This window comes from Hesperophylax consimilis, chromosome 5, assembly GCF_061612785.1.
Source record: "Hesperophylax consimilis isolate HC1 chromosome 5, BYU_Hcon_1.0, whole genome shotgun sequence".
NCBI lineage: Eukaryota > Metazoa > Arthropoda > Insecta > Trichoptera > Limnephilidae > Hesperophylax > Hesperophylax consimilis.
The window spans coordinates 13,980,334-14,955,508 of record NC_142840.1 but is presented as its reverse complement, the minus strand read 5'-3'; the positions used below and the strand labels follow the sequence as shown (position 1 = coordinate 14,955,508).

Below are 975,175 nucleotides of genomic sequence, written 5' to 3'. Positions count from 1 at the left end.
AATTTTCCGTTCGCCCAGACCCATAAATACATCGGTCATCTAGTAAGCTCCAAAACTAAAAAAAAACATGTTTTTGTGCACGTCTACAGTCTGGACGCCAATAACATCTCATTTACCTACTTTATATCGCCTCTTACAGAATTTAAGAACCCTTTTATCGATGTATTTCCTCCATCGACGTGATTTTCACACACCAAAAAAGATCGTGAATTGAATTTCGTGTACAAAAAGAAGTACCTACCTACGATTTTTTATTGCACTCCTTGAGATATAGGTCACCTGCCGCCACTATGGCGTAGCGATCACCTACCGTGTTCTGTGTTACGCCCCTTGTCACAATTATTAATTAACAATGGACATGATAAATATATTTTTACGCACTAAAATCAATTATTGTTGTGCCAGTTTTAATTGTGGGAGCATTGTTTCAATGGTAGTTCAGGGATTTTTTCGGGAGTATGTTTCAATATTTTTACAGTATGTTCCTATGAAAAGTTTTTAAATATTTCAGTTCACTAAGCTTAGTTCAAACAATGTTCCGGCTACTTATTTACAAATTAATTGTATAAATATAGACATTATTGTGATTTTAGAGTGTTTAGTATTTTTATGCAGAAACACCAATGGCAGAATGTCGATTATACTATAAATTTTATTTTTCATAATGTACTTACATATAATAAATTGATATTATTCATCTTTCAACCACTCACGCCTCTGGCATATTTTGTCAGAAGGCCTGAAAATTTCCGCTTTGCAATACAATAGAAATAAATGGAATATTAATGAACGTATCCGAAAAATAAAATATTTTTTGAAAGATGGTGAAATAAGCTTCCAAATTTTACTATTCGAAATAATCACATAATTTTTGAAATATTTAATTTTTTTATGAAAACAAAAAAAAATAATAATGGCTCACCTCCATTGATGTATTTAGTCTATGCTCACCTCACGTTTTTTAGAACAAAAATTACCGACAACCAAAAAATGGAAAAAAAAACTCACAAATTTCTTAAGACAAATTTATTATAAACATTGCGGTTACCTAATTTTTGAGTTTGTTTATAGAAAAATAATTGATAAAAAAAATATTATAATAATAAAAAAAGTTCCTTTTTTTTCTCAAATCGCGGTAGGAAACTTGGGATTCATAGATGTGCATATTTGCATTATTTTGTGGTTAACTTCTGGATTTTAGTTAAAAACGTGTTGTGTTTCTCTTTCTAACGCCCCGCCGCCGTTAAGATAATTTTTTTACCATGAGAGGACGATTTATATGAGACCAATATGAGTTGTTAGGTTAAAAATGGTTGATATCTATTTACAGCGCCCTTGAGGTGATTTTTCACAAAAACGGCTCTATACAAATTATCCAATTACATTTTATTGTTATTAAGTAGATACTACTTGTTAAAAATAGTTTGAAATTAGAAAAATAATATAATGATTTACCACAGCTTACTCATAAAAATTCCTCCGATAAAATGACACAACTTTTCGAAAAGAGAGCTTAGCAAAGCTTCACCGATCCAAAACTTTGAAATAATAAAGTTATCTCAGCTAAAAGCCGACGTGAGAGAGACTTGCAATCAAGTTCCCGCACGCGAGAAAGAGACAGCAAGTATTAAGGAAGTCTTGTCTCCATCTCTATGGTTTTCAAAGGTAGGCTTCTATGAATTCCTGCTGCTAGTTCGCGTCGCGCGTTGAACGGAGCGGTATTTGCTCGCCCGTCGGCTCTCGAAATTACATACAAACTATATTTCATGATCGTTTCCTAACTCTAAATTACTTTTTTACTCTTAATTCTTCATAAACTCCGAGTCAAAGCTTCTTGTGAGCAGTTATTTATTAGTTTACAGTGAAAAAACTACGTTTCGAACCTTTAAATAACCTCAAATGATTTGTATCGTGTGAAACTTTTCAAAACTTTGTTTTCAGCCATCAATGTGGTTGTTTTGAGTATTGAAAGTTTGTTTACTGTCAGTTGTGAATACATTTTATGATAATTCTACCAAGTGCAAGTGAGAAAAGGGTGTTTTTGTGGTGAAGTGATAGTACTCTAGGAAAACATACCTCTGATTTCTTCCGGCATTCTAATAAGGTAAGTCAAACCAAAATTTACGTCCATACTAATATGGAAGTGTTTGGAAACTCTTTTTTGTTACTTGAAATTCTCCAGACCCGTCGGATGTTTTTTTATACATGTTTTGTCTTATTTCTCCTAGGTATAATAAACAATCAAACCTGGGAAGCACGTTTAATGAGATGTTGCAGTGTGATTCGACTTTCCTTCTTCATTCCAACCAAATCCCACTTCTTGTAGGTTGTTTTTATTATAGTTCTTTCGCAGTTACGACGCAGATGTTGTGAATTTTGATGAAGGACGTGAATCTCGTGCATCTTAATTATTCAAAACGAAGATGGCCGCTTTGTTTTGATCGTGAATCAGTCTCCAGAACCAAAGACCTGAAAACCGGTCAGCTGCTGTTTACCGGCAGGTACCGTGTAGAGCCGGAGCCGACATGATGGTGTTGCAAGCGCTGTTGCCAAGTCGATGGGTGCATGGGAAAAATATTATACAGGAAGACGATTTACCAAGATGCAGGTACAATAAATTGAGTATTGGAATAGTCTCTGATTTAAGTATTTAAAGCGATTATATCGAGATGTTTTGCAACTCGAGATAAATCTGAAGTGCTTAGAAACGTTTACCATCGATTTTTATTATTTTTAAAGATAGGTGGCACAACATGTACCCTAACCCTCATTTTTGATTTTATAACCAATTAAATTATTGCAATTATTTATTATATTCCACTTCCGATATTGAAATAAAATCATGGTCTTGCCTTTGCCGTGACATTAGCATAATTTTATATCGATGTAGTATATTTAATGGTCGGTTCCTAGCCTTGCCTTTCCATTTGCACAATGACGTAGGTAGTAGGTAGGAACCCAGATTTGAACGCCTACCACCTTCAACGGATTATAATAATAACTAAGATACATTACCAATTTTATAGAAGTCTATCGGAGTCGGAGACCCGCGTAATATCACGGGATATTTTGTTAGTAAATAACGCTAATAAATAAATAACGCTTATAACTAACTATAACGCAGACCCTTATCGTAAATCTGACTTTACCTGTCAAGATTTAACTCTATGAAATTTAAACAAACTAATTACGCATTCAAATATATAATATCTTGGATAATGATCTGGTAAAAATATTATCACTTGTTACTTTATCGATTTATTAAAAACAGTTTGACGGCCTCCGTGGTCGAGGGGTAAGGTTCTCGACTAGCAAGCCGAAGGTCGCGGGTTCAAATCCCGGCGTGCGCAAGTAACTTTTATTTGATTACTTTGCGTTAGTTCACATTTTTTATTTATTTAAAATTATATACTTGCGGCACGTTCCAAAGTGGAAGATACTCTCATTAGACAAACGAACGAAAGACAAACATTCCCGGGTTTCGAATAACCTGACAATATTTGAAAATCTCCTACTACCACCACAATAAGCGGAAAATGTTGCTTGTGTTGTAATGGAGGACACAGCCAGCCGAGGAATTGAACACACTACGCCTGGGCGAGACCGAAACGCGATGCCAACTCGGCCACTGACCGGTCATATTATTGTAACACTTCATTTTTTTGTGATTTCACTAGAGTTCCCTCCTGCTCCCAATCGTCTGGAGCCAGTGAGACTACAGCATCCCTAATTGGGGTATGTTTTAAGGCTGAAGGTAGTGATGAGAGGAAGGTGGGGAAGTTCCTGGGTATTCAGATCTGGTCACCAAACACGGCCAAAGCCGTTTCAAGCAACGTTTCAATTCTGAAACACCAAGGTGCTATTGAGAGTATCTGTCACTCTGAACCGTGCCGCAAATGTACTATATGTAATTTTAAACGAGTAATTTTTGAAATAAAATAAATGAATCAAATAAACTTTACTTGCGCACGCCGGCATTTGGAATAACATTTTCGCCCAGGTCGATAACATGATTTAATTGTTCATCATTCATTTGGCTTCCTTCACATTTCTTATAACTTCTCTTCCCACATCTTCTTTTCTCGTAAACACTCCCCTTAGGCGATAATAATGTAAGTAAAAAATATCTCAATCAGCCTGCGCAAAACTTCGTGTCAGACCGGTCGGTGGCTGAGTTAACATCGCATTTGTCCCACACAGGCGTCGTGTGTTCATTTCCTCGGCTGGCTAAGTCCTTTATCACAACACAAGCAACATGTTCAGCTTACTGTTGTGGTTGTAGTAGGAGATTTTCAAATATTGTCGGGTAATTCGTAACCCAGCAATGTTTCTTTTTTTCTTTAAAAAAAAAATGTCTAAAATTATGTATCAGTATCATCGACCAATGATCTGTACCTACCTAACGTAATGTATTCGTGCTAAAAAATCTGTTTTTATGAACGCTTTTTTAATTCCGAATTTGCACAGGAGATAACACTTAACGCCGGGGATTGTAATATAAAATCCTTTTCCGTGTAGAATTAATTTATGAAAAAATCTCTTCTCGTTTAAAAAAAACAATTTTTAAACATTTTGGTTCTAGAAATCTGAAAACTAACAGATAATATTTCAGTGGTTACATATTGATTTAAAATAGAGTTTGGGTGATAAAGATAAAACATAGTTGTATAGTAAACAGTAATTCGAGAGAATTTTGTTCTTTGAGTTTCATCTAGTTTTTCCACCTAGTCGTTACGGGTTCAATCCTCTCCTAGCCAAGTCCTCCATCATATTTCGCTTATAAACTTCTTTTCAATATTTTATAATAAGTCATATTCTAAAACTTCCGGTAATTGTTTGGTTTCGGTTGTCTCCTTATTGTACCTTTTTAAAATGTCTGCCCAGAAGATTCTCATTTCTGAGCACAAACTGTCTCCTGTTTTATATTATGTTTTAGTTTTAATGTTCTTGTATTGTACTGTCCTGCTGTTATTGTTATTTTAAGTTTTGTCATCACTTTGTATAAAAAGAATATTTAGTGTTATAATATTAAACCTGTACTTGTGGGTAAGGCACACTGTAGGAATAATGTTAAGAACATGACCACCGATACTAAATTACCGTTTTAAGTTTGTTATAGTAAAGCGCACTTGAAGTGAAATGACACTAAACTGCACTATATAAATGCCACTATTATAATGCTGGAAGTTGGATGAATTCAATTAGTGTCAGGTTATTCGTAATCCGGAAATGGTCGCCTCTCTTGGGTTACCGTGATTCGACATTCGGCTCGTAGAAATTATTATTCAAAGACTTGTTCATGGACGAACTTATGTTCTTGTTCATGATTCGTGTTTTTTCACCGGCGAAAATGAACACCTGGTTTACCTAAATCGTCAAATTCAGGTGTCTTCAAGACCCGTCTTAACAGCTCCCTCCATACGACCACCACCCACTCCGTTCTCCATAGAATGACCCACACCAGACAAATTTGTCTGCTGGTTTTACATTGAAAAAAATAATTATTTCCCTTCGTTGTTCTCGGAAGGTGAATATTACTTTTTGGTGAATGAAATAATATTTATTTAAACCAAATGTGAGGTTAGCAATGTCAACATGTGATTCTGGATGAGACTTTTGTGAGGGGTGATATCTAACTCGTAATAATTAATTTTAACTGAACTTTTTTAAAAATTTTATACGAGCAACAAACAGTATGTATTTTATTTTTTAAATAATACAAACATTCCCAGATGCGCACAACCTGATAATATTTCGATTTCACCTACCATCCAAATGTGGCTTATGCAATGATGTAGGATTTAGCTAGTAAAGGTTTGAATCGTCGAAATCTGGGTGGGGAACACAAAGCTTTGGACCGCCCAACATCACTGTTCTTCTTTTAGGATGCTGTGTTGTAATATCTCTGAAGTTTGTGATAAAAGACGGTTTACTTGTGATAAGTTTATTTTCGACTTGATACAGGTTCAAAGGCGTTTGTCCAGTGACACACCAGTAGTGCCAACCTTATAAATACATGACAGATGGCTTGGTACATACTACATACTATACTGCCAAAAGAACGACTAGCACAACATGGTTAAATACGTCCCAATATGCATCGATGTTGAATAAATCAATGACACTAATTCTTCGGAGCACCTTCACTTGAAATACCCTAGAACAAACCCAGTGATACCTTATAGTGTATTTTAAATGTTGCAATCAATTGGAGAATCTATCAAACGGATTGGTCATTTTTGCACACGGCCAGTTTTGATCCAATCGTAATAATCAACCAAAATAACCTAAATTTGATTTCAAAGTCGATACATCCATTTAAGTCGCTAGCACATTCTGTAGTGTACAGTCAAAACACTATATTGTATTATTTACTAACGGATAATATACAAAAATACACCTATTACCATTATAATGATAAGAGTTTGCCAATATAAAAGATACTATAATGATAGAGTTTGCCAATATAAAAGATACTATAATGATAGAGTTTGCCAATATAAAAGATACTATAATGATAGAGTTTGCCAATATAAAAGATATTATAATGATAGAGTTTGCCAATATAAAAGATACTATAATGATAGAGTTTGCCAATATAAAAGATACTATAATGATAAAGTTTGCCAATATAAAAGATACTATAATGAAAGCTCCGATCACTGAGATTGTCAAGGCCAAGGCGAACTTTCTTCCTAGGGAAATTAGGCGCTTATTACGTGTTTTGGCATTCGTTCAAATAGCGAACTGGCTCATTTGAAACGAACATGAGATTTGGCTGAAATAACAGACAAAAACTACTTTCGTGGGAGGGAGACCTTCAACTCTGTTAAAAAAATTAAGTTCATCTGCTCTTATTTTAGCACTTCTTATTTTGAAGATTGTATTCTATTACTAATTATAATTTATCGTTACTGGATTTCTAGATATCACGTACTTAAGTAAGATAAACATAGTGATATAACTAAATTAATTTATTGGAATAACTTTGAAGGTTTTATCAAAGTAATATTAAAAAATGAATTAGAAGATAATAACATTAATTGTGAACAGTAGAACTCGCATCCAAAAAAGATTGTTTCTGATTTTCTCCAATTTAATAAATCAAAAATAAAAGCTTTTTATTAGGTACCTACTAAAATGCCTACCTTCTTAATACTAAACCCTTGTTTTTTGTCAATAATTACCTTCTCACTTGAATAGCATTATTTTTTATTGTTATAGTTTTAATACCGGTGTTTAAAAACCTACATTATTACTAGGAAATAAAAAAGACACTGAAGACCATAGATATATTACTCACGTAGACTGGTTGTGATGTCAGACCTATTAGAATCATCAGATTCAGTCGTACCGACCAAACGGTGTGTTTTAATGTGATGGTGTCTTTGTACAATAATATACATATAATGTAACTTATGTATTCAGAATCAGCGTTTATTGATCTATCTGAACATATATTATGTTTTTTGTACGGAAATGGAACACACAAACAGATTTACTCACAGATAAAATGTCAAACATAGAAAAGTTACTAGGTGTCCCGTATAAATAAATTTAAAAAATCCGATACATAAATATCCGCAACACTATCTGAGGTACAAATATGTATGTGTAGTATTTTGTAATCATACAAAAAGATATCAGCCAAAAAAATGGATTTATTTGAAGAAAATATTGGTAATAATTCTATATGAGAATTCTAATTCAAATATGAGATCTTTAAAAAGTGACAGAAACTAATCTGGTTTTAATAACTTAGTGGTTAGAATGTTGTCGTGGTTAGTGGTTCGATCCCCAATTGCAACAGTAACATTTTTATTTTCTGTTTCTCATTTTGTTTCGTTTAGGTTTAGATTTATTAATGTTGCAGATAATCTTAACTAAAATACAGATAATGTGTAAGATTCAGGAACAAAAACTCGTAATCTAAAACTTTTTTTTGTCTACCCAAGTACTTATTTTCAGCTGCAACATCCTTTCCATCACGAGTGATGCAGATTTGAAATATCGATTGTTGAACTATCTACAAATAGGACAATGCGTTTTAAATATTTTGTTGAAAATGTGGGCGAAACCGGGCAATAGGTAGTAATAATCAGTATCTCGATATGCGTTTAAACTACGGTTACTACGCTACTACGTTACACCCTTACTAAATAAGCATAGCCTAAGCGTAAGGTAATATATTTTTATTTTGATAAAAATAAAAGTTTGTGTTTTCATTCAAACGGGAACCATACATTTTGGATTAATTATGATAAGTAGCAGAATTTATAAGAGGAACTACTTACCTCAAACACAAACAACCTAACGAGAAATCAACTCTGTTATTTTGCTGTCATAAGCTACGAAAACAAGCGTTTCCGGATCAGATTTGAAAAACATCGTCATATTTTACCAATTAAAACTGAATCTTCATTAGCATTGTTTTATTTTCAAATATCCCGCTAGGCATTCGAAAAGAAGTACTAAACTGATTCCTAGTAATGACTATAACTGTAAAATATTATTCAATAAAAGTTGAAGAATTGTTTATGGATTGTACGAATTATAATTGTATTTTATTGTAATAGTGGATTGCACATAGTTTTTAAAAATTGCGAATCATTCCATATTTAAAAAAAACTTGCTGCGTTTGGGATTTGTTCTAAAAGGCACAGCCTTTTTCGACACTAAAACAAACGAGTCGTCCTTTTTTACGTCGAATGAAGACAAAATTCTCTAGACAAAAGTCTTTTGCATATTTAGATTCAGCCTTCGATACCCTACAGCGGTCGGTGAAGCGCGCGCGGCATAATTTACTTTGCGCGTATTTTTTAATGTGTGGATTGGTTTCTTGCAATTATTTTACTTTACGCGATTAAGGTAGGGTAGGTAGTGCTTGTGTGCCTATATAGACTGCATGCCCCTGGTTGTAAGGCTTTATAATGATTTGAAGGTTGCGGTGAAGTGATGATTTACTTAAATAAAAACATCAATTTTATCTGCAATCATTATTTTTATGTGATACGTTCCAACAACCCGGAGCTAGTCAGTTTTATAAAAACACGCGAATTGCTAGCAGCAATTGTATCCTTGAATAAATAATTAAATATTGAAATTAAGTAACGTAAAATATATAATACCACGGAGTTATAGATAACATTAGAAATCAAAAGAAATGACTATCAATGTTAATTTAATAAAAAATAACCACATTATTTAATTTGATTGAGTTAAACACAAACATAATTATCTGTTTATTTTATTACAGTGACATACCTGATTTTTTTTTCTGTTGTATTTATTGATAGTATTAGTAGGTTCGGTTAGAAACGTATATTTAGAGTTTAGACCTTGGGCAGAAAAGTCCCAAGGTCTGGTTATTTGATTCAATGAAAGAATGATGTTGTTTATTAAGGCGATGCACTACGTCCTGTAATATTTTAAATTGAGCCGCTATCAATAACAACCCTTACGTAGATGGCGATAAGGTTTAAATTTCCGCTAACACCATCCGCCTGTTTTGATTTATGCAAGAAAAAAACATGGCCAAAAAGTGTCTTTTATTTTATTTTGTGGATGTTCAGGCATAAATATTTAATTTTTTTCCGATCATTTTATAAATAACTTAATTTACCACATTATACAATAAAATCATAACCGAAAATGGGTTCGTAAGTAGCAGATTTCGAACTTTAAAGCAGTTTTCATAGGCCTATACATTATTTTTTCTGGGCTTACAAAAAGACTTATGTAAAAAATACTCAATTATTTCAAAGGCCAAGATGTATTATACTCGTGGTATTTATTTAAAGCATCTGAAACATTTCTAGGCGACAAAATTTTCAAACCAAAAACACATGATTTTGCATTACTACGTATGGCATCGCCTTAAGACATCCTGAACGCTCCTGGCGCCAAAATAATTGTGACTTGGTTTGTGTTATGGCCTTAGAGTAATAATATACTATTACTCTAACGTTATGGCATGTCTACTGTTTATTATGTCTATGGAATAACCGAACGTAATAATTAATAATATAACAAATGCAGTGAATTTCCGACAAAGACAGAACAATGGGTGCCATACATTTTATTACCTAAATAATGTGATGTCCCGGCGGCGAGGAGTGATATGTTTGACATGAGAACAAGGAACGGCTGAAATAAGAAGTTGTCTTGCTCATATTTTTCTAATCCTTCCCACAAATATTATTCCCGACCCGATGAGTAATTTACATCTAAGTACTTAATTTAATATTGAAATTAGTTTCCTGGGTTCATTGATTTTAAAAACGATGTGTGTTCGTGATACGTTTTTAGGTGATTATGCCGTATTACGCTTCCTCCTTTAGCGTTTCGAACAGCGTCAGTCTCCATCATCAGGTTAGATGTGTTTTGCACTATTAGTATATTTGCGGCACGTTCTAGAGTGGAAGATACTCAGTATCGCCCTGGTGTAAGACCACCATTTAGAATTGAAACGTTGCTGTGAATGTCTTAGGCCGTGTTTGGTGACTAGATCTCAATAGCCAGGTACTTCCTCATCTCCTTCTTTCCCATCTCCTTCCTTTCCCCGCTACCTTCAACCTCACAATATACTCCAATCGGAGGTGCCGTAGTCTCACTGGCTCCAGCCTACAGGATTGAAACAGTTGTGCGGTTTCATATTAAAAAAATGTATTTTTTTATTCATCTTAATTCCCTCTCTTTTACGCTCGTCTTCGTATTATTTTGACGTTAAATCTGTTTAATTTAAATTATTTTGAAATTATCTGCTGTGCCGAGGATCGAAGTCGTCCTCGTATTAGATTTTTTAAATGTTCCATGCAAAAGCGCCTCCGATTTCGATTTGATGTTTTTAAAAATTCAATATCAAATCGGACAACATGCCTTAGCATTAAAGATCACCAAGGTCTATTTCCATAATTTGTTACTGCAAAGATTGCAGATTTTCCAGTCTAACCATATATTTTTGAAGAGAAAGAATTAGGCTTTTTGAAAGCCTATGGACTTGTGCTCCCGATGAAATAAAGTTTAAAAATGCTCGGTAAGCAATAAGCACCTGCTAGTTTACGGCTCACTTTATTATTTATAAATTAAGCCGTTTATCTTTTAGGTTACAGACTTCAATAATATTGTGAATTGAGAAATCGTGCATGTTGTGCTAGTTATGTACAGATTATGTAGGTTATGAGACTGTATCGTCATTATTTTGTTCCTTTATAAAAACAACTTTGCCGGATGCGAGTAGCTACCTTAAATTATTTAGGGTAGAACGAGGGTAGTGTACCGTCCTCTAAGGGTATTGTTACGAAATTTTATAGGATCCTTCCTTACAGCTGGGGTCGAATTCTGGTACTGGGGTTAAAAAAAGTTAACATTTTTTTACAGCAAATGGGCCATTTTGTTGTTATCAGAGATTCGTGTCGTATGCCATTTTAGTTACGAGCGTGAGGACGTGCGTGGACTCCTACCAAAACCCTTCGAAAAAATACATTTGTTTAATGCCCTGGGTTGTTAAGATTTTTTTCACAATAATTAATTACGGTTCAAACTGAATGCGTAATTCTTTTCGCATAAGAACATTGAATAATGATGTCACAAATGTTCCACCCGTTGCCTCAGGCGTTCCAAACCACGTGGGTATAGTTTCAAAAAGTTCAAGGGTTTCGCAAAACACTTCGTCATTACAAGAAGAATAAAGTATGCGTACATTAAATCGCTCATGGAATATATTTTCTGCGAAAAAATTTTCAGCAGATTGTTGAAAATCTATCGAAAGCTTGGTTTAAATCGTTCGCAGACCTCTTCTAAATCCCATATTTCCTCAATGACTGTGCATTCCTCAATACCTTACAAAATACTTGCCAAACAGTGGAAAATAAACACGGAACATTTAATTATTCAGTATCGATAATTTAATATGGTGTACCTTGTAATAAATACGCAAGGCGTCATACATCATATAATATTATGTAGAAGGAAAAATGTAGGATAATGGCAATACGGATACTTCATAATTTAGCTATGATTATAATAATTCACTTAAACTTATAAAGTTAATCTCTAAATAAATTTTGACGTCATTCAGAATATTTTGGTTATCTAATTAAATTGTTGACTAAACTGCCGCATCTTAGGGAGCTAATTTGCCACTCCAGCTAGGGCCCGTTCCCACTTCCGTTTTCAAATCGGGGGCGGGTCCCGTTTTAAAATCGGATGCCCTAGTGGCTGTAGTGGATGTATGGAGCTGTTCACACTTGTCCGACACGATTTGAAAACGGATCCGACATTTTTTGTCGGATGGCTCGCCTACGCAGCGCGTCCGTTTTCAAATCGTGTCGGCACACGCTCGCTCATAGTGTTGTATGGAGCTGTTCACACTTGTCGTCCAGTCGTTCCGGCAGAGTCCCCGCCAAACCCCGACCCCTCCCCGCCCGCTCCCTGTCGCAAGGAAGCAGGCACGCTGCGTGCTTGTATTTGGTTATTTTGTTAAGTAAATAAATCAAAACTACAATAATGGATAAGGAAATAAATCCCGAAAATTTAATACCACTGGTCGAAGAAAGAGTATGGTAATATTTTATCTTTAACTAAATAAAAACAAAACACTTGGTGTACACAACTTTTGTACATCAAAATTTTTATTTTATTTTATTTAAGTTTACTTTTTTTAAAATTTTAAAGCTTTAATGAGATGCACGGAAGAGCGTATTAGTTAAATAAACACATAATAAAAAATATTTGAGTGTTTATTGTTTTCTTACTTTAAAATATCGATAGCCTTTCTTCAGGACAAATGCACTTTCTCAATTTTGTATTTTGATATGTTAAGCTCTCTGAAACTCATTCCAGTAGATGGTTAAAGGAAGTGATAGACATTCTCTTAAGCCATTAAGCGCCCTTGAGGTGATTTTTCATGGTGAAAACGGCGCTATATAAATAATCCATTCATTATTATTCTAAAATAATTAAAGAACTTTAGTTCATCACTTCTTAAGTCACCAATTAACACTTGGAAAATTCCTACAGAAAATCATTCGGCTATGATTGGGTGTACTCAAAATTTTCTTTTCACTTTTTTCCTTCTATTTAATAAGTACCACATGACAACAAGAGCTTCATCGTCGTCCATTGCGCACCATTACTGAATAATGAGCAAATAACATGTTTTTGTTGAATCGACAATTATTTTTTTTCGTAGAGTATGGTCCGTTTTTAAAACGGATCCGTTTTTAAAACGGTAGTGTGAACAGGGCCATTGGCCGTCCGTTTTTAAAACGGGACCCGCCTCCGATTTGAAAACGGAAGTGGGAACGGGCCCTAAGAAGTTTTTTCTCTGCCATCATTCGTTAATTAGAATTTATTGCGTTAAGACTCTTTTCGTAAAACTTCGCAATCGATGAAAATATTAATTAGTTCTTTGAATATCCACATCGCTCTGTATCATCAGTACAGTAATGTAATTGCGTTCAATAATTATTATAATTTTGTAACCGGAAAACATCTTGTATCGACATTGGATTAACTTTCTCATTAGAAGTATCTTGAAGCGAGATCATCTGATGGGGGAATTTTTAATTTTTTTTTATTGCAAGCAACATTTTTCATTTCATAATTGGAGATAAATTCTCATGACACTGTTACACAATATTGCACTCTCCTGCTCATTCGTTTTTAAGGAAGACATTAACATCTGACTACGGGTGTCGTCACTAAGCCTAATGTTGTTTGAAGTAACAAAAAACTCATTAGTAATAATGACAAATAATGCTCACGATTGTCAAATGCCGAATATGAGCCTGCACGTTTACACAAGTTGCTTTCACTATGTATTTGACAAGTAAAAAAGATTGTTGGTATTATTTGGTAAATCTTACGCGGGTGTTTGTTTCTTTGTGTGAATGTTGTTCTTCCTACACTGCACATTCGGCCAACATAGTAGTATTATATATAATAAAGTTCTTTTACGAAATCGAACTTCATCTGTATTGGTAAAATGAAACTTGCTCGATTACGTATTTGATAGGCTATTATTTTTCCTTTTTAAAAATAGCAGATAAGTACTCGCACGAGAAGTACTATCCGTTTGTTTGGTTTCACTGGGTCGTGTTTTTGTATTCCCGGAGGTACCTGTTCTTTGATGTCCGTTTTTAACATATTCGTTGAACTGAGTATGCAAGAATCACATGGAGCCCAAGCGCATCCGCACAACTGACCACTCACTGTAAATTATTTATTTTGATGTTACATCTCGTGCATACACTATAAAAAGTGAAAATAATCAATATCGCCGATAGTCTAAATATTCATTGATCTGAACTTACATAAGTGGCAACCGCGGACCACATGTCATACATTTCTTTGCGGCAACCATCAACGTAAATGATTTGGACTGTTTTTATGTCTATAAGTTTAGAGCCGTTTTTGTGCTGTTCGTATAACTAACAACCTTAGAAAAAACCTAGGTGAACATAGGATAACATACGATAACCTTCCTGCTACCTACATTATGTATTAAATGATTAAATATGACCCAAGTTTCCTTCACAGGGGGCCGGCAGCCGAAAGTTATCAGCAGAATATATTCCGGGCAGTGCAGTTCTGGATCATCAGTCTCCACTATGAATATCCTACTTATTGTTTATCCCACCCGCCTTTCTCCCATGGTTGTAGATTATGGACATAACGTTCTTGAAATGCTAATGGTGGTACCATGAAAAGCCACACTGAACGTCGTGTTGGTACGGAGTTTTAACTATGTCGTTAGTTTAAATGCGGAGTTCCAAGACACAACAGTGAGAATCGCAAACATAACAATCAACATCGCAAACATAATCGCAACGGAACATCTAAGTAAACTTTTTTTACAATTTGGCATACAGAGTATGTATATATTTAGCATACAGTAATTTAATACTAACTTTGAAATTTTAAATAAAAAAATGGCGAAAAAGGTTAATTTCTTAAGTAGGATAAAAGGAAAATTGGACATTAAAACAAGGATATTGGTCTACAATACCACTGTAGCATCCCATCTAAATTATTGTACAAGTGTAATATTTCTAAGTAACAAAACCCAAATTAAGAGAATGGAAGTAATCCAGAACAGAGGCATGAGGTCAATACTGTGTTGTAGCAGGTACACCAGAATAAAAACCATGCAACGTCAACTCAATATTTTAAGTGTGTGGCAACGATTAGTTTATAATACCTTAGTGTTTATTTATAAGCTAAAAAATAAAATGTTACCTGACTATATGTCAAAGAATGTTAGAATTAATAGTGCAGTTCATTTATATCCTACGAGAAACTGCAACGATTTTAGGCTTCCTAAAACACACTTATCAGAAACACAAAACAATATTTATTATAAAGGTTTTAAAATGTTCAATGAACTCCCGGTAATTGTTAAGGAAGCTAAAAGTCTTGCAGTTTTTCGTGGATTATGTCTCAATGTTGTGAAATCTAAATTTTAGTATGTAAGTAGTAAATAATATTGTAGTAGTCATAGAAAATAATATATTAGGTATAAGATGTAAACTCTTATAACTAAATAAAATATACATTAAAAAAAAAAAAAAAGAGTACTGGGCCAATTAGGTCTCCTGTTCTTCCAAAACTTTGAATTATTGTAGGTATCAATGTAGTATGTTGCTATGAAAAAATATAGTAAATTGCGGGAATGGTTGCAGGGGATAATCTGATTCGAACTTGCTAACGATTTAAATTACACAATTAAAACAACGCGTTGGTACGCAGTTTAAACATGTAAAACTCCAAGACACATTACAGTGAGAAACGCCCGTAACAAGGCGGGGTTTTAGTCTAACATCTAAATAAACATTGACGCAGTCTTGATCGGTTTGTTTTCCTTCGGTGGCGTTATCTTGGCCCTTCGCCTCCATTAACCCCAGCTCGGCAGATGTCCGCCGCCATGTTTTACTGTTTACACGATCCCATATTCATCACGGTTCCATGATAACTCAACACAGTGACAATTCAACACACTTTTAAAAAGTGATATAAAGTCATTAGAAACGATGAAAAAAAATAATTTAAACATAACCTAACCTACTTAACCCAGTTCATAAAGTTTTTGTTTCATCACTTTCCATGACTTTATATAACTTTTAAAAATGTGATGAATTATCATTTTGATCAGTTATCCAGTCACCATTCATCACAGTTATTATACATTGATATAGAACCGCTAGAAAGCTCACCTTTTTAACCGTCGTTCCATTACTGCAGGAAGAATTACAATTCACACGTTTTTTTAAACCGTCCAAAAGTATTCCGGTACCTAATAAAGTAATGTTATTTTTTTAACTTGTTGCGTATCGAGGAGTATTGGGGTGCCGAAGCTTGGTTCATAGGCATGTGGAACTGGAGGGAAAGCAAGAAACCGACAGGGTTGTACTGTTTTTCTGAAGGCGTGCAAGCTCCTAAAGCTTGTAACGGCGATAATTTATTTGCGTATTGTATGTACATATGTACAGAAGATATCTCTGTGTGGAGGGTCTTTTTGAGGAAAGGAAGGCGTGAACCTGGATCGTGAAGAAATCCGTCTTGTAGAAAGGAGGAAACACAGAGGCCGGCAAATCATTCCACAGCCAAGCAATTGAACAAAATAACGAACCGTTATCGTGTAGAAAATACAGACCGTGTTGGGCACGCCTTTGGCGTTGGCTTCCTACGGAATTGCTGTGCCTAATTCGTAGCTCAATGTGGGATCATTTTAAGTACCACGAGGGTCAGACTATATACCTAATCTATATCAATGATGCCGGTTATGTTTTCTGGTAATCAAATCAGTCCGTGGAGGGCCGTTATTTAAGATGACATTAGGGATATATCCTCCCTTGGAGACCTCGAGCTATGTCTCTCACCACAGTTTGGCTAATTAAGCCTTTCCTTTCGACATCAACAAATATTAACCAGTGCCTTTACTGCCAAGTAATATGACCTAATTTCATAGTGTCTTGTCCGAAAATAGTGGACGCTTTAAGCTTTTGACTTATGATATTTTCATGAAATTTAATGCCTATTAAGAAGGGATGTGGGATAGTGGTCGAGGGGCAGAAGAGTGCAGTGAAATTTTGTTCTTACGAATTAAAATTTTGGCGGTAATATATTTGTAAGTATTTTTATTTTATACTAATGCAGACTCATGAAAATCATAGGATATAAAATAAATTTTAAATATAAAAGTGAAAAATAAATGCCTACCTTTATTAATTTTTTTTAAATGCCACGGCCGAGAATTTAACCCTAATCAACCCCTTGGATGGTAACTACACGGAGAAAACTTCCTGATTATTTTTTATTCAAAACCAGTGGCGGCTCGTGACTTTTGAGTGTTCTAGATTGCCAATATTACAAAAATGGCATTATTGATGTTGTAGATGAAAACGATTATTATTATTTTTTAATTTGGTTTATTGTATGAAGATTTTCAGGAAATTTAAGTTTCTCTGTGGATTCGTGGATCCGTCGAACGGATTTCCTTAAAATCCAAGAAAATAAGAAAAAAAATTAAAAATCTTTTTCAGCTACAACTCCTTCCTCTTCAAATTATTCATATTCCTGATAAAAACGAGATTGTAAGCCATTAACGAATTATTTGATAGGTATCCTTAAAAACTTTAAGTAAAATACCAATGTTTAGTCACTTTGTCCGAACACGTGTTCATACAAGTCCTAACATTTTTGCATTTCGTCCTGATATATTATTAAACCCAACTACCCAACGCAGGTGGATGAACACGTGTTCCGATATAATTATGAATTTACCAACACTTTATCAGGAAGCAGCTTACATTCCCGTTTTTAAGAGGAACGGCTGCGCGGCCTTCTTCATACTTAAAACTTAAATTTGGATTTGAAACCAAAATACTTGACCAAACTAAATAATGTATTTTTTCAAAAATTATTTTTTATTAAGGACAGCTCCTTCCTGAAATTGTTGTTTAACTGAAAAAAAAGTTTTCATGGGAAGTCTGTGCAGTAGTTATTTTCCTTGCCGAACCAAAAGTAAGACTCCGGATTAGCCCGTAAAACGTGACTCCGGACTAGAGAGAGCTTTAAAAGATAGTTTCTCTATAAGAGTAGCAGTTGGATTTAAAAGCGGTCCGCATGAAAACTAACTAACCTTTTTATCCACCGAGCCATCCAATTATCTATTGGTTTATGAGCTTTTAAAAAGCTTTCATTTTAAATCTTCATCGTTATGCTTTAAAATTTACATTAGATCCTTTTTGAATGCATAATTTTATAAATATTTATTTATAATTTAGCCTTCATAAATTATTCCTTTGATACAGATATTAGTTAAAAAATATATAAACTTGCATTTAAATGTAAAAAGCAAAGTCAGTATTCACTTAGATTATGTTAATCCTGTTCCTACGCCATCTTACCATCTACAAATAGAAATTTCTCAACTCTCTAAACCAGCGGTTTCCAATTAGTGGTACGCGTACCCTCGCGAGTACGCGAGAGCACCCGAGGGTTTATGCGAAAAGCCCCGGCTTGTCAAGATGTTAATATTGTATAGGCTGAAATAATGTTTTATTTACAAAGTTTTGAACAGGAGTGCGCGTGGATAAGACATTTTCAATGAAGCGTATTTGAGAAAAAAATAATTGGGAGCCGCTGCTTTAAGCGATAAACAAACTTGGTTTCCATAAGCCATGGTTTAATTAAATATTAAAAAGTGTAGGAGTGCGGCAATTCTTTACATTTCTTGTCTGTCCATGTTAGGTGGGCGTTGTGAAGCAATGTATCTTATACAATATTGTGTAAACCGTATAAATAAAACAGCTGTGATTTTTTTTCATTTTAAAGTTCATTCAACTGCGTGGGATGACTTTACTCTTATTTTGTTTATTATAGACCATTACGATTATTTTAATACAAATTTTAAATACACAAATAATTCCTATGAACAGTGTACCCATCGTGCTGTGTAATATTCGGTCTGTGAGCTGTGATTCAATGTTGTTTTAATAATGAAATAACTCTTGTAAATTTTGTTAATGACTACATGAAAAATATCTCTTCGTGATTATAAAATATGTAGGTATTAAAAACTATCGGAAACAGGGAGCAAATAAGTTAGTTGTTTTATTACATTTTGCATCTTTTTAATGTTAAAGAACTCGATTGGTTGTCGTCCATCCATTTGAAGAAGAGCGTCTGTGGCGGGCAGCCGCGTGGCGGACATCTAGCGTGCGGCTTATATTTGATTTTTATACAAATCTACACTTTTGTTCCTAGACTGATAAAATTTTACACACTTGACCTTGTAAACAAGAAGAATGTCACTGTCTGTATTAGTTTTCGAAAAAACTCAAATTGATTTTGATCCGCTTCGTGAAGCCCGGTCAATGCCGGGGACTTCAGCTAGTTCTATTAAATCTAAAACACCGAACCTATATACTACTAGATGGTTATTTTTATGCTCGACAGCAATTCAATTCTTCTTTATAGTGTACAAACTGTGCTTCAATCAAAACTTTTCAATATTGTGCAGTTTAGCTTCGTGTAAAGCGAACGTATTTTTGGTAACAGGCTATTTGCATACATCTTGCCTACATCTTCAGATTCCCAACGAAACAATCCTATTTCCTGGTTCGATAAATACCACGTATTACCATAGAACACGCCTTTAAGCCTAGATGCGACGAGCATTCAAGTTCTCGTGTCTGGAAGATTGAAGGGAAAATATAAATATTTAGCTTTAGCAAAGATAGTAGAGTAGAAGGGAACGCACACGAAGCCATTCTAATTAAACACGTGAAGCAACGTGTTTACACGTTTTAATTAAGCTAAATGTTTCCGCTTTGTCATATTAGTACGGTAAGAAACTTCAAATTTAGTTTCTTATCTTACTTCTAATCTGGGGAGCTTATTAACTTTGTCCTCTGGTGTGCTTTTTTGGATTTCAAATGTTAGACGAAGAGATAAATGTTTCGGTGGGTTTTAGCGTCTACCATATTATACCTATATTCATATCTACGTTAAATCACACACTGATGAATTGTAAACACTTTCGGAAATCTGTTTCAAAACAATACTCGTAAAAGGCCAAAAGTTTTATGTAAAGTATCAGTTTAAAGATATTTCGTTCAGAGGTCAAGTATACCACCTACTCAAATAAAACATTTGTTCAGAGGTCAAGTATACCATCTACTCAAATAAAACATTTAACAGCATTGCCTCGCGATTTTGTTCTCCCCTAAATAAGTAGTGCAAAAACAGTTTATTTTTAAACAAGTTCTGCTGTGTAATTATTATTACGCGTGACAGCTGTTTCGCCCTCTAAAGGCATTATCAAACTGTGGGTTACACTTACAGACGATACATTTATATTATTTCTAGGTAGGTATTTTAATTTCAATTACTGATTTCTTAATTGATTTCTGTGTAAAAATGTTAGAAATTATTGATGGTTATTACCCTAGTAAAGTTTCCCCAATTAGTGTAATGTTTAAAATTGATCGAATGTCTTAATGTTAGTTATTCACAAACGATGACTCATATGGTTATTTTAATAGTATAATTAAGTACTTCAATGTGCACTCGTATTTGCACTAGGTTTGAAGATATCTAGTAGGGGTGAACGAATTATATTGGTTTGTTCATTAATTAGAATAGCTTTCGGATTATTAGAATTTTTGTTAATTTCTAACTGCTCTAAAAGATTCAGTTTACGGCCTTTATTTTGTACGTGTAACGGAGTTGGTTTATTATTATCATTAAGTGAGTGATTTTCATCTAGGAGATGTTTGGCAAATTGAGATTGCATTTTATTATTATTTTTAAAAGATCTTATATGTTCTTTGAACCTAGTGTTAAAGGACCGGCCCGTTTGCCCGTTTGGCGAAACAGCTGTCACGCGTAATAATAATTACACAGCAGAACTTGTTTAAAAATAAACTGTTTTTATAAACCCAATAATAATATTATTGTATATATAAAAAAATAAAAAATAAAATGGAGTTCTACAAATTAAACTTAATAACAATAAATAAGTAGTGCAACTTGCGAAACTTTCGCGTTTTTAGATCCGTTTCAGCTTTACGTATTATTTTTCTTCCCATAAACTTTTACGATCACCGACAAAGTAACTTTGAAATACCGAATTCTTACGAACGTCTGTTTGAGATTTACAGCTAGCATCAATCTTTAATTATTTTTAAAAATTATTTAATGTATTAGCTTTTTAAATGTGGGCAATGGTGCGAATAAACAAATTAAAAATGACTGATTTAATTATGATTAGTTTGTGCTGGCTATTTTGTATTTTTATAGGTACAGTTTAATTGTGGTATAGGTCTGACTTCATTGAAGGGTTTTCTTCGTGAGGATATTATAGTACGGTCCCACTGCGGTGCAATGCGATAGGTCGAGAGAGTTCTCCTGGAGAGGTCATAATGTGCTTGGACGTGAACTGCAATTTGATGAAATACTTTTCACATGATTATCGTGAAAAATCAACAAACTAACTATCACGTTGTTTCCACGCAGGGGTAGCCTGAAAGGAAAACCGCCAAACAACTTGGTCTTGGCACACACTCCTTGCCTCATTCACATTCATACATCGTCTCATACATACTCTTCTATTATTCTGACTCTTGACATGGCCCGAATCAAGTATCTGATTCACTTGACCGTGCCATGTCTTCTTCAGGCGTCCCCGACTTCTGCTACAGAAATCAACAGTATAAATATAATTATTGTTGATAGTAACAAATTAGCATTTGAATTGTGAAAGTGTATCTTAATTCGACTGCTTTAGTCGAATCATTATTTTTATTTCTTAATCTATGTAATTATCCAGAATGAACCCCAAATATTAATCGTAACTCCTAATTGTAGGACATTCATTAATATTATACATTACATTCGTTAATATTATAATGTAAATTATTATTATTATCATGATATTTTTTGTCGAGAATCAACGCTCAATATTCATCGATTTCTATTTCCTAATTATTTATAATATTATTTTTTTAAACGATTTTTTTTTTCAATTCGGTGTTACAGTATTATTTTTGGGGATGTGTGGGCGTATTTTTATCTTCATTTTCCTTGGCAAAGAATAATCATTTACAAAGTAAAGAAGATTTTTATTTATTTAATTTTCAATTACCGGCGTATGCGTGTATCGACCGTTTTATTGGTAAGTATTATTTCCTTATGGTAGAGGTCTACGATCTGGTGAACATTTCATGTTTGGCGAATGTCCAATAGTATTTTGAACTACCTACTCATTCATGCGCATTAACTTTCTCTTCGCAGTCCTAAAATAAGCTTCTTTCAATACTTGTGTCATCGTCATAATTTTGGTTTCCCCAAACAGTTTGATAATGGCCTTGAACGCCGAAAGAGCTGTCAAAATAATAACAACTAAAATCGTTTCAGACTTAGTTATAACATTATCAAATTTTATTTAATTTAAATTTTAAAAAAATAATTTCATAATCAATGGCGTTAGAACTGTCGGTGATAATGTAACATTTTGTGATTTTTTTTCAATAAATATTATTTATGCCTTTCGGTATTGCTTAAAATAATTGTGTTGAAAGCTTGCAGCGAATTTCGCCTGTGGCTATTGAGAGCATGTATAAATAAATAAATATGTGATAAAAGGGAACGCACATTAAAAAGTTGATGTCAATGATGGGGTTGGCAGTTTGCTAATCAATTCATTCCCATTGCATTGTAATAATATTATTTCATACACTTAATCAGTTAACGTCGTGTTGTATAGATTTCTAATAGGCTTAAGGAAAATAAAAGATCGACGTACAACCTATCCATATAAAAAACTTTAAATGTGTTCTCTGCTTTTTTATATTATCGTTTAGATTAAGTATTGCTAATACTTGTTACTCACGAAAATTATTATTTGTAGATTACCTACTAAATCAGAAGTTTATCGTGACGAAAAATATTTGCGACGCTGGACATTGGAATAATGATTCTATCAGTCCTAGAAAATTCTAGCTAGGAATTCCCGGGGAAACTAAATAAATACAATTTGCTTGTTTTTATTCCATTATCGAAGCAAAACTTCTACCGGCTTTGGGAGATTTGAGATTCAGAAGCTTGCAAGCCAATATAATTAATCGGATAAGGCCACACATAATAATTCCTATGTGTTGTATTTGGCTTACTTCTTACCAAATGTTCGTTTTGAATTTTAATTTTGAACAAGCGCAACATAACAATTTAATTAAATCACAATCATCCTAATTTGCATTTTTTTCTTGTAACATTTTATTGGAAATGAGGATGATGTAAAGGCTGGGAGTAAAACAAAATAACTATGTTTTTGTAACTAAGTTTCAAATAAGCACATATGCCTTGAATACTCCGTCTTTGCTCTTCGGATTAGGCAATATTTTCCCAGCAATTTTGTAAATAATAGAAAGTCATATAATATTGAGAAACAATTATCGGAGACAGGGAAATGGCCTCTTGACCGAGGTATGTGGGTGGGTCCTCCCATTTACCATCTAACACAGCGGGTACACCTGAATAAGGAAGCAATTTGTTTCATAAATATCTCCGGGAAGCTCTCTTGCGGTATAATAAGTAAGAGAATACCAAAAGCATCGTTTCGTGTAGTTTTGTGAACGAAAGGCGTAACACCTAACATGTGTGTACGGTGTACCTGTTATTTACGCCTTCTATTTCAGATTTTCTTCACAAATACGAGACGCCCCATGGTTCGATGATCATTCTTGGGCAATATCTTTTTGAATATCAAATGAACTCTTACAAACTTGTGAACCTCAATCGAAAAACTAAATTAGAATTATGACCAACTTTTCAAATTACCAGAGCTTTCCAAACCAAAACGAAGAGCGGTCTTATCGGCAGTTTTCTTTTAAAGGCTATTCCATTTCCGTGGTCTATCCGCCGAAAGACTTATAAATGATGACCGATTTTTCTCGCTTCGGTTCAATCTCTTTGACTACCGCTATAAAAACACAATAACTATGATTTCTACTGATTATTCTCTTCCTCTCCAATCAGGACAAGATCAGACCCCTTCATCCTATCAATGACTATTTTGTGGTATGTACAAGCTCTTCATTTTAGACTACTCGTACCTACATATATTTTTAATCTGTATATTTTAATCTTGTATATCTCCTATGGGACTTTGAACTAAGACCAACTTCATGCTCTTTGATCTTTATTTTATTATGATTCCTTGTACTTACTTCAGATTTCAGGAAAGACCGCAATCTTGTAATCCCAGTTACATTCGTATGTCTCAAGGACAACTTTTGAGTTTGAATCCGTAATCCGTTCGAAAACAAGTTTAGGCTGTGAATTCAAACGTGCTGCGATTCTAAACAAGAAGTCATTTCTGTTGTTATATGACATCTTCCAACATATTTCTTTAAGAATTTAAAATTTCAATCCGGAACATGACATATTATATGAGCATCGGGATCCCGCGGCTCACATATCCACTGATAAGTGTCCACTATATTTATTTAACATTATTAAGTACGGTTTTTTTTTTAATTACATGTACCTGTTGACTTAATTTGTCATCAAATAAGCCGTATAAAAAAATTCGGTTCAACTGTACTAGAAAATTAATATGATACAGGAGTGTAATGGGCTGTTCGCGATCACCCATAAAATCTGGAAGTATGACGTATCCAGAATAGGTGTCCCTGAGGCGTCGCGCCGCTCGTGATGAAAGTTGTTGCATTGTTAATAACTGTGCTTTACATTTCTAGCCAAATGGTTTAAATTGCCCAACTTGGACACTTGTTACACCGATCATGGCTCCTTCGATCTCAACGGTCTCGCCCAGATCGCTCTCATCGTGTCGATCTATAAAAGCTCCCCGTACAGAGCGGCGTTCATGGGTAGGTACTGGGTACTGCGTTGCCCGCTCTAGATTAAAATTTATGCCACATAAATTCGCCTCAACCCTTGCGAATTGAGCACTTGCAAGTTCCACACTGGTTGCCGATATTTCACCACCACGGACAAATAGGAGGTTTGTCGGACCAATGGGCGGCAGGGCGAGGGGAGGTTCGGCGGACTAGTATTGCCAGTTGTAACTTTTTACGCGCGCAAAAACTCTAATAGCGCTCATTTATTCGCTGGATTATAGTGCACTTAGGGAAATTGGGCCTTATCTACCAGTGAAACTACAGTTTTATGCAATATTATGAAACACCGACTTACACATAATGGTTTCGTAATACAATCTCAGAGGGTCATACCGTAACAACTTAGTAAAGATCTTTTCACAAAATATATTTTTTAAACCGTAGACAGTTCAGATTTTATATTATAATATTATCAAATTTTTACAAAAAAAATATTTTACATGAGTAGGTAACAATGTGAAAATTGTATAGTTGTAAAATAAACTAATTTGTAAGCACGCCAAAAGTTTAGTTGCAAAAAATATCCGGTGTAAAGAACAATGAGAACTTCATTAAGGTATGTTTGACCTATGAAAGAAGCCGGCTATACTCTCTAAAAGGGTTGCGGTTTGAAAGATTGAAATAAATGAAACAATAAACTGTGTATTGCAAAATATGGCTGGAATGAAGTTTGAAATAAGAGAAAAGGTACCTATTTATCACAAACTTCTTTGTCTTTATTCCCATTTAAATTAGTACATTATTTATTCTACTTTTTTTCAAATTTTCCCAATGTGAGTGCGACGCCTTTATAATTGTTTTGCTCGCAATTTGCAGATCATTTCTGAAAACGGGATACGTCTCGAGGCTTTCCTCGGGGACAGTGGGACTGATTGTCGAAAAACGGGACGGTCCCGTTCAAAGTGGGATATATGACCAGGTTAAGTATACTGTAGGTGTAGATGTCAATCTGACAAAAAGGGAACATTGCTGTTACAAAAAGGCAGCAATAGAGCTAGTCTCAATGGCAAGCAACGACTCCCACGACAAAAAATTACGATGCGGAACATTTTGCTTCCTTGTAAATATGATAATAAACGTAGCAGTAATTTTATTTTCTTTTTTAATGTGTGTGTTTAATATAATATTCTAAACAGGAAGGATCTTTCCATTAAGACCCTTATAAAAATACAAGTCCTTTGAACGTTATCTTGAATAAATTATTTTTGTTTGTTGAGTATGTTTTCCTGTGTTCTTCGGCGTTGCGTTGACTGAATTTCCCCTGGGAGATACACACGCTTAAGATCTTGTCGGCGTTGCTCCGGTAGGTAGGCTAGGCACCTAAGCAAATTGCCATTGAATATGGTCTCTTAGATACACTAATTGTATGTTAATAATGCCCTCGTAAATTAACCCAATAAAACAACTTATGGATAGGAAACAAATGAGGAATCCAATTAATTCATAATGGTTAAACAAGAACTATTGGCAAGGACAGCTGAAACAAATTGTTTAAATTCTGTGAAATGAAAATTAGCTTGTCATCTTTCATTATAGCAGTTAAGCAAGTGTAAACTAATATAACCGATCGACGAATTCCCAATAAATAATACAATTGACGAAGAAACGCCACGTGGTGCAGATACATTGTCCTCATTAATTGTCTTATCAAGAGGTCACGGGTTTATTTCTCACTTCTATCAAAACTTCCTATTTTAATACGAACATTTCATTTTATGTTTGAATGATATTCAACATTATTAAATTTAGTTAGACCGTAATAGTGTCTGACAAAAATAATATTTTTTTAGTGGTAATAAAACTGGATAATGAAGATTAATTTATTTTGGAACCTTTCTAATAAACTTTCTGGAGTCATGATGGCCATTTCATCGAGTATATGGCAAATACGGTTAGACCTATTACAATTTAAATCTAAACTTCTGTATGTTTTTTTTATCATAAAAAAAACAGTTTTTATTGTTATTTAAAAACAATGGAATCTAGTAGTGAGACAGATCTTTAATGAGTTGTTGTATTAATTTTTTGCTGCAACCACCGCGCAAAATTTTTATATCCTGTAGAATATAAATGACCGCTACACCCGAGGTATTAGTTTATCTTCAATTTTAAAAATTTAAATAAAAATTTGCTCTTTGTGAGCCATCTTTTAAAATACAGATACACGTACAAGTTAATACAATAACACATTTCTTTCCATTTTTATTGCCTTCCCATATTCAAAATGCGCAAAGATTTTTTTGATACTGACCTAGTTCTTTTAGACTATTTTATGTTAATGTTTCTGTTATCTTACTAATACTATACTATTTATAGATTCAAGGTACGTAAAAATAATCCTTGTTGACTTAAATTCAGCAAAACGTACACACGGTAGGTTCCTTCAAGGCAAAGCCAGCGAAAGCATATATGACGTCTTAAGATCGTAAACATGTAAAAATAACAAAGAACTACCGCGCGACTGTTGGGGTAAATTAAAAGCTCGTGTTTTAAGTGAGGTTGTTTTGGTTATTTCTGTGGCAATTACTAGAACCAACACTAGTACCAAAAATGTTTATCTAGGCTTATATTTAAAATGATTGTTTTTGCTTTCATTTCCTCTTCCCCTAAAAATGTATACTTTAATGCCGCAGTAAAATGAACAAGTTAAGTCTGAAATGAGAAAAGTTTTTGGTTCATTAATCATGCCTCGGATGAGCGGTCATTCAAAAGTAAACCCAATGAACTGGCTTTATGTATGCATTTCACGTTCACTGGTCGACAGGTCCTCCGCATGATTTGCCTTCGTCACAATATTGGTCGTTGAAGGCTTTGTCATTTTTTGGGGTATTAAATCCAATATAGTAGACGGTCATTTGGTCACCAGACAGAGTGCTCTGTGTGACGCGGCTGAATTACTGTTGGAGCATAAACGATTTACTGTAATATGACTTTGTCGTGGTTTCAGAGGTTTGGCAACCTAAATAATGATCCTCTGAGTTTGCAGCTTTCAACGAAGTTCAGACTATTATTTTATTATACCGTCTTTGATAGCTTTGGACATGGGTCTGCAATTAACATAGAATAAAAAAAGAAAGCTTGAAGTGCCTTCCATACAAATTTGATTGGAAACAAATGTTCCGTTTAGCCAAATAGCCCAGCGCTCTGTATCACTTACGCACGTCTGATATAGTAGATCTCCACCAATTTCGTAAATATAGTTTTTTATTGTATATTTAAGTCTCGATTACGAAAATATTTGAATCGCGAAACATGCCCGCAAAGCATTTCTTATGTTATTCTTTGGCTATTACCACATAAAATAGAACTAACGCACTAAAAAGGAGCTAATGCGTTTAATGATTTCTTTGCAAATGTTGGCAGAAATATAGCTGAAAAACATACAATAAAAATATATATTGAAACAACTCCAAATATAGAAAATAACAAACAAAAATTGATCGACCAATCCGTGAAATCGTACAAATTATATATAAAATGCGAGATAATTTTGCTCCGCATTTTTTTTGACGATCTTTCTGTAAAAATCATCACTTTTCGTCCGTGTTCATCACTTTTTATGACTTTATATCACTTTTTGTAAGTGTGTTGAACTGTCATTTTGATGAGATACCCGGTCACCCTCCGAAACAACCCGTCCTTAACTTTTTTGTTTAAACTGTTTAACCCCTGCACCATGACTTTGAAAAAGGTGCATTAATGGGCGTTTTTGTTGTTAATTAAATAAAAACTGTTATTTTAAATATAAATTGTATAAAAATGACATTTGAAATGCTTTCTGTAATAATTTAACGAGCTTGAGTTTACAATTTATCTATTTTTCTCAAATGCGAAGAAAATATTTTTATTATCACCTTTCCTATATTTTGAAGAATGGCAATAGCCATCTCTCTTCAAATAATAATTAACGTTTTTAATTTTTTTATCTTTCCGTGAATGTGTGTAAAAGTATTTTCTATTTATTGTTTCTAAATGTTTCATACGGTGAAATATATATTATAATTTATTCGCAGGGGGTTGGAAAACACTATCTCGTTAAAACAATATGGAGAAGAAATCCTGTACCATCCCATATCAAGTTTTTAAAGGTAAAAAGCCGAAACTTGTTAATTGGCGTCAACAAAATGTCAAGCATCACTTGCTCGTGTTCACGTTTTATACGAAGAGAGTTATTTAAAAAGCTTTATAATGTTGAACAACCGTGCAAGTTCTCGCAGGAAGCATATTTTACATACACTGTTTCAATTAAACATCATCCAGGCTGAATGCTGGCGCTGGGACAATGCTATTTTATACGGTCGTTATGCTTAGGTAAGTAGGAAAACGTTTATCTTTTATCATATCCCTAACCAGTTAAATAATTCAAGACACCTTAAGTTAGGCCCATGAAGAGAGTAACTGACATCGTATCCTGAATGGATTTTCCCCCTCGATCGGGTATAACGATATTATTTTAGGTTCGAGTATTTTTCGCCATAGGCTTCAATTTTATCTCAATCTTTGATCTATCGTGACACATAACGCTAGTTTCTGATAAAGCGGCGGTCGTACTGATAAAGTGCTTTATAATGCTGTTGAGAAAGACATCTTCTCAATCGAGTTCTTCCAATTTCCAGGTCGCGAGGTATTCGATTCATAGTAAAGCGTTTCGTGAAATGAGATCCTGAAGGAAAATGGAACAGGTCAGGCGATTGTCTCAGATTGGAATTTGCTGGAATAAACTTTAATCTTCTTCTCTTTCTTCTATCAGAAAGAATAGGTAGCACAGACCATACGATCTGCAGTTCAAAACTGCAGCCCCAAGAAGTTGTCAGCCTTTGCGCGATTGGGACATCTCTTAACTAACTGACCACCACGCCGTTTCACCGCAGGGGTAGGCAGAGAGAATCGACCAATCGACAAACAACTCGGTCTTGGCACACATTCCTTGCCTCATTCACATTTATACATTCTCATACATACTCTTCTATTATTATGACTCTTCACATAGCCCGACTCAAGTATCTGATTCACTTGATAGTGCCATGTCTTCTCGGGCGTCCCCGATTTCTGCTACCATGCAAATTTGCGTCATATATTCTCCTTACACTCCTTTCTTCGCTCATTCGCTCTACATGCCCAAACCATCTAAGCGTCCATTTCTTAATATTACTCATTACGATTTTATCAGCCTTGCATTCTTTCCGGAACTTCACGTTTTTCACTAGATCATACATGGTTTTACCACACATACGCCTCAGGTATCTTATTTATATAGTATTCAGTCTATTTTCATACTTCCTCTCCCAGTTCCATGCCTCACTGCCGTATATCAGGGTAGGTACCAGCACTCCATTGTACACTAGGAGCTAGCTTCACTCCTTTGAACATTTTTTCTAGCGCCATATGCGTTCAGTCCTCTATTAATGGAGTTACCTGCATTTACCCTTCTTTCAATATTTCTGTCAGCCTTCCCACGTTCCTACCTCTCGTAAACATTCTTCCTAAATCTCCTAATAATAATGTTATTTTATTACATTTCTCAAACGTTGCAAACTTTAAATTTAGTGCATATAATATTATTTTCGAAAAGTAGAGATATTAAAAAATGTATCGGGCAGTGAATCACGGCAATGAAGAGACTCTTTCAAGAATCAATAGATGTTCCTTTTTGAATCTCTCCTCGCTGACGCAAAATATATCGATATCGAAACGGTTTTAGTTACTCTTTCTTTCTTACTCACTAAGCTAAATTAAAGCATCTTTATAACTGCAAGGTTGGTAAACTCCTTTAAATTATGTGTGACAAAACCCAACATTCGACGGCTTCATCATCGATGATGACGCCGTCTAAGATAGTGATCAGGAACATAGAGAATCGCCCACTCCAAAATATCCGAGTTCTCAATATAGCCTAGCAGCAATCTGAATAAGTATCGGCATACCCCTCTCTTCTGGGCTGCAAGGAGTGTCCAGCATGCCCAGAAGAAAGTTTGTCATACAGAGCCAGCTATAGTGGCCGCACTCCACGTGTAGAAAAATCTCAAAAACTTATTTTGAACCCTAATATAATCAGGAGCTCCCTTCCTCATGAGGTTCATGGAAAAACATCGCGTTCTTTGTTTCCTTGTACGATGATGGTTATTTAAAAATATATCTTGATTCTCTTCTTCCCATAGTGCGAAAACTTAAAAAAATGATCAAAATGTCAAAAGGTTGTCTCTTCGTCTTTCAAAGTAGCTACCCGTAGATAGACTGAAAAATAAACGAGAGTAAAACGAGAGCTAAATGCACTTACGGTCGTAGGAATAAATCAATAACTTGAGATAATTCATCTATCCCGACCATAGAGTATAATACATCAATGATCCCGACACTTAAAATTTTTACTCTGATTATTACCCCGGACAGATTACGGCCTGCCGCAAGGGAAAACAATTATTATTGCATTCAAATATCTTTCTACAAATAAAAATGCGAGAAAAATAACAGATTTTCTATACCGACAAGTATACCGATGTCAAGAAGGGACCAGGGTAGGATCAACTTCCAGGGATCTTTATAAATTATTGTAGTAAACAATTGACGCCGTCCATATTTGCTATTTTCAAACTATCGCTAACTGAATGAATATTTCCCGAAAATTGGACGACAGCCTTGACTACCCCCAATCTTTAAAAATGGCAGTAAAAATTATGTCTCGAACTATCGACCTGTATCCAAATTAATGATTATTATTAAATTATTTGAAAAAATTGTTTATGATCAATTACTCTATCATCTCACCTTCACTCTTAAATAATCAACATGGCTTCATGAAAAATCGCTTTACAACTTGAAATCTTCCATTCTTTATAAATTTTCTGCACGGTCAAATGGATATGCGACGGCAAGTAGTCACTATTTATACGGATTATTGTAGAGCGTTTGACTGTTTATTACTATATTCTTTTACAGAAGTTTTAGGAAGATAGTCTAGGAAATCACGGTGATCTCTAAAGATGGATTGCATCATATGTCAGTAATCGGCACCTAATCACGTTGTTAATGGTTTCGCATCTTGTGTAATTAACATCGTCTCAGGTGGTGTCCCAGGGGACGCAGCTCGTACCACTCTTATTTAATATTCACATAAATGACATTTATGTATGCTTTACATAGTTACTTCGTGTTACATGCGGATATGATTTTTTGTAAACCTATACAATATTGATCATTTATCAGCTTACTATGTATGAATCAAACTTATTGCCCTAAACACATCCAAGTGTCACGCGTTTAAGTTTACTAGAAATAAAAATAAAATTATCTATCCTTACAACTTGAATAATAAACTTCTACTATCTATGTCTACGTGTAAAGATTTAGGTGTTTACATATTTTTTGATAAGCACATCGAACAAATTATATGAAAATCCTGCAAGGTTTCCTATTAAGAATAAGTAAAGTTTTTCAAAGTGCTAACTCAGACTCTAGAAATATTGTTTTGTTTTCTTTTTCGAACAACTTATAGAATAATATTTTCCATGATAATTAATTTTTAAAAATTACGATTAAAGCATTAGTTACGTACCGATAAACATTTTTGGAGGAGATTTTAATAAGAAGACAAAAATACCCGATAAAAGAAATTAATGTTTTCAGCGATGAATGAAAAATGTTTTATCTCAATAAGGGAGGTACATTTTGCTGAAAATTAACAGTTTTATGGTGTCGTCTGTAATTTCATGTTATAGCTACCTATATGCATGTAACCAGATTTTTCTGTTTGTTTTTTATATGTTTTGTAATACATTTATATGTTTACTTTAAAGTAAATTATCCTAATTTCGAAACGAAATTCTTAAGCAAAATTTCACCCGGCGTTATTTTTTCTGGCATGGCACTTTATTGTACCTACGTACATATTTTATGTAATTTTTAATTTACGTATTTACTGGGTTGCATAAATTAGTGATGTTTTAATTTGAAGTATCTATCTTTTTCTTAAAAAATATAAATTCTTATTGTTGAAAGTCGAATGGAGAGAAAAAAAAACAGACGAAAAATAAATACATAGACAAGGTAAAATGAAACCATACAAAAATAATACATACACCATAAAACAATGTAAACAAGATGATGAAACAAATGCAAAAAGAAAACAACATACAAATACAATGAAAAATAGAAAAATAACATCCCATGCCAAGCAGGGGTATTAAGTTCGTAATTAACCTTTCGACCGGTCAGTGGTTGAGTGGGCATAGCGCTTGGGTCTCACCCGAGCGTCGCGTGTTCGATTCCTCGGCTGGCTAAGTCCTCCATCACAACACAAGCAACATTTTCGGCTTTCTGTGGTGGTAGTAGGAGATTTTCAAACATTGTTGGGTTATTCGTGACCCGGGAATGTTTGTCTTTCTTTTTAAAAATTTAAAAAATTTAAATTTATTTTTTTAAATGCATCTATTTTAATGTTAATTTTAATGTTTTCGGTAATGAATGAATGCAAATCTTGTAAGCGGAAATTAACCCGCTTTGCTGCATTCGATCGAGCTTAAACTTTGACCGATTCACTCGTTGTAGATGACAATGCATTCTATCAACGTTTGGTGGCAATCATGTACATACACGGTTATAATATAAGCATTTCTCTGAAATCGGATGACATTACAACAATTAATATACGAAATAAATGTCGGTCCTACCCGATCGGCAATTAGAGTTCCTAGGTAGGAAGGTTTAATCCTCAGTCAAATAAAAAAACTTTAAAATAGGAAATAAAGTGTTGATTTTTTCTGGTATGCATTTAGTAACTTTATCTGAGGACAAATAGAAAATCCCAGCGTCTGAAAATATGTTATTGTATTTTGTACATGTTCTCCTGAAAAGTGATTGTAGTTCGATTGAGCGTGTGTTTCATACTGGGCAGTGGCAATGAATGTTTTCTTTATAGAAAATGTAGTCATTGTTGAAGGTTTAAGGTGAAATTAAATACTTTAAAGAATGACATACGGTAGCAAGTTTTCAGATAAATTCACTTAAAATTCTCAATTCCACCCACCATCACAAAATTTTTCCCAGGGCTGTTTAAGAATAATAAATTCTGAAATATATTTTCAATTTAAAACACAAACAATACATTGTACCAGTTATTAAATCATTGATTACATCCATAAGTTGTCGGAGCACATTATTTGTCCGGAAACTGAAAGGATCTGTGGCAAAGTTCGAGTAGCTTGTAATTAAATGTTGTTGAACAGAATGTACTCCTAGTACCTTCTGAATAATGGGAAAAATAAATTTATAATAATTACATAACAATAACTGTGGTACATTTCCCCACAATGTATCTATTGGCATTAGCTAGCGTTTGCACGTTCCTTTATGGTATCTGGGTCGGATGTCAGTAATATTAAATCCAGTAATAGTCGTGTTTTGTGATTTGATCCAGATCTGAGTAGCCATGTACTTCTCAACCTTCCTCTTCCCATCTCATTTCCCTCCCCACCCTCCACTGCAAGGATGGGAACCTTTTCGCTGTCGGGGACCATTTGGATGTTTGTAGTATCACCCGCGGGCTGCACTTAGTTTTTGCGGTGGGGGGAGGGGCGGGGGGTTTGTCGGAATCCTATAATATTGTTTTATAACCTCATTTTACCAAGCACCGATTTTATTTTATTTTTATATTACACCTGACAAGAATTCTTGGTCACAAATGAGTCCATCTCTAGAAGTTTATAACTACACTCGGAACAGACGAATCCGCAAATTTTAACTTAATATTGATTAGTTGTGCGAGACCCCAGCATTGATTCAAACTACATTCAGTATATGAATATGGTTTCCTCCGATTTTTGCATCACACAGTATCTTTGATTTTATAACTACTCTTCGAATGCGATAATATTTTCTTCAAATACGTCAACTGGAATTTCATCGTTACATTCTAAACACATAACTGGTTTTAACTTAATTCTTGTGCGAGTTCCCAACGTTAATTAAAACTACACCCAGAACACCGTCTGCAACTAGAATTTTAAACCTGCACTTCAAACACTAAAATGGTTTCCTTCTTAAATGCGTCTGCAGATGAATCCACAACTGTTCTTTTATCTGTAAGCCAGTCTCCGGTTTAATAAGCATTACACTCATGATTTCTTTCAAAAATTAAATTATTAAGAAAACTCTTGTTTTGCTTGAGAGAGCTCGAGGGCCGTACCAAAAAGCCTCGCGGGCCGTAGGTTCCCCACCACTGCTCTACAGGGTCACAACGTACCCCGATTTGGGATGCCATAGTAGTACTTCTGGAAAAAATATTTCTCTGATTTTAAGTAGCTACCCCGGGAGAACTACGTAGGATAGATGTACACACATTACAATTTACTTAAACATCATTTTGCAAAAATAAATAAGTCACTACGAAAATAGTGGCGGTTGGCATTTTAAGGCTTAATTTTTAACAAAATTAGGATTGAACTTCTTTATAGTTAAAATTACAATTTACTGTACTTTATCCTATGTTGTTATCATTAATTTGAGATATTAAGAGCATTAAGTACATAATAAATAAAGTTGGTAAGTATCACAGACATATGAATAATGGTAAGTATCAATGTACGAAAAAAATATTCGTGCATAGAAATTCTTTTACCTGGATGAAAAGTCACAGCACATCAATGATAAGCACGTCCATTAATCGCGGCGCGTAAAACAATTAAGACATTCTGAGAACGAAATAGTCTTGTAGGCAGAAGAAATAGTACGGGTTTCGTTCGGAGCGTTTGTTGTTCCTACTTTTCGGCACTTGAAGACGGCAACTTTTGTTTGTACGCAGCCAACACCTTGAATAATTCATAACTTTAACGAAATGAATTACAAGCCAGGAGTAGTTGTTGGTGGATGCCTCAGTGGAACACTTCCGCTAAATGCGGCCAGGTCGGCGTTCCCTCGCCCGACCAATTCCGGGCCGCGTGTTATTCTAAATTAAATATCTGGCACTCTTGCTTTGAGAAAAGTCATTCCGTGCTCGCTAAGGAATTAGGTAACCACAACTTGCTGCAGTAGAACTTCCGATGTAGATTGGTTCATATTTTGTGAGAGCTGTGCTTCGGGACGATATACGGCTTCGCAGTCCTTTGAGATGTACAAAACTGCGTCCCATCCTGCCCGATGTTTAATTCATATCACATTGGAATTTTAGCTTCTAAAATTTCCGCTTGGATTGTTTTTAATAATATTTTGGAATTATTTTTTCTTACTTACGGCTGCGGCCTCCGTTGTCGAAAAGTAAATCTCCAGGCGGCACAATCTAATTTTTATTTTGTTGCTTCTAATCTCATTTAAAATAATATATTGTGTATAGCTGCACGTTCGAGTGGAAGATACTATCGTTATTGCCATGGTGTGAGACCACCATTCAGAATTGAAACGTTGCTTAAAATGGTTTTAGCCGTATTTGGTGACCAGATCTGAATAGCCAGGTATATCGCCAGCCTCCCTCCCTCATCTCCATCACCTCGCCACTACATTCAGCCTCGCAACATACTCCAATTGGTGATGCTATGGTCTCACTGACTCCGGACGATTATGAGCAGTTTGGATTCAAGTGCGGAATTCACATTAAAAAAAATCTCACTTCTATACAACGTAGCTACCATTTTTAATCAAAATAAATATAATATTCAAATTTCTTAAATCAACGTTGAAGGACCTAATGAATTACACTTATATTGTGTACAAGTACCTACGCAGTAGCTTTGACTAAGTATGAAACCAGTTATTACTGGAAAACATTGTTTTAATAATACGTTATATTAGAAAGGAACTCCCAACTCGCTTGGCAGACTTGTAGCAACGTAATTGTGGGTTCCATGATAACTCATCAAAATTACAAAGTACACCCATAAAAAGTGCTATTAAGTTATGAAAAGTGATGAAACAAAAATTAGGTTAATTGTTACATATGTAACCTATTGTTTATTTTGTGTTGAATTTTCATTTTGATGAGTTATCCGGTCACCATAATTGTCTCCCTGCCCCAACGTCACTTCTTTCGCAGCGATACGGGTAATAATTACGATAATTTTACATTGTTTACAACATTTTTAAACTTGTATGTCTTCTGTGTATCAAATACCAGTCACGACGTATATTATATCCAATAATATCCATGGAAATCACGAATGTAGTGTTTATGAGGTGCATATGTAAAAGCCCCGAAAAAGGGCGTTAATTAATAAATAAATAATTATTAATCAATACGGTTTGCAACACGGTGGCATATTTGCCTTAGCAGATGCCGATTCAAATTCTACCCAAATGTCACAACTATTTCCTAGTAAATAATGAATGTGACACATATTATCGAACCCTTGGCGCTAAGTATGGGAGTATTGTTAATTATTAAATAATTGGAGGGCCTTGGGAGAACCCTAAAGGTTGCCGCAATTCACTTCCACATAAATACTCGTACGTAAATCTGCGCTTAGAAATATATTTTTTATGCATTATGCCATTGTGGACCATTAACCCCTTGGGTATTCTGAGATTTTGTCGCCAGGTCACCTGTCAGATTCATAATTTATTCATAATATTCTCGGATGAAATTAATATTCAAATTTTAATGTATCCCAAAAAGAAATACTCTTTTTGAAAACAGACGAAAGGCTCTTTTCTGATTTTAATGTCATAAACGGATACCCAATTAAAAATATGATATTTTTGATTTTTAAAATAGAGGAGGTTTTTTTACTGTAGACTGTGAAAATTTCACTTTATACGAAGCTAATATATATAATTATTTACACAAACTTATAATAAGGATAATTGTCATTTAATATTTTTCTCTTTTCATGTAAAAATAATTTTACAAATCTTTCGCAAACATGCGAGCAATGTGGGTTAATGACTTTTTGAATATGTCACAGTTAAATGCAAATATGTTTAAAACACTACCTATTTAATAAAAAAAATGTCTACACAAATTTCAAAACCAAAGGTTTCTTCATCAGTATACAAAGTACATATACTGAAAATTAAGACATAAATATAATAATAGACAAAAATAAAACAATGCGCGGTGGGAGAAAGTAATTAATCAGTTGTTATTACTGTAAAAAATATTTATGTATGTAACAAAACGTTCATAAATTAAAACAAATCATGGATACACCAAGAGTCATAAATTACAAAATATATTACCAATAAATTGTAAAAATAAATTTAATGACTGTTTTTTTTTAATGTTTGGTTATTCATAGTATTCAATTAAAACTAAAATGTTTAGTTAACAGAAAAACTGTCACAATTTTTTCGGAAGTGATTATAAACTTTAAAATGCAAATACAGAGCTTGGCCAATAAGCGTGACAATATAAGGCTTTCTTCTAACACTGCTTAAATCACATATCTCACCGTTATACAAAAGGAGACGGAACGACTTTTATGAGTCTGTCTCAGTTTGTGCTGTTAAGGATACTAAAATACTACTGCTATCGATATGCTGTGTACTAAAGGGCACAAAACCATTTTGAATATGAGTTTCCTTATACGGCCCTTTAATCGTCCATTAAAAAAATCATGATGAAGTTCGTCAAAGCTAAGGTTTGTGGAGATGCAAATCCTAGATCTAGAATCCAAACGAGCAGAATAAAATTTATGGATATCTTATCACACAATTTCATCGCATGGCTTTCAGAGAAGCGTAATAAAACCGCATCTCCTAATTTGTGTCAAGACCAACATTTCAATGTTCGATCGCAGTTGGTTGGAATAATATTATTTACATATTATTATCACTTCAAAGTAAGTACCCATATTTCCCGCGGCTGTACTTTTCCTAATAATTTCGACTGACTAATTAAATAATATGTGTTTTTAAAATTATATCGAAAAAAGTTAAGCCCATTGAAGTTGAAATGATTCAAGTTTTACGAATAAAAGGTCCCTAAGTAGTTTCAAAATTCGATTTAAACCCAAAAGGAAAATTGCTGTCGAATGATTTAAGGAAATATTACTCCTGTGATTATTAATTGGAAAATTTCCCTCAATCCGCCGTAATCGTAGTACAAGTGAAATATGTATTTGTTTTATTTTATCCATATCATGTTATGTATGTATTAAATTTTTATATGGAATAGATACAGACAGTATTGAAATCACCGCTCTGTTCAGCTGAAATAAACAAACATTATTATTAATTATTTTTATAAGCATTAATTGTTCGCCTGAAACACTCATCCACATTGAAAAAATCTCCTGATAAAAAATACATGACGCCAACGGGACTCGAACCCGTGTCCATTCATCGAGTCCCGTTGGCGTCATGTATTTTTTATCAGGAGATTTTTTCAATGTGGATGAGTGTTTCAGGCGAACAATTAATGCTTATAAAAATAATTGTTATCCTTTGTGCTATGCATAAATAAAATCTTGTCTTAAAAACATTAATTTATCAAAAAAATAATAATAAACATTATTATTATTAAAAATGAGAACTTTCGAATGAATTGCTTTTCTAAACGAGTTTAATGTAGGTATATTATGTAGCTACTTTCCTTTTAGATGTCGTACGTAATACTTGTGACTGGAAAGAAACCATAAATTAATTAATTAGTAACAAATTATTATCAGCAATAATTAAAATCCTGAAACACCCATACAAATTTTAAAAAAATCTCCCGAGATAAAACAAATGCCGCAGACGGGTATTGCACACGCAGCCTTCTGATTCCCGGTCAGCTGCTGTAACCATTAAGCTACGTCGGCTTATTCCAAACTCGTCAAAAAATTCAATATGTACTAGTATTTTCATTCAACAATTTTGGCTTGTTGCATTTTATTCTCCTGCGAAAAACCAACTTTATTTGTAGGAAAGGCTTTTTTAGTGCTGAATTTCCCACTAGATGGCGTCAAGGTATAATATATCTTAATTTATTGTTGAAATATTTTTCACTTTTCAAATATTATTATTTGTTTCATGATAAACTAATATTTTAAAAGACAAGGTTTCAATGTGTATGGGTGTATCAGGATAATAATTATTGCTTATAATAATTTTGTTATTCTTTGTGCTATGCGAAAAACCTTGATCTGTAAACATTAGTTTATCATAAAAAAAATCGCATTTGAACCTTTCGCAAGAAAGCTAATAAAATTATGTAGCAATCACACTACCAAATATATATGTTTTTTAAATCACTTCTAATGTATCAATTTAAAAAATATATACATAACCGTTACACAGAAGCATCAATAAATAAATAATATTAGGGAACAGCAGTGAAAAATAATAGGAAGCAAGATATCTATAGAATTATTAGGGACTATAAAAAAATAAATTGCCAGCAAATTAAGGTCAGTACGTAATTAAATTGATGAATAGATTCTTGTCCCAGCGCACAAAGTGTACCTAAATTATGTCTGTAATAAGCTGCGCCTGTAATTAAATCCACCGCGCCCGTCGTGAATAGATGTCTTGTTGATTTTTCTTGTTTAGTTTCTTAACGATGACGCCCTTATCTTCGCTATCCACAACACGCTTTTCAGGACTTGACCTAGTCTCATCGTTCCAAACAAGTACCCTCCCAACGTTTCATTTCGATGGAGTCGCAAGCAGTTTTGAGTGACTTTCTCTCTTTTCGTTTCGGTTTTCAAACCATTAATATGAATATTATTTTAAATCGTCAGTAATTTTATTGACTTTGATATCACGGCATCACTAAAAGGGTTCTTGATAAAACATACATCTTTCTCTTTGACAATCAAGAAAAAGTATGATTGAACGAAAATAACACAACGTCAACATATAATATTCCCCTTTATTTGGGTACGTTACTTTGATAGAATCATTATGTAAAAAATACACAAGATTGAAGGGCTTTTTGATGGAATCCTATTTGTCGGCGAACGTCAAAAATGAATTAATGGTGCAATTTTGCTGGTACCCCTGATGGGATGTTTATATATTCACACTTTATTGACGCCATAACTCAAGTCAAATAAGGTGTTGAAAAACAACTTTTCTGGTATATAATGCCGCTTACTAGAATCTAAAACAGTTTATTTTTTGACAAAATTGAATTAAAAATAATTCTGTGATACTTATGACAGCAATTGAATATTTTATTTTTATATAAAATTCAAAATAAAGTGGAAAGAAAAGGGAAAATGGAAATTTGAAATAAAATGGAAAGAATCGTGTAGCCGGGCCGAGGTTATTTTTCTTTCCCGAAAAGTGAAATTATTTGACAAATTGGATTCGAACAAAAAATCCTAAGATTGGTCTTTGCTGAACCATTTTTTTTGCATCTTGTAAATTTTATAAATTGAGTTTTATACAAAGTTCAGTTACAAGGGGATTGAACCTATTCCGGAGATCGTATATATATATATATATAGACATTTTATTTTAACGAAGAACATTATTAAAGTAATATTAAAATGGTGGGTACTTAGAAAGGATCTAATTAGAAGGTTTATGAAAATATAAATATTAGTTATTTATTGTCTCTTGTATAAATATATAGGTGATCAATTTATAAAATAAAGGTGTTCAATTTTGAAATAATTCAATTCGTGTTTTTAAAATAAACAGTCATATATTCTTAACATTTTTCCTTTCCCAAACTATGTAGTTTCGATTTTGAGGAATCGGCAAAAGAATTTATCGCAATGAAATGAGGTATTTAACCCAGAATCAGGGCAATCAAATAATAAGGGCCAACAATTTTCAAAGATTGACTAAGCAACCCATTTTCATTTCAAAACAAATTTATCACACTGTGTAAGTTAAAAAAAACATAATCAATCATTTTGGTGGTATTCAAAATAACAACTTGAAGGTGAATTATTTTAGCTTTTTCATGAATATAGTATATTACCTATAGTAGGGCGACCACACAAAATAATTATTTTTAATCTGGCATCTTACAAAATATTGTAAAAGTAGGTATAGTTAGATGATGTTTTAAACGGCTTCTTTGTTACGTAAGAATTCAAGAATTCTAGAAAAACGAGATTAATAAAATTAGGTATTGGAATTGTTTTATAACGTTGGTAACGATTTAACTGAATATTAAAAATATAATATAAAATTATTCTACTAATTATATCAATATTATTTTACTTTACTTTAATTTTATTTTACAAATAACAAAACATTAAAATCACCTCAATTATTCCCACGTTTTTTTATTGATTGGGATCGAAACCACCTTCATCGGTGATTGAACCAATAATTAAATGATTTATCTATAATTTCTATACGGGCAGGAAAATGTATAAATAAGGATTCTATTGAAAAAGTTGCCTTTAAAATCGTGCAAATTTTAATATTACATATCATAATTTAAAACACAAATTAATAAAATAGCACATATTCTTACTAAATATTTTTTATACAATTTGATTAAAAAACAATTATGTGGTTTAAATACAGTTTACTTCATTGCAATGGCGACTGGGGTGGCAAAATCAATATCTCCGCGTCCTAAATATTGTTTTAAAGAATATTTCAAGTTCTCTCGAAAATGCCGAGTATAAAATAAAGTAGAAGTCAATATATTTCTCTCTGCCCGGAATCTTTTGTCCGTAAGTTTGAAAGCGTTTTCCGTTATCACTTAGCCTAATGAGAGCGTTTGGGACAAATGTCTCATTTATGTGTTCCTATTATTGACCCCCTCTCAACTACATATTAGGGATCAGAGCGAATTGGAGTTTTTCGGTTATTCTCTTCGGATGAGTGCAGCTTCCGTATTGAACGCCGCCGCCATTTCATCTGGCGCGGGCGGCCAGCTTCTATACCATCAATCGTTCAAGCACAGATTTCAGAACTGTAGAGATGCAATGCGATATTGGATTTCGTTATTTTTCTATAAAATGTTCATTTCAAACATTTACATTTTTTTTTAAACCAAAAGCTCCCAAAAACTCTTTTGTACCCTCCATTTATTGCAAAATAGTGGCTTAAAGAAAGGTTTCTTGGATGAACAAGCTTTCCCGTATATGTCCTTCGGCTAGAACGAATGAAATCGATTTATTTGTAGGCCTTAACGGTGTAAGATGTAGCTAGTTCATAATTGTTTACCATTGCATTTTTATCATATTGTTTGTAATTTAAAATGCGAATTAATGTTTTGGGGGATTATTAGAAAGCTGTAAAAATATTACGAATAGTAATAATACAACTTTTCGGTGTTATGATTTAAAAAACCAAAAACTTAAATAGTATAGGTACGACAGGACACAAAGGTAAGAGTCCTCTCGGTGTTTAATAATTCTTTCATCATTGTATTCAACGAACGTTTCATCTGACATTTGTAGCTCCAATCATAGCCCAAACTCTCAAACTATGTGATACCACCATCGATAGATACCACTGTTTTTATTGTTTTTATCGTTTATAATTAACTTCTTAAATACGCAGAACTTGATTGTGATGATTACTTAGGACGGATTTTTGTCACAGAATTTGAACAATTCATCAAATTTCGAAGTTAATTTTCAAGTTCCATAAATATAATTTTTCAATTTGTATGTATTGTAAAATGGAAAAAAAATATGGCGCCTTGTCTTATTTTTTGACATGACAGTGATATTTTAAAGCTCGATCGCCTATTGTAAGCAAAACTTATACCTACTAATTAATAGGTCACTATTTGAGAATTTACACAAAGAGATTTTTCTGCTTTATAGTAAAGATATCGTGCTGGGTTTTGCTAGCGTAGTGCTCTGAGACGACTGTCCTAAAATATTATTAAAAAGTCTTTGCAGTCTAAAAATTATCAATAAAACCGATCGAACGCGGAATCTTAACTCGATTACGTCGACCCCTAAAGATTTTATAATTCAATTTAAAAATATATATATTTATTATTTATTTTCATGGTAAATTTGTTATATACATTTTAATTTTTAACCTCACTGGGACTAGCCCGTGTTGAGGTTAAGAATTTTAATAAAGAAGTTAATAAAAATAAAACAAAAGTTGATACAATAAAAAAACCCTTCCTTCGTCAGGAGAATGAGAATATTAAAACTGAGTGTTAATATTATCCTGACGAAGGAAGGGTGCTTCCGAAACCGTTAGAGTGTAATTAAAATTAAAGTGGTTTAAACAATTTTATATATTTTTATTGTAAATTATGGCGAAACACAAAGTTAATGTTTATTGCAAATATGCAAAAGTTAATGCATTGAAAGAACATTATTGCTAAATTAATGTTTCTTATAAATGGTTACTAAAGTCGGAGGCGTTTGAAATCAGTATAATATAGCAAACTTGCAGTGTTACTATGTGTATATTGGTATTGATATTTATTTATTTATTACAGGCCCTAGTGGGCTTTTCTTTAAAAAAAATATAAGCTTTTTGTATCAGAGTAAACACTTAAACATTAATACAATTAAGAAGAATGTAAACATAATGGCAAAAATGAATCCTCACGCATATAATTGAATTTAAAAGATTCAACAATACAAAATAGTAGAAGCGGAGAAGTTATATGGGTACATGGGTCTATTTGTGTCTAGAAGAATAACAGTGATAGAATATACAACATTTATATAATATACTGATTAGTTTTCAAATGAAATATATCACCCAGATCAGAATATTTGTTTCCGAGATTGTGAAGTCTCTGAATCGGAGAATTTTGGTAAGCTAGTGTCCTGGTGTTATTGAAGTAAAAAGGTAATAAATGTCGGCACGATTTTTTGGGAACATGGACAGTCAATTTTAAAATGTAGTATTCTTTGTAACAGCATTAAATCTGTGATTATTCTACTTTCTGAAAGTTTCAATAGAGACATTTTATCCAAGAGGTAATTGTAATTTATGTTTTGTAGGTATAGGAATATGCAATTTATAAACCTTAGAAACTTCCGTTGAATCTTTTCAATGTTATCTGAATGAATATTGAAAAATGGAGACCATAACGTAGAGTTATACTCAAGTTGGCATCTGACAAGGGTTTTATATAACATAATAAATGTTCCTAAATTATAGAAATTTTTTGCAGTTCTCAAAACAAAGCCAAGAGTCTTTAGGGCCTTGTTGATAATATTATTAATATGACATATAAAGGTGAGTTTATTGTCGAACATAATGCCTAAATCAATAATTTTATTAACACAAAATAAATTTTCATCATTTAATGAATATTGAAAAAAAATAGGATTACTAATTTTGGAAAAATGAATGAACTGGCATTTATTTATGTTTAATGCTAATTTTTTGATTGAGCACCATTCAAAAATATATCTCAAGTTAGTGTGTAATACAATCATTAATGTGATTAATCTCTTTTTAAAATTTCATGTCATCGACAAACAGTTAAATAGAACGTTTATATCAGTAAATACATCAACAATGTCGTTTATGAATATTATAAACAAAATGGGCCCCAGATGAGAGCCTTGCGGCACTCCACTTGTCGCCATAAAATCGTGCAATTTATTCTCACACAAAGACTTCTTTTGAACAAATAACTAGTAAACCAATTTAGTAAATTACCATAAATTCCAAGTTAAGCTAATTTATTGATTAATATTTTGTGACACACTTTGTCAAATGCCTTGCTGAAGTCAGTGTATACTGAGTCTACCTGGCACCTGTTTGCTAAGGATGTAGATATAAAATTTTCGTTTATTAGTAAATTGGTTAATGTAGATTTATTTGAATAAAAGCCATGTTGGTAGGGAGTTATAATTTTTTATGTTTGTAGATATTTTATCAAGTACTATTTTTTTCAAAAAGTTTAGGTATCGATGACTGGATACATATTGGTCTGTAATTTGTAACATCCTTTTTGTCACCCTTTTTAAAGATAGGAGTAAGAAAACTATGTTTCCATATATTAGGAAAACATCCTGTCTTTTTTTTTTGGTTTTAGGCATTTCACCCTGAAAAGAGTGCTTTGTGCCGGTAACAGTTAAAGTGGATAAAAAAATTCGGTAAATCTATTAGGAGAATAATAACATCCTGTCTTTAATGATTGGTTAAAAATTACAAAAAGAGGAACAGATAGGCTGTTTAGACATTATTTAATTAACACAGGTGGAATGTTGTAAGGTCCAGCACTTTTTCTAGCATCTAACAAATTTACATGCTTTTTAATATCATTAATTTCAATGTGTATTTCAGATATGTTTAGACTGAGATTTAGATATAAGATACTATTAATTTAAGAAGGTGTTTTTTTCTGGTATGGGGCCCATACAGCAGAAGAGTACTCTAGTTTGCACCTCGTAATGCCTTTGAACATAATAGTCACTGCTTTATAAAAATAAATTTCATGTTTTATAAAAAAAAATAAAAAAATTGTGGACAGCTGAATCCCATTTCGACAGAAGTAAAAATTTTTATTTAAAAAAGAGACACTGAAGAAGTCATTTAAAACAAAGTAGGTCGGGCAGGCCTTCGCAATTCAATTTTGTTATTCGCGTTAACTTAGAAATTCTATGGAGAAAAACAGAGCAAATTTCACTGTTATATTATGTATCTTAATATTACGTAGGAATGTACGTTACTATATATTATAATTTATGGGATGTGTGGGATTGCAAATTTTTGCGAATTTTTTTGCTGCATACTTATGTTTTCCGATTGTGCCGGCGGACGTATGATACGATTAAAAATACGAAAAATCACCCGATTAATCAAGAATGTTCATACTACAGCAGACAATACACCGTCGCACTTATGCAAGCTTTATTGATACGAGTAGGGCAATTATTTTGTATGGTTTAATGATTAGCATCAGTAAGTGCACGACACAATACATTAAAATAAGAACATGACGTATATTCCATTCTTTCCGGTAATTGAAGCACCGGCACCGGTAACTGTACTGTAACTCTTCCAAATTCGATTATCCCGCCGGAAGCTCAATCTCCTGCAGCAGAGAACGGGGCCGCGGTAATAACTAGTACTTGTTGCCGTCCTGACGATAGAGGCTCGAATCACACCTTCGTACTTACCTTGTCTTCTTTTCATATTTCTTCCTTCAATTCGATTGATTAAATTAAATATATTATTGGTAATCGAACAAACTTTAGACGTTCACAAAAGTAGTCACAGTCGAACCTAAGTTTAGTAATTTAGGTTTATACTAAATAGCAAAAGATAATCGAATTGGAAACATCAAATAATATATAAAATAATTTTTATTGAAATGGTTCATGGCAACCGAAACACAATTTTGTCGTGAGGAACAAGGAATTTATAAAAAAATATATTTGGTATTATGCCTACGTAATTACTGGTAGCTTATTGATGATTAACAAAATAAGTGCCCCTAAAAATATTTCCAATTGCAAGCCTTAGAAAGCCACAATTCTTGTAATTTTTCGTAGGATATGTGCTTAATATGTGATGAAAACAAGATTTCTATACGCATTTCTTAATAATGTTTTTAAAATTTTCTTTTGTTAATATTATTATTTGATTTAAAAATATGCATTTTTAAAACAATTAAGCCTTAAAAAACAAACAAAACGTAGGTTTTTCACCATACATTTTTAGGATGAATTTTTTAAATGTTGTTTTAGTGTATATACATTTATTTTTGTTATTCAACATGTGTAGTAGTCAACTAATGTAATTAATATCTTTCAATATTTAACCCAATATGAAATCTTCTTTAAAAGTGTACCTAAATAATTTATACTTATAACATCTAAAAAAGTCCTTTGGCACAACTTACATTTTATTACAGACAAGCTGTGTTTATTTTATAAATATCACTTTCCTGAGTATCATAACTTTATATTTAAACACAATTACTTCAATTTTTGTGATATTATTGTTCGCCCAAGGTATGAATTTCGAACTAGATTTTCTTTGTCGTTATTATAAGCCGAGTTGCGAAGGCGTATGCATTGTTATTATTTTATAAATAATTTCTTTGGTTAACGTGTAGATCAGCAAAACACTCGTATCGTAAACTTTGCCATTGTTATAGAGGGAGAAATAACATACTAATGGGCGCTACAGACCGTTCAATTTCAAGTTGAGCGGTTGTATTAATTTGGTTGAGTCGGACGTAAAGTTGAACCGTGTGGGGATGCGTTGTTTGCTATAGTAGGGCGTGGCTATCAAGTTGAACGGTTGTTTGCGTGTTACCAACCACCCAACCGCCAGCCAAATTGAATCGTCTGTCGCGTGGCTGAGCGGTTGAACCAACTTTACTCAGTCTGCCTAGGGAGCCGTCGTGCTTAGTTGTTTTGACGGATTTATTTACATTATGTCAGGATATAACTTGCTTGTGGGATACCACAAGCCAGATGTATTCTGATAGAGATATCAGGAACGAAGAACTTTTGATCATTTTGAAGCAGTTCAAATGTATTGAAAAAGATGCGACGAATGTAATCGTAAAAAGCGAAATTTTAATTATTTTAGTAGCATCGTTTGACTGATTTTTTTCGTTCATTGAGCCGTTTTTTGCACTCGTTATTGTTTGTGTTTTTTAAAATAAAGTAGGATATAAAATATTTATGTTTTTATTTTTTTCTTTCATTTAACCGTTTTTTGCACACATTTTTGTTTGTGTTTTTTAAAATAAAGTAGGATATAAAATATTCATGCTATATTTAAAAAATATATATTTTTAAAATATAGCATGAATAGTATGCTGCGCGTGTTCCCCAATCCTCAAGAAACTGACGAAATGGAACCAACCATCGCGTCGTCTGTATTCAACACTTAACGACGGTTGAACCAACCTAATTGAGTGGTCTATAGGGGGTTTAAGGGATATAAAATAGGAATGCCTGTATTTCAGTACATACAAGAGCAAGGAAGGTGGCGATATAGTATGAAGCTTTGGAACTCGATTCCTAGGCACGCGACAGACTACCGAATACTGGCAAATTATGAGATTTTGTACTTTCAACTAAAAATAACGGCGGATTGTTTTTTTAATATTAACTCCATACAGGAGGCCCTGAGGAAAATAATTTCACTCAGGACCAGACCCAGATGCTGTGTGGTGGGTCTTTTTTAAAAAAGGAGTGATATTTCTGGGAAGGTAACATACCATTTAAAGCTACCTACGAAGTAGATATGTACATGAAATATCTTGCAATTCTGATTTTATATTAATATATTTTTAAATTATAAATACCGTTAAAATGAAGGACTCGAAAAGTGTACGTACCCGATAATTAATAGAAAAGCATAATAATATTTAAATGATTTGTATAGCGTCGTTTTTGTGCAAAATCACCCCAAGGGCGCTGTATAAATATATAAGACATTTCTACAATGATCTATGTTATTACTAACTATAGACTAGTCAAACTATTATCAATTTATGTCCAACAGATTGCATCCACTAGTTCATCGATCACTAATACAAAGTTTTATGTACAATGCATTTGATTGATGAACGTCATGCTAGAATGTACATATTCTTATTTAATTATATTTCGTACAGGCAGGTAATATACAACACCATACTTACTTATTAAAATATTATTATGAGTTATTAACATGTTTAATTAACTGGCTTTTGTTGCGTGAATTGTGTAAATGTAGACTTAATTTATTAAATAACGGTAGATAAAAAAAAGATTTTCGAAATTTTGTAATTATTATCGATTGACAACATACCACACTGAGATAACTTAGAAAAAAATTTGCTAATTTATAAAAAATCTGGTCAAATTATTTGTTTTCTTGTTAAACGAATGAATTCACAGATTTCCCCACAAATTATCAGTAAATAATGTGTTATGAGGACGGTGGTACACGTGTTCATAAAAATACTAATATTGTCACATTTCGTCGATGCATGTCACGTTTTTGATATATTCTGAATAAATTTATATTTTTTCATGAAATGGATTGCCATCACATCTTTAACAGGATTTCAATAAATCAGCCGTACTCATTTGTCTCAGTGCATTCACTGCTTACAAAAAAATCAAAAGCCTTTCAAGAAGAGCGTGTTGTACCTGTAAACGCATAGTTTCACTTGTTTCAATGCAACATTCAACTCCACGTGTAGATGCCGCATTAAATAATCCTTCCGACATGCACCAGAAAGAAACCTTGCAAGAAAATATTCAGCACTTTGAAAAAACTTTTAAGGTAACCGATATGTGGACGTAAAAGAAAAGTTTCCCGTTGCCGGTTGAAGAGCTGCGAGGAAAGTCGGTCATACGATACGAAATATGGTTATACTTCCACAAGCTTAGTAAACCGCGTAGCTTCCGACTTAGCGAGACTAAACCCTTGAAAGAAACCTCACAGTGTTTAGCTTTAGGTATGTAATCCACCGTTTTCATAATATTTATACGTGTTCAAATAAGTTATAGTTCGGTATAAAATAAAACGACCCAGTCACGGCAATTTTCACCGTTCGGGTAGGTACTAAGATTTGGCATAAAACAGTTGCGTGTAGACTTTCAGAACCCTTTTAGAAAAGGCGGAATTCTCAATAGGTATCTACAGCGAGGAGATCTCCGATTAAATAATGCCTCTCGCGAGTTCAGGTCGAGTTTTGGGTTTGTGGTACAGCAAATACATCACGCGGGCGTTTATCATCTTCCAACGTATCCCTGTTTACCACAAACCAGCTTTATTAATGTTTTAGTGAAATCTTAAAACTTTCTTAAGTATATAAACATTTCAGTGCCTTCTAGAATTAATAACATCATTATCATTTCATGTAAATGATGGCAGAACCTGCGAATTTGTATGGAAGTTAGAAATTATGCATAATTAAATAATATTTGATACAAGAAGTATTCATTTCGTTTTTGCAGAAAAATGGAACGGAAAAATATGTTTAATTATTTATTCAATATTGCAATAATAAATACAATTTCTACTACCCCGGCCAAGAGCACTCCTGTCCCAGTGCGATAGGTACACCGGGGGGCGCTGTGTTAGAAATTAGGAAAACGTGCTCGGAGAATGGGAAGGAGGTTGGAGTTAAATCGACCGGTATGTACATCGCAAACTAAAAAGCCAATATTGGAATTTACAGTGGGCAGAAATATAGGAAATGATTGAACTTTGGTTTTCGTTTCTCACTTCTTTTAGCTTCCTGTTTCTTCCCGCTTCCAGCTTTTACCGTTAATTTTTCAGTTTTTTTTTTCCATTTCTAATCGGTAAAATGATTGTTGTTTATAAAAGCATCTCGCATAATTGATTTATCGGGTGGTACAAACAGGGGATGTACAGTTAACCCAACGGCAAAAAGTAACGGCTCACAGGAATTTATTTGTGACCACTCGTATTCCAAGGTAATGTAGATCAGCTATTAACTGATGGAATAGGCGATTTCCTGCCGTAATCCTCGAGAATGGGGGTTCTATTCCGAGTTTATTACATACAAATGCTATTGAATTACAAATAACGTTCTTCTATCAAAAAATATCTAAGGAACAGTCCAACATAATTGAATAAAAAATGTACCGTTCTTAGATAAACTGTAAATTTCATTGCGAGCTGTGATAAAATATTGTTTCAAAATCCCGTTCGTTTTTAAAGCCAACAGCCATCGTATTTCCATGTCATCCTCGATTTAAAAAATAATGGTTATTGGATAAAATTCACAATGAATATAGGACATAATTCAGAAATCCATTTTTCTATTGGTGTTTGTGTGATCTGAATCAGGTGTTGGCCTCAAGGGAGGCTTTCACAGTAGCGCGGGGATTTTTCCCTCGCATCTGAGGCGTGTTATTCCGTCGATTGAAATTCTCTCCATTGACATTTCATTCCATGAAAATGCGCGCCATTCATAAATCGCCTCAATCCGGTTTTGGAAAGAAACGAACACTTTGCATGTGCGGCGCTCCGGCTGACACCACCGAGCCGAGCGTTACGTCATTGTAGAGATTGTAAAAGGTTTTTACGTCTAAGGCAACCATCCTATGTCTGTGAAGGCAACCGACGACAGTTGGCAGTCGACGGCCGGCTGAAAACTGCAAAGAGCGAGAAAAAATTAATCCACCTTGCAAAGCTTGTCTTATAGAGTAAGTGCATGTCTTGTGATGGCTTCATTGGCTCTCACTTAAGTAGAATAAACGATTTAGCGAATGCATTTAAAATAAATTATATTTCTTACGACTATGCGTAAGTGGTGTATAGATGTTATACATAATTTTATCCTTTCATGTGGTGAAGAAAAATAACCTACGAATTGGTTGCCAACGATTATATCTACAGTAGAGATTCATCCGATTACACAGATTAGTTTGTACCCAGTAAATTATTGTTAGGATCGAAGATCGAAGATTTCCCGGCCAGACACGGGGCTGTTCTTCAATTCCAAAGCATCCTGCATTATGCGGGCTAGCTGGCCTTTCCACCAAACATAAAATACTGAGAAAACTTTCAGCCCTTTGTCGTTACAACTTTTTTCAAGTAAAGGCTCGCTGTATTGAATGCATTGTCTGCAAACAGGCAAGTAACACTTGTGTAAGTATACACACACCCACGGCGCGCTGGCAGAATTCATATTGCACCGTACCGTAATATTTAGTAATATGGAAAGCGGCGGTGATGCGCATCAGAGTAAACTTAGGTTTATTACCAGCGGAGTACGGTGATTTTTTGATTTCCGCGATTTTCAGTTATCTAGTATAGCAATCTAGCAACCTAAAACTTGACTAGTTTTAGGTTGCTATTTTTATCCACAAAATAGTTATTTCTTCGAATTTAAATATTACCTACCCCAGGATGCCGAGTTTATTGATTTGTGTACGCTAAAAATGCAACTGTTTACATGCATATTATATTTATCACAGTCTAAAATTAATTTAAAAGTCATAGAAGTTTCTTTTTTGTTTTCTCTTTAACCATTTCTAAAATAATATCGAACTTTTATGCAAGTTATTTATTGTTTTGGTGTTTAATTCGTAGAACTCCATTTAATTTTTTTAAATAAATTTAAAATAAATCTAATTTAATAATGTTATAATAATTATTAAGTTCTGCAAGTATTTCTGTTATTTTTACAGTTTTTGTAATGTGACAGCTGTTTCGGCTTTTGAGGCCATTATCAAACAGTTTGATAATGGCCCCAAAAGCCGAAACAGCTGTCACATTAAAAAACTGTAAAAATAACAGAAATACTTGCAGAACTTAATAATTATTATAACATTATTAAATATGATTTATTTTAAATTTATTTAAAAAAAAATTATGTAAGTTCGCAGATAATTATGCAACTCAGTTCTATTTTTAAAAAAATGTACTTATTTTTTAGAACATTAAGGTTCCATTTTCAATTTAAGAGCAACTTTGTTCTATTTAAAAATAATATATATTTTGTGTATTTAGAACAAGGATTCGTTTGCAAATTTTACGGGCGCCTTAATTCTATCTGCCATAAATAAAAGGTTTTTGGAGAGACTTGGTTCTATTTGCCAGTTGCGTGAAACTGAGAAAATAAATGTAAAGTGAATATGCAGAACTTATTGCAAATTAATTATTTTTAGGTTTGAGGGAACGGCAGCACGAGTTTCTTTATAAGAAGCATAATTTTGTCTTTGGGACAGAAATACCCGACTAAAATACATAATTATTGTTTTAATAAAAAAGTATGTATATTTATAAATACGGATACGAACTCTTTTTATTTATTTAGTTTAAATTATAAAATAAAGGCCTTTAAAGAATTGTTCATGATTTTAGAGAAAACTTTATTATTATTTAAAAATAATTTCGCTCTACATACTATGGAAATATGATGAAATATAAAATGAAATAAAAATATTAAAAAAAAAAACATTTGGCTTACAAATTACAAACCACTGATTAACGTTGGAACACAAATTTATCGTAAGCATATAGATTAAAATTTCTATCTATAAATATATCTTCTATTTTTCTCTTTTCACGTTGTTGCTATTTTATGTTTCATTGTATTGACGTAGTATGCAGGGTAAGCTTTTTTAATAATTACTATTAACTAATTACTATTAAGTTGTATCTAAAATCATGAATAATCGAATTCTTTGATGACCTATATTTCATAATTTAAAAAAACAAATAATAAAAAAGCTCACATCCGTACAAGATATATGCTATCCTATACCTTTTGATTAAAATAACTGTTATTCAGTTTGGGTCGGTATTGTGGTCTCAAATGTAAAATTAAGTTGTGTAAAAAAGGCCGCGCAAGCGTTACTTTTAACATGATATTATGCAAAATACATGAAATTTTGCCAAAAAAAAAAACTTAGAACACTATTCAGATAAAGCCTTCGGTTTAGCTGTTTTCAAAGCAACAAGGTTCTATCTATATTTTTTTGATTATGTGTTTGGCCAAGTGTCTTTTCATTAGAATGTTCTTGTACATAAAATAATTAAATCACAAATATGTTCTGCGTTTTCACTTTTTGCCATAAATTTCAAGTGATAGTATTTTATTCGCGATTCAAAATTCAGTATCTCAGTTTCAATACCAATGGCGGATAAAACCTTGTTGTTTCAAGGGAACGAATTCTCGATGTCTTAGATTGCAAAAAGTTATGGATTAAACAGTATTTAAAAAAATCTAAAATCGAAATTTGACTTCACCACACCACTGGTTTGTGACTATAAACTTCTAGGCATTGCATGTCGCGAGTGTTTTGTTGTGGTTGCTTGTATTAGTTTCTTCAACTTTCTTCTCAGCTTTTGTGCATTCATAAGTTGCAGCTTTGGTGTGAAGAAAATTCAATATCCGCAAAACTCTGCTAGCTTAGTATTCAATATTGAAATTTTTATCGTATCTAAGAATCTGTACCTAATATAATATTATAGGATTGGTAACAGATATCCCTCTAGTAATAATTACGGGAATATTAGTATTAACAGTAAATAGCTGCCATAATTATATTTCGGAATTTTTATAAAATTTCTACGAATCGATGGAATTTAGTACATTCCAACCACTCTTTTATTTGAATAATTATAAATTTAATCAATATATTTAAATGTCATCAACATGGTTATCGAATCCTAAGGTTTAAAAAATAATATGGATATTGTTTTTTTTTTCACGGAGAGTCAAGGACAATTCTTATTTTATTAGTAAAATTAATATTATGCCTCATGCGATTATTAATTAAAGAAACAATTATGTTTGTTTAATATTCCAAATGCGCATAATATTATGAGTATCTTTCGCATGAATAAAGGAGAATAACGTAATTAGACGACGCGTGCCAATTCAAAAATAAAATCAAATTTTCTGCCGAGCTGTTTGTTCTCTGAAGCTTCATTCCATAAGTAACCACATATGCTACACAAATAAACTAAATATTTCTACACTCTGCACATCTCCCTGATCATGGATACTGCAATGCTATCCGAAATGTTGGCTCAAGTATGAGAAGGAAGCGCAGCACGACTCAATACCGAAAAGTCAATTAATAAAATATTATATTTAATCACGAAATATGTGAAAGAGAAGAGACAAAAAGATTCAGTCGCATTTCGTAATTGAACCCAGGACCTCTTCCTTCCTGTGCTCTGATCACTGAGCTAATTCGACCATATGAACTTATTAGATTGCTTTTAAATTTCTTGAATCTTACAATCTTACCTAAAGATATCACTCAAAAAATATTGGTTAACAAAATGAAGATAATGTTGGTAGCTCTCCGTCGAAGTATGATACAGTTTAAAATGACGTAAGTTATTATAGTTTAGTTCTAGGCCCGACGAAAGATGTTTCACATTAAAAAAAAAAAAAACACAATACTATAAAACAAATATTTTTGTCGTCGCAAAAATCTATTTTAGGCATTGATGTATTATAATTTAGTCTATGATTCTAGGTCTTACGTTTTAAATAACGCTCTGCTAATAAATATATTAAATACTTCGACACATTACGCTATATTATGCGCACATAATTTGGACGTGGCGTATACGTATTATATGTTCGGGTGACACACTACGCTATAATTTTATAGGGCAGGTCAATTGGAACTGCTATTGAATATCATTTCTTTGTAGGGATCTGTCATTTCGACAGATGACAGCCGCGTAATTACGGCGCTCCGTAAATTGTTCTGGCCCCTTCTACCGTAGGTAGGAGAGGGGGACACATAATTTTCAAATATAGCCTGGCTAGCAGATCATAGCGCATATTGTCGCCAGCCCACACCTATAACACATCATCTTTTTAGGTGTGATAGGTCGGTATAGCTAGAAATACGGAGTTATATAAAATACTTTGAACTTATAGCGTAATCTGTCGTCCCCTTTAAAAAAATGTTTGAAGTGAGTAATGGAGAGGGGTAAGGCGGGATAGTTAACATTTGACGATAAATTAAACAGTGGTGTTCAGCTTTGGTCACTTAGCTGTACCTTTCCAAAGAAAAAAACAAACAAATAATCCACAAAATAATTTTCCTATGTACCGAAACTAATTTGACAGTTTCACTCTGTCGTAAGGTTTGTTTTAAAATGATTTTCGAACGGCGAGACTGCGCCTTTGACTGAGCTCATTCCAAAAGTAGTATGCACTCGCTTATTTCCTCGGTGCGTAAACATTGACTCAAGCTTGGGCTGGGCCAAACCTGGCGCAACACGGCGCTTGTTCGTGATGAATGGAATTGGATGAAACGAAAGATGTTTCACATTAAAAAAAAAAAAACACAATACTATAAAACAAATATTTTTGTCGTCGCAAAAATCTATTTTAGGCATTGATGTATTATAATTTAGTCTATGATTCTAGGTCTTACGTTTTAAATAACGCTCTGCTAATAAATATATTAAATACTTCGACACATTACGCTATATTATGCGCACATAATTTGGACGTGGCGTATACGTATTATATGTTCGGGTGACACACTACGCTATAATTTTATAGGGCAGGTCAATTGGAACTGCTATTGAATATCATTTCTTTGTAGGGATCTGTCATTTCGACAGATGACAGCCGCGTAATTACGGCGCTCCGTAAATTGTTCTGGCCCCTTCTACCGTAGGTAGGAGAGGGGGACACATAATTTTCAAATATAGCCTGGCTAGCAGATCATAGCGCATATTGTCGCCAGCCCACACCTATAACACATCATCTTTTTAGGTGTGATAGGTCGGTATAGCTAGAAATACGGAGTTATATAAAATACTTTGAACTTATAGCGTAATCTGTCGTCCCCTTTAAAAAAATTGTGCGCTGTATGACAGGTCGAGTCAACACAGATCACGAGGTGTGGGTTAATAATTGTTGAAAAGGAGGCAGAGGCTGCTTCACATAAAATTATTATAATACTGCTCATGATTAAATACCGTTGTTTAAAAAAATATATATGAGTCCCAACCGCTTGGAGCCAGTGAGACCATGGCATCCCTAATCGAGGTACGTTGTGGGGCTGAAGATAGTGGGAAGGGGAAGGAAATGGGGTAGAGGAAGCTTTTTCTGTTTATAAAACATAATCTCATTCCTGAATTCAAGACAGCTCTATCAATACAAAATTGTTAGAATTAGAAAAATCTAGTGTAAAAATTGCAACTAAAAGCTATTTATTCTTTGGAATTTTTTTCAATAAAGCAACAAGACGCCACTGATTTCAAGGTGTTTGAAGAACCTCATACTGGGATTGAAAATATTAATTTATTCTATTCATTGTTTGGTAAGTAAACGTTAAAATAGTTGGTATGTCAAACTATAAATTAACCGGCACTAACATAGGTAGGTATACGTTATAATGGAAGGTATCTGCATGCAGATATACGAAGATGTGTTTTGAGTGAAATTAATTTTATTTTTATTTAAGGAGAAGATTAATTAAGTTGAGACGATAATGAGTTCGTCCCGAATTTTGTTTGGTAAAGTGTATTTGGTAATATAAACATCGGTTTTAAGTGTGTGTAGGTGTTGTAATACGTTAGTCGTAAGGTCTCTTGGAGAATTTTAAATCTCATCTGTCAGGAGATCATTCTTTCGGGAAGTAGATTAATGCTTCAAGTTTTTTCCAAAGAAAATTGAAAAATATTTGAGGGTTTATTTGACTTTAAAATACCGAAAACCATTTATCCGCTAAATCAGAACTTGGTCATATCGCCAGCACACATCTCATTCGTTGCCATTTTATTTGTGCCAAAACAGCATTATTATTGCAATAATTCATAACGGGACTTGAAGATAAAGAACATAAACCCTATTTCAACTTTACAAACATGAATTCGTTTTTCTTATTTCTAAGACAATCACCTTCCATTGTGCTCCCATGACATGGTGATATATTATTAAAAACGCGTAGAATAATAACCTTTAGCGGAAAGACCTTAGGTGGTTGGTTGGTGCAGGCTTTTATTCTAAAAATGGCGAGCGTCAGACTGTCAGGCTGTCTGACGCTGTTAGCGGAAATGCTCCGGCACCGCTCGGCTCGCTGAAACAAAGGGCCGGTATATTTTACACCTTGTCATCGGTCGTGTTTGCTTTATTTAGCCTCGGGCGAACATTTGAATAACTGTACAAATAATAAATCTCCTCATTTCTCAAAACGGTTTTTGTTACACGTTAGCGTGCAATCTATGCATAATGAAGGCTTTATCTCCAAACTCACGCCGTTTGTTAAAATAGCAGCCGAATTTGATCTTGGACATAAAGGCGCTTCGTTAAAGCTCGCGTTTGATCTGGAACTAGAACAATGTGTGGCCCTGGGCTGGGGTGTTAGAATGGACATTACGGAAATAATCTAGCAGGTATTGCAACCAACCCATGCTGCATTTCTCTCCACAATATAGTGGAATACGTTCATGGCGGTGAGTCCTCGCTAAAATATTTTTGATAAAATTTATTGAACGTATGTCATAGCTTCTACCGGGAATTTGATTACCAATATTTCACACAAATCTGCCTGATTTGTCAAAATAACGTAGGTAACTTCATTTTCATAATGAACGGCATGTTACGATCATTTTTCAATCCGGTCTTTTATTTGTTTACTTATAATTTGAACATGTTTTCTTTATAAACAGAACAATTGAAGAATAATTCAGAAAAAAACAATATTTGGCTTCTTATCTTATTAAATACTTCTAAGCTGACGATGGAAATGAAGTAGCCAACAGAAAATAATTGTTATGGACAAGAAATTATCCACTGTAAAAGCTGTGCAAAATTCAATTCGCCGGAGATCACGTTTTTTGGTGGTTTAGAAAGCATATTTTTCTGTGTATTTAAGGTAGGTACCACTTGATTAGATTCTCCCCGGAGCTGATGATTTCTCAAATGGTAAAAATATTTTAAAAATCTCATTCGTTTTAAAAACATCAGGTAGGTATTTTGTACCCATTATCTTCCGCCTCTGAAATTGATAAAATCGTAATAATATTTTGTTGCCAGCAACATTTCGATCGTCAGTTTGAGAAATTTTGCTACTGTTCGCGAAATAGTCCAATAATTATTATATTTAATTACATGCCAACTTAGCAATCGTCGAAAATATTTAACGGTTTAGCCTGCGATGTTAATGGCTTATTCGCGTTACCAAATTGCAATAATAAGGTATTTGAATTCTCGGGCTGAGAGCCATCGAATGTTATCGCCCTTTATTTTTTTACCTTTGCTTATTTGCGCCATTCTCCTTCCTTATGTAAATAAATGACCGATTATTATCTTATAAATAATAATGGATTTTATTTGCGGTATTATGTACTTACCCATGTGTGGCGTGCCGCTGCTATTTTTTTACCTTTGCGCATTTGTTCAGGATAGAAAGGTTTTAATTGGTATTTTTTCCATATATAACTTACTAGTTTTACTACCCGGTTTCCCCAGAATTTTAACGTTATTTATACAAGACTTTCGTATTGAAAAATGTGGAACAAACAATATGACCTCTTGTCTTGTTTTTGCAATTATTTCAAATTATTTACTACAGTTTTTTTTTTTTTTTTTTGTTGTTTGTTTTTGGGGTGTTATGCCGTGTTGCACATCTTCGGATCTACCGGATCTGCCCTGATGATGGACACTGCAACGCTGTCCGAAACGTCGGCTAAAGAAGGAGTTAGCGCAACACGGCATAACACCCCAAAAACAAACAACAAAAATGCTTTTGGCCGTGAGAATCTAAAAACTTACCTATTTACTACAGTGCTTATATTATGATCTATTACATTTCAAAAAAGGCTGCGATGACCGATAAAATTTCAAACAAAAAAAAGTAAAGTGCTTTTGCCACCTGAAAAAAAAAAGAAATATACTTTATAGTAAAAAATAACTATTCACTCTTCTCGCTAGTGGAAACAGCTTGTTGCGGCATTCACCCAGCAGTGGATAGACGGTGGCTAATTATAAATATCTGCTATAGATTATAAATTGTGTATTCCTCGATCGACATTTTGAAAGTTTTTTGTAAAGAGATTGTTTTGATATAATAGATTGAAACCAACCTACCAGCCTACTAATAAATATAGATACCGATTATAATAAATAATTGCTTCACTTTCGATTGAATTGCATCTATGATTTTTCAATAGAAATAACCTTATATGGCACAATGGTAACGTCGTTTAACTGACAAATTATGAATGCTATTTATTTAAAATATTGTTTTCTTCTTTATTTTATAAATACGCCTCATTTTTCCCCTCTCGTATACAATGACATGTTATATTCTCAAGTATTTTCTGGCCCCACATTTCAAGCGGTATATCTAAACATTAAATCTAAGTTATTGATTCTAGTTGAAATATTTTAACCTGGAATCTGAGCTTCGGCATTTCGAAGCGCATGTCTATACAGTTCTAACATCCATTCGTTGCAAATTAAACTTGTTGTATTTTAAATATGTACAGCTTTTTTTCATTTTAATTATTTTTGCTTAGTGACTAAAAATTAACGAAGGAGTTGAATTATGCATACAATTTACAAGTTGGTTTGTTTTAAAGACAGTATCTTTATTTACATTGGCTGAAAAGGCAGAAGGGAAAAACATTTAAAGGAGAAACAAAATCTTGTTGTTTAAAATATGATTTAAGATTTTCACGGCCAAAAGTATTTTTGTTATTTGTTTTTGGGGTGTTATTGTATTAATTCTATTATAGGTTTTAAAGAAATGCGCATTAATTCATTTTCTGTTTATTTTATACATTATTTCGATGCATTAATTTTAATGTACCTATGAAAGATTTTATTGTATTATTATGTTTTTGCTGATGACACTATTGTATTTTATTTGTAAAAATATTATTTTCCGGAAACAATTTATCTTAATCTACATGTCAGTAAATATACTCATTCCAAGAAGGATTCGAATGTTGGGAAGGGACAGTATCTCGAAAGCTTTTATCTTTCGGATACAGGTAGAAACATATTATTTCTCCGAGTTACATTGCATAAATGTACGAAAAAATACGAGAAGAGAAGAAAACACATTTATAATCACTTGTATCAAAACCTCCTACATCACAAGGACACTGAATCAAATCAGCTTCCTAACTTGTAAGAGAACCTAAAAAAATTGTATAAATATTTTGTAAAATAACTAAAACATTTTAAGATGTTTTAATAAATAAGAATAAATTGAAAAAAAAATTAATATGATTTTTTTGCAAAATCCCATGCATGTTAGGAGGCTGCTTTGAATGAGTTTTCCGGCCTTGCAATCTAGGAGGTTTTGCCTTTATACGGTATTCAAATTAATATGTATACAAATGTTAAGGCGATGCACTACGTCGTGTAATATTTTAAATCGAGCCGCTATTTGCATTACTACGTAGTGCATCCTCGAGGCGATGCCAAAAACACAGACTAAAAATAATCATAAACACGAGTGAAAGCATTCCCTATTGCTTTTCGGAGAATTTGATCCATAAATGCATTTCGATCCTTTATGGATTTGCTGCAAAGGAAAAGTTAGGTAGCCCGTTGACTCCCAAAAACGAACAAAAATCGTTGATGTATTATATTATTTAGATGAGAGATAAAAGAATAAATAGGTTCCATTTTTATCCATCTAATTAGTCCGATATATTTCGATTTGGTATCCAACGCTCCCAATGCTCTACCGACCGATTGCACGCCGACCGACAGGAAACTACAAAATCCGGTCTACGCGCGGTGCTTTCCGATTACCGCTAGTGGAACACGATTCATATTAGTAGTTAGTAGTACGCAATAGCTCTTTGACAAAAATGCCATTTTTATTTAATAATGTACAACAGTTTTCTTAATTATTTTCAGAATATAAATGTTTTAATGAATTCTATTAATTATGCAGGTACCTTTACTTTAAATAAGAATGTTAATATATAATAATAAAATATAATATATACGATTTTTTGTTTTATAAATTTTAAAAGATTACAATTTTGGTGATTTTCTCAACTACCATACTGGGCTCATGGCCGTATTACGGTACTCGTACATGATTTATGTAAGAATGACAAGATAATATTTTGTAGAACAAATAACAAAACATAAGGGAAATTATTATATAACCCGTATTAGAAATAATAATAAATATTAAACTGACTGATAATAAGATATTTTAAAGAAAATGGAAATAATAAGTAGATTTAAATACTTGCAAAATTATTATTAAGATACATGTTAGGTTATTAACTTTAACACTGCGATTCCTCCAAATTAAATTAAAAAACTTATTTTATTATTATAATTACCTTTGAGTCGTATTTACTTTTGCCATTATATGGGTTTATTCCCACATGCCCTTTTACCGTTAATATGGGTAATATTTTCCTTGTCTATTTTTGATAAAAGTTCCACAATAATATATCCACCGCGTCCGTGGGGACTAGACTATACTAGAGGGGTGCGGCACAGACAAGACGAAGTACCACAAATAATATTTCCCCTGGCAACGTTGTTCAAACACTGTATTCAGTTATCAACAATAATTCTGACATTTCCCCCTTTCAGAACCATTTATGAACAAATTCTTGGAATATTTGTTATGCCTTTGCCAAAGTTGTTATTCATTTTATTATGTTTTAGAGTTACCACTATTTACGGCCGTTCTGACTTATCCATGAACTCAGCGTACAAATGCAATATCATATTACCAAATTAGTTTCGTAGAATAATATCCCAATTAACTTTATTCAGTATCGGATCCAGTGGAGTAGCAACTGACTCCCGGGCTCCCGGGGCAGCCCCGTTAAGGCGAAGCTTAATGCCAAATCACTATGTTGATTAATCTTTATAACGAATTGGTGTACATTATGAATACCAAAAAATATGCTTTTGCAATTTGAAGGTTTTCCTATCGTTTCGCTTGAGTAGAATACAAATAAATAAATAAAAAAATACTCAATAAAAAATATAAAAGTAAACTACTAAAAAAAATTTTTTTTTCAATAGAAATATATAAATGCATAAAGGAAACAATTTTTTAAAATACAGTATTATAGCTAAGATTATCTGTGACAGTTTCACTTGATTAACTGTATGCTTTCTTATAAAATTATTTACAAAATAAATACATCTTTTGCTTGAAATCGAACGTTTCTAGACTCTGTTTGTCAAGTGATTTTAACCTATTACCTACAATATAAGGTATACCAAGAATATACATTTTTTTGGCTTTAATGGCAACTGCACTGTGGGCTAAAGTTTAGCTAGAGAATTAAGCGGTTGAACAATGCATTCACCCAGTCAAGAAGTAGAGAGAGTTTGTGCTGCAGAAATTCACATCACGTCAATAATTTTTGCACATTCCTTCCTTGGGGTGTGTTTTACAATCGATGTTTTCGTTTCAGAAGTAAGGACTTAATAATACATACATATAGTCCTTACTTCTGGAGCGAGAGGGCCTTTCAAGAGAAATAAAATCACTATAATATGTGTTAAAATAACTTTTCCCGATTTGTGAATTTTGAATGAAAGTACAGCAAAACATTATAAACTTTAGTTTTCTCCTATTGCTTTGTGTACTAATTAAGTTGTTTTATGAACATTATACCGCAATGGAAAATTATTTACTTATATCAATATTCAGTATAAAAATGTGTCTTGGAATTCGAGTTTGAAAGCTAAGCTTGCAGAAGGGCCTGGCTCCCGAAGGGAAACACCTTACTATTATTTATTTATCGAGGTCTCGGAACTATGAAGATTTATTCTACGCCTACTCTGTCTCTAGTCTCCAGTTGACCATCTGTTAGCTGAGTATAAGCACCCACGTTAGCCGCTACTTAGGCACGGACGGAACAAGTGCTTAACTCGGGGACACGGTTAAAGGCATTCAAACACTTTCTCTTTCAAGATATTGTCAAGGAATTTCAATCTGGAAATCGGCGACGCTCCACTACTTCGGGGATATTTGAGGCTTCTCACCTTTTCTCCTCTCTCCTGTTAAAAGTTTCGATAGAAAATAGCCGATCTAACTTTTTCCGTTCAAAGTATTTCAATTTTGCCACTCGATTGCGTAAAGAATTATCGACTTGGCGACCTACGCGATATACAGAGATTGTGAACTTGCTACACGTTTAGCTTACATATTTTCAATTTGAATATTGATTGACCTTTGTGCTTCAAACATTTCTTATATTCATACTTCGCTCATTGTTTCTAATATATTTTGGCCGTACGCTAATGCCAAAGTCGATCCACGACGGTTGATTTACCTAATTTCTGTACAATGAAAAGAAAATGCTCATTTTTAAGTTGATAAATATTAACGTATCTACCCGTTACTAATAAACGTGTTTTAACTTTTACACAACTATAAGGAACCATTTATCCTTGTCAGTTGTGTAAAATATGAATCAAGATTATTAGTAAGGCTCATTATGTTCATGACAAATTCAATAATTATACATAAATATAAACCCATATAAAGTCGTCTATATTATTTAATAAAAATATAAATTAAGTGGCATAAGGTTATTCCCGTATCCATTTAAAAATGATTTAATGAAGAAGGGGTGATGTTTTTCGGGTAAGCTTTAGGGTAATCTATTTATAACGGGTTTACCGAGGAATTGCGATAAATAAGTAACTTCAAAGTCTTCCAATTTAACTTAGTCAATTTGCTTTGTGATAAGGAGTCTTGATTCTAATCATATGGGTTGTTAGCACATAAAACACGCAGAGGGTTAAATGTTAACCTTCCGCGTGGATGTAAGTTTATTATTAATATCGACCAATTCATTTTTTTTGCTTCATACTATATTTCTTGTTAGGTGTTAAGTGAAGTCAACTATACAAAGAAGCTACATCTTAATAATCGCTATTCCCAATATCTTGGTTTTACTCACTTTTTAAACTCCGTAACCGGCTATTACCAAACGTTTAGTTTCACAGACCGCGAACCTTTAATGTACGTACATACTTAGATACTAGCTACAAGCAACACTACACGTTTCCGTGATTTCCCCATTCACTCTCGCAGAAGCCATATTGCTACTTGCTACCGAAACTATAAGGTTTCATTATTTGTGGATGCACTTGCGGTACTGCGGTCAAACGTTTCTTTAGTAAGTTGTATTTACACGTCGCGCCTCTTGTGGCCTCATGTGTTAATTTGACTGTAACGAGTTTTACTTTTAAAAACTTTTTTGACCATTCTTGTTGATGTGTTTTAGATAAATGTGTAGGAAGTCTTTTTATAATGCTGTGCTTTAGATAGACGTGTAAAAAGATTTATGTGGCAATTATAAATATAATATTGTGACCCCAATTTTTTTTACTAACAACCCTGTGGTTCGGAATCGGGTAATGTATGTATATTAAAATATCATTTGGATTTATGGGTTCGTTCTGATTGATATCAGAATGTTTGTACATATGTGTTACTTATCGATTGTTTCCAAGACGGAAGTGGTAAACGAGTTTTTGGTGTCCCTTTATTCTTCTTGTCGGTAATATTTAATGGATAAGCCAATAACGATTGTTAACGGAACACGGAACGTAATAATCGAAACAAAACCAATACTGGGTTGTTGCTGAATTTTCACGATGAAGGCAAATAATTATTTGATTATATCGAAAATAATTCATGATTCACTGTGTTTCATTTGGTGTAGGGAATTCCCATTGTTGATTTCATTTGTTTCTGTGGTCATGATTTTTTTTGAAAATACATATTCACAAATGAAAATCATATTTTATGATATTATTGCAGCTTTTTAAAGCAATACGCTAAAGTTTCATTCCCGTGACTGGAAGCAAAAAAAAATGTAGCATTAATATATTTGGAAATAAAACAATAAGTTAGTAAACACCACTTTAATGTTTTTGTACTTAATGTCGACTGGGTTTCGGTATAACCGTAGCTTCTTCAGGACAGTATATAACAGTATTATTCAGGGCATTATACTGCTCTGAACAAGCCAAAGTGAAACTTGGTCGACATTATGTATAAAAAATAAAAAATATTTTTATTTATTTATTGTTTTATTTTAAATTATAACTTGTCACTTCACCAAATATGTGCTGCATCTTTCGATCTGTGTGGTACAAGACCCTAAAGGCAAAATTGTTATTTATTTTACGCGATGCTGAGTTCGCCGGCGGGTGCTCGCCAGGTTTTCACGATAATCCTAATTGGTTCAAAATTGTGAAACGTGTGTGTAACGGTTTGCTAGTTCTTGGATTAAATGTAAGTTGTTTCGTGAACTTGCGAACAAAGGTACCTACTACCGTCGGATACGTAAGTTATAGTTTAGTCATTTCGCTTTGTGGAAACTCAACTGGGAATGGTGATCAATTAGCATTATCGAATAATTACGTAACTATGATGGGTGTAACCTATAAGTTATTCCAATAAAATTAAATTACATAACTGTTCAAAATATACACGTCTTAAGTAAAGTGGTATAGAGTTTTTAAAAACAAATAGTTTTCACAGTTATTTAGCAACCGTTAAAAGTTCTAAATTTGTTTATGTTTGACGTTGAATTTCGTGACTATGCAAACGTAAGTAATAATGTCATTGAACTTTTTTTTTCATCTCATTCAAACACACGAACGAATTGGATGTTTATATCTACTGTAATGATTAACATCATTATTTGACTTTGTTGTTGTTGTAGTATACGACGTTGTTGCTGAAATTCCATAAGTAAACATTTCAGTGCTTGTCGTCTGTCTGTCAAATTTTGAACTTTACGTTAGATACCTAACTTAAACTCTGCGTTAATAAGAAGTGTGTTCGTAATTCTCTGAAGTTTTGTTGATCTTAGTTGATATTGCGAAATGTAATTAGCTCTCGCCTGGTTTATTGGCATTACGTTCAGGTCAGTTGCTAAAGTTCATTACAGTAAGCTGTAATGAACTTTAGCAACTGCTTACAGCTTACATCAACTAATATTGTTTCACTAAATAACAGTTTATGGTGTTTCAAGAATCTTTATTTTCTTTAAATAATCAAAGCTTTGGTTACAAATCAAAGTCATTCACTTTTTTTTACATTAGCTCCACACAGGAGGCCCCGAGGAAAAAAGTTCCCTTAGGGCCTATGTCATCTTTGGAAATGCCGTTTGGAGGGTCTTTTTAGGGAAAGTAAGGAAAGGAAAAGGTATCAGGAGTGTGTAGGAATCTGGGGGTCAATGTGTTGAAGAGTGACCGACGTATGAAGTAATCCCTCCCAATACGGTGCAAGGCGGTGGGTCGAGAGAAAGTCCGGTTGGAGAGGTCAAAAGGTTTCCCTTAACCAATCTCTCGTGATCCGACCGGCCACGCAGCAGGTGGGAAAATGCGTCCGCCGCCAAAACCTCACCCCATGAACCCGGGCAGCCCTGCTAACTCACCAAACGTAGTGAAACTCTTGGGGTGACCTATGGCAGGGATGTTGGTTATCTAATAAATATATACATAGACATATCGCCACGGTTTGAAAATTCCTTGGCATTATTCGGGTCCGGATGAAATCTTTTTACATATTTCAAGTTATAAATGAAAATAATTCCGATCAAGTAATAGATGTTTGTGGGTACACTGAGAAAAATGATTACGGATTTTTTTTATCAAGATACTGTTAAAAACTTGATTGCATAATGTTTCCCGAATAAATTTCCCGAATTCTGAATGTACCTGAACACGCGTTCACGCAGGTGCCCTTGTCCGAATAAATATTAATAATTTGAACGTGTTCCGTCTTCATCATACCATATTCGTGTTATAAAACTTGTCAAATCATTAGTTATAGGCCTCAAAACGAATAATTTGACCAGATTTTTAATAAATTAGCAATATTTCATATTAGTAAGTTATCTCCGTGTACACTGAACATCAATTTTGACTCTTGAAAAAATTCTTTAAAATAATGAAAATTTCGTTTGCCCTTGGAAATATGTGGTTTAAGAATTTGGTTTTTAGGCTTTGGGTAAGATGCACAGTCAACATTGCCGCCTTTCTTGAATAGAAATATCTCGGAGTGTCTGGGGTTACGCAATATCTTAGGCTATGGGGATGGATTTATTATTTGTAACGCTATCGGTAAACGATTTGCGAACTTGTACAGCCAGGGGATATCCTGTAAGGTGTCACATAAAAATAAGAGAGAATAAGGACTTCGCCTCTTCTTTGAGAATTGGAATCTAAATCTCCGAGGGTCGCTGGAGATTGATCAGGGCGTATGTTTTGAACCCAAAAATAGAGGGATTTGGATCTACCGCCATCATAAAGTGGTGATGAAGTTTAGGAAGAGGTTGTATATAAGTTATACTGTATGTGGGGGTGAAACTATATACGTCGATTATCTCAGAAGGTCAGTGAAATCCTCTTTCCTACTATTTGTGAATATCTAAGTTTTATTCTTGTCTGTGAACCATCAACCACAAGTTTAAGTGCCCAAAAACAAAAACCCGACACCCACTTCTCCACATTTAATACAAATATTGTTTCAGAAGAAGTCTTCAGGAAATATAAGCTGTAAACTTAGTTCAACTCGTTCTCGCCTGTGACATTTAGACCTGCGTCAAAATGATCCTTGAAGTATAATCATTAATAAATTGTTTTGCCGCCATGTTTTAAATGTACCTGAAAAGTTTGTTGACGTTAATATTATTGTTTCCATTGTCTGTCTATTAGTAAATATTCTACTCTATTTGATTACAAATTCCTCTTAATTACACTCTGTGGGCTGCGTTCCTTCTCGCGCCGGCCCGGAGTTATTCCCCTTGAGTGCGTTGGTACAATAATTTCGCTCGAGCTATTAAAAGTGCGTAGGCCGGTGGAATTAATAAACGGCGGGTCAGGGGGTTAATAGCGTCGGCGGCGCTCTGCACCGTGGGGTCATTTCAATATTTAAATATCGCCGATGATGCCACGTCCAAGATTCCACGTCCAACGTGGAACTAATGTACAGAGTTATTCGTTAGGCTAATTTGATAAATTTAACGAATTATTGAATTCGTGACCTTTTATTGAAATTTCTGACACATTTATCTTTCCAGTGGGTGACACCAATTGTTCTTAATGCGCAGTGATTTCGAATATCAATATAATGAACTGAGAAAATGTATATTCTATTATCCTCTTTGAGCTTCACTACCTAGCTTTGCCCCTCTATATTTTTCTCGTTAAATACCTGTAAAGTATGGTTTTGAAGGCCATCAATCGTTCATTTACGCCGTTGCGGACTGGAAAAGTGGAAATAGTTGCCTCACCCTAACATTTCGAGACAGAAAAAATTGTGAAAATTTTGACGGCACCAGCGATCACCTTTCCCAAGAATTTCCCGTGCTTGGAGTTAAGATATGTTTGTTCCTTGAATTTAATGTACCTACGTACACATTTTATTTTCTCGTGATGGTACCTTACGTACATAATATGTATCAGAAAGTTTCTTCAGCATTCCTGACCAGATACTCTCATTGTTTTGTTTTCCCTTTTTTATCAATCAAGTGCCTAGTGACGAAATCGGTCTGGCGCCTTGTCTTGCAACTACGATCAAATCTGTGAAGTCATGTCGATTAATGGATAAAAAACACTCGGATGCCACAACTATGAATCATTATCTTTTATCTAAGTCATTTCAGATGCTGGTGACCATGATTATCATATTTATTTTTATATAAGAACGCTCGTTTTTTTGCATAAGAGCTTCGAAGCGGCGTTCAAATAAATGTAAGATAGTATTGAATTTCTACACTAATACTGGTTTCATTTGTAACCAACGTAAGAACATTGGTGTAAACTAAATTAATAGAGTATAATTTTCAACCCAAACAATACCATCCTTAATATTGCCTACCTAACCTACAGACGTAGGTGTTACACATATTACATTAAATGTTATTATAATACAAAGATAAAAGATTGTCAATTTTTCAACCATAACTTGACATCGTAAATCGTTATTATTTGAATTTAATAAATAATCACTTACGACGTGTAGGACAAATTGTTTGGAAATTAAGATCGCATAAGTTTTATGTCGTATTTAATTACATGTATAGGAAATGCGAATAATTTATTTCCTTCGAGTTAGCTGCCTAACAGTCGTGTGGAACACAGGCATTAATATGTGCAACGTGATATAACGCGTGTAAAACGACTAAGTTGTTATGTTCGGAGTTAAGAGTATTCGAAATAATAATACTTTCGAGTTTTTTACTACACGCTTGTGTCTGGAAAATGACAACGCGTGTTTCAGGACTATAAATCGCATGTATTCCTCGTACTGTGTAGTTTTGGGATGTGTTTGCTTATTTAAGTTTATTCTGTCACATTCTTGGATTCCAATACGAAGCCTAGGTTTATATCATTACAAAGTTGTCATATAATTCTTCTCTACTGCGTGTTGGAGGGTCATGTTATATAAGTTTGCTACTATCATATTCGGTTTTCTTTTTATATGTTAAATATTTTGTTTTATCTAATATTTTATCAATTAGGTTATCTCCGTAAAATGAGTCGTGAAAATCGTATTGTAAGTTTTATCAATAATCTATTGTCTAGAATATTTCTATTGTCTTCCCACAAACTCTATAAATCTTCATTGTAAATATAATTTCGTTTTGGCATGAATATAAATTACAATCGTTAAAACAATAATTCTCTCTCTCTACCAGCAATTATACTTGCCAAATGTATTGTTTACTTATTTATCTCGTACGTATTGTCATCTATCAAAACATGTTTTACGCCCGTGATGAATTTTAAAACACATCATGCTAATTTATTTGCGTACCTACATCATGTCACCTTTAGTACCTGTATAGTGATTTATACCAACCACGTCCGACGCCACCTAAATTTGAAAAGCAAATTAAAAAGCTTGCAAATAAAATTACTCTCGCTTTCAGAACATGATAGTGAAACTTCTAACTTTAATGTGCTTATTCGAAAGCCCGAAAAAATGTCAGCATTAATTTGCTTTATTATTTATTAGATCCCGAGAGCAACTTAATTGTTAATAAACATTAAAAGGGTGAGACGGGGATACTAAAGGTCTTTCCATTACCCTTTTAACACGAGAAACTTTTTTATTTGTTTGTAATCTGTAAGTAAGTGCAGGTAGGTACCTTTTGGGTGAGAAAGAGCTTTTCCCCTTGGAACTAATTAAGTCCCACCGGGGTTGGTGAAATGAAACTTAAGCATCGGCAACACTTTTAGTCTGGTTTATCCTGAGTAAGACATTGCCTCTTTTGTAATTTCAAGCATAGTGTTGCTATTTCTTCTGGTTGAACATTAAAATAATGTAAGAACGTGGAAGTGCCTACGTTGAGGGAATGTGGATTCATTTTTTTACCTAGAGAATGGCAAATAATGTAGGAAAGTTCCAGAGGTGCGTCGTGATATTTGAATTTTTTGATCCGTATTCAGGTTCAGATCAGATATTCATGCAGGTTTGGTAAGATCCTTATCTTCCGTAGTCGACGTAAACGCCATCGAAAAGCCTGATAAATGAACACGTTTTATGAAAATACGCGTTAAGTGCCTTTTCGCGATAAATTGTGAAAATAAATCCCCTAAATATTTGCCGATGGGCTTTATTTGATGTTTATTGAGAAAACGAAGGCACTTTGATTTCAAATTACATATTGTGTTTTTAGATTAACATTATTTGTAGTCAAAAGATGATATTATAATCACCTCGGCTTTAGCATTGTATGTAAATTAACAAACATTTGAAAAAGTTACATTATCAATTATTATTGGTTTATTAAAATAAAATATTATGTTCTGTATTTTGTGCTATAATATAATGAACAAAATTATAAACCTTCCATTTGGAATTTGGGAAATGGTTCGGGTTCCCAGTTCCCACGCATTGCGAGTTCAATTCCTCGGCCGGATAAGTCCTTCAAAATTGATCTACTACGATCATTGTAAGCAGCATCTTCCGCTTACAATGATCGCAGTAGAAGATTTAAAAAATAATGTCAGATTTTTCGTACTTTCATCTTTCTAAAAAAACTAATCAAGCAAGTTGCTTATTATAGATTATTTTCGGCCATTTTTAGTATTTTTTATTACACCCAACAAATTTGTTTTCTAGGTGTAACGAATTACTTCTACATATTTCCATCCACACAGCATCCAAAGATGACATAGGCTCTGAGGAAAATTATTTTCCTCAAGGCCTCCTGTGTGGCGTTAATGTAAGAAATTTAGTTGAGTTTTTATTGTGCTTTTCATTTATCAAGTAGCAAATAATCGCTTACTATGGCACGCCGCTGTTGGAAAATAAAGAAAAAGGTTTTTTAAACCCTCGTATAGACGAAGTACAATCTTCATGAGCACGTATTACTACCATGATATTTATTTGTTAACGACAATGTTATTCGACACTTAACGTATTATCATGGATTCCGTAAATTGGTATCGTATATATTTATTGCCTACTCAGACACTTACATACATCAATGCTTACATCCCTAAGAGGGAGTAAAGAATAATGCATGGTTTCCACTTAGTCATAATAAAAATGTAGTGGTACATTTCGTGATTTGCAATGGAGGGCACGATTTGAAAGCGAGGGGCTAGCTACAGAAATCATCCGATGAGATACGGCCCATAATGCTCTCGAATCCCGTTGTCCGTAAGGAACGGCCGGGGTCACCCAGACTCTTCCGCAAGTGCAAAAGAAAGCCATTTATCATCTTCGGACGTAGTTTATCTCCGCGAGGTCGGCAAGTGCAACGTGCAACACGACGTCACGGGCCATTGACCCCGGCTGTAAACAACACGCAGATACTATTCCCGACCTCCTTTACAACAACGTTCCATATCTCGAATTCGCGCGTCTCGAACATTCGTTATTCGCCGCCAGTTACTGACTAACGCCGTGTCTACGTCTGCACTGTTTTATCTACAACTAATGGAGTAATGTTAAAAATTAGAATTCAGATTAGCAGAATCGGTTCAAATGAACCATTTTAGTTTTCGCACTGAAGCTTAATTTTAATTTGTATAGAAGATGACAAATAAGTATAGAAGAATAGACATGTGTATATATATATATATATATATATATGTATTTGACTTGATTGTAAATAAAATTCTGAAGAGGTGAACTTTGCTTACGGAACATGTCGGTTGTACCTAAACAGTAAAAGTGGTTAAAACTAAGGAGGGTTGTTTCACAGTATTTGAAGAGTTCATCAAATTTCAAAGTTTATTTTCGGGTTCTTTGAAGGTTCTATTCAAGTTCAGTTTTGTGAAAAAAACTGGTCAATAATGATACAATAACAGAACTTGAATGAACCTTCATAGAACTTGAAAATCAAATTTGATCAATTCTTCAAATTCTGCAAAACAATCCGTACTACGTGTTTTTTTGAAGTGAAACTTCTTTACCGGAGAAACCTCTTTAAGCTGGGTCCAGACATGTTCTTTTGTCCGTACCGTACCTCCGTTTCGTACCAGCGTCGCGATCCAAAAACTCTGGACGCATCATCTTTTGTCCGTACCGTACCTCCGTTTCGTATCCGCGTCGCGATCAAGAGCCCGTATCTCCGTAACGTCGCTGCGATCATCGCGTGTTCATTTCCTCCCACCATGTCGTCGACTGCGGAAGTGTTTGAGAATTTGACGATTGCTTGCGCGTCCTTCATTGTTATTCACAATAATATAACGAAAAAAAAAACAAAAAAGGCGAAGTTGGTGGGAGTTAAAATTGTTCAAAAACAGAGAAAGATGTAAGACGCCGCGAACACGTCCAGACTGGCGCAGACCCGTACCGTATCGCCTTTGAACGGGTCGAAAAACCGACTCGCGATGGATCGGAGCGTACCTCTATCCGTATCGAGACGCCGTACCACCGTACCGTACCGAACGGGCGTCCAAACTAGCGTTCTTGATCGCGACGCTGATACGAAACGGAGGTACGGTACGGAGAAAAGAACATATCTGGACCCAGCTTTACTTTGACCGGAGTAAAACCTACTCATGACCGTTACGAAAAACCGTGATCATTTCGCTATAGGAGCCTAGCTAATATTATATACCTAGTTTAGGTCACTCTCCAAACTCAGCTTCGCGGTCTAGAGGCAAAGCGCCCGACTGTCGTCATGAAGAACCGAGGTTCGATCCCCGCTTTAACTATTTTTTTTTCTTTTTGTGATTTTTTAATACGAGGAAAAGTGATAAAATGCTCTCGTGCTGCGACTTTTAGATATTTTGACAATATGATATATTTTGGTCGAAATATAGCTTACAAATCGAGCCGGTAGAGTCGCTCGGTATTTTGATTAATTATTTTTATTTTGAATCATTAAAATTACTAATCAAGGCCGATAACGCGACTAATTACCCTCGCAGACGTGCAGTTGTTTTAGTAAAAAACACAGCCGGACAAGTCAATTGAGGAGTACACGTTGCATACGCGGTTCTCGTCGCGCGAGATACCTCTCCTCGCGGTCTAGAGGCAGAGCGTTCGACACTCGTTATGCAGGACCCGGGTTCGAATCCCATATTTTTATAACTTTTAATTTTTTATCACATGCTACTTATAAATATGTCAATAGACATAAAAAAGAGAGAATGAAATGAAAAGAGAGAGAGAAGAATACTAAAAGTTTCACTTACGTCGTGCGTAGGCTTGCCACACACTGTATTTTTTAAAATTATAATTAAAAATAAGTTCGCCGTGTTTGAAGAAAAAAATTCTAATGATTCTTTTCTCTTTTTTCAGGTAAGGAAATTGTCCAGTTCTCTTTATTTGATTTCTTCGTTGCAGATGTAATGGTTGGTAAGTAACTGCAAAATCTCTAATCTAATCTCTTTTCGGTTTACAATTCAGTGTAAAACTAAGTATTCAATATTAAGTCGGAAGTTTAAGTAACCACAGCAAAGTTCTCGCCCCCAGTTATTACAGTCCTATAGCTTTAAGCCCCACGATTTTGAATATTATTTTCTCGAGCCCATAAACCTTACAAATAATTTGCTGGTTCGGTAGCTCGGAAAGTAAATATACAAAATAAGTCAGTCTCAGCCACCATCCATATATTAAACCCCGCTGTCTTCAAAACGTTTCAATAAGCATGCCACTATCCCAGATCCCAGTGGATATCCTTCTATGCAATACAGACTTCATAAGCCAGAGTGTTTTTGGATATCGTTTATTTTTCTTGTATTTCCATTAGGGGCAGAACAGAAGGATCGTTTTGTTCTCATATTTGGGATTAGGTCTTATTCCTGCCGCGTTACGCCTTTGACACTATACAATATTGTCTTACCTTTCGTGAATTTAATCCGCTATTATTTGAGATTTGCGAGTGCATTGTACACTTCACCTTTGTCGCGAAAAGTCACGACAGCGGGCATAGAAACCAGAAACCCAGACGACATATCAGATTACCAGGATGAGGGCAAAAAGCTATTTGCTTGTTCAAACCTGTCACTGAAAATGGCTTCTTGCCTCTTGCGTTTTTTGTGTTTTATTGTGAACTTGGAGAATTTGAAAAGTGTTTCCAAAAGTGCACTAATAATAATAATAATAACAATTGGATAACTTTTATAGCGCCATTTAGTGAAAAACAGCTGCGCTAAATGATCCAGGTAAGTACTCAGTATTACATAATAACATGTAGATAAAACTTTCCTATACATATAAATCAATGTAAGGTACCTATAATCCTCTTTCTGAATGTTCTTACTTATCTGCTATATTATTAGGGATAGGAACTTGTAACAATCTGTTATGTTTGAAAAAGATTGGCGGTTATCTTAGATATCAATTTATCGGGCATTGATAAAGTAATTTTTTATGTGAAAACGAACAAGAGTGTATGGCATCCCCTATTGAAGGTGATGGGGAGGGAAGGAGATGGGGAAGACGAATGTGGGGAAGTACCTGGCTATTCAGTTCTGGTCACCAAACACGGCCAAAGCCATTTCAATTCTGAATGGTGGTCTTACGCCAGGGCGATATTGTGAGTATTTTCCACTCTGGAACGTGCCGCAAATACACTAAATATTATTTTAAATGAGTAAATTGTGAAATAACATAAATAAAATAATCCCGCACCCCGGGATTTAACCCCCGACCTCTGGCTTGCTAGTTGAGAGCCTTAGTAGAGAGGGAGGCCGTCGAGATATTGTTTTATGGCCCTTCCATTAGGCCAATTACTTCCCGGAAGGTACCACTGTTTGAAATCAAAGAACTTGTGAGGTATCTGAACTTTTTAGATTGTATAGAAAGTTTTTGGCAAAACAAATGTTACGAACGGATTTTTCTTCGTTTTGTCGTCCATTTTATATTGCATCAGAAGTAATTTTCAAAGCCTTACGTAGAAATAGAAACTCGAAATCGAAGCTTCAAGAATCCGAATAATAAAGTTTAGCAATAACCCTCAAATTTCCTTGTGAAATGACAGAATCCCCGGCGGTGAGGGCCGTTATTTTTGTGTTTGTTTTATATTGGTGATGTACTCTTCCCGCAGGAAACATAAATTCCAATCAACGACAGGAACCGTCGGTTCCGGGGTATTTTGAGTAATTTAGTCAAAACTCAAATACGGGTATTATTGTCTGGGAATATTATTAATTTGACGGAAAAGGAATGCCCGACGCCATTCATCAGTGCAACCTTACGCTACGTATACACACGCGAGCCAAATTGCTGAACAGAACCTCAACATATGGGAAAGAAACGAAGCAAGTAATTGGTGGCTCGGTTCGCGTTTAAGTTCTCAAATGTATACGTACCATTATATTCAACGTTCTTCTGTCCTTGGACCGATTCTTTGTTTAAAGACATGAAATATTTCCCTGCATTTCCATTTATTTTTACTTGGGAGTCCTACTGCTTAGATACAGTAGAATCAGGCTCCCCGAATTATCACATATTTTCATATATTTTTTGAGGAATTTGTGAAGGCTGAGTAGGAGGGGGATAAGTGTCTGGCTATTCGATTCTAGTTACTAAATACACTTTTAAAAAACGCAACGTTTCTATTCTGTATGAAGATTCTACATAAACTCTTATGATAAATTCCAATCAGAGATGAAGCAAAAATGCGTTATTTAAATTCATTTACCAAAATAATGTTATTTAAGTTTCATATCAAAATATTTTGTTTTCATTTCGCCGGGTTTTGTCTGTACCCAAAATCCTAACGCCATGCCATGGAGATTTTCTTTGATTAATGATTATATAAATATACATGTCTAATTGTGAATATCATTGCGCATTGGCTCCAAACCCATGACTCACAGGCCTCATAAGTTTGGTCACATCTTTGAACATTTAGCCTTCCCTTTCCCTGGTTTTGAGTATAAATATAATTAAATTTATTACATATAAGCACACACATCAACAAATCAAATATAATACGACAGTAATTTTACTTAATTGCCAAAGTTTAATGTAATGAGCGTTAAAAACTTCTACGGACCTTTGGTACGAGTGTCGTGTGTTCAAAATGCGTCCCCATATTACATAATTACGTTATTGGGACGTCCTCATTTGTTCGTAACACATTAAGTGACAAATAGTCATTCTTATCCTCACAATGTATTCACCTAGTATTTTTACATTCGCTTTGTGTTCGCAAGACCAATTAAAACGTGTAAAAAAAATTAATTTCCGCTGAATAAACGCTACACGCATTTAACTCCACTGACATTTCAATTCTAGCGAACCCGAATATTATTGACATCACCCGATGTTTTTTCCCGTTCTTTTAAATTGACGTTTGACACCCTGGGAACTGGGAACTATGATACACAATGTGACAGGCCCTTTTCATCCGGCAGTAAAATTAATTAATCTTTTCACATCTAATCATTATTGTTCTCTTAATTTGTTATGGTTTGGCGGTTGTACACCGCATTGTTGCCGCGTGTTGTTTTGCTGTTAATTATTCAGAGTTTTGAGAATTAGTACTGCGTCTATCTGCGGTGTAAATTAAATTAACCATAGATGAGCAGGAAATTAAGACATATCCATAATTTTGTCAGATTTCGGGACTCCGAAGAATCCCTCGAAGAGTGTAAATTCATAATTTATAGACATTTACTGTTAGGGGCCGTTCAAGTATTATGTAAGCACTATAAGGGGGCAGGGGGGTCTTTGCTTTGCTTATTTTTGATGACATGGGGGGGTGGGGGGTCGAGATAGTGATTACGTCAGCACTGCTCAGCAGTAGTTATTTTTTTTTACACATTGGCAACCCACACATTGTCTATGTTTAAAAACCGAATACATATTCGGGGATTCCCGAATTATTTTAGGTACTCGCTTAAAAACAGAATACATTAACAGAAAAATGCATATAGGTACCAATTTTTACGTAAGCATGGGAGGGGGGGGGGGGTAAGAGCTTTGCTTACTTTTGGTGACAAGGGGGAGGAGGGGGTAAATAATTGTAATAAATCTGCTTACGTAATACTTGAACGGCCCCTTAGTAAATAAAAATGATTATGTTTTTGTTTGTAAAAGCCCTATGGGCATTAAATAAATTAATAATAAAAATTCCCCGTTGAAAGCACTTTTATTTTAAATTTTCCCTACAAATAAAGTTTTCAACTAAAATAAAATAAAACGTTCAGGTAAAAACAAATAATAATGTGACAATGTGACAATTTTTTTTGATTTGAATGTTTTTAACATGTACGAGCTCATTCGATGCGATCACTTTGTGGTTCGACACAAAAAAAAACAACTTTGTTTGAAAATTTATTGTATACTTCAATCAATGCAATTTTTAAACAACATATTATAAACTATTCTTAATGGTGCCACTCCCCAATTCAAACACAAGAAATAATTTCTCTATTGAATACTCTTTTTCGCAATTAGCCTAGAACTATCTGTATTATTCAATTAAAAACGGTAGAGTAAACGCAGTGACATGCAGATTACATACTGGAGGAGCTTTTATATTTTAAGCAAAAAGTTTTATATCTGGTTTCACCACTTGGTAAATTTTAGCACTCTTTCTTGGAAGTCTTTTGAGCAATTAAAGTACTCACATAACTTATATGGAACTCAATGGAAATTTAAATACATATTTATTTTAATAATATATTTTGTATGAAAATAACAGTTGGGCGTCTGATCTTACATTCTGATCATACAGTTCAATAGCTTATAATGACTTAGCGGGTCGAAAAAGTTGCGTTGGCCTTGAAATTTCAGCAAGAAAAACCGTTGCTATTTTTATGAGTACAGATCACTCCGTTCGAGTATGTGAGAGGTTTAAGAAAAGGGAATAGATTGTGTGCTTTATACTCATTGAAATTGCTAGCTCTTTAACAAAATAGTTGATGAAGACGTTATTTATTTGAAATTCTTCAACTCACATGCGGATGTGTGCGGTTGTCTCGTGAGGCAGTTAGCTCCTGGTTAATTAAATCTTAACCAACTATATCCTCGTTTCTCTTGAATGCTGGCCACTGTTCAATGTATACTCTAGCTCTAGTCCGTGCTGTAGGAAGGTAAACCCACAAACGTTACAAATCGTATAATGCATATAGACTCCTACAATGAATGCATGTAGAAGTGGATGCTATGATGCAGTGTCGGAAGGGGGTGGACCCGTTGGGAACAACCGCCACAGGTTTTAAGATGCATTAATTAATAATATCTATATCCCTGCACATAATATTTATTTTTAATATAATAATCCGCAGCTTCAATCCGTTTTTTGTAAAGCCCATTAAATTATAATTACACCCCAATAGGGTATTTACATTATTATTTTATACTCGAAAAAAATACGATAAAGTAGATATTTTTGTTTTAATTTTATGTTGACGAATAAATTTTCGATAACGACTTAAATGTGTCATTTTCAATTTGCCGCCAAAACAACATGATCGTTTTTATTCGTGAATATGGCGGTGCGAGCAGTGTTGCCAACTCAACTACTTCAAAATATGCTAGAGTGATGGGAAAAATATGCCAGAAATATGCTAAATTCCTTTAAAAAATGCCAAAAAAAAGCCAACATAAATTTAACTTAGTATTTGTTGAGAAATAGAGTGATGGGAAAAATATGCCAGAAAAATGCTAAATTACTTTAAAAAATCCAAAAAAAGCCAACATAAATTTAACTTAGAAATAAAATATCTTCATTAACAGCAGCTGATGTGGAAGGCTGAGAGACGGAGTCGTAACTTTCTTTGGTCCCAATGCAGCGTAGTACTTCGTCAGCAACAGTGTAAGAATAACAGCACTTTCCTGCTCTCTTTAGGCCGAATCTCACGTACAAAATGGCATTCAGGGTTCTCACCGCCAAACGATTTCGGAGTTTTGTTTTGACCAGACTCATTTGGCTAAATACACGTTCAATGTCCGCATTTGAATGCGGCAATGTTAAAATAGACATTGCAAACTGACATAAATCACCGAAGGGGTTATTATTAGCTGCATCTTTATTTATTGTTTGAAACATTTACAGAGTGTTAACAATTATTACATTTATATTATTTCGGTGGGAATGTGCACAGATATTAACACCCCAATTAAAAATGTTCACAGCATGCGTAAACAAGGTTTAGTTGATATTAGGCGGAGATGCTAGTGGTGAAAGAAAAAAAAATACAAATATAATAATAATTAAAAAGAAATATAAAACATGAATATTAAGTATGGAATATAAAATATATTAAATGTACAGAGAAAGGATAAGGAAGAAAAGTAAAGAAAATAATAAAGCAATTATATCTCTTAACTGTTCTCCATAACATATCATGGTAGAAGATGGTTGATTTGTTTTTTAAAATATGCGAGACTGTTTGCGAATATATCTATAAGGTCGCATTCAACTGTATTGTACAGACGACACATTCTAGATATTGGATTGAAATATGCAATATTATTATTAAATATATCAATATGGAATATATTTTGGCTCCTTAAATTATGTCTATTAGGGACTTTAATGTGAATATTGCTCAGACAATTAGTGGTAAGAAGTTTATCATGAATAATTTTATATAAACATATTAAGTCTGCAAAGTGTCTTCTTTTTTCCAATGTCGTAAATTTGAAGTTTAGTAGACGTTCTTCATAAGATTTGAGTGAGGCATTTAATCCAAGTTTATATGATAACAGTCTTAGGAATTTTTTTTTGCACAGATTCAATACTTTTAGAATATTTTATATAATGTGGGTTCCAGATAACACTCCCATATTCCAATTTGCTTCTGACCAACGAGTTGTATAATGTTATAATGGATTGGGGGTATTTAAATGGTTTCGATATTCTATGAATGAATCCAATCATTTTCATTGATTTACTTATAATATCATTTATGTGTACATCAAACATAAACTTTGAATCAAGAGTGATTCCTAGATCTCTTATAGTGGTGACTGCATTTAATCGTACATTATTAATGGAATATGCAAAATCCTTTCGTTTTCTGTTACGAGTAAAAGTAATAATGTAACATTTTTCAATATTTAAAAACATATCGTTTTGAATGCACCAGCTATTTAGTGTGCAAAGGTCTTCTTGAAGCTTAACATGATCAGAATCAGTGGAAATTTTGCGGTAAATCTTGAGATCATCGGCAAATAGAACAAAATCACAGCGTAACATGGGGCCAAGGTCGTTAATAAAGATTAAGAAAAGCAGTGGGCCAAGATTGGACCCCTGGGGTACGCCTGATGTTACAATTATGGGAGGTGATTCGTACCCATTAATAAGTACTAATTGTGTTCTATTTTCTAAGTAAGACTTAAGCCATCTAAAAAGATCACCGTGAATACCTATTCGATCAAGCTTCTGTAGTAGAATAGAATGGTTAACTTTATCAAATGCCTTTTGAAAATCTGTGTAAATGGCATCTACTTGAGTTCTTTCATTGAAAGCATTACAAACATAATCACAAAAGTCAAGAAGATTTGAATTTGTAGATCTGCTGGGAACAAACCCATGTTGATTGATGCATAATTGCGGTTTAAAATGTGAAAATACAGAAATATATATTATAGATTCAAAGACTTTCGCAAAACAAGATAAAATGCTGATTGGTCGGTAATTTTTCACAAAAGATTTATCACCAGATTTATGTATTGGAACAATATGTGCATTTTTCCACAAGTCTGGGAAAGTTCCTGAAGATAATGATTCATTATATATTAAAAGAAGTGGGTTAATCAACGCGCTGGAACAACATCTTACAAACAAGGGAGGTATTTATATTGCATGACTTCATTCCAAAACTCTACAGTGGAAGTCAAGGATTCCCTTTTAATGTGAACTATGTTTCTCCATTGAGACACCAGTTTTTCAATCGATATCATTTTTGTTAGTTAAAAAAATGGTTTTTATTATTTTCATGTTTCTGTAAAAATAAGCCAAATAAATATGCTATATGCTAAAAGCATAATAGTTATGCTAAACATGGAGTAATTATGCCAAATTTAGCATATAATATGCTAACTTGGCAACACTGGGTGTGAGCCGCCTTACCAGCCAGTAGCGTTTTCTGTCATAATGACGTTGTAGCAGGTTTTAACCGTTTAGGAATGTGCGGTTTTAGAGCTAATTTTTAGTATAATTATCAGAATCATAAAATAAACTTCAAATCTTCCACACATTTTTGACAGTTTTCATAGTTTGTGAAAATACCATACCAATGGGGTGGGAGCGCGCTTGTTTGTACCCAAAATTTAAATTTTCGCTTGATAAAATATTAGTATGGCCTCTGGTGTGTGTGTGTGGCATACCATACTGATGAAATTACAAATACCATATTTTTGCCACAATTTATTAATATTGTCTGCCGATTTCCACAGTTTAACTCTTGACGAAGGAAAGGTTCTGACACTGGTGGACAGTTTAAATAAATAAGTGGTTAAAGTGTTTTATTATCTTCTGAACACGCAATTAATCGAACTCGCAACCTCCAAACACTTAAGCCTGTGACAGACCAAGCTATAAGCGCGCTATATTTTCGTGGCCTTGCCTATTTCAGCATATCGCTCACCATACATTCCCATTGGTAGTGTATGGCGAGCGATATGCTGAAATAATTTATTTATTGTTTTTGTGCTTGATTCGTTAGAACTCCATTAAATATTTTTTTAAATCAATATTTTTTTTAAATCTCAATGTGACCACGCCGACTGCAACGCTACTTACATCGGACAGACGGGAAGGGGTTTCTCAACTAGATTCAGAGAACATGTAAGATGTTATAATAATAAAAGCATTTTTTCAAAATTCGCAGAACATCTCTTACCAATCAATCACGTCCCGCTTGACAACAATGAACTTAAACCCTTACATATAGAAAGAAAGAGCCTTAGATTAAATTTACGTGAACAATTAGAAATCAAAAAAATAACCCATGGCCCTAATATAACATGAATTAATAAAGTAAGGAAACTTATTTGTTCCCCGCTTTTAAGTATGTTCACGAAAGCTAAACAATATAATATATTTAAATAAATTAATAGCAGCCACATCATTATTAAACATTAATGTGGTGAAAACAGACTTCAAAATACCCTACAGAATATGAAATCTATTGTCACAACTATTTTATCAGTAAATCGGTTTAACCGGTAATAAATCATTTTAGACATCATTAAAAAAATTTAATAAGCAGAATTGTCGATTGAAGTACTTGTACATATTGAACTATTTGGAGGGTTGGGAATAAGCCGACGTAGTTCAATTCCCGTCGGCGGCATTTGTTTTTACTCGGGAGATATTTTCCATTTTGTATGGATATTTCAGGCGAGTAGTTAATGCCTATAATAATTTGTTATAAATAAGTTGTCTAAACGTGGTTATAACCACAGTTTTAAAATGGTCTTGAAAGCCGAAACAGCTGTAACAACATAAAAACCAAAAAATACTTGCAGAACTTAATAATAATATTATTAAATTTGATGCTGAAATATATACATTTGCGAACCCAAACCTGAGCCGAGCCGCGAATTACGGGAAAGGAACGAAGCAACTGCCTTAAGTTGAGGTTGAGCTCGGCAGTTCGGCTCGCATATGTGTACGTAGCATTACATATTATAAATGCAAATGAGTGCAGTCCGTCTGATCCATTGTTAACAAACCGATTGTCATCTCTAATGCATTGACGCAATGTGGGAATACTGAGTCTGTTCTACAGGTATTTTAATGAATCCTGCTCTAATGAGTTAGCAGCATTGGTACACCGATGCACATGCGTAAAACTCGATGAACGGGCCACTTCTTCGACTAGTTTTTTTTGTTAGACGGCTTGTATGTGGAACGAGCTACCGTCATCTGTTTCATCGGTATAATCCGGGCTACCTCAAAACCCGCATTGATAAATCCATTTCTTTAGATCCTCCCTTCCCCTACCTTAACCCGCCTCACAACGCTGCCCAATCGGATGGCGACATAGTTCCCCTGCCTGTATACTATAAGGGGCACTATTGCTAGGTGTCACATAAAAAATCTAAATATGTACTACTAAAGTATACTCCTAAAATATACATCGATTTCGTTTAATTTGAAATTTTCGTAAGTCGTAAGATGTTTCATCTCACGTCCATACGCAATATCGCCAATTAAACAAATTTCGACAGCTTATTTCTAACCTTGGAAGGGTACTTTATTTGTAACTGAATATTGTGCTTTACATTTAAATATGGCAATATATTACCCGAAGGGTTGAATCGAAACACATCTTGCGAATAATAATTTAGTTTTCATTTCAGTTTCACGTTACCTTGTAAATAATATACCGAGAATGAATATTCATCTTCAAGTTGACGTTATGTTAATGCTTATGTAATTTATCCTCGGCGTTGAACCAATGTGTAAATGAACTTTAACATAATGTATATTATGTGTGAGAGTGTATTGTGTTTATCAATACATTTTCTATGAGACAGTTTCATCCTGTACGTAAGTGTAAAGTATAATGGTAGGGAAACCGATGCCGGATGAATTTGTATCGCGTAGACAGTGGAGCCACCCCTGTTTCCCGAACACAGCCACGGTGACACTTTACAACCTGGTTTACAGTTTATCAATTAGAGTTCAGGGGAAGTTTGGGTGTTGATGGAAGATGTAAACTTTTGCTGTATACGAGATAACAACTGTACTCGCGTTTCGTTAGGCGCCATCAGTTCGCGGTTGTTTCTCCGAATATTAATTCCTGTATAGTACACGGAGAAAAATGAGCACGGCCTTTTTAAATCAAGATAATGTTAAAAATGTGACTGTATGACCATTTCCTAATAAAATATTAGTCATTTAGAATATATCTGAATACGTGTTTAACGCAGATAGTCTTGTACAAATAAATATAATGGACGAGATGCGAAAATATTATTATTTTTAAGAACAAGTGTTCCGACTTCCTCACAACATTTTCGTGCTTTACTGAAAGTTTGTTATTAAATTTGTCAAATCATTCGTTAAAGGCCTCCAGTTCCGTTTTTAACAGGAAAACGAATAATTTGACCAGATTTTTAATAACTTAACAATATTTCTTATCACTGTTTTTTCCGTGTAAGACACTAACCGTCTTTACCCGTCTCTAAACACTTTTTTTATATTTTTTTAACAGTTTATAAAATATGCGTGTTGTCTATTTTCTTGAAAGTTGGATGTTTAATTCAAAGCACACACATTTTTTTATGCTTTATTGTTTTTTATAATTATCCTACTCGTTAAGTTCTTGTCGACTGCCTCGTTAATATTGATCTCTCCTTTGCTTTATTTCGCAACCTTTCTCCCGTTACCAATATTTCACTCGAGTGCAGGTAATTTTTATTTATTGCCTATTAGATCAACTGGCGCATTAACATTGGGTAGTTTTTGTGCCGACCCACATTTTGCACGCGAAGTTTTAACGCTTACGGCAGCTACTTTCTCGAAGATAAACAATTAGCTATAATTAATTTTTACTTCCAATGCTTAGGCACATATTAATCATTATTTTTTAGCTGAAACCGGCAATACTAAAGACAGCATAATATTGTATAATCAAATAATAAATATCTGCATTAAATTGATTATCACTTGCTCCAGTTAATATTGAAAGGCAAGATAGAGGGTCGCAGAGGGCCTGGTAGGAGACAAATGTCTTGGCTGCGAAATATACGAGAGTGGACCGGCATTAGAAGTGTGTAGGAGCTATTCCGGGCAGCGCAAGACAAAGAGACATTTTCAAGAGTGATCGCCAACGTCGGGGGGACCTGATACGGCACATAAAGAAGAAGAAATTGATTATGTTGCGATGTACACACCCTTTCTGAAAATTATCGTTAAAACTGTGTTCACAAATTTTATGTGTCCGTCGTTCAATTGCCGAGGAATGTTCTTCTCCTGTCCTTCCATCATCAACCATCCTCTCGGTAAATAAATCCCCTTGTGTGTATTGGGTAAGGAACACAAATAACAAGTTTTTAATTTTGATGAACCGTCGGATCCAACTAAAAAACTGCACTTTGGTCGTCGGTTCTGAAGGCTTCGATAGGTGTTATAAAGTATTTACTGAGTTCCATTAAATATATCTACGAATGTGGAAGGCGTTCGCGATCAATTGTGAGTTATGATGATATATTCGTGGAAAACCACTCATTCTTCATTATTCATGTAAGACATGGGAAGGTAATATACAGAACATGTACGTACAAGATATATCTGTATCTACACACATATTTTGAACATTGAACTTCTAAGGAGATGTTGTCGGTAAGGTTGTAAATAATGTTGTAATAATTGTGGGTTAATTATATTATGTTTTATTAAATTATATTTATTGTAGGCACACAAACAATAGACATGGTCGGATATATATTATTCCCCTTATTTTATTGTGATACGGCTCTGCCATCACTTTGTTTACCATTGTCATTATTATAACTAGCGCAGGCCCGTGATAAATCACCGGATATATAATTTTAGGATTTGTGAATCTCATTGGTTTTCAAAAATATATATTGTCAATTTTTTTAAATTATATTGCTGTTGACAAATTAGAAAGATCTATTACACGTTATAATATCAAGCGTAATGGAGGATAAGATAACTAATCGATGTAAATTATTCAATATGTAGCGTTTTTAATACAGGGTACGGCAAAACAGACAGTGCACTTTTGAAGTGCCGGTGCACCCCGTGTAGTGGAGGTAGGAACTCGGGAGGGTTCTGATTGTGTCAGGAGGGTCGTGTCATTTTCAGTCCTTACCATGGTTTGGACCGGACAACACCGGGGCTTAGCCATCCGCACGTTTCTTGAAAATGGCCGTTCTTTCGTTGCCACTCAGCGGGCCTTCCGGCTGCAATTTATGACGAATTCTTCCCGTGGAGCTACCCGAAGGAAAATGTATTCAAACATCGGCCCCACACCTTAGAAGAACTAATGGATCGAATTCGGTGGGAAATCGCCTCTATACCCGTCGAGATGTGCCAAAATGCGGCCGAAAACTTCAGAAATCGCCTTCATCAATGTATCGCTGCTGGGGGTCATATTCAGGACTTAATGCATAAAACGGCATGATGTACCGAATAAAATAAAGTAAACCCCATTTCTTTAAGTTGCGCAGATTTTTTACACTGCTCTTGTTTTTCCGCACCCTATATAAGTGTACTCTGCGTGCAAAGTTGTGTCTTCTCCGAGCTTAAACTTTCTAATAAAAGTGTGTTTATCTGAATTGATCTGCCAGGTAAATCTGTCAGAAATTTTTACAAAACAGGTACGCATATCAATAATTAATGTTAAATAATTATAAAGAACAATGAATGTATAAAATAATGTTGGTACCTACGTCTTATATGATATATACTTATCAGTTCCAATTTTTAAAATTAAAAGTGTATTAAGCCTTACGCTGAAATATAATTCCAAATCACTCATGCAAATCCATGCACCAAAATTACAACAACCGAAATTAGTAGTATCTATGTGCTATCTATTTGTAGCACGACAAATTTTATGTGATATTAATCACATATTTTCGGCTTTTTAAATCTTACTGCAATTCACATGAACGTATCGCCAATACCAGTTTCATAAATACAGTTTGACACTCGCATGATAATTAAAAGGGAATTAGTTGTTAGTTGTTACCCTTAAAATGCACAAGTACTACGTACATTGAAATGGCGTCTTGAGTCAGTTATTTATCATCAGGCCATTAAACAATAATTACTGGGTGCAATTAAGGGCGCATCAATAAATTTATTGTGCCTAATGTGCATGTAATCTCACCAAATTAATTCAGTAGAAAGTCTAACCTGTTCACTCTAGCGAACGGAAGAGCTTAGCGGAGAACTGCCAGCGCCGTCTGTCAATATACTCTGGCAAAGAAATTTGATACTTGTAAACTTTGAAATAAGATCTAGAATTCCATAAAAACGACTGTTGACTTACGGGGTCTTCCGGCTTCGTTCGGGGCGTTTGTTCTGTAATCGATAACATAAATTTTACCTCCCCGTAATTGTGTAATCAAAAACCGCTTATATTATATTAATGCGACAGGCGAACGTATTATTATGACACATTGTGAGCACTTGAACGAATTTTGACAATTTGAACCAAAGTTATGGCACCTTTCTAAGAAACAATCCCTGCTTTATTACGTGGGTCAATTATAGACCTGTTTCTAGTGTGCTGAATTATTTATAGCTAGTTATTCCATAGAATAAAGCTGGCAGCGAGTAAAGGTGATTTCTTAACTTTTAGATTGTCAACGAAAAAAATCTCTTTGAAGGTAGTTATTTATTCACAAAGTTAGAGTTAACGAAGATAAAATAGGCGGTTATATAATTTTAGAAGAAGGCGTGTTTGTATTAAAGCGACCTTTAAAACTAAAATAAAGTGGTTTATAAAAAGTTAAAGTTTGTTTGATTTTTGAATAACCTTTCTCTACAAAGACACTTGTTTTAAAAGAGTGTAATATTCATTTTGCCTCTTTGGTTGAATTTGATCACTGTCAAAATAGATTGTTTAAACACGAAGGTTTTTGATTTTTAAATTTTAAATACGGTCGAATTCTTGTCACCGTTGAATATTAAGTAGCAGTCGGAGATTCTCCCGATAGCGGGTACGAATTTGCTATGTTCTCGACTAAAATGTTTCAAATTTCATTATACGCCAAGAGCGTGGAAGTTGAATCGGTAATTTGAATTGTGCGTGATGTTTTTGACGAGAATAGTTAAGCGTCCCAAATGATTGATCTAATGTTACTGACTGATCCAACTTCTTAACATCCTAATGTTTTGACTAATAATCGTAAAATACGAGAGATATCTATCTTAAACATTTTTAGAGAGCTTTAAATTCAAACCATCTTCAAACTCAATAATTCTCAGAGTAAAATTCAATTATCATTGCAGTTGATAATAATTTGCACGAGAATGTGGGAACATCTCTGAAAGTATTAAAAAAGCTTAATTTTCTCTCCTAGTTCTATTACTGTAGTTTTCTTAAGACTGTTGCAATATTATTACGAGAGGTCTACATTATCATAAAGCTTTGTGTATTACATTATTATAGAGCGGCAAGTTACTTGGCTCTGTTAGCTTTGAATATTGTCCCTTACCAAAGTTCTCACTTCAGAGATAATTGATTTTCTTACAATTATGTTTTTTTCTTTTGTCTTTTCTTGAACCATAAAAAATTTGTTGTTATTCTGACAACAAACAGTTAGCTCCGCTACCTAAGTCATCTGTAATTTGATAATAACGGTTATTTATGGGTTTGTACAGATTGGCATCAATGGAAAATAATTTATTATATTTCATTAATACGTCATTTTAACCTTTTTTTTCTCTTACCTTTTGTATTTTTATATTTTCTTACACTTTATACTTTTTACTTGTAACTTTATACCTAAGTCATGAAATAACTTATAATTAAATATTAATTAGTTAATATTAATATTAATTATAATATTAATATTAATTATAATTATATATAATTATTTATTAACTAATTAATTATTAATTAGTTAATAAATTTATAACTTTATACCTAACATGCACATGTTTTGCCGTATGTTTTTTTAAATAAATATTTGCCAAACTTCCTCTTTTGTGTCACTTTTCCAATAATTTTAAACTGTGTTGTAAACTATGGCATCCCTCAAATCGGATATGCGCAGTATGCAGTTGATTTTGTACTAGGAACACAATTATCTTTTTCGCAAGCCTTAACTGAATATTAAATATCTATTTATTACATTATTAGCTTTGTCATAATAAAAATGTAGTCATTTCGGCGAAATGTGACTCAATACGTGTCCAGTGACTAGCGCTCGAGCGCAGAACAATGCAACGTGTACATGATCAAAGACTAAAAGTGGTAACGAGAGATTGTTATAAAAACGTGGCGCCTTGAACCGACCTAGAAATAGTTAATGGTCGCGCTGGTGAAAATTCCCGTTTTGGCGGCATTATTTCGTCATAACGTCATACTCATGTGGAATGAAATGGGCCCGAATGTACTGGTTTTCATAAATGTGAAATTACGAAATCGCACAATAATAGAGATGAAATCATCAATAAGCACTTAATATTTTCGTATAACCGCATACTTCAACACGTTATACATATACATAGTATACTATCGTGTTTCATTATTTCTTCCCCCTTTTATTTATTTAAAAAAGCGGCATGAATATTACCGGGTGTCGAATTACCTAACAATATCTAAACTCCTCCTACGTCTGTCATAAGAAGCGAAAAAATATTGTTTTTTCAATGATGGAGCTTTTAGGTAGCAGCGGATTGAACCTCTCGACGCTTTTGACCACTCGGCTACTAACCATACCTATACTAGAAATACTACGAAACGATACATTTTCCCAAAATGAAACATCTACCTACCTACCCAACGTAAAAGAGAAATAACTCGGTGGTTATATAATGTAAAAGAGCCATAATTATCTTATTGCAATGGTTTCAATCACAGACATAGGAATTAATAGACGAGAAGATAATGGCGAGGGGTAAAATCAACTGTTGAAGAACGAAGGGGGTTAAGCTGACTGTGATTCGTCAATAAATCAATCTGACAGTAAATAGGCATCTCGCATTATAATATCACCATTTAGTTCTTAAAAGTAAAATCTGCTTTTGAATGAATAGACATTTTTACATGGGAGCGCAAATTACTCGCCACGTTATGAACTAATTTGCGAAGTCCAAATTCGGCAAAGTAAATTTCTTCTGTTTGCAGAGTCGTAGTTAGTTTCAGAGTATTTAGTTAAGACGCTTTTACAAATGTTTCATAATTTACTTACCCCAGTAAACAACGATGAGCACACTTGAGAATCGCTACATTGTGATGTGATAGTATATGTTTCTAAAACTGATCCATATAATACGGTGTGAATAAGCTTAAAATAAAGTAAAATAATGCTTACTTATGGAATGTAATACGACAATTGGGTTTATTCTCTTTTTCACATCTATTTTTACAAGTTTTCATATCACAAGTCAACATTTTGCCGTGTTATTTCGTAAAATGAACCGATGATGCCTCGACCATAGTTCGCACAAGAATGATGACGTCACGTTTTCAAATTTCACTTGAGGCCATACGCGAGCCCAGCCGGCTCCAATGGAACCGGTATGGGGAGTGGGGATAATACGCTTTTAATCACTTAGGGCAGGTCTACTAATATTCATATGTCTATGGTTTCAATGTATCCGAGTGTTCTCTCAGTTATACACGGCGTCAGGAAACTTAAAGTACAAGCGGGAAACTGGTAAATCTTCATCACATCGGGAACACAAAAACTTTTTTTTAGATCTGAGCATTTCGATTTTAGATTTTTAGTTAAAAAACGCTTCAACGCATTTCAAACGTTATTAAACAGCTGATATTAACCCCATAGCGACTGATATATTTTTTAAATTTGGCTTCGCAAGTTGACTCCAAATAATGCAGCAACGTTGACTTCAAATGTTGATGTAGATTCACTAGTTTCCCGCTTGTACTAAGAGTTTCCGGACATCGTGTATGCTATGCTAAAGAAACATTGTTTTACTGAAAACAGTGCCCTTGGAATGATTTTGCACAAAAAATTATATCAAAAATACTATCATCACAAATATTATTATCAAAAAATTTGCCTTGGTGTTTGCGCATTTTTTGTATCGAATTTTTTTGTGGCGAAACGCCGCTTGCATTTGCTTAATTCTTTTCCCGTAATTCGTGGATCAGCTCGCGTTCTGGTTCGCAAATGTATTCATATAATAAATAAATTATGAAGTAATTCCAAAGCTAATTACAAAAAATAAAAAATTTCTATTGTAATTATAGCTTTACTTTTGCGAGTAATGCACGTGTTCGGTAAACGAAATGGCAACTCTCACCTTTCAATTTTTAAATAGTACCGCTGACCGAGTGGGAAGAAATAATATCTAATTATCAAGGTATCTAAGTTTCATAACCTTTTTTTTATTTGGGCGCTAAAGAAATAAAATTCTACATTTTTCGCTACAATAATATTAAGTTATTATACTGCTATCATCTAACAATAAAACTATCAAGGACTAGACTGATCTGTTGACTATATAGTTACGTAGTTGTAGTTCTAAAATATTTTGTGTTTTTGCAATTCTTTTAAAGTTAAAGTACCTATAGCGCGTACATCGTATAACTGTTACGAAACAACTAACGCAATAAGCGCTAAAAATTATTTCTCCTTAAATTTATGTATTTTTTATTCAATTTAGCACTAACTTTAATGAACTCTTACAAGTTTGACAATAAAAACTCCTAATTTTGGTGTGCGGGTGTTTTCAAACTTATTTTAACAAGAAGGAATTAGAACAGGAGCCGAAATTCGGTTTCGGCGGAAAATAAATTTTGAGTCGGTCACTGCCTATCATATTTTCGCAATACGGATAGTATGTATTTTCAACCTACAAACGAATAATATTAAAGCGTGTTATGAAATATGAAGCACATCGATCAATCACGTTACATCTTACTATATGGAAGTTGTTCAATCAGCCTTATTCCTATAAGAACCTGGTGTGATATTTTTCATTCTACTATCTACGCAGATGCATTTGGTTGTATGCATGAAAATTGTATGTGTAGACGTATTATACGTTACAACTTAAACGGAATATACAAAAACAAAATAACTCTGAAACCGTATTGATTATGAAATGAAACATGAACGGCGGCTTTCACTGAAACTCAGCTCAAAATAAAAGTTGTTAAAAATTTAATCTTAGGACGGGTTGTTTCGGAGAATATGAACAATTCATCAAATTTCAACGTTCATTTTCAAGTTCTGTGAAAGACTTTTTCAACTTCTGTTTTTATTTCAGTTTTGTCAAGCAACTAGCCTACAATGATATAAAAACAGAATTCAAATAAGTCTTTCACAGAACCCGAAAATGAACGTTGAAATTTGATGAATTGTTCAAATTCTCCGAAACAACCCGTCCTTAGTGTGAAGTTTAGGGGACGATTAATCAACCCCAATTTACTAGCATTTTTAGCCCGTAAAGCTGTAGACAAATTAAGTCGATGTGATCCTTATGTATGGTTTTTTCCTTGAAATGCAAACATTGTTTACTTTTTTCATGACTAATTTTGTTAAGTTATCATTTAGTCCGTCGTCCCAATGGCTCGGTATCGGTACAGAATCGACAAAAACCGGAGACCCTGCGCAAAAAATCCCACAATGGCTACGCTGCAAACCGTAGTGATCTTAAGTTTTCTGCGCAGGGTCTCCGGTTTTTTGTCGATTCAGTACCGATACCGAGCCAGCGTGACGACGCACTGCGATTTGTCCCATGCAAGCTAAGTAGGTATATAAATAACTAATTTTTGAACCATAACGTCATAGAGGTATTATCAGATAGGCTGTGTGACAAATGCATTCTTAATTGGGGTTATTAATGCACGAGTTGACAAAGTCCGAAATCTGATAATTAGTTAAAGAAATCTTCAGATGTATGTATTTATTCGCTTCTTGCGGCACGACGTTTTTGGTTGTTTTTCAGTTTAAAAAAACTGATAGTTTGATAATGCTTCAGAAGGCGAAACAGCTGTCACGCGTAATAATAATTACACAGCATAACTTGTTTAAAAATAAACTGTTTTCTATAAATCTAACAATAATATTATTGAATATATAAAAAATTAAAATTGAAATGGAGTTCTACAAATTAAACTTGATAACAATAAATAACTGGAATTTTCTTTGGAAGGTTTGTACGACAGTTATATATATATATATATATTTTATTTTTTTAATATAAGTGTTTTTGGAAAAAAAGTTTGATTTTATTTATTTGTTCTTGTTGGTTCGTAATACAGCGCAATTCGGAAGGGAGATTATTGTAGTTTTTTATAGCTTGGTAAATTTAATGGTTTTGCATTTGAGTTGTTTTAAAGATTGGCGTAATAAATCGATTTCCATTTCTCATCAGTTTGTAAAATTCTTGATATTCTGTGTTATTTTTTTCTTTACACATTTTTATAATGGAAGTTTGCTTAAATATATCATCAATATTTGGTACTGGAAACAATTTAAAAAGCAATTTTGTTGGGAAAGTAGAGTTTTTTTTAAGTATTACCTTTATAATATTATAGATGTTTTATATTTTTGTGAAACATTATAAGAGAGCTGAGGAATAATCGGATTATCCCATAATTCACGTCTTTATGATCGTGCTAAAGTTTCAGACTCAGGACCGATTTCGAAACACATGGATGATCTTCCAGTACGGTTTAATGTTACACGTTTTATCTTTCAATATAATATTGTATCGTACATTAGCTCCGCTGAGTATCCGAGATGATGCATGTACGGCGGGGCTCATTTTCTCAAACAGTATCTTCGGCTTTCAAGGCTGGCTAAAGAATTCTACTTTGAAAGTTATTCCAATAATAAATATGCTCCGTCGAAGCCAGAGTTAAGATAACCTCTCAGAAGCTGGGCGTACTGTACAGTTCCCGCAGATACTTTCATAACTTACACAACTGACGACCCTGTGTAAATCGCGCTCCACTGTTGAATTTGGCAGCCACCTTTGTCTGGAGCCCCAAAATACCTAAAAAAAAAAACCCTTGACTTTGTATAAACGGGCGGTCCATTTGATTGATTCCTCTATCTTAACAAACGAATCTTTAGATGAGCACTGGCGTCAGGTAGGTATGCTGTCCTTGTTCGACCGGTATTACAATGGAAGATGCTCCGATTAACTAGCGTCATTGATCCCTTCGGCACTGGTCCATAGTCCGGAAACTAATTTTCAATTTGAAAGTCGGGTTTGGGTACCGCCGCCCAGGGTAACAATTTTTAGATAACCAACACCTCTGCCTTAGGTTACTCCAAGTGGTTCGCTACGTTTGGTGATTTAGCAGGGGTGCCCGGGTTTGTGTGTAGGTTGCGCCTGCCCACCTACTACGTGGCGTGCCGTATCGGGATAGGCAGGTTTGGGGAGACCTTTGACCTCTGCAACTGGTCTCTCGACCCATCATTTTCCACCGCACCCGTCACTCCTGGACACACTGATCCCTAGATTCATACCCATCTCTCATACCCTTTACCTTCCCAAAAGATTACACAGTAGCCGCCAGTAACTCAACAAATTCGCCTTGTACTTGAGTTCAACAGCTCGGCTGTGGATCTATTTGCCGGCCTCTGTATTTCCTCCGTCCATGGATCTCTTCAAGGCCCATGTGCACTCCTTCCTCTCCCCAAAAAGATCCTCCACATAAATCCCCAAAGATGACATAGGCCCTGAGATAAATTATTTTCCTCAGGGCCTTCTGTGTGGAGTTCATGTAAAAAAAGTAACAAACATTAAAAAAATGTATGTTTATATCTAAAATAAATATATACTTTCAGATCACTTACAAAGTAGACCTCTTCTTAAGTAGTGTTTGGTGAGAATTTTAGGTCCGTTTTTCCAGAATTTCTTTTTATATTTGGAGCTTGTACGTGAACACTCTGTACACTCTTCGAGCCCTTCGGCACCGATGCACAATCGGTATGCAATGTATGCATGGCAAACGCGGGTTCAGTAACCGTACATGGTTGATTTGCCGCATGAGAACGAGTTATTTTTACGACTCCTTATTATGATCCGTTTGGCTCTGGAACAAAGTGCAAGCTTTTGCATTTATTATCCCCCACAACATGGGTTTCCTTTAGACCCAATTTCACTTCATCCTCTTCTTTAAAATACTCTTTGCACAGCATCCCCAGATATGACATATTCACTGAGTTTTCTTTAAGGGTTTCCTGGTTGTAGTATTAAATAAAAAAAGGGTTATACTATTATCTAGCCCATGGATGGCCAACCTTTTCAGCAGCCGGGCAAGATTTTAGAAATGAGGTTTCCTACCGGGCCGTACTAGAGGTGAGTCGTACTACCTCGTCTTGATACTCAGCACAACTGGTGCAAGTACGAATAAATAAATTAATAAATTCTGCTGCCTGCCCGCATGGCAGCAGAGCATTCTGGTCGCTTGCGGGCTCAATAGGTCGAAATTTTTGCAAACCCAGTTTGGCACCTCTTACCAGACCTGACGGCTCACTAGCAAACACCGCCACCGAAAAGGCTAACTTATTAGGGAAAATTTTTGCGGAAAACTCGACCCTCGACGACGGGGGTGCTGTTCCGCCGTCGGTTCCTCACTGCGGCTTCTATATGAAAAAGCTGAGGATCCGGCATCGGGATGTACTCCACGTCATACGGGGGCTCGATGTTAACAAAGCTAGTGGACCTGATGGAATACCTGCCCTGGTATTGCAGAGGTGTGCTGCGGAAATAGTTCCAGTTTTGACAAAGCTCTTCAAAATGTCCCTGAAGTGTGGCACTGTGCCCTCTGGTTGGAAAAAAGCGGTAATTCACCCTATTCCCAAGAAAGGTGACCGCTCCAACCCGGCCAACTACCGCCCCATAGCGATCACATCAGTTCTGTCCAAAGTGATGGAACGTGTGATCAACGACAAACTGCTCACATACCTCGAGAAGAACAAAATTATCAACGACCGTCAATACGGATTCCGGCGGAACCGCTCGTGCGGTGATCTTCTCGCGTATGTGACGCATGTTTGGGGGCGGTGCCTGGAACGTCACGGTGAGACCCAAACGGTCGCACTAGACATATCCAAGGCCTTTGACCGGGTCTGGCACCGAGGACTTGTCAACAAATTGCATTCTTACGGACTTCCCGCATCCCTGTGTACGTGGATTGCTGACTTTTTAAGGGATAGGTCGATTCAGGCGGTTGCTGACGGTTTCACCTCTTCCTCGCACTCCATAAATGCTGGCGTCCCACAGGGATCGGTTCTGTCTCCGACTTTGTTTTTGTTGCACATCAATGACCTTTTGACATGTGCACCGATTCATTGTTACGCGGATGACAGTACAGTTCATGATAGCTTTTTGTTTGACAAGCCCCCAAAAGGCACACAAACTCCAACGGCTCGGAGGGCTTTGAAGCAGAGAATGGACGGTTATCTCGAGAGTATTTCCTCCTGGGGTAAAAATAATCTCGTCGAATTTAATGTTTCAAAGACCCAATCCTGTCTGATTACGTCTAAAAGGGATCCAAATGATAATCTAGTCTCCTTCAACGGAAGCAATCTTCCGAACAGGCCTTCCATTGATATGCTTGGTGTAACTATAAGTGACCAGCTCAGGTACGGGGGCTCCATCGAAGCCAGAGTAAAGTTGGCCTCTCAGAAGCTGGGCGTACTGTACAGGGCCCGCAGATACTTTAATAGTACACAACTGCTCACCCTGTACAAATCGCAAGTGCGCCCTACTGTCGAATTTGGCAGCCATCTCTGGTCTGGAGCCCCAAAATACCTGAAAAAACCCTTGACTCTGTGCAGAAACGGGCGGTCCGTTTGATAGATTCCCCAATCTTAACAAACGGACTGCAATCTTTAGAGCACAGGCGTCAGGTAGGTATGCTGTCCTTGTTCTATCGGTATTACAATGGAAGATGCTCTGAGGAACTAGCGTCATTGATCCCTTCGGCACCGGTGCGTAGTCGGGATACACGCCAAACGCGCGCCCAACATTTGTACACAGTTGACACTTGTCACATGAGAACGGGTCGCTTCTACGATTCGTTCTTAGGTTCAACAGCTCGGCTGTGGAACGAACTGCCGGCCTCTGTGTTTCCTCCCTCCTACAACATGGGACTCTTCAAGACCCATGTTCACTCCTTCCTCTCCAAAAAAAGACCCTCCACACAGCATCCCCAAAGATGACATAGGCCCCGAGGGAAATTATTTTCTTCAGGGCCTCCTGTGTGGAGTCAATATAAAAAAAATAAAATAAAAATAACTAGTCCAAATACCTGTTCCCAAGTATTTCGCACTTGTACTTACTTTTACAAGTAATGGCGTGCCGTAAGGAATTATTGTATGGGGTATTGCTCACTCGGTGCCGGATTCCCCACAATATTTTTTCGAATTAGACTTAAAAGACTTTTTAGACTTAAAAGAATCGCGGTACTCGCAAGAAGCGAACGAATATATACGAACGTTGGAATGTTTTTTTGGTGGCCACCCTTCATCTAGCCCGTAACAAAGGGCCTGTTCCCACTTCCGTTTTAAAAACGGAGGCGGGTCCCGTTTTAAAAACGAATGCCCTAGTGGCTGTAGTGGATGTATGGAGCTGTTCACACTTGTCCGACACGATTTGAAAACGGATCCGACATTTTTTGTCGGATGGCTCGCCAGCGCAGCGCGTCCGTTTTCAAATTGTGTCGGAACACGCTCGCTCATAGTGTTGTATGGAGCTGTTCACACGTCTTGTCGTCCAGTCGTTCCGGCAGAGTCCCCGCCAAACCCCGACCCCTCCCCGCCCGCTCCCTGTCGCAAGGAAGCAGGCACGCTGCGTGCTTGTATTTGGTTATTTTGTTAAGTAAATAAATAAAAACTACAATAATGGATAAGGAAATAAATCCCGAAAATTTAATACCACTGGTCGAAGAAAGAGTATGGTAATATTTTATCTTTAACTAAATAAAAACAAAACACTTGGTGTACACAACTTTTGTATATCAAAATTTTTATTTTTATTTTTTTAAGTTTACTTTTTTAAAATTTTAAATCTGTAATGAGATGCACGGAAGAGCGTATTAGTTTAATAAACACATAATAAAAAGTATTTGAGTTGTTATTGTTTTCTTACTTTAAAATATCGATAGCCTTTCTTCAGGACAAATGCGCTTTCTCAATTTTGTATTTTGATATGTTAAGCTCTCTGAAACTCATTCCAGTAGATGGTTAAAGGAAGTGATAGACATTCTCTTAAGCCATTAAGCGCCCTTGAGGTGATTTTTCATGGTGAAAACGGCGCTATATAAATAATCCAATCATTATTATTCTAAAATAATTAAAGAACTTTAGTTCATCACTTCTCAACTCACCAATTAACACTTGGAAAATTCCTACAGAAAATCATTCGGCTATGATTGGGTGTACCCAAAATTTTCTTTTCACTTTTTTCCTTCTTTTTAATAAGTACAACATGACAACAAGAGCTTCATCGTCGTCCATTGCGCACCATTACTGAAGAATGAGCAAATAACATGTTTTTGTTGAATCGACAATTATTTTTTTTCGTAGAGTATGGTCCGTTTTTAAAACGGATCCGTTTTTAAAACGGAAGTGTGAACAGGGCCATTAGCCATCCGTTTTTAAAATGGGACCCGCCTCCGATTTGAAAACGGAAGTGAGAACGGGCCCTAATAGTGCATTCAGTGTATTTTTATACACATCTATATCCAATCGAAAGATTTTTGGCAAGTTTGTAAAACGTCTTGAGCGATCGTTTGCCAAATGTGCCAAATTTTTAGAGTTAAAAAAAGCAATAATCGGTAAAATCTAACTGGATTCATTGGCTTAAAAACGCAGTAAGCAGTTCATATATTGATATATTATTGTTTTGATTTATCCATTCGATTAAATCCTGGGGAATCCTTATAGTATAGCATTGTAAAAAAACTAACACCCATCGTTTGAGTGGTTAAGAAAGCGATTTCAACTTAATGATTCCCGGAATTCAATGGAGAAATCATATTATTCGGAAATACTGGAACGCACAATTGTTGAAAGTAGGTACGAATAATAATATGTAGTTATGTACAAATAAGGGATTTTCCAAAAAAATCTGCTTAAAAGTCTTGGATACGAATATGATTATTTTCATTGGTATCACCGATTATTTTCGTTTGTTATCACCGTTAATTGTAAATTTAAATAATTATATTGTATTTTACAAAATAAAATAATAAAAGATAAAAAAAATCTCAGTGTTACCTACAGTCCCTTTTTTACGATTTGGTATGTTGGCTGTAAATATTAAGTTTATCAAATAAAATCATTTTTGTATTTTCCTTTCGATATCCTCCGGAGCTCGCGGGTTTAAATCCTGGCGTGATCACGTAAATTTTATTTGGTTAATTTGTGTTATTTGACGACCTTCGTGGTCGAGGGGTATCTATCTAAGGCTCTCGACTAGCAAGCCGTAGGTCGCGGGTTCAAATCCCGGCTTGCGCAAGTAAATTTTATTTGATCAATTTGTGTTATTTCACAACTTACATATTCATTAAAATAATATAGTATACCAGATTGGAAGATACTCTCAGTATCGCTTTGGTGTAAGACCAACGTTGCTTGAAATAGCTTTAGCACTCCCCCACCTTCCTCTTTCCCATCTCCTTCCCCTCCGTACTACCTTCAGCCTCACAACATACCCCAAATGGGTATGCCATAGTCTCACTGCCTCCAGGTTGGGAGCAGTTGGGAATCTTGTGCGGTATTCTCATAAAAAAAACACTAATTTTTGTGACAAGATCTGAACAGCCAGGTACCTCCCCACCTCCCTCTGCTCCATCTTTTCCCCTCCACTTTACCTTCAATCTCCCAACATACCCCAATTGGGGATGTCGTAGTCACTTGCTTCAGACGGATGGGGTAGTTGGAACTCTTGAACCTACTCGTATTAAAAAAGGATGAAAAAATGTATGAATAAATTTTAACTTTAGATAAAGTAATATGTCTGAACATGAATAATCTTATAAATAAACCGTTATTTTCCCCTTGGAAATACTTTGACGGGAGAGTACGTGCTCTCCTAATTAAGCCAATCCTTCCATACTTGCATGACATGATAATGTATCATGGGTGGGCCTGTCTGTCATTAGCGGTCATTTAAGGTGCGCAATGTGGGAATTGCTGCCTGTCTTGTTAAACACACATTTTATGTTATATTTTATTCATCTGTATACTTAATCAAAACTTTTAAAAGACCCCGAAATTCTGACAAGCTTAACATTTTATTTTAGTTCCTTTCTCAAGTGTCTTTCATTTGTAAATCTGGCGTCAGTCTTTGAGTGTGCGAATGACAATTGAGAGTAATGTTAAGATAGTCATACATTTTCGAAAGTATTCCGCAAGCCATTTGGTTGCCTGCCGATCTAAAGTGTCTACTTAATATCAGCGTGAAACATGTTACAGAAATAAAAATGTAACGACACAAAGAACACGGCGTTTGACAAATGGATGACTTTATCACATATTCATTCGTACAATATGTCTTATTTACCTGTCGTAAATGTTTGTTTTAATATACTCTGCTTCAGGAAAAGTACCTTTAATAATATTAGGTACCGTTCTAAGCGAACGCTAAATGAGTTTGTCACCTCCGTAAAGGATCGACTACGGAGGAAGCAGATAATATAGTACTTCTCTAAATATATCCGTAGGGGGCGCCTCTCCCCACCCACTGAGTATGATCCATTTGGATATCATAATATCATTATAACCTAACCCAGTCTAGTTGAATTCCTGCAGGTTTCTCTGACGGCTTCGTTATAAATCTTCTTGCTTTTATCGATGCTCTTTTTTGTTACAATTTAAATCTGGTGTGTAACCCGAACCCTGCAGTAGAACATGCAAGAATTTCCCGTGTTAATAGATGTTTTGTGCTATTTGCATGTTTGCTTTCGTAAGCAAATTCTAGTAAGGAATCGCAGCGAGCTTTATGGAATGTGGATCCCGTTCAAGTCTAAATCCATCCTACTTCCCGATATCCCTAATAAATAACAAGGAGACTCTAAAAACGAATAATGAAAGACAAAATCTCTTTAAAACGTTTGCGTCAATTTATGCGAGTTTTTTTAAGGTTCTTCGATTAAAACATTTTTGTTGCCTTCCGGATTACGAAGATCTCTCGTGCTTAGAAACGAGATCTAATAATTTGACTAAGCACTTTCAAATTTCATATGTACGTACCGACAGGCAGTGAAAGGCTAATTTGACACTGGTGGGTACATGTTGTCCGTCATTAAATTTCGTTTATCCCTAATTTTATACATCCGTCAACCTATTCAAACTTTATGGGAGCGTAAATTTGAAAGCTTTCCATGTACCGTGTATATATGCGGCATTATTATCTTAGCCTGCAATGCCTCGTTAGCATCGAATACATGTTGGTAGGCCATGTTAGATGTTAGGTACTGATGCCTAATACCCCGCAGGCGTAAGTCGTCTAACATCCAACAATCAGTTGTATTTCTCCGCTGCAATGATTCACTTCCTCTCTTGTACTTCGATTTCGGAGAAGTCTGTTCCTGTCTCATATTTCTCACATTCCCTTTATTTATATTATTTGGAGTTTATTCGCAGTTTGGAAATTTGCCAGGCGCGATTATTTTTATTCCGAATACTCCATTTGCATTTCATCATAATTCAAAATAAGTTTGTATAATTCTCTGCCTGCACATTAACTCACCTTGAGGGCCAGACTTACAGCAAGTAGAGTAGGTATACGGAAAACAATATAATATATTAGGTATGTTTCGGCAAGCCAGACCGTTCGGCATGATTCGTGTCGGTAAACAAATAATACAAGTAAATGTCGAAAATGGTCTCAAGAACGGAGTTAAATAAATAATGTTCGATGTTCCTACCGGGAATCGGATAACTTTATTTTACTAGAGGGAGTTTTAAACTGAGAAACCAAGCGCAAAATTGGCGACATCTTGCACCTTTATGTGTGCAGACATTCTGTCGTTTTATGGTTTTATTTTTTTAATAAAAAATCTTATTAAAACACTTGCCGTGTTCCGCGACAGGTTTTATCATAATTGCAAGGCCCTTTGTTTAATTAGGCACTCTTCTTGCGAGAGGTCGCACTCTAAACAAGCTCGAATAATGGTCTGTAAACCAACCTGTCCGCTCTGCATACATTTATCCTAATATTCTCGCTTTATTAATTTGTGTTATGAGAAGGTCCTTGAACACGCTATGCATTCCCAGCATCTAAAACTTTCCCTGAACTTGTACCTACCTGTACCCCTGTACAAGTGTACCCTCTACTTGTAGAATCAGGATCCCGTTCCATTTCACCACCGTAGCCTAGTTTAATTCTGGGAACAAAATACCGCAGAGTTCCAAACGAAATAACGATGTCTACATTCTGTCCGTAATAACATAGGCGTTTATTTTTGGTAATGATTTTTATCGTTTCTATTGAGTGTATTTTTTGTGCGCTGCGTAATAAATTATTTTATCAGTTGTCTATCTCTTCTCGAGTGATGGATTTCCATCTCCCTGATGAAATCTTCGCACGAATTGTATTCAAGTAACGGAGGTGCTTGTCGGGCATGCATACAAATCAGCTTAATGTAAAGTTCAGATCAATTGACATATTATTTAAGTCGAGGCTTTGAGAGATTTATTACTGCATAGCTTACACGACACAACTAATTTACGTTGTGCAACTGTTTAATATCTTTACTTCAAATATTTAAAAAAAATGTTGATCATTTCAAAATGTTTTCTTTATTTAAATAAACATTTTTTAAGCTTATTTCGTCTCTTATTGTGGATCTACAACCTTGAGAACCATTTACTTATGACATTAGGCCTTAACACTATTTTCTTCTGTCTGTTTATATTAGGTAGATACTGTGATGTCCCGGAAATGCAGCTTATTGTGTAGCCAATAGCCGTTGAAAGATTTAACAGATAACCAAGCAGTAAACATATTATTTGATCGAATCGGTGGCATTGTTGTAGTTCGGAATACCAAACTTCCCCATTCATTAATAAATGTGAACACATTTCCAGGAAATGCTAACGTTTCACGTGCATATCTACAATAATCGACCAACGACTAGGCATTGTGCTTGACTTTTGAATGTTTACAAAATGGGTCAACGCCTTCGTGAATGTTATCGCGTAGGTCGATTGATATGAAATAAAACACATCTTTTAACTCCAATTTATTCGAGACACTGACAAGATAACATCGTGGAACTATTCGACAACCGTCCGGATTTGCGTGGGCTATCTCCATTCGATCAGAAAAATAATAAGTATTTATATACCTGCAAGAGGCTGTAGATGTGTAGCACTACAGACAGGCGCTTTTTTGTACTGGGGTTTATATTATACACAAATAATTAAAACGAAGTAAGTATTTATTAATAAGTAGCTCCATCTTTCACGGAATACAAAAATAAGTATTAAGATAAGGCATTATTGACCCTGCACGACCTCTACCGCCTTGTAAAGTATGAGTATTTATGATGTGCCTTGAAGGCAAGGTGGACGCTGCTCCTCTCCAGAAGTATGTTTATAATTTATATTTCTTGGTTGCTTATCAGACTATTATCAACATGCCCGCTTCCAGACATGACGGGAACGTGCATCAACACAGGCATATAACTTGAGCGTGGGCGGACTAAACTACTAGAACGCTTTTTACTGTTGGTTATATCTCTGGGTGTAATTTAATGACCTGATAAACCCGGCGAACATACGTCTTACCACTTCTTAGACTCTTCTCCTGTTCCCTATGAAGCAATAGGTACACAATACAATTTTTGTTACGTCAGGTACTGTGGAAAGGTTAACAATATGGAAATTTTTTTAGCGATGTAAAATTAAATGGCTTTAAATTCAATGTAATTCACCCGTGTAACTGCTTGAAACTATTGTGATTAGAATTGGAAAGTGTCATTTTAAAAATATTCTTAATTCGTCGTTCTCTTGGAAGGGGTTCTAAATTTATTTAATTTCTATATTTCAATGAATTGGGAAAATTTATATGAATTTGTTATATAATCTATTTGTTCTAATGGTACGTATACATTTGCGAACCGAAATGCGAACCGGGCCACGAATTACGGGAAAGGAACAAAGCAACTGCAATAACATAAGTTGAGGTTCAGTTCGGCAGTTCAGCTCGCGTATATACGTAGCATTACATAGGAGCAAACCGTGAGGTCTTCAGTGTTTTTGTTGGGTCGTATATTTTATGATTAAATCATTTTTTATGATAATAAGGTTAACATGGAAGTGGTTTTTACTAACTGAGAAAGAGCTTTTGTCTCAGAGTTGTGCAAAATGATAAAGTTCTATCTTTATTTTTACTGGTTTCCCATTTTAGAATATTAATATATAGCAAAAAGTAACTTCATATCAAAGCATGAAATCATGGGTAAATACTTCTGCCATCAGCTTTCTGTAAAAAAAACTATGTATGTATATTTTATTGGACGCAATTTATGTGAAATGCATTTCACGTTTTATTATTTGCCCTTTTGCAATCGTGTGCTGCAATTCGGTATTGTTTTTTTTTAATATTATAAAAAGGCGTATTACGAGTTCGCGTAAATTGAACCTGCAATAATTATGTTTTTTATCACGAACGTACGTTCAGCCGTTGAAATGAACCCGTAACCTATAACCGATAATTTAAACATTACTATCATCAATGTGAGCATATTTTTAGGACGCGAACTTTTCACTTCTTAATATTATTTTCATGACGATTTTTAACGGCTCATATTTCATTGATTAAAAATATATTCTCGACGCAAGTTCACGAGTGTGGACCGGGCAAGTGGGCTGTCGAGATTTTACCGATTTCAGGGCTTTTATGAGTGAAATACACGCGACCGCGATAAAGAATCTACTGATACATACGTCCGTAATTTTGCTCATTTTCTATACTAACCCACTTACGGGGGAGTTATTACAGTTATAAAAATGTAGCTTTTTAAAAATTCCTTTTTATGATTCAATGCGGGATTGGTATACATACACACCAAATTTTTTCCGAAACGTAAGTTTTCGTTTTATTTTATTTCAAAAGCAAAATCTTTACAATATTCTTTCCGACCTTCTTTGAAAAATTGTACCTGCGTAAGCGGTTGTAGTGTTCCCGGAATTCACCAGTCAATTTAAAGGTAATTTGGCCTGCGGTGCCTCGTTCTTTTTACCCGGTATTATCCTGCCTCCCTTTTACACTCGAATTACAACACAATAGTTAATGTTTATCTCGTTGGAAACTCGTAGGTGGGTACTTAAAAAATATCATGCATAGCCATTTTGAACGGATTAAAACAGGGCTTATACATTCTAGCTATAAATTAACCCAGAGCCGCTCTACTGAGGTACAAGGCACTAGACACCCCGTTAAGCTATGGGTATTATCGTAACACTTACTTTGTGAACTATACAGTCTTCTTTTTACTGAGTGTTTGAAATAAAGTTTTATCCGTGTATGTATGTATACACCTTAGTGTTGTGTGCATGTATTTCTCGCCTCGCTTCTCGGTGGGTACCCATCCCGGTGAACGGGTTCTGAAATGACCGGTTCCATAACCATAACTACCCTCATTTCTATGCGGGACTTGCATAGCTCGACAGGTTAAGGTTAAACGGACAAATGCAGCGGACTTACACAGTCACGAAGCCGAGAAGACATCGTCACGTTCTCCCCATTCAATAATAGTTAACAGGTAATTAGTGTTCGATCCCCTTTGAATTGATATCGTTGGAATGGCAATTTACATTCTAGGGAACTTTAAGAAATAACGCTCATATGGTTGGTGCACGTAGAACAAAAGGAGTGTATTCTAATATATTATTACGAAAAGAAGTCTAGAATTTCAAAGAATACAACACGATCAAGCGAATTAAACGCTTGAGTGGGATCATGTTAAGAGCGAGTATAACGGTGAATCCACCTTTCAATCTAATTTTGTATTCCTTTCTTTAAAGAATTGAGTTAGTATACGGACAAAACCATTTATTCATATTTTTTATTACCTATGTACAGGCGCAAACAAATAATTCATCTAATATATATTAACGCATAACTTACAAAAAGTTTTTTTTTCTAAAATAATTTAATTAGCGCCATCTACGAACGAGCAGATTATGAATTCTTTTATGGGTAAACATAACTTAGGTACGTTATAATCTATGCTAAAATCTACGCCATATAAAATCTTAGATGGAGTAAATTTCATTATTTTATGAATGTATGTATCGTATCGTATCGGTGATTCAATCCGATATTGTATATGTGTGCCTTTCTTGAAAGAGTTGAGTTTTTATGCGGACAAAACTATTTATTCATATTCATATTGCGTATGTACGGGCGCAAACAAACAATTCGTCTTAATATTTTAAAGCATAACCCGTAAAAGTATATTTTCGTAAAGTTATTAAATTTACGCCATCTATGAACGCGTAGATTATAGAAAAAATATGTTACATTTACCCTTAATATCTATATCTATCAATTATAACTATTAAAACCTAATAGAGTTATTAACGTTATAGTTAAGTATAGTTGGGTACAGCTATTCAACACGATCTTACTTAAACCAGCGATTAACTCTAGCATTATGGGTATAATGTGAAGATTCAAGATACTCGTTCGAAGATATGCCATTGCCTACACGAGAAGTTATCACAAACTAACAGCTTCAACCCAGTTTGTAAACCGTGCCGGAACTCTTTCCAAGAGTACATAATATATTTATATATGTAACCATGAATTTTTAATCTTGAAAGTTTCAAAGAAGTGTTTCGCTCCGACTAAGTTGTACAATACACTATTTAGCCAATATTCTATAGTGAAGCTCTTCGTTGGTTTTCTTCGAAAGGGTTTATTTGTTTTTCAGCCGTTTCGTTCATTTATATTAATTTAATTTGCCTTTGCTTTGGTATAGATATATTATTTATTAAACCAATTTTGTATTTTAAGATTTCGTTACGGGTATTTTGTTTTTATCTGTTTTAAATCCTTGAAGTGATTATCTTTTATCTTTAGCGTAAACATCGGTTGCCGTTTCAAGATCCGTGACTGCGGCTGTTCCAGTAACACAAATAATTAAAATTCCGTTTTTTCGATCAATCTCTCGGAACACGTTCAGAAATGTTTCCCTTGCATACCGTTCGAACATTCTTGTATCCACACACAACGAGTACAATAATAACAATCACACCATTTGCTTCCACTGAATTATGCATAAAAAACGCCCTTTTTAAATCACACTACTTTTGAACAACATTACAAAGTTTAAGAATTTAAAGGTCAAAACGAAATGTATTTCTCGCTGTTAAGATATGTACACTTTTCAATTAAAATTAAGTCGCTTGAAACGATTTAAGTGTAACATAAATTCCTGCTTTTTCGATTTTGGATTATTTTGTATCGTGACTCTACTTCACTGGCAATACAAATTAATGCTGATGTACCTACAAACTTCTACGGTTTCTTTATATGTGCAAAGAGACAAGCGTGTCACAGTAAGCCGGAAAACAGCAGTTATAATAGGAAGAACCCGTATTAATTTATATGCTCGTAGTATTCAAGTACTTGGGACTCGTCTAGTAGTATCTATCATTACTAAGTGATTTATTTTGTTAACTTTAGTGTTTTGGAAAAAGTATTTTTGTGACTGGAGCCCAATTATTGAGTATTGAGATAACGCTCTGCAATTCCACCAGTGACATTGTAGTAGCTGGAATGGGTAGAATAGCCAATTTATTAAATTCAGCAAATATGTTTGGTATTGGTTATATTAACGAACCAATAAGAAGAACGTCATAGTTATGGCCGTCGTAAATTGGATGTGGATATATTATTTTTCTCAGCATAGATATTCTTTTGATATTGGGCGTATTTGCACTTCAAAAGGGTTGTTCGTGCCGTTTCTACGTACTATGAAAACTTTCAGATAGGGACGTCCTTCCAAGGTAATTCAAACTTTCAAAAGGTTTGTCATGAAACTTTTACTGTATAACTAAAAATCTGATGAAAATATAAAGCTACGTTTTTGACGAGACCTTGTTTATACGATTTGTGTAAGGCGTCCCGGACAATATTTGAAATATTTACATTAAATGGACATACCTACTCGTAATATTTTCTGATAAATATTTACACCGTATTTTGTATTCGTTAAAACTCTGCCATTCGGCAATTACTGTGATACATTCTTGGGCAAAAAGTGTTCCATATAATGAATACATTTATGTTAAGAGTTTCAGCTTTTTTCATTGGCACGAGCTACCTGCCAAAATAATATATCGTTAGTCGTTAATCCTTGAATTATTTGATAATCTGTCATATCAAAGTACGAAGCGAACCCATATCAATATCTTATTACTTATTCTTGTTACCATTAGCTAGATTGATTGACATTTGTGTACTGACTTGTTACTTACTTGGTAAAAATGTATTTGCCTTAATAAACGTCAAACATAAAGACATTTAGAGCTAGCGTAGTACTCGTGCAATCTCAGATCAATTGGTGAGCAACGGAAGACAAAGCGCTTAGCACCAAGAACCAGCGAACGGTGTGAGAACACTAACAGACGCGCAGGTCGACGTCTATATTGTTTACTTCGAGAATTCGCTTTACTTCCATGGTATCTTCTTCATTGGAATTTCGAATAATGTGTCTGTCATGTCTGTCAGCGGGCAGACATCTTCAGACTATAATGTGCCGTGCTATAGGTACTAGTACAAACATAGTGTTTATTTTTGATGTCGGTTTACAGACTTTACTTGCGATCTGAGACTTTGTTTTGTTATTTGATTTGTATTATTGAAGTTGACGGGTTTTGAATTTATAACAATATTTCTTTCCTTTTGTTTTGAGCTAGGCTTCTTATTAGCCCAGTCAATAAAGTTTTTATGTCCCCTCAATCTGGATTTTTCACAGATGGTAGGAACATCTTTAGAAGAAATGTATTTTAACAAACGTCCATGGATTTCCATCTTGTCCCTTTCCGCCGCCCCCACTTGAATATATTTTTCAAGCCTTTACGGAATACGCTAATATCTCCTTAACAACTGTATGAACTCTAAAATTACTCTAAAAATAGTTCCTCTTAAATTTTTTCGATAAATTCAATATATTCTTTGAATTTTGAAAAGAAAATATCAGATTTAAGGAGAATATTAAGACACAAAGTACCTACTGTTTTTCTCTCATTGTTAATAATTTGCAAAAAATATTTATAATTTATTTTAGTGTATCTAATTAGAAACTAAACAGTCTAATTTTATATTGTGGCTAAGGATATACTATTGTATTCCGAAGGAATTGAAAAATATTCAAGAGAGGATGGAGAGAGAAGAGCAAGGGGGAAAACGAAAACTTGTATTAAAATACATTTCGAAAAGTGTTCTTCATCTGTGAAAAATCCAGCTTGTTAGAAATTAATTCCATTATTGGGTGATTTTTTCCTTCGTCTACTGAGCCATGATGTAATATGGTGTTAAGACTTGAGTTAATCCTAAATATCATCATATCAAACAGTTCTGTAATAGTGAACATCGTGCAATCTAGAATCCATAATTAATGAAAAACTCTTGGTATTTTTTTATATTATTATTATAATAATGATGTTTCAACTTTGTTCAAACATGTCAGAATGATCATGTTTCAACAAAGTAAACGAGATAATATACCTAACTTCTCGCTTAATTCAAAGGGTGTAAGTTATTATTGTTATCAGGGACACACGATCAGAAGAGGGTGCGAGCTTTCACGGCACCAAAAGGAAGGCGCAAGTGGCAAAGCGGAACGTCTAGCCGCGTTGTTTTAACTTACCCAAATAATCACACCGGCTGGCGAGATGAGTCCCACAGCAGGACCGTAGAGTACCGAGCTTGCTATAGTCGTTACCAAGATTAGTGGCGCGCGGAGACGTTCCGGTGAATCAGCCAACGGTATGGCCGGCGGCTGGGCTGTCTACCGCTGTACCATTCCGCACTTGACGGTGTAGTTTTTCAATCGAGGGCAATGGTGCATCCTTCACCTGTTCTGGTTTTCTAGCGTTCAGCAAATAACGCATTTTTATATTTATTGAAGTTGTACACTGATGGGAGACTTATTTGCTCACTGATAAGGAACAACAACGATAAGATGGACCTTTGAAATCTTTTTGTGATATAAAAACTAATGTTGCATTGAAATTGTCGATAATTCGTGATGGAAATCCATTGATATAATAATTATGATTCCAAAACTATGTTTCACATATTTGACGACCGGGCTCGTAAATATCCAATGATTAGTTTATGACTGTTATAGTATATTTATGATAATACTCCGTAGGTTCACAATAACTTACTTTATTAAGTACACGGTAGTGTGATTATGGATACGGCTGAGACTAATGTCTATTCTAGCTGAGCTCTGAGATAAGACACAGACAGCAAGTAAATGCAACTAAATATATACAATAAACTCTTTCTGTCTCACTGTAATACTGCTGGAGTCATATTAGCAATAATCTCAAAAAAATGTACCATCCCGAAGATGACCGCAGCAAGCCGAAATAAACCCATTTTAAAAAGTATATGTGGATCTTTTATCTACCTATGTATATGGATTACATGTTAAAAATGTGTTTTTCGGTTTCAGTCACGTAGTGCAATCTCCAGACAATCCCGAATTCCGATATGTTACAATTATTCAATTATATCAATTTTACAGTGCCGTAACTGTCTTACTATGTTTTTTTGTTTTGATATTATGAGTATATAACACATCTCTACAACGCATTTTAAATTGAAATGAGCACAAAACTCTTTGCTCGGGCATATCTGAAATCTTACAATGTCCTAAGATACGTTAACATTTTCCACTGTACCCTTTAAACGTTTAAAATCAAATTAACATCACAATCTACGTAAATCAAAACAATTATTTAGGTATCTATTCTCTTTATTAATTTTTACTCTACTACTAATATCTGACTTTTAATATCAACTGCTTTCTAATCTGCAACCATAACAAAAAATATTGTAAATGGAACTTCACTGGTTTATTTTATATGTACAATTAAATGTAAATCGAATATATGTATATAACTGTATGTTTCTTGAATAAACTAGAAAAAATCATTTGGGTTGGTGTTTTTCGCTTGTTACCTTTATTTTCTTGGTGTGTTCGTACAAAATGAAATACAACGAATTATACATACCCATAAACACTTGATACATACCTATGTGTTCGTGTAATAAGGCAGGGGAGGCTGTATTTCCTCTAAAAAAAGAGAGGAGAAAGGGGAATGAGATGCACATATCCACACTTCTAAAATATAGTACCTGTAACCCATAAGTAACTTCAATTTAAATATTGTCCTTTTGTATTTTACTAGGACTGGTCGTTTTCGTTCTGTTCGTTTCGTACTGGCTGGTCACACCGTGATTCATGCGTTGATTTCCGCTTGCAGATATATTTACAACGCAGTACAAAATACGCTAGTGAGGCGGACGTACGGCCCGCCTCCAAGAACCGCTGATTTTATGGTGGCGGAAGGAGGCGGGGGGGAGAGTCCCATGAAATCGAAATGGTAGTTGACATTGTCACGTGGTGTTTATAGAACTAAGGCGCCCCTCACAACACTTTCCAAGTACCACTGATCATAACCGAAATAGAAAAATCTTAATTCAATTGATTGTTTTGGATTATTCGATCCCAATACTAAGCACAATATGCCCGTGTTGTGGCGGTCGAATTACTTCGCCATTTGATAGATCACCGATTTTTTTGCTGCCAGAAAAATCAGAAATTAATTTGATATTCCGTTGACATTGGTAACTAGGTATATATTTATACGGCTTAAACAAATATTTTTGTGCCACTCCACTTTTCAACTCCACAAGCCGCCACTGCTCTGAAGTACATACAATTATTAGTATAATCAAAGAAGCCAGGGTCCTGTTTTCTTTATCTTATTTACATTTTGTTTTGTATTGGCGCAGGTCATCAAAAACCCTAACACTTCTTAGAACGCTTTTATCAATTTAAGGACATTCATGTTTTTACGATCATTATTATCAAACTGCGGGTGAAAACTGTGCTGGGCGTTGAACCGGTGCGATGATTCAACCTCCTCCCGTGCCGCTCGCAAACGTCGCAATTTTTTGTTTTGTTTATTTAACGTAAGCGAGAAATCACTTCTGTAAGAACTCGGTTTATACCTTATACTCATACACAAGGTGATTTGTGTGAATGCGTAAGTTTATTGAAATTTCATGAAATCATCACATTCCTTTCTTGTGATCCCACGAAACCTATGTCGGCGGATCTTTTTCGATTTTACTGGTCTAATTTCTATATGTTGATATATTATACATCCAATACTACTTGAATTCCTCACTAACAAAGAATTCTCCAACATAATGATGTATTGGAATTCCTTGAAACTGGATTCGAAAATTCCCGGGTCCCCGGGTCAAATGGCGCCTAAAACTTTGGTCTTGGCGTCAATATTAAAGTAAAGTACAATATTATGGTATGAAAAATTACCGGTTTGACTTGTTTTAAAATTTTGGCACTGAAGAGTAATTAATTGTTTATTGTGAGCGTGATTGGCTTAGAATGTGATACTTGAAAAACATTTAAATCATTTTTATGGTTTCCAAGATACAAAATTAAAACATCAAAAGGTTTAGCAAAGCCTGGCAACATTGCCTGGCTCTTGTGAAAAGTTGTAACCAAGCCAACCTGAGGAAACTTGTCAAATCCCTCAATATTCTGTTGGGTTCTTCCAAAAGTTATTAGTTTCAAAACAAATTTGGATACATTTATAAATGTCTTTCTGCATTTAATACGATATCCCCAAGTCATAACTTTGTTGAATACTTCTCAACGCCATTAGTTTTATCTTATTTTTACACCGTTTTTACCTTTCAGTGTGATTATTCGTGTTCATTCAGTCTTGTCTTGATTTGTTCTCGGAATTGTATATTATAAATAAATAAAACACTGTCAGCACAATTTGAAAAGACATTATTCACTTCGGAAGAATGGAGACTGCCAAGTACTGCCAACATTACGGCAAGAAGACTTAGAGCCGCGAATGCTTTCTGTCCGTATTACGTGCCTATCCAACCGGAATCAACCGTTGTTTATTTTGTTAATCCTTTTCAGTTAAGTAAAGCATTTTCGTTTGATAGATTTATATACATTTAAACAATTATGGTAATTTGTCTTGTCCATGTTTTAACATTTGTTTATAAATCCTGTTTCGAATTGATGTTTGTTTTTCAGAACTTTGTATTATTTTTACAGTCAAACAAAAATTGTTGATTCGAGTTGGTTCTGTGATATATATTTATATGCGCGACCGCGACGGCCACTTCGCTTGATAATTAAATGTTTGAATTATTCATATCTTCAGGATATTATCGAAAAACAAGCAATCATTTTAATGTTTGAATATGTGTAGCACAAATAACATTTAAAGTTACCTTAAAAGCGATTTTTATTCACCTTGGAGCAGGTCACCTAGTTGACCTAGTTAACTGAACGCTATCATGAGACACAAGTAAAGTAAACTTTATTTTCATCTATACATAAATCACACCAAAACAAGTCTCTATGATTTTTCATAAAATAGTTCCATATTATACATTTCACAGATTTCCATATTTATGCCATTGCATGATACATGGTGTCACTTACGAGTCGCATTAGCATATTTCGTGCATTAGTTAAGTAGGTTCTCGTAATATTCTATGACCCCTCCACTCACACCATGTTCTCTTCTGTTGCAGGTTGGTACCCAGAGAGGCTTCTAGCGGAAATGTCTAACGAAAATGCATTCAACGAATTTACATTGGATGAGACTAGGCATTAACTGAATTATTCTAGTTTGCTACTTCTCTAAACGGTGAACTTCTTTGAATAATTAAATAAGTAATTTTCTTCCATTACATGCATGTTTTCTTTTGCATCGGCTGTCGACCGCAATATTTCTCCTAATGACCTCCGTTACATAATGAACTATTATCAATGCGGGAGGCGGGTGTACCGTCGCACCGGAAACCATTTATTGGATAACCAGAACCCCCACCATAGGCCATCCCAAGTGGTTTGCTACGTTTGGTGACTTAACAGGGATGCCCGGGTTCATGCGGCGAGGTTTGACGTGTGGATTTGATTTTGTGTGGCGGGTCGGATCGAGAGATACTGGTTAAGGGAGACATTTTGACCTCTCCAGCCGGACTCTCGACGAATTCAGAGATCCGTCACTTCTGAAAACACTGACCCCCAATTTTCTACCCATATCTCAAGACTCATACCTTTTTCCTTCCCAGAACTTCCTTTACCTAAAATGACCCTCCACTCAGCGTCCCCGAAGTATTGCAGCTAAAATGTATTAAAATAATTTTGTCATTTATTATACGACCGCTTTCAGTTTTCGGTGTTGTCATTTTTACTATTAAATTTGATTGATCTTGCATAAGCTGAGGTAACGAAAATCGATAAATTGTTTAACCCTATAAAGAGGTCCAGCATTTGTTAGTTCTTGTGCCATAGATTAATGGCATCATTACTGAACCCTGCCACAAATATAATTGCAGTATTTTACAAAAAACTTGAAACTATATGGAAAGAATTGAAACTATATAACGACCGGTTGTTTTTATGTACGACTCCGATTGAACACCGATTAGATTTACCGATTAATTCTAATACTCGTAAGCCGAACCATGACTATGAGTCACGGTTAAAATATTAAGATTCGATTGACTGAACAAATCATCTGTAAAAACTAAAACTTATTTTCAAAATATTTTATAACGCCCATTACTATTGTTGAGGCTTGCCCATTTTATTATTTATATTATTTCAGATCACGATTGAAATAAAATGAATATACTTTGGAAGAAATGATGCATAATTTATTTATAATAGAATATTTAATAAACCTACACTAGACGGCAAATAAAAATTGTGATTTGGCGTAACCGTGGGAGCGAATGTCAGGATTTGTTTGAAGTTATTTATATATTCTACGCCCGTACAGGCTTTTACAAACACTTGATATACTTGTTTTTTTTTTCGTACGTAATAGTTTAGTGCAAGAGTAATCAAGAAATATTTTTTTGCTATTATGTAGAAATTCAACGCAGGAGAATAGTATTATGCTTAGCTTATTCATTAATATTATTGAGGTATGTTACTATAACCTTCTCGCAACTAGCCAAAAGTTGCCACACATCTACAATTTCTGCGTAATTATTACCAACTGCATTTAATCTAGGTACAAGTGAATATCCAAATGACTCAGTCCTGATATTGTTGTAATTGAAAAGAATTTTCGATCGAGTAGTTTTAGTTGATATGTTGAAGGTGATTATGCTCAATACATCAGGGCTGTCTATTTTCATAAGCAATTATAAAAATAAATATCTAATATACACGGTGTCTGGAAACTTGTAGTGCAAGCGATAAACTGGTACATTAAAAAACATTTCTTTTTTCATCTGAGCATTTTAACTTTTTTAACCTTTTTAATTATTTTTCGGTAGAGACTAAAACTTTTGTAGTTCAGTCCGCGCTTCGACGCATTTTAAAAGAAATTGAACAGCTCATGTTAATACCCTAGCAGCCGATCTTTTTTTTAAATTTGACCTAGAAACTTCTAAGTTCGGACTCGAAATACTCGAAAACGAAGCTTAAATAAAAAAAAATAATACCGTAAAATCGATTCCAAATGGATTTACCAGTTCCCCTCTTGTGCCACTAGCTTCCGGATATGCATTTCAAATAACTTTACTGATAATAATAAAACACTCGTCTAATTCATCAGTTTGGCGCCAATTTTTCTAAAGAGGTTATTAAGTACTTGGTTACCACTTAATTACGAGTACGTTTAAAAGAGATTTTATAAATAATGCATGAAATTGAAATATTACATTAAGGCGATGCCATAGTTAGCAATGCAAAATCATGTGTTTTTGGTTTGAAAATTTGGTCGCCTAGAAATGTTTCAGATGTCTTAATTAAATACTGCGAGTAGAATACATCTTGGCCTTTGAAATAATCGAGTATTTTTTAGATTAGTCTTTTTATAAGCCCAGAAAAAAATAATGTAAAGTCCTATGAAAACTGCTTTAAAGCTCAAAATCTCCTACTTACGAACCCATTTTCGGTTATGATTTTATTGTATAATGTGGCAAATGAAGTTATTTGTAAAATGATCGAAAAAAAATTAAATATTTATGTCTGAACATCCACAAAATAAAATAAAAGGCACTTTTTGGCCATGTTTTTTTCTTGCACAAATCAAAACAGGCGGATGGAGTTTAGCGGGAATTTAAACCTTATCGCCATCTACGTAAGGGTTGTTATTGATAGCGGCTCAATTTAAAATTTTACACGACGTAGTGAATCGCTTTAATTAGACCCTACATTCGTGCTGTATATATTTCCTCCAATGTTTGTCCACCATTATTTGAAAGGTTTTTTGAAATGAAAATAATTGTTTTAAAATACGTTCGATACGAATAATAATTGGTTTAATTATAACCAGCTTTAAACTGGTTCGAGAATATTATATTATGTTTATCAAAGTTGCTGCCAGAAAGTTCTGTGATATAGTAACGGTTAATGCTATTCTGAAACGAATCCATCTTGACTAGGTTCCCCCAACCTTCTCAACCCTTCTCCGCCCTTGTTTACGGTCAAAGTAAACCACCCTATGGTATTCAACGATATAATTCTAAATACGCGAATAGTTTTATGTTTATTTTTAGGGGTGTTGAATTGAAAGCGTTTTGCGAAGATCATTATGTTTCGAATCGCCGTGCTGCGTCCATCTAAAATTAATGGCCATAAAACTACTTATCATATTATAATATCTCACGCTAATAACCAATTAACCTACACAAGCCCAATCTGGGACCACGCTCCATAAACCCAAATAAAAAGACTACAAAGATTTCAAAATCATGCCATTCCCACAGTCCTGGGAGCCCCCAAGTGCGATGTCTCGCCCAGTACGATGTAAATATTAAAACTAAATATTAAAAAAACCGAAAAAAATCCTACGTAAAGTTTAAATATCCTACTAACTGCAACCATGTACTATTGCAAATAATTTTTCACAAAAACTAAATCAAATATTTTCCAACATCCATAATTTAAACTCATGATGAAAGAGAAAGGGGCCTTTTTGGCCCGGAGGTATGCCACTATATCAAAAAGTCAAGCTAATAATCATCCTGGCGAACGTATCAATGTGTGGTTTTGACTAGTTTTGAAAGTGTCCCCAAGAAGTTTCACAATCGCTGTTTAATAGTTGGAAATTATTTGATCAATATTAGTTAGTTGTTCTTTAAACTTTTTAAAATATACTAAATACTTTGCTTATATCTCTATACATCCCGTATTTCACATACATATTTAAAAAAAACCCGCATTCCGAATTTCTACCGATTTATAACATAATTTCCTTGGACACTTACGTTTTTAAGCTCTTCAAAAAATGCACGTTATTTTTGAAGATCTCAATACATTGGCCTAGTTGAAAAGTAATTATACGAAATTCCCTCGATAGAAAAAAAATCGCTAAGTATGTTCCGAAATCATAAAAAAACACATCTGGTCCTGTTATTTAACATGTGAAGAAATAAATTCACGGTGTTTCTTGTGACATTTACTGAGAGGTTTTTGCTCTATTTTAAATATGTCACACTTTATTATTGAATATTTTCGCTTACACCTATTAAGTATAATTGTTTTTTTTTTTTTAATTTTAAATATAAACGCGCTCCCTCTGACATTCGTAATTACATATCTCCCCATCAAACTTCAAATCTTCTTCTTTTTGAACGATTACTACGGAGCTTTATCAGGCAATTGAATAACTCCGGATGAAACAACGACTACCTACATAATATATCCAATTATAAATTGACGATAATATTATTACGTGTGTTGCAATAAGCGATCAAAATCTGATCATTCAAAGTACAGTTTTCTATTCATGTACATATCTACATAATTCATGGAAATTGTACTATGAATATATTTCTTAGAAGCACCTTTGAGACCCGAAGTCAATTTCATTTGAAAACACTATTATTTTTAACCTTTCGTATCCACCTACGTAATGCCTTTTACCTTTTTTTTCGAGTACTACATGTACGTGAACTTTAATCGTCTATTATTAGAAGTATAATATAAATTGGTTGATAAAATGGACCCGGGTCATGGGATTAGAGCATTAAACATCGCGCACCGCATTATGATAGTTTGCAACTTATCATACTTTAATCGAAGTTGGATATTATTAGATATTGGATGTTTCCACATTCCACAGACTGGCAAACTTTTAATGATGTTGTGGATCTTTAGATTAAAATAATGATTCCACGTATTTACTTCTTTCTCTCGTTTATTATAATCAAATTACACTTTTTTGTTATTTTGCTCAACACATCTTATCCCCAATAAACTATAAATCCCACCTAACCATACTGTTTTACTGTTAAACCCACCCGTCAAAGACCAACACATTTAGGCCGTCGTCCCATGGGTCCCCTGCGCAGAAAAGTTCACTAAAGTAAAGCAACGGTCTGCAGCGCATTCCATTGTGAGTCTTTTCTGCGCAGGGTCTTACAGCGCTCGGTTTATATCGATTTTTTACCGACCCATGGGACGACGGGCTTACTTTTGCTAAGTAGGTTCACTTTAAGGTAAATGCTGAACATACTCATACGTGACGGAAAATCCATTCCAATATTATCCACACTACTATAATTAATACACGGAGATAAATGTGTATTGCTAATTAATAATTTTAACCGGATTACCAATACTTTGAAGACATTCTTAATAAATATTTTTTTTTGAATAATTCTTTATCTTTTGTATGTTCTACCCATCAATTTAATATATCATTTAAGAAGAAGATATAAAACAAGAGATTACTAACGAATCTAAATAACGGTCACAACTAGGAAGTAGTAGTTTTTTTTTCTAGTTGTGACTTTTATCTTTTTATTTTCTATATCTATTACATGTTTCGATTAGATTTGTTAGTATCATCTTCTTCTTCAAAGATTCTGAATAAATTATAAATATACTCAATTTTCTCCTTGTATTATTTTGGTTCAATTATCTTCCTAGATTTTATAGACCGAGCACTAATAGGCCTACAAATTAGTAACATAACTAAGGTTATGCCCTGACTACTAGCTTATTAGCTTAAAAAAATTTAACCGAAAAGTTTTCCTCGAACAAATTTATTTTAATTCTCGGTGATTCTGCATTTTTTATTTCTTTTAGAGCAATCCAGATAAGTTATTTGCGGACAGGTGGAATTTACAATATTTCAATTAAATATTGTTAATTTTACGTAGGTATGATGATATCAAAAATATTCACTACGATACAGTACAAAAATAAAAAGACAGGTTGAACAAAAACAAAATCGAGAAAAAAAACACAGGCATAAACACAAAATAAGCACAAATCCAAGGTAGAAATTTACAGAAAGGTGCTTATTGCTTATCCAGTCACACAGAGGTAGAAATAAATTATGGATTATGAATTATAAAATAAAAATAAATTATGGATCAATAAATAATGATATTAACCATTGAAGCTATTTAGCGGACCAAAGTGAAACAGTAGTTGATGTCGGAATACCAATCCTAGTGAGAGATCGTGCGTGACATCATCGTTATGGTCTTTTTCGTTTTCAAACAAGATGCGTGAGAAGTAAGAGCACGAACGTCGATGACATTCGTATGAGGTCTCACCGGGACTAGTTTAGCAACAGAATGAACCATTTTCCGACCACTTTTTCTAAATGTCTCCCACGTCGAACGAGGTACCGGTGTTAGTACTTCCCTTTATTCCGAGCTTTTCAAGATAATTCTTACACCATCGTACTACCATGTAGCTATACAGGGTGTATCGGCACGTACCCGACAAACTTTAACCAGCTATTCCTTAGCACATTTGGAGTAAAAAATGTTATGGGCACTTTGCTGTCCGGTAACATTTTTTTTTTTAATATAAATTTTTTTATTCATATTTTCACCACATGTCACCAATGTTTTATCCTTAGTCAAAGTTTGAAAACCCATCTGGCAATATTTTATTCGAGTTTCGTTGAATAATGTACTTACGTACCTACGTTGGCGCGCTTTTACAATCACAACGAAATGGCACGGCACCATTCGTCTCATTTTTAACTATTATTATTTAGTGTGTACGAAAGAGCGAGGACACTTTTTGACTCACTTGCTAATAACAGCTGCTGAACACGAGATACAATGCAAATGACAGTGACGGAGTGTGGATTTTTTATTTATTTTTTGTTTTTAATGGAAAAAAAATGTTACCGGACAGCAAAGCGCCCATAACATTTTTTACTCCAAATGTGCTGAGGAATAGCTGGTTAAAGTTTGTCGGGTACTTGCCGATACACCCTGTATAATTTGCAGAATAGCGACACACTCGGTAAGGTAGGTACCGCTGTCACGGAAATTATTGATTTAAATTCAACGAACCAAGAGGTACTTACATGCATTTTTTTATATGCTGTTAACACAGATTTAGATAGTTCAGATATTTTCACTAAGCGTGGCTTATTATTAAGAGGGAATAATTCGGTGCCCGTCGTGAGCATTTAACTCGATCCTCTCGACTGCAAGCTGAGCCCCTGAACCACAGGGCTATTAACCACTTCGATATCACATAAAATACATCGTGTTGCAGGTCTTTTTAAATTCAACCATTTGATTACCCGTTGCAGTAGGTATCTAAGAATGGATAATTTCAGTAAATCAGTACATACTTCATAAAATGACATGACAACCGATGTGGGTATTTACTACTTAGGCGTTGTTAAGGCGAGACGAATAAAAAAATATCTGGTAGGATCACAGTGTTTATTGAGTCAGTGAAGTTGATGTTGCGATCACTCCGAGCCGATGCTCGAGCTGAAGTGAACGTGATGGGTGGCGAATTTTCCTGGCCGAAGATCGCCATCGCGTCGGTGTATGTTGTCGACGGCGAATCCTCCAGGTCGATGGTCAACAACATATGAAGCGGAGATGAACGGTGGTAGAGTGGTCGTGGCGATGGCGGTGGCTCTACACCTCGTTGGCAGAGACCGGACATGAATCATTCTAGTAGCTACCGCTACACTACTATTATCTCCTACGGCACAGCGGGTTTTGGCAAAGGTTGCGAAAATAGAACGCGTAGAAAACACCAATCTACTGCGCTGGGACCTTTATTATTTTTCTTCTTTGTTCTCTCGTGCTGAAAATTTATCAATCTACGTTGCTTTATACCAATTTGTATATCCTTGATATTAGTGTATGAACTCACCCACATATGGCATTAGATTAGTCTATTAGGTAACCCATATATGACGTTTAGCTGTCGAGTATTGTAACCTCAAGGGTGGGTCCACATTATTCCAACCGCCTGCTAAATAAGATATCAGAGCCCATTGTCAATCTATCACATTAAAAGTCCAAGTGTTTTGTTGAGCTGGAGTTTTAATTAATAAGAGAGTTGTGAGAAAACCCAGAGTTACAACACAATCTAATCAATTACTTAACGTCTTTAACCAGCACATGAAACACTATGTGTATATGTGATGCCTTTGAGATGTTTTGATAGCACAATTCGATTTGCCAATTTATACCAATTTGTATATCCTTGATATTAGTGTATGAACTCACCCACATATGGCATTAGATTAGTCTATTAGGTAACCCATATATGACGTTTAGCTGTCGAGTATTGTAACCTCAAGGGTGGGTCCACATTATTCCAACCGCCTGCTAAATAAGATATCAGAGCCCATTGTCAATCTATCACATTAAAAGTCCAAGTGTTTTGTTGAGCTGGAGTTTTAATTAATAAGAGAGTTGTGAGAAAACCCAGAGTTACAACACAATCTAATCAATTACTTAACGTCTTTAACCAGCACATGAAACACTATGTGTATATGTGATGCCTTTGAGATGTTTTGATAGCACAATTCGATTTGCCAATTTATACCAATTTGTATATCCTTGATATTAGTGTATGAACTCACCCACATATGGCATTAGATTAGTCTATTAGGTAACCCATATATGACGTTTAGCTGTCGAGTATTGTAACCTCAAGGGTGGGTCCACATTATTCCAACCGCCTGCTAAATAAGATATCAGAGCCCATTGTCAATCTATCACATTAAAAGTCCAAGTGTTTTGTTGAGCTGGAGTTTTAATTAATAAGAGAGTTGTGAGAAAACCCAGAGTTACAACACAATCTAATCAATTACTTAACGTCTTTAACCAGCACATGAAACACTATGTGTATATGTGATGCCTTTGAGATGTTTTGATAGCACAATTCGATTTGCCAAAAATAGTTTTATTATAATGAACACTTCACTAGCAAGGACGAGCATACTTATCAACTCATTAATGTTTTGCTGTTAGTATTATTTAATAATAATAAAATAAGAAACCCCGCCATTTAACATTACATCTCTTCTAAGTCTGAACTCCACTCCAACATTCAAAGTTATTTGAATATGCCAATTTAATTAATATTTAAGTATAAAACCGACTTCCCTTCCTCCTTGTATCTAAACGATGTCTAGAAAGCCAGATACATTGTGAAAAAACTAAATATCAACAATTCATTAGTAAAGTGGTAGAAAGAACGCGGTCGTTAAAGTACAACTTTTTTTAAACCTACTTTCTGTGTAGTTAAGGGTCACTAAAAGAAATTGTAAAACTTTGCTGTTAATAGCGCATTTGCCGTCTTAAAACTGTAAAAAAGTTTTAATTGTGCAAACCGATCCTTAATATGTTCAAAGTACATTTTAGTTACGTAAAATCCTGTTATCGGCTTCTATATTCAACACAAGTTTTTCTAATTAAATACATAATTAAAAATACTGAATAAAACATTTTTAATCTTTTCACATTTTTTATGATAACAGAAATGCTGACGTAAGAAATGGTTTGAGAAACGGAACCGTATATAGTATAATAAAACGTGACATAAACTTGATAGTAATTTATTCCACAAACGTTATATGCACTTGCCAGAGCGCATAAGACGTCGCATCCATTTTAAAGATTGTTATTAATTGAGCGAAAACATCAACGACACGTTCAATAAATATTCATTGCTGGTCATGGCAGTGGGATAACCATCAACAATGTGACCAGTATTGGCTTAAGGTATTTAAAAGCCCATGCGGAAACGATGGGTGAAAATTTATTTCCGAAACCATATAAAGAGAAGAAAAATATTATTCGTACCGGTTTTTTTAATACCCAATTTTGTTTGAATATCACCTCCAGTGTGCTTTATAAGTCTACATTACCGTAATATGTTATTTCGTTGTAGGCACTCAATTTAACCAAAGTAATAAAAAGACCTAACTTCTTTCAAAGAAAAAATATCCCTATCGTCATGGTGAGAGACCACTTTTAGGGATTGAAACGTTATTTGAAATTACTTAATCAATGTACTAACTATTCTTTAGTCTGGTATTTACTTCAAAGTCATGCTTTTCCACCTTTTACTTCCCCTCCCTTTTTCCATGTTCCTCCCTACTTTCCCCTCTTATGAATGCCATAGTTCCACTGGCTCCAAGCAGTATGAATTTGTGGTATACAATTATGCCAAAGTGTGTACATTTTTTGTAGGTGCGTTCCATTCCACAGCAAACTGATTCTACAGCAATTCCCACGGGAATGCCGGAACTTTAGCTATGGAGCGGAATTCAGATATATATAGTCAAGTATTTATTTCTGTTTGTGAGTCAGTAATTCGTCCCTGGCTCAAAGGCGGCTCCAATGACTCGATCGCCCTAACATTCCGACCCATTAATTGAACAAAAAATATCTGCGTGGTTATGATAGCCTAGTCTGCTGGAGTCTTATCCAGAACTTTGAAGTTGCTGTTATGCTTTGTTTAACCGACTTATGCAGTACCTTACATGGTATTATGTTCTCAGTGGGTTCCAATTTGGGAGCATGTGAAATAACTTTGTAATCAGAGTTTGAGTCTGATAACAAACTAACTTACTCTCTTATTCCCATCGATACGCCAAACACATCAAATAGGCGGAGTAGTCGCTATCAGTAGACTTTACCCAACTACCCTTTTTCTCGATTAAAACTACTTTCACGATTCTTAACTTGTTTCTTTAGCAATAGATTTAACATTTTAATATACCCTTTTATGTGGTTTACTACCCTTTGACGGGATACATGAGAATGCTAAACCCAAGGGATATTAAACCAAACAAAGGTACTATTAAAATGTTAATTGCAATAAGCTATAAATAAAATATTGCGAAAATAAATGATTTTTACCCCAGACCCAGAATGTTTTTTATTAAATATCCTTTCAAAATGTAAAATTTTCGGATAGTAAACATTAACTATCCTGAATTACTCTTAGCAGTTCCTTGAAAAGTACATCGGAAAAATATAATAAATATAGTTTATGCAACCGTAATATTACGATGGTCGAAATCTACCACGAATTAAATGTTGAAACAATAAAAATTATGACGTTTCGAAAAACTTTTTTTTGTGTACCCGGTAGCGTATATTATTTTATAAATATTATCGGGTTTCTCAAACAAACACCCTTCCAGACACCAAACCATTGAAAATACTATATATTCCGAATATTCTACACAAAGTTTGCCTCCTCGCGGATTGCATATTATTAAAAAAAAACTTTTTCATGGGTGAAAATGCAGCTTGTGTTGGCATTATTCCTAACATCCTGTTTTTACCATCAGATTGGCTCAACTCTCGGCATTCCCATTCCTAGTGATCAGACGGTCCATCTCTCCACTCTACAGGCTCCCAACTTCCGACAGTTCCGGTGACATTGTCTGGGCCAGAGCAGACGGAGAAGACTGGTACTCGATAATTTCCCATCGCTGTTTTGTCTGACTTTTTATCCGCACAAACCGGCTGGGTCTATTGTCAACGAGTCGTTCGCAATTATTTTATAAATCGAATGGTATTTTTCAATAAAACAATGCAAAAATGAAAACTTTGCGTATATCTCATTTCAATTGTTCTTTGTCTGACGAAATATGGTTACTTTTTTGGCTTTCGAAGTTATTAGAAAACCGTGGTGACCCTAACGGCCGATCTGTTTATGGCAAACCTGTATATTTCGTCCATTGTCACATTTCTAAATACGTTGTAAAATATTATTAACGATAAACAACCCCATAAAGTTTCCTCATTGAAGTGTTAACATCTGCTAAGTGTTGCTATTTTTAATATTGAATCATAATCATTTTAAAACATATTATACAGGATGTCCAGGGGTAGAGTGCACTAACTTCGTGAAGTAATCTACATGACGGTACGAGTAAAAAATAAAAATAACGTTTTCCGATATTCTGACTTTTTTTTCCATACATAAAGACAAACCTACTAAAAATCCTTAGTGTGAGGTACAAACTTACATAAACAGTACTTAATAAATTCGCTGGGAGGTTTCCGAGAGCAAGTGTGGCATTGTATCCATGGATACCGCATGTGAACAATAACCTAAGACTATTTGGGAGGCGGGTATGTGCCCTGGTTCATGGAGTGAGTTTGTCTAGGTCTTGATCCTTTATCACACCGGATAGAGGAAAACTACATTAACAATTTTTGATTGTAAAAATCAAGTTTTTAAAGTCAAACACTGCTTAAATCAACTATCAAATCTACTTACAAAATAAAACAAAAGTTATTGACACGACGCGCAGCATTTAAACATGCATTTATATTCAACACAGACTGACGCGGGAAGGTAGATTTGACAACAAAGCAAAATAATAATGCCGGCCGCACACGGCTGACCAATTTTACCCTTATACCTGAAAAGTACCCCTAAGTAATACACCTAAAATTTGTAATTTCGAAAAAAGTTATTTATTTCTGTTTAAATTGCACTATCACGCAGAATCACCTCTCGTGCAGTGCACTTTACCCCCGGACACCCACCCGTGTAATAATATGGCATCGATGGTTTCCAAATGTATGCTATGTTGTAAGTAGGTACATATACGAGTATTAATTGATATTTTTGTTATGTAGGTAGGTACATATTATATGCGAATATTATTTGCTGTTTTGTTTCAGGAAGGACTTCATCTTTTATACTTGAATTATCTTTGTTCGTCATTTAAAAAAGAATTTTTCTGATATATATTTTCCCCTGCCGTCTGGAACCTGTGAGACTATGACATCCCCACTTGGGGTATGTTGTGAGGCTGAAGGTAATAGGGAGGGGAATGAGATGGGGAAGAGAAAGGTAGGGAAGTACCTGGCTATTCAGATTTGGTCACCCACACGGCCAAAGCCATATCAAGTAACGTTTTAATTCTGAATGGTGGTCTTACCCCGCGGCGATACTGAGAGTATCTTCCACTCTGGAACGTACCGCAAATATTTTATACATATTTTTTTATGAGTAAATAGTGAAATAAAACAAATTATTTAAATAAAACTTACTTGCGCATTGAACCCGCGACCTCTAGGTTGCTAGTCCAGAGCCTTACCCCTCGACCACGGAGGCCGTCAATTTTGAAAGATTTTATTATTAGTCGAATATAATATTTATAATTTTTCGAAGAAAAATTCTTCTAACTGCTTTTCACTTTGTGATGGCATTATTTATTTTTTATTAAAACACAAATAACATTGTTTACATCACTTTATTTCGATACAAAATCTCAACATGTTTCATGAACCAAGTTCACTTCATCATGTATACTTGTGCTCCTGATGAAGTGAACTTGGTTCATGAAACATGTTGAGATTTTGTATCGAAATAAAGTGATGTAAACAATGTTATTTGTGTTTTAATAATATTTATAATACGAATCCGATAACTTAAATTGTTCTCGATAACGGCTAGGCATAAAATACCTTCTACATTGAAACTTGTCTTTGGAGATGACATTCAATGATCGAAGGGCTATGGATGTCTGTCGTATCACTGATCACAATTATTTCCAGCCAATATTTATTAAAATGTACTAAATTAAAAAAAATCCACTGTCAAATCTTTTCGTGATTTTATTATTTGGATTATTGGAAATTTGGAAAGGGTGGCTAGTAACAAGTTGCTCACTCACATACCTCGAGAATAACAACATGCTACGCGATCGGCAATATGAATTTCGACGAAACCGATCGTGTGGCGAGCTGCTCGGAAATGTGTCGCATATTTGGGGGTGGTATTTGGAACGTTTTGGAGAAACTCAAACCGTCGGGTTAGATATCTTCAAAGCCTTTGATAGGGTCTGGCACAGTTACCATCGTGTGTAATCCATCCAACCATGCATAGTTGGATTGCGGTATTTCTTGAGGTAAGAACAATTCAAACCGTAGCCGATGGCTCTTCTTCCTCTTCGCATCACATCAATGCCACAAGGATCTGTGCTGTCACTAATGCTGTTTTTGTTGCACACCTACGATCTCGTTGAATGTGCATCAATTCATTGCTACGCTGACGACAGCACCGTTCACGAGGGTTATTTTTTTGACAAGCCCCCTTTCACTTATGATGCCCGAAAAGCTCGGGAAGTTTTAAAGGAAAAAATTTAAATAGACAAAATAGACCTCGAGAAGCTTCGTGCCTGAGGTAAGGCCAACCTGGTCAGTTTCAACGTCTCAAAAACCCTAGCGTGTCTGTTTCCGGCAAAGAGTCAATGACTGTTTGATGCAATGTGATGGAAACACCTTCCCCAATAAAGACTCCCTTCACGATAGACGTTGGCTTTATGAGAACGGGTCGCATCTTCGACTCGTTTTTGTCTAAGACGGCTCCTATGTAGAACGAGCTACCGCTATATGTTTTCCTCCTTCATATAATCGAGTCCTCTTCAAGACCCGCCTTAATAAATCCCTTCATACAGCCCTTACCTTAACCCGGCACACAACGCTGCCCAACCTGGTAATGACATAGCGCCCTTGTCTTTACACTGTACATACAGGGGCGCTTTTGTCACATAAAAAAATAAAATGTTTGTTTTATCCGATTTTTGATAATTTATAGTATTTTCTAAAAATAAATTTTCGTAAAAAAATAAGAGTAAAGTAAGCTCACCTCTGCTACAACTGTTTTTCACAATTTGCACTGAGCATTTCAAGTCAAATATACTTAAAATATTATTATAGATTCCCTGAAGCCTTTCTTACTTCGGCAAACTCCTCCGTACATCGACCAACCACCATGTCACAAACAATTCCTGGAAATATCACATGTGATACCTGCAAAATAACAAAATATGCTTGATACAGTTTCGTTTGGAAAAATGGCAATGTATATGATTTCAATAGAAATTTAGTTGTTTTATTTAAAAAATCTTAATAATCATTCGATTTTTATATACAGGGTTTTCCAATAAGAGGTGTTATTTTGAATAGCCCGCTATTTCGGTAGATGTTACTTTGGAAGCTGTCATTTTTGACATTTGACAAGTAGAAACTACGCCATTAATAAAAATGGAACTATACACGCTTCAACAACGCATGAAATTATTAAAATTCACTTGAGTGAATCAAATGCAAATCATCTCGAGTGATGAGGCCCATTTCCACTTCGGTGGCTTCGTCAACAAGCAAAATTGTCGCATCTGGGGCTCGGAAAACCTAAGAGTTATTGTTGAAAAGCCTCTCTATCCTCAGCGTGCGACTGTTTGGTGCGGTTTATGGTACGGCGGAGTCATTGGACCTTACTTTTTCGAAAATGAGGCTGGAGCAACAGTTACGGTGAATGGATTGCGCTATCGAGAGATGATTAATGATTTTTTATGGCCGTAATTGGATGGTATTGATCTGGACAACGTTTACTTTCAACAAGACGGCGCTACGTGCCACACAAGCAACGAAACCATTGATCTTTTACGATTGAATATCAAAATAACACCTCTTATTGGAAAACCCTGTACTTACTCTAATATAATAATATTTTTAGATCATATAAAAAATCCAAGTATTAATAAAAAAAATTATTATCAAAAATATCTAAAATGGTTAATGTTAAAGTATCTATTAGAAACTACATACCTTACAAAGTAAAACTAATGTTTTTTCAAGGACCAAAATTTAACACCATAAATTCAATAAAAAACCCGAAACGTCGCGTCGCAAGAAGCGAATCAACGCATCTGAACATTTCAGTAACTAATTATCATACTTTTGGTTTTACTGGTATTATCCAACCCATGCATCAATCAGCTCAATAAATAAATAATGTACTTGTAACACTGTCTATCTGGTATCTTCTAATATCTTTGGGTAATACCCCCATGACGCCATCCTATAAAAAAAATTCCATGTGATTTTTATTTATATACTTTCTAGCTTGAAATGAAATAAAATAGAAATGAAGAAACTATATTTAGATAGCTATGTACCTACTTGTCTTATTGATTGATTATATTATTATTATTGGCAAGTGAATATAAATAATTATGAATACTAAAACACATAAAGAATAATTAATAACACATAAAGAATAATTAATAACACATAAAGAATAATGAATATTAAACTTTGTCTAAAATCGATATAAAAAACTTCTTCTAATAATTTTGTATTGGAAATCAAGCCACAACCGGCTTGCAACCACTTACATGGAGAAAAATGACTATTGATAATTTATTAACAATCTCTTCAAAGTATTGGTAATCCCGGTAAAAAATGGAATTACACGCCTTACGAGTTAAGCAGGAAACAGGTTCATGAAAATCCGAAGATTTTTAACTTACAACAAAAATTCTTCGTTTCGTCATGATATATTATCAAGACAAATCTATAAAACATTCCTAAATTGATATTTTATTTAAGGCCTAATAAATTATCGTGTGGTCAAAAATCGATTTCTCTCCGTGTAAGATTTGAAAAATTTTCACACCAGTTAACCAATAATAAAAATTACATTTTTTTTTTTTTTATATTAACTCCACACAGGAGGCCCTGAAGAAAATAATTTCCCTCAGGGCCTATGTCATCTTTGGGGATGCTGTGTGGAGGGTCTTTTTGTGGAGAGGAAGGAGTGAACATGGGTCTTGAAGAGTCCCATGTTGTAGGAGGGAGGAAACACAGAGGCCGGCAGTTCGTTCCACAGCCGAGCTGTTGAACTTAAGAACGAATCGTAGAAGCGACCCGTTCTCATGTGACAAATGTCAACCGTGTACAAATGTTGGGCGCGCGTTTGGCGTGTATCCCGACTACGCACCGGTGCCGAAGGGATCAATGACGCTAGTTCCTCAGAGCATCTTCCATTGTAATACCGATAGAACAAGGACAGCATACCTACCTGACGCCTGTGCTCTAAAGATTGCAGTCCGTTTGTTAAGATTGGGGAATCTATCAAACGGACCGCCCGTTTTTGCACAGAGTGAAGGGTTTGATGTATTATTGTAATTATTTCATGGGAATAAAACAAAGTATTCATATTATTTCTTGGACTGCTGTTCTTATTTTTCTATTTGCGGAATCGCTTTTGAGTCAGTTTAGTTCAATCCATGTCACAGAAATTTTATTCAGTAAGAAAGAATCCTTTGTATTATTTTTTTACCTTCCATTATATTTCTCAATATGAAGGAACGTCTGTTACAATAACAGTCTGCTTTTCCAGTTCTAGATTCTTCACATTCTGCGCTTGATACCTTTTCTACGTACTTTTTTCTCGACAATCGAATAAAAAATAAAACGGTTCCCGTTATTTCCTACTCGAGTGAGAAGAACTGCGAATTATGAGCAGTCGCGAAATTTGTTATTCGTTATTCTTATTGACTTTGCCAACTTTACACGGAAATAATACTAGTTTCAAATTGAGTCATGGTTCTGTTTTTTATTCAGTGTGAAAAGCGATAGGATTGATTGCCTTCTAACTAATTGGATCCTGAAAGTTCTCTGCGTGTTTTAAAAATACGGAAATTAGTGCCCGTGCTATTGAGCAATCTGGAAAATGTGATTTATTTTTTCATTTCTTGCGTGCTTTGTCATATGAACGTAGCACACGTTAATGTCGCCATTAGCTTTGCCCATATTATGGTCGTCATCGAATTTTTTTTTTCTCAGTTGGGATGTTCACTCAAATGACTTCCTCTCCTAATGATAATGTAATAATATCTTTATATAGGCAGATCGGCAAGCTCCTGACTAGACAATGCCCTGAAATATAGCCAGAATCTTCAACCCCCGCATACCCAATTTATAACAAGCTTTTGATAACGAAAAAAATCCAGATATACTGTAAAATTAAGAAAAAATAAAAAAAGAAAATACACAACAATGTAATATAAGTAGTAAAATAATGACAATGACAAATAGTCAATAATGACAATGGGAGAAAGTGCAAGAGAATCTTAGAAGACTTACTAACTAAACTTGTGTTAAATAAAATTTTATTTTATTTAAAACATTGACTAATAATGACAATGACAAATAGTCAATAATGACAATGGGAGAAAGTGCAAGAGAATCTTAGAAGACGTACTAACTAAACTTGTGTTAAGTAAAATGTTATTTTATTTAAAACATTGATATACATGGTGTCCGAAATGATAAATTCGGGAAACTGGTGAATCTACATAACATTTTTAGGTAGATTTTTTAGTTTAACTTTTTTTGATTTGAGATTTTGTTTAAGAGTAAATCAAAGTTAGAATTCTTTAAATAACATTTGATAAATTATCGTTCTTTATCGGTAGCTAAGGAGTTACTATCAGTTGTGTAGTTATCTTTTAAAATATGTAAAAGCGTAGACTCGGCTTCAATAATTTCTTAACTCTAAAGTTTAAAAAACAAAAATTTAAAAAAAAAAACAAAAATGTAGTTTGTTGGATTTTTTATGTGATGTGGAATCCTCAGTTTGCTTGCTCCACTTGTTTCCGGACACCGCGTTTACATTGATCGAATCATAACAGTGTTAGTGAGACAGGCACCATTAAAATATGATGTTTACCTAGGTACCTAATAAATAAATATATTTATTTATAGAGCGTAGGCGGTTTACATATAGTTCCCGTGAGCACTTAGGCCTTAGGCCCATTGTGCTATCCCCAATTTTACCTCATTCCTTTTACAGTCACCCGGTCCCTTTTATGATGTTCACCAGGGGTGTCATTGAATATGTGACTATGTCTTCTGGTTCCACAATGTGTTTTCCCAGGTCTCATCTCTCCTTTCAATACCCCTTGGTTCCTCGAAGGCCCCACGAGGGAAAGAGCCTCATCTCTCCTCTCCATTCCCTCTTGGTTCCTCGAAGGCCTCACGAGGGAAGAGAGCCTCATCTCTCCTCTCTATTCCCCTTTGGTTCCGTGAAGGCTCCACAAGGGAAGACTTCGCGGATTGGCCTCATCTCTCCTGCCCACTCCTCCTTGGTTCCCTAAAGGTCCCACGAGGGAAGAGGATTTTGTCTCTCCTCTCCACCCCTCCTTGGTTCCCGAAGGCCCCACGACGAAAGAGTCCACTCCCCCTTGGTACCTTAGTACGTATATGTATACCTTAGTTGTATAGATGTAGGTACCTAATAAATAAATAAAATAAAATATCATAAAGTAAAATATGTGTGATAATAATAGTTTTTTTATGAATTTAATATGACAGATAAGTGTATGCTGATAATAAACAACCAATTTCCTTAATTTTTGACTTAACAATTTGAAGGTTCTGATTAATCATTATTTTAATGATCACTTACCTTATTGAATGAAGTTTTGCAATTTATTGCTTTATTCTCATGTCAACGCGTAATATACTTGAATATTATTTTTTGCGAGTCATTTTATAAAACGTATTCAAGACAAACACTGAATTAACCGTCCGGCAATATTGATGTATTACATATTTATAAATAATATGTGAACACGTCGATTATTCAGTATTTTATTCCTCTTAGGTTTAGATACATTTTTTATATTTCTTTTTTCCCTTTAATAATAGGTAGGCATATTATTATATCTACTACTAATGCCATTTAGGTGATTTTTAAAATCAGCCAAATATTATTATTATAACTTACTAGTGGACCCCACAATCCTTCGCTATTGGTAATGTTTTTCTCGGGCGTTTCCGATATTCTATTCAATGCCCTCAATATGTGTATTATTTAGCTGTTAATTTGTAAATGTGGTACATATTAAAGCTAATTAATTAAAAGAATCAGTCTTCGGATAAAATATCACCAAATGTATTATGTCTCTGTTTTCACAGATCATTACGCCCACAGACATAGTAATGAATTATATTACACCGATATTTTCGCAGTAGAAAGAGGAGATTCCTTATCGACTATATTTCTTTTAGTAAATGCTTTCGCAGTTATTTGCTGATTCAATCGATCAATTAGTTTAACGTCTCCTTAGCTCATTCATATCTATTAAAAGTGCAGAATATTAACTAACTGCCCAACAATAAAAGTACACTCAATTTATTCGCACCCCGTTGCAGCCTTTATTTTAATGGCTCTACTGATATTGCAGTAATGATGAAATATTTCGTACGAATGTTATGATTCTGTTAAAATAATTATAAATTCAACTAGTCAAAATATTTAAACTTGTTACTGAAAATTGTAAAAATATATTTTTATGGGAATACCCAAAGTAATAGACCCGACTGTCAGCTCGTAATTGGGGCATATTATAAGACCGAAGAGTATTGGGAAAAGGAATACGATGGGAAGTTACTGGCACATAAGGTTAATTAACGCGCCTAAAGCCATTTTATACAGTACAGGGTGCGGCAAAACAGACAGTGCAGTTTTAAAGGGTACATCCCATGTGGTGGGGGTAAGAACCTGGGGGAGGTCGCATTTTGTCGGGAGGGTCATGCCGTTTTCAGTGGTTACCATGGTTTTTTCAGGGCTTCGGCGTCCGCACTTCTTGAAAATGGCCGTTTTTTCGTCGCCACCCAGCGGGCCTTCCGGCTGCAATTTGGGACTTCTTCCTGTGAGGCTACCTGAAGGAAAATGTTTTTAAACATCTGCCTCACACCTTGGAAGAATTCAAGGATTGAATTATTTTATACGCCGTTATACCCGTCAATATGTGCCAAAATTTGGACGAAATCTTCAGAAATCACCTTCATCAACATATCGCTGCCGGGGGCCATCATCTTTCTGATGTCATCTTCAGGACTTTCTGATGTACGGAATAAAATAAAATAAACCCCATTTCTGTAAGTTGCCCCGTTTTTTTAATAGCCCTACGAAACGGCACCCCGTATTTATGATCTATAATGATCCTGAATGGTGGTCTTTCACCAGGGCGATACTGAAATTATCTTCCACTCTGGTTGTATCTTTCTTTCTATAATTTCCGTAATCTATCAGTGACTTTCACAATTTGAGAATGCTTTCGGAACGCAAAGTAGCTGTTGTGCATAGTCATAAATATGCCTAGCAGAACATAGCTTATATATTAAGGTGCCTTTCTTTGAACATTATCAAGCATACTATGTAGAAACCTTTTAATCACTTGCTTGTTCCTGACACACTGTTTACATATCGCCCGAAAATTTTACAATATAAGAGGTGAAATAAATAATTATTTATGATTGATGGATATGCTCGCGGGTTCCTATTAGAAATTAACTTTATGTATGGATTTAGATTGGTATGTATCAAATCAATACTTAGTTCTTATTTTAAACTCACCCACTCTTTCTAGTATCAGATTTATAATCCAACCTGCCCCGAATATTTGTTTTACTACATATTTAACATCTGTTTATAGTGTGCCGTTTTCACAAGGCCACTGGATTTATAACGCATAAAAAAATCTAAAAATATTCGTATCTCCCTACACATCATAGGTACTTCGATATACAGCGGTATGTATTATTCGATATGCTTTATAGCTGGCGTGTGCAACTCGCGGCCCGAGGACTTCATGCAGACCTGGGCAGATAATGTAATGCGGCCCACAATCGTAAATCTTACGACACGTGACATAAGTTAGTAACACGTACATTTATCGGCAACTATGGAGCACACGAAGATTAAAACTATAACGACAATTTCTGATAAATTATAACCACTTGTATGCATTAGTTTCACAAATAAAAGATACATACTAACCTATCCTAATACAGGGTTTTCCAATAAGAGGTGTTATTTTGATATTCAAAGAAAAATGCCATTTTTTATTATAAATGATCGAATGTTTATTTTATTATAAAGAGGAAAGTATGCCGTTAATAGTGAAAAATAACATCAGTCAAATGACCACCACGACCACGCTTACAGGATCATATCCTTTTCATGAAATTTTCCATAACCAAATCGCAAAGTGGCTGCCTTATGTCCTCGATAGCCTCACGAATTCCATCTTTGAGGTCTTGAATCGACGCTGGGCTGTTGGCGTAGACCTTCTTCACGTGGCCCCAAAGGAAGAAGTCGCAATAAGAGATATTTCGCGGATAAGAGATAATCCGCCATAGCTCAGTGGTCAGAGCTGTCGACCGGAAATCGAAAGGACACGGGTTCAAGTCCCGTTGGCGTCATGTATCTTTTATCAGGAGATTTTTCAATGTGGATGAGTGTTTCAGGCTAATAATTATTGCTTGTAAAATAATTAATAAATATTACAGAAATCCGGAATGTACAGCTGAGCAGTTGCCCTTTTGGAAATATAATCATCTAAATGTATGTATACTAACTATATGCAAACATGTAAAAATTATTGTCAAATAAACGTTTTTATTATTATTATTATTACATTCGTTTCCGTTTTCTTTTTTTCATTGAACAATATTAATATATTCAGCAAGCAAGTCATGTATTTCGACAGTTAATGGATGTTTCAACCGTAGATTGTTACGTTGACTTAAAGTTTCCAGACGAAAAAACTGCGCACTTTTCATGATGCCAGAGATCACAATTTATAATGTTGGTACCTACTTTATCACTTATCTGATATGATGCATACATATCAATTACAATAAAAAAATTAAATTATTATTTCCATCATTTGATATGAAAGATAATATTTGTTTTTCATAGATAAATTAAACAGACAACTTTAAAAAATAAAAATAAATTTACGTTATCTTTTTTTAATCTTTTAAATACATAAAAGGATTTTTTCATGCCAGATATTGATTCATTTTTCATCTTACGATTGCTATCAAATCCAATTATAGTCTTAATGAAATGTTAGAGGCTCTCAAAGCTATGCAGGTAAAAAACCGGCGTATTTTGCGAAATGACAATCAAGCTGCTCACGTTGGTGGTGGGATTTATACAAAGGTAAATAAAAATACACGTTTTAAATAAAATTAAAATATCATGCGCTTACCCAATTAGACGTGTAATTTGAGAATAATGTTTCGTTAAACAATTGCAGTAAAAAAAATATTTGCGAACTGTTCACGCTAAATATTCTGTCGAGATGAGTGTAGAACGGACTTTATAATGACGGAGAGCGCGCACATAATTACGATCGAAAGTTGTAATTTTCGCTAGTATGACCTCAAAAGTGAATCAATTATGTTTTTGTTATCAAATCAATAAGGAGACTCTGTTTAAACAATCTTGATAAATTAATATAAATAATTATTAACTTTTTTGTTGTTTTATTTAAACAAACGACTGACCGCGTTGAAACAAGATTCAGTTACGCCTGAAGAAATTCGTTAATATTTTACACAAAATACAAGACAATAATATTTTTTGTACTAACAGAAGCGGAAAAGAATAAGTAACGATTTAAAATGTAATGCCTATATAAAACATGTAGAAATATATTCATATTTGACAAATGGTCAGAAACACAAAAAATAATCGTAATCTTTGATACTTACAACTTCCATAGCTATAATACATGTTTTTGCGCGATATCGCAAATCAGATAAAATGGAATATGCTGATTTAAGGATTTCCCGCGTAGGTCCATTTTTGTGGTCCGGGGCAAGCTAGTGGTTAAGGTTAATTTCATTTAATATTTTCAATAGGAACACCTCTAAATAGTATAAAACAAAATCGCTATCCTCGTCTGTCTGTTTGTGCTCTTAGTTCTTTTGTGATAGGGTTTTCACTATCATTTAAAGAATTTATTTCGGAAGGTTTATATAAATAATACATGTATATTGTATATTATATTTATAAAAAGTAGAGAAAAGTCGATGTTTTGTAATAAAGTGGTAAAAAAATATGTCCAGCACTTACATTGCTAACGCTGGCTAAACTTTATGAGATTCATCAAAATAATATACTACAGAATTGTTTATCTTAAAAAGGCTTCAAAACCTCAAAAATTTTGCCCAAACTATTTATAAGTGTCCAAGCAACGCCGGGTACACGTCAGCTAGTCTTTTATTAGTTTGAAACAAAAATATTTGATAGAATTGAATCAAGTTGATGTTGGTAGCAATAATGGGATGAGAGAACTTTTTATTTAACATTGATCGTGAATAATTTTACGTATTACTCGGGAATATTTCACATCTTCACGCATGTACCGATGCATCGACGACCGAATTTAGTACGTTTGACCCACAGACATAGGAATTAATAGACGAGAAGATAATGGCGAGGGGTAAAATCAACTGTTGAAGAACGAAGGGGGTTAAGCTGACTGATTCGTCAATAAATCAATCGGACAGTAAATAGGCATCTCGCATTATAATATCACCATTTAGTTCTTAAAAGTAAAATCTGCTTTTGAATGAATAGACATTTTTACATGGGAGCGCAAATTACTCGCCACGTTATGAACTAATTTGCGAAGTCCAAATTCGGCAAAGTAAATTTCTTCTGTTTGCAGAGTCGTAGTTAGTTTCATAGTATTTAGTTAAGACACTTTTACAAATGTTTCATAATTTACTTACCCCAGTAAACAACGATGAGCACACTTGAGAATCGCTACATTGTGATGTGATAGTATATGTTTCTAAAACTGATCCATATAATACGGTGTGAATAAGCTTAAAATAAAGTAAAATAATGCTTACTTATGGAATGTAATACGACAATTGGGTTTATTCTCTTTTTCACATCTATTTTTACAAGTTTTCATATCACAAGTCAACATTTTGCCGTGTTATTTCGTAAAATGAACCGATGATGCCTCGACCATAGTTCGCACAAGAATGATGACGTCACGTTTTCAAATTTCACTTGAGCCATACGCGAGCCCAGCCGGCTCCAATGGAACCGGTATGGGGAGTGGGGATAATACGCTTTTAATCACTTAGGGCAGGTCTACTAATATTCATATGTCTATGGTTTGACCCAATTTTGTATAGTGTCCTTTAATGGTTTAGCATCCTCAAGGGCGCTTTCCATAAGTTATGGTGTATCGTAGTTTTTTTTCTAAATAAATTAATTTTTAATTGTCTTTGAAAGTTCTCCTATTGCGGAAACCAAAAGGTTGGACAGTGGACACCCATGCACATAACAGTTTTCTATCCGAATGAGAAACGTAATGAATAGATAGGTATATCGACCTTGAGTAGTGCTAAAAATGTTACCAATAAAGAAGGAGAAATGGTGGCAGTGATGTCATCGCGAAATTAATTTCAGCTGGATATGAATGCGATTTGGAATAGGTGGACTTGTACTAGTGTGGAGGTAGTTCATTAGAATAAATTGAACTGTTTATGCTGGTGTAATTCGCCTGTGACTCTGAGCTCTCTGCCTGGATCGCATGAACAAACAACTCCCACTTACTTAAATCGCGGTGTAGTTATTATGTGGCGGGTAAGGTCAGAATAGTGAAAATTTGTCTTATTACCACGGTGTAGAATTGGTTAAAATGGCAGTAAACCGGTCTGAAGGTCGAATAACTATTAAAAAATTATGTGTAAACTTTATATTATATACATAGATGCACGTAATAAAACGAGTAGTTCTGTGAATGGTAGACCCTCGCGTTCAAATTATATTTTTCACTTATTTAATAAATCAAAACCAAAATTTTCTCTGAATTCATAAGATTTGTATGCAGGTACTTAAATACCTACCTACTTAATCATGAACAATGCATATTTTACAAAAAACAATCTTTAAATTTCAAATAAAGAATAATTATACAATTTATCCAAAGAAATGTCTCCATCGCAATGAAAATTCTTATTTCAAACATTCTTCAGACCGGTAGGTTCTAATACCATTATAAAATATTATTCCGCTTTTCCGCACGATTCTGCGAATTCTGGAGGAATAAAAAGGCCACACGGCCACCATCTTGATCCGGAACCGGGATATAGCAAACAAATTTACAGACTGATGAAAAGTCAAACGGTCTAGTTAAAGCAGTCAATAAATAAATAACGCTGAACCGGCGCATGTGATAAGTAAGACGGACTCGGAGGAGAATCCCGGTTGAGAAGTTGTTCAGAAGGTGCTCATCGCTCAAATGCTTTATATTTTGTTTATAAAATAAACACACTTGAGTGAGTAAAATTCAAAGTAGAGTGAGATAAGTATCAAGTCTGGCGAGAAAGGGCGAAGTACAAAATTATACAAATAATGGCTTCACCCTGGAGTTCATTCAAAACTTTCAAAAATTTTATTTTTATAACAAATTTGGCATCTTATTTTTTGACAACGGATGTTTCAAAGCTCATGATGGAAATGTAGACATTAAAAAAATATTTGTTAAGAATTTTACCACACATGTTTATTTTCTAATCCTTTCCTATGACGTATTGAATGTGAGTAAAAAATATTTTTCTTATTCATATGATCATACGTCTATATATTTTGCTGCCGGCTCCCAAAAACCATAACGATTTTATCGGCTTTGCATCATTTTAAACCTTTTCTTCACTCGTTCCTGTCGTAAAAAAACGCTATGAATATTATTGAACCTGCGTTGAATTTCAAACACTGTTTAGTTTTTTTGTTAAACGAACCACGCCGTCTCCGTTGGAGAAACCGAAAGGGAATCCGTATTATGCAAGGCTGAAAATATGATTGTTATTCTGGACCAACACTTTAATATAAGTTTTTTCTCAGTACTTTCTTACTTCCTCGGTGTAGACTGAAGAACATCTACTTGTCAGAACAGGGAAGCAGGTTACATTGTTCACAGACTGACGCTTACATGGCGGCTCAGTTTGGGCTTAGATTATTTTAAGGCTGGTGAACATTTTATATTATTTCGCAGGAGGTTTCAAGGAGTTAAAAACATTGTACCATTCACATTCTTATTCTTATCTCGTCTACTCAGCGTCGCTTTGCGATTTGCTTCGTGCAAGAGGGCTTAAATTGAAAAATATAACTATAAGGCGAAAATCACTTCTCTGAAGTGGCAAACGGTTAGTCTTCCGTCATTAAAGTTGCTGTTTTTTACCTGTTGCTATTTCTTTGTCAAGGTTACTAATTGTGGGTCAAAACGTAATTTTCGCCATGAGCTACGAATAGGGTTTGCAAATTCCACACTTCTTTCAAATCCCGCGAGATCGCGGGATTGAATTTAGAAATCCCGCGGGGTTTTGTGGGATTTTTATTAAGGGGTATTACTTTTAAATAATGCCAACATAACATAAGTATTATTATTTGTTATCGATTATATTCGATACTATTATAATCAAAATAAGACAATTGAACAGGTAGCATGGTAAGTGTTTTAAGAAGATGTTGTAAAAAAATATCGTAAACAGCAAAAAACATAAAGGTCAAGAAAAGGACTATCCATAGTCATTTAGATCAATCATTTTTGCTATTAGTAATATTATAAAAATACGTTAAAAACGTAACGTAATAAGTATTTTAAGAAGACTTGATAAAAATCGTTGTTACTAACTTCAGGGCATTCTGGCGCTTTAGTATCACGCGATTCGTAACAGCATGCTTTCTGTGTAAATTTAGCATTTTTTTACAACCCCTCAAATCCCGCGCACGAAAATTCCACAAATCCGCAGGATCAAATATTGCAATCGGGATTTCGGGATGCAGGATTGCAAACCCTAGCCACGACGCTTTGAAATATCTATTTCACTAAAAAATTCAACAATATGTTATGATTGTTCGTTTCATTATTCACTATTATATATATACACAATTAAAGTGTCCGTAAATCTTTAGCATTGCCGGGGAGGTATACGTATTTTTCTTCTTCATGGAAATATTTACAAAATATTTCCATGAATAGAAGCTCTCGGCGGAAAACACTTTTCTAAATCGAAACTTTCACAAATTTGTAATTTAATAACCAAAATATGTTCTCGAAGAGAGTAGTTACGTCTGTATGTTTTATTATTTTGTTTTTCTTTATGAGAATTGAGTAAACAGCACCTTTTCTTTGAAAAATATTTTTCGCTAAAATTACGCATTTTTAACAGTAAATTTTTATGTTTATACGAAATCTAGCGAACATTTAATTAAACACATGTAAACATAGCTTTTACCGTCTAGAACACAATATAAAAAAAATAATTTCGAGCCAGTTTCGATATAGATATTTTTTCATATCGTGTTTATATAGTGTTTTTTCCTGGGTTTATTTTTGTATGGGCCGGAAAGCGAAGTCTATTATCTTAAATTGATGGTTTAATTTTTTTAGGAACGTAATTAAAAAGTAAGTAAGTTTTGGCTAAATTTCCGTACATTTTAATCACAGCTTTAGCGTTAACGTGGATGCAACCACCGGAACTATCTCGAACAAAGTCACCGTTACCAGCTGTCACTTACGCTGTTGTCTGACCAGATAAAGAATGTTTCGTTGGTTGCAGATAGGTGTCACTTTGTACCTATTTGTCCACAGACTAACGCAAACAAGGCAGGTTAGGGTTCAAGAAATCATGCCGGCGTCCGACCATTTACATCGTTTTATAAGTGGTGTGGGTAATTGCCGTACTGTAGGTTAATAAAAACGTAGACATTGCGATGCATGCCGGTTATACTAATAATAAGTTGTTTAGTTATCTTTTCTTTGTGTTCCGTTCGACCCATTGCTGCGGTCGTATCGAATATCATTATTTTATTTTTAGTTGTTATAATTCTACGAAGGAACGTTTACGGACGTTGACTAATACCTACGCATTTAATTTTTGTCGTGTTATTTTTTGACTGTGTTGTGTTTTCGATTAAATTATCACTATGAAATTTTTCTACCAATTAACTATGCACCCTTCGAGAACCTTTGGTTTTGAAATCGGTAAGAAAATAGCGAATTAAGTTAAATTGCATTCAAAACCTACTTGCCCGTGGTAGATGCAGTATCGGCTTCTGCTATGGCTCTGGTTTTGTGTATTTTTTTAAATAAATATACTGTTACTAAACGCGCTGCTTCACTACCATTAAAACGTCAATACCGGTAGCTGCATTTTATATATTTTGAAAGATGCTGTAGAGTGGACATGGCCTTTAGGTAGGCGACACATTACGCTATAAGCATCATGGTTTAGCCTATTTTAGCATATCGCTCTCCTTACACTACCAATGGGAATGTATGGCGAGCGATTTGCTGAAATACGCAAAGCCTGGTTTGTCACAGGCTTAATCCTAGATCTCAATAGTTTATAAACTCGAAATCACAGGCGCTTTTAAAAACCTTATTCAGATAAATAGTCTTATAACGCTATGAAATTTCGTCATCCATATTTAATATTAAATCTGACAGTGACAGTGTAAAACCCAGGATTTTGTCGATCGTTATTTTGCAGTGTGGTTTTCCAAAACTTTACTCTAGTCAGAATGCGCAGCTAACTTAAACGTGGATCTAAATGGTTCAAACGTTCAATAATTTCGTTTGAATTTTAACAAAAGTGCAAATTAATCATCTCAGCACTCCAGCTTTTATCCCAATCTAAAACTCGTAATAAAAACATATGCGTCGTATATACAAAATACTGTGTCAAATTGACAGCACGCGTAATACCAATAACGCGCCTAGCATTCTGTGAGAATGGCCGGGCGCTAACTCATACGCCAGAAAGTTTCGGCGCCGAACCATTTACCCCCCTGTGAATAAGGCATAATAATAATTACACTGAAGAAATAATGTTTATGTGGAGATTCGCTGTCCCTGGAATATAGTAAGGAATTTCGAAAGTGTCTATCGATATATTGTTTGAGATATTTTGTATAGGTACGGAATTGTTATACAGATGTAAAAGAACGTGTTTGCGCACACTTTTACTACACCTTTATTTACCCGTGTTAGAAATGTAAGCCTGTTTGACAAGGCCTGGTCGCCGATTACAATTATTACTGATTATTTATGGTCAACGTATTATACTGGTAATTATAATAGCTGATGACCAGTGAAGTCACCGGTATTTTAACCTGGAGATAAATATAGCAATTTAATTCTCTCGCACAGAGGATATCCGCCTACTCTAATATTTATAAACGTAGTCATTTTACCTTCATCCTTAAATGTATGTATCATCTTCTCGTGTGCTGGAAAGGCTTATCAATGACATTGACCGGTGTTTAGAATGATAGTGCTACAAAATTAACGTTTCTACGACGGGCAAATTTCTTGATCTTTGGAATTTATATTTGTTGGCAATTTTTTTTTAATATTAAAATGATAATAACGACGCAAAAAATCTATATTTTCGGTTAATAAAAATCTACTAAAATTCAACGCTCTATTATAAGATAATTTTTTCTTTAAAAAAATATATATAAACCACTTTATTGAGTAGGTCGACCGGTTTCGGTTATTTAAAATGAAATATAAAAGGAAATATATGTTTATATTACCATTGTCCTGAAGAAGGTTGATTGCAATCGAAACCGGTCGACCTATATAACTCATCAAAGTAGTTTAAAACAAAGTTTATTTCAATCGTATAATGTCAATCCACAAAGTGTTTGCTTTCTTCGATAAATCATTATTTCAGTTACAATGCTTTTCGTATGATGCATAACGTGACGTTCTACGTAAGGTACTTTATTAAAGCAAACTTTGAAGAAGCTTTTTTACTCGGAATGTCATAAATTTTACCCAACTTTTGATATTTAAAAATAGTTTTGCATATAATTAAATACTTTAACTTTTCTGGCTAATTTATGACAACTACGTTAAAACATTATCATAGTTTGACTATGCAAATAATCGGGGATTTGTCGAGATTATGTACTTTTTTGCCAAGAAATGAACTTCAAATATGATAATCCTTTTCACTAATTTTTGTTGTTTTAGCTGCGATTTTATATGCAACTGCTGCAATTGTATACTACATATTATCTTCTCACTTACCGCCATCTTTATTCAACATATCACCTGATTAATCCCCCGCATACCCAATTTCTACCAATTTATAACAAGTCTCGCGTTAAACTCTTCAAGAGGAAGTTACAAGCCAAAAATGTGTATATTCTTTGTATATCTTATATTGTAGGTAATAGGCATTAAAATCGCTTGACAAGCGGTGTCTAGAAACGTTCGATTTCAAGCACAAAAACTGGTTTTTATTTTTAGTACGCAAAAAAGTTAATCAAGTAAAACTGCCAAAGGTAATCTTATCTATAAAACGAAATATTTTTTTAAGTAGTTTACATTTATATTTTTTATTGAGTAATTTTTTATTATTATTTGTATTCTTATTTGTATTCTACTCAAGCGAAACGATAGGAAAACCTTCAATTTATCTAAAAAATATTTGTTGGTATTTAAAATATACACCAATATCGAATAAAGATTTGTTCAAAATAGTGATTAGATAATATCTATACATTTTTTAAGCCGAAACCTTAATTATATGAAATTCCCTCAATAGAAAAAAATCGCATAGTAAGCTACGAAAATTATTTAAACACGGTTTGTTCCGTTATTTAATATGTTATATGCATGAAAAAATCACAGTGTGCCTTGCAACTAAAACATTTGTCGAGTGATTTTTTAACTTCAAATGAGTCGTGTTTTATTAAATATTTTCACCATTTTCGCTTAATTATTATCGTTTTTTAACATTATCGCGCTCCCTCTAATATTCATATTTCCATATCTCCCTTTCAAACCATCTTCGAACGCTTACTACGAAGCCTTTAAACTATAGCTGAAAAGTGAAGGAAACTCCGTTTGTTTGATAAACAGTATAAATTCCTCTAATAATAATATTTTTAGTTTAAGTTGTAAATAAGTCATTGATATGCAAATCAAATAACGTCAGGAGATGCAATTATTTGTTTTACTTGGGTTCCTTGAGTATCTACTTGCTAATTCAGAGCAAAGTTTGAATTATGTGGATATATTATTATAAGTTAGTTCGAACTTTGTTCATAACTTCGAGTAGTTCCCCCATCTGTTTATCGTACAAACACAAAAAAATCGTAAGCGCCGGATAATATAAACATATAACAACAATGAAATTATTTCAGTCGTCTAAAAATCGTTGATCAACCCGATCGTATTTAGCCTGGAGCTGTTAAAATCGAAAAAAGCACATTGTTATGAATAAAGCAGCGGTTGCCAATAAGATAAAATGAAGTACATTAAATTCAGCTTCAGGAAAGTACTTCACTGACTTGAAATGTGTTTAAAAACTAGTTAGTTAGTTACCGAGAATCATTAACAAAACATGTGACATGGTCGTAGAAGCGCTCGTAAAACATTACGGACTAATAATACCTCAAGACTTGTTCCTTTTTTACCGCGGACATGCTCTCCGGGCACGCGAATTTATTTGCTAGAAGGTAAAAAAGACTAACATAGCTGGATGTGCGTGAGTAGGTACTCGGCTTTAGAGGGATAAATAGACTCGTTATAATTTAGCCCTGACAATAAATAACATAACACTTATGTGGTTCGATTGAATGATATTTTACCCTTTCCTCCATATATACCTACTTTACATTACATCTTTAGATGACGAGAAGCGCCCTTGGACATTGATGTCTCATATTTAGATGAGACATGAAGCGGAAAAGTAGTTTCCACTTGTTTACCTCCAATTGACCTCCAACGCTCTATCATCTCTAACTAAAACTACCTACTTTTGTCTACGCGCACCGCTTATCGCGTTGTAATTGTGGAACGTGCGTTGACGAGATATTAGTACCCAATAGCGCCTCTAATTGTAGCTCTTTGCCCTCGGAATGATTGTTTTTAATTAAAACGGTGCTGTGAAAATTATCAAATATTTTTTCAGATCTCTGAATGTCGAATCAGCTGAAAACTAGCACAACTATAAAAAATTAAATCGAGTAAAGAAGATATCCCTACGAAATAAACGACCTAGCAAGATCTGATGGTGAAAAATGGTGGATGATCACTGGTTAAAAATAATTATCTATAAATAAAAATGTAAACGTTCGTTTGTTCAAATCTTAAATCTTCTAAAGTTCTTCACCTATTTCTTTGATATTTTGACACAACATTGCATTCGAATACGCACGTGTTTTTATATACCTGTATTATATGGATTTCACCTGTGACAGGTAAAAACATGTTTTTTTTTTCAAAACAGCGCCATAATGTTGGACGAACATGTTTTTTTTTAAACTGTGCCATCTGTTGGACGTAAAAGCAACACTCGTTATGGTTTCTCTATCTCCACAGGCAGATAGAGCCACAGCAATGCGCGGCGGCGTAATGTTTGTACTGGGTATAAAAATAAATAAACAAATAATCAATGCTATACTAATGTAAGCGTTTTTCCATATTACCATTGTACCTATATTATTAAATCCAAACCAGCCACGTAATAAAACAAATAACGATTGTTTATTGGGTAGGTAACTACTCGAATATCCGTCGTGCACAATATGGGGAGGTATTTATGTTATTATTCCCGTTAATTTAACGGGATTTCTGTTCATAATTCGGTTTCCACGTTGACGATATACCTAATAATATTATAATTTCGCGCCGTGCCAATGAAAACATTAATACGTTGTTTGACTCTTCAATCAGACAGAAAAGCAATAAATATTTTCCAAAATTTAATATACTCGATTATTAAATTAACAGTTGCAATTTCGGTTTGGACTTCCAACCCATTTGAAATTAAGTTTTGATGGGTAGGTACATATTACTAGTTTGTATGTCGTATGTATCTACAGTACAGTTTTCTTAATCTTTTAGGGAGTTGATTCTTAGTACAAAAAAGCTTCACTCTAATGTTTATGATCATTAATAAAAATGTTTCCAATTGAATTAATCTTTAGAATAACTCACTTCATGAAAAATAACTCACTTCATTTAAATAAGTTTAAAATCATTTAATTTTTAATTACTTACTTATTGCAATAAAACAATGTACACTCCTCTTCCAGCCACAAGCTAATGCTTCTATGGAAGAGGGGTCCTGAAATATTTTATCTTATATTGTAACAAACAAACAAAAATGTACTTATATAATAAATGTAATAAATAAAAAAAATAAAAATAAAAAAATAAAAAAAATCAGTATTATAGAACTAAAGCCTCACAATGTTCTTTAAATTGATGCTGTTAAAGACAAGACTATTGGCAGAGTACGAATATTACGCGCTGCCTTTTTTCATACCAAACTTAAATTTGGATAAGAGACTAAAATACCCAACCAGACTGAATAGTTATTTTTCAAATAAAAAGTAGTACGGATATATCCTATTTTATTTATTAGTGTATTACATTATGTTAAATTGGCCATTAAAGAATTCAATTTCGCATGATTTTGGAGGCAACTTCGGCATTTTTTTGTGAGTTAATTGTAATTATTAAAAAAATCTTTCCCTACCTACTGTTTTCTTTTAGTGAAAAATAGAACATTGTAAAAAAGCCTTTTTGAGTAGAAATTTTAATTTACTTACGACAAATTGGTATTCTAACGTTAATCGGTTTATAATTTAAATTATGCCCATCAAACTAGGCTCTTTATTTATTTTATATTATATTTTATCATATTTGCATAATAAATATAACTAAATTATTTTCATTACTTCAAAAACAATTTGAAACAATCATGAAATTTTTTATTTAAATTTAAAACTCTAATAAATAAAGTAGCACATATCCGCCAATTGCTATATATATTTATATCCTTTGGTTAAATAAATAAAAAAAATTAGATTGGGAATTTTGGCCTCAAATCATAATTAATGTTTTTTTTATGAAAAAGGCAGCCCAGCCGTTCCACTTGGACGTGCATTATAGAAACAATGACGTACCACCTTTCGTATCCTATACGTGTTTTTTTCCATTAATATTTTATCCAAAACATTTAACAATGTGTGCATATAGTATAAATCTCTTGTGCAAGCATTCTCGTGGTTCGAGTAAACGCCGGTCTTTGATTATATACGCCGGTATAAATATATTAAAAACAAAAGCGCACGTCGTTTCGTATCCGGCCAATAATATCAAATATTTATCCCTCTTTGAGTTGTGCTCTATCGATCCCAGCCTGCTATATATTATACTTTCTATATCATCTTTCTGGCTTTTAAGTCGGGAGACAGGAGTTCGGGCGACTTGTAATTACAAACGTCGGCTTCCTGTCATTTTGTTTAGGGACAATATTTATAATGCGCGCGTTGCGCTATTTTAGGACGCATATTTTATTATAACATATGGCCCGACCTTAACCGATACAAAGCCATTTTGTTGACAGTAGGTATCATAAAGTGGAACGGAGCTCGGATTATTTTGTAGGGTTTATGGAGACTTTCACGTCTGTCAAATAGCACGAATTTTGTAATTTTATACCAACTCTATAGAATTATTCAGTCGTAGACTAAAAACCGGCCGGCTCCGACAAACATTTTCTATTGCAATAACTAAATACAATAATGCTTTCTTAACCATCGTAGATAGGTACTTTGAATAATTATATTTTCATATTTAAGCTTAATTTTCAAATTAACGATAAAAAATTTTCCCTACCGTTACAAAAAATCCTTATTTACAAAACTTCCCTTCGCTATCTATGTTTTCTACAAAGTTTTTCCCGCATTCTTGCAGTTGGGTCACGTATCTACCTACATATTAAATTTCGCAGCAAATCATAAACCTTTTTTCGCTTACCAATGTTATACCATATACTTTTCTTGTCTTTCGAACCCTCTGATTTTCTATAGCCGCAAGTTTTTATTTATTTTGTAAGCACATAAACAAACATGCCAATACCTTCGTTTTTTACCAACATCCCAGGAGAATTCACAGAGAAAAATACATTTCAATAACCAATCGATAATTTGATGCATTTCTGGCTAGAATATAATATACACGTATTATATGTAGATAAGTGTAAACCTAGGTTTGACTTATTTTGGCCCCATGCTATTAGTGCCAAGAAATGCTTCTAATATTATTAAAATCAAACCCTGTTATAAAAATTTGAACTCCAAACACTTTTTTGCGTAGGTATTTTTGGAATGACAAATCATGTTACCATATTCTTTTCCTGGTATTGTTTTCGTCGTCCAAAAACATCTATCATAACCAGTATAATCACATTTAATCTGTTTTTTATAATACAAGTAGTATTTTGTGTTTTGAGTATTTTTTTTGTCTATTTTATTAACTTTTCGAGAGTGAAAATAATTGGCTGCCAATAAAAGCCCATTATATATCAATAATAAAGTCACCATCAATAAATAAAATTAAATACGATGAGCATATTATGCAAATATTTGACAAATTGTTAAAGCCACTCAAATATTAAGCACACATCACATGCTTTTGAGGTGTTATTCTGTGGACGCGACAAATATTTACAGACATTCAAAGTCGGTTTTTCAGGCAGGCAAACGTATGACATCACAAAGTGAAGTGAAACGAGTATGTTGATTCTAGTATCGAATGTTATCCTACTTGCCGGTTTTGCCATTGCCCATTATTAACCTATGTAGGAATGTCTATTATTTTACAATAGACATATAACTACAACTACTGTTGCCCTATTCCATATTGCTTGTTAACCAATAACGCGTTGATGAACGCGCGTATTATGTACATTGGAATCGGCGCTAATCAGGTTGATTACTATTAACGCAACGTTCGGCGTAGGGGAGGTGAAGGACGTTTTGTGTTCCCCGTGTTAATGAATTAGAAGTGATTGCTTTTGAACTATACCAAGCGACTACTCACTCACACAAATGTATTGTTTCTATTTTTAGGTTATAGATCTAGTAGAAACTAGGAACCATCTTTAAGGCTAAAATTTAACACGTACCTAACGAAAACAGTGGTATGCAGTCACCCGACAAATATTGAGAATCGTAGGTACCTTGAAAAAGAAGGGAATTACTGTTAGTTACGTTTTCAATACTTATTCTTTACAATTTCATGCTCCGGCTATTTGAGCATAATAACGGTTAAGATGACTGATGGTAATTATTAAAATAAAACCAATGCCAAAATAAATTAGGGAGGTATTGTTACCACTAATATTATATATATATATTGTTTACTTATGTATTATATGTATATTGGTTAATAAATAAATAAATAAATTGTATTACGATTAACCAAAAAAAAAAAAAAAAGATTATAAAAAGTAAACTTAAAAAAAAAAAAAAAAAAAAAAAAAAAACAGTGAAAAACAGTAATTTAACATCGGTGGATTCATTATTATATTAACAGATTCTAAAATAAATTAAGCTTAAAGCGCCCTTGGGGTTTGACATCAAAAAAGCGCTGTCATCCTGCCTCTGAGAACTCTCATGGAACCTCTCTTTCTGTTACATGCGTTGTTTATGAGAAAGAGGTAAAGGTTACAACCAAACTGTCAACGGCATACCTCTATACTCTATAACCCTAAACCCATATAACTCGATTAGACATCCCGACACTGCCACCGTCAACACTGGCGTGGTTCTATTTGCGTGTCATATTTTTATCCAGGTTAAAACTGAAAAAAATAAATCACCATTTCGCCGATAATCCCGTGAAGAATGTGTGCTTAATGTGACACAAACACCCGCCGAAATCTCTTGTACATTATTTAACCATCTACTTTCACGAAGACAAACCCTTCTGTAATACCAGTCAATAAATCTCCGCTTGTTTGTTAAAATAAACGGCCGAGCGGTTGTGGTTTGTCCAATTTGTTGGCGTGTTTTCTCTAAATTTATCTTTGTCCTTTTTTAAGGTCACTCAAATAAATATTTGTCCTGTAAATTAATTCGAGAATTAGCATAGTGTTCTTGTCTCTGAAGATTCATGGGTGTGAAAGAGGCAGAATTTCAGGTTGTGTTGCAGTTAATCAGTGACATAAGGCTTCTATCCCACCTTACGTCTGTATATTCCGATGTGCAGATGATCCAATAAGTCATTTGTAATTTCTCGCAAGGGAAAGATAGCCGCATTTCTTCTGCCATTCAATTACTCTTAACCGATTCTCACTGTGTTCATCCACCTACGAATTGTGAAATGGAATAATTATAAGGTTTGGTTTCGATGCTCATTCTAAATGTCGTATAAAGACATTATTTTTTGTTATTTTTGATATATTGTTTTTTCAGTCCAACAAGAATTTATTAACATACATTATTTTTTAGTGAGTTGACCTAAAAATGTCAAACCACACCTCTGTGATAGGCTCCAAATTACTAAAGAAACAACACCAGAATGTATACTTATATACTAGACTAGATAACGTAATCTACAGACTGCTGAACAATGAAATTTAAAAAAAAATTATCTTTGTTAACAAATAATATCAAATAAAAATTGCACGTGATATTTTCTGATAGAATATTTAATATGTCTCTTATAAAACTTCATTTGTAGATTATTTCATAAAACACATATTTTGGAAATTTATTTAGTGGGATGATTTTAATTAAGTTGTATCAGGATGAGTTGTTTCATAAAATTTGAACAATTCATCAAATTTCAACGTTCATTTTGGGATTCCGTGAAAATCATATCCAAGTTCTGTTATTTTGGGCCAGTTACTTGACAGAAATGAAATAATAACAAAACCCGAAAAGAACTTTCACAGAACTTTAAAATGTTCAAATTCTCGGAAACAACCCATCCTTAGTAAACTTCATTAAACAAATAATAACAAAACCCGAAAAGAACTTTCACAGAACTTTAAAATTGTTCAAATTCTCTGAAACAACCGAAAGTAAAAATAAAAATAAGTAAACTTCATTAGTTAAGTATTATTATTATTATTTTTAATGATAAACTAATGTTTATAGGACAAGGTTTTATGCAAAGCATAAAGGGTAACAAATAATTAGAAGCAATAATTGGCCAACGGGAATTGAACCCGTGCCTTCTGATGTCCTAAAATATAATAATCAGTAATTGTTAATTGAGGTACTAGTACATATTGAATCATTTGGCGGGTTGGAAATAAGCCGATATAGCTCAGTGGTTTCAGGGCACCTGACCGGACATTAGATGGCACGGGTTCAATTCCCGCTGGCGGCATTTATTTTTACTCGTGAGATATTTTCAATTTGTATTGATATTTCAGGCGACTAATTATTGCTTACAATTATTTATTAATTAAGTAGTTCAAAAATATGGAAACATTATAATGGCATTTCACCACGAATAAACAGTTTCCATTTTATGTCAATGTATTTCTTACCTAATGTAATCAATATCCGACGCCTTTCATTTACATTTCTATTGTTAAATCAAGTAAAGCAAATTCCTCTTACTATGTTATTCGAGGCCAAAATCAAACTATTGTGTCATGTGGATTGAAATATTGTCGAACGCCTGAACTAAAGAATTGCAATTCCGTTATCTGAAGGCACTCGTGATAAATGGTTGGTAGGTATCTCTCTTCCCCGCTTTTTTAACTGGAAATACGCATAACAATCGTTTGCACAGGTAGGCTTTTTTTCAATACTATCTACCTACTATTTATCGTTATTTATTGGGTGTTACAGACTTTTTAAGCATGTATAATACCGATTTTTAATATTTTTAATGATAAACTAATGTTTATAAGACAAGGTTTTTTATGCATATCACAAAGGATAACAAATTATTATAAGCAATAATTAGTCGCCATTTTCAATTTGTGTGGATATTTCAGGCGACTAATTATTGCTTATAAAAATTTGTTATAATATCGAAAATCTGAAAGTTCTTAATTAAAATCCAAAACTTAACGATGTTAATTGTTTTTTGTGTTTAATTCAACTGAAGAACTTCATTTTTTTTAAAATGAATGTAAATCAAATCTAACAATGTTATGTTCTGCAAGAATTTATTTTTTTATTACCGTGACAGCTGTTTCGGCGTTCAAGATACATTTTAAAATTGTTGTTAGGCCACGTTAAGACGACTTATTTATTTGATTCTATTTACTCCCGCCCAATTTAATTTTTTATGATGACTAAAATCATTGATTACTGGTTAAACCGATTTACTGAGAAGGTAATTGTGACAAAATTCTTGCAGAACTTAATAATTACTTTTGATTTACAGTAAATAAAAAAAAGTCAATTATAGTTCATTCGTGCAATAGTAGTTAATGAAGTAACTACGCGAATAAAAAAAAGGAATGAAAAATAAAAGAAAGGATGATTATTTTTTCGTAAAAAAGTATGACATTGAATTCTTTTAAGTTTATTTCCACTCTTCAATAAATATTTTAGCACGTCCAATTTACTTTGTTGCTATTTAATTTTCACCCCATTAGACTGGAGTATTTACCAAATTAAAGCTTTCTTCCCGTGTAGTTAATAACCATGTATATTATATTCCAAGTAATTGAACTAAAAGCAAATATAGCAAATCATTTAATATACCCAGTTGAACACAGTCAATCTCTGTCATTTGTATAATGGGGTAGCTTATAAATGACTGAACAAGATACCTAATGATTCATATATCAATGCTAAGGATATTATTAGTTTAGTTGAGAAAATATAAATGAGTAAATTTGCGCGGAACCCGGCTGTGAATCGGTCATTTTGATGGATATCCGGATAGGCGAAATGTGACCAAGTGAGAAACGGGGATATTAGGAAAAAGCTGATGGAGTATGAGAAGGACCTCGGTTCATATTCATTTCATCTGTTTCAATAATTCAAATGTAGTGCGGAGTTTCCTTTCATTTTTACAATAAAGAATATTTTTATTTTATTCTCATCTTATCTGGAAAGCAGAGTTTAAATTTTTTTATTTATTCTGAACTAATATAAACTCATACAGCTCTCGCACAGTGATAATTGCATATTTTTTTCTGTCTGGAATTAATAGAACAACCATGGAGATTTTAATTTGAAAAAACTGAAAAAAATGTTACTTGTATATATTTTACACGATATGGTTAAGCCCTTGTGTATCTCCCTATTTGAATATTTTTATTTTGTACGTTTTTAATTGAATTTTAAGAGTTTGCTCAATTAGATTCCCGGATCTCAGAAACGAAGGGGATTGAGCACAGTTTTTGTGTAAATTTTTCTAAATTTATTTCGAATGCTGTAACAGTGTATCATATATGTACAAACATGTAAAAAATTATTGTCAAATAAACGTTTTTATTGTTTTTTAAACTTCCGATTTAGTTGTCCGGGTTAAGTCTTCCCCAAAGGAAAAACTTAACCCTTCCACTCACTTTTCCACAAATGATCAGCTAGTCAATCAACACTATGTAAGTGCATTATATAAGTAAAATAAATACAAAACAATACAAGAACAACAACACGTCAAATCACCAGATATCAAATGGGAAAAAAAAAATTCACCGTCTCCAGATATTTTCATATCAGAGGGTTCGGCTCGGTAGAACTTCTAACAGGGCCTATAAATCCTACTGATCCCTCAACATAAATATTTAAAAAATCTTTTGTTATCCTACATGTATTCAAAATGACCGACTTTTGCATCTTTATATATAAATTTTTTGATAGATCTAATACGCCTAAATTTGTAATTAGAGAGCTAGGTATAATGCCAGTAGCCGAAATAACGAATGGTAATATTTTTATAGTCTGAGAATGCCAAATTCTTTTTATTTCATTTCCTAAATCTGTGTATTTTCTTATTTTTTCACTAACAGATTTTTGAATATTACAGGAATTTGGAATAGCAACATCAATGATATAAGTTATTTTTTTAATTTTGTCATGTAAAACTATATCGGGTCTATTATGACTAATCGCTCGGTCTGTTAGTATAGTTTTATCATAATATATTTTATAAAATTCGTTTTCTAAAAATGAATTTGGTTCGTATTCATAATATGGTACTACATTACGGCAGTCAATCAAGTTATGTTTAATTACCAAATTTTGGTGAATTATTTTTAAAACTTGATTGTGCCTAAATGTATACTCGGACGGTGCTAATATAGAACATCCTGATATAATATGTTCTATAGTTTCCGGAAAAGCCAAACATTTTCTACACAAATCATCAATTTGATTTGTATCTTTGATTATATGCTTTCTATAATTTTTAGTATTAATGACTCTATCCTGAATTGCAAGCATAAATCCTTCTATTTCTGCGCTCAATTCTCCAATACTCAACCATTTGTTTGACTTAATTTTGTCAACATACGTTTGGTTGAGATAATTGAAGTGTTTTGCGTGTAAAATTTTATTTGACCAGGAATCTAATAATTCCTGGTTGGGATTTATAAAAATGTTGGCATTCTCATCGTATAAATTTAAAGGTGTAATATTTCTATCTGCCTTGCAAATTATTTTGTGCATTTCTGAGCTATGAGCTTTCCTATGGAAAAAAGTTCTTAGCATTTCTACCTGATTATGTTTCAAAGAAGTTATTTTGACTATACCTCTACCTCCTAAATTTCTAGGTAAATTGACTCGTTCTATAGCTGAATTTGGATGATGGCAATTAAACTTTGTTAGCGTAGTTCTAATTAATCTTTCTAAGTTATCTAAATCTGTATTAGACCATTTAATTATGCCAAATGAGTACGTTAATAGAGGTATTGCCCAAGTATTTATTGCTTTTACTAAATTTTTAGCAGATAGATTGCATTTTAAAATTTTCCTTATCCTAGTTTGAAATTTAATCCTAATATCATTTTTAATACTACTATGGTCTAATCTATTTGATTGTGGGTATCCTAAATACTTATAAACCTCATCCCTTTTCATACTAGTAATTTGGAAATTTCTAAATATACTCTCGTCCCCATCTACAATTTTGCCTTTCTCTATATGGATCGTTCTACATTTATCTAAACCAAATGTCATTTTGATATCATCTGATAAGTTTTTAACTACCTCGATCATTTTCTCTAAATTTTGTTCTGAATTCGAAAATAATTTTATATCATCCATAAATAATAAATGCGAAATTGTACTACTCTCCCTTGTATTACCCTTAACTTTTATTCCAAACTTGCTTTTAATTAACATTTTAGATAGAGGATTCAATGCTAAGCAAAACCAAAGAGGACTCAATGAGTCTCCTTGAAAAATCCCTCTTTTAATTGAAATGCCCGGTATTACTATTTTCTTACCTTTTAAATTGATAAGTAAATTGGTATTCCAAAAGGACATAATATTTTCCAAAAAGCTAATAATAATGGGGTTAATTTTATATATTTTTAATACTTTGATCAGCCACGAGTGCGGGACACTATCGAAAGCCTTTTGGTAGTCTATATAGCAAGTATGTAAATTACGTTTTAGAGTTTGAATTTGTTTTAGAATTACAGAATCGATAACTAATTGTTCTTTACATCCCATATGTTTTCTGCGACAACCTTTTTGTTGTTCAGATAAAATATTTTTTTCATCTAAATGAGTATATATTAAATCTGTTAAACAAGAGGTTAAAATTTTGTATATTGTCGGTAAACATGTAATGGGTCTGTACTGAGAAGGATTATTAATATTTTCGCTTTTGGGTAACATATAAGTAATACCCTTAGTTAGAAAATTTGGAAAATTTTGAGGTTGACTGACAAATTTTGAAAGATTTTTTGCCAAAAGAGGATGTAAAGTAGTCAGACGTTTGTACCAAAAATTATGTATCCAATCGCAACCCGTGGCTTTCCAATTATGAGTATTTTTAATTATTTTGGTTAACAATTCAACCGATATATTAGAAAAACTCATTTGTTCAATACCTGAAAAATTGAGTTCTTCATTTTCTATCCATGGAGTTGACTCGTTATGTTTTATATCTTTACTCCAAATTTTAGTCCAAAAATCGCGCATATCTGATTCAGATGGTAACGGAATATTATTATTCGAAATAATATTTTGTTTATCGTCAAGTTTGGAATAAAATATTTTTTCATTTTTCTGAAATAATCTATTATTATTTTTTTTATTATACGTATAATTATATCTTTTTAATCTACTAGCTTTTACGCCTAATTTTTGTTTTAATAAATCCAATAAATCATTGATTATATTTTCATTACTATGACTATCAATGTTATAACCAAATTTTCTACCAATTTCATCTACATGTCTCAAAATTTTCCTACTTCTATTTCCATTTTTATATTCTATTACTCTAGCTATGTTACTTCTTAAAAATACTACATCATTTTCTAATCTGATCTGCCATTCTGGTTTACTATAACTATATGATCTATCGTCAGAGGATGATAATTTAATTCCTAACTTATTACAAACAGTAATCGCACTAGCGTATATTATTGTATGAAGATCTAAAAAACTAATTTCGTCAAATATGATTTTTGGTAAAATTATGTTATTTAATTCAAAAATTAATTTAGATAATTTCTTTGACGTATGCAATTTCGGTAATTTTGGTCTAACTGTTGGCTCTACATCTATATATCTGTTTATATTATTATGAAGTAAGTTAGCTAATTCTACTACATTTTCATCAACAAAGTTTAAATTTGCAATGTTGATTTCCCTAAGATTATAAATAACGGCTAAGTTATTTGAATCTACTGTAATATCATTGGACATTTCATTATTATTATTATATATGTGATTTTCATTTAAACAACATATTTTAGATTATCTTCAACAAAATGTCCAACATTTATGCAATACATATATACTCACAAAATATGTATTGCAATGGAAATATTGTTTTTTCTAAATTTTTTATAGATTTGTACGAGAGTCAGTCTGGGTGGTGAGATACAAATCGTCGTGTATAAAATAAAAGTTTGATGAACCTTACAAAATTGCTTTGAAGTTATCGCAAGGTTATAAAAAAATAATAAAAAAAACAAGACATTTTTGTAAACGTTTAGATATACATTACTTTTCTGTAAGTTTAGTGAGCCATGACACGAAAAAAAATGATTGATTTGTTCTTATTAAAATCTACGTTTAATTAAGGCGATTCTGGTCCGCAATTTATAAAATACTATTCATAGGTCATGGTTTTTATTTACGCTTTTAAGAGTATCAAATTGCCAATTTTGTAATACTATGACTTTTGTCCTATGTCTGTTTTTAAAATTTCACGAGGTCTTTGTAGAATTTTCCCTTTTTAGCATGTTTTAATTTTAAGAAAAGCGATTGCTATGCCACTTTTGGGTGACTTTTTAAATATCTGTAGAAAGAGTCGCCCAACGTCGCTTGTTTGCGCCTGGCCTTAGATTATAAATCAAAATAATCCGATGTGTGATGATTATTAATATATAGGTACGGGAAGTGGACTGTAAGGGTTCCACCACAGAAGGGATGTTGGTGATGGGAAGGAATGGGAGAAAGGTCGACAGAATGTCTTTTGGTGCGGATATGAATTGGCGTTATCCGGCTGCTGACATCTACACAAACACAAATTCACCAGGTTCTTGACAGAGTTTAATAGGTTTAGAATTCAATACAAAATGATCTGGGATCTCTGTCCTATTTTATTATATCATCACATATTTTTTATATTCCTAGAAGACTACACGGAGGAAACTTACTGATAAAAAAATATTGTTATTTTATTAAAAATCTCTTCAAATTATTCATAATCCGATTAAAAACGGGATTGCAGGCTCTCAGCGAATGAATTGATAGGTTTCCTGATAAACTTTGAGTAAAATATCAATGTATGCTCATAAAAATATTTATTTATTTTTATATATATACATATATATATAAATTACTAACAATATAAAACAAAATGAACCTTTGTTTGTCGAACCTGGAAGGATTCCCGTTTCAGGACAGCCAAATTGTGTATTTAGTACATAATATTCTTACAATGGAATGGCGATGCTGTGAAAATAAATTTTGAGAACATTGTTGATTGCATTCGAAGTGACAGGATGGTTTCTTTATCCTTGAAAGAATCGCAAAGATGTAATTTATTACCAGGGTCAATTTGAATAACATTAGTAACAAAAAACATTTTATTGGTAAGGTACTGTTTTTATGACTCTTAAATATCAATAACTTACATACGTAGGGATTGCTCTAAAAATGTATAATATTATTAAGAATTCGTCGAAATTAATTAAATCCCCACTTTATTAGAGTCCTTTGTCGCCGTAAGATGGGCATAATGTTTCAATCGTAGTGCCTGTTTTTGCCCAAAGTCAATATTAGTTATGTGTATCGGGTGTGTGATGTTGATTGTGTTTGATGGGCCTTACATAAATATCTTTACAGTTGTCATGATAAACGTTGATACCCGCGGGTAATGTCATTTATTATGAAAAGTAATTAATTATATATTCTACCAATGTTCTGCGGATGTGGATCCTCAAACAAAAAGTCATGAACTCTGTGATACGCTCAACACGTTTATTTATGACACCAAATAGCATATTTATGATACCACGGAGACCGCGCGTATTACCCTAAAACCTTCATAAGTTGGATATCGTTTTCAGCTACATGCCCCAGCGCCGTACAATGCAAAATTTAGGTACCCAGCCTACTATATTAAAGAAACTCTTGTTAAACGGCGTCATGAAATTTTAATTAGATTTACCCATCGACCTTTATCTGGCTTGTATTTATCTACTATCTGGACAGGGCGTATGAACCATAAATTTAATATCGACACCAAACTGACCAAACATATTAGTTTTGTTAAACACTTAACAAGAAGAATGCATTATCTCGCAGCCGAAAGACCGGAAGAAGCATAGCTTTATACAATTTGTTGGTAGGACGTATCATAATTAAATAATTAAAAAATAATAATTAAGCGTTCAGACAGACGCGGATAGCGACTTTATTTTAGTATAATAGAGATAATATAGGTAGCTAGTCATTACTTCGATTCTTGAATATACCTTATTATTACTAAATAATATAGTTGTCTAGTCCTTACTTTGATTCTGGAATCTAATGCCAACCTTTTTGATGAGTAATGGGTTTATGTAATTTACTAACAAATTATTATGAAATTTTGAACGCCAGAGGTCATCCCCTCTCTGTCTAACCTCCTTGCCGCACAGTCGTAGCATCTCGCTAGTTACATAAACTTGGAGACAGAGGGATAACATCTTTTGATGGCTGCTAAAGTTACCGTTAATAATGATTACCGTTTTTGTATCATCCTTCCTTCGAAATTATTCATCGCTAAACACGGCGTATTGTTAGACTCTTTGATATAAGATATTATTTCTCTTCGTTGCTATAAAAAGACAAAAATAATAAAACAAGTTTATTTTCTCTTATCTGATATTTCGTAAAATCCCAAGGTTACTTGATATTAATTTTTTTTTTAAATAAAAAAAAAAACTTAGCAAACATCACTTTTATTTTTTATACTTAATGCTGATCGGGTTTCGCTACAACCGTAGCTTCGTCAGGGCTGTATAATACTGTATTCAAATATAAAATATCCAATCTACCAGTAATACGAATTTGTTATCGATATATTAAACTTATACTTAGGGTTGCAATAAATTGGGCTGAGTTTCAGTGGATGAGTTTGTAGGAGCAGGTAGGGGGTTGGGAAGATAGTGGTCTTTGTCAATAGGGAATAACTTAAGTATTGTGGTCTTTGTCAATAGGGAATAACTTAAGTATTGGGCTTTTATTTAGGTTGATTTGATTGTTGATGACTTTGCCATTAAATTGAATTACTATTGATATAAGTGAAAAAAGGAATGCTCAAATGCATTATTTTTCAAATCATTCAATTATTTTACGCGCACGAAAAGTAATTTTTCAAAAATAAATATTCGACCGTAAACTTTCTTGATAGAATTCGCTATAATAAGCTCTTCTAAATAATTATGGGTTCAAGGTTCAATAAAAGCATTGGGATAAGGAATTTTTTTGTTCTCGTCACAAAACTTAGTTACATAATTTTGTTCCACTTATTTACAGAGCAGTTTCACCTCGCTACTCGCATCTTTAGACTGGTTTATTTGATATTTGTACTTTAATGATGGAAAATTTTTAGTTTTTTTTAATAATACGGGTTGCGTTTCGGCTATTTATCAAATTGTAATAAGCTAACAGGCTTAACAGTATGATTATTATCCTCTTCTCCTGATCACAATTTGTTCAAAAGCTTAAACGAACTTAGAACCGGCGTTTAATGGGAACCTTTAAAATGTCAAAAAAAACAAACTTGCACTGTCTGTTTTGCTGCACTCTTTATTATAGTCGAATTCCACCAATTTACAAAAAAATGAAGACACTGTCATATTACTTAGAGTAACTAGTTTATGACACATGATACATTTGTTATGGAATATGTTTAACATATTTTTAATTGTAAATTATAGGAGTGTTCTACATAGAACTGTGTTGATACACTCGTATTTCAGTGATACACATTGTTAATTTATATCACTATTTAGCTACTAAATATTCGCATGAATTTGCATACTAACTCGCCGGTTTCTGAGTATTGACTTCGTTCCAATTGTGTATTTCGACAAATACAGCGCAAAAAACCATTCCGTTGATGTCATCGCCTTTTGGGATAATAGTCGATTCAATGTTGATCACCGCGATTCTAGCCGACTGAGTGTGACGTCACTGTTTTTTGTTCGCTGAAATTGAATTGAATGGTTGAAGGATAATTGAACAGGCAAGAGAAGTTTGGACAAGTTTAATTATTATTGTATTATGGACGAAATTTAATTTACAGCGTAGGTTATTATTCTCAAACAAACGTCACACAATAAGTTTATAGCAAAATTTCATCGATTGGTTAGTAAAAAGTTAACCTGACTCTGCAAAATTATCTCAGGAAAATAGATACGTGAATGTATGTCAATAATAATGTATATAAGTATATATATATAAAACTTGACACATTTTACCAAAATTAAACCATACGAAACAACAAAGTTTTCCGTGCGGAGTTATGTGTATATATGTATAGTTTTCTTATGTTTGTTTGGCGGACACTGTTTAAAATAATTAACATTCTAGTTATACCAATCCTGGTAATATGTTAAGGTAGGGGATGTAGGGAGTGATTCATATGAAGAAGGAAAAATAGATGCCGGTAGATCATTCCACATGCGAGCCGACTAAGACAAAACGTGCCAATGAAACGACCCGTTCTCATGAAGCCAACATCAACTGTGAACACGGAATATGTGGCTCATGTCTCTTGAGTTTAGCACACGTGCATATATTGTATGTAGAAGTAATACACTTTTAACTTCTTAAATCTCCTCATTTCCTCTACTTAGATAACCCGAAATATCATTAGATTATTTTTTAAACTATTTCGTAACACAGACACAAATTGATTTCAGTAGAGTATTTTATTTGGTGCTCGCGTACAAAAGTATCGGTCTAACGCGTTTGCCGCAAGCTAGCGTGACATTACCCATCGGTAATATGTAATTATCTTAAATTGGTCTATACTAATTCTGTGGCCGCCATCAATCCCTTGATCTGTTGGCCCCCTATTTTCCCGCCAACGGAAATCTACTACGTCATAACATCGGGCCTAGCCTAATTAAGTGTTGCCATAAAATGAGTAGTAAAGATGAATAAAATATAGTTATGGAAGAGGCAACAAGAAAATGATTAAATACGTTTCTTTTCCCAAGTGAAAACCTTTGATATTTGTCAGTATTTTTAATGAGTTTTCTTTTTCATTCCACTTAACAATTTTGGAAAGTCTCCCTGAAGTCTGTAGGTAATAATTACAAGGGAAATATAGCCCTAATCCCACTAAGCCTGGGATCTATTATAATATAATTAACATTAAAAGTATTACCTTTTACGTGTACGAAATGTGTGGCGGTAATTTCGTTGTATAAAACACGAATCATGCAAGAACTGTTTATAAAACTTTTACACACTGAAACTTGAAATTCGCACCTCTAGACAGCGTGTGTAGTGTGTGTAACTTTTAAACTTGGCCGATTAAGCTTTTTGCCTTACATAATATACCAAAAGACGGACCTCCGGGAACTTTGTACCAAAAACTTTCCCCGACATGATCGGGGGCATTTAAACAAATAAGCTGGCTGCTTTACAAAGGCTGAGATTTTGGCTTAGCAGGGGCCGTAAGTTAAGCTTAAGAAAGGTCGTAAGTTTGGCTTAGTATAGTCGTAAGTTTACCGAGCATGGAGCCGCTTTTATTTCTTGCGTATTTCGTATTCCCACGAATTACAAAAAAACTTACAATATCATTATTAAATGTGAGTTACTCTCTTAGTTGAAGTTTAATTTTAAATAAAACATATATCACAAGAGTTTGCGGTGTATTATTTCATGCCAAAAATAAATTGGGAAATATTGTACTACGAAATTCCTGAAAATTTTCCATATTAAGTACATGTTATTTTTTGATATTATAATCTATACTGTAACTATGTAATGATTATCCCGGCAAGCAAAGCGTGAGAACGGCATACATCTTGTTCCTAACCCAGAGTTGTTACATCCTAAGTTGCATATATTTTAATCTTATTTAGTATCCTTTATATTCCGTGTAGTAATCGTCACGAATTAATAATAAACTGGGTCTAAAATTTCGTCTTGCAGATCTTCCGATTATTTTATAATTCGATAAATATTTGAGTTTGTTGAGAAAATCTTCATTGACTATCACAACTTTATAGACTTTAGTTGTATCAGAAATTCTTACACGTTATATTCCCGTGATTTCTTCTTCACAAGTTTTAAGTCCGTTGATCGAGAAACGTATCTTAAATTCGGCTATAAAGCGACTGGGGTACGACATTTTTATTACACGGTTGATTAGATTTTTGGACAAGTCAGAATTTGATGGCCTCATAATAACCACCGAATAACGAAAGAATAGTAAATAGTTATATGTTCTATCTTATGTACAGCAACCATTGATGTATTACAGCAACCCTTGCGATTGTGTCTGGAATAAATAACTGAATAATTTCTCAATTGTGTTTTATCCGATAACAATTTACATAGCTATTAAAATGTCTATTATTATTCTCTATCCTGTACCTTCACAGACATGTATTAAATGGTCATTATTTTAGTCGTGCTGTCGACGGTATTTGAGTTTTTTTTTAATTACAAGGGTATGAATCGGATATTATTCGAATTCTTGTCAACCTAGAAGTGCCCGGTTGAATAAAATATTACTTTTATTCCGCTTGTTTCCTTCCGACCGCCTTTTGTTCGTCGCAGCGCTCCTTTCACGGGGAAAAATATGGTTCCGACATTCCAACGTGTTTTATATTAAAAAATTGTGCCTGTGAGCCTCACGCGCCTACATATACTCAGGTTTTCGTGGAAAATTGCGTAGATATATTATGAAGTTATATGTACGAAGAAAGTCATGCAATAATTACTTTTATTTTTTCTGATCATCTTGCTTTAGTTTGTAACGCTCTCTTTTTCGAATTTCTCCTTTGTTCATTCTTTGTTATATTTTATATCTGTACAATGGGTTTAGCATAGAATTTTCCAATTTTTAAATTATATGCTTCAATAAAACTAATAGATTTAAAAACTAGTTCTGTTAAAAAATAAAGAATTTACCGTGTTAAATAAGAATGAACACACAAAATAGTAGGTACCCATATACATCTGTTGAATTTTTATGATTTATACGTGCAAAACATGATATGTATTTAAATAAATGTGATGAGATGTCCACTATACCAAGTGCAGTGTTTTTGAAAATGAGTTCCAAACATTTTTTATAATAACTCGACTTGACGGTGCTCAGGAAATTCCAGTTAAAACAGACACCTAAAATAACTATTTGTAAATATAAAGGTACATAATATAATATATTATATCGGCAATAAATATCACGATATTTTTTTATTTTTTTTTTATTAGTAAAAAAAAGATACACGAATTACATAATATAACAATTACATAATATAATTACACAATATAGTAGGTTATTAATTACATAATATAAGTATTCGATGTACCCCCATAAATAAGCAGGGCTTGTGTGTATGGGGGTGTTGTTATATTTGTTTATATTTGGTACGATTCAGTTCAACTGTTCGGAATACTTTTTAAGGTGGCTTTTGAAATCGTTTATATTTGCATTCATGTTTCTAATTTTTTCTGGTAATGAGTTAAAAAATTTAACTCCGAGATATTCATGGTTGAACTGTCCTATTGTTTTTTTTACATTTAGGAGTAGGAAGTATTGACGTTTGTCTAAGATTTCTGTTATTTTTAAAGGGTGCAATTTTATTTTGAATATAGTTTTTATAAATTTGTAATGTTGCATGGTAGAAGTATAATGCACTATGATATACATCGTGATAAATATCCGTGATGCATTCAACCAAACTCTAGTTTTATATGTAGTAGAATTTAGTTCGTGTGAATGTATTTAATGATACTACAAATTTGATGTGCTTATTTTATTTGCTTGATGCTTTGTGATAGGTTAATGGGTTACTTTTATGGCCTCTTTATAAATTTTTCGTCTTGCAAAGCCCTTCTGTTGAATAATCTTCATAAAAATACTCATTTCCGAACACAGATGTTATATTTCGGTTAAAAAAGAATTAGTATGCCTTAAAACATTAATGTATCGATTCGGTATGCCACCAAAAAGATGACACATCCTATCGTAATTTTAATATTTATTTATTTCACCATTTTGTTGTGTATTTTTATTTAATATTCACAAATTTGATTATTTTATTTGTACGTTTTATACGTACTTCTGTTTGGATTCGCAATATGCCTTCTTCCCCGTGTCTCTGAAATCTGTCATAAACAGCATCTGCATTAATAACGCGAAGGAACTGACATAACGTTTTTATTATTTTACCTGGCTATTGACGGTTTTCCGTGGAATGCTGAAAATTTTTTTGCCAAGTATTTATTATTTACAAACAGTTTCACAGGATGGATCAAATAGTTTATTTGGAGTTAGCTCACAATATTAATAATGGAGTAATTATTTTCAATATCAAGTGACGTTGTTAATTTATTTTCGTTTAGTATTGGTTTTTGAGAAAAAACGTGTAAGTATCGAGGTAACTTTTGAGTACCTTCTTAGTTTTTTAGGTCAGCTTAACCCTCAGCATTGCAATTGCCTTCATAAATCTCCGATACGGCCTGATGATATTTCACGATTGTAATACTGAAAGCATTTTCCACGCATTCATTTTGTTATGTCGCAATATCTATTTGAATCACAAATTGCAACAGGATACTATTAAAATTCACTCTGTTAACATTCGATCACTTAGTTTTGATAATATGTACTCGATGTTCAGGATTATGATCATGCTCGTTAAAAGGTCTTAAAGCGATGCACTACGTAGTAATGCAAAATCATGTGTTTTTGGTTTGAAAATTTGGTCGCCTAGAAATGTTTCATGCTTTAAATAAATACCGCGAGTACCTACATACATCTTGCCCTTTGAAACAATCGAGTATTTTTTACGTAAGTCTTTTTATAAGCCCAGAAAAAATAATTTATAAGGACTAAGAAAACTGATTTAAAGTTCAAAATTTCCTACTTACGAACCCATTTTCGGTTATGGTTTTATTGTATAATGTGACAAATTATTGTATTTATAAAATGATCGGAAAACATTTAAATATTTATGCCTGAACATCCACAAAATAAAATAAAAGGAACTTTTTGGCCATGTTTTTCTTGCCTAAATCAAAACAGCTGTATGGTGTTAAGCGGGAATTTAAGCCTTATCGCTATCTACGTAAGGAGTGTTATTGATGGCGGCTCGATTCAAAATATTACACGACGTAGTGCATCGCCTTAAGGCCCCGTAGTAAGCATTCAAATATGGTTTAAAAGGGAGATACATAAATACGAATGTTAGAGGGAGTGCGCTAATATTAAAAAACGAAAACAATCTAGCGAAAATGGTGAAAATATTTAATAAAACACAACTCGTTTGAAATAGTTAAAAAATCTCCCGAAAAATGCTTTAGTTGAATTTAAAGATACACTGTGAATTTTTTCATTCCTATAACATATTAAATAACAGAACAAAACGTGTTTTTAATAATTTTTGGAGCTTTACGATTTTTTCCAAACACGGAATTTCATATAATTCAAATGTATAGATATTATCTTCAAAAATAACCTTTTTTTTAAAATTAAAAACTTAAATAGAAAACTTGTTATAAATCGGTAGAAATCTGGAATGCGGGGGCTTAATTAGCTATCCTTGCAGTTTTGATATCGTATTCATCGCTTCTTTGTCTTCTTATCTTTGGCAAATAGGTCATTATTAATCGTGCATAATTACGATAATTATTTTTGTCCAGAGCACAAATGCTGAAATTATTACGTAATTCTCATTCCCTATTCGCGATTGGAGTGGCTTAACAATCCAATAAAGTAATTCGTATTTTGCTGTCGCAGTAATTCATTCAAGCCCATTGTAAGAAAAGCGAATAATAAGATGTTATTTGTCACTTGACTGTAGAATAGTGTAACAATTTAAAGGTGAGGCGTAGATAGACGCAGTAAACAATACAGATTTTTTTCCCAATTTAAGATTAATTATCCATTTTCGGTACAATGTCTCTTATTTTAACATTCATAACATTTGTGAAAAAAGTATCTATATATATCAAAAAATTATAATATATATATATATTTTTTTTTATATATACAATAATATTATTATTGGATTTATAAAAACAGTTTATTTTTAAACAAGTTCTGCTGTTAATTATTATTACGCGTGACAGCTGTTTCGCCCTCTGAAGGCATTATCAAACTGTTTGATAATGCCTTCAGAGGGCGAAACAGCTGTCACGCGTAATAATAATTACACAGCAGAACTTGTTTAAAAATAAACTGTTTTTATAAACCCAATAATAATATTATTATCAAAAAATAAAATGGAGTTCTACAAATTAAACTTAATAACAATAAATTATAATATATATATTCATTTATACACCATTTATTTTGTTATGCTGTGCTTGAACATCTGATTTGCCGTGTGGTATCTCGAACAAGTCTTGATAATAGCATTCCAAGAAGAATGGGCTGATAATTGAGCTATAATTATAATATATTTACTATTTTTTTTTACAACCTTCTATGAGACAATTGTCGCTACACGGAAAACACTTACTGAAATGATATACTGTTCATTTATTAAAAATCTGGTCAAATTATTCGTTTTTCTGTTAATAATGGGACTGCGGGCCCATAACGAGTGAATTTAAGGAGTTCGTAACAAAGCATAAGTCAAAAGCAAATGATTTATACGGACGGAGGAACACGTGTTCATACCAATACTGTTATTGATACTGACATACTTATATTGTAGCATGGCGTCATGATAACTATTCGGAAACGAATACGTGTTTTCGATATATTCTGAATGACTAATATTTTATCAGGATTATTTTTCTCCGTGTAGCTATGCATTAACTCTGTCATGTTAGGCAAGTTGGTTACATTTCATTTCTCGAATCGAAAGATTTTTACACACCTACTAAATGAAATTTGTTATAATACCGGTATTATTTTATGAGGACTGAATAATTTTTACAATTATAATAATATTTGGCCAATTTAAATAGCGTCGTTTTCGTGAAAAATCACCTCAAAGGCGTAGTACAAATATATTTATTAATTAATAAATACAGCTGGCTTACAACTAGGATTCATAATAACCAGTGACTTACATCTAAGACTTATTTCTAGTAACTTACGACTAAAGCACATAATTACCGACTTAAAACTTGTGACTTATATCTAACATTTATATATAGTGACCTACGACTAAGGCCTATAACTAGGATTGCTAGATGTCCGGTTTTGGACCGGACAGTACGGTTTTTTGAACGGCTGTCCGGTCTAGAAAATTTTGGAAAACCGGACAAAATGTCCGGTTTTTTGAAAATACGCGACATATATACCTCACTCACGAGATAATTTACAGAGCAAAAGCCGTGAGTGATTCTGGCGGGTAGGTAGCAAGGCTTGCTCAAATCTGTTGAAAACGGTACAATATGTGTGCAGTGTTCCCGTCTCCAATGCCTTCGTAGAAAGAGTTTTTAGTGTAATGGATAATGTATGGACTGACGAAAGAAATCTACTATGTGTGAATATGTGTTTTCTTCAATTTAAATGTCAGTTGCACTGAATTTAAAGATACAATTTCAGGCAATAAACAATTATTTAAAGCAGTATCATCTAGTGGCAAATATGTAAGAATGTGATTTTATGCTTACCAATAGCAATAATAAATATAAGTTTTAATGTTTACTAAGTGTTTCATTGTGTTCACCCTGATAAATTTTCGGTATTTTTTCTCTGTTTGTTTTGGCCAAAGTCTAAGGGCTTATGATTATCAAAGGACCCTTTGATTTTCGACAAATTGTAACAAAAAAAATCAAAGGGGTGACCCTTTGAAAAAAAAAGTTCGGTTTTTTTATCTGGAACATCTGGCAACCGTAACCAATGTCTTGATGACATATATATATTTACATTTTAAAAAATGCGTCAATAAATACTTACTGGCGCCAGAATATGAAGGAAGTTCTACGCTATTAGGGTGATAAATGTCACGTAAGAACTGAAATTTATTAAACCGATAGTAAACCGGGAAAATTAATTCGTGTTTTAATTTGATGAACTCCTTTGAAAGCATTATCAACTACCCAATATTTGTAATAGTGCCTAAATCTGTGGCCGGGCCACATTTGATACTGCTTTCGAAAGGTAATACTGCGGTAAAGTCTAAAGCTAATAATGGTATTTGGTTTATTTTATAAACCACACATACTAAAAGCTATAATTAAATTTTGTGATGAAACTAAGAGTAAATCGATTTCAGGAATCAGAAAATTAAAATTCATCTCGATGGTGGCAAAATAAAGATTAGTATATTAATTTAGGTACCTCTTTATTCCTTGCACGTGGACAGGTTAGACATTTGTTTCGTTGGTTGGAGTGAGTTTCCTAGGCCAACTCAGGTATCGGGTTCATCAGGACTCAAGACCCGCATTAACAAATCCCCCTTCAGTTCCTTCCTCACCCCACATTGAAATTCGGCGAATAGTCGAGGAAAGCTACTACGATGTGGTAATGTAGTTGTATTTTACTGTACTGTGCAGAGCAAAGGTAAAATATCTCAAGAGTCCTAATTGCCCAGATCCAGTGGCTTATGGACTATGACATGCCTAATTGGGGAATATAATGTTGTGAGACTGACGCGAATGATGTGAGGGAAGAAAATGTGAATGATAAAGTTGGAGAGTACCTGACTATTCAAATTTGGTCACTAAGCACGACTAAATTCATTTCAAGCAATGTTTTGATGTTGAATGGTTGTTTTTCACCTGGGCGATGCTGAATGTATCTACCATTCTGAGTGAATCTACCACTATGGGTGTGTATTTTTAGTATTATTTGGTTTGCCAACTGATTACTTCACAATATTCAATTTATAGCTTTGTGATTCTATAAGATTAATATTTTTGAGCCTTAAACGGACTTGAAAATGTAAAAAAAGGTTTTAAATATGTCTACCTAAATATTTCAATCGGCGAAACGTTCTCTATTGTCGAAAATTTTTGTAACATTGCGTTTTAAGTCGAGTGTTCCATGTACTTTTCTTTAAGTTTAATCTAATTTTTTCACCGTCACTTGTGATTTTTTTTTCTCTCTCTTTTTTTTTGTCATGTTCTCTTGTGGTGTACGTATTTCTCTCAATTGATTAATTATATTAAAGTAATACATTTTTTTCTCTCTATCTCTGTCTGTCTTTCAGGCTCTCTTGTGGCCTATGTATTTCTCTCAATTGATTATATTAAAGTATACATTTTTATTCGTGATTTATTTTATAGTTCAGGATCCCTTGTGGCCTGTGTATTTATCTCAATTGATTAATTATATTCAAGTAATACATTTCTACAATAATTAGTATAATAATATACTTGTTGATTTGAAGCATGAAGGAAAACGTATAGTAAAATCGTGGTTTCAAATTCGTTCATTTGATTTATTTATTTCCATCGTTTTATTTTCTGCAGTTATTAACATGACATTACACATCACGTATCACTGAAATAATCATAGCATGATTAACAATACATTCGTCACAACTATGTATGATATATTATTATAAAAAGCATTAATTTACCACCTCCGTATGTTGATTTCATATAACTAATATTTAAAAACGAAAGTTTTTATTATTACATATATCAATTTATTTGCTGTAATTATTTTATTGTCTGCTATTACCATGTCATTACTCATCAAGTCTGTTTTATCAAAAATTAAAACGTCAGACAGACGTTTACATCTCATCTATTATTATTATTGTGCTGCTGAATTTGTACTTATTTGTACAACATTTTACAATGGTTTTGTAAAGTGCAACGATGAAAAATGTTCAGCTTGATATTGTGTAGGTATGTACGGATTATATACCTTTGTACCTTATTGGTATCTACTTATAACTGATCGTGGTTACATCATTTATCCAGTCGGTAGTCCGCCATTATTGTACAAACTACAAAGACAGTCGACTGCTTTTGTACAAATATAACTCGGTGACATCAGACAGTTGATTTTGCAACCTTCACTTTTTCATAATGTGCTTTGACAATTCGCAACACGTTGTCAATGTGTCATTGAATGTACCGGCGTCTAATCATAATAAATATCATAGAGTACCTTTCATGTTTTATGTTTTAATCTACTCCTGTGATGTCGTATTAAAATCATATACCTACATAATATGTACAAATATAATATACATCAGTACTCGTATATTTTATATATCATGCTGGTGTTGCCACATACTATAAACTTTTTTTTATTTTTTTATTATCAACAGATATAATCATTACCAGCCTTATTATAAAACGTTGGCAATTTTGTATACAAAGAACACATCATTAATATAAACTTCCTCATCGAATTGCGGGATACTTTAGGGGTTCTATATATTTCTTCTTTTTGAAGATATCGTGAAACCAATTCCTTTTATTTAGGCAATCTGCTAGAAAACTGGCGCCTCACTTTTTAAAATTAAAAAAAAATAATAATTCCCAGAGAATAAGAAAATGAGATTTTGAATTCATTGTTAGCGCAATATTAACGTTTATTTATGTGATTTATATTTCCGAACCTTACGTTAAACATTTATGTTAATAAAAACAGAACTTTCAAATAATTCATCTTAAATTCACGCGGTGTTAGTCAATTAAAAAAAAATGAATCCGAAATAATCTCACCTTTTTCAAGACTGAATTTCAGGTGTCAGTCTGCTGAAATGCGACGTTATCAGTTCTTTCGGAACTTAGTTAAAGATATTTTTTATCAGTACCAACTCGAATCTAAACTTTTACAGTCTTTGTACAATGTTAACGGATGTGAAGTTATTTTTTTAGTAGGGCTGTATAAGCTTAGCTTTTGCTTCGTGTTTATAGATTTATAAGGTGGGTACTTATTCTGATAGGTAGGTACGTACTTGCGTATTTTTTTATGTAAACCATTTTTGCGTCCTTCAAACCTAGAAAATAGTTATCTTAAAAAGCAAATCACTTTTGTGGCTCGAAATTATACTTTAATAAAAAGTTACATCGTTTGAACCACTTGTCCTGAACTGACTTACTGTCCTTGAAAAGGTTAGGTTATAACCGAAACTAGCAAAAAATATAATATATAAAATCGAATAAATGGGTTAAAAATAAAGAAACTTTTCTTTTAATCAGAAAATAACCGTTTTTTGATAACATTGTATTTTTAAATTATCTTAAAAATACTTTCCTTCTCATAAAATAAATGAAAGCTGCTATTTACATATTTCCAAATGTCGTAGGCCGTGAAAGGGGTCAGTTTTTTTGGGATAAACTGTCAAGAACGAAAAAAAATTAAGAGACAAAGAAGATATTATATATTTCCATAATAAAATGAAATGTAATATTGTGGAATTTAAGCGCTACGGGTTATTTGTAAAAAGGGTTTATCTTTTTTACTATTAATTTACTTATGGTTATTATTTTCTGAAGAGATTTAAAAAAAAATGTGTATTGAGTTAGTTCATATAACATTTTACGTACATAAACTAATATGTAAATGGTTACATTTCGTTATTTATAAAATAATATATTTGCAGTATACATAACAAGTAATTTAACATACATTCATTCTTCAGACTTTCAGGCATTTCATCATAAATCTTTAATACTTTACACATTAAGCAATTCTGTTTTTCTAAAATGCGGCAATCTAATTCTATTAAAATTTCGGGTTTCATAATTATGAATATTTTTTTACATAGTAATTTTCGTTTTAATCTGTAAAGTATTGAGGCATTTAGTTATTTATTATTTTATGTTTAAAAGTTAACACATTATAATTGTATGTATAAACTTTAATACATTATGATGCGATTTGAGTTTCGTTTTAATGTTTTGTTCGTTTTAGTTAATTTGGGAGGCTATTCCATGATTAAAGGCCTGATAGGTACTCTGAAAGTGTGTTCTGCGATCTTAATAAGTAGAATATGCTTTGGTTCGACAGTAGATGAATATGTTGATCTTATCTAATGGTTAATTTCAAATTAGTTGCTGCATACGATAATAGTAGACGTCCAGGATGGGATTTGACCTTCTTCACAAATGTTCTCCATCGCCTCCAGTCGAACGCTTCCACTGAGACATTAAATCTGTCTTCTGGCATTCTTTCCATATAGAGAGCCCACCGCAGTATTGGGGAATCATACGATGATTTCATACTCAATAGTATAGACCAAAGTCTCATTATGTTCTGGTGGGTCTAGAGTATATAATATATGTATATATAAATATAATAATAATAACTGTAGATATGGTCTTACAAGCAAATCATTTTAAAGAGTATTTGAATGTATTTGTTCACACCGATAGTATTGAGACTAAGACTTTAAAAAAAGCTTGTCTAGCTAGTTTGGACCATCCGCCCGCAGCTCTTACCCCGTAAATTTCCACAGATACTGGATGCATAGCTATGTTTATTAATTTTTATATTTGTTAAATTGAATTTAATAATTATTTCCACCTAGCGTCAGTAGGTACCTACTCTAGTATTCATTTTATTGTTATTTCTTTATTCATTCACTAGACCCACTATACATGGAAGAGTTTCTTTTAAAATGACTTACCTGTACCTTACTTTATTTATCACAAAATCAGTAAACTAGTTTATTAGGGGATTATTTGATAAGTTAACAATTTTTGTGTTCGTATTTTCACATTTTACTATACCTTACGAGAAGATACGAATTGATAATATATTTACTCAGATAAACGATAAATAAGGGTCGAATCTCCATTACGAAAAATACGGCGGATTGATTCTTTTGAAATCATCTACTGAACTGAGCACTTTTCCCCGAAGTCGTCCTTTTAGAAGAAATTTTATTTCAACAAATAATACCCATTCCGATCCTCCGGAGTAATTGGTTGTGGTAAATGGGAGCTTCTTAGCAAAAAATCTCGGTAACAAGTCCAAATAGTCCCTTTTATAATGTACGAGATTCAGTTGAGAGAAGCCCTTAAAATATTTTATGTACCCCGTATCGTTCCTTCACTAATACACATAAATACAAAGGACTCGATGAAACAATACCTCTATATTTATAAGTACGTACCTACTTATACACTCTGTTTATTCCCTTTATTGTGAAATTCCTCGCAAAATTTTAATTAGCTTATTATTTTGATACCAGATATTTGTATAGGTACGCGCTTGTATTGTTTTGTTTTATAATATTATTAATTTTGACGGTGTCTATAGTATAATGGTCTACGCTTTTGAGTTGAATTAAAGTTCGAATAATTTTTCATGCGACGCGTCGCCGCGTTTGATTTTTCGTGCCAGTGGCACGCGGTGTAAGGTGGGGGGAGTGGTGGGGGATGCGTAGCTTGTCTGAACGCGCTCTGACACTTCTGCCAGTAGCTAGCAGAGTCAACGCATGCGTTCGCTGTTTCGTTGCTTTTTTGTAAGTTGATATTTTCGAGATCAAAATGGCTCGGTTGGGCTATGAAATGAGTCCGAACTTCATTATGCACTATCGCAGCTACCAGTGCTTGTGGAGTAGAGGTTCGCCGCGTTACTAAAATAAAATTCCAGTTCTTTTCTTATTTTTCCGGGACCTCCATCCAAAATTCCTTAATATGCCGCTGTAGCGTTGGTATAGCTATACGGTGAAGAGGGCCGTATACTGCTCGGGTTAAAATATTTATTCATAATAATATTCACTAGCAGTTAAAAACCCGCTCCGCGGGTTTTTTGCTGCTAGGCCCTGCGGGCGGCACTTAGTACTGCTTCGCCCAGTTTAAGTGTTACTGACAACAGTTACATTTAATAGGTACATATTAGGTCATTCACAGAGAGTGGTTGAGTATATATTGCAACTAGATTATTACAATATAGCGCCCCTGAGGTGATATCTCACAAAAGCGGCACTACAAATTGTCCAATAAATAAAAAAATATAGTGTTTACATTTTATTGCGTACATATGTTTTGATATACAACGGAAATAGATAAAATAATGTTATTTTATTAACCTTCATTTCAAACACAAATAACTTCGTTTACATCACTTTATTATAAACAACAACTACATGTTTCATGAACGAAGTTCACCTCATCAGGAGTAAGTATACTCCGAAGTCAAAAATTAAATACAGATTACAATTGGAAAGAACAAGTGGTAGGAAGAGGGAGGGGTTAGAGTGGGGGGGGGGGTTTATTAAAATTAAGAATTACAATATCGTTAGACGGGAAAGACCAGTTGAGTGTATCCGCGGCTTTAATGTTTCATGTGGTCTCCCATCACTAATTAGTGTTTCCAATTCGAAAAGTAATTTAGCAAGCTTTTAATTGCGGTAATAATTTTTGAACAAAAATTATTGAATACATGCTATCAAAATACGTTAATTAAAATATTCCCTAAATGCATCCATGAAATGTTTTTATGGGGTTATTACAAATGATTTCTTCTCGTCAAACGTAGTCAAGATGCTTTTATAAACATCAGTCATTTTAAAAATCATCCCACTTTTACATTAGCTGAAAAACTTTATTATACGTATATTTTAATGTTTTTCCTGAAAATATATTTTCTTCTTTTACCATACTTCGGTGGAAAATTGTGGACTTTTCACAAAGTTGATAAACTAACATTGTTGCCTTAAAAATGCCAACTGCACTTTTAACGTCCACCACAGCCGCGTCCCATTCTGTTGTTATAATGTTCCTGCTTAACTTTCCTCCAACGGAAAGGCGGTCACGAGGAAAAGTTGCTGATATTTTGAAACGGAATTCAACCCTTCTGTAATCTGATATATTTACTACTGTGGAAAGAAAATGAATGAAGGGGTGGGATCGCAAATAAATAATGTGGCTAGAAAAAACTTTTTAAACTTCTAATGAAATCTTCGACTGTTTTAGCGGTATTACGACGTGTTGCGGTTCCTCCTCCTTTCAACACTTCAGGCAGCTTGACAGTGCCCATCATCTGGGCAGATTAGTGGATTGTGGTGAACGGCCGTGAAAAACTCGAAATATATGTGTCAAATCAATGAAATCACACACTGACCGTAAAAGGTCAATAGTTCATATATTTGTCTCTATAGGGTTTCGATTACACTTTATCCCTTGATAATTCATACCGCTTTTCTGCACATAGCGTTGCAATTCGGCATGTAAATTACTGTTAAAAGACGGTCAAACTGCTAATCGGCACTCAGAGTGGTCATTATCCTCTCATTGGCTTAAAGCGGGAGGATTTCCAGTGATATTTATTTGGAATGGTGGATTTTTAACAAAATATGGATAAAATTGAACTTTGAGACGGGTGTAGTCAATGAAGTTAGGTATATTATTTTTCATACATAATACTAAAGAATCTGGTTCATACAACGCCCGTAGATTATAAGAGCTTTTGTATTTTCTTGATTTTGACGGCAGTGTTGCAAGAAATGTCCATAAAAATTTCATTCACGTAAATGATAATTGTTTTTATTCCTTCTATTTTTATCACGTGATATTCAAACGACAGTCCTGCATGCGCATGCATGTATTTTTTTATACTATGGAAATTTCGTAAATTTAACGACGCGACGTTGCCGATCAACATTGCTGATAGATGATTTTATTATGCAGAGAAAATGTGATCTATCTTCTATAGAGCACCCGCAACATCTCTTTAAATTTATCGCCTGATAAGCTAAATCATTTTTAATGACAATATGGCGATACATAATTCGAAAAATAGACTCTTAATCTTCCTCGTAAGATTTTCCTTTTTATAAAATACCCATTTCTAAGTAAGCCCAATGAACCACCAAAAACCAACTAAATCACTCTTGCGTCAAATTTCAACCGTTCGTACTCTCTGGCTACTACCTTGATTTTTTTATATTGTTTCCATGTTAATGATTCATGATGTGATGAACTTAAATATTTTCAAAAAAATCCACTAACAAGCGGTTATCCGGAATTGAAGAATCTGTTTTTTCTTCTTTTTTATTACTGTCTAGAAAAGTAGAATCTAAATAAGTAAAAGTAGAATAAAAAATATCAAGAAGAAACTCAACTCTCGCATAAAAATTGTTGATTTTATTATAATTGTGAATTCACTTTAAAAGTTAAACGAAACGCAGGTATTTCCTCTTTATAACCAGTAGCTATACCAAAGACGGTTTAAAAATGCCTTCTGAAGACTGAACTAGCGAACAGCTTGTTTAGTTTTTCAATATAACTACGGAAGATAATAGGTAACTCCTATTCCCTTTACAAAACAGTAATGAAATATTTACCACTATGATGAAATTGTACAAAACACAAAACAATAAATATATAATTCGTTACTCTTCTGAAGTCAAGGCCAATGTCCGCGTGCCACGAATAATGCGCATGATAATGACTAACAATAAAAACATAATATAATAAAGTTGGTTTCCTTTAGGTTAATTTTCATACATATTATAATAACACGCGACATGTACCTACTTCAGCACATACGCCCTTAAACCTAACTTTCTTTTTATCGTTTTTATTTTTTATTTTTTTTTTGTAAATAATAAATGTTACAGAATTGATCACCATTTATTTCTTTAGTCCTATTCCCACATTTTATTGTCATCATTATACAGGGTGTCCGGGGAAAAGTGTGCTAGTGATAAACCCGGACACTCTGTATACACACACACACACACACACACACACACACACCCTTGAACACTATATACGTCACACGATAATTACTTAATATACAAGGAAAAACATCACAGGTACCTTGAAAAATTTAACATCTGTAAATTGTTTCATCTCTGTAACCAATGTACTGTTTGTTACTATAATATAAAATAAATAAATTATGATATCTATTTAAAGATCTCTAATCTCTCTATTTTTCCGAACATACACGCTATCATCGAGTGTTATTTTAATAATGACAGTTTCATCTTCGTAACACAAATCCGGAAGGCTTATCGTGTACAGTTCCTCCCTTCTGGAGTACCCGGGGAAGGTTTGGCTGGGGATGTTAGTCCGAAGTGGAGGGTGGGTTAGGACCTCCCCCCGGCGGTTTGTGGTCCGGCCGTCCATTGTGGTCGACACTATTTTACCAGCGGGTGATTACGTATTTTCCTGGGCCGCTTTCCTGCAAGAGCTGAACGAAAAGAAGTATTTTACCCTGTCCAAACTAAGCGGCAATAATTTAATGCTATAGTGGATTTTACGTGTAAAATCCACCTTAATCGTAAACCTTTATTGCACTTATATGTGCATATATTATTTCGTTATCATCGATCTCGAGTTACGCCATAATAATAGATAAAGGTACTTACGACAAATTAAATTCATATAATAGTACAATTTGCGACATTTCACACAGAGCGCGCTGTACTGTAGCGAGCTTAACTTAATAGTATCTACAAATTTCCTTAGATAATCTAGTCATGGGTGTTCTTCTTACTTAGAATTACTCCTACCGTGGGGTTAACATGTCATAATATAAGCAATTTAGCTTACGGCTATGCTGTCAACATAGTTGTAAGCTAAATTATAGCGTTTGCGAAGAAGGCTAACTTTGTTGCACTACAATTCGCTGTTGCTCCAAACAGTGCCGAAATACTTGTGTGTACCTACTTGTAATAATGTACAAACATTCATGATCAAAAGATGTTTTCACGTCGCCAGAAATCACCCATCGAACTCCGGATCAGATGCCTTACTTGCCGGACAGAAACATTCGTAATATACCCTTTTAAACAGCGAATTACTTGATTTTTTTTCTTTTACTGTACCTCTGGTGATTTATTACTTATTTTAACTATGGCTCCCCGTGGCGTAGAGCTATTGGTAATTGACTGGTCGGAAGGTTTCGGCCTGGCTGTTAATAAGTTCATTTCATATAGTTGTTTTGAAAAATAGCTTTCTTTATTCGCAAGCAGCAATGGTAAATAAACACAATAAATGCATGCATAATAACAATCACGCCTCTTCGCTGTAGGGGGTAGGTCAATTGTATACAATTCCATAAACATCTAGGTAAGTTAATCCCAGCTTCCATGTTTCTGTACAGGATGTCGGTAAGCTCGTGCAGTATGTGTGCCAAGCAAATTCATTCCATCTTGCAACGTAAGCTTTTCTCTGAAATTTTCAACCTTCCTTTATTTTCTCTCCAATGTTCTATAATATTGTCACACCGCATCGCTTAACCCTTAAATGCATACTGTTGCAAAACTGCAACATACCGTTCAAACCACCTTTAACTCTTTGGTGTATACTTAATGCATGCCTTTTTAGAATTATCAAGTTCACGGTAATATATTTTATCGAGTGGCATCACCTTTTTTTTCTTTCGCGAATGTCAAATGTCACTTTTTCTTTAACAAAGTGAAGATTCTCAAAAATTTGTTGGAGGTTAGAATTACAGTTTGGTTTTGCTGTTATTATTTTGATTTTCTTAGGTAAGTAGTTACAATAATACAATACTTATATGTAATAACTCGTATTTTTCCGGTACACTTATTAGTTTTGAGAATTTTTTTTAGGTTTTTTATTTTTTTTTCATACGTCAATTGTTCATATTTTTTTTTATTAAATACATGGTATTGTAAATCTGCAACAATTTTTTTTTATCAAATATCATTAAAAAATTACAAAAAAAAAAATTCTTTATATTTCCTTGCATATGCATGTAAATATCTGCAAAAAATTTTTTTTTCCAGAAAAATTAATAAATCATGCATTTAAGGGTTAACTTCATTATTAATCACTATCAGTCCAAATGTTACTTTTTCAATGGTAAAGATTTTTATAAAATATTATTTAATTGACTACCGGAATTTTCAAAATTCAATTAATTGGAAATTTACCCTAAAAAAATAATCTTTCTATGTCGAAAATAAAAATTTGTGTTGTATTATATTTATTCATATGTAAGTATTGTGTCTGTAAAATCAAGACCTGTCTGTCTTGATATTTTGATCCCAAAACATTTTTTGAATTTCCTCAGGGAAAACAAATTGTTAGCGTTTCTGGATTTCCGTGTATTTTTTATGCAAATATTGACTCGATCCTTTGGCGATTTTCGCCTCTACATTTACATCGTTTTTCCGCTCGTTTGGAGAAAAAAATAAATTGATAGTTTATTTTATTTTTTATTATTCGGTCAAGTTGCTACACAAATGAAATGAAGAGAATTTTGCGTGGAAAAGTTGGATTCCTTCCTGAGTTCCTTCTTTTTATTATACTTATGTACCTGTATAAGCATTCGATGGGCTTAATATTACCATCACATTCTTCTATCACATATTTAATTATTCCACAGAACAGACAATCAACTCGTACGTTAAAAGTTCTACTATTTGACTATTGATTGTTACCTAATTAACGCGCCAGTATTCCTATAATTATAATTTTATATAATTGTAAGTTCATTCATTTCCCTTGCGTTAGTTTATATTTTATATCGTATCTCACCGAATATTCAATTGCATCGACAACATTTCATTTTATTATAGTTTTAACGTTGACCATCAAACTATTTTCCAAAAAGAATAAAACATCCTCTCTTTTCAAGAAAACAACGACCTTTGCAGAAATTGGTGTTTTGGAATTTCGATTTAAAGGTCCATAAATTATGGAATTTAGGAATGGTCAACAAATTAGAGCATTTTAGATTGCGAGAATAGCCTTAAGTTTCCAATATCAATAGTCATTCATTTACGGCTCAAAGTCGAAACTAATTCTGAAAAAAAAAGGACACGATTGATTGTCATTAAAATAATTCTACACTATAGTTTTGTATATCACTCGTTAGCTTTTCATTGAAATTATTCTAGACTATGTGGAAACACAAACTAATTAATATCATTTGCCTATTTTTCTTACAATTGCCATAGAATCCTTCGATTTGTTTGTAATAAATTATTCAAATTTTAGCACAGAACGCTTTGTCTATTTTACACGCCGCGGTATTAAATAGAGCTTAATAATACGAAGCAACGTTTTGTTATTAATTATATTCCGTACGTTTCATACGAGTTCAAGTGAACTTGTAACGAAATAAATCAAATTAATGTTCTATTGGCTGTCGGCCATTTCGATATTTCTACCAACATTCATGACTGCGAACCGCAAGAGAGTATCATGAAGTAGAATTTTCTTTTCTCCTGAGGGGATTTTTTTAACTTGTTTTATGAGCTTCGGAACAGATACTACAGGCTATCGATAGCCGTAGGTACAATTTTCTGTTCATATTGCATTTTGTTGAAATCTTATACCTTGGGATAATATTATGTCGAACGATATTTTAAGCGATCGAATGCAAGCTGGCAGTTTTGTCTCGACATTATTCCGCGTTGAATGGCTGTTTATTAATTTTTTTGTATATTTTATGTTCTTAGTTCTGTTAGGAACGCTAATGTTTTCATTTTGAATTTTGCGAATTATTCCGTACAGCCTTCGGTGTTCGCTTATTTATACAAACTTTCCCTTGAAAGTGTGAAGTAAAGTTCTCTCTAAAAGTTGTTTCTGTAACTTGTGAACTTCGATGAACAAATAATCCTATTTGCCGAGAGTGACTAATTAATGTATATTTTTATTTTCAGGTCAGTATGACGGGATGTTCTCCGTGAATTTATCGGAGGTTCTGCTCTAAGTTTGCTTCTGGATTTCCTACCGCAACCTCAAGTTGTTTTTGATGAATTACTCCAACTTCACACAAACACACACATAAATGCGTCTTGTATAGCGGTAATGTAAATGGCTCCACTTTATTATACATAAAACACATTATCTCATCCTTGAAGGTTGAGGCGTACGAGATGTTTGAATTATACAGTTGCCTTAGTGACTGAGTTAGCCTCGCCCACGGATTATAAGGCCCTAAGTTCAACTCTTACCGCATTCTATCATATTATTTTGCATGACTTGTTCTTCGCTTATCATTTTGTGAATGAGGTTAGTCGAAAACTTATACTTTTTTGGTTTATAGAAAAAAAACTAAATGAATTCCGACAGGCTTTCACGAAAGGCTAGCACAGCTCCTATTTATTTCGATTATTCCATAAAATTAACGATACGTGTAGTTCCGTCAAAAGGTGGGTATCATGCTTTCATGGTAACCCTGTTTTTACAGAGTCGCGTAAAGGTTACGCAATCCCTAGGTAGAAAAAGGCCAGGTGGTTGACTGATAAGTCTTCCCCCGAGAGTAAATTTGCGATTTAAAAAAATGTTTTTATTCCCGTAAAAGTACTTGGCTAACTTACGATACGATGAAAATGTTAACGGCAATATTCGCTTATTTTTAATGATAAACTAATGTACTAACACCTCTACCAGCCTGTATCTGATGCTCTCTCCCTCTCTTATATTTATATGTTTATTGTCCTGATAAAGGATGCGATCAACCGAAACCGGTCGACAATCAAATAAAGTGGTTTAAAACCATGATTTTTTTGCATTTGCTAATATTTTAAGGCATAACATGCAAAAAGTGTTTTTTTCCTAAACTACTTAAATTAGCGCCTTCTATGAAAGAGCAAATAATGAATTCTTTTAAGTATACCCTTAATAATACATTATTTGCAATATCTTACATGTTATAAGTAAAGGTTTTTGTTAAAGAAATTTATTTTTATAGTTACTCTGATTCGATCATTGGCGTAAATTTGTATATGGTCTCTTACCCTCTGAAATTGAATAAAACCTAATACAAATTTCTTAATATGAAAAATAAAAGGAAAGCTCTATTATTTTGAGTGGTGTCATAAATTGATCGACGTTTATAACGCTAAGCCGAAAGCTGAAAGCCGAAAACCGAAAGCTTTCCACATAAACATTGAAAACAATTGCTTCTTTTTTTAACTTTTATGTAAAATATTCAAGATAGCTTATTAGGTTTTATATTTAGTCAGGCGTTTCTCGTTTTAATAAATATTCCGACCGGTTTTTTTATTCAACACCCCATATTTCCAATATGTAAATGTTTATAACAGTAAAAACAACAGCAAAATTCTAAAAGGTGATTCAAATGCTTGCAACTTTTTCATTGTTGATTTTTTGTGTTCGAACGTTCTGTGTTGATGAAAATTTATTTATAATATTTAAAAATTCAGGTTACGCTTTCGTCCAGATAATAAATTAATTGAACAAACAAAAATCTAATTTAAGGCGAAGCTTGATGCCAAATCACTATTTTGATTCATCTTTATAACGAATTGGTGTATATTATGAATACCAAAAAATATGATTTAGATAAATTGAAGGTTTTCCTATCGTTTCTCATGAGTAGAATACAAATAAAAAATTAATTACTCAAAAAATAATATAAATGTAAACTACTAAAAAAAATATTTTTCAATAGAAATATACGAAAGCACAAAGGAAACCACTTTTAAAAAATATAGTATATTACAGCTTAGATTATCTGTGACAGTTTGACTTGACTAACTTTTTTACTTTCTTATAAAATTATTTACAAAATAAATAAAAACAAGTTTTGTGCTTGAAATCGAACGTTTCTAGACTCCGTTTGTCAAGCGATTGTAATGCCTATTACCTACAATATAAGGTATACCAAGAATATATACATTTTTGGCTTGTAGCTTCCTCAGTGTTAACGTCATGACGCATGACTTTTATGAAATTATTTCCCGTTGGTTTTGATTTTGGGTAAATGATATTTTTTCATTAGAAGCATTACGCACAAACAGTTATCTACATGTAAAATAAACACACGGATTCCATTTTAATTCAATTAGTTTTGAAATAAATTATGATCGAGTGTTACATTTTTAATTCCAGATATACTTGTTTTATTTGCATACGTTAATGAATAACTAGCGATAAAACTGTTATCTACGCTCTCAATAATTTATGTTTTAAATTTGCTGATACAATTACCATTGTATTAAGGTTTTTGTATTTTCATTGTATTTTGTTTTTTTATTTAATAAAAATAATTATTACATCAGTCACATATAATCGATCGACTACCTGGATATCAACGCCATGTTATATAAGTTGACTTATTATTGACTTATTGACTTATTTATTTAATCTTAAAGAATTGCACTATTTACCGCTTTTAGATATTTTAGCTGCTTTTTATACTGCCGTCATAAGCAAAAAGGCAGCTAGGAATGTGAAAAATCACATTCTAATGTACTTTTCATTATAATAGATGATTTTTTTTGTGAAACCGCACAAGAGCCTCAAGGCTTCTAACCGTCTGGAGCCAGTGAGACTATGGCATCCCCAATTGGTGTATGTTTTGAGGCTGAAGGTAGAGGGGTGGGGGAGGGGAGATAAGATGAGAAGAGGAAGGTGGGGAAGTACCTGGCTATTGGTGACCAGATCTGGTCATCAAACACGGCCACAGCCATTTCATGCAACGTTTCAATTCTGAATGGTGGTCTTACACCAGGGCGATATTGAGAGTATCTTTCACTCTGGAACGTGCCGCAAATATACCTTATATTATTTAAAATATAATATAGAGTAATTTGTAAAATAACGTAAATTAATCCGATAAATTTTTTCTTGAACCAGCAATCTCCTGCTTGGTAGTCGAGAGCCTTACCCCTTACACGGAGGCCGTCATGTGACTTTTGCAAATTCATAGCTGATTTTTTGCCTACGACGCCAATAGATATATATCTACCGAGATCCTAGAGTTCTAGATCCATCAATGCCGTACCGTCGTTATCCTTTCCGTTGCCGGGAGATATTTCTATCCTGGTCCTGAGTGGTTTCATTTTTCATAAACGGATTTACGATTCACTAGTTGTAAACCGCGGCCGTGCAAAGTGCACATTAAAAAATGTACAGCGGAAGAACCAGTGTAGCAAATCTATTTTGGGATCTCTTGAGGTAGGTACCTATTTTTATGTTTGTCATCAGTCGATTCGGATAATCCGCATATAATATGACAGTCGCAACCGCACTGCATCACCCGAATAACGAGGTACGCACCTACGACCTCTACGTCAACTCCATAAACATATACGATAAATAAATCAAATTTAGTAATTTTATTACGAAGTTCTATTTTAGATTTGTATTACTGTGGGAGCGTTTTCGGCGCTCTCATTTTTACCGGTTAGGCTACATGGGGACGACTTATTTGTAATATTTTATTTTCCTTTACTCTACTTTTTATTCGTTCTCAGTATAAAATGTCAAATTAATATTTCCGGTAGAACGAGTAGGTGCCATTGAAAGCCTTCCACTGACACATTATTTCTTTCTTGCTACGTGTAAAGACTAAAACTCGGTTTATCTAAGTGACTCATTCGTTATTCATTCATGAAAAGCTGGAGTGTATATATGATTCAACCAACGAAAGCATATGTTAAGAAAGTTTAAGGTACGATGTATAAACTACTCGTACTAACAGATATTGCTCATTTAAAAATATTGAATACTCAGAATATCATCCAACGTTGGCAGGATTATACCGCTGAACTTCAGTCATAGCATAGGTACATAGGTTCTTAACTTACCCATTCATAGATCGCTGTCATTATGGTGGCTGGCTCATGATTTAATGTTCCCTCCCTCAAATCCTTACGACTCTCACAGAAGCCATTGTTCAAGCTCTACCTTTTCATCCCTTAGAACCTTTTAAACTATCTCTCGCCAAGTACATAAATTTTTTAATTATTTTTTTTGTCTAACCGATGAAAACGTATAAATTTATTTTGAAACATTAACATTTTTGCCTAATTGGAAGTTTTTTCGTTTCTTTTGTGATTTAATATTGTATAAAAGTCCAAAGCCATGAAATTTATAGGATACGTTACGATGACGTTCTGGATGTTGTTGTAAAGCTGGAAGGCGTTAGATGAGTTTGAATGCAAGTGATTGAAAAGGCGGATGCGAACAGGAGGGTTATTCCAGGTAATTTAAGTAATGCTTTGGCAATGGTCCGATCAGATATTTGTAAAAGGAAGTGAGGCTATTAGTCCATATCGATCGATCTATCCGATATCGAAACTAAATGGCACCGGTAAGACAAAAGCAGAATGGGATCCCTGAGACGTATGTTTTGATGTATTACTGAATAAAGAATAAGGAGATAAGTGTTCAAAACTGATCTAGGCTTGGTGAACGGAAAATAAACAATACCTACTGTGAAAATTGTGATTTCCATCCTCTCTACCTAACTACGTAACGCCTTTTACAAGGCTTTACGAATTATCCAAATATCCACTCTACACAAGTTAATTTTGTTGTACTAAAATCCATTATACACGGTGTCCGGAGACTCGTAGTACAAAAACTGGTGAAACTATATCACATTTGGAGTGGATTTTGTAGTATACCTTTTTTGCTTTGAACCTTCGTTATGGAGTAGGGGAAGGGAGGGCAAGATGGAAGGCTTAACGTTAAGATGTAAAAAAAAATATAACAACATAATATCAATAATTTATTTTTATAAGTCTTCAGAGAGATCTTACATGCTTATAAAATTGAGTTATTAAAAATAATTAAAATTGAGTATAAAATCTGTTACGACCCATAAAACAAAAACAGAAAATATTCCATCTTGCCCTAACCCTGAGGGCAGGATGGAAAGCTTATAAGGGAAAGATGGAATGAATAGGATATCCTTACATTTTACAGTTGACACATAAAAGACAACCGTTTTCTATGTCTGAACATAGTTCATGTGCCCAACCACAACACTGTGGAAACTGTACCAAGTCCTCTGTGGGCGGTTCCACATATGCTTCTCCACATAATACACACAACACATCGTCTTGTGTTGACTGCTCCGGATGTTGTAGTATGTTCTCATCTTTTTCTGTCATTTTCCCCTTTCTTTTACCCTTTCCTTTGCCCTTTCCTTTGTTTTCCTTGCCATTGATGACCGGATTAAGGAATAATTTTGGTTTCGCTTTCAGCTCCTTATTTTTTTCAATAATTTCTTGGAATGAAGAACTAGTTAGGATTTCTGATTTTTTACATCTCAATTTTCGCTTCTTTACTGTAGGAGTAACTTTTGGTAATGGAAGTATTTTAATTGGCGAAATTTAGTACGAGGTGGATGGTTGTTCCAAACTCTTATCAATAACACCTAAACTTGTTTTAAATATTCTGTCTTCTCACATCGTATTCTGTGTATTATCAAAATTAAGTTGCACTTCTTCATCCTGTTTTTTTTTCATAACCATCATGGACAGTAGATGTTTCATTGGTAATATTGTCTACAATATTGACGAATAATCATTTGTGTCGGCATTTTAGTCTCCCTCATCAGTCACAATGAAATTTTGTTCGCCTTCAATACTGGAGCGTTTTCATAAAAAGTGGCCGATGCAAAGTCTAAATCTGTAAACAAATGTCTATATATGGGAAGATGCCAGCCTTTCTGAACCCACTAGTGGCATTTTGCACAGTAGCGCTTTTGTTCATAGGCGATTCATACTAGCCTAGCTATATCAAACTGATTTAATCTTCTTCCAGGATGATTCTTTTGAAAAGTGTCAGGGCTTGCTCAAAAGCCACTTCCAAGAGACGTCCAATGGTTACAGCTTGTGGCTTGGTGAGGGGGAATACTGAGCATGAATATATATTTTTCTCGAGCTAAATTTAAAGCTTCTAGATTTTGATGAGTAACATGATTATCTGGAATTAATTAAACAAGTCTATCTGCTGTTGGTCTTGTTTTCTCAATAAATATTTGTAGCTGTAAGCTGCGCGTATTGTAGTAGTTACAGCTTCGTCCATCACTATCTGCATTGTTTCTTCAGTTCAAGATCCTATGTTTCTCTTTGTAATATACTTGAACACCATCTATAAAGAGAATCATTCTTAATTAGTTGAAAAAAATTAAATCAGTAATCAAAATAATTGCACGCGGGCAAAATGGAAACTATTCCATCTTGCCCTAAAATGCAATTTTCCATCTTGCCCACAAGCTAACTTCCAATAATAATATCAATTTCTTATAAAATCCTTTAATTTTTTTCCTCTTTAAATATCGATTCATAAATCTATTCCTTATAGTTAGTGTTTATAAAAACAAAATGGTAGTATTACTTACTTTCTATGCGTAATCACACTTTTAAAGTCCACTGATTTTGTAAGAATTCGTCGCGAAAATACAAAACACGCGTAGAAGTTGCTTGGTGGCGCGAGCCGAACCGAGTCACCGGACATAAATACAACATGGCCGCTTATATCTGTGTGCGTAGAGACACGGGCACTTTGTCGCATGGTTGGCGATAGGTAGATAGTTTCCATCTTGCCCGCTCCTTCCATCTTGCCCTCCCTTCCCCTAATCTAGTCAAAACATGGATTTTTAAAGTACAATTTTTAAAATGACGGAACGCAAAACAACTCGGTCTTGGTACACACCCCTTGCCTCATTCACATTCATACATTGTGGCCCGACTCAAGTATCTGATTCACTTGTCGTGCCATGACTTCTACGACCAGCTACGGGGTTAGTATCAGCCTTTTAACCGAGACCTCTTTAATGGGTTTTTTGACTCTTTAGTTGCCGAAAAAATGTAAAATAATTAAAAATATATCTAAATTCCCAAATCGAAAAAATAAGTTTATCCTGATTTTCTATGTGATGTAGATTTTCCTTGCGTGTTCCGGACACCGTGTATGTTAATTAAATCATCGCGCGAAATTCAAACATTATGACGGAACAGTTCGAAAGCAGAGTTTATAATACATGAACAATATGCACGTATATAATAAAATAATTTGTAATTTCCTTTCCTCGCCAACCACCGCACAATTGGCAGCTGGTGGTAAAAGTAAATAACTGTAATCACCCCGCAGCTGAGATTGCCTGAGTGAACGTTTCTCATAATGCCATAATTGAAGTTATTCAGTAAAAATCATTGCTTTCTTCCATTCGACGTAGATTTAGCACCCTTTTTACCTTTATTGAATTATAAGTATTGTAATAATAATTAGGAAAGGAAAAGCAAATTTTATGTTGGCGGTACTATAGTACAAGGTTTTGATCAGAATTCACTTTCCTAAATGTGATTCGTCCCTCGGTATAAGACAAATTTCGAATAATGTAAATCCAATAAGAAAAGTGTGATTAGGATGTTTTATAGGCAATACAAGAATGCTACTCTCCGGAATGGTATATTTAGTTTCAGGGTATGACAGCTTAAAAAGGTAAGTTTTTATAATAAAAACACATACATTTGTTTTTGACCACTATAGTTTTATTTTCACTCTACCGGTTTCGGAAGATCCCTTCCTTCGTCAGGAGAATATTTAAAACTGATCTACTACACAAAATATTGACATATAAATACAAAAATGTTAAGTGTTTGAGGGAGGGGTGGACAAAGTGGCAGGGGTAATTACGGGAATTCCAGTAGGTTTTTAGTTTACACCTGAATGCTCTTAGGGCCCGTTCCCACTTCCGTTTTCAAATCGGGGGCGGGTCCCGTTTTAAAATCGGATGCCCTAGTGGCTGTAGTGGATGTATGGAGCTGTTCACACTTGTCCGACACGATTTGAAAACGGATCCGACATTTTTTGTCGGATGGCTCGCCTACGCAGCGCGTCCGTTTTCAAATCGTGTCGGCACACGCTCGCTCATAGTGTTGTATGGAGCTGTTCACACTTGCCGTCCAGTCGTTCCGACAGAGTCCCCGCCAAACCCCGACCCCTCCCCGCCCGCTCCCTGTCGCAAGGAAGCAGGCACACTGCGTGCTTGTATTTGGTTATTTTGTTAAGTAAATAAATCAAAACTACAATAATGGATAAGGAAATAAATCCCGAAAATTTAATACCACTGGTCGAAGAAAGAGTATGGTAATATTTTATCTTTAACTAAATAAAAACAAAACACTTGGTGTACACAACTTTTGTACATCAAAATTTTTATGTTATTTTATTTAAGTTTACTTTTTTTAAATTTTAAAGCTTTAATGAGATGCACGGAAGAGCGTATTAGTTAAATAAACACATAATAAAAAATATTTGAGTGTTTATTGTTTTCTTACTTTAAAATATCGATAGCCTTTCTTCAGGACAAATGCACTTTCTCAATTTTGTATTTTGATATGTTAAGCTCTCTGAAACTCATTCCAGTAGATGGTTAAAGGAAGTGATAGACATTCTCTTAAGCCATTAAGCGCCCTTGAGGTGATTTTTCATGGTGAAAACGGCGCTATATAAATAATCCATTCATTATTATTCTAAAATAATTAAAGATCTTTAGTTCATCACTTCTTAACTCACCAATTAACACTTGGAAAATTCCTACAGAAAATCATTCGGCTATGATTGGGTGTACTCAAAATTTTCTTTTCACTTTTTTCCTTCTATTTAATAAGTACCACATGACAACAAGAGCTTCATCGTCGTCCATTGCGCACCATTACTGAATAATGAGCAAATAACATGTTTTTGGTGAATCGACAATTATTTTTTTTCGTAGAGTATGGTCCGTTTTTAAAACGGTAGTGTGAACAGGGCCATTGGCCGTCCGTTTTGAAAACGGGACCCGCCTCCGATTTGAAAACGGAAGTGGGAACGGGCCCTTAGACTTGTTATGGATCTTAGTTCCGGAGGGAGTTTATTCCAAGCCTTCCGCCCAGATTATTCAAAAGCGCGATCACCAAATAGTATTAGGCTTGCGCTTAGGTTCCATCAGTCTGCCTATAACTACCCGAAACGTAGAAAAATGAGTATTGCTGATTTATTAAAATCCAGTTAAAAACGGGATTGCAAGCCGTTTCCTATTAAACTTTAGAACATTAATATATCGGAACACGTGTTCATACACCTACATTTGTCCTAAAAATATACAGTGACGAAATGTGAAAATATATATAATTTATATGAATTCTAAATACTATCTAAATATAAAAACATAAGTGAATAAAATTACATTCAATGTACACAATAAATAATAATAAACTATCTAGATAGTAGTAAAACACAGAAAATAAATAATGTATTATTATTCCTGTCTGTTTTTCTTACATTTCATAATCGTTCTTTTGTATCGTGGTTAGCGAAATGAAACTTTATTTATAATTAAAAATGCAATATAGTTAGTTATTCTTCAAATCTGTTTTGTAGTAGATGGCAAGCGTTTGTATAAGCTCCGGTTAATTAATATCCATTGTAAATATGTGGACAATAGCTGATTGTTCGCATAATGTTTCAAAGGGTTTCATTCTTTGATCGCCGCGTCCCCGTTAAACACTCGCGAAGTAATTTCTGATGTTTAAGCTCTACCTATGCAGATAAAAAAGAATTTCCACACGAATAAAGCACTTTAATGTGTGGTAAAATCGGCACATTCTTAATGAATTTTCCATCTAGGGAATTGCTTCCGAAAAATCCCTTTTTAATTACCTGGAGGTAGTTCATAGCCGGTTCTACTGTACGCTGTTCGTTAAGCCGATCCTTTATTCTTAGAGACCCACTCCACCGCTCCATCTCATGGTTTACACCGTGTATCTTGTTACAGTAAACGTATCTAATGTATGGAAACAGATATCACGATTGCATGAATTGTAAATTACAAGATTAGATTGTGTTTAAAAAAATTCTGTATGTGTTACAACTAGTGATGTATAAATTCCCGGGAATTTATTTCTGGGGAATATTCCCAGGAATATTCCCGGGAATATTCCCCTGGACGGGAAATTTTGGGAATTTTGATTTAAACAACTTAATACCTCAAAAAGAATAATATTTATTAAATAAAAAATAAAATATACACACATATGGTATATATAGAGCAGGATAGATCCATAAAAACTATTCCCATATATATAGGAATAGGATCCAAGAGAAAAATAACAAAAAAACACCGATCAAAATTATTTTAAAGTGAGTAGTATCTCTATATAATTGTATACTGTACAGTATTAGTAGCCTATATACACTCTATGCTAGTAAACGGTACATATGGTTTAAGAGTTATCTATTAGGAAGGTACTTAGCAGTCAAGATAGATTCGTTTACTTCTTATACATTTGCTGCCTCGAGCGGAGTACCACAGGGATCTCACTTGGGCCCAATATTATTTTGTTTGTTTATCAATGATATTGTTAATATTTTTACTAATGTTAAAGTCCTGTTATTTGCCGACGATCTGAAGATATACAGAATAATCAAAGACGATGACGATCGCGCAATTTTGCAGTTGAACCTTAATAAACTATGTGCGTGGTGTTCTGTCAATGATTTGCAACTAAATTTAGGTAAATGCCAGATTATCAGTTTTTACAAAGGCAAAAATCCACTTAATTTTTCCTATTTTATGAATGGTGCTAATCTTCTTCGTGTATCACAGATTCGTGATCTTGGTGTTATATTCCACGAGAGTCTACAGTTTAACGAACACATCGATGAAATAACAAGCGATGCGATGAGAATACTAGGTTTTATTTTGAGAATGGGAGCAAATTTTAAAAGTATGTCAACATTAAAACATCTGTATTGCTCGTTAGTACGAAGCAAATTAGAATACAATTCCACCGTATGGTCACCGTACTACAAGGTCCATTCTCAATCATTAGAAAAGGTACAAAATAAATTCCTTCGGTACATTAATTTTAAAATGAAAATTCCAATCGAATTTATAAATTACAATAACTTGCTTGCTGAAACTAAACTTCTTAAATTATCTGATAGAAGAGTGTTAATTGATTTGCTATTTTTATTCAAAATTATTAAATCTTTAATTGACAGCCCTAATTTGTTGGAACTTATTTGCATTAATGTTCCTGCTAGGCAAACTCGCAGTAAAGATACTTTTAAATTTAACAAGAACCTCAACACTAATTATTCTATTTTTTCACCAATTCCTAGAATTCACAACCTTGCGAATAAATACTGTGAACTTATAGATATGTTTGGTTTTGACAATTTTGTGAGCTTTAAAAGGCAACTTATTTCGATTCTATCGGCTAATAATTAACTTTTATAGCTTTAATAATTTTATTACATCTTCTCCCATTCGAAACCTTTCAAGTAAATTATATCCATATTTGTTTGTTTTTTATTTGCTCTACTATACACTTATAATTGTATGCATATACCTACTAACTACTTTTTATACATAACACTATGTTCCATCTCAGATCTTATTATTTCTTATTCATGTCGATATTGCTAAATTCTATTAGTTTTTGCTTTTTACAGGTGCAACTCTTATTTTTTTTTTTTTTTTTTTTTTTTTTTTTTTAAATCTCTGTTATAATGTTCTTTACCTCACGAGTAAGTTACACTCTAATTTATATTGGTTTATCGATTTGTTAAACTCACAATTAATACTGGGTTTAAACACACCCACTTACTTACTTTTTATGTTGAACTTTCTTTTACTTACTATTTCATGCTTGGGTATATTTTATATTGAATCCATCTTATTAGTGTTTTGCTAATTTGCACAAAATTTTATTATATGTGTTGCTTTCTTACAATTAACTCCATTTATCTTCTTATGTTCAATTATTGTAATCAATGTAAATGTATATTTTCATGTAAAAGCCCATTAGGGCGTAAATAAAATAATAAATAAATAAATAAATAAATATAAAAAATCAATCGTAAAACTGTAAAAATGACACAACTTCACAGATCGGTACTGTTCATCTGATGATACCGATTGGACACTGACACTATCAACTTCGCTTCCACTTTCACCTTCATATTCTACTTCTTCTTCTTCTTCATCTGACCCGGACGAAGTTGTTGCCAACTCAGAATTATCTACGTTTTCTTCTTCCTCAGCACAGTCAATTGGATGTTTGCGTTTGCGAGTACCAGATAAGTTTGAAACGTTATGATGCGAAGCAATCTGCTCATCCGTGGAAGAAAGGGTTTTCGTGGGAGCAACTTGAGAGCCTCTTTCAGAGGAAAGAAGTTTCCAATTGTGTGCCACAAATGTTATTTTCCCTGCTCCTTGAGTTGTTAGACGATTCCTCCGTGTTGTATGAATGCGACTAAACGTGCTAAAAGATCTCTCAGTGGCTGCTGAAGTAATGGGAGCAGTCAATATTCTTATGGCAACCTGTGACAAATCAGAACATCCGCACATCCCCTTCCACCAGGTCACTGGCGTAATTTTATTGACACACTTCCATAGGAATGCCTTGCTCCATGATTCACAAAAACATTTGCACTATCAACAGTCTCCATATGACTTGCTACTTGGTCAATGAATTCAAGTGCTTCAAGTTGCTGTGCGTGGCTTAGCAGATGTCCTTGGGAACCTGGATCTAGTAGGGCAGCAGCCAGATATATTGGAGCAATAGCAAATTCTTTGCGCTGCGCCGCCTTTTCCAGTATTTGCTTCTCTTCGGCATGTGACAGTAGAGACGTTGAAAGAGTTTTACTTAGACTGCTCTCAAAATCCTCAAAAGCATACAATGCTTTGTGTGTTAGTGGATCGTCTCCCTCTAGCTGTGTAATCCAGGAAACAATCGGTCGCAGAACATCGTCTAATGATGTCACTCTTTTCCAGTAAACATCATCGTCCAACAGGCTGTTCTTCATATCACGAAGTAAAGATGAGGCAGCTTCGTTTACTGCAAATGTTTGCAGGCTTACTTTACATGCTAACACTCAATAAGGCATCCAAGAGAAGTGTAGAAACCATTTTATTAAAAATAAAATAAATTCCCCGTTTTCGGGAATTTATTTCAGGTCGGGGAATATTCCCGGGAATATTCCTGTTCCCGGGAATATTCCCCGGGGAATATTCCCGGGTCTACATCACTAGTTACAACTGCCTCAATGTCACAAGGAAGTGGGTCTATAGCACCCCATAAACATTCTAATTAATAGACGAACCATTAATTTGACATTATACAAGCAACTTACTTTGTAAATCACCGTTCGGTCCTCGATAATACAATCTGCTAGTAAAAATACTAGGCCCACAAATTGTTTGCTGCTTAGCAAAACTTAACTGCATATCCCTGATCTGGTACACAAAAGTTCGGGCTTGATACAAAAAAATTATATTTTTTTACGCTGTTTAGTGTTTATAGTGTGTTCTCATTTATCCACCGCTATTAGTTTAAAACCGAACATTCAGTTTCTACGCGGAAATGTCCCACAATGGACAGCGCTACAAACCTTTGCCTTGCTTAGCGAACTTTACTTTTCTGCGCATGGTCTGGTTATTTCAATGTGCGCTCTTCGGTAGTCATAGTTTATTCCAATTATTCTCGAACCCTCCTAGTGCCAAAAATATGGTCATATGGTTTGCCTCCAGATCTTCGAAACGATACCCAGATTTCATGTTAGGGCAAGTCTATTATAGGTACCCCCTATTTGGGGCTAGTGAGACTGTTGCGAATGGTGTGGAAAGAAGGAAGGGAGTCGAGATTCAGATTTCAGAGTTCAGATTTACTAATCATAGCTAAAACCATTTCAAACAGATTTTCTATTTTGACTGGCGATTCAAGGCGATGCGATAACGAGAGAAGGTATTTTACAGTTTAAAACGCGGTTTAAAAAAATTGTTTAATTTACTTTATTTTTATTTTATTTTGTTACAAAACTTATCTAATGTAAAAAGTTTTATATATTTTGTGTCCACTTGCAACCCTCTACCTATGTGTTCTGAGCAAGGAAGCAACGCTCCGCTACGGGTGTAGGTAGTTTTCTTAGTAAATACATATTACAAAATTTGGATTAATTAAAAAAAACGTATACCTAAAGGTTCCAACATCCGAGGCAATCGCAATGTTGTATCTTTACGACATGGAAACATTTGGAGAGCTCAAGTTAAGTGGTCCGTATTCCGGTGCACGGAAGACGGGCCAACGCAACGTATTCTTGCGCCTTTTGATATTTTCTTTGCGTTCCGGCTTATCCGGGCCAAAGGTTCCACAAACGGAATCGTATCTCTCTCCTGAAAAAATTACAGAAGCTCGCGAAAAGTTTTCAGCGAATTTCATGTGGAGTTATTTTAGAGCGGCTGTGTTTTACACAGACACCCTTACACAGTAATTCTTCCCGCCGTATTTTCGATAAGAGTAGATTTTGGTCTAGGAAAGTTACATAGAATTATTTTAAAAATAAAGCTCGATAAATGTTATCGTTTTTACATTAAATGATCCTTTGTGTAACGACACAGCATGTTTGTGCTAAAATCCGGAGGTAATTAAGTCAACATAATTTGGGCTTACTTCGCAGTTCAAATTTCTTCACTTTGTATTAGAAATTTATGTGTGGCGATAGTAAATAATTACACTAAGCAAAGCAAAAATTCTCACTGTGTTTAATGCAATTTGCACAGCTTTTCTGGCTGGAATTTCTAGGTTTTTTTTAGTTGAAGGAACGTGATTGAGCTTTGAAAAGTTAATTGCCAATTGTATGCAAAATTACTGTTTCGTTATATGGTGTCCGGCTACCAGTGGTATGTAAACAAGCGGGAAACTGGTGAATCTACATCACATTTGGAGTCGATTTTATGGTATAACTTTTTTTTAATTTGAGGTGTAGTTTTTGAGTAAATCGAGTCCTTAGTTTGATTTTTATATCTTATTTGAAAATAATTAGTTGTGAACTGTATTTTAAAAAGTTTTTGAAGTGTAGACCCTCTTTCAAAAGTTGTTTTAACCTTTTGCCGTAAAAAAGGAAGAGTAAAAAAAAACTAAATAAAGATAGAAAAAAAACTTCTAATGGGTTCTCTATAAATATATGATGCAGATTCACCTTATATCGCTAGTTTCCAGACTCCTAGTATAACACACACTACTTCACACTATTCACGTCAAAACGGTCTTTTTTTATATATTAACTTCACACAGGAGGCCCTGAAGAAAATAATTTCCCTCAGGGCCTATGTCATCTTTGGGGATGCTGTGTGGAGGGTCTTTTTGTGGAGAGGAAGGAGTGAACATGGGTCTTGAAGAGTCCCATGTTGTAGGAGGGAGGAAACACAGAGGCCGGCAGTTCGTTTCATAGCCGAGCTGTTGAACTTAAGAACGAATCGTAGAAGCGACCCGTTCTCATGTGACAAATGTCAACCGTGTACAAATGTTGGGCGCGCGTTTGGCGTGTATCCTGACTACGCACCGGTGCCGAAGGGATCAATGACGCTAGTTCCTCAGAGCATCTTCCATTGTAATACCGATAGAACAAGGACAGCATACCTACCTGACGCCTGTGCTCTAACGATTGCAGTCCGTTTGTTAAGATTGGGGAATCTATCAAACGGACCGCCCGTATTTGCACAGGAGTAAAGGGTTTTTTTTCAGGTATTTAGGGGCTCCGGACCAGAGATGGCTGCCAAATTCGACAGTAGGGCGCACTTGCGATTTGTACAGTGTCAGCAGTTGTGTACTATTAAAGTATCTGCGGGCCCTGTACAGTACGCCCAGCTTCTGAGAGGCCAGCTTTACTCTGGCTTCGATGGAGCCCCCATACCTGAGCTGGTCACTTATAGTTACACCAAGCATATCAATGGAAGGCCTGTTAGGAAGATTGCTTCAGTTGAAGGAGACTAGATTATCATTTAGATCCCTTTTAGACGTAATCAGACAGGATTGGGTCTTTGAAACATTAAATTCGACGAGATTATTTTTACCCCAGGAAAAATACTCTCGAGATAACCGTCCATTCTCTGCTTCAAAGCCCTCCGAGCCGTTGGAGTTTGTGTGCCCTTTTCTTTTTTTTTTTGGTCTGTTTTTATAGTTTGCATTTTCGTAGATTTCTGTGTAAAAGCTTAAAAAAATAATTGTGCAACATTTTAAAATTGTTCCATAATAAAGGTTAACTGTAAAAAACAGCCTTGAAACTCGAGTGAAACCGGGTAGGGAGTAATTAAGTCTACACTTATTGTAGCATTGTTATTTGTTGCCATTTTCCTTGTTGCCGATTAGACGCAGGAACCTACTTACATAATCCACTTCTACCTTGATTGCTATTCCGCGTAAGAAACTTTTGACAACTCGCGGAGGACCCAAATGTAAATTCAATAATAATTACTTTCAAACATTTGACTTAATTCCGTATAATGAATGAGGGCTTTGAAATTTTGCCATTATTATTCCTATTTAGGAAATCCCTAGACGTCGAATTAAAAGTCAAACTCGCCGCTATTAAAATTAACTCTTTCAATGTGTATATTTTATAATCTTTATATTACACAATACATAATATATTATTATTTATATATAAATACTATTCCCTCGAGTTCAAGAACCCAGCATATACTCGTAAATACAAATATGTAAAATTGATTAGCATTTTGCGTTTCATTCCAAATTAAAAGATTGTTAGTATTTTCTCATTGGGAAACTACTTAGTACTTACTATCTTGACCTGAATAACCAGATTCCTTAGATCCACTGGCTCCGATCAGTGACACTCTTATTTGGTATTTACGTGAAAACCTTTGGTACGTATTGAGTATACCTATTACATAAAACGATTTTCCAGAAGAAAGCACAATGACACTGACTTAGTACCTTTTGGGTCTAGTCCATTTAGCACGCGCTCTGGCTTATACTTGCCCTTCATCTATAGCCATCCCGTTTGCATTTCAAAATGTCGTGCGTTCAATTCTCGACTGGCTTAGTCCTCCATCACGACACAAGCAACATTTTTCGCTTACTGCGGAGGTAATAGTAAATCTTCAATATTATTTTCATTTTATATTTATACGTTATTCGTAACTCGGAAATATTTGTTTTTCTTTAAAAAAAAAATAACTACACCCAGAAACAGATAGATTTTTTTAATACCATTTTTACACTTTGTATTTTTATTGATCAAAAGAATATATTTATACAATGTGCAAACTTATTAGTACTGTAACTTTTGCATTATATTAGCTTTAATTTGGATCAGTAGATCATTCCGTATAATTTTATGTAAATTGGCGAACATGAAAAATATTGGTCAGCAGAAATTGTTCTTTTTTTAATAATGTGTTTAGTACTAAGTTTCTAAAACCTAATTGTAGACCACCTTAGTATCCTTTCTTCGTGTTAGTCAATTTCAACCATCTAGCATGAAACCATGACAAATCAGAAAACCTGTAATATGTGATACAAAGCCATTAAAAAATTAAACATACCTAACCTAGTTAACTTAGTTTTTTGATGACTATAATTACTTTTGTTCTGATGTGTCACTGTTTTGATTTATCCGGTTACCGAAAATGATCGCCGTTGATGAAAAACATCAAATAAAATGCCAATGTTATTTTAATTCGTAGGTAGTTAACAAATGAACGATTTCAATGTCTTCCCCAAAATCGATAGGTTAACTTATTTTGGAAATGCTGTATACATTTTGATTGCTAATAGATACAATTATTTAAATTGCAAGGCAAATTGGTCACAGCCATTTCGCTAACTATAACACTCTTGGCAAACAATCCCTGCCGTATTGATATCAAAATTCCCATGTTCCCAAAGCGACGAGCTTATTCCGTCCTAAACTTGAATGGTGCTAGCTTAGTGGAGCAAATTTGCGGTAGAGATTCATTAGCAGTTTTCAAGTAACTTAGAGTCATCGGCTGGCTTCAGCTTCGATCTTAGATTGTGTTATAACTGTAGAGAAGCAATGTATTTTATTGACTTAACTATAACATCAAATATATATAAAGAACACAATTTTAAACTTTTTTCCACTTGTTTTTATTTGACCGTGACCGGTTTTAGCCTGTTAGGGCCATCTTCAGACTGATACAATTTTTGTCTTAAACTAGGGTTTATATACATAGGCAAATTACATTGAGAGGAGGGATTAACATAATAGGTTGGTTTGAATTATGAGGGGTTTTTCGTGAAATATGATATTTCCCAAATAAGTATTGTTATTAAAATCAAATGAATTTATCTATAGAACTATGATAATTATGCCTATTAGGACATCAATTTAAGGATTTACCCAACATAAAGTTATCGGTAATCTATTGTGTGGTTAGGAAAAAATATTTTAATGGATTTTATATAATTCAAATACATATTTAGGATAGGTGACATACTGATTATAATGGATATAGCAGCGGAAATTTAGCAACTGATTCTAATTTTGTGTTCATAACATTGTTGGAGTTTACTTTTTTAGTTAGGCGGGTTATCTCTAATGACTCTAGCCTATCTAATTTATGACCTTTGTCGCAGGTATGTAAAAATTTTACATCTCTATCCTTGTCAAACGAGTGTTTATTCTCAAGGAAGTGTACTGCAACATTCGACATTTCGCCTTTGTCATTTACCCAGCTTGAAAAATGTTCTTTTATGCGGGTTTTGAATGATCTACCTGTTTGGCCTATATAGTAAGACGGGCAATTGGCACAGTTGATTTGGTAAACTCCTGAGTTTTCCATTTTATCCCTTTTGTCTTTATTATTTATTAGGATTTTACCTAATGAATTTACATTATAGAATGCTGTTTTACAATTGTCTTTATTGGTTATCCTAGATATTTTTGTGGATATATCACCAATATAAGGTATTAATATAACATCAAAATAATGTACTTAACTTAAATATATTTTATTATGCAACGTAACCAAATTGAACTTTCATAGCTAAATTGTTAAATAGCAGATATTGGAATAATCTCCGATTGGGGGTTCAATGAAGACATCAGTAATTCCAGTGTCTGGGATCGGTCATGCAAACCATGCCTTACATACAGTGCGAATAACAATATTAATTGTGAGACATGTCCTTAATATTTCTTTCATCCATAGCTTTGGCTTTTAGCGACTCCTTGTCTAGCGTCAATTTAAATTGCCAGCCAGCGAGTACCGCATTCAGACGTCTACAGGTTCTTAAAACCGGCCGCATTACCGACGTTACTAATTAAAATGATTCAATCAAGGAAGGTGTTTTCATTAATCAAACAAAAGACAAAAGTGTTGTTCGTCGTAAAGTGCGGCGGAAGAGAAGTACACAGTCGCCGTTAAATAGAGGAAAGCAGCATTTTCCTCTTCCCTCCATCAAAAATTCAAGAATACCCCTAAGTGGAGCACTCAACCTACAAAACTTTAAAATTATTTTCATTTAAGAAATAAGATTCCATGTAAATTACTTGGGAAAGCATTTAATAATTTTAATTAATGCATAGCGTCAATATTTCAAGCGAATTTTTAGTTATTTTACCCATCTTTTTGGGGTAGTAAAAATAATTGAAAATCAATAAATACCACCAAGACAACCCCCAGTGGATGAGTTGAGGAGAACTTTTTTAAATTAATTAATTTCTATACATACATTACAGTGTCTACCAAATTATTTACATTTATATATATAAATATTTAAAACTGTTGTTAATATGGCGTTTGTTTTATGCTGGGTGTAAGGTAGGTTTGAGTAGGTTCTGTGGTGGGTAATGTTATATGTTTCGTGAACACCTCACTAGGAGAACCTGTGCTGAGGTGTTTACGTGGTTGTGATTAAGTGGTTTTTTGTGTATTGGTGTAATTTTCTTATAAGTTGGGTTTTTTTATGGTTATTATACATTGATGTTTAAAAAAAAACAATATAACACATGTTTATAAATATAAAATAACTGTGCATACTGTTCTTAATCTGTTCACCATTCTTATTCTGACTGCTTGTGCTTTACATATTCCTTAAGCTTTATATGTACATATAACTTACTGTAATTATCAGTTAAGTCAGAATCAAGTACAAACTTTGCTTAATTAGAAACTAATTAAAAAAATCGATGATGCTATATGAACTTTCTACAATTTACGATTCTTTTCCTCCAATTCTCTGTAATCTATCATTTCTGGCTAGTCCTAATCGTGTGTCCATAATCTTGTATCTAAAATCGTTTGCGTTATTATTACATGTTATTTTGTAATTATGACATTTTATTATGAAGACCAATCCGTTTATTCTTTACAATCTGTAGAGAAAAACCCTGCCAATCTGATAACCTTCCAAGGAACAAATGTCTGCAATTAGTATTCTCTCGAACTCCAATAATAATTACAGCTTCTCATTTAAAACTTCAGAAAATTTACATCGGTGTGGCTTAATGACTATTCGATTTAAACCAGCTGAATGGGAATGATAATCTTATAGGCTCAGAAGCGGACAAAATGTCCGCATCAAAATCCCAGTTATAATTCTCATTGCAGAGTTTAGAATTTCCTGTCTTTTGTTATTTTTACCAGCGCTGAAATGACTGAAATGCTTATATTTATGTTCATGACGCAAAAGTTATTTGCAACAACACAGCAATCTGTCACTTAATAATGTGTAGAGCAAAAAAAATATCATATACGAGGCGTATCCAGAAAGTAAGTGTACTGAATTTTTGTAGGTTACAAATCTTTTTATTGAAACAAAAAAATTACATGGTTACCGTAGTACATATGTAAGCTATTTTTCGACATAGTCGCCATTCCTCTCAATGCAGGTGGTGAAGCGGGGGATCAACTTTTTGATGCCTTCCTCGAAGTAGTTTCCCGCCAACACCTTCGTCCACTTTTCCACCTCCTCCTTTACCTCCTCGTCGGTTAAAAACCTTTTCTACCCATGTACAGCTTCAGGGAGGTAAAGAGATAATAATCTGAAGGTGCTAGGTTAAGGGAATGCGCAGGGTGGTTCAGGATATCCCATTTAAACGAAGCAAGCAGTTCCTTCGTGGCGTTGGCCGTGTGTGGTCTGGCATTGTCGTGCAGCAGGCTGACTCCCTCTGTCAGCATGCCTCTCCTCTTGTTATGAATCGCCTTCCGCAATTTTTTTAGGGTCTCACAGTATCTTGCAGAGTTGATGGTCTCCCACTTGAGGCAGATATTCAATCAAAATTATGCCTTGACAGTCCCAAAACACGGATGCCACGATTTTCTTGGCTGAAATTGTGGTTTTGAACTTTTTGGTGGAGGGTGAAAAGGTGAGAACCGTTTTTAAACTCGCGATACCACTTGTACACACTCGTACAATTCATAGCTTTATCACCATATGCAGTTTTAACCTCATTATAAACCTCAAACGGAGGTATTTCCTTCCAAACGAGATAACGGATGACGCCGCGTATTTCGCATTTGGCGGGAGATTGGATTGACATTTTTCACGAAACGTGTTGTCGCGTTGACACTTCTCAACGTACTGACCTTGAACAGGTCTCGTTGCGGAGGGGAAGAGTCAGGCTACACGTAAGTGTAGCCAACATATCGAAAATAAAATTCATTCGGTCGTGAGAGCCTCAGTACACTTACTTTCTGGATATGCCTCGTATATTAAAGTATATAAATAATTAAATTGGATTTAATAAATTAAACAATAAAAATTTTGTTCTACACATTATTAAGTGACAGATTGCTGTGTTGTTGCAAATAACTTTTGCGTCATGAACATAAATATAAGCATTTCAGTCATTTCAGCGCTGGTAAAAATAACAAAAGACAGGAAATTCTAAACTCTAAATATATATATATAATTTAATTATGTATCTTTAAAAAAAGGAATGTAATGTGAAACTTCTTTTGGTTTTGTGATAATTTAAACGGAAAATTTTGCACCCATAATTTTTATCTAATGTTATTTGCAGTCTTAGTTTGCAAGACAAATATTATGACTTCAAATTTTCCGATTAAATTATCACAAAACCAAAAGAAGTTTCACATTACGTACGGAATACAGTATCAATACCCGTTGAAATAAACTTCTGCGCACAAACCACCGTTACGAAAATTAGAATACTGTTATTTTGCAAATGATTCCAATATTGAGCAATTATCGAAGAAAGTGCAGATTTAGATGGAAACATTTAGCAAGAATAAAGGACACCCTGAAAACAATTTGTTGAGATTTAGGACGAAACAGATTTTTTATTTAAATTAATTTTGGTGATAGGTACGTATATTAATTCTTATAAAGTTAATATTGTACGTTATGTATCATAGTGCTGTATGTACGCATCTCTGTTTTTTTTTCTTCGTCTTGTGATGAAGTATTTTGCTTAACTTATTTTTCAAGCGAAATTTTGCTGAATCTTGAAATTGTTCATCTAATGTATGACCAAAAGTAAAAATTGTTTACTAGTATTGTATTCCGCCCGCATGTGAGACTCTAACGCATTTTAACATAGTACATAATTTTGGTGTACAATTATACTGTAATGGTTTAATTTTAAAATGTTGTTGTCATCAAATACTCATTTCCGCTGCTGATCATTTTAACAATGTTCCTGAAGGCTAACAACTGGGTTATAAAAAGTAATTAATTACGTATCAATATGGGCGTTCTGGCAAAGGCTTTCAACGCAGGCTTGATGAGGATGAGAATGAGTAATACCAAGCTATAGGCATTAGGCATGACACGTGTGATGTGATGACAAGCACGAGCTAACAAAATACCCCCCTTAAGTAGGTACCTGTCCGTTGATTAGTTAAAAATAAGCGCGTACGCGGCGCGTGGTGTGAAATTCAAAGGAGCGCCATTTCAGCGGGTTTTTATTAGCACCACACGCTGTTTGTTTAACCTAATACCGCGAACTGCCATATGAAACCATGAAACACAAGTAATAATAAAAAGTTATGTCGTCATAAGTATCTACCTCCACGTACCGTGTTTCCCGTACATGGGTTCGCTTTCCATGTATTATCAATAAACTTTGTTTTTTACCTGCGACATTTCGCTAACGCAATTTTGTATTCGTATATTCCTCGTCTCTTTATGAAAACAACCAAAAGCCTTTTATACATTCAATTTAAATAAAAAAAGAAGTTATAATATTAATGATAACATTGCATAATATCGGATTTTCCCGTTCAATGCGAAACTCTTTCACAGTAAAAAAAAATGGTGTCGGAAATCGTACCAAAGACTTCTTCCGTGTAGCCTACGCTCTAGGACAGGGGTGGGAAACCCTTTTGATGTCTGTAGTATCACCCGCGGGCCGCACTTCGGGCCGATTTTCTGGCCAATGGTGATGGGTGTGGGAGGAGCGGAGGGGTCGGAATATTCGATATATTATTGTAACCTTATTTTTCCAAGATCCCAATTTTTTTTGTACCATACCTGACAACAATTCATCAAATAAAAAATGGAAAAAAATGTGTGACCAAACGTCACAAACGTCCTTTAATTGCGTCAACAGATGGGTCTGCAACACGAAGAATTTTACGTTCCGTTTTCAGAAAACAAGACTTGTTAACGAGTGATTCTTCGTAAGAGTCCAAAAGTTAAAATAGTTGTCACAAGTGGAACATGCAAATGGTTTTCCTCATATATGCTTTTTGCAGTATATGATGAGCAACTAGATTTTATACTCCACTCGGAACGTAAGAACGGTTTCGTTTGAAATGCGTCAGCAGATGAACCCACAACTGGAATTTTATCGATATATTCTGAACACAAAACTGGTTTTATCTGGTGGATCTGTGGATCTGTGTAAGAGTCCCCAGCTTAAATTATGGTTACACGCGGAACAAGAAAACGGTTTTCCTCAGAATTTTGCGTCATGAGTTTTAAACTGCAATCGATCTTAATAACGGTTTCGAACTTCATTCGGCATTTGGGACCCAAAATTTATTATTTATAATTATCTTAGGATTAAATTTGTACGCGTTCAACTATACTGTGCTTAGAACTGAAAAATAGTTTTTCTCCGATTTTTGCAGCATAGTCTGCAACCAGAATTTTAATCGAACACGAGAATTCCTTGGAAATGCATCAGCATATGAATTCCTCATCTGGAATTTTATTCGTGCATTCTGAACACTGGTTTGCATTGAACACAAATATTATTTTATATTTATTTAAGTGACTTTAAAATGTATCTCACATACAGTGAAAGAAAATCATTCTCGCGTTTTGAATGTATGTTTTTTGTTTTGTTTTGCGATGCTTTCAGTACGACGACGCCACAAAAAGCTCGCGGCCCGCATCAAAAAGCCTCGCGGGCCGCAGTTTCCCACTACTGCTCTAGGACTTCAACTGAATATCTAGAAATGTGTTATTTTTTATTATTAACCGGATCCGTTCAATTCTATCGAGGAGTGATTGGCTTGTGGCTTCACCTTCGCCGTCACTTGAAATGTTTCTTTCCATCCAGGTCCGGATACCAATCATGCCACGTGCCCGTACACCTGAGGTTCGCCTGACATTCACGACGGGCGAATTCAGAGTAACCAACAATTGATATTCATAGCACGATACCCGATGTTTTTCTACCCGACCGGTTGCACTGAAATCGAAGGTGAGCTTATGCAAGTAGCCGTTCTGGTTTTGTATAGTATTTATGTTCGTGATAATATCTTACATAATTGTTTTGTAAATGGAATGTTAGCATGAACTCGTAGATTGTGGATTGAATTCATATTATTATATTTGTATTTATGTATCACATTCCTGTCATGTACAATATGAGAAAACTCCAAATGGGAAGAATTGTCTTCTGATTAAAAATACACATAAATGTAGGTATTCTAGTTTTATTTTTATTACTAGGTACTCGAGTTGGGTTCATAAAATAAAGTATTATCATAGGTGTTGAACGGAAGGTAAAGTCAAACGGTACAATTTTTCGTTTCTTTGATCGGCCTTCTCAGAGCTCCAAGGTGTGTTTTGTTTGTCGTTAAATGTATTTTTCTTCACGTTAAATTCAATTTACCCCACACGTATCGGATAACGGAATTCGCACGTGAATACTGAAATGTTTTTATTCCGTTGTTTGGAGGAGCCACGCATATCAGAAGCTTAACGCGATGAATAAAAGCAAGCATAATTATATTTCGTGACTTTTATCTACGAGGGGGCTATTCGGTCGCTCGTTTAACTAAATGAATGGTCGTCGACACCGTCACCACTCACCGCGCCGTGGCAGGCAGCGCAGTCGGCAGCCGGCCAACTGTGGCTTAACCCACGGGAGGCGGAGGTCAGGGGGCGCTTTTTGTAGTCAGCTTTCAAACAATACCCCCAATAGCCGGAAAATGGCTAGTATCTCCACTTTGCATCGGGATATTTCCTTACAAATTCGGCCGTTCGACAACACTCCTGCGACCGAATCTGGATGTTGACGAATGATAATTTGTTTCTTTAGCATTATGAATGTTTTTTTATTAAATCTATATGTACCTAACGACTAGACAAACATTGACACAATTCAATTAATATTCATATGTATATCTAAAAAATGTTAATCTTAATTATGTACATATAAAATATCAATGTATTACATATTAAATATATCATAAAAAATCTATAAAAAATTCAAAAAATAATTTCTAATTTCAACCATGGTTTGCATTCCCCAATACAATGTTTACATAGTCTTGGTAACAAATACTTAAATGGTATGGATGTATTTGACAATAATCAAGAACTACAGTCAATTTTTATTGTTAGTTTTTTAGAATAATTTTCGGATTTACTGTTTCGTTCAGGCTTTAAAAACGGACTTTTTTGAAAATTTGCTGCAAACGAAACAGAAATATAGAGCGTTCTCACAATTATTGTAAATATTATTTTTCATTATGGTTGGATAATAGAAATGCTCAGAATCCCCGCATTTTCCACAAAAAGGTTCTCTCCTCAAAAAACCCTAATCTTGAAAAATCATTCAAATTGAAGAATTCTCCACAAATTGGCAACCTTGATGCGGATTTTATAGGCCATAGATGTATTACTCACGTAGACTAGTTGTGATCAATCAGCAGTTCGGTCGTACCAACCGACCGGTGTGTTTTAATGAAATGGTAGATTATTCGTTTTTTAAAAAAACTATTTGTAAATTCTACATAAAATAATATATAATAGAAATTATATATTCAGAATCATCGTTTGTTGATCTATATGAATATATTTTTTTTAATCCATAATATTTTTCACCTCAGTCCTTATTTGAACTTGGCAAACTTCAAACGCCGCGGCCGTATCTGTGAACTATTTCTACCCAATTTATAAATTATCAAGTACGACGATTAAATACATTTTTATTAATATTTTTGCTTCCTTGGATGATATTGGCAGATTATCTATTTGTTTGTATGTTAACTAATTTATATTTTATTTAATATATTTTGTTAACTCTTGTGAATTTGTATTATTATTTTCTATATATATTTAAGGTGTACTGCATCGTAGAAACCCTCTGTGCGTTACAATAAAATAAATTGAATAATGTTTTATCAATACGGATATGCCTAACATACAAATGGTTTGTGTACAATCTGGCACGTCTCAAGTATTTTTGCTTCTAATATTTATTTATTCCTTGAATATTGTTAAAATATTAACATTTTTGTTTTCTGGTTTTTGGCCTTACTTCGTATTTAGCTTTTAAAATTTGTATTTATATTTTCTTCTATTGACTGTGTTTGGAATGTACACGGACAACGAGTACGGACAGGTCGTATTTCTTCAACGAGTCTTAATATTTCTCATCACTGCACATGACATATTTTTAGTTCTAATCTTCTATTTTCCCTCAGCGGGAAAGCTTTTCTGAGGAAGAGATTCAATTTAGCACTTTATAAATTTTGTAGGGATCATCACATCACTAACAAATTAAAAAAATATTTTCCTGAAAACAAAACATAGCGTGTACTATCTTTCCTGCCGAGGTTACAGTTAACAAATATGGCTTGTTTAGCGAATCAATATCATACATCTATTATAGATGATCTCTAAATTTGTAATTTGTCGATATTTATATTTATTTAAATCTTGGCCTTGATTCTGTCAAATTTTGAATCATGCTGCAAGACACGTATTTCAATTCCCTCTTTGAATATAAATCATCACTTACACCATATTTCAGTCACATTTCAATAATGCACGTCGTAACGTTATTTTTGTTTCGGTTATTCTTTCTTTGATGTGTGTTCTTATTTGGACAGGAAACTAAAGCAGTCCAAGATCAACCATTTATTTAAGGATGCGCATTTTACAAATTACCACTTAGATACATACAAAGTCACAGTGTGCTAATGGATTCCCCATCCTTACCAAGGACTTGAATAATGACCGGGAATAATGACGCTGTCACTAGAATATAAGAGAACTCATTTTGAATTGTTAAGATCTTTTTGGCATCTTAGAAGATAAAACGGCTTTTACTTAAAATTATGTAACAAATCTTATTTTGTTATAAATAACTCGTGGATGTTTTTGATTATTTTTAGTAAATGGAATCTTGTTAATTCTTCGCTGGAAAATAAAGTTATGATCCTACTTAAACTCGAATTTAGGTAAATAATATTGTTGGTAATATATTTTTTTTCTGACAATAAGTTTACATGCAGCTAAATAGGTATTTATTTTATTTTCTTTTTTCTTCTACTTTTATTAAATTTATATTACTACTCATTTACATAATATGTATATAAACTCTCTATGGGATGGGTTTGGGACTGCACTACCCTCCCCATATTCCGAAATAAATAAATAATAATAATTTTTAATATCCGAAGACAACTAATTAACTATGTGGTGTAATGAAATTATTGTTATAACGTTCGAACATCGCAACAAGTGTTTTAAGTGTTAAAATTATTATTATCACGAGTATCAAAAAAATTTGCACATTAATTCACACATTCATACAAATGAAAAAAACAAAACCATCTGTAAATAAAATACTTCATTTGGACGAAAGCACTATAAAACAATGCAATAAATAAAATCCCATTTGACAGTACCCACAAGATTTCGTGTAAATTGGCTGTCCTATTTAAATTTGGCATTATTCGTAATTTCGGCACATAAATTATCGAGTGTTTGGGTACATTCAGGTTCGGGCATACATCGCACTGCAGGGAACTGCAGCAATATACCCGATTCGTGCATGATATACGATCTCATAATGCATTCATGCCCTCCTAATAAATATCACTATACCGCGGGCGTGACGGCGAATGCAGGAACTAATACTGTGAAATTAAATTTCCCCAAGATCGTGATACTAAGAAAACTTTGTATGTTTTACCATGCGAGAAGGGTAGTTTATTGAATGCTGAAGTAGCGTATTTACAACTTCAAATAATACAGTCGTTATAACGCTTCCTGTGAATTGTATTTTTTTATTAAAATGTGCCTAATATAAAGCAACCTTACATTAAATTCAATTAAGTGAGGATGGTAAATGAGGTGGTGTGCTTGTTATTAAGTTAGTTAGGTTGACTACCAATTAAAATGGGACCCGAAAATTTTTTAAACCTAAATATTTATGGACCGATTATTTTGCTCTCACTGTCCGAGTGTGTGAGATAGTGAATTGCCGCATAATATTATCTTATCATCGCAGATATTTTTTTCTATATTTGGATAATCCTTACTTGCTTAAAGCTCTTGCAGACTTATAACTTTTTTGGACGATTCATTGATGACGATCCTGTGCTTCTCCCAGTCTCTTCAGGTCGTCTAGCTCCTTGTCCATACTGTTTTAGCCGGCCTTAAAGCCTGGTACCCGATGATTTGACTCCGTCGTACACCGTTAGTGGATCTGTCCTCTGCACGGAATACATTACCAATCCATGCCAGTCGACTGGCTCAATCCCTACTTGTTATGATGAGTTGATGGGTCAATGGACGTACTTTTTGGTTGCATCAATGTGTCTTCACATACCACTTACAATACTTTATATCCTGGAAACATCGTAAATATATATTCGATGTCGATTCGATATCTAATATTCGTAAATGACAATGTAGCTCTTGTGTGTTTATAATTTTACAAAGCCTTGCTTGTTGCACATTACACTATCTTAATAGGTTTCTCTTCTTTATTGTCGTACTATTTTTCTACTAAAAACAAACATCGACATTGAATTCAACATTTTCAGCCCCTACACCACCCTTAACAACACATTGTAATGGAATTAGCCTTCGTTTAAAAGCGCAAATATGAAGGAAGCACGAAAGTTGATGCCAAGTATCAGGAATTAACCGCTAACTTTAATCCTATCCTGTCGGAATGTGGTTAATATGGTACCATGAGATACTATCATTCCTCGTGCATCAATCAACTTTAACTAAACGATTTGCCTACATAATTTGTTGCTTTGTTATATTAAAAAATAAGACGTTGATGGTAGCTGATTCCTAACACCGAACTCTATCAAATCTCTGTCCAAAATCTTATAAAAAATACTGGCTTTTCACATATCACTGATAATTAAGCGTTCCCATTCGTCGTACATGACTTTCCACTTAACAGAAACTATTATTTTATCTATAGGGCTATTAGACACAATTCTTGCCATTGAGTTGGGTAAGTTTGCACTTCTTTAACCTTTAGATAGACAGAGGGTACTGCTTTTGACATGACCCACCACTTTCGTTTGCATTTGTTTGAAACTGTGCCTTAAAAAGATTTAAATCTTTTTTCACCTTAGGCCGTTGGCACATTGACCATTGTATTTCTTCGAGACGCTCTCAGAATGACAGAGGATTCGAGTATATTTCCGCATTGCAATAAAATCCAAATAATTTAAATATTTCTCGAGGCATCCGAGAACTAAAAACAGTTTTGGAAAGGTGATGAAGTAAGCTTTATTTTTTTTGGTTTTAGAATAAACATACAATTTTTGAAATATTATTTTTTTTTATTTTTATATTCAAATTTCGAGATTTTAATACAAAGTGTAGTGTTTTCTCTTTCTAACACCGTTTAGATCAGAGGTTCCCAAACTTTTTCGCCCCGTAGACCACTTGCCAAATATATTTTTTTCCGTAGACCCCCTGCCTGCCGAATATTGAATTTTCCTAAAACTATTAACGTCCCATGTGATAATCATTTCTCTGTTTAGCAAGAAGATTCCCTTCCCTTGGCGGGGACCGGGGAACCGGGTGGCGGTATAGTTCCTTTGTCTTTACATTGTCAGTGTCCCTACATTGAGCGCACTGATCAGATAAAGTACCTCGGCCTCACCATTGATCCATACCTCAAATGGAATCTTCACACTCAAATAATTGCAACCAAGATAAGAAAAACCATGCACTTCTTCAGAACGATACGAAACTTCCTCAACTCACAATACTTGAAAATGGTTTATTTTGCACTCTGTCAATCTATTATTGAGTATGGTATCATAGCGTGGGGAGGTGGAACTTCATCTGCACCAGACCCAATCATAAAGGCACAGAAAACTATTATAAAAATAATTCTTATGCTTCCTCTAATAACTGACTCGAACTTAATCTTTAATATTTTGAATGTGTTTGATGTTCGGCAGACATACGCAAAAACAATACTCACTCACCTATACACAAATATGCATACATACTATGAAAAAAGATCTCATACTCGCTGTACTCGAAGCAATAACAAAGACTTACTTCAAATTCCTGTAACGCACACTACTTTTGGCCAACGGAATTTTAGATATCTTGCGACAAGACTTTACAACATTCTTCCTGATAAAATTAAAACATGTCATTCACAAAAAAATTTCAAGGATAGCGTAAAAATTTAGATCAAAAGTAATGAAAGGGTCTTTACCGGCGCACTCATCCAAATTCGCAGTTTTTGATGTAACCTAATTATTGTATGTATTTTCATATAATTGTAGGTATATTATTACGACTATAAACGAACTTGGTAAATGATGTATTGATATTGATGCTACCTAACTACTATTGAGTGTTCGTATTTTTATATATTTGTAGGTACGTTATAGTACCTACTATAAATAAACTTGGTAGATAGCTGCCTCAACACAGGCTAAGCCTAGTGAGGCGGGCTATGATAAACATTAACATTTCTATTATTTACATTATAATAAGAACCCTCAACTTTTTGTAATTTTTTATGTATTCTAGATATTTACATGTTCATAGTTGCAAATTTATTGAATAAAGATAATATTATTATTATTGTGCAGACAGGGGCACCCTTGTGAGGTATTATAGCCCAGCTACACTGCTCGCGAAGTTGATCGAAGTTGACCGAATACGATAGTGTGGGCACGAACTTCGCTTCGCTTCGGGCAACTTCGCTTCGCTTCGCCCGACTTCCGATTGTTGTCGGTAAATGCGCCCGAGTCAAAGGACTCGAAGCGTCACGGCATAAATAAACCAATCACTGACTGGTTGGACTGAGTTACTCGCGAAGTTGCACGAGTGTGTGGGCACGCACTTCGAACTTCGGCTAACTTTTTTTTATTTTATTTATTTATTAAGTTAAAAGAAATTTACATTTCACTTTCTTAACTTAAATATATAACATTAAATAAATAGTATTCTAATATTGTTCTAATAACTTAAGATTAAAAAGTTTTTTTTTAAATACATTTATACTCTCCGTTTTAAGTTTATCTGGAAGGAGATTGTATATTTGTACACCCTCGTGGCCAATGCCTCTTTTGCCACTTTCAGTCCTTACAGCATGTGTGCACAATTTGTTATGTTGCCTAGTATAATGTTCGTGTACTTGTGACGTTTGTTTAAATGTTGTGTTTGTGTGTATAAGTCCATTTTGGATTTTGTAGATTAGGAGGCATATGTTGTATTCGTACAATTTTCTTATTTTCAAAAGTTTCATTTCCTGATACAGTTTTTTTGTGGGAGTGTCCGGGTTATAATTGAAGAGTTTTTTAATAACTTTGTTCTGTATTGTTTGTAAATCATTTAGGTATGTAATGTATGTGTTTCTCCATATTTCTATTAAATAATTTAGATGGGACTGGATTAAACTAAAATATAAGCCCCTCTTTACCACCGTTGGTAGGAGATGGGCAATTCTACCAAATACACCAATTAATGGGATGATTTTTTCGTCGAAGCGTCGAAGCGAGTAGTGTAGCTGACACTTTACACCAAATGAAAATGGAGCAGGATAAGCAACGGGAATTTCTTTCTGTAGCTGGCCCTACAGAACTGCCCCTTAAGTTCTTTGTTAGCGATTATTCCGATCAGTTCTTCTTGTCATATGATATCCGATTCTTCAACATTCCACTTCCACAGTCAAAATGTCCTCAAACTTAGTTTTGAAGTCTGTGTGAAGTACATTTAAATATTGAACGTCATTATTACCCTGGACGTTTTTCAAAAACAACTTGGGAAACTAGGAAAATTCGCAGCTTCCGATGTGCAATGTTTTGCTTCAATATATTAATACTGACGAGAAAAGGAGCGTAAAATTTTATTTATATACATCAATAAACAACTTTACGTAAAATAAAAATACAAATATCAAATAAGTAATTTCTCAGTCTGTGTTATTTGTATTAGGTGTATTGTGTCATTTACGGAACTCCTAAATGTTGACTTAAGGTAAATGGGGGTCCGCTCGTATGTACCCCCATTTGAATCTTGTGGACCCTCAAATTTTTTTCTCGCTAACATAGACCCCCAGCAAGCCGATATCGACCCCTGGGGGTCTATATAGACCACTTTGGGAACCTCTGGTTTAGATCATACTTTTCATTATGACAGAAAGACACAACGAATTCTATGAGACCATATGAGCCGTTCCCCAAACCGAACAAATTAGTCAAAGTGGTTAAATCGTTTGCAAGCTGTGAAGTTTGGGGAGAGACAGTCGAACTTCTCAACTCTTTCCTCGGCGGAGTACCCCAGATGTCCGTTGGCCCACTGCCTCTTCACAATTAATGATGTCGCAAATAAATTGAAACGTTTGGTAATTTATTCAACTTGTTGGTAAGTTTATTTTACTGCCCACAAGGCTAAATATGCTGTCTTAGAACTAACACCGCCGATAGACTAAAATCAATTTATCTAACGATGATCTTAATAATCAGTTTAATTCGTGTGTCGTATCGAGTCTAGTTTACCGAAGCCCAATATCTCCAATGTGAAACTAATTAAGTCCAATCAGTCTTCAAAAACTTCAACTCAAAATATTAATCACACTACGGGTATCTATCTAGATATTCGTACATTTGAGAACATTTTCATCGGCAAATATGTTCTTAGTCTCAAACGTTCCGAAAGAATCCTGTTCGAACATTGCTGGGTAGTATTTACAGCCATAAATGAAATGGCCCGTGATGCTGTGTATTCCTTGGGCTTGAACACTTATAAAACTAACATGTAGTGGAGTTTATTCTACAAAATTCTACTTCATTTTCAACACAGATTATGACAATTATTTTCCCCCAAGTGTCGTTGCGTTTGAGGTGTTAGATAAGATAAATCAAAATTATTTTAATTTATTTAATTAATAATACCTACCTGATAATAATTGAATTTACTAACAAAATGATTCCAAAATAATCTCCTTAAATTATGAATGTAATTGTCTTCCTCGGCTAGTGCTGTCGATAACTTGCATCGGCTGACTTTAGACGATATTTTCTGTGCTCGATTTCCTGAAAGAACCAATATACTAAGAACAATAACAAAATCGCCGTGCTTGTTCTGAGATTGCGTCTACTCAGATGGCTTGCCAAAAGCTTGGCAAAAGACGCTATTCTCAACGAAAGATGCAGAAAAAGCGCTCAGTATAATTTGTAGCTTAACTTAAAATTCTCACTTCATTCCTCGTAAGAAGATTACACCAAGTTTGCTTGTTTAGTTCCTTAAAGGTGAATATTTAAAAAGGGCTCTACATAAATTATCCAATTAGTATAATTATTTTTTGTTGAACTTTGGTTAACCTTAAGGGCAGCTCGTCAGGCCATTTCACCCCTGACATAGTTAATCATTTTCTTCATATTGTTCCTGTAAGAAAACGCCTTACTTCCCGTAAAGAATTAACCTTGTTTACAACGAGGTACCTTCTGAATTCACGGTTGTAAATTTCCCACAAAGCGCCTGCTGTTGTATTATACAGTGAGCAACGATTTGGAGGGGTGCGTGTGCCTCGCGCTACCACACTGCGCTTTTTGCCTATGGAAGCTTTTAGTTACTCGTGAATCTAAATTATGTTATTCTACCTACGTACAAAGTTTTAGGCTCATATCACAATACCTCAGGTAGTGATTGTTCATTTTTATCTAAGAAAAATATTCTAAAAAGTGGTGAGGCCTACTTAGCCTAAGAAGCCATAAGCCTTATTTTTTTTACTTACTAAGTGTACATAAGCCTAAGTTTTTACTTACTAAGGTTACGCGCGGCAGTCAAATTATGCAATTTATTTCGTTTTTATTTATTTAGGTTATAAATAGTTTTTAATTATTTAATGTTTACACATTCTTAAAATAAAATAATGACATTTCAACTTTAAGACCAATGTCAAAAAAAAGAATTACAATATACTACAAAAAAGTTCTAGAGCAACAAAAATGAATACTGCTGGTGAAAAGTTTCTAAATATCACTCCACTACATTTCAAAGACGTTAGAATGCTACCCAGGTTTACATTTAAACATGGAATGGGTATCATACATCAATGGTATAATGATAATAAGATGAAGTGATGTTATTCATTTCAAACTCCTGAAATCATAACGTATATTATATTAAAAAGGTTACTATGTAATACTTTATTTTACTTATTTCATTTCCTCCTTAGATTTTCACCCCTGGAGTTCCGCGGCATGACCGCGGAACAAAGTGTTAATTATAGTGTTCTTATTTACCGTTTCAAAATGTTCACGATCAACAACATTCAACAACAAAATGTCTCGATAACGACCATCCGTCAACCCCCTTTCTAAAGGCAATTAAAATTGAAAACTCGTCATCAAAATCGCCTCGATTTATGTAACCTCTCGCTAAAGCTTTGTTAAGTTTTCAAAACATATTCCAAGTAATTGGAGCTTTAAAATATCTGAGAAATACGGTTTAAAATGAATAAATACCTTGACTTGGTTGTTTTGGTGGTTATTAAGTGCGTTGAGAATCCGGTAAGGAAACTTCTCCAATGATACATTTCCTCTTGAAACCGAAGTTGAGTGATCTGATTTCTACCGAAATATGAAATTTTACAGCTTCTTAGATCCCTTTACAATATTATTAATTCTTCTAGGAATGTGTCAAACGTGTTTTGGATATAAGCATATATTTTTGTGATTATACATACAATGTGTACCTACTGTCAACATTATGCTAAGTATAAATAGTTAAGATCGTTTGACTAAAAAAACGCTACAATTTTTTAAGTAGTACATACAAAAAACGTTTATGTGAACTGTTTTTTTTTTTAAATTGGATTCCACGTGAATTCTGAGAATTTGATGAAACTGATGTAAGTAGGTACTTCTTCTGAACAATTAAAGGTATTAGCATTTTACGGTAAACTTTTTACTTGAAAACGTTGAATCTTTGATTTTATCCTTTTTTAAGTGTTAAGGTATGTATTTGTGTTTTTTCTTTTGGAGAGAAAATAACTTTTAAGATTGTTGTAAGATTTGATTATGTCTAAAAACTTTTTAACAGAACGTTCCTATTTCTGTTTTGCGACATAACTTCGTTGAACAGAACGGTTCTAAATTAAATGCATAATTTACGTTCTTTGCCGATACTAAATATGTGTTTTATATAAACCTCTTCCGTATTAAACAGTGGCATTAAATTTGCCCACTGTCAAGACTATCTCATTTAATAGCGTAGTAAATATCCAAACAGGCTATTCTATACTTTTCATCCTGTCACTTGGAACAATTGTTTCAACAGTCTCATTAATTCAATAGGTACTTGAAGCTCTGCTATTTGTATAGGTATATTTCCGTTGTATTTCTTTTTCGAAGCTTTTGTGAAGTCAAAGCGCCCCCTAGGGCCCATTCGTTTGTGCAGTAACTCTTGCCATTCCGTTTTTGCAGTTTTGATAAAGAAATGTACCGTGATTGGCAACAATAACAAAATGCTAAAAATATGAACGGGATTTACTGAAACTGCACCTGGTATCTTGATTTCCTGATTTGCGACTCTATTTCTATTGCATTGCCAAGTCTTTATATTTTGCTTTTGTTTGAATGTATTTACCTAGTTCTGTCCGAAATGTTTGCGTTATAAGATGCATGATTTTGAAGGTCTTCAAATTTGTCAACATATTTAAAAAGGTAATATTCATTATTGTAGCATGGATACACCTTCCAAGCTATTGTGAATCAACACAACTTCTGTAGCTTGAAACGAACACGTGCACAAAATAAACACATTGATCACTATACATACACAAAACAAACACATTAATCTCTAAACATCTACATAAACACAAAAAAACACTGCAGTTTTAAATTTTACCCTAAACCATAGATGGACAATTTCCCTCAGGCCAACGCAGTACAAGTAGGTACTAAATATTTAAACTATTTTATTTTATGAAGTGAAAAAACACACCACTTTTATCGAATTAATAATGACAGCCCACCAGGTTTCGTTTATTTCAAGCTACGTCAGGGCTTTTACATAACCATTTAATATAAAAGCCCTAAAGAAGCTTGTGATAAGCAAAATCTGGTTGGCTGTCATTTATTAATTCAATAAAAATCGTGTATTACAATTTAAAAGTATGTTTTTTCATTTAATATATAATGTCACACCGTGAAGTATTTGCTTCTTTCAATAAAATGTTTTATTTTATTTATCCTTTATTCAATTATACATAATGTAATTCAATTAAATGTATGCTTTTATATGGCAGACGAAGTATTGCACTCTCCGATCTGTTCAGCTGAATTAAACAAGCATTAATATTAAAAGGGTTTTGAAACGGTCAATAAATGCAAATTTTGTGCATGTTCAGATACATTTTTTTTAGTTTTATTAATCAAACGATGGTGAAAAGGCTATGTAGGGGCGGTTTTGCTGCTTAAAATATGTAAAATATTTTAACTGTTAAACTGTGCATGATATAATCGGCGCATATTTACATGATGATATTTTTCAACCGCATTTTTACCATCGCTTTGAGCTATTAGTTATTTCATAATAGTTGTTAATATTGAATCCCGGAAAATTTTTCAATGTAGATATCACAGTTCGCTTCCGGTTTTTTTCAGCGGAATTTTTCGTTTTCCCTGTGCTTGATCGGGGAAACTATAGACCGGATATCCGTGCCCACATGCCATTGTCTCGAGTAGAATTGCATAAAAGGAAAATGGCGTCACCGAGTAAATTTTTTTTTAAAGTTTAGTGCCTTTTGTTCCACGCTTAGATAGATCGCTTTTCATCTTTAGTTGGTGCCGTTTTACTCAACCCGAGATAGACGTAGACGCATACCTGTTTAATGTGATCACCCCTCGTCTTGGCCGCACCTTTGCCATAGTGTCTGCTAACACTTGATTTCCACCACACAATGCTGCTAAATCTTTACTATCGTTGCCATTATCGCCATCGACTAATCGAGGAAATTCTCGGGATGGTATTTACAAAACATGTTTGTCAGTAATTACTGATGGATGTTTTGCTACATTTCCTTTCAAATTACCGTTATTTCATTCATTAGTCATGAACAATCAATAAATATTTACTGAGACAGAAGTATCATGAATAAAGGGTGATGAAATACTATGTACCTACAAGTTCAATTAGCGCAACTGTAACGATTTTGACGACTCAATACCCACTTGAGAACACGATTCGTTGGAATAAGTTGACGCCGACGAGCTTCACTCCACAATGGCCTTTGAACTTATTGAGTTCACCGATATTATTACTACTTGGTAAAGGCGAAATATACTGAAAGTTCGCTGTTCGATAAATTATTTTAATTAATCGAAACCATCCTGAATGATCATTTGTGTTCTCACCGATGTTCTCTATCAAAGAAGTATAGTACTAAAAAAATAACTACACAACACTATTTCAGAAGCACATGCACAAAATACAATAGTATCTTTTCAGACCCTGATATTTCCCATTTGTCCCCAGGTCAATTTACTAAATGTATATTGGAAAAAAAAAATTGTTAATTACGAACCCTCTACCCCTGCTGTGTGAAAAGTTATTTTTTCATTTTTGTTATATTATTTTTCTTTCTTTATTTTGTTTTTATTTTAACATATTTTTATCATGTAACAATATTTTTTCTACATATACCTAATATGAATTTTATGCGTAAACCTTGCTTCAACCGTGTAACATGGAATTATTTCAATAAAATATGTAAAACTGTTTGTTTCCCTAACAAACTAAAATAAATTTTAAATGGTTGGTGCAGAACGTTGCATGTGAAATTTTAAAGTGTTTGCAATTACAAGTACCTACAGAAGATTTGTTGAAGAAGAAACAATGTGTAAAGCAATAAAGTGAACATCTATTAAGACGTACAATAGTTATAATACCTATTTCCATTAGATAGTTATTCTCTTAACATGCTCATAAAAGATTTTTAATCATCATTTTTGATCTCGGCCAATAAACGTTAATAGTTGATGTATCCATTGTTCGAGATTTTTGTTGTTGTGTGTACGAATGCGACAGCATTGTTTGCGGTTAATCGTAAAGCTATTAAAACGCCCCTATGTTCATAACTTACTAGGATGCTTTCATCGCAACCATGTTAACGAATGTCTACGTCTACATCCTCGTAACTGTAATAAATCCGAGTCAAAAGTTATCTGTTATAAGTTATAACTGTTAGTGTTTTAGTGCCTAGTTACGACGTGTGCGTGCTGGTTTTAAGTCTCATTGACAGTCGTGAATTTCGCAGATTGTCCGCGAATTCTGGTGACTGGTAAACACTGAACAGGATGCGAGGGAACAGGGAACTGTGAACTGGTGTGTACATTTACAGTAGTGGAGTTTGGAGGTATTAATAGGTCGAATTGTATGACTTTAGTACGTGCGAATGAACCTCGCTGTATATACTCCCGGTGATTTATTAAGAGTTAACACATCTCGTTCTGAAATATCTCACGGTAAACAGTAGTTTTGAGGTTTGTTTTTACTCGTTTCCAGCAGTGATATAGTATGTTTGGCCGGTGTGTCCTCGCCTGTCTAAATAATGGACACAGTAAATTTAAAACAACCTTACTTCTAACATCCAGAAGAGAACTTATAGATGAAATTCAAAATAATTTATTGTCTATTTTTTCGCCAGTCTTGCTGTTTGTTATAATATAATCTAATTATAGGTTATTTAAGTTTCGCAAAGAATCTCGCATAAATGTAATACTTAAAAAAATTCTAACTTCTCAACAAAATCACTGTTTAAACTGTTTCCAATAGGTACCAAATGTCGATGGCATATTTGAGCAAGTTTTCATAATCAAAATGTGTATACAAAAAATATCAAAGAATATCAAGAATTCTACAAACTAAAAAGAAATGGAATTAAATTTATTACACCTAATTTTCAAACAACACAAATGCAAAGCCATTATATGTACCAAGCCATAAATAATTACAATAATCTTCCTTCTGAATTGCGCTGTATTACCAACCAAGCAGAACAAATAAATAAAATTAATTTTCTTAAAAAAACTGACATAAAAAAAAAATATATATATATATATATATATATTTTATTTATACGGCACATATTATAATGTATAAGCCGTGGCAAGAAGCGTGGCTCCCTTATAAGGCACAAGAGTTTTTCTTTTCTGATAAGGTATTTATGACCATAAAATTTTGTAAAATATATAATACATATATTTAGTATGTAACTCATATTCTTTATATTCCAATTAAAAAATAATAATAATAACATTGTACGAATAAACCTGATTCCCATTATTTTCCCTGGATGTGAAATCGAGACTCGCTTTTCCAATCACAAAATATGCTTTAATCGTGCGCAAAGCGACTGAACACTTTTTATAAACTTTTGGGTGGAATCATTCTTTTTCATCGACATTATTCAATCATTAAGTATATTATTTATATCAAATTTTATAGATTTAATTGGAAAATTCGACTTGGAGATGTTTTCATGAGCATTACAATAATTTTCCGCTTACGTATATTATTTTTTTTAATGCTGTTCTTCGCTTTTCCACTTTAATGTGTAACATTTTACAACATAGGAATTATTACCTATGCATGCAAATGATTCCCGTACCGTTTTGCGAAAAAAATAGGTACATGTATTTACTATTTTTTGTTACGTATACCTGACGGGTTTTATGTTTATTATATCAATAAATATATCTTACAACTTCTTACTAAGCGGTTCTAAATTTATTTTCGATTTATAAACGTTTTCCATTTTCATCGAAATTTTCAACGGGAATAAAGCGGTGTTAGCTTTATGCTTTTTACCTACATAAATTATGTTAATAAAATGTGTGAAAAAATCCGTCCCTCTTTCGTCTCTAAGTAGGTATCGCCGTAACTTTTCTAAAAGGTTCCCAGGAACCTACAGAGGTAATAATGTAGGGACTATGTTTTTCTAGCAGGGAGAAAAAATTGCCTTATTTACAACAAATACCCTTGTCGTGTCAGTATCTAAAAACGAATGGGGGCTTCCTTTGATTTTTCTGACTCTTTTCTCTGAACTATTTTTGTACAATATACATTTCGTTTGACTTCAATACTTTATGGCGCGAGTACTTAAATAAATCAGTTGTTAATCACAACCAGGGGTTTACTTCCCACCGACATTAAGGTGTCTAAAAGTTTAAGCTTCTGATAAACGGATATTGTTGCCAAACTTCTTCCAGCACTTAACATTTCTTTCAGAATCTCATCAGGGTTCATGATCTAGGCGCCTCTAAATATAAATCATGATGCCGTTTTGCTGACTTCCATCACGGTCTAGAGAATAAATATAAATGAAAATTCACAAATATATTTTTCAGTTTATTGTCTGCCCGCTCTTTCTCTTGAGTGCTTGACTTTGATCCGGCCATTTATCCGGTGATTTATGCATTACCCACAGGAGATGTGGGAAATTCATTTTTCTGTCGATCACTCACGGGCGGCCCGATCTGATCGAAGGCATTCCGAATACTTTATACGCCGGACTCGACGCCTTGCTTCATAAAATTACTTCAGAACAAATGTGTCATCGCGCCGGTGTAAATCTAACGACGCATTGCTCATCCGTTTCGCGCTGATCTCCTGGTGTCCTTAGCCTTCGAAGTAGTAAATCTCGAATTCCAGAGGTCAGAATAGAAATATTTTAGCTTCAAGCAACGGCCATTACGGTTCACACTACACTTACTAGGGAATTAACTCTAATAATTCATCGAGAATAAGCACGCGTAATACGGGTTTGATTCCTTTTAAGTACGACTAAAATGGACCTTTATATTCCGCCACGATAAAAGGGTGATTTCGTATAAAGTCATTTTATAGTAAAGGTCATATAGCTTCATCGGGATATAGGTGGCGCACGTTTATTTCATTAAAAAGCTTTTTGACTTACGAGTTTACCTACGTGTAGAGCTATAACGACGTAGTTAACGTATAGGATTAAAACAAGCCCAAGAGAAATCGCACGGATCGACCTCCAGTTTCACCACAGCCGATAACTATTAACAGGGATTTCAGATACGGTGTTTATGACATATGTACATATTTCTAATTATTTTCAAATGTTATATTTAGTTCTCGAATTTCTTCTGTTAGGTCAAAGAAGAGTCTTGAAGAGGTTATACGTAGGTACTATAAATTTTATACCCGCTATTAAAAGTAATCGAACATCTGACGGACCAAAACTACCTTTCCCGTTATTATTGGTCTTCACAGTCCCTGATTCCGTGACTCAGCTGGCATTCACTTTAAATGAATGTTCCATGACGGACAAAATATTATATTCAATTACCACGTTGCTCGGGGATGATACTAAATTAAGATTGATAATATTATTGATCTGTTTCTATTGGAAATACCTAGTCGTGCCTTTTCGGTAATTTTGGAAAGTGTTTAGTTCTACGAGAGAAACCACGTAGTACTACATTACGTATGAGTGTCTAAAGAGGATTTATGTATCCTAGTCCAACAAATTTTGAGAGTAATATTAGTGTGTTAGTTTACAGTGTGCTTGTACGAGTACTGTAGAAACATTTGCAGTGTACAGTACTGTAAATGTAAACAACCCTTCGGCTTTCCTGTCGAAAGTTTCCTTACACATTGCGGTACAAGTTTCTTTTCAAGACATCTGAGCTTCTAATTAATTAATTTGTCGGCTTTATGTGCATTTCACACAAAACCACTCGAGTTCGGAAAAGGTTACGTGAAACTTTCAAATAAAACTATTTCGAGAACACCTATAAAATTCTGCACACCAAAAGCATTTTAATTAGCCGCATTAAAACTTTTCAATGATTGGAAATTGGATCTGCAAATAAAATCTTTCCCTAATTGCACTACTTTTTACTTATTTCATTTCAGATTTAATGTGCTTTGTTTTTACAAAAATTGCATTTAGCCCTAAATTCGATTCGAATCCGATAGTGTTAAATTTTGCTTTTTATAATCTCACAAGTCCAAAAGATTTGTCAGCCCACAATGTCTTTATTGCATTTAAGTACAATGTATTTGTTTATTTAAACAACTTTGTTAATTCTATGTAAAGGGGCTCAGTGTTTTGAGGTTATTCCAACTATAGTTAATTGTTATTTTTTAGCTATGTAATGTATTCTTAATATTCCATTCACAATGATTACATTATAAACAGAAATACAAATAATATCAAATAATATCCTCTCCTGCCTTTCCTTAAAAAAGACCCCCCACACAGCATCCCAAAAAATTACATAGGCCCTGAGGGAAAGAATTTTCCTCAGGGCCTCCTTTGTGGGTTTAATGTAAAAAAAGGTTTAATCTGAATTACGAATATCGCGTCTCAAGTATTCGCTTAATTTTTTACTTCTCGCCTTAAATGCCATTTCATCATACAAAGTTCTTTTCGCCTGTTCTGTCAGAGTAACGTCACCAAAAATAGAAAGATTAAACCAAGCAGAAACATTGAGGGGGTGACAGTAATCCCCTAATTCGTCGCTCAGATGAATCTGAAAGTGAGTCGGACACCCTCCTGCTGGCGCGTGGCGAACACGGGCATAACGGTTCGAATAACATTCATAATAACGTTACTAGTTACTATTGATACCGTTAGAGTCATAGTTATAGTTACTAGTTACTATAACCCTTCTGTAATAATGCCGATGGTTATCGGGGCGAAACAATGCAGCTTTGGGCGAAAATATTCGGAGCCGACCCGATTAAATGATGACATTGTATGCAAAGCATTTGTAAATCTGCTTTATTTGGCGTTTGATCGTTTAATTTAAGCTATGTAATATGTTCATGCTATGCCATCACATTGTGGCTTGACATTACGGAGTGAATTAATATACAAATATTTAGTTTTAGAGCATTTCATTTATTACCACCGTCAACGAAGGAATTGGGGTGGGAAGTAATCCGGCTATTCAGATATGGTTACTAAACACGTTAAAATCATTTGAAATTAATTATTTTTTTTTACATTAAACCCGCACAGGAGACCCTGAGGAAAATAATTTTCCTCGGATATTTGTCATATTTTTGGGATGCTGTGTGGAGGGTCTTAAGGAAAGGAAGAAGTTCTGGGAAGATAAAAAAATATGAGGATTTGGTAGGAATCTAGAAATCAGTGTGTCCAGAAGTGACGGATATGACATATGACGGACATACGCAAGGTGATGGGTCGAGGAGTAGTTGCTGAGGTCAAAGGGTCACCCCAAACCAGCTTCTCCCGTTCCGGCACCCCACGCAGCTGGGCTGGCGCATCCTGAAACACCTTACTCATGAACCCGGGCATCCCTGCTCAATCACCAAACGTAGCGATCCACTTGGGGCGACCTATTACAGAGGTGTTGGTTATCCAATAAATGGTTCCCGGTGCGGCGGTATCCAAACCCGCCCCCAAATTGAATTATGCCTTATGTTAATTAACCTTAATAAATTAAACATAATTTATTTGTCCAGTCAGGATATGAATCTGCGACCACTGGGTTTTACATCTCTTCAATAGAATCCGTCGAAAAAGAAAAAGATTTTTGCGGTCCGCGATTATTCTCTTACTTGCGGTCAGCGATTAGCTTTGAACATGAGATCAATTTGCCGCTTATTTTTTTTTATCGATCTTTACGACAACACTTCTATGAACTATCTTAAAATTATTATTATAGAAAGCAATCACTTTGTGGTTTTTACATATTATAAAATAACATACTTTTTGTTTTAAAACCACGAGTTTTTACTAATTTTTAGAACTGTAATAATTTGTACCCTGAAGATGCTTGAGTAAAGCGAAACCGGTCGGTTCTAAAAATTATTAAAATGTCGTGGTTTTAAAACAAAAAGTATTTTATTTTATATTATCTTAGAAGTGTTATCATGGCGATAGAATTCAGATAATATAATGAATAACAATAGTAAGTATCTATTCTCCCTAAATCTCATTTCTTACGTTCATGAATTCTCGCCTCTTATGAGCTTTATCCTGAAAGCAGCTTTAATTTAATACTATTTTATTCATAAGTATCTTATCTTCTGTGTCTTTTACATTCCTACTCTGAATTTACTCCTGGAATATAAATCCCAGAACCATTTTGAATGTCAATATTTGAAAAAGGTAATTTAACGATGCATACTTATCGTTATATTCTCGAGTTTTCTCGATACAGACATTTTAAATGCTTTGATATTCTTTGCAATCAAAAAAATCACATTTGGTTACAAAATAACAAATAAGCGAAGAAATTCCTAGTAAAACTTTTAAAAATTGTGACGTAGAAACCTTATTATTTAACAGAGCTTCTGTTTAACATTTTAAATTCAATTTTTTTTTATAAACTTGCAAAACTTTTTAAATTAACCTTTAATATGTACCTATATACTATTGTTGGGTAGGTTAGGTAGGATATAATATTGTGACATTTTTTTTTATTTATATTTATCTGGGCTAGTGAAAATTCTGGAGTTTCATCATATTCTTGGAGTATATTATTTTTATAAAGCAAATAAAAAACCACGCGCTGAGAACGCTTCATGATATTAATGGTAGTGGGTATAGTGACGCAAACATTTATACATTGAGGTTGCTTCCAGACTGTCAATGCTTCTCATGACCCCATTTTCTTCTACGCGTTGGAGTTTTAAAATACTATTTTACCTTAAGAGTGAGGAAAGCTACCTCCTGTTTCTTGTTTTTCTATGCCCTGCTTCTGGACTTTACTTCACATCTCCATTTTCCATATGAGGGTCTCCCACTGGGGATCCCGTCATTATTTTGGTGTGTAGATACATATATATTTATTAAAATTTCGAATATAAGTTAGGTTGGTATGATTTAAGCTTAGAATAACAGATATCGAATGTTGTTTGGTAAAACCTTTCAAGCCTCAAAATGAAATCTTTATAGGTAGAGACCACGAAAAGGAACATGTATAAATTCATAAAACTAATTAAAAATTATGAGTTTGTTTGAAAGTGGTTTTTCAAAATTTAAAGTAAAATATTGCAATTCTATTTATATTTATTCGGATTAAAGATTTGAGGTTTGAGTAATTTCATGTTCGGTTTTCTCTAAATAACGTAAAAAAATGTACGCATAAATTCAGTTTTTAGTATTGAAAATGTCTTAATTGGAAAAAATCACTTTACCATGTTTACTTTGATTCGTGAAACTCTATATGAAACTATTGAAAAGTAACATTCCCAAAAATGTGGATCGAAGGGTTTTACCAAAACAGTCAATGTTATAATAGAATAGCGGGTATTCAAGTTTCTAGGGATATCAAAAATATGTTGTTATTTTATATTTTTAGACGCAGTAAGTATCTGATACTAAAAAATAGTGGAAATTCTACACCTTTTTATTTCATGAGAAAGGCGCATCTGTGCTTCCAATATGCCTTTCTTTTTAAGTGGCGAAGAACCCCAAAATATGTACGTACCCTTAAAAACTCATTTTACTGAATCTTTCAGTGTACAGACACAATGCCGAAAACTTCAGGTGGTGTTTTTTTTGTTACCTTTCCAAATTTCAGAACTATATTGTCGTACAATACACCATTACCCACAAATTTCCAAACTAATGACCTTTGTTATACATGTCACGCGTTGAACCTTAGTTTCTTCTTCTCCTTTTGTGTTTTATTCACTTGCAGCATGAAACATGTGACGTGTTTGTCTGGTGTGAGGTAAAAAGAGGATTTTTATGTTTTTACAGATCCCGCAACCATCTGTCAGGAGAGGGGAGAACACACATGAGGGAAGAACCAAGGTTTGACCCCCCCACCCGTCCAGCGAGCCCCTAACTACTTGAGGCAAACAACTAAGGGTGTCTGGTTAGTACTGTACATTCAATGATTGAACTAAAAATCGGGGTTGAGTTAAAAGGAAGGAACTCTAATCCAATTTTAAATCCTATTCTTAAGCTCAACCTTTTCCTATCTATTTCAAATCCACTTAACGTTAGGTACCTAGTACCTTCGGTGTTTCTAAATTACTTACGACATCTGTTTTTGCCAATGTCAATGTTAGTTTGCCCGAACCAAAATAAAGGATATTAATTAGTTGCTTGTAATGTACTCACCACTTCCTCTAGACTTTTTAAAATTGTTTTTACCTTACTTTCGTATGTCTACCTTTTTATGTGCCCTTAATACATCGCATATACTTTATAACATATGATAAATAAGTACCTATTTTATAAAATGAAATTGTAACACATTTTTATAGTTGTGGGTTCAATTTAAGTTCCAATAGATCAAAAGTAAATTCGAATTCAATGTGTAATTTCTGGGAACTTTACGCGCGACCCACCGCAATATGATTACTCGTTAGTGTTCTTGATATTTTTTAATATAGGTAAGTATTTTTTTACTTTTATTAGCATGTTTGAAATGAACATAAAGCTATTGGACTGTGAACTTGTAAGTAATACAAATTAATTTGAATTTATTATTTCTTGTTTTGAAACCTTTGAGTATTCATGGTAGTATTCCATTTTGATATTAACTTTTTACCAATTAAATCATTTATAGATAAATCTAATACAAATTAATTACGTTTATAAAACATTAAAACTCATAAATTTATATGAAAATGGTATTCCACCACAAAAATTATCAGTTAGAAAATTTTTGAAATAATAATATAAAACAATTCAACAAACCGTATTGTATAGGATTACAAACTCCAGTGTACCCTGGTGTGGGTACAATGGAGCATATAGGGTCTTCGAAAAGGTGTTTTTAAAAAAAAACCAAATCTTTGAAAAAAAATTACATTACTAACTATTTCGATATGAGTTTCCCCTATTGCATGGCAAAATATAAGTTATAAGTGATAGTCCACTTCCCTACGCTGTTTCATACCAGGAGTCACAGTCGCAATTGCTGCGTGGATTCTTAAGTGTAAAAAATACCATTTTCTGCGTGTTTAGGTGTATAAATAAATTTTATAACTTAGATACCACTTAGTTTTTGTTCATTTTAAAATCACGGACACCTTTTTCGATGACCCCGTATATATCGCATTTTTTATCGTGATACATTATTTCTTGCTTAGTTTAGTATTCGTTCACTGTTGTTAAGCTGCAGACATATTCCGGGCATTAAAGTTCTGTGTGCTGAATTCGTAATTAATAATAATTCTCGCCCAGTGAAGTATTTTTATTAGCAGTCCCGTAAAGTCCATTTCTAAGCCCGGCTGCCTCGCCGGGTTGAACAGCTGTTTTCCATTGCATCTCCCCGTGACACTGCCAGCGCCCGATCCAGGCCCTGGTGACCTCCTTCACTGGCCGCGCAACACACCTCCATCCGTAATTTTACCCAGAAACTGTTTTTGTGACGACCTTTCCGAGCGGACACAACAGAGTTTTCCGCTAGTTTTACACCTGCTGTATGACCGCCTGTTTCTAATATTTCTTTTTTGACCACCTTTGTTTATTTTCTCCTTTCCTCTAAGTAATATAACACGTTTTGCATTTTCACAGCGTACCTTTGAAAATTATTTGAAAATGATATCTTTCTGACTAACACATTAGACAAAGTAACTGTTACATTTACAGTTTTTCATTAAGATTTGAACTTACAGTATTTAAAAAAACATTAATTTAAAGGACGACAAACATTCCCGGGTTACGAATAACCTGAAAATATTTTAAGATCTACTACCACCACAGCATGCGGAAAATATTGCTTGTTTTGTGATGGAGGACTTAGCTTAGGTAAGGAATTGAACACATTACGCCTGGGTTGGGACTCAAACGTGATGCTAACTCAGCCACTGACCGCTCGTTTAGTTTGACTGGTTTTGTTTGTTACTCTAGTATTTCTATGACAAATGTACAATATAGTGTACATTTTCACGTTATAAAAAGTGCTCGATTTTATTTATATTTTACGAATCCAAAACAACTCCCTTGTCCATTTTCCAGTCATAAATCCGTGTTTTGCATTTTACTTATGGAATTTATTCTGTTTTGCTTCTCAGTGTGTTAAAATAATCTCAAATTGTTTTTCACGAATATGCAACATAATGTATTTTCTCGCGTTGTAAACGCTCTATTGTTTTTTTTACGATTCCAAAGTAACTTCCGTGTCCACTTTCCAGTCATAAATCCGAGTGGAAGCCTATTAGTGTTTTTATCGTTTTGATTTATTCATGAAAACAAAATTTGTGGAATTATTTTATGCCTGTTTTCCGCTGCAAGATTTGAATTTGCCCATATAACAAAAACACGCTTTATTTAGGTGGATTAATAATTCGGCATCATCAAATTACGATATTGCGTTTCGTTAATAGCATTTCTTTGAGTGCTGAAATGCAATTTGATTCAACGTGTTGGCCTTCAAAATGAATGGCAGGAATAATGGGGTGGAACGATCAACCCTCGGGGATTTCAGAGACAATTTTATGTACCCTTCCCCATGGGGTTCTCCTGATCTCAAATCCAATCTGCAGGCTTAGGAGGCTCCCCTTTTATTTTATCTATCTCATCGCTTGCTCCCTAGACTAATAAAAAAATGATGACTGCTCGATGACGTCATGGTGGGATGGCTTTGCAAATTTTATTGCAATGAAAATTTTTTCTACCATTTAATGCCTACAATTTTATTGCTACGGCGTATAAAAGTTATCTAAGTACCTACTCTGAATTATTTCAATTTTTACAGCTCCCCATACCAAGTCTAGACACAATTCTACATAATACTACGCTACTCTAGTACGTCATTAAAGTGTTCATCCGACTTGTAAATGTGTGCACGTTTTTTTACGAGTTTTTTTAGTTATCTAGAAAATAAAATATTTTTTGAGATAAATCGCTCCAGAACTTTAACTCTCACATCTTCTAGCTCCTCCAACTAAAGGCTAACGTAATATGTGCATTTATTAATTAAAATATTTTATTCATTTATATACAAAACTCGTTTTATATATTTGTGTGTAAAGTAATTTATTAATTTACGTTTATTTTCAATATATATGTATGTGTTTTATTCTATATTTTAAAAATATTATTTTTTTTTAAATTTTGTATTTGTACATATTTGTATTCTGATTACGATCGCTATACTCCAATAAAACTAATTGACTTTACAGCTTGCGGGTCAATAAGTATGAAATTATAGTATCGTTTACGCTACTAATGAATCTCAAGCCGGAAATAACTCACAGCACGTTTGTTTCCCACGCATATTTGAGTTTTTATTTAATTAATATATTTTATGTTCGATGTAAAAAAATAGGATCAAGTTTTCACGTTGGATGTTAATTCACGTCAAACTAACGAAAACCACACAAAAGTGACAGCTGATGGCCGCGAAGGTCGTTTAAAGATAGAGACTGACGAGTAAAGAAAAGTTTTATGTAAATATTGTAATCTCGTATACCTACTAGTGAAGCATCGATTAGTGTCGTATTATTAAAAGTTTTTTTGCCGTGGAGATTTGAAAAATTTTGACACGTCTGGTCATTTGAATGAAGAACATTGTTCATAATTGAATCGTTTCTTGAAATGCTTTTAGCTACCGGTGTTTGTTTCAGATAAGCAATACTCTCTAATTGGGAGTCTAATGGTCTAACTGGTTCTTTCTCACGGGACCCTTGTGTCATTACACAAAAAAATACTTTATATCCCATTTCATAAAGTAAAACTTTAATTTGCTTCCGTCATACGTTTTCGAGATGGTAATAAGTAAAATATTTAAAGAAATAATAGCAAATTTCAAAGTTCTAAATTTCCAGAAAAATTTGTTTCTCCGCTATGCAAAATTTGGTAAACCTTCATAATAAAATTAATGCTTTATATTTCGCCAGCCCTCGCTTTCCAATAAATTACTTAATTCTCATTAAAGCATTAATATTCATTCAAACTCCTTTTATGTCGGCGTTCTGCCCCAAATTTGTACCCAATATTTCAATAATTGTTCGAGTTAATTGATTGGATTTCTTGTAAAATTTGAATTTGTTATTTTGATTTTACAAAATATTTATGAAAATAATCGTTTTAAATTTTTTTTACCGGAACTCTACAAACATGTATTCATGAAGCAATTTATATTTCTCCGAATTATATTAATTTTGTAATGTTCGTGATAGGTACCTACTATATAATGGACAAATGAAAACATAACATCAAAAAATCACTGAAAAACAGCGAGGAATGCAAAAGCAAAGCAATTTGTAAAGAATATTAAATACAAAATATCGATGGCAATCTTCACAAGCTTTGAGTATGAATATTTAGTATGTGAATTAAATTTGGAAAAAGAAAACTTTTATGTAAATTACTTGTACGCCGAATGTTTATTATTAGTTTATTACACATTTAAATAAATATACAGGGCGAAACCATTCCAATTAACATGTCCAATAAAGGAAACTGCATAAAAATAATTTTAGGATTTGAAATACATTTTGTAAACCCTTATCATAATTTAGTAAAATTACAATTAGATGCAAAAAAGCGGAGCGATGATATTGTAGGGTATTGATATGATGAAGAAGTCGGGACGTCCGATGGAACGTGGCGCGATCAAGTAAACCAAATACTTGAGTCGGGCCATGTCAAGGCGTAGGTGTAGTGTGAATGAAGCAAGGAGTGAGTGTCAAGGCCGAGTTGCTTGGCGGTTGATTCTTCTCTGTCTACCCCTGTGGGTTAACGGCATGATGGTTAGTTAATTCAAGTCAGTCGAGGAATCAATTATTATTTTTCCTACAACTCGAACATTCCAGAAGGGACGTATTTGTATAATCTTAAATAATTTGGGTACCTATATGTAACTTTAAAATATTGTCATTGAAATTTGTAGCTATCTACCTTTTGAAATGAATGTTTTTATTCCATTTCAAGCAAGTTAAACAGATTTCTGTAACGCTTTCAGTTTTGTTTATAAATATTTATTTTCGATTACTCATTCTGTCCAATTCATTCCAGAGTTCTCGTCAGTCTGTAGATATGCGTCAATCACACAACCTTCCTTCCCTTCGTTTATCATAATATCAGAAGGGTAGATGCAGAGCCAAGCCGTATGTGAAGTTATCTACCTAATATGTATGAGTCTTTAGGGGCGGCTTTACTTGGGGCAAATCAATGTCTGTTCTTGTCAATATGTACCATAAGTCCTTTAGACATAATGTCCTGGATACTTTACATGTCAAGGTGACCACGTGACCAGCCAGTACAGCCGAAAGCAATAATTAATTAAATGCTGTACATTGTACAACCAAGTACACAGTGTTAGGGTAGCGCTGGTACGATTATTTATTATTCGTCCACTCGGAGTATTGTATTCCGGATCGCCATTGGATGGACAACAATGCATGATTCAGGGAGCGAAAAGGGTACCCTACAAGGTCGGTAGTCGGCATGCCAAATACAGAATCCCAAATTATTTATTACAGTAATTTGCACTATTTGTAAAATGGGTCATATTTAAATATATTTCGCTTGGAAATGCTCGGGTCTTTTCTGTGTAATTCCTTCTTGTGAGTGGGTGTTTTTCCATTATTAAGAAGGATCAGGCCGGAAAATATTTTCGTTGTACCTCTAGCTTTAGGAGCGGACGTCTGCCGTCATTAGTCAGTCTGCATTTGTTCACAATAGTGACCCTCCCGGAGTGAAGTCCCCTTCTGAAGATAGGTCTACCCTATCCCCCACGTGACCGTATAACTGTCTGACCATTCCAGCCTTCCCGGCGGACAATAGATACCATTCTATGATCGAAAACCAATCCGGATTAATTGACTTGTTTACGAATTGGGAGATCTTGGGATTGCGGCCTCTGTATTTCTCCCATTTAAATTGGTAGGAAGCAAACATTATAAATTACATTCAATGATTTTTATCGTCGTATAATTACAACAATCTGTTTTATCCTGTAGTATAACTGTAGGTACCTATGCACATCAGCATTTGATTGGAAACTTGCCCTAGGGACTACGAACGTTTCAAATGTAAAATAATTCAAAACGTGCTGGCGGCTGTTACCTTGCTTTATTGATATCCAGGCGGATCAATCAAAGTTTGTTGGAATACGAAATGTTACATCGTTTCCAAATTTCATATTTTATTACATATTTCTTCAATTTATTTTTATGTCAATGTAGATTCCCTTTATTTGTGCATATTGTTTAAAAAACATGTTGCTGCTTTATTTTATTACAAGACATTTCCATTTTTATGGTTCCAACCTGGGAGGTAGTGCCTCATTAATTGCTGATTCTGAAACCATAGCTGGGTTCAAGCTCTGCCTCTTAGAATGTATTATTAAGTCAAAGCAATACTGCCCCCTTGAGTGACTCTTTAGATACTTAGCATCAGTATTAGTTTTACCACCGTGCGAGCTTTTATGATTGCTCTCCCTTCTTGGCTGCCGTTCAACACGGACCAGACTAGACACGAATATTTCCCAAAATCTTCCTCCGCTACAAGTCAATAACTCTTCACAGTACGTATGTGATGTTTCAATGTTGAGAATTGAAAAATTAAATGTTTCTTCGTAAATTTACTTAGTACTAAGATAATAAATTCCCCTTTATGTTGAAAAAAATTCAAAAATTCTTTTTTTATCGAGCAAACCTGATGCGGTCTGAAAAAAATTGGTAAACGTCCAGGATTATCTCTAAATTTATTTATTTTGACACGTAATATATAAGTTTTGTAGGTTTTATGAAAACAACAATACCTGTTTTTAAATAATATTCAGTCAGTTTCAAAAATAGAAATATATAACGGTCGAATAATTTTCCTCAGCGTCCACAAGGGCACTCATTACAGCTAGACAGATTCGACAAGATTCGGGACTTGTAGTGTACCGTCAAAATAATCCATCTGTGCAAATAAATGCACAATGAAAATGTAAATAATATGTACGTATGTATTTTAAAAATATTCTTTATTTACATAATCACGTCAATGACATTTACATCTCGTGGTACGTGCATAATCGTCAACACATATTAACGTATTTTGCTGCCCATTCTTTCGTTTCATAAATTGTATTTGCGTGATATAAAATTCGCATTAATTGAACCCTCCGAAATAAAGCACCTAACCATTTAAGTGCGTGCTTAGCGCCGATCTATAAGCTTTCCCTATTTTGGTTTATTTCATCGCATATTCAAGTGCGTGGCAGGGTAGGGCGGGGCAGGAGGTAGGAAGCGGAGAGTGGAATTCTGTCTGGAGGGGAAGAAGAAGTGAAACGATGCCATTGCCGTCTCTCACAAAGCAATGTGTATCGTAATTATATCTAACTTATCTCGTCTGGGTGACTCACTGAATGTGGAAATATTTTCTTTGTTTTCTTATGGTATTTTTTTCGTTGTAATTTTTCCTTTGATGCCTTTCCATAACATTCACGTAGCTGGTAACACAAATTCATTTATCTTAAATTATAACCACATTGACATTTTAACTCGACTATTCTCTCAAACTAGATCACTCGATCTACCTTCCCGTCTACTCCCTTTCCTTCCACTTTCAAGTTTCCCCATTTCCCCTTAACATATCTTGTAACTAAAAAAATCAATTATGTATATTGGTCACACTTCTACTTTCTTTCTACGGTCTATACTATCCCCAGTGGTTTAAATTCATAATTAAAAGCATAATTAACTACATATTTTTATCGATGTTTAGATTTGATAGTAACTTTCTCAAAAACAAATCAATAGAATAAAAGCAACCAGAATCAGGTTAATTAGGCGTAATTCCATTCGAGTATTTTGATAAATAAAAGATTATTTTTAATTTTTTTGCTTGTTATAACGACCACAACAATCTTGTTATGGTTGTTATTTAAGGTTAAACGCAACGCTCGTTGTATTCTACGTGTTCACAGATGGCGTTAATTAATTAATTTTGTTTAAATACGCTTTTGCTTGGTATTGCTTTACAGTATTAAGACAAATTATTTGTTTGCGCCCTCATATACGCAATATGAATATGAATAAATAGTTTTGTCCATATAAAAACTCAATTCTATCGAGAAAGGCATACAAATACAATATTGGATTGAATCATCGGTAAAATATTGTATTTGTGTGCCTTTCTCGAAAGAATTAAGTCTTTAAACGAACAAAACTATTGATTCATATTCATATTGCGTATATACGGGCGCAAACAAATAATTTGTCTTAATACTGTAAAGCAATACCTTGCAAAAGCGTATTTAAACAAAATCAATTAATTAACGCCATCTGTGAACACGTAGAATACAACGAGCGTTGCGTTTAACCTTAATTATCTCAAATAACTATTTAAGATAATAACTATTTGAGATAATTTCACGAATTTCTTTGGGAATGTTTAACTTTCCGTCTTTCTTTTTCTTATTTATTAGCCTCCTGGCGTAAAGCTTTGTACATTCACTTCTCTAATATAATTTCAAATTATCCTATTTTGTATTACTTTCACCCATCCGAATCCTGAAGTTCTCTTCTCCATCATGTGAGCGAACTCTGCTTCAAGAGAAAGACCCAACCAAGGTATCCGATGGTATTGAGATTTCAGCGGTCATAAGTTGTGCCCAGATAGCCCAGCATAGTTTAACTTGCGGTTGAGATCGTGATCATTATATCGGCCACCTTAGACTTGCTCATTATAGAAACACACACACACACTTGTATTAGCTAAATAATGTATTATTTGCTTTTGCCATACAATGAAAAGTTTCCCAATCTTCAGATATCAATTCGTTTGTTTTTCTGTGCAATTAAAGACGAATTCATTTACGAGTATGTAACCTAATTATGTTCTCTACGGATAGTAATTAGGGTGAAGCCCCACTGATTTTGATGGCCTCCGTGGTCGAGGGGTAAGGCTCTCGACTAGCAATCCGAAGGTCGTTCAAATCTCAACGTGCGCAAGTATTTTTTTTTTGATTAAGTTGTGTTTTTTAACAATTTAATATTTTTAATAATACATAGTCTATTTGCGGCACGTTCCAGAGTGGAAGATACTCTCAGTATCGCCCTAGTGTAAAATCACCATTCATAATTGAAACGTTGCTTGAAAAGACTCCGCCTTGTTTAGTGACCAGATCTGAACAGCAAGGCACTTCCCCACCTTCTTCTTACGCATTTCCTTCCCCTCCCCATTACCTTTAGTCTCAACATACCCCAATTGGAGATGCCATAGTCTCACTCTAGATAGTTGGGAGCAGTTCTTTGCAACTCTTGTGCGGTATTCGCATATATGCTTTTTTCCATAATTTTATCTAAAATTTCCTTTTTTTTTTTTTTTTTCATTTTCTACCTTAGTAGTTGAAGATATTGTTTAAGTTTAAGACAATTATAAGTACGAGTATTATGTATAAACATTAACAAATTTTGAATACCATCACAATCGTGACTTGGGTTTCTACATTATTTATTTATTTAAATTTCCAAGTCCCACCTTGTACTTATAATTCAACGTTAAGGGAAAAGTCATACCATCGTCATAGAAGTTACGCATTTGAGTTTCGTTAGTAAGCGAAACAATTGTCACTGATAAATAAGTAAAAGATTATCGTAGACTCATAAAACTATTATTATTTTATGATTTTTATAGAAAGTGACGTCAAAGTCACCTTGATAAAAGTGGGTAATTTTTTATAAACTTTCCTCGCTTATACGTAATAATTTATTGTACTTAAAAAACAGTCAATAATAATATTCTCAGTCGATTTCGTGATGTCTTTGACATTCTAATGCGATTATCTGCTGATTTATTCATGCTGGAATTGTTTAATGTTTAATACATTATAGAGATGATTATTTTCCGGAAGGCGATGATTATAATTCCGATGAAAGTTTGTATGCCTCGTCGGCAACTGAAAGCGAAATGATTATTACTGCAGATAAATATGAAGAACCTTTGAAGCATAAAATAGAAACAGACACGTCGGGAATATAAGCGGGAAGGCACAATAACTCAGCGGGCCTTAATGGATTATTTGATGAATTAACCGAGGGATGAAATATTTCAGAACTTGCTTAAATATTTAAAGCGTTTTTAAAAGCTTATCAAATTTACGGCCGAATTTATTGTTCAGACTAACAAGGGCTTTGTGGGGGAAATTAACTATACAGTAAATTCACGCCTTAAGAGGTGTTAATATTTTTAATTTGGTGCCTACTTCTAATTCTTATTTACTACCCACTATTCAGAATCCTTATCTGGGATATATATTTCCAGCTACCTGAGAATACCATTAAATCAGATTGAAATGTAATTTCCTTGAGTGCTTTCGTGTAACACTTCTATTAGAACTATGCATCGTACGTATTAATAAATTTATCACGATGTTTCTAATGCTCCTATAGTGTATCGCGATAGCCTTTTTGACAGCCGTTATTGAGTTGTAGTTCCTACCTCTCGTCTTAATTTTTTAATACTAATATAACTACAATTTCTAGGTTATTTTAGTAAACGTTAAGGCCAATAATTTCTAAATCAATAAATACGAATGATACAGTTGTCCCTCAATGTCTACGGTTTTTTATCCGCTGTTCGTTTATCCGTGATCATGTTGTAACGCGTATAGAACGGACAAACTCGGTTGTCCGATTGTGTTACGCCCGATTTCTCGACGAAAGCTATAAATGGAGTTTTGTTCACTGGTAGGTTAGCTAACTGACCGTCTTGAACTTTCGTGGGAAGGGAATTTCAGTTTAAAAAAGGAATTTTAAGTTAATAATCCTATGAAGAAGTTCGAAAAGTTTGTCACAAGTTTATTTTTTCACCACTTTAGCTGTTTACCCCACCTAAATGTTAACCCTAATTGGAACTGTTTTATAGTTTTTCATACATATGTTATGTTTAACGCTTTATATATGTTATGTTTTCTACTATATATTTTAAGAATGTCCGCTTGAATAATTGATATTGCATGGAACCATGATTTCATATTGGCTTCTAGTCCCACTATCCGCGGTACCGAACCGCGTATATTAAGGGATTACTGTAATGCAAAGTCATTCATTATGCGCAGCGGTAAACATATAATGCAGCAATTGCATGAATTCCTACCCGCTGAGCTCTGAAAGCATTTAGATTACTCCTGAAAAAAATAGTTGTACAATTTTTTGTGTTTTCCGGGCGTGTCGTTATCATTTAGATCAAAACTACGCCTTATGGAACTCTGGGGTAGCTATTGTCCCGCCTCTGATTCCCCTAATGTGGTTGGGTTCTATAAACCTTGTCCTGTATTAATAATTCGAGCATTCACTATGCACCTTCACAGCATAAATAATATGTACAAAATTTATGAAATCTTCCAAGCCGTTTTTAATATTTAAAAAATTCATACCTTTAAAACATTTGCCAACATCAACTGTCGGGAGCTGCGTAGCGTTGGCATGCTTCAGAATGTTAAGGAAAACTTGTAAAGATGTTTCATTAATGAGATGACTTTCGTTTGCTAGTTAAATATTTTAATGAGTTTTTCGTTATTTTACCCAAAAGATAAGCGAGGTTATAAACTCATTCAGTGAATTGAAGGCACATAAATTATTCTGCGAACATTCCTAGTTGGTAAGGGAGGTAATTCATCACCGTGATAAAATAAAGTATTATAGTTAACACTTTCAGTATACGAAAGTTCCAACGATAATCGTTCTACTGTTCATCAGGTACAAACATTTATTTAGTGTATGTGAATCCCACACCGTAGTTTTACTGCCCAGAGCCAGTTGGTCTAGGACACAAAAAATGGGGAATTTTATGAAGCGGTACGAAATAAGATAGGGGATGGAGACGTACCTTAATAATATTGGTATCAGAACTCAGCTTGCGTCATTCCAAGCAACGTTTTTATTCTTAGGCTACACTAACTGAAGTGTGAAGTATTTATCTGTCATGTTTTGTTCGGTGTTTTTACATGTATAAAATAATTTAATATAATGCTTTATTATTTACGTTACAATACATTTTAGAGTACAGTAGATATTTCCAATATTTTGGCTGAGTAGCAACAGCCGCCATCAGAAAGAAATAGAGAATAATATTTATTTAAATATCTGGTTTTGACAGATGATGTTATGCTTTTTATTTATTGTTTTTATCAGTTACCTAGCACCTTGTGTTTTATTTTCTTTGCCAATAGTACCATGCTGGCACCCGTCATCTCGACAATCGCCGAATTTGATCCTTTTCAAGGTATAATAACTATTCGTGTATAAATTCTCGCTTTAATCTACTCAATCTATTAAAACCTTATTTGAACTACCTGCCCACACTTAGGAATAATGAAATTCACTCCATTTCTTGTGTAAATATACTGAAGGGGAGTAATGTGATGTGCATGTCTGCACAAATATAAATAAAGCATCTAGCTACATAAATGTAAACACAATTCTCGAAAAATGCGCTTATCATGCTCCAGGTAATTTGCTTTCAGGGAAGGCAATACGCTATGTGAAATAATGCAAGGGCCTATAAAATTCCCCCCCGTAACATGAAAGGGTAGCTATTTATAAACAGCTTTCATCGTGATATGAAAAGTAGCTAAGATTTATTAAGGGGAACATATCTTAGATTTTTGACACACGAAATACTAATATCTTCAAAAGCAACAATTTCCTCAACAATAAAATACTATTCAATTCATCTTTATCAAAGGCTTTGAACAAAAGTGTTCCGTGAACTGGTTACAAGTTGGTGTTCCGCGACTTTATGAAAGCGTTGTAGTAGCTAGGAAGCTACGTTTTGAGTAACGACAATATCAATAAAGCAAAAAGCTGACCTAGCCTGATAAATTTTTAATGTTTGTCCAATTCGCAAAAGGTACTCAGTCTCAGCTCTCTGAATACTTAGTTCCAGTTTTCAACATCATATTTTAGTGAGCTCTGTTTCTCTATCTTTACCCATATAAATAATATTTTTTGTAAATTTATCTGTGACGTTTAATTTTACAAAAAAGCTGTTAGGACCATTATTGGCATTTTACTTGTGATTGTTAAGAAACACTCATCTGTACAAAAAGTAACTAATTTTCTTCATCTTGCGTGTCCTTATTGAATGATTCATGTGTCGAACGACAGTACATAAAGGAATTTCCTATATCCTTGAGATAGGTAAGAAATTGCTACCATTCAGCAGGAATTCATCGGAGCGTTAGCCTTCATTTCCGGTAAAGCGATGTGCATCTCAATTCCCGGTGAAAGCCTCACTAGCTAATTTATAGAATCGTTACGGAAACCCTCTAGAGGTTTACGATGATTTGAATTCCAAATATAAAAGGCAATCAGATTTCTGTATATCTACAAATACCAAAATAATAATTCTTTATGCAGCTTCAGATACTATTTCCAGTGGCGTGGTCTTTTCAGTTCAATTGCGTTGTACGATCTAGATTGCTTTGCAAAAAGGACGAGTCAAGAGGGAATTGTGACTTTTATTTACTCGTGCCTACTTATTAATGAGTTTTTCTCCAATACAATTTTCATGTCAATGTCCTTTTTTAAACAGTTTTACTACCCTATTTAGTGAACTAACTAACCATCACGCCGTTTCCCGAAGGGGTAGGCAGAGAGGACGGACCGCCAAACAACTCGGTCTTGGCACACTCCTTGCCTCATTCATATTCATACATCGTCTCATACATCTCATACACTCAAGTATCTGATTCATTTGATCGTGCCATGTCTTCCTCGGGCGTCACCAACTTCTGCTACCATTTACATTTGCTTCATATATATTATTTGCATGTTTGAGGAAGAAGATACATGTGTGTAACTATATATGTATGTGTGTGTATGTATGTATACTCGTATGTATATACATATATGCATGTGTGTGCATGTATAAATGTGCGTGTGTATGTGTATGTATGTACATATGTGTACTACTTTATATATTTGTGTTTATTTTATAGAAAACTTTTGCAATTTTGTGAGTTATTGAAAACATTTTTTAACAACTTTCAATTTTTTTTTATAATTCTACCAACATATGTTTACACTAGACTTGAATTCAAACTAACTATCCTCCATTGGTCACCATGGAACAGGCAGCTACCTGGTATGGTGCTCTAATGTACCTTCTCTAAATAAATGTATTAATCATGTAACATGTACTTATAAATAAATAAAAAATAAAAAAAAAAGTGGGTGTGTCAAGCCTACGCAAGACAGAAGTGAAACTTCTAGTATTCCTCTCTCTCTATTTTCATTTCATCATCTCTATTTTCTCTCTTAGGTTAGTTTGAAAATTAGAGGTTAAATAATTCAACGACGAAGCATGGATTTGCTTTTTCTAATATTTTCTTATAGATGAATGACGTTCGATTAATGTATAGTTCCAAAAATTTTCAATTTATTCACAAGTATACAATATTACATAAATAACAATATTACAATTAAAAATTACAAAGAAATTACAATGACAATTTACCAATCATGTGCCATTTTCATTGTCAATTTCATGAATATCATTTCCTAATGTCGTGATAATTGGGTTATGGTAACTAAAGTGCGAGATATATACATGAGCACTTAAATCCTTAATGAATCGTGCAAAAACTGCATCGATTGTTGTCCCGTGTCGGGAGAGAACGTTCGTGAGCGGCTCCCCCACCTCAACAAGCGCATATGGTGAGAGAGGGACAGTGAACGGTGAGCGGTGGTGGGGGTACCCGCATTCGTGTCGATCCTGACTCGGTTTTACTCCGTCCCCGAAAATTCATTACGCGCCTAAAGAAGTTTCACTTCAAAAATATTCTCCTTACACTCCTTTCTTCGCTCATTACGCTTACATCATACTTGTATTCTTTGCGGATCTCCACATTTCTCACACGATCATACATGGTTTTACCACACATACGCCTCAGGGATCTCATTTCTACAGCATTCAGTCTGAATGCTTTAGTGAACTACCCCAAGTTTAACTATAGTTTTTGGTTATTTCGACGATCTTATATTTGAATCTAAATATTTTATAGTAAGTTTATCTGTAGTTTTTTTGTTTGTTATTTTATAACCATGCTAGCCAGAGTGTAAATGATGTTGCTAGCTAGAGTACTTGCGTTAACCTAGACATTTTAGATAGAAAAAGCTGTGTACGTGCTAACCCTTTAGATGTTTTCGCTGCTTCATTCTCACCGATTTTTTTTTCCTTTTACCATGTTGTGGGATTTTTATTAGTAGTCCTAGTATATATTATGTGTAATAGGTACCCACATTTTAATGTAAAAGTACACTTAACATAATTAAATTTTCCCATTTTGTATTGTACTGCTTTATGTAGGTCGGTGGTCGGAAATCGCCGGAAGTCGGCCGGTAAGGTGAGTTATATAATATTATTATAGATACAAGCAGTCCTTGTGAAATACCTAAATATAATTGGGTAATATTCAAATTAAAGAATCTTTAAAAGTCGTAAACCGTATTCTGGAAGTTTGAAAACGTGTATCTTTTTTTCAAATTTGTCAACAACAAAATTAGCGGTACTTGTTTTCGAAAAGGTAATATGATCCAGAGGCAAAATTCATTAAATACTTTTAGTTTCACAAATCCAACAATTAGTATTAAATAGTTATATTAGTATTAAATTGTTATATTTTCCCTATGTAAGAAGTAAACTTGAGTATAATTCTCCTGTCTGGAACCCACGTTATAATATACATGTACAAGCTGTTGAAAGAATACAAAACAAATTCTTACGTTTTATAAATTTTAAAATGGGTATTCCAGTAATTATGTTGAACTTCAACACTCTGTTAAATTATATGAAAATGCTCAAATTGTCAGACAGAAGAATTTTCACTGACTTGGTATTTCTATATAAAAATCTAAATGATTTTGTTGATAGTCCGGTATTGCTAGAATTGATAAGCTTTCAGATTCCACAACGTAAAAGAAGTCAGGATTTATTTCAGTGCAGAAATTCTGGGACTAACTACCATATGTATTCCTCTTTGCCCATAATACTAATGGAGAGAAACAATTATTCCAAGTCAGTGGACATCTTCAATTTATGTTTAAACAAATATAAAATGTTGTTAATGAAGCAATTCAGTTATGTAAAATAAATAATGTATATTTCTTAATATTCTCATGGAAAAGCCCCGAACAAGGGCGTTAATAAATAAATAAATTGTAATTAATATCCTGTAAGGGTTTGCGCAGGTTATTTTAAAAAAGGAAACCATTTACCCGAGTTTCTGAATTATCCATTATAATTTAATAATATTGCAATAATACATTAAATTACGGCTGCCATTAATGGTGATTACAACCGGTGTTAAATAATACGAAATGTGCTGATTTGGAGTGTACCATTTTGGAAGAAGGTGTTCTGATTTAGTCTCGACCGCAAATAATCCTTGATCAATTTGGTACGGAATGCCGGTAATCTTGCTAACCCTTCCTACAAGACAAAACTAACTTCCTTTCCGAAACTAATACTTTCCCCGTGTCTTACATTAATACACCATAATTCCTTACTTACAAAATCTTTTCCTTTTATTTTTGTCGCGACAAAGGAAAGTATTTATTTTTTATATCGATTACGAAAGGGCTGATAGATTTTACGTGTATTGATATAAATGTAGTGATTTTCAACATTCGTAATTATATGTTAATTAACACACAATACGGGGTGTAACAGCACGTACTTAAAAGATTTTTAACTGCGATTTAAAAATTTCAACCATAGGATTTTTGGAGTTAATAACGTAAATGTCATTTTGCTCTCCGGTGATATTTTTATTCAATTAAAAACATAACTAAAATAAATATATATGTATATAATTTACCCACTGGGTAGTTGGGTGCAGCCTGGCAGGTTACGTTATAAACATTCCATCTCCTTAGAGCGGCACGGGTAATATTATAACATCCGTTTATCCGTTTTCGACTTGAGTAAGAAAAGTATTTACGTAGTGTGTAATTTGCCTGTGAGAAAAAAGAACGCACTTTTGAATATGTTTGTGCACTTCTATAGTGGTTCAAATCATAATGGTCCTCTCTTACCCCGCAGTAGTCCTACGACACACGTAGTAGTTCGCACACCACTACATAAACAATAATTTGTTTAAAATGATTCTACAATGTAGGTACAGGCAAATCATTTTAAATAGGATCAAATGTTCGAAAAAAGTTTTTTGCACTAGTTTGGAATACCCGGCCGCAGTCCTCTTACCCCGCAAGTGCCCAAAAATGCGGGGTGCGTAGCGACCTTTATCAGTTCCATTTAAATTTAAACTCTCAATTGAATTCGACAATGTTCCCTTTGCGTTTTTTTGTTTCATTATTATTAATTGATTTATTTTTTGATTCATCCATTTCGAGTACACGGCCACATAAGCAAGGGTATCTTTAAAATGATTTACCTGTACCGAGCTTGTCTGTCCACAGATTGGTGAACGCCTAGAAAATTAAAGTGAAAGTGCAATTGCGTACCGTCAATTTTTTTGCTAAAGCTTTTAATTATTAACCATTATTATTATTAAATTTGAATAAAAGGTTAATTTATTAAATTTTACGTCCGATTTATATTTACCAAGTACAAAAAAGCTTCATCCAGACCATATTTAACTGTCTTATCTAATTAAATGCCCTAAGAATTTTCAAGATTTTCAAGTGGTATAAAATGTTTCATCGCATTTCACGGCATAAATGAAACGTGTTCATAATTTGAGTATGATAATTTTTTCGTTAGAATATTTCCCGAGAAGAGTTTTGAAATTCCATGGTCATAAATGATAAAAATAAAACGTAACCAAATTGTTTGGTTTTTAATAGCTCGTAGTTTACATATTGTAATGACGTATCCAAAATGTTTAAATGAAGATTAATCATCGGCGATTTAAATATCATTAAGGTCTGCGTAATTGTGTTTTGACTATCAGTTTTTGTATCGTGTATTAGCAAACCGGTCGCTGTCGTGGAGTGTCTAATAGCTAAAGAAATTATAAAGTAGGGAATGCAACTGTGGATAAACTGAAGTTTAACGAGCCCCCCATTAAGTTCTGTCCTTAATTTCCTTCACATGACTGCTGTGAAGTTTGTCACGATAAATTAGCATTCCGCCCCGATTTCTAACTTCTGAAAAGCCTGGCAGTTGTTGCTGAACTGCTTACTGAAGTGAAATAACAACACTCACGTTGATTGACTTGCTCTATAATTTTATACGGTTCTAAATTTTGTCTGTCCCAACATGTTACGCCCATTTACTCTCTAATCAAAGGCCCTTTCATTTTCATAACTAAATGTTTTCTAGTAGGCATGGCAACACACCTACGATTAGAAAATAATTATTGTAATAAATATTCGTTAAAAACATTTACATCGTGCATGGAGAAAAAATACTAATATTAAAATTTTCTAATTTTCTAATCTCTTCAAATTATTCGTAATCCGGTTAAAAACGTTATTGCAGACCCTTAACGAATGAATTGATAGGTTTCCTAGTAAATTTTTACTAAAAGAAGAATGCATTATCACGATGTCAGAACACGTGTTCATAAAAATCAGGGCAAATGCAGGTGCATGAATACCTGTTCCGCTATATTGGAAATGTACTTAAAGTTTATCAGGAAACGGCCTGCTGGATCACCAATAATATGAAGAGTTTTTTTAATAATTCAGCAATACTATTCTTTCTCTTTGTTAGTTGGCGTATTTGGACTAGATGAAAAAACGGCTTTGTTTTAAACCACAAAACTTATTTCCATCATCGTTCTATACAAAAACCAAACAGAACGACGCGACACCGTGTCGTCAATCGTCACATTTATTCTTCTTAAAACCTAGTATTTGAAAGACTTCTGTTAAAATGTTTCAGGAATTAAAAAAATAGCCGCTTTATTCAGTCAGCATACCTACCCATTCCTGTGGGAATACGCCAAGGTGATACAATTTACTATAATAAATTATAATCCCTTTGAAAACTAATGGCGTTACTGTAATTTATTGAACCATTGTTTTGTAAGACGCCTCTTATCACTACCAACTTTACGAACCGACCGTTTTGTATCGAAGGTCACGTTAAATCGACGAAACCATTTTCAATGGTTGGAGATACGAAGAAAGTTTTCTCACCTTTACCTACCTCTCTCCATCTTCTCCTGAGACTAGAGGAACTAGAAGTCGAAAGTAAACTTTGTACACTTTCATAAATTAACCTCTTCGCTTGAAATCTCATGTTATAGGTAAACCAACACCACAGCAGTAAGAGTAATAAAAACTATTTTCTCTGTGCAAATCTTGTTAATTTAACTCACTGTATTGACAACATCACGTCGCGTATGCATATCATTTCGAACTTAAGAGTCCACAACACTAATTTATTTATTTATTAACTAACTGTACCCCGCCACGCGTTGCTGTGGCTCAGTTGGATTGTGTCGATAAAAAAAAATAATGCATGTTGCTTTTACATCCAACAGATGGCGCTGTTTAAAAAAACATGTTTTTATCTCTCACAGGTGATATCTACATATATATAAACACACGCGTATTCGTATGCAACGTTGTGTCAAAATATAAAAGCATTCGATGAAGAACTTTCAGAGATTTAAGATGTTGAATAATAGATTTTCGGGAAATCATTTTACATTTTACAGTTTGTACATGCGTAGTATATAGCCAAAATAAAACCGATTATGGATTTTCTCCTTGTAACTTTACCTCTAATAAGACAACATTATAAAGAAAATAGATACCTATGTATTAAAAACGTTTATTTTATGGAGCTTATTCTGGTGGTTATTGAAGATGTCATCTTAAGACAAGATATCGTATGTATAGTAAAAATAAGAGAGGAGATAACATTAACTAAGCTCAATACAGAATTATGTAAAACAACGACAATGACAATAATTCAGATTTTTTATATCTAGTCACGGTTGTCATTTTTTTGTAGCCATGACCACAAAATAAATTGAATTCGGAACAGAATTATAATTATAAACAACAGAAAAGTTATCATGAAATATCAGAAATATTCTCTTTTATAGACTTTTTTTATATTTGTTAAGCTCGCAACTGAAAATGTCCACTTTTGAAATTATTTTATTGTAAATATAACATAGTCTGTTCAAGCAAGAAGTTTGTTTACAGTTTGTTTTGCATTGATCTGCTTTGAACAGGATATGAGCGTGTGGAGCGAGAACGTTAAATTGAATTTTATTTGGCAACTCCGGGCATTGAATAATCACGAATTTTGAGTAAAAAAATTCGATCTCTCTTGTATCCTGTAAATTGTATAATCTTAGAGGATCAACGCTCGTACTTTCTTAGATAAAATGTGCAAATGCTTTGCTTATCTGCCGCCCTAGTACCTACTTGAGTTAAACCGAGTGTAAATGTTTTGCTTGTTTGTTGCCCTAGTACCTACTACAGTCAAACCGAATACATAATTATTTATGTGTATAATGAAATAAAGCGATTTTACATTTTAGCTGAGTGCTCCAGTACCAGTACCTTTTCATTCCAATAATATCTACTCCCGTCGCAGTCATTTTCCTTAATTGACGAATCACATGCAAACACTAAATTACCTCGCAAGGAATCAACGATTTGGTATTTCGGCAAGTGTATTTCTCTTAGTAAACATTTATTCCCGCTACCCCATTCATCTCATTAGTATGGGCCCAGAGGTTAAGCAGATAACCGGGCCGGGTTAAACGTTAAACCGACTGTAAAGATTGTACGACTGTAATTATTCTTGCGGTAGACTTAAAAAATAAAGCCTTATGTATTGGTCAATACGTTTCATCTTCCCCTCTCTCTCTCTTACCGCATTGGAAATATTGACAAATAATATTTATACTTTTTGAATGTTATCAGACACTGATTTATATATGATATCGTTTTCAAAACTGTTTTTGTGGAGTAATTTTTTTAACCTTTTGCATTATTTCACAAGAACACTTCTCCAAGTCTTACCCTTTTATACCTAGAAATCAAGATACGTTAATATTTCCCGTTATAAAACTATCGGAGCTTTGCGTGACCCCGGGAGGATCGTCTAGAAGAAATTTCATGCAAGTTTGATAGAAAAGTTAACCCTTTTTGTGTACAGTTATCCAATACACCGTTCGCCATTATCACCGCACTCACGCTTTGTGGGTAGTGCTTTAGCCAAACTAAAAGCTTTCCGGTATAGAAATGCCTCTAGACCTTCGTAAACCTTCGTGATAAATTCTGCATTGTTTAGCTAAGTAGGTGAATGGGGGTTATCGTTAATCTTAGTTACCTTCTGAGAGGGTGATCTTCAATATCTAATTTATGCCCTCACAATAATTATGAAGTTTCCCTCAAATTATTAATAATTTTTTGGTGTAATCTTCGATTAATTGTTTTCGAGGCGCAGCATGGAAAAACAGTACAAGAATTTCTATAATTTCAATTTGTTTTATAAATGATATTAAAAAACTAATAAATTCAACGAAAGTTTTACAAAATACAAGTTACGATATCTTTCAATTGTGAGGAGAATTTGGTATTATCTATTTTAAATATTATTTATTTACTTTTAATTAAGAACACAGGTGCCATTTACAAACGTTATAGTTATTGGCAGTCATAATAGAAAGAAGAACGAAAAAAAAGATTGTATAAGTAAACAAGACAAAAAAAAGAATATACATAACATATATAACATAACACGATTATATAAAAAATGGGTCACGTGACGATCGAAATAAGAGAAAAATTACTTAATATAATAATTATAATTACAGCATATTCACATGAATTCGTTGGCTAAATTATAAAATAATGAACAGAAAAAAAATGTGTAAGGGTTAGCTAATTATTAATTGTGAAATCATTATTTATTTTCACATTCTGACATCCTAGTGTTCTTGGTAGTTGTCGCAATCTTGAAAATACCTCATTTACGGTTCCATGATAAATCAACACATCGACAATTCAACACACCTTTAAAAAGTGATAAAGTCATTAGAAACGATGAAAAAAATAAATTAAACCTAACCTAACCTACTTAACCTAGTTAATAAAGTTTTTGTTTCATCACTTTCCATGACTTTATATAACTTTTTAAAGATGTGATGAATTATCATTCTGATGATTTATCCGGTCACCCTCATTTACATACCCCGAAAGCCTTAAGTCCAATCGTGTAAAAATCAATAAATAATCATAATAGTTCCCAACCGAAATTTGTTACGAGGTCCTTTGCACATTAGACTTCACCCAAGTGGGCATTAAATATGAAATACGAGATATCTTTGCGGAATATGGTTATGCTCAACATGCTTTTAATGAGACCGCATTGTTACCGCCAAAAATAAGACCAATTTACTCCAGCTGCTAGTTATCTGCCATTGTTTCTTCTGTTGAGTGAAGCTTATTTATACAACTACTATTCTCTTCCGCCACAGCGAGACAGCTTGCTACTTTCAACTGGTGCCCCCAGGAACAAGACTTGTCACGGAAAAATCACAAACAAACCTTAAAAAACTTTAAATTACAACAGTACCCAGTTGCTTAAAATATCTTCTCGGAAATGATTCAATGTCTGCTTCTAGGCGAGATATCTCCTCGAGACTTTTATTACAGATTTCACCCACTATTTTAGATACTATTCACTATCTTATCGCACAGTTGTTGCTTGGATTTTTATTTGTTGTCTAGTGTAACTCATGGTCGAGGGGTAAGACTCTCGACTGGCAGTTTGGGTGTGAGACCGACATTCGGTATTGAATTGGATTTGGTGACCAGATGTAAATAGCCAGGTACTTCCCCACCTTTCTCTTCCACATCTCCTTCACCTCCCCACTACCTTCCGCCTCACAACATACTCTAATTGGGGATGCCATACACGGAGAAAAATGTGCATTGCTGATTAATTAAAAATATCTTAAAATTATTCGTAATACGGTTTAAAACGGGATTTCAGGCCGTTTCCTGATAAAAATTTAATATAATCCTAAAATATCGGAACACTTACTTGTTCATGCACCTGAATTTGCCATGGTAAAATAAAATGACGAAATGTGAAAATATTATGATATTATTCCGACATCGTGATAATACGTTCCTCTTTTACTAAAAGTTTAACAGGAAACCTATTAGTTCATTCGTTAAGGGTCTGCAATCCCGTTTTTAACCGGATTTCGAATACTTTAAAGAGATATTTAATAATTTAGCAAATTTCAATATTCGTAAATTATATTAAACGAACATTTATTACAATCATTATTTTCTAATCGTAGGTGGGTTGCCATGCCTACTAGAAAACATTTATTTATTTTTCGGAATAACTTTATTGAGTAAAACCTCAAATTGTAATATTTAATTATTGAAGACAATATTAGCGATTTCTAAACGAAAATCTGAAACGGAAAAATCAGAAAAGGATACGGTCACATCTAGGACTCGAACCCGGAAAGACAAGGGACCTGGGTTCGAGTCCTAGATGTGACCGTATCCTTTTCTGATTTTTCGTTTAGAAATCGCTAATATTGTCTTCAATAATTAAAGAAAACATTTAGTTATGAAAATGAAAGGGCCTTTGATTAGAGGGTAAATGGGCGTAACATGTTGGGATCCCGTCATTTGACTCGAGCACAAAAAACCGAAATTCGATTGAGGGCAGGCGAAACTAGGCGCGTCAATTACATTATTTGCTCTCAGGCTTGCCCTGGGTAGGCATTACATTTTTTTTATGAACAAAAAAAATTGTTTTTGTACTCCTTCGAGGATTGCACTACGGGGTAAATAAAATGACTTTATTTGATAATTCAGTGAACAGACGTAATATATTTGGTACATTATTTATGCGATTTATGACGTTCTGTTATCAACATAAAAATTAATCACTTTTGTTTAATTGAATTTTGTATGAATTTAAAATATTTACAGCAGGCGAGCTTTTTTTGGTCTCAAGGAAGTGAAACTCCGCAACTTCGTCATATTGCAAAGTATACGAAACGTGCAACGGAGAAACCTCATGACGTCGTGCACTATAAAATACCCCGCTGGCCACCGAGGCAGGCATTATATGACTTATATGGCAATAATATAGGGGAAATACAACAACGGATAGTTGGATCATGCCAGGAACGACATGGCTAGTCCTAGTCCTTGTGGAAGAAGCTTCATACGGCTGGTACTAATTCTCTTATCGGGGCTGCCACCGAAACGAGGCCATTACCAGTGCACAAAAACTCGACAACGCGACGCTAAGTAACTCGTAAATGGAGTAGAGGCTTAGTTTGTTTCCAAGTACCTAACCGGGGAGCAGGGCCGCGGTAAGCCTAATGAGCGCCCTCGTGAAATATACGCGCCCCCAAGTTATGCTTGTCTTCTTGGAGTCAGCTGCATGGGGTCCGAGGGAGTGACAATCCCCTGGGAAAAATCGCCAAATTAGAAAAAAAAACTAGAAAAATATGAATCCAGGATAATAATCAATATTGAAACAATTTTAATAATCATCAAAATTCCAAAAAATATTTATTGCACAAAAATAGTACAAAGGGTATAGCTTATAGGTTACATCCTATTTCTTCCAGCTAACCCAACAAATTATATACGTAACAAATTAAAGAAAAAGGTTACGTCTACCAGTTTTGAATGCTAATATCTTATTTTATACAGGCTGTAAAAATTTTTATTTTTTATTTTGAATGATTTTTTATGACTACGTATATTAGTAGTTACATGTCAAATACACAGTTTTATTACTTGCATTTTTGAAGTGAAACTTCTTTACGCGCGTCATGCAATTTCGAGGACCGGAGTAAAACCGACTCATGACCGTCACGAAAAACCGTGATCATTTCGCTATAGGAGCCTAGCTAATATTATATACCTAGTTTAGGTCACTCTCCAAACTCAGCTTCGCGGTCTAGAGGCAGAGCGCCCGACTGTCGTCGTGAAGAACCGAGGTTCGATCCCCGCTTTAACTATTTTTCTTTTCTTTTTGTGATTTTTTAATACGAGGAAAAGTGATAAAATGCTCTCGTGCTGCGACTTTTAAATATTTTGACTATATGATATTTTGGTAGAAATATAGCTTTCAAATCGAGCCGGTAGAGTCGCTCGGTATTTTGACTAATTATTTTTATTTTGAATCATTAAAATTACTAATCAAGGCCGATAACGCGACTAATTACCCTCGCAGAACGTGCGTGAAATTTTTTTTAGTAAAAAACACAGCCGTAAGTGAGTTTTTCAAAATTTAGAAATGTTTTTCAAATTCAGACTCCATACGGGTATGAGACTGTTAAAACACGATAGATCTTTTCCAAAACGGACAAATATACGGAAATATTTTGTAAAACGACAGATATGACTTCACACTGCCGATATATCTTCGATTCGACCCTATATAAAGCGTTAACGAGACGTCATGTGATATTATTCATTTGCCGTGTTTGAAAACGAAAATTGGCGCGGGACAAGTCAATTGAGGAGTACACGTTGTATACGCGGTTCTCGTCGCGCGAGATACCTCTCCTCGCGGTCTAGAGGCAGAGCGTTCGACACTCGTTATGCAGCACCCGGGTTCGAATCCCATATTTTTATAACTTTTAATTTTTTTTATCACATGCTACTTATAAATATGTCAATAGACAGAAAAAAAGAGAGAATGAAATGAAAAGAGAGAGAAGAATACTAAAAGTTTCACTTCCGTCGTGCGTTGGCTTGCCACACACTGTATTTTTTTGTTTACCTTATCGATAGCCTTTATTGTTAAGATTGTGCTGCGCTTTGCGGCGTTCGCAGATCCATAACTCTTCTTCGCAAGACGAAATCTTCACCACAAAGGCTTTGCCCTTGTAATCATAATGGACAGCGCGCCCCTGCTTAAATGTTTTCAAATTATGTTTTTTTGAAAACGGTAACTTTAAATTGTTAATAAATTCACAGCACCCGGTTGTAAATGCAAAATAAATAGTACGGCACAAATATAACCGCACGCCAGACTGTCAGCAAAAACCAATAAGTATACTAGCCATTTTAGCATTTCTACGCCATTGGAGTTCATGCATCCTACAAGTGATTTGTTGGTCAATCCCTTTTCTTACCGGAGATGAATTTAAGCCTTTAACACTTCGTATTGTTCGCCGAGATAAAAGCCCTCTGCCTACGTTCGTAATGAATAATGGATTTTTAAATCAAATTCACTACGAGGCGCAAGTAGTAGAACAGATAACAAGATATAGAGCCACAACAAGATTACTAGTAGATATCGGTAGGAAGGTTTTCATCTTGACAAGTTGTTTCTCAGGATATATTTTCAGTGTCATTTAATTAGAATTCGTTTAACCTAAAAATGACTATTTTAAAAATGATCTTATTAACCGTCGGAAGAAATCAATTATAACCCAGAGATCCCCCAAGTAAAAACTATACGAAGAAATTGACTTATTAAAAATTATACCAATATAACATTTGCCTTTTAATCTAAAAATGGACTTACGAGCCAACATTTATAAAAAAAACATCACAAGTACACGAACACTATACAATACCTAAATTGTACACTAATACAGTAGAGAAAGTGGTAAACAAAATATCCCGATAACCTGAAAACGGAAAATCATATAAATAAATTTAAGAAAAAAATTGTTCACTCTTATGTGAACAAAATTATAATGCCCTTTAATGCAGAGTGATTGTTAAAATGGGATGTTTATGTTTTTTTTTCGACTTTATGTCCGTGTTAAATCTTCCCCACAGGAAAAGGAAAATAAACTAAACCCTTCCACACACTTCCACAAATGATCATCTAGTCAATCCACATTATGCAAGTGCATATTATGTAAGCATAATAAATACAAAACAATACAAGAACAACACGTCCACTCACCAGTGATGAGTTATTAGATGTTTATGTGTTTTTTTAACCGACTTTATGTCCGGGTTAAGTCTTCCTCTCAGGAAAAACTAAACCCTTCCTCACATTTTTCCACAAATGATCATCTAGTCAATCCACATTATGCAAGTGCATTATATCAGCATAATAAATACAAAACAATACAAGAACACGTCAACGACCGGTCGGTGGCCGAGTTGACATCGCGCTTGGGTACCACCCAGGCGTAGTGTGTTCAATTCCTCGGCCGGCTAAGTCCTCCATCACAACACAAGCAACATTTTCCGCTTTCTGTGGTGGTAGTAGGAGATTTTCAAATATTGTCGGGTTATTCGTAACCCGGGAATGTTTGTCTTTCTTTTGTTTGTCAAAAAAAACTCACCAGAGATCAAATGGGAAAATAATTCTCCGACTCCAGATATTTTCATATCAGAGGGTTCGGCTCGGTAGAACTTCTAACTGGACCTATAAATCCTACTGATCCCTCAATATAAATATTTAAAAAATCTTTCGTAATCCTACGTGTATTTAAAATGATTGATTTTTGCATTTTTATATATAAATTCTTTGACAGATCTAATACGCCTAAATTTTGAATGAGAGAGTTAGGTATAATGCCAGTAGCCAAAATAACTAATGGTAATATTTTTATAGTCCTAGAATAGCAAATTCTTTTAATCTCATTGCCTAAATCTGTGTATTTAATTTAATTGTAATTTAGATTAATTTTATTATTAATAAAAAATTATTACTGTTATGTGTATTCATATTATGTTGCTAATATTTATGTAGTTAATTAGAAAGTGAAATATTTATGTTGCTTTAACTATAATAAATAAATAAAATCTATTTCGTCAAGCAGCCTTATCGAAATGGTTAATTTATTGCTTACAAAACCTCTACATTATCAGAGTTAATGCAATCGGTTTGAACATGACGAGTTAAATCCAATCTCTTTCTGTTGCCACTAATTATTAGATTTTCCGTTGTCGTTTATGACTGAGTTCTGGATGGCAATTTCGTGTAATGGCCTTTTAATGTCTGGATGTCGTGATCGACCACAGCTGACACAATGAAACTCATCTAATGGCATTCGGTCCCAAGTGGGATAGTTAAACACAATACTTTGTTACCCTTTGCTTCGACCTCCGAATGAGAGATTTTTATTCCTACGATTATATTTAATTAGACGTGGGTGCACCAAACAGAAGTTCCCATGTCAGGGATGGTTAGCCGTTTTCTTGTGCGTATAAAAGTAAATCAATTATTTAGATTTTAGATAATAACGAAAATCCTAAAAAAAACAAATACACCCATAAACCTAAAATATTATGCTTTACAAAATTTTTAGAACAAAATGTTGTACTAAATATGTTTTGTAATTATGTTGTCATGAATTTTTGCTTTATTTTAACTAAAAATAATTGTTCGTTTATGTAATTTTTTTATATATTTTGTAATTCAACTTTGTTGTACGCACCACCAGGCTTTACTTGGATGCTATATTTGTCACCACCCGGTAGCAGACGACAAAAAGCATCCGTAGAAAAGATTAATGTTGGTTTAATTTAAATTGTTCAAATCGAACTTAACCATGAACATATTAGGAATTGATTTCTTAGAGTCTGCTTTTATCCAATACGCTGTCTCCGGATTTGTCTAGCACCCAAATCCGCCAGCCACCTATAACTGGACAGCTGCCCAAATAATGGAACGTAGATGTCGAATAATAATTATTTTTGTTTTTATATCATTCTTAGTTTTACTACGTAATAAGTATATCATTGTGTTATTCTTAATTGTATTATGTTACCACTATAATACGGGAAATTGCCTAGTTTGGGGAATTTAATAATTATAAAAAAGAATATTATAAATAGAAATTTTATAAAACATAAAGATCTACTTTATTATCATTATTATGGTTCCCCATCTCTAACCTATGTACAGCCCACGGTCTGTGCAAGTGTGTATTACGTGCGCTAATGATTTAACATCACAATGTTCTCTTTAGTTTTCCACACTGGTATCAAATAATTTTACTTTTTTTAATATTCTTGGTCTACTCTTAGTGAATCCAGTCCCATGTGAGTTTTATTTATTCACATACAAGTGTTTAAACTACGGTTATTTAGTGTTTTCCCGCATGAACCAGGGCGTATAATCCTCTAACTGAAAATAATATCACCTCTGCAGAATTTGTATATTGTTATACTTTCCTCTACATCAATATAGTTGTATTATCGTTGAGTTTTCGTAGTCAACTTTGTATATATTAAGACTTTTAACAGATTAAATAAATATGCCACGTAAAATAAATAAGGTACTAAGTGTGAAAGCACCACAACTTACCATTAAAATAATGGTCTAAAAATATAGAAATTACCCATGAACATAAAATAAAATACGATAGTTAAAGTTAAATTATGATTGCGTTTTTTGTTCAAACGAAAACAAATTGTTCTTCAACGTGATAAATAGGGTATTAGATGTGCCTTATAGGCAACACATTTGGAATATTGAAACCAAACAAACCACAGACTAAATTGTTTTAAAATGATAAATAAAACATATCATGGGATTTAACAATATATTTTCTATTTAAAATAACTTATTGATGGGTGATTATTAATAGTAAGTATCTACCTACATTCGTAATATGTATTTATAATTAAAAAATACAATATGAATATTCCCTGAGGAAGACACGATTGTGTATGCAAATAATAATCCAATTTAAGTGGTATAGTGGTATATAAATGCCTATTTTTATATTTTCGTACTGTTATAGTTATCTCCTATCTTGGCCTCGGTGTTCAATAATGTGCATTCTCCGACCGTTGAACCGAATTCTGCACAGTGGAATCATTTTATGCGCCGTCTAACAAGAACTACATAGTTTGTGAGATAACTAGTTTCATATATCAACATTTTTATAACCCATCATTCTGAGACCGCGATCCGTGCGGGATAAATCAAAACCTCCCAGATCTCAAGGCCGGAACACTGAATCAAATCAACTTCCTAACTTGTATGGGAACCTCCAAAAGATGTATTTTTTATTTATTTTTTCAAATTAACTAAAATGTTTTGATAAATTAGAATAAATTTAAAAAAATTGTAAATACCCATACAAGTTAGGAGGCTGCTTTGAATGAGCGTCCAGGCCTTGTGATCTAGGAGGTTTTGTATAAATCCTACATGTTGTAAAGTACGTTTTTATTAATATCATAAAAGCTTATAAGAATGATAGAAATATATAAATATATGTGGATCTTAAAATGTCGCAAGATTGCATAGCTAAAATAGTTTTTTTTATTTTTTATATTAACTCCACACAGGAGGCCCTGAAGAAAATAATTTCCCTCAGGGCCTATGTCATCTTTGGGTATGCTGTGTGGAGGGTCTTTTTGTGGAGAGGAAGGAGTGAACATGGGTCTTGAAGAGTCCCATGTTGTAGGAGGGAGGAAACACAGAGGCCGGCAGTTCGTTCCACAGCCGAGCTGTTGAACTTAAGAACGAATCGTAGAAGCGACCCGTTCACATGTGACAAATGTCAACCATGTACAAATGTTGGGCGCGCGTTTGGCGTGTATCCCGACTACGCACCGGTGCCGAAGGGATCAATGACGCTAGTTCCTCAGAGCATCTTCCATTGTAATACCGATAGAACAAGGACAGCTTACCTACCTGACGCCTGTGCTCTAAAGATTGCAGTCCGTTTGGATTAGGGAATCTATCAAACGGACCGCCCGTTTTTGCAACATCATCCGAAATATTTGTCGAATTCAGAGGTTTTTATACTAACTGCATTTTGCCTAATTAGATCCTGTTCTGTACACCTGTGCAGGAAATCGGAGAACTGTGAAGCAACACCTTTAAGTTTTTCTTTTATATATTCACCAACATTATAATTCAATTTATAACAGTTCTGCTGTGTAGGCATTATCAAAATGTCCTTCAGAAGGCGAAACAGCTGTCACGCGCAAGAACAATTACACAGCAGAACTTGTTTATAAATAAACTGTACTTTTTAAAATTGAATATGTAAAATAATAACTTAAAATTGAAATGGAGTTCCACATATTAATATTGATAGCCTCATTTGGATATTATTATATAGCACAGCTCCACGTTGAAATTACACACACACACACACACCCTCACACACACACACACACACACGCTCATTAGGTTTGCTTTGACAGGACTGATCTAAAAAGTTGCTAATTCTTTTAGATATACTACAAAGAGGGTGATTTGAAGAGACAAGAAAATGAGAATCCTTTGTATTTTGCTCGAGCGAGTTTGCGTTATTTTGATTTATTTAGATAAAATATAAAGCATTATGGAAATAAGCTCTTATTATAATCTCGTTCCAAGTTTAATATACTACTTAATAAATTTAATTATAACACACTACGTCTACGCACCGAGGGCAGGGAAATATTGAAATGCACTCTGAGTACTCAACATATAGCTTAAACCGTTTCAAGAAATATTTAAATTCTTTATGAGTTTATTTATTACACTGTTATACGTGGTGGAATTATATAGTATTAAAATAGAAAATAAAACATTTTTAAACTTATTTCCACTTGTTTATTTTACCAGTACCGGTTTCGTCCTATTATGGACGAAAATTGCCAGCCTGAAGATGTCCATAATAGGACGAAACCGGTACTGGTAAAATAAACAAGTGGAAATAAGTTAAAAAATGTTTTATTTTCTATTTTAATAAATTCTTTATAGTTAGATACCTCCTGAAAGTATGCCTACTCCAATTCCAAGGATCTTACCGCTCTACCGAAGTTTGTGATACCGACCTGGTGACAGCATTTGATCAATACGCGTTAAGAATAGGCCTGTCTTGAAGATAATTCTCAAGGGCTTATGGCGACACGAAAAATTCCTTCAGATTTAATGCAAAATCAGACAGTGAAAAATCCTACAAAAACGGTTCGCTGAAGAAAAGTATTCTGTATTTACGACCTTCTTTTGATTTTGGTCCCCTTTGTATTTCGTTTCTGAATCTTTATTGATAAGCCAAGACTTTCGGTCACTTTCATTACGGTGTTTCATCCGACACCCATCTTTCCACTTCTACCATTGTTTGAAGTTCGGCATAAGAACAATGTAACACTTTGTAGATTGCCGAATCATCCTAAGAATGACCTCTGGCGTTAGTTGGTAAGTCTACCCCGGGCACTAAGGAGTAAGGGTGGCGCACGGTGGGCTGAAAATCGCCTCTCATAGACATAGAAACTTGAATTTTCAAGGGTATTTTTTTTTGGCTAGAAATGGATTCTGCTGATCATTACTATGCTATAAAATGTCGTACGAAGCAATTGCGTGTACAAATGAAGGAGTTATAATTTTTTTAAGAAAAATTTGTATGACGCTGACATTAAAAATGAGGCTATCTCTGGAATCATAAGGTTGGCCGTTCTATCCTTACATACAGATAATACTACTATTTATTTGTATTTTTTTGACATACTTCATATTGTGGCGCAAGGTGCGATTTTTTTTTTTAAAATCCTAAAGTTGAAAAAAAATCTTTTTTTTTGTTGATGATTCATTTTAATGCTTAAATGCTTTACATATGAGTATGCTTTGTCTAGTTTACAATATTTTATTTACACTTCAAGCCAAAACACTGTGCACAGTGAGCTGAAAATCGCCTTTCATAGACATAGTGACTTGAATTTTCAAGTGTATTTTTTTGGCTAGAAATGGATTCTGCTGATCATTACTATGCTATAAAAATTTGTATGAAGCAATTGCGTGTACAAATGAAGGAGTCATCATTTTTTTAAGAAAAATTTGTATGGAACTGACATTAAAAATGAGGCTATCTCTGGAATCATAAGGTTGACCATTATATCCTTACACACAAATATACTATTATTTATTTGTATTTTTTTGACATACTTCGTATTGTGGCGAAACTTGTGATTTTTTTTTTAAAAAAACCTCAAAGTTGAAAAAAAAACTTTTTTTATGTTGAAGATTCATTTTAATGCTTAAATGCTTTACATATGAGTATGCTTTGTCTAGTTTACAATATTTTATTTACACTGCAAGCCTAAAAGCATTTAAGCATTAAAATGAATCATCAACATTAAAAAAGGTTTTTTTCAACTTCGAGGATTTAAAAAAAAAAAATCGCACCTTGCGCCACAATATGAAGTATGTCAAAAAAATACAAATAAATAGTAGTATTATCTGTATGTAAGGATAGAACGGCCAACCTTATGATTCCAGAGATAGCCTCATTTTTAATGTCAGCGCCATACAAATTTTTCTTAAAAAAATTATAACTCCTTCATTTGTACACGCAATTGCTTCGTACGACATTTTATGGCATAGTAATGATCAGCAGAATCCATTTCTAGCCAAAAAAAATACCCTTGAAAATTCAAGTCTCTATGTCTATGAAAGCCGATTTTCAGCCCACTGTGTGGCGGCAGAATTCATATGACCGTACTTTTGACAGCCCTCATTGTTCACGATGTTGTCGCTTCAATTCTCTTAGGCTCTGTGTACCCCCTCACGATGAACCCTTCTCTAATAACTGAAGTGTCCCTTCGCGGTTTGCACAACACGTCACTAAGTTTTTGACCTCTTTGCTGTGTTTCCCAAGAAATTTTTTAAAATCTTTACTAACTTTGATCCCTACTCATTTTGTTGGAAGTTGCTTACTCCATTAATGTCTACCGTCGCCATACAAATAAAGTTAAATAATATGGGAGAGTTTTTTTTTTAATGAATTTGTTAACCCTTTCAGTCCTAGTGTTAATTTAAATTAACAAGATCTTTGTGAATTTTTTTACCGTAGCGTTAGCGATTTAGAAAAGCCATGTTTTTGTTTTCTTGTAGCTTGTAATCTTTTCTGTGGTGTTTATTTTTTCCGCTCGGTTGAAATCCTTATTCCCGCCACAAAAACGATAAATATTTTGACATCTGCTGATTGTGAGCTTCATCGAATTTCTGTCGTCATTGATTACTTCATTTAATTTTAGATATCAATATTTTCTTCTTGAATTACAAATATTTTAACGCATAACGATGTGTTCTATAATAATAACATCAGTTCAATTCACTGTTCACAGTCATTTGCCAGAATATCGTAAATGAATTTTAACGTTCATTCAAATTAACACTGGTTTTGACGTACATATTTTGGACTAGTATGGCGAATTTTTAATGATTATTATCCTAGATTATTTAAGAACGAATATTCTTTGTTTCAAACCTTAAAGATTATCACTAGGTATATTGTAAATGTGCATTTTTGAAATAAAACCGTTTTTGCATTATTGCATTTTTGCGTTTTTGCATTTTTGTGTTGTGTTTATTTTACCTTACTATTTAAAAAATACCCTCTGACGTTGAATGTTAAGCCAAATTAACGTAGAATAATTTCTAAAAAAAAATAAAGAATTAAAAACCAAATTTTATTAAATAATGTTCATAGGTAATATCAAGCATTACATATTTTATATATGTGGAAACAATACTGCGGGTGTGAAAGGGTTAAATGACCTTCTGCTCAACTTGACTCATTGCAATCAATTACCTAATGTTATATTACTTAAAATGCCTTTGTATTGAAAACTGTTTTGAACTCTAAAAATATCCTAATATTTAATATATGACGTCACTAGACAGAAGCAAGGCCGACTACAGTTCAGGCCTTGGCGAGCGACGGATTTTGATGTGTCACATGATCACATCGAGTAACGACAGGTTGCGAATAGCGGCGATCGTTGTTGATACTCGTTACTGCTGATTTGTGTGTTGTTTTGCCACAAGTATATTAAATAAACTGAGTGACTATTTTAAACAGTGATGTTTACTTAGCGATTGCACTGACTTTGAAATTTTACGGTCCTCGCCCAGGTCTGTTCTCTAGTAAGCCTTGACAGAAAGCGTTGTTATTACTACAACAAATATAATTTATGTAAATATGATACATTTCATTATTTTTTTTATTTGTTTTTTTTTGGTATTTACAATAATTCTAAAGAACATGAAAAAAAAACTATACAGGGCTTAAATCAAGTATAATTTGTAATTAGTAATTTGGTGTTAATTGATACGTTCGTTAAGCCTGTAAAACATCACATTTTTGCACCGGTTACTCGATATAATATCAATTGTTTCTAATCACATATATTTTGTGACCAGGATTCCCATCGGAAGTTAGTCTATTTATACAGAGATGAAATAATGATTTAAAGAACCCGGTTCCATGATAACTCAACAAAGTGACAATTCAACACACATTTAAAAAGTGATATAAAGTCATTAGAAACGATGAAAAAAAATTAAACCTAACCTAACCTACTTAACCTACCCAGTTAATAAAGTTTTTTTTTCATCACTTTCCGTGACTTTATATAACTTTTTAAAGATGTGATGATTTATCCGGGCACCAAAGAACCTAATATATATTTCAAAAAATAATCTATAACAATATGACATGTGCGGGGTATATCAGTAATTTTTTAGTACATAATAGCAACACTAGGGTTATTTTGGCAGGCCTTTTACCAGAGATCAACTTGACGGACGTAAATATCTCTCTTAGCGGCCATATAAGGCAACTGATATACCGGCCTATGAAGCAGGGTTGGCATGATTTTCCGCAACCCAACAAAAGCCGGTGGGTTTTTTCGGTTTAAACCCACTTGAATAAATCCTTGGTTTTTTTTCTACTGTTAAATGTAAGTTTCTTCAAAATATGTACTTAATTTTATTTAATTTTTATACATGTATATACATACTGTAGTAATTTTGTGGTGTAGTACCTAATTATAAGTGAATTTAGGTATTACAATGTAAAATATAACTCTAGATGCTAGAATAGAATTAAAACATTACGACCGTAGGAAATATTCATGAGACAAGAGTGTAAAACAACTTTGGAAATGTAACCATTTGGGTTACAGGAACCTAAATCTATTTATCTCGAAAATCAACTCAAATTTTTACTATTTACAAATCGTGCACTCACTAACAGTTTCTTATAATAAAGGAGATCCTACTCGACATATCGGAACATTCGGAATGGGGCGGAATCACGCACTCCTTACGCAGATGGCGATAAGGTTGAAATTCGCACTTGTTTGGATTTATGCGAAAAAAACATCCCCAAAATTCATGTTTTATACTTTTTTGTGAAGTGCAGAAAGAAATCATATTTAAATGTTTTGCGATCGTAATCTTCATAATAATGACTTAATTTGTCACATTACAATAAAACCATATAAAAAAATGAGTACGTAAGTAGGAAATTGCACTTATTTTCTTGATTTTTTGATGATTAATTCGGATTGCTTCGCTTTATGCCCTCCCCCTCCAAGAACGAAAGAACTCGATAAAACCCAAAAACCCACTGGTCAAATCACGCCACGAACACAATTTTAATTTTTAAACCTTATTAGACCTGCTTAGTTCATGGTTTAGCCCTACGGCCAATTAAGACCCAATTGACACATTATCATAATATTGCCAAATTGTCGTAGCTGTAATTAACGTTTTAACTTTCCATAATTGCCCCACACTAGACTGCATGCCAATGGTTCTTTGTACTAAATTAATATAACGGGTTATAGCATATACGAGCTTTTCTCATAGGTTTTCGACATGTATCAGTTATTTTTTTCTAAGAATTACTTTAGTTTCATTTGGAGATTATCCATTATTTATCTTTAGTCTCCCTTGGGTTTATTTCTTATTAAAACAGCGCAGTATGAGTTTCCGTGAAGGTACGTACCTGATAACTTGAGTTAAAAAATAATAATATTTTTTTACGATTTCTAAATCTTCACACCGTTTTTCATAAACCGTTACAGTGTCCATCATCAGGGCAGATGTTAACAAAAGGTTTTTTTTCCTATTATTTCTAGACCTCTATCACAACAGAGCTGTCATTCTGCCCGGAGGCATGGGAATCAACCCGAGGCACGTGACAACCAGTTACCCTCCGAGCAATTTTCGTTTCAAACGTTTGCACTTAGATTCTGTCTATAGGTCATCAAGATTGCGGTTAAGAAAGTTAAGTATCATTAAGTCATTCCGCAGAAACGGTTTGCCCATTCACTTTTTTTTAACCAAACGATTATATCGCCACAAACAGGTATTTTGGAACGAGTGCCATCCCCTTGAGCGAAAACTCTACCCTGTGCGAACCAGGCATTAGCTCTGGATCAAACATTTATCGCCTTTATGATGCCGTAAGGAGGATCAACCCCTTTAATTCTTTTTCTTCCTGTTCGTCTCTTTAAATATTTATTCCTTCGGAACGCGTGGCGGAATTATTAACAAACATTAATAAATTATGTCCCAAAATAACACGCATTTGCCAAAATAATATCTGCTATATTATTTTGACTGTCTTGATTTTAAATAAAAAAATTTCATGCTCCTTTGCGGCGTAGAAGTAACATTTAAGGCGATGAGAGGAAAATTGGAGTAACCAATTCTTTGATCGAAATTGTAGCGTAGCCACCTAGGTATAGTATGAGTAGGTAATTCTAAATTTTACAGTCTATAAAAAGCAACATGGAGCGCTTCTGTTTATACTATTTAATATGAATTGCTGGCAATCGCTCCAATATTACAATATTTATTACACTTTCGTTGGACAATTTAATAACGAAAAGGAAATTTCCGAGAATAAGCAGTATCGTTATTAAATGCTATTATTTATTTATGGAATTGAAATATTCCAATGGAAATGGAACTGACGTTCCATTTGTTTCTGTCGACGCAACGAGACCAAGAGACGTAGTTTCAGGATGCCACTTATTACGTCACTTTTGAATTTTTATATCCTTACTTCAGCCCGAGAGAGATTACAATTCAGTTTAGTTCAGTGCCGATAAATCGGCATTTATTGAAATATAGTTTTTACCTTTTCATACAAAAATATTAGTACCAAAATTAATTTTCTAATTAATTTAATTGTATGCTTTAAATTACCTACCCCACTACAGATATACTTAGTATTCAATAGAAATATACTTTATCTCTTATCCTCTACTTCAAGGTTTCCCAATCGGTCGATCGCGAAGCAACTTTTGAATTATTCCAATAACTATTGACAATAAATATTATTTTCATATTTTAAATTTACACACATAGCTGCAAAATATTATAGCCTCGTCGTAGGATATATTGGTTTTGTTAGATTATTGGTTATCAGTTAATAAAGCGGTGTAAGAGTCGAAGTTTTGAACAACTATAAAAAAGTGGCTAAACTTTTTTATTGTTAAAAGTCGATCTCCATGAAAACTAGTGTAAAAAGTAGCCTGCTTTACTCCTTTTTCATCGTAAATTCTATGAAAAATAATCACACTGTATATTAAACAGTCCAGAGTGTAGCGATAAAGATTATGGGCGACCTTTAACTGAACTTTACCTTTCACTTTTTTCTATGTTAATAAAATATATATGTTTTTGTTAAGGTTTTCACGGGTGTAAGATATTATCATTAAAATCGGCGCTACACCCCTGTGCGAGTCGTGATTACCTTGACTCCAATGGTTGTCTTACTGTCCTCCCTGCGGTTCCTTAGGCCCTTAATGTAACCATAATTAGTTTATCCGCTTTCTAAAATCTCTTAATGTATGTCATACCTATCTTTAGTGTCTAGTATGTTGTTTGGTTTGATTAATATTAACTTCGATTACGTTCCTTTGATGAAGGTTACTTCTATTGTATCGACATAAACACTATTGTGGGAGTAATTTCGAGTAAGTAACACCCCTAAGTAGATTATCAAAAGCTCGCCACTGACGACCGCTCCATTTCGTGCCAATCTGCCAAATGAATCATGTTGTGTTTCACATCACAGTGAAATATAAAATCCCTGTAAAATGATCTTCTAATATATTAAGTTGTGTGTTTGTGGCGGGCGGCGAGGATTTGATTTGAATGGAAATCTACAGTTTTATTCCGAAGTCAATAAACACTTGCTTTCAAAACAAGGGGAAGGTCACTGTCTACATGAGATTTCGAAAAACCACCCCTACCCCCCTTTCCTACCTCCTAAAGCAGCATTTTGATACTTTTTGGTGAAATTTTGCTCAAAAAAGAGGAAAATTGCTGGCTACATCTGATTTCGATAAATCTGCATAAAGCAGGAGCAACGCTGGGGACATCAGCCATATATATTATCCGTCCATAGCGAATTTCAAACGATAGGAAATTTCGGAGACGTATAAAATTGGGAAAAATTGTCCAGAATACAAAAACTTCGGTTGACGTATGTTTGGAGCGAGATTCAACATTCACGAAGAGATGTTGGCGTGGAGTGGTCGTGTGACGATATTCACATTCACGGAAGGTGTGGACCGGTTGCTTGATTTTAGCGCAGTTGGATATCCAAACCGACCAACCGCTCCACGCAAATTGCGTAGGATTTCCCCATTCACGGACAGATTTGGCGTGGAGCTCCACATGAGGATTGGAGCAGTTATGAATGGGGACCATAGGGCAGGTTCACAGCACCTTCAAGTACACTGGAGCAGAGACTTGTGCAAGTATTTATACTTGATCGTGTGTAGGACGAATATTGCACAAGTTTAGTCATGTTTCCTTACTTGCACGAGTGTCTAGGTATAAGTGTTGAGAAGCAAGAACTTTCAAAGGCGTCAAGAGGTTTTTACTAATGACAGAAGCTTTAAATAAGATTCTTCTTTGAAAGGCCAATAATTATTGTGCAAATCTTTCGGAGCGAATTTCAATTCACTGATTAAATTTATATGAACATAGTTCTCTTTTTTTCTACCATTCTGCACTAAACAGTTATTTTCTGCCCTTCTGGCTTTTTAATAGTCAACATTAGTCCAACGATAGCCAAAGCGTTGTCAGTGGACGCCATCAATAAAATTGGTGTCACCGCACAGCACAACCACCTTCGTTTGTTGTTCGCCAGAACTGACACCGCGCAAGTATTCTTGAAGGCGTGTGTTCATAAGGCCGATCAAACGTGCTTGCGCAAGTCTTCAACTCAAGCATCTTGAAGGTGTGTGTTCATAAGGCCGATAAAGCATACTTAGGCAAGTCTTCAACTCAAGCATCTTGAAGGTGTGTGTTCATAAGGCCGATAAAGCATACTTAGGCAAGTCTTCAACTCAAGCATCTTGAAGGTGTGTGTTCATAAGGCCGATAAAGCATACTTAGGCAAGTCTTCAACTCAAGCATCTTGAAGGTGTGTGTTCATAAGGCCGATAAAGCATACTTAGGCAAGTCTTCAACTCAAGCATCTTGAAGGTGTGTGTTCATAAGGCCGATAAAGCATACTTAGGCAAGTCTTCAACTCAAGCATCTTGAAGGCGTGTGGCCGGCCTAAGTAAAAGTATGTTTTTTATAGATTATTTAGATCTTCAAATACTCCTTCGGCCCACAGACTTCAAAATGCGCCTCAATCTACCATCCGTCCATTTTTAAATAACAAAAATGACTACACTCGTAATTATCGTAATAATATTTTAACGACAAGTCAAATTTCTGTGACTCGCTCCACTCCTCCGCCCAACAATGCCTCATTGGAGAGCGTTTAATCGATAATAATTTCACAAAGCGTATTGTAAATTTGAACTGTATTTTCAAAAAGCACTTTAAGCTAGGAAGTTTTTGTTATGGCAACTATGTCGCACGTATCAAACCTACATCCACCCACATTGGCAACTGTAACATGTAAATATATGATTATTACTTAGTTTCCTTGTCCTAAAACCCTTCGACGAAATGACTTTCACTTCTCTACAAGATGAGATTTTTTTAGCACCCTTAAAATGGTATCTGGGATCATAAACTACGTGAGTCGCCGTAATATTACATAATAAATTGCAGGGATTCCAGGGTCCTTGTTTTGCTCCGAGAAAGATGAAATAAGCGACGTGTATCAGTCAGCCCACCCTTCGAAGCTTCGGCAGCTTTCATATCCGTAGGTTTATTATTTCATTTCCCTTACCGCAATCATAATAACGTATTATTATTATTATTCGAATTACTAGGCGATCTTGGCTTCGGTTCATACTAACGAGGATTTACAGTGATATTATGATTTCTGCAGCCGATAGTTTTTTTTTGTACAATCGTCGGACGAAATATGTATTAGAGAAACACTCCCGGCTGTCGGATCCCAGTCTTTGTCTTTGTCTAAGTTTAATGCATATTATTATTTGACGATTATAGTATTTTTTCATTAAACGGTATTATTTTGTTTATATTTTGTGTATCCTTTTGGCGGTCCTTGAGCAAACGTTTCGAACTGCCTTGAAGTGTCCAATCCATCCAAGCCGTTGAAGGAATGTTGGCTCAAGAAGGAGCATGCAATATGGCTCAACATAAAAATAAAATAAATAAATAATTGACATCCATCCAATTAGAGTGGGGAACGCGCTGTTCAGATTTGGAAGGACGGAGCAATGACGCTGTGTTTTCGCCCGGATCGGAGGCAAATCCGTGAAAATTTAGCGAGCGTTGACTAACTATTTTCCACTCTAAAATTAATATTTAATGACATAAGACAAGCGACATGATAAACGACTCTCTGTCCGCAATCTGTTATCATACAAATATTTTTATAACGGAATTTTATTATAACTATGGCTGATGTATTACTTTGATGTTATGTTTTTTTTAATCAATTTATGTTTGTAAACCGATTACACTTCTATTTTTGATTTTACTTTAAGTCTTTTAAAGAGGTGGTCGCTCAGTAGGGCGACACTTAAAGAATCTTACGAGCTCAATAGGAGAGGTTCTCACGCAACTATTATGATTTCCGAGCAGTACAAAATGTAATTCTCCAAAGCCCTGGTTGATTTTGATGTTTGTATTCCATCCTCATCTTTTAACAATAAAAACATTAACACACAGGACTGGTATATATCAGTATCTATTTATGCTCCCTGGGAGAGACATTTACTTCCGCCAAGTTATTCTCTGGTAGGAGCCCTGGCTAGCTAGCCTTGTGATACGGTTACTGAAAAATACCGATAAACCAAGCCATAACATTTATTCCTTTGCTAACTCGACGTAACTGTCACGTAAAGCCAGCTAGCTGTTCCGCTATTGCCATGTATAACACTTTATTTTAAATGACATAATTTTCAACTAAATAGCGTGTACGTGTTTTCCGAATGAATCCATAAAGCAGTTACCAACTTCTCAGGAAACGAGCAAACCGTTTGAGTGGCACAGTTGCTCCTTTAGGAGCAGGTATGTCGGCTGGTCCAAATTGATCCGTGCTTACTTGAAGCTTTACCGAAGCTTAAAGTACAAAAATGACCTGCAAAACTCGTAAATGCGGATGAAGTACGTAATTTATATTAACATTATCAATAAACTAAACTTGACGCAAATCAAGTTATTGGTGAACCCCCGAGCTTCTCTTCGTCCCCATCCCTTTCTCTTTTTTTGTTTTAGACCACTGCATTTTAACAAATTGCACTTTCTTCAGAAGTATACAACCCAATAGTAAATAACCCATTCAACATACCCCAATTGGGAATGCCATAGTCTCACTGGCTCCAGGTGGTTGGGTGCAGTTAATACTCTGTGCGGGGCTCACATCAAAAAACAAAAATAATAAGTGCCCACCCTACATAAGGAGAATATTATAATCTAGTTTAAGGACGGGTTATTTCGCAGAATTTGAACAATTCAATAAATTTTTAAGTCATTTATTTAAGTTCCGTGAAAGTTATTTATTTATTTATATATTTTAGGAAAAGTTGACAGCAAATCATTAATTATACAACGATACAATAATAATATAATTAATTATGCCAATTATGAACTATATAATATTCATGTTTTGTTTTTATTACAGTTCTGCGAACCAATTTGCCGGTATTGAAATAATAACAGAATTTTCACAGAACTTTAATTTTAACTTTGAAATGTGAATTGTATTAGGCTTGGAATAAACTTTCTCAATAACTAAGATCCCTAATAAGTCCAACAGAATTCAGTTCTAAACTAAAAACTTACCATTTCAAGCTGTCATACCCTAAAAGTAAATATACCATTCCTGGGAGTAGCATTCTTGTATTGCCTATAATACACCCTAATCACACTTTTCTTATTGGATTTATATTATTCTACCGGGTAAGTATAGCACTGTATAGTATCTCCATATATAGTTAGTAATAACATAGATCACTGTAGAAATGTATTATATATTTGTACAGCGCCCTTGAGGTGATTTTGCACAAAAACAAGTCATCCAAATGATTACAAACAATTATTACAAATAATTATCATTATTATTGTTCAAATTCTGCGAAACAACCCGTCCTCTATATTCTCCTGATGAAGGAAGGGCACTTCTAAAACCGGTAAAGCAATGTGTTAAAATAAAGTGGTGTAAAAAAATTATGGCAAGTCATAAAGTAATTTATTTATTGTTTTTGTGTTTAGTTCGTATAACTCCATTTAATTTTTTTTTAATTTAATTAAAATCAAATTTAATAATACAATAATTAAGTATTTTTTGGTTTTTGTTATTGTTACAGCTGTTTCGGCTTTCAAGGCCATTTTCAAACTAGTAAATGTTTTTTAAGAATACATTTTTTGTATTTATACGTCGTATATATTTTGATTTTCATCTTAAATATATTTATTTCTATTCTTCAATTAGGTTGTGAGACTGAAAGGAATGAGGAGAGGAAGGAGATGAGGATGCGAAGATTGGGATATACTTTGATATTCAGATCTGGTCACCAAAAACGGATAAAGCCATTTCAAAAAACGTTTCGATTTAGAATTCTGGTCTTTCACGAGTGAGAGATAATCCATCGCTTTTCATGCCAAATCTAATACCTACTCGTATATTTTATGGTGACATTGCAACTTTTCCAATACAAAATTGGGTCAAAAACACGTCGGTAAAGAACCGGCTCTCCCGAACATTGCACGGAGAAAACTTATTGATACGAAATACTGTTCATTTATTAAAAATAGACAGACCTTTAACGAGTTAGCTTTGAAAGAGTTACTAACAAAGTATCAGTCAAAAGCGAATGTTTTATGAGGACGGTGGAACACATGTTCATACGAATACTGACATTGACATACTAATATTGTCGCATTCCGTCATCGATATGTATTAGGAAAAGAACACGTGTTCTTGATATATTCTGTATGACTAATAGTTTATCAAGACGTTGGAATGCTGTCACTTTTTTTACCAAGATAATTTTTTCCGTGTGGGTTAACTTGAGTAGTTCAATTCGGAATAGTCAATGTGGTTTTCTTTTGTACCGGAATGTACACAACATGATGTGTTTATTTACGTATTTAAGGTTCACAGTAAGAGCCCGCCTCGGTTTCGCAATTGGACGGATATTGAATGGAATACTTTCTAACAATGTGGTGTAGCCTAAACAAACTCTGAAGATAAAAAAATGTTTATCTCTGAGATAATGTTTCTTATCGCTTATTATGGGTTTACAGCTCACTTATACATTAACTACCTCTGTGGATTAGATAGCGTCGATTAGGTCTTACGGTTTTGCTCAATTAAACAAAAATAGTGCGTATTTTCTTATTTTTTATGTGTAAATGAGTGTTTTTTTTCCGATTCCAAAATAGAATTTTTGTCCAGAAATTCCATGCATGAAAAGTTGGGCAAATTTCATGATACCAGAGCTCACTTTCCGCGATTTTATTTTAGTGTAATTATTTTTTTTGTGCTTTAAATAATAATTTGTATTAAGACATATAAAAACGGGCGAAAATCGTTTAGCAAAACTCATTAACCAACATTTTTCTTCATTCCTTTCGATCCTACTTTCCAAACCAATGAGATTGTCAATGGAGACAAAGGGGTGCATTCTATGACATGGAATTCTACAGAATAATATAGAGTCCTAGATTCTAACCTCAAATGCAGGATGCGGGTGGTTGAATAGCCGAAATGGGTCATTTCATCAAAAAGCTTTTATGCATTGCAGCACGAAACAATATTTTTTTTTAGTTCAGTTCAAACTTCGTTTCAGAACTAAATTAAAACCAGTCTATTTTATTTGCTCGTTGACTTTTAAAAAAAGTTTTTTTTGTTGTTGAAATGATTTGATTTCCCATAATAGTTTGAAATAATTGTGACTTGGCATTTCATTTGTCCGAATTTTTTTTACGTTCCGGTTTAAGATGGTGGCCGTTTTAACTCATCTTGCGAAACAGTGGGCACGATAAAAAAAATCATTTCTCTGAATATAAGTAGCTATTCTGGGGAAAATACTTGTTGTAGTTTATAATATACTATTTTATTAATAAAGTAAAACGCATTTTCAGGTAAGACAGTACAATTTACAAAAACATATTTTTGCAAAAAACATGTAAGTTATTTCGAAAATTGATTTGAAAATTGAAAATCTAATCCGACTATTTTGTGTCGCCACACGACGGGTTAATGGTTCAGTAAAGATTCTTTTTTCAAATGTGAAACGATTAATAATTAATTAGTTAGGTATTTAAGTACCTAGGTACCTATTTGCAAATCTTAAGATTTTAGAGGACATTTTGGTTTGGTTTTGGTTTGGAGTGCCTAATGCATAAAATTATTTATTTTCAAAATTGGAACTGATAAGTATTTATTAGTCAAGCGATTAAATATGTACTAAATTTATTTAATTTTAATACATTATGACAATAATTCGATATTTGAAATTTGTATTTATTGTTTAAATTTTTGACAGATTTGAATCCGAATAATGATTTTTAACGGTGATGATTTGGGATTTTCGAGGCTGAATGTACTAAAGTGATTTATTTTTGGGGTATTATGCCGTGTTGCGGTCCTCCTGCTTTCGCCAACATTTTGAACAACAATAAAGTGTCCATCCTCAGGGCAGATGGCTATCCGAAACGTTGGCGAAAGAAGGAGGTAAAGCAACCCGGCATAATACCCCAAAAATAAGTCACTATAATTATTTAACGGTTTTCATTTGAATGGTGAATCTGATCATTTATAATGATTATTTTGTATATATGAGGCAAATTTTTTAAAATACTTTCAGCTTCAGAAATCCTACAATCCCGTGATTTTTCGCGGATCTGCATTAATTTATTTATAAATGCAAGAACCCTCTTTGATGTACCTAATAAGTTCATTATTCCACATAAATTATCTCTCGGAGCAAGAAGATTGATTTTAATTGGTTTTATGGGAAAATATTAGAAGAATATTAATAAAGACTGTATGCATAGAGGGTCATAACGTCGTTGTAAGCTCGTAAAATCCAATTATCCCTCTTTCAACGGCACTTATGAAGATCTCGAGTAAGCTTAGAGAATGAGCACTAACCTTTCTGGTATTTACGTCAGCCATGCATCATTTTCAGCTTAATACCTGTCTGCAGCTCAACGCCGCGCTGTCCTGATACCAGGAACTGGGTAGGTACTATAGTTTAGTAGTGTCCAGTATCATCACATACATATTTGAGTGATATGTTGTCGTATCCAGACGACCGCACAATTTAGTGCTGTCGTGCTGCCTGCCCCGGCACCCTTGCGACTGACAAAGAGCCCGAGGGCGGGACTTGACACCCATTGACTAGCCATTTCGATGCTTTATGCACTGTGCTAGTTATCACGTGATCGGTATAATTACAGATATTGATGCGTTTGTAATTACGACGGACTAACACATTTTCCTCCCGGATTTGCGGTGGTCTCGTGGGATCGTGTCGAAACTTTGATGTAAATTCAACTATAGAAAATTACGTAATCGATAGTTCGAGTGGGCAACAAGTACGAAAAAAAAAATCTTCTTCATTACTAGTGGACACTCAAATGCTTTGCTATTGCTAATGTCTTTCTTGGTCGTCTACGACTTCTTTCACTATTCACTACTGAATACCACAATGCTACTGTTAAAAAAACTACAGTACATCGACTTTAAAGTCATTTCGTATCTCATTCTGTGGCAGAGATTTTGTGTTAAGTGTTCCTTGGACGTTCCCGACTACCATTCAAAGTACTCTCTAAACACTCCTGCCACTAATAAGAACAAACTTTGAAATTTTCCGCGATGTCAGTCGACTACTTTTCGAGTTTTTGCGAGCTCAAACGTAAGCAGTCTGAATATTCACATATTGAGATGTGGTTTTGAGGGAAGATATTAATTACAGTTTTAAAGAATTAAAAAAAATTGCTACTGATGCAAATTCATGAAAGTCTAATTCCTAGTTACTTATTCTGAACTAGACTGAACATTTTTATAATGTGCATATGAACTTACCTAAACAGAAAGGTTTATTTTGAAAAAAAAAAGCATTGCGTTAAGTTTAATATAAAAGCAGGCCTTTTTTGAAATACGAAGAATCATATAATTGACAAATATCCACAATGTTGCGTATTAACGTTTGCAAAATTGACAAGAAAAATTCTAGGGAGTCGCTTTGACAAACTGTCAATTGCACGTACTTCTGACCTGTAGGACGATGGTCAACTATGCTGTAAAAACGTCTGATATTGTTTATAAATTTTTGCTTTTATGTTTTACAAAAAAAAATCATGTTGGTAAGTCACGTAATTTAAAAAAAATAAAATGTTAATACAGCACAAGAGTTGCAACCGCTCCCAACCGTCTGGACCCAGTGAGAATATGGCATCCCCAATTGGGTATATTGTGAGGCTGAAGGTAGCGAGGAGAGGAACGTGGAGGAGTACCAGGCTGTTCAGACCTGGTCACCAAACACGGCGAAAGCAATTTCAATTCTGAATGGTGGTCTTACTATATATTATTTTTAATGAATAAATTGTGAAATAACACTTTGAAACTAACTAAAAAAAATATTTAAATTCTGTAAAACAATCCGTTATTATTTTTTCGTCGTAATAAAACTAGGTCTGAATAGGTACAATATGGTATGTTAAGAATGTGTTTAAAACATCACTTTTTGTTTTTTTTTTAACGGTTAAAAAAAATGTTCGAAGCTCAAATGTTTGAAGCTCAAAATTTTCCGAGTTTTCGTCCCAAAGCATAATAAATCGCTTTGATGTCAAGAATATCACTCATACTTTTCGCTAGAGGTAGGTCACTGAAAAGTGGGATTTGTTTGATAAAAAAATAAACAAGAGACCTGCATTTGACAGAGTAAAAAAAGGTTTTTCCTGTTAATAAAGAAATACATCAGCTTTCCTGGGAAATGTGATACTCTTGTGAAAGCTTCGCATTATATGCAATGAAGTTGTCTGGTAAGAACATTGAATCAACAATTCATTGTAAATACACCTTACTTCATAATACTTAAAGTTTGAGTTACACTAGTTACCGAACAATCACTCAATTTGCCAGCAGAAGACTAAGATGGAACACTTTACAACTCTTTCCTGACACAAACCAAACTACCGCAACCCAGGCCAGAATACTGAATCAATTTGGTCCTCTAATTGTATAACATTATAACTACCTATGTTATAGGCCAGTCAAATCATTTTCAAGAGCGCACGTTTGAATTTATTTGTGCACATAGATAGTTTTACTATATCAAACTGTTTCGCACTAGTTTGGAACACCCGCCCGCAGTCCCCTCTTACTCCTAAATAGTCCTGCGGCATAATACACCACTACACCAGCAAGAATCTCTTACCTACTTACATTTTATTATTGATTGTTTGCCGCATTAGAACGTTTGTAAAATGCAGGCCCTGGTTGAGGTGGTTTGGCATAAACTGCTTCAGTTTCATTCACAGCTGTTCCATTATTCTGACTCAGACGTTCTCGACTTCTTCTGTCCACTTTTCCTGACATTTATTTTTCCACGATTATCCGCCGCTCTTGACCAATTCACCAAAACTTCCCTGTCATTATCTTATCCTTTACCCTTTTCGAATTTCTTCGTTCGTGTTTCGGGCATAGTTCTATCTCACAAACAAATACAAAAAAACGTACATACTCTTTTTTATTCCGATTTTAACATGGCCCGACTAAAAACTCATCATGCCTTATAATATTGGAAAATTTGTATAGCGCCACTTTTGTGAGGGGATCACCTCAGGGGCGCTTTACCTGCTAAGTTACAGACTTCTTTCATTATTCGTGTATTCTTATGACGCTCTTTTCTCAATCACCAAATTCTAAGCTTCCCCTCCTATTTTATATTCATCATCCTTATTATTTTCGTTTATCGTGGCTACTACTGTCTGGTCACTATATAAAGCACAGAAAGTGAGAAATTATTTCCTAGTTATTTTATTTTATTTGGTTTTGCGCTCAGCTGGTATTTTACATGGATTATAAGAAGAGAATATACCCAGTGAGCTTAACGTGCTGGTATAGTTACGTTTAATTCTATAAATGGAGTAAACATATCAACAGTACCCCTAAACTTGTTGCCCAAATCATGCATCTAATTTATTAGTAATGATAGTAACATGGGCATTTTTATAATAATTACTTACTACCCTTCGTACTGCTTTGAAAATAATCAACATCCTAAATTGATTTCTGTATACGCAATCGTGTCGATGTTTATTCGATCACAGGGGATGTTTCACATTCAAATTCAGATTTATTTTGGTTGTAATTTGAGTGTCGGCCTCCAGTTCAATTGTTTGGCATCGTGCATAATCGGTATACTATGACGGGTAGGCATTGTGACAAAGCGGCGGAAAACAAAACAAAAAAACCTAACGACCCAACACTTCTTTTGTTCTTCGAAATGAAATTCGTTCGAGCAAATTTCTATGTATAAACGTGCAGCATAACTAGATTCATCCGAAACACGTATCCAAACATTGAATGCATAAGAATCAGGATTCAGGATAACATATTGCATTAAATATTTGTCACTTGTCATTTTTTAAATATAGGGTATTTTCACATATTTTTTTATAAACTCGTCTTACTGGTGCTGTTGAAATATAACTTACCAAGGTTTATCTTATTATTTTCAAAAATGACCTTACAAACCTTAAAAATTGTACTTTAAAATAATAAATTGTGACGTATCAATTGTTAATTATACTATATAAAATTAATTTGTAATATAATAATAATATAATATGACAATAATAATCCCAATAGAATTATTTGCCGATAATGCCAATCTGTATACATCCATCCTCCTACAACCAATTCTTAACTCATGTTGAAAGAGAAAGGGGCCTTTTTGGCCCGGAGCTCTGTATGCCATTATTTCAAAAAGTCAAAAAAGTATACATCCATCAATTTCCTAAATTATTAAACACCCTTTTTGGTTTTCGTTTTTTATGCGACCCATTAGTTTTCTTTCGTGACCCGGTGTTGTTTCGCGATTCATGAATTGGTAAACACTTATTTGTACAAAATCACCTCAAGGGCGCTGTACAAATATATAATACATTTCTACAATGATCTATGTTATTACTAACTATATATGGAGATAATATACAGTACCATACTTACCTGGTAGGTCACATAAGATTAACACTTAATTAACATTAACTAATTGTTTATTAGCAAAATTTAGATACAGGATTTAGGACATAATTGAAAATTGGATATAATTGGACTTTCTCTCAGGAATGGTATATTTAATTTAAGGGTATGACATCTTAAAAAGGTAAGGTTGGACTTGTCATGGGTCTTAGTTCCGGAGGAAGTTTATTCCAAGCCTTCGGCCCGGATGCTCCAAAAGCGCGATCACCAAACTTAGTATTTGGCTTGCGCTTAGGTTCCATCAGTCTGCCTACAGCTGATCTAAAAGTTGACTGCCTCAGACCAGTGTTTTCCGGGACACATAGTGCAGAGATGTAGGGTGGGCCACTTCATTGATTGATTTAAACACCATCCAGTACAAGTTGTACTGGATTCTTTCAGGGCACTTGAGCCAGTGAAGGTTACGAAGATGTTCTGAAATGTGAAAATATTTAGAAACCCCGGTTATGAGCCGTGTTGCTGCATTAAACACTGATTGAAGTTTTTCAATTTGATATTTTGGAATGCGGGCATAAATGCCGTTGCAGTAATAGAGACGTGAGACTACTTAAAAGTTGATAAGTATCCATGTCGCCCTTAAAATCATATGCAATTGCCCCTAAAGCACCTTTAACTCATGATCACCCCATGGAATCGCTACTTATAGAAGCTAATTATATCACTCAATGGTGGGCGATATTTCCCAGCTTGGGAATCACTCTAACTAGAATAATACATTATGTATTAGTATGATGAGGAAATCTATAATTGGTTTCCCAGTTGAGTAATTTGCACATGTATTAACCAAACATATTAAACTGTTGATTTCCCTAAAATCACAAAGAGTTTTTTCTAACATAATATTGTTATTCTACGTATTTTTTAATCATAAATTATTTTATTTTTTATGATAAACTAATGTTTATAAGACAACGTTTTTATGCATAGCACAAAGGATAATAAATTATTATAAACAATAATTAGTCGCCTGTAATATCAGTACAGTTGATATTACAGGCGACTAATTATTGCTTATAATAATTTATTATCCTTAGTGCTATTCATAAAAACCTTGTCTTATAAACATGAGTTTACCATTAAAAAGTAATAATATTTGACAAGTCAAAATATTTCACCAAAAATGTAGATATAATATGTCTCGACGCCATCCAGTGGGAAATTTAGCACTAACAAAGTCATTCCTTCAAAAATAAAGCTGGTTGTTTACATGTGAAAAAAATATAATGAGCAATAATTGTTGATTGAAGTAGTTGATTGAATTATTTGGCGGGTTGGAAATAAGCCCTCGTGGCTCAGTGGTCCAGAGCGTCTGACCAGACATCAGAAGGCGCGGGTTCAATTCCCATCGGCGGCATTTATTTTTACTCAACAAGAGGAAGGTCTCTGTCTAATCGGTTTCCGAAAAACTCTGTGTAAAGCCCGGGCAACGCCGGGGACTTCAGCTAGTACCATTTTAAAGCGCATTTGTTTTTAACATACTCGTATATAGAAAGTAGCTAAGTTTGAAATATTTTTGTAAAACACTGAGTACTGTTTAAGTAATGCCATAGTACACGATCCACTGGCTTAGCCGTATAAAAAATAAAACCCAGCATTTACATACCCACTGTGCTGATCCAACCAACATAATACGATAAAAGAGTTAAAAGTATAATTCATTAATTTGTTAACACATTATTCTTTATTAATTTCCCACCGAATGTGGAACCCTTTTCAAAGCAGTAATATAATTATTTTGCTTGTACGTTTATTATTTACGATTCCGTAAAATGTTTAGATGAATATTTTCTACGGAATTCTACAAATTAATTTTAAAAAGCATTAAACAATATTTTGTAGCCTGTATTATGGTAGATACCTACTTGATTAATTTCAGACCTTTGTGCTACTTACATCACGAGTATGTCGCCGATTAGCTCTATATCTTTGTTCGCACTTTCAGTTTCAACACACTATACAATAATATACACAATGTACACAAAAAAGTTGAACTATTTATTACGTTTTGCCTTATTGGTTACGATGTAGCAGTGCAAATTTCGTAAAAAATATTTGAAGATTTATAGTTTTTGCTATATGAGATAAACAGATTTCTCATTAGTTTAAATGTTTGGTTCGCTGTAATATAATAAATATCACACAATATTTATTTAATTTCAGTCTGTAGTGTTTGGGTACATTTCTATGTTCTGCGAAATAACTCTTCAGTTATTTGAGTACTCGTTTATTACATTCAAATCAAATGTTTGGTGGAAAAGTGAATTATATGGTTTCAATATTTGCTTTTCTGAATATGTTTCACGTCAAGATTGGTTTAATTTCAGCTGACAAAGGCTACATTACCTAGCAATATGCCTGGAACTTGGCACCAAAGATACATTTCAAAGAGTTTTATTTCCTCTGGAGATATAACCTGTTCAGGGTAGTTGAATCAATGTTTTTAAGGCAGTATATATTTTGAAAGGACCGTATTGAATAAAAATCAAAGAAACCTAAAGGCAAAGAAATCTACCTTTGTTGGTAATAATGGTGTGGGTAACTTCATGAGAATTGTTTTTTTTTTAAAGGTCGTGTTTAAGTTTTTCGTGGATCGTGTTAACCAAAAATGCCTTTTTCGATGTAGGTAACCGATGAAAGGCTATATATATATATATATATATATATATATATATATATATATATATATATATATATATATATATGTATATATATATATATATATATATATATATATATATATATATATGTATATATATATGTATAATGTTCATCCACAGTCTGAAGACATAAGTCTTAGATTTAAGTCACTAGTTATTATGAATCTTAGTTTGCAAGCCAGTAGGTAGTATTTATTAATCCAATAATTGTACATATTTGTACCGCGCCCTTGATGTGTTTTTTTCACGAAAGCGGCACTATATAAATTAGCCAAATATTATTATGTATATTTTTAATGTATCCCTCATTTTAAAAATTGGGATTAGTTGGGACCTTCTAAGATGCCTCAGATCGTATGTCACGAATAGGTCAAGCAGTTAGCTTTAAAGGTTTCTCCTCACGTTTCTACAATACTCTATTTTTTTTCAATATTCATTAAATGATGAAAATTTAATTTGTGTTAGTAAAATTATTGATCTAGGCATTATGTTCGACAGTAAACTCACCTTTGTATGTCATATTAATAATATTATCAACAAGGCCCTAAAGACTCTTGGATTTGTTTTGAGAGCTGCAAAAGATTTCAATAATTTAGGAACATTTATTATGTTATATAAAACCCTTGTCAGATGCCAACTTGAGTATAACTCTACGTGATGGTCTCCATTTTTCAATATTCATTCAGATAACATTGAAAAGATTCAACGGAAGTTTCTAAGGTTTATAAATTATAAATTGCATATTCCTATACAAAATATAAATTACAATTACCTCTTGGATAAAATGTCTCTATTGAAACTTTCAGAAAGAAGAATAAGCACAGATTTAATACTGTTACAAAGAATACTACATTTTAAAATTGACTGTCCCGAATTTCTTCAATGTATCAATATTCATGTTCCCAAAAAATCATGCCGACATTTCTTACCTTTTTATTTCAATAACACCAGGACACTAGCTTACCAAAATTCTCCGATTCCGAGACTTCACAATCTCGGAAAAAAATATTCTGATCTGGGCGATATATTTCATTTGAAAACTAATCAGTATAAATGTTGTATATTCTATCACTTTTATTCTTCTAGACACAAATAGACCTATGTACCCATATAACTTCTCCGCTTCTACTATTTTGTTTTGTTGAATCTTTTAAATTCAATTATATGCGTGAGGATTCAGTTTTGCCACTATGTTTACATTCTTCTTTATTGTATTAATTTTTAAGTGTTTTTACTCTGATTCAACATGCTTGTATTTTTTTAAAGAAAAGCCCACTAGGGCGTGTAATAAAAAAATAAATAAATAACACATCAGGAATTTCACAAAGATCACATCTCGGAACTCTTATTTTTTTATATCAATATAGGCAGATGTCCAGTGACACTGACACATTTTTGTCAGTGACACTAAAATTTTCAGAAAAGTCACACATATTAGCCTTAAATTTAAGGAGAATGTTAATTGGCTTGGAATATAGTATTGTGCGAACAATCAACTGTTCCTTAACCTGGCAAAATGAAACACAATATCTTTCACCAAATACATTAACCCGTTTCTATTCCCGTACACAATCAATGGCGTATAACTAAAAAGATGTAGTGAAGTAAGGGAATAATAATGGACTCCGGAATGTCTTTCTGCTCGAGAGGGCCTACAAACTTCTAGAATTCATCGTAAGAATGACTAAACTATTCAAATCCCCACCTGTAATTAAAATAATATAATATTTCGTTTATTCGCTCAATATTAAAATTTGAATTAGTGATTTTTGAATCCTCAATACAAAAGAAAGATTCGGGAGTATTTTAAAAAAAGGTACTGGAACCCTTACAGCTCACTAATGACAAAGTACTTCCCAACCGTCAAACGGCGTATTAGTTGCAAATTGCATAAAAATATTTAATTTTTGTTTTGAACTCTTACTAATAAAACTTGTATTTAACTGGCTGCGAAAGAGCTGGCAACGTTGCCTTTTGGCTGACTGACACACGAGGTTCCAGTCTTGAAAAAGTTAAGTAACTGAAATTATTTTTAATTGACTGTTTCTTGTATTCTTTGATATAAACACCCGCCAAAATGCGATAGCAGTTTGTCAGTAGGACATGTTCACAGAATTCATTATAAAACAAAAGCACACATATAACTAAAAGCCACAATATAGAAAATAGACACAGAAGAATAACATTTCAAGTGACTTCAATACAAAGACATCAACATGGACTTATAGATATAACATAGTCAATATACTCATAGGCATACACACACTCAACGGCACACAACATACTTAAATACTATCATAGTCATTCTAGAAGGAGGTAGCGCAACACGGCGTAATACCCCAAAAACAAATCACTATAATACTTTTGGCCGTGAAAATCTCAAATCCTACCAATCAATGGATACTATATTTAAAACAAAATCAATATGAAAAAATCTTGATCCATCAACCATTTTTTTTTAAGTTCGATTTTTACATCCATTGGCATCTTATTAAATATAGAAGCCACAATATAAGCAAATGTTCGTTGGCCGTATTTGTTAGTATTATTTGCAATGGACATACCTTTATTTTGACTAAATCTTGTGTTGTGTGTGTGTGTGGTCTACTTTTTCTTTATACATGGAATCCGAAAATAGGTTTTGGCATACAATTTTAAACCATAATATCCCTTGATCATGTAATATATTAACTGACTCGTATAATAATTTTATATCTCTTCTTTGTGCATAAATACTTTTGCTTACCATTGTCATGGAGTTTTGGATTGTTTGAATGTAACCTATATTTGTTTTGCACGAGTTTCCCCAAGACGTTACTCCGTATTTGATTCCGCTAGTGACAAATAGATTATTTTTACGTATTTATAGGCATGAAATATTTAATTTTGTAAATTCACCCTGCAATAGCTCGTAGACTTTTGCAAATATTACGTTTGTAAGTATTTCTTTTTATGTGCGTGTCTACAGTTATCCCCAAATATACATACCGTTACCGCGTGAATTTAACAAGAACTACTTGAATGGGATTTTTTTTAAATATCATAAATGCCTTATTCATATGTAGGTAAATATAAATCCAAGAAATCAACGTTTATATTGCTCTAAAAATATAAAAAAAAAAAAATTCTCTGGAAATTATTATAATATTTTTTTATTGTATAAACGAGATAAAAGTCTTATTACAGATTCCCTAAATAAATGGAGAAAAAAATAAGTGTTTTTTTGAAACTTTTTTCGTGTTTGAAATTTAAATATTCCACTTTATAAATATTAAAGTATATTTCAAATACAAAATTCTAAACGATTATTTATAGTCTTAAAATTGTATTTGTTTTTACGACATCTTCAAAAAGAATAAATATGTAGCACATTTAATATACCATAGAAATATCTCAAAATTCGATACGAAATTTCATGTTTATACAACAAATTAACTATCCTCCTCCGCTGTATAAAAAAAATCGTATAACTTTTCAGTTCGGACGCTTTTAGTTAATAGTAAGGTTTTCACATACACGGTCGTTTACCAATTGTATAAAATATACAACACCTTTGTTAGTAAGGTCGTTAGATATTAAGTCCTTCCTAACACCCGAACAACCAGGATATAAAATAAATATAACCAACCAAAAGTTCCAACAACGAATTCAAAATCATCAACAACGCTGTTTACTATGTCCTTCTAGAAAACATTAATTTCCACTGTTTAATACGAAATACATGCTCAAACCACTATTTACATTAGGAGGCGTGTTTGGGTACCGCTGCCCCGGAACCATTTATGGGTTAACCGACACCTCCGCTATAGGTCACCCCAAATGATTCGCTACGTTTAGTGACTTATCAGGATTTCCCGGTTTCACAAGGTGAGGTGTGTTCAGGTCGTTCAGGATGCGCATGTCCACCAGCTGCGCGGCGTGCCGGATCGGGAGAGGCTGGTTTGGGGAGACCTTCTGACCTCTCCAACTGATCTCTCTTGATCCATCGCTTTGCGCCGCCGCGAGAGGTATAGCTTATTCATCCATCACTCCTGGATACATCCTTAGATTTTTATCCACCTCTCAAACATTTTTCTGACCCAGAACTTCTTCCCTTCATTTTCTTAAAAATACCCTCCATACAGCATCCCCAAAGATGACAGGTCTTGAGGGAAATTATTTTCCTCGGGGCCCCCGTGTGGGGTTAATTTAAAAAAATATATATATATCTTCAAAAAACCAACTACACACAACATCAAGTTTTCAGAAGAATATGAACAAAATTCAATAACATCTAAGATATAAATTTGTTTTAGACCACTTTAATTTTAATTGTACTCTACCGGTTTCGGAAGCACCCTTCCTTCGTCAGGAGAATATTAAAACTAACCTATGACACAAAATATTGACAGATATATACACAAAAAATATAATTTAGGTGTTTGAGTGGGAGGTTAACAAAGGGGGACGGATAATTGGGGGAATTCCAGCAATAACAGAGCGGTTTACTGGAAATATACCTAGAATGGGACTAAACGATAAATTAATTTGGTTATTCAATATACTAGCGTTATTATTTAGGGATTTTTTGATTTCAAGAGCTTCTAAGTTATCTAATCTTTTGCTTTTATTATTACGGTGAAGAATTTGGGTGAAATGCAGATCACGCCAAACTCTGGGAATTGAATAAAAATGCACTTTCTAGATGAGAAAAGTGTGTAGAAACTCATTAAAAAAAGAATTAAGGCGCGGAAGAATAAATTGAGGGAGATACAGCCGATCAAAGTTTAATAAAATTGCACTTCGCGATCTGAGGGTAATATTCGGTTTATGGGAGTATAACCGAAATTGAACTTGATTTAGACTAATTTAGGGCTGGGGAATCCGAATCTGAAAGAATTAGGTGGGGGTCGGCACTATTAACTGAGTTATAGGGTTTTGAAACTTCGTACGCGATACATAGGAACCATGTTTTATTTATCAATTATGACTTAAGAAAATCAAATTAGCAACTATTTACTTTTGAAATTTCAGTAGTGCCAACCAAAAAAAGAAAAGTGTTGCCATATAATAATAATATTTTTTTACAAAATAGGTTAGGTGTTTAGTTTGGGTTAGAGTAGGCAGAAGAACATGGGAAAAAGGTATTAGAATTAAATCACAAACCAGTCTATACAAACCTAGCGTAGCCCACAAACTACTTGAAAACTGGGATATAACTCTAAAGGGGACGCGAGCAGGCGTTATTAAAGGGGCAATTTTGTGTAACAGGAAATAACATGGAAAAAAGGTATTAGTATTAAATCACAAACCGTCTATACAAACCTAGCGTAGCCCACAAACTACTTGAAAACTGGGATAAAACTCTAAAGGGGACGCGAGTGGGCGTTATTAAAGGGTCATTTTTTTGTTATAGAAAATCACAGTTAGGTTAGGTTATATATATACATAAATTAAGTATTTACAAGATTTTAAATAATAAACTACCAATCTGGCAAATGATATTTAATTTTCAGAATTTTCCATGCATTGATATTATTATATGGCAACACTTTTTATTTTTTGGATGGCACTACTGAAATTTCAAAAGTATTAAAAGTTTTTAATTTGATTTTCGTGACAAAATATGGCGGCGGACTGTCCGAATATGGTGATAATATCAGATCGCGAAGTGCAATTTATTAAATTTTGATCGGCTGTATCTCCCTCAATTTATTCTTCCGCGCCTTAATTATTTTTTTAATGAATTTCTACACACTTTTTTCATCTAGAAAGTGCATTTTTATTCAATTCCCAGAGTTTGGCGTGATCTGCATTCCTCCCAAGAATTTTAACCCCTGTGTCCAAGGGTGAGGGTTCTTCCGAAACCGGTAGAGTACAATTAAAATTAAAGTGGTCTTAAACAAATGTATATCTTTTATTGTAAATTATGACGAGCCACAAAGTAAATGCTTATTACAAAAAAATATACAATAACATCTTTTCGGACGCTGATGTTTTCCATTTATCCTCGGGTCAATTTACTAAATCCATGCTAGAGCAACATATTAATTTCGAACTCCCTCCCCATATTTTGTGTTTCATGTTTCAGTTATTTTTCTCAAATCAACTTCAATATTTAGTTTTTCTTTTATTATTTTATTAACAATGATGTGTGTATTCCTTTTTTATATACATTAATTTTACCTTATCTCTGTATTTATTTTAAATCTGTTTTTTTTTTTTTTTTCTATTGGCGTTGATGTGAAGATTCGAGCAATTTATTCGTCTGTTAAATTATATCCCAGCGATACTTGGTGAAGTTCTGTTCGATGCCTCACATGAAACAATTTCCATCTCCCGCCGGGGCCGCCGGGGGAATTCACAAATTGAAATTTATACCTACATTCACACTTTTCCTACACAAAGATTGTTCTTCGCCTCTAGGCTTTTGAGTTATCTCCATGTAAAGGTGAGTACATTAAATCGGAAGTGGATTAGAATTCTTAATAACAATGAAGCTTGCGTTATTTGCACGCTGTTTTATTGTATGTTAATTGTTAATTGAATGGAGAACATATAATATTTTATTATTAGTCACTACCGCTCCTCGCATAGCAACCTCAATGTTTATAACATTTCAAATTTAGATAAATAAAAAACACACAAAAAAAACGAATAATAAAAAATAAAAATAAAAACGGGAATTCATCAGTGACTACTTAACTGTTTGGTCCAATATGTGAGGTTTGGTGCAATGTATCTTCCGAATGGATCACTGGCCCGTTTTTCTTTGAAAATGAAGTCGGCGTCGCAGTTACCATCAACGATGCTCGATATCGGAAGATGTTGAAAAAAAAATTGAGGCCAGCTGTGCGAAATCATCCACAACTCTGGTTCCAACAGGATTGAAACACATCGCATAGAAACTTTCAGGGGCAAAATGGCGTTACGGGACGACTTTCGCATTATTTTGCTCAGTAGCACTTCCATCGGCCGCCGGGTTCACCGGATTTAACCGATACCGAATGTTTTCTTTGGGCCTATGTGAAAGAATGAGTGAACGTCAAGTTGGAAAGAGCAGGAATGTACGAAGCTGAAAATGGTCACCATTTGCAAAACGTAAGCTTTCACGTACATAAAAAACTATAACAATAAAAATAAAAATAAGCCACCCACAAAATTATTCCAAATTTATATTTACTTTCCTCTGGCTTGACTGCAAGTACCTACATGTGTCTAACTCTCTGGAAAGAAAAAAGATTTTCCCTTGGTGGTTTGCACGCTCGTATTGCTTAATTAGTATGTTGTCGTCAATATTCCAGCAAAATTTTACGTGACTAATAATATCGAAATATCTGATTAGTGGATAGTAAGTGCCCTGTGAAATTTTGTAATTCTAAGATTCATTTTTTTGTCTTAATATTTTTGTGTCGCGGTATTTTTTTCTATTTGGGTTGTGTATTACAATATTACAGTGTTGGAATATGCATGAACCTTTTTCTGATTACCTTTCTTATCTTGCTTTTTTATGAATCTGTCGCTGGTAAATGTACCTTGTTTTCAATATTTGTTTATTTTACCCGTAGTTTATGGAATTACGAGTCATGCTACAATTTTGTTTCATTCTTTATATCTTTGCGTTGCTCTTTGGCCAAGAGCAACGTAAAGATCGCTTTTGCTTTTTCGGATTTAAAGGAATATTTGATGGTGTAAATGTCGAAGGTAGTTTAATAAGTTATAAAAATTTCTCAATAAATCCAACATATCCACCGAGTGGTCGTTATGACGTTAAAGGATGACACAAGGTATTAATTTTTCATCTACGTGGTGTAAAAATATTTCGTCACAAGTCAACATCCCAACAACCAAAAACCCGCCGTTGCAGCCTAAACCGTTTATTTAAATTTAATGTGCTATGTACAAGCATCGATAGTATATATTATAGTTTATCTACTGCAAAAAAATTGTCTTAATTTTTGTTGGGGTCATATAGATTTTTATTATTTATGGACTGCACGCTACGCCACACCGACGCGACGTTAGCATTATATTGTTATCTTTTCTAGGAAAATAATGGTATGGCGCCTGTCTGTAATACTAAAGCGGATATACCAATCTAATCTTTTTATCTTTTTCTTCGGCAAATTTCTTTATACCTGAAAAATGAATCATTTAGTACTTACATATCTAATCTATAAATTACAGTTTTCCGAGTGCAACCGGTACGCTAGTAAAAAAATAATTTCCCTGTAGTAAGTGATAAGCGCTCTAACGCTGCGGGTGTCAATCGAAAGGTCTAGTCGCTTTATTTGGAAGAAATCAAATGAATTTGATCTAAGTACTTAACGTTTCCTATTCTCGCCGTGAGTGTGTCAAAACTGCGTTTCAGGGTACTTATTATTGTTCAGACATTTTGTGATGCGTTGTTTATTTTTATTTCAGTGTATTCGTTTGTAATAATGTTTTTTTCTTCTTTGTTTCAGATCCTATGAGTTGAAACCGGCAATACAGCCTGGGAATGTTTCCGGGCGTACTACCAGTATGTCTTCTGTATTTATTCACGGTGGCCTCTGGCCAAAGCCATGGGAGCCTTCGATTTGCCCACCCGGTCTACAACGTCAGCATCCCGGAGAACAGTGTCGGGAAGATCTACGCGGAGCAACCTCCCGGAGAAGACATCGTCGGGCTCTGGGTGGACCCCCAAAGCGAGCTTGAAATCCGCTACAGGATCATCGGCGGTGATCGTGATAAGTTCTTCAAAGCCGAAGAGAGGCTAGTGGGAGATTTCTGTTTTTTATCCATTCGGACTAGAACTGGAAACTCCGACGTGCTTAATCGTGAAAGAAAGGACAAATACGTTTTGGAAGTGCGCGCTTCAGCTACTAAAAGGGACGGCAAAAATAAAGTGTTTTTTGAGGCCGATACCACGGTAATAGTGAAAGTTTTAGATACCAACGATTTAAACCCTTTGTTCTATCCAACATCTTATTCGATTGATATTCCGGAAGATACTCCACTCCATAAAAGCGTAGTAAAAGTTTCCGCCGAGGATGCTGATTTAGGTCCAAACGGCGAAATTTATTATAGTTTTTTAGAAAATACTGATCAATTCGCTGTTCATCCAACGAGTGGCGTGGTCACAATTACGAGACCATTGATTTTTAATGAACGTCCTCGCCACGATCTCACAGTATTAGGGGAAGACCGCGGTGCTCTTTTTCGTTCTTCCAGTTCCGCACATGCATCACGTGCTAAACTAGTAATTCGTGTTAAGCGGGTAAATCTCTTCGCTCCTGAAATTTTTGTCCATCATTTGCCGGACATCGTTGAAAACTCTACTGCAGAAATTTATGCTATAGTGAATGTCGTTGACAAGGATGATGGTATTCACGGACAAATTAAAAGCTTGGAAATTGTCGACGGTGATCCTGACGGCCATTTTAGAATTGTGCCTGGAAATCAACCTGGAGAATTCAATATAATTGTACATGCACTTTTGGATAGAGAACAAACCCCGCAAGGTTACAATTTGTCATTAAAAGCTACGGACTTCGGGGTTCCTCCAAAACAAAGTTTTAAATCAATACCCGTTCACCTAGCTGATGTTAACGACAATGCTCCCGTGTTTCACCGAGAAATTTATGAAGTGGTTATTCCTGAGACTGCGCCTATCAATACTCCAGTGATAAGGTTAAAAGTAACCGATAAAGACCTCGGGAAGAATGCACAAGTGTTCTTGGAAATTGTTGGTGGTAATGAAGGTGGCGAATTTTACGTCAATCCCGATACGGGGATGTTATACACCGCAGTCGCATTGGATGCCGAGTCCAAGGCGTTTTACACCCTCACGGTATCCGCTATAGATCAAGGAAATACAGGGACTAGGAAACAATCGTCTGCCAAGGTTAAAATTAACGTTTTAGATACAAACGATAATGATCCACTATTCGATAAGTCAGAAATAACAGTGTGGCTTGATGAAAATGAACCCGCGGGAACGTCAGTTACCAAAGTAACAGCAAGAGACAAAGATTCCGGCGAAAATGCTTATATTTCATATAGTATAGCGAATCTTAATCCCGTCCCCTTTGAGATCGACCACTTTTCCGGTATTATACGAACAACTAATGTACTTGATTACGAGAGTATGAAAAGGGAATATATTTTAAGGATTCGAGCCAGTGATTGGGGGCTTCCATACAGAAGACAAACAGAAATGCAATTAACAATAAATATTAAAGATATCAATGATAACAGACCACAGTTTGAAAAGATAGACTGTACGGGTCACGTTCCTAGATATGTTCCCATTGGATCTGAAATTATTACACTTTCTGCGATTGACTTTGATGCCGGAAACATTATAAGCTATAGAATTGTATCAGGAAACGAAGATAACTGTTTCAGTCTAGATTCCACATCGGGTGTTTTGAGCGTTAGCTGTGATTTGAAAGACATCAGAGTAGAAGAAAGAGAAGTTAACGTGACAGCTACTGATGGAAGGCATTATTCAGATATTGTGAAGGTACACTTTTACTTGGTAAATGCCAAAAAATCCCTCACTTCAACTGGAAGACTTCTAAGCGACGAAACAGGAGGTTTCGAGTGTAAAGATACCGGAGTCGCGCGAAGATTGACAGAAGTACTAGCAGCAGCAGAACGGAATAATATGCCTGGTCGGGGAGATGTCAGTCAAGAGGAATTCGCGATGATGCCTAGTAGGTATGGTGAGAATGTTCATACTCCGGAATATGTCGACTTTCCACTTGAAATAAAAGTCAACGAATCAGTCTCTTTAGGAACTACTCTCATAAGAATTAAAGCGCGCGATCGAGATCTTGGTTACAACGGAAAACTGATATTTGGAATATCAGGTGGTGACCCAGACTCTGTCTTTCGTATTGACCCTGAAACAGGAGACTTGAAGATTATTGGCTATTTGGATAGAGAAAGAGAATCCGAATACTATTTGAACGTAAGCGTGTACGATCTTGGAAAACCACAAAAGAGTGTTTCGAGAGTGTTGCCAATAACAGTTCTAGATGTCAACGATAATGCACCCAAATTTGAGAAAACTTTAGCTAGTTTTAGAGTGACAGAAAATGCTATCAACGGAACAGCAATATTCAAAGTGAATGCAACAGACGCCGATTCCATTGAATTTTCAATAATAAGATACTCGTTGGTGACTGACACTAGAGATTTTTCCGTTGACCCTATTACTGGAGTTCTTATTGTATCCGCGCCTCTGGACCGCGAGCGGCAAAGTCTATATGAGCTTAGAATAAGAGCGCAGGACAACGGGGGACTTTATGCCGATGCCTTAGTAAGGGTGACAATAGACGACATCAATGACAACACTCCACGCTTTAGTTTGCCAACCTTCAACGTAAAAGTCAGAGAAGATGTACCCCGTGGTACAGTCGTTGCCATTGTCAATGCTGTCGATCCTGATTTGGGATCAGGGGGTGAGATTCAATATTCTATAATAGACGAAGAATATCTTGATGACATCTTCAAGATTGACTCTCTCTCTGGCACCATTCGCACAGCCAAACTTCTTGATTTCGAAGAGCGCCAGTCTCACAGTCTGACGATTCGTGGAACCGATCGCGGCACTCCACCCCTGTATTCGGAAACGACGGTGAATATTGAAATTGTGGATGTTAATGAAAATATCTACGCTCCGGTGTTTAGTGATTTTGTGCTAGAAGGTTCAGTGCACGAAAACCAGCCAATCGGTACCAACGTATTTATAGTGAAAGCCACGGATGCTGATCCGCCAGGTGGAGACTCGAGGATTAACTACAGCATTAGAGGCGGAGACGGGCTGGGATACTTCACCATTGACAATGAAGGTAAAATTTTATTTTTTAAACGCATCCTGAAATAAACAAAATTTATTTTTACAAGATGATTTTCACGAATCTTCACTGTGTTCATGTTTTAAAATGTTGAAATAAATTTAGAATTTACCTGTTTTACAGTGGGTATTATTATATTACACGACATAAACATGGCTGTTAAGAGATTTTCAATATAGATCAAACCTGCTCCACCACATATATTTCAGCAAGTTTACCGAAATTTGGTCACGCACGCGGTAAATGAACCCATTAAAATAAAATAGTTTTCTTATTTAGCTCCTGGAAGACCTTTTTTTCATTTTAGCTTTTCTGAAAAAAAAACTTCTGGTAATTGTTAGAAACCTTAAATTAAAGTTTAAGACGGAAGGTTCTAACACCCTATACGGATAGACTAAACATCTAGATCTCTGAACTGGCGAGTTTGTATATACGGTTGAATTTTTTTTACGTGCCACCTCATAAGAGCGCCCCTGTCGGTACAGTGTGAAGACAGGGGAAATATACATGGCCACCCTGTTGGGCAGCGTTGTGGGCAGTGGCGGCTTGTACCCACAAAAGTCCATCCGCTACCCTTCGCCAGGTACAGAAAACTTGCGATTTTGAAGCCTTTTGAAGCGAACTGTGACTAAAGAAGCGCCATCTCGGCGCCACAAATAAATGTATTGTGTCTTCGGGTATTTCCGCCTCGCCGAAGAGTTCAGAGGCTTCTATGAGCACCGCTCTTGCTTCGGAGAAATTTCAATACAATGGTCAACATCTACGCTCTGCTTGTAGATAATTGATATTCCCAGGCGACATTTCTCGGTGAGTTATATAAAATCCGCTCGTACCACGTGAGTGCGTAGTTCAATGCTGCTAGCTATTGAAATACCTGTTGAACAGACTCCATTACACTCCAGGCATGCCTTCATTGCGTCTGTACATTAGAGATGGCAATTTTTTTTATATTTTTTTTTTATAGTGAATACCTCACAAGAGTCCCAACTGCTCCCGTCTGGAGCCAGTGAGACTATGGCATCCCCAATTGGGGGATGTTGTGAGGCTGAAGGTAAGTGGGGAAGGGAAAGAGGAAGGTGGGGAAGTACCTGGCTATTCAGATCTAGTCACTAAACACGGCTAAAGCCATTTGGAGCAACGTTTCAATTCTGAATGGTGGTCTTACACCAGGGCGATACTGGTAGTATCTTCCACTCTGGAACGTGCCGCAAATATACTATATATTATTTTAATTAATTAATTGTGAAATATAACACAAATTAATCAAATAAAATTTATTTGCGCACGCCGGGTTCGAACCCGCGACCTTCGGAATGGCAGTCCAATGCGTTACCACTGGACTATGCCGGCCGTCAGTCCAGTGTATTAGTATTAGTCAAATAATTGCATTTATTATTATAGATAAGTTTTTTTATTACTTTCGCTATAAAACATTATATTCATGTGCGCTATAGAAATTAATAATGCTATAATGTTCTGAATCCATGAAATTAATTATTTTTAGCACTTTCCTGAATTATGTATGTAAATATCGTGTACGGTTTCTTTTGCTTTGCTCTTCATTTGCAAACCTTCTTCAGAAAAAAAAAACCCATACAGTAAACGAGATCACAGGTAGGTAGTTAGTTTTATTTGAAATATTACGGGGAAGTGTTTTCTTGGAGAAGTTTTGCATCTGCAGTTTGCAATAAGCGTCACGCTAAGGAGTTTTCTTTATGCGAAGAATCTACCTCCGTGCTCATAACACTCTGTCTATTAATGTCTCGTACATTTTCAAATTTGAGAGGGTTTAAAAACATAAATGATTTGTATGTCATACGTACTTACATGATAGCGTCAAATCACTTAATTATAATACATTTTAGTTTCATTTCAGGTTATGAAACTATGTTAATAAGCATCTACATATACTTGGCGTACGCTGATATAATAATATCTTTTATATCTTGATTAATCGTGTTCTGAAAGTGATAAACTTATTTTTTACTCCATTGTTTTGTCTTCCACGATAAAATTGATTAATATTTTTTAAACACACAGCCGTGAGTATGTAACTTCGCACTATTATTACATAATTTTTCATGTGTCATAAATTTTCATCTAATTTACAGAAACCCTCAGTGGTTCTTCAGAAAATCATGTGAACTGCATATCGTCAAAGCAAAGTAAACTGTGGTGATATTTTATAGTGATTTGTTTGTGGGATATAATGTCGTTTTGCGCTACCTCGACGGCATTACAGTGTCCATCATAAGGGCAGAAGTGTAAATACACTGACCCTGTAAAGCTGTCCGAAACGTTGTAGTTCTTTCTACGTGGTTCTCGCACCTACATTATGTTAGCAATCTTGATGTTCTATATACATTCTTCCGTAAGTGGTAAGCCGTAAGCAATCCAATACATGTTTCTTTAGATTGTTCGTGAATAATGATATTTGTGTCGGCGTGAGATAACCTCAGCGTTAGGAAGCTGCATTCGTTTAACGGTTTAATCTCGGCTGCTAAATGTATGTATTGCATCAAGTGCTATTATGCGGCTTCGTTCTATTTCACACTTGAGGCGACTACGCATCCGTACGTTTCTCCCTCAATGATATTATCTACCGAGCAGTTAACGATGCTGTGCTATTTTAAGTTTCTCTCCCCATGTTCCAATTTAGAAATCTTCATTGTTTTCTTCGTCCACCGTAAACTTGCCGCCTAATGGTGTATTTTTATCCAAAGTAAACGTTCCGTAATTTACGACACGATATATGTGTTAAAAATTGCCCATTTTTCCCTTTTATGATACAAGAATGAATTAACCCGGCTTTGTGCTAGCGATTAAACCTGGTGTTTCGTATAAATTATGTTAATTTTAACACTTCGATGTGGCTTTTTTTACCATCCCGATTTAATTTTTTTAAATTTAACATCCAGTCTTAAAAACGGGTGCACTGAGCGCAGTATTACTAGTTTAATCTCAAACAACATTTTTTTTTTTAAATTTTTTTTGACCGTCAACCTATCCCGAAATGAAATCCTGAGTGCGTCTTCGAATGGAATTTCAATTGGCTTATTTTTACACAGCATCCATTTTAAGGTACCTATGACATGGTGGATTACGAAACAAAATAGTCACCTGAGATTTTATTATTTATTTTCTTTATGTTTTACATCGATAACTCTATAAATCGATTTTATTTCTAATCCACCCAGTAAAATTATTGATGGTCTTCGACCAAAACTGTCGTGAACAGTAAAACGGTTTTAAAAACAACCATATTATTTAAATATTTTATAATAAAAACATCATTCGTTATTTAGGAAAAGGGTTTTCCTGATAATGTTTCTGTCATAAGCAAAGATATTTCGATCGCTTATTTCTTATAATATAATAGAATATTGTGCCCGTGGAAAAGTTTCCCCATTCTCCTTTTGTGCCACCCTTAGAACCTTTAGAAGGTTCTAAGGTTCTTTAGGATAGCTTCCCGCATAATATTTGTATGTTCAATAAATATTATTGTAGTCTTGCTTCAGACAGATTTCAGTATAATGTAGAGGAAATATGTGTATTTGAGAATATTATTAATTATTTTGCACCCTCTGCTGACATAGTCGTAGTTAACTGAGATTATGTAATTTAATTATCTCCCGATAATTGATAGCGAATAGTTAAATTTACAAATTGTATTTTTTAACAATAACAATGTTTTGAATTTTGACTGTGTCGATTCGAATTAATTAATTTATAATTCTTAGGGTTTCGATTCTATCCCCGAAAAATGTTTTTCAAATCTTTCCGCTCATATTTCCAGTATGTTGGAAATTACATCTTTTAAAGATAAACAAATTTCTCGACGGCATAATTTAACATTTCTAAAGGTTGGCAAGCAATTTAATTATTGGAAAAATCCTAGACTTTTTGGTAGGCATTGTGGGCGATCCATTCTGAGAACCCATCACATTATATTTTAATGTATGATTATATGGGCCAAGCTTTAGCGAGTGATGCTAAAATCAATATATTAAACTTGTCGGTCGTCTAGCAAATTATGCATTCGTAAAGCGTATCTATCATAGTCTCAATCAAAACAAAATGTTTTTGTTATTTATATTGAGATGAGACGGCCTCCATATCATATGTAGTAATCTATGTAGCTTAGTGGCTACGGCGTCTACGCATTTGAATCTGGGTTCAATACATTTCTCAATTGATTATAAACATGGATGCTGCTAGATCTAGTGTAATGTCAATTGTTAAGTTTGATGGATCTTTAAAAAATGGCTCTTCAGCTGTTGTAAAAATCATACAAAAAAAGAACCATAAAAACCTCATAAAATGAATAACATCACAAATATAATTACTTCGTGGGCAGAAAATGTATTTTTATCACGACTTATTCTAATTATATTTTGCATTAGAATTTCTTGGCCCAAGCCGTTTGAGACTTGAGCCCCGGGCAACTTTTTCCGTTACTCAGACGGTTACTCCCTAGTTACAGTTAAAGCTCGGATTCTAATGTAAACAATGTCAGTCATTCAAGTTTGCTAGATCCTGGAAATATAGCACGAGTACCTAACTAACGCTTTTTTAATGAAGTTTTCCAAAGATACGTAAACTTCCTTATGGCGCTTTCAAGCTGAGTAAATAAAGTAGAAACGGATGTTATTTCTTCAAAATATGTGTCAAAATTTCTATAATCCTTGATTTTAACTTTATTAAAAAAGAATTAGCATTTGTGGGTTATTAGGAGTATTTATAAACTTAGCGCTATATATCATACGGTTATGCAGTTAACTTGTTTTATTAATTTACTAACGTTGTGGATATTATAACAGATGATAAATGTGAACTTGTCACTTAGGGCAGACCTTGATTCATACCTCGATTCCTTTCCCTATCAGAAAGATGATCAGGATTGATTGAGACATGGCCGCTACTTATATAAGGCGGATGCTGTAAGGTAAGAGGCATTTATCATCCTTTGATATCTCGCGGTTCGCCTTGTTTACCCGTGCGAACTCCATTCCCGGTCCATCATAAATTAATCTTGTATCGCTATGTTTTTTTTTATCAGAGAGTTGTATCAGCTGTATTTTGTTCATATATCTTATCGTAATTCAAGCGAACATCAATTTCCTAGGAAGGCAATCAATTTATTTTATGAAAAGTAATGAGTTAGATATTGAGGAGATTGATAAGCGTAATTTTAAACAAAATAATGATAGTAATTATTTAAGTCCATCTTAACAATGGTACTTTGTATTGAGAAGGATCGGAATAAGGTAAGTCAGTAAGTTAATTAATTATACACCTTGCATGCAAATAGCTTCCTCGCAAACCGCCTCCGTTTGATATGCATGCGGCTCTAATCGTCTACATTCTAGGACTTATTTTTCTAGCTACTTGCCGACTAACTGAGAAAATGTTACTGATTCAAAGTCTCATACATATTTAAACTTCTTAGACAAGGCAACTTACACAAAGTCTACGATAATCTCCAAAGAAACCTCTTCATTCTTATCCACGTTCCGTGAATTCGGTGCTTTGACATTGCCCACCTAGTAAAAAATAAACCAATGATTAATTACACGGCATTTGCTGTTCAAAGCTTGTTTGTTTGCTAACTTAACTGATTTCTTCTCCTCTGATTAGAAAAGTTATCTTGGTAAATATAAGTTCATAAATAATTTCACCTACTGGTAGGATCATCAAATCTTGAAAATCTTGCCTTCCTGATATGCATTTTTTGGAAATCAATTTACCTTTTTTCGCTATTTACACGAATGATTTGGTCCTATTTTTTCTGATCTTCCCTACAATGGTTGATGACATTGACATACAGTAGTTAATCAAAAACTCATCCATCAAAAGTTTTTTTGACTCATTGCTTTTAAATGGGGATCGCCATAAATATAATGTATGTGACTGTGGCTGTGCGACGTGGCATGATGAATGCAGCATCCCAATGAAGACATTGCTACGACCCTCGGTTGAGGCGCAGTAAATAAAAACTTAACTCTGTACGGCGAGCGGTTGTCGAGAAGTTCTCTTCGTGGTTGATATATAATTTAGAGATCTGGACACTGAGGATGTGTATGTAAGATCTGCAGGTGTGAGTGTGTAAGTATCTTGGAGTGATACAAGTTCCAGTGTGTAAGTATCTTGAGGTGAATATATGGATTCCACACAATAACAACTTTATAGATTTAGTTGAATTACTTTATTTAGATAGAAGTACACTTATTTACTTAATTAAATGATAAGTACATTAATTAAATGACAATGACAATAATGCGTAGAGGTGCAGCGTGTAAGCAGCACAAGTGATGTTAATTGTGAACGTAGGGGAACAGCTTGTTCCTGTTTATATAGTATTCCACGTCTCTGGGACCGTGAGAGCATTGTGGACTTTAATCCCTAAGATGCAAAAAGGGTCATGTGACTAATTTGAATATTGCATCATTGATTGGTTTCCCAAAATAATAGGGTTCCTTTTAAAAGTGCCGAAGAAATGAATGTTTGCCATTATAGCTTACTTTTGGGGCACCGGCTAAGATTAACAGTAATATTAAGATGTAGAAAGAAATAAAGGTTGACTTTAATTACTAAGATTTATAGCCTAGGCTGGGATTATAACATATCTCCCCCCTTAAAATGAAAGCAACGGTTTTTTAAGTTTAGTTGCTGTAATTATACTTCAAATTATTTTCGCTTGAAGATAGTTCTTGAAGAGGTACATCTTCGTTTTCCAGATTTGTTAAATTTCTGAATGTCATACTTGGTTGGATCCTTGTAGTGGATCGTCTAGGATTGTTACATTGATTATATATCCTGACACAACATTTATTATCGTCGTCATTATTTAAAAAGTAAGAATTAATTATTCTAAAGAATTTACAACATTTCAATAGTTTGTAAACAATAAAAATAGTTAGCATAGCAGATAACGTATAGATAACAATTTGAAATTTTGTTGAATGTTTAATAAGGAGTGGCTTTGAATTATATGATTTAAGATCGTCATTGAATTGATCGATTTTATGAGATGCCAAATTAATGTCATCGTGTTGCAAGTTAATTAAGTTTATCGGTTCAAGTTCATTTAAGGTTTCATTATATTTTTTCATATTACAGCAATTGTCGTCGACAATGTTTAAAGTTGGAATAGGGTTAACATATTCTGTGATGAGATTACTTTTTGCAATTAATTGTGTGAGACCTGCATAGGCTCTACAACTTGAATTTAAAGTTAAAATTCCAGTATGGAATAGTTTGATATCAAAAATATTATTTCTATCTTTACAGTCGATAGTTATTTTAGAAGGATGAGAATAAGTAAAAATCCATTTATTATTTTTTATAGGCTGCCATAAGATTATGTTGCCTTTGATGATCCTACTAAAACATTCATTAGGTATTTCATTAATATAAGCAGACAATAAAATTGTCTCGCATATTGGATCGGAGAGAGTGGATAACACATCTAGATCCTTACATACAAAATTTTCATTGGTAATAGTTTTACAATTATTCTTAAAATTATCAAGGTACACATAAAAGATTTGTCCTTTGTGATTGCTAAATATTTATGGTTAGGAATAATTAAGGAGAAGGTATTAGGGATATCAATATTTGGAACAGGTAGAGGAACTACATGAAATAGGTTGTATTCCTGCGAAGTTACTAAAGGTATTTTTGTTATGAAGATGAGTTTATCATCAATATAATAAGCAATTAAATCTGATATATCGATTAAAGAATGAATATTTTCGAGTTTTAAACATAAGGGGAATTCTTTTCCGCTTGGTAAATGTTTAATATTAGAGTTTAGTTCGAAGTAAAGTTGTTGAGGAGTAATTATGTCTGGATGTAAAATTCCTTGTTTAGAAAATAAAATAGCATTGATTAAGGAATCAATTTGTTCATAAAAGTATTCGGTTGTTTCGAATAAAGAGCTTGTTTGCGAGATAAGTATATTTTTAATTTCTTGCATATTCATTTTATCGTGGTCTTCCTTAAAATAGTTATTTATTTTTATAATATTTTTATTCATAGTATATTCGTCATAGTTAAGTTTAGCAAGGGTAGAATTGAAATTTATGAGAGTCGATTTAGTGACTTGTAATTGTTCTTTCATCAGATTATAAATATGTTTGTCATCTGACATGACGCGTTCAATCGCATCATCATAATATTGCGCATCTTCGGAGTCGAGGGTTCCGAAAACAGCTTTAAATATTTTTCCAACACCATCGATTAAACCGCGTTTTGTGCGTTGGTTGGAAACAAGGTGTGTAATTGATTCATATTTAGTTTTACATTTTTTAATAGTATTAAAAACAGGTTTTAAAAGATCTCTGCAATTGTCGTTAGGTACGTATGATAAATATTTGGAACATGTGCTTTTAGTTAAAGCATAATTATCTTCTAAAATTCGTATTTGTCTAGGGAAGGTACTAATATTTAAGTAGGTAATAACTTTCCAATCATCATTATAAACTTTTAATTTTCCAATTTGATCGAAGAAGAGTCCATTTCCAGTGGTTATTGGTTGGACGTCTTGGGAAAGAATTAAAATAGTCTTGAAGGACCTGGAACAGGAGAAAAAGCGCGATATGGCTTAATTCTGTTAACATGGAATCTTTTTAATGAATTATTTTCCATTCTTATGGTAACATTATGATTATTATGAACCTGTACAATCTTGTACGGTCCTTTCCAATTAGGAATAAGTTTCTTGCTTAATGATTTAGGTTTATTAGTATTTTTTATTAATATTAAGTCGTTAATTTTATAAATATTATTCGATACATTTCTATCGTAATATTTTTTAGATGTCTCTTTGGCATGTCCGATTCTTTCACGGGCAAGTGATCTGGTAATGGCGAATTTATACTTTAATTGGTTAAGATAACTTTCGTAAGTTGGGTTTGAATCTGGGTTTTCTAAAGAGCTTGGTAAAATAGGTTTATGTCCAAAGACAAGTTCGTAAGGAGTGAATTTAGTTGTACAGTGAGTACTTGTATTATATGAAAACATAGCTAGAGGGATATAGTCGTCCCAATTTGTTTGGTCGCTATCTATATAATGAGTAAGATAATCCTTTAAAGTAGAATGAGAGCGTTCTAGTGCTCCATTTGTTTGTGGGTGATAAACAGTAGTTTTCAAATGTTTTATTTTAAATAGGTTGGTAAGATGTTTCATTAAATTACTAGTAAATTGAACACCTTGATCTGTGAGGATTGACTTAGGTATTCCATAGTGAGAAAAGAATTTAACGAGGCAATCAGCTACAGTTTCTGTTTCCGTAGAGTTAACTGCATAAGCTTGAGAAAACTTTGTAAGATCGTCTTGAAATGTGACGATGTATTTATTATTATTGACAGTTTCATTAAGTGGTCCGACTATGTCGACCGCAATTCTTTCAAAAGCTTCCGTGGAAGTGGTAGTGGTTTCCATTGGAGCTTTATATGCTCTTCTGTCAGTTTTATTTTTCTGACAGTGGATACAATTTTTCACATAATTTTCTATATCATCTTTCATTTTTTCCCATCGGTATCTTTCTTTGATCCGACTGTAGGTTCTGAAGAAACCTGGATGTCCGGCCATAGGGCTATCGTGACATTCTTTTAATATTACGGGAATTTGCGAAGTTGAAGGGTTAATGATTTTATTGTGATTAATATTGATTTTAATCTTTAAGTTTCTAAAAAGATATTGAATAATTTCCTTTATTTTTATAAAAGGAATGGAATCAAATGAGTTTTGGAAGTTCGGTAACGTAATTTCAGTTACACGTTTTTCAATAAGTTTAGATCTTAAATTTTTAAGTGTTAGGAAAATATCTTTAGGAGTTGCTTTGTCGAAGTAATGAGTTTTGGTAAAGCAATGAAAGTAAGTTTTCTTATTATCTGTTGATTTTGATTCATGAATACCATATAAATTTTTTGGTATTTCTAAAAGTTCGTCAGTGTCTGAACAATTGGATAATATTTCAGCACAGAAAGGGTTTTGATCATCTAGATCGATAGAAGTTGGGTATGCCATATATTTTGACATATTATTTATAAAGAATGAATCATGTTCATTAAAACTAAAAATAGTTGGTTCATTTTTATTAGAATAAAATTTCACGTAATTTTCATAAGTATCATTATTTATATTATTTTCTAAAGGTATTGGTGATAGAGTATCATCTATTTCTAAATTATTTGTAGGTAAATTATTAAGATAAGTTTCTAAATCATCGACATTTATTTCGTCGAGACATGGTTCGTTTAAAAGATCAATAATATCTTGAGAAGGTGAATTTTCATCTTCTGTTACAATGTTTATTGGAATACGAGACAAACAATCGGCATTAGAATTTATTCTGCCTGGTTTGTATTCTATTTCATATTCGTATTCTTCGAGTTTTAATCGCCAACGTAACAATTTGCTACTGGGATTGGTAACATTCATTAACCATTTTAATGGTCTATGATCGGTGTAAATTTTAAATTTTCTTCCGAAAAGGTAAGGACGAAAATGTCCTACAGCCCAAACAATGGCTAAAAGTTCTTTTTCAGAGGTACTATAATTACCTTCTGCTTTATTTAAAGTTCTGGACGCATAAGATATTGGTAAATCTTCTCCAACTTTTCCTTGGCTCAAAATTGCACCTATTGCATAATTTGAGGCGTCAGTAGTTAAAACGAAATCTCTAGTGAAATCTGGATATTGTAAAATAGGATAAGAAGTTAATTTTTCTTTCAATGTATCGAAAGCATTTTGCTGTTCGTTTTTCCAGTCAAATTTAATATCTTTCTTTAGAAGACAAGTTAAGGGTTTCGTAATTTTACTGAAGTTTTCAATAAATCTTCGGTAATAACCAGCTAGACCTAAGAATGATTTAATTTCTTTAGGATTCCTGGGAATAGGAAATTCAGAGACTGCCTTGATTTTATCGGGGTTAGGAGTAACACCGTCGTTTGAAATTAAATGACCTAGATAAGTTACTTCTTTTCGCATGAAATGACACTTATCTGGTTGAATCTTCAGATTATTATCGGCAAGTCTTTGAAATATAGCTGTGAGTTTTTTAGAGTGATCTTCTATAGAATTTGCGTATATGACAATGTCATCTAAATAGACGAAACAATATAATCCTTGTAAGCCGATTAATGCGTTATTCATTAACCGTTGAAATGTTGCTGGAGCAGTCTTAAGACCGAAAGGCATACGTGTATATTCAAAATGTCCATTGGGAGTAGAAAAAGCAGTTTTTGGAATATCATCTTCGTGCATAGGAATTTGATGAAATCCGCTAACAAGATCTAGTGTTGTGAAGTATCTACAATGACCTAATTGATCTAAGATATCTACAATGTGGGGTAATGGAAAGGCGTCTCCGACAGACACGTCGTTGAGTTTCCTATAGTCTACGACTATTCTCCATTTAGGTTTTCCTGAGGAGTCATTTTTCTTTGGTACAACCCATATAGGAGCTGACCATGGTGAAACACTAGGTTGAATAATACCATCTTCTAACATTTTATCTATTTGTTTATTTACTTCTTCTTTATGTACTTCAGGGTATCTATAATTTTTCGTATGTATTGGACTTTGAGTATTTGTTATAATTCGATGTTTAATAGCATCGGTTGCTGTAAGTTTGTCGCCTTCGAGATAAAATATAGAATTATAATTGTCGCAAATATCTAATAAGGAATTAATTTCTTCCGAATTTAAATGATCTATACAAATTTGATCACGAATTAATTTTTTACGTTTTTTACCATCATTATTAGAATTTTGATTAAAATGGTAAACATTTTCTGGGATAGGTTTTAAGTAAATTTTCATGATATTAATGTCAACATATTCGTCTGTTGAATTCAAAATAGTACAATACGATTTATTATTCGCATCTACTTTAGTTATAGCATTTGCTAAATATACACCTTCAATAGGTATTTTTACGTCGATAATCCCTTCTTTAATTTCAGGGTTTAAAATATCGATTTTAATAAGAGTTTCTGATCTAGGGGATAAGGTAAATATAGGAGTCAAATGCTCATTAGGATCAGAAATATGTAACTTTAAAGAGTAATCGTTAATACGTATTACATTATTTTTATAATCAATTTTCGCATTTTTGTTTTCAAAAAAGTCGTTCCCTAAAATTCCGTCATAACCAAGGTTTAAAAAGTCACTATCCACCGCGTGGAGATCATGAATAATAGTTTCATTGCCGAAACTTAATTTAATTTGAACGATTCCAATAGATTCGATCGATTTTTTCGATCTACTTATGCCATTAATCTCTATAATTTTGCCCGAATTTACGGAAGTACCTTCGCCAAGACAGTGAGTCTTGATGAGGGATACGGCTGCTCCTGTGTCGACAAGAAAATGTCTTTTAAAAATAATACCATTTGTAGGTATTTGAAGAACCACATGACGCAACGTATCTGAATGAGATGGCGAATAATTTATATAATTTTTATTAGATGTTAACATGGAACGTTTGAATACTCTTGAGCCTAGCTCGCGACTTACAGTAGATCGGCTCGAGATTCTACTGCAGATCTGGAGTTTAAATGATTTACCTTTGAATCATTTTTCCTTGGTAGGGAAGACGAATTAAGAGTTGCAGAGTTGTTGGGATTTGGATTTTCATTTTTATATTTTAATACTCTGCACTCATCTATTATGTGACCAGGTTTTTTACAGTACCTGCACATTTTATTATTATAATTTTGTCCTGAATTTGGACTAAAATTTTTATTATAGTTATTATTATAACTTGATCCCGAATTTGGGTTATAAGATTTATTAAAATTATTATTATTATTTTTTACGAACATAACTTTACGTGTATTAAAGTTCGAATTATTGCTTTGATTTTTATTTTTATAACAATTGAAATTGTTATGTCCCGATTTACCGCAAATCGTACATGATTTATTATTAATGTTATTAGTTTTAGAGGAATTTAGTAATTTATTTATTCTCTCTTCCTCTAGTGATATTGTAAAAGCTTCATTGAGGTCTTTCGGATTGCGCGATCTCAAAATTGTAGCTATGGAAGGGTTAGTTCCATACATAAATGTTTGCATACCGAGTTCTTGGATGCTGGCTGTTCTGCCTAACATTTCTGCGGGATTATTATTATTTTGATTAATTGAGACTAAGAGGTTTTTTATGCAATTTTCTATCCGTAAAATATATTGAGAAACGTTCTCATTGTGAAATTGTTTGCAATTTTGCAATTCCAATAGTAGGTGTGCGTAATGTTTGCGTTCACCGAATGATCTTTTTAATAGATCTTTTAATTCTGACCAATTATTGAGAACGTGATTGGCACATATGACTTCTGCTTGGCCTTCTAATGAAGTTAATATATATGAAAGAAGCGTATTCTGTTGATTAGGCTGAGCTAGTACTACAGCACGGTCGCAATTAGTTAAGAAGGCACAGAGTTTATCTCTGTTTCCATCGTAAGATTTAATAAATTTAAATAAAACAGGTAATGGTAAAGTCATTTCCTGGGATTCCTGAGAGGACGAAGTAGGTTTATCGTTCATTTTGAGAAGTATTTATTATTATTAAAGAAATGAACTGAATTTAACGCGAATTAATTTAAAAGGTTTTTATTAAATTTTAATTATTTTACGAAATTTATTATTACGCGTTGAAGAAAGAAAAGAAATATAAGAGTTTCACTAATACACGGTTCACGGTGTATAAGCGAGAAGAAATGCATTAATTGTCAATAAGGGAATTGGGAAAATACAGTGTAAAAATTTCTACAGGACAAAAATTTTTATGGACTTACAGTAGAAGAAGGACGAGTCGCCAGTTCATACTGCTTGTAGAAGTGAAGGTCTCGATGCTCGTGGTTTAGAGTTGACAGGATTGGATTCTTGGCTGCTTGAAGAACTGAAGTTCACCGTAGATGTTGTCTCCGCGATCTACGTTGTTGCCGTTTTCTTCTCTTCTCCAGGGTCACGTCGATGAGTTAGGTTGATTTCAGGGAGAGCCGTCCCTGCCTTCGAAAAGGGTTTCTCCGAGGAGAGTATCTGCCAGACTTGTCGTCGTTGTTCCGGTGAAGTGATGAGGTAGGAGTCTTCCGTCGTCACAGAAGATCCTTTGGGAATGTCTTTGCAATCCCACTTCTGACACCAATTTGCTACGACCCTCGGTTGAGGCGCAGTAAATAAAAACTTAACTCTGTACGGCGAGCGGTTGTCGAGAAGTTCTCTTCGTGGTTGATATATAATTTAGAGATCTGGACACTGAGGATGTGTATGTAAGATCTGCAGGTGTGAGTGTGTAAGTATCTTGGAGTGATACAAGTTCCAGTGTGTAAGTATCTTGAGGTGAATATATGGATTCCACACAATAACAACTTTATAGATTTAGTTGAATTACTTTATTTAGATAGAAGTACACTTATTTACTTAATTAAATGATAAGTACATTAATTAAATGACAATGACAATAATGCGTAGAGGTGCAGCGTGTAAGCAGCACAAGTGATGTTAATTGTGAACGTAGGGGAACAGCTTGTTCCTGTTTATATAGTATTCCACGTCTCTGGGACCGTGAGAGCATTGTGGACTTTAATCCCTAAGATGCAAAAAGGGTCATGTGACTAATTTGAATATTGCATCATTGATTGGTTTCCCAAAATAATAGGGTTCCTTTTAAAAGTGCCGAAGAAATGAATGTTTGCCATTATAGCTTACTTTTGGGGCACCGGCTAAGATTAACAGTAATATTAAGATGTAGAAAGAAATAAAGGTTGACTTTAATTACTAAGATTTATAGCCTAGGCTGGGATTATAACAACATTATGACACCGGTGGCGGCTTTACATCATAGGCAATCTCCGCCCATATTAAATATATCTCGTAGCGTCATCTGAGCTGGTGTTTAATGGGGTTACGGGCGAGACGTGACGCCCGCACCTCCTCCGCGTTGCATGGGTTAGGTACTTGATCTCGTATTATATTGTAATATTATGGTATCAAGGATCAGTCAGTTCTCATCCACGTGCAGTCACTCTGTTCTCAGTTGAGTTAAGATACTTGTAATCTCTCTGGTCTGGGCTGAGCGGCGGAGCGCTCCGGGCTCCGGGTTGCAGCTGGCCTGTTCTTCGTAATTCGTCTCTACTTATTCCCCGCATATCTTCACTGCGCCCATTATTGCACCGTTAGTTCCGTGTATAATTTTACTGGAGACCCTCGAGGATATGCACTCATTACAAGGCACTTACTTTCAGATTCTGAGGCCTTGATTGTTCCTTAGAGGTAGGAGCTCTCCTCTCGAGAGTATTTTTCTACGGCTGTATTTGAATTTTTCTCCGGCTTCATTGTATATTTTCTAGGAAGCAACAACATCCATATTCAAATATGTATTTCTGTGCCTAAAATCCACTCATATAATATTCGCTACATTATTCATTATTGCGTTCTGACAATTTCCACTCCCGAACATCGTATATGGACTATATGAAGCGCTTTCCATTGCGCCAATTTTCTTCGCGTTGATTGAGGAAATCTGAGAACACAAAATAATTGTTATTTACATTCACATGAGAATGGAGTAACACTTCTAACCGCATGAAAGGGGACTTTGATAAATTTGGGTGATTCAACATTTTGGCGTTTGTGGTTAAATAAATTTGCTAGCCTTTTCCATCGTCAGCATAAAGTAGGGCGGCCCGCCCACCGCGCTCTGCGATGGAAACACTGCCACTTTTTTCATTCCGCCAGTGTTTTAACAGAATAGCATTTAAAAAGTTTAAAGGAATTTCTATTAACGCTGCCTTGTTAAATTATTTTTTTATTATTTTTATTTTTTGTAATCTTTATTCAAGGAAATGAATATAAATCAAGATTAAAAGAAGGGCTTAAGGGAATTAAAGTAAACCAATATTTTATTTTGAAATTCGTCTCTGAGAAATGTTTTTGTATGGTTCCACTGCGTCCAATTAGAAGCTTTTGTAATAATCTGTCGACTCGAAGCATCCACGTAATAAAAGTAATAATTAGATACCGTTATTTCAACTAGGGGAGGATGAAATAATACATTAAGTCCTAATTAAAGACAAGTTGATAGTACTGAATTCCAATTTTTCGCTTTCTTTCAAAAGGGGGAAAGCGATAGTATGTATTGAAGCCGGATTATATATTTAAAAAGCACCCTTCGATTATGTGCCATCCCAGTCGTTTTTCAATATTTATCTTGAATCAAGATTTAACAAAATTTATTACGTTTTCTCGACTGACTCTTGTAAATTGGCAGCGTTTAGGAACTGTGTCAGACGGCTGAAGATTGAGTATTTCCTAATACGGTGACTTACACTAATGATCCAGCGCTTTTGAGGTGAGAGTTAGTTAAACATGGAACGTGGTGGTCTTCGTGGCGACGCTATTACAGCGATAATAACTTCACCCGTTCTCCCCTGTTTTGGTTTTGCCTCCCCCGGAGTAATCCTCCGGTAGTCCACAAAAGCGCCCGGGGTCACGTTCCGTGAATGTACCCTCGGCCCTCTGTATCTGGCGGAGCAACTCATCTCTATTTCAATGCTATCCACAGTGGTTCCTTCAATGGCCCTCGCGGGTGCTTCCAAGCATTGTGTGAGTATGTTTTTTTTTAAATTATTTTCCTTTTCTTTTTTCCGGAGAGTAAGTTTTTTATTAGGTATGTGTAAAGGAAGAGGTCACGCACTATGCACATTATTTATTAATACACTCTTATAAAAAGAAACAGGTATAAATAGAGGCACCAAACATGACAAAAACAGAAACCGGTCAGTGGCTGAGTTGGCATCGCGTCGTGAGTTCAATTCCTCGGCTGGCTATGTCCCATATCACGACATAAGCAACATTTCTGGTCGACTATGGTGGTAACAGAAGATTTTCAAATATTGACAGGTTATTCGTAACCCGGGAATAGAGAGAATATAAATATCTAATCAGCTGTCAAAAAATACAGTAACACTCTAAATTACTGTTTGAGATAATAACTATTTTTGAGTACTTACGATTATTTAGAATCAATTTGAGAACCTCACCAAAACTCGATACCTTTTTTTCCGTTGTTTCATATTTTTCAGTTAAAATCTCAGATGAAGCCGTGTAGTAAGCTTTATTTATACAATGAAGTTCAAATTTATAACTGCTTTTCGTCGAGCAATAGACAAATATACCTAGGCACATAATAATTTCGATTATTCTACTTATTACACGATCATCTAAATACTAATTTTGGTGGTGCGTGTGTCCCATGTGTGTCCGGCGTAACTCCGGTTCTATGATTTCTGGAACTCGGATTTGAATTTAAGCGTCATTTTCAAAATTGTAACTACTTGGAGTTTTTGTCAAGAATTCAGACTAACTACCCCATGATTTTTAGAGGTCTGCGCTAATTACTATTATCAACCGTTGGTTGTCAAATTTGAACAACTTGAAAACACGTCAATTTTTGAACAGACTAACACAATCTTTGCATCCCCACCAAACTTCACCCAGAGTCAGGTGAGCAGTGAAGAGCATTTGCAGACCGACATTATTCTCCATTTGCACATCATATGAAGATAAACCTAGCATTTGCACAATCGTGCGCAACTTTCTCAACTTACAAAATGCCACTTTTTTGTGCATCCTCAGAGCTATTCATTTAGGATGCTTTGTTATATATTTATTGTTTTTGTGTTTAATTCGTAGAACTCCATTTTTTTTTTTTTAAATTTATTTAAAATCAAATTTAATGATATAATTATTATGTTCTGTAAGCATTTTTCTGGTTTTGTTATTGTTACAGATGTTTCGGCTTTCGACAGTTTGAAAATGGCCTTGAAAGCCGAAACAGCTGTATCCATAACAAAAACCAAAAAATACTTGCAGAATTTAATAATTATATTATTAAATTTGACTTTGTTCTATAGTTACGAAAAAGATATATAGCTACTGCGAACATTATGTATATTTGTATTAAAGACCTACGTATTTTCATGTTTATAAATTAATTAACCTTTTGTTGGTTACTAAACAATTTGAATTTTAAATCTTTGCAATTTTACGTATTCCTATTTCGCTATTCATGCTTCACACTATTTTCGCTCACTTAGGTGCTTAGTGGAAATTGGATAAGGGTGCTTTTCTTCGGCTTGTAGGACAAAAGCTAGCTTTTATATGGGTTTAAAATTATTATAGCAGTAGTGGTAGCCTGGTAGCCCTGTCAACTGTGTATAATATTTAGCGAAATTCCACATTGCAGAGTACCAATTAGTAGCGCTCCGATAGCAAGCTCACTTGTGTGACCGTGTTTATTCTACGGTAGTTTTACGCGGTTGATAGCGGGAGAATGCAGTAATAGTGCTGGTATGTATGGAATATAATAATGACATTCATATATGTAACCACATTCATTTATAATAATATCACAATCCGAACCGCTTCTAAAATAAGTTCTGTTGGGGGTAAATGCGTTCTGTGTGATAATTATTTTAAACTTAACTTAAAGTTTGAATGAAGGTGCTTGATTTGGCGCAATTTCCTCATGTTAAACGTTTACCCTAACCGAGCTTATATGCTTAAAATTTGTGATACCTACGGTTTAAATTTCTTCACCTGAGTTATCGATTGTGATTTTGCAGTTTTCACAACTCATTTCATTTAAGTTTGTATTTTTGGGGTGTTGCCATTCATGCCCATTAATTGATTTTTTTTATATGTTCTGCATTTTCAAATTCAGTCATGAAGTAATTTTATAGACGAACTTAGGTCAGTTTTATTTTCAAATACATCGTTGAATTGATGTGTTATATAATATGGTTTTCGAAATACATGTAATTTGAATTTAATTGTCTTAATATTTAGCGACACGAGCTTAATATGTACCATCATGAAATGTAATTCATATTTTTTTAAATTTTTTACTACAATAACTTTTGTTGAAAACAGTTGTCTTTGAAAAATCATTAAAGTCTAAAAAACAGTTACGACGTTTCTAAATTATTCTATTAGGTGTTTAAAATAATGGGTATTTATTATTCTTCCAATACATCATCTGTGGGGATGTCTACTAAATGGAGGATAATTGCCAGATTATCCGTGTATTTCAAATTCTTCGTACTCCATGTCCTTACCTTTATCTTTTCCCTTCACTTCAAAAGCGAAATAAAACGTCCAAAACATTCCAAAATCCCCCATCGGGGTATTTTCACAAACTATAAATACTATTAAAAATGTCTGAAAGATTAAGGACGAGTTGTTTCTCAGAATTTGAACAATTTAGTTATGTTATTATTTAATTATGGGCCGGGTTTTTTCACAGTAGGTAGGTACTTGGGTAGTCACAGGACTTGAACAGGACTTTCACAGAATTTGAATATTAACTTCAAAATTTTATGAATTGGTAAAATTCTGCGATACAATCCGTCCATAAAGTTTTTTTTCTATTTGTGATTATAGCACCAAACATATGTTATTAAATGTTTTCATTTTTGATTTCAAAAATAATCTAAAACCGCACACTCCGAAACGGTTCCAACTGGCTACAACTTCATTATGACATAGAAAACGCCAATGTCTGGTTAAACGTCGTTTTGGCGGCAAATCGAAAATGAAACATTTTAAATAATTATAGAAAATTTATTCATCATAAAAATATCGTAATTTTTTTGGAGAATAAAAAAAGTGAAAATATTATATTGGCTCTTCAGTGATATTCTTACAAAAACATGATATTGTTTGAATATCTCGTACAATGTATAATTGAAGGGTGGAAAATGTAGAATTGTGAGTAAAGTGTCATTCAGATCTCTCCAATTTATTACACTCACTTTTATTTCAGCGAAAAATATGAATTCGGTCCAGGATTTTTTTGTGAATGCATTTCCCGTAAGAAATAAAAATATTTTGGGTAAATTTTGTTAAATTCATCGGACTGAGTGTCGCGATTATCGTATAGCCGATACGTTATCGATCAATGGTCACCAGTTTAACAATGTAACATTTTATGATTTCAACGAAGCAGCTGTCATCCGTGACTATACGAAGCAGAAGTTAAGTCGTTATGTCATTTGAAAAAAATAATAATTAAAAATTTAAATCCCCTAATTGCTAGTGCTGTTCATCTGGGGCGTTTAGAAAAATATTTTTTATTCTGGCAGTAAATGTCCAAGAGGAATTGTTTTTCTCAGAACTCATTTAATAAACAGTGTAACTGTAATTTCGAAGTTAGGTTCCCAACACAAGTGAATTGGTTTATCAAATCTCATAATTCCCTATTTATATTCAAAGAATTTGTATTCGAGGCTCGATTTAAATTGAATTACAAAATTATAAATTTGCTTTACTTTGCTTCTAATAAAGTAATTGCCGAACAAAATGCTTCCAAAAATTCGTAATTCAGGTACTCGTAATTAGAAATGATTATAATAAAATTACATTTGTATAGCGCAGCTTTGTAATATTTCAACCCAATTACGCTTTACTCTAATTGCTTAACCTATAAATTATATACATTTTCTTAGATCATAATCTCAGAGGCGCTGTTCTACTTAAAGTACTTCTTCTACAGCGGTGTTTACGTAGAATAAACAACCTAACTTGCAGCTATGTTATTGTTATTAACGTTAACAAACTGTGCAACATAATATTTATATTGGCGATATTAATATTGACATGACTGAACATAGATATAGATTTAACATATGTATACATATAACAATGACTAAGTAAAATACCTAAGTAAGGACTTGGCGTACCAATAAGCATTCTGTCCAAACAACAGTTCAAAAATGGCCGTCAAGTAGGAGGCAACGCCACACTAATTCCATGGTTATTATTCAATGACTTGATATTATATTGACATTAAAGGGAAACAACTATTTTTATCTATTCCATATTACACATTTTTGTTTGTACAATACAGTATCTAAAAATTTTTTTGTCCAACCTTGGACTCAACATAGTAGTAAATTTTAAGGAAATAGTAATCTGTGAGTCGGGTTTGGGTACCACCGCCAGGGATCCATTTACTGGATAACCAACACCTCTGCCATAGGTCACACCGAGAGTTTAGCCCCGTTTGGTGATTTACACGGATTTCTCTAAAGCCTTTGACAAATTAAATCACTCAATCCTTTTGGCCCAACTCTGGGACCTAGAGTCTAGGTAAATAAAACCATTTATTATCATTCTTTCACTCTAAATTGAGTGATAGAAAACAAAGGGATAAAAAATAACTTAGAATTTTCTAATATTGAAGTAACGACCGGCGTACCTCAAGGAACCCATTTGGTCCTGCTTCTTTTAAATATGTGTCACTATTGTCTTTTTATCAGTATTTTCTCGCACGCGCTTCTGATATCAACGATAATAAGATCCCTAAGATAATTAAATCATACCTTACTGCATGCTTTTTAACTTTGCTTCATTTAATGATTCCTGTAAAATGAACTGCTTGGAGCCTTGGAGCTAAATATTGATGAATGCAAAATTTTGTTCTTTTGTGGATCTAATAAACCGGATTATGTCTGATTATAAACTAAATAATAATGTTTTTCTGTCTACTGTCAGTTCTAGGATTTTGCAGTCTATATTGCACACTTTCTTTTCGAGAGCACCTTAATGATATCATTATTAAATCATTTAAACTATTTGGCTTCATTCATAGACTTACTTCTGACTTTAAACTTATAAGAATAGTAAAAACACTTTACTGTTCGTTTGTTAGTCCTCATCTTGAATATACTAGTATTATGTGGTATTTTTTCAATACTGTCCACATTCATCATAACCAATCCATACAAAAATCGCCTCTTGCGACGAATTGCTTGGAGTTTATAACTTGATAGAGGTGAATACTCGTATAATTAAATTGAACAAACTCTAAACCCTTCTTAAAAGCAAAACGTAGAGATGAATTTGATCTAATTTTCTCAATCAAAATTATCAACAGTATTATTGACTCACCTTATTTGTTCAACCAGTTCAACATCCCTTCACGACTCCGAAATAATGAATTATTGGTGTTCCTCAATCAACCCTCCACTAATTTGGATAGGTACCATTCTCCTTTGTCCGTGTCGAGCCTTGTCAACTCCAGTCGAAATAGTTTTTGTCAGTCGTTACTCAAATAATTATATATTTTTTCTATTATCGCACTTAATTTTTGTAATTTATCGAAACCTTATTTGGGCTTTGACTTGAAATTATCTTCTTTATGTACATTTTTGTCTTAGTTTTTTATCACTGCTATTCATGCATAATATGTAGTTTTTGTTTTTTTTTACATTCCTGTGATATATATATATATATATTGTTAATAGATAGATTCCGTAAAACCATAAATAAGTACCTAAATGTCACCTAAAGTCAAACAATTCTACTTAATCCCCATGTTGAACCTAAAACTACTATGTGTTATTTATTAATTCCTGGAAATTCACGAAAATCTTACGCAGTTAATATTTTATGGAAAACTAAAATAAGTGACTTAATACCAGATATGGACCAGTTCAGATTGGGAGGAAAGTGTAGCCTTGCGTATTATTTTAGTAGCTTGTCACGACCTCTAAAGAGATTCCTATATTACGTATTTCTACTTCCTTTTGAATGCTGCTTTATAAAATATGGTAATTCGGAAGATTTAATTATTCTTGCATTTATTATTTTTTCCTAATTCAATGGAAAATTTATTTTCAAATCCTGGGTGTTTTTTCTTCTTTTAAATGAATACCTACCCCTCCCTCTACTCTGTAAAAAACTTATACTTTATTATGGTCATGTTGGTGCGTCTCCTCGATGCTCCGTTTCCGGTTGATGAAAGTAATAGCTTTAAATTTGCATACTAAAGAAATAATGCTTTTCTTGTCTTGAAACAACGAGTTTTGATTGAATTCATCGTAATCGTAATACTTTTCATTAAATAAAAGGACGTGCAAGATAATCATTTCTGTCTTTTTTTTTTCATTTCGAGGCAGAATTAAATTAGCGAGGTTTTCGTTTAACGGGGGGTAACTTTTATTCCAACGACAATTAAAAATATTACCATTTATACCGTTAAAGTCAAGTATCTAAGGAAGTGGCTATTAGACACAGATGATTTATAGTGACCTACCAGGTATGTATGGTACTGTATATTATCTGTCTTTATAAATAATAAAAAATAACATATGTACATTCTAGCATCACGTTCATCAATCAAATGCATTGTACATATGGCGTTGTATTGATGATCGACGAACCGGTGGATGCAATCTGTATAGCCATAAATTGATAATAGTTTGACTAATCTGTAGTTACTAATAAGATAAATAATTGTAGAAATGTATCATATATTTGTACCGCCTTTGAGGTGTTTTGGCACAAAAAACGGCGATATACAAATCATCCAAATATTATTATTATTATTGATGTCCTTGTGTTGCTAATTGGAATTCACATTACTATTCATAATTTTACTGTACCTCATTTATATACCTACCCGTATCTATAAATCTATTGATATGACTGTTCATTTATACTTGTTTGTCGAATATTACTTATTTTAAATGAATCGCCTTATTACTAATATGTACCTGCTGATAGCAGGTTTAAATGATAATAATGAAGTAAAAATATTTTTTTTCGTATCCTTTAATTTTCGTGTAACAATTTTGACTGAAACTATTCATTTATATTTAAATTAGAACAACTATTTGTCGTAGGTACCAAAGATTCATCAGGGCTGTATTAATTTCTAGTCAACTGACAAAAATGTATAAATTGGAAAAAAGTTACGCAAAATCAAGCCGTAAATTCGGTAAATATTTGAAGTAAGTGATATAACATAAATAATCGTTTTCTACCATAATATTTCATTTAAAATATCGTTTGTTAATGATATGATATTATAGACGTCATGTAGCGCGTACATACGGTATGCAAACGCGGATTCACTTTGGTATTAAAAAAAGTTTTGTCGTAAAATAATTGTTGAACGGTACCATTTTCCTCCGCTTCGAAAACAAAGTCCACATCGAGACTAATGTAAAAGTATCCTTCCAGTTGTGTAAGTGTAAACTACCAAAGTTAAATCAGTCAACAAACTGAATGACGAAAGTTCTTTGTAATATTTGCTAATTGCTAATTTTAAACTTTGTCCCTAGGTACCCCTGTTGGAGGAAAGCAAATCGTAGGTATACTTCTCGTCTTATCTCGAGGCTAGATATCTAATTTACTTTTAAATCCCCGGTGGAAGGTTGCAGCTGACTGCTACGTCCCCCCCTCCCTCATCAACCCAATGCTGGATCAACGAACAGGCCGGCTAAACTATAAATTGACTTACTTTTAATTATTCCTGTTGAGAGTTTATCCTTTAATTATCAATTCCGAGAGTTATCTGTCGGTTGAACTGTTCAATTAATTAATTTGTATCAATCATCTCAGCTTTGCGCTAAACGAACTGGTGGCGAGAACGACGGGACCCTTCATTAGATATATTTAAATGTTTCCCCTAACTTTTAACAACACGAGTTTCTATCGTCTCAAAGTATAATCGAAATACGCTATCTAAGGCATTCTACCCAGGTTCTACCAAGTGATTGGATCATCTTTAACTTCTCCAATGAACTTCCTTAGTAAACTGTAAAGATTTACGTACTTATTTATATTTTGTTCGCTGACTTTACTTGTACTGCATAATATTAGTAAAGAAAGATTTAAACAAATATATTTATTATGTCGCCTTCCCGGGCTCTCATTTTTACTACACTTTGAATTTCATTACATTATTTGTATTGAATTATTATGACATTTTCCTTAAACAATAATATCGTAAAGGATATATATGGTAATCGTATGAAATAATAATAACAGTAACATTTTAGGCAGGAACTTATTATTATAATCATGATTGTATTAGAGTGTTGGTCGTGTGGGACTTTGTACCCTTAAAATATTGAGCTCTGTGGAAGATTTCTGGCTCTGGGTATACAGTTTTCTGGTTTAAAACCAAAAGACGTGAATATTTATAAACTAACATTAATTTAGTCGAAAGTATCAGCATTGTTTCACGGCTTTTTAATGTTTAACTAATTTTAATTCAATAATTACTTTCGAATCACATTTATTTTATCAAAATCCGTGACTGAGCTGTAAAATTAATTAATTTACCTAAGTATTTATATTTTTTCACAACATAACAATTTTCCACACTTTGTTTTTTCTTTTAAATTTTGCAGTTCATTTGTACATCCCGTAAGCCGATAAAGTAAGTTCATAAAATATTTTTTCTATGTGCACATATGTATATAATAATAGGTTAAGTCGTGAGGTGGGAGAGTCATTAAGTATTTATTGGAGAGTGTTATAACAACCTTTTCGGGATGGTTAGTCCATTATATTAAAATGGGTTTTGTTATTTAAAGTTCTATCTTCGAGTAAGACTTCACGAGTTAAACCCCCGTACCTAATTGACGTAGTTTCGAACATACATGAAATAATTTCGATGTAGTCCTAGCGTTTATATATATATTTTACTCTTATTAAATTAAATAATGAAATACTTGTTCATAATTAGAAAGAACTTTGTTTTGAACCAAGTTTCCAGACATCGCAGTATTCATATTATTATAATATCACATCGACTGCGGTTTGGTAAAACCCTTCAAGCCACAAAGAGAAAAGTTTACAGGAGACGATAAAAACGAATATTCACGGATGCGTAAAACTAATTCAAAATCTGGAAGTTATATGGTAAATGGTTATTTGTTTTTAAAAATTTTGATGATTGATATTGAAACTCTATTTATAATTTTGAAAATTTTGGGAGTTGTGTAATTTCATCTATGATTTTTCGAAATACCTAAAATAACCTTAAAAAACAAATTTAGTATTAAAAATGCCTTTTAGCAAAAATTTCTTTACCGCGTTAAAGAAAACAACTGAAAAGTGACATTCCCAAAAAGTTTGGCTTCAAAAATTATACCAAAACACCGTTCAATTTGTTTATGTAATTATCTACTTGTAAACATTTTTTTTAATACAGCTGTAAAATATTTTTTGTAACATCAACATTAATCACCACGAAGGCTAGCATTACTACTATTTTATTTATTTAAGTATACAGGGTGTTAAGTGACGTACTTGACTTACTCAGTGACGATCAATGATTCCTTATATTATTTGAAGTAAAAAATGTTAATTAAATTTTGGCCTGATTTTTTTTTCAACTTAAACATTTAAAAATCAGCAGGTATTGGACACGTAGGGCCGAGATAAACGCTTGGGTGGTTTCTCGATGGAGTGACCAGTGTGGAAAAAAATAAAATAGTTTGGTTTTGAAGAAAAAAATAATAAAATGTTCACCGCAGCCCGAAATTTCATTCACAATTTTTACTCCAAATAACGTCAGGAATAACTAGTTAAAGTAAGTTATGTACGTTCATTAACACCTTGTATACATACATTACAACATTATAATATACAAGTAAGGCGATTTTTTTAATAAATGTGCCTGAAATTTTTATTTTTATTTCGTCTGAATAATCAAAAATTAAAATTTCTTTTAATCTTTTAACTATTATCATCCATAATAATGAACTAATTAGCGAGAATCGAACCCGTGACATTTCTACCCACTGATTTTTTCCCTGAAAATGTAACTTCCTGCTTACTTTACATAGTTTATTCTCAGAATCGTCTCAATATTTTTTTTACTACCCTTAAAATATTTTGCCTATTTTCCCAATAGAATCTGTAGATGTGAGGGATTTTCAGTCTTCATTATTGAAATAAAATTCATAATTCCCTGAACTTCAATTATGGTTTCCTTGAAAGTGCCGCTCCTTATTACAGCACCAATTTTTAATTAAAATTAACTACCTACGCCATTTACTTTGGATTTTTGATATCCCACTGTGTCACGATGTGACGGATGTGACGATGTTCGGAAAATAATAATGGAATACTGAAACGTGTTTTTGATTTTGGTGACTTTAGGCAATTATTATATCCGATATATATATGGAAATGAATGGAGTAATCGATATATAATCGATTACTCCATTCATTTGGATACCGTTATGCCTGTGTATGGAGTTACAATCGTAATCAATTATTGATGGTTGAACACAAAATTGAGAAAAAAAACATGCAGTCATGATCATGATGTACTTTTTTCCAACCGTTTACAAAGCGAGCTTCGATTTCTGAATAATTTGTCACCCATAAAACACACGGGAATATCTCATATTTAGCAACTCTAAAGGAGAGTCAAAAAACGAAAAAAGAGTTTTTTTTGCCCGATTCTTATACATTTTTATTCATGTTTCGTTAGCGTTAAGACGCATGTATAAGAATCCGTATTTTTTTTTAAATTTTACTCTCTTAAAGAGTTGCTAAATATGAGACAAGCCTATTGGTGTTGTGGGCGATGAATTTAACAACTTTTTTTTCTAGAGAGACAAACATTCTCAGATTACGAATAACCTGTTGTATTTGATAATCTCTTAATATAGATTGAAATAAACCCAATCGTCACCGCCGTCACCAAGTTTTGAAATATCTGACGCTTGAAAAACTTCACATTCGCTTTTCCAAACGCGCCACGCCTCAAGTTTTAAGGGAAGTTATTGAAAGATCGATAGGTTATGAGAAATTTAGTCTCGTGCATATTACCGATCGAGGGTAGAATATATCCGTTGGTAGGTTTAACGAAACTGACGACGAACCTTCATCTGAATCGATCAAATTTTCCGAAGATAGTTTATTAGTGCGCCTTCTCTCATATGAAAACCTTTTAGTCGTGACTAGGACTAGTATACACTGAATAATTTACTTCGAATTGAATATTTGTTATACCTTAAATAAATTGCATATTATCTGTCAGCGATTCTGCAGTAAAATATATAAAAACTGTCTTTTTGTATCTTAAAAATTAAAATCTTCATTTACTAAATCATCTCTGTAAAGTGGGCACATTATTATTCGTTCATCAATTTTGATTTTAAAAGAACTTATTTACCATTATGTGGTCAAATGAATGTGGTGTAGTGCATGTCTTTTTAAATGCATCTATTTGAATTTCGATTGTTTTCTTGAATGAATGAATAAACGAATGAATGGACTTGGAAGTGGAAATTAAACCACTTTTCTACACCCTAAACTAAACTCGGCAGATAAACTCGTTGTCGATGACAATGCGTTCTATCGACTTTTATTTGCAATCACACACATATACACACGCGCGCGCGGACATACACGCATTTCTCTGAAATTCGCTGACATTACCAATAAATTTCGGTCTTATCCAATTGGGATTTGGCTCGGTTGGTAGGGTTACCGACTCCAGTTCCTAGGTAGTAAGGTTCAATTCTCAGTCAAACCAATTTTAATTTTTTAAAGACATTTTAAAATAAATGTATTACATCAAAACAAATATGTTTTTAAGAGTTTTTTTTGTATACTTCAATATATTTTTTAAATTCTCTCAGAAATAGTAATATTTATATTGCTATCATAAGATGAGCAAACATAAGTAAATTGAAGTAAATATTTTTTATTAGGTTAGTATGAATGAATTTAAATACTCACCTTACTACATCCGCAGGTTTTTTAATAAACTTAGTTTACCATGTTATTGTTCGGTTGGTTATCCTACTCGGTACAAAAATGCATTTTCACCAAAGTACGATGGCTGGACTCTTAACTTGTTTAATTATTATTTAATAATGCAGTCCTCTTTTCTAGTTTATTTTACTCTCGGATTTACCGGAATAACTTCGTTTGGGATAGCTTACAGACAATTCATTGTGTACATTTCTCGTTTGCAATTACGGCTACAGGTTTAGTACAAGGATCTGGAAATAATTTGAGAGGATAAATGTTAATTCATCCGTCTATAAAATATTATTTTCTTATGGTAACTAATTACTACTATCAAAAACCCCTCTACTGTTCCCGTTAATTCTACAATTATTTAACTTGTCATAAAGTTAATTACATGAAGCTTATTCTAAGATGGCCACGAAATTAGAGCAGTAAAACTAATGACCTAGTTATTAGAATTTAACTTATCTGCCTTCTTGCCGGGAGTATTGCCAAGGGCTGTTTAATTTTTCACGCCGAGGAAATAAATTAATTAAACTGCTGTAAAAATGTAACCCCAACATCACAGAGCACTGTCTGCCAAGAGTTTTTAGACATAAGTTACTAAGAATATTATTCTCAAATAGAAGTGCGATGAGAATTTCCGGGAAAATGTAATGTGCGCTTTCACACAAACAAGCATTGCATTCCGTCGGAAACGTAATTTATATTTCATAATGACTATTTTGAAATTAAACTTAATCTTAATGCTCAATCCGATCTTGTAGTTAGTTTAAATTATTATAATGGCGTTTATCTCGGTTATCAATGATCTTTAGAAACGTTCAATGTTTAACCGGTTTGATGGCTTGTACAAAGCCTCCACTCAGCAGTAATTGATACTTTGTGTACAGAGTATCATTAGTCGTGCATTATAGCTGTATCGGTATCTGCTTACTGTAGCTACTAGCGAACTCTCCTACTAGCTAAGACTTATCCCCTTGTTGTTGTACAGAAACTCTTGAAAGCTCGGCAATTGTAATTAATTCTCATCATCTGAGTTTGATGTTTGGGCTGCACTATGTTTGCACTGTCAACCCAGCACAGCAATGACCCGAGATGTATCTGGTAACTTAACATTGTTCTAATTCAGTGGCGTAATAGATCTGATCATCCGATGTACTATTATTTGTTATCATTCCCACATTCGGTATCGTAATACAGAAAGCATACCGTAACGCAGAAGATAGACGACTTCGTAAGAAGAGCTCTAGTTCAGTTTCTTAGCACTAAGTACTCGTACAAGTCGTACAGTTATACAACGTTCATTCTCACTACCCACTGTACCCGGCTGTATTGTATATATTATACTGTACTGGAGGGCATTACTAACAACAATAACTCTAGATATAAAGTCGTGACTCTAAGGAGCGGATCCGCCCGTAATTAACAACTTCAACTGTATTCACGATATTTACCCTTTCGTTGGACTTAACCGCTGTCATTTAAGTTTTGCATCAGCTAACTTACTTATTAACCCTTCAGCACCGAAAGGGGTAATACACACCCCTAAACGAGAGTTGTTCATTAGTGGTTTTTACATCACATACTCTATCATTTAGTTAATCCTAGAAAACTATTCGGTAATCGACCACATTTAAAAAAATATATCCCATTACTATTTTTATGTATTTAATAAATCTTTCCAATTCCGACGAAATTACTACCCCCCACAGGTAGTAGGGAGGGGAAGGAGATGGGGGAAGAGGGAGGTGGGGAAATAGCTGCCTATTCAGATCTGATCACCAAACACGGCCAACTATATAACTATTTTCAATTTGAATGGTGGTTTTACATCAGAGCGATACTGATAGTATTTTACACTATGGAACCTGCCGCAAGTATACTATATATTATTTTAAAATAATGCTTTCATAAATAAAATAAGTTAATTCAATAAAATTTACTTGCGCACGCCGGGATTTGGACCCGCAACCTCCAGCTTGCTAGTCGAGAGCCTTACCTCTTGACCATAGAGGCCGTAAAAATGTTTGTATGTCTCTTTTTATTTTGATCTAATTGGAGAGCTATGCTAATGATACAATTGTCGGCACTCCAAAATAATTTACTTGGGTTTTGAAAGTGTCGTTCTGTTCAAAAAGTTAAATACTCAATCAATAACGTAATTAAATGCGCAATGAGAAAAATGTTGATGCAATTTGACAGTTTTACATAAAGTAATGCTTAATGTCGTGGAATTGTCCACGACAATAATTGACCGGCTAGTTCTCTAGCCGAAATAATGGAGAAGCTCAACAAAATCGATGTCGAGCTCACTCGCATCAAGCCCATGTGGGGAGAGATATCTGACATAAAGAAGAGCCTCGAGTTTGCTCTAGCAGCTATGTCCGATACGGAAAAAAGGGTGGAGGCGGTTGAGAAGAGACTGGAGACTGTCGAAAAGTTAGTTTCGGAGGTTGCATCCATCAAGAAGAACATGGAAATCTTCAGATACGAACTGGACGAGCGCGATCAGCTCTCCCGTGTGAAAAACCTAGAAATCAAGAACGTGCCAATGACGAAGGGAGAAAACTTACTCTGCATAGCCAAGAAAATAGGCGAACAGATTGGCTTTGAACTACAACCAGAAGATGTGGACACAGTGACGCGAGTGGCTACCAAGTCCGCCCAGGTTAAGCCGATAATCATCCGTTTTGCAAGCAAACGGAGAAAGGAGGAATTTCTTGCACTATCTAAGAAGGCCAGGAAGATCACCAGTACCGACCTGAAATATTCCGGACCAGAAGCAATAATTTATGTTAACAACCACTTAACAATCAACAATAAGATTCTGCTCTCCAAAGTTAAAAGCAAGGCACGGGAAGCAGGCTACAGATTTGTATGGGTAAAGGACTGTAAGATCTTAGTGAGAAAAAACGATAATTCACCAGCTTTTTTAGTCAGGAGGGAATACGACCTCCAGAAAATTTCATAAGAAAATACTGCTCATTCTATTACTATTGTTTACTCTTCCCTCTCCCTCTCCCTCCACACGCCCGCTATCCTCCCTCCCCCTCCACACGCCCGCTACCCTCCCTCTCCCTCCACACACCCGCTATCCTCCCTCCCCCTCCACACGCCCGCTACCCTTCCTCTCCCTCCACACGCCCGCTACCCTCCCTCTCATGTTGCAACTGCATTACTATTATATTTATTATACTCTCACAACATTACCTTATTATATCATCATGTTCACAACTCCTGTCAACTGCAAGATGTTCTCACTTTCTGTACACATCATATTATTATGTACTTCATATTTCAAATGTCACTCGATAATTTAACTCGGAATTCTGAAATACTGATGTGCGAATGGCTCATTAAGCGTTCATTTCCAAGTGCACATGTTACTCACAATGTATTATGCTTCTATAGGATCCACTCCTTTTCGTAACGAACAATTACTTAGAGATATTACTATTATTTTATTTTCTGCAGATAATACTATATTGTACCTCACATTCTATTCACGCATTCTCTGTTATTGACACTCAACTGAAAAAGAGTCACTGCCTTTAAGTATTTTTCATCAGAACGTACGCGGTCTGAGGACTAAAACTGACACATTTCTTCGTAGTGTTACGAGCGGTGATTATGACGTTATCGGCATAACAGAGACTTGGCTTACAGATACTATTTCAGATGGTGAGCTTTTTGACACAAGATACAACGTATTCCGACGCGACAGAAGTATCGAAGGTGTAACCATGGGTGGTGGTGTGCTCCTGGCTGTCAAAAAGGAACTCAATGCAATTTGTAATTACTCATGGTGTTCTACGGATGAGGACATATGGGTTACTCTTCGCATCCCACGTGCAACTGGATTCACTAACGTTCATCTCTGTTGTACATACCTGTCAAAAAGTTTCAACTTCAATGCTCGAATCACCGCCTTCTCGAATGATCTAGGTATTAAGCTTTTGAATCAACCAGACGGCAAGTTTCTTATCATGGGAGACTTTAACCTACCCGATATTACCTGGACTCTTCCTGTGGGTGAGGTTAACCTGATTCCTAGCAACTACACTTCTACAATAAGCTCAACATTTATCGACAATATTAATTACTGTAACCTCCACCAATATAATGGTATTCGAAATACATTAGGAAGAATTCTTGATCTCGTTCTCTGTAATTTTTTGGTACGCGTAGCTCCCGCGAACGATCCGTTGGTTCCTGAGGATGCTCATCATAAATCCATCATTATCACTGCTGAGTTCGTTGAACCCCCGGTCATAAAGGAAAACTCAATTAAACGGCCCTCATTCCACAAGGCTAATTATGATGACATAAGAGATAGCCTGGCACAAGAAGATTGGAACGCACTTAACCTTACCGATTCCGTCAATCCTGCAGTATCGCATTTTTACAATATTATTAATAATTTGATCGCTGATAAGGTTCCATTGAGGCGTACTGGTAAATATTCCTACCCCCCGTGGTATAGCTCATCATTAATAAAACTTATTCGTGAAAAGCAGAAATTTCACAGACTATATACAACCTACAAGAACCCTTCCGATTACATTACTTTTTCAAGGCTACGCACCAGACAGAAAAAAATGGCAAAAAAGTGTCACGAAGACTTTATTAATAATGCTGAAGAGAATATCGCCAAAGATCCCAAGGCATTCTGGTCATATGTTAAATCAAAAAAACTATCAGCATCTATTCCTAGCGTATTAAATCTTAAGGATGTAACAGCCGAGGGTGGACAGGCAGTCTGTGATTTATTTGCTGATTACTTTCATTCTGTCTACGAACCGGCTGACCCTCTGGGGATTTCCTGCGATGACTCTGTAGTTAAGCAGGTTTGTGCGATGGGATCAGTTTTTATCGATGCTGACCTCGTGTCCAAATATTTAAAACGGCTCGATTCTAGCAAGGGAGCTGGGCCGGATGGTATCCCACCACTGTTCATTACCGAGTGCGCAAATCATTTGTCACTCCCGCTATCAATACTGTTTAATATATCGATCAAGACTGGTACATTTCCAGATATATGGAAAAGAGCCTACATCACACCAATTCATAAATCGGGAACTAAGTGTGAAGCAGATAATTATAGACCCATTTCCAAGCTTTGCATTTTTTCAAAGGTGTTCGAAAACATAGTCTATGACCAGTTATTCCCTGTGGTAAAGAATTCGATCAACGAATTTCAGCATGGATTCTTTGCAGGTCGCTCTGTTGCTACTAATCTTATAACTTTTACAAACTTCTTGTCTGCCTCCATGGATAAACGTGTGCAAGTTGATAAATCTATACCGACTATAGCAAGGCTTTTGACAAGATCAACCACAACATTCTGCTTAGAAAACTTGCTAATCATGGTATTCATGGAGATCTCCTTCGTTGGTTATCCTCATACGTAACAAACAGATCCCAGGCTGTGACAGTGGGTGGATTTTCCTCGGTCTGGAAAATCATTACTTCCGGTGTGCCTCAGGGGTCCATTTTGGGTCCTTTGCTTTTCTCTATCTATATTAATGATATTACGACATGTTTTCACAACGCTCAAATTTTACTATTTGCTGACGATATGAAGATATACCTTCCTATAAGCTCCCCGGACTGTTCTGCGCGTTTACAAGCAGATCTTGATCGACTGACGGATTACTGTCTCAGAAATAAGCTTTTTATCAATATTTCTAAATGTTGCAAAGTCACATTCACACGTAACCGTGTGAAAATACTGCATGATTACACCATTTCTGGATCGATTTTAACAAATAAAGACTATGTGCGTGATCTCGGGGTTTTCTTGGACTCTAAACTTACCTTTGATAAACACGTTGATAACATTGTCACCAAAGCATCAAAAAGTCTAGGTTTTGTACTGAGAACATGCAAATTTTTCAAAAATACTAAGACATATCTGACTCTCTACAATTCACATGTTCGTCCTCACCTGGAGTACTGTTCACCGGTTTGGAACCCGCGCTATATTGTTTATGTTAACAGGTTAGAAAGAGTTCAGGAACGATTTCTCAAATTCCTCAATTTTAAATCATTTAACATATACAACTCTTACGACGAAATCGAGAAACATTTTCGAATCACGAAACTACTCAACAGGAGGATTGTCGCTGATCAGATGCTCTTGTATAAAATTATTAACTCTAAAGTTGACTGCCCGGAGTTGCTGAACAAAATAAATTTCCATGCGCCAATTCGATACAGCAGACAAAATACCCTTTTCTACATTGATAGATGCAATACCAATTCCAACCAAAATGAATTTATGCAAAGGACATGTAACTACTATAATAATAAATTTGCAAATATAGACACTCGTGCTGACATATTCACTGCTAGTTACTATCACTACAGAATTTCATTGTATCACATTCTAACTCATATTAACCACTGTTAAAATGATTGTACCTAATATTTTAATATTACCTGCGTGGCAACTTTTCCTCATCCCTCTCCTCCCCTTTCCCGTTCCAACCCAAGTCTATTTAAGTATAGTTAAAATCACTTTTATTTATTGCTGTTTATGGTAGGCATATTATAGGTTTATCGTTTGCAGGTTAGTTTTATGTTTCTATATATATCTGTGAACATTAATAATTGGTCTGTTTTTTGTTATTCTCTTATGTATATTATATTACTAAGACTGTTAATGTTCCTAAAATAAATAAATAAATAAATAAATAAATTGTAAATTTTACAATCGACGTTCCCAAATATCATGTTATGTCTTTGTCAAATTTTGCTGAAAATTTGTACAGCGAGGGCTGGGGTCAAATCTCATATCAAAATATACAACTTCTGCGGCCATAGTGAGTTTCTAGAGATCTTCTTTTAAAATCGGTAAAATGAAGTTCAGGGGGAACTAAACTCGAATCAAAAGTTCAAATTAATAATTTCGAGGATCATCTTTCCTTTCCACGAGAGTTATAAAAACGGCGTCCAATACGCCATCTGAATCCTCAGGCAGATGCTAAAATCAGATATATCTAGATCAAAATCCGTGTAATCCCACAAATTTCGAAAAACGGCAATTACAGGTAACTAACCCTAAGATTTTTTTTCATTTAAAATGTATTGTACCTACTCTGGGTATTTGTTTCTCGTTTTATTTTCGGTTATTATGTCCCTAGTAAAATTCCACACTGTGGGATTAAATATATATAAATAAACTAACTGTTAGTGATAGTGTCGTCCATGGCGAGATATACATATACCATCTCGGACTTTGGTGTAGGCTTTTAAGATATACAACTCCGTAGTACATGATTTTTGATCTCTATGCCAGCGTTAGCAATGTAGTGCCCGTAAATATATTTTTACGACTAGATTATAAAACATCGACTTTTCTTTCCTTTTTATAAATATAATATGCATGTATTATATAAACCTTCCGGAAGATGTTTTCTAAATGATAGTGAATACCCTATCAAAATACATTGCGTAGCTTAGAAGAACTAAGCGCACAAACAGGCAGACGCGGGTATCGACTTCATTTTCTACTATTTGAAGATAGGAGTTTTATTTGTCCATATGGATTTCCAATATTTGGAAGTAGTTTAACAGTTTAATCACGTTCATTATTTTAATATTGATCGTAAAATGTGTATGTGAGAGTAAAATTTTTCTATAAGAATACTATTTTGAGAAAGCTTTTCAGTGCTATCTTTTGGTACGTATTGATGGTCAAATAGCTACTGACATAAACCCATACGGCAACCCTTGTGCGAAGCCTAACTAAAAGATGTCCGCAGGGCCTAGCAGCAAAATCTGCGGCTAGCACATTATTTATATTCCTAAAAAGGCTTTTACATAAAAGTGATTCATGTTGCAGTGTATATAGGAGAATATCTGTATTATATGGGAAAAAAACCGAATTACGATATTATCCTATTTCGCACGTTTATGTGATATCTTTTATGTATTTATTTTATTTATTTATTTAAGTGTTAATCCAGCAGGACTGGGAGGATAGTGCAATCCCAGTCTGCCATATTACATGAAATAACAAAATCAGTTAATTAATGTCCACTATTGTTGAATTTTTGAAATAGGCTTGAGGTACACTTACATACACAAAGTATACATACAATTAAATCTTTTTCTATTGTAACCTTACAAACATTGCGGTTTCGAATAAAAAACAATTAAATATGTAAAGGAGGCCTTTTTGTTTAGGCAATCTCCGCAATCTTTGTTTTTGGGTAAATTTTAAAGATTTGAAATGAATACATTAACTTTTAAAATACCATTATATTCTCGTTTGTTATTTTATCTTGTAAAATTTCGCGAATTTTATTCTCACGATTAAGTGAAATATCCGTTTGTTTGCTTAACCTAATGAATTGTATACGGGATGTTATTATTTTTCGAGGTCCGTTTTAGCATAGTACAAACAGTAAAGTGAGACTATAATTAAACATGGATCATTATTATAATACGAATAATTATACACTGAATATGAATAATACACTGCACTGATTTACTAAAACCCATTTCCCATGTAACCCAAAGAACCTCCTAAATATTATTTATTTGCAGCGATATTATGTAACCTAAGTCATTTAAATGCTAAATTACACAATACAGCCACCTAGAGGTGGAAGTTATATTACATAGTGTGAGTTAAGTAGTTAGAAAATGATAAAGGCTTGTGATATGTATGTATGTCACTTTTTTTTAATGTGTAACTGCACAAGAATCACAAATGCTCCCAACTTTCTGGAGCCAGTGAGACTATGGCATCCCCAGTTGGAGTCAGTTGCAGTGGCGGCTCGTGAGTTTTGAGTGTGATAGAGTGCTAAGTTTGAAAATTTTTTCATTACTGATGTTGTATAGTCAAAAAAGATTTTTTTTCCGGTAATTTCAGGCGGAGGATTTCCTGAAAATCTTCGAACACAAAACCGAATTATCGAAAATAAGCCGCACTCTAGTACACCTAAAAATCACGAGCCGCCACTGGTAAGTTGTGAGGCTGATTGTAGTGGAGAATGGAAGAAGATGTAGAAGAGGACGTTTTCGAAGCACCTGGCTATTCATATCTGTTCACCAAACACGGCCAAAGCCATTTCAAGCAACGTTTCAATTCTTCTCTCTAGAACTGTTTTCAGTTTTTATTAATTCGTTTAAACATTTGAATACTCATTCCTAAAAATCCACATTATTTTTGTAAACCTATGTTAATTTTTTTAGAATCTCATAATATAAATAATTGTAGATAATGTAAATAATATGAGAGATTTAATTTAACTTTTTGTGAATATAACAAGTCCCAACCACCATTTTTATATTGTGTATTTTGAGTTAGGTAAACACATTTGACGTTGCTCAGACACTAAAATTTTCTCGAAACAATTAATTTTGTCAAGTTAACTTTAATTACTTTTGTATCCCGAATTCTTTAACTACCCGAATGACTATGGTGGGAAAGTTCTGTCTGAAAGTCTACCCCTACCACAAAAATGTATAAATACCACAACTTTAAGCAAAAATCCTGACTTAGAAACCATAGGTTTTGAAATAGGTCGACCTTTTTGATTAAATATTGTTGTATGTATGTATGAAGTTATGTATTTTATTTAAATTACAATGACGCCACCGAGTGAATTTTAATTTTAATTATTGAAGAAAATGTTTGAAGATTAACTTGATTGCTTAAAACCGTTCCAGTTTCATAAAATAAGCAAGTGAAATAATGTTCTAATTTGACTTCATTATAAACATGCTGGTGTAATTGTACCAAATCCATTTTTCCCAAACAGTTGAATCCGGTTTCCCAAACATAATAGAAATTTTACCAATATGAGCGTATCGGGGTAGCTTCACGTGTGTGCATAATAGTTCGATGCTAGGTTGATCTACTCGTAATTTAGCATATTTTTCCAAACTAATAGTACCTGAGTAGCTTCACGTATGTGCATAATAGTTCGATGCTAGGTTGATCTACTCGTAATTTAGCATATTTTTGCCAAAATAATCGTATCTGAGTTGCTTCACGTATGTGCATAATAGTTCGATGCCAGGTTGATCTACTCGTACTTGAGCATATTTTTACCAAACTAATCGTATCTGATTAGCTTCACGTATGTGCTTAATAGTTCCATGCCAGGTTGATCGACTTGTACTTTAGCATAATTTATCCATAAGCTATCAATATTTTATCAATGGCGGAATATGTTATCAAAGGTTTGGTTTTGCAATATGTTGGCCCGCGTCAGCCAGCAGCATCTACGAATCTTGGGTTGCCACATCAAAGCTATTTTCAGTCGAAGTACCTTCTGTGAGACATCGCCTACTTTCGGAAATCAGCCTTTCTTTGAAGGCCCCTTCTTGCTGTACTGGAAACATGCTGGTTTGCATTTTCCTTGTCCACAAAGCTCCGTTTGAATCCTAAAAAATAAAACAAGCCTTTATTTAGGTTGGAGGTTCTTTGAAACATTATTTGTGTACGAGGTGACTGAAAAAACTATTTGCTTGATTAGTTAATTCCTTTTATAAATCTTCGCTACAAAGCATCAGTTCAAATAATTGGATTTTAAATACACTTTTAAATTGTTAAATGCAGCAACGATATTTTTGTATTGAACTGTGTTTAAAAGTATATTTTTTTCACCGTGAACGAGGAATTCTTTTTTAAAAAAAGTATTGCAAAAATTTATGAATTCCCTGCAAATAAAAATATTCCTAAATATTCAAATGTTTTATCCTTATTTCTAAATAGATAGATATGATATAAAGATAGATATATTTTATTTTATGTGATAGCGCCATATATAAAATAAAATCACGGAAGTAGGTACTCCAAGTTGTCAGGCAGGTAAGTGATCCTGAGGAAGGAGATGAAGTTTGGAAAATGTTCAGATATTGAGATATTTAGATAGTCATAGCTATAACCTTTTCTAGCAACACTTGCAAGAACAATTGTCGTTTTAATGTTTTTGATAAAACCATGTAAATGAAATCTTCTCCCTGCTTTATTTTTGAATCGCAACCTCCAAAGAGCATACACTGCGTACTGCGTAAGCGGAGTCGATGCGAACGCGACGCAACAGTCGCAACACTAAAGTGATCTACGTACAGAGAGCATGTAATGCGGCGGGCAATACGAAACGGCGGCGCGAGGCTTCTGAAATCAGTTGGTTTGATATTTTATTTTTATATACTTGTTAATTATCAACGACCCGATGAGCTTTTACTTGTGTAGTGACAATTTATTTTTCATGTGACATCTCGCAAGAGCGCCCCTGTCTGTAAAGTGTAAAGACAGGGAAACTATGTCTCCACCCGGTTGGACAGGGTTAGGCGGGTTAAGGTAGAGGCATTAGGAAGGGTTTATTAATACCCGGCCTTGAAAAGGCCTGTATTATATTATGGTGGAAAAACAATGATGGACTATTGAGTATTAAATGTTCTTATGTTTAGAATACTCTTAAATTTAATAAAAAAATAAAAAAAAAAAAAAAAATTATACTAAAACTGTTGTTAACTTCTTTACCGTCAATCTTTCTTCAACAGAAATAGGTCGCTGAAAAATGGTAAATGTCAATGTATAACCGGTTTTATAGCGTCCGCGATATAGTCAACCGTTGTTGGTAATATTCGAGCATACATGGAGAAAAATGAGTATGATCGATTTATTCCTATTAAAAACGTGATGACAAGTCATTTCCCAATAAAATATTAGTCCATTCATAATACACCGGAACACGTATTCATGCAGCTGCGCTTTTGCAGATAAATATAATGCGACAATATTAGAATTTCTATGAACACGTGTTCCGGCTTCTTCATAATACATTCGTGTTTTACTGATATTTGTTAGGAAATTTGTCAATTCATTCGTTAAAGGCCTACAGTCTCGTTTTTAACAAGAATACGTATAATTTTCGTATAAGTTTTTTTCGTGTACCCCTTGATTAAAATGCGTTGACTCCCTCTCTTCATACAAATTTATAAACAATCAATTTCTCCATGTACACCTGTCTCTGTATATATAAAATTATTTACGCTTTTTTGAGATACTTAGATATTTCTGTAAAATTTTTGCTTAAATAATATATAAATTTAAACAAAACAAAGTAAAACAACCTTTTAGACTGGCGGAGTAGGAGAGTGCGATGGGCACGCGGGGCAGAGTTGCCGCTTCGCGTCACTTCGTTTTAAATCTCTTCAAACCGCATCGCAATCGCGTTTGCATCAGCTTCACCTACGTTAGACGCGGTGTTATGTTGATTGACGATTCAAGTATTTTGGCCACTACAGGCATGCATCGGCGCGGAGGTTCGTACGCAGTACAGGCACACGTTGCAGACATTTTGTCAATTCGTCGGCGACGCCAGTTTCCCAGGACCAGCCGGGTCACTGGCGCCACTCACGTCGTCGAGACTTTATACATGGCGTCACCTGTTTCAGACATTTTGTAACAATGCGTGTGCTCTAGATCAGAGGTTCCCAAACTTTTTTGTGTCGTAGACCCCTTGCCATGTTTTTCTGTTTTTGGTAGACGCCCTACTTACCTGATATTAATTTTTCGTAAATTTATAACTGTAGTGAAGTTTAGTGTTAAAAACTTAAAGTAAAAACACATGTTCAGTTTTATACATTTATTAATTGAATTTAAATTAAAACTACTCAAAATAAAATTTTGTATCTGTTATATAAAATAAACGTAACATAAAATAACTCCTCGGCTATAATTGAAATGTTGAACGTAGGTTGAAACGTCGTCTTCCTGGCAGTTTGTCTGTGACAAATTGGGGAACTGGGAAAATACGCCCCGTCCAATATTTTGCTTCATTAGTTTAACTCTGGCAAGAAACGCTGATAAGATGGACTTTGTTTTAATCAAATTTAGACTGTCGCCTTGTAACTGCAAATTAACCATATTAAATTTTGTAAACAAATCTGTTAAATAGGCGATGTCGGTTTTCCACATCATTAAATTGTCTTTTAAAATTTTATCTTTAGTATCCAGAAATTCTAAAATAGTCTCAAAAAGTGCAAAAAATCTTGTCAAACATAAGCCTTTCGACAGCCACGTACTTCAGTGTGAAGGAGTAATTGATGAAAGTGTTCGTCATTTTCTTCACACAACTGCGCAAATAACCGCGTATTCAACGCGTTGCTTCGGATTCGGTTTACTGCATCAATGACTAATTGAAGAGATTCGTGTAATCTAACACTCAAATTTTTAGCAACTAAATGTTGTCGATGGATGACACAGTGTATTGCTAACACCCCTGGCACATTTTGTTTTAAATAGCTTATAAATCCACGATAACGTCCAACCATGGCAGGTGCTCCATCTGTAACTACTGACATTATATTTGATAAAGGGATTGCTTTTTCAATGAAGTAATCCTTCAAAACATGAAATATTGATTCACCTTTAGTGTCGGTTAAGTGTAAGTAAATAGGTATGTACTATCAGTGTGTGTTGAGATCCACTATCGTGGACCCCCATTTTCATTTCACGGACCCCCAATTTTTTTTTCGCTGACGTAGACCCCTTGCAGGTTGTCATAGACCCCTGGGGGCCGATATAGACCACTTTGGGAATCACTGCTCTAGATCAATGCTAGGAACACTATGACAGCAATAGACTCTGCCACACGTATGCTTCGGAGCGGCGGTACCACGCTCCACTCCAGGTCACCATGCAGAAAAGTAAAATCCAAAAGTAAGGTAACGGTTTACAGCACAGCCTATTGTGAGACTCTTCTCCGCGGCGGCCTGGAGCGGCGCGTGGTAACCGAAGTGTACGTGTGGCAGAGCCTATTCTACTTTTGAGGTTTCAAGAATTCAACGAAGATCGGCGACGCGGGTCTCGCGATTTCAACAGTACGACTGTACTGACTAGACATATACGGACTGTGCGCGATAAGTTGTTTGTGACGTAAGTACACGACATGAATATCGGATACTTGCGTGTTCCTGTGGAAGAAGGATCTTAGTGTTCTCTCAATGATGTTGTGGCGAAATACTTATCAGTACTTATATAATAGGTTCCAACATTATTCATTATTTACATTTTTTTTATATTAATTCTAACACGATTTTTGTCTGCTTCCTAGAATGTTTAGTTATTTTTACGCATGACATCCTTTTAACCTTCAGAAGGCATTGTCAAACAGTAATAGTTAAAAACATAAGTAATCAGAACAGTTATTTACAATTAGTAGGTACCTGCTTGTATACCTGATTTATTTTGTGTAATCAAATGATCTGCTGTAATCACCTCTGCCACCGCCTCTCTTCGTTTGTCAAGTATTTACCTAAAAGCGAGTGTTTTACAGCTATCGGAGTAGTCGATGATCGTGCATCCATCATAAATCATGAGCCGTGTAGAGACTGTAGACTGGAAGCCATAGCGGTTCGGAACTTGTTAGTTGGAGTGGTACTCGGCTATAAATTCGCTGGCGCAGTACTCTTCATACCTTATGACTCCCTGGGATCTCTCTGTTCAGAAACAGACCGAGAGAACTCTCTTGATATTTTTAGAATCTTCAACATATAAATTAGCGTGACCTCGATAGAGTCAGGTACTGCAGATATCACGTTTGTATCCAAACTCAGTGAGTACATTATTATCATGATTTTACTGGAATAATGTCTTATTTGGTATCCACTGGATAATGAAACGAATTTCATTTTAATATCTTGAGTAAATGTGGTAAAGAAGATTCAGACAATTAAGGGGAATAATTTTGGTTGTAATATTTCAAATGCTGATTTGAAAAATACTCGATAATTTGATTAACTTTTTTAATTTAACAAATTATTCATTTAAAATAATAAATGTATAGTATATTTGCGGTACGTTCCAGAGTGGAAGGTACTCTCAGTATCGCCCTGGTGTAAGACCGCCATTCAGAATTGAAACGTAGCTTGAAATGGCTTTGGCTGTGTTTGGTGACCAGATCTGAGTGCCAGGTACTTCACCCATCTTTCTCTTCCTCCTCAACTTCCCGCTCCACTACACTCAGCCTCACATCGTACCTCAATAGGGGATGCTATAGTCTCACTGACTTCATACGGTTGAGAGCAATTAGGGCTCGCATAAAAAACATCCATATGCTTTAGAAATCACGTCTGTTACAAATACAATCCGTGGCTATGAAATATTATTCAGTCTGATTCGTGTTTTTATTCCCAGAGAGACCTCTTAGAGCGTCCACGAAGCCCGCTTTCCACCCAACACCACGCATGTTAATTTTATAAAAAAATAATTAATCGGAAATACTCCATCATACCAGTTTTTTATCCAAAATTTGACTGTCGTTTATAAAACACATCATTTCTTAAAACATTCATGATATTCTTAATAATTTATTAAAAATACCAACGGGTCATAAAGGTTATAAATTCTTAACGATCTGAGACGACACCCTCCTCCGTACAAGTTTTTCGTTACGCGCTGTAATTCCGTTTCTCAGGATGAATTGCCAAAATCGTAGTAAATCACTGTTGAGAATTTTAATTTGATATTTTTTCCACGTAATTAATTGCGTCATAAAAACACCTGAAATTAACTTTGAGATTTTTTCCGGTGTCGAAAAATAAAATATATTATTATGTATTGGATAAAATTATAAATTTCGGCCAGTTAATATATCAATTAATAATAATTAATATTGTCTTTTGACTCGCCCAAAGTTTTAAGGTGGAGATTGATTTACAGTTGGAATTTTTCATTCATGTAATTTTTGGTTTCAAGTTAGTGATTCACACTATTCCGTGTGCCAACTGTTCTTTGAACTCTTCGACGTTCATTTTCAGGTTGTGTGAAAGTTCTATTCATGTTCTGTTATTTATTATATCAGTATAGGCCAGTTGCTTGACAGAACTGAAATAATAACAGAATTTGTTGAAAAAATCTTTCACAGAACTATTAAAATATTAACTTAGAATTTTGAAATTTGTTCAAATTCTCTGGAACAACCCGTCCTTACTGTGTAGTTGAATAAAAATAAATATTGATGAATAATTTCATTGATCTGTATGTTAACTGTTTTATTGATATTGATGTAAATTACACTAAAGTTTGTTTTATATATCAAAAATCTGTTTGATGCTTCAGAAGAAGAAAGAGTTGGGATACATGATAAAATAATAAGGGGCAAGGTTTATTATTTTATATTTTTATGGGTCGTCCCATATGAAGGAAAAATTTAATTTCACGTAATTGTAATTTTAAAATCACTATTTATCACCCCACCCCCCCACTGAATGCAAATATTTGTCTTTAAAAGTAATTAAGCTAAATCAAAGTGTTTTTTCAAAAAATATATTCACATTAGGCGTGTGGCCAGCTGTCCTAAAAGCTAAGCTTTATTTTTTAAATCTGATTTCTGAAAAATTTGTCGACCTTCATTGGTTTTCCAATTTAATATTGGAAGAAAAAATGTAATAGAAATGTCAACGCTACAGTTTTATTAAAAGGTTTTCCTGCTCAGTCAACAAAACAAGTCTACTTAAGTAGTTACTTTCCTTACAATCGGAGGTAAATAAAGTAGCTAAGTATCCTCTAAGTTTCATTAAACTTATGTAATGGGATGACGATTTAATAATCTCCAGCAGTCGAAAGCTCACACTTTAGAAGGCCACTTACTCTTAAAATCCCACAATTTCTCCGAGACTTAAAAAAAGATTTTCTCTTTATTAAAACTTTGGTAAAGGGAAATTTGAACATTTTTTTCGTCCATTTATATACCTTATAGTGGTTGTTGGGAAGTGGAGCAGTGCCTTGAATGATGTATTAAATATGATTCTTATTTTTGCTTGACTATTTAGAGATTTCATTAAACAAAGTATGTGCATTATTCGTACTCGTTTATCAAATAAAGCCGAAACATGGTATTGTATGTTTGATTTATTACATTGCTTGTGCTTAAAGCAGCTGCTTATTTAATGTTTGCTCGCGGAAGGGAGTTTAGTTCGTTTTTCCGAGCTCTTCCCCAGTTTCAGTTGACGGGCTTGCTTGCAGAGTGCGGGGTGTGTGGTGTGAGAGGCTGCAGCGGTTTGATAACATTGCTCTCAGAGACCCGCGCTCTCGGATTACCCGGCCTACTGCTTCATCGCCCCACCGCGCCGCTCTCACCCCCCCAGCTCCCAGCTCCCAGCTCCCAGAGCACCTTACCTCGAGCTCTGCTCCTACCTGCTCCTACCTACTACCTAGTACTCGTGTGCATCTCCCATGATACACGAGTCTAGAAATTTTCTTGAAAGTTTCCCTGGGGCGTCTGGGTTCAAACAAGCAAACTCATACATCAAACATCCCTCGTGTCAGCTTAGTCATTTGAGTTTACTAAATTTGTTATTTTCCTTTCGTTATGTTTAATGATCCTCTCACTTATTGAAATTCAATAAATCGTTTCGGCTAAGCGCCCTTCAATAATAATAAGAAAAAATCTCAATTCTTAAGGGTACCTAATCTATTATTAATCTCTCTTGGCAGAGCCTGCCATTTAACAAATAGTCTCCGTGATAGCTCGCTCATTAATGTATAGTATACTCTAATAGTCGTGTTTTCAGGATGGTAGATTGATTAATTTTCTACTCTGTTCCACCCCGAATTGGCCGCTGAAAAATATTTTCATTGATAGATTAGAGCAGCCTTTGCGAAAAATTATGGGTTATGTTCTTTTGATTTTTGCCCGAAAATCTGATATTATAACTGTCCACTTTCACATAAGTATTATTTCTCTGATAGCCTCATTAAAATAAATTCATCCATAAGTTATATACTCGAAAATTTCCACAATATCTGGAAACATAATAGTAAGGAACAATAGAAACTATTATGGGGGACCACAGTGGAAAAATATAATGTATGTTATTCCCAAGGGTAATAGTAAATAAACCTAAATTTCAATAAGTCATTGTAAATAGATAAAAATGCTAGTAATAATGAAGAATAAATACCACAGGTACGATTTGAGATTTTCACGGCCAAAAGTATATAGAGATTTATTTTTGGAATATTATTCCATGTTGCGCTACCTCCTTCTTTAGCCAACGTTTCGGACAGCATTACAGTTTACATCATCAGGGTAGATGTGTAAAAAGGGTTTTGACTATAAGCTTTTTTATATACAGCTCTTTCGACGTTTAGTCATTTCATGCCTATTTTCAAAAAAGGAAATAAAGGTGAAGTAAAAAAATTATGCATAAAGTCTACTTTACCCAAACTTTTTGAATGTCTAGTACTAGATAAATTGATATCCCAAATTAAACCAGTAATTTTACTCCTTCAACATGGATTTATTAAAGGAAGATCATTTTTTTTCTAATTTGATATTGTACGCTAATGATATCGTTAATGCATCAAATCAAACTGACTCCATATATACTGACTTCAATAAAGCGTTTGATAAAGTAAACCACAGAATCTTAAGGTAAATTAAAATTGTTGGGAGCATGTTGGAATGGTTTAATAGTTATCTGTTGCTATCAACTATCAGATAGACGAGTTTTAACTGATCTATTATTTTATTAAAAAATATTAAATCTTTAATTGATAGTCCTGAATTATTTGAATTAATTTATATGAATGTACCTCCAGATAAACTCGAAGTAAAGACACTTTAAAATGTACTAATAACCTCAATGTTAACTACTCTAATCACCAATTCCAAGAATTCATCACCTTGCTAACAAAGTTATTGATATATTGGGTGTTAATAATTTTGTGGGTTTCAAAAAGCAAACAATTTCAGACCTATTTGCTCTTTACTAACTTTTATTATTTCTCGTCTTTTTTAAAAATCTTGTCTCTACTTATTTACGAGTAGGTCACGCTCTCCTTTTTAGTTTGATTTGTTTTTAACATACATATGTGTATATTCGCATGTGTATAATCACTGTATTCATGTACAAACATACTTGCTTTATATATTATATTTTGATTATTTACCATTTCTGGTCCTAAATATTAAAATTCGATATTAATTATAGTATTGGTATTTTGCTATACTTATTAATTAGATACAACTGATACTATTTTTCTGATTTTTAAAAATTCTTCTCATTTATAACATAGTATATACCTTAAGAGTAAATTATTTTCCTGTCTTCAGTTTTACTGGTTTGCAATAAATATGAATAATTGTATTCATATAGGTACCATCCATATACAAACTTACTTTTATATTGTATGCTTTACTTTCTTTACAATATCAGGTGTTATTATTTGTTTTCCTCGTAAAAGACCGAGAGGGCGTTAATGAATAGTAAATAAATATATCAATTTTAAACTAAACCTTTTTTTTCTTTCTCTCATCTCATTTATTTTTGTTGGTTCCGAAGTACATTACATTATTTGTACCTACTTCAAATGTCCACTGTAATTTTATTAAAAAAATTGTAGACCCAAATAATAAAGCTATGCAGATACGAGTATTATGAAAATATATTTCTACTGCACTCATACTAGTTTTTTTTAATCATAAACTTGGAAACATCATTATCCTTTAGAATCTTTAGTTATTTAAAACCCTTAAAATATAAGTGGTTTATTTGACTGGATTCAAGATGGCGTAACAGTTCTCTTCAACTCCTTTGTTCACCTCCTCGTGCTATCTCCAGTGGAATGAGAACCTTCGGCTTTCTCTAGAAAACCTTAAGCGGACTCGTAAAAAGTTATTTCCGACCAAGCGGTCCCACTAGTGACCATTTTCTCCTATATATTGGTCGAGAGAACGCTTTCGAAGAGATTTTATGTAAATGATGAAATGAAATATGTCTTTTTGTTTCTTTGACTATCTAGTATTCTAAGAAAACTTCTAGTTTTCTATTTATGTATTCTTCCCGATTTTTATTCTAGGAAATAAATATTTGGCACTTTTCCTAATTTTGGTGAAAACTTTCTTCATGACAGTAAATGTAAATGTGTTTTTTTAATAATACGTTGTATCTATTTTGATCCAAACATCAATATTAAAACAGGCGTCTTTTCTTAAAACCTTTTTTTACCTACATTGAGTAGTTACGTAGGTACTCATTCATTCGCAATGTTTCGTAATTTTTAGTGAAAACTAAAACATGTGAAACGGTTGCATAAGCACTATATAAAATAAACCCTTCACTTCACATGATATTATTTCAACGCGCTAAGTTCGGACTTCGTGTATCGTGGCTAATAGTGCTAAACATATTAAAGTCAACGCATTATAGTTGATTTTTTCCAACTTGCCTCTTCCCTGACCCTGCGGGACCCCCCTCACCTGGGGTTGCGGATAATGTGGAGCATAATTGCTTCCCCGCCGTAGTTAATATCGTTTCCTTCACCCCTAGATATACGACCACTCGCTATGAAAATGACAAATGAGACAATATGTTATCGCCTCCGAGTTTTCTTTTATATGCGTTTAATAGGCCCTAAGACGAAATTACCCTTTGTTTTGAGAATCGAATTACACAATCATAAACGTTACTATTGTTGTAAGCGCCACACGTGATTCGAAAGATAAACATTTTATGATTGAAGTCAGTGAAAATAAACAGTAATAAGATAAACATTCCTCCTTTGTTTTACGAACGCACAATGAAACGAAACACAAACGTGGCTTCTTTTTCAATATTTGAGTCGATAAGGACAAAATATCATAAAAATAAATATAAGAATAACGATTTCCACAAAAGCACCAAAAAACGTTTAATCCATTCCTTGCTTTTATTACTTATTTATTCATTTTTCTGATGATCAAAAAACACAAAATAAATGTGAAGAATTGGCGTGAAGGTTTGTTGGAAGGAAATCTACTGTTTTTGCGGGAATTTACTTCTAGCGACAATGTGAGCAAAGTGACCAACTACTTTTTTAGTTAAACCTAATTAAAGCTCCCACATTGTGAAAGGCTCTATTGTTCTTGTAGTTGATAGAAAGCTGTCACATGTTGTCGGTAAAAGGGTAGTTTATACTTTATACATACTCATTACAAAAAAATCTTTGAATTGTTTTTTTTATTGTAACTGATTTATTTAAATCTCTGTGCATTATATTTCGCAAATATACACAAATGCCCGGTGGATCCAGTGGAAAATAATGTCAACATTAAATGTTGTTGTTAAATAAGTGAACAGATAACAACAGTGTGAGAGAACCTGACTATTAAGATTTTTAATTAAAGTTTAATTCTATTATTATTATAGTGAAAACATTGAGAATGTTTTCTGTACAACAATTCATATGTTAACTGGTTCTTTGTTATATTCGAAACAACTCACCTTTGTTTCAACCATTCCAATAATTGAAAAAGTTCTCATCGTGAAATTTCTCTGGTTTTAACTAAAAATTAATGCTGCCTTTTTTTTGTTTTCAGGTAAGAAAGAAATGAACACTTGAACAGTGGGAGAATCCTCCAATATCGGTAAGTATGCAAACGAGATATTTATTTATCAAAGAACTTACCATAAAACTTTTAATTTAATTAATATCATGTTCGCTAATTCTCAGGATAATTTCGGAATAAAAGTATTAATTAGTATACTCGTATACCCACTTGTATTTAGCCTTTGTGAAATAATAATTGGACTAATATCCCAGCCTTCCATTTCACCATCCATCAACATTAAATTTTATTACATTATATTCGGATTTTTTTTGTCTGTTTCCTATCTTTATAATTTCAGCAAAATTATTCTCAAATATTATTTTCCTCTCAAATTTTTCTCTACTTTTTTCAACGGTTCGTATTTATTTTTCTATATTTGCTGAAAATATGTAATTAGGAAGAGTAGTTTTCTAGGTAAAAACACTAACTTACTTAACTTACTTTTACTTTCCACATATTAAAAGTCAACTTGTAAAGCTATTAAATATTCTCGGAAATAATTATGCTTACATTGTTTTAGAAGTAGTTTTTTTCAGCATTCAGTAACGTATTATTTTAATTAATCATTGAAATCAGAATTTTTAACCCAAGAGAACTGATTATAATATGTAAATTTTCTGTCTATTTTTATGGTTCTTAATTTTTTATTATGTGTTTATCCTGACGAAGAAATGATTGTTTTTGTAACATGACGATCCTTTTTGATTAAATAGTGGTTTTTTCAAAGTTATTTATATAATTTAAATTAAAATGCTCCAAAAAGTGATGCAATTATTCAAGAAGGGAAATGTATATCATTTGAGACGACATTTATTAATACTGATAGTAAAATTATTAACCCTTATCTGAAATAAGTATTTACTTACATATGTCTCAAATATATCCTCATTCCTGCTATATTGGCTATTGCTAACGTCTTATCCGTGGAAATGAAAACGTTATCGCGCAGAAATAGCATGCTTCAAATAGACGTCGGAAGAGCGACGGTTGGGGCAAAAGGCGTTTTCATTGCAAGGAGAGTGTTTCCTGTTCATCTCCGGTATTTCACAACCGCATTCCACGAAAAGGCTTTGGTTTTACTTGTTTTATTTTCAGCAGCTAGGTACATTATTTAAACACGATTCTTGTAGAGTTTTTAACATTCCTTGTTAATTTTTCCGAGTTCAATTTAATTAGTTTTCCTCGTAAATCTTACAAGAAAAAACGCCATACCTCGCCGTATGCTCAGTATTTATACTTGATTTTTAGCCAGAAAGATTAGATTATTCGTGAGGTTTCCACATTTACAAACTGATTGGAAAATTACATTTTCGGTATTTTAAATCAGACGAGGCTATGCGCTGTTTTTTCAATGCATAATTTATAATAATGCTGCTACACACCCATTTTTAAATGTGTTACGTACGAGTAAACGCTTAAAATTAATCAAATCAAGCCAAGTCAAAATTGAATCAATAAGTAAATGTAAATGGCATCTGACAATCTATGACAACTCAACATGGGTATTTCCATCAATTTCCAGTTGTCGGGATTTATTCTTATTGATTCTCTTTACCCTCGAGACTGTAACAGATACCTTAGAGGAATTATCCTAAATTGGTAAAAGTTTTCATCTCATTTATATTTTGCTACACCGTTTATTTCAAATTAGGTTCGGGACTGAAATGATGTAGCTCATTTTTCAAATTTCCTTTGGGTATCATCATGACGAAGATTATGTTTTATTTTCATTTCCACGATAATTTTGGTAAGCTAGGTAGGTAGTCTCATCTGAATTGAGGATAGTCAATAAAAATATTTAGAATTATACGTCTTTTCCTAAAAGCTCTTGCGCCATGCTTTAAAAAAAATTCTGATTGGTATAATGAGAATTTAGAGAAAATTTCCATTCATAATATATTTTCTTAGTGGACTTGTAGACAGTTCTACGTCTACTGATTTTAAATAATTGAATAGCTAAATGTGTGTTATTTTATTGTTTTTTGTTCTGTTTATTTACATGTTATGTTATTCAGTGTATTTTTATATTTCTACAACTTGCAAAGAATTTATAAAATGTACTCCAAGATATTTATAATTGAATTGCCCAATTGTTTTTTTTTTAGATTACTATTATTTTTAAATAGTGCAGTTTTATTTAGAATATTATTATTTTATGTCGGTTTTATTTTACCTTTGTACAATTTTAAAATAAAATTACCAAATAAACACCCTGATAAATAAAACCCCAATTATATTTTTTTATCAAATGGTTTTCGTCGGCTCTCCAGCACATTCCTCACCGAACTTATAATTTTCCCACGTTGGATCAATTTCCCCCAATGTATTTGGCGACTCAGTTCGGGAGACATGTCCTTCCTTCGGACGTGCCTGGAATGGGTTGCACCGTTAGCTTATTCTATCGATCAGTTTATTTAATTTGTCTTGACAGCTGAGGGTGATCTTGCTCGCCCACAGCTTTACCTCGTTTTCATAAATTATTATTATTATGTCAACCCATTGCCCACCGTAACTTATTTACACCAGTACTCAAGACGGGTTTTTTCACTGAATTTAAACAATTTATAAAATTTCTAAGTTAATTTTCATGTTCTGTGAAGATTAAATTCAAGTTCTGTTTTTATTTCAGCTTATTGAAACATAATAACGATATAATAACAGAATCTTCACACAACTTGAAAATTAGCTTTGAAATTTGATGAATTGTTCAAATTCTATGAAACAACCCGTCCTAAATAAATATAATAATTTTGATTTTAGCTGCGCTATCTAATTCTATTTTTGTCATAACTTACTTGTTTTTTGCAACATTATATTTTTGTAAATTGCACCATCTTATTAGAAAATATGTTTATATATTTATAAAAATAGTGCATAATCTACCATGATTTTTAAAAGTATTGAATAGTGATTAGGGCTTAGGCAGATGTGTAGAGAATTTCTAAATTTTAAACGTATCCTTAAGGATTCGCCGCCGTTTAAGAGATTAAATTGAATAGTGATCACAGGATTAGACAGATGTGTAGAAAAGTTCTAAATAAGCTTGTAGAATAAGAGTATTTTTCCAAAAAAAATACTACTTTCGTGTGAGTCTGAGAGGCTTCTGATAAAATGTACAATTTTAAATTATTTTAACCTTGTACACCTACGCACGCACAAGGACAATGCTTTTGTTGTTATTTGTATGCAGATGCGTGAGTATATTATAGTGAGAATGCCTACTTGTTAGCACCTAGTTCTTGAACACTGGATATGAACATTGATCAATTTCATGTCCTTTGATTCCCTCTTTTACATTTACGGTCCCCTAAGGCAGCGTGTTATTCTTCCTTTTACGTGAAAATACGTCAATAAAGAAAAAAGGGGCATCTCATAGTTTTATTTTAACTCTTTATCTTTTCGACACGTGGTTGTTTCCTTGTTTCATATTCGGGAAGTAAAATAGGATCCTTGACTAGATACATATTTTACAACATTTTGTAAATAATATTGTAGGAAGAGCTTGAAAAAGTAGACCGTAAAAATAGGCTGTAAAAGTTTTATACCGTGTGAATCACATACTTGTTTTGTTTTTTGGCACAGTCATATTTGGTTTGTGTTTTTCTCACTTGTTCCATTTTTCTTTCTTGACATAGAAAGCAAACAAATAACGGCTTTCAATCCATTGACGTGAATCATTAATGAAACCTTGTTTATTTACTTGAAGCCCGTTAGCTGTGATTTGCTGCATTATTTGAACTTTTCAAAGGCTCGCACGAAGCGAAAGTAATTCAAATCATTTTAAAGGTCTGACTAAACATGCATCAAACAATTTATTATTGTAGTCATAATTTTTCTACCAACTAAGCTGGAAACGGGATGTTCCAAACTTTGGACTGATATTTAAAAAAAATTAATATGCATGAACTTCTTAGGTTTAAGCAATATAAACGACAATAATTCTAAGTTATTTCGAGATTTTTTATTTATGTTTTTTTTTTAATAAATTATCAGCATTAATAATTTGTTTGATAATATCATCCGAAAAAATGTATTAATTTGCTCGATAATATCGCCGTGCTTTGCAAATGTTTTATTTAATAATTCGTAAGTTTTTTCTTATGTATTAAGCACAGAGGCATCCTCCAGAATATCAAGCCTTAAAATTATTCAATAATTTTTGTTTTTTTATAAATTTAATTTAGATTAAATTTGATAATATTATTATTAAGTTCTGCAAGTGTTTTAGTTTTTTATTATTGTGACAGCTGTTTCGGCTTACAAGGCCATTTTCAAACTGTGGTTAGTCCACATTGAGACGACGTATTTATATTATTTCAAATGTAAATTTTGAAGGTGCATACATTGATTTATTACTGGTTACACCGATGACATGATCTATTGTTGGTTAAACCAATCTATGTTTTCCCCTCAGTAAATGGTAATGAGTTCTTAATTATTTACTAATGACTTTATTGCTATGAATTATTTGGGTGCCTTATACTGCTTGGGTTTTGTGAAAATACTGAGAAGTGGTGAGTAAATTATTTTCCGTACATTTCGTACTTTATTAATTAGTGTTAAATTTGAGTCATTCGTTCGTTTATTGATTTCTAATTGTTCAAGTAAATTTAATCTAATGCCCTTTTTTTCTATATGCAATGGTTTAGGACCCTTGTTGTTAAGTGGGGTATGATTATTCACCAAGAGATGTTCTGCGAATTTTGAGGATGTGTTTTTATTATTATAAAATTTAATCTAAATTAAATTTATAAAAAAATTAAATGGAGTTCTACGAATTAAACACAAAAACAATAAATAATAATTTTTGTTTTTTCTGGTCTTTTTAGGTAGATATTTTTGTATATTTTTATAGTTAAATTATTTCATTCAATAATAGTAAAAGTGCTTTGTGGCACCATTTTTACTAAAACACTTATTTGTAGACTTAGTTTTAACCAAGGACGGGTTGTTTTACATAATTATAATAATTTTAAAAGTTAATTTTCATGTTCTGTGAAAGTTCTATTCAAGTTCTTCTATTATATCAATATGGGCCAGTTGCTTCACAGAACTGAAAATTAACTATGAGATTTGATGAATTGTTCAAACTTTGTGGAACAACCCTTCCTAAATGTTTCATTATTATTTGATTATGTTATAATTCGGTTTTAATGGTACGTTTTTTTATGGTACGTTTTTATGGTTTGTCGAATATTCCCATATAAAATTGAAGCAATTATTTACTCTAAGATGAACATGAAATAATAAAGTATCAAAAATGTAAATAACAATAATGTTTTAATTTTTATCTCAAAAAACACACTGAAGATATAAATTGAAAACTTTAACATGTAACAAATAACGAAAATATCCCCCGTATACACAAGCCTAGCCTTATTATGGTAATACGTCTTGTTTATAACATTATATGAAAAGATTACATTATATTTTTTACTGATCAATTAGCAACATTGTTTTTTTTAGTAAACTTATTTTAGAAATGTGTAGGAATTTGGTTGTTTATGGTAGAGACATTCTTACACTTTTTAATAACGCTTTAATTTATAAGTTTTTAGTATAGGTGCCTATAACTATAATAAAGAAATGAAGGATGCACGTGTAATTATTTCACTTGTGTATAGAAAGTTTCCTTTAGTTAGATCGGTTTTAACTAATATTATTTTATCTATCGTCTTCAGTGCTGCAATAACATCACTCGTATTTAGAAATGCCGGCAGTTAATCCATTTGTAACGAGGGGAATATCCTACACGAAATGTGAACCCTTTAAACATTTCGCTGTCTGTTAACTTCCTATTGAACTAAAACAATGTCATTTTAAGGCAATCAATACTGACGAAGCGATCAGGCTTGGTAACACAATTTCAACCTGTAACGATTACTTTGAAACATGATTATAACCTGGGAGGGACTAAAAGGGTTCCAATCTCATCGCTTGTTGAGCTTTATCAGCAAGATCCATTTAATTATATTCAACCGATATTTAAAAAAAATACGTACTAATTCAATCATTTAAAAGAAATATTTGAATTGCAACTTGGTATACACACTTTTATATTTTCAGCATTATTATATTAAGCAATTTTAATTCAATTTCATTTAAATTAAATATATTTCTAATGAATCATGTCTCTACTAAATAATCAACGTAAAGGGGCTTTATTCGAAAATACAGATTTTGGAAATAAACATTTTCTTCCGAACCAATTAAACTCATATTAGCTCTGGGATTATTTTGACAACTCAATGTTCCCTTTTTTGTGTGATGTGCGATACTGAACCATTTTCCTGCTTATGGAAGGGTTTTTTTATGTTAACTTATTTCTGTAAACAAACGACTCCCACATTTTTTAAATTTATTTTGCAGACATCTAGAGTGTGACCTTATCAGCGAACAAACTGTTTTTAAACCCTCGAATTTGTTTATTCTAGAATTCTACATTAGCCACAGATTTCGCCCCAAGTTAACCTTGTCAATCTGTAAGTTCCTTTATCTTCCACAGATTTATACTTGCTAATTGCAAAATGAAGCTTGCATGGTTATCAGATCAACTGAGGGGAAAAGCTATTAATTATATTATGTAATAATTATAATTGAATGATTTGTGTAACGCTTTTTTTTGTAAAAAATCACTTGAAAATCCCTGTTAATTTTCTTATCAAACTACAAGGAAAACCTATGGGACGCATGGGCGGTACATCAGTTATCAGTCGCCTTAACTTATTAAGACTCCTACCAAAGGGCAATTTGACGAAAGTACGTTATCACTTTTAGCGAGTTTAATAAGGAGTAACTGAAATTTCGGGCTATAATGAATTTCAATGAAACCTACAAAATGTCGCCATATAATTGCTTAAGTAATAACCATAAAATAAAAAAAATAATAATTTGGTTACTTAATTGTTTCAACCTAAATGCATTGCATGTTAGTTTGTAATGTTAATAAATGTGCATAATAACTCTTTTTCTGTTTAAAAACTGTTTTTTCTCCTTAAAGGGTTTGTTCTCACATTAATTGGAATGAAACTTCGCTGAAGATTCTTTTCTCCGTGGTTTTCTAACTAACCAGCAGACACCACTGCTTGTTACTATCATTATCTTAACACAACTGCAACGGTGTCGGGAGGGAATCGAATAAGTTACTGAGCCAATCGGTACCTAAGAAATATAAAACGGGATTCTAACCGACTGGGAAGTTCTAAGGATTAACAAGAGGAGAGACTTTGAGTGGTATTCCTAGCTTTCCAATCTAAGATGAAACTTATATCGTTTTTGATTATTGTGAAATAAAGGTTTTGACTTCTAGATATAAATATTAGTTACTTCCCGGCTTCGTCCGTGTACTAAAGATAATTTTTCTTATTTTTTTTATAATGATAAACTAATGTTTATCAGACAAGGTTTTGTGTGCATAGCACAAAGGATTACAAATTATTATAAGCAATAATTAGTCGTCTGAAATATCCATTCAAATTGAAAATATCTCCCGAGTAAAAATAAATTCAATTCCCGTTGGCGGCATTTATTTTTACTCGAGAGATATTTTCAATTTGTATGGATATTTCAGGCAACTAATTAATTGCTAATTTTTCTACCTACGTGATTCAGTAGTTCCGATTCTTTGCTACGAATCCGGAGGTTGTGGGTTCAAATCCCGACGTGCGCTCTTAAATGTAATTTTTGTAGTAATTTGTCTTTTTTCACAATTTATTCATTTAAAGTAATATATAGTTCATATATTTTTCGACACGTTCCAGAGCGGTAGATAGATACATTCAGTATAGCTCTACCATTTAGAATTGAAAAGTTATGAAATGTCTTTAGCCGTTTTTAGTTACCAGATCTGAATAGCCAGGTACTTTCTTACTTTCTTCTCCTCATCTCCTTCCCCACCCCACCACTTTCGGCTTTACTATGTACCCCAATTAGGGGAGCCATAGTCTCATTGGCTCCAGACTTATGGGAGCAGTTGGGACTTTTTTATTGTTGGTACTTTTATTTTTAAAACATGTTCGAGCAATATGGCTCCTTGTCTTATTTTTTGACGCTTGAAAACTCCGACGAGTTCCGGTGAGAATATTTGCATTGACCTTGAAATTCCCTACCGAAAAATCTGTGCAAATTTCAACCAAGAATTGTTAGTATGTATTACATATAAAGAGGTTAATGATAAGATAAGTACGTACAACAGATAAGTACTAAAATACAATATTTATTATTGTATCTACATTGAATTTCTCTGGTTTGCTACATTTGGATGAAAGTTAACGATAACGAACTCGTCGAATTTTGAGTTCCGAACGAAAAAATATTTACTGCGTCAGTCTTGAGTCCCGAGCAACTCGAATGCACTTTCGTGAGATTCGTCTCATCCTCTCACTCTCTCGACACAAAGTTGTCGAACAATACAATTGTAATGCGGACATAAGGTGTGAAGTTGGCAGTGAGTATTTCCTAGTCGCATATTACCAGCCAATCGGCGGCGAAGTAAAGTATCGGTAATGTGTCCAGAACAATCCTCACAGACCTGAGGCGATGGAGCGAACAATCTCAAAGTTAATTGCGAAACTTTCCACGTTCGTTTAAAAAGTTTACCCTTTGAGCGCTGTACGGGATTCGAACTGCAATCGGAGAATATAAAACGCGGCCGACCCAAGACTTGTGCTTACGTCATTCTCGTACACACATTGTGTTCCTACATTGTTGGTTCCGTATTCAATGTATCCATGTTCCAGATTCCTTCAATCAGTAGCCGTTCATTTACCTAGTGTATCTTATTATGTTTAAAATGTTATCAGCTATCAATAATTACACACGCCATGGCATTTATATATTTTTTAAATTTTTTATTGTAATATAAGGAATATATATACATAAATATTTAACAACATTACATTTTAGATCATCATTGGTTATGTATGTAGGTATACCTTATCAGAAAAGAGGGGTTCTTGTGCCTGATTAGGGATCCACGATTCTTATATAGGTTTTGTGTTGCAATAATATTTTTGTATAGTGTATAGATTTTTATGTATAATTTAAGTTTTTTTTAGATTATTTTTTAAATTTCATTTATTTTTTCTGATTGGTTGACAATACAGCGAGGATCTGAAGGGAGATTATTGTAGTTTTTTATGGCTTGGTAAATATAATGGTTTTGCATTTGTGTTGTTTTAAAATTAGGTGTAATAAATTGATTTCCATTTCTCATTAGTTTGTAAAATTCTTGGTATACTTTGTTATGTTTGTTTGTTTGTTATATGGAATGATATGTTTTATGTAATATGAGTAGATTAAAATATAAAATTTAACACTATAAATACTTACCTAGTAAGTATTATTAAGTAGCCAAATTTCTTACAATGATTTTAGTAATCGGTTATCAACATAATATCGCTATAATAGTCCCGGAAAGAGGTCGTACGTGTCATCATTCTAGAATTTCCTGTCTTTGTCGTTTTCATACAAAACGTGTGCGAAGGAATAGGACGATTATCGCTGATATGCATACAAACTCTCTCTGGGATTAGTATACCATAACGCGATAAAAGTAATTTAATAGAAAATAATGATTTACTATCTACCAAAGAGCTTAAATCCTCAAATTTTAATACCTTTAATTTTACTTGTTGATTGATTCGTTAACTGATTTTTGATTAGTCAACAAAAAGCATTATATTTTTACCAGGCCACGACCATTAGTGTTGTACTTACAGATAAGATTACGTGTTCTTGTTACAGTAAAGGTAACCTTGGCGAGATTTTATTTTTAATTACATTATACTTATAACTATTACATTAGATTTCTTTAGCGCAATTTCGTCTTATTTCACCTCAAGTGAACATAATATAATATACCCTAGGTAACTATTGCATCTGACCTATAACCTCTGCAGAAACGGGCGGTCTATTTGATAGATTCCTCTTAACAAACGGATTGAAATTTTTAGAGCACAGGCGTTAGGTGGGAAGAATATTCTTGTTCTACTGGTATTTCAATAGAAGATGTTCCGAAGAACTTCAAGAGCGTCATTGATCCCTTCGGCACCGGTGCATCTAGTCGAGAAACACACCAAATGCGCGCCCAACATTTATTTGTAAATGTTTCATATTTGACACATTAAAACGGGTCGTTACGACAGCCAGACTGTGGAAAGATTTGTGGGCTTCTGTGTTTCATCCCTCCTACAAACAGACCCTTCACACAGCATCCTTAAAATGACATAGGCCCAGAGGAAAATTGTTTTCTTCAGAGCCTCCTGTGTGGATGTGCTGTAATGTAAAAAAAGTTAAATAATTGGAATGGAATTAATTTAATCTTTTTGTGGAATTAAAAAACACTAATAATTATAATAAAATTGAATTAAATTAAATTCAGAAAGTATCTTTTCTTTCAGTTTTCTTTCGATTTTGTGTTAATAATTATAATAAAATAAAATTAAATGAAAGTCAGATAGTAGGTATCTCATCTATCAGTTTTCTTTCGATTTTGGTGTTAAGGAAGGAATTTTTGCAAAATTCTTTCGTAATAAACGTGCTTCGGGACCTAAGGGCGTTATCTAAATAAATTTCCCAAAAATTTCTTAATAACTTTCTATGTCGTATTCACGATGAGGCCCCCAATCCCAAGGGATAGAATTGGAATCCAAGCCCTAACCAAGGAGGTATTTCCGCTGACCCATCATAAACCTTCAATGTGTTTTATACGTTTATAAATTCTTCGTATTAATGCCGTAAGTATAAGGCAGCTGTGCGTATACGTATGTATCTACGGGTACGTTGCCAACATAAATAATGTGACCGGATGTAATCCGCATTCGAACTTACATTCCAAAATAATAAAATTATGTGAGGAAATTTCAAGTACTCTATAAAATTCAAACTTAAGAAGTTCGTAATAATAATAAATAATAATAATAATAACATAGCATTTAGTGTAATTTCACTTCAATTTCGTACATTTTCTTTATCGTACCAGGATGTTACAAATACGATAAGTTTTGTGAAAAGTACCATAAACAAGTTTATTTGGTTCCATAATATGGTCATCAATCTCAGATTTTTTTGTAAAATTGTTTCTTCAGAATATTGTCAAAGAAGTCACATTAATTTCCATCAAGAGTTTACCGCCCACTTTATAATTTTATACCGGTGGTTTATTTTATCAAGGAGAACTAATCAACATTGAAATGATGCTAAGATAATATTGTGTAAGTAATTCAACACTTGGTGTTGTTGGGTTCTTCGCCGAATTCAAATTGTGAAGAAAAAATAACAAGTTCATAAAAATATAAAGTTCATGAAGAAGTGATTACATAAACCCGACATAGTATCAACAAATCATCCATTTTAATGGAAAACAGTTTCACTTTATAGTATCTTCCGTCAGCCGTAAACAAAAACATTTCCCTATCTTTCTCGGCGGGTGCTTCACTTTAATTTTTCGTTTCGCAAGTTGTTGAAATGTTCGGGCGCCTTTCAGAGTTGCGAGAGTTGCGGGAGGTTTTCTAATAGAGATGGCGCCTTGACACTCTGGTATTCTTTCATTTTCCATTTCCCCCAACCTCAGATGTCATCCATCCCCCCAAGTGGGGCTCGTTAAATGTTTTTCGGCAAGCTCGTGCCGCGGAGAGGCCCCCGGAATGGCGTTTGAATAAAGATATATGAGCACTAGTGTAGAAGAGTGGACTGAAGGAGTCTGATAAAATATTCCGACTTCCTAAAAAAAGCAATCCCCTAAACAGGTAATTCGAATATAATAGAGAATTTTCAGGAAACGGAAATATTGGTCGTTGCCAATTTCTGTGGTATGTTGAGAATAATAATATTTTAACATACATTTTCGATATAGCCTTGCGTCGAATTATAAATTTATCATATATTTTATTCACAACGCTAGCGCAGACCCGTGAGAATTCACGGGATATTATAACTGTAGGTTTTAAAATATATTTATAAAATATTTGTCTCAGAATCATTGCCTACCAAAAAAATAATTAGGGACGATCAGAAATTTACCATTCGAATGAACTACGTTTGTAAGCTTTAAAAATCTTTAGTCAGATCTGTCAAAATTTCAACAAACGAAATACACATTTCAACCATACAATTATTATTGTTACTTATCAAAATAAAATATTGTATATAACTTTATTAACGCCCTTTTTAGGGGCTTTTGCATAGTAAAAATAATATATATATATATATATATATATATATATATATATATATATATATATATATATATATATGTGGGAAGCATAGAATGAGGACAGTTTTTCGAGCGCGCCCATACTTCGGGGACATTTGTATAGTTTGGGGACAGGCCCAAAGTATCTGTCCCCAAACTAACACTTTGCATTATATACGCAACGCATAGATTGAAGCCAATTTTAAAATTATGCAGAAGGCATGCTTTGAGCCATACATTACTAAAATATCCATAGATGCCACTATCGTATCGTTCTCAGATTTTTGAAATTTTCTATTGTGAATTTTCGAATTAGCAAAGGCTCGGTACCTATTTACCTAATTTATGTTTGTATTCTTTTTCGCTTGCTTTTGTCGGAGAATGTCGCATTTTTAAACCCGGTGTCCGCATTGTTGGTATTATTTTTTCTCATTAGATAATAATAAAATTAATATGCTCGTACATAATTTGATGGTGTATTAAAAACTGATTTTAAAATAATCTAATAAAAATAATTACACATATTACGTTTGTGCAAACATTAAAAAAAAAAGTTTTTTTTTTGGTTTTAGGCATTCCACCCTGAAAAGAGTGCTTTGTGAAAAAAAAAATACTTCCATAATTTTTAATCATATTACAGATACCTGTATTTTCAAAATAAATTTATTTTCATACTTTGACAATGTGGGCTTCACTACCCGTACTGAGTTTTATACTTTTTATTTTTATAGTTTTTTTTTTCTAGGTACCTATTCAAAAGTATAAATGTATGAAAAATAATAATGAGAGGTACATACTTCCTACTCTCATGGTACGTGAATAATGCAATAATAATATAACTATAAAAAAAGAATTCAGAAATCGCGGGTTCAAATTACGGCGTGCAATTTGCATAATTTCACAATATTTATTTGTTGAAATAATACGTTAGTACCTACCTATATGGTATAGGTATTTGCGGCAAATTCAAGAATGGTAGATAGGTACTTTCAGTATCGCCATGTTACTTGAATAATGCAATATTTTAAATAACTACAAAATAGTTGTTCATTGTTTCGCCGTTGAGATTGAGATTACGATCCTTGGCTACGAATTCGGAGGTCGCGGGTTCAAATTACGTCGTGCGCAAGTAAATTTTATTTGATAAATTTCTATAATTTCACAATACTTATTAGTTTTAAATAATTCGTTCGTACCTATATGGTATATTTGCGGCAAGTTCAAGAATGGTAGATAGGTACTTTCAGTATCGCCATGTTACGTGAATAATGCAATATTTTAAATAACTACAAAATAGTTGTTAAATTTTTCGCCGTGGAGATTGAGATTACGATCCTTGGCTACGAATTCGCAGGTCGCGGGTACAAATTACGTTGTGCGCAAGTAAATTTTATCTGATAAATTTGTATAATTTCACAATATTTATTTGTTTAAATAATCCGTTAGTACCTACCTACATGGTATATTTGCGGCAATTTCAAGAATGGTGGATAGGTACTTTCAGTATCGCCCTGTTACTTGAATAATGCAATATTTTTAATAACTAGAAAATAGTTAATAACTACAAATAACTACAAAATAGTTGTTCATTGTTTCGCCGTTGAGATTGAGATTACGATCCTTGGCTACGAATTCGGAGGTCGCGGGTTCAAATTACGTTGTGCGCAAGTAAATTTTATTTGATGAATTTGTATAATTTCACAATACTTATTAGTTTTAAATAATTCGTTCGTACCTATATGGTATATTTGCGGCAAGTTTAAGAATGGTGGATAGGTACTTTCAGTATCGCTATGTTACGTGAATAATGCAATATTTTAAATAACTACAAAATAGTTGTTCATTGTTTCGCCGTTGAGATTGAGATTACGATCCTTGGCTATGAATTCGGAGGTCGCGGGTTCATATTACGTCGTGCGCAAGTAAATTTTATTTGATAAATTTCTATAATTTCACAATACTTATTAGTTTTAAATAATTCGTTCGTACCTATATGGTATATTTGCGGCAAGTTCAAGAATGGTAGATAGGTACTTTCAGTATCGCCATGTTACGTGAATAATGCAATATTTTAAATAACTACAAAATAGTTGTTAAATTTTTCGCCGTTGAGATTGAGATTACGATCCTTGGCTACGAATTCGCAGGTCGCGGGTTCAAATTACGTTGTGCGCAAGTAAATTTTATCTGATAAATTTGTATAATTTCACAACATTCATTTGTTTAAATAATACGTTAGTACCTACATGGTATATTTGCGGCAATTTCAAGAATGGTGGATGGGTACTTTCAGTATCGCCCTGTTACTTGAATAATGCAATATTTTTAATAACTAGAAAATAGTTAATAACTACAAATAACTACAAAATAGTTGTTCATTGTTTCGCCGTTGAGATTGAGATTACGATCCTTGGCTATGAATTCGGAGGTCGCGGGTTCAAATTACGTCGTGCGCAAGTAAATTTTATTTGATAAATTTGTATAATTTCACAATATTTATTTGTTTAAATAATACGTTACTACCTATATGGTATATTTGCGGCAATTTCAAGAATGGTAGATAGGTACTTTCAGTATCGCCATGTTACGTAAAAAATGCAATATTTTAAATAACTACAAAATAGTTGTTAAATTTTTCGCCGTTGAGATTGAGATGACGATCCTTGACTACGAATTAGGAGGTCGCAGGTTCAAATTAGGGCGTGCGCAAGTAAATTTTATTTGATAAATTATACCAAATAATTCGTTCGTACCTATATGGTATATTTGCGGCAAGTTCAAGAATGGTAGATAGGTACTTTCAGTATCGCCATGTTACGTGAATAATGCAATATTTTAAATAACTAGAAAATAGTTGTTCATTGTTTCGCCGTTGAGATTGAGATTACGATTCTTGGCTATGAATTCGGAGGTCGCGGGCTCAAATTACGGCGTGCGCAAGAAAAAAATATTTATTATTTTTTTGGTAAACTATCTTGTATATCTTATATCTTGCGTCATGTATCTTTTATCAGGAGATTTTTCAATGTGGATGAGTGTTTCAGGCGAATAATTATTGCTTGTAAAATAAAAAAAATATTTGATAAATAGGTGTAATTAACAGTTTATTAAGTTTACTTAATACGTTGGTACCTATACTATAGTATATTTTCGGCACTTTCACTTTGCATTGGCACTTTCGGAACATTTATAAATGTGTACTTTCACTGTCGCCAGACGGTTAGGAGCAGACTCATGAGTGATGGTAGTGGTGTTGATGTAATGGTAGATACTGCTACCCGGCTCAGAACATTAAAATCCTAGACCTCTTTAAAATCGAAAAACTTTTAATTTCATTAATTTTGTCTAAATAAATTGATTACATTTTTCAGAAAACTTATTGTTCATAGATATGTACCTAGGTACCTAGGTAACTGGGCTAAATATTGGTCGGTTACAAGATTAATTTTAATTTAATTGAAAAACATCATAGGTAGGTGGTTAATAAGTTCAAAACTTAATTCATAACAAAGTTCTCAAACGATTAGCTACGAATTCACTCCGCGATCACGTGAACATTTTAACACTTTAACACGTGTTACTGACGTGCTCCTGCCACCGCGCAGAAAAGAGACAGCTACCCAACAGTTTGTTCCGTAATTTGATTGAACCCTTTCCACATATTCTCGACCGGATATATCCCAGACAGCTATCGGATTACATTGAACAAATATATTTCTTTTAGGAAAGGGTTGTCACAACCAATGATAATTAAAATACATTTTTAATATTATTTTCAGTTAGTGGCCATATAAGATTATCGGTATTATCATTCTGTGAACCATCATTTCTATTTGTTGTATTTTACGGAAATCAACAGGCATAAACCAGTTTTAAAATGAAAATGTTATCCTTATCAAAACCGTAATAATTACTAGTGTTTAATTTTTTATCAAATCCTGTATTATAAAATTCTAAATAATGGCCGAGACTCGCCAGAGCTTACCAATTTAATAAAAATTCCAATTCCATCAAGATCAACCCGCCAATCCAATTTATTCCATTTGCCCACATGTAGAACAAACATTAGAAAAAAAATCCCAATTCCTGGAATATGTACGCAATATAACAAAAAAATTCACAGCATAGACATTTTTAAAAAAATCTTCAGAAATATCGAATAGAAGAAACGCGTACGATAAATTAATACGAAAGTATGAAATGTATCGGGAGCATCTTATATCCTTATCCTATATTCCTCTCCTTTTTCTCTAACCAAACATTAATTTTAAGATATAATAAAACTCCATCTCCAAACCAATATTAGCATAAGAAACTTTTTTGGCTTGACTGCAATTCACTTGTGTGAATGGATTGCAGTCGTATTGTAGGTATTTATCTCTGTATTATATATTATGTATACTGTAAGCTGTTTGTTTCTTACAAATAAATACATATTAATTCCTTATCTCACTTATTTAAGTATCGAATAAAATAGTTAATATTTATTCAGTTGTTAGATTTGAAGAGGTTTTAATTAGGACGTTTACACAGTAATTAACTAGGTTTGAACAGCTAGGATTCGATTGTATTCTCTTTACACTCTTTTCTCCATTAATCCGTGCAATATGCCTAATCCATATAAAGCGTCCACTTCTTTATCGTGTTCATTATAATAACTTTAGTCTTGCTTGGTGACCAGATATAAATACCTAGTCAGGAACCTTTACCGCTCCATTTCCTTCTCTTCGTACCTACAGTACCTAGTACGAGTAATCGTTCGTTTCGGGACACCGACTGGATTCTGATTTGGTAGGTACCTAGATAAACAAAATACACCAGAGATTTTTCCGAAAGGCGAAATAGCGAACCTAATTGTATTGTAAGAACTGTGGTAGGTATGCGGTCTATCTTCTTTGATCTTACGAATTCGAATCAATTTACAGAATGCAACATAATTATATTCCTACCTACTTTGTACATATCTTTTCATAAATTATCGTAAAGTCCAAGTAAGTAGTGACCTAGGTAGGTACCTGCCTACCGAAGTCTAAAACATCAAGATTTGATTTAACTATCGATATCAAGCATGAAACTAAATTGTTTGTTTTGTGTAGCCCTTGCCGCTGTATCTTTCTTGTGGAGTGATACATTTTAGCTATCATTGGTTAGTGGTGTTATGTGTTATGTCACACTATCGCGTAGGGATATATAATAGTGCTATTCCATGTGAGTTCGATTTATATGCAACACTTCAAAATTTTCAACACTCCTGATGGAGAAAATTAATAATGTTTGTGGTAAGGTTTGGTCGAGGGGTAAGGCTTTCAACTAGCAATCCGGAGTTGCGAGTAAATTTTATTCAATTAATTTGTCTTATTTCACAATCAATTCATTTAAATAATCTGTTGTGCACTTGCGGCGCATCGCATAGTGAAAGGCGCTCTGAGTAAAACCACCGCTCAAAATTGAAACGTTGCTTTAAATAGTTTTAGCTATATTTAGTAACAAGATCTGAATAGCCAGTTATTTTTTTTTAAGTTTTCTTGAGAAACTGTTTTTTACCTTCCATACAAATTAAATTGGTGTGGCATGGAGTTATCAAAATCACAAATAGTTATCACAAATAAATATATTTTCTTTTAAGCTATAATATAATAAAGCATTTTATTGGGTTTTGGACATTTTGAAGTCCGTTTCTACATTAAAAAATATATTATGTTGCCCTACGAAAAGTTCCGGTTTCAGAATTCGGTTTTGTTACCGAAATATACGAACATTCTTATAATATCATATCGATTGTAACATTTCGATATTTATGATATTGTGATATTTCTACAAACCATAAAAAGTGTTTTAAGGGGCGCCCACATACTTGTCTCGGCTCGGCAAGCGTCCGCAAGCGTTTGGCTTGGCTTGAATAGGCTTGCGATAGCTTGCTGCCGATCAGGCCGGGGTCCGGTTGGTATTCTGTCCACAAGGCGCGGCAAGCGTTGCTAACTTGCGCCTTGTATATGGCAATTAACCCTGAGAAGAGTACAACTCCGAGCTGTTTATAGTAAATATCGTAAAAATGTATAACTGGACAAACGATAATCATTTTTTTTAAATTATATCAAGCAGGGTCCTATGTATGGATTTATTAATTTAAAAACATATATAATTAATTCAAGTAAATTAGTTAATTTTTATATGAAAAGGAACAAGTCACAGAAAAATAAATAAAGTAACGGTTGAAACTGGGTCTCTCGTATATCCGGGACGAATGCATTATACCACTCTTTTTGTGTGTGAATACCGCACAAGAGTCTCAACAGCTCCAAGCCATCTGGAGCCAGTGAGACTATGGCATCCCCAATTGGGGTATGTTGTGATGCTGGAGGTAGTGGAGGAGGGGAAATAAATGAGGAAGAGGAAGGTAGGGAAGTACATAGCTATTTAGATCTGATCACTAATCACGGCTACAGCCATTTCAAGCAACTTTTCTGCTAGCGAGAGCACTTATTTTTAAGTTGTTTCTGACGATTTCAAATTTCAAAATTAACAATATTATCTTCAACTATTTTTTCCCATAGTTTTGGCAGCAATCTTTTTACATTATTTTCAAATTTCTTCTCAAATTATTAATAAAATTAATTTGTCTTTTTTTTGGGAAATTTCTTCGTTTAGCTTTTAAATAGAAATAGGAAAAATGACATCTGACACAGCTGATGTAGTTGCCTCGACGTCCGCCAAGAGCGTAGATGCCAACGTTTGGCTTGCCTACGCTTACCTAGGCTTGCGTTGCCACAAGTGTCAAGTGGCAAGTGTCTGGGCGTAGCATTCACTTTTCGTCGGGACAGTTTTTTTTTCGAGCTTGTTGCCGTGAATTCAAGGTAAAATACTTTATTATTTTAGGTGATTTTTAAATTACTAAGAAAGCGGTGTAAGTGGTGTAAACAAAGTGATTTGTTTTTATTTAATTTGTTATTATTATTAGAAGTGAGTGCATATAATAAAGGCTTCGCATTTATCGTTCTCGATGGTAGTCAACGCGCATGGACTTGGCACGCGTGAATCGAATGTTACCTACAGGCTGTTTCAAAGTTCGTTCGTCGCTCAACAATATTAAAATATTTAGGTACTACTATTTCGGATTTTCGTCGCTCAACAATATTAAAATATTTAGGTACTACTATTTCGGATTTCTTTCGGAAACTGCTTCCTTGAACCCATTATTAGAACCATTTAGCGCCCTTGAGGTGATCTTTCACAAAAACGGCGCTCTACAAATTATCCAATTATTATTATTTTTTTTATTTGCCTGTGATTAATTAAGATCGTTAATTAAGCTAGTGTGTGTCGGAGTAATGTAAGCTTAATCGATAAATACTGAAAGCATGTCTTCCGTTCGATGTTTCCTGCTTTAATTAAGACAGTTACTATTGGCAAACTGCGTTAATTGTATCATTTTGTGGAACAATAAAAGAAATCAGTTTTAATCGAATACTAAATGTTGTTTTATTAATTTAAAACCAGGAATATTTCTGTATCATTTATGAAAATGAGATGTAGTATATGCAGTTCTATTATAAAAGGTAAACAAAGTGTTTTTTATTTTATTTAATGGTGTTACTAAGGTTAGGTAAAGAGATGCAACTCGGTAAAAAAACTTAAGTATTTAGAAAATAAAATTGGTATAAATAGGTATTCATCAAAATTAAAAAGTAATTATGGGAATAGAGGTAAAATCTTTTTTGTTATTTGTTTTTGGGGTGCTATGCCGTGTTGCGCTAACTCATTCTTTAGCCAACGTTTCGGACAGCATTGCAGTGTCCATCATCAGGGCAGAACCAAGAATCAAGGGCAATAAATAACACATCTGCCCTGATGATGGACACTACAATGCTGTCCGAAACGTTGGCTAAAGAAGGAGTTAGCGCAACACGGCATAACACCCCAAAAGCAAATAACAAAAATACTTTTGGCCGTGAAAATCTTAAATCATATTTGAGGTATAATCTGATTACTATAACATGACGGCCACTTTTGTCTAAATATTGACGTAAATAAACTAACGTGAAGTTGACAACACGCCGAAAATGTTAAATGCTAATGAGTATTGCCACGCTAAAAAAATCGTCACCAATATAATTCGTCAAATCTTCTTGTAAAAAATTTACAATCCGGCAGGATCAGTCCCCTCCCCAGAATAGCTAGTACGATGTTGAAGCGTCGTTTTAGGGAATATTTATGAGTAGGGCCGTAGATATATTTATTTTCAAATGTATTGACTTAATATTTAATAAACGTAATAAGTGTGCAAGGACATTTTGAGAAATAAAGGAAGTGAGAAATTAACTTTATATCTCCTAATGGAGAATTGTGATAAAAATTATTCATCTAAATGTTACACATTTAAAATTTAATGTGTTTTTGTTGCTGAAGGTAAATGCTTAATTTTTTTCTGAATGTTTAGTCGAATTACACATTTTTTGTCGAAATCATAAAAATATATATTTTCAATTCATAAACGTTTCCACTTCTTTAGTAAATCCTTTTTTGGTTTGCGAAGGATTACCACGCACAAGTTTCATCATGAAAAAGATTTACGCAAAAAAATTACTTTGCGAACTCCATATATTATACTTTTGCATCAAATATGCACTCACTCATTCAAGGCTTCGGCCAATAGTGTTATACGAAAGAACTCACACAATCACAGACCAAGTTTTACTCCCCACACAATTGGGGTATGTTTTTATATACATATATGTGACACCTCACAAGAGCGTCCCTGCCTGTGCAGTGTACCGACAGGGGAACTATGTCACCACCCGGTTGGGCGGCGTTGTGAGGCGGATTAAGGTAGGGGCTGTAGGAAGGGATTTATTAATGCAGGCCTTGAAGAGGCTCGGATTATAGGAGGGAGGAAAAACAGATGCCGGTAGCTCAAAATTGCTCGTTGTTAAGCTAAAAGTATTGGAGAGAGGAAGGAGATGTGGAAGAGAAAGGTGGGGAAGTACCTGGTCACCAAACACGGCTAAAGCCATTTCAATCAAATTTTCAATTCTGGATGATGGTATTACACCAGGGCAATACTGAGAGTACCCTCCAATCTGGAACGTATCGCAAATATACCTTATATTATTTTTAAAGATAAATTGTGAAATAATACAATGCCATATCTGCTTTGTTTCTATTATCTATGGGTAAAACCATGTAGGTGCCTACCTAACACAAAAATTTAAATTTGTAACGGAACAAGGAAGATAGGCCATTAATCGTTGTTAGTTTGTGTGTAGTGTCGCCAACATCATTTAACCTAACAATGCCCTGCATCTACACTCCTACATAGTCACCAAACGTACAACCCGTGCAGTATGGTCTAAGCTCGATGACAGTTGGCAAACTTCCATGCCATATCCGCTTTGTTTCTATTATCTATGGGTAAAACCATCTAGGTACCTACCTAACACATAAGTTAAAATGTGTACCGGAACAGGGAAGATAGGCCATTAATTGTTTTTAGTTTGTGTGTAGTGTCGCCAACATCATATAAACTTACAATGCCCTGCATCTACACTCCTACATAGTCACCAAACGTACAACCCGTGCAGTATGGTCTAAGCTCGATGACAGTTGGCACGCTTCCATGCCATATCCGCTTTGTTTCTATTATCTATGGGTAAAAGTTTGTTGGTACCTATAAAAAAGCTAAAATTAACAATAAGTATTAAAAATGTTTTTTTTCGAGATGGATGAAATTTTTCACTCTTACCTTTCGAAAAACTCAACGAAAAAGTTTCATAAAGGATTGGACTTGAAGACGAAACATTACTTTATCATAATGTACCAAATTCACAGCGCGTAAATATCTACATATTTGATATTATTATTTGTGCCATCTGGCGTCAAAAATATTAATAATTACACATTATTCCAATGGAAGTTTCCTACTTACCATAGGTCGAAAGTATGCTTTATGTACACGAAACACCTCTCTGTGAAAAGCATTGTTTGAGACCACGACGGGAAATTATATATAACGCATACATTGAGGACTGTCTTCAAACTATCGTCTGTACAGAATAAAAATATGTCTTCAAAGTATGCTCTAGATGTATGTATCGATATATATATTAAACGGTACATCATAGACGTATATAGCTGTGAGGGGGTAGTTTTAAAGGGTTGATTAAACAAAATGGCATTAAAAAAAAAGTGTATATAATGTGGCTCAAAGTATGCTTTATACAAATATATATATATATATATATATATATATATATATTAATCTCGTACATAATTACTATACATAACTAAACTGCCTCAATAACAAACTTTTGTATTTCTTACTCAGATGTCCACTGACATGGTATAATTATTTCCCTCCACAAGTATTCTGGGCAATAATTCGTACAAAGAAAACATAAAAACTCTGACAATAAATTCAAGCTTTGGACAAAGACACTACTAATACCATGCAATAAAAGCTTTCAACAGTTTAAAACTTGAAATTAAAATTGAGGAAAATAAAAATAAATTCACACACAAAATTACAAAATGGATTATAGAACAAAAAAGACAATATTACCAAAATTTCATAGCATAAAATAAAAATAAAACCTACACGTAACACACAAAACCAATATAAACACACATCACTCACAAACACACAAGATTATTTTCAATGTACTATTTTTTTTTTTAATTTTAAATATATTATTATGTATTTTTAATTTTAAATGTATAATTTTTCTCATAAAATGTATTATGTAGTTTATATTTCATATTATAAAATGAAGGCCTCAGCACGGGCAAGCCACCCAGTGAGGCCTACATTACTGGAAAACTTGAATTGTAAAAAATATTGTACCTAATAAAATTAAAATTAAAAAAATAATTAATAAATTTGGTAGTTAGTATCAGATTTTTTATGCAATGAAATAAATCCCGAATTCTATTACTACGTAGTGGAATCCGAAAGTATGCAAGCAATGCTGGACTATCAAATGCATCTTTTAGAATTTTATATAGAAATACTAATTCAATGAAAATCCTTCTGTCAGACAATTTAGGCATATTCATTTCATTGGTACCTTCTTAATGGCTTGTCTGATACTATTTAATACTTATCATTTCCAATTTTGAAAATTAAAAGCTTATTAAACCTGAATAATTTTTACGCAGAAATACGGAGGAATATTTTTTTATCATTTTGCTTTAAATAAACTCACCTGTTAGTTATTTTTAAATACGAATACTTTCGATTCAGCTATTCTCGTCAGCAATACAAATCGATATTCGAAGGATGTTTTTCAATCAGTTGTCAATTCGTAGGCTCCGGATTCATAATGCTCCATTTCCCCGATCCGTTGATAGCGCTAAGCTGTACTGAATCCGCCCTAGTCCGGCTGAGAATAATGGGGCGCTACATTCGGACGTGTTTTAAAATCCGCTCACAGTTTCATCCTTGGATTATATGCGTGCCGTGTGGAGATGGAGTGTGGAGACTTTGGAATCAACTCGTGATCTCGCACTGAACTCGTCACGCCGAACCGGGTTGCTGCGGAAATATAATATGAAAATCGACGGTACCTTCACAGCTGACTTTTATGAATTATGTTTGTCCATTGTTTCATAAGATTCCTTTTCCAGCACTAGATAGATGACTTTACGAAAGTACCGTTTCATATTCGGCATAAAGCTCATCGCTTCTATTTTATTACCTCATCATTTGTAATTGCCGTTGTCCTGATTTTATGGCCCATCACTATTATGATTAAATCCAACCAATTTCGGATAAATACGAATATAACTTCAATTGAATAAAATATTCCAGAGATATCTTTTTTTTCAATCCGGAAAATTAGCCTCAAAATCTCGCCGAGCCATTACAAAGCGGCAAAGAAAGAGGTAAGGATTTCATTTTAAAAAAGAATCCTTGTCGGTACAATATTCTATGATAATTTAAAATAAAATGTTAATTTATTTCAATGCAAATCCTTTTTTCCTTTCCTTTCCTTTCCGTTTGTTTGCTTGAGATTATTCCTCTTTGAAGTATTTTTTGGTAATCGTATAAATATTCCAAATTCGGAGAATGATAAGCTTTGTTTCCAATCTTAACATTCGGTAATTTTGGCTAAGAGAAGGGTCATAGCTTGCTAATATCGTTTTACTGTGGAGGCCTTAGCTTTGTTCGATCATTATACTTCTCACCGGTGGAAAATACTAAGTTCACCTTCGCTCAAACCCTCGTATTCCAACACTCAGACATTCCCCCATTAGAACATCCGCATACCACTCGGTTGATTTTTTTATTTTAATTCTCTATTGCGAGTTTCGTGTTATTTTTTATTTTCTTTTTTTATCTCCATGTTAACAGCGAATAATTTCCAACATTTTTTAATGTGATTCTGCACTCAGCTTGCTAATGAGACTATTTTACGCTTTGTGTAACGTTTCTTTTTATACCAGAATTAGGCGTTTGGTATGCAGATTAAGCTCAATGTGTGCTCCAAGTTCCTACCTCGATTGTTCTCAAAAAGTCGGTGAATGGAATCTGTCACTGTTTTATATTAACTAGAATTGAAAATATTATCATTCTTCGATGACAATTAATTGACAATTCAAACCAAAAACTTGAAATTGTTTGTTGTTTTTCCACGGAGGGTTATCTATTTTCTTGACTGATAGTTTCGAGTATTTTCATTTGTTCTCAATTGGTCCCACCTGCGACAATAGGATAATCTTTGCAAAGTTAAATTGAACGTACGGGAATAGCTGTGCACACAATAATGTAAGGTATATTGCGCTAATATTAATTTGACAAACACCTCCTACGGTGGTTAAGGTCGCTATGCCTTGTTGAATTTGTGGTTGGATATTATGCAAAGAATTCTGTCTGCAATTACATTATGCTTTACCTCAGCTAACCTTTTGCCTCTGAGTTGGAAGGTATCTCTAAATTTCAATTATTTTCACAAGTAAATTACATATTGTGTAGGTAGCAACTACGTATTTTGAAATGAGTAACCTTTTGTCTACTATAAATTAAACTTTTATACCATTTTTTCGATAATAATGGTAAAAGTACCTTGTGGCACTATTTTTAAATAAGTAATAATGAAACTCTCCGTTGTAACCATTATAACATGTTAATATTACGTTAGATGTATTAAACTATTAATATAACATTAACTATTTATTCTATTTTTAAAAATTCAATAAATGGGGAAACTTTACATAGTAATAATGATTCCCAATAATTTCCCACATTTACTCAATCAATAGAAAATCAATAAGGTCATTGGTAATAAATTATAAGCAATTTGATTTTCATTATAAATATCTATACAATAGAAGTAATATATACGAATAGATCGCCAGTAAGTGTCTCACTACAGTTTGATATTAGTTATAATTAGTTATAAATATTAGTTATTTATTATTATTTTTAATTTCCTTTTGTCTACTATAAATTAAACTTTTATAACATTTTTTCGATAATAATGGTAAAAGTGCCTTGTGGCACTATTTTTAAATAAGTAGTAATAAAACTCTCCGTTGTAACCATTATAACATGTTAATATAACGTTAGATGTATTAAACTATTAATATAACATGAACTATTTATTCTATTTTTAAAAATTCAATAAATGGGGAAACTTTACATAGTAATAATGATTCCCAATAATTCCCCACAATTTACTCAATCAATAGAAAATCAATAAGGTCATTGGTAATAAATTATAAGCAATTTGATTTTCATTATAAATATCTATACAATAGAAGTAATATATACAAATAGATCGCCAGTAAGTGTCTCACTACAGTTTGATATTAGTTATAATTAGTTATAAATATTAGTTATTTATTATTATTTTTAATTTAGATATTAGTACTTTCGTTATCGGAAAACGTTGTTGAGGTTAAAACGATAATAATTATTCGTATATTAAAGTGTTTCAGCAATTCTTGAAAGCTGCGGAAATTGAATACGTGTTGTTTTACATCGATGTTAAACACACGAGTATTTACCAAGCTTATGCATTGAATATTCCTGAATATATCCATTTTTATTGCAAAACGAAATGCCATCAACTATTATTATTCTAGCCAGGAATGCTGCTAAATCCGATTTTATTATTCCGTTCGCCGTAAACTACAGGCCGAATGGGGGAACGTTTTCCAATGTTTCAACTTATTTTCCAATTATTGCCAGCCCTGTGAATGAGAATCTCGGCAAAGATGCTTTTCCAACCAAAAACACCACGCGTGTTTTCCCGAGTGATAAAATGTGGATTATTTCGTTTTCAATATGCTGCGTGTTAATTATTCACCAATCGGGAGTGACAATGGCCCGTGCCGCATGTCATTCGAATTTAATTGTTTTTTTTTGTTTTTGTTTTTTATTCTGTGCAACGTTAAATTTAGTTCAATCGTTTCGGCAAATATCGCTCACATAATGATTTTAATTTCTTATTCAGATTTCCATTTTTATTATAAGCATCCAATCGATAATTTAAACTGTCAACTCCAAGTAAGTACATACCTTCGACTAGGAAAACGTTTCTTCAATAAGACGAATTCAGAAGCATTAATGATACAGTACAAATATTGAACAAAAAAACTACTTCCCCTGTTTCCACAAAACCTCCTAAATCACAAGGCTGGGACACTCATTCAAAAAGCAGCATCCTAACTGGTATGGGATTTTACAAAAATATTCGTTTAATTTATTCTTAAATATCTAAACATTTAAACATATTAAAATGTTTGAGTTAGTTAAAATACATTTTTTGGAGGTTCCCATACAAGTTAGGAGGTTGGTTTAATTCAGTGTCCCGTGTGATCTGGGAGGTTTTGGTTTCCACCTGAAAATCATTCAAATAATCTTTGTTCATATGAAGCAAATACTTTGTGAAGTGTGACATTATAATAAAAAAATTAAACAATTACTTTTGTAAAAGGTTTAATGCTGTGTCTTCAATTACTTTAGTAAAATGTTTAATTTTAAAATACAAATTATTATTTCAAATTCTATTTATCCTCCATATATTTTTCTTCGTTCTAAATACATAAATCCATGTGTTTTTAATTTCACAATCATAATTACGATGAAACCATTTTTTTAATTTTTAGGTGAATACCGCACAAGAGTCCCAACTGCTCCCAACCGTTTGAAAGTGAGACTGTGGCATCCCCAATTGGGGTGAGTTGTGAGGCTGAAGGTAGTGGAGGAAAAGGAGATGGGAAAGAGGAAAGTAAGGAAGTACCTGGTTATTCAGATCTGGTCAATAAACACGACTAAAGCCATTTCAAGTAACGTTTCAATTCTGAATGGTTATCCAGGGCGATACTGAAACTATCTTCCATGTACCACCATTTGCATGTACCATATATTGTTAAACTGTTATTTTTTTCAACCGTACACTCGTCTTCCACAAGTGCTTCTAAAGGAGGAACAGAATAAATCATAATGTAAAAAATAACTTATTTTAAAAACTAAATCTTTATATTATGTACAAATGTGTTATTGATAAAAATATAGTTATTAATGCATAAATTGGAAACAGTGTATGGCTGATTTGAATTGGGTTGATATGAAATTCCTAGAAATATTTTTTTTACATTCTACTACGAACAAACTACAAAAATATTGTCAGTTTTTAATGAAAACCTTTCGTGCATATTTAATCTTTTCAGGATTTAACGATAATAATATACACAATGCAATTATTGTCTCTTTTTTTTTTTAATTTACAAGATGTTCGTTGTATTTTTTATGAAGTTAAAAATAAAATATTCTCGTAGAAGATAGTAGATATTCTGAAAATATTATGCGTTTCTTGCGGTATAAATATTTGACAATATTTTTAGATACTTTTCCTTTATTAAGCTAATCAAAAGTAAGTTTTCTCAGCTTAGTTGTCTACAAGAATGCCTTTCTAAAACTACGCAGTAGGAACTCAATTAATTAAAATATGATTTTATAGGCGTGTTATAAAAATATATGCACAAGGCAAAGAAAAGCCTAGGAAAACAAATAAACCCCATTTCACGGTACCTGTGTCTCATACAGTAGGTACGATACCTAAAACAACAACCCTTTTCACTTATTCATATAATGTAGGTAAGAACTTTATTTAGTTTAGTTTTCCCCGAACTTTCGCCCGGCGTGTTATTTTATAATGCACAGGATGTGTCGAAATATTATTGTTATCCTCTCTTTTTTACCGCGCACCTTTTTCCAGCTCAATCGATTAAAAAGTTTGCTATAAAACATGCCACACACGTAATCGTCAAACTATAAAATGGGCGGAAGTAACGCAGCGTCCAACACGCCACAGACGGCCAGATGCTTCCGAACGCACACCGAACCGATTTAGTTTCCATCTGCCACCGGCCCATCAACCATTAGCGGGAGAGGATTGCGCCAGATTTTTGTTTTATATCCATACCACCGACCAAAAACTGCCTGTACCGGCGATAAATTATCATTTATCCATTTCGGTTCGATCCTATTATTCATTTCGTTTCGATATTTGGTCTGAAATTATGTTCAGCTCTGGCGGTAACCATTTTCATAAAAAATGACATATTTTATTTTTGATTGATCAAATTTGCACGTGGTCTAGTATCTTCATGTGCCTATAATATTTCATGTGCCTGAATGTTGGTTCCACCATTGACCTGCGAAATTTCATTAGCACTCATGATAATATTATTTTATCTTGCAAAAAAATTTGCCATTTAAAAAAAAATCGTTTATTTACAAATTGAATCGCGTAAAGTCTGGGTTTCCCGGTCTTATTATATATAATAGGTATATATCTATATACCTATTATTTTCTGGAAGGTTTAACGCGCTTTGTAAATTCTGTAAAAAAATATTTATTCCTTTTTAAGCAGTCAAAAAAAAACTTGATAGGATAATCTGCGCCCCGGGATATATATACAAAGGTAAAAAACCTGAAATTAACAGGTAATTATAAAATCTGTTTATCACAAATGCGGCGTTATATAAATTAACCAATTATGATTTTTACTACACAATCTTCATTTGCTTTGGCTTTCGCTTATTAATTTTGTTCCGATTACCATTTTCATCAAAACTACATACGGATGTAGACGATGTTTACATGGAATATCCAAATGAATTATTTATTATTGCGTACGGTCGATAAATCCCTTACCTACTTTAATTAGAGATTTTCAATTCAGTGGAAGATACACGATCAATTCAAACACAGCAATTTTTCAGTAATTGGGTTCAAATTGGTACATTAAGCATTAAACCATTAAATAATGGTACGTGAGTGTAATGTACTTCCTATTTAAAAGTGTGTATTTATCTCTTGTCGATCATGAATGAAGCCGTTTATTTTCACGTAATTTCAAAACCGCTCTATTACCATCTGATTTAAATTAGGCTCTTAGGATTGATTGATTGCTTTACTTCATTGAAGTTTATCTTTCCCGCTATTGACGACAAGGATAATTAAATATTAAACCATCCAATCTATTTTCTTATAAATTTCTACTGATAAAAAGGGTTTTAAGAAAAAACTTTTTTTAATCTTATTAAATACCTACAATATTTGCAAAGTTTATCACCGGAGCAAGTACGTAACTGTTCTATGTTATAGTGTGATTAGATTACACGTTATTATTTTTATTATTGTCTATAGTTTTTCACTTTGCATTTGAGCACATGTAGTTAAAGTAATAAAGAACAGTAAGATGTTTTAACATGTCTCACACGATTTATAACATTTTTTATGATAATTCGCATGCCGTTACGTAGAACATAAGGTGGGCTTTAGTTTAGTTATTATTTTAACCTTAAGTTAGGATATTCATATTCTTTAACACCCACAACCCATTAAGAAATAATTTTCCAATCTTGACATGTATCTTACGTCGCTCCTGCCTTATTTGCAAAATTCTGAATAAACCAAGTTTGCTGATGAAGCCGTTACGCTAAAACGTGTGATAAGGGTTTAGCCTGCTGACGGAGGTGGGTTGTGCTGGGAAGGGCCGATCTTGTCATGCGAACGATTTAAGTACATTCGCCACAGACCTTCAGGCCATGCGCTTGTACGCAGCTTCCCTGGAGCCTTATCTTTGTTTTGTAAACAGGGTGTCATTCCTTAAGCCGAAATATGTTTTCTCAAACCGCCCGCGATGCTGCCTTGTAAAAAAGCTAAAGCTTTGCGAAATAAGTTTACGAGGATCATATACAAGAAGTATTTTTGATGGCGCCTTAGTATAACCAAGTACACACAGTGAACCAAAAAGTTTTATTTTTATTTTTTGAAATAATATGTAGTGATATCAAAAGGCTACCGTCTGTCTGTGGCTCTAAGGTCAGTGTAAATTCAGTGTCCCCAAATAATGGTGCATTGTAATTGTGCGTGTGCGTATGGAATAGAAAAATAATTAAGGTAGACGACCAATGGGAGAATGTGGGTTGTCGAAATTGGGACCCAGAGTAGCGATTCCGGTTCTACTTAAGGACAAGGAATTTTCCTTAACCTTAAAATTAACGACTATTTCGCTGTCATCCGAGAGAATTGGAATCGCAGTTAGCAAAAAGTTGATAATTTTAGTGTAAGGAAAATCCTGCAGTCACATGATTCGTTAATAATTTTAAATTTACACTTCCCTATCCTTAAGCTGAAACGGAGTCTCCCCCCCCCCCCAGGTTTCACTCTTTTTTTCCCTCCTGGGCATAGGCCCTGAAGTTAGATGAATGAAAAAATAAAGTGAAACCATTACGTAGAGTACATCTCAATCATCACTTCGGTAGAATTATAACGTATTGCCCGCTTCCACAGCAACTCAATTAAAAACTATCTGACTTTAATACTCTAATAATCACCACCCTCTAAGCAAATTATGATTAAGTCTCAGTCAATAAGCTATTACGCATACTGTTATACTATACTAATTGTCACCTTATGTCCATCAGTAGTTATGGTGCTGTGACAGTATCGCTGTCTGTTGTGACAAGACAGCGATACTGTCAGTCTGCCTTGACAAGAGCTGCTACAGGCTACAGTTACAGGGTACCTGGTACCGGTTGCCGGTTACATGGTGCATCATAATATTGTGTGTGTCATGTTACACCAGTTGTGTACTGCACAGTTGCCCGGCCTGTGCGATGCACCACCGCGCACCGCCCGCATTTCATCGGGAGATTACACTCATAAGTCAACAGTATAATCTGGCTAATGGTTCAGACTTGACTCCTACCAAGTCGACTGTTAATTGAATTACTTAAGATTGTTGAGTGGTAATTTTTAAAATTAAGAGAAAACAAAACCATTTTTAATGTTAAAAGGGCATTAATCTAACCTACCTTTAAAATTTTTCCTTCTAAGAAACATCCCGCATTTCCCTAAAGCATTTTTCTAGCAGTGAATACGTATTTTTTAAATCTTTCTGTAGTAGGTATAGAAATTTTTTTATATATCGACGAATACTAACCGTTCTCAGCGCGAGAAATTTTACGTTTTGAAACAATTTCACGAAAAACCATTTTAGACAGCTGCTATCACAAATATGTCGATTTCCACCACAATACTATGTAAATATTTGTAAATCTTTCTCATACGACAGAGAGTCAGACATTTCAAGCCAGGCCAGGTGCTCAAACATTATAGGAATAAGAGTTTAATGGTCGATTGCACTAGATTACTTCACGGAGCTGGTGATCAACTTTTCAATATATTTTTAATGGCCGCATTTTACACGATACGTCCACTTTATGGATGTCTCTGTTCGTCTGTTATGGCGACGCCACCTGTGAATCATTACACGGCTCGTTGGCAGATAATCTCACCCCCTCGTCTTCGCTGCCCTCTCCCCTATCTGTTCCTCTTCTGTACCAGCCTCCACCACCGTCTCACTGAACCAACCAACCAACCCCCGTCTATATACGTTCATATGTAGAGTGCCCGGCCCAGATCGCTTCCACCGTCGTCGGCTTCAAAGTCAAATGTGCAGCCGGCTTGCTCAGTCAGTTTTGATTGCGGGTAATTTGTGAATTGTAACACTTCGTGCTGGGTCAAAGGGAAACCGCTAACTTTTAATGATTTATTCCAGAATGTTCCGTTAGCAGGAAATTCACAACTTCGCTTGTTCTTAGAAATATATGTAGTTCATACATATTTCTTTTAAATTTCGAAGTTTTGATTATTTTCTCCCTGCGCTTAATATCAGGCTTCTTATTTTTATGTTGCCTTCGATCGACCCTTCACCCTCCAGATTATAGACTAAAATATCTCAGCAAGTCTTCACTCGTGCCTTTCACACAAGTTCCAAAGCATTTCCATATTTTCATGAGTCATCGATTGGTGATTTTATGTTTGATGTTCATTTTGAAATATCAAAGAGAGAGATCCAAGATATTGCATATTTTTTGTATAAATATCAATAAAACAATTTCTAGTTTTTTTCTATCTGTTCATCGATAAACCTCTACCCTCTATTTCCAGGTTACTGAGGATGTCAATAGCATTTAATCAATAATATTTCTGTGAATACAGTGTCGAATCAAATATTAAAACTTTAATTTTTTTTTAAACTTCCATATTAAAAAGCTTATATTGAATACGGCTTCAAATTAAAAATCTTCTATCGCATATGCTTGTTGTTGTTGTTGTTAAGTACATATTAATATTGTATCGTGTAGGTAGTAAGAATATTGAAAAGTGTATTAAAGCAAAGTGCAAATTTGAAGCTCCTTCTACCGTAATTCAATTTGGGAGGCGGGTTTGGATACCGCTCCCCCGGGAACCATTTATTGGATAACGAACACCTCTGCTGCATGTCGCCCCAAGTTGTTCGCTACGTTTGGTGATTTAGCAGGAGTGCCCGGGTTCATCGGGGAGATGTTTTCAGAATGCGCCTGCCCACCAGTTGCGTGGCGGGCCAGATCGGGATAGGCTGATTTGGGAAGACCACCACCTTTAACCTCTCCAACTGGTCTCTCGACCCATCGCCTTTCGCCGCATTGTTTTATATATTTTTTTTTATTTAAAGAAAGCAAGACGAAAATATATATTACAGTAAATAATAAAATAAAATACAGAAAAAAAACAGAAAAGTTCCAATAAACTACTTTTCAGTAGTTTGTCGATGGCAACTTTTCACATAAAAAAATATCAAAAAAAGATAAAAACTTATTTTACTTAATGACAACAGTGATAACACTAAAAAAATAACAATTTGTTTTAAAAATATAAAAACATATACACAACAGTGAAAGTATCTACCTATAGTTTGTATTAGACTCTAATACAAACTATTTCTTTCAGCGAGCCAATTTTTCAACATAATATTTTTTTTTACATATTTAAGCAACTAGGTATCATGTAGTCCAGTGTTCTTTGTCCATATTTGTTTAAATGCTTAGGTACAATAGTCCTTCATTTATCGTAAAACAAGTATTGTAAGTGTGGTCCAGTCTATTTAAGTATATAGGGCTATTCATATGCTGAAATATAATTTTATACCACAGAATTGATCTTATTGAGAAAATTTTAAGATTCTTATAAAGGTATGGAACATTATGCCTTTGTTCGTATAAACTTTTATGAGCTAATAATTTAACTAGTGAATTTTGAACTGATTGAACATGGTTTATATTTGTTTTACATGAAAGTCCCCATGCTGTGATTCCATACCTTATAATAGATTCAGCTAGTGATAAATAAATTATTCTAAGTGTACGTATTGGAACATAGAATTTTAATTGATATAATCTATTAACAATAGATCTCAGACGTTCACAGACTTTATTTATTTGTAAGTCCCATTTGAAAAAACAATCAATAATAATACCTAAATATACATACTCTGTGACCAGTTCAATATTTTCACATGTACATATTGCAGGAATACCAACATGTAAGCAATTTGAAGTGTGTGCCTTTATTTCGAATGTAATAATATTTGCCTTAGCATTGGGTGATCTAATGTGTATCAATTTAGTTTTTTTGGCATTTATAATTAAACCAGAGTCGTGAGACCATTTCAAAAGTTCAATGTAATCTTTTTGTAATAGTTCAATACATAATTGCAAATCACTGCGAGAAATCACCACTGCAGTATCGTCCGCATATACAAAGTGTTTTACATGTTTAAAAATGTACTTAATAAAAGATACATAAATAATATATAAAATTGGGCCTAATATGGAACCTTGAGGAACGCCTGCTAATATTTTCCTTTGTTTACTTAAGGTGTTCAAAAGTTTTATTTTCATGCATCGGTTGCTCAAGTAATTTTCAAAGAGTTTTAAAAGTTTCCCTCTTATTCCTATGATTTCTAATATTTTCAATATTTTTTTATGATTAATAGTGTCAAATGCTTTGGAATAATCTATAAATAAGACTAATACATGATTTTTACTATTTAATTCATTATTTATTAGGCTTGCAAACTTCTGAATTAGCATTTCAGTGCCCTTTTTTTCTGGAAGTCGTATTGATTTGTATCAATAATAGAAAAATCTTCTAAATATTTAATCAATTTCAGCTGAATGTATTTTTCAAGGATTTTTCGAGTGATGGCAAAATACTAATCGGTCTATAATTACCCAATACAGTGTGATCACCGCCTTTATAAATGGGTCGGATGATACTACATTTTAAGTTATCTGGACTTTTGCCTCAAATATGATTCTATTAACAAAATGGGTTATAATTGGACCTAAGGTAGATATGTGTTTTTTAATATCGCTCATTCTGATATTATCAATTCCAGGAGAAGAGTTTTTAAGTTGTATTACAATGCTTTCTATATCAGCAATTTTGGCCCGTGGTAGGTACATACTTTGAGGCATCTCCTCTGGTTCAAACCCAGTTGTCCTGTAATTACATTTATGTAACATATTGAAAACACTATCAGAGAAATAATTAACAAAATCATTATTTACATTTTCTTTGGTCTGATCTTTCATCAAATATTTGGAGGCAACTTGGTCACAATTATTTTTACATTTCTTTCCTAAAATTTGATTACACTCGTCGATCGATCAGTTTTTGCGAAAGAATTTTCACGTTATTAGAATCAGAAGATTTGAAATTATCTATCGAGTTATATTGTATACTAACAGCCGTTGTATTTAGGCCAGTGCAATTAGCGCCAAAAAGGGGGTCGCGATCGAAGTAATTCCGGTAGTCCCAATTTTTTTATATATTATATAAACTGATTTCCTGATATAAAATCTGAGTTTCCGACCTTGGCGCACCTGTGCTCGCGCCGCCATTTTGAAAAAACTGGCCGAAATCGGGCCAAAATCTAGTTTTTCCCAAATATCTCATTTCCAATGCAAATTTTGGCTAAAGTATCTTTACAAATATAATAGAACATAAAATGACCTACAACTTTTTTAAAAACAAATTTCTTCTATCTCTAATAGGTACCGAGGTAGAAAGTCGTAAAGGTGCGTATATTTTTGAAAAAACAAGTTTTTTGCGCGACTAGCTTTGGTTTTTTATAAATACCTCGTTTCCAGTGGAATTTCATGAAAATTTTATTGATACCAATTATGTAGATAATAAAATTTTACAAAAGGCTGTGCAGTTTTTATGTTTATATAGTTTTTTTTACCGATATAAAGAATAAACAAATCTAGGTAGGTACGCACAGAAAATCAATCACGGTTTATTATCACGTTATTAGATTTTTGTTTGCATTTTTAAATACATACATCTATAAATTTACTAGAGGGCACTTCGGTATGGGGGGACTACCCCCCTACCCTTCTACTCCTCCCCTCCAGTTCCCTTCACAGACAGTTCCATCCTTCGTTGGACTGCTGGATTCGTTTATCTGCATAACATTTGTGAGGGTATCGAGTCATTCTGTGGGATCGAATCAGAAACGTCAGAGCAACATGTAGAGATGAGGCCTACAAGAATTAGGAGGGATGATCGAGACGTTCAAACTCTCATTGATTGGTTTGCTTGCCATGAACCATTTCCTAAAACAAACGTGATTATGTCTATTAGCAGTGGCACAATCGGGGATAGCAAAGTCACTTGTCACATGGCTGAAAAGATGGGGAAATTAGCTATGTCTAAAGTTATCAACCAGAACTTTGGAAACCTACACATAAAACGTAATGATGCGATAGTTTCTCTTGCGGCGGTGACCAGCAGTGTCAAAAATCACGGTGTGACTATGGCAATAGATCCATTAAAGCTATTCCATCGTATGTGTATTGCCAAAAAGTCTGAAAGTGAACTTAAAAAATATTTTAAATATGAACTCTCTCCTGTACCATTGTCTCTTTTCTCAGAAGAAGGCATGCGCAAAGGAACGGAGTCTATATTTAATCATTATTTAACCCTCTACCAAATAATACAGAACTGGGAAGCAGTAAAATACACGTAATTGATGGAGGATATTTACTGCACAAAGTGGTATGGGGTCGTGCTCAACCTTTTTCAGTAATTTTCCAGCAATATGTCAGGTATATACAAAATCATTATGGAGCCAATGCAGTAGTGGTATTCGATGGATACCCAGATTCTATGGAAAAGAAAAGCACTAAAGGGGTGGAAAGAGCACGGCGTGCCAGAGTTACAACTTCTGCTGAAGTTTTGTTTTTTGAAAGCATGCACCCACAAGTGCCACAGGAAAATTTTCTGGGAAATGAGAAGAACAAGTCTCGTTGTATTTCACTACTCAGAACCTCATTTGCACGATCCCACGTAACGACAGTACAAGTTGAAGAGGATGCTGACGTTCTCATAGTGAACACAGCAAATTCATTGTCATTTCAACATGATGTAGTCATAATCGTTGGTCAGGATATTGATCTGCTGGTACTCCTCACAGCTCTCTCACCTCCCAACGTATATTACCAAAAAGTTGGAAAAAATAAATCACCTAACGCGTTGTACTCGAACAAATGTTTTAAACACCTTGAAATAGTTGAAAACATTTTATTCCTTCATGCCATAAGTGGTTGAGATACAACTGGAGTTCCGTTCGGTCAAGGCAAACACAAATTTTGTAATATTCTTCTCAAAAACCACTCAGTGAATGAACTTGTTCGTGTATTTCAAGACCCAAAAGCAAAGACAGAAACAATCACTTTGGCTGCCGAACAACTATTTGCACTTTTGTATGGCGGCAACGAGAAATCAAATTTGGAAAATTTAAGGTACATCATTTTTGTCAAAGGAGTAAAAAAGAACAAATTCAATTTATCCAGGCTACCACCCACCAAAGATGCAGTCCAGCAAGACGCTTCAAGAACATACTTGCAAGTGCAGACTTGGCTTGGTCACGATAAAGATTCGACTGAATGGGGGTGGAAAAAGGATGCTGTTGGGTTACTTACTCCAGTAACAATGTTGAAGGAAGCTGCACCTCAGGCCTTGCTGAACTTCATATCATGTAAATGCAAAAAAGGTTGCGCTGGAAAGTGCACCTGCAGAAAGTCGGGTTTGAAATGTTCCTTACTCTGCATTCATTGCAATGGCAACTCCTGCGAGAATGCTGTAGAAGCCTTTGTTGATGACGATGACGAGGAATATGATGACCCAGTCGCCACAAATTTGGGTGATGAGACAGATGAAGAAGCTATTCAGGGCCAGAAGTAAGAAACTATAGTCAAGTGCTCGTACTTCTGTCTAAACTGATCTACCATTAATTTTATTTTTTGTTATGCTGACAACTTAACTAATAAAGAAAAGAATGTCAATAAATGTTAATTTCACGAAAATACCATTTTTTTATCTTTTTTATGTACCTTATCATCTTAATTGTATTAATAATCTTAAATGTATGTTGTGATTACGTTGATAGGCATGTCAGACCAAGCTGCGAGCACAAATGTAGTGGCTTGGCCAATTTTAGTGGTCTTCCCATTGGGAATGTATGACGACCGATATGCTGAAATAGTCTATCTACTATATTTATATCTAGGTCTGACACAGGCATGACGATTGTTGTCAACGTATATGTTCTTAGAACAATAATTGTTAAAGAAAAATAAAATCAAGGAATGCCAAGTTTAAAACACCTAACCTCTGTTTCAATTTTTGGCCTGGTTTTGGTGGATTAGAGTTTGGATACGTAATAGAGATAAAAAATATAAATTATATACCTATTTCTTTAACGAAATTGTATTTTCTACAAAATTATTATCAATAAATTTTTCACAAAATTGTACTGGAAACGAGGTATTTATAAAAAACGAAACCTAGTCGCGCAAAAAACTTGTTTTTTCAAAAATATACGCACCTTTACGACTTTCTACCTCGGTACCTATTAGAGATAGAAGAAATTTGTTTGAACAAAAGTTGTAGGTTATTTTATGTTCTATTATACTTGTTAAGATACTTTAACCAAAATTTGCATTGGAAATGAGATATTTGGGAAAAACTAGATTTTGGCCCGATTTCGGCCAGTTTTTTCAAAATGGCGGCGCGAGCACAGGTGTGCCAAGGTCGGAAATTCAGATTTTACATCGGGAGATCAGTTTATATAACATATAAAAAAATTGGGACTACCGGAATTACTTCGATCGCGAATCGCTAATTGCACTGGCCTAATTGTGGTCTGCGATGTTATAGTCACACACGCACGCAGATATTGTACTGGATAATCCAGCTGGTAGCTTTCCACTTAAACGCACATAAAAATGATCGATACATGAGCGGTTTATTTTCTGAAGAACTATTACTTCCCTAGTAGCGACATCTATACATTTTTTTAAATAGTTATTAGTAAGGATATTTTCATAATTTATTATGATAGCATCATTTTTATTTAATAAATTTAAATTTATATCGCCGAAAAATATAACACTTTCATTTGATTTAATATTGTTATCAAACACAGAGGATATTTCAGACAAGAATGCTTGCTTATTTAAATTCGGTATATTGCTAAGACATTTAAAGTGCTGTTATTTGGAAGTGTCAATATTCCAAAAACATTCTCAAAATATTTTGTGTCCAGAACTATTTGCGAGAAGGAGAGGTTATTCTTTACATATAACAAAATTCCTCCACCGGATTTATGGCTTCTACAATAGTGATACGAATTGTATCCGGGAATATCATGCAGATTAACAAGTTCCGAACGAATTGCAATTTCGCAAAGCATGAGTATATCAATTTGATTTAAACAGTCTTTAAAATAAACATGAAATACGTCCCAATACTTACATATTGATCTAATGTTTAGTTCCACAAAATTAAGTTTACTCGTTTTACATTTTATTGTATCTTGTTTTTGAAACCATTCATGCAGGTTATTTACCTTACAAAAATTAATATCATTTTCATCATCTATGTAACTAAAAGACATAAGGTTTGTGAAGAGAGTACTTAATAACTAAAATATTTTTTTCACAAGTATTTGTATCTCATGTCGGTACAAGCCATTGTTATAACTAATTGTCAAAACTGAATTTGATTTTGATGACAAACTATAAATTAGCAGCATATGTACACGGAGGAAGGGATATATTCACATTATTGGGAGGGATATATTCACATGTCCGGTACTTCTGGACACACCGATCCCTAGATTCTTACCCAACCCTCATGTTTCAACCATTTTTCTTTCCCAATACTTTCTCTCCTTCTTTTCCTTAAAAATACCTCCCACACAGCATCCCAAAAGATGTCTCCTCTGTGAGGTTATATATATATTATATATTTAAAAAAAAACATTTCAAATTCCAAAATTTTTAGACTTGTATTCGCAAAGCGGAATGCCATCGTTAGAGGCTAAGTAGGTGGGGATTTAATAAGGTTTTTGTTAGTATGGAACTTGCTTGACCAAGTCCTGAAAATGTTAATACCGAAGTTCTCCTAAACAGCAATAAAATAAACCCATTTTAGGAAACCCTCATAAAAGATGAAACGGAGATAAACTCAGTTATCCTTTTATTCTGTAAGAATTCGGATCGACCGGACCGACTGACAACCTGTAGGTTTTTATCCAATTGTAGTCCACATTAATCCTACGATAGATTTCAGCTCGACCCACGTCACGGTCACTAGCCAGTACTCGCCATCGCCAATATCTTTTCCTCGCATCTCAGATAAATTAGCGTGCGCGCGCAGGCCACCTCACGGTCTCGGCCCTGTCAGCCACTTAAACTCAGGCAATATGGGTATTACCTTTATTGCATTCATCGTCAACTTTCATTTCCTATCAAATAATATCTCATCTTACTACCGTTGGAACGATTTATGGTTCTTAATTTGCATCCTGTCACCTGTGCGTGCTTTCTTTTGCATAATTTATCTTCTTTATTATTGGCAGAAAATTGGCCTAAGGTAAAGTTGATATACATCGCGGAGCTTGCCTCTCTTTGTCTTTTGCCATTTTACTGTTTTGACAATAACTGTTTAAGGAATGTGATTTATTGGTTTTCTTCTTCAATCTATAATTGGTTATTTCCTCCCCTTTACATCCGATCAATTTCTTTCCATTTTGTACCGAATCTTATGTCTTCCTACCGCTTTCTTAAATATGCGTATCTTTATTGCCACGATTAACTTAATACAGCATTCCAAGAGTGCTTTCTTCCTTTTCCCGGATTCTTTATTGTTTCCGAATCCAGTAAAGTTTTCGCGAATAGCCACTAAATAAACGGTCGTAACTTTTAACAGTTACTGAGATATTCAAAAGGTTATATCTTAGCAAACGGTGATAATTACCCCTAATGAACAGAGTTCCTGGTCCATAATTTGCGAAGCGAGGAATCTGCACGCTGTGGAGGCAATTTTCATAGTTCTGTAAACCACAAGAAGCTCTGATAATAGAAAATGTGAAAATTTAAATATGTTTATGCAAGATCCGGTGTAGGATAACATTAAATGCTTTAATTGGAGTAAATTATGAAATGTATGCCGGTATGCTGATTCTGACGTGTGAGCTTTAGTGTGGTTTTGAAATAAGAGTAGACGTAAGTATGACGTTTATCCTGTATGTAGCAACTACTAATTCCTATTATAATAATGTTAGTTGTCTGGTTCAATTTGCGAGTGAAGGTACACATATTACTCATGGATATTCTAATTACTGGCTGGATGATGAGTGAATACCTTCGTGGGCTAACAAAGCGGGGGGTGGGGGGGGGCACATGTTAGAGACAGAAACAATCAACTAATCTCATGTGCTGGAGTCAGTGACTTCATTGATATTATTATATATATTACTAGCCGACATATATCCGGCGTTGCTGGTGGTTATCTATCCTTATGAGATAAACGGTTCCATGATAACTCAACACAGCGACAATTCAACACACCTTTAAAAAGTGATATAAAGTCATTAAAAACGATGAAAAAAAATAATTTAAACCTAACCTAACCTAACCTGCTTAACCCAGTTAATAAAGTTTTTGTTTCATCACTTTCCATGACTTTATAATACTTTTTAAAAATGTGATGAATTATCATTTTGATGATTTATCCGGTCACCGAGATAAACATATACCACCGCGAACTTTTTTGTAGGTTTTTTTAAGATATACGATTCTGTAGTACATTATTTTGATGAATCATGTTTATCGAGCGCTAGCAATGTAAGCGCCCGAAAATATTTTTTGCTACCTAATTCCAAAACGTCGACTTTTCTCTACTTTCTATAAATATAATATGCAAGCATGTCGATCGGTAAATGCACCCCAGATGTTTCAACGGAATTCTCGGAAACTCCAAGGGCAAGTATTTTGCTAAGCCGAGGGTAATTTATTATCCCGACCGTCGCTTTTTATTGCGGGAAGAATGAACCACTTCAACAATCACCAGGAACAGGATTACATGGAGATGAATGATGGACTTGCTGAACGTCACAGCAGTGCTGCCAGGGTCTCTTATCTATGTGATGTGTCAGCGCTTTATTAGCAGCATACACATACTTGGACGGATGACGAACCTCGTGCTGGTACTGTTTGTGGATGCGGTGGACTCTCTCGCTGCAGCAGCTGTTCCAGTTTCTTCACCACCAAAAGGTTCTTGCTACAGAGTCTCCATTTTCTATATTCGTCAAACGTCACAGCGGTTTTGCCAAGGTCTGGTATCTGTAAGAGGATATTGTGTCAGCGCTTTATTAGCAGCAGACACATACCTGGACGGATGACGAACCTCGTGCTGGCACTGTTGGTGGACGCGGAGGACTCTTTCGCTGCAAAAGCTGGATCAGTTTCCTCACCACCTAGGATTCTTGCTGCAGAGTCTCCATCTTTTATCTTCGTTTCACCTGTTCATGTACTTCATTTTACTTAACTTAACTTGACTTTATTTTTGTAATATTTATATTTTTTATAATACCTGCATCAACTGTAAAGCGCCCCTGAGGTGATATCTCACAAAAGCGGCGCTATACAAATTGACCAATAAATGAAAAATGACAGAGGAAATTCGTTCAAAATCCGTTCCGTAGTTTAGAATAACTAAGCGCACAAACACACAGACGCGGATAACGACTTTGTTTTGTACTATTTAGAGATTTATAACATATCTTCATATCTCGGAGATAAATTAGAAATTATTTGGGTATAATATAACCACATTATAAAATAAAACAGTCAGCCAGCTTCTTTCCGTTCGTCATCCGTACCTCGTGCTGGTACTGTTTGTGGATGCGGTGGACTCTCTCGCTGCAGCAGCTGTTCCAGTTTCTTCACCACCAAAAGGTTCTTGCTACAGAGTCTCCATTTTCTATATTCGTCAAACGTCACAGCGGTTTTGCCAAGGTCTGGTATCTGTAAGAGGATATTGTGTCAGCGCTTTATTAGCAGCAGACACATACCTGGACGGATGACGAACCTCGTGCTGGCACTGTTGGTGGACGCGGAGGACTCTTTCGCTGCAAAAGCTGGATCAGTTTCCTCACCACCTAGGATTCTTGCTGCAGAGTCTCCATCTTTTATCTTCGTTTCACCTGTTCATGTACTTCATTTTACTTAACTTAACTTGACTTTATTTTTGTAATATTTATATTTTTTATAATACCTGCATCAACTGTAAAGCGCCCCTGAGGTGATATCTCACAAAAGCGGCGCTATACAAATTGACCAATAAATGAAAAATGACAGAGGAAATTCGTTCAAAATCCGTTCCGTAGTTTAGAATAACTAAGCGCACAAACACACAGACGCGGATAACGACTTTGTTTTGTACTAGTTAGAGATTTATAACATATCTTCATATCTCGGAGATAAATTAGAAATTATTTGGTATAATATAACCACATTATAAAATAAAACAGTCAGCCAGCTTCTTTCCGCTCGTTTGCCTTACAAAACCCTTTACATAATATTATTACGTATATTATCTCTTCTTAATCCTTAGTACCATTTCCAACTCTAACATTTATGCATGTATATTATATATTTCATCATTACCTCTATGCAATATTTGAATTGTTCAACTTATTTCCTGTCGAAGGAACGGTTCATTGGAGGGCGAATAAATATAAGTGTTATCCGTAGAATAAAGAATAACTCAAGAAGTGCTTAGTGGGGTGTGTTTCGTGATACAAATATTTTCCCAATCGAGGCTTAAATTTCCGTTACTAAACTGTGCTTACGAAATTCAAACGAGATGGAGAAATGCGATGTCTGGCGGGTGTAAGTAAGACAGAGTGCTGGGCTACTGGGCTAAATGAAACACTTGTTTCCATTCAAATTTGCACAAAATTCTCGATTAACAAGCGGTGACGGGTTCAAATCCCGGCGCGTGCAAGAAAATTTTATTTGATAAATTTGTGTTATTTCTAAAATTACTAATTTAAATAATATATAGTGTACTTGCGACACTTTCCACAGTGGAAGATACTCTAAGAATCGTGTAAGACCTTTGTGTAATACCGCCATTCAGAATAGAAATATTGCTTGAAGTGGCTTTGGCCGCGTTTGGTGACCGGATCGGAATAGCCAGGACTTCCCCCCACCTACCTCTTACCCTCCCCACTACCTTCAGCCTTACAACGTACCCCAATTGAGGATGCCATAGTCTCACTGGCTCCAGATTTTGGGAGCAGTTAGGACTCTTGAGCGGTTTCACATTAAAAAAAACAAAACAGCAACAATTTGATTTTTGGTGCCTTCGCCGGTCTCCGGGTCTACCTCAATTATTTACTGTCAACTTCTGCCTGAAATCTTCGGTCCCCCGCGTCCTGGGCAGGTACCGTAGTACCGTAGTGCCATCACAGGAGTGATTCAGCTTAATCAATTAGTTGGCATCTCTGGCTGGAGATATGTTCACCATTTTGATAATCCCACCTGGGACCTGGGACTTTACAATCCATTTGTTAACTGGTGCTCTGTTTTATAAGATAAAAGAAGTGCACAGAATAACATAGCGATGACTCTCTTTTCGTCATTTAAAACATTATTTATGCTCTTCGGGTCTTGATTTCTAAAGTTTTAAGCGTTGGATTAATTTAATAAATACTTGCCTGTAAACCGGGCGGGACGTATAAATACGTCAAACGTAAACAGTATCGGGTACGGGTAGGACGTATAAATACGTCCTTGAAATATATGTTGCGCCCTGGAACGAGCGGGACGTATATTTCCGAACATATCACACGGAAATTGAGTTTTTCATTTTTACATATTTTAATTTTTTTAACTCAATGTTTCTCTTTTATCTGTGTGCTTTTATTTATTGTTCTGTAATTATAACCTTTTTATATTTTTTTTGTAATCTTTATAATTGTTTGTAAATATTCTATTTTTTAATTCGGTGTTTTCACTTTTTTTTTATGCATAAATAAAAAATAATAAAAACAAAATTACGTCCACCGGGCGTGACGTATTTATACGTCCTAGTGAAGGAGTTCGCGCCCGTTATATGCTGCGCAATTCAAAACTGAACTCGCCGGTTAACAGGTTAATCTCTATTAGGTTACCGCTTGAAATTTTCTTCGGGTTTCCTTTGATCAAGGTTTTATGTAAGTACGTAATATGATACAGTGAAACACGCGATCTTTGTGTATAATGGCTTTTGACACCCTGATGATGGACACTGCAATGCTGTCCGAAACATTGGCTAAAGAAGGAGGTAGCGCAACACGGCATAATACTCCAAAAAATAATAGGTAACTATTATTCTTTTGGCCGTGAATATATCAAATTATATCTTAGTTCAAGACAGTTTCGACGATGCACAGTTTATTTATTTATTGATACATTACTCTACAGTACTTTAAATTTCAATTCAGCAACGTTGGCCTCACTGGGTTGTTCACCCGTGCTGAGGCCCCCATTTTAAAATATACGAGTTTATACATTTAAACAAAAAACAACATTAAAATAAAGATAAATTTACATCAAAAATAAAGATTAGAAATCAATCAATTTTTTGTGTTGCGTGTATATGTTTTATTCTCTTATGTTATAGAATTTTGGAAATATTGTCTTTTTTGTTCTAATCCATTTTTTTATTTTGTGTTTGAATTTATTTTTATTTTCCTAATTTTTTGTTTCAAGTGGAAGACTGTTGAATGCTTTGATTGCGTGGTATTTATGGTGTCTTTATGGTGTCTTTGTCCAAAGGTAGTGTTTACCGTCGGAGTTTTTATGTTTTTTTTATACGCTTTTCTGACCGGTCTATTAGTGAAATTTTGTGTTTGTTGGGGATTGTTTTTTTGGTATAAAATGTTAAAAAAGTTATACCGACCTTTCCGCCCAACTACATATTATTTCTTTGTTGCCTGGTTTCTGCTCACGGTGTCACTAAGATGTGGAACTTCTCAGCTACCGGTATTAAGTTGATAGGATTAAGTTTAACTTGTTGCTCGGCCGTGATGATTCGTGTTAATTTACACGCGGATTAGTATAGTACAGTATAGTGAAGTGTGGGACCTTTTTAATGAGTGCGGTTTACACCATGGTTTACACGTTTACACCGTGTTGAGCATCAGGGCAATTTGAATTATGCAGGAAACTTAAGCAAATTTTCCTTATTTTACTGAAGTACATTATACTTAGTATATTTTATTCCTACCCGGAATAATTTTTTTTTTAGTATCAAGCATTTGGTCCGCTGTTTGTAGGATATATTTGGACAGCGCCCTTGAGGTGATTTTGCACAAAAACGGCGCTATACAAATCATCCAAATATTATTATTATTATATGTCATTAGGGCAAGAACGTTGTTTCAAAACGTACAGGTACGACGAATGGGCATCTGTAATCCCTGAGGAAGACCCATAAATTGGTAACGTCCGTTGAAGCTTGGTTATAATTCATGCGAAAGATAGCCATTCTTCGAAACACCATTGTAATAATGATAAGATTTCTGTAGTGCAATTTGTTGGCATTTCAACTTCACTAAACTTCTGAACCCTGTAGTTAATTGAGTGTAGCGATCTCCTGTTTGAACTCGACCGTTTTGCATTATGTCTGTATGTAAATGTGTTTGTACTGTTTCCGTTTTAAGATGATACTTTTTTCAATTGTTAAATCGTCGTGTTTATTAAGACTTTTTTATTCCCATTTAAAAAATATATAATGGTACCTACCTGCCTGAAGATATTTTTTGTGAAAATAATGTAATTTACATAGTGAAATTTCATTGAAAAATTTGTATAATTGCTCATTACAAATTAAAAACAAGTGTTTTATAAAATATGAATATGGTTTATAATATCATTGGTATTTAAATACCTACCTACTTACAAATCTTATGATTTCAGAGGAATTAATTTTTTTATTCTTTATTAAAAACACCCGCTAAGCTGCCAAAGCAGTTTGTCCGCAGGTCAATTTCACAATATTATTTAAAACACCAAAGCACACATATAACTAGAAGCCCAATATAGAAAATGTAAAAATAAAAGTATCTTAATTTAAGTTTCAAGTTACTACTATACAAAGTCATAAAATACGTATATATTTTTACTTCTCTTTTTTTAAAAGATAAATATACTTTTCAGGGCAGTTAATTACATAAATATTATCAGGGCCCTTAGGGGGATTTTTCACAAAAACGAACCTGTACAAATGATCAATTATTATAATCATTATTATGATATATTACTGGTACTTACATATTATAATTAATCCATATTTTAATATGAATACCGCGCAAGAGTCCGCCTGGAGTCTGGGTATGTGAGACTGAAGGTAGTACGGAGGGGAACTAGGTGGTGAAGAGGAATGTGGGAAAGTTCCTGGCTATTGAGATATTTTCACCAAACCCGGCTAAAGACATTTCAAGCAACGTTTCAATTCAGAATGCTGGTCTTTCACAAGAGCGATACTGAGAGTATCTTACACAGTGACCCCAAATTGATAAGGAAGTCCCTCTCCTAAATGACCACATTCTAAATCACGCAAAAAAAAAATTATGCGGGAATTCCCACCTATGAAAACGCGTCCATAAATTGCCTCACCCGATACGGCATAAATGTACGTACCACTCGTAAAAACCCCAAACCACTCCTACGTAAAAGCAAAACACTCCTCATATTGCAGCCATGTTCCTGCAAATTATTTTTAACACAAACATCTATTCCAACAACCATTAGATAAACTCACTATGAAAGAGAAAGGGGCCTTTTTTGCCCGGAGCTTTGTACCTATGCCATTATGTCAAAAAACTTACAATCTAGGACATGCTGCAAAAAATGCAAATATCTTTGTATATAATTGTAAAACCACACAAATTACGTAATTAAAATTTACTTGCGCATGCTGGGATTTGTATCTCTCAACTGTCGGAGGCCGTCAAAGAGTTTATCAAATCTTGCAATGTGGACATATTTAAGATATTTGAGTACAAATCGCATACAAATTTTAATGAAATACTAAAAGCAAATAGCATTAAATAAGAATGAGTCTTTTAATAATACTTGTGTTTTATAATTGAAAATATACACGGAAAACATGTTTAGTGTAGCTGGTTTGTAAGAAAGTGACGGCTCGGTGAGATAGAGTGATAAGATTGAAAAATACCACATTATCGATGTTGTTGTGGCCGAAAACATTTTTTTTTTATTTCAATTTTATGTTTTAATATTTTTCTGTTGCAGCAGTGCCCCACCTAACTGAAAGAATCCTGAAAATGTTCATATAAATATTGAAATTTAAAAATAAAAATAGTATTCAGCCACAGAACTTTATACTGTCAATACTTTTTTCTCCGTGTGCTGGTGGCGAGTGTATTTTGTTTTTAAATATATAAAATACTGCATAGTAATAAATATACCATAATAATTTTGGAGAAAAGTGTCAGGTCTGAAGATGTCCAATTTAAAGTCAGATGTTCGAATCAAACCGCTTCCTTTATGCAACCATCTCGTTATTCTTTAAGTGGAGGGTGGTCGTCGTTCAGTCAGTCCTCACAATGTGTGTTTGATATGAGATTGTTTTGTTGTTTGCAAGCGCGCAATCCTATTCCGAGGCTCCATTCATACTTCATACGTTCCATCGTTCCTTGCCAGACCGACTGCAGTCCCCGAACAATTATCTGAACCTGAATAGGCTTTCTTAACCGTATTTGAGGCGAGTGCCTCTGGCACTTTATATGCATCATAAATTTATTTGTAAATTTTCATTTCGAATTCCACACGCGCGAAGAGACTGCTAACCCACAGTAAAGTTATTTCCCTAGCAACACTTATAGATATGCAAGGAGGGTACGAATTGATATTATCCGAGACTATTATTTTCAGAACATATATTACCTATAATACGTGCTTTGTAGTTACGAATTTTAAAACGGAGTTGTTACACGGAGAACTGATATAAAATATTACTAATTTATTATAATCTCTTCAAATTACTCTAATGCGGTTGAAAACGGGATTGCAGACATTTATCGAATGATTTGATAGGTTTCCTAATAAACTTTCAGTAAAACACGAATGTGTTATCGCGATGTCAGAACACGTGTTAATAAATTCGCATTTCGTCATTATAAGGACAAACGCAGATGCATGAAAACGTGTTCCGATATATTAGGAAAATACTATAAGTTTAATAGGAAACGGTCTGAAATCCCGTTTTTAATCAGATTTTAATAAATCAGCAATACTGTTTTTAAAATCAGTTAAATCGCCCTTTAATCTTTGTCTAAGTCTCGCTCTGTCTTACTATTAATTTATAACTAGTGATTTACAGTCACTAACTCTACTAGTGATTTACAGTCACTAACTCTACCAAAACCTATTTAACTTTATTTCTTACGTATTACAACTAATTGTAACTTAAAAGTATTACCTAAAAGTATGTATGTACCAATTTATGCCTTTCACAAAAATTAACCCAAAAGAAATAACTTATTTCTTCCCTGTGAATGTAAAAATGAATTTCTAAGATTTATGCTCACTACTATTATAAATAAGCGTTAAATAATTCAAGTGTTATATATTCCCAAAGCAGCCCTTGATGAAATTACAATATTTTGATTATAGTATCGTTTATTTTTACCGAGCCATGCATATTTTCTAGTGTTGAAAAAATATAGCCCAAAAAAGTGTTTTATTTCAAAAGTAGCACAAAGTTCATCTGGGCAAATCTCATTTTCATGTAGGCAGCTACGTATAGATATTTTATTAAAATTTTCCTCTTCATTTTGTTCTCATTTTTCAGTCAGAAGCCTTTAATTAAATTTCTCAAGTAGTTTCGCCTGAGGGCTAGAACTGTCACGTCTCGTTAATTTTTAATAAATCGCCGTGAGAACTCATAATATTTGTAAAATGTGTGTGCTACTATGATTGCGTCGAGGGCCTCAAAATTGGTATAACGCCGCGTAAAATACAATTTTCTGGAACTCAAAAGGGAAATTGTTTTTTATTTCGAAGAGGATGTATGATAAAATAGGTTTTTGGAGAATAAACGTAAAACAGGAGTTCAGCAGAGAAAAGGCGGAGAGATGGGCCAAGAAACAATATTAACTTTTAGTAATTCTCAAGATTACAGTTTAATTCAATTTATTAACCTTAAATTACTCTACGTCTACATATACGGGAAGTTAGCAAAGTTAACCATTTTTAAAATGGGAACACAATTATATTAATTTGCTCGGAAATTTCATTTGAGAATACCCATTGGTAACATCCTCGCGTAAGTTAAGAGCTAAACATGTATGACACCTAAGTATAATCGTACGTTTGTGTAACTGGCTTTTCATCCGCCTTGTTCTGATAAATTGCAAGTTAAGAGCTGAACATGTATGACACCTAAGTATTTTCGTACATTCGTGGAACTGGCTTTTCATCAGCCTTGTTCTAATAAATTGGAAATTAAGAGCTGAACATGTATGACACCTAACAAACACCAAACCTAACCTTCGTACGTTTGTGTAACTGTATTTTGAACGTGCTCCAAAGTATTTAGTGATAATGCGCTTACATTATTTTAGTAGTGTTGGGTAGTATTCGGTTAATCTTAGAAAATATTTTGTGTGATTTGAAAACGCGTGTCGCTACGAATACTGTAAACACGTATCTACTTTAGAGATTCCTTCACCAGTTTCAATTTAGACATGGAGCAGAATGCTTATAGCCCTCATTACTTTTCTGTTACACACACGTTTATTAGATAAACCCATAGAGTTTTCATGCATTGAATGGTGATTATACCTTTTATTAGGGTCTTATCAAGCTTTATAGGATCACTAAGCTGCCCATAAATCACCCACCTTCCCTTTAAAGAATAAAACGAAGGCCTCCCTGGATCTCCTCGGGCTTCTGCCTCTCCGAGATGTCCCGTGAAAGGATGAAAGGGCCTCTACCTCTACCCGTTAATTTAACAGGCACGAAATATTCCTAGCATCCAGCCGATAAGCCTTTCAAAGACCTTTACACAGGGGGCGTTAGGGGTAGTTTGATTGACCGGTATTTAATTTCTCATTTAGAATTGATTCGTGTTCATTTATCTTTCTACCGCAGTACCTGAATACAGTGAATACTTAAGCCACCGTCCTTTAAATTCTTATTCATTCTCGCTAGGGGTCCTTCGAAGGATGGCAATTGTAATATTATCATTTTTACAACGATTTCATTTCGCGTGTGAGTGATTACCCTCTTGAGAAATCAAGTTTTGTAGTTGAGAAAACGCAACACCCAAATTTAGCATTTTACTTATTAAAGCCATTTATTGGTTTCAAAGCCTTCATACTAATCAGATTATTCCAAAAAATACACAGCTTTTTACTGGGTCTAAATATTACTTGTTATTAAACAAATTTGTACACTTACATTGACCAAACGAAAGCCAGTATTTAGAAATCATGGGCTGTTAAAAGAAGATTTCATTAACTACGGTTTAAAAGAGCCAATGTATTTCTAATACCAGTACAGAATAAAATGGGAAGATAAGATTTTCCTATTTAGATTAATAGATCAAATCGTCAAACTATGTATTCGAATATGTATTATAACTATAGTTGGTGTTTTACGTACAAGTTTCTTACTTGGATAATAACATTCATACTATTTAGTTTGAGCTATAATAATCCAAAAAATATTATAAATTATATTGTTTTCTTATGGTGGGTATGTTTTTTTACAACATGTATATTTTTAACAGTGCGAGATGGGTACCATCTCGATTGAGAAATCCACTCTCGTGTTTGAGATGGGGATTTTGTTACATAATTATACATGAATGTTCATGAAGTAAGGATTGTTTGCCGCCCCTGCGTGATGGTTAAGTTTCACATTGTTGTTAATATCTGAGAATTTATTAAGTTAATTCACTTTTAAATCACAATTGTATTCTAATAATTTTAGAAAGATATATACTTACACAAATTAACATTATTTGTCAAACATAATTTATCTTTACATGTAGATATTTAAAATAAAACACATTAAATCAGAAACAAAACATCAATATTTGAGGCAGACATAATTTTTTCATTCTATTTTAAAATTAATCATATTTTCAATTTCAGTAATTTCACTAGAAATTCAGAGATTTACTGATTTACTTTACATCAGAGATTTCTGGGTGCTTGATGTCTTCTTCGTGGACAATCTAATATACTTTGTATTTCTCATTCCGTATCTGTGTATCTCGTGATTGTAATTTATTTTAATTTCCTTACACTTCATCCCGATGTTAATCTTGTGCATAAAATAAATATATTCAAATATATAGTTTGCTTCCCTTTCATCAAATTTTGCTACCGTATCCATGTCTCTTATCCGTGTGTATGTATTGCGGTTGAGTGTTATTCTCGTTGCTTTATTTTGCAGTATTTGCATTATTTCGTTTTCTCTTCATTGCAGAGAAAAAAAATACTGGAACAGTAACTGAACTTTATAATCGTTCCAGTTAATTTAACTATGTATGGTTTTTAGCTCAGCTTTTGCTCTTAGCTTACAATTAGTGTTTTGTCCCGAAAATATGAAGATTACGAACATATTCTAATTCTACAGTAGAATTGTTTCTTCTTACTGTATAAACGACTAACGAGGGACCCTATTAGATAATTCTCTCAATCCTTTATAGGCTTTTGTAATGGCAGAAGGCTACCATTAAAATTTTATCTGATTCATAACACGAACAATGCTGCTCGGTGGTGATTAATCTATTCAACCAAAGCCACGCCATATTTCGTAGGGATATATAGAATAAAACCCCACTAATATTTATTATTAAATTGTTTAAAATATTAGAAAATCCCTTGAGGAAATAGTTGAATTCCCGGGGCAGAATTTGAAAACCCGAACCTTCCGCCGAGAGCCACTAGCGAAGCAATCCTTAAACTATTGTGATTTAAACACAATTTACACATATTTTATTTTGATTTATACATACATGTATGATTGTGATGTTTACAGTTACACATTTAAATAAAATTAGTTCGTAATTAGTTGACTTACGTATTTTCAGGATTCCTAAATCAGTTTGCCGTACTTGAGTATTTGTGAATCAGTTTGCCGTACTTGAGTATTCCTGAATCAGTTTGCCGTACTTGAGTATTCCTGAATCAGTTTGCCGTACTTGAGTATTCCTGAATCAGTTTGCCGTACTTGAGTATCCCCGAATCAGTTTGCCGTACTTGAGTATTCCTGAATCAGTTTGAGGTACTTCAGTATCCCAGAATCAGTTTGCCGTACTTGAGTATTCCTGAATCAGTTTGCCGTACTTGAGTATCCCCGAATCAGTTTGCCGTACTTGAGTATTCCTGAATCAGTTTAAGGTACTTCAGTATTCCAGAATCAGTTTGCCGTACTTGAGTATTCCTGAATCAGTTTGAGGTACTTCAGTATTCCTGAATCAGTTTGCCGTACTTGAGTATTCCTGAATCAGTTTGCCGTACTTGAGTATCCCCGAATCAGTTTGCCGTACTTGAGTATTCCTGAATCAGTTTGAGGTACTTCAGTATTCCAGAATCAGTTTGCCGTACTTGAGTATTCCTGAATCAGTTTGCCGTACTTGAGTCGGTATGATGAATTTATGTAACCCTTCTGAACGACATAAAACGTTTTCAATTTAGTTTTCCCTTCTGAGCGGCGCTTGCATGCGGAAGACGAATAATAAAACCATAAAATAATCCCCAAGCGTCTGACGTACTGATCTGAAGAAAACCCCCCGCTTTAGTCTGGTATTTTCCCGACCCGATGCGACGCGAGGAAATTATGTATGAATCCAATTAATCTACCTGTTTGAATATTCTTCTTCACGTCTCATCTTTTAGACCGTACCGTTTAGGCGACATTATAATAAATAAACCTATTATACGCGCTTTTATCAATTGTATGAAGTTCTGGCGAACAAGCAAATGGGATAGTGTTCTTTTCAATTTCCGATTTGGTTAGTCTATTGGGAAAGTAAGCCATAGAATAACTTCGTTAGGTTATGTACTACGTTGCATCTTTATCGCGGACATTGTTCGAAAGAGAAGAACACAGGGTAATCATGGTCAGGAATACTAGTTATTCGTTCTTTGTTATAAATAATAGAGGTAATTTACTGAATGGTTATTTCACTCTTTTAGTACAGTTTTCAATCAATGCTGATGGAGTCATTATTAATATTTGTATGAATAAAACTTTTTTTCTTATTAGTTTTTTTTTCTATCCTTTGGTCCATAAATGAATTATCATCCCTGATCTCTCTGTAATTTCACTATCGTTTGAAAACGCTTTCGGAAGGCGAAACAGCTACAACGGCGAACATACAATAGTTAAAATGATGATAATATGTCCCCGGCGTTCCCCGGGCTTTACATACAGTTTTTAGACATACAATGTAAACAGTGTGTAAAATTTCATCAATCTCGGAATAAAATTGTAGATTTGTATAAAAATCAAATCCACGCCGCCCGGTTTTGTAAAATAAAGAAGGACAATAAATAAAGACTGAATAAATACCACGTATTTTAAAGTAATTATGTCATACGACTGATACTAAATAATAATATTGATGTATTGTGTCCATTAACAGTCGCGGCGTACCTTTCTTCATCCTATTGACACGTATTGTTCGAAAAACGAAATAGCACATCATTTTTTTGCCGAAATTTGGCGCCTCATTTTTCAAGCCAAAACACCTCAGAAACAAAAGAATTGTACCTTCACGAATAAGTCATTGCGGCTTTATGTTGTGGCACCATTTTCTCTGTATAAATTTACGGAAAATGTAAATGTAGGTGTATCCTTCCAGGCAGCTTTTTCTCTCGTATTTTATTTCTCGCAAACTTCTATTTTGGATCGTCGTGATCGACACGAGTCACGGCGGCGAGTCATAAGCTCGTACAGGGTGCTCAAATTTATATTCACACGAGTGTGGGACGTGTCATGTAATCGGAAGCCCGGAGGGGCGGATGAGCAATTGACTGTGAAAATAAACCACCCTATGGCCAAAGTTCGCTGGCGAATATTAGACTGTGTTCCGCGAAAAACATTAAAGAATAGCATTCATTACCTTGCCAGACCAAACATGTGAACACATGGCTAATGGAGTGGAAATTTCCGTGGCACTCCGACAAAAATACCTCCTATTATTCTTATAAAAATTATTTCTCAAAATACACATGTTTTCCCACGAGATGCGAACCAGAAAAAGCTTTTTTATTATATTTAGCTCTATTGTACGCATATTCTGTAGGCGTGCACAATGCATATATCAATGGTAGAAGTTCACTCGTATTATTATTTCTATTTTCAGCTCACGACATACTTTTAATATGAAAAAAAATACAATATATATTTGACGACCTTCACGACAGAGAGGTAAACTCAATTAATTTTGAGGTCAATTTACTTAAATTTGTACATATATTTTATATAAATGATATAGTGCTGAGTGGACATCGCGTTTGGGTTGAACCAAGCATATTGTGTTCAATTCCCCAGCTGGCTAAGTCCTCCATCATAACACAAGCAAAGTTTTCCGTTTACTGTGGTGGTAATAGGAGATTTTCAAATATTGTCAGGTTATTCGTAACCCGGGAATTTTTGTCTTTCTTTTAAAAAAAAAATAGTTAGTAGTATTTTTACTCCTAGTTCCATAGCAAAAAATCTGTCAGTATTGCCTTGGTAAGAGGATTCCATTTGGAACCAAAACTTTGCTTGAATAGGTTTTTAACAAATGTTGTGTGATCAAAAATGTTAGGTACACATTAGCTTCACTCTACGCATCGCGAAACCATTCAATAAACCTTTTCAAATGGCTACAATTCTATATATGGCATATGTAAGATCTGATCTCGAATTTGCATCTGTCATTTGTAATCAGTGCAACCCTATCACTCTTTACACACGAGATTTTTTTTGACGTACTGTACTGAATAGGTTTTTAACAAATGTTGTGTGATCAAAAATGTTAGGTACACATTAGCTTCACTCTACGCATCGCGAAACCATTCAATAAACCTTTTCACATGGCTACAATTCTATATATGGCATATGTAAGATCTGATCTCGAATTTGCATCTGTCATTTGTAATCAGTGCAACCCTATCACTCTTTACACACGAGATTTTTTTTGACGTACTGTTTCTGAATAACATTTTAAAATGTTTTATTGACTCACCAGCTAATCTCTAAAACAGGATTTCGTTGCCCTGAACGCAATACCAGATCGAATACTTTATTTTATATACAACATTTCAGATCGAAATACGCACATTTTTTTTTGCTCGGACGTATCTGCAAATCTTTCAATAAATACCCTAAGAGATATTGATATTTTCATAGATATATAACACCCATAGTAGACTAGATCGCCAATCACCCTACCTCCCGTATAGCAGCGCCCGTAGTGATTTGAAGAGCCCATCCGCCATCTTGTAAAGGTCAGCCGTGATTTGCCTGCTTGTGTACAATGGAGAATTGATTGCAAGTTTATCAAGTTTAATTAAATATTTTGGATTGTTTGAACCATGGTTGTGGCGTGTGCAGCATGGGGTTGCACCAACAGACGCGACAAGAAGAGAAAATTAGAATTTAATTAGAAATATAGTACTTATACATTTCATAAAAAGATGTTTAAACAAATATTTATTTATTTATTTATATATATATACACGGTGTCCGGAAACTCGTAGTACAAGCGGGAAACTGGAGAATCTACACCACATGGGGAACCCAAAAAAACATAAAGTTTTTTGATTTGAGCATTTTCAAAAAAAAAAAAAAAAAACCAAAAAAAAATATTTTTCGGCTATTTTAGGGTTAAAGTTTTTTCTGGTGTTTAGGGTTGAATAACAGATGTTTTAACCCTGCAGAGCAGAAATATTTTATGATTACACCGGGTTAAATGAAGGGTGATTTCAAAATAATGCTTCAAATCCGAGTTTCTTCATTTGTTTTACTTTCAAATAGTTTTAATTAGTTGGGTACTTTGATCTTCAGTAATAATTTATAAGAATTTGATTAAAAAAAAAATTTAAAAAAAATCAACTTCAAACTCGATTTACTCGATAACGAAAGCTCAAATAAAATAAAAATATACTGCAAAATCGACTCCAAATGTGATGTAGATTCACCAGTTTCCCGCTTGTACTACGAGTTTCCGGACACCCTGTATATATACGCCTAAAAAGGCTTTTACATAGAAGTGATACATGATGCAGTGTACATAGTAGAATAAGTATTATACAGGAGATATTGACAGTAAATAGATATATTCCATTTTAAAGAAGGTACAAAATACACATTTGTAAAATAGTGATTACAAGTATAATAAGAAAATATTAAAAAATATGAAGCAAAATTAGTAAAACGTAAGAGTAACATAAAGTAAAAAATAAATTACAACAACACTACATATAAGACAAAACATTAAAACTAATTTACCAACGCTACTCAAATTTGTAGGATTCAACAAAGTGTTGGTGTACATTCTATATATGGAGTCAATAAATAAATCTTTTTTATTTTTCGGAATAACTTTATTGAGTAAAACCTCAAATTGTAATATTTAAATATTGAAGACAATATTAGTGATTTCACACATTTTGATTGGCAACTATAGTTGCCAATAAAAATGTGCGGTGAAAAAATGAAGATAATGTTAGTAGTTCTTATTCGAAGTATAATACAGTTAAAAGTGACCGAGGGGAATAGGGTCCCATTAGCTCAGTTGGTAGAACACTGTCCCGGAAAGACAAGGGTCCTGGGTTCGAGTCCCAAATGTGACCGTTTCCTTTTCTGATTTTTCTGTTTCAAATTTTCGTTTAGAAATCACTAATATTGTCTTCAATATTTTAATAAATAAATCAATAGCGCCCCCAAACTTGTTGCCCAGATCATGCATCCTATTGGTCAGTGAGTGTGTCTGATAGTTGGTCGAGTATGTATTACAGAAAAATGTTATATTTTGTCTTGTATTCCTAGTCGGCACATGTAGTTTAATAGTGGCAAAGATGGCAGGACTATCAATTAAGTTGTTAATGACTCTGTGTAACACAACCAGGTCTGAAATAATTCTCCTGTCAGACAGTGTTATTAGATGCAATTGATTCATCAAACTGACATAATTAATGTAATCAATAGGAATTCCGAGCTTAAAATTTACGTACTTAAGGAATTTGTGGTGAACTCTTTCTATATTATTGGAGTGAACTTTATATAAAGGGGACCAAATAGGTGAATTATACTCCAATTGACTTCTGACTAATGAAATATAGAGGGTTCTCATACAATCTATGGACTTAAAATTAAGTTAATATTAGTTAAAGTTCTGCAAAGGAAGCCAAGCATCTTTAAAGCCTTATTAGATATATAGTTGATGTGTTCAATGAATGACAAGTTTTCATCGAATATTACACCCAAGTCACGAAGATGTGATACTGGTATTAATTTAATATTATTTAATGTATATTCATGTAGTATATTATAACTGATAATATACTACATGAATATAATAATAATAATATAATGTAGTATATTATAACTGATAATATACTACATAAAAATATGTTCTTAATGTACGATAGAATGCATGTATTTTGAATTCCCGCCGTAATCTGACTCTTTCCAGATGGCTTCAAATTCCTACGGCAATGGCCGCCAGGTTGGCGATCTAGTCCACTATGGGTGTTATATATCATTGGATATTTTCCATAGTACCCATAAACCGTTTAATATCAAAGTAACCTTACAATGTACTTAAATCTAATTGTACTTAAAACTATTATTTCTTTATTTTTACTCATTTTTACTTATACTATGTAATATTACAACTTTTAATATACACTTGCTTCCCAATCTGTAACCGTAACAAAAATCATTGTTAATGGAACTTAACTGGTTTATTTTATATTCATCATTGAATGCAAAAGTAATTTATGTAAATATAACTGTATATTTTCTAAATAAACCTAAATAATAAAAAACCTCTCCCCGCCCCTTTCAGCATTCCAACTTTCCTCAAATGAAGATGTCGTAGTTCCTTTGGCTCCGAGCAGTTATAACTCTTCTGCCGTATAAAATTGTTATAAAAGTAACTACCACTAAAAATAAATTGGTGCAGGGTTATTTCAGAGATATGTAGCGGTGTAACACATGCCTTGTAAATATTACATCAAACCCATTTCGGAGCTTTTCGCATTTGGGCACATTCATTTCATCACGGTCCGACAAGTGGGAAAACGTAATTGATCTAAGCTAAGTGATTTTCTGAACAGTCCACGTAAAACGGAAACAGAATAACATAGGCTTCGGAAAAGTGGCTCGAAGTGGGATTTTTCTTCCTTTTAGTTTCTTATTTTTACTTTTTTTCTAACATGGCAACCTTTCGACCTTACGGTGTTCCGACCCTAGCCTTGTTTAAGATTCAAATAAAAATATTTTCCATTTTACAGGGATGGATTTAAAAAAAAAATCGGTAAATAAATCTGCGTCGTGTTATTTTTAACACAGCTTTTATTTTAAGTATATAAGATACTGTACTTATATCCTAATTAACTCTTTTGCTAAATAAACATCAAATTCATAAAAATATCATCCCATTAACTGTAACTGCATAGTTATTTTTTCATGCTCATATTAAGCAATACAAAATGGCCTCTGCACGGGTAAGCACCCAGCGAGCTTCACATTACCAAATAATGTTATATAATGAAGTACTGCTAGTGTATCAATAAAAAAATGTATGTATACTTGTTCTTATATTACAATTCAAGGAAGATTAATCATTTCAATTAGCACGTTTTAAAAATTAAATCCTCATATTTAATAGTAATTTGTGTATAGTTTAATTACCAGCTGAATTTTAATATGAACTGAAATCCTCTTAAAATATATTTTTTAAACTTTACTTTACGTTTCTACAAAGGACCATTGAAAAATCACCAAAATACAGAGGAAGGTCCTCCCTGATTGGATTCAATCAGAAGTTTTATAAATTCAAATTTATTAACTTCTATCTTGAAAAATGAAAAATGTTGATTTGCAAAATACATTTATGAATTGAATAGTCATTGGTTTTTGTGAGTTAGAGAATAGGAAATTCTAATTTTTAGTACCGATTCGCTGTTTCGTTTCGTTCTTCGAATGTACTATCGAAGTGTGGACGTATGTAGATTGGTGGACGTATGTAGGATGTGGACGTATGTAGGACGTGGAAGTATGTAGGACGTGGACGTATGTAGGACGTGGACGTATGTAGGACGAATATTGTAACAGCTACCCAGATTTTTTGTCAATTTTCATCCAGGGTCGATTATTCAGCTTAATTAAGTACCCCTTTTAAAGTATTTTCACAATTTATTCATTTAAAATGTCAACATGTAAAACATTTTAATTTACAATATTGTTACAATAAATCATAGTAAATGGCATATGAAAAAATAGTAAAATATATGTATTTTTAGTATTTCTACACCAAGGAAGATAACTAGCTCTTGTGTAATCGAATCCTTTTTAGAATCGACCATTTCAAAATGATTTTTGATTTTGCCTATGACAAATTTTGCAATTTCAAAACTAAGCACTAACTGTTGAATAAAATACTAGTATGTATTGAATTGTTTAGCGGTTTAAAAGTAGCCGACGTAGCATAGTGGCTTAATGCATTGGTAAGAATCACTTTACTTACCGCCACCGTGTTAATTTATATAGTAAAATTTGTCAACGTTTCATTCATTACCTTGCGACGACTTCATATCAGTATAAAAAGAAAAAAACTTGCGAAATATTAAAAAAAATATTTACTTCAGTTGACTTCGCTTAAGTATTCAACCGTTGCTCTACAAATAATACCATAATAATAGAATTTATAATTATATTTTTCTGATTTATTTATACTGCCGCTTTTGTGAAAAATCACCTCAAGGGTGATGTACAAATATATGAATATATTATGTAAGATTTATATCTAGTGACATAGACTAAGGCTTGTGACTTATACATGTTACTGGTTTACAGTTAATATGATTTGAGATTTTCACGTCCAAAAGTATTTTTGTTGTATCCATGTTGCGCTCCCTCCCTCTTTAGTCAAAGTTTCGGATAGCGTTGCAGTCCATCATCAAAATCATCACGTCCAAAAAATATCTGAACAAATAATTAGTTAGAATAAGAATAAATAGTTTTGTCCGTTTAATTCTTTCAGGATAGTCATACCATTACAATATTGTATTGATTAACACAAGACCGAATTATTAATTTACGACGCTACGAATATTTTTATTTAATATTCTGATCAGAAATGCTTGTGAAGAGAGTACCTAAGAAAAAAATACCTAATTAGGGTTAGTTGGGGTCAGGGATCATAATTTTTTGTTTAGAAATAATATTAAATTATTTTTGTATTTTGAATTAGTAAGATAGGTTGAATTAGTAGATAATAATGGCTCATGTTTTCGTATGCCTAGGCTATTTATTGGATTGCGTTCATAAAATAAATTACTAGCGGTTCAATTTCAACTAGTTTATAGAGAACGTTTCAAAGGTATTTATGATAAGTTTGAAGACAATGCTTTTACCTGTTTCGGCGCCGTAATTTTCTTTGGTTCATGTGCTATTATTCAATCCAAATGAACGAATAATTAGTCTTAATATTTTAAAGCATAACTTGCAAAAAGTGTATTTTAATTAATATTTAAATTAACCCCATCTATGAACACGTAGATTATTACGGGCGTTGCGTTTACCCTTAATCACAAGTGTTACTTTCGAATTACCGTAAAATTTTCCATTGTTTTGTTGAGCGTAGGTAAGAAAATTACCTTTAAAAGTGCGTTGACACAGAATAATGGTTTCGCCCGTTTGATCGATAGTTGAGTTTTGTGTTTGCTCAATAAAAACAAAATTTCCAGGCAAAAATCTACAAAGCAAATTTCATACAAAAACCTCGGATTTCCAGTTGGTTTAATACTCAAAACTTTCAATGAGTCCCTATGATGGATTAGCTATTTTCAAATCACCCCGGCAAAAAGTCAGTGCTACAACACAATTTTACTATATATATATATATACTTCATTATGTAGTACCTATTGATTAATCTTAATCGGAGAGAATCCTTTTTAAATTATTTTTCAGTTTTTATTTAGACTGTTCCACCCTTCGAAGGGTAGATATTTCATTATGGAATTAATCATAAAATTTTCTACTTATCTAATGCACAGAATCTGAATGGACTCAACCCTTTCTGTCTGGAACTGGTCAACGTAAAACAAAATGAAAACGAAAGCATCTTAATATTGTGTATTGCCACACGGAGAAAAATGATCCTGTTAAAAAAGTTGTAGCAAGCTATTTTCCCGATAAAATATTATTCAACCAGAATTCATCGAGAACACGTGTTCTTTTTATATTAAATATCATGACGGAATGCGCCCATATCAGTATGTCAATATCAATATCAACATTTGTATGAACACGTGTTCCGCCGTCCCAATAAAATATTCGCGTTTGTCTGACACATGACTGATTTGATTTTTAATAGGAAAACGAATAATTTGACCTGATTTAAAAAAAAATTAACGGTATTTCAAATCTTTATTTTTTGGTGTTTTTGGTGTCTTTCTTTAAAATTATTTAATACCTGAGACCCCTCCCGATCTTAGATTATTTTTGTGTAGTGAGTTTTGGCCTGGCCGTTGAGAATAATTAATCTTTCTTCGTTTCTAAATGAATCTTTATGTTCAAAATGTATTTTTATGAATATCTTCTTTAATTCATAAAAAATACATATATTCCCGTTTAATGTTTTTGTTGTTTTTTTATCCCCCAAAAGGTCCAGTTCCTTAACTATAATAATTAATGAACTCAATACACGTTGAGTTCATTAATTAATTATTATTCAATATTTCTGTTACCACAAACTATTCATACTATTTATACCTACATTTCATGGTAATCTTTATGGCAATATTTTACTCATGTTATTATTTCAGGTTATTAATTAAATTTATTTCCTTTGTTCCAGGTATGAGATCTGAGTAACAAACCACAGTCTATTTATTAAGCAGCTTTTAACATCCAACATCTGCAGAGCGTTTGTATCAAAATTCATATTTAATTCATTAATATTATATTATATTTTAATCTCCTTAGGTATAATCTTTTAGAATGTTTTTATGTTAAATAATAAATGATCTTTGTAACTACGCATTTAAGAAGCGTAGTTATTTATTTATGTTATAAATGATAAAGTAGGATTTATTCAATGTTAATATATAAATGTACTTCATCTTTGATACATCCCTTTAGTCCCTTTTGTAAAACCTCTAAGGAACAGTTTGAAAAGCACAAAACGTATTTTCCTCTCTTTTTATTTATTGTAAATTCAATAGGTTCGGATTCAATATTATCTACGTCAACTTTTTTCGGGGAGAAAAAAATCTTTTCAAAAACCTCTCTGAACCTGCCAAGATTCTGAAGGGCTGAAAAAATCTCACATTTCTTGCAAAGTTTTTCTTGCATCAATAATAATCTGATGCGAGTACGACGACAGGCTATGTTAAATATTTCTTAACGCAAACGGCTTCAATCTTTTCTGACTACCTTATTATCTGTATGAAAGGTATGAACAACAAAAAATAGTACTCCCTATGTAGTAAAAGTGATAGTTTCCCTTTTAAATTATACCTGATATAAATAATGTTTTTGTTGAAGGTTTTCTTTATTTTATGTGATATAGCGAAAAAAATCCTTTGCTGTGTCGTTATTCTTCGTATCCCGTTGTCAAACCGTTTATTTTACATCTTTTATTTTGTTACGTAAGTATTATAAAATCATAATAACATATAAATATAAAACAAAACCAAGTTATGGGAACCCACTAAGGCGCTGCCTGGATATTGTAATGTAATCAAAAATTTGCAAGTAGTTGAATTAATTATATTATTATTATTTTATGTTATAATATTCTGTTTTAAATATATTTTATAAGTAGAGTTAAAGTTAGCTAGGCTAAAATACAAATTAAGTCCTTAATATTCAGAATTCATGATTTAATGTTAAACTTATAATAAAATAAGACAACTAACAGTACTTTGAATGGGTATTACTCAGTAATGGTTAATTTGAAGATTTTATATCTAAAATCCTCTCCTGTCGGCTCCTAGAATAAATCGACGTGCTTTACAAAGGAGGGAACATCATGTTTTTGTAGTCTGAAAAGGGTGCACTTAAAACTAGTTTTGCAAATCATAATAAATACTTTCAGGATAATCTATGAAAAAACTTAATACTTTGTTCAAACGTAAACGTAAATGTAAATGTCAATCTTTAAACCGGTACTTATTTAAAGTATACAGTAGAAGTAACATTGAACCACTGAATCCTAGTATTTTTTTTAAATTTGTTGCAAAATATAATGTAAATTACACACTCTGAATGGTTGTTTGGGTAGGGTGTGGGTGGAACTCGTTCGTCGTGCAGCCACCTCCTCGCGAAAATGTTTGTTTATTCCCGTTAAACGCATTGTGCGACCGGAAAACACTGAAATAATAATGAAAATTTAATTTATTTAAATTTATTGAACCATAAAAATAATTACTAATCGTAGTTAGTATCTAACGAAAACAAAAAAAATAGCTTAAATTATGCAATTTTTGTTATTTGTTTTTGGGATGTTATGCCGTGTTGCGCTAACTCCTTCTTTAGCCAACGTTTCGGACAGCATTGCAGTGTCCATCATCAGTAGGGCTGCCATCCGTCCCGATATATCGGGACTGTCACCTTTATTGAGCTATCTGTCCCGACGTCCCGACAAAAGCCTTAAATGTCCCGATTGAAATTACGCAATGCAAATTTTAATTTTCCGTGCGTCCCATTGCCCAGAGACTGTGGAGTCGATTTTACAGTGTCAAGTCAATTATAACATGACTTGTACAGAGTTCTACAATTATGTTAAAAGGTACCCAGAATTGTTGAGAAAAGAGAAATCTTCTGAAAAGTATGGCCAGCCATGTACTTCTGCTAGTACCAATTAAATTAACCTATAAAACAAACATATTTACTTACTTATTATAAAATAAAGAAATTGTTTAAGTATTACAAAATTTTTATTTGCTCCATCCTGAAACGTCCCGACGAGACCCTGGACGAATATGGCAACCCCTTATCATCAGGGCAGGTAAATAACACATCTGTTGATGATGGACACTGCAATGCTGTCCGAAACGTTGGCTAAAGAAGGAGTTAGCGCAACACGGCATAACACCCCAAAAACAAATAACAAAAATACTTTTAGCCGTGAAAATCTTAAATCATATTTAAATGATGCAATGTACAAGTCTAGATGTCTAGGTATTGTGGAGTACTGAATCAAATATTTATAATGTATATGCGTATCCCACATTAAATAAAGTGTTTACGGTATTTTATTCAGACACGCACTATTATTTTAAACACTTTCAATATTTCTTAAACTTTCCTCAATCTGTTTTTTTTTATGAACAGAAAAGAGATATTGTATTTTTAAGGATAAGTTGTGCAGATAAAAGCTTTCTTCACAATCCGTTGTATCGAAAGTTTCAACAATAGCTCTCCAGACTTTAATGTTGAGAGATAGACAGAGAATTACGCAAATCCGAGGCTCAGATTTTTAAAAACTTCGCTTCAGCAAAAAAGTTGTTAGAAGTTAAATGTTTGAATTCATTCGTTTAATCAAGTATCCGTTCGCTTTTCAAGTTCTCGGTTATCTGTCATAAAGGATTATTTGATAGGTACTCAGGTTTCTTTAAATGATATAAGCAAAGGCATCATGGAAAATTATTCCCAACCAAATGTGATTTTAAATACCCAGTTTGTTTTGTTCTGCGCATGATTAACGAGTGGCTTGAATATTGTGTTCAATCAACAAAGTGCGGCTGAATGAATAAACTAATTACCTAGAATTGCTAACACACTAAATTCCATGCATTACTTTAATGAACGACCCAAGATAAAAGGGAACAGATGAATTCACAATGAATTCTGAGACTGATTGAATACAGCATGTTATGGTGGTTTTGTTTTAAATCCTTGCTTTGTTCACGAGGTTAAATGCCGCATACAGTTTACAGGCTTGCGTTATTAACCCCTCACGTTAGTAGAGGAGTGATTATTTCCGCCGCCCCTGGTATTATGATTTAGGAACGATGTTGCGAATGCTCGCATTTCAAGTAACTATGGATGGGTTTCATGTGCCAATGGATCATCGGCAGTACCGGATGATCCGGATGTTTCCAGACAGTTTTCATCTTATTTCGAACAAGTATCAAAAGTGATTGATTCGTGCACCTACCTCTTATAAATACTATTCTGAAATGTATTTTTTTCTCTCTTGACTCTTGATATAATTTACATTACAAAAATAGATAAGAATATAAAAAAAATTATATTTTAGATAGTGTTTAGGTATTCACTGAAACTAACTCTGATACTGTTTGATACTATGTGCCGGCTCCAGACGCTAGGTAAACCCATCCGGCGTACCTGTACAGGTAACCTGCGCAGATACGCCGGATTCGCCTGGTGCACCCACGCGATCCTGAAATCCGCGCAGTCGAGAACGATGGCGTCGACAGACGATGTATTAGCGGTGCTCGGTTTGATATTGGCAACAAAAATTCCTTTATCATAGTCGTTTAAAAATTTTAGTACAATACCACAATTTTTGCACAAACATTTCTTCCAGCCCCCGACTCCGACAGAATCATAAATAAGCCTTGTTGAATTGTTTTCTGCAGTTGCTTCTTAAATAGTTTTTTTTTTTGCGATGTTTGTTTTGTTTCAGTTCGATTTATTCGGTAATTTTTCGATCAGCTTGGAGTAAGCTGCTTCACGTTTATCCGTGTTGCACTTGATATTCAAGAGGCAAGGATATTTTTTATGTTTCCATGAACTCTTATATACACTATTTAAATCGTAAAGCTGCCATTGCTGCGACTAGAAAAGTGCACACGCATGTCCGATTCACTAAGCGCCCACGGCCCACGCAAAAATTGCGTGGTGTGAAAAAAGCTCCGGTGTGTCTGCACAGTTACGCCTGCGTAGTTCAAAATGAATTTTCGTATTTCGTCCGGTCGCAATGTAGGAATGTTTATTATGGGCAGTGTAGTTTACTCAATTTCGAAGACTGCTGCATCCTTTACAGCTGTTTAGTTATCATGCTTTACCTTTTTGATTAACCACGCCATGAGCTTTGCGTCCGGTGTATCATACAATATTCAGGGTTGATTGATTACGGTGATTACACGCGCTAATAATTTATTAGTTCGTTTAATAATTTATTAATTATTGCAGCGATCTCAGTTTCCGTCATGTGTGGGAATTACCCAGTGGGTCGGATTGTGTGTCATCGCGCGATAAAAATGTCAGAATGCTCTATTAATTATACTCCCAACACCCATACCCAGAACATGCAAATTTCCAATATTAGAAGTAACAGTGAACCACTGAACCGTAGTCATTTTTTGTAAAAGTTGCAAAATATAATGTAAAATACACGCCCCTGCGTTGGATGGTTTAGTGGTGATAGGCTCCGGATACTCATCCCGATTTGTATCCACAGAATGCATAAAACCAAATCAGGTAGGTACATACAACAATACAAGTCGAAGAAAGCTCAGATTTTTAATATCTTTTATTCACTTGGTACTAATAAACAGAACAAATCTATTAAAAATAAAAATATAAATGTTCCTTTGTTCAAACCCCTAAATCTCCGAAAGTTTGTTTTGTAATTTCGACATAACGTTGCATTCGAATACGCATGTGTATTTATATACCTATATTATATAGATATCACCTGTGACAGGCAAAAACATGCTTTTTAATAACAACGCAATCTGTTGGACAACCGTACATTTTTGAAAAACAGCGCCATCCATTAGACGTAAAATCAACACATGCTATTGTTTCTCTATCTGCACAGACATACTGATTAACAGCAACGCGTAGCGGGGTACAGCTAGTTGACTAATGATACTAAAATTAAGTCAATCAAAGTAATTTATTTCTCTACAAATATTTTTATAACTTTCTTCCACTTTTAATTATAAAGATTTTTTAACCAATTGAAAGTCAATTTAAAATGGAACTCCACCACGTATCAAAGATATAAAAAATATAAATAACTATTAAGTTACAACTATCTAATTATACGATGTCAGTTCGGACGGTGAGCTTTGAACCTCGCTCTCAATATTATATTATTCTCAGTGGTCTCAAACTAACCGCTCGTGATTTGGGTTTATTTTGCATGTATTATGTTAATATGTCCATTTTTGCTAATAGCTTTCGATTGAAGTGGAAATTATATTAAGAACTATCAATTCCGGGGTTTAGGATCACAGGGGCCTATCTACAAAACATAGTTTTGAGATAAACGCAAATAAAGATTGGAATGCTATTATGCCCAACTGTAAGCCTAACATATATATATATCTATGTATTTTAAACGGCTGTATGTACGAGATACGAGAGCTTATATGATTATGACATTACCGAAACCATTAACTCAAAACACCAGTTTTGTAGTTAGGCTGCTTAGCCCCGAATTATATTCGTGGAAGAGGATTTTAACCACCGGAAAAATAATAACAGGTACTAATACATTTTTTACACGTTAACAAATTGAATGAGTTAAAAACATTTTTGATGATTTACTTAGAGAGAAAACATTTAGAATCTATATTAGGCAGGTAGAATCATAGATACGAGCAATTTTTTATTCATGGAGGCAAGGGTTAAAAACAAATAAATAAAATATTTTAAATATATATATTTAAACGACAGCCGTTTCACTCAGTAGGCTCCCAAACGATGGTAATCATACCGGGAAATCCATATCCCTGGAGAGAGGTAGTAAGTAGTCCCAGATAGAGATTGTATGTACACGTAGACGTTCTTCCTCTTCCTTCCCACGCGTCTTGCATGAAATCGAAGATCTAGATCTAGAAGGAGATTTGATTTTGAGAATTTGGAGTGCCTCCTAAAATATAGTTTGGTCTAACGATATTCTTCGTTATTATATTTGCGATCCGTACGAAGTTTGTGACCACTATTGGCCATTTGCCTGTTAAAAAGTCGAAACCGTAAAAATTGTCAAAACAATAAACCATTCGTATTTCTTTCTACACTAACGTTGTTTGACGGCAGACCGTCACGTGTACATAATTGTATGTAGGTACGGCGTTTTATTAAGTTCGGCCAAACACGATCATGTCACGAAATGAAATGGAAGTTGTTGGGAATAATTTATATCCAACGCCGTGTTAGAAGAACCTCGCAGGAGAACCTGTTAATTTTTATGCAATAAATCAAGGCTTTATATTTCCACACACCTGCCTGTGTTTCTTAATTCTTATGAGTTGATACATAGTAGAGTTACGATCAACCTTTTTAATTGGGGGGCTAATTTATCCATTTTCAAATTGTTGCGGGCTGCAGGGGGTAGGGAACGTACAGTTTGATATGGTTAAATTTACAGTCGGTGGTATCACAAGCCTATTACGTTTTATAAAATCTGATTTTTTTAATAAAACTATTGTAGAGCATCAAAAAAACGCAGGCGAAAATTTTATATCTTCAAGGCTAAACCAATAAATGCTGTCGATTTTTATAATTCTGAAATATTATAACATTTAAAATAAAGCTTGCAACTTTTGGCAGCTGCTTCAAAATAGAAACACAGAAACTTGTCAAAAAACCCATTCGTTTTTGTAATCCACATTTTGAAAACGTTACATATTTGATCGTAGCATCCGGAAATCCGAAAGATTGCTATTAAATAAGAAATATTAAAACTCACTTCTGTTATTGAAATGTTTACTAAAACATAATTTGCAGATGATTTACACAAAGAAAGCGCCATTGGCAAAATTTTTGCTAGTTTGAAGGTTAAATCAGTAAATGCTGTTGAATTTTTGAAGGAAAGTTCTGGTGTTAAAACGGAAACCTAATGCTCCGTATATATCCGCAAGCCGAACTGCCGAACTGAACCTCAACTTATGGGAAAGAAACGAAGCAACCGCAAATAGCGCGAAACGCCGCTTGCAGTTGATTCGTTCCTTTCCCGTAATTCGTTGTACGGTTCGTGTTTCTGTTCGCAAATGTATACGTACCATTATACATTAAAAAAACGGTGAGCTGCGAATATGAAATAAAATCTACAATTTAATGTAGAAATTCGGTCTTTTAAGAATTTGTAAAAAAAGCAATTTTTTTGAGCGACTCAACGGTAATATGTTAACAGATCAGAAACCACTGGTTTGTTTTTACCGATTTAAAAAAAAAATATATATATTATATTTAACCAAGTGAGCCTTACGAAAAGGCTCATGTGCCTCACGAAATAGGCTCGCGGGCCGAGTGTTGCTCATCACTGCATTAGTAGGTGAATATTCTGTTTCATGATGTCTCATTCCATATTTTTTAAAACTTTTTTCGAGTAGATATTAATATCACGAATTAAACGGTATTTTTGCTTTCATTCATTTCTGTTATCTTCTGACTCATTGAAAGTGGAGCACAATCTTCTTCAGCGTTTAATATTATGATGATTATTTATAATAATAATAGTTGGACAATTTTTATATTATCGTTTTTGTGAAAAATTACCTCACGCACTGCACTTATTATGTTGATTATCAGAATTAACTTAACTAAAAGCCGTCTTTAAGCGAATAATTATCGTGAAAACACGAGATTTTAATACGTATCAAAATATGTACCACCATGTTGAGCAGTTGAATGACTTTTGGTGGAGCTTAAATATAAAATTCCGAGCTTATTTTGTGTCATATTTCATTTTGTTACACCGATAGTGTGTACCTATCCATCACGGATGCATGTTTCAGTTCACTCAAACCGTAAATTTAACAAAAATATATGCTATCCAGTGCGCTACAGTTCATTCTTTATGCGCCTTACTAGCTTAAATTATTACAACTGCAACGCTTAGGTATATTATTCTATGCTTCTAGCCTTTATATTATTCATAACTTCGCAGTTTGTAAAACAATCTGTTCATTTAAATACTGCACGTTGGAAGTACCTAACATTAACGAGGTATTCGTTATAGTTACCCCAATGTACGTAACTTTATTTGGCTTAGGTATTCCCCCGATAGCTATGTGTCCACAAAGTTCCAAGATACCGTGCAAAGTTGGCGAACTTCTTTTGCGGAACGATTTGTATTCTCAGTCAGTTTGCACATAGTTGTGATTGTAAGTAGTTCACTGAAATTATTTGCAACTTCTCGAGACACTGGCTAGGATGTTTCCTCCATTGCACGATAAGCCCGATTCCCTTTAGCAATGTACTCGTATGATATGTTCGACGCTGTAACTCTTTTGGCTGCACACTCTTGTTAATTGGACTTGAAAAGAATACCGTATCTGAAAATACCGTTCTTTAAAATTTAATCATATAAAAAGATAGCGAGTAAAATGTATAAGCATGAGAATATAATGTAATACGTATTGAGATATTACCTACCGCCCATTATACATTAGACGGTTTTGGAATTCACATTCAAAAATTCGCGGAAATAGGCGAAATCTATGAATCAATTTCAATGTTACAGATCATTAGGGAATCAGGAGACACGGAAAGGCTTTTCCACCATTTCACGGCTATTTCTCAATTTTAGATATTACTGAATTCAGTCAGATTCAATATAAAATCCAGATGTCTTTTAAAACATGTATAAGTGAAAATGGCTTTATGAAGTAAAAAATATTATAAAATAATGGTTACCTATAATAGTAATCAGCGTTTACTGCACGGAGAAAAATAAATATATTCCTGATTTATTCAAATCATAATTAAAATGGGATTGCAGGCCGTTTCCTAATAAACTGTTAGTACATTCATAAAACGAGTAGGTATATTGGATTACGTATTCATGTTTTTGTGTTTGACCTGATAATATAAAATGACGAAATTCGACTGTATTAGAATTTTTATGAACACGTGTTCCGACATCCTGAAAACACGATCGGGTTTTACTGAAAATTTATTAGAAAACCTATCAATTCATTCGTTTAAGGCCTGTAATCCTGTTTTTAACCGGATGATGAATAATTTGAAGAGATTCTTAATAAATTAGCAATATTTTATATGAGCAAGTTTTCTCCGTGTGAGGTCACTTTTTCGTGACCTTCTCAGTGGTTGAGTCTATGAACAAGTAATCTTATTTCTGTGTTTTATTTTCATGAAGATGCCCAACATTCGTTATTTATGACTAGCTAGATTTCCAGTCTAGAGGTTCGTGTTCAATCTTCAATCTTCGACACAAAACACAAGATAAATCAATCAAGTACCAACGCAACGGTTGAAATAAAAGGAAAATAAAAACATATTTATGTTTCTAAAAGATTCCAGCAAATATAAAAACCGTCAGATAATTGTTTTTTGCTCATTTTATTTATGTAATTTTTCTTTTCAGAATAATACTTAGAGCTTCGCTACTTAAAATGAGTGGGGTTAGTTTCACTTTATCTACAGTAGATCTAGTCTACCGTAGTACAGACATTGTCTAGTAGGTAGTAAAACACATGTTTTCAATAACACAATGAATTTTATTTTACAACGTTTGCCGTTCAATGCATGTTCCACGTTAAATGCAATGTAATAAATCCGTTACATTCGCTGAATTGAGTGAGTGAGCTGTGAGTTCGAATGGGGGGAGTATGGTGTGCGGACGGTGTAGGTGGCAGAGGTGTTTTAGAACCCGAATAGAACGGTCCGCGCCCCATCACGCTTGCGATAACTACGGGTTGCGGCTCCTGCCAATTTATTACCACTTAATTAGACCACACCTGCATCGCATGCCGGCAGCTAATTGCTGGTGCATTTCCCGGCTAGGCTCCTATTTTAATGCCATCTGTGGAAGTTTTTGTTAACTCACCTGATTTAATCCAATTTTTGATAGGTTTTAGTCGTTTTGCACTTGCTTAAGGTAAGCACTCATGTGTTATAATATGACCTGAAGGTATTTGTATAATTAGTATGAAATTTCAACTAAATACGCTTTAGGAAAAGCTTTAAAGTTTGTCCTTTAAAGGTTTTTTTTCTTTTGAAAGCTTTAGTGATGATTCGTGTAACGATTTAATTTATGTTTTGTTAAAACTTACCTAGTATCTATCTACCTGGATGATATCTATTTCAAGTTAAACTTTTATCATTTTGGTTCAATAGACTTAGCTCGCTGGTTGGTTTACCCTCATCTTTCGGTTTGAAATCATTAATTTCCACGAATAATAATCGCAGATTATCTTTGGCTTTAGTTAACAACAAGCTCTTTAATATTTCTTAGAAACGTGATGGAAAGGTGAAAGGTACATACTTACTATGATTAAAATTCAGAACCCATTACTTACCCATCTTTCCTTGTTTAAAAATATCATATACCATTTATATAAAGGATGAAATGAAGGGTGAGGTAGGTATTTTATGAACATTCTATTTATTAGCCTAAGTATGAATTCTATAGAATTTATTTGTTGTTTTTCCATATCTAACATCGTTTTCATGAAAGCATGCCTTACAACCTTTCTTTACATACATTCTCAGTAAAGAAATTTTACGATTTTTTTCCGGCCTTCTATTAGCGACATTCAGTGAAAGTTGTTTTCATTTGAAAACATGAAAATGAAATTACTTGCTTTTACTTCTGACTGAAAATCTTTTATCGCCTAGGGAGGTAAAACCGACTCTTGTGGCAAGACCAAACAACGCTCTTGCACGGAACGACGCTTCATTTGGCTAGACTTGTGACTCGTCATTATAATACTCGTAATATTAATTAGTTACTTGTAGGCTTGCATGAGTTTATCTGCGGAAACCTTCGCATTGAAATATGTTTTAGTAGTTATTTAGTAATGCAAGAACATGTCTTGATCCAAAGTGTTTTGGTTGAATAATGTATTTTCTTTCCGGGCATATTAAAAATGAATACGACCGTAAACCTCACCCGTTTCCCGGAAAGGAAAAACCTTTGATGAAATCCGTACTGCATGTTTATGGACGTTGGATCGAATCCTTGTAAGTTAAAAATAAAAAGGTCTATTATCTTTGGTTTCTTCAGTCCTTGTGTAAATAACAAATAATAATTCTTGAAAACTCTGTGTTATTTTCATAAAGAATCTTTTTATCAAAGTAATTTAAACTTTGTGCTCTCTTTGATAACGTATTGTGCCAACAAACAAACATCGTCATGAGATCTTCCTGCCTCCGGCTACTGAGTAAGAAAACTCAAAGTCGTTCAGTTCTGATATTATAAGAGAAGATCAGAACTTTATTCTATATCCGAAGTCCCAACAATTCAAATTGCAGTTTTATTACCCAATTTTGGTATAAAAGCTGCATGATTTGTCGGGATACAGTTTTAACATTGCGAAGTTCAAATCGTGTTTTATTTTCAATTATTATTATATTTTAGAAGAAGACATTGAGTGGCTAGCCTATTTAACCTCACTAATTACTGATTATACGAACTCGTCTATGACTTAAAGTCTTTGGGGTATGTAGGTTACAATCATAACATCATAGTAATAATATAAGAAACCGTTTACTTGTACGTATGAATACAAGGATAAATAGAGCAATGCGTTTAGGTTGCATGTCCCCATGCCCGAGAATGGAGCGGCGGTTCCACGCGCCACTCCAGGCGCAGAAAAGTAAATTCCGAAAATTAGGTAACGGCTTACAGCGCAGTCCATTGTGAGACTTTTTTTGCGCAGCGGCATGCAGTGGCGCGTGTTACCGCCGCTCCAAAGTTTACGTGTGGCAGAGCCTAATGTTCATGCTTCATACGAGTACGCAGCACAAATTAATTTTAGTTGACCCAAAATTTTACTCTATTGGTTTTCAAAAGTCACGCTTGAAATAAGACAAATTGTGTGTAACAGCTTAAAGATTTTCGTCTAATACACGCCTTCATCGTTTGTATTTCATCAGTTATCATGCATGTATTTGCCTTACGTCCTTTCTGAAATCTGCGATCCGCGGTTTTATATTAAATTTCAAATAACATCATCGCATTGGTTTACCTCTGAATTTGGATTGGATTGTGAATTAGCCCATTGACCCACATCACTCGACTCGTGACATTCCCTGTACTTATTATACACGGGAGCCCGTCTCCCTTTATTGCTGTGTTAATTGTCTGGCAATGTTCGGCCTAGAAAAGCCTTTTCTCTGGCAGTTTGCTAAAATTACAGATAGTCGTTTGACCGTTTGGTAATGGCCTCCCCGCTGATTATACCCTTGTCGGCTGACGGGGCCTGGCATCGACCAAGGCCTGGGCTTGCTCGGTGAACATCACGGAAGGAGCTTTCAATCACCTTGATTTACATACTTCTCCGTCATTCTTATCAGCTGGAAAACTGATTTGTTTTTACTAACGTTAATGTATGAACAATAAATAGGAATAGGTTCTTAAATGTGTCGCTAGTAACGTAGTTTTAAAAAATTACACTAACCCCACATAGGAGGCTCTGAGAAAAATAATTCCCCTCAGGGCCTACGTCATCCTTGGAGATGCTCTATGGAGGGTCTTTTTATTAAAGAAATGGGAGGAAGTTCTGGGAAGAAAAACGTATGAGGGGTGGGTAGGAATCTGGAGGTAAGTGTGTCCAGGAGTGACAGATGTATGAATCCATCCCTCCCACAGCGGTGCAAGGCGATGTTCCTAGAGTCCTGCTGGAGTGGCCAAAAGGTCTCCCTCAACCAGTCTCTCCCGATCTGGCCTGCGATTACGCAAGAAGATAAATTTATCAATCCGATATATATTTTTACAATTTTATCATATTATTCATAAGTTTTATTAGACTTGTGTACATTGGTGTATCTTTTACTCTTGATGCATTATATGCGATATCATATACCTAATTAATAGAGTTGTTCAATAATTTCGCAAGGGACCACACATGTTGCTCTTCTAAAATGGAAAAGTTTAAAAAATCCGCTCACAGATTTCACTTTCAGCTTTCATGGTTTTGAAACACCGTGGGAAAACCGACTGATCATATAACGTTCACAATAGCAACAGCCGTTATCCCCATTGGTGCGGTGATAGTTTATTTTCATTTCCAACTGGCCAGTTTTTTCTTGCCTGCTTCTATTATTGTCATTCGGCTTTCTTTCAATATCACGCGATTAGTAACGGTATCACGTTCAATTCCCTTCCTAAGACGAAAGTGTCGATTTTTCGACTTGAGGGAAGTCCGTGGTACGTAGGTTATCTAATGAAAAATCCTTTCTTTTGATTTTGAAGGGCCCGATCCAAGTAATCGAAATATCTATAATTGGAAACACCACCGTTTAACTATCATCAGAAATATATTTTTTGTTTGTAGCCAGTATCGACAAAATAAAATGATAAAGCGGTTATGAAATTAGGGAAGTGAAAAGGGCTTCCTAATGCCGATGGTATTGTGACCAAATATTTTAAGCGCTATTTTATGTAAATGCAATCGTGTACCTTTGCCATTTGCAACGCATCATTCAAGATGATTTAATTAGTAAAAATAGGGACATTAATGAGAAAGTACGGTAGTCCGAGACTTTCTTTTTATATAAACGCCACTCAGGAGGCACTGAGGAAAATAATTTCCCTTATACCCTATGTCGTTTTTGGGGATGCTGCGTAGAGGGTGTTTTTAAGGAGAGTAATTCCTGGTAAGGAAAAAGCTGTGGGGAGTGGGTAGAAATCTAGGGATCTGTTTGTTCAGTAGTGACATATAAATATATCGATGGGTTTTGAGACCAATTGGAGAGGTCAAAGGGTCTCCCCAAATCAGCCTCTCCTGATCTGGCACGTCACGCATGGGGAGGGCAGGCTCATCCCGAACACACCTCCCTTGACGAACCCGGGCACACCTGCTAAATCACCAAACGTAGCGAACCACTTGGGGTGACCTATGGCAGAGGTGTTTGTTATCCAATAAATGTTTTCCAGGGCGGCGGTACACAAACCCATTGAAATTTTAGTTTTTCTATGATGATTTTTTTAAGCAGGGAGTATAACATGGAGGTTATGCTTGATGGAATTTAAGATCAATGGTTTCATAAAGATCAATATTTTTAGAGTAGAAGATACTCTCAGTATCGTCCTGTTGTAAGACCACCATTCAGAATTGAAAAGTTGCTTGAAATGGCTTTGGCCGTGTTTGGTGACCAGATCTGAATACCCAGGAACTTCCTCATCTACCTCTTTCCAATTTCCTTCCCCTTCACTAATTTGGGATGCCATAGTCTCACTGGCTCCAGACGTTTGGGAGCAGTAGGGACTCTTCTGCAGTTTCACAATATATATATAAATATATATATTTTTTTTAAATTAAAAAATGCGTGACTCGCTTCTTCTACATACGTTGTGCTAAAAATATTAGTCCAATCAAATTGTTTTGTTTTGCCGTGATTGATATTAAACTAGGGTCTTTCTTGGGTGTAATCTCAGTTAGAGAGAGAGGGCAGCAAGGTAGTACCTAATGAGCAATTCGTGTTGCTAATAACTAGGCCAAGAACACGATGACGTACGTTTACGACATTATTATATTGAGAAAAGTCACAGAGAGATGAGTCCATAGCAAGTAGTGTTGGTCGAGCCTCACAATTGAGCTAGCTTATTTTGATGATCCGTATTCGTACGACTCCCGGTAAACCGTGCCACGGCTTAATTGAATGTTAACTATATCAGGTGATATTTTAGAAAAATAGCGCCATTAAAATTATCGCAAGTATTAATTGTTATTACATACTCAGAGACGTAAACGACGTCTGATAGTCCAATATCTGGACTAGGATATGTGTACCTACCCCACGCTCACGGCTCCCGTTCAATTGAGCCGACTCAACTCGTCGTTCAATTGAGTCGACTCTTTGAACCGTACGAAAATTTTTATCTGGTACCATGACTCACGCTCTTAATAAATTGAGTCATCGCTAATAACAAGTGACATAGCTTCGTCGACTTAATTGTTTTGTGTTATTACATGTTGATTTAAGTCATATATATATTCTTGTTATTGATCTAGGCATTTTGGCTGCTTTGTTTATTATTTGATTAGTATGACATTAATATTGTTACTTGCTATAGTTTTCATTTAACAGAAAATTGATTTAAAATTTATTTTACATTGTTTGAACCATAAAAAATAAATACATAGTCTGACAATAAATGAATAGCTACGCTACTTAAGTAACCTTGAATTTTGATAATCATTTAAGTTATTCATTGTTTGAACAATTGGCATCGTTGGGAAATAATTATTTCAATTCATTAATACGTCATTATTAAAAATATGTAATTTTTTATAATTTATACTTTATGCTTTAAACTTTATACCTTACTGTATACTATACATGTATGACGTATGTTTGTAGTTTTCGAGTTATGTACAGGGTTTTCCAATAAGAGGTGTTATTTTGATACTCAATCGTAAAAGATCAATGGTTTCGTTGCTTGCGTGGCACGTAGCGCCGTCTTGTTGAAAGTAAACGTTGTCCAGATCAATACCATCCAATTCCGGCCATAAAAAATCATTAATCATATCTCGATAGTGCAATCCATTCACCGTAACTGTTGCTCCAGCCTCATTTTCGAAAAAGTAAGATGCAATGATTCCGCCCGACCATAAACCGCACCAAACAGTCACACTTTGAAGATAGAGAGGCTTTTCAACAATAACTCTTGGGTTTTCCGAGCCCCAGATGCGACAATTTTGCTTGTTGACGAAGCCACCGAGGTGGAAATGGGCCTCATCACTCAAGATGATTTGCATTTGATTCACTCGAGTGAATTTTAATAATTTCGATGCGTTGTTGAAGTGTGTATCGCTTCATTTTTATTAATGGCATAGTTTCTACTTGTCAAATGTCAGCTTCAAAAGTAACATCTACTGAAATAGCGGGCTATTCAAAATAAGACCTCTTATTGGAAAACCCTGTAGTTCTAGGGCGTAGTGGAGTAAATAATATTTGAAAACACCACTTTTTAATCAAAATAATCGACATACTTCTAAACTAATGGTTATTGTATTTAAGTATACATAAAAAAAACACTTGTATAAATTTTCACAATAACAATAACAAAAAAATATAAAATTTTAATTATTATGCATATAGGTATTAATATGAATATAAATCTAAGAGGTGGCTATTTAAATAAATATATTTGGTTGTAAATAATATCTAATTGAATATTAATCCTTTTTCTAATTTAAAAGGGATAAATTGTTACATTTGTATCCTAGTTTTTGATTTATCACTTTTCATAACTTTATAGCACTCTTTATAGGTGTGTTGAATTGTCATTTTGAGGAGTTATCATGGAACCATTTAAAAGATATCTAATTTCAAACCCATTGTATTTTGTAAGTAAAATACAAAATAAATAATAATTAAATATTAAAAAGTGATTTATTTTCACTAAATTAAAATAATACCACAAAATGAATTTGCGATTGTCGAAGACATCATATGTATACTCGTATATTAAACATAAAGCAAACCTTTACATAGAATTTTCTCCAGGAACTTAACACACTTGTGCACATCTCCGATATAATGATCGTTTTGTATAAATCGTAATGGAATCAGCTTCCCAGGATCTACAAGGAGCACAACATAAGTTGGGCGTTCCGGAATAGCATTGAGATTCGGAAATTTTGTTGAAATTCATGAGGCGGAAAATGCGAGACCGTTTCACGTGTTTTCACCTGTTTAGCGAAACGCGGGAATATCGAGGACTGTATGGAACAGTTAAGTGTGGATATTACAGGCAAAGCCTGTAAAGGTCTTAGAATGGCAAGGAAAGAAGTGAAGTTTCGCAGTGAGGGGTTCTTATATTTAATACGGAATTATTTCGAAGGCAACCATGCCGTTCACCATATAAAGCTTCAGTCTCCATATATTGCCCAAATCAGGTTAAAATAATCATGTTCAAATTTTTTAATGGGATCTGAATTTGTAAGTAGTTTTTACTTCAAATTCGTTTTCTACAACACTTGTACAGTATCCCGTTATTTGGATTCTTGAATATTTTATTAATTTAATTTTCTCTTACCTGAAACTAAATGAAAAAAAATGCTCAAGTTAAAAAAATTAAAACAAATAAAGTAATGACATTTTCATTCTTTTAAAAAATCTAACTGTGGTTATAAGAAAGGAACAATATTCATTCTTCTTATTTTTTTCTACATAAATCGTCATTTCTGTCATCCATAGCTCATTATAGAAATAACGTTTTGTTTTGAAGATAGGTGCGTTGACCTTAAATTTTCTGTCTTAAAAGCTGTGTTATTTTTACTACCCCAAAGCTCAGCGTTTGAAAGATATTAGTGCATTGGAAAATGTATTTCTACTCTATGGTAAAGATCATTTAAAAATAAACTACAATTTAATAATGCATTTTCGTATTTTTAATTTTCAATTTTAATTTTTACAAGTGACGACCAATGACTTAATAAAATACTAGCGGCGATACGGATAAGGTTATATCATATTTTTCATTATATGTTAAAAATAAAATATGTTCTATCGGTACAGTAACAGACGTTGATTGTTTTCAAAGAAAGATACCCGCTTTAGCTCAAAGGAAACCTTAAATGAAATATAGTTACCCGTGTCATTTGTTATTTGCGGCAAACGGTTTATGGCCATTGAATTCTGCAACCTTGTCACACGTTTTCGTGCTTTGAGCTGTGAAAAACATCTTACAACGGTTCGTTGGGTTTTGTTTCATTTAGCTGGAGATTGTGGTTGTTTTCTTTCGTCATTTCTGATGTTGGCGATGTCATTGTGAAGTAGGTATTTTACATCACGAAATTAAGGTGGAATCAGATCCAATTAAATTAAACATGGACAAAATGTTTAATTTAATTGGATTTTAAATCCATTTGTATTATGATAATGAAAGATTTGTTTTTGGTTTATATATTTTTCAACAAAAAATCTCCATTTGAATTAAAATTGTTAGGTGCAAATAATTAATTAAATCATTTGCAAACGGCAAACTTCCAGCGATATTTTTGACAGTGATTACAATGTACTTATTATTACTTACCTATAAGTATTTACCTATTTTTATTTTCATTTATTTATTACTATTTTTGCTAATATGTATTCATACTATCCCTCTCGTCACTCTGTGATTGTGGTTGATAAGCCAACACATTAACACAGTTACATTGTAATACTTATTTTGTCAGTAGAATGTAATTGTTGCCAACTTTAAACGTGCTGAAAAGCTGTAATTTTGGTTTGAATAACTTGTTTATTTTTGTAATAATTTTGTAGGTGTATATTTAAAAAAATATTAAATTTATATGTATTTTATTTTATTTACCATAATTGTTAAGCTGCACATCTTTACCCAGGAATTCCCTAGTGAGATGAGCGATTTATTGTAATGAACAATTTTTTTAAATAAATAAACTATCATTATAACTTTTTATAATCCTCGGAAGCTATTTAATTAGCTTTTTAACTGTTCATATAAATTTTTAAATTATTCCTTCGTATAAGTAATTAAGTGGAATCATTATTTCTAAATTCAATTTATTTTAAATTCAATTTATTCTAAATTCAATTTATTCTAAATTCAATTCATTCTAAATTCAATTTATTCTAAATTTTATTTATTCTAAATCCTAAAATCCACATGTCCCTATTTTTAAACTAAATTTTTCATAGTATATTTATTACGTAATCAGTAATCAGTGTTTTCACTCAGTATCAAATAACTTTGCACGTGATTTATTAACATCATACCTAAAACACGCGAGTGCTTTGAGTTAATTAAAGTTCTACAAATGTCGCCTTTATCTCCATTTCCAGTCCTCTCTTAAAATAGTAATTATTTCAATTGCCGATTCGCTGGAGAGGCGTAGTACCGATAAACACACAAAAAAGTCACCATTCAAGAAGCTTTTCTCTAGATTTTACAAGTAAAATTAAATAAAGAACATAATATGTTTTCCGTTCGAGTGTTTCAGTTTAAATTGCGTTAGGAGCCAAAATATTTATTTTACTTTATGCAGGTCGTTTTTAATAAATTTAGTTCTTCTCTTTTCAAACTTTTTAACATCAAAATGATCATTCGAACTTGTTCATAAATAACGTAAACAAGTAGTTACCCGCACCCACAAAAATATATTACCTGACTTCTATGAAAATAAAACAGTTCCATTAACCATCCACTCAGTCCTTAATTTTATTTTTCCATTCTCTCTTCTAAATATGGTTTATGTTCCTACTGGCACCGAGCGTAAAATGAAAAGTTTATTTTTTACTGGTAACATTTCCAGCGTTTCGATGTTCAATTGAATAATTGATTTTTGAATCGAGTATGTGAGTGAAGTATCACCGTTGCTGTGATATCCACATGAGGCCGATCGCCACGCTTCGAATCGGTCCGAATTCGACGGAAAGAGATTTCGATTTAACGTTAATTCATTTCATTTTACACGATCGACGTACATTCTGTAAAGGGGCTTTCGGTTGAGTGTGCCCGTGGAAATCCGTTTTGTTTTGTATGGCTCATCCTGAATATTCCGTACTTATTTCAAATCAAAATTAGAACCCAATAAATGTTTGTAAATTCGTGCCCCTTTCGTGGAACTTTTTGATGGATGCTGTATTAACAAGGATTCGACGCTATCCAGAATTATATTTATCTTATATTCTCATTCCATTACCAAGTTATTAAGCGTTTAACGTTCGAACTAAGCATACAATTTGTGTTTTTAACAAACTTATTAAGTTGATAATCAAACAACTTAACTGTTTCAAGGAGTGTTCGACACAACAGCCCGACTTATATACAATTCCATCAATTATTTTCAAATTACTTCACCGCTGCTTCTTCTTCTTCCCCTTCCCTCTACCTTCAGCCTCACAACATACCCCCATTGGGGATGCCATGGTCTCCTGGCTCCAGACGATTGGGAGCAGTTGGGACTCTTGTGCCGTATTCACATAAAAAAGTGAGTCTTGTTCGCCGTAGTTATTCGTTGGGGTTCACTGCACATTAGAGAAAACCGCCACTGAGTATAAGACAAGCTTACAGTCTTAAGTCAAAATAGGCACAAAGCTGATCGGAGACTGACTGTTTGAACCTTATCGTATACATTTTTGTAAAGGACAGAGCGTTTAATGTAGATTGGTACTGAGCTCACGGCATTGAATTTGATGTCAGCTGGCAAAATTCTATTTTGAAAAATAAATGTTCAGTGACACCACTGAAGAGCGCCGCTGTGGTTATGTTTTTTTTATTACTTAACGGCGCTGACATAATAATAAACTTACATTGATAGTGTAAGGGTGTGGTTAAATAACCTAATTTTGTTCTGTGGCAATCATCCAAAGTTTTGGTTATGTATCACTAACATCTGTGTAAAATTACAGAACCGTGAAATATTTTTTAAGTCTGCTCCAATAGCTTATAGTATTAATTTTCGGCAAAATTGTTATTATTATACGAGTATACCCTACGGTAAAAATAGGTCCCCCATAAAATCGCAAGGCAACTATGTTTCCTAACCCCCAGTGCCCCAAGAAATCCATAGTTATTTGCTAGTAGCTCACCGCACTTCAATTTTATGGTATTTTGAACCTTAAAAAATGCTCCTAGCATACTAAAATAATTTTATTTGATTGGCAAGAAAATATTGTTTCATAATATTATTCTAGCTTGTCTTTTCGTCACTTGTTTAACTTTTCTTTGAATAGGCGGTTCACAAAATTCCGCTACAGATGTCATAATTCCGATTTAATTATTTACAGGAAAACCTCAGACGACTTATTTTTTATCGTGAATAATGTTTTTTTAGCGGAAAAATGTAACAAAACACAAGAATATTTTCGTATAATTTCTTGTCACCATTGTTGTAATATTGGTCGATGCTTGTCACAATTAAACTCAAGCATAGGAAAATACTAATATAATTTTTAAAATTATAATATAATAGCCTTCTTTTACCTACCTTCCGTGCAGTTAAATAAATTCACATTGTAATCAAATAACCATAAGAGGAATGGTTGCGCGGTCTTTTTCATACAAAACTTAAATTTGGATTTCAGGCCAAAACACCGAACCAAACCCATCGGTAAGCAATACTTAGTTTTGAATGTACCAAAATTCCATTCTTAAATTGCCTATTGCATACTTCATATTTCTATATGTTCGTGAACATTATTTATTACAAAACCGCAATTGGTACTAAAAGTTATTAAAAAAATATTCTATTGTAATCCATTATCCTTTCACCATAACTATTCTCTGGAGTTGGCATTTGAATACTTCTAAAACAATGAGTAGATTGTAGACTACGCCAAATTTAGTATTATTTGTGGAGCGAAGCTTTTAGCACGAAAAATATAGTTGGTAAAGTGAGGCTTTTAGCATGAAAAAAGATAGGTACGAGTTACTGTCTAAAGTCTGAAGCTTCGCAGGTGCCTGTTTTGTTTGCGATGGAAATACATGAAATTCGAATTGTAGGTATAAGTTCATTATTCGGAAATAAATAATTTAAAGAGCGCGTACCTCTACCGGGAAGTGTATTATACAGTATATTATTTCAGAAATTTTAACTGAGTTATATTCTATGTTAGAGCAAAGGGGTAATAGCATCCAGTCCACATAAACGTACTCTTTGAAACTTACAATGAGTTTATAAGGTTTATTATTACTATTTTACCTATTGTACGATGACTCAATAATTTACTCTAATACAAGAAAGAAAGAACTCTAATACTAAATACATAACACAGTATTACTCAAATGGTACATACAGTCTCTTCCAATTTTTCTAGTAAAATTACACCATAATTCAAAAATAAATTCAACGTTGCTATATCGGAATCGGGATGATTATCGGAAATTTAAAAAAAATATATATCTTGGAATCATTATTGGCTCAAACCAACTCTGGAATGACCACGTATACTATATTCCAACCAAACTAAAAAATATGACCCTCTTCAAAAAATAAACAACATCTTTCCATGTAAAAATATACTATAAAATAATATTTGTGGGAAATTACCCAACCATTGTTTTTTAAAATTCGCAACTAAAAAATATGTTGTCTTTAATTTGCCCCCGTTTATTTTTTTTAATTATTATTAGAATATTATAATTATCAGTTGCGTTCGGAACATGGGAGTTGTTTCTCTTCCGACCGCCTTCGTGCATTTTAATCATTTATTTAGACATTGGAGATGTTAAAACTACGTTCATGATGTTAACATATAAAACGGCTTATTTCGAAAATGCACATGAACGTAATTATTTATGATTGAATTTATCAAAACATTAAGAACATGGGAATAGTTTCTTTCCAGAGTGAACAGAATGTGATTAATTTAATGTCGAAAAAACGATCACCCGGCGCACTCATGTGGCTATTTTTGTGGTGGTTAGTTCCAACATGTATCTAAAAATATTTTTTGATTACATAAAAGCTAAGTACAGGAATATATAAAGAGGACTGAAAATTTTATGAACTCGTTCGAAAATATTTGTGAACACCCCTATCCACCCCCCCCCAACCACCCCCTCTCCAACCAATTTCGGATCGCGAATGATAAGTGTAAAAATACCCAGGCCTCGGAAAAATAGTTTAGAAAACACTGCTCTATACTATAATTCATTTTCTGTATGTATCCATTATTCTTACTTTATACAAAATCTTATATAATACAGAATGAAATATTGTTTATTTATTATAATATATCAACCAATTTAACTTTTTTAAATATACGTGTTTTTACATATATATGTATTCGACTGTATTTTGGTAAAATTCGTCAGGCCATATTTTTTGGGAATGTCATTTTTCAGTGGTTTCACATAGAATAGTTATTGAAAGTACACCATGGTTAATTATTTTTCGCTGATTACGCCATTGTGGCTTGAAGGATTTTATCAAACCACAATCGATAAATATATGTAATAAAAAAATATAAATATAAATATTATATAGTTTATATATATTAAAATAACTGAATATATTATATAGTTGGAAGCCATAGGAAAAATTGTATTGTTCTAATACATGATTTAGAAATGCCAAATTTTAATACATAAAATATAAGTTCTCTTAGTAGAAAAAGTGGAAGTACGATGTCCGTCTTCTAAGCATTGAGCTATCAATTTACTCGTATCGTTTTTAGTGTATCAATATTAACCCATTTATATTTAAGTAGATCGGCTTATTTAGTTTGCTTAGTTTGGTCAGACCACCAGAAGACCAGATCTTAAGATTAATCCAATCTGAAAGTTTATAGTCACTTACACAGAATAATATTATGTTTGTCGTTGTCACTGATCCTGGCCGATCCTAAGGATAATAAAATGGTGTTAGGCGATTAGACAATTCTAGGTTCAAAGTCCCTACACACTATCCTACTTGCAGCATCCAACATGTCGGGATGTAGAGTGTGGATGGCGGTTGGATATTTTGCAGACAAAACCGCCGACCGAATTATTTTTTTTTAAGTCGGGCCGTTGGCACAGGATTCCTTCCGACTTGCGGTCAAGGGTTAAGGGTTTTCCAATTAGGGTTATTGATGTTCGTCTAGTGGTACAAGATTATTTGAATCGTGTTGGGAAAACGGTAAAGCGCTAAGAGAAATCTGCCTATTAAGGAACAGGCGGTATCCATTTTGTGCGTCACTGTAACCTGACTTGACCTGCTGAAAATATCAAGAAAGAGCCAGCTGGAGTTGAACAAATAACCTTACAATAATTTTTAAACGACATAGAAAATGTTTCTCCAGATTACTACGATTAAACTAATTTTCTTTATATCCCGGGAAAAGGCCGATAAAGTTGTCCGGACGCTTTTAGTAAATTTGCAACATACGTACCATTTAATATTATTACATTATATCATATATTATTATTATTACATTAGTGATAATATACTTCACAAGTTCTTAAAAGGTTGAATTATTTAAATTTATTTTTATGATTATTTTTTGAATCCGAATGGGGAAACATCAAAAATATACGAAAAAGTGTCCGACTTCACCCAGTTTATTGGTATTTTCGTCGATGTATTTATTAAGTTTGTTTCAATGGCTCTCGACTAAGAATCCGTCGCAGGTTCAAATCCCGGCGTGCGCAAGGAGATTTTATTTAATTAAGTTGTATTATTTCACTATTAATTCTTATTTTGGTAGGCTGGTATGGGTACCGCTGTCCCGGGAACCATTTATTAGATATCCATCATATCTGCCAATGGTCAACCCAAGTGGTTTCTGCGTTTGGTGACTTAGCAGAGATACCCGGGTTCATGGGGTGGGGTTTGTCCTGGTCTCGGCGGCGGATGCGTCGGCCCGTGGCAGGTCGGATCGGGAGAGACTGGTTGATTGAGACCTTTAACCTCCCCAGCAGAACATCGCCTTGCATCGCAGTGGGAGGGATGGATTCTGGGATGGATATTTCCGTCAGTACTCGACACGCTGACCCTCAGATTCCTACCCTCCCCTCATACCCCTTTCCTTCTCCATCCTTCCCTGAAAAGACACACCACACAGCATCCCCAAAGATGACACAGGCCTTGAGGGGAATTATTTTCCCCAAGCCTCCTGTGTGGAGCTAAAATAAAAATAATAATGTATCGGTATTACCTATATTTGAGGCACGCTCCAGAGTGGAAGATACTCTCAGCATCACCCTGGTGAAAGACCACAATTCAGATTTAAAATGGCTTTTTGGAAATGGTGAAGGTTCTTCACCTTCCGCTTCTTCTTCCCCTCCCCATTTCATTCAGCCTTACAACGTACCACAATTGAGGACGGCATAGTCTCACCGGCTCCGGAATGTTAGGAGCAGTTGAGACTTTTGTGTTTTATTCACAAAAAACAATTACGGTTGAAATGAGTTCATTATTCTTATTTTTTATACAATGTCAAACCACAAAGTGATTGCTTTCTGCGAAAGTATACATAATATTAACCTTTGAAGATTTCAATTAAAATTGTTTCTAACTTATGTATAAACTCCTTTCTTCAATGGAGAATAATTAATGGGGGATAGGCTGTTCCCAAGAAACTAGAATAATTTGAATATCTTCAAAGTTTAGAGCGATTTTAAGCTTTATATAAAATTCTCATTTATTTTCTAGACCTTTAAGGTAGGTACCTGCGTACAATACTGTATTCTAAAATTAGAAAATATATAGATATATACTATGTTTTCTGATTAAAAGGTGCAAATCTTTATTTATCCAAATATAACGAAAAATAAACGCCTCAGCACTGATGTCACGTATTGCTATTTATGTTTTTGCCTGTTCTCTTGTTGTCTTTGAAATTTATCGGGCCGGTGTTACACAGTAAACAACTTTTGATATTTGCTGAAAATTAACCAATAAATTATTCGCTCACTTCTCTCGACCAGTTCGCAGTTTACCCCCTAATGGGTAAAGTTTGAAGACTCGTAATGTAATTTCTTATCAAGTTCTTTCGATGGACGTTTTATTATTAACTGAATTAATGGGGAATATTAAATTACGATTGCATATTTTTTTATCTTACACAAAAAAAAAAACATGTTTGCTACGCTCAATCAGTGATTCCCAAAGTAGATGACCCGCGTTTGTAGCATAGTGTTTGTGGAAACACGAGGCAGGAGTCGAAAGAAGCGGTACGGAACTTTGACCGCGCATTAGTGGATTACTGTAAATATGATATAATCCATGACTACTGCTGGCATTTTTAACCAGCGATTCCAGAATCTAAATTCCTGGCAGATAATAAAAAATAACGTTTTTTATATAACTCTGGTCTGCTTTCCGGAAAATTGATTTCAATTTAAATCACAAGAAAGGGACAACATAGCTTGCGGCACTAAATAACCAATGGGGCAGAAGTACAAATATGTTTGGGTATCATTTCACTAAATTATTGAAAAAGTTTTAGACACAATATAATTGTTTTTTTTTTTCGAAAACATATTTTCAGTTTCCCCTTGCTTTCGCTCGGTTGGTTACTAAGCACAATCTCAGTCGAGTAAGTGGGGCATTTTTTCAGTATTAGATTCTCCCGAATAAAGGCATCCCTCTATGAACCCTCGGAGGTAACAGGAAAACTTTGTTTCAAACTAAAATCGTCTTGCTTGACGAAGCGGTAACGAATGTTTCAGTTAAGGCCCCTTCCTAGTCGACCTAGTAATGAAAAAGACAGATTATGATGGCTTCCGATTCCGTACAATATTTTATCAATTTTCCACCTCGTTAAAAAACACGGTTGTTAGTTGACATTAAATATTATTTTCTTAGAACTCTGTTCATTTTGAACAACTTCTTTATTGTTATTGTTTTGATTCTTACGTAGTTACTTAAATTAAGTACGATGTTTATTTGGACAATTTTAGTTTTAGAGTAAAAGTTCTTAAATAAATTAGCAAGCATGTGCTGTGCTTATCACAATGTTCACAGCGAATCTGGCCGAACTATAAGAGCGGGAGCACACAGAGAGCGGTCAGAGTTCTGCGTTCTAGTGACCGTTGACCGCTCAAGAGTTCCAAAGCACACAAGCGGCGTTCAAATTCTCGCGTTCTAGTTTCGTTTGGGTCTTTGCATATGCAACATGTCACTAGAAACTTCATCATGCGATGAAGAATTATTGCTCTTGTGGAGCTTAGCAGCTTCTAAAAAGAAAAGGAAGTATTGGGTGCACCCAATCAACACAACGCGAGAAGAACAAGGCGAATTTACTAGTATTTTTCAGGATTTACTTAAAGATGAACAACGATTCAATATTTATTTTCGAATGTCGATTAATAGTTTTAATGAATTGTATAACATCATACAACCCGATATCGAAAAACAAAATACTAACTGGAGGAACTGTGTTTCATCAATAAAAAGAAAGGCTGGCTTTATTTTTAAGGTATGTATTTATTTATTAAGGATAAGAAAAGACATTAGAATATTTAGAAATAATAACAAAATATACGAACAAATAATTTACATCACTTAAATCGTATAATAAACTCCTTTCCCTAACCAATTCAATGAACTTTTCCGTGTTTGTAACCTCAGACATCGCGGCGTTCTGGCGTTCTCTGCGTCGGCGGGAAAAGAACTCTTAGAACGCGACGTTCCGTTTTGACCGCCGCGGTCTGACTGCCCGCTGTGTGCGTTGTTGTTATAGTATCAGTACATTCTAATGAACGCCGAACGCGGAACTCGGAACTCGGAACTCCTGACCGCTCTCTGTGTGCTCCCGCTCTAAAGGTGTTTCGCTGAATTATTTAGTTCATCCAAAACTTTTTTTATTAGGTAAGACATTGACTAATTTAGCAATCGGCTCTAGTTAAACACACGCCGTTGGGCTTTGAAAATTCCAATCCCATTAATACTATGAATCTAATTTAAACACATTATATACAAACTTATTATCACCTATAACAAATTAAGAGCTTTTTCTGGGTGGGTCAATTTTTTTTTGACGTGAGTAACCCCAAAAAAGGAATTTAAAGATATACATATAATAAGCTAATGTCATAGTTTTGAATCGTATTCTCTATCACCTAATTAATGCGTTGATGCACAAATTCGCAGGGTTCTAATTAAGAAGGAGCCTTCAAGCTAATTAGTTTGAAGCGAAGCGTCTTTATTACAGGGGATTCCTTTGAGAGTGTAGTAGTGGGAAATTTTATCTTATAGAACAAGATTAAGAAAATTGGGAGGATGGAGAATAACATCCCTCGTTATTGAATATCCACTATTGTAATGTTCACAGCCCAATGACCTAAACCACGAAACAGATATAGCGGTCTCTTGTGTTTTAACTCCTCGGTTATACTTAAATCTTTTTTATGTCATCTTTGGGGATACTGTGTGGAGGGTCTTTTAAATGAGATGGAGTTTTGAGAAGGAAAAAGGTATGAGTGGTTGGTAGGAATCTAGAGATCATTTTGCCTAGGAGTGGCGTATAAACATATCCATCCCGCTGCGGCGCAAGGCGATGGGTCGAGAGACCAGTTGGAGAAGTCAAAGGGTCTCTCCAAACCAGCCTCTCCCGATCTGGCACGCCACGCAGTGGTGGACAGCCGCATCCTGAACACACCTCACCCGATGAAACCGGGCACTCCTGCTAATCAACAATCGTAGCGAACCACTTACGGTGACCTATGGCTGTGGTGTTGGTTATCCAATAAATGGTCCCCGGGCGGCGGTACCCAAACCCACAAAATAAATAATTTTTTTAATTTTTTTGTAATTGATTTAATATGTATTCACTTTCTGTGTACCGAATAATTTACTAACACAAACCATTTAGCATTGATAAATTCAAGACCTATTCAATAATCTACATTATTTTTAAATTATGTAAACCGAAACTTTCTAAACAGAATCCAAAAACTGAAACAGAAGCTATTTATTTTATAAGGATATTTACTGAGCACCGTTAAACTCCCACAAAACTCTCCATTTTTAAAAACTAATCGGCTTAACAGAAACAATACGTCCACTAATATCCCTTCTATCCACACTTTATTATTTTATAAGATAAATTATATCTGTGTTAATCTAAACACGATAATTCACACACGTCGGATCAGCCCATGAAAGCTTGGCCATGTGTGTATGAGTAGGGGGCCTCCCCGATTAGTGATTATGAATGAATTATATATTTATGATCGCAATAAATTCTTCATTAAATTACTTTCAAACTTTACGACGACCACAAGGCTCATGCCCGCATGTAGTGGTTGAGCGTTGTATTTAATAATTAATAATAATTTGTACAGGGTGGATCAGCACGTACCCGACTTTAAACATAAACATAACGTAAGTTATGGCGTAAATTTAATCCTTTTTAAAATTCTTTTTCGATTGGTATAAACCACAGCGTCACTCGATTAGTCTAACGTTTCTTTACCGACATGAACCGATTTAACATTTCTCTCAAGCGCTGTCAGTGGAAATTCACGCATAATTTTTGTTTTGGTAATTTCTTTAGAAATACAGTAGGTACAGTTGGTGCTGATTATTTAGTAAGTGCTCAATATTTTATTCACAATTTTTTCTAAAATGTTAAAAATAACGTGGATGTGGATGTTTGGAAAAGTGGCTTATTTCCTTTGTATAATTGACGTAATAATTGTTCATCTGTAAAATAAGTGTATCACCAAGTTAGGAAGGTTATGATTTGGTTTTCTCAAGTCTTTTTCTTTATATGTCTTATATTCCAGTTTAGCTAACAGGCTGATCGTATGCATAAAATATACAGATTTTTTCCTGAAATACAAATCATACACCACGTTACCTCAATTCCCCAGGAGACTTCAGTTTTAACCTGTATTTTAATATGCAAAAACACATTTTTTCATACTCGTATATAAACACATTTTGATTATTTCACATATTTCAAGAAGTAAATTATTTTGCTTTCACATACCTATCCTTCTTAGAAATATTCAATTTTGTTTTTTTTTTTAAACTTCAATTATCCTTAGTGTCACGAGTTACTTAAGTTTACCCTATACATACTTTAAAAATATGTATGCTTTTGGAAATATGCGCCCTTTGTTGAGTATAATCCAGAAATCTGATTTTCAAATTGCTCTCTACCCTTGGAACACTACTCTCTTGTAAAACTGGAAGATGGAAGAAAGACCGCCGATCAATTATGTTTTTACAAGATAATAGAACAATGCTTTAAATATCACCGAGACTTTAGAAGGCATAAATATCCGTGACCCTCTCGAAATTAGAGATAAGGCTTTATTAAACTTGTCATCAGTACACTTCTATTCTTATTCTTTTCAAACAGAATAATGTGTTGATAACGTTCGTACAATTTGCTGAAAACCAATGATAATTATCACTTTCATTGTCAATACATTAAACAGGGTGCTTAAAAATATATTAGATTTAAACAATAATTGTGTATAGATATATCAAACGCCTTTTTAAACGAAATAGACCCTGAAAAAAATCATAAATCTAAAATATTTTCAAGCTTTTCTCTTTGGTTTGGAGATGTAGAACCTAGAAAGAGTAAAATAAATTCGAGATTGATATTATCTGGTCACCCCGAAGCACAAACTAAAATATCCATCACAAAAATAACTCAATATCTTGTAATAATGTGGAAAGTTGAGTTCTTTAGATTATGATAGGAAAATATATTTTTTTGTATTTATGCTTAGCAAAATAAAATAAAACATGTACGTACGATGTTTTTTTGCATGAATTAAAACGAGCGGCCGGTGTTCAGCGGGAATTTCAACCTTATCGCCATGTGCATAGATTGCGTGATTTCGCCGAAATCCGAATGTTACATGTCGAGGTGGATCTCCTTAAATTTAAAAATCTTTTTTCACACCGGACTTCGAACCCACGATGAACTTATGGATTGTGAGACAGAGTAGTAAGCTTCTAGACTCTAGAAGCTTACTACTCTGTCACGAAGGTCATCATCGGAGCCGGATGAGAGTAAGGATACAGAAAAAAACCCTGAATTCGATTTAAATCAACATTATTTTTCCCCAACCTAAGAATTCTTTCTCAAAATAGACGAGTGGTTCATCTCAAGGTGTCTAACATCTTGTAGGGATGCAGGAATGTGTTCGTGAACCTGACATTGATTTATTGTGTAGACGCTTTACTTCAAAGTTCTTCGACAGTTCGTGACCTGATCATGCCCAGGGATTAAGTGAGACATCTTACTAATCTTTTCTATTTCCATCGGGGCATTGCTTGTACCATAAACGCCTTATAAACATAAATTCGGTGCCCAGGAGCTGGGGCGTGTCATGAAACTAGGCTATAAACCCGAGAAGATACAGAAAGGAGATTCAATAAGGGTTTTAGCTTAGGTTTACGCTGACATGAAACTGAATGTAACATTTATTGACAATTGAATATTATGTTATGTTCTTTAACCCATTCTGTCTTGCTTCGTTCCATTTTGTAGTTTCTGTAACTCTTACATATTTTTTTCTATTATCTACGCATTTTTTCCTTCTTCCTGCATTTGTAAGTGGTAAATTTCTGTAGGTCATTTAGTCATGCACCCTTTATCAATAAAAACGCCAGTTATTTTATAAACGTCTTATTAGAAATTATCTCTTTTTGTAAAATACTAACAAAAAGCGTAATATTTAAATAACACGAACTACCTATTCAGTACCTACACCTACCCACTACCCACTACCCACTACCCACTACCCACAACCCACTACCCACTGTCACGATAAAATATTTATAGTTAAATAAAAATTAATAGCTCCATAATCATTTTAGGGTATACAATTTAATATATAATATGGTTTTCTATCAAACTCCCTTGTAAAAACATGATGTAGCTTAATGCAGGTTTTTTTATTTTATTTTTGCTTTGAATTTCAGAACACGCTTCAGGGCTGTTAAGGGAGATCTCATAATATTTTCGTCTTATGCGTTGTCATATTATAGGAATATTTACAGCGTTTCACCTTTAACTTATTGAAAATCTTATTCGTAAGGGGCTCGTTAGTGTCAGGGTTGTCATTATATTTTTGTGGTAAATAAACGACATTTCACTAACGGCGAATACCTACTCATGACTTTGCCAGAAATATGAATTGGGCCTAGCAGTTTATCGGTTGTTATCGACGTCTTGTTTAGGCGAGGAACGGAAAAATATCTCAGGATCATAGCTGCTGGGGAAGATAACTGAGCCCCGGAGATCAACTTGAGGCGGACCTATAATTCCCCCAAACATCATCCCTAAAAAAGAATTAAGAATACCCTGAGTCCTGAAGCATTAATCTCGCTGTTAATTACGTAATTTAAAGGGGTCAAAAATCAGATGATTTTTACATGATAAAATAAAAACTTATATTTTTTTGGCTCCGTGCTATTTAATTTTTTTTAAAGTATATTTCAGTTATGCTAGGTACTTAAACATTATTTTAATAATATCCATGGCAAGCTATTGTACATTTATACATTTTCCAGAATAAGAATATCTTTTTGGTATCAAATTGGTATGGCTAAAGTTTTTGGTAGGTTTCAGAAAATATTTTACAAATTGTTAGACAGTTCTGACTCCTTCAGACAATTTTAAAGTTATCTTAGATATTTCATATCGCCTCTTCGGTACAATTATGATTTGCACTCTTTACAAGAGTTTCCAGTTCCTTTGAAAACTTCAAAATTAGTATTGTACTCGTTTTAATTTATCTTCTGATCTAAATTTTCAACTTGCTTTCAGCTACATACCAAAGATGCCTCAGCTGTTCTTAAAAGCTCACGAAAATACGTTGGGACTTCAATAAGTTCGTAGAATCGACATAAAGGCAATGTTCTATGGAGTTAAGAGTAATTTTTTTTTCTAATGCCAATCTTAATTAGCATCATGACTTTTTAAAAATATAAAACGTAAAAATTAAATGTACAGATTTTGATTATTTACTTTTGTATGGCAAAATCGTGGTCAATTTATTTTGCAAATATGCTGATTTTGTACGATGACTTCTCATTTATCGAAAACATACGGACAAAATGGACTGATGAATTTAGAAGAAACAGAAAATCGAAGTTGACGTCCCCAATGTCCCCAAGGCCTTTAGGGCTGGTTATTTTAGAAAATGTTCCTACAGTAATAATATTTGGATGATGCATGATATTGTATAAAACGACCGACCAGTGAATGTGCGTAGAATAGCAGTTCGATTCAGTTTATTGTTTTAAAAATATTATAATAAGTGCGTTTTAAACACATTTGTAAAGGAGAATTACTTAATTATATAAAACATTGATTTTCAACTATGTCATTAGTAAAAGAGCTTGCCTATAACGGGTACTAAACCATTAAACTTATGGCACTGGAGCTGTAGAATTTTTTTGTTATTGTTGTAAGTCAACTTCTTTGATGCTAAATATGTCGTTATCCGAATTGTCAGTGTTCAACAGCAAGATTGCTCCGTTGATGACCATTGGCAAGTTAGTCCTGCAGGCTGGGAGATAAACAGTCCATACGTTCGGTGACGGAGATAACCACTTGAACTCATTATTACCTAAAAAAGTTTATATAGCAATCTAAACATTGGAAAAGGGAGTAGATAAGACGCCCAAGAAGTTAAAAGCCTCTTCCATCGGCCGGTAAAGAAATGGCCTCAGTTTTTTGGTATGCTCAACTCAAGAAATTATTTTTAGAGTTTATTTGAAAAAATGAAGAAAAACATCAAATATTATTATTTTAACCATTTTGACAATTTATTCATTTCTATTGATAAAAAACAATCCAAAACACAAAATAAAAACCTATTTCATCACAACAATCAACACAATCTCATCCAACCGCCAAAATCTATTGACATTAATTTGGTTTGCCGTGCCCCAAACTCAATAGTCGCGACCTCTTCAGAAATTTATCTGCCCCACAGTTAAAAATTACATTACTTGCCGGGATGAGATTTCATTGTAGAGTTTGTATGTATATAAAAGTGCTCAAATTTGAAAACACATAATGACACTTCAAGATTGTTGAATGAAATGTGTTGATCTTGAAAACGGTTATTTAGAAAAAAATAAAATAAATATGTATTTATTTTTATTTATGGAATAACTTCATTGAGTAAAACCTCAAATTGTAATATTTAATTATTGAAGACAATATTAGCGATTTTTAAACGAAAATCTGAAACAGAAAAATCAGAAAAGGATACGGTCAAATCTAGGACTCGAATGTGCGGTGAAAAAATGAAGACAATGTTGTAGTTCTTATTCGAAGTATGATACAGTTAAAAGTGACCGAGGGGGATAGGGTCCCATTAGCTCAGTGGTAGAGCGGTGTCCCGGAAAGACAAGGGTCCTGGGTTCGAGTCCTAGATGTGACCGTATCCTTTTCTGATTTTTCTGTTTCAGATTTTCGTTTAGAAATCGCTAATATTGTCTTCAATAATTAAATAAATATGTATTCCCTAACCGTTGTCTTTCTACTGAGTTCTTGATAACTTCTTGAGAACTTGTTGAACTCCCCTCGTGTAATCTTATCGTCATAAGGTCATCATCTTCAATGTATGTTTTGTTAATTCAAATCTAATGACATTCCGTTTTGAATGGGTATTTACTTGACCTATATTTGTATTTTTTGTGTTTGGAAATCGACACTTTAGATGAAAAATAAGGTAGGTATATGAATTTTAATAATACTCTAAATTATTAATTAAAACTCAATTATTTATCACTTCTTTATGTTTTATAAAAAATATAATATAATAAGGCATCAATCCTGCTAGTTTAAACAACGAACGGTTTGACTTCATGGTAAACCTATTCTGAAACATAATGAAAATGCATAATGCATAACAAACAACAGCTTTAAATAATTAAATATATATATATCAATTCTATAATCTGGGAAGATTATAAAGTGAATTCTTTTATTTCATCTTACATGTATACTCTTGCAGCCATCGACCAACTATATGCATGCTTGCAGCTCTAAAATTAAAGAGACATTTTTTGTTTTTACTCTCCAGCAATCAAAATAATTTCACTTATCTTATGTTAGGGTTATTATTTCATATAATATTCTATTAACTGTTTCAGCACAGCCGTTTTCAACGGTTCTTAGGGCGAATCACAGACATAGGAATTAATAGACGAGAAGATAATGGCGAGGGGTAAAATCAACTGTTGAAGAACGAAGGGGGTTAAGCTGACTGTGATTCGTCAATAAATCAATCTGACAGTAAATAGGCATCTCGCATTATAATATCACCATTTAGTTCTTAAAAGTAAAATCTGCTTTTGAATGAATAGACATTTTTACATGGGAGCGCAAATTACTCGCCACGTTATGAACTAATTTGCGAAGTCCAAATTCGGCAAAGTAAATTTCTTCTGTTTGCAGAGTCGTAGTTAGTTTCAGAGTATTTAGTTAAGACACTTTTACAAATGTTTCATAATTTACTTACCCCAGTAAACAACGATGAGCACACTTGAGAATCCCTACATTGTGATGTGATAGTATATGTTTCTAAAACTGATCCATATAATAAGGTGTGAATATGCTTAAAATAAAGTAAAATAATGCTTACTTATGGAATGTAATACGACAATTGGGTTTATTCTCTTTTTAACATCTATTTTTACAAGTTTTCATATCACAAGTCAACATTTTGCCGTGTGTTATTTCGTAAAATGAACCGATGATGCCTCGACCATAGTTCGCACAAGAATGATGACGTCACCTTTTTAAATTTCACTTGAGGCCATACGCGAGCCTAGCCGGCTCCAATGGAACCGGTATGGGGAGTGGGGATAATACGCTTTTAATCACTTAGGGCAGGTCTACTAATATTCATATGTCTATGGGGCGAATAGTGTATTGACTTGACGCAACCTCCCACGGTATATAATAGAATATATATATATAGTATATGTCGTATAGAATTGTCCTCTTTTGCCCTAAATGGTCGTGTATTATTGCTATAATGTTAATTTTAAGAAACTATGAAGTTTATTCGTCTTCCGTTAGGTACTCTCTTTGTCGACTCATTTATATCCGTCCTTCGCATTTACCATCCAATTTTCGTCATGTTTTGTTACCCTTACCTTTGTTATTATATATTTCTCAAGCCTAAGTTTGTAGTTGGCTAAAAATAATCTTTTTGCTCACTTTCGTCCATTGAGAAATTCGGCGGCCCTAAAATAATCTTATTATTTGTACGTTACAATGCGGAGGGCATTAAAAAATTTAAAAAGGCCCCATGGCGTGCCTGGTTCCTTTATCCGGCTTCATTATTTGCTTTTATTTTGCTTTTTAGTTTTTGTCTTTTTCTCGGATAATATTCCTATTCAACATCAATGCGCCAGTCAAATACACATTTCTTTTTTTTAGTTTTGGCTTTGTTCAATCCGTACGAAAAACGGACATCAAATTTATTAAGGCGCTTAAAAACTGAATATTTTAATAATACCTCCCTAAAAAAAGATCTTTAATAATTAGGTACTATGTACAGAGTTCATATCACACATCAGTGTGTGTTTTTTGTGTTGGATAATTACATAAATTAAAGGTGAACGGAATTAACTCACTGAAACAACACGTCATATAATGTACACCTTTTGCGGCGTTTATACGGCATTCTTAAAGTAGTATTTTAATAGCGGTGAAAGGAAATTAAAACATATCGTTTTTCCTTACAAACGAATTAAAGGTTCCTGGGATACGTACCAAGAAGACCGTTCGAATTCTCTGCCATAAAAGTTAATTCGACCCGGCCATTTGATTGGAAAACTTTCTCGTGTTGTTTGTGCCGCTAATTAATTTGCTCCGGTGTAATAAGTTGCCTTTGAGGGTTCATCCGAATTTCTGAATGCACAAACACGGTTTTAGTCGGATTAGACCTGTCAGTTGTTAAGTGTGCAGGGTGTTGCATAATATGAATAACGGTGTTAAATCACACCGACAGATTCGACGGGATAATATTACTCCGGCCGAGGTGCGCGCTTCCCACGGCGACTGGTATATGGCAAATTGATGGGTATAAAACTGCAAGTCGATTGCAAGCGAAGCCGAACCGTTCGCGGGCTGCTGGTTGGTTCTCATGATTGTGACTGAGTTTTGGGCGCCGAACGAACTGCTCGGGAATCGCTCGCGACGATCGGCTTCCTGTCGGATTTTTGGCGAACACATAGGTATTCGCGGTTCACATAGGGACTTCGTGGTGGTCAGTTGTTTTTATTTCTGCTCGCGAACCTCCAGCTTGCTATCTATTTTATTTTAAGCCAATAAATTTTAAAAAAATAACTATAAGTGGTCAGAGGAAAATATATATTTTTAGCATATTTTACTTCATGGCTAATGTTTCGCAAAGTTATTATTTAAATTAAATGTTTAACAATAAATAAATAATGAAATCGATTGACATTTATTAAACCAAATATTTTCTTTGGTATCCTATATACCTACATAAGGACCTTAGAAGAAGATTCCCAGAGGGAAATATGTACTGAAATGTCTATATATATCACCAAAATCACGTAATTTTCCTCGCGTGAAAACATGATAGCAAGATCCTTTTAGGCTACGTATACATACGCGAGCCGATCTGCCGAACTGAACCTCAACTTTTGGGAAAGGAACGAAGCAACCGCAAATGGCGCGAAAAACCGCTTGCAGGTGCTTCGTTCCATTTCCGTAGTTCGTGACTCGGTTCCCGTTTCGGTTCGCAAATGTATACATACCATAACATGCACAGTCGCACAAAAAGCTGATAAATTAAATTTCACCGGACGGTTCGCAGGCGGCTTGCAAACGGTTCGGCTCGTAGATTTATAAGCAGCTTTATGTATTGCGTATGGTGTTTCTGGATTGGCATATGTTTTTCGCGCACATTATGCGCACCTCATGAATGTTTTAGCCTAAATATTCGGTTTTGAACTACGCGTTCTTGATATCTTGATATCTTAGTAGTATCGTAGTGGAATAAAAAAATCTGAAAGTATTTTTTTATAGCTAATGATGACTGCCATGTCAATAATTACGACCAATAATTGTGGCTGTCATTGACAAAAAGAAACTTCGAAGCTTTTAACTATCAATATGAACAGGGCGAAATACAAACACTTTGATGTATGGAGAATCACAAATCACAAGAATCACAATCAGTTGGTAGCGACGCTTCTACCAAATAAAAATGGAGGTACATATAAAACTCACAAACAAACTGTATCCATCAGTCCAGACACTTACAGAATAAAAATTGTATCATTTGATATCAAACACATTTAACACAATCAAACTTGGGCACCGAGTGGTTGCTTACAGAAACCAAAGTTAAATTGACTCTGTTCAATTAGTGTTACATAGCGGGAACAAAGGAACTACTACTTCTCAGTTAGTAGAGGAGCATGTCCATTAAAGTAAAAAAATTGTATCGCAATACCTTTTCTATATTGAAGCTCCGTGCCTTAATGCCAAATCACTATTTTGGTTAATCTTTATAACGAATTGGTGTACATTATGAATACCAAAAAATATGCTTTAGATAAATTGAAGGTTTTCCTATAGCTTCGCTTGAGTAGAATACAAATAAAAATATAAATTACTCGATAAAACATATAAATGCAAACTACTAAAAATTATTTTTTTTTCAATAGAAATGTATGAACGCATAAAGGAACTTTAAAAAATACAGTATTATAGCTAAGATTATCTGTGACAGTTTCACTTGATCAACTTTTTTGTTTTCTTATAAAAATATTTTTAAAATAAATAAAAACCAGTTTCTTGCTTGAAATCGAATGTTTTTAGAAGCCGTTTGTCAAGCGATTTTAATGCCTATTACCTACGATATAAGGTATACCAAGAATACACATTTTTGGCTTGTAGCTTCCTCTTAAGTTAAAAGATATGTACATACTTCACTTTCCTGACTTAAGTTCGCTTACAAAATTGTTTACTTCATAAGTAACATATTATTTAGATTAAAGAGAGGTGATTCTACCTACATGAGAGTAAAAGTAATAAAAAATAAATAACTTTTTTTCAAAATTCCAATATTTTTCCATAGAAGAATATTATTTTCCTATACAAACAATTGAACTTTTAACCTAAAAACTACCTTAAAACATTGGAATTTCGAAAGAAAGTATTTTTACTTCTCAAATCATGTCGAATCACCCACCGAAGCTAGCGCATTTTTTCCCCGGACACCCTGTATAATATTTATTGTGTATTATTATGTAGTGTTTAATGACTTGTGATATTTTTTTTGTAAACGTTGTTTTCGTTTGTAAAAATCCGTTTTGGATTTTGTTGATTGATAGGCGTATACGTAACGTTTTCTGATTTTTAGCAAGTTCGTTTCTTGGTACACTTTTTTGACGGTGTTATCTGGAATATGGTTAATAGGTTTTGTTAATAACTTCTTTGTTATTTGTAGTTCATTTAAATACGTGATGTTTGTGTTTCCCCATATTTCGATATTAGATAACTTAGATGGGACTGAGAATTGGAGTCGATTGTTCCAAATTCGATTGAAAACATATAATTTTGTGTCTGTCGAATTGAAAAATATAAAAAAATATTTAATGTTTTTTTTAATTTTTATAGATATATGGATATTTCAAGGTTCTACAGCTAATAATTTTTTTCAATCAATTTTTATGTGTAATACCGCACAAGAGTCCCAAATGCCCCCAACTATCTGGACTAAGCGAGACTATGTTATCCCCAATTGGAGTATGTTGTGAGCTTGAAAGTAGTGGGAAGAGGAAGATTTAAAAGTATCTGCCTATTCAGATTTGGTCGCTAAAGTAATTTCAAATAACGTTTGGTGTTCTTACATCAGTGCAATACCGATAGCATTTTCTATTGTGGAATGTATCGGAAATACTCTATATATTATTTTTATTGATTCGGTTATGAAACAACACAAATTAATTGAATAAAATTTGACTGTGACCTCCGGATTGCTAATCGAGAGCTTCACCCGTAGGCCTTTTTATGTACCCTTTACCATTAGGACGTCAAGTACAGAAATGACGTTGCGAGCTAAAATATGTATTCTACATCTGAATTCATCGTTTGCTGCCTCAAACAGATTTTCTGCTATGTTATGATTTTGTGGTAATTGATATCTAATATTTAGGTAAATTATTACTGGCGTTAAAATTCAATTCAATTAAAGCTGTTACAGCGCTACTTAATTTACTATTCAATGGTGATTGAGTATATTTTGGAGAGCTTTTGAACCTCTTGATCGTTTCATCACGATTTGAATATTCCACTATTTAAAATGTAGAACCGAGGCTTATGCGCGCCGGGGCGTAGAGCTTCGATAAGCTTTGGGCCGATATCCGAATGTAAATCTTGAAAAGCTCTTGAAAACCTTTCAGATGCGCAAAACAACTGTTGATTGCTGCGCCAATCCTCCCCAGGACCGGCAGTAAAGCGAGCCAGGCAAACAAACAAACAAACAGACAAACAAACAAGCGAGACCTCCTTCATCCTTCTTCCTGCCTGGCACTCCTGACACCATTTCACTCGCGATTTCACGGAAACATGGCAAACGTTTATTTTAACTTTTATCTGGCAATTCTGCGATGTTTCAATTTGAATGCTCTCGCTGAACTTGGCGGCAAAAATAACAGTATATTTTAAAATATCAAAAAGCCCGCTGTGTTCTCGGCTCGCCAGCAAAATATATTTTAAGTGATTTTAGGAACACGATGTCTTATTTAATATTTCCGAGCATTATTTAGTAAACTGGTGAATTTCAACCGTTTGGTGGAACATTATTCCTGCGTGCGTAAGTCTCATTTTAGTTAAGGCCATGTCTTTGTACCATTTCGAATCTTTTCTAATTTAATTCATTATTATAATACCCGACATTTGAATTGCGCTGAACGTAGGAACCTCGTATATATTTTGTAGATTTGCCCTTTATTTTCATTGTATTCATATTTCAAATCAGAAGTTGACGCAAAGTAGATCTGTATTTAATGTCTAGTAATTGTTGGGTTACCTATTCAACAAAATGACAGTGAAACTAAAATGGTTAGCAGAACATTTCTACCTTGCTAGTTGGAGTATTGAACTCCCCGCGACAAATTAATTTTCCACCGACGACGACGCTTATGTCTCGATGGGTTTCCGTGCTAGTGAATCCACTTTATACATAGGTATTTCATCTTTTCGTTTTTTGTTCTAGTCGCGCTTCCTCTCTTCGCCAGATTTAAGTTGCAAAAAGTCGTCTCCTTCCTCTACCTGTATGCACTTAACTATAAAGTTCCTTATTAAATATTCATATATCACTCGGTGGGCGAGGGTTCCGCAACCCAGCGCAGCCAAGCGATGCTAAAGTTTATCACTTAAACCGTGTCTTGGTCAGGGTAACACTATTACGACTTCAGCTATTAAGCTTATAAAGAAACTCGTGGCCTTCAAATAATGTGGAAACGAAAACATCCCAATTATCCCTCACTGTAAGTGCGGAAATTTTTAAAAGCCATGTCTTGTACTTAACTTGTGTACATATTTATATCATAATATATTAAACACTCCTTGCTACTTTTTTACTTGTATATTATGGCACGCAGTAGTATGGTATTAACGACCCATGTGTGTTAAAATAATAGTATGATACTCGTACAAACGTTACAGTGAATTACATTATATAGGTATCCACTTAGTTGTATTTAAGCACGCAAACTTTAAAGGCTTATGCTACCAAAATTGTTCCCAAGAACAACTGCTCATTTATTTAAAATAAAATACCAAAATAATCCATAAAACAACCCACACAATCCTGAAATAGATTTACGCAATCCTGGCTTGTGGGAATACAGCAAGCTCCGCAAATGTAAAAGCTTATCTTGATTGTAGCGTTACCGGCCTGATTGCCCGTAGCCTCATTTGAATCCAAAGATAAAGAATGCATTCATTATGAGTGCAGAATCATAATATCTTGCACGTTTTGAATCATGTGATCGTGGTTCAGGGCATGTAGACTGTAAACTATACCGTTGCACAACTGACCGCAGTAGATAATCATCGAAAGCTTACAAAACGTGATGCAACGGAATATTATAATGACCCTCCGATCATTGCATTATAATGCATGTTTAATCAATACGATTCAAGTCCGCTATTCAACAACAACTGTTTCCGGAGGTATTGAATCTTATAAGCCTGTGCGTAGAACCATTAACACAGCGCCTATTTTCCCTCGAATAACGATCAGAATTAACTTGAACACCACCATGATGTATAAGATTCTAAACGGGAAATAGGTGCAATTTATTTTAATTCCTCATTAAATAAAAATGTTATAGGTACAAGTTTATTGAAATATTGTCGTAAAAATGAGTTGTATAATTGGACACCTTTTATTTGAACGTTTTCATAAAATAGTAAGTACCCTTGACAATTATTGCACCGGTTAATTTGACTAAGCTGTAAGCAATTCAAAGCGGAATACGAATTCTTATTATTTATGATTTCTTTGGATTCAAGTGGTTATTCTCAAAACTCACAGAGAAGTTGGAAGCTGAAGGTAACGAGCGCGACTTTTGATCAAAGGATTCGATTGTTAGTGTCTGAGAGCGCTCTATCTTACTTATTCCTTGAATACCAATCAGAAATGTTTAAATCCGTGAATGTTCCCGGTATCAAGTCAGTCTTTGTAGTAGCTACCTAAAAGCTATATTCGTTTACGGAAATGTCACGTTCTCCATCAGCCTAAATCTCCATCGTTGAGATTAAGCTTGTTGATTGTTGATTACAAAGATTCTAATTAAAAATTAGAGCTTATTTTTTGATTGGCCCTTTTTACATTAATTATTGATTATTAATATTTGGGTTATTATGCCGTGATGCTTTTTGGGCTCTTCATGTTTCTATCAGCAGTTGGAGAATTTCGGAACTACTCGCATGTTGCAATTCAAAACTATTTGTAGTATCATACTTTTTGTAATATCTGATCGATTTTATTCACTTGTCACTTTACAATCCCGATAGAGTTTTTAGAAGTTACACTGACAAAACTTACCGGCATTAAATGTTGTTAATTTATTCAAAATCTGGTCAAATTATTCGTTTTCTTGGTAAAAATGGGACTGGAGGCCTGTAACGAATGATTTGACAAATTTCATAACAAACTACGTATACTCAGTAAATCACTAATATGTTATAAAGAAGTCGGAACACGTGTTCTTCAAAATAATAATATTTTCGCATCTCGTCCACTATATTTATTCGGACAAGGGCACCTGCGTGAAAATGTAGTCAGATATATTATATTACATTTTCAATGGAGTCAGATATATTCTGAATGACTAATAATTTATTAGGAAATGGTCATGCAGTCACATTTTTAACAGTATCTTAATAAAAAAGCCGTACTCATTTTTCTGAAGGAACCCCTTTTAGCATGTTAATCGCTTGGTGTTTTTAAATAGAAGACGATGATTTTCTAAAATCAATTGTTGATATAAACAAATCGAATGTAGGTTCCTGCCTCGAAATCGTGTTGTCAATACAATAATCTACTTAGCACCTATTGTTGAAATCTGTATCTTGAAGAACCTGTAATTTGTTTCCTTAATTTTTTATTGATTTATCAGCTAACACGCTGTTTTTAACTTTATCCTTCTTTAGTCAACGTTTCGGACATCGTTACAGTATCCATCATCACGGCAGCAGATTATTTTATTGAATTTGTGATGGATGCTGTAACAGTATCCGAACTGTTGGCTAAAGGAGGAAGGAGGAAGCGCAACACGGTATAATATAATTGGTCCCCATACTATGAAGCACGTCAAATAAAAATTGAGAGTTCAACACAAATTCTTAAGGTTCTTTCATACCCATTGAACAACCTAATTATGTTCATTTAATGAATTTATTTAATTTAACCTGCCCATCTTGTCGAAGAACCATTAGCAATTTGGTACTTATATACAAATCAGTTAATGCCTCAATTGATCCACCTGAATTAACAAAGCTAATAACGTTCCGAGTACCAAATCGTAACACGTGACTTCCAGAGTTGTTCTTTGTTTATTCTTCAAAACCGAAGGCTTAATGTTCTGTTCTGTTGATATTATATTTATTTATTCCTTACTAAAATTTCTAACGTTTCGTTAATATTATAATAATTTGTGAGTTAAGTTTTACCGTGTACTTACAATTACAATATTAACTATGAGTATTACGTTGATTCATTTTGTTCCCATCTTATTTTATATATTCTATTATTTGCTGCAGTTACATTTATGGATAAATTGCATATTATCCCATTAATTTAGCTGGGAATTAAACTATTATTATTATCATACTAATACACCAATGTAATTTACTAACACTTGTTTTATGTCAAAGCCCTAAGGGCGTAAATAAATAAATGAATAACCCGAAAATTCATGACGATTGTGACCGTGAAAATCTCAAATCATTATTATTATTTTATTATATTATTATTTTTTTTTAAACTTCCGATTTAGTTGTCCGGGTTAAATCTTCCCCAAAGGAAAAACTTAACCCTTCCACTCACTTTTCCACAAATGATCATCTAGTCAATCAACATTATGTAAGTGCATTATATAAGCAAAATAAATACAAAACAATACAAGAACAACACGTCAACTCACCAGAGATCAAATGGGAAAATAATTCACCGACTCCAGATATTTTCATATCAGAGGGTTCGGCTCGGTAGAACTTCTAACAGGGCCTATAAATCCTACTGATCCCTCAACATAAATATTAAAAAAATCTTTTGTTATCCTACATGTATTCAAAATGACCGACTTTTGCATCTTTATATATAATTTTTTTGATAGATCTAATACGCCTAAATTTTTAATTAGAGAGCTAGGTATAATGCCAGTAGCCGAAATAACGAATGGTAATATTTTTATAGTCTGAGAATGCCAAATTCTTTTTATTTCATTTCCTAAATCTGTGTATTTTCTTATTTTTTCACTAACAGATTTTTTAATATTACAGGAATTTGGAATAGCGACATCAATGATATAAGTTATTTTTTAAAATTTTGTCATGTAAAACTATATCGGGTCTATTATGACTAATCGCTCGGTCTGTTAGTATAGTTTTATCATAATATATTTTATAAAATTCGTTTTCTAAAAATGAATTTGGTTCGTAATCATAATATGGTACTACATTACGGCAGTCAATCAAGTTATGTTTAATTACCAAATTTTGGTGAATTATTTTTAAAACTTGATTGTGCCTAAATGTATACTCGGACGGTGCTAATATAGAACATCCCGATATAATATGTTCTATAGTTTCCGGAAAAGCCAAACATTTTCTACACAAATCATCAATTTGATTTGTTACTTTGATTATATGCTTTCTATAATTTTTAGTATTAATGACTCTATCCTGAATGGCAAGCATAAATCCTTCTATTTCTGCGCTCAACTCTCCAATACTCAACCATTTGTTTGACGAAATTTTGTCAACATACGTTTGGTTGAGATAATTGAAGTGTTTTGCGTGTAAAATTTTATTTGACCAGGAATCTAATAATTCCTGGTTGGGATTTATAAAAATGTTGGCATTCTCATCGTATAAATTTAAAGGTGTAATATTTAAATCTGCCTTGCAAATTATTTTGTGCATTTCTGAGCTATGAGCTTTCCTATGGAAAAAAGTTCTTAGCATTTCTACCTGATTATGTTTCAAAGAAGTTATTTTGACTATACCTCTACCTCCTAAGTTTCTAGGTAAATTAACTCGTTCTATAGCTGAATTTGGACGATGGCAATTAAACTTTGTTAGCGTAGTTCTAATTAATCTTTCTAAGTTATCTAAATCTGTATTAGACCATTTAATTATGCCAAATGAGTACGTTAATAGAGGTATTGCCCAAGTATTTATTGCTTTTACTAAATTTTTAGCAGATAGATTGCATTTTAAAATTTTCCTGATCCTAGTTTGAAATTTAATCCTAATATCATTTTTAATACTACTATGGTCTAATCTATTTGATTGTGGGTATCCTAAATACTTATAAACCTCATCCCTTTTCATACTAGTAATTTGGAAATTTCTAAATATACTCTCGTCCCCATCTACAATTTTGCCTTTCTCTATATGGATCGTTCTACATTTATCTAAACCAAAAGTCATTTTGATATCATCTGAAAAGTTTTTAACTACCTTTATCATTTTCTCTAAATTTTGTTCAGAATTCGAAAATAATTTTATGTCATCCATATATAATAAATGCGAAATTGTACTACTCTCCCTTGTATTACCCTTAACTTTTATTCCAAACTTGCTTTTAATTAACATTTTAGATAGAGGATTCAATGCTAAACAAAACCAAAGAGGACTCAATGAGTCTCCTTGAAAAATTCCTCTTTTAATTGAAATGCCCGGTATTACTATTTTCTTACCTTTTAAATTGATAAGTAAATTGGTATTCCAAAAGGACATAATATTTTCCAAAAAGCTAATAATAATGGGGTTAATTTTATATATATTTAATACTTTGATCAGCCACGAGTGCGGGACACTATCGAAAGCCTTTTGGTAGTCTATATAGCAAGTATGTAAATTACGTTTTCGAGTTTGAATCTGTTTTAGAATTACAGAATCAATAACTAATTGTTCTTTACATCCCATATGTTTTCTGCGACAACCTTTTTGTTGTTCAGATAAAATATTTTTTCATCTAAATGAGTATATATTAAATCTGTCTTATTTATTATTTATTTTATTATTTATTTTTTTTACTAATATTTTGTCTATTTTCTTTTTAGGTCAAATCCGAACCCTGGCCATACTGGATACAGAAACACAGGATCACTACTGGCTCACAGTTTGCGCCCAAGATCAGGGGGTTGTGCCGCTACATTCCTGTGTCACCGTAAGTTCATTTATATCTTTTAAAAGTGACAAACTTCTTTCCTACCTCATTATTTAGTACGAGCGTACAGCGAATGATTGCGGAATTCTCCCTTTCAAAATAAACAATACTCAACTGTCATTAGTTTAAGCGTTACCTATCATACGAATAATGATTATACTTTTTATTTACAAAGAACACCACTGTCCCTACACTATAAAAACAGGGGAACTATATCCCCACCCGGTTGGGCAGCGTTGTGAGGGGTGTTATGGTAAGGGATGTAGGAAGAGATTTATTAATGCGGATCTTGAAGAGGCCTAAATTATATGAAGGAGGCCAACAAAACAGATGCCACAAAAACAAATCGAAGAAAAGACCCGTTCTCATGAAGTCAAACTCAACTGTAAACGGGTGTTCATCTCGAGTCCGTGAGTTTCACTTACGTGCACTGGCGCACAGGGAATCAATGCTGCTAGCTCCTTCGAGCAGGTTCCATAGAAATACCTGCAGACTCTGCATGCTTACATTGCGTCTAATGTGCATTAGAGGTTGGTATGTTAACAAGGGATTGTCAATCTGTCTGACCGCCCACGTTTGCACAGAATCAAGAAGGTTTATCATGTTTTTATTTTGGGATTTGTGCCCAGTGATGGCTCCCTAATGATATTGTTTGCAAATCATAACTATTTTTTTTTTCTTCTTTCATAATAATATAATGATACCTGATGTTGATTGATTTCACTCACACGGTAGAAAGAAATGATATGTAATAAATAAATAATATGTGGCCATAAAATATAGTAGATGAATTAATAACTCGCTCCCTGAAAGGGCATTGAATTGAAGCTCTCTCGCTGAGAGACCCACTTCAATTCATTTTTGATCAAGACGGCTCGCCGACACAAATAATACAACACCAAGTTTGGTTTCCTTGTAACACATATTTATTCAATTTCCTTCCGCGTTTCCCAACGGCTGGTAAACACGGCGGCTGACGGGAAATGGCGGACCAGGCTAGCAGGCCCCGCACTCCACACCGTGGCACGTCCATTTCGGAATTAATTGGAATTCAATCAACCCCTCCACTCTCTTCTGTACTCCCGTGAAACGAATAATAAAATCGGAACGTTTTAGATTGATTTTGACGCATACGCCTTGATCTTACCAACGCGATTTGACTACTAATATTAAATTTATATCAACGTAATTTTATGTTTCATAATACGGTCGGTTTTTAATTTTGATTTTGTAAAAAAACATGTGATGTCGAAGTGATGTACTCGGCTGTCCAATTTAAAAAAAATAATACACTGTTCTTACAAAATTATTTTTTTACTGTGCATCTGTATGTTTTGTGCTTAACCGTCGAAATAATATGATATCTATATTTCTAATATTTACTAAATTTAATTGGATTCTAATGGGTACATAGGTATAATCTTTCATAAGCTGAGTTTTGTCATCTTTCTACCTGTCATTGAAATATAACTTTATATTAAAAAAAAATTCTACACCTGGTAGGTTTGTGAAGGACTTCAAATTTACAGACAGAAATGCCTAGTGGTTGAGTTAAAACAGGACTTCGCTACTTAGACGCTTTCTATTTTCACTACTATTAAAGAACATTAAACAATCCTGTCGTTTTGGGTATCTGCTATTATTTAATGTTCTAATTTAAACCGCCGTTGCGCGTGATTTTGTTATTTAAAAAGTAATCTTAATTACGTACAATTTAAAAATGAAATACTGTTTTATCACTGTACATTTGTGAAGGGCGAATTAAATACCTGTTATTGAAAATTATTTTCGATTTAAGTATGATATGGATGAAGTTCTACGATATAAACCCAAAAAACCTAACATCGTACCAACACAAGAGCATAACAAATTCTGCTCGTCCTGGCAGAAGAGATTTATTTATATTTTGTATTCACGAGTACCTAACTATGCCAAAAATATTCAAATTCATGACCGTGATATGAAAAAGTGCCCCCTTTCTTTCATTTCGCTACTTCTCTTTATTTAGGCTGTAGATAAAAAAAAACTGTTGAAAAAATGTTTTTTTGTTATTTTGACGTTCCGCCGTCATTCTTTCGAGAAAATCATATTCAACTATTTAAGTTGTAAAGTCAGTGTACCAAGTACCAATTGAATCTAAAAATTCGTATGCTAGATCTACTCTAAAGATTTTATTTGTTCTTGCTTATTACACTATTTCTAAACCATTTACCTAATATTTTTTTAATTAATAACTTTATTCGTTACTATGTACTTGACTTACTAAGGTAAAGTATAGAATTTTAGTTTATCGGTAAACATTTTAATTTCGCTCCATAATTCTCCTTGGTTGGTTCTAAATAATTTATTTTCTAAAGTTTTTCGGAGAATCAGTTTTCGTTTTCGCGGATTTTATTTATTGCTTAAACATTTTTACTGGACTTCGTAATTCGTAATGTATAAGTATGTTTTATTGATAAATTATGTCGGCAGTTTTTATATTAATTTAAAATTTTGATATTAATTAAATAACGGTGCTAGGAAAAAAGAGCTTTTAAAATAAATAGGCATTGTAATTTAAGTATTAGAAAATGTGCCATGTACCTACGCTAAGCTCCGTCATAAAAATACTTTACAACGTGTTTAAAAAAAAGTGCTGGATATCAATTGCACGTAATTGTATTACCTTTAGGTTGGTGGCAAATGCTTTCTCGACCAATCGCCTTGCGCCGCAGTGGGAGGGATATGTTCATATTGTAACAAATAATCTTACCTGTATTTAATACTTCTCTAAAGGAACTCAAGATATATATGGGTAGATTATATGCTTGCACCAGAAATAAAACTCTTATAGCAAATATAAGATTTATTTTATAAAATGCGGTTTCTAAACACATAGCTCTAGGTAATAATAAAAGAAACAAGAGACTCAATATAAAGGTTATATCTCAAAGCGTGTCGAGACAGAAATTCTCGATAGTTAAAAATGCAAGTCATGTCAGTTGAAAATTTTACAAAGAATAAATGATGCTATAAGAATTAAATGGGCGCCAGCTCAGAATTAGATAATTCTGAACAAATTTATAAATTATCAGTGTAATCCCTAAGAAACTAAAAATATATCAATCTCAATTTAAAGGGCCTCTTACGTAAATTCAGGGTCCGCCAAAGTCAGCAAGTGTTTCAGAACCTCTCGTGCCACCGGGACTCGAGCCACAACTGTCGAACCAAATCCAAACGATGCGCACTTCAGACTCGATCGCCAAACAAGACGGCAACTTGAGAATTCTGAATGTCAGTCCGGTAGGTTCTTTAACGGGCGAGACTGCTACAATATGACTGTCACTCTTGGACATACTGATCCCTAGATTCCTAACTAACCCTCATACATTTTACCTTCCCAGAACTTCCTTTCTTTCCTTTCCCTATAAAAGACTCTCCACACAACTTCCCAAAAGATGACATAGGCCCTAAGTGAAATTATTTTTCTTAGGGTCTCCTGTGTTGGGTGTTAATGTAAAAAAATAGTTAAAATTTTTCACCCGTCATCCGAATTTGTCCTCTTGTGTTTAGTGACATGAAGGAAGTATTCGTTATTATTGTGAAAAATCATTACGAACATGGCGAAAGTTAAGCGGAGACAATTTGCAAACTTCGACGAATTTTCGGTCGATAAAATGCATCAACAAAGCGTAATTTTAGGAAATACGTTCGATTATGATAACGGTTAAATCACCCGTGCATCATCGTGCCTGCCGGAATTTCGACAACATTACGGCCGTTATTAAAACTATTCGGGAACATTTTACAGTGAACCTTTTTACATTTTGAGAAGCACCTTTCATCGAATTCCCATGAAAAATCTGCGTTCTGATTGCGTGGCTTCATATATTATACAGGTACGAAGAACTAGTTATCAAATCCATGAGTTATAAAAATATATATGTAGGTGTTATTTTAAACCTAAGTAAAATAATACGTTGCAAATAAACATTGCTATTGGTTCTCCCATAAAATGCATAATAGACATAATATAATATTTACTTCTCAAAATAATCCTCACTTCATCACACTCGTACTATGAAGTGGTGAATGCTTGATAACAGCCATATATTTTATTTTTATTGCAGAAACAAACAGTACATAAATTACATAGAGGACAATAGTTACAAAGTTAAACAAGTTAATACAATAATTGGTACCAATGACATGTCGCTGACATGTATACAAATGTTGTATATTATACATTTTACTTAAGTTAGTTAGTATGTCAGGGAAGGAGAGAGGTGTGTGTAAGTGTTTGTGTGTGTACGTGTGCATGTGTTTGTGGATGCGTGTGTTATGTGTGCGAATTCAGTGTGCTAAAAAAGTTTTTCTTAAATAGAGGGAGGGAATCAAAAAATATATGTTTTACTGTACATATTTGTAAGGGAGAAAGTAAAGATGGTATAAGTAGGTGCGTTAAGAAATAAAATTCCCACGTCCCTTGAACCGGTGATCGTGATGGGAGATCGCATTGTGCGGTCTAAGTTCATCGAGGATTTCCGAAGCCAGTTTCAAAGGAAATCGTTAGCCTGACATCACACAGATCTCTGCTCACTGAGACCTAGAAGAATATATCGGGCCACATCCCTTTCACTAAGATCCGAACTAAGAAGATGCCTTAATGAAAATGTCCAGAATGGTTCGCCCCAATCATGGAAAATAACCCTTTTGGTTTTATATTGAAAATAACTTCCGATTTAACGATCGCGAATGTGTGGATTGTAATATCACGGAATATGCCCCGGGCTTCTCAGCTTTTAAAAATGGAATAAATGAAATTCACATTTATTCAATAAACCTTTTTCAGAAAGACTTTTTAATGTCAGATTTTTTTAAGAAGCCACATTACATCAAACGAAAAACAATTAAAAATATATATATTACACCCATTATACCTCAGGCTAGTCAACGTTACGTACTCGTACATCTCCGCGGTATTTATGGCGTATTTGCAACTTTTTGAAAATGCTGGATAAATAATAATAAATGTAAATTTTTTTCATCCTTGTTATGAAAATTTAATTTAATGTTAAGTTGCATAACGTTCGCCGGTCCAGATGATTCTAAATTAAAGACAGTTGGCAAGTTATGCAGAGCTTTCCAGGAAAGGAAGCAAGAATTGATAACGCGTCACCTGATAGCCGGGGTGATGAATGTACCCTTTAAGAAAGTGACAAGCCTCTTGACAAACTGAACGACGTTTAAACGAGACCCATTAGCAGCGAGCGATGTGCTTACTATGGCAGAAATTTATCCTCCACTTGATTTCGCTATCTTGTATTTTAATTATCAGCGAGCGCTTAACAAGAATACCTCGCACCACCCAAGTACAAGTTCGAGAACCTACTCTATCGACCTTCCTAGTATCCGATGTATGTAATATCCTTACGTCCATACCCGCTTGCTGCCTTCTCACCAACAAATTATAATATTAATATAACCCTTCCGCGTTCCACGACCGCGGGGGATTATACTTGCGATAAACAGGCTCTATCTTCGTGATTGTAAATTGAGTATTAATTGTATAATCGGGAGTGGTGAACTCGGCTTACTTCACTGTCTTATTGTTATTGAACGCATTTATTAGTGCCTAATCATTGAATTAGAGGGATAAGATAATATTGATCTATAGCTCCATTATAGTAATTACTTCACTGTATATTTCGATTGGTGTAGCAGGCCATTATCTGTCAAATTCAACAGAGACAATTGAGGTGAATCCTACGAATCCTAGTAAGGCCAGTGAATTTTAAAACAATTACGAAAAGTTTGTTAGCGTGCCATATCATAACGTAAAAGGAAAATCTTTCAAAAACTCGAAGTTACTGTCAATGTTGTTTCTTGTGTCAATATCAAACCCTAAAATCTAAAATCAAACAATATTAATCCCACTGTTTACTTCATTTGATTTGAATCAAAAATACGTTTTATGTCAGTTGTTGTGTAACACATGTTGAATGTCCAACCCCCTGAAATACACTGAAACACTAACACTTCACTGATACACTGAAAGATTTGCGGAAAGGTATTGCAAGATATACATATAAAGCGATCATTATCACATCCCACTCTCATTAACAAATCACAACAACATTATAAAATATAAACTCAAATAAAAAAAAATGGATCAGACATAGAAAACATACTGACAACAAATAAAACCGGGTGAGGTGTGTTCAAAATGCGCCTGCCCAACACCTGCGTGGCGTGTCAGATCGGGAGAGATTGGTTTGGGGAGACCCTTCGACCTCTCCAACAGCGCATACAGACAAAAAATATAGACTGAAACATACTGACAACAAATATAGACTGAAACAGACACCACCCGAACGCACTAAAAAAACTCTACAATGTATGTGTGATTCTTTCAGCAACGTCATATTATTCATAATATTATTACATTTTAAGGTAATTGAAATCCTCAGCATGGAAGAGGATACAACACAATGAGGATATCGTTATCTCTACTTTGTATCACGAAAAGGAAGATAATGAAACATTTATTCCCCTAAACACCAGTTATTCTCAATTAGGGAGGTGTTAAATTAACAGATTAGAACTTATTTATTGCTTTTGTGTTTAATTCGCAGAACTCCAAATATATATTTTTAAAATTTTTATTAATTATTAAATTTGGTTTTAATTAAATTAAAAAAAGCATAGAACTTGTTATATTTTTGCATTGCTTATAGTCTTGCATTTTCGTTTCCTATTATTATATTTCTTTTTATATAACCTAACTGTTGATAATTACTTATGGTAATTTCTAATAATCTCTTTATTGTATGTAAAATGTAAGAATTATATTTCAATAAACGAAAAAAAATTACATTCTGCGTAAAGATGGAAAATGCGAAAACAGAAATAAGGACTACGTGATTTCGTCCGATTTAATAATAAAGCAATACCTAACGCAATCATATATAATCATGATTTTTAAGGATTATGGATAAAGTATAAACTTGAATTAATCGTAATCATAAGGAAACATGAAACAGAATAAGACACAGAAAATAAAAAGGTTACGGTCACAACTATGAATCTGACCCAGGATCTCTCTTGTCTTACCGGGACAGCGTCTTAACCACGGTTCCATGATAAATCAACACATCGACAATTCAACACACCTTTAAAAAGTGATATAAAGTCATTAGAAACGATGAAATTTTTTTTAAACCTAACCTAACCTACTTAACCAAGTTAATATATTTTTTGTTTCATCACTTTCCATGACTTTATATAACTTTTTAAAGATGTGATGAATTATCATTTTGATGATTTATCCGGTCACCCTTAACACGTTCCCGGACGAGCATGCTATAGCATTCGCATTGGATAGTTTAATTATGTCGCGGATGCTATAGCATTCGAAGTTTATTAAGTTTTTTTGTCAGATATGCTTGAGCAGTTGCTTTATCCTTATAAAATATAGGTAGTCTATTTCTAACTGTCACTGCTGACACAACCACAGATCGCTTACTGTCCCATGAGACCTTTTCTGCACACAAAGATAAAACAGTGTTTACCCCTTCCCCTACAGCTCGCCCGGCGTACCCCGCGTGGTGGCGTATGCTATAGCATGCGTCAAATGTATTGAGATACGTCTGCTAGAGCATTCGCGTCGCACTTGATGGTGTTGGTTGGTACGTATCATGACGGAAATGCTAGAGCAATCGCAAAAATCTAATACAAAAAAATAGTGCCAAAGTAGGATGTCTCACTGCCCGTGAACGTGCCACACAACACATGTAGGACATTGTTGGCGCATCAAGCGAGGTTGTCCAGAAATTGAACACACCAGGAAAAGCTACAAGAGTAGTTTAAAAAAAAAAAAATTTATTCATTTTATAAAATACAAAATAATTATATAAATTTACATAATAAAAACATATTTCAAATAATAATTAACATGTTTACCTTTACGAGAGTTAACACTCGTGTGTAAAGGGGAAAAAAATTACACACATATTTAAATAAAAGAAAAGAATTCATAAAAAAACATACAAAGTGAAGAGATTTTTGTTATCTATATAATAGTATATAAAATAATATAATGAGATGTCATCGTGATTCTAATTAGCTAAATTATTTAAGGTAGTGAAGTTTATTTTATTTTTAAATTTATTATAGTCCGGTTCTAGATTTTTACCTTAATTACTTTACAACTTGTACAAATTTGACTTACAGTATATTCTTTTTATGAACAAAAGAATTAAGAAGATTAATTAATTAAGACAGAAGAATTTTCACTGACTTGGTATTTCTACATAAATTATTGGTGAAATATTTTTAACTTATCAAATATTATTATTTTTTAATGATAAACTAATGTTTATAAGACAAGGTTTTATGCATAGCATAAAGGATAACAAATAATTATATATAAGATATGTGACTCGACGCCATCTAGTGAGAAATTTAGCACTAACAAAGCCTTTCCTACAAAAATAAAGTTGGTTGTTTATAGGTGGAAAAAATATAATTAGCAGTAATTGTTGATTGAGGTACTAGTACATATTGAATCATTTGACGGTTTAGAAATAAGCCGACATATCTCAGTGGTTTGAGAGCACCTGACCGGACATCAGAAGGTACGAGTTCAATTCCCGTTGGTGGCATTTATTTTTACTCGGGAGATATTTTCAATTTGTATTGATATTTCAGGCGACTAATTATTGCTTATGATTTTTTGTTATCTTCAATTTATCTTTAAACAAATATAAAATGTTGTTAGTGAAGCAATTCAGTTATGTACCATAAAATGTATATTTCTTAATATTCATGTGTAAAAACCCCGAAAAAGGGCGTTAATAAATAAATAAAAAAATAACATTAAGTAAATATTACGTTCAAGTAATTTTTCACTATTTTAAATTATATACATACGAGGTTATCCCAACATCCCGACGCGATAGAGAAAAACTGGGATCATCAAAAGTTAGTTAAAAACAAGTGTCATGTGTAACTCGACGAAAATGCTGTTCGTCTGTGATATATTCTTCGTCGCTGGGTGCCGTTCTGGCCTCGATTCTCGACGAAGTCATTCCACTCGAACGACGAGTGGTCAACCCACTCATTGTTCGAGTGGTATGACTTTTGACGTTTGGTGTATGTAAGTATGTGCCTTCGACGAGACTCAAGACATACAAGACATACATTGGTCGATTCTTGAGCCTCGTCGACGGTACATACTTACATACGCCAAACGTCAAGTCATTCCACTCGAACAACGAGTGTTTCGACCCACTCGTTGTTCGAGTGGAATGACTTCGTCGAGAATCGAGGCCCTAGAATTTCTTTCTGCTTGTTTGCACACTAATCAAGTTTAGCTCTTTTATTAGTGTTGTGCGTTTATCTAATAGTAAATGTTGTTTCAGGTTTACATCGTGGTGGAGGATGAGAACGACTGCGTGCCCCTGACGGTGGAGAGCATGTACCGGGCGCGCGTGTCGGAGAACTCTCCCGGCGGGCGCGCCGTGCTGCAGCTCACAGCCTTGGACCGGGACCGGGACTCCTCGTCTCACCTCTCCTACAGGATCCTGTCCGGGGACCCCGGCGGCCTGTTCCAGATCAACTCGACTACAGGTCAATATCATGATCCTGCTTTATGAAACCTCTGGGAATCACACTGTTCGCACTAGTATTAGGGCAAGATTTCAGAATAAGTTTGGATGAGGTACTCAAATACTGGAATGCGTTTAGGTGTTGAGGTGTCTTACCTCAAATGATGTGATGTTAGAACCTGGGACTGCTCGTACAAATATCAGAAACGACCTCTGCGCGAACATAATTGTTTTGGCGGCATTTCCAAAATGGCATATTCCACTCTAACTCAACTCTGCCCTGTCACCAAATGACATGTCTGACATGACTGTCAACATATGTCTTCATAAAACTCGTTCTAACTTATTTTATATTATTGTCAGACGTAAAATATAATAACAGATTTGGAAAGAGAGAACACAAAGCTTTGTCTTTTAATTTAAAAGTTTACCATGGAAATTTTTTGCGTACTTTCACACAATATTTATACATTTTTGTTCATTACAATTATATTCTTAATTATGAATGTCCTGGTGTTGGCCACATCGAAGAATCGCCAGTCCCTTTAGCGGTCGCCACGCCATGTGCTACTGCTATTATGTTCTATAATCAATTGAATTAATTTAACGACTATTTACACGATTCTCACAGTTTATCTTTGCAAAATATTAAAGGATAGCTGGTTTCAGTAATGATATAATATGATGAATACTTAGCGGCCATGCGAAAATACTAATTATGGCAATCCTCTTACGGTTCTACCTGATTTAAGATTAGCTCACAAAAGGTATTAACACTGAAAGGGAAACTACTGTTCATTTTCATTATGAAGGTATTAAGTTGCGCTTTGTTTTAGGATCGTGTTCGCAAAAACCTGGCTGAGCGTTGATTATATGGATACGGTGGTAATTAGTTCAGCCAGCCTTAGCACGACCCTTCTTTATGATTATTAGTCATTATCAAAGATACGGTTTTGGACAAAAAGACCTTCTAGCGAGTTGTGCTTATTGGCAATTATTCCCACGTTCGACTCCTTTAATTGCTTTATCGAAGTTTAGAGCGCGGTATTATCGTTTTCCAATATTTGGTCAAGTTACATCTTTTCCAACTTTGTTTTAAACTATTAGTTGTAAAACTGTCCAAATTTTCTCGAGCATAGTCCCGAAGGGCTGCGAAAGTTTTTTTTAAATCGGTTAATTTTCAACAAAGTGTAACAATTTAGTATTTTGTTGTCAGCTTTACCGCTTTATCTTTGGGATTAAAATATTTAATCATTGAAAAATACGTAGGTTGTACTGCCAACCCGATCCGAAAATCCCTTAGAATCTTCTTTATTAATAGACCCGCTAAGAGATTTGGGCAGATTATTCCATCAATTCGCAAGAGGGTTTGAGTCGAGCTTTGCACGACGGACAAACTATATTGAAGAGATTTGTTGAATAATTAACAGTAGCGGATTAGCAGTTCTCAATTCAGTCTGTAACCGACTAACGTCGCTAACCAATCAGCTTAAACTTTTCAATAATCAAAACACATTATTAACCTTTTTATGAAAACAATAATGAAAACAAAAAAAAGTTTTGTAATTTTTTATCTGCCCTTCATAATGGAATTATTTCATTTTACGAGGAATTCATTTGTACTCAATTATATTTTATTACCGAATCTATCATACGCGGGGAAAATAATGCTCGTAGGTATAATATGCTACTGCCGATAAAAGTGTTCGCCAAAGATTTATAGGGCTATGCTTTAAAAATTGAAATGAATGACTTGGGATCAGCGAAACGCTGATACCTTTCCACTTTTTATGTTATTCGGATATTGATACCATCCATTTATTCTTGACTTCCAGCATCAGCATAATTTTAAACATTTACTATGTTTACTCCTCTTGGATACCATCCTGGGTGGCCTGTTCTTTTCATTGTATCAACTTATTAAGGCCCCGTAGTAAGCGTTCAAATATGGTTTGAAACGGAGATATGTAAATTCGAATGTTAGAGGGAGCGCGCTTATGTTGAAAAATGATAATAATTAAGCGAAAACGTTGTTAATATAAATATGATTTAAGATTTTCACGGCCAAAAGTATTTTTGTTATTTGTTTTTGGGGTGTTATGCCGTGTTGCGCTAACTCCTTATTTAGCCAACGTTTCGGAGAGCATTGCAGTGTCCATCATCAGGGCAGATGTGTTATTTGAGGTTGTATTAAAATGTGAGCTTATGTATGAGGTTGTGATACCGTGTTGCCAGCTCCAACCCTCTGAGCTAACATTAACGTATCATTTTTTTAACTTTTTTTTTATTTAAGTGTAAATATATCTAATAAAACACACCCGTTTGAAATAGAGCCAACATCACTCGACAAATGCTTTAGTTGCATTTAAAGATACACTGCGAATTTGTTCATGCCTAGAACATATTAAATAACAGAACAAAACGTGTTTAAAATAATTTTCGGAGTTCTTTTGCGATTTTTTTCAATCGATGGAATTACAAATGTATGGATATTATTTAAAAAATAACATTATTATTTTCGGAACTTACAAACTTAAAGAGTTATAAATCGGTAGAAATTGGGTGTGCGAGGGCTTAATTAGAATTATTCCTTGATTAGAATTATTTTCCTTGCATGTGGTAAAACCATGTATGACCGTGTGAGAAATGTGGAGATCAGTAAAGAGTGCAAGGCTGATATAAGCGTAATGAGTAAGATTAAGAAATGTACGCATAGATGGTTTGGGCATGTAGAGCGAATGAGCGAAGAAAGGAGTGTAAGGAGAATATCTGACGCAAATTTGAATGGTAGCAGAAGTCGGGGACGCCCGAGGATGACATAGCACGATCAAGTGAATCAGATACTTGAGTCGGGCCATGCCAAGAGTCAGAATAATAGAAGAACATGTATGAGATGATGTATAAATGTGAATGAGGCAAGGAGTGTGTACCAACACCGAGTTGTTTGGTGGTCCGTCCTCTCTGCCTACCCCTGCGGCGAAACGTTGTGATGGTTAGTTAGTTAGTTCGTGTTTTTGTTTATTGGCTTTGTTCGTTTCGGGCTTTTACATATCTATATGAGGTATAATTTTGACACGATGAATAATTTAGAACATACGACAGAAACAATAAAAATAGAATTATAAAATAACAAAAAAAAACAATAAACGATAAACAAAGTCATTTTTTAATGGTAAACTAATGTTAGTAAGACAAGGTTTTATGCATAGCATAAAGGATAATAAATAATTATAAGCAATAATTAGTCGCCTGAAATATCAATACAAATTGAAAATATCTCGCCTAACTAACCCGTGCCTAGAAGGCATGGGTTCATTTCCTGTTGGCGGCATTTATTTTTAATCGGGAGATATTTTCAATTTGTATTGATATTTCAGGCGACTAATTATTGCTTATAACTTATATTTATTTGAAAAACAAAGTGTTTGATTTAGTTTGTAATTCCAGGCATCATAACAACCACCGGTCGTCGTCTGGACCGTGAGATGCAATCTCAGCACTCGCTGGACGTACAGGTATCCGATGGAGGAGATCCTATCCTTTCCTCCAGCACCAGGGTCGTTATTGACGTGACAGACCTGAACGACCACTCTCCTGTCTTCCTGGAGCAGTATTACACCATTAAGGTTCCAGCAGGAAAGAACTCCAATCCACGCTTCCAGGTCTGTACTTAAATTATGCTTACGTTTTTTTGTAGTTGGCTAATGGATTTGTGGGTTGTTTTGAATTGTATTTTGAGGTATCTAGGCGATCTTTAAAAAAGTTAAAACAGAACTAAAAATAACAATTTTTTTCGAATATCTTTCTTGGAAGTCACGCCAGAGTTCGCTTTCGTACCCCACTTTGGTTCTTCAGTCGTTTCCGCTTCGCCAAGTTTTATTAAAGACTTTGAAGAGAGCCTTTCAATTATTATGGAGATACCTACTCCAAAACGATTCTACCAAGAACTTCGTCTTACATTCTCTCCAAGTTATAATGATTAACAACTTGGAACAGCGCTTTCATTTTGAGAAGTTCATAACATCACACCGCATTCATTTCAGATAATATGTGTTGTCGATATCAGCGCGACTTGTCACTTGTTATTGTTTACCTAAACTAGTTTTACTACTATTAATACTAATGTTAGGATATTTGAACCTAACGCAATATAGGATCAGATGGCTTGAATTATGTGCTCGAGTAAATTCCTAAAACGATTGGATATTCAATGTAACTTGATACACTCGATTGTGGTTGCCCTCGTGTTGATCTTCATACATCGTCTTGTAGATAGAATTGTTTTTTATTCTGACGAAGTATTCAGTATTTCAGGATAGATGTAACGTGTATGTTTTCATTAGGTACCTACTCATTTGAATTATTACAGCCGGTTAACTAACTATGCATTGTATACGGGGCAATTTGACGACTTACACATTTTGTTTATTTGCTTTGTTTCGAATCAACATGTTTCAATCACCAGAGTCATGGTCACACGTGAAATCAATGTTTGTGTCTTGAAAGCACATGTTCGGGTTATAAAAATACTGTTTTTTTTATTTATTTCTAAATTGGTATTTTAATATTCAATTTATATTATATTTAAATATGATAATGCTAGTATGCACCTATTTATATTATAAAATATTATGTTTTATGTGGGTCAGTAAACTAGTAACCCACGTATCGATTTCCAATCTTAAAAAATAATATATTTTTTTTCATGCGTATAAATATTTTAAATTGTAAAATGATAAAAGATTTAAAAGTCTGAAGTTTTCTTTGTCATGTAATTCTTCTTGTATTCGGTATTTCGTGTCATGTCTCTGAAGCTAAACCTACACAATCGCCAGATGACCGATTCATGTTTCAAGATGTTTATGTATAGGTACATGAATGGGAATAAAAGTATAAAACACATTTTTTCGCGTTACAATGTTAATTGGATTTATTTTTATGACGTAATCAGTGTAATCACCCAGAGCACAGGGAACGAAACCGATCTGGCTTTTCGGTCTGGTCATCGAGAAAATGAAAGTAGAAGCTTCAATGAATAGTATCCATTCAAATTAAAAAAGAGTACCTACATTCGAACTGTGCGTGCACGCTAAAAATCGCTCTGCATAAATGATCAAAATTTAATAGTTAATTTACCGAAATAATCCAAAAATATTGGTGAATATATAACTGCGGAACAGTGGTGAACTTTTTATTGCGTACTTGTTTTAAAACGCCCGCTGATCAGTATCCTAAAGTGATCTTAAATCTGTGTCGTGTTCAGTGAAAGTGTTGTCGCAATTGTTATTTAGCGCAAACCGAATACTGTTTCAGTCAGGCTAATATCACATATTAGTACCAATATTATCACGGTTGCGGATAAATAGGCCGTGGCGTAGAGGATTGCAACTTTAGCGTCGCTCACTATTGTCGCGGAGGAGCTGAGTTCGCTCCCTGCTTAAAGCAACTTTTTTTTAAATAAAAGAAAAAATAATAATCAAAAACTATAATAATATAAGTGTAACGCCATCTAGTGAATTTCATCAAATACATTAAAATGAGCAAGCTAAAGAAAACCACCAAAAAAACACCATCTAGCGACTCTGATGATGACTACAACACAAATAAAATATTTAAATTCATGGAAAAAAAGTTTGAAGATTTATCGGAACAATTGATGAAATCTTTTAGAGAACAAATTAAAAATGAACTAAGAGATCTTAAGAAATCAGTAGAATTTTGTTGTAATAAAATTGATGAATATGAAGAAAATAATAAAAAGAAAGATACACTGATCAAACAACTGCAATCAGAAAACAACGAAATAAAACAGCAAATAAACAAACTGGAACAATTACACAAACAAAATAACATTGAGATACAAGGTATTCCCTTTAAAGAAAATGAAAACTTACCAAAAATAGTCAATAATATTATGGAAACCATCAAATGCGAAATGGAATCATCAAAAATAACAAATATATATCGTATCAGAAACAGAAACCCTTTAAACAAATATCCAGCCTTAATTGTATCATTCCAAAACAAAGAAACAAAAGACAAAATCATCGACCAAAAAAGAAAATATGGTGTCTTGTACACTAAAAAAATAAATTTTCCGGAAGATAACAAAATTTTCATAAACGAACAATTAACGCAACTAAATAAACACCTCCTGTTTCTGGCGAAATCCTCAAGACTCGGCTACAAATTCATCTGGGCGAAAAACGGTAACGTTATGATGAGAAAAGATGAAACAGCTCCAATCATCCATATAAGGCAGCCGAATGACATCCCTTCAGAATAAAGGACCATCTAACCGCATTGCATGTGAAAATTACTTATATCCATCAAAATGTCTGATGAAAATTTTTTGTATGAAAATTACATTTGTAAAAACACTAGTGAACTAAATAATCACTTTAAGGACGTTAACTTTTCAATTCTTAATATGAATATTAGAAGTTTAAGAAGGCACTTTGATGAGCTTTGTATTCTTCTCGATAGTCTTGATTTTTCTCCTAGTATTGTCATTTTAACAGAAACGCAAATGAAAGAAGTAATTCCCTATAACTTGCCAGGATATGTAACTATTTCATCCGAATGTAAACATACTGGTCACGATGGAATCACTTTATTTATAAAAAATTGTCTTAAAAAACCTGCCTTCGAAATTCTAGACTTTAAAACAGCTAACGCAATTAAATTAACATTTACCCATAGTAATTGCACTTATTTGCTATTAGCTATCTATAGATCACCTTCCTTAAATGAATCTCTATTCAACAATGAACTTAATTCACTTATAAAAATGACAAACAGAAATAACTTTAACTTTTCAATATTAACTGGTGATATTAATATAAACATTAATGAAAACAACAAAAGAACAAAATGTACAAATGAATACTTAGATTGTTTGTCTTATGCAGGATATCAATCATACATAAACTCACCAACAAGAGAAAATCTAAATAATTCCACGACTCTGGATCACATATTTATCAAAACACACAAACACATTATAACTAAATCTTCAACTCTAAAAACAAACATTACTGACCACTACCCAACATTCTACGGACACAACATCTTAACCACAAATTCAAAAGAATACTCTAACACTGTTGAAATAAATGAAATTAATTACAACACATTAAACAATTTACTTCATTCAGAAAAATGGGACAACATACTATCAATAGCTAACCCAAATTCAGCATTAGAATTATTTTATAAAACTCTAGAAGCTTATATTTCCAAGAGTACAAATAAAATTGTCATCGCTAAGAGAAATTATAAAAAAATAAAGCCTTGGATCACTGTAGGACTAATAGTCTCTATCAAACAAAGAGATAAATTATACAAAGAGATGTTAAATTATCAAAAAGCCTGTCAAAAAAATAACACAAGTATTATGCCTTTCATGAAAACGAAATATTTAATGTACAGAAATTTACTAAATAGGTTAATAAGAAATTGCAAAAAGAAGTATTATTGTGAAAAAATTGATAGTGCAAAAAATGATACCAAAAAAACATGGAATATTATTAATGAAATCACGAACAAAAAAAAAAAAGTATCAACCGATGTCAATGAGATTATAATAAATGAAAATATTATAACTGACAAATCGACTATTGCAGAAAACTTTAACAACTTTTTTACAAATGTAGTAGATCAAATACTTGAATCTTCTAGCAAAATTGATAATACAATACCCGTAGACTCATCTTTACACTTAGACTCAACTAACGATTCAATTAACTCCTTAGAATATTTTTCACCCATCACAACAGATGAAATTGATAAACACATTGATGGTCTAAAATCAACAAATTCTACAGGAATTGATGGTTTATCAGGCAACACACTAAAAAAAATAAAACATTACATTTTAACTCCATTGCTACATATTTTTAATATATCCTTAAAAGAGGGACATTTTCCCGAACAATTAAAAACCTCTATCATAATACCAATTCACAAATCAGGAGAAACGCACATATTAGACAACTACAGACCTATTTCCTTGGTCTCAAACCTCTCAAAAATATTTGAAAAATGTATCAAAAATAGAATAATGAATTACCTAGAACAAAACAAAATTCTGTCCCAAAATCAATATGGCTTCAGAACAAAACTAAGCACTGAAGATGCAATATTCGATCTGACTAAAAAATTATACACATCTGTTGATCAAAATAAAAAGAGTTTAGCTATATTCCTAGACTTAGGGCGACTTGCACCAACTATCGCAAATTTTATCTTAAATTGTATTTAACTAAACGTATTTAAGACCCTAAATACATTTAACTTAAATGCGTTTAGTTGCGTCCTGCACCACGCAGTTCGGTGACAATTTTAGTTAAACGTGTTTAACGTGTCGGTAAAACAGTTACCTCGTGGTTACCGCCATTAACGCGTAAATAAAACAGCTACGATGTTTCATTTTACTTGAAGTGTCAAAATATTTTGTGATTGTGTGTGTGGTTTAATAGTGTGTTCATTTATTTTATGAAGAAAAAGTTAAAGCAAATAGACATAATGATGAAATAAGACAAAAAGAGCTTCTGTTGTTGGAATTAAAAATAAAACAATTATCCGAGTAATTTTGTTTTTTATTTCTTTTACATATTATATTGTTTTAAAGTATTATAAGAATGCTGTAGGTATGATTAGAAGTTTACAACCTTGAAAAGTACTCCTCCATAAGGAATGTTAGCTTCAAGTTACGAGCACCTCGCTGATGTTTTTATTGGTGTTGAATTTTAACTGAGGTTTAATTTCTTGCACTATGATGTCGTTTCTTTACTGAGACGAAATCTTCTTTGAAACTTCTTGGCACTGAGTGTTTCAAATAAATTTGTTCTTGTGTTTACTTCTCTGACTATAAACGGTCTACTTAAGTATAATTTCCAATATAATTTCTTCATCACCGTGAGAAAACAAATCCCAAATGTTCATTGTGAATACAAATTAGAATGAGATAGATTTTAACCACAATCAGAAATCGAAGGGATAAACTAAAAAAAATGACATTACTGCTTTATGAGTAGGGCTAAACACATTTAACTCGGTTAAACAGCCCCTTTTGGGTGTTTAACTTTGACAGTTCTTTAAACGCATTTAACGAATTAAATTTTGTGGTGCAAGACGCCAAGTCGACTTAAATCAAATAATGTGTTTAAAATGATATTTAAACCAAATTTAACTTATGGTGCAAGCCGCCCTTAAGAAAAGCTTTTGATACGGTAAATCACAATCTACTTATTAAAAAAATGATTCAAATAGGTTTAAAAAATGATACACTAAAAATTCTTACTAGCTATCTCAAAGACAGAAAACAAAAAACAAAAATAGGGGATTTTTATAGTACTGAAACAGGAATAAAAAATGGAGTACCACAGGGAACTGTGCTTGGCCCAATTCTCTTTCTAATATACATAAATGATTTATGTGATGTTATAATCCCTGGTAAAATTGTATCTTACGCAGATGATACAGTAATAATAGTGAACGGAAAATCCTGGCCTGAAACTTTTTTGAAGGCAACAAAATGTATTACATATGTCTCATCATGGCTAGAAAGTAATAGACTCTTCTTAAACTATAATAAAACATTTTACCTAACCTTTTCTAAAAATAGTAAAAATAAACCCCCTAATAACCTTAAAATTCGAATACATAACGTTAACTGTAATCAAGAAATATGCTCATCTTGCTTTGAACTCGGAAAAGTTGAAAAGATTAAATATTTAGGTATTGTTATTGATACAAAATTAAATTGGCAGTCACAAATTAATAATACCGTCTGTAAATTAAGATATCTTACATACACATTTTACAGACTAAAAGAAGTGCTCAATGTTGAAAAACTGAAAATGATTTATTTTTCTTTGGTGCAATCTTCACTCATATACGGAATAATAGGATGGGGCGGTGCGCTTAATGCACATATCAAACCTTTACAAATAATTCAAAATTATATCATCAAAGTTATGTATAGTCGGAAAAGAACATTTTCAACGGATGAGTTATACAAAGAATCTAAACTATTCTGTCTCCGTAAACTATTTATTTTGCAAACTATGAAATACATCTTTAAAAACAAAAATAAATTCGAAATAAATGAAAACAGAACCAACATTAGAAATAATAATGTATTTTATACTCCCCAAACGAACACAAAACAAATGCAAACACACTGCAGTTTCATTGGACCTCGTACTTTCAATCTTTTACCGAAAAATATTCAAGTGATAACTAAACTTCCTCAATATTTAAAAGAATTAAAATTATGGCTTTTCGACACAGCAGATGAAACTTTTTTTATTTAATTTGTATGAATTTATGTTTCTCATAAAATATTCACCATATATTACATATATTACAATAAACACTTATAACTTCACTATACACTATTATAAACACTTTTTATACAAAACGCTTTTACAAAATGTATTCTTGTTTTTATTTTATATGCCCACAATTTGTTTATTTCTAGGTACAATAAAATAATAACTTAAATATATTACCCACTCACAGGCTGCGCCTTAGTGGGTTCCCATTATTCTTATTGATTTATATAATATTGTATGTAATTAATGTAAAAATTGGGAAAAATAAAGGAATTAAAAAAAAAAAAAAAAAAAAGAAATGAACACGTTACGAGATAAATTGAGATGCCGACAACAATATAAAACACGTTTTTAGGTTGGGATGAAATAATTGTTTTGCTCGCAAACGGGAATCGTAATGAGATTTGCAAAATGCTCATCTACCAATCTTATTTTAGTAACCGATAAAATATTTTTACAGATTCTTTATTATGCCGGCTATTGCTGAAAAGCAGATATTTTCGAACAATTTCTTTGAATAAAGTAATAAGTATTTGCGCTCTTTTATCCGGTTAAATATCAATTTATTTTACGAGCTATTGACGGGAAACCCGCTGCTGTTAAAAAAATAATGTGCTCCTTCATTAGTCCAGTCAGTGGGGGATAAAAAAGGGCTCCACCTTGCAAAAGGTTAGGTAGTAGCGATTTTCACATATGTTGTTAAGATTGGGACTCTAAAAAAAAAAAAAAGTTTTCGACCTTGGGAGGGTCGAGCTCGACCCGCCATCTTGGATTGAAGGTGCCAAAATTTGGTTTTTTCAAAATAATTATGAAGTGGTTGATTTTACAACCAAATTGTTGAACGCAAACTTAAAGACAACTAAATTACCTACATTTGTTGTATAATTTTTTTTTTTGTAAGTCTAATAGGTAACGAGTTACAGCGGTTGAAAAAAGAAAATTTTGACAAAAAATTGTAAAACTCCAGTTTTCTTGATAAATTTTGTACGAACATATTACACAATATCATTTTAACGTATTTCTGCGTTACAATATACTTATATAGCATCATCCGTGTGCTCGATGACGTTGATTTGTTATAGTGGGATCCTAGTCTACAGCTGACTTGGCAACACTGATTGAGTCCTGGTTACAGGACGTTGCCTGGATGCTCATGTCTGCAGATGTTCTTTTCGATGAAACAATGCCAGTTCAAGTTTCACAAGAACGATTTTTAGCCAATGAAAATAACAAAGTCCGTCTGATTTCGATGCTTACAAAGCAATTTATACAGGATGATTTTACAGTTAAGCAGGCTGAAGAAGATGCTGATGAGTTGATTGTCAATACTGCGATTTCCTTGTGTTCATCATATGACGCTGTTTTCATTATTGGTGAAGACGTTGATCTCTTAGTTCTGCTGACAGCATTAGCACCACCCAAAAGTTGTATATATCTTCGCAAACCCGGGAGAGGCAAAACTTTTGAAAGACTGTATTCCGCGAATAGTGTGAAATACAAAGAGGCGGCTGAGAATATTCTGTTTCTTCATGCCTTTAGCGGCTGCGATACAACATCGTCCTTCTTCAACCAAGGAAAAACAAAATTTTGTTCGCTTGTGCAAAACGACACAAGACTCAATGCCATGATAGGAATCTTCAAACAACATGATGCAACACCAGAAGACATAGCAGTTGCAGGAACACGCTTTCTTGTTGCTTTGTACGGGAGTGACATGGATAGGGAAACCTTGGAAGAAGTCCGCTACAAACGTTTCGCAAAGTCGACAACAAAAAGCAAATTCAATCTTGCCTCTTTGCCACCAACGAACGACGCTGCACGGTACCATGCATTTAGAACGTACCATCAAGTCCAAAAATGGTATGGAATCCAAAAAAATCCAGAAAACTGGGGCTGGCAACGTGACACCAACGGGCTTGTTCCAGTAAGAATGACAAAGAAACCAGCACCCGAGACCCGAGACGGGATGCGGCGTTGCATGTAGCTGCAGGAAAGCTGGATTGAAGTGTTCTATTGTATGTGGGTGCTGTAATGGTCAAACATGCCGAAATTGGCCAGAGGATCACATCCATGTCGAGGACGAAGAAGAAGAGATTTTGTCAATGGAAGCCCAGAATCTCAGTATCACAGGCAATGAGTTAGATGATGACATTGATGACGAAGACTGTTATTAAGTAAGATAATTTATTGTAACATAATTCATAGTAATGTAACATAATTTCGAAATCTACCATCGCTGGTATATCTGTGGAGTAGACCTACTGGGGATACCACAATAAAATGCGCCATGTTCTCTACCTCATGGTGGTGTGGAAATGAGTTAACAAAATTATTATAACTATGTAATGAATAACCCGAAAAAATTACAAAGTTGAGAATTTCATCATTTTTTAGAAAAATATTCACATTTCCGCCACTGTAACTCGTTACATATTAGACTTACAAAAAAAAACTTTCTACAAAAAATGTAGGTAATTTAGTTGTCTTAAGTTTGCCTTGAAAAATTTGGTTGTAAAAACGACCACTTCACAATTATTTTGAAAAAAACAAATTTTGGCACCTTCAATCCAAGATGGCGGGTCGAGCTCGACCCTCCCAAGGTCGAAAACTTTTTTTTTTCTTTAGAGTCCCAATGTTAACAACATATATCAAAATCGCAACTACCTAACCTTTTGCAAGGTAAAACTCCCCACTGACTGGACTACATTGGCTTGAGCCGAACATACAAAACATACGTGTATAAGTGTATTCTGCAACATTAAGTGTATCCCCTGTTTAGAGCAACCTTATAGCTTGTGATAATTCCATTTTATGACAACTTCTAGTCTTTCCTTGACACGGGGAAATGCTATACACTCACAGACAGTAGAATATTAAAAAGGGCACCATAAATATACATGAATATTTGTAATTTTACGCCTCCGACGAGTATAGATAAGAGTGCTTAAGTTTTACGAGTTTAAGTTTTATCAATTCTGTATTGCTATTCTGTATATTATAAAATATATTTATTAGATATTTTGGGCAGGTATTGCTATTATTATTAGCCTCGACAGAATTTATATTATTTGATAGCATGGTTTTTGAGTGCCTTTGACCTGTCGAATAACCGCTTAAATTATTAATGTGTACTAAACAAGGTTAACAATTGAATGAGGATATTTTACGGAGAAGTGTTTACGGATGTGCTGACGATTGATTCGACTTCTAATTTCGTACATCAAAAATGATATTTCAAGCATTCTACGAGCATGATGTCATCATTTTTCAAGGGACAGGCAGATAATAAAAATCACTATTCTCTCACCCATTATTACCTCATTAGCACATTTTCAACGATAATTATTGAAAATACAATGTGGGAAATTGGTATGATGCGACGGGCTTCGCGGTTCAATCTTTCGCAAGAGAAGTATTCCATGATAACACAATCATTTTTCAGCTTCTCACTCGTGACGCCAGTAAAATGAATTGAAATTTCTTTGGGTTCTGTTTTATGAATTAGTTTGAATTGGTTTGTTTGAATCGAGTTGGTGTTTTTGTTTGCGTGACTGTATGGCTTTATTTCTACTTTTGGTCGTGAAGCGGTGGGACGCGCAGGACCTTGAGGGCTCCGGCGACGCGGTGCCCGAGGAATCTGCCCCCTGGGAGACGTACGAGGGGGCGCCGCAAGGCAGGGCCCTGCTCAGGGTAAGGGCGCATGACACTGCACGATCATCACTGATATCATATTGATAACCCTCTACGTTTTTTATAAATACATTTTTCGAATGATTCATTTTAGGTTGCCTGCAGGAATTCATCACGATTATTATATTATTACTATCGGAATCATTAAAAAAAGGAGAGGATTTCAATTTATTTTTTAAAAGAAATCTTTTTAAAATTTCTTGATTCTGTTTCCAATTTCGTAAAAGCCTTTGATCTTATATTTTAATTTTTGCATGAAATTCCTCTCCTTTTTTCACGATTAATTGAACAATTTTATAAATTTTTAGCATGTTCTTTCATTTATCCATTATGTATTAAGGTTAAGGTTTATGTTGCTTCATTACATTTTTTTATTAATAAGATAAAAACATAATATAATGTTCATAATAAAGCTTTATATTTTTTATAGATTTTATAATTTTGTATGTAAAATATTAACTCGATGAAAATGGTAAGTATTCATTTATGCAAATCAAATTTTACCTTCTAAATTTTTATTTATGGATGAAGCCTGAGATGAGGAAACATCCCTATGGCTTATCGCATCATTTAAATACTACGCTGCCTTGTGGCTTTACGAAAATAGTGTTTATGCAGAACGACAGTATGTAAATAATATAAATATCAGTAACCTAATAATATAAAACTTGTGCATTATGGAATTAATTAATTTTGTAATCCTAATAAGTTATTAATGAAAAATAAATGCTTCGGAACAATAGGGGTTTATTTAAAAATAAAAATAAGTTTTTGACGTTTTTAAAACTCAAAAAAATTTGCATTTTCAAAATATTCAAAATCAACCTTTTTAAGTACATGTCAGCTTAATAAGTATCTATGTTTCTTGTTGGCAGCATATTTTTTCTTTAAATATGCCATCATAAGAATATATGACATATAGAAAATAGCGGCCTATTCATACCACCTCTCCCCTACTAATGAAATATAAGATTATATTAAAGAAATAAAAAAGTATTTTAATAGATTATATTTCTCAAAGTCCCACTGTAAAAACACCTTGTTCGTAAAAAAACTGGCACAAAGTAGCTAACATGAGATTTAAATTCTCATTCAGGGATCGTTCATTCAAAGTTTGTGGAAGATTATATAATTATTTAATATTTTTAAATAATACTTTCCATTATTGAGCTATGTATACCAATGCTGCATTCCATTATCAATATTATCATGATTGCTTATTTAGAATATTTTTTGTATGATTCATTTTATTTATATATTTTGATAATTCTGGTAAAAATCCAATGATTGTAAATATTAATTTTAATTATGTTAACCCCAATAAACATGTTTTCCATATAAATTTGTTAATGCATGGAATAATAATATTTTTTATTATGCATTTCTAATTTTTTTTTAATTTTTATTTTTTATTTTTTTTTTATTTATTTTTTTTTTTATTATTATTATTGAAGATTCAAAAAATAATTTTCATTAATTTCTCTAGGTAGGTAAAACAAAATATATATTTACTTTTCATAAATGTCCGTTAGTGTTAATAATAATAATTATTTTTCTGTGCTTCAATTATTTTTCCTTTTTATAGTGAAGTATAGTCTGGTGAGTGCCTCATTTTATTACGGCTTTATTTCCATTTATGTAAGCCATTTACCCACAGTTTAATGGCAGTTAGCTATAGATATTACAACACTTGCAAAGGAATCACGAAAGGTAATAAACCTTTTATCGAAGTAGGAGCTAGGATTGCTGGCTGTTTTTAATAAAAAAGGTGCATTAGTCTTAAATATAATTGTTTCTAATGAGTGCAATTTAATAATTTCGCATACCCATTGTCCAGAGGGAAAAATATTTTCAGTACAGCCCTGGTGAAGGACAACCATTCTGATTTATTGAAACATTGTTCAAATAATCTTTAGTATTTTTTTGAAACCAGATATCAATATGTACTTAAGGTTCTCCAAAGTCTTCACACTTTCTTCTTCATCTTCCTCTTTTCCTACCACCTTACAACATTCCACGGTATCGGGATGCCATTCCCAGGAGCATTACTTTTACAAAGGTGTGTAATTGAACAAGTTGTATTTAATTCTCTCAGGTGATTGCTTCCGATGAAGATGAGGGAGAGAATGGGAACATCACATACAGCATCAAGTCTGGAAAGGGGAAGGCCAAGTTCCACATCGACCCCCACACCGGCGTAGTGGTGTGCAATGCCGACCTAGAACCTGGCAGCTTCTACGAACTAAATGTATGTACCCTTAAAAAAGACTTTCTTATGTATTGCATAAAATTCAACAGTGAAAACACTACTTCATTCTCAATATTTTAAAAATAAGTGGATTTTCTCAGGTTCTTCTGAAGTCATTGTTCTCAGGATTGTGTAACCGCTTTCCTACTAATGATCTGCTTTTGGAAAATGAAGATACAGTAAAGCCCAGATTTTTGAACTCCCATGATATCAAACTTTGGCATTCAGCGCTATTTTGAAATTCATGACATTAGAACGATCCCCATTAACCGCCGATTCTCGGCCTGCTTCTGCTTTTGATCAACTGTAACACAATTTGAAATATCCCAAGACGGGTTTGTACAACTAAGCTTAAACTTGATTTGATTCTTTATTGCCAATCCCATCAAAGTTCCGAAGAGATGGTCCATAATTTCATCAATATTAATGGTTCAGTATAAAGAATTCATCAACATTCTTATAACTTCAAAACGTTCACCTTGTTTACCCACTTTTCAGATGTACAATACGTAATATAACTGTGAACTTCACCGTAACTTTAAAAAAGTATGTACTTACTTATTACCTTATTTATTCAGATACGAGCCCTCGATAATGGCATCCCTCCAAAAGCCCAAACAGCTCGGGTCAGTGTGGCCGTGGTGGCAGTACCAGAAGAGTCCCTTCACCCTCCTAAGGTCAAAAACTCTCTGCAGACTATCAAGGTCACCGAGTCAGATAAAGTTGGCTTCTTGGTGTCCCTCATTCAAGCCACCGATGAGGACAATGATTCACTGTGGTATGATATTATTGGTGAGTAAGAAATTATTTTAAATGCAGAATCCTATGTTGAAAACAGTATTTCCGCTTTTTAGGTCAAAATTGATGTGTTTCGAATTTTTTTATCGAAACTTATAATTATCAAAAATTTTCGATTGCCTCTGTCACAATTTAGTGAACATTTTCAAATCAGATGTCCCACAGTAATTCACAATTAATTAATCAAAATAATATGTAGTGTATTCCAGAGTGGACGATACTCTCAGTATCGCCCTGGTGAGAGACCACCATTCAGAATGAAAATGTTGTTTAAAATGGCCGTGTTTTGTGACCAGATCTGAATAGCCAGGTACTTCCACACCTTCTTCCTCCCTTTCTCCTTCTCCTCCATTTCTCCTTCTCCTCCCCACTACCTTCAACCTCACAGCATACCCTAATTGAGATGCCATGGTCTCACCGGCTCCAGACTGTTGGGAACAGTTGGGACACTTGTGCAGTGTTCACATAAAAAAAAGGTATTTATTATTTACAAATTTTAGATGGTGATGAACGAAACGACTTCTTCATTGGGAGAGAAAATGGAAATGTCCAGTTGGCTAAGAAACTGATGTGGGAGAATCAAAGCAATTACACACTCAACATCAGTGTAACTGACGGTGTCCACTACGTTTATACTCAAGTAAGAATAATGAACATACTGTACAATGTTGACGGCAATCCACCACTGCGTAAGTAATCCTGCAATGCCATTCGACGGCGGTAATGAACCTAAATCGGTTGGATTAGTATAGGATTTTTTCAATGTAAGTAAATAGTCCCACAACGAAAATAGTATCACCGTTCATTCCAATTGCCTTCCGTTTGGATAAAATCATCACTTATCTCAGTTATTACCCGGTCATTCTCAACTCGTCATTGCGACAACACGTTATATCGCTAAACACAACGGTTTTGTTGAAAATTTTCTATTTTTTTTAATTAGAAGTCTTACTAAAGGTATATAAGATGAGATTAAATAATTATCTATTGCAAAAATCGTTTTGTGCACTCGGTAGACGTTATTATTAATTATTATCTATAGACTTACGCGTGGATAGACTTTGTAGTTTTTCATTTATGGGAAAACGTGAGAAACTTGCTGATTCATTATTTTTTTATTTGTGCGTTTTATTTAATCAAATGGAATTATTATTTTTTTAATGATAAACTAATGTTTATAAGACAAGGTTTTTATGAATAGCACAAAGGATACAAATTAGCATTAATTACTCGTTTTAATTTATTTTTACTCGGGAGATATTTTCAATTTGTATGGATATTTCAGGCGAGTAATTAAAGCTTATAATAATTTGTTATCAAATGGAATTACTTTACTAATAAAGGTAAACCTAATTTAATAAACCTCCCAAGAAGGTGTTCAAATTCTAACATTTGATTTCTTTTTGAATTATGCAGAAAAAAATACCTTTTTTATACGATTTAACAGAACATTAAGTGATCAAACCATGCATTACTTACATGTATTAAAATACTCACCAGATGGAATCATATGCTTTATAACAAACTTTGAAACGATTTTGCCGAATTGCCACGACGGCCGAAATTGTATAATATGTAATATGAATTATAATGAAAATATTCCAAAGACAGAATTAAAATAAAAGACTCAAAGTGGAAACATTTACTGGAACTTTAATCTGTAATACCACAAGATTGTAAATCTTATTACAATTCATTACAGTATCAATGACTTTAATTTTTATCTTCATAATTATAATAATGCGAGGTACCTACTTCTTTTTTCTTTAAATATAAATTGATGCATTTAATTTTTTAACTGTTTCATTGAGTTTTTTTTATTGATTAGGTAGGCACCTGCTGTTTGTCTACATACCTAATAATGTGATGTGTAACATAATATTATCTTCATTGTAAAATATTATTAATATCTTTTTGAAATACACATCATTCACGTCTTTTAAAACTATAATGATAATATAACCTACCTAGCTACAAGAATAAAATATCTCAAGTCAAAACTTTTACCATATTACAATAATTTTATTTTTGGTTAAAATTGAATATGTATTTAAATATTTCATTATAAAATTCAAAATAAAATGGTTTGGCTGAAATAAAAAAAGTTTTTATGATTAATTCGGTGATGGATTGCCATTGACGATAAAAAATATAATCTATTATCAATAGATCTTTCCAATTTTTCTATATCCTCTTAATTATTTAAATTAGTTATAATTAAAATCGTCTTAACTTCTCTGCTGTAGGAAATTTGATAAAATAAAAGAATGGGCGCGAAGAGTGACATACCCTTGAAATTCCTGTCAAATGAATGCGGCAGTGATTTGCCCGCTTCCGGCAACGGTTCAGCAAATTAACTTTTTCACATGAGAGGTTTAGCCTGTAAATGTTCCTTTATTTTATAAAGCTTATCACTCACTCACTCATGTCAGAGTGAGTGTCATTGTCATGTCACCCAGAATAACTGATAAATAAGACCCATTGAATTATTAAACAAGAAAACTCTGATAAACTCGATCTTTTTTTTTTTTTTTTTTTTTTTTTTTATTAACAAAATTTTTGATACATATACAATTCAGGTACATACATAGTAATATAGAATGAAAGAGTAACAAAAAAATCCCACAAAGGCGAAGCCTGAGCGTGGGTATTATAGTGTAAGGATAAAACAGTGGTGTTTAAAATATAGTTTTTTTTTAAACTTGTTAAATGTATCTATAGAGATCAATGTGATTGGTTTTTTTTTTTAGAGAAGTTTCTATTTTTTCTTTTTTTTTTTTAAAATTTACAAACATATACACACACACACCCTCACACACATACACACACAGATACACGCACAAACAGACACACGCACACACAGACACACGCACACACAGACACACGCACACACACTCACGCACACACACACACACCCACACACACACATAAAACATAGATGCATGTATATATTTCTTTGATTTAAAGAAATTAATCTTTAATTTACAGAAAGACATGTGGTAGTTTAGTTATTTAGAAACAGATGGCTTAAATTATAGAAAAAAGTTACTCGCTTCGAAATTATTTCTTATCCAACTTTTAACATTTTTCTTATATAAGTTCAGGTTTTGAGACATGTTGATGGAATTGGGTAAAGAATTGAACAATTTTGGGGCAATATAGTTGATGTGCCTTTGGCCCAGCCTAGTTTTGCAGTGAGGGACTGTGAACACGCATGTGGTATGTCTCTGGCTCGAGCGATTTGTGTTTTTGGTGAAATTGATAGGACGCGTAAATATAAATTTGAGACATTGAATACAATAGATCCGTCTTAGTTCCATGATTTCTGTTTCTTGAAATAACTGGTTGGTGGGATATGTCTTGGTCCTTTGGTACATTATTTTAATGATGGATTTCTGAGCGATTTCTAAGGGTTTTACGTGATTATTGTAAGTTCCTCCCCAGGCAATTATTCCATAGGAAATAGATGAAAGCACTAACGCGTCATAAACAAGTTTCATGGTTCTTATATTGACAATGTTGCTCATTCGTTTGAAAATGTAACTTAGGTATCTCAGTTTATTGACCGTCTTTTCTATATGGTAAGTCCATTTGAGTTGGCAGTCTATAGTAACTCCTAAATACTTGATATATTGTCCGAATTTCACGTCTTCGCAATTTAAGCATGTCGCAAAGTTACAATTAGGGTTGTGGAACTTCAGATTAAGATTATTTTTAGGGGATGACTTTTGGGAATTGTAAAAGGGAATAAAGATAGTTTTATTCAAATTTAGACTGAGGAGATTTCTATCAAGCCAATCTTTGACTGTTGCAATACATTTGTTGGCTTTACTGGTTGTTTCTTCCCACGTTTTACCTTGTACTGTTATTGCAGTATCATCGGCAAAAGAGAGAATTTTACCTGGTATTGCAATATTGCATAGGTCATTGATGTAGATTAGAAAGAGTAGTGGCCCTAAGACAGTTCCTTGAGGAATACCATGTTTTGTCAAGTCATAGGTACTTAAGCTTGTTCCTATTTTTGTGCGTTGTTGGCGATTCAATATATAGCTTTTTAATAACATGAAACTTTTGTTTTTAATACCGACTTTAGAGATTTTTTTTAATAAAATTCTGTGGTTGACTGTGTCAAACGCTTTCTTTAAATCCAAGAAAATGGTTAGCGTTTTAGTGTTAGAGTCAAGGTTAGAGTATATGCTTTTGGTTAAGCTAAAGATAGCGTCATCGGTGCACAGTTTGGTTCTAAAGCCGTATTGATTAGCTGAGAGGATATCATTAGATTCTAGAAAGTTCATAATTTGTCGTTTTAAACACTTTTCGAAGATTTTGGATAATTGAGAAGTTAAAGTTATAGGTCTGTAGTTGTCTGTTTTGAATTGAGATCCGGATTTATGTATTGGAATGATGTGAGAGAGTTTGAAGTCATTGGGGTAAATGCTATGCCTGATGCAGTTGTTGAAAATATGATGTATTGGAATGATTATATGCTTTTTAATTGATTTAATTGTGGTATTGCTAATGTTATCTGGGCCATTTGCAGACTTCTCTTTAAGGTTGTCAATTTGTTTTGAGATTTCAAGTTCTGTTATTTCGTTGAATGTAGATAGTTCATATGTAGTGACATTAGAATCTGAAAGGCCGGGAGGAATTTGATTCGAGTGAATGCTAAGACTGGGATTATCATCTATGAGGGTTGAGGCGATGTTTGTAAAGAAGTGATTGAAATTGTTTGCAATGCTCTCAGCGTCTTCGATGGTTGTGTTATTGTCAGTAATGATTTTTTGAGGAATTTTATGAACTTTTTGGTTCCTGTTTGAGATTTCGTTTATGACGTGCCATGTTTTTTTGGAGTCGTTATGAGCATTATGTAGTTGTGTAGAGTAGTATTGTTGTTTTTGTTTTTTTATGATTGAGTTTAGGTAGTTTCTAAATAAAATGTATTCGTTCCGTTTGGTGTGGTTCTGTGCTTCGTTTTTGGATGTGCAATATTTTTCGTGATTTTTATAGATCTTAAAAAGTTTGTTTCTGTGTTGTATTGAGATTATTAGTCCGCGCGTAATCCACGGTTTTATGTGTTTGTGCTTACTTTTTGGCGGTGCTATTGTTTCTTGACTTTTTTTAATATAATTTTGAAGTATTTCATAGAAGGTATTTAAAGCCAAATTTGGGTTGTCATTAGATAGGACAGCGATCCACGATTCTTCGTTCAGTAAGTTATTTAAAGTTGAATAGTTGATTTTAATCATTGCTTTGTTTTTCGGTTCAACAGAGATGGATAAATTTGGTGTATGATGGCCGTAAAAGGTGGGATAGTGGTCAGTTATGTCGATTTTTAATGTAGCGGATTTATGTTGGAAATTTTTGTGTGTTTTTAGAAATATATGGTCAAGACATGTATCGTTTGGATGATTAGGTCTGGTAGTGTTGTTTATATATGATAGGTATCCTGTGGAGTATAGAACATTTAGATATTCGTTTGCGGTCGGATTTAATACAGCGTTTTGTATATTTATGTTAATATCACCCATAAAAAATGCAAAATCGAATTGATTAGAGCTGTTATTGTTGATAAAAGTTTTGATTTCTTGTGTAAACAAAATTGGGGATAAAGAAGGGGAGCGGTATGCTGTTAAAATTGAGTATTTTTTTCCTTTGGAGGAGAAGGTTGCATGGACGGCATTTGCATATTTGAAATGAGTGTTGTCTATGCTAATGTTGGATATGGTGTGTATATTGTAAAATATGGTTATGCCATCGTGAGAGGTGTGTCTAGACGGAATTGAAAAAGTAGTGTAGTTTGGTAAGTTGAAAGGGGTACATTCACGCATTTGTGTTTCAGTGAGTGCAATAAAATCAATTTGGAAGGTTAACGAATTTAAAAGGATACAGAAATCATCAAAATTTTTTCGAATGCTTCTGATGTTCATGTTTAGTATGTTGAAAGATGTGTCGTAGAAAAGTGTGTTTACATCTTCAAAATTGTCACATTCAAGAGTTTCAGGGATGCTGTTTTCTTCTGAAGGGGCCATTTTTAGTTGAGTCCGGAGGTCATCTTTGAAGGTACAGGAGGGAGTCCAGGTTATTGAAGGGGTATGTCGCTCGCGTCTCTGATGTATATAATTGGAGTATCCTTATTTTTGCGGAGAAGGACGTTCCCGTTCTTCGTCCACACGTATTGGTAACCCATCGCCTTTGTTGCTCTCGCTAGCCAGAGTAATTGCTTGTTTTGTGGCGTCAGCTTTTCATTTATGTAGATAGGGTTTATCGAGGTGGAGTGATTTATATCTTTGGCGGAGAAATATCCCGCTTTCTTTTTTTGGGAAAGGATCCTGTCTTTCAGTTCTTTTGTAGCCATCTTTATTGTTATACATTTCTTTAGTGAGTTGGTGTAAATGTTTATTATGGAATTATTATTTAGTAAATCTTCACACCCTATTTTTTTAAAGATGCATTCAATAGGTAATTTAGGATTTTCTTCTTTTTTAGTTTCGATTCCGTTGATTTCGAGCGATGTTTCAAGGCAGTTTTGTAGAGATTGATTTACAACAGATTTTAAATTTTTGTTTTCTTTTTCCACTTCCTTAATTTTTTTGTGTAGTTTATTTCTCTCTACTTCATAGTCATCGATTTTTAGTGAAAGAAAGTCAATGGTCTTGGTGAGTTCGCACAGCTGGTTCTTGAGGTTTTTTACATCTTTTAATTCAGCAGAGAATTTTTTTTCTATAATTTCCGACATATCTTTTTTTAAGCTATCGATGTTTTTTTGGTTTTCAATGTTTTGAATAGCTATTTGAGACATTATGTCTTTTTTCATTACGTCCATTTTTTTTTCTAGGAACTGTATGATTTTATCTTCGCTATCCAGAATGGTTGTCTTGCCTCTGGTGCTGCTCATTGTGTATTTTTTAAAATAAGTTTATTGTTTAATTAGATGTTCTATATTTTTTTTGTTTAAAGGGTTTCAAAAATATCACACGTTACAATGCAGATTAAAATTAAATTTAAAAGAACAAAAAAATGCGGTTGAAAAAAAAGCAGCAAAGTTTTTTTTTTTTTTTTTGGAAACTGTGGGGTTTGAACTGACTTCCCGTATTCAACGGAGAGAATTGGCGAAACGTTTATACCATATTAAAATTAAATTATTTATATTATATATTATATTATATATATATTATTTATTATATTAAAATTAAATTTAAAAGAACAAAAAAATGCGGTTGAAAAAAAAAAGCAGCAAAGTTTTTTTTTTTTTTTTTTTGGAAACTGTGGGGTTTGAACTGACTTCCCGTATTCCACGGAGAGAATTGGCGAAACGTTTATACCACCAGGCTACTGACCGCCTGTGACGTATCGATAAATAATTATAATATTAATTGTGAGGGCACAGGTCCGTTTGTATTTGTTGTAATAAAAGGTTTTGATTGAGTTAGCAAGGCGGTCACTGTCACTTCAAATTGTCACTTTAATCACTTAAAATTGTAATGACTAGGCCGTTTAGACTAAACTAAATTGGATGAATCACTTCACTGGTTTTTCAGGTAAACACCAACCGTCGGTTGTTTGATTTTGGTGAGATTTTAACTATGAATTTGAGCGATTTTTGTGGAGCGATTATTTGACGTGCGCACTGTTTTAAATGTTGTTTTGATTGATCTTATTGTTGAGAACTTACTGTCTGAATATTATCCCTTACTTTTGCAACTTGTTCAGCTTGTCATCTTGGAGGTAGGAAGTTTATTTATGAAATAATAAATTCACGGATTTAATAATATACTTGTTTTGATTTTTCTTTCAGCTAAACATCATTGTTATCAATGATGTTAACGAGCAAGGCCCTGTCTTCAGCCAGGACCTATACAGTGTAAACATATCAGAAAACTACCTAGGAGAAGAACCGATATTGAGACTTCACGCTACCGGCAGAGAGCCCCTTCTATACAATCTCCTGAATGCTAGGAATACTATTTCTACACAAACGTTTAAGGTCTCCTTGTCTGGAGAGATAACAGTGATGAAAGGAGAACTTGACAGGTAAGAATTCATTTTGATCTCAAGCTTATATATAATTTTTTTAATTCTGAATTCTGTGTCTGATTTTAATCTCTAAGTACATTATTATTTGATTCTTTTGAAGGCCTGCTTATTTATTATTGTCCATGTTTAGGGAGGTGATGGAAGAACATCTGTTGACGGTGATGGTGCGTGACCAGGCGCTCAAGCCCAAACGAAGTTATGCGAGAGTACTGATAAGAGTGATTGACTACAATGACCACCCACCAGAGTTCAGTTCCAAGATAGCCCAGGGCAAGGTTTATGAGACATCACCCATAGGAACTTCTGTCGTAAGACTTTTAGCCAGTGATAAAGACAAAGGAGAAAATGCCATTATCTCTTACTCCATCACTAGCGGTAAGTTTATTTTTTAACTTTACAAAAATAAACAGTGTTATCTCACTTATCTTTTTTATTTTGATTATTATAACATTTTTCTGAAAAGCATATTCTTATAAATTATTTATGGCATGATTTTTTTCAGGAAATATCGGCAACATGTTTTCGATCGATCCAGAAATGGGAGATATTACAGTTTCCAGAGAGCTGGATCTCAACAGTGCCAAAGAATACATGCTTCAGGTCAAAGCATTCAATCCCGGAGCTCACCCATCACTGACTTCTATCCCTGTTCACATTATGGTCACCATGGCAGACAATGCAAGTCCAAGGTTCGTGACAAATTAATCATTACTTAATGTTGTCTACTTCTAAAGTGCAGTATTGTGTCTACTTATGAACTTTTGTACATATTTTACTCATTAACTAGGCTTATGGAGATGAAGTTCTCTTGATCTAGAATTCTGTACAGAATATGTTACCCAACCACAGAGAAGTAGATGAAGAATTATTACCATCATCATCTGTAACAATATTGGATGCAGCTTTTTAAAAGAGTGCACTCATTTCTGCGGCTGGTCTTAGCTAAAAACCTACCATCATGTCGGTTCCCCGCAGGGATAGACCGCCACATAAATCTCTCTCGGCACACACTCCTTGCTTCATTTACATTCATACATACTCTTCTATTATTCTGACTCTTGACATGACCCGTCTCAAGTATTTGATTCACTTGACCATGCAATTTCCCCTGGTGACTGGCTAGCTAATCGTTTCATTTTCTGTGGTTTCAGATTTGTGAAGCATGAACTTGTAGCTGAAATTTTCGAGAATGAGCCTCCAGGCACATACGTTGAACATTTAGAAGCTCGCAGCACTTCCTCTCTGTTGTTTGAGATCACAGGCGGTGATGAGTTCAATATGTTCCAAGTTAATCCTTCCACTGGAGTAATTACAACTAAATTTCCTCTGGACTATGAGAAAATCAACATGTACAACTTGACTGTGACTGCTACAAATATGGTAATTACTTGGGATATTTATTTAATAAAATGTTTAACTCTGTAACTTAAAATAATTGATATTGTTGCTAGTTTTACACTACATATATACATAAATATGTACATAGTTCTTTTCATAAAAGGAGTTCTTTTCAGAATAAAATTACCTCATATTCTTCTCTGACCCTATTATAAAATTTTATCCCTTGAATCCACTGTTTTTCATTTATTCTTTATGAATGGAACACATTAAAAATATTGAGTATACTAAATCAACTAAGAAAGTAACTGCTCTAATTTTATTACAATGTATATGTAATAGGTAACTGTTACTTATTATTTTTTTTAGGCCTCTGCAAGTACTCAATGCTCAGTAGTGGTTCATGTCTTGGATAAGAATGATAACGCTCCTAGATTTTTGTCCAACTATTACTATGGAAGTTTGCTGGAGTCTGCGCCTATATCATCTCTGGTGCTGTCCAATAGCAGTGCTCCTCTTGTGATTTCAACTAAAGATTTAGATTCTGAAACCAACGCCTTGAGAAGTTACGAGATTGTAGAACCCGTCGCCAGGCAGTATTTCACCATAGACCCCACTACTGGAGCGGTCAAAACAATCAGCGAATTGGATCATGAGACTGTTTCATTCTTCAATTTCCATGTTATGGTAAGAAAAAAACATTATTTTTTTCAATCAACCTTTCTGATATATTTTCTATAACATTACTGTTGTATTCATGTTCTAATGCAATTTTTTCTCACAGGTTTCTGATATGGGAAAACCGCGCTTGTCTTCTGAAACTACAGCTGAGGTTCAGATCAACATCTTAGATGTGAATGACTGTCCCCCCAAGTTTGATGAGAAGGAATACAATGTAACTCTTTTATTACCAACATACAAAAATGTCGCCATCGTAACTGTCAGCGCTACTGATCCTGATTCAATCAAAAATGATACTCTCAAATATGATATCCTCGATGGCGATAATGCCAATATATTCGCTATCGATACAATTAAAGGTGTTATGACAATACTGTATCCAGATAAACTTAAAAACTTCCATAGGCTGCGAGTTAGAGTAACAGATGGCAAGTTTACTAGCACTGCTACAGTGAATATAAGGGTTGAAAAATCCGAAAGTTCTGGATTAGTATTCCAAAAGTCTCACTACGAAGGAAGTGTAACAGAAAATTCTACCAAGATTGTCATAGTTGCAGTTGTGAATGTTTTAGGAAATACACTGAACGAACATGTTGAATTCAGAATTCTGAATCCAACAGACTTGTTCCAAATTGGGCTCACGTCTGGTGCTATACAAACAACAGGAATTAAGTTTGATCGAGAAGAGAAAGACATGTACCAACTGATAGTAGAAGCTAAGAGCTCCTCAACAGCATACGATAGGGATAGAGATAGCCCTAGGGTGGCACATGTTGTTGTGAACGTGACTATCTTAGACATCAACGATTACTGCCCCATGTTTGTCAATCTTCCGTATTACGCCATTGTGTCAGTGGATGATGAGAAAGGACAAGTGATTACCAAAGTACACGCCATTGATATGGATAGCATGGACAACGGGAAGGTGCGGTACGAAATGAAAAGGGGCCACGGAGAATTGTTTAAAGTAGACCGCAACTCTGGAGAAATATCATTGAAACAGAATTTGGAGGGACATAACAAAGAATATCAATTGGTTATTGGAGCATACGATGGAGGTAAATTGAAATAAAATTACCTTGTGTTAGTGACTACTTGGCTACGAATGCTTGAAGAATGTCTTGTTTTCTGTTGCTATATTTTGGAGTTTTATCTTTTCAGGTACAACCCCTTGCTACAGTGAAGCTATTGTAAATGTAAAGGTTGTGGACAGGTCTATGCCTGTCTTTGATAAGCAGTTCTATTCCATGAGTGTCCCCGAGAATGTGGAACTCCAGAGTCCTCTGGGAGTACCTCTCCAAGCCTCCTCCCCCCTGGGCAGAAAGTTGATATACACAATTGTGGAAGGAAATGAACTAGAAGAATTTGCTTTGGATTTCAACACCGGTATGATTTTGCTCAAATCTTCCCAATTTTTGTACTTATTTTGGAACATGGAACAAATTTTAAACTGACAAATATTTGATGTTCTTTCGTTATTATTACTCAAATTATCAATGTTTTATTATTTGTAAGCATTAAAGCATTATTTGGCTTAGTAGAGCAATGTTTTGATCACACATATCACCGAGCTGAGCCTGCTGATGCTTTACAATTTGTATTTTAGTAAAGTTTTATTACGAGAAATCACTTTGAAATTGAATTTTGTATGTAGGTACTTTATATGACATTACTAAAATAACTAATTGGCTTTGATTGAATGATCTCTTATCGGATGTTTCACTTTGAGTAACTAAAGATAATAAGCAGGTTATATTGGGTATTGAATTCCAACTTACTTTCAAACAAATTAATTACCTGGTGTGGTTTTGGGATTTCTCAATATAGGCTGTGGTTTTCTTATATAATACTTTACTCCCTTTGTTAAAGCTTGTTTAACGAAGTTTATATTTACATATTTGGTGTAGTACGAGTTACTTTATTTTAACTGCATGAATGTGCTGTCGCTTTTGGATTCATCCAGAAGTCTTTCTTTGCCATTGATGTTGTTCCATTATTGCACTTAACAACGGGATTGTGGATTAGTGGATAATCCAAGGGCGGGAGCGATCTCACTGGATCTCCTGAGATAAGTTGATAAGTTTGTTGAGAGAGACGAAGATTGGATTAAATATGTGTTTATCTCCCTCTGTCCACAGCACCCGACAGTTTCAATGGTCCTTGTGAGTATTCAATGTTGTCAGAGTATTAATGTTCATCCTTGTGTGATGTTCTCCATATCATTGTTGTGCCGTCACTCACTTTTCATGTCAAACAACTTTTCACACAGCCAACCCAACCTGCTTATGCGTTCTTATACTTTCTGCAAGGCCTTGCTGCATCTCATCATTTCCTTTATTGCATATTATTAATAAATGTCTTTGCTTAAACAGGGATTTGATTGTTGGCTAATATTTATCATGGCTTTTTTACCCTTTAAATACAGGAAAATTTCGATCTTTCATTTAATGGAAATTTCATTATGGAAAAATGGGCATTTGTGTGACACTCTTTTGGTTTAATTACCATAGACCAATTATTGGAATAAAAAATATGCCTTTTTACCTCATTATTGATGTACTCATAAAGAATAATGGGGGCATGTATATCTATTTTGAAATTAATAATTCAAATATTTAAGAATATTTTTAAGGGATTTTTGATTCATAATCATTTTGCGATTTGACCTTGTCAAAGACAGAATTAAACACTCTTTGCATGAACCAATAATAATAATTAGTGGTTAGTAACAGACCAAGTGTTTTACTTCATCTGCAATACTTATTATACCTAATTTGAACACAAATTATTTTTTTTATTATTTTGAGAGTTCAGATTTTCCTGTATGTTACATCTTTTCAATCATTTTTTTACCAAGTGCTTAAATCCAATCTTGCCTTCTATCTGAATTAATCCCTGTTTAACCACCATTAGTATCCATAACCAACTAACACTAACTCATATGTTAGTCAAGTCCTGACCAGAACAAAAATAAAGTAAAAGTTTAAAGTACATATTCACTTTACAAACTTTCTGTTTTTGTTCCAATAGAGATTTAGATTTCAGGTTTGTTGCATGAGTGTAATAAATATTATCTTTTTAGAGTTTTATAAGTGATTTATTATCAATTATTCTACCTTTATATTACATAGATATTTTATTTACCTATAAAATTAAAATAGAGCAAAGTTTCTTAACTGTAAGATATATACGTGAATGTGTTATATTTTATTATTTATATCAATTGTATAAAAGTAATCAGATGATGAAATTAAGACCAAACTTTTTAAAAGCAACTAATATTTTACCATCTTGTAAGAAAATGTTTTTACCCCTTGATTTCACTTTCATACGTAAACTAAAAAATAATTTATTTTTAATTAACATTATTTTTACATGTTTATGATTTTGCTGCTACGTTAAAACTGTACCTCAAGAATAATGCATTTTCAATTTTTTTTATTAATCAATTTAGTTAACAGAGGTAGATATTAATTTACAAATAGATACTTATAAATTTGTTTCACATTTTTTTTATAGTTTTTTTGTTTTTTTTTTTGTTTCTCTTCTATGGAACCCAACACTTGTGTTTAGAAATGGATATTATTCAAATAAAAAAAAATGTATAGAAGAGTGAAAAGATTGGTTGGCTGAAACTATTACAAATTGAAACTGAGTTGTTTATCCCCCCCAGAGACTATCATAAACTTTCATAAAAACTTTCTTAAACTATCAAATCATACATTTTGTATAGAAGTGGTAAAAGATTTATTGGCTTAAACAGTACCATGTACATTTGGAAGTTGGCTTTACGCTTGGAGTTTGAATGGGCAGGCATGCTGTTTGCGGCAGAGGAGCTGGACTTTGAGCAGCAGAGGTCACATCAGCTGAAGGTGCGTGCCACGGACAGTGTGACGGGGGTCTACGCTGAGGTCGCCGTCTCCGTCGTCGTGGAAGACGTCAACGATTGTCCGCCTGAGTTCTCCCAGGACAGCTATCATGTCAACGTCTCCGAAGCGGCACCTTTTGGAACTCTGGTCATGAAACTGGATGCTCATGATAATGATACAGGTAATTTTTACGGAAATTAATTATTTGATGATTTACAGACTTTTAGTGTGCATTCTCAAAGTTAAATATGTCGACATAGCAAGTTAACATGTTACCAACACAATGCAATCTCTGAGAACAAGAATTATATATAGAATTGGTGTGAGAAGCAACTACATTAAATGAAGCATGGAGTCTAGTGGTGTATTTATTCGGTATGCGATAATTAATCATAATCACCGGGTGAGAGATGTCTAAATGTCCGTTAGTGATTTTAAATAATAATAAAACACCACAATATTTTCTTCGCTGTGACAATTCAGGTAGTGTAAATACACTAAATCACTTTAATTTATATTATCAATTGGGATATGTAATTTATGATTTACGTGCCTTAAAAATTTATTCTGTATTCTTTCAATTTTATGTGAATGTTTGTTAAAATGTATAATTGTATAAATGTGACCAGAAACAGGAATTATATTAAAAAATGTTTCTGACTTCTTCTGTACAGCATTATGAGTGTACTACCTGTACCCCGCCACGCCTTGCTGTGGCTCAATCTGTCTGTGCAGATAGAAAAACAATAGCGCATGTTGCCTTTATGTCCAACAGATGGCACTGTTTTTAAAATAAGCATGTTTTTACCTGTCACAGGTGACATCTATATAATATAGGTATATAAAAACACAAACGTATTCGAATGCAACGTTGTGTCAATCTTTCAAAACAATCGATGAAAAACTTTTGGAGACTTAAGATTTTGAACAAACAAACATTTACATTTTTATTTATATAGAAGATTAATATACATTAGATCTTTGGACAATCTTAATACAAAACCGAGCAATGAATGACAAGTTGAAGAGCAAGCACTGTTCATAAACAATATCTGCGAATAATAAGCAATAAAATATTGTTTTCATTTTAAAATAAATCACTACCATGAACTGTTTTTAATATCATATTCTAACCTACCAACATTTATCTTTTTCTTTCTTCTTGTTTTAAGTGTAAAATATATGTAATATCAATCACTGTAAAATCTTATACAGTTATACTGTGTTTAGTATAAATTTTTTCTTCGATTTCATTAGTTTTAATTTTAAACAATTGTTTAGATGTGACTGTTTTCAATAATTATTGTAAAGCTCTCTCTTTTGGCGATTTGCCATAAAAATATGGCCCTGTAAAATTGCTCTATAAAATGATATTAACGCATGCCTGTTTTATTTCAGGAATCAACCAAGAGATATCATACTCGATCTCCCAAGTACACAGCAATGCCAGCTTATATTTCCATGTGGAGACAGACGGCAGTGTTTACCTGAAACAATCCTTGGACCGCGAGACGCTGGGTGCGCACCACTTCACCGTGGTGGCCACCGACAAGGGAGTCCCGGCTCTGTCCAGCACTGCACACATATGGGTTACAGGTAAATTATTTATAATAATAATAATAATAATTGGACAATTTTTATAGCGCCGCTTTTGTGAGTTATCACCTCAGGGGCGCTTGATTGAAATTGATGTTTTTTCACATTATTACCAGTGTTTCAATGAAGAGTGCAAGAATTGTTATTATTTAAAAAAAATATATATTTTTAAACACTAACATTGTGGTAGTACAGTAGTGAATAGTGGAAGAAGTTGGAGACACCCGAGAAAGATATCAGCAATAGCGAAGCATTGCAGGGTATACTAGTTATGGATAAAATAATTCAAAATGATGTTAAATTCTCCTAATTTTATTTATAGAATGTACTTTCTCAGGAATGTTTCACAGTGAAACTCACACATAAACTTCCCACACAACAATAGAACTGACATTAAATAATGGCCTCATTGTGCGCCCATATAATGTTTCCCATAAGGATTAGTTCAACCCCTTGAAAATCCTTATAAGTGAGATTTTTAAATTTATTTTTTATAATAGAGCGGAAACAGTTTACATATAGTTTCCGTGAGAACTTAGGCCATAGGCCCATTGTGCTATCTCTTATTTTACCTCATTCCTTGAACAGTTACGCGGTCCCTTTTATGAAGTTCACCAGGATTGTCATTAGATATGGGGCCACACTATTCTGGTTCCACAGTGTGTCTTCTCAGGTCTCATGTCTCCTCTCCAATCCCCCTTAGTTTCCTGAAGGCCCTATGAGGGAAGAGGGCCACATCTCTCCTCTCCACTCCTCTTTGGGTCCCCGAAGGACCCACGATAGAAGAGTCCACTCCCCCTTGTCTCCCTGAAGGCCCCACGAGGGAAGAGGGAGGTTTTGAATTGTCCAATTTTATAGGGAAATAGAAGGTCCACTACAGCAGTGCCCCGAGTGCTGGGGTAAGGTCTAAATACTCGAGATGCGACCCTGATTCTTGAAGGCACCGTTCGTGACCCTGTTCCCTAGGTCATTCAGCTTGAGCACGGTAGCTCACACCTTAGCTTGGGATGGCTATTGCAGGTCGTGTTTTCACTCCCTGAGCGATGGCTTCGTCAAACTCCCTACCCTTTTATATTTCGGCCCAATTTTTTTTTTTTTTTTTTTTTTTTTTCGGTCGGAGGCGGTTTACTTAAGTTCCCCGCGAGCACTTAGGCCATAGGCCCATTGTACTATCTCCCATTTTACCTCATTCCCTTGCCAGTAACCCGGTCCCTTTAATGAAGTTCACCAGGGCTGTCATTGGATATGTGGCGATGTCTTCTGGTTCCACACTGTGTCTTCCCAGGTATCTGAGCCTTATTCCCAGCAGAGCGGGACATTGGCACCATAGGTGAATTGGAGTCTCTTCCTCCTCTTCACATTTCCTACAGATGTTGGTGTTTTCCACTCCCAACAGTTGCATGTGTCTCCTGAGATGGCAGTGTCCCGTTAATAGTCCTACCAGTTCCCTCAGTGAGTTTCTGTCCATATCGAGTAGTTGCCTGGTTCGGTTAGGGTCCGGTCCGTTTATGAGTACTTTAGATTGCCTCATTCCGGGTGCCTTCTTCCATTCCTTCCAGTGTTGGGATTTGACCCACCTCTTGATATGTAGTTTGGTGTGGCAAGCTGCTACTCCTACGGCCGGCTCGGATCCCGCAAGTGGTGCTTTCGCCCCTTTCCTTGCTAGTTCGTCAGCCCGCTCGTTGCCCTCAATACCTTTATGTCCTGGTACCCAGAGCAGGGTTACTTTATTGATGGTCGCCAGTTCTATAAGGATAGTCCTGCATTCCATCACCAGTCTGGAGTCGCATCGGTTACTTTCCAGTGCCATTAAGGCCGCCTGGCTATCTGAACATATATTTATGTTCTTATTTCTGTACCCGATACTCATATTCTCCTGTGCGCAGGCTAAGATGGCTTTCATCTCAGCTTGAAACACAGTGCAGTGCATTCCTAGAGGTATACTGAGTTCCCTCTTAGATCCCTGTAGACAGACCCCGGCCCCTGTTCCTTCCTCCATCTTGGACCCATCTGTGAACCAGATTAGTTCCTGTTTGGAGTTTGGACCTGGGACCGAGTCCCATTCCTCCCTTGTGGGGTACGTCACTTTAAACAGCTGTCCGAAGAAGTATTCGGCTTGCTTGCCGTCCTGCTTCATCCCAGCCGTCGGACTAATTGCCCTCAGTCTTATTCCTATCTCCGTGTGACTGTTTCTGGGCAACTCTCCTCTCCATTGGCCATTGCAATGTAACCTGTAGGCTGCCGCCATCGCCGCCCCCTCTATTTCTATGTTTAGTGGGGGTAGGTTCAGCAGCACTCCCATGGCTAGTATTGGAGTGGTTCTCATGGCTCCTGTGATGCTTCTGCATGCAAGTCCCTGTATGTGATTGAGTGTGACCATCACTGTTTTCAGTGTTGTTCTCCTCCACCAGACCAGGGCTGCGTGCATGATCCTTGGTTTTACAACGGCTGTGTAAAGCCATTGCATCATTTTAGGTTTGAGACCCCACGTTCTGCCGCAGATTCGCCTAGTTGCCCACATCAGAGCACAGGCCTTTCTGCCTACAGTTTCCACCTGGTTTTTCCAGCTCAGTTTGGCATCTATGATGACTCCGAGGTACTTAACCGTGTCAGAGGGTTCTAATTCCTTTCCATAGAAGGTTGGATTGCTCCATCCTTCTAGTTTCCTTTTACGCGTAAAGATTACTAGTTCTGTCTTGTCTGGGTTGACTGACAGTCCTGTTTCTTCACACCATTCTTCCACTGTTGCCAGTGTTGACTGTATAAGGCCTCGGGTTGTGTCTGCATCCCAACACCTTATTATGGTTGCAATGTCATCCGCATACCCTTGCGTATATAGGCCCCTGTTGTTGAGTTTCCTCACACATAAACTTCCCACACAACAATAGAACTGACATTAAATAATGGCCTCATTGTGCGCCCATATAATGTTTCCCATAAGGATTAGTTCAACCCCTTGAAAATCCTTATAAGTGAGATTTTTAAATTTATTTTTTATAATAGAGCGGAAACAGTTTACATATAGTTTCCGTGAGAACTTAGGCCATAGGCCCATTGTGCTATCTCTTATTTTACCTCATTCCTTGAACAGTTACGCGGTCCCTTTTATGAAGTTCACCAGGATTGTCATTAGATATGGGGCCACACTATTCTGGTTCCACAGTGTGTCTTCTCAGGTCTCATGTCTCCTCTCCAATCCCCCTTAGTTTCCTGAAGGCCCTATGAGGGAAGAGGGCCACATCTCTCCTCTCCACTCCTCTTTGGGTCCCCGAAGGACCCACGATAGAAGAGTCCACTCCCCCTTGTCTCCCTGAAGGCCCCACGAGGGAAGAGGGAGGTTTTGAATTGTCCAATTTTATAGGGAAATAGAAGGTCCACTACAGCAGTGCCCCGAGTGCTGGGGTAAGGTCTAAATACTCGAGATGCGACCCTGATTCTTGAAGGCACCGTTCGTGACCCTGTTCCCTAGGTCATTCAGCTTGAGCACGGTAGCTCACACCTTAGCTTGGGATGGCTATTGCAGGTCGTGTTTTCACTCCCTGAGCGATGGCTTCGTCAAACTCCCTACCCTTTTATATTTCGGCCCAATAAAAAGATAGTCCTCTAGCGTCGTCCGGAATGAAGCGCAGAGTAGGAGGCGAATACGATGTGGCAAACCACTAACGAATTTCAAACCAACTTTATGCGGATGGCAAGAGACGTGGCATGCGTATATTTAAGACATAACAATAATATAATGTGAATTATTTCTAGTTCTGGATATGAATGACAACCCTCCCCGGGTGGAGCAGCTGTGCGCAGAGAGCTGCGTGATATCGGAGCACGCAGCCCGCGGGCAGTTTGTCACGCGGGTGGCTGCCAGTGACCCCGACCCTATCGACCTCAGCCATCTGTCCTACTCCATCGTCGGGGGAAACACCCAGCAGGCCTTCTCCATCAATTCTACCAATGGTAAGTAGTTCTAGTCAAAGATATTGTAATTATTTTCAAAATGCTGATGTCTGTTGTACACACTCGCTCTACTTGCTACCTATAAACAAAGCTGCTTCCATATAAAATATTCAAAGAGAACTATTGATCCTGTACTCTGTTCAACCTTCTTTCTCTTCTGGTGCCCTCTCCTATCGGAAGTTGGCTATATTCAGGGCAATCTTCAGCCTTCAGACTACAGCGCCGAATAACTCACCAGAACTGTTTTTGAACCAGTCGCATTAGTACAGTCCTTGTACAAACAGGGGAACTATTTCACCATAATGTTGTGAAGAGGGTCAATAAATGGGCTGTAGGAAGGGGTTTGTGAATGTGGGTCTAGAAGAGGCCCGGAATAATTGAGGGAGGAAGGACAGATGCTGTTAGATTGCTCCACATTCATTGATAAGCCAATGAAATTTTACTATTTTCATTTTTAAATTTCAGGCGTCATCTCTCTGCTTAACATCCAGAAGTTTGGAACATCTCCAATGACCATTTTGAATGTGTCAGTATCAGATGGAGTGTACACAACATTCAGTCGCGTAAAACTCTCGCTGAGTCCCGCCAACAGGCATGCACCAAGTTTTACGCATGTCATTCAAGAAGCAACAGCTATTGAAAATCAACCACCTGGACTTCACATTACAGTGGTGAGTAAAATTTTATTTATTTTTAATGAAGGTAACCCTAAGATTTATTGTACCAATCTTTTCATGCATTTATCAAATCTCCTTCCCCTCCCCACTACCTCCACCTCACAATATACCCCAATTGGGGATGCCAAAGTCCTCACAGTCTCCAGATGGTCGGGAGCAGTTGGGACTCTTGTTCGGTTTCACATAAAAAAAACAAAAAGTGTTTTCTCTTATTTAGATCATATTTCTCACTATGACAGTAAGGGAGACAACAATTTCTGTTTTCAAAAGTGACAAAACCGAATAAATTAGTCTGAGAGGTTAATGAAGTTTCCCTTTATTTCAGGTTAAAGCAATAGACGAAGACTTTGGTGAATTTGGACAAGTATCTTATTCGATACCTTCAAACTTATTGAAGAATACATTTGCCATCAACAGTCAGACTGGAGAATTGACCACTCTTGTGAAATTGGATCGAGAACTAACAAGGGAATATGAGGTTCCTATAATGGCTTCAGATGCAGGTGGAAGACCAGCGTTTACCACAATCAGGGTGAAGGTTGCAGATGAGAATGATAATGCTCCCATCTTCCTACTGAAAGAATATAAAGCAGCAATTCACTCAAACTTCAGCATTTCTATGTCATTTTTGAAGGTGAGTGATTTTTATTGTATAATGATGTGATTTTACTATGGCCCAGATCTTTCGCAAAAATTCAAATGAAAAATTGTCACCAAATGGCCTTTCAGCACCATTTTGTTTTTTTTTTTGACACTTGAAACGTCCCCATTACGCGTTTCAGCTTTCTAACAAATTGTAATAAGCTGAAAAGCTTAAAATCATGATAGTTTTCCTCTTCTGCTGATTACAATTGTTCAAAATCTGAAAAGGACTTAGAATCAGCATTTAACTGAAACCTTTCAACTGCAAAAAAAAAATGGTACTGGATGGCCATTTTTTGTCAAATGTAAACTTCTGAAAAACAACGCTTCATGAGTCATACCGTGAAAACAATAATTCATTTCATTACGGTGGTTTGGTAGATGCCAAAATGATATATGAATATTAAAATTTTAACACAATTGTGTCACAATTACTGATAAATGACCATTCTGGTTTTAGATAAAGGCAGTTGACCCAGATGATGGTGTGAATGGAAAGATTCAGTATTCTATTTACGAAACAAAGAAAATGGGAGTAAGCGACATTTTTGGAATCAACGTCAATACTGGATCATTGACTTTAGTTAGGGATGCTGAGTCATTGGGTATGTAAACGAAATTTATTAAAAAAAGATATTGCATAATGTACCTATTGATGAAACCTGATCAATGTTACCATTATTATGAAATATAATGTTCTATTTTTTTTTTCTTATTTCAGAATCTCAAGTCTTTCAGTTTTGGGTTAGAGCCACCGACCTTGGGAAGCCGGCTTTACATTCTGACGTGCCCATAGAAGTTTACATAATGTCTCCTGAAGATCAAGCTCCTATATTCGAGAGGACTGGTGAAAAATTCTTCTACCCTGAAAATTCACCCCCAGGTACAATTCATTCCTATCAAACAAAACATAACCTGTCATAATGACAAGAGGTTACAGGCAGTTGTTTTAAATTTTAAATAGATGAAAATGTACATACTTTTATTATTTGAACTTTGTTCCGTAGGAGTAGGATATACTTGAACAGTCTTACTAAAGAAAAACCACTTCACATTCGTTAAAAAGTTTTTTTCTTACACATTGTACAGAGATTGTTACCAATTGATTGGAATTATTACCAATAACAACATTGCAATTTTCAGATCTGTGCGCATGCACGTCAGTTACCCCGCGAATAAATGTGTTGGTTAACAAACTGTCATAATTTTGAATGCGAATAATATTTATATATTTATGTAGTTTTGCTTCCAAGTTTATTTTCGTATAAGTTTGGTGAAGTTATTGCAGAAGATTGTTTTTTAGGGTTGTGAATTTATCTTAATTGTCTTATACAATACGGAAATCTTGATGGGACACGGTAATATTGAAGAGCAAAACTATTGTTCGACAATAAGCAGAATTGGCAATTTATCTTGCTCATATACCAGAAAAGCACCTTTACAAATGATCTACTAATTTACACCATTTTAATGATGTGTGATTATTTTCAGGCACTGTCATAACTCGTCTAAAAATGGTGTCTGAAGTGGCCGCCACCTTCCGCATTCTTCCCGGCTTGTTTGACAAGTCTCTATTCCAAATCGATGACTTGGGCCAGCTCGTGATCTCGGGAAACTTGGACCGAGAGACCAAAGACTCTCATTTGATTGGGATCATTGCAGAAACCAAGAGCAGTCCACCCCTGTCTGCTCTAGCAGAGATCACCCTGAATGTTCTTGATGAAAATGACAATGCACCCGTGTTTCATTCATCGCCGTATGTTCTGACATTGGCGGAAAATGTTGAACAAGGAACGTCCGTTTTAAAAGGTATGATTTAAAATCACACTTCATTAATAATAATATCATATTTTTACCAAATATGGTACACTCTAATTTTTAACTCGTAAAAATATTTTAAGTTGCGCATCGTAATTGGGAACCGTGAGTGCCAGTGCTAGTGAGATATTCAAAGGGTATTGGACATTTGCCGTGATTCTATTTTAATTATTTGTACTTATGACTATTCTCCATGATTTTGATAAATCTGATACTATTTCTACTGAAACAATTGTTAACAATTATTTCTTGAACAATTCATCAAATTTCAACATTAATTTTCAAGTTGTGTGAATGTCCTATTAAAATTCTATTATTTTACCATTATGGGCCAGTTGCTTCACAGAACTGAAATTATATCAGAACTTGAAAAAAACCTTTACAGAACATGAAAATTAACTTTGAAATTAGTGTTGTCTTCAAATTACCTACATTTCTGGATAAATTATGCATTTATTCGCAGCACAACATGCAAATTATATTAATGTGAATCCCTTAGCCATTGTGTATTAACATTATATATGCACATCTCTGTTGAGTTTACAATCACAATTATTCTTTGCTAACAAAATTCTGAGTAATGTGACGTAAAGTATTTTCAAAAATTTTATCCTTCCTTCAAGGTAGGAACAGTGTTTAGGAGGTTAGTATAATTATCATCAGTATACAGGAATGTCATCAATATACGGTGAATGAACAAATAAAGGAGTGCACGGAGAATATATGACGCAAATGCGAATGGTAGGAGAAGTGATGGACGCCCGAGTAATACATGGCACGATCAACTGAACCAAATACTTAAGTCGGGCCATGTCAAGAGTCAGAATATAAGGAGAGTTTGTATGATACAATGGATAATGTAAAAGAAGCACGGAGTGTGTTCCAAGACCGAGTTGTTTGGCGGTCCGTCCTCTTTACATACCCCTGTGGAATAACGGCATTGGTGTACAAATGTTTTTAGAGACTGTGAAAAATAAATAAATAAACAATTATTTAATCTGTGTCAATAAATATTTATTTAATTTAACTTTAAATAGTACATTACATGTGCAGAGGTAACATATGTGCTAATATAAAAAGCACACAATAATATTGCAATAACGTTACAAACTAAGTACAGTAAAGGTATTTAAAATTACAAATTAACCTTAAAAAATTACAAAAATTAAATATTGCACTTCACATATTTCGTCACTTCTTTTTTTAAATTTAACACTTTTCCCCTTATTTTTTATTAGTCATTATTTCTTGGTAGAGGTTCACCGCTCTATATAGTAATGAGTTCTGTGTTTTTCTTGTAGTCTCTGCTCCTGTGTGTTTACTCCTTTCATTTGGTTTCTTTTGTTACGAACTTGCTGAAAAGTGTTAAAACTTACTTGTTTTACATAGTCCTTACCTTCACCAGTATCGCAAAATGTGCGTAGCCTTAAACATTTTCTTTTTTTCTTTTTAGTGACTGCACAAGACCGAGATTCTGGTTCTAACGGAGAAGTCCGATACGCCCTTGGTGCGGACATGGAAGAATTGGGCAATGTGTTTGCCATCGATCCCTATACTGGTTGGATAACTACTCTGGTTGATCTGGATCGGGAGAAGCACCAGGATTACAAGTTTCAGGTCCTGGCCATGGACAACGCACATCGCAAGCATATCACAAATACATCTGTGATTGTCCGGCTGAAGGATTATAATGATTGTCCACCTGTGTTCACTAAGACACACTATGTAGCTTCAGTCAATGAAGATGCCTGGCCAGGTAAATTAAAAATATTAAGTCATAATACATACATAATTATCATGTTTATAGTGAAGAATTTTTCTTCAGTTTTTCGTCTCGTTTATGTTACTAGCCATATAATCATATGGTGGGTGAATATTGTATGTCTCAAATGTTGCAGACATTACTAACCCCTAAAGCCTCTGACAGTTTGCAATGTACTTCTCTTAAGTGAATTGTCTCTTTAGATTGCTCTAAAATATTTTCATTTTACGTTCAATTCCAGATAAATTCGCTGTTTTTTCACATTTTTCAAAATTAAGTACTGTTTTTGGATGACATTCAAACTGACAGACCAGCCAATCAGAGAAAGGCGAACAAAACAAGTTGTGCCGAGTTGAAAATGTTTTGTGTTTGATATTTACATCTGGAAGATTTTATTGTCAGATTCCTTATTAATTTATGAAAAATGATTTGTCAACAGGCACGGTTGTTCTTCAGTTGGAAATAACAGATGAGGATGCTGAAATCACTCCTGTGGAGTATTACATCACTTCTGGAGATCCACTTTGTCAATTCCAAATCAGATCCACGGGAGAAGTTTATATTGCCAAACACCTGGATAGAGAATCCATCTCCAACTATGATCTAGAAATCATTACCACAGACGGACGGCATTCTGCTACAACTCAATTGTCCATTGAAATTTTGGATGCCAATGGCAAGTACATGTATTATTAAGATTTTGTTATCCGTGGGATTTCACAAGAATTTTTTTATTAACTTATATACAGGCACCTTCCTCTTTCATTATAAATTTTCACGTTTGTCTTTTTTTGCATTAACTCCGCACAGGAGGCCCCGAGGAAAAATATATCATATAAATATAAAAAATATGTCATCTTTGGGGATGCTGTGCGGAGGGGTTTTTGAGGATATGAAGGAGTGAACATGGGTTTTGAAGAGATCCATGTTGTAGGACCCATTTATCACATGAAATCGGTCTGCGTGTTTCCCGAGTTTACACCATTGCGAAGGGATCAACTACCCTAGTTCCTCGGAGCATCTTCCATTGAAATAGCGGTAGAATAGGGACGAAATTCTCACCTGATGTCTGTGCTCTAATGATTGTAATCCATTTATTATGATAGGAGAATCTATTAAACGGGCCGCCCGTTTCTGCAAGTGTTTTGGGGTTCCAGACCATAGGGGGCTGTGAAATTCAACGGTGGGGCACACTTGCTATTTATACATGATCAGCAGTTGTGTACTATTAAAATATCTGCAGGCTCTGTACAGTACACCCTTCTGAGAGACTTCGATGGAGTCCCCGTGCCTGATCTGGTCACTTAGAGTTACCTACGCACACCATGCTATAACTTTATGTTCTTTTCAACTTTAATTTTGACATTTTACATCCCTGACTAACCTTCAAAACTGTAGTATTTATTTGATGGTCACATTACATAGTTCATTTTAAATTTCCATGGTAGGTACAAATTATTATTCAAGTAACACATTCTAACTATAAATTTGTATCCTTCCAGATAATCCACCATACTGCTTACATCACCGATACAGACACACCATATCCGAGGGTGTTGCCGTGGGAACTTACGTCCTGACTGTCGAAGCTAAGGATGATGATCAAGAACAAAATGCTAAACTCAGATACTATCTGTCAGGAGAACATGCCGAACATTTCACAGTGGATAAACAGTCGGGAGAAATAAAGACTGCCGTGCCTCTTGATAGGGAACAGTATTGGAAGTATCAGTTAATGGCACATGTTCAGGATAAAGAAAAGTCACTTTGGGAATGCTCGTCAGAAATAGAAATGCTTATTTCTGATATTAACGATAATGCACCACAGTTTTCAATGGGTCAATATAGCGTGACCCTACCTGAAGATGTTGAAGTCGGTACCCTTGTGACTAAAGTGCATGCTTCTGATCAAGACCTGGGAATCAATCGTAAAGTCAGATACTCTCTAGTGGACAGCTTGAATGGACAATTCTTGATAACAGCGGACAGTGGAATTGTTACTGTGGCTGCTCCGCTCGACAGAGAAACTGAAAGCTCTTACAGTTTAGAGGTGCGAGCTACTGACCTTGGAGCTCCATCGCGCTGGAGCCAGGCTACCATACAACTTACTGTTTCAGACATTAATGATAATCCACCAGAGTTTGCCACTAAATTCTATTTCGCCGTCATTCCTGAAATAGACTCAGTCGGTACTGAGGTTGTAAGAGTTCTGGCAACCTCCAAGGATGTGGGAATTAATGCTGAAATATCCTACTCTATTGTTGGAGGAAATGAGCACAAGAAGTTCACCATCGACTTGAAAACTGGAGTCATTTCAATATCTGAACCACTGGACTACGAAAGAGCCAAAGAATACTTCTTAACTGTTCAAGCTAAAGATGGAGGAGTTCCCCCTTTGAACAATCTCTGCACTGTTAACATTTCTGTAACAGATAGTAACGACAATGCTCCCATATTCACTCAAACTTCTTATAATACTCGAATCAGGGAAGATGCTGAAATATTTGACAAGATTCTTCAAGTGACGGCCAATGACATTGATAGTGGATCTAACGGCCGCGTTTCATATTCCATAGAGAGAGGCGATCGTAATGTTCAATTCTCTATCGATTCTGACTCTGGGTATATTTCTGTGGCCTCACAGCTTGATAGAGAAACTCAGTCAAGTTATGTTCTGGAAGTACATGCCAAGGATAATGGTATTCCCGTGATGTCTAGCTTTGTTATGGTTAATATTGAAATATCAGATGCAAATGATAATCCACCACTATTCTCCCAGTCTAACTATACTGCAGTGGTTCAGGAAGACAAAGCACTTGGCCACATGATCTTGAAGTTTATTGTGCATGATGCCGACGCCCACCCCAATGCCGCTCCTTATACATTTGATTTCATCACTGGAAATGAAGCAGCACCATTCAGACTGGAACAGGATGGCTTCCTCAGAACAGCGACCAAATTCAATCATAAAATTAAAAATCATTACGTTCTGCAAGTACGTGTGTTTGATAATGGAAATCCACCCCTGTTTTCTGACGCTTGGGTTGTTATTAAAATTATAGAAGAGTCTCAATATCCACCAGTCATTACGCCCTTGGATATCAACATCAATTCTTATATGGATGAATATGCTGGCGGAGATATTGGAAAAGTATTTGCTTCCGATCAAGATCCATATGACACTTTGACTTATTCCTTATCTCCGACAAGTGATGTCCAATATCCAACTCCTGACTTGTTCCAAATTAATGAAAATGATGGAACTCTAATAGCTCTACCCCGACTGGACATCGGAGATTACAGGATAAATGTAACGGTTAGCGATAGCAAGTTTTCTTCCTCTACAATTGTTAAAGTTAACGTCGAGCTTATTTCAGATGAAATGTTGAGGAATTCAGTCGTTATACGATTTAGGGAAATTCTTCCTAAAAACTTTGTACTTAGCCATAGGAAAGGTTTCATCAGATCTGTACGAAGCTCCTTGAACTGCCGTTTGAAAGACATAATCATCATAAGTGTGCAGCCTTCTGCTGATGATGTCAATTTGATAAATCACAAAGACAAAAGATCTGCCAGTAATATCTCATTAGAAGAATCCTACAAATTGAACAGAAACAGACGTCAAGTAATTGCTCATGATCTGGATGTGCTGTTTGCAGTAAAAAAATTAACACCTCAAAATACACCAGCATACTATTCATCTGATGCCATTCGTAAAGCGTTGAATTCAAATCTTCAAGAGTTAGAAGAGTCAACCAAGCTTGTTGTGGAAAAGATAGTTCGCATCAAGTGCAGCTCACATTATTGTGCTTACGGGGAATGTCAGGACCGAATCATTCTTGATATCCATAAAGTGACTGCCATTTCTGCAGATGTCACGAGTCTAGTAAGTCCTTATCACCAGCACAAGCTGGAATGCAAATGTCAAGACGGATACGGTGGAGATAGATGTGAAACTGTGCTCAATGAATGTGCAAGAAAACCATGTCCCGATCACAAGAAGTGCTTCCCAGATCAAACATCTCAAGGCTTCACCTGCCAGTGTGTGGAGGGGCAGGGGGAAGGAAAGTGTGAAGCAGAAATGCCAACTTTCAAGTGCTACGGAGAGAACTGTTTCCGCCCCATCAGCCCTGTATTCTTTGGAGGGAAAAGTTATGCCCAGTACAAAGTGAACAAAGAGAATGTTAATGGAAAACGTTTGTTAGAAGATCAGCTAACACTCTCAATGCGACTGCGTACAGTGAATCCATCAGGGAATCTAATGTATGCCGCTGGAAAAATCGACTACAACATCTTAGAGGTTTGTAGATTTTTGGTTCAATGCGTTAGAATAATATAACTTACCTACAGTAGAACCTCGTTAACTCGAACCCCGATAATTCTAAAAAATCTGTAATTCAAAATTTTTGCCAGTGAATATGTGAAGTCATTTTATTATTTGAATTTACTTTAAATACCTACAGGAATTTGAAGGTGTGGCCGCAGATACTTTTTTCTTTCTTAAAAATTCCAAAAAGGTACATGGGAATTTGTTGATTCAAAATTTGGATTTCAAATCAATACGTCAAAACATCCGGTGAATTACAAGTTAACGGCGTTCTGCTGTAATAAAAAAATAATCTAAGTTCTGTTTGGTGTCAATCTGGCATAATTTGATAAGCTTTATTCTAATAATTTTGTGCTTTCAGATTGTGAATGGTATAGTCCAATACCGCCTGGAATTAGGATCTGGAGAAGGAGTAGTGCGTGTTGCCTCAGCTCGAGTTTCCGATGGGCGTTGGCATGAGATCCGACTACAGAGAGACGGAGCCAGTGCCAAGTTAACTGTTGACGGAAGACATGTGGCCCATGGATCAGCTCCTGGAGCCAACGGCATCCTGAATTTGTACTCTGATGACCTATATATCGGAGCTGAAGTGCGCCAACATCCTGTGATATTAGGTGATTATTTAATAAGTTTACAGAATTAAACTAAAACAGTAAATTTGGTTTGTAAAAATCACCTTGAAATCAACCGATCAATTGTCAATTATGTATACGGTTTGTAGACATAATCAATTCACCTGTTGATTCACCAGCTTTACAGAGCAATAACCCGTAAAGAATCCCATATACATAAATTATATTCATCGAATACAAAATGAATTCATTAAGTTTCTCCAGTTCGAATAAATATCATTGTACACTCCAACCTCTGAAATTAAGGCAAACGGTAGCCGACACCATATTCATGTATGAAATCCTAAATATTAAAATGAGTTCCCCAAACTCATGTCTCAAATTAACTTTAACACCATCTAAACGTACCCGCCACACCAAACTATTTTACACATTATACAGCAAACCGCCGATTTCTCATCTCCTCCAAACGTTCAACAATCTTTTTCGCAGCTCGACTACCGATATATTTTTCGACTACCTACATACCTTAATTTAAGAAAAAAAACATTATTCATAACTCGCAACTCTCCATTACATAAAAAAATTCAGACACATAGGTGCACATACAAGTTCACACAAATACACACTTATACTTCGCTCCTAAAAAGGGCATTAGTAATTAAATATGTACATCACATATTTTTTTAAATATTATATCATTTATCTTTATCTAAAACTATTACCCGCCCTGTAAAATGTGTATAATCACCAGAATTTTATAGAGACATGTTATTTGTGCCGATCCGAGTAATAATTTCTAAAACCTTGTAAACTGTTAACCCCACATTTTAATTATGTACCGTTTTCTCCTAAAATAATAAAAATAATTAAATAGGTTAATGAACTAACTAACCATCACGCCGTTTCTACGACAGAGAGGGCACGACACAGGGGTAGGCAGAGAGGATAGACCTCCAAACATTTCAGTCTTGGTCTTTCAGTCTTTCATTCACATGCATACATCATCTCATACATACCCTTCCTTTATTCTGACTCTCTGACATGGCCCGACTCAAGTATTTGGTTTACTTGATTGCTACATGTCTTCCTCAGGCGTCCCCGTCTTCTTCTACCATTCATGTTCACATCATATATTGACCTTACACTCTTTTCTTTGTTCCAAACCAATTTTTAATTATTTTTCTTAATTTTACTCATTATGCTTACATCAGCTTTTCCATCTTTGCGAATCTCCACATTTTTCATACATTCCTTCAAATTACTACACATATGCCTCAGGGATCTCATTTCTAAAGCATTCAATCTACTTTCAATCTTCCTCTGCCAGTTTCATGCCTCTTTGCTATACATCAGAAATTGCAAAAGCAAAATTTTGCTGATAAATAGTTTTTGGTTTTTTTTTTTAATTTTGTCAGCATATTTGTAACCCGAGAATAAAAAAAATAAATAAATATACATATTTATAAAAATATACATTCTTTTGCTGAAACATTATGTTTGTCTCACTTGCCACATAGGCCCTGCACCTTGCCAAGTTACTATTGTTATTTTTCCTTTATAATATACTATACATAAATAGAATTCCCATTCTAACTGTTATTATTAAACTTATGGGCCTAGAAGACGTGTGCCGAGGCTTCGTGGGCTGCCTGGGCGACGTGCGCATCTCCGACGAGCTGGTGCCCCTCCAGAGCGGGGGGGCGGCCGGAGCCATCATCTTGGCGCGGCTGGCCAACGTGGAGCGCAGCTGTCCCGCCACCCTCGCGCAGCCAGGGCCTTGTGGTACTCTGCCCTGTCAGAATGGTAAGTTCAATACCAAACATTCTATAGCTGCCCTAAATTGATGGGAATCTTGATGCGGATTCTGGATCCAGAACGCTGCATCTTAACAAGCCCATCCGTGGTAGTGAGTTTTCAACCCCTTTTTTGACATTACATAGATCATTAACAGTCGCTTTTCTCCATCGTAGTATGGTATGGTAATCTAACTAAACTTACTATGTAATCATCTATATTGAATAACTATGCATTAACATAGGTGGTTATTCATTCCAATGCCGCCAATACTAGGTTGGTATCACTATAGCAGAGAGAAACGCTGGACACATGCTGTTTTCAGCAAAATAAATGACTCTCCGTAATGGAGCAATCCACCTGATTTTGTTACTTCTCTCCTTTGTATTGAATGCTATTTATCAATTATTCTAAATTCTACCATTACCTGTCACTTAATACGTATTCTATGTTCCAGGGGGCACATGCAAGGATTTGCTCAATACCCTGGAGGAGGGGGAGGGGGCAGACTACGAGTGCCAATGCCACGACCGCTTTACGGGGCCCCACTGCGAGCTGGACACGGACCCTTGTGCCTCGCAGCCCTGCCTCTACGGAGGCCTGTGCTCGCCTATGCCGGGAGGTAAATTCATGCATTTTACATTTGCTCTCCCGTAAGTAAGGAGAATTACTTCTAATAAGATTTAAAAAAAACACATCAATGTTGGCATTGCCCTGGAGCCAAACTTTCACTGAGGCTATTTTTACTATTTTTGAGGCTACTTTATTATTATTTATTTACTTTTCCAAGTGTAAAGTTCCTCCTAACCCAACCTTTCACTCATGGTGTCATTTTTGATGCCACCCATCTTATTTAGTTTATTTTCCTCACGTTAAGTTCCCCCAATGAATCCATTCACCATGTGAATATATGTATGTTCCCTTGTAGGTGAATTTGACTGCATCTGCGGCGGGGGCCTGAGGGGGCGGCGCTGTGAGGTAGGACGATGGTGCGGCGGCGGGGGTCCCTGCAAGCACGGAGGTCTATGCGAGGAAGGGGATGCGGGACCCACCTGCAGGTGCCATGGGTATTATGGGCCGCTCTGCGAGGTAAAGAATATTTGTATTGTTTTTCCAGCTCCATGACAAAACAGATCATCAGAGAAAAATTGAAAAAAAACCTTACCTAAACTAACCTAACAATGTTTTGTCAATGTTCCGTTTTATCCGGTTATCTGTTTTCCACATCAATATTTTAGTATCGGTAACAGTATTTTAGTATCGGTGACAATATTTTGAGACTCTCAATTTAGATTACTAACTCTTGAGCAACAATCAATTAGCTTTACATTTTGTGGCTCTTCAATTCTGGAGAACAATTGAACAGTTACCATCAAGTTTTTCACCATACAATAGAAAAATACTATGTATTTACATTGTTGATACATGATGCATAAGTGAAAGACAGTACTTGCCCTCAATACAATTTATCTTGTACATAAAGCCAACATAATAAGGATTGATTATCTGTTTGCAGGTTAAAATAACAGTCTTCTGTGATAATTATCACATATTTTAATCTTACAGATGGACATTGACGAATGCAAAGGAGATCCTTGCCTCAACGGGGCCACATGTATAAATGAACCGGGAAGTTTCAGATGTGTCTGTCCCCCTGATAAAACAGGTGAGAAATAAAACACTCTAATATGATGTTACCGTAGATATCATCACAATTTCCAACCTTAAGTGGAACTACGCTGGGCATGGGACACAATTTACAGATGACCATTGAATCAGAGGATCATCAGATGGCATTTTTAATTGGGAAAGAGAAGCAGAGGTCACCCACGAACGAAATGGACTCCCACGAACGAGAGTCGCCAAGGAATGGCAGATCTATCAAATTTGGCAAGGCATATGTTCTAATCTGGATGCCAGAAGTCTCATATTTATTATCGTTGTTATCCAGAAATTCAGTTGAATTGACCACATTTGTATGCATACAAATATGAAATCAGATAGATTACCACCCGGGTTTTGTGGATTCAATCCTCTGTTTACATTTTCTGCTTAATATGATGGTAGTTGGAGGAATTCTAATATTTTCATGTTATGTATGTATTCGTAAATTGGTATTGTTTGTTTTTCTTTAACCACTCAGAACATTAGAACGTCAAAAGACGTAAATATGATAATAGCGGTCAAGACATTAGAACGTCTTTTCACGTAAACGCGCGAGATTTTACAAAAATCGATTTATTTCCATCACTAGTATACGGATTTCCATGATTTAAAAAACAGAGTATCGATAATGAATAACGCTACGCGCCTATATTCAACAATATCTATGGAACGTAGAACTGTATTATCTAAGCCGATTGAATCTGTCATCTTGTTCGTTCATAATTTATTGTGTTTCTAAATAATTTATTAAAAATATTTTAGTTTGGACGGTTAATATTTTGAGGTGACTAATAGTTTTTAATTATATTTCTTCAATATATAAAGTGTTATTTCTTTATGATACTCAGAAAAAAGTACATTACTCACGGCTTTGAAATAATGGTTATCGATTCTTACATATTTTTGACGTTTTCATAAAATATATATTTAGAAACGCAAATATTTACTTATAACAACACAATGCAATAGTGGATTTCATAATCTTTCCAAAACATTTTTTAGAATGAGGCTACGTTTCCCAAGACGTGAGTTATGATGCTTTTAGCAAAACTCGTAAATAACACAAAAATTATCACGTTTTGACAGTTCTCAAAGGAACACATAGTATATAAATGTCTTTGTCTGAGAGGTTAAACAAATATTCTAAAAATTAAGTAAAAGAATCATTTTGAATGTACGTGCTGTATACAATTATTTTTGCTTTATTTCAGGTGAACACTGTGGAAATCCTCTGCACTCCAACGCCATAATATCGGGAGTTATATTTGGTGATGAAAAGATCTGGTGGGTGATTTACGGAGTGGCCGCTCTTATTCTGGTCGCATTCATAGGCATCATCATTTTCTGCTTTGTCAAGAGGAAGAGGAGGCATCATATTCCAACAAAGAATATGCTTAATTCTGCCATACCAATGCAGGGGATTAATAAGGTTGGATATATTGTTTTATTCATTATTTTCACATGGGCTTTTTAAGTATAATTTGCACTTAATATTTTTATTGAATAGAACCATCCTTACGGATACTATTAAAAAAAAACATTTCTCTGAATATACGTAACTATTCTGGGGAATTCACTGCACAATTTACAAAAACATTGCTTTGCAAAAGTCAAGTAAGTTATTACGAAAATGGATTCAGCTGGTGCACGGTGAAAATACAAATTATTACAAGGAGTCATAGCCATAACCAATTAGGAATATGAAATGGAAATCCTTACTTTTAGATTTTTCCTTTACATAATATTATTTATGTTGACAATGAGCCACTTGCATTAATTCATTGTGAAATCATATCCTAGAACATCGGTACAGAGTAAATGCATTTAATTAATTTTTACATTTTAACATGCAAAAAACAGTCCAGTGAAATTATGACTACCTTAAGTTGAACTGCAGTGTGCAGTGTGTTGTGTTATGTTTCATGAGTTTTTAATGCATTTTGTTAATGTCCACGCAAATTCCAATAATTTTTATGTACAAAAGTTGCCCAATAAGTTTTATATTTTATTCTTCGGTAAGGTTATTTAGCAAGAACACAATTTATCATCATGTAAAATAAGGGCTTTGTTCAATCTCTCTTTGAAAAAAGACCAACTCCCTGTCTTATGACAGAAATTCACAAAATTATTAAAAATTCCCTCCATGGAAAAAAGAGCTGAAAGAATTTATAAAAAATATCTTATCACAGCGCTTCTGTGAAGTTGCACTCCAGAGTAACCGACGTCTAACAATAACGACAAATATCTGCAGAAGCGTATAGCTGTTCCCATAGTTTTGCTTCTAAGCTCAATTGCTGTAGCTTCTTCAATATTGCGATTCCAAATATCATCAAAATTATCTTCTTTTGCATATATTTTAAATCTGTCCGGGCTGCGCCAAATATGAGGTATTGTATTTTAAGCGTGTAGGTAGGTTTTGTCCTTGTGTTTATTCGAGAACTGATGAGACAACCTTCCATTCCTTTATATAATCTCTGCAAGCATTCTGCCTTGCTTGCACAAATCCTCTTCACGTACAGAGCATTTTTACTGTAGAGGAGGACTATAAAAGAATGTGACCAATTTTCCAATGTCTTTTTTCCACTACTTATCAGTTCATAATTTGACACGTAGAGGTATTGCTTTGCTTAAATATTTTTTCCAACTAATAAACGGTCACTTATCTAATAATGAGATACTGGCCCAATTAAATTTTTTTGTACCAGAGTCTCACTCTCGAGGACGTCATCACAATCTTCTATATAGTAGAGCAAGCCGCACTAATTTATTAATGAACTCACCTGTGGGGAGAGCTACGTGCTTTTTGAATGCGGTAGATAAGAAATTAGATTTATTTTTTGTGTCCTATAGCGCGTTTGCGAGATTTTTGGCATTGCATATACACTGCATGAATGGTACAATTATAACGTCTTAGGCTTTATTACCTGTAATTGTTATAAATAATGTACAAATTATATATAAATAAATAAATAAATAACACATGAATATGCTATTTTAATCCTCAGTGTAATATTAATAGCAGTTCTAAATTAAAATTGGTAGAAGCTGTCCAATCTGGAGGTGCAGCGCGGGGTGGGGGCGGGGGTGGGGGGAGAGCGCCCTGCCTCGTACGCGCCCGCCTCCTCCGTAAACTGCGACCTGCTCCACGCGCCCCACAACAACATGGTCATCAACAACCTGGACACCCTGCGCAGCTACGGATCTGCCGGTATGTACATAAATTCATTTAACACCACTAAACCTGATCTATGTGGCTTTCGCAAATGTGATACATCTCCATGTGATTCATATGTAGTTCCACTAAAACTCATATATTGTGGCAACACATGCCACGTGGTGGGATAGATTGAGTAGAAAAGGCAGGCATTGAAATGGTTTACAATTGATGTGTTTCAAACTCCATCTCATTTGATGACTATCTAATAGACGATCAGCGTAGAGGAGTCAGAGGCCATATTTTATTTTGAAAATGCAAACAACTGCTTACCTACCTATAAGATTACTTAATACCCATGAGATATACCCCTCAAAAATACCTGCTAAAGATACCCATCAAAATTACCCATAGAAAATTCCTATGAAAAATACCTACTAAAAATACCCATCAAAAATACCTACTAAAAATACCCATCAAAAATACCTATCAAAAATACCTGGTAAAAGTACCTATTAAAAATATTTAGTCCCGGAATAAAATACTCATGAGTATTTTGGAACCAGGTATTTTTGGAGATCTGTCACAAGTACAAAGTATCGCATGGAAATACCCGGTACTTTTACTGGGTACGATAAATACGCCTCACCTCTAATTCCTACCCACCCCATGTGCATTTTTCCTTCCAAGAAATTCCTCTCCTTCGCTAAAAAGACCCCTTATACGGCATCCCCAAAGATGACAAAAGGAATTATTTTCCTCCGGGCCTCCTGAGTGTAGCTAATGTAAAACATTATTTTGACTAAATAGAAAGAGTTTAAATCACCCCGCTGCTAACACAGACTTTTTTTTATGAAGTAACACCTCAAAGGAGTTTTACAAAGCTATGTATCCAAGCAACCGGCGCTGATATTTGGAGACAATGTATAGTGTCTTTGAGGAATTTCTAAATGGTGTTAAACAATAATGGACAATAATTATTACAATTAGATTTCCGATTATATGCACTGTCAAAATGACAAACTATCAATGCCAAAATATGCCCAATATGACCATTTATACTACAAATCTAATTTTTTTAAAATTTTCCAAAGGAACCGGTTCCAAAATAACCCCTTTCCTCAGAAAATACAAAAATATTGACCATTCCTAATTTGAACAGCTCATATTTTTAAGAATAAAATGGTTGAAATATGCATTTGTGATGGAAAATATGCAAGACGCATATTACGCAAATATACATGTCTGATTCGGGGGTTTAGGATCATATAGGCCTATTTACAAAAACATGGTTTTGAGAAAAACGCAAAAAAAAGATTTAAATGCTCATATGCCCAACTGTATGCCCAACTGATATGCCCAACTGTATCTCTTAAACACCTGCATGTACGAGATAGAGCTTCATGTCACAAATAAATATTATGGCATACCGAAACCAAGCTTAAAGCAAAACACCCGTTTTTGCAGCTAGGCCTCTGTGATTCTGACCCCGTGAATTATTATAATAACTTTGTTAAACTTCAATCTTTTCAACAGGAGATGATCTGGAGATTCCGCCGGAATACTTGAAGAATCTCAACCGAGGTCCCGTCCAGAATTACACAGGATCGGCTTGTGTAGACGCAGATTCTCTGCACAAACCTTCCTGGTCGGACCAGATGCACTTGCAATCCTTCCAAGATAATAGAATTAAAAATGGTAAAATATTTTAAACCCATATTAAATATTATCATTTGATAATCTACCCTTCTTAGAATAAAAATTTCAGAGATTTTATTTCATTCGCTGATTTAGGAAAAACTTTCATAGTTAATAAAACAAATTCACTGGCTGCAATGCCCTGAAAGAATAAATTTTAAGATCTGCTTAATGACCTTCGAAGCATTGTAAGCCTGTATATTGGAACTATGTGTCTGACGAAACTTAAGTGATAAGATAGTTTTCTCCAAGGTCAGCAGATATACATGTTAGTAATCGTCTAATCAAACTTTCTAGGTCAAATTGAGCCGTTTACTATGATCGCTCTTTTCGTGTAACTGGCCCACTCATTTAGAATAAATTTCCCCCAGCTCTTACTAATCTCCAGAATTTGGCTGAATTTAAACGGGCTTTAAAAACAAAATTATTTTTAAAATCTTACCACTCTTAAATCTTAACTTCTTTCAATATTTTATAATTCAGTTTTCATATTCTCAAACTTTGGGTAATTGTTTGTTTTCCAGTTGCCTCCTTACTGTACCTTTTTTAAATGTCTGCTCAGAAGTTGCTCATTTCTGAACTGCCTCCTGTTTTATATTATGTTTTAGTTTTAATTTTCTTGTTTTGTCCTGTCCTGATGTTATTGTTATTCTTTGTTTTGTCATTGCTTTGTATATTAAGTGTTATATTATTAGATAAATATTGGGTAAGGCAAACTGTAAGAATAATTTTAAGAACATGACCACTAATACTAAATTAGCATTTTTAAGTTTGTTATAGTAAAGCGCACTTAAAGTGAAATGACACTAAACTGCGCTATATAAATGCTACGATATTATATTATTATTAATAATTAAAATAAAAATCTTTGTTTTAAGACTTTCAAGGGACTGGAAATAATAAAAAATGTTGGTATACCTAATATCTTGGTTTTAAAACTATTTGGATTTTTATCTGGGATTTTTTTGTTTGTTTTCAAAGTAAAATCAAACTTTTTAAGAGTTAAAATTTTGCGCGACGGAATCTTATATGTATGAGGTTCCTACTGTATGTACTATGAAATTTTGAATCTTGACTCCTAATGCACCCTCTTTGTTTTACTTTTATTTCTATGAAGTTTTTCCGATTGTTTGTTAATAACATTAATTTTTGTAATTATTTCAGATCTGAAAGGCAACAGTGTGAGTAAGAGTGAGCCGCTGAACAGCCCTCAGAGAGGTACGCTAGCAGGTAGGATAGTACAGGACCCTAGGATGCTTGGTGGTTAGTCTATTGCAAACATGTTTCCATTATCAATCATCCTATCATCTTGTTGCTACATAATTATTCATTTTACTACCCAATTCACAATTACTAAATCATTGCATTTTTAAATAAATTATTGACCTTTTGATGGTTGTGAAAGGTATTCATTCAATTTCCACGCAGTCATGGATGTATTTCTAATTTGTTCTATCTGGGACCGCATAATATCCATTGTCACCTCTCTCTCTTTCACATAAACGATGCATGTAACAGAGATGTGATAGTGCAGCTCTCGTTGATAAAACCGTAACTAAACCACTGTACAAATCAAATTACTTCTGTCAATTATTTTTTAAAGAACTTTTACTTCTCTGTTAACATTTCAAATAAATAATAACAATGTTCTAATGTGATCCTTTTTGCGTTCTCACAAATGCAGTTTTCCTGAAATGATTACCTTTCAGAAATAGACCGCTAGAGTCTACAATTATCAGAATCATCTTTTATTTTAGATTCAGAAAAAAGCTTGAAAAAAAATTCTTTGTATAATAATACGGTGATGAATATTTGTAGGTTATCACTGGGATTGCTCCGACTGGTGTAACGGGGTAGGAGGAGCACCCCCACTTTCCAACATCACCGAAGTACCGGGCAGCGAGGTTCCTGATTCCTCGAGCTTCCACAGCAACGAGAGCAACGAATCCCGCCACGATCGGCCCAGCCTGTCCATGGCTGGGGGCACCCTGACCCACGGCCAAGCGCCCCCCAATGGGGACATGGCCCCCCTCAATGAAGAAGAATCCTCTTATGCTGCTGATGAGGATGAAGGAGATATTACGGACGGAGTTTATAAATTCAATGAAGGTATTTCAAATTCTGTTTAGATTTACGGTTTTGGACAAATACAATAAAACCTCAGTTTATCATGCTGTATTTCAATTCAGCACTTCACTCATTTCAATTTAATGTATTCGCAGATACATATATTCATAATTATGTATTCGAAATTGCATTTTGAATGGTTTTATTTCAAATTATTTTGTTGTCATTGCGCTGATATAAATAAACATGGAAAAATGAAGGTTTCAATGTTTTGTAATCATTTTGATCTATTATAGAGAAATAATTTTACTATAAATACCTACATTCTTTGTATTTTGAGAATGCATTGATAAAAAAAAAGTTTTTACCTAGTTTTAATAAATAAAAAAAATACTTTCAAATAATTTACTCCATTAGTCAAGATTTTTTTATATTGACACAACTTCAACTAGAGTGTTTTTCAGTTTTTATTATCCTACATTTTAAATTTTGTCTGTAGATAATGATTTGACGATACACCCACAGTCGTCAGATAATCTTGGTGATGGTTATATACCGTAAGTACGCCTGTAGTGTGAATGCAAGCTCTCTTTAAAAACTTACCCCAGAATAATAACCTAAAAACTTCAGTCTGTGCACAATAACATACTTCCTTCTCTTCAGTGTGATCTTGGTGAATCTTTAAGTTAGTGCAATATAATATAATCTTCCTAGCATGGTTTGTTAGCTAAATAATACAGCAATTGATGATAACCCTTAAGAAATGTGATATGAGTGTAGTGTTATTTTATCATTGATTTTCGGGCAACCAACATCATAATATTATTTTTCTAATGTCAGTTATATGCATGAGCTCTTGACCTAAAAAATGTTTTTCTTAAGATCTTCAACTTAGGTTAATATTAATATTATCTAGTCATTGTGGACATCAAATTTCTAAGAGTGTAGTGTGCCTGTGAGATAACCATTAATGTTTAGCTCTAAATTCTATCAGAAAACATTGCGTAAAAAACTTTATAGAATGTCGTAATGTATAAGTATCAAACACTCTTGTCTACGTTTGCAGAACAGAACAGAATATTGTACTGATAACTTGTTAATTAGAAATTGGAATGCTAGGACTTGTACAAAGTATACAACCGTTTCATACATAATATACAAAAACATACTCTGGTTTCAATGACAGTTAGAAGATAGAACTCTGTCTTATGTTGTATGTCTTATCGAATCTGAATTAAATCCAAGATTAGATCAGAGAAATGACAGGAGAGGAGAATTATGATTTACAAGAACTTATGTGACCAAACGGAGTGAGTAAACACATGTTACAACTTCACATCCATTTTTGGTTCACTTCGAAATCGCATCGATTTCATTCATTCGGTTTCATCAATTATTTATTATTTTTCTAAATTCATTTGCAAATAATTGCATCAGTCGTCTGGTTACCCTATCAATTTTCTCAGTAACTGAATGTGGTTACTCGGAAGTTGTTGCTCCCACACAAGGGAAACAATATTGTAAAAAATAACAATAGTGTTGTTATTATTACTGTTGTTTTTATTTTATTGTTGTTCTAGGGTGTAAGTCAGCCTTAAAGTTAATTTTTTTGCAAAGATTTGTAGGTAAGTATGTATTTGGAGCACCACACCGGATAATTATTTTCGGCTACCACTACATTATAATTAATTACATTTTCTTTTCTATTTCACAATAAGTCACCAAACTTCACTGCCATTGATTATGAAAGGAATTTCCTTTATTCAGACATTTCTTACATAAACCATTAATATTATAACATTCTACAATATGCCTGGCGCATCATAAATAAAGTTTGCTGCTGATGTAATACTGTTCACATTTCTTCCATAAAACATAACCATTAAAAAAAGTTTACATATAAATTTCTTATAGATTTTTAAGTTTCATTCAATAATTTTTGTAGGTGAAAAGTTTAAATTTCAATGCCTGTTCTAGTTTTTTCAGTGCCTTGATTTTGATGTATTCTACAATATTTTTAAACTGCCTATACGATTTTATTGAAGTCACTTAGATATGTGTAATCAAGGTGTATCATGACATACCTGAAAGACTTAACCAGTGATTCCTGAGCTTATTTGTTACCTGTTCCTTGTTCGCCCTTATTCAGATAGCACCCTTACGCGGCGCGGCGTATTACGTGAATTCAGTGGCAAAATAATTAAAACATATGTATTTTTAACAATTTAAAAAATATATTTTTGTTTTTAATTTAAAAAAATGTCATCAGACAGCAGAATGACATCTACATTTTTTACTCGAAATAAGCCCAGGAGTCCGATAAACCCTGTAAACCACTATACGATTATATTGAATATGTTACTTTTAAAAATGTTTTAGAGATTATATTGAAGTAATTTAGAAATTCTGTTTATCCTGCTACCTATATACAAAGGTAATTGATGTCCCACTCAAACTACCTATAAAATTAGGTGTTATTGAAGTCAACCTACCCGTAACTGTCTACAAAATTCTATTGAACTCACTAAGATATCTCGTTGGCCATATGACATTGCTCTATTGAACTTACTTAGATATCTCGTTTAATGGCCATATGACATGGCTCTATGAACTCACTAAGATATCTCGTTTAATGGCCATATGACATGGCTCTATGAACTCACTAAGATATCTCGTTTAATGGCCATATGACATGGCTCTATGAACTCACTAAGATATCTCGTTTAATGGCCATATGACATGGCTCTATGAACTCACCTAGATATCTCGTTTAATGGCCATATGACATTGCTCTATTGAACTTACTTAGATATCTCGTTTAATGGCCATATGACATGGCTCTATGAACTCACTTAGATATCTCGTTTAATGGCCATATGACATGGCTCTATGAACTCACTTAGATATCTCGTTTAATGGCCATATGACATTGCTCTATTGAACTTACTTAGATATCTCGTTTAATGGCCATATGACATGGCTCTATGAACTCACTTAGATATCTCGTTTAATGGCCATATGACATGGCTCTATGAACTCACTTAGATATCTCGTTTAATGGCCATATGACATTGCTCTATTGAACTTACTTAGATATCTCGTTTAATGGCCATATGACATGGCTCTATGAACTCACTTAGATATCTCGTTTAATGGTCATATGACATGGCTCTATGAACTCACTTAGATATCTCGTTTAATGGCCATATGACATTGCTCTATTGAACTTACTTAGATATCTCGTTTAATGGCCATATGACATTGCTCTATTGAACTTACTTAGATATCTCGTTTAATGGCCATATGACATGGCTCTATGAACTCACTTAGATATCTCGTTTAATGGCCATATGACATGGCTCTATGAACTCACTTAGATATCTCGTTTAATGGCCATATGACATTGCTCTATTGAACTTACTTAGATATCTCGTTTAATGGCCATATGACATTGCTCTATTGAACTTACTTAGATATCTCGTTTAATGGCCATACGGCATGGCTCTATTGAATTCACTTTGATGATCCATGCGGAGAGAAATATGTTTGTTAAATAAACCCATAACATCTCCTGTATTTGTATAATTTAGTTCTGTGTTCTCTCCCAGCGGCCAGTTTTCTGATCCATCCGAATACATACCTGCCCCGCTACGTGCACAGCTCCGAGGGCGACACAGGGGCAGAGCAGGACACCGATGGGGGGACCGGGGTGGAGTCATATGGCTTCCCCTCAGCACGAAGGAGACAGAACTATAAGGACGAAGATATCAACTCCATCATCATGTTCGGTGAGGAACAAAACTTATAATATAAAGTTTATTTACCTTTTTCATAGTAAATCTATAATTTGGATGAGTTAATTAATTAATTAATTCTGTATCTTTTTACTAAAATAACACACACAACTTGTAAAATCGTAGGTAAATGCAAAACAACTGCATTTTGCATTATTTTGATGGTTTGTAAAATTAGAGTGAAATTAGAAGGAAACATAAATTCGCAAAGGTATCATGTTAAATCCCTGCAAACCATGACCAAGAACATAGAATAAAGAAGAACACAAGAAGTGCACAAGGCGTGTTTCGTTATCCAAATGTAAATATAAGCCCAAGTTGGTTTTTCACCATATAATAATAATAATAATAACATCTCATTTATATAGCGCAGTTTTGTGTTACTTCAAGTGTGAAGTGTGAAGTGAAATAACACAAAACTGCGCTATATAAATGTAATGTTATGTTCGTTCAAGTGTGAAGTGAAATAACACAAATCTGCACTATATAAATGTTGGTTCCATGATATTTCATCAAAATGTCAATTAAACACACCTCTAAAAGGTGATATAGAGTCATTAAAACTGATGAAACAAAAACTAGGTAAAATAGTTACCTATGTAACCTATTTAACCTAGTTTTGGTTTCATCACTTTCCATGACTTTATATCACTTTTTTTAATGTTAATGTTATATTATTATTATCATTATATGGTGAAAAACAGTAATGTATGGAAATATAGGCCGAAATTGGGCTTATATTTACATTTGGATCACGAAACGTATTTTGAATGTATTAAACAATCAAATACGTATTTTGTGTCATTAATCTATCTATAAAAATGAATGTTTCTTTGTTTGTCTCCTATAGAATAAAAAACTACTGGACCGATTTTGCTGATAATTTTAGAGTATGTTCTTATTAGTGTCAGGAGTATTTAGAGAGTGGTTTCAATGGCAGAAAAAGTCTTATTGCATTATTTATGTCGAGTCAAATAAAAGTCGATATGATGTGATTTTTTTTAATATGTAGTAACAATGTGGTATACAGTAGTGGACGGCATAAAAAGTCAGGGACGCCCGAGGAAGGCGTGGCACGATTAAGTGAAGCAAAAACTTGTAAAAAGTAAACTTTTTCAATTCTTTAGATTATATCCACCTCAAAAATAGACCCAGTTTTCAGGTACACTAGAATTCATAACCTCAAAACTTTACTCCAAACCATTCATAACCCCGAGCAACGCCAGGTAAACGTCAGCTAGTATAATGTAAAACAGAAGGCAGTTTATGTTCAGGAAACCGAAACCAAACAATTACTGGAAGTTTGAGAATATGGCTTATCATAAAACATTGAAAAGAAGTTAAGATTTATTTATTTTTTAATTAATTTTGTTTTTAAAGCCCGTTTATTCAGCCAAGTTCTGGAGATTAGTAAGAGCTGAGGGAAGTTTATTATAAATGAGTGGGCCAGTTACACGAAAAGAGCGATCATAGTAAACGGCTTGATTTGACCTAGAAAGTTTGATTAGACAATTAGTAATATCTAGATCTGCTGACCTTAGGGTAAGCTGTCTATCACTTCAGTTTTGTCAGACACATAGTTCCAATATATAGCTGGCACCATTCCTTCCATGATTACGAAATTAAAATGGGATTGCGATATACAATTTCAGTCAAGTATATGAGATACAGACCATGTGCAAAATGATCTAAAAACCAAAAGGTAATATGTCAGTGGTACATTTGTTTCCATTTAAATTTATATAGAAGGCACTTAGTTTATTCTATGACCAAGAATATGCCAAAATAAGTTGTATAATGCTGCACATTCTTGCATTTTTCACCAAGATAGCAAAATAATAATTTTTATTGAATCGTACTCCAGATCTCATTTTATTACCCTTTCCCATCGCATTTGAATGTTTTATAAGAAGGTTATATGATTACATAACACTAATGGTTCTGTTGTTTATATTTTCAGAGGAAAGGAATTCGCTTCTGGGAGGGTCTGTAAGCAACCTTTCTGTGAATGTTTGCGAAATAGAAGAATCGGAGAGCGAGTTTGAGTCCGGCAAAGCCAGTGATAAATGGACAAGTAATAATGGAGTGCAGCACACCTCCGTGTGACACAGGACATTAGCCTCTCTCCTCAAAGGGGCCTCTGAAGGTCAAATGTCAAGACAGGTCGTGTGAGCCATGTTCTATTATTGTGCTAAATGAATTGAAGTGAAATGTGTCAAAACTGTAGATTGTTAGCAGTGCCAGTTGCCTTAAAATGTTTATGTGGTATTAGTGGTTATAAAAATCATCAGTGTTATGGATGACGTAACTGCTGAATCTTTCAGGTCACAATATTTGGTTTACTTGACAATGTCCGTGGATTGGAATGATTCGCCCATTAGAAATTCTTGTATATAATATAGAACTTGGACCTATTGTAGTATTTTTTGTTAAAAATGACGATTCTCAAACTGTATTTTTGTCTGGATGTATGTATTTATGTTGACCTGAAAGTATTACTGGGCTTCATATAAAATATTTTTCCTAATTCCAGAAGTCAGGCCAAAAAGCCTGTCGACCAATAATTGTATAGAAATGTAAAACGACTCTATTACAACTATCATTGTATGAATGAGAGTAACTCTAAGCGTTGTTTTAAGACGAGACAGGATATTTGAATATCGCAATGTCCTGAAATATGGTGCTCAGAATTATAGTGTCATATCAAATACTACGATTCTACGTGATTCTTTTTGATTAAGTGATCCTTTATTTATTTATGCTTTCTTACTTCAACGGACGTTTATATTTTAAGGGTCAATATTCCTGTGTGTATATTAAATTATTATTTTATTCAATTAAACTATCCTTTGTTTTTAGTAGGCGCAGACTGCTTAGTTTTTTAATTAATATTCATTAATAATTTTGTAATCACTTTTTTATACATGTTTACTTGTCTATAAATTATTGTAAGATAATTATATGTATTTAGGATACATAAAATAAATGAAATTATTTCATATTCTTGCCTTTCTTTTCGTGTATTTATAAACCCCCTGATAATATTTTTTATATCTCTAAAAATTATTCACATCATACCTTCGTGGTATGCTGGTAAGTATGTACATAAATGATTTCCTGGTGAGGAATTCTCAGTGAAGGATATCTCAGAATGGTCCAATTGCTGCACCACTTTACTGTTTACAGCTGCTAATATCCACGGTGGTGTACAACCTCCGGAAGGGCAGGTAAGATAGATCTAACCTTAGATGGTGTTGCAAATTGGGATATAATATGTACATAGGGGCCGTACAAGTATTATGTAAGCACTATAGGGGGGCAGGGGGGTCTTTGCTTTGCTTATTTTTGATGACATGGGGGGGTGGGGGGGTTGAGATAGTGATTACGTCAGCACTGCTCAGCAGTAGTTATTTTTTTTTTACACATTGGCAACCCACACATTGTCTATGTTTGAAAACCGAATACATATTCGGGGATTCCCACAAATAATTAATATGTTTAGGTACTCGCTTAAAAAACAGAATACATTAACAGAAAAATGCATATAGGTACCAATTTTTACGTAAGCATGCGAGGGGGGGGTAAGAGCTTTGCTTACTTTTGGTGACAAGGGGGAAGAGGGGTAAATAATTGTAATAAATCTGCTTACGTAATACTTGAACGGCCCCATATGGATAAAACAAAGTGAATGTTCTTCAATGGAAAGTATATATAATAAAGCATTTGGAATAATGTTAAGGTTTGTTAAGCCGAATACAGGTATTAGCAACACAACATGCAATTTATTTTATTTTTATTTAAAATTACAATGAATAAAATATAGGTAAAGCACGTGAGATAACAAAATATAGATAGCATAAAATATAAATAAGTGACATTATAAGATAATCTGCCAATATCCTCCCAATGAATGATAATAATTAATAAAAAATGTATAAAAACTCTACCATTGGGACCTATTTATTTTTCTGTATATTGTTCTTTTTCAAGTTTCATTTAGATTTATTAGTATTATCTTCTTCATTTATGGGTATAACCCATGAAATAAGTTAAAGGAAAAAGTTGTTCCAAAATATATTTGTTCCTAAAAATTACTAACAAAAAATTTGTGTGTGAAAAATTTAGAAACATGATGGAAGAATACGAAAACACTGAAACTGAAAACTATTGATTTAGTGTGAAATAATTAATAACAGCGTTTATTTTGTGAAAGAAACAGGAAGGCTGGATTTCCTAGATCAATCCAACCTTTTCCTTTTGAATGACGGATCTCCTACTAGGATCTCACGCCCCAGCACAAACCCCAGTGCAGTGGATCTCTCGATATGTTCTACTAGTCTGGCTTCTCTCTCCTCGTGGGTGGTGTCCCCCGACCCTTGCTCCAGTGATCATTTCCCGATCATCATTACTTATCAAACTTCTTTCCAATCGGACAAGTCTCATATTTCGACAAAGATTAAAACGAAACACACCAAATGGGATGAATTTAACTCTCATATGGACAAGTTCCTACTAAATTCACCCGCCACCGATATATTTTCCGTCAAAGATGATTATAATAACTTCAAATCAATGCTCATAACTGCAATAAATAAATCAAATCCTCCCCCTAAAACTAAATCTCTCAAAAAACTCCCTCCAACTCCCTGGTGGGATGAGGAATGTTCCAAAGTAGTAAGAATTCGGAAAGCTAAATCTCTTTCCTATCGTTACAATATGACTATGGAGAACTATCTTATATACAAAAACGCTGAATCCAATGCCAAAAGGGTATTGAGGTCAAAAAAAAGATCCGGGTGGTACAACTTTTGCAGTTCAGTATCTCCGAACACTCCAATTTCGGAAGTTTGGTCTATGATCCGAAGATTTCGATCCTCCTTCAGTTCACCATCTCCTCGAGCGTCCCATTCTAAATGGATAGATGAATTCTTGGACAAAATTGCCCCCCCTTCTGTTCCTAATTTAGATGAAATAACGCCCATCTATAATACTCCCATGTCTAATCATTGGCTAGACTCTCCATTCACCTTAATTGAGCTAAAAAATTGTTTATCAACAGTCATGGACTCATCTCCAGGCAGAGATGGTATACCTTACAGCATAATCAAAAATAGTAATGATAATGTTCTAAACCACTTCTTAAGCATCTTAAATAAAATCTTCCAGACTGGTATAATGCCTGATGACTGGAGTTCTCAAATAATCATCCCTATTTTAAAAACAAACAAATCTCCAAATTTTGGATCCAACTACAGGCCAATCGCTCTTTCATCCACCCTCAGTAAACTTTATGAAAAATTAATTAAAAACCGATTAGAATTTTTTGTCGAGAGTAAACAGCTTCTCTCTCCATCTCAATTTGGATTTAGGAAAAAAAAATCCACTCAGGATAACCTTGCCATCATCAGCACTGATATTAATTTATCAATTTCTAAACAGGAAGTTTGTCTTGCCGTCTTTATAGATATAGAAGGCGCCTTTGACAATGTTTCCATCCCAATCCTGAAAAAAAAACTTCTAGGCCTTGGCCTTCCCCCCATGTTTGTCCAATCAATTATTAATCTATTTCTAGATAGAAAAATTTTCATTGAACTTCCAGATATTTCTCCTCAAAGTAGGTCTATTTGGAAGGGTTTACCACAAGGCGATGTATTGTCCCCCTTACTGTATAATATATACACATATGATATGCATGTCACTATTCCCCCACAAATAAAAATTATCGAGTTCGCAGATGACATAGCTTTCTTCTTATCATCCAAAATCATCCCTCTTGCCGTCAAATATCTTAACGAAGCCATGAATGCCCTTTGCACATGGCTCACGTTACATGGTCTTGAACTTTCAATCCAAAAGACTCAGTGTGTCACCTTCTCAAACCGCCATAAAAACCCCCCCGTTCAAATTTTATTTAAAAATTCTCCAATCTCCAACGCTTCTGAAGTAAAATTTTTGGGAGTAACATTTGATAGGAAACTTAAATGGTCTTCCCATATTAATAATTTAGTTACTAAATGCGAAAAAAATTTAAATATCATCAGATCATTATCTGGCGTTTGGTGGGGAGCTCACCCTACTTGCATTAAGTTGCTTTACAATGCACTTATTCGAAGCCATCTCGACTATGCCTGCCCACTTTTTAGTACCGCCTCAAAAAATGTACTTAATAAATTAGACAAAATTCAATCTAAATCTTTGCGAATAATAACTGGAGCGATGCAATCGTCACCCATCAATTCCCTTCAAGTAGAATGTTCTGATCCTCCTCTTTATTTAAGGCGTCAACTATTTGCTGACAAATTTGTTCTTAAATGTTTAAATTCTAAATGTCATCAGGTTATCCCCAGCGTCTCGTTGTTCATTGACTCAAACCATTCATCTACAATCAGAGCTTCAACTAAACCTATTCCTGACATCTGTAAAAATTTTAAGTCTCTCTCAGAGCTCCACATCATCCAAAATGATCTACTTCCCTTATACAAACTAAAATATAGTCACGTCACCCTATCCCCAACAATATTAGAAGGGATCGGAATCTTTAAAAGTCATTCCAATCTCCCGGCCCGAACTGTCAATAATATGTTCAATGACATTATTTTATCTAAATGGCCCAACTTTTCTCTTTTATTTACTGATGGATCCAAATCTCCCGACTCTCCTAACTGTGGTATAGGTATTAACGTTTACCACAATAATTCTAATGATAGAATATTTCATTCAATTTCAAATCAATTTTCAATATTTTCAGCTGAGTGCATTGCAATAATAGAATCTCTCAAATATATAATCAAAAATAATTTTGAACATTCCCTCGTTCTCTCTGACTCTCTCAGTTCCCTCCAAAAACTTAAATCCAGTCCTCTTCTTCATCCTGATGATCATTTTGTATGCCTTATTCGAGAGATGATAGCATCCATTCAAAGCTCTGGTAAATCTGTAACTCTGATTTGGATTCCTGGACATGTTGGTATCATGGGTAATGATATTGCGGATGCCTTGGCAAAACAAGGAGCGTCCAACCCTGTTGTTACCCTCGTAAACCACATTCCCTTATCTGACATTTTTTCCATCATCAAAGAAAGATCCCGCAATGTTTGGTCAGAGTATTGGCACATTGCTAGTCAATCCAAGGGAGCCTGCTATGCCTCAATCAAAGGACTATACCATCAAAACCGTGGTTTCAGCAATTCCCTCATTTTTCCAAAAAAGAAATTTCTTCACTCATTCGAATGAGGATCGGTCATTGTTCCGTTCCTTCCCATCTTTTTAAAATTCACGTCCTTGACTCCCCAGATTGTACATTCTGTGGTCTAGAAGTGGGAACTTTAGATCACATATTTTTTGGTTGTCCCTCTCTAAACAAATATCCTCTCTTCTATCAAGCCTTAACTAAAATTGCCTCCCCTCCATTCAACATTTCATCTCTTTTAAGTCTGAACTCGACTCCAATTTTCATTATAATTTTGAAATTTGCCTATTTAAATAAAATTAATATTTAAATTCAACTTTCAATACACCTTTCTCAATAATTTTAAATGATGGCCAAGAACACCCTTGAAGGGTGAAAGCCAGAAATAATGGAAAAAAAAAAAAAAAAAAAAAAAACAGGAAGGCTTTACATTTTTCACACAAAATTACATTTAAAAACTCTATAATTTTATTTTTGTTAAGACATTTCTGGCGGGAATTTTTGGGCTGGCCCTACGCTGTCTCCGGGGGAAAATAAAGGTCCTGCCCAAATTTCTTTAATTTGTTTTAAATTATTGTATCTTAAAAAATCGTAGGAGTGGCAGATTGCCACACCAAAATACATTATGTAAAAATGGGAGGGGGCGCCCGGAATCAGGGCCGGCCCAGAGCGAAACGGCGCCTAGTGCGAGTAAAATTTTGATGGCCCATGTATAAACCAGCAGACACCTAGGTAGGTGATCACTGTAATCAATAATATTCGGATGATTTGTATATTTGTGAAGTGTCATTTTTGTGAAATTAATCTCAAGGGCGATGTGTTAGGACTCTTAGGTGTTAGGTATTATCAGCTCCTTAGCGCCTTGACAATTCGGCGCCCGGAGCGGACTGCTCCAATTGCCTCTAATTCCCTGCCCGGAATGAGGCAATCCAAAGTTCTTATAAATGGACCAGACCTTAGACGAACCAGGCAACTATTCAATATAGACCGAAACTCACTGATGGAACTGGTAGGATTACTAGCAGGATACTGCCGCCTCAGGAGACATGTAGTTGTTGAGCTATTGCCCAGCATTCTGTCTCAATTATACTCTCCTGATATTGCAGGTCTCCATTCCAATTTCGTATACACACTTTTATATTGGAAATTTAAGCCTCGGCTGGGCAACAAATATTAGGATCACGAAACATGCTCTCAAGTCATTTCTTGTTTTCTTCTTTATTCTATGTATGTTATTCATGTTGTGTATTTTTATAACTTTTGAAATAAGGAATGTATGTATTATTTTGGTTCATTGCTCATATTTTATTATTTTCTCTTAAATTAAGTTATGATGAAAATTGCACACTCGCATATTTTTTGGCTGCTATCTTTATGCATGATTGCAAGAAAGAAAATTAAGATAATGTTGATAGCTCTCAGTCGAATTATGATACAAATAAAAATGACAGTTGACATGGTTGAATTAGCTCAGTGGTTAGAGCACTTCCCCAGGAAAAGGCTGACTGGGTTCAATTCCTTGAGGGGACTAAATCTTTTTCTGTATTTTCTGTATCACATCTTTCATTTGAGAGTCGTTAATATTGTCTTTTGTATAGGTTTCACTCGTTAAGTTAATCCAAAAATAAAAATTGCATATTATGCTTTATGCAACTCTCATTTTAAATACGGAGTAATAGAATGGGGCACAGCCATTGGGCTCAGCAGAATCAAATCACATAAAACGACTAAAGATAACTAAATGCATCACAAAGATCATATTAAAGATTCAACTATAAAAATAAATAAATTGTTCTGGAAATGGGCGAAAATATCGGTTTTCTGTAATTCATTTCCTCTTTTCTACATACTAATTTTACTGATAATATATGTACAGTTAACTCTTGAATATTGGAAGAAAGGTGTTTTGAAATACTTTGACTGTGTGGAAAAAGGTTTTTATTAAATTATTTTATTGCAGTAGGTACCTACCGTTTTTGACACAAAAAAGCAACATCTTCGCAAAAGGAAAACAACACAATAACCCTTTACAACCGGATTCAAACGAGCGTGAGTTAGTCATTAAAAATTTTTTAACGAAAATTGAATCTGTTTTTGGGAGCGGACCCGGTGTCGATCGATCGTGCGGGAACTGTTCTAGCCGTGTAAAGTTAGATGAAAGTGTTTGAACTAGTCAGTAGCTTGAGATATACGCATGAAGATGGCCATGTTTTTTGACCTAGCAGTTGGCAAAGGTATGTAGATATTTTAGTATTTATTTGTTGATAAATTTGTAATATTGTGTATTATTTTAGAGCCTAAGATGTTAAGTAACAGTTTAAATGCACTTTTGTGTAGTTGTGTTTCGTTAACTAATAGTTATTATATTTTTAATCTCTAACAGCACGATCGTAACATTCCGGGTTATGGTCACATTTTTAAGTGATTTATCTACAAATATTTTATTTTAAGATGCTCATTTTTCAACCACCTACTCTGTATTTTTTTTTATTTTAAGGAATCACCATAAATGAGTATAATGTTTTGGAGATTCTGGGTGATGGAGACGAGTCGGAAATTGAAGATCTGGGCAATGATGATGAAGGGTTTGAGGCAGAGTGTGTTGACCTGTTGTGGCTCAAAGTTTGGTAGGGTCACGGAGACGCATTTTTTGCTGGGAAAAATGTGTCACTCATCAAATACCGTGTAACGCCACTGTTGCATTCCATCAGCAACACTACCAATAGTCCTACTCCTAGCGTCCACGAGTGGTCTCTTAAGCCCCGCGAGCCCTGGGCAATGTGGCCAACGGCAATACCATCAGCCATAGCAGATAGGAGAGGATGAATGGCGAATCTCCGGCGCCATAAAACCGGAACCCCCCAGCTAAGGGATGGAAACCCCTACAGAAAAACCCTGGCCCTCCTGGTAGGGGGTTGGGCGAGAGGCTAATAACCTCTCCCTGTAAAAGCAACGCTATTACGAATCCTAACACAGAGCCTCGGACAACAACTGAACTTAGGAAACGACCCGGCAAACGAAATAAGGACTTGAAAATAGCTACCTGGAACGCAAGGACGCTGTATAGAAGTGGAGCCCTAGGAGAGATCACTAGGGAGATGACGAAATATAAAATTGACATAATGGCGGTGCAAGAAACTAGATGGATAGGATCTGAGCCATTTGACACAAGAACGCATACGATACTGCATAGTGGAATTGAAAGACATCATAAATTCGGAGTGGCCTTCATTGTGGACCGGAAAATGGGAAAATGCATATTAGACTTTAAACCCATTAATGAAAGAATGTGCAGCTTACGCATAAAAACGAAATTTTTCAATGTAACATTGATCAACGTACATGCTGAAACGGAAGATAAAGAGGACATAATGAAAGATACATACTATCAGAAACTCGAACAGGTCTACGACACATTACCATCGAACGACATTAAGATGGTAATTGGGGACTTTAACGCCAAGATAGGACAGGATCCTCTGCTCCAACATGTGATGAAAGGCTTAAATCACAGTGAAACCAGATAAACCATAGTTCCCACTTCGCGGATTAAAAATATACGAAGTATTTATGAAAACGGACATGCTAACGACATCTGGCGGAGAAAGAATTGATCCAGCTTGCTTGCAGTAGACACCTGTAATAGTTGGAATTAAATCAAGGTTCCGGGACGAAAGCAGAGAGGTCGTAAAATCGTCTAAGACGAGAAAGGAACCCCCTATCTAGGCCTGAAAATAAATATTGAAGGGTGTCAGCCAATTAGATCTAAACGAAAGCTATGAAATTTTGAGTAACCAATCAGTGAACGGAAAGGCGTGTGTCTACGGAAGACAAAAGAAATGAACTTTGGACCCGGAGATAAAAAAGATAAGTAATGGCTTCTTCTTTCCCACAAAAATTAGAGGTAAATGCACTATAGAGTAAACATCGACGTTCAAGGGAACAAGTCCTGGGAATGTTTGCAATAACTGAGACATTTATGAGATAGCGAACCGTTGACATCGAGGGCTTTTGGCCTTTTCATGTTGGAAAAAACACACACACGAAAATGCAATGAAAAAAATTATAAACGTGATAGTATAAAAAAGGACGGGAAAAGCGAAGGAAAGTTACTGGCAGAATTTTCAACTGTAGTGCAATTATTTATGATAGAAGGAGGGTGTCAAGTTCGATAAAAATCGTAATAAAGAGAGGTGAGAGTTTTGGAAACAATGGAAACTAATCGTTATCAATAATAATATACTAAACAGCCTACGAGAGCGGACGTGTTTTAACCGCTCCAGTTTGTTTAATCCTTTCAGAAGGTTTCCCTTGTTAAGAGATCGCTGAAAAATGTTCAGCATCCGTGTTTTATATAGTGCTTACCTTCTTATTTCACGAAATGCGCGCAACTTCTACCGTTTAGCCGGAATTTGCAATTATTATAGCATTTTAAACCGATTAAATTTTGAAAGTGAACCTAGAACAAAGATTCTCAGTGCAGTCGAAGATTTTATACCTGACTCAAGTGTCAAGTGGTGTCGGGATTTACGGGACCTTTTCAACCGAGGATGTCTGCCTGGAGGACAGATAAGCCATATTTTGTTTAAAGTTTTTATTTTTATTTTCGGTTTTTGTTTATGTATTTTGTTACAGATGATGATGCAAGTTTATGTGCAGACACACATAAACTTCACTTTGAATTTGGTTCAAGATTTTGTTTATGATAGCCTGCGATAAGCGAGCCCTAAGGGTCTGAGACAGAGGTGTGAAATCGTCGGATCACGACAATAGAAAGAATTTTATTTTTTTATTTTTTTTGCTGGGTTTTATTTAGGTATTGGAGCCAGGAAGGAGTCTGAAAGGGTCGAGAGGATGCACTAGGTGGCATGAAAGGCTGGGAGGTGACTGGAGAGACTAGGGTAGACTAGGATGAGGTGATTTTGCACAGCGGTGCTGCCAAGGTCTTTTATCTATGTGAGGATGTTGTGTCGGCGCTCTTTATTGGCAGCAGACACATGTCAGCGCTATATTGGCGGCAGACACATACCTGAACGGATGACGAACCTCGTGCTGGCACAGTTGGTCTAAATAACAAATGTAGATCCTAGGAAATAAACTGTACAGCGCCCTTGAGGTGATTTTTCACAAAAACGGCGCTCTACAAATTATCCAATTATTATTATTATTATTATTATTAAGATGAAGCGGACATATTGGTAAATGAATTTTGAATGAAAATCTCGCAAAAAAATAGACATTTTAGAAAAGTGCGGCGACCGAATGGAAGGATAATACAGAGATTTTGAGCTGCTACAAAGGTCCTAGGGACATGAAAATTGAGTATCAGAGGAAGGCAGTAAAGTTAAACATATAGCGATAGATTAGATTCAGGAAAAGTAGACATTTTACATGATTATCAGGGTAGATAGATATTAGAGTTACACAAGACTGCAGAAGAAGTGACATGAGATAAAAGGTTGACAGTCTCATGTGTATTTTAGGAGATAAACAATCAAAATCCGAACATGATTTTTATTTACGTTAAGGTAATAAACGATTAGAAAAACGATTAATTTTAACGTGGGACTTATGAGAATGTTTATTTAAAGCAAAAGATATTAAAATTAATAGGTTTGAAATTAAATAAAATTTACGACCGTAGTACCTAAAATCAGAGACGTAAACAGGTGTCCAGACATATAATTTATGTGAAATCTTGTATGACAAAGATAGAGGATGGGGCGGAGATTGGGTCAGGCAATAAAAGTGACAGATATCCCAGAGTCAAATTAGGTATATCTCCCATAGAAGTGTGGAAAACTATATATTAATTAATAATAAATGAAGTATGAAATTTTCCAGGAGACCACACACATCGGGAAAAGTGAAGAAAAGATAAAAGAAAGGGTAAAGAACGGAGATAGGAAATGATCCATGTGGAGAAAAGCGATACAATTCGAATTTATCCGTGAAATTAATAAATACGACTTGGAAAGTAATTAGTTATAGAATGATGAGAAATAACATAAGAATGAAGAAGAAATTTGTGGAGGAAAGCGTCGCGAATAAAATAAAATTCAAAGATAAAGGAAAAACTCAAATCTGCGACATAGAGAGAGAAGGTACGGGTGGAAATGGAAAAGCTCATATAGGTGACAATAAAATTAAGTAGAATTTAGACAAATCGAAATTCAAAAATGCGTAGTAAAGATTTCAACATGGATCTAAACAATTTTCGCACGAGATGCATAAAATTGAGATCTATATATATGTTATTGAGGATGGACCTATCGCGAATTGAGAAAAAAAAGGAACGCAAAATCATGAGATTTTAACTACATTTTGTATGGACCGTAGCACAAAGGGGAACTGGGCATTTAACGCAGGCTCACCCGATTCGGACCCTATTAAGTTAGCGACGTGAGATAAAAATTAACCGCCACCCAAAGCCGGACAACAGAAGATCGTATGTAGGAACGATCGAAATTAGGGGAAGGGGTGTTCGGATTTGCGGGTTGGTAAAAGATATAATCGATTATCAAAGGAAATTCAGATACGTCTTTTGGAACCTGAGAAGGGTATAAAATGGCGGTGCAGACCAGTTTTCGGCAGTCAGTCGAGGTTTTTGAAAACGGAGTTTACGTCGCAGTACTACGTCTATTGGTAAAATTCTAGTGAAATAATCTAAGTGTTAAATTTTGAACAAGTCTAAGTATTAAATTTTGAACAAGTCCCTGGACTTAGAAAGTTTTGTGAAAAGTTAGAAATTTTAAATTCAGTTTAAATTCCTTTGAAAATCCCATCAGTGAAGTTTTGTTGAGTCAGTTTAATTTGGTTAAACAGTGAAAATAAATATAATTTAAACTCAGTGCTTAAAAAGTGTTAAGTGAAGTGCAAAAAGTGATTACTGAATTAAAAATTAAATCAAAATTTAAAAATAATTATTTCATTCAAAGTGAAATTTAAAATTCGATTGAGAGTTTTGTCGTTCATCTAGAGTGGATGTGCTCGTGAATTGATATTTAAAAATAGATTATAATTTAACATCAATTTGGATAAAAAAAATAAAATAATAATAGTAATAAACATTTACATCTTAGTTTAAAATAAACACAATTTAAACAGTCCGAAAAAGAAATAACAACAAATGCTCAAACCTTTGTTCTAAAAGTAACAGTTCGAAAAAATTTAATTTATTAAGAATCGAGTTAATTAAAAGGTTGCGCAATTCGGAAAAAATTTTCTTATAAATTTATAAATAAAAAGAAATTTAGAATCAATAAATTGATCGATTAAAACCCATCGTGCGCATAGCGACCGTGTTAAAAGTGTTTGTCGTTCTAATCGGAATTTTAAACATCAAGCCACTATTTCGAAAAAGAATTTGAGATAACTATCACTCAAAGCCTAAACTAGAAAGGTGTTATTAAATCAACGGGTTTTCTGGATTAGGATTTCGTTCGGAAGAAAAATTAATTATCAGCTGATTTATATGATTCAAGCAAGAATAAAATATTACATAGGAATAAATAGTCAAAGGATTTATTTGAAATTAGTCGGAAAATACAGTTAATTAGGTAGTTTTCTTCATCAAGGTTGTTGTGTACCACCCAACCGGAAATACCTTGATTGGGGTAAGTTTTCCTTTTATAAATAATTTTCAGGTCCCAGGAGACACAGAAGGGTTGTGAAGTGGAAGTATATCAATTGAATATTAAAGTAAAACAACAAAAAGGAATTACACACTAATAGATGTAATATTTGTATTTATCTATGGTCGCTCCTACAACAAGACCATTAACCAAACCAAATAGAGATGACGATTCTCTTAAATAAAAACGTCAAAACCAAACAAAAAGCCTGGAGTTCGATAGCTCTCCAAAACAAACTATCAATAAGACCTTATTCTACTAGTATTTATTAATATCACCTTATTAGTACGTATTTATTCGGTTACCAAACCTAGGACTTCGCAGAGTTCTTGGCACGAGATCCGAGCTTGGGATGCGAGGTAAATAGCCTTGTATTGCAAGTTATAAACCTTTCCCAAAAACGTATGTATACATATATATCTTCTTATGTACTGTTTACTGGAGAATGCGGACCTGCATACAGCTTGCATTTTAGGTCTTCTGGACTATTCTCGCATTTTCTCTTAAACGTGGAATGAGGATTCACGACCCGTAAGTCCACACCAACCGTGAGTATATGATTGTATATAGGACGAAACCGGTTCGCCCTAAGTAAATTGTAGTCCAAGGAGGGGTCGGAATTTGGGGGTATCGGGACCCGAGGGGAAACTTGAAGGCAGTGCATGATGACGTGGAAGGTTCTTTGGGACGCGATAACTTAGGTATCAATCAAAGAACCGTGTCAAAAGATTGTGCGAATTTCTGGTTGACCCACGATCATCTCGTTTACTTGCAGGAGGAAGGAGCCAAATTATGCCAGCAAATGGGCTATTCCGAGTTCGTCAAATATGCAATTAACTAATTACATTAACCTATTAAATCAATCTTTACATGTACCTTATAGCAGCAGAATCATAAAGGAGTGGCGCCAAACAGACACAAGAGTTTACCAAAATCAAATTTACTAACAATTAACCATTTGAGTTATATTTAATCACCTGTTCAAATAAACATGTATAATATCTTTTATCAACGTTTAACTACGACTTTTGTTAGGGTGCAGGGAATCAGAATAATTACAATAGGAAAGTTAGCTCATTCAGAGAATTCATTTAAGTCTAGGTTTGCAATGGAAAGACCAACTCAATTTTGAAACTCAACGCCTCGATCAGAACCAAGAGGGTTACCACAAAAATGAAGGTAATCAAAATCCTATATCATAAATCAAAAAAATTACACAACGTTTGATGGAATTTAATTACAATATAAATACGGAAATATTTGCGTTCAAGTTCGTAAATAACGTATTAATTAGTTAAGTACATATGTCTATTAAGATATATAGTACAAGAGAGCCTTAAGTAGCTTTCTGTAGATATCAAAGAAAAAGGGTCCAATTTTCATGGAGGCTTATGTGTTGTAGGGGAGGAATTTTCCATCCCTGCGAACACATATGCAAAGCCTTAGAAAAAAAAAATTAAATATCGGTCATAGCCAAGAGAGAAGAAAATTTTATATTGTTTTAAACAAATAAAAGAATGGCGAAAAGATGGAGAATATTACAAACACATTACAGGAATGAACAGTCTACACAAGCACGCTAATAATAACGGAACCCGAGTGATAGATTTCGCAGAATCAAGAAACCTAATAGTGGCCTCGACTCAATTCCCAAGAAAAGACATACACAAACGGACCTGGACGTCGCCAGATGGTAGACACCATAACCAAATTGATCATGTCCTGATAGAAAGAAGGGGGGCAACGAGCATCACAAACGTAAGGACGTATAGGGGTGCCAAGTGTGATTCAGACCACTACATGGTGGTGGCCACCTATAGGAGCCGAATTGCAAACAACAGGACACGAAAATCACCAACTATTCCAAAAATCAATACGGAAGCTCTAAAAACACCAGAAGGCAAAGAGCAGTATCACAACGCCCTTGTAAATAGCCTACCAGATCAGATCACTGAGCAGAACTCCCAAGAATCACTCGAAAAAGATTGGAATGATATAAAAGAAGCAATTGTAAGAGCAGTGGAATCAAGTGTCGGAAACATGCCCAGACAGCCCAGGAACCCGTGGTTTGATGAAGAGTGTGAAAGAAAGATAGCTGAAAAGAATATACTCAGAAAGAAGTACTTGGAAACGTCAACAAGAAACAAAAGACAGGCGTACGAACAAGCGAGAAAAGAAACGAATAAGCTGATACGGGGAAAGAAAAGAAAATTCTTGAATGATATACTGCTAAAAATGGAACAGGACTTTGTCAATAATAATCCTAGAGAAGCATATAGGGGAGTAAACTTCTTCAATAAGGGTTTCAAACCGAATACAACACTATGCAAAGACGCTGATGGATCAATTATATCAGATAAGGAACGAATAAAAACAGTGTGGAAAAACTACTTCTATAAACTTCTCAACCCTAATAGCGACCTGAGAAGTCACCCTACCAACATCCCCACTGAATCAAGTAATGAAGAATTAGCGAATCCACCAACAATGCAAGAAATAAATGCTGCACTAAAGAAACTTAAAAACAACAAATCACCTGGTAAAGACAACCTCCCGGCAGAGTTGTTCAAATATGGAAATGAGCATCTGAGAAATCTGCTACTCAATTTAATAACTAAAATATGGACACTGGAAAAAATCCCAGAGGAATGGCAAATAAGCATAATATGCTCAATTCACAAGAAAGGTGACAAATTAAAATGCGAAAATCATAGAGGAATATCACTTCTATGCACAGCATATAAAATCTTCACCATGATACTGAAACAAAGAATTGATAAATATGCAGAAAACCTACTGGGAGAGTATCGGCAGGCTTCCGCACCGGTAGATCCACAACAGACCAACTGTTCACCGTCAGACAGATCTTGGCAAAGTGCTGGGAATTTTACATAGACATACACCAACTATTCATTGATTTCAAGCAAGCATATGATAGCATAGATCGGGAGTGTCTATATGACATACTACTACAATTCCAGATTCCACCTAAATTGGTTAGGCTCATAAAAGCCACAATGTCAGACTCAAGATGTCAGGTCAAAATAGACGGAGAATTGTCGGAAGAATTTACAGTATCACAGGGACTTAAACAGGGGGACAGTCTGGCTCCCACTCTCTTCAACATTGTGCTCGAACATGTAATAAGAAAAACACTAATAGACACTGGCTCCAATATTTGTTTCAAGAGCAGTCAAGTTGTCGGATATGCGGATGACATCAACATTGTCGGAAGATCAATTTCAGCCATTAAGGAGGTCTTCGACCCTTTAGAAACAGCGGCGCGGGAAGTAGGACTGCGAGTTAATGGTGACAAAACAAAAATGATGGTACAGAGCAGGAACCCCTCACACAGAAGAAGAAGTAGTGCACTATTTAAAGACAACTACTCATATGAAGTGGTCGATCAATTCACCTACCTGTGCTCCAGCCTGACAGAGAACAATGAGGATCCAGCAGAAATCAGAAGGAGAATCACAGCAGCCAACAAAACATACTTCTCTTTGCTGCCAGTGTTTAAGTCACGTAGTGTCCACAGAAAAACCAAAATAACCATATATAAGACCATTGTAAGAACTGTATTGGCATATGGATGTGAGGCGCTGACACTGACGGTAAAGATGGCTGAAATGCTGGATACTTTTGAAAGAAAGGTGCTGAGAAGAATATGTGGACCCGTGAAAGAGGGCGAACAGTGGCGTATCCGGCACAATATAGAATTGTACGATATATATAAGGCCCCTAGCATCTCTGCACACATGAGACTCCTCAGGCTGAGATGGGCTGGGCATGTACAGAGAATGCCGGATACACGCGTCCCAAAAAGAATTCTGACTGGTCACCCAGGTGGAAAGAGAAAAGTGGGAAGACCCAGACTGAGGTGGGAAGATGAGGTAAGAGGGGATGCAGCACAGCTTCTCCAGGTGACAAACTGGAAGTCAGCCGCTGAGGACAGGAGGAGTTGGAGGCGACTGTTGCAGGAGGCCAAAGCTCGATATGGGCTGTAGCGCCATCGAAGAAGAAGAAGTGTTGACCTGTTTACGGATCTACAGGAACCCATGGAAAATGAAGATAATCCCCCTCCTCCTCCCACTATATCAAGATCGAAGAAGCCAAGGCAGAGAAGAGATTCGAGGAAGAAGTCGAGTCGAAAGCGTACTTGGAAGCAAACACCATTCACAGATAAATCCCATGACCTCCCTGAGCTACCGAAGAACACTTCCGAAAGAAAGAGTCAACATTAAATTTAAAAATGACAGAGCCATGCTTCGAGGAGAAAGCCAGCAGTTTGTCAGTGCAGAAACTGTACTTGTTAAATGGAAAGATAATAAATCAGTTCTGATGGTATCAAATTGCACTGGTACTGAAAATAAGACATCAGTCAAAAGATGGGACAAAAGTTCAAGGTCTGACATTTAATTAACATTTTTTCTGTCTTCACTGACATTTCAGCTCCAAAAATAGTGCAGAATTACAATATGCACATGAGAGGAGTGGACGTTCTGGACCAGCTAATGGAATACTATCGTACCTTCATTAAAACGAAAAAATGGACACTGAAAGTTCTAATCCATTTCGTAGACTTGGCTCTGGTAAATGCTTGGAGACTCTATAAAAATGATTGCTTTACAAATGGAGTTCCCAGGAACAAGACGATGAGATTATTAGAATTTCGCCTGGATGTTGCCGACGGATTGGTAAATAAAACTGAAAAAAGAAGAAGAAGTGTCGAAACAGATGAGAAAGAAGACGAATTGCCAAGTAATAGTAAATACAGGCCAGCAAATCCACCATCTGTAGCTAAGAGATATGATGGATATAATCATCTCCCAGTTTTTGACGAGATAAATGCTCCCAGAGTCTGCCGCCAAGAAAATTTGCAAAAGCCGTTCCAAAATACGCTGCGAAAAATGCAACGTGTATCTGTGTTTATCTCGAGGGAAGAATTGTTTTTATACTTACCACCAGAAAATATAATATTCAAAAATGTGTAAATTCATGAAAAAATATAAATAAATATTGTTTTTTAAATTTGAATTGTGTTTATTTAAGAGAAATTATACCGAAATAATGGTATGCGCACGATCATGCGCATGTCAAATTACTCCTGAACCGCACGATCGTGCGTGTACTTTTTCTAAGTATCTGGTTTCTGGAGATTTTTAAAATTATTTTTCCCTGACCTAAGGGTTCATAAATAAAAGCTTTATTGGTATGGTGCATTGCTATTCCGATTTTTTTCCACCGGTTGCAAAGGGATAAGAGAATAAGAGACTGGATATTTCATTAGTGATTTCTGTGAAAAAGGAATGAAGAAACAAAGTTGTTGATTGTTACTGAACATTATTTACTGAGAAAATGAGGGAGGAAAAAATTAACATAAACATAAAATAAACTGACCTAATGTTGTCAAACAGTACAACACCTATAAGAGATATGTAGAGCGATGCGTACCAAATATCCTTTAATATTTGCTCCAATTCATTACCTTCTCTAAAATCATGTATGTATTGCGATAGAATGTTAGGGCCAGTTGTTTCACAGAACTTCTAAATCTATTATTGTTCAAATATGGTTCATTGAATATAGAATAACAGGAGAACAAGTCTGTATTTTTCAAGAAACTTCACAAAACCCGTATTAACACTTCCTTTACTTTGTTAAAAAATTCCTTGTGCTTCGGTGCTATACACTCGGTAAATATTTATAAATTGAAATCATTTCATCAATTACATAAATGTATTGCGGAGGAATATCTAAAATATGAACTATTTGTTTGGTGTATTTACAGAGATATTTGAGTGAAGAGGGACAATGTCCACTAAATTGACAGCACCGGCAAGGAAAGGTTAAACCACAAACTTACTGGTTTGTTAACCTGAAAGATACAGACTATATAATATATTTTTTTCAAGAAGATGAAAACACTTGTGTCAGAAATATTATTTTTATTATCATACATTTTTTACAAAATACTATATTATGTAGATAACAATTTACATAGTTGCAGTGCAGTCAGAAGGTTTGTTAAATATAGGGGGGAAAGAAATAATTCTTCATGAGTGTAAAAGGAAATACTTCCATCCGCCGCCGTGGGTATTTCTTTATAAGTCACTTAAAACAATATTTAAAAATAATATCACAATATGAAAATGTTTTTTTAATACGATTATGATGTTTGATATGACACTATGATTTTGAGCACCATTTTATCGGACATTGAGAGTTGCCCGAATTAAATTATTAAAAGTATCGTTTATCAATAGTCTTATGTAGATTATTTACACAATGGAAAGCGTATCTGTTTAACTATTATCATCCACTCTAGTAAGTTTTTTCACTTCTCTATTTTATGCTCAGAAGAGATTATTATCAGTATGTAAAATTATTTTTGCCATCAGAAATTGAAAGGCCTTTAAGATGAATTCTCAAATTTTCACTGCCGTCTTCAATTTCATTGATTCTCTCCACAGATTAATATTATTAATGAAAGATATAATTTTTCTTATTTTACATAATATAATTTATTGACTGGATAGATCAGTAGGTCGTAGATGCTTTGGTATCATTGGAATGCTTTGTGGAATAATTTGTTTGATACTTCCACTCTGTCCATTCTGCCATAATATCTGCCTTTTCTAGACAGTGTTCAGCCGTATCTGATATAATATTTCCTAATACACTCGCGTGTGAAATTTTCAGAAGCCTCTGCAATGAAAGAGGCAGACATCCTTCGTCACACTTGCGAATGCTGCGGTGAGTTGTCTTTCCATTTTACTTTCTTTACATTCGTTTTCTCGTAGTCATTATCAGAGTCCTCAATTTCGCAAACATTCACTGAAACATCACTCGTAGAGCCTTTGCCGAGAAGGGAGTTGTGTTCATCTGAAATAAAAGAAAAACACATAACTTTTAAAGTGCGATAGCAGAATCTCAACTGATTATATCTCGGGGGGCTATGAATAATGAAAATGTATAAGGTTATCCTAGATAATCTGCAATAAAATTTCAGCTATAAAATCCGCAATAAAAACGGGTTTCAATTAACATTTTATGAAATTTCTCAAACTGGATACCTACATATAGTTAAGATTCATAACGAAAAAGTTAAAAATATTTCAGTACCATATTAAGACATTATCTCAACTTGAAAACATACTGAATTTTTTTTTTTTTTTAAATATAAAATGATGTGTCCACACTTTAGTAGTACATACTTTGAAATGTATTAAACCTTCAACTTGAAAGTGAAAGAGACTGTGACCAATGGCTATTTTAAAATATTATATTATTTAACTTTTTAATCCAGCAGAACTGTGTGGATGATGTAATCTCAGTCTGATGGCAGATATATTGGGTTCATTCTCCCGAGCAGGTCAAAAAGTGTTTGACCGATGGATGCAGATGATGTAGCGACCTCCCGGAAGGACGACATGTTATTTTCATGTTAAAAACTTACTATATAACATAATACATAAAAATATATGTTTGTGCCTCCCCACTTTTCAACCTAACAAAGTGTTGTTTTTTAATGATAAACTAATGTTTATAAGACAAGTTTTTTTTATGCATAGCACAAAATTAAATTTGTTATCCTAACAAACTGCCACTTGACTGACAATGACATTGAATTGAATGAACTGAGTTTGCCAATCCAGAAGACATGCAAATTGGTCAACATTATATGTTTTCATTTGAAGAATCTACATGCAGTGGTGATATGTACTTTTTTTGGTGTTTTTCATTTGAATAGAATGTCAGATAAAAACCTAGCATAGTGATGACGGAGCCGATTTCACTGTCCTTATAATTTTGGCGCCTGCGAGTAGAAGGGAATCCGTAAGGCTCTACTCCGGCTTCTTCGTCTATATCGTTCTGCTCTACTTCCACTTCTCCATCTGTGGAACTGTATGTAAAGCAGGGCAAGTAGGTGTTTGGGTGAAGCAAATAATTTCCACCTGAAAACAGTTAGTTAACATTATATTAGGATTTTTATTATAAGAATAAAGAATGGGAGAGGAATGAAGACCAAAATAGGAACAATTAGAAATATATTATGGTGGTTGGAATCTGAACAAATCTGTTATGTGTATACCATGTTCACTGATCACTGGTCCTGGATTTAAATGTTTCAATCTGATCATTGTACAACTAATTAATTATCAGGTAGTTCAAAAATTTGTTGTGTTTCGTCGTATGTACATGGTTTGTTAATTCTATTATTTGTATTATTTATTATAGTTAAAGAAAGATATAAAAATAAATCAATTTTTAACTAATGACACAATTTAAAGCTATGTACATAATATTAATACATATAACAATAATAAATATATTACATATTTTACATAATATAACAATAATAAATGCCTTAACTTAAAATTATTCCTCATTAAATTATATTATAATTTTGTTTATTTAACTTAGGATTGTGCAGTTATTTAAAAAAATAATAATTTGATTCAAAATTTCAGGCTATCGGGATAAAACAAAATCTTACCCCTATTTAGTTCATAACCATCATCGGTCATCTCTTTCTCATCAGCAGGATAGGAGCTGCAAGATTTAGGTTCATCAAATGGTATGACATTTGGAGGTGATGGCAGAACATCACATATAGTACTGGGAACAGGCATGTTCTGTGAATATTCCGTACTGTCGTTGCTGTGATAACTGGAGGAATCTGGTACCTCACTTCCTGGGACCTCTACGATGTTGGATAATGGAGCCCCCACTCCAACGTTAGTGCACCAATCAGAACAATCCCAGTGATATCCTAAAAATACAAATTTATAATGCAATCACCTAGATATTACCAAGATAAAAAGTATTTAATTTTAGCATAGTAGGTCAAATAATTAATGTACCTTTTGGTGGACTTATAATATTGTCATCTTTATTCAGTCTGCGTGTTAAATCTGAAAAAAGTATCTCAGTATTACAAGTTAAAACTTGTGGATAAACTAAGTTCCACTAAAACCCTCATAACATAACTCTTTGGTCAATTTGAATATTGCTACAGAATGTCGGAAACTAATATTTGTTGTGTAACATTATATAAGAGTTACAACTGTCTGGGCCAACGGGTTTGGAATGCTCAGTATGAAAATGTTGTGAGGCTGAAGGAAATGGTAATGAACACGATTGAGATAAATTAATAAAAATATCTGCAGTATTGAAATCTTTCCTGAACCGAAACAAAATATCCATCCAAATGGCCCATCACACAAGAATGTGAAAGAAACTTTGAATTGAATGGTGTTATTATATTAACAGATAAGTTCCCACCATTATTAATCCTATTATCTTGAAAAGTCTGAATATGCATCTGGTCCGACCAGCTGGGCTTGTGTAGAGTGTCCATCTCCCCACAGGACGAACTGTTGGCCGTGCCGGGATCCCTGTTCAGGTTTCTGCGGTAGTCGGGCGGAATGTTCTCTAAGTCATCACCTGAAATAATGATTATTCAATGCTTAACAGTTTTATCAGTGCCACAATTTATTAATTTCAACATATTTTCGACTGCCAAATTTTACATTAACCAATCTTTCTGCTATATTTAAAAAAAAAAAATTATGTGAGTAAGTCTGGAGCCAGTGAGACCATGGCATCACAAATTGGGGTATGTTGTGAGGCTAAATGGTGGTCTTTCATCAGGGAAATACTGAAAGAAAGTGACTACCACTCTAGAACGGTCGCAAATATACTTTGAACACAATATGTATTATTTTTCAATAGTAAATAATTGTGAAATAACACAAATAAAATTTACTTGCGCATGCCGGGATATTATCCCGCGACCTCCGGATTCGTAGCCAAGGATCGTAACCACTCAACCACAGAGGCAGTAAAATGATCATGTATGGTTAATGAGAAAAAGAGAGAGCTTATAACAGAGTTTCATTAGAAAAAAAATAGGTACACATCAATAAACGTAAAGTGTAAATTTCAATAACATATATTCATTTTTTAATAAACGCCGACCGGTTTCGGAACAACCGTTCCTTCCTCAGGGCAAAATATCTACTAACCTAACATTACAAAACAATTGGTGAACATAATATATTACTTGAAGTGGGGTTGTGGGCGTGACTAGGGATTAGTGAAGAGTGGGGGGGGGGGAGGGGATTAATATTTTTAACTAAATAATACCAAGAGAATAATGTAAAATGATGTTGACATTTAACATAAAAGGTGTATTCTTTTTATATTCAAAGTGTTCAGAACAGTTTTTCCATGACATTTATATCTACAGATTTCTGAAAAATTCCAGAGAGGGTTGTGCAAGTCGACGACTCTCTAATAAAGTGTGACATAAAAATGACTGTATTTATTTGCTTCTTATTATACAGAGATTTATTTTTATTTCTTTAAATAATAATATTTAATATTAAATAAGGGTAGAGTTCAAGATGGCCGCCCCACCATCTATCCTATGGTGTTTTATTATAAAGGTTAAAAAAATACACAGTAAGTTTTTACCGGCTGATCCATAGTTGCGAAGTATGTCCATGTTGTTGAGTATGACTTGTGGATCGTGCGACGTACTGACAGGCGTATAAGAAACTGGTCTTTCTCCAACCACGCTCCCTATAACGCCGCACTGAACTTCTAAATTAGATAGCTTTGATCCTCTCGGCTGTGAAAGACAACATAAAAATGTTAAATCATTCCAATAATTTCCCTTTTATCCGAGTACCACACAAGAGTCCCAAATGCCGTCTGGAGTAAGAACTGGCATCCATAATCGGGGTACGTATTGAAGGTAGTGGGGAGGGGAAGGAGATGGGGGGAGAGGAAGGTGGAAAGTTCCTGGCTGTTCAGATCTGGTCACCAAATCTGAATTTTACTCGTAGCTTTATTCTGTGCTCTGGTGTGTTGCTAATAAATAATGCAAATCTCGTTTAACCTTGCTTGTTAAGTATATACTGTTAGCTGCATATTAAAATATTGGCGCTAGAGTCGTTTGGTTCGCTCTTATAACGCCAGAGGTGAGCTCTGTCGGCCAACAGGGAAACAACTTCAGCTGTCGTGCGTATCGGCCGGTAAAAAAGGGATTGACTCGACCTGCTGGACACCCGGAACAGGGGGTCCCATCCCCAACGGCTGGGTTTTTGAACTGCACAATGCGCAGTATAACCTTACTGAATATTGGATGTTATTATTGTCACAAACTGTGAAGACAATATTATATCTTATCATAACCATTTACTTAGTTTAGTTTATTATTGCTACTGACTCCCATTATTATTATTAAATAAATTATGGAAAATATTATACCTTTATAATCTGCATTTCTTGTTGTTGCTTTAAATTAGAATTGAGCACATGAGGTTTGGCATCAGGTGGAATTTGGCACTGCCTCTTCTGGCATCCGATGATGACTCCACACATCATGACCAAAATCAGAGTGCCTCCAATGGCTCCCAATAGCCAGAGGATTCTATCTTTGCTGATGAGATCGTAGACTCCGGATGTTACAGCATCAGAATGAAGCGGATTTCCACAGTGCATACCTAAAAAACAAATTTAACATTAAAGAAAATTCAGAATAAATCAATTGCTCATTTATTTTATTGTCTATGGACGCAACTATTTTTCTGCTGAAATTCTTACCAGTCTTATCAGGTGGACAGACGCATCTGAAACTTCCTGGCTCGTTAATGCATGTGGCTCCATTCAAGCAAGGATCTCCTTTGCATTCATCTACGTCAAACTGTAAATACATATTGTTAGATACAGTATTTTTTTTTAATTCGAGGGCAATAAAATGTATTACTAACTCCAGATTTAAAATAAGGAGACAAAATGTTCTTTGGATTGCTAAAAGTTGAGTTATTTTTATTCAGATCATATAAATATTGATTATCTACAGGAGGTTCAAGCGACATGTTTATGTAGTGTACCAAATACAATCATCAACTAATTTAATTAAATTAATTTTCCCAACACGTCAAGGGTCGGTATAGGAGAAGAGTATCTATGAAGATGGATGAAGCAAAGACAAATGCGTATGACGGTCCACCCTCTATACCAGCGGTCGGGGAACCGGGGTAAATTACCCCAAATGGGGTAAAAATGTTTTTTTTGGGGTAATAAGGAAATTTTTCTATTATTATTTTTTTGATAAATTAATGTTTTTAAGACAAGATTTTATTTATGCATAGCACAAAGGATAACAATTATTTTTATAAGCAATAATTGTTCGCCTGAAACACTCATCCACATTGAAAAAATCTCCTGATAAAAAATACATGACGCCAAATTTATTATTATTAATTATTCTTTCTCATATAAAATAAAGTTGGTTGTTCTCAGATGAAAAAAATGTAACAAGCAGTAATTGTTGAATGAAACACTAGCATATATTGAATAATTTCGCGGGTAAGAGATAAGCCTCCATAGCTCAGTGGTCAGAGCTTTCGACCGGAAATCGAATGGACACGGGTTCGAGTCCCGTTGGCGTCATGTATTTTTTATCAGGAGATTTTTTCAATGTGGATGAGTGTTTCAGGCGAACAATTATTGCTTATAAAAATAATTGAAATTTTTCTAGTTTGCTATTTCATAAACGTGTTAGTATTTTTACAAACTTAATCAATTCAGGTGTGTGTGTGAGAAGTAAGAGACGCGCGTTGTGTGTGTGCGTGCTTACGTATCGTTGTTTCTTGCATCGGCCACTAGAGGCGCTGCGTAAGTTGTAATGTTTAAACCTAACACTCAACGGTCATTCACGCACGGGCTTTCGACCACTTCTGACGCGTCATTTGACTGTGCGCAAATTACTGACGAGGAACATCATTTCATCACCGATTTCAACGATCAAGGTAAGCCACAAATTGAAAATGAAAATTTAATTTAATAATTAAATGTTATTCATAATTATTAAATAATTTATTAAATTTTAATGTGTTTTTTAACCACTGTTTCTGTCACCCTTCAGATTGCAGCAAAAAGGAAAAGAACATACCAGAAAGAATTCCTTAATTATGGTTTTACACAAATAGAAGACAGAGGTACAATGAAACCATAGTGCGTTGTATGTTTGAAAATACTGTCTTCAGAATCTTTCAAAAAAAGTCAATTGAAGAAACATTTGGATAATTTACATTCACAGCTGTCTTCCAAACCGCGAGAATACTTTGTAAATTTAGAAATGTCTGTTAAAAGACAAAGATTGGACAGCACCTTGTTAGGTACCTTTGATCAGCGTTCAGCATCAAAGGCTAGCTTTGAAGTAGCCTGGTTCATTGCTCGAAAAAAGAAACCATATACTATTGGTGAAGATTTGGTTAAACCAGCAGCTGTGAAAATGGCAGAGATCATGTGTGGTCAGAAAACAAAACAGAACAAGATACATAGCTTCTTTTTCAAAGTTAGCTTTGTTTTTGGAAGACTGTGATAATATTACTTTTGATGACTCAGAGAACTCAGAGAGTGGTTCTCTGACTACTTTCCAGATCTTGATATACATACTTTTAATTAGGTTGTAGATCCTTTTAAATGTGAAATTGCTAACATACAGGAAGAACCTCCGGGTTTGGCAGAAACAATACTTGAACTTCGATCTAATACTGAAGCACGTATTCAATTACTGAGCAAAGCCAATCTGTCGTCTTTTTGGATATCAAAAGCTACAAAGGCTTTCAAAATTGCACATGAGGAGGTGGTAAAAAAGTTGCTTGCATTTGCAACAACCTATCTTTGTGAACAAGGCTTTTCCACTCTAATGAACATAAAAACGAAGAACATAAATTAATTAAACGCCGAAGACTGTATTCAAATTGCTCTTACATCAAAAAGTCCCAATTTTGAAGTAATTGTATCAAACATGAAGCAACATCATTTCTCCAAAAACTGAAAGGGGAACCTGAAAATCTCAATTTTAGTTTGATCCGTTTTGAGAATTTTATTTTTTTTGTCTATTACATAATTACTATTTTCATGTAACGTTTTTTTTTTCTGTGTAAATTAATTCAATAAGTAATGTTTATATATATATTCATTGTCTTCTTTTCAAAATGGGGGGAAGGGGTAATATAATATATAAAAAAGTTCTCCGACCGCTGCTCTATACCCACATCTGTGGTAAAATGGCATTCAATTGTTTATGTTTTAAGTAGATTCTGCCTTGATTAATTTTTCCTGGGAAATTTTTCCATCAATGTAATAATTGAGCTAGTTTTTATAACTTTTAGTATCATCTTACCTCACATAGAGGACCATGATATCCGTGGCAGCGACAGGTAGGCCCCGCATCCCCCTCTTCGCACATTCCCCCATGGAGGCAAGAGCCCCCGCCAGAGCACCAGCGACCCATCTCACAACGACGTCCAAACAAATTCTTATTGCAAGAGCATTCAAACCGACCTGAAACAATTTTCAAAGTAAATACCTACTTGAAAATATTGAAAAAGTTAGGTGCCCACTTAACAAAATCTTTTGTGGGTTGTGGACATTTTTACTAGTGCCAATCTGGTGAAGAAAACTTGAACTATCAATCTACCTTTGGAAACTGATTTTACAAGTCAAGAATTTGTTTTGGTTTATTGTAGTTCTAGTATTCACCATCGATATTGCTTAACAAGTACAAATTACTGAGCAGATTCATTTTATATCAGTAGTATACCAAGTACACATAGACTAAATACAACTAGACTAGGTGTAACCAGTGAAAAATAACACCAACTCAATTTTGTTTTGGTTCACGTGCACATTTATGAAAAGGCGCACGCATTGTGTCGCAATGCGAAATGGACACTGTGCATTGCGTTTTACCTTTTGTTGGTCTAGAGTTAAGCTATTTTGCTGGTCAGCTATGCTGGGCAAGTTCATTTTTTCAATCACAAAAATAACCCAGTTCCAAATATTTTAGATTGTACCTATGACGGACTTTATTTTAGAAAATGTAATCAGCTATCTGAATACAAAAATATATCAGTACCTTACAGATCGATTGAGGGCAGCGTATTAACAAATGTGAAAAATTCAACGAGATTAGATTTATTTCCGGCAAATTTGTGACGTCACATGCATAACACACCTCCAAGTGATTCGACCAATAGGGTGAATCAAGTTAATTATTATCACGTGATGAGAATACGAAAATCACGCAACCTACGCGTGATACTTATGGATGTATTAGTCGTCTAGCGTTGACACGCATTGAGAGGCGCGACAACTCATGTGTATGTGTGATTTATTTGGTCCGTGCGTTTTGCTAATCAGGGTTGTATTAAGTCGTCATTGCCTTTCGGGCTTCGCCTTTTCGATTTTTTGCAGAAGAATTGATAGAAATAAAATTGCGTCATTTAATAACTTCATTTATTTTTTGTGTATTTTCGCTTAGGTTTCCACATAAACCGGAAAAAAATGGAGAAATGGTTAGAAGCAATCCGCATTCAATTATGTGACAATAACTGGGTACCATCAGCAGGAAACCGCGTTTGCTCTAATAATTTTCACGCCAAACATATTTATTCAACTGCAAGCGGCTTCCGATGTGTAGACTGAAAAGCTTTGCCTGTTATTCCGGTAATTATTTGGTTTGATTTTCGTGTGAAAACTTAAGCAAGTTTATTATGTATTGATTGGTTTTAATTTTTAAGTTTTTTTTTAAAACAGGTTTTAATTGATAATGTCGTTGTTTATTGGACAGTTGCTGTCCACCATGGCCACAGGTCCTGCGAAAAGAGATACCGTCATTGTTTCTTCTCGAACAGGACTGGTTCTGGATCCTGCTGAAACTTCTTCTGTAATCGACAAGCCGGCTGTTCCTCTACCAGAATTGCAACAACCGATGTGCGTGAATGCCGTAAATAACACGTAAAATTCTATTTAACGGGCGTAAATAAATAAATAAGTATGTATTGTAATCATGTAACCTCCACCCCCTCCCCCCTTACCACTCTCCCATACGATCCCTAAAGCTCTGTCCTCATCATTGCTGCTTATTCATTTGCGAACCGGAACGCGAGCCGAACTACGAATTATGGGAAAGGAACGAAGCAATCTTATATTTCTTAATAAGTCGTGGTTCAGCTCGCTTGTGAACACGCAACATTACTCTCTCTTTATGTTAATCTTACATTATGTTTAATGAAAAGTCGTTTAGTACTTAGGTTAGTTTTCAATAATGCTATCTTGAAGAAGGTTGATAAACTAGTTGACACAATGTCTCAATTCTAACAAAGTGGTTAAAGACAAAATAACTTTTAATTGAATGATAGTAGTATGATTATTTAATGCTACATAGTGTTGTTCTAGTCTCTATAATTTTTATGTTACTGTTAAACGTTTTACTAATATTATTTTATATTCATCAGCTTTAATTATTTTGTATAATTTTCGATAGCTTACTAGATATATTCTGTATTAAAATGCATGCAAAAGCCCGACTGGGAATAAAACCAAAGAAAATAAAATGATGTCAAGTCACAAAGTGATTGCTTTCTTCAATATTTATATACCATTCTATATAAAAACAAAAATAAAAATAAAATAAAATTAAAATTAATGTAAATTAAAAAAAAAAACCTATGCACAGTAATAAAAATATAAACGTTTTTGGTTCTATAGGACCTGTATAAAATTCAAAAACACAAATAAAATAAATTAAAATCATTTTGTGTTTTTTATCAATTCTTTTCCTGATTCAGCCCTTATTCAGCACATAAAATTTGCTGTAAGTGTTAGTTTCTTTTTGGTTTTATGTCAATATTACAACACCTCTGACAACAAATTCTCCGTGCTTTCGCTTACGAGTTTGAACGGTTGTACAAAGAGTTTAAACAGAGTTGGGTTGTTAAGTTCATCTCCATATTTGTGACGTACGCGCTATGTGGGGTCATTTTTAAAATGGATTTAATATAGACAGGGCCAATCTAGTATAATACATCAATGCAAGTACAGTTATAATTTTCATAGAAAATAGGGTGTTTTGAAACAATGTAAAATTTTGATTAACATACCTTCTGATAATGGTGAACAGATTCCCCCAAAGAGACATGGCTGAGAAGCACAAGGATCTGTATCTAATTCACAATGGACACCGGTAAAGCGTTCATGGCATTGGCATTCATATTCCGGTTTTTCTTCTTCTATTTCCTTTATCAGATTTTTGCACGTTCCACCTGGTAGTTGGATAGAGATGAATTATTAAAATTAAGAACGTTTTATATTTAAGTTAAGTTTTAGCTATATTTTTTGGGAGAAGTGGTAGAAAACACAAATAACTCACAGGTATTCAATACTATAAAAAAGTTATTTCATTTACCTGAGAGGTTTTTTTTTAACATTAACCTCACACATGAGGCGCTGAGGAAAATAATTTCCCTCAGGGCCTATGTCATCTTTTAGGATGCTATGTGGAGAGTATTTTTTAAGGAAAGGAAGTAGTGGAAGTTCTGGGAAGGTAAAAGGTATTAGGGTTGGGTAGGAATCTAGTTATCAGTGTGTCCAGGAGTGACGGAAATACAAATATATCCCTCCCACTGTGACACAAGGCAATGGGTCAAGAGACAAGTTGGAGGGGTCAAAGGGTTCAAAAAACAACAAACGTAGCGAACCACTTGGGGTGACCTATACATGGCCATGACTTATTCATGACGATAAATGTTTCCCGGGGCGGCGGTACCTAAACCTGCCTCCCAAGGTTAGATAACAGTGAATTTACTTATTTATTTATTTGTGGTAATTCAAATAGGTACAAAGTTGTATGTGTTCTCATACAATTCTTATATATATATATTATGTATGTATTATTAAAAAAACATTTTTTAGAATAAGTCAATCACATATTTTCGTAATAAATTAAATTTTTAAATTAAATTTTTTTTTTTTTGTATGTTATGTTTATATGCGATAATGTATGGCTCCGAATGCTGGACTATGTACAACTCCTACTCTAGGCAACTCGAATCAGCAGAAATGCGAATGCTTAGATGGACGGCAGGAGTATCATTAAAAGATAAAATTAAAAGCTCACGCATTCGTGGTAGCCTGGGTGTCACTGACATAAACAGTAAGCTAGAGGAACGACAGTTAAGATGGTATGGACACATAAGACGGAGACCACCAGACCACACTGTGAAGCAGGCAATGTCTATAGAGCTTCAAAGACAGTCATCCAGAGGTAGACCAAAGAACTCCTGGATGACCCAATGCTCCAAAATCCTACAAAGAAACGGCCTAGATGAAAGCGACACTCAGAACCGAAGAAGCTATAACCTGAGAACGAGAAGAGCCGACACCAACAGCCTACCTAGGCAATGAGTTGGGATAGTGCTAGGAAGAAGAAGAAGATTTTTTTTTTTGTATGTTAAACTGCAAACGACATGAAATATTTTTTAGGTGTAAATACCGCACAACAGTCCCAACTGCTCCCAACCATTTAGAGCCAGTGAGACTATGGCATCCCCAATTAGTTTATGTTATGAGGATGAAAGTAATGGGGAGGGGAAAGAGATGGGGAGGAGGAAGGTGAGGAATTATCTGGCCATTCAAATCTAGTCACCAAACACAGCCAAAGCCATTTAAAGCAATGTTTCAATTCTGAATGGTGGTTTTATACCAGGGTGATATTGAGAGTATCTTCCACTCTGGAACGTGCCGCAAATATACTACATATTATTTGAACCTGCGACCTCTGGCTTGCTAGTCGAGTCTTACCCCTCGACCACGAAGGCCATTAAAATATGTTTATGTTTTCTTCTAATTTTATTTCTTCTGGTAATTCGCCAAATTTCTTCATTGCTCCTTTCTAATAATAAATTTAATGGAAATAAACTCTTACAGCAAAAACTAAACCATATTTTCAGTATAGCTGTCAGTCCTTGGTTTATTACATAATACAAAAATATTTGTGTTTAGAGTTATTAGAATGTACGTTGGTTATTGAGAGATTATCCACAGTGAAATAGAAAAGTGCAGTTCATTTGGACACATTAAAAAAAATAGATATAGACATTATTATGTACTTGTACATTTGTACATACTGATTTCACTTCAGGCAATCTCTAGTTGCTGGCATTATAGTTACCATTCAAACAAGGCAAGCTTCCGCAGGCTCCGGGGTGATCTAGATTAGTTGGACAGCTGAATTCCACATTCGCTAGCCTCTTGAGTATGAGAGACCCTCCTGACCCACCATTATGCAGAGGGATCATCTCGTTAGACACTCTGATGTCTCCAAGGCAACCCCAAAACCCACGCTGAATATCTTCCAAACCTGTAAAATGGTTGGCATTATTAATTAAGTAAAAATTTACTTGATTAAGGATGGGTTCTTTCACAAAATTTTAACAATTTATCAAATTTCAACATTCATTTTCGGGTTCTTTGAAAGTCCTATTCAAGTTCTGTTATTATATCTTTATAGGCTAGTTGCTTGACAGAAGTGAAATAATAAGAGAACTTGAAAATTAACTTTGAAATTTGAAGAATTGTTCAAATTCTCCGAAACAACCAGTCCTAACACATTTTTTAACATTAAGGTACATATTTTTAATTCACTTGACAAATTAGAACATTTGATGAATCAAAAGTCTTCTGAAATAAACAATACATTCCTATATTTTCCGATCTGACATCTTTCCTGGCGCTTGATTATCAACAATAAAAAAGAATTAGAAAATTATTTTTGTGAATCATTTGAAAAAAAAAATAGGTACTTTTTAATAAATTATAAGAAAATACAAACCTAGAATAGCTGGATGCTCTCTAACTTCTGCACCAAAGAATAAATCATCAGTGAATAGATTGAGTATCCCATTCATTCCAGGGGCCGATCCATGGGCCACGTGTTTTCCGTCCACGGTCAGGCGGGCACTGCTACCATCCCTCTCCAGCCTCACCTCATGCCATCGACCATCTGACACTTTGACAGAACTTACCCTGATGATACCCTCTCCTGAACCCAACTCTAAACGGTATTGGATTATGCCATTCACAAGCTGCAAAGACAAATAAAGTATTATGTACGAGTATGTAGGTTATATTTGAATTATAAAGCAAAAGAAGTTGACCTTTTGTTGTCCTTGATAATAAGCTGTAAGATTTACCTCAAGAATATTGTAGTCTATTTTTCCAGCAGCGTAGAGAAGGTTTCCGGAGAGGCTCACTGTTTTCAACTTCAGGGATAGAATGAACAAATCTTCGAAGAATCTCTTTCCGTTCAATGTTTCTTTTCCAATTCTGTACTGTGCATAACTTTTTCCGCCGAAGGAAACGGGATTAGCAGGCTTTAAGCAGTTGCCGTTGTAACATTTGGACATTTCTAGATGGCATCTACCTTCTTCCATTCTATCCACACATCGACAGCTGTAGCCTTGAATACTTTTATCAGGGAAGCATTTCTCATTTTCCGGACATGGCTTACGAGCGCATTCATTTACTATAGTTTCACATCTCTCTCCTCCATATCCGTCTTGACATTTGCACTCTGTTTTATGTTCATGAAACGGGCTAACTAAACTGATTGCATTTGTGTGTATGTGAATGATATTATTTCTGTCAAGAATCAGCTTTTCCTGGCATTCTCCATAAGCGCAATAGTGTGCATTACACTTAACTCGAATCATTTCTTCAACAACGAGTTTACTTGATTCCTCTAGTTCTTCCAAATTTACATTGAGGAATTTCCTAATTGTTTCCGATTTATAGTATCCAATATTGCCTTGTGCAGTTAATTTTTTGACAGAAAATAAAACATCTAAATCATGAGATATACCACGCTTTGTTCTGTTTGACGAGTTAATATCATACTTTGAATTCCAAAAAGAGGCAAAACGTTTAGGTCTATGAACTAAATTCACATCATCTGAAGACGGTTGGATACTAATAATGACAATGTCTTTCAGATGGCAGTTTATTGCATTTCTCACTGCCCGTATGAAACCTTTCCGATGGTTCATTAAAAATAATTTAGGAGTCACTTCTCGAAATCTTATAACAACAGAGTTTCTCAGCATTTCATCACTTATAAGTTCCATAAATAATTTAACTGTTGAAAAAGTGGTAAATTTTCCATCAGAAACACTGACATTCAACAAATATTCCCCAATGTCTAATTGTGGCAAAGCAAATAATTTCCCATCGTTTTCATTTATTCTAAAAAGATCCGGTGTACTGTTACCAAATTCAGTGACTGGGATTAAATTGTATGTGAGTTTGTCGTATGTATCTTGATCGAAGGCAATAACTTTTCCAATTTCTCCGCCAGCATATTCATCCATAACCGAATTCATATTGATTTCCAGTGGAGTAACAACTGGTGGATGTTGGGATTCTTCTATGATTCGCACATCCACCCAAGTATCGGAATAGAGAGGAGGAGAGCCATTGTCAAACACCCTGATCTGTAAAATATATCTGCCTTTTCTTTTGTGATTAAATTTAATTGCAGTCTTTAACAGTCCATCTTGTTCTAAATTAAATGCAGAATCTTCATTACCAGACCGTATGTCAAAAATGTAGGGCTCTGCATTTGGATGGATATCTTTGTCATTGATCATGAATTCTATAACTAGGAAGCCAATGGGTTTGCCTTCTTGTATGATAGCTGTGTAGTTGGATTGTGAAAATAGGGGTGGATTATCATTGGCATCGGTGACTTCAATGGCCACGGTGACTGAACTGGACAAAACTGGAATTCCTTTGTCTCGGGCAAGGACTTCCAGCACATACATTGTATGAGCTTCCCTGTCTAGTGGAGAGATTATAGAAACTTGGCCGGTGATAGGGTTAACAGAAAACTTTCTTGCAGAATCTCCCTTTTCTATTGAGTAAAATACATTTCCATTGGACCCGCTATCCAGGTCATTGGCTATCACCTGTAAAATATTAGATGACACTTCTGCGTCTTCTCTAACTTGAACCGTGTAAGCATTTTGTCTGAAGATAGGAGCATTATCATTGCTATCGATTACAGTAACATTGACAGTTGCAACATTGCTTAACGGTGGAGTGCCTCTATCCATAGCCTGAATTGTTAGAAGATATTCCTTCGTTTTCTCATAGTCCAATGTATCAGATATGGCGATGATACCCGTTTTAGCATCAATAACAAACTTTTTATGTTCGTTTCCACTAATAATTGAATAAAATATATCTGCATTTATTCCGGAATCTTTTGAGGTAGCCAATACTCTTATTATTTCTGTGCCGATTGGATTTATTTCTGGCACAACAGTAAAGTAAGTTTTTGTACCGAATTCTGGAGGGTTATCATTCACATCAGACACTGTCAGGTGAATCATGGCTTGACTCCATAAGGAGGGAGAGCCCCGATCTGCAGCACGAACCTCTAAATTAAAAACGCTCTTTGTTTCTCTGTCTAGTGGCGCTAATACTGTTATAATTCCACTGTTGGGAGTTATTGCAAACTGGCCTTGTAAATTGTCAATCAGCGTGTATCTTACAATTCGGTTGATGCCTTGGTCTTTATCTACAGCGTGTACCTTCATGACAAGAGTACCAACTTCGACATCTTCGGGAAGCGTGACGCTGTATTGGCTAATGGAGAATTGAGGAGCATTATCGTTAACGTCTGACAGGTGGATGTTTATTTCGCAAGTGCATTCCCAGGAAGTTTTTTCCTTATCCTGAACATGAGCTACAAGATTATACTTCCATATATTTTCTCTATCCAGTAAAATAGCTGTTTTTATTTCCCCAGTATTTTTATCGATAGCAAAATGTTCAGACTTAAAACCAGATAGAAAATATCTGAGTTTGGAATTTTGTTCCTCATCCGCATCACTTGCCAAGACTGTTAGAATACTTGTACCGACAGCAGCATTCTCAGATACTTTTTCATAATAACGGTGTCGTATGCAGTATGGTGGGTTATCATTGACATCTAAAACTTCAATGGATACCGTTGTTGTAGCAGTGTGTGTGCCATCCGTAGCTATTATTTTAAGAGCGTAATGTGCTACAGACTCTCTGTCAAGGCTTTTAGTAACGTAAACTTCACCACTGGCTCTTATATGGAATTGGCATTGTGGATCTCCAGAAATTATATAAAATTCAATGGGAGTTATATCAAGATCATCATCAGTGATTTCCAGCGTCATGACTATAGTTCCTAAAAATAAACATAATAAACAGTTCATAAAAATTCAAACAAAAGTGTTGCAGAATGGTAGGATGGATACAAAATGCAATAATGCAGCATGACTCAAGAAATTTGTTTTTACCTGGTTTAGCATCTTCCTTTACTGATGCAAGATATATTTGTTTGGTGAAGATGGGCGGACAGTCATTATAATCTTTTAATCGGACAATAACTGTCATTCTAGTAACATGCTTCTGGTGGCCATTATCCATAGCTATAACCTGGAACTTGTACATAGGTTGCGTTTCCCGGTCAAGTTCTGTAAGTGTAGAAATCCATCCGGTAAAGGGATCTATTGCAAATACATTTCCAACAACTCCCGTTTCCGCACCAAGTGCATATCTGATTTCACCATTTGATCCAAAGTCTTGGTCTTCCGCTTGCACTGTTGAAAAAATCAATCTTGTTAGTTGAAAGTTGAAACACTTATAGTATTATGATGAATTTATTAATTATTTTGAATTTACATACCTCTTATTATCGTCGTTCCTAATTCTACATTCTCCGCAAGTAATAAATACAGCGGGGAAGAGTGAAAAAATGGTGCATTGTCATTTTCGTCTATAACATTTAATATTATTTCAGTGAATGAAACTATTGCTGGGGTATTTCTTGTTTCGGCCAGGACTCCGATCGCGTAGGAATCTCTTTTTTCCCGGTCCAGCGTACCAGAAATAATGAGTTGACCCGTGGAATCAATGTGAAATAATGAAGAATCATAGTTCGATGCAAGTACTCGAAATGCTACAGGAATATTTGTTGTCATCTTCAGGTGCGTTATAACTGTTCCTGTAAAAACAAATCAATAATATATTTTCCTGTTTTTTATTAGGCATTTATAAAAACAAAGATTACGCCATTTTATGAAAATTTGCTATTTCTGTGTTTACCTTGAATGGAGTTCTCCACCACAAAATATTTATCATGAATTACATCAAACACGGGGATTTCATCATTGGGAGATACAATAAAAATCTCCACAGGCACATCAGCCTGTTGAAATGGAACACCTCTATCAGTGGCCCGAACCCAAAATTGATAGACTTGTGACTCTGAAAATTTAGTTACATGAATTTATTGTGTGTATTTTATATGCTGATGAAATATATTTATAATATTTCAGGTTAAAAAGATTGTAATTTGTACTAACCCCAAGTTGAAATTGTACTGATCAAAGAAATGGCCCCAGTATCAGTGTTGATTTCAAACAACTCAATAATGCCAGAATTTTCAGCTTCGTAAAATGAATAAGCAATTTCTCCATTATTTCCATCATCCAGGTCAACTGCTTTTACCTAAAAATACCATCATAATAAGGTTTTATTGTCATTCAAATGCCATTATCGTTTTTTCCCATTTATCTAGTGCAATCACTGAATTGTACGCAGGTATTCCATTTTAACGTTTAATGTTTTTAAAAAAAAATGCAAAGCAGTTGTTTTGACAAATGGATTGTGGAGGAAAAACAAAGTTGGAAAACAGAGGACCATGAGTCCGATTCGAGCCGCGGTCAACAGTGGTTGTGTGTACCTTACTATTGCTTAGTGCTACTTCGCCCGTTCCTGCGCTGCGTACAGATAAGAGATTATTGTTACATTTTATTTAATATTGTTTATCGTTTACCTATTTGTTTGCATTCCTGCTTACGGCTAATCCGTTTTTGTTTGTACAGTCAATGAAATAGACTGCGTATTATTTTTTCAGTTTAATTTTTAAAAGTTAAGTTTTTTTTATATAATGGAGGAAGATGAAGATAGACCTCCCGACCCAGGGTCGATATTGGATTTTTCTGATTCGGAATCTAATACGAGCCAGGTTTCTATTACGCTCCCATCTCGTAAACGACGACCATCGCATAGCCTTCACATTCCATCGAAAGTTAAATCTATACCGCCGATTCAACAAACCTCGACCCCTAACGACCTTAACACCAATAGTAACATCCAGCCAAGTACTTTAACTAGCGATAATGCAAAAAGTACTGAATTACTTTATCCTGCTTCAGCTTCCGGTTCATTTAACGTTAATGTTCAGAGAACTGAACAGGGAAAACTTATTCATCCTTTAGATTTTGGAAAATTCGTATTTGACTCAAAAAATAATAACCTTGGTATTGTTAACGGTTCAATTAAACCGGAAGGGCGATATAAATTATCTATCGAGTTTAACACTGCCGCTTCCCCAAATGGATTTGTAAAAAAATTGACTCGCTCTCAAATCATAAATATAAATCGTTCATCCCTACATTTAACCTTTCGAGAATGGGTCTTGTGCGAGGAATTCCCGCGGAGATCCCAGAGGCTGAAATTGTTGATGCTTTGAATAATTCTCACGGAACACCGAAAGTATTAAAAGTACGTCGACTGAACTACAAGGATTCTACTGACGGAAACACGATCTGGAAACCTTCCCAGTCTGTTGTTGTTACATTTGAGGGACAATCCCTACCGTCTCGTGTGTTAATTTATTATACCTCGCTTCCCGTCGAAGTTTATAAATTTCCAACAATTCAATGTTTCAACTGCTGCCGGTTCGGACATTCGAAATCCGTATGCCGCTCCCCCCCACGTTGTTACTATTGCGGAGAAGGTCACCCATTTGATCAATGTCCGAAATCTTCCAATGATCCCATTTGCATTAACTGTTTGGGTGCACATACCGCGGTCAGTCTAGCCTGTCCGGAATTAACAAGACAGAAGAACATAAAACATAAAATGGCTACCGACAACATTTCGTACTTCAGGCCTCAAAGTTAATCTCTCCTGCGAAAAAATCATTCGCAGAGATGACATCATCCTCAGCTCCTTTCCAAACAACCACCTTTTTAAATTCAACGTCATCTTCTCACAGAGAAACCATTCTCAAGCCAGTCAAACCCAACCCAAAATATACACCTTACCTTGATAAAAAACAATTGAATAATATTTTGGCCAGCCCGAATGGGAATGCCAAATCCCAGACGCCCAATGGGTGTGCCATTAATGGTAATTCTTCCCCTCCTGCTCTCCCCGAAATAATGAATAATAATTCTTTTATACACACTTTAATTACCCTTTTAATTTCTATCCTTACAAACAACAATACTGTACCGTCCAACGCTGCCGATTACATTAAATCTTTATTATCTTGCCTCCCCAATGGCTTCGAAACTGAACAAAATCCTACAGTGGAACAGTAGAAGCCTCTTCGCTAACAAATCTGACCTAATTCAATTACTCGACGAACACGACGTTTCAGTAGCCGCCATTTCTGCAACGTGGTTAAAACCCTCCTTTCACTTAAGAATTCCAGGTTATTATTGTCTCAGACACGACAGACCGGATGGTAAAGGCGGCACGGCTCTGATAATCCATAATTCTATCCCGTTTAAACAAATTAATATTCATACTCCCTCCGACGATATCCAGATAATAGCAGCTGTCTTATCTGATATCACAATATTGTCAATATATATTCCTCCCTCTACGACTTTTATTGAAAATGAATGGGCACCAATCTTAACCCAGATTTGTTCCCCTTATATGATCCTTGGAGATTTTAATGCACATTCCCCTTCTTGGGGTAGCGAAATAACAAATCGTTCTGGCCGCAATCTTTTAGATTTTATTGATACCCATTACCTATGTTTTTTAAATGACGGATCTCCAACCAGATTCACCCCCCCTCATCAACGGAAAAGTGCTGTTGATATATCTCTTTGTTCGTATTCGTTAGCATCTAAATGCTCTTGGGACATCCTAAACGATCCCCTCTCTAGTGATCATTTCCCAATTATAATCCGCTTCCACCATCAATTTAACACTTTTTTCCCCCCAGTTAAAAATAATCTCAAATTTAGAACGAAAGATGCAAATTGGAGCACTTTCTCTTCTAAACTAGATAACCTTATTAATTTAACAAAATCGTCCCCGAGAGACATCAGAATGCAATGTGAGACGTTTCCTTCTATGGTTATAAATGCAGCAGAAAAATCCATCCCAAAACGCAATGCAAACATTAAAATAAAACACTCTACTCCGTGGTGGGACGAGGAATGCACTCGCTCCGTCAACTCTCGAAAAATAGCAATTTCCTCTTTTCGTAAGTGTATGCCACTAGAAAATTTTTTATCAGTTAAAAAAGCCCAGGCAGAAACCAAACGAATTTTGAAAAATAAGAAGCGCGCTGGATGGCGGAAGTTATGTGAGAACCTATCTCCGGAAACTCCCCAGTCTTCAGTTTGGTCTAGCTTAAACAAATTTGGATCATCGTATTCTCCGCCAAGAATCAAACATATATCAGAAGAAATTCTTATAGGATTTGCGGATAAAATAGCCCCCCATCAGTTGCCGGATGTGAAGAAATGCCTTCTATTAAGCCGTATCCATCTCACTCTAACTGGCTAGATGCTCCTTTCTCCATTGATGAGATGAAACGAGTGATAAGAGCCCTTTCTGACTCTGCTCCGGGTCCCGATGGAATATTTTATAGTTTCATTAAATCATTTTTTGATATGGCGGTTGAATATTTCTTATCTCTTATTAATAATATGTTTGAAACAGGATTAATTCCGGATGTTTGGAAAACTCAAAAAATCATTCCCATTTTAAAACCTGGAAAAAATCCATCTGAAATTTCGTCTTATCGGCCTATTGCTCTTTCATCATGTTTGATGAAAGTAGCGGAGCGTTTGATAAAAAACAGACTAGAGTGGTTTGTTGAAAGTCAAGATATTATCTCACCAAATCAGTATGGTTTTCGGAAAAAGAAATCTACAATGGATAATTTAAGTTTGTTCACAACTGATATCCGAGTTTCTCAATCCCTAAATTCTTATACATTGGCCACATTCCTTGACCTTTCATCAGCTTACGATGATGTTTTACTGAATGTTTTAATGTGAAAGAAAAGCTAATTAAAAAACAAATCCCCCCGAAACTAGTCCAATTTATTATTAATTTGCTCACAGATAGGTCCATTATTATTGAGTCTTCCTCTAAATGCTTTAGGCGCAAACTATGGAGAGGTTTACTCCAGGGTTCTGTTATCAGTCCTCTGTTGTTTAATATTTATATAAGCGACCTAGACTCAGTAATTCCTTTTTCTATCAAGCGACTTTACTTTGCGGATGATATCCTTATATATTTGTTACATAAAAATATTATTCTTGCAGCTAAGGAAATGAATTTGGCTTTACAATATATTAAAAGCTGGTTGTCAATAAATGGGATGAATCTGGCGGCATCTAAAACAAGGGTCGTAGCTTTCACGCGCAAAAGAAAAATTCCCCACTTCTCAATCTCTTTTGATAATGTGCCTCTACAAACCGCTACTCAAATCAAATTCCTTGGTCTTCTTTTGAACCATAAACTTTCCTGGCTTCCACACATTCAGATAATTTCTACAAAGTGTGAAAAGGGACTTAATATGATGCGAGCAGTTTCCAGAGTATGGTGGGGATCTCATCCTACCACTCTTAAATTAATGTATAATTCCCTAGTTCGGAGCCACTTGAATTACGGCACATTCCTTTTTGACCCCCTCCCTAAATATTTAGATAAGAAAATGGAAAGAATTCAATCAAAAGCCCTCAGAATGATTATTGGAGCTATGAAGTCTTCTCCAATTAATGCGCTTCAGGTGGAATGTGGGAAGCCTCCATTATATTTCAGAAGGCAATTCCTTGCCAATAAATATATTTTCAAGGCTTTATCGTTATCACATCATCCTATTAAACAAAGTCTTAATCGGCTAAGTGTTAATTTGAATTCTAACAAAAGATTGAGTGAAAAAAAATGTTTTCCTCTCCTAATTAAAAGTTTTCATCTCTATAATTCTCTGTCATCTTCCCTCCAATATCTTCAAGAAGTTCCCAATCTCCCTATATACAATATTCCATTTAAGGCAATCACTTTTATGCCGAACACAATAACATCAGACTTTCGGAAGAATATTTTATCTTCCCCAAATAAATTTCATAATGTGGATGACTGTTTTAAAAGCATTGTGGCTTCAAAATTCCCTGGATTTTCCATCCTTTACACTGATGGTTCCAAATTTGAAAATAAAAGATGTGGAGCATCGATATATAGTCCAGAATTCAACATCAATCTCACTTATAAATTACCGAAAGAAGTTTCCAGATTTACAGCTGAATGCTTTGCAATTGAACAAGCGCTAAATCAAATCCAGGTTTTCAACATTCATCGAGCCTTACTATGTACTGATTCGCTAAGTGCTCTAACTAAAATTATGTCAAATATTATATGTTATCCGGAAGACAATATTATATGTAAAATAAAAAATCTTCTCAATTCTCTAAGTGAATCTGGGTTTGAGACGATATTGGCCTGGGTCCCTGCCCATTTGGGTATAGAGGGTAATGAGATGGCCGATTCTCTCGCCAAATCTGGTTCAGATTCCGGAACTATCCCACTAAATTTTAGAATCCCTATCTCCGATGTCTTCCCGATTCTTAAATCCAACATGACTCGTGCCTGGGAAGAAAATTGGGCAGTCTCCAAAATAAGAACTGGATCTTTCTATGCTGGAATTCAAAACCATATCCCTGCTAAGCCATGGTTTCACGGTAAAAAACTATCAAAACGATTCATTTCATGTATTTAGAGAATGAGAATTGGTCACTGTTCAATTGCATCCCACTTGGCTAGAATTAGAGTTTTGGATGATCCGGTCTGCCAGTGCGGTGTGGAAAAGGAAACCCTCGACCACGTTTTCTTTAACTGTAAAAATCATTCATCTTTCAAGAACATATACCGCCGTCTTATTAAAATTACACACCAGTCCCCCCTTAACATTTCATACCTTTTATCTCTTAACAATTCTCGTGTTCATACGGCTTTATGTAAGTTTATTAACCTGAATGAATTCAACATTTAATTTGTTTTAGCGATCTAAATGAGTCCAATGTTTAATTTGTTTTATTATTCTCCCAATAGATAAACCGAATTTTTTTTTATCCACTTTAACTGTTACCGGCACAAAGCACTCTTTTCAGGGTGAAATGCCTAAAACCAAAAAAAAAAACAGAGGACTGAGAGGCCAGAGATCCCTTGAAAAGATTAGTGGTTGGAACCTTGTATTTTATGTTGTGATAAGTGCAATTGTTTAAGGATGAGAAAAATAACAATATTTGTGTATTTTAATCCAAGGAAAAATATTTTTTTATGTGGAAATAACAGGATATAATATAAAAATACACTTATTAAAAAAAAAAAATATATATATATATTTTTAAATTGCCCCAGCCGAGAATCAAACCCTGATCAATTGCTTGAAAAGCAACTGTGCTGACCATTACACAACAAACTATTGTAAGAATGACAGAATGAATTCATAATATATACAAAAAATATAAGAATTACATATTTTAGAATTTTAGTATTTCATACACCTGTTCGAATGTTACATTTATACAACTGATATTATAGTGTTTAATAAATAATTTACCTGTAAAACAGTTTTCGAAAGGCTTTGGTTCAAGTGAATCGCTTTTTTGTATTCATTGTAAATGAAAATAGGTGGGTTGTCATTCTCATCCTCAACCTTTACTTTGACCGTTGTGAATGTAGACTTCCCCCCTCCATCTGTGGCCATTATTGGAATATCATATTCACTTTTCTTTTCACGATCCAACTTCACCAGGGTTGTTATTTCTCCAGTTTGACTGTTCAAAGCGAATGTTTCCCGAATGTAATTTGATGGGATTGAATACAATATTAGGCCATATTTGCCAAAATCCTCATCTTCAGCTTTGACCTATTGAAGAATGTTTTTAAAAATACATTATTCAAAATATTTACTTGGAACTTTTTGCAATTTATTTTTAGAAAGGTATGTACACTTTTTTATGGATGTACATAATGTGTATTTATTTACAGGAAATTTAATTTGATGGCAAATAGTCTAATTTATATAACTTGTATAATGATATTCTAACTCTTCACATGGCTCAACTCAAGTACTTGATTTACTTGATCGTGCCATGTCTTCCTCGGTCTTCCCCCTACATCCTCTACCAATAACTTCCGTATTATATTCTCCTTACACTCCTTTTTATGTTCATCTGTTCTACAATGCTAAACCATCTAAACGTCCCTTTCTTGATATCTATTACATTTACATTCTTTCTAGATTTCCACATTTTAGTGAGTAGATACATGTATGCATTTATAAAATCATTTACTTAACTCCTCAGGCTAATTTGTTCAGTTTTAGTAACAAACAGCTATTACCCGTAGAGTCAATTTGTTCGCTCATAAGTTCGCTTTTAAAAACAGTTATTAGTTTACAGGTACTTCAGAAATATCCCATTTATTTGGATTTTATTGTGAAGCGGAAATATGTATGTACACACAAATTCTAAGGACGGGTTGTTTCGGAGAATTTGAACAATTCATCAAATTTCAACGTTCATTTTCCAGTTCTGTGAAAGATTTTTTCAAGTTCTGTTTTAATTTCAGTTTTGTCAAGCAACTAGCCTATAATGATATAATAACAGAACTTGAACAGGACTTTCACAGAACCCGGAAATGAACGTTGAAATTTGATGAATTGTTCAAATTCTCCGAAACAACCCGTCCTTAGACTTTCTGACAGCATCTTCACGAAATCAATATAATGGTCAATATGCTAGAGGCTTGAAGAATTAATGAAAATTTCATTAAAGTGGTAGTTGATCTAGTAATTTGATTAGATATGTGATACATACTTGAATATAATGAATTAATACTTACAACTGCCACAAGAAGTCCAGGTGGTTTATTTTCCATAGCCGATGCTTCCTGCAGTGCGTGAATGAATTGTGGAATATGTCTGTTGGCTGGATGTAAGGATATTTTGACACGGCAAAATGATGTATACACTCCATCCGAAACGGATACATTCAAAACCACTAGACCATGGTTTCCAAATTTTTCTATGTTCACTAGACTGATGTCACCTGCAAAAAATAACATAATTAGATATGTTAATGTTTCTTTTATGCACATTTACTGATGGGAAATAGCAAAGGTAAAAAGTTATGATTTAAAGGAATATGTTAGGAAAAGGCTTAAGTTAGGCCATTATTGTTTAGACAACGTTTCCATTCCCGTTGAAATAGCAAAATAAATTGATGCGAAAGGTTTGTACTGACCGTTAGTGTGATTGACATAAAATGTTTGACGATCGTTTCCTCCAACAATTGAGTACGTCAGACGTCCCTGGTCCACAACATCGGGGTCACTTGCAGCCACTCGAGTCACAAATTGTCCCCTTGTAGCATGTTGTGATATTACACAGGCATACATAGATTGTTCAAAGAATGGGGCATTATCATTCATATCCAGAACTGCAATAAAACATTACAAATTAAACTTTAAATAGAGTTCATATCGGAGGCTTCATCAAAAAGTTGTATCAAAGAGATGATTATTTATCATCTATTTACCTGATACCCAAACATGGACTGTACTAGATAGAGATGGCAAGCCTTTGTCAGTTGCCACAATGGAAAAATGATGCGTTGAATATGTCTCTCGGTCCAAAGACTTCTTTAGGTATATACTGCCATCTGTGGGATCTACGTGAAAATACAAGCTTGCGTTGTTCCCTGGAGTTGACATGCTGTATGTGATGTCTTTATTTATACCTAGAAATAGAAAATTTATTATTAAATGCATAAATTGTTATACATACATACCTACCTTTGCATCAATTACTTCTTATTTTATTCAAACTACCACACATTTTAATTGAAAATACAAATATTATCAGATTTTTTCTTGTTTTTATTTTTTGAAACTGCACAAGATCACAACTGTTCCCAACCATCTGGAGTCAGTGAGACAAATATAATATGTATTTTTTCAAATTAGTTAGTTGTGAAATAATACAAATAAATCATATATAATTTACTTGCACACGCTGGGATTTGAACCCACGACCTCTGGCTTGCTGGTTGAGATCCTTACCCCTCGACTACGGAGGCCGTCCCATAACTTTGAAATATTGCATCTTGCACTAGACCATTTGGCCACAATCCTGTCAAAATTTTTATAGTTACCAGTATCATTGTCATAGGCCTCCATTTTCGAAAGAAGAGTGCCAAAAGGAGAAGCCTCAGATACAGAAATGTGGTAGCTGTCGGCAGAGAATTCGGGCGGACAGTCGTTCACATCATCTATCACTATTGACACTGTCACTTCGGCAAATATTCCTGTTACACTGTCGGTGGCGCGCACTGTTAGCTGGTGTAGTTGTTCGTCTTCGTAATCCAGTTCTTCAGTTGCGAAAATTACACCTAGAAACCAATTAATAATGGTATAAATAATTATTTTATAAGGTTTGTTTTGTACAACTAACAACTAACCATCACATACTCCTTGCCTCATTCTTCTGTTTTTCTGACTCTTGACATGAGCAGGTTCAAGTATTTGGTTCACTCAGGCATCAAATTTTCTTAATCAGTTAAATATGATTAGGTATGTGGTATTGTGGGTGATGGGAAAAAACCATTCTTTAGCGACGTGCAGCAAAATAATAAAAAATAGTAAAAATTCCCTTTACTTACATGGTCCATTACTACTATCCGGAGCTGAATGTAATTTAAAAACATAATTATTTATTTTAAAAAATTAACATTTATGACTTAAAAATTTTGACTATGCATCTAGGAAGATATAAACTTACCGGTATTGAAATCAAGGGTAAATTTTTCTTTTTCATTTCCTTGAACAATGCTGTAGATCAACTTTCTGCCAAGTGGTGATGAAGCCAGTAATGGTTCACCCAGAGGACTGAAGACCTCAATGTTTTCTTTTACAACCAAAGAGTAAAACTGTTTGTCGAAGACTGGCATCGACCTATCCACCACTTTCACATTGACAGTAGTTTCACTGTAGCAAGGTGTAACCCCTAAAAATATACAAATATATTTGAGAAACAAAAATATATTCAGTGAATAATGTAATTAAATATTTACACAGGAAACCCAAGCAAAATCAAAACCGATTGGAAAGTAAAAGTTATTTAATTACCTCCATCATATGCTCCAATTATAAGTTGATATTCTTTATTATGTCCTTCCAGATTCTGTTTGAGAGAAATTTCTCCTGTTTTTCGACAGACTTTGAATAATTCACCATGTCCACGCTTCATTTCATATCGAACCTCTCCATTTTCTAAACAATCCAGATCTATTGCATGAACTTTAGCGATAATATGTCCTTTTTCATCTTCAACAGACACTATTGCGTAGTATGGTAGGTTCACAAACATCGGACAGTTATCATTCACATCCATCACTGTCACATTGACCACTACATGAACCACTCGTGTTGTTGTATGTTGAGTCTGCACCACCTCCAGCAAACTTTTGGCTTCTACTATCAAAACATAGTTATCTTTAGTTTCTCGGTCAAATTTAACACCCGTTGTTTGGATAGCTCCTGAAGTTAAACCAACGCTGAACATATCCGTTGGATTCAGAATGTGGAATTCTACATGTTCATTCAATGCACTCCCTAGAACATTGACCACAGTAACAGTCATGATTTTTGTTGAATTTTCCATTACGCTTCCTTCGTAAGCCGGTCTTTGAAATCTTAGGCCAGAACTTTCAGAATTTTCTACAACAATGTAAATCTGGGAGATACTTGAATGTTTTCCATCTGATACCCGAACATGAATTTTATGAATTTGCTTTACTCTATCTGGATGGACTACTGTTACGGTTCCGCTGAGTTGATCTACCGCAAAAATATTTTTCTTGTCTCCATCTATGATGTCATATTTTAACAAATCTTGCGGAGTGTCTGCATCGGTAGCTGTAAGGGTTATTAGCGCAACATTTTTGTATGTAGGAAGTAATAATGACACATTATAATCTTGCTGAGAAAATTTTGGCGGACAGTCATTGACATCTATTACTGTGATATTTACTTTGGCCAAAGTTTCTGAAAATAATTTCGGGACACCTAAGTCATGTGCACGCACATGGAAAATGAAATTCTCATTAGTTTCGAAATCCAGCATTTTCATGGTTTTAATTGCCCCCGTACTGGAATCTATGTGAAAGTATTTGCCTGCAAATATTTCTACTATTTCAAAAGTTATAATGCCATTAGTCCCCGAATCTTTGTCTTCACTAGTCAACACCAGTCGATTACTTGTATTGGAAAATATGAGAGATCCTATCGGAGCCGATTCCAATATACTTCCATAATATGTGTAATTTTGGAAAATGGGAGCATTATCATTCCTATCCAGTATATGTATTAGAATAGATGATTCTGAAGAGATGCCTCCCTGAAACAATATACACAATACATCACCTTGTAAATTAGGATACTTAATTAAACATATACATATGGCCGGTCGGCGGCCGAATTGACATTGCGCTTGGGTCCCACTCAGGCGTAGTGTGTTCAATTCCTCGGCTGGCTAAGTCCTCTATCACAACTCAAGCAACATTTTTAACTTACTGTGGTGGTAGTAGGAGATTTTCAAATATTGTCAGGTTATTCGTAACCCGGGAATGTTTGTCTATCTTTAAAAAAAAAAAAAATGTATATTGCAAATATAAATTGTTAAATATTATTACCATATTAGTTGCCGTAATAGTAAGATTATAGATCTGCAAATCCTCGTAGTCCAAGATCCCCTTTGTTGTTAGAACTCCAGTAGACGGGTTGATATTGAAGGGATCATTTGTATTTCCGTTGACTATGTCAAACAGCAATGATGATGTACTTCTAGCTTCAATATGAGCGACCAATGTTCCAATTGGTTCATTTTCATAAATGTCTGCAGTGTACATTTGTTTCAGAAATCTTAAAGAAAGCAAATATCTTATAAAAACCATTTTTTTAAAGAAAGAATGTTATATTTTCTATATATAAAATAAAATTCACTGCAATAGTTTGTAGTTACCTTGGTTTGGCATTATCAGCCATAGTCACCATAATATGAACTGGAATACTTGATGATAGAGAATTGGGTCCAGGATTGGATGCTTTTACTTGTAGCATGTATTCAAATGCACTATTCAGGTCCAATTCATGAGCTAGTGTTAAGTCTCCCATTTCAGAATCGATTGAAAATATATTTCCAATGTTCCCTGGAATTAAAAGCGATATACGTGTGTGTATGTAACATGTGTATAAAGTAAGAGCAACTGTTAATAATTAAACACTACACAAAAAAAGTTACTTTTGAACAACATTGTTTTGTTACTTTTTTAAGGGAAACTAAAAGAAAGCTTTACAAGACAAGGTTTTTATGCAAAGCACAAAGGATAACTAATTATTACATGTAAGCAATAATTATAAGCTTGAAACACAAACATTAATTGAAAAAATCTTCTGAGAAAAAAATTTGTTTTGATTGGAGCCGACCTGTCACGGGTCAAACCCCGTACCTTTTAATCTGTTATAGAATTTTAAAAATAAATTAACAATTGTGTACACTCTTATACTAGTTCTTGTTATCGAAGAATTCATATAAAAAAGAACAAAAAAACTGGGTTACAATAGATTAACAGGGCCAGCACAGTTAGAGCAGTCCACTCCGAGTACCGACTTGAGAAAGAAGTCAAGGAGCCGAGGAGCCAAGGGGCAGATAATAACTACCACAGGGCCCTTGAGATCTTAACTAGCGCCAGGTACTGTTTGGCCCAAGGCCAGCCCTGTATATTAAAATACACTTACCACTTGTAATTGAATAACTAATTAAAGCATTATCTCCTTTATCCTTATCACTGGCCAAGATCTTAACTATAGACGTGCCCACAGGAGAGGTTTCATAAACCTTCCCTTGTATGATTTTGGAGTTGAATTCGGGGGCATGGTCATTATGGTCGTAGACTCGCACTAGAACCCTGGTGTAGCTGCGTTTTGGTTTTATTGCGTGGTCGCGTACGGTTACAGTTAGAAGATGTACTTCCATGGTTTCCCTACAAAAATAATTGTGTGTTATTTTATTAAGTTCATAGAATACTAAGATCAGATTGTAAGACATTTACCAGCATTGTCTCAAAATATCGAGAGACTGTTATATGAGGAAATTGATTAATATTGATTAGAATTACATGGGTACTTATAATTATTTCGGTTACATTTTGGCAAAGACAATATGAGACGTAACTTATGTACACATCAACAGTAACGGTTCTCATACATACTCTTCTGATATTGTGACTCTTGACATGACCCGACTCAATTTACATTGTCATGTCATGCCTTCCTCACGCATCCCCGACTTCTGTTACCATTAACTTCATCATCATATATTCTCCTTACACTCCTTTCATCGTTCATCCAATCTACATGCCCAAACAATATAAGCATCCATAATACCACAATTTACATCAGAGAATAACATATCATGAAATAACATATCGTGAAATTATAAAAAAAATCGTTAAGAACTCGCTTTTATTATTCAACGGTACGCACTTTGAGAAACAAATTATTACAAGAATATGTGGGGATTTTCGACAAGCAATAAATAACTCCTTAGTATAGTTTAGTATGTAGAATTAGACAACAAAGTGTTAAGTGTTAGATAAGTCCTTGCAAGTTTTGTTACCTATCTAACGGCTCCTTGATAGTAATATCTCCTGTCAGTGAGTCGATCCTGAATATTTTTAAGGACATGAGACTCTGTGCGTTGTGAATGCTGTACAGTAGATTGTCCTGTCCGGAAGCTCGGAGTGATAATATAGGACTTCCCCCCGCAAAGTTCTCAGAGACATTCACAACGTAGACAGCTTGGCTGAAGACAGGGCCTTGTTCATTGACATCATTTACCACCAGCACATTTAACTGGAACAGAATATAGTTTTATAATTAAAAAAATGTGTATATGAAATTGGTAGATATCTAGATTTATGTCCATTGATCAAAAAAAAATTATTTGTTTGACATCCATCAAAACTCTATTATGATATGAATCAGATAATATGTATATATTTTTTTTATAATTTACCAACCTTAGTGAATATTGTATAAAAACCATCCGTAATACTTATGTTTAAGGAATAGTTACTCCTCTGCTCCCATATTAACTTTTTGGCCAGTAAAACATTTCCATTTTCTTGGCCGATGTAAAAGTTGTTTTCGCTGTTGCCATCTAAAAGAAAATTGTAAATCATTAATCAAATCAAATTATTATTATCTATCACGTATTTATTGCAACTAAATATACACATTTTCAAGGGGTCATAAAAAATATATATTAAAAAGTTGAAAGTGCTTAATTAAAGAATTCATAAGATGCTCTTTCATAGATGGCGCTAATTTAATTATTTCACTTAAACATGCTTTGCGAGTTACCCTTTAAAAAACACATTATGTATATGAATAGTTTTGTCTGTATAAAACCTCAATTCTTTCAAGAGAGGCATATAAATACCATATTGGATTGAATCACCGATTCAATATTGTATTTGTATGCCTCTCTTGAAAGTATCGAGTTTTTTTACGGACAAAAGTGTTTATTCATATTCAAATTGCGTATGTACGGGCGCAAACAAATAATTTGTCTAAATATTGTAAAGAAATACCTTGCAAAGAGTGTAGTTTAATAGAATAAATTAATTAAAGCCATCTATGAATACTTAGAAAATAACGAGCGTCGCGTTTAACATTGAGTGGTTTAAAACTACTTGAGAGGAACGGCTGCTTGGACTTTTTCATTCCATATTTAAATTTGGAATTGAGGCCAAAATATTTGACCAAACGAAATAATTATTTTTTTAATCAAAAGGTTGTAATAAATATCTAGTATGGATAAGTGCTATTTTATCAATTAGCATTTTAATTTAAAAAGGCCATTAAATAATTCAATTTTTCATGATTTTAGATGCAACTTTTTTTGTGAGTTAACGGTAATTGTTAAAAAAATAATCTGGCCCAACCTACTATAAAAATATATTAAAATAGAAAATAACAAAATAAAAATGGTAAAAAAGCGTATTTGAATTTTAAATCTATACAAAACAAATTTGTGTTGCAAAGTAAATCGGTTGTTAGTAATTTAAATTTAAGACCATCGAATTTTTTTTTAATTGATAATTAGTATTTAAATTTTATCATATTTAAAAATTTTATTTGGTACAATTTTTTTTTTTATTTGGTAAAATTATTATTACTTCAATAATTATCATTAACTACCAAATAATTGCTAAAGTTTCTTCAAAATCTTAAATATTTACGTTATTTATATACCTTCTTGAGATTGTATTAAAATAATAATAAAACAAATTATGAAACTTTATATTTCACGGTTTCACAACAATATTACATTACTAAGCCGTAAATTAAAAATTTACATTACAACTTGCTTGATGTTATGTTGTAGTAATTAATTTTGTTTAAAAAGTTTATTTCTATTATTATTTTTTTATATTAGCCAAACGCAAAGGCAGTGCCTTTGTGGGTTTCCCTAACTTACCTTTTTTTAAACATTTTATATGTAATCTTTTATTCTAAAAATAAAAATCGAGTTCTTTAATGGCCTATGTATATTATAATCTGAAACACAAATAAATAAAGTGGCACACTATATCCGTACTAGATATTTGCTTTACCTTTTGATAAAAAATAATTATTCAGATTGGTTTATATAAGTATTTTGGCATCAAATCCAAATTTATGTTTTGAATGAAAATGCGCGCAGCCGTTACTCGGCGAAGCACTACGTAGAATCATGTTTTTTTTTTTGCGAAATATTTTAAATTCATTAATTAAATACTGCGAGTAGAACACATTTAAACAGTGTAGCGTCTATTTATAAGCCCTGAAAAAATAAAAATTCAGGCCTATAAAAACTGCCTTAAAATTCTAAATCTTTAACTTACGAACCTATTTTTGGTTACGGTTTTATTGTGTAATGTGTCAAATTAAGTTATTAAGAAAATTGTCCCAAAACCTTCATATATTTATATCTGAAATTCTCAAAATATTTTTTCTTGCATAAATCAAAACAAGCGGCTGAAACGGGAATTTAAACCTTATCTCCATTTACATAAGGAGTGTTGTTGTTAGTGGCCCAGTTCCAATTGTTACACGACTTGGTACATCGCCTTAAGTATTAAATCTACTTTAGTGTTGAGTCAACTCAAGGATTCAAAACTACTTAAGTGTTGAATCTACTCGAGTGCTAAAACTACTTAAATTTTAAAACTACTTAAGTTTTAAAACTACTTAAGTGTTAAAACTACTCAAGTGTTAAAACTACTTAAGTGTTAAAACTGTTTCTCTGTGTAACCAACTCCACTGTATTGTTTTAGAATTATATAACTTTACAATTGAAAAAGTCCTCCATAACACAGGTGAACTCCTAGCGTGGAGGACAATATACTATACCATTGTATAACAAATATATTAAAGAATAAATAAAAAAATAAAAAAACTACTTAAGTGTTAAAACGACTCAAACATAATACGGCTAGTACTAATTATATTTTTAGAAACAACGATTTAGATTTATTAAAAATAAAATTAGTTTCATATCTTACCGACAATATCATACCACAGAGTATCGTTATCTTCATCGATAGCTTGGATCAGCGCGACCAGGAAGCCAACTTTGTCGGACTCGGTGACCTTTACACTGTGGGGCAGGTTGACCACGACGGGGGAGTTGGGGGAGAAAGCGGGAAGTGGTATAACCTCCACAGTCACTCGGGTCGTGGTCACCTTGGGGGGGATCCCGTTGTCCGATGCACGTATCTGGAATTTCAAACTTTTAGTTGTAATGGATGAGCTTGGGTGTTAGAAAGTTGCCAAATGTGAATTTATCGAAATCATTTTAAGCATTATTATTTTGTACAATTATGATTTATTATTATCTGTATTTGTTTATTGCATCCATATTTATATGTTTTATTTTGACCAAAAATTTGAGCTAATATGGTAGGATAGCCAGGAAAATGTCGCACCTACCCGAAGGTCGCTGATATCTGAAGCATTACAAATTTGGATTAATAAAAGTTTTGAATTGCCAGTTACAAAATTTTTACAAAATTTTGTTCTAGAACACGCCTCGATCTTGCATCACACGCTGTATTTTTAGAAGTTAAATTTTTATTATATTTTTATAGGTATAAGACGCGTTTTCTAATAGATGCCCTATGCCAAAATAACTTAATCCGCCTCTGTCATCAATTTACTATTATTGTTAGTAATACCTATCGTGTACCAAGATATCCTTATTTTCAAAAAAATAATTTCTCTGAATATAAGTAGTTATTCTGGGGAAACTAGTTATGGCAGATTATGCAATATATTTTATACATTATCTGGTAGAGTATTGTATAGGGTACAATTTACAAATACATAATTTAAGAAAAAAAACAAGTAAATTAATAGAAAAATTCAAAATTTTACGTGTAAAAATTAACACATTACATAGCAGTCTATTTTTTTACAGGCTCTTCTCAAATTTTTATCACTTCTTGCACATTTGCTTTTCTCGTAGCTCTGTTTTGAATAAATTTAATATTTCTATAATAAATGTATATATATACATTGGAGAAAACCGACTTCGAAATGACCCACAGAATAAGAAATCTATTGTCACAATTACTTTATCAATCGCTTTAAGCGGTAATAAATCATTTTAGACATCATAAAATTTAAATTGACAGGGGTAAAATAGAATCATATGAATAAGTCGTTTAAACGTGGTATGAGCACAGTTTGAAATGGCATTAAAAGCCAAAACAGCTGTAAAAATAATAAAAACTTAAATACTTGCAGAACTTAATAATAATATTATTAAATTTGATTTATATTAATCAATACATTAGCAGCCATGCTAACTTAATGTTTTGTCGGGAACTTTATGTGATGATTTGTTGTCGATGCAGAATCATTCTGAGATATTGTTCCCATTGTCTCCACTCTTCTATTTTCTTGAGAATCTTCTCAGCCCGAGGAAGAGACTGAGATGAATGATTTATGAGGCAGATCACATAAGCACTAAAATGCCTAACCCATAAGTCAATAGCGGTCGAAACCCTCCTGACGTCAGGAAAATATTTTAAAAGAATGTTGTGACCTGTTTGATATTTTCGAGAGTTTTAAGAAAGTTTTTTTATAAATCTAAAGAAAGACGAGATGGCTACGAAATTTCTGACCTTTATAATCCTCTCACGTAGGTAGAGAAATGTTTTATTTTTACGTGGTATCCATTATTGCCTAGACTTTTAAAGTTCGCAATAATTACTATCAGCGGTAACGTTTATGTGGCTTCTAGATAACGAAAATTTAAAGAATAATTTTTCACTTCTCTAGCAAATTAACGACCCCTTGTAAGTAAAAGAAGAATAATTAGCTATTTACATCAGAGTATTGTTTCAATAATCGGAAAACAGGATTATCTCGAAACATTATTGTTGCAAGTTATAAAGTTTTGTTAATATGATATTATTGGCCAGTCAGGTTGTTAGTATGTACCATATACCTATAGATAGATAATTTGTCTAACTCCCCGTAACGGCAGTCTTTAAAAAACATTTCAATATTAAAAATCTTATATTCTTTTTTAGGTCTAGTTGAATATAATTCCTATAATTGGTCTCCTCACTTTAAGATCCACCCCGATTCCGAGATATATTAATTACTAGCTGTACCCCACCACGCGTTGCTGTGGCTCACTTTGTCTGGGTAGATAGAGAAACAACAGCGAGTGTGTACATCCAACAGATTGCGCTATTATAAAAAGCTTTTTTTTACATGTCACGGGTGACGTCTACAAAAAACAGACGCGTATTCGAATGCAACGTTCTGTCAACATTTCAAAGCAATCGCTGAAGAACTTTCGAAGATATAAGATTTCGAACAAACGAAAATTAACATTTTTATTTATATGGATAGATAGATAAACTTGGTCTACCACGGCCGGTCCTACGCTGGCGCAATTGGGGCAGTCCGCTCCAGTAGCCGGATTGTCAAGGCGCCAAGGCGCTGATAATACCTTTCACCTAACAGTCCTAATACATCACCCTTGAGATTATTTTTCACACAAACGGAGCTCTACAAAAATACAAATCATCAGGAGTATTATTAAATATGATTTAAGATTTTCACGGCCAAAAGTATTTTAGTTGTTTGTTTTTGGGGTGTTATGCCGTGTTGCGCTAACTCCTTCTTTAGCCAACGTTTCGGACAGCATTGCAGTGTCCATAAATCAGGGCAGATGTGTTATTTATTAAATAATTTATAAATAACACATCTGCCCTGATGATGGACACTGCAATGCTGTCCGAAAAGTTGGCTAATGAAGGAGTTAGCGCAACACGGCATAACACCCCAAAAACAAACAACAACAAAAAGGAGTATTATTGATCACAGTGATCACCTACATAATCCTCTGCCGGTTTTGACAAGGGTCGTCAAAATTTTACTAGCGCCGTTTCGCTCAGGGTCGGTCCTGGGAGTACCTACAAGATGTGTTCAACTGCACGGAATATAGTTACAAGAAAGCTATAATAACATAACTCAATAATAACTAATGTTAGCATAATACTATTGTTCTGCATGGGTTACATAATTTCAATAGCAATTTTACTTTTTGAATTCTGTTCCACTAAATTGTTTGTAAAAGCTCGTATTGGGGAATAATATAAATAAATAATATCAATGCATGTAATATGAATTATAAATTCACTAGCATTCAGTGCGGGCGTGTAACTTATAGGCTAGTGTGTAGAGATAGAAAAGCAACATTTTTAATACTGTTGTAGCTGAAAATGTATGCGTGTAATATACCTACATATTTTTATAAAAAGCTTGACGGTATAACTTTGACGGTATTTTTCGATTTTTTTAAATGATCCAAAGTAGGTACCTATCTATAATATATTTTGACAGAAAATTGTTTTTAAATGGCGTTTTAAATTTTTTTATTATAATATCCCGTGAATTTTTATGGGGGCTGTGTAATAATTTTTATATTTTCAGTACATTATTATAATGAAAATTCGATTATCGGCAGTGGTAATTTAATTTTAAAAAATTCTTATTTTTTTTAAATAGGTATGTATATGTTTTCACGAGTCTTCGGTTGTTTGTACGTAACATTTCGGATGTGAAATTCTAAAATCGTAACATTATAAAATTAAAAAAAATTAAATTACATAAATCAATTTCAAATTTTCAGTAGGTACCTATTAAATAAAAATAAATTAAGGTTTTATGCCTCCGTTGTTAAAATAGTTTATTTTTCACGGGTATGTACGTACTTAATATATAAACCGTTGCAGCCGTGATTATTAAAGAACGATTCCGAGGTCGACGGCAGATTGCAGAGTTAATACTGAAGCCTTAGACACATTACGCGAGCATAATATAGCGTGGCATAAACATATTATATGTTAGAATAACACACTGCGCTTTGATATTACTCTTACTTATTCTATTGGGAAACTGCCGCGGAATATCATTTCTCTGTATGGAATCTGACAGATGACAGCCGCGTAGTTACGGCGCTCCGTACATTATTATGACCCCTTCTCCTGCCGTAGGTGGATACGTTTCAAATAAAGCCTGGCTAGCAGATCATAGCGTATATCGTCGCCACGCCAACAATTATAACACATCATCTTTTTAGGTATGACAGGTCTCTGCATTGGATTGTATTGCGAGCAGTATGGAGTTATATAAAACGCTTTGAATTGAATAACTTAATTAATGAACGTAATCTGTTACCCCCTACGTTATAATAATTATTATTTATTTTTCGGAATAACTTTATTGAGTAAAACCTCAAATTGAAATATTTAAATAATTATTATTGTTATCGTGTCTTGCATTGAGTTTGTGGTCTGCCACTGCGGTTTGCAGTCTGCCGCCGACCTCAGAATCTTACCTTTATGGATTTTCAACTTTTCGTAACTTTCGCATAGTCAAAAACTCTGAAAGATGGCGTTCGTTATTCGATTTCCCAAAATAATTGGGAGTGTTATTCCCCGCATTCTTCAATTATTATTATGAAACGATCGAAAAAGTTTGGTTGTCTTTTCCTTACATTTAATTCGTGACTGCCTCCAGCTTCTAGGTCCTCATTGCTGAATACGACGCCAGTGGTCGGATGAATGTGGAAGATATTTTTCCCTTTCCCTGGCTTGGTGCTATATAAAACCACTCCGTTTTCCGCTTCATCATCATCGTGTGCGAGCACCTAGAATCAGAAAACATTGTGCTTAAATAAATGATTAATTATTTTTGATGATGAATTTTTGTACTTGGAAGTGGAATTAACATCAACAATTTCCTTCAGCATTGTACAAATAATGTAGATAGCATAGTAAAGAAATGGACTTGGAAGGATATTCTACATATTGTTGATTAGCACTCAGTAACATCTAACAGTAAATAATGAAACGTTAATTATGTTATGTTAAATAATCAATAAATTGATTAATTTGAACCATTATCTGTTAACATTCGCACATGGTACAAACAACGCTCAAACTTTTCCTAAAAGCAGTTAAATATTCCATGACTTAAAGAAATACATAAATATGATGGGATTGGAGATTGAAGATTTCGTAATGGATATTTAAACGACAAAGGCAAGAAGTGTGGAAATGTCATGTCATATCATGTGTCAAATTTAGCGATTACTCACAGCCAAGAATGGACTAAATCGACTAGAGTTGGATAGGTGCTGTAGGTAGCTTTGTATTGAGGTATTTAATATTATTATTTATTTACCAAAGTTTTCGGTATTGTAATGCTTCTTTGAGTGAGGGAATGTATCTTGTCGTTTAGTTCTATATGTGAAAGGCTACTTTAGACAAGGTTCTATTATAACGCAATGCATAACGCGTCAAGATAATGGTGACCGGATAACTCCTTAAAATGACAATTCAACACACCTATATAACGTGCTATAAAGTTATGAAAAGTGATGACAAAACTAGGTTACATGTGTAACTATTTAACCTAGTTTTTGTCTTATCACTTTTCATAACTTTTTATAATTGTGTTGAATTGTCATTTTGAGGAGTTATCACGGAATCCAAGATAATACATATCTTAATGGCTTTAACCGATCGCAGGTGAAGAAATTCGTATCACGATTGCAACAATAATTCTTTTTTCAAACATATTTTTTGTAAATAGGCTGTTGTCCGTTGTCCGCGTCCTACAAACAAACCACCATCATGTAATCAAATTTTTCATAAGGTGCAAAAGAGATACTTCATAAATTTTCCATGAGAGCCATTACACCTTTCAGGCACCATTATTATGAAAGAAGGCGGTTTGAAGAGACTCTATAAAAATTTTCTGTATAAAGCAAAAACCTGAATAAACTTTGTCTCCACCTACAAATTACCACGCGCAAAAAATACAAAGGAAAAATTCACAGGTTATGCTCCCGTGCTGTAATATACGAACTAAAATCACAGTGGCTTACTCGTTCAGCCCACGGCATTTTCATCTGGGGAACAACAAATTTATTTTAATAGGCATATATGCCTACCTAATTATAATATAATGTAGGTACTTTAACGCGGTGGACTCGTATCAAATGTTGCCCAAATTTTATTACGGTCATCGTACTCCAGCTTTATCCACAAAGGGATAATAGTGAATGATGGAAAACTATCTCCCCGTTTGGTTGTAGGTATTGTAGGTATCTCCGTTACCCCAAGAGTAGGGCATACGCACTTATCTCATTTCATATCTTGAACCATACCTACTACTTACTTACTTAAAAAGTGTAAACATTGGTTGAAGATTTTTATTTTATGAAGTAAATAATACAGTGTGAAAGCTCTTCAATAATACTATAGGATTTGAAATTAAAAATTACAAAAAAGGAAATTTCGGTTTTTTTGTTGAAAATATGTTGGCAAAATCGGCTAATATATAAAGATAATTTAAAGTTCAAAACTTTTTACATTTTCCCAATACAACAGGCTGTTCGGCTTCTCTGTATCTCTGGGAATGCTAAACGGAGGGTATTTTAAGGAAAGAAAGAAATAAAGCCAACTTCCAAGAAACCCATATCTTAGGAGGAGGGAAACAAAAAGGCTGACAGGTTGTTACAGAGCTAAGCTTTTGAGTTTTTCAGAATAGTGACGAATCGTGAACACGTAGCGAAATTTAGATTTCGGAGACGAAAATCGTCGCGTCGATGGGGTCGAGGAAAATCAGGGGAATAGTCCCCATGCCCCCCCTCCAATCCCCGATTCCTCCGTAAGTTGAACCCTTTATACCGTTATTTAGCATATTATGTTGAAAAATTATTTGTCTCTTTTTCCATCAAAGTCTTTGTAACTCCTTGATAATTTATTTTTACCATTTCGCGTCAAAGATCACTCACTAGTCACCATACATACAAACATGTTGTACATTTAGATACAAAAATCTGAGGTCCATATTTCAAACTGAGCTTCCAGCACTTCCAAAAATATCTATATCGAAATGTAAAATAAAATTGGCGATAAAAAATAACTAAAAAACGTGTAATATTTAATCCTAAAACAGTATTGCGTCAATTATTAAGAAACAACCTTGAGTGGAATAAGTGCACTTTGGAAACATGAACATTGGCCTCATTATGTAAGTCCCGCATCGTTAGTGCGAGGCCTTTAAAGCCATGCGAAGTAATCATATCCCTAAAAAGGAGAGTTTTCTAAAAAATATTCAAAAAAATGATCTTTAATTGTTATTATAAAGTGTAAAGCCTTTTAGAAACAACTTAAAATTAATTACGTCCTTGGGTTTTTATTTCAACACTTAGGCATACTAAATGCTCAAAAAACACGAAAATGCTTTTGTTTACCCACTGATTGTTTTTCAAAGGGAAATAATAAAATACGTATTTTGTATTGAGCAAAGGACGAGAAAATGTTTTATTAAATTATCAAAAAGAATATTTTTTAGTAGTTTGAGCACTCGAGGCAGATGACCAATTAAAATATTGTAAAACATCAGCTCTTTGAAGTAATACGATGAAGGTAATAGCCTACAAAAGCTTTCGGCTAAGTAAGCAAAGGAATAAAATTAATATAATCGCGTCCTCTGAGACTCGTTTAAATAAACATTGATATATTTCTACAAAATGGATGACTCCGAGTAACGAAGAATAATAAAAAACTGTATTGAAATGAAAATAGCTGTAAAATCACTGACGTAATATTTGAGATCGTTTCAAATTATGAAAGTTTACGATAAAAAATAAACATTCGTTTGGTGTGTGATAAAGTATGATCCAAATCACCGAAACTTTCAAGACACTGTACATGGAGTTATGCATGCCAATTAGGTAATAACAATGTTACTCAACCTAACTCTGAACATAATACGTTGGACTCAAACTCCACAAACCTCTGAAACTTAACTTAGATAATTCTATCTCGGCCCCCTTTCGTAATATTATTATTGAATTCAAAAAGGCTCAATCTGATACTGGCAATGATACAAATACTGGCAATGACAATAAAATGTGGAAATTAATTACGATGGAACACATTTTTCGGCATTCATGGTAATACTGAGCTACCCCAATTTTGAAATAATTATAGCACCTATATTCAGATGTGAGGTTATATTTGGCTCCTGAATTAGAAAGAAAAAAGTATTTTGATGCTTAAAGTGCGCTTCAGTTCCACATTATTGCAGCTTATTTTTTCTACATTTTTTTTAATAATATATATATACAAAATTTCTACTCCACACTCTATATTTATCGCACGGTAGTAAATATTGCAATCGCCGAACAAAGTCTTACATTTACGAATAATAAAAGTCTATAGTATTCATTCAAATAGTCGACCGCTCTGCCGTGAAACGTGGAATCATCATAAAAATGAGACCTAAATTATTGTGGAAATACTTCATGAAATAAAGAACACTTCAAAGCCAGTGACAATGCAAAATATTAAAAGAAGAATTCGCTTGTTCAGCATTAATTCCTTTGTTAGGAAAACTTACCTACCTAGATTTTTTTTCTTCGTAAAAGAATGAGAAGACGATTAAAATAAATAGCATTAAAAATAATGATATGACTATAAATATGGCGAGGTGCTTGTTTAAAAAACCTCACATTGTGTACCGCCGCACTTTGTGAACAATGCCAAGCACTATTGCGAGCTTTCAAGAATTATCCATCATCGTCGCTTATTTTACGAAATGTTACGTAAGAAAAAAAGTCAAGTGCTTGGGTTTTCGTGAATACTCGTACGAATACGACGTTATTACATTTCAAATTCGGTTACAAAAAGTGTAATTAAATATAATTTATGCTACTTCTCGTAAGAGAACAAGCAAGAAGGCAAGAGCAGCGACAAGAATTGTGAAGTTAATTTGTTTTCTCGAGGTTGTCTTTTAAATGACTTAATGATTAGTAAATGTTTAGGGCCTTACTAATACAAGCGTTTTATATTTTACACAACTGATAAACAACCAACAATGGAGAGTTGATGGTTGTTTTACCGTTTAGTAAAATTTAAAACACGTTTATTAGTAAGGAGATTATTGTTTAATTATTATAAAAACGATGCCCACAGAAACAAAGCAGGGAGTGTCAATGTCAGGCAATTGAAAACCTTTGTATTATAACTACTTGATGAATTTATATAATATTCAATTAGCCAACGAGTTCAGTTCAGTTAGGTACGATCATTACATATTTTTTGTGACTTATTTTCGTAGATATACATTTTTATATAATAAATCGACACTGCCCTTTTTTATGAATTTTCAAAAACAAAAAAAACTTTATCTCTCTCATTCTAATTCGTCCGGTAGAATAATGCTGTTTTTTAACGATCTCGTCTCTACACTCTACCTACCCTACCGGGTGTATTTTAAATTCCAATATTCATATTATACATGCTCATTAAATGTAACTTGTAGAACTGAAGCTTGAATACTTCGTGATTCGTGATCGAAAAGCATGTTTGCATAAAAATATACAAGTATCACCAAAAGACAAAGAGTAGAAAAATTAGGAAAAAGTACTTACTCTGAACACGGAAAATCCCCTTAATTCGCCATTGTGTACGTCCCAAGGCATCGCTTCGTCCCCGACCCCTAAAGTAATATCCTTATCGGGGGACATTGCTTTTGTAGAATTTTGATCCTGAAAAAATATGAACACATTCTTTTTTATTGAACGTCAGAATGGGAAGAATCGATTGTACATGACCTAGGGATAAATTTAATGCGCCAAAACTTTCTATAAAGTCTGAGTAAGCTTCTATGCGGTAGAAAATCTTGAACAGAGTCCAACATTAAAATAATAATAACCTATAAATCTTTTCAGCTTAAATTTGGACACTTCTGGATGGTTTCTATGTTAAGGGTGGAATGACCTATTCAGAAGGTCTAATCCACCCCTTCCCTGAGAAAAAAAGTATTGCTAATTTATTAAGAATCTCTTCAAATCAAACGGGATTGTAGGAATTACGAATGAATTAACAGGTTTCCTGATAAAATTTTAGTAAATTACGAACACATTATGACGTACGTGCATTTGCCTTAATAATTTATCATGACGAAATGTGAAAATATTCTCATTTTCGTGAACTCGTGTTCCGATATCTTGATAATATATTCGTAATTTACTAAAAGTTAATCAGGAAATCTGTTAATTCATCCGTTTTTGCGTGGAGAAAAATTAGTATTGCTGATTTATTAAAATCCTGTTAAAAACGGGACAGCCGACTGTTTCCTAATAAAATGTTAGTACTTTCCGAATACATGTTCATGCATCTGCGTTTGCCCTGTTAATATGTAATGACGAAATGCAAACTTTTTTTATTAAAAGTTTAACACGAAACTTATCAATTCATTCGTCAAAGGCCTGCGGTCCTGTTTTTAACAGGATTACGTTTAATTTGGTTTAGCTAACTTATTATAATATTTTAAATCACACATATATGTCATCTAGGATTACGATAAATTTAGATACAAAAATTATATTTTATTGAACACGAAACTACCGAAAAATGGCGTTGTTTGATGTCTTCTGTTACGATAAAATCCTAAAGGACCTACTTGATTTAACCTGGAGAGAGTAGTTTTAGAAGTCTTTGAAATATACCCACGTATTTTTATTTAATTATGTATAAAGCTAACCGAAAAGCTTCAAACATGAATACATCTCGACCTTTGAGACGGGTTTAGTAACTTCGGGAGGCTTCCCAAAGGACCACATTTCAAATGTGTACATAATTCATAGATTCTACCTTCATTAATATGAAGATAATTATTCTAGCCACCGTTTTTTTTACCTTCTCGTCTGTTGTTCTATTTTGCCAGTTCAATTAATTTGGTTAGACCATGAACGCTCGTTTTTTATTTTATTTTATATTTTTTTTGTTTATTGTTCAAGTATCAAACATGAAAAATGTTGTCGATAACGCTAACCACATTTTTACATAATTTTTTACTCCAATCGTTAACAAATTGAGAGAACTCGATATTTCGAAATCACATATTTTTTTGGTGTAATTAGTAAGAAAACTGTAACTTCACTTTTATTTCGTTCATATAATAATAAACAAAAAATATTTTTTTAAGTTAAACCGATTTTTATGATAACGGCGCGAAATACGTACGATTAATTTTGCCTATTTTTAGAATTTCATTAATGGCATCCAGTATAAATATTATTTCTCTTTCCAACGTCAAAAAAGTATGTATTTTCGCATGATAGAAAAAAAGATAATAATACTTTTATAAAATACTAAGATGCTGGAGGGGTTAAGTGATAAATATTGAAGACAGATTTATTTTATTATTTATTTATTTATTGGACAATTTGTAAAGCGCCGCTTTTCTGAGATATCACCTCAGGGGCGCTTTAAAGTTGATGCAGGTATTACAAAAAATATAAATATTACAAAAATAAAGTGAAGTTTGTGATGTTTTGGACACTCACATAAAATAAACGAAACGAACGTGCTCAAAAAAAATTTTTGTTTAGACAACGACGGGAGAATTATGGACAGACAGGCCTGGAGTAAACACATTCACACGGGACAGGGCGCAGGGACGGGCAGTCAGGTTTGGAACTTGAGTGCATTGACAGCTCCATGAAATCGATACAAATGAGAAGTGTTGTGTGAAATTGCAGTGAATTAGTGGATCCAGATGGTGTTAATAGTATTGTGGAATTTTGAACTAAAGTGAAAGATTATTGATCCGGTGCTTGTGTGAAGTGACAGTGGTTCGACTCAGTGAGAAAACAATTAATAATAATGACAATAATAATAATTGGATAATTTGTAGGGCGCCGTTTTGTAAAAACCCACCTCAGGGGCGCCCGGTGTTGTGCAATCGCGATTGTGTTATAAAGTTGTGTTGATTTAAATGTGTAGTTCAAACTAAATTACTTGTCTTAAAAACATGAAAATAATAATAATAATGATCGCGTTTTTAAAACAGAGTGACCGTATATAAAGGCAGCAAGTTTTAATCGGGCTAGGTTATTGATTTGGCGAGATGGCATTCTATCCACGGAGACCGAAAAACCAGAGAATCAAATAGATTATTAACTGTGGGTTCGAATCCTAACAGATTAGGGAGGTACAATTTTATTTACAGGAATATTTAATTACCCTTTTATAAGCGTAGGGAGGAGGTCGAAAATTAAAGTGATTTAGCTATATAGTGTAACCAGGTAAGTTTCACACGAGGATTTGGAGGTGACTAACAGGGTGAGTTTTTTATATTATTTATTAAATTTCAGAGGACCCTTTTTATAATAGGATACAACCGAGGTACAGGAACCGAGTTTGCAACGCCTGCAACCCAAATAATCTTCCCATAAGAAGGGATATGCTAGACGCATTGTCAATCAGCTGTGAGCGAGAGACGAGTCAACGACCTTTTCATATATAGGACAAGACGCAGGTACAGTCAGTCAAAGGGGGAAGTTTTGCTAGCGTATGCCGTCCCAAATTGAAAGCGATCGGATGCAACCAGACGGAACAAAATGAAAACTTTTCTTCTGTTATTTGACTTTCTAATTTAATACTTTTCATCTATTGTTTGACTTTCTAAGTTACGAGTTGGGATGCACAAAAACAAATCTAAAGTCAAAAGAGGGAGATGGTAATCTCCGAAATAAAACTACCAACCGAACAACTTTTCTCAACAGGTATCTTTCGAGAGGTAGGCAGCCTCTTTAAATTAAATGCAAAACATCAAACCAATTATCCGTTTATACCTTACCTGAGAGGATAGGTATTCAGTAGGAGTTACCCATACCTAATACACGAGGATGCTAGTAACCTCATAAAATAATTACTAGAACCGAATTTTAAAATACAGACAGTCCTCATCCTAAATTTGGCATTTCGAGTAGACCTTACATATATCTCACATGATAATTGGCTGAATGGGTAGGCACACAACCTATCGTTAATAAGCAGGCAAAATGTCGACAAGATCGTCGTGTGTTACCTATGTATTGACCTAGAAAGGGATGTAAATCCCCGACGACGTGGGAGTTACAACGTTTTCTAGAGGTGGCACGTAACTTAGGACCTTACGTGTCACATTTTCGCGACTAGATTCGTGATAAAGGGATGTTATGGTTTTCCCCTTCTACACTCAGTAAAGTAGTTTATCCTGGAGGTGTTTGAGATTGGGGCAATTCTGAAATTGGTGAAGAGACCTGGTTTTCTTTATTCTGGCGTGAAGGTTGCCGATTTGGAACAAGGGGAGACCCGGCCGGTTGTGATATCCAGACACGCAGATATCGATTGCCTTGTTCGAATTATCATCCATCAGTTTTGTTTGGTAAGCGGAGGAGCCAGTCTTAACTTGAAAAAAAAATTCATTTCCTTTCCTCTCCTTCCCCTCCCAAAATATATACATGGATGGCGCCGACAACTAACACCATAAATTTATCGTATGTATATCACATATATAAAATCTAACACTTTATTATACTCACATAACCCTACGATGGATAGAATCGCGTAGCTAGTTGGGGGAGCAGGCGACTTAGAAGATAAGGTTTATGAAATGGTTTTAAAACACAGCGGTAATGGATTCAACTCACTCTATCTCAAAAGAACCGAGGGATACCACACATACATACATAACTAGGATTCTAAACCGAGAAACAAAAAACCAACACAACGTTCGGTGAAGCCTTTTTATACTGAACCGTCACGTGAAATGAGTACGTTCAAGGTCGTACGTCACGTGGACAAACTAGGATGTACACACTTGAAGGGGTGTGTAATAAAGAGAGGAGGAAAGGCTTATAAAGACCACAGGGAGGATATTCCTACCCCGGATATACATAACCAAAGCCTTATGGAAAAGTTTCCTATGGGACTTACAGAAAATTTATCGTAGAAAGAAGAGAAGAAAAAGTTTGAAGTAGAAAGGGCAGATCATTACAAGTTAAGTTAATTAATAAAAGTACAGGAACAGGTGACACGAAGATGGAGACTCTGCAGTAAAAACTGGACCAGCTGCTGCAGCGAAAGAGTTCACCGCGTCCACCAACAGTGCCAGCACGAGGTTCGTCATCCGTCCAGGTATATGTCTGCTGCTAATAAAGAACTGACAGAATATCCTCTCACAGATACCAGAACCAAGCAGCACCGGTGTGACGTTCGACGAAGATAGAAGATGGAGACTCAAACTGCAGCATGAATCCTAGGTGGTGAAGAAACTGGACGAGCTGCTGCAGCGAGAGAGTCCACCGCGTCCACCAACAGTACCAGCACGAGGTTCGTCATCCGTCCAGGTATTTGTCTGCTGCTAATAAAGCGTTGACAGAATATCCTCTCACAGATACCAGACCTTGGCAGCACCGCTGTCGAGGTATGTTTCTGCTGCTAATAAAGCGCTGACACCTCACATAGACGTTCGGCGAGTCCACCCTGGTGATTATTAAAGCAGTGCATTCTGTCCGCAATAAAAGGCGACGGTCAGGATAATAAATTACCCTGGACTTAGCTTGCTAACACTTGCTAGGCTCTTCAGAGTTTCCGAGAATTCCGTTGAAAACATCTGGGGTGTATTTACCGATCGACGTTCGTTTGGAATGTCGAATATTTTGAGTAAAATATCCGAATATTCACTTTTAACGCACTGCACTCAAATCACATATTATAAAGTTCCAATAAATGGTTGATAAGTTTATTTAAAATGTCGAAATGCTTCATTTCCCTTGAAAATACTAAAAAAAACACGAAGCGGTTGACGCTTAGAACGCGATAAGACGCGTCCGGCTGCCACGAAGGGCGCTACACTATCGGGAGGGCAATCTACGTACTGAATCTACTATACAACAGTTTACCCTATACTAGCAACTGTATAATATGAACTACGAAGAACTCGCTTCCTTTCAAAATCTCGACTGTCGAACGATTTTCCAGATTATGTGGTTTCTAATTTCTACAGGTCTCACCAAAACCCAATTTAATCCCATCATGATTAAAGAGAACATATGCGTAGCATTTTCAAACATGACACAGGCTGATGGAAGAGTTAAAAATGATCTGAATATCATATACACGTATGTAAGTGTAGAGTTTGATAAAGGCTACACAAAGCTCTAAAACTTAATGATCACCCGTAACCAAGGATAGAAGCTGGTTGCCAAAGGCGTCCTATTTATTTATTAATATTCCCGACGACCGCTTTGGAGTCATCTTTGTAAGGTTCATAAAACGTATCAATCAAGAGTAACAACACCCGTGTCGAAGATGCCGGTTTATTTCCGTATTTTTATACATTTTTACATATAAGGTTGAAAGGTCGCGACATGAAAACCCTCCAATAAAATGAAGTTTAGGCTCTAAATAAAATATTTTCCTCCATATTATAATGAAGTTGAACTCATGATAGATTCCTACGATTGATAATTATTTTACCTAACAGTGGCCATTCAATAATCGAATTAATTTATTTCGCTTAGTAATGGAGTACCATTCAGGAATTATTTCTTTGATTTATATTAATATTTGATTAGGAATATTGAAAAAGGGTATAAATTATTTTTAATTTATTTTTATTCACTGAACAACAAACAGAATGTAATAACCTTGGAGTTTATCGTGATAGCAAAATTATCTTTATCTTTATTAATTAAATCATTCTTTTAAACTATGTAATGTATTTTGATAAAATTTTGACAATAATTTAGACAATTTCTTCCAAAAGGTTTAAAAAGATAATATCTACATGTGTATTATATTTATAGACAGTAGAGAAAAGTAGATGTTTGTAATCAAGTCGTAAAAAATGTGCTCTGGCACTTACATTGCTAACGCTGGCTAAACCTTATGAGATACATCAAAATAATGTTATTCGGAATTGTATATCTTAAAAAGGCCTACAGAAAAGTCTACCGTAGTATTTGTCTATCTCCTAAGGACACCTCTCAGTAACGCCGGGTTTGACGGCTGAGCTAGTATTTAATAAGCGCATTCACTCAATTGTTAACAGTTCGTATAAAATGCTTGGTTTTGTTCTACGTGTAAGTAAAGTGTTCATTAATCCACGTACATTCGTAATATTATATTTGGCATTAGTCACTGGGATATGCTTAGCCAATTTGGAATCCATAATATGAACTGTAGGACATAGATAGCATAAAATGTATTCAAAACAAATTTATAAAATATCTTACCACCAAATTCATCAATAGCTTTGAAAGTACATATCAATCTTTGCAGCAAAGGTATAAGATATAATATTTATACATAGAATTTTAAACAATAACATCGACTGTACTGAACTTCCGTCCCTAATTAGTTTTAACATACCTTTGAGAAGTACATGACACACAGCGCTCTACAGTCATGCTTAATTGCAACCCAAATGCAGCATATAAGTCCCCAATTTACTGTGATCTTCATTTATATTTGCCTAGACTCTAACATCGAAATTTTTTTCGAATTCACTGACCAAATTTAAAAGTGGCATCATGTCAATAATATTGTAAATCGTACAATGCGCATTCATACACACACGCACTGACACGTACACACACTTATATCAATCTCTGTAACCAACGTACTGTTTGCTTCTATAATATAAAATAAACAATTAAATTATTTTGGAAGAATTGTGCATGCTGAATATTCGAAAATATTAAAATGTGCTTTTGCCTAGATAAATTTATATAGTGAATATACGTTATTGCGACAACGCGCGTGGTTTCACTGAGCTAGGTCCAGTGAACATACTTTAGAGGACCGTTCATACAGCTATTTCTTTTGGATCAGAAAAGGCTTAGTGAGATTCGGTGCCCGGCGCTAGTGAAAACCTCAAGGGCGCTGTATGGCTGTTGCCTTGGCATGTCAGCACTGGGAGCGGACTGCTCCAGGTACAGCTGCACAGAGCCATCCCTAATTCGTACACACATTTTCTTTTAATGGCCATCCTTTAAATAAGCGGTGTTACCTTTTTCGTACTATTAGTATTAATATAAAGTGTTTTTATAATGTAATTGCTTTTGCACTTCACTTCACTCATTAAGATCATCTATTTTTTGAGCCAGTTCCATACATTCTTTCGATTTATCCACTCTCTCCTTTGCGTTATACTATCTCTCTTCCATTTCACAAATTTCTCTTATTTATTAGGGCTACCTTTTCACTCGCGTCATACATCAAATAAAATATACCGTTCTCCTGAACCAGAATCAGCATTCTTACCTCAGTTCCACCAATGCTGTATATCAATACGGTGACGAGAATATTATACATTACTCTTCCAAAAAAAGCGCGCTAGTGACAAAATTGCCATATTTTTAAGCTGCGACAAAAGTGTTAAAAATATATTTACTACGGGAATAAGTATCCCCTTAGCCGAATTAGTATCTGCAAGTAGCTTGTCACCAATCATGAAGATAATAATAAAAAGTGAATTAATTACATATTGTGCAAATAATAGATACCTCTTTTTCACTGTATGCTCACTCACAGTCACTGGTCACATACTCCTTTTATACTTGGGATTGTTCAAATATACAGGGTTAAAATTTTATTCTAAGCCTTCAACGTATCATAATAATGCACCATGTGCATAAGTAAGGGAGGTAAGCTTGTCATAAGTAAGGGAGGCGAGCGGTGAGGTATCCTGCTAGAAAATTAGGCCCTGAATTTCAGAAAACACAACTCCTTGACATATTCCAACGTAAATTAGATCGGTCGCGTGACAAAACTCTCGCGATTGAGTAATTTGAGTTTGAGGAATGATTTCTGTCGAGGGTGTCGCGATCACGCTTTCTTTGGGTAAATACTCGTACATTACGTTTGACCGACTTAGTTACACTCGGGTGCCATTTCTCGTGTAGACTTAATTCATATTTATTGTGGGCTTTAGAAAGAATTTTGCATTTAACCCTTAGTTACCTGCGTGAGAAATTTCAAAGGATTTTTTTTGCAAAGCATCGAAAGCAGGAATGCTGGACAAATGTATAGGTAATCCTACCTAAGTACCCATTGCAAATCTTTAGGCTAGCGAACAAGATGAAATTTCTGACAAAAATAGTATGTCAAATTAGCTCCGTAAATCCATTATGCTCCGAAACACTAAAAATCAAATAAGTAATCGAATGATAATGTAATAAAGTGATGGTTGAATAATTCGATTTCACACAAATGAAAGAATATCTTTGTTTTAAACCACTTTATTAAATTTATATACGTCGACCGGTTTCGGTTGAACTCAACCTTCATCAGGACAGTTTTCAACCGAAACCGGTCGACGTACATAAATTTAATAAAGTGGTTTAAAACAAAGATATTCTTTCAATTGTGTAATAATGTCAAGCCACAAAGTGTTTGCTTCCTTCGATAATTCGATTTCAGTCATACAGTAGGTAGGTAATAATTCTAATTTTGAAACTGAAAATTCGTGGTGGAATTCCATTGTAATCATATATACAAACAATTTTATTTTTTTTATTTTTTATTAAATTATTTACCCTTACTGGTTTCAACATATTATAGCCATCTTCGGACTGGTACAATTATTCCTTAAACTATGGTTTATTTATTTACACAACATTTGGGGGAGGGATGTATAACATGTAATGAAAGGGGTATACAACGATTTTATTACAATTATATGGATTTACCCACGTTTTACTATGTTTGTGTTTCGTTATTGTGAGATAACTCAAACAATATATTTAAGACTAGCGGTACTTTCAAGACCCGTCAGTATATAAAGGGTTAAGTCATTATTTTGAGCTTCGATTCTGCTTCAATTTTCTTTATGAAAATCAAATAAATAGAAAAACATGGCGTCTGATAGAGATTTTGGTGTGTTAATCTCTCCTACTTTTCGAATTTAATGACATAATAATATCTTCCACGACACATTTCCATTTATATAAAGAGTGCATGTTCTTGTACGGAAGTACTTATTGTTCAGTTTTATACAAACTAGGTTTGAGGGTCTGCACTAAAACTAAACTTTTAGCCATTGAATGCTGAACCCATGGCAAGACCGTGCTACTTTCTAGAATCCACTGGAATTTCGACACAAATTAAAATTTTAAAAGCAATTGCTGTAATAATATTAAATTACGAAAAATACTTCACATCGCTTAGTTCGTTTTTTTTCTCCGAAAGAAGGAAACAGAAGTATAATGCGGCTATGCAATTCAAAATGTGTTTTTGGTTTGAAAGTTTGACGCCTCCGAAATATTATACCAGTGCCAGTAAAACACATGTCGGGGGCAGTGTTATTAGCGAGTCTATTTAAGAAGTCCTGAAAATTTATTTTAAAAATATTTGTAAATATAAATACTTATAATTACGATTTATTTTATTATTTTATTGGATATTGGGGCAACTAAAGTTATTTTGGGAATGATCGGAAGATATTTTACTTTAATAATCATAATAATAATAATACTTGGATGACTTGTTGTGTGCCGTTTTTGTGCAAAAACACCTCAAGGGCGCTGTACAAACTGATAATACATTTGTACAGTGGTCTATGTTATTACTTAACTATTTATGGAGAAAATATACAGTTCAATACTTACCTGATAGGTCACTTGAGATTAACACTTAATTAACATTATCTAATTGTTTATTGGCGAAATTTAGATACAGGATTTAGGACTTAATTGAAAAATTGAATATAACTGGACTTTCTCTTGGGATTGGTATATTTAATTTAAGGATACGACAGCTTAAAAAGGTAAGTTTTTAATTTAGACCTGAATTCTGTTGGACTTGTTATGGATCTTAGTTCCGGAGGGAGTTTATTCCAAGCCTTCGGCCCAGATACTCCGAAAGCGCGATCACCAAACTTAGTATTTGGCTTGCGCATAGGTTCTATCAGTCTGCCTACAGCTGCTGATGTTGCTGATCTAAGCGTTGACTGCCTCAGACCAGTGTTTTCCGGGAAGCATAGTTCAGAGATGTAGGGTGGGGCCATTTCATTGATGGATTTAAACACCATCCAGCACAGGATGTACTGGATTCTTTCAGGGCACTTGAGCCAGTGAAGGTTACGAAGGTGTTCTGAAATGTGCGAATATTTTGAAACCCCGGTTATGAGCCGTGCTGCTGCATTAAACACTGATTGAAGTTTGTCAATTTGATATTTTGGAAGGCTGGCATAAATGCCGTTGCAGTAATCGAGACGTGAGACTACGTAAGAGTTGATAAGTAATTTTGTTGCTTCTGAAGGAAGGTTTCTTCGGACAGACTTGAGTTGTCTTAGGTGAAAAAAACCGGTGCTTACAGTCCTATTTATTTGACTTTTAAACGAAAAGTCTGAATCTAAATTGACACCGAGAAGTTTGACTGTTGTTTTTGGGATGATATCGCTGCCGGAAATAGTAATAGGTGAATTGTCTATGAAATGTTGACGTTTGTTTGTGGCTACCCAGAGAAACTCAGTCTTAGATGGATTGAGCTTCAGCTTGTTTGAAGACATCCAACGAGTTATTGCTTCTAGACATTCAGTTATACGGATTTTGAGACTATTGATATCATTTGGAGCGCAGTAAAAATAAACTTGCTGATCGTCAGCGTAGCAGTGAGACAAGAGATCAAATGACTCGATTATTTTGGCGACATCATTTGTAAAAAGGATGAAGAGAAGTGGACCCAAAACGGATCCCTGGGGTACCCCTGAAGATAGTGTTGCGAAGTTGGACAATTTGTTTCCAACCCTCACGGCTTGTAAGCGATTGGATAAATAGGATACCAGCCAATTTTTTATGTCGGAATTCAAACCAAATGTTTCCTCTAATCTCCTAATGAGGAATTCATGATCAATCGTGTCAAACGCTGCACTCATGTCTAGGAGTGAGATAAGTGATAACTTACCTGACTCTACGGCCAGAGTTATGTCTGATAGCATACGAAGTAGTCCGGTTTCAGTTGAGTGGAACTTTCTGTACGCAGATTGACGTTTTGCGAATAATTTATTTGAATTCAAGTGACTGGTTATTTGTGCGGCAGCAATTTTCTCCAGGATTTTTGAAATAAATGGTAAGTTTGAAACGGGCCGATAATTACCTAAGTTATCGGGGTCTAGTTTTGAATTTTTCAGGATTGGTGTAACTACAGCTGACTTGAGTGGTTCAGGAAAGTCACCCGTGCTAAGTGATTTATTAAAAACGTGAACTAGGAATGGAGCTAAAACAGTAGAACATTGTTTTAATAACTATGTCGGTATGGGATCAAGACTGCACTGTTTATTAGGCGAGCTTGAAATAATTTTTATTACTTCTTCCAGCGTTGTGGGTTTGAAGGAAGACAAAATTCCTTTAGAATTTAAAGTGAATATTGGCGGAGGGGCGTGAGATGCGGAAGCACGAATGGATTCAATTTTTTCCCGAAAAAAACTTGAGAAAGCTTCCGGGGTAATATCTATTTTCGTTGGAACAGTGACTTCGGAAATTACTGTCTTTATTGAGTTCCAAAGACGTCGCGGGTCGGTTCGCTCAGAGTTAATCTTTTCTTTCCAATAGTCTGATCTTTTGGAATTAATTTTACACGTATACTGTTTTTGAGAAAGAATCCACTCGTCTCTTGTAGTTACAGAAGAGTTTTTCCTATAGGTCCTCTCTAATTTCCGCATAAGTCTCTTCTGGTTTCGACATTCATCGTCAAACCAGCCGTCAGACTTTCGAACTTTCCGTGTTTTTGATGATGTCGGGGCATATTTATCTAACAGACATGAAAGTGTTTTATTATATGTCTTGACAAGTTCGGTAGGGGTCTTTGTTTCCCAAACATTGGGTGTACATAAGAGAGAGGTCTGTAACTCTTCCAGAAAATCGCTAAAGCAAAATTTACGCCATTCCCTTGATACAATTGTTTTATATGGTACTTTAGGCGGGTTAAAATCAATATCAGTGCAAACGAGCCGATGGTCTGACAGTCCTATATCACGAATATCTGCTGAAAGCGGTGGATCACTGTTCTTTGAAATTAGTACATCTAATGTACCACCAGCATCATGAGTTGGGACGTCGACCCATTGGTGGCATCCAAAGCTGGCCAATAGATCTAAAAATTTAACAGTGTTTGGTGATGTCACGCGCTCGAGACGAATATTAATGTCGCCTGTAATAATGAGTGTGTCGGAGAGTCCGACTGAAACTTCCAAAAACTGTGAAAACTCATTATAAAATTCGACTGAGATTTGTTTCGATCCGATACTTTATATCATAAAATTAAATGGCATTACTGAAGTAGCAGATATAGTTATTTACCTTAATATGGACTCTATTTTTTCTTCCAGCCGGCACCCTGATAGAGTAATACTGCTCCAGGAAGACGGGGGCGTGATCGTTGAGGTCCGTCACGTCGACGATGACCCGCGAGGTCGAGGAGAGTAGAGGGTCTCCCCCGTCAGACACCTGCACCTCCAGGGAATACTGCTGCTGGGCCTCGCGATCTAGACGGCCAGTCGTCGAGATCACACCTGGATGAGGTAAGAAGGAATCATAAGTAAAGGAGTCTGTCCACACACATAACCGGAGCATACCATGACCGTGCTATGACCGAGCCACGAATTACGGGAAAGGAACAAAGCTAACGCAAGCGGCGTTTCGCGCCGTTTTACAAAAACAATTGTAATATTTTAATTAGAATAATGCATTATCTGGACTAACGTGCGATAAAGAAGCGACTTTCGTCTATAATAGTATTTCTTCTCACTCTCTCGTACTTTGATAATAGACGTCCATCGATTACAATAAATAGATTCAACATTTTTCCATATTGGCAAAGTGGTAATTATTTGCGCCACTTTTGATATTTGAATCAGACTCTTGAAATGTTAGTCATGTTATTGATAATGTTATTAAAAACTATTTTCTTTAGAAATATTTATATTCAAGAAAATTGCCATGAAGTAGAAAGGTCTAACTTTGAAACGTCCTACAAATTGAATATTCATAATAATATAATATAAATGTGCAAGTTTTCAAAATTTTATTAAATCATCATACAATATTTTTTAGGACGCTCCAGAGTAAGACCTTTATTATACATCAAATTTATAACATTTTTCTTTGTAAGTAAAAGCCATTCAACTACACAAAATTTGCATGTTAAAATAATACTTTATGGAACTAAATTCACCGAAAGTAAAATAACTGACATTTATTTCTAATTGAATCGTTTTTAGAAAATATCAAATTGAACTGCTTGAATATTGAAAGTGCTTTCGCATTTTTTGGTTTATGTTGATATTGAAGTTAATAGTGAAATCTGCAATCGAACCAAATTTTGGAGACGTGAATTGAAAACTTTAATTCCAAAATAACAGACAATTCATCATAAAATATAAGACTATTTTCACTCAGAATACTTCTAATATTAAAATTTTTTGAACTGTTCAATTTACTATACGAAATTGTTGACAAAACGGTTCATTACTCTTAGTTTTCGCTTAGTGAAGTGTAAAATGTTTAAAAACAGGTTATTACAGCTTTATTATTCATGCACAGAGAAAAATGATCCTGTATTCCTTACAAAATATTAATCATTCAGAATATATCGAGAACACGTGTTCTTTTACGAATAGATATCATGACGGCATGCTACAATATAAGTATGTAGTATCAATATTTGTGTGAACACGCCGTCCGCATAAAACATTTGCTTTTGACTGTTACTTTATTACGAACTCTTCATTCGTTATTGGCCCGCAGTCCCATTTTAACAAATTAACAGCATATCATATCGGTAAGTTTTCTCTGTGTAGAACATGACTTATGATTAGTTAGTTAGTAAGTTCTCAGCATATATATTTAAAAGAAAATAGTTATATTCTGACATTTATGTACAGGTCTAAGATTTCTGATTCTAGGAAATATTCTACTGTTTCGTGTTCGCGTATCTAGAAATATCCCTAACCTAATAATGTAATACGCCGGTTATATTATGGGAAATCTTCATCCATCATTTGATTATTAACTGATTAGTTCTGATGAATTCGACGAAACTCTTATTAGATTTATCTAGGATCACCGTTCAATAATTTTGGTTAATTTTAAACCTACATCAATATTAACATAACCTACAAATATCGTCTAAATAATTTCGTCGGTTCCAATAAATGATGAAAAAGCAAACTTAATAAAATAAAATATTGAACCAGTAATATATATTGATATAATATACGAGTAGTGCAGTTATTACATGTATCTTCCATCAGTGATCACAAATCCCCAGACCCGAGGGAGGATATATTAAATGCCCACGAAATAGATTGCTGCAATGGAAATACCTCTTTACTAGACAATCAAAGGGGCAAAGAGTATTAAAAAAATCGAGCAATTTTACTATCCCCAAAAAACTCCGAACGATCCCATCCGTCAAAAATTTTTATTGAATTCGTTTATTATAAATCTAATATCGGAAGTTGGGCATACTTAAACGTATCCTAAAATTGAAAAGAAAATTCCTTTTCGCGAACAATAAAACCAAATTGATCGATAGGGATAAATGTTTCATAATATTATATTTAGCAAGGTGACTTTCTGATCGATAAGTCACATAAAAAGTAAAAATGTTCACGAAAAGCTGTTAAATATAAAAGACCTTTATAATTCACAAAAGGGTCGATATCAACCCCGCAAGTGACTATCCCCTTGTCAAAATTATTGGCGGAAAGATTTAGCCGTCATGGACGAACGAACTTTTAATCCGGGAAGTTCGCTAAGTTTTACGGAATGTTAATAAATATTTTCTTAATGGCTACCCTGCGAGACATAGATTTAATTTAGGGCTGTAATGGATGGAAACGCGAGTTGAATAGTAGTTCTTGGGAAGGCTCTTCGATTACCGAACGAATTTAACACGTCGTCTGAAGAAACGACGTGTTAAATCCCACCCACATGTCACATATTCATATAACGTACTCCTTTCATCGATCTGTCTCTCAGCACAGATGCTGACTTGATGTCAAAATTATGGCGAGGTTTTTCCTTAGGTAGATATGGTTAAAGATATCCCAGTGATTGAAAGCCATGTTTGACAGTGTGTTTGACAGAAAATCAGTGGGTTTATTTATATCAAATAGAGTCGTCAATATTCACGTTGAAACAGATCATTAAATGTGAATTTGCAGCATTTAAGAAGTTTTATATGTAGAGTCACGTGGGGTAACCGTACGCGGAGTGTAAGTGTTCGCAGTGATGTTTCCGACAAGATTGTGCCTGTTAAGCGCCCGCGCGTTCCTTAATTCAGTAGCCTTCTGGATCGCGCCGAAGCAGGACATGTGTACAGTGGATGCTGATTTGTCAATAAAAACTGGTAGGTAAATTACTTTTTTTCGTGCTTTTCTTAATTTTTTCATCTCTGTTACCGATGTGTGCTATTGTGTAACCAGCTGTGTCAGAGCGACGTGGTCTATGATAATTTTTAGTGAAATATTGTTAGTTAGACGGGTGCAAAGTGATAATTCTAATAAAGATAACCACTAATCTGATTTTTAAAGTTTATTGAATTTTGGTGTGATGGGGTAAGTGTGCTGGGGTAAGCGTCCGCAGTTGGACGAGTGGGAACACTTACCCCGATAGATAAAGTTGATTTTATAGCATAATATTTCAACTCGCGTTATTTTTTTACAGTGAAATATACCACGTGTGTACGTGAGAAAGCACCCGGAGAGGTCAGTTTGCACTCAAGAGCAAAAAGAAACTGCAAAAAGGCTTATGAAAGAGGGGAAGAGTCAGCGGGCTGCTGCAGATATTGTTGGGATCAGTGAAGCCACTCTGCGTAAACGCCTAAAACTAAAATTAATAGCAACTTCAATGGGGAGATATCGTCCGACATTTACACCAGATAAAGAGGTAGATTTTTAGATAAATAGATATTCAATTTATGGTGCAGATATCATTTTTTCGTGAAACTATTGATCTAATAATTATTCGTTTATTTTCAGGCCGAAATCGTTGATTATTGTAAAAAAACTGACGAAATGTTCTACGGCCTGACTATGCAGACAATGAGAAAAATTGTTTACGAGTATGCTGAAATCAACAAGATCGAGAACAGATTTGAAAACATTACAAAAACGGCTCTCAAGGATTGGGTGTATGGATTTCTAAAACGTAACCCTGTTTTAGCTTTAGGACAGACTACTCCCACAAGTATTGCGAGAGCTATTGGGTTTAACGTTGTTCAAGTTCGGCGGTTTTACGCAAACTGAAAAATGCTTGCAAGTCTGAAATAATTATCTCAAGTCCCTATAAAAAGAAACTTCAGCAGAAGCAGACAGATACAGATGCAAAAAACGTCCGAAAACCAATATTTAAAACCATGGAAATCGGACGACCACCTCTTTTCAAGAAAGTCACACCACAAAGAATCACCACAAAGCGTAAGGCGGGAGATTCCAGCGTGCATAACTGTTTAAAGAGAGCACAAAAACAGGCTTCTAAGGACTATTTTTGCCCATAATGCAAGGAGAAATATCGAGATCCACCAACAGAAAATTGGATAGAATGTATTGTGTGTAAAGCATGGTGGCATGAGAACTGCACAGACTACGATAAGGGGCAATTTAAGTGTGATAATTGCAATGGGGGGTAACTCTTTGCGGTGCGAACACTTACCCTACGGTATGCGTATACTTACCCCGCACACGGGGTAAGTGTACGCAATCGGCATGCATGTAAACTTTTTTATATACCTGTTTGATTTATGAACCATATGAGGTTTTTATGGTTATTTGAGATGCCTTAATAATCGATCATATTAATAAACAAATAAATTGAGTAAAATACCTAAAGCTTTTAAATACAAAAATCCCAATGTAAAAATTGCGCACGGTTACCCCACGTGACTCTATGCCTATTTGTATCGGATAAAAAAAACGAATTTGAAGAATAATTTATAATGTCAGGTGGCAGGTGACGATAGAGTTGTTTTTAATTGAAAAATTGTGGACGTACAAGGGGGCGTTTTATCCAATAGGTCTAGTACGAGTGGCACCTGAGAACCTTTTAGGGCTTTCAATATTTCACCAAGGAAAAACGATTACTTTTACGATTAATAAACGATTATTGTTGTATGTTACAAGCGATAATGTTAACTATAAAACAAAAATTTGATGACTTGAAGTAGCAACATCCTTAAACGATTAGGTTAGGTTAGGATGATCTGTCGTAATTAAATTTGTGCAGCTTGTTATGTCTGGAACTTTTTGGTCTACCATGTTAAGTAAGCGAGACAAATTAAAGAAAATTAATAATCAGGCAATACGGTTTGATTTTCTTTATTTAAAGATAATGAGCATCGAAACTCGGGTGAGGCTGGTTAGTAAATGCGAGATTTAAATTAGCAAGGTTAAAAAAACTTTTGTATATATCGAAACTCACTTGGAAAAATTTTAATTTACTAATTTATTAAGAATCTCTTCAAGTTATTGATAATCGGATAAAAAAGGGATTGTAGGCCATTAAAGTGCAAATGCACTTGAATTCATTATATTTCGTAATGTAAAGCGAAAATATTTGGATTTTCATGAACACGTGTTCCAACTTCGTGATAATATATTCGTAAGTTTATCAGGAAACCTGTTAATTCATTCATTAAAGCCTGCAATCAATAATTTGAAAAGATTCTCAATAAATTAGCAATGCTCATTTTTCTCCTTGTGGGTCAGGCTGGGTAGTAGCTGCTGGATTAAAATCCGCATCATAAAAGGTTACAGGTTTCTAGAAAAAAATATATAAACCAAACTTCCAAAGTTACAGCTTTCCTGTACTTGGATGTAATTTGAAGATTTTAAAAGCTTCGGGTGTTATATTATATTATATTCATAAAATTGAAATTACGCAAATGACGGCCGAAGAAATGCCCAGTTCTCGCGTTCGATGATTAAGTAAGGTGATAGCAATACGTATAAATTGCACGGTTCGTGAATAAAAAAGTAGGAATTTCATTAGAAGAGTACAGACGAGGAAACTTGTAGCGGAACGTACGCAGTTATAAATCGCACTGCGGAGTTCAATACTAAATCACTCGCATTTCGCATTAGACCTATCTACTTGTACATCGCAACCGTTGGAATCTCATCTCGGAAAATAATATTTCATACCATACATTTCACGATTATTAACTCATTAATAAAACTGCCATACTTCTGCAAAATAAAAGTTCTGCGGAATAATTTACCAACTTTATTAATAACTCGCAGTTAAAGAAATGGCGAGAGAATTGGAAATGTTGAAATTATATTATCATTCAATATATCCAGTATTATTATAATTATAATTTAGGGTAGACTTCTTTAAAATTATGCTTCGTCGTAAAGTGATCCCATTGGTTTTAAATTATATTATTGCTGATTTAAAATTAAAATATTACGAATCTTTTTTCGCCATCCGATTTAAAGGCTTTTTTTTTTTAAATCACTGTATTTTTGTTTGTTTTTTTGCATTGATTTCTTCAAAAAAGTCTGAAAAATCGATCATGAAAATATATTTAATTTATTTTTAAAACGTACTTACTATGTACTTTTTTATAATAATATAAAAATGAGGTTTTACCAGGAAAATAAATTCAAATGAAAATGATTTCTATTCATAACACACAGCAAAGATAAATGACTGCATAATCGCACATCGATCAAAATCGAAGCAAAGGCGGTATTAAAAAAAAAATATTTTTTTAAATGGCAAATAAAAATAAATTTTTAGCTTAACAATATCAGATTGGAAAAATATATTACAAAATGAAACATATTTACTTTGTACCACAAAGGTTATGAAACATGTATACATTAAGTACAATAGCATTTTGTTTAATATCCTGATTTTATATTGCAAGGTATCTTTGGCTCTGAAACACGTAGATAATTTTTTTTATATAAATATAGTTTCTAATAACAATAGTTGATTGAGTGAATATACAATTATTGAAGAAGTAAATAAGTTTCCAAAGTGGAAGATACTCTAAGTATCGCCCTGGTATAAGACCACTATTCAGAAATTAAACGCTGCTTGAAATGGCTTTAGCCGTGTTTGGTAACCAGATCTGATTAGCTAGGTACTCCTTCACCTTCATCTTACCCATCTCTTTCCCGTCCCCACTACCTTTAGCCTCACAACAAAACCCCAATTTGGGATGCCATAGTCTCACTGGCTCCAGACGGTTAGGAGCAGTTGTGAAACTTGTACGGTATTCACATAAAAAATAATCGTTTCCCAAAACAAAACAAAAAACTCTCCCTTATAAAATTGTGAAATCCTTGTAGTTGGAGGATCTAAGAAAATGTTAAATGATTGTATAGAATGGTTCCAGAAAGACTGATTGAAAATAGATTTTAATTAAACTTCCGTGCATTTAGAATAAACGTTCTCCTTTAGAGGTATCGTTTTGTACACGTCTCCCCTACTAAGCTGTTCGTCGAGTATATTCCTACAAAACACGAGGTAATATAATAATTTGTTATAAACATTCATACATGTTGTGGCATATGCTTTCAAAACCCCGAGGTTGGCACCAGAATAAGAATAAATGGAACGCGAAAATTACACAACTTCGCCAAAACTTGTTGGTCCGTATTTTAATTTGAATATTATTTCAATGTAAAACTAGGAATTGAGTAAAACTTTGCAATATTCAACCAAGATCCAAGATTACCGACTGAAATTCCATACGAAGCGGGGCGAATTCAAATGAAATTACCTTTGTTTGCCGCGCACTATGGCGGGAATTATTATTAACACCACGAAGGTCTCTATTTTTAAGTTGTATTAAATTTCAATTCAGCGGGTTTTTAATGGCTGTACCCATGACTGTTAGAAGCATTATATTTTGATGTTGTGTATCAAAATTGAAATCGTATCAGATTAAATTAACGAGAGAATCATTATGATCTAATCATAATTATTGTACAACAACAACTCTGATTGACTGACCAATTTGTTGATTTGACCAATCATTTTATTTGTTATTTGTTACAAATACCCTTATTGCATTGATTGTAATTTTTCTGTGTTTTTGGTTACCGATTATGATATTTGGTTCTTATTTCGTACCTACCTACATACAAATTGGTACGAATTCGTTTGTATCTATGTATGCATGCAGGATAATAAATATATCAGTATTTCAAAATTGTGATATTGAATGCCAAATGCAGGAATAGGGTATAATAATTCTAGCCTTAGTCCACCCTAAATGTTAAACTCATAACTCACAATGAACGTACCATAGAATCACATCTCTGGTATTACGGTGATTGCCAATACGCATTGGCAATATTGGATTGGGCACTGCAACAGTGCCAAGTTTAATTAATATGAATATAGATCGTGTTATTGACACGCAAATTCATCAAACAAAGCACTACTGGCTAAGATACGGCAGCTTTAATGCTGATGGACGTATTGTCAATTAAGTAATCAAATCCGCTAATTATGATTATATGAGTTAGTGAGACAGTTAAAGATGTAATTTTGTTTAATGAACTAACACTGGTAAATTGTTAATTAATTCAGTGGTGTGTGTGCATGTGCTTCAATTTTTTGCCAAGATATTTATTTCGTAATATCATATGTGCTCAAGTAACTCGTACAGTACCTACACATTCGTTTCTAATAATAAACAAATTTAATTTTAAAAAATGTGTATATGAAAATTTTACAATAAAAATCTCAAATTTTATGACTGAAAGCGATGCAGTACGCAGTAATGGGAAATCGTGTGTTTTTGGTTTGAAAATATGTTGGCTTAGAAATATTTAAGGTAATTTAATTAAGTTTGGAGTATTTTTTCATAAGACCAGAAAAATAAAACATCACGCCTATAAAAACTGCTCTGAAGTTCAAAATGTCCTGCTTACTAACCCGTTTTCAGTCTTGCTTTTATTGCACTTGTTATTTAGAAAATGATTGTAAAACATTTAAATATTTGTGCATGAACTTTGCAAAATAAAATAAAACACTTTTTTTGGAAATGTTTTTTTTTGCATAAATCAAAACAGGCGGCTGGTCTTGGGCGGGAATTCAAACCTTACCGTCAGTTACGTAAGAAATGTTATTTTTATTTTTTTATTTTTATTTATTTGGTACAATATTTTTTACATTTCAAAGTTTTCCAGTAATGTTGGCCTCACAGGGTGGCTTGCCCGTGCTGAGGCCTTCATGTTATAATATGAAAATATAATATACATAATACATTTAAAGAGAAAATAATACATTTAAAATATAATCTTGTGTGTTTGTGAGTGATTGGTTTTGTGTGTTACGTGTAGGTTTTATTTTTATTTTATGCTTATTATTAGCGGCCCGATTCCAAATGTTACATGACGTGGTGCATCGCCTTGAACATCATAATATTCTGAAAAAAAAACGTTTCCAAGTTTAATTTTCAGCAACAAAGACATGAGCGCATCGATTTTATTGGAAACACCAATAGAAATGAAAGTATCATGCATTCTTAAATCTCACTATCGCTAGATGAAAAAAATGTGTAAATATAAATTTTAAATACCGCCAATCAATGAAGGGAAAGGTGTTCAAAACCAATATTTCAAAGGATTTTTTCCTGTATGGTCCCTTGTTTGTGACAAAGGAATAACTCTTATCAATTGCATCCAAAGAATTATCAAGAGATTATTACTGAACGTAGAAATTGTCACTATGCACGATAAGCATAGACTGTATAAATACATCAATGACGACAAGCCATTGAAAGTACGTAAGAACTGCTCAATTAGTTTTATTAAAATTGATGATAATATTGTTATGTTTGCCAACTTGATTATCGTTCAAAAACGCTGGAAGGTATTCCTGTACATAATTTGATTTCGTTACCCATAACTAACTTAGTTTTATACTCCTATAGGTAGGTGTACATATTTCCCGTTTTTGCCTTTTTCTCATCGGAACGAAAAATTCAGTTATAGAGGTTCCGCGAATTGAGAGGAATCCAATAAAACATGACATCATTTACGTTGACTTGATTGTACTCTAGTTTTACCTTTAAACCAATTTATGAAATTAAATTATCCATAATTTCATATGTTTTTGGGTGTTATTTGTGAATAAAGTAAAAAATAAATTATTTAACCAATTTATGAAATTAAATTATCCATAATTTCATATGTTTTTGGGTGTTATTTGTGAATAAAGTAAAAAATAAATTATTTAAGTTTTACTTTTATTTTTACAAAAATGAGTATATCCAGTTTGTTTGTAAGAAATTAATATAGGAATTCATAGTCATCCTTTATTTTTCGGAATATGTGTAAGTTAACTAACATTCCTACTTAAAAATTTTACATCGAAATACTTGGTTTTTCAATACCTAATGCAATTAAATTAACATTTTACCAAAATAGTAAAGTAAATATTCGTAAACAGTTTTTTTTCAACTGAACATTTTCGTTGTAACAAACACAGAAAAAGTTTACCAATGTACATATCTTTGTTTTATAGTAGATGTCAAATTTAACCAGTCGAACCACATTCAATAAGTAACTATACAATAAAAATATTAGGATATTTTTTTAATCTTAATTTTTTTTTTACAAAAATATAAAATATAGTGTTGCCTATATAACGCATTAGCGGAATCAATTATAGATTACGGAGTAAAGTAAAGAGTTATGAAGTAATATAAAAAACTTTCGTAACTTTTCAATATATAACCTGCAAAAAAAGGTTTCTGGAACACAGAATTAAAAAAAAAAAAAAACCACGACCACCCAACTAGGCGTAGAGAAGCACAAATGTTTAGTTTTAATAAATCATAAAATGTTTATGGATACAGAACAAAGAGGCGTAAAATTCTTGAAATGTTTAACGCATTACCCTAAGAATCGAATTCGAAAATCAGAACAAAAGGCAGATCGTTCTACCCTCGTAGAAAATGAAAACAAATACCCACATATTATGTTGTAAACAAATACATAGATCTATAATCCATACCTACGTACCGTAGTAATTATTGTTAAAAATAAAACTTTTAATATCGTACTACAATAAGTAAAAATCTTTACGCTAAGTGTTATAATTTTAAGTTAATTATTTTTTAACTGGTGACATCAGTAAAACATTAAAAGTACCAATTGTCAAAACGAATAATTGGAATATTTATCACGTACGGAGTATTAGTGCTATATAAACTCACCAACATGAAAAAGGTTAATTCAGAAAGTAAAATTAAATCCACAATTGCAAACATTAAGAAAAGCGTAAATATAATCGTTACAGCCAAAAATAAGACGTTGGAATAATACAAATAATAAGCAATCACTAAGTGTAGAATCTTGTGGGAAAAAACAGAGGCAAGCGACTTCAGGTATATTCCCGGCAAACTGCATGGTTTCCCGGCCAACGCCTAATCCGTCTGATTTGCTTTTTATGAGCCATGTAAAAATATGATGATGAAATACGTGATTTACGATTCACCGAAATTCTGTTTTTTAACTTTACAGAAGGTAAGAAGAACTTTAACTTATTGAAATAAAAAAAATACGCTAGAATTCATAATGTGTTTGGCCTGACAAAGACGAACAAACAATAAATAATGAAGTGTTGCCAGTGAAATGACAAGGACGTTGCGACGCTGACGCCTTTACAGAAGAATCACGCACAAGCAAAGTTAATTGTAAAGCTTCTTAGGCTCGCTGAATGGGCTCTACCTGAGTTAAGTAAGAATTATTTCCAGAATTCCTGAATACAGAAGGTTTATTCCTGCCAAAGGGATCCAGTCATTCAAAGGAGCCTAAAAGGAGCGCAGAAGTTACTTAGACCTACGCTAAAGATTTACGCAAATCATGAAATAAGGACGACTGATTAACAAGGACAATTACACGGATAAAATAGAATATTACTGATAAATTAATTAATGGGAACTTTTTGACGACCACTTAAGTAGGGTAAATTAGACTATTATTGCCCACCTCACGTTGATTTTCTCATTAACATATATAAAAATATCACCGAAATCTTAACAGACGTCTCTATCAGTTAAATGTGAATAGACAAAGTTATATTGGCAAAAACAGCGACTTTGTCGAACAATGAAATCAGAAGTTTATAGTTATTTCTTATGTTTTACCTATTATTACAGATAGTAAAACAAATTAAACAGGTGTGCGCAATGTTTATGTTATTTTATCAACTATTTATATCAAATCACCGTCAAGTGGGAAATCATTGTCATTATTGTGGGCTATCACTATAAACAAGTGGGCACATTTGGATTGGTTTTAAATACGTTTAAAAAAATCCCAATTAGATTTATTTATTCATTTGTATGAATAATTCGTATTTCGCGTCGCTATCGTAACAATCGGTTCAACTTTAAAGATGATTAATTTTTTTATTTGATAAAAGTGAAGAGACAGTTTTGTTACAACTTTCCCAAAAAAGAATATGTTTTCGAAATACCGAGTTCTCTTAATTTTTCTACGATTGGATTACAAAATAAGTAAAATGTGGTTAGCTTTTTTGATCATTTTTCAGACTTGTTATTAAAATTTTATTATTTAGAAAAAGTAACATTTATTTTAAATGCATAAATCAGAAAGATAATTTTATCAAGTTTCTAAAACAGATTTTTTTTACGGAATATTAAAACGCATTTGAAATACACAGAAAACATTGCAAACTGAAAAACTGATGAAAGTACTGAAGGGTTAATAAAATATTTGGCCACAATTTAAGATTTTATTGTTTTGTAATATTGTGGGTAGGAGCAGACTATATCCAAAGTCAAAATTTCATTAAAGAGACTATCATCGCCTATTGTACCCCTACCCTTATGTTGAAACAGCGTCGTATTTTCTAATATACCCCAAAATAAGCTAAATAAGAAGGTTCATCTTCGCTTTTCTTTCTTGAATTAATAGGTACTCTCTAATAGCGTCACGCTTCGTGACAATTCATCTAATACTGGAAAATAAATGAGGATTTACGTATGTATTTATAAACCTATTTCAAAAAATGTCATTTGGTTTTTCATAATAAGTTATTTCCCTGAAATCAAATCACAAAAAAATATCTCATGTTTTTATAGAGCTTGAGTAATTAACATTCACTAAACTGATAGATTTAATAAAAACTCTCCTTGGAAAGGTCAAATGTTTTTTGGTAATTTGATACGGCACAGTAATCTTAATGGCCTAAGCTGGAGGTCACGGGTTCAAATCCCGGCGTGCGCAAGTAAATTTTATTTGATAAATTTGTGTTAATTCAGAGTAAACGCAATTAAAATAGTGTACAATATATATGCGGGACGTTCCAGTGTTGAAGATACTCTCAGTCCCACCCCGGTGTTTTTACACCAACATTTACCACCATTCAGAATCTAAATATTGTTTGAAATGGCTTTGGCCGTGTTTGGTAACCGGGTCTGAATAGCCAGGTACTTTTCCACCTTCCTCCTTACCATCTCCATACCAGTAGGGAGCAGTTGAGATTCTTGTGCGATTTCACAAAAAAAGTCTTATTTCCTGGAGCCAGTAGCATTGTTGCAACCCCAACTCGGGAGTGTTATGAAGCGAAAGAAAAAGAGGAAGGGAAGAATCTGTCAATTTGGATTTCTCACAACATTGTTGTAAGTAGATATTATTTAATAATTTTTTAACCCAGTTTGCGCTTTTATGGGTTTCGAAGCGAAGAACTAGTTGTCCAGATTCAAATATTTTACCGCTCTGACAAGAAACTTGTATAATATAATATACTGGTCTATTTTAAAGTATTTTTTTAATATAGGAAGTTCTGGGAAGGGAAAATGTATGAGAGGATGGGTAAGAATTTAGGGATTAGTGTGTGCAGGAGTGAGTATAAATATATCCCTCTCACGGTCGAGATATTAGTTAGAGAGGTCAAAGGGTCTTCCAAAATCTCCTTATTTGGCACGTCACGCAGCTGGGGGGCAGGTACATCCTTAACACACCTCACCCGCTGAACCCGGGCTCCCCTTTTAAATCACCACTAGGGGTGACCTATGGCAGAGGTGTACGGTAGAGGTGGCAGCGGTACTCAAACCCGTCTCTCAAATTGAAAAAAATGAAAAATACTGACAATAAAATAAAATAATTTTTATATTTGGTCCAATTTTCGATTTTGACGTTAAAAAAGATTATTATATTTTTGGTAAACTAATGTTTAAGACGAGGTTTTTTATGCATAGCACAAAGGGTAACAATTATTTTTCAAGAAATAATTATTAGCCTGAAACACTCATCCACATTGAAAAATCTCCTGATAAAAGATACATGACGCCAACGGGACTTGAACCTTTGATTTGTTTAACTTGTCCTTTCGATTTTCGGTCGACAGCTCTGACCACTGAGCTATGGCGGCTTATCTCTTATCCGCGAAATAATTCAATATATACTTAAAAAAATAAAAAAATATTAAAAAAAAATAAATTTAAGTTAAAAAAGATATTTCCTGTTGCGTGATATTGATTTTTAAAGCCTTTCAAGAATGTGGAACAAATTTGTACTCTCTTTCAAAAGACACCCTCAGGTGAACTAAAAAATAGGGAATTCAATAAGAATGAATTGAGAATGCCAGCCTTTGTGATTTTTGAACCATTGATTACGTGAAGGCAATCATGAAATATGTATAAAAGATGTGTATTGCTGGTAGTCATGGAAACCGTTATCGAATGTATTAAACATACACCCTCCTGTAAGGTTGTCGTTTATTCTAATAATTCGATTCTTGATCAAAATGTTATAGAATGTGAAGTTGAAAAAGTAAAGTTTGGTTTAAAAATATTTATAAGTTCTTAGGAAAAAAGTCATTGAATTATTTTGGTGTAATAATTTTACCGGCTTGCATATTGAATTCAGCAACAAAATAAAAGGTATTTGTTGCCCAAACGTGCCAAAGAATAGGTACCTATTTGTTGCGCAAACATGCCAAATAATGGGTACCTATTTGTTGCCCAAACATGGGAAATATTGCCCCTTCCCGAAAGCTGGATATTAAAAATTAATACTTTGTTTAAATCAGAAATTTTATGGCATGACGATCGGGTCACAGAGAAAGGTCGTACGCGACGACATCATTCTAGTATATTCTGTCTTTTTCATTTTGATACAAGACGCGTGAGAAGGAAGATATTTATGTAGGTAAGCATTTAGGTCGATCGTCAATGAATTCATGTACGACCTCTCTCTGGACCTTGTAAGCGGCGCTGAAACAAATAATATATGATTTACTGCACGAGTAGCGCTAATCAACAGATTATTCAGAAGGCGTGAAAAAAATACAGTGTGTGGCAAGCCTACGCACGACGGAAGTGAAACTTTTAGTATTCTTCTCTCTCTCTTTTCATTTCATTCTCTCTTTTTTTCTGTCTTTTGACATATTTATAAGTAAAAAAACAAATCGTTGATAAAAAAAAGTAAAAGTTATAAAAATATGGGATTCGAACCCGGGTCCTGAATAACGAGTGTCGAACGCTCTGCCTCTAGACCGCGAGGAGAGATATTTCGCGCGACGCGGCGTTATTGGCCTTGATTAGTAAATTTTAATGATTCAAAATAAAAATAATCAATCAAAATACCGAGCGACTCTACCGGCACGATTTGTAAGCTATATTTCGACCAAAATATCATATAGGTACCGTAAAGTAAATTAAATTTAAATTAACAAATTTATCTAATTTTTTACTACATTATTACAAATCGTTGATAAAAAAATTAAAAGTTATAAAAATATGGGATTCGAACCCGGGTCCTGCATAACGAGTGTCGAACGCTCTGCCTCTAGACCGCGGTTATTACGTGTTCGACCAAAATATCATATAGTCAAAATATCTAAAAGTCGCAGCACGAGAGCATTTTATCACTTTAAAAAATAATATTATTAAAAAAATCACAAAAAGAAAAAAAAATAGTTAAAGCGGGGATCGAACCTCGGTTCTTCACGACGACAATCGGGCGCTTTGCCTCTAGACCGCGAAACTGAGTTTGGAGAGCGACCGAAAGTAGGTATATAATATTTGATAGGCTCCTATACCGAAATGATCACGGTTTTTGATGACGGTCATGAGTTGGTTTTACTCCGGTCCTCGAAATTGCATAACGCGTGTAAAGAAGTTTCACTTCAACAACCTAATATTTAATATGCACAAGTAGTCAACATAATTGTTTGACTAATTTTAGCTAAAAACTTTCAGGCTAATGCTGTATTCTGAACAGGTTTGCGATCCGACCAAAGAAAACACCTCGTGTAACTTCTATTGTAACACCGGTTTAGAATATTCCCCATTCGGTTTCATATTCGAGATAGAAGATTCCCCCACTGTAAGCCGTATACTGTTGAAAGTGTTCAGTGTTCAGTGTTCACTGTACCACTCTCGGTGAGAATTTCTCCGGTTGATTGATGAGCTGTCGGCTTCGCCCAAGTTTGCCGTGACATTGGCTGGTGGTGATATTAACGAGGTGCCTTCAGTCATCCTGAATGGCGAGCTGTTATTTATGTACTTCTCACTTTGTTCTGCGGACGACGAAGCGATGGCAGAGCTAATTTATTAATAAAAGTGTTGATTGGGGATCGTTTATGTGTACAACTCAATACACCGACGAAATTAACTTCACGGTTTTGCTTTTACAAAGGCAATAAGTTTATTATGTGCGAGAAAACATTATAAATAGCTTTCTTTGCCAATATTATGGTTGTAATATGAACAGGGTATTATCAGTATTATCAAAGCTTTTTTTATTCTCGAAAAAAATATTGAATCTATTTTTATTTTATTTTTATGTTGATATACAAGTTTTCTAAAGCGATTTCAATGTGCAATTTTCGATTTCCGCCAAAACAACTCACTCGTTTTTATTTGTGAATATGGCGGTGGTGACGTCACGTCGGGCAATGTTGGTGACATCCGTCTTGAGGCAACGCAGGACTCTACTAACGGAGGATTGCTCGAAGCCTACATTTTATTTGATTCTCACCAATTATAATGTCTTTTTACAGATCGATACCCAGGGATATACGTTTTTTAATAATAATTATGGTTAGATTATTTGTATAGCGCCATTTTCGTGAGAAAATCACCGTTAAAATATTTAACATAAAACGGTTAGAAAATTTTATAAAACTTTTTCACCTATAATATAAGCGGTAAGCACCAGAATAAGTTACTTCATATTTTTTATTTCCTTTATTTTTTCCCAATTTATACATTTGACATTACAGTTTTATAATAATAAGAAAGGGAACCCACTAAGGCGCAGCCTGTGCGTGGGTAATATAAGTGGATACATTATATTTTTGTACCTAAAAAATAACAGTAAGCAAATAAAGAAAAAACGTTAGGATTATAATTAAAGTTAGTCTAAAAGATTGTGCAAGAGGTGCATATTAAAAATAAATCAAAGTAAAAATAAAGATTGTAAGATAATATATATGAAGTAAAAGAACACAAAATAAAATAATAATAAATATACAGAAACAAATAGAAAAAGAGAAAAAAAGTAAAAATTAAATGAATATTGCTTCAACATTTGCATTGTACAGCCACAACTTTAATTCTTTTTGGTATTGCGCTAGTTTAGTTGTTACTTGAATTTTTTTTGGTAATAGATTAAAAGTGCGAGGTCCAATAAAGCTACTGTGAGTTTGCATTAGTTATTCATTTAAGTTTGCATTAGTTATTCATTTAAGTTTGCATTAGTTATTCATTTAAGTTTGCATTAGTTATTCATTTAAGTTTGCATTAGTTATTCATTTAAGTTTGCATTAGTTATTCATTTAAGAACATCTGAGATTTTGGAGTACATTTATAATTTTTTTTTAAAGATATAAAGATAAATTTCCTAGGCCCGCTACGGCAAATTCGACCTTCGGTTCGTCCAATACGCTAGGCCGCGCGCCGGATATTTTTATACAAGCCTTCTTCACTTACGTCGTTCGTTTTGATGAGCGAGTCATTCACGATCGCCCCAGAACTAATTGATAGATGGTATAAAAGTTCAGTACTCCGATGGAAATAGGGAAAAGGGATGTTGTTTAAGTTCATACTTAAGAAATTCAATACTTCCTCTGTGTGAGAGCGCCATGAAACAAGAAAATAAAATGGGATTACTAATTCGATCAGGAGGATGCATCGTATACCACTGAACTACGGCAACCTACAAATTCATAAAGTTTCTTCTATTTATTTATTTATTTCCAAACTCGTACTTTAATTGTACAGATGAAAATGTTCTAATTAAAATTATGATTATAATAATAACAATTAAATAAAAGAATTTGGCATTCTCAGACTATAAAAATATTACCATTTGTTATTTCGGCTACTGGCATTATACCTAGCTCTCTCATTCAAAATTTAGGCGTATTAGATCTGTCAAAGAATTTATGTATAAAAATGCAAAAATCAGTCATTTTAAAAACATGTAGGATTACGAAAGATTTTTTAAATAATTATATTGAGAGATTAGTAGAATTTATAGGTCCAGTTAGGAGTTCTACCGAGCCGAACCCTCTGATATGAAAATATCGGTGACCGGATAAATCATCACATCTTTTTGATGAAACAAAAACTTTATTAACTGGGTTAAGTAGGTTAGGTTAGGTTAGGTAAAAAAAAATTCATTATTCCTAATGACTTTATATCACTTTTTAAAAGTGTGTTGAATTGTCACTGTGTTGAGTTATCATGAAACCGAAAATATCTGTAGTCGGTGAATGATTTTCCCATTTAATCTCTGGTGAGTTGACGTGTTGTTCTTGTATTATTTTGTATTTATTATGCTTATATAATGCACTTGCATAATGTGGATTGACTAGATGATCATTTATGGAAAAGGGTGTGGAAGTTATTAGTAAATAAGTTGTTGGAATTATTAACATTCGTATTTACGGTGACCGGATAACTCATCAAAATGACAATTCAACACACCTATAAAAAGTGCTATAAAGTTCTGAAAAGTGATGAAACAAAAAACTAGATTAAATAGGTGTATATGTATAACTATTTAACCCAATTTTTGTTTCATTACTTTTCATAACTCTAGCACTTTTTATATGTGTGTTGAATTGTCATTTTGATGAGTTATCATGGAACCGTATTTGGCGTGTCATAATAATAACAAGCTCAATCGATTAAAATATGCTATTGGTTTCCGGTAAAATTGAGTCAAAGGTAGATATTACAACCAATAGCAATCTCGATACCGATTTGTAGCATCAACTAATGTAGTTTGAATTATACCTCCAACGTCAATATTTTAAGTACATATGAAACATGCTTCATGTTGTTTTGTTGATATAATTTTGGAAAATAAATAATAAAACAAAGGAGTGGATATAAATATATACAGGACAAATCAGATTAATCATGCCAGTCGTAATTCTAGAAAATACAATTGGCATGGAGGTGGGAAAAATAATGGTATCAAGTATCAAGTAACATAAACAATTCAATTTCCGGATCAAACCGGAAATAAACTGGGGTCAGTTTTTGGTTTTCAAATTTAATCGTGGGTAGGGTATCATTGGAGAGAGCTTTAAAAATAATCAGCTTTTTAAAAAAAAATTTCAATCAGAGTTATTTTTTGTTCTCGACAAAAACTTTCATTCGAATTATTAATTTCGAAATGCCTCCCACTTAGATTCTCATTTTACCGCAAACTTTCTTGCAGCAACATTACACACATCGTTTTATTGAAATAAGCTGGGACGGGTGGTTTGGTTAATACTGTGTTTATATACGTTGTGGACGTGTTTCGTGATCCAAATATAAGTCCGATTTGGGCCTATATTTCCATATAAAACTGTGTTTCACCATTATAAAATTCAAATGGGATAGCGATATGCAATTTCAGGCAAGTGTACGAGAGACAGACCGCTAAATAATCTAGAACCAAAAGGTACTATGTCATTGGCATATTTGTTTCCATTTTCATTTTCAACACAGGCTAGCCTAGTGAGGCGGTATTTAAGAAACCTCAACTGTACTTTTATTTACTTTTTGCCTTCAGAATATTATGTTTGTATTTTTCTGTTAATTTTATAACCTTAAATACAAAAGTTACAAATCAATGTACGCCATAATATGTATTTATAGTTGTAATGTGTAAACTTTCCTAAATAAAGATATTATTATTATTATGATTATATCATTCAAATTTGCATGAAAGGCACTTCTAGTTTTCTTCTTGATTCTATGGTTTTCTCGCGAATCCCACGAGTGTACATATGTAATTTATGTTATTAACTGATAACCCCCTTCACGTGACAGCTTAAGAACTAATTAAACAGAACAAAGAAAATTTAAAATCAATACAAGAAAAAACAGGGCAGTCCGTAAAACAGAAACAATAACATTTCAGTGATTGCATTTTTTAAGTATGGTTCAAATAGAGATTTGCCATTAGGGCATCTTGAACGAAAAAATCTAAATATCATACGAAACTACAGAGATAAGTGAAGGCGTTTTCTAGAGGGTGTCAGAACTGAGAGGGTTGTAGTACCGAAGAGTTTGAAGATGATGAAGACAAGAATAATGAATTAGAAGGTATTTGATATAATATAATATGAACCTCCATCATCATGTTTGTCTTTACATTTCGTTGGGTATAACATGAATATGGTAATTAACAACTTGATTGACAGTTCTGCCATCGTTGCCACTATTAAATTCCATACTAGGAATACAAGACAAAATATAAAATTCTTCTGCAATACACACACAACTAACTATCAGACACACTCACTGACCAATAAGATGCATGATCTGGGCAACAAGTATAGGGATACTAATGATATATTTAGTGATTTATTTATAGAATTAAGCGTAATCTAAACCAGCACTTTGTTGAATACTACAAATCAGAGTAGCGTTGGTAATGTAGTTTTAGTAATTTGTCTTACATGTAGCACTGTTCTAATTTCTACTATATTTTATGTTACTTTTACATGTTTTACTAACATTATTTTAAATTCATACACTTAAATTTATTTTGCATCATTTTCGATAGCTTACTAGATATATTCTATTTTAAAATGCTTGTAAAAGCCCTGAGCGTAAAACCAAATAAAATAAAAATGATGTAAGAAGTTTGAAAAAATGTATCCAATAACACGAAAGTAATTTCGCCAAAATTGAGCTATAACATGTGCTGTGAAAATGCCTGGTAAATATAAGGACAATCGATAGAGATCAGCTGGCGCCCTCCGTATTATACAGCTGTCCCATCCAATAAATGATATTGTTATGTCCCCGGATCATAGATAGTTTTGTAGTTATTGGAAGAAGAAAGTCTCAAACACCAGATTTTACGAACTGTTTGTTAAAATTTTAGTAAATAATAAATGAAGTATTGCTATTTCATAAGAGGATTATTCATTTAGAATCAATTCGCCGCAATGAAAGATTAAATTTTTATTACTTTAATTTTTATTTTGAAAGTATTTTCACAAAATGCATGACATATAAAACATTTTAATTTGTAATATTGTTACAATAATACATAGTGAATAGCATAAATACAAAATATGTTTTTTTAGTATTTCTACAACAATGAAGAGATGGTGTATGAGTAAAAAGTAATATCATATAGTGTGTGAAGATATAGGATGTGGTAACATTATAAAATATAAATATGGTTCGAAATGAAGTTAATGCATTTTATTAATGATGTTACGAGTGTTCAATTAAAAAAATAATAATTTTACTTTTTTCTTGAATAATATAATAACATATAATGTCTCATTTTCTCTCCGGCGCTTTAAGATGATATTATCTGGTCTCCAGGATAGTTATTAAGTGTAGATGATTATCCGAACGTAGGTTATCCACCTGCTTTTAAGGCGATTATTTTAAATTGGTTCTTCTAGGGAAAACTGATAGCTAGCAGCATAGTTACCGTCAAACTACTAATCGAGAAGGCGGCATCTCACCGCAGAGTGTCTATATAATTTATAAATTTAATACCATGGATTCTAGAGGAGTGAAGCTCAGCTCAAATACTGCCAGTTAGATAGAATAAGCAACGAGGCTAGCTAAATAAATCTTCCAAATAAATAAAAAAGACCTTTAGAGCGATAGTTAAAACAAATTAAATAACCCCACTAAAAATTAACTCAACAAACGAAAATTCCAAGTTTGAGTGATAAATTAAATCCCGGCCACGGGATATAAACAAAAAGTCAGGACACTTACGCCGCAAAAGGGGAGCTTTTATAAAAGGGTTTATAATTTAAATAGAAAACACGAAGACTGTTTTATTTGCTGCGTAAATAAAAAAAGGGGAAAAGCTTGGACCGGTTTTAACGACCGCTGTAATAATTTATAGTCGGCACATAAGTTGGGCTAATGGGGTACACAAGAAGGTGTCTTGTAAACCTATTACATTGTAGTTAACGGGGGTGGGGGAGGAGGGGAGGGTGCTTTCAGGGTGCGTCATTGCCACCCCGTTATCAGGCACACTTATAATAATTCATTACAGTAATATTAAAGCAAAATTCTTATCTAATCGCCCGTTAAAGAAACCACGGTAATAAAGCCACCATGGATTTTTTTTATCATTGATTAACATGAAAGCTACAGTGAGATTGCCCGCGGCATATAAATGGCTTTGTTATAATAGTTATAAATTAAATTAAAAATGATTGGAGCAATTTCGGTACAAGGTAGGGGAATAGAAATTGGCTAAGCTATCAACGATTCAGTTAAATTAGTTTTAAAATCACATCTTTAAAATAACATTGTTAAAATTCTGCTGGCAGTCTAATGAATGGTTTGTATTTCACTGAGGTAATACTAATTTGGACACTAAATACTTTCATTTTGTCACCAAATATTTTAGAATCATTGACAAGCTTTTCATTTATAGGTTATTGATTTTCCTTGATGATCAAATATTAATTATATATTAGTAGAGATAATATTGAGGTGCAAAATGATCTGAGTACCGGTAAATATTATGCATTCACACAAAACAACAAATATCGGCTTTGAACACATAAGTACAAAATTATTTTCATAATTCTGATTGCACTGATTCAATTGTTCAACTAATAAATCGGTCATGAAAGAATATTAAACGCTCTGAATTGGTTTTGACGTCATTGATTCCGCCTGGAAACAGTTGGCGCTGTGATTGACTATGTGACGCCCTCTATAATCAAATGCAATTAGTTGAACTACGATTGTAAATTATTTTATCATTAACGGACATTTAGACAGCCCTTACCCGGTGAGTGTAGTTAATTATTAGAGATGTGCTGATTATGACTTTCGCCGACTAGCCGACTAGCCGATTAGTCGGTTGTAATAAGACCGACTAGTCGGCCGACTAGTCGGCTAAGCCGATTACGGTTTCGGGGATAGTTCTAGGTACCCTGAAATGTCGCGCATGGCCAAAGTGTACCTCTGCTGTCCCGCAGTCCCTGCTGTTTACAGTGAGAAGCTGTTCTCAGAGGCCGGAAACATATATGAAACAAAAAGAAATCGATTGCCACCAGAAAGGGCAGAAGCTTTAGTCTTCTTACATCATAATCGAGTCTGCATTGACCATCGACATTTTTAACGTAACCTACAGGCAGTTTAACAATTATCTTTTGACGTATGTCACAAAGTAGTGAAACTGACCTTTTTATGTGTTTTGCTATACTTTTTGTCTAATTTGTAATCTTCTCCATAATGTATTGGTGAATAACCATTTTACGGAGAACATGAAAAATAAATAAATAAATAAATAATTTACCCTTAATTAAAAAAATATAAGTAAGTTATAAAAAATATAAGGAGATTATGATATTTTTGGTTGTAACAATTGTGACTTTAATTTGATTAGATTATGTAGGTATGGTTATAAGAAATATGTTTTTTTCATTTTTTTTTGTTTTTATCAAACAGTTCATGTTTAGAATTTTTATATATATATATATATATATATATATATATATATATATATATATATATATATATATATATATATATATATATATATATATATATAATATGTACATATATTACTGTGCATCTTGTACATACAATCTTGCTTTAATACATATAACTGAGTTTGTTAATTTAAAAAATCTACTTTTTATTTTAATAATAAGAAATACTTATAAATGTTCATTGAAGATAAGAAGATAATATGTTGTTTTTTATGTTAATTAGGATAGATACTAATTTTGTTCAATAAATGTCATAATTATGTTTTCTTTACAAGCAAGTAATTTTAAAAACTGATTACCAAAGGAAAGATTGCTTTACATTTTTTAATGTATAAGACTGATTATAAAAAAAAATATATATAATCAAGGTTTTTATTTCATGTAGTTCCCCCGCATTCATATTATTGAGAAATACATACAACGTAAGAAGCCGGATAGTCGGCGCTCTTTGCCGATTAGTCGCCGACTAATCGACGACTACAATAGTGGCCGGATAGTCGGCTTTACCGACTAGTCGCCGACTAGTCGGAACATCTCTATTAATTATCGTATTAAGTACCGAATAAATAAAAGACTAGACTCTGTTAAATTTAATGTAGTTGTTTCTCGCACAAAATTTATGTACAATTCTTGTTCATCGGTGAGGAATGTTCAGGATGAGCCTGTTCACCAGCTTTGTGGTGTGTCAAATCAGGAGAAGCTGGTTTCGGGAGACCTTTGACTTCTCCATCCAGTATGTCCATTTCTGCTGGACATATTGATCCCTAGATTCCTACCCACACCTCAAACTTTTTCCTTCCCAGAACGTCCTCTCCTTCATTTCCTTAAAAAGATCGTCCACACATCATCCCCAAAGATGACACTGGCCCTGAGGGAAATTATTTTTGTTATCAAAAAGCCCAATGGGCGTTAAAATAAATAAATAAAACAACCCTAGCGACATTAAACACACTACAACAAATGCAAATTAGTTAGACGAGTGAATTATGTTGTAATTTTTTCATAACTTGGGTTTCCTTGTTCCCGGTTTCTTAAAATTTGAAGAGCTTGTTAGTGTGTAGACTTTAGAGTAAGTAGGTACTGACCGGTTGTGGTGTTTATTTGGAATATCCCGGCGGGATCTCCTGACAAGATCCTATAGGAGAGGTGCGACGAGGAGTCCCGGTCCAGGGCTGTCAGCTGTAGCACGGCACGGCCTCCGGGAATATTTTCCGACACTTGCACTTGGTACGTGCTCTCAACCGTGAGAGGAACGCAATCATTCTCATCTTCCACGGTGATATAAACCTGAAACAAACAAAAAAATAGTTAAAAATGTATTTATTAACTTTTCTCTTACAAATTCTTTTCTCTATTTTAAGAGAAACGGCTGCGCAGCCTTCTTCACAGAAAACTTAAATTTGGATTCAAAGCCAAAATACCAAACTGAATAATTATGTTTTTAATTAAAAGGTATAGCGAATGTCCACTACGAATACATGCTACTTTATTTATTTGTGCCTCTAAAACAGAGGTTCCGAAACTTTTTGTCCCGTAGACCACGTTCCGTATTTTTATTTTATTTTGGGTAGACCCCTTGCTTTTCTCATATTGATTTTTCAAGGCGTTTCCCTGGAATTGAAAATCGGTTTTTTTATATTCACTGATTTGCCACAAAATATTTTCAATTATCTCAAAAATAATTGCCAAAATTGCCTATTAAATTATTATATCGATTTATTTTATTGTTTTTGTATTGTTTCGGAGTGCTTTCACACAAACGAAGTATTGAATTCCGTGTGAAAGTCTAAACTTAAACACAGCTTATGCACAGGTTACACCCGCGCTGTGCAAGCGGGTTCCCTACAGAGCATCGGACCATCCCTGGCCTATACTTTATAATATGAAACACAAATTAAAAAGTAACATCCTTACTAGATATTTGATATACATATTTGTTTGTATTTTGGCCTCAAACGCAAATTTAAGTTTCGGATGAAAAACGTCGCACTGCCGTTAAGGGTGGTGATAATCGTTAAGCTATTTATTAGGCTTATCAAACTAATGGCCGTTTTACACGATAGTTTTTTTCGCACAGATTCTATATCTGTTATCTTTCCACACGGATACGGTTGTAGAAAATAAGACTTGTTTAAATTTGATACCGACTTTCGTCAACTATTGAAAGTATTGTTTTTCATATTCCAACTCACTCTACGGACTGGTACCAACTGAAGGCTTCGTCCTTTTACAGATTTTACCACAGCGATATGGATGAATTATTCTAAAATCTTGCTTATGTGGGTAGAAATTTAAATAGTTTATTACCTTTTCATAATATCTATTAAAAAAATGATACTACTAACGATACTAACAGCACATTAGCTTAGGCCTAGTTGTTTGAACCCCCGTAGCACTTCACGTTGTTCTCAAATCAATAATATTGTTTACTGTTATGCTTGGCGGCTGATTAAACAACCAAAAAGCCGAGAATCAGTGATAAATGTACGTTTTTGATAAGTTAAAAAAATCTGACGAGTGTTTTAATTTTTTACAACGTCAAATATAACAGTGATTTAAACAACTTGGCCTTATTTGCTGTTATATTTCTCTTCGAAGTCCTTAGATATCTCGCTTCAAATAAAAGTCACCTGTATAAATAAGTTGCAAACTAGACCCGAATTTAAATATTCTCATCGAGGAGTTCCACATTATTTTATTAATTAAAAGATTTTTCCAAGAATCTGCATGATGGTCACATCAATTTTCCTGCAGTTACGATATTATGTCAGGCGAACCGTTCGATATTTAAATTTATTATTCTGATTTCTCTAGCCATTAAAACTCCAACGTTCACCGTTTCCACATGCCGCCGTAACTATTTTCCTCGGTAAATAGCTTTTTAAACGCCGGAAATAAAGCAATAAGTACGACCGATTAAACGAATTTTTCTACTAATAAAGTGACCCCTCGCTTCTCGGGTCGTAACTTCTTCTACAAATAAACATGAATGAGCCGTAGCCCATTTCCAGCACTAGATTATGTACCATAACCAGCGGATTGTCACACTCTCGGAACGTTTGAATTTCAAACTGCAAATTGGAGCACGACTTTATCGAAAATTTTAAATCTATTCCAATTCCAAAAATTCAATTCGCGCACGACTTTCATCTAGGGAATGTTTTTCGTGCTGTATGTTGTGCGAAAATATTTATTGTTTTGAAAATATTGTGAACTTCATGTGGGACAGCATATTATTTTTCGGGAAAGTTAGTTAAAAAGCGATGGAGTTCAGTGTTCATGTATTAAATCCCGGTGCAAACATGCACACTTTCAAACATGTTTCAATGTATTTATACTGTACTCTATACTGGAATATATTGAGGAATCCTCAACCTGTAATAAAGTGTTCTTATAGATTCATTTTATAATCTAGCATTAACAGCCATTGCTTGGAAAAAACTAACAAAATACAACTGCTTTTATTGTGAATAAATAACCAGACCACTGCCTTAAATGATCCCCACACAAAAAAAACATCTTCATCACAACATTTTTTTTAAAGAAAGACATACGTTGCCGAATTTCGAATAATCTGAAAATATTTGAAAATTTACCACCATAATACCACCACAGTAAGCGAAAAATGTTGTTTGTATCGTGATGGAGGACTTAGATAGCGTTAAAAATTGATTTCACGAGACCTGGGAGGAACGCGATGCTAACTTAGCCACTGAAATTTAAATAAAAGTTTTATTAAGGACGGGTTGTTTCGCAGAATTTGAACAATTCGTCGAATTTCAACGTTCATTTTCAAGTTCTGTGAAAGATTTTTTCAAGTTCTGTTTTTATTTCAGTTCTGTCAAGCAACTAGCCTATAATGATATAATAACAGAACATGAATAGGACATTCACAGAACCCGAAAATGAACGGTGAATTTGATGAATTGTTCAAATTCTCCGAACCAACCCGTCCTTAGAATGGTGTAGTAAATTAAATTAGTCAATAATAAAATATGGCATATAGGATGGGGTGGAACTTATAAAAAACATACGCACTACTTACCATGGCACAAAAAATAATAATTAAAAAAATTCTTCACATTTAAACCATATACAAATTTATCAGAACTTTTACGTAAAGAATATAAAATAAGAAAACTAAAAGCTTTATATCTTTACCATACAAAAATCTTCACACATCATTTCTCCCAACACCAAAATGTAAATGAAAACAATGGGGCAATTCAATTATAACTTCGGAGTAAATTTTTTCAATTCAGAAAGAAATTTTTATAATAATTTAAATTTTACGTTAAAAAACACTTGCAAAATGTAAACTAAATAACACAACAATATAACTATCATAAATAAAATACCACTCCCCCTCAGGCTGCGTATACATTTTCGAGCCGAATCCCGAGCCGGTCCTCGAAATATGGGAAAAAAACGAAGCAACAACGCCGCATGCGATTGCTTCGTTCTTTCGTATAATTCATGGCTTAGCTCGCTTTTCGGTTCGCAAATGTATACGCAGCATTACACACAAGTTAAGCTTACTAATGAGAGTACATCGTTTATAAATATTATAAATTCAAAATTATTACTTAACATTGTAGGTAAAATACGTTTTATGTAAATTACGCAACATTACTTTCATGAATAAATAAAAAAAAAAACAAAAAATTTACTTACTTTATATTCCAACTAATTTATCAGTAAATATATACTAAAAGTATACTTTAAATATACGAAGTACCTAATTAGTTCACTTGAAAGAAATAGAGAATATACATCAACAGCAGAAGGGAATTCGAGGGTTTACCGTTATGTGTGGGGCTATACGTTAAATTCAATTAATTATTCGTGTTGGTTATTCCAGATGGTACAGTTGTGTTCGCAACTAATTGGCTCTAAGCTAAAAATATGAAGTGTTGTACACAAACGCACAAAATTTTATATTTAATAATACCACAACAGATGAACTTTTTTTCGAAAATATTTTGTCTTTTCGACCACAAAAATGGTTTTTTCTCACTGAACACTTTCGGTTTATCTATTCAGCGATTTCGCAGGGAATCTGCTACGCTGCTGCCTAATAATAAAATATCACATTTAAAAATTTGTGCATTTTACTAGTGGCTTTTCGCCCGTTTTTTCACATTTTCCAAAAAATATTTTGTCTCATTTTACAATCATTATTGAAAAAAAAAGATTTGATGACATATCCAAAACCTACTTGCTATTTTTAAATCCCATAGCCCACAATGGAGCATATTTTGCATTCTGAAATTACTTGTGATCGCCTCGAACATCAGTCTTGAACAATTTAATAAATCACAATTCGGCGAATTTATAATTTTAGACATATTGCAAAATGATTAATAAAACAAACCAGATTTTTTTTGCTTTATGGTAGGGATAATAATAATATAACCTATATTTGTTGTTCTCAAATCAGAACCATATGAAATCGTTAATTGTTTCATAACCTGTAAAGAAAGGCGGACATTTGAAATTGATGCATCACATTCAGCCGGCTGCTGTCTTTATACGTCGTGATTGTTGTGCCGGACTATTCCGGTCTATGTCGTTTCTATGCGGGACTATGCCATAGTGTGCCGGACTATGAGGTAATGTGCCGCTAGAAGAGCTGTCTTGCGTAGGAACGTGGTTTGGCCGAAGGCCTTCTCAAGAGAAGCCGGCATTCTATTTCCGCCTGCCGCTAAACACTGCTGGCCGCTCACTTCCGGCCAAACCTTCATAAAACACCACGCCACATTCATCTCCACTTCCCATTGTCTTTACCTGCCCCTCCCCCTCACGCCCCAACCCTCTGATCCGTTCCTCCCAGCCTTACCCACCCCCGCTCAAAATTGCCCACCTGCCCGAGGTAACAAAAGACGGCAGGGAATGCAGCCATTCGAGAAATATACCTTGAGGACTATCTACTAAATGGTTTTACAAAAAAACGAATTGCCGTTATGAATAACGACATCGTTTTTTGAACGAACGTTATGTATATCCATGCATCCGGCCAAAAGGGAACTAACCAAACTTTAACTTGTTTTTTTGGTATAACAAACAGTAAGCAATTGTAAAGTGAAGTCAGTACTTGCTGTGAGTGTCGAACTTGATTCAACTGTCTGGTAGTCAAGCATCCTACCCACCGGGTATTACCTAAAAGTATGTTTTACATACATGCTTTCTTGTTTTCACAAATGGCTATAAACCTTCACTGAAAATTGTATGATTACATAAATAAACGATAAAAATAGCTTTATTCAAATAGATGTGCTGAGATTTTGTAATTTTACATGGAGTGATAAAAAATAAAGTTAATTTATTAAAATCTGGTCAAATACTAGTTTTCCTGTTAAAAAAGGGACTGCAGGCTTGTAACGAATGAATTGGCAGTTCCTAACAAAGTATCGGTTTTGTTTCTCTGTCTAACTTATTTCCACTGTATTGTTTACTATTATATAACTTTACAATTGAAAAAGTCCTAAGCTAGTGGTTTATAAGGACGGCGGAACACGTGTTTATACAAATACTGATGTTGATATTGACATACTGATATTGTCGCATTCCGTCGTGATATTCATCAGGAATGTTCTCGATATATTCTGAATGACTAATATTTTATTTTAAAATTGGCATGCTATCACTTTTTTATCGGGATCATTTTTCCGGAACGAACCGAAAATGAAAGAGATGCAACCACTCTTTTCCTTGGTTTTTTTTTGAAAAGTTTTAATGAAATGAAGGAAGAACTTGCATTCTAAAAGGAAAACGAGAAGAATGGTTTACAGCCTCGGTGGGGAATTGCACCGGTGTTAGATTTATTCCTCGTATCGTAACCTTGTTAGGTATCTGACTTATTTTAGTGGCTCTGGTTATCTAAAACTCCCTTTACAATACTTTTCACAATTTACAGAAGAACCGCTTTCCATGTATCCAGTGTTTCCCATGGAAGAACTGTTGTGCCATTCAAATTTCATGTCTATATCTAAATTAATCTTGGAAATGTAGAAAGAAGCCGATATCGTCAATTTGCTATGAAAATGTGTTTATTTTTAGTTTCCATTTATTTTTTTATTTTCTAGATTTGCGTAATAACTTCACAATGCAAAAGTAGTTTATATTTGAAAATGTTCACATTTTTTTTTGGGTTTATTTTACAAATCACTAGAATTATAATTAATAATCACGGGTGTTCTATACGCGATGTGCACCGCATTTATATAAAGTAAAGTTAGGTTATGGTTAAGTAGACTAGAGTCTGTAGAATAACGTAATGTATTATAACATTGTACAGATATTATCAAAAAATCCAATTATTGCACACGTGGAGTGCCTGGTCCACTCTCGCGTTTGCCATCCCCTTCTTCAAAGTACGGACTTGTATATAATATTTAGAAGATGTTCCCGGCTCCCGTCCTGGAGCATTATATCACAGATATGGCAAACTACAAAGCTTTGTACTTGGGAAGCCAGTCAGATATCATTACCCAGCACCCCCCTCTGTCATTGTGTTTATAGACATTACGTATACATTATAGCCTTGCCCGACTACCTACGCTTCATGATAATGCGAACAAGCTTGGGTTTCTACCGCCACCGTAAAATAATGTATCAACCACAATAATCATTGTTATCGTCATCGTAGTTCGTAGATGAATTGGCTATATTCTAGTTTAAATTACCCGTCTACCTCCACCTATATAGATCATTATTAAATTTAGTTATAGCATGGGAGGTAGTTTGGGTAGACACCCGACACTACTAGACGATGCTCAAACCGCAGACTGCCTTCCATTTTATATGAATAAAACCGATTTTTAAAAGTTCATCAATTTCCACTATAACTTCTAAGACTTCGGTGATAGATGCACGGTGATGGATTAAGTAAAATATATGTGTGTGTGTGTTTGTGAGAGTCCGTAATTAAAGTACGGTTTTCTAATTTTGGGTATCAGTTTTGCCAGAAGAAAAACTGTCACCTTGTTTCGTAGCTTGTCATTCAGAAGAAAGCTCCGAATTAATTTCGTTGTAAGCGTTCCACTAAAGGACCTTTTAAATTTGAGGAACCGTGACAGTGAGGGTCTTATATAAAATATATTGCTTTGAGACTCGTAAAAGCCGCATTGCGCAAAGTAAGTGTTTACACAGGTATGATTTTAATAAATTCATTGTTGGCTTGATTTTCCCCATTTTCGTTGTAATTTTCGTTGAGCGGGTAATCAAGCGATTGGCACCATTTTTCTCTATATATTTTCGACAATGCTGTCCGCCTCTATACATCCTGAAATTCAGTATATATTTTATAAAGAAGTCCTTTCACGAGTAAAAATTTAATATAATATAAAGCTAAAAAACTACTTGTGAATAAACCATTGTCATAAAATATATTTTCTTGGTGTGTATTGGATATTAAAATTCTGCAAAACAGATGCTGCGCAATATTAGTTGGCAATACGAGTTTTGCAATATGGTCTGCACCAAATTTGCCCTAAAAATCTAGTATGTTGTATCCATATAATAAGCATAACCGAATTCCTAGTAATATTTGGGTAATTCGTACGTTTTATGAAATCTCAAAGAGTTTTATGGAATTAGTACTTTGCGATTATGGGCAAGTAGGATTCGAGAGAATGAAATAGTAAGTGAATTATATTCATATACTATTCGATAAGTGTTTCAATAAATTCTAAAGAAGGTTAGAAGACACTAATGATTTCTTTTCCAAAGACCTGGTTAAAATGACTCAGCTTAACGAATGCAATATGTTCAGCCCGAATGGATTGATTGATGGACGGAAAATGTAAATTGATCGACAGAACACAAAGGTGGTATCGGGGGCGAGAACTTGTGAATAATGGATTGCCTACTAACCGAAAGAAAACCAAGTAACACGATCACCTAGGCATGTGTACACGGTTGAAAATGACAAAAAATCTTTACAAATTGATTCCTCACCAAAAGTAATTATCTGACAGCACAATAAATATAGCATACGGCGGATACCAAACGATATTATGGAATAATATTTCTAATAGTGTGAAAAATTAGTGCTTAACTGTATTATCTGAATCGTGTAGTATTCTGGTTGCTCAGTAATACATTTAATGAGTATTTAGTTAAATGTGACTTCATATATTCCTTTATGTCCTATTAGGTTAATTAATTGAACACGAAAAGCAAAGATTTCTCCGAATTGTTACACACGCGGAGTGCCTGGTCCCAGGTTTACCATTCGCTTCTTAAAAGAACAGACTTGTGAATATATAATATTTATAAGATGTTCCCGGCCCCTATTCTGGAGTATTATATCACAGATTAAAACACAAAGTTAAAAATAACATAGATACCAAAATATTAATAACTTCCGTAGGTGGGTATTATAGATGTCGTAAGTTCAACACTACAAGTATTTTGACAAAAAACTTCATTATTTTGGTGAAGCAACCCATAAAAACATAACTGATTAATTAGTGTTATTTTACTATTATTTACTCGTTTAAAATAATATATTGTATATTTGCGGAATCTTCTACAGTGGAAGATACTTTTAGTATCGCCCTGGTGTAAGACCACCATTTAAATTTTAAATGTTGCTCGAAATGGCTTTGGCCGTGTTTTGTGACCAGATTGAATAGCTAGGTTACTTCCCCACCTTGCTCTTTCCCATCTTCTTCCCTTTTCCACTACCTTCAGCCGCACAACATACACCAGTAAGGGATGCCATAGTCTCACTGACTCCAGACGGTTGGGAGTAGTTGGTACTCATCTGCGATTTCACATAAAATAAACGCACATAAAAAATAAACGTATTGATTGGGAAGACAAAAATAAATACCATTCTTGTACTCTTATTATTATATTTCTTCATTGAATAACTATTACTTGAATGTTCAACAACTATCAACGATAACTAGTATTGTACCTGCTTATATTGTCCGTGCTCTGCCTTTTATGATATGTAAGATACATTCAATATTGTACGCCTGATCAGCTTATGCATGTAAAAGCCTTCATGGCGTGAATAAATAAATAAATAATTTCTTCAAATTTTGCGAATTTACATTGTGGCACCATTTTATTAATAAAATAATTAAAACACTTTGTTTTTACCACGATAATCTTTATTTTTTATATAAAGTCAACATGTTTCGAGAACGATGTTCTCTTCATCAGGACAATTAATGTACTAAAAACTAATCCATTGCTTAGTGATAATATTATAAAGCAATGGAGAAAAATATTGTTTGTAAATCATCAAACCTCTAATTTAATAGAGAAAAAAAATCCAAATACAATACAGCCAGCTTTTTATACTAATAATAAATTGAAAAATTATATTCTAAATAACAAGGACAAAGACTTAAAAATGAAAAAATCCGGAGTTTACCAATTGAATTGCAATGATTGTAACCATTTTTACATAGGTAAAACTTGCAGAAATTTTGAAACAAGGATTAAGGAACATTTGAGACGTCTAAATAGCAATAATTATTCGGAATTTGCTAACCCTCTAATTGAATTCAACCATTCATTTGACATAAATACTGGTTTTAAAATTTTACACACTAATGTTAGTGGTTTTCAGTTAGACCTTTTAGAAATATTAGAAATTAGGAAAAATGTCAATAGAAATTTAAATATTATTAATAATCAAACTAATTTTGTGAATAACCCTGTCTTAAACATATTTCCATTGTAATTTTTTGTCTTTGATCTTCTAAGCACCTCCCCTTTCCACCTCTCACCCCTCCCCTCAACCCCCCCCACACTACTTCCTTTTCTACCCACACCTGTCTCTATATACTTGACAATTTAGTTTTTAGTACATTAATTGTCCTGATGAAGAGAACATCGTTCTCGAAACATGTTGACTATATATAAAAAATAAAGATTATCGTGGTAAAAACAAAGTGTTTTAATTATTTTATAAATAAATAATTCGTCAGAATTGAAGGTACCTACCGTCAATATCGTCCTGGTAATCGAATCTTTCACTACATCCGAATAGATTCCACAATTCCACTTCACCTTTTATTTCTTTCCCTTCTATTGATTCATGTTCACCAACCTAAAAATGACACCAATGAGATATGGTGCCATAGTTCAAGTAGCTTTTGGAAGAAATCCTCAAATCAATAAATAATTTTTTCACGTTCCAAGAAAGATAATTCATTAAATTAATTTTTATTTTGCCCATCTAATCGCTTACCGTAATTAATTGAAAAATTAGGTTCTTAGGTGGGCAAATAATTTTCAAATTGAATAAATATACTTGAACATGAAGTCACGTTTTTATATCATGAATTATTATTTTGCTTCGAATACCTTTGATTTATTTGGGATTTGATTTTTCAATTAAATAATTTATTCACAGTCATATTGAAATCCAATTCCCTTTCGTCATTTCATAGAAGAAAAAAAACATTTTGATTTCTATAAAGATTAATTCAGGCACAATTTTTAACGATTTACACAGTAAGTGGTTTCCTAGCATGTTTTAATTTCAAATCTTGAATAGGTTTTTGAAATTCACATGAGTCTTTGTGGGCTACTGAAATTTTTTATACGATTATAAATATTGCTTCCGTGGCAAGGTGGTAAAATCCTTGGATTTGGTCCAAAATTTTTACTTGTTAAACATCCGCCATGGTTACATGTACCTACATACATATTTAAAAAGGCTTATAAAATGTCAATTGACTGTGGATTGTAAAAAAATATGCTGTTATCAGAATTTATTCTCTTAAGAAATAAATTATAATATATTGATATAAATAATTAACAGGCACAAAATATATCATTTGCAATGGTCAAATAATATAAACGTGCTTTTTTTGGACATAAGAAAGAAACGCATCTTATTTGGACTATATTGAAGATGTAAAACATTTGTATAATTCAAATGTATCCTTTAGCTTTTATTTAAAATGTCTAATTACTTAAAAACAAATTGTAATTAAATTTGTACAATGTAATCGTAGCTTTACTTTCGAGAGTAATACACTTTGGATAATAAAATGATCAACCTCATACTCGTATATCAAATCATAGAATAGCTGATCGTAATGGGAAGGGGAAGAAATCATAATAAGTAACTGTAGTGAAAAATATTGAGGCTTAAAAAAAATCATAAATAGCAACAAACGCTGATTCTGATTACATATATATAAGTTTAGTTATAAATCGTCATTTAAAAACTCATAAAATACCATCCTATTAAAGTTTTTTAGGAATTTTTTGTTTTTTTTTTTTGCGGGGAGAACCTTTTGAGAAAAAAATGCGGGGTCCTGGATATTTATTGGTTTTCCAACCATATTGATATATAATATTTACAATATTTGTGACAACGCACTTTATTTCGTTTTTGTTCTATTTTTAAAGAACGAAACAGATAATCCGGAAATGACCAAATAATAAAAAAACAGTACCCATTTGAAAAGATTTTTTTTTCATTTAGAGGTAAGGGAACTTGCGTGGATTTTGTGGGGAATTTGAATGTCTCTGTATCTCTTGTGGGTATTTTAGAACTTATGCATTGGCAACTCTAGTTCACTTTTGAACAGTTGAAAATATTTTAATGCAGGTTTTTAAAAACCTGTAAATTGTTTATCGGGTGCGGTCATGAATGTGTAGCGTCGAGAAAAATCTATATTAACTAATTAATAATAAACCGCTCGACCTACTTAGTACCTACTCCCGAATTATGTACCTGCATCGCATCGTAAACAAAGCAACCTACGTACTTCAAGTACCTACCTGTCTATCGACGACAATAATACTGCAGTCCGTCTGGGATACTACGAGAACTCGCCAGAAGGTTCGAGTCTACGGCCTATGCATAATCGCCGCAATGTCGAAGGTTCCCGAAACACACAGTCCGAGCGAGTGGTCTCGATTTAATTGCAATTTACTACCTACTGTCGCCATCGGCCGTGTAGTATAAATAAGCCCGACGCAGCGAGTCAGTCAGTCAGTCATCATTCCGCCGTCAGTCTACAAGGATCAACAAGTGTTAACCCGCGCTAATCTTACTAGCGCAAAGGACAATATTCCCGGCTTCGCCCGTACCATCAAGGAATCCATCGGGACACCATCATAGCGCCTCGGCCACGTCCGTGGCCAGCGCTACTCGGATTACAAGCGCCCTGGTTCCAGTGTCTCTGACCAGCGCTTCTTTTCCACGCCATCATGACCATCACGAGGACATGCAGCATCCTCACTGGTCACACCGTACCCGTTCAACCGCCTACAAGATCCGCCGCACCTTCGGCCGTCTCGTCAGCACTGGAGTGCCTGAAGACCTACGTTCTTCGCCAGTGCCTGACCTTCATCGAGTCCCGGTCACCAGTGCCCGGCGTCGACTCACTGACCCGCGCTCGACCACCACACCATCGCAGCAACCGGAGTATTCAACATTTGTCCTACATCATCTCCTCGTCACGGCAACTGACTCACCAATAAACACATGTGACCTTCACAATTTTCTTTCATTTTGTGCCTCACCATTGATCCCCAAAAATGCATTTATGCATTATACTTGATTCTATTCTAGATACAACAATAATACTGCAATACAATAGCACGCTATTAAATTTGCTCCAGTTTAAAACTAAATAAGTGAACATTCTCAACACATTTTAACAAAAATAATACGTTCAATAAAAATACGTACGGAATTACAGTATTAATTCAATAAAAGTGTTTCTAGTTATTCCAAAATCTCTGTGTTAACTTAAATATAATTTTGAAAACCCGAGTTTCTGTCAAAATAATATTTAAAATCACCGATCCCTCAGTCCAAACTCTGTCAGTGTGTGTTGTGTTGTGTGTGTGTGTGTGTGTGTGTGTGTGTGTGTGTGTGTGTGTGTGTGTGTGTGTGTGCCTTGTTTACGAAAATTTCAATCATTTACCACCGCCAGCACAAAGCAGGCCCGCAAAACATTTTTTCTCTCTGAAATAACATGGACAAATTCGTAACAAATGACTATGATTGATCCAAGCAACAAATTTACCAAAGAACATATGAGAAAACTGTCCCCTAAATTCTCAGATTTTGGGAAATATAAGTCTAGTTGCTGCCAAAATGGGCTTTATAGAAGGAGAACTTAAGACGCATCAACGCATATCGGAGAACCAGCCACTCCAGCCTCCGCCTCAGTCCCTGCCTAGTGGGGGACAAATAGCCCAGATTTGCGAAGCAGCCGACGAGTTGGAAGAACGGAAAGTGAGAGCAAAAAACTTAATCATCACAAATGTGCCCGAAAGTGTCAAGATGAACCACATTGACCAAATTAAACAGGACAAGACGGAAAGAGTAAAAATTCTCAACAGAATCGATAATACGATTGATGAAAACTCTGTTGACGTTTTCCGCATTGGTGTAGTAAAATCTAACAAAATCTGGCCAGTGAAAGTCATTTTAATGATCCCTCAAAATTTTTAAATATATTGCGTAAAAAAAGTATAACCTTGACAAACACTGAGTATAGAATTTACTCCAACCAAACTCCTCTACAAAGGCAATATCTTAATGACCTCAGACAAATTCTGGCAAACCGTACCCAGGAAGGCGAAGTCGAACTCTAAAACGGACCATAATCGGACCATAAAATTTATTAACAACAAGCCATCGATAGAAAAAATTGTACCAAAAAACTAGACCTAAGTAGCCAAAAATGCCGGACCTAATGCCCAGACGTGACTTAAATCTACTACCAGAACACTCGAGGACTTCGTACAAAACTACACGAACTAAAAACAACAGTACCTTTACATGGACACGATATATTTATTCTTACCAAAACATGGCTCGTCCCAGAAATAAAATCTCCAGAACTTGGTTTTATAAACCAGAAGATATTTCGGCGTGACAGAAATTCAAAATCTAGTTCTAAATCCAGAGGAAGTGGATTTCTGATAGCAATAAAGGAAAATTTATCAGCGAAAAAACTAAACACGCAAAATACTTTATTGCAACAATTATTTGTACAAATTGTTACCGCCATGGAAAAATCATCATTGGAACTATATACCTACCGCCAAACTCCGACATTCAAACTTACAAGAAACATTGTGAAGACATTGAATTACTTACGTCAAAAAATCCTACGTCAAAAATAATTATCGTCGGCGATTATAATCTTCCCAATTTGAAATGGAACTCCGATGACAGTGGCTATATTACTAATGAATATTCTAATGACCCAGCACGTGAAGTGATAGATATGATCAACTATTTAAATATAAACCAATATAATTTTGTATATAATGAATGTGATTGCCTTCTAGATCTAGCCCTTTCAAACTGCTCTAAACTACGTGTTGAAATGTCAAACGATCAGCTCGTACCGGTAGATAACCATCATCCTCCTCATATCTTATAGTAAATATGTACACAAAACAACCCCCATTGAAACAAACAACGCTCAACTTCAAAAACGCCGATAACGATTCTATAAACTACCAACTCACTAATACAGATTGGACCTTTTTGACTGATGACATTGAACAAACCCTAGAAATACTTTACCATACATTTTCCGAAAATATAAAATCTCATGTCCCCTCGTATATACCAAAATACAGAACATATCCACCCTCTTTTACTGGAATCCCTGCAAATTCAAGGGTGTCTTCATAGTACTTGCTCCACTTCTGCCAATCTGACTTAAAGGTTTTTTATTGTTCTGTCTTTTTACGTTAGTTCCTTTCTCATTGATTCAATTTCCGAAACCAGTTTGATTATGGTCTCAATCTTAAGATGGATGTCATCGTACTGACGGCTGATGAAGTCCCTTGTGTTTCTGGTTTCTTGATTTTCATAATCTATTTTTTTTATTATTGCTTGTTTAAATATTTCCATTTTTTTTCCATCTTCATCTCCATTTTCTCCAGCAGATTGTCAATGTTTAAAACGTAAGGCTCAGATGTAAGGTTAGTTGCTATCGTTTGTCCATTGCTCATCAGATTTTTTTCTGAATTTGCTATTTTGGTAGACTCTGTGGGTCAAACATTGCGTCTATTACCCTTTTGGTTGACTTGCGATGTACTGTTAATTTTTCTTTTTTAAAATACTGATAATTATTTATTCACTGGTCAATCACAGACAAATCAAACACTGACTTAGTAAATCTAACAATTCTCATCGGATCTGACACATCCACGGGAAAATTTTCTCGCTGTACCAAATTATTAACTGTTTATTTCGGGGACAGATCAAAACACAGCTGTCACTCCATTATAAGTATTGTTATATGTAATGTATACATATGTATAATTTTAATACCAAGGAACATAATATTTTTTTTTTATTTTTTCTTTATTATCAATATAAAGTTTCTTTTACAGGTTTTTTTTTCGATGTCTGTCTCACTAGGATAAACCTGTGTCGAGACAGACGTATTTGATACATTAAAAATGTTTACATATTTTTTGATCCATTAAATATTTCACTACATTAAATGACATTGTGAAAAAGATAGAAAATAATAAATAATAATAATAATAAATGATGCATTTGTTAATCAGCATCTAGTTGGAGTACATACTTATGTATGGATTTTTATAAAAAAAATTATCATGGATCTGTCTTGGCTGATGATCCAAGATTTGATGTCTGTTTTATATTTCAGAAAAAAAATCGTTCAGTCTAATGGCTAGTGGGAGAGCATTATATAGCCTTGTTGCAAAATATCTAAAATTTCTCTGGCCAAAAGTTGTTTTAGCGAAAGGGATTTGTAAGAAATTATGTCCTTTTGTTCTAGTATCACGAGCAGTTTGGATATTGTCAAAAGTAGTTTTGTGTTTGAAGAGGTATGTTAGTATGTTTTTGGCATAAAGTTGCCTAATGTCCATAACACAGATTTTCCTAAAGATTTCATCCGAACTGCTTGTGATTGGTAGTTTGAGAATAATCTTTATTATAAGTTTCTGAGCTTTAGATATTGGATCAATGGCGGCAGCGTTTGCTCCTCCCCATGCTATGATACCATACTCTATTAAAGATTGACAAAGTGCATAGTAGATTGTTTTGAGCTGGCTTAGGTTGAGAAAGTTGCGAGTTTGTCTAAAAAAATAAATGAATTTTCTAAGTTTGTTTGCTGTAGAGGTTATATGTTCTTTCCACTTTAAATTGCTATCAAAAATAATACCTAAGTATTTAATTTTAGTGACCTGTTCTAAATAAGGGCAATCACATATTATCGGATTTGTCAGGTTGCAAGCACAAATTTTAATTTGATAATCTGGGTTTCTTAAGGAAGGATTAATACTAAATTCAATGTATTTAGTTTTGGTCACATTCATTGTTAGTGTATTATTGTTTAACCATCTTTTAACCACAGTTATGCCCCTGTTAGCTTTTATATATACATCATTCCAATTGCTTGATTTGAAGAGGAGAATCGTATCATCAGCGAAACTTACAATTTTGGCATCTATTTGAAGATTACATAATTCATTTATGTATATTAAGAACAGGGTAGGACCTAAAACACTTCCTTGAGGCACGCCGTAGCTAATTGGTAATTGATTGCTATTGCAGTTGTTGATTTTCACACTTTGCTTTCGGTTTGACAGGTAATCGCTAATAATAGTAAGTTCATCACCATTTATACCAATATTAGATAGTTTTTGTAAAAGTTTAGAGTGAGAGATAGTATCGAATGCTTTGCACAGGTCTAAGAATATTGATATGCATTTTGATCCCTTGTCTAAGTTTTCATTTAGAAAATCGGTAACTGTTGCCAGGGCTTCGAAGGTGTCTTTATTTTTCCTGAATCCAAACTGGTTGAGTGATAGTATGTTATTTTGTTCAAGGTATTCAATTAGTTGATTATTAATAGTTTTTTCAAAGACTTTAGATAGTGAATTTAGTAATGTAATTGGACGATAAACCTATATACCTGTGATATTTTTGTATGACTCCTCTTTTTCAGGAATATTATTAGTCAATTTATAAAAATGGGTTATTTATAAAAAAAGCTCTGCTGCGTAATTTCATAGAAGTTTACTTCGTCATAATAATTCCACAGAAGGATCTTTTTACAAATAAATTGTTGTATATATGTTGAATAATAATATTATTGAACATATAAAAGAAAAACTTTCAATTAAAACGGAGTTCTAGAAATCAAAATTAACTAAATTTTGAAATGGCACTTATATCTCGTAACTTGCTCTATTATTAAGAATTCACATTTTTCGCCATCTCGCTGTATACTGCGTATACTGCGATCAAAGATCGATTAAACGTTTAATCTCCGAGCAAAAGAAAGACTATCTCTGGACTCCAGTTTGAAAATATTCAGCTAACAGAGTTCTGTTTAGCTTTTGACAGAAGAATGACAGTAAACTGTTTCGTATCTAAATCAACACATAACTTTAAAGCAGAAAATCTCCTGAATGGCGAAATTTGCACAGTTTTTTATGAAAGTAATTTATGTATCATTGCAACTTCTTTCAAATCGTAACATTTTTTCCATCAATTGAAAATCCAATTATCTGTCTAAAGTCAAGACGCAAGAAAGCGGTATTGGTTTGCCTTCCGACCTAGAAAGAAAGTCGCCTGCTGTGCTTTTTCTGTGACTTTATGAATGTAATAATTCATATTCCATTCCCTTCTCTTGGAGATACCGTGTAAAAATATCGCCTGCGGCGCTTTTCCGTGTCTTTGTAAAAGTTTTAATTAATTTTCCACTCTCTTTGCTCTTGTCACTTACCTACTTTGGTTGGGGATGCTGTAATTCCACTGACTCCGAGATTATTGAGGAACTGGGACTAACATGCGATATTCGCACTTTTTATATCTCTGTAGGTAATTAGCTACCCACTAAAACACAAAGCACATTTTTTTTATTTGACTTTTCTGCATGCAAAATAGATTTTCATACTACAATTCCAAATAATAATAGCGGTATTTTGAATTTTTAAAATTATTTTCATCTTAATGGCTAATGTATCTCCATATCACGATTAGATTTCAAATCTTGCATGAACCCTTTCAATAAAATTGAATGAACTTTTTATGAGGCTCACTGCTTTTTGTAGGTTTTATAGTGCTTTCGAAATTCGCCTCCCAAACTCAGTGTGCCCATGTGTATCCATGGTCTCAAATTCATAATTAAGTTTTGTTTGACATAGGCCGCGCTACTTCTCCTCTTTTTTACATAGAAAACACATTCAAAATATACTTTTTGGCCTCTTCCCTCCTCCTTTCCTCCCCATTCCCCCTAAGAGCCCCATGGTTATGTTTGCTAACTGCCTTGTGAGTCTTAGATCCGCCCCTGGTATCGCCTTGGTGAAGAATCTTTCATAATCGAAACGTTGCTTGTAATGGATTTTTTTTAATAAATTTTTTTAACTTCACACTATTTAAATAATTTCTCTCACGGCCTATATCTTCTTTAAGAATGCTGTGTCGATCGTCGTTTTGAGGAAAGGAAGGTGTGAATATGGGTCTTAAAGAGACCATCATCTACTCCATCTCCTTTCATTCCCCACTTTCAAGCCTTACATCACAAAGATACCTTATTTGCGGATCCCCGATTCCCATAGTCTGCAGGCAGGTATTCATATTAAATAAGTTTCAATAATAAAAATAAATAAAGAGATTGTTGCAACTCTGGTGAAGTCGGACAGTAACTATTACTTTCCTAAATGAGATTAAAACCCTCTAAGCCCCCGGGTTAATTCAAATTAACACCAACTTTTTGATTTTTTTTTACCGCAACTGTGGCAATTTAGAAAAGTCGGTTTTTTTCTTATGGCTGGTAATATTTTTTTGTGGGTTTTTTTTTCTGCTCGATTGAAATCCTTATTCCCGCCACAAAAACGGTTAATATTTTGATATGTGCAGATGTGCTTTGCCGTCTTTGATTACTTAATTTAAAGTAAGATACCAATATTTTCTACTAGAATTACCATGGTTTGGGCATATAGAGCGAAGGAGCTAAGAAAGTAGTGTAAGGACATGGCACGATCAAGTGGATCAGATACTCGAGTCGGGCCATGTCAAGAGTCAGAATAATAGAAGAGTATGTATGAGACGATGTATGAATGTGAATGAGGCAAGAATTGTGTGCCAAGACCGAGTTGTATAGCGGTCCGTCCTCTCTGCCTAACCCTTCGGAGAAACGGCGTGATGGTTAGTTAGTTAGTCAGAATTACATATATTTTAACACATAAACATGTGTTCTATAGTAATAATATCAGTACAATTCCGTGTGCACAGTTATTTGCTCGAATATTGTTGATGAATTTCAATATTCTTTCAAATTAACACTGATAGTGACCCACATATTTTCGACTAGTATGGTGAATTTTTAAAGATGATTTATAGAGAATTTCTTAGTTTTTGAATTAGTTTAAGTTAAAATATTATTTGTTTCAAAGGTAAGTGATTAATTAAAAAAATGGTGCATTTTTACCTAAAGGTTAAAAACAATAATTCGTGCGTTACGTTTATTATATCTAACTATTTAAAAAATACCTTCTGACGTCCAATATTAAGCCAAATTAACGAAGAATAATTTATAAAAAATCAAAATAGAAATAAATAAATTTTGAAATGGCACTTTTATCTCGTAACTTGCTCTATTATTAAGAATTCACATTTTTCGCAATCTCGCTGTATACTGGGTATACTGCGATCAAAGATCGATTAAACTTTTAATCTCCGGGCAAAAGAAAGAATATCTCTGGACTCCAGTTTCAAAATATTCAGTCAACAGAGTTCTGTTAAGCTTTTGACAGAAGAATGACAGTAAACTGTTTCGTATCTAAATCAACACATAACTTTTAAACAGAAAATCTCCTGAATAGCGAAATTTGCACAGTTTTTATGAAAGTAATTATGTATCATTGCAACTATTTTCAAATCGTAACATTTTTTCCATCATTTGAAATTCCAATTATTTGTCTAAAGTCAAGACGCAAGAAAGAAGGTATTGGTTTAATAATTTAATGATTCGTGCGTTACCTTTATTATACCTAACTATTTAAAAAATACCTTCTGACGTCCAATATTAAGCCAAATTAACCAAGAATAATTTATAAAAAAATGAGTACAAAAAAAATTCAAATAATTTTCTGAGGTATTATCAAGCATTACATATTTTCTATATGCGGAGACAATAGTGCGGATGTGAAAGGGTTAACGAATCCAATAACGCGGGAGTCAGACAGATAAAAACCCTTATCAAACCAGGAAGATAATAATACATTAGCTATTAATTGTTTACCTTGACGCAGGAATGTAGGGGTACCACCCCCTGATCTTGCGCGCAGACCGTAAGCCAGTAGTGGTCCTGGGTTTCTGTGTCCAATATAGCCAAGGTGCGGATTTGACCTGAAAACAAAATTATAGGGGTTACAACCAGATCAAAAGCAAATAAAGGTGCGCCAACGGTCGCCTCTTGCCATGCGCAAAACTGGTTTGATTTAATAGTAGTTCGCTAGGGTTCGGTGGAGACTTGCACACCCTAGGGAATTTTTGTTGCTGTTTGTTTTGTTATATATCAATGTGATCGAACAATACAATAGACAAAACAGTAGACCTCGCGTCCAAACAAGCATTTCTCAAATTTCATCTTTTTTAATAAATCATAACCAATATGTCCTCTGTAATCATAGGAATTGAAAGTAGGTACTTAAATACCTGCGTACTTAATAATACAGAACCTAGAACTAAACTAGAACCTAAAAATACAGAAAAAGATACTGTCTAGAAAAATCACCAATATTATCTTTATTTTCTCGCCACACATTTTTATAGGCTGCTATCTTTATGTACGATGGCAAGATTTAACTCTAACAAAATGCAATCTAAATAGTGTCTTGGATAAATAAATCCTATTTTTATTTTAATGTGCCACATCTGTTGACTTTTCTACCATCCTAGGATGAATATTTATTTTTTGGAATAACTTATTGAGTAAAACTTCAAATTATAATATTTATTTGCCTTCAATAATTCATCAAGTTTCAAGTTTTCAGTTTCAATTCTTCAAGTTTTTATTCGTTTGATACAGTAAAATATCACCGAAGAAGATAAGGTCCCAGGGGCGAGGGCCCTGGGTTCAAGTTCTAGATGTACCCGTATCTTTTTTAAATGTTCTGTTTTAAATTTTCGTTTAAGAATCCCTAATATTGTCTTCAATAATTAAATATTACAATTTGAGGTTATACTAATTAAGTAACTGAAAAAAAAAAGTTCCACATTAATCGACTGAAAGAATTCACCGTTTTACATGAAAATACATAAATATTTCACAAATTGCTATTTTTAGTGCCGCATTACAAATGATAATTTAAAATCTTTATAATTTGTCACTATTATGTTCAATTATACAGAAAAATTGACAAAATTCTTAAATTTTTATTTGGATCAATTTTAATAATGGACTCTATGACTCCAAGCTATTCGAAAAAAATATGAAATGCTAATTTTCTTAAATTCTTTCTTAAATAGGGAAGCCAATGGTGACACTAATTGAATGTGCCAAACCTGCGTTAAAATTTCCAGAATTCCGGGCATCAACTTCAGCAATGGAGTGGTTTTCAAATTTACCCTTTTAGGGATTTCGGTCTCAATTTAGCTGGAAAAGCCGTATTTTGCATAATGAAAGGCTTATTTAAAAATGCAAGTACGCAAATTTTTCTGTTTTTTAATTTACATGTTTCGGGAAAAAAACAAAATAATAACCCATCACTTCGACAATTTCGCTATTGCCTGAAAATTAATAATGAAATTTTTGACTTGTTCTAGCGTCGCTACCGGCAAGGTAAAGAGTTAAAAAGAATATTTTTTTGACATCTCACAAAAGCGCCCCTGTCTGTATAATGAAAAGGCAGAGGAGCTATGGCACCGCCCGGTTGGGTAGCGTTGTGAGGCGGGTTAAGATAGGAGCTGTAGGAAGGGATTTGAATGACCGAAGAAGAGACCCGGATCACATAAAGCAGGAAAAACAGATGCCGGTAGCTTGTTCCACATACGAGCTGTCTTACACAAAAACGAGTCGAAGAAGCGGCTCGTTCTCATGAAAATATGAAATTTCGCTTGAATATGATAAATTTAATACACATTAAAAGTGAGCGGGTACCCAATTAACAACGGGGAGGATAATTACTGCCATAGTTAGTATTTAGCAACTGAACTTTGAACCATGATATACAAAACCTACTGTTAATACGATTACAAGTCAACTCAGCGCCATTAGGCTGACTCATCTTACTAGAGATACTCTGCTGAAATACGCTGGGTATAAAAAGAGGTCAATTAAGGACGTTATTTGGGTTCAAAACTTTGTCGGATCATGACCTAAAAGTGGGTCCGAAAATTAAATGCAGTTGAATTATGACAGTTTAGTACTTATGTATAATTATGTGAGCGAGCCTAGTACGGTGGTAGAAAGAGCAATAATAATGATTGGCATTCTCAGACTATAAAAATATTACCATTCGTTATTTCGGCTACTAGCATTACACCTAGCTCTCTCATTAAAAATTTAGACGTATTAGATCTATCAAAAAATTTATACATGCATGCAAAAGTCGGTCATTTTTAATACATATAGGATAGAGAAAGATTTTTTAAATATTTATGTTGAGGGATCAGTAGGATTTATAGGCCCTGTTAGAAGTTCTACCGAGCCGAACCCTCTGATATGAAAATATCTGGAGTCGGTGAATTATTTTCCTATTTGATCTCTAATGAGTTGACGTGTTGTTCTTGTATTGTTTTGTATTTATTTTGCTTATATAATGCACTTGCATAGTGTTGATTGACTAGATGACCATTTGTGGAAAAGTGAGTCGAAGGGTTTAGTTTTTCCTATGGGGAAGATTTAACCCGTACAAAAAAATCGGAAGCATAAAAAAAAAAAAAATACATGTATTTTATTTTTGTTGTTTGTTTTTGGGGTGTTATGCCGTGTTGCGCTAACTCCTTCTTTAGCCGACGTTTCGGACAGCGTTGCAGTGTCCATCATCAGGGCAGATCCGGTAGATCCGAAGATGTGATGAGACGAAGGATCTACCGGATCTGCCCTGATGATGGACACTGCAACGCTGTCCGAAACGTCGGCTAAAGAAGGAGTTAGCGCAACACGGCATAACACCCCAAAAACAAACAACAAAAATGCTTTTGGCCGTGAGAATCTAAAAAACTTACATGTATTTTATGTACATATCGCGAAATTTCGGGGATTTATTTTTCATTTAGACTTTAAATGATTATCCGATAATATTAATACATGATATCTTTTTATGTGCAGGAAAATTTCTGGCCCGATTATCTACGATTTTGAATCTGATGACATCTCAATAGTTGAAAATCTTTCAGCATTTAAACGCAAAGCACCCAAGAAATACGGAGGTTCGAGGTTCGACTCCTACCCATCCCCAATCCCAACATCCCCGAAATTAAGGACATCACAGTTCTACTGGCACGAACGACGGCCTCCGAGATCGAGGGGTAAAGCTCTCGACTAGCAAGCTGAAGGTTGTGGGCTCAAATCCAGGCGTGCGTAAGTAAATGTTATTTAATTACAATGTGTTTTATTTCACTAATGACTCATTAAAAATAATATATAGTAAATATAAGCCGCAAGTTCTATAGTAAAATACACTCTCAGTATCGCCCTGGTGTATAAGACCACCATTCAGAATTGAATAGCTTGAAATGGCTTTGGCCGTGTTTGGTGACCAGATCTGAATATCCAGGTAATTTTCAACCTTGATTTTATTCATCTCATTCCTCTCAACACTACCTTCAGGCTCACAGCATACCTCAATTGGGGATGCCGTAGTCTCACTGGCTCCAGACGGTTGGGAGCAGTTGGGACTCTTGTGCAGTTGAATTCCTGTGCGGTATTCATTTGATAATGGAATGCCTTAATAACTCCCGTTAATATATTATCTGTATAGGCCATTACGTTGACTCTACAAATAATAAAAATCGCGGTAAGTAGTTAAAGTCTTGTAAAGTATTGCTTTTCTGCGCAGACAAAAGAGAAACAAGAGTATTTATATCTCGCACTGCTAGAGCGGAAAAATGTCATAAAATAATATACTTCAACATGAATGAAATATTGTGCAAACCACTACATTCGTATTTTCATTTTAGCATCCCTAATGGCAGCAAGGAGGGTGACTTCTCATAAGAAACTCATATTGTGTTCCGAGAAATGAACTGCCTTTCAAATTTTGAATGTTTCTTTCAGACTACTTTAGGGTGTTTGAGTTCATTAGGAGGAGTAAAAGAAGCTAAATATTGGAGGTATCCTGTTTCATGTTTATCTGGATAGTAAAAACAATCGATTTTTAAAAATTATTAAAAAACCAACGGATCTAACTCCGGCTTGAATTCAGCACACAATTGCGATTGACAACTGTGTGACGTCATTTATCCATTATATTTTATCCACTCTAGCAATTGGTTTCATATTTACCATATTATTTAATTAATACCATTCCTCAAAATGTTAAAATGGCAACACAAGAAACTGCTTACTGCGGTTTAAAGCCAATTATCATTGCGCGTGACAGCTGTTTCGCCTCTTGAAGGCATCATACAACTTCTTGATATAATTTGAAATGTTTAATAATAATAAATTTAAATTTAGATAGAAACCAGGGGAAATCAATAGTTCATTATCTCACAGTTTATAAAACAGATTTCTAATTTTTTAGAATAAATTTAAAATTCAAGTTTTAATTTAATTATATATGGTAATAAATAAGTAAAAAAGCACGGGTTTTATGTATTTTTTTTGAGTAAGAGCTCATTTATTTTATTCTACAAGAAAGTTTTGTTTGTAAATCTTACATAAAAATAATTCCTTTACATGTTTCTACTTATGGGATGTAATATTACTTCCACGTACAACTTGGCAGTAGTGTCACGAATTTAGCTAACTTTCCACAAGTCCCATATATCTTGTGTATGACATTAGAAAATAGTATTTATATCACACAGCGTAGGTAAGCTTAATCCCCTGCGGACCGTAGAAACTTCAACAGCGCATAAACAAATCTGAAAATAATGATGATGACAAATAATTATCAAGACTTCCGAGAAAGAATATTTGGATAGTAAATGTCTTTAATATTTTATCAACTTTTGTGTGCATTGAACTCCTTGCGGGCATGTTGGAAAAAAAACTATTATTGATTTTTGTGAAAGCAAATGAAAAATAATACGAATTGCTCTTGGCTTATTCAAACATCGCGTTCAGAGTATTCCACTTGCGAAATAATGAAACATCTCGAAGTTCGTTACTGGTTTTATTTAAACTTGTTTATTCTACGCTAAAAGCTTTCCCACTGCTCTCCGCAACAATTTCCTTTGAAAATTCACTGGCTATTGTCTATTTATTTACACAAAGCAACACACAAATCCAAGCTTTCAACACGCAAAGGCCATGTTTGGACATTTTAAATAAGCAACAAATATTTGCTAAACGTTTATTAAGTCAGTTTAAATCTCATTATGTGAGTTTATTTAGACTTCCGCTATTAATTGAAAAATATAAACAATATTCTTCTACCCCTTGTCGAAAGGGGGGCAAGAAATATTCTTGTTTATTTCATTCTATTCACTATGCAAACTTTAATAGTTTATTTATTTAAATATGTATGTTTTTTGAAGAAACATTTTTAATTTACGTAAAGTAGTTAGGTAGCTCAAATAGGTATTCATGAAAACTTTGCATTGAATTGCACGGTAATATTTATTTACAAATCTGAAGTTGTATTAATAAAACACTGCTTAGTAACAAAATAGTTGATGATTGTGATACCTTGGATAGTAGTTTAAGAGGTTACCCATAGATGGTACATAGCTGTCAGATAAATAGATTGCAAACCCAGGATCGAGGCTCAGAATCAATACTACCACCAGCTAATAAATCCATTCGAGCTCATTATTTAATGTATCACCAAATAAATGTCCAAGTGCTTTGTTGACTCAGGAGTTTTTATTTAGAGTTGTGAGACAAACCCGGAGATACACGGGTATAATATTTTATTTTTACGTAAAGTATTTTCGTTTCCCGCCTCACAAGATCAAGTCTGTTCCTATTTTTAAAAACACTTACTTGTCCCGTATTTTGGTGTGTTGTTAATTTTAAAAAACTGATGAACAAAAATGTACCTGACATTAATGGTTATTTAAAATTTTAAAGTTATTTATTTATTTACGGTAGTACCTTTACACAGAATAAAACATTTGAAAAATCTAATAAATTACAGTTAACAGTTTCAGTGTAACTATACCAATATTGTAACTAAAATTTACAATCACGCTATTAGAAACAAGATGTTAACTAATAAATATTTAAAGTAATATGTGAAATGCTTTTGTGTTAGTCCTTTCGGTGCTATTAACAATATCTGCTACTAATAGTTACCTAAGCTGTGTATGCTTGGTTTATGGAAGTTTATAATAATAATAATAATAATAATAATAAAGTGTTTATTCCGGTATGTGGGGAGGTTAGTGCAGTCCCATACATTCCATATAGAGATATAATAAAATATATAATCAAAAACAAAAAGATAGAACAGAAAAACAAAGAAAACAAAACAGAATAAATTGAGAATTAAATATAATAAAATGATAAAATAATAGAATAATAGAAAGTTGAAGCCTTTAGGGAGCCGTGACTATATTAGGCGCTAGTATTTTTCTCCAGTGTGCGTCAATGCTGGAGGATGGAGTGAGGCGGGCTTCCATAGTGAGGATATTTCCAGAGCTTCTTATCCTTTCCCTCATTCCTGCCACCCTGGATCTAATAAGGGCTGCATATCCGGGAACTCGCCCCTCCGTGAACATACGGGAAGCGCTGCAGTATCTGGGGAGACAAAACATTGTGCGGAAGGCGTTGTTGTATTGGACCCGTAGTCTTTCTATACTACTCTTTTTGAAGTTTGCCCATAGTTCGCACGTGTACAACGTTGCGCAGAACGAAAGGAAGAGCGTCTTTTTTACTGCGGTACTGCAAAGGCGAAATCTTCTACTGAGCATGTTTGCTTTAACGCTGAGAGCTCTCCTTTGTCTCTCAATATCATCATCGTCCATCAGATTACTGGTGATTATGATGGTATTAAACGAATTGGTATTGACATTTTTGCTACAGTAAAATATTTTTTTTTGGTTTGTGTGACTCTATTAGGAACATGAAAAGGAAACAATTTAAATAATGCAGGTCTGTCAATAAGGGAATTAATGATTTTATAAAGAAAAAGGACTTCATATCTTCTATGGCAAGGCTTCATTAATTGTAGATTTTTCATTACACAGCCATATTTTATATTTTCAACAGCAGTATTATGTTTATAATTTATGATTCTTAAAAATGTGTGCTGTATTTTTTTTCAATAATATCTGAGTGAACCTTATAATTATACAAAAATAGTACAAAAGTTTTGGCAATTCTAAGTATTTTCATTACTGTGTCAATAATAATATTTATATGTGACAAAAAATTATTATAATCAAATATGTCACTAATGTTATAATTTTGCTAGAATTTGAATGATATCGGTAACAATACTTATCCTTGAACAATACTAAGGGTACTTTTCGTTTATCAGCTTTAATATGTCCTTGTGGACTTTTGTTGTTTGTTCTCTGTTACTTAAATAATCTTCAAATCATCCAAAAATATTGTTTATTGTTCATTGTTTCTTTATATTGAATCTTTTTCTATGTTAGAATTTTTAACCTCATTAAGCCTATTTTACTTGATCACATATTATTAAGATAACATTTTTTGAATTCTATTTTATCCAAATTTATGTAACCGAACTCGACAGTAAACATGTGTTTATCCACGCCCTCTTTCCTGCTATAAATTATTGAGCAAAATTTATTGGTGTTCCGTAAGAATTATTTATTATTCCTCGTAAGCAAAGGATGTTATTATTTTTCATGTATTCTCCAAGTTGAGAAATTACAATATGATAATATATCTTTAACTATTTGAACTTTACACGTTCCCATACTGGCAGAAATTTTGCATTTTATTCAAAATATTATAATCACCACGTATATTTTACATGAAAGGAAATTTTCTTACATCTGAGGATTCATATATTAAACCAAGAAAATGTTCTGCTGTTACCGGTAAACCATTTTCTCTTTTGAAATTGAGATTCCTATCATGGCTGCCATTTTATTGATTCCTATTTTTGGAAATTCAGGTTGCATATTTTCTTAAAGGAATTTCGTAGGAATGCCTTTCAACAAAATTAAAACAATGTTATTATTTACCAAATTTTTTCGGTAATTTTATACCTTGAATATGTAGTTTTGGAGCATTATAAATTACATGAATTATGCAAAGGAAGATTTAACAGCTCATTCGAATATACTCCCTAAATTTTATTTATATTTACTTATTCATTTATATTTTCTACATAGAAAACCCTTGTCAGATGCCAACTTGAGTATAACTCTACTTTATGGTCTCAATTTTTCAATATTCATTTAGATAACATTGAAAAGATTCAACGGAAGTTTCTAAGGTTTATAAATTATAAATTGCATATTCCTATACAAAACATAAATTACAATTACTTCTTGGATAAAATGTCTCTATTGAAACTTTCAGAAAGAAGAATAAGCACAGATTTAATACTGTTACAAAGAATACTACATTTTAAAATTGACTGTCCCGACATTTCTTACCTTTTTACTTCAATAACACCAGGACACTAGCTTACCAAAATTCTCCGATTCCGAGACTTCACAATCTCGGAAACAAATATTCTGATCTGGGTGATATATTTCATTTGAAAACTAATCAGTATAAATGTTTTATATTCCATAACTTTTATTCTTCTAGACACAAATAGACCTATGTACCCATATAACTTCTCCGCTTCTACTATTTTGTTTTGTTGAATCTTTTAAATTCAATTATATGCTTGAGGATTCATTTTTGCCATTATGTTTACATTCTTCTTTATTGTATTAATTTTTAAGTGTTTACTCTGATACAAAATGCTTGTATTTTTTTAAAGAAAAGCTTACTAGGGCGTGTAATAAATAAATAAATAAAGTTAACAGAATAATAATACTATAATATAATAATACTAATGTGTTGGTTTAAGTGTTTTGTGAATACCTCACTAGGAGAACCATTACTGAGGTATTCAAAATTGTTCACCCATTTAAAAAAATTATTAAACGTATATAAATTACCAGTAAAACTTTGAATGTAAATGTACACAAAGTTCTTGCAGATTTAAGAAATAAACATGCGTTGTTCCTATTTGAATGATTCTTATTTGATTTGATTTTTAAAATTTACCAAAAAAAACTTTTATTAATTAATAAACATTTGCCAAAACACAGAAATTGTTACGCTACATCTTTTCAAAATTGCAAACAATTTGGTCGGTTTTGAAACGTGAGTTTTATACAACGGAGGGTTAAATGACGCATTCAAATATTATGATTGACGACATCATCTTATACATACGTACCTACTGTGTTTATTGACTAAAGTACATATTCATACAAACATTTTCTTTGACGTTGAAAATTATTTTTAACTTCTTTTGACTAAAAGGGTGCCTTTCATGTTAGTCTGTGAGACTTTCATATTATTTTTGGTTATAAACGAAGTTCCACTGACAGTAAATAGAAATGCAAATGAATGGTTATTATAAAAGATCTTTCGAAATGATTTTGAAAAACATATTCTAATTAAGTATAAAACATTTTTTTGGCCAGTATACAAATTTACAAAAAGAGTGCTGTTTTGGTAAAATAAAATTAAGTTTCCACGGTGAAATCATATTCAAGCACGGTATCTTTAAATTTATTCGCCCTTTTTTTAATATTCTTTAAATTTTTTTAGAAGAGTGATATAGGTTTAAATGTTATAATAAATTAGGTTTTCTCTATAATGTAAACATGTAACATGAATTGACGATGATATTGAAACTTTCTGTCGATAAAAAATCTATACTTAATTTACTATGCCTTAGTTCAATCCACTTTACAATACGCTATTATTAGTTGTTATTACCTATAAACATTATTATATACATTTAAATGTAACCTTTTTCCGATTGAAATTATACAAAGAACAATTATTAAAATTATATTAAAAAAATCCTTTGACTACCCAACAGAACGCCTGTTTGAAGAATTTAAAGACCTATATATTAAAAACTCATTAATCCAAATTATAAAAGAAAAAGATAAATATCAATTTTTAAATGAAAACAGAACGCGACTTAGACATGTTTTTCTATGCCCAAAACTAAATACGTCTTTTGCACAACATCATTATACTTACCAGGGAAGAACTTTTTTCAATCGTCTACCAGAAGAAATCAGAAGCATTAATGATAAAACCCGAATACTGCTCTCTGTCAAGAGATACTTAAAAAATATTCTGAAAAAAAAAACAACTACTGTCACTTAATTAATCTCACAAATATCCTTAGTTTTCCATAACTTCATTTCTTTTTAAAAATTTATTATATTAATATATTATCCTTCACTTCTATCAAAAAAATACTACAGCAAACATACATTTATGTACATGAATTATTTTAAGTACTAACTAACAACAACATTTATGTACACTCCCCTTCCATACACAAGCAAATGCTTTCAATGGAAGAGTAGTAAAAAGACCCAAGATGTAAAATGAATTATGTACCATGTAAACATATTATTAAAAATAAAAAATAATAAAAAAAAAAATTAATAGATGGTTTAAAAAGAAAAGATTAAAAATAATTATAATGTTTCCTTAACTTCTGCTGGTACATTTCATAGCGCCATAGTTTTGTGTACGAGTTTCTGGTGGTACATATCATGGCGCCATAGTTTTGGGTTCGAGTTTCTGGTGGTACATTTCACGGCGCCATAGTTTTGTGTTTAGTTTCTGCTAGTACATTTCATGGCGCCATAGTTTTGTGTTCGAGTTGATGCTGGTACATATCATGGCGCTATAGTTTTGGGTTCGAGTTTCTGGTGGTACATTTCACGGCGCCATAGTTTTTGGTTTGAGTTTCTGCTGGTACATTTCACGGCGCCATAGTTTTGTGTTTAGTTTCTGCTAGTACATTTCATGGCACCATAGTTTTGTGTTCGAGTTGATGCTGGTACATATCATGGCGCTATAGTTTTGGGTTCGAGTTTCTGGTGGTACATTTCACGGCGCCATAGTTTTTGGTTTGAGTTTCTGCTGGTAAATTTCATGGCGCCATAGTTTTGTGTTCGAGTTGATGCTGGTACATATTATGGCGCTATAGTTTTGGGTTCGAGTTTCTGGTGGTACATTTCACGGCGCCATAGTTTTTGGTTTGAGTTTCTGCTGGTAAATTTCATGGCGCCATAGTTTTGTGTTTGAAATTTTAGCACAAAATACAAAATAGTTTTTAAAAAAATATATAAAAAATACTTTTACGCACACCTCTGACGACAACCTGAGATGCATTTCATCCCGGATGATGAAAAATATAATGTTTAGAAAAGCGGAAATCCAAATTAGAGAATAAATTTTCCGTATTACCTTATATAAATGGTATCGTAAAGCCAACAAAAACGGTTTACCTAACACTTATGCTACGTTTACTGAAAGCTTATAATAAGGAATTTATCAAAACATAAAAATTCTATAAAGTTATAACAGAGGGTAAATAAAGTTCTACCTTCGGTTATTGCAGTGTTAAAAACTTTTAGCTTGAATAATATACTGGTAATAAAAATGCCTTAACCCACATTGTAGGGTAAATCAAGAGGGGTTATTAGAAGGCCAAAAAGTTATAAAAACACGACTGATTATTGGAGACTCTTACCTCGTTTGTAGTTTAGTGAGATTTCTTTTGTTTTTTTGGTTGCGGCCGACCTGGAGAAGGTTCACAATATAATAACTTGAAGGAACTTTTAAAGATCGTAATATTTATGTATTTTTTGTTGTAGGAAGCCGTGAAAGTTTGTGTAGTTTTTTGTTCTTGAAGGGTAAGATTGACATCTGTATTTGTCGTAACCGATTTAAAAAAAAATATATATTTTGATTAACGCTGTTATAAGAGCCCATAAATAACCTGTCGTTAATAAATATTTTAAAATACTCCAATTTTATAGAATTGTTGAAAAATAAATGACCTAACCTTGTTACTAAAATGGTTAAACTCTAAATTCGATTGTAATGAACCCCACCATTTAATAAATCTACATGGGCCTATACGAACATATAGACAAACCATAACATTTTATAAATATACATCTCATTCTAACACAAGTTTGCATTCCCCAATACAACATTTTTATAGTCTTGGTAGCAAATATTAAAATGATATGGATGTATTTGGCAATAATTTGAACGCAAACTTCATTTGTCGTACGTACGAACTATTTGCACACAGTACAAGTACATCCAATTTTATATGTTTTTATTAATATTTTTGTTGATTTGTAGGATATTGGCAGATGACTTACTTTAGGTCACTTCTTTATATTTTATGTTACCTATATTTTGTCAACTCTTATATGTTATGTCACCTATATTTTGTCAACTTTTATATGTTATATTTTTCATTGCAATTTTTCAAAAAAGATGTTTTGCATTGTATGTAAAAGCCCGTAGGCGTTTAAATGAAAAAAATAGGAGATCAGAATGAAGACCTTGCTTGAAGAATTATTTCTATTTATTGTTCTTATCTTCTATATATAATTCTATTGCTTTATTCCTTTCTATAGGAAGGGTAACAATGGTAGTAGAAGTCGGGGACGCCCGAGGAACTTGAGTCGGGCCATGACAAGAGTGAGAATAATAGAAGAGTATGTATGAATCTGAATGAAGCAAGGATTGTGTGCCAAGACCGAGTTGTTTGGCAATCCGTCCAACGGCGTGATGGTTATTTAGTCAGTTAGTTAGATTAGGTTACAACAGTAGTTCTCCTTGAACGTTAGTGAGATTTCCACCAGATATCGACCTAAAATAGCCGAAAACATCTATGTAGGGGTTGCATTATAAGCACTTGAGTGGGTCAGTTATACTCAAGTGTTTACACGAGTCATAAATCTCTGCATTTGGTAAAATGGCCAACTTGCACACAAAGAGAAAACTTGCTGATATATAAAATAACAGTTATTTTACTAAAGATCTATTAATATTATTCTAATATCTGTTGTTATAAACGGGGTTGTAGGCCTTTAACGAATGAATTTATGGGTATCCTGATAAACTTTTAGTAAAATACCAATATTCCTAATAAAGTATTAGTTAAAAATGAACGTTTTATGAGGACGGCGGAACAGGTGTTCATACAAATACTGATATTGATATACTGATATTGTTACATTCCGTTATAATATTTATTAGAAAAAGAACACGTTTTCTCGATATATCAGGATATTTTTTTCTCCGTGCACCAGCTATTGAGGTTTGTAGTTTAAAACGAAACAACAAAAAGCCTACCGCGTTCTGTTTATAGCGGGTTTTTTTACGTGTTACTTTATTATTAATATTTAATAATCTCAATAACAATTTCCTTTACCAAGTTATGAAAATATTTCAGCGTCGATTAAAACAATGAAGCGCGTAGGAAACGCCTTTTCACTGTTTATTTTAATCATTTTGAGGGTTAGAACCTTTTTGCCAGTGTTTCACGTTTTATTATTTTATGCAGAAAAAAAGCTAAGATGACGATAAAGTTTTAAAATTGATATTCCGCTTAAGAGGTTCACAAAAATATTTAACACCGGTATATTAATTTTTACTTTTTTCCCATTTTTTTGAACTGATTCTGAAATGGGTGGATAAAAAATTGGACTGAAAAATCTCAAATAAAAATTAAATTGAATTTAGAATTACTCGTTTTGTGGATTTGAAGAGTGTTGAATATAAAATGATAATGTCATTGACTTAAAATACAGATTTCCTCGAGGAAAGCGAAGAACATTTTCCATGCACATTAAACTTCCCGACAGTAGCGACAAACGAGATGTTTTCACAATTTCAAAGATATTTTCAGGCGCTCAGGATGTTCAGCCTCCGGGGATGAAAATTATCCCATGGAGTTAAGATGAAATCACAGGCGCAAAATTGTTCGGTTTAATTTTTAATGTTTCTAAAAAGGGTTTCATTAATTTGTTACGTGTTTACTTGAAACAAATTTAGTCAGGGATTCACTCTTACAATCATTATAATTACTATAGAATCCAGAAATAATTCTTGTAGGTGCAAATTTACTTTGAACCCAAATTTCATTACCCATTTGATAAATGTTTTTTATTGCTGTCTTGTGAAATATTATTTTCTTAGAATTATAATTAAATTAATTTAATTTGAACACGAAGCTCATGCCATCAATCAAATTATTTTGAAAACAACAAAGAAACGTTATTTTCGTAAAGGGCAATGATAAATTTTATTCATTCCTTGCCCATTCGTTTTGAGCAATTACACAATTACAGTGAATACAGAGGTTTCTAATGATGCTCGGTTTACGATGAATTAGGCACAGCAATGCTAAAGAATAATATTCATTATCTAAAACACTTTCAACAGCTGAATACTGCAAAAGAAATAAATACTTCTTGGGTTTATTAATTTTTCTTTTATTAAGGATTAATTAGATAATAAGAGTGTTTTCTCTAGAGATTCAGGAGAGCTAACAAAAAACCCCCGCTGGCTAACAACCGATCTCCATCGGCCAAGAATTCTGAAAAAATGCAAGCAAATTCACTTCCCTTACGCGCATGAGACCATTTATTTTCTTTACGTCCGAGAAGCTGCCAAACTTTTTTTAAATATGTGCCAGTGCTGACAAATAATGTAGCAAGGTTTTAGATTGTATCTGAGCGATGGACCGCCCCGGTTGGAGGTTGGAAATCCGCAAATTTCAAAGGGAGGGGATAATTGTTCCGGACCCAAAAAAGGAAATAAAAAATATGGTGGATGATAAAATATAGAATTGTGGTTGAACAAAGGCGGAAGATGCCGTGTTGTTAAGGTGGCACTCCGAGTGAATGAAGCATCTTTTTTCTTCAAATGAAAGAAATATGTTTCCTCCCTTATTTTTCAAGGGGATTGTGGTGATTTGCGACGCAATTTGCAAAATGAAATTCATTTTACATTTATTTTAGTGAGTACATTTATTATATTAAGACTTTTTAACTTAAGTTGAAGAATAAAAGCAGATTCTAATGGGATGGTAATGTTCAACAAATAATTGTTAAATAAAAATAAAATAGAATTAAAAATAACATAAAATCAATTGCCACGGGCTTTGTCTTTAGGTTTTTTAGGGTTTCAATGTTTTCTATACACGCTACTAATTTTACAGATACCCGAGAAAATGACTACGGTGTTCAGCTCTAATGAATATTTTTTTTTGCAATAATTTGTTAATAATTTTTATCTGTATGATTAAAAAATAATAGTACCTATAATAGAGCTCGTTTCTAATCGTTGAAATTCCAATAAAGTTCCAATAAAATGTTTATTTCGTACCCTTGAAGTAAAATAAATTTATATAAATAAAACGATAACTGGACAAATCAGCATTTTTTTGAAGTGACATAGAGCATGAAGAGTGATGAAATAAGTAGGTTAGGTTTAAGGCTAGTATTTTTCACCACTTTCCATGTCATTATATCGCTTTTCAAAGTGTTCTGATTTATCGTGTCACCAAATATAACAAAGGGTTTATAAGTAAAACGAGAAAGTCTTAAAATAAATGGCTTTCTTTAAATTTAACACGATTAAGGGTTTCTTGCACATGATTAAGGATTGATTAATTGCAAATGATTAAAGATTTTTGCACATGATTAAGGATTTCTTGCACATTACTTAGAATTACCCCTCACAATGATTCGAATAAACAAACGTGTCCTTTGCGAGGCAAGGGAAGCAGCAAATTGGGTATTATTATTATGAGATTCTCTGAAAGTTACTTATTTTAAATTTAATATTCAAAATTTTGCTCTTTTGCTCATTCTGTTGGATTTGGAAGTAGTTGTTTCGCAAAAAAAAAATCCCGAGCAAATAATATTTATGAAAATACAATATTGTACGAACACATTACTCTTTCAAAACGAAACATTGATTGATTGGTTGTTCATTGTTTGTTGGAATGCGTGTATCCTTGACACAGAAAAAAAAACAAAAGCTTTTGAACGTATTTATCATTCACAACATTGAAAAATCACTCGCTTCAAGAAACCCATCCCTTTTCCGATTGATGCTAAAAATGCCAAAAGGAAAATATAAAACTGGAATAAAAACGAGAATTTTAATAATAAAGTATTTCTAAAGCAAAAGTTGTATAACTTTAATATTTATGAATTCCTTCATTCAGCTTCGTAATCCGAGGTGTCTGGCAAAGTCACAAGAAAGCCGTAGCAATAAAAGGAATGTGTAAAAAAACTTTATTCCTTTAAAACTTGAATAAAGCATTCTTTTCAGCTTTGTAAACAAAAAACGAATCGCTTAGGTGTGATTTATTTCAAGATCCGAAACAAACAATTTTAACAATATAAAATTAATTTTTTTGTAATATGTATATATTCGGAATAAAATACTAAGCGTACCGTTTTAGTATTGTTTTAAAACATTTAAATAGCAAAAAAAAAATCATGTACTGACAAATGTAAGCCATTTAAAATATGTCATTAACATTACTACATACTGAACAATGTCTCACGGTCTTACTTTACTAAGTAAATGATTGTATGGAATATATATATGTACATAATTGAATAATAAATAAATCGCACATGATCTTAATGCATTGCGTTACATACCTAGTTGCGTAGCCTTCCAGAAACAAACTGTGTAAAGTAAAAAAAGCTATAATTTCCAAGAAGAGAGTTTTTGCAGCTTCAGCACAGCAGATTAGCAACATCTGAGAGGAGTTTTACACATATAAATAGGTCCCAATGGTCGAGAGGTTCAAGACGCCTGTCCCGGTGATTCGTTACCTTTTTGTGACCGTTATCTTTTTTATTTTTCCGTGTATTGTTCTATTTCATGTTTCGTTTAAATTTATAAGTATAATATTCTTATTTAATGATAAATATTTTCTCGTTAACGGCAAATGCCCTTTACAAAAGTGCTTCCCATATAAATTTAATTTGTGTCGCACATGCTAGTATATAATTTAAAAGTTTTTCTGATAAGTTTAAATTACAATGAAAAATGGGTTCAGTACAGGGGGAATTTAGTCGATTTGTGTATATTGTATTTAATTTTGAAACACGATAGTATATTAAAAATAATTTTATTTAACATCTAGAGAAATTTAGCATAATTTTATCAATACAGCATATTCTAATAACCATTAAAAAGTCGATAAAAGAAATTTAAAAATCAACGTTCATTTTCTTTTGAGATAGAATAAATGAAACTAACTAACTAAAATCACGCCGTTTCCCCGCAGGAGTAGGCAGAGAGGACGGACCGCCAAAAAAACCGGTTTTGGCACACACTCCTTGCCTCATTCACATTCATACATCGCCTCATACATACTCTTCTATTATTCTGACTCTTGACATGGCCCGACTCAAGTATCTGATTCACTTTGTCGTGCTATGTCTTCCTCGGGCGTCCCCGACTTCTGCTACCATTCAAATTTATATCGTATATTCTCCTTACACTCCTTTCTTTGCTCAACTGCTCTACATGCCCAAACCATCTAAGCGTCCCTTTCTTGATCTTACTCATTACGCTTACATTAGCCTTGCACTCTTTCTCTCGGATCTCCACATTCATCAGACGATCATACATGGTTTAAGCACACATACGCCTCAGTGATCTCATTTCAACAGCATTCAATCTACTTTCATCCTTTCTTTGCCAGTTCCATGCTTCACTTCCATACATCAGGGTAGGTACTAGCACTCCATTGTGGACTGCTAACATCGCTTCTTTGGACAATTTTTTGTTAGCGCCAACTGCGTTCAGTCCGCCATTAATGGAGTTACCTGCATTTATTCTTCTTTCAATATCTATGTCACTCTTCCCATTTCTCGTAAACATAATTCCTAAATACACAAACTCATCCACCTGGTCCAAGTAGTCCCCTTTTACAACTATATTGCACACTGTTTACGTACTCTCTCTTTCAAACACCATTACTTTAGACTTACTTACATTCATCATTACCTTAATATTCTTGCATGTTCTTCAATATATTTTGCTTACTATTTGAAAAATTTTTAGTGCTTAAAAAATACTAGTACTGTCCTTACTCACACTAATTCAGAAAATACTAGTACTATCCTTACGCAAACTGGCCAAAAAATACTAGTATTATCCCTACGTACACAATTTCAGAACATACTAGTATTATCCTTACGCACACTATTTCAGAAAATACGAGTATTCTCCTTACGCGCCATTTTTTTAGGTTAGAGCTTATAATAAATTGCCTAATTAATGTAGGCTTGGCTTAACATTTTATTATAACATCGCATTCTTGTTCGTTGTGGAATTAATTTATTACTTCCCAACGTCAATACGAGCATAATACCTATCTACCTATAAAGCTTACTTCTGAGTGGAGGCAAAATTTTGGCAAAGACTTCCACATCTACCCGTTTGTTGGCGCACACAGAATGTAATCTCCTGGATGTTTGTTAGAAGTAACGCAGCAAAATTTTAATACGGAACATCTTGTATCGAGTTTCCAAATAGTATTCGCTAAAGCTCTGAAAGCTGATGTTCGTTTTTTCTAAGCTGGGGCGTTGAGTTGGGTTGTAAGTATTGTCTTATAATTCTCTAGCCTAACGCCACTCTACTTGAAGGGAGCACCACAAACGAAAACCACTAACCGCATCGCGACCTAAAACCAGAACCGTATTTAGGCCTACGTAACCTAGACAGCTTCCTAGGGCTGTAAATTTAGGGGGCGGCCTTTTGCCGAAGTTCTAAATACCTTATAGTTTCTAAAATTTTCAAATACCTAACTGAGGAGATACTTATTTAAACTATGAAATTGTATTTTAATTATTTTAATATATTACTGCTGATAGCTCTCATTTTTAAAATAAGGTTATATTTAATTTGTGAAATAGAAAGGTTATTAAAATTAACATGCCTCCCCTTGAAATCAATACAGAAATACATTGAAAAGTAAGTAAAATACTTTTACTTTATTGTATATAGGGTTCGTCGATAAAAATAATTTTAATTTTACCAGACAGGATAGTTTACCGAGTTGTTGCTTTGAAAATACATAGTTTAGGAAGAGAACACAAACTTTGGTAAACTCGTGCAATCGTGTAATTTTCAATTTAAAGAAGTGAAATAAGTAAAATTTTCCCAGCCGGGGTTTTTACTGGAAGCATGTAATTTTCAATAATTTGACATTGAATCATGAAAAAAAAAATGCCTGAGGTGCTTTTCTTTGGTGAACAAAATATTAAAAGGGTTCTGTACAGTTTAGGATCGCCACGATTTTTGGAAGGAATCCTAGCTAATCCAAAGATTCGTCAAAAATAAGGAGCAAATTAATCGTATTGTCTAGGGCGGCATATTTCCCAAAACCAGCCCTGCCTAGAACGGAATAATGTTCTAATTTAAGTAAGAGTGCAGCTTTTCAGCTAAGTTTCCAGCCTAGCGTGCCTGCGGTTGCACCAATTCAAAGGGCGAAGAAGAAAAAGGAGTACCTGGAGAAGAATTGAAGGCAACAGCGGGGAAGTTTGCAAGTCTGCTAATTTGGGCAACTCGCTGCGGTGGCGGAATTAAATTTTCGACAATGCTAAGAGTATCACACGCGAAAGTGCGGCGGTTAAAGTTTTCACACTAAATATTTTGCGGAGAAACTAATTTTGCGCACATTGGTTAGACATTGTTACTCTTTATTTTAATTCGCGATATAATTTCATTCCATTTTATGCAACCTGTATGCCATTCCAAATAAAATTATAAATTGGAAAAATTGCAATGATTTTTGGAAATATCTTGTTTTGGTTGTTGTGTGTGGTGCTCACAAAATGCATAACTTGCCAGATGCAATAAATTTGTTATAATAAAGGAAGTTAAAAACTACAATAAAGGAGTGGTGTGTAAAAACAGTATTATGTTAAATACACAAAATGAATTAAATTTCCATAAAATATGAAAAATGAAATAAAGTAAGATGTATATACCATTATTAAAGATGTTCAAAGCAAAAAACGATACTAATAACAACAATAATAATAAACCCTAGTGAAAAATGACCATGAAATTCTAGGAAAAAAAGAGTGAAATGTGAAAAAAGTAGCATAATTTCATTAGGTATTTACGTTAGGACAACTACTCAAGGACACATAATGTTATTTATTTTCACTAAGTAATTAATTGAAAGACGGCGTATTTTTCTTGTCATATATTTTCTCCTATGTAACAACAACAGAAACTTCTGTTTAAGCACATTTAAAATACAGCGTCTCGATCTCATGAACTTGGGTAGTCTACGCATTAAGTTTTGATTCTTTATTTAGTTGATAACACAGAACCAGCACTTACGTTGATCATGTTATCTTTCACCAGCAAAACCTCTGACAGAATATAAAATAACCTTTCGCAAAACTAGAAATCTTCTGAATTTTGATTTACGCATAAATTATTGACTCGGGAAAGAAAAATATGAGATGTTCGTACCTATATTTAGTATATTATCATGGATGATTTTACAAAAAAATAAAATGGAACCTTCACTATGCTGAAAGCGTTCGTTATATCAACATCTTTTGTTATTATGGAGCAAAGAAAATGTATTTTGACTTAATTAACGAATGGAATATTTCAAAGTTCTAACCATTTCAAACGTTTTATTAGTTTGTTCGCTTAACCTATCACTTAACAATTTCTTGAAGTCAGTCGAACTGATTTCAAAGTTGATTTTCAATTTTTATGAAGGATCTATTCAAGTTCTGTTATTTTATCATTATTGGTCAGTTATTTCACAAAACTGAAATAATTAAAGAATTTGAATTGAACCTCCACAGAACTTGAAAATCATCTTTGAAATTTGATAAATTTTTCAAATTCTGTGACACAAGCCGTCCTTAGTCTTTTCCTTGATGTCTCCGGGTTTTTAAACCACAACCACTGGGTTCTATTCCATAGAGCTTATTACCGCTCTTTCTGGAGGCCGTCAACTTATAGCGTTAGATAACCTGCGCCATTTAAAAAAATATTTTTCCTCTTCCAATCTATTATTTCAAATCCACCCTTTGCATCAATAACGACGCAGGGCTAAATACATGTCTTTGGCGAACTTTTTGTTAATTTCTTCAGGTTCTGGGTTTTGAGTCCTCTCTTTTTATAGTTTCGGTCATAAGTTATTGCGAAAGTAATAGTTCAGCAACATTATCAGCTGTAGGCAGACTGATGGAATCTAAGCGCAAGCCAAATGCTAAGTTTGGTGATCGCGCTTTCGGAGTATCTGGGCCGAAGGCTTGGAATAAACCTCCGGAGCTAGATCCATAACAAGTCCAACACAATTCAGGTCTAAACTAAAAACTTACATTTTTAAGCAGTCATAACCCTTAAATTAAATATAAAACTCCCTAGAGAAAGTCCAATTATATCGAATTTTCCAATTATGTCCTAAATCCTGTATCTAAATTTCACCAATAAACAATTAGTTAATGTTAATAAAGTGTTAATCTTAAGTGACCTACCAGGTAAGTATTATACTGTATATTATCGCCACATATAGTTAGTCATAATAGAAATATATTATGTATTTGTACAGCGCCCTTGAGGTGATTTTGCACAAAAACAGTGCTATACAAATCATCGAAATATTATTATTATTTAGGATGCACCAATAATCTCGCAGTTCAATTTAAGATAACTTCAGTGACTGCAAACGCTAAATCTACCCAATGACAATTGAAACAAGATTTTTATTATTCGTACCATAAAGTGGCATGCAGTTTGTACACGGGAACGATCCGTACTTGTCTCGCAATAAAAATAAAACATACAAGTATTTATATTCCCTCGAGCTCTACTGTGAATTCCAGAGTGATTCTCTTGGTATGATCACGATATTATATCATTTTCTTGTCTGTTTGCGTAACGTTTTGTTACATGCGTCACTTTTGAAGGCATTACTGAGAAATGCGGTGAAAACTTTCTGAAACTCTATAACTGGTCGATAAATTAACTTAGATTGTTGAAAATTCGTTTTGTTTAGACAAGGGAAGGAGTTTTGAGAAATGGTCGAATTATAATAGATATCTCAAGACCGACTTCATGGCTCTGCATTTCTGAGCGGGAATTATGCGTGCTACAATTTTCTTCTTCATAATTCTTTAAAGTGGAGAAAGATAACTGAAAACATCAATTCTGAATTCGCTAGTATTTCTGCTGGTACGTTTTCTTATTGGAGGTTGAATATCACGGAGACTTGCACAAGTCACATAAGTCTTGAAACAATGTGGTGTTTTTTTATATATTTTTTTATTACAAGACATTACAAAATGATAACAAAGTAATAATGTATTATTCCCAATGAGTTTATGAAACTCATTTCGAGAAAGACAACATTAGAAAGGACACGGCAAATAAACGCAGATGTTATTATGGAGTTCCAGAGAAAGATTGTGTTAGTCATTAATGAAACTGCTAAGGAAATAGCTTTTAAGAGATTTTGTTAATGTTTTTTTGTTCGTTGCCGGAAGTTTTAAATTACTAGGTAATGCGTTATATTGTTTATGTGCAGTGTATTGTAAGGAGTTAATTCCAAATTTGGTCGTGTAAGTCGATGACGATAAATGTATTTGATTTTGTGATCGTGTTTTGTGCTGGTGTATGTCAGAATTAAAGACTGGTTTAGTGTTGGTGTGTGAGGAGTGTTGAATTATTTGTAGAATGGCAGTTGTGATGTTATACTTTGGCAGGACTGTAAAAGGAAGTATTTGTGTCTGTGAGTATATATCTTTGACATGTGTATCCCATGGCAGATTATATATATTACGTACGGCTCTATTTTGAATTACTTGTATTTCGGAACTTTTTTTTTTGGTAATGGTTCCCCAGATACTAACTAGATAACTCAGGTGGGAGTGGATCATAGAATAATATGTTGCACGCAGTAAAGATGTGGGGAGCACACCTTGGAGTCGATAAAGTACACCGGTTATCGGGGAAATTTTGGATTTTACATACTCAACATGGGAGTTCCACGAGAGGTTAGAGTCTATGAGTAACCCCAAATATTTCGTTACTCGAACATGTTGTAGCTTTTCGTTTCCAAGAATGATATTCATACCCATGTTATCTTTTTTTCCGAAAGTAAGGTAATGGGTTTTTTTAACATTGAGGCTTAATTTATTTAATCGAAGTCATTTAGCCAGCTTTGCGAGATCTTTATTCATTAGAGCTTCAAGTTCCTTCAGATTTTTACAATGATAGTAAATCACAGTATCATCAGCGGTAAGTTGAAGTTTTCCCGAGATGCCACATTTAGTTATATCATTGATGTATAGTAAGAAAAGTAGAGGTCCAAGAATCGAGCCCTGTGGCACTCCACATGTGATTTTTCCAACGCCGCTTAGGTTCCCTCCGTTATCGACAAGGCAAAATCTATCAGCTAGGTAACTTTGGAGCAAATTTAAGGATTTTCCGACTATTCCCAAATGTTCAATTTTTTGTAGAAGTATTTCATGATCTACCGTATCAAAGGCTTTTTTCAGATCTATAAATATAGCTGCCACATATTCGCCCTGGTCTATGTACTGCTGAATGTCAGAAATGAAATCGAAGGTGGCACATTGGGTATTGGAGTTTTTTCTAAAGCCATATTGCTGTGGTATTAGGATATCGTTGCTAGAGATGTATTTTATCAGTCTATCTTTGATAATTGACTCGAACACCTTTGAAAATACCGATAAAATCGATATTGGACGATAGTTAGAAATACACTTCTTGCAGTCTTCTTTAAAAATTGGCATAATTTTTGCTAGCTTTAACTGGTGTGGCATTTTAATTTTTCTGTCTCAACCATCAATCTTCACCGGAATTATCAGTTGAGTTCACTTGCATTCGTCGGCATACACGATGAGACCAAGCAATTGGAGTTACCTTATTTTTAAATATAATAGTTTATAGCTAAGTAATCTAAATAATTCCACGACTCTAGATCACATATTTATCAAAACACACAAACACATTATAACTAAATCTTCAACTCTAAAAACAAATATTACTGACCACTACCCAACATTCTACGTACACAACATCCTTACCACAAATTCAAAGGAATACTCTAACACTGTTGAAATAAATGAAATTAATTACAACACATTAAACAATTTACTTCATTCAGAAAAATGGGACAACATACTATCAATAGCTAACCCAAATTCAGCATTAGAATTATTTTATAAAACTCTAGAAGCTTATATTTCCAAGAGTACAAATAAAATTGTCATCGCTAAGAGAAATTATAAAAAAATTAAGCCTTGGATCACTGTAGGACTAATAGTCTCTATCAAACAAAGAGATAAATTATACAAAGAGATGTTAAATTATCAAAAAGCCTGTCAAAAAATAACACAAGAATTATGCCTTTCATGAAAACGAAATATTTAATGTACAGAAATTTACTAAATAGGTTAATAAGAAATTGCAAAAAGAAGTATTATTGTGAAAAAATTGATAGTGCAAAAAATGATACCAAAAAACATGGAATATTATTAATGAAATCACGAACAAAAAAAAAAGTATCAACCGATGTCAATGAGATTATAATAAATGAAAATATTATAACTGACAAATCGACTATTGCAGAAAACTTTAACAACTTTTTTACAAATGTAGTAGATCAAATACTTGAATCTTCTAGCAAAATTGATAATACAATACCCGTAGACTCATCTTTACACTTAGACTCAACTAACGATTCAATTAACTCCTTAGAATATTTTTCACCCATCACAACAGATGAAATTTATGAACACATTGACGGTCTAAAATCAACAAATTCTACAGGAATTGATGGTTTATCAGGTAACACACTAAAAAAAAAAAACATTACATTTTAACTCCATTGCTACATATTTTTAATATATCCTTAAAAGAGGGACATTTTCCCAAACAATTAAAAACCTCTATCATAATACCAATTCACAAATCAGGAGAAACGCACATATTAGACAACTACAGACCTATTTCCTTGGTCTCAAACCTCTCAAAAATATTTGAAAAATGTATCAAAAATAGAATAATGAATTACCTAGAACAAAACAAAATTCTGTCCCAAAATCAATATGGCTTCAGAACAAAACTAAGCACTGAAGATGCAATATTCGATCTGACTAAAAAATTATACACATCTGTTGATCAAAATAAAAAGAGTTTAGCTATATTCCTAGACTTAAGAAAAGCTTTTGATACGGTAAATCACAATCTACTTATTAAAAAAATGAATCAAATAGGTTTAAAAAATGATACACTAAAAATTCTTACTAGCTATCTCAAAGACAGAAAACAAAAAACAAAAATAGGGGATTTTTATAGTACTGAAACAGGAATAAAAAATGGAGTACCACAGGGAACTGTGCTTGGCCCAATTCTCTTTCTAATATACATAAACGATTTATGTGATGTTATAATCCCTGGTAAAATTGTATCTTACGCAGATGATACAGTAATAATAGTAAATGGAAAATCCTGGCCTGAAACTTTTTTGAAGGCAACAAAATGTATTACATATGTCTCATCATGGCTAGAAAGTAATAGACTCTTCTTAAACTATAATAAAACATTTTACCTAACCTTTTCTAAAAATAGTAAAAATAAACCCCCTAATAACCTTAAAGTTCGAATACATAACTTTAACTGTAATCAAGAAATATGCTCATCTTGCTTTGAACTCGGAAAAGTTGAAAAGATTAAATATTTAGGTATTGTTATTGATACAAAATTAAATTGGCAGTCACAAATTAATAATACCGTCTGTAAATTAAGATATCTTACATACACATTTTACAACTACGACTAAAAGAAGTGCTCAATGTTGAAAAACTGAAAATTATTTATTTTTCTTTGGTGCAATCTTCACTCATATACGGAATAATAGGATGGGGCGGTGCGCTTAATGCACTGCACATATCAAACCTTTACAAATAATTCAAAATTATATCATCAAAGTTATGTATAGTCGGAAAAGAACATTTTCAACGGATGAGTTATACAAAGAATCTAAACTATTCTGTCTCCGTAAACTATTTATTTTGCAAACTATGAAATACATCTTTAAAAACAAAAATAAATTCGAAATAAATGAAAACAGAACCAACATTAGAAATAATAATATATTTTATACTCCCCAAACGAACACAAAACAAATGCAAACACACTGCAGTTTCATTGGACCTCGTACTTTCAATCTTTTACCGAAAAATATTCAAGTGATAACTAAACTTCCTCAATATTTAAAATAATTAAAATTATGGCTTTTCGACACAGCAGTTGAAACTTTTTTTATTTAATTTGTATCAATTTATGTTTCTCATAAAATATTCACCATATATTACATATATTACAATAAACACTTATAACTTCACTATACACTATTATAAACACTTTTTATACAAAACGCTTATACAAAATGTAATCTTGTTTTTATTTTATATGCCCACAATTTGTTTATTTCTAGGTACAATAAAATAATAACTTAAATATATTACCCACGCACAGGCTGCGCCTTAGTGGGTTCCCATTATTCTTATTGATTTATATAATATTGTATGTAATTAATGTAAAAATTGGGAAAAATAAAGGAATTAAAAAAAAAAAAAAAAGTAGTTCAAAGCACGCCGAGTTCAATTTTAGACCCTACCGTAGGCCATAATAAATTGCAGATTTAAAAACAAAATTTAGCCAGGGACTCTTTAAGAAAAATAATAAAATTTTTAGCCAATTAACAAAAAAGCACTATCATGGTTCAAAATATTTTGAAAACACGCCTATGTAATACGTACTTATGTACACGTTCTCATTGTCTTTCATGTCAACCATTAGTTTATCCAAACACAATGCCTTACAGAAGATAATAACAATGAATCATTCCGATATTTTCACCATACTGTCCACTTCTTTTTCTCGCTCTACAAAAAATGTCTTCATATATAGGATTTTAATTTGCGCCATTTTATCTGATCAGCTAGGTTTTTGTTTTTTTAGAAGGGAAAAATCTCAAGAATTTAAGTTCAAGAATAACTCTTTAGGATCTTCTTTAATCTAGGGGTAGGTACAGAAAGGTGACCAGCTGTGCTCGACCCTGCTTGAAATGAGGCGTATCGGATCGGGCGCGCCGTAGCAGCTACGAGTAGTTTCGAGTACATCGAACATTGAAAAAGGAAGACCCACCTGACACGGGTCCGGGCTAACCATTAATTGCCCGACTTTGGCCATACATCTTCTGCCCCAGTGACAGATTACTCCGAGACAGGGAAAAAAAAACTCTCGCGAGATGACTTTTAGAGTGGGGTGAAAGGTGAAAATTCAGATATTTATTATTTTTTTCTATTTTTTTTTGTGATATTGCACGAAAGTTATAACTTTCCGGAATCACTGGGATTATGGAAAATTCATTTGATAAATGTTTTGAAGCTGAATTAAATAAAAGAGAGGAATGTGCCTATAAACCATAGGCGGAGCGGAAACCTGACTATTAATTGGGCCTGGTTATTCAGATAATCAGCGCTTAAACCCCCATAGGGTCTTGACTGCTTCCAGAAAACACTGTCTCCTGCTGTTTGGTGAAAACATTTCTAGCAAAATTTTGATTCTGATTTGTGATATATATTAATCCTCTCGTCAGTGCGTATATGTATTGAGTGTAACTGCCACTGTGGTTAGGTTCTCTCGACTTATACTTCTCTCTTTTCCACCCATCACTAATTCCACCTCTCAATTTTTCTAATATTGGGGTTGCTATTTCCCTCTGGCGCCGGGTGGTTAGGCCTCTTCATCGATCCAGATTAATTTGCTAGTAATAAATCACGTTTTTTTAAATCTCATAATATATATATCTAAGCATTGGAAAACCTTGAACCTTAAAACCTTTCTAATCCTTTCTTTTTAAAAGCTAATTAATAGTTTAGGTTTGTATTCCGTTCAAATCCGACTAGTGAGCATCAAGAGAAAACCTAGAATATAAAAGCATCTGTTAATTTTGATAATTAACAAAAACAAAATTGAATTCAGAAAAATAACTTTTTTAAATGTACGTGTCATTGATATAGTCAATGGTACGTGTGAACTAATGAATACTTCTGGGCTTCTTGTAACTATTCTTAAAAAAAAATTAGTCAAGTAATTATTCACCCACAATAAATAAAGCTGTAATAAACTCATACTAAAATAATAAAACCAGAAAAAAACTGTTGCTACACATTTTACAGTAATTATTATTAAGCACATAAACGAGGACTTTTTACAATATGATTGACACTTCTTTCCGCACCATGGGTGTTTGATGTTTCGATAGTTTGATTAAAAACAGTTTAATGTATGTGATACTGTTATTTCGGGTTCTTTGACTCTTAGAGTAATTTAAATCCGATCCAGCTGAATTTCCACGCAATTTAAATCATTTTTGTTGGAATTTATTTTCATGAAACTAGCGACGGTACATGACCGTCGTTTGGGGACTCCTGCCCGAAAATGAACGGATAAATAAGCCGTTAATCAATTTAAAAATTGTGAACTTTTTTACTCGAGAAGATGGCGTGGGCCAGGCAAAAACGCGTGGAAAATCTAAAAAAAGTAGGACATTAGATTTGGGACTCGCTATAACAATCAATTGACACTGTATTTTCACACTGTCAAAATCAGTTCTTTTACTATCCCCCCTTTGTCTTAACGGGGTTTTGAGTTTTACCGCAGTATCGCTGTACCATATTGAGGAGAGTATCTAAATTGTTAACTTCCCTTCCAAAATTCATTTTTATATTTAGGGCACTTCGTCTTCATTACAAAATGAATGACGAAAAATCGATATCGGTTTTCGCGGAATAATCTTAAATAGTACCTAAGATGTCATCAATCAATGTTTAAATTTGTCAATAACCTTGGCTTATTATAATATAAGAAAGGCAGCTGTCTCCTAAGCTAACGAATCGAAATACCAACAAAATTTCCAAGTAACATGAGCTGTCAGAGCTTAAAGCTATTTTCATTAAAATTTCAGGTCGTCAACATTTTTGCTTGGAAAGAATATTTTACAAAACATGCTATGCTAATAAGGTTTACGTATTATTTAGAATATGTAAGCATGTTTTTAGGATAACATAATATTTCACCACTTTTACGTGAATTTAAAATGTATTTATTCGATTGTAGTTGAACCTCTTTTCGTGAATAAACAAATTCATAAGGATCCTTTCAGACAGTTAAGCGTTTTTGAAACTCTTGGGTTTGACTCTTTTTTTTGCTTGTAGGTATTTATTTATTTATTAATCTTAAGTTAGCTCACATCTTCGTGTGTGCTAATAGTTTTATAAACATATAAACATGTGCATTGTTTGGCAAACATAATCTTTCTTTAAATATTTCAATAAAGTCACAAAAAAAGAAACATTAATAATTGAGATAGACATATTTTCTTAATTCGTTTTCGAACTTATTAATATTTTCTATCACAGCAATTTCCTTCGGGATTTTGTTATAGAGTTGAACGGCCTGGTACATCAGAGATTTTTGGGTGCTTGTTTTTTTTCTTGTTGGCAATCTAATTTGCTTAGAATTTCTCGTCCCGTGTCCGTGTATCTCGTTATTGTAATTTATTTTTCCTTTCAGTTCCTTAGACATCATCCCTATGTTAATTTTATGTATAAAAATAAGTAAATTCAAGTACGACATAACATGTGTCTTAACATGAGTATAAATAGTTCAATAACATAAAGAAAGTAACAAGTACAAATTATAAAAATAACTAAAAAAGTATTAGATATAAAAAGTAAGTAATGCTCAAAGTAGGAGCAAAGAAAAATAAGTCAACTACAGAGAGAATCATATATTATAGGGTGACCGGATATATCATAAAAATGATAACTCATCACATCTTTTGAAAGTTATATAAAGTCATGGAAAGTGATAAAACAAAAACTTTATTAACTGGGTTAAGAAGGTTAGGTTACGTTAAAAAAAAAATTTCATCGTTTTTAATGACTTTAAATCACTTTTTAAAGGTGTGTTGAATAGTCACTGTGTTGAGTTATTATGGAACCATTTTTTAATTAGTTGCAAGATAATATTCTTATTTTGTGCTGCTGTCCCGGTAAGACAAGATATCCTGGGTTCGATTCCTAATTGTAACCGTTATCTTCAATGGTATATTACATATACATCCAATTAGAGCACTTATTATATATTTGTAGATAATAAACTTTAATGTAATATATTTGGAAAAATTGATATACTCGTATATATATATATATATAAAACAATATCAAACTAACCAACAAAATACGAGTGTAGTGTCACTCCCGTCAGTTTGGTGGCATTTCATAGAAACTAATGGCCCAAGTTTCCAACCGAAGTAGATTATCCCACATACAATGTAAATGGAGCCATATTTTACATGATAATGCCCTGACAGCTGTGATATCCGAATCTTTCAAAAAAATTAAAATAAAGTTCTTTACGGCAGCACTGTCAAACATAAGTTTTGCGAACTGAGTAATCTCCTAACTACATGAAAATTGATAAGTTATCGTAAAATAAACACTTTCAAATATTTTTGCGATAAATAATACAAAACCAAAAAAATGGGCTTTTACAAAATACAGTCTCCGGGGAAAACATTGTTATAAAAAGTCGACCATAAAAAGTTTTACATGTAATTCTTCACGATGTTTTTGTACTGTATTTCCACGAATTTTAAAACGATTATTTTAATATCTAAGACTAGTTTTTCACTATTAGTATACGCTAAGGAAATATATTTCCCATTTCATTCTAAGAGCAAGCGAGGCTCTTATATTCTTTCCCTGATTTTGATTAATTATAAAGAAAATAATCTATGGAGGGAGATTATTTATGACCCAAGAGAAATTCGTTTCCTTCGCAGAAAAGTGGGTTCATGCAAATCATTTGTTAAATTAATGAATCAGCTGGGCTTACATATTTTATCAAGAACAGATAGATCAATAATTTAATTTATCTGAATTTATATTTTTTTAATTAATTATTCTGTTACATAATTTGTGCCTAAAATATAGTTTAAATTGCTTAAAACTAACCAACCCTAGTGTTTCGTTTATTGTAATATAGTATCGTATTTAGGTAATTATATACCGAGTGGGTTCATACTCAAAATATAAAATTGGATACGTTGTTTTTGCTACCGATGAAGTGGTGAGGGATTGTATGGAGAAATATGCAATATGAGTCTCTTTTTTAGTTACAAATGTTTGTTATCATTCAAAAAAATAGCATCCAAAAATTTGAGAAAAATTAGTTGAAAATAATATTATTTATTCTAAATTTGAAGTATAAGATCGACAAAAATGACGTTAAATAATTAAATCCCAATGGACTAGTGGCTAGAGGCACTGTCCCGGCATAAAAGAAATTCTGGTTTCGATTCCCAGTTGAGACCGTTATTTTGTTTTGGTTCATTTTTATTCCTAAACAATGTTTTTAATTTTTTGATTTTTAGCATTATTTTAAAATATTAACTGACGTACCAATTAAAAAAAGGAAAGTGTTAACTTTTTTTTTTGCTTTTTCATCTGCTCCCAATTGTCTGGAGCCATTGATACTAAAGCATCCCCTATTGGGACATGTTGAAGCTGATGGTAATGGGGAGGGAAAGGAGATAGGGAAGAGGAAGTTAGGAGAGTACTTGGCTATTCAGATCTGGTCACCAAACACGACTAAAGCGATTTCATACAACTTTTGAATTGTGGTCTTATACCAGAGCGGTACTGAGAGTACTTTCCTCTTTGAAACGTGCCTCAATCATACTTTGTTATTTTGAATTAATAAATGGCGAAATAACACAAACACAACAATTTTTTTTTTCGCGCATACCGGGATCTGAACCCGCGACCTTCGGGTTGCTAGAACTTAACCCTCGACTACGGAGGCCGTCTGATACTGATACTGTTAAATTCACATTTCAAAGCATTATAGCATCATGGCGATGGAATTGTTTTTTGCGAATTGTCAATAGGTATATGAAATGACCTGGAACTTTTCAAATTCATGATGCCAGAAATTACCGTTTGGTTTTTAGATTGATACATGAACAAAATATCTATGGCGATTATTTGTTTTGGGATAAAGCTATCAACACCAAGTAGGTAAATAATTTCTGTAGAAAGGTTGTGAATAATAATATTCTTGTAGATGGAGTCTCTAGTATAATTTGTACGTCTAGAAGATTGTAAAACCTTTAGGGTGAATTGCCTAATACAAAAAAAAGAATGTAAAACACAATAGGAACATTCTTTTATTAGCATTCTCATTATCACGCTGTCTCATTAATACACGGTTTTCTCTTTAACATATACAATTTAATATATCTTTCCTTATAATCCGTATCGATTTTTTGTCGGTTTTACCTGTAACATATAATTTGGCGTTTCGTGTTTTATACCTTGTGTTTAAAAATTTCAATCTAAATGCATACATCCTTATAATTTGTTAGCTTTAAGCTATCTTCAAAGAAAATGCCATAGAACGCCAATTACATCTGTAATAAAATTAAACAAGTACTTCTTCCGTTTCTACGAAATTTATAAACTTTAAGGAAGCTTTACGGTGTTTGGTTTCCTTTTAGCTTTTGACTTTTTTAGATTCTTTGTGACTTTGACATGGGAATTTTTCTTTTTACGGTCATTAAAACGCTTTCAAAACAGTTTCCAGTCTATTTATATCTCCCAAGAAATAATTTACGAGTAGATCCGATACCCTATGAAAAATACTAAAAAATGTACGAATTTAATATATTTGTAAAGAGAAATATATCTTAATTACTAAGGACTGGATACGGACGTTAATACACGGAGAAAAATGATCATGTTAAAAAAGTGATAGCATGCTACTTTTGTGTCAGGTGTTCCACCGTTCTAATAAAAAATTCGCTTTTGACTGATACTTGACCGATTGCTGAAAATTCATTCGTTGAAGGCCTGAAAACTAATAATTTGACCAGATTTAAAAAAAATAACAGAAGTCCATAGCAGTAAGTTTTCTCCGTGTATTTCAGGATGTTTTCGCATCCGTTCGGATGAGACAATGCAAGTATCTGGCTGATGTGCTGATGTTGGCATGATGGGGCACTTTACGTAGGGCAACAAGTAAAAAGCTAACTACTTTAAATATATAAAAAAAACATAGTGTAGCAAAGTTACTTAGGAATTAAGTGTTATTATTTGCCGCATGTATGGCAGGTAGGTGTACCTATTACTTTACCGCATGTATGGTAGGTACCTATTTAAATTTTAATGTGAATACGTTTGTCTACTCATACACATATACGGTGTAAAATTATAAACAAAGTAAATCAAATATCGTGTTTTGTCCAAACGAGTTCAGTTTTCTTAAATTTTAGTTGTGCCTTTGTGCCTTCGAGTGTGTGTGTGTGTTCTTATGAGTATGTTGACCGTCTTTGTATTATACTCCCTTAAAATGTTTTTCCTCTCTATCTATTTTATTGTGGATTCTCGTTATGTGTGTGATTTTGTTGCATTATTAATATTGTGAAGCTGACCTGCTGACAAACTGCTTTGGCAGTTTAGCGGATACATTGAGGAATAAAGAAATACAAAAAAACATCTACACTGTTAAACAGAATTTCTGTATGCTGAAGAACCAAAAACTCTCAGATGGTTAGCTCTTATGATGTCATGAAATTTACAATGTCTTTTTATTGACAATATTGATATATTTTCTGATTGAATTGTCATTTCCATAGTGAGCTAATGAGCTCTGAAATATCCCTTTAACAGTCCCAAATCAACATAAAAGCCATGTTTTGTGTTCATTATTACGCAATAATTATTATCGTTCACCGATGATTTTATTTATCTGATCTTTTTCGTTCTTGCAAGTAAAATATGTTTTTCATGGAGTACCTACCTGCTGTATACATGTAAAATGGATGTTCATTTAAGAGTAGGTACTATATGAATGTGAAAAAGTTGTAAGATAACGTACGGAGTCGGTAGCTAAAGAGCATGTTATAATTTATTAATATTTAATTCATAACATGAAAAATTGTGTCAGTAACGGTGAACTTTTAATTTAGCCTTTTCATTTCGTGATAATAATAATTACAAAGTTCTTTCACGCGAAGGGGACTAAATAGGTAACATGAATCATACAAATACACATAATAGGTTCTTCCGACTTAAAAAATGTCCTCATTAAAATGGGCTTTTAACCTCCCCACCATTACGACACCCTGAGAAATAAAGGGTTTTTTCGGTAGTAATAAATCAAGAAAACTACCCGAACAGAAATAAGATATCCCCCGGGTACAACTGCTGACTCATTTTTGAATTTTGTCACCACGGATGAAAATTCTCAAGAAAATTTAATGGTCTCGCTTCCATGGATGGACCGTGCCATAATAATTGGAGATGTTTTATTCGAGCAGGTTTTTTGTTAGATCGAAGAGAATGTGGGTAAGAGAATTACAATCTTAACTCAAGGTATTGAAAAGGTGTTTTATATCAAATTCAGTATTCAAACTATTTAAAAAATATAATAGGAATGGAGGTGAATTCACCTTGAACCGGTCCTATATTTTAGTAGGCCTTTCAAACTAAAACATTTTAATGTGAAAAAAGGAAAACAGGAAATTGTGAAAAAACATCGTGGTGGTCGTTTTTAGATTTTAAATTTTAGATTTCTTAAACGGAAAAAAAACCTTCGTCTCCATCTTTTGTTACTAACTAACTAACTATCACGCCGTTTCTCCGTAGGGGTGGGCAGAGAGAATGGGCCGTTAAACAACTCGGTCTTGACACACTCCTTTCCTTATTCACATCCATACATATTCCTTTATTATTCTCACTCTTGACATGTCCCAAATCAAGTATCTGATTCACTTGATCTTGTTATATTTTCCTCGGGCGGCCCTGGCTTCTTCTACCATTTGTGTTTATTTAAAAAAAAATGCTAAAGTTCAAGCGTTGCCAGGATTTAGGTATAATTCTTAGAAATCTGATGTATAGGATTTTCCAATAAGAGGTGTTATTTTGATATTCAATCGTAAAAGATCAATGGTTTCATTGCTTGTGTGGCACGTAGCGCCGTTTAGTTAAAATTAAACGCTATCCAGATCAATACCATCCAATTCCGGCCATAAAAAATTATAAATCATCTCTCGATAGCGCAATCCATTCACCGTAACTGTTGCTCCAGCCTCATTTTCGAAAAAGGAAGATCCAATGACTCCGCCGGACCATAAACCGCACCAAATAGTCACACATTGAAGATAGAAAGGCTTTTTAACAATAATTCTTGGGTTTTCCGAGCCCCAGATGCGAAAATTTTGCTTGTTGACGAAGCCACCAAGGTGGAAATGGGCTTCATCACTCAAGATGATTTGCATTTGATTCACTAAAGTGAATTTTAATAATTTCAATGCATTGTTGAAGCGTGTATCGTTCCATTTTTATTAATGACGTAGTTTTTACTTGTCAAATGTCAAAAAATGACAGCTTCAAAAGTAACATCTACCGAAATAGCGGGCTTTTCAAAATAACACCTCTTATTGGAAAGCCCTGTATATTAAACACTCATTATTTTCCTCTAATTTTAACATCTCTTGGTGAATAATCATACCCCACTTAACAACAAGGGTCCTAAACCATTGCATATAGAAAAAAGGGCATTAGATTAAATTTACTTGAACAATTAGAAATCAATAAACGAACGAATGACCCAAATTTAACACTAATTAATAAAGTACGGAAAATAATTTACTCACCACTTCTCAGTATTTTCACAAAACCCAAGCAGTATAATGCACCCAAATAATTCATAGCAATAAAGTCATTAGTAAATAATTAAGAACTCATTACCATTTACTGAGGGGAAAACATAGATTGGTTTAACCAACAATAGATCATGTTATCGGTGTAACCAGTAATAAATCAATGTATGCACCTTCAAAATTTATATTTGAAATAGTATAAATACGTCGTCTCAATGTGGACTAACCACAGTTTGAAAATGGCCTTGTAAGCCGAAACAGCTGTCACAATAATAAAAAACTAAAAAACTTGCAGAACTTAATAATAATATTATCAAATTTAATCTAAATTAAATTTATAAAAAAATTAAATGGAGTTCTACGAACTAAACACAAAAACAATAAATATACCAAAAAATGGTGAAATGGCGTCGCAACGCATATATTTGTCAGTTTAAAAATTAAAGAATAATTATTACTGTTTGAGTGATTGCATTGGAAATTGGACGGACAGGGGATACGGAACTCACGTTGCGAGGACTAATTTCCATTTGAATAATTTCGCGAATACATTGCGGCAGCCTATACAAATACCGAGTTTGGAATTCAAGCAAAATCGTATCACCTCAACCTAACGGTCAAACTGCAAAGCCAATATTCCAAAATAAACACTTTGATCAAAACCAAATCAGATCTGCATATATTGCTATTTTTCAATACTTTATAACATTTTTCTCTAACAAAATTTAAATATACATTTTTGTGATTTCCATCCCCATAGAGAGGTAATTTTTGAATTTTATTTGATGTCTATTCTGCCTTATTTGAAAGGATGTTTTTTTTTTTTTTTCTGTTGGGGCTTCGCGTTTGAGTGCTTATTTACTTACCAGTTGTTTATCATAATCAAGCTGTCGTACCCTTAAATTAAATATACAATTCCTAAGAGAAAGCCCAGTTATATTCAATTTTTCAATTAAGTCCTAAATCCTGTATCTAAATTTCGCCAATAAACAATTAGATAACGTTAATTAAGTGTTAATCTCAAGTGACCTACCAGGTAAGTATTGTACTGTATATTTTCACCATAAATAGTTAAGTAATAACATAGATCACTGTATAAATGTATTATAAGTTTGTACAGCGCCCTTGAGGTGATTTTGCTATATTTATTTATATATTTATATCTCTTTAATTTTTATTATTATTATTATTACTATGGGTAAGTTGATATTACGTTGGTTGGATATTAATATGTAAAACAGATTTAGTCCATATAATTGGTAGTTGCACATATGGCACTAAAACTCATATTTATTTTTATTTATATATGATACATCAAATCACCATACTAGGCGACTGCCTGTTTCATGAGACCAATGGAATAAAGTTATGTGAAGTCTAGTATGAACATATGAACTAAATATATAAACGTGTTGAAAATAGGAAGGATTACAGTAGAAAATTATAACGGAAATAGAAAATATAAATATAAAGGATCCATTCCTAGTTGGCTAGACAAAGTTTCCTCATGTGCTTTATTGTATAATTGTATGTGAAATAAATTTATTTTTATTATTATAAAATATTAAAAGGACATTTAATCAATATAAACTTTACCTTTATACATGTGGCAATAAACATCATTGAATAAATATTATTTAGTCTATATAATAGGTAGTTATAGATATACATGTGGCACTAAACATCAAGTTATAAAGAATATTTATTCAATATAAATGGTAGCTGTAGTTATACATTTGGCATTAATCATAATATTGAAAAGAATATTTAGTCCTTATAATAGGTAGCTAAACTAATAAATTTTGCACTAAAAATCATATTATAAAGAATATTTACTCATTAAAATAGATAGTTAGAGTTATACATTCGGCACTAAAAATATTTAAAAGGGGATTAAACTATTTTTTTTGTTTTCATTCGGTCCGGTCTAAAGTAAATAAGGGAAACTTATTAAAATTAATAAATCTATCGAATTGCATCATTACAAAAATTAAGTATAACCTAATATATATATATATTAGGTTATACTTCATATAGAAGTTTTTACGATAACTACTGTTTTATAGTTGCTAATAAAATGGACTACATGATTTTAACAGTAATGATGAATAAAATAAATTTGAAAAATGCTTTGAGCCTTTTTAGTAGAAGTTTCTGAAAAAATACAAAGCGACACATTGGAAAGAAGCTCCTCATCCAACTAGTAAAACGGATAAGGCAATTTACTTTTAGGATCGCGATATTAACATATCAAATGTGACCTTTTTAACATATTTCTATTGGGTTTTGTGGCATAAAGATTGTAGCGGAGCCTCAATAAAGTGTACCTCTGGGCATGAACAACATGGAATTGTCCATTTATTCGTTGTTGAATATATCCCATGTCATCAGAAGCGAGGTGCTTAAACCTCGCAGACCGGAGAATATCCTCCCAAGCACATTACAAAATTCTAATGGCATGCTGCTTTGCCACCTAAATATTCACAATCATATACATTGGTACATATAACTGAATTTTGTTGGAAATTAAGCCATTCTGGAAACTGAAATTAAATTTCAATGACTAAAAACCTACTGTTCAGAAAACAATGGTCTAGCAATTAATCCCTTATAAATGACAGTATTAAATGGTAAATAATCAAACCCATTATCATAAATTTGCAGAATTATTTAATAAATTATTGTTCGTAGTTTACAAGATTGTCTTAATGTTAATAATAGAAATGGTTTTCAAAATAAAAATAATAAACATTTTCATGTCTTCAAAATTTGTAAAATCTTTATTACTAACAGATCTACGTATTTAAAAAAAATAATGAATAACAAAAATTCAATGAAGCAATGCTTAGTAATATGTACTATTACTTTATTCCTAATTAATGATCAAATAAAAAATCTTTCTCTCCAGTTTTTCCGATGTTTTTTATTGAAAAATATTAAGTCGATAAAGTTCAGTTTTAGTTATTTATTTGGACATGTGAATATTGCATTGATTATTAAAATTAATTTATTTAGTTAAAATAAATTGACGAAATTCACTTTCTTAACAACATCATAATACAATTTACTAACTTACATATTTATATTGTTGTTGCCTATCTTTCATAATATTCTTAATTATTTAAATATTAATTTTGCTCATCATGGAATTGAACATTAAAAACGACACGGCGAAGGAAGGCGACTGTATACTGTACAGGTAATATGTGTTGTCCCGAGAAGGAATTGGCATAGCGATCTGAAAATAGTGCAAACAGTCTTGCAGAATATTTTAGTTTGTCGTTTAGTATGACATTGAATACATCAATAGTAGTTTTACTGAGAAAACGCTATAATTTGTCTTTTTAGTTTTTTTCAGATTTTATTTATATTTTTAAATTTCGTATTATATTTACAAATCAAATGGCTACTGAGCGATTACATTGTAAAAAGGAACATGTGATAAACTAATCGGGTTCCCTTAATTATCTGGATAAAAAGGATTATTTGTTTAATAATTTTTGCACCATGTGCTCGTAGTACCTGTTTGAATTTTTTATGTTTTCAAGGTACAGTTGAAGATGTTTGCATCTCGTAGATTGTTGAATGTATTGCGGATAGGTCCCATCTGATATGATGAATCAACAAGACAGTTTACAATTTTGTGTAAAAATAATCAGTGATTTTTCTACGTTTGTGAAAAGCAATGATATTACACTAGTGATTACTAAAGCGATATGACGGATGTTTTGTAATATTTCTTAATGTTTTTAATGAGATCAATAGAAGTTTAATATTGGGGATTCCAAATGATTTGGATCCATTCCTTGCACACAACCGAGGCGTGTAATGTATTACTTCCGTAAAAAAATGAACTAAAATATATCACAACCACAAAAATTTCCTGAAAAAGTCTTTATTATTACGATGGTCAAAGATAGCAGCAAATACACAATTTATTAAAAATATTATTGAATAACTAGCACTTTTTTAAAACCATTCAATTTTTTTGTCAGTTCAATGAAACAATTTATATATTATAGGAAAATTATATTTTATAATTTTCGGAAAATTATTTATTTATTAGGACAATAATAGGAAAAATATGATCGAATTATTAGATTCCTGACGTGATTAATTACAGTGAAGAATGTTTAATCAATAACTATTTTGCCCAGAAAAGTAAACGTGGAAAAACTTATCTATAGAGAGAAACGAAAAAGTATTACAATTATTAATTGATTTATAAGTACTCGTAGTATTTCTTATAATATTTCACCTCGGCAAGAGTTCCGCCAGAAGGAATTACGCGGAGAAAGGTGAAAAATAAAAAAAATATCCAACAGATACTAATGCCCTCAGCTTTGAGATTTATTGCCTGTTTTAAAGTAAGGCGGGAAGGTAAGCTTGGGAAGGAATACATTTTAAAATAATTTGGAATAAGTTATTTTCAGCGGGTTGGAGATTATTTGAGGGAATAAAGAGACAAACCTTAATTATTATGCGCGCGAGCTAATTCACGCCTAGTTTTTCTATGCATAAATCATCCGCGCCGATTGACGTGAAAATATTCAACCATTTTGTGTCAATAATAAATTAACAAAATTTCAATCGAAATTTTTGCTACGATTGAGCCTACATAGATTTTTTCAACTGAATGCTTTAATAAACATAATATTGACTTTGTATGAAGAATTTTACGGAATAAGGTTATTTTTCAGGTGACCTAATGCTAAGTAAATATAGATTTTTGATTGAAAGTCAACATGATTAAGTAATAAATACAAACTAATATGTATTAGTAGTGTGATACGCGCACGCGCGCGGGTAGGTAGGGAATCGGGTACGTCAGAAGGGTCTGCTAATTTTGAATCTTGGATCTGGGTTTTATTTTTTTAAAAGAGATGAAAATGTTTAATTTTTTTAATCCTCCTTCACCAAGGGACAAGGCTTTCGTCTAGCATGCTGGAGGTCGTGGGTTCGATTCCCCGCGAGCGCAAGTAAATTTTATTTGATTAATTTGTGTTATTTCACAATTTACTCATTTAAAATAATATGTAGTAGGTATGTTTGCGGCACGTTCTAGAGTGGAAGATACTTTCAGTACCTCCCTGGTTTAAGACCACCACTCGGAATTGAAAAATAGCTTTAGCCGTGTTTGGTGACCAGATCAGAAGAGCCAGGTACTTCCCCACGTTTATCTTACCCATCTCATTCCCCTCTCCACTACCATCAGCCTGCCGAAATTCCCTGATTGGGGATGCCATAGTCTCACTCGCTCCAGATGGTTGAGAGCAGTTGGGTCACTTTGTAAAGTAAGGTTTAATAATTCAAATACAATTTTCACATGTAGCAAATACTTTTCGGGCATATATTATAATAATAAGAATAATACTGAATGCTATAGAAATGAGAACCCTAAGGCGTATGTGTGATAAAACCATGTATGACCGTGTGAAAAATGCTGAGATTCGCAAAAGAATGCAAGGCTGATGTTAGCGTAGTGAGTAAAATTAAGAAAGGGACGCTTAGATGGTTTGGGCAAGCATAGCGAATGAACGAAGAAAGGAGAGAAGAAAGGAAAACGAAGAAATGGTAGAAGAATTCGGAGACGCCCGAGGAAGATATGGCACGATCAAGTGAATCAAATACGTGAGTCGGGCCATGTCAAGAGTCAGAATAAAAGAAGAGTAATGAGAAAAATAGTGTGTGCCAAGACCGAGTTGTTTGGCGGACCGTCCTCTCTGCCTACCCCTGCGGGAAAACGGCTTGGTGGTAAGTTCGTTATAAAATTAATTAAAATTAAGTATTCAAACAAAGTAACTTTATTCTTATTATTATGGCTAATATGTACGTAGATTATCAATAAACAGTGCATTTACTAACGACGTTCTATAAAATTTTAAGTTTAATGTGTATAGTGAACCGTATAACATGGTGCTGTAAAGGTACACACATTACTCATAGATTATAATATCCCGTTTAATTTTCAGTACATTAGTCCCGAGGCGGGAATTGAGAATGGGTTCTTCGTAATATGGTAATGCTCGTGTGCAACCCAAAGGATGTCTCGAAAGTCTTGATCAAACGATTACATTTCCTTGTTTAACCCTTCAGTCTTTAAAATATTTTACCTGCAAGTCCCAACAACACGGCGCAGTTTCATGTAATTGCTGAATGCTTCCGACTATTTCAAATGTCCAACATATTTTGAAGTTGTTGCAAAAAGAAAAATTATTTTAGAAAAAATTAAATTATTTTCAGATGTTTATATTTCAAATAAAAAAAACTTATCGAAACATTTTGACTCGAAACGTTAATACATTTAAAGAATTAGATATATAGAAAATACATTCGCTTTGTGCAGGGAATTAGTAAAAATTCTGTCAATTTATTTTTTTCGACCGTTACAAGGTTTTCCAATAAGAGGTGGTATTTTGATATTCAATCGTAAAAGATCAATAGTTTCGTTGCTTGTGTGGCACGTAGCGCCGTTTTGTTGAAAATAAACGTTGTCCAGATCAATACCATCCAATTCCAGCCATAAAAATCATTAATCATCTCTCGATAGCGATCCATTCACCGTAACTGTTGGTCCAGCCTCATTTTCGAAAAAGTAAGGTCCAATGACTCCGCCGGACCATAAACCGCACCAAACAGTCACACGTTGAGGATAGAGAGGCTTTTCAACATTAACTCTTGGGTTTTCCGAGCCCTAGATGCTACAATTTTGTTTGTTGACGAAGCCACCGAGGTGGGAATGGGCCTCATAACTCAAAATGTTTTGCATTTGATTCGCTCTAGTGAATTTTAATAATGTTAATGCGTTGTTGAAGCGTGTATCGTTTCATTTTTATTAATGGCCTAGTTTCTACTTGTCAAATGTTAAAAAATGACAAATTCAAAAGTAACATCTACCAAAATAGCGGGCTATTCAAAAAAATACCACTTATTGGAAAACCCTGTACTTTAAATTGTCAACGAAAACATACCGCCAATTTCTAACCATGTACTTCGAATTTATATATGATACACACTAAGAAGAATAATTATTTCTCTTTCCAACGGTGAAAAAATTATATATCTCAGAATTTAAAAAAAAAGATAAATATAGTTACTTTTGAAATGTATAGACCCCCGGTCAGGTCTGTCTTTCAGAAGCTCTAATGGGTTATTATGATGTTTGTGGCTAGTAATGCCCTGCCGAGGCTGAAGGGGTTAATAAATACAAACACGCTGAGGACGAATTTTTTTTAATGCTGATTAGTATTCACAGGAGTTTTTTTTAAACATTGCAAACAATTTTAATACACTACTGTTAGGGGATACTTTTTTATTAATTATGGAAAACTTCACAGCTAGCTGTTATTGTCCGAATTTCAGGCCTCTTGGGATGTGGCCCCTAGTTTGTAATGCACTGGCCTAGGGACCTTGCCCGCATCCCGTCATCCTCCAATATAATTCATATAACTCATGTCGTAAAGGTGACCGTTATATGAAGGAAGTGCTCGAATTTTAGAAGGCTCAAACCGCATGACCTGCATGTTTAACGGCTATGATTAATAGCCGTTCTCTATGATCTCTTTATAATTCAGAACCTTTGACCCCTCAAAAACTCAAAACCATCCATCTCTATGAAAAGACTCGCTGCAAAATTTTCGCTGTAAAAATAAAATTTATTCAATAAGAATCAATTTTTTTTGGTTACATCTCATTGGAGGCGCTTCTCGAAGCTAGAAAATAAGAAGAAAAAAACTACAGTTAAATAAGTATAAACACACTTAGCTATTTACACGGCTTAAACAGACGCTCTATATACTTAACTAAAATCACTGTTACTTTAACAGGTATCTGGCTATGAAAGGGTTCTGATTTTAGGGATAAATTGCCTAATAGATAAATTAAAATAAGGTAAAAATTAAACACAGAATATTTGACTATAATTATATTTATGGCTTATACTTTCTAAAGTGGTCCATAATTGTGAACAGCGGATTTTTGATATAAGATTGTCAATTTGAATAATTTGTACAAAATAATTGTAATTAAAAAAAATAACTGTACTCTTAATATTTAATGGTTACAAATTTCTCGGGGAACCCTATATTTCAACCGCTGGTTCTAGTGGAGTAAGTTGAAGAGTCATTAGCAGAAATCGATGCCAGCAAACCGTATAATACGCTCCACTATTTAAGTTCATGTATTGTACACAATGGATACAGGCTTTCAATCAAATGTATTTAGCGAAGTGCTTATAAATGTTTGAACTGAATACAGTCAACGTAATCTAAATTCAATCAGGTATAACAATTATAAAAATGAATACTAAGTATTGCCTATTAATCAAAGTTCGAAAGCTGAATAGATTTAATGTTAGTTTTTACCGGTAAATAGAGGTAAAGATTCGTCAATTCCAATTAGGAAAGTCCGAAATTAACGCTGATGTATTTGAAGATGTAGTGAGTGGTTCCTAATTTGTCCACGATTCTCCTAGCTAGTAGCAAAATGTCGACGAAAAAGTCAAAAGAACGCTTGGAATGCATATATTTCGTACACTAGGTTTTGATAAGTGGTAAGATTAACCGGTAAAATAAATATACAAATTAAAGAATTTACAAAATTTGGCTTTTTATGTTTGAAACATTAATTTACATTCGTTAGAAAATGAACGTTACACAATTCAAAATAATTGTAGGGAAAAACGAATTAGCAATTTATCACTTGGAAGTTAATTTATTCTTGCACTCCGAAAATAAACCTATTACCGAATAAAATATACAACACATGTGGCATTAACCGGACATTTTTTGTAAATTAAAACCTATTCCGAATTAGCTTCTGGGCCAAAAATCCAAAGCTAAATTTTCTACAAAATAATATCACATGAACGTTTCTAGCAACACGCCATTAAGATCTTTATTAAGATAAATTATAGAAAATCTTTTCAATTTAGGAAAGATGTGGCGCAGTTTCGTTTATGTTTCGTTCTCGTAGGCCAGGGGTCAGGGAACATTTTTGGGTAAGACCCCAAAATATTTTTTTTACGATAATACCAACTGTTGTCTTGAAATTAAAGAAAAACTTGGCTTGCAGCACAAATATAATTATTTACTATTTTTTTGATTGTGCGGAACCCGGATGGAAAAACATTAAAAAAATATAAATAATCGGTAATTAAATAAAGCGAACTTCGTAGATAAGTCCATTAATGTTAGCATAGCAGAGATGCAACGCCGATATTTTTGACATTTAAATTCTTCGTAAATCTTAGATTTCGTAATACGTTAACTAAATGTAGGTCGTTAGTGTGATGGGCGATAAAATGAGGTTTTATGTGTGAAATTTTATGGAGGTACCGTTTATTGGGTTTATTGAGTATTTATTACCCATGAGTTTCTCGTTTTTACCCAATTTGGGGTAAATTACCCCAGTTTACCGACCTCTGACTTCGGCGGCGCTTCTATGATTATATCTTAAGAATTACGCTTAAATGCGAATCGTCCATTTGAATAGTTATTTCGCGGAAAAGGGAGATACAGTATCACCGGGAAAAAATAAACACGAGGAAAACTTTTAAGTGAAATCTGCCTTTTGTATAATTTTATACTAAATATTGTGTTTGAACTTTTCCGCTTCAAATACGAATTTGGCTGAAAATATTTCAGAAGGGCTTTTTTAAAATTGTTAATGTACGATACTTGAACAGTAAAATGGGAATACAAAACGCGAATTTAAAAAAAATACCTACTTTAAATAAATGGCTGCGTTTAAACATTATTTTTTACGGCGAATGAAAAAAGGATTTTAACACTCGTAGCCTCTCGAATAGCACATTATTTATAAATATAAGAATGTCAAATGTAAAAAGTTATCTCAAAACTGGTTTTACGTTATTTTTATTTTCTATTATGCGTTCTAACAATTCGAATGGCTTAATATAATACTAACACTCTTACGGCCGCTGTTCCCAATCTTACTGATTAACCGTTGAGCCGAAACTTTGGCTCAACACTGCTCAAACGCACTCTCTTCAACGGAAAGGTGACGACTGAGCGATCAACTAATTTAAGGAAGCCAAACTACTAGATCAAGCTTGCCTCAGTAAACGATCAATTTATTTTTAACATAGAACATACGTCTTGTTAAATATTTATAAAATATGGGTTTATATATTACAGTAATCAAAAAATATATATTCATCAATAATAAATACAACAACTATTTCGTCAATATTAATTTAACATTGAAAGTTTTTTACTTTGACGTCATTTTATTGTCTATTAAAGTGGGCGGGGCCACTTAAGATAATCAACGGTTAAGATGGTTGGAAACAGGCGATTTGAACGTTACTGAACAAATCATTTGGCTCATCGGGGCCTGAGATTGATCGTTCGAAAAGTTGGGAACAACGGCCGTTAGTATCGCCCTGGTGAGAGACTATCAATCAGAATGTTTATTGATTACATTAAATTGTCACACACTTCCTAACATATATCTTCTCATTACCTACATCCATTTTTCTTAACTTCACAACATTGATAAAATGTGACTTCCATGTGCAGTAAGTTCACAAAATGTGACTTCCATGCGCAGTAGGTTCACAAACTGTGACTTTCATGTGCAGTAGGTATCACTAAATATGACTTCCATGTGCAGTTGGTATCACAAAAAGTGACTTCCATGTGCAGTAGGTTCACAAAAAAATGATAACCGCTTAATATGAATAAACACGAACATTTTTTACAGAGAATATGAGGTGAGTTTTGGATCTTCCAGGAAAAACTCCCAAAAAATAGACTTTCGGTTTTTTCTTCGTTTTTACCTTACCTTCTTATGAATTATTTTGTGATCTGTTTGTGTATATCGCAGGTTGCTGTCATATTAAAATATATTATTACTAGCATACAAGGTATAACTTACTACCCAGCACAAGTAAAGGTTATTGTTTTCATAGAATTTGTGGGTAGTATTTGAAATCATGTCAACAACCTTGAAAAAAACCTATTTCAATTGATTCATATCTTCGTTATTATAGCTGTAGAGAATTGGTTTTGTATAAAAAACACCTTTACGGAAATTTAATGATTGCAAAAATTCAGTTGTACATTAAATGTTGCGTGTGAAAACACACTTCAATTATTTGCTACTACTGTGCAGCAATTTAGTTCGGTCAGCTGTGAAGCACTACACGAATGTACAATTAAAACACTTTTCTATGGAATGCTTGTTTATAATAGGAGTGTATTATGCAAATTATACTTCTGAATGAAGGATTACTAATACCAACCCGAATATAAATAACAACCGAAAATAATATTGAAAATTGATGAAAAATGTGAAACAATATATTATTATTTTGCTGAGGCCCATTTGGCCGGTTAAACCCTTAAGCTGAAAATCAGTTGATTAAATTTGTATCGTAGAGGTAAAAAATACCTGTACCTTTCGAAATACTATTAATAGCAAATAGTAGAGCTTTTCGTAATATTTATTTCCATTACTTAGGAATAAAACTCGAATCTTTGGTTGATACCAAACTAAGTATTTAATAAAATTTTGTAAGATTAAGTGATTATGGTTGCAAACTAAATAAATTTTAGCGGTTGAATTTGCCCTATCATATCTCGAAAATAAAGTGGAATTCTTAACGACATATGTGATGAAGTCGTGGAAAAAAATATTCTGCTCGGCGTAATGGACGGATCTACGGTCGACTTTGCCCTGGCAGGCCTCGAAAATTGATATTGCCGTGGGGTATATTTTAATTATTTCTGATGAACATATAATATATATTACTAAAATCTCAAATGTTTCTAGAGAGATCCTTCGGGAACTAACTAATTCATCGTCTATAAAATAAAATCTGTTGCTTACCGCTAATTTTTTAAGTTGAAAGACGTTTTATAAAATTTTCAATCCGTTTTACATAAAATATTTTAACTGGAAAGTCATTTTTTTATTGATCTTAAATATAAATAACTTATATCCATAGGGATCCCTCTAGAAACATTTGAGATTTTAGAAATACGTTCGTCAGAAATAATTTAAATGTGACCGTCGAGCAAACTCCAATTATTACAGTCTTCTGTCGCCTTAAGTAAGTGCTTCCATTTTTAATTTATTAATGGCGTAAATTGGGGAATATCGAATGGTGAGCATTTTACGTTTTGATTTTTTTATTATATTAGTACAAATATGTACATAGTGTTAGCTATATCTTTTCTTACATAGACAATTTTTAGGTTAAATACATATATTTGAAAGTGAGAGACTTGTCTGAAGTCCGGTAGTTATACTAGTACACAGAACTTGCCTTTTACACGGTTCTAAATAACACGGTGCTATATTTATTGCATGTATTTATCACTCAGTATGTACAATGTGTAAAGAGGTTTGCGTAAATCGAGATGGAAAGATGTCGTACAAAATGTGCTTAAAAAACGGTTTCGTCTATTATCTGAAAAAATAAGAAATAAACTAAAGACACAATTTTTTGATAACATGAATTTATTTTTGTACAGTGAAACCTATCCACAATTGCTTACTTAATTAATTGAAGTATTATTTTTTTTCTACACGGGATTGCGTGGAAAGTATCCATTAAAAACTATTCCCGCTGGCGGCACCGTGCTACAGCTGACGGCTGAGTATCAGAACTCATCCATTTCTCCAGTGTAATTATTGTAAGCTGGAATCATTTGAAACAACACCATACGAATGGAAATTTACTTGATATTGGAACCATTAAGGGTAAGAACAGCAAAATAAATAAATATAAAGTGCTTTTCCGAGCCGACGAAAATGATCTCATTTTATCTGCAAAAGCGAGTGAATGCGGGTTAAGCACTGATAAATAAGTAATCACTTCTCTAGTGCTTTTATTCTACGAAGCTGCTAAACGTTTCAGTCCGTAATCCCTCCTTTACAAACCATTGCCTCTATTCACACAAAATCTCAGCTTAGACACAAGTACTAGATACTTTGCCAATTATATCTCAACAGCTTGCTAAATTAATCTTTACAGCTTATGAATTATTTCTTCTTTTTTTATTTTGTTGTGTTTGCGGCTTCAATGAGATTTCGTTTAAATGTTTTATTTTTAGTTCATATCAGGAAAGTGGGACAATGGCGCCCAATCTGCTGATAATGAAGAAAAGACAATGCCGTTTCCTTCGGATGAAAAATTTCCGGCGAAAAATTCAGACGTGCGAAAAATAAAACGCGTGATAGGAACGGCACTCATCCGGACCGCGGAGAGAAATAATGGAGGCTATGGAAACACGAGTGACGTTAGGAACAGGGTGGAACCAGAAAATTTACAATACATTGCATTAGTTGACATCGTAGGAAATATTATCTAATTGAGTGTCACCATTATAAGATTCCGTAGACTTTAAATACTGCAATGGGCTAAACATTGTACGTGTTGAAAACATGCCATATTAAATACAGGGCACAAACAAAATCATTACCAAGGCAGACCGAGGAAGAGAATTCGAAGGATGGAAAACTGGAGTCAGTTACGAGAGACCGCAGACAGTTAAAAATATTGCAAATCTCTTCAAATTATACATATTCCTGTCAAAAATGGGATTATAGGTCATTCAAAAATGAATTGATAGGTATCTTGACAAACTATCCAATAAAATACCAATGTTTTGTAAAGATGTTTGAACAAAAATCCTAAAATTTTTGCATTTCGTCAGATATATTATTAACAAACGCAGTTGGATGATCAAGTGTTCCAATATTATTATGAATTTGCTTTAACACTTTATCAGGAAGCGTCTTGCAGTCCCGTTTTTAACAAGATTACCAATAATTTGAAGAGATTTTTAATAAATCTACATTATTCATTTATGAAGGAGGCCAAATCCCACGCGTACATTTATGATGATCGTGAAGGAGAAAATTTGTGTATGTATTTTTTAAAACATTTTTTCAATGAAAGTAAAACACTTTTGTTTATACCATTATTAAATCAAAATAATCGCTGTGCTTCAAAGCCAATGGTATTTTTTATCCAATACATCAAAATAATTATCGTGCTTCATAGCCAATGTTTTCTTCATCATTATCATTATGCAGAAACCATTGGTTATGAAACATGGCGATTATTTTGATTAGATAGTGGTGTACACAAAGTGTTTTGTTTTCAATCAATTCATATGACGCCACAAAGCGAATTTGCGATTATTGAAAATAAGCTTTTTTTATTAGTTGTAGATTTATATCGTCGTGAAATATAAGAACGACTGCATTTCTCTGACATTGCCATCTGCCGAGTGTTCGAGAAAATTCCGATGGCGGCGCCGTGCTACAGCTGACGGCTGAATACAGGGATTATTCCACCTCTTCTACAAGATACTGTCCCGGAGAATCCGAGAGATATTCCAGAACAACCCCACAACTGGTAAGTACCTACTCTAGATATTAATATTCCCGTTGGCGGTGCTGTGCTACAACTGACGGCTGAATACAGGGACTATTCCACCTCTTCTACAAGATACTGTCCGGAGATTCCGAGAGATATTCCAGATCAACCCTACAACTGTCAAGTACCTACTATAGATGTCAATATTCACGCTGGCGGTGCCATGCTGCAGCTGTCGGCTGAATACAGGGACTGTCCGGAGAATCCGAGAGATATTCCAGATCTACCCCAAAACCTGTGAGTACCTACCCTTGGAACTAAAATACTTCTAGTTTTTAAGATATCGCCGGGAATTACAAATTTCCTTTGTGATTAAAAGCATCAAAATATTGATAATATATTAGTGATCGGTTACCAAAATAATAATTATTGTAGATAACTACCAAATTAATACTTCATAATAAGCTTCACAGCGAGATTATTCAAAACTTGTCGTTCTTTAAATTTAATCCCAATATTATTTAACCCTTAACTATGTGTACCTACGTCGTTTTATCCTACAAGTAACTTTATATATTTATTATGCCAAACATTTAAAAAAAAAATTCTTTATCGCTTATGCAAAGTATTGGTTCTTATGATGTTTTGACAAAATAAATAAATAGTTTATGAGCATTTAGTTCAAACAAAAATTAAACTATCACCAGATTAAAAATTTGTTACTACATTCATATATTTGATAATTACTTCACTATAATTTCTTTATTACAGATCGAGTATAATCGAATAACAAGATTTTTTTTATCCTCGATAAATAATGATGACATTTCATACAAAGAATAAATTTTTTGGAAAAGATTTTAATTTTGAATAATATTCAGGTAATCAATAATCTAAGCCTCCTGGTCTTTTATGCGAAAGGAGAGAAAGTTCTTGGAAGGAAAAATGCTCAACGGGTGGGTAGGAATCTAGGGGGCCAATGGGTCCAGGAGTTACGGATATATGTATCCACTCCTCCCACTGCGGTGCAAAGTGACGTTCTGGGAGTCTTGCTGAAGAAGTCATAAAATTTCTCTCAACCAGTCTCTACCGATCCGGCCTAAAACAGCTGCACTTGTAGTATTGTAGTAACAATCTGTCCCCAAGACCCGGAAAAAACTCACCCCACGAATCCGGGCACACCTATTAAGTCACCAAACGTAGCGAACTATATCATAGGTGTTGGTTTTCCAATAAATGGTTGCCGGGAGACGGTACCCACACCCACCACCAAAATGAAACAATCGCCTGGTAAAACGTACATAGTATTTTGCTACATGACTGGATTTATATTACCTTATTTTATTTAACAAACTCGATACCTGGTTCGAAAGGGTTGATGAATATTTTTCATCATTTTATATTAAAAGACACAACAAATTACGTTTTGCGGCTGAAATTCAGATGGAATTACGGGAATTTGAAGATATTGAAAGGCATGGAAATAATTAACCAATTTCGTGAGATCAAATTTCGTAATAAGAATTTTTAAGGTTGCCAAGCTTTGTTACGTGAGTAAAATATTTATTTTTCCCTTATTATTTGACGGGCTTTCAAGAACTCGTTATTATATTACTACGTAATAAACACTTAAAAATTATTCGTAAAAAGCTTCAAAGGTTATTAACTTACGTAGGTATTTACAGATAGTATAAAAGAACGTTCCTCGATGAAATTTGATTTATTTGAAAAAAAAACATTTTTCAAAATTTTCTACGTCCTCCCTGTTGAATTATGAAAAGATTTAGGAACCAAATACCAGTACCACGGTATGGAAATGGTATTAAATGAAACCTTTTGCCCCTTTTACGGGTAGATTTGATATTAAATATCATTTTTACTTGGTGGCACGCAATAAAAAAATTTTTGGCAAGGGAACTGTTTTGATATGAGTTATCACAATGGAGAGTGGATAGAAGACAATGGGGTTGGTTAATCTCACGCTAGACACGTCTTTGATGTATTTTAATATTATGAATTTATTAAATTCATACACATTTTTCAGCGCTCAACCGGCCCATGAAGACCGATGTAATAAATTGTGAGCTGACTTTTAACTACAAGTAAAATAATGGCACATGGCTTTTGTATGTAAATTTCGAATGCATGGGAGTACCTACCTTTCCTGAAGTTGAATCCAGGTTTTTATAATGTGACAACCCCTCTAGAACCTTACTACTTGTTACCTGGAGAGAACTGTAGTTAAATGCACCTCTAATTGGGCAATATAGTTAGGCGAATGGAAATGTTGGAGGGGAGTGAGAGGGTTGAAGCACCTTAATTCCCTTGTTTCCCATTTCCTCGCACATTCCTTCCCCAAGTAATGAAAATTTAAAAAAAATATGCAACAAATTTTGAAAAAAAAAATTAAGGAAAAACGAATTAGTTTTCACTGGAAAGCTTTTTAAGATTAGAATAAATTGACACTAGTCAATAAGTTCACCTTTACACAACATTTGACAGAAGGGTTATTTATTATTCATTATAAAGTGTTATATCTAGGTGTCAAACTATATCCAATAAATATATAAATAAATAATAAAATAAATAAGTCACTCTTGGATTCGATTAATTCTCGGTTCGATTAAATTAATTAATTTTGCCATCATACAATCGTGAATTATTAATCGGATACTCAAAAGTTAGATTTTTATTCACGACTATTTGTAAGTAGAGTAATTTTTATGTAAAAAAGCCATAATTTTAAAGCTCGAAACTACCTAAACATTGCATATCTGCATATTCAAAGATTTTTAATAAACGTACCTATTACTAGACATTAGGGTGTGGCTTGCGCCAAAAGTGGGGACCATCTGCCGCTCTATAATCCCTACTAAACGTTTCAGGGGCTATGAATGCGGGAGATTTATATCTATGTAATATAGGGCTAAGTATTCCATTAGATTTTTTGAACATATTTAGTGGAAGCAACCAAAATTACTCACGCTAAATAAAATATGGTAGAGCTTTAACACATCCCTTTACGAAGAACGGACATTAAGTCAATCACGAAGCTCGTCCAGTTCAGACAGGCGCGTAAGCCTCTTCCACGTCCAATATAAAACAAGAAGCATTCGGACCCTCAGCAAAAACGAGTAAAAAATAAAAACCGAGCGTTTGTGCTGATGAATGTTCGAGTTTTTTCTATAAACTTAGTTATGAAAAGTAATGACTCTCTCCAGACATCTCCAACGTGAGAGATACTACTTTCAGAAGTAGTTGCATAACTATACTTACATAACGTTACGAAGCCATTGTTCTTTCACAACTTTATTTAATAATCGTGATTCTATGTTACTTCCAATTTTGACTTTTTAAAAAGAAATTCCAGACGATTTTTTATGAGAGTTCAACATTTTAGTTTATTTTTTTACAAATGTTGATTTCATGGTTAAAATAATTTTCACAGTTTTGCATTTTTCAAAGCCTGCCAAAACGATCAAAATCTGAGGTGGTACGCGTGACGTCATCCGAACCTCGGTTTTGTCGGTATATGTAGTACAGTCAATCCCACTCGGATCGGAATGAAATTAATAAATTCCAATGTAAATATTTTTTGATTATGTAAAAAAAACTTTGTTTATTTTCAGTGTGCGAGTTTGCAACACAACTTTACACTAAATTTTCCGGTGTATGTTTTGTCTGAACCCGCCGACCAATCATAGGGCGTTACAGTCCCCAGTCTGGTTTTAATAATTTTTAAATTAAGAATTATTATTTTAAGTATATATTCATTCCATTTACAATAAAACCGATATACTCAGAATCAGGGTTTGTTGATCTATATTCTATATGAATATATGTTTTTAAGTCATAATATCATGTTTAAGTCGATTTACTTGTGAAATATGGAAATTACAACATACTATGGTTACATCATGATTATTTTTTGGGGTACTATGCCGTATTTCGCTACGTCCTTCTTTAGCCAACGTTTTGGACAGCGTTACTGTTTAAATTACACACCGCCGTGACGATGGACACTGTAACGCTATCCGAACCGTTGGCTGAAGTAAAATACGTCCTTATAATGCCGTTGGTCGTCTAAATCTCAAATCATAATATACTTCGGTGTCTTGCTTTGCCTTTTTTGTGTGCAGCTGAACTTAGATATTTCGAAGTTCAGAATCCAACCGATGTAAAAAGTTGAAAATATTTGCGTTGGTCGAGATATTCCTGGAAGAAAAACGGATTATTTCACACACCAAAGCTCACACTTCATAAATTATTCAAAATGAAGCTCTTTTTTCAAGTTCTAATCGCTTTACATAACTTCTACATAAAATAAGTTGTGTCTAGCAAAAGGCATTATCAGGATTCGAAATATAATAATAATTTTGTAATTGGCTTTGGCACATCTACTTGCCGCGAGTAGTTGTAGATAATGGGTGTTTTCGTATTTGTAAGATGCTTTAAAAGATATTCGGTTATAAATTGATTTTAATATCACTAACAATTAAAAATAATCATCACTTAGTTTTATTCACTTAACAGGTACGAGAAAATTATTTATAATTTATTAATTTATAATTTATTTATTTATTATATATTTATTTATTATTTTTTTATTATTAATTTTAAAAAAATTTATTATTTATTTATTATTTACTTATTATTTATTTATTATTTATTTATTATTTATTTATTATTTGTTTATTTATTATTTATTTAATTATTATACATTTATTATTTAATTAAAATTTATTTATTATTTATTTATTTATTATTATTTATTATACATTTATTATTTATTTATTATTTATTTATTTACCCTGGTTTCCCTTAATAACGAATAAATCTTTCGCCTTTTACTAAAGATTTCCGTGGAGGGGAGCGCTCAAATGAGTCTATAAACCAATTTTTTGTTGTTATTTATTATTTATTTATTTAAAATTAACGACCTCTACAAGAAATTATTGACAGCCATAGTGCGATATGGAAAGACATACAAATAAGTTAACAAGAAAAAAATAATACACGAGAATACAAAAGAAGAAACAAAAACAAAAAAAATGTTATTCAGAGATCTCATTTATATAAGCAATCCTAAAATGTTTAATCGGTACATATTTATATATCGATAGAGGTATATAAAAACATCAGCCAACATTGCATACGAGTTAACTGTTACTATTTATAACAGAATTGTACTTTGAAACCGTAGTATGATTGTTACACTAATACATATCAGGGGACGTTGATCTAATGGTAGGAAGATTAATGATAACAGATGAACGTAAAAATGTAATGAACGAAAAATTGTAATGAAGCACGCCGACGGCATCTTTATAGTTATTTGTTATTACTTAAGATCATTGCAGTTCAATATTACAGGAAATACCAATTAATCTGGTTCAAGGACTAGTATTTTCGTGGAGAAGTCACCACTTAGCATTATTAAATTAATGACTGTACGGTTTAGGATTATTGTAAACGGAAGTGGCACCCTCTGTTAATTTAGAAAAAAACCGTCAAGGTTTTCATCCGAATACATATTTGAAAGTTAAAATTTAAGAACCCAACTCCGTGTACATCTATGACGCCGCGCCGTATGCAAAACCATTCTCGATCGTGACGTTTGTGACAAAACTAAAGTGGTAAATAATTGCAAATTGAAATGTACTTCTCATAGTTATGGGAACTGCCTGTATGCAAAATTCTTCATATCGTCACTAACATGGAGGAACGAGATTTATCTTGGTGTAAAGGGTGTCACATACAGAATGTCTTCTACTTGTATTATATATCTACATATAAAATGGAAATGTTTTGTAGTTACTCGTATATGTTCGCAGTTATCGCTTATCATTTTGCAAAAGCGCAAAATGAATAAATGGTCACCGACACTTAAATCGGGCGAAGCCAAAGCAAAAGCCGCCCGTGGATAACTGCATTATTCTCGAAGAGGATCACTAGAAAACCTCGAGATTATTAATATTAGGTATAGTATGGAATACTAGAAAATAAATGGAAAAAAAACAGTTGAGTAAAACAAGTTCAACAGTTTGACTTTTGTATTCAAGTCAGTTGCAGTGTGGGATTGGTAGTGATGCAATCATATCGAAGGTTATTTTAATTTACTGGGATGAAACGCTTGTGAAATTCCCTAAGGTTTTTTATCCTAGTTTGTTGTCACACGACTTGTTATCGGATTGGCAAAAATGGAAACTTTTTTTCATCAGTAAATACCCGGTTTGATTGTAAAAAATATCGAATTTGCATGCAATCGTAGCTTCTATTGCACTTTGAATTTGAAATAATAAAATTAGTAACATTTAGGACGGGTTATTTCACAGAATTTAAACAATTCATCAAATTTCAAATTCGATTGCAAAGTTCTGTGAAGGTTCTATTCAAGTTCTATTATTATGACATTATTGGCCAGTGGCTTGACAAAACTGAAATAATAAAAGAATTTGAATAAAACTTTCACAGAACTCTATAATCAACTTTGAAATTTGATGTATTGTTCAAATTATATAGGTCGTTTCTACGAGTTCTACTTTAGTTCTTGAGTTCTTAAGTTCTTGAGTTCAACAGTTCGGTGAACAGTTTGCCGGCCTTTGTCTTTCATTCCTCTACAACACGGGTCTCATCAAGACCCATGTTCACTCCTTCCTCTACTCAAAAAGACCACCACACAGCATTTCCAAAGATAACATAGGCCGTAGACATTTTTCCCAGGGCCTGTCAAATGGAGTTAATGTTAAAAAATCTAATCATGATTTATGTCTTTCTTTAGAAATACACGGTGGGTACATTGTTACAATAAATATATCAAATTATGGTTGATAGTACTTATTGTATAATATACTAGTAAATCCCCCGCAATGTTAAATTGCTAATTTTTTTCTCGGGTGCTTCCAACTTCTTCCACCACTCACTACTTTATACCACAATTTTAATGTTAAAAAACTACATTACATAGATTTTAATTTGACTCCATATCTCATTACGGTATAGAGATATTGCGTAAAGTATTCCTCTCATGTCCCCGATTTCTTCTATTTTCAACGTCTTTACACCCTCCTTGCACTAATAACAACAAACTTTGAAATTTTCAGCGATATCGGTAGACTATTTTTGAAGTTTTGCGAGGACAAACATCCGCACGCTGAATTTTTAAATATTAAGATTAGAAACTAGTTAGAATATAACTCAACTATTTGAAATGCATTGCATAATATAAGAGGTTGTCCTGCCACAGACCGCCTTCTATGTAGGGTAGTTAAAAAGTGTAGTTGTATGTATTTTCCGATGGGAAACCTGAAAAAATTTTTTTGGGACCAAATATGCATTTGAAATACCGAGTCGTAATCAAACTTACAAGTATAACATAGGTTAAATTTGTAGCAAACATTTATTAGATTACCTAAACTTAACTTTGTACTTGCTTCAAAATTTTCACCGGAACAATATCCAACGTAATTCTTTGGGATAGCTGGCCACGCTTAATACACATAATCAGGTAAGGATATGTTAGGTTATGTTAGATCTTTTTACATTAAAAAATATTTTAAAATGTTAAAAAAAACTTGCCTTAATACCCTTATTTAATTTCCAGTGTTCCGCCAAAATAGTGCCTACCTAATAAATATAAATGACACGGTACTAACATTTCTTCTAGTCACGCGTTTTTTTCGTTTTGCACAAGCAGAAAATTCAATAAAAACCACACTGATATACAAAACATAACAGAATTTGCGTAATATAAACATTCATGGGAATTGTGAACGCCACAATAAACCTCATGGAAAGAATAACGCGCGACTACAAAAATTTGATTGCATTTTATGTATTATACTGGAGATACGAGACATCTATTGATAAACTGTGAAACTACTAAGTTAGTTAATATATCGAAGTTACTTATATTTATTCAAATTGGCCACTTTTGGGCCAGAGTGTGCACGCGTCCAAACTGACCAAAATGTGGCCAAAAACCCTCCAGTGGATAGTGAGATTTTTTAATAATTTAGTAGCCACCTCTGGGCTGGAGACCCACGACACTTGATAAACCTACTTGATTCTGTGTAAAAGAGGGCAATCAGTATGTATAACTATCCGATTACAGTTTATGTTGGCTTCATAAGAACGGGTCGTTTCTTCAACACGTTTCTGTGTAAATCAGTTCGCATGTGGAACGAGCTACTGGTATCTGTTTTGATTCTTCATGTATATTATACGGACCTCTTCAAGACTCGCATTATTAAGTTTCTTCCTACAGCCCCTACCTTAAACCTCCTCTCAACGCTGCCCAACCGGGTGGCGGTATATTTCCATGCCTTTATAATGTACATAAAGGGGCGCTCTTGTGAGGTATCACATAATTAAAAAAAATATATATAAGTCTCTATGTTACTCATAATTATCGAAGCTCGTCCTGGTACAGCTTTTAATAAAAGTGTGATCAGTCGTCAATTAAATATCGTATATCGAGCTCAAGTTTTAAGCTTTTAAAAATATTCCTGCTTAAAATATTACTAACCTGGTGATGAGTGAGTAATTTATCGTTGAGTAGGATAACTTTCGATATAAATGTATTTAAGGTCAAAGAAGAGTGATTGGAAGGGAAATCCTTTCACCACCTTTCCCGCGGCCTGCACTGCTTCTCTTATCTATCGTTTAATTATATAAGAGGGTCTGTGGCAAGCGGATTGGATTTGGTTTGGTTTTAAACCAATCTAAAGTTTAGATCTGAGGTTGATGATATTTTACACACTTTTTTTAACATTATTTCTGGCTTTCACACTTCATTACTTTCAAAGCCTCAGCAAATGATTTTTTGACAGGCGGGAATAGTTAAGAAGCCTGCAGAAAAGAAAAGTTCTGAGAGGCCATAGAAATTTTAATATTTTTTTGCGAGATTGTTCTGTTCAAGAAGTGTTGATAGCTGTATGTGAGCCTGAGCAGTTAAAACATTTGGGTGAGGAGGAAGAAGGACATTGATCAGCTGCGTGGTTTTCTCCACATTTAAAACATCTAGGTTGAGATCTGCATGCAGCTTTGGTATGACCAAAACGGCAGCAATTGAAACATTGAGTGGTGGGATAAGTATACATTTCAACTGGTAATGAGTTGAAGAATAAATATATATGGGAGGGAAGAGATTGACCTTCAAAGGTGATAACTACAGATTGGGAGGGCTTCCAGGAAATTATACCCTCAGAGGAGTCCTTGTAATTTAGCCTCCTGGTTTTTATGGGATTGCCAATGTGTTGGGGGGTTGAAAGTGAAGATAGAATTTCTTCGATGGACAGATCGGTCGAGATACCTCTGACCAGGCCCATGCGAGTGACATTGAAAGTAGGGATATATGCCTTGAACTTTGAATTAGATGAAATGAAGATATTTTTGATGAAACTATTGGCAGCTGACCCTGAGAGGAATTCGACGGAGATTCGGAAGCGACCCTCGGCTTTTACACCTCCAGGCTTGGTTGAAAGATTCTTTCTATTTGATAGGAATTTGCCAAATTCAAGAGGGTGGATGGTTTTTCCTTGCTCAGTTTTTTGGGCGTATACTATGAATGGGCCACGGGAATGAGGAGAATAAAAGTTTGTTGGAGGAAGTTGAGAAAGTGCTGGTGGGGACTGTGAAGTCGAAGGAGAGTCAAGTTTTATTGGGAAAGAAGGAGTAAATTTACTTTTTTTGGGAGAAGTCAAAATGACAGAATCACTGTCAAAAATTTCTCCATTTTCCCCACCTGGGGGGTCTGGAGAGGGATCTGGGGGCTTTGTAGGGGGTCCAGGAGGGAAATCTTCCTCCATTATTCACAACAGTAAACAACTACAATAATAGTATGGAAAATGACAGAAGTAAAAAAAGTTTATAAATATCTGGAAATCAGCAGCGAAAAGTGACTCCTGGAAGATCAGAAGGGAGAAGAAATCTCAAGGCACAACACACTACACTTTTTTTTGCCAGAAAACAAAAAAGAATGGTAAAAAATTAATTTTAGATAGAGCAAAACAAAACAACTGATGACAGCCAAATGTTATTGTTGCAATCCCATTTTACACACTAGCACTTAAAAAAAGAAGAAGGTCTCTGTCTAGCTCTGTGTAAGCGTGGGCAATGCCCGGGACTTAAACTAGTTAGTTGTATGATTTCAATTTCTCACTAATTCTATGAAATTACTTTAATTTGCTTAGCACACATGTCTATGTATATGTGTAGTTAAATAGTTTTGCCTAATAATTCCTCTTTTTACGCAAACAATTAGCTGTCTGCTTACGCTTATTCTGCATGAGGACCCTGCCTCCATTAGGCCCGACCGGAGTGCGAGTAGCTCTCAGGATCAGCTCGGCATTTGAATAAAGGGGCGCGCTTGAGTCTTCCGTAAGGAATGGGCCATTTGGCGTGTATAATATTATTTCATATCACAGGGCGCGTATATGAGAAGGCAAATAAGTGAACAAGGCGGGGCCGGAATATTTAACGCTCTGTTTTATGAGTGAAATAAAAGGGATTGTTTTGGAAAAGTTGAATAGGCTACGGAGGTTTTAAGTGAAATATATACATTTTTAAATGAATTGGGGATCCTAAAATATGTGATTAAAACTGAATCTGGATTTTTCAATCTTTGATTGAAATTTGAGAAATTTAAGTGCTTGAGATAAAACTACTTCCAGATAGCACAAATCGTTCACATTTCTCTTTCACGACACAAGGACATCAACTAAGTAGTGTTGAGGAAATTTAACACTTTATATATGTATAATATATATTATGTTGGGTGTAACTGTATAAAAAAGATAAAAGTATGAAATATGGATTTATATTATTATATGATAAAATTTTTCTATAATATTAAATTTTTGTCGCAATAACGGCCAGATTTGTTTAGATTTCCCCAGGAGATACCTCATATTTGGTAAATTCGGTACAAGGGTCCCAACGGTTTGGAGTAGCGAAACTATGTCACCCCATTTTTTTCCAACGTCGGTTTTTTAACATGTGACCTCTTTGACAGAGTCAGCGAGCCCACGCTCTTTGGATATCATCGCTACTTTTAACCGAATAGATTCCGAATATTGTTAGGCCTCAGTACAGGTATAGCAACCAGTTATGGCATAAAATACATTCATATAATGTAACATATCGAACGATCTAAAAAAAGATATAACGGAGGGTTATTCTGTAATATTAAATCATAATATACATAATAATTCTACCTATAAGTTGAATGGTTGATAAGTTCTGTGCACCTTAAGTTAAGGCTTTTCAGAGAAATAATCCAACCTATGAGATTATGCTTTGAACTAAGAAATTTAAGCGAATTTTAATTTAATTACACGTCAGCAGGTAATGGACAAGATGAATACAAAATTTGAAATATTTTGAAAGGTTTAAATGATTAAATGCTCGTTATAAATACTGACGAAATTCCTTTTATGGTGAATTATAATAATACTTCAGATTATTGGAATGTAAATATTTCATTTGACTAATACCACGCTCATTCAGAAATCTAAAACCCAATTTCGAATTTTAAAAACCATTCTTCGAGAATAATTTATATCGCATGAATTTGTTGCATTTTTTTCGGGTTGCTTCAGTTAATTTGAACAATAGCCCATCAAATTCAATATTCTAGTTCTGTGATTATCCGAGTACGGTCAAACAACCGGCCCATGATGAAATAATAACAGAACTTGAATAGAACGTTCACAGTACTTGAATTTTAACTTTGATGAATTGTTCAAATTCTGTGAAACCATTACAAATTATCGAAAAACATTTTTAAAGAAACATTTTCACTTTTCTACGCGATATCTAGAATGAATCCCATGTATTACAAAAAAAAACTATGGTACAGGTACACGAAAGAAGAAAAAAACTATTGCCCTTCTACTATCTAGATAACACTATGAAAATGTGAGGTGGTTTATTTTTAAAGTTTTCCATTTCTATAATAAAAACACATAAATTTGTTTTTGACCACGATAGTTTTATTTTCACTCTACCGGTTTCGGAAGATCCCTTCCTTCGTCAGGAGAATATTTAAAACTGATCTACTACACAAAATATTGACACATAAATACAAAAATGTTAAGTGTTTGAGGGAGATGTGGACAAAGTGGAAGGGGTGATTACGGTAATTCCAGGAAGAACAGAGCGGTTAACTGGAAATATGTCAAGAATAGGACTATAAGACAGATTAATTTGGTTATTTATTATACTGGAGTTATTATTGAGGGCTTTTCTGATTTCAAGTGCTTCTAAATTATCTAATTTTTTGCCTTTATTACTACGGTGAAGAATTTTAACCCCTGTATCTTTACTAAAAGTATGATCGGTGGAAATGAGATGATTGGCAAACTCCGAAAAATTATTGTTATTTAAACATCTTAAATGTTCCGTGATTCTAATATTTATATTTCTAGTTGTCTTACCTATGTAGAACGATGGACAATCGTTGCAACATAGTTGGTAAATGCCTGAGTGGCTAAATTTGTGATCTTTATCTTAAGTATTTTTAACTAATTTTCCCAAGTTGTTATCAGTATAGAACGCGGATTTAATGTGGGTAGGCAAATTTTTTGTACTAAGTGAAGAAAAATTGGATATGTATAAGATTTTACGCCATTGAAAGGGATTTATGATTTTATTATTAGTTTCAGGTGTACCAAATAAAAATGTATTCGTCGAAATGAGTTTAAGTTTCTTATTCAGGATTTTATCAATTAAGTGTGTCGAGTAACCATTATTTAGAGCAATTTGTTTTATTTTTGACAGTTCAATTTCAAAATTAACAGCTGATAGTGGGATTTTTACTAAGCGGTGTACCATTGAATGATAGGCAGAATGTTTGTGTGATATCGGGTGGTTTGACGTGTTATGTATAGTTATATCCGTGAATGTCGGTTTACGATAGATGTTAAATTCAATTGTATTATTTATTGAAGTTAGTGTTAAATCCAGAAAATTAATCGATGCATTACTGCCTACCTCTACAGTGAATTGAATGTTTTTATGAAATGAATTTATAAGAAGAAAGAATTTAGTTAGTTGCCGCTCTGTTCCCGTCCAGATACAAAAAATATCGTCTACATATCGTTTCCAAGTGAGAACATTATTTAAGAGTGATGACTTACAATTAAAAATCTTATTTTCTAAGTTTTCTAAGGGAACAGAGCGGCAACTAACTAAATTCCTTCTTCTTATAAATTCATTTCATAAAAACATTCAATTCACTGTAGAGGTAGGCAGTAATGCATCGATTAATTTTCTGGATTTAACACTAACTTCAATAAATAATACAATTGAATTTAACATCTATCGTAAACCGACATTCACGGATATAACTATACATAACACGTCAAACCACCCGATATCACACAAACATTCTGCCTATCATTCAATGGTACACCGCTTAGTAAAAATCCCACTATCAGCTGTTAATTTCGAAATTGAACTGTCAAAAATAAAACAAATTGCTCTAAATAATGGTTACTCGACACACTTAATTGATAAAATCCTGAATAAGAAACTTAAACTCATTTCGACGAATACATTTTTATTTGGTACACCTGAAACTAATAATAAAATCATAAATCCCTTTCAATGGCGTAAAATCTTATACATATCCAAGTTTTCTTCACTTAGTACAAAAAATTTGCCTACCCACATTAAATCCGCGTTCTATACTGATAACAACTTGGGAAAATTAGTTAAAAATACTTAAGATAAAGATCACAAATTTAGCCACTCAGGCATTTACCAACTATGTTGCAACGATTGTCCATCGTTCTACATAGGTAAGACAACTAGAAATATAAATATTAGAATCACGAAACATTTAAGATGTTTAAATAACAATAATTTTTCGGAGTTTGCCAATCATCTCATTTCCACCGATCATACTTTTAGTAAAGATACAGGGGTTAAAATTCTTCACCGTAGTAATAAAGGCAAAAAATTAGATAATTTAGAAGCACTTGAAATCAGAAAAGCCCTCAATAATAACTCCAGTATAATAAATAACCAAATTAATCTGTCTTATAGTCCTATTCTTGACATATTTCCAGTTAACCGCTCTGTTCTTCCTGGAATTACCGTAATCACCCCTTCCGCTTTGTCCACATCTCCCTCAAACACTTAACATTTTTGTATTTATGTGTCAATATTTTGTGTAGTAGATCAGTTTTAAATATTCTCCTGACGAAGGAAGGGATCTTCCGAAACCGGTAGAGTGAAAATAAAACTATCGTGGTCAAAAACAAATTTATGTGTTTTTATTATAAATTATGATGAGCCACAAAGTGAATGCTTTTTACAATTTTCCATTTCTGTCCAACTAAAGTGGGTTTTTGATATGCGCTAAAACCTTCATTGTCCAGCCGTTTCGCCACTAGTCCGGGAACGATCGCGTTATCCTAATCTATAATGTGCCATTGGATTTTCTATCTGGCGCATGCCAGAGGCGCATGTTTTCCTTGTGTGAAATTTGTATAGAATCGGTGCATAATAGCCGGAAGTATTGGCTCCGGGCCAAGTACGGGCAGTGCAGAGCTTCCGGTCCACAGAAGCGGACAAGAAACACGCATAAGAGGCCTGATCGCCATCCACAACCCACCAACCAACACGAACTAATTTAAATAAGTGTCGAAAATTAAAAAAAAAATCAATGCATAGCTACAAAAAACAGCTAAAGCATTTTTTTTAAATGTTCATTCAATCCACATTGGAGTGTTTAGTAAAACCATGCATGTATACATGCATGGTTTTACTATTTTACTAGTTTTACTTTTCGTAATCGAATAAATAGTTTCCAAAAGAATGAAAGGCTGATGTAATTGTAATTAATTCGTAGGTACTGACAGGATTGAGCAAGGGATGCTTAGATAACTTGTCGAGTGAAAAGATGGAGGGATTAAAATATTATATAAATGGGTATTTGAATAAGGCCTAGCTAGTTAGAGGATTGAGAAATATTCATCATTCAAAGATTTTTTTGGAGCCTGTTCTACGCTTAGACGCATTTTGAAAAGACTTTTATTGGTATCATCTCCTAGCAAAGGATTTTTTTGATATTTGACGGAATAAATTCCAACTTTGCACCGATTTATTTGAAAAGAAAGCTCAAATCAAAAAAGTTACAATGAAAAATCAACTCCAAATGTGATGTAGATTTACACATTTACCGCATGTACATTAGGGTGTCCCAAAAAAATTAAAGTTGTTATTTTTAACGTATACCCTCTAATTTTGTTTTAATAATAAAAAAAAAAATCGTTTACTTTGGACAACTGCAACCCGTGCCGACTTGCATCGAAAGATGTGAGTACTTGTACATTAAGACGCCAGCGAGCAAAAGTGTTGATGAGCTTGAAGTAAATTGCTATTTTGTTAGTAAACGAAAATTACTCGTTCAGGCAAGATGTTGTTAGATTTACGCACTTTTAAAAAGGGTATATTTTTAATAGGAGTCGTAAAACACCAAATATCGGGTTCTAAACTGCCATCTAATGGACAAGTTCTTGAAGTTTTGTTCTACAATATCCGGAAAGTGAATTTAACTGTCAATATATACCAAATATAGCCATAGTTGGTATTAAAAGCTGTGTTTGAAGTAAAAATCAGTCAAGTGACTACAAGCCCTGACATACCACTCTTCAAAAAGTTTCGAGATAACTATAAAAAATGTTGATCCCGATAAAATTCAGTGCTACAGAGAAAATCTCACATTGCACCTAACCGCTTCCGAAATCGATGATTTGCTTGACTTTTACCGTACTGCACTGACAACAAAAATACTTGGAGATGACTATTGAGAGTTTTTAGAGCTCTGTGTGTTAGTTTTAGGAGGAGATACAGCGAGAAAATTTAAGATTCGGCCTCCAGGTGCTCGATGGATGGCAAAGACGCTTTATTCCTTGAAAATATAATTAATTTGTGCGCAATTTAAAATTATCGGTAAGGATAAGGCGGCATTTTTAGACGTTTGCCTATTCATAGTAACATCCTATGTCAAGCCATGGTTACAATGTATTATAGCAGTTAAAGCACCTTACCAGAACTTGTGCTTTTTGAAATCGATGAAGGCTTAAGAAAAAATTGATGAAAACATCTCAATGGCAGCTTTATTTCTGTTCAGTAAGCAGTTATGGTATTTGACCGATAAAAGATCTATTTTATCGCTGTTTGACGACGCTATGGACCAATAAACTAAAATAAAAATGCTCGAAATATCAAAAAAAATAATGTATCAACCCATGACAAACGTTACATCCCATCGAAGGAAGATCTTGATGGTAAATTGTATGGTAAGTTTATTAAGTAGTTTAAATTATGTTTTGTATTGAGGTTTTTGTTCATATCATAATTTAGTGACTTTTGTTTCAAAGAAAAATATTTACGACTTCATTTCAGTCAAGAGCAAGTATTTGTTTGATCGTCTGAAAACAGATGCCAGTTTTCTTAACGAATTCCTTACGATGTGGTCAAATAATGCTTCGTATCAAGAAGTCAGAAAGAAGGTGTTACCGCTGAGGGTAGTGAATGATACAGCTGAAAGAACTGTTAAGTTAATGCAAGATTTTCATGGCTTAATCTCACGGTCGAAGAGTAACAAAAATAATTTTTGTTACGATGCGTTCAGGAACACCGGAAGATTTATCCTGACTGTAAAACACAAACTATGAAGAAAAAATTTAATCAATAAACCTTTTTTAAATATAAAATTCTACACAATTGAACATTTGTGCATTTTAAAATTTTATTTATCCGACAAAAATGAAAGTTGAAAATCCTTCCATATTAACTCTGTACAAATGTTTGTACCATATGTTTGGCATCAAGTCGGCACGGGTTGCCGGTGTTTAATCAAAATAATATTTATTATATGAGTTATTGGGATCAAATGGAATAAAATAAGAGGGTATGCATATTTAAATTCATGAAAAAAAATTCTTCCTTACGTCCTGGGACACCCTAATGTACATATATATCATAGTTAGCTGTACCCCGTCACAGTAAAAGTAAAAAGTAAAAAGTAAAAAGTAAAAAGTAAAAAGTAAAAAGTAAAAAGTAATAAGTAAATAGTAAAAAACTAAATGTAAGAAAAATGCAGCAAAGTACAAAAAGTATTTGATATAAAACGTGTAGGAGAGAATCGTATTTGGCAATGCAATAAAATGAATTTATAAATAGTATGTACCTATTGATATTAACGTGTACCTACGAACTATGAAGTACTAGTATGTTACGTAAGGAGAAAACAGACAAATATAATAATCATTTATTTTAAGAGTTACAGTTATTCGCTGGTCGGCAATAAAACTAGTACAAATAGGATCAATAATAATATTATGATTTCAAGAAATGATTGTATTTAAAAAATAAAATAGTGATATTAAATAATACAATCTACCTACTAACTAATGTACACGCAAATCAATCGCTCCGAACAAAACAATTAAAATATAAAGTTTAAAACGCTTATAAAACAAAGTATAAGTTTTATCCGTGTTTACCACAGATGATTATAGTGTCACATCTAATTAACAAAGAAATATTCTTCAATTAAGTGATTAAAAAAGAACAAATATTGAAGTGAGGTGACAGATCAGCGTCATTTTACAGTGAATTTGTCATATTATCTCCCAGTTTAATTTGAAATTCAATCTGTTGGTGATATATAATTAATTATCAAAGTGTTCATAATTATTGGTCCCGTGATAGTGTTTAAAAATAATAAAATTACAAAAGTGAACTGATAATATTGAAAAGAACAGTAAATTATTTAATTTACAGGTGCTCGGTTATATTATAAGCCGTTAAAACCACAGTTCGCCGCAAGCCTTGGTTGGTTCAGTGGTCTAAGGCGTCACCTGAATTTGGTGCAGACATTTGATGATCCTGATCGAATCTTACCAAATCCAGAAAATAAAATAAAAAAGATTTTATTTTTATTTTATAATTTATAAAGTTCAACCAATATACCTAATTCGATTATCATCGTAGTGTCGTTATAAGGCGGGAAGTAAATATATTATTCAAGATGCACTGCAGAGTATGTCCAGAAGCCGTCCTTTCAGACGATTCAATATTTGTGTGTGCGACGTGTAAAGGCACCTATCATTTAGCCTGTGGAGGCATAAATGAGAATACATACCGTCGATTTACTCAAAAAAGGCGTGCCCAACAGAAGTGCAAGCAGTGCAAAAAGGATACTCGTTCAGCCGCCTCAAGTGCTACTATTTTAACGGAGACCACCAGTGATACCGCAACATTGGAACCATCAAAACAAGTGACCAACAAAGCTTCAACGCCCACCTACCAACCATCAACTAATCTAGAAGAACTGCAAGAGTAAGTCATTTATAAAACGACTAATTTGGAAAAAAAACAAAATGATATTTTGGACCAAAATAATAAAATTCTAGAAAATATCCAATTCATAAGTGCGCAGTATGAGGACTTTCTTGCCAGATTTCGTAACATGGAGCAACGGAATGATGAGCTCACGAAGAAGAACGCCGTTTTGGAAGCCAGAATTACGGTCCTGGAGAATGGTCTAGAATTTCAAGAGCGTGCCCTCAAAGCAAATAATGCCGAAATAAGAAGCATTCCTAAAATCAACGGGGAGAATTTACAAGACGTAATGTTCAACATCTGCCAGACTACAAAATCCTCGATTCAAACTAAAGATATCGACTCTATCTATCGGTCAGCTAAAAAAATAATAAACAGAATAATCCGAGAGAAATAGTTATCAAATTAAAGACGAATCTAGCTAGAGATCAGCTGCTAGCGGATGTGAAAAATTACAATAAAAATCAACAAAATACCGAAGACAAACTTAACACATTGAACATTGGAATTGCCGGTCCTCGCTCGCCTATCTACGTTTCCGAACAACTGACCTTTCGATCAAAGCTCTGGTTTAAGACACGCCAATATGCCAAGGAACGTGTGTTTCGATTCGCGTGGGTTAAAGGAGGGAACATATATATTAGAAAAGAGGCGGGATCAAATGCTATTCTCATTTCCGATGAATCAAAATTGTCATCACTGTGATAAAATTGTACCAATTTCGCTCTCGAGGTATATTTCGTCTCGCTTGTTTACTATTATATTTAGTCGTTGTTCCCGCTTCATCAAGTCTATTGATTTCCACTACCTGCTAGGAACTTGTATTATCACCAGCTTCATAGTAATTTTAGGTGTCAATAAAACTAAATTAGATATTGTATTAAAACTTATATTATGCGAAAGTTTATCACAGCACCACGTTAATCTAAAATATAATAACTATGTTACGCAATACTACACTTATTTAAAATATACTAAATATGTTTCGTTTACCATATGATAATTATAATGATTCCGATATAAATTATAACACAAATGTTATTTATGATCTAAATAATCTAAACAAATACAATTGGGGCTCATATAGCCTAAAAATCATACATCAGAATATCAGAAGCATTTCAAAAATCGATGATTTTTTATTATTTCTTGATCAATTTAATTACTCATTCGATGTTATAATTTTGTCGGAATGTTGGATAAATAAAGAATACACCTCCAAAATTATACAAAATTACTCTGAATATCACACTAACATAAGTTTAAATAAATCAAGTGGAATCGTTGTTTACATCAGAGACGGAATACAAGCACAAGTAGATGAAATTTTATTATCACAAGCAACTGTCTGAAAATTGTTTTGAACAACAACTTATGTATCTTTGCAATCTAGAGATCACCCGCTTTCCAAAACATCGACACTTTTTTGAGCTCACTTCAAGCAATCATCAATAGTTCAAAAAAAATAGAACGTCAAATCATCATAGGCGATCTCAATATTAATACTATTCCCGAATACCATGGTCAATATAACGATTATTTATGCCTGCTTACTGAAAATGGATTCATTCAGACAATTAATAGCCCTACTTGAGAACAGGGCATGAGTAAATCTTGCCTAGACCATATCAATGTTAAAAATGTTAACCTAATCAACTCATTTGTTTTTCACACTACAATTTCAGACCACTACACCACAGCTCTCTGTCTTAAAAACAAACCTCCCACTGATGCTAAAATTAAATATGTCCCTCGAACAAATTACAATAACTTAGTCGAAGACTTGCGATCAGAAAACTGGCAAAACGTTCTAGACCAAATTGATACTGACTCAGCAATGAATGAATTTATCACAAAATTACATTCATATATATCTAAACACACTAGTCACATACACATAACAAATAATCAAGTAAAACTCACACCTTGGATCTCCCCTGGCCTTGTCAAATCTATTCACAGAAGGAATCAATTACACGAAAAGGCGAAAAGATGTCCTGAAAATATTTTAGTACAAGCTCATTATAAAAAGTATAGGAATTTATGTAAAAATTTAATTAAATCGACCAAAGAAAATTATTATAAAAAAATTATTTACGAAAATAACTGTACGCCAAAACGACTGTGGGAAACTTTTCGTAATATATCTAAAACAAAAATTAATAAATCTTCCGAAATTAAATCGTTGTACATTAATAATATAAACTGTTCAGACCCAAAAATTATGGCAAATTTTTCCAATAATTATTTCACTTCAGTGGGAGTCACTCTTGCGAAAAAAATTCTTGATAAACTTAATACCACTGAAATTGATCTCGCTAAGTTTACTACCTCTAATTTCGGTCATAAAATAGACAATGTACAAACAACGACAAACGAAGTCATGAAAATAATTGACGATCTTAACTCATCAAATGCTTGTGGTCCTGATAAAGTCTCATCAAATCTGTTAAAACTTATTAAATCCTCAATCGCAATACCGATCGCGTTCATTTCGAATCTAAGCTTTAAATCAGGAATATTCCCCAATCATTTAAAACATTCAGTAGTTATATTGCTTCACAAAAATGGTGACAAATCGCATGTACATAATTACCGGCCAGTTTCTTTGCTAAATTCGGTCTCGAAAATTATTGAAAAAATTGTAAAAAATCGCCTTAGCACATATCTGGAAGATAATAACATTCTTTCTAATAGACAATACGGCTTCCGACCAGGTTTAAGCACAGAAAACGCTATCGCTAACCTGACAAAAATCATCTCTAATAATATCGATGGAGGAATTAAATGTACTGCACTATTCCTGGATCTAGCCAAAGCGTTCGACACTATATCACATAAAATTCTGTTGAAAAAACTACAGTGCGTTGGAATACAGGGTCAACTATTAAAGTGGATGGTTAGTTATTTAGAAAACAGAAGCCAAAGAGTGAACATTAATGATACTCTAAGCGATTCAGCAAATATTAAATTTGGTGTACCTCAGGGAAGTACTCTAGGGCCAATTTTGTTTAATATATATATTAATGAGCTATGTAACAGTTCCCTTGCCGACCACATTATTACCTTTGCAGACGATACGGTCTTGTTATTTGAAGGTAAAAACTGGAATGAAGTTCACAGTAAAGCAGAAGCTGGTATAAACAGTGTTAAACAATGGCTTGATAATAATCTACTCACACTCAACACGGAGAAAACAAAATTCATTCGCTTCAGTGCAACTCAAGCGGGACAACCGAAAGAAACACAAAACATTATTATACACCACTGCAATAACCTAACTACTTGTAATTGTAACACCCTAGAATGCGTAGATAGTATAAAATATCTAGGAATTATGATAGACAAATTTCTGAGATGGGACCTACATATAGACTCAATTTCCACAAAAGTCAGAAAACTTACTCATCTTTTCCTAGGCATTAGAAATATTCTCTGCATAAAAGATCTTAAATATTTATATTATGCTCTGTGTAACTCATTACTTGAATATGCATCTTTGGGATGGGGCGGATGTACCAAAACAATACTGGATCCCTTAGCAAAAGCACAGAAATCACTGCTAAGGGTCATCCTAAAAAAACCATTTAGGTACCCCAGTGATGTATTATTCAAAGAGATACGAGTTCTTGATGTCAGGCAACTATACATAAAAAAATTATATTACACACTCAAAAACAACGTCACCACTACCCTTCCATTGATCATTATCACGACACTAGACATTCAAGGAGGAATCCAGTTGTTCCACCTACTACTATGACATCCTTTGCCCAAAGACAATTCTATTACCTTGGTCCAAAATTATTCAACCTCTTACCCGATTTATGGAAATCGAAAAGTATAAGCATTGTGCGTAAATTAGTTTATTATTGGCTTCTAGACTTAGGAAGAGTCGAAAGCGAACTTATGATGACCAACAGATAAACAAAAATGTTCTGTACTCACATTTATTCATTGTTATTGGCAGTTAAATAAAAAATTCCTACCATGCATCTGATTTATACAATGCGATTGATAATTTTTGTGATTGATAATGTTTATACAATATGTTTTCATGTACCTTGTTTATATGTTTCTTGATTATGTATATTATATTATATGTACCTTGACTATGTAAATTAATACACAGCACAGTAACAGCGATCAAATTCAGAAACCCACCTAATATTGTTCTTATATTGTAACTATAAATTGAATTAATCCAATATGTTATCATGTACCCTGATACGGTGTTCCTTAATTGCATATTATTACATGTACCTTGATAAAATTTATCAGGTGTTTTCATAAAAAAAACTAATATTCGGGTGTACAAATATGTCTGAAAAAGTTTTTATTTTGATTACTTTGATAAATACATATGTATATAGACTATATTCCTAGCGTAACTATTAATGTAAAGTATGGAAATATAATTCATAACAGCAGCGTGTACAAATGTTAACTAAACCAGGCAATTTGGCTGTCCTAAAACGGGAAAATTTCCTAGTTGGACAGCCAAAGCTTCCTTAATATGTATGTAATTATTTGTATCTAATAAATAAATAAATAAATAAATAAATATAGGTAATTTATTTTTGGTATTGTATTAATACAATGTATGAAGTAAAGTATGGCTTCGCTGTGTTACTCTGAAACAGGACACTGTATGGAGTTAAGTGTTGTCATCAGCTGAGTGTTTTTGTTCGTGGCTATCCGCATCCTGTAATTGGCCATTCCACGTCTCATCGCATCAGGCTTCAGAGCCATTCAAATACGTGGACAAGTCCGTCTACGGACGTTTCACGGGCGTTACACTACCATTTTGGCAGCAGGGGCATTTGGTATTAATTATTTCACTGCACCTCCGTCATATTTAATGTTGATTAGCTGGAGTGTTTTCAAATGTATACGAAGCTGGTACATGATACTCGTTATATTAAACGATTCTCCGCAGTCATTTCGCAATATGCTTAGGTCAAAAATTACACGTTCATATTTAATATTTTTTTTATGTGAATACTAACTGCTCTCAGTGAGACTATATAGTCCCCAATCGGGATATGTTGTGAGGCTGAAGGTAGTGGGGATGGGAAAGAGGAGAGTGGAAGAGTACCTGGCTATTCAGATCTGGTCACTAAACACGGCTAAATCCATTTAAAGCAAAGTTTCAATTTTGAATGGTGGTATTACACCAGGGCAACACTTAGGACGGGTTGTTTCGGAGAATTTGAACAATTCATCAAATTTCAACGTTCATTTCCGGGTTATGGGAAAGTCCTATTCAAGTTGTGTTATTATATCATTAAAGGCTTGACAAAACTAAAATTGAAACAGAACTTGAAAAAATCTTTCACAGAACTGGAAAATAACGTTGAAATTTGATGAATTGTTCAATTTCTCCGAAACAACCCGTCCTTAGACCACGGGGGCCGCCAAAAGTCATTCTGTTCGAATATATTTGTGCGGAAATTTTCGGTGCGAAATTACACGTATAACTTTTAAATTATTTTTCAACAGCTCTTCGTTGTTCAAAACAAAATATATCGGTAGAGTGAGCTTTTTGAAAAAAAAAATGTAATTTCTTCGAACTAATTTTGAAAACGCCACAGGTTCTATAGTAAGAATAATATACAAAATAAAATGAGAAATTCATTTATCTCAGGGAATGAATTAAATAATTGTCAATATTTTTATAGTGGAATAACTTATTGAGTAAAATCTCAAATTTTTATATTTAATCACCGCAGACAATATTAACGACTCTCGAACAAATAGGAAATAGAAAAAAAATCGGTCGCAACTAGGAATTGAACCCATGACCTCAGCCTTGCAAGGTGTAAGTAACTTATCACGGAAAAGTAAAATAGTAACCTACTCGACTAAACTTTTAAATTTTGATCGATCTCTGATTCATCTTTTTTTTTAAACTTATGATATACGAAGGATATTGGTTACGCATGAAAACAAGCTGAAAGACTCTCAAACTATTTTTCAAGTTCTAAATTGGTTTAAAAACAATTCCTTTGAATTAGTCATCATATTACCATGTAAATATTTTAAGACGATCGGGTCAGGTTTTAGGTGATCAATAAATTCGATTCATCGGTAATACGTGCTTAAAAGTATTCTAAATTCAAACGTTTCATAAGATACGCAAAGAATGAGTATTCGAGTATGGTGCGAAAAAAGGCTGATTTAGATACGGGCAACTACGTATATTATAACGTAATACGGTGCGGAGAACGGCACGCAAATCCGGTGGCGGAAAAATTGGAAACTTGAGAAGGAACGCCTGATTTCCGCTCGTTGTGTATAAACTCCACGAATGGAAATTCGTGCAAGGGTGTTGTGTTTCAGAACATTATTTATATTTCGAAGACGATTATGTAAATTTCACGTTTTACATATTGCAACCTATTGATATGTATATGAACAGTACTAACTCAAGTACGTTTATAATACAGGCTTTGGCGCGTTGTAAGGGCCCTTTGATGGTGATTAGAGATAAGACTGATTAGTTTCAAGGTTGCCGTAATTTTCAGGTAATAGTCATCAATTATAACACTACCCACAAAGCAAAGTTCGTGGAAGTTTACCTAGATTAATAACCCTTTTCAAAAGTTTATTTTCTAATGATAAGGACACAAAATGAAACTTAATTGTTTTTTTTTAATATATTAGTGCCAATTTCTGATTAAATCAAAGTTTGTTCATACAAAAGCCTTTGTAACTCATTTTCAGAGTTCTTCAGTTGTAATTTGCTTTCAAGGTAGCTGCAATTTTCATATAATTGCCATACGTTATTTAGCTTCCAACTGAATTGCGTAGATGTTTAATATAATTATACATATATAATTCTTAACAACCATCGATCTACTAGTAATCATTATTTTGAAAAATAAAACTCTTCTTAAACAAAATGTCTAGAGATTGTTACATAGTTAATGTCGATGAAATAAAACAAATGTAAGTATTTCATTTGGGACCAATTATTGATATGTACGTACAAGGTATTGAAATAAGAATTATGTTCATAAAACAGGTTTTGGCGTATAGTAGTAGCCCTTCGAGGATCATTAATTGTCAAGGTGGTCGCAATTTTGAGGTAATTGCCAATGATTATAATACCAACCATGTGGATTTTGAAGATATAAAGGTGTATTTACGGATTTATTGACTTAAATTTATATTAAGATAACTTCATGTTTTAGATTTACTTTCTGACAAGTAAAATACATGTTTTAATTATTTAATTTGACTTGCAAAATTTTTTTGATTGACGTAACTATATACATTTCTTAAATGAAAATAGTTGTCTTTGCCGAGATAACTATTTTAATAAAAAAGCTGTATATCAGAGTATACAGTATACTGTGTACATATTGTATTCTTTTCGTTGTAAGTACAAGGTGTAGAAAAAAAGACAGTGCAAAAATTACAGCAGTTTGAAGGGCTACTAAAAAAGGGCAACTTAACATCATGCCATTTTATGCATCAAGTACTGAAGATGACATCAGAGAGATGCTGCCCCCAGCAGCGATATATTGATGAAGGCGAAGTTTTCGGCTGCATTTTGGCACATCTCGACGAGTATAGCGGCAATTTCCCGAATTTAATCCTTCCTTATTTAATAATATAGGTATAATATTTTAATAATAATATTTTCCTTCAGGTATCCGCAAAGAAAGAAGTCACAAATTGCAGCCGGAAGGCTCGCTGGGTGGCGATGAAAGAACGGCTATTTTCAAGAATCGCAATGAAGGCGAATTCCCGGTGTTGTTCGGATCAAACCATGGTAACGACTGAAAATGCCACGACACCCCGACACAATGATACCCTTCCCAGATTCCTATCCCAACTACACGCGATGTACCGGCCCTTCAAAACTACGCTGTCTGTTTTGCTGCATCCTGTATATAGCTACCAAATATAAAGCTGGATACATACATACATATGGGATGGTATATCGATTGCAACCTCTGCAAAGTTCCAAGGATCTGCTAAGTAAGGGCTTTCCGGCGGGAGCTAGCGGGACTTGCGAGATATCCCGAGTACCTCAACTACCGCATTGACAGACAACGAGATACTTGACACTCTAATCTAATAAGGTGTCAGTTGAGCTCTGAACTCTCAAAGTCAGCGAGTTGTAGCGCCCTCAACCTTTTCCAACACACTCCCTTAACAGACATACAATTCCTCCCCTTACATAATATGTACATACATACGTGTACAATGTACTCGGCGATTAAATTATAAATGAGCTCCTACAACTCTTTGGCAAGGGCACAAACAAACTATCTACGGACACATTCCCACGTTTCTCCATTTTAAATGCTGCTGTACATTTATATTTTTCAAACTGTTAATTTTGTCGGAATTTCATTGAAATTTTGTGATTAAAAAACGGAATAATGTTTTTTTACTCGTGTATTTTGGGGTGGACAAGATTACCCAGATGGTATAAAAAACCTAACATTGGTTTTAATTGTACCAGTTATTTTTTTTACTACTAGTATTAAATTATCGAGCTATTTAAATTAAGTTGATGAAAATACTTACATACTAAAAAAGCTATGTACATTTCACCACACCAAAGTATGCCGCGCTAAAATATAATACTTCTTAGTAATTTATAACTAACAAACTAACCATCACGCCGTTTCCTCGCAGGGGTAGGCAGAGAGGACGGACCGCCAAACGACTCGGTCTTGGCACAAACTTCTTGCCTCATTCACATTCACATCGTCTCCTGTATACTCTTCTATTATTCTGACTCTTGACATGGCCCGACTCGAGGATCTGATTCACTTGATCGTGCCATGTCTTACTCGGGCGTCCCCGACTTCTGCTACCATTCGTATTTGCATCATATATCCTCCTTCCCTATCTTCGCTCATTCGCTCTACATGCCCAAACCATCTAAGCGTCCCTTTCTTAAACTTACTCATTACGCTTACATCAGCCTTGCACTCTTTGTGGATCTCCATATTACGCCTCAGGGATCTTATGAAGTTTAATTTTATAAAGTATATATTATTTATTCATTTATTGAACGACCGTACGGCTTTTACAGACAAGATACCAATAGAATAATACATAATACAGAAATAATGCTGAAATATAATATGCAAGTACTTTTAATAAAAATCATAAGTTACAATAAATACTTTTTATGTTACTTTGTAATTAAATTATCGTAAATATTGCATAAAGGAGTACAAAAAGTTATCATTTAAATTTATTTACTGTTAATCCTGTTAAATAGACTTTTACATGTATTTTTGTATATTTTTATAAAACATGTTCACAAATATAAACGGAATTTTTTTAAATTTATTAGACATTAACCAACTTCATTTTGCACATGCAGAGTTAAACCATATCACTAAATAATTCAGCTCTTTTTGAAGACAAGAAACGTATTAAAACCAACTTATAATGTTAAAATTTAATTATTTTTCCTAGCTATAATTTTACTCTCTACTATATGCAATAGTTCACAATGTGCAGATTAACCAATTGCTGTACACATTGAGTAAAATTAAATTTTATTTGATTAATTTGGGTTATTTCACAATTTATTAATTCAAAAAACATTAAAGCATATTTGCGGCAGTGATGATACCTTCAGTATCGCCCTGATAAAGACCACTATTCAGAAACATAACGTTGCTTGAAATGGCTTAAGCCGTGTTTAATGACCAAATTTGAACAGCTAAATTCTTCCCCACCTTCCTTTACCCATTTCCTTCTCCTCCCAACTACCATCTGTGTAACAATTTACCCCAATTGGGGACCACCAAAGATATTATCTAATATCTTTGGGGACCACAGTCGCGCTGTCTCCAGATGTCTGCCTACGGTTGGGAGCAGTTGGAACTGTGATGCGATACACACAAAAAAATTCTAACAACTTCTTTATTTTTCCACTCTATTATACAAAGGTAGCTGTGCATTCAGATACAATATAAATTAGCACCTACAGGGATATAAATCTGAAAAGCTATCAAGCAGCTTACATGGGGTGGTTACGATAAGCATCCACAGGAAACACTACCATTTTAATTGTTTCAAATTTGATTACTTTCTTATGAAGATTAGATATCTCCCTCCCGTGCGTGACAAAGGGAAATAAATTTGTTTCGCCAACGCGCTACGATGAAAGTATTATTGAATTAGGTGTTTTTCCTTGTAGTGAAGAGATTGCGCCAGCATTAAAAGAACCATTTATAACTGAGCGATTAGGGATAATTGTAATTTTGAGGTACCGAAGTAATTTTACGTCAGTACAGGGTTTTCCAATAAGAGTTGTTATTTCGATATTCAATTGTAAAAGATCAATGGTTTTGTTGCTTGTGTGGCACGTAGCGCCGTCTTGTTGAAAGTAAACGTTGTCCAAATAAATGCCATCCAATTCCGGCCATAAAAAATCATTAATTATCCCTCGATAGCGCAATCCATTCACCGTAACTGTTGCTCCAGCCTCATTTTTGAAAAAGTAAGGTCCAATGACTCCGCGGGACCATAAACAACACCAAACAGTCACACGTTGAGGATAAAGAGGCTTTTCAACATTAATTCTTGGGTTTTCCGACCCCCAGATGCGACAATTTTGCTTGTTGACGAAGCCACCGAGGTGGAAAAGGACCTCATCACTCAAGATGATTTGCATTTGATTCACTCAAGTGAATTTTAATAATTTCAATGTGTTGTTGAAGCGTGTATCGTTCCATTTTTATTAATGGCGTAGTTTCTACTTGTCAAATGAAAAAAAAAATGACACCTTCAAAAGTAACATCTACCGAAAAAACGGGATATTCAAAATAACACCTCTTATTGGAAAATCCTGTATTTAGAGAAATTATTATTCACATATATTAGAAGTTTTAAATCTTAAAAATTTTCACGATTCGTGAACAGAATGGAAGATCTACAGTCTCTCGTGGCTAGAATGAACAAAGTATGTATGAATTATGAGTTAATGATGAATGTAAGTAAGTCTAAAGTCATGGTGTTTGAAAGAAAGTACGAAAACAGTGTGTAATATAGTTGTGAATGAGGAATACTTGGAACAGGTGGATGGGTTTGTGTATCTATGGAGTTTGTTTACGAGAGGTGGGAAGGCAGACTCAGATATTGAAAGAAGGGTAAATGCAGGTAATTCCATTAATGGAGGACTGAACGCAGTTGGCGTTAACAAAAAAATGTCCAAAGAAGCGAAACTAGCAAACTAGAAACTGATGTACGGAAGTGAGGCATGGAACTTGCAGAGAAAGGATGAAAGTAGACTGAATGATCTTGTGAGAAATGTGGAGATCCATAAACAGTGCAATGCTGATATAAGCGTAATGATTAAGATCAAGAAAGGGACGCTTAGATGGTTTGGGCATGTAGAGCGAATGAGCGAAGAAAGAAGTGTAAGGAGAATATACGATGCAAATGTGAATGGTAGCAGAAATCGGTGAAGCCCGAGGAAGACATGGCACGACCAAGTGAATCAGATACTTGAGTCGGGCCATGTCAAGAGTCAGAATAATAAAAGAGTATGTATGAGACGATGTATGAATGTGAATGAAGCAAGGAGTGTGTGCCAAGACCGAGTTCGAGTCCATCCTCTCTGCCTACCCCTGCGGATAAACGGCGTGATGGTTAGTTAGTTAGTTTTTTTAAATCGTGAAATTGAATTGAAATCAGCACAACACATTGTTGGGTATACTACTGCAACCGAACTTACAACTCGTCGAAAATTTTGTCCCACTGCGGGATCAGAACTCGATTCATTCGGCTAACCGTCACCAACACATCGTGATATAAAGCCAAGCCATGAAGTTGAAACTTAAAAAAAAGAGTTTTGAGACTGGTTATCGGTGACGTCACGAGTCACGTTCATAGATTCGACGCGCTTTTTGGAGACCCGAAAAAATAAAACTCTTAAATTTATTTTAAATAAACAATTTTAATAAACAGTAAATATACAGATATTTAAGTTAGAAGTTAGTCTACAATTTGTCCAAAGATAAATCACTATCCACTTGACAATTCTTTTATTCAAACTTTTCGACAAAATATTCAAATAAATTCGAATAAGAAAGTCCTAATAAACACGAAGATTACACATTTGAACGTCTTTACTGAACCATAAAACGACCACAATATTGAAACGGAATAGGAACGTACAAACAAATTTCAAAATAGTAGTTCGCTACGCTAAGTCAACCAGTAGTGACTTAGTTGAGTATTATAACATGCATCAGGAATATTATATTCAAACAAAAATCAGCATCATTATAAGTGTAACCTTTTAAATCACCTGCTTAAATTTCACGAATTACTACAATTACACGAAATGGATCACAACCAGATGTTTCTGCCACTAAAGGTATCTAATTAGTATTTAACGACTACGACTCAAAACTTTGTCTGAACTTAATTCTAGTTTTGTCAACTAGTTCGACCAGCGATAGCTCGAAAGGTAGTATTTACGGTAAATATTAGCGAAATAATCATGGTTTGGCACGAAGGAGACCGTATTTTATGCTGTACTTTTGAGGCTTCGCTATGTGACCGTAACACCTGAAGTCAACGTTAGAGGTCAAATGGTCACGTTGATTGCAAAAGTTTTGGAAACTATCGTTATTGCCGAATAATGTTGCTTTTATTCCAAAATTTGGACGCAAGGCTACCGAATAATAGATACCTAAGGAAATAATATTCGTAAATATGTGGTTAAAGGGTAAAAACCATTGTCTTGTAAGTATTACAAGAATAATTTTATTGATAGTATTGTTTTATGGTTATAATAAATAATAATAGTAATACTTAATAGCGATAATAATAGTAGCCATTGATTAAAAGCAATTGTAATAGGATTATTTGATAGCAATTGATTAATATAATTTATAGTAGGTACCTTTGACGGCTTCGATGGTCGAGAACTGGTAAATTTTATTTGATAAATTTAAGTTATTTTACAAATTACTGTTTTAAATTAATATTATATTTGCGGCTCGTTCCAGAGTGCGAGATACTCTCAGTATTGCCTTGGTGTGAGAACACCATTCACAATTGAAAAGTTACATGAAATGGATTTGGCCGTGTTTGGTGACCATATGTGAATAGCCAGGGACTTCCCCACCTTTAAATTCCCCATCTTTTTCCCCTCCCCGCTACCTATAGCCTAAAAACATATACAGTTTGAAGATGCCATATTCTCACTGGCTCCAGATTGGGAGCAGTTGGGATGTGTATCATTAATAGTATCATATTATCAAAAGTATGTAGATTGTTTGAACATGAAAGTTAATGTTTTATAAAGATTTGAGAAACCCAGAAAATATCCGAGAACGGTTTGTAGCTTTGGAAATTGCGTTGAAAAATTGTGTAGAAAATAAAGTGTTGTAAAAAAAAGTTTTATTTTGAAGCCCTTTATAATTTTTATTCAGTTTAAAATGATGTTTTAAAATCGGTAAGCATTCAACTCCTCGAAAACATTTCACTGTGATAGCAGTAAACATGAAATCCCCTCCTTGCCAGGATTCAGAAAAAACTCTCTGGAGCGTGTTGAAGGTTTTATTTTTGTTAGGGTGTTTAGGGAAGTGGTTGTTTGTCTTTATTCTATATAAACAGCATAACAACAATCAAATAGAAAGTACTTAATTGTACCTACTCGGAAACATAAATAATGGTTGTTTATACCTGTTTATTGAGTCAACTCCAACTGAACAATTTAGGGGTGTTAATGGGGTTATTTATTTAATGAAAACTTTAATCTGTAGAACAAACCGGCCAATATTTATACAAAAGATGGAGGGAGTGTGAATATTTGTGTATGGGATGTGCTTTGAACCATCGCTTCCGTCTGAAGTTGTTTTGATTACTTTAGTTGAATTTATAGACGAGATCCTCATATAACTAAACCTAGTAGGCCCTGTGCCACGTTGCCAACAACCTACGCATTTCAACGAATTCATATATTTAGTAGATGATAAAATGACTGTGTATTTTATTTGAATGTAGCAAGTCATTACAAGATTCATTAATCAATTATATTCAATATGAAATAAAAATTGAACCAAAATAATCGTCAAGGGTGTGATAAATTGTGTTGTCCATGAGGTTAGGTATTAAGGTATTATCATCAACACCTGAATTTTTTTGCTAAAAAAATCACAATAAAACCTAAAAAAACAATAAAAGGTATACAGAGTAAAAGCTGAGTGTAAATTTCAATTTATTTTTACTATTGTGTTTGGCCTGATTTTAGTGTTCGGAAATTGTTTTTATTTTTTTTTTGTTTTCAGCTATGTCAGCGGAATCTTAGGCTTGCGTTTTGCTTTATTTATAATGATTATTTTTTAGGTGGTTTGAGTGCCGTGTAAGGTACAAATAATATGTTGTGTTCTTAATACAACAGTGATATTTTAGCAAATTTTCAGCAACTGTACTGTACTATGATAAATTTGATATGCGTAAAGTTATTGAAGGACACGCAGCAAATACCCACATTTTCTGCGAAGCAGTCAATTGACTTATTAAGTTTTCCCAGGGGCTTCACAATTGATAAGTTAGTTCTGCACCTGGGAAGTATAAAAACCCTGTGTTGGCAGCCTCGCGTGAAATTATCCGGGACACAGAATTCGATTTAGCCATAATTTCTGGTTTTGATAATAAACCGTTCAGAAATTCACAAGCTATCAGCAGTAATGCGGCATCAATCCTGGAACGTTATTTCCGAAATAAATGCTGCTGAAAACAACCATATACGACTGCATTGCTTGATCTTGATTGCTTCACAAAAAAATTCTAATTGAAAAATTACTGGAAAATTCTGAATGAATTCACCTGTGCTTTCAGCGCAGTACAAAGCAGTAATGTTTCAGTAAAACCGTAGTGATTAATCAGGTTTTATGAGAAGCTTGGCACACAGGAATTTGTTTTCATTCATCGGATAATTAAAAGGCCCGACTCGGCGGAAGGGATTGCTCAGGCATCAATTGCAAAATATGCCCGCTATATAATTAACAAAACATTTCCATGTAATGGTGCTGGAACTTTTTACAAGTTGATTATTCACCATTAGTGTTTCGGTTTTGTTAACTTGTATTACGAACTATTGGAAATTAAGTTTTAATGTAAAACACGAGCTAAATTTATATTGTTGATTACAATCAGCGCCGGATCTTCAATATTGTTTCCTAAATAAATGTGTAAAATCTGCATGTTTATTATTGCCATCTATGACACAAACTTTAGACGTTCGCATTCATCAGATATATTTTTTGTTATTCCTCACAAGACACTTTTTGGAAATGTTGTGTTGAGGGTCTATTTTAGAACAACGAATATCTGACATCCTCCAAGGTCCAACGAGTAAGATCCTTGCTTATGAATCTAGAGGTCGCGGGTTCAAATTCCGCGAGCTTAAAATAATCTGGGGATGCCACAGTCTATGGCCCCGGACGGTTGTGACTGTTGAGCAGTATTTAAATAGCCCTGTATATCCGTCGGTCCATATCCTAGCTATGTACAAAATTCCGTGCTCAAAGTTAATAATTTTATTTATTTTTGTAAATACCGCACAAAAGTCTCTACTGCTCGCAACCGTCTGGAGCCAGAGGTGGGGGAGGGGGGAGGGAGGTGATGGGGGAGTAGAAGGTTTGAGAGTAACTGGCTATTCAGATCTGGTCACCAAATAGGGTGAAGCCATTTAAATTCTGAATGATGGTCTTCAGCCAGGGCGATAATGAGAGTGTATCCACACTGGAACGTGCCGTAAGTTCCTATACTATATATTATTGTAGATGAATAAATTGTGAAATACAACAAATTCATCCAATAAAATTTACTTGTTAACTCGAAATTTTAACCCGCGAACATCATAAACTTCAGGTGTTCTTTTCTGTACATAAATATTTAAATAAAAGTGTGTGATTTAAATTCAATGTTTGCTTTTCTGATGAAAGAAACAAATACTCTTTAACATTTTCTGCACCGAGATGAACACAATGCTTGAATTTGTTTTAAAATTTCACTGTTAAATTAAAAAACACAATATATGTTTTGTACATGGTACTTAAATCACATAACAAAAGAATCATTATAAATAAAGGAGAAAGCAATCTTCAGAATCTGCAGAAGTTGCTGAAAATAAATAACATAAAACAATTTCAGAGCGCGTTCAAAGCGAGCAGGCCGAAACACAATGCTGAAAAATAAATTGAAATTTACACTCGGCTTTTACTCTTCGCCGTTTGAAAATTCAGAAGTTACTTGCAGGCTTTAAGGGTTATATCATGGTGGGCGATATCCACTTTTCTGAAATATGAAACAAGCAAAGTTTCCTCGGAGGCTTTCGCGGAAACGGAAGGAATATTCTCTCAGGATTCGTGTCACTTCACTAAGCAATAATGGAAAATTTGAAAACAGTATCTTTCGCGGAGGGGAAATAAGTATACATGGTCCAAAAGATCCATCCTTGCCCTCGCAAGGTCATTCGGTCCGGACCCTTTAAAATAGTGTATTTTGATCAGTGATATCATGTTATTTTATGGAAAAAATCAATCACCTAACATAATCATCAATTTCTACCTTAATGAATGTTCTGTAAATTGAAATTTTTTCCAATTTTCTACGCCACTTTAATCAGGAATCTCGAATCGATTTTGTAAACTTATTATAGGCAGGTGCAATTACGCTGGAGAGTATATTTTATAATGTTTTCTTACTGGCTAAACGGCTAACCATAAATCTAGTCTAATGATGTCTATCAACTAGTTTCCATTACCACTAACCTAATTAAACGCAATCGTAGATAGGTAGAAAAGATGGACCGCATATCATAATGTACCCACCCATCTCAATAATAAAGCCTATGCAATTTCTAGCACTTTTTGTACTTTAATAGACTAAATGTTTTCATGAATTTCTAAAAATAAAAGCTACTCTATTACAAACAATAGTCACAGTGACTGAAACGGCACGACTTTGTAAGCGGTTTTGCACAAACAACACCAACTACATTACAGTCCCCTCCGCGACTGAAATTGAATGCGGTTCGCGGATGATTTTGCATAACCAAACCTACTCTATTTCAATCGTCACCGTTACTGAAACGGTATAGATAGGCTTTGTCAATACGCTTCCTGGACTAAGTTTCACATCTTCTCTCTTTATCCTCACGGAGTTAGTTGGAAAATTCATTTTGTGCGCTACTTTATAATTAAATATATATTTTTTTTAAATTTTAAACGATAAGGTAATTTAAGGGAATTCACACATAACTTACCCATTTCCATATTACCAATTCATATAACGTGGTAAAGGCTTAACTCGTTCATCTGCTTCAAAGTGAGTCGGTATGCAAAGCTAGTAAGCTTTTCACTACCATTAACGTTATCATAACTTACACTTCGAATCTCGCGATTCTATGCGGAATAATCAGATTTCAGGAATTTTCCAAACACGGTAGTTATTATGGAAATTACAAAGTTACAAGGAAATACTCGATGCTAAGAATACTTACTTGTAAACTTTATTGCTAACGATTCCAGCTACAAGAAAACAAACCCTCAACCCCACTTAAACAAATCATAATAATGACAACACGACACTGGTTACTTTTTTGCGCCATAAGCTCGCTATTCAAGTGTTTTATACTAAAGAAACTTGGATCACACTTGGAAATTTAATGTCACTGGACATTTTGGTTGACAGCGTTTTTCTATCACTAAAAACTCCTTTAAAACCATTAATTAAATAACAATAATATAACTAAATTTAAGTTATTATTCTTTACGAAAATTGCAAAATAAAAAAGGTATTTGCATTAATTGTAATTAACTAAAACAGCGATTGCTAACCATTGTTTCCTTTAGTTTCTATTCTGCCAAAACTTACATAGAAATTTTAAAATACTGTTTTCAGTATTTTCACTGAATTTCTAATTATTTATTTAATGCAAACGCATTTGATCAACACGATCAAGATGGGTAGTGCCAGAGAATTTTATTTTCATTTCACAGCATACCATACCATAACAACATTTTTCCCATATTTATTTAATAAAAAAAGTGTGTTGTTCCATTTGCGTCTATTCTTTATTGAGACACATTTAAAAATAAAATCACGTAAACCACTAACCCCATACGTTTTCACTTCTCAGAAATAATTTTCAAACAGACGAGGACACGCAAAGGTCAAACCATAGAAGTCATAAACTAAGTCTGATTATGTCTTGAAGTCAAGTTGCGTAGCAAAATATTTCCCATCCTTCCTTGAATATATCTTTCCACCTAGATTCTCACTTCTCAAAAGCGTACCACTTGAAATAAACCCACAAATTAAAATAAAGCAAGTTATCAGTTAATAAATTGCCATCAGTGCTTTATTAAAGGAATAAACCATTTTTACCTCTGTTCCGTCAAAATTTATTGTAGGCAGAATAAATTGAATCAAAACTTTACTACCCTAAACTATGGGCGCTAATTTGAAATCATTGCTTAAAAGCTTTTTTATAAGTCTCGAGCATGCCTATCGATTTATTCTCGAAGGAATACTATAATTTCCAAGACCTTTTTTATTTTTTTCTCTCTTAACTTTGTTGCTAATAAGTTGATAGTCATACATTCTCTTACATAAAGGCTACGCTTAATAAATAATAATAAAAATGCAATATTAAAGATTCTAAAAACAAAAATTTGAAACAGAAAAAAAAACACTGGCGCATCTGAGTCGTATTTTTTGTTATTTTTGACTTGCAGAAAAGTCAATAGATTTCGCATATTAAAATAAAAATAAGACATATTGTATAGAAAACACGATTTAGATTGCATTGAGTTCGAATTGAATCTTGCGATCACACATAATGCAGCCAATGAAAATGCACGTTAATAAAATGAAAATCATGTTTGTAGTTCTTATTCGAAGTATGATACAGTCAAAATATGACCGAAGGAAATAAGGACGGATTAGCGCAGTTAGCAGAGCAGCGTCGCGGCAAGACAAACATGTCCTCAGTTCACGTCTCAGACGCACCTGTTATTTTTTCTGATTTTCAAAATATATTTTTCAATTCGATGGACGTTCACGAAAGAATATTTTATGGACATCACTCAGAGTTTTGAATTCTCGACATTTGGTCTGGTGCACAAGCTTTGCCATTTCTCTTGAATGTTTGAAGTAGCAAAAAACTCAGATGTTACAATTTTTTGTTTTTAAAGTGCTAAAAAAATTATGATTTTTATCTCACCTTCGTAATAATATAGTTTATCACAAAATAGTTTAAAACCTTTAAATAACACATTCATATTAGTGTTATAATTAAAGAACACAAATTGAATGCGCTTTGAAAGATTAACTATGTATTAAAGCAGCATGTAACTTTAGTATCGCAAATAAAAAAAAACCTAATAAATAACATTATTAGAATAATTTTGATATTCTATTTACTTCAATCCAGTCAAGAATATGTTATTTTATTTGAAAAATTGTATAATTTAGGAAAAAGCTAGAATTTATAAAAAATATCCATTGCAAAGACAACGTTCTTTTCTGGGGTGTTAAAATTTTTCAGCACCATCTGTTCAAATGCAGAAAAGTTTCAATATATTTCTTATCGTATCTCGCAACATTAGCATTTTAGCTACATTACCGAAATGTGGAAGTACATACTTGACTTTTGGCATCAGATATTCTAGCGTTAAAATGACATATTGACATAATGTCACCTTCCCAGTAAACCCCATTAATATTTCTTTATTGGATATTGGCGCCTCAACGTGTTGGCCATGAGTATTAGCATAATAAACTATATTTTGTGTAGACGTTCATGAACAACCATTACCATTTCTCAAGGTGGTCGTTTAATACGCGGTCGTTTAGGTACCTGTGGCAAAAGCAATATTTCATTGATGAGAAAATAATTACGGCGTTTATTTACCGCAACTAGATGAACAATATTATATGAAATATCATTGTACATGAAAAAAACTCTAATTTTTGTGTCCTGATATATATTTTTATTTTAACGTACGGATCTTAGTGCTTGGAAAATAGATGGTAAAGTTGGGTATTTTCTACTACTATTTAAATATAAGTTGCTTCAAATAATGCTTCGAACGACTAACACCTCTACTGGCAACGACATATAGCTGGAAGATACGCCAAACGGTTGCAAACTTTTCGAAATTTAAAAAAAAATTACTATATTACTATTTTAACATTTTTTATAAGATAAGTGTAAAATAAAAATTTAAAAGAGAAGTAAGCAACTTTATTTGCCCTCCTCACTAGGGGATCCTGCGCTGAGGGGAATAACTTTTGGATATGATTTCAGCAAGTGGTACAACTTCATGGTTAGTGTAAGGTTTTTTTCAGTAACTTTTATGAAGATGTTTTTAAAATACCAGCCAGTTCATTTTCCAATAGTTCACTTAGCCAAGATTTAATATATTTATTTTTGATAATTTGTTTGATACTGTGTGGGAGTTTGTTATATAACTTTACCGCTAAAAAATTAGAGCTTTTTGGTCCAACAGAAGTATTACACTTAGATATATTTATATTATCCATTCGCTTGGCTCGGGTTTTATGACTATGTGAGGTGTTCGCCTCTTTTTCTTTTTTAATGTGATGAACCAGAATATTTTTGGCATAAATATCTCGTACACTCTAAATATCAAACTGTTGAAAATTTTCTATTGATAAAGTCCTTATTCCATATTATTTTTGTGTGTATTACCGCCTACGGAGAGAACCAAATGCGAAAGTTTGATTAATTCCTGTTGAATAATTGAATTAATTTGGAATACAATTACTTTGTAAGAGATACAAAGATTTAAATTATTCGAATCACTTGTTAAAACTAGTTCGAGTACATACCGTTATGGAGTCATACGTGTTATATATATATATAAATAAACTACTATTGAAAATACTCGGGAAAAATCAGGCACTTTTAGCAAGAAGTAAAGTGCTTTAAGCTAACTGATGAAAATTCAAAATGCGTAGAAATGTTCGCTAGGGTCATTTAAAGTCATAGCACTAACTAAATATGAAAATCAAAGAGTTGATAGGGGTTTAATTTTCAAATATATATATTTTTTTAAATTTATATACCTACGAATTCATTCAAAAGCTTTGACTTGAGCAGATCAAAGGATGATGTTTAAATGTGAAATTTTAGAAAAAAATATTTTAATTTTGTATTACGCCACTATCAGTTTTTTTAAGCTCCGAAGAAGGCGCGTTCTTAGGAGTTGGGGTTTCTGTTACTCTGAACTGATTATGCAGCAAAAGTTTTCGGCGGTTTTCACTGATAAAATACGTTTCTTCATCCAAATTTGGTAAATAATTACCGAATTAATATAAATTTTAATGTTCATTATAAATGAATAAACACATACTTAGGTACCTAAATGCTTATAAAAATAAAGGAAAGGTAACTACCTACATATACTTGTCGTATGTCATGTATATACACTTGTCAAGGTTTTTTATCAATGTGCAAACGAAATAGAAAAAACGTACATTCTTGTGAACACGATGTAAATTATAATTTTTTTTTAAATGTTTAATCAAATAAATAAATAATATTACATAATTAACAAAAGAAATAGTAATTATTTCAACTAATCTAATACATAAGATGTACCACCATACTAAAGCTAAGCTTGTGTATATGGGGGAGGTGTCATTTAGTTCGTTATTTTTGTAAATGTATATGATAAAGTATTCAGTTAATATTTTCAGTGTGTTTTTAACGTGAATTTTAAAATAATGTCATATTTCGGATACTTTCTGGTAATGAATTAAAAAAATACTCCCAAGATATTTCATAGTTGAATTACCCCTTGTTTTTTTTCACATTTTGTAGTTGGGGGTATTGAAGTTCTATTGTTTATAAATGGTGCATTTTATTTAGAATATTATCTTTGTAAATTTGTAATGTTGCATTGTAGAAGTATAATGTATTCAGTTTTCTGAGTTTAAATTCTTTAACAAATATGATGATTAAATAAAACATCTTCAATGAGATCGTCTTTTCGCCAAAAATCATAACATAATAATAATATTAGTTTTCGAAGGGCTAAAAACACATATAAAAAGTAATGTCTCGCGGAAAAACCGTTGAATAAAAAACGATTCTATATTCGATTTCTCAATATAATGTGAGGTAAAAAGTTTTTCCAGCGCTTAGAGTGAGCAATTTTTTATGGCCTTTAGAAATTCAAAGATTATCCTTGCTGAAAAAAACTTATAAAGCCAAAATGAAAGGGTGCTTTTATAGGGTGAACTCGCCGATATAAAAAACTTGAACTCTGACCTCTTTAAATATGCATTAGCAAACTAATACCCTTCAAAAACCTACACACATACATGCTGGGCCAGTAATTATTTTTATTATTATTTTTATCCGTGGTTATTTCAAAAGCTGCAAAACATGTTTTAAAAGGTTTACAAAATCAAATGCGCCAGCCTGATATTTCATGAGTTTAAAAGAAACAAGTATTTCAAGGATACGAATAACCTGACGATACTTAAAAATCTCATACGACCATAACAGTAAGCGGGAAATGTTGCTTGTATTGTGATGGAGGACTTAGCCAGCCGATGATTGAACACACGACGCCTGGGTGGGTTACAAACGCGATGCCCATTCAGCCACTGACCGGTTTAAAATACAATGTATTAGTTTAAGAAAATCTATAATAGATTTCTCAGTTAAGTAAAGTTTACCTGTGTAAACCAACCTCATTGTAAACTATTGATATTACTGAATTAAAATTAATAAATAACTTAACTCGTTAAAAGAGCAGAAATAAAAATAAAAAATGAAAATTTATAAATAATTTAACTCGTTAAAAGAACAGAAATAAAAATAATAAATGAAAATTTACAGAATTTGAATTAAGCGAAAAAAAATATTTTAATGATGTGAGGCATTCTTCAAAATATTTCCATCCCTTCATAAATAACCAATTTTTAACACTCATGTTATTAAAATACAGTCTCCTTGACATATGTGTAAGATACTTTGTTTATTTGCTTAGCCACCTAGTTGATATAAATATCCAGATTCTTCCAAACTTCAAACCATCTGCTTCTCCTTTTATTTTCCCACTTCCTTCCGCCTCACGCTATCTCCAATTAACAATCTTGTGTGTCTTCACCTAAATTAAAGCAGGTTCAGATCCTATACAAATATCACTCAATTATAACGCATGTTCACGATGGGACTGTCCTGTGAGAATAAGTTAAATTACCCTGGCTATCTTGTTATTATCATTAATATGTACAAATAAATGTTATTCTCAACTTTAAACTTTCTCGTTTCTTTTTAGTTACGTCGAGAACGAGAAGAAATCATTTTAAATTCATTTTATTTTTTATGTATGGCGTATTTGTTAATGAGTGTAAATTTGAATACTAACAAACGCTGTTTGCAGGTACACTGAAATGTGTAGAGTCCTTCATGACAATTAAATGAAGTTTTAAAAGGAACCAAACAATCACTTTCACCGTGGGTGGGAAAGAGGTGGGACCCCTCCAATGTGCTTAGCTAAAATTAGTTTTCAATGTGTACTGTAAAGAATATCTTCCCAGGCATAGATTTAAAATACTTTTACCTCCATGTGGGACAATATACTTTCATGACTCAAAGTATTATCCTCTAAATAAAGAATAATAGATAGTTTAAGTTATGAAAAATATAGATATTACAAATGATTTTCTTTCAAAATATTTGAATGCGAAGCATTGCTTTAACGAGAAAGCACTTAAAGATGTTTTTGTTTTGCAAAAGGGTTCTTCAATATATTATAATGTACTTGTTATGAAAAAAATGGAGTTGTTATTGAGTATTATTCTGCCGTTATCGTATCATTAGGGGAGTCTCGAAAAAGCTTACTCAAAATTAAAAGGAATTTTGAATTTATTTTCATAGGTACTAAAGCACGCCGATCGTAAAGTGGGACTGTTTTGATTATTGAAATGAAAAAATACCAATTAAATATTGTTTACTAGTTTTTTTATAAGTACAAATCTTTTGTTTTTTGATACACGAATTTCATTATAGCAATGTAAAATATAGTATTTTCATTAATTGGATGGGTAAAAGATAAAATATTAATTGAGGTTTATATATTTTTATAGAAAACAAACACTTTGGTGAAAATAAATAAAACGTACACGTACCCATCGCTTTTTAATGCTATGTTTTAATTCAACCTATTTTACATCTGACCGTCATAATACTGTCTGATGATTGATTGTGGTTATTTTATTTACATGGATAAGTACAGCAAAAAATCTTTTCTCTTATAAAATAATTTAGGTTAATATGCACAAGAAGACATCCCTTGTCATTAAAAATAAATAATATAATAGATAGTACCCTTCAATTTGGTCCGCAAATTATATATTATTTATTTGGTAATTTTTGCCAACGGTTAAAAAGGTTATTATCATTTGTTTTCATTTCGTTTCTGTTGGTTTTACGTTTTATTTCAAAATATTCACTAATGCCAGATTACTAGAAGTCCTAATTTTTGATCGTTGCAGATAAACTGAGACTAACTACCATAATATTATGCATTCCTGATTTCCCAGAAAATTAACGAAGGATAATAATTATGCTGAGTCAGCGGATATCTTCAGGTTACAACCCAATAAATACAAAAGTATCGTGTATAGTGTATCTATAAAAAACTATTTAACAATTATGTAAATTAATTTTTAAACTATTTCTATGTAAAAGCCTCTAAAAAAGGTATTTAGTTAATTTTACGAAAACCATTTTGTTGGTGGAACAAAGTTTTATCTCTGGCTCGAGTTTTGTTGTTTGATTTTTGTTTATTTGAAGTGTGAGATTTTGCGCGGTCCCGCCGATATAAATAAAAAATTGTCGGTGCTGTCGAAAAGGTTGTAAAACAAAATCAAAAACAAAAAGAGATGCAATCCTTGCTTCGAGGAAAATCAAAAAGTGTTGGTGATTCGAACCAACATTGGTTGTAAACTAGAAATGTTTTGGGAGGGTCTGATAAGAGATAAGATACACAACCGTAAAATTATATCAAAATATAAGAATTTATTTTTCAAGTAATAATAAAATTTAGATAATTGATACACAAGGGGGCTTTATGGGGTAAATAATATTCTAATTCTTACAAATATAATGTAAAATAAATAATTATCTTGTGTAGTATTTCCACACCAGTTAAAAAGACTGACTATAACTATTAAAAATTCTAACTATCAACCTATTAAACAACTAGTGATCACTGTAATTATAAAATGATCGGTACCCAGGCGTTGTGGGATCAATCCGCTGCTAAGTCCTCGAACATTGCACAAGCAAAATTTCACACTAATTATGTTGGTAATAGGGGTAGTTCAAATATTGGAAAATTATTGGAATCCTGGGAATATTTTTCTTTCATTGCTATTTTTCTTTCCGCTTAAAAATTTTTCATGAGGGATGTGCGTAACTCGGTAGTCGTGTACGAATACATGACATATATATTTAGATCCTGAAATAGTTGATTTCGATAATTTTAATATTTGCAAGTAAATTCAACAATAATTTAAATTCTCACGATTAAATTAAAATAATTAAATTCCGATGACTGACCCTTTGTGATAAAGATCATCATATTCGGGAGTAGAAAATGATCACAGAGTCTTTATGAACCTCACAAATAGAGAAGCTCTAACGGCAGGGGTAAGCCGGCAGAGCCATTAAGAGCAATTATCGTTGCCTTTCTTAGGGATTTATATAAAATGACTAATTGTTCCCGGTAAGAAAGGAACCACGGTTAAATGCCGAAGCGGTGTTCTCCTTAATTACCCCCTCCTCGCTTAACCCATCCAACCCTCATATCGCAGGAACCTGAATAGCCTCAATTTTAACCTACATCCTTTGGTTACGCGTCTGGCAATAATCCCCTTAATGAACGCTGATGAAAACGTTAATTATTATTATATGGCGGGCTCACACTAACATACATTATAACCATTATTAAAAAAACAATGGAAAATTTTATTGGAAGACATAAAAATTTAAAAAGTAGTAAGCATAATGTGTGTTTAAAATATTTTTTTTATCATGGTAGTTTCATGTTGTCATTTTCGTCGGTAATTTACTATGTTATTTTTGCTCTTCGTTACTTCCTGAAGTTCTTATCTTCCAGAGTACGATCTTCTTTCTTATTTGATTTTAATATGGATTGCAAATAAAAATCGCCCACTCCATTTTTAACAAAATTAAGATTTGAAAAATATATATATATATTTACATATTAATATATTTGAATACACAGTGTAGAAAAAATAAAGCTGCTCGGTTAGTAAAAATCACATTCTATATTTAGGTACTTATATTTTTTTAAGTATCTGATATTTTCTGTTATCATTAACTCACATTCAATGATTTCTTTGAAAAGCGAACATCACTAACAGAGCTAATGATTTCTACCTCACATCCATTTTAAAAATACTCTTTTAATAAACTCTTTAAAAATATACACTTCTTGACAGTAATAAATCACTCCTAACTGTTGCTATGTATATCCAAATATAATGTACAAAGATTTTATAGCTATTTTAAATTACACAAAAACACAAAACGGTGATTATTGAATTAATGGATTTTTGGAGTTATTGATTTTTGCTTGCACGACAGCCAAAATAAAACTTACATTGAACAAACATTAAACTTTTTAACTTATATGATCTCTAATTCTTGGTAATAATTTGAAAGATGTATGTAGTTCAGTTGACCGAGTAATTTTGACAGAAAAATCTGTGTTAATTTCATGAAACCAGAGTTCACGTTTTTGCTGCTTCACATATCACGAAGACAAATTAATGTTCTAATTTTTCCAAAGTTTATAGAGTTGTTAAAAAAATCGTATAAGCACAATTATATTCTGTAATGTGACTAAAATAACGTAAACATTGTTTATTAATTTTTAGGATGAAATATAAATATAATTTTAACAAGCTTTATGAAAGAGGTAAAAAATTCTGACAATTTATCTGTTTTTAACTTAAAAATTACATGTTTTTGGGTATATGAAGCTAAACGGAATAACTAATGTGAGCGCTACGCGATGTTTATATCATGACGTTTTGTACGTGTTATTTGCTTATTCTCGACATTCAAACAGAATAATTTTATTATGAACTGCATTCATTTTTATTATTTGTTTATTAGTATAAAATCGGTGAATTCCATTTTAAAGTTACAGTAAGGAACATTAAAATACTTAGAGCAAGAAAATTGGTCACGAAGTGAATTTTACGTTCAGGTAAAGTGTTGTGCATTTACATGTAGATAAACGGTTATGTATATTATTTTTTCCCGGAAAATTATTAGTATAAAAATTTAAAACGTAGTAAACATAACGTGAGTTTAAAATGTATTTCTTAATCATGGAGTTTCATTTTTTTTTATTGTAACTCCACACAGGAGGCCCTGAAGAAAATAATTTCCCTCAGGGCCTATGTCATCTTTGGGGATGCTGTGTGGAGGGTCTTTTTGTGGAGAGGAAGGAGTGAACATGGGTCTTGAAGAGTCCCATGTTGTAGGAGGGAGGAAACACAGAGGCCGGCAGTTCGTTCCACAGCCGATCTGTTGAAATTAAGAACGAATCGTAGAAGCGACCCGTTCTCATGTGACAAATGTCAACCGTGTACAAATGTTGGGCGCGCGTTTGGCGTGTATTATATATATTTTGTCATTTTCGAGCACATCCCGTGGGTATATTCAGACCATGGCGTTATGATTACGTCTGGAACCCATATTATAATATTCGTGTCCAAGTAATTGAAAGAATACAAAATAGCTTCTTATGTTTTCTAAGTTTTAAAAAGGGTATTTCAGCAAAATTGGTTGAACTATATTACTTTTTTATGATATAAACATGCTAAAATTGTAAGACAGAAAGATTTTCACCAACTTGTTATTTCTATATACAATTATAAATTGCATTGATAACCTACTGGTCGACCCATCTCTCGACCGATCTCACTCATACCCATATTCGTATGTCCATCACTCCTGGACATACTGATCCCTAGATTCCTACCCAACCCTCACACACTTTACCTTCCCAGAACTTTTTCTCCTTCCTTTCTTTCAAAAGACCCTCCACACAGCATCTCAAAAGATGACTGATGGAAATTATTTTCTTCAGGGCCACCTGTGTAGGGTTAATGTAAAAAAATGCTTTTGGATTCCACTGCGTAATACCAAAAGTCGGGATTTATTTCGGTGCAGACAATCAATGGATTTTCAATTCTGGAACTAACTACCATTTTTATTCCTCTCTGCCCTAAATACTTATGGAGGGAAATAATTATACCGAGACAGTTGACATTTTCAATTTATCACTAAAAAAATACAAAATGTTGTCACTGAGGCAGCTCAGTTATGTATAATAAGTTTGTATAATTACTAACTATGTATAGGTATTAACTGTGTAGAATCACTATGTGTAATGTATAATTACTATTCATATGTAAAGGCCCCTAAAAAGGGCGTTAATACATATATCAATGATTAGAAAAAACAGGTTAAAGCTTTGTTACCACACGGAAAAAAAATAGTACGACTTTTTTATCACAATGCTGTTAAAAATAGGACTGCATGGCCAATTTCTAATAAAATATTAGTCATTCAGAATATATCTGAACACGTGTTCAATGAAGGTGGCCTTTTTCGAATAAATATATGGACGAGATGCGAAAATATTATTATTTTGAAGAACACGTTTTCTGAATTCATCATGACATATTCGTGCATTACTTTTATGGTTTGTTTTGAAATTTGTTCAATCATTCGTTATAGGCCTCTAGTCCCCTTTTAAACAGGAAAACAAATAATTTGACCAGATTTTTAATAAATTAACGATATTTAATATAAGTAGGTTTTTATTATCTACACAAAAAGTGCTTTTTGTAAATCATAAGATAGTTGCGGGTAAATCATGCAACTTAAGTTTACCGGTTTTTATCGTAGAAATAAAGCTTTGACGTCATACATTTTGATTTGATTTGCTTTTTCGTTCTAGGTTTTCTAGATCAATGCGATTTCATTCAGCTTGCTACGTCATTTCCTTGAGCTGATTTTTCACTAAAAAGGCGCTATATAAATTAGCCAAATATTATTATGGGGCATCGAGGCATTACATTTAAAAAAAAGACATTACCCTTCATTGTTGGTCTTGTATTGCAATTTGTTAAAATAAAGTGAGATCCAAATGAATTTATTTTCAAAACTTTTTCTCTTTCATGCATTATGTAATTCTAGCTCAGACCCGTCTGATATAATTATTATTGCAGGATTTGTGAAGCTAAAAGCATTAATAAAGCAAATATATAGCCTATTGAAAGACAAACAGAAATTTACATTTAAATTGAACACCGTTAGTAAAATTGAAAAATTAATACATTTGTCTAAAATTTAAACAAAATGAAAACCTTTTTTTCATATAGAAGTATTGATTAATAAAACGATTTTGGTAGCTACTTCATTGACTGTCTGAATCGTTTCGAAAATCAGTTCCAATGTCGAAAATCAAAGCAAGCCTTCTTTTTAGAGGTCATTGAAACGGAGTGACACAGAGTCACCACCGAAATTATTATTTTTCATAATACACGAGCTTAAATCATTATTTAAGCAGAATTAAAAAATTCTGATGATAATGCATGTTATTAAACGTGTCAGCTTACGCGCCTAGTGCTGAAGGGAATATGATAAAATGTACCTACAGGTATATAAATTACCGACGTAGCCGGGTAGCAGAACTACGACGTAACACAATATAAATGAAATTTTTTTTAATATTTCTAAGTTTACCTGCAAATTCGTGTGCCTGGTCCAGATGGAAAGTGATATTTAATTAACAGAAATAATAATTTCGGTTGTGTTTCTGTCTGTAAATCTGCTTTAATGAACTGTAGAACTCGTATTTGCTTTGAATTTAATTGTCGTTTAAGAAATTGGTAATAAAGCGATAAAAGTATTTACCTATAATAATTGTAATGCAACGACAAATCGATAGAATACCTATAATGATGAATGATCATTTTTTTACAAGATACTAAATTATGTGTTTGAAATTTTTGGTTATTTGGTTTAAATTTCTGGTTGATCTTGACAAGTAATGTTGGATTTTAAATTTTTTCAAGTGTCTATGCTTTTTCCTGTTGTTTAATAAGAAATCATCATTTATTGACTAAATAGATTTGCTAACATAATAACCTGCGGTTTTTAACTGTTCTGTGCTAGTTAATTGATCGATCGGAAGAAGTACTGTTTAAATTATTTTACGTATACAACACTCCAGAAATATAACCAACCAACACAATGTATGTCCATGTACCTAAACCTCATACTATATATCGGCACAAAGGCAATTCATCTACTTAGCTGCTAAAATCTTCAACCTTCTCCAAGATAACTTAAAAACCGAAACCCAACTCTATAATTTCCAAACCTAAATAACTCTATGGATCCTTTCATTTGCGGTAAATTTTAATCATAACACCCATACATTCTACACTAATAATAATAATGATTGGATTATTTGTATAGCGCCGTTTTCGTGAGAAAATCACCTCAAGGGCGACTATGTAACCACCTCTCCCTTCATACATTTATCACATTCCTTATCCGATTTCCTTAATTTAATTGCTACATAAAATATTTATAACAAAATCTAAATTGTAAAATGTAAAATTATTATGCATATTATGAAAAATTTCAATCTGCAAATTTCAGCTGCAATAACGCTGGGGCATCCCTAGGTGGAATGACACTAAAAATTAAGTCAACTGTAATATTTTTTTGCATGTATAAAAAATAACTAGATCTTTTGACATTAATCTGTTAAGTAAATTTGTTTTGTGCGTTCCGTTTCCGGTTGCGAAAATATGCTGCATCAACTTGACATTCAATCAAGCCTCATTTTCATTTAAGATGGCTATCTTTGCCAAGGTGGCTATCTTTGACTAAGATTTTTAATGTTGTAGTAGGTACAAATGCAGAAAGTTAAAAAAAATAATTGTCATTGCGAAAGTGACGTTTCTTTGGAGAAAATGTATATTTTCTCATTTGAAAAACAATGTAACGTTAAATATTACAAGGTTTATAATTTATAAAGGTTGGTATTTAAGTACGAGTCCTACTTGCAAATCTTGTGATTTTAGAAGAAATTTCGGTTTTAATTTATTAATCAAGAGAAAATTTAAAAAACATACTTTTTTGGACGCGAGATCTATTGTTCACAGAACTACTAGAAATAAGTATGTACGATAATACGTAATGTAAAGAATGAAGCCAGATAACTAAATACGTAGATGCCTATAGGACCTATACTAGGACCTATAGGAACCTACATAAAACCAACGACTATTTTGACAACAATATTTTGATTCATATGTGTAAACTTAAGTGCCCCAAATTATGATTAATGCATTCACTGCAACGAGTTAATTCATGTTTAATGCATATCATATTCAAGCATTTGAAACAGACTTTGCCGGCTGTTATTATTCATCTATTACTTTCGTGATCCTCCAAACAATTACGGCACCGCCGTGCGATAGCGCTGCAAAGTTTAAATTCAATTTAAAACGGATGCAATCAAAAGTAAAAACTCCAGGGAAGAGAACAATTAGCCTACTTTATTGCAAGCTCGAAGCTCGATAGTGTAACTTTATCTTCCACGACGTAAACTTAAATGTCTAACTAACTTACTAGGTTCGTCCATTTCTAGGAATCGGTGCAGAATTAATAAAAAGGACAATCAAAGGAGATAGTCCCATACGTGTTTATTAGAAACAATAGATCTCAGGGTCAAAAATGTATTCAACAAGCAACCAGAAATCCAACATTTGGGCCAAAAGCTACCTATAGTTACTATCTTACTAAAGTCTATAAAAAATCCGCATTCAAAACTCACAGCAGTATTATAACATTTAAATCACAACTTAAAAGCTTTCATAAAACAAAGAGAGATCAGACATCGAAAAATACTGACACCAAATACAGACTAAAATCTAAACTACTCAACTGCAATAAAAAACTCTAAAATTAAGATTATTTTTATTGTTATTTACTGCTTTATTCAAACTGCTTGAATCTTAATTAAGCAGAAAAATCTCTCGAATGATGAGCTTTGCTGTCACAAAATTTGTAAAGCATTTTCGATATGATATTTTTATGGTGATGATACATTTCAGTTCGAAAACGTATTTTATCAGGAACTTTAAAGATAGGAAATTGTAAAGCTTCGATAAAATGCCATGTTTTATCATCTGTGTTATCAAGTCTACTAAATATAATATAAAAGGACTAGCTGAAGCACCCAGCATTGCTAGGGCGTGATTTTTAGAAATCTCAAGTAAACAGTGACCTTTCTCTTGTTTTGAGAGTCAAGTGTGCAAAATTTCAGTAATCTAGGTATAATACCGAAAATTGGTATTAAAAAAAACCCACGGACACTTCTATATAATATAAATATATACGATATAATATATAATATATTCACGAGACTCGTCATCTTGTTAACTTTTACTAATTGGTAAAATATTGATGATAATTAATTAACGTCAAAACAAATATTGTCAAAACATGAACCTATGAAGAATTCGGAGTGCGTAATGTTCTGCTTTCAGGTTGCTCAGTACCGAATATTAAAACGAAGCTCTTCCCGAAATTAAATAAACAGCGAGCAGCTCATGAGCGTTTGCGATCCTATAGGAATAGCGTTAATTAAAAATCCACGAATGGCTTGCGATTGATTTTTGAGCAGAGCATGAAACAAAGCTGTGGGTAGGTGGGGTTGGGTGGGGTGGGTGGGAGTAGGTGGGCGTTCTGATGGGGTTTGGGGAGGCTCTCTATGTCCGGGAGTCGCAATGCGCTACGCCTGAATTAAAACTTCTAATAATTCCTTTATTACAAGAAAACAATTCATCCTTTGTGATGCCTAATTCGAGAGCGCTAAGAGTGATTTTACACTCTTTTGCTTAGTACCCTTTGAGATCGCTTCGATAAGACCATAGAATAAAGAAAAAAAAAAAGTGGGTGTGTCAAGCCTACGCAAGACAGAAGTGAAACTTCTAGTATTCCTCTCTCTCTATTTTCATTTCATCATCTCTATTTTCTCTCTTAGGTTAGTTTGAAAATTAGAGGTTAAATAATTCAACGACGAAGCATGGATTTGCTTTTTCTAATATTTTCTTATAGATGAATGACGTTCGATTAATGTATAGTTCCAAAAATTTTCAATTTATTCACAAGTATACAATATTACATAAATAACAATATTACAATTAAAAATTACAAAGAAATTACAATGACAATTTACCAATCATGTGCCATTTTCATTGTCAATTTCATGAATATCATTTCCTAATGTCGTGATAATTGGGTTATGGTAACTAAAGTGCGAGATATATACATTCCAACAATACTACTATATTGTGAAATATTTATCAACTCTTATAGGTTATATTTACCTTATGTTAATGTCATCACTGTGTGAATCAGACTCTCCTCTTCTTTGGTGATTCTCAGGGGATATTTCCTCTTGTGCCACTGATGTGTTCATCACCTCTATCTCGTCACTACTCATTTTTAACACTGAAATTCTGTACCAAACCGTATGAACCACAATCAATTACGTATTTCACTCGTATTACACTCACGACGCAGTATACTAACCAAGCAGCTGATGCTTGGCGTGGCGCAGTTCGCTGGTGTCTGAGAGAGAGGAAAGAAGAGAAGAGAGAGAACGTTCGTGAGCGGCTCCCCCACCTCAACAAGCGCATATGGTGAGAGAGGGACAGTGAACGGTGAGCGGTGGTGGGGGTACCCGCATTTTCGTGTCGATCCTAACTCGGTTTTACTCCGTCCCCGAATTACGCGCCTAAAGAAGTTTCACTTCAAAAAACAAGAAGTGCCTTCCATTTATATTTTAATGCAAAAAAATGTGCCATTGATTTAGTATCTTTTGATTCTAGACCCTTTTTCATGTGGTCTGTCTGTCATACACTTACCTGAAAATGTATATCGCCATCACAGTGAGTTTCATTATCATAGTAAACACAGTTTTGTATGGAAATATAGAGCCAAATCGGGCCAAATTTATATTTAGATTACAAAAGACACTTCTCTTGTTATTCTTTATTCAATGGTTAAATTTTATCCAGAAAGCGAATATCAACCACAGACCAATGATAGAAGACGAATGCATTCAATACCTTCTACCGGAAGTATTTTGAAAGAAGAAGGCATTAATTATCTTACATACTTAAAGCTTTTTTACGAGAATTGATGTTTTACTTAATGCTCAGATGCTAAGATTTTTTTCGTACGAATGTGTCTCTAGAGTCCAAACAATGAGTTGGATGTTTATACCAATAATCGTCAGGTGTTCCATTCCTTATCCTATACTTTTCCAATTTCGCTCACGCTAAATCACACTAAATTTGTCCTCTGGGAATATTATTTTTTTTGTCGCCTTCCAAGAACCAAACTCGATACTTTTAATATCATTTCGAGAAACCATTTTCATATTCCGTTTCAGATAGGTTTCTGAAATAGTGTCAGTTATTCATATCATTTTCCTGGAAGGTACCCTTGGTCCACCGCTTTAATAATGCACTGTATAAGTTAATCCATAGTTATACTGAATGGTTTTAATGTTCCATCCAGATGTAGCACAAAATTTATACTACCGATATTGTTTATGAAACAATAAATAACCGTGCTCTTCATACATTCAATAATATTTGTCTAAATTCTAACATCTACATTTATTCGGATTCAATGCCCAAATTTAAAAGTGACATCATGTCAATAATATTATAAACTGTTCAATGCTCAAACCTAAACACACACACTCACACATACTCACTACACACATATACACTACACACGTCACCCGGTTATTACTGAATATACATACTAATGAGACATTACAAGTAAATTCATCATAGGTACCCACCTTGAAATTTTTAATATCTGTACATTTTTTCATCACTGTAACTTGTTTGTTTCTATAATATAAAATAAACAAAACTGTCAACTGGCGATTACCTTAAGAATATGAATGAATACCCACAGCGATGAATTATCTTCGTTTTATTTACATGCTTTCAGTCAAAATAAATATCATTTCACAGCACTTCACAATGTTTATTTTCCATGAGAAAAATGAACACAACCCTTTTCAACATTTATTTAAAATTATTATATAAACGTGTTTGAGTTTAGTTGTCATCCAATATCCAAAGGGAGCAAACACTGACAAACATTTTCTTTAAATAAAAAAATCTGTTAAGCCGCGTACTCATCTAAAAGCTGTAACTGTAACCGTTGCAGACACAGTAAACAGGCTCCAGAGTATACGCGATGTCTACATCACTGTAACCGTAACCGCGAGCCTGGGCGTAGAGCGCGCTTTGATTCCCGTCAAAAACTGCCTGACGTCAGCTCGCGGCAGGCTCGCGAGTCACGTACACACAATGATTTTTGCTAAAGGAAAAAGTTACGGTTACAGCTTGCCAATGAGTACGCGGCTTTACACACGGAGAAAACTAAGTGATATAAAATACTGTTAATTTATTAAAAAATCGAAAAATTATTAGTGTTTATGTTAAAAATTAGACTGCAGGCCTATAACGAATGAATGGAAAGAGTTCGTAGCAAAGTATCAGTCGAAAGCAAATGTTTAATGCGGACAGCGGAACACGTGTTCCTAAAAATACTAATATAATATAACGGTCGGTGGCTGAGTTGATATCGCGTTGGGTCCCACCCAGGCGTAGTGTGCTCAATTCCTCGGCTGGCTAAGTCCTCCATCACACCACAAGCACAATTTTCCGCTTACTGTGGTGATAGAAGGAGATTTTTAAAATATTGTTTGGATATTCATAACCCGGGAATGTTTGTATTTCTTAAAAAAAAAGATTCTTAGTGTAGCATTCCTTCATGATATGTATTATAAAAAGAACACCTGTTCTCGTTGTATTCTGAATGACTAAAATTTTAACAGGATATTAGCAGGTTGTCACTTTTTAACAGGATCATTTTTCTCCATGCACGTTTCCATCATGCAAGTGTGCTCGAATAAATTTTATTGTTTATGAATTACGTATGAAAAATACTAGGTTTAACTCATAGAAATGTCAAATTTGATGACACGTCATTGTTTTGCGTTTTTTTATACTTTAAGGTACCTTACGGTTATCTCGTACATATTTACTGTTTTAGCTAATTATTTTATATCTGATATCATCGTAAAATAGCGGTAGTTTTAATTTAAATGCTTACATTAATTTTTAGTTGTTTAGTTAGATTTTAAAGTAACTTAAAGTTTTAAGAAAAGGAAACAGATAGTAAATAACGTGATTGAAGATTCTGTTTGTTAAATAACATCCATGGAAAATTAAGCAAACTTTTGTTGATCACAATAATATTTATATAAACTCGGAGTTTAGAAACAGGTTATATACGCTTCAATATAATCTAAAAGAAGGTTTTACTGATTGGAAATTAAATAAGTCTAATTGATTTATTTTAATACGTATATTTGAAACAACACATTGAGAGTGAAAAAACCCACCCTCTCTAACATAAATAAATGCGTTCGTACCTCCCCACATCCTATGAATGTACGTTCCTTTTATTCCTTCGTCACGCTAGTGGAAATAGGAACACGCTTCTGTCCCCTGTTCCCCGGGGACTTGAGAATTTATTTTGATTGGATTGATTAAAATGAGGCAATGGAAGATCGAAGATTGAGTGTGACATTTTCATGGGCTTACTGTGAACAAATAAAGACAAATTGGTGTTATTTGTCCCGACATTAGTCACGGAGCTGTAACATTATTTTTTTATACGTTTGTGCATCATATCTTAAATTAATAATCCAAAATACCTTAAAATAAGCATTTATTGATTCAACTAGGAGTCGTAAAGGGTATCGTTAGAAATTCGTAAACTAGTTTGTCCTCATCCTCATAAATATTTATTTATTTCTATTGTACGCTCATATGGGGTTTTTACGAACATGTGATATATATAAGTAATATTTGTCAAAGAAATTATGATGTAAAAGATATGAATTTATGAATAGTGTTATTACAGCTTCTTGTGCATAAATTCCGGGTAGTTTAACATATCGAATATTTTGTTTATAAAGTATTGCCAACCAAGTGCAATATGGGTACAAGCGAGTACCTAAATGACTTTATATATTGTTGTGGCAATAAAAAATAATTTTTCTAGTTGATATATGGAATGTTTTTAGTAACAAGTAGGAAATAAGTATTCTATTTGAGAGTTTTCATAATTTTAATTCTTTCATAAAGCGGTCGTAATTTATAGTAGACCGAGTTTATAGTTAATATATCTTATATATTAATGATAAATATTTTCGATGGAATCCGAGTAAATTATAAAGTGAGAGACCAGAATTACATTAGAATTGACTTCGAATTAAAGAATAATGTAAGATTTTTAATGTTGAAATATTTTTAAAGACTGCCATTGCGGAGAATGAAACCGACCATTTTTTAAAACCTTAATTTTCTACTAAATTTATGTGCGAAAGAAAATGAAATCAAAATTATTATCTGCATTAAAGTGTGGGTTGTGATTTGTCTACGAAAATATGGTAATTGTACCTTCTGCGTATTTGTTGGTGAACGTACCTATTTTTAGATCACAATACCATTTCCATACAGAGCTAAAATTCTTTGAAGCTCCCACTAAAAACTGCAATTAGATTCAATATTGGTTCAATATTTCCAGAGCAATTAAATATTATTTAAACCAAAGTAATCTTTCGTTAGAATAATATTTCCATTTATACTTCTAGGTATTTATTTAAAAAAACATAGAGTTAAAATTATAAATTGTCTGGTCAGTGGCTAAGTTGGAATCGCGTTTGGGTCCCACCCAGGCGTAGTGTGTTTAATTGTTCGGCTGGCTAAGGCCTCCATCACCACACAGTCAACATTCCGCTTACTGTTGTGGTAGTAGGAGATATTTAAATATTGTCAGGTTATTCGTAACCTGTAAATGTTTGTCTTTGTTTGTAAAGTAGATTTTTAAATTATATGTAGGTAGTAGAAAATATGATTGCTCCACTGTATAATATATGAATGTATAAATAAATCGTTTTCTACCACGCTTCAATTATAGATTAAATAGACAAAACGTGTACACCCATACAATGAATTCGAATCTCTTCGCTAGATCGATGACATTCGTATTGCGGGTATCATTATGAAGTATTGATGTGTGCGTTTACTATTGTACAAAAATAGCTTGCTCAAGTATAAATAACATCACTGTCTGAGCCATATTTTATTTTGACTTATTTTCATAAAAAATGTCCAAACATGAAAGTATTGTGATAGTATTTTATTAAAAATTATGCTAATACAGATAGGTAGGTATTGAATTATTGAAACTGCAGCTAAGCGGAAACTTTACTGTTAAATGCTGTGCTATAAAATTCGAAGAAATCAATATTTTTGTACAATTGTATGTTTCTCGAACAAAATGTTATAAAATAGGTACATTCTGATAAAAATGCTATTTCAAATAACGATTTTTCGTACGGACGGACGCTCAACGTGACAGGAAATGCTTCTTTCGTAGTCATTTTTTATATCGCAATGTCACGAGTGAAGCATTCAAAGCACCTTTAACATGTACGGGTAGTTGAACACAATTCAATATAAAACATCCCCTATGGACAAGTGCCGAAGGGCACGATATAACTGGGAACAAAGCACACGCAACGTCATGTACTTAACATAGTATAGAATTTTGCCAGTAATGGTGACTTCGCCACTAGAAACGCCACCAGGGAAATTAAAAATTGCTTTAATAAATCGATGTATAGTGAAAGGTGTTGAATAGTTGATTTCAATCGAATCACAAAACGAATGTATTCGCATCACTAAAATATACTAATATTAGCTTGTAATTTCCAGGGATCGGTCGGTTTATGTAAGCATTGAAAGCATTAAGCCTGTTACAGAACACGCTATAAACGCGCTATATTTTCGTAGCTTGGCCTATTTCAAAAATTTAAAGAAATGAGTAACGGAAATATGCATTTCAAATATGGAAAAAAAATAATATTAATCAGATTAAGTTTTGAAAATGACTCTTATATTCAAAAGTTACAAACCCTCACAGACAGACCAACAACCGAAATTAATACATATACATTAATAATTAGTACCTACATAATCATGTAGGTAATAATCAATTAATTGATTTGTAAAAGGTGTATTTATTTCAGATACTTAACAATCATCAAATAAAACAATAACAACAACCATTGTAAACAACAGAAAAACAGAAAAGAGTGTGACTTGGGAGTGTCCGTGTGCCTGAAGTAAGGTAAATTTTCCTTGCTTCTGGTGGATATTATCAAATATTTTCAAACACCGAATTTCTTTCTTGAACGGATCTTACATTGGCCTGTAGTTAAAAAGGTCTCATGTAAACTGGCGAAATAAATTTCCGTGCTAATAGGTAGGTACAGATCGAACGTCTTAGGATTATGCAATCAGTGGTTAAAATCATGAATTCATTACCTACCCCTCTTCCCTCGGGCTATTTTAAAAATTGTTTGCCAAGCTTAAAGGCTCGCCGACGACCTTTGCTTATTTCTACCAATTTAATTATATTTATGGAGATTTAGAAGCGCGTATCTACTAATTGACCATAAATCGAACAAATCATTGATGTTATATCATGTCTTCCAATACACATTACGAAGATAGACATCACAACGGTGGAAAGCACACGTATTTCGTTATGTGGCTTTGGCAAAGGTAAGGTTAGCAATTAATCATACTCAATACACGAGAGAATTGAGCCTTATAGTGTATTAACTCGACCATGAACCGAATAAACATTTAATACTAAATCCAATACTGGGCACACAGCACAGAACGATGTTTCATTTTTCCACTGGGGAGGGCAAGTTATTCACATAAATTGTAGTACGTTATACTAGTGTTGTGCAATATCGAGATATCTCGATATCTATATACATACATACAAAAAACATCTATATATACAAAATTACAAAATGAAATATGATCTTGTTTATATTAGTTTATATTCAAATGTATAAACTAACTCAATAAATAATAATAAAAAAAAATAAAAAAATAGTCGATTAAAATTCGTCCGAATAAATAAGTACCACTGGTAGATAAAATATTCGGAACATTGAAAATACTTGTGAAAGATTCACATATTTGATATATTAAGAATGTCATTTCATATCCAGATTTTACTTATATGTATATGTTAGATAGCCTATCATAAGGATATATCAGTGAGATATCACCTCCGAGGCACTTTAAAGTTGATGCAGGTATTACAAAAAATATAAATACTACAAAAATAAAAGTAATGTTAAGTTAAGTAAAATGAAGTAGAGGAACAGGTGACACGAAGGTAGATAGAAGGTAGAAGATGGAGACTATGCAGCAAGAATCCTAGGTGGTGAAGAAACTGGACCAGCTGCTGCAGTGAAAGAGTCCACCGCGTCCACCAACAGTGCCAGCACGATGTTCGTCATCCGTCCAGGTATGTTGTCTGCTGGTAACAAAGCGCTGACAGAATATCCTCTCACAGATACCAGACCTTGGCAGCACCGCTGTGATTTTCGACGAAGATAGAAGATAGAGACTCTGCAGCAAGAATCCTACTGGATTATATTACGTATATGTACTGGCCTTATTACGTATATGTGTATTACTATTAATTACAAAATTCATATAATATCTACCGGTACCTATGATATGCATACGTTTTGTTTTATTTCTTTAAGATTCCAGATAACCGAAAATTTGCTAAGCCCAATAGGCTAGGTAAACATACTTTTTTTTATTTTGTATAATATGGATACAGATTTGAGTAATCCTATCACAATACACAAGAAGCAATGAACGTAACTTGGAGATTGACGATGTCACCTAGATTACTCGAGATCTGTCGCGGCGCAGCCGGATTGTTTTTGCACAATAAGGATGCAATATTATGTTATTGCTTATTGTTTCTTTACATTGTATATTTTTTACGTTAGAATTATTAACCACACTAGGAGAAATCTGTGTTGAGGTTAATAATTTTACAAAATAACAGAAAGATTTTATATTAAGAGAACACGTTATGGTATATACTCTCTATTCTGCAGAGTCTCCGTTTTCTATCTTCGTCTAACGTCACAGCGGTGATGCCAAGGTCTGTTATCTATGTGAGGATATTGTGTTAGCGTTTTATTAGCAGCAGAAACATGTCAGCGCTTTATAAGCAGCAGACACATACCTGGACGGATGACGAACCTCGTGCTGGCACTCTTGGTGGACGCGGTAGTCTCTCTCGTCGCAACAGCTGAGCCAGTTTCTTCACCACCTAGGATTCTTGCTGCAGAGTCTCCATCTTCTATCTTCGTCGAACGTCACAGCGGTGCTGCCAAGGTCTGTTATCTATGTGACGATATGGTGTCGGCACTTTATTAGCAGCAAACACATACCTAGATGGATGACGAACCTCGTATGTGCACTGTTGGTGGACTCTCTCGCAGCAGCAGCTGTTCCAGTTTATTCACCACCTAGGATTCTTGCTGCAGTCTCAGATCGTGAGTCTCCATCTTCTATCTTCATGTCACCTGTTCCTGTTCTTCATTTAACTTTACTTAACTTCACTTTATTTTGGTAATATTTATAATTTTTGTAATACCTGCATCAACTGTAAAGCGCCCCTGAGGTGATAACTCACAAAAACGGCGCCATAAAAATTGTCCAAATTATTATTATTTAGCTTATAGTCGAATTCAATTTCGGTTTTTGAACTTGCGTATGATATATGTCATCGTGACACATTTTTTACGTTAAAGAAAAGTTTATTCTCATCGGCCCATTAGGAGAACTTGTAATTTAATACAATCTTGAATGTTGGATATCATCTTGAGCTGTTTGAGATCGTCAGCAAAAATCAAGCAAGGATGCATTCACGAATGTCATCAATCAATACCAAGAAAGAAAGAGACCCTTGTTTGACAGAAGGAGACCCTATTCCTGAAATTTCAAGGAATTTCCTGGAATCATGACCGTCGATGCATACATACTATATTTTGTTTAAATTCCTTACAAAAAACTTTAATAGAGATTGATCAAAGCCTATGATCTTAACGGTCAAATGCCTTTGCAAAGTTTATAACTAATTAATATTAATTTTTATTTTTACTTTATAAATCACATCTGTTTGATATTGCGCATCCAATCCTTTTGCTACTTTATGTGAGCGTTCGAGGAGATTGAATACAGTTTATTTTTGTGATTAAAAACACTTGCTGATTTCCCCTAAGAAACGGTTTAATTTTACTGTCAATTTTTCACATTCGATGGTTATTTTTTTTTCGAAATGATGATAAGACCGCTACCGGTCTATAAATTTGTAATTTTGTTCAAGTTATGGATACTGTACTGTATTAAAAAACTTCTGAATAGTTCATTACCTTCACAGTGACTACTTTAGACTACATACCTAGATTTCACCTGTTCAAACTTCAATGCTGAGCATTACGACAAATGACATTATTTCCAGATGTGAAAGTAAATGAAATGAAAAAAAAAATATTCACATTCATATATTTATCACATGAAATGATGACACATTGACATGTATTCCACTAACTCTCTTTATTCTATGCACTAACATGATTTTGTTAATCAACACGAATAATTATATTGAAAAGTTATTTAGAATACTGCCATCACTACACCGTACATTGATATGTTTTTACGATCTATACGTTTGTACAATCTCGCAAGTTGTTCTAGGTAAACTATATTTACCCTTGTTATTTATTGTTCAACGGTTTGGTATTATGTACAGAAATTATTCTGGCTTGTTAGCAAGCAGGTATAGGTTGATGACAACTGACAACTGATTACTGACAACTGACACAAACATTAATAATTATGTTGAATGTTGATTATTATATTTACATCAAACAAATAAGGTTTTATTGAAATACCAACGGGGTATTATAATTGTAGGATTGATAATTAGTACACGTAAGTTAAAAATCAAAGATCCTTAAAAACGAAATCTGACTGCGTGTCATGTTTAATCCTAAGAAGTTTAATGAAAAATACACATTTCAAGTATAGAATTATAATATTTTTTAAAAATATATTATAGGTAGGTACTTTATTGGGTTTTTGATTTCTTCACACAATTTGTTGCACTTTTGAAAACGAAACGTAAATTAAAAGCAATTACGAGACACGCAACTAAAATTAGTATTCATTTATTCTGTTATTTCGAAAAAATATTAAATGTTTCTCTTCGTATTCTATTTTCCATTCCCAATTTACGTATATCGATTATTTTACCCAACTAATCATTTAGCCTTTTGTTTTTCCTTCAAATTAATAATTCTTCTAAAAAACCTACTATCTTTCTTTTCTTATACTCCAAAAATAGAATAATTTTGTATTATGCTTTTGAAAATTTACAACGTATCCACGTAGATACTCATAACATTTTCCATTAATCATGGGATCTGATATGTTAAGTTACTTTTGTTACATTTCTCTTTCCATAGGACCCAAGGCTGTTCTCGATATTTGTCCGGTCAAATAAAAATCGCACTAAATCAGACTTAGAGTGATTCAATGAATTAATAAATTTCCAGAAAACCCAGAGATAAAAGGTTCGATTGATGTCCGGGCGGTTCATTTGTGGATTTGGGTGAAGCTTTTTAGATCGTGTTTGCCGCAACAATACTCTAAAGATTGGAAATATAATGAGGAGGTCGTGATAAAACAAACCAAGTGATGAGCGATTTAAATAAACTAAAATAAACGTTCTAACCGATTGTTACTATTCGATTGACCGATTGAGGTGTAGACCGTTGTGCTTCCAGGGTTTGCGAGGTTCCTGAAAGAGATCAATCATTTTTTTTTAGAATCATGGTAAGTAATTATAACCCTATTCGATATGGCAAATTTAAAAATCCACCAAGAATTCGTACCACTAATATAATACTGAATTCCTCTGGGGCCGAAGCCGCTTCACGCGATATTCCAATCGAAAGAAATTTTAGTCGATCATTAACTCGATCGCATTATTTGCTCGCATCAGGACGGGAAGAACAATTTAGTCCTAGATATACGTGGTGCTAACGCAAAATCTTTTTATCCTTCTCTTCTATCCTAAATATCTAACTATTAAATGTAACTATTGTTAGCATCACTTAAACTAGGTGAAGCCCAACTAAGTGCCGCCCGCAGGGCCTAGCAGAAAAAAACCCGTGGAGCGGGTTTTTAACTGCTAGTTAGAAAAATAATACGTGTTCTCGACATATTTTGAATGACTAATATTTTATCAGGAAATTGGCATGCATTTCTTCTGTGTGGAATTAATGTGAAAAAATATAATGCTGCGGTGAAAGAGTTTCTTGTTGTGGTCAGAACTCGGATAAGATAAAGATATTCGGGTCAAGCAGAAATTTCTATCATTTCAGCTACAAGATGTTGACTTAATTTCATAGAGAGTAGACAGAAATGAAATTCATCGAGCTCGAAAAAAGAAAAGGACTGCCCTTACTGGTAAGCGGTTAAAAATCGATTTCAATCAATTTAGTATATATTTCGATGGATGCAACGATAGAAATTTATACTTAGGAGGAAAAGCTGTGAAATATAATTATTTAAAAATACGTTATCTTAAAATAACGAGATAGCGAATTCATGGGACTGATTTTATTGATTGAATCACTTTTTAACAGAATCATTTTTCTCCATGTTGTAGCACCGAGAAGTGAGATGCTTTTTGAGTATGCTATGAACACCAGCATGGTTCAAAACATATATTAAATAAAAATTTGGAGAGGCAGTGATAAATCAAATAATTAAAATTATATAAATAACCAAAACTATAAGTTTTGTTATGTATTTTAAAGTTTTGCTGATCTGTTGGCTGAACCCTTTTATGGTCGAGGGCGGTTCAGATAGAGGGGTTCCATTTTTGGATAGCCCGGGATGTGGTCAGGGCAATGGGCTGCGTTAGGAGCGCCCGTCGCGGCGCTGGAAGCATGAGGCCATCCCGTTACGGGAGATCACGTACCGGACCCGGTACGCTCGGGGGCCTGGAGCCAGCTAGCCGTGATCATGACGGCAAAGCATAGAGGTCCCCGCTATCTATCAGGTATTGGGACTCAAAAACTGAGCCTCAATCTGCAATACAGAAATAAGGTTTCGGAGGTTTTAATACGGTTTACTTAAGACACACAATCCTAGCTAGTTAACTGGGCTAAATCTCTCTCTTTTTGCGTACCTATTACAGGTTTATAAGCGGCTCATATGGGTACAAATAATGTTTCTGAAACTGAAGAACACATCTCAGCTTCGGCGCGGATGAGGTTAGGTTAGATTAGGTTAGGACACCGAATTCAAAAGCAATTGCTCACGGTATCCTTCTGGCTTTAGTAAGGAGGGAGGCCTATTAAGATTGAAGTTACAAGCCGTTCATTTTAAAAATAGGATCGCGTTGGCCTTAGTGATCGCGAAATTACTTCAACGGGGACTTACTTGTGGTCTGTTGTGTACGTAATGAGCGACTGACGTGAAGTTGATCGCCGATAGCGCCAGTATTGGTAGGGATGTCTAACCAAATCGATATTAGGGTTATAACTTCCATTAAATTCTTTCTTCGGGATCTTGTTTACCAGGAGTGTTTTGCAACGTAGCGATCAATAATAGGCATATAGGCCTCCCATTAAAAGCTTAGGAGCTCTAAAAAGTAAGATATCGGTATCCAGGAATACAAAAGATTGTTATATTTGAATTCATATAAGATATAATAAACCTAAAATGTATACTGGAAAGTCCAAGAGAGCGTATATAAAAATCATTCAAGAGAATTCTCATTGTTACGTAGACTTATCCCACGGCAAAATCTAAAAATCTAAAAGAAAGCACTTATATTTTGAGAAGTGTGGGTATGTCAAAATGATTGTAACAATGTTGCATTAAGAAACACCTGGTATTTTATGAGAAAATTCGATTTATTGAGATAATTAAATCAATCACCAGAAGAGCTCTTAGATTGGCTACAAAAACACTAGTCTTAAATGAAAATGTACAAATGAATTAGATTGTTTCCTCCAAATAAACGTAAAAGCACTGTATCTGCTACCTGTGTTAGATAAATATCAGAACAAAGTACTGATGCTCCAGCGTTGTAATAAATTAATTACTTAACGAAGATGAAATTTGGCTAGTTTCAAGTAGGATAAGTACTTACGTGATGGCACATACTCAGGTAAGTCGAATAAATTTCGAGAATGTTCTGCTATGATAAAATCACGAAATAGAATGTTTTTCTATCTACCAAGCTAATTAAAAGATTCTAAACTCTCGGATAAGATGGACATAATATTACATTTATCTTACCTTTATTTATGAGTCGGTGACCCTTTTTGAATGCTAAAGCAGTATAGAACTTAGTGGATTAAAATACGGTGTTTTTTTTCTCCGTTATTGAGTTACTAAAAGATTTCTAAATTGCCCCCGTTTGCCTTATTTGTATGGCAAAAACGTATTACACCTCGCACCCTTCCTGCATACGGTCAGTTGTTTTTTCAGGAAGTTTCCTTTATTGGGGTCAAACCTTCCCCGCTCGGGACTGACGCTTCTTATCAAATCAAATAACCTTTAAGGGACATCGAGCTCCCGGTGGCTAGCACCAACGAGGAGTGAAATCAAAGGGTAAGTTCTCCCTCTAAAGAATTCCAGGGAGGGTCTACTGACCTGAGACGAATTACGTGAATTTAATCATTGAAACCTTCCTTTTATTAGCTTTTGGTGTCTTGCTAAGAATGTGAAAGAAATTCTTTATCTGAATAACTCCTTCCTCTTGTGCTGGTAAATGGGTGATCATTTATTAAGATGAACTCATTGACCGATCAGCGAGCCTTTTCTCTTTTACCAGATTTCTCGGGTTTCTAAACCAAATAAAAAATACTAACAACATTAAAAAAAACAGGTTGGTTTTGAAAACCACAAAGTTAAAATATATTTGAAAATTAAGGTGACCTGATAAATCATCACAATGATAATTCATCACATCTTTCAAAAGTTATATTAAGTTATGGAAAGTGATGACACAAAAATTTTATTAACTGGATTAAGTATGTTAGGTTAGGTTAGGTTAGATAAGATTAAAAAAAAATTTCATTGTTTCTAATGATTAAAAGTGTGTTGAATTGTCAGTGTGTTGAGTTATCATGGAACCGAAAATTAAATATGTATTCATTCAGGACATACACAGTAGGTACATTATGATAATAACGCTAATTATGTCTGCAATTATACAGGTAATTAATGGGCTGTTCAGTTAACATTAGTACAGTACACAACAAGTATCTCATTACAATATCATATTGATTGTGTGTTTACTTGTAAAATGTCTTTGAGGGAATTGATTGGATAGGAAAAAGATATTTTTTTATTTCTTTTTTATTTATTACAGAACACGCGATCAATATAAAAATGACCCTAGATTCATTCATATTAAATTGCACACAAAATAACACGCGATCAATATAAAAATGACCCTAGATTCATTCATATTAAATTGCACACAAAATAAGCATAAAGTAATTAGTTAAATTTAATGGAAACTAAATGTACTAAAATATTTAATACATCATCTACTAAAATAACAATCTTGTGAACTTTACTCTTTTCTTTAAATTATTTCCTTTTGGGTTGCCGCCATTCGTCTTTAGTTCTTTCCTTTAATGACCATTATTTTACCTTGTGATTTGATGCCAGTTGCGGAAACATTAAACTGTAGTTTGAGGATGTGTTGCATAGTCCTAACGACAGTCATTTGGCGGCACTGAATGGAATGGCTGAGGGTTGAGCGAGTAGGGGGAGGGGGCTGACACGACCGGCCGCGTGTCCAAAGGGGGAGGAAATTAAGACGGGAACAGCTTGAAAAGGGAGACACGTGGATTAAATCCACCAGGCTGGAAAATCGGTCGTGTTTTTCGGTCGTTTAGGAAAACTTCTTCATTTCCTTCTCGGTAGTGTTCACGAGTCGCAAGTATTCCGCAGCGTGTATAGATTCGCCTCAAAAAGCCGTTTGCGTTTTGTTCGCTTAAGTCGACAAGCAGAAGGGTATCTTTCTTCCTGTAAACGCGTTAATCTCTCGAACTGGATGGTCAAAATTAATTTAATAAATCAGCAGCACAATCAATTTCCACTTTTGGATTTAATTTCACAAAATATAAATCTTGCTAACTAAAAATGTCGTAAATTTTAAATTTAATTAATAGACCTTTAAACTAACATTTCTGGCAAACTTATAAAATTTCAAGGAGAGCTAACACTCACGTTTCCACTTTATGTCAAGAGTTTGAATTATCTAAGAACTCAGAGAACACCAAAAACAATTTCACCGCCCCGGAACCGTTTGATAATATTTGTCTAGCCGGAATTTTCGCAGACGATTTCATTTATCGGAAACTTAATTAAATGATTACGAATGGTCCAATTTTTCAAAGTTTCGAAGAAATAGTACTATATTTGTACATGAATTATTCCAATTGATGTGGGCAATCTCCATTGGCAAGGAAACGGGTTTTCTATTTTATATTGGTCTGCTTTGAGAAAATATTCATGACGTTTATATCAAGAGGCATACAATATCCTCTAATGAAATCAGTCGACTAAAATAAACCGATAAAAGCTTTGCTAAACTATTATGGAAAACTTTTTGGATCTGAGAGCAATCTCTGGAGCATTTATTAGTTTTCGGAAATATACTCACACATATTATTAATTTATATAAGGGTGCGTAGGCTAACTGCCTTCTTAGTATTTGTAAACACATGTCCGCAGGGCAGAGTTAACCTCGGTATCCCCACATGAAAGATTAAACTAAAATCTTTGATAATGTAATTTTGTATACCTTTTTACTTAAAGCGGTTAAAACATAACCCGACGGAATGTTTATTATTACGGTAAATGAAAAAACTTACAGTAAGCAATTATTTGTGGGATCTAAAAATTTACTTTAATAAAAGAGTAAATAAAAATCTGAAGGCAAAGCAAGTTCAAATTAGTATTTAAATGAGTTATAACTTGTGCGGGATGTATAGCAAAATAAATGTAGGTACGAAAGATCAAGTATTAAAAGAGTTTGGAAAAATATTGAAAAAAATAAAAATGAACTGATAAATTAATGACAGTAAACTACGCATGTATAAAATAACTCTTGTGGTACTTTCCTTACAAGCATATAACTTTTAAAGCATTAAAAAACTTTTCTGCAATAGTTTTATAAACCTGGGAAAGAGATGTCTAACGTTTTAAAATTATAACATAACGAGTCCTTTGATAATATAAGCTACTCAGAATTCCTTTGTCGCATCTGAACCTTTTGCACTATGACATGAAAAGAAGTCGGAGGCAATGCTGGCTCCCATGGACCTTTAGTTATTTGAGTTTCCAGGTAGTTTCAGACATAGGTTTATATACCTCTATCTATCTCTTGTATACCTTTCTCCAGTTTGTATACCTCTGTTGGCAGAATAGCATTTTTTGGAAAGAGAGGTCTTTCTGGAATCGGAGAGAATTTCGCCATTACCTTTGAGGCTCTTTTCTATAATTACAAACTTCTCTAATTATTTATTTTATTAGAGTAGAGACGGCATACCAGTGGGCTTTCCGGCCTTCTATTTCATCTCATTCCTTTGTGTTTGTTTCCAGGTCCCGCGAGGGTCCCTGTTTTTCCATGGAGGATCCTGTAGCGGTAAGGGTTTCGTCCCTCTTTGTTTGGGTTCCCTGAAAGTTCCATGAGCTATGAGGGAAGAGTCCATGGAGGTGACCTCAACTCTTCTTTCCACTCTCCTTGGTTCCCTGAAGCCCCCCCGAGGCAAGAGTTCACAGAGGTGGTTTCACTCTCCTAGGATCCCCAAAGGCTCCAGCTTTTAACTGTCCAATTTTTATCCTACGAGTAGATTCCAAGGGAAATAGAAGGTCCACTCCAGCAGAGCCCTGAGTGCTGGAGTAAAGTGCAAATACTTGCACTAAATGCGATCTTGTATTTCAATGCACCGTTCGTAACACTGTTCTCCAGTGCCATTCAGCCTGATGACGGTGCTCACACCTTGATTTAGGGTGGCTATTGCTGGTGGTACTTCCACTCCCTGAAAGTCATTAAATTTTTCTATAAAACTTCTTAGATATAATTTGTCTTCCGGGAAGCTTGTTTATTTTTTTTACTCTAAAATTTCTTCCTCAAATCTACGCCCAAAACTTTTTTGTCTTGCTTTTAAAAACGAATTGTGTTCTTCAACTCTATGATATCATAAAATATTGCCTTTAATTATGACCGTCTCGATACGGGAATATCCCAATGAGACAGGCATTGAAAAATAATTTTAATTATATTTTATAAGGATTGTTTTGTGCTATTGGTCTACGAAGGATTTAATTTGTTCTGAACCAGTGACAGAGCTAGGATTTGAAAACATTATGTTTAAATTGCACTTGGGAGTGTTTTGGAAGAACGCAGTTAGTAGAAATAGATCTTTTGCTCTGTAATGATCTAGCTCAGTTGTTCAGTTCATCGTAATCAAAATCTGTTGTCAATTACCTCTAGCCCTGTAACGATCTAACCTGGTTGTTACAGTTCACCGAATCCACCATGATAAAGCGCGTAGTTATTACAAATGGTGTTTCAAATCAATGTCTTAATAGGTGCTTATGATATACTGCTAACTGTTTTATTGCACAAACCAGCCATAGTGTGGACCTACTAAAACCGCTAGAACACTTGCCGCCGTAATTATGCTTTAGTGTCGGGCATTAAAACTTGTATCGGGCATCACAAGTGATTGTAGACAGAGGCATAACCCAGTTATTTTCTCTGACTCGTTGAGGTGTCTCAATTAAACTAAATATTTAAAAAAATGAAATCTAAATGTTAAAATATTTATTATTTATTGTTATTCAATAATTTTCTACCTATAATAATCAGAAAACATTTAAAATTTGTGCCTGATTTTTGTAAAATAAAATTAAACGGTATTTTCGCGATATTCTTTTAACGAATTTACTTTGTAACTGAGAATTACAACATTATGCCATCTACTGAAGGACTTACATCGTATCCATTAGAATCCGTCCAAATCTACTGCGAACCACGTGTTCAAATTCACGTGTCTGACTACACGACGCTTCGCTCGCTTTCTTTTTATTAGTTGTTAAGTCTCTTCAAGTTTTTTCAAGTATTCTACTCTTTTCAAGTATTCCTCATAAAATGAGCAATTTTTCGACTCGTGCATTGCCTTAATTTGTGGTAACTACAAATACGAAACATTTTATTTTTACCTGTAGAAGTTTATCAACTAATAAAGGTATGTCCTTAAAATTTTGGAGGCGGTTTTTGTACCGCTGTCCCGGGAATTATTTATTGGATAATCAACACCTCTGACATAGGTCACCCCAATTAGTTCGCAACATTTGGTGATTTAGCAGGAGTGACCAGGTTCAGAGGTGTGTTCAAGATGAATCTGCCCACTAGCTGCGTGGCATGCCAGATCGGCCTTAGGTTGGTTTGGGGAGACCCTTTGACCTCTCCAACTGGTTTCTCTTCACCCATTACCTTGCGCCGTAGCGGGAAGGACAGATCATTCGTCATCACCCATCATACCTTTTACCTTCCCAGAACTTCCTAACATTAAAAAGATCCTCTACACAGCATCCCCAAAGATGACATAGGCCCTGAAGAAAATTATTTTCCTGATGGCCTCCTGTGTGAGGTTAATGTAAGAAAACTCCACCGACTGGAAAAAAGCACCATTGTTGCTTATTTGTTTAAAAGGTATTTCAAATAAAAAATAGTTATGACGAGTTTCCTATTTCACCACGAGCCTACAGAAAAGTTTTTGGCGGAAAACATAATATTGTAGTGATTTAAGTATGTAAAGTACTAGTCTCTACAAATCTGTCACTTTCAGGAGCAAACTTTGAAAAGGTTTCTTTCGTAGTTTATCAAAAATGATTTTAGAAAAGATAAATTGAGAAAAACAGGATATACAGGGTTTTCCAAGAGGTGTTATTTTGAATATCCCGCTATTTCGGTAGTATGTTACTTTTGAAGCTGTCATTTTTTGACATTTGACATGTAGAAACTACGCCATTAATAAAAATGGAACGATACAAGCTTCAACAACGCATTGAAATTGTTAAAATTTACTTGATTGAATCAAATGCAAATCATCTTGAATGATGAGGCCCATTTCCACCTCAGTGGCTTCGTCAACAAGCAAAATTGTCGCATCTGGGGCTCGGAAAACCCAAGAGTTATTGTTGAAAAGCCTCTCTATCCTCAACGTGTGACTATTTGGTGCGGTTTATGGTCCGGCGGAGTAATTGGACCTTACTTTTTCGAAAATGAGGCTGGAGCAACAGTTACAGTGAATGGATTGCGCTATCGAGAGATGATTAATGATTTTTTATGACCGGAATTGGATGGTATTAATCTGGACAACGTTTACTTTCAACAAAACGGCGCTACGTGCCACACAAGCAACGAAACCATTGATCTTTTACTATTGAATTTCAAAATAACAACTCTTATTGGAAAACCCTGCAGTTTTTTCCGGCTTAAAAATATAAAATTTTTCGGGCCTTATTAATAATCATGTTTTAAATTTTACGCGACTGATAAAAACCGCTTATGATACATTAATTCTTGTTTATCGGCTGTGTAAAATATAAAATATGTTTATGAGTAAGTCATTGAGTTTAATTTGTTAAGCGTGAAAAATCGCTAGATGGTAATTAAATATTTAAGTTATGTCTATGATTATGTGATTGAACAAATTTCTTAAGGAATACAATACATGGGTATTAAAATACTTAAATAATTTTTATGGAGTGCTACAGTGGCGGTATGTCAGGTACAACTGGAAATTAGGAATGGCGAGAACAATCTTATTTCACCAAAAATAAATATCTGAACATCTTTTAAATAGTGAATTGTTTATTTTTTCAGTTCACAATATTGAAAAGTGCAAAATTGTACAATTCCGACTGTTATTTTTAAATAAATATTTCACTTCTATTCCACTCTTTTTCCTTATTTTCTCATTCATCAAAAAAACACTGGGTTTTAACTATTATGAATGAGGATTTCCTTACAGATTTGAATGGTTTCAATTGCAAATTAAGGTTTTAGTAAGACATTGAATGTTTAAAAATAAAATACCCTTTTGTTATCGGAGTAGAGTAAGACGATTCGCATTTCCGAAGAAAGTATTCAAAGCTTTTAATAGGGCTTACGGCTTTAACGCAAGGCTCTTAAGTATATTTGGAAATTTATAAGCACGGCAAAGTGGAAACACGTTAGCCATGGAAACATGTACCTATTCGATAAAAATAATAAACAGAGTGAGTGGATCTTGACTATTTTTTAAAAGACGCCATGGAGGAGACATATCATATCAACTAAAATTTTAAATTTTTTAAGCAAACGCATGTAAATATAATAAAAATAAAGCCTTAGCTTGAGTTTTATTAGCGCAATGAACGTACATTAGTTCATTTGACTTTTCTCCTACATGAAGTAACACGAAACCAAACAACATGGAAAAAAATGAACGAGAACGTGAAAATAACTTCACGCAGAATGAGAAAATAAATATTGTATAATACTCGTACATCATCCGTCAAACGGCATTTTTTACATTCGAAAGCTGTTAAAGAAATCTTTGTAAATCAATACTTTTTCTTGGGTTATGTCTCAAAGTTGTATATTTGTTGTATTGTAAATATTAGTACGTAGGTAACATAATATTTTTATAGTAGTTTTAGAGTACACAAGATATAGAATTTAGTAAATCTAAAAAAAATAAAATATATATATTTGGCTGTCGCCGATGTGGAGCCCTATATTATCGTCCATTTATTATAAAAATTATCATAAATATCTTAATTTTCATTGTCCATATTAATTTGATACAAAACATGATAGTGAAATTGCAATGTTGAGTCAAAATTTCGACCCTATAGTTGATCAGTAGGATTGTGAACAACGGCCGTAAGTATTGTAGGATACTTTATAGGCAGACAGTTGACAGCCTCTTAGGTGCTGAAAAAAAAGATAATAAACCTACTTTAATTTATTTGAATCACCAATAAAGGGTGCAGTTAATAGTTAGATTTAAATGTCAGATTATAATAAATGAACTATTTACTTGAACAGTCCTATTTAATTTAACGTGAAACCAGACACTCGCATATTTCAAAAAATAATAATATTTAACATATTTGAAAGATTTTTACAGCGTGGTTATAGTGAAAATCACCTCAAGGGCGCTGGTTTACTTGATTGTGCCATGTCTTCCTCGGATGTCCCCGACTTCATCGTATCATACCTTCTCCTAGCACTTCACAACTTGCACACTTAATTAAATAAACTAAATAAAAATATGCGAAAGGATTTTTTAAGAGTCCCAACTGCTCACAACCGTCTGAAGCCAGCGAGACTGTGGCGTCCCCAATCGGGGTATATTGTGAAGCTGAAGGTAGTGGGGAGGGGAAGGAGATGGGGAAGAGTAAGGTAGGGAAGTACCTGGCTATTTAGGTCTGGTCACCAAACACTACTTAATAATAATCATAATCATTTTTATTCCAGGATGTGGGGAGGTTAGTGTAATATACATATTGTACAATAGATATGTGAATAGAACAATTTACAAAAAAAAAAATCTCTGAAAATTCTTAAAAATAAACAGTCATCAAGTGTATAAAGCATTTTTGAAATGAGAGGTCTTGGAATTATTTTGGACGAAAAACTAAGTTTCACCAATCATATCCATCAAATTGTGAACAAAGGTATGAAAACACTAGGCTTCGTATTAAGAACAACTAAAAACTTTAATTCTTTACAAGCCATTAAACTATTATACGTATCTCTAGTAAGAAGTCTAATTGAATATAACTCAATAGTTTGGTCTCCATCTTATAAAATTCACATTAACAACATTGAGCGAATACAAAAAAAAATTCTACGTTTTATAAATTTTAAATTAAATATCCCTGCCGAAGACTTAAAATACAATTTCTTATTAAATACTCTAAAAATACATACATTAGAAGATAGACGTAAAATAAACGATGTAACGTTCTTATTCAAAATACTTAACTCTAAATTCGACTGTTGTGAACTCCTGCAACTTATAAACATACATACACCCACAGTAACAACACGACAAAATACAATATTCTACAGCAGCACACATAAGCGTAACTACATTGCCCACTCTCCGATACAACGACTTCACATCATGGGAAATCATTACTTGGGTGATGTTGACATATTCAATACCAACTTGGCAAGTTTTATGGATCATTTAAAACATTTATTACAACAATACTCCTAAACACATCATGTAAACCAACAAATAGCTGTAATTTTCTTTTTTTGTTTCTTGTGTTTGTATGACTTGTTGCATAGCTTTTATCAAATGTAATTTTATTCTTATTTTTTATGTTTCAAAGTATTTGTCAAATTAAAATTATATTACCAACCATGTAAAAGCCCTCTGGGCGTTAAATAAATAAAATAAATAAATTTTTGAAGAAATACAAGAGATCTAAAAATAAACAACAATTACGTGAATACGAATAATTTTACGAGATAAAAGAAAATAGATAAATATAAGCAATTAAGATGAACAATATACATAGGGTGTGGTCTTGAACAGGCGCGGCTCGCGCTAACGTTCACTAGTGTACCGACCCGCTAATAAAATTGATCAACAGTTTGTAGCTCATAGTATTCCTTCATAATGTTCTAAACTATGACAATGCGCACCATATCTAAATATACGAATTTGGTAGAGAATATTAATTATTGCGGCCACAAGCTGAAATTGAACCGAGGTACATACCATTCCGGACGTCAGAGTAAGCGCCCCGTTTGGTAACTGTCATTTAGTATGAAGCCCGCAAACTCCTTCAAAGCGTGAAAACAAACAATAAAAAAAATGCCTGGAGACGTGCGGCGTGCGGCGTGCGACGAATACGAAGAAGATCGGAAATATCCAAAGAAACGACTCTAGCGAAATAATTATTCTCATGTAGGGTTTGAACAAGATAGTAATATTTCTCTTGTAAAATGCAACCTTGAGTCAGCGGTTCAACTATGAGTCTTGTGCGATAATATCTTGTTACAGAGCCTTTGGGATAGGGAACAAATTTGATATTGACATTAAAAAGTAACCTTTTGTTCGTGTGCATTTTTTGTCATTTATTGCAAACTTCATTCTTCATTAGCTCAGTAAAGTAAACACAGTGAAGGATTTACAGTTTGTTAATTATTATCATATTATTTATTATGTAGAATTATTCTGATATCGCTATTTTAACATATAAAATTAAAAACGAAATGATAAATAATAGGTAAAAATAAATGTGGACTATATTAAGAAGAACAGTATGAACGAAGAATTGATATTCTTTATAAATAAGCAAGATACACTTAACTTAAATAAATTATGCGTATATTACGTTTACTGTGAATTGCTCGGTGAACCACTAAACTTTTAAGGCACAGGCCGCGCCTGGTCTTGAGTGAGCTTGGGCCCAGCGCTCACTCAAGAGTGGCGCTTGGTGTTGGTAGGCTGCGGTCACCACCGTGTTGGCGGAGGCCGTTAGCCACATGCTGGCTCCAGTGACCCGGTGTTTCTATTCAGTCCTAGTTCAGTAAATATTTTCGATGCGCTGTTATATCTTCTGCACCAAATATGATTCTGCTTTCGTCATTATATTGGATTTGGAGTCGTTCCTTCGAGCAAGTTCTAACATGTTCTACTATGTCTAAAACATGTACAGGCCGGCACAAAATTCAGGGGAAAATGTTTTTTTTAACATTATTGATGCATTTGCAAAATATGCGTGCAATCATATAGATATTAGACAATATGCTGAGACTTCTCCTTTGTCGTTCAATATCACCGTCGTCCGATAGGTCTTGATGAATAATGTGCCCCAAGTATTTTACGTTAGTACGTGAATTTATTCTTGCCTCGTTAACGTGTACGGGGAGAATCTTACTCGTATCGGGATTTTTTCCGTGGTGGAACGCAATCAATTCCGTCTTATTCGGGTTGTACATAATATTATGCTGTTTTCCATATTCTTTACAGATATTTAGTAGAAATCTCATTACCTTGATCGACGAATCTAGGAGAATCATGTCGTCTACTTAGCTTACGTGATTTAAGTATACATTGTCAATACGACAGCCCGCTCTGAAGTCCAGGCGATTTTACAACTCGTCCAAATATACATGTATACAGGATGGGGACATACATCCTCCTTGCCTTACTCTGACCGCAAATATATCGGCTGGGAGAATGTACTTTCTTACCGTACAACGTTTTTCTGCTGGGAGTGCCATCGGGATAGTGTGTTTATATTTATGGTAGGTACCTATATTATCTTAGCTTTCAATTTCTCCCATGTGGTTTTATGACAGACCATGTCGAAGGCTTTACTTTGGTCTAAGAAGCACCCGTATACTAATATTTTATTACTTGATTTGCTGTGTATATTGCCATATTAGTGAATAATCTAAATTTGGAGCCCACCTGATTGTCTTTGGACATTAGTTTACCTTGTATTTAATTTAGAATCACCCTTTCACATAATCTTGCAGTTATAGTTGTAAAGGATATTGGGCGAAAATTGCTGGAGTTGGTCATGTCGGCTGTGCCGATTTTAGGATCGCAGTTACAATTGTTTTCGTCAATAGATTTTTGTCCAGTAGATGCTTATGTTTATAAGGAATGCGTTGAACAGTATGTTTAGTTGTTTATGTATGTATCTACCTCCGTACCTTATGTATTCGATATTAAGACTATTTCAAGACTAATTAAGACATTGTTCGATGTTAAGACACATTCCCGGAGATTTACCGGTTTTAGTGGCTTTGATGGCCTTCATTATATTATATTACGCTTTGTCCATCATATTCCATAATATCAAAGGCAGTCGGTACTTCGTACTTCGGAAATATGTGCAAAGGTTCTTCTAAAAGTATTGACAATTTTGTTTGTGTTTGTAGACGCATCAATTTGGCTGGCGTTTTTGGTTTGATCAGGTTATTGCTTTTCTTCCAGAACTGTTATATGTCAAGCGATTTTACGATATTATCTATCTTTGTTTATTCGTAAGAGCTTTGGCTGTTTCGCTTACCAAAATCATCTCCAAATCAATAAATGTTGCCTTAATGCATACAATTAAAAAGATCTTGTAGAACTTACTAAACAGCAATTGATTTAATTTTATTTATTTAAAAAAAGCAGGCGTAAAAATAAACTTAAAAGTAATTAAAAAGGTGTGCCTGACTATCTATTTTATTAATAGTAGATAAAAATATAACCGTCTGGCTACCGAAGAAATGATGCGGGGATTGGTGTCGTTGCTGGGTACCTAGCTACTAGTAGATTTGGCAGAGCATCTCTTATTTATTAATTACACGCAGTATCTATTTCTCTTATTTTGTCATTACTTCTCTTGAGTTGGTTGACATGATTGTGTTTGGAGATAATTGGTATCTACATATCTAGTCATTTGCTGAACGTGTATTACGTTATTTAATATTTTAATAAATAAAAACACAAGAAATGCCTTCTAAATAGATTTGAATGGAAACCAATGTCGCCAGAGACTCATAGCTCTATTTAGCACACTCCATCACTCTCTTAAACTTGCCTGACATATTATATAACACTCCATTTGAATTTCATAATAATGGCTAAGCGCGGTCCTGTCCTGCAGATGAAATTTAAGCAAAGAATTGTCAGACTTTTGGATCACGAAACACACTGAATGGTATTTCTTATATTCTTCTTTATGGTTAAGTTAAGTTATAGCACAACACAGGTGAACTCCTAGCGTGGAGGACAATATACTATACCATTGTTTAACAAATATATTAAAGCATAAATAAAAAAAAAAAAAAAAAAAATAGCTGGTTTTTATGACTTTGTTTTCAATTTTTTGCTGGTAGGTACTTTAATTTCTTCTCAGTTAAGTCTTCAAACATTTTCCATCACAAACAGGGTATTCTGTATAAAATGAACTTTGATGAAATAATTTCATCCTTTAGTTAAAGTATCCCCTACTTTTAAACCTTTAATCATTATTATTTTGATTACAAATTAGAAGTAATAAAAAAAAAACTCTATTTTCCTTAGCCTGATGATAATATTCGATTTAAGTTGTGTAAACAGTCCGAGCGCCAAATAAAAGGTAACCTTATTGAAGAAACTCCGTGAAGGATTTATAGGTTTATGTGAGATGTTTATCGAGCGGGAATTGCTTAGGAATACGGTTTTTTATGTACATAGGAAAGTTTATTGTATACTTACCCCTTTAACCTGTCCGGGTTCGGTGTTATCAAGTGGACAGTTAAGCCAACAGAATCTTATTTACTTTTAACACCCTACACGCTCAATTTATAAAAAAAGATTTTAAGTTAGTTGAGAAACTTACTGCTCGAAGCTTTTAAAAATGTATCAATAGTGGATTGGCATTGTAATATACGAGTACAAACAGGGTGACTTTTTAAAAGTAATGGAGGATACCTATGCTTTGATTATGTAAAAAATATATATTTGTGCCAAAACTCTTTAACCTGATCTAAGAAAATCTCTGAGTTCCAGGGGTAACGCTCGCGACTAGCAATCCGGAAGTCGCATGTTCAAATCCCTGCATGCGCAAGTGAATTCTATTTTACTGATTTATGTTACTTCTCAATTTATTAATTTAAAATTATATAAAGTATATTTGGGGCACTTTCCAGAGTGGAAGATACTCTCAGTATCGCCCTGGTTGTAAGACCACCATTCAGAATTGAATATTGCTTGAAGTGGCTTTAGCAATGTTTGGTTTAGCAGAATAGCCAGGTACTTCCCGATCGTCTCCTTCTCCATCTCCTTCCCCACCCTCTATTTCCAGCCGCTCAACATACCCAACTTGAGATTGCCATAGTCTCACTGGCTTCAGGTGGTTGGGTGCAGCTGGGACTATTGTGCGGTATTTACATAAAATGAAAGAAGAATTCACTCAATTAAGTAATTTAATTACTAAATATTACGCGGTTTAAATTTGAGAGTTTCTAACGCAATATTAACCATTCAACTAACCGTATTTCCTTTCATAAATCTTCAAACGAAAATGTTTGAATGTTCAATCGAGCAAAGCTAAGTCCCTTATTTGCGACTAGTTTTGATTATTGCTTGAAGCATGAACTCATAAGTTTCTGAATAGTGAAATCAGAGAGAGTTTTCAAAATAATTATTACCTCTGAAGCCCACTCTTTAAACTTGTATAGCAGGTACCTCAATATGCTAAAATATGAAGTCATAGAGAAACGCTTTGATTTATTAATTTATATTACAGGCATTGATTACCCTACCGCACTTCATAGAAATTCAATCCTTCATAGATAGCTACTGTAGGTAACTAATTAATAAAAGTTTTAATTAAACTTCAAAGTTATTCCAATTTGTTAATGTCTGCGTTTTGCTTCGCTACAGACAGGCAACAAACTTTTTAAAATGATTCGTGCTAAATGAAGGGGGGCGCTTTTTTTGCCCAACCTCATTCGTTTATATAATATTTAATATTAGAAGAAAAAACTCTATAATTTTTCTGAAATTGTATCTATGTATTCTGAAGATATTTTGAGCTGAATAAATCACATGAAAATTCACAGATAGTGAAGTGATTAATGTCAAAATGAATCACCTATCTTACTGGATACATATTATGTATATATTATTCGAAAACGATGTGTTTTTTTACAAGAAACTATGGCAATAAATGCCGTCCTTTTTTTTTCGTAAACAACGATAAATATGTTATGGTTAAGGTTTTCACGGGTGTAAGATATAGAAAATTTTTCTCGGCTTGCCCGTGTAACGTAGTCGAAAGGTTAAAAGGACTTTTTAACTTCACTAAGGTTTTGATTTTTGGATCGAACAGAGACCCGAAAGCGATCAGTTTGAGATTAAGGCCTGTGAGATCTGTCCTAAACGTCATATCATATATATACATATATATTTTTTTGTATAATTTGAAAACTGTTTCTGATAGAAAAGTACCAAAATAATAAATATTCTGAAAGTACCTTCAAAAAATAGAAATATTTTGAAGCACTACAAAAAAGCAATATTTTATTTTTGTTCACATAATCCTTAGTATCAGATGGTTAGATTACGAAATCATTATTTATATAGCATTAATCTAATGTACGTGTGGATTACTTTGATAATCCTTTCGAATTTGTACAAGGCTAATAAATCTACTAAACTCAAACTAAATAAATCAGCTTGAGTTAAACTCATCACGATCTATCGTGAATAATAATGACCAAGGTTAATTAAGCCACCAGTTCCAATATTGGGGTATTTGCGAATAAACCATTCATAGATGAATATTGCTGACAGGAATAAATTATATCGAAATCCTCCCAAGAAGTATTAACTATAAAAGTATAATGAAGCTCCATCCAGCCAAATTAAATAAATATACAATTCAAAGTAACTCAATCAACGGGAGTAATAAAGTTTATTTATGCAAATAATTTTCTGTTCGTTTACCTTAAATTATGCACAAGAAGCGATAAGTAAGTTCTCGTCAAGGGTAATTGAACACCGCAGTTTAACTGTGTATATAAACTTCGTTGTGTAACCTTGTCTCGTCTGTGTAACGATGTTTATGTATGGAGGTGTCGGAACATATTTAAGATTCAAGTGTTAATTAAGGATCAAGTTTCCTTGGCATATCTTCCAGCCGCCCATGGCAAGTCTTCTATCAAAATTATTTAAGACGAGGCAATACCCTAAAATAAAACCAGAATATTAACGACTGAAGTGAAGCTACCGTGCACAAAAACAGACGATGCGTGGCCCTGTGTACTGGACAGACCTGCGGTTAAATTTGTACCAATAAAATAATAAAATAAAGTGGGAATCTTAATGTAATGTAATCGTAATTGATGGACCTACGGTCGAATTTGCCCTTGCAGGCCTTAAAAATAGATCTTTCCGCGGTGTTTATTTTAATTATTTCTGAAGTTTTCCTAAAATCTCAAATATTTCTAGAGGGAAGCTACTAATTCATCGTATAGAAAAATAAAATCTGGTGCTTACCGCTAATTTTATAGTTGAAAAACTTTTTAGATTTAATTTAACTTATTTGCAAACTTAACATTTCAGACTCAAAATATCTACACGAACGGAGTTCGTACTCAGTCAGATGAGAATAGAAGGTGAGTAAAGTGCCGGCCAACTGGAAGAAAAATGCATACCGAACAGGGTCCTTGTCATCGCATGGAAAGGAAATTGTCCTAGTACGGTACGTTTACATTTATTATAGTAAATAGATGATTTGAACAACAACACTCAGTATCACTTCACAGATTTCAAATCACTTCAAATTAAAATAACGGGACAGTTTTTGCTTAGCTAAAGTAGATAGTTCACTTTACTATTTTTCAGGTAAACATCAACCGAAAGATTGCTTGATTTTTTTTTATTTTTTTTATAGTAAATACCTCACAAGAGTCCCAACTGCTCCCGTCTGGAGCCAGTGAGACTATGGCATCCCCAATTGGGGGATGTTGTGAGGCTGAAGGTAAGTGGGGAAGGGAAAGAGGAAGGTGGGGAAGTACCTGGCTATTCAGATCTAGTCACTAAACACGGCTAAAGCCATTTGGAGCAACGTTTCAATTCTGAATGGTGGTCTTACACCAGGGCGATACTGGTAGTATCTTCCACTCTGGAACGTGCCGCAAATATACTATATATTATTTTAATTAATTAATTGTGAAATAACACAAATTAATCAAATAAAATTTATTTGCGCACGCCGGGTTCGAACCCGCGACCTTCGGAATGGCAGTCCAATGCGTTACCACTGGACTATGCCGGCCGTCATTTTGTATTATAAGCTATGAATTTAAATGATTTTGGTGGAGCGAATTGGTGTAGAAAATTTTGACGTGCACACTGTTTGAAACGTAGGTATAATGGTGTTCAAAGTTGTTAGAAAATTTATAATTATTCTCGCAAATTTTAACACCAGAAATGCAATAACATACTTCCCGCCTCCCCAGGCAGACCTGCGAGTAACTACCCTATAAAACTTTGTTGATAATAAATTCCTAAGAATAACAAATCAAATTCCCCGTAGATTTAAACAAAATATTACTACCACTTACCATAATTATGAAATCTTAAATAACGAGGGTGCTGCAATATTGTCAGTTAGAACTTGTACTCGGATGTTACTACAAGTGAAGTTTTAATTATTACTTTGAAGCATGCAAACCAAAGAAAAAAATACTAATGATTCCAAAGCAAGGTTGATACGGTGGGAAATTTCAATATTGATTTTAAATAATAAGACCTGAAATAGGAAGTAGATGAAAGAATATGATCGAAAAGCAAGTATGAACGCAATACATCAAATAATTAAATTAATGTGTGTTACAAACCAATAAAACAAAAAAAATATAACATACTCGTAAGGTGTAGAATATTAAGCAAGAAGATTGAATAAAAAATCAACCCGTGTAAAGCAAAGTTTCATTTAAAACCAATTTTTTTTTTTGGTTTGACTGACGATAACCTTCCTTCCCAAAGACTGGCTTCTTATTTGCTGTAAACTTTTAAAACTTACAAAAATTGTTTTGGTAAGTATTGATTTTTATTTTTTTTGCGTTATAAAAAGTATTAATGTTTTACAGTGTTAAGAAATTTTATATCATTGACTAATAATAAAACAACATACAAAATTTTATGCCCAAATAAAAATAAAAATGAAAAAGTGTAACTACTTTGAGCTAAAAAATAAGGAAGTTTTTGAAATATTTTATAGGTTTATATTTAAACATGGGATGGACATCAATGATAATAATAAAAGGAAATGAGGTTATTTAATTAAAACTGCTGTTATTCAGTTATTCAAAGTTATCTTATTCGTAAATGAAACAATGTATGCAACTTTTTTTTTCATTCGAGTCAAACTGAAAGCAAAACAGAAAAATGAAGGAAAATATGATGGTAGGTAATAAAATTACGATATATACGATCGAATGTTGTGAATTTAGTGAGATGCGTGTTTAACATATATATGTATGTGCATAATCTGTCAAACGTGCTACAGCTACTTCTTAATTACATATTCAAGATGATTAATATTGCTCTTAGGAATATAAAATGGGTCAGGAGATCGAGTAATTTTTAATGGACATCTTAAATTAATATTTTGTAATAAGTACGTGCTATCAATGCAATTGTGATTTATCTTATAAAGCATTATTAGGTTTTTAATATTTTGACGCTGGTCGAGAGTTTTAAGGTTCATGGAGACATAATTTTCATCATTTTATATGGGACACTTTCTGTTTGATTTATGTGTAGAACAATGAGGGTTTCACTCTGTTAATGCGAACTCTGGGTGGCTTCTGTCATAGAACATGTAGAGAATCTTAAATTTTTGTAGATGTTTGAAAACTGAACTACTTTAAGTATAAATCCTAGCATTTTCATAGCCATCGACTTGATATGCTTGACGTGAGATTGAAAGAGTAGCTTACTGTCTAATAGATCTCTAATTACTTTTACCCTATTTAAAAGTTGGTTTTTTATTACGCAGAGTCATAATATTGTGTTTTTATTTCGAGAATTAGATATGATGCTACGTTTATCTGTATTCAAAAGAAGGCGATTTCTGAAACAATATACATAGAGCAAAGAGTCCAGGTTATCCTAGAGATCTATGCTATACGTTTCAGACTTAATAATTTTGAAAAGCGATTTGTCACAAGCAAAGGTAAAAATTACGAATAGTTTTGTAAACATTATTCATAAAAGTATTAAATAAGAAGGTGTGTAAAAGAGAAGAAAACTGCTTTCAGAAACTGGTCACAATGTAAGTGCGATAACGAGAATGAGCAACTCCGGATAGTGTATAAGCAAATCAAAAAGACAGTAGAGAAAATAGTTGCCTCTGCACAACATGAGGCATTGAGAGAGCTGTATGATGACTTAGAAACACCCAACGGAGTGCAAAGAATATACAAAATCGCAGCACACAGGAAAAAAAGGGCCAAATCTATTAGAACACCCAAATACATAGAAAACACTGACGGTGAGTTGATCACAGACGAAATCAAAATATGTGAAAGATGGAAAGATTATTATTCTACATTACTGAACGAAGAATTTCCAAGAACAATTCATGTGTCAGAGAAACCAGTGCTGGGGCCAGTTGAAGAAATCACTCCGACAGAAGTTAAAGTAGCCATATCACAAATGAAAAAGGGGAAAGCAGTGGGGCCAGACAATATTCCAGCCGAATTATGGAAAGAGTGTGGGGAAGTGGGAAATAAATGGCTGTACAACCTGTATAATAAAGTACTGACCGGAGAACCAATGCCAGAAAGCTTTAGGAAAAGCTATCTTCTTCCATTTTACAAAAATAAGGGAGACTCTAGGAAGTGCGACAATTATAGAGGGATAAAGCTAATGTCTCACACCATGAAAATATATGAGAGGATTATAAACACACGAATTAGGAATATTGTAAAAATACACGACGATCAATGCGGCTTTGTATCGGGGAAATCAACAATAGATGCTGTCAGAATTATAGTTGAAAAATATCGAGATGCAAAAAAAGATTTACACATGGTATTTATAGACTTGGAAAAAGCATTTGACAGGGTACCCCGAAGCCTGATATGGGCGGCATTGAGATCTCATAACGTAACAGAAGGATATGTGCTCTCCATACAAGATATGTATACAGACGTAGAAACACAAGTAAGATGCACATCAGGGATGTCACCAACATTTCCAATTAAAGTGGGGGTACACCAAGGATCTGTCCTCAGCCCATTGCTATTCATAATGGTCATGAATTACCTAACGAGTCAAGAAATGAACAGTATTCTCAAGACTATGCTTTTTGCAGATGATGTAGTACTGATATAAGAAAATCATTGTGATCTACAAAATAGCCTGGAAAGGTGGAGAAAGATCCTGGAGGATAATGGACTAAAAATTAGCAGGAAAAAGACGGAATATTTGTATTTACTATTTGAAGACCCAAATGCTGTAACTCCTTCAAAACAATTGGACGGAGTAACATTAGCCAACTGTGACTCATTTAAGTATCTGGGCTCACTCATCCACAGAGACGGAGGATATGCAGCGGATGTCAACCATAGGATAGGAGTGGGATGGATGAAATTTAGATCCGTAACAGGAATTTTGTGCGACACGAAAATGCCAATAAAACTTAAAGGAAAGACATACCAGACTATTGTTAGACCCGCGATAATGTATGGCTCCGAATGCTGGACTATGTACAACTCCTACTCTAGGCAACTCGAATCAGCAGAAATGCGAATGCTTAGATGGACGGCAGGAGTATCATTAAAAGATAAAATTAAAAGCTCACGCATTCGTGGTAGCCTGGGTGTCACTGACATAAACAGTAAGCTAGAGGAACGACAGTTAAGATGGTATGAGCACATAAGACGGAGACCACCAGACCACACTGTGAAGCAGGCAATGTCTATAGAGCTTCAAAGACAGTCATCCAGAGGTAGACCAAAGAACTCCTGGATGACCCAATGGTCCAAAATCCTACAAAGAAACGGCCTAGATGAAAGTGACACTCAGAACCGAAAAAGCTATAACCTGAGAACGAGAAGAGCAGACCCCAACAGCCTACCTAGGCAATGAGTTGGGATAGTGCTAGGAAGAAGATTAAATAAGAAGGGGCCGAGCTGAGATCCTTTGGGAACTCCTGAGGTTACGGAGACGAAAAGAGCAGAACCCTTGTACAGTTTCGGGTTGCGTGCGATTGTCGAGATAGTGGGCTAACCAAAGAAGGAGGTCACTGTGAATACCCATTGCTTCGACTTTCTCAATTATGGTAGGTACTATATTGAACGTGAATCATGATATTTGCATTTAATTTGACAAAATGACGCATTTAAATGCTTCATTTTGAAATATAAATTGCGGTCAAGTGCACACACCTGCGAGTTAACCAATTTTCCAAAATGAAATAATAATTTTTACAAAAGGAAGGCTGTTACGAGGCGATTCAACCCGCAAGAGTGAAAAAAATGTTATTCGCGCAACTAAACACCTGCATTTAAAACTGCAAACATGTTTTCGCAAACTGACGTCACAAGAACATTTGTATGAGATATTATAAATATCTCACTGACAAAATATTCAATATTCAATTTTTACAACTGGTTGAAGCAACATTACCGGTGACAACGCGATCTTTTCTATAACTTGAAATTACCATTCTTGAGTCTCAACTGAAAGCTGCATTCGCTTCTATTCCTCCATCACGGCAAAATCATATTAAAGATAACAACTATTTGCAACGAGCTGTTTACTACTGGCACTCGATCAGCTGAGCCTGACGCATCACTCTCAAGAAATTACAATAGTCTCCGGGGCGTCTCCGTATGCTGGCCATTATAATCGAATGACCATGCCACTGCTAATGTCCTACTGGCTACCAAACGCTGGCCACTTCATGCTGCTGCCGACTGCTAGGCACTGATACTGACAACTTAAAAACTGGCCAATTCCCGCTGGCTACCGACTGCTGGCCTCATATGCTGACACCTAAAGGCTGGCCAATTCCTGCTGGCTACTGACTGAACTAGCCACTAATGCTGACAACCCAAAGACTGGCCAATTCCTTCTGGCTACCGACTGAAATAGCCACTGACGCTGACAATCTAAAAACTGGCAAATTCTTGCTGGCTACCGACCGAACTAGCCACTGCTGCAGCAGTCGTTTGCGCCATTTTCTGTATCGTGTGGCGCGCTGATGCAAAAGGTGTTTCAATCTGAAATCATCGCTGAAAGCATTCCAATTGTCTCAGTTTTTATCTGTGTATTAAAACCCAGTTGTATTGAAATACATATAACTTTTTCTTGTGAATTGAGTTGGCTGTAAGAAATAGGAAGTACCTATAAGCTACACTCCTTTGTACGTTCTGTATACCAGTACAATACATGTAATTAAAATGTGGATTTTGATTTGAATCGTCTTTATTTTATGTGCCGGTGCTTATTATTTACAGTCTTTTATTTTACAGGCAAACACGTCCCGTACAGGTACTGGGTGAAATTCATTAGTATATATATATATATATATATATATACCACGTCTACTTTATATACGTTATCCATAGAAACAATGACTGTGTCAACAAAATCGCGCGGTTGGTTTGATGTTTTCTGTTAATTTGTTGGTCACAAAGCTGTGTTGATTCGAAATGATACATGTAGTCGTACTGTACGGGACGTGTTTGCCTGCACAATAAAAGACTGTAAATAATAAGCACCGGCACACATCAGCCCTCAACCTGGGTAATGATTTAAGTAAAACACAGTGAGGTGTTCTATCCAAACCATCATAAAAGAAAGACGATTCGAATCGAAATTCACATTTTAATTACAAGTATTGTACTGGTATACAGAACTTACAAAGGGGTATAGCTTATAGGTACTTCCTATTTTTTACAGCCAACCCAATTCACAAGAAATAGTAATATGTATTTCAATACAACTGGGATTTAAAACACAAATAGAAAACTGATACAGTCGGAATCCTTTCAGCGATAATTCCAGATTGGAGCACATTGTGCATCATTGCGCCATACGATACAGCAAATGGCGTAGGCGACTGCTGGAGCAGTGGCCAGTTCAATTGGTAGTCAGCAGGAATCGGCCAGCCTCTAGGCTTCAGCATCAACGGCCAATTCAGTCGGTAGCCAGGAAGAATTGGCCGGCCTCTAGGTTGTCAGCATCAATGGCTAATTCAGTCGGTAGCCAGGAAAAATTGGGCGGCCTCTAGGTTGTCAGCATCTGTGGCTGGTTCAGTCGGTAGCCAGGTTGAATTCATCAGCCTCTAGGTTGTCAGCATCAATGCAGCAGGGATTGTCCAGCCTCTAGGTGATCAGCGGCAGCATGGTCATTTGATTATAAGAGCCGGCACACGGAGACGCCCCATTATTGTAATGATGACAGATGCGTCCGGCTCAGCTGATAGAGTCCCGGCCGTAAACAGCTCGTTAGAAATAGTTGTAATCTTTAAAATGATTGTGCCGTGATGGAGGAACAGAAGCGACTACAGATTTCATTTGACACTCAGGAATTTATAATTATAATTAACAGATCGCGTTTTAACTGGAGGTGTTCCGTCCACTCGTTTTTTTTTTAAATTTGACTGACCCAATATTTTGTTTTAAATGGGTATTTATAATTTCTCTATCAAGCGTTTTTGTGACAGCAATAACATCAAACAAAAAAAACTTGATTACTGTTTAAACGCAGGTGTTTATATGAGTCAGCGTCAGGTGTTCAATATTCTTTTTTTTCTCCGGCTTGATTTGCCTAGTAACCGATTATTTTGGTGCATTTTTCAACTCGTAAACATTATGACTTGGAAAAGGGGTCATCAAACTTACAGGTGTTCAACCTTAGTCGCAATCGAATCAAATGCAGCAAAATCATGTTTCCACGTTCGATACACGTACAACAAGGAAAAAATATTCCCAAAAACAATTACCCATTAAATTTAATTTAGATAGTGGTCTCTAATTTTCAATCTTGTGTTAGTTTCCTTTTTTGAATACCTTTTCCTTTTTTAGTACAACATATGAACTTTCAATTCCTGGGGAAAAATTAAGATTAATTTTAATTAATTAATTTTAAAAAAGGACAATGAATTTTTAACATAGCGGATAGCATAAAACACTATCAAAATTCTTTAAAAATATTGCACACCATTATACACACTGATTTCGGTAGGTTATAATGATTAAAAATGTTTAAGAACTAATTCAGTGTCTATATTAACATTATTAAGATTGAGTACTGGGGTGTTTAGATTATGTATTCGACTAGTAGACGAGGTGTGTGGGGTGGGGTATTCTAAAGAGGATTGAAAATGTCTGTTGAATAAGTTAGTTAATAGCTTCTCCGCCCGATACATGTTGAGAGTCGAGAAACAAATTATTAGGCAGTTCATAGCTTTTTAGGTTGAGCTACATCATGGAGGATATCTGGAGTCCGTCTAAACTCTTCTAGATGGAAAATGCTTCACAATTAACTAATTTAATTAGGAATAGAATTGAAATTCACCGAGAAATTACATATGTACAAAACACATTGGTCAAACTTATGTGAGAACAATAATACAATAAGTCAGACTTTGAAAACATAGCAAAGATCAATGGAATGTATCAGAAAGATAATTGAAATGATGACCATACATATTGAGTGATGAAACATTTAAAAAAAGTCTATGGTGATTTCAGGTTTCAAAATCCAACGCATTATAATACTTACATGGTGACAATAATAAAATACATTTGTAGTGACTATAATAGAATGATAATTCTGCTATGCATCTGTTGCAAAATAAATTTTTCGTTAATATAACACGAGAGACAGAGAGAGAGAGAGATATTTTTTTTAATTTATCATACAATTACTCATGTGTGTTACCCAATAAAAATATGGTAGCTAGTATCCAGAAATATTCTTATCATAGAATCCCGTCTGACTTCAGAATCGAGCATTGAAAACCATTGGAAAAAGATACTTGCTCCCACAATCTGCTTTAATTTCATTTTTAATTTCAATTTTAATTTTTAATCTATTTTATTTATTTTCCTATATGTAAAAATTATCTGTACTTATACATTATAGGATTATAGGATTGCAATTCCTTCCCCACATTAATTATTTTATTATTATTATTTTGGTTGCACGTTATGTAAAAGAGATGCGTTATATAACAGAGATGGCAAGAGATTCGCAAATGTTCCTACTAATGAGAGAAATTGTTGAAATTCAATTCATTTGCACTATAACTAGATTCTGTCTTTAACCACCACCAGCCGAATCATGGTAGATAGATTGGCTTAGTAAAAACAACAGGACGGGCTTCAGGGAGTGCGAACAGAGATTGTAATAAATTTTGAAGAGAACAATTAAAGTAAGATATGTATGGTTTAATTTAGTTAAGTTCACAATAAAGGACGGTTTTTGAAAACTTAATCTAACTAACCACTTTATTTTCCTCCGAAAACAGGAAATTTAATTTAGTAGGAAAATATGTCAATCTCATTATTCAGTTCTTCGGTAGTTATTTAATTTTTCACAGCAGACTTATCTAAATTTCTAAAATTTATTCGAGATCTGAAAATTTATCATCGTCAATTTATCATTTATCATTTTGACGGCCGGCATAGTCCAGTGGTAACGCATTGGACTGCCATTCCGAAGGTCGCGGGTTCGAACCCGGCGTGTGCAAATAAATTTTATTTGATTAATTTGTGTTATTTCACAATTAATTAATTAAAATAATATATAGTATATTTGCGGCACGTTCCAGAGTGGAAGATACTACCAGTATCGCCCTGGTGTAAGACCACCATTCAGAATTGAAACGTTGCTCCAAATGGCTTTAGCCGTGTTTAGTGACTAGATCTGAATAGCCAGGTACTTCCCCACCTTCCTCTTTCCCTTCCCCACTTACCTTCAGCCTCACAACATCCCCCAATTGGGGATGCCATAGTCTCACTGGCTCCAGACGGGAGCAGTTGGGACTATTGTGAGGTATTCACTATAAAAAAAATAATTTAAAAAAATCATTGAGGCGAGTAATTGGCCGAAGAAACAAGGGGGGTGAAGGGCAATCTTTTTCGCGAACCGTCGTTCGATTGAGCGGGTTCACTGAACCAGTTTCTTACAGAGAGCTGGAACTAGTGATCCGGTTCGCCGGAAAGGTTTCTTGTAGAGCGCTGGCACAAATGATCCGGCTCGCCAAGCTGCGCTGCTTCGCACACTGTTATTGTTATTACACTGCTATTCCAAAAAGTTTACAGCCCGTACTGGCGTATACGTCTGCGTATACATCTTACAACAACTTATTCTCTACGTTTGTTATTTGCCTTTTTATTTGTTACTAACAAAATGGTTTATGAATAGGTTTTCGAACTGAAATCTATCGTACTGTGTTGTTCATTTCCCCACCATGGGGGCGGATAGACCCTGTTCCTGCATCCAGTAAGGTGATATTAATCAGGTGCGGCTGTTCCACGAACCACGGGTGCCTCCCCCGGCATCATGAGCGGGCCTGGGGAATGTTTGCGCGAGCCCGGTCCCCTTCCGTCCTGCCTCCGGTGACCTGAGGCTCACTTCATTCTCTAGGGTCTTTGGGAGTATTTCCCCTCCCCCCTCACCCCATTTACATTTCTTCGAGGGTACTCTCGGAAAACTGGTTAAGGGACGCGGGTGCTTGGGATCGTTGTGGCCAGGCCGCTTGCCACGCTCATTCTTGCCGGGACTGCCCCGTGATAGTGGGGTAAACTGCCCTCGATACGCGGCTTGTATATTTTTATGTTTCAATCATACTTCCACTTATAAATATTATTCTCCTTATTTATTATTTAATTTTAGATGCCAAACCACCAGGCGAACACATTTCAGATGTGTTCTTATTTTGTGTTACTATTAATGTAAGAATGCATACATTATTTCGTACTAACAATCATGCATGCAGGGACATTGGAGGGTCTAGAATCGTTTTAAAATAAATTTAGCTTCTTTTTTAAAAAAAAATATTAGAGTCCTGATGTGTGCGGCTAAGGAGGTTAAACAATCAGTTTCCTCACACAGCCGTCGGGAAAAGGTGGGTCCCCTCCAATGCATATACATCTGCTAGGTGTGAATCGACCCCGCATAAACCTGCATTGCTCTGCATGCAGTTGGCTAGTGTTATTATCAAAATGCTGTTTAGCCTACCCTACATGACATACTTATTATTATTTAAGAGGTTGACTAGTATTTTGTAGTCTAAACATCCAATACCAAAGCGTTCCTAACCATCCTGCCTTTACTGTTTTTCAACTCACATCCCCACCATTTCCTTTATTACCAATGTTACCCTTATTTCCTTGCTCGCAACAGATACCACATTCCACGCTTCAGCCATTATTTTTCTTTGTTAATATTTAGCACATCACAGTTGACTGTATTTGCTACTTTACCATGTACATAGAAAATTCACTTTAATCCAGAACAAAAGAAGAATTATTTTTAAAAGCTACCTATATTACATTTTATGACAGGTGCATATTAAGGTTTGAGTGTATCATAGTGAAATAATTAAATTAAATCACCAGTTTTAATCATAAGGCCTATTTGCCAGGAGGACCAGCGATTGTATCAAGGAAACATTGGGACGAACATATCCGTCTGTGTCTACGGCATTTGCATAGGATGAATTGGTCTCAATTGTGATGAATTCGTGTAAGACAATGGGATAGAACACGGTCATTATGCTCCCAGCACAACCCTACACTGAGGCATTGCCATGAATCTTGATAGCACTCTCCTGATCTGAATACGCCGCAGGCAGTGGAAACATTACAAACAGTCAACTATTGCAAATGGGATGCATTAAGACGTACGGCGTAATACATTAATTGTCTGATGTAACCCTTAGGCTACATGGAGTGTGCGTTAATGGTTGAAGAAAACGTTATGTCATATTTGAAAATAGATTACCATTGAAAACAATTAATAACTTGATATAGTTAACTTTGCCAGCAACTAAAATAAGAACTAAAGTCGATTTGGTATCTTAAAAGTTTATTTAAATGATATATTGAGATGCAAATGGGAAAAAAATGATAAGTGGTATTCGTAACAAGGTTTTCGCATTCATGCAACTAATGAATTGCTTCGCAGTAAGTAATTACTAAATCACTAATTACCAATGATAAGAATCATCGAAGTATGCTCAATAAACATTAATTGACTTTATTTAGTAACACTATGCCTACATATTATCTTTGTCTATTATCTATGCCTAAAATTGTCTTTGCTTCGGAACCTCTTCCTGTCAAGCACTTGTAAAACGATTGGCAATAAGAATGGTTTATTTATTAAACTCAACACAATTATAATCGTGTTCTTATTTCACCACAATATAACAACTTACTGCCAGAAAAACGGCAGCGTGGTGTTGCTAGTTTATTTAATAACAACGGTATAAATATACCATAAACAATAAATCAAATACATCAGAAAGTATAAAAAATCATCAGAAACTCTATAATGATATTCAAGTAAGAGATGCAGGTACACGCAAAACTTCTAAGTATAATTTCTAGGTTTAATTAATATTTATTGAAAATATATGATATTATAGCTTTCTTGCAGTTAAATAGATCCGCAACATCTGCTTATCTATTACTAACTTCGTGTAATTTAGATATAAGTGAGTATTTTCAATGCTCAACCCTGGTATTGATACATTTAAACATTATTTTGGAACGAGTAGCTCCCGCAAGTACATGAAATTCATTGAGGTTAAGTAAATTAGGGCTGCCTATACTACCAATTACGATTTTGAACATAAATATTAAGTCGGAGAATTTTAATTCTTTCATTAAATATTTATTTATTTATTCACGTCTTGAAGGCTTTTACACGCAAACATTAATGTAGCTAAGTTGTTCAGGAGTACGATAATGTAGGTACATTAAATTTATATTAGGTCAATGGTACGAAGGTCAAAAATCCTGACGACTAAGCGAGTTTAATACCCTACATTATGTCGTTGACTGATAAATACAAGGTAAGAGGGTAAAAAATCCTGACGACAAAGCGAGTCTAGTAACCTATATTATGTCGTTGACTGATAAAAACATTGATTTATAATTGGTTTCGAAACCACTACCTCTAGGGCCAGAGCCTTGGATTATGCCACTCAACCACAGATATAGTAAAATAGTGATTTTAAATATTTTTCTGCGAATTTCTCCAAAATAATTATACATCAATATATGAATATTATCATAATTTGTATAAAAAATGTTTCAAAAAATTGAAATTTTTTAGTTGGATAATTAGAGTATATGATAGAGGTTTCATATTTATGACAAATAGAAAACAAAAGAGGATATAAAAAGCAAAGAGTTCACAAAAATACCGATTTGTAGATTACGTAAGTATGAGTAGACTTACATTTTATTAGTCACGATTTAAAAGATATAATATTAAAGCCTTTTATACCTAGCTTCTGTGCAGTTAAAGATCTTCTACATCTGCGTACCTATTACTTATTTATTAATTTCATGTAATCTAGTTGCTTCGCAGTAGGTTATTACTAAATCAGTATACTATATTATTTAATATAATACAATTACTATATTAGTTTTTCACTTAAATGATTATTTTTCGAACTTATAATAAATAAGAATAGTCAACCAACTAAAAAAATTACGATGTCAATCTGTAAAAGTTGAAAAAAAGTATTATTATGTCAGTTTATTAGTTTTATTAAAAAAACGTTTCATCTGAAAACTATAAACATCAACAACAACATAAGGCGAATAATTTTTTTTAAATTTCAAATCCCGAGAAATAATATATGATATTTTTGGTAATCCTTAAATTTATGCATTCTGAATAACAGAGGAGATAAAAAATATTGCGAAAGAAAATCTACGGGGCATGTAAGCTTCTGGATATTATTGTTGATGCAAACCTAAGTAGATAGGTGATATAAAACATTTTCTCAGGAATTCATTTAACTTTGTTGTCAACACGAGATGATAAACGATCTCAAGCTTAAAAATATTTCTTTGCTTTGCTATATTCTTGTACGTAATACGGCGACGGATTACGTGTCATAATGCCATGTTTCTTTTTTCGTTTTCATATAAATCCTTGAAGGTAACAGGTGCTTACTATGAGTAAATACGTTTTTATTAAATAAAATAACCTTCTTTAGAATATAAACCAAATACTTCTAATAGATAGACTGTCTACTGCTTTGCGCTTTGTCATGAACAATGCAGAGTCCCAGTATCGTACGCGTCTGTATATTCAAAGGCAGGAAAGTACGTTTCTCCTATTTTATGCTAGATACTTTAGATCGCACACATAAAAAAAAAACTAAAACGGTAAGCATCACATAATAATATGTATATTCGACCAAGAGATCTCCATCGATACAAAGTGATGGTACGTAGCTGAAATTCCTAATTTTTGCGAAATATTTAGACAAATAACAACGGTTATTCTAAAACGAGTGTGATAAAAGGTATATTCTTATTAAAAACACTTGAATGGAAATCGTTGCATTATTACAATTTTACCAGGATATATTTTAACATTATTTTTGTCACCCACCGCGTAGCACATAGCACAGCTCCGCAAAATTCAATTCAATTTCAAGCCCGGAGATTCTGTGAAAACAATGTCACCTCAATATTAAATTGTGTAAGACTGTTTGTTTTATTCCATTGCTTTTATAGTAGCAGGATTCATTTGTATTTCCAAAGGATTTCATCAAAATTTCCCCTAGTCATGAGGCAATATCTTCGCGGTCGGATAGAATTCTGTTTATTAAAATTGAAAATATCTTCTAAAAACTTACCTTCATTGTCGACCGAGAAGAAACCCATTCCAGATCCTCCTTTCACGCTGTAAGTTATTCTGGAATCCATTCCAGGTGGATCCGCGTCGGAAGCTTTAATTGTTAACACTCGCGTACCCACTGGTTGATTTTCACGCACGGAACCTTCCAACACAAAATCATCAAACACTGGAGAATAAAGATTCTCGTTCACATCTATAATTTCTATCACAACCGATGTTTCGGAAAATAATGACGGGACGCCCCGATCAGCCGCGCGAATCACTAAATTATGAATCTGCCGTTCTTCGAAGTCCAAAGACTTGAGGGTTCTCACAGTTCCAGTAAGCGCGTCTATTTTGAAAAATCCACCGTAGTCACCATGCTCGATGATAGAATATTTTATTTCTCCTCCTAATCCTGCATCAGGATCTACAGCATTCAGGATTATGACGACTGCTCCGCGAGGAACATCTTCTCTGACTTTTACAAAGAACGAAGGTAAACTGAATTTGGGTGGATTATCATTGATGTCTTCTATTACGATATTTACGATTGCATCAGAATAAAGTCCACCATTATCTTTTGCTCGGATAATCAATTCGTAATTTTCTTGCTTTTCTCTATCAAGAGAGCCGGATACACTTAAAGCCCCAGTCATCTGATGAATAGAGAAATCAGTTGTATCAGTGATTAAGTGGTACTTAATTTTGGAGAATTCTCCTGTATCAGCGTCTGTAGCCTTCAATTTACAAAGCATTGTACCGTTGATTGCATTTTCCAAAACTTTGAATTTACTTAATATTTTATCGAATTTTGGTGCGTTATCGTTTATGTCTAATACAGTTATGGGTAGAACTCTTGATAAACCTTTTTGTGGTTTTCCTAAGTCAAACACACTTACGTTTAAAAAGTATTGGTTTTCACGCTCTCTATCAAGGTAGCCTATAACTTTCAAGTCTCCGGTTTCTGGGTCAATTCTGAATACTGAATCTTTGTCTCCTCCAGATATACCAAATATAAGTTTGCCATTGTATCCCAGGTCGCGGTCTTTTGCCTTTACTCGAGTTAAGGTAGTGCCGAGGTTAACAGATTCATTAACTTTAATTTCCAGGGGGAAATCCGAAAATTCTGGAGCATGAACGTTTTCTCCATAACGGCTAGGCATCATCGCAAATTCTTCTTGACTTGCATCACGAACTTGCACATTGTTTTTCTCCGCGGATGCTAAAACATCCGCCAATCTTCTTGCAACTCCCGTATCCTTGCACTGAAACTGACCAATATCATCATTTGCATGCCTTCCAGAAGAGGTTGTTTTCTTAGTAGCCGCAAGGTGCAATTGCACTTTCATAAGATCAGACAAATGCGTGCCATCAGTAGCAGTAATATTAATGTCGATTTCATCGTGTTTAGTTTTCTTTAAATCACATGTCACAATTAAAACGCCGGAGGTGGAATCAATATTGAAGCAGTTATCATCATTTCCTGAAACGATTTGATAGGTTATTATACTTCCCGCATCTAAATCGATGGCAGATAATGTAAAGATTTCAGTCCTCAAAGGTAAATGCCGTGAAATATGGCTAGAACAATCGATTTTTTCAAATTGAGGTCTATTATCGTTCACATCGTTGATTTTTATTGTCAGCTGCATTTCTGTCTGCCTCCTGTATGGGAGACCCCAATCACTCGCTCTGACTCGTAATATGTATTCCCTTTTCATACTTTCGAAGTCCAATACTTGCGTTGTTTTGACAATACCAGAAAAGTGATCAATTTCAAACGGGACAGGGTTTAAATTTGCAATACTGTACGATATATACGCATTTTCACCCGAGTCCCTATCCCTTGCAGTCACTTTGGTAACATAAGTTCCGGGTGATTCATTTTCATCCAGACGAACTTTTACTTCAAGTTTTTCAAATAATGGATCATTATCGTTCGTATCTAGAACATTTATTTTAACTTTGGCTGATGATTGTTTTCTTGTTCCTGTATTCCCTTGATCTATAGCAGATACTGTCAGGGTGTAAAATGCTTTAGCCTCTGCATCTAATATGACTGCAGTATAGAGCATTCCTGTATCGGGATTAACATAAAATTCCCCACCTTCATTACCTCCAACAATTTCTAGAAATACTTTGGCGTTTTTACCCAAATCTATATCGGCAACCTTCAATCGTATAACGGGAGTATTCACCGGTGCGGTTTCTGGAACGTTTACCTCATATATTTCTTTGTGGAAAACAGGAACGTTATCATTTATGTCGACAAGGTGCACGGGGACAGACTTGTAGCTTTGTTTTGGTGGTATTCCCCGATCGATCGCTTTTAACGTCAAATTGTAACCTTGAGGTGTTTTTTCTCTATCCAATAAAGGGTGCAATAATATATTATATTCCCCGGGGCGATCTCCAGATCGAATTCGAAAATGTCCATCGGGGTCTCCATCTACTATTTCCAGACTCTTGATTTTTCCATGGATTCCTTCATCCTTATCCACCACCCTCACTATAGCATAAATTTCTTCTCGTGAATTTTCAACTATATCTGTAAACTGCTTAACATATATTTCGGGTCCAAATAAATTGACCTTCTTAATTTTTACTGTCAATTTAGCGCGAGCGGCATGAGCGGAGCCTGTAGATTGAAATAACGCACCTCGATCTTTACCTAAAATAACCAATTCATGATACATTCGCTCTGTTAACGTCAACGGTCTTGTGACGGTCACAATACCAGAACTTGGATGTATTGCGAATTGATGCGTGTCGTCTAAAAAACTGTAGTAGATTTCACCGTTCAATCCAATATCAGCATCTTCAGCGTTAACTTTTGCGATACTTTTATGCAGAGGAGTGTCTTCCGGAATGGTAACTGTGTATTCCGTTGGATAAAAAAGAGGGCTTAAGTCGTTGGTATCTAAGATTTTCACAGTGACAGTCGTGTCAGTTTCAAGGACGAGTTTATTTTTTCCGTCCCTTCGCGAGACCGAGGCACGAACTTCCAAAGTATACTTTTCTTTTCTTTCTCGGTTCAGGACATCGGAGTTTCCCGTTCTTATTCGGATCAAGAGGAAGCAGAAGTCTCCAACCAGCCTTTCTTCGGCTTTAAAGAACTTGTTCTTATCGCCATTGACGATCCTGTAGTTGACTTCGATGTTAGTTTTGCTGAAAGCCGGTAGCTGGAGGCCCAGGGTCTCCTCCCCAGGAGGCTGGCGAGCGTAAGCCTTGCCCACGCTGTTCTCGGGTATGGAGAGGTTGTAAAGCGCGCGTGAGAAGCGCAGCTCCCCGGGTCCAAGCGCCAGTATGGGGGGGAGGTACAGCAGCGGGTACAGCAGCAGCCATGTCACCACCACGCCCGGAAACATTCCCAGGCCTTCCGAGCGTATTCAACTCATAGGAACTGGAAACAACAAATAAATTTATTAACCAAAGTTTTTTTCTTCATATACATAGATAAGTTCATTGATCGTAGCTTTAGAAAAAATACTCAAACTATGAAAACGCACCACATTTACTATAAAATACTAGCACCAATTAAATTGGTCACCCCAAGTGGTTCGCTACGTTTGGTGACTTAGCAGCGGTACCCGGGTTCATATGGTGACGTTTTCCGGAGTCTGGGTGGCGGATGTGTCAGCCCACTAACTGTGTGGCAGGCCACTCTGCAAGAGACAAGTTGAGGAAGACCTTTTAACATTTCCTGAGTGACTCTCTTGGAACATCGCATTGAAACCGCAGTGGGAGGGATGGATTCCATACGTCACTCCTGGACACACCAACTCCCAGAATCCTACCCACACCTCATGCATTTTTCCTTCCCAGAACTTCCTTTATTTCTTTCTCTAAAAACACCCACCACACAACATCTCCAAAAATAACATAGGCCCTGAAAGGGATTATTTTCCTATGTGGAGCTAATGTAACTAAAATATACCTGCAAAGGATTATTTTCGAACAGCTTACCTTATAAATTTAAAAATGTGCATTTTATTTTATTTTAAATTAAAAACTTTGTTAAAAGAAGTGACAAAATATTTTGTAAATTATATCACCTTCCTATACCTATTATAATAATTATGCCACAACTATGTAAAATAAGAACAAAGATGAAATCATTAAAAAAATGTTACTTTTATTTAAATAAACTTTTTATAAATTATTATTTAAAAAAATGAAGTTTTGATACATTACAACAAAAACCACAAGGTATTATAAAAAATATTTCACCAAAATAAAATTTATAGAAAACCTTCATAAAACATAGGAACATTTTGTTTCTCTATGAATTGAGCAGAACTTAGTTTTTTTGTAAAAATCTCGGAAAAACTTCTTTATCAATGAAGAAGTTGATGTTTTTAATTAAAAATGTCGGAATTAAGTAAACTTCTGACAGGGCGTACTCCGGAGATACTTCTTGCTTAATACATTTTAACTACCAATCGTATATTTCAGAAAAGGTGGGCACCAATTGAGCTGGCTGAGGGGCTTGAAACTCCAATCGTTAGACTTTTTTAAACTTTTAACATCCCGCTGGGAGTTAAATAATGTTTAAAGAAATTTCTTTTTGACAAATTAAAAAGATCGCATTGATGAACTGTGTTTTTCTCAATAGAAGCGTCCGCTGACTACTGATCAAATTAAATTAAATCATTCTTATTTTACTTACAACAAAACAAAAAATCCCGTATATCCCGTGTAAAAGTGTAGTATTGTTAATTGGTTGTAGTTTCGATACCGTCGCCCAGACGTCGGCGTCGGTAGGGTGTGAAGATATAAATTATGGCTTAACTTGCGCCATCTGACAGAGATAGTATGTCGGTTGATCCCGAATGGTTCCGAGTGCAGCCGAGGCTAGCCAATTCCTTCGCACGGAGCTCACTAGAGTTGCATCTTGCGACCCACGTTAGAATAACTCATTGCCTCTAATAGAACGAACGTAAGTCATGCTAGAGATTCATTGTGATCATATTCCGACAGTATAGTACTCGAAATCTTTGACGACTCAAAGCATTAATTGAAGACTCCCAATCTCAAGTGTATTTCATACCATGATGATAATTGTATAGAACACCAATATAATACAATAAGTAGGTACAATTCTTTGTTTCTAAAACAGTATTGAAACTTGAAATAAAATATACTAATCGAAATTGAAATTATTCGTTAAAATTATATTGTAAATCTACAGAACAAATTCGTTAAAACTGTTTTTGCAAAATAATTTAAAATTGAACCCTTCCTGGGTTTTATTTTATTTTAATACGTTACATTTACATAATATGCAAAAAAATATGATACATTTAGGTTCATCGATACTTACCCACCCATATTATTACGAATCACGCCAATTGAAATATTTTTATATTTAAGTTCCACTGTTTCCAAAAAAGGGTTTTCATAATGCAAAACACTTTTTACAAGATTGTCTCTAATGTAGCGAGGATTAAAATTGTGAGCCTCGAGCATATGTCAGAATTGTCCGAAATTTTAGGTATATTAGGACTCTTGTGACAGAACCTTTTTGTAATCAGCTTTGGTTTGTTATATCTCCCCAGTAGGTTTTAGTGATAAAACAAATCTTTGGAAGATATTTATTTAGTATGTCCAATTAGTCGTAGGTTAGGTTTGGATTAGCAAGGTATTCATCAAGGAATAAAACTAAACTTTTTACAATGGTAATTCTAATTATAAATGACAATGCAATATCTAAATTTTGGGTAAATTTACTTTGATGGCTCTGCGCTCTTTAAATCCCTCGACATCAATCAGTATAAAAATCCTCGGTATGTATTATATATAAAAATCCTCGGTATGTATTATATATTTTAACAGTTAACTGTTAATATATTTTTTCGATGAAAAAAGTAGGTATCTGTGTTAACAATCAACAAGATTGTATTTATCGCTTTCATAAAGAGAAAAATGTAGAAACTAGACTTTAAATGATTCTAGTTATCAATTTGCTAATTCAAAATTGTTAGTTGGAACAGTCTTCTAATTCCTAATGTTTTGTTTTTTTGATATTAATTTCAAAGCTCCATAGTTTATGGTGAAAACTACGTCAAGAGATGAACGTAATTGTGTTTATTGAGGAATTTAGGACAGATAAATATGTTGCCACGGTCAAATAAACAGATTTCTGATATTTTGTTAAGATAACCAACAACGGATAGTTTTATATGTAATGGGCTTCCACTTTACGATTTTAATTATCAGTTATACAAACGAAAACCTGACTATTTCGATCACCATTACCGCTTTGGTATATTTTATGTTTGTGCATTAAAGTACGGTGTAAGTTTTGGGTGCAGCTATTTATAAAGAAAGGCGAAAATTAATTTATATTCTGAGAGCTATTTCAAAAATATAATATTTTTCAAAAAACTTAATCAGTCGCTGCCGGACTAATGGAATATTTTATGTCCAGCTCGATCGTTAATTTAAATAAATATTTTATATTACAACCCAAATAGCTATCATAAACAAGTCCATTGTTTTGTTGTGTAAAGCAATATATTTGCGGCTGTACTTAAAAGCTTCTCATTTCCACCTGAATTTACATCTTGCTTCATAACATGAATATTCGCAGGGATATTATTATGTTAAATTATACAATAGTTTTCCTAATATCTTTCTTCTTTAGAACAAACAGCCTGAAAGCTCAAACCTCCTGCTCGAAGACAGCCTGAATTTGACAATAATTTGAATTGTTTATCGGATATTTGACGTAAAATATCGAATATAATGATTTTACAATCTGTTGTAGCATAGATTTTCTTATAAGAAGGCCCAGATTTTTGGCTAAATAAATAACTAAATGATAAGAAGAAAACGTTTCGCAATCGTTTACTTGTACGGGTAGGCAGAGAGGATTGGATGCCTCACAATCCCGCCTTAGTACAAACTTTTTACTTATTAAGAAGAAGAAGATTTCATCATCATTTATTCACGCCCCGCTGTTAGATCGACTCATGACACGACCTATTTCTCCACCAACTTGCTTGTCATAGAACCTCCTGCGTACTTTCTTCGTATATCAGTTTTATATGTCCAAAATATCTCCCTTTCTTAATCTTGTTTAATATGCTTACATGTATCTCGTATTAGTGGATTATCTTGTAATTAGTAATACGTTCGTGTGTGATTATATGGCACATGTGTCTCAAATATCGAAACAAGTATACTGAGGAAATTAATAAAAAAAAGCAAAAATATACGATGCTGAAGGCGATTGATTTAGCTCACTGGTTAGAGTAGTCACAAGCTTAGCCGAAGATCTCAGCTTTCGATTATTGGTTACTGCAATAATCTTATTTCTCGTATGCTTATATGTTGATAGTAAAATGGATCTAGCATTAATTTAATATTCTGAAAAATCTTTCAGAGCTGAAACAGAATTTAACTACATCCAATAGTACTTAATTAAATAAGCGTTTTTCATTACCGGAAGGAAATGGAATTAACAGCAAACGATGAGTTTAATTTCAAATTACCGAGTAACTGCGGAGAATTTTATTCTGCATGCGGCCAAGGGTTTTATTGTTCTCTATGGCTACAATTTGAACTATGCATCTACGTAGTTTCTATTTTAGCATAATTATTTTTACATTAACCACTTAGAATCATTTTACAAGTAAGTTAGCACGTTTCTAAAATACTCCGAGTAATGGGGTTACTGCTATAGTAAAATTTAAAAAAAAAAGTAATTTATCGTTTATGTAATGGGCGGAATTCGAGGTAAAACTATATTTTGATAAATATGTAATATTGCGAAACATTAAGCGACGCACTATTACTTCAGTTTTCTTTTATTGAATTTATTACTACAAAGCCAAATCACAAATAATAATATAAGGATGTAATTGAAGGTAGCTTTAACATAAGTTGCTTACACAGGATGTTTATGCAACTGTGTACTTACATATTATTTTCTAAAAAGGTATGTTTTTTGGACGCCCTCCGTAGTCGAGAGGTACGGTTCTCTTCTAGCTATTCATTAAAAATAATATATAGTAAATTTACGACAAGTTATAAAGTATATGTACACTCAGTATCGCCATGGTTTAAGACCACCATTAATTATTAAAACTTTGCTCAACATGGCTTTAGCCGTGTTTAATTATCAGATTTGAATAGCCAGGTACTTCCTCACCTTCTTACTCATCTCCTTCCCCTCCCACTACCTTCAGCCTTATAACTCACTCCAATCGGCGATGCTATATTCTCACTGGCTCAGACCACCTGAGTGGTCGGTAGTTGGACGGTATTCACATTAAACTATTGTTGAAACTGTAATAAAGTCGCTAATAAAACATTTTAAAGGGTACGCAACCATCGGTCCATAAATGATTTAAGCGCTATTTAGTAAAAACATCATCTCGAGGGCTCTTTACATTTTGTTAAAGTTGGTAGCCCCAAAAGATATATTTATATTTTAAAGTTGCTTTCTGGCCTCAAACTTTCATATTTCTGATACCAATACTGGCAGTGGGAGGGTAAAAAAAGTTTGGATGCAAAGTGAGAATGTGTAAAATGATGCCTGTGAAGCAAGGAGTGAGTCCCAAAATATATTATTTTTATTATTTATTAATTAACGCCTCTTTTCGGGAATTTATATATCAATATTAAGAAATACACCATTATTTATTGTACATAACTGAATTGCTTCATTAACAACATTTTATATTTGTTAAAAGATAAATTGAAGATATCCTCTGGCTTGGTATAATTGTTTCCCTCCATTAGTATTCTGGGAAAAGAGGAATACATATGGCAGTTAGTCCCAGAATTTCTGCAGTGAAATAAATCCTGACTTCTTGTATTACGTTGTAAAATCCGGAAGCTTATCAATTCTCGCAATACCGGACTATCAACTAAATCATTTAGAATTTTATATAAAAATACAAAGTCAGTGAAAATTCTTCTGTCGAAAGATTTGAGCATATTCATACAATTTAACAGAGTGTCGTAGTTCAACATAATTGCTGGAATACCCATTTTAAAATTTATAAAACGTAAGAATTGTTTTGTATTCTTTCAAAAGCGTGAACAAGTATATTATGATTTGGGTAGTATATAGTTGTACTATACTTTGCTATTGCAAATGTCTTTTTCATCATTCACTACTATATAAAACAATGAAACTGTTAAAAAACTACATTACATCGACCTTAATTCGACTCCGTATCTCATTTCGGTGCACAGATATTGCACTTATTCATCGGGCGTTACCGATTTCTTATACCATTCAAACTGCTCTCTTAACACTGCTAGAATAAAAGACTTTTGCGAGCACAAAAATACAGTCTAAATTTTTATTTATTAAGATGATATCGTGCAGTCTTCGATGCTCAATCCTCGCGATAATTAGCATATTCGTATTTAATAAAGTACATTAGTTTTCGCGTACGTACATTATGCTTTTTTTATAGTTCAAAATTCCTTTAGAAATCCATCTATCTATTATAAAGAAGAATGCCTGTCACGGAGCGGTGGCGTGGATTTGATTTTTATACAAAACTAGTTTCATTACGCGAATGATGAAACTTTACACACTTGGCCTCCAAAACAAGAGAAGGGAAAATGTCTAAACCTGATTTTGAAGAATTCTGGGAAAGAGTTAATATCCGGGAAAGGCAGGGTACTTCAGATAGTATCATATAAAATTAATGCACTTCAGCAGATTTAAAATTTGAAGCTTAACGATGAAATTTTCTCAAAAATAATCTGTTAGCGTACGTTAGTAAAGGACGTAAACTTTATAAATGGCGCAATAAAAAGTATCCGGTGCTCGCCTGCTGCAGTATCCATCCGAAAAAACTTTTAGTATTCCCTTCAAGTGTCCGCCAAGCGTGCACGAGATTTTCATATAAAACTTCAGATAAATGTATTTCTGCAACGAACAGTGCATTTGACGCACTTGTTCCAGCCTTTTATAACTATAAAATTCAGATATTGCTGGTCTTAGCTTCGTATAACATAAAACTAAACTTTAAAGAAGGACTGAGAGTTTACCTTTTAATAAAAGGATTGCATTTGAATGTGGATGTGGGTAACGATTTATTGTAAAATATTATGGTTTCTTTTAAATATTAAATTTAATTTACATAAGATATGTGTACTCCCATGTTAACCATTTTCAACTGTATTTGTAATTGTAATTGTGAAACCTTTTTGTAATAATAAAGTACAATTTTTAAACAAAATTAGGTTGTAATTAAGTATAGTTTTGTTTATATTTATTAAAAAATATAAATTTTTACAATTTAAATTTTTATTTGGTAACATTACCTTTTTCCGAGTTGGCATCGCGTCTGGGTCCTATTCAGGCGTCGTGAGTTTTCCCTGAGAATTCCCCGGCTGCCTAAGTCCTCCATACGACACAATGAGCATTTTACGTTTACTGTGATGGTAGTAGGAGATTTTCAAATATTTTCAGATTATTCGGAACTTGGGATGTTTGTCCTTCATTTAAAAAGTACAGAAGATGTGAGCCTTGGAGAAAAAGAAAGAATAAAACAAATAAAGTTCCCCTGAGGTGATTTTTCATAAAAACGGCGCTTTATAAAACATCCAACTATTATTATTTTATAGTTAAGGTCATTAAATACTGTGTTCATTATTATAACCTACCACTTATGTTAATGTAAATTGTTTCTTCCCGTAAACATGGTCACATTTAAAACAGTTCCACATCATAACAAAACATATTATAATATTAGGATTGAATTTATTAAAATAACATCATATTTATAAAAAATATTCTGCTTTATAATTTTTACTGAACTTTACAGCTATTTCGTGACACCTATGGCAGCGATGTTGGTTGTCATATAAATGATTCCCAGAGTGGCATTACCCTTGATCCGCCCCCAAATAGAAAATGATGACTTACAATAAAAATGTTGTCTGTATTTAATGTGATTGTTTGACTTTCATCATGACGAACACAGCGTTCTTCTGAATCCGGTGGACAGTTTTAAACGACTAATTTGAAACAAAGTATTTAGTCGAATTTTATGTATCAAAAGTAACCGTTTTTATGATTAATTAATAAATTGGGTAATATTATAATACTTTTGTAATTTTCATAAGGAAATCATGCCTAAGATTTCTTGGCGGTTCTTCCTTTAGGTCAATTGGTGTTTGAACCCCCAAAATTATAAGACAAAAATAATAATAAATTATGTGCATCAAAATAACTGGTATTATTCTTAATTTATTTGTAATGTACCGCGAAACCGTTGCGGACGGCGGCAGCAAGTGACGAGCATTGAAGAGCAGTAATATCTGTTGTCTCTAGTAGAAGATTTCATTCACAAGTCCACACGATTCGCTGGGTCAATTTAAAGAATGTCCATTTTGGCATCTTCTGTCCCTATGCGCCCCATAGAATAAACGAGATGGCACTATGACTTTCGTCGAAGTTAAATTTAGGACTTAAGAAAGCTTAAGGACGCTTAGGTCATAGCCGTGAGGGAGACAGTACGATGAATATTAGATACATGTTTAAAAGAGATGGTGACATAAACAATATATATTGGTTTTTCATTTTACACGCTTGTCGTGTGTGTAACATTGGTTATTTTTCAATTGCTTCACACCCAGTACGAGTATCTTTGGATACTGCGGACGGGCGTTTCAAACTTTTCTTTTATTTACTTTAATTTTGTGCGCAACTACATTAATCTTCTTAAAAATAATTTGCCGTAAGTACGTAGATTGTGTAGTTATTTAAAATTTACTATATTAACATAATATGTATTTAGTATATAATGTATGGGCATTTTTCACACTATCAAATAAAGATTAGTCACACATTTTTTTTTAAATGACCCGCCACGCCTGGATATCTAGAGCTGCCTCTGCCTCAGATGACAAGTAAAGCGACCGAGAATTTTTTAAACTTATTTAGAAAGGTGATCAATTCAGTCCTTTGAAGGATTTTAGTTCCACTAAATAGATTATTGTTGTATTATTATTTTGTAATGTTTTAAATACCCTGCATTTAAATACTTTATTATAATAATTGATTATCATCTATTATTTTTATAAGCAATAATTGTTCGGAACACTCATCCACATTGAAAAAATCTCCTGATAAAAAATACATGACGCCAACGGGACTCGAACCCGTGTCCATTGGATTTCCGGTTGAAAGCTCTGACCACTGAGCTATGGAGGCTTATCTCTTACCCGCGAAATTATTCAATATATGCTAGTGTTTCATTCAACAATTACTGCTTGTTACATTTTTTTTTATTTTTATTGCTTATAAAAATAATTGTTATCCTCTGTGCTATGCATAAATAAAATCTTGTCTTAAAACATTAATTTATCAAAAAAATAATAATTGATTATCATCTAGTTCTGTTTTGTTTTATTCTCTTTCGTATTAACTGTATCTTTAAGCACACTTCATGAAGTATCCCTTTCTTTTCACGAAACTATATCTTTGTAATATGTAACATTATGATGTATTAATTACATACAGTATACATAACTGCCGCCATGGGAGAAACCAAAGTATCCTCCTTGTGTACCTCAAGGAAGATGATGTGTTTTTACTTATGACGGCATAATAGCACTTTCCCAATACATGCAAACACCTTCGCACAAGTTCTCCTAGTTTAACAAAACTTATGTAAACTGTATATAAAAGAAGAATAGAGATAAATAAATAAAAAATAAAAATTTGCTTGAGTGTTCAACACCCGGAATATATAACGTCTAGCTCACCCGTAAAAGGAAAAAAAATCCTCAATGAATTCTGTAAAATCGTTCAGTATCGCAGTCATCTCAACACATTTCAATTTACTGATGTAAAAGTGGAATGAATAGATACGAACTCAATAAGCTTATCAAATCCTCAGACGAAAAGAGTTTTCATTATTCATTTGGCTCTCTAGTTACGAATCCATTTGTACTATCACCAGGAGCTTTGCGAAGTACTTAAAATATTTGACGAGGAAAGCCTTTAAGTGGATAAAGCAAGTTATCGGATAATCGCTTGGTACCTTAACAGATCTATGAGGAGGTTTGGGAGGAATTTATTGCTTTTGGGATTTTAAAAGGTCCATACGTCTTTCACAAGTGGTCACCACTATCGTAGATATTATTTCTTTTCAAGGACTATAATATAAAACCCTCTAATATAGTAATATTTTTTTGTTTTATTGGAACGAGGTTTAAATTTAAAACAGATTATAAGCATAACTGTTACAGGATATCATTATATCTATTTGTTACACAAAAAAAGATAATAAAACACTTATTATTATTATTATTATTAAAACCTTGTTACGAATTTTTAATTTATAAAAAACAATATCGGTCCTGTTCAAGGCCAAATTTTTAATTGATTTTCATATTTTTGATCGATAATACCTTTTTGTTAAGCTTTTTTAAACATATCTTACGTTGGTAAATATTTATATCCATAATATATTATTGCTTAAATATTATTTTTATTTCCTGTAATATCATTATGAGAGAAGTAATTAGGTAACATATCCATCATTCATAGGTAATATTTAAATCACAAAGGATTAAGTAATTATAACTTAAGTATTGTCCACAAATGGCAATAATATAACTAAGCATAAAAATATTATTTTTATTTGAAAAAACATATTATCTTTTGAAAAAATACAAAGCAGGTAATCTTTTTAAGGCGTGCCATCCTTTTCCGAACATTAGAATGTTCCTTTTGGTTGATTTCTATATTCCATGTTATGTTCTAATAATTCCGCCATTTTTGAATATTCCTACATTTATTCACCATCCAAAAAAATGGGTAAAAATAAAAAAAATAAAAACATTAAAAAAATATAGCGAACAGTATATTATTCTCACAAAGTTCTGAGCGAAATCCCGGTACTTTTGGAACACGCTGAAGCTATTTTTATCATCATGCGGTGAGACAAACGATTGGTTCAAACATATTGACTGAACCGTTCGACCCCCCCACGTTTTATTTCAGTATCAATTTCATCCTTACAATACTGAAAATGTGTTTGTAGGAAGAAGTTGTAGTACGTTTAATAGATTATGCTCAGATATTTTTTATTGTAATGTAAGGAATATAGATATTTTACAATATAATATTTTAGATCATCATTGGTTATGTATACCTTATCAGAAAAGATTAGTTATACATAATAAACTGATATTAATATTATTCGAGTAAAACTAATATTGATTATTTTAACAAATAAAATTCTTAAAAAAATAGCATTTGATCATCGAATATGTAAGAAAACATATTATTTTATTTCATCACAATTCGTTAATTTTGCCTGTTCTATTTTGAGTTTAAATTGAAAATTTGTGTAACAGAATAACCGCAGTTTTAATTGAATGACATCACTTTCTCTGATTGTCACTATTGATACCAACTCCATGTTTAAATTGACTTAAAAATATTAAAAAAAAAACATTTATTGTATCTTTAAGTATTTGCACTTTATCAGAACTGCTTATATTGTATTGTTGTATTGTACAAAGACTGTTTGTAAGGCAAATGAATATTTCAAAAAATATATATTTTTCACAGTATTTATTTTTTTAGTTGCTGTCTAAAGTTTTTCTGCTTTTTGACCATAAAAGATTTTTGTTTTGAAACAATAGCACAAAACATCAAATAAATCGCTTTAAAAAATATACAAACAAAGGATTCTGTCCACTGCGGTAGCAAGACGACTTATATAACCACTGAGCTATCACTTCATCCAGTGTTCCTTCTAAACAAGTTGCATTTATCTAATTTCACAGAATAACTGCATTAACTTTTCCTGAAATTCTACGGAAATAATATGCAATGAAAGCTTTATATTTATACCTTATGAAAACATTGGTATAGTCGGAGGTAGAAACATATTTATTTTCCAACATTATTTAAAATGAATTGTACTCGATATATAAAACTTAATACAGTTGTTCGACCTTAACAAGCGTTTGAAATATTGTTCTTATGAGCGTATGTTATTGCGTGACCAGTAAGATTTATTCGATAAAACATTTCTCCATTCAAATAACCCAGAAATATCGCGCGATCTTACGAATGTTGGCTTTCGCAGGCCATATTCTTATGAATTATTTATTTATTATGCGCTGAAAAATATATAAGCCCTCTCTGCAGTCTGTGGGACAAGAACGCCTTTTTACGGGAAAGATGTATTTTATTTCATACAATATCACTGTAGAAAAAGTAATACTTATAAATCTTAACGAAACATGAAAAAGAAAAAGACACAGAATAAATCAAAAGGTAAATGTCACAACGGGGAATCGATCGCAGGATCTTTGTCTTATCCGGACAGAGATAGATTCTGGGTCTGATTCACAGATGAGAACGGTCTCAACTAGGAATTTACTTTTCATTTTTCTATGTTTGTTTTGGTTTCACATTTTGTTTAGATTTATTATTATTTTCTATATATATATATACAATCAACAGCAATAACTTGCATATTTATAAGTTATATATTTGTCCTAATGAAGCTTTGTCCAATCGAAACAACATCGGTGATGTTAAATATTTGAAAGAAAAATACCAACGGTCTTACTAAAAAACGTCGTGATAATTTTATTCAATCGATAAAATACATCGTATCTGAAAACATTTAAAATACAGCAACTGAAAATAAAATAGTTCATGGCAAGATATATACAGCCAAGGGGTTGTTTAGTTTATCTGTTGTATAAACTTAGCAAGTATTTTAAATGTGCTTTAAATGTCTTCTTTTTGAAGATGTCGTAAAAACAAATACCATTTTAAGGAACAAGATAATAATTGACTTTTAGATTTTGTATTTGAATAAGACTTTAATATTAACAAATTGAAATATTTTAATTTACAACGTGAAAAAAACACATATTTTTAGTCCAAACTTCGAAAAATTAAGAGAATGCCAAATTTTGAAAACACATTCCTTTTATTTAGGGAATCTGCAAGATAAATGTCTCCTTAATTTTAATCTCTTTTATACGATAAACATTATAAAAAACAATGTTTTAATAATTTGAAAATAACAAAACTAAAAGGAGATTTTGAATTCAATGTGCAGGGCAATATAACATTGATTTCTATGATTTATATTTACCTTCACAAACATAAAACATTTACGTTATTAAAAAAATCTTATTAAATTCACGAGGTAACAGTCAATTAATGAATAGTGTGTCCGAAATAACCTATCTTTTCCTATTTTCAAGACCGGAATTTCACGTCTCAATCTGCGGAAAATCCAACGCTGCTAGTTTTGGCGGAGCCCAGATAAAGATAATTTTAATTAGTACCTCAACTTGAATCTAAACTTTCGCGATCCTTCTACGTCACACACCATCGACGAGGATCGAGGAAAATAAAAAAAAGTCGTAACCATAGGAAATATAATTTTCATTCAGAGCTTACCCCATCCGTAAGCCTAAAATATTGAAATGTCATAATATTCCCCACGAGAACAAAGTTCTATCTGATAAAATACTGTTCTGAGAAAATGAGCTTTAAAATATTTATTCATTTGGGACAGCTGTTTGTCAGATGGAGATCTGATGTCCTTTTGAAAAACAATCGAGCTGCAGTGATATAAACTAAAATTTGAAAAAAAAATACAAACATGATGGTTATTTTCAACGACAGCATCGAATTTTAACATTTCTCTGATTAAATTAAAAAAAAACTCTTTTACGTGTAAAGTATTTTTCTTTCAGAAAGACAATTCATTATTGATAAAAGGTCAAATCATCAATAAATAAGAAAGAACGATGGATTTATATATTTTATGATATAATCACGATTTAGTACGGTAAACGAACGCACAATCCTGGCGAGAACATGGGTACGGTTAGAAAAAGAAGTAAAGTTAATGCTGTTACAAATTAGGTACAAACAAAGAGAGATTCGCACCTATTTTTTTGTTACACTCACGGGTCCTATTTTGTGTCAAGAAGATTAAGTGTTAGCGATGGGTAATTTCCGAACCACTCGGCTTCCGATTGAAAATGAGAGCCACAAAGTGACAGATATAAGATAAACAATATTTTCTAATCTGCTAAACCTCCACAACAACTATGAAAATTTAATTAAAGATGTCGAACCACCACATATATACCACTCAGCTGTCAACAGTTATTTTCCTTAGTTAGTTTTTCATTGGTGGATGTGGGTAGCTGAATACGTGACAAATGAAACCATGGAGATTACATAGAGTACAATTAGAGGTGCTACTGCGTACTAATATCCCATCGAAACTTGTACCACTATTAGAAGCGGTGCCCGTAGACCGTATTCAATAGTTTTAGTAAGAGCGTTAGGAGAATTGGAGGTCAGTAAGAAAGTTGGAGATAAAAAACAAAACCATTTTTTCCGCTTCATGTCTCATCTAAATATAATACTTCAATGGGATTTGAGTTTTACCCTCCTGAATGGATTACACCTGTAGCAGTTCACTTTTGCCCGGCTACGGTTCAAGAATACACGAAACTCTATCCAAAGACCGCCTTCATCTATGGCACTCTTGGTCTATGGTTGGTCGAGAAGGAACGCGCCTGACGATTTCCAGAGCGCCAGTACCAGGGGGGTATAACTCCGAGAAAAAAGTGGGTCAGAAAAAAAAGACACGGTAATCTCTATGGGTGACTTGTGACGTATATTTTCCACAAACCAATACGAACTTCATGCATGTTTATAGGCCGTTGTCACGAACTTCATGCATGTTTATAGGCCGCTGTCATTGGCCGATTTTAGGCTAGCCAATGGGTTGGCTCCGAATGAGAATTATATTGTCTATGGTTACGCCTTTTTTATAGTTTCTATCCTAGTCGATGGTGAGTATGTGTAGTAGTGACGTATATTTTTCAGTTACTGACTTTTATCTATGGCAAACATTAGGACCCATGGGCTCAGTACTAAAAACCCGAAGATATTGATCTAGTGAGTGGTTCATTTATGGCCAGTACCAATCGGACAGCCTTGGAGCGAGGTCAAGTCAACAGGAAGGTTTCGGGCAACTGCTCCAGACGAAAAAAAATACGGGAGATGCTGATGGCGGATTTAGCTAGTTTGAAGTAATCGCTGGTCATCACGTCTATCTTTAAAAAAATTACAGTTCTTTCCTAAGAGCTGTATGGCGCCCATCTCTGTGAATCAGGTCAGACATTAATCTTTTTACACAATGTCACATATTTAAATTGTTTATTGCTACCATTTAAATTCCTTCTGTGCGTGCAAATCTTCGATTGCCGCTCACCCCTTGAGATTATGTTAATCATGTCAATTTGAGAGTCTCTTGTTCTATTTGATTTGAATAAATGTAATTAATCATCGTCTTTCTTTTATTCAATGTCAAGCAATCCTTTCTGTCACTATGGACACCTCTAGCGTTACAATGGCGCCCTAGTGTGGTTTGATTTGAATATGAGTTTACCTGATTGTGTTACAATTGGCGCCAACGTGGTAGTTGGACATTTGTAAAATAATTCATGTTTCAATGGCCCTAACATGTCATTTTCAGTTAATTTATAGCTATGTAAATGATTCATGTTACACACCAAGACGTTGAGCGCAAAGTAGTACATAGTGCCATGTTGGTAGTGTTTTTATGTTGGTAGTGTTTTTCTGTGAAGTGGCTATCGGTAAGTAGAGACAGTTCACTGCAAAAGCTGTAAATGTCCCAATACGAGTTAAAAAAGACCTAATGTATGACGGAATTATTAATATTGCAATGCATTTCTACTGCATTCTAATGCATTCACTACATCATCGATTTATTTATGATTTACAAAAAAATTGCGTAAAGCCCTGGCAACGCCGGGGTTAGGTTTAAAGCCCACCATTGGACCGACGAAAATCCACGTAATTTTTGTCCTGTGAGGTCATCTTGTCAAAGAAAAACTAATGAATAAACCGTGTTTTACCATCAGATGTTCATCATATACCCAAGCAATTCATATTACAATGAGCGACCGTCCATATAACTTTGAATAAATTAATTCAAATAAATTTCAAAAACAAACATAAACGTATAATTGGAGTGTTCAAAAACTTCGAAGTCCTACATTTCATAGTACAATGAACGGAAAACTGAAATCGTATATAAGCTAAAATACGAGAGCCTCTTGTATCCATATATTGTTCCACACAATGCACTAACTTCGCAGTAAAATAAAATAGCACTCGTGCGCGCTCAGCGTTCCCGAAAAGTGTATTGTTACCATCGCTGCCAGCGAAAGAATGTAGTTAATAATATTTTTTTCTTTGTTTTAATTTTTTGTATGGAGTTCTGTCTTATGAGTGAAAAATAATGTATTTTTTGTGAAAGTGGCAAATTTTTTAATTTTTTTTTTGTTTCATACCGAAAATCTGTTCATAATAATTAACGGGAACGAAGTGTTGGGTGTATTCTGATAATTTTATAATATTTATGTATAGGTAAGCACATCTCTTGATACACATTATCAGTTAAAAGTATCCGTTAAAAGCATTGACATAAATATAAAGACGCGTTATGTTCATACTAATCGAACAAAAAATATGGCATGTTCTTATTTCTAGATTGAAATCGAATAACGAAACGCACAAAAAAAGATAGCCACAGCATTTCAAACAGCTACAAAATATTTGCGAATTAATGAAATGGCCACACATAATATCATTCATAGCTAAGTAGAAAGGAACGCATTAGAAAGAGATAGTCATTAAATATGTGTATACTGTTGAAACAGCCACACTATTATGAACGCCTGTCGTTTATGTACGCGTTCCTCGACACCAGTTGCGATCCACTGACGGGCGAGCATGTCCGCGACAAGCATGATGTCACAGGCGAGCGATGAGCATTTTTGTACGAATGACCGCCGGATAAATCGAGTGACGTCATGCCCAGACTGCTCGCCACGGACATGCTCGCCCGTCAGTAGGCTGATTTTCCCCTACTTCTCGACGAACAAACGAGCGAGCAAAGTATTAAATATGACTTACGAATTGTCACTAGCACTAGACTATCGTTCATACGCTTATGTGTTTCAACGTTCTCTGTCTATCTTTATTTTATTTGACGTTAAACGTTTTCGGGTAGCAAAAAGCATTGTGAATAATTGTGTTTATTGAAGGAATAAGATAGTTTTGAACGAAACTCTATCATCAGAATTGGTTTTTGCTCGAGAATGATTTGTGCACTTCTCAAAAGCACAGGAAAGCATTTTTTTCATAAAAAAGCTTAGAGCGACTTGTATGGCAGCCGGTGATAGCTTCTCACATCGACGGACTTATATGCAACACTAGACGCAGTAAATTACAAGTTCGTCCACTGGACCCCGTTCAGTGAAATCAGGCGAGATGTCTCAGTAACCTATCTTACATTTTAATTCATCTAACGTTACAAGCGAATGTTGCATGAGGGCTAATATATATTGATTGTCTGGTGTATACTGATAGTGAAGTATTCGGTCATGATAGGTAAATAATACTTGTTATCGATATACTCAATGACTAATATTTTATCACAAAATTGACTTGCTATCACTTTTTAACACGATCATTTTTCTACGTGTAATATAGAAATATCTAGGAAACCAGAATGGCTTCAATTTTTCGAATGAATCCATGAGGGATCAGATTTTTTAATTGAGGCCTTCAGGACCAAATAGGCTTTTTAAGTTTTTTTAATTACATATTTTAAAATATTATTTGACGATAAATTATATGAGGTATGAACACTGCCTCAAAACGGGATACTTTGCGTTTCAAGGTGAACTATTTGAGCAATTGGAGGGAGTTGCGATGGGCAGTCCGTTATCGCCAGTACTAGCCAACTTTTTTATGGAGAAGTTTGAAGAAGTGGCACTCGACACAGCTTCGGCTGTCCCTAAAGTATGGTGGCGCTACGTCGACGATGTCTTCGCCATTTGGCCTCATGGAACGGAGAAACTAAACGAATTCCTGGACCATCTTAATTCTCTCCACAGCAAAATTAAATTCACAATGGAACTGGAAAACGAAGATAAAATCCTGCCCTTTCTAGATGTGGAGGTGATGCGGAAACACGATGGTAGCCTAGGGCATACTGTATATAGGAAACCAACCCATACGAATCGGTACTTACACGCTGATTCGCACCACCACCCAGCGCAGAAGAGAGGACTTATCCATACATTGGTGACCCGAGCGACCAGAATATGCGAAGAACATAAAATCGGAGTGGAACTTACGAAGCTGACCGATGCACTGGAGCGTAACGGCTACCCAGCAAGTCAGACAAGGCAAATCATAAGAGCCAAATCTGCACCAAACGAAGACAGAGTTGAACAAGAGTCGAAAGGCTGTGCCTTCCTGCCTTATGTGCACAATGTGACAGACAAAATTGCCAAACTTTTGAGAAAGGAAAATATCAAGACTGTCTTCGGAACAACAACAAAGATACAGGACTTACTGAGGTCTGCAAAGACCAAGTTTCCTCTGGAAACAGATGGAGTGTATAAACTCAGCTGTTCCGGATGTGACAAGGTCTATGTAGGCCAGACAGAGCGGACTATCTCCAAAAGAATTTCAGAACACTTCAGAGCTTGTAAACTCGGCCACCCTGACAAATCGGCAATTGCTGAGCATTTGATTGACACCGGGCATTACTTTGGATTTGTTCCTGAAATCCTGGGGAGACCGAAAACTTATAGAGCACGGCTGATTACGGAGGCCATTGAAATTCATAAAAATCCCGTAAACATTAATAGAGACGATGGAGCTAAGCTTAATAGTTCTTGGTATCCGGTAATTGACGGATACACCAGAGCTAAACGAAGAAAACCACTTTAAATAAAAAATGATACGTTAATGTTAGCTCAGAGGGTTGGAGCTGGCAACACGGTATCACAACCTCATACTTAAGCTCACATTTTAAGCCGGCCGTCTGCTGCAATTGCGGCGGAGCCCATCCCGCAAACTACGGCAAATGCCCCAACAGGGTGGCATACGTAGCTGCTCTCCAGCGCAGACAGGAGCAATCCAACGCCCAGAGGCGCAAAGAGGCAGAGCCCCGGGCACAGAGACCCGCGGCCCGAGTTGACGGCCGATCCTGGGCGGACGTAGCGGGCCGAAGAACCCATCAGCAACAGGCTCCTGAACAACAGGAACCACCAAGAACCACACCGGAACAACGCCAAGCGCCAAACACCGGATCCTCTGATGACGAGGACATAATGATCCTACTGCGAGGCCTCATCAGGGTACGCGAAAAACTGGCCTCCTGCTCATCAAAGACAGAGAAACTGATTATCCTAATGGAGCTCCTCAAGGAGATCACACCGTGAAGCTCCATGAGAAAAATAACAGCGATGACGAAGAAATAGTATCCTTTTTTAATATAACAAAATAAGACATCTGCCCTGATGATGGACACTGCAATGCTGTCCGAAACGTTGGCTAAAGAAGGAGTTAGCGCAACACGGCATAATACCCCAAAAACAAATAACAAAAATATATGAGGTATATTTGCGTTTCATCGTGGAAGATACTCTCAGTATCGCTCTGATGGAAGAACACCTTTCAGTATTGAAACTTTGCTTGAAATGGCTTTTGTCGTGTCTAGTGACCAGATCTGAATAGCTAGGTACTTCCCCACTATCCTCTCCCCCATCTCCTTCCCCTGCCCATTACCTTCAGCCTTACCACATAACCTAATTTGGGATGCCGTAGCCTCACTGTCTCTAGATGGTTGGGAGCAGTTGGGACTCTTGTGCGGTATTCACATATTTTTTCATTTAATAATGTGGGCCTCTCTAGGTGCTTTACCCGGCTGAGGCCCCCAAATTTTAAGTCATTTACGACGGTATCATTATGACCCACAAAAAAGCTAAATTTTAGCTAAATCATTTTTTTATGATATAACCCAAAATATTTTGTTTTCAGTTTGTAATGGCAAGCAAAAATAATAATGTAAAATTTTCAACGTTCAATGTTTAAATACATAAAACATGAAAGCCATTTTGCTCAGAACCAATCAAATGGCGCTTGAGCTTCTCTGCGCCTAAGTCCCTAATTTTATATAACGCAAGCTGTAAGAATTTAAACAAACCATTTTTAATCTGAATTTCAGATAAAATCTTTGGACGAGAATTTCATTTCCGTTAGAACCTAAATTAGATAAATAATTGCTCTTTGCTTGTCCAATCGAGCTCACATCGGAATCCTCGTTATATGCCTAGGGTCTCGTAATGTGCTTAGATTTGCTTTATATTATGGTCTATTTTTATATTGCTGTATTTATTTTACAAATTTACTTATTTTATATCCTTAATTACGTTCAAACTATTTTTTAAGGTTATTCGTTTGACATAAATCTCCAAGTTAGCAGAATATTAATTAGCGAGATGATTAGAACTGTGCAAGCAATATTTAAGGAGGTAGCTAATAGACTAGATTTAATATACAGAAACAAAAACAGTGTGTGTAGATATAGACAAGCAAATTGAATAAATATTAAAAATTCATTCGGATCGGCATATTTCACGTGGATTGCCGCGAAACAAGCGATATCGATATGGGATTTTTTTCAGCCAAGGGAATTGGTTATGTGTATTAAAAACATTTTTAATAAGGCCTGTTATGAATGATTGTGTATCTTCATATTTTTAACAGGTATCTACATACCTAGTCCAATTTTTGGTAAAAACCTAATATTAATAATACCAATACTTTCAGTTGGAGGTATTTTTTGTATACCTATAACTCAATGGCTTGCAGTTGACGAACGTTGACTTTTATTTATTTAAAAAATAAAAAAGAATTTTTTGTTATTTCATTTTTTTTATGAATTACTGTATGAAACAGACACAACAATACTTTTTATGCATAAGTTACAAAAAATAAAAATAATAAAACTTTAAGGAATAAACGTGTACGATGAGGCTCTATCGCTATATTCGATCCTCTCTCTGTTATCTTATCGATAATTTAGTTATCGATCTTATGTAATTACAAGTCTCGGAGTCTCGTAATTACACAAGATCGCGATGCTCCGACCAACACACAGAGTAATAACGCAAGATTCTGCATTCACCAGGTTCGATGATTCTGCTGTATGTTGTTGTCGAAAGCGGGGCCGGAATTTGGTTATAATGTTCGATGAATGAATGAATTATAAGACAATTTAAATATGAATCAATGCACGGACCCTCGGAGTTCTCTTGTTGCAAATAATTATGTTTAATGGCGGGTATGGGTGTGACATTACTATAAGAGTGACAAACGTCGTAACGAAACAGAACATTCTATGTATATAATACATAAGAAAATAATGAAAAGAGGAATATTGGATATTTCTTCGTATAATTTGATGTGATAAAAAAAGCATTATTTCCACATCGTTGAACAAAGTCAGTAATAAATACATAAAATAGAATGGGGTCGAGATGACTTCTTTGCTGTAGAAAATTAGTTACATAAAATAACTTTGATTCGGAATTCTGCATTTTGACGAATAAGATTCTATTAGAAAAGTATGATTTAATTATATGATTTTTTTCTTGTATTTACGATTTATTATCTCCTCTGTTACGTTCTTCTATACTTTGCATAATAGTCTTCTTCTATAAATTGTTAAAGTAAAAAACAAAAAACTAATAATTTAGGAAAAACTCAGGAAAATAAGTTTTGTTATCATATTTTGATATCATATTATCTTCAATAGCCTATTTTGCGAGGCAGTTTTAGAATTTATTGCACAGCTGACGATTTGATGACATATTATTATTTACATTTCATTTTCATAGAGGGCAACGTTAAATATAATGTGGTCGTTAATTTGACTAAAACAACTTTTTGGTTGTTTTGTCCTAATTTATGGCAAACAACAATAATGCAGATGTTTGGATTATTCGTCGACCTTCGAATAAATAAACATGACAACCAAATGATGTAAATAGTCAATTGACATATTTATATCGACACGGTTTGAAATATTAACCGTTAGATTATATTATTTTGTTGATGGCTCGTCTAGAAATAGCCTAAAACTATATTTGCAGTGGCTTTGACTGATTTATTAATTATGATCTTTGCTAGGTGACATACACTTTCACCTACCAAAGTCCTCATCCTGAATATGCGGGTGGATTATTTTGTCATCTTAAAAATTTGAGTTAATTACTTACTAAAATATTTGTTTTTTACTCTTATCAAGAACATATAAACAGAATAAAAAAATATTAAAAATATTTTTTATTTAATAACTCTTATCAAAAAATACGAACAGAATAACAAAATATATGTTTCATTAAACCACGAACCTAAAGCGTTTAAACGTTTGTAGACTTAACAAATCGCCAAAGCATTATCTTTCCTTGATTTTCATCATCGTTAACGACTTTTCCTGGCATTTTAAAATGAAACAATGGCAAGCGTATAAACAACGCCTGTTATTGTATTTAATCTTTTCTTGGGAAGAAACTTTTCTTATCGGCTTAAGGAGAAACGGCTTCTAGCATAAGTTACAGCGGGCATTATTACTCCACTCGAAACGTTCACAGTATTTTGTCCTTAATTCACAAAGTTTGACACATTATAGTCGCAATTTCACCCTAAGCCTGCAGTCCCACTAATGGCTCTGCGTGAATGAACCACTTAATCACTTTTTAAGCAACTTTATTTACTTAGATAATTTGCTAATGTTAGCCGACTAGCACAATGTGCGTCATAGGTATCGATCCATAAAGAACATTATTGATCAATGGTCTCAAGCCAGTCCTTGAAACTACTAAAGCGTTATACGCAAGTAAATTATTTATCCCCTTATTAATAAACGTATATTAAATTTTACACAACTGATAAACAACCATTTACCATACATTAATGTTTGTCAGTTGCGTGGTATTTAAAACACGTTTTTTTTAAATAAGTAAGATACTAAGAGTATGTACACCAAATAATAAAAGTTGTACAATAGAGCTATTCACTAAGATTTTAAAACCTTTCATATTGTAACTTGATAAGAATGAAAACTGGCCGTTTTTATGACTTTTACCGGTGACCGAATAAATCATCACGATGATAATTCATCACATCTTTAAAAAGTTATATAAAGTGATGAAACAAAAACTTTATTAACTGGGTTAAGTAGGTTTGGTTAGGTTAGGTTAAACTAAAAAAAAAATTTCATCGTTTCTAATGACTTTATATCACTTTTTAAAAGTGTGTTGAATTGTCACTGTGTTGAGTTATCATGGAACCCTTTTTACCATAGTGAAATGATTTTCAGTTGAAACAGTCCGCTTTGCATTCGCTGAAGTCTTCCGCCTGTATTTTGAAAGCTTTTGGAATGTGTCTCGCCGTCAGTATCTGGTCTTCCTCTTGTGACTTCTACCACGTTCTTCTTGGGAAAATTGTCTGCCTCGGTGTGATTTATCTTGCTGTGTTCTGGAAAGTTGTTGCTGTATACTTTGTAGATTCTTGATATAACTTTAAGTATTGTCTTGTAACTGAAGGCTACGCCAAGTTGTAATGTCTTTTGATTATGACTAATATTCAGATTCCACGTGTATGTGAATTGTACCAATGTTCAATGATAGACAGTTCGTCAAGATAACAAGGTTGTTTATTTACGATAATAATTACTAAAGTTCTGTTGTAGGACTGAAGTCCTTTACTGTTAAGGCTCTAAGTTATTCTATCGTGAGCGGTTCTTTAATGGAGTCGCTTACCTACGGTCGGCTAGGTTCGGGAACTAGTCGGAACCATTAGGATTCTGGCGTGCGCATGCTAGCTCTAACTATTGTAAAATGCAATAACTAACTTTGCTGACAGATTACAATAAAATATTTTATAAAATATTATAAAAATATAAAATGGGGGCATTGGCATCATTGGTAAAGCATTCAGTGAAGTCCCACATTATAACACAAAGTTTTAAAATTATATCGAATCGAAAATTTATTCAAGTTTATATCGAATAAAAAAACATAAAAATATACAAATTAAAACAACTCTTTACACAGCTTTCAAAGAATTTTGATTATTGTGAAAATAAAACGAAAATTTCAGGTTACGATTGACCCAACAGCAATTTTTCTTCTTCTACAATGATTATAAGCGGAAAATGTTGCTTTTGCAATGATGAAGCTAGTAGATGAATAAACCAGCGGCTCCTGGGTGAGAAACCTAATGATTTGGACTACTTGGGTATTGACGATCTGTGTCCAGTGTTATGTTTGCACATAAGCTTGCAAGAGCTTACTGTATAGTTATGTATGTCAATCACGCGCGGCCGGAAATCAAACATGCACCTAGAGCGTGTAAACACACTAATACATACGCAGGAGCTCGCGACATCACCGCCTGATATTGGTCACGTAGGCTTACAAGTACCTACAACCAATCATATGGCTAAGATGCAAAACGTGTCCTTATAAGGGCATGGGGCACGCGCCAAAGAGTGGGACAAGCCCCCCCCCCCGCGAGCGACCAACGCAGGTCAAGTACTCGCGGCCAGCTACCCACGCTTCAGTTCCCTGGGAAGCGCGTGGATCGCAACATGCTGTGTTGGTTCCGAGTTAACTTTTGCCGCTCAAATCTGTGACGCCGTAAAAATGGACCGGCGGAATTGTTTCACCTTGCGTGTCGCCTCTCGAGTACCAGTTCTCCACTTCAAAGGGATCCCCAGAATCACCAGCACCATTACATTATAGAGCTGTGTCCTGTCTCCATCTGCCGATGGCCACCAGCCCCATTACGTTATATAATTGGGTCATGTCTCCATCTGCCTGAGGTCCACCAGCACGCAACATTATATAATTGGGTCATGTCTCCTCTGTCCGGGCCACCTGCTGTCCACGGCCCAGACACCGCTGCTCACCAAAGCCGGGTCGTGAAGAACCCCTTGGCGAACCGACCCGTGCTCCAGCTCTTCCTCGCCGCATCCGCCATTGCAGCGAGCCGCCTACCTCAGTTGATGTCGGCCGTCCTACCTACCGTCCACCCCAGGCTGAGACCAGTGAACTTGTAGACCCCTGCCTCAGCCCTGGGCGTCTGCCGCTCCAGCCTGTTTGTGTGGAGCCCCCTTGGCCCTCCAACCAGTGCCCCCGCCCTGCTCCATCGTCTCTGCGCCTCCAGCCGCCGCCCTGGCGTCCCCTTTGTCGTCCAGCGTGGCGTGCCCACGTGGCAGCCCTTCGGCGTCCATTCTGCACCCTGCCATGGCACCAGCCCTGGCACCTGCCGACCGTCTCACCGCATCCGCCGTAATCTACACGTGAGCTAATATTATACCTTTGCCAATCAGAGCCCTTAGAGTCCATAGATTGCCTAAGTATCACGTCAGGCCTTAAACAGCTATGTACCTTTTGTAGAACTGTTTGATAACCTGTATTACCTGTACAATAAACACTCATATCAAGAGACTTGTTTCATTTGGGAAATTGACTATATATTAATCCACACCTTGAAGATTGGAGTGCAAGCTCAGCTTGTGTACTCACCTATAGTATATTACTTGGCTTGAATGCTAATTTAACCACTTATAACTATAAGTTACGTTAACAAGCCCTAATGTAACACCATTTATGACAGTCTTATATATAAATATTAAGAAATACACATTTTAAAGAAAATATTAACACACAGTTGGTAGTGACGTTTATTAGGCTTTATAAATCGTTCATAATTATACACATTGCATTTTAATTTGACTTAGTTTTTGATCTCACCATATTATTTCGAACGGGCTGTATTTATGACTTTGAAATAAACGTCTTATTTACTGGAATGGAGTAGTTTATTTGAAATGGTCAAAACTTTCCAAAGAGATGAAAAGCACAAACATCAATAAAGTACGGGGAATGGAATTTCTCTGAAAATTTGGCCCCCTTCAAGAGTCTATCAACTGTTTCAGAGAAAACACTTCATGAAAAGTTAATAATTTATTATATGAATTTATGAAGGCACCTATTTTATGCAATCATATTTTTGTTGGTATGAATATATATTTAAATTAAAGTTGACAAGACTATTCAACCTATTATATATATTTTTTTATGTAGTTTTAAAATTCCTCTTTTGAAGTATAAAACTGTACTAATTAAACATTTTACCAGTGCATATTTTAACGAGGTCAATGCGTCACAAGTTTTTTGTTTTGTTTTTGTATCTTCTTAACTTCGTTCGTTAACTTTGTATTAATGTGTATTCTTTTTTCTTTAGTCTTGTTTATTTATATAAGCTTATAACTTTTTTTCTTCTTATTTTACTTTGACTGTCAATAACTCAATGACTGTGCCGTCAATTCTAAACAAATAAACGATTGTTTCTTGTTTTATATTTTGATTCAAAGAACAAAAACTTTGCAAATTTCACGACGCCAGTTAGCGAGTTTCTGGTAGACAAAAACAGATTTTATACTTTGTAGTTAATATGAAGCAATGACAAATTGCCTTCGGAATGTGTTCCTCTGGTTAAAAGTGTCTAAAATTAGATCTATTTTCGAATGTTGTAAAAATTTCTACCCTTGGTTTTTACAATGCTTTTGATAGACTTTATGGCAAAATAATTAAGAAAATTGTTCTAGAAAATAAAAATTAAATTGTTGAAGAAAATCTGATTTTATATTATTTTGAAAAATGTAGATATTCCTATAATAAGAACGCTGACGTACAAACCATTATTAAAATGTTAACCCGACAGTTGATCCACCAACAGTTAGCCCCACGAGAGTTTGCCCTCCGACAGTTGATTCCTTGGACAGTTGATTCCTTGGACAGTTGATTCCATGGACAGTTGATTCCTTGGACAGTTGATTCCTTGGACAGTTGATTCCTTGGACAGTTGATTCCTTGGACAGTTGATTCCTTGGACAGTTGATTCCTTCGACAGTTGATCCCTCGGACAGTTGATCCCCTAAATGATTATTTTTTTCTTTTCGTCCTCATTGATAACGTAAATTCAATATACGGCCGTACAACAATAGTTGATGTATCTGCAGGGTTCTATATTGTAAGTAGATTTAGCGTATTTTCCTAAAAGACTGAGGATAAGCATGTCGTATTTTGTTATATGGCCATATATCCCCACTGTACACTTCTTCGGGGACACGGCATTATTGTTAGTGCAAATATGCGTTTTGCGGATTTACGCTCAAGACGCCTGTATATATATAATTATGTCGACTTTTCTTATACGGCCGTATCATCTTTGCATTTACCGGAGAGCATAAACAGAAGAAATAATTCTTTACAAATTTTTTTTTGTCGGTATTGTACAAATATTGATTGAAATTAAAGTTATGCAGCGACTACATTGCTCAGTTCAAAGTTGATTGTGTGTTACAGTTGTGTGTTAGTAGCTACCCGTTCTCGTATGTTTCATTAGAAGAAAACTCGTAATATTCTCGATGGGAAGTGGTGATTGAGAACACGCGGCGTGATTCGGTAGTAATCCGTCCGAATACCCGTAATAACACTCGCAAAGTTGGGACTAGTGGAAAATAAATTGGATCCTAGGGGTGCAAAAGGTGGCAGGAGTTATTTCCTAGGCGGGGTGGAAAGAAGATTCCACTTTAAAAACACGGCAAGTGCTATCTGATATGGTGTGATATGATACGCATGGTGAATGAGTGACTTTGATACTTACCGGCACAACTTTTATAAATATTTATTTTTATTTAATTTATTTTGTATGACTCCTCATAAGAACGCCACTGTCTTTACAGTGTAAAGACATGAGAAGTATGTCGCCACCAGATTGGGCAGCTTTGTGAGGCGGGTTAAGGTAGGAGCTGTAGAAAAGGATTTATTAATGCGGTTCTTGAAGAGGTCTGAATTATATGAAGGAGGAAAAACAGATGCCGGTAGCTCGTTCCACATTCGAGCAGATTTACACAAAAACCAGAGGAAGAAACAACCCGTTCTCACGAAGCCAACATCGAATGTGAACGCAAATAAGTTTGTACAATACACATTGTCCAGAAACTCACAATAAAAACTTGATGATGAATTCAATCAAAATTGAATTCGATTTTCTGGTACAAATTTTTTTATTTGAGCTTTTGATTTCGAGTAAATCGAGTCCAAAGTTGGAATTTTTAGGTCAATGCGTTGAAGCGTAGACTCGGCTCTAAAGGGTTTTTTAACACTTAGTTGTTAAAAAAAATCAAAAAACGTATCATAAAATTTAAAAAAATGCTTAGAACATGTTTTTTGGGTTCTCTATGTGATGTAGAACCACTTTCCCGCTTTTACTACGAGTTTCCAGACAACATGTATACATACATTATTTTGTATTATTTCGCTCGCTATACTAGAGATCTCCCTGTGTAATGGCAGGCGAAGTTTACAGATTAGAATTAATACGATCGATTGATTATAGTAATTATTATAATACTTTACAATTCAGACTGATTTACCTATACATTGTATAAGACAGGTAGAAATATTATACCTTTAAATTTATACGACGAGAATGCATTTTTATAAATCCCAACCAGGAATTATTAGATTCCTGGTCAAATAAAATTATTTCACTAATAACACTTTAATTATCTCAACCAAACGTATGTTGACAAATTTTCGTCAAACAAATGGTTGATTATTGGAGAGTTGAGCGCAGAAATAGAAGGATTTATGCTTGCCATTCAGGATAGAGTTATTAATACTAAAAATTGTAGGAAGTATACAATCAAAGGTACAAATCAAATTGATGATTTATGTAGACAGTTTTTGGCTTTTCCGGAAACTATAGAACATGTTATATCGGGATGTTCTGTATTGGCGCCGTCCGAGAATACATTTAGGCATAATCAAGTTTTAAAAATAATTCACCTAAGTTTGGTAATTAAACATAACTTGATTGACTGCCGTAAATACGACCATTTTATGAATACGAACCAAATTGGTTTTTAGAAAATTAATTTTATAAAATATATTATGAAAAAACTATACTCCCAGACCGAACGATTAGTCATAATAGACCGGATATAGTTTTACACCAAAAAATTTAAAAAACATACTTAAATCATTGATGTCGCTATTCCAAATTCAGATTTAGGAAATGAGATTAAAATAATTTATCGTTATAAGACTATAAAAATATTACCATTTGTTATTTCGGTTACTGGCATTATACCTAGCTCTCTCATTCAAAATTGAGGCTTATAAGATCAAATAAAAAAATCAGTCATTTTAAGTAAATGTAGGATGAGGGATCAGCAGAATTTATAGGTCCATTTAGGAGTTCTACCGAGCCGAACCCTCTGATATGAAAATATCTGGAGTTGGTGAATTATTTTCCCATTTGATCTCTGGTGAGTTGACGTGTTGTTCTTGTATTTATTATGCTTATATAATGCACTTGCATAATATGGATTGACTAGATGATCATTTGTGGAAAAGTGTGTGGAAGGGTTTAGTTTTTCCTGTGGGGAAGATTTAACCCGGACATAAAGTCGGAAAAAATAATATCTTCCATTTTTGTAACAAATATAGATAGTGATATTCTCACTGGAAACGCGTGATGAGGATTTCATAAATATATTCTTGAAATTCTGTCTCTATTTGGTGTTAGTAAATGATCAATTTCTGATCTCCCTAAGTTTTGTATCCAGCTTTTTATTTGAGATTTAAATGTTATAATATTATTATCAGTTTTGAATGAGGGTGGATTTTTGCTGTAGAGTTTAGTACCATAGTATTGGATTTTTTTTAACCAAATGTTGTATTTGTAGTTGCATGTTGGATATGTTTTTGACCCTGAGATCTAATTTTTACGTGTTGGCTGTTAATTCTTATGTTTTGTATTTTATTGTATTTAGTTTACACGAGTTTGAATGAGATAGCTTGATATATATATTCTGCAATAAGAAGGAATGGGAGTGTTTGTCTCGCGCGTCTAGATATTCGACCACCTTTACTTGTAACATCTTCAGTAGTAATAATTACAAACAGTAATACCTGCGATGAGTCCTAATTCTCGACCTTATTTAAAGTAATTACTAGATGAACACAGCCATATTTTTTTGGCGGCAATTTTTTTAGTTTTAGAGTCTAGAACGTGAATCGAAAGAAAGATTTGTAGATTTTTATGGAATTTAAGCTATAAAGCAGAAAACCGCTTTGTTTGTCTGATTTCAAAGAACCAAAAACTTTGAAATTTGAGCTCTGGCTTCATGAACTTTGCGCAACCTCTCTGTATGGATTTTCAAGGTTAAGGTCCAGAACGTAACTCCTTTCAGCTCTAAATGTTATTTCAAGTTTGAGCTATTGAGCTTTGAAATTTTCATGAAATGAGAAGATTCGTCATTGTTACACATATATTGTAAGCATAAATGTATCCATATATTATTATATGTTATTATGCAAGATATCAATGGATTCATAAATGTAAATGTTCATCGGAAGGTATATTCATGAAATGAATAATCTAATGCTTACAAACCGTAAGCCCAGATAAGTACCTTATTAGACAGCCGTATTAAAATACTCGCCCTATTCCTTTTTCCACCCAACATACCCGAATGCCTGGCTTGAAATAAGTTTTAAATACGTCCTGATGTATTTTATATTTATGTGAATGACTACATATTACATGTCGATTTTGAGTAAAGATTATAATGAAATAGAATGGCAAACCTTCCGGTTCAGAAAACTTTTTGTGTTGAAAAGAAAAACGTTTCTGTTTGGACATTACCTTTTATCGAGACGCACGAGCTGAATAAGGGTGCCAAAGCTATTGGGTAGGGTCTGCCCTTCACAAAGAAAGGTTAATATCAGCATGCCTGGCACACTGCAGAATTATATAATTGAGCAATTGCCATGTTACTCGCTAGTTTGAGAAATTTTTTACTTCCTTCGAAGTGGAACTATATTGATTTTTCCCAAGTTCGTAATTTCGTTTTAGGTTAAAATTTATGCGACATCAACCTTTGTTAGTGAGGAATTATCCAAGATTTCAGTCGGGAGAACGAATGTTTGAGCCTTGTATGAACGGATGATTGATTAAATAACTTCATATTTTATCCCCAAATCGTGGACCTACCACAGTAAATTAAAGTCGTAAAATTGAAAATGTGTGCGCCATGCCAAAGACTTAGGTATTTACATTATGACTTTTCTCAACGTCGTGATGTCCATTGTTAAATATTTGTACAGCTTTTACGTAAATGAGTAAAATACCAACAAAAATGACTGCGTAGAATATTTGATTTGTGGAAATTTTATTGAAACGAATGGTGAGAAATATAAATTCAATGATTTCAAAAATTGCTCGGTCCACTTCGTTAGCTTATTAGTTAGTTTCTATTTATGTCTGCTTTATAAAATCTTTAAATTGGTTTTTTTACGAAAAAAAATTATCGTTAAGATAGAAGTATTTTGAACCAATTAGAAAAATATATATTTTTTTTGTTACTTAAAACAAAATTGCAGTCACGTGACGCCTGGCAGATGTGAAATATTAAAATTGAATTTTATTAAAAGAAGTGAAAATGAAAAACTAGTCTTTATAATTTAGAACAATGTTTTTATTATCATTAAAATATGCACACAGAAATATATTGCAAATTAAAAATATATACACTTGTACAATGCGGATAAGTTGAATCTCCAGTTGTGTCGTAAATAATACTATAATAAAAAATTGAAGATTTTTGTGAAAAATATTGATATTGAAGAAAGCCTTCCTGCAGAACAAAAACTTTGTTTTGAAATAAAGACAGATGTTTTCGATAAGCCCAAAGACAACAAACATCCGACAAAGTTTATTTTTCTATGAGCCTTCCCCGCACAGTCGTTCCGTCTTGCCACGCTTACTATGCAAGAGTCGGTTTTACTCCTCTAGGCGCGCCGAAACATGTTTCACATAGAAAAAGATTGACTATCTAGACATAATATATACAACATAAATGATGATTATGAATTATTTTATTTATTTATTTATTTATTTTAGGAACATTAACAGTCTTAGTAATATAATATACATAAGAGAATAACAAAAAACAGACCAATTATTAATGTTCACAGATATATATAGAAACATAAAACTAACCTGCAAACGATAAACCTATAATATGCCTACCATAAACAGCAATAAATAAAAGTGATTTTAACTATACTTAAATAGACTTGGGTTGGAACGGGAAAGGGGAGGAGAGGGATGAGGAAAAGTTGCCACGCAGGTAATATTAAAATATTAGGTACAATCATTTTAACAGTGGTTAATATGAGTTAGAATGTGATACAATGAAATTCTGTAGTGATAGTAACTAGCAGTGAATATGTCAGCACGAGTGTCTATATTTGCAAATTTATTATTATAGTAGTTACATGTCCTTTGCATAAATTCATTTTGGTTGGAATTGGTATTGCATCTATCAATGTAGAAAAGGGTATTTTGTCTGCTGTATCGAATTGGCGCATGGAAATTTATTTTGTTCAGCAACTCCGGGCAGTCAACTTTAGAGTTAATAATTTTATACAAGAGCATCTGATCAGCGACAATCCTCCTGTTGAGTAGTTTCGTGATTCGAAAATGTTTCTCGATTTCGTCGTAAGAGTTGTATATGTTAAATGATTTAAAATTGAGGAATTTGAGAAATCGTTCCTGAACTCTTTCTAACCTGTTAACATAAACAATATAGCGCGGGTTCCAAACCGGTGAACAGTACTCCAGGTGAGGACGAACATGTGAATTGTAGAGAGTCAGATATGTCTTAGTATTTTTGAAAAATTTGCATGTTCTCAGTACAAAACCTAGACTTTTTGATGCTTTGGTGACAATGTTATCAACGTGTTTATCAAAGTTAAGTTTAGAGTTCAAGAAAACCCCGAGATCACGCACATAGTCTTTATTTGTTAAAATCGATCCAGAAATGGTGTAATCATGCAGTATTTTCACACGGTTACGTGTGAATGTGACTTTGCAACATTTAGAAATATTGATAAAAAGCTTATTTCTGAGACAGTAATCCGTCAGTCGATCAAGATCTGCTTGTAAACGCGCAGAACAGTCCGGGGAGCTTATAGGAAGGTATATCTTCATATCGTCAGCAAATAGTAAAATTTGAGCGTTGTGAAAACATGTCGTAATATCATTAATATAGATAGAGAAAAGCAAAGGACCCAAAATGGACCCCTGAGGCACACCGGAAGTAATGATTTTCCAGACCGAGGAAAATCCACCCACTGTCACAGCCTGGGATCTGTTTGTTACGTATGAGGATAACCAACGAAGGAGATCTCCATGAATACCATGATTAGCAAGTTTTCTAAGCAGAATGTTGTGGTTGATCTTGTCAAAAGCCTTGCTATAGTCGGTATAGATTGTATCAACTTGCACACGTTTATCCATGGAGGCAGACAAGAAGTTTGTAAAAGTTATAAGATTAGTAGCAACAGAGCGACCTGCAAAGAATCCATGCTGAAATTCGTTGATCGAATTCTTTACCACAGGGAATAACTGGTCATAGACTATGTTTTCGAACACCTTTGAAAAAATGCAAAGCTTGGAAATGGGTCTATAATTATCTGCTTCACACTTAGTTCCCGATTTATGAATTGGTGTGATGTAGGCTCTTTTCCATATATCTGGAAATGTACCAGTCTTGATCGATATATTAAACAGTATTGATAGCGGGAGTGACAAATGATTTGCGCACTCGGTAATGAACAGTGGTGGGATACCATCCGGCCCAGCTCCCTTGCTAGAATCGAGCCGTTTTAAATATTTGGACACGAGGTCAGCATCGATAAAAACTGATCCCATCGCACAAACCTGCTTAACTACAGAGTCATCGCAGGAAATCCCCAGAGGGTCAGCCGGTTCGTAGACAGAATGAAAGTAATCAGCAAATAAATCACAGACTGCCTGTCCACCCTCGGCTGTTACATCCTTAAGATTTAATACGCTAGGAATAGATGCTGATAGTTTTTTTGATTTAACATATGACCAGAATGCCTTGGGATCTTTGGCGATATTCTCTTCAGCATTATTAATAAAGTCTTCGTGACACTTTTTTGCCATTTTTTTCTGTCTGGTGCGTAGCCTTGAAAAAGTAATGTAATCGGAAGGGTTCTTGTAGGTTGTATATAGTCTGTGAAATTTCTGCTTTTCACGAATAAGTTTTATTAATGATGAGCTATACCACGGGGGGTAGGAATATTTACCAGTACGCCTCAATGGAACCTTATCAGCGATCAAATTATTAATAATATTGTAAAAATGCGATACTGCAGGATTGACGGAATCGGTAAGGTTAAGTGCGTTCCAATCTTCTTGTGCCAGGCTATCTCTTATGTCATCATAATTAGCCTTGTGGAATGAGGGCCGTTTAATTGAGTTTTCCTTTATGACCGGGGGTTCAACGAACTCAGCAGTGATAATGATGGATTTATGATGAGCATCCTCAGGAACCAACGGATCGTTCGCGGGAGCTACGCGTACCAAAAAATTACAGAGAACGAGATCAAGAATTCTTCCTAATGTATTTTGAATACCATTATATTGGTGGAGGTTACAGTAATTAATATTGTCGATAAATGTTGAGCTTATTGTAGAAGTGTAGTTGCTAGGAATCAGGTTAACCTCACCCACAGGAAGAGTCCAGGTAATATCGGGTAGGTTAAAGTCTCCCATGATAAGAAACTTGCCGTCTGGTTGATTCAAAAGCTTAATACCTAGATCATTCGAGAAGGCGGTGATTCGAGCATTGAAGTTGAAACTTTTTGACAGGTATGTACAACAGAGATGAACGTTAGTGAATCCAGTTGCACGTGGGATGCGAAGAGTAACCCATATGTCCTCATCCGTAGAACACCATGAGTAATTACAAATTGCATTGAGTTCCTTTTTGACAGCCAGGAGCACACCACCACCCATGGTTACACCTTCGATACTTCTGTCGCGTCGGAATACGTTGTATCTTGAGTCAAAAAGCTCACCATCTGAAATAGTATCTGTAAGCCAAGTCTCTGTTATGCCGATAACGTCATAATCACCGCTCGTAACACTACGAAGAAATGTGTCAGTTTTAGTCCTCAGACCGCGTACGTTCTGATGAAAAATACTTAAAGGCAGTGACTCTTTTTCAGTTGAGTGTCAATAACAGAGAATGCGTAAATAGAATGTGAGGTACAATATAGTATTATCTGCAGAAAATAAAATAATAGTAATATCTCTAAGTAATTGTTCGTTACGAAAAGGAGTGGATCCTATAGAAGCATAATACATTGTGAGTAACATGTGCACTTGGAAATGAACGCTTAATGAGCCATTCGCACATCAGTATTACAGAATTCCGAGTTAAATTATCGAGTGACATTTGAAATATGAAGTACATAATAATATGATGTGTACAGAAAGTGAGAACATCTTGCAGTTGACAGGAGTTGTGAACATGATGATATAATAAGGTAATGTTGTGAGAGTATAATAAATATAATAGTAATGCAGTTGCAACATGAGAGGGAGGGTAGCGGGCGTGTGGAGGGAGAGGAAGGGTAGCGGGCGTGTGGAGGGGGAGGGAGGATAGCGGGTGTGTGGAGGGAGAGGGAGGGTAGCGGGCGTGTGGAGGGGGAGGGAGGATAGCGGGCGTGTGGAGGGAGAGGGAGAGGGAAGAGTAAACAATAGTAATAGAATGAGCAGTATTTTCTTATGAAATTTTCTGGAGGTCGTCTTCCCTCCTGACTAAAAAAGCTGGTGAATTATCGTTTTTTCTCACTAAGATCTTACAGTCCTTTACCCATACAAATCTGTAGCCTGCTTCCCGTGCCTTGCTTTTAACTTTGGAGAGCAGAATCTTATTGTTGATTGTTAAGTGGTTGTTAACATAAATTATTGCTTCTGGTCCGGAATATTTCAGGTCGGTACTGGTGATCTTCCTGGCCTTCTTAGATAGTGCAAGAAATTCCTCCTTTCTCCGTTTGCTTGCAAAACGGATGATTATCGGCTTAACCTGGGCGGACTTGGTAGCCACTCGCGTCACTGTGTCCACATCTTCTGGTTGTAGTTCAAAGCCAATCTGTTCGCCTATTTTCTTGGCTATGCAGAGTAAGTTTTCTCCCTTCGTCATTGGCACGTTCTTGATTTCTAGGTTTTTCACACGGGAGAGCTGATCGCGCTCGTCCAGTTCGTATCTGAAGATTTCCATGTTCTTCTTGATGGATGCAACCTCCGAAACTAACTTTTCGACAGTCTCCAGTCTCTTCTCAACCGCCTCCACCCTTTTTTCCGTATCGGACATAGCTGCAAGAGCACACTCGAGGCTCTTCTTTATGTCAGATATCTCTCCCCACATGGGCTTGATGCGAGTGAGCTCGACATCGATTTTGTTGAGCTTCTCCATTATTTCGGCTAGAGAACTAGCCGGTACCGTTTGTGAGGACGCTGCTGGAGTTACAATTGGAGACCCACTGCGGGCTGCATTACGCGTACACGGCTTCATAATGTTGTTATAGTCGGTTCACTTATGTTGACTGGTCCAAATTGTGTTTATTTTATACACAGATAAACACTGGATATTACAGCAACTGTCACTTGATCGAAAATAGTGTTGATAAGTAGATAAGTTACTCCTGTCAGACTAGCGCCTGTTTGCCGCAATCCGTAGGGCACAGTTCAAAATCAGACACTTTCGGCCAATAGCGAGATAGATGACGACATTTACGACCAATGGCGATATAATGACAACACTTGATCTTAGCGCCTGCGTGTTTAGTCTGTTTACGATCTAAGAAATGTTTTTATAATTTTTGCTTTTTTTTTTTAATCACCACACAGGTCACTACACACTTTGTTTCACAAATCTAACTGACTGTAATCGTCGAACACCAAGTGATTTCAATTATTAAAAACGTTGTACTAGATTAACTTGTAAATCCTTATCGTTTAGGCAATTTTAATGCGGAGTGTATTTCGATGTATTCTAGACGGTATGTCTGTATGTACTTGTATTACTTTATATTTACCGCTATATTTTTATTTTTTTATTTTTTTATTGTTGATACATTTTTTTTTACAATATTTCATATTTCAATTTAGTAATGTTGGCCTCACTGGGTTGTTTACCCGTGCTGAGGCCCCCATTTTATAATTTAAGAATTTATACATTTAACAAAAAAATAAAAGAAAAACAACATTAAAATAAAGATAAATTTAAAATAAAAAATAAAGATTAAAAATTAAAATATAATTATAACACTAAAAGAAAAATATCAAAAGAGAATGTAAATCGGCATTTATAATGATATATGTATGTGTTTGTGCGTGTTGCGTGTTTTATATATTTTTTTGTGTTGCGTGTATATGTTTTATTCTTTTATGTTATAGTATTTTGGTAATATTGTCTTTTTGTTCTTTAATCCATTTTTTTATTTTGTGTTTGAATTTATTTTTATTTTCCTCAATTTTTGTTTCAAGTGGAAGACTGTTGAATGCTTTAATAGCGTGGTATTTATGGTGTCTTTGTCCAAAGGTAGTGTTTACCGTCGGAGTTTTTATGTTTTCTTTGTACGCTTGTCTGACCGGTCTATTAGTGATATTTTGTGTTTGTTGGGGTTTGTTTTTTTGGTCGAAAATGTGGTTTAGTAGTGTTTTAACATATAATTGGCGTATATCAAGTACGTCACAGCTTTTAAATATTTGGTCTGTGTCGGTTAGTTTATGTTTTTTGAGTATTACCTTTAATATCGTTTTCTGTGCAATTTCTATTTGAGCGATAGCTGCGTTTGTTGCTCCTCCCCAAGCAATTATTCCATATTCTATTATTGATTGGCATAGTGCATAATATATTGTTTTCAATTGTTTTATTTTATATATGTTTCTTATGTTTAGGAAAATGTGTATTGTTCTGAGGAGTCTATTTGTGATTTGTTTGATGTGATGTGTCCATCTAAGATTATGGTCAATTAGGATTCCTAGATACTTTATTTGTTCTGTTTTTTCTAGAGGGGGGCAATCGCAGATGTTGGTGTTTATGCATTCGTGTATTTTAGTGGTGTTTGTATTGTTTTTTGGCTGTCCTGTGTTAGTTATGCTGTACGTTGTGAATTTTGTTTTCGATATGTTTAGTGTGAGTGTATTTGAGTCCAACCATTTTTTCACTTGCGTGATTCCTAGATTCGCTATGTTATAAACCTTATTCCAATCCTTAGATTTAAATAATAAAACTGTGTCGTCTGCGTAACTAATTATTTCTCCATCTATTTCCATGCTGCAAAGTTCATTTATGTAAATTATGAAAAGAACGGGCCCTAGTATGCTTCCTTGTGGAACTCCGTGTGTAATCGGCATTGGTTTGCTAGTATAGTTATTAATTTTGACTTGTTGTGTTCTGTCGCTCATGTAGCTTTTTAATAGTTGTAGTTTTTTGTCTTTGATACCCATATTTTCTAATTTTTTAAAAAGTGTTTTGTGGCATATTGAATCAAAAGCTTTAGCCAAATCTAAATATATCGCTATGCATTTAAACCCTTGATCTAAGTTGCTATGTATATAATCTATTGTACTTGCTAAAGCTTCTTTTGTGCTTCTTTTTTCTCTAAATCCATATTTTTTGTATATATATACAAGTAAAACTTTGATTCTTATGAGTGAAAGATTTTTTAAGATTATTTCTCCGGTCGTCCTAGTTGTAAAACCATTAACTACAACCAAGTATGCCAGATTTTTGTTTAATCACTAGTGCAATAAATATTTATTGCCTTAGGACGAGGACGAGATCCTACTCTCCATGGCTTGGTTCAACTAATTATAGTCAATAGCGCATCAATTTGCATACATTTGATTCTAAATTAAATTAATATTACAAAGTTGAATTTAGCGATGGTCGAAAGGAAACAAAGCTCTAAGATTTCTTTCGGCTTAAGTAAACTTGTCTAGATATCTCAAAATATGAATAAATAAACCGTTTTATTACGTATTTACGAGAAATCTAAATCTTTTTAGAGTGTTGAAAAATGAACGAGTGTAAATAGTCAGAATATTTCTTAAAAAATCCGTCCTTTGCTGAAATCGTCTTTTTGTTAAATAATTTATTTTGAAGTAAGTACCTACCTACCTATCACTTAACGCTTCTAATTCACAAAGCGTCCAAACAATAAAAAAAGTTTTAAGCACAAACTTGAGACATTCGTCTCAAAGGTATTATTAGTGGAATGACTTTATTGTGATGAGTTGCAAAACCGGGTGAATTGGACGGGTTTAGTTTGTTTGTTTTTTTTAAATAAAAGTTTTAGAAATAAAACCTAAATAATATATTATTATTTTTACCGTGACCAAGCAACACGAAAAGGAACTAAAGTTTGTGACAACGTCTGATAAAGTAACACGATGAGGCAACATGGGAATTAAGACTGACGATGTGTGATGAGGTTACATAATAAAGTTACATGATGAGAAAAAACCACGACGAATTCTACAGTAGTTACATGTTAAAATAACATGATGAGGTCACACGTAACATATAAAGTAACATGATGAGGTTTCGGTAAGATGTAATTGTGATAAAGAAATGTTACTCGATCGAGTAACGTTTTCATGTAATATGGTTAGGAAACATGGTGATATATGCGTAAGTTGATGTGATTACAAAAATAAATAATTAAGAAATTTTCAACTTTACTAACGAGGAACGAAACTATTACTGTAGGTACATAATTTAGTAGCGATTTATATGTTTGTAATTATTACATTATTTATTAGTGAACTCAAGGGTGATAGTCGTTTTTCCTGCCAAGGAATTATGAAATATGAAATAAAAAAGGGTTTTTTTTATGTTTTAAGTTGTGTGTAAATAAAGCTCACTCACTAAGATCATCACTCAGTCAGCTAAAGAGGCGGTATGTCGGTGGTGAAGTGATGGTCTCAAGGCGATCTTCACTGTCGATACGACGGTCTGAAACAAACATTCATCTTAATGTATTATTCATGTTAAAATCCGCAGTTAGATATCAAAATACTTAGATACTTATTTTTATACTTAAAATTAACATAGGGATGATGTCTAAGGAACTGAAAAGAAAAATAAATTACAATAACGAGATACACGGACACGGGACGAGAAATTCTAAGCAAATTAGATTGCCAACAAGAAAAAAAAACAAGCACCCAAAAATCTCTGATGTACCAGGCCGTTCAACTCTATAACAAAATCCCGAAGGAAATTGCTGTGATAGAAAATATTAATAAGTTCAAAAATGAATTAAGAAAATATGTCTATCTCAATTATTAATGTTTCTTTTTTTGTGACTTTATTGAAATATTTAAAGAAAGATTATGTTTGCCAAACAATGTACATGTTTATATGTTTATAAAACTATTAGCACACACGAAGATGTGAGCTAACTTAAGATTAATAAATAAAAAGTTTAAACAAGAGGAAAATATGAAAGTACTTTTCATAATTAATTCTCATATGATCAGATTGCTTTTGCAAGTAGTTACAAACATGTTGAAAAAATCTAGTCTTTCAAGTTTTAATTTGAAACTTTAGAAAAAAACAGACGAATGCCAGAATACATTAAGAGAAATAATTTATTAAATCCTAGATTATAATTGAAATCCTTGATATGTTCAGAGTGCTGAAGAAACGTCTTTCTGGATCATGATATTCCCCATCGGTTTATAAAGTGACGCCGTGAATACAGGTTTACTTGAAAGGCTTAAACATTGAAAAATGCGACATCTTTAGAAAAAACTAACAAAGAAATGTATATTTGAGGCAGGCTTATTTGTTAAAGCAAACAAAAAAATATTGTGTTCGAAGACAATAAACGTCTGTTTTGACGGAAAGTTTTGAATGAACTTCACCTCCATTTTATTTTACAAGAACCAAAATTTATTTTACGTGTTACCTAGTACCTATTCTCGGAGTAATAATGATTCGACGTTGTATCCTGAGAGGCAATTGTTCAGCGGAACTTTTGTTAGAGCTTCGCGGTTAGCTTTGATTCGGCTACTGAATTTCGACCTTGTACAAGTACAGTAGACTCTCGATTCATCAGGATAAACGGATAGTCAGTCGGGGAATAAGTATCTTGAGTAATCGGAATATTCCTTTAAAAATTCTCCATAATTAAGGTGGATTGCCATACATAAAAATGCGTTTCTTTCATATATAAAATAACTTGTTGAACAAGAGATGTGATCCACTAAAATAAATTACTGAGTACCTACTTGAGAATTTTTTGGGTTATTGTGACGTGTTGCGCTTTCTTCTTCTTTTGACCGTGAAAATCTCCAATCATAAGAAAAAAATAATATTAAGAGAATATATATGATGCAAATGTGAATGGTAGCAGAAGTCGGGGTGCCAAAGGAAGCCATGGCACGACCAAGTGAATCAGATACTTGAGTCGGGCCATGTCAAGAGTCAGAATAATAGAAGAGTATGTATGAGATGATTTATGAATGTGAATGAGGCAAGAAGTGTGTGCCAAGACCGAGTTGTTTGGCGGTCCGTCCTCTCTGCCTACCCCTGGCGTAAAATGGCGTGATGGTGAGTTAGTTAGTGAGTTAAATCTCCAATCATCCAATTTCATCAGAAATGTAATAATTTGATCAAAGAAACATTATGTTTTTCAAATTGCTTGGTTTTTCTTCGTCAATAATATTGATAATATAATCATCTTTTTAGTTTGATTATTTCAAAATACAAAAAATTATTAGCTTTATAATTTGATTTTTTGCTCTGAAGAGGTAAAGCGGTTATTCGAAGGAATTATTTTGAATTTTATTTAATGCCCTAAATATGTTATGATAAAGTAACGAAACTAGAGGGCAAAGTAAAAAAAAACTACTAAAAATTCCCACGATTTATGGAAACATCTAACTTTGGTCATGTTTGTTCGTCCCAGGAGTATGTAAATTTTAAATGATGTCACATCAATGTCAGTTTATTTAAAACTTTATTTGCACTAGAAAGCAAAAGGTTTTTTAATCATCCCGGATACTAGACGGCACATCGAGAGCCTGCTGCAACCTTTCTGTGAAACAGTTCTGTAGAACCAATCCATGTAATTTGATAATGTTAGAGGTTTATTTATTAAATTGGTCCTGAGTACATGTTATAAATTAAATGTTAACCCTTTTGGAAGAATTCTCGCTTTATAGTTGAAGTCTTTTTATGTTCGATTGGTCTGTATTATTACTACACAAAATCTTCTCAGATATAAGGTTTATTCATAATTGTTGTAGTTTTAGGTTTGTTCTATTTTATTACACAATTATTAAAGCATTCCATACTATGTAAATAATGTAAAAAATTAAAAGTGGATTTTTTTTTGTTTTACACAGCTCTTTTTAACTTGGAACGTTAGGGGAAAACAAATATCTTCGGCTTCGAAATATATGTTTGATAGTCATAACATGAAATAAGATGCCAAAGTTTTTGTTCAGAAGAAGTGTTGAAATTACGTACAAAGTAAAAACAGTTAAAAAAATAAACATTGGGAATCATAATAATGTTCCGGTTCACATATTATTATACTGTCCGGGATGGATAACAAAGTGTCTGACCTATATAAAATGAACATCTGAATAGAAAAAAATATCATATCGAGCAGAGTTTTCTAAATCAATTTAATTTCTTTATGCAGTCAGTCACAAGGATAAGTTGTTTCAACAAAGTCAATTTAGGAAGATTCTGTTGGTACCAATGAAATACCTACAACTCTTAAAACATCGATCGAGTATTATATTCTTAAAGCGGAATGTTAAAGTACCATCACATGAAATGGTATTCATGATCATAACAATAAGTGAAACTTTTTTATTAACCTCCGTGTTCCACGCTTATACCATGAAAATTCGTGGTGGGTTGTTATTTATAATAATCATAGAAAAAAATCGTAATAAAGTTTTTTAAACAAAGCATTTCTAGATATGATTTCAGATTTTCTAGATTAAAGTGACAAAAAATTTCTAGATTAAAATGATTTATTTTTGGTGTATATAATACATATATAGAAGGGGTTAGCGTAACACGGCATAATACCCGTAAAATAAAACACTATGCAAGCATTTCTGATTTCCACAAAAAATAATGTCTATTGTAATCTTAGCTTTTGTAAGGAATACATATATTCGGATAAGAAAATGGCTACTCTCACATTTGAAATCATTAAATTTTTATATGGCCACTAATGAAAAAAATGTCTACATTTAAGTTTTTCATGATGAATCACCCCCTCCCAAAGTTTCGCGGTATGAGCGTGGAACACGATGTATAAAATAATGAATTATACTGTTCGTTCTTAAAACCATATAATTATCACCATAAAACTATTAATTCATTACTATTTACTTACATACGAGTTAATTATAAGTTAGTCGTCGCATTACGCTTTTTACGATGCTAAGTATAACTTCGCTACCATTTCCCACGCGAATACTTAAGATTTATGCGCTGCAGAAAATTCCGTGCAAAGTGTAGTGTTTAATGAAATAAACTAGGTTGGCCTTAACTACTGTAACGCGAGAAATTTCCACCATTTTTTTAAATTTGTCCACCATTGCACGGGTCTTGCTAAGTTATAAAAGTTTCTGCTGAAAAACCCAACACAATGAGTAAGTTATTTTCATGCTTTACGCATAGAATGTTTATGCAACAGTACAAAATATTTATTTATGATCTTCGAAACGCTTCTCCCTTTTGAAATGATACATTCCTAGAAATAAATATTTACTTCTGATTTTAGGCTTTTTACGGAAAGTTGCTGTGAAAGTGAGCTCAGAAAGTTGAAATAGCAAAAAATTGTAAATTATTTGCAAATTTAAAAAAAAAGTTACGATGTTAATTTTTATCATCTATACTAAAACAAAATTTTAACATAATTAATAATAAGACAAAACTAACCGTTTTTATTTCTAGCCACACAGATTGTTGTCCTTTCTTTGGCCTTTGAATATTTCATTGGATCATCACATTCTTCTTCAATCTTTAATCAACCAAAGGTATTTCCGCATCTCATTCAAGTCACCGATACCCTATCGTCTATTACTCGACCTTTCCATTATTGTTCGTCCAGGTAAACTGTTTTCGGGCTTATTTGATGAATAGCCGTGGTCTATCAAACAAACTTCATGATCTATCTCATTCCTTTTAACGGTGGTTTTGTGAAACTATGGTTGAAATAGGGGTTAGGATGGAACTGGATTTTAAATGGAATTTCAAATTCGTGATTCATGTAAACGGTATTATCCTTCGTGTAAATGTTTGGAGTATGAAACAAAGCATTATCTTTTCATTGTCAAACATTTGGGTTGGGAATAAACAAGAGCAGGTTAAGCAGGACATGATAATTAAAAATAAATATTTTTAGTAAGCAAATGCGATTCTGTGTTTACATTTAAAAATAATAGAAATAATGACATTAGGAAATATGTTAGTTATCTACACTAGTGGGTAGAAATTATATCTAGTCCACTATAGAAAAGCTTTACCTGCCCCTAAAAAACGAAAATAAATCAATTTGTATATTTTTACTCATCATGTAAACAAGTTACAAAATTACTCGTCCTGTTGATCAGAAATCATCAATTTTGACAAAATAAGCTTTATTCTATCTAGTCATTGGCAGTACTAATAATTCGTTCCCGAGAAATGATTGAGTTACAAGCATATTTAGCTAATATCTAAACACTTTGGAAGATTTCAGACGTCATATTTTGTTGGTTTCAGAATGTCGTGCGTCACCAGCCAGTGAGATCAACCAATTATGTAATAAAACTAATAAACCAACGACTAAAGAAAATAATTCAATGTGCTAAACATCCTCAGCCACTTAACTATTTAAATTGGGCCGCTTCAAATTATCCGTTTCAAACTAGAGTTCCTTATTTAATAATTCAATTGATGGTAGTTCCTTTTTAAAACCAGAAGAAAGAACAGGAATTCACATTTTCGAATATTGGAATACGAAATAAAATTATTAAAAAAAAAACAAAAACTTGACATTTCTACAGTTTTCTGTCATTGTTTTCGTAAATGTATTGCGGCCCGGAAAATGTTTTTTCGTCTGCTTTTTTTGTTAATGTTTTCCACGCAGTGCTTAACCAAAGTGACTAGATATAAAGTTCAGCCTTCTATTCCGTATGAATATATTTACGAACCCTTCTTCCATAATTCCTCGGGAATGGGTAAAGATAATTGTGATTCGAAGTACAATGTCAAAATGTATAAGGATATAGCAGAGGCTCCGTTAATGGCAAGCAACGGGTTTTACTATGAAATCAATGCTCCAGGACATATTTGTTTTTATATTATGGATTCCGAAACTAAATATCATAATAGTCCTAATGGGAACATGTTAACACATAAAATATCAACAGAAATAGATTCAGGAAAAGTGAACAATCTCTTATTGTACTTGAAAATAGTCATTCCAAAAGTATCGATGAGTTTGACATACGAAGACCTTTCTGGGAAGAATAAGGTGTTATTAACAATTCAGACATTCAATTTGGAGTCTAACTGGAAAACAGTCGCGCTTAAGGTCAGAAGCGCTATATTAGGAAAAAGGGTAATTACATTGATTAGTAGTTTAATTTTTTCATGTGTGTTTAAGACGAAAAACTACCCTAAAATAAAGTCAGACTCTTGACAACGTAAGTAAAGAAATACTACACAAAATATGCAATGCGCGGCCTTGGTGTATTGGATAGACAAACGGTTGAATTTGCCCTAACAAATCTCTAAAATAAAGTGGGAATCTTAACGATATTTGTGATTAGTCGTCTTAAAATAATATTTGGCGCGCAGTCTGTCGTAATGGATGGACCTACGATAGAATTTGCCCTAGCGGGTTGGAAAATGGATCTTTCTGTGGGGTTTATTTTAATTATTTCTGATGAATGTATTACTAAAATCTCAAATATTTCTAGAGGAATCCTTCGGAATTTTACTAATTCATCGTCTAAAATCTTGTGCTTACCGTTGATTTTATAATTGAAAAACGTTTAAAATATAATACTTTAATGTTAAGGTACTGATTTAATTAATTTTAAATATAAATAACTTACATCCGTTGAGATCGGTCTAAAATATATATATTACCGTTACGAATTTGTTGTCATTAATCAAAATATGAGCCTCGAGCGAACCTCCGTTATTAGAGTATTGCGTCTCATTAAAGGTTATGCTTATTTCCTAGTTGCCTACGTAATTGTGAAAGTTTATTGATTGATTTTGATTGCTAATAAAACCTCATATTGTTTATTGTTTTTTTCAGATTAAAATATCATTCGCTTCCTCCAAGTCACCACCTGAAGAATTTCTTGTCTTTTTGGATCATTCTGACATTGGTAAAGTGAATAAGCATGCAAGGGATACAAAAATAAGGAAACCTATTGACGCTCTCGGGTTATCTACTGTCAAGGAAACTGTTTCTAGGTCCATAAAAGTGTCTAGAGACACGGGAATATTCTACTACGTTATGCATTTAGCGGTGTGCTTACTAGTGATATATTTATTTTATATACTTTCTTAATTAATCACTGCCTATATTAAACAATCTTATTTAAAACTATCCAAATGATTAACAAAAAAAATTAAGTTGCAAGTATTAAATATAACTAATCATGTATGGTCCTACAAGCTGCACGGAATCCAGTTATTTTTTTCCTTGAGAATTTGTTATATTGTACGTGGGAGCTTTACTTCAGCCTGGATCTTCTAAATTTGGGAGGTGGGTATGGGTTCCGTCGCCCCAGGAGCTATTCATTGGATAACCAACATCCCTGCCACAGGTTACCCCGAGTAGATCGCTACGTTTAGTGACTTAGCAGGTATGCCCGAGTTTATGACTACAACGTCGCCTTGCACCGCAGGGGGAGGGATGAATTCAGATGTCCGTCACTCCTGGACACACTGACCGCCAGATTTCTACCCACCCCTCATACACTTTCCTTCTCAATTATTCCTTTCCTTAAAAAATACCCCTACACAGCATCTCCAAAGACGAAATAGGGCTAGAGGAAAAATATTTTCTTCGGGGCCTCCAATGTGGATCTAGTGTAAAAAAATTTAAATCACCCGAAATATATATTTTTAAATAAAATTTTTACTACAGTTAATAGTAAATACCCTCGGGGATTTGTAGTTTCTGACCGTAAAACATTATTTACATCACAACCAAATTCGAGGGTGTGCTGTGGATTTTTCTTTAAATTTAAGCTAGGGTTTACCTGGAATCCTATCCTCGCCTTTACTTTTTTCAGGTGAATTTGCGGTGCTCTGGTGAAAACCCTCCCCTTAATCCTGCAGGTACCTTGGTTGAAAATCCATTCGAAAACTCGGGATATTTCGACTCTCGGGATTTGCAAGGGTTTCTAAAAAAACGGGGACCGAAAAAGGATTGTCTCAACAAATTTCAACAATTAACCGGTCTATTGTGCGCATTACGTTGGGTAGAGGGGTTCTCCAACATCCTTCATTCGATCCTTAAGGACATAATACCCTGTTCACGGAATTCACAAAAGTAAGGATCCCAACCCATGTTAAGCATGCGACTAAAACTAAAGCTTCAATTGTTTTCAATAAGTGAAAAATATAAGATAATAACGAAAGGAATCATTATATTTCATAAGAGTTTTAAAGCAAACACACAATATAAGATATTGACGAAATGAATAATTATATTTCATAGGAGTTTGACAGCAAACACAAAATATAAGATATTGACGAAAGGAATTATTATATTTCACAGGAGTTTGACAGCAAACACAAAATAAATTTGCTTAAAACTTTTCACTTTTCCACCTTTTTTTTATTTCTGGCGAATAAATGCGAAAAGCTTCCCTTATTTGATTTGAATCTAAACGGATCATCCCTTCAAAAATAAGCTTGCTCTTCAATCTTTGTATGACATAAGTCATACGACCGTTGAATTAGTTTTATATGGTCTTCTGGAATAACTAAAAATATTAATATACTAGCTGTACCCCGCCACGCGTTGCTGTGGTCAGTATGTCTGTGTATGGGTAGACAAACAATAGCGCGTGTTGCTTTTACGTCCAACAGACGATAGAGCGTCCGACAGGTGCTGTTTGAAAAAAAAACATTATTTTCCCTGTCACAGGTGAAATCTATATCATAAAGGTATATAAAAACCCTTGCGTGTTTAAATACACCTTTTTGTCAAAATTTCAAAGCAATGAGTGTGAGATCTTTCGGAGATTTAAGATTTTGAACAAATGAACATTTACATTTTTATTTATGTAGATTGCAGAAATTTGATTGTGGAAAGCATCAAAAACTCTCAATAGGTTAATTTGTCAAGTCTAGAATTTTTGGTCAAAGCATCTATTATTAACCTGCAAGATCATTGCTGTCACGAGCTTTGGTGATATGAACAATTATTTAACTATCAAAAAATAGACACTTCATTTCGTTTCACTGTTTTCAATAATTCTTTTAATAAGAAACGTTCTTAGAAAAGTGTTGTTACTTTTGAAGACTAGTAAATTTAAGGTATAGACACTTATTTGTTTGCAAATAGTAAGGTGTCCAGCTACTAAAAGTTTTAAAAACATCGGACAATACATAAACATTGGGACTGGGCAACAACTTTTTTTTTTCCATCAGCCAAGGAAAACAAAAACATTTTGAGCCTGCCTCAATGTTTCATATTTGCACAAACATTTAGTTCAATGTTTGTGGTAATATCTCTGGAGACCCGCCTTGAGATAGTTGTTTGAAAGTTTAAGTGCAAGCAGCGACCGCCACACCCGTAATTTTATTTGCGGTAAGATGGCTTCTTGTAAACAACGATTTGCTGCTGTCAATTTTTTTCTCAAAACTAGACGAAAAGGCCCAAATAAAGTGTTGGGATGGAAGTTGCCTTAGAGAGACAATTCTCCACGTGCTTTTGTCCCGTTAATGGCGGAATTGAAAAGAGTTGTTTTATTTTATCCGAATGACAGCCATATGACCGGTCGGTGGCTGAGTTGACATTCCGTTTGGCTCCCACCCAGGCGTAGTGTGTTCAATTCCTCGGCTGGCTAAATCCTCCATGACAACACAACCAACATTTTCCGTTTACTGTGGTGGTATTAGGAGATTTTCAAATATTTTCTGGTTATTCGGAACCCGGAAATATTTGTCTTTCTTCAAAAAAGAATAGCAGCAACCTATTCGAATTCAAATACGTGCATAATGTTACAAACAGAAACGTTGAGATTAGAAAGGATTGCACCGAAAATAAAAGAAGAACGCTGATTTTCAGAAAGCATTTTTCAACTGTAAAATAAATTATATCTCTTCGCTTTTTGCAATCAGAAAATTTTCTTTCCGTTTTCATTAGTTTTCGTAAAACTTATTTAAGTTTTATCTAGTGTTATTTTTATATTGTTTTCGAAAGTTAATAATGTACTTATACACTTATAATCAGATTTTAGTTCGTATAGTAAAAAACTAGTTTGTTTAGAATAACAATCCTATTAAAACCTGTCATTTAATTTTTGACACCTCACATTGACGCGTTTAGCTACAACTTATTACGGTGAGCGTCTCAACTTATCATACTGATTTCATAAGCTGTGAGAAGGCTGTAAGCTCGCACGGACGCCTTTAAACCTGTCAAAATGTATGCCTTCTACTAAATGCTAATGATAATTTACTTATGTATAGAAACATGCAATAAATTACGGTACACTTACAGTGTCGTTAACATTGGTAATTTTTAAAAATTTAGTAAGCGATTTACGAGAAAAACTTGCATGTGTAAAGGCAGTCTTTGAATAGACAGTCGAAGGTTTACCCTGACAGTTTTTCAATAGAAATTTAATCAATTCACAACATTACTTATTTCGAGTCGTAATAAAAATAATAATAAGTCTCTTTTTAAATGACAAGTCAGAAGATTTTGTTGTACTCTCCCTCTAATGGGGTAAACATATAAAGAGTTTGTGAATATAAAATGATTACTTTGATGTATGATGAAGGTATCATATTATGAAACACGGAAGTATAATAAATAGAATTGAAAACCTTATAAAACACGGTATCATACAAAAAAAATAGAACAGACTGAGGGTGAAAGTAGCGAATAACAAATTAAATTTGATTGAAATATTTCGGAGAAATGTCTTCTTTTCTCGGATACGATGATATCATATTTAATGTTGTTAGGTAAGGCACAACACCCTTTTTTATCAATATCCAGGCCTTTGGAAATATATCCGAAATAATGGAATCACAAGGGTTTACAGTCCACATGTGATTTTTTTGGATCTTTGAAGGATTTTCGTAGCGTGAAAGAAGCTCTTCTTTACGCTATTTCAATGGTATCGTAAAAATATGATTTAGAGGGCCACACGAATACGCGTTATGGATATTCGATTTTATATTTATTTCCATTGTTGAGTTTTTTTCACACGAATAAGTAATTTATTTGGATATCGAAAACCGTAAAACTGCTGTAAGAATGGATTTTTATTCTATCACCTCTACTTGCCGTACATTAAGTATTTATTAAACATATAATAATATAAGGATACCCTTTTCATCTGAATGGAAGTAAGACTAGGATTTAAATAAATGATACGAATAAACTCCTACGAAAACTCATACATAAACATGTGAGTTTGGGACGAAAAACTAGGCTTAAGTTTAAAAAAATATGTAATTTATTAAGTTGACAGAATATTTATACTTATTGTTGGAAACAATACATAATGCCAATGAAAGACCATGCTATATTCTCGTGGCTTGGCATACATTCCCATTATCAGTTTATGGCGAGCGATATGCTGAAATGGGCCAAGCCATGATGCGTATAGCGTAATGTTTCTCCACCATAAATTAAAGATTTTAGTTCCTATTTTGCATACATGTTTTTTTATTGTAACTACTAGTACAGTTATAAGACAAAATTTTTGTAAAACTTATTTTTCTCAACTTGTATTTGTAAAATATGAAACAGGCAATGTTGTTTTATTTATGTGAGAGTTCCAGTTGCTCTCAACCGTCTTGCGCCAGTGAGACTATGGCATTCCCAATTGGGATCCGTTATGAGGCTGAAAGTAATGGAGAGGGAAAGGAGATGGGGAGGAGGAAGGTGGGGAAGTACCTGGTTATTCAGATCTAAACAGTTTCTAAACACCCCTAAAGCCATTTCAAGCAAAGTTTCAGTACTAATTGGTCTTATACCAGGGCGATACTAAGAGCATCTTCTGCTCTGGAAAATGCCTCATATATACATTAAATTAATATTAATGATTTAATCGTAAAATAGCACATATTATTCAAATAAAATTTTCTTACACACACCGGGATTTGAACCCGACACACCCGGGTTGTTCGTCTAGAGCTTTACCCCTTGACCACAGAGGCCGTCAGACTCCGTCGAGGGAAACTTTATTAACTGGGTTTTGTAGGTTAGGTTAGGTTAGGTTGAAAAAAAAAATTTTTTCATCGTTTATTATGACTTTATATCACTTTTTAAAAGTGTGATGAATTTTCACTGTGTTGAGTTATCATGGAACCAAAAAAAACACTGGAGATAAGATGTCAGATTTCTTAAGTCCATTCAAACATGTATTTGGAATATTCTGGTCCCACTGGCTAAATGCAATAAGAATGCTTTTCATTTAAACACATAAAAAACACCGGAGAGAAGATGTCAGATTTCTTAGGTCCATTCAAAAATGTATTTGGAATGGTTTGGTTCCACTGGTTCAATGCAATAAGAATGCTTTTCAGTTAAATACATAAAACACCGGAGAGAGAAGATGTCAGAAGTCCATTCAAACATGTATTAATTTTCTTTTTTTCTTTTCAATGGATCGACATATTTCAAAGGATCTTTACTTCATACCCACATATGTATTATGCATGTAATACGTAAAGTAAATAAAAACACTAGGATTGCCTTCCACACAAAATTGAATGGAAAAAAAATCATTTATCCCAACAGCGTTCCGTCTTACCAAATACCCTAAAATTTTAATAATATCTCTAACTTCTGAAGTTTTCCATACATTTTGATGGCAACCTGCTACACTAGCGCCTCCTGGCGAATGAGTTGTGCGCCTTGTTTTTCTCTCATATATTTTACTGGATGTGATGTGATTTTATTTTTTATTTTAATATTTTTTTATATAAGTAGTTATCCCACATACGACCTTACTGCTATTTTTTGCTGATACATTAAACAAATATTAAAGCGGCTATTAACTCTGTGTTTGATGGTTTGGAAGGGTAATTAAATACTTTTACAATTGTATTGTGAGATATTTTACAAAAAGATATCATTGTTCATTCAATAATATGAATGAATAAAAAAATGTAATTTGTTTATACAATATATCAATATATTTTATATTTTCGATAATTCAAAACATACACAAAATTCTGTTTTTCCACCTTCACATAATCCGGGCTTCTTCAAGACCCGCATTAACACAAGTGAGGTGTCACATAAAAAAAATACAAAAATGAGTTTAGAACGATGATCATAACATCAACTTGAACACGGAATCCTACATGGAACTAACACGGCTTTGGAAGAATTTTTGCTATTTGTTCGTAAACTGAACCACGAAACCCACTATTTTAAACATTAAAATTGTTTTAATCAACATTGATCAAAATTCAAATTAGAAAGTGCAAAACACCACCACTAAATACTAAATAATTTCATTTTTCATTGCAATCATTGTCAAAGTTGGTCAAAGTCAACATTCTACACTAGCTCCCTCTAGCGGCTAGAGTTGTTTAAATTGGCACTATTTCGCTGGAGTCAGACGTATTATTAATATTATAGAGTAGTTAGTCTCACTTAAACTGGCTTGGCATCGTAGATCTTTATCCTATTTGAATTTCGTTAACACAATTTGTTTTGGAAATTAATGCACCGATTAGGCAATAATTTCGATCACGAAAAACGACCACAAGGCACTTACGTGTTTTCTTTATTCTGTGATGTAATAACTATCGTCTAATCAATTATCACTTAGTTTTCAGATTATTTTGTCATACATAATACGTAATGACATTGTGGTTTGAAGTTAGTAGTTTTTAGTTTTCAGATTATTTTGTTATCCGTAATACGTAATGACATTTGACTGTTTGATACCTAAATTTAATAAAAAAATTAGTAATTATGTTTCAAATTGAGCAGAAAAAGAGTGATTAACTCTCGCGGTAGTTGATACAATACACGACAACTACGAAAGAGATTAATACCGAGAGTCCCGATGTACATACAATGTAGAGGGGGTCGGCCTATTGTGAACAAATGTGGGTGGCCGCCTTTATGTTATTCTCGCAAATTTAGCACGAAGCTTTTTGTTGACAAAATTACGCGCGAGGTTTTACAAATAAATAAGTGTTTATTGTTGTTATGTTTGATGCTTTCCTTTTGTGTTGTGGCCTTGAGGGTGGATAAAGAGGATTAGAGGTCAAAAGTTAGAAATAAAATGTCAGCTATTCATGGAACTAATTTATTATTTTATAATATTTAAAAAATAATTATTAATTATGTTTTTTTCTGTTTTTGTGTATTTGAATGGTCTCTTTGTACTCAGGACGTGTTTCGTTATCCAAATATTTGGCCAATCGGATTAAAATTCCAATACAAAACTGTGTTTCTCCATGATTATGAAATTCGAATGGGATGGACATCTACGTTGTCAGGCCAGTTAAAGTGAGACAGAGGGCAAGCTACACGGTCTAGAATCAAAATGAAAAAAGTCAGTTGCGACATTTGTTTCCATTCAAATTTGTGTGGAAGGCATTTCAAGTTTTCTAGTTCTGAGAAGAAAAATTACATCATGTAGTGAAATGTTTCTGTAAAACCACAAAAATATTCATTAAAACACAAACATTAAAAGAACCATTGGAGTATTTGTGTGAATTTGTTCTTAGGATAAGAAGATCTTTTATTATTCGACTAAGTCTATTTAAAAAGGGTTCTGTTTTGTCAAAAAGTAGTAAAAACAGAAAAAGTGGTTGGCTTGCATCTTGGCAGATTGATTATCAAAGTTAAGTAGGGAAACTTGAAGGCTTAGGGAAAGGTTTGTAAGTGATTCGAGGTTAGGTAGGAGTAATGTGTTGCATGTAAGTAAAAATAATTAACAGAAGAGCAAGACGATGGTAAAATTATTATTTTCATCTAAATAACAAAGTGCTGCAAACACTTAACGACTTTACTGATGCCCCTAAAGCAACAGATGTATCCAAAACCAAGAAAATAATTGCTGTTGTTATTCAGAGAAAAAAGATCATGAAAAATGAATTAATCAACTCTGTTATGCATTATTTTTTCCATAATGGTTCTTTTCAATTCGAGATTAATGGTGCTGCAATAAAAATTAATACTGTTCGATGTTTATTTTACCATTAGTGCATTATGAAATGCATTAGTCATGTGAATAGTATTCATAAATTAAATATGAGAGTTGAAATGGTTATTTTATAAATATTTTCGTTTTATTTTGAAAGTCCGCTCACTTACAAATTTTTCCTGAACAATCAAAACATTTGGCTGAAAACTCATATCGGAGCGAACTTTGTTTTAATTAAATTGTGAAAGTCAATAATTGCTACGAATTACTCGGATATACAACAAATGAGTTTGTATCATCGAAACCGTTTATTTTAATTAAATATCACATGTAAAGATATTTTCATTAAATTTTATTTTATACGAGTAGGCAAATAAAAATGTACACTTAAAATTAATCGTACTGCTTTAATAAAATCAAAGTTATTTAAAAAGACTTTAACTTATAGTAAATTTATTAATGCAACAAAAAAATTGAATTAAAAACTTACCCTTATTCGGTTTGCTATTAGTTTGTTGGATCAAAAGATTTCGCATCACAAAATTAATTGTGTTCTTTTATTGTACTTGTGTTGTTATTTTGAATACGCTGTTATATTGGTTTTAATAATATCTACTGTTCAAGTTTATGATATTATTATAATTGGTTTATTTCAGTTTTGCCTCAGAATAGCAACAGAATTGCTAGAAATATTTTAAGATTCGTCTAGACATTATCGTTATTTTTCACTTGTTTATTTACTTTTTCCTTTTTTCAGTTCTCTCCTTTCATCTTACAATATTTTTCAAAATCATTTCTATCTTCAAGCTTTGCTTTTTGCTTGACGACACTTAAAAAAGTTTACCTAAAAATAAATTATTTTATTTTCTTTTCAATACTGCTTTATGCTCAGATATCAGCACTTAGGAATTCAACGAGCTGTGATTTTATGAAAATGAATAAATAAATGGAGTGAATGTTAAAAATGTGATAATGTAAAATATGTATTTCACAAATGCTGAAAAAATCTCTAAAAACATCAGTCTTTGTCAAACATTCTTTCTTGTACAGAAGCTGGGCATTGTGCGGGAGAGGTAATGTGCTATGGAAGATCCAATAGTCTGTTATAAAGTCATTGAATTAAATAAAACCGTTTGCTTTAACGAGTATTTTATGTTTATTGCAAAAAGAAGATGGATAATGCTAATCTAGGTAGGCACTATTTACGTGGGTAATGGCGAAAAGTTAACATTTAAGGAGAGTAGAAAAAAATTAAATAAGTTCTCTCCTGTGCTTTTATTTCTATAACTTAGCTTCCGATAATATTAAAGACTAAAATTTACTCCCTTCTACGAACCCAGGTTTCTCTAGTTCTCAATTAAATTAATTTATGTTGGCACGTCGCTGATATTATTCATCTACACAAAATTTTCTCCCAACTGTCTCAATATCTGAACAAAGTTTAAGTATCGATGCCAACAACTTGGCACTGGGTTTGATTTATGCAGTTTTCAGATTCTGCGAGAAAACTTACAAATAAAATTAGGGTGAGGAAAAGAAATATCGCTTCAATTTTTCATGATTTCTATCCAAAACAGGATCTTTATGCATCGAACAGCTGATGAAAAGGGTTATTTTAAACCATGGGTCGATGATATTCCAAAAAATATATCATATGCATAAATACATTATGTGTGAAACTCCATTTGTAAGGTTAAAAATTTTTTTTACAGTCAACATCGCAAACTTTGACTAACAGAGATCATACTAAGCTAGATCTCTGTCAGTCTAGGTTAGCATGATATCTGTCAGTCGTTGTCACATAAATATTTTGTGACAAGTGAAGTTCTTGCTTAATTGGGGTTATTTTGTCTATGGTGTTTTTTTTTAACTTTGGCAATAATTTTAAGGAAGGAAGGACAGATTTGTTTATGGTCACTTCCTCCCCGGCCTGCTTGGCCAGTGGGTCGTGGATCCAGTCACTCGCCTTTTAAGGGGTTTTAATCTGAGTTAATCATGTGAATAGAAGTTATTATTTTCTTTCAAAAAGGGCGCGGGGTGTTTTACCTTTCACGAACAGTTCGTGTTGGTTATTATTTTTAGTGGTGATTATGGAATCCCGCTTTTCATCCAGTGTTGGCCGTTGGTCATATTTGTAATACTCGTGTTTCGGAACTGAAACCGTAAATGGATCGGTCCTAGCTATGGCTAGTAGTTGATGGCTGAGTTTCCCCGCGTCGCGAAGGAACGGATTGCTGTTCCCGAAGTCTGTAAGACGAGTCTGGTCGGTTACCACGTGCTGCAGACCTGATGTTTCTGCAGGCACGCGTTGTAGGAGTTGCGTCCTCCCGTTCCACTAAGAGAAGGATGTCCTGGCTCCGTAAGAAGAGTCTGGTTGATTGCCTCGTGCTGCAGGCCTGATGTTCCTGCAGGCGCCCGTTGTAGGAGTTGCGTCCTCCCGTGTCCACTAAGAGAAGGATGTCCTGGCCTTCGTCCCGGGTCCGTTCCCCGCTACCGAAAACAAGTTTTCGTTCGCCAACCGTTGTTATTCCTTCGTTTCTCGACCACGTAAAGTTAGTTTAGTTTGGTTCAGGAGTCCATCTGGTATGTGCCTTACTTTTATTCCTATTGTTACATGGTTATTATTTTGTACTCCTTTGTTGTAACTTTTGATGGTTTCAATATAATTTCTGTTAAGAATTTACTCTTATTATTTCTGATCACCCAACTTACTTGACAGGAAATTAATCCCACAATCATGAGATTGAGGTCTTCGCTCTACCGTTTTTGTATACATTGGAATGTACCTACATTACTTTTTACACCCCAACAAACTCTACCATTACATCGTCGCAAACCTAGACTGATAGAGATCATGTTAACCTAGATCTCTGTTAGTGGAGGTTTAGCATGATCTCTGTCAGTCATCGCAAACCTAGACCAGGGGTCGGCAACCTGTAGCTCGCGAGCCACATGCGGCTCTTTGGATGTGAAGCTGCGGCTCTTTAGTTCCATACGCAAATAGTGTTGATTTTATAAAAAAAAAACATTTAAAAATCGTTTTGAATCGATGAGCGAGGATTAAGCGCCATTTCTATCTCTCAGCCACTTGTACTCGCTTTTCACCGAACCCCTCCCCCGTGACAATCGTCGTCACAGTCGTTAGTCCGTCGGAAGCTCTCAAATAACGCCGTCGTTGGATGTTTCTATGTAGGTTTTTATTCGCTTTTGACGCAAGACAGTGCTTTGGCTGTGACGTATAGTTTGTTGTTTCAAGTAGAAGAGTTAGAAGTGAATTATCTTCTCAAAGGTATGTATGTACAATATGTACATATGTAATAATCATTTTTTTAAATAACCGAAGTAAAGGTTTTCGAACTTTGAGGATCAAAGTAGGTAGGTATTTGCCGTTTTAGATTGTTTATATGTTTGACAATTTTCATTGATTTCGGCATAGCTGGGCAAAACACCTTTACTCGTAAACTAAGTATCTAATATTTGCCAAAATTAAAAAAATAAACTATGTGTGCAGACTGCGCCGTGATAAACACGTTCGGACAAGTCCGTTTGTGCCGGTTGGCGATCACTGCACACGGGAGGCGACCACAGATGCGACGAAACTATCTACTTATCTGTGCGTGAGAGAGTGAGACAAACTAAAATATTTATTTCAATAATTAAATTATTAGAGAATTATTTATTTTATTTACGTAAGAATTTTTAATTGGGGAATATCGTTAAAATATTTGTTGATAAATTATATTTCATTATGCCCAGCTTCTCGTAGGTATTTACATAGGTAAACGTTTACATAGTAAATAATTGCAAAACTTGTCATCAGCTGTTTTGAATACCCAAATAATAATTTTAAAAATTCTTTATTACAGCTTCACTGTATGCATGGCTTCTACAAAAAAAGAGAAGAACTGAAGAAGAGCATCAAAAATTCAATCAAGATTGGAAGGAGTCCTTCGCTTTCATATGCAACTCAGATGGCCTTCCGACTTGTCTCATTTGCCACGAAAAACTCGCACACAATAAGAAATCAAATTAAGATAGACACTTCACTATAAAACATACTCACTTTGCTAGTAAATATCCAGCCGGCGAATAACTAAAAAAGCTGTCGACGAGCTCCAAAAACAAAAACAGCAATCAAGTTCCATGTTAAGTAACTGAACGCAATTTACAAGTGATGTTAATCTGGCGAGCTTCGTAGTATCACTAAAAATTGCAAAAAAAGGCAAACCATTCATAGATGGCGATTATGTCAAAGATTGATTCATACGTGCATCTGTAGAACTGTTTCGTAATTTCAAAAACAAATCAGAAATCTTGAAAAAAATCAAAGATTTGCCACTATCCGCTAAAACAGTACAAGATAGAATAGCTAAAACGTCTTCAAATGAAGACATTCAACTGGTTTATCACTTGCTATAGATGAGTCTTGCGACATGAAAGATACGTCACAATTTGCCCTTTTTGTCAGGTATATGTCTTCCCAAGATCCAAAAAAAGAATTTCTAGGATTGCTACCGCTCTCATGACAACCTAGAGGAAAGATATAGCAAATGCCGTGCAAAAATGCCTCGAAGACAATAAGATCGATCTTAATAAAATCGTTTCAATAGCAAATGATGGAGCCAGAAGCATGACAGGATAAAATAAAAGGGAAACAACGATTCTTCAGAGCAAAATAAACCACGAAATTTTCACCTTTCACTGCATAATACACCAAGAAGATGTATTATGCAGTGGAAGTCATGTTGAGGTCATGAATTTGGTAATCAAGATTATTAACAGCATCTTATCAAAAGCACTCTACCATCGTCAGTTTAAATAATTCATAAACGAAATGGAGACTCACAATAAAATGCGATGGCTTTCCAAAGGTAAGGCTTTGAAACATTTTGCTTTGTGCTTGAATGAAATAAATACATTCCTCAACGAAAAAGGCATTAATCACCCTGAATTAGAGAATGACAAATGGTTGCAAAAAAATTATTTTATGTTGGATATCACAGCGAAATTAAATGAGTTGAATCTAAAACTGCAGGAAAAGTGAAACCCAGACTTTGTTTTGGTAGAAGAATTGGTTTGTTTCGAAGAAAAATTAATTATTTTTGCAGAAGATATTCAGAGCGGTAAATTAGTTCATTTTCAATTTCTAAAGCAATATCGCGATAAAAACAGTGCAACTGTTGACACGAATTACTTCAGCACAGTTATAAACAAAATTAAAGATGAAATTGCTGACAGATTTCAGCAATTCAAAACCAACGAAAGCACTCTAGCATTCATAGTAAATCCTCTCAACACAAATAGTAACGAAATCCACATTGAGCCATTTGGAGTTGATACTAGATCTCTACAATTGCAATTGATCGATTTTAAAAGTAAAGCTTTGGGGAGTGGAAAATTTACAGAGTTGAAAAACAAGTTGGAAGAGTTGAAGATCCAGAAATGTATGTACGTAACGCAACAAGAGTGGACAGCTTTAAAAGAAATGCCACGAGTTGAGGCACTTATATTAGACGCATGGAATAATCTTTCAGATTACTACATCGAAGTGAAGAAGTTGGTATTTGGAGTGCTGAGTATCTACGGATCAACATATTCGTGCGAGCAAGCGTTCTTTTGCATGAATATAATTAAAAGTAAAGTAAGAAGCCAACAACAAATTAAAATTTAGAGTCGTGTTTGAAAATTAAAACAACAAGTTATGAGCCAAATTTATCCAAACTGTCTAAAACCATGCAAAGCCAACGTTCCCATTGAATTGGTTTGCTCAATTGTGTGTTATTGTGTTTATTTTTATTTTTAGCTACAAGTTACATTGTTTAGTAAAGTTTAAATTTTCTACTTGAATAACCATGCAAAGCCATCGTTCCCATTGAATTTGTTTGCTCAATTGTTTATTATGGAAGTACAAGTTAGTGTTGCAAGTAAATGTTTAATTGTTTTAATTTTTTCCTTAAATACTAAGTAATCACCGAAAAATACCATATATTATCTAATTTGTTGTGAAAAACACTACTTATATATGAATAAATACATATTTTTTCTTAAGAATAAAATGATAAGTTTTTTTATCAAAAAACTTCATTTATGAAATGCTTTTTATTGTTGGCAAGAAAAAACATTGTAGCTCTTCAAATACTAAAAGATCATACTAACCTAGATCTCTGTCAGTCTAGGTTAGCACGATATCTGTCAGTCATTGCAAACCTAGACTGATAGAGATAATGTTAACCTAGATCTCTGTTAGTGTAGGTTAGCATGATATCTGTCAGTCATCGCAAACCTAGACTGACAGAGATCATGCTACATATATAAAATTGCAGATCAAATCTAATAACCTCCCAAATGTCAAATCCGTAGAGACGCAAAATAATACGCAATGTTTGGGTCAACATTTAAATTTAAAAACAAACCAAACTACATAGAAAAAACCAACCATACAGTAAATTACACAATGAAAATAAAACAAATTTACGGCCGTTTTAACTCCTCATCTATAAAAAAACTTCAATAGTTTCAATTGAGGTGTACGAAAGAGTGAGCTGGTACTTATAATAATAATGCTCGGGGGTCATAGAATATACGTATTTGTTTCAACCTTATCCCGGGGTATGGTGTGACAAAATCACGTTAACATATTGTCCGCAGCTAGCTCAGAATCATACTTAAATATATTGCTGCTCTTATACTTACCAATTCGTGTCGCTTGGGTGGGGACAAGGGAGGTGAATTTAATTAATAACATCTATTAATTATGACTCTCTATTGTAATTAGGTTTGTCAAGTGTTAATAATAAATCTAAATTATACTTAGATCTACTTACATCTATAACTTAACTAGTTGTCATATGGTTCGGATTACTTCTCCACTATTCACATTGTCATTGTTCACAGTTACTACAGTGTTATCACTGAGTTGGTTCTGTTCGTTGGCCTTAGTAAGGCCGAAGTCCTAGGTGGCAGCTTCTGCAGTTTTGCAACTCAGGCCTCTCGGCCGCGTCTGGTCAACGCGCTTTCTTCACCTCCCGGCGCGGCCGCGTCCTGTCGCCGCACTTTCTTCGCCTCCCGGCTGCGTCTGATCACCGCACTTTCTTCGCCTCACGCCCAGCATTACGTGGCTGGGTGGAGGATAACATATCTCGAAAATCACTTTCTCTAACTCAACTGTAACTTCTTCATCCACCGCCCAGCATCACACCGCTGGGCGGGGAACGCGTACTTCACCACCACTCCTGTCTCGGTCTCCTCTCTCTCCCGCCTCGATCTTGACTGTTCTTCTTCCTGAGCTCGTAGGACCTGTCGCCCTACCCCGCACTTCTCACTTACTTCTTTAAACCCCCCGTCTGTCAACACTTGTCTTTGGGCGCACACCGCGGGACACTCTCAGTTTATATCTCAAATTTATTTGTGACCAAATTTGATTCGTCACAATGGCTCTAAAGTATTTACATATTTTACAGGTAATAACCATTTAGAGCTAGTCAATAAACAGCGATAGATTGGGTGAACACAAGTGCAATCAAATTTGCTTACAAACATCTAGTACACACTAAATAAATATAATTCCGTAGCAATTGCTTTGCACACGCAGGGGGCATTGAATAACCCATAACCAAACAACTCTCTGATGGGAATTGCGTTCCTTTGTAAGTACGGCAGGAAAAGATTGAAAGCGTAACCTTTTCTTCCCGTTACCCACAACAATAAAATTGTATTTCTCGATATTGGATCGTTGAAATGGGACCTTTTTTATTTATACACACACAGCGCGGGAATGAAAAATGTTTGCATAATCAAAACAGAAATTTAATTAACACATTTTCCAATTTATACGATAAACAAGATATTTAATCAAAATGTCTTAAGCTCGATGTAAAACAGGAGAAATTAATTTAAAATGAGATAGGCTTTGCTTATTTGGTATGTTACCCCCCGCCCCCCACACCCTGGCAAAAATATATGAAACATGTGTTAATTTATTCTTTTTTTAAATTAATTAACTAACAGCGGTAGGCAGAGTGGTCTGACCGCCAAACAACTCGGTCTTGGCACACATTCCTTAAACCATTCACATTCATACATCGTCTCACACATACTTATTCTACGTTACTGTCTATACGTTATTCTGACACTTGAAAGTACCCAAATCAACTCTGGTTCACTTGATCATGTCTCGGACATCCCCGACTTTTTCCACCATTGACATTCACGTCATATGTATTGTATTCTTACACTTCTTTCTTCGTTCATTCGCTCTACATGCCCAAAACACCTAGGCGTCCCTTTCTTAATCTTAGTCATTACGTTTACATCAGCCTTTCATTTTTTGCGAATCTCCATATTTCTCACACGATCATACATGTTTTACCACACATGCGCTTTCAGGGATTTCATTTCTACAGCATTCAGTGTACTTTTGATTTTTTTCTGCCAGTTTCTTGCCTCACTACCGTACATCAGGGTAAATGCCAGCACTCCATTGTTAACTGTTGGCTTCGCTTTGTCGGACAAATTTACGTTAGCGACAACCAAGTTCAGTCCTCCTGAAAAGGTGTTTCCTGCATTTACCCTTCTTTCAATATCTCTTATCAGCTTTTCATCTTGCGTAAACACACTTCCCAAATACACAAACTCATACACCTGCTCCAAGTATTCATTATTCACAACAATATTGCACTCTGTTTTCGTACTCTCTCTTTCAAACACCATGACTTTTGACTTGTCGACGATTGAGATAATGATGAACATTTTCATCATTAACTCATTCTTTATAAATACTTCGTTCATCCTAAGCCCGAGAGATTGCAGATCTTCCATACATAAATCAGCCCCGAATCATCAGCATACTATAAGTAACGTTCTTTCCGATTACTCAATTTCGCGCCCAATCCCACCTCTTTCAATTTTTGCTTCCACATACACATACACAATTCCACGTGTAGATTTGAATTCCTAATTGAATTTTGTTGACTTTCTATAAAATATTTATTTATAAGAAAACATATCACAATTTTAATAAAGGAAATTATAAGATTAATATTAAGATTAAGATTAGAACAGCGTTTGAAAAAAGTTTTTAGATTTATGTTTTTTTTTAAATTCACACAAACAGTTTAAAAATACGAATTGAAATTCAATAGTTTCGTGGAAAAGCTTTTAACCTTCGCAACGCATTATTTATTCTGCTCTCTAACTTATATAATGGTTCTAAAAAGCCCACTCCTTTTTGTGAGAAATAGCGTGTAGCATTTACAATCAAAAGCTTGACTGTACACATGTATGTATGTTTAAAAACACTTGCTGTATCTACAGCTAAATACATATAACGCAGAACGCTTTGATAAACAACTTGATCAGGAGTTTAAGAGAAACATAATAGCCTATATCTGCGTGAAACAGTTTGTGAAATAGATAGATTTTTAGAAAAGTGTTTGAGTTTTATTCTTCCCTAATAGTTTTCTCGAAGTTCTAGAATATATAAATAGTTATAAATTTACACCGCCTTTTAGAAGATATATTTATTGATTTATTTACATCATTCATTTTTGCCTTTCGGCTTTTATATAACTACAACTTATAGTGTTAGACATAGATGAAATTAGAATTTCGTAAGTCATAAAGAGACTTATGAGCGTGTAAAACAGGTATATAAAAGTGTTTTTTACACAGTGTATAAATAATGTTAAAGTTAAGATTCGAGTTGGTACCAATAAAAAATACCTACCATAAATACCATTATAATGTTCTTCAAACGCGAAGCCGCGGTTGATAATTGTTTTTATGACTTCCTGAAATATCTTCACAGATCGTGTTTTGATCATCAAATGATCAATTTACAGTTATATTCATATTATACAACATATTTACAACTTATTTGTTTTTTAGAGAAGTAATTTTATAATAATAACATTTGTAAAATCCACATTCATGTTATGTCATAAAGTTAGGTCAAAACGGTTATGACATTTTTGAAATAAAATTTTGTGATCCATATTTTACAAGAACTTCTTTAAAGTTAAGTTTTTTTATAACATAAATGCCTAATTCAGTTCGTGTAGGTAATCATATAGCAAAGAAATAAACGGTTTAAAATGTGTAATAAATGCATTAAACATTTTTTTTTTAATGTTGTCAGGAAATTAAAAGCAAGCTCAAACTTTAACTTTTTTTTGTATGAACTTGATGAAAAGTGAGGTGACAGTTTTCTTGCGAAATCTCTAAATTATTATATTTTTTTCCTGATAAAAAAGAGCAATCTTCAGTTCAGTTAAGCCGTGGTATAATTTACCGGGAGTCGAAAGAATACAAGCTTATAAAAAAGAGCTAGCTCAATTGTGTGGCTGGCTCATGGAAGACTCATCACTAGTCGTGCAGAGATAATATTATTGGCACTGGTTAAAATGGTTCACACCGATCAATTCAAATAAAAAAATTAACAAATCAAGTGAATCAATTCGAAATCAAGTAAACTGCGATATCATTTTTATCTCCTACAAAGTTATTATTTTATTACCTTATTATTTATTTCTACTACTCTCAAATTTCTTCCACCTCACAACACTATCCCGATTAGATTATTGTTACGGAATTTAATGTTTCAGGGACAAGACTTCCTTTTAGTTGCAAAAATGAACAAATTAATGAAAAAATAAACATTACCAATCATTGCTGCCAAGATGTGGGAATCTTATTTGATGATTTAAAATGAACAAACCTCGTTATTGGTGTAAAACTAATTTCGGTGTCTGTTACTCTGCTTCAAAGAACTCCAGGGCTCAGATTTGTTTTGAACTTAAGTGTCATCATTAAGTCATCATCAACTGTCAATTGAAGGTGTTTGTTTAGAGAATTCAGACAAGCAGTAAAGTACCTTCCTATTATTTTATATTTTTAACAGAAAATAAATTTTAATTGCCATTTTCAAAATATCAACAGATTTGTCAAGAATTCAGATTATCCGTGATTTTGAAGGATCTGCGCTAGTTTACTTTGACGAACAAAGGATTGTTTGTATTTTGCTAACATTTAATGACAGTGACAAATAAGATTGTTCGTGCTTTCTATTTGCAGACTAACCTGTCATTGGTCGTTCCGCATGCTAGTTAGAATAACCGTCTTTCTTCTTAACAAAATATGTACTATATAATAAAAATTTGATTAAGTTTGATTAATTAAGTTATTAGATTAATTTGATAAAATTTGAAAAAGCTGTGAACCACAACTACCTGACTAGGCATAGAAGAAGCACAAATGTTTCTAAAGAATATTCAGAAGATGTATACGAAGAAAAAACAAAGAGACATTAAATTCCTGGAATGTTTAATGCTTTACCCGAAGAAATATAAAATAAAAATCTAAATAATAGTCGGGTCTTTCTACTAGAACATTAAAAAAATACCTATTTATCTATGAGTGTTTAATTATATAATAATATGCATAAATACAAACCGTAGTAAATTTTGTTTGGAAGCAAAAATAAACCAAATTTTAATTCTTACTGCAAAATGTATAAGGTAAAACTTTAAACTTAAGTATTAGAAACAAAATTTATTGATAATATTTATGTTTTTAAAAAATGTTAAAATAAGAGATTTCTTAAATCAAACTAAATATTACTCAGTTTGTAAAAAATAAATTGAAAATTAAACATATATGAATACTGTGTATGTAGGTAAACATTATGTCTTAAACAGCTATGCTTTGTTCAAATATTGTACAATATCAAATTTAACACAATTCACAGGGAAACGGTCCTCACATATTTGCCGACATAATCAATAAAATTCATAAGTTGGTACCTACTTACAATTGACATAAATGGCGTAATTTGCACACTTGATGATTTATAACTAGCAACTAAGGGTACTTAAGAGTCGAAACAACATTATACCATATCGATAAAAGTACTTGGAGCCCCAAGCGAGCACTCGGACCGACTCGCGAAAAATACCTATTTTTGTAGGGTGTTCAATAAATAAACACATGTGAAAAATGAATAAAAGTACTTACTTTCATGAGAATGATTACAAGTATACACTTTTGTACGACCACTTTGTCGTATTGATAACTGTACTCCTGGCAAAAATATATGTATATTATGTAGGCATGGTTCATCATTAAAGTTCTTGAAGATACAACCTGTAGCGGTAAGTGACCTTTGAAGTGATTGGGAAAATTATTTTTAGAAATAAAAAAAAAAATTATTGCTTACTAGTTAAAGTAGGTTTTAATGTGATACCACACAAACTACCCTCAGTATATGAAACTATGCAATACAAATTTGGGTTTAAAGAATGTGAGATGGGAAAATAGAAGAAAAAAACTACCTGGTCTATTTACTTCACCTCGCTAAAGCCATTTCAATTGAGATTTATGTTCGGTATCTCACCAGGGTAATACTGAGAATATATTCTACTCTGGAACGAGGTGAAAACCTATATAATTTTGTTTTATTTAAATAATTCTGCTTCTAAAACTAACGTAAATTTCACACACTTTAGATTACCCTCTCCGGGTTTTGAACTCTCAACTTTTTGGTACAGAGCCATGGAGTTCACCAATCTGCCACGGGTGCTATCATGCAATAATCCAAAAGGTGAAACCCTTAAAAAAGTAAAGCGATTTGTGAATTAAGAAAATAAATCGTTTTTTTTATGTAAAAAGTTACCTCTGAAAAAAAATAGCCTTTTGGTTAGAAAACATTCTTATATAGGTACCTTAGTCTTTTGAATATTACACAAATCAAACAAAAATGTTACAGGAAGTTCCTATTGAAATTTTTCTGATGTCTTTGCCTACAATTTTTCTAGTTCACGCAGTCGCTTTGAAGAAAATAAAGTATTTTGATACAGCAAATCCGACATTGAGAAATTTATTATGCTAGAGTTTTATTGCTGGGCTTGAGTATTTTTCTTTAATGCAGGAAGATTGATGTCCGGTCAAGAGCACTCACTCAAAGGGTCAAAGTCAGCAATAAACAGCAACCTTTGATATAACAGCGAGCCCTTTGTTCGATCTATCCCTAATACCTAGTACCCACCTACAATTTGCAGATTTACAAGGACCTAAAATATTTGTAGGCGTTTTATGCATGATATATATATATATGAAGGTATAAACACTTCACGGGAAATGTGACATCATGCCCGCTTATAGCTGCCAATAATTCCGTACATATATTTCAGTTCAATGAACAATAATTGGCATATAATACATCAATATTATTTTACTTAAAATATTTTAAATACAACGTTTTTAAAACATTTTTGACTTCCAAAGGAATATTTTATTCAGTTTTAGGATATTTACATGCATAGAGTACTTGTCGAATGAAAAATATTCTTACAAAAAGATTTTTTAAATGAACAGTATTGTAGTACCTACCCTCGGTTGAGCTGGTGTAAAATCATGATGATATATACGTGTCAAATAACAGGTCACGAGGTTCCATATTATTTTCTTTCTTTTTATCTATGAAGTTTTTTGGCCCAGATATTAAGAATAATATATTATTCATAAGACACAACGGCGCCATATACAATACTATGGCGAATAAAATGTTAATAGAAATAAAAGCAATTTATTTCGGAAAATTTTATTTAAAATTCCGAGAGGAGTTTTAAAATTGATAGAAATACCGCAAAATCGTCTGAACCGTATTTAAAAAAAAAATTAAATACATTTGCGGAAAGGGCACTTTAACTTCCATCTTATAGAAATAATAAATATTTATTGCTTATCGGTAATACTTGTGACTAGTTTTGGCAAACAAAATCTGTATCTGTGATTCTATATTACAGTCTACGTACCAACTCGTTTCAAACTAAATATTTAAACCTTAGTTACTTGCAGGTAGGTGCCTGTCGTAGGTTTCGAACATTGTCCGGCAAACTACGTAATGGCGTCAAACCCACCAGGCTATCGACCTCTTACGCACATGGTGTCCTGAAACTTGTAGTATTAGAGGTGTCGTCTTCGGTTCAGCATGAATTAGTGGGCAGAACAAGCGATCGCAACCGCACGGGTAGGTTCTTGCAACTTCGATCTTCTCGTAAACTTAAGTAAGATAGTTAAATTTTATAATGTTCTCTTTTTATGTATCTTCAAAATTGCACCTGCAGTGAAAATAACAAATAAATCGATGTCTGATGTTCTTAATCAAAATTAAGATAAGGTTGAAGAATTTCACAGAAAAGAGGAACGATGTAAGATATAATAAAAATAATGTTTAACCATTGTACAAACATACTCGTATGAACATAGGTAGGCGCACATTTAAGATGATTCTTATCCTCCCGAAGTTGTTAGAGTGTTGTGTAACTTTTGCGTTCATTATTCCGCACTAACATCATCGACATATTATTTTAACGGCTTATACCATAATTTAATAATGTATTATTTCTTATTATTATATGTGTTTAAGCGCCTTGCAGATGTTCGCGGAGAGAAGGGTGCATGGTTTGCTGCTTTCATGTGCCATTGAGAAGCCGGGACGAGTCAGTAATACCGAAAACATTCTTGTCCAGGCTGTCGCCCAGTGGCAAAGCGCGCTCCTACACCATCCATGGAGAACTTCCCCTAAGCAACCGTAATACAGGTGTTAAATATATTATAATTTATATGCATGTTATATTCTGTATTCAATTTTATATCTTGTAAATCATTCGTAATATTATGAATGGTCTAATATGGTTGACAAAGAATTTAATTGCTCTCCTCTGTTCAGCTCAAATAAACAAACATTATTATTATAATACTGTACAATATTTCTAAGGTTTTTTTAAAAATTATTTATCTAACCGATTTAAAATTTCGAAGGTGGGTATTGGGTAAGTAACATCTTTGCCATAGGTCACCCCAAGTGGTTCGCTACGTTGGGTGACTTGGCAGGGGTAGCCGGGTTCACGAGGAATTGGATTGTCAAGGTCTTGGCGGAGGATGCGTTTGCCTTCCTACTGCGTGGCGGGCCAAATCGGGAGAGACGAGACTTTTTGACCTCTCCGGCCGGATTCTCTCGCCCCATCGCCTTGCACAGCAATGGGAGGGTTGGATTCATACGTCCGTAACTCCTGGACACTTTGACCCCCAGATTTCTATCCACCCTCATACCTTTTTGTTTCCTAGAACTTTATTTCTATAAAAAGACCCTCCACACAGCATCCGCAAGATGACATAGGCCTTGACCAATTTTTTTTCAGAGGGCCTCCTGTATGGAGCTAATAAAATAATAGCTTATGAAAGAAACGCAAAAAAAAAAAAAAATAAAAGTCGAAAACTATTACGCTATGGATGGTTAAGTTGGGTCATGTGATGCATGCACATTGCGATACATATACAGGGTGTATCGGCACTAACCCGACAAACTTTAACCAGCTATTCCTTAGCACATTTGGAGTAAAAAATGTTATGGGCACTTTGCTGTCCGGTAGCTTTTTTTTTCAATTAAAAACAAAAAAATTAAAAATTTCCACTCTTTATCACTGTCATTGAGATTGCTTTTCGTGTTCAACAGCTGTTATAAGCAAGTATGTCGAAAAGCGTCTTCGCTCTTTCGCACACACTAAATAATAATAGTTAAAAATGAGACGAATGGTGCCGTGCCATTTCGTTGTGATTGTAAAAGTGCGCAAAAAGGAATAGCTGGTTAAAGTTTATCGGGTACGTGCCGATACACCCTATATAGCAACGAAAAACTTGCAGTTCAATATTCGATTGTGTTTTGGCGAATGCAAAACAGGCAGGTACCATTACATCTAATCGTGTATTTTAATATAAGCTTGAAATCTGTTTCGAATCACCATATATTTTGATCGCCCACTACATCCGGCTGCACTACACACCAACATTCCCTCCTCTGCCACCTTGAGTACATTTGAGTCGTGAAATGCCACTCGACAAAAGAACGCTTTCATTCTGTATCGATTACTTCGCGCGGCATAGAACTGCAAAATCTTTTTACGACGTGCTCGGCCAGCTGCAAAATCATCGCTATATGGAATTACTTAAAATGTATTTCAGTAGAGCATGCAGCGTAGTAATGAAATATATAAACCACTGCCAGAAACAAAATGACATCATGTCTCAATTTTGATATTGATTATTATAGAGGATTTAAAATTTTCTATTTTTCACCAAGCAAACATTCTCAAACTTGTGTTTCGTAAATATAAAACTTAAAAAATGATTCATTTTTTTCAATAATATATGTGTAAATATGTAGTAAATAGGTTAACTTACGTGAAATATAAACTAAAGTAATTGTGTGAAACCGTACAAGAAACCCAACTGTTCGTAACAGTCTGGAGCCAGTGAGACTTTGACATTACCAATTTGGGTATGTTGTGAGGTTGAAGCTTGTGGGGAGGGGAAAAAGTGAGGAAGTGGAGGGTGGAAAAGTACCAGGCTATTGAAGATCTGGTCAAGAGGATGATCTAAACAAGGCCAAAGCCATTTCGCCAAAGTTTCATAACAGAATAGTGGTCCTACACAAGGACGATACTGAAAGTATCTTCCACTCCGGAACGTGCCGCAAATATACTATACATAGGCGTGTAGGGCAAATGAGCAAAGAAAGGAGTGTAAGGAGAGTGTATGTAGCAAATGTGAATAGCAGAATAGCAGCAGAAGCCGGAGACGCCCGAGGAAGACATGGCACAAACAAGTGAATAAGATACTTGAGTCAAGCCATGTAAAGAGTCAGAATAGTAGAAGAGTATGTAAGATACGATGTATACATGTGAATGAGGCAATGAGTGTGTGCCAATACCGAGATATTTGGCGGTCCGACCTCTTTGCCTACCCTTGCGGGGAGTTAGTTATATATATTTTTACATTTAAGCGATATGATCGGGCGAATTAAGCAGAATCGTTTTAAACTTTGTGTGTTAAAAGTGTCAACTAACCGTAACATCCGTCAAGAAATGATTTTTTTAAATATATTTTTACAAAAAGAATAATTCATTTTATAGATTTTTGACCATAGATTATTGGCCATAGATTTTTGGCCATTCATAACGTCTTTCCTAAAAATATGTGAGCTAACGTAGCAAAAACTAACGAATAGTGAGTTTTGAAACTATGCTATTGGATCATCTTTAGAATTTCTCTGAACAAGCAACGCAATGTCCTTTTCATCATTAGCTGTATTTTGAAATATCAATGTTCATTATCTACAATTTTATCAGAATGTTCATACTCAAACATAGCCGTATAGAATTTACTGATGGTTTCTAATTCTTTCGTCATCGGTTGTCTGCAGTATAGTTACATTGTACGCTGAAGTGAGCGATGAAAAGGTACCTGTGTCCCGTACGTAGGAAGTTGGAGGCTGAAATGCAACTAGTTACATTCAAGTCGGGTTGTGAAGTCGGTATCGGGATATTTGCTTCCGACGTGTGTGATACGAAAGCGTACATGAAATACTTAACAAAAGCGAATGGAAACACGAAGTCAATATTCAATTTAATGAACATTCGCAACATAAGCATAAGTAGGCATTTAAGTTTGTATATTGAGTTATTGTCGTGTCCCACAACTTTCATAGTTACGTATTAAAGAATATTGGAAAGTTATATATTTTTTAATGAATTTAATTTATTTAGTATGTTAAATAGAACTGTTGAAGTGTACATATTTTTAATTAATTATTTAAATTAAATGAAAGGTGTTTTTACAGGTAACCGGATAAATCATCACAATGATAATTCATCACATTTAAAAAAAGTTATAAAAGTCATGGAAAGTGATGAAACAAAAACTTTGTTAACTGGGTTATGTAGGTTTGGTTAGGTTAAAAAAAAAATTTTTTCATCGTTTCTAATGACTTTTTATCACTTTTTAAAAAGTGTGTTGAATTGTCACTATGTTGAGTTATCATGGAACCGTTTTTAAAATGTCCCATCTCCACATTCAATGAAACATTGAAAAAGACTGATTTTGTATTTAATTTTATATTGCATGTCTGGTGTTTTAAATAGCTTAAATGATATGTTTTTGGAAAATATACAGTTTTATGTAAATTTGGACCAACATCACTGTTATATAGGAAATACATTCTTTTTTAATATTAATAATTGACTTAATTTTTTTATATAAGTTCTAGTAAATAATTATCCTTAATAATTATTCTAGAAAATAATTATATTCAGGGCCTATGGGCTTTGGGGATGCAGTATGGAGGGTTTTTTAAAAGAAATTTTGGATAGGCAGTAAGGTGAAGAAAAAAAAATGGGAGGAGTGGATAGAAATTCTGGGTTCAGTGTGTCCAGGAGTGACGGACGTATGAATTAATGCGGTGAAAGGCATCTTGTTGGAAAGGTAACAAGGACTTCCTCAAATCACAGTGGGTTGGAAGACGCATCGGCCGCCAATGCCTTGACAATCCTCATCCCATGAACCCGGGCACCCCTGCCAAGTCAACAAACGTAGCAAGCTACTTGGGATGACCTTTGGCAGAGTTATCCAATAAACAGTTAACTTTATCATATAGATATTACTTAAATGAAATTGATTGTCTCCTTTATCAGTTTAATGGAGGAACGTCTGCGCTGAACCAAGTGTCTTCCGATGTCGTCAACTGGCTGAAAAATCTAGACATCCCTCTTTGTCCATCGCCAACTCTTCTCTGCACACAAGAAAAAAAGTATAACTCTTTTGTATCACACATTCCGATGGTTTAGTGGTTACGATCCTTTGCTAAGAATCCGAAGGTCTGGCGAAAGACCATCAATCTTAATGGAAAAGTTGCTTGAAATGACTTTAGTTTTAGTGTTTGATGACCAGATCTAAATAGCCAGGTACTTTTCCAACTACTTACTTCATCTTATTCCACTCCCCAGTAATTTCAGCCTAATAACATATCCATATAATGATTCCATAGTTGCACTGGATCCAGGTGGTTGGGAGCAGTTTACGCCATGAGCTGTATTCATTAAAAAAAATGTGAGTAGCTATGTTATTATTGATAATTTTACTATTATGATAATGCACGTTTTACGAAAAACTTTTTATGATTACTTCCCGTGTTTTAACCGTGCTTAGTGATCAGTTCTGAATAGCCAGCAACTTGCCCACCTTCCTCTTCCCCATCAACTTTCCCTCTTCACTATTTTTTAAGCAACTGAAAAGATAATTTGGGGGGTGACCTATGAAATACTTCCAAAAGTGTAAACCAGGAAAGAACCTACACCTTATGACTTCAAAACTTGCGTGACAGTTGCAGGGTGAATATTTTTCCATGGGCAATAGAACATGTAAGGAGCGTACCTATTTTTTTTTCTATTTAACTCGACGTTAAAGTTTTTGAATCACCTGAATAATGTGGTTGTGGCGCGTGTCATAAAAAACAAACACATTTCTCGAGTGACAAATTTTCTCGGCGACGAATGTTATGAAAATATATATTCATCCTCGCACAACAATCAAAAGTATTTCATTTCTGAAATATTGTATAGGCAAAACGCTTACGCGTGTCAAATTTTCCCTATAAGCGTTTTGAGTTTGGCGTTTCACAAAGCATCGAAGAGAAAATATATCGAAGCATGAAAGGTATTTTTCTTTCAAAATTTAAGCGTAGAAATAAGCCTTATGGCGTGCTCATGTCGCAATACGCATCTACGAGTACCTTCCCAGCTTTATTCGTCAAATCTTTTAAAAGTGGGACATCCAGATAAAAAATGTTGAGTATGAACGCCTGAAAAGCTTCAAGCTCAGTGGGAAAATTCTAGTGAAAGCAACACGCTTTCCTTGAATTCTCCGGTAGGAAACACTTAGACCCTTGCTTTCACTGCGCTTAGTTCTGAGTGCATTTCCACTCACTTGAGTGGAGAACGCGGGTATTAGGTAGACCCCACTGTTACAAGTAAATTTGTATTAAATGCATCAAATTTCTTGATACTTGTACTGTAATATCGTTATAGGACATCTTCAACAAACGCAAATTCACTTTATGGTATATTTTTAAAAATTATCATTGTTTATGCTTCAATAAAAACACCCGCTTAACTGCCAAAGCAGTTTGTCAGAAGTTCATGTTATCAATATTATTTATATAACGAGAAGCCACAATCAAATAGATACAGAAGAATAACATTTTAACGGACTACAATACAAAGACATAAAATAAATAGAAAGATAGATTTATATATATAATAAGACAGAAAACATACTCATAAGCACACACACACACTCAAAAGCACACAAAATATTTAAAACACTCATATAGGCATATTTATACAATTACATAAATTTAATTAATGGAGACAGGTGTATTTGTAAACAGTATCAATATGGATAATCTTGATCCATTAACCACTGTTTTAGTGTTTTTTTTAGTTCAGTTGTGCAGGTGGATTCGATTTTTACATCCATTGGCATCTTATTAAATATAGAAAGCATAAGAAAAGAAAATGTCCGTTGGCCGTATTTATTAGTTATTTTCGGAATAGTTATACCTTCATTTTGACTAAACTTATGTTATGTAGTAAATTAAATTTGTTAAAGTAAATTAAATCATTATATAATTAATCATTAACTAAACTTTATTAGTTAGTGATTAACTATAAAGCAGTTTCTCTTCAGGTTGGTATGTAGATCTCGTAGAATGGAACACCTTTGTTCTGACCTATATTTCTTAGTTCATTAACATTCTTACCTCTTCACGGATATAATCTTCCATTTTGAATAATGCCTGATATAATTATTTCCCTCGATCGTGGCTTGCCAGGACATACTCTATACCTTTGTTCTGCTAAATAAGAAGTTCACATGTATTGTATGTCCCAGTTTAAATTTTCAACAAATGAAATAGCGAAAATAAGTAAAATTTTCATCACATGTTTATTGAATGAATGCTTGGTTTCTACTGTTTGACGTAAGAGTTCAAATTATATTATTAATTGAACTGTGTTTATTTAAAACCACTTTATATAATATTCAAATGCTTTACAGACATTATAAATGTGTAAGTTAAAGAGAGCCTTTACATGTTTTGAAATAAGTAATAAACAGGATGTTTTAGATTTTTCAAAAACCGTTTCTTAGGGTGCTTAAAAATATTTTGAAAACTGATATCTTAATTATAAATACACGAATAATTTCTGAAAACCGTGGACCTTCACAAATAAACGTAAATACTGAAAACATTATTTCTTTTAAATTTTAAATCATTGCTTTTATGGCTAATCTTTACAATGTTTTACCTCAGTTAATACAAAAATACGACTTTAGCGTTCAGGGTGAGACTATTTGATTGTGCTGCTTGTATATAAAACTTTATGAAAACGTTTATTTCATTAAATATTGTACATTTTATCCCTAAAAATTCCTTTTTCAGTAGGCAACTACCTGCTACCATTTCATTAGATATAAATCCATTCTGAAACGGCGTAAAATTTTATGAGAAGCGGTGAAATTCGATTTTCCTTGAGTTTAGCCGGCTTTTGGCGCGGTATGAAAAAAAAACAAGAATCTAAACAGATTCTGCCGGCGTTGAATAGAAAAGCAAAAAACCTCTTGTTGAGATTACGCCAGAGCTTCCAGATTCCCGTCCACTAATCTTCATGTATCTCTTATCAAAAGAATTCTTTTCCCCATTGAGAGCTTTTCGCGCAGACGAATAAATTAATTATGTCGATAGAATAAGGGCACAGCCGTAAAGCTTTATTTTGCATCCGAGATAAAGATTAATAATGTATTCAACAAACGATTAAACTTTCAATACGTGATTTCCAAATTTCAAATTAAGCTTAAAACTTCGGTTAACAGTTTGGGGTAAAATTTTATGTACGCGTTGTCTCCCAATGCCAGTTTAATATCAGGGGTGTATTCCTATTTTCAAATGATAAATTTATTTGACATTAGATTCTTAGGTTAAGCACGGAGGCAAAGCTTATCTCAGATTTATCGAGGTAGTATAAAATAGCTGTTAAGCAAAACTCATACCAAGGGAAGTTATTTAAATTATATGTACTTACCTACATAGTTTCATACATAATTCATATTCGCGTGAGTCTAGAATTACGACATTTAAATGGCGGACTAATTTTATATATGTAACGCGCAGTGTTCTAACACCCAGGCAGTGGAACTATGTCATCTCATATTGGGGAATGTTAAGATGCTGAAAGAAGAGCTGAGAGGAGAGAGTAATAGAGGTTTTAGACGATACTTTTTTCATACCGATCCCCATATTTGGACTCAAATGAAAAATGCTCGCTTTTCACTTGACACGATCATTGTTTTCAGACTTACGATTTAATACAGATAGCTGTCATTATAATAGAAATACAATTTGGGATAATAATAAAAAACACAGCTATCTGCCTGTCACTGTTATTTGCGTTCCATGTCACATGTTTGGTCGTTATCTAATCGATATTTTTGTTTAAACTTTTATAGTTTGAAGCTTTATCATTATGATTTTTTCAGATACCTTGCCTTGACTAAATTGCCTGTCTGGGCCTCTCGACGAAGTCATTCCACTCGAACTACGAGTGATTCGACCCACTCGTTGTTCGAGTGGAATAACTTTAACATTTGGCATATGTATGTACATTGACTCAAGAATAAGAACGTCAAACAATGTATATACCTTCGACGGCAATTGCGAGCGGCCTGGATTGGAAAATCGATACCCTGAGCGCTGAATCTTGATCGATATGATATTCGTACATATAAGGAGAAACCACCAAAACATATCAGCGTATATGCTCAAACAATAGCTTTCATCTCTGTCCCTATCCATTAATAAATAATAAAAAAAATATGTTAAAATATGAAGTCAATCCATATACGGTATGTATGTAAAGTTTTCAAATATTATTTCATGAAAAAAGTCAAATCATGAAACTTGCATGCAAAATTCAAATGCATCATTTTTACATACTATAGTTAGGTAAATTAATGAGACATGATAGATGTCAAATAATGTCCGCCATCTTAAACTGTACGAAAATTGGTTCGAAAATAAACTTCCGTTTTTCAATTCCAAATCCTTAGGAATAGACAAATTGGTAATAAACGATGGTGTAAAACACGTAGGTTGAGTTCATTAGTAGTGGATTTGGTGAGGTTTATAAATTCAAGCTTTGGAAAAAAGACACTACCAATGCAATGCTATAAAGGCTTTCAACAGTCTAAAAATTGAAATTGAAATTGAGGAAAAGAAAAATAAATTCACACACAAAATTACAAAATGGATTAAAGAACAAAAAAGACAATATTACCAAAATGTCATAGCATAAAATAAAAATAAAACCTACACGTAACCCACAAAACCAAAATAAACACACATCACTCACAAACACACAAGATTATATATTAAATGTATTATTTTATCTTATATTGTAGATTGTATTTAGATTATATTTTCATTTTATAAAATGAAGGCCTCAGCACGGGCAAGCCACCCAGTGAGGCCAACATTACTGGAAAACCTTGAAATGTAAAAAAATATTGTACCAAATAAAAAAAATAAAAATAGTTAATTTTATAAAATTTGTTTTAATTTTATCAATTGATTAGTTAAGTTATTACATTACATCAGATAGAAATTGCCTCTTGGTCTAACCGTTGCTGGATTAAGGTCTCTTGCCTGTCTTAATCTTCGCTATTCCATCCCTTCGCTTCTTTTGGGGTCATCTCTCCAACTGGTCTGTGGTTTCCCTTGTGCCTTTTCATCTGATAGTTTTTAGTTAACCCTTTCAGACCATGTGTATATTTGAAAATAGATATATTTCAGATTTTTTTCATTACTATCTAGAGAGAATAAATATTGGCAGTTTAGGTTTTCCTATTTCTTGGACGGCCTCCTTGGTTGAGGGGTAAAGGTCTTGACTAGCAAGCCCAAGGTCGCGGGATTAAATCCCAGCGAGTTTAGTGACATGATCTGAATAGCCAGGTGCTCTCCGATCTCATAAATAGATATCCTCAACACCAGCTTCTTCTCCTCCCCATAACCTTCAGCCTCACAACATACCTCAAATCAGAATGCCATAGTCTCACTGGCTCCAGACGGTTGGGAGCAGTTGAAACTCTTGTGCTGCACATAAAAAAAACGAATGTAACTGGCATTTTTAATTGGATTTTAGCTAGTTCAGGCGATTATTTTAGTAGTTCAGGCGATTGCCATTTTTATATTTTGAAACGTGATTTTTATGATTAACCTCCACCGAAATTTTTCTCCCGATTTTTTGCATTTTGTGAAAGCGATTGTTCAAAGCATAATATTTTAAAAATTTAATAACAAAAAATGGTATACAGTGTACTAATGTCATTTATGTAAAACACGCACTAAGAGACCTAACGCTCCGTCGAATGAAAGTAACAATAATTTCTATGTTATTGAAACAAAAACTAACACAAAAAAAAAAAGATTACAAGACAGTTTTAATTCAGGTCTGAAAAGGTTAAGCAGAGTACTGCATCAACATTCACTTTTTCTAGATGCTTTGTTACAGGAAAATAACACGTTCTAACTAAACTGCTCTTATTTTAGGACATCACCAAGGGAATAATTAGCCTCACTATAAGAGTAATTATTCAATTAGGTAAGCACGTCACACTAAAAAAAAGATAATACATTATAAACTTTCCGCGCATGCGATGCTCTATGAACTATGCCCAAGTTGCAGTGACGTCCTAGATATTTCAACAAATAAATTCCTTCTAACCGAATTTTTTTATTTATTTTATTTGCGTACCGCACAAGAGTCCCAATCGTTTGGAGCCAGTGGGACTATGGCATCCCTGATTGGGGTATGCTGTGAGGTAGAAGGCAGATGAAGGGAAGAAGACGGGAAAAAAAGGCGGAGAAGAGCCCGACTATTCAGATATTGTCACCAAACACGGTTAAAGCCATTTGATCTGTCATTAGAACGATACTGAAAGTTTCTACCAATCTGGATCGTGCGAATATTCTAGGTATTTTAATAAATAGTTTGTGAAATAAGATAAATAAATCGAATAATATTTATTTGCTCATGCCGGGATTTGAACCCAATTCGTACCCAAGGATCCAACCACTCAAACACAGAGACCTTCAAATTTTATAATTACCATGGTATTTGATTTTATATTACGTAGTGTTGTTGATTAGTGATCGTAATATACTATGTAATTTGACAAGATGGACATATATTTATTATGTATTACTTTTATGTAAATAGTAGAGTAGGTACCTATATTGTCGCTGAAAGCTCTGGTATAACCTCACTATCTGTTACTTGCATCGTTTATTAAAAAGTAAGAAAGGTTACAACTAATTTAGGTGTCTTACAGCTCGGAGTCTTGCGTATTCATAAAGTATGATTCCGAAGATAGCGGCAGACTGCAAACCGCAGAATACAGCGGCCGGCGACACTGCCACTGTAGCCTGCGGTCGAGTAAATTTGCCTGCGGCGCGCCTAAGCTTGAAGCCGCTTCGAATCGTTGCGTGTGACAAGATGTCAGACGTGTTGGATCTTTTTAGATTTTTATTTTTTGTTAGAAGAGGAAGAAGACGACGATGACTTGTTGTTATTATACAGTAGAAAGAAACGAAAAGCAACTGATCCTTTATTTAAATGCAGACCACGTAAAGAAAGTTATCCAATACTGACTAAAAGGTATTTGATGGACAATGGAGATAAATTTAGAGACTATTGCCGGTTGAGTAAAAAATTGTTTGATTTTATACTCGAACGACGAATGACGGAATCAAACAAAAAAAAATAAATACAGAAGAAAAAGGGGCTCAAAGCGACATGTTTGTGGCAGCTGGTGAAAGCTGATGTAAGCTTAAGTATGCCCGCTGGACCTAACGTTAACATTAAAGCCGCACTCAGAATGTTTTTCTACGTTCGGTCGCCTGTGGTTTTTCGCTGCAGTTTGCCGTCGTCCTCGGAATCATATGTCAAGGATGGACCTTTAGCTTCCTGGAGACGGTGAATATTTACGTGAATTTTTGGCACATATGAGTCTAATCGGTCGTTAACAGGGTGATTGAAGCGATTGACGTTTTCGACTTCTCATTGAAGGAGAAATGGTAGGTATTGTATTTGAGCGTATATGGACAAGCACCATTGACAATTAATTGATTGGACGCTTAACAGACTGTAACAAATTGACTGTAAAGATTTGAATGCGACCGGGATTCGACCTCAGAACTTACACTTGCAGGCGTTCTTTACCAATTATACTATCGAACCATTTTTCAAAACTACCGTAGGTATTTATTTCTCAACTACATATTTATTATAATTAATTGTAAAAGGGCACCAATCTTAATTTTGTGAGCGGCCAAAGAAACGAATACTAATTGTAAACTTTTAACTCTAGAAAAGGCGGGAAATCAGTAAAGTGGAGCAGTACCTTGTCAGCACAGAAGTTGCATGTCCGCTTTGAGTTCTTGTAAGTATAACTAACACTAGTTCGTTCTTGTGTGTGTGAAATGAGGAGACTGAAAGTAATGACAACTTCAACATGCGCTTTCATGAAAAACAGGGGGGTTTTGAGTTGAGTTAAAAAGGAAAATGTTGATTAAATCGTGCAGGCTATGTAACACATCATTCGTCATTTTAATCATAATCATTGCAGCGTTTGGATGTAGCCGAGTTTCGATGGTGACGTCACATGTGTACGTACCTACCGTTAATACATTGAAATGTGTGATCTTCTGAAATGATTTTGACTATCTAAACTTACTGTAATTTGCAGGGAAATATCAGTAGCTTAATGTATAATAATATATCTATGCCTACTTATAAAAAAAATTCACTAACGACGTACTGAAAATGATATGTTTTTATATGATAATATAAAATTTCGTTTGAAAATATTATTTTGAGAATTGAGAGAAGCCTATCTTTGTGGTGACAATTTTTTGTAGGCAATGTTTAAGAAAACTGGTATATAATAAATTGAGGGACAGTGCCAATTTTCTTTTTAATTTAAATTTAATTACTTACAAACCTTTTGATTCTGAGAATATATTGTTTAATCAAGAATTTATTTTCATAGCATGCATAAAATTGTTTATATAAATATTGTTAATACATTTAAATTAAAAAATATATATATTACATCATAAGTTTTAAGTACAGATAATTCAATTGAAATTTGCCTCTTCACAAATCTAACAAACCGTTAGATTATTGCAGAGAGTGCCTTTCAAACACATGACTTTATTTAAAACGGATAATCATCTCTTTGATAAACAACAATGAGATTCATTACCTCAGTAATGCGTGTGTTTTATTAATAACATCAGTAAAAAGCTTTTATTTTAGATAAACCTATTACAAAAATCAGTCAATTTGTCGTCTTAACGAAATAATTGAAAGAAACACAATATTGAATAAATTTTCTATAAAATTTTTGAATAATAAATAACACGAAGAGACGAAAACAGTCAGTGATAATTGCAGAATCTTTTAATTAAGATATTATGATTCATTTTAGAATTTGAATTAAATTGTAATTAAAATGTCATAGTGAGTTTTTTCAGCACCGGTTGATTACATTTGTAGTCAGATACTCAATACTTAAAAATTGATTCAAAAGTTGTAATAATGAAACAATGAAATGCTCACGAATAATGCAATAAGTAACTAGGTTTAACTTAATTTTATCTAAAAAAATGGTTTGCCTACGATAACTTTTTTGCCAAAACTCCAAAGTATTTTTACCAAATGAATCCTGAAAAAGTTGAAAGCAAGTTTCTCCGTTTCCTTATTTCTACCAATCACAACTTTTCTTGAAATATGTTCGCGGTATGTTTTAGTCCCTATTTCAAATCCCGCTGGTTAGGAACACGCCAAGATGAAATATTGCACTACATTTATCAAAGCATTTCCCCTGGAGGGGTGATTGATTCCACATAGAAGATAAAACATTAACCCCCGTCACATTTTCTTAGAAGTCTTGCCTACCTTGCAGGGGTGTGATATATCAAATAAATAGTGTTTTATCATCGCTCTGAAGTTTAGCAATGAAAAAATCCATCAAGAATTATTATTTAGTAGGTCGAACTATCGAGTTCATGCGAATGTTTGGTACACAAAATACTGTGTTTATGATTATGTATCAATTCGTCTACATTCTCAAAAATTTTCAACATATTTAATTTAATGAATTATAAATTACAGAGTGGTAAAAGATGTGCAATTACTCAACCAATAAAAGGTTTTCACTGATGAATCTTAATTTAGTGAAAATGAAAGAGAAAAGAGTTACATTAGTTTATGGGGGTGGGAGGAGGGAGGGAAAGAGGATGAATATTTTTATTTATAAATTCACGCCCGGCAGGGCTTTTACATGTCATTTTCTTATTTTTTTTACAAAGAATACAACAAAATCAAAAAGAAAACAAAGTCAAAGTAAAATCAAAAAACAAAATCAAAAAGAAAATAGAAGACATAATACACAACCTCTTAAACAAAAACAATGTCAAAACGAAATAAAGTCGAGCTACTTAGTTTCTATAGTTAAATTATATTATATTTGATATTCTTTTTTCTGACATAAATTGGGTAATGACTTGTTTATATTTGGTGAATGGTGTGTTGAATATATCAACAACATCTTTATAGTCAATACCCAAATTTTGTATACGGCGAACGGGGGTATAGAATTGAGATTCTGTGTTGGAATTATCAAAATAGAACGGTAGATAATGCCTCAATGTTGGTTTGCGAGGTATATGTAAAGAAATCAAGTATAATAGTTCAGGGCTGTCAATTATTGAATTTATGATTTTATATTAACATTTTAGTTCATTAACTATTCTACGTTCAGATAATTTTAATAAATTGAGTTGACATAGTAGATAATCATAGTTGACGCATTCCCTTAAGAATTATTTTTAATTCTTTCTATCGTGAGTGAATGACTAGCGCAATTATATGCCCACACTGTCGAGTTTTACTCAATTTGACTCCTAACCAATGACACATATAATTTTTTAAAGGTTTGAATATTTTTAAATTGGCTGCAAATTCTTAAAACAAAACCCAAAATTTTCAAAGCTTTATTTAATGTAATTTCAATATGGTTTATAAAATTCAGTTTTTGGTCAAAGTTTACACCTAAATCATTCAGCTCGGTTACAGCGGTTAAAACTACATCATTGATGGAGTAATCATAAATAATTGGATTTTTTATTCTATGAAATCTCATAATTAGACATTTGTTTATATTTAGTTGTAGATAGTTCTCTTGGCACCAAACAAATAGTTTAAACGAATTTTTTGACAATATTTGACAGTCATTCATATTTCTTATAGCTTTGTATATTTTCATATCGTCCGCAAACATTGAAACTTCAACATCGTTGAATATAGTGAGAATATCGTTCACAAATATCAATAATAAAATTGGTCCCAAATGTGACCCTTGGGGGACACCGCTGGTAGCAGTAAATTTATAAGAAATAAAGCCATCAATTTTAACGGACAATTGCCTGTTACTTAAATAAATGTTAAACCACATGTATAAATACCATGCTATTCCTAATTTATGAAGATTTTTTAACAACAGATCGTGATTGACTTTGACGAATGCTTTGCTGAAATCAGTATAGACTGAATCAACTTGTAACTTCTTAGACATGGATTCGGATATATAGTTTTGGTAAATAAAAAGATTGGACAAAGTAGATTTTACTGAAGTGAAACCATGCTGGTTAGGAGAAATTACTGGCTTGATACAATGAATGATTTTATTTAAAAGAAGTTTCTCAAACATTTTTGGAATAGTTGATAAAAGGCAGATCGGTCTATAATTGCTCACTTCATTTTTATCTCCTCTTTTTAAATATCGGGGTGAGGAAGCTGTATTTCCATTTTTTAGGAAAATATCCTGTTTGTAATGACTGGTTGAAAAGAAAATGTAGTGGATATGCAAGACTAGTGGCGCAATTCTTTAAGAAAACAGGTGGAATATTATCAGGACCTCCGCTCTTGCTTTGATCCAATTGTTTTAACTAAGTCAATATTTCGTTATATTCAGTTATTACATTCGTTAAATTTAAGTAATAATCCGAGAAAAAACTAGGCGAGTAATCGTTGATTATTATTGAGCCACGGACATAAACACTTTTGAAGATGTCGGCAAATAGGTGAGTTATATTTTGGGAGTCGTTGGCTCTTTTATTTGATAACACATATTAGAGGGTATGCTAATATCAACATTTTTAATAGACTTTGCGTAATTCCAAAATTGTTTTATGTCTCCATTAATTGACATTTCTACCTTATTTATATAATTGTTGAAAAAAAAATTTTGACATATTTTTGCAATCTTTTCTTATTTTGCTGAACTCAATATAATTTGGTAGGGATCTCACTGCTTTATATTTTTTATGTACAACTTTTTTTTTAGCTATTAATTGAATTAATTCCTTGTTAAACCATTTTGGATGTTTTGATTCTTTGAATTTAACTAAGGGTAAACAGTCTATGATAATGGCATTTATTTTATAATAAAATGATTTTGTATTATAGATCATATAGTTTCCCTCGAGAAAAGTCCAATCTACCTTGCTGAGATGGTAATTAATATCATTGTAATTGGCACAACATTGTTTGGAATATGTACTGACATTGGAGGATGGCGATTATCCATGGTAAGGATAGACTCTAATGCTTTACTAACTATTCCTCTATCCTCTTCATTTGAAAAAAAAAACAAGATCTAGGAGGCGATTATTCGAATTATGTACATTATTAAATTGGGTGAGATTCAGAAATATTGACATATCAATGATGTATAATAAATGTATAATGTAACTAATTGGGAATCAGTACAGTTGAAATTACAATTTGGAAAGTTGTAATCTCCAAAAATTATGAATTTATGTTTTTTATGTTTTGATTTTAAAAGTTCGATATCTTCGGAATGATTTTTATAAAGAGATAAATTAGCTGATGGAGGAATGTACACGCAACCAATAACCAACAATATCGTTTACCATAATGAAAATTTATTCGACATCACAATTTTTGGTTTTCAACACTTTTGAGGACATTTTTTTGTTGACTGCTATAAGGGCGCCTCCACCTCTTGATCTGGAACTAGTGTTGATATTTCTGTCAAGCTGGTAGACCTGATGATAGGATAGACCAAGCTCGGCTGAATGGATTGACGGTTCTAGCCAGGTTTCCGTAAGAGCGATGACATCGTGTGAAATAATTGGGGAGTTTATCCAAAATTCGTTCAGCTTTGTCCTTAAACCTCTGACGTTCTGGTAGTATAATCTTCTTGAGGAAGGCTTGACAAGTTTTTTGGGATTGAATAAACTATTTTGGGTGATGAATTTATGTATTTTATTGTTAAATTTATTCACCATTGTAATGTCTGTTTTCCAACTCCTTCCACAATCTTGCAATTTGTTGACGTTGTAGTACGGTTAGGTCGTGTTTAATTTTAATAGTTTGATTATCCAGAGGTATAGTTTTTTTCATTAGTACAAGTTTGGCTTGGTTCTCATCTGATAGTACAATCTTGATTGGGCGAGTTTTTTCAGCACTTTTTCGTCCTAACCTATAAATTTGTAGGTGGTGTCGACGTTGTCCACTTTCTTCAGTATACTGGTAACTTAGCTCCAATCTTCAATGATACAGTCCGATTGCATTGTTGCCGTACTTTCTGGAATGTTGAGCAATATAATATTATTGGCGCGAATTTTCCTCTCCTCCATTTTTGCTATTGTTTCTGAAATTCCAGAAACGTCCGCAGTGATACTTGATGATAGCTGACGAAGCTATGGTTGGCTTTTGTATGAGTCAAGCTCTCCTTCAAGAGTTGCCATTCTGGCAGCCATATCGGCTATCGATCCCAGTATTTCGTTGGTCTTAGGGATTATTTTTGCAATAGACTCTTTCGTTAATTTGCTGTTGGGATACATTACCATGTTAGTAAGTATATTTACGGATTTTTTGGCCAATTTTATGTACTCTTGCGAATCAATTGTGTAAATCATTATTTATTTGATTTGTGTAAAGAAAAAAAAAATTAAGATACAGTAGGTCGATCTGACTTGTTACGGATTATTATTTATTTAATTTGTGTAAAGAATAAAAAATTAGATACAGTAGGATTCGATCTGACTTGCTTCGGATATCTAACAATACCGATTCCGTGACCGTTCTCGCCACTGAACTGTTGGCCACTTATGATCACTGATCTTCACGAAAACGTTTACCGATACTTTTTTGATTTTTACGTATTATATGCTATAAATTCCGATGATCTTTGTGGAGCGATTTTTTGCGTGCGCTCTGTGTGAAGTATGAAGAATTGTGATATATGAATAAATTCTGTGTTGAATAATATGTATTGTGTGAATGTTATTTATTGATTTTAGGTTTGAAAATGTGAGGTGCTGTGTTAAATAAATTGAATTCTCCATATGAAGCGCTGTAAATGATTGTGTTTATTTTGAGTCAGTGTTGCATTTAGGGATGTTTAATGTGTGGTTTTTCCTGATTTTTCTGATAGGTACTCATTATTGAATTACTGGTGTAGTTCTAGTCATTCTGAAGTGTAAAAATAGTACGTCTGCGGAATTTATAGGACTTAAAACGCGGCTGACTTCTCATGACTCAAATAAGGACGATAGCCCCAATGGAAAATCAAGGTATCGTAAAAAATGATTTTGCACTTTCTTAATATTTTCTACGTGTGATATGAACTTGGGATTCCTAACTTGATAAGCGTACTCTAAAAAACTTCGTACATACGCAAAGTACACTATTTTCATGGTATTTTTTTTAACTCTCCAGGTTATGGATACAAAGCCTAGCACCTTGGAAATTTTTGCAATATGGCGGTCATAAAGTAATTTCGAGTATAATATTACTCCCAAATCGTTGGTCTCCGTAATTTTTTTTATCAATACTGTGCCGATGAGGGTATATTTAAAGGAATGGGATTTTTATTTTGGATGAAGCTGATGAGGCCGAAATCTTTTAAATTTAATTGAAGGTTGTGTTGTTAACAATAAATATTTAAACGATTTAGATCTTCTTGTAGCGGGTACAGTCGTTAGTGCACGTGACAGGAGAAAATATTTTCATATCATCTGCGTATAATAAAGTTCAAAGAAAAGATTTTTCAATGACATTTTTTTTAATTCTTTTTATTTTTTATATATAAAATTGAATATAATTACATTTAATACAATATGAGATATGGGTAGTCCCACAAAGCTGTGACAATCAGCTTGTCTGTAGGTTCTACCATTTAATGTTATAACATAATACACATAAGCTTAAGTTTAAATATTAATACCAAATATAATGTTTAGGATAGATAAACGTTTTGTTCATTTATTAACCACTTTTTTGTCAGTTTAGGGTAGGGTTCCTCATTATTTTTTAAGTTAAAGTTTTCGTTAAATTTGTTATAAATCACATGTATCAAATAGTCAAGTGTTCTGCTATCATACTTATTTGATATTAGTGGAATTTTTAGGCCTTTTTTTTCAGTAAATCTTGTTTTGATATATTTTTGACAAATCAATATATTATATGTCAAAGAGTAATGGTCGACAAGACAGTTGATTAGTGGGTATTCATGGCAAAGGGAGTATTATTTTTTGCTACCGTATCAGGTACAAATCTTTGAATTATAATCTGTCCTACTCTGCAGTTTTCGTGGGTCGTTGCACCAAAATACTTACAATGAAGGTGCCGATGGATCCAATGTTCCTTCACTCTTTTGGTTGCCGTAAGTGCCTGCGGGATGACAGGGTTTCCCATAGTAATGGGGCCGATGAACTGAACCACACGATAAAATAATATTTGCAAAGAGACGCTCCGCTAAACAAAGTATTTCTGTTTAAAAGTCTAGGGAATCCTAAGCATTCAGTACTAAAATACGTTTGCTCTTAAGGTCCACGTCTTCACACCACACCGAATAAACTAGTGTCTTTATATACCAGCTTTTGTGTATTTTTCGTGATCGGTCGATAGTGGTGGGTAATAGCTCTGTGGATAGGACGGTCGGCTAACTGATGGAACTTTTTACCATACCAATCCTTTTATCTTCGATCTCAAACCCTCCTTAGTTACTAAGATTGGATCCTGGGTAGACACAATCAAGCACTATGATGAGGTCATTTTAAACGCTTGTAAGAGTAAGATAATATATTTTTAGAATTGTATTAATTTAGTCTTTACCCTGTTAACACTAAGGCCGAGTTTTAGCCTTTCGTTTATAATGCATGTATCAAAAACAATACTTAAAAACACACCAAAAGAACGCTTAAATACAAAAATGTTAATAAAACACGCCAGTAGATTGTTACACCCTATTAAATTTCAGCACTAAAATCACAGCGGTCAAAAGTTTAGCCACAAAATGGTTATAAAATAGCATTTTTCTGGAAACCACATCTAAGTGGTTTTTATTTCTTTTAATTTTTTATATGAATAAGTCACAAGTGTTCCAATTGCTCTTAACGACCTGGAGCTAGTGAGAGTATGGCATTCCAAATTGGGATGTATTGTGAGACTTAAGGTAGTGGGGAAGAGTAGGAGTCAGGGAGGGGAAAGAGATGGGGAAGAAGAAGGTGATGACAGATCTGGCCACCAAACATGTCTAAAGCCATTTCAAGCAATATTTAAATTCTTACACCGATGCAATACTAGGAGTATCTTCCACTCTGCTGCAAATATACTACGTATTCTTTTAAAATAATGAATTGTGAAATAACACAAATAAAATTTACCGGCGCACGCGAAATGAACCCGCGACCTTCAAATTGCTGGTCGAGGCCATCAGAAATATCCGTCGGTTTAAAAATTTTAGCTCTTTTATAACCTTTATAACATTATATTCCAATGAGTTTAAAAAATAATTTTTTTGAAAGACAAAATTATTCTTAAAACAGAATAAAAGTTATTTTTCAAGAAGACAAATTATACAATTAAAAGGATATTAATTTCACATAAGAATACGAACTTAAAAGGGAGTTCTATGAAGAGTGTACATAGATTTTAAAACATACTAGACAGACACTTTACCCGGCTCAGAACAGATATTGTCTAGTGAGTCGGGTAGCGCACATAATTTGTAAACAAATATTGATGTCAATAAACGCCCGGGTTACCGGCAAATTAAAAAAAAAAAAAAGACAGAATATTGAAAAATATTTCATAAATACATAAAGAAACATATACAGAAGTTGAAGAATTCTAAAGAAAGATTGTGTCATTGGATAATAAAGCTCCCGAGAAAATAACCTTTAAGAGCTTTTGACAATGTTTTTTGTTTATACTGAAAGTTTTAAGTTACAGGTGATAAGATGATATATTGTCATTTCGTTTTGTATTGACATATTATTGTGTACGGTACACTGTATGGCGAGTGGTCTGTTCTGATGGGATTATTATATTCAATACACGTCATGTCCGACGGCCGGCATAGTCCAGTGGTAACGCATTGGACTTCCATTCCGAAGGTCGCGGGTTCGAACCCGGCGTGCGCAAATAAATTTTATTTGATTAATTTGTGTTATTTCACAATTAATTAATTAAAATAATATATAGTATATTTGCGGCACGTTCCAGAGTGGAAGATACTACCAGTATCGCCCTGGTGTAAGACCACCATTCAGAATTGAAACGTTGCTCCAAATGGCTTTAGCCGTGTTTAGTGACTAGATCTGAATAGCCAGGTACTTCCCCACCTTCCTCTTTCCCTTCCCCACTTACCTTCAGCCTCACAACATCCCCCAATTGGGGATGCCATAGTCTCACTGGCTCCAGACGGGAGCAGTTGGGACTCTTGTGAGGTATTCACTATAAAAAAAAAAAAAAAAAATGTCGTTAACTTTACCTGCCTCGCGATAATATGTTCATAAAGGTGATAGAGAAAATTCTAAAAAGTGTGCAAAAAAAACATTTGCCACACATATCGATTAACGCAAAGTGGACCTTTAAATTAGCTCAACCCAAAAATACTTATATCTTAATAAAACGATGGGTTCTCAATACCACGATGGTAGATGAAAACAATGACAATATTACTACTTGACCTATTATACGTATAGAATTCAAAGTCTATCAACATCTGATAACTCTAATATTGTAACTGTTATGTTTGGGAGTAATATAACCCTTGTGTTCATTTTAAAATTGTGTCGTCTAGTTACATGAAAGGATAGGTCAGATTCATGATTTGTTTAGAAATATATCCGGTTGATATTCGTTTTCAAATAGATTCGCTGTTTTTAAAGTATATAAAAATGAAATATGGTTTGGAAAAGCTGATGAAAAACTCAGATTATAATATTACACGCTCAAAAACCGAAAGGCGTCAATGATACAAACAAATAATGTAAATAAAAATACTAATAAAATATTTTGAAAAGTGTGTGGAAGGGTTTAGTTTTTCCTGTGGGGAAGATTTTTTTAACCCGGACATAAAGTCGGAAAATATAAAAATTAAGATTTTTTTACGATTGTTTTGTCGCTCACTGTAGAAGTTTCGAAATAATTTACACGAAATTCAAAACAATATTTATACAAATGTATTACAAAGGTTATTCTTACATTACTTTCCTTTCAATATAAATAAAATAATTCATTGAAAAAATTACAAATCTTTCACAATATTGAAGCAATGGCGGTTGATAACTATTTGTAATAAATTATGATTATTTGGAATTGTCAATGGTAAACTAATGAATACAAATGCAAATATCAAATTTCTCAGACTAATACAGAAGGAGATATAATAACTTTTCTGGGTTTTTATCAATTGGTGCTGTGCAAGAATACTTTTTTTTTCGGTAAATTGACAGTTTACATTTAATGAATTTCCTCCTTGTGACTTTACCTCTACTGAAACAGAATAATATGGAATAAGTAAATTAAATTTGTAAAAAAGGAATATGAATTAAAAAAAAATATTCGAAACAAAAGATTATATAAAACGAAAAATTTACAAAAGAATACATTTATAGCCATGAAGAGAGATTGTAGATATACATCAAATCATAATAGAGATATAAACAATAGAGACAAAAACATTATTCACAAACCATCAGAGAAATATTATTTTATGGACCTCTTGTATTTGGTAAGTTCGCAACTGAAAATATCAACCTTGGAAAATACGCTATTGTAATTATTGCATAGTCTGTTTAGGCGAGAATTCTGATTAGAGTTCGTTTTGCATTGATCAACCCTGAACAGGACACAATAGCGTGTTGTATTATTGTTATCGATGTACTGTGTACAAAGGACACAAGGGGTTAAGTTCAATTTGAACACTCGTGATGAGTCGAGGAGAGCGGACTCTAATGCAATTCTCGGTCTCATGCTAACGCTTTCACTTTGTTGTTAATTGTAAAGTTCTCTATCTATCTACCAAGAATTTATTATTCCTACATTCGTTCAGAGATCAAGCATAAAGCCTCTGGAACGATCTGCCCTCTGATGTACGGGGTTCTCTCCGAAGTGCCACTTTCTAGGCTCAAATAAAGGGGTTATTCTATTCCTACCAGCATGATGCTTCATTTCCACCCACTTTCATTCATCTGCTCATCATTCCTTTCCCATCCTTTACCCACTTACATATATTTTTATTTTATAATTTTAGTAATACAACAATATTTTTATAAGTATTTAGGAACATGACGTATTTATTTAAACGCCATCATGGCAAAAAAAGAAATTTTTGTTTCTCTGCTCATTAAAAATCTAGACTGGTTTTAAGAATCGAATTTTACACCAGGTTTATAGCCAACCTTAAGGTTTTATATAAATATTATATTAAAGTACCAGTACCTTTAAATAATCAATAAATTTTTAAAGAAATGCAAAGAAATACACAGTTTTACTAATGTGATTCCAATAACTGGAACTCATTAATAATGAGGCTTTGAAAAACAAAATGTTAAATATTAAAAAAAAATTGTATCAAAATGACAAAAAAATGTTTATGCCTTCGGAAGGCAAAACAGCTGTCACGCATATTAATAACTAAACATCAGAACTTGCTTTAAAAAAAATGAAATCTCTAAATAAGAATAAATTTACCATTGAAGAAGAAGATAATATTAATAAATCACAGAAAAAAAAATAATGGTTACAACTAGGAATCGAACTCAGGATCTCTTGTCTTACCTGGATAGGCGTCATAACCACTTGACCATTAGGACTTATTTACTAAACGTCATATTTGATGATCTCATATTTCAAATTCAGAATTTACAATATCAACTTGCTACTAATTTTTCCAATATTTTGGCAGCTATCTTTTTAAATTATAAAAAGTTTCTAATGAAATTGATTTGTAATCTAGATGGTGTCTCGAATAAACATTTTCGATTTTTATTTATATAGGACACCTGTTGACTTTTTATAAGAGTCTAAATTTATATAAACGAACGACTTTTTCTTTTTGATTTATTTTGAAGGTTATACCCATAAATGTAATATATTTTTGAAGAAAAAGATACTAATAAAACTAAACGAAACATCAAACAGAACAACACACATAAAATAAAAAAAGAAAACGGTCACACAAGAATTGAACCCAGGAATAATTACATTTATATAAATTAAAAAGTTCTGCAAAATTAAACTTGAAATAATAAAAAAATAAGCTTACGCGTCTTGTGAATTTTGTAATTTTATTATTAAATATATTTTGTTTTAATTAAAGCTGCAGGAGTATCTTCGATATCCAAGCTATGCATTAATTTAACAATATACAATAAAAAAAGATATTAGCACTTTGCAATCAATCCTCGAGAGGAAATATCCGTGTTCGATTAATGATTATTCAGGGTTTTCCGTTTTCGCTTTGAGTTAAATCCAAGCTGCCGTAAATTACAGGTGTACGCCGCGTGTTGTTGGTATAATTTCCACGCTTTCGTTTCCATCACTATCAAGGAAGGATAAAGTTGTCTTTGGCACGGGGTAGTGTTGTGTATAGAGTAGTGAGTTGTGTCTATGGAGCAATGTATAAGGGTAGAGTGTAGGTAGACGCAGCCTGGTCCCGTCCCAACCCCTCCATGAATTCTTAATACAGCCTTCGGGTTCTACGGCCTCCGTGTAGTCCGCATCCCCACCAGCCGTATAAAATGTTCTTTTTTTATTATCAAAGTTCCTGTTTCTAAGAAATTCGTTCCACAAAATGAGAGCACCGAGGTGGATGTTTTTGGATCATACAATTGCCTGTAAAGTTACATGTTTTATTTGGGAAGTATTATACCTACGTTTTACTTTTTCTCCAACAGAAGGCAAACTTATTTCATACGCGCAATAAAGATGGGCATTTCTGTGTTTTGTTTGTTCAGTTTATACGTAATCATTTTCTCTAGATGTATTGACGTTCAACTATTAGGATACTCTTAAATATTATTCTTTTTTTTAAGGCCATAAACGTGGTAGGTACCTACCTATTTGATGAAAATATACATTTAGAAATTTTCGTTTTACGTTCCATAACGAAAGATACTTCCATTATAGCCCTTGTAAGGGGGCCACTTTTCAATCTCTATATACTGCTTGAAATGGTTCAAACTCTATTAAGGGATCTGAATTGCCAGGGACTTCTTAAGTTTCTACGTTCTCCCTAACCTTAAACTATCGTTTTATGCCGTCTTTTTTAACATTTTTTTAGGTTCCAGTTGACAAAGACCAATTTATTACTAGCAGTGACAATGTGAGGTGATTGTATAATATGCATACTTAATATTGGATAATGCATAATATAATATTTTTGAAATAATTAAGCCGCGTCTCCAGCGATAATATTACCACAAAGATTGAACAAAATGGATGAAATTAGGGCAGGACTACGATGCTTTTGTTTTCAAAAACAAAAATAAAAAACGACCCAATGTTTTTTGTTTTTGTCCGATATTTTGAAAATATTTGGTCGCTAGAGACCCGAATTCAGTTAGCTTCTTCTATTTGTGAACATGAACAGTTGAACAACATAAAATTTTCTCGGTAAATTCATTTCTTTATTGTGATTAATATATTCCTCCCCTCCCCCTTTCCACCCACACATAAATTAGTTTTTTAAATTATTTAATATGTAGTTTTGAAGATTTTCCTATTATTTATGAAATTGTTTATTTATTTCTCCAAATACGATAGTAGTCTGAATAGTCCCAACCGAGGTTAATCTTAATTTCCACATAAAACAATATTCTTCCAAAAACATGAAAACTAAACCGTTCTAAATTTACCATAAAAGGAACTTGCTACTTTGAGATAGAATGGATGACTAGCCAACTTCCTTGCTTGTACCCAGAACACATGTGACCATAGTCTAAGCTTTCCGCTAGATCTCAATTTCAGATTAAGGCATTTATTAGATCTCATTAGAAAGCGTTATAACGAAACATGTAACCGAATCCTTTTTGTATTAGCGGGTTACAGCGATAATGACCTTTTTTGTACGCTCACCCAAATCACTTTTACTTTCGATCTAATTTTCGACTTATCGTTTTTCCAAAATCACCGAATTCCGCCGTTAGATGGGGCGTTTTATTCAAACATTATTAAAATGTATTTTTATCGAGCGTAATCCAAACTGATGATAAAATCTAAACAGTTTTTTGAAAAAAAATTACACGGTGCCCAGAAAATAGTAGTACAAGCAATAATCTGGCGAATTTACATAAATAATAAAAAATAATTGATATGAATATTAAGATTTGTTTAAAAACTTTCTTCTTTTTTCTAACTTCAGACTCGATTGGACCACAAAGACAAACAACTAGTTTCTAGTCACCATGTGTGTATTATAGATAAAATAAAGACACACATTATTAATAAATATATATTTTTTGTATAGCGCTATTTAGTGATTAAATCAGCTCAAATTAATGAGATGGGCGCACTGGAAACTAATGAAACAACGCCGAGGAAACATGAAAAACAACTTTACTTGTTGGTATTTAAAATTCCGCCTACGCAATTCTTTAAAAAATTTGTAATCAGTGAAATAAAAAGACACTGCTTTATGAGGAATTAGTTGGTTTTCTTAATGTTGGCAAATCTCTCAATTAAAATAGGAACAAAATATTTACTGATACAAGAAATTTTAATTACGTACAAAAAATTTCATTAAATGTCATACCGAGAATCTAATAAAATAAGGAAAATGTCAAGTAAGCAACTTCAAAATATTATGTTTACTGTATTTTTACATGTATTTAAAAAAAGTTTACTTTGTCAATGCTTAAGCCCGGGAAAGAGAGAGATTACAGATATCATACTTTGGATTAGTCTTTGAGATGTATAATTCTGATTAATCTTGTCAAGACAGGATTAAAGTGATGTGTAATTAAGATGGAAATGTCAGACAGGAGGATGGCAGTGCCCACAAGAGCTCTCTAAATTTAAAGCCTGCCTAGGACCTTCCATCCGAACCTAGACAATAATTTATGACATAATCACGTTGTACTGACATGGCTTTCTCAAAAATTAATCCCTTAATTTATATCTGTTCATAATAAGGGCAACATCGAGGACTTGTCCCTCATTTGGCTTAACATGTTACTGTGAGATGACGGCATTCAAACTGTTAGTGAAAGCTAAGCATTTTGTTAGGCCTCCTTTAGCAATTATTGTGTTTCTACTGAATCAGGATTACCCCTTGAATATAGGCTGATTAACGTATTAATAATATATGACTCTTAACTATAGAGCAGAAATCTGCCTTGCTAAATGAGCAAAGGCTTTTGAACGGCGAATTCTGTCGTCATGAAGTTTTCACAGTTTATCACCACTAGAATTTTGACGCCTATTGTTGTTTTCAATGACTAAATGAGATACTTAAGTTTTCAGCATCAAAACTGAAGTTTTAAAATATCTTATCTTAAAATAAAGTAGCTACATTGAAAACATGGGTAAAGTGTGTTGAAAAGGAAGATCGAGTTGAAAATCTAGTAAATAAAAGGGGTATTTTCAAAAACTACAGGGTTTTCCAATAACAGGTGTTATTTTGATATTCAATCCTAAAAGATCAATGGTTTCGTTGCTTGTGTGGCACGTAGCGCCGTGTGGTCGGAAATAAACGTTGTCCAGATTAATACTATCCAATTCCGGCCATAAAAAATCATTAATCATCTCCCGATAGCGCAATCCATTCACCGTAACTGTTGCTCCAGCCTCAATTTTGAAAAAGTAAGGTCCAATGACTCCGCCGGACCATAAACCGCACCAAACAGTCACACGTTGAGAATAGAAAAGCTTTTCAACAATAATTCTTGGGTTTTCCGAGCCCCAGGTGCGACAATTTTGCTTGTTGACGAAGCCACCGAGGTGGAAATGGGCCTCATCACTCAAGATGATTTATTTGCATTTGATTCACTCAAGTGAATTTTAATAATTTCAATGCTTCGTTGAAGCGTGTATCGTTCCATTTTTATTAATGGCGTAGTTTTTACTGGTCAAATGTCAAAAAATGACAGCTTCAAAAGTAACATCTACTGAAATAGCGGGCTATTCAAAATAACACCTCTTATTGGAAAACCCTGTTTAATACCGTTAAAAATGTGTGGACGATTTAAAGTTTATTTTTCGAATTCTGATCGCTGTACTAAAAATGTTTAAATTTAACGTTTTCATTAATAATTATTGATTTTAAAAACGATATAAAACCGCGCATTCAAAAACGGTTGCAACTGGCTACAACGTCATTACGACATAGAAAACGCCACTGGCTGGTAATACGCCTGACGAATTCACGAACACAACGAACATGTCGTTTTGGCGGCAACTCGGAAATGGAACATTTTAAATCGTCATAGAAAATTAATTCGTCACCATAATAATAAAATAAAAATACAGTCATTATCGAAATTTTTAACTTAATTTTTTTCGAGAGTAAAAAATACATTTTTAGTTTGACATTGAAAATACTTTTATAACATCGTCTTTATGTGCAAACTTGTTTTTTGTTCACTTTCAAATTCTAAGGGCAGTCATTTCGAATAACCACTTTATTCTAAGTCCCGGAAAATTTGTGTATTCTTTATTTAGCAGGTTGAAAGAAAACTTCAGATTTTATGGCGGAAATTGGTACAGGAAATCGAAAATAATGCCATCACTTCGATATTGTTTGTTCGCCGCTAAGTCAATCGAGTTTTCAGCTTGACTTTTTCCCCTCGAATTTTGAATATTGTTTGCCTAAATTAATATTGGAATTGAAGGCATAATCAAAGCAAAGCTTTTACCTCAACAAAAAGAAATTTTTATTTATCGTTGGGTATTAGATAATTATTTCAAAAACGAGTGCAAAAAATTTACAAAAATAATACCAGTTGAAAACTGATGTATATGAATATTTGTGTCTATTTTTTCATCCTATACCTTGTGGGTTTTTATATGTAAATAATGAACTTCTAATAGATCCGTTTCTCGGCAGAGGTAGACATATAGGATAGACCGCCACGTAACTCTGTCTCCACAATCCTTGCCTTATTCGTATGTCATCTTATACATACTCTTCTATTATTCTGACCATTGATGTCTTAGATAAGTATAATAATAAAATAATAACAAGAGCCACAAATAACATGTACAAATACATATACTCGCATAAGAAAGCGATGAAAGTATGTTATCAGTACGAGGTAAGTACGAACATATAGAGTAAATAAGCATGCGTCTAGTAAAATATTATGAAGATAAAAATATATTATGTATGTATTTATAAGGATATTTTAAAGAACCACTTTGCGGCATGTGCGCTTTTTTAGATACAACCATTCTTGCGAAATTTATTTACACGCTTTTTTTATATTCACTATCTGCGACCATCTGTCGTCTGGTCCGCCAAACTATCTTCTATCTGAGCCACCGAAGCAAATAAGCACCCCTTAATCTTTTCCTTGGTGCTTCTCCGGCTTTGCATTCTTTCCTGATAGCCCCATTTCTCACCCGGCATTACATCCCTAAAGACAGCAAGTATAAAGAACCGAGAAAGATTGAAGCACAGAAAGCTAGAAGTATGAAATAAATACCCTATTGCAGCAATTTAAGCTTAAATTATGAAAGCTCCTGACAAAATGGCTTCTTATCCATTTTATAATCTTTGGCAAACATCGACTCTTTGATGCGATAGACATCATCTTCCGCGCGGGTCTTTAGTCAAAGCTCTCTCAGATTAATTTGCATAGATCAATCATCTTTCAAAAGGGTAGATTAACTCATCAGGTCTTAATCCTTTAATATGAAAGTGTCCATTGGAGGCTTACGCCACTTTGATATAATAATGAGTATCAATACAACGACATATACAAAATTACCTTTGTCGGCCAAAAAAAGGTTATTAACGAAGAATCTCACTATTACGAGGTATTCAAGGAATTTTAGGTCTTGGATAATCATCGCCTCGTTTCGGGATTAGCCCCTTTCGGAGAATTTTTTTGCAGATTTATTAAATTTAGTTATCAGTGATCTTAGAAATCCCCGGGGTAAGTCGTAAGCTTTGATATTAATTAATTTGACTGACTGATTTCGATAACTAAAAACAAAGGACAATTCTAGAATGACTCAGTTTTATATTATTAGATATTTGTATTTGTATTTGTTTATTTTTTGTGTTTTTTATAATGAATATACAATGTTTACAAGTCATACTGTTTTAATTTATACTACACTTCCATTAAAAGCATGCTTGTGGATAGAAGAGATTATTGTATTTGGAAGGAAGAAGAAATATATATTATGGAGGATATGATTAGATAATAACGTCTCACTATTACATTCACCAGAAATACACATGTAATTAAGTATTCTTATTCACTCAACAACAAACCTGTCATCTCTAAAACAGAATGTTAAGACCTTGGCGTTTACCTTGATAGCAAACTTATATTTTAATAAGCACACTCACTCAATCGTTAACAGTTTGTACAAAATGTTTGATTTTGTCCTACGTGTAAGTAAAGTCTTATCGTAATCCGCGTACATTTGTTAGTTAGAAGTACACTAGAGTATATATCGTCAATTTAGAATCCACAATATGAACAGTACATAGATAGTACAGAACCTATTCAATAAATTTATAAAATATAAAACATCCAAATTCTAAAATAACTTTGAAAGTACATTTCAATCTTTGCATCAAAGGCAAGTAGTAGCTAATTTAATATTTATATTTTTTATTAAAACACAAATAACATTGTTTACATCACTTTATTTCGATACAAAATCTCAACATGTTTCATGAACCAAGTTCACTTCATCAGGAGCACAAGTATACTAAAGTTATAATTAAAATTAGGTCTAGAAAGAAGAGGTAGAAGGAGTGGGGAGGGGTAAGAGTGGGGGAGGGTTATTCGAAGTAGGAATTAAAATGTCATTAGACGGGAAAGACCGGGTAATTGGGAAAATATTTAAAATGGGGTTTATAAAAATTTTTTGTTTATTAATAATATCTGCTTTCATATTCACGTGTTTTCTTATTTCTAGGATTTCAAAATTATTGATTTGAGATACCTTGTAACCAGAATGTAGTATTTTAAAACCTGAATTAATATCGAAAGTATGGTCGTTATTTAATAAATGATCCGCAAATTCTGATTCACAGTTTCCCTTTAAAGCCCTAAGATGTTCTTTAATTCTGATCTCAAAGTTTCTATTAGTTTTTCCTATATAAAAGGAATTACAATCATTACAGTTGAGTTTATAAACACCTGATTTTTTAGTTTGACTATCAATATCTTTATTATTAAGAATATATTTTTTTAATTTGTTATTCGTATAAAACGCCGGTTGAATAGTGAAGGGGATGTTTTTATTTATAATTTTGGAAGTATCATTATCTACAAATAGAATTCTACGCCATTGTTTGTTTGTATCTTTATAAATAGGATAAATATAAAGTTCAAAGAATTTATGTTTAATTTTTTTATTTAGTATTTCATCTATCAATTTATTATGATAGCCGTTATTAGATGCTATTTGTTTTATGATATTTAATTCTGAGATATAATTAGGATCCGACAAAGGAATCGAAATTAATCTATTAAGCATAGAATGGAAAGCTGCAACTTTTTGAGAAAAGGAATGATTTGATGAATTATGAATGACAATATCAGTGTACGTATCTTTACGGAAAATATTAAAATCTATTTTATTACCTTTTATTGTTAAATTTAAATCTAAGAAATTTAAACTCTTATCTATACCTATTTCTAATGTAAATTGAATATTTTTGTGTATTTTATTTAAAAAGTTTAAGAACATGTTCAATTGTCTTTCTGTTCCTAACCAAATGCAAAAAATGTCGTCCACATATCTCTTCCAACAATATAAATTTTTAAGTAACAAGGCACCGCTATTAAAAATCTTATTTTCTAAATTATTAATAAAAATGTCTGCAATCAAAGGACTCGTACTGTTCCCCATGGCCAAGCCATCCGTTTGTTTAAAAATTGTATTGTTAAATTGAAAATAATTTTGTTTAAAAATAACTTCGAAAAATAAAATGAGGTCATGGATAAGGTCTTTCTGTAAGTTAGATGAATTTAACAAATTATTGATGATGGTTTTACTTTCTTCTATTGGAATACTAGGGAATAAATTTACTACGTCAAAAGAAACCAACATAGCATGATTAGGAATTTCCAAATCCTTTAGATAATTAACTAATTCTAACGAATTTTTAACTGTGTATGTTGGTTGAAATATATTAGCATTATTAATTACAGTATTGATAGCTGACGCTAATTTAAAAGTTGGGGCATTACAATTAGAGACTACTGGCCTAATAGGTTTGTTCAGTTTATGTATTTTTAATAGGCTGTAAAGTTTAGGAATTTTTGGGTTAATTAAAATCAAATTTTTGTTATTTTTCATGTTTACAAAGATATCACTTTTACAACGTTTAACCGCTTCTTTCACCATTTCTTGACACTTATTAATAGGGTTATTTAGAATTATTTCAAAATTGTCCCCTTGTAGAAAATCCATTGTCTTGTTAATATAGTCAACTTTATCCATGATGATAACACTGTTACCTTTATCTGCCTTCGTAACAACCAGATTTTTTTCCCTCACTATTTTAGAAATATTCTTAGCAATTTTTATGTCAGTATTAGAAATTATATTCTTTTCCCGATTAGGAACTGTTTTTTGTTGTTAATGTTTTTTATCCCTTCAGCACATTTATAATGGAACGATTTGGGTTGATTCTTCTTTCTCTTCTTTCTAGACCTAATTTTAATTATAACTTTAGTATACTTGTGCTCCTGATGAAGTGAACTTGGTTCATGAAACATGTTGAGATTTTGTATCGAAATAAAGTGATGTAAACAATGTTATTTGTGTTTTAATAAAAAATAAATAATGCCATCACAAAGTGAAAAGCAGTTAGAAGAAGTTTTCTTCGAAAAATTAATATTTATACATTAGTTGATCATTTTATACAATAACATCGACTGTACCAAACTTTTGTGCCTAATTTACTTCACTTCTGTGCCTTCAAACATTTAATATCGTCATATTTAATATAAATTTATCGTTGTATAAGAAATACCTCAATGATTTTTTTTATGTAGCATTCACTATATTATTATTTAGGAGTATCACGTAGGAAAATTTCAATAACCTTTGAGACGTACTCTACACACAGCCCTATTTCACACTCTGAATTACAAACCAAATGCAGTATCTAATTCCTCAAATAACCGTGCTTTCCACACATTCAATAATGTTTGCCCAAATTCTAACATCGACATTTTTTCGGATTCAATTCCCAAATTTAAAAGTGGCATCACGTCAATAATATTATAAACTATTCAATGCGCATACATATACACATACAATCACACATATACACACACACACTTATACACTAAATACGTAATTACACCCGGTAATTACTGAATATACATACCATATACCTTGATATGTTTAATATCTGTAATTTGTGTAATCATTGTAACCAAGGTATTGTTTGTTTCGATAGTATAAAATAAAAAATAAAACAAGTATTATACTGTACAGTATTAAATAATTAGTTTTATTAAAACGACTGAACACATTAAATAGACATATTCATGATCAATTCATGTTCTATGTAAATATAATCCCGGAAGGAAAATCCAATACCATTGATGTACTTTAATTAGTGCTCATCTCATGCTTATCGATAATTGTTGAAAAACCATGTTGTACCTTTGATCCAAAATAACCCTGTGTCGAATCGATGTCACAGTAACGTTTAAATCAATGTATAAGCAGCAATTAATAGTTCAGTTTGCAAACACTGATTAATAATTGGACTGAAAATGTTATAATTTCAACATGTTTCAAAAAAACACTTCACTGACACCTTGAGATTTTCAAAAAATGTTTTTTTTTCGTTAAATAAATTGTTGAGTTGGCCCTAAACTCAGATAGCGATCGGAAGAATATCTATAGCCAACATAAGAGCCGGACAGAAGACAGAAGAATCCAGGAAATTGAAAAGAGCTACTCAAAAGGAGTCAGTGAACATCGCCGGAGCAGTGTAAGACCTCATGTACGGTCCAGGAATCGCAGAAGGTAATTTAAAAAAATGTTTTTAACACGCTAACGCGTATTGTTTTTATTTTGCTATTTTTTTTATTATTTGATGCCATGTTCAGAAGTAATGAATTTTTTGACTCAAACTTTAGAGAAAATTCAAATTTTAAAAAATAAAAATAAAATATTAGTTTTTTTTTTCAAATTATTCTTAAAACTACTATGTATATGTGCAAAATGGTAATTATTTTATAAATTAAAAATAGCTGCGTAAAAAGTTAATTTTATATTCGTACCTACCTATTTTTTCGAGCGCCAAGGTGGTACTAAAAAAATACCCTTTAAGCACTCTTTTTACACATTATGATTTTTCTAACTAAATCCAAATGTAAAAGAAATAAGATTATTAAACCTACCAAAAAAGTCAACACCATTATATTTTCATAAACCAACAGTAAAACTAAGGTAGCGACATCATCTCCCAACACGAATAATTATATTATCCGGGGGATGTTGTTAAAAGGATTTCCGCGCCAGGATGTTGATGCAAACGGGTTTTTAGAGATCAGAGATCACAGCCTCTCTGCTTCAACATTCATTTTCTGGGGCTAAAGGAACTCCACCGGAATTACGGATATGACCCACCCTATACTTGCCTACCTTTTGGTGCCCATAAACGAAAAAAGGAGGAACGTTTTTTTTGGCTCAAAGGTGCCCTCATTATTTACCGATCATGACAAAGAAATTGAGATACACCACTGGTTTGGATAACATTCGAGAGAAATGAAAGTATAAAGATTGATTTGCTTTTTTATGGTATACTTCATATTTATTTAGTTATGTTTTGCCAGTTGCCAGTTGCCAGATATCGCAACTATCTTTATTTATATAAATTAAAATGTAAATACTCATTTGTTCAAAATTTTAAATCTCTGAAAGTTCTTCATGGATTGCTTTGAAATATTGACACAACGCTGCATTGGAATTCGTGAGTGTTTTTTTTTATATTACTAGTGGATCCCTCACAATCCTTCGCTTTTGCTAATGTCTTTCTCGGGCGCCTCCGACTTCCACCATTCACTACTGTATACCACAATGTTATTGTTATAAAACTAAAATCAACTTACGGTTTTTATTTAAACTTTATTACCGATTGGAGTCAACAATGCGATATAACCAATAAAACACAAGGGCTCAACAAAACAGATATCGCTTAAAAGACGCCGTAAAAATATTCATAATTGATGTTTATTTTGCTGTAAACAAACAAGGGCACAGTTATATTTCAAAAAATTATTCTCATGATTTCTATACTATGATGGGTTATTAAAATATGCCTTATTTGGGTTTGTCAAAAATCTACATTTATCATCTTCAGTGTATATATTTTTTAATATGAATACCGCACAAGAGTCCCAACTGCTCTCAACCGCCTAGAGCCAGTGAGACTATGGAATCCCCGATTGGGATGTGTTGTGAAGATGAAGGTAGTGGAGAGGGGAAGGAGACGAGGAAGACGAAGGTGGGGGAGTACCTGGCTATTCACATCTGGTCACCAAACACGGCTTAAGCCATTTCAAGTAATGTTTCAAATCTGAACGGTGGTCTTACACCAGGCCGATAATGATATTTCATCCTTATTTATAATTACACTATTTATTATTTTATATGAATAAATTGTGATATAACATGAATACATTTATATTCAAATTACTGTTTTCAACAATTGGAATTAAGTAAGCAATTTTTTTATTTTTATTTATTTTTTTTATTTTTTTTTATTTATTGCACAACAGATAGATTATCCAATATGTACAATTCTCAATTTGACAATCTTAACACCTATGAAGATAATTATTATACAAAAAAACTTTAGGCTATTTAGAAGAATTATATATATCTAGTGCTTCTGAGATTTCATTCAATAGCACCATTCCTCTTGTCATGCTATGTTGTGCTAGAATATCTGTTCTGCCGTATGGTATTTTGAATAAGTCGTGTCGACGACTACGGCTGAAGTTTTCGGGCACGTATAAACCATAGCATTCCAAGAGGAACGGGCTATCAATATAGTTATGGATTATGTTAAAACTAAGTATTGCAAGATTTGCATGACGTCTAGTTTCCAAGCTAAATCTATTTGTTGCCTCAAGTAAGTCCACATGGTGCATGAACCTTGGATAAGTTCCACGCATCCGCATATAGACATACCTGAGGAATTTTTTCTGGATTTGTTCCAGCATATTAATATACTTAGTTTGGTGCGGAGTCCACACACCACTAGCAGAGGCGGTCCCTGCCTTAGTGCATTTGTGCACTGCACTGCCAAACATCGATATACGTTAGAAATGTAAATTCGTATATCCACTCACCAAGAATTCACGCCAGATCATTGTAATCTTCTTACCAATCAAAGTTTGTACTAGACTCCCGCGCATGCGAAAAACAGTGTAATATATCAACCCGTGCATTTTCGGCTTTGCCCGAGACATGCCATGTACCTTCTATAGGCACTGTCTCTAGAGGTCGGAACCGTGAAATGAACGAGACAGGTAGAGACCCATAACGGCTGTTGATGTGTTAGAGCAGTGGAGATAGAAGCTGGTCTGTGCATTATCGGCGCATGCGCCGAAACACCCTGATATATATAAAAAAACTTAAACATGCGTAAAACGTTTGGAATGCATTAGTTAGGATTGACAGATTTCGAACTAATTAACAATGTTATAATATTCTAGCGTTACCGGCGCGATCTACATATCTGCAAACTTGACAGTATTCATTATTGGCGATTGACGCGACAGTTTTAACGGTTTTTACGAGTTTTGCTCTGCAAAAAGCTTTTTAAAAATGAGTGCTAATGAAAACATTGCGGTTAACATTGATTTTATCAAAAGTAACCGAAGTTCATTTAATCCCAACAAACTAGAGATGATTTCGCGAATGCTGACGGAGCAATATCAATTTTACAATTATTTTACAAGTGTAACTTGGTGGAGTGTTTTAGTGAAATAGTGAAACTGTTAAAAATAATTTGTACTATTCCGATGACAACTATCGAGTGCGAAAGGTGTTTTTCTACGTTGAAACGTGTAAAAACATTTCTGAGGAATACTATGTCCCAAGATCGTCTCAATGCTTTATCAATGATGAGCATCGAAAAAAGTTTGATCTCGTCTATACCAGACTTTAATAATCTTGTAATTGAAGAATTTTCTCAAATGAAAGAGCGACGAATAGATTTTCTCTACAAATGAATTATTTGTACTGGGTATGTAGTTCCCTTTAAATCACTTTATTTTCCTATTTTACATGTTACCATTATTTGTGAAATGCACTGCTGGCAAATTCTGTCACGAGCCGCCTCTGACCACTAGCATACTCCAGCTTACTTCGTATGACGCCATCAAACATGGCTATCATTGCATCTGGGTCGTGAAATTGTTTACATGTTCTGGTGATAAATCCCAGGAGTTTGTAGCATGCTGTAGTAAGTCGTGATATGTGGTCCGAGAATGTTAGTTTGGGATCAAAGACGATACCGAGATCTTTATAGCTATTGACTCGGCATAATTTTTTCTCTTTAATGGTGTAATCAAAAACTACGGGCTTCTGAGAGCGGGTATATGTCATTGTTACGCATTTTTTTTATATTAAATTCTAATTTGTTTTTATCTGACCATTCTGCTATAGCATCAAGGTCAGATTGCATTTTTAAGCAGTCTTCGTAAAATATTATTTCCATCAAAAGTTTGAGATCATCCGCAAATAAAAGACATCTGCTATATTTTACACAGACCTGGATGTCGTCTATAAGTATTAGGAACAACAGAGGACCAAGGTTTGACCCTTGGGGAATACCTGACAAGGCGGGGAATTGTTTAGATTCCTGTCCATTTATTGATACATATTGTCTTCTGGATTTTAGATATGACGCGAAGAAGATAAGTGTCAGTTGATCGAAGCCAAGTTTAAACATTTTAAGTAATAAAATATCATGATCAACTCGATCAAAAGCCAAAAATACACTACATTGGTTTGATGTCTCGAGTCCAGTCCGACGGCCACCAATCGCGAAAATGTTAACAAATTTGATACCGTGGATTTTCTTGGCACGAAACCGTGTTGGTTTTCTCCTAGAAACGGCATAATTTGGTGATGTAATTTCTTATAAATAATCATTTCAAATATTTTGGGTATGGTTGACAGAATGGCAACAGTTCTGTAATTCTTAATAATTATTAAGAATTACAGAAATATAAATGAATTAGTAAGCTATGTCAAGAGTCAGAATAATAGAAGAGTATGTATGAGACGATGTATGAATGTGAATGATGCAAGGAGTGTGTGCCAAGACCGAGTTTTTTTGGCGGTCCGTCCTCTCTGCCTACCCCTGCGGGAAACGGCGAGATGGTTAGTTAGTTTTTTTTTAGAATTAAGTAATTAAGTTATAATACTACTATTGGAGTACAATATATAAACCAATTGTTTCGATATGACCTGAACCATCAATAGGGTTTTAGAAAACATAATAAATTAATTACAGAGTTATAGTTTACAGGTAACGTAAAAGAATACACAGAAATACACTGTAACTCTGTGATATATTTATTATTTTTATAAAACCACGATGAAGGTTCTTGTCGAATCAAAATCGGTTGATTTATAAACTATATTCAAATAAATTTCCATTCAAACTAAGTTATTTTGATTCTAATTTTGACTATGTATATCCAGAAAGTGATTACTTCTTATTTAACAGAATAAACGCAAAAATCATGATTTTAAACGACTTTTGTCTTATTTATTGTTTTTGTGTTTAATTCGTAGAACTACATTTAATTTTTTTATAAATTTAATTTAGATTAAATTTGATAATATTATTATTAAGTTCTGCAAGTGTTTTAGTTTTTTATTATTGTGACAGCTGTTTCGGCTTACAAGGCCATTTTCAAACTGTTGCAAACAAAACAGCTGTCACAATAATAAAAAACTAAAACACTTGCAGAACTTAATAATAAGACTTTTGTCTTTATAATGATATTTTGTCAATGAGCCAACAAAATTTTTGATGTCATCGATGAAGCGAGACAACTGTTACGCAAACAATTAAATAGTTCTATCGATATTTGGACATCATATTTTCCAAAAAACAATATTCTAAGTAATTAAAGTTCGTTAACGCACATATATATTTACTAAAAAAACAACGTCGAAGGTGTTTTTATTCTCTAATGGCAAGATAATGAACCTATTAGCAATATATGTTTCCAAGCAGGTAGCCTTTGTACGTGCTTTCAAACAATTCAGAAGTGAACATTCAGAAAAACACCCAAAGGCGAAAAGCAAAAGTGAAGCAGGATCGGAAAAAATTGTTGAGTAATCTTTTTGGCTGAAATTTTCCCATTCAATGAAGTGGCCCGGGGCAAATTTCTATTCAGGATTGATTGGATCTCGTGATACGTGTATTACTTTAAACTTTTTACACGCACCGCAACCAGGCAAAGATGGATGATTTGTTGGTATGTTATCTTAAAACACTCTGGCAGATGAGGACTTCTAAAAATTTGGGAATCTTTAAATATTTAATGATGTAGGTACCCACAAACAAAAATAAATCATACCGTATGAAGATTGTAAAAAGGACGTGCCTTTTGTTACTCCAATAATATTGAGATAGAAATATGATGCGTGGTTTTTTTATTTGTTTGATATGAATAAGTTAAGTATCGGAAAAAAGGCCGATGAAAATCATCAATTCATTGTATCGCGCCAATCTAGTTTCTGTATCTTTTATTTCCTTTTGCGTTATCTGCAATTTAGTTTTAATCGAAAAAATACCCTTTACAATATTATTCCATTCTGATTGGTTTATTCCATAAATTTTAACCCTTTGTCAGCCGTTTTTATTTGTAAATGGGTAAAACAGTAAGTTCGTTTGTTCTCTATGTGATATTCTAATACATCAGGTGTTTAAAAATGAAAAGGTTTTGGGACTATTTCATATCCCAAAGTCTTATTCAAGATATTGTCATCTCTCTTGTTCCTCTTCCCCGTTATAAAAAAAAGACTCAAAACTACGTACCTACGCGAGTAATACAGAAAGTTACTGTAAACATATATTATTGTAACACAGATATCGTATGGTTTGTTGGAATATTGTCGTGGTAAAACTACTCGTAAGTTCATTTTTTGTAACTACTTGTAAATTCATTCTCTGCAATCCAGATATTCTGGAACGAATTTCTTTTTATGTCCCTGATAATTTCATCAGAGCTAGACAGCACAGATTATTTATTTTTCCAAGGGGCAGGACCAACCTACCAATGATCATGCCTTTGGGAAGAATAACTACTTTGTTAAATCACATTTCTTCTGTGATTGACATTTTCAATTTGAACCAAAGAGAATTTAAGACGGCAATAAGCATACTATTTAACAAATCTGGTTAATCAGATAGTATTGATGTACTTACCCATGATAATAAATGTATGTAATTACTTATTATAAACTGTAATTTATAAACTGTTATTTGTGAAATGTAAATGGATTATACTGTTTTTCACAATAAATCAATAAAATAAAATAAAATAAAAATCATTGCATCTCTAGCATATTCGCATTTGAAATATTTTTAATCGTGCATCGCTCATAATAAGTGTTGTTTCGTGGTTGGGTGCCATCCATTACAAAATTATAATGGTAATTATATTAGGTGTACATCTACATATTTCCATGAGATGAGATTTTTCAAGAAATCAACAGCAATCAAACTTTTATTTTAGATAACGGTCCATTTAATCACATTAAGCGGTAGGAATATAATTAAAAAAACGTTATTTTAACATTTTTCAAATTAATTTCGTTAATGTTAATCGAAGTATATTTATCTCAAAAGCATGTTATACGCATTGAGGTATAGATTGAACTAACATTGTCGATCGCCATTAGTCATTAGAAGTATGGGCCACAATCATTGGTTAATTGTCCGCTGTGAGATACCACGGACTTCAGTCAGTTAAAAGCAGACAAAAATGCCGACAAGCACGCTGAGATATTGTACAAGTCTTGCGGGAAAATATAGAAAAAGCAATGGTAAATTCTTTCATCAGAAAATAGGGTTTTAATCAGTAGTCATGTAAATTGGCTTTTTAATGTTAAAAAACTCAAATACTCCAATCCGTGGCGCGATGCGCGCGGCCACCGATCACCGGCGACTCTGTTCTTTAAGTTCGTTCGTGGTCGGAAGAATTTGGGCGAAATCGACAGCCGCCACACCCCCCTTTCTACTTCCCACCAAGGAACAATATTTTACACTGATTTTGCAAGGAATTTAGACTCTATGTATATATGATAAAACGTATAAATGCATTAACCCTTGGAATGCAGTCCTCCCGCAACATTGTACTGTTAGTGTGCCAGGGGTAAAATTCCAATTGCCTGCCGTACACCGGCATTCTCTATTTTCTTAATAACTGTTTTTGCAATTTTCTTTACAAAATTACGTTTTTGTGAATTGTACCGTCTTATGAGATATTTTTAAGATATTCATTTTTTTTCTCTCTAAAGCTATAAAAAATATGTAATAAAGAAATTTCCCTAAGATATTTAATTTAATTGGGTATTTAATTTAATTGAATAGAAATGTTCCAATTATTTTGAAGATAACTGCTTGCATTCAGAAAAATAATTATATGACGCTTTCTGTAAAGAAATACAGCCATGGCTTTGAAAATCGGCTAAAAAATGAAAATATAAAATTGATTCATATATTTGCCCGTAACGAAACGAAAGTCTAGAAATATAAATTGATCCTTTATTTTATTGTCAGGCGAATAAAATAAAGTTGAGTTTGTCATTATGTCACAAAATACAACAAAACGGGGCAAATGTGGTGGATGACAAGTGAATCTACGGTGGATTTGTCTATACACTACGGATAAAAACGTGAGAAATCTACAGTGTATTTCTTGGCGTACCAAAGGATAAGTCCGTTCTCATCTGCACTCTTTGTGTATAAAAGTTTTTGATTGTGTTAGAAATTTACAATAATTTTATTTTAACTTTATGGAATCTGTATTATACAAATTGTTTTCTGTTCATATGCAGACGGTTCTGTTTTACATCAGCGTTTTTCTTCAAAATGTCTCAATAATCCTGGAAAATTCGAGGGTTCTTGCCTGCAGACACAATGGTATATACAGAGAAACTAAAGAATTAAACGTATTAACGTCCTGCCTCTCTTTTTATTACTTCATTTATGAAAAAACGAGGGAGTAGTTATAATGGAATTATCAGTGCGATTATTGGACACGCGTACGTTATTTCATATTTCCCCATGCCATGCTTATCAAAAATATTGCGTTTATATATATTTTATAAATATCTATACAGAAAAAAAACGGTGGAAGCATAATGTTTATATAAGAGATATCGGAGGTGGGGTGATGATGATGCTATGATGAATAGTTGTTACAGTTCGAGAAAACTGTGCCACGAGAAAACACGCTTAATTATGCGTAGTCTCTCGCTAGAAAATATAGTAACAAAACTAATTTCGAGTTCATTCATTTATCTTAAAATTTTAAAGTTATTCCATTATACGGAGGTAAAAAGGCTCAATATTTTGTATACCAGATGTTGTTGTACTGGATAATTTATGTTTTCAATTTAATGTGTCTCATTGAGAACAAAAAACGCAACACGCATGCCGATCTTAACGATCTACCGGTCGCAGTTTGTTTTTGTAATTTTCTAGATTACCAATATTAAAACGTGTGTTTTTAACCTTACCAAACGAGAAGTAAATTATGCAAATGAAACGACTTGAATTGTATTTGTAATAAATTCAGAAGATTTTAGAGATATTTGCTACATTTTTATCTCATTACGCTTCCTGAATTGAACGATGGACATACAATTTTCGGCTCAAATGGTTTACTTTAAATATTACACTATTACAATAATAATAATAATAATATAATAATAATAATACCTTTATTTAGGAAAGTTTACACATTACAACTATACATACATATTATGATGCACATTGATTTGTAACTTTTATATTTAAGGTTATAAAATTAACAGAAAAGTACGAACATAATATTGTGAAGGTAAAAAGAAAATAAAAGTACAGTTGAGGTTTCTCAAATACCGCCTCACTAGGCTAGCCTGTGTTGAGGCAGAATTTTTCGTGTTAGTTCCTAATACCTTTGAACATACCTATACTTGTATTAAGATGAATTCGCTCAATAATTTGGTGACTTCAATAACTGCGAATTTGGGTGAATGCACCGGTGAAGGCCCTATTCTTATTTTTGATCCAAATTTTTACATTATCTTGTTTATCTTGTTAAATTTTTTTGTGAATCACATTGTTTCATGCTGTCTGGAAGAATATTGTAGAGTCTCGTCGAAAAGTATTTAAGGGTTCGTTGACCAAACGTAGTATGTGTTATCTGTATTTGTAGTAAGTTTTTGTTGTTGCTTCGAGTACATCGTGTATTTGAAATTTTTTCGTAGTAATTATGCATATTTGAGTATAGATAAGTTTGGATAGTTTTTGCATATAGCTGCCGAACATCAAACACATTCATAATAACATACAATGGAATGTAATAGCGTAATATATGTGTGTATGAATTGTAAATTCTAAGCAACATGCAATATAAGATATTATTCCACAGTACTTAAAGATCTGCAACGAACGAAAGAGCTTTTCAGACCATTGTCATGAAACTCGAGTAGACAAGTTGTTTGTTGATATGCAAAATATGAGAGAACATGATGTTAGTTTAATAAGTATATTTTAGCCAGATGTATGAAACTATCTATGATATCTAGTTCGTGGTAAGTGGTTATTACATATGCATGTAACGTACGGCGGAAGCTAGACAGTTTTGCCAAGTAGATTCCCAATTAAAATGATATTATTATACTACGTATAATACTAAACTACGTGAAATTCAATATCAAAACGCTACCGCTGTTTGCATGTCTTCAAACGTTAATTCAATCATTATTTTGGCTTATAATTAGTTTGCCGAGTTCACGAAGATGCGCGATGACTAAGTTTTCATTAAAATCATTGTCTAAAATAAGTTTTAAAACAGCTGAAGATAAATTAAATGGCATGTCGCAAATAGGGGTAAAGTTCAGAATTTATTTTAAGTATTTTTAAATAAAGTTTTTCCATCCAATTACTTTCTATGCAACTTATCTCAACTTGGTCTACCTTGTCAAGTAAAACTTTGATGTCTCGTCAGCACACGAAAAATTTCTTAAATTTTTACACCATAGGAACGTGTTACAGTTTGTTTCTTTAAACTAATCCTCCAGACAAAATTTTCAAAATATTATCTTTTTTAACCATAAAATAAAGACGAACACAAGAAATACCTTGTGGAAAATTCCAAATATTATCCAAGTACTTGTCCAATGAAGGTTTAAGTTTCCAATAAAAAAATGTGTTTACGAAATTCAAATGGGATGTAGACCACCGATGTCAGGTGACTGTGAGTGACAGAGCGCTAGGCAATTGGGCTAAATGGAACATTAGTTTCCATTCAAACGTGTATGGAAGGCGCTTCTTATTTTTTTTTATTCTATGATTTTAATAGTGAGATGTGCAGAGTACGTTTTTTATGTTAAAAACTGTTTTTTTTTTTTTTAATAAGTAAACGCAAACATAACAGTATATTTAATAGGTGTTTTATTATTATGATACGAAGTCCACTAAGAGGAACAAAAAAATTAAAACGGTATTTAATTCAGAACTCTTTAATTTTTTACGTATCGGTTTAAAAGAATATTTAATCTTGAAATTATGAAATTTTTCGAATAAATTGGCATGTACCTGTCGAATGTCAAGCCGAAAAATTTAGTGAGAATATTTTTCTCTTTTCTATGAATTAACTTTACTGTTTTTTTTTATAGTAGGTATTTGTTTCTCGTGCGTTCTTCTTATTGAGGTTCACCAAGAAAGGCTTTTGAACAATGTTGCGAATTAAATACATTTAAAGTATTAAATATCGCAAAAAATAGTAAAGGATAATGATACTTCAAATTTCTTATCCTGTAGTTAAAAAGTTCCCCTCATTAAATTAAAAAAAACCCTTGTAAGGAACCTTCCCAAATAAAAAAAAATAAAATTTACAGAAAGACCTCACCATTCAAGTATGTTTGTGCCAGCGTTCTTTAAATTGAAATCGATGCGATGCAACTTTTGATTGGCGTCGTTATGTAACGACAGGAAAAGAAGGGCGAAAGTCGAGTGATTTTTGAATGCGTCAGCTAAAGTTATTTTTCCAATCAGTATTTTCACTCGAGCCGTCCGTCAGCTCCCATATTGTCAAATTGTTATGACAGCACAAAAAATGAGTTTTGATACATCAAATCCCACTCGGTCAAATGGATTGGAATCAATTCATTAATCTGTTATTATAATCTCTTTGTATTTTCAAAATGCCTTCAAAAATAACAATGTGATGTTTTTTTTGACAACTATCCAGAACTTATTAACTTTGTTTTATATTAGATATTCATATGGAAATGTTAAGCTTATTTAAAAAATAATATTGAAACAATAATAATCGTATCGGAACATTACGCTCTACAAAAAAATAAAAATACGAGTCCTAAGTAGATGAAATGCGCGTCGTTATCATTATAGCAATTTTTTTCCTTTTCGATTTCATACAGTACGTATGAGAAGGAAAATTGTTGGTTGATCACGTAATTACGACCGCTTCCTGAGACTGTACTACATTAAAAGTTAAATAAAGATAATTATGTTTAAATATGCAAAACAATGTTTGATATTGCAATGGAAACAACGCGTTTTTTACTTAGTCTACTCCACATGTAGTACGCAGGTATTGTTTATTGACTAACGTTCATTGATACTTCTAATTTATCTGTTTTGTTGATGTGTTTTCTCCAAATAGCAATAGCTTCTAGTGACGCAACAATTTATGGTTCAAGGGTGTTTACAATATATATATATTTTTTAACAGTACTATCCATCGTAATTGAGATCTCTATTCTCGTGTTAGAGATGGGGAGTATTGATAAATGTGATGAATCGACAGGTTATATACAAGTTTGTAGGATAGCGAGATTTAGTATAAAGTCTTTAAATATACCTCCTGAAAATAGAATAGCTGCTGCTGAAGATGGTGTTTGGTAAATGTAGTGTTTGGTGATTTAGGTTCGGGCAGGTTCGGGTTCTACCGAACATAACCGAACGCTACCAACGGCCTCCGATTACTTTGCCGGGTCGCGAGGAGCTCATTCTCTCGCTAGACGGCCTTTAGGCAACTTGTTATTTGTATTGTCAGTTTATTATATTCCGAATTAAACAACGTCTGTATATAAGAATCTACGACTGTTAAATATATTACCAGATCCCTTCCTCGTTAGAATACTGGAGATTAAGGGCCCAGTATTCTATCCTATAAAACAACGATACGTTACAGTAAATCTTATTAATGTCAATAGTGGTATGTTGAAACAAGGCCTTATATTTTGATAAGATTGTACTGATAAATCAATGATTCTTTTAATAATTAATGCATAATTTATATCTGATATCGTACACTTATTATCTTACACAGAGCTACTTATCTAGACTATTTATTAGAGATTATACTTTAGTTTAATACAGTCCTATCATTAGGTAGATAACTGAAATATGGGGAATTACATATATAACGTATTCAAATGACCTACACATAATACAGAATAAAGTCATAAAAAATTTTTAACTCTAATTCAGATACCTTCACTAAAAAAGTATACCATGCAACAAACTTAGTAAAAATTCACCAACGAATACAAAATCCAAAATGGATTTATACGCACAAATACAACATACATGAAAACATCACAAGTAGGTTCATGAACACTTCTCAAGACATAATAATAAGCTATGCACAAATTCAGTAAAGACTGACAGTGGTAAAAGGAATATAGGCCACGAAAGAGTGCACAAATACAACCTCCTTTCCGATAGCATGACAACAATAAATAGAATGAATATATTTATGAAAAAACCATATGCTCTTAAGATTAGAAAAATTAAAATGTACTTATGTAAGTTAGCAGTAAGTAATAATTAAATTTTTAATGTGTACTTTAAAGTTAAAGTGAAATATGTATATTTATTACAATTTAAAATAAAAAAAGATAACCTAAAACAAATATATTTTGCTTATATTACTACCATACTGCGCTGACTTGCCTTTCCCAAAGCGCGCATCCTAGGATGATATCAATCCATTATTAAGGGATTGTGATTTATACCCGTTGGACATTAAAGCCATATTACGACGAGAGTGACACTTTTAACATTAAAACACGCTTTGTATAACACGTTTTGTTTCCACTTCTTCCACGCTGGCAACCACTGCTAAATCGATCGAAAACATATTATTTCCATGCATCTTCAAATATTAACAATGAGATCGCGAAGTCGAAATCGCTTTATTTGTAAAAGTTACGTCTGTTAAAGGAACGAAACCATCTGCCGGAAAAAGTTCTATTGATAAGATTCGTTTTAGGAAAGGTGCAGATGAATTAGGGGCGGAATAAAAAGTGAGCCGAAAAACATAAAAGAATTGAACGCTTCCAACAATAGAAATCCACAAAACTTTTCTGTAATAGAAAAGATGAAAAGGTTCCGAATATTGGCAAAAGATTAATTTATTTGATTTTCTTCCTCGTTAAATTCAATTGGCTCAACCATCTTAGGATTTTATAAATATTTTCAAAAACAGTTATTCTTTAAGATTATTTTTCTTCAATATTCAAATTGGTTTCAAATTAAATGATTTCGTGTTACGTGACAAATATAGTTCAACACGAAGAACCAATTATTCTATTTCGCGGAATTGTAGTTTAACAGCGTGCATTTATTCGATTGCCACTAGGTAGAAAAGCCGGCCATTTACGATTGTATTCGTGACTCTCGGTTACGTAAAGTGTTTTTAGTAATGCAGAAAAAGTGGTGAAATGTCAACTGAAAATTAATATTTTCACGAACCTCATTTATGTACAACAATAATGAAATTATGATTATTTGTTAATTATACACTAATTAGCGTTATTCAGCTAAGCGACCAAAGTTAAGTTATTTATAAATTAATTACTAACGACCTCATGAGCTTTTACACGATTTCTTGCTTGATACAGATACAAAACAACATTCTTTAAGATTTTGCCAACTGAGTTTTTAAAATCACAGCCTAATGTCAACCCTACAACCTGCTTTAGGCTGGCCGCATACATACGTTTTCCGTATTCGATTTCCGAATTCGTTTTCCGTATTCGGACATCCGAATGCACGGAATCAGGAGAAAATACATTGACTGCCGCACACGTTCATTTTAGTGCCGAACGGAACGAACAAATTCCTTACGCACGTTCTGAATGCGAACCGGCGCGTTCGGAGAAACCGAATGGAAAAAACGTAATGACGTCATGTGGAACGCAGCTCTTGCATACACTTTGTTTGTGCCGACGCAAACGTTCGGAAATTTCCGTTCAGTAATTCAGTGTTGCCAACGGATCTTGACCTAATATCGCCGTTTCTCATACATAAGGTAGCGTAAAGTAGCCGAATTTGCTGTTAGGTGGGACATGTTTAAAATTGATGTTTTTACGTGAAAATTAAAATTTCGTGGGGGGGGGACTAGAGAATTACAAAAAAATAAAATTTATCCCCAGAAAATAAAAAAAAATCATGGGGGGGGGGCTAGAGAATTTCTTGAAAATATAAAATTTGTCCCCAGAAAAATAAATTTCATGGGGGGGGGGGGTGGAATGGCTAGAGAATTTTGGGACATGTTTAAAATTGATGTTTTTGAAGTAGCTTAATTGGCGACCAGTCGCCTTTTAGATTTTTTCGGCGCCGATTCTCGCTCTGAGTAGCCTAAATATATCGCCCTTGTTGGCAACACTGGTACTGACGTTTATACATTCCGAATGAAGAAAAACGAACGTTTGCGCTAGTCTCACGGAATTCCGAATACGGGAAACGAATTCGGAAATCGAATACGGAAAACGTATGTATGCGGCCAGCCTTAGGTCGATCAAAGTGTTAGCGTCCGGCATATTTTTGGTGTTTGATTAAATTTAATCCCTTAATGGACTGTCTAAATTCTCATCTGATAGTGTCCCCACTAGATGTGGGTCCATATTACGCTGTGCTAACGACGGCTATGCATATTTATGTATATTTGCTAATTAATTCTATCACAATTTACGGTAATATCATCACACAGATGGGCATCCTTGGAAGATATACTATTAAATTAAGATTTACGTGTTTTAAAATCTAATACTTACATTAATTGTGCGATAGTGAGAAACTCCGGTGAAATATTTGATGGCTTCTAAATATCTTTATATATATATTTATATTATTATGCGTAGAATTTATAAATCGTAATTTAAAAACGAGTAAGACACCATCACAATTAAACACACAGTTTGGTTGGTACGACCTGCTGATTCGGATACGTTCTGACATCACAACTAGTCTACGTGAGATATACATCTATGGTCTATAATTTCCATTGTTCACGATTCATATTTGAACAGATGTAATTTTTTGGCTTTATATTGTCATGTATGTATTTTTGCAGTTTGGTTCAATACAATAACATTAGCGACGAGATGCTAACATTTTACTTTTTTTTCTAGTGTTTTTCAATATTAAAAGCGAGTAATCTGAAGAAAGTCTTGACTTTCATAAAAAAACGCCGGTTAAAAAGATTTTTTTTTGAGGCTGGTGACTTGTTGACACATTGATGTGTCCATAGATTTGGTGCTACTTTGAGACACGAAGAATTAAAACTTTCAAGATTATTTTAAGCATTAAAATTAACTACAGGGTTTTCCAATAAGAGATGTTATTTTGATATTCAATCGTAAAAGATCAATGGTTTCATTGCTTGTGTTGCACGTAGCGCCGTTTTGTTGAAAGTAAACGTTGTCTAGATCAAAACCATTTAATTCCGGCCATAAAAAATCATTAATCATCTCTCGATAGCGCAATCCATTCACCGTAACTGTTGCTCCAGCCTCATTTTCGAAAAAGTAAGGTCTATAGTCCGGCGGAGTCCAATGACTCCACCGGACTATAAACCGCTCCAAACAGTCACACGTTGAAGATAGAAAGGCTTTTCAACAATAATTCTTGGGTTTTCCGTGCCTCAGATGCGACAATTTTGCTTGTTGACGAAGCCACCAAGGTGGAAATAGGCCTCATCACTCAAGATGATTTGCATTTGATTCACTCAAGTTAATTTTAATGCGTTGTTGAAGCGTGTAACGTTCCATTTTTATAAATGGCGTAGTTTTTACTTGTGAAATGTCAAAAAATGACAGCTTCCAAAGTAACATCTACTAAAATAGCGGGCTATTCAAAATAACACCTTTTATTGTAAAACCCTGTATAACGATAAAAAAATAAAGTAAGAAAGTCATTATTGAAAAAAAGGACTATTTAATTTTTTTTATGTGAAAACCGTACAAGAATCCCAACTACTCCCAATTGCGTGGAGCCAGTGAGACTATGGCATCCTCTACTGGGGTAAGTTGTAAGGCTGAAGGTAGTGGGTAGGAGAAGGCTATGAAAAAGAGAAAGGTGGCGAAGCACCAGGCTTTTCAGATCTGTTCACCAAATACGGCTAAAGCTTTCTCAAGCAACGTTTCAATTTCCGAATCGTGGTCTTACAGCAGGGCGATACTGAGAGTATATTCCACTCTGGAACGTGCCGCTAGTACTCTATGTATTATTTTAAATGAGTAAATTGTGAAATTACACAAATTAATAAAAAAAATATTACTTGAGCACTTCGTGATTTGAACCCAAGACCTTCGGCTTGCTAGTCGAGAGCCTTACCCCTAGACTACGGAGAGCTCTCTTTTAAAAGAGATCTCATATAATTAAGTACCATACCAAAAAGGCACATTTTACCCAACCTTCAAAGCTTTATGCATTTGACTTTAAATTGGGAGATTACATTTTCTATAATCGCCAAAATAAATTATCCCGTTTTGTTAAAACTTAAAAAATCGATTTCATTAGACTTCATTCATTAGAATTTCGATAGAAGTTGAATCGGTGCATGCGTGATGTGATGTCTCACTGAATAAAAAATTATAATGCGTATTCCTGTGTAGTGTATAAAATTTTTCCCCTCAATGAATTATTTAAAAAATGAAAATCGATAAGTTTTAATCGTATCAGACAAGCGATGATGTAGGAAACAAAATAAAATATATATTTTTTTAATATTTATAACTCTCTATTCTAAACGTGTATTTCTATGGTTTAAATTTCTGACGTTTTTCTAATTTGTCAACAAAAAAATTAAGATATTATTTTTATTCAGGAAAATATTTAAAAAAATATTTCCAGCTTTAGAAATCCTACAATTATAATATCCCGTGATTTTTCATGAGCCCGCGCCAATAATAAATAAATAAAACTCACAAATAATTGAAAAATACGGAAGATTTTGGGGAAAATTGATTTTTTTGACCGCAGTGTGTGACATTTATTTAAATGTATTTATGTATCATTTTCAGTACTACAATGGCCTTATAGGAATAGCAAGATTGAACAAAAGGTAAGTATCTTGTATTAAATTGTTCGGATAATGTATTATCAAACTAGAGTTCAATAGCTTGTTTTGCGTCTAAGATAATATTTTTTATAAGTATGTTCTCGTAAACCAATTTTAACTTTAAATTATCGTATGCACCTTATGCAGGGCATTCAAGAGAATGCAAAATTCCTAACAATGCTTTCAGGAAGCAAGTTCCGCAAAAGTGCGGCGGGATTATCTTCAGTTAACCGAATGTGAGGGCTTTTAACGCTGCTGCAAATGTGGTCTGCTCTTTATAATCTAAATGGCGAAGGCAGAGATTATATTACTGTAAAGAATTCTCACTACGAAAGCGAAAAAATGAGACCCAAAAAAATTAATATTTAAATAGTTCCAATAACTTTCCACCCTTTTTTGTCAGAAAATGATTTTTCGAAGCTTTATATTTCTTGATTAAAATAAAGGAGCCAACTGCAAAATGGTGACGAAAAAATTGTTGACTGCAAAATGACGCCAAAGCTCGCCTTTTGAGAGTTTTTTTATACTATTCCAAATAACAGTTGCTATTCTAATTTTTTTTATCTATTTAAAACGGGGCAGTTTTTTATTTCTATCAGTATATGATAAATCATGTATTTATTAACCGAATATCCATGAAAAGAAATATCACCAACGTGACGAAATAACGCATGTGCGATTTTTATGTAATATATTACACACCCATAATTACACATGAATTACACAACATGGAGAGAATCAAACGTTCCTAAATTATACCTACTGGAATTATACACTTTGAAAAATCTTTTTTTAATGGGTTTGTTTTAGGGGGTTTGGTGGGTGCTACATAAATTTCAAATTATAAAAATTATAGAAGTTGAAGGAATATGTGCCTCATATTTTTTTGCGCATATTGTTAATCAAATTTAAATTATTATGTTTGCTCACAGGTAAATTTCAATTAATAAGTTCGCCAAAAGACAAAGAAACACAGGCAAAAATAGGAGAAGGGCAGGGGAGATTCACGGGCACTATGAGTTCATATGGGACCAACAGTCCTAGAAAGAGATAAAGAGGAGTCAAGACCGAGATGGGAGTGGTGGTGGAATACCAAGTATGGAATACCGCGTTCCCCGCCCAGCTTCGTGATGCTGGGCGGTGGATAAAGAAGTTGCAGTTGAATAGAGATACGTGTTTCTCCGCTCGGCGACGTAAAACTGGACGTAAATCGAAGAAAGCGGTAACCAGACGCGGCCAAAGTGCGAAGTACAAAGGCGCTGGCGCTGGTGGGAGACTTCAATGGAGACTCAGCTAGGAGAGCCTGTGCTACTGAACTGCAGAAGCTGCCATCGGGAACTTCAGCCTTACTAAGGCCCGCCCAAAGAACTGACACCCAGTGACAACAAGGTAGACAGTGAACAACCTTGTTCGTTTAATTAATAATGACGGTGTGTTAAATGAGGAAGCAACCCCGAACCATATGATAACGTCTTAAAATTTAGATATAAGTAGATCTAAGAAAAATTAAATAGATTTTTATTATTAAATTCAACCCCCCTCATCCCAACCCAAGTGACCCCATTTGGTGAAAAGACAAAGTGGAGAAATTAGACGACTGAAGAGGTAGAGGATAAAACTGCATTTATTTATATATTTATTAATAATTGTTTTAGACAAAACCGATATGTATAATAATTTCGTGCGTGTATAATTCTGGCAGTGTAATATTGGTAAGTACGTGAAATTTGTCCTTACACCAAAAATAAAAATACGCGTGGTAGTATTTATAAATATATTTAATATGTAATGTTCTTATTATAATATAAAAGGATCAAATATAAAAAGTGCTTTTTCGGTAACCACTTTACGAAGCTACTATCAATCGCATCGTCTCATAAAACAAAATCATAGCCCAAGCAAAATATATTACTTAGGGTTATAACCATAAATTCTCCATGATTTATCCTGAATAGAATAACATTAATTTATGTAATGCAGGCTTGTGTTATGCTATGGTGAAGTTAAACCTTCAAAAATGATATTATCAAAATTTTGTATTTAGCTATGTTTCCTAACAGATAATAATTAAGTACATACTCGATTGTTCTTCCATCATTGGTTAGACAAATTTCATTTGCCAAAGGGTTGGTTTTTCTCAACCAACCAAAAACTAGATTAGAACTTAACTAAGGACCTGACGGAATTTTTACGATTTTCCTATTTAATCTTGCTTTAATCTTTTACCAAAACTTATGACCATCAACACGACCGATTAATCAAGGACGAAAAGCTCTAAGGATTACTTGTTACCTATTTATTCTTATAAGATAGCTCTTGATAATATTCAACGTTATTGAATTGCGTCATTTTGATATTACTGTAATGTTAGTATGTTGTAGATATATATTTCAACAAAGTACAAAAAACAACTAAGTCGCGACATCAACCAAAGTGTTTACAGTTCGAGATTTTCACAAATTTCGCGGTGTTTGTTTGTAATTCAATTCCATATTATTTTGACTTTTATTGAAACATGGAGGGATAAGAAAAATACCTCCAGATTTATAGAGGGTTAAATCGATTGAATGGTTAAGCTCACCTCACGTCAATCCTTGTCATAGTTAAATAAAGTGCTGAAAATTCAACGTACCTATAACCGGGCCTAACTGGGCTTTGCGAAAAATGCTTGCACACTGTTTGTGTCGAGTTTCTTTCAATCACGGCTAATTAAATTATTAAAGAAAGTAACTTAATTTTTTTATTTTTATTTAGTTACTTTTTTAAATAATTAGGTACATTTTCGTATGGCACATGAAAAAAATAAATAAAATTAAAACAGATCATTGAAGTCCTCCTCACTGGGAGATCCTGTGCTGAGGGGGACTATAATATATGTTAGTATACGTTTTCAGCGACTAAGATGATGTTTTTAATATATTAGCTAGTTCTTCTTCCGATACTTCCTTAAGCCAAGATTTGATGTCCTTAATGTAGTTATTTTTCGTTTTCCTTTGTTTGATGTCGAGAGGGAGTTTATTATATAATTTTATTGCTAAAAATTCAGAATTTCTTTGTCCAAAGGTAGAATTACATTTAAGAATATTTAGCATGTCTGTTTGCTTGGCTCTGGTTTTATTTTTTTTTAATAACTTTAATAATTTAAAACGAGGACTAATGACACTGGTAATTTTAGAAACGGTTTTTTCCGATGTTTGCAAATTTGTAGAGCAAAATATTTTTTGGTGTTATTTTTAACAGTTTATCTTATTTTTGTCCATTATAAAAGTCGGCAATTTTAGGTATAAATAAAGCGACAGTAACTTTGTTTCTGGAAAATAGCGGAAGTAGGAAAGAATGTCAATGCACGCCACTGACGTGTTGTAGGTAGCTGAACAAACTTTCCAGTAATTAATTACACAGGAAACGGGAAGAAAAACTTAAGTACGTGTAGGCATCTACAACTTTGTTAAAAGTTATTTTCCAAAAGTTTTAATTATTAACAACCCTTAATTGTGTGGTAGTATTTACAAAACATGGGTTCACTTAATACATTTGTTATGCGACAAGATATTAATATGAAAGTTTGTCAAGCCTTCTTAAATACCATCATTCTATCAACGGTGTTCATTTTTGAGATATCGTTCTATCAGAGGTCTGAAATGATTATTTATTGAAAAAAAATTAAAACTTTTTCCAATAATGCGAAAAAAGTGTTCTTTCAATATATCATTATAATGGAATTCCACCACAAATAATCAGTATAAAAAATAGAAAAAAATGTCTGAAAAAGCATTAAGATTATAATGTTATGTTTATTTTCAATAACTTCATCCATGAAATAGATCTATTACAACTTTGTTTATAACCACGAATGTATTTTATTTATTCGGACTGATCGGTTTCGCTTAACATATGATTCAACCCCATTAATTAAAATTATCAAAAAACATACATTGTGTGTGCTTTTATATTTGACCGGTCGGCGGCTGAGTTGACATCGTGTTTGGGTTTCCACCCAGGCGTGGTGGTAGGTAGGGCACTTACTCTGGTGTTGGTAGGAGATATTCAAATATTGTCAGGTTATTCATAACTCGGGACTGTTTGTCTTTCTTAAAAAATATATATATAAATACTCGTACATAAAGGGTGAGTCGGTCGTAATAAACGATATATATTCGTTGTTATAACAATGTTATAATTGGTTTGTTGCAGTATAATGTCAAACAACAATATGACAGCTTTCATAAAAATAAAAAATAAATATTAATAACTTCCGGCTTTGCAAAAAACTAATGAATTTATTTAAAACTTGTTAACAAAGAGTACATTTCAAGTGTTCATTTTATAAAAATTCAGCAGATTGATCACATAGAAAAACAATAGATTTTCCTCATGTTTCCTCATATCTACATACTCGAATACCAAAATATCAACTGCAGATAATGTAACAAATTCAAATGATTTATATTGTACGTCCTCAAAAAGATAGAACATATAAATTTTAGGTACTTGCTGGTTGTGGATAATATATTATGTTATAAATTAATTTAGAATCGTGTGTTAAAAAATATTGAACATGGGTGGTTAAACGAAAAAAAAATCAATAATTGTGAAAACTTCAGCCTTTCATACAGGGCCGCAAGAATTGTGGAATATTTTTAACGCTATCAATATTATTTGAACGGGAAATTTTCGAGACTGAAAGTTTTTCCTCTAAACTCAATAACCAAATCGGCAAAAAATTTTGTCTCGTTTTTTATTATTTTTCATAAAACATAGTAATCTAATGATTTGGTATTGGATTAACTATGGTGGTTTCCCTCAGGGAAGGGTAGTCGTGCGCATTCTCTCCGCAACCAATAAAATAGATGATTCATCGCAACCGCAAAAATTGCCCATACGGGAATAATACCCTTAATCAACACGCCAGAATCTTATATTAGTGCTATTTATTTTGTTGGTTATTAACTTTACTCTAAAGCAAAAATCTGTTTGTCTGAAGCAGCCAATGCTTTCGTACTGTGAATGATATTTGCATGGTGTTTTTTGCCTTTAATTTCTACCCGGAAAAAGATATGTTCAACTCGAAGTGTTATTATCAACAGTGGCTTTAGATTTTAAATCATGAAAAATATATAGGTATATTTTCAACAATCAAAAAATAAAGATGTTTCACAGAATTTGAACAATTCATCAAATTTAAACTTTCAAGTTCTGTAAAAGTTCCATTGAAGCTCTCTTATTATTTTGGTTATGTGCAACAACTGTTTCATAATTATATAAGATGAATTGTTAAAATTATTCGAAACAACTGGCCCAGAGTCATATTGTTCCATATTAAATTTTAAAAATATTGTTCAATAAAAATTTATTTTATTAAATTTCGATTGGAACGATTATGTAAACTAGTCATTGTGGTATTATACTAGATTAGCCCTGTCTAGTTAAATTCATTTTAAAAATAACGCCACGTAGCGTACGTCATAAATATGGAAATGAACTTAACAACCCAACTCTGTTTAAACTCCTTGTACAAACTCGTAAGCGAAACCATGGAGAATTTGTTGTCAGAGGTGTTGTAAAATGGACATAATTCAAATTTAAATATTTGGAACTGGGTTATTTTTGTGATTGAAAAAATGAACTTGCCCAACCACAGCTGGGAAGCAAAATAAGTAAACTCTAGACCAAAAAAAGGTAAAACGCAATGCACAGTGCCCATTTCGCATTGCGACACAGTGCGTGGGCCTTTTCATATATGTGCACGTGAACCAAACCAAAATTGTGTTGGGGTTATTTTTAAATGAATATGCCGTGTATAGTCTAATTTAGTCTATGAAACTAGTAGATAAAAACAACACGGAGCTTGATGTTACCAACTTATTTTATCAAAAACTTAATAGGCTTTAAAACACACGACATTTCAATTTATCACACATGACAATTTGACAGCTTTGCTGAGAAGTCTATACTTTATCCGACTTAACAGTAGGTACCTAAACTAGAGAAGCACGATGTTTTCGCAGAAGCCATTGTGATTACTGAAGATAGTGAGAATTTCACCATAACTTGAATTAAACCTGCTCGCTAAAAAAGTTTAGAGCCGAAATGCCGTGGGTTTCAAAAGTCGTTAACCAGTAATCTTTTTTATTTTGAATGGGATTTTTACATATCATTCACGAGAAAAAAATATGTACACTATGTTCTGGAGTGAATCAATCTATTCTCTTTGTTGGAATCACTCTACCGAGAGACCATCTAAATAGAAAAGTTGTATGAAATAGCTTAAGTTTGCGAGGGGTGCCTAGTAACTAGCTTTGTTTATTATCTGTTTTCTAATAACTAACTAGCTGTCAAAAAATATATCTAGATACTAACCAGGTGAATTCTAAATAAATTTTTTTCTCCTCCTTCCATTCTCTACTTCTCCGGAACGTTCTTCAAATCATATTATTCAATCATACCAAAGTAAAGCTTATTGGTTGCTTGCAAAATAAACGAAAGATCAAAAAACATTATATTGGTACATGGGTATAATCTAAAATTGACAATATTTTTAGCGTGCAAAAGAAAATCTTCCGCGCGACACCAGGCCAGTTTTCCTTGTCCTTTTCACGGAATTCGGTGATTGAATGTGCCATTCGGCCGGGTTTATTTATATTTTATTTCCCTGGTGTTGAAGTATACTTTTTTATCCACTCAGCTGAATAACCTGAACTACAAAGCAATCACCGTTTTTATTCAGTTGTAAAGTAATAAAAAGTTACCACTTCGTGGCAAGAGCCATATCATAAAGTCTGGCGATTTTGCTGACGTAACTTCATTTTGTACACCCTTGATTGTACACATTCCGGTGAGAAAGTTTTCCCAGAGGTATGACGCTCCTTATACTCGTATATCTTCCTTTTAAAGATTTGAAATTTTCTTCTCCGTAAATGAATGAATTTTGGTAAATAAATTACGAAGAACTAATATTATTATGTTTTTCCTAATAACGGTCGCACCTTTTTTTATGACTGAAAAAAAAATCATTATGCGGTCCCCATCTGCTCCAACCTAATAACTTTATTTGTTTTATTTTATGGGATAGTATTATAACGTATAATTTAATATGTATAAAAAAAGTCTTATAGTTCTTTGCCTGAACACTTTCAATTAGTAAAATGTTCTTATTTTCTTCAAAGCTATATATTAAAAAAAAACTCTTGGTATAAATTAAGATTAAAATCTGCATAACAGAACGAAAGTAAATTAATTTTATAATTTACGAATCTTATTAGTACCTAATGCAGACTAGCTCTAAAATAAACGTTTTATCTGAGGATTTTATTTATTTCATATTTTATCTTTCAAACCTGATAAACTACTGTAGCTTATCACCAGATACCTATCGACAAAATTTTATGTAATTTTTCGTTTTTAAGAAAATATATTTAATAATGATGATTGATTAAAAATTAGACCAATGATTTAAATTAACATTATAGTATACATATAAATATATAAGGATCCGTAAAGCGTTATATAACGAACTAGTACAAATGAACAATCATAATATAGGTAAGGACATGATGTATTACAAATTTATAAGCCGTAATATGAATTCCAATTAGCAATACAAGGGCTTTAGCGAGGTATCGATATAAATCATCTGAATCTAATAGCCATTTTCATAGATCATATTTGACACTAGCAGTTCAAATGATATTATTTTAAATTTTGGGGGTTTAATTTTTTTTCGGTACAACATAGTTTAGAACTCTTTCACCGTATTTAATGGTACTTTTCGGAACCATAAATCCTTCATTTTTAGTGAATATTATATTATGTTTATGGTAAACTCTTTCTCTATACAAGGAATCAGACAATATGACATGTTGACTTACAAGAATATTCCTCTAACACGTAAAACATTCAGAGACTTGCAAATAAATTAAATGCTACTTTGGTGTGCATAAGTATATTAATGGATTAACAATATTGTAATGTTTGGGTATAACTTAAGTTTTACAAGAATGTGCCCAATAAGTAATTCCATATCGGATAGTGGGTTCAGCCAGAGATGAGTAGATTCATTTTAAAGTACAGGAACGAAATACTTTATTAATTTATTTATTTTAAGCTATTGCCCGATGAACCCCAGTATTATACCCCGTTTGATTTAAATATCTAGACATACCGACACAAGTTTATAGAAAAGTTATAACAGGCGTTTAAAGAAAGAATTATCTATAGAATAATAACTAGATGATATACATAAAAAAATCTTTAAATGCTTAATGATCTCTAAAAGACTTGAAAAACTAATAATAGAAGATTCTACAGAAATCAAATATTTCAGATTTTCACTTTTTGCTTTTAACGGAAGTTAAAAAAAGACAACCACCATTTTTTTTGTCAATTTTTAATAAGTCCTGTTCCCGTTCCACCACTGAGACCTTCTGCTTGGCATAAAATATTTGCATATAAAAAAGAAACGGGTATAAAGGACGCTGATTGATTACTTTTAAACACTCAATGCTACGCTGGAGGGTTCATACCTTTTTAGGTTATTGAATATTTGAATAACTAAAAATAAAAAAAATTGAAGATGCCGTTACATTCCATAGCGAGATACATACTTGCATAATACAATTTATTTAGTATTTTTTTAAATTATTAAGTTTAATTATTATCAAATGTAATAACTGCGTTTGAATTTGAATAAAGTTGCTTCAGTCAATATTGTGTTACCCATAAAATTAATATTGAGACAATACCCCAAGTCGGAATCTTAACGACGTAAGTAAAGAAGCCATGCACACAAATATGTGACGCGCGGCTCCGGTGTACTGGACAGGCCTATGGTCGAATTTGCCCTAGCAGGCTTGGCAGAAATTAGTTGAAATTACTAATTCACCGTCTAGGAAAATAAAATCTGGTGCTTACCGCTAATTTTATAGCTGAAAAATGTATCATAAAATTTTCAAATCGTTTTACATTGATTTTTTTAAAGGTTAGTTAGTGTTTTCATTAACCTAAAATATAAATTTCTAACATCGTTTAAAAAATTCATGTAAATATATATGAATTCGTCGGAATTAATTAAAATGTGAGCCTCTAGAAAACCCCCTTTATTAGTATTGTGTCGACTTGAGAAAAATTCGTTTTTAAAACTAGATTTTTATTCTGAATTTGAAATATGAGATGGAAAAATATTACGTTTAATTTATTAGTATTATCTTTTCTTAAATGATAAATTTATTTATATTTAATGTTATCTTTATTTAATTGTTCAAAGAACGTTTATTTTTAAATAAGTTCTGATGTGTAAGTACCTATTAATAAGTGTGACAGCTGTTTCGCCTTCCAAAGGCATTACCAGTCGTTTTTGACATTTAAACATATTTTTATTTTTTTAATGATAAACTAACGTTTATAAGACAAGGTTTTATTCATAGCATAAAGGATAACAAATAATTATTTGTAAAATTTTTATTTATTTACATTTTATTTTCAACAGCCCCATTGTTTATTTTAGTAATTTGAATCATATAAGTATGTTAATACTGTAATTTTTTGCTGTAATTTTAATTTAAAATATTTTTTTTTTTTTTTTTTTGTGTTTTTTGAGGTTTTATGTTTCGTTAAGATTTATTAGTATTTTTTTTCTTCAATGAAAAAATAATTTATTATTTTATAAGTAAAAATAAATATATTAATATGAAGAAGAGTAATTCTCAATTTTCAGAAGTCCTTACAAGATCAAATATCATAAAAGAATTCAGTTGAAAATTTGCCGGTTGGTATTTAAAGCCATTAATGGAATGACTCCATCTTACTTTTCGAACTGTGCATACCAAAAATTAGCAATTAACGACTTTTATATCAGCAACGTCATTGGATATTAGAATTTTAAAGAAACTAAAGCTGAAGTCCAGATACTTAGTCAAATGATTCTGCTTTTGGAAATTCAGGGCCTAAAACATGGAATTCCCTTACTCATGAAGAAAGATTGATAAAGAAAATCAAATAAATTCCGAGCGGTAGCGAAAACTTATACTTTTAGGACATAAAATCGAAAAACAATATGTATCAATGTATTTGATACCCTAATTTCCATAATTTTTCTGTTCCAACTATTGTGCAAATTTTGAATGTCTGTCTATTTTCCCTGTTTGATATTCGTAGACGTTCATCCACAAATGTAAAGATTTTCACAGCCTGTGACGTCAGTGTATATTTCAGTTAGCTTGTTTCTGTACTTTAACGTAATTTTTTAGCCTTTTTTCAGTACTTTTGAGGATTCAATTTTGTCATATTACTCTCGAAAAAATATTATCATCAAAAAAAATATTTTTTCTGGTTTTTTCAACTGTTAGTAACTACTTGGTGGAATTCCATCGTAGTGAGTATTCATAATGAAACCTGTTTAAAATTTTATTTTACTTGTTTATTTATTAGAACGTAGCGGTTTCATAAATAAACAAGTGGAATAAAGTTTTTAATTGGATTCATTATTTATTTTATTTCATTTTATTATTATTTTTTTATTTTTTATAATTTTTTTTTTTATAGTGAATACCTCACAAGAGTCCCAACTGCTCCCGTCTGGAGCCAGTGAGACTATGGCATCTCCAATTGGGGGATGTTGTGAGGCTGAAGGTAAGTGGGGAAGGGAAAGAGGAAGGTGGGGAAGTACCTGGCTATTCAGATCTAGTCACTAAACACGGCTAAAGCCATTTGGAGCAACGTTTCAATTCTGAATGGTGGTCTTACACCAGGGCGATACTGGTAGTATCTTCCACTCTGGAACGTGCCGCAAATATACTATATATTATTTTAATATTAATTGTGAAATAACACAAATTAATCAAATAAAATTTATTTGCGCACGCCGGGTTCGAACCCGCGACCTTCGGAATGGCAGTCCAATGCGTTACCACTGGACTATGCCGGCCGTCATTAAGTCTACTCATCCAATAAATAATTATTTTTGTTCCCAGAAGGTTAAAATAGTACACTATAGACCTACACATGTACAAACTATAAACGTTTAAAATAAATCGGAAATTATTTTACAGAAAAAACAACGATTAGAAATCTTCTCTAAATAGTATAAAATAAAAGCAAAAGTCGCTATCTCTGTCTGTTACTTAGTTCTTCTAAGCTACGTAACGGATTTTGATATAGTTTTCACTGTGACCGTATAAATCATCAAAATGATAATTTGTCACATCTTTAAAAAGTTATATTAAGTCATGGAAAATGATTAAAAACAAAAACTTTATATACTGGGTTAAGTAGGTTAGGTTAGGTTTAAATTATTTTTTTCTCATCGTTTCTAATGACTTTATATCACTTTTTAAAAGTGTGTTGAATTGTCGATGTGTTGATTTATCATGGAACCGGTTTTCACTATCATTTAAAAATTTTCTTCCGAAAGGTTTGTATATATGTAATACATGCAAACATTTATTTAAAGTAGAAAAAAGTCGATGTCTTGTAATCAAGTCGGAAAAAATATTTTCATGCGCTTACATTGCTGACGCTGGCTAAATCTTATAAGATACATCAAAATAATATACTACGGAATTGCATATCTTAAAAAAGGCCTCACAACTTCAAAAATTTACCCCATACAATTTATAAGTCCCCAAGCAACGGCAGGTACACGTTAGCTAGTAATATATAAAAATTAAGCCTGCATATATTTGTATTCGCAAAACTCGAAAAGTAGTCGACCGAAATTGTTGAAAATTTCATCAAAGTTTGTTCTTATTAATGCAAGGAGTGTTTAGAGATTGGTTTGAATGATAGAAGAAGTTGAGGACCCCCGAGGACAACTTAACTCAATATCTCTGCACCGGAATGAGATGCGGAGAGATCGATTTAATGTAGTATTTTAACAGTAACCCTGTGGTATACCGTGGTCAATTGTGAACAATTTGGAGACGCCCGATAAAGATATTAGCGATAGTCTAGTATTGCGGGGTCCACTACTATAAGATAAAAGAGAATAAATAAATATTTATGTTAAACATAAGTTAGAGTGTAAGTAAAGGACAACGTCAGTTGACTTTTGATGTGTTGAGTTGTGGTACGTTTCCTCCCGTTTCTTGAGCCAACGTCTCGAACAAACAGTCTTGCGGTATTTATCAAATGTGTGAACATGTAGAATATGTGTATGTGTCGCTAATTCTGTGCCAAAGTCAATCCACACTGGAGTGGTATACTATACTGTATGTAAGTATGTAAAACGGATATGTTTTTGGCTGCGATCTTTAAGTATGATTGCAAGATTATACTTTTAGTTCGGGAAGAATCTTGCATACATGAAGATAGCAGCCAATAAAATATACGTTAAGAAAATAAAGACAATGTTGATAGCTCTCCGTCGAAGTACGGAACAGTTAAAAAATGACGTAAGTTGATGATATTATCGAATTAGCTCAGTGGTCAGAGCCCTTTCCCGGCAATGAAGATCCTGGTTCGATTCCTATCTTCTTTTTCTGTTATTTGAACGGCCAGAAAAAAATAATTGAATTATTATATATTCTCTATCTACGTACATATCTTATGCATTCAATGGAATTATAACATATTATATATCTAGGAACAGATTTTATGCATTGAATTTATTTATAATATATTATATATCAACGTACATGTCTTATGCACTGAATTGAATTATAATATATTATCTATCTACGTACAGATCTTATGTAATTAATTGAATTATAATATATCATCTATCTACGTACATATCGTTGTTTATGCATATCCTAATGCATAAACAACGATAGACTACGGACATGCGCAATAAATACATCAAAATATTGGCATTTCTGTCTGGCGGTTACTAATTACTTATTATTAATTGTTTAAATCAATATTTACTACCTCAAAAATAAGTTGTGTTTAGCTAATTAGGAGATAACGAAAAAAAATTCCGGCCTTTCGTTGATTTCCAGCTCAATTTGGTCTGGAAGCCGTGAAGTATTAAATAATATATCGTAGGTGTTATTTCACCTTTCTCGGGTCCATTAATCACGCGAAATAATGAACTTCCTGCAGTAAGTAGACCGTGGCCAATTTATAAGAGCATTTGTGAATTTTTGATTGATTTCTCAATCTGTTAAAGGTTATACGACTTTAGCATATATTATTATTTTCGTGTGGCTATTATTTAAGTATTATAAAATTAAAATAATTTGAAAGGTTGTGTGTTGTTTTGAAAATTTGAACCAAATTCGTGAGGAATTATGAATAGTGTCTCTTGTACGTGAGGTAAATTATTTGTTGATAAAATAACAAGCTCAGATTTTTTTACATACTTATTCTTCAATAAGCAAGAGATTAATGGTATCATAATGATATATAAAATTAATATTACCTTATCCTGTAGATCGGCTATTCTTGATGTTTTGTGTTGTTGAAAAAATAATTAAAATAATTGAACCACTATTGAATAATGATCACACTAATTATTCAAATTATTAAATACAATAATTCAAAGTAATTTGTCATAAAGGTATTTAAACACTTTGAAATAAAATCAAATTGTTAATGATCAACGTTGAAATACCACAAAAATATTGACTTCTTGTAGCAATAATTAATTAGAAGTTCAATTAAAAAAACACTTCAATTGATCGGTGCATCCATTTAATGCACATTTTGTAACGTCACCTCGACAGAGTTTTGTCGGAAAGTTGATTATTAGTTCACTTCCCATCACAACTGGGGCGTAAAAGTTCAAAACGAAAGCTCATTCACGTTAAACGGAAAGGCGGCAGTAACGGCCTGCCTGATAACGTACGTCCGGCGGGAGCGAGAACCGCGTTCGACTGAGCGAAACCTCAGCCTTGTCGAGCCGCACAGCCTGGCGAGCTTTTGCAGTGGAAACGAAAGGCCGGTGCTTAGTGTAACCCACTCCTCGCTGACCGATGCCTGCAATTTACCTGACTATAATAATTGGTAGCCGTTTCGATATTCAGAATTAATATGTTCTTGGCGGTAAATTAGGTGCGAAACGACTCAAGTTTTGACATCATAATATATATTACATTATACGTGATCAAAACGAAATAGGACTTAATGTGTACATAATGATCTCGATACTCAAACAATATCTGTGGTTGTTGTTTATATATTGAAGTTAGTTATGAGAATAATTTTCAAAGATCATCTGAATTGAAAATATATAATTTTAATGTTACAAAACAATGAATTGATTGTAAGTTTGGCAAACACATTTCGTATTTTATTTTTATTTTACTCGAATATAAATATTTAGTAAACTATTTTATTTCAAACTGGAACAGAAAAGGCTCCAGTTAACAGGAAAATACATTGGCATTTATTTCGAAAGTATTTATACCGCGTGTAGTTAAATACCTACATTCATTTTTTTAAACATAAATCTTTACCTCATCAGAGACATTTTGTAGTTACGAGAACTTAATACGTTGTTGCATTACAATATGCAAATATAAACTAATTCAAAAGCCACCTTAAAAAGTATTCCGAACAGTTGAACTGAATCGTATCAAATATAAACCAATATAACAACACCCCCATACACACAAGCCCTGCTTATTTATGAGGGTACATCAAATACTAATATGTTGTAATTAATAACTGTACTATATTGTGTAATTATATTATGTAATTGTTGTATTATGTAATTCGTGTATCTTTTTTTTACTAATAAAAAAAAATGTATATATATGCTTTCAAAAATATAAACATAATATTATTTTATATAACGTTGGAATCTATTTATTGTGTACAAATATTTTAGGTAAAATAATGAATAGATTTATTTATACAAGATAAGACACGGATTGACAAGAGTTTATAGGAACAAATTACAATGCAAATCATTTTAACATATGATTATATTTTTATTTACAATATACACCCTTCGAACGGAAATATATTAAACCAATCATATTTATTTCATTCCTAAATTCCGAATAATTTTTTCCATAGATTATATACTGAACGTTACATTTTTTTTGAAAACCAATATACCCAAATGTGGGAGATGGTTAAAAAACACATTTTATTTTAACAACACTTTGTAATAGTTAGATACTGATGAGAAATAATTATTTCAATGTCTAGAAATGGAAAATAATGAATTTGAATAGATACTAAAAATTATCCAATTTGTCGTCTTTTCGGCACGCTACATCTCAAACTAAGAACCGAAGAACCTAATTTAATTTATTAAATTCATATTTTAGGTTAAATAAGAGAAGAGAAAAACAAACCTTAAAACTTGTCAAGCTTGCCAAGTGAGCAATCGATTTTAATTATAACAAAAAATATATTTAAATGGAAAAGCTTGTCGAATTCTACCTTAATGGTCAAAAAGTATATAAATAACACTTGGTTTCAACTTAATTACTTCAAAAAACAACTATGAATGTCAAGGGAGATGCATTAAAATGGATTATTTCCGGAAACTGAAATACTTACTTGTCATTATTATTTAACTGATAAAAAGTGTTTTTTGTGCATTTGAACCGTGTCCCACTTTTCGGAATATTTACCGTTTTTTAATAAATTTTGTTTGTTTCTTTGCTTTGACTTTAGTGCGTCTGATTTTATTACGAATTTTTTTCTTCTTGGGTTTCTTGTTTTCCTTTTTTACTTTGCTGGCAAAAGGAGTTGTAGACTTTTCGGTTAATTGCATCCTCCCTGTACCCGCTACAGATACATAAAGTTCACAACTACTTGCTCGTCCTTTCAATTCTTCTCTCTTTAGTTTCGTGCAACTGGTATACCTGAAAGTGAAAAATAGAAAAGTCAGGGACGTGCAAGAAAGACTGATACGATCAAGTTAATAGAATACTTGATTCACGTCATGTCAGGAGTCACAATAAGTGAAAATTATACATGTGTGTGTGATTGAAAGAAGTAGTGTATGCCAACACAAAGTTATGTGGCGGTCACAATTCTTTCTGCCTACCTCTGCGGGAAACGGCCTGATGGTTAGTTAGTTAGTTACCTCTGGCTTATATCTAAATCATCTTCATCAGCGGGGTAGAGATGAAGTATATTGTTATTTATTATGTGCCATTTTTTGCCTTTCGTCATTGTTTATAAAGAAACTAGATTACACTTGAATTTGAATCAATTTCAAATTAATGGTTTGAAGTTTCTAAATATTTGGTATCGGACTGATTTTATTTCGAATGGAAACAAATCATTCAAATGATTATATCTAAAAAAAATTTAATTTTTTTTACGAAAACATTATAGTTGTAGGTAGGTGTACATTACCCTCCCTTGCCGCAAAATTAAACATTTTTTTAATTACTAATTACTATTGAACTCGTTTTAAACATTTATAAATCCAAAGACATAGCAATATATATGGACGAGCTGTAGAAATATAAAAAATGGCAATCGAAAAGTACGTCAATTGTAGTGCTTTTAATTTCGTAGTTCTAATACCAAACTGTAACGTGTCGCGTAATGTCGTGTGTTACTTCTTAGTAAATTGCTTTAAAATTGTGTTAAATTTCCTTCGTGTGTTACGAAAAGATGCTATAATTACTCGGAAAAATCTAAATCCCAATGAATGACAATTTATAAGTTAATACATGCAAATTAATTATCACTATAAATAACGCAATTGATCCCGCCGAAAATGCAAGGCCGACTAGAGTATGGGCCTGGGCGCGCAGCTGGCAAATTACGAATCTATTTCTGTCGTTAAGTATACTTCACTGTTTAAAATAGCCTAATCACTCTGTTCAGAGAACTTGATTTTTATACAGTACATTATTTTTTGCTTATGGTTAAAAGGGTACATATTCGTAGTTACAACGAGTTTCAACAACAATCGCCACCATTTGCAAACTGCCGTTGCGCTATTTTGGAACGGCACTAACTTTACCACGTTATTCCCCAAATAATCTGTTTTTATTTTTTATTATTATTATAAGATAATTTAAAAAAAATCATATTAGTTCCACACAGGAGGCCTGCGGAAAAAAATTACCTCAGGGAATTTGTCATATTTAGGGATGCCGTGTGGAGGGTCTTTTTAGGAAAATAAGAAGATAATGTTCTAGGAAGGAATAAGGTATGAGGGTTGGGTAGGAATCTGGGGATCTGTGTATCCAGGAGTGACGGACATATGAATCTATGCCTCTCACGGCGGTGCAAGGCGTTGGGTCTGGGGAGAGCCCGGCTGGAGAGGTGAAAACGTCGCCCTATATCAGTTTCTCCCGATCCGACCCACCACGCAATAGGTGGGCAAACGCATCGGCTGCCAAGACCTAGACAAACCTCTCCTCATTAATCCTGGCACCCCTGCTAAGTCACCAAATGAAGCGTACCATTTAAGGTGACCTATGGCAGGGGTGTTGTTATTCAATATATGGTTCTCGGGGCGGCGGAACCCTTACCCACCTTCAAAATTGTAAATTGATGATATTCTTTATAAAAATTGACGTATATTTTTTCGTATTTTCTACTGTTCAGTAGATGTGTGTTATCTTTAAATTCGACTCCATGTTAATTTAAGTGAATAGATATTTTTACAACGACATTATTTAAAAAAAATATTATATTCAAACTAATCGAACAAAAAATGTAGCACAGATTACGAAAAGGATTGTCATTCTAATAATACGTGTGTACGAATGAAATAACTATACAAATGTACTGCTAAAGTATGTTCACTGGACCTAATTCTGTAAAACCACACTGTGTTGACTCGGCAACGCACCTTAACCTCTTTTTGGTATTGAGTTATACCGGCTAGTCAAATCGCTATTCCTAGGTGTCTGATGTATGTTGCTTTGATTTTAGATTAATTTTTTACAAAATGATCCTGTATGTGGCTTATCTTATATTTTTAAGTATATTCTTTTAACCCACCCACCCCCCCTACAATTGAAAAAGTATCACAATGTGAACGGAAAAAAGCGTTGCAAATGATTGTTTTTATACATGTTTGCAAGGGTAAGCTCACAATACTTTGTGCATTATCACGATCGGTTAGTGGCGTGGTAGTTTGAACGATGGAAGAAGGGATTTGAAATATGTTGATATTTTTTGAAACCCCCAAATGCTGTACCTACCTCTAAATATAAAAAAAAATCCGTACTTATTTATATAATATTTAAAAAAATATATTTATATCAACGAAACAAAAAAAAACTGTTAATCCATCAAAAATACCTAATCACTAATTGAGCGGTTCATAGGTATAATGCAATGATGTGTCTTTGTTGATTTCATTAGGAAAGTAACTCTCACCCCCAATTCAAACCTTCACCGCCCCCTTGGAGTCTTTCATCATCCACCACTATTCCTCGAGGTAACGGCCGCCCCCCTTTATCTCATCAACGCCCCGTTGGGGCAGGCGACACCGCCCCGTTGGGAATCACTGGGTTAGATGATATTTGCGGCACGCAATTATTTAAACATTTAACAAAGCACTTTAACGTTAAGCAACATAAGTTTAATGGAATTTATAGTCTTTTTAGATGTACGGCTTAACATACGCACACGGCAGACGACTATAACAATAATTTTCTTCGTAGAAATATGGGAATGTACTCGTTCCTAGAATGAATTGTTTTGACCTATAAATTGTACAATATACAAAGATACTTGTAGCTTGTAGCACAGCAGTGAAACAAACAAATGCTTCCAATCAAATCAGGAAGCAAACTTCAGTGCACATCGGAAAAGGGTGTAGTGTGAAGTCAATTCATTCACTCTTTTTACCTTTTGCCTGTTTTATTTTGTCTTTGCTCTTCGTAATTGCATGTTATCGTACGCTTGGACACTTTTAACGATTTTTTGTAATGTACCTATAATTTAAATATTATTTAAAAAAAAATATGTTTCATTGTTGAGGTTATTATATGCATTGCTTGTAAATCTCTCTGTTTCGGTTGCGTTCCTTGCCTCTCTTTATAATATTTTTTATTTGATTGAGATTTTTACATCCTTTTGAAATTTGATATTATGTTTCTTTTGTGAGTAGTTTTTTTGTAATCTTATGTTCCTATTTGTACATTAACTGAGTTTTTCTCTCGTAAATAATAACATTAAATAAATGAAAAAATTAAAATATCGTAAGGCTTCTCAGGATTTGATTTCTAAGCATTGATGCACAGAATTGTGTTTGAGTTCTGGCCCAAAATAACTTTGTATTTAATAATATTCTTGATTTAAAGAAAAAATGAATCGGTTTTGTTTCACAAAATTTTATATTGATGTTTAGGGCAATTGAATTTAAATTTTATACAAAATTTATGCTGAATTTGTCACAGTTCCATAAAAAGGTTGAAGAGTCTCAACTGATACTAACCATCTGGAGCCAGTGAGACTATGGCATCCCCAATTGGGGTATGTTGTGAGGCTGTTGGTGAAGAGGGAAAGGAGATGGGGGGGGGAGGATCGTGCGAAAGTTGGCGCTGTTGTCGAGATAAAAAAATAAATAAGATTTTTTTTGTTTAGCTTTTTTATCAAAAAAAATACTACCATAAATTTTAACTTCTGTACAACCCCCCTCTATTAATGCGAGATTATTTTTTAATAGGAGTGTCATGATTTCATTTTAAGTTGTGTAAGTTTTATGAATTCAAATTGGCAATAGACGGATTTGACATAAAATATTGTTCACAAAATCGGACTACATTAAACTAAAATTCAATACTAAAATGTAAAACAACAATATTGTTTAGAAATAGAATCAATCTTCGTTAATTGAATTTTTAACATTTTATTTTTATTCATCATCAACTAAGAATTTTCATTGTATTTATAACACTTGTTGAATTTAAAAAAAACTATTCAGAAAGTGTTTTATATGGATTGTATTCTTACGGCAATGTATCAAACTGAAAAAGACATATTTTAAGGCAGTTTTGAGAGTATAGAACCTTATCGGTGGTATTTTTTCTTATTTTCAATCGTACCAAACAATAATTACAATCTGCTGAAATGATCGATATAAAATGAAAAGTCCAAACAATATCAACGATGGATGTGACTTGCGCATGTATTCCGTGTATGTCAAATGCAAAAAATGATAAGAGGCAGTCTACATAAAATGAGGTTTATGTAAAATGCGGTCTACATAGAAGGCGGTCTGTGGCAGAATAACGTCTGCCCGGGCCCACTATATAAATTAATGTTTTGTAGGCTAAATTACAGGGAGTTTACATCTACCGAAAATAACTTCAATATTATTTTTCCCTAAATTCTTGTGAGGCTGGTTTCATTCCAGACAGCATTTTCGAGACAGCATAAAACAATGTGATTCACAAAAAAATTTCAAAGATAATGTAAAAACTTGGATCAAAAATAAGAATAGGGCCTTCACCGATGCATTCACCCAAATTCGCAGTTATTGAAGTCACCACATTATTGAGCGAATACATCTTAATACAAGTATTAAGAACTAACACGAAACATTCTGTCTCAACACAGGCTAGCCTAGTGAGGCGGTATTTAAGAAACCTCAACTAACAGCACTTTTATTTTCTTTTTACCTTCATCATATTATGTTTGTATTTTTCTGTTAATTTTATAACCTTAAAAATAAAAGTTAAAAATCAATTTAAACCATAATATGTATGTATAGTTGTAATGTGTAAACTTTCCTAAATAAAGATATAATTATTATTATAGTTGTAAACCTGCACGCGGCAAATAATATCATTCTGTCTCCAGCAGTCTAGCTGTCGGGTTGACCCTAAACCTTCTCTAACGTACGCGATTTATTTGTTCATAAAATTATTGTAGGTGAGTTTTGTTAAAATAAAAAAAAAACTAAATTAGAATTATCCAAATTCTCGTTATTTCACACTGAGAGTAATCACGCAATCTCGGATTTAGCGGATTGGAGAACCGCAGAATCATTTAGCCAACAACTCATTTAAACTGGCGATGATAACCAATCCTCAAAAGTTTGTTTGTTTGTTTGTCCCCTATAGACTCTAAACCTACTGGCCGATTTTGCTGAAATTTTCTAAGTCAGTTCTTATTTGTGTCAGAAGTGTTTAAAGGGTTTGAATGGTAAAAAAAGTTAGAAAGGCCCGAGAAAGACTTAACGCATTAACTCTGTACTGAAATAACACACGGAGTCGAATAAAATTCGATTTAATGTTTTTTTTGTATTAATAATGTGGTATACAGTAATGAATGGTTGAAGTCGAGCACGTCTTAGAAAGATGTGGCACGATTAAGTGAAACAAAAACTTGGAAAAAGTAAGTTTTTCAATTCTTTAGAATAATATTATTTCCACCTTAATATTACTAAATGTGATGTATGGTAATTAGAGTTGTTAATCGATAGATGGCGGTAGACATAAAGCCTACGCCAGATTCCGTCAGATGTCGCTAGGGTGTAACAGGTACTTGCGAGACAATATTATCGGACAGCAAGCCTCTGAGGCTGAGAGATTTACCTACCCTCGGGTAACGAACAGTGTTCTTTAGCAAGACCTTTTATTGTAACGTAAATAAACGCAATTATATTAAAAAACTTTTATTGTTTTAAAGAGTTCCCAACACCAAAGTCTGCACAAGTAAAGGAAGATACAACAACTGACACAACAACAAAAAGTTTTCATTTACACTAGAATTTAAAACCTCAAAACTTTACTCCAAACCATTGCAAACCGAGCAATGCCGGGTTCACGTAATAGATAAATAAGAATACTATTTATTCTATGGCAGTTGTGTTTTTTTTTTAAAGTAGGTACCAACTAACAATTAGTAAACATTCTTCATCTGTAACACATATAAAATGATTAATTGAACATGGTTCAAATCCCGCAGAAAAGCCATACGCTCTTGAAAGACTATTTCAATGAAATCAATAACGGTGTTATTTTGAACTTCCCGAGTATTTACATTTTAATCTTATAATTATAAAATTAATTTGAAAATCAATCCTAGTAAAACCGCAGATCATAAAATCAGATGAAGTATAAGTCTATCACAAGCCCTTTGTAACATTTTAAACCGTTTTGTATTGCGCTCATCTATCTGCTGAACGCGTCTTCATTACGTTAAAACAGCTGTGTTACTTTAATTAAATTTAGTACCGTAGGGAAAGCGGCAGTAGCTAGACGTGTACAAATAATTATTACGGAATGTAGCGCTTTTCAGGCGGTGAGCAATTAATGGGACCTATTCATTGCATATCATTCCTTTACCGCGTTGCACGCTAAGATACAGAACGTCTGAATTTAAGTAGTCTCCTCTTCTGTAATTTTAGAATTAATACATAGTTTTATGTACCTGATTGGCTATACTATGCTTGTGATCTTTAGATTGTTACATTTAAAATTTATGCTGAGATCAACATTTGTGATATATGAGTATAAAGCAGAATAGGACGCAATAACGAGGCTTCATTCGCCAGCCTCTTGATTCGCGGCGCTTAAGGCGTCTTAACCAGGAGCCGAGAATTCAAATTTCGTTAAAAGACGGTCTCGCGATCGGACGTTTTTTTAGAACGAGACAGAAATACCGAATTCATTTCACTGCGAGCTGTACACCCGCGCGGCTGAAGAAAACTACAGCATGGTTCCGATGAAATAACAATTATTGTTGTTGAATTCTCGGTTGTAGCTTTCTTCCTAATAAGTAGTTACATACATATTTGTAAATTATACGTCGGAGTGCGTAAACATAAATAAATGCAAATTCAGTGCGTTGACATGGTAGATATAAAATATGTAGGTATATGAATATACCTAAATTTAAAAAAAAAATTGAAATATTTGTTTAATATGTTTTTTTTTTTAAATTTATTTTACATAGGTTTTCCAAAAGTGAGTAAAAATATTTTGTTTTACATATTTATTCGTTTGTCCGAAAGGTATTACCAGTAAGTTTTATTTCTAATACTTATCTTTAAAGTATTACTTGATTTGATACGTATGACATTGAAAATAGGGTTTATTCCTTACAACTGAAGTAGTATATATATTAAAACTAGGTTTTATTTCCAACTATTTTCTACGGTACCTACCTACATATGTAGTTATGCGATTGCATAATATTGTATCGCTTTCATGTATTTGTTTTCATGATTAACGGAGCGACCTGACTCGTCTAATTTTCGAAATGTTATTAAATTCACGAGTAAATTTCGATTGAAAAATCATAGGTTAGTATGTCAAAAATAACCTTGTTTTTTTCCTAAAACAAGAAGCTCAATTCACAATATGACATTATGAAACTGACAAAAAGTAACACAAACTCAATTAAGAGTATTTTCACGATGTTATGTTATTTATATCATAAGCTGTAGCTTTCATTCATACATTTATCTGCCATTATAAAAAACAAAAGAAATATGTTTTTTTCACATGTAGCAGAATTCAGAAAAAATTCTTTCAATATTTACGTCAAGGAGATCGTTATACCTAATTACGTATAATTTCCTTCGAAGGGTACCCACCTACACCATTTTTAACCAAGTACGTATAATTTCTTTCGTAATGTATCTACCTAGACCATGTTCATATTTTATTTATTGAAGAAATCAACATTAACGCCTTTATACGCATTTATATTCGAAATTTGATATGTGCCTATCGATCATGTCAACGAATATTGACGTTTCAATATATCAAACGTTATCAACAAAAAATGTGTTAATTACCCTTTCAACTATGAGGAGGGTAAATCAGATTTAAAGAAATATTGCGTTTAACAATTTATTCAGGAATATTTAAAAAATAAGCTGTGTAATTAAAGAATAATAAGGTGGTAGATTGTGCCGTTCGACTTAAAATGCGTGCAGAATATTCCAAAGTAATAAATAATACAGACAGCTAGCAGATATTCTAGGAGAATTCAAGGGTTTTGAAAATAGTTAAGCATGCTCTATGTATTAGCTTTTAAACTAAGGCAATTTTTTTTTAAATCTAGAAGCATCTTTTTTATTTTGTTTCGTTTTTTTAAGAAAAAACAACATTACAAATTACTTGACAATATTTAAAAATTTCCTACAACCACCACAGTAAGCGGAAAATGTTGCTTGTATAGTGATGGAAGACTTTAAGACAGCCGAGGAATCGAACGAACGAAGCCTGGGTGGGAACCAAATGCGATGCCAACTCAGCCACTGACCGGTCATGCATTTATTTGTAAAACGTCCGTATGGCTTTAACACCTTTTATCTCTGTTTCATCACAAATTTTATCTCCGAGAGTTGGTTTAGGAATGGGAAGATGCTGCCATGAATTCAACGGGATCCCAAAGGAGTTTTAGGAGAATATATAATTTGCAAACGTGTAGACATATAAGTAGGGGTCACCCCATGAAGACTAGTGGCGCTCAAATGAATAAAACACTTCAAGTCATTAAAATTAATTAGTGTGCATTAATGTTAGTTAAGTCGTTAAAATAAATCAGAATGTATGAGACGATGTATGAATGTTGCGGTCGATCGACCTTTTCCACCTAACTCTGAATTGCATTATGATGAACAGTCATGATGCTTGCCACAAGTAGATCAAAATTGGAAAATTCTTTATGGGGCTGGTCGTCGATTTGATGGTTATCAAATGTGATGAAGTTTGAATCACATCAACCATAAGAAGGGTCCATAAGTTGAACTAATCAAAATTTAGAACAATTTTCTGAAAATATTTAACTCGTGTTTACTTTCTGTGTCAGATTTTAGATTAAATACTGTTGCTTCAGGGTTTAAAGTAATTAAATCTGTCCGGTATGATAGTACGCTCAGCTCGCAATATTATCCCGTCGCGACAAGATTCCGGAATATCAAGTCATCAGCCCATTTCTCATCTTTCATCTCCCCCGTTTGGCAGATGTCTTACGGCGGCAGTTACGTCATATTGAGACGTCTAGAACGTAAGCTTCCCTCCTGGTCAACCGGAGAATTAGCCAGAGGCATGTAACGCTGTGTGACGTGACCACAAATTGCTCGGTGCCACCTGTGCCTAATTTGCCACATTAAATTCGCTAAGCCATTGTCAACAATCGTTACCTTGGCGACACGCGTGATAAGATGATTAAGTTTCTAAATTCCGGGCTGCTGGCATTTGGTATATAGCATTAATTACAAAATAACTCAGCTGTGTCAGCTGAGGGCTAAGTGTATTATGAGGGTTTCAACAGGAGGTTATGACTAGATCGAAGAAGTCTTTGCTGAATCTACCACACGTACAAATTTTGGATATAACACTTTTAAATGCTCAATTAATCGAATATTTCCTAAAATGCATGAACATTCTATTTATATTATTGTCATCTTTAGAATGAATGCTCTAGAAATGAGATCACTGATGTGTATGTGTGGTGAAATCATATATGAAAGTGTGAGAAATGTGGAGATCCGCAAAGAATGCAAGGCTGATGTAAGCGTAATGAGTAAGATTAAGAAATGGATTCTTAGATTGTTTGGGCATGTAGAGCAAATGAACAACAAAAAATTGTGTAAGGAGTATATATGACGAAAATATGAATGGTGAAAGAAGTCTGGGACGCCCCAGGAAGACATTGCACGATCAAATGATTCAGATACTTGAGTGGGCCATGTCGAAAGATAGAATAATAGAAGAGTATGTACGAAACGATGTATGAATGTGAATGAGGCAAGGAGTGTGTGTCAAGACAGATTTTTTTCGCTGTCAGTTCCCCTCTGGTCAGATGGTTAGTTGGTAAGTTAGTGAGCCATCTTTCAACTTAAGTTTTGACTTCATGCGTTAATTGTATTAATCGATGTGCCAGTTTAACGAAGTTTATACTTGTACGTGTACGAGGCTCGTTTGAAACACCTATAAGCTATTTTAATCTTAATACACATGTTCGTGTAGACAATAATAATAGTATTTTTTTAATCGCTGTATACTGAAATCTTTTAGCTTGTTGTCATTACAAGAGTGTTTTCGGATATCGTGGATTGATGTGTGACTTTAAAAATCTTGTCTTTAACATTAAATGCAATTTGATATGAAATCAGTTGAGGGAGTTTTATACATATTAGTTTTTACGTGCTTCAAATATAAATTACGATATTTGTTGTTTTTGTGTTTAACTCGTAGAATTCCGTTAATTTAAGAAATAATTAAAGTAAATCATATTTACAAATGTTATTTTTAAGTTCTGCAAGTATTGATGATACCGATATTACAATAATTAATAAAGTACAAAAAAATATTCCCCACTTTTCAGTAGGTAAACAAGACCTAAGCAATATAACATATTTAAATAAACTAATAGCAGTCATGTCGTTAACAATTAAGGGGTTTGGGATAGTCAGCTAATGAGAATAATGGGTATTAATTTTTTCGAGAGAAGTTTAATTTGTTCAAAAAAAATATAAACAAACTTATAATTTATTTATTTATTGCATCTCACTATACATAAAACACTTTTTTTCAGATAAATATTAACCTCACTAGGACTAAGCCTGTATTGAGGTTAACAATTTACATTTGAGTGAAGCAAACATAAGATATTAGGTTTTAAATTTTTTAAATTAAGAAAACTTAATCGTTTAGTGTGGGGAAAGCAGTTTTCGAAGTACACCATAAAATAGATAATCTATTGTCACAAATACTTTCTCTTCGGTTTAACCCATTACCTCCATGACATTGTTTATAGGCATCTTTCAAATAGATGAAAACTGTGATTTTTTCATTTTGAGAAAAGTTGAATTCGACCAAGACGTTATGTAGCGTTTCACAATTGGTATAGCAATCAATAAATAACATAATTTGATATATTTTACTATTAATTTTATTTTTAATTAATTGTTTGTAAAAAAATATTTTTTGTTTTCATTTTACCTAATTTAATAAAAACAAAAACAAAAATATATTCAAGATATCCTCCAAGTGTCGCTCAAAGTAGGAGAAGCCTGCGCGCAACGTTTGAAAGTCAGCTGTGGTAGATGTTTGTATAGGCTATTGATTAGCATGTCCTCAAATATAGCGGTTGAGGTGTGTTTTGGCAAGTGATTTTCAATCAAATTAGTAGTTTGTCTGTGGTTTTCACACAGTTATCAAATAGATAAAAAATATCTACGTCTCCACCTGTAATTTGTTATTATATTATGAAACTACTGAACCACGCCCTTGAGGTGATTTTGCACAAAAGGGCTATATAAATCATACAAATATTATTATAACCACGTTAAAGTGATGACAGAATCGGAATGCCCTGAATAATATGTCGACAATGTGCTTTCTGCTGTTGTGATTCCCATAGACAACGTCGACGAACAGATGGACGAAGACCATATTGATGTTTGTAGGTTCATCCATTGTCCATTATGTTGAACATAAAATATCTATCTAAATATAAATAATTCGGTTTTTTCGTCCACAAAATTTCCACCGGCAAGCAACTAGTGCCTTATTTCGGTCAACATTCTTGCATACTGTACATAAAGAATAAGCAAATAAAAAACTGCTTCAAGATTTGGTGTTTTGCTTCCGCCAAAATTAACTATTAACTATTTCGATCTGATACCCACACGACTCTGAACTGATGGTGTTGATCTCCATAATAACGGAATTATAAATATTCGAGCCAACATCGGTGCTAGAGTGGTGCTGACCTTTATTTGTGTCTTGCTTCAGCAACGCTCTTTTAAATGGGTGGAAATTGCACTATTTCTTGAGAAAATTTGATCATGATGGAAACTACACGACAAGAAAAACCTTCTCAAAATGCATTCAGTGTTGGAAATTTCCCGTACTATTTTATTGTCTTTTCCTAATCAGCCAATGCTGAAATCGAGGGATTGCAGGGGAAGCACGAAGAAGACCATAATGTAGAAGATAAGAATCGTGTTCCTCTAACGCAGGAATATCATTTATTATTTTTTGGTAAACTAATGTTTTTAAGACAAGATTTTTTATGCATAGCACAAAGGGTAACATTGTTGAATGAAACACTAGTATATATTGAATAATTTCGCGGGTAAGAGATAAGCCGCCATAGCTCAGTGGTCAGAGCTGTCGACCGGAAATCGAAGGGACACGGGTTCGAGTCCCGTTGGCGTCATGTATCTTTTATCAGGAGATTTTTCAATGTTTTTCAACAATTTCAGGCGAACAATTATTGCTTGTAAAATAATTGAATATCATTTGCTATATCGTGGAATATCTCATATTTGCTGATCGTATTAAAAAATTGTGATTGCGAGACTTGTAACCACACTCTTCACTTTGACTCCTTCTAAAAGTCCCACCTGAAAAATAAATTGCCCAGATTTTGCTAATTTTCCTCATTCTAAATGATTTTAAAAATTCCATTTATTGTTATTATATGTATTTTCCATTAATTAAGCGGGTGGGGGGGGGGGGGGGTAAAAATTCCAAAAATTGATTTTAGCTCTGTTTTTAGTCTGTAATATCGAGTGAAAATGATGTTACCAAATAAAAAAATCATGTCGTAATGTGTTAAACATGAACTTTAAAATTGGGTGGGGGTAAATAGAATCATATTAGTCGTCTCCATGTGGTCTTGCAAGAGTTTGAAAATGGCCTTAAACGCTGAAACAGAATACTTTTAGAACTTAATATTAAACTTGATTTTCATTAAATTTAAAAATAAAATAAAATCCACGAACTTACGTTTGATTCTTTTTTTAAAGACCTAACTAAGAAAATGTTTTTATAAATATAAATAATTGAGCATTAAGATAATTTAATTAATTAAGTATGTAACATTATTAACACGTTTCACATTTAGCACCATTTCCATGCAGTCTCTATACATCTTCTGAGTTAGTATCAGCAAACATTGCACCGGTATTATGTATGGTATGATGCAGTCATGTTACCTACATTTCAATTATTCTCGTGCCACTGCGAGAACTAAGCACATCAAATAGCATGTACGTGCGCACGGATGAATCAACTTGCACAGATGTGTTACTTGCCTCATGATGGAATCTGATTATTAATGCCATACGTACATACGAACACATATAGATGCTTATATCTTATTCGAAGTATGATACAGTTAAAAGTGACCGAGTAGGATAGGGTCCCATTAGCGCAGTTGGTAGAGCATTGTCCCGGAAAGACAAGGGTCCTGGGTTCGAGTCCCAGATGTGACCGTTTCCTTTTCTGATTTTTTTGTTTCAGATTTTCGTTTAAAAATCACTAATATTGTCTTCAATATTTATTTTACATATAGATGCGTTTGTCCTATGAGAGCAACACTTTTTACACGACGCGTCTTTTATAAAATGTAAATGACTACTATTTTTCGATAAATTCACGTTTTAATTAACTCGACCGGTTTGCAGTTCATCTATAATTAAATTATTTTTTACTATCCGTTTTCGGTTGAAGATTGTGGCCGATTTAATGGATTAGTTCATGTCATGTATATTTTTCTTAGTCCATCCGCTTACGGGGCAACTAAAACAAAAACTAGTTGGCAACTCAAGTTGCTTTCCTGTGTATTTCAATGGCGGTTCGCACACGGCGCAACTTACCAAAAATCTGTTTTTAAGGGCGACGCAACCAGTAAATCGCAACTCCGCCTGCGCGTTTTCAGTTTGCCAGTTGCCAATAGATATGTAAGAAATTTGCGATTATTCTTGATTCTGAAGAATTTTTTTAACGTAATATGATAGTGACAGTTAAAGTGTTCTTTTTCATTATATCGTTAAACAAACATAAATAATTTATGAAATCGTACACTTCAGTTTCGCCATGAGAGAAGGTAGATTGCCAACCAGTTTGCAACCGGCAGTTGTCAACCAGTTTCAGTTGCCCCGTGAGCGGATGGACTTAATCGCATTTTTTCTATATTACGACTGAAAAAAGTTTTAAAAAAACAATTGTCATTGAGATAGTGATGTTTCTTTGGACAAATTATAAAGTTCCTTATTTGAGATTTAAAAAATCTTTCATATAATATCTGGTTTCTAATTAAGTCGGTAGGTTTTTAAGGATCTACTTACAAATATTATGATTTCATAGGTAATTTTAGATTCGGTTTATTAAATAATAGAAAATTAAAAACGTAATTTTTTGGTTACAAAATGGACTATTTGCAGAACTATTAATTAAGTCTATATACTAAGACGTTCTTTTAGTATTTAAAAAAAAAAATTTGGGTTATTTTTTAACTTTGCAAAGCGCCCCTTTTGTGAAGTTTCACAAAATTGGCAAAAAAAATTAAGTCTATAGTAATTATGTGATTTAAATTTCAACATAAATACTCTTAAAGTTTTATATGAAATGTAGTATCCATTTGTTTATTGCATATGTAACATTTTCAATTAAAATTAGAGTGCTGAATTACGGAGGTCTTAGGAAGGCAGTCTTATTCGTTGTCTTTGATGAACCGATAACTTATGAACACGGTTCTACAACTGTAAACAAGAAGATTAACATACTAATAAGTTTGTTTTGCTGCCTCCTTTATATATTATAATCCGAGCGCTGAAACCAACTTTGTCAATTCAGCATTACATTAACAAGCTGGCATACACTGTTTCGTAGGAACCTTCATCAATGTTCTATTTGTTGAGCTATTAAAGTCAGCCGTGCATATTTGCATCAAAAATCAAATTACTAAGAGCTTCGTATTATTTTACAAAACCACACCGGTCTTCAGCCGATCAACGAGCTTTCCCTTTACGTTGTAGTCTCTAAAATGTTTATGTATAAGTGCATCCTCGAAACGCCCTGGGCAGTTAGTGTAATGTATACTCCTTGGTATAATTGTTGGTTTTACCTTTATATAAGGATAGTACTTGGATTGAAGCCCTCCGTGGTCGAAGGGTAAGGCTCTCGATTAATTTATTATTCGATTAATATGTGTTTTTTCACGATTAAATCGTTAAAAATAAAATAAGGTGTGTTTGCGGTAAGTTCCAAAGTGATATTCTCAGTATCGCCTATATAGTTCATTTTTTGTAAGATGGTTTAAAAGGTTTGAGACTAGATTTTAACAATAATAAAAAATATTATTTTTTGAGTTAGTCCACTTTAGAATTAAAACGCCCCAAAATAATTCACTCTTTTCATAATACGGGAGAAAAGTGTTTCGTGGCCATGTAACCTTTGTGACTTATTGCATTTTTTGATGAGATATTCTGGGCTACAGCCGGCAGTGTAACGATTGCCTTGGTGATAATCAAATTTCGCTAGGACACTTTCTCATGATGGTTGCAGGTAAATATTCGGAAGTTCGATAATGGCAATTGATTAAGGGTAACGTAGTACTGTTTTATCTCAATCCTTTTTCATTTCTTATATCTGTAAATATGTTTCTTCGTTCCGTTTCAAGATGGTGGCAGTTTTAATTGTTCAGTAAAGATTTTTATGTGAAATGTCTTGTTTACATTATTCGCATTTTTTTCAATATTATGGTACCTACCCAAAGTTTGTACCTACGTGATTGAAGAAAATTTGAAAAAAATGTCGCTGAGGTAATGACGCTTCTTTGGAAAAATTGTGTACTTACTTAAAATATTACAAAAAAGCTATATTAATAATTTTATATTTAAGTCGATAGGTATTGAAGTACTTTCGTACAAACATATTTTGCTTTTGATTTATTAAATAAGAGAAAATTAGTAAAATAATTTTTTGAACCCATGTTCTACTGTTTACAGAACTACTAGTAATAAAATAGTATAATTGTAAACAAACCCAAGGCAGTGAAGTCAAAAATAATTGTCTAGACCTCACGTTTTATATTCCCCAGATATTCAAATAATACGCGGCAAGATGATCCGTGGAGTTTAGTAAAACCATATAAAATGGGTATTATTTAATATATCTTCATTTCATGCAGTCACTTTGTGGCTTGACATTGTACAATGTACATACAAATCGAGCAAAAGATGTTTGCTGAATTTCATGACCGTTAAGCAAATAATTTAATGCAATTCAAACACAAAATAAAAAAGACACGATGTCGTAAAATTTTGAAATAATGCTAACTATGTTTTTTAGATGCTTCTCAGGCAAAAAGCAAAATTGATAACCGAATATCATGACAGTTAAAAAAACTTTTAATTGCATTATTATTGGATTGTGACTAGATAGAGGTAAATCATTTTAAAGAGAAGTTTGCCTGCATAGTGGATTTGACATATATTATGTGATTATTATTACATGTATTCAGAGATGTGCAAAATGGGTACCCAAAACCATTTGAAATGCAAATTGGAAATGGGTCAAAACTTTTTCATTTGAAAATGCAAAATGCAAAATGGTTTTTAGAAAAGCATTTCAAAAGCAAAATGCAAAATACCTATTTTCAAAATGCATTGAAAATGCAAAATGGTTTCTCAGGTCAAACAATCAAAATAATTATAGAATTTTTAAACAATTTTGTCATTTAATAATGGACATCAATATAGAACAAACATATTACATGATGGTAAATCCAAAAACACCACGACTACGGATTATGAAACCACAAAAAATTTGGGCGGGACTAATGTTGCCAACGTAAAAACATAGAAACTGCCATCTAACATTTAATATTACAGCGTCATGGCCCCATGTTCAGTATTTGAATCAGTATTTTTTATAACAATTATTTTATAAGCAATAATTATTAGCCTGAAACACTCATCCACATTGAAAAATCTCCTGATAAAAGATACATGACGCCAACGGGACTTGAACCCGTGTCCTTTCGATTTCCGGTCGACAGCTCTGACCACTGAGCTATGGCGGCTTATCTCTTGTCCGCGAAATAATTCAATATATACTAGTGTTTCATTCAACAATTACTGCTTGTTACATTTTTTCACCTGAAACAACCAAATTTATTTTGGTTTGGCTTTATTATATAGTTGGCGTCATGTATCTTTTATCAGGAGATTTTTCAATGTAGATGAGTGTTTCAGGCTAATAATTATATAAAATAATTGTTACCCTTTGTGCTGTGCATAAAAAATCTTGTCTTAAACATTAGTTTACTAAAAAAATAATAATTAGTATTTTTTGTAATGGTATCACTCAATTGCCAGGGCTCCTACCAGGGAGCAACTTGAAAAATGTAAATTATCTCTCATAGCGAGGCTGAGGAACGACTGATATTTGGGGCTTATGAAAAAAAGATGAGTGGAGATAGTAGGAAGAATGTTGCAAAAAAGCATTTAAAATGGAAAATGCATTGAGAAAAGCATTTAAAATGCAAAATGCAAAATGGTTTTTAGAAAAGCATTTAAAATGCAAAATGGAAAATACCTATTTTGCATTTTGCATTTCCATTTGAAATGGATTTATTTGAAATAAAGCACATCTCTGCATGTATTACGCATTTGAACTTTTTGACGCTTTACGTTTGGATCCGAATTAAAATTTAAAAATGGCGACGTATTGACCATGTCCAGACACTGTACAGACACATCCATATACTAAAGAATAACACAGGAAGTGCCTTATTACGTAATCTATATACTTCCCTAATTAAGGCTTTAATTTTCAATACAAAACTGTGTTTACGAAATTCAAATTGAATATAAATCTACAATGTCAGAAGATTGTAAGTGAGACAATTGGAACTTGGCTACTGTTTTATGAGGGTTTATAAAATATTTGAAAAGATTTGACGATACTTAACAACCAATAAAAATAATGCCCCGTCAAACCTGTTAACGCGCAGTTATGCCTATAACCGCACACTGGTAAAATATGTCTAAAATACAAAAATTCCTAAAATATCTTTGTTACAAGTCATTTATAAGATTTAATAATTATGGAGAGGCAGCTTGATACTTTACAATTGATTCACTGAGTGTACGGAGGCGTCATAAGGATGCACTATTCCTGTATAAAGTATTTAAAAATAATATTCAATGCCCAGAGTTGCTAAACAAGATTCCATTCAATGTACCTGCGCGTTCAACACGCTTTTGTGCCCTGTTCAGGGTTGATCAAAGCAAAACTAACTCTAAGTAGAATTCTTGCCTGAACAGACTATACAATGATTACAATAGCGTATTATCCAAGGTTGATATTTTCAGTTGTGAACTTACCAAATGCAAGAGGTCAATAAAAGAATATTTCTCCAATGGTTTGTGAATAATGTTTATGTCTCGATTGTTTAGATCTTTTTATAATTTGAGTTATATCTACAACCTCTCTCCATGGCTATAAATGTATTGTTTTGTAAATTTTTCGTAGTATATAATCTTTGGTTTTGTAAAATTTTTTAAATTTATATTCCTTTCTCACAGATTAAATCTACTTATTCCATATTATGCTGTCTCAGTAGAGGTAAAGTCGCAAGGAGGTAATCCATAATTGGTTTATTTTACTATTTAATACCTATGTACAAACTGATTAAATGTAAACTGTCGATTTCCCGAAAATGAATAAATAAACAAATATAATTATTATTGTTGCCATCCACTTTTTAATTGAACCACAAAATGATTCGCTGACAAATTTGCGACTACAAAATAATTGTTAAAAAAAGACATGCCTAGAAAATATATTGGAGATATTATTAAGTGCAAATATATCCCGAGTCCAAATTTGAACGCTTACTTCTTTTAGAGTACTGATGCTTGGTGAAAATCATTATTTTAAATTCAACTATTATTTTTTATTCGAAGTTTATTAATAGTAATTAATAAATAGAATAACTACTGACAAACGTCGCCGCACACTCGGTATCTTTGTAGTTCTGCGTGGTAACTTCTAAGGGGATTGCGGACGGGTATTCCAAAATCTTTTTATACTATCGGTGTGCATAAATGAATTCTAACTGGTCATCTTTAAAACTTGCCTGTAACCGGTAACTACATTTATTTCGAAAATTATTTGAAACGAAGGCCAATTAATAAATTACTCAATTTATTGTTTGGCTTGTTTGGGTACCGCCGCACAGGGAAAAAAATATTAGATAACCAAAACCTCTGCCATAGTTCGGTGACTAAGCAAGGGTACCCGGCTTCATCGGGAGAGGTGTGTTAACATATCGAGAGAGGGTGGTTTGGTAGCTCCAACTGTTCTCTCGAACCATCGCCTTGCGCCGCAGTGGGAGAGATATATCCATATGTTCGTCACTCCTGGAGACAGATTCCTACCCAATCATCATATACTTTACCTTCCAAAAACTTCCTCCCCTTCCGTTGGTTAAAAAAGAGCCCCCACACAGCATCCCAAGAGACGACATAGGCCGTGGGGGGAAATTATTTTAATTATTTTTCTCAGGGCCTCTCGTGGGGGATTAATGTAAAAAAAAAACTAACCTAAAACATGTATCAGTAACACAAATATTAATAATTTATTACTATTATTATAGAAAATATTTTAAAAATTAATAAAATTAAAATACTAATTTATTATATTACGCAATGAAAACATGATCAAAGCAAAGTCCTATACATAATAAAAGGGTTAAATTTAAAATTATCTGGCATTTATTGTGAACGAAAACGCAATTTTTGTCTTGTCTTTTGCTCATTAAGGACCTGACTTAGCTTAGTTTTAAGCTTAACTGTTAGGCTAAGAGTGTAATAAAATACGATTAAGGGATAAACCTCAAGCGTTTATGATAACGACGATATTATTAAATAATAAGTCTCTTGCTGGGAGCGGTAGTATCATCACGCATTTTGTCACAGCTTTGTGCTGTATTTTACCTTGAAGTTATATATATATAAGTAGCAGTATATATTGCCATTTAAAATATTAATTCCTAAATACTTTTGAAAAATAACATTTTCATGGGAAATAAAGGACGCTATTAAAAGCTACGTAATAAAATAACAAGTTGACTATGTACATGTTTTAACCAAAAAAACAGATTTTTTTTTATTTAAACACGCGAGGGACCGAATATAAGCTGTATTAAGTTACATTTTCAAAATTCTGCACGTGTCATCTAACATGATGTATTTTTCTTTTTAAAAATTGCAAACCTCACAAACATCCTGAGAACAGATGCAACCTCTTTATGATATTATTTTGACTCGTAATAATATAAATATTATTTTTCTTCCAAAAACACAAATAGGTGAATATTTCTCTGATAACAGCAGACCTCCGATAGTAGACGCCTCCAGAAAAATAAAATAGAACACAGCAAAAAAGACGACAAAAATAATTCAATCCAACCGACAGAATATACGCATGAAATGAAGGGCAATTTCAGCGATGACTCACGGCTGAGATTAAAGTTATTAACTTATTTTCATTTCTTCTCCGAGTTTGTTCATTTTTCTAACGTATGGATCTTGTGAACACGATGTGTTATTTTGCCTTTACTTAGTTTACTCAAACATCTCGAATAGCAGTAATATTCTGCCATTGGTATTTCCAATAAATGACATGACTTTTGCCAAAAACTTGAGTTGGGTATTCGTTCGGGAAATAAAGCGATAAAAAACGTGACAGATATACTTCACAGAGACTTAGGCACTTAAAGGTGTATTCGATATAACCAATAATTTAATATTTTGCTCCCAAACATCAAAAACAGTGGAGGAATATTATTTTTTTAAACGTTAGAAACAAGAAAAACTGAAGTCCCGAAGAGGAACGGCTGCGCGACGCTTTTCATACAAAACTTAAATTTGAATTTGAGGCCAAAATACCGAACTAAACCGAATAATTATTATCATCTGTTCTTTATTTATTTGTGTTTCAAATTATTAAATATTTCATTCTATTTATTACTTTAAGTTTAGCTAATAATTTTGAAATCATAAATATACAAAAATTAACAATATTTGGTAATATTTAGCTATTTCAAATTTAAACATATTAAATAACAAACAAAACATTAATATTTCAGGTGGAGATACTTTCATAATTCCTTTTTATAATTAATAATTTATTTATCTCAATAATTTCATTCGGGATTTTGTTGTAAAGTGTAAAACGGCTAGGTACATCAGAAATCTGTGTGCTTCTTTTATTCTCTGTGGGCAATATAATTTGTTTTGCATTTTTCGCCCTGTTTCCGTGTACCTCGTGATTGTAATTTATTTTTCTTTTCATTTCTTATAAGTCGTCCCTATTTTATGTATAAAAATAAAAACATTCAAAAATATAGTTTACTTCACTGTCAAAATATTCAGCTCTTTTAACACGTCACTTATCCGTGTGTACATATTGCATTTCAGAATTATTCTCTTTGCTTTATTTTACAGTATTTGCATTTTTTTTCATTTTCTCTTGATAGAAAAAATACGTGAACAGCAATTGAAGTCTGGTACAATCATTGTATAATGTATTATGTGACATGTTTCTGATTATGTCAAGAAAAATATATATTTTTTAATTTTTTTTAGTTGGACTTGTACATTTTTTGAGAAGTTCAGATTTGAGTCTATAATGACACCTAGATATTTAATTTATTTCACATTTTTATGATTGCTTTATCGATATAAATATTTGAATCCTCTTGCGTGAATTTTTTTCCTATTTATTTTATTTAGTTTGACCCATTTTGACACAGTATCCAAGTCACTATTTAACATTTTTATTGCTTTCTCATACTTATATTCCGGAATATAAATCCGTGCATCGTCTTCGAATAGTTGTTGTATTTTTGTTAAGTTTAGTATTTTTACTATATCATTTATGAAGAGTATAAACAATTAAGGGCCCAATACCAATCCTTACGGTACCCCCAGCGTACTTTCAATCGGATTTGATGTATTGTTAAATATCTTAGTATTTTGTTGTCTAAATATGTATTAAGCCATTCTATTCCATATTTCTTTCCCTTTCATTCCATATTTCTTTTTTTTCTATCTACTCGTTTTCTATCTAACTGTTGTTTTTAGTATGTTTCTCTTGTATTGAATCTAACTTCGACACGAAAAATGTTCAATTATTCCTCTGGTGTATTCCAAATCACACATTAAGAAAATAGATACTCTTCATAGATAAAAATTGTCAATTCACGAAACTGACTTAACTAGAATGATTGCTTTCTAATTACAATTCTCTTGTTTATTTATATATTCAGTCATGTCGTGATGAGTTTTGTCGCTCATGATAAAATTTTGAACAAATTACGGGTTGTAATTAATGCACTGTAACAGCTTTGTAATAACTTTGCAATCCATTCAAGATGATGTTCATGGTAATTTTCTTGCAGCTTGTATTACTCGAATTTTGAAGGAAGAACATGCAAAATATTATATCGTTAGAGAAGCGCACGTCTAACGGTGGTTCCTGAATTATTTTCTAACACTTTCTCTTGTAGCATCAATGTTTTGTTGTGTACGTGCTGTACGAGCTTTGCCAAGTTTCAGAACATCTTGCAGTTCATACAGCATTTGAAATTTTTGATTACATGCCGTATTTGCTTCGTTGAAGGCACATGATGAAAACCAAAAGATTTACATAACATTTGTTGAGGAACATGCTTTCAAAATAATTCTTTAATAATATTATTTTATTTCATGTAAGTGCGATGCACTATTGGTGTTAAATTTGTTATGGCTAACTACATATTTAATGCTCCTTAGTAATCGTTTAAAAAATTCGAGACATTTTGAAAGGGAGATATGGAGAGAGAGCGCACTAATCTTAAAAAAACATTATAAATAAAATAAAATTGTTAAGAATTTAATAAAACAAGACTCGTTAAATAAAGAGTCAAAATCTCTCGACACACGTCTAAATTAGCATTTAAAGATATATTGTGTATTTTTTCACACTAATAACATTTTAAATAACGGAAGAATATCCGTTTTTTAATAATTTTCTGGGAATACTTAACGATTTTTTCGTACACCGTTTATATAAATTTATTTAAATCCAGTGATTTTTTATTACAACATCAATGCTCCTGAGACATTAACAAAAATCAAAGACTTAGGCATCACTTTTAACCACATAACAGAAATTTCTAATAAGGGCTTAAAAATGTTAGGATTTATAACTAGGCTAACCAGAAATTTTGACAATAAAAAGTGTATGAAATTGTTATATTTTGCCTATGTAATAAGTCAACTTGAGTACAATTCTCCTGTCTGGAACCCACATTATAATATACACGTACAAGCTGTTAAAAGAATACAAAACAAATTCTTAAGTTTTATAAATTTTTAAATGGGTATTCCAGCAATTATGTTGAACTATAACACTCTGTTAAAATAAAATAATATGCTCAAATTGTCAGATAGAAGATTTTCACTGACTTGGAATTTATACATAAAATTCTAAATGATTTAGATCAGGGGTGTCAAACTGGATATTCTTAAGGGCCGTTTATAACATTTGGCGTGTGTAAGCGGGCCGGACTCAATATTTAAAAAATAAAACCCATACTTAATTGTTAAAATCTTTATTTAGTTAGATACCTATTTATTATAAATTCAGTAAGTTAAAAAGAAGGATAACAAGGTAAATTATCTTGAGCCGGACACCTGACTTCTCTTGTTTTTGACAAGTTCATTGATGTCGGGTGTCATATTCGTCGTAGTTACTTTTAGAATCAATTGGAGATTTTCATCCGTAAGCCGTGAGCGATGTTTGTTTGTATTTATTTTCATAAGCGACCGTTCGATGCCAAGGCTTAAATCTGACTGCGCCGGCGACCGGCAACTGCGACCCTTTTGGTGCGGGGTCGGGGGGGAGGGGGCGTCCCGAGTACGAGTCGTGCACCAGACCAGCGCCACCAGCCGGCGTAAGAGAAAAGGTTACGCTCACGCTCGGTGCACGGCGCACCGCGTCCGATGCGTGCGTCTTTTGAAATTACACTGTAAATCAATCGCTTGCAATTTTAAATACGCGTAGGCATCGACTGTCTTCTGAATATCTAAAATCTACAATGAAAGAGTGCGATTCTGTCCTCCGCGACATAATATTGTCACGTGGTAGCGAGCCGTAATGATGGGACCTGAGTGCCGCATACGGCTCGCGGGCCGTATTGATAGGGTCCGAGGGCCGCATGCGGCCCGCGGGCCGTATCTTTGACACCCCTGATTTAGATGATAGTCCGGTATTGCTAGAATTGAAAAGTATTCGGATTCCACAACGTAATACTAGAAGTCGGGATTTATTTCAGTGCGGAAATTCTGGTGCTATCTACCATATGTATTCCTCTTTGCCCAGAATACTAATGGAGGGAAACAATTATACCAAGTCAGTGGACATCTTCAATTTATCTTTAAACAAATATAAAATATTGTTAATGAAACAATTCAGTTATGTACAGTAAATAATGTATATTTCTTAATAATCTGATGTAAAAGCCCCGAAAAAAGGCGTTAATAGATAAATAAATATATTTTACCGTTTTGGCTTGGCAAATATTATCTTCAAATATAACATATATTTTTTTAAGAACTTAAAACATAGAGTACAAGGTAAATATTTTATTCATCGGTAGCAATTCGGAATGCGGGAGCTTAAAAGAAAACTTCTTTTCTATTTTATGAAAAGTCAATCTATTACGTTGTATTGTAGATTATTTTAAAGTTTTATTTTATAATAACTTTAAGCCGTTTAATGGGCTTATTTTTCACTTTTACCTATAGTTACTGCTTAAGATCGAAGTGAAATTCGAATTGTCTTATATTAAAATTAAATACTTTGTTAAAGTATCACGAATTATTGTAAATTTTAATACAACCGACCGGTTTCGCTTCGTCGGTTTAGCTTCGCTTAGCTAAGGGTTCAAATTTTAACTAATCCTAACTGATTAGTTATGTTTTGAACCCTGAAGATGCTTCTACGAAGCGAAACCAATCGGTCTTAATAAAATTTACAATAATTTGTGGTTTTTAAGAAAAGTTTGTTTATTTTTATTTAATAATATGTCAAACCACAAAGTTACTGCTTTTTACTAAAATAGTATAGTTTTTTTACAGTCAATTGTTTCATTATTCTTAACTACGACAAGACATCAAATAACTCGCAACTCGACAAACCAAATAAGCAAAAACATGTAAATTCCCGTGTCTTCATTTTAATCTGCCGTAGTATATAGAATTTTCATCAAAATACGATATTCATACAAGTAATAGATTATAAACTAACCACGTATTTTGTTAAATATTGCATATACCACTTCACTGGTACGAGTATAACTTGTAAGCCAGGATAAGAATATTTCTAATAATAATACTAAACATAACATTGGTTTGTACGCTTGTAAACTATGTAAAACCTGTACTGCTTCCAAAATGTATACAGTATTTCAACCTTGTAAAGAAAAAATCTTCATTTTATGTTTCAAACTCGTTATTAGACTTCAGAAAAATAATTATTAATGTTTATTAGTAATTTTTTTATGAATTATTATGTTTTAAAAGTAATTTAAATATAACACTGTAATTTTTTATTAATACTCAAGTTCGATGATCGTATACACTTGTTGGTCCTTTCTCGACATTGACAATAATTAGGCATAAGCAAGACAGAGTGCTCTTTCTCAGTGACGTTTGACAAGGATATAACTTTCGAAAGTGTATACATCTTCACGTTGAGCTGTTTGAGTTAACTCTTATTCGCTACCTATTTATAACGAACCCACACCTTTTGAGTATGTGGCAAACACGTGCCATTGCGAATGATCCCGTAACTATTGTAAAAATCACAAAAATCAAGCTTGGCTCAAACTAATATATCTTTCTATAAACAAATAAAAGAAGCTCCTTTCGAAAATTTTTATGAAAATATTACGTTTTGCTTGTATGAAGCTTGCTTAGTTAGAATGCCCCTTTGAACTAGATGAAATCTTGGGTAAACCATTTAGGACTAGCAATTTTTTTCTAAACATAATATTATGGAGACGTTCTAGAATTCGTGTTTGAATCGAGTTACCCGAGACGTATCGCAAGCATTCAATCCCATTGGAAAACTTCATCTGGTGTTGCTTTAAATAACAGTGTTTCAGGTAAACGTTGAATTCCACCCGCGCTGTAACAGAGCTGGAACTTCTTGAAAATATCCCCCCCGAACATATAGCTGCCAAGCTAAAAAGTACTCAATTGACACTGTTGTGGAATGAACTAGATGATACTCTGAAAGCAAATTAAATATAAACTTAAATAAATAACTGCAAAATAAATGTAGAAAAATTTGTTCTTTGCTAAATTTTTATAACAAAATCAATCAATGGCAACATTTAAAAAACATTAACTCCGTACAGGAGAGGTGGTAAGGAAAATAACACGTTGTCTTAGGGAATGCTATGCGGAGGATCTTTTTAAGGAAACGATGAAGTCAATTAGAACCATGTATGAAACTTGGCAGCTTATTCCTCTAAGCTTAGGAGTAAAGCACAAGCTGGGCATAACCTCATGAATGTTGTTAAATTTGTTTTAAAGGTTCCATGCTAACTCAACTCAGTGACTATTCAAAACACTTTTAAAAAGTGATATAAAGTCATTAAAAACGATGAAATTTTTTTTTAACCTAACCTAACCTACTAAACCCAGTGTATAAAGTTTTTCTTCTACACTTTCCATGACTTTATATAACTTTTTAAAGATGTGATGAATTATCATTTTGATGATTTACCCGGTCACCGTTTTAAAATCTGTGTTCCATAGTAATATGAAAACTTCTACCATTTTAATTTATTTTTTTTAAATTTATTGCCAAACAAGAGAAATATAATATATCTAAGCATTTAAATACATACATATTTTCAGAATATGATGAGTCGATATTATGTGTTATAAAGCAAAACGCGAAAAAAAACAATTTTTTAGTACTATAAATAATGGTTAGTTGTAAGATATTATATCCCCTAGACGGCCTAGACGATAAGCCCACCTTCATGTACCCAATAAGCCCACCTTTTTTCATTAACTGGTGCCTATTCTATTATTGATTTGTTCTGGTGACAAACTGTTTATATTATATTTTAGATAGTTACAATTTCCAGGGAGGTAGAGTCGCAGTAAACGCTTGGGCATATATAGTGATTAAACGGAGAAAGCAGTTTCGCCATAATATTAATTGATGCGAAGGCGAATAAAAGAAGAAGTTGGGGACGCCTGAGAAAGATTTAAGTAGGGTCACGTCAAAACTAAAAATAACAAAATAATACATATATAAGATACAATGTATGAATAAAAATGAAGCAAGGAGTGTGTGCCAATACAGAAATATGTTGCGGCTCATCCTATTTTTTTACCCTTATGGCTAAGTTACATGATATCTTCAGGTAGTAGATACCAAATGTCATCTTAAAAGACCACCATCAGAATGGAAAGGTTGCTTCAAATGGTTTTAGACAATTTCAGTCTAAGCAGGTCTAACTAATCTTCCATTTTCTCTGTATTCTTCCTCTTTCCTTTATAGTAAGGGTTCTTCGAATAACAACCCAAAATAGCATATAAAGCATGATTCTATTTAACTTGGTGGGATTTCGGAAGGGAATCGAATCAAATTATGTATAAACAGAATCGCAAAACTGGTGAAGTCATGTTTGTCATAGTAGAGTCCAACCTCATGACTTCCGTACCGTCTTCAATTGGGTATTCCGTGGATCCCGTGGTCTAGCGTCGTGTTTTGCATTTCGCATTCACGCTCGAACCCCGTCGCAGTTCAGGACATTTTCTCACCAGGAACTTTTGAGGTGTTCTTCATATTCATATTAGATCACGCCGCAGACGTGAGGCGATCAATCCGGGATCTTCATTTTAATATTTAAGTCCGCCAAAGTCTGCAGCGGGGACGCGCCTGACAATTCTTCCGCATTTGAGCGTAACAACTCCCTGTACCTACAACTTCGCACCTCGTGACTCTGCTTGAAAGCAGGAATATGAGAACATTGTGGCTAACATTTGAGAAGTCAGCCAACAAATAGAAAAAAACATCCTTTCGCGATATATTATTTGTATTCATGATGTTTTTCATTTTTTATTTTAATTTTTTAAGTATTTTGTAAGTACATATAAAATGGTATTTACCATAGTTTTCTTCATATTATGAGATTTTAATAACACCCTTCCATGGAAACGCTAGCCTCTGGTATATATATATGTACTCGAATATATATTGTTGAAATTCCAGGCAAAAAATCTCTACAAATTTCATTTAACCAGAGTTTACCATTCGAGAATTTTTGGTACTTAAAACCTCGCTTTGTACTTCATTCAAATACAGGATGGGGCAAAAGTAATCACCCTATTGGAAAACTCCACAACTTTTCAATTCAGTTTTAATATTTGTGAAGTAAACAAATAACAATAACAACTGATTCATGGCTTGTTAATACAAATTAACAAGCCATGAATCAGTTTATTCCACAATAACGCGGAATAACAAGAAGTACCAAAGTTTATTATTAAAAAAAAATTACAGAAAAAGAACACCGGGTGATTACTTTTGCCCACCCTGTATATTATACCAAATGTATTTTAGAAGATTATCGTTCGATTAAATCACTGTACGGTTATGTTTTCATCTCTTCTTTGTTTAGTGATTTTATTATTATATAATACCAGGAACAAGCTTGTACGATCACTGAAAATCACTTGATCACTTGAAAATCGCATGAAAATCACTACGATGACTTGAAAATCACTATACGATTATGTTATCATCTCTGCTTTGTTTAGTAATTTTAATATCATATAATACCAGGCACAATCTTGGACAAAGAAACAACCCTTCAAATGCTTTGTGTCAAATTTTCAATGAATGTGTAGATATGTACATTAATATTATTTTACAAATTGTGCAAAAAAACTAATAGTTTTTACAAATCATTAAAATATATGCTTTTAAGGCGAGGCACTTCGAACTAATCATGTATTTTCGGTTTGAAAATGTAATTGTTTAGTAATTCTTTAGATGCTTTAATTTTATACTGCGAGCAGAACACGCTTTGGCCTTTGATTTGATATTTTATTTTTATAAGCCCAGAAAAAAATAAAGTATCGGGCTTTTAAAAAGTGCTTTAAAGTTCAAAAACAGGCGGCTGTTACATAAGGAGTGTTATTGTTAGTGTCCCGATTCCAACTGTTACACGACGTGTAACGTAAGGAGTATTATGATATCGAGCTTTCATTTACTTACTTATTTGCTCTTTGCGCATGCAAGAATAAAATTCAACGATATTTTTCTGAAAAAAAAAATTAAACACTTTAATCATTTTAGAGTAGACAATGGTTAGGCAAATAATGCTTTCTATGTAAGATTTAAGCATTAGATTGAATAATAAAAAGTCACTTTGTCGCCAGTCAGCTTTTGCTTGTACCAATTTTCGTTGGGGCTGTTTTGTGTTATGTAATTAATTTATATGCTCCCTATTATTAAGAACAAAAAACTTCTTTTCTCTTTTTTATGTCTTTTTTATAGTCACAAAACAGCCCTTTCTTTCCAAGTAAATTTTGTTTGAGATTGGTTTTATACGAGGCGTTCGTTGGTACCGCGGTACCATAACTTGTGCTTGCAGGTGTTTCTGCTGAAAATCCATTTGATTTGCATTACCGAAAGTAATAAATCAGTTCACTTGGTTTATTCATACGTAGGTGCACGTATGCAAGCAACTTTTAGTGAAATTTATTGTGTCGAATCCAAGGTTTGCAACATTGAAACGCCTGTTTCCAAACAATCACAAATTTGAGATGCAACATTCAAAATTTTGGTTTCTGGTTTGCGTTATTTAAATGTACATTTGTAAATAAATTGTGATCATGCATATTTTCCTACATTTGCCGGTGTTTAAACCTGATATATATATAAATACTTCCAAAAAATCTACTAATTGGCTTGATCTGGATCTTGACGTAAGAATTCAACGTTCAGAAGTTTTTTTTATTGTAACACGCAGACAAATATTCTTTTATATTGCCTAAGATTAAAGCAAACGTAACAGTTGGAAAGAATGATTATCGGCGGATTTTCCAACCCACCTACGAGAAGGTAATATCTTGTTCGTCAATCATCATCAATTTGCCTTTCAATAACTCCCCAATAATTTAGACACCATAGTACAGCCAGCTCCTGGCAGTTGGACGATAAAATAAAAATAATAAAAAAAAATTATTAAATCTTGATTATACACGACTGTTTTAGGAAAAAACGAGACGCTTTACTGCGCGCCGGCAGCACCTTAATTAAGCACCTGCCTCCCTTCCAGAGATTGAATTATCCGAAGCCTTGAAAAGGCTGTTGACCATCGATATTTTATTAGTGCCGTTCGAACGCGTTGAGAAATGCTCGAAAAATTATAAAGATCGAAGCAGTAATAAGACGATTATGACAAAAAGGGGTTCTTTTTTTCAAACCCTATACGTACCGTGAACTAAATATAAATTTTTAATAAAGTTATTTATTTTGGACCAGTTAATCAATTTTGCTAGCCATGACCATTGGCGTCTTCCAATTTTACGTTTTTCTTTTCTCATTCTCACAATTAACTAATTTCTAAGAAAGCTGCCAACATTTGCAGTCGCCTCTTGATTGTGAGAATCTGTGTTGCATACGAAGTAACACGTAGGTTCTCGTTAGTCGTGTGTTCCTTCCAAGATACCTTTACTGTTCTCATAAATTAATGAACTTTACTTGTACACGGTGTGCTATTACAATAAGGGAAGAAATCAAAGTAATTATTTCTTTTTACAATTATTTGATTTGATATTTTGGATTTGATAAACTCAAATCAGTTACAGATTCTATTTTAGTTTATACGTTCGTAGTTTTATGGGAGTTTTGGCCAAACAGGTTTTGATGTTGTTTTGGTGAATAAAGAACTTTGAAAAATACCGTCAATATAATATGTCATAATCAATTGTTACTTTTGTCATGTTATTATATATTTAAAAAAATAAATGCACAAGAGTAAAATTAAGAAAAATAAATTTAGCCTCATGACATTTATAAAAAATATTTATACACAATATTTCATAATGAATTGTTACTTTTGTCATGTTATTATATATTTAAAAAAATAAATGCACAAGAGTAAAATTAAGAAAAATAAATTTAGGCTCATGACATGATATAATAACTTCCGTATTCCGAGCATTGCTTCCTGGCTAATAGCACTTTGTCTTTACAACAAAAATCAAGTGGATTGTCTACGACAATTTTTCATAAACTGGTAAAAGAAATACACATGCTTTTTTTTGTTATTTTAAAACTCTCCGATTCTCTCCTTGTTTTTAACCAAATTCATGTTCAATTCAAGGAGTTGTAAAAATTTGCAGATTTCATAATTTTGTATTGGCAGCACCTCTCCAGGGATCATCTCGAAGTGTGCTTCGAGGCACTTTAAAATATTTAGCAGCATCTTAAAGCGATTCTCCTCCGATGAGAGCTTTAATGGCTTCTTCCATCTGGACCAGCATCTGAAAGCGGTGAGATGACGTCATTGTGTTCCATTATAAACACAATATCTACGGCATAAGCTGACTTACGGACAGCGCACAAACTATAAGTGCTGGTTTAGCAAGTAATTTACTGGTATAAAAGTTTCGAAGTGAGTCAAAAGATTATGGACTATTATTTCGTTTACAGTAATGATTTTGCCCTTGGAAGCATAGAGTTGATTGTATGAAGCAACTAATACCCTCGAATTTCGAGCTCTGGTATCATGAAATTTGCACAGCCTTTTCTGTGTGGAATTGCGGGGCTAGTACAACATTTTTTACAATAAAGGCAAAAATTCCTGGGTTACAAATAACTTGAAATAAAAGTGTTAAGATTCGTGCGAAGCCGGGTAGTACCTAGCTATTAGTACCTTTATGAAAAAGGGAAAAAAGGAAAGCATTATAGGTAGGTAGGTAGTAGGTACGTGATTTTGTTCAGTACAAAGTACCTAAACCAAAATTAAATTGCCATATAATATTTATATTATTAAGTTATATTATTTATTTATATTATTTAGTTACAATATATGTAATTCAGAAATAAAAAAAATATCAACATATTACAGTATTACATATAACTTTGCTGAAATAATATACTCTTACAAAAAATTGTCAAAGTAAATACATTTTTTTTAAATATATTAAGATTTACTTAATTCCTGAAAAATTGAAAAAATTCCCTTTGTTGAATTGAAATGATACTAACTTTAAAATACTTTGGCACTTCATATTTTTTGATACTAAACTCGTTATTTTGTTTTTGAGGACTTTTGTCATATTGGAAACACGTAATAAATTGGTCGCGTCTTAGATGAATTATTTAAGTCTATGAATCGCGTATTCGTTTTCTTTCAACTCTATGAGCTTCAATAATTAAACTACGCTTGTTCCTATAGAAAGAAGAATATCAAATATAATATAATTTAACCATAGAAACTACGTAGCTCTGTTTATCTTACCAAAGTTTTGTAATTTTCCTATCATTATATTTTTCCATCTTGCATGGTGGAGTGTCTAGTTTCCACTTAGTTTTATTATGTCTTCTATTTTCTTTTTAATTTTTTTTTTTGATTATACTTTGATTTTGTTTTTTTTTTATTTTGTTGTGTTTATTTAGATGTTTTTTGAAAAAAAAAAGAAAATAAACTGTAAAAGCCCGGCTGGGCGTGAATTTATAAATAAATAATAATACTACCAGATATAATATTAAAAAGGGTATGGGTATAATATTATGTACCATAAAGCAAAAATTGAATAAATAATATAATGTCAATTTGAGAGGCGGGTTTGAGTACCGCCGCCCGGGAACCATTTATTGAATAATCAACACCTATTCCATAAGTGCTCTTGACCCATCGCCTAACGCCGCAGCGGGGAAGATAGATCATTCGTCCGTCACTTCTGACAAACTAATCCCTGGATTCCTATCTAACCCTCATACATTTTTCCTTTTCACAACCTCTTATATTTCTTTTCCCTATAAAAGACCCCCACAAAGCATTCCCAAAGATGACATATATCCTGAGGGAAATTATTTTCCTCAAAAAAGTATGGGGTTAATGTAAAAACAATTCTTGCTTCTGGGTACCTAGCACAATCGATCGATAAAGGATTTATCAATAATGTCCAAAACTTGTCATCGTTCCAAAGCATGGCTGTAGATCGCAAACGAAGAAATAACAGTTCGCCACGAAGTGTTCTCAATTCTTTCGACATGAACTGTTATTTAAACGTTATTGATCTACAGTTGTTCTCGGTAAAGATGAAAAGTTATGGACACTATTGATCGATCGTGCTAGATATCCTGAAAGAGCGATATTATTGTTTGATCATCGATATTTCCCCTCCGCAATTTTTTTATTTCAAATATATAATGATTTCCGAAAATCCCAAAATCCAGTATTGGTTATACAATATTGGTTTCTTTGTAAAAATATTTTGTAACTTGTGCGGCAAGGGAGGTTGTTCTAATTGCCCCTTCAAGAACTCTTTGAGTTGGCTTTCGGAATTTTAATTATAGAGCGAATTAATGTACGCCGACCTTACTTTAACGAGGGGTTTTATAAAATGATTGCTGTGGACTAATTAAATACTACTTATTAAAAGGTGATTATAAAATACACTTGAAAACATATTTTTAATATTCAGATCCTACCCATCTCATAACTAGGTAGATAAAGTCAAGTGCATCATAGTGATATTCATTACAGTGTTTCCTTTATTTAGTGTGTTATATTTATGTTATAGATCTAACAATGTTATATATTGTTACGATTCACACACCACACATTTTTTATGTCCTTATAACTCCGTTTAAACCTTTCTATCTTTCCCATAAATAGCTCGTGCAAATAAAATTTTAATCAATTGGTACCGTCTCTTGGGTAACCATTTATTGGATAACTTACACCCCTGCCATATGACACAGGGTTCGCATGGGTGCCCTGGTTCACGGGTGAGGTTTTGTCTAGTTCTTGACGGTGGATGCGTTTCCCCCCCCCCTGCGTGGCAGGTCGGATCGGGAGAACTGGTTGAGTAAGACCTTTTGATCTCCCCAGCCGGATTTTCTTTCGACCCATCGCCTTGCACCGAAGTAGGAGCGATGGATTCATACTTCCGTCACTCCTGGACACGATGACTCCAGTTTCTCATCTATCCATCATAACTTTTTCCTTTCCTGAACTTTCTCTCCCTCAGTTCCCTAAAAAGATGCTCCCCACAATATCCCCAAAGATGTCCTGAAGGATTTTTCTGTGTAGAGGCCCTTAGGAAAATATAAAAAAGCAATAACAATGGAGCCCTCTCTTACCTTTCTCTATACCTAGAGGTAAGTAAATATTACATATAATAAGCTCGTAATGACTATTTGCCTACAAGCTGAGTAATAAACGCATCATGATGGACAAACTAACGTAATTTCATAACTCAAGAATGTTAATCTTTTCATAATAAATGTACGAACTTTATTTACATGTTACCCAGCGATGTCATAATGAAAGAGGCCATTATGGCTTTTACTCACCATAAAGAGACAAAATTATCATGTTTGGTGAGGGAATTCTCAAATAATTAACTTATAAGTTTGACCGGTTGGTGGCCGAGTTGACATCGCGCTTGGGTCCCACTCGGGCGCAGTGTGTTCAATTCCTCGGCTGGCTAAGTCCTCCATCACAACACAAGCAACATTTTCAGCTTACTGTTGTGGTAGTAGGAGATTTTCAAATATTGTCAGGTTATTCGTAACCCGGGAATGTTTGTCTTTCTTTTTAAGAAAATAAAAAATAAAAAAATATTCAAATATTATACGCAATGATAATAAGAAAAAAAGCAAGAGAGCAAGAAAGGTCAAGAGAGCAAAAGAGGTCATAATGGCTTTTACTTACCATAAGGAGACAAAATTATCATGTTTGGTGAGGGAATTCTCAAATAATTAACTTATAAAAGTAATAAAGAGAAAAAATTATCATGTTTGGTGAGGGATGACTCAAATAATCAACTTATAAAAGTAATAAGAGACAAAATTATCATGAATTGTGAGGGAATTCTCAAATAATTAACTTATAAAAGTAATTATTCAAATATGTACGCAATGATAATAAGAAAAAAGCAAGATTTATCACCGATAACAAAAAAGATAAAAAATAATACCTACTCGTATCAAAAATGGACATTTGTAGTAGTTTTAGGTATCTTTCAATTTATCTGTAATTCAATAGTTATCCCTAGATTAAATAAATTTATACAAAATCTAATACATAAAAAATACTTTTTAATTTCGATGGAAAAAATCATTAAAATATTCACAGTATATAACTCGACCGTGGAAAAGGCGGTGGGCGGTTTTTGCTTCAGAAGTACATACCCATATGTTTCGAATAAAATACACCACCCACGAGCATACGAGTAATTCGCTTGGTTTTTAATCGACTACAACCAGAATAAGGATTAAAAAACTTCGATAAAACCTCGTTCCCGCAATATAAATACACCTTTAAATTATTATGGTTATTTAGATCGAAAAATTCGAAAGAGTAAGAGTGAGCGCCATTAGACTATGCAAATATGGAACATAAAATAATAACGCCCACGCGAACGAGTTTTATCGCGGTTCATTCATGAACAGAGTTGAATGTTGTTGAATCTTACTTTTAAGTACCCTTTTACAATATTTTGTTTATAAAGTTATTGAATGCGACAGCACACAAGGTATATCTGAGCACTGTATTCATTTCCATCCCAAAGAGACACGTTTGTATAATGTTCGTGTCATTACTTAACTTTCTAATAATGATAAGACATAATTTAATCTGATTAAACGCTTTTTTTTTTTTTTTTTAAATTTGTTTTTGGGGTATTATGCCGTGTTGCGCTAACTCCTTCTTTAGCCAACGTTTCGGACAGCATTGCAGTGTCCATCATCAGGGCAGATATGTTATTTGAGGTTTTATTAAAATGTGAGCTTATGTAAATATGAGCTTATGTTTTTTGAAAATCTTAAATCATATTTGATTTAACGCTGTTTTTTGCATAAATATAAATTCAATGTAGAGTCAGGAGGTGCAACAGTTTGTAACTATTATGCAATAAAACAAACAATGTGTTTATTTGTAACCTTCCTAATCAAAGGCAAAAGAATAAACCAACGCAAACGCGAAGTAGACGTCATCGTTACGCCTGAATTACACCTGCCGAGTGCTCGGCCTAGTAGCGGGCGAGTGATTCAGGCGAGGCAGTGGATAGAAGTAAAGCATAAAGACTCGGTCGAGTAAGCACTCGCTCGCCACTCGCTCTCTACTCGGTCAGTGGGATCAGCCGACTCAGTCAGTAAAAGAAAGAAAATTCAAAAATTATTTTTTTTTATGTTTGACATTTGTTGTTGTAAAACTCACCTTTTATTTTTTCCCTCCATCTCTAAACCATGTGAACGGCACTAAACTAACCTCAATGCACTGACTCGCCCACCGCTTCTTCTCCATATTATCACCTTTACTCTCCAATAAGTTGCTCCGCCGAGTAACAAAGCGAGTGACTCGGCCTAGCACTCCGCAGGTGTAATTAGGCCTATGAACCGAACAATCCGGTTGGAAAAAATTCAATCCGTCCGCTGCATCAATGATGCAAGAGCTTTAGAGTTAAGCCAGTCGTAATCAAAAGCAACACTGTATTGATAATCGTTTAATATTTTGCCTGAGTCAAGACTACCATTAACCGGGTTGAAGTTTACAGCGTTGCCGGCTTGATGTTCGAATGGCTATTATAAATAATAAAGTCCTACCCGACGTGCGTTCAACAACACAGCCTATTTGGTTAACACGCCAAGTTAATCTTCAGACACTTTGGTAAATTATGTCAAACCCATGTCAGAACCAAATCATTAGTGGTAGTTTTCAATTCAAATTTAGAGAATTTTTAACGTTTTTGGTTTGATTTCGTCAATTAACTTAACAGAAACAGTCTGTGTAGAAATTGTTAATACGCTTATAATGTAATTAACGTTTGACATTCAACTTCATTCTCACTGATCTTCGTTAATTACCAGTAGCTATCATTAATACATCAGGATCGTAATTATGATTACCTATCTGCTCCTTTTAGAAATAATTACATTTACGGCTTAGGAAATGAATTGAGAGGCTGAAGCGATTATGCTATATAAAATTCTGTATGAATGTGCATAAAGCAAGGAGTGAGTACACTGTCAGAGTTGTGTGATAGTTCATTATCTGCGCCTACCCTAGCTTGAAACAGATATTTTGATATAAAATACGCGTTAAAAAAATTATGAAATTCGCATGTTGATAATGTCCTCATGTTGAAAATAATGTCCTAATGTTGAAAATATCAGTTGATTTGCTAGAAATATGCCTGAAAAGACAGAAGGTACAGAATTTGATTTTGAAAAAAAGATTAATTTAAAACACTGCGACTTATTTGCGCAGTATTTACACTTTGGTAATGTGTTCGCAAACAGTCCTGTTAGTACTGCTTGATAATTCAGTGTGTAAAAGGCTATTCATTACTTGACGATATTTGGATATGAAGCAGTATTTTTTCCACTTTTCTGCGCATATCAATTTGCACAAATACACTGATGTAGAAACACTTGAAATGCTTGAGTTATGCATTAACGAGAAACTATGGTCGAAATATGTATATTATGCATTTATGCAATATTCTTTCCCCAGTAATAATATAAGATGGCTGAGTTCCCAGATCCCACGTGATTACTGATTATACGAGTATTATTGTGGGTTGAGCGTATCGTAGACATTTGCAAACTGTAAGCAAAAGAAAAAAAAAGTTAGCAAACGACTAGGAATTGATGGAGGTAATAAATAAATATACTTACTGGAGAAGGAATCAATGTCAAAGCCAACCAATACGTTTCGTAAAAGGATAAAACAAAGTGTGAATATTCAGTGCAATTTATTTACCGTCGGTTCTCCATCAGCGCTGGCAATAAATATTTAAAAAATGATAATATAGTAAAACTAAAATTGTAGTTCGGTGTAATTCAAAAATACCAATAAATATGAACGGATTAAAAATGAAATATTTATATCGTAATTTGCATAATTATTGTGTGTAAGGTGTATATTCCGACAATTAATGGTTGTTGTATTAGAAATTTTGCCAAATCACGTATCTGCGACAAAATCGCGATCGTGAAGATCATTGAGTATCGACCACGAGTTATGGACCTTTAAAGTATCCACTTAACTTTACAAAAATATGACAGTAGGTTAACATATGTTTCTTTGTTCATTTTTCAAGAGTTGAAATCACTGTCTTAGTAGCGTATACTTACTACTCGTAAATAAAATATACTTAACAACTACAAATTTCCATTGAATAAAAAGTTTCAGTTTTCATTGATTTAATTGAAATGAAATTATAAACTTAAAATACATAATCTTTACGATAAAAAATTACCTTGGTCGTTCTTTAAGAATTTCGCAATTTACTCGAGATAATTCCACTTGCGCATAACAGACTAAAACACAAATGGATAAAATAGCACCCAAATACTGAAACCGAATACTTATGAATAGTAAAAACAGCCTTGCATGTAAAATCTTAATGAACCAAAAATCCCCTATAAACAAGAGGGCGAGGTTAACGAGAAGCGACCAAGTTGCGGTTTGCGAATCGCCGTGTTGGAACGTGTGTTCCGCAAAGTTCAGTTTAAAACTGGTTCTTAGGTATCGGCCGTATTGCAAAATGAATAAAGTGCAATAATGAATGAACCAGCCGGGCGTGGGCGAAGCGGTACCAGTTTCGAGTTTGTAACAGCATCCATCGAACCGCGACTGCACCAGCCGCCATTGAGTATCGCAAATCTGCGAACACGAACTTAAATGAATACATATACGTATTACTAACATCACATTAAATTTTTTAAATAATATATTACTGTACACTAGGCAGTGAAGCGTATGAGAATGTACAGTATATTTTGTATCAGAATGTACAGTAACCTTGGTATAGCAAACTTTGATTTAAGACGAGAAAATATAAAGTCGAAATCTTAACGACGTAAGTGAAGAAGCCATACACAAAAAGACGGAATTTTAACGACATAAGTGATGTGATAATACGGTCGAATTTGCCCTAACAGGCTAGAAAAATGGTCTTTCCATGGGGTTTATTTCAATTATTTCTAATTATATTCAAGAATTCCCCGTGTAATAAAATCTGGTGATGATTGATAATTTTATAGTTGAAATACTTTATAAAATTTTAACCCTTTTTACTTATTTTAACGGTATGGTACTGCTTTTATTAACCGTAAATATAAATAACTTACATCCGTAGATTTCTGTCTAAAAATATATACATTTATATATATATATATATATACATATATTATATACGAATTCGTCGGAATTAATAGAAATGTGAGTCTCAAAGATATTAGAAGAACGAGATGTGCTATGAGCAGTTCGTACTGTGTGGAATTGTTTTGCCCAGTGTCGCCGGTTTTGTTCACCAATACTACTGCACACCTTCGCTTGCGCTAAGGTATCCGCACTAATACATAGAACAGATTTCTGTGCGTACACGTCCCGATACCGTTCAAAGTACCCTAATTAGGTAGTACTCCGCCTACGGTCCGACGGACAACATAGCATATCTCGTTCTTCTAATATCTTTGGTGAGTCTAGAGCAAGCCTAGTTGGCTTGTGTCTCCTAACTAAGAATGCTCTTTTCTCAACAACATACAGGTTTTACGTTATTTATTGATGTTTGGTATGGCATTTGTTTAATGGAACCCTGATATAGCATTTCTTACAATTTTTTTAATGTTTCATAAAACCTCGGAACAACATTTTCTACATATTGCAACCGAGATATAATATTTAAAAAATGTATTAAATGAGAACTGCTGATTTTTTAAAAATGTTGTTAATAATGGGATTGCAGGCCGTTTCCTAATAATTTTTTAGTACATAATATATTGGAACACGTGTTCATACACCTGCGTTTGTCCTGATAATATACAATGAAGAAATGCAAAAATGTTTGCAATAACACATCGTGCGCAGATCGTGTTTTGTTGTTGTGAAAATCTGAAAATTCCTGATTTTTCTGTTTCATATTTTCATATTTACCTCAAATATCTCTGGTGTGACTATTTATTGGCGACTCTCTAAGGCATTTCCAAAGCTGGACGCTAGATGACTTCTGAAGAAATTCAATGTATATAATGTTCCGAACCTTGCACCGTGCAGTTTAAAAGTTGAAAATGTTAAAGGTTTGTAAAGTGCAGTAATGAATGAACTAGCCAAGCGTGGGTGGAGCGGTACAAGTTACCTGCAAAGTTACGAGTTGCGGCAGCATCGTGCTGGACCAAGGAATCCACTATTGGATATCGTTAATCTGCGAACACAACACTCTAAAGTACCCACGTAACTGTCGGTACCTACTGTTAGTAAATAAATACTTAAAAATTGGTCACCCTACTGTTAACGTCAATTCAACAAAGGAACTTTTCACAACACTGAATCACAAAAACTGTACAGGATATTTGCAAGATCTGTGCCAGACCATTTTTGGGTGGCATATATTTTTTTAAAAAACCACTACTTTCCAATTTCGAGCTCTGGCGTCACTAAAATTTTGCATCTGTTTTAATAACGCAAATATAAAAAATCTCCAAAGAACTAATAAATTATCGAAAAATAGGACAAGACCCCGATTTTTTTTCTCTTTTTGCTAGTCAGGATGGCAGTAAAATCTCTTTAAATTATTGGTAATCGTGTTTAAAACAATACTGCAAGACACTTCGGGATAAAGTGTTCATTAAAAGTAAATTCATAATAATATCGGAACACGTGTTCATTCACCTGCGTTTGTCTTGATAATGTATCACGACGAAGTACAAATATGTTATTCTACGTATGTACACATGTTCGGACATCTTGACAAAACACAGGTATTTTACTTAAAGGATACCTATCAATTCATTCGTTAATGGCCTGAATTTGAAGAGATTATCAATAGATTACCAATATTTTTAATCTAGAGGTTTTCTCTGTCTAATATATAGTTTTATGCGTATAACAACGTACCTACAAAATTAAAAAAAAACCTTTATATTTTCGTTCATCAAAATTAGTGAGTTGACCTAATGTCAAACGATATAAATTATATTATATTTATGTCCTATTTGATAATAATAATATTTTGGCCTATTTGTCATTTTTTGTGAGAAGTCATCTCATGGTAATATAATGTATTCAGTCAATATATTATTGTTATATTGACCTCGAGGTGTTAATTGTGCTTTCAGACCTGTTTACTGATAATGAGGTAGTGATAATTATTATTCAAGAACTCCAAACGAACGTATCTAAAATAATATCCCGACGAAATAAACAAGTTTATTATATAATATTTGTTTATAAACTGAATCAGTATCTGCAAAGTACATGCACATCTGTTACCTGCTTCCGCGTTTGAGTATATTTTACCTGCATCTCCCGGTAGCTACTTGATGTTAAGTAAATAACCTCTTGAAATACAATAATAAATAACCCGCTCTTTATCGATATCAATTACTTATGCTACAATACATTAAAAAAAGTTCCTGCTTAAATAAATACTACGAATGTTCCAAAGATCAAAATGAAATCTCCCGATCACAGAAATAAATTTTTGTGGCACTGCAAATTTAAAGTCATGAAAAAGAATTATTCGCTTTAATATTTTGTTCAAATTTTTTTGAGTGATAATAATAAAATTGCGATACAGAAAGTGTTAGTTCATTCGAGTAAATACAAGCTGTTGACAAAATTCGTGGGATCGTACAAAATAACTTGAAGAGTTCCCGCATTATGTTGAATTTTGCGGAAATATAACCGTAGCTAATAATAATAACAATAACACGAAAACCCCAAAACACTTTTGTTTTGTGTTGATATTATTTTTTTTGCACGTGCAACATCTTATTGAGCAATAAATGAAGCGATTCGGGGAGCCATCCATAAAATAAAGTGGTGCTTAAAAGAATTGAAAACACGTTTTACGTCTTTTGCAAAAATTTCGGACGAAAAATAAACATATGTTTTCATTATTTATTATTTATGCTTTGTACAAATATCAAATTCCTTTATTTTTTTCGAATATTGTAGTACACTTATTGTAGAACATAATAATTAGACAAAAAATCGATAGTCCATAAGATCAATTATTTTTTAAATTCTTTGTTGAAATGCAGTGTTCAATAAATTATGGGTTAAAATGTTGAAAATACATAATTTTTCAATATTTCTTATATAAATTGTTCATGTGAAATTTTCCTTTCCACATTTTTAAAAATATTATTAGCAAACAAACATTTTATAAATAAACCGAAGTAACTTTTTCACATTTGGAGAAAAAAGCTGAAAGGAATTGAAATGTTTTCATTTTTAAAAGATCGGTGACTAGCAGGTTATTTCCAATATAAGGCTGCGATCGATGAAGCTTAAATTTGCCTAATTATTCACAGTCACTTTATACTTTAATGAATTTCTGCCAAAACCCTTCACGATTTAGTACTGAGGCGATGGAGAACGCTCTTACGATAGGCTGAGTTATATCCCAGTTCTTACACAATTTGAATTGCTGGCGTTTCATTTCAATTGACAAATGGATTTTAATATATTTTGGCCCCGAATCAAATTGCCCTCTCAATCTGAATTACTTACCCGCATTGAATGATTGAAACTGAGATAGAAGAATTGAATTAACGACTTATTTTATTTTGAAATAAACAAATGTCGTTTTTAAGACGCTCGAGGTCTGTTTTTCGATTCAAGAGACACTTTTTAGGGGGTTACCTTTAATAAGTTCCAGTCTAGTGATTTTATATAAACCACAAAAATGTGCACAAAAAACGTTCTTGAATGCTCGCTGAAATTTCAGACTGAGACGAAAATGCTTAAAGAGAAAAAGAAAAACCTGTCATTAAAATGTAGCACCTTCATGAATTTTCACAGACAAAAATTATATAAAATGAATATAATTATATAAATATAATATTATGTATAAATATAGATAATTTTATTAGAAAAATAATTTTAAGACTTTACATTCTAAGAAATTTGTTTATGTTTAAATGTTTAACATGTTTAAAACGTTTCTTAGAAATATTTATTTATATTTTTTGACAGATTTTTTTTATCCATTTACACAGTATCTACATATTTTTTTTATATTTTATCATTCGTTACAATTGGGAAGATAGTTATAAAAAAAGTTTTCATGTTATTTATAGATTACCTGATTAAGTAAATCCATTGTTTTAGAAATTTCATTATATAATAATAATAGTTTATTCGAGAATGTAAGCAGTGATAGTGTAATTCAAGATATTCCATATTTCAAAATAATAAAAAAGAAAATAGGCAAAGTAACAATAAACACAGCGAAAAAGTATGAAATAAACAAAATAGTGCAAAAAGCAGTTTACGGAGGATATTTAACCGTCTTCCATCTCAAGTTGTCCCTTAATTTTTTTTTAGTTTACGGCCAAACTGACTTTTGAGATCTGCATTGAAATCATCAAAAATAATCACACCCGACGAATTTCTTTAATTGATTTTAAATTTTACCATATTTATGCTAAGTTTGTGAATTCCTAAGATTTTCAAATAGCATTGTTTCTTTTGTCATGCTGGGCTAGAACATATGTTCTGCAGTATATATAAACTATAAGAAAAGTTGTTCTTGACCAGTTGAATAAAATTTAGACTACTCCGCTTGGCGGGTATGTAGTGAGGACGGAAAATAACCAAGCCCTTAAGAGGATTCTTGACAACAAGTCTACAAAGCGGAAGAGACTGAGGATAGGAAGATATACAGTGGAGAGACCAACACCACCTCTTTAGTTAAAAAGGAACTACGAGTATGTAGAAAGAGGAAGGAGTGGCGGTCAGGTCGGTTCCACATACAGGCGACGTTGATGATGAAAATACAATCAATACTCAATTAATTTAACGTTAAAAGTACATTATTACACTTTTCTAAAATAAAGCTTACATGTGTCTTCACTGTTCTTGTATTTACGTAAAACCTTCCGTGACTTCGTGATATTTTAAGACGGTTATCACCCAATCATGCTATATGTGAATTTCACCTCTTGATTGATCTGGTTAATAAAAAAAATCTTTATTTCAAGTACCCGCTAAACTGCCAAAACAGTTTGTCAGCAGGTAAATTTCAGAATATTAATTAAAACATTAAAGCAAACATATAATGAGAAGATACAATATAGAAAATAGAAAAAAAAAATAATATCATTTCGAGTGTTTGTAATACAAAGGAATAAAATAAATAGACAGATAGATATGACAGTCAAAAAACTCATAGGCATACACACACTTAAAGGAAT

The 975,175-nt window shown here is 33.8% G+C and overlaps 4 protein-coding genes and 1 non-coding gene across 5 annotated transcripts; 2 read left to right on the top strand and 3 right to left on the bottom strand.

The window, feature by feature from the left end:
* Positions 1 to 1,707: 1,707 nt before the first annotated feature.
* LOC149423568 (fat-like cadherin-related tumor suppressor homolog) lies at positions 1,708 to 527,190 on the top strand. Its single transcript, XM_089631647.1, has 41 exons — positions 1,708 to 2,104; positions 229,795 to 229,912; positions 291,405 to 294,779; positions 453,978 to 454,084; positions 463,486 to 463,693; positions 467,119 to 467,333; positions 477,597 to 477,701; positions 479,797 to 479,949; positions 480,528 to 480,741; positions 481,248 to 481,387; positions 488,543 to 488,778; positions 488,912 to 489,156; positions 489,284 to 489,470; positions 489,933 to 490,161; positions 490,489 to 490,806; positions 490,904 to 491,858; positions 491,962 to 492,186; positions 492,939 to 492,962; positions 494,614 to 494,850; positions 496,068 to 496,265; positions 500,019 to 500,216; positions 500,682 to 500,887; positions 501,219 to 501,527; positions 501,996 to 502,140; positions 502,257 to 502,418; positions 503,027 to 503,344; positions 504,807 to 505,109; positions 505,555 to 505,791; positions 506,618 to 509,415; positions 509,804 to 510,056; positions 511,638 to 511,820; positions 512,269 to 512,433; positions 512,740 to 512,900; positions 513,378 to 513,477; positions 514,688 to 514,905; positions 516,519 to 516,684; positions 518,167 to 518,328; positions 519,493 to 519,591; positions 520,147 to 520,437; positions 524,004 to 524,183; positions 526,150 to 527,190. Exons 3-41 carry the CDS (start codon positions 291,440 to 291,442, stop codon positions 526,293 to 526,295), a joined length of 14,136 nt encoding a protein of 4,711 aa, XP_089487773.1. The 5' UTR covers positions 1,708 to 2,104; positions 229,795 to 229,912; positions 291,405 to 291,439; the 3' UTR covers positions 526,296 to 527,190.
* Positions 527,191 to 545,021: 17,831 nt separating this feature from the next.
* LOC149423567 (fat-like cadherin-related tumor suppressor homolog) lies at positions 545,022 to 571,334 on the bottom strand. Its single transcript, XM_089632260.1, has 20 exons — positions 571,265 to 571,334; positions 570,864 to 571,069; positions 569,578 to 569,886; positions 563,279 to 563,423; positions 563,019 to 563,180; positions 562,600 to 562,917; positions 562,211 to 562,513; positions 559,073 to 562,098; positions 558,712 to 558,964; positions 558,052 to 558,240; positions 555,983 to 556,144; positions 553,222 to 553,382; positions 550,629 to 550,728; positions 550,293 to 550,528; positions 549,495 to 549,696; positions 548,301 to 548,462; positions 547,880 to 547,930; positions 547,513 to 547,788; positions 546,782 to 546,970; positions 545,022 to 545,897 (listed from the first exon to the last, which is right to left on the bottom strand). The coding sequence occupies exons 2-20, from the start codon at positions 570,897 to 570,899 to the stop codon at positions 545,749 to 545,751; spliced, it is 6,429 nt and encodes a 2,142-aa protein (XP_089488386.1). The 5' UTR covers positions 570,900 to 571,069; positions 571,265 to 571,334; the 3' UTR covers positions 545,022 to 545,748.
* Positions 571,335 to 571,921: 587 nt separating this feature from the next.
* LOC149423565 (fat-like cadherin-related tumor suppressor homolog) lies at positions 571,922 to 795,089 on the bottom strand. Its single transcript, XM_089632259.1, has 16 exons — positions 791,738 to 795,089; positions 646,683 to 646,789; positions 626,526 to 626,727; positions 601,801 to 602,012; positions 589,096 to 589,212; positions 584,143 to 584,295; positions 579,629 to 579,842; positions 577,100 to 577,239; positions 576,697 to 576,932; positions 575,817 to 576,061; positions 575,041 to 575,227; positions 574,712 to 574,940; positions 573,147 to 574,416; positions 572,800 to 573,024; positions 572,174 to 572,410; positions 571,922 to 571,941 (listed from the first exon to the last, which is right to left on the bottom strand). The coding sequence occupies exons 1-16, from the start codon at positions 795,087 to 795,089 to the stop codon at positions 571,922 to 571,924; spliced, it is 7,146 nt and encodes a 2,381-aa protein (XP_089488385.1).
* On the top strand, positions 701,537 to 701,653 carry LOC149423566 (U5 spliceosomal RNA). Its single transcript, XR_016302271.1, has one exon. It is a non-coding gene; the product is annotated as a U5 spliceosomal RNA (small nuclear RNA).
* A 35,250-nt stretch (positions 795,090 to 830,339) lies between the features above and the next one.
* Positions 830,340 to 831,131, bottom strand: LOC149423564 (uncharacterized). The gene has a single exon (XM_089632257.1). The coding sequence runs from the start codon at positions 831,129 to 831,131 to the stop codon at positions 830,340 to 830,342; it is 792 nt and encodes a 263-aa protein (XP_089488383.1).
* Between the last annotated feature and the right edge of the window lie 144,044 nt (positions 831,132 to 975,175).

Bases quoted from the DNA above. Each gene is read 5' to 3' on its own strand.
- LOC149423568 (XM_089631647.1), top strand. From the start codon at position 291,440: ATGTTTCCGGGCGTACTACCAGTATGTCTTCTGTATTTATTCACGGTG. The intron at 490,807-490,903 runs GTAAGAAAAAAA...TTTTTCTCACAG, and splicing joins TCTTCAATTTCCATGTTATG to GTTTCTGATATGGGAAAACC. The intron at 494,851-496,067 runs GTAATTTTTACG...GTTTTATTTCAG, and splicing joins TGCTCATGATAATGATACAG to GAATCAACCAAGAGATATCA.
- LOC149423567 (XM_089632260.1), bottom strand. From the start codon at position 570,899: ATGGAAAATAAACCACCTGGACTTCTTGTGGCAGTT. The intron at 550,529-550,628 runs GTAAGAATTTCA...TTTGTTTTTTAG, and splicing joins CTGTCCACCTGATAAGACTG to GTATGCACTGTGGAAATCCG. The intron at 547,789-547,879 runs GTACATTAATTA...TTGTATTTTTAG, and splicing joins TATTATAAGTCCACCAAAAG to GATATCACTGGGATTGTTCT.
- LOC149423565 (XM_089632259.1), bottom strand. From the start codon at position 795,089: ATGTTTCCGGGCGTGGTGGTGACATGGCTGCTGCTGTACCCGCTGCTG. The intron at 575,228-575,816 runs GTAAGTGTATTT...TTTTAATTCCAG, and splicing joins TAGTTATTCAATTACAAGTG to GGAACATTGGAAATATATTT. The intron at 571,942-572,173 runs GTAACTATAAAA...CACTGACTCCAG, and splicing joins GGCCTATGACAATGATACTG to ATGGTTGGGAACAGTTGTGA.
- LOC149423564 (XM_089632257.1), bottom strand. From the start codon at position 831,131: ATGAAGCCGTGTACGCGTAATGCAGCCCGCAGTGGGTCTCCAATTGTA.